Source organism: Anticarsia gemmatalis, chromosome 9 (assembly GCF_050436995.1).
Source record: "Anticarsia gemmatalis isolate Benzon Research Colony breed Stoneville strain chromosome 9, ilAntGemm2 primary, whole genome shotgun sequence".
In the NCBI taxonomy this organism is placed as follows: Eukaryota; Metazoa; Arthropoda; class Insecta; order Lepidoptera; family Erebidae; genus Anticarsia; species Anticarsia gemmatalis.
In genome coordinates this window covers 11,013,750-11,895,958 of record NC_134753.1, presented here as the reverse complement: position 1 = coordinate 11,895,958, position 882,209 = coordinate 11,013,750, and the positions used below count along the sequence as shown (strand labels likewise).

Here is an 882,209-nt window from a genome sequence, read left to right as displayed (position 1 = left end):
AACAATGACTTGGTCCTACTTTTAATCCATCCAATCATATCCCTAGTCGTTAACTGTCTTTATACAAAATGTCATCAAAATCAGTTCAGTGGTTTAGCCACACTGACAGATGTTTCGCAATAGTTTTGCACGTGTCTGTACATTTTATAAGCACAGAATGTTTGTCGCAGAAAATTTTCTTTTTTTTCTTTTCCCCGGATGCATCTTATTTTAAGATTGTTTACGCGTCTATTGTGACTGTGTTCCTATTTCTAGCCGTTCTAGACGTTGCAGTGTTAAACATTAGCCGTACTAAAATAAAACTATTACGTTAAACAATGTTTTCTGAGGTGTGTATTTGCAATATGATTCTCGGAATCATATTTGTGGCGTTTTATATGCATACATACATACATACAAACATACATTGATATCTAGAAATATTATCAGAAATTATACTCATCATCGGACCCTTGGCTTGCTAGACGTTTCGGCACATGTGGTTAACTTGCGCCCGCGTAGTGTTACGAGGAAAAAATATTCATCATACGATGCGAAAGTTTCAAAATAAGGATAAGTAAAACATATTTTTTTGGTTGAAACAGCTTTGTTTTGGATTATAATAATGTTATTTCGAACGGGAAAATATTTTTCTTTCTTACGTTATCTAACTTTGGTACATGGTGTTAACAAACAAATATTTTATAGGATAATGAGTACCTAATATATTATATCAGTTGGTCTGACTATAAAACTATGCTTAATGATTGATATTATCGCGGATACTAAGAATTCCTTTAATCCAAAAGCTCATTAATACAAAACTTAGGTATGTCCTTAATGAGTTATTTTTGTTAAGAATTGATATTGATCAATCGTCATCCGGTCACTAGTCATTAGTTAATTGTTACTTTTATAAGTTCTGGATAAGTATCGGTTAGGTTAATGCATAGATTGACATTTCTATATTTCTTTTTAAATTGTAATATCAAAAATATTTTGAGCCTAGCCTTCCAACCTATGTTAGAGACGGCTTTGAGTCTCACCGGATGCAGCTAGATACCAGTATTTTACATGAAGCGACTGCCTATCTGACCTCCACAACCCAGTTACCTGGGTTATAACACGATACCCTTCGGTAAGACTAGTTGTCAGACTTTCAACCTACTGACTACTGTTAACGACTGTCAAAGATCTATCTAGAGGTATACTTAATAAAGATAGTAATATCAGTAATATGTACATATAATAATGTTTTACATGTATTCTCCTCGCCAAGCTACAGAGTTTGTTAGCAAGTAAGTAGAAGTGGTAATTAATAAAAATGATATAGCGAAATTATTAAGTTATTTATAACTATTTTCAGTCATTTTATTTGTTGCTGTAAATAGCCCAGGGTTATTCCACTCCTAAAAAAAATTTCGATTGTCGTTTTCTTACGTTTCCTATCATTTTATCTGTCGGTTAGGTTATCCGACACTTTATCCATAAGCTGTGAAATTTACTCGAATATTGTGTGTTAAATATAAATTTTGCAGCAAGTCTACTTAAAGTTAACGACGGTTTTCATCAAAAAATCAATTAACTTGGTATATAAGTGGAAAGTGTAATAAAGTATTAAGAGAAATATATTGTTCGGTGGCAGACGAGGTAAAAACTAAACCGCTTATTGCCGAGTAAATGATGAAAAATGTTCAGTTACGACCACGGGACCACTACTATGAAGTCACTATTTACTCTTTAGTTTAGTTTTATAGTTCTTATCAGTTCTACCGGTATAACTATGGCAGTTTTCTACTGTTTAGTTGATAACTCCTAATTTTATTAGAGAAAGCTGGATGATTTACGAAACGGCTACCAGTGAATTGTTGGATAGAATTTTGATTAATGGGTCCGAAGGGATTTTTTGATACATGCTTGTATTGATTTTCAAATTTACAATTTGTTGTTTTAGAACTAAAAGTTAACACGATAATTTTGGGTCAGACAGGATACTATAAAACACATAAAAAAGTATTTTATCATTGTTAGCTCAAGAGCAGTCCTGGACAAAACTCACACACTTACGTCTCACTAAGAACAAAAAGTAAAATTGATATAAATCTCACTACTTCGAGAACAAATAGTAGTAGAATTTGTGAAGAAATTAATGCTTCCGTGACTCGTCTCCACTGGACGCCAGGCTAGATCTAAATCTGACGGGAAGAGAGGTCGGGCGGGGCCGCGGGGCGCGCTATAGCACGAAGAAAAGCCTTTTAAAAGCCACCTAGAAGCCCCGCCAATGTGTTTATAAGTTTCAAACTAACTTGGACTTGGGAAAACCTTGATGTTTCAAGTTTTCAATAATGTTCGACTTTGCTTGGTGTGAAATGGGCTATGTAGCTTATAGTGTGAATGTAAACTGATGGCCATTTTATTCAAGGCACAACTTAATTTGCTGCATAAATGCGTGTATATTGTAAAAAAATACCGTCGTAGAGTTTTTCAGAATTCCCCTATTTAACAAAAAAAATAATAAAAAGTGACTCATAAATTACTCTTTCAATTCGTACCCTCAGCCGTTTATCACAATATACGGGACATAACTATAAGAACCGAATCCTCAAATGACTGGAAACCATCAGACAGACGCCGGCGGCGGCCCCGAAAATGTTTGAAAGACTGCATTTTTCTTAAAAACAAAGAATTTTCCTTCGAAAATTGTATTTATCGCTTTTTGTTAAGATTAATTGAATGGAAGGGGGTTGCGGGTAGTTTCGGGAAGTCTCCTGTCTCTTCCTGTGGGCGAATGATTTCCCACTTCCTCTTGGACGAGGTATTGCTAACGATACGCTTTGTGGACCCCACCTTGTGCATCGTGGACCGGCGCCTTTATTTATGACGTCTGTAAGAAAATTTTAATGGCAATTTTCTTTTTCGACGATTCTAAAGAAGTTTTTTTTTATGAATTCTTTTGATTTGTTGCTTTTTGTGATAGTCATCTGTTTTAATTTTAAATTCTATAGAGATTTGAAACAAATGTAGATAATGTTTTGTTTAGTTTTGATTTGTACTGATTGCTTTGAGCAGTTAAGAACATTACGGTTAGAGCAGTTAAGACCTTTATGAAGCTTAATGACCGCTTTCTTAATTGATGTCATCATGCATTTGGTATGTTTAACTGTATTAATGTGTTCGTAGCAGGGAGCAACCCAAACAAATACCAGTAACGCACAGAGCAATATATTAGGTCGAGGAAAAAGTCTTTTCGCATTATAGTATTATGAACTTGTAATAAAATCTCTTTGGCTTCAAGAATCACAAATGAGTACACGGTTCATTAGGTTTCTTTCAGTAAGCTCGTGAGTTACCCAAATATCGAGATTTTTTGTGTAGAGAAAAGATTTTTTTCGTAAGTTCATACATACTATAATGCAAAAAGACTTTTTTCCCGACCTAATAGAAGCGATCTGGATTAAACAGTCCATCACTGAACTACACTAATAAAATACATTAAAGTTACTAAAGTAAAGTACTTCAAGCATACATTTTGGTTAAAATATGACTGCTATAATAAGCTCCATTTATACACTGTCATAGTAAAAGTGTCACTTTATGTAAGGTAGTCCATAGAGGTTAGATTGTGTGGAAACTTCTAGAATATATCTAGCTGAATCTTGACCCCATTCTTTATAGACTACTAAAGTATTTTATTACCATTATCATTGGGAAATTTTTGGAGTACTTTCAATAGAACTCATGATTGGGTTGGTGATCGGACATTGTCATTTAACTGTCTACCTCTGTGGCGCGGCTGGTAGTGTAACCTACAGTTGAACCTATGGTATCAGGTTCGAATTCTGACTTCTCTAATTTATATAAGAATATTGATCAATACTAGCCAGGAGTTGGGTAATTTGCTCGGTGAATGGCATTAGGCCCCCTATTACGTCGGAGTGACATTGTTAATAGCAAAACATGTATGGATATTTTTTTTAAAGTTATGTTGTAGTAGATTAGTGTTGTAGTAGATTTTAAAGGAGTTTGGTAATGGCAAGTTAATCGCACTCCTTACTTATATAGGTACGACAAGGTCACATTTCGTTACCTAAACATCTAAAACAATAAGGAAAAGCGTATGAGGTATAATGAAGAGTCGTAGGGGTGGCACATAATCTACTTTGCGCCGCACGTGACCGCGTGCCACTTAATTAATATAAACTCCCGAGACAGCCCTAGCCGCGCCGATAAATTATTACGCACTGTGTTATTGTGTAAGGTGTAGAAAGCGAGTGGAAGAAACGCTGGATATGATATTATTGATCTACCTTTTTGAAGCTCTTGTTTGTTTGTTTGTCGTATGGTTAGTGGTCAACCTAGTGTCAAAGCTGTTCAAGCCGCCCGAGAGGCCTTTGACATGGCTTAACGACTGTTATCTAAGTAGGCAATAGCCGGGACCGACTTTTTACGTGCCCTCCGAAGCATTATTTTGAAGCTCTGAAAGCATCTTATAAGTTTTCTTCATGTAGAACCAAATCTTCCCCATATTTGTATAGACACACTTATTGTTTTAGCTCACGGCGTTACCGGTGCCTGTTCAAGAAAAATCTGGTGCAATTTTGGTACTAATAAATTCGGCTGCAAAGCGGTAAGTTAAACTAGTCTTCACATAATTAGTGCTAAATTATGCCTATTGGTTAATCGGGAAACAGCAGTTAGGACAAATGTTTCACTATTTGCAGATAGACATGTACCGACAAAAATCTCTAGAAAACATCAATCTTTCATTTACCGATATGTTATGGATATCGAAGATACCAGAATACCCATACTTATATACGTACTTTTAGTGCGAGCTTAAAGTAAAAACGAAAATAATGTTAGAATACTTCACTTTTTAATTAATTATCTCTCGTCGTATACGAAGATATATTAACAAAGGATTGCTTAGTGATAACGCACATCGTTCGCAGAAAAAAACGGTGATAACTGCAACAGTCGTTGATATCATAATCGAATTCCCAGTTTTCGTGCGGTCATCAGCGTTTTGTTCCCGGATACCGTCCGTCCAGTTACTTTATATGTTAATATATGTATGTATGTAATGCTTCAGGCAAGTGGACGGTCACCTTGGGTTTTGTACGTCTGTACCTACTGACCTACTGTAGCTAACGAAGAAAGAATCTATGACTATGTTTCCTTTTCTTTTCTTTTACTGGACCGCACAATGCAAGCGAGTGCAATGTGTATCTATTATAAGAAAGATTTGGACATATTTTAGATCATTACACAAGCATCCAACTAGATTGAAAAAACTATATATGACTAAACAATTAGTAACGCTATAGTCGGCATAGTACCAAAGATATTTTGGCCCCCAAAAAGTCTTTGACAGGAGCACTTTTGAGGTATATTCGAAGGACGGAAATGCTTGACTACAGTAACCTTCTCAAAGACCTTTTTAATTCAGTTGCTTGTGGTTTATGACAAAAAAAAATATTTAAATAATCGTAAATTTTAATTTATTGTAGTTCTGTACTCTACTCAAGATAGATATCTACGTATATCTTCGGGAAAACCCATATTTTCTTATAAATGAATAACAAAATAACCCAATTTCAAGCTATTAAATCATCTCCTACAATTTGGCGTAGGTAATAAAAGCATAATAAAACTCTGTCACATTCCCCTGGAAATAACATCATTTCATTGCATTGTGACGAAATACTTTGAACTTCGAACTTTTCAAGTGTCAGTTACGCGTAGGGTTACCAGGATACAGCAATGAAAAATCCCTATAAAAGATTATAAACCACAATGTTCGTCTAAGCCATAATATGTTAAAAAAATAGACATCCTCATTTATAATTAGGTGCGTTGAGTTGTTATTTACATCAAAGTTTTCCTTTAGTTGTGAAATTTTATCTTAATCATGAAAATACCGTTCAAGTTTGTTGTATCAAAAATTCGAATAAGTCCTTTTTGTTCTTACTTATTTACCTGTAGATACGAAAAATCTTGAGTTGTAAGTTTTACATGTTGAAAACAAACACAAAGTTTCATTAAACCGGGTCACTTTCCTTTAAACTTCAGACATCCTGAAAACTGGTAGCCCTATTTCCACAAGACGTTCTAATCAAGGGGCCGCATTCAACGCAGTAGTCTGTGTATGTATTCAGTGTATTTTGTGTATTCAACCACATTCCGGAGTGCGGGACGTTACGTAAGTCATAAAACACAAATCGCATTAGCAAAGGGTTGGACGAAACAGCGGCCGTTTGACGCGCGCCGTTGTTGCGGCCGCGGGACACGGGACTTGCAGTGAGAGGACAGCGGGATTGTCACAGAGCAGGAATTGTATATTGACAACTTAAAAAAAGCTGTTGAGAAACATATTTTTCGGTTTTAAACGCGGTAAAATTTATTTTCTAATAACTATAGATATCATTTGTCGTCTAGTCTTTTCAACAACGATAAGAATCAAGTGCCACCTCTAGGCACACAATATATATTTATCTTAGTATTTTGCTGTCTTATGAACCAAACTGCAAGTGCCAAAGAATACCATGTTCTTAGACAAGAGCGAAAAGGGCGCGGACGCATCGCATGCAAGAATCTGCATTTAGTACGAGAGACGTTATGTCTGCACACTGTTCTCGTTTAACGTTCATCCTGTCTGGCCTGCGCCTAATACTGTCAGCCTGTCAATTCAATTCGCTTGCGCTCGCCACTCGCGCCGGCGCCTAAGTGGCCGGTCGTAAACAGTTTACGACACAGTGCCAGCCGTGGAGATTAAAATCATGCATTTATTTTATTCCTCATTATTCCACAACGCCCTGTATTTACACAGTTAGACATAAAAAATCATTCTGTATTTATAATGTCAGATACTTGGGACAGAAACAGACAGAACGCTTTGTTCCATTGAAAATTTGCATTTTCTATGTATCTATATTTCGTGTAGAATATATTATTATGATATATTGCTCTTTTACGCCAAAATTAGTGCATTGATTTGAATGAAACTCTGCATTCAGATGTTTATGTCATTTATAAACACTTTTGTCGGTTAAAAAAGGTGTACCGTGTGATGTTTTATAGTCACAAACAGTCTGAAAAGCCAGTATTCAGTCAGCTTGCTTTATTAACCGCTGCACTCAGGGTTCACGAGTGATTTCAAACGTACAATCGATCCCGTGGCACTTAGCGCGTCTCGGAAGGAATACATAAATAATTACGACATGTCTGTCGATGTCAATCGAGGCTTGCTCTCAGCACACACTCGCGCTAACTTCAATCAGAAATTAAGATCAGTCTAAAGCCAACTTGTTTATATCAGCTGTGAAACAGCTTGCCCTTGCCATTTACTTATCTGGAACTTTAGTTTGGCCTTCTTAATTTCCTAACTGTGTTCTACAGTTAATGTAATTGTTCCTCTTTCCGTTCCAAATATAGCTTAATGCCGCTTAATTTGGCTGTCAAAAGAACCCAAATATTGGTTCCAACTATTTATGCTTTACAATTTTGTAGCGCTCTTCAGTTTATTTTTATTTGTATGATCAATAAGACGTTTTTTATCCTATTGGAATTATGACCGAAAACGCAATGAGAAGCCAATACTTCTATCGGGCACTATCGGCTATTGACTAATCTCTTTTCACGGAAAAATATTCTTCAACTCATATCCTTTATAAAATAGTTTTTTTTATACATCAGAACTACAAAAGCAGCCATTCTGTGCATTATATAGGACAGTATGCAATCAGTCTCTCGCCTGCACTGAGCTTAAAAATTCGCTTCAACAATTACATTTTTTACGTCGTCCCTATTAAAAGATAAGGCAGTAAAACATTTCAGGTTTTTCATGTTTCGTTTGCAATAGACATGATTGTCATTTTACATTTTATGTTGATGGAAATTTTTATCGCGATGCATTTTGTTTGGTGATTTATTTAAAGTGATTGTTTAAACATTACTTGTACCTCGATTTAGTAAACTATAAATAAATTATTTGCGACTCCGATGACGCGTAGTTATTTTTAATTTTTAGTAACCAAATATTTTGTAAATCTAGAATAGAATGTAGAGAAGTGATAATGCTAACATTTTATACCAACAAAACACTTCTTTAGTTTGATTATCGATTCGCCGAAAATACCTTTGTCTTAACCATAAATAAAGAAAATAATCTGTTGTAATTAAAAACGCTATCCTGAGCAATGACAAAACTGAAGTGTATAAAAAGTTCGAAAATAATTCTGTAGGTACTTCTAATTTAAATCTATTTAATTGAAACAGTGTTAGCATAATTGTAGAAATAGCTATGTAACGTGTACTTGTATATTTCTGTAGTTATTTAATTCACGAACATTGTGAACGTTGAGAATGTAGTAACCTACATATTTAACATTGTAATGTAGTGAAATCATCCATTGTTACTGTATGCTAAACTGAACTACTATTACACTGGATACTATTTTAGTTCATTGATTTCCGATTGAATGACGGTACACTAATATAAATTTTCACTGAATAAAATGTGTAGATAACACCGATATCGTAGTGACTCTTATTAGGCGTAGTTTACCTGTTTTTGTTCATACATCTATACTAATATTATAAAGCTGAAGAGTTTGTTTGTTTGTTTGAACGCGCTAATCTCAGGAACTACGGGTCCGATTTGAAAAATTCTTTCAGTTTTGGATAGCCCATTTATCGAGAAAGGCTATAGGCTATATATTATCACGCTACCACCAACAGGAGCAGAGTAGCAATAAAAAATGTTACAAAAACGGGGAAAATCTTGACCCATTCTCTCTTATGTGACGCAAGCGAAGTTGCGCGGGTCAGCTAGTACTTAAATAAAATCACGCGGTTTTGATGTTCCCTAGTTAAATGATAAGTGTAATGAATAGGTACTTAAAAGAAATATTACGAATTATCTAGTAGTAGGAACTTTATCTCGGTTACAATGAAATAAAACAACCTCTTAGACAAATAACTAATTAGATAACACGTTTTAAATACATGTATAGTTTTTTATTAATTCGGCTGATAAGTTTGTTAGATGAACTATTGAAGCGATAGCGGTCTCTCTGAAGATAGACGTTATTTTCATTACTATTACATGTGTTTTTTACAGAAATATAAGTAAAATGTAACAATCAATCAGCCAAGCCTTTCTTCCAACTATGTTGAAGTTGGCTTCCAATCTCATCCGATGCAGCTGAGTTCTAATATTTTACATGGAGCGATTGCCTATCGGACCTTCACAGCCCAATTATCTGGGCTATAACACGATATCCCGTGGTAAGACTGGCTGTCACTCTCTTCGGGGTGAATTTCCGAAAATCCCCTGTTAGTGGTTTTCTCCTCTTCCTAAGGAATCTTTATACCAAATTTTAACACTCATTAGTTTCTGCTGTGCGTTGTCTGTCAGTCAGTCAGTAACGGAAGAGTTTTATATACATAATATATGTTGATTGATGATTAATATGTTAAGGTTTACCATTAATATTAAAAGAATAAGCAACGCAAATTGAAGGGCAAGGTTTGAATGACTTATGTATTTAAAACAAGACCTAATTGCATTAGGTCATACTGCTTCAAATAAACCATATTTATTGTTTCTTATGTATTGCGTAAGTTAGATAACATTGGTTCGTGGAATCCTTAAGTCATCTGTGGTTAGACTAAAATTGACTTTGAGACATGAGGAAATAATAACTTTTCAGACCACCCTTAGAACAAGGATCTAAATTATGCACTAAAAATGTTATACGTAACTAAATAAATGTTATTCTAGAATCAATATATAAAAAAATATCGGCATAGAATCCTGATGTGAGACACATCCTCAACCATTTTATATTGTGATGTATTATATATCTTTCTTGTGTTTCTGGTTTTACTAAATAAACTTTATTCTTTCTTTCTTTTCTTTCTATGCTTATCCAGGCTATCAGCTTTGAGACGTTACAAAGATACTCAAGTATTATGTTCATATATTTACGTATTTAAAGGTACAGCTTTGAATTAGTTTTATGAATAATCTTTTATTGTTAAAGTCACAGAGCTATAGTTAAAAAAAGTGAACTTGTAAGATTGGAAAGTCAAGGCTATTCTAGTGTTTAAAGTAAATCCATGTATTTCTTAATGTATGTTTTCTTTCATTACTCATAAATGTTATTTAACATTTAGTATTAAATTATTATTTATTACTTTGTTAATAAAAGGAAAATTGGATGCACCATAACCGCAATATATCGCATTATATTCACCATAATTTTTATTAAACTCAGTAAACGGCACCATTGATTCTTATGGTACTTTTGATAGTAGTGTATGCGTTAATTTTCGTTGTCCAATCGGTTCTTAACCAGTGATATTAAGGTCCATGAACTAGCAAATCGGCGATAAGGCGTGAGGTCGGCTCTTGAACCGGCGAAATTGTACCGATATACATATACAAGGTCAAAGTTAAGAGTGATATGAATATGCTTAGAGAAGTCTTCATATAAATACCGGTAGTTTTACATAAAGACACTTAAAGAAGTTTATTGACTGAATCATGAAAACGATTGGGAATTTAGCATATTACTCTACGTTTTATGAAAAATAATGTCTTATGTTACACGGTAATTTACACATCATGAATTTTTAACGTATTCTGCTTGTTAATGAATGCCGAAATGTCCAGCAAATCAATGTTATTAAGTGCGTAGCTGTTGGAAGCTCTCAGCTTCCATGAAATGAGCTAATCTAATAATTTTAACTAAGATATTGTAAGTGATAGTGAATACTACATATTACCTACTCTAAAGGCTGTATTCTACAAACGACAAAAATGGAATACGAAATTTCTCGTCTTTTTTTTTCACAAACTTTAATCGCATTTACTCACAACTTTGCCATCTACTTCTTCAGCCGGGCTGAAAATAAATTCCAAGTCATTAGTACGTAACTTTCACGTAAAACATACCGAACTAACCCCATAGATCCCCTATAGACGCGGCCCCACAATTCATTAAACTCAAAAATAGTTTGACGCAATCTCATTCCCCTACAAAAATAGTTGTACGTTCGTAGTCTTAAATTATACATCAAGTAGTGAATGTGGTTAGAAATGTGGTGCGATAATAATTTCGAGGGACGTTTGATGGCGGTTGTAATCTGTGCTGTCGTGTGCTGCACCATCGTAAAACAGTTTATAGTGGCCCACTTCACGGCTCCCCGTGATGATCTTACGGACATTTTTGGATGTTATGTTGAGTCTCCAGTGTAAATATTATCTTATCGTGTTTAAGACTGAAGTATCTTGAGCTTGTTGGGTGTAGTCTTTATGATTTACGTTATTTTAGTTCTTGTAGCAAATTGAATATGGATGTATTATGCAAAAGGTTTTCGTTAAATCAAGTATTGGTTTGTCTTTTTTGCAGCTCTAACCACATGAGAACAAAGTGTGATTATGTGTATATCTATGCTCTATATGTCATAAAAGTTTTAAAAGAGTGCTTTATTTTGAGGTTAGGTAAGCTACGCCATCTATAATTTCATATAAACATCGAAACCGCTAATTACCACGTGCAAACATAGATGGCGTGATTACTCCAATCGCCCTAATTCCACCGTTCATTCTTCAAAGCGATATCAGAATGATGCGAATAATTAAAATTGTATTTACTCGCTTTGATTCTGAATGTTAATTACAGCTAGAAAAGAGGAATTCGCTCATGTTTAATGAAAAATACTTTATGTGAGCAAATAGCTGTGCAAAAGCCTTTATAGTGGGTCAGGTGAACTTTTGTTCAGCCGCCGCTGAGTTTTTGTTTATATTTGTTTAGGACCGTAGTTCATCAGGGCGGGTGTTGGTGCAAATATTGCGAGCCCTGATATAATATACTGGATAAAGTGGTTGTAAATTAAATTGCATGGATCTTCACGAACTGGGGTAAAGACGGGTACATATTTGATAGTGTCAGCTGGGGAATTCTCATGGAAATGTAACAGACATTTGTTGGATTGCATCCAGTTTAAAATTTGATGTAGATGTTGCTGAATTTTGTACTTACTTTTTAGTGAAACAGACTTTTACTCGAAGCCTCTCTTTGGAACCTTTTCTTTACAACATCAATGCAAACACTGAAATAAAAAAAATATACATCGATATGAACATTTTGATTGTATTCAAAAATCTTTGCGAACAGTATACTGGCATGCTTCGAAAAGCTCGCAAATAACCATAGCATTAATAGCATGCTCTGCGTCACACTTTATACCCAACTAGCTAACCCGCGCAACTTCGCTTGCGTCACATAAGAGAGAATGGGTAACATTTTCTTCGTTTTTGTAACATTTTTTATTGCTACTCTGCTCCTATTGGTCGTAGCGTGATGATATATAGCCTATAGCCTTCCTCAATAAATGGGCTATCTAACACTGAAAGAAATTTCAAATCGGACCAGTAGTTCCTGAAATTAGCGCGTTCAAACAAACAAACAAACTCTTCAGCTTTATAATATTAGTATAGATTTATTAACTTTAAATCCTGAATATAAAGAAAGCTAGAATGTACGATTGATGTCCATTTTACAATAAGAAGCTAAGTAAACCCCTAACTTTCAAAAGGCAAAATAGTAATAAGTCGTCTTAAGGTATACCCCTCGTTCTCAAGATGCTATTCAGATGAGGATTAAAATGCTAAGACGTATTTAATTGAAAAGGTTCGGTGCAACATTAAGTTTTATTGGCGGTCAGTCTCTGCCTTGGGACCGGTGGTGTACCCGTAATGATAATGTCGATGACCTCTTGCCTTCTGCCTGGAATGGTTTGTTTTGTTCTAAATTCAGACTCAATTTCATGTTATTTTTCTTGTGGAAATAAGGTCGGGCCGCTAGTAATTAATACTTTTTCGTAATTTCCGATTTTCATGATTTTAGCTATTTTAAACTGATTTTTTGTATAATTAGGATAACTAGCTGAACAAATAACTGTAATGGTATAAAAGAAGCCTCGATGCTTTGACTGTTTGCTGTTAAAGTATATAGAAAATCTGTTAAAATCACAAAACTCTAAGTCCACAAATAAAGTTAGCTGACAGTATCAAAGTCAGCCTTAACCGCCTAATAATCGAATACTTTTACAATTTAATGAACTGGCTTGTGAAACTAATTTAAGTTTCATACATACAGTTACATATACTTATTAAGTAGTATGATATGACAAGAAACCACTTATTCTTTGTGTCAGTGCGTGTGACGTGCAGTGACACTGAGTACTCTTTGAAACTTGTCATCAACGCGAAACATCTATACTAATCTATACTATACTAAATTACTAATATTATAAGACTATACTAATATATAACTGTCTCTGTGGCGCGGTCGGTCGTATATGCGGCTGCCGTGCGAGAGGTCTCGGGTTCGAATCCTGGGTCGGGCCAAAAAGTCTTTTCTGAGATTTTCTGTTAAGAATTTCTTAGAGATTGCCCGGAGTTGGGAAGTTGATTTCGAAGACCTCCGTGCCTCGGAGAGCACGTAAAGCCGTCGGTCCTGCGCCTAACCTCTCACTGGTCGTGTCGGTTTTCAGTCCCACCGGATTATGAGAGTGAAGGAATAGAGAGTGTACCTGTGTATTGTGCACACACTTGGACACTATAAACAAAGTCCTGCACAGGTGGCCAGCTTCAATGAAACTGACCGCCGTAGCCGTATACCGGCTAGGAGGACATTATAATATTATAAAGCTGAAGAGTTTGTTTGTTTGTTTGTTTGTTTGTTTGAACGCGCTAATCTCAGGAAGTACTGGTCCGATTTGAAAAATTCGGTATTAGATAGCTTAATTATCGAGGAAGGCTATAGGCTATATATCATCACGCTAAGATCAATATGAGCAGAGCAGCAGTAAAAAATGATACAAAGACAGGGAAGGTTTTGCCCCATTCTCTCTTATGTGACGCAAGCGAAGTTGCGCGGGTCAGCTAGTATTATTATATAGATGTGAACTCGTATTAAATACTTTCTTTAATGCTTGATAGTGTGCGTTTCGAGGTATATGCAGTAGCTTGGATGAAACTTGAGATGATGAAAAGTCACTCGGTAGGCGGTGTTTTATGACGAAAATTAGCCTATGTTCGAGACCTCAAATATCTGCAAGCTACGGTTAATTAAAGTTGTTTTGTGGTATAGCCATGAAAGCATATGCAGACAGACAGAAAGACTTTCGTATTTATAATTATACTAGCTGACCCGCGCAACTTCGCTTGCGTCACATAAACATTTTTTACTGGTACTCTGCTCCTATTGGTAGTAGCGTGATGATATATAGCCTATAACCTTCCTCGATAAATGGGCTATATAACACTGAAAGAATTTTTCAAATCGGACAAGTAGTTCCTGAGATTAGCGCGTTCAAACAAACAAACAAACAAACAAACAAACTCTTCAGCTTTATAATATTATAGTATAGATATACATAAAAATATACATACGCGTACTTATTATAACGTATGGGGAATTCATTAGTCATAGCAGAATTATCCAAAAAACACATCTCTTTGCCTCGTGGCATAAAACCTCTTTTGATGTTTAGCAAACTGGTAATGTAAGTAAGACTAATTAATTAATAACTCATCATTAGCAAACGTAATTAAATCTTCTCTGTGGTGTACTTAGATGTGCTTTTCTGAGAAATGTATTAATATCTTGAAAAATACGACGCGTTTCATAGAATTCCTGCTCCAACGGTTCGTCTGAAATAATTAGTTTATTGAGTAATACATTTATTTACTTAGTCTTTTCTGGATGATTTATACAACGTTGAGAAATGTATTTTATAACGGAGATTTAAGACTTACCAGTGTACAATAAAATAAGTACAATAAATAATAAATAAATAAGTGTACAATAAATAATGAAATTTTTTATGAGTGCGATTTTTGGTTCATCTGTTATTTTCAGGAATAAATATAAGCAAATTTTCTTGAAGAGGATTTATATTTTTCTCATCTTAATGAAGTTTCCCTGCATTGGGCCATATTTTGATGCATGTATTTGTGTCAGTATGCTACTATACACATTGTTTATTCCTTTAACGTCCTGACTAATTATGTTGATAACACTATACAGCAAATTTTAAATCGTGAATAAAGCAATAAATCAAGAATTAACTTCACACGACGTAATTGCTATCACACTAAACAAACCAAAATTCCCCTATTACTGTTCTCTTCATATTAATATACCATCGCCCGAACCCAAAATAACATACTACTAACCTAATCTGCGTTTTCAATCAAAGTCCAAAATATCCCATACATCCACCCCCATAGGTAATTAACAGCTGATCTCACGACCTCTGCCGAGGCCGTTCAAGCCTCCTGACGTGGGCTGACAGGGGTCACCAACCCACTGTCCACTTATTAGCAACGCCTTATCTTATTTTGCATTTCGGACGTAATTTAACGGGAAGGGATTAGGTGGTAAATTGAAATTGTGAAAGGTTGACGGCCTCTGTGATGTTTACTTCGAATACACCCCTGGAATTTTTATAACGTTTATATAATTTTATTCAACGTTTGATTTTTATTATTACATAATAATGGTACCCAGGTTTTATATAATTCATAAATGGTAATTGCTCAGGTTTCTCGAATATGTTGTTTAACTTAAAATTTTAAATAGAATTGAATCCTGTTGCGTTCAATTTATTATCACTACATATAAAGATAGTTACAAAATATCCAAATACCGCGACTGGCCATAGCTGTGCATGAAGTTGCATGAACAGACAAAACAGTACATTCTGCTAGGCTTAAATCAGTCGTAATAGCTCATAAGCTACAGTAATTCCAAGCTCTTACGGCTGCAGTAAAAGCAGAAAATAAAAATGTCACGTAAATACTCGTCTACGTCCAAATAGTAAGCAAATAGTTTGGCTTATCTTTTCAATTTACGTATGAAAGGTGAACGCGAGACGTCGCTCGGGGCGAATGGAAATTAACCCGGCCTCATGAGATGGCTCAAATCTACAATCTATCTCACTCCCACTTCATTATAAAAGGGCCAGTAGAAAGGGACAACGTTAATAAAATTCCTTGCGAGTGGAAAATGGAAGGATTCGAGAGTAATTGGAAATACCTTAGCATTGAGTGGCGCGACCGAGGTTGCCGATACTGATCGCTGTGTGTATTTAACTTCCCTTTTGTATGAATTTAATCAGATTCCCTCCGCAACGTATTGTACGGTTAATTGGAATTTCCATTGAAAATCTTCAAGTTTTATTCAAGGTTATATTTTCAACAATAACTGCATTCCATGAGTCAGTACTGTGAGGAAGTCTGCACTCAATTTGTTAAGTACACAGCTCGGTAGCGACATTTCTGCGTCAAATGGAAGGAAAATACAGAGTTCATTTCTTGACTTCCTTGTTAAAATATATTTAGCTTTCTAAGAAACTTTATTTTTATAGAACAATGGAATTGTCTTTCTAATTTTGTAATAAGTTTTGAAACTATACATTAAATATTATTCCGCGAAATATTTTCTGCGAAGAGCCAACACATTTTTCACGTATGATTTTTCTTATTCCACATACATTGCTCAAGTATTTCTCTACTATAACAAAAACCTTTTCTTAAAATAACAAAAAAATATTCTACATCTCAGTATTTTCAGGTAGAGCAAGAAAAACAATCTACATACGTAAAGCAATAGCAGAGTATATTGTTGGGTGCCTCTGGGAGTGCCACTAACCCACAAAGCCTTGGCAAAACACGCACTATGGCTTCCCTCCAAAGCGTTGATAAAATATTTACATGCCAAAAATGGTAGAGGAAAAATACGAAGCCACTTGAGAAAACTAACTGGTATAAGATGGAGTTATGCTTCACTGAGATACTGACGTATTTTATACTATACGCCAATCAATTCTTACCTATATGTATACCTAATGGCTGTTTTACGGCATTTGGATAGGTGTCAGATATCCTATCCTGTAGATAAAGTGAATGTAATTATATGAAAACAAATGTCAAAGTTCCTTCTGATTAGTAACCGGCACATATTAGAAGTGATAAAACCGGGGTTACGATTTCTCAAATAAACTGTTTCCTATTATTGGCCTTCGAAAAAGGGCGCTTTCTCAAGCCTCAAAATTAAAGGTGCCCGGTATTCTAATTAAAATTTTCATGTTCATACGAAAACAATAATTGTTGATACAGTCATAGTTACTTCGTTTCTCATTGTGCTTTACTTTTAAGTAAAATGCGTAGTTTTAGTTATCAAAAACTTAAATTTACTAAAATCAAGCAAGACTGTATCGTTTCAAAGGCCTGAGCAAAACACCAAAGGACTACACAATATTGATGGGATTAACCTCGCCCCTTGAATCTAAATGTAATGTGCATCATGGCTATATTATGCATAGCTTACAATTTAATAAAGTACTATAAAGAGAATAAATTCAAGACTATTAAAGTTCATTATCTTACCCATTGTTCGTAACCCTTGGATGAGCGATAAAAGTTTATACTCACTAATCCTAAGCACCAATATTGCAATGAGTTCGCCACAATGCAACACACTTTAATGTCCGAAATACCTGTAGAAGTAGGGTTACGTTTAAGAGGTCTTACACATAACTACATTTAACGCACCGACCACGCGTGTCACACGCAATTTTAACGCTTTGCAAACGCACTTCTGCGAGATGTCACAGCAAAGGTGACATCTCGTAGACACGACGCTCGGGCTTGTAACGCACGACGCAACAAACGATAGCTTAAAAGTATACCTTTTTTTAATTGCGTAATGTGCCACGACTAATTAGATGTCGGTCTGAGCGTCGTATCGGCAGATATCGAGACAAACACGCGTTTAAATCACGATCTGCTAGCGTTGGTATCTATAGCAATGCATACAATCTGCTTATTCGCGCTGGTACACTGACAACGACATCTGCGCGTTGCAGTCTTCAGTGTCATAAGATACACGCGTTACCGGCGCGTTAAAAAGCATGTGTAAGAGCCCTAAAATGCCTGAAGCAAACACACAGTAACACCCCAAATGCTACCATTAATGTCCCGCCTTTATTTTCACCGAATTAAATCGCAAACTCTTGCGTCCGGTGAAGTTGTAAAATGCAAATAGAAAAGGTTTTTACTTCGAGGTGAGAAGGGTACCGAACCGTTGATACGAATTATATATAACTTTAGACGTCTACAATATAGTTACTGACACAGTTATTTTTGGTTTAGATAACTTAGTTCTTTGCATATTTTATGGGGCACTTACCACATAGGAAGACTCTAGAGAAAGGTGAACATTTCGCATTTTTGTTTTGTCGTGTAGAGTCACGATCAATCGAAGAATATATTACTATGCCGCTACAAGGCCGTGTGATAGTCTTTATCATGTAAAATCTTTGTAATATTAAGATGAGACTTGAGTATTGTAATTAAAAATATAGTAGTCTAAAAAAGTAGCGGGTAAAGATTTGGCAGTTCGCCATAATGTATTGTTTAGACCTGTTTTTAAATAGCACTTTACTTAAAGACCTAAAAATCTACGGGATGAGTACCAACACCTTTGTTTCTTAATAAATGAGAACACGAAAATGACACATCTAAATGAACGAGCAACAATAACAAAAATGGCTACACATACAATAACCTGTAAGGAATACCAATTGTATATCTCAACGCGAAATATGCCTCCCTCCCGCCGGCTACACCCTAGGGTGCACTGATAATTATTACACGGTAGCGAGTTCGAGTCCCGTCTTCGGCCAACGGTCCCGCGGGGACACCGGCTTATGGCCGTATTAATTAATGTAGAAAGTATTTCTGACGTGACTAACTTACTTATTCGATGTTTAGTATTGTAGCTATATTTGGAATATTTCGGATAAATTTTCTGGTGAAATTAAATATAGTTGATTAATTAGTTTAAGTAGAAAACGAAGTGAAAACTACAAGTTTTTAAATGAAATTCTGATATTGAATTTTGTTTTGTTACTTTTATTTGGTCTGTATGACAATTTTATTGGTATATTTAGTGACTGAAAGTTTACGGTGGACCAACATGATGAATTTAGTTTTGTAGAATCTAAAAAAAAAGCTTATGCAAGGAGAAATAAATATATTGTAAATAACAAATATGTGAAATACAAGCTTGCTTTATATCTTATGATATAATGTCCTATAGCCTATAATCCCTATAGTTTAGCTTCAAAGTTTATAATAAACTTAACATTACATTATATTCTTTAGGAATTGGTTCTGGTCGCAGCCGGTCACAAAATTCTTACCTCCAAAACATCGCACTTCTAATTTTCACCGGTTCCTAAGTAAATTGAAATTTCACGGAAACGTTATAACATAAATGTAATAACAAAGTAAAAATAATATTCGATAAAATAATATATTTAGGAAAATAAATAACAATTTGAGGTCGGGCCCGGTGAGGTGAAATTTCATTACTTATCCGTTTTAAAGGACCGAGTAAGGAGGTTGACCCAAATTTTATCTTTTTGGAAATAAACATGTCTCCCTTCATCATATTACATTCCTCGTACTTTTGTGCTTCAAGAATTTCCTTAATTTTGTGGTGAAATATATTAAAATTTTAAGCTCCGACGCTTATACTTACTGTATTAATCTTGTATGTTGTTTTGTTTTGTGAGCAAATAACTTCGTTTCTTTAGAAGCTTTGTGACGTAATATTTTGTTTTTTTTTTTAAATTAGACCTCGATATTGTTATAATTTTGCGCTTATTGATTGTAAACTTCAAATGATTGTAATGTAATTAAGTAATTACTGGTTTAGGGCTAATTGTTGCACCGCTTGGTAACGTTTTGATCTTTTAAAAAAACACTAGTGATTGTGCCTTAATAATGCGTTGATCATAGTTATCTGATCATGTAAGATACACGCATCTCTTTATGACTTAACCAATAATAGTCAAATAATAATGATGATAACTCACAAGTAATGCGTTTAGTACATGCAAAGTCTTATCTTCAAAACTTTCCCCTTATAAATAAGCATACGAAACAAGCCAACTTTCTATATCTAGACGTAATGGCCATTTGAAATGCGATCATAATTTTAGCACTGCCCAACTAGCTATTTCAGCAATAAATTAAATATGATCCCTTGAACAAAATGGTGGTGTATTTTGAGCTTTATGAAGAAGGCGTAAGGCGCCCGCGTCACACGCACTGATCGCAAATCCGACTTGAATATCATAAGTTGTAACTATTTGATAGCTGTTATATGTTATGAGCGAATAGCGAGTTCTAGAATTTGATGGAAAGGTCACTTGAGCGGTAAAGCGAGTGCTTTCTTATGAAGGTTTAGTATGTATCGTAGACTTATGTGTGTAGCGTAGCAGGGTTACATATCGCAGGTTCGTAGCACGTAGCTTTCACATCTTAAATCTTGTTAGATCTTGTATTGCACTTAACTTCATGTTATCTATGCGATATCAAAATCGCAAATTAACGTCAAAAATATTTTAGTAGTAAATGACTAGATTTTAAATGATTGTTGTTTTACTTTATGCTTTTGAACCCTGTGGTATGCTGTGGCAAATAATATAATAAATATTTTTTCTATTGTCATTCACATTGAAAGAGTAAAGATGGTATTCAAGACTATACTTTGAATAAATCGCTCTCACTGATACGCCGTATTTTCCGCTAATCTCGCCCCCTGCACCACACACAAGGGTCAAAATGTACACGTCATTAAGTTGGTCACCCGAGTACGTAGCGCCATGACTGCGGTATCAAACTGTTTTATTGCCTACCATGATTTAATGAAATCTTTAATATCAGAGATAAGGCGGGCGGAATGTGCCTCGTAAATTGCCCCCAGCAATATTCTTCGAGTCTAATGTCCCTACTGAAATAATAAGTCGACCTTTTATGCTTCGCTCTGAATGCTGATTGTAAACGTTTTAATTCACTGAAAGAGCCTTGGATGTTTGTATAGGATGTTATATTGTGGTGAAATGTATGCAAATAATCTGTAGATATTGAGCTTGACGAAAGGTTTTAGAACGCTTTACTGAGTCGTATGAGGGTTATTGTACGACTTGTTACATGATATCGTCTCAGAATTAAGGGTATAAGAGCTGATATTTTAAGGATGCATTGTCAATATTTCAGAATAAATCGATGTTAACTCAATGGCAAAAATTTTGCACTCCTTATACTGTCATTGTTCTATTAGGGTAACTGCAAAGTTCTTTTCCTACAAATAGCCAGTCAAAGTGAACTGAGGCTATATCTTCCGACTTTGAAAAAAATCCTACGTCATTGACGTCATTTGTACAGTCATTAAAAAATGTGTGGAGACTTTGATGACCTTTTAGATTTGGAGTTTGAAAAGTAAACGTAATAATAATGTAAAGCGACACGTGCCAAAGTAATCAGCATCGTGTTCCCAACGAGCTGATTGAGAGGAAAATAACATTAGGGAAAAAAACTCGAGCAAAAACGAACAGGTAAAATATTCATAAACGTCCGGAATTTTCCACTTACTTTCAGTTTTTGGCTGATGGGTTAGTGATGTTTATTTTTATAGATATTGTTAAGGTGTTACGATAAATATAGGAATCGTTATTAAGCACCTTGTTTCGTTTATGTATTGTAGCTGTTGCTTTGTTGTATTGTTTGTGCTCGAACTGGGTTTTCTTCTAAAATCTATACTAATATTATAGAGCTGAAGAGTTTGTTTGGTTGTTTGTTTGAACGGGCTAATCTCAGGAACTACTGGTCCAATTTGAAAAATTATTTCTGTGTTCGATAGTTGGTGATATAAGCCATCTGATTACAAGTCGAAGTAATCGCTTTGGTCGAAATCGGTCGGATAGAATATTATCATCAGATTTTTGGTAAAAGCAATATTTGTGGTGGTGAACTGGTTTGTGAACAAACCACTTCTTTTAGGCCTGGCTCTAATATGAAAATCTAGGAGATCTTGGTTGTTATTGGTTATTTGTATGTATGTATAATATGTATAATATGTTCTATATCATTTTCCATGACTAGGAGATTCTCAGTGCATGCGTGCATTATTTAATAAAGGTTGTTGAAGTAATTCTTTTAAAAAACTTCCATAAAGTACCTACCTTTCAAAGCATAGGCTTTAGTTATTACTCATTTGACTGAGGAAAGTCCTTATAACAATACGTCCTACTCCGGAATATATACTTTACACATGTACTTGTATACAGCTATCTCTCAATAACATTTACGAAAATAAAATATGATATTTTCTTTCTATTGAATAGAAAAACATAGGAGGAAGGAAGTGGACATTTGTACGTCTAAAAATAAGACGAAGAAGGCAAGGAGTGTATCAAATCTGAACGGATGGCAGCGAGCAGCTGACGGCTCCCACGGACCCCACGGACGTGTTGTATGCGACCTTTATACGTATAGAAAGATTAGATTTGATGTTATCTACAAGAAAGTACAGTAATAAGTATGTAGTGTTAAAATGGACGTTATTGGTAGAACTTGCATTAACCGCCTGTAAAAAAAATTACGAGAAATACACGGTTTTTATTTTTCCAATGTATATCTGCACTCAAGGCCTGAGCCCTCCCTCAATTTGGGAAAATACTCTTCTTCAGTGGTAGACTAGTGATTGTTTAAAAAAGTTTTACTTAAGTGTGAGTTACTTTTTGTTCTCTTTTGAACAACATTTCATCTATGCCTTTCGCCACCCATTAGTAGATGTAGATAACAGTTTCAAACACGTATACAACTATACATAGTCATGTAATAGCAGAAACACAAGTAATTCAAAAACCGAAATAATAACAATGGAATCACGACCTCCGACCCGACTGCACCGCATGCATTTATATCGAAAGCAAACAATACTTCTACAACCGTAGCACGTAGACCAAATGACGTCATAACTTTGAAAAATGGTAACTTAAGGATATGTATAAAACGTAAACGATTTCAACTATCTGGAGCCATTTTGAGCCGTAATGGCTGCCGAAATCCGATCGGGTGATTGTGAGGTTCACGTGACATCGCTGTGAACTTACACCGATACAAGACCGATACGTTTCTAGGGCTGTCTGTACTAATGATTCGAAGTTACGTTACTTATATCGTAAGTTGAGTATTTTGTAGCGCTAGTTACACAATGGTGGCATTTACACACACGCTCTATCGCACGTTCTTAGGAGCGTACCGGATTATGCACAGGAAAGACGGCGCGCTTTTCGCTCGCGATTTTCTTCGCGTGCTTGACATATGAGCGCGGCGCGCGCTTTCTCTTTTCCCCTTGCACACTCTTTACACGCACGCTCTTTCACGCGCAATTGTTGTTTCACGCGCGATAGAGCGTGTGTGTAAAGGCACCTAATCTCTTTAAGTTTTCAATGGTATTGTTTAGCCAGGTTATAAATAATTATATGATAAGCTAATCAGTACCAGTTTATTGTATCTTCTGTATAATTTTATGTCTCAACTCAAATAGTGTTCAATACTCAATGTAAGTTAGTACAACTCTACAAAAAGGATTTGAGTAAAATAGACGAAAAAGATTTTTGTACAGCTATCAATGTTAGTTAAGAAGTTATTTCGCTTTATATATAGCAATAAATTGAAATATGTAGTTGTATATATTTTATGCGTAATATTTTTACATAACCTTTCATTGCAGTATTTTTATGCATTTCTAGAATTTTTAACGTAAGTCGAGGCATCGTAAGTTGGTACTACAGTAAACTAATACGAGTTGTCAAAGTTTGTGAGTGAATAATTGATGTGAGGTGGCAGTGGCCCAAGTTAGTGATTAATGTATCGGATTGATGATGTTCTCTCGCGTCAGATTTCAACGAGGACCTTGAAATTTAATTTGGAAAATTGATGGTTCTGTCGCTCGAACGAGACGTCTAGAAGCTTGTTGAAAGTTCTGCTCCTTCAGCGTTTTTGCTTTATATGTTTAGAGTGTGAATTATTTAAAATAACTGTTTAGTTTCGTCACTCTTTGTTTCAACTAATCTTATAATTAGGTTATTGACACATCTATTATTATTATTTGATTTTTAACAGACTAAAAAAGGAAAGGTTTTTGATGCGCGATTTTCGTTTCGTGTTTATTTCGTTTATATTGTTGCAAACACATACACAATAATTTATTATTATCAAATCTTTCCGTATTTAAGGAATACAGGATATGTAATATAATTAAAGTGAATATTATAATAGGTATATTATTTTAATTTCCACTTTAAAATGGCTACAGCTATAAACAATGAATAGTAACAGACACCGCACATTCAAACAAAGCTATATATTTTATTTACGTACATTAAGGTCTGCGACAAACACAATCTCGGCACATTTGATAAAAACGACAACCCTAAGGCGTTGTCGTGTCGCAGTCATTTATAGAAATCCATTTATTACGTAAACGACCTAACTCGGTTGCAAGAACTCAAGATTTAAAGCGTGTTTCACTATTCTCTATTTGCTCAGAGAGTGAAATGCAGAAAAAGGTTTCTATTCTTGATCCTTTCGTGAATTATTTATTCGAAAATTATTGTCGGATTGGTTTCTTTGAAAGTTATTGTTGGTGAAAAGATCTTTTGTAGGTAAACAAATACCTTGTTTGTTTTGTTTTTTAAGACTAATGAGCTAATAAAAGGTGTTTTAAACTTTGTTGAATGATATCTTAAGCTTTTGTTTCGCGTTTTTGATCAAGTTTCAGCATTAAATAACATTTACAAGCACACTAGTTAACCCATACGTTTTCGCTCAAAAAAGGGCACATCCTTTTGCAGCCGCTTCAAGGTTGATTGTTGCCGCCAGGGCTTCTACGGTCTCCATACCCATTGTCATGAAAAGGTGGGTGGAAACAGACAAACATACTTTTGTATTTGTAATATTACTACAGATTATCCTTTTGTTAAGAATCCTTATTTCCGTATCTATGAGTAGCACAGACGCGACATGCGATAGAGCCGTTCACATTACCACGTTTATCCTGCGCTAAGTGCATTATGTGGTTGGGCGTATCTCCTGGAGCACTTGTCTGCGCCGCACCGACCGATTCCGTTGCGATTCGGCTGCGATTCCGGTGCCACAGATGAGATTACGTAGTTACCATTGAGATTGGGTTTCTTTGGGACATTGTCGCATTGATTTTTACTTTCTAAAGAGTAAACGGTGGTTTAAGATTGTAGTTCTTGCGAAAGATAACATTAGTGCTGCGTTCTTGAATAACATACTTAGTCAAGAACGCAGACAAACCTACTGTTATGTTGGAACCGTAAAAAAATATATATATTTTTTATGATTCAACAACATTAGTATTTGTAGTACCTACATACTAAAAACGTTATTCAGGAAGATCTCAAGTAAAAAAAAACTTGAAAAGCACAAATCTGTTAGTATACAATACGATTAAATGACCAAAAACGACAGGACACGTGCCCAAAGGATTAAATTCTATTCCATTCTCGATATTTTCCTTACCTTTTCCCAAAAGAAAAGCCGAAATAAACAACGGCCATCTCATCCTACTTAACGTCAATTCAGAAACATCCCGTCTATCAATCCCTTTAACTCGGCGCAACTCCTAAACTAAACGTTATAGTGCCTCGTACACCCCACACACTGCGGTCTATTTACATAATAAAACAAGGGTGGAAAAAACTTGAACCGGGAATAGAACTTGCAACTATCGAATGCCACTTTAAGTCTGACAATTCAATCAGAGATTTGGGTGAAATCCTTTAAAGTGCAGTTGGAAGTTTTTAAAGCGTTCAGTAAGTGTTTTTGGTAAGCTAATGTTCACGGGTTGTAGGAGTTTTAGAAGCGAATTCAGGCGACGCTTAGTAAAAGTACTTTTAGAGAATATCTGCCTTTACTTAATTCAATACTTAGTACCTACTATTGCAGGTATGTGATGTTTATTTAGGCTGTAAATATCGAATGAAGTAACATAAATATTGTCATCATTGTAACCGAAAGTAATAAGGACATTCGCACATCATGGTATGTTATAATGTTATGTAGATAACGAGGTAGTCTAAGGTAAATATAGTCACATTCTACCATGAAACAATCTGTAATAGACTGCTTAACTCGAAATTATACAACTTTTCCTTATAACAAGCCCGTAATCACAACAAAAACAAGTACATTTATTTATTTAAGCACCTCCATAAAACCATATTGGAAAACAACCTGAATACACTTTTAAACAAAATATCCGATACAAAACTTAATAAGGAAGGTCCGTTGTCAAAGGGACCGATAGCATAAACCTTTAGTCTAACTTTATATAGAGCACCCTTTTACCCATTTAAGGAAATCCTTTAAAAAAGCGACTCCAACCGGCTGTGTCTCGGGGCTGGGCATTTGATTTAGATAACGGCCCCTCACAAAGATTGAGCCCTCCGTTACTTGCAGACTACAATAGCATTAGAATTGAAACGTTGACTTGGAATATGGTTTCTTTGTGCGTTTTTCAACTTGACATGGATTTTTGTAGACTTTATTCTGATTATTTTGAGTTTTTATTCGCACACAAAGTTTAATATTGGTTATCGTAGCAGCCTATCGTTTATCACAGTTACTTATTCGAAGGCGTAGAATTTGACATGCATTTCCTAATTGATAGACAATATGTCATTGTATGGATAAAAACGTCTTTATTATTCATTCTGTAAATGAAGTTTTCTGATGGAGAGGAAATTTTTAATCTACGAAAATATTTATATAAATACCGAAAATATTTTGTGTTAATAGTTATGAAACATTTAATGGTTACGAACCTTTGATATAGTCAATTCGGATATGAATCATTGACATAGTGATTACATAGTTTCTACTTCAGAGGTATTCGACAGCCGAAATTGTTTCAATTAATGGTCAATATTATCACAATAGGAATTTAAATCATAAATTACGAATTATTGTGTACTGTAATTATTTATTTAAAACTCGTAGATCAGATTTACATTGTGTTGTCGAAATTTGGAACCAGATCGCAGAGTAATTATTTTGGATACCAACAAATTATGATCTGAAAATCTTTATTTAGAATTATTTATAAAACTACAAGACAAATATCATGCAGTCAGTCGTTGTCATTTTTAAAACTCTACTTTAATTATTTTTTAACCATTACTGTTCTACTACAGGACAAGGGTCTGCTCCCGAATTGACTCTATCAACATTAAAATCAGTCGCAAATTCGCGAAAATAATTAGGAATATTATGGATAAAAAACCAATGTATAACATTAAATTATTATTATCTAACAATAATAACCAAAGTTAAATAACGATACAAGCAGTTTTAACAACCTTGAAAAATTCTGGAAAAAAAACCAAAAATAAACCGTCTCTACATCAACAAGACCGTACCGGCTCTACGTAGAGCAGAGAGCCACTCTGAGTGACGTTTTAATGGACCCTATGTATTTATTCAGAGGCTGTCGTTGTGATGGACCACGCTTACGACATCTCTACTCTAATGTAAAGTACAATGACGTTTGCTTTTTACCTTTTTTGCGAGGAATACAGATGTTGTTTGTTAAAGTAGTAACATTTTAGATTATATTTTTAGGTGATTAACCTAGGTATAATGTAATTTGGGAAATCTATTATTTTATTTGGAATAAGTTTAAGTTAAGTCTGTGTTTGACTTCCAGTCTTTAATTATCTCCTACTCTATAAAAACTTTTTCGTTAGTGAGTGACTGACCGACTGACTGTAGGGAAGCACAAAGAGAGGAATTTTGGAAATTCTCACTTGTAGGGGGTCAAAAAGGGTAAAACCTTTAATATGATAGATCAGCATAAGAATGTTGTGAAAAACGTGAAAAGTAAAGTCCACGCAGTCATAGTCGCGGGCGACAACTGTCTTAGTATAACTATGATTACCATACTGAATATATTATTATGTACATCCAAGTTACCTACATTTAGTGTATCCCCAAAGCGATTTCTGCGAATATTACAAGTCACCTTTTCAAAATTTCATCTCTCTCGTGTAACAGATTTCACTGTAAAAGCGTCAAGATTTTTCACTATACAGCTACTCTATACCATTCAAATCTAATATTCGTAACATTGGGTATATGTATAAGATATTCAGTGCAAAGAACAGATAAACTGGTTTGAGCAGGGTCTTATTGACTGGCCACTCTCAAAACGGTATTGCAAACATGCCATATTGTATGCTCCGGCAGATTTTTAGATCATTTTAATACCAAGATTTATAAACGACTGGCTGACCCGCGCAACTTCGCTTGCGTCCAATAAGAGAGAATGGGTGAAATTTTTCCCCGTTTTTGTAACATTAATTACTGGTACTCTGCTCCTTTTGGTCGTAGCGTATTGATATATAGCCTATGTCATTTCTCGGGTATCAAAATAGCTCCATACCAAATTTCATGCAAATTGCTTCAGTAGTTTAGGCGTGATTGAGTAGCACACAGACAGACAGAGTTACTTTCGCATTTATAATATTAGTATGGATGGTAGTGGTAACAGTTTGTTTCAGAAATTCTACTCTCCCAAGTTCTGATGTGTAGTATTGGTTCTACGTTTGTTTGGACGTTTCGTGGTGTGTCGGATTAATTGAGTTTCTACCCGTAATTTTAATTTAGCAGTAATCATGTAAACTGCACGTTTGGCGCAGTGGTTAAAGTAGTCCTCGCCTATACTAGACCTCGCCTCAATGACCGTAGCGCCGCGTGTGGCGCGTTCGGATCCCGCCCGGGAAAAATATCTGTGTGATGAGCACGAGTATTTGTCCTGAGCCAGGATGTTAATTTATCTATATAAGTATGTTTATCAGTTATTTGGTTATCATAGTTCTTGACAAGCTCTGCTTAGTTTGGAATATGATGCAGATTATATTAACCTGCGGGCTAGTTTAAATGACCATGCGTAACCTAAACCTTTTAGTTAAGCTGCATTACATACTTTAAAAGGGCTTTCCTTCGACATACCTGTTAAATGACTATTTGGTTACAAGTCACCTGTAATTGGTTCCACGTGGGCGTTTAAGTAACAAAATTCAAGTGACTGTTGTCTTTTCCTCGTTATGTATTAAAACGTCTTGAATTTAAATAAGGCTTTCAGAGTTATTAAATGTATATCCTGTTCTTTTTCCACGAAAGGGGAATTTATCAAGACAAAATAAAATTACTTTTTTGTTGTTTTGTTTTTCTTAGAATTTTATTAATTCATATCATACTTTTTGTATGATGATAAGTATGACAATAAAGTATATGTTATCAATCATACCTTGTGTACGTGGGCCACTACTTATATTTTGAGCCTAACTATGAAAAACGGTAAATATGTGAGTGAAAACTACTTTATCGTGTTCTCGGGTATTCTTATGCGTGATCTAGATAGATTTTTATCTGATCGAAATATTTTTTTAATATTTTTTTTTCTTTCGCGAAGACCCCTCAAAAACAGGGTGTTTAAAAGCATAACCTGTTTCTTGTGCCGATGAAATATCAAGGTTAATGCTATTTATTCTTGACGTTTTGGAACTAAATAAAGTCATTTGATATCAACCTGTAGTGTATGGCGAGAAACTAATTTATTCGATTATTTTCGTGCACATAACAGCCGGTTGTTTAGCGAGATGCGTTACGGCCGGCATTGTTTTTATTTAGCTCGACCTGTAGGATTTTGTTATTTTTCCATATTTTAAACCAGTCTTTAGGTAAATTTTTGGTTATAAATCAATAAGAATTAACCATTCTACATTTTTCTAAAGGCACTTTTCACCGTAACACAGTTTTTATAAAAAATCAAGGGACTACTTGTTCCGAAGTGCTTCAAGCGCGAATATTTTTTTCTGGATTTGGTTCATCTTAAAGTTTCCATAAAGTCGACTGGTGTTTATTTTTGGGCTCATGCGCATTATATCCTAGATTCCTGTTTTATCACAATTTGATACACGTATTTTGAAGCCAAACGATGGACTTTTCAAGCATTTGTTTGCACTAATCGGCGCGAGGACCTTATCGAACTGTAGTAAAAAAAAATTGGTTCATTTAGAAAAAATCTTCTAGTCGGAAATGTTGTTCCCTAATATTTTATATCCAAGAGTGGAAATAATGTTTAGAATTGTGTCATTCTTTTTATGTATCAGGAAACTAAAATGCATAATTAATTTTCGCACAGCATCAATTCTTCCAGAGACAACTGGTGACATTGGACGACCTTCAGGAATTTCATTGGTGATGGAAAAATAATAATGATAGAACTCTATTTATTGGCGTTTTAAATTTTCAAAGGATCAGACTTTATCACCAAAATAATAAATAAGTCGATATAGACACGACTGTTTCTATAAGTCACGTCGAAAGTCGTAAAAAATATTTGCACGAAAATGTTAACATCCTAATGCCATTTTCCCGCACACTTACAATTTTCGATCGACGATATTGAAAATATTTTCAGCGCAGATTTCAAAACTTTGTTAGGAATGTAGTAGTCAAAAAGGTCAAACTTTACGATGAAAACGCCAAATGGGGTCTAAAACAATCAGATTCGTCAAGGCTCAAAATATAAGTAGTGACCTAAGTATATACCTATGTCCACCAATATCTATACTTCTACACTAATATTATAAAGCTGAAGAGTTTGTTTGTTTGTTGGTTTGTTTGTTTGTTTGAACGCGCTAATCTCAGGAACTACTGGTCCGATTTGAAAAATTCTTTCAGTGTTGGATAGTCCATTTATCGAGAAAGGCTTTAGGCTATATATCATCACGTTACGACCAATAGGAGCAAGTACCAGTGAAAAATGTTACATTACTTTAAATTTTAATTAAACGTAGGGAAACAGCTTATTACTATTTTTTTTATTTTACCTAATTACATATTATAATGAAACTTATGAAGATAATAAATAAATAATTAATCTACATTATTATGAAATAAACAATTTAAGACCCATGTTTTTACAGACTATAATATCTGATTCTAAATTAAATAAATTTGTTTATCTTTGCTTATACTCTAAAAAATATTTTATGTTATAAAAGCACATATTTTATTTACATAATATTGCTTCAAGCCCTTTTTTCTTTCTTATTTGTACTTCTTCTTGTTGTATGGTTAGTGGTCAACCTAGTGTCAAAGTTGTTCAAGCCGCCCGAAGGCCTTTGACGTGGCTTAACGACTGTTATCTTATTGACAACCGGGACCGACTTTTTACGTGCCCTCCGAAGCACGGAGACGCCCTGTTCAAATACCACTATGCGGTCACCCATCTATGAAGTGACCGCGCCAAGGTTTGCTTAACCCACAGATCGTTTACCGACCGGTGAGCCTAACTAGCTACGGGCGCCTCATTTGTACTTAATCTTATGTAATAAATGAGTAGGAACTTTGGGTAAAGTTAAAGTTAGTGATGTTTTACTGAAACTTCCACTTATGTTTTTTACCTAAATCCATACTAATATTATAAATGCGAAAGTAACTCTGTCTGTCTGTCTGTTACTCAATCACGCCTAAACTACTGAGCCAATTTTCATAAAATTTGGTATGGAGATATTTTGATACCCGAGAAAGGATATAGGCTAGGTACTTTTTACCTTGGGAAAATGACGCATTCCCATGAAAAATTTCAAGTGGCGGATGAAGTCGCGGGTGAAAGCTAGTACCTAAATCAATATATCAACAAATACGGTAATGAAAATGATAACCCGTTGCTGTCCCACTGTTCGGCAAAAGTCTTCTCTGCGAAAGTGAAAGGCTCATTCAATAGAAAATATAAGAAACAGAGTACCTAATACTAATAAATTTAAGGTATTTATTCTCAAAGAAAACATCTCAAGCAAAGATTAATGAATGAAATTACAAAATAAAATGACCTAAAAACTTCAGTAGTAAACTTTAGCAATAAACCAGTTAGTTATTAATGTAGGTTATTAAACTAAAAGTTGTTCAAGAATCTTCATGTTTTAACTTGGAGCATTTCTCGAAAGTTCCATTGAAAATCTTTTCAGAAAAATAAGGTAAAAACTTGTACATTTTATATCTTTTTTTCAAGGCATTTTAATTACCGATGGATCTGATAAGCGACGGACTCTGAAAGGGGACATTTTGCCGTAATTTTAAGATTACTGTGACTAATTTTGCTAATTACTTTTATATTTATTGATATTAACTACCCAGTACCCAAGTCTCTCTTAATCACCTAACTTTTTTGATCTTGACTACTTCTTGAATGGAAGTTTGATTTCCGGGGCGGGTAAAACATTGATATATTATATCAGCTTAGCCTTTCTTCCAAGCTATGTTGGAGTCGGCTTCCAGTCTCACCGGATGCAGCTGAATACCAGTGTTTTACATGGAGCGACTGCCTATCTGACCTCCACAACCCAGTTACCTGGGATAACACGATACCCTTCGGTAAGACTGGTTGTCAGACTTTCAAGCTTCTGACTGCTGTTAACGACTGTCAAATTTCTTCGAAATTGACAGCCGGGACCCACAATTTAACGTGCCTTCCGAAACACGGAGGAACTCGATATGTATAAGATGGTCACCCATCCACAAATCAACCTCGGCAAGCATGGCTTAACCTCAGAGATCGATCCGCGCGGCTGTTGTTAACTAAGCCACGAGCTCCTCAAGGTAAAACATTGATATTAACTAACTAATCCGTGTAGTTATGAAAAAAAAAGTATCCGATATCAGATTCCATGTTTCCAACTGTTAGCACTTTGAATAACGTTAAAGCGGCTTCAGTGATCTAGCTGCGAAGCATGACTGACAGACAGAGAGTCTGTAATATAGATTTAGGTACAACTAATCTAAAAGATAGGTAGAGAGACGGATTTGTAGCAAAATATTTTTTTGCTTTTGGTTAGTTAGAGTTAACTAAAAGTGTATGATTTCCAATAAAGTAAGCATCCTAAACTATCCAAGGAAAATTGTATGCTAAATAAAAAAAACCTTTAAACGCTATACCTAAAGGTATACTAGAGATACCATTTTAATTAAATAGGTATACATAGTAAAAGGTATCGGTCGAGCAATCTCATTACTTAACCAACTTAGCGACGTCTCATACTTTCAGCTTTACATGTTTAAAAAGTTCAACATTTACCTGGACGCTAGACTTGATTAAATCTAGTCCGAGCCACGCAAAACATCGTAGAAACTTGATAAATATTAAATAAATCCGCTAAAAGAGCTGCCGTCAAAGAATTTTTGCTGAACATTTTTAGTATTTTTTATATTTACTCGTAAGACTTTAAATATAACCAGTGCTTTGATGAAATAGTTTATCTATATTCTTCGTTATATTTCAATAAATTTACGCAAAACATTTATGAGCTACATTTCAACCCTTCTTTTGAATCATAATATCCATTGAGTACTGGTTTAAAACCCGTAGTTATCTATACTAATATTATAAAGCTGAAGAGTTTGTTTGTTTGTTTGAACGCGCTAATCTCGAGAACTACTGGTCCGATTTGAAAAAATCTTTCAGTGTTAGATAGCCCATTTATCGAGGAAGGCTATAGGCTATATATCATCACGCTACGACCAATAGGGACAGAGTTATAGTGAAAAATGTTACAAAAACGGGGAAAATTGTGATTATCTTAAGTGACGCAAGCGAAGTTGCGCGGGTCATAAAATTATAAAACTATTGAACGAATTTCGAAAACAAACCGTCTCTGTCGGTAGAGTATCCAAAACCTGATCATGAAGTCTCGGTCTCAATTCCCGGGTCTTTTCTAATTTACATTAGATAATTTCTCAATAGTAGCCCAGAGTTTGGTACCGTGCCTAGTAAATAGTAATACAATACGCGGGCCTCCTATTACATGAGGCTAACTAGCTCCTAGTAAATGGCGTAATAGTGGCGTGGCGTAGTAGTTCATAGACCTCTGTCTTCTTAAAACATCTATACTAATATTATAAAGCTGAAGAGTTTGTTTGTTTATTTGTTTGAACGCGCTAATCTCAGAAACTACGGGTCTGATTTGAAAAATTCTTTCAGCGTTAGATAGCTCATTTATTGAGGAAGGCTATAGGCTATATATCATCACGCTACGACTAATAGGAGCAGAGTACCAGTAAAAAATGATAAAAAAAACGGGGGAAAAATTCACCCATTCTCTCTTATGTGACGCAAACGAAAAACAGATATGTATCTGAAAAAAGATAGACTAACGCGGTTGGGGATTTTATTTGAAACAATTACTGTAGTGATCGTACATAATAATCCATTCTACCACTAATATTAGTTACATTTAACACAAAAACGAGTGAATAACAAATTCAATGTGTTGTTCGCTGCACTGATATTTAGCGATAAGCCTGGTAATTAGGCCGCGAGCCAAATTACTAGTTTTTCGCTTAAATCAATAAGTGTATACAATGGACGAGTTTATTTATATTTACTATCTAATTAACTACTTAATTTATTGATATGACGTTATTACTTTATTAGTATCCAATATGCGTAAAATAATTTTACGCGGTTCGAAAGCTCTTTACAGTGAATACATAACGCTATTATTACTCTGTATTTGACAAACATATTTGTTAATTTGTTCTCTGCTGCCTACCCCTATGGAAAAAAGGCGTGATTTTATGTATGTATATTGTATGTATATTGGTTAATCGCCTTTGTCTGGTAAACTTGACATGTTGACTTGACATGACATTCCTAAACAGAATAAAGATCTGACAAAATAAATACATTATACCAATTTCCCGTTTCAAAATTGTCGATAGCTACTCGATAGTGTTAGGAAGTTGCGGCTCTATATCAAAACAGGAATAGACAAATTGTTATACCGTTTGTCACCATTCACATAGCAACGTGACAATACTAACTTCACAGTCGAACCCATCACATATCTGTGAAAAACGCCCTTATAAGCGTTACCTAACTCTCTGGTATTTTTCCGTCCATCGAGAGACATGACGCCTAACAGTAGCGCTGCCGTCCACTAACAAATCTAATTTGCGTCCATCCACACGTCCGACTTTTTGATAGAGGATTTTTGAAGCATTCGCCTGTTTCATAGAGGATTTTTGAAGCACATGCCGTGGAATTTATTGGGATGAACGCGTTTTTACGTACTTGTACGTGATTATTGGATTTTTACGTGGAATGTGAAGCTTAGAATTGATAGGGATTGCAGGTTTATGTGTGTGAGGCAGACTATATGTGTGAAAATATCGTGTTGAAAATAGCCAGTATTTAAAATTAAACTGGTATCTATACTAATATTATAAAGCTGAAGAGTTTGTTTGTTTGAACGCGCTAATCTCAGGAACTACTGGTTCAAATTGAAAAATTATTTTTGTGTTGAATAGACCATTTATCGAGGAAGGCTTTTAGGCTATATTACATCACGCTACAACCAACAGAAGCAGAGTACCAGTAAAAATGTTACAAAAACGGGGAAAATTTTGACAAATTCTCTCTTATGTGACGCACGCGAAGTTGCGCGGGTCAGCTAGTATTAAATAATCTTTATCTCTTTATGACTTGCTTGTGGCTCATCACAAATTCTTCTATAATAACTTCCAAAGGTTTCGGTATCGCTATGTATGTTACAGATTCTGAATACATTATTTCAGGATTTATCCAATATTTCAGTATCACAACAGTCAGTTATTGCATAAAAAATACATTTATCCATTTATTTATACGGCATATTCCCGATACATTGTAATAAAAACAAAATATGAGTGTGGCACATTTATTATTAACGTCGACCCAGTTCCGCGTCAACCCTGCAACTGCCGTCGAGTTTATATAGAATTGTTAACTAGGATCGGCACAATACTGCGATGAAAAATTAATTAGTTTGCTTTATCAATCCGCTTGCGAGGCTTACGGAGCCATTCAATATTCCTATTCAAAATTTTATATCGGTTTTCATGTTTATTTTATAAGGGCGTTTCGCTTCCTTTGTGTGGTTACGTACAAGTTGTGTCAGCTTATTTTCTTTGTTACGTTATACGTAACCGCTCTTTTGTGGTTCCTGCTAAGGTTGGGTACAGGTGGGTTACGTTTTTCGTTGGTTATGCAACATCCTACGTTATATGTGGCAAGCTTGGACGTAGTCGCTGTTTGAACCTTTAAACCGTCGGCAACAATCTGAGCAATTACACATGTTCATTTATTAAATACGGATAACCATAGACATTTTGCTATGAATTCAGGAGGAATATTTGTTTATGATCTTAAGATACAATGATAAATATTATAGGACTACTCACATACGGTCATTTAATTCCAAACTAAGCAGAGCTTGTACCATTGCAATCAAATAATAATAATAATATACATAGTTATTTATATTGTTAATTTATTTTCTAACTCAAATACCAAAATGACGACCCATAGCAGTACTTACCTCAATAGTCAATAGTCAGAAATCGGTGTTAACCCTAAACGGTGATAATTGCACAATGATGTGTCACGGTGCATTTGCTCAATCAATGCACGTCACACGTGAAGTGTAATGACGTGATGCGACAACCGTGTCACGCTGCCGGAACACGTCACGTCGTTATCGAACGATTGTTCCATGATTGATACCTCGATGTTACAGGTTAACTATTGATTATTTTGCCATGTAGTTTAGTGGGGGAGTAAGATGGTTTAAGGCTTTTTTAGTAGCAGTATTTGAGGGATATTTTTCTCAGATTTTCTATACACTTAGCTGAACGCTAAAACATTCCTGTGTATTTTAAGGTACCTTGAGAAGAAAAGTTCAGGCCTGTGTGAAGTAAAAATACACAGTACGTTTTTTTTATCTAAAACGGGAATTGCTATTTAACCTGTCACTGCAAACTTAGTTATTTGTTAATGGAACTACTGTACATTTTCAAAAGATTTTTTTTCTTTATTATTTTCTCGAACAAATTGAGATATTTACAAGGGATTTACAATATAATCGACGTCAGGGCGTATCTACACAATCGATGCACACGTCAGGTCGCGCGTGTGCACTCCGCCGTTGTCACGACACTCACGTGTGCACTCGCCGTGAACACTTCGCCTACGCGTGTCTACCTACTAGTTTATTTCTAGAATCGATACTAATATTATAAATGCGAAAGTAACTCTGTCTGTCTGTCTGTATGTTACTGAATCACGCCTAAACTACTGAACCAATTTGCATGAAATTTGGTATGGAGGTACTTTGATACCCGAAAAAGGACATAAGCTACCATAACTTATGCAATAACTTAAGACAGAAGGTCCTTTAAGTAGAGACTAAATAAATTAATCGACTTGGTATTATATAGATCTCACAACTTTTTACGGCAGAGACTGAGCTGCGAGACTTGGGGTTTTTACAGAATGTTTTTGATGGCATAATAAATACATTTTGGGCTTCGAGTAATTCTGATAAATAGAGGTACATACATAAAATCACGTCTCCTTCCTTGGGGTAGACAGTGACCAGAAAAAGTGCCACTTGGTACGATCCTAACTTCCTTTGCTCCATTCACGTCCATACATCTTGTTAGTTACGAGACTACGCACCTGACTTTTTTGCAAGACATCACCGATTATTATGAAATTACATACAAAGCATGTTGTCTCATAGTAATCACCACACTTAAGAGTTATAGATTGCCGTAAATCATGGTTTACAAATTTCCTCTCCTATCTCATCCCGTTTTCGCCAATCATCACTGTTTTTTCCAACTCTGTTCTTCCTAAAAACTTTATTATGTCATTGACCGACCTTGCCACGAGCCTTCCGATGTCTTATGCTATATTGACCAGATGTCCTGCTCAGCTCCATTTTAAATCAGTGATTTCAGCATTGATATTCTTTCATTCACTGCTTTTTTATAATGCACTAGCTGACCCGCGCAACTTCGCTTGCGTCACATATGAGAGAATGGGTCATAATTTTCCCCGTTTTTGGAACACTTTTCGTTGCTACTAATGGTCATAGCGTAATGTTATATGGCCTAAATATAGCCTTCTTTAATAAATAGGCTATCCAACTGTAAAATATTTTTTAAATTCGTAACTCTTCAGCTTTATAATATTTGTATAGATAACTGGCTTACGGTGCTTATTTTTTAAATATTAAATTTGAATTATTTACGAATTAATGGAAATGTCAGATCATAATAAATTCACAGATCCAGGCGTATACATAAAATTTGATCAGAAAGCTTGATTCCTTTAAAAAATACAGCACAAACACACCTAATTGAGACATATGAGAGACTGCGTTGTACATGCTAATCTAAAACCTTACAACAATAACGTACAAGTATCATCAAAAACAATAGCGGGCTGCAACGAACGGACGCGACTAATTGACCGTCGGACGGACGCTGCGACTCGCGTGCATTATTCACTCGCGTCAATCGATACGCGTCTGACGGGCCTGCCGCGGCTCAACAGTAAATGCGGGACTTTTTACACGTTAGATTGTTTTAAGACGTGCTCTATGATTATGATGTAGTTTTTTAATGGTTTTGTTAACGCTTCGCTATGTCCGTTTTGTTATTATTTCCGCTCTGGAATAAATGTAGTTACTGATTTTTTTTTGACAACTCGCACATGGTCATTTGATTCCAACTAAACAGAGCTTGTGTTATGGCAACCAAATAACTCATAAACATACTTATATACATACTTATACTTACATAGATACATTAACATCCGGGCTCAGAACACAGATACTCGTGCTCATCACACAAATATTTGTCCCGGGTGGGATTTGAACCCACCACACACGGCGCTACGGTTATTGCCGCGAGGTGACCACGTTAACCACTGCGGCAAATACACTGCAGTTATATAGTTAGAAACATTACAATATAAAATTTGTTACATTTCGATATATTTTTTATTGTATTATTTTATATTGTACTAGCTTTCTGCTCACAGCTTTGCCCGCATGGAACTTTCTAAAATTCCTTTCTTAGTGCTCCTTTACACTCCTGAAGGAGTCTTCAAACTAGATTTCACCTTTCTATCCTGTTGAATTTTATATATATTGACATTTATTTAATATTTTTGACTATTTTGCTGATATAACGCGGCCATACATTTTACTCTGTTCTGCGAGACATTAAATGAGAAATGAGCCAATCCCGTGTTATGTTAGAGGATAACCGAGATATTACAAAATAATATACTAGATGAACAGCATCTTGTCCTATATAAAGGTGCATTATCAATGGAGCGCTAAGTATGGTTAATTGACAATTGGATGACTGTCAGGGCTTGCGTCGCGACGATGTTACAATAGTCTAAACAGTACCGTGATTCTCTACCACTATCGACTAACGACATCCGGCTAGCTATCTACTTATTTTGTATGAAAATCTGATCAGCGCCTCTAGCGGGTGCCACAGGAACAATATTTGATGTACATTTTTAATGTCAAACTCTCGGGACTCGATAGTAACGATGTTGAAATTTTGAATTTTAACCACTGATATTGCTACTATAAGTATTCGCCTGGCGCTCAATGGGGAAGAATATGTCCAGAAGCGGCCATATATCGGCATATATGATGACTATCAATCGCCCGCGTGGACTGTGTAGCTTTTCACGACACTTATTATTGCTGCTATTTCCTTTCTATTGCTGATTATAATATGTAATATTAAAGTTTTTCCTCTCTCGGGGGAATTTCCGAAAATCCTCGCTTAGTCCTATTCTTATTTCTTAGGTACTCCTATTTTCACAAAAAATCGCTCTTGTGTCGTGGGGACTTTTACAAACATACACACGGACTCAAAGTTCAACCATACCAAAACAACAATTTGTGGATGGCGCAAATTATTGTTCCGTGTGGGAATGGAACCCGCGACCTCTCGACACAATGGCTCGACGACCTTAACCACTGTGCCATGGAGGCAGTCAAAACTGTGACTGTGTGTGTGACTGAAAAAATAAGAGCTAAGTAGGAGCTAAGTGAAATAAACCCTAGCGCATAATGTCCACTAATAGCGAGATGCGATCGATGGTGGTACGCTCCGGGTGTATATTTAGTAGTCGTCCCGCCTAGCGCTAATGGATGCAGTCCTTTACCGACTATTTTTGTACCCATTATAGTTCGTTTTTTATTACATTTGTTTCAACTCTATACTGTATGAGGATTGAAATTAAAACAAAAATAAAGTATTGAAGAGCCAGAATAAGTGTGTTGAACCGACAAAAGAGCTATTAAAATGAGTGCCAAGTTCAGAAAAAGGACTAGAACTTTAAAATGTTCGCGTTGCATGATTATCACTACATAGTATAAAGCAAAGTCGCCTCCCATGTCTGTCCCTTTGGCTTTGTATGTATGCTTAAGATCTTTAAAATACACAAAGGATTTTGACGCGGGTTTTTTTTTATATACAGCTAGATAAAGAGGTCTTCTATTTCCTATTTATAAAAAACCACATCTAAATCCGTTGCATAGTTTTAAAAATCTAAGACCGGTGAGTACAACTGGCTATGAGCGCCTCCAAAATTATGTAGACTGCCATTCAAGCGAAAGTAGTTTTTTTTTTAAATAACAATCTATTCTTCTAAATAGCAAGTTAGTTAAACTAAAATTAAGGTGGACATAAAACAAAACACTATAAACTTCAACATTTTCACATAGTAAATCTTTACAGAGGTCGACTACGCTATTAAAATTGTAACTAAACAACACCAAAAATCGCTTACACTTTCTCATACGACCCCTAGCATCAGCATCCGACCCTCAATCCCAAGATTATGATTTACGTCGCATCAACCAGCATAACAAGACCTCTGAAATAGTTTGAGACATGCATTTGTCCGAGTGTTTCGTTAGTGTGACGTGTTGGGACGGGTCTATGTATTCTGGTGTTGACCAAAGCCAGGTACGGCGACATTTGGCTAAGGTTCAACCGTGCTCAGAAGGGTTAGAAGGTAGGTACGACATGCAAATGTTGGGTGTTGGTGCAAGCTACAAGTTATTGAGGCAACTTAAAGCATTGTCTCCATTAATATGCGGCTTATTTAGCGTTAGAGGCAAACAATACAGTTATGCAATATTATTGTAACTATGTTCAGTGGTCAATCTTGAGTGAAAACTGCCTAGGCCGCCCAAAGCCTTAGACTTGGCTTAACGGTTGTACGCATAATTGACAATATTCAGGAGCGACTTTTAACGTACCCGCTTAAGCACGAAGTTCAAACACCACTTAGCAGCCATCCATTTATGGAATGTTCACGCACGTGCGCACAATTTAAAGAAAGTCCTGCACAATCGGCTAGTTATAATAAAACTGGCCACCCTAGCCGAATATCGGCCAGAAGGACATTATTGCTAGTCTATTTTTTGAGTTTATACCAAACAAACAAACGTGGCGGGTTTTATTTATACATTCGTGTTTTGCTGCTAATTTCTCGTGTCATGGACCATTGGCGCAGAGGTTCCCAGGTGGCAGCTAGTTGATGTACCACTTTATGACAGCTACCCGCAACGTTCACTGCTACTTGTCATACGCGGACCTACGTTTACTGTCACTTAGACTATTATTTTCTATACTGTACTTGTGATGTTCATCTCTAAAACTTAAGGACTAGGTCTTGCTACCTTCGGTTCGGCATTCATCGGCCTAGTTGGCCGCCAGAACCGTGTAGATGAATGCTCGGGAAAATTTCACTCGACATCGCCACGCCTGGATTATTAAACCGTATTGTCAAAATCTGATCCTTAGGTACTACCTGATCAGCACAAACCTAATGCCAAGATGTTTGATAAATACTGCCGACCTAAACGTGCCGACCCGAATATTTGTGTAACAAGCCTTTCAATCCAAATCTGTACATACTGTCATGTTTAGAATCATTTTTTTAACAAAAGCAGGCAAACTCTTGTTAATTTAAAAATGTATTTTTATTAATTCAATCATAAATGAAGAAAACAAAGTAATTGTGAAACCACATATTTAAGCTCGTCGGGCGTATTATCACGAAAAATAAAACAAAGTTACTGATAATATTTATTTTACTTTACATCTTTTTTTACATAAACGATAAGTTTTTGAATAATAAAATTGTCAACGAGTCTCAACTGATGCGCTTCAAGCTCTTAATTGCAATCAGAGTGCAGTTTTGTTGGCTTACTTGCTTACGAAATTGGCTTTGAAACAAATATTCAAATAATGCACACATTATATACTAAAAATGTTACACATAAACTATTTTCTTTATTAAAGACATTTAAACAGTTTTCTGAATTTTTTGTATAATCAAAAGTACAATTAAGTTCACCAAGTTCCACATGCTTGGCACCATATTTCTAATCATTTTTAATATTTATAATGGGTAATACAATTTTATTTGTTCCTTATTACATTCATATAGATTTATACGTAATAGTATTAAACATTTAATCATTTAATTTAATTAGGTATTGTGAAAAAGTACGCCCAATCCAAGAAACGCTTTAACAATAAGTTAAATCACGTTGCCACTCTTGTCTATAGCCGATATTTTTCAGCTGTAGTCTTCTTTACCATCAGAGATCTGCGAGGTTACTCGGCAGTGCGCGTGCTAATCTTCACCAATAAGATTAAGACTCGTTACCGCGTCGTAAGGCTTAATATTATTATAATAATAATTATCATTGGACTGGACACATGGTCGTCTGATTCCAAACTAAGCAACCAAACAACTGATAAACATACTTATATACTTCTAAATACAAATCAAATCTACTAAATACACAAATATTTGTCCCGAGTGGGAATCGAACCACACATACGCGGCTCAGCGGTTATTGCGGCGAGGCAGCTACCTCACACATGTTTCGTGGAGATGCAGCAGAAGCGTCCATTTACTGTATCCGCGATGGAAGTCACCGCGCGATATCCCTTCTGCCCTTCCAACGGGGATAATAGAGTTGGCCAGATGATTTGTCGGATCGATCCCTATTTTAGGAAATTGTATTTGTAGATCGGACTCGATAAGACTAGGGAGTACCGGAGGAAATAAACGGTAAAAGTTTAGAAGAAGCCCCTGTTATCACTGATTTGCGTATATCGATTTTCGGGCCCGACAACGATTTATACAGGGTGTCCCAAAACTCAACGATAATCTGAGACAGGATGGAAGGCCAAGTCATACCGGTTCTAGGAAAAATAAAAAAAAAATCTATATCACTTAGTTCAGCAATAATAGACACTTTTCAAAAAAAGTTGAAATTCCACATCCTTGGTCGCATTTTCAAGTCCTGTGATCACCAATGTCACAATTTCGCTGTGTTTTTTTGAATTTCGTGATCTTCATTAAATATGCTATTAATCGTAAGACAAATTAATGCACAAAACGGTGTTGATTTAATATAAAAGTTAAGTTTTAGTGAGTCATGGTTCACAAAAATATCGTTAGTTAACTTTGACGCTTCATATTGAAAAAAAAATGTACTACACTACCCTTGGCAAGTTATTTCAAAAGTTGGCGCATTTAATCAAGATTTCAAAATGGTGCAACACTTGCCACTTTTCTTGCCATTAAAAATGTTATTTTTATTTGAACGACGAGTATCCCCGAAAATGGATCGGACGGAGTGGTACAATTGTATGGCCTCCTCTTTCCCCCGATCTAAATTCAGTAGATATTTTTTACTGGGAATGCATACAAGAAAAAGTCTATTCGAAATCAATATAAAATCTATCAGAACTTCGCCAGAAAATTGACACAGCGTCAGAGGAAATAAATGCAAGAAATTTTGCTTGACTGGTAAAAAGATCTTTTGTACGCCGTTGCAGAGCCTGTATTCGTCCCGGCTGTTATTTTCAAAGATCTTTGGCAGCCGTTAACAGTAGTCAGAAGCTTGTAAGTCTGACAACCAGTCTTACCGAAGGGTATCGGGGGTAAGGGGTTGTGGAGGTCAGAATGGCAGTCGCTCCATGTAAAATAATGTACAATCCATGTAAAAACCAAAACCATGTAAAATCCAGCTGCATTCGGTGAGATTGGAAGCTAACTTTAACATAATTGGACGAAAGGCTAGGCTGATGACTAATATTATCAAGACATATTTGATGGTTGTTACTTAAAAAATTAAGATATTCTTTTAATCTGTGAAAGGTTTTATCATTATTGGGTAAAATAGGAATAACCCACAGCGACAAACATTAGCACTAAATCTCAGCAATTCTTTAGCAATATAATAGGAAGGAAGTCTATTCGAAGAAATTTATCTCTTCTTACCAGGAAGAAAGCCTCCTGGTGACAAATCTAGTGGTGAAGCTCCCGGCAAATGAGTGCCTGGTGGTATTATGACGCCCGGTGGTATAATTGTACCAGGTGGAATTATTATACCCGGCGGGAGTATAGTTCCAGGTGGAATAATTACACCGTCAGGTAGTACAATACCGGGCGGTAATATAACACCCGGCGGTAGCATATGGTCTTTGTTCAATTTTATATCTGGTGACAGCCTGACTCCAGGCGGGAGAATGAGTGTGGGCGGTAATATTGTTCCAGGCGGTAAAAACACGTCTGGTGGTAATATCACATCGGGCGGCAAGATTACACCTGGCGGTAATATTACACCAGGTGGTAATGTAAATCCTGGAGGTATAATAATACCCGGACCAAGCTCTGTATTGGGCGGTAAAGTCAGGCCTGTCAAATTTGTGTTGCCTGGCAACTTTAATCCTGGAGGTAGAGTTCTATTTCCAAAATCAAAGTCATCTGGCAAAGTTACATTCTCTGGTAACTCTACGTCGTCAGGTACATGTACACCTGGATCTATGACGGCCCCCGGAGGTAGTTTAGTTTTAGGCGGTAAGGTTGTTCCAGTTGGAATATGTATACCGTCTGGCAAATCGAAGTCCGGAGGTAATGTTCCACCCTTCGGTAGTTTGGATCCCGGCGGTAACTTCGAATGAGGAGGAAATTCGTACCCTTCCGGGAATACTGTCCCAGGCGGCAAAGTTAATCCGGGTGGCCATTTGAAACCTGGCGGTAAAACCAAATCTGGCGGTAATATTATATTTGGCGGGAGATCTGTTCCCGGAGGAAGAATGAATCCCGGCGGTAACTTTACTCCGGGAGGTAATTTTACTCCTGGTGGTAATACAAAACCAGGTGGTAGTTCGACTCCTGGTGGCAATATTGCTCCTGGTGGGATGATGGTCCCTGGTGGTAGGACGATGGATGGTGGTAGTAAGACGCCTGGTGGCAATATGAATCCTGGTGGTAGCAAAACTCCTGGCGGCAGTTTCCCACCGGGCAATAACTCTATACCTGGCGGCAATTCGAATCCCGGTGGCATCACAAATGGAGGAGGCTCTGTAGGTTCAAATTTGTATTCATGTGCCATGTAGTATTTAGTTATCCAATAAACTCCGAATGCGAAAAGCGCAGTCCATAGCAAACTGAAAGTAAATAATACAATTCATGTTGATTATTAGAAAAAAAATTGTTTTGCTTTTCATTTGTGTCACACAATGAACTGAGTTTGTACCCTGGTAGCCAGACACCAGATAAGTATACTGTAATATACTTCTGAATACATATACCTACATATTATTGCAATAGGTATTATTATTACATTTAGGTATTAATAAATGAACATTAGAAACAAAACTAAATCACGCGGAAACGTGTCAAAGCTGATTGTATCAATATTTCTAGCTCGAGAGCGATACAGATTTTCGCAGTTATAATAATAGTATGGATAACTGCGTAGGGGTAGGTATAGTCTGTCCGCGTTAACAAGTCAATAAATAATACATAATATGAGTACATGGGAAGAGCTCGTGGCTTAGTTGACAACAGCTTCGCGGGTCGATCTCTGAGGTAAAGCTACGCTTCCCGGTTGTTGTGTGGATAGGTGACCACACACACAGGGATCTTATACATATCGAGTTCCTCCGTGATTCGGAAGGCACGTTAAATTGTGGGTTCCGGCTGTCATTATCAAAGAGCATCGGTTTTCGGGTCAAATCTGGCCGGTATTATGATAATATGCTATTGTTGCTTATGTTATTCCAAGTACGTATTATTTATAATAAAGTCCTGCATCGTTGACCGGTTTCAATGAAAACTAACCGCCGAAGTCGGATATCGGCTAGGACATTGTTTTTTTGTATAGCTTTGTGACGATGCTGGTTTTATTCCTAATTCCGCCAGTAACACAGTATAAAATAAAATGTATCAAAAAAATATATTAAAGTTGTATTTTTTCGACTGCTAAGCACAACGTTAAAACAAAATCCGACATTATTATCACTGTCGCTCTTGCAAAATGTGAATACATTCAGATATTAGACTGGTGTTAATGTCCTCAACTGACGCGTACAGATTATAGTGTTTGTAGAAAATTTGTAAAAGAGCTATGTAGTGATAGAGCGGACAGGAGTTTCTTGCTAGCTCTTCTCATTGGCCCTACCTTCCGACCCGGCGGCAGGTTCTCCTACTGTATTTTAGACAGTCATCAACATGTGTCTGTAGTCGATCTAAATGAATAAATGATTTCATTTTGATTGCAGTGATAAAGGATATAAAGAAAGTTACAAAAATATATTTACTTACTATCCATATGCCATTGCTTTTTAGATTATTTGTACTATTAAAATTATACTTTTAATTTTTTCGTCTGCTTGCGCCAACAGGCTTTGTTAAAATGTATATGGAGTTATTCCTCACATCATTAAGGTGCGCTTTGATGGGAATCATATGACGATATCACAACACTTTCAACTCGTTATAAAGGCAGGTGCACATTGTCAGTCAAAAGTTCGTACTTATAAAACTAGCTGTCCAGCGCTACTCGTTTCATACTTTTTTCAACCGATTAAATGATTATTTTTTAAAAGATAAGTAAGCTATTTTTGCTCCTATGTTTTCAGCTATGTCCATTCAATATTTCATCAAATCGGTTGATCAGTTTAGCCGTGAGAGCGTCACAGACTAACTTTTACATTTGTAACTTTAATTGGGATGTGGACTAGTTTTATACCCCAGTTTAATTTTCTTTTTTTTATAGGATTCATCGAATTTTCAAGCAAATACAATGATTTTTGCGATACAATGTAGCTTAAATGTAATGGTAAGTAACTCCATATCCATCCTCGTCTTTGACAAATGAAGGGGGTTTAAGAACAATTACAGAAAACAAACCTACAAAAAAGGCTGTTTGTCTGTATGTCTGTTCGAAAGCGCTAATCCGTAATTACTGGACGAGATTTGAATAAAACTTTTTGTTGTTCTATAGTTATTTAGTCCAGGCAACATATTTATTTTGACGAACGGGAAATCTACCGTGTGGTCGAAGACTCGAGCATCCGTTAGTTTTGCATTAAGTAAGTGTGACTTCCTCTTTTTCTTTGCTTCGCAACTATGAAAGTGAAATGAGTTTTTCGAAATCGAACAATGAGTCATAAGTAGCTCGTACGGTACGTTATTACATTTTAGGAAACGAGGAATGTCGTCGGTAGTTTATAAACGTAGGTCAAGTGTCAGGCGCGTAGTATTCGTAACCGACGGGCATGAATGAAAAATGTAAATGAAACGAAGCAAGTGTTGCGATTGTAGGAAGTGATGATATTTAGTGCCATGAGAATAAGGTATGATTTTATGTGTGTATTCGCCAATAAATGTCAGTCATATTATAGCAGGTTGGTTAAGCAGTCGGTAAGCGATTAGAAGGCTATGCAACCTTTGCCGCGATATTCTATTGATAAATGTAGAGCGTTTTCGTGCTTGGAAGGGCAATAAAGATAGAAGTAAGCCAAGCAGAAGGTTGACACACATAATATGATAAATATATAAAATCGAAGTCAGTGGGTGTAATGACCTAACGTAAATTTACGCGTAAAAAGCGTTAAAGCAGAGTAAACACAAGTCCTCTGGGCGGCATAAAGTTGAGTTTTGTTTCGGTTTAATTATACGCCAGCGGCTGAGGGGTGGGCAGGAGTAAAAGTTAATTAGTTTTAATTTTAACTGTTGGGGGAACGGTCGAGTTTTTTCGGCCATTTGGTTTCAACGTGGGCATAGTTTCGTATGTTTGTAAAATTAAGATTGCTGGTTCATTGTTTCTAATTATACTATCTACTCTTATATTTTTGCTTGCTTTTACCATTACAAATAGATGTTGGCCAAATCGATAGTATAAAGGGGTGTAAACATCGCGGTGGAGTGTAGCTAGAGCAAGTTTAGCTAATTAATAGTTTCAACATGAAGTACATAATTTTGATAAATTTAAGAGTATATATATGGGTTATATGATTTATGTATTACTAGTTGTTTGACTGTAACAAAATTCTCAGATTTTTCAACATGAACTGAGAGGACACTTTGGTGACGATTTGACTTTTGTTTGACTTATCCATACCACAAAAGATTTAAACCACGCTATAATATTTTTATCATAATTTTAAATATTGATATCTACTTATTATTATTAAATAATCATTTAAAATCCAATAATATACAATATAAATATAGTTAGAATAAGGCATCATAAAGTATCCGCAGCGCCGTCCCCGGGTAACGTGCCCAGAAAACTGGCAACACGTTGAATGTCATAAATAAGTTTAATTTACTCTTTGTTACTGAATGTTATTAATTAATAACTATAAATTAAAAATGAAAAAAACCCCCGATTTATTTTTCATACATTTTATCGATTGGCTAGTTAGGTTAAGCCGTTCTAATATTCCCACCACCAACTTTGTCATTATACGAAGCTATTTGAGACCCCATCCGAGTAAATTACCTCTCCTCCCTTAACTTTCACCCCCTACAACTCTTTAACGGCTCAACCGATTTTCATGAAACATGTCTAAGAACACTCGCACATAAGGAACCTTTAATACGAACAAACTCTTCAGCTTTATAATATTAGTATAGATTAGTATAGATTAATCATCAAGTAGATTCTTAATGACGCTTCACTTTAAGGTTAACTTTGGCGACAGTCAACTGTAACAGACCATACCTTTATACATTTATGGAGAACAATGACATTTTTGGTGATTATTGAAAACATTTAATTAATCATTTTCGTTTCAAGTATTTCACATTCCCCTTTTTAATTCACAAAAAAATTCAATTAATATGCAAAGTGTTTTGAAATAAATTATATTTTTCCTTATCTCTTCACTCCGGGCTTACGGTATTCAAACATAAAATTCCGACATCTTGGGAAGGCGTTTGTTTTTTAAGATTTTCTATCTGCATTTGTATGAAAATAATTCGTTATTCGTCGTTGTTATATATCGTATAGGTCGGATCAACGGAGATATCTGAAGAAGGTTTATCTCATTCCCGTAGAAGTGACCGTCTTTAGATTATAATATTGTCTGCGTCAAGGACTGCTTAACTGATCGTTAGTTAAGCAGCAAACGCTTACTTTCTATGAGCGCTTCAAATGTTTGGAAAATAAAGAGCTAAGGGTCTAAGTACATATGCGAGGGTAACTTTTTAACTGAATTTACGTGTACACAATGAGATTGTGAAGGTTTTATTCTTGTGAATGTTGAGTGCGCATAGGAAACTGCGTTCGTCTTCCCGTTGCTGTGTTCAAAGCAAAAGATGTAGCGGGAAACATTTAGATAAACTTCAGTGCTTTAAGGAGTCCGGTCACGTTGATTGGTAGACGCGTCATGAAATTGCGGAAATTTTAGTTATGCCTTGCTAAGTTCCTAATACATTGCTACGACATTTTGAGATCAAAAATTAAAATCGAGTACCAGCTCAAAATAGTATTACGCTATTGAAAACCGCACGTGCTTATACCTAAACATCTTCATAATGAAGATTATTCATGCCATATGCAAAATTACTTTAATAGGCCCTTATAGCCGGTTGCGCTCACCGTTCGCTTCCATAGATGGGTGACCGCTTAGTGGTATTTGGGCTTCTCCGTGCTTCGGAGGGCACGTAAAAATTCCATCCCGGTTCTTGTCCACTATAATAGCAGTCGTCAAGCCATGTCAAAAGCCTTTCGGGCGGCTTTTACGTCTTTCAATAGGTTGTACGAAAAAAAAACAAATAACACTAGGTCGACAATCAAACGATTTTTTTTACTGATATGGTTTTGTGAAAGAATAGGTTTACCTGTAAAGCAAGAGCTAAAGTTCAAAATCCAAAAAGTAAATTGAAATTTCTTAAAATTGGATCTCGCTAAAATCTTTTGCTTGCACGGCTAGCAGGGGGAAGGCACCAGATGTAGTATGGGTGACAATAAATTTTATCGCCTCTCTGTGCGTACTCCGCACTACAAACCTTAAGCTCGGATTTGAAACATAAACGCCACTGTTATATATATTATTTAAATTGCAAACTGTCACTTTTTATACACAACGCGTAGGCGACGTGAGCGTGAAATATTATATAGATAGAGATCCGCACCTGCTATTGTTTAAGTCTGATATATCACAAATATATTTTTACAGTAAACTTTACGAACGTTTCATACATTTTTGTACTTTCCTCTTCCATTTTGTATATTTTTCTTTAAAACTTGGTTGTAGTCAGTTAATAAAAATATACAACACAACAATAATGAATAATAATCAATAATTAAATATACTAACAGTTGGTATATATGTAAGAGTTCATAAAATATTTTTAATATCGGTATGATAACAACTTATGTTATAACTTAAGACAGAAAGTCCTTTAAGTAGAGACTAAATAGATTAATCGACTTGGTATTACATAAATTTCACAACTTTTGACGACAGAGAGAATGAGCAGCGAGACTTGGGGTTTTTTTACAGAATGTTTTTGATGGCATAATTATATTATGTAGTGGGACGGCAGGTTACAGATGTCATCTAAAACTAAGATCAATCATCGGTAAATCTACTAGACTGTGATACATTATGGCATGGCTAATAAATGATTTTGCTAAATGCATTACAAAGAATTATAAACTGGTGTGCGATTTCCTACAGTCTATCGAGTATCAAGAGTTTGAAATTTGCACTGCAAAAATAGTTCCTAAGGCGCTCAATAGAAGCGCTGATCGATATTTGTCAGTAGTCGATAGTGGGAATATCTTAACTAATCAGAGGGGTGATTTCCTACAACTATAGACTTTACAAATAAACTGATTTGTAAGAGCTGAAACAATTATATCTTATTGGCTGGTGATATAATACCACAGGGCCTATTTGATTTTTTTCCACATAAGTCAATATCTCCATTATTAGATAACATAAAGCGTATTGCGTATTCTCCTACAAAAAGCGAACGAGCAAGAAATCACGAGGTTTCGTTAAAATACGCCTTATAATGGCGCACTTAATACAGCCAGATGCTCGCTGGCGTCGTTTAAATACGCATAAATTCTTATAAACACTTCCTATGAGAAGGCTTGTCTCTGATTTACTCGTTTTACCGTACTTGAGATGATTTCACACGATACTGAGATTATAATTAGGCGTACATGAAAAAAAAAACAATGAAAATGCATTTAGTCCTATGAAACTTTGTAATTACTAATTTACGATTATAAATTCTCGCGACATGTACACATACACGTATCAATAATATCATAATGTAACAGCTTAGGTCTTAAACGCAATTGAAAATTAAAGGTTGACCACTGACAGCTAACGACTGTCTTTGAAAATGACAGCCGGGACTAACAATTTTATGTGCTTTCCGAATCACGGTACGTTTAATATGGTCACCCATCCGCAGAAAAAGCTCAGCAAGCGTAGCTTAACTTCATAGATCGATCCGCGTGGCTGTTGTTAACTAAGCCACGAGCTCATCAAAATTATTTCCCTACCTTTACATAATAAGCGCATAATAATCTAATTTTAAAAAATAACGAGAAATTTCCGACGCTTATTTATTTGAAAGAGTTTTTATAGATTTCGTAAAAGCGTAATCGACAGCATTTTCTACAACCATAGTATGTAGTAACATGGCAGATAAAAAATTTGTAAACAATATCGTTTTCCACGTGCACTCTAATCGATATCGATACATTATAACTCACTGGAGGCTTATTTAAGGGATGCCCATTACGATATAATATATCGATATATATCTATCTCTTCGCTGCTATTTATGCAGCAATTCGTTCGTATAAACAATTTTTTGAAAAACTTTTGCTAATACCTCTTAGACACTTTCTTTACAAATATATACATATCTATACTAATATTATAAAGCTGAAGAGTTGTTTGTTTGTTTGTTTGTTTCAGCGCGCTAATCTCAGGAACTACTGGTCTGATTGGAAAAATTATTTCAGTGTTAGATAGCCCATTTATCGAGGAAGATTATAGGCTATATATCATCACGCTACTACCAATAGGAGCAGAGTACCAGGGAAAAATGTTACAAAAACAGGGAAAATTTTGGCCCATTCTCTCTTATGTGACGCAAGCGAAGTTGCGCGGGTCAGCTAGTACATGATATTCTTTTGATATATTGTTTTGATTTGGGTAGTGAAAACAAGTCAGTCAATGCCCTATCAATGCTGTCGGAAAAATGTTTACAGATTTTGACTTGTGTATAGTTCAGGGAGTCAGTTGTTTCATACGCCATGCGAATGGGTGGAAAACGGGCAGCGTGAGGAGTCCCGTACATGATTGGTTGTTGCTGATAGAAATTATAAGTTCTGGTCATTGTTTGGTACTGCACATAAGTCCTTAAACGCTTTTTTTATTTTTCTGAAGGTACAAAGACCATTTATCCTCTTATAGTTAATTATAGTTAATAAATTAGTGATTAAAGTCTTTCCTGTGGTTCTCGATCCGGTGGACTCAAACTTTGTGTCATTTGGCTCATTTTGAAACAGTCTAACTATCGACTGGGTCTTTGTTATTACTATATTTCAGTCAGTCAACTATCCTAGTCTTTATAACGTGCCAAGATGTGCCTGAATCAAACATAGGTTTTTAGAACAAATCACATATCCCCGAGAGTCTCCTTCTCTGCATTAGTCAGATCTGCCGTATCTAGCGCGAAAAATTCTTCTTATGTAAAGTTACTTTTGCACATTAAAAACGTTTCCAGAATGGATCAACATTATATTTTTAATTTCCTTTTACCTAATTTGCCTATTTCATTCAATTGTATTTTTACTAGCGACATGTTTCTTTCTTCAATAGCCGGCAAAAGACGACCATATTTTCTTCAGTGGCCAAAGTAACTTCGCTTAATTTACAAAATACTATTTAATGCACTTTTCCCATAAGGTCTTTAATCTATAAACTCAGTTTGGAGTCAGTCCAAGGTTTCTTCTGGTTTTGAGCCACATTTAAAATTGTGAAATTTTGTCGCACCTTCAATGTTTTATTTTTGTTTATTTATAAATAATCATTAGGCATATTAAGTAGAATCATTAAAAATAGAAATTTATTTAATGATTCTACTTATAAAAATACCTACGAAATCGCGTTCAAATCTAATAAAATGCATGCGATATGGTTACGATACGACATATCGATACACAGGGAAGCGATAACATCGCGTATCGATACAAGCTAATGCGATACAGTTGCGATGCGATATATCGATACAGTACACCATTTTGGGCATCCCTAACTTATTTAGGTCCGGGCCATATATTACCGACAGTCGATCCGCCCAGACACAGTTAATGGCCCGAAATGCACCGACTCACGGAGGCATTCCATCTAAATATTGCCAGACCTGGATACCTACACTGATCTTTTGTAACACAATTTCGTTGTGAATATAATAATATACAATAATATAATATTCCCAGGGATAGAGACGAGAGAACGCCGTGGTAGGATCCTTACAAACTTCCCTTGCTTCATTTACATCCATACATCTTGTCATACGGGACCGTCGGCGAAATTTTCTGTATGTGTTATGTTTGATAATATATGTCGTTCTTTCGTGATTGATTTGTTAAGTATTTTTTTTGCTTTTGCTTGCTCATTTAAATTTAATTATAATATGCTCTCACATTCGCGATCGATCAAAATAAACACTATAAGAAAACAGTATTTTATTCAACTTGTAAACTTAGAAATACATTTGCTATGTACAGTATTTTCTTCTATTAATCTTAAATTATATAATTGATGTACAGCCTAAACCTAAAAAATAAATATATTTAGTTGGTCTACTTTCTAACAAGACTGAACAAATATCGTTAGCTGATACTAGTGATAAGTGACTTTCGAACAATATATATGTTACTGTAAAAGCCCGAACGGTGGTAACTCCTAAGATTTTCCGGTATAACCTAAGATTTACCAACTCGCAATGGTAAAAGTCCGAACAATTCTTTTATTTCGAACTTTTACCTATATTCACTTGATGATATCGAGATGTCGCCGGAGCCCCGCTTCGCGGGGCTCCTCCTTCTGGGTGATTAAAAAAAAATAACCACGAAGGCTAAGGTGGGAGCTTCGCTTTGCTCGCTCCCACCTTAGCCTTCTAACCTAACCTACCCATGTCGCTATGCCCAAAATTCCTTCTTTATAACTATGTCACAGTATATAATTATAGCGTGAAATAGTTATAAACATAGTTATGAAGGAGGATTTTTTTATATATCGTAACATAGTTTTTAAACTCTGGCTTATTCGGACTTTTACCATTGAGAGTTGGTAAATCTTAGGTTTTACCGGAAAATCTTAGGATTTACCACAGTCCGGGCTTTTACAGTAACATATATACTGGTATTTTATAGTAACGACAAGAAATAGTCTTGCAAATGTATATAAATCTAGCCCACATTGTCCAAAATATGTCGATCGTATTGGTCTCACTACAAAAACTTAATCCCACCATAGCTTCAATTTTCACATTAACAAATGACGCAGCATCACAAGAACATAAATATTAAAATGCTACAATGAACAACTTAGTTATCCTTTACCCCACAAAAGATTGCATCGTGGTATATTTTAATATTTCAATAAATCTTCTTATCTTCTTTTTGGGAGGTTTAGGTGGAGGATCAGTAGGCTCGGGCATGGTAGGCACTGTGACCGGTTGCCACGGTGTTGGTATTTCAACGCCTGGTGGTAGCGTATTACCCGGAGGCAGTATAAACCCTATTGGAAGTTTCGCTTCAGGCGGTATTTCGACTCCTGGTGGTAATTCGAAGCCAGGAGGTAAAATTACACCTACCGGTAACTCGATGTCTGGTGTCAATTTTATACCAAGCGGGAGAAACAGATGCGGCGGTAATTTAACTCCGGGAGGTAGTATGTGGTCTTTGTCCAAAACCACACCTGGTGGTAATTCTATACCTGGTGACAGCACGACGTCTGGTGGTAAAATTAGAAAAGGTGGTAAAACCGAATCCGCCGGTAAAATAACTCCAGGCGGTAATCTGACATCAGGTGGTAACACTATGCCTGGAGGCAAATCGACTTCTGGCGGCAGCTCTATACCAGGTGGCAGCTGTGCTCCTGGCGGGATAGAAAATTCTGGTGGGAATTTAGCTCCCGGCGGTATTTTCACTTGCGGTGGGAAAACGACTTCAGGAGGAAATTGCACACCGGGTGGCAGTGGTGTTCCGTATGAAATAACGTAATGAGGCGGTAGCTTGGTTCCAGGTGGCAATTTAGCACCCACCGGTAACACGTACCGCGGGGGTAGCTCTACTCCAGGGGGCAGTCTGACGCCAGGTGATAGGTAAACATTTGGAGGGAGTACAAAGCCTTTTGGTAACGTGGTTCCCGGTGGTATGAAAGCGCCTTCGTATATCACGACTCCTGGCGGTAGTTTGACACCGGGGGGTAGTTTGGCTCCTGGCGGCAGGACAAATCCTGGTGGTAGTCTTACGCCCGGCCGTAAACTTCCTCCTGGCAATAAATCTACTCCAGGCGGTAAAGAATACCCCGGTGGTAACTGGTAGTCTTCAACCACTATTATTGCAGGTTTCATGGCCCATTTCATTAAGAAGTATAGTTCGTATACAGCGAACGCGATAATCAACAAACTGCAACAAAATAAACGGACAGTTGAATAGATAATCCTTGATAACGAAATAAAAGGAGATCATCCAGGCTCCATATTTTTGGGCCTTTTTTTAAAGTGCCGGCCAAGCAGCGAGTTTCATACAAATAATACAGATGAACAGCTAAAGTTGACACGGCGACGATCCTTTTCCGAGTTAATACGTGTGCTTCGATCGACTTCAAACATCGCTTTACAATGATAAATGCTTCAGATAGTTGATTCTAGCAATATCAATTTTTATTTTATAATTTAGAGGACTTTCCGAAATGAAAACATCTTTGAAAATTATGAATTTCTTCAAACTTGTGTAACTCGGTTCAAAACGGTCCTACAGGTTTTGTGCCATACTAACTATTTATTCAAATGGCTAGCTCTATCGATATTTTGCCAAATTTTTTGTTGGCCGTCACTTTAAAAAAAATCTCAAATTGGATGATCCCCTTTGATAAAGCCGACAGTATTAAAGTTAGCTAGTAGGGTCTGTAAAATGTAAGAAGTTGCTACCACACCGACATTCGAAATAGTAATTGTTTAGAATTAAGAAGGAACAACAGTAAAGAGTTGCTAAAAAAGGCTACTTACGTTCCGTATGACATATTTCTATCCTTAACTTAATTATTTTACGACGTCCATTAACTTTCACATTCCCGTATGGAGTGACTTCAAAAGTACAATCGTATTCAATAAATCACTGGTCTAACAATAGAAGCATAAGGGACGTCTCCACTGATATATGACAAATTAAAGTTTAAATAAATCAATTTTAGTCACGTTTTGAACATATATGTCATCCAGGAATTGGGATGGGTTAGGCTCTAAGTCCAACGCACTCACTTGGGGCACGAGGCATTGGGAGATTAAAGGACTATATAATTATATATACTAAGAACTGTTAAAATAATACTCAAGGATGCAAGATTTCTCTGTGATCATCTTTCACCGCTGAAGCAGTTGACTTATATTTTTGCTTCAAAAAGTCATGGTTTATCTTAATTCACAATTAAGAGTAAACAAAGATCGAATATATCTTTTTGAAATAGTCAAAAATGTCTGTAAAAAGGCGATCTCGTATTTTTTTTCAAGAAAAAATTTAAAAATGGTTGTATAAGTTAAATCTTTAGCCTATACAACATTTTTTTTATTACGCTAGCACTTAACTGTTCTTCATTCTTGGTTACGTCTGTAGTTAGCTTTACTTATCCGAAATGAACAATGCAAAATATGACACACATGCAAACCGTGTGAATTATTTTCTTTTATTAAAACTTCATTAATGTCTTATACAAGCACAAATTATATCCCAAATTAGCAATACATCTACGGATAAAATCTGAGTAACGATCGAAAGGCTGTAGGTTTGAAAGCTTTGATTAAACTAAAAATAAGCCTTTCATAATAGCTGTTATGAAAGGCTTATTATATGCTGTTTGCGAAAAACCAGTTAATTTATATTCTTTTTTAGAGACATCTTTTGCACTAAGAACGAATCTTGCACCGCGAGAGCTTAATAATCGTATAAAAAAAGTTGTAGATCACGAAAAATTCATCACGTGATCGAATCCAAAACATGCACTTTTTAGAAGTGTGAAGAGAACAATCACTGCGCCATGGCTGCAACTTTGTGTCGTTATAAAAAAATAATTATTTAATAACCAACTATTTAAAAACTGTTAGTCAAATCGTTCATTGGAAAAGTTACTATGTTTTTAAGTTGCCTGATACAATGACGGGTATGAAGTGTTGCGCCCATGATAGATTGCATTTCAAAAGCCTAACCATAAACATTTCACTCTCATTAATAGAAATCCTGTATCTATCAGTAGGTTTAGGTTAATTTAGTTAGGCAGATAAAAGTATTTGACAATTTAAGTGATAAGTATTAAAGAAAATCTTAACAATTTTCGTTATTTTTTTAAATATAATTTTGTTCACATATAGATCCGAATCATGAATGATATTTTGTTATGACTTGTATACACTTCAACCCAATATTTATCAGGGGATAAGTGTTTAGTACAATAACAGCCGCGCTGAGAACTGTATACTGTGACGTCATAATTGAAACTAATATTATCGACCGTGCTAGCGGGTGTTAACTTCAAATGTTCATTAGAAGTAATTATTACAGTGTTTTTTTTTCTCTTAGTATTTCACGCACTTAGAATTACTCTTGTGTTGCGGGGACTTTTACAAATAACTATAGTCTGTCCATTATATTATCAGTCTTTTGAAATAACGTTCCGATTATAGTACTTTCGTTATTGAATTACTTACCTATAATACCTACGTAAACTTATAACAGATATAGAAGTTTACAATTTGATTGAATATAGTTTTTATTTAGGTAGTCAATAAATAAAATCCTAATTGATTTATTTGTATAAACAAATAAACTTAGAAGAAAATAATGTTTGAAGTATCATATTAACTACACCTTAATAACATTATAGAAGAGTATTTTTTTAGCAGATTAAATACTCGTAGCATCGATTTCTTCCGTTTATTTTTAAATCGTAGTAATCATTATGAGTGACACATCACTTAGGTCTCTCGCCCACAGCGACTTTTTGTAGCGATGCTGTCGCGCGTAGTATCGATAAAGACGCACAGCGGTCGCTAGCTGTGTACCCACGAGCCCAGATTCAGTCGCGATGCAAACGCAATTCAAACGCGATTCAATCGCGGTCCCCACTCACGCGCCGCCCCCCTCCCGCTCCGTTCTCTCCTCGATGTCGCCCAACACGATCTCATTTGTATCAATACAGTCGCGATGCAGTAGCGCGTTGGCATCGCTACTGTAGCACGTTGCAAAGGCGACTACCACGCGTTAAAAGTGATGTTGTCGCGCGTTTGCCGAACGCGCGTTTGCACCGCTACAAAAAGTCGCCGTGGGGGAGGGGCCCATATAATTTGTATGACATTTTCACGTAAGCAATACAAAACTATGAGCGTAAGCTGTCAAAAGACTGATAATATAATGGCCAGATATAACAACGACACAATGTACAACCAGAGCCGAACTGTTTAATGACTGCACAAATAATAATAATTGCTCCGTGTAGAAATCGAACCCACGATCTACCGACGCAATAGTAGCGGCTTGGCGATTGATATTCTTTTGGATCATAGTTTTGATGTTTGGTCGAGAAAGTCGTTTAGAAATAATGGTCGTCGTTTGTTGCATATTTTGTAAATTGCAAATGTATTAACAAATCAAACTCATGTGTAGGAAATATAGGAAACTATGTAGGCTTAAAGATTGTGATACAAGAAATCTACCGTCCCTAACATAACTTGCCAGCGTGTTGGACTCAAAGCCTGATCTGTCTATTATTCTAGGTTTTATCCTAGAATAGTAATATATTTGGGTGCATTTGTCACAATATTGTTTCATGATTTTAATTATAGTTTGCTGATGTTTGAATACAGGTGCAGTGGCTATAGTTTGTCAACTTTTGGTGAAAAGGGTCCCAAAATTAACCATGTTATAAACTAAAATAAAATGTGATAGAAACTGGGATTCTTAAATAAAAAAAATAAATTAGTTTAATTAAAATCGAATTACTTATAAGTTATACCTAACTACAATATATATTTTTAAACAAATACATTATACTAAGTGTAATTGCACTAAGTATTTATTTTAAAATAATAATTTAATATGTACAAACGAAAAAAGAAAAAAGGAATTAAATATAATTAAAATAAGGCATCATAAAATATCTCCGCATCGCCGTCTTCGGCTAACGTGCCCAGAAGGCTGGCAGCATTGCCACGTTGAATGGCAATGCTTACTCTTTGCCCTAAGTTAAGGCCAGCCTTCCAGCAAGGCTATCGACGCACGTTGCGTCTCACACCAAAGGTCTACCCATCTTCCAAGGTAGCAAAGACATACCATCAGGTCTCTTGCCGTCGTCACGTGCCAGCCCATTTGGTTCAAGAACAGCTGGCACGCCGGCGGTGACAAGAGCACGATAAATTATGTCATTTAAGCTGCAATGACGTGAAATGCGGCTGGCGCTCCTACTACAGGAGAGGCCGTGATGTCCGAGGTTGTCGACTTGTACACCGCAATGACAACGCAGCAAGCCGACGTTCAACATAGTCCCTACATTGGACGACGGGAGAGCCTGCAGCTATAAACCCAATTCCCACTCATCCACAGCCAGAAGGCGGGCGCGCTCCCCGGCAGTGGAAGGAAGTGCTGTCCAGAAGGAACTGCCTTACCTTGGCGCACAACGGTACGTCCCACTATCTTTGGCAGGAAGGGTTAGTGGGAGCGTCTGTATTTGGACAAGCCATTCTCCAGGCATTTAAGGCGTCAGTCTTACATATCACCTCGGAATTAACCAGTTTTAAGGGTTCTAGAATCTTCCTGGTTATAACTAAGTATTATTAGTCCATTGAAATGTTACAATTTGAGGGCGGAATATTGCATTTCTTAGAGGACGCAATTTTATTTTTGGGACATGTAGGGGGGTCAATAGAAGCTTAACTTGAAGTTTGTGGGGTCACCACCCTTGTCCTCCGGTCGCCATCTTAGAAAAGGGGGTGGAAACACTTTTGTCGCTAAAACTCGGAAACTATGCCTCTTACAATAAAATTGTAAAAGCATAATTTGTAGCAAATTATTTTGTCTACAAATATGTTTAAAAACATTTTTGATTAACGATTTGATCCATCAGATGAGACAAATAATGTGTAGGTCCGAGTTAAGGTTCAGTAGGTTCATTGGTAGTTTCTGAAGTAGGTGCATTGGTAGGTGCAGGTGACGGTGCAGGTGACGGTGCAGGTGACGGTGCTTTGGGAGGTGCAGCTGTCGTTACTTTGGGAGGTGGAGTTGTCGGTATCTCTATTACCGGGGGCAGCGTTACACCAGGCGGCAATACGAACCCTGGTGGAAGTTTTGCGAATGGCGGAATCTCTACTCCTGGTGGTAAAACAAACCCTGGTGGAAAAACTACACCTGGTGGCAGCTCAATACCTGCATATAATACTATTCCAAGTGGGAGTTCCAGATCAGGTGGCAGAATTACTCCAGGTGGAAGTAAATGGGACTTCTTCAGCCTCACACCCGGCGGTAACTCCACTCCCGGAGGCAACACGGCTTTCGGTGGTAGGTACAAATTTGGCGGAAGCTCGGCATCTACTGGTATGATTACTCCAGGAGGTAATTTAACCAATGGCGGTAAAACAATACCTCGCGGTAAATCGATTTCTGGTGGTAGCTTGATCCCTGGAGGTAACCTTATTTTCGGTGGTAGTACAAACTCTGGCGGAAACTTTGCTCCAGGCGGTATCTTCACTTCAGGTGGAAATTTGACAAATGGTGCTATCATCACTTCAGGAGGTAAATCTACGTCTGGTGGTAACACAAAATGCGGTGGTAGTCTTGTTCTTGGCGGCAACGTCACGTTAATGGGTAACACGAATTTGGGTGGTAAATGGACACCCGGAGGTAGCTTTACACCTCGTGAAATTATTACATCACGGGCTAGTTCGAAGTCTGGTGGTAATTTAGTTCCTGGGGGCAGGCAGGCGCCTTCGTGTATTACGGCTCCAGGTGGTAAAATGACGTGAGGAGGCAGCAGTACTCCTGGTGGTAGCACAAATCCTGGAGGTAATCTGACCCCTGGGGCTAAACGTCCCCCTGGCAGGAGCTCGACTCCGTACGGTAAAGTGTAGCCCGGAGGTAGTGAATATTTTCTTGGTTTTTGTAAACCTTGCAGCATGGAGTATTTTAGGGTCCAGTATGCTCCAAATGCCAGGGACAAGCCGACCACAAAACTGTTACAAAAAAGTTATGATTAACTCAAAGTTATTTAATATTGGATTAATTATGTACATATATGTTTTCAATCTCACTCGATGGTAGGCGATGATGAAGATACGGATGTTCCATTAAGATCCATTGTGGTCTTGTGGATCTTAGACCTTATCCAGAAGAGACGAATTCGCCGCGTCTCTTTTGCGCGTGTTTCGCGCGGACATTCTGTCTACAATGAGCGTGAGCTTCGCTTGTATTTTGACCTCGCGCGAAGCTTGTGGACACGATTTATGGGCGCTTAGTGTCTTGGTAACGCGCGAACGAGTTCACGCGTATCGATACGCGGCGAATTCGCCCCTTCTGGACACGGTCTTAGTATTAAATATTTGTACAATACACGATAGTTTTAATAACATTAAGTACAAACAGTCGTTAAGCCCTGTCAAAGGTCCTTCAGGCAGCTTTAATTACTTTGACACTTGGTTGACCATTGACAATACGATAAAATCGTATATGTAACTTAACCATACGATAATATAAATACTAAAGGTTGTGAGTGTATGTTTGTTATTTTTTCACGGAAAAACTACTAGACAAATTCGAATGAAAAACAATGGTACAGTAATAGCTCGTAACCTCGATTAATACATAGGATACTTTTAACCCCGAGAAATCTTTAAACAATTACACCAAATTGGATAATTCTTTTTTTAACATGTTTGTAAATGTCAATTAAATTTACTGTTGATCCGTATTGAATCGAGGGAATCCAAGTTCTTAAGGGAACGGGGTCATCGGGATAAAATACTACTAAATCGCCGGACGAAATCGGACACAGCCGCTAGTTATTGAATAAAAATTGTTACTTACAATGCATAAACCATTTTCTCACTGCATAAGTTATTTTGTCGCGGTATGTCCTAATGGCGTCCACTATCAATGAGATACTCGGATGCAATGTCCTTTAATAGCCGTATTCGCGTTTATTAAATCGTTCAGTGTAAGCAATGAACTCCAAAGACGCGTTTACATTGATAGTAATGAAGGAATGGTGGTTCATTCAATGCTTGACCCCATATAGTATTTATTATTATCAAGCCTGATTCTAGAAATGATTTTAGATACAGCCGACGTACGAGTATCTGCTCTCGACAGAATCGAAGTAATTCCAAACTAGCGCATAATTGAACGCTGGCTTAAAGTGAAAGTCACTGGATTGTTTGATTTAGATTATTCTCATTCTGTGCCTGTGTTTGATCACGCGTTAGTTTGGAATTTACAAGTACGATTCGACATAAGCTCGAATCTGATTTAATCGAAGTCGATTGTTATGTGGGGACCTCGCGAGTAAGCCCACAGGTTATTTCTTCTGCTCCTGTATATTATTTACCTTGGGTAAATCTTCCGTTTATGACAAAAACTTTACGCCTTAGAAAGATATGCGGATCAAATGGGTGATGTCCTGCAAGAAGGCCAGGTACGTAGTACGTAACCGGCGGTCCTGTATGACAACATGTGTGTGACTCAATCTAGGGAAGTTTGTAAGGATCGTACAAAATCGCGATCTTTGGTCTCTGCACTCTCTGCCTTCCGCTATGGGGAAAGTGGGTGATAGAATGCCCGATAGGCTTGTGATATATTAACGACTTATCACATCTCTTAATTCACAACAATCGGGACTTACTTTTCACGTGTCCTCCGAAGCACGAAGACGCTCAGTTCAATAACCGCTATGCGGTAACTCATCCATGGAATGACCGCGCCAAGGGTTGCCTAACCTGCAGATGGCAATTATTTCGTTCGTTGAAGACTCGTTGCGAACATGCGCTTACTTTCTCGAAATGGACAATAAATGATATGAAACACTCACAATTCACGAGAATCTTACTTTTCAATAGTAATCTTAGCGTAGTGTATGATCTTCGGTTTCCTGCGGTTTACGATCACCTTCAAACATAAGTTTACGTGTAAAGTTCTTTTTATACACTGTTCATTATTTATATGTACTTCCGCGACATGTATAGATATTATATTTGAGTAATTAAATTAAGTTAAGTATGTACAAGAAAAGGTACTAAACATTGAAACCATTAGTAAAGCTGTTTTAATAAGTTATTATATTGTTTTTAAACTTTGCCAGAGTGTTGCCAAAGACGTTTATGTCCTGAGAGAACCCCGATATGGTATTGTATTGGTTGGTTAACCGAACAATAGGTGAGTGTCTACCAAGATTTGTTCTGTGTCGTGGGGCTCTTAGTAGCGCGCAGGGATGCCGAGGGACTCTGTGTGGCACATTAATGGATACTTTACCAAGAAGGACCGAACAATCAATGTTATTAATTATTGAGTGGTTTGTGCAAAAATTGCATATTTCAAACAGTTTCCTTTACTGCTCTGCTCCTATTGATGGTAGCGTGATGAAAAGTGTTCTATAACCTGCCCAGGAGTATGAAGAATAATTGTACCAAGTTTCTTTAAAATCCATGGAGAAGTTTTTGTTTCTTTATGAAGAACATACAGACAGATAGACAGACAGACAAAAAAAATACTGATTGCATTTTTGGCATCAGCATCAATCACGAATCACCCCCTGATAGTTATTTGGAAAATATATTTAGTGTACAGAATTGGCCTCTCTACAGATTTATTTTAAGTATACTAGATAGATTTTTTATTTCTTTCATGCCTTATTAATAACACGGTTTTTTCCAAAATACTAATATTTGTATCGATAGAAAGTAGCAAAACATAGTATTAAAATAATGTCTTCTCTGATTGTGTTTCTCGTCACGTACAGAGGCAATTTTAAAGGGAAGATCGAAGGTTCCGCCTCTGATATAAGTGCTCAGTCACTCTTGTTTGGAAACACCTGCTACTTCACTCTTCTCTAAATGTGAAATCAATAATCTAGTATAAAATAAATAAGTATTTATTATAGTAAAAATACAATTAGTTGGATGTAGTGCAGAATAACATTACATTATTGACATTCTGAGCCTAGTTCTAGTAGTAAAGTGAAGTTGCCATCACGAGAGGCTCCCCGGCCCGGTCGTGGTTAAATTGCTTATTTAGCACTTCAGCAGACATGAGCACAGAGCTCATTACATTCTTTCTTTCTTTATCTAATATAATAATAACTATACGTAAGGCAAGCATAATTATAATATTTGATTATTTTCGATATACCTTCATCGTACCTACTGTTGAACGAAATTTTATTTTTCCCAATTACAACCAGATAAAATGTGAAGCGGGTGGTATGAAAACTTTGCAACGGGCGCACGCGTGGACGGGAGGTGCGATACTTGTTCACTTGCTGCTTCTAACCACCCTTTGCCACCCGAAGATGACCATACTAAGCGAGCTGCAACGGCTGCCAGAAGACCATAACTTGAAGGTAAGTAAATATTAAATACTTACTTAAACAATTAAAGAAAATCTTGCTGCGACCTGATGTCCTCTAATGATGTAAAATAAAAATAACTAAATAAACAAGTCTGTAGCCCGATTCTCTACTACTATCGACTACCGACAACCGAACTGTCATCGAGAAATTTTGTATGAAAATCTGATCAGCGCCTCTGACGGGTGTCGTAGGAAACATTTTGGCAATACACTCTAAATGTCAAATGTCGATTGCTAGCCGGTTGTCGGTAGTCGATAGTGGTAGAGAATCGAGGTACTGAATGGCAAACAAATACGTGTATGAATACGCGTATTTGTATATTCATATCAATATACAAATACGTGTGTTTATGATGTATTTGTTATGTTTTTATTGTATGTTTTTGTTTAATATTATGCCAAAACGAATTCACAAAACAATATTTGATTGTCGTTCTAGTGTAAACAATCGTGAAATCTTAAATTGTATCGTTCACCGCTAACCCCCGGTTTCTGAGTACATTTAGCGGTAGTTTGTCTATCCAATAGCATTTTTGATATGAGTTTTGTCACTATTGGATAGATAAACTACCGCTAATTGTACCTCAGAACCCGGGGGTGAGTCAGACTGTCCCAGTTATATCGGGTTTTATTGCAGGAGATATGGTTGACAAGAATAGGTATAGTATAGGTACTTCTCAATCGCGCTATAAAGCTAAATAAATGCGGCTTATGATGCAGATATTTAGTCAACAAAAAATGTTACCGTGAAAGAACGAGGTTTCATAGTAAAAACTCGTAACGCCTGTTAGAATAATTATAGTAAATGTGCACGAACGCGTAACGGTAGGCGGTGCAGTACAATTTATTCGGATCAAAGCTCTCGTGGTGAATTAGCTCGCACGTGTCCTCGTCTATAAGAATTACCTGAGATTTCCCCTAATCTTCACGGGCCATTACTTTAAGCGAAGTTGGCCATGGTTTATTTTACTTGAAGGTGGGACCCACGACGAATGTTGGTTGTTATGGAACAAAAGGTTAAAATACTGAACAAAATGCTCCATAGAAATGTCGGAGCATGTAGTGTAGCAGGGTTTTGGGCACGCAATGCTATGCAATTTGAATGCGTTTCGATTCCTATACCTAAGGCTAATTTTAGTCTCACGCTCACCGTCAGCGCTCATAGCTCAGCGCGTATCAGTATCGTACTTACCGCCTTACTGTACAGACGACGGCCATAATGCAGAGTGTATTAATTATTGCTGCTTTGTACTATCTACAAAAACTGTACGCGCTGACGACGTCCGGTCCGCTCGACGCTAGAACGCTCCCTGAAAGCCAAAAGCTATCGGCGCTGACCACTGTGCGCGCTGATAGCTACGCGTCATTTAAAAACGCTTCCTAGAAATTTATATATATCGGCCATAAGCGCTGATGGTGCGTGCCGTCGGCGTAAGACTAAAATCAGCCTAAAATCTATACTTATATTATAAAGCTGAAAAGTTTGTTCGTTTTATTGTTTGATCGTTTGATTGTTTGATTGTTTGATTGTTTGATTGTTTGATTGTTTGATTGTTTGATTGTTTGATTGTTTGATTGTTTGATTGTTTGATTGTTTGATTGTTTGATTGTTTGATTGTTTGATTGTTTGTTTCAACACGCTAATCTCAGGAACTACGGGTCTGATTTGAAAAATTCTATTAGTGTTAGATAGCCCATATATCGAGGAAGGCTTTAGGCTATATAACTTCACGCTACGGCCATCAGGAGCTGAGTAGCAACGAAAAATGTTACAAAAACAGGGAAAATTCTCTCTTATGTGACGCAAGCGAAGTTGAGCGGGTCAGCTAGTAACAAATATTTGAGTGGTCCACCAAGTTACCTACTTAAAATCGTAGGTCAAGACCAGATCTCCGTGGCGCAGTGGTTAAGGTAGCCGCCACGCCACCTCCGTTGCGTTGGGTGGTTGCGGTTTCGTTTCTCACTCGGAGCAATTGTGTGATCCACAAATAGTTGTTTCGGGCCTGGTTTTACTCTGTGCCCGTTGTTTGTATGTTTGTCAAAGTCCCCGCGTTACGAGAACAGTTCTTAGTGCAGGAGTTGTCTTTAAAAGAAAACAAATCAAGTAGAAAACAACCAAAAAATCTATCAGTATAATAGTTCTTCAGCCTTCTTTCTTTTCTCTTAGTTTTTCACGCACTTAGAATTACTCTTGTGCCTCGGGGACTTTTAGAAATAACTATAAGTCTGTCCATTATATTATCAGTCTTTTGAAATAACGTTCCGATTATAGTACTATCGTTAATCGAATTACTTACCTATAATACCTACGTAAACTAATTACAGATATAGAAATTTACATTTTGATTGAATATAGTTTTTAATTAGGTAGTCAGTTAAATACAATAAATAAAAACATTAAACGTTAGTAGAGTTATAATGAAATTTATACATCGTCTGAACAAACAACGAATACAAAAACTAAGTAGAACAATTCATCATATTAAACGTGTAAACTAACTAATTTTATTTAAGTTTAATTAAAACGACTATGCACCCTCGTAATCAACCGAGTTGATGTATCTCAGTTCAGCAGCTTTTTTGGCAGGACAATCTGCTTCTTCCGTCTGATGGTTGTTGGGCTTTGTAAAACGTGAGCAAATGGCGCATTTTGGTGGCTCATGTTTCTTTTGGCACTCCAACACTGTATGTTCTACTACCACACAGTGTCCGCAAACAGGGCCATCTTCGCGGCAGGATTTTGCCGCGTGCCCGTACTGCTGGCACTTGCAACAACGAGTTACAAGTGTGAAGTCCCTGACAGGACAAGATGACTCATTAATGAACTTGCATTACGTACTTGCAGGTCCGGGCATCTTTCCTGACGGATTTATGGCTCAATTTGCATGCGGTCAAAAAGGAATGCAGAGACATTGACGGAATCTTGTCGGCTAAATTTTGCTCGAAAATGCAATTGAAAGCCTCATTTTCGGCCATAGTGGGTACCTCGACGACCACGATCCTAGGTTTGCGCTTTTGGTGTTCATTAGCTGTAAGCCCGGAAGTGGAGGACTGGACTGCCTGTTTTAATTTTTCGCATCAGTCTTAGACTCCGTGCTTATGATGACGCCGCCGTTTTTTGTTTTGCGGAGTCCGCGCACCTGCAGCTTCATTTGTTCCGGTCGAATGATTTTTTGAACGAGAGACTTTGTCTCGTCGCTCGATTTCTTCTTATCTGTTGGGTAAATCGCAACAGAACTAGAGTTGGCAGGCCGAACAAAACTTTTTGATCCCTTTTTGACCATGTCAGCAAAGGAAGCACTAGTAGAGCTAGTTTCCAGAATCGTCCTCTTGAGTCCAGAGATATGCTCAGTTAGGTCACAGTTTTCTTGAAGGGCTTCGTTCTTAATTGCTATGTAAGGGGTTTCTGCTTCAGAGACTGATATAGGACAGCGATTTGCGATGTTCCACTTCCTACCTTGCGGCATAAGTTGGAAATCTTCAGTTTTTGCTCTGTATTCAGCTTACCCTCTGCGCACCATTAATTGCGCATCCTACATTACTATCATCCTCATCCCTATCATCAGAATTGCACCATTAACTGAATAAATTAATTTTATTTAACTGTTTTCATTGTTTTATTTAATTGATCCTAATTAATACTAAATAAATAATTGTTTAAATTTATTAATTAATACTAAACTAGGAGAGGTCTCCGTGCAGTGTTAAAAGTAGGGCTGGTCGTCCTATACGAATTTGCTTAAACGATAAGATTCACAACAACAATTCGTAAAAGGCAAATTCAAAAATAATTGAATCGAATATTATTATTTTAGATTCAATTTTTTCGCTATCGATTTTGATCAATACTTCTACAACCCTAGTCAAAACAGTTTGACATCTGTCATTCTAATCAAGCTATATTTTAAAGAGTTATAGAAGTACTAATTTTGAATTTCACCAACTTGACACACGTGTGTCCGGTCTCTTGTGTCGAGTTGGTGAATAACCCAAATTAATGGGTATCTTAAATTCATAGTCTATCTGAGATCCATTTAAAAAAAATACAGATGGTTTCATCTAATGTTTCATCCACAATTAGATATGGTTTTAACTAAACCCGGACTATGTACGAATCTGCTCCAACTATGGGGCACCTATGTACAGATGTGGGGTACCTTCGTACACTCTAGGGTAGTTTATTCGCACGTACACGAATAGTAACACGTACGTGCGAAAAAAGGAATAATTTAAAATAAAGAAAACATATCTTGAGTATATTTTGCTACTGACTGATATTATACTCTACACGAAGACTTATTTTACCTATTGTAACAAAAAACAACAAACATCAAAAGCAAGATCCCACGTTGTTTTATTCGAATATTTATATATTTTGTATGTATGTGCCCCGCGTACGAGGGGTAACGATCGTCACCTAAAATTAATATTTCACACATAATATACGAATCAGTCAAATGAATAAGTTTAAATGTCAGAAACAATTATACTTACTTCAAAAATCAATACAATTAAATTAGATATTATTATGAATAGGATAATATAGGAAACTATGTACGCTTGAAGATTGTGAAACAAGGAATCTACCGTCCCTAACATAACTTGCCAGCGTGTTAGACTCAAAGCCTGATCTGTCTATTATTCTAGGTTTTATCCTAGAATAGTAATATATTTGGGTGCATTTGTCACAATATTGTTTCATGATTTTAATTATAGTTTGCTGATGTTTGAATACAGGTGCAGTGGTTATAGCCTGTCAACTTTTGGTGAAAAGGGTTCCAAAATTAACCATGTTATACACTAAAATTAAATGTGATAGAAACTAGGATTCATAAATAAAATTAAAAATAAATTAAAATAGTTTTATTAAAATCGAATTACTTATAAGTTATACCTAACCACAATATTATGTTTTAAACAAATACTTTATAATAAGTGTAACTGGTGCACTAGGTATTATAGTGTCTTAAGCTTTCCAATTTATACAAATTAAGAGCTTCTGCGTTCTTACCTAATTTGTTGAAATCAGTGTAAACAGTGATATTTAAGTATGTAAAACATGGCGGTACGTCAATGAGTGTGGAGCTCAAACATAAAGCAGTGACGTCTCTGCATTTTCGACCACTATTCGTAATACGACATTTTGACTTTAATTAACATCAGGAGTGACGCGACAAACAAAACGACGCGCCAACATCAGCCGGCGCCGTCAGGCACAGCGCGCGCCTGCCTAGACCGAGAACGCACTCGGATCGGCACGCTACGAGTATGTGCTACATCGACCTAGATCGGTCTCCCATCACTCGCCGCTTTCTCCATCTATATGTTACTGTAAAAGCCCGAACTGTGGTAAATCCTAAGATTTTCCGGCAAAACCTAAGATTTACCAACTCTCAATGGTAAAAGTCCGAACAAGCCAGAGTTTAAAAACTATGTTACGATATATAAAAAAATCCACCTCCATAACTATGTTTATAACTATTTCACGGTATAATTATATACCGTGACATAGTTAAGAAGGAGTTTTGGGCAAAGGTTATTTTTTTTTAACCACCCAGAAGGAGGAGCCCCGCGAAGCGGGGCTCCGGCGACATCTCGACATCATCAAGTGAATATAGGTAAAAGTTCGAAATAAAAGAATTGTTCGGACTTTTACCATTGCGAGTTGGTAAATCTTAGGTTATACCGGAAAATCTTAGGATTTACCACCGTTCGGGCTTTTACAGTAACATATACACCGGTCGAGTATAGTAGTTTTATTGGCTTCGTTATCGAACCGCACAACAAGCTGCCATATAAGGCCATTCTCAGAACATTATTGTCAGTTATTAATAGTTCTTGTTAGCTATTGATATATTAATACTTTTATTGTATTTATCCATATAAATGTTGTTATTTTTAATCACCTGCTGCATTGAGTATCATGTAGGCCACACCAAGGTGGCTTAGTTTCATCTTCCGGAGGAGGAGGTGTCGGTACATCTACTCCCGGGGGCAGCGTTGCACCAGGCGGCAACACGAACCCTGGTGGAATTTTTGCGCCTGGCGGAACGTCTATTCCTGGTGGTAAAACAAATCCTGGTGGAAAAATTACACCTGGTGGCAGCTCAATACCTGCAGGTAATACTATTCCAAGTGGGAGTTCCAGATCAGGTGGCAGAATTACTCCAGGTGGAAGTAAATGGGTCTTCTTCAGCCTCACACCCGGCGGTAACTCCACTCCCGGAGGCAACACGACTTTCGGTGGTAGGTACAAATTTGGCGGAAGCTGGGCATCTACTGGTATTATTACTCCAGGAGGTAATTTAACATTTGGCGGTAAAACAATACCTCGTGGTAAATCGATTTCTGGTGGTAGCTTGATCCCTGGAGGTAACCTTATTTTCGGTGGTAGTACAAACTCTGGCGGAAACTTTGCTCCAGGCGGTATCTTCACTTCAGGTGGAAATTTGACAAATGGTGCTATCATCACGTCGGGAGGTAAATCTACGTCTGGTGGTAACACAAAATGCGGTGGTAGTCTTGTTCTTGGCGGCAACGTCATGTTAATGGGTAACACGAATTTGGCTGGTAAATGGACACCCGGAGGTAGCTTAACGCCTGGTGAAATTTTTACATCATGTGCTAGTTCGAAGTCTGGAGGTAAATTAGTTCCTGGGGGCAGGCAGGCGCCTTCGTGTATTACGGCTCCAGGTGGTAAAATGACGTGAGGAGGCAGCAGTACTCCTGGTGGTAGCACAAATCCTGGAGGTAATCTGACCCCTGGGGCTAAACGTCCCCCTGGCAGCAGCTCGACTCCGTACGGTAAAGTGTAGCCCGGAGGTAGTGAATATTTTTTTGGTTTTTGTCTACTCGGCAGCATGGAGTATTTAAGGGTCCAGTATGCTTCAAATGCCAGGAACAAGCCGACCACAAAACTGTTACAAAAAAGTTATGATTAACTCAAAGTTATTTAATATTGGATTAATTATGTACATATATGTTTTCAATCTCACTCGACGGTAGGCGATGATGAAGATACGGATGTTCCATTAAGATCCGTTGTGGTCTTGTGGATCTTAGACCTTATCCAGAAGAGACGAATTCGCCGCGTCTCTTTTGCGCGTGTTTCGCGCGGACATTCTGTCTACAATGAGCGTGAGCTTCGCTTGTATTTTGACCTCGCGCGAAGCTTGTGGACACGATGTATGGGCGCTTAGTGTCTTGGTAACGCGCGAACGAGTTCACGCGTATCAATACGCGGCGAATTCGCCCCTTCTGGACACGGTCTTGGTATTAAATATTTGTACAATACACGATAGTTTTAATAACATTAAGTACAAACAGTCGTTAAGCCCTGTCAAAGGTCCTTCAGGCAGCTTTAATTACTTTGACACTTGGTTGACCATTGACAATACGATAAAATCGTATAAGTATAAACTAACCATACGATAATATAAATACTAAAGGTTGTGAGTGTATGTTTGTTATTTTTTCACGGAAAAACTACTAGACAAATTCGAATGAAAAACAATGGTACAGTAATAGCTCATAACCTCGATTAATCCATAAGATACTTTTAAACACGAGAAATCTTTAAACAATTACACCAAATTGGATAATTCTTTTTTTAACATGTTTGTAAATGTCAGGTTAAATTTACTGTTGACCCGTATTGAATCGAGGGAATCCAAGTTCTTAAGGGAACGGGGTCATCGGGATAAAATACTACTAAATCGCCGGATGAAATCGGACACAGCCGCTAGTTATTGAATAAAAATTGTTACTTACAATGCATAAACCATTTTCTCACTGCATAAGTTATTTTGTCGCGGTATGTCTTAATGGCGTCCACTATCAATGAGATACTCGGATGCAATGTCCTTTAATAGCCGTATTCGCGTTTATTAAATCGTTCAGTGTAAGCAATGAACTCCAAAGACGCGTTTACATTGATAGTAATGAAGGAATGGTGGTTCATTCAATGCTTGACCCCATATAGTATTTATTATTATCAAGCCTGATTCTAGAAATGATTTTAGATACAGCCGACGTACGAGTATCTGCTCTCGACAGAATCGAAGTAATTCCAAACTAGCGCATAATTGAACGCTGGCTTAAAATGAAAGTCACTGGATTGTTTGATTTAGATTATTCTCATTCTGTGCCTGTGTTTGATCACGCGTTAGTTTGGAATTTACAAGTACGATTCGACATAAGCTCGAATCTGATTTAATCGAAGTCGAAAGTTATGTCGGGACCTCGCGAGTAAGCCCACAGGTTATTTCTTCTGCTCCTGTATATTATTTACCTTGGGTAAATCTTCCGTTTATGACAAAAACTTTCTCTGAGCTTTCCACTGTACCCCGCCTGCGGCGTTCTGGTTAAGTAGATATTTTCCCTCTTAGTGATTTACGTACTTACACCCAGGATGGGACGCCTTAGAAAGATATGCGGATCAAATGGGTGATGTCCTGCAAGAAGGCCAGGTATGTAGTACGTAACCGGCGGTCCTGTATGACAACATGTGTGTGACTCAAGCTAGGGAAGTTTGTAAGGATCGTACAAAATCGCGATCTTTGGTCTCTGCACTCTCTGCCTTCCGCTATGGGGAAAGTGGGTGATAGAATGCCCGATAGGCTTGTGATATATTAACGACTTATCACATCTCTTAATTCACAACAATCGGGACTTATTTGTTACGCGTCCTCCGAAGCACGAAGACGCTCAGTTCAATAACCGCTATGCGGTAACTCATCCATGAAATGACCGCGCCAAGGGTTGCCTAACCTGCAGATGGCAATTCTTTCGTTCGTTGAAGACTCGTTGCGAACATGCGCTTACTTTCTCGAAATGGACAATAAATGATATGAAACACTCATAATTCACGAGAATCTTACTTTTCAATAGTAATCTTAGCGTAGTGTATGATCTTCGGTTTCCTGCGGTTTACGATCACCTTCAAACATAAGTTTACGTGTAAAGTTCTTTTTATACACTGTTCATTATTTATATGTACTTCCGCGACATGTATAGATATTATATTTGAGTAATTAAATTAAGTTAAGTATGTACAAGAAAATGTACTAAACATTGAAACCATTAGTAAAGCTGTTGTAATAAGTTATTATATTGTTTTTAAACTTTGCCAGAATGTTGCCAAAGACGTTTATGTCCTGAGAGAACCCCGATATGGTATTGTATTGGTTGGTTAACCGAACAATAGGTGAGTGTCTACCAAGATTTGTTCTGTGTCGTGGGGCTCTTAGTAGCGCGCAGGGATGCCGAGGGACTCTGTGTGGCACATTAATGGATACTTTACCAAGAAGGACCGAACAATCAATGTAATTAATTATTGAGTAGTTTGTGCAAAAATTGCATATTCCAAACAGTTTCCTTTACTGCTCTGCTCTTGTTGATTGGAATATGAAGAATAATTGTACCAAGTTTCTTTAAAATCCATGGAGAAGTTTTTGTATCTTTATGAAGAACATACAGACAGATAGACAGACAGACAAAAAAAATACTGATTGCATTTTTGGCATCAGCATCAATCACGAATCACCCCCTGATAGTTATTTGGAAAATATATTTAGTGTACAGAATTGGCCTCTCTACAGATTTATTTTAAGTACACTAGATAGATTTTTTATTTCTTTCATGCCTTATTAATAACACGGTTTTTTCCAAAATACTAATATTTGTATCGATAGAAAGTAGCAAAACATAGTATTAAAATAATGTCTTCTCTGATTGTGTTTCTCGTCACGTACAGAGGCAATTTTAAAGGGAAGATCGAAGGTTCCGCCTCTGATATAAGTGCTCAGTCACTCTTGTTTGGAAACACCTGCTACTTCACTCTTCTCTAAATGTGAAATCAATAATCTAGTATAAAATAAATAAGTATTTATTATAGTAAAAATACAATTAGTTGGGTGTAGTGCAGAATAACATGACATTATTGACATTCGAAGCCTAGTTCTAGTAGTAAAGTGAAGTTGCCATCATGAGAGGCTCCCCGGCCCGGTCGTGGTTAAATTGCTTATTTAGCACTTCAGCAGACATGAGCACAGAGCTCATTACATTCTTTCTTTCTTTATCTAATATAATAATAACTATACGTAAGGCAAGCATAATTATAATATTTGATTATTTTCGATATACCTTCATCGTACCTACTGTTGAACGAAATTTTATTTTTCCCAATTACAACCAGATAAAATGTGAAGCGGGTGGCATGAAAACTTTGCAACGGGCGCACGCGTGGACGGGAGGTGCGATACTTGTTCACTTGCTGCTTCTAACCACCCTTTGCCACCCGAAGATGACCATACTAAGCGAGCTGCAACGGCTGCCAGAAGACCATAACTTGAAGGTAAGTAAATATTAAATACTTACTTAAACAATTAAAGAAAATCTTGCTGCGACCTGATGTCCTCTAATGATGTAAAATAAAAATAACTAAATAAACAAGTCTCAATGGCAAACAAATACGTGTATGAATACGCGTATTTGTATATTCATATCAATATACAAATACGTGTGTTTATGATGTATTTGTTATATTTTTATTGTAGGTTTTTGTTTAATATTATGCCAAAACGAATTCACAAAACAATATTTGATTGTCGTTCTAGTGTAAACAATCGTGAAATCTTAAATTGTATCGTTCACCGCTAACCCCCGGTATCTGAGTTCATTTAGCGGTAGTTTGTCTATCCAATAGCATTTTTGATATGAGTTTTGTCACTATTGAATAGATAAACTACCGCTAAATGTACCTCAGAAACCGGGGGTGAGTCAGACTGTCCCAGTTATATCGGGTTTTATTGCAGGAGATATGGTTAAAAAGAATAGGTATTGTATAGGTTCTTCTCAATCGCGCTATAAAGCTAAATAAATGCGGCTTATGATGCAGATATTTAGTCAACAAAAAATGTTACCGTGAAAGAACGAGGTTTCATAGTAAAAACTCGTAACGCCTGTTAGAATAATTATAGTAAATGTGCACGAATGCGTAACGGTAGGCGGTGCAGTACAATTTATTCGGATCAAAGCTCTCGTGGTGAATTAGCTCGCACGTGTCCTCGTCTATAAGAATTACATGAGATTTCCCCTAATCTTCACGGGCCATTACTTTGAGCGAAGAAAGTTGGCCATGGTTTATTTTACTTGAAGGTGGGACCCACGACGTATGTTGGTTGTTATGGAACAAAAGGTTAAAATACCGAACAAAATGCTCCATAGAAATGTCGGAGCATGTAGTGTAGCAGGGTTGTGGGCAAGCAATGCTATGCAATTTGCATGCGTTTCGATTCCTATACCTTAACAAATATTTAAGTGGTCCACCAAGTTACCTACTTTAAATCGTAGGTCAAGACCAGATCTCCGTGGCGCAGTGGTTAAAGTAGTCGCCACGCCACCTCCGTTGCGTTGGGTGGTTACGGTTTCGTTTCGTTTCTCACTCGGAGCAATTGTGCGATCCACAAATAGTTGTTTCGGGCCTGGTTTTACTCTGTGCCCGTTGTTTGTATGTTTGTCAAAGTCCCCGCGTTACGAGAACTGTTCTTAGTGCAGGAGTTGTCTTTAAAAGAAAACGTATCAAGTAGAAAACAACCAAAAAATATCAGTATAATAATTCTTCAGCCTTCTTTACAAAAAGTAATATCGAACCTTAAGGAAGAGTTATCGTTCATAATCATAATTTTAGTATTATTAAGACCATTTTACTGTCACGATCGGGGTATAACGTGCGTTAAAGAGCGTTATATCAAAGGATGAACAGTAAACTTTGTAAAGCTGAAGTACTGAGCTTTTACTTGACTGTACGTGACACCTACTGACGATAATGAGCGAATGTTAGCACAAATAAAATAAATAAATAAAGGCTTCAAAAGTAATACAAAACAATACTTGTTTTACCCATGACACTACTGGCAAGCATTACTTCAAAAATAACCTTATCCATCCCTGGTATATAAGTGAGTCATGTCACAATAAACCCGATAATTTTCATCGTAATCGGTTTCGGTATAATAGGCTAAGGTCTAAGGAGAGGTGTATAATATGTATTGTATATAACTATTTAGTCGAGGCGCTCATAGCCAGTTGTGCTTACCGGTCGGTAAAAGATCTGTGGGTTAAGTAGATAGCCGTTGCTGCGGTCATTCTTTAGATGGGTGACCGCATAGTGGTATTTGAACTGAGCTTCTTCGTGCTTCGGAGGTTACGTAAAAAGTTGGTCCCATTGTTGTCAATTAAGATAACAGTCGTTAAGCCACGTCAAAGGCCTTTGAACAACTTTGACACTCGGTTGATCACTAACCATATATAGATAGATAGGGGTGTATAAAATACACCCACATTGTCATATCGCAATGAACAGTGTTATTTCTATATCTTATCTTATACTTAGCACGTTACTAAACTCCGGGCTACTATTGAGAAATGTTATTAGTCTTTTATTGTTATACTAGTTATACTCGCACGTACTATTGGTATTTTATTATTTATGTTTTGGCTGACCTGATTTTTGAACCTCAGAAACCGGGGGTACCAGACAACAGAGGCAGATAATTAAAATGCGATATAATTGGTCAAGGACCCGCTGTCAAATATCAGTATTTTCTTAACGCGAACAGACTATAAATTACTATCAAGAGATTTTCGGAGACCGTAATTTCCTTTTGATATTCTTTGGACTGTGACCCTCGAGGGTAAGACAGCGGGTGTCCCGTTTTATGACCACTGGTCCGTGTTGGAACCGCACTAAATTATATTAAATAACTTATTACACGATTAACTGCGAATAATTGGAATGTGGGGTCCTGAAACAGTCGTGCCTGTCATCGTTTCTGTATACCTTGGCCTGAAAACTAACTGACAGTATTTTATACAGTTGTTATCTCTTTATCTGTAAAGTCGGTTATCCAACTCGAAGTTGTGACGCTTTTTGACTTGATAGTTTTGATATTTTTATGTCATAATAATTAAAACGCAAAGAAATCTGTTTGAACGCGCTAATCTCGGGAACTACTGGTCCGATTTGAAAAAATCAGTGTTAGATAGCCCATTTATCGAGGAATATATCATCACGCTACGACCGATAGGAGCTGGGTACCAGTAAAAATGTTACAAAAACGGGGAAAATTTTGGCCCATTCTCTTTTATGTGACGCAAGCGAAGTTGCGCGGGTCAGCTAGTATTGAAATAAATATGCTATTAATAGTTTTGCATTTCTGTCATACGTATTGCAAGTGAAGTATCAACATTACCTGATATAGTGAGGATGGCTGTTCCCGATGTGTAAGCACGCTTAAAGTGCGTGCGCTTTAAGTTTGAGAGCGTTCTCAAAGCCTGAGAAATCGTTGCGGCTTCGGTCGCCTTTCGACACGTTTTTGTTGATGGTCTAAGTTGTAAGAAATGATGAAGATTTTGAAGTATTTAACAATACATTGTGCTGTTGTTCATTCTGAAAGTATTATATTAAGCACTTCTTGTAAATATATACTATAATTTGTTGTCATATTAAATAATGCTAAAGTAATAAAAAAAATGTAATTTAGCAAGCTTCTATTGGTCAATGACCTTACTGTCTTTTAATTGTCCCCAAGTATATACAAGTGATATACAATCATACAGAAGTATTAAGGTTCTCGTAAGAAAATAAATATAATCTTACGTAAATTTCAAATATAATCTCAAACTCTTCGATTGTGCGTTTCTTTAGACCGAGGTACTACGATGATATTTAATTAAATGAGACCGTTTTCACACTCGCTCTATCCTCGTTCATAATCTCGCTACCTCTTGTCACTCGCGCTTGCAGTCGCAGGGATAATGCAGATTGATTCGGCTCAAGACGGAGGAGACAAATTCGATTTGCGACATTGCGGCAAAACGCGTTTTTGACGCCAAGAGAAATACACCAGATCCTAACTACAGATAGAAACGATGTACCTGTACCTGACACTTTATACTCCTATTTTTCCATCTTGTTGACCTTTGTGATGGTTTTCTTTTTTTATTTAAAAATAAAGATATTTTGAATGTTTGACGTCTAGACTCTAGTGTTGGGAGACCCGTACCTGACGTTTTTTAACAGAGTGACTGACTTTCTAGTTAGTTAAACTATTGGGAAGTGAGTGCGAATAATTTATTAGCACTCCTCTCGAAGCGATGAGTATTTTCACCGAAAATGTCACTGTGTAACCGGAAAATAGGTTTTGATATAAGACCAAAGCAATGGTAATCTTCCACAAAAGCTTTCAGAACCTAACGACCAGCCCAAGACCTAAGACCAAAAGACATGGCACTTTGTGACACATAAAGAAAGAACATATTCTATTCAAACAGGCTGAATTTATACGGAGTTTGAAACGCATCGCAAGATAAGAACCGGTAAACATTCTGGGCACGTTCAGCGTCGCACGCCAATGTTCGTTACACGAGCTTTTGGGACAAAACTCGTAATACATACTTAGGTCCAATGGTCCAATAGCCCAATGTTTGTCCCATATTGGGCCCAAAAAACCATTTTCTCCCGGCTCCATCTGGTCAAAACGCCCATTTGAATTCGGAATACAAGTTTGAATTTTTTGTTTGGCGCCAATACAAACGTCGAACGTCAATTCCGTTAACAATTCAATTTATTTTGGCGTTCGGAAATGGAAATTGTTTAAAAACTTTCGTTGTGCTTGCTGTAACGAGTTGGGTTTCTTGGATATTTAGACGTGACTTGTTTATGAGTGTAGATTATTTTGCGTTTCAGGCGCTTGTTTTGAAGACAACAGAGTCACTTTTGTCTTATTTCTTTAGGTCGAAAAAGAACTTTCCTATTGCCTGACTTGTTTCCAATATTACTCACCAATTTATGAATTTTGTGTATTTTGCTTTAAGTAGTTAATTGATGACCATAATCAGAATCAAATCAACTGAGGCCAAACTATTATATTTTGTTAATTTTACAAAAAACTGTTGCAGGTTTCTTATTGATCGTATTGTAATAATGCCTTTTCTAAATTTATTTTCTTATATTTATCTCGTCATTCGAACGGTAAAGTAACTGACTCCAATGACAAATGTTATCCCGTACCTTCAACCAGGATTGATACACTATTCCACCCCAGATACCTATACCATTCTGTTATTATTTCACTGTGTATCACGTTCTATGTTTCAGGCTCCGTCTGACACATAACAACAGTTTACTATAGCCCCTATTGTTTTGGTAATAAGGTGTATATTTGTATGATGTATTATTGATGTGTGGTCGTAATTTGTGTGCCACTCACGTTTGGGACCGACTCGCCGGTAGACGCGTGTTGCCTTTGTACTTCGCTATTATTTTTGTACGTATTTTGTACTTATTGGTATTGTATTATGTGACATTTTAAGAAAACTGTTGTATTCCTGTCGATGTATTGATTTCATTATATAGAGGAATATTACTGCTATAGGTAGATTGTATCGAAAAGATTAGTTCATTACGACTTCTGGTTTAATTTTGTTTTTTGTTTGCAAATTGCTTCCTCCATTTGCGTATTATCTCATGTTTCAACAAATCGAGGCCCTTAAACGCTATAGTTACTTAATTAGTAGAAACTACCTAATTACAAATGAGTAAGTTTTATTAAAAAAAAAACGTTGATATTGATTGTAATCTTTATGTTTATGCGTTCGATATAGGTTGTTTAAAAGCTTCACATGTAATAGAAAATACAAAATCACTTGGCAATTGGAATGGCAGTTACTTTCATACGTGACACTTCATATTTCTTTGCAAAAATTCCGTGTAATATTTCAGTCAACAATATTAAATCATGGGATTTCCCAGATCACATTTTCTAAAATGTAATCTACTATAAAGTGCTCGGCGCCCTCTTTGTTCTTCCATCTCAATAGTTTCATCTTCCCCAATTTCGTGAAACGCACTTCCGGACATTAAAAAGCGCGATTTCACTCTAGCCAATTCGAAATCGGAATAAAAGTGTAATTTATTGCCTTCACCGATCAAAAATATAACTTTCCCCATCTAATGTAAAAACGCTAAAATCTCTTTAGAACCCGATAAGCGTTATGGGCTAACCAGCTGCCACTTTAACAAATTATTGGGAGATTTTCAAGAAAAAAGTTGTCACCCTGCTAAGGAGGGTAACCTCCTTGATAGCTTGATTTTCGCGGGGCGCACCGAGAATGTTAAATTACTGGAGAAATGAAAGATAATAGGGCTGCATCTTAACAGAGAAAAGTTGTTCCACTTTTTGAGGAGGGAAAAAAGTTTATATCCCCAAAAGATTTGGAAATTCCCGTCGGTGGGGCGTTGGAGTGCTCGCTATCACATTATTTATTCATGGTTTTTTGTTTTAAGTGCTACGATGTACCCGCTTTTATTCGGATGGTCTCTTTACTATGGTATAAACGATTATGGTGTATTTGAATTGAGCGAGTAAAATAACTAATATTATACGCTTGGTTCGGATCCTAGTTTTATAGCTTCCTTTTCATTTAAGTAGTTCTAGATTTGTGTGGATGATCGGATTATATTAAATAAAAGTCATATTTAATCGAAATCGAACAATTTATTGTAAACTAATACGAACGCATAGTAGAATTTAGGATATATATTTGTAATATTAATAGTACAATAACAAAACATTGACATAAAGCGATAACTCATTCATCAACATTCGATAAAGCTGATGATTGCGGTGGAGTCAGGACTAGGTCAGTAGCCGCGACTCAGATCTCTCATACATTACAATATATCAAAACGTTAAAGCTATACAAAACATGGCCAATGAAATGACAACAGTCTTAATTTCTAGAAACGAGATTTTTAGTTACATTGATATAAATACACGCAGTTTGTTCCAATCACTAGTATTTCATAAACTGTATATTATTATAAAAGTTTTAAAACTATCCGTGATATGCAGTGACGCGAAGAGAATTTGGCTTTGAGAGACTGAGGGATTGTACAAAGTGGTTGGAACAAAGGCGTCTGATAACATTACGACAATGAGGTCAGTGCCAGTGCAGATATAGAAAATAATCTCCTCGATATGAAATCGTCACAGACAGGGGAAGACAGAGGAAGACATCTTGCTTTTGAACATTTACAAGAGAGTTTATACAAAAGCTACAAATAACTTTTGAAATTGTTTCAAGTTACTTTGGGAGTAAAGTAGTTCATGATGACAGTATAAAAGTACAAAAATGAGCAGAAGATAAACGCTAACAAGTTATAGCAATCCTCGCATAACATCTGTATTTACAATAGTGTTACAATTATCTAAATTATCATATTTCAGAGCGGAGCTAGAAGCTTTCGTTAAATCTAGAAAAATACAGTGGTAACCTGACAGTGTCGAAGCATTTATTTTATAAATACGAGTACTAGAGTACAAAAGCAGTCTCCAGATTAAATTCGGTAACGTAGCTTAACGATATAACTATGTATTTAGAATTTACATTAAAATACATTTGTGTTGCGTCTGCTTTAAAAATCACTGATTTCTGGATCCGTGTCGGCATACTTGCAAGTAAATGGGTTTCGGAGCCACGAACAAAACGAACGATCGCTGTGTTGTTTATATTTCGCTGTGGTATGCTTTTTAGCGTGCGCTCGGGCCACAGCTGCGCGTCGCGTGGGGTACGAGTCGAGAGAGGACGCGTCTGAATCTCGCGGCACTGAATCGTATCCTGACTCGGCGCGCCTCGACGTAGTCGCCGGACTGTGTTTACCCGTCCGTGGTGTAGATTCGTGCCCACTATCGTATCCATCTGGTTTCGAACTCGCGACTACTCTTGCTATACCTTTATCGCTTTTTTCGGTTCGTGGTTCGGTTGTAACTACAGGTGGCGTTACTTCAAGATGCAAATTTGATTTGAGTTCTTTGAACGATGGTGCTCCGTTCCCAGGCATCCTCCTTTCTTCTCTTAAATTAGGATCGGATGCGCCGTCTGGATGCCTGAGTGACGCAATACGAGCATCCGTTATTTCGTTTCCCCGGTACCTTTCGAAAGGGCCATAACAGTCGTTATGTGCTTCTAAATCCTGGTATGCGTCACACTCACCTACTGCACTGCCCGGTCTAGACATTGTTCGTTTACAACTATTACATATTTTATCACTGGGTCTATAAGCTGGTTCACTGTATACGGAACCGTCACCACCGTATTCTTCAGTATCTCTAACATTAGATAAAGAAAGGGACTGAAACTGCGGAGCTATCCTCGTCATTGTCATTTCTGTGTTGTCTAACATACGTCTAGAACCGTACAAGTCAGTTAAGCCTAATAGATCATCGATTCTTGACCTCGATGACGGCAAGCTTTCGTGCGGATGTAAATCAAGTCCATGTTCAGCATAGGTTTCTGCATAAAACCCAATAGTTTGTCTTAAATAGGCCTCGTTCCGAATTTGACGTTCTACTTCACTGTACAAAGACAAAGTATCTGTAAACGTAGATGCTACTGTCAGGTTCTCCTGACTCAATATCCTTAAAGGATGATCGTCGTCTTCTTGATCTACTTCCGGCAAAGGATTCTCCAGTCCCATGCAAAAAGCAATGTCTTCTTCAGTTACTTGAAGACAACAGTCCTGCATTGGTACAGGTTCTAAGGGCTCTTCGACTTCGATAATTTCTAAAATTTCGTCTTCATCATCATTAGGGCCCTTACTCATACCATGTGGATCTATATCTCTGCTGTGATTTGAAACTAATTCATCATCCATTCTTAACCTTTCTTTATATTTACTATCTAAACTTTCCATAGATACTTCTCTACTACTAAGGCTGCTTGGTTGCATGATTGGTAAAGCAGGTGGTATTTCAGCTAGTTCTTCGCTATCATCGTCTTCGTCTATATCATGTTTAGGTTGCTTAGGACATTTTTTCTGGGAAGAATGAGAATCAGGCGGCCCAACATTTTCTTCCTCGATTACCATTCCCTTGGTACCAGCTTTCAGACCCGTCCTTATAGTGGATTCTTCTACGTGTATACGCCTAACAGCATCTTTGATAACAGGTTCAATTCTATGGCTAGTCTCAGGTTCCTCAACGACTCTAGAAGTAGAATCTTTATGAACTCTGTGACTTGGAGAGTTGTGCCTTGATTTATGTATTTGGGATGTTTGATTTTCTACCCATTTCCTAATCATATTCTTTTTATGATTGTCCATATACCCATAGCCTAAATTCTCATTGCCGTGAGAACCAAGAATGCCAATCTGAAGTGGTATTGGAGCAGCTTGTATCGGCGCAGGTTCAAATTGTGGATGTGTTTGATGTGGTATTGGTCCTTTAGTTTCTTGCATTGGACCGTCTATCCATGTTTCACGTTTCTTCCCCTGTGTTTCTTTGATTATGTGTCGTGCTTCAACTAATTTAGATTTGGATATTCTAGGTCCATCTATCCACTGTTCATCACTAGTACTTTTAACATCATCTGATATATGTTTTGCACCGGCCTTTTTCAATGGTGTGGATTTCGACGTAACTGAATGTACGGGAGACGCTTTTGGGGTATGACTCGGCTGTAACGTCTTCAAAGGTGATGCTTTCGGAGACGAGTGTAATTTATGTACAGGACTTTTCTCTTCTACAACTTTAGAGAGAGACGACTTATGTTTTTGTTCCGCCACTGATCCGCGTAAGGCTTTACTCATTACACATCTATTGTCGCCTGAATTAATATGTGGTATGTACACGGGTGGATGTTCACCATCTGTGGCGTCATCTAAAGGCCCGACGTAAATGACTGTGTCAGCTGATAGGTCACTGCTAGAAGGATCCGGCTCACTACTACTTGGTTTCGAAGCGTCTTCACCCGAACTCCCACCTGATCCAGCGTTATTATTAGACGAGTACTTCACTTTTCGTCTTCGAAGTCTATGTATTCTGGAAGCTAGCTGTAACGTTGTTAGCGTATCGGAGTAATTTTGTGTGTTTGGTGATACATGCACGATCATTGCTGTGTGACATGTGAGAGATCCAAGACATTCTTTCAAAACGTGTGTGAGATTGTGGTCTCTGTACGGTAAGTGTCTTTGTCCATTGAATATTGCAAGTAATATATTTCCTAAACCAGATAGTGGTATACCGCCGTTTGTTTTCCCTCTCTCAGAGTTTCCAAGGTCAATTAAATGCAGGCGGCTGCGTCCTCCGGCAACTGTGCACAAAGAGAAAAATATATTTATTTCAAATATTGTTAGTTTGTGACTCGTTTAATGTGCCAAGGAATATTTTAATTAAACTCAAAACTATCTCTTCAACATGTATACAAATTACAAGATTTTAATTTATATTACGGGACAGAACAGCCATTTTTATTAATGGAAATTTCTGTTCAATATGATAAAAATAATATATGTATATATTTAAAGCTTTTGAGATAACGACAAGTAAATGTGTTACTATATCTTACCTGCGCCTTTTCCTCCAACGCTGTACTGATAAAGATGAAGAGTATACAGCAGATGACTATCTTTTCCTTCTTCCCTGGCGCCTCTAGTAGCCAGTGCCGCGTCCAGGTAGAAGGCTGCCTTCTCCGCGCTGTGCACGCGAAGTTCCGACTGGTTCTGCAGATGTGTTCCAAAAAGCGGATCGTCTCGAAGGTATACTCCTGGTGATTGTTCTGTATCTGATAAAAGAAAGTAATATTATTATGTTTCTAAAATGTTTAGGGTAGTGTAGTATGAAATACAGTTCTTGTAATTTTTACGGTGATAGCTTGGTCAGTGTCATAGTCTATTATGGTTAGACGTGCTCATTACCAATCTAACTTATTGTTGAGAGTACTTACTTACATCCTAATTTTATTAAACTGTAGGTAGATATAAAGAATGTGTTACGAAGGGAGCCCTTTTTTCCTTCACTGTTTCCACACAATTTTCTCAGCTCACAATTGATCTATCATACTACGTGTAACGCCATAGGCGCATAAATCCATAAAATAATAACTAACCATTCTGATAAGGAGCCAACAGATCCCGGATCTGATTGGTATTAGTACACAGCTCCACTGCCGACACTCGCACTGAGAAGCGAGTGCCGCACTTGTGTCTTTGTTCTGCTATGCCCCTGAACAACCACGTGATGGCGCAAGGAATGGCGCCAAGAGAAGCTGTCGAGTCCGGTCGCCCCAACATTGTGTAGGATTTACCTGAGAAAGAGAGAGTTGGAATTTAGCAGGGGAAAATGATTTGTTTATGTGTATGTGAAGTAATTCTGCTGTAATTTATTCAACTTCGTCGTTTATAGTTTGTATTAATTGAACGTCGATTTAAGGCATTTTTTTAAAAGTGCATAAACCCTTGTTCATGTCATTAAAGATGTGAGTTCTTTATCATGAAAAAAAATTGTAATATATTTTGTAGGTAGGTGAGGTTTCCGTTAAAAAATATAATCAGTAAACATACTTAATACTGCACTGCCGTAGTCACACGACAAACGACGGCGTTCACCGATGTAAAAACACGCTGTTTTTTTGTCTCGATTAGTGCCTTAAACAGTCCTTAAATGTACATTTTATGTCATTCTTTAACAAATGTTTAATTAATAAACTCAATTCCTTTGAATTAATCATTCGGGGGAAAAAAGGATCTGGTTTCAGTCCACAAATAATGTATTAAACATTGAGCTACTCAATTACTAACACGACCAAACTTTGTTTATAAAACAATTAAAAGTGTATTATTTCGCGACTCCTCTCCGATGAACACGGGAAATCACTTATAACGCCAGGTAAACCCCACGTGGCGTGCCGGAATCCTTCAATAATTAAAACGAGGTTCGAATTATTCACTCAGTTGGTTGTGATCCCAAAATACGTACACTAAGCTCGGGTTTAGTGCCAACATTGCCGCATCTCCCCAAACTTTTGGAAGCCGCATTTGCATTTAAACTTATCTGTATAGATGTAAAAGAGACTTCTCATTACGTAGAACTGAGGACAAGCGGCACTGTCCGACATGTGGTGGCGAATATTTTAAATACTGATTTTAGGTTGTTTTGCTTAAAAGTTTGTACTACAGGATTTTTTTATTTTAATTTTACTATAAGAAAACTAGATATGCTACATGGGTCCTTTTGCGCGTAATATGGGTAAAATAACGAAATATATTTAATATATATATAGTATATTTGCAAAACAACAGCCTATATTTAATGCCGAATGTAATCTTGAAAATGTAAAAACGTAAAGAAAGGCAGACTTTTCCAGCTATAACACAAGTAATAATATGGATAAAACAAAAAAATATATAAATATAAAAAAAAATATTATTTCGTAAATGTCTACTACGTCGGATTAATACAATGAACATCACCCTTTACATCTTTTAAGCAGTCTCTTGTTAATGAAAATATAAGCTGATTTCCCCATTGTTTGGTGGCATTATCCCTCAAGATAAGCCGGTGTAAGTCGTTTAATTGATTCCATGTCTTGTCGAAACTTATTAATACCTCGTTAATTCTATTTAGGTTTTCTTTTAATGTTGTTGAGTAATGATTTAAACTTATAATATTGTTATTATAAATGTCTCTTTCTATACCAATGATCTATAAAAATGTGTTTGTTTTTTTGTTCTTTCACGACAAACTGCTAAGCCAAGTTAGGATAAAACTTGACACGGTGATAGATTATATATTTTATATATTTTATTTATTAATTTCTAGTAGACATTACACTGACAGAGCTGCAATTAATAAATAAAAAAATTGTGATTTTTTAGGTATCTTGTTAAATGTTGGTATTATTTATATATCTTGACTATAATATTATTATAGTAAATGGTCTACTAATAATTCTAATTACTTTCCTGCAGCCAACTTAGTTAAGATTTCCATCGGCGATTATAATAAATAAGACTCTACCTTAGAACATTCATAGTGTTAACTTGAAATCCTGGTTTTAATAACGAAGGTTTGTTACCCCGAGTGTGAGAGAGACGGAATTATCGGTATATAGTGTTGGTGAAAGGAGTGAGAGAGATAGAAACACTTGGTATTTATCAAAGTTTCAATTAAGAGCACTCCCGACTCTTTGCCATTTAGATGCAAATCCCGCCGAGTGAGAAGTTCCATACTTTATAGTGAATAATTAGGGCTACCACGACACGTAATAAATGTTTAAAATTAATTATTTCTGTCAAAGTTTAAATTTACCAATATCAAAAAGGCACATTCCTTACTTTTTACAGTTTACCGATAAAGTTGACATAATAAAATTATAACGTACCTTATGTGTTAGCCAAAAGTATAAATATGTTTACATGTATAGCATTTACGTGTGATTTACTAAAACATAAGATAAGATATTTTAAGATAAGATATTTTTAATACAATACCGTTTTTCAATTGTATAAGAAATTAAAAGTTCGTATCTAATAATTCGTTGTTATGTCTATTTTTATCTGAATCTAGTAGTAAAAAATAAATGCATGCTGATTTTCGGTCACCACGTGTGGCAACCCTATTGTTAATACTCCGTTAAGTTAAACTGTGGTTAGCTTTTAATCAACACCTCGAGACAGGAACGTTAGAGATTACCATCTGCATACATTATGCGCATCTGCGAGAAAAACCTGCAGCTTACACTAGTCCAACAAGATGGTACTTTTGAACTTGTCAGCCAAATTTTGCTACAAAGCTTTGTTTATCTTTATATATATAATTCTTCTGTAAGTGTGTATGTCACTGAACTTCTCTTAAACGACTGGACCGATTTTGATGAAATTTGTTGTGTGTTCAAGGGGATCTGAGAATGGTTTAGATTCACAATTTTGTCCGCTGAACAATGTTTTTTTATTTAATTTTTATGGCAAAACAACGTTTGCCGGGTCAGCTAGTCTTTATATATATAATTCTGCTGTAAGTGTATATGTCACTGAACTTCTCTTAAACGACTGGACCGATTTTGATGAAATTTTTTGTGTATGTTCAAGGGGATCTGAGAATGGTTTAGATTCACAATTTTGTCCGCTGAACAATGATTTTTATATTTAATTTTTATGGCAAAACAACGTTTGCCGGGTCAGCTAGTCTATAAATAAAATATGAATCACCGAAATATATGTACGCACATAATTCTGAATAACTAAACTAAATTGAATTTATTTATTTATTTATTTATTGTTATGAATCTACAACAAAGGATACATTACACATCTGAAAACACATAATCAACATTTGTAACAAAATGTTCCTTCAATTTTATTAATATAATGAATTATTATTTTCTATGATTGTTGTTTTGTAGAGCAGTCATAGCCGAATGGTATAAGTTGGCACCTACCACGCAAGTCATTGCAGATTCGAATCCGAGGCAACACACCATTGACCTTTCGGAGATATGCGTGTATAAGAAATATTCATCACTTATTCCAACGGTGAGGTAAAACATCGTAGAACAACCTTGCTTGCCTGAGAGTTCTATAAAACAGTTCTTGACGGTATGAAAAGTCCCCAACCCGCAATTGGCCAGCGTGTTGTATTCCCTCCCTCATTACGAGCCCTTGCCCAGTAGTGGAATAATAATGTAAAAATTAAATTTCTTTATTAATTTATTTATAGTTGTTACCGTCGCCGCGTCGGGAGAACGTTTATATGGGATCGATGGGATCAAAATTCCCACAGAAATGGAATCGACGGAATAAAATTGTGTAATACCCGGACAAAGTCGGGTCAGTCCGCTAGTACATAATAGAAATGACTAATAACATAACTTATATACTTTAAAGAAACTGTGTAAATTTCAGTGAGATTCGCATAATGATGTTCCTATGGCCAACATTGGGCGTTGTTTGCGAAAATGCTTTTTATTTTAGTCTTTTAAAGAAAACTCCCGCACTAAAAATTGCTCTTGTGTCGCGGTGACTTTTACAAACGTAGAAACAATGGTCAAAAAGTACTAACCGGACCCAAAACCACTATTTGTGAATCGTACAAATATTATTCCGTGTCGAACCCACGACGTCCCGACGCTATGGTAACTGCGCGGCATGGCGGCCTGAACCACTGCGCCACAGAGGCAGCCACGAAATGAAGATTGTTTGTATGTTTTTCATTCCTAGTTTCCGATATTTGTAGTAAGTCGTAATCTGGTTATTTGTTTACTAACGTAGAATCATCCGAAACAGCTAAATATACGTGTTAGTCTTCATTCAATCTCTGTTGTTAAATGGAGGAGAATATGCGATGATAGGGTTTGTTCGCAATTTTGGGAGTTAATATGAAATTGGTGATTTCTATGTTTGGATTTTCTGCCTGTTTGATTCAAGGTTAGCATTATTTCTTTACAGTAATAACCCATGATTGTTTTACTGCTTGCTAAAGGGTCTTCACCCAAAATATGGATCAGGTTCGCGTTGGAGACTTGGAGACACGATTTCTAGATCGATGATAGATTTCACAGATAACTTCGAAAAGTGCTTGCGTGCTGCTAATTTAATTAGGAACTGTACTAACAATGTGTTAATCCAGGTTGTAGATTGTATCTATGTATCTTCAAAACCGTTTAGAAGTTTATCGTGATTGAATAACGAACATCGTATTTTCACATTTATAATATTAGTTTACCGGGCGAAAATTGCTGGGCTCTAGAAGGAAACTACTTCAAGATAATAATAATAACTATGTTTTTGTTTCAGTACTATCGTCATCATGTGGGATAGATAATACGGGAGGTCGCAAAATATACGAGGGACAGGCGAGGATAGAGTCTTACCCGTGGCTCGGTATTCTCTTCTACCCTCACCGTAAGGGCCTTACTATATTTTTCTACAGGATGGTAGTTCGCGCTGGAACGTGTAGACTAAGAACAAGCGCGCATTTAGTGACGTTTGTCACCGTGACTGTTTCGTCATGCCTATATGTGCGTGCATATCTATCTATACTTATCCTCAAATTTAATCGATAGCATATAAGCCGTTTTGCCTTGAAAAAAGGCCTAATAAATACACTTTCACATTAACATAGTCGTATGGTTTTTTATTACAGAGCTGAAACGGTACACGACAGCATTGATTCTCATCAGCAAACAACTGGCACTGGGAGCTGCGGCCGAAATAGATAAATTTCCAAAACGAAACTTTAGGTAGGTAACTGTCGAAATTATACAATATTACAACGTTTCTATATTTTCACTTATTGGAGTGATTGCTCAGATTGATTGAAATGACCTTATAATTAAATACTGTAGAAATATCGAGCGTTTTTCTCTTGGTGTAAGCATTTAGTTAGCTTCATTCTGCAGCAACTCGTGGGGCGGTTCACAAGACCTATTTTCTTCGACTATTTTGAAATGAAAACTTATTTGTTATAACTTTTCCTACTATTACTAATATTGTTAATCTACCTATTTAAGTTAGAGACCTGTTTCACTAGGACGCCATGGCGGCGTCGCTAGCTACGTATACGTATAATGTATGTCACCTAACTCACGTGGCGACAGTGTGGCAACGTGACATTTCTAAATTAACTGCTTGGATGCGTAGCCAGCGACGCCGCCATGGCGTCCTAGTGAGGCAGGGCTCCAATCATTTAAAAGTATGTTTATTCTTCCTCTAATAACAATTTCTTACTCAACGTTTCAGGGCTGTAAGTCGTGTAGTAATAGGGTACAACTGCAGCGGTCCGCAGCTAAGAATCCGTGACTACGTGTACCATCCAGGGTACGCTTCTAAAACATACAGTGCACTGGCTTTGATCCAGCTTGATACAGAACATTTGAAAATAGGTAAGATTCTTCGCTCTTAATGTTTTTTTCTCGTCAAAAAGACAATCCCGAACTAAGAATTGCTTCTGTCTCGGGGACTTTAACAGTCATACAACGGTCACAAAGTTCAACCAGACCCAGACCCGTAACAATTATTTGTGGATCGCACAAATAATTGTTGCGTGTAGGAATTGAACCCCAAACTTACCATTGCACCACGGAGGCAGTCGAAATGTGAGAAAATGATTGTTTGAACTTCTTATCTATACTAATATTATAAAATTGTAGTTAGTTTGTTTGAACGCGCTAATCCCAGGAATACCTACTGGTGCGAATTGAAGAATTATTTCATTGTTGGATAGCCTATTTATTGAGGAAGGCTATAGGCTATATATCATTACGTTATGACTAATAGGAGCAAAGCCCCAGTAAAAAAATGTTACAAAAACGGGGAAAATTAAGACCCATTCTCTTATGTGACGCAAGGGAGGTTGTGCGGGTCAGCTAGTGACATAATAAAGCCTCAAATTTTTTGTTACCCTGGCAAATATTTGGGGACCAAGGTGTTTCTCAATCACTGATTAATTCTCAATGATTACGTTAATCTGAAATTATTTTGAAACTTATGTTTTCTGTTTAATCTTTCCAGTGTTACAGCCGATTTGTTCACCACCGACATTTTTCAATCAACAAGTATTTTATGCTATGGTGCCTTCTAATGGTAAGTTGACATTACAAGAAAATTTGTAGCAGAAATAATTTGTATCTCCTTAATTTAATTTCCACAAACGCTATAATCATACGCAATAATAAAATAAAAACTTTTCTTTCTATTTGCTAGAAACTATCACAAATTAAGGAAAGCGTACCACATACATTTTTTTTCTGCTTTGCAGTGTATATTAACTTGTTTCCTGTAATATATTTCAGATTGCAGCCAGTCTAAGATAATGATTCACAAGATGGAACCCGTCCCTCTAGAAGAATGCAAAACCTATTATAGGAGAAGTGGAGTAAGTAGACCGGTCTTTTAGAAAAAACGACTACTTGTGTGACTTGGGCTAAGGTTCGAATCTCGGGTTGGGCAAAGCAATATTTCTGACTTACATTTAAGAAGTTTGAAAACGAGCCTAGTAGCCGACCCATAGACCCATCCCCTATTACATGGGACTAACATTGTTAATAGCGATACCTCGCCTGTCTATACCTTCGAGTATAAAAGGCGAGGTACGGCTAGTAGTGGTTGGCTAGACCGACTTGTAGTCCATGAACTGGCTACCCATTTGCAGTACTCAAGCTAACATTTTCGTTTGTGGTCTTTCCAGTTGGACGTAGACTCAATCTGGCCAACACACACCACGTGCGCGCGGAGTACGACAGGAGGCAAGTGTATATGGCGAAGTGGCGCCGCTCTCGTCACCAAAGTGGGAAGACGATGGAGACTTGTAAGTCGTTAGAACTATCAAAATAGAACTCCAGAAATTGACGAAATCTAACGCTGGTAAAATATGTGAAACTGATGCTAGATACTGTAATTACAATTTGGCAAATATTTTTTTGGTGTGACTGTATTTTTTTTACCCGACTGTGTAACGTAAAGGAGCGAAACCTCAGAAGTTTGTTGGTCATTTCAACCATTTTTGTTTTCAGCTAGGGTTTGGTGTGTACGGCCCTGGGTGTGAAGAACCGGCTAGGTTCGTGGAATATGGGATGTACCACAAATGGGTTAGACGTAATGCCGCCAGGATTGGCGCTCCATCAGTCACCATACTAGACGATAACCTCATCGTGCTGAGAAGAAGTAGGTAGAAATTAACTTTAAGGCAAAGCTGCCCACGCCCAGGCAGTCTATCTTTCTGTTTGCGAAAAACTCAACATCTATTGAATGATTTTCATACGATTTTTCCGCGGCTTGCTACTCACATATTCGGTAATATTTATCGAACAAGAAATCGACTCGACTCTCTTGCTCGGCCTGTGTCGGCCGGGTTCATTCAGTTTGCCGCCCGGCTCGGCCAATTAATGCCGAACCGAATATACGTGTAGCAAATCCAATTGATAAAACTATTCCAGAGGACAGTTTAAGTTTAAAAACGCTATCGGCTTGTTAGAGTGTTTTTTATGAAGTGACCAGCTATGTTTTTTTACCACCATAGACTTATCGATAAACGGCTAGATAAACCTTGTCAATGCCCCTAGCCGATGCCGTAAGAACTAATTTTTAGGTACGTGTTCGAAATATGTATTCGAAAATTGTAATATATTGATTTTTCAGCGGGATCCACTGTCCAGAGGTTCGGTCCTTGTGATATGGAAGAAACTTTTGGAGAACTTTACACCGAGACCGTTCATGTTCAAATGAGGAACAGTTTGCCTGGACAAATATTATACAATGTAAGTTATGTTCCAAACGAAAGTGTCAACTACTGCCCTCATAGAGTGTAATATAAATAGCGGCACAATGTGCTATCAGACTTACAACTAATTACAGTCCCGGTAGTTTTGAAAGTAGTGGTGTTTGATGAACTTTAGTTATATTTATGTTTGGTATTTTTTCTTTCAGGTATCTTTATACAGTGATGCGGAGTACAGCTGTGTGGTTTTAAGAGCTTCGTACAAACGCACATCGGTCGGTAAACCGCATCTCAGCTTGACGAGGTGGCGACAAGGATCCAAGGATCTCTGCGGCGGCACAGGTTTAACTTTAATCAAATTCCACGTGATAATCAAATATTTGCAAGAGGCAGTGTTTAAACTAAGTGCATATGGAAAAAAGTTTACCATTATGACGCCTAAGAGAGTTATGAGGTACTTGAATAATATGTCGAGGATTGCAGAAGCGGAATCCGAAGAGGATTATTACTATGATTATTATGATTATTACGGAGACGAAGGTGGAGGAGGGGCGGGCGGAGGGAAAGGTCCGGGGGGAGGGAAAAGACCGGGGGGAGGAAAGAGACCGGGAGGAGGTAAGAGACCCGGGGGAGGTAAGGGACCGGGGGGAGGGAAGAGACCAGGGGGAGGAAAGGGGCAAGGAGGCGGAAAGGGACAAGGGGGAGGGAAAAGACCGGGTGGTGGAAAAAGACCGGGTGGGAAAGGTTTTAGTGGAGGGAAAGGCAAAGGGAAGGGTAAAGGAAGAGGAAGGGGCAGAGGGAAAGGCCTGTATATACCCTCTTACGCGGAGGTAGTAGAAGAGATGCAGGAAAATGAGTATCAAACTGAATGGTTTGCAGATCCTGGTATGGGCTGGTGGCAGTGGATTATGGAGACACTGGGTTAAAAACCGAAAGGTTCCAAATTTTTTTTAAAGAATGGGAATTATTGTGATCGAGTTTTCCAGCTGTACACGTTCTGTTTTACTGGCGAGGTTAACTGTGCAGTTCAGATAACGGCACACAACTATACCCACGAGAAGACCTACTTACCTAGCCCTCTATGGTAGACCGAATCATGAACGACTGGCATAAGTTCTCGAGCGTGATACTCTTATGTTTAAGCATTTTGTTACCTGTTGTTTAATGATATGAAATAAAAAAAAGTAAAACGTTTAATCACACAAGGATATTTTGAATTCGAATAAGTATTGCGGCAGACTAAGTAGAAGGTGTAAGATGTAATTTGTAGATGCTTGCTCAGGACATTCATCACGATGTTTTCCTTTACTGTTAGAACAAGTGATAAGTAGTTGTAATACACACTGGACTTCAAAAAGTAATTGATGTGTTACCTCGAGTTCGAAACTATGACCACCTGCGTGAGAGGTGCCAACTTATACCACACGGCTATCGCTGCTTCAGGACATAAGTGCATTGAAAAATTTCAAACAATCTAGCGTAATAAAATTGTTAAAAAACCTGTAACAAATTATATGTAATTCATGTGAGGGGAACACTCACCAAGGCCTGCGTGTCCGAAGCAAAAGAGGCAACCGTCAGTTCCGTTGATAACAGCGTGGATGACGTCAGTCAACGCGCTTGAACATATCTCCGTCTGAAACAACAATACCATTACAATATACTCTATAATAAACTCTTAAACTCTTCTTAAGGGCGTTGGATGCGCGTCATTAGACTTATTTTTAGGAGCGCGTGTTTGTTGCACCTTTTCGTGAGTATGGTTAACTTCTCCTGGAATGAGGGAAGGGTTAGTCAATAGGCCAAAGCATACCCTAACTCTTATTCAGCCCAACATGGGAACAGTATTGAGTTAACGTCATTGTACCACATTTTATCATTTGAATAATAATATATCCCTATTATATTCCCACAGAAATGGCGTTTATAAAAAAGTATCAGTAGCCGGTTTTTTATAACTTCTGGATAAGTTAGTAAGTGTCATTTTATTTATCGGATAGATTATACATGAGCCGTAAAATTGACATTAACATCCCTACGTCAGTATGCTAACACACTAACACACTTTTCACCGCCCATTTACGAACAAAGTCCCCTCAAAAGTGGTCCATAATGCCTTGAATAATTTAATATAATCTCCCTATTACCGTGTTGTGGGGTAGACAGTAAAGTGTATTCTTTGCACCCGAACAGATAATTACATGGACTTAACGTGAGCACAGATTAGAGGGTGACTGTGATTTGTAGCAATATACTAATGTTTGCAATACTGGTTACTTTATTGGTTAAGTAAGTAGGTATGAAAATGTTAAACGGTATTTTTTTATTTCTATTTTATTAGAAGAAATAAGATTCAGTTTGTTAAAAAGATGCGTCCTGGGTGTGTTTGTCGAATATTAGATAGTATTTTTGCTTGGACAAAAGGAGTTTATTATTGCTGTTTTCTTTTAAAGAAATTAATTTTGGCTTACGTTTCTTGGTCAATCACGATTTTTTAATTAATTTTAAATTGTTATTATAACCTTCAGAATATTGCTTTTAAAATTTGAAATATAAGTGTTTTTGTAAATTATAGTACCACAATATATATGTTTCGAAAGTTAAACGAAAGAAAGCGCCTTTGCCAACTTTAATACGCGGGTTAAATATCTTAAAAATGACTATGAACCCATCAGGGTTTATTCTACACAGTTCTGTTCTGAACCACCTTGCTCCCCAATAAACACATTATTATCTGAAGGTCTATAAATCACGCAGCATCCCTTAAGCTCTGGTTTAGAAAGTCTTAAGATTGCTCTCATTTATCACTTCTATAATATAATTATCGTATGAAGAAGTGAGGTGGGTATTTATTTTCACTTTTTGCTTCAGTCTCAGGATAATTAAAAGGTCTTAAAAGATTATAGAGCAGTGAGGGAAAAGTGATTTGTGGTTTAAGATTTTTGTGTTGCTTGTACTATGGAGACGTGATGAAATGCATACGATTTTTTCTGCAGAAATCTAAAAACTTATGATCTAAAAACGAAAGGTCAAAATTAATTACAAATAAATTATATTATACTAACTGCAGGTGAAGAAGGTGGCATGCGATTTAGAGGTATTTGCGGGTCTATCGTGGCGGAGCATGGCACAGGACAGACAGGTTTGGAAGGAAAGAGGGGAGGCCTTTGCCCAGCAGTGGGACACAAAGGGCGAAAAAAAAAAAAAAAAAAACTAACTGCAAAAATCATATATCAAGTAATTCTAATTAAAACAATATTTTGTATACACTATATATTAAGGCTTGACTTGTTTTGTATGAGCCGTATAATATTACGCCACATAACAAGTAAAATCGAAAGTAAAGTCATAAAAGCTTCTTTATAGTATTTTTTTATATAATATTTTGTTTTCTGCTTATTGCATAATGAGTTAAATACATACACGAAAGTTTATTTCTTGTATATAATTATATTTTACTCATAATCTAAACGCTACTTGTAATGTGCTGGATGTAAAGCCTAATATTTTGCCTCAAATATTTCCAAGACGTCTCCATAAATCACACAAAACGTCGTCACCGTCGTAGTCACCCCAAAACAGAGGATATATTCTCAACACTGAAATACTGAAATTGTTTTGAATGAAAATTTTAATGACCGTCTCCGTTCACTAATTGAGAATGCTTAGCGTTAATTGAGAGGGCACTTAATCAATTTTGTTATTAACTTCCGTTGCGTTCTCATAATTTGTGTTATTACTTTATTTTTATAACTAGCTGACTCGCGCAACTTCGCTTGCGTCACATAAGAGAATCGTAATTTTCCCCGTTTTTGTAACATTTTTTACTGGTACTCTGCTCCTATTGGTCGTAGCGTGATGATATATAGCCTATAGCCTTCTCGATAAATGGGCTATCTAACACTGAAAGATTTTTTCAAATCGGACCAGTAGTTCCTGAGAGCATTCAAATGCAGAGCAAACAAACTCTTCAGCTTTATAATATTAGTATAGATTGGTTACTATTTCAAAGTTGACTTTTTTCTAATGTTACAAAGACAAAGACGTTTTCTGATTTAAGATCATCTAGATTTAATGCATCATTTTGGTACTGGCATTTGGCATTCAATTTAATAATAGTTGACACTTATTAACGTTAACTACAGTACTATTCTTAGTGTTAAACTGGTATAAGGTACTTTTTATCCGGTATTTTATGAGAATTATACGTACAACATAGCCAACTTAGGCCTGGAACTTGGCTAGTTACTTCGTTAGCCTACCTACGTTATTTCTTATATATATACACAGTTAATGACCAACTTAGTGTTAAGATTATAATAGTCATTCCAAGGCCTTCGACATTTGGCTTAAGGACTACCAACACTACACCTTCCGAACTGGCGGTAAATTCACTCTCTGTATCATTGACTATCATAAGTGTCAGCACTTTACCTAAATGAATAAATGATTTTATTTTGATTTTGATATAGAAAAAAAAAACTTAGTCACATGTTCTCTGGAGTATGGTTACGCTCATCCCAAACGTTTATACGCCAGCCCTGAGTAAACTTGACCCAATGATAGTTTACCGACCGCTTGTAACTTGCTATTAGCTTCATCATAGATATTATAGCACTATACAAATCAAATCTGTGTAGCGGCTTACATTCGTAATGTGTGGCTTACACAAGTCCGTTTGTGTAAGCCTATAAGCTAGCCGACGAGCGTTCAAGTTAATTACAGACAATATTGGAAATATTGTGTGGTTAAGCTTATAACAATATTTGTTCGTTTGAAATTTCGATAATTTGGTGGATTTTGAAAATTGTATTTTACTTTGAAATATGCATTCTGAACGCATCAAAGTACACTGTGTGTTATTATGAAAATAATATCGTTTTCTTCTCCAGCGGTTATTAGACTATTGTGGCGGATGACTGCATCAATTAATACGGAAGCTTTTCAATTCTTAGCAGTTTCTAAAATATTTTTTAGACACCTTAAATTATTTTATCTAAGTAAACTTAAACTATGCTAAAGTAGCCACCATCAAAATATTGATATCAATTTGGTATTACTGCAACAAATATCTGTTAAGCAAGTAGTACAAATCCTCTAGATATGCACCTAGTAATTTTCTTTCAATGAACCAGTGTTTTAAGTTCAGAAGTCATGTCCCAAAGTCTTTACTTGTTTTCTTAAATTAAATCAAATATAATACACGCTTCGATGATATAATTAACCAAAAAAGTACTACATTATAAAACATCTTACTAAGCAACGAACATCTAAAATCCAACATCAATATAGCCTACAAAGGTGGTGCGTCATAAAGGTAGATTACGTTCATAATTGGTGTCTCTGTGACGTCACTAAGCTAGTAAGCCGCCCGACGGTCGCGGCTGAGTTATTGCACAGATAACTAACATCAACCACATATAACTACAGTGTAGTAAAACGTGCTCGTTATGAATTACAGCGTATAGCGTGATTTATGATTTACCAAATTCGTATAGCGATATACATTAGCTTAGCCTTTGTTCCAAACTATGTTGGAGTCGGCTTCTAGTCTCACCAGATGCAGCTGAATACCTGTGTTTTACATGGAGCGACTACCTATCTGACCTCCACAACCCAGTTACCTGGGCTATAACACGATACCCTTTGGTAAGACTGGTTGTCCGACTTTTAAGCTTCTGACCACTATTAACGACTGTCAAAGATCTTCGAAAATTACAGCCGGGTCCCACAATTTAACGTGCCTTTCGAAACACTCAGGAACTCGATATGTATAAGATGGTCGCCCATCCACAGAACAATCTCGGCAAGCGTGGCTTAACCTGAGAGATCGATCCGTGCGCCTGTTGTTAACTAAGGTACGAGCGCGAGCACGAGCTCTTCGTAAGACATAAAGCGGTTTTGATTTAAATTAGGAGAGGTATAATGCACCTCACATAAGTTCAAATTTTTAGAATTATATTCCAGACTAGCTGACCCGTGCAGCTTCGCTCACGCTTTCTTGTTTTCATTTAATACCGCGCATTTTCAAATTAATTTACCTTTTACACCTTCTATGGACTTCTATAAATAATTCAAGACCAAAATTAGCCAAATCGGTCCAGCCGTTCACGAGACTAACGAACAGCAATTCATTTTTACATATATAGACTGTTTCAGTCCACTAAACATGCGTAGGTCTTTTTCAATTTATTTTCAGATCAATGTCCCAAAAACTGAGTCACAACGCGTTCACGTTCACGCGTTTGTCTTGTGTGTTCTTGAGAGAGATTCAATGATAGTTCCTCGCGCGGAATGTATAAGCTTTTAATTATATAAAAAAGAGAAAATGCGGGTGACGACGCGAATCTCCTACCTCTAGAATTTTTTTAAAAGCCATTCGTAAAGTAGGTAATAGCTAACTTGCCTTTAAATGCAGTACTATTTCAAAAGACGTTTCTTTATTAGGCTGTCAATTATAGTAAAGTACGGCCGCTGAGTAATTACCGATTTGACAGATTATTCTTTAAATTAATCGATATAACCTTGCACGAGCGTCACATTTGCGGAATGATTTAGAATACCTCTTTAATATAAAACTTTATGTCAAAATATCAGAATTAAGTAATTTTCCAATAAACACTGTTTCAAAACTTAAAATAGTTTGTAAATAATATGAAAACATTTATTTTTTGTTCTTTGGTGCGCTTGTATAAAGTTACATGGTGCGGATTCGTGCGTCTTGTTTTCATAGTGATGTGCTTAATAGTATTCAGTCCGAATTCATTGGAATAGGTATGACTTTTATTTCAAGGAATATTGATGGAATATAGGAATAAGGAATATGGATATTTATTTTATTTCATCAAGGATACTCCACCTAATGAAGAACTTGTGTCTTTAACTGTTATTGGTTTTGTTTTTATTTAATTACAGTCTATACTAGAATATTTAAAAACAAACTGATCCAAAATGATATTAGGGTTACTGGTACAGTCACTTCACTAGTATTGTCAATTTGTCATGTGTCAAATCGGTAATAATTCAGCGGCCCTACTATAGTAACAAAACACTATATTTGTCTCAAAATGTCTATCATAACAGAATATAATCGTGATTCAGCTCAGCTAATAATCTGGTCACAGTGCATTAGTTGAACAGTAATTACATTAGTACGCGTGGAACACACGGAATGATTTATAGCACTCAGTAGCTGTAAGTGGTATTACGCGATTTGGTGTGACGGCTGTGGAACTGAATCAAAGAGAAATACCTAGAAATGTTGTGGTAGTATAGTGACGTTATACTAGGTCGGTGAAAAAGTCTTTTCGCATTATAGTATGTATGAACTTGTAATAAAATCTCTTTGGCTCAAGAATTACAAATTAGTACACGGTTCATTAGATTTCTTTCAGTGAGCTCGTGAGATACCCAAGCTTTTCTGTGTAGAGAAAAGATTTTATTACAAGTTCATACAAACTATAATGCGAAAAGACTTTTTCCCCGACCTAATTTTTAACTTTAATATCCTATTTGCATAAAAAACCCAACTGCGTTATTTCAAAAAGGTTTTGCCTATTTAGTGCTACGTGCTTTCGCAATTGCATGTTTAATTAGGTGTCTAATACTCATTAGTATCTTTTTTATTACTTAAATTTCGTAGACAAATCTCTACCAAAGAAATACAGTTTAAAAAAAGGTTATGAGCTAAATCATGAATTTACATTTTTTTCGTATCTTGTAGCTATTTTGCTAAACAAAAAACGATACTCGTACGTAAGTTTTATCAACCTCACCAATTTGTACAAATGCTTTTATATTCGATACTTTAATTAGCAATAAACATATTAAATCAAAAACAAACCAAGTTAACTGTATTTTACTACCCTATTTACACACGCTTACATCTGCGCTTATGCCCAAATGAACGAATCAAAACACATTTCCTAAGTACGATATAAGCTGATAATGCCGTAGACGGCAGATTAAGAAGATTACTACATATTAGTGGGATTCGTATGCACTCCCAACCGCGTATTGTCTATGTACAGATGGCATGAAAAAAAACTGAACATGCGCAGATTTTGAAAAATCTCTACTAATATTATAAAGCTGAAAGTTTGTTTGTTTGATTGTTTGTTTGTTTGAACGCGCTAATCTCAGGAACTGCTGGTCCGATTTGAAAAATTCCTTCAATGTTAGATAGTCCATTTATTGAGGAAGGCTATAGGCTATATATCATTACGCTACGACCGATAAGAGCAGAGTAGCAGTAAAAAATATTACAAAAACGGGGAAAATGATCACCCATTCTCTCTTATGTGACGCAAGCAAAGTTGCGCGGGTCAGCTAGTGATTTATATCGCGAGAATTTTGAACACGATATTTAGAATACAGCAAAATAGTGAAGAATCATTACGCAGAATCTGTCACCATAGTCTTCGTATATACATACATACAAACATACATTAAATCACGCCTTTCCATACGGGTAGCCAAAGACCAGTAAATGTCACTTGGTACGATCCTTACAAACTCCTTTGCCTCATTCACATCTATACATATTGTCCGACTGTCTTTGTGTATCGAAAAGAAAGGGTTAAGTTAAGTTTATATTCGAAGTTTTTTATTCAGATCAATTGATTGGTTTTATTTTTTCCTACAATAGCAGGTTAACCGGTATTGTGTGCATCCATTTAAATACTTTATCACTAGTAAATATAACATTCGTAAGTAGTTTCAAAGCTCTAAACTCTAAACACAAAGCTTCATAAAAATACTTAAATTTTCTTTTTAATAGATGTAAACACCTGCTATTTATTTACACATAATAGGTTTGTTCACAATTTCGTTGTTGGCTGTACGCAGTGTGAATTGTTCTGAATTGCGCTGATATTGTATCCCCTGGGGAACTGGTTACGTAATGGACTGATTTTTATTCACATTCACATTCTTTTCGACTGTAATAAACTTAGTTTAATAGTCTAATTACATTTAAGAAAGATGATTAGACTACTAACCCAGTAAAGTATTTTTACTTTGGGTTATTGATGAGATCTGAACGATTCAGGATACATTTTACGAACAAAAAAACTTTCACGGCGATCTAAATGCATTCACTAAGCAAGAATATACTTATTTAAAACAATGTAACAAGTTCCTACACTGAATAACACAAAAATTCTCCACAAAATATAATCCAGTAAACAAGCAAAAAATTATCATCCACAAACTTCAAAGACACAATCATAACAGTAAACTAACTCTTATAAGCTTCAGAATCTCGTTAAAACCGCTAACAATTTCTATACGAGCTCAGAGCAAAAATGTGAAAATTTTTGTGAAAGGGGGGGTCGCAAAAGTTCGCGTTACTCGCACTGTGCAAGCCGTTTAACAATTTAAACATGAAAACTCGAGGCCCGCTTCGTTGGAGACATTTTTGGTGCATGAAATTCAGAGGGGTATGGAACTATGCGACAGATGGCTTGTGTGTTTGGAAATAGGCGATTTTGTGGTGTTTTCAATGGTCTTTAAAACATTCTGGTGCTGTTTTGTCTTGTTAGAAATGTATGCGGTAACTTAATGGACAGTTAACGGCTTACACGTTACTAGCTAAGTTGATTTTCTGACCTTATTTTGCGCAACGAAAGCATCTGTTTTGGCTTATTGACTGACTTGTAACTGTTCGAAGTTTAGTGTCATTGTTCTTTTTGTTTCATTTTAATAGTTAGTATTTACTTAACTGACTGAATAATAAAAAAAGTTATGATATAAGATACTATTCTTACATCAAACGTGAAGTTAACTAAACAGTTAAAGCTTCTATCAAACATTTTTTTCTTTTGATTTATTACTAGTTTAGTTTTAACATTTTATAAAAAATCTCAAGAATTCTTTCATCATGAAATCGCTCATCGCTTGTAACTGGGATCTTTCGTTTAGGCGGCAAACTTTTATGTAATAGTTGGTAGTCTGTTATTTTTGTCGAGGGACCTTCAACGTGAGCGCGCAGTATGCGACGCAAGACGAGATGCACCTTAAGAATATCTTATGAACCGTATTATAAGCCTAATGGTTCTTTAACATTTTAAGGCATTTGAACCGAAGTTTTTGTACAGAATAAGACAGAAAAATGTAAGGAAAGACAACAACATTACAAATATGCATGAATTTGATGGAAAATAAACTTGTGTAGTGTAATAGCAATTTGCAGCTAAATAGCAAGCTGTTTGCAAGCTACTAAAATACACTCAGCGGCAGAAAAAGTGGCCCAAAGCAAAACTACGATAAAACTTTTTAGAATATCAATATATGGTTACTATTTTGGCTATAACTATTAGTTAAACAGTTTATACACAAGTTTAGTTACAATTTACACTAAATAGTCGTAATTTTTAATCAAAAATGGGAAAAATTAAAAAATACAGCTTTTATCGAAATCGCTTACTGAAAGTTTTTGCAAAAACCTAATTCTGCACCAAAGAAAAAATCTAGTTTATACCGCGTGTTAACTCCTCTAGCATTTATGGTGACCTGCATGCATTCTGGCATGCTTTGGAGGATGTTTTAATTACTTCTTGAAGAACTTTATCCCACACTCTGACTAGAGCGGTTCTTTTCTCACCAAGTGATTCTGGTGGGTTGGGCAGTGCGCATACACTGTTTTTTAGCATGTGCCAGACATGTTCTATGGGGTTGATGTCTGGACTGTGAGCAGGCTAAGCCAGTTTTTGAATCCCGATATCAGCAAGGTGCGATTCCACAACGCGGGCGCTATGAGCGCGCGCATTAAACTGCATTAGAGTTAATCCTCCCGACCAATGAAATCCATAAGTGGTCCAACATGGTCTTGGAAGATTTCTTCAATGTACCCGGCTGCTGTTAGGCGCTGATCTACGATGAAAAGCTCCGTACGTGCCTCCAAACATACACCTCTCCATACCATAACAGACCTACCTTTGTAACTGACCGTCTGACGTGTTGTGTTGGGAAAAAACCGTCCTTAATGGCGTCTTTACACTCTCTCACGACCATTTGGTGCTCTTAATGCTACTCAGCACTCATCGGTTAACAAGAACTTGCTCCATTGGTCGATAGCCAATTCACATGTTTACGAGCAAATCGTAATCGCGCAACTCGATGGTGTCTCTCGAGTTTTGGTACTCGGGTTGGTCTTCCTGCCTGTAAATTACGTTATTTTATCCTTCGCCTCATGTTCCGTTCACTAAGAATGACTCCGCGTGCCGCTTGAAGCCTCTAGTAAATCTCAAACGCTGTCAGAAAGCGGTTTCTCAGCACCTCGAGGTTAACAAATCGGTCATCTCTTGCGGATGTACATCGTGTTCGTCCAATTCCTGGTCGCCGCGTGTAGAGACCATTCTCACGATACCTCCTAATCGCAGACCTTAAAGTGGTACGCGATACATTGAAAAATGCAGCCACCTCTCAATGGTAATGGCCCTGATCGGACAACAAGACCACCTAAGCCACTTGTTCAGCAGTAAGTGGCATCTTCAAATCTTTTCTAAAATCTAAATAGACCAATAATCAATAAAAATCATAAAGAAAATCGTTTCCGTGCAGCAATATTTCAAAATACAGAATTCAACTGACCTCTCGAATCAACACTGAATTCAGTTCTAACACACATTGTTAGAAAAAGTCATCCGTCACTTAAATTAATCTGAAATTCAACACTTCATAACACTAAACAGATCACTTCGCAACTACTTACAACAATATATCTTTCATATATTACTTAATTTGTTTACAAATTCACGATAAGCGCTTGGGCCACTTTTTCTGCCGCTGAGTGTATTTATCTTGGATCACCTCTATAAATTATCTTGGAACTAAAAATAACGAATATAACTTCATTAACCCCTAGGCTTCCTATGCCCGCGATCAGGAAACATAATATATTCATCATTTAGTAAAAAACCGACATCGAAATAAAAATATCTTGTTTTCCAATTAAAAAGAATACAGTAATTTAGTGGTACTTCGATTTTTCGCTCGACTCTCTTCAGCAGCGGAGGTTATTACGCTAATCACCTCTTTTGTTTCGATAATTTCAAAGGTTCCAAGGAGTTCAGTGGGTACCTAATGACGACCATTTCGTTCGGTCCCGGTGTTCTCTTCGCTAATTACCGACGAGTATCGACCATTTTGTTTTTAAGAATTTCCCTGTGGGTAATTTGGTTTGGTCGTTAGTTTCAACTGTGTAGAGCTGTTTGGTTTAAAGGAATTGCTTTAATGGTTATATTAGTTGACATTTCTTTTATTCTGTAGCGCAATTTTTATTATTTTACCTGGCTCCAATATACCATTTAAAGGATATCATCATGAAATTTTGGTCCTACACCACACAATGTAGGTGTTTTGAATGTTACTCAAGCTTTAAAGAGAGGTTTATCAAGGTTTCTTCATTCAAACATAGAGTTTAGATAACTTAATAAAAAATATGGTTCTATAATAAATTTTACCCATTACTGTCCCATTTGCTAGAGTGTCCTCCCAAAATGACGGTGAGGCCCAGACCTTGTATTTACTCGATCTTATACATATGTGTAAAGATAATATGAATCTAAACATAAAAAAACACATGGAAGTTTATTTCACCTAGCAAAATAATGAATTAAACAATGTCAAACCCTCACCTGCGAATCATCCTGTGAGAATATAGCATCGAAGGCGAACATCTTAGGTGCTGCTACTCCGACCTTTCGATCCTCAGGAGCAGTGGCTGCCGGTGCGGTCTCACACAGGCTGACTTGCTTCTTGCGTTTGTCCATCGAGAACGTCTGCGTCCCGCTTGTGAACGGACCCTCGCCTGATGCACCGACCCGGAGCATTACTTTGACCTGGTGGAGAGAGAGGTGTTGGTTAGGCGTGATGAAGTTGTAAAATAAATTATATAAAGATATTTTAATGATTAGCGCTAGAAAAGTTCATCAAAATGTGTCTCTTGTCAAAAAAATTGCAAGCAATTTCACTCCTACGTGGCAAGGGCATATAAAATAAGGTTTTTTAATAAATAAAGTTAACTTGCCGCTGTTTGTCTGTCTGTTCGCGATAAACCTAAACCGGTTTTCACTAATAGACAAAGGTGTTCTCGAAAAGTTATATTTTTTTGTTCTCTATTTTTTATAATTTTATTTTTTGTAACTTTTTAAAATAAATCTATCACTGGTCTCCTGCATCCTATTTCATACATTAATGATTTTTGTAACTGTAACCAAATTGTTTTATATTCTCTCCATATACATTTTTCATCTCCGAATCGAAGCTATTTGTTTCTTTTACAAAAATATCGGATCGTATGTGAAGTTTTGAAACCGCGGGTAGTGTAGCGGGCACTAAATCTGTCGCTAACGAACCATGCCGTAGTTCTGTGACGATCCTTTGACTTTCAGAGGAATGAGACAACACTAAATGGTTTGTTTAGTCCTCTGTTAGCGTATTGGGAATGTTTTTCATGTTTTATTGATGTATGTGTAGTGATGCATGTTGTATAGCATTGGTATGTAAGTACTTTTCAATCTAAGGATAAAAAATGTGTATATTGTCGTAAAGTTTAGAAATATACCAAAAAAATTGGTCAATCTATTCAAAGAATTTGAAGTTGAAGCTATAATGTTTTCTTAGCTTAAGATTTTTGCATATTTATCGACATTTCGGCACTGTTAACCTGGAAATTGTCGTAAGCTGAATCTGATTTAATCTTAAAACAAGTACTTATTTGATAATTTTATTTCTTAATAACGTTTCTAAGAGTTATGAGCAGAGACACTGCCCTAAATAAAACCTAAGTTTTACAATAATAAGCTCTATCAATTCAATTGCGAAGTAATTTCAAAGTAAGCCATTTGTTAAATGAAGTTCGTCTAGAATATAAAGTGCGGAAGTGTTGGAATAAGTTGCTACTTGAGAATACGTGTGTTGGTCTCGATCCAAAGAGTATTGCAGTATGCCACAAGAAGAAGGATTTGAAGCATTGCGGTATACCTTTGTATACTTTTGCTACCTTCATCTTAATGTGTTAACTTTGCATGATACGGACTATTTTAAACTACTGAAATTATACGGGAATTATTTTGTGGGAAAAACATCAGCTAAACTTGTTTGACATGACCTGTTTTTCACAATATTTGGTAAACTCAGCTTAAAACGTTCGCCGAGAAACTTAATTATTACGGGTACCCATCTATAAATTAATCTTAAATACGGTGCTTAGCCAAAAATACCCTGACTTTTTTTATTGACATACCTATACTAGTAAGAGTGTTACTTTGAATAATTGCGGTCAATATTACTATTATTAAAAACTAGCTGACCCGCGCAACAACAAACAAATAAACAAACTCTTCAGCTTTATAATATTAGTATAGATAAGTCTTTAATTTTATTACAGCTGAATTTTTTCAACAATTCGGCGCACATTTTTCCCCTTCCCTTGTAATAACTAAATAGTTATTCCACGCATACGGTTAGAAGTTCACATTATATCACGCAAGTCACAACATGAGATCAAAATACTTGTAAAACTAATCTCATCACCGCTTGCGTTTTATCACTCGCACTACATACATACATACATACATACATACAAGTACATACATACTTAGGTTACGTTCCGCGATTAGTTGCGTGAAGTTTGTAGATTGTAATTAGTTTGGTATTAATTACACCTGCGATGTCTCAGCCTCGGTGATTCCGTGAGAGTAACTATTGTAATGTATGTTATGTTTGTTTTAGTTTTGTATGGATTAGGCAGAAATCACAGGAAATAAATTCTAAATAAGAATTTTGACTAAATTTCTAAAATTATTAACACTTATTAAAGTTAATAAAGCTATTTGTTTATTTTTTTCTTTGATTTAGTTAAGTAACCTAAACCATTGGCTCCGTGGCGCAGAAGTTTAGGTCACCAAGCGGCTACCAATGCAACGGGTAGTCGTGGGTTCTATCCCCTCATGGAATTGATCACAAATAATTATTTCGGGTCTGGTTGTACTTCGTGTCCGTTGATTGTATGTTTGTAAAAGTCCCCGCGACACAAAAGCAATTCCTAGTGCGGAAGTTATCTTAAAGAAAATATAGTTGTTAAAGGTACTAAATTTAGAAAATGCTCCTAATCTTAGTTGCCACAAAATGTAAGTAACTATACATATTGTCGAAACTAAGCTTTGTTTAGAAAAAAATACATTAATTAGTAATGCTTTACAAGAATTTCTAGTCGATATCACTTTAGATGACAAAATCACAAAAAAAATACCATTAAAAATAAGATACATTTTTATACTGGCTTAAAACGCTTGGTTATCATACATTAGACATTACACAGCCTAGAATCAAGTAGCGTGAAAGCCTTAACAGTAAAGAAAGGCAATAACACGATCAAGTGGGTATAACTCAATCGCTTACACTTTACTCATTGTTGGTAACTCAATACGTGCGTGGCGTCCCTAATTAATGATCACTGGATTCCATTACACAATTAGTTCAGTACGATAGGGCTGCCACAGCATGGTTACAGCGACGTGAATTGAAATACGTTTTTTGATATTTTTTGTTTACGGGTGTTATTGTTATCATGTCAAATATTTAACTTAAATATTGATAAAAATCTATTTAATTCCCTCAAAAATAAGATCTAAGCTTTTTATTATAGTTTTCATAATACAACAATTTACTCTCAGCCTAATCTTTCTTCCAACTATGTTGGAGTCGGCTTCCAGTCTCACCGGATGCAGCTGAATACTAGAGTTTTACATGGAGCGACTGCGTATCAGACCACCACGATCCAGTTACCTGGGTTATAACACGGTATCTTTCGATAAGACTGGTTGTCAGACTTCATAATAATATTACAATGTACTAGCTTGTTGTAAAGGATTTACTAAAAAACTAGATCATATATTTTAAATTCTATATAATGTTTATTTCAATACAGACTAAAATAATATCACGTTTTTTATATCCAAGGGTCTAGGCTGAGGTGTATAGAGTACACGTAGTTTTCACCATTAACAATGTTAGTTCGATGTAATACGGGGCCTATGACGATTTGTTTTTTATAAATCGTTAAGCAACCCTGCAAACTGTTTATATCTAGATATTGGCAATCACTTGTGCTTCGTTGATTACATTATAATTATTCATCTCCTGTGACCTGAATACGATCTTATTGTTCTAACCTACCTAATTAACATGCTAATTTGGTTGTTTTAGAATTTCTAACAAAATCAATAGAATTCATGTTTAACGCACAACGTTGTCCGCGCGCTGAATTTTGTTTAATGTCACGATACCTTATTTATAACCCAACATTTTCGTACTTTGCTTTAGTTATTTAAAATTATTACCTTATATCCTATATCTTATAAAAACTGATTTGTGCTGATTAAAATTCAGATTTGTCGACTTAACTCGTGGCGTAGGCCTAGCTAAAATAAAATATCATATTCTCATATGAAAGCAGGCTCCTTTATAATTAATCCCTCAATACACTATACAGAAACTCAATTTAAATTTCAAAAAAGTAGCTTTGCCTTTGAAAAAACTTGAATCATTTAAATCCACACACGACTTCCCTTTATCATTTGCAAATGGCCGCCAGAGAACTGTCAAAAACGCTTTTAAATTTCAATTAGAGTAAGGATTTGGAGTCAATGGAGCGTTTGATTTGGCTTGCAACGGACCGGGCAAATCCCCTAAGCCGCTTGACTGACGGCTCGCTTGTAGCGGCCCTGTCGTCCAATGGACAGCTACCTTTATACATGAATTTATATTGATTATGATGTAGTTTCGTGATCATTGCTATTTTATTGTTTTGGAGATAAAATTGTGTGTTTGTTACTTATTTTTGTTTGGTTTGTAATTATTAAAGGTTGACTTTTCAGAATTTCAGTTATAGTGACTTTGCTTCTAAATTAGATGGACGGATTTTGAAAAAGTCTGTATTAGAAGTTCTAATACAGACATTTTCAGATCGTAGATTTCTATGAAATACAGAAATACGATATAGTAATTTTTTAAAGTTCCGTGTCACTCAGACAACCATTTTTTTTATTAAAATTTGTTATGTACTGTATACTGTTATTGTGTACAAATTATTACATTATTAGATATACCTCAGCTTCAGGATTTAATAAATAACCTCGCCTGCTGTTCTTCGAATCCGTTTTGCAGTTTTCACTTAAAAGTTAGACATATAAACAAGTACAAGCTTGACTTAGCTATACAATATTATTCATAGATGAAAGCACACCTATTACTGTGTAATTTATGTTCATTATGGCAATTTGTGGTTTAGAGCCCATGCCAACAGAACAGTATTGATTCAGTATTAACACCATGGCTCGTTTGAATGGAAATAATGACATATCCGAGCCCATTCACCAATCAGATTGTTTCAAATCGTGTAGGACTAACATTCTGGGTATTTGATTGGTTGATTTATTGTAACAGGTTAGTATTATTTGTTAGTTTTATTTGTGTTATCAAATTGGTAGTTATGAAATATTTAGTAAAATGATTATGTTAAATTTGTAATAATAAAAAAATGTAGTAAAAATCTGTATTAATAATTCTATACGCTGATATTTAAATGGGTAATAAATAATTGATTGCTCAAAATACCTTATTCAATCTATGAGAATGAATATATATTTTTTGACGATAATAATTATTTTCATGCATTCTCAAAAACTCTCGCAAAGTAAGACTCTCATACATAATCTATCTCGTCTTTTCATACATCCTTTATCACAATGAATTAAACAAATCTCATTTATTTCTTACTCAATACAGTCTAAGAAATCTTAGAAACAAATAAATAGTCTGCCTGTAATGTTTATTTAGCAGTACTTAGTATATAGATAGATAAATTCAGTGCGCCAGTATAGATTAGCCGCGTCTCGGCTTCAAATTGATGGCACGCGGAGACGCGGTGAACGAAAATTACGTTCATGAGATCAGATTACAGGTTAATGTCTAAGTAATCAATATAATTTGATGAGTTTAAGTGTTGTATGGACTAAAATTGTTGTGTTTGAAGCTAAGATAGGAAGAAGACCTTTTAAAAATAGGCGATAGTAATATAGTTTGCTAGTGAACGGTAAGAAAGGTATAAAATGTTGATGTCGAAACGTGGTTGTATATTATACAAATCTGCTGTTTATATCAACCACATTGTAAAACTTTTGGCGATTGAAAAGAGTGGCCGTGAGTTTCTCGCTAGCTCTTCTCATAAGGCTTTCCGAGCTAGTGGTAGATTCAGTAATTGTAACGACTATCATAAGTGTCAATATTTGACCTGAATGAATAAATGATTTGATTTTGATTTTGTTTGTTGCCTAAATCTACAAGGATTACGGGCGTTATTATCCATGTATTTAAGTACTTTATTTTGTACAGTTTTTAGGAACAACATACAGGAAGTACATAGTTAATTTCAGACACAATTAACCTTTGTTATCAAATAGCGCGCTTTGTGACAGTCATCCTGTAATATTGAAAAGTAATGGGTCTTAAACTCTCTCTCTTCTTAAACGCGATTGAAAATTAAAAGTTAGGATACCTTATTTGTTCACCCGTAGTACTAGTATCAATTATGCCTATATTTTTGATAATCAATTAGACAATAAGTATTTTTAATGTTCATGCTGCATAAATCTTGGTATTAATATTATTATTAAACTAATATCATACTTTGTCTGAGGTATTTGAGTGTTCTAATCACACCTCGCCGTCGCGTCGTTGACACGTAAATCCGTAAAGCCTGAGTGACGCGCGTCCCCGTGCCAGCGATATCGCGTCGATGCACGCGCGACGTCTGCGTTCACCTTTATGATATTGAGCAATTGATAGCGTATGGATATTAGTGCAGTTTTAAAAAAGCCGTTTAAGTGAATGACCATTTCCATTTATATTTTATTTTGCTTTAAACGAGACCCGCAGGTCCGTATTATTATAAATATAATACTATATTCTATACATTAATAAATTAAGAACGAATATACTAGAAACAAATAACTATTATTAAGCTATTGCTCTACAGTACAATTTTGTCTGATAGAAGAGCTTATAGGAAACGCCAAAAGGAGACGCTGTAGAACAATGGTTCCCAACCGGTGATGTCAAAATGTGGTCCGCGAATGACTTTAAAATTTAAAATTTTCGGGATGATTATGCTAACAAGAATAATATAAAGGTGGTCCCGGGCTAAGAAAAGGTTGGGAGCCACTGCTCTAGAAAGACATACACAGATCATATCGGTGATGTCTTGCAAAAGCGTCAGGCGCGTAGTACTAGTAATCGTAAGACAAGATGTTTGGGTGTGACTGAAGCAAGGGAAGTTTGTATGTAAGGATCGTGAAAAGTGGCGTTCTCTGAGCTCTGCCTACTCCTATGGGGATAAGGCGTGGCTTTATGTATGTTTGTATGAATATAAAGTACTAAAGATGGTGATTCAGATTTGATTGTGATGTGTTTGCAAATCACCAATTTTATGGCCACGTCTAACCGTCGCGTCGGTAAATAAAATAATCAATATTAGTAACCAGAATATTCATATTATCTTCTTTTCTTCAATAAGTGTAAAGTTTCTTCAATAAGTAAATCGTCTACTCAATAGGTGTTATGGAAGTATCAAAACATAATAAAACTATTCAGTTGTTGTTTAATATAATGGCAGCACCATCGTAAAAGTATTACCTTAACGCGATCAAAAAACAACGTGTTCCTAAAAACATCTATGCATGTCAACTAAAACCAAAATATTCATGATGAATCCTCCATAATATGTAGATGTAATATTCCGGGGGACGAAATGACAAACAGCTCTTGAATTTCCGAGGGAAAAACAAATCTTGTTGTCAACAAAATGGAAGCAGAGATTCGCCATTTTTTTCTTGTAACGGGAAACTCATTTGCTTTGTGATAAGGATTCAAATTATCTTGTAGGATAATTCATGCAAATGATTTGTTTGTATACATTTGTAATTAGGACGCTGTGTATTTTTTTGCGCGCGCAAACAGCCATATTGCTTTCCTTTTTGTAGGATAAAAAAAAGAATGTGTTCGACGTTTAAAATACTTTTGGGTTAGCAAGCAATATGGGCATGCTACAACGATTTTTAATTCGTGTTCTCTATTAAATTAGAATAAAGAATCTTCACTTTGATTATTTCGATGCGCGTTTGTTTTTTTATGGACGAAATATGGCAAAGAGGTTTTAGTTTCTCTATTCTCGCAAAATATCTCTTTTGAAAACTGCATTATATTGCGACGTCAGTCGTTTGATTATGCAAGATAGCAAGTGCATCATTACAGACTATTCAGCTCATAAAAATGCTGCATTCAATAGAGTAATCTTGCAACTATGTTTTATTTACAATGTCGAACGCAATAAAACAATTTTGTTCGTTGAATATTGCTTCATTTAGTACTAAAACGTTTAACATGCAGTTGTTTAGTGGCACTCCTATTCAATATACTTGAACACACCTTTACTTAGTTATCTGAGACTACTAAATACTTACAAAATGGCATTATGTACCCAAGCATTGATCAAAATATTTTATTTTACGATGATTTAAGCATCAGCCTCAATAATTTTGTGGAATTAATGCCCGGTTTCTGAGGTATATTTAGCGGTACTTTGTCTATTCAATGAGCGAATTGAATAAATAAAGGTGCCTCAGAAACCGGGCATAGGATATGTTTAGCTTAAAAAAAGGATAAACATTTTTTTACCCATAAATTAGTTCTAATATTAATAGTCGCTGAATACGAGTCCGGTAAAAAAGTTACGTAAGTATTTTTTAGGGCTCCAACTCACACTTAGCCAGTGTGATGGACTTAAGGCTTAAATCCTCCCTCATTAAGGGTGGAGTCCTAGTAGTGGGACAATAATGGGTAAATTTTATTTAAAAGTATTTTTTCGGGAAGGTATACGTACCCAATCATACTGTGTTATTCAATGTTACCTGCCTAAACGTTAATTCTATATCATACAACAATTACTTCACCCTATTTTAAATCGCACTTGCCACCCTCATACTAAAAGTTATTACTCAAAAGTTAAACAGAAAACCATCTTGACTCCTAATGTTGCCATATAACTTCGCGTCCCCTATTACAGGTAATTTATGTAAAACTTAGGTATACCTTCTTGACAATATAAGTTCATATCTAGAGCAATATTGCGCGAGATTTCCCCGAGATAGGGGAAATAAAGTTTGGCCCGTTCATATATTTGTGGTTTGGCCCCGGGCGGCTGGCAGTTTGGTATGCGGTGTTGCCAGTGAATAGTAATAAAATTGCCGGCTGGAAATTTAAGGAGGTCGGTTTTCTTTTTAATTGCTTAGTGCTTTATTGAAATGAGGATTTCTTATCTGCGGATTACTGAGTTTGTTTTCCTTTGTGTTAAATGTTTAACTTTGAATTTGAATTTAGCGTCTTTAGCTTATATTATTATTTATTTGAATATAGTGATTGTAATTAAATTTAAAAATGGTGGTTAAAGTAGTCGTTATACAGTCAGCGTTTATATTAGTAATGGCATTATTCTTCACACGGAACAAATATCTTTTGAATTCATAAGATAAATAATGTCCGTAGATACTTAAAAGATATCTAGGACACTGGATAAAACTTTAAGAGCAAAATTTTACTAGCAATCAGTTTACAATCTTTCTTGTCGTATGGTTAGTGGTCAACCTAGTGTCAAAGTTGTTCAAGCCGCCTGAGGGCCTTTGACGTGGCTTAACGACTGTTATCTTAATTGATAACAACCGGGACCGACTTTTTACGTGCCCTCCGAAGCACGGAGACGCCCTGTTCAAATACCACTATGCGGTCACCCATCTATGGAATGACCGCGCCAAGGTTTGCGTAACCCACAGATCGTTTACCGACCGGTGAGCGCAACTGGCTATGGGCGCCTCCAAGTTTACAATGAATACGGCGAAGGAAACTTGTGCTGTTGCTTCATGCAAATTTGTACAAAAATTTGATTCATCACCGCTTTAATTTCCGTGAAAAAGACTAATCAGTTATGTCGTTGTTAATATTACTCCACTGTATTCTTAATCAGCTCAAAGTAAATACGAACTACCTAACCCCTACTAATTATATTAAAAGGTACCCTAACACGGCACAAATGAGCTTGAACTAAACAAGTTATGAACTAATATTATAAGAACTGATATCTCGCCGGGGACTCTTTGAGCAGTTGGCAACTTACGACAAACTTCCACGCTTACTTACTACTTGGTGAAAATAAGAGAAAATATTTTTGTTATACGAAAATCTTAGTAGAGTTTACTTTAGTAGACTTTTAGATTCAATACAGAGGCTTCTTTTTCTACAAACTATAGAATGTAGAGCATTGAGGATGGGTAAGTTCGGATAGTTATATTTACTACCAATTACCATATAATTTTAGTTCAGAATATATCATGGTACTAGCTCTACTTAACAATATATTAACAGTTAGTCAGCTTTTAGAATGGTGTATATTTGTGAAAATATGCTAAATAGTAATACACTCGCCCCTTACTACAGGGGGTATGATATTAACGGTAAAATGTGGGTGCATTTAATACACCTCTGCCTAAGCTTTTGGGTATAACAGGCGTATTTATATTCTTAAATCATGTAAAATTACGAAAATATTTACAAGAATTTCCAATACAAGCTAATAACTAATTATAAACAAATTTATATAATGTCATCGTAAAGAGTATTGCCAGCATCAAATTCAAATAACACCGTTACACCGCGAGTTGCCATCTTATATTTTCGGGTGATATTTGGAATTTAAATTTGAAGACGGCGCGTTGAGGCGGGGGCGCCAATCGTGACGATGCGCGCGCGACCATGCATAAAATTAAACCTGGATAATGAACCGTTCAACGCTTTCGCCTCTATGTGTTAAGCTGAGAAATTTATGTCATAAACCTTTGGGGGGCTGATAAAAATCACAGATTACGAATAACAACTGTAATTTGAAGTTGGCGTGCGAATGAGATATTGTTGGTTTTTAAAATTTTGTGGTCGTTTAACAATTCATTATATTTTTTGAAATATTTTGCTGAAGATATGTATTTCGGAAATGTAAAATAATAATAAGTTTTGAGTACGATGACACTTGAATTGCTTACAACACTATATTTCAGGAATCATGACTGTCCAACTAGGACAGTGAGAGAGGTTTTAAGCCTTAAGGTTTAGTTAAATTTGGATATAAATAAGTTTTAGTTATAAATGTGCTACTAGTATTATAAGATTTAAAAATTGTTTCATGTCATTAATCACCATAATTCCGGGATATCATTTTAGAGTCCCATCACTAATCAATAGAACTATTAAGTCTTCACGTTCCATAAAAACACAAAATATCCTTGAATATGATAATAAAAGTCACCAATAACGAGGGCCCTCGGATATAAATCATACGAATGACGGATACAAGCTTGTTTACGAGTCGTCCAATCAATCAGCCGACGCGACGCTGCCGTAAAATATGCCGCAAACATCACTAGGGATGGGACGTATTCATTATCCCGGGGTGTTAAAAAGTCCGGGATAGTGATGACCTTGTTTGTTTGTACTTTAGATAGTGTTTGAATTTTACGAATTTCCAATGCAATGTTTCCAGTTTTTAATCACATTCATTGAACACTTTTTCACAATTCACTATGACTTAAATTTGATCTAAATAAATATAATAATAATATAATTAGAATTATTAGATGTATTTAGATTTAGAAAATTAAGCAATCGTTTTAATATAATGCCATAGAAATAGTCTCTCTTTAACAGCTTCGCCTAAAATGACGCACAATTCAATTGAAATCCCTACTGAAATATTCAACAAGTAGATTGTTCAATCAATTCTAAGCATTACGCAAGTTGATAGTTAAACCGTGATCGATACAAAGTGTAATTATTACGCGGCACTGCGCCGCAATTATTCAGTTTAAAATCCTATAATTGTTGAGGACGGGTGCAACCAGTAGCTCTATGTTTCCTATTGTGGACCACTATTATAGTCCATTATTCTAATAGGAAATGTTAAATTTCATCTACACATGTGAATTTTGTATCGCATGAAATTTTACAGGCATAAGCTTCAAACACAAAGTAAAACTACTACAAAACTGCATGTCGACTATGAAAAATGTACAGTATTAGAATCAAAACTAAGTCCCTCTGGAGCAGTGGTTACGGCGCAACGCAGCGCCCGCCAAAACCACAGCACCGCACCGTCAAAATCTCATCTTCCCGGTTTTTTAATCCCGGAATCCATCACCCAACATAAAGGAATTTGTCGCAGGCTCGACGTTTTATCGACAAAACGCAGGCGATCAGAGCATGCTGTTTGTAAATCTGCTATGAAATATCCGAGCCGTGTATCATAAAACGGTTTTATGTTGAAAATATGTACGTCGTCACCTGAACAAACAGTGTAGGATGGTGTTCACGTGATTTAAGGGTTTCGGATGATGATAGAGAATTTATAGGATCTCTTGAAAGATGGGACATAAAGTATGGTATTTAGATTGAGAAGAATTCTTGTCGACTGCCAAAAGGATGACTGGTCTACGAAATATATTATTCTATATTTAGGACTTTCCAGCTTTCAGAACAAAAAATTCAATGAAATGGTTCCATGTTATTAGATAAAGCTTAGACGACTTAAGCCTTAACTGTAGGTAGGTATGTTTATAACTTCTTTGAGTCATTTTTTGTAACAATAATTTTGGTATTCGGAAAAAACAATCTATAAAAACGTCATACTTAGATATCATGAGTCTAAAAGAAGCTTTAACTGGTTTTTCAAAATACAGCAAAAGAAAATGCATCAAAAATAATGCAATTTTTTATTCCACCATCATTCTCCCGAAATCCCTCGGTGCGTAACATCTCGTTATATTTTTATGTCGGCCATGACAGTTCGGTGTGAGTGGCTCAAGATTAAGAACCTTTGAATAATGCATGTGCTAGTCGCTAAGTGAGATTCGAGTGACGTGCTAGTTAGTTGTTTATAGCATGTGCGAGAAGGCTGTTTTGAAAGAGAATAATGTAAAGAAAGGATTCTTCCGTCTCGAATAGCATGAAATATTGACAACAATGTTAAGCACTGTGATATATATGACAAAAAACTGCAATGTAGAGTAGTTTTAAAAGCCTTTTCACAGCAAAAAATTACGTTCAAGTGATAGAGTTTGCGTTGGCGTAGAGTAAATTAAAATTGAGAACCTCTTACAGTTTAGGCGGTAAATAAGTACATATGGAAAGCTTGCGCCTTTAATTTAGTGGCTGTGAAAAACTTATAAAAACACCTGAGACAAACAAATACCTATAGTTAATAACATCATCGAATTATACTTAAGAAATTACTTAAAAATTTCTACATGTAGTGAAATCAATGTATTACACGAACTTCCTTAGATACGTTTTAGATATTCAAGAGGCAAACTAAACAGCCTTATAATTGTTTAAACATAAACTGAAAACTAAACCTAAAAGTTCACAACTGTAATCGCCTCTAGTTCTAGAACTACAAACTTTAACTACGAAGTAAAGAGTAGTGTTTCTTCGAGTTTGTAAGTAAATAAGTTTGTATGAGATGCTTCATCTTGTAAAAGTTATGAAGTAAAGCTTTGCCGACCTGTCAATATATACTGCTAGTTTAATGTTTACATTCTATCAGGCTTTATTTTTCTTCTATAAAAGGTTTCATAATTGTTTTTGTTGTTGTAGATTTAGTATTAAAGTTATTAATCATTTCTAGGCCAATATCGCTTCGATTTTTTTACTTTCAGCGAGGTAGGGGTTTTTACTTCTTTTGTCAAAAGCATTTTTTATCGTTTTCAGTATTGTATTATTTCAATTAGTATAAATATTATTGAAATTACAAACAAATATGTTTATTTCTGCGTATTTAAATTATGAAAGTAATCAAGAAAGTAAATACTTTCCATATTTCTTTTATGGGAAATTGCATTTCGTGTATTTCTTACCCCGTAAGTTACTTTTAAGACGGATTGTCTGAGGCTGAAAATCGTATTTCTCTACTCAAAAAGATATATTAAAATCTACACACATATCACATACATATAGCCGCAATTTATCCAAAACGTCAATCCATCAAACAGAATACCGAAACATTAATCATCCATATTTATACGGATCTCAACAAGGTCAATTAACACTAAACACGGGGTGGAGACCCCAAGACCCCCAGGACCCCAACTCACGGGGTCTCAGATCACGGCGGAATGAATTATGTAAATGCCTTCAGCGGTTAACATCGTAATATCGTAAGTGACTCTCTCCGTCCTACTGTATTTATGGGAAATACTAGATGAGTCATGGCGACCAAAACTTCGATTATTTTTAATTCAAATTAAAAATATTTAAACCGTTAACTTTTTCAAACTCAGCAAAGATTGGACTGCGATACCCACTGGCAAGTATGTATATTCATACTTAGTGCATACAAAAATTATATCATTATAGAAAATGTTACATTCTGACAACTACGATATATCGAAATGTTTTCAAATCAAATTATGGCTTGCTTATACGAGAAGTTTTTCTGGTATTGATAGATTTGTATATGACAAAAATATCGTTGTATAACATGAAAAACCATCTAATTAGTGAAACTGCAACTTTTATTTCAAATTATGAGATGTCAATGGAGTTTTACACAAACTCTTATTTCTTATGTTTTCGAAAATCTACGCTACCTATACTCACGATACCTATGTGAAGTTAAAATCCCCTTACAAATAAAATGCCTCGTAAGCGAACACGTATTATCAGTTTCCCTATCCCATTACATTAAATCCGGGAGATTCCCATAGTTTAAGCGATTTCCTCTAAAAAAGAACAACGTATTTAGATAAGCACCTTCCATTTAACTTAACTCCTGCGTTCTATTCTTAGGGACTATCGCACACATAAATTGGCATCTCGGGGCCCCGCGGGGGACCAAACGCAGGTGAAAATTATCAAAAGAGGGGCCCCAGATTTAAACCAAACATTGCTTACCCCATCTGCACAATGTTCTACAAACAGAATGGTTTTATGCCCGTGAATGTACATTGGAAATTGGTGTTTTCTTATTACACTGGGGGGTGATATTTTTTGAAGAAATATGTTTTTGTTGGCATTGCGGCTTGGATTTTGGGAATTGGTTTTTGTAAAGTTTGTATGTAAACGAGAGTTTTGAATGTCAAGGTAATGTTATACATGTAGTTGTCTGTTCATATACCTTGGAGTCATTTTTATTTAATTATTTTGCGTATGTAATCGTTATGTTCAATTCATTAGATTTATTAAATTTTAACAACAAAGCTTCGAGAACAAGATCAGTCTTTAAGTATGATGATACACTTTAGTTATTCAAATATATCAAAACAAGAGTTGACGTCTTGATTATTCGGAACACTATGATCTACAAATTTAATGCAAAGAAAACAATTCTAAACCCTTTAAAAATACCTGCAATAAAACAGCCAAAATCTTCTTCGAGACTTTAATTAACATTAAACCAAGAATGCGAACTTTAAATAGTCGTTCAAGTAATTGTACTGAATCACTGTGATATACTCAACCTTAGCGTCTTTAGCCAATTTCAGTCGTTGTAAAATAAGGGGAGGTTTCACCGCAACGGCCTCGTAAAACGGTCCAAATAAAAAAGTGTCGCGCCACTAAATTATATGGATTCGTCAGTGTGGCCGTACCTTTAAATTCGTTCGTTAATTCTCAGCGGTTTTACGGACTATAAAATTGTAATTTTTGTTTTGGTTTGATAGCTTGTTTTATAGTGAGTGTCAACTTGTTATAGTGTAAAAGGTTCATGTTATAATGTTATATTTATGAAATCGTAATTAAAGGTGGTTCGCACTTATTATAAGGAATTTTATGCAGCTGACTCGTAGAGCTCACGAATTTTTCTCTTCATAAAAAGTCTTTCCATGGTCTTAAAGACAATTTCACAAAAACAATAAGTCGATTTGGCTCGATAAGGTTTTAGAAAGAAATACATGTTTTTTTGCCGTCTCTACTATACTTGTACCATAAGCAAACCTTGGAGTATATGAAAACTTATGAAAATTGCCTACTCCACTCTAACCTACATTAATACAACGTAATCCCAAAACTTGAGCACTATACCGAGGTGAAACAAACGTAACACCCTCTATAACAGTTCAAAAACCAACTCTATTAAAAGTCAAAGTTAACTAGCGACTTAAAGAGCGTCACTAACACGAACTAACTATTACCTACATCTTAAAAGGAAAATCTGATTTAAACTTTGTTGGGTGATCGTTAAAATTGCAAGTGTGGAGGATGGACCAAGTTGTAAATTTAAATCACTAAGTCTAGCAACTTTGGCTGAAGTTTGCGCGAACTTATTGCAAATTGGATTACTGTAGCGTGTTACACTGTGGCCGTATTGGCTAGTTTGACACGGTGAATACTGCGTTGCTCTGCGCTTGGCTGCGCTGCACTGCGCTCGAGTCGCGCCAGTTTGTAATATTGCGCTATTCAGTTTAAAGTAATTGCAGTGCCGTGAATCTTTGCGCTAATTGGTTTAAAGTAAGTTTTCTTTTTAGATGGTGTTAGTTGAAGTTTGTAGGCGATGTTGTGGAGTTTAGTAACTGTGTTTAGGTCACTGTAGTAAAGTAGCTAATAAGCTTTGTAGGTATGCCTTTCGTAATTCCAAGATTTTACTGATTTTTCTGATAAGTTTATATTTCGTTTTATAAATTTGTTTGTTGTAGATCTCTGAGGTAAAGCCATGCTTGCCGAGGTTGATTTGTGGATGGGTGACCATCTTATACATATCGAGTTCCTCCGTGTTTCGGAAGGCACGTTAAATTGTGGGTCCCGGCTGTAATTTTCGAAGATCTTTGACAGTCGTTAACAGTAGTCAGAAGCTTGAAAGTCTGACAACCAGTCTTACCGAAGGGTACCGTGTTATCCCAGGTAACTGGGTTGCGGAGGTCAGATAGGCAGTCGCTCCATGTAAAACACTGATATTCAGCTGCATCCGGTGAGACTGGAAGCCGACTCCAACATAGCTTGGAAAAAAGGCTAAGCTGATATAATATATAAATTTGTTTTGTTGTGTTTACGATTTTTCAGTCACGTTAAAGTCAATAACAAAAAGCTGGTGTACACCTATCAGAAATTAATGTATTGAATCAAGGTATGCTCGGGACGGACTTAAGCACTTTTACAGTTATTACTTTGGAAAATTCAACGCAGTATCATTGACAGAATCAGAGGAAAGTCACGTGCAACTGCAATAATTGAAAACGAAACTCAAAGTCAGCATTCAAAATGAAATTTAAAATTTGGAAAAGTGCAAACATTTACACGGGAAGGGGGAGTAAGTGCTCATTACGCGTTAGAAGTGCTTTCGGAGGACTTCGGGCGTATTCGGGAGTGTTCGGGAGTGTTCGTGAAAAACTTTGAGAATCACGAACAGGTGGCCAGACAATTGTCGCTACAGACGAATCGTTAAAGAAATGGTTCTACTTAACAGAACGTTAAACTCACTTGGGATTGTGTCTTCGCGTGCTTTGCTAATGTATTTCTTTGAAAAAGATGAAGATTTATGGCTTGCACTGTGATATCTGGTTTGCTGTAATTAGCGGGTAAAAGACTGGAATGCTGGGGTATATAAAAGGTTTATTGCGTGCCAATTACAAACTTAATAGAAATTTGTTTATATTCTTACAATGAGGTAATAATCTTTTTTATTTGACATAAGCTAAAACACTATTCGTCAGATGCAAATTACTAGATTTTATCTTTAAATAGAGATGAGATGCAATGAAAAAATACTTTTGCTCAAGCTTTTCCTTGTTAAAGATGGATAGGTTGATATACGAGTATGTATATATGCAATTATATTTAGAAAAACACTCCTATATTTTCCATAAGTGTATGAGCTGAATACTAAAAATAATAACCAGGCAACTGCAATTTCATGACAATCATACTATTAAACAAATTCTACTAGCAAAAACTTTGAAGAATCCCCAATGTGATTGCAGAAGCACCCTTATTCGTTGAGAGCGATTACGTGACTAAGCGTTAAGGGGACAGTTCTTCAACGCCACAAATTAAACAAGTTGTGAGTTCAACTCAAAGTTCATTATTAGTTCAATGTTTGTTCTACAGTGACTTCTTGTTGATTTGTTTATGAAATTGTAAGTGTTTGACTTCAGTTCCTTTCTGAAGTTGCGGTTGGGAAATGGAAATTTATTGTTGTTGCAGTATGATGGCTGAAAATTATAGTTCTTAAAATGACTTAGGAGTCTACTCACATGCTAAGAATCTCACACATGAGTGAGTTAACTACGGACCTTTATTTTCAATGGAAGTTTCACTCGGTGAATGTGTGAGTTTACTACTCATACATTTTAGAGGTGGTTGAATCACCTGATTAATAATAATTAACTTGAACATAACGTTTTATTTCTTATTATCATCAAATATCATTGCGACATATAAAAACATAATTTAACATAATAACAATAAAATAAATTGCACAGTCGGCTGCAAATTTGCTAATTATTTAAGTTTAATTTAATCAAGTACTTAATAAAAATATTGTTAAAAATAAAAGTCTCATTATTATTTATTTACTTAGTAGATAACATGGAAACATCAAGTATACATATAGAAAGTATATACCAAAATTAAATAAGTATAAAAAATAATAACGACATGTTCCTGTAATAAATTACAGTATAGTGGGTAATCCGAGAAATCTTTTTATATTTTGAATGTAGGTGAATCATAAAACTTTAGCACCTATTCACTTATTATTTGCGGTTATGTTTGCGGAAGTGTGTAAATAATTATAAATTATAGTGTCTTATTATAGTGTGTAATCATATTTACTGTTTGTTTATGTGACATACAAACGAGGTAAGAATCAATTTTTTTTTTTTTTTAATCAAATTTATTGTCAAGGCCTTTAGCCAACAAAAGGCTATGTCGGCCTATAAAAAATATGTTTATATATAAAAATTATGTTTTTATATGTCGCAATGATATTTGATGATAATAAGAAATAAAACGTTATGTTCAAGTTAATTATTATTAATCAGGTGATTCAACCACCTCTAAAATGTATGAGTAGTAAACTCACACATTCACCGAGTGAAACTTCCATTGAAAATAAAGGTCCGTAGTTAACTCACTCATGTGTGAGATTCTTAGCATGTGAGTAGACTCCTAAGTCCTTAAAATTACAGGAATTGCTAGAGACTGCTATATTTTATTCCTATATATGTAAATACAGAGCAGTGATAGCCGAGTGGTATAAGTTGACACCTCCTACTCAAGTGGTCGCAGGTTCGAACCCGAGGCAGCACACCAATGACTTTTCGAAGTTATGTGTGTATTAGAAATAATTATCACATGCTGGTGAAGGAAAACATCGTGAGGAAACCTTGCATGCCTAAAATTTGTTTAATACATTTATTGAGGGCATGCAAAGTCCCCAACCCGCACTTGGCCAGCGTGGTGGACTCAAGGCTTAACCCCTCCCTCATTACGGGAGGAGACCCTTGCCCAGCAGTGGGACAGTAATGGGTTAAATTTAATATGTAAATATGGTAGCAACAGGAAAAAAAATCCTTTGAAACTCAAAGGATTTTTGGTCCTCAGGGTAATAATCACTTGTTTTAACGGTGAAGAAAAACACCGTAATGACCTTACATGCCTGATAGTTGTTTAATATAGTTCTTAAAAGGATGCAATCTTTGCCCCTAACTTAGCGTGGTGAACATAAGGCCTAACCTCTGCCTTATTTCGGGAGGAGACTCTTGCCCAGCAGTGGGACATTTATGGATTACATTTGATTATTTTATCTAAAGGCTGTCTAGTGTCTATGGCTAATTAAAAACGCCTAGAAACAAAAAACTAGTCAAGTGCGAGTCGGGCTAATGCACGAAGGGGTGGGCAAGGGGCAATTAAACGAAAAAAAACACGTTTATTTTATGGGGACTCCTCTTAATATATATTTTTCAACATTTTTAGAATTCGTATAGCAGTATTATAAATACATAATTTGTGTATTTTTTCTAGCTTTTATGGTTCAAGAGATACAGCCTGGTGACAGATGGACAGACAGCGGAGGCTTAGTAATAGGGTTCCTTTTATACCCTTTGGATACGGAACCCTAAAAACATAGTAAAGAGATATCAGACTTACCCTCTTATTCATAAAAATATATGGAGTTATGAAAGGCTTATAAAGAGTTTTGTTTCTTTCACTCCTTAGCGAAATGAAAAAGAGAAAACATATTACAGTAGTTCTTGAACTAAAATAGGTTTATAGTGTATTTATGAATAAGAGGGTTATCGTATCTAATAACATGGTAAAACAAATGATCCACAAATATATTAGAATAAAGTAGGTACAAGTATAAATACCTCAACATGTTCCTAACGATCGAAGTTTGGTTGAAAACGTGCAGAGACTGGCAACACTGCTCCTGATTACTGACCACCGCGATCAGGTAACACTTAATTGGATTCTGTTCGTACTTTGTATCAAATAGAAATAGAGAATTAGCAATGAACTCCGTCTATTTTGGTCTGTGTTCAATTTTGTCTTTGTCTTGGTTGTAGATAGAAATAGACTTCAGCTGAATTTCAAATTCTATTCGCCGCTTAATTCAATTTCTAAAGTATTTGAGTGTTATATAAATAATTTTAATTATCACGTAGGTAGCTCCTAAGAAAGGATTTTGTAAAATAACACCCCTAAGGGTATTAAATAGTGGACAAAAGTTTCTATGAATCTTCTTAAATTTACGATTGAACTGAACTAGTAACTAACCTAGTATCACACATTGGATATTTTTTACTACGGGAAACTTTTTCACGCGGACGAAGTCGTGGCCGGAAGCGAGTAATGTATAAAAATGTAAACTTTCAGAACTGTCATTTACAATGGATATCATATTTATGGTGATTTGCGAAATTGAAGAGCAAATGCTGTTGCCTTTACACCATCTTCCACACTTCTGTGTTTTCACAATTACCTTGGTTGATATTCACAATTACATAATAATAATTGCCTTTAGCTCTTCCTCACATTTGCGTTTTTGATGAGATATGTCCTTATAGCATATATATCGGTCTTTTTCAGTACATGATCAAAATCGATGACCTCAAATGACACTTTGCTAATAATCAATTCACAAATCAATCAGTGATTAAAACATCCTAACGGTAACGCTACAAAATCTTAATCTTTTCCACTATTACAGTAATCATCGAAAATCTGCCAGAAAAAAAACGTGCTAGTCTATATTTACATCAAGTCTACGTACACTCACACGCAAAACTCTAATATAGTTTATGCAAATGTGATTTTTTATTTCCATGTTGGTAGTAAACAGGGTGTTTAGTGCTACGGTTTGGCGATTTTACGACTTGTTTTTAATGTTTAATTGCACTGTTTACTAGATAGGCACACCCTTTGTAACGTACAGTTTAGGTTAAGTTATGATATCGCTTGCGTTTAAGTAGCTGCTGTTATTTAGCCGGTTGAAGTATCCTATAATTATGTACTTTTTGCCTTTTTTCGGTGCGGGTTAGAACAAGACGTAATTAAATAGAAATTCCTATGTTCTTGCTCAGTTTTAAAACTTTATAATTGCCGCTTGAAGGCTTGTTCCGACATTTATTCTGATTGATTTCTAAGTAATTTTATAGATTATGTATTTTGCATAGTGTCTCATACCATTTAAAACTCGGAGATGTGATCTAGAATGCTACTAGACGTTTATCCATCTAAAGATTATCTACAATAAAGTTCCTTCAGTTTCTTAACTTGTGGTTTATTATTACAGCTTACTAGCAAACCAGACACATAAGCGGATACCGTATTCGCTTAGTCTTTGCTTTCGTCCCTGCTTACTATCAATTAGGATAAAAGTAAAGACTACCGCAATACAATAGCCACATAAAATATATTTACACTTGAAACCAAAAACCACATACAAACCCACAAATTTTCGCCATATTAATTCCTAAAAGCCGTACTAAGTTGAAAGTAGCATAACGTGCTATGTCACCTATTAGTTACATTACGCCGTCGGGCAGTAACCGCATACTATCCTTTATTCAAATTTATTGTTCTACACTTTAATAAACCCCGGTTATATTCCCTCGAGTTGCGGACGCGACTGTACAGATAGAACATAGAATATCTAGAATGGATATCTTGAAATGTGCTTTTATTTGTGGTGAATTATGTTGTCTGGTATTTTTTATTTACATTTGTTTTGGATTTTCATAATATAGATTCAGACAGAATTAAGTGGAGGAAGGAAAAGAAGCTTGCAGTGGAATAAATGTTCATAGTTTTTTTTTATTATTTTGGAAGACGTTTAGGTATACCCACAATCAGTAGTTCGAGGGTTCAAATAATTTGTAATGGTGAAATTGGTTATATTATTTCAACAATTAAATTTATTTCCTGCTTTTAAATGAAGAGGGAAATGTGTAGCTTGATTGTTCAGGTTTATTTTCAACAGCAATTTAACGGCAATTTAGTGGAAGTATTAGGCAACATTAACCATAAAAGTCCTATAACCAGAAAAGTCATATTACAATCAAAAACCGTGTTCCAGTCCAGTTATTAAATGCTATGCTATATTGATTTCAAGTTAGCTCAACATTTTCCTCAAACAACTGCACTGCACCTTTCACCAAAATAATTGTAAGCCACCTGCTTCATGAATAGTATTTGTACAGTCTTTTCTAGCGACACTATCTCTGTACACGTACACTGTAGTGCACCAAGTTCACACTTCTGCGAAACTAATAATGTGCAATTCGTGCAATTCGCGGGTACGTTTTTCTTTGGTGTGCACTTTTTGTGGCATGTGGTGTAAACGGTTTTGTTGTTCGTTGTCATTGGCTGTATTTATGATAGTGTTGGGAGATAATATTGGAACTTTCTGATAACATTTGTTATGTGAATATTTTTGCTTTTTGTTCGCGAATGAATTTTACCGTGGTTTTTTGATATTCTATTATGGTTATACGTTGCTATATTGTTTAAATAATGCTCTCATTGGTTATGAAGGATCTGTATATTAGTGTACTGTATACGCATGCTGTACGCAAGCGTAATATTCGTTGTACTTTACTAAGATTATAGCTAGGAATCAACAAACTAGGAAAACCTCATAATATATAATTTTTTTAATGTAGCAGTTAAGTAATTATGTATTATAGATTTACTAGCAAACCCGGCGAACTCCGTTTCGCCACCAAATGGCTTCGTTTTATGTAACATTTCGTTTTGTGATTAAGAGATGAAGAAACATTTTTTTATGTTTTATATTTGAAAAGGAAAAAAATATTGCATTTCACAACAGTAATGAATTAATTTTGAATACAAAAATGAAGTGTCATTTAGTTGAACTTCTCTAAGTATATGAAAGTGAATCCAAAGTAAATACTGAATCGAAGCGTTATACGTGTCCGCAAATTATTCGAAGATTCATTGAAGTGCTCTTTGGTAAACCACATTTTTTGTTTTTTGGTCTGACGTTAACACAAACAAAGCGGATGGTTTACCAACTCGTGAACACGCAACGTATAACTGTCCATGTGAAAAACAATGATTCTCTAAATTTATCCCGCAAACACTAAGCGATTGGCCTTGCGACTTGTTAATTGTCATTGCGAACGCAAGGCGAACTGGAAATTGTAATCGTTTGAAGTCAAACGGAAGATCGGTCGGAATCATTGGTATTCGAGGAATACATACATTTTCACCTGCGTACTTTCCGTTAATGATGGTTGCCTCAATCAAATTCGACATAAGTCTTTTTACCGCAAGTCGAGTACCGTTGCAAAGTCGCGGTGGATTCAAATTACGCAATATCATAATAACTGTACCAACTTTGAGTTGCAAGTTATGTGGTGGAAATCCTGGTAACTCCAGAGAGTTCAAAAACTCCGTCGGATAATTTACTACTTCATCGAGATTTGTTATAGAATCAACGGATTTGTATGTCACCAAATCGCCTGCTATTTTTGATTGAATGGTGAAATTCAGTGCGTGTACATCATTATTCTTTGCGGCAAGAATTGCTCGTTCACTTAACCAAGCATAATTCTGATAATTCTCACTAATGTTTGGAAAAACATTTTCAATAAGAGCTAATTGAGAGTCTACAAATCGACAAAAGTCGTTGGTAAGAGTAATTAATCCAGATGTCGCATCAACTGGGACTTTTCCATTTCCAACAGCTAACAATTGTTTGGAAAATTGTGCAGCACTTTGATCATTTTGAAGTTGAACTCTCATATTAATGGTTAGCGATAATGTTTTTACGTTATTCCATAAAGGTGATGCCTTCAGGCAAGCATTCAATTCATCTGCAGGCGTTCCACGGGGAATTACTGGCAAAGTCTGCCTGAAATCGCCTGCCAACAATATCATCAAGCCGCCAAAGATGTTGTTATTTCGCCGAAGATCCTTCAGTGTCAAGTTAAGTGCTTCAAGTGATTTCTTATGTGCCATTGTGCACTCATCCCAAACAATGAGCTTGCATTGCATCAACAATTTTGCCATTGCACTGGATCGGGAAATATTGCATGTTGGAGTATCAATTGTGTTTAAATTGAGTGGCAACTTAAGCGCAGAATGTGCAGTACGACCGCCATCTAGAAGAGTCGCCGCAATTCCAGATGATGCTAACGCCAAAGCTATGTCACATCTTGATCGAATAGTGGCCAAAATCAATGAAATGACAAATGTTTTCCCTGTCCCTCCAGGTGCGTCCAGGAAGAATAGACCACCAGTATTATTGTCCACCGCTTGTATTAATGTTTCGTATACTTGTTTTTGCTGTTCATTCAGTAACGGCACATTATTTTGAACAAATTCCTGAAATGTATCAACATTGTATTGCAGCTCTCGATTTAATTCTTGGTTGAATGCATCGTGCATCGATCGATTTGGCGCAATCATTCCTACTTCAATCAGTAGCTTGTTTGCAATAGTCAAGCATTGATCCTCAATCAGAATCAATCCTTCATTGTAGATTTCATCGGTTATTTGCATGTCAGGATTATTCGTTTGAATGCGCAAACGATGCAAGATATCTTCACATATGTCGTCTTTGTATTTGTTCCATAACTGCATTGGTTGTGAAGGAAAACATGTGGTGATGATAATTGCGAACAGCGTTCGTATTTGGTACGCATTTGATGAAACAACTGAATCGGCAAGTGTTAAATCCCAATGAGAATCGTTCTCCAGCAAACCCAATAGTTGACATGCTTCTCGATATGTTTGGCATTGGTGGCCATTCACAGTTTTCAAATGCGCAAATGATTTTGGTCCACGTACATTTACCAACAGCAGTCGCAAATAAAAACATTCATCATTTCTAGGATGAACAGTATACATACGACCTAGTGCATCAGAGGAAAACACCTGTGGCCAATCTGGAACTGGGGTGCCTTGTTTGCGACGTTGGAATTTCTTTGTTGATTGATTCCAAGTGTAATACTTGGGCATTTCAACGTACATCAGCGTCGCTGCGAATGGATCTGTTTCACACATTGAAAAGAAGCTAGTCAATGTTGTCGATGGTGGTCTCTCAGCTCGTTGTGCGGCATTAGCCTCAGTGAAGTAAACTCTTTGGCCATTTTCCAAATGCACTGCTAAATGTACAACTGTGGGATATCTTTCATGAATTTGAAATGACAATAATCGCCACAGTGCTTCATTAGTACTGACGTATCTGCCCATTTGGAAGTTGCTGATTTCGTCATTCGCATTTTCCGACGCAATACCAAACACAGCCATGTCGCTGCCTTTTGTGACGTACTTGCACAAATATTTGATTGATTTGGCCGAATGACAACTCTCAACGTTTGCATGTGTTTCGAAAATTCGTGATAGCAGCGGGCAATATGGTACAATGAATTCATTTCCGATCTCAATCTCTTGATTTTGAACTTTGACTTTAATAGTTCGACCATTATCTTCTTTTGAACGCCGACGATAAACTGGATATCCATCGTGCCCTGTGACTGTTTCAGCAACTAACGGTCGCGGATATCAGCCATGCAAGGCGATAATGGATTCAAAGCACCGCACGGTCCATGCACCATCTGCGTCGTCACAATGTCGTGTAGATGGGGATCAGTGACTGGATCAGGAATTTCAGCTGATATGATGTCATCCACTTCATTTGAATGTAATTTGTTCAGCAACCAAATTAGGATATGAGCATGCGGTAGTCCACGCTTCTGCCATTCCACCGAGTACATATAACAACGTGTGTCACCAAAAACTCGATACTTAGTAAGCACATCCATCATAACCTTGAGTTTTTGCTGAAATACTCTGGCGATTATGTCATGGCGATCTTGCGGTTTTTGTCCCGGTTCCATCTCACGTTCAATTTCCATCCACTTCGGATTGCAAGTGAACGTAATAAACAAATCCGGAGTTCCATAATTTCGCACGTACGTCATAGCGTCTTGAGCGTATTCGTGCATGTGGCGTGGGCTTCCGATATATGATGATGGAAGAATCGTCAGACGTCCAACATTCTGAACATCGCCATCTGAATGAATAGCATCACGCAAGTGTATATAGTCCTCAGATCGTAGCTTTGCCTGATTGTATCGGATGAACGCTAAACGTTCGGTCTCGACTTTGACATACATGTCGACAGCGAATTGCTGGAATAGCCGACGGCACTTCAGAATGACATTCTCCTCATGTGTACGAATCATCAAACGATACGCATAGTAATTCATTGCGCTTAGATTTTTATTCGTTGATACACCTGAAAATGCAAAATTAAATGAATTGTTAATAGAAACCAATAATAGCAATATAATTAGTGTGTGAATATTTTACCTGTAATTGGATCGACCATCTTCAACGTGATGTCGTATCCGTCTTGCCCTTGCCAATAAATGATTGGATATTGTAACGCATCGTACAAACGATGTGTCTCGTTTACACGATGCATGATATTGCTTCTTCGCTGAACGACAATGTCTCGCGATTTAGTTGGATCGCCAACAATAATTGCAGCAACATCATTAACGGTGGGTGCATTGAATCTTCGCACGTGTTCACCTGTTGGGGTACAATCCGCTCTTATGACAAATTTGTGCGTATCCGATGGCATTTGTTCCAATGCTGTTTTGAACATATTAACCACAGCGTTATTAGCGTGAAAAAATGCTTGCAACTGTTCTATAATTCGTCTCTTTAACTGTTGTGTTCCCTGTATATTGCAACGCACATTCAGCTGATCCACCATCGACGAAATAAAATATATTTGCAGAAATTGATGCGGCTCATCCGGTGATGGCACCATTGAACCATGCAAATGATATATTTGTCCTTGTATCTGTAATTGCAAACAATCATTTGTTGAAGAATACGGTGTAACTTCTGATCGTGTGATGGTGTAGTGTTTGGTGTATATGTAGTTTTTATTGTTGCAATTCATTTTGTTAGTGTGAGTGATTGGTTCTGTGTGTTGTATCTTTTACCTTGCAAGTCGGCATAAAGCCGCCTTCTCGAATGATATTAGCTCCAAAGGAAGTCATGCGAAAGCAGTTATTGTATTCAAGGATGTGTTGAAGAAAATGGTAGGAATCGTGATCACTTCCATCGAACAATTGTTTCAGTGGCTGTGGTGGTGTAAGTAATGGATCCAGTTTGACTTTTCCACTTGCGCAACACAATCCAGCCGTTTCTCTTTTAAACTTTAACGCATTACAATATCGGCATACAGTCGTCATTGGTCCAATATCTAAATTTTCATCATTACTGTAGTTCGCAGTGGGATCATATTGGAATGCCAAGCGATTGTATGATGCCAATGATCTTCGTGTGCTCACGCGCTGTCTTAATCGGGCATTTTCTCTTATTATATTTTGTCTTACTTCGCTTAAGTTCTGTGAATACACTTGTTGCTGGCTTGCATGTCTTGTGCGGCGGCCGATGTTCGCACGTCGTCCTCTAGGCATTTTGGACTATGGACAGAGTAGTGAATTTAACCTCAAATGCACGATCCACATAATTTACACAGTTTAACTTACCACCTTAAAGACAAAATGCCTGCTGTTGAAATCGAATAAAAATCTGCACAATACACGTAATTGATTTGTTGGTTTCCAATTAAAATGTTAGGAAACGAATAACTTATATTTTTTACTTTTTTGAACACAATACCGTTTTTTCACATGAAATTCTCTGTCAAACAATATATCACGCACCGGCACCATCTACAATGAGTAGCTGTCAAATAAAAATATTAAAAGAAATACGATACAAATATTGGTATGTAGTACATGCTATGTATCAGAGATGGCGCTGTATGAGAAAAATGATTTTCTCTGTTTTTTCGCCTTTCTGTTGAATTTTTTCCTGAATTTTCTTTGCTATAAACCTCGCGGAGCTCGAGACCTTTCCAACGAATCCAAAACCGTGGAAATCGGTTCGTGCGTTCTGGAGTTATAGCGTCAGGAAGGAAAACCCGACTTATTTTTATATAGTAGATAATAAACACGCAGTGATATTCAAATTATTCTTTAAAATTTTCTTCAAAAAGAAACGCTCATAAACCCTTAATTGCAACCTCACACAACACTACACCTAAACCTCAAAGAAAAAAAAAGCAGGCCACAAAACAAAAGAAGAAAAAAGCTTCCTATTTTAAAATTGGAAGTGCGCGAGATGATTCTGGAACGTTGGCTGTCAATAAGAAGAAAGGGCAGGCAATTACGTTGGGGTTGGCAATCGATAGCTGCTCCGAGCTATGTCTGTGTCGCCGGGTCGGCCAGTGCGGCCACTAGGCCAGAGGTAACCACGGTAATTCGATAAAAAAATCCATACTGGTATTGTCATTGCGAAAGTCTATTTGTCTGTCTGTCGGTTTGTTATGCTGGTTGAAGTTGAGGCTAAAGAACCGGATTCTGACGTACTTCAGCCTGAAAGTAGTTGGCAAAAACGAGTACAAATATAGGTCAGTTTTTTTATAAATGCCGATGCCTAAATCTCTTTTTTATTTTACCCTTATAATACCAAGCGAAACCGCGGGAGCTGTATATAAGATTTCAAACTCAGGCTTGCTTTATCATCACTATTACCAACAAAACATGAATGACCTGAAACGTAGGAGAGTAGTACGATTTGTATTGTAAATTGTAATAGTCAGTAAAAATGTTGTGACCGTGATGAAAAACTAGCTGACAATGGAAAAACGTCGTTTTTGATTTACTATCCTATTGTAGTGCTGAAATTAGCTTTTGAATAAAAGTTGTCGCTTTCAAGAGTATTGTTAGGTTACAGAAATTGTGACAATATTTTTTTAATACAACAAATTTTTAGCCTAGGCTTCACAGACAGGCGCTAAAAAAATATATTAATAAATAAATTAAGTAATTTAACTCATGAATGTCCCATGCAAGGGTTTCTTCCTGTAATGATGGTGAGATTAGGCCTTGTGTTAAAACAGAAATTCTGTCAGTACATAAATTTCCATAAAAGCAATACAAACGTATCACAATATTAAATTGATATTGTATTGCACGTAACACGAAACATAATAATAAACGATAAGTATTGACTAATCGTTTATTTAATGGCCCCACCATGACATACAGGGGCTGGAAAAGCGCAGTTTTACGTCGGATATTATGCACAGATTATAATGCGCATATCATTGGAACTTGTAAGCGCGTATTTGGAGCTCAAACTGTGCTAGTTTTGTTCAATAGAACTCAGTTTCTGACTCAGTGTGACTCATGAATGGGGAAGAGTCGCGAATGTTTCACACGTTTTCATAATTACGTGAAATGTGATGTGAATTTGAATGAGTATAGATGACTTTTAATACTGCCTATTGATTAAGTTATATAGCTTATGCTTGACGGTCATACAGTCTTAGGTCAATGATCTTATTCGATATCTCCTAATTATCATTATACATATCGAACCCATTGTCAGCTAGTTTTTCATCACCGTCGACGGTCATAAGTTTTTTCACTCACTATTGCAAATAATAAATAATAAATGTAACCCATTAATGTCCCACTGCTGGGCAAGGGTCTCCTCCCATAATGAGGAGGGATTAAGCCTTGAGTCCACCACGCTGGCCAAGTGCGGGTTGGGGACTTTGCAAGCCTTCAATAAATGTTTTAAACAAATTTTAGGCATGCAAGGTCACCTCACGATGTTTTCCTTCACCGTTGGAGCATGTGATAATTATATCTAATCTAATACACACATAACTTCGAAAAGTCATTGGTGTGTTGCCTCGGGTTCGAACCTGCGACCACTTGCGCGGGAGGTATCAACTTATACCACTCGGCTATCACTGGTCTATCAAATATGACTCATTATTCAACTGACATTATATTAATTTTACAGGAGAGCGATTTGAAGTTTGTTCCTCTTCCTTTGGTATAAAATGATTTTGTTTTTGTTATTATTACTCGGTAATTATTATTATTTTATTCAACAAATTGCACACTAACGTTAAGATAGTTAATTATAGATATTAAAGATACCTAAAGTTAGATGACTCAGTATAAGTACTTAGGAGGTATCGTAATGATAGTTTATGGAATGTGTGTTCTTTCTAAGGCTTAAGGCTACGTTAATAGCTAGGTTAGCTATGATTCAACAGATGAGATAGTTCAGAACATAGTATAAGGTACTAGTTTCGGTCAGCGAATTCGTCCGCGTGAAAGATGCTAGGATCAAAAGTATCCTATGTGTTATTAAAGTTACAAATCATCTGTGTAATAAATTTCATTAAAATTAATTCCATGGTTTTGTTACATACCTCCATTTAATCATCCAAACCGTTGCCTTTACATAATAATACTTTAGTGTAAATTAGTTGTTACGAAATGTTGCTTACAAGAAATTCACACATCGAATGGATATAATAACTATACGTTCAATGAAAACGTTGAACAACTAGTCTTAAAAGTAACAAATCGCGAAACAACTGGCCCTTATACAGCACTAAAAAAATACACAAAAAACTGCTAAGCGACTTACATCACAGCGTTTTATATTTATCTGCGAGGAAGCAGGTCAACTCGAAGGCTTCGACGGAGCGTATAACGCAGTGTAAGTAATGAGAATGCCGCTAGCGTTTCATGCTTTATACTATACCGCCTTAGAGGTTTCTTACCGTACTGTGGATAGTATTGAGGTTTGCAGGTTTTGTGCTATTTTTTATATATTGTTTGTTTGTCGTATGGTTAGTGGTCAACCTAGTGTCAAAGTTGTTCAAGCCGCCCGAGAGGCCTTTGACATGGCTTAACGACTGATGTCTTAGTAGCACGGAGACGCCCAGTTCAAATACCACTATGCGGTCACCCATCTATGAAATTACCGCGCCAACGGTTGCTTAACCCACAGATCGTTTACCGACCGGTGAGCGCAACTGGCTATGGGCTTTATTTATATATTAAGGAAAATAGGTAAGTACCTTTGTGGCCCGGTCGGTAGTGTATCCAGCTGCTAATCATGTGGTCTCGGGTTCCAGTCGGGTTAGGCAAAGTACCATTGGTATTTTCTACTTTATATTAAAATTATATTATATTAGTTTGGTAACGTCCTGGTAAATGACAATAACCTCACCCCTGTTACATATAACATTTTTAATGTCGAAGCGTCGGTGTATTTTATACTCAACCTTCACTTTTAGGTGTAACAGGCGTATTGTTATTATGTATGAAAACAGGTAGAATAGTATAGACAATAGTATAGATACAGAACAATCTTAACTAAAGAGCAATTAAGGTAGCTCATCATGCTCAAAAGTATTTTAATTCAAATAAGACTGGTTCAATTGGTACTGGTTTTATAGAGTCGCGTGTGCAAACAAACAAACTATAAAGAACACTATTTTTATTTTATACAGATTGAAATAAATATCCATAATAGTAAGAAAATAAAATTTATGGTGTAAAAACAAAAATAAAAACTTCTCACCAGTCGCTAAAAGCGCTATAAATAAACAAACTTTATCTTTTACATAAATACTAAAAATACAACACTTTATAAATAAAGTCCGCACTTAAACCACGACTCAGGCTACCAGGGCATCATAAACTCCATAAAGATTTCAGAAGCGTGTTACCATACACTACAGTACCGTTGAGATACGACACTTTTGCGTTAAAAAATATTCTATATCACATAGTATACGATTATTATAATGCTTTTTACCGACTTCAAACTATTTATTGTACTAATTGAATTAATAGTGAAAAGTCACGGAAACACCCCACCCTATGGGGTAATCAATGGGGTATAAATGGGTGCAAGGAAAAGTATGGCTAGTTTAGGCAGTGGTACTCAATCTTGTCGACATCAGCTCAGTCAACAACCGGCTAGCTGGTGTCAAATTTTGGTATGGACCGGTTTTTAGTACATTTAAAAGGTTAATTGCCCTATATTCGACAGTACCAGCTGCAAAAAATAGCATTTCTATACATCTAATTTTAAATTTCATAATTTTTAAGCTTGCAGGTTAGCTGGCACTTCACAAGACGTGCAAATTATAATTGTTCAAATTTTATATTGTATTTGTTTGTAACAGGGCATAAATCAGTGTTTCTGTATGTGCCTTAACAAAATTTTCTTTGCTAAGTATATGTAAATTTTACATTTACGTGCAATGTGCATATCATGTTGAACCAACATTTGGCTAGTGCAGTTGACTAATGGGCGACCTGTCAGTAAAGCAGTAATGAGTCAAAATTATTATTTAGTAAAGAAAATAAATGTAGAAAACATGCACTTGTAGGAAAGTCTAGTTTCTACGTAATTTACTGAAAAAATAAAAAGGATTTTTTTTTTAAGTTTAAGAGGTACGAACTGCTTAGGACTAGTTGCATTATAATATGATACGTACAAGGCACGATAATTTAAAAAAAAATGTATATTTGACTTCCTCTCTCATCACGGGAGGAGACCCTTGTCCAGCACTTGGACAATAATTGTTTAGGTTAACAATTTGACCGCCGTCGACTATATTCGACAAATCAGAACGTGCTCACGACGCTATATTTTTGTCGACTTTTGCCGACGAAAGCGTGGTGAGTAAGTATATTAAGCATAGTAAATTTTGAGAGCCACTGGTATAAGGGGTAGGAGCGTTATGGTGTAATGTGGTCGTGTTGTCGTCATAGGCTGTTTAGTGATCATTTAGATAATGGGGTTAATTGCCATTTTGTTTTGATAGTGTGCTCTGCATATAATTATGGTGAAGGCTTAATGGTATCATTTCATTACGGGGTCTATTGAACGTAGTACCAGCAACCTTCAATTGATCTGATGAATGAAAGAGGAGGTTTGGTAAAACGTTTTTTGAACTCAATACTACTGTGTTTAATAATTATTGCGAATGAGAGATAATAGATTTTGCTAGTCTCAAATTTAGCGTAATGGTGACCAAGGTGGCAATGTCCTCACATTATCGATTCTCAATAGCTACTCGGTTGTCTATTTCTCGTATAATTATTGAGAAGTTTTGGGTGAAAAACTGATCAGTCCACTTGGCTTATTCAACATTGAGATTCAAGTAATGTAGCCCGCTGTTCCAAAATAAAGAGTGTAAATATCATGCTGCAGAAGTCATGCCGAAATTTCTTAAATTTAAATATTTTGGCATACTTTTTACCTTAACTTTCCATTAATAAATTGCATTTTAAATTCACAACGACACCCACTTTCAACCCTTTCAACAAAACATAATATACAGCAAGATTATGCGTTTTAATAAATACCAAATGTTTACGGTCTCATAAACACTGGTTAATGAAAAAGTGCTGAATAATAAACTGTCCCTTGCAATTTTATAGTACACGTTAAAGAATTACTGTAGGACGAAGGAATTATTACACTAGGGTTATAATGAATGTGCTGTGAAGGGTCACAGCGGTCGTGGGATTGGCAAGGTTACTACAACTTTTCATTGTCGGAGATTGTAAGTCTGCGTATTATAATAAGATATACGAATACAAAAATATTAAGCTAGAACAGAGAGCCTAAGTGAGTATTAAAGGCCGCAACTGCCGCCGTAAAAACAATTTTTACCGTACCGGATAGCTGAAAAACGGGCTATATAACATTTCTACGGATAACGACTGCCAATGTATGTAAGTTTTAGTTTTTTATTATGTATCTGTTACCTATGAAAGGTTTTCTTAAGATTTTAGAGACGATATCTGATGCAAGGTTATAAGTGTTTCGTCTTCGTTAATTTATTATTGTCGCAGTCAGCCAAATAACATTCTAATGTAGAAATGTTATCTTAAGAATGTTACGTCACACAACCACGAAAACAGATGGAAAACCCAGTAATTTTCCACAAATATTTGTAACTACTAAACTACTCAAAAACTCATGTTGTAACAAGCTTTTTCATTCATACTTAGAAGTAAACAGTCAGCTATTTTTCAATTACCACCCGTCAATTACCATTAGAAAAAAGAAAAAATAAAGCGAATATTTTTTCATAATCGTTTCCCCTACCACGATGTCGTGTCCATAGCTCGTTACGAACAAACTGGCTTTTTATCAAACACACATTGATTTAAAAGCTGAATAACTGGCCGCACAAATTTCATACGCGGTTATTGTTGGTTATATCTGATTTGGGGTGACAAGTGGTAGGGGATAGCGGTGTGTGGGATTTTTATGATGATGATATTATAATGTCACCGATAACATTTTCGTCACTAATATAGTATTATCTCTCTGGCATAGAAAGTTTTCCGATAATACATATATTTAAAGCTTGATATACCTTGATACCTTAACTTGATATACCTTTCGTTCCTTTCAGGGTAACGAAAGGTATCTAAAAATGAAGTAAAATATTTTTAGTTTAAAATAGTAAAGGCCGTTAATTTCCTTTGCTAAGTATTATTCATACTATATTTAAATCCTTAAATTCCTACATTTGCAGCATCTTAGTTTAGTCACAGTTTCATAAAATGTAAAACCTTAACAAGAATGCGTCGTCACATTTTGTAACGACTGAACAAAACGCTCGAACCAACAAAAAAATCAACAGAAAAGCCCAATTTCGCCCTCATTCTAAAAAATAACACGACAAATCAATTCATTAAACCCAACCCTTTACAAATCGCGTCTGCTTTCAACTTGTTCTAGAACATTAACCATCAATGGGCCATTGCGGCCGGAGTGACCCGCGACTAATTAATTTTGTGGACATTTGTGGTACTAATAAGCTTATCAAACGGACAATGGACTACGTTCGATTTAATGCCAAGTATGAGATCCTTTTATTTGTTCTCTATTACTGCTCGTTTAATTTTGAGGTTAAGTGCTAATGATTCTGATTGTTTTGTAAGTGGTGTGCGGTTGTGGTCGCTGTTTGAACGAAATTGTGGTGTTTGGGAGATTATTTCATGGCTGTTGGCTTGCTATTATTTGTAATTTAAGTGACTTTATAACGGATTTCAGTTTGAAAGTGATATTTCTTTGCCTGTCAGGATTAATTTTAAACATATTATAATCGACATTTCTATAAAAAACATATTTGGAAATCTCACAGTGTCTCACACATTGTGTATTATGGTAATCAGATACTAATATATATAAATTAGGATTAACTTTAGGTTTATTGTACAAGTTTTTTTTTATGGTGGGTTACTATAGAAAAATATTACAGTTAAATACTGTAACTCAGTTAAAATAACGAAACTTCAAAGGGCCCCTTTTAAAATCGGACGTGATTTAATTTTTAAATTACGAATTCAAAAGACGAATCAATCAACAGTTAATTAAAATAAAAAAGTAAGGAAAACGAAAAGGGGTGACCAGTCGAGGGGTTATGATCGGAAGCGCTAGTGACCGTTGAGTCATAAAACTAGCGAAAATGCGATTTTATAGATAATAGATTTTAAAGATAAAAAGCGTTTTAGACCTTTCAGAAATTTTGTAAGATAGGTGTTTATTCGCAATGCATTGAAAATTTTGTCCGAATTTACACAATGATAACAAAACCTTAATAGCAAAATAAAGATTTGGCCTTTGACTTCATGAATCATTTCAATTCCAACTAGCTACGAATAGTTTATCTAACCTTCGTAGACGAAATAAAGCTACGGCGTAGGCCTAAACAGGCGTAGAAGGTCTACGAAATGTAATTTGAATTTTAGTTACTTACTTACTCCATTAGTGTTAGTATTTTTCGGATCAATTCGAATCGGTCTTCAATTGTTTTAAATTAATATTCTGGCATAATCAATTTTGATTTTATTGCGAAATATTTTATTTAGTCCTAATTATTCGTTAGCGTAAAAATTGTTTGTTAGCGTATTTTAATTTCATCTTAAATACGAAGTACGTACTAATACTCAAGTGTTAAACGGTTACATTACTTAGTGATTTCAAGCGTGTTATTTTGCATGTCCCGCTGTTTTAAAAGCCGTACGCGAGAACGGAAGGAGCGGGCGTTAATTTGAGTGGAAACAAGCGGGTAAATTGATTAACGAGCCGACTGCAGCGACCTTGCCTTGTTTTTCACGCAATTGAGCGTTTAAATCAAAATGTTTGCCGATTTTATTGTTTGTCGATAAACAAAGTTCTGGTTGTGGAGTTATGTGCTTTTTTTGGGACGGCTGTTTCGTAAGTTTTTGTTTTATGGCTGAGAAAATAAACTGGTAGATGGGTATATTTTTCTTTTATGTAAAATCTATAAATCTATTTGGAACGTCGTTGGCCCTAATCATAATGTTTGTTCATTACACTTGGAATTAAAGTGGTGATTGGAATCTTACCACATATAAGCCTTACAAAGCTACAAGCTAAATAAAAGTAAATTATGTTAAATAAAATCAGAGTGTGTACAAAATTGAAAAAAAAACTTGTAACTAAAGCGACAGCTTAAGAACAAGAAGTCATAAAATAGGACAATTATTTTACACAAATTACCCCCTGTACTATGAAACTCTTACACACTCGACATTATAATCAGTACATACGCGTTGCCATGGCAACAGCGACACTTGCTTCGTAAGAAAAGTGTCATAATATTTATGAGTACTGAGTTATTAATGTAGAAAACACCATTAACTTAAATGTGTCTGGAGAACATTAGCTGCTTGTATTATGTTGGAAGGTCTTTCAGGTCATATAAGGCTGTGTTTTACTGTCATTTTATAAAAATAAATACCTAACATTACAAGTGCGAAAATGCGTTTGAAACAATTTCAAAATGTATTTACTGAACCGTATGAGGAGCTAGTGGCTTAGTTTACAACAGCCGCACGGATCGATCTCTGAGGTTAAGCTACGCTTGCCGAGGTTGTTCCGTTGATGGGTGACCATCTTATACGTATAGAGTTCCTCCGTGTATCGGAAGGTACGTTAAATTGTGGGTCCCGGCTGTCATTTTCGAAGATCTTTGACAGTCGTTAACAGTAGTCAGAAGCTTGAAAGTCTGACAATCAGTCTCACCGAAGGGTTTCGTGTTAATACCCAAGTAACTGGGTTGTGGAGGTCAGATAGGCAGTCGCTCCATGTAAAACACTGGTATCCAGCTGCATCCGGTGAGACTGGAAGCCGACTCCAACATAGTTTGGAACAAAGGCTAAGCGAATATATATATTTACTGAACCGTATGTCGTGTTGAATTTGATACTTGAGATCTATCATAGACAAGCCTATTTGAAACTATCGCCCATCAAAATCAAAATCTTATCATTAAAATTTATTAATTCAAGTCAAATGATGACACTATGATAGTACCTAATTACAATTACTGAATCACTAAGCCGTTTGTCGTGTAACTTGATATGAAGATAGTTGAAGACACGGGATGAAATCTAAACTACAGTTAATATTTTTAGCAAAAAAAAACACACTTAGGCGGAATTGTGGGCGTTAGTTAGTATAATTGTATAATATTAATTGTACAAGTGACTGCCTGCGTAGTTTGAACAGCACTATAATAATATCTGAATACTGTATATTTCCTCTATTCTTTTCTACTATCGACTACCGACAACCGAACTGTCATCGAGAAATTTTGTATGAAAATCTGATCAGCGCCTCTGACGGGTGTCGTAGAAACATTTTGGCAGTACATTCTAAATGTCAAAATTCGATAGCTAGCCGGTTGCAATTGTCGGTAGTCGATAGTGGTAGAGAATCGAGGTACTGATCACGAGGTCCCGTATTCTGTACTAGAGCAAAGAGCTATTGGTATTTTCAAATTTTCTACATCTTTGTGTAAAGTATAGTTTCAAAAAATCTTTTGTAGATCTTGGCGAAGTAAATAAAGCCTTACATTATATTAATAGAGAAGACGCCATTAAGTTAAATGCGTCTCGGAGAGCACATTATCTGGTGTGTAACGTCGCGAGGCGCCGTTACGACCTGTATGTAATATGGACATGTAATCTGCTTACAACTCATTTTGCTCTTAAATGTCTTATAGAATTAGTTTGAGTAGCAAGTTTTGAAAATCCTGCAGTGGTTAAAATCAGATCCTGGGTTCGATACCTGCAGCAAATTAATCTTCTTCTTCTTATCGTATGGTTAGTGGTCAAGCTAGTGTCAAAGTGGTTCAAGCCACCCGAAGGCCTTTATCTTAATTGTCAACAACCGGGACCGACGTTTTACGTGCCCTCTGAAGCACGGAGACGCCCAGTTTAAATACCACTATGCGTTTACGAGTCTATAGAATGACCGCGCCAAGGTTTGCTTAACCCTCGACTGGCTATGGGCGCCAAATTAATTATGTGCAGCCAACTAATAGCACTACGCCACTGTTTTTAATTTTTTTGCGGAGTACCTACATACCTAGGTAGTATTTTTTTAAGACTTAATATTTGAACAATGACAGAAATTGAACAATCATGGCCCTTAAGTAATAACCAGATTATTAACTTTAATTTAAATATGATTTGTTATGAACATTTAACCCCATAAAGCTACATCTCCATCAATTAAAATACATTTTACGCAGGGTAACATCTTCCATCATTTACAGTTACCGCAAAACAAGCTGTTCACTGCAAGGGTTGTCACGAGCAAGTTACCGTAAGTATTTTAAATTTGTTAGAATATGAATGGACAAGCTATTTTATTAACTGCCTTAAGGTTATTATTGCTGCCTGAATATTTGCAAGCAAGAAAAATATTGCAACAGGAGTACCCAATTTTTTTATCACATTTTCTAGTGTTATTGTTTTTGGTTAAGGTCTCCAACCCCTATCTAAATAAGACATTTTAAGATATTATTTATAACTTTTTAAATGCAACAAATATTTATAGTCGGTAGTGGTAGGAAATTGTCAATCAACACCATAGTCTGCTAAAAATTTTACTCTAACTATATTTTGGTACAAATTTGCCTAGCAGTAGGACAGCACGGGTTAAAAAAATCTTTATTAAGGTATAATCTCCGCCAACCCTATTCCCCTACAATGAACGGTAATTAGGTGTACAAAACAGCAATTATGCATTAACCAGTGACGTCACTCGGCATGAGCAGCCTCGTTTAATTAATTCTACACGTTTTACAAAGGGAACGCTAATATCAGATACTGCTTATGTGCATCATAATTGATAATGTTTGTATTAGAATAGAAAATAACTAGCCAATTTGCTTGTTAGTTACGAGCCCGATCTTCGTACCATCGCTGCATCGGTTGGTAAACTATTAGTCAGATGAACAACCTTTGTACGGTAATTTCATTGATGGGTGTCCGCGAAGTAGTATTTTATTTAATAGTCGTTGACGATCAAGATAATGAGCCATGTCAAAGGCTTTAGAAAATAAATGGCACTATATTGACCACGAACGATACAGTAAATAAATAAATGAATTTGTCAAAATAAAAGACTACTGGTAGTAGTTCTCGATAAGGGTCTCTTTCGGGAATAAGAGACGGGCTAAATCTGGATCCATTTAACTGACCTGATATGATTTAGGGTCTTTGTATTATTTAACGATAAGTTTTAGGGTTGAAACCTTGATCACTTGCAAAACACAGGAAAGACAGACAAAGACGAAACACTCAGTTTTCATTCTTGAGTATTAAAAACCTTTTGGTATCTTGTGCTCTGACAAGATTTATGACATCACATTTATGTGAAAGATTATATGTCACCTTACGCTGCGATCGCTGTGATCTATAATTACAGAAAGTGGAGCAATTGCCTGAGAGAGATCTGGTACTTAAAGTATCCTAGTAATCCCGATATACAAGAATCTAATTGCGGGTCGCAGCTAGCAATTACAATAAGACATTTAAAGCTGAAGAAACTGTGAGCTTGTATGAATGTGTTAGCTTGAAAACGGCTGGTCTGATTTGGAAAATTCTGAATTTGTAGCAAGAAAAACAACATAACATGGTTATCTATCTAGTCTTATCTTATTATTATAATGAATCCGAAAATTTGTATATCCAAGGGGATGTCTGTTATTCAATAATGCCAAAACTACTGAAACGCCATCTTCCCAGTCACTAACATAATTAAAATAGGTGCTGATGAACGCTTGCTGGCGCTGATCATATTTCCATCCAAAGTTTGTCTATAAGTAACCGGTTGTCAATAGCCAATAGTAGAAGAGAATCAGCTGTCATTTGATGAAACTTAGCAGTTCCTTTGCCATAGAAATAAAGTCGCGGGCAGCAACTAGTCAAGATATAAATATCATATATTAAACTCAAGATCGCGTGATGTCATCAAGTTGTGGTTTAAATAAAACATTCATCATAACGATTTGAAACACGACATGTTTGTTGTAACTTGTAGAAAAGTTTTGTATTCAAACCGTAATAGTAGTAGTTAGTACGCAGTTAATTGTTTGTCCATAATCAATATGACATAGGTATGGCATTCTTAATAAATTTGCTTTTTCTTCTTAAGTTTTATAGCAACATCGGTTACTGTGGGTTAGTAAAAAAGACAAATAAACGTTATCTAAAAACAAAAACGTATTTTTGTTATAAATGGCTGTCACAGATGAAAACAATTATCTACATCTTTTTAACAACTGTTTGGGCCCATCTACACAAAAAAATTAATGCCAAAAGTTCAATGTCTTAGGGCATTTTTAAAATCGAATGATTAATTGATTATCACATATCTAAGCGTGAAGTACATCTAAAGTTTAGAAAAATAATTCAAGATTACGTTAGTGACCTATATATAAATGTACGAATAGTTCTTTAATGCAGTCCAAACCAAAGACAAAAAGCCAATACGCCTATAATAAAAAATAACTATACCCTTCGTTACATAAATCAGTACGCTTTACTTTCATATTCTATCCGAGTATCTAAAACGGTCATAACCCCGAATGATCTAAGCCACTCTGCGTTTTTATGCTCGATTCAGATCGAGCCTGTTTGACTAAGCCCTCGTAAAGCTCTACCCCTATAAACTTTAGCCTTAGGCACGAAGGGCATAAATCTTCGCTGCTCGTAGACAGTACTAAATATGTAGGGTTTTGTGTATTTGTATGGCTAGATATGACGTAGACTCACTGATTATACGACGACAAGAGAAATGATGTGATGTTACTGTGATATTTATTTATCAAGTGTCTAAGAAAAGTGTGTTTGACTGTTAATGACGAAGTTTAAGGTTCTATTCTTTAATTGGAAAAAGTGAAAAGTTATTCGTATTTTGTAGAAATTGAATTTCAGTTAAATTAAGTTTATAATAAACTGATCCATTAGCTTTTATTTTATGGTAAATAAAGGCTTTGATATGACGCGTATCGATTATCCGTATACTTTGACCTATGCACTATGCACGTGCATGCAACGTACACCAAAAATGTGTCTAATTTCAAACAAGTACTTATCTAATGTAACGCGTTAGTTACACGAAACTATAACCTAGAATATTTTACAGCTTTAAAAAAAGTGCTCCACAGTTTTAAATTTCGCAGTGTCCTAGTAGTGGAAAAACGACGTAACCGTCAAACCGCAACTTCGATCACCCACAGTAATATGACCAAACATGTTCAGTGAACCATTCAGGCTGTATGTAACAAAAGTTTACATATCGAACGGTAAAACGTGGCAGACGTAAAACAACGAGGGTTGAAATACCAGTGACAAACTACCCCGGGCGGGGCCGCGTGCTGTGCTTGTGTGGTGCGAGTTGAAGCGGAGATGTATGGCCTGGCTTAGTTTAGTGTGTAAATAAAAAACAGGACTCCATATATATTTTTTTAAGTATTCCTGTTTAAGAGTATTACTCAAATAATACAAAACAATACCATATGAAGATTTTAAACTAGATAATAACGGCATTCATCAAATCGTCACCAGTGTCACCACAGCGCCGGGAAATCATGATTTCAAATTTGATTCTCACTTAAATTGGTAGGTATTAATGTCAATATCAATATTTAACAGTGCAGTTGTCGACAGTTGTTACTATCGACTGGTTAAACCTATTTAAAGTTTGTTACAGGTAATATGTAGTTCTTTCGAATTACACTAAAAGCGTCGATAGTTGACAGCAGAAGGATCTAATATATGTAAGTAATAGCGAGTGATTTGATTTTCAATAAAAAGTGCATTGACAAAAATGGCGAACAGGAGCTCCCTGTTTTCAAAATTACACCTAACAATATGCGAGGTCTACGCTTAATTACTAACTATATTATTATCGACAGTCGTGCATTGATGCGTCCTAACCCATTGTCAAAACACAATACTAAATCACAATTACATAAATTAATATTGCAATATCGGAATTACTAGAACATTGTCCCTGTTAACATGTACGTTACAAATGGAATAGTTTATGATCGGCTCATGTCGTTAATCTCGTGATACGGCGATGTTATTGCTGGTTATGTACGTAATGTCTGAATTAGCTTGTAATTGTGTGAGGTAATGGATGCTGATTTTATGATGGTGATTGAATTTCAATATTTTTCATTTTAAAATACTGTCGTATTAAAACTGATCTTGTTGCAAAAGCACAACAGCCATGCAAACAACGGGCATAAAGTAAAACTAGATTAGAATGTGAATGTAATTACTATTTGTAATGGTTCTGTTCCCTAAAAACTCTTACGAACATACAAACAATGGAGGAAAGTATTTATGCATCACACAGTCTTAACGCTCATTTCAATAAAATAATCATATTTTTATCCCTAAATAACGGAACAGTTCGTGTAATACTTTAAAATAACTGTCAGTTCGTGTATTAAGTAATACACGAACCGATACCCTTCTACAGAGTAATGTGAGCTGTTAACATACCTGTGTCCTGACACTTAACTCGTGATAGGACTACAGGGAGCCATGAGCACAAACTCGTTCTCTATTGCCCTAAAGGCTATCAAACTGATGTTCGTGTTCTACATGACTATACACCAATAGGGACGATGGGACGACTTTTCTTGGTCACTCAATTTGTGTATTATAAAATACGTATTTATATAAAATTGTTCACTTATACAGTCAATATTACGCAATATTATTATTATAAGCTTTGACACGTAAATGGTGTTACGTTAATTTTATGTATTGAATTTAAAAACTGACGTATTGTAGTCATTATTAAATCGGTAGTTTCAATTATACATAACGTATGTAAATTACTCCATATTGGCAAGTACTTGCTTTTCTTGATTTTTTGTGACATTAATTTTATTTATGCATTATACGACTCAATTTATAGAAAATCACGAGCACATAATAATTTAATCAGTTCCGCAACATATTGTTGCATAGTACTCTAACAACAAAACACCTACCCCCGGTCTGAGTACATTTAACGGTAGTTTATCTATTCAATAGGGCTTTTTATATGAGTTTTAACGCTATTGAATAGATAAACTACCGCTAAATGTACCTCGGTAACCGGGGGTTAATCTAACAACTTCTAATATACTAACAGAAGTTTTCACTCAAAACTTCTTCTTCGCGTCAATATTCAACCCACAATAACAAGATAAAGTCTTTATATAACAGTATCTCTATATACTCTATTCTACAAACATAATAGACAGGCGATTTATTCATAAGCTGTATTCATATAAAACCGACACTACGTTTAATGGCTCCGATATTGCGAAGTTTAGGATACAACCACATTGTAGTGAAAAGATGAACGTGGCAGCAAACGTTCGAGACGATAGAACTGTTTATAGCGTTAAGGAACGTATATATGTATAAAAATGCATTGTGAGAATATAGTGTTCATATATTCTTAAGCGACTACAAAAATAAGGAGGTTCTTAATTCTGTTGCGGTTTTTGTTTCGTTACGTTTTACGATGGTATAAAATTTTTTTTTTTTTTTTTTTTTTTTTTTAAAAGACAACTCCCGCACTAAGAATTGCTCTTGTGTCGCGGGGACTTTTACAAACATACAAACAACGGACACAAAGCACAACCAGTCACGAAACAATTATTTGTGGATCGCACAAATAATTGCTACGTGTGGGAATCGAACCCACGACCTCCCGATGCAGTGGTATCGGCGTGGTGACCTAAACCACTGCGCCACGGAGGCAGACTACTTTACACTTTTTATACTTTTGTGTTCGACATAATTAATGTTTTGAGTCAAGGCGTACATTAATCCATTGTTTGTTTGTTTTTATAACTAACTACCTTGTAAAAAAATATATATTTTGAGTAAGGGCAGTAAAGTAGGTAGTAGTTTTTTTTTTGTTTTCTTAAGAGTCTTAGTTTTGATATTTAAAGTTACGAAAAGCAACTGTCCCATTTCGAAACTAAAAACAGTGTTATCGCTGTTCCTATTATTAACTAAGTAATGATACCGTAGAATAATGGCATAAATGCTCGGTGCGTTGTCATAATGTGGACCTAGACTAACTCACACGGCTGGCGGCCGTCCAAAACTTCAAGATAATTTGATAAAAATGTTCCCAGCGGAGTATTACTCATACTCTATTATGTTTATCCAACTATTAGCTCTACAAACTGATGCCGAGGATTTATGGGGTACTAACATAATAATGATGCAATGTACGCCAATTGAGAGAATTGAAAATTGATGCAAAATTACGGGTTGACATGCACTTACTTGTGTGGCGGACTGGTAATGGTTTTGTTATAATGTGTGACAACTGGATAAAAATGCCTTACGAAATATATTGGACCTTGTTTTGATTGATTGCTTGTAGCTAACACAGTCCCAAGTTATATACATTTAATAATTTATTCGTTTAATTTAATATTGATTTCTAAAACAAGCGTGTGTGTGGAGCAAGCCTAAACTGACACAAGTTCAAATTGGATGTTTTAAGTATTGGCGCGTAAAAAAACACCATATTATAAAGCGGTTAAAAAGTAAGATAAACACATTTTTTAATGAAAAACTACGTTTTTATCAGTTCATGAAACTGACCGTAGATAGACTTATAACATCAATGTAATTTAAAGACATGTGCTATCCTAGATAGCCACTAAGTGGCATTTGAGTCGAGTGTCTCTAAACTGTGGGCACATAAAACGTACACTGTAAAGTTCAACTCACTTACACTCGGTTACGTTTGTTGATCGTAAAATATCCGCCAAGTACGGAAATTTTGACAAACGATGTGACAGTTTAGTTGTATAGTATCAAGCACTTGCTTACTTCTTCGCATATAACAACCCACAATATAGGAATACTATCAGTAATATGGACTCCAAAAATAACAAATTCGTTAATTTCTGCACTTTAACCAACAACGTAGAAATCTCTTCTATATAAGTACGATAGTAAGGTGGACTTTAAAAATTATCGGTTTCGTTAATTCTTACAGTCAAAATTTATCATAAAAGCGGCTGTCAGAAGTATGTTGATATCGCTACATTAAGTGCGGGGTTTTGAAATCGGGATCTCTTAGTTCAAACGAAATGTTATATCTGTACAAAACTTTCAACAATCTTCACAATTATTATTTATAAATTAAGCGCAGTCATACATAAGATAAACCACTAAACACAGACCAGAAAGTGTACAAACGATTTCATAACCACTTTGTTTCATCAAAACAAAAACAAAACGCCACTTATGAGTTTATTCTCGTTTCACTTATTATATTATAGCGGTTTATTTCCCTAGAACAGCGACCACAAAGGCGTATATAATTGGATAAAAATGCAAGTTAGTTAACTCACTTCGTGTGTGAAGAAACATACGGGAGCTTATTGCGGACGCGTTTGTTTTTGTTTTGGAAGTCGTGGCTTGTGTTGCGACGAAAATGAAAGTTGAAAATGACAAGTCACAGCATATTATTATATGAGTCACACAATTTGAATGTGTTTTTTTCTTTCTTGGCTCTTTTACGTCGTATTTCTGTACTGTTAAAACATTGTTAAAATTCACACGTACACAAGTATTGTTCTCATCCAGTAATTCGTTATCGTTCGTTAAAAAAATATACATATATATTCTTGATCATCATTTTAAACAACACGCGTCTCTATCTATGCAACTTCATTCAACACAACCTATCAATTACTCTCACAACACAAACACGCACAAACGACGGCATAACACTTCAAAGCACTTGATTAGATCAGTATACCGCGTTAACGCGCGGGCACGTCCGATCCCTACCGATCGTATAGACCTCGTAACTTGATATACACGTGGCCTACCGAACCTGCCAGACTTCTAACCAGATTACTGCGATGCTTTGTACCTCTGAGGCCGACTCATAGTTTCGTTCGCTAATTGAATAACCGTGTGAATACTATTTTGAAACTCATTATGCATGCTGAACGTATTTTTGGTGGTGATTAAACTTGGTGCAACGTGTGCTTTAATGATGTAACAATTTCGTTATGAGGTGTTAGATACGAGAAAATATATTTAAAACTTCATAAAATCAGGAAGAGTAAGTTTTTATCTACTTAAATAAAGTACGTTCACATTTCATTTTAGGAGATAATTGTGTTAATGAGGAAAACTTATTTTGACAGCGTTCAATTATAAGAAAAATTAAAGACCATCAAAATATCATTTAATCGTATCTGTAGTTCTATCGTCGCAATTAATCTGTATTCATTTACACTTATAATAATCGCTATCTAACCACATAACACAAATATTTTGTGCGGACCCAATAAAATCTCCCACGCAGGCAATATAAACAATATGTCCCCCGTCACTTGTACTATAAGAGCAAATATTATCACAGTCTTATTTTACGCATGTAGATATTAACTGGACACGTGTTTTTCATGAACTTAACACAAGAATGTTCTATTAACATTAAACAATGTAGCGAAGAAGCTTTTAATAAACTTCGAAGTTTTTTTGGTTATAACAAAGATAGAACGACACAGATTATACTTAGCCGGTTTTTGGCTCGAGCATTTTATATTATTATTCTGACCTAATTCACACTTGGCTAACAATAGGGAACTAGGCCTAATCCCTCTCTCATAACGGAGGAAGATCCTTACCTAGCAAATGAGACATAAATAATTACATATTTTTTTAAACGTTATTAAGTACTAACATTCAAACCTAACATTTTATTGAAACTAAAACATAATTATGAATTTACATTTACTAATAGTACAAACATTAAGGGATGAAATTTTACTTTTATCTATTAATATGCTATTAAACGACTTGTAGCATCAATTACACAATCAAAATAACATAAAACAAATGAACCGAAAACAATTTTAAAACCTCAAAATACTATTAAATTGTATCCCAAATAGAATTTCGACCCTCCAGGTAATGTTTACCACAAAACAGTTTGTAGAACATTTCATTGGAACGACTGTTCAACTCCCAAATTGATATGTTTGGGCTATCACGTGGCATCAAAGTAAGTAGGTTTATAGTTCGGACCAATACGGACCCTTCGTGTATAAATCATCTATAGTTTGAGATAGGATGTGTGGTGTGAGTTATAAGCGAGTGGAATCATTTATTTATTATGATAGAAATCAATCTAACGCCAAAGGTCTTATTTTTATAATATCGCTTTTTTGACAACAGCTGAAGCCGTGTTTCAACTTTTTTTGAATCACGTTGTATCTCCCATTAAAGTTTTGCGCAACGACTTTTCATCCCAAAGCTGCTTAACGCATTACTTGTTAGTGTCCAGTGGATTGATGTTGGAAGAGCAACTCTTGTAGTGTCATGCCCAATTTTCTGAGGTATACTTAGCGGTAGTTTATCCATTGCATATTTATCACATGAGAGTTTGAATAGAAAAACTACCGCTAAATTTACCTCAGAAACCGAACATTAATGCCACTTCTATCGGTTAACTGTCAGGTAGGGAAAGCCTTAAAATATAATTTAGTTATGTAGATATTATTGTTGATTTAACCACTCCATGAAAAGATATTAGTGCAAAATCGACGGTACTTTTTCAATTTACGAAAAGTATGTATATTTTTATAAATGATCCGTTTGACCCAGGATGCGCCTCTATTATAATAAATTTCATACAAACGCTCTTCAACAACTCCTTATAGCAGCTCAATTTCAATATGAATGGTGTATATTTATAAAAGACCCCATCACCTCTATCAATTCATACGTGACGATACATAATATGATACTCAATGGCTACTGAGATGTTTATTGTTATACTAATTTGATGATACAACTATTATGATGGATGTACAACCTCTTAAATGATGTTAGACACATAAAATCGCAGTGGGTATCTTGTAAAATATAAGAAATCGATAAAAAAATGCAAAGTACCCATAACGTCGATACAAATAACATTGAGGATTTTAGACTCGGAGACTAAATTAATAGAAATCTAAATAGAATTAGTCGAAGTTTTTTATAGCTGCTTGACGGAAAAACTGATCTACTAATTATTGCACAAATTTTAAAAATGTTTGGTTTCCTTCTCCCACTTTTTTCTAAAAGTGTCTATTTATTTATTACTAGCTAGCTGACCCGAGGCGAACTTTGTACCGCCTAAAAATGCAAAATTAAATGTCTATTTTTCAATATTTCTGAAAATTTTTCTTAATATTTTTTTCCATACGAACCTTCTCCTAATAATAACAAATACAACACAAAAAGAATTAGGCAAATCAGTCCAGCCATTCACGCGTGATCCGTGACCAAGGAAAACGGGTTTCATTTTTATATATATAGATGTGTTACTTAATATTGTTCTAAACGTTTTTATATGTTACTGTAAAAGCCCGGACTGTGAATACATTGTGATTTTTATAAAGGCTTGCTTGGTAAGTGCTTTAATTTTTGTCTTGTTACTGTTTGCTATTCGCTTATAACTTGAGTATATTCGTATAAAAAAGGGTCCAATAATCAATAAGGAGTTTAATCCCGCGGGCAGCGGCCGCCGATCTCATTGGACGGAACAAATTGACGGACGAGGGAGCTCACTCATGATACTGTTTTATTACTAGATAAGACTTTGTACATAAAATATATAATAGATAAGGCGCACAGAAGGATAGAAGTTTGTATAGACGATATTTTAAATATAGGATAGGAAAGTTGAGTTAGTATTTTTATCCATAAGCATTTCGTTCTTACTTGTGAGATTTTAAAAGAAACTTAAAATTAAGCAATAATAGAAAACCTTATAATACAAGGAAGGCTGTAAAAAATTAGCTGTGCTATCGTGATACTATAATTTGGATAAAAATCAATTTTACAAACATAATTGTTTTGCCTTATAACACCCTAAGATGTATTAATTGTACTTTTTCTATAAAATATGTGCTTGTAACAGTGTGATAATATTTAAGGTTACAATAAACAGTTATCCAATTCTAATCCAGCAATAAAGCAATAACCACATACTCAAAAAAGCATTAAAAATAAGTAGTTCATCTAGTAACCCTTACTCCACCGTGTAGTCGGTTCAATTCCCGAGAGACCTAGCAATATTATTACGAACTATAACGCGAGATTGTTTTGACATAATACATGACGTTGAAACTACGGACGAGTGTTTTTGTTTTATTTTCTTCCAATATTATCATGATACGATAAATAAATAGCAAAAATAATATTTTTTAACCTAAGGTTTTAAAGTTAAACTTAACTTTATAATTTAAATAGTAAAGTTGTTGTAAATTGAGAAAAGTTAGTGAAAAAGATTCTAAAGCCAGAAAAGATTGTTTTATTTTATTATATTATTATATTTTCCATATTAGAATTATGGAAATATTGGACAATAAAGTTGTCATTTTATCCAAGTTACATTACGAATAACTTTACCAAGCGAACGAACATAGTTACAAGTAGTGCATTCTAACTGCTTATGACCTCACTACAATATAGCTCACAAACCTTTTACCATTAATTCCTTTCACCAAATACCAACAAAACTAACCTATTTCAGTTTCCCAACAAAAACAATTGCGTTACCCGTCTCACTAAATGTCAAAAGTAGCGTCTTATCGTTCGGCCCTAGCGATGCGATGGCAACACTTTTTGTCACTACATACCATCCAGCTTACGTCGCTCCTTGAATTGCAAATTTAAGTCCAACACGAACTGTTTTTTTAGAAGGAAATTCGAGAAAAAGTACGTACAATGTATACGTTTTGTTTCTATTGTGTTATGATATTTTTTTAGACTAAGTTTTAGTGTAGGTCGGCTATAATGTATCTGTTGTTGTTTATGTATGAACGTTTACAGGGTCAGATAGAAAAAATATTAAAGGACTGCATATGTAACGGGATGTTAGTGCATAGTCGTATATGCTACTGGGCTAGTAGTGTGTTCGGTATATGGGACTGCGCAGTGCGCACGACTACTATTATATCAAACTAACATTAGAAATGGCGAAACGTACAAATATGTATTTATACACCTTCAGATACAAACGTGACTTTACAAAGAAACAATAATAGTTTTATGGAATTCGAACAAATATTTGTTTTTATAGACATTGTATATTCATACCATGTTAACTACTAAATAATTGATATGCATCTCGTTTAACGGTTGAAGCGAATGTTTAAAATAAAATTATATGAAACCAATAATCTGTATACACGTCACTCGGTCAATTATTAAACGATTTACCGCATCGTTGACTGCAATATTTAATTTACGAATACATTGATGGGAAATAAAATAGGAGTGAAAAATAAATGTCATTTAATAATTTAGCTTCTTGTTTTAAAGGAACATAAGCGATAGTGTTGTCCCTTACTATTTATTGTTTTGGGCTACAATTTGTTGCAAGGACATGTTCTAAGAAGGGTCCTTTCCGGGAAAAGTCTACGGTAATTTTTGTTGCTTATTTAACGCAATTATATATTAATTTAATTTTGATGTAGGTTATGTTTTAGGTTAAGATTGAAACATCCGTTTTCGTCCAAATATTAGTCATTTTTGTGGAGCTTTGTATGCAAGGTTCGCTACTGGTATACAAAATCCAAATTTTAGTCGTATCGTCAGTCTTATACAGCTGTTTTATACAGCTACTTTATTTTGGAAATATCGAGAGTATTTAGACAAACCAACTAAATCCGGCTCTCCTAAATCGTCAGACTATACAATATATTGTACTGCTACAAAGAAAACAAAACACGACGAGTATGAACAAAACAATAAAACTCACAATATATTTATAACATTACTCAAGCCATCGTACGCATGAAGTTTGGAATGCACTAAAATATAATACCTCTAAATTTAACTTTATTGTTCTACACATAGTAAGCTCGTTGAAGAAATGCAACAATGCAATCGGAAATGTTCTAGTTGTTGCACTGTGCTTGGGTGGTTTGAACTTAATAAAATTATAGGAGTGCAATGTGGTTGCATATTTTTATAAGAAAAATGAACTTGTTGTTGACTTTTCAAATTATTGTAGCTTATTTCAAAGCTTATAAGTGACAGATAAAGTGATAGTAAATGTATGAAAACTATTATCAAAATTTAACCTGATAAGTTAACCTTTACTTATTCAGAAGTAATAAATCCGGGGTAAGTATCGTACAGTAAAGTGAAAATATAAATGACTAGCTGACCCGCGCAACTTCGCTTGCGTCACATAAGAGAATCATAATTATCCCCGTTTTTGTAACATTTTTCACTGGTACTCTGCTCCTTTTGGTCGTAGCGTGATGATATATAGCCTATAGCCTTCCTCGATAAATGGGTTATCTAACACTGAAAGAATTTTTCAAATCAGACCAGTAGTTCCCGAGATTAGCGCGTTCAAACAAACAAACAAACATACAAACAAACTCTTCAGCTTTATAATATTAGTATAGATAAATAACTGCCAAGCTTCACGTAAAAAAATAAAATAAGGAAGTCTCTATTATGACACTTGCCCCCTTTAATGCTATCATAATATGCTTTTTGATAAATTTATTACTTCATAATTTTGAGCGTTTAGTTAAAACCATCTCTGTTTTTCTCAAGTAAATCGAATAGTTCTTCAACCTTACTCCTAGCTTCACACAATTTATTATAATAATATTATATTTAAGCACATTTTAAAATAATCCACCGCACCTGCATCTAGTTACGTCAGTTATCACGTTAACCCTGCCACCGCGGCGGTAATTGGTGAACACGTAAATAAAACTAACACGGCGACACGCGGCGTGAAGGCGCTGTTTAGCGTACTTGTTTTTATTTGTTTTGTTGCGTACGTCACTTGCTAAACGGTTATTTGGTACTTTTAGTACCTATTATCTTTGTTTAAGGATTTTTATAAAGTTATTTTATAGCTGAAATATTTCGGTTGAATTGCTATCGTTTAATGTTTGAAGTCTTTTATTTTTTTTTGTCTCGAATAGCCGATAGTTATACATGTTTTGCTACAACTTTATTGGTTCTAACTAAAATGTTAACCTCTCCTTATTAGTAAAATGGCTATTTTAGAATACTTAAGAATATTTCAGATATTCACTATATAGAAATTTTCACTTTACTTTTTCCACTAAAACTGACAATATTTTGAGTCAGAGCTGTATTTCTTTTATTTCAAATTGCCTATGCTCTTTCCCGTTCTCATTTACAATATTTTATACCTCCTGAGTATACTGAGTCATCTGACAAATTTAGGTAATTTATTATTTTTACATAAACGTACATAATAAACCATGTATAATGTCCGTGTTATTTTTTTTATAAATAAACAATAATTACCGAGCAATAATAAAAACATCAAATCATTTTATACCAAAGGAGAGAAACAATTTGCCTTCCAATCGCTCTCCTGTAAAATTACTATAATGTCAGTTGACTCATTATATTTAGGTTTATTTTCATTTTTCAGTTTTAGTGGAAAACTTGTGTCAAGTGAACATCTGAATTATTCTAGAGTATTCTGTAATAGCCATTTTACTATATTGAGAGAAGTCCACATTCTCATCAAAAATCATTGAGAAAAAACCATTGACACGAAGAAGAAGAATTATATTTAGGAGATATCTCTTTAGTAGCAAAACCTAAAATCACACGAAGAGTACGTATTCTCACAGACGCCATATCTTCGATACCTAGAGCACGGTATTCTAGTTGCTATTCCCACAGTGCGCATCGTTAGCTGTCTTATGACATTAGCGGTCTGACGGGCAGGCACGTTTCACGTTCCAATCGACCATTGGTCTTTTAGACCGGGCAGGCGCATTCGACGGTTAACTGAATGAGAGACAAACAGTCTTGGCTTTGAAGTTTGGGAGAAGATTGAAATGGGAGTTTGGTTCGATGAGAATTGAAAATTTCTTAGCCATACTTTTGTTTATTTTTTTACAAACTGATGTCGACATTGTCATTAAAAAAAAAAATTAATTATGTTACAAACCAGTAACAATGACTATTTAATTTACATTTCTTTCCATCTTTGACTACCGCCAATGTCATGTGTGTCAAAATTTCCTGCAAAGTACATAAATGTACATATATCGTGTTACCGTAGTGACATAGGATACCTAGCAGACCTAGCAGTTATGCAGTTACACAGAAGTATAAAAAAATACAAAGACCGTCTTATGTGAGATCGTTAAAGTACTACAACCAACCAAAATATGAGAGTAAATCATATGATTCTTATTAAGTAACACAAAATAATAGTAAAATCTCAACTACCCACAACAGACATAAAAATCACTAACCACCAAACAGAATTCTTTACACCGGTCATTAAGTCCATTACCGTCATTGTAAGGCTAATTCCTCGATAGCTGTATAGGCTATTTAAGACACACATTAATGTGACACAAATCGGGCCACGCATTATCTTCTAAGGGCCTGCCTAACGACCTCTTTTATCGGTCTCTACGAATACGGCCTGTTGTTCCGGCTATATGGATTTTATCAGGGTAACTTTTTTGCTAAGGAGTATCGAATTAACGCAGTGATTTTAGGCAAGAATATGAATGTATGTAGCTGTATCGCTTTACTTGCCAGCTATTATGTTTTTGATTGTGTGTGTGGTTGAAATGTGTATGTCATTAATTCAAAAATAAACTTCCTATTATATACTTTAAATGAGATAAGTCTTCATAAGAAACCAAATATTTTACTTATGTCATTTTACATATCGATAATCTGTAATCCAGGGAATGGTTACAGTGAATATCACATTTTCAAAGCATTATTATTAATTTCTAAACTCCTAATTAGAAGGTAAAAAAATGACATTTTTATTTTATCTCTATGCTTTGGCTGTTACTTTTAATGAAAAAACTGTCCTTAAGAAAAAGGTTATTACGTATACACATCATCAGTAGCTCACCTACCGTAAATTACCCAGCGTATTTTTTTGTACAACAACAAAACTACATACAGCAGTAACAGGTTACCGTTTAAGAATTATTCTTGAAAACAATCCGAAAAGCGGCTCGTTGTCGCTAAGCTGCATCGTTAAGAAGCTCATTAGCGAAAGATCATCAGTTGTCTCATTAGACGCAACCAATTAGAGTGCTGTTTAAAACGCTTTTAAATCATTGCTCCGTGACTCTCCGCTTGTGCCGTTACTCTCAGGAATTTTCTTTTAAGTGTTGCCGTCAACGGGTTATTGTGCGGATTTAATACTAATTTGTGTATGTATAATAAAATGTTAATACTATTTTTGATTTCAAATATTGTTTCGTTTGTTTTATTTGTGTAAATCGTATTGGTGTAGTTTTTTTATTGATCTGCGTATTTTTAATTGAAATGGGATTGTTTCATTGTTCCGTAATCACTATAAAATTGCTTACTGTATTTAATGTAGTGCCATAAAAAAAACCTTTTTTTAAAAGAATTTGGCAGATGATATCATTTTTCGGCCTCAGCAAACATCTTCATAGTTACCAAAACAAAGTTTCAAGATTCAAAATATAGAACAATCTTACCTTGCCAACCCCGGTAGGTTCCTTAACCCCCAACCGTCGGAGTAACGCCGGCGGCGGCGGCGGAGGTGTCCGGTGTAACGCGGCACTGAACCCTCCCGCCGACGTCGCGTCCTCGTCCCGTCGCCGTCTCTCCCGGTGCGGAGAGCCCGTGCTGCATTTTGTCGTTGAAGTCCTGTCACAAGAGAAGAAAAAGTATTAAAAATCTAGTTTTAGGTATTCAGACTTAGATAAAGGCTGTGACTGTTAGACAAACGATGGTTGGACGAGAATTCAGTTTCCATATTAAATCGTTTAGTAAAAAATTAAAGTGATTTTGACTGGTCTAATTTAATTTTCCAATGACACCTTACATAAAACATGGAATTACACACATTATAAACATTCAAATATAGGTGTCGCCAAACAACTTGTACACAAGTAGGTTTATTTAAAAGCAAACTGAGCGTTGACCCAATGCCGAAGACACTCGGTTAACTGTTCTACCCGGTAAAAGCGCAATAGCCCTCGCCATCGCGTCCTTCAATTTCTTACAGCCTGACTTAAAAATACTCCATTATAATGTAGCGAAATTGTTCAATTGTTTGGAAGCACCTATACTAATAATCGTTTTAGTTCGGCATAGAATATAGCAGAGTTTTGTATAAAAATAGATTTCCGCGCTCAAAGACACATTGTTCCCCTAAGACTTCTTCAAGCAAAGTTCCAGTGACGTTTTTTCTTAATATAATTCAAAGTGCAGCGTCAGACTACGTTGGTATTTTAACGCGATGTCATCACCCTTGCGCTGAACTCACAGGAAGAAAAGTTGCCGTTCACTTCCTCTTTCCTTCCGTAACCAAATTGTAATAGGAAAAACGGATATCGTGACTTAACCTTTGTTGTCAAGCTTAATATTTGACCGGGAATATAAGCTCAGTGTTGGGCTACTAATATTAGTATACTTTCACTCAAAAACTACTGAATTAATTTTGATGAAATATGTCAGTTTATGATTCGATAAATACAGATACTTTTCTATACGAGTAATGATTCGCACGCGTACTGAGTACATACTTGTAGTATAGAAAATATCCAACGCATCGAATCTATACTAATATTATAAAGCTGAAGAGTTTGTTTGTTTGTTTGTTTGTTTGAACGCGCTAATCTCAGGAACTACTGGTCCGATTTGAAAAATTCTTTCAGTGTTAGATAGTCCATTTATCGAGGAAGGTTATAGGCTATATATCATCACGCTACTACCAATAGGAGCAGAGTACCAGTGAAAAATGTTACAAAAACAGGGAAAAATTTTAACGCTTATGTAACGCAAGCGAAGTTGCGCGGGTCAGCTAGTAAAAAATAAAAAAAGAACTAAACAACAGATAATCCTTTTCTATTTGTCCAACCAGTTAATTGTATAACAAACACATTTATTCAGCCGTAAAACTCGCCAACAAGCTTTTAAGCTGCGCAAATAAAATCGGTTATATTTCACTCGTATTCAGTTAGAATAATTGAAAAATAACCAAAAACCATTTATAACGGCATCTGTGTTACTGAAACTGAAGGAATCGGAAATAAATGTGTTGGACGTGAGGTTTCGACTGACCTTTTTACATTTTTCAAAAATTCGCCCCCAACGTCAATGCCGTGTCGGTGCATAACGGATGCAGACAAACGACTCGAGCGTGGTGCCACTGACAGATGGCAACTGTTTGTATTTAAATCAAATGAAAATATTGGACAAAATAGCTGTGCAGTTTTACTTTTAAAGCAGTTTTTAATGGCTCTGATATTCATGAAAAGAAAAGCTGCAGGCATTATTTTTATGACTGTTTTCACCATTAACGATTTGAAAGATATCTATACTAATATTATAAATACACTATAATTTAACTTTTAAAATTATATTTTTTGCTATATGATTGACCTTATGCAACGCGTGTGTAAAGCTCGCAATCTGCCATTATTCATTAACCATCAGTCAATTCACTATATTATTTTTTTTTTGTGAAACAGTTTTAATTAAACTTGTTCTGACATAATTACAGACCTCATCAGTACTCCAACAACAATGTACCGGCCAATTAATAAATACCGATTGAAACTCAATACTGTACAGAACAAAAAATGATCAGCGACATTCCTTGATCGATGTCTCAATAAACACGATGTTAAAAATGCGCCTCAAATTCCGCGACTTTTTTTGTCGCACGTCTACATCGCACTTTAAAGGGGGTTGCACACGGCCGAGTGATGGATGGCGCTTACGTGTCGGCTGACGACAACGCCCGTATTTTATTTTAATGCCATCGGCGTAACACCCGTCTCCGAGAGGCTTAAAATTGAAAATTCTCCATGTTTAGCTATCGGAAAAATAATGAATATATGGATTATAAGATATTCAGGATGCGTTTCTTCCTCGTGATATTATTTGCTCATAAAAATATTTTCACGAGAGCATGCGACGTGTAATATTTTCATAGTTTTTGCTGCGCTAGTCGCGTTGGCAGCGTAACTTATTTGGCATTCAACAGTTCCTTGGAAAAGCTAATATTTTTAAAAGTTATGCTTGTGAATACAGTTTGCCGCGTGACAGAATTATTGCGTGAAATTCCATCACTATAATTAACTTACAATTTAAAAGCTATTCTTTTCGCACATAAAATCATAATAAAAATAATTAACTACACTATTCCTGAACCTAAAACAAGAACCGAAAGAAAACAGTCCGGTATTACAACTAGGAAAAAATCTACCCCTACATACTTTCGTAGCGTGACGTGTTCGCGTGTCGTCCAATACTTTATTGTTCCCAACTATTAACATTCTTCTGGCGGATTGTTTAGATAACTCGACCTCCTACCGCGTTCTATACGCCTGGTACTTTTATACGAACAACGGATAAATTGACTGATTGATGCGCTCGTAATTGACAGATTTTGGGGTTGGTAAGATCAAAGTTGTGTCACAGTTTCCAACAGGTGTGAGGATATTGATTGAAAGATGGCTGTCGATATTGGGAAATGTACCGTAATAATTTGGTAGATTTGAGTTTTCTGTCTCGACGATACAACATACGTAAAAGCTGCGTTATTACGTTCAGCTGAATTTAAGCTTGATAACTTTTGTATAATCGTAATATATTTGTTCTGGAGAAATTTATTTGTGAAAGTAGTGCCAAGATCTTCGAATAATAAACCCAATTTTATTAGGTGCCAAGTTTCACTCAGTTTTCTTTATGCTCATTCAAAACGTACATAGGTACATGAGCTTTATGAAATGGATCTCCCTTTTTTTTTGTTTTGTTGTAAGATAAGTCTCGTTTTGGTTGTAAGAAACAGTCTAAAAAATATATGAAGTAAAAAATATTACAGCAGATAAAAATATAAGTTTACAATAACAACAAATTGTTTGAAGATTCTAAGAAATATTCTAAACAAACCGGTATCAATAAGTAATTTAACAATTATAAGATTTCAATAGAGATATTTTGGAACGTATTCCAACGAAACGTTTTCGAGTGAAAATCTACGTTTCAATTAAACAAAAGGATTCTCTACTAGCCAAGTTTCGTTGTTCGTTTCCCAGGAGAGGGGCTAAATAGAGAGCGAACTTATTCTAATTGATCCTTTAACATTAAACCAGAATGGAAATTGACCGAGTTTGGAAAATACTTTCGAGGAACTAACACAATTATTTTCGCGTTTATTTTAGGATTTAGATCTGATTTTATCATGACTGAAGCTTTAATATGTACGAATAAACCAGCTGACTTTTTGTAATTAATAACACAAAATACCGAATTCTATATGAAAAATATGATTTTTTTTATCACCTAACGTGTATTTAATTTGTCATTGTAAGACAGCAAGCAATGTTATTTTACTTTGTAGCAAACATTTTACGTTTTATTTCACGCCAGTACCAATTTTAATGACTTATCCAAAGCTCTATCTTAACTGTGAAATAGGTTACTAAAATGCCGCAAGCGTACCACCTATTTGTGATGTTCAATCGCGATACCTAATCGTTTCCGAGCGATATAATATACCTCGATCTAACGACCAAAGTTCGCTTCTGAATACTAAGAACATTCAAAATGTCAGTCTGTACATGCGTCTAGATTTACGAAACAAAGGCTTTTAGTACCAGGAAGACAGATCTTTGCAGATATGGTATTTCAAAAGGATGTTTATATTGAAGATAGCGTTGATTTCACGGGACGACGGTCACGGTAGAAACAATTTCGAAAAGGTCGCCACTTGACATTTGATAGAATGCCTCTTGGAGCATGAATAAGCCTATGGGTTTAGACTTAGTCTGTCATGTCTTTATTATTTTCCTACTGCATTTACGAAATCGTTTTGATATTCTTTTAAATTTTCCATTGTTTGTTTTGTTGCGAAATGGATTGAAATATAAAGTGTTTTATTTTAAATCGTCTTTGTAGTCTGGTGTTTTCTTCAGTAGTTTATGTTTGTCTTTAGAGTTTATCTTTAGTTCTTTGTTGTCAATGGTGTTCTATTTTGCTCCGTTAGTAGTAAATTGTATGGTATTAACGTCATAGTCTCTAACAGACACCATTGACATGTAAGTTATATTCACATTTCTATCAATTTTGTTAAATTATTTGGAAAGACTATGAACTCTAAAATACGTTTTTTTAGTTTTGAATATAATTATGTTTTTGTTTGCTATAAAATTACACTTTACCGGCATTTCTTCTACTCTGCTTAAGCAATCATGAAAGCAAATAACTCCAAACTTCCTAATTACCAAACAAAATAACCACTAAAGCAGCCACCAACTCAACAGCAACGTGAACACGAATCGCGTGACATTTCCACTAGAAATCACATACAATTAATAGTCATAAAACATTTAAACCATTACATTGTTACATTTTTAATTCATTACGTCATAATGCTCGTGAATGGCGGCAAAAACGGTTTTGCCTTCGTGATTTTGATCAGGGATGTGTTAGGGTAGTGCCCCCATGGTGCACGGCTTTTGCCGGCCGGCTTCAATAAATTCTTTGTAAGGACAGTATATTTTGGGCGCGATAAGATAAGTAAAAAAATTACGTTAGCCATTCCATTGCTTCTGTACGTGGACTTTTATACGTTACGGTTTGTTTATTGTTCAAATGTTTTGTTTATTTTCATATTTTTGGTCTCTTTTATAGAGCTCTATAAAAGAAGCAAGGAAACAATACAGCGAATAGACGGCACTAAAACCGAAGGACGGACGAAAAGTATTTTGTATTTAATGTAACTAGGTTTAGCTGGCGAGTCAGTTTTTTTTCAGAAAAGGTACCTTTCGTATTTCACGGTTCTAGTTATCACACTGTCAAATGTCATCTATACCTGTTTAGTGATTTCGTGAATAAACAACAGACATATTAACTTTCGTATTTACAACAGCGGTATCGAATAGATTGTTATTACAAAAAAAAAGTTGTATAAAGCCAAGTTCAATGCTGAAGCTAAATTTATGATAACATCGCAACATAATGAAGCAATACTTTCCAAACCTTTTCGAAGGCGAGATTGAAAATAAAAGGGAATAACGCCGGTCCAAGGCTGAGGCTTCAAAGGCTTCCTTAAAATAAAATTAAAGGAGCAACGTTAAACCAAAGTGCACTTAAATTAAAATAAACAGTTATTTCTTAGAGCAAATTCAGTAGTAACGAATAAGTATGACAGGGAAATGGATTTGTGTATGAATTTTGACGATTGGTGTTTATGAAAAATTATGATGGAATTAGTTTTCACTTGACGCTTCTTTGTACAGTATTTGTAAACAAATGTGTTTTTTACGTTTTTCTTAATGGTATGTAAAACATGTGACTGTACTCCACTTTTTTTTAATGAATTTTGTGCTTATTTCTAAATCAATTGATTTTTTTTTTCCATTGAGCATAAAAATATATCAATTGAGTATCGTATTAAGTACATAACGAAATAATCGGAAATCACTAAGTGATTGAGCTCGCTCAAAAAAAAAAATATTTCGTGTATTTTCAGACACATGATTTTTTTTGATACAGGTTTTATAATTGAATGTGTGTTGAAAACGTTTCTCATATTTTCACCCCGATTTTACTATGAAGCAAACAAAACGGTTTTCCCAATAAAAAAACATTCGAATTCTCGCTTTGTTAAATATGAATGGTTATAACAAAGTGAGGGCTACATTTAAATGCTGTCCAGTAGCTTTCACGCTAAGAGTTACCGAATTCAAAACATTTCAACTTTACCACCTTTTATTTTTCAGCTGGGCAACGGTGGCAACCGGCCAAACACGAAAAAAGTTTTTTGCTTTCTCGAAATTGTTACACAGCGGAAAGTGGACTTTATTCCGTTGTGTAACGGATTGTTTTTGTTTATTTTATTGTGGTATTAAGTTTGGGTAGCTAGTATTGTTTGGTAAAATGATGGCAATAAATATAAAGGAAGGCTTTAGAACTATCAAACAGCGTTCAAGCGCGCTTTTCAGTCGTATGACAGGGCACAGTTGATTTTTCCTTTGGCTGCTTGGGATTATTTAAACTGGTCGCGACGCCAGCTGCTATCGTAGACATTGTTTAAGTATTCGATACGCGTTTTTAGTTTGAGACGGCTATCGATTTTGTATTGGTTTCTGTTGTAAAGTGGCTTTTATGTTACGATACTGAATTGTATTAGAATTGAGTGATGTAGTCCGTTTTATTTTAGCTTGTGAATTTTATTGGAACTTCTAAAATATTTTCAGTTTAAGTGATGAAGTTCTTGCAATGGCTTTTTGTAGTTTACTTGAATAATGGTTGGAGCTCATGACTGCGGTTCCATCTGCATTGCTTATGTTGAAATACTAGTACATTATGTCCTTGTCTGGGGTATAATCTATCACATTGCCTTCAATGACTGAGTAGTTTGGCCGCGAAAAGACAAACGATTTTACATTAGATAAATTAATGGCATATTCCTACACGTACGATATTGGTTACCATATCTCTCGTTAATTCTTGTACCAAAGCATATTAGCTTCAAAAGTTTACATACAGTTCCACCACAATCACTTTGATCAGACATTTCACACACATGTTGCCGAACTACACAACTACCGTAAACGACACCATATTAAACCCCTGGAAGTTCATACAACCCCTCTTTCCACCCCCCCCCCTTTCATACATAACAGTGCAATGTAAGTTCGTCAGATACATTCACTCACGCAATGTGAATGTTTTATGTGAAAAATTGCGAACGACGCGTGCGATGCCGGCAACGTATGTGCCACGTCAAATGGATGAAATGTTACGTTTGTTTGTATGGTCATGTGTTTGCATTTTGTTAGGACACAGGTGTGTTATATTTTCGAAAGAGCTATATACAGGGACTCGTAGGGGTATGCTAGAGGCATGGATATTATTTAACCTATCCTCCGAGAGAATCACGATTTTTTACAAGGAGGCCAGAGCCAGTTGCGCTCAACGGCCGGTAAACGATCTGTGGGTTAAGCGAACCTTGGCGCGGTCATTCCATAGATGGGTGACCGCATAGTGGTATTTGAACTGGGCGTTTCAGTGCTTCAAAAGGCACGTAAAAAGTCGGTCCTGGTTGTTGTCAATTAAGATAACAATCGTTTAGCCAAGTGAACAACTTTGACACTATGTTGACCACTAACCATACGATGAGAAGAAGACGACAAGGAGGAGAGTTGAGACCAAAGGACGAAACTTTCTACGATCCTTAAAAACTTATGGTATGCTTAAAGTTTTCTTAAATTTCGTTATTGCAGACCAATCTTTATAACTACAATAAAGATTAAAAGTATATTAAGCCTCTACACGTTTCTCATTTAGGACACTCGTGATATAGTCATGAGGAGTGTTAATTACTTTTTGAGTTATTCTTCTATCATAGAATCGTATATAATTATTACCCACACATTGCCTTTGCTAATCGTTTTACAACTAGGCTTGCAAGATGACTTGACATGTGCTTATCTAATGGCTGGTTCAAATTCAGATTCTGATCAGAAAATAATTTTGTTTCGCTAAAATGTAGGTAGACCAACATAGAATTATCTCGATAATCACAGGAATTTGTCAGGCAGTCTCAGATTTTGTCACAGCTATACGCTTATTAGCCACAGCAAAAATCCACTAATAAAATAAGACGTGCTTGAACGCGCTGTGTTCTAAAGCAAACCTAATGGGATTTTTCCTCTCGTAACGCTCCACTTCCTCGAACATCTAATAAAAACGCAGCCTTAGTGGTTTTCTAATATTATAATTCATGTACAAACTCATAATCCCCTGACTACACAACTTTACATCATACGTTTAAAACGACAGCTTTCCCCAACACACGGAGCTCATAACATGAGGTATTAATAAAAGAGTTGGGCGTCCCTTTGTGTACAAAACTCTTCATTAGACAGATCATAGCATTGTTGTGTGGAGGATGCTCCTTTTGTCGGAGATCGGACCTTTTTTCCAACTTTTCGGGCTTGGTGTAAGTTGTGAGTGTATTCTGTTAAATGTATGCAGGTTTTTTGGGAGTTTTTGAGTGTTAATTTCGGTTGCAGAACGAAAAAGGGACGGAAAAGTATATATGTAAAAGAACCTTAAACATTTTTAAGTGTTAGACAACCGCTGTCTATAATATTGTAATACTGTGCAACACGGCTGGTGTTTTAAATAATGAACTTTTCTCCAGTTTTCCTAGCTTTATTTTTAAGTACTCATATGCTATCGTGTATTGCTATGAAGGCATAACGTACAGACAAAATTGCCTTTGTAATTATAATGTTAAGGATTTTTTGTTGTTATTGCTAGGGAGAGGAGAAGGGCACTGTCAGACTTCGCATTCTAAAGGATAGATGACCTGTTTAGGACCTGTCCAGTTACAGTTGTCTAGATAGTTCAAGGCACTTACTCGTCTTAACGACTGTCATTGAAGTTCATTGAAACTGAGATCGATTTAACATATTGGTTCAATATTCGGCATAGAAGCCATTTTCAATAACCTATCGTTGTAATACTATTGCTTTGTATACCTTAGGCTAGATATTCTTCTTTATGTAGTTAGTGATTATTGTTCCTGTTTGTCGTTAATTATCGTCAATAGAGCTAATTCGACTAAGATAACAACGACATTATGACATATTATACCCCGGGGACAAAATAAGGTGAATTTCTGGGGGCAAAACTAAACTGTGTATGTTGTTTGTTCTTATTATACGTCAAATAAAAGTTTGTATGATAATCAACTAAGTGATTTTTAGAATTTAAGGTACCTAAAGGTTCCTGGTAAAAGTTATTATTATATGTACGTTAAAACTGTAATAAACTTTTCGGTGAAATTCAACAAGCTGATTTTTAGAAAAGGCGAGGCACTGATGTACTTGGTAAAAGTAGGTTTATTTCAAACGTCTGTTAGCCTATAACTTGGCGACTATTTACGTTAGCAAGGACCGACCCTAAACATGTCTAACATATGATATTTGTATTGTCTGCTGATGGAAAACTTTTGGCAAAGGGTGCTCGCGATTTTAGTATTACGAAGACAATAGATAGAAGCTCTTTCATCGGCTGTTTGTACGTTTAGCTTAATGATACTGGTTATGAGTGGTATTATATTAATAGTGTATTGTGGGGAAATAGGGTAGTAAAGTATTTTGTAAAAAATATTGTTAGAACAGACTCCTTTTTGTTAGTAAGTGATGATGATGATAAAAGAAGATATCGTCATAAACATAAACTGCTGTAAAAATTGAAGATGAGTATTTGCATTTTCGTCTGACACAATTATTATATAATTATAAATACTATTAAAAATGGGTAAACGAAAGGTAATAAGAAGCGGACGTAATATTTATGTAGAACAGAGAAGTGTTATGAAATTGATTTCAATCGAGATTACAGTCGGCATTAAATTTAAGCGAAAACTTAATAAGACATTATTAATTATCGTCGGTTTAGTACAAGGCTGTAACGGCTCGGCTACAGCTTTTTTATTCTACAAACCAAGAACGAATATTTTTCTCAAAAGAACCAAATACCACCAATCTTTCAACCCTTCAACTACTGATAGTATCTCCCAACTGACATCACACACGTGCACAAGTGTAGGAATATTGTGCACCCCGCCTTATGTCCCCATAAAGTGGAGTTTCCACATGCTTTACGGCAACTTCGCTCCCTTTTTTATTCCCAACAGATTTAGTGCGCGACACGTGCACCAGATTTACACGTGCTATTCATAAGTGTAATGTATAGCTTTATATTAAATAAAACTTGATTTATAAAGGTGGGTAATGCAGTTTTTAAGTGTTCAAAGATCAAGGGTGATGTGGGATAATTTTAACCTCTGGTCTAAAAGGTAAAACCACTGGGGTTTTCTGTCAAAAGAACTTTACCGAGGCACCTGAGACTTTGTTTCAGTGAAACTAGGTGGAAGGTTTAAAATTTTACTACAATATTACTTTATTACAATATAAAAGTGTATATTTTTAATATGTTAAGTATTTTCAGCCAGTCAAAGAATTGGTCGTTAGTTCAACACTGTTCATCAGTTTGGCACCGATACAGAACAAATTAATATTTATACGATCATACATTGTTAATTAAAGCACACTAACCAGTTTGGAAAAGTAGCGGCAACAGATTTTTTAACATATTTTTTTACTTTTCGGATATGCAAGCCCCATAATACTCTAAACTTAAGCTTTATTTATATACTATGAATGGTGTTGTTTTAACACAGAACTGCAGATTTTTTTAAGGTAAAAATATGAGAATCTACACGAAAACAAGTATACACAAAAATAAACGGAACCCCCTGACGGAAAGCGAATAGAAACGTCGTGAGAAATATACTGCGTTACAGGAAACGAATACAAATACGAATAAAAATAAATGTACAGAAGGAATTCCGCCACTGAGAGGAAATGAGAAATACCATATTCCCGTTGTACCCCAATTCGCGGGGATATAGGGCTGGCAAACATGTACTCTTATAACCACTGTCAGTGGAATCAAGAATCCTGATTTTAGAATAAGAAAAGATACGAAAAATACTAACAATCATTCTTTGAACATCGAAAATATTATTTTTTTATCTTACAGACTTTTTTTTAAAATGTTTAATACAGATAACCTCTCAAGCGCCCGGCCACCGTGTCACGGTTGAATGTGCTACCCCCGTCAAGCGCCCCGCCACCGTGGTACGGCAAAACGATCTTACATTTAAAAAACGTAGAAAAGAAATACTAAAACTATCTTTATCCTTTTCAAACATATTTAACATTGAAGCTGATGAAACGAGACGACGATCTAATGCACACACTTGAATAAGTGGTTGATATAGGCCAGAGAGCACCATAAACAACATCTGACCCAACGACATGTTCCTTTATGACCAATATTGTAAATACTTTTTTTAACTAATTTTAAAGATTTGAGTATATTTTACAGTTGGATTTTAATGTCATTATTCATTAACTACACGATAAGACCTTTCGTCATATTATTTTTTTTGCCTAAAAATATTTATTAGACTTTCTTCAAACACATGCCTAAAGCACACAATATTCAGATTAAACCGACTATTGTGCTAGCACTATCAAATATTATTTGTAGTTTATTGTTTTAATCTATAGCAAATTTTATGTAGATTTCAAATATATAAGGTATGTCTAGGGTGTTAGTATTAAAATATGACGGAATCGACGCTTAAACGCCAACCGCCAATTCAATTTCGCGCGCCAATTTTGGCCCGGACGCTTAACGGTATATTTGAATTCTGACGTTGGGGCGCTCGAGAGGATAAGATAAGATATGGACTATTCATTATGGACCAATCTCAATGGCTTTTTCAAAAGCGTTATCCAAAACTCAAAAAAAGAGAAATTTAATTTCAAATATCCCAAAATCGGATCTAGGAATTAATAATGGCCGGTTGTACTTATGCATTGTCTTCTCAATAGATCATACAAGCAACTAAATATCAAAACTAACTGGAAACATACTATTGTTTGAGAAATGAAAAGATAAATATCATTGACAAAATATATCAAATGCGTATTCAAAATCAATGCGGACAGATAATGGACAGATTAAAATATCTGTTTAATACACGAACTGCAACAGATGCGTTGTATAGAATATTTAACAAGCACCACAATGTAAAGATATTGGTTGCCAAGAATTCATTGCAACATACACAATCACATACAAAATGTAACAATGCATGTGACTGGAATCCATTGAACATAAATATTTACCTCACAAATAATAAAAGAGAAATCCAGTGTTTTGTTCAATGTATAAGACATTGAACAAAACACTGGAATAGACCCAAGATTCTTGTTCCACGCACTTGTGTACGATAACAACGAAAATTAAAATCAATTCGTATAATACATTCATATCTGGCAGAAAATGGTTGAGGATCGTCACCGATGGAGGGAAGAGTTGGCGGAGCTTTGAACCGACATTGTAAAAAAGAAGAAAATTATACATGTTATGTATGCTTTATTTAAATTCCAAAAGTAATAAATTGATTTATTAGTTAGGATGAGGCTTTTTTTTGACACTAGACTATATCTTGAAATTGGGTTACGACTCTTTTAATCAGATTATTTAATCTACATAAAGTTGAGAAACACAAGATATTTCGTAATAATTTAATATTAAATTGCTACAGCATACGTAGCAGCCCTTGGATTTGCGCAGGGCTGTCAAAATTGAAGCTAATAAATCTCGGATCAGTTTCACAATTTTTTCCATTTTTTATAAACAAAAATCCATTTTCGCGTACACAGTAAAATGCACTTAATCATCGTGAACAATAAATTGTAAACTCAACAAAACGCTTTTGTTGTTTTAGCGAACACACAGAATAAAGATTTTTCTAATATGACAAACGCCTTTGCTGATGACTGTATAGAGATATTATAATTAGTAGTAGTAGTGGACTCAAGGCCTAACCCCTCCCTCGTTCGGAAGGCCCTTGCCCAGCAGTGGGACAGTAACGGGTTAAAAAAGTAAAAAATATGATTGAAATTTTCTTTGTATATCACTTCTTCTGCAGCTGATAATAATATAAAATGCAACGATATCGAGATTCTAACTAATCTAAATAATAATAGGATCACGATCATAAACTTGTTTACTACTTATAACGCCGCTGTGACAAGGATGAAGAACCTTCTCCAAGCTAGTAAATAAAGAAACTCATCTTACCTTCTTATAAAAATAAAGAAACTGAAAATAAGATACAGAACACTGTTTTGTGATAATGTAAACAAAACCATGCAGCGATCGCACTTATTACATAATTGGTGATGAATAATTAATTTGATTAACTTTTTTTTAAGGTTTAACCCATTACTGTCCCACTGCTGGGCAAAAGTCTACTCCTATAATGGTAGCGGTTATAAACCTTGAGTCCACCGCACTAGCCAAGTGGAGATTAGGGACTTTTTATTCCTTCAAGAACTATGTAAAAGAACTCTCAGGTACGCAAAGTTGCATCACAATGTTTTCCTTCACCATTATAACAAGTAAAATTATTTCCAATACGCACATTGGAATGTTTTTAAATTTTAAAAAGATAATTTTTTTTTTTTTATTTTAACCTCATCTTATGCAAAGATACACGAGAGATATTACAAATACAATATAACATTTATTAACATTTAATTAACAAATATTATCAACAAAACGCTTACAGACGTCTGTAAACCTCAGGCCACAATCCCCTGCAGCAACAATTCACATTCGTACGTTTGCTGCTAAGATCCTTTAGGCAGTGCTCACTGGCCGCTGTCAGATTGTGGCTGTACTGCGCAAGGATTAACTGGGGCGGTCGCGTCTCTGCTTTGTCTCCAATTACGTGTTTTAGATAGATACTGTGATTGGATTCGAGAGTCTGTTATTTGTCGAAGTTGCTAAGAAGTGTTTGTTACTAATTTTGTCATGTCATGTGTGTTTTAGGTTGGATGGACTTTTTCAAAATTCTTTAACGACTTCTAAACGTTTGCGTAAAAAAATACAAATCGCATGATCAAATGTTTGACTTTTTAAGAAAAAGCCTTTTATGCCTGAGAGTTCTCTATAGTTTGCGAAGTCCCTACCCTGCATTTTTCCTCATTCTTGGAGCAGGGTACTATTCAACAGACGGGACGCAATGAGTATTATGCTGTGCTTTATTGGTTGCTGTTCACAAAGAACATGTTAAAATTACACACCAAATTATCAAAAAAAAACGAAAACAACTAGAATCCAAAACCAAATCTGATAGACAATAGAAAGCGAGATTCCATTGTAACACGTGCCGCTACCAGACACAGCTAGACATCCAACCACAATTTAAACAATAGCATTTGGGCTTATTACATGTACCAGGCTGTCATATCTGCTCAGAGATGGGAACAAAGGATTGAAGATGTTGGACTTTCAGTTGTAACTGAATTGTGAAGATGCTTCGTGTTTGCTCTCGAGCATTGTTGGGAGTTCGGTTAATTTTGGCTTTGTTCGGTCTTGTTTGACGCGACGTGTGAGATGAGCTTCTGTGTTAAGTTTCTAATAATTTCTCTGTTGTTTTGATTTGAACTACTTGTGTCGTAGACGATGTTAACAGGAATATGTAGAATGCAGATGAATTCAAAATATATTTAATTGCTTTTTATGAAGATAAGTTAGTAATGATAACTTTTAAGCTTTCGTGTGCCCCTGCTATTAGCCCGCGACTACGGCCAGTGTAACCTGCGTAAAAACGTCAGACATTCCAAGGTAACATGCGTGTTCGCGGTAGTTGTCACATTCTATTGTATCATACAGTTAGTAAGTTTTTTCTGCTGAAATGTATGAATCAAAATATGTATTCGTTCATGTTAGATAAACAAGCAAATATCTAGATTTATTACTAGTAATATGACACGATGTTGTTAGTCTAAAACAGCCGCGTCGTAATAAATATTGGTTTCGAAACTCACATATCCCGACCATTACTACTAACAATGCATTTTCATTACAGTAACAACTACATTCGTTTAATTTAATCCCTAAAATGTGAAACCGGAATTTCAACACGCGCCAAAAATATTTCACCAAAACTAACATACGTTCTACTTTTAATTAAAACTGTTTACGGACAGCCCTAAACAGACCGCGGCAAAACCTGGCAAAATAGGGGTTGAAATGCGGCAAAACGCGGTGAAACACAGCGCATTTCGATGCAACGCACACGCGGTTTTTATTTCTATGTAAATTATAATGATATTTTTGTCGCGCGAGTTTGCGGCTGAGATTTATCGCGTCAAGCGGGAATAGACGCGCGGGGGAATTGTCGTACTGTATTGAATAAGTATTGGACATAAATCACATCTGCCGCAACCCTAAGGTGGTGGAAATCGCTGGTGAAGCGTTTCAGTTTTCTTTGTGCAGATGTTTTATTATTGACGGTATCTCTGTCTCTGAGGGGAGAGTGTGATAACTATTGTTGTAAACGAAATATTTTCCGGTTAAAATTTTTGGGTGAAAATTTTGAGACCGCGATTTATAACGAATTTGAATGAAACATGCCGTACAATGCCGCAAGAGTTATAAATTTATTTAAAATACTTTAGAATCAACGTGAGCTAGTTGTAAAGTGATTTTTAAAACTCTATTTGAGCCAATGTACTGCAGCGCAAAACTGCGTATAATCTGAATATTATGCGTCGCGTAATGTACCTATTAATTGAGTAATTCAACACCAATAAGCTTAAACTCGTATTAACACAACAAACACCGAAAAATCAATAACAAATAACAATAACTTCCGCTACAGAATATTCGGCGAATATAATAAGCAATTTGCCCAACAAAAATATTATTTCATTACATTGAAAACAGTTCCGCGTCCGCACGCTTTTTGCCATATTAATAACAAGCTTAATGAGTTGCATAATTCATATCGGGAGTAAATATTGAACGATCGGTCAGCAGTTTATTGAAATAAAGCCGAAATTATTGACCAAATCAGTCAACTCGCGCGACTTCATCTGCGTTTCATTTTTCAGGTAATTTTAGACGCTTAGGTGAACTTAAGCCAATAACTTTCGTAAATATTACGACGCATCCTTTTTGTATTGATTGAAGATTGATTTCTTTTTAATTCAAGTCAGTATAAGTTTCAAAAATAAATATGTCGTATGAGATTGATTCTATTAGTGTATTGTTTGGAATAAATACATTTTTACCAAACATTGTAGCCCATTTTCTGACTGAATCGCCGACTCCCGCGAATATTTTTGCATGTAATTTGGGAAAATCAGTGGGTTTTTATTGTCTTTGCTAAATTACATAAAAATCAGATCTAAAATTAATTCGTGAAAACTTTATAGACACTTTAGAATCAACATTTTAGTACGGATATCTATAATTTGGGAATGGAGTCCATTCAAATGAACTATTTCTAAATTAACATTGCAAAATAGCTGGTTTGATTATTGCTATTATGATTTGATAATTACGACTCCGGTTTAGTTGTTGATCATCTATTTCAATAATTTCAATCAGTTCGGTTATTTGCCAAATATTGTTATGCAAATACGTACACATGTTTGTCGGTTCTGTAGAGAAAATAGCGACTCAATTGAATTTCATATGAACCATTAAGTATGGGATTTCAGTTGGCATATAAATTGTTTGTTGTGGATCGAATTTTCTACTTATGTATCTACGCTCTGTGGTATTTTATATATTAGTAAAAAGTGTAATTTCTTTCATCTTTACTCTCAATACATTTTTTTAAGTTTTTGACGTTTTTATTTATCTTATAAGCTAAGTAAGTATTGATCATCTCAGTAAAATCAAATACGGAAAAAAATACTTAAAGATAAACTTCCGAGCATAAAAAGTCTGTAACATACTACATTAGCTTTGAAAAAAATAACGAATGGCCATTATCTTACCTTAATCAACTCATGATAAATTAGTCAAAACGTTCCTAAACAACAATATTATCTAAAGTAAACATACCTCTTTTACCCTAAACATCTAAGTAAACACATATAAAGTAATTCCCATGAAACGAACTGTGAAAACTGTTTTTTTTCCGCGGTGGTGATTAAAAAGGGAACGGAGCAATGACGCGGCAAATGCAATTCAGGACAATGTTACGAACGCAACAAGTAAAAATGTTTAAGAACGAAAGATACATATAAAAACGAAGATGAAATAATAACAGTTTTTACGATATTATAGATTACTCGATACATGAAAAAAGTAAGCTGCTATCAAAATTCCAAATTCCACTTCATAGGCTTCCCCATTTTTTCAGAATTCTCCTCATAATGTTGGTAGTGATTTAATGTTATATATTCTATTTTTCACATACGAAATAAGTGAAAAGTATTCTTGATATAAAATTAAAAGTAGTGGTGAAGACTTAATTTGGAAAGAATATTTATGTGAAAGTGTAAGATTTATAAGCTATATAAATTAGTTTATTAGCCTCCGGCTTTGCTATCGTATATTTAAATAGCAAACAAAATTTTTCATCGTCAATCAAAAAATAACTCCAACCAAATAATAGTGATTTATTACATTAAAATATTTATTTCATTTTCACATTTCAATCGGAAACGTAGCTGTTTATTTAACAAATATTTAAATTGCAAAATAACGATTTGGATACTATTCCCAACATTTTGCTTTTGCACAGGATATTTGTTTTATGTTACTGGTTTAATCAAGTTATAAAACAAACAAAGTGAATTTTATTGTTGCCGTTATATCGCCATTTTCCGCAATGGATACAAATTTAACGTTATTGCTCTCCGATGTTAAAAATAAATATTTTTATTCAAACTATAAATGAATTTGTAATGAATATTTGCATTTTGTTATGTTATTTTTTTAAGGGCAGTGTCATACGGATATAGCGAAATGATACAAGCGATTTTATCAAAATATTGAATAATTATATTTAGCGACGTTTTATGTAGTTTTCTTGGCTTTGCGAATAAGGCTTTCCAATGTTTGATTTCATAGCAACCTAGTGGAAGTCACAATAAAAAGAAAGAAGTATATGTCTAGGATCAATTCGTTTTTTCGTTGAAATTACATGCTGTTAAATGCTGGTATGAAAGTAATATACGAAAAAAAGTAAAAAATCTAAAGAACACGCACGCATTTTGTTCTCTAAACAAAATTGGTAGCGTAAAGTGGTTCATTCGTCGCGTAATGATATTAATTTATTTTGCCGTCAGCCGCGAGCGGGGCCACGTTAATCTTGATTAACTAGTTAGATAATCGCAACAAATCGGCCCCGAAATTGTTGTGTTTTGTTGGTTCTTCAAACTGTCTGCGTTTGTTAATATCAAGCTTGGTTTTGTTACGGTCGATTTAATGTTGACGTCGTTTCTTTATTGGTGTGTATATCCGTTAGATGTAAGGCTATATTTTGAAAGGCATGAATATTGAAAATAAACGTACAACAGTTGTATTGGTGAGATGGATTGAATTGCTTAGTAACCAAATATTTGTTTCATCTGCAGTCTTTTATCTTTCGTATCGGTTTTGTGCAAAAATATATGCGTGTAGACAATAGGTACATCCCAAGAGCCAAATATAATGATACATCACAATTATATATGCTCACATGCAGTAAGGAGAATAAGACAACCCTACATTTTTATTTAAACTCAGATTCATAAAACCAGCAAACCAAAATAATTACGACAACTTACAAGATAAATGAAAAACTCAAATTCACTCCAAGTCACAAATACAAGCCTTACGCGGAGTTACGCGTCTAGAATAAAAAATAAATAAATAGTGAATACATTTTTCTGCTCGCAAGTGTAACGAGATATACGTAGTGCTTTCATCAGCGTCGGACCGTGTATGTTTGAAACTTTAAAACGGACTTTTTGACAGACGTATTTTTTTACATATATGTGTTTTCGCGATAATTTGTCTTTCTTTAAATGTAATGGTGCGGACGGGGAGTCGTTGATATAAAGTGCATGTGCAACGTGTTCAGTTGAAAGTAACCGTCTGGAATGAGTTGGAACGAGGGTTGATAATGTGGTGTATTGTTTAGTTGGAATAAGTAAAGTATAATGTAGTGGTTAGTTATGTTGGCAAGCTTTACTTGAGAATTGGCAAGGCTTTGATTTATTTTACTGGCTTCCGTACATGATAATGGGATCTAACATAATATATTTAGTGGTATATAGATCAAGATTTGCGAAGATGATGGTATATAACAATATGCTTGCCCTACACTACATGGGGCTAACATTGTAAATGATAAAACGCGGGTGTATTTATGTGTATAGGGTATCGGCCATGTTAGAAAAAATAAAAAGGATGTCGTTCATACCTACTAAAATAGTTCTTATAGAGCTCCGTTACTAAAAAAACTCTCTAGCGTCGATAATCGATAGTGATAAAAAGTCGTCGTCAACGAGCGAATCGATGTATAGTGAATGAAATATTTCAATTTTCAAATAAACTAAAAATGTGTACGAAACTCGAAACATCGCACATGATTCGCGACAAAGACACGCATTTGCATTCCCATTAGTGCAAGCGAATGTCGCGTTGTCGCCCGCAGCACCGTCGATGTTGACAAACGACAGGATTACGAATGTTTGTCGCCTGTTTGCGGCTGTTGTCGATTAAGAATGTGTTTGTTTCGGGTGTTGCTTTGTCTTTGGATGTTTGCTAATGGATATTTGTTTGAGAGTTCAATTGTTGAATTAAAATTAAAACTAAAATACTTCATTGAAACTATTTTTTTTATATGTCTCCAACTCGCACTAGACTAGAGTCGTGGACTAAGGCGTAACCCCTGCCTCGTTCAGGAAGAGACCCTTGCCCAGCAGTGAGCCAGCCATGCGTTAAAAAATGGAAACCATGTTTGTTACTGGGCAAAATGAGTACCATGTTAAGATCCTACAGTTTCTCTGCTCTTCGTTCAATCGTTATATCAAACTACTTGGAAGTGATTTACTATTTATTAGTCATGTCTCGCCAGGTATGGTTCAACAACTACTTTGAAAAGCTTAACTTGTACAGTTGCCGCGCGATTATTCCCAATATTTTTATATTTCCTTACAATCGTTCATATTCTAAATCATAAATGTAACTCTCTTTATACGAAAGTCGATAATCCCAAATATTTGATTTATACAATCATACACAACCAACCAAATATCTACAAGCATGTCCACTAAAATGCTTAACCTCCATCACTTTTCCACCAATGTCCCAACCAATCATCAAACTCAAGTCCATAATTCAAAGGTAACTACTTGAAAAATATCACACAACCATACATAGTCCGTTATCAGAACAAATACCTCCACAGCGCAAACACTGCAGCCTAATGGGAAATGCAAATGGTACGTTTATTGCTGGCGTTGTTTGCGCAGCCGATAGTGTGCCACCGGCTTTAGCTGAACACGGTTATCTATTAGTGCGAACGTGTAAGGTTGATGCTATTGAGCTTGCCTTTTGAACTGAGTAAGGGTTTAGCAATATTGACAGTTGACGGTTTGAAATATAAGAAAAGTGAAGGTTTGGCTGAAGTCATTTTTTGTCAATATAGAAGTGTACATTTTTTCTTTGAATTTTTCTTTTGTTATTTGTTAATTCCATTTACTTACAAAGTGAAGCGTTTCACGCTTTCCATACAATAAGAATAAAGATATTAAGTATACAAAGAAAACTATTAGCGCACTTACTTTGAATTTTTCATTCGGCTTGCAACCACAGCCTGAATGGAAATGTAAAAAAACAGGTAAATTCATTACTGCTAGTTTATTATTGTTTACTTAGTTCTAGTACTAGTAGTTAGCTAGCAAAGATAGCCTGTGCCGAAATGCTTAAAAAATTGCCTAAAATTAAACTCACTGTTCCGTAACCTGTACCTTATCTAAGTACCTTCATTTTTTAATTAAAATTGCTTTAGATAATCTCATAAAAAATATATCATACAGGTGGAAAAAATAACGATATCAAAACAAACCAATCAATATCCACAACACATTACACACGAAAAAAAAACAAATAAAAACAGCGAAATTGCCAAAACGTTCGGTTTAAAATGTTCACAATTTTTTCATGGGCATTAGTGACGGTAGATCGAACATAATTGACTTGTGCCTGCCTCTGACAGGTATTGTTCCGGCCGCTTGAAATATCGGGCCTTCGAGATGAGCAGCCCATGGTATTGTGCCCATGGTTTTACAGCATAATGGGAGATATGACATAGATGCACCATGTATAAAAATAACTGCATTGTAGATGATATTTTGTCTTACCAATAAATAATTGTTGCAGTATTTTTTTTGCTCGGCCTGATGAGTAAGACAAAGCTTGTGGAATATAAATGATAAATTATCAAATGTTTTGATTTACGTGGTAAAATAAAATGAAATATGCTATTATATTATGATATAAAGCTCCAGCTTCAAAATTATAAATGGTAGAGTGAGAGTAGGTACTAACATATCACTTAAAATTAGTGCATAAATGTGACAACTTTATTTTCATATTGTTCTCTGTTGTCTCCATAAAAAATAATTCTAAAGCAATAAAAGATTCGGTCACTAACGTAAAATATTTTAAGATTACCATTAGATTTTTAAGATTAGCAGCCATAAATCCCTCCACTTTTTTGGAATCTACAAGATACTACCAGATCTAATGCAACAATTTATAAATCACGCAAATAGATCCATCATGTAGCAATCAAATTTACTATCATTCGCTGCCACAATAGCAGTATTTTTTCTTAGCCTGATTGAATATCCCACTGCTGGGCAAAGGCCTTCCCCCTGACCATCTAAATCTCCCTATCAGCTGCAAAATCCGACCAGTTCATCTCAAAGTCTCATTTGGGTCTTAGTACCCCTTTGAGTCCTTAATTTGTGCGATAATAATACGTAGCCGCCATGATATATTTTTGCTCGTAACTGTACTACATTGATCAAGTGTCATAAACACGTAAAGGTACAAACAGATGAGCGGCTCAGTTGTTCGTTGAATGTTCATATTAAAACGTGGCATTATGAGACCGTCGCCTACCTTCAAACTCATTTCTCTCATGCCTTGTTACGCTTTGTTTTGTAGTACAAAACATAAGAAGTCGCGATTTAAGACGTTATTGGGAGCTGTGGTAATATATTTAAAATTATGTATGCTGTCTTTCTATCAATATAAAGTTAAGAAGCATCAGTCGAATACAACCAAACATTTAAAATGAAGTTAAAGATAAAGATAAAATTAAAGACTACTATAACAATCTCATAGAAAACGGACTTTATTAGAAAAGAATAACATATTTTATTAATGTTACTCCTTACTTCTGAGATTTTTTTATATTATTTATCGGTAAACATAATTTGCCTTCAAATGCCTCAAAGTATTACAAAAAAGCAACCATTGGAATTATCATATTGACTTTTTGGCTTTCAGCAACGAACTTTTCAAAGCCCACATTGCAAAATCGCGAATCGCTATGCTACTATTATCAAATCGCTTCTCTTATATCTTGTACCACGTATCGTCTTGTAAGAAGACTTTCATTTGTCTCCAATCGGCTCGAAACGTTGACTGTTATTGCAAATGCCTTATTAAACGTCGCCAATGTGTTTTATTTTTGATTCCTTTTTATATTTTTGTCTGGAGAGGAAGTCGTTACGATTTAAGATGTCTGACTTTTACAAAGGAATATACGAAATACAAGTTTTTAACTACTTTTTTGCGTATTTCTTGCCTTTAAGTTCCATATCAGTTGAAAATTTGTATCGTATTGTTGAATAAAAAAGTGTCATTTTTGATACAATTTGAGTTGGTATTAATATTATTTTTTTAACAATTTTGTTACTTATTTACTTTAGGTACTATTTAAGTTTCTTTTAAATACATAAATATTCTTACTTATTGTGTTTGTAGTAAAGTGTACAAAAATATTGTTCACAACGCACCGATGAAGTTTAATTACACAGTATTTGATCCACTAAACAAATACCAAATGCCACAGACAATTTAAACTCCTAGAACAACCCCGCACTATAAATCGCAACAAAGGGTGTGGTCAAGCATAGCTTAAAGTAATAAATATCTTCGTCTAGCCATAGACAAGTCTTAGCAATAAAACAGCAATACAGTTCGTGTCCAAACCTATCCGTGTAGAAACGACACTCGTTGGTTTTAGAACGCGCCATGAGTGGCGTGTATTAAACCTTCTTTCCCCTACTTTACACTCATTAGAGCGCTATTCCTGGACGTCTGGGTCAAGGATAAAGAGAAAATAGATGTGGTAAGGTTGGTGTGTAGGTGTTTGGGGTGGTAAAATTATTATTTTAAGGTTGAATGGATATCTACCGATTTTGGTTAGGTTAGGTTATGAAATTGTTATTATTTATCAAGTCTAACAAAATAATGTCATATAAAGTTACTGTATAAGAAAGTAAGTCTGAAAAACACAAAAAATATTTTATGCAGAACGAAAATTTCATCAACGCCATCAGAAAAATGTGTTAAGTTAAGTTAATAAAAACTTTTAATAGAATGAATGGAACTAATATTTTATGTGTATCAACAGAAGCGTAACTAAACAATTAATCAGAATACCAAACGCGAACAAAGAACTGCACCGTAACACGGCTCTACGCTTCACGCTGCGATACAGCAAACAACTCACACACAATTAACGAGAACCAACATAGCCCACCCCGAACTTCAATTCCACCTAACCATATCCATTTCCTCACAATCCATGGCGCATTACGTAGCACGGTACATTACCAAGACGCCGTCTCATCGCTTCGGTCCGTTCTACGCATTAAATTCGTTTCTTGCTACATTACCCCCGCGCTGACAGATATTTGACGGGGTTATCGTGACACATCTAGTAGCCTGTAAGTCTTTGAGGAATTTAAATTAGGAATCTTTTTGTTTCGCCTTTTGATGTTTTGAATTGAATGTGACGTAAGCCGCTTTGTGCTTTTGTTTTTAAGCCGTATGACGTTCCGCGTTCGAAGTTTGAAAAATTGGTTGAAATTAAAAATGTTTTCGTTGCCAGGATTTTTAGGCAATGTTTTTTATACGTCCTCTCCGTAGCATACGTAATATTTTTTCGTTTTATATAAAATGGATAATTATTTTTAAAAATAGAGTTTTATATTACAAAGTATTTGATGACTGGATTTTGCAAAAAATAATGTCAAAATAAAGAATCATATAAAGCTTGTGCACATTTTGATTTACATCACTCCTTTTTGTTCCAAGAATAATATAAATCTCACAAAAAAAACATTTTGATTGACACCATTCCATTATGTTGCTGAAAAAGCTGAAATCTCACATTTCTTACATAAATCTCTCAGCATTTGTTGATAAAGTGACAATTATATCCAGTTACGGAGCCCATTTCCCTAATTCAGCGTCATACATTTCGGCAAACAAAGTTAATCTCTTCATCCTATTACCGGCAACTTGTCGACCTACTTGTGTTTTGTACGTTATAAAGATAACATGCAGTAGGTGAAATATTAGATCGGGGAAAAAGTCTTTTTGCATTCTTAGTATGTATGAACTTGTGATAAAATCTCTTTGGCTTCAAGAATCATAAATGAGTACACGGTTCATTAGGTTTCTTTCAGTGAGCTCGTTAGGTACCCAAATATCGAGCTTTTTTGTGTGGAATGTTCATGTTGGGATATAAATTATCTCAATGGAGTAGTTATGTTTAAGAAGAATCGTTGTTGTATAATTACTTCCTATCTATCTAGTTAATCTGTATTTATTACTAAATTATTTCACATACTTAAAAATGTTAAGCATAACGTTTTGATTCAATGAACGATTAACTAATTAGTTTATGCACTGTTGTATAGGCAAACCGGCACTTGGTCAGCGTAGTGAAATCCATTTTTCATTCAGGCAGGAGACCCTAGCCCAGCAGGGTGGCAGGTAGGAATTTACCACAAATATTCGAACCGGCATTGATCGGCCTTGAAAGAACTAAATGATCGGTATACGCCAAAATCTAATTGTTACCACCAAATACTGCCGAATCAAATATAATTTGTTGAGCCTTATGAATAACCCGATAGGCACAAGACGGGCAAGCAAATAAAAAAATATTATTAATCTAGTTTTCTCTGTCCTCTTATATTGAAATCCTTACATTTACTACGTCTGTTTAGTTTTCGTCGTTTAAACTTTACCACAATCTATTAATAAATCATACAAGTAGTATTTCTGTTTCTTCTTTACACACCCCTCTCAAGAAACCTCCCTACGCGACAGTAATGTCGTGTTATACTGTAATTAATATCTCGCTACACACTATTTTATTTCATTACACATGCGACAGTCACAAGCCGTATATTTTATAAGTTCTACAACTTTGTTAGCGATGTCTGAGGGGCTATGGATTTAACTTATTTGTGGGGAAATTATTATGTACGTCAGGCTGGCCCGGCCCCATGGAATTTAATAATGAGATTGTTATCAATCCAATGTACCCGGGTATACTAATATATGTAACACCTTCATTTTCAATGTAACTCTTTTTAAAAGAAATTACGTGCACTTCTTAGTGGCCGGGCCAGCCTGACGTTTTCAGCCCGGCCACCTTGTTTCCCACTAATCTACAAAAAATACTGGGAATATTGTGCTACAGATGAAATGTACCCTATAATTTATGCATATGTAACACAAAATCGAATCCTAAAATGCAATAGCATACGAAATATTAGCGGTTGCAGGTGGCCGGGCTGAAATTATTTCGTTAATATAAAACAGTAAAACTGCAACACCTACAAAAAACTAATACCAGTACATAATGAGATATAGAGATATAGAATACATGTAACGCTTTCATTTTAAATTATAATACATATTTAGAAAGAATAATCACTTGAAATTATATTTCAGCCCGGCCACCTATCAGCGGTAATATTCCCTAAAATCTTATGCCAATTTGTACAGTAAAACCTGATACAGCTATGAAATGAAAGTTACATTCGTTTCGTTTTAGTCGTATACCTTTAAGCCTTCTGTTTGACTAGATTATCAAAATCTGAGAAACTTGCCGAAGAGTGACTATCATTTATTAACTAATTTCAGGACATTTGGTTTGTTGAGTGAAACAAAATTGGTAATTGTCATATTTTTTTAATAATCATTTTTGAAATTAGTTAGACAACATTTGTACTTATATTAATTAGGTACTATAACAATTGTTAATTATAAATAATGTAAAAAAAGGTTACACATTGATAATAACACAGTTATCAAAAAATTATAGTAATATCATAGTGATTAGTACGTTTTTAACGATTCTAATAAGCAATATATTTAAATTTGAATTAGTCAAAATACTTATAGTACAAATGCCAGATATAGGCTAGCAATGATTATTATATTAGCATACGTTTAATTATACAAGTTAACATTGTGATTTTTAGCTGTGATTTTAATATTATGTTAAATTATATATACTACATAGCTATATTTCAATTAGCTGCCACTGAAAGAACTATGGTTCTCTCTTTATTTAAGAATTGTTGTAATAATTATATTAGCATAATTTTAATTGAAAGTTTTCAAAACTTTAAATTCAAAGTTGATGTAAAAATCATTATGAAAATCTGTGATTTTTTACCAAGGTATAATAAGTATTTAACCAAAAATTATCTTCTAATATTCTGAATGAATGAATGTTCGATGTTAAGGTAATATTGATATTACTATAATTTTTTGATAACTGTGTTATTATCAATGTGTAACCTTTTTTTACATTATTTATAATTAACAATTGTTATAGTACCTAATTAATATAAGTACAAATGTTGTCTAACTAATTTCAAAAATGATTATTAAAAAAATATGACAATTACCAATTTTGTTTCACTCAACAAACCAAATGTCCTGAAATTAGTTAATAAATGATAGTCACTCTTCGGCAAGTTTCTCAGATTTTGATAATCTAGTCAAACAGAAGGCTTAAAGGTATACGACTAAAACGAAACGAATGTAACTTTCATTTCATAGCTGTATCAGGTTTTACTGTACAAATTGGCATAAGATTTTAGGGAATATTACCGCTGATAGGTGGCCGGGCTGAAATATAATTTCAAGTGATTATTCTTTCTAAATATGTATTATAATTTAAAATGAAAGCGTTACATGTATTCTATATCTCTATATCTCATTATGTACTGGTATTAGTTTTTTGTAGGTGTTGCAGTTTTACTGTTTTATATTAACGAAATAATTTCAGCCCGGCCACCTGCAACCGCTAATATTTCGTATGCTATTGCATTTTAGGATTCGATTTTGTGTTACATATGCATAAATTATAGGGTACATTTCATCTGTAGCACAATATTCCCAGTATTTTTTGTAGATTAGTGGGAAACAAGGTGGCCGGGCTGAAAACGTCAGGCTGGCCCGGCCACTAAGAAGTGCACGTAATTTCTTTTAAAAAGAGTTACATTGAAAATGAAGGTGTTACATATATTAGTATACCCGGGTACATTGGATTGATAACAATCTCATTATTAAATTCCATGGGGCCGGGCCAGCCTGACGTACATAAATTATTTGGTGTTGGGATAACTTTATAAATGTTTTGTATTATCCAGATGTTGCGTAACAGTGATAGCTTCAAAATTAGCACCTGTGTAAATTATACATTAAATATTATAATTATTATGTGTGTACTTTTCAGAATATTACGGCCCTGGGGGACTTTAGTGTATCTCTATTGATAATGATATTAGTTAATATGTTACGTTAAATGGTTGTAAACTAAATACCCATGCTAGTCCATAAATCTGGAAATGAACAAAAAGAAGCACAGTTGTTTTATGAATCTAGATTTTGTAAAACCAGTGCAGTTCATTATGAATATTCGTAACATATCCCAATTCATAAAAAAATAACATATACCATTTATAAAATGTAATAAATAGATGTTGTTTTGTAATTTCAAATGATATTTAAAAGTGAATGTCTGTGGTTCAACCCTTCATAATCAGACTTTTTCAAGTAATACTATAGCTAACTATAAAATGCAAAGTCACCGCAATTTCCTGCGAACTGCAATTAAACCCAAACAATTTAGGGGTTGGCAAAAATAATTACAATTATTCTCTAAGACGGCCATTCCTTAATTATTTATTATCAATAGAAGACAGACAAAACACTTTTAAGCCCGCAATGGTGCGCTAAAAATCTTAATTAAAACTCTCGTCAGGCGTGAAAGGAGTCGCAAGTGCGAGGAGAGTCTTATTGTCGCGACTTTTTCAAAGATTAATAACGAAAAAGATACAGAGATGGAGACGTTAAACCTTTCTTGCAACAAAAGCACAACTCGAGATTAAATGAACAAGATATTTTAAGGCTATGAGGTTTGCGAGTGAAGTAGTGACTAGTTGTTGTAGTTTAAAAGTTATGAAAGAACAGGTTGTTATTAATTTTAATTTTGAAACCTAGAAACATAGAGGTACTTACCCTAAAATCAGAATTTACAACAATTTATTATATGGCACTTACTTTTTCTTTAGCTTAGAGTTAGGTATGTTATTGATTGTATCTTTTGCTTTATATGTAAAGAAAAATGTTTATTTATTTTACTGAAGAAATTAAAGAAACTTTATTCAAAATATAAATTTGAAAATAAGGTGATCGTGAATTGGATTAATAATGTTAAGTTTAAACAGCATATAATACAATACATAATATTTTCTGTAGTAAATACAAGTACTTATTAAACTTCCTAATTACCAATTACACCTAAACCTTAATGAATCATACAACCGCTAGTTCCCACCACTTCATGGCCGCATAGCAAAGGCGGGCAGTAATTTAAAAATGCTCGAAATTTTTCAAAAGGACTGGAAGAAGTGGGCTCGTGGTCGCCTGGAGGGGGGTAGGGGGAGGAGGGGGGCACGCACCTGGGGTAAGTTTTCTTCATCCTATGAATACAAAGAGGATCTGGTTAGATCTTGAAGTTTATGTAATGACTTTTTCCGATTAGTGTGTGTCGTGAACGGTTAGATTCATTTTTGGTTTAAAGGATTTTGTCGCAAGATTGTTTTTACACGAGTTTAGTTTAAAAAGGAATCTTAAATATTATTTTTGTGGTATGGGTACATTGTAGTGCACCAAAACGCTGTCGGCGGTCCTGTGTGATAAAATGTATGGATGTAAATGAATGAAGATAATATTGTTAGGTCTGTACCAATTGGCGTTCTTTGATGTCTGCCACTGCCACTATAAATCTGTCGCAATGAAAAATAAAATTAATCCTGTCAATGGATTGACAGATGTTGTCAAAATTTGTAATAATACCATTAATTTGCAACAGCAAAATTGAAAATATTCAGCATAGATCTATAATTGCCGTCAGTACCCATAAAAAGCAGCAAAAATATTCAAAAAGAAAAAAACAGATTTCAATTCATTCATCACGATTGCTTTTCAATACGACAATCGTTAAATTCAAAAACCAAAATGATTTTTTACAAATCTCCATTTAGAAACGATTTTTCGTTCATTTCCGAATAATAAGCATTTGGCATCAATCAGTGGGTCACGGGGTCCCCAAAGATGTTGGTTTGAAATAAATTAATACCTTTCAGTTACGTGATAGGTCGCCGAAAAATACCGTAATTTGAATTTTGCATAAATTGGAGATGAAAATACTTGTATTATTTTGTAACGAGTATAAAAGCTTGATAGCTATGTGACTATGCCCCTAGACTTCGTATTTACCAATATATATAATAAAATGAATAAGTTAGTAGTTAAGTATAGGCTCGTAACTAAGGTAATTGCACCAGAGATTTTTTACAGTTTGATACGTTATTTCATAAATATAAAACATCTTTAGATTGGTTTTTCTTTTTCAGTTGTTTTGTTTTCAGTTTATCATGTATTGTTTTTGTGGTAGCCTCTAATGAGTATAACTCTACACAGAAAAACATAAAACTAATTGTTATAAATTTAAATAAAAACGCCTAAATACACTGTTAATTTATTGTACAAAATATTTTTGGATTGATCACTGGCTTAGTAGTATAGATACTTACTTTAAAGCCAGGAAGACAGCCTGAATTTACAAGAACCTATTTAAAACCTATAAAAATGTAACCAGAAACTTAAATATTTTCGTCTCAAGTAATACCTTACTGTAAATTAAAATTTCCGCGTTTCGGTAGCTGGAGGCGGTAGGTTCAAATCATCGGATCTCGCTCTTGTCTGATTACATTATGTAAATCGAGACCCGCCCCACTCTCCTTGTCATTTATACCACCCGGATGTTTCCACAATAGATGCGATTCTGATTTTTGGATTGAGCTGTGTTATTTTTGGGACCATGCGATTATGGGTCGAATTGTGTGGAAAAATAATGTGATGATATTATGTTACCGTCCTGTTAAAAACAAATAGGTAAATTCTAGTTATCGCATTAAGATATGTGTTTAGTTAGTGAGTGTTACTATTACATGTTTGCTCTCGGTACTTTTGTATCGCTTTCGGATTGATGATAAGATATTTTAACTTAATTTAGAAAACATTTCAATTTTCTTCTTTTCAAATTGACATTATTTATATTTTTTGAACTACTAATCGTGTGTGGTGTATGGTAAACAATTGAGAAAATCTACCATTTTTGTTAATAATTACGTCAAATTATGTCTAGATATAAAAGAACGGCACGGTAAAAATTAGGTTAAATTTTTTTCAGATTTTAAAATGTTTTCAATAAATGGTAAAAATCCTGTATTATAACCCATTCACTGGCGACTTTTTAACCGAATACAAAGACCCTAAATAACACCAAATCTAAAGTCACTTCCATTTTTTCTACAGTACGTTAAACCAGCTATCTTCGTAGATACATTTCATCACCCCTGCATTGGGGACATTGTAAGATTACCGTAAAGAAGTATGTTTCTATTTAAAATTCTCATTTCTCAACAATGCGGCCGCAGCTGAGGTTGACAGTCGATAACCTAGCTGCCATCGATTTTGTTTTATACAGTCTGCCTATGAAACATTGTCTCATGTTATGTTTATGAAGATTATTTAGATTTAGTAAAGGATTAGTTACGATATTGAGTAATATAGATGAGATTACATGTGATTGAAATTGAAATGCTTTTCGATGTTACGAGATATTTTGAGATACAAATGCGAAAGGTACATGGAATGAGAAGTATCCGTCTAGTTCAAATAATTATGAAATTTTAAACCGGTAACATATTTCCGGAAACGTATATTATGTAGACGCAAAAGTTATATGTACTAGTACACTAAAATATGAGCAATATGTACTATAGAACCGCGTTGAACATTTTTCAATTATTTTTCGACCATTTCGCCTTAATATCAGGAAAATAATTAACGTTTGATGTTACCAAAGTGGTACTCCTTGAAACAGCGTCACTAACCACTATCCCTACAAAAGAGTGTTTAAAAATCTACAGCAGTTGTTGCTTAACTATATCAGCTACTAGACTACAAACTAAATCAGGACTCAACGCTAATCCCCAAGAAAACAAGTTGTATTTTACGAAACAACAACAGTTACTATAAAGCTTTGTACACTAATAGAATTTTATATAATCACCTTTTGTAGTATCTCTAGTAAACGTTGGCATACAGCCAGCATCTTTTATTTAATAATATCTGTACAGGCTCTAAAATATAGGCTTAAAGAAGATTACGGAGCTCAGTGAAGTGATAGCAAGCTTACGAATGCGGTCGGAAAGTTAGTTCCGATAAAATTATTTTGAAACATTCAATCTGTGGCCTAGATAGAAGAGAACTATTTGTTTTAGTGCTTAAGTATAAGGTTGTAGAGAATACTTGATGGTGTTTACGTCTGCTTAACGCTCTTTTGAAGTTTGTATGGTCATTTTCGACATGATTATCCTGAACATGATTTCGATTCCTATAGTACACGAAGCTAAATCTACGTCTTTAAAAGTTTGGTATTTTACTCCTTTGCACGCTCTTTCAGTTAAAATAAGTTCAAGAATACAATTGCTACCTGCCTAATTGCAAATATAATAAACGTGATAAACGCCACGAAACGTGACGAAAATAATTTTTCGTCTTGAAAATTCTTATATAAGCGTAACTTCTTCATCCTCTTATAATAAAACGAAATTCTTATCTGCCTAAGAAATCCTTATTACGAGTTATAATAAAGGACGAATATATCCATTCTCGTAACCCGAAAATTCTAATTCGAAACTCTCAAGAAATCAACATTCATTTTGCTTCCAAAAGTTGGTGAAATTTGTTAAAAAAGTGCCGAGAACAGACGAATAAGTCGCGGAGGATTGCTCGAGGCGCATATTAACCAAGTCTTGTTCACCAACGTGCTGTAGGGCTACCAGATTATAAGCGAAAACTTCCGCAAATTCGCTGATGAATTGAAAAGAAAGTTTCAGATCGAAAGATTTGTTCTTTGAATGAAAGGTTTGGCAGATGTTGAAAGAATAATAGAAAAGTGTGGCTTATGAAGTACGTGAGATGTAAATTCTTTGCTCGTTCAGTTAAAGAATTTTATTACGTATTCCAATAAACTTGCTAAAATCCTTTTCACCTTTATTCACGTCTGTAGATTGATTTTTGTGGAAAAAGTAGAACACATCACTGCCTAAAATGTCGTTGACTACAGATTTTTCATTACAATTTCTAAGGTCTTGAAAATGTAATACAGGAATTTGGAATGAACAACGTGCTTCAGTTTGTGTAGTAAGTAAAGTGACTAGTAAATGCGTCAGAGCTATAAATCAGTATTCATTTCGCACTAGAATCTTACTCTTGTAAACTTACCCTCTTATTCATAAAAATATATGAAGTTATGAAAGGCTTATATAGTGTTTTGTTTCTTTCACTCTTTAGCGAAATGAAAATCGAAAACATATTATAGTAGATTTTTAACTAAAATAGGTTTATAATGTGTTTATGAATACCTACATCGACTATTGTCCTAGAGACTCCGTCAGGTTTGGCGACAGTTCCATTGGCTCACTCATGAATGTTAATTCCGTGGCAGCAACACGACTCGGTTTAATCCACCACGATGTAGGGTTCGTCGTTAAGCGATCGTAGATACTCGTGAAATGTCGCCTCTTGCTTTTTGACAAGCTTGTTTGGATCAATTTTGAAGGGATTTCGAGTAGATTGGTGGATTTAAACTTTATATTACGGACGTAGAATAGGTAAGATCAAAGCTAAGTTTGAATCCTACTTATAATACCTACTATATACTATAGTTTTTAAAACTAAGTTTGACGCAACATAAACGCTAGTGTTTATTAAAGAGCAATCAATGCTAGAAGTCACATTACGGTTGCTAGAAGTAGTTAGAAGCTTGAAAGTCTGACAAATAGTCTTGTCGAAGAGCACCGTGTGTTATAACCCAGGTTGTGGAGATCCGATAAGCAGTGTCGCTCCATGTAAAATACTGTATTCAGCTGCATCCGGTAAGACTTAAAACCGACTCCGACGTAGTTAGAAGAAAGGCTAGACTGATAATGAATGCTAGAAGTCACATTAAAATCACGCAACAAGATGTAGGAAATATAACACGCCAATAGAACATTTTTCCAATCCATCAAAGAGTATACGAAAACAGAGCCAGTTAAAACGAAATAGTAAAACTGAGTTTCCAATACATCAGACTTCAATTCTTTTTGTTCTTTGAACAAGAATATGTAAGCATTCAGTCACAAACAACATTTCTCTGCGTACACTCAGACTGTCAAAACACAGAGATAAAAAATTGTTAGCGCAGTTGTCCGCCGGAACCCAACCGCCGCGACGTATCAATCATTTGCCGAGATTGGATCACGTTGGGGCCCTACCAAGGGCCCGCATATGAAAATTGAAGTGAACGATACCGTGAAAATCTTGCAACCAGGAAAATTGAGATTTCAAACTTGGTTCAGTGGTCCAAGTTTGAAATTTTGAGACGTTGCTGGTTTTGAGATTATAGATATGATTTTTAGGTTTGGTGCAGATATGTTGAATTTTTTGAAACTACTTTTCTATAACAAATAGAAAAATGTGAGTATTCCAACACTTCTCTCCTTACTTCACTTTTCTGCAGGTTAAACTTATATAATACTAGCGGACCCGACAGACGTTGTCCTGTCTACACGTCTTTAATTTGTAAAAAATAATTTAAAAAACATTGTCTAGCGGACAAAATTGTGAATCTAAACCATTCTCAGATCCGCTTGAACACACACAATAGTCGTCATAAATCTCAAGACAGAGCAACGTAAAACTTAATAGTATTAACAAACTTTTAATAGAAACCAAAGCCACAAAAATAAGTTGACAACACAATTCCCGGCAGCAATAACTCACAGAAAAGACAATATATAATAAAAGTCCGGACCACATCGGAATTACTGATCAAATTCAATATAAAAACAAATCCCATAAAACTGGGCAACTAATGGCACTGTCCGAACTAGCCAGGTGTTCTACGCATCAGTCGGGCAATACATCGGAACAAATGGGCAGACGTGACGGGAATTCGCCATTTGACCTAAATACAGGGCCACAATGAGATGAACTGATGTTTTGTTACGAGTAAACAATACTAGGGATGTTTTATTGACCCCGCGTTTTGTTTTTGCGATGTCTTTATTGAAAAGCTTTTTCAATTGGGCCTGAGTTTTCAGTTTACTGTTGAATTTGTTGTATTAGATATAGCTAACTGATAGAATAACGAAATTACCCTTAGCATGACCACTGCCTGGCCGTTGTCATTTAGCGGGAGAACATATCAAGTAGAAAGCCCTTTACAAGAAAAGAAAGCTATCTGTTTTTCTTAGGTTTTTCACTAATGATTGTGACATTTATTATAGTAACAATAATAGAAATACCACATACACACAACAATAATACCACAGATGCATATTTTTATATCCAGGTTAGAACAATTTCGCTTCTAAAAACAAATGTATCTCACAGCAATAATAATGTACCTAAATGATATCTTCGTCATAACTCATCCGTAATCTCATCCAAAATTACAATACCCGCATGTCACAAACAAACTACAATAAACTTCACCATCAGACGCCAATTCCAAAGATCCGGAAAAGCGGAAACGATTCCGCTCAGGAATACCAAATGCGGATATTGCGGGGGACGGCAGCGGAGCGTGCGGACCGACGGAGGCTTCTTATTTTAGGCTATTAGATGCGAACGGTGATTCGATAATTCTTCCCCGTTTATCCGATATACGAATACGTATTTGGTTTTTAATCTTGATTGTTTTTGAAGATTTGTGTATTTTTGAAGCTGCAGATCCAACCAACAGATTAAACAGCAGAAAAAACAAAGATTCTGCTCCATTTTCTGTTTCATTATAGGGCTGTTTGGAATAGGGTGGCTAGATCATTTACGTTTTTGATACGTTTACGGATTAAGGAGGCAAGTAATCCCGATTTTGTAAATTGCGCCAGAGATCCTGTATATCTTCGTAATACGTATTTATGTACATTTTCATACCACCTTAAGGGTGTGACTATCAAATTAGTTGTACGAAACATATTATTATGTACCTACATTATGTACAAATTTTTGTACAGAATAGTTACATTTTGATACTAACCAAGAGAATATGAGACGATATAGACATACTTTATTATTTATCAAGCAATTAAATCATGTAGAACGCAGATGTATGTAATTACATTTGACGAGAAATACCACCCAGATACTTGAACTAAAAATAAACCTTCACATCCCCTGCTTTCTCTACAAGATATTAACTACTTAACTATAAATACTAATTAAACATTTCAGTAACAACATATTAATAAATGCAACTCCATCTGTCACAATTATAATAAAAGGATTCATTTTTATGACGCCAGAAATATCAACCCCATCATTAAGCGATACATTCGTTCATTCATTCATTCAATTAGTTATTTTGGTTCATTACGCGGTTAGTGAACGGATGAATGAATGGTGATGCATGTATTTAAAGTTATGAATTATTGTGATTAATTTTGTGATGTGCATTTGAATTTATTAGTTATATCGTTGGTTTGAAAACTGAATTGAACTGAAAGCGGAATAGAATATAATTTATAACGGAATATTGATAAATTAAAAAAGAAAGCACTGCTGATTGCAACAACATGTCTAATTTTCAATACATGACATGTATACGAATCGTCTCTTTTGACCTTTTTTGGCCATAAGTTAATATGAATTTGTCAGATTCTTCACTATCGGCTATAAACAACGGGTTAACTATGGAGAAATTGTGGGTGAAAATCTGATAAATGCCCCAGCGGTCCATGCACGAAATGTTTTTGGAGTACCTATATTTTAAATATCAAACTCTTGATACTCGATAGCACTGACAATGTCTCGTGCTATCACTATTACTTAGATTTTTTGTTGTAGCAAAATATAGAGCTAGAGCATCTCTAATTTTGATACAACTAAAAGTGTCGTTTAAGTTTTAACTCTATTTTAAGTCATATTGAAACGTTATATAACATTCACGTACAAACAATGCGATACAAATACCTAGTGCAATAACGAAAACTAAAAAGATAATATAAATTAATTCGCAGATGCAAACATTTGGTAGTATGAATGCAGCCGGTGGGCCGCAATGCGGCTCATTGCCAAGTGTGCCTGCGGTCTTAGCCATATGTGAGAATAACCATAGCTGCACTATTATATTATTTTATTTTATAGTAGTACTAAACTTGAGTGCACTTTTACAAAAAAGATGAAGAATGGTGGACGTAATTCAGTAAATTTTCGTTTGAACTACCGTTTAAGAAATGTGAATTTATTTTAAGGACATAATTTTGATATTTTTTCGTTTTCGATGTGTATAATAATACTATACCTAAGGAAGTAACATAATAATATAAGGTACAGCTCAGCACACCTACCTGTTTTTTCGTTAAATATTTCTAATCAGTGGACTTAACCCTATATCTTTGAATGCGTTTAAAGCAGAATTAGTTAGCAAAGTTTTCAATTATCGTAGCAAATGGCGTTCCTAAGCGCCTAACTCTGTTGAAACAAGGCTTTGTATGGATGTAATATTTGTATGTACCCCAGTTAGGCTCTAAATACAAGTTTCATATAATTTATTTTATGCGTGAAAATTTTAGGTCTCAAGTGAAAAGTTTGTGCCTAAAACCTGTTTTATTGAAGTACTCAGAAGTGACACAATACTCTTTATAGAGATACTTTCTACAAACTTTTGTACTAAAGGTAAGATGAAAGTATAATAAAATGTACATAAAATAACTTTAAACGTACTTAACTATATTTTTATGTTTATGACACTTTTTGTCACACCTACCTGTTAGAACTTTATATACTGTAGGATTTATTTTTTGTAATAACTATCTATATATAATGTTATGTTAAAACGAATTATCAGACAAACCTAATCCGTCAATATGAACTTTTAGTTACGATGTATTGGATATACAGCATATGAAAATGCATGGAAGCTACATATTTACCTTTACATTTCGTTATACTATACTAAGAAAAAGCCAGATTGCACGTGAATTCATCTCCGTAACAACAGACTTTCAGCGACAAAACTGGGACATAATACTCAACTAATCCGTCCAAGATAAGGAGAAACAAGAAAAATCTTTATTACTCTCATTTGAATCCCAAATTACGTCATTCTTCACCACATCTCTCGGCAGATTACACCGAGAAAAAAAATTGTTATCACAAAAGAAATAAGACATATGTGTCAAATACGTGATGCAAATCGCAAACTCGTGGTTATTTCCAAAAAAGTTTTTGGAAAATTTGCTCATATTTGACACGTCTCTGTAGCCGTGACTCGAATCGAAATGAGTTGAAGTTTCAAAGATTTATGTAACACTGTATTACGGGATGTGACAGCAGGATTTGCTGTGAATATTATCTGTGATAAACGTGTCCTGTTTCGAAAGTGGAAGTTTCAATCGTGTTCCGAAGTTTTGGCGAGATTGTTAGCCATTTTTTGGCGGAATTGAGGCATTATTCGTTAGGCAGCCCGGAATAGATGGAAAATGGAAACAAACCAAAGATGACTTCTATATACCTGAGCTTTAATCGATTAGTATTGACTTAATAACGATCTTAATGATATAATGTATAACACAAAGGCTGTTAATTACGAAGGATCAAGTTAAACCATCTTTTTACATCAATTTGAAAGAGGGGATGAAGTCAAATCAACTTGTATCAGACAAAAACTGTTTCACTCTTAAGCGGGCAATTTTTACTTTCAAGTATCAGGTTGGTAGACTTTGTAACCTACCTTAGCTCCTAATGATACCTCAAACTTTTCTATATTCAGCCCACTTAACCTTTATATTAAAAGCTATAAAACACTCATAAATAATAACAAAATTTAGCCAATTTTGTGGCCAAAAACCGTGAAATAATTACTTAAGGTCAAAAGTTCCATAACTCGTCCCTATAATAGTCCACTTGGCATGTTTCTAAAACATTTCTGTAATAATAAGTTTCTAATGATTCCTGTACATATTGTTCGTTTAATTAATACCCAAAGGGTGAAAGTATTTGCCAAAAATATCTAAATATCGTGCCATGAAACTATAACAGTTGAGGCACAATTTTTACATAAAATATGTTTCTTTTTACTAATTGTGTTAGTCTTGTAATGGTAGAAAAACATGTGAAATTCGTTTTCTGTTTGATACACGATTATTATGGGTAATAAATAAAATTCTCTAGAGGTTTCGAATATTTCGGTAACAAGCCCTGAAATATGTGGTCGAAGTTTTCTAATTGCTGTTTGCAGCAAAAGTAACTTTGTTAACAAATGAGCCCAAATTATTATAATCACCAACCGATTATAATTACCTAGCGGCAAACATGGATAGGTGGTAAAATCGACATGAAATATAACTAATGGGCCACCTGGTTTCACTCGTGTTAGCTTTCCTGTAACAAATTAAAGACCTTCTTTGAGAATGACTGTGTCTATTGGTTCAATGCTCTATTCCCCATATTGTATTTTTTTGAGTTTATCACGACAGACGAAAAAACGCGGCGAAGTGAATCTGTTTTATAAAATGTAGTGATACAAAGGTTTTGAATTCGATATTCAATTCTGAAAGGAATGGACAGTTTTTTCACGTTAAGGCAGCAAATACTATGTTTAAATCGGAGTTACTTAAAGTCTTCTTTGCACATATTCACGTTTACAACTCTCAAAGTAGGCAGTCATAATATTGTCTTGTAAACAATCGGCCTAAGTCATTAGTCTTCCAATACACAAGTCTACATTCAGTGCTTCACTATAGCTTAGAATCAATACGGTTGTAATGCATAAGCAAATCGTAGTGACGCACACAATGAACGCACGCAAGGGACCGCAGGAGTCACGTCGCATAAACATAGCTTGATCCCTAATGGGCTCATTATTGTTAGCATTAGAATTGAGTGGCAACATCTATGTACCTAAGGGTTACTGCTGAAATAGTAAGTGTGTATCCAGTATGCTTCTTGAAGGTACATAATGTAGGGAGAAGGAAGATATAGATACAAATATTTTTATACATGGTTTAAAATAACATAAGCTAGAATGTAATGTCAAAGCAAATGGGCATGCAAAGTCGCCAACCCGCACTTGGCCAGCGTGGTGGACTCAAGGCCTAACCCCTCCCTCATAACGGGAGGAGACCCTTGCCCAGCAGTGGGACATTAATGGGTTAAATTTATTTATTTATATTTATTTTAGAATGTAATGTTTAATTGCTTTAAATGGTCAGCTGTTGCATTGGGACCGGTAATTATAGAAGTGCTTATGATGTTAATGATTATCTACAATTAATAAAGTACTATTGAGTATCGAAAGTTTGACATTTAAAATGAACTGCAAAAATAATTTCTAAGGGCGCTCGTTCGAGGCACTGATAACATTCAACATTTTTTAATAGCTATCTTTTCGCCGATGGTCGTAGAAGGAAATCGCCCTTCTGGTTGGAATAAATTCAAAATTCTTAGTTAATATTTCACTTGTTAAAATGATTGTAGGTAGTATAATAGTCACTTAACTGAGCGTAAAATCGTATGGCGCTGTCGATGATAATGTCTCTAGCAAGATGCTTGACTTAGGTATAAGACATTTTTTCCTTTCTTTATATAAAGCAAAATCAAAGCACATAATAATATGCTCACGTTAATACCCACGCAATATACCTTTATTAGTTATCCAAAGCGAAAACTTTACCGTATTATTACTTAATTCGGAATTCGTGAAGCAAACTCAAAGTAAGCTGTTAACTTTGCCAGCATTGTAAAACTTTATGAGTTAGAAACAAAGCAACGTAAAGCTAAATTCTCTTTAATAAACGAACAAAAATATATATTGGAAAGGTTTTATAAGTCAATCTATTTTATTAGGTAGGTACTAGGTTCTGCTCGCGATTTCGCCTGCGCCGTAAGACTCATAGGGTTCAAATGTTATACGCCTTTTTGAGGGCATTCAAAGTCCCTAAATAGCACTTGATCAGCATGGTCGACTCAATTGCTCCTCGATTCGGGAGGAGACCGTTGTCCAGCAGTAGGACAGAAATGGGTTAAATGGGTATCATCTCGTAGTTCGGCTTAAGTGTTGATTATTAAGAAATAAAGGTAGCCTTATGTCTCATGTTCCACCTTGGGCGGGTCCTTAACCAACTCTACGTTATACATCATAAAAAATAATTTAGTGGTTTAACCGTGGAAATCTAAAAGGATAGACAAACTCTCGCATTTTGTAATGTTGGTATAGATAAGGAAGGTACAGGATTTATAAGTCAATCGGTTTTATGAAATACTTTATTGCCCTGTACAAAGACATTTGCATATTGCGTGACCAAAATCTATCTTTACTACGATAGTTCAATTTTAAACTTAACCTCGTTTCCTATGATATTGCTGATTTTGATTTACTAGGTAAATTGAGGGCCTTCAGTACTAGTAGAGCAGAATTTTGAATTCCAAGTTTTATTTTTCTGAAGTAGTTTTCCGTGGTGTATTCGTTATCAGTTATTTCACATATTTTGCGTTCGTATTCGTATTTGAGTTTCGTGAAAGTTTAGTATAATATATTTAACTAAAAAAAAAACATACATATGATATCACGCCTGTTATACAGGAATATGGAGGCAGAGGCATATGAAAATACAACCTTTCGCCATTAACAATGTTAAACCCATTACATGAAGAAGTAGTGTATATTTATAAACTAAAAACCATTCGGTATCGAACATATTTTTGATGTTACATTCACTAGCCACTAGTGTCAGAGTTAGCTTGTTAAATGAAACACAATATGCGATATTGTATAATAGTAGTCTTATATCCGGTCGTTTCAAGTGATAGTTAGTTTGATGGATCCTATAACTATACTACTACTCTAAACACAAACGTTTTGAATGTTTGTTTGTAACTATTGGAACAATAAAAAAATGAATAACGTCACAGTCAACCTACGTTAAAGTCTCTTCAAACCCAAAGATTACTTTAAAAAGGCCGAATTTTACAACAACACGAGAAACAAAATTAATACCAAACCATACATTTCAATCTTACACATACATAAATAATTTCCCTATAAAATCGTCACCTCGTCCTCAAAAATACTACGATAAAAGCCTTAATAAATCCGCCATTATTGAACAGCCGGTCATAAATCCTCACATGGCGTACTGCAATAAATTTGCATTTTAAAACTGATCACACGACATTACACGACTTTAATATTAGCGACCAACCAGGGTGCAGTTTAAGCTTTAACAAAGTAGGCGTAGAGTTTGCGGTAAAGGTTTTACTAGATTGATTTTTAGGTTGATGTTACTAATGATTGAACTTACGAAAATTCAATTTATAAAACATTATCTTCTATAAGAACTCTTTGACATATTACCTTTTGGATTGTAAGGATTAATCAACTTGCAATTTATCATTGTAATTGTTAGTGTTAAACTATTAGTCGAGCTGCTAAAACCACAAGAGCAACCGCTAAGATCCGAAATCAATTCGCTAATGTTTATAGCCTCTACGTTTAAAAAAAACGATTCGCGTATTAACACCACTCCGTATTACAAATGGGTTTTCTATGCATAAAAGTTAGCCTAATACGACTACGCCCTTAACGTCCAACTGGGGTGAATTTTCATAAGTTATGGCGTGATTATCGACGCGAATGAGTTAGTACGGCGGCTAGATGAGGAAACTTTATTTTGTTTGATTTAAAACCACTTTTGTTTGGAAACTTTTAGTTTTTAGAACTAAAAAGTTGGACGATCGAGGTGTAAGTTTTGCGGTCCGAAAGTTAATGAGCCGAAAGTTCGGAATTGGTTGCAAGATAATTTGAATGTGGTTTCCGTGTAGTTTTTTGTAAGCTCAATGCATTATCCTCTTACAAACTAACTCGGGTTTAATTTGAAAACTATAGTATTAGGTTGACTAATGGGCTTCACTCAAAATTATCTAGACTTGACTCCATTATCTATCCAGTTTTGTACCTACAAAGTGTAAAAATGAGTCCTAATCCATTGAGCAGTTTTTGGGTAATTGAGTACAAAACATACAATCGTAGTTTAACATTGAATTTTATGAATCCGCAACCGTTCTCCTATGACCGGTTCGCCATTGGACTGTTCGTCGACAGGATGATTCATTTATTTCCTTTTCCCCAACAGAGTCTTTCACCTATGGACATTGCGTCGACAGAAACTTTCATCTATGTCAATTTCGACGACAGGTCTTTCCAGCTACAGAATATTCCACCGACACGACGATAAACCTATTACTCTGGTAACTACAGACCTTTTCATCTAAGGAGAATAGGCTGTCAATTTTAACACAAGCGATAAAACAAAAATATACATATCTAACAGCTACAGCTTACTGTATCTTTACTAAGAGAACAGGGTTGGTTACTTGCCTAAACGTGGCAAAGACATTTTAATCCATGAAGGTAACTCCTATCACTTAAATAATAGGCGTGATATGAAGTTTTACTGGCGATGTACGCGAAATCATTCGGCTCGGTGCAACGTGTTTGTAACGACTCTGCTCACGGCAGCAGAGTCGTGTCTTTACCACGTTTAGATTTCACTATTTCACACTTACTCATTTTAAAAGCATCAAATAATTGTTAAGACGAAGATGCACTACACCCAGAAACAAGTAAAGAAAAATGTTACTGATAATATGAAACTACCCACTTTTATTTACAATTATTCGTTATGTGCAAGCACCTACTCACAAATAAATTAAAATTTGCTACCTATAAATATGTTCGTAGTATGTAAAATAAATGAATTGTAACGCAATATTAACATAGATCATTTCCGGTGCAATACATAGTAAGTAAAGGATGCAACTGTAGTATCTATGCACATGCAATAAAATTATCACTACAATACTTACGTATAAGATAATTTTGTTGTTTTATTTTCATAGAATCGAATAGGATGTAAGTAATCAAAACTACATAAATGAGTAGTTAATGCTTTTTTATAGGTAAGACTAACTCATTTTGAGAATTAAGTTCTTTATGTTGTAAGCAAAGTTTGACTTCTCTAAGGCAAGTAACCAACCATGTTCTCTTAGTAAAGATACAGTAAGCTGTAGCTGTTAGATATGTATATTTTTGTTTTATCGCTTGTGTTAAAATTGACAGCCTATTCTCCTTAGATGAAAAGGTCTGTAGTTACCAGAGTAATAGGTTTATCGTCGTGTCGGTGGAATATTCTGTAGCTGGAAAGACCTGTCGTCGAAATTGACATAGATGAAAGTTTCTGTCGACGCAATGTCCATAGGTGAAAGACTCTGTTGGGGAAAAGGAAATAAATGAATCATCCTGTCGACGAACAGTCCAATGGCGAACCGGTCATAGGAGAACGGTTGCGGATTCGAATTTTATAAACAATATTATGTTATTATATAAACGATACATACATAGGTATATACGTTTTATGCGTACATAGGTTAGATTAGGCACATACATAACGTCACACAAACGATACATTACTCTTCCTAAAATACGTAAGAAAAAAAAAAACTTTAAACACCAACAACTGACATCGAAGTTTCCAACAAGATTTATCTCCGGAATAAACAGGACTCCGTCTAAATTGATCAATTTAAAAACACATAGAGTTGAAGTTTAAAGGCGAGACGACGATGGAACGACGACGGAACGACATCGCCGTGGGAACGGGACGACGGAGCGCAACAAAACGTATTATGTGGCTCGGTCCTTAGGGAATGTCTCAAGCAACTTTGAATATATATTTTTCTTTATTGTTTAGATTTACTTTTAAGAGCTACTGTTGAGATGTATTTTATTTAAGGAATTATTTTGCTTTGACATAGTAATAAAGTGGAATTTTCCAAAATCTTCAATGATTTTGACTATATCATGACTATAATAAGTAGAACGAAAATAATTATGAAAAACACTGGACATAAAATAACGTATAAAATTAAAGGCATATTTTGCCTTTTCAAAATTTAATCATAACATCTAAATATTGTCAATAATTGTAACTTGACTTAACTAAATGAGAGAGCCATAGTCAGATAGTATCCTTATCCAATTTTAATATAAAATACGTCCGTACCTACTCCGCATTTAAATTAAAACTACATAAAAAATATAATAATCTCTCCCTGTATTACTGTGTTAAGTATTTTAATATCTCTATAATGATGTATCTGACTGGAATATTAAACAATGCAATAAAGTAGGTGATTGTCCACGTACCTATGGCAATAGAGAAGACATCAGATTATTAAGTCTTTATGTTGATTAAGTGACCTATGTTATGACCTATTTAGAGGCACGTATAAGCTTAGATATGTAAGTACATATATAAGTTATGGTAATGTAATATGGTAAGCTAAGCTAACGGCAGTCTGTTAGCTTCTATTTTGTTAGCAATAAGTACATGTTAGAGTCTAATTACAAACTTTACAATTTCATCAAAAATGCGCACGTTTGATAAAATTAAGTTGCTGCTTTGCTTTTATGTACGACAGCAATAAATACCTCTAAATCTCCTCAAGCTATCAGCTTTGGATGCCTACAGACCAATGGTGATTCAAACTACGATAGGCATATCTAACAAGCACACAAAAAAAATAGACAACTGTTATTAAACACGTTGCCATCTATTGTAGCAATACGCACAATAGTTTCACACCTAACTAGTTTCAAACAAATAAAACAAAGCGCTTCGAAAGCCAGCAACATCGTGTATCGAGTGAAATAATAAACATTTTTATCGAATACTCGTACAGGCGTATACCAAATGTCTGTGATCTTTCTGTGCGCTCATTGTATCGATTTTACATCCGGCTACGAGCTAAAATGGGAGGGCTTTACTATCGGTTCTCGAGGTATACTCGATGATAACTCGTGAACAATCACGCAAGTGATAGTTTTGTGTGATGACAAATTTCTTGAGAAATAGTACGCAAGATCACGCCTTTTTCAGCAGATAACAAGGAACGAATATTACTTGATATCAAATCATAATATCGTTGCGCAGACTAATCTGTGAGCACCAATTTAAAAAGTAATCTATCTATCTGGCTATCCTGTTACTCAAAAATATACAATAAACAGACTTTTTTAAAGACAGAGACTGTATCAAATAAACTAAGTTTCTTGTAGTTATGCACGTTTAGTATATAACTTTTGAAACTTGGTCACTAGAATAATACTAGATTTTATTTAGAAGGGATAGGCTATCTTTATAATTGTCGCATAATTTTAAATATTTTTTTCGAAACATATTTTTTTGTTTATTTTTTTTCAGTGAGAACTCATAGTAGCAGCATCAAATTGACCAAACATTCAATGTCCGGTAGTGCAGCGGGTGCAGGTACCATCGCATCGCTACATTTACACCGACGATACGCGTTTTGTTTTGTTAGCAGACAATTTTTGTGCACTCCTGCTGAAGTTCTGGTCGCATGCATCGCCGCGTTTGCGCTTAGCTTTTAATTGTCTGTCGATTTTTGGTGATAGAGAGTAGTTAGTACCTGGTAACGGACATTTATGACTGTATATTTTCTTATTTTTGATAGGATGGTACTAGCGACGTGTACACAGTAGATTGGCAGATTATGCCATAGGTATACAGGTAGGTTAAGTCTGTCTACTGAAACGGTACGTTTCATACACAGTTTCTTGGATTAAAGTGGTATTATCTTAAAAGCCAGATTTCCCTGCAACATTCTTCGCAAATATAAATTCATAACGTCAAAATAGTGAGCAAAGAATGTAATTTCACAATTAATTCATGAAACCAGATATAATATTTGCGCCCATTTTAACTAATTCCGACTAAATAAGGTTTTTAGGTGAACTACATTTTCACAGTAATTTTCATACATTTTCTGTAACTATATTTATCTGAAAAGTTATATAACGCATATCGATTAGCCGTAAAATCAGCCCTTAACACTATTATCGCGGAACAACAATATGTTACTTCCAAACATTATTTTCGTTAACGCTATCAAAATGTTTGATGACTAATTACAAAAATCAATCACACGTCACATTACCAGATAAAAAGCAGGCCGTGATAATTTATCTACAATAAATACAACACAGACTACAGATAAAGTCATTTACCACGATTGTCTGTCCCCGTATTAATGCGTTTAAAATTATTTTATTGTTGTTACAATGTCGGCTATTTGCATTTTATTTTGTGTTGTGTTTTGTTTTTAAATAATGGCGGTGTAACTTTTCAGCTCCGCGAAGTTGAATAAATGTACTGATTTGCTTTTTTGTAATCTTTCCAGTCAAAAGAAACTATTCTGTGTAAATTGATTATTGTAAGCAATGGTAGGAAAAGTAAATATTTCAGTCATAGAAATAAAATAGAAACTCGAGTTTCTGCTTCGACATTTTCCTTTGAGTTAGGATTTTACATAATTAAGGAACAACGTTAAAGTGAGATTAGTGACAAACTTTACGGTAGTTTATTGAGTATCAACAATAGAATTAAAATAATTCAGAGTATAACAATTTCTTACGATTCAGACAAAATATTCAAAGTATTATCTTGGTACATACAAAATACCGTATCAATGACCGGCAAACCTTACAGAAACGTCCCATACTATTCTCTCTCTGTCACGAATATACTCTTGCCTGCCATTAATATCTAACGAACGGATCGTCTGGACCACAAAGCGGAGACATACCTCTAACTGATTGAAATAAAGTACATCTATAAGCAAAAATACGTGCCTAAAAGCTAACTTTTCAAATTCACTTTTTTGTATAAAAAAATATTATTGAACAATGATAACATAGTAGCTTAAGGGTCGGCTCACACTGAGACGCGACGCGACTCTGCGTACACACTTCAAAAGAACGACTCGAAATTATATTTTATTTTCTACCAAAAATAAAATATAGTTTCGAGTAATACAACTGGCGTTATATAGCCTGAAGATAATTTCGAAGTCAAAGAACCACAGTCATTTTTCTGTTTAAATTAGTATAAATGGATTGGAATATTTAACAGTGTTAACACATTTTTGCTCGTAACTGTACCTTGAATAAGTAAGGTACGACTGCGACTCAATTCTCGCTGACAACTGCTATTGAAACCTACGTCCACCTGTTACGTAACTGGTTAAATCTAGATTATATAAGATACTAGATTCTAACTGGTTCAAACTGTGTAATGTAGAGTATTTGTAGTTACATCAAAGATAAATAAAATACGCTAAGGCAAGTAATACAAGAAGTAAAAGAAAATTTATCCAACATCAATATTTTATACAAAAAGGTCATAAGTAAAACATAGAAAATACCCTACCCGGCATTATTGATTGCAAAAAACAATTTAATATTATTGTTAGTATTTAAATAAATAAAAGGTTGTCTTGTGCTGAAAGCACAAAGAAAATGTTTGTAGATCTTTAATCTTGATGTAAAATTATCAATAAATAAGACGACATCTAGTGGCGAGAGTTGTTACTCATTTTATAGGCGTGTATAAAGGGAGTGTTTATTCTATTCGTATGTCTTACCGTGGCACCTCCTTCGCTGGACTAGACTGCGTTTCCTGATGATTGTACGAAGCCATCTTCACTGAACAGTCTTTGCACGCATTATAACTAAGTTTATTATAGAAAAGTCACAGTTTACTGCACTGACACTTTAGGAAGTTTTACTAGGAACATATCTGTGAAAGATAAAAGTTTTCGTTACGAAAAAATGTTTACAAGCTATTCTAGTTTATTTGCTTTTATATATGAGCGATGATCGGCATCATTTCTTAAAATCTGAAATTTGATTTTACAGCTTTAAAATGGTAATTTAAAACTTAAGTGTGATTTACATTTTACAACAATATTATAATAGTTGACACGTACAGCGTTCACAATTTTGTACCCAAATCAATACTTCCCTTAATTTAATTACTTAATGACAAACACTGTAAAATCCATCCAGTTAATTTTATACTACCAAAATTTAATAACGCTACTTCTAACCGTCAGAACGACGTCCCAGATTGTCACACAATTAACATAATCGCAATTAAAACTCCATATAAAGTAATAAAACGAATATTATTAATAAAGGACTGCTCACACTGACGGCGTCACTTTGACGACCAATAAAACGTTAACATTCGCAGTCGTTAAACACCGATCGACTTTGAATTTATTTGACAGGTTATAGCAAATACAGAGTTCGGATTGAGCGATCAAATTGGGAGATTTTATTCTGCCGAGTCAATGAAACGGATAGATGAAGTTTTGTTGCCTTTTTTATTGCTGTAAAAAGACTTCCTGGTAACGTAGTGCGGAAATCGATTTTAAAGTAGAAATAAAAAATTGTAGGTACATTGTTGTTTCACTGAAATCTGTGTTGATTAACCTACTCATACATAATTTCAAAGTGAATTTACCTTCAATGACATTATGGCTGTACCATCTCTGTTTTTTAAACACTTAGGTATTATTTATCCAACTTGTAGTATGTACATATTATTGAGTCTCGAAATCTCAAAAAGTTTCTTATATCTTGCTATTTGTCTAGCTTAGCATAAAAGTTATATTCTACTACCAAAACACCGAAACATCATTATTTACAACGACGTTCTATCCTCAACATTTGATTGTGATTATTTGAAAATTCAAACGTGATTTTAGAGACAACGCAGTACAGCTCAAAGACTGAACGGTCTCAAAGGGACTAAATGAACAGTGTTTCGTGAAGACGTTAAAAATTTATGGCTCCCGTGCCTTTGTGCTTTTATTGTCGTCACTCGGTAGCTTTACGTAATAATTAAACATGTCTAGCTCTACTGAATGAATTAGGACATCCTTTGAGAGAGGAAATTATGAGGGACTTACATGTTAGGCAGTGGAAAGTTGTCACCACTCGGTAAGTACCCGTGAACAATGAGTTTGTCGTGAAAGTTAAATTTGTACTAACTATGAATGTAAAAGTCTCTCCGTTAATTAAGAGAAAATATTTTACCAACTATTAAAAATCAATTTTTACTGTACTGAATTAGACGGGAGCTGCGAGGGTTGGCTAATAAGTACACATTTACTTTTAGTTATCATTTTAGCATTTTTTATTAGTCATTGTCAAGGATTTTGAATTAGGTAACATTATCAAGTGATATAATACTTAATTGAGAAAATAAATCTACAGATCTATCAGTAAAGTCGACCTGACATAAGTTCATCTGATTTACTAAAAATCGAACATAATATGACAATTAATTGAATTTCTTACATCCTCGTTGCTCAATTGTTTAGCATTTTTTGTAGACCCATACACAAAACTATCAGTGAAAACTTACACTATCACAAAAACAAACAACGGTTTATAAACACGAAAACACGGGGTATTAGGGAGACAAATCTGCAGTGGCCGACTCGTTAGGCCGGGTCAGTTGGTCCCGTGAATCCTAATGAAGCCCGCTTATCATTCTCAATGACAGTCGAGTTTGTCTTCCGAAGCCGGCCAAGTTTAATTAATTTATGAATTAAAGGCGCCGGTCCCTATCAAATTTTCAGTCTAGGTGGGGTGAATATATCGTGGTTTTCTTTGCAGTTTTGTTTTGTTACTTGTTTGTTTTAGTAATGAACTTACCTATGTAGAGTAGATAGTATAATATTGTTTTTTTTTCATACATAACGTACTTGTGAACAAAATGTAGCTTTGAAGTAATGGCAAAATGTGGACTGAAAGTAACCATAGGCATTTTAAAAAAAAACCTTTGTTATTCTATATGCATGTACAGCAAAAATATTATATTTTGTATTTTTTTTGCATGTCTGCTGCTTGAAACTACTATGACGTCTTATTTGTTTGAGTACACTCTAGAATAATATGCTATGTTAAAGACATTTTTTGTTCACTTAAAAATTCAAAGTCGTAAAACGCTGTCAAATAAAATGTCAAAATTGGTTATTAAAACTGAAAAACGTAACATTGTCACTAAAAACTGTTGACACGGATAATAAACAGATTTATTGTTTAACGTTACGCTTTAAAACTGTGAAATATGACTTACACATGTTTCCTGCTGGGGGTGCGCTTTTTGTAAGTATTAATAATCTATTTTTTTATTGGTTTTATTTTTATTGCTACTTTAGTTAAATAAAACGTCTGTATGGACAATGTTGCATACAATCAGTAATTAAATTTCACAAATATACATATAACGACACCAAATAACGCTACTTGGTACGATCCTTACAAACTTCCCTTAAGTCATATACCCACATACATACATCTGGTTTAACGGAACCATTTTCAAAACTATGTATTAAAATATTGTATGACAAAAACTAAGGTAACGTAAAGGCGCTTTTTTGTATTTTTCCGTTATATTTACAAGAAAATGAATGTATGAATATATTGAATATAAATCGAATGTTGATTCTTTGATAGTATGAGAATTATCTACAATATATACAAAAAATGTGAAGTATATAAATCGAATGTTGGTTATTTCACAATCTGAATAAGTATCATTGATCATATTACCCATTGTTCCCTCACTTCGACATGGTCAATCGCTATTGTTTTATAACGACCATTAGTTGTAGCAGTATTTGTCACTTTTAACAATCGTGTTGATTGATGGCTTTCAATGGGAAATGCCATATTTAATAAACAAAATAATAAATATTGAGAAATAATAATTCATTCTTCATGATTATAATTTAATTTTAGTTTTGTCTTCAGAATTTACTTAATTACGTATGAAAATGAAATGAGGAGCTCGTGGCTTAGTTAACAACAGCCACGCGGATCTATCTCTGAGGTTAAGCCATGCTTGCCGAGGTTGATTTGTGGATGGGTGACCATCTTATACATATCGAGTTCCTCCGTGTTTCGGAAGGCACGTTAAATTGTGGGTCCCGGCTGTCATTTTCGAAGATCTTTGACAGTCGTTAACAGTAGTCAGAAGCTTGAAAGTTTGACAACCAGTCTTTCCGAAGGGTATCGTGTTATCCCAGGTAACTGGGTTGCGGAGGTCAGATAGGCAGTCGCTCCATGTAAAACACTGATATTCAGCTGCATCCGGTGAGATTGGAAGCCGACTCCAACATAGCTTGGAAGAAAGGCTAAGCTGATATATACGTATGAAAATGTTTAATACAAAATTCTTTTTAAATAATTAACAAAAAGCAAAATTCTTCAATAATAATTTTATATTTTATTCAAATAGGGACCTGGGACACTGTTATTTAACATTTAATATTCTTCTCATAAAAATGAAGACCATAAAATTCATAATTAATTTCCAAAAATTACGTCAAAAAAATACGACAGCCAATTCAGCTATCAGCAAGGGACATACAAAGCTCAGTACAGTCGTCCACATTAAACACACCCCACCGATACAGAACAGCTTTTATGATTATTACACTTTATAAAACAACGCCCGGTTCGGTTTATGGATTATAAATTTCATTAGCGTATGTTGTTCTACGATCCTGTTTATTGCTTATGTGATATACTGTACTTTTGGATGCAGAGTAAGTTGTTTGGGTTTCTGGAGCGATTTTGTGTAGGTGGGAGGAAAAATTGTTTGATTCTTTTCGCATGTTTAAGGATAAATTTTGGGTTATTAATTGAGATCTACCTTAGAATTGCGTTGACGTATTGTACAAATCTAAGCATAAATATTTTAAAAATATATGTTAGGATCTGTAAATTAAAACCATATCGCGGTTTTATGATATTTCTTTATTTTGTATATGGTTTTATTTGTTAATTAAATCCAAAATAATCATGAATAAGCAATTGTGACAAACGAATAAAAATTAAACAAATTACGTTACGTTAGATTTACGTCCCTTGTAATAAAAATTAATTTGGTACGATTATTTTTATACTTGTATAACAGATTTGTGCTTCAATAATGCAAGAACAATCTTAGCAAAGAAATAGCACCAAACATTGTCTTTACAATATATTGTGCACAAGTTACAACAGACTCAAATTACCGCTCCAATAGTTGGGCAAATAGTTAACTGAACTCCGTATCCGTATGTATACGTAAGCTCCTAATGCAGGCTGGGTGGTTTATGATCACTATTTACATAGTTAGCAGTTGCAGCATTAATTAATCAGTTCAGATGTATGCTTTGTTTCAAATTATGCTGTAAAATTGGTACTGAACTTCGGTTGAGAGCGCGAGGGACCGATAACGCTTGGGAAAAGCGTAGAATATTTTATCATGGTTTTTTACTAAACTATGTGGGCAACTGTACTTTTGGTTTAGTTTGAATTTTCAAATATAAATGATATACTATTTTCAAATAAAAAAATATTTTATGATGGGTTGCAATTAAAACTGAATTAAAATAAACAAATGTATTAAAATGTAAGAAAATAAACAAAATGTGAAATTACCCACGATACCGTTTTTTAATAAAATAACAAACATACTTTTGTCATAGTTTAATTTTAAATCAAAAGATCGAATAAGGAGTACTTACACACTCAACTTATAAATCTAGCAAGACATGTTGTACGTGTAAATGCACCAAGTGCAATAAGTTACACTTCTCATGATATTTCAGATAAGTATTAAAACTGTAAGATGACAGCCAATGAAGTTTCAATATTCGGTGATAGCTAACAACATCTTTGTAAGTTCAAAAAAAGTTTAAAAATACTAAAAAGTCATTAACCTTTACAATTATGCAGTTCATTTAGCCGTTTTCCTATTATTTCGTCCGTATGTTTGTTGTTACCGATAAATCATGATGGGCCCCACGTAAAAACGTCCGTTTTATGCCGTTTTATGCCCCTATGGTTTATAGGCAACGCCGTAAAACAGCACTAGTGTTAAGTCAATGTGTTCCTTGAAATTTATTTTATTGACAATTGGTTTTAAGGGATATTGGTAAGTTTAAGTTCGGTATTGATGTTTGATGATGGGTGGGCGAAAAAGTACTTTGAGATTGTGCCGAGATGCTGTAGTTTCTGCTTACCTTCGTGGGGACAAAGCCTGATGATTTTACGAGTCTTGATGTACAAACTAGTCGGTATTCCCTTTTTATATTTTCGTGATTTTAAAGTTTAAAGATCGTGAACGTTATTTTCTATTTCAATGTTTTGAAAGAGCTTTGGAAGAAAAGGTAGTAAGTATGGATAGATTAATTCCGAAGATAGATTAAAAATAAGAATTCTTCACAAGACTACATTAATTCATATTTTTTTATTTAAACTCTCGTTCCTTAAAGCAGAAACGATACCCCATGCTTCGTTTTCTTATATTATTTTATACTATAACTTACAAAAATCCCAAATGCCTTAAATTCTCAGCATTCCTATCACCACCATTAATACATACATTACAAAGTTTGCGTGTAAACGTCAATAATATCAACCTATAAAAAGGTTTAATGCTTTCATGAAATAACTTTTTTTATTAGTCGCCAGTGAAATACGACGGGTACAGCGTTTGAGTGTGAAAAAAAAAACTATTACAGTATAACCGTGAAATTGTAAAACTTTATTTTTGGTGCACGGATTTATTTTCGTACGTAATATGTATTTTATTAGTAGAATAAGGTAGAAAGCTTAGATTATTGTATACATTTTGATAATAACTTAGCATGTAATCAACGCCGGTCCATCAACACAATGCAGAATTGCATTAAAATCGATTCAGTGGTTTTGTATTAAACTTTCGTAATTTATCATATTAGTAATATACAAATATTCCATTTGTAAAATCCTACAAATATCATAAGTAGTCTATTTTCACACAATGTCACGCTTGTTATACCCAAAGGTGTAAGAAATGCACACGCGTTTCGCCATTACAAATAGTCAATAATATTATAAAATATCATATTCCCTAGTAACACTTAGTTAAATATTCAATGTCTACTTATTTCTAAACACCTATATAGAATTCACTATACATATATAATATATAAGTTCATCTCACCGGCGCTTCTTATCGCTTACACTAGCTTGTTCTAACGTTAAGCAGGTGCGTCTACACCTGTCTGACTGCCAGCTGTTCCGTGCAATTAACACTTACTGATAACTAGAGAATTAGGAGGCTTTTGATGATATACGTCTATATATAAAGATACTTTTTTGTGTATATTTTAAGTGAGACTATAAGTTTTCTGTCTCACTTCTCTTAAGCATAAAATTGTTTCGAGTGTTTTCATAAAAATTTTAAAACATAACATTATTTTAATTTATGGTCAAAGTTTGTCTAGGCTTTGTAAAGAATTTCATGACTTAGGATAGTTTAGTTATAAAATGTACGTAACAATACATTGAGAAGATATAGAGTATAAAGAATGATGTTATCTGGAGTTTTTTTTAATTAAAGTAGATTACAATTAGAAAAACATTCATAATATCAGGCCTGTTATAACCGAAGGCGTAGGCAAAGGTGACAATACGCGTTTTGCCATCAACTATGTTAGTCTTAAGTAATAGGGGGCGAACCTTTTGCCATAAATAGAGCACGTAGGCACAAACTCAGAGCTACTATCGAGAAATATTCCCGATACGGGAATCGTACCTAAGATGTCTTCATGATTAGGAATTTGATTCTCTACTGAACGCGCCACTGAGACAGCAGTTATAGTTAGCATTAACCTAAAACAGCTACGAATGAGACAGACAAACTGATAAATAGAAATATAATTTAAAGGAAAATACCTATCTAAAGTCTAGTCTAAAATATTAATACCCAGGTCAGACAGTCTTGTAGGATTATATCTGTAATCCGATTAAGTAAATTATATTCTCAACATTTCACAATTTATACTAGAACATTGATCCTGACTTTGATGAGGGACTAAATGTAAACCTAGACTTATTAATTCGACCTTTTATTTATGAAATTGAAGTTTAAATTTTAATCTGATAGATATTATTGGGTAATATTATAGGAATCTATTAAATCTGGATAACCTCTGGTAACCTCTCGCGCAGGAAAACATTTTGAATACTTATGAGTATCGGGACTTTAAATATAGCCAATTGGGCGGCTTGAACCACTTTGACACTAGGTTAAACACTAACCATACGAAAAGAAGTGAGATATTGGGCCTCGAAAAGACATCAATTGCAAATTCAGGTAAAAAAAGCCTTCTTTCCTTAAAATTTTTGACATAAATAGAAGAAAAAACCTTTGAAAACAAAGCTATCCTGAAGTGAACGATTGAACGCTAAAACCGATATCGAATATCGCAGTACGCATTGATACATTGATCCAGCTCTTAGCAGGAGCATATTTCGGTATCGAGAGAGGCTTAGGTCCATTCATACCGACGATTGAGTGCCATTAAGACTGCCTAGTTAGCTGGCGAATAGGCGGAAAAGCCACAAGATTTGGTCGTAAAACCTTCAAGGCTGTATCAAATCCTACGCATTATGGATGTAGGTACAAAAAGTAATGTTAAATTGCTGTCATTTTATGGTAAAAGGCAACTTAATGAAGAAAATCAATATTTATTAAAAATCGAATTTATCTCATAAATGTTAAAAAATGAGCGTCTATCCATCTGTCTATTACTTTCATGGCTAAATGATTGCACCGATTATGATGAAATAGGGATGCTTAAATACACTGGTCAAATATAAGGTGATTTAAACACACAAAATGCAAGCGGAGCCGCGTGGTTTACCTTCCTAGCAAAAATTTAAGAGTTATGGTTCTCTAATAATCAACAGGATATAAAATATCTAAAAAGAAAATCCTACATTCTTAGCAATCAGACTTGAAAACAATTTCAAAACAAAATTCCTAACAAAAAGCCTAATCCAGGCAATCCATCAAAGAAAGCGTATAACATTCAACTCCCTCACAGTCCACGGTTCAACTACAGGCACTTACAGTAATTGTTGCTTTCTTGAAATAAAATGTAGGGAACAGTAGGCTTTAAACGTTACGAGGGAACGTTCCAATGATCGATCCGCGTTTACATGTTTTATACCAACGTATTTTAGTTTGATTAAATGCATTGCAACTTTGACCGATTTATTTGAAGGTCTAGGAATCTGGATATGTTGCCTGGGCTTGCTCTTGATTATTTAAAACTTAACTGTGCAGCTATACGGCGGTACCTATATGGCTGTTTTTTAATTTACACATACATCACTACTATTCACTATGTTGAAATAGTTAGAAAGTAATTTTAATTCTCAAAATTTGGTAAATGATCTTAGTAAATGTCTGAAAATACGTATTGTTCCCATCGTACATAATTTACCTAACAGCCTAGTCATTAAAAATCGCTAAATATCATAAATATACTAAACGATTTCTAAACAACAATCTGAATAAAAATTCAGTAACACCTATACCTAAACTAAGACATCTATAAAATTTTATATTGAAATATTTTTTTGGTACATTAATGAGACTTATGTGCGAAAAATCTGTAGTATTTCTATGTATTCTGCTCTATATATAAGACAAAAGGCCAACCGAAAATAACATATATCGCGAAGACAATATCGCCTTGTCCCAATTATTAGAATTTTCCGTATCCCGGACGGTAATATGGTGAATTTGGGTGACAATATGTTGCCCTTTTCAAGGGTTTGGGAAAGTGTGTCGTTTATATATAACTGCTATGAAGGAACATCGAATTATCTAGAGTATTATGTTGTAGGATCATCGTAGTGTAAGGATTTTGATAATATAAGGCTTTTCATTATTTAAGGTACTATATTGTCAGCTTAAAGCCCTCATTATTTGACGTGCGACTTTTTATTCTTTTATCTCCATTAGTTATAAAATAAAGTGAATAATGATTTTTTTGACTCACAAAATACTTTTACGAAACGACAACTAAATCATTTTCTTTGTAACATTACAATATCTATTTGTTACTTTGCTTACTTAGATTTAAATGGCTAAATGTATCAATATATAAATCTCGCAAAATATCTATCATAATATACCAAAATGAGAATACGAAAATTATATATCCATTTGAAACCCGAATATTTGCGCTACTGTATTGAATACAGGTACTAAATCTATATCAAAATAATAAAAAAATATCAAGTAATTAATCATCGACATGAAAATATGAGCGAGCCGTCTGTAAATATCGTCAACGTACATTCATCTCTACCGGCATCGTAACCGCCCCATGTGGCCACATCGCTACAAATCTTTAATAATATTAATGCCGATCATCTGCCCATTTCATACAGAAAACGTACATTTAATTAACAAATGTACCAAGTAATATTTTCAATACATACTTCATTTATTATTCTATATCTAAAAAATATAAAACACGTCTTTTTTACTAGTTAATAAAATACGAACCTTTCAGAAAACATTAAAGGAATTCACTATCATTAAAATCCTGACACTACACAACACACGATATAAACGCGAGGGCGAGAGCGGCACGGACGCGCGAGACATGCGTCTCCATCGAGGGTCGACGCGCTACTGACTGCCATGCTGAACTTCAGTTTCATAGCGTATTATCTACTGCATCTCGGCTACGATACTTCCTCGCTACGCTGGGCGCCTGGTACTGAACGATAGATTTTCGTCGAAAAAACTGTTTTTCCGGGAAACGGGTGGTTTTTAGACTAATTTTTGTAGATTTATGTGGCAAGATTAAGTTAGATCTTGGTATTTATTGAATGGATTTATATTTTTAGCGTAGTTCGCGTTTATTTAACTGCAGTCGCTTAAACTAACAGTGGTACTAGCCAACCTGACCAACACTATTTTTCCTTTTGGAGTTAATATATTTTCGTACGAGTGTAATTAAAAATTAAAAAACTAAAACTTGAAAGCGGCATACTATCAAAATATTTAACTTAGCAAGAGAAGATAAAGCATCCTTTATCAGTAATTTGTCAGTCAGTCTCAAAAAATGACAGAAATATTGATTACATAACATCACATATGACCTTTTGACATCGATTATTATCTCATTTATCCACTTCCAAGAAAGAAGGACACGAAATATTACATCCAATATCATTACCGTTAAGCATTTACCAAAAACGGATACGTTATTCAGAAACCACTTTATAAGAAACTACATAACCAATTCTGAGAGTTCCCAACTAGTTTTCAGACATCCATTACGATAAAGTTGGAATGTTTTTCTTTTTACTAAAATCAAAGTTGGTTAAGTGCTTCCCATACGCCTATACCCGCAAGGACTTAGAAATTGGCGAACTTACGAAATCAGGTGACGTTATTTCGAATAAGACTTTGTATACAATATTTATTTAGTTTGGAAAGAAGGCTTTAGTTAGCTCCGGAGTTGTATTGTGAAACACTTAGATGAAACCTCGAGAGTTTTGGGTTAAATCTTTGTTGGGAAAATTCGAGGAGAATTTTTGTTTGAGTATGTTACGAAAGAAAATTAATTGTGAATGGAATTGACTGTAGATAAAGTGGCTTTTAATAGACTTCGAATATTAAATAAATGTTATATTAGGTTTGAAGGTTAAATAAGGCACTGAAAGTCATTTACATATTATATACGGGTATATTAACAGATCAAATATTTATCCACTTAGAATCACTAAACTATTACCAAAACAGACTTTACAGACCCACTAATAGCTAGTCAGGCGATAGAAAATTTGAAGTATTTTTAGAATATTCTGTGAAGCAGTCAAAGGTAAGATGAAAGAGACTTAAAATAATTAAGTCACAGCAAAGCAACTCGACTCAAGAAATCCGAAACCGAAAATCGACAAGTCTATTGTAAAAAAGTAACTGCACAATTTAGTCCAGTGATTTTATTCTGTAATTACAGTGGAAGGTAGCCTCCGGAATTTAGACAAACAATCTCCATTATAATTAAAGAGACGAAGGGTTAAGACTCATTTGCAATCCTTTATACTCCTTTTCTATGTAAAAACGTTCTTTGGATGTGCCCTAACTTAATTGAATAGGGTTAAATATCGATTTGAATTTCTAATGTTGATGAAAAATATTGGGGATCAGCTGTTTATTAAGGAAAGTAATTATGAAAGAATATTTTATAAGTATTCACAAAGAAGAAAATTGTTTTAATAGGAATTAGTAGGTATCATAGTAACTAAAAAAAAACAATATTTAAAGGAGCATCTGAAATTATGGTTGCGGGGATTCGACAATATTTTTATGGTTTTGACTGACTTATGCTATTACGGAAGGAACTCTTATTTATGATAAAGTTCTAGGTCATTATATCAATGTGGTGTCTGTTCTTGTGTATTGGGTTGGTCATGCACTACCTATATTCTTCACCAAGAGAGTTATAGAAATTGCTACTAACCGTTGGACATCAAAAAGGAGGTAAATCTTGATAACTGGAACTTAAATCGTGTCTTACAAGAGAAATAATACAATAAACTACTCTCATTTGTCTCGCGTTGTCGGTTAAACAGTACACCAATTCTTTCACTCCTGCCATTCTCTTTTAATATGAACCAAAAATATCAATATGCCATATTAATATCCGTATACATTGGCCATTACTAACACAAGATTACATTCAAGCCGAACGCCTAAGTACATTGAAGTTCTGTTCCATTTGCGGCCAGACTTGGCCTGACTCTTGGCAGGTAAATGACGTCACAAAGGCCAGTACAAGCTGTCGGTAATTGGCTGTACAATACAGCTAGGTTTTGTTCGATCCGATAATATTGTTGTCATTTGTGTATGATTTCAAATTAGATTTACACAGTTGTATTGTTGAACGTAATTGTTGTATTGCGAAATGTGTATGCCGGTAGATGTATTGAACTACATAAGAAAATCATAACTTTAAACTATCACATTGCATGCTCGTTATATAATAAAATCCGGTAATTAACGAGAAGACGCATTTTACCTTAGATTGCCTGAGGTTTCGGCACAGGTTACACTGGCTGTGGTTGCAGGCTCAATTCAGTCAATGTCATTTGAAGGTAATCAAACGACAAGGTATTCCACTCTTCATAGAACAGTGTGACAATCGATAATTAACTAAAACATCTATTACAGTCTTTACGGTTTTGAAAATACGTGTGAAGAATCAATACATTAAGACACCTTCTTGAGAAGCGAACTGAAAGGCCATTAATTCAGCGTTACCTATTGTGACACTGTAGTGTAGTAAACATAAGATAATGTACTATTGATCAACACCACTTGTATTGTCCGACCACTATGTAGAGAGCCACGATATGACACACGATATATACAAATATATATGAAATCACGCGTTCCTCCCATAGGGGTAGGCAGAGACTAGAAAATGCCACTTCATTCACATCCATACATCTTGTCGTGCGGTTACGAGTACTACGCATTTGATCTTTTTACAAGACATCACCGATATGATCAGTGTATATCTATGTGCGTCTCCTCCCGGCGTAACCATTTACACGATTTTCGTATACCTCTGCTAGCCGCGAAATATGCATACAAGGTTCTTTATCAAGTTGTTAAACTATAGTAATACAAAGTTCTTTGTAACAGTAGTATTCTAGAGAACAGTTATTGTGATACTTCTAAGTGGAACTGATTACGCTATTTGTGGAAAAAATTGTTAGAATACGGCTAAAATTATGCTAGCGATTCTTTGAATCATGTTTGCATATGCAACCGGCCATTTCAATTTGCTTGGTTGCCATGGTAACCGTTTACACGACTTGAACTCAATCTCAAGATTAAGGCAAAATAATGCGGGCTATTTCAGTTGACAACTATTTGAAAGCCTTTAATTATAGTGAACACGTTATGTCAAAACAGCAATGTTATAGTGACCATCAATTTGACGAACACTAGTTGTTAATTTATATACGTAATACGCATACTGAGTAATTTAAAGTTACGCTAACTTTAAGTTAGATTCTAGAAGGTTTCAATAACCATTCGTTTTAATTCCTCCTCATTAATTTCTTTGAATTCAATTCTAATACTCAATTTATCGGCCTTGATATGGTTTAACCTTAGTTAAACACTCAGCATTCGTTTCTTATTATCAAGTTTTTAGGCTAACTACCTCCCTACGTAATTGCCGTTATTGCCATTATTTTCTCAGTATTCATTAAACCAAACAGAATAAAATACAGAAGTGACAATTTCAGATACATCACTATATTAATTATACAAACGTTGAAATAAAAGTAAATTGAAGCTGATTTTTTACACTCCATTATGCTACAAAGAGCCGAGTGATCGAGCATTAACATCAAGTCAAATATGTTTCACTGAAAATATCGCACATGAATATTCTGAAAGGCAATTCATTGCAATTACATTTGTTATTACAGGTAGGTTTATTTTTCATACGGACTACGAATTACTTACTATTTTATGAATAGATATCGTTTTTTTGTTGCAGAATAATGAACCATACCTTACACGAAGGAGACTAATAATAATTTATGTAAGGTACAGTTTCACAACTGGTGAATATATGAGACAAACTATAGACTAGATAAAGTAACAGCACTCAAAAGTATGAAAATAAACTGTTATAGTACGATGAGTTACCTGATATTAAATTAATTCAGTAGTGGAGAAATTGGGTTTTAATTTTAAACAGCTTGATAAGAAGGGAAAACGATGTTATTGTAATTTCCTTATCACGGTCTATAAGAACAAAAATGGGTATTTCCCCAAGATATATATTGCAGTAAGTTAAAGAACTCTGCTCAAATCCTGACGAACACCTTCTTTAGGTAAACCCAATTTCATAAATTTAAAAATTAAACCCTCAATTTAACACGGATAAAATCGAATCCCCTCAAAATCAACATTACTCCTAATCCGTTCCCCTCAAACAAAAAATAATATAAATATCAATGGTGCATTAAAGTGAGTTGAATTTGTTTACTCCATAATATTTACCTGACCAGTGACCCGTTTAATTCTGACCCTCAGGGTGGAACGTGACCTCCCCTATAATGCAATGGCACGTCATTTCAAACACTCTTGAAACTGATTTTTATAACAACTTACTTATATTTACCGTTTACGAAGCAATTATTCAACCCTAAAGCTTTCAACTTAGGGTTGAAATTGGGTTGACGCTTATTTTTAGGGGTGTAACTTTATCATGGTATTTAATATGAGGGGTGAACATACTTTTGACTAGGATGCGTCCCTCCGTAATTTGATACAGTTTAACTCGTGGGAATGCAAGATTTATGGTTGGTTTGTGTAATGAATAAAGACGAATAGATTAAAGTTGAACGGTTTATAGGAGAAAGGCGGTCCCGCGGATATCGTGTTGGGATGTTTTAAAGTCTTTAATCATGCCGAAGTACTTATGGTTGTAAGAGGGTGCTTAGTGCTACTTATAATGAATTAATCTTTGACGGCGCGTGAGCGAACTGAAGTTGTAGCCACGCTACTATTACAACGAGTATCAATTTTTTGAGAGTTCAACTCCTACATTTCTTCCTACGTTTTGTGTATTATCTGCGTTTGAGTTTCCCTTTAAGGCTGACACAGCCTTAAAGTAAGTAGTTAGTTTTTCCAAAGATAAAAATAACCAAATGTCACATAAATTGCGTTTCCGTATTTAACATTCTGCCATATGCACAACAGCATAATTCTGAAAAACTTAAGCAATATGCTAAGTACTTACTGCAAAATATAGGGAGTTTATACATTGTACAATGTACAACTTTGTCAATAAAACCTTTTCCATAAAAAAAAGTTGAAACCCTGTTGTTTTACAGTACCTGAAACAAAAAAGAACAATTTTAATCAAAAAAGACTTTTCTAAAATCGTTTGTGTTTTGAACATGAAGAAAAATGAAAACAATCATTCTATTTTTGTCTACACAATGCATTTTTTAAGACAATGTTAATTGTTAAGCCTTAGAAAAACAATTGAAAGCATTACAGGTTACGAAATAGAGGCTGTTTAGGGCGTTTTCTTATATTGTTGTAAAAACGTTTGTCTATAAATCTATAATATCTTAATATAAAGCCGTATTAAAAATAGCATGTGTACATATGTATATACGAATAAATTCGTTACTTGCTTTGCACATTTTTTTTACAATTTTATTTAAATTTCACTCTAGGTAGAAAACAATTTTATTTGCTTATCGAAGTCAAATTAGCCTTTGTACTATTTAACCTGTCATTACCTAAATTAACGAAAAAAAAACCAAGAAGATCTCAACTGAAAATCTAAAATAAGCTCACTCTATTCAAGGGCGGCATTTTGAAATTAGAACGCCAGGCTATTTGCACTTGAGGAGAGGACAAAAGACGTCCGTGCGTTCCTTATTGAAGCGTGCCTGAGGCTTCGCGCCTGCCAGCCAACTGAGTCGACTATTCAGCCGTATGGATAAATGCTATGCAAACTACTGGATAAATACGACCGCGAGGCGCGAAAGGGTTATTTTTAATGTCGAGAAAAATATTTTGTTTTTTTAAAATATGACTGGTTGTTGGTTTAGTTTTGTTGCTGTAAATGTTAATGGTGACTATTATTTATGAATTTGCGTGTTATATGTCAAAATATGAGCAAAAGAGTAATGAAATTCTGATAGTTCGGACGTTACGTTTTTACGTCTGTAAGAAATTACCTCTATTTTGTTAATGTAGTTTGAGTTTAGAAACCACTAAACTAGTATAATAACACTTGCTCCCTTTTATATGGAATAAGAACTCGACAAAATATTATGTGTACAACTTTGCCTACACCTTTAAGTATCAATAGGTGTTATGTGGGTATAAACCCCTCTGCCTACGCTTTTTGTGTAGCAGACATGATGTAATAAAAGCTACAATACGAAAAGTAGATATTCTCACAAAGATATCCTTCAGAATCAATTGACCTCTATCCTTATTGTGTTACAGTTAACTAAAGAACAGTCTCCTCTTACAATTAGTGGGCTTTCTTCTCGATCTCATGTTACTCCGGCTCTATGGGAAAATGGAGCATTGTGTGGGAAAAGGTAAGGACTTGAAAGCACCTTGATTTTTCTTTGCTTTCCAAAAATAGACGTAAATTGTTATATTTTTCTGTTAATTTCGAGTTTTAATGGAATAATGTTGAATGGAGTTAATGCGAAGGTTTTCTTGTGGTAATTTGATAATTTATGTATTAAATGGAATTAGAGTTATTTACTACACCTACAATAAAATAATGTAACTGATATTTAAACTGAAATTCAAAAAATATCTCAGAAATAATAAAGAAGTTAATTGGTTTATTTTATAATACACAAAAGTTATATTAACTTTATTTTTGTTAAAACAGTACTTCAATAATTATGAATATTTTTTTAGATAATTCCTGCACTTTGAATTGGTCTTGTGTCGCGTTTGTAATCGGAAAGCCAATATCAAAATTATAATGACCAATTTCCATACTCAATTACAAACATGACTACATCACGATTGTTTCACACCATCCTTTGTTAACACCATAGACGAATCTTGAATCATCCAACTAATTTAGACATATCAAAAGCAAACCGCATTACAAAGGACATTTCACTTAAACACATTAACATTGCTTACATTTCCCTCACAATTCATAAAGTGGTCCTCTTTGTATACTGTCTCGCTCTGGCATGACGTGTCGATCATTTAGCAAGAGCTTAAATAGCTCAAAGGAATAACGCACATTGCCTCTTTATACCAACGATACACAACACAACCCAATTTCAACCCTACAGTATTACACAAAGGGTTGAAAATGGGTTTGTATGTGTGATATGAAGTGTTGAAAGTATCATTATTCTGAGGTAGATGTGTAAGTTGATTGATCTGTCGCCGCAAATGGATGGTCCTGACTGTCGACTGTGGTTTGAACATTATAAACAAGTGTTCGAGTGTGTCTGTTGCCTTATTTTAGGTTGTTAGTTAGTATGATTTATGTGCTATATTAAATTTGGATTTATTTGATATTTTTGTGATGTTTCCTGAAATTTATTTTGTTTTTCAGCAGGCATGAGTTTATAATACAGAACGACTATTATCACTATTGTAGAACAAATGCCGAGTGATAAAGTTTGAAGTCGCAAAAAGTAGTTTTATTCATTAAGAATGTATTTTATATGACATCCATAAGCTTTTTAAATACGCACAGTGCATACCTTACATAAATGCATCAAAAAACCGACAATTCGAAAGTTAAACGAATAAATCGCTAAATCTTTAAACGGTTTTTATCTCACCGACTTTTAGCTCGAAGCGCTATCATTAAAATAATACGCGGGCACATTAAGGCTGCAGCGATTTCCCTAAAAGTCGCTGCGATTAATCGTTTGTGCAAAAACTTTCGAACGGTGGTATCATGAATCATTGTCGCGTCCACGGTGTCGGTACAGTAGGTTCTTGTTTTTGCCCCGGGCACTGCGATAATCCAGGGCCTGTTACAAATGCGTACGGATTTGCGACACACAGGGGGATGACGCGATAACGTGCTATGGATTTATAGCAGTACTTATTATAAGTGTACGAATTATTTGACTTCGATACCTACGATTTTTTTAACGTCAGATATGCTTGATAGAATCGTCTTACGTACGCCATATTCGTCAAAAATAAAAGAAAAATGGATGGAAAAACAGATGTTGCCAAAATTTTAAATAAGGCTCGTGTATGTATATTTTTGTTTATTTCTATGGACTATATGGTGTCGTGAGTCTATAAACACTTTGAGAGATTCATATTTATTACATCTGTAAATGCTCGCCGTATAATTCTTTCAAGATGAAGCAAAACTTCAACGTCAAGCACTCACAAATCCACAAGATCACTACAATCTGACCACTATTTTACTATTCGGACAACATACTTGCCCACTGATTTCAAAACTCCTCAATACGACAAAATATATCGTAATCGTGTCTTCGCTGACGTCTTCCTAAACATAGATATATTCACACAAAAAACCTCGTACAAAACTAGCAACTTTCATGACCTGTGAACCAGACCGTAAGGACTGAGAACTAATAAAAGACTTTACAATCCTCAATTGTGTTGGTCGTAATGAAAGTTTTTCTCACGCGATGTGGTTTTTCACCCCTAGACTGTTTCAAGACATTTATTAACTAATATAACATGTAGTATACGGTGATAATAGAGACAGAGATGAGCTAGACAATATTAGATTTTATTAAAACAATAAAAAATGTTGAAACTCGCAAACTTGTGTAAGTGTTTGCGATTTAATAACTGCTTTTATGAAATTCTTAATATTTTATTCTGCTGTTCGTCCAAGACGTCATATCGAAATATATTAAATTATGACTTGGTTGGGTATATAACTAACTTTATTACAGCCTCGACTACAAAGATCTAAGGTCATTGAACTCTGCGTGTCTTGTTGAAACTAATACTCTTAATCATCATAATTCAAAGCTTTTTGAAAAAGTATTTTATTCGTCTATAATCATTTTATTTTAAACACTAGGCTCAAATATTACATAACAGTTTAGCGATCATTACTTACTTACCTGGAATTAACATTTTGGCATATGTAAGCTTAAAGTACACCTAATGAAGTTAAGCTCCTCATAATTATTTAGACAAAAATCCTGCATTGCAAATGGTAAGTTATAACACATTTTATTACCCTTAAAATCATAATTTCTACTTAGTTAAGCAAACATTGATAGCAAAAGAAAACGAACGAATATTCTAAGTGCCTACTAAATCTGGGATTATAAATTTACCGTCAATTAAGGGTCGCAATTCACAAGGAACCTACAAAAAGCAATCGTGTTAATCGAACAACGGCCCGTTTGTTAGTATTGTGCGACCGGCAAATGGACAAATCAGATTATTTCACCCACTATGAGACTGTAGATAACGGTGAGAGTGGGGTGAAGGGATGAACTGACAGCGGGGTAGAAAAAAAATCTACAGACATGGTAGTCTGTGGTGCGGTCGGTTGTGTATCCGACTGCTGATTATGAGGTCTCAGGGTTGGTTCCCGGATAGTGCAAAGTGCTATTGGTATGTTCTAATTTATATTGGAATATTTTTAAATAGTATTCCGGAGTTTGATAACGTGCCCGATAAATGCCTGTTACATGAAAATAACGTTGTTCATGGTAATATAGTTGTATTCCATACACCTCTTTTTACTACATACATATTTTCATGTTATGTTTCGGTATTCGGGGTGTGCTTGTAACATCATGCAATTGAGCTTCTTGCTACGTACAATGTGTAAGTTCTTGATTGATTTTAATGTGTAAAAACAAATTGAACTCTATGACTAGTACAATTATATTCCAGAAATGCTAAACGGACGCAATATTCTACAACGTGTCCTTCCAGTAGTTTTTCCTGTTGAAAGTGTAAGGCATGACATCATTTGTCTTTGATCATAGTTATACTTCTATATGATCTGGTAACTAAATTTGTCAAAATACTGTTCCAAAGACTATTAGGCTAACCGTTCACAAACCTAAGGCATTTATATTACTGTGTCTGCTAAAGCACGCTCGCTATGCTCCAACATTTGGGCCGCAAATCTCAACGAGGCTATAAATTAAGAGATTCCTGCTAAGTCCCCATCAGTTAGCGCGCCCCGCGGCGTCGCCCGACCTTTGAACGAACACATCGGGCCACTTGAGTGGAAATTATCTTACTTAGATTATCCTTATGGTGACATTTTTCTTCCATTTCCTATGTTGCTCCTGAGCTATATATTTTCTTGTTGAAGGGAACTTGCTTTTAGATGAGTCAGGTTGAAGAAGAACAATTCTTGGAAGTGATTTAACGTATTGTGGGGGTCAGTAATAGCACTTTTTATAATTTGAAATCAATTATATTTATGTTACCAAAATGAATACTATTTTTTATGATATTATTATATGAATGATAAAAAATCGAGTCAACGACGTATTTATAACTTTACAAGAACATTTTCGAACAAATACCTTCCTTGTGTAATATCACGCCTTATTCTCATTAATATAGACAGTCAGTGGAAAAACATTGACTAACATAGTTCATAATATTATTAGAACCAATGTAACTTGGTCGAAACGTCGGGTAAACAAATACCTTTAATTATATTTAGTTTATAATTTATTATGTGTATTTAGTTTAGTTATTTATATTTAGTTTATAATTTATTATGTGTACAATTCGCAAACGTTTGAAATTGTTACAAAGCTCGTTTACATAGCTCAATATTAAACGAATGCCTTCGGCTTACATTTCCTAACATTGTACAGTATAATATAAGTTCTTAGAGCTCATATCCTTTAGCATAAATGGCATTGCGTTAAACTATAGCGTCAATACCTGAGCACAATATAACGCGATCAATTTTATGGTCAGTCCCGGAGAACACTCGCAGGCATAAAACGTATTTGAGCATCACAATGGGATGTCTTCATTGTCTGAAGGTACCGGCGGCTCGTCGCGTTGCCAACAACTGGTATGGTTCAAAGTATAAGAGGAGATGGGTAACATTATTTAGACTTTATTTTAGTGCTTTTGTTTAATAATTAGTTGAGATAGAATGATAGTAACACAACATTTTGAGATTATAATATAGGTACTTTTATTCTTCAATATTCCTTTCGAGTCATATTGGCCTGCATAAATAAAGTGATGTAAAAGAATTTTAATCGATGACCAGTAAGATCTATTGTAACGTTATTACAAAATAATATTCTAAATATTAATTTTATAAAGCGGCTAAGCTCAACTTATTTATACAAAGATAGTGTCGCAATACAGTCAAACAAGATAAAACTATAAGCGTTAATAATAAGAAGAAGAAAAGTCAGTTAGGCATATTAGTTTGCATACTAATTTAGCTTTTTGCATGACTATGATCGAAAGTTTTCACCTTAGACCAAACCATAGTGCGTTGTCGGGGTCTAAATTGCAAATTTAATACAGCTATTTGCATTTGAAAAGAGCTATGCAAAGTAGTTTTTGTGTACAGTGATTTGTACAGTTTATCTGAAACTCTTTATCTTAATTAGATGTTTGAAACGTTTGCGAAGAATTCTTTGTTTTTGCACTTACGACGTTTTTATGAGTGTTCCTTTATAAATGGTCATTTGATGACGTAGTTTCCTTGAAAGTAGTAGGAATTGTATTTAGATTGTTGTATTTGTTTTGAAGTATTTGTCTGGGTACGTAGGAGACAATTTATTGCATACTATTTTTATTGTAACTGCTAGTTAACTTCTTTAGATGCATATATTTCTGCATAAAATTCATTAATGGAGACAAAAACGACTAGACTAGCGGGAGTAATAAAGGTCACTATAATAATTCTTCTCACTGGAAAATTTAACCTAAAATGTACCTACATTATCACTTACGTCCCCAAAATTATAAATGAGCACATATTTTTAACTCCACAATAACTAATTAGACGATATTTTGGGGGACAAATTGGTAAAATTATATATTTTAAAGGAAGCGGAAGACCCTAAATGCATTGAAGAATAAAATCGTAAACAATACAGTAAAATAATCAGGAACAATAAAATGCAGAACAAATGCATCCGTCCGGATATCAATGTGTTACGGTCATATAAAACTTTACAATTCAATAAACAAACTAATGACTTAATTTGGACCATGAGGCAGTGATGCGTTAAATGTAGCATCGCCTTTATTTTAAAAGAGAAAGGTTTTAATGATGATTACTTTTTAATTTGAGAGTTAATATACCTATCGATTTTGGGGACCGAAAAATTTTTTAGTATAATAATTTACATTAAAACGGCTAATATTTTTTCTATAAATGTGTTGGTACGTAATCAATTACATTGATAAACTCTGTTATACATACATACATATGTAATAATTTTGGGTAAATAAATTTTATTGTTTTTATACCATTACATTAATAGAATAACAACTTTCTTACTAAAAACTGTTTCTGTGTCACTTTAACTTCTACAAACATACTAACGACAGATACAAAACACAGTACGCCACATGTTCCATCCAATAATTAAAATATTTCTATAATTTCTAGTATTACGTTGAAAATATTTTTGGAAAACTGACTCATTTTCTTCAAGAAAGTACAGCCAAAGTCTTCAAAACCCAGGTGACGTAGCGTCATTTTTGTGCGCGCTGATCCGTGACGGTTACGCGTCGGTTCCTGTGCGCTCCGCCGCCCCAAGGCGCTACTTTATACTGAACTTTACTAACACATTTCACATACAATTATATAGCGAAGCTTATATGACTAATACGATTTATTTTGTATGTGTGAAAAAGTTATTTGGTTTATTTTTTGACACAGTAGTTCAAATGAAATAAAACAGTCACTATTAAAAAGGAATTTACTATTTTTTTCAAGACATGAATAGCATAGGTATATTTGTCTTATCAACCGTTTCATTATTTAATATCATAGAAACATTTCCTATGAGCCCAAAAAACGAAAATACAAGTCAGAAATACTTATTTGTTTTGTTTTATTACGCTGCATTATTAATTATTGTGAAAATTTTGTGTCGTAAGATGAATTACAGAAAACTTACAAATTCTAGCCCGCATTTGACTATTTTTCTGAGTTTCTTCACTATATTAATTTCTGTGAAAACATACAAAAAATCACTATCTGAGATACATTTGGCGGTAGTTTATCTATTCAATAGCGTTTAAGCTCATACAAACCTGACAGCTTGAATAGATAAACTACCGCTAAATGTGCCTTAGAAATCGGGCATAAGCACCCTTCAGAACTAGCAAATAAACAACATTATTCCAACATTCCAGGTATATAAGCATCACAATAAACATCACACAGTGTACTGAACTGATTCATAATTCACGACTTCTCCGCGTGACAGCCGCACCGTCAACTATTAAATATTTAACTCTAGTTTGACACACACTTATTGACGCAGTATCTCTACAGACACACATTTGCTATAAAGGGTTTCTATTTCGATTACTCTATTTATTCAGTTAATCTGTTTGAATAGAGTCTTTACATCATATTCATCTAATCTTCTACAATTACTTTTTCTTTGAATGTACCTACACCTGTCTATCCTTCAATAAAATTTTACGCAACATTAACGGTGTGCTTATTAACAACACGTCCTTACATATACCTTTTCATAATACCAGGCAGATTTCTCAACTAGAATCGAGTATACATATCTATATGAACCATTACCAGAAATAAAACCTGTATTTTTAAAAACACTGAAATATTTTGCGACAGAAAACCATACATATTTCATCTGTTCGTAAAATAAATTCTCAGGAATAGTCTAAGCTTCTTAAGCACCATAGTGGATTAGACCTTTTCCCAAAAGTGGGGCAATAGTAAATAAAAAAAATGTTTACACTTTTCTTAAAAAATGAACATCGAACATACATAAATTCATTACTTCTCATTAACAAAACAGAACACATTCTTAATACTCCAACAACAGACAGCCCAAAATCATTGCACAAAAAAACTCCCTCTCGAAAACAACGCGTAAAACAGTAAGTATCAAATTAAGTAGCTCAGAGCAGATATTACACAATGCGTCTTCAAAGCGATACCGAGCTTTTATCTTAAAAGGAAGCGTACATATGACAACGTAAACAAACATCCGTAACGATTTTTTCATACAAATATACAAAAGATATCAATGTGTGTCAGTCTTGTTTTCGTTGAAGGTTGGGAAGAGTCTGTTTTTTGGTTGTATTAATAGAGAATTTCTTACTGGCTGTGTCTTGAGGGATTTTGATTTGTAAGTGAATGATATAATAAATTTAATGAAACACAGGAAATTAGATTAAAAACATGTGTTCCGTAAGATGTTCTAGAAAAAAATACACACATTTTACAACAAAGCGACTTGAGTGCGTATTAAAATATTTTTTATCAAACACATTATTAAGTGTTATCAAAGAGGTGGATTTGACACTCGTAAATTAAATCAAAATAAGAGATTACTTGAGAAAAAATCTTGACGTTTAACTCGAAGTAAGTTATCTAACGATGATAAAATCAATATGTAATTAAAATATCTGCAAAATTGTTAGCCTAATGCAATTTATCCTTACCACTACTATAATAAGAAAATCTTTATAAAAACACAACTTACTCTCATGACTTATCTTCGAGCACTTAAACTTGTTCCGTTCATAAATAATTTGATAGGCTCCCAAATATTTGCCTTCGTCCCACATTTAGTCGTAAAGGTGTAAAATTTACGATTAATAAACCCGTCATTATGTTGTTATCATTGTAATAATAAAACTTAAAAGCACTTTACATTATGGCCAATGTTTTTTTAATATCTGTTGCGACCAGCCCACACTTGATAGCAAAGTTGTTGAAGTAATTACTTATGTTTTTACTTATAACAACTAGATTTTTACGTATGTATATGCGAGTTTATATCCTACTAAACTAGAGTAATATTAGCTAAAATTGTTGTATTCATAATTTACTAACATAGTACAACAGCCGCACGGATAGATCTCTGAGGTTAAGCTACGCTTGCCGAGGTTGTTCCGTGGATGGGTGACCATCTTATACATATCGAGTTCCTCCGTGTTTCGGAAGGCACGTTAAATTGTGGGTCCCGGCTGTCATTTTCGAAGATCTTTGACAGTCGTTAACAGTAGTCAGAAGCTTGAAAGTCTGACAACCAGTCTTACCGAAGGGTATCGTGTTATAACCCAGGTATTGGGTTGTGGAGGTCAGATAGGCAGTCGCTCCATTTAAAACAATGGTATCCAGCTGCATCCGGTGAGACTGGAAGCCGACTCCAACAAAGTTTGGAACAAAGGCTAAGGCAATATATATATATTGCATTTTCATACCGAGGAGTATGAAAATTATCTGCGTTTTGCCCTTAACAGTGTTAATTAAATAGGAGGCGAGCCTATTGCCACGTACCGGGCACATTAACAGCTCCGGAAAATTATTCTGATATGCATTAGAAAAGGCCAATAGTAGTTGGCCGGACCCGAAAACCGTACCTGAAACCTCATGATGAGTAGTCGGACACAGTCATAGTCATAAAAAGGACATAGTCGTTTTTTTCTTAGCCTGCGTGAGTGTCCCACTGCTAGGCAAAGGCCTCTCCCCTTTCCTTCCAGATCCCCTGAATTTCCAAATTGTATAAATAATATTTGTTAATAAAATATCCACTATATTAAACACTACTTTCAGTCCTTAAATAAGTTGTAAAAAGTGCATTAATAAACGATAAAGTTTATTCGTCGAAGCACCATTGCAGTTTAAACACCAATTTATATTTGATGAAAGTGCCTTTAAAGCCTCCTTGCCCATATCAAGACAACCTGCCATAAAATTGCACGCTTAAAAGAGCTTAATTACATTTAAATATTATCGAGTTATAAAAAATAGTAATAAACAAATATTTTTATTACTTTGATAAGTTTATTAAGTAAAAGTACATCTGTATTAAAAAAAAAGCTTTTTGTTTTGTGCAGACGTCTGCGAATTGTAACTATTAGTGCAGTAGTTTAGCCGTTAAAACTTAGCAGTCATACGTAAAGTATAAGTATGTGTGGATAAAAGAATTAACTATATTTTTTACTAGCTAACCCGCGCAACTTCGCTTGCGTCACATAAGAGAGAATGGGTCATAATTTTCCCCGTTTTTGTAACATTTTTCGTTGCTACTCCGCTCCTAATGGCCGTAGCGTAATGTTATATAGTCTAAAGCCTTCCTCGATTAATGGACTATCTGACACTGAAAGAATTTTTCAAATCGGACCAGTAGTTCCTGAGATTAGCGCGTTCAAACAAACAAACAAACAAACTCTTCAGCTTTATAATATTAGTATAGATGAAAAATCGAAAACATAAATCAATGTTATAATCTTTCAGCATTGGAATTTGTCTTAATCTCTTATACTAATACTATTGCTACTATGACCAGAAAAATATTATAAAATCATCTAAAATCTCAATGTACGAAAAAATATAGCTTTAATAGAAATTTTTTAATAAATTCTTTGAGACTAACCCCCATAGGAAGAAGGCTTGATTTCAAATATAAATGTATTTATAATTTTATGACCGCGATAACTGTATTAAGTTAACAAAAAGGGTAAACGTCCCAACAAATGGTCCACGGAACTTAATCGTCAATTTTAGATAACAGCTTAATTATCACAAAATTCCCGCGAGCGATGCCTTACGGTAGCTAATGGATAGTCTATTTGTGATACAGAGTAGTTTTAGAAAGAGCATTAATAAATAAATGGTCTTTGTTTTATTTGCTTGCAAAATTTATTAGGTGCTGAGAATAAAAGCCTAGCCATTTAAGAGCTGTCATACTTTTTTAGGTGGTTTGCTTACGATATTTTGAGTGGTATTCAGAACTTATGAGTATAAGTCAAAAAAGATCTCCCAGAGTGGTTATTAATATTCATATTTTCAGTGTAAAATAGAGGCTTAAAAGCTGACTTTGGTTGATTTTACGAGCTAGTAGCAGCCTTTATTTTCAGTTTGTTTAGATTAATCGAAGAACTATTCAAAACGCCAAAATTTCGTTAATAAAAAATTATCAGAATAATCAAAACCCACTGTTATATTTACTTACACTGTGGTACATACATTCTCTATTACACCACCTACTCTGTACTAATAAAATTGACTACAGAATAAAAATAGGGTGTTCCCACTTTTCGAATTAATTCAGTATTGCCGTGAACACCTTAATTGTTATATAGCGTGATTATAAAACACCCAATTCAAGTTGTTTACGTTTTTTAAAGTAGAACATTAGGCGTTACTGGATGGTTTTTTTAACGGTTAAATTAGCATATGCGCGTCCATCACATAGCGTTAGGGGCGTTTGATAACCTACTTTGTTACGTTTTAATATTTTATTGATGTTTGTTGATTAATTTTTATTTTGCGTTAGATTAGATAACAATATCCATATTGCTTTGATAATGTGTATGTGTGAATAACGTGAAAAAGGCTGCATCGATTTCGATAAAATTTTGCTGAATGATAGATCATTTTATACTGATAAAGAGTTGTGACAAAAATAAAGTACGCGTGCACAGTCGCGGGCACTACCTGGTATTTTTGTTGAACTGAAGAAGCTGCACTACGATTGACTTTTAGTAAACGAGTAAGCGATAACTCACTGCATCATTTATCAATATACATATCCTTCCTACGTTACGATATAATACCCCTTAAGTTTGTATATCATTGCACACCTCGACACCCTCAATATAAACAGACAAACAGACAAACAATCTCAGTATTATGTATAATTGGTTCAATAATGAATGCTGCAAATATTGATGTTGGAAGGGGCGCACCTTTATACCGTTTCCTTTAGAGTAAGACTGAGCTTCTGAATTGAATGTCATATTGAAGGTGAATCCATTTACCTATTTATATATTTCGTAAAACTTTGTTTGGCAAAAGATAATGTTCAAGTATTTTTTCTATTTATGTATTTTGTCATATTTTATTCAAATAGTTTATTTGATTTTAGTACCAGTAAATTCTTAAACAACAAAAAACGAGTGTCTTATTGTAAATAAACGACTAGATATTTGAGCCGATTTGAATAAAAATATTTCTTTTTTTAATTAGCAGAGCGATTGTATCCCATCGTTATTATACGAAAACCTGATTAGCGCCCCTAGTGGCTGTCTACAAGAACTATTTCAAATCTGCTTTCCAAAAATAACACTCTTCAAAGATACAATGACGAATAAAATTTGTTCCAAACTATTATATCGATGAATTTTGGTATTAATATTGTTCCAAACAAAAAAAAAACATACTACTCATAACTTGCCCTACTAAAACAAAAAACAACACACACACACATCTCTCACATTGAAACCTCTCAAATAAATCAATGAGCATATCAGCCGGGTATATTTGTCAGTGGGCAAAAAGCGACAAGTTAATAAAGAATAATGACGTGCGATATCAACAGGCAGAGGACCCGCATCTGATGAAGCCTCGATCAATTTTCGATGGCCCAATTACCTTTTGCCAAGGGACATACGGTGCAGGAAGATTGGGAGCAAGTTGGCTAACGGTAGGGACGTTGGGAAGCTTGCTGGGTAAGACGAATGTGACAAAGCTAGAATCTGCTGAAGCTTACTTTATCTACGCAACTTCAAACTCTAAACTTTATCCAATATCTTAAATAATTGATTTGATAAGAGAGTTATGAAATTAGTATTGACTTTAACAAGTATAAAATAAGAAATGTTGTCTGACACAATGATGCTTCTTAAATATAATTTTACCATTTAATTTATGTTATTTTTAGTGGTCAAGTACCATAGTTTTGTGTCATGTTAAATCTTATAATGATGCCACAACGTGAGGAATAGTAAAACTGTCTTGTTGTTTTTAAAAATTTGTGCACGGTAGACATTCCTAAATACTCAAATTTATCATTCAGTGTATCATCAGTTAGTCAGTTGCAATGACCGTGTGTATCGCGATTCTCCTTACCGAAGCCGATAATAATTAGGGGCGACCAAAATGGCTTCCCAATACAGAGAATTACAAGAAATTCAATTTACTACACATACATAATGTTACTAAGTAATTGGATCACCTATAACGAGAACAAGATAGTTGGTAGAATGGCAAACACATGAAGCAATGAAATAAATCTTTTTCCAAGAATTATTAACAGTATAACAGAAATCATTCAGAAAATCATAAATTTTGATTTGTGCATAAGGCTAGTAGCTGTTGCTCGCGACTTTACCTAGCTTTGACTATAAAAGTTAGGGGTAGAGTACAATTTTTTAACAATCCCTTCATAATTTTGGCGTGAATTTGCAACAGCTATTTATAATACTAGCTGACCCGCGCAACTTCGCTTGCGTCACATAAGAGAGAATGGATCAAAATTTTCCCCATTTTTGTAACATTTTTTGCCGTTACTCTGCTCCTAATGGCCATAGCGTGATGATACATGCCCTATAGCCTTCCTCGACAAATAGGCTATCTAACACTGAAATAATTTTTCAAATTGGACCAGTAGTTCTTGAGATTAGCGCGTTCAAACAAACAAACAAACAAACTCTTCAGCTTTATATTATTAGTATAGATTTATTTAAATCTTTCACGAGTATGTGGCCTCGATGATTCTTCAAATTTCACAAGATTTAGTGCTGTAAAACTCATCATGACCCTTAGTAGATAGTAGAAGATCTAAATACAGGCGTTAATTTTTGGAACATATCACGCTATTTAAATTGACATATATCCCAAGTTAAGTACATTCTAAATCACTCGAAAACCGCCCCAAAAATGACTCGAAACAAAAATAAATAAGTCATTGAAAAGGTAAACACACCGTTTTATTTCCAAACATTTCGTAAGTAATGAGCCGATTCTTGAGTACTCTTTTATATTGTACTTATCAAAGACCGTCTTTGAGGAGGACTCGATCTTCGAAGAGCTATTTATACTTTATAAAAACTGCGGTTTGGTTTGCAAAAAATATTGAAGAACATTCGTTTGATAATTTTCGTTTTCTGCACTCCAGGACAATTAAAGAGAAAGAAGTGGAAAGTGCTATGTAGGGCAAATATCTGTAGCAGCAAACGCTTGAAATAAATATTAATAACACTTTTGTGATATGTATTCAGATTTCAGTGTAATTTAATTGTAAGCAAATACTTAAGTTACCTGTATTCTTTTGTCCCATGTTACAGACAAACATATAGTAATATCCGACCACTAACAGACATACTTTTAAATATAAAATATAGACGAACCAAAAAAGAGATTTGTACTGGGAAATTATCAATATAATGAAATACGTATTACATAAAAGGTACAGAAATAAAGTGGTTTTTTATTGACGCGTCGTCCCTCGGGCAACTGGCTCTACTTCGCTCAAATTGAGATATACATAATAATATATAAAATGAATTAATGTACGCTTGTATGTATTTATATAGGTATGTTTGTTTAAGATGCTTATCTGACAATACAGGACTCAGACTACACTTATGTTTAAGCTAGTCTCGAAACTAGTCACGGCTCATACATAAGTGTAAGATGTCTTGTCAGCTCGACTAAGTGATTGAAAATTTATGAAAATGACTTCCGAATTCCATCTGATATCTATCTATGTCAAATGTATCAAGGCGTGGTGAGTAAGGATCTGAGTACAAGAAAGGCTCTCACTTAAAAGTAAACATTGGAAACATTTAATCTGCATGATTTTTTCATTCTTACTTATAGCTTCGTTAATTACCAACATAGGTGTAGTATCAAAATGTATAAACAGTTATAATGTATTAACTATATAACTGTGGTGTTTGAACGAATTCAAAAGCAAAATAAGCTTAACCTGCGAATAACATAAGCTGGCGATAGAAAACCTATCTTTAATAGATTTCCACGTAGTATTTGCTATCCAAAATAAGTAATAATAATTTCAAAGACACTTTGATATTTTGATTATCTATCAAAAAATATGTTCGATAATGTAAGTAAAACCGCTCTTTATCCCTAGTCCCTACTATTATATTCAAAGGGATTGCCCAAAGGACTCCATTAGGAAATTAAAAACATAGTTCTTACTCCACCGTGTCTTCATCGTAGCAATATTAGTTTTGACTCAAATTTGACGTTTGACGATAATACGCCGCTAACTTTTGACTCTTAGAATATTTAAGAATCTTACATTATTAATTGAGAAGGCTCCTTAAGGATTTTTAAAGGAGAAAAGTGTATTTTTGTTTTGAAAAGGGTTTGAGGTATTATTAAAGTTAAACACGTATTTTCATAGACTACTACTACTACGATATCATACTATCTAGTAGTGAATCTGCTCGAAAAAAAAGCCTATATTTGTTAGAAAGAAACATTTTGCTGACTCTTAGGCGCATTAATAAGACGATTACACATGAAACTTACTACTTACAAAAAAACACGCATTTATTATCATCTCGTGTCGCATCTTAAGTCAAGGTAAAGGTATCAAATTGATTGCTATTAAATACTTTATTGTGTTATGTAAATATTTTATTGTGTTATGTGAACCTTTATTTAAATAAATCTTTATTTATAGCTTATTATGGTAGTCGTCTAACGAAACTTTCATCACTGAATCATGATTGCTCAAATAGTGCCTCCACTAAAACTATTATAGTGTTACCGGGTCGGTGTTACGTTTTATTTCTGTGCTGCATCTATTCTCATTGCTTTAATACTGGATACAGAAAAAACAATCGAACGGATATCTAAATAACCAATACTTACCTAGCTTAATATTCAACAATAAATTATCGCGTACAGCCATAAAAATAAATAAATATCCGAAGAGTAGGTAAGTACTTCCGACGTCGCCCGTGCCGTGTAACTGTAGGTACGAACGAACGAACATTAACAATTCAAACACTTTGGTGGGCAATAAATTAAGTGGCGCACAGTCGCTGGTAATCTCAAAATGGTGGACTTAATACTTCTGCTTTTTATTGTTGTGTTATAAGAGTATCGCGGTGGTAACGTGTTCAGGTAAAACGGATATAAATTTTATAATGAAAGTAAAAGAAAACGAAGAAGAGAGGACTTGAAAATGGGCATAGGGATTTAATTTTAAATTTAAAATAAGTACATATTTAAAGAATACACAATCCTGTACCGGTGACATTACGTCTTGTTTTTATACTAGCAGTTTATGATCAATATTACACGGGGATTTACTTTTTTCCTTTCTTAATAGTTTTGCATTTGAAATTTCGAAATATAAGACTTTGCGCAGAATCGATTTTGATCCAACTTGTTGAGCTTTAATTAACTCGGATGGCGTTGCAGACCAGCACTGTCCTATAAATAATATAATTATTGTTAAACTTACAACGTTAGGTTACCTAACTTCGATCGAAAGAACCAAAATCCCCAAAAATATTACAAAACGCTTACCCACCCGCTACCATCCCCACCTTGAACCACGGTACACGAGTGAATGTTTCCCTTGACTTCCTGCGTGCTACTTCCTGGAGACTTCACAGGCCTGTTGTTTGGCATGTGACGTCGCTACATACGGGATAGTTTTCAACCCACCTAAATGAATCATATATGGAAATCTCTACTTCCTTATTGGGATATATGGAGCTTTTCGTGTTAAGATAAATGCATATTATTTTTATTGATGGTTAAGTTTATGTAGATTAAGTTTGAATATAAATACGGACACCAAAATCGAACCTTTTCTCGTAGGGGTAGGCACAGACTTAAAATCTTCACGGTCCTTAAAAACTAATTTTCGCTCACATTCTTGTTATAATAATACGTTACGAATAAGTGCTACTAGGTTTTTGAAAAACGTTATCTAAATGTTTTATATTTATTTTAATGAGTTTTTCAATGTTTTTCTTCTAGTTTAAGTCTGTAATTTATCTTTGTAATTAGAAGTTAGCTTATTAGTTTTCTTTTAGTGTTGTGTAGACTTTTTAGTTTAGATTTAGATCACTGAATGTAAGTTATATTAACTCATTTATCTGGTTTGGTTAAGATGGTAATGAATTAGATAGTTTCTATGCAGTTTAATTGGAAAATCTACTTTACCGCTTTTGGTGAGGCGAAATGTTTTGAATTGAAAAACACTTTTAAGTACTCGGCTTCGAACCTTTGAAAAGAGACTGCACTGAATGGACCAATGGAATTCGTTTCGAAAACTAGTTCAATCTACTAATAAAAAAGAGTACCGCTATTTTGCACTGCACTTTAAATACTGCGCTACAAAACTTAATACATTAAAATTGTAACAGAAAATCGCAAAAGAAAATTTCAACCCCTAAATGTGACGCCTTCAAATATCAACTGTTTCCCTTCAAGACTAGGGGAGGGTAGGCAGGGAACGGTCTTTTGGTGAAAAATCGACATTTAATAGGCGGCCGCCTATTTCGCAAATGGAGGTAACCAGAAGGGTGATGATTTACACCGCGGAACTCAATGGGTCAAATGAAACTAGGGGAGCTTATTGAGGAGTCCGCTAAAAATTTCACTTTTTAATATGTTTTGCAAGAATCCCTAATAACTGAAATAGTGTTGGTGATTTGGTAGCTAGAGTGTATATCTAGTATAAAATTGGGTGTATTACGATATTTTGTTTTTTGATTAACTTACTGACTGCCTTACTTTTTCTCTTCTTTAAATAAAAATAACTAGAGAAAAAGTTATTATTCGGCTACAATTAGGTTCTTTTTAATGTGCGTCCCAAAATACTGTTATATCGTTGAAAAAAACGCAATTCATTTCGGAATAAAGTTTTCCATCAATAAGCCCATTTAGCGACAAAAATACCAAAATCAACCCCAACACAACAATAATCAAACAAAACTAAACCTTAATTCGATTACATACAAACAAGTAACAAACTCATACAAAATGTATGGTATAGTAGTAATTAACGGCGTGACAAAGGTCCCCGTATCACGCCTACTTACTCACAGCCTCCGTGACACGCAGCGAGACAGGCCTAATTATTAAATGGAATTGATGCGTCCCAAGGTATTAGATATACGTCTTTATTTTCCACCATACGTGGATACGTTGATAGACTTGGTGAGAGGAAAAATATGTTTTTTGTATTTTTTGGTGTTGATTCTGAATGTTTTATTGTTAAAATGGAGTGATTTTGTAAATAGATATAAGAAAGCTATATGTAGGTTATTAACTGTGACATTTTTCTTTGTCAGCCTCTGTGGCGCGGTTCGTGTAGGCGACTGCTGATCATGAGGTCCAGGGTTCGAATGCTGGAGTGAATTCCTGGTAAAATATAACTTAACAGTAGCTCGGAGATTAGTAACGAGTCCGGTAAATGGCCATAGGATCTTATGGCCATTTACCGGACTTCCTTGTTAGGTACATGGGACTAACGTTGGTAACGGCAAAACATGATAGTATTTTAAGCACCTTCGGGCATAACAGACGTGCTATTATGTACATATATCGTTGAAATCATTTAAAAATCTGTTATTTCCTTATATTATACAGAGCAAATAAAGTTAACACAATAAAAGAAGCTAAAATAAAGTTCGAGCTACAGGTAAAGTACAGCAATAATGTAGCAACTGAAATCAAAGGACGCCGATGAATATTACAACGGCTTGAAAGTAGAGGCAACCTGTTTGCTACGTTCAATACGTACTCTGAAGGTACGGTTCAAGAACTTTAGTGTGAATATTAACGACATCTTCAACTGCGATTTTTTATTGAATTGTAGCTTTTGAGGCATTTTTATTTTAATTTATAACATTTGAGTTTGTGATGAATTTTAAATTGCCTGATTACTTAAATCGACGCATGAAACATGCAACGTGCATATCTTTTGTCAAGTGATTATTCTGTTTAAATTATTTAAAATTGAACATTAGTCGACGTAAACAAAATATGTATTTTTAAACTATGAAAGTTGTTTAGACATTAATCTTTACTAAGAAAACTATCTAATAGAGATTAACAAACAAAAAAATACCATAGCAGATAAATCAATAATGTATAACAGTATACTCATGAAACATCATCCAGAAAAAAACCTCAAAACACAAACCAATATCCCACAAGAACTCAACTCATAACTCTAATTAAGGCAACACACTAAGTACAACCGTTTATCTAAACGCGACTATAAATATCAATAGTGTACACAGTAAATCGCTCCCAGTGATTAAAGAACAACGGCCCCTAAAAGAAATATCTTATTTTTAAATTACTTAGTAAGAGACGAATTCCGGGAGCGATAAGAGCGTTGTATGTCGGACGTCTCTGACGGTTCAGTGGGGGACAAGTGACGATCGATAACGGTTGATACATTGGATCAATTTGCATTGATTCACTGTGGTACAAAAATTGTTTGGGATTAGTATTTATAGGGTCATGTTGTGAATTTTCAAACCCTGAATAACTTTTACCCCCGGTTAAACTGTATTTTTTTACATGAGTTTAAACGCAATTGAATAGAAAAACTACCGCTAAATGTACTTTACAACAGGGTATTAGTAATTTAAATAGTGATTTACATAACTTTAACTACCAAGTGTACTATTTTAATTAAAAAAAATATTTCGTATTATGAAAGATTCCGTAGAACTTTGGGATAGTACATTGAGGCACCCTTGCAAACTACGTAAAACAAAAACTAATTTCCGTAAAAAAACTGCTATGAGAGATTCGTAAATTCATCTAGTTTCCGTAAACCTCTTCTAATCAGAAAGTCTTTGGAAAAAACTAGCCGTCCTTTGAATAAACTCTAAACTAAATTGCCTTGAACCAGCATATTTTTCCGACAACTCCACTACATTATTTGAACTAAAAGCATACATAAACTTTTTAAACCATCCCTTATAACTTGAGACGATACATCGCGCGTCACCTGGCGTCGAGTGCGGAATAATTTATTACATTTCTTAAAAGCCATTACGGAGTGACACCGTTGGCCTCCCTACAATTAGCATGAGTTTCATACTGATCCAGTGTGCACCGGCTAACGATTTGTGACAGGCACAGCTTTGTGATGAATGAAATATTACGCTTCGGTTGATTTGGTTTTTGCGGTCGTTATTACATTCGCCATACTTTTTCTGAATATTTTAATTACGAATTTATTTGGGTATACTTGGTTCCTGTGCTTGACATTCGTACAAAACCATTTGTTAAAGGTAATGCTATTATTAATTCTATTAGTACTCAATCAACACCAATAATGATGAATTAAAAACTCATGTGTTTAAAATAGATCGATATTTTTTTAATATATAAAATGTAGAACGCAGAAATTATACTTATAAAAATATCAAACTAAAAATAACGCATCAATTATGTTATTATCATTGGTGCATACTTTGATTTGACGTTGAAAACACACTGTCAATCAAATTGGCACACACGTTGTTAATTCTTCAACACTTTGTTACAAAGGAGAGGGGTGTCAATTATTATTGTTCAATAGAGCGTACTAATTCGTCTCATCTTTGTTTACCACTTGAAACCAGTATTTTCTAATTTATACAATTGTAACGGAAACGTCTTCCGAAATAAGAAAAAAAGTGATTATAACCAGTATCTCTTCATTACATTAGTTTGTCAATAACTATAACGTATAGACCATCTCATTGCAAAAAAAAAAACTAGAAAAACTAAAATCAGATACAATTTGTAATTGTGCTTGTTTGTTATACTTTTACTCCAAAAGCGCTGAATATTTTTGGATAAAATTTAGCAGAGATAAAAAAAACTTATACTTATGTCTACTTTTTGGTAAAAACCACACACAACAGCTACATAATAGCTTAGTTGTGTGATTTTCCGTACCACATAGTTTATTAGCATTATTAAAAGCAAAGCTAACTTAATGTAACACGATATCTACAGTCAATATCCACATCAAAGTTTCCAACTACATTCTCAAACCACTTTCGAATTCACTCCGAAAATACTCGTACCTATTACTTAAAATTTACGACAAGAATAAACTACACAGCGATCCTTTAAATTCAAGGAAAAAGACCTTTTTTCAGGGCTCCCCTCAATTTATGAACGTTTCTCAGAAACTAAGTTAAAGTGTGATTTCTTTAACATTTCTGTATTGAGATATGTTTTTTTTGGAGTAGCGATTTTTATGTCAACTAAAAAGACATTTGTTTTTGTATTAATCAATAGAATATGTAAGTTGAGAAAAATGTAAGTTTCTCTGCCTGTTACGATTTTATTTCAAAATCCATACACCGATTTTTATGAAATTTTGTTAGCGATAGATTAAAACCATTATCATAGGCTTCTTTCCTTCAAAAAACAGTCTTCATATTCCCAGACAACATACAAGTGGAGCCGGTTAACAAGTATAACTTTATAAAGTATAAAACTGGAAACTAAAATTATACTCAAAAAGGTGTTAAAATTAAAATGGAAAGATGCAGCAATAATAAAATAATTTTCGTAAAGTGATTGATATGGTGTTGGGTATATTATTATCTGTTTCGAAAATACATTTTAACAAGCAAAAGATAACTGGTTAACCCTTCATTTCTGGTTCTGTAACAACCATCAGTTGGTTGTTATTGAAAGGATGACATTCACACTTAAGACATGAGCAATAACTACTTAGTATTTTTTCCAGTATTTTTGTTCTCTTAGTAAAACGTAATCACATAAATTTTGATCAATAAGTAAGAAAATCAATCAATTGAATCATGGCACAAGTAACGCTAATTTAAAAAAAAAACTTAAAATAATCAAACAATCAAGCATTTTCTCTGACTTACTTATCTTTCTTTCCTATGATTTGGAAGCTTGCTTACAAAATAACTCAAACGGGCAATCGAAAAAAGATAAAAACGAAAAAAATATCTCTTCCCAATATTATTATTTAACTAAAGTACTCATTTAATATTGCAATCAAATTTTACAGTCGTTACAAAAGTTCGTATACCACCAATCTTATCGTAATTTATTAAATATCTTTTCACAAAATAATTTCTCACTCAAAACATAAACAGATTGTAAAAGCTTCTCTTAATTTTTCAAGACACAATCTGTTAATTTATCCGCTTGCAAATCGTTGTTAACCAGACCGTATTAATTGCAAAGCCAGCGATCAAATCGATTGTGAGATTAACAAATCACTCGATACCGACGAAATTAACATGTTTCCTTCAAGTTGCGGTCCGATCCGATGCAGTATCGAGATAAACTGAATCGATGTATTAATCGCTTGCGATATTCAAGGAAATTAGTATTGGTATCTGCTTGTAATATCTTAAGCTTTATTGATGTTGTTCTACAATCTATAATCTAGTTTTGACAGCTTTATAAGGTATACCTTCCGGTTTTAAACTTCGAACTTTAAAGCTTATTTGTCATAATTAACTCGAAATTATTTTACTAAATGGTTTGTAGAAATTATGCCATTAAAATTGGTAATTGAAATAAATTAAGTTTTCAAAAACTTTTCTATTATAATGTGCGTGAGTAATACTTAAATGAGTACAAGACAATGCTTTACCCACGTCAGTAGTACCGCCGAATATTTGGCAGACAAATGACACGTCCATTTAGACCCAGCTCCGTACACCGTTGAGTCCCTAAACGCACATATCAAAGTACCCATCACATAATACTCGGCATACAATGAGAACTCACGATCCTTTGGCCCGTAGGTGATTTAAAACAATGCCATTCACGACCGGATTAAAGTTCACAATGCTCATAAAGGAATGGCCCCAGTACTTTGCAACTGACGTATGTATGACGATGAAGGGGTACATTACGAAACTACTGATGACAAACAAATTATAAATGAAATATATCCTTTAATTGATTGTAATAAAGATGATTTTAGAGTACACCAACGGTAAAATAAAATTGTCCAGGTAGAGCCAGCTTAATTGTTTTTTTTTTCTTCCTAATGAGGCACAAGTGGTCGACAATAGCTGTCATTGTGTCATTGACTTTGGAACACTTTTTTTTGTTTTCCCGTTAATTTGTCTCTTATTAATTTCCGTGTGTGAGAGCGGATGCGCTCAAAGAATACAATTGGCGTTGCATATGAATTGTTCTTGTAAAAAAATTAAATGAATTCACGTTTCTATGAATTAATTTTGTGAACAATTGTTCATTAAGATCAACAAAGAATCTTTTTGCTTTCCGACGAGAGAAATTCTTCATAAATCATTTTATTGCTGGAAAAATTTCTAATATTGCATTGTTTGGAAAAACGTTTCTTTATCTCAATTTCAATATTGTATTGCAGACATGACAGTGTGTTTCTTAGTCAGCTAGATTCGTTCACTTGAATGACTAAGCTATTAAACAATATCGATTGCTTCAGGTACTTAACAAGCAAATCACGGCGCAGACTTGCGTCCCTTCCTCTGACCGTTGCAGCTTGCACCCTCGTTAGTGCACAGCAAACAAATTTGATTACCTAACGAGACAGAGTTAGACGTGTCCTAACATTTGTTCTCACAACTTTTACGCAAATTTCAATCTTATATTACTAGCATAGAATTGTTTTTTGAGTGTTAGTGAAGTCGTGAGAATGAGGTATCGATGAAGTTTGGAGCTGATGGTGTAAGTTTGTTAGGCGTCTTAAATCGACGATCTACCGGTTAATTGTAAACAAGTAAATATCAGCAGTTTTAATTGCAAACGTATGTTGTTGCTTAATAAATCTATCAGGTTTACTTTTTGATCGTGTATTGACATCTTTATAAGAAGACTAAACTCCTTTTGTAAATAAGTCTCTATTAGGCGAGAAAAACGTGTCATAATTTTAATATTCTATCATTATTTAGAGATATATTTTAGCTTGATTGCAGGCTCAAAGTAACTTATGAGTAATGATTGTATCAATTTTGGTACAAGAAACAAACAGAATCATGGTAAAGACAACAGCAAACTACGCTACATAACCTAACTAATTGTACACATACAGTAAGATAGTTCAATCCTCGTTAGTTAAAAGTTCAAACCACAATCCATTATCTAAGACCCAACAAATGAATACTTCACAATCGCTATGATTCGTGCCACCTGACACTGCGCGCAATTAAGGGACATTGTCCTGTATAAATCTTTATTTGTCTGTCCGACCCCCGGTTTTTACGTACAGACTGACAGTTCAGCATTCATTAACAGTATGTACTGGGCCGTGTAAATGTGAGTTGGTTGGAAGTTTTCATTTTTTTTTATTTGGGCACAGGCAAATGATACGTCAGCGATTCTGACGATCGTTCGTGAAAATGTGAGGTGTTTTAAATGGTTTGGAATTTATTTGTTGTAAATGTTACTGTGATGAATGAAGACTTGCATGCCACTTTTTTATATTGAAGTTTTGTTGTCTTTCATTTCCGAAAACTAAATAAACGAAATGTTCCAAAATGTAAAACAGAGGGTTCCCGGAGACCAAAAATCTGCATTTTCTCAACATCCTTTTTTTGCTTCTTACGTACATTTTTGCACTACGAGCCATAGATGTGTGAGTAAACTAAAAAAACAATTTCTGCTACTTTCTTCCAATAGTAATGAAAAAACTATAGCGTTCACAATGTTCTAGAAAACTCAAAAAAATATTAACATTCTACGTCACACTGCGTGTCAAAGGATACATACCCACGACCGTTATTTTGTTTAAATTGTAGGAGAACACAAAAGTTTAAATTTAGAACAGCCGGCTCGGAATAGCCAAGAGCGTTGTGGCGGTGAACTGGCAAATGCATACAAGAGTACTTTACCGTAGGGCACTTTATATAAAAACAGTTACATGAGAATTTCAGTTATATTATTATGTAGAAGTATTATGCTTATATGATTTGAAATTGTGTAGATGAGGTAATGAAGAATATAATTATTTATATTACAGTTGAGATTTTTTACATTTTGGCAATGTGTTTAAGTCACGATTTTTTGCCACATTGTAAGTTATCTAACAACAGTTATTATTTCAGGCGTTTTTTCACTATGTAAAAGTAATAAGACCGATATACGAAATCTCGATAACGAGACTCAACAATCTGGCATTGCCACAAAAAGTTCACCTAGGTATCGAACACACAGTTACATGTACTAAAATTCGAAATAGACGACCAATTTTATATATTCGTTGAACTTTAAACTCGCACTATGACAGTGTCACACGGTGGAGGGGGCGCGTCGACGGCGCGAGCGGAACACGAAAACTCGATAAATTTTAAAGTGCTCATGCCGCTACACCCTCGAGCCTGCAGCCATCCGTCCAAAATCTGCAGTCGAAACGTACGCTTTCGGCAACTTCATTAATATTGCCCGGGTCCCTTTATTGTTTTCCAATTTTTGAATTGAAAATTTTCCATTCGAATTACGAGCTTACAGCCAAATGAGAGCTTCAAATAGGCTTTTTAACACGCGTTAATGTAAATAACGTTACACACTTGAAACATTAAAAATAAATGATTCGAAAAAATATGATTACACTAAAACCTAATTATTTCATTATGTAGAAAACATGTTCGTAAATTCCAATTACAGCAGTATACACGCAAAAAATGTCGTCCAGCCATCTTGATCCAACATTTTGGAGCGTTCATGCGTAAAAATTAACCAAACAAACACAGCATGACGCCTAATTAGTACAAAATAATTGTAACAACAAGTTTTGTAAGCTTAAAGGGCGCACGGAACTATGACAAAAAACGGTTGTTGGTCCCATGTCAAACCTCCATTGTGTAACAAAAAACGACCGCATCATTATAACATACTTTGTTTGTCGCTTCCGTCTCAACACAGGCTTATTGCCTCAACTTTGCCTTCATTACATGCTGTTTTACAGCTTTTTTACTTACACTTATTGTATGTAGAGTTTTTACGATGTTACTTGCTAAGTTGTAAGGTGTGTTACTTGCTTATTATTACATGGTTTTACGATATTTTTATGAATTTTCAACGCATTTTGTGTCAAAGCTGTCGTCAACTTTCTAACGTTGTCGGGTCAAAACAATTAAACGTTTTATGCAAACATCGGCGAGTACATTGTTCGTGAGAAAATTAACTGATTTCTTTGACACGATGTTTTACTAGCATTAAAATAACTGGGAAAGTATGTCTCATTTAGTAACTGTATTACGATCAAATGCAGAAACATCATTAAATTGTATGTAATGCTCAAAGATGTTTCAGTCGCTGCTGTACTGATCAGAGTGACAAACAAAAGCCAATATTTGAGTGGCTATAGTTGGTATTTCTACCGTAGGACGAAGTAGTCTTCTAACCTCGGTTTCTGAGGTACATTTAACGGTAGTTTATCTATTCAATAGCCTTTAAATTCATGAAAATGAAATTTTGAATAGATAAACTAACGCTGAATGTGCCTCAGAAACCGGGCATAAGTCGGTTTTTAAATACATTTACGATAAAATGTTATAATACAAAACCCGAGCTTTTGTATTATAACATTTTTGTTGAGTTGAGTTGACCTCAGTTTAAATTAACACATTTTCGCAAGTACTAATTAATTAAATGCAGTACAAAAAGCGATTGCACACACGACAAGCCATATCATAATTAAAAATAAGTGATATTTTTAAACAAAGAAGACATAAAATACTCATCTTTACGATGACAAAATGACAGTCGTAAAAATTAAAAAAAAAATCGAATCTAATTGTATCAAGGGACAATTTTAGGCATATTTTATTGCTTTCCCGTCTGTTTCAAATTAAAAAGTAATAAGTCGCTGGAAACGATCGTTGCACGACTTTCGTTATGATTTATTGAATCGTAAAGTTTTTTTTTGTGGTACAAAGTAATCCTGGTGTTTGTACAATGTGCCAGTGTTCGATATTCGATGTTCGATTTGCTTAGTTTATTTCGTTCGACGGAACTAGTTGGAATTTTACCAAAGTTTTTTGCTTTATTTTCGAAGTGCATTGTTTTAATATGATTTGTTTCGTTTTTAGACAGGACGAGATTTGTAAATGTGTTATGTTTTAGCTGTATTTATTGAAACCTAAATAACTCTACATTTTGCATTATGAAGTTTTCGGGTTAATAAATTAAGTTTTGGATAATATTTTAAAGATTTTTTGGAAGTCAACAAGTTTCTAATTGCAGCAAAGTTTTTGGAAATCGCACAGGATAACCGACACTCAGTCATAAATCGTACAACTGATTTGAAATACCTTGAAACCATACTACCATAATAAAACTACCATAATCCAATATAATAATATCACTATACAGTCGAAACGCAAGTCAAGCTCTCTTAAAAAGACAATAAATCTCACGTGTAATAAAGTGGTCAGAACAACAAGTAGTCCACTAGGTGGCACCGTGGCGTTGTCGGCAGTATCTGACAGTTCACTTTAATTAAAACTTGAGATTCATTGTGCTTTAATTTCATTGCGCGCCGTCTTAGCAGATGACGACCACCACCCTTATTCAACTTTATAATTAATAACAATTGCAGATAATATTTTATTATTAGATATAGGTAAAGGGTGCGTAATTCTTGTTTTGACTGTCTCAGTAATGTGGGCTGTAGTGTAAATGTTTGTTGATCACGTGGGTTCGATTCTCTGGTCGCGCATAGTTCTGATGAGCTTCTTATTTATATTGGTAATAAATGCTCGAAATTTCGTCATGCGTTGTATGGCTGTAGGTTCAAATCCGATTACGTGAGACTAACGTGGCTATAAGTTGTCAGACCTGGGAATCAAACCCGAGAACTCATAATCGGCAGTCGGATGTACAGTACCAACCGCGCCACAGAGACAGTACAATGAAAATACAATATTTCCTATAATGCAAAATCTTACTTTAGCATAAAAAGTCTAGCTTGCTTCGTCTAGCCGCATCCGCCGCAGCCGCTATCCGGAACTGCTACCAAACGATACGACCACTACTTTGCAAACATTACCTTATACAAAAAACTGTAATAGATAAGCAATTACATAGTTAACAGTAGACACGTGAAGGTAGGAAAGGAGGAAGTAAAAATTGCGGGCATTTGTCAAAGTCTCCCCTGCGGAAATGGTGCATAAATAAAGGTCCAGCTTAAAAAAAACTTGCATGACCACTACTACTGCATCTCGTGTTAACTTAACTGTAGTGGGTGTAGTTAGCTATTATGAGTATTGGTTGAGTGATAGAGTGGATTCTGTTTGACAGACAACTTTTTGACTCTAGCATAATATTGTTATTGTACCTATTCGATGATATATTTGGGATTCAAAATAGCAAACCTTCAGTTTCTTCCCGTTTCTTTTCAAGAGCAACCAGCTTTTGTGAAACATTAGTGTTTTCGTATGCTCTAACAATATTAAAAACTTGTCAACAATAAAACGATTAGCGAAGCAAAGGATATTGTGAATTTGAATTTTTACCGCCAAATCAGAATAGTAATGCGACAGTCGAGTAAGATATAAAAAAGCAACCTGATCTACCAAACGACAGAAAAACAAACTGCTTTTTACATTCCCGCAGTACTCCAAAATACAGGACATTAGCAACAACATTTCGACAATCCCGAATTGCATAAAACAAAGTCTTGTCACTAGATGTCGCTAGATACAGTGTCACTTTTTAGAAGTCTCGACGTCGCGTGACTGTAGTTCACCGTATAGACTTATCGTAGGGGCAATGATCTATTGCACATTTTTACGAAATAAGCCATAAAATTGGACGTTCCACGTTGTTATATTGTCTGGATATTTGTGTGCAATAATTTGGTGTATTTTTTGAAGATTAATGGTTAGTCGTTTTAAAGGCATTTGTTTGTCGTAGTAGCCGTCTGCTTAAACGTGTTTTAGTATGTAATAGAAGTTAAGTTAATGAGGTTGCAGTTTTGAAGACAAAAATATTAAAAAAAATGTGATAGTTCACATTGCTTTGTATTTTGGTATTTAAATTTAAGGAAAATTTGATGGTTTCGCGAAAGCATGGTTGAATTCAACTGCTCCGATTTTAGGTAAAGAAGTTAATTCATACGGACCTCGCTTTTGCGAAAAAATTACACAACAGTAGAATTTGACAGCTTGCCAGGTGAAAACATAAAAAAAACACAAGTTCAAAGTTACAAAACTCAAAAGTATAATCACAAAATATGACCTTGACCTCCTATGTCAAGGGTCAAGGTCATCATGCTCAAACGTTTCTAATCCGTACTCAAATATCAGACTCTCAGCAAATGACGGAGAAGTTATCGAGACTCGACTCCACATAATAAGGAAGCATTCTCTTGGAAATATCGGAAAAGGCTTCGTTCAGCGGATCTAGAATTATATTGTTGACGCTTGATAAGAAGAAAATATTGGTGCTATGTTCAGTGTTGTTACGAGTCTCTACTGATACGTAATTGTAAAGTTACACGTTTTTAGAGGAGTATCTTTAGTGTATATCTGGGTGGCTGAAAATGACCGGGGATAGAGACCCATGGGCGCTACTCCCCTTGCCGAAAAATGGCTTAGGAAAAACTTTAATAAGTGACTTTTCAATAAAATGAATCCTATCAGTGCATTTAGTAATAACACAAAGTCTGCCCCGTTAAAAAAATAAACAATGGCCTATGAAGAAGTTTATATATTACATCATGTTTGATATTCTTTTGGTTATGAGTAATACGCATAGATTATTCACTAGAAATTAAGTAGCACTTTAAAAATTCCCATATCTTCGCAACTACATTAGGAGTATTTTTTTCCTATTTAAAAGAAATGATCATTATAATCTAACGTAGGTCTATAAACATAATATCCGACACCCACACACAATCCAAAAGAGTGAAAAAAGATCTCATTGTAAAAGTCCCTTTACACACTACACAGTCAGCCGAAACTTGCAGTAACATTATTAAAATACCACAGTATAACCCTCCAATGAAGCGGGTCACTTGATTGATTTACAGCACGACTCCGACACGAGGCCGTCACGACACGTGTCCGCTACACGCACGTGCTTGCGTTTAATTAATTTATACTGTTGATACTCTAACTGACAGGTGGTTTTTGTTAGTTTTTGTTGTGTGGCCAGTTTCAATGAAATTGGTCGCAGTAGCCGGTTGTCGTACGAGAACATTATTGTGTTGTTGATTGGTTACTGTTGACCGTCGGTTGAATTAACGTGTCTAGAGCATACGGTTGTAATTAAAACAATGATAACTTTTGGAAAATTTGTTTTGTTACTGTTACGTTTGTTCAAAAATAAAATAATCTTTTGAGTATTTGATACCTTCCTTTTTATGTGTAATAGAAATATCATATGCATTAAATAAGAAATTTCATGACATGACATTGTTAACATTATTTCAGTTTTATTCCTAACATATCCATGTAGTTACCAAGAAAATTGTATGACAAACTAATCAGAGCCCCTAGCGTGTACTGCGAGAACTATTTCGTAAAATATTTTATTTACATTAAAATCTGGTGACTCTAGAATACCGAGTGTGGAAAATCGCTTTTCAGCTGTCTGACACAGGAAAATTGTGTTATATACTTCAACCTTAAATCTTTAACAATAATAAGAAAAAGACATACAAATTCATCCATTCATAATTCGCTAAATATCTAAACGGCTATCACTAACAGTCCAACTGCTACGTTATAGCTGCTATAACCGTTATTATAACAGTTATCGTTATAACCTAAGTCGTTACCGTTACAATTCACTGAACACGGTGATAGACAATAACAATAGTAATTATGATTATAAATAATAGCCAAATATCTTTGTATAAAAATAACGAATGCTTTTTTCCAATTTTACCTTTTTTTCGGAAAAACTTTTCGGGTGGTCTAATTCAATCGAAATAGACGCAAGATAATGGGACTTTAGAAGTTTATTTTTTTTATTTTAAGGTTATAATATAAGTAATTAAAGTTGCAAGTAGTGAACATTTATAGCAACTACTTTGAATTCGTAATTAAAATATCGATTGAAACTTAAAAAAAAATACTTTGACAATTAGTCAACAACATTATATTGATAAATAAGTTGAAATGACTTGAAGAGACAAATAAAGCCACAAAACGTAAAATCAACATGGAAAACGACAATAATAAAAGTATGATTGAATTCTGAAACATTCAATAAAGTTGTTTCAACCAGGATGTCAAGTTAAATGGAGAGACCAAGTTTAATCATTTCGCGGACACTCTCTTCAAACGATAAGTTGACGCCAAACTTGTAGTGAATATTGATATTTTATAAAAATGACTGGAGGAAACATAATGGTCAGTACATACACGTATTAGTTCTTTAACATGTTTCTTGAGGACCTGCAGAGTAGTCAAAACGTTCTTGGCCGGCGTGGTGGACACAAGGCCTGACCCTCAATCAATTCGGGACTCTTCTTGCCCGGCAGTGTGATAGTAATTGGGTAAAAAAAATAAGTTGCAAAAGAAAATATAACAGAAGATATATTTTCAAAATACGTTAAAAAAAGGCTACTATTTAAAGCCAGTTTTACAGCTTATCCAGTATTAACAATCTGCTAGATACAGAAGGAGCAAATGTATACCAGTTTCAAAATTTAATACAAAATTTGCAACGTAAAATTTTCAAAGTGAATAAAAGAAAATCCTCCGGCTTAACTTACATAATATTCCTTTCCAAATATTTTAAAAAGTAGATTTTATATAATTGTTTTATTTTCCTCTCAAACCGTATCGCTTACAAATTACGCCGAACTCCCAATGCCTTATCGAACAACTCGATGGCAAGAGCTCCTTGAGACGCCTCTCACTAATACTCATTGCCATTGTTTCTGGGCGCTCTTGGAAAAATAAACGACGATAACACAACAAAGCCTAGCTTTCAAATATAAGGCTCCGATTAGACGGTACCCGGATTCATCGAAGTCTCGTAAAGATTAAGAACTTTTATTACTGAATTAGCTTAAGAATAAGTGTTGGTTATCGTATTCGCTAGATAAATTGGAGGCAAATGTATTGTTAAACGAAAGCAACTCTCATAATTCCACTTAATAAGCTAACCGGTACTTATTCAGAAGTGATAACTGGGGCTAGCGGTCCCATAGTATAGTGGCCACAGTAATCAAGCGTAGTTTTTGGAGATTAGCGTTTGCCTACGATTTTGTTACAAAAGCGTTTGGCTGAAATTCTGCTTTTGTGATGAATCTCTTTTATGGGTTTTCTCGTAGGATTTCAAAAATCATAATATCTTAGTACCTACCCCATGAAATGTGGTCATATGCAAAATTTTACGGCACATATTTAATAAGATTATAAGATTCATTAAAATATAAAATATACAGGTTTGATTATCACTTGTCTGTTACAAGCTCTGCTTAGTTTGGAATCAGAAGACGTGAATTTTCCGAAGATATTTTCTCAGAGATTATAAATAACCCAATCTGGAACATTCCTATATACAAATAAAGACCATTTCGTTTAATCAAAAAGTATTTTTATCCTAAGCCTCACAAATGTAACTACGTAACTGATCAGTAAAATCGATCTCAAGTCACAATGTATAAAAATCCTCTTTTGTTTTTTGAGTCTTCTTTTTGATACGTGAGATAATGACGGTCTATTTTTACTTGAAAGAGGTCGGAGAGTAATATTTTTGAGTGGGCATTGTCGGCTAAGAAATCGACATTGTGTTTCGTTTTTATCTAGGTTTAGAGTGTTGGTAGTAGTTATCTGTTATGTGGTTCTAAAAGATTGTATCGCATTAAACGGAGAAAAACGTACTGGATACTGGTCGTAAATACTGGTATAGAATATTTTTTGCTCTAGAATTGTGCGGACGAAAATTTACCTCTGTATGTATTTAGGAATAAGTAAGCATGTTTATCAGTCATTTGATATAAGCTAGAATATGCTCTGGTTATTTCGGAGTCAGTTCCGAGATTGTGGGTAGTCGGTACTACCAAATCATGATCAGCAAAAACGTACATCACTAAGATGAAAAAGTCAAGTGTTGTTTATTTATATTACCGGGTTTTGCCCGCGAGTCTGTCCGCGTGGACTATAGCAACGTGGCTTAAAGTATCACGGACAAATGATCAGGCACAAGCTCGTATTCGTACCCGAGACCTCATGATCACCAGTTGGTTACATTACCGACCGCGCCATAGCGGCAGTCAATTCAAAATTAGTAAGATTATATAACCACCAATACAATAAATAATATTCATACATTTACAATGTATTATTTGCGTGTGGGAAAGTAAACAGTCGTTTAAAACAACATGTTAGCATTCCAAATATTTCTATGTAAAACATACTCGTACATGCCGCGAGAAACCGAGTAACAATGCTTATTAACGCGTTTGACATAATTACCTACAGTCAACATTGTGCTAATTAACTAGAAAGAGATTTGTAGTATTTTAATAGGATACAAATATGTTAGTACATTTTCTTCGTAAACAACTCTGGTAGATTTCAGTGAATCGTTCTAATTGGGAAATATTTGAAGTACGAATGTTGAAAGCAGTGTTTAAAGGATAATTATATTATTCTGGATTCAAATATTCAATTGCTTTCATAACATATTACAAGCTCTGCTTACTTTTGAAACAGATGACCGTGTGTAAGTTTAACAAAAAAATATTTTGTGTATCATGGTTTCAAAGCTCAAGGTTTCTTTCTCATTACGAGAACCAACTCTCTTTAAAAACATACCATTAAATAGATAATACGGAAAATATGTTACATCCTCAAGAAAGTCTTTGAAACGTGTTGTATTGTTAAACCTCTTTTGAGTCATGAACCGATTTTTTGGACTAAAGGCTTTAAAAATCCGATCTCTTACAACAAAATCAGATACCAATGGTGGTTCAATAGCAGTGTGTGCTAAATATAGGTTTAATTAAAGAAAGCAAGTCTTAAGAGATAAATCTCAATCAGATAGCTTTGTTCTTAGTTTGTAGAACAAATTACACCGCAAATCCTACTAGTTTAAAAGCAATTTAAAACAGTATTTTAATTGTAAAAAACTAAACCACCCATTAAAAGTTGACGACGCAATTTTTCCAACCATCAGATCTCAAGATAGAACAAATAAGTACTAGGATTTTAATATGCCATAAACTATAACAGCCTATAACTTTTAAAACTTAAAACTAGTATTTCAGACCTTATTCTGTAAGAAATAAGAGTTATTTTTATGTATATGAGCTGCAGTAGCAATGTGGTAAGAGTGACAATACGACTGCGAAAATTCTTCACCCGTTTTCAATAGCTTCATTCGAAATTGGTTCTTATGGTTTGAGAAATAAAGTTTATTGGCGTGTTAAAGGTTTTCTTTTACTAGTGCTGTTATCCTGGTATTGCAAGACAAGTCCTGAGTGCATAGCTGTCCTTGCAGCAAGCTTTATGTCTCTGCGAAGATGGTGGGAAGCTTCTTACCGTTTCTCAGTAAAATACTTTCCTACTACATTCTTGTATAGTTTCAGTGAGCGAATAGCTTTACATTGTGGCCTTTGATGTTCGTTTTAATGTGCCTGTTGATAGAAAAAGTTGACAGGAAATTATTATAGTAGAGTTCAGGGAAGTTTTTATTGCTTACTTAGAAGACGACATTGGATAAATTAATTGCTTTAAGCCACAGTCTGAGGTTGATTTGAAATACATATATAACTCAAACAAAGTGGCTTAAAAGGCCGAACTGCTACTGCTAATAGAAATATAATTTCTTGTCAGAGAATAGAATAGAATGTCATTTTTATCAAGGATCGAGATTCTGTCTTCATATTTTCATTCTCCTTTATAATTCAAGTGCTCCTAGCAATTTCCAGTTTCTGTGGATTTCTCGGTAGTGGTTATTTTCTAGTTCGCACGAAAGTATCTTCGTACATCCTATGAAAGTTACTCACTGGCAAAGTAATTAAATTAATTTTCTAATTTTATTAGAAAATACTTTTTGCAATTTTCTACTTCTTGGAATCATCGCTTCTCGCCGTTATCAATTCGGGGAAGTTATTTTACAGTAATTTAATACCAACCTACTACTTCCTGTGAGACATCGTTTGTCTTCTGTTTCCCATACATATAAAGCAAGGCGAATATACTTATTGTATTAGCTGTAAGAACTTAAGTCTATCTATCTGTTACGTTTACGTTTTCACAACTAAACCAATTTGCAAAACTTGTATTACAGGGAACCGTGCCTATTGGTTTAAAATAACCGTATAATAATTTACAGTATGCATTTTTTTAAACAATAACAGGAGTACATTAACTTCGCAAAATCCAGTCTTTATAAAACGCGACCCCACTTAACCTCATTACAAATTGCGTCAGCTGATATTATCCAAAATAATTACATCCGAGAAATACTTACGAAAAACTCCCATAAAAGTCACGTACCTGCAAAAAAAACACAATTAGTAGGGTGTTGTACTTAATTAGGTCAGTTGTGGGCTTCATTTAATTACTGAAAAGATTAAATTTTCCGTGTCGTCAAGCTATGGCTTTTATATGCAAATGGGTGTCCCGGGATGAGTACTCGACATACGCGGGATGTGTTTGGGGAGCTTGTTTTATGGTAGCATGAAATTTGAGATGTGTGTAGGACGTAATAATATATTGACAATGTCGTCATATTATATAGGTATTAAGATTTACCTAGGATTACAAAATGAAAGTGCATCCTATTAGTGCTCCACTGTTAGTGAAAAGTTCTCTTGTGGGAATGAGGATTTGAATTTCGCTACACAGGCCCATTGGTAAAATTCGTGCGCTAGTATTATAAATGCGAAAATCTGGATTTTTGAGCGGGTGTTTGTTACTCTGTTGGACGCCTAAACCACGGAACGGATTTTGATGAATTTGGTACACATTTTAGTACCTATGTATGGCGACACATGACGTAATTGACTTTTTACCCCGGTAATTTTTTTCATGTAAACGAAATCTTGGGCAAAATTTGGTACTAAAGTAAAATGTAGGACTTAGAAAAAAAAAAGATTTTACGTGTTATAAACTAAATTTTTCAAAGAAGGTTGTAAAGCTTTTCCTTCCGTATGTCGCCTCCACGTTGATAGACTTTGATGTAATATTTATTTAGTCTCCATTATCAATTCTCGTCGACGCGGAGTAAATTTGCATCGGAATATGAACCTCGCACGCTGGCTGCGTTTGTTCACAATTCAATATACAACTGAATATTGATATTAATGTTTATAACATGTTGATATAATTATACGTTATGTAAAATATAATGCTATGTTGGTATTATAACTATTTTTTATAAGTTAGTAGTAGAAATATTCAGTTAACAGAGATATTTTTTTGTTAGAAATAAAAAAAAATAAGTTTTGCACAAAATAATCGAACTACACGCAATTGTTCAACACATTGTCATATTGCACAATATGGGCTCTAACTAAACGACCTGAAAATGATGCAATAAGTTACATACAAAATTATTTACAGTTCAGAAATGGTCTAAGAAAAGTCGGTATAAGAAATGAAAATTGTCGGTTTATAAAGATACTATTGTGATTCATATATCTTGTAGTTGACGTACCCACTCACCACTTTACGATCAACTCTGACAAAAAGGTAATAAGAACTGTCTAGAAACTTTCAAGTATTCATCCAAATAAAAATGTAATATCCGTGACTAATAAAACAAATAAGATCCTTGTTTACTTCAAACACGCAACGATCAAATCACCTGATTTAAATAAAGGTAACGTCAATGGCGTCTAGACGTAAATATATTTAGAAAGTTTACACCCTATATTATTCAAACGAAAGCTCTTTAAAAGCAATTTAAAACAAACCCGTGAACTATGAAACAAAAAATAAAATTAGCAAACTTTTTATTTCGAGAACAGAAAAGTTGAAAGAACAAAAGTTGCGGAATAAAAGTTGTTGAGTGTCTTTGAAAAGCGTTCTATTCTGGCCGATGGGATAAACTTTGTTGTACACCATTTAGGGGTGTTAAAAACAATCTATGACGCTGTGTCCGGGTTAATGCTTGCGCCGCGTGGTCCAGAGTACCGGCTGTTTGCACTGATGTACAACGAAACTACCATTTGTATTCGTCCAGCTCTATGATTTTTATTTGTCATACGAAATAAGAGATTTTTGTAAAATCTGTGGTGGCTATGCAATTGGAATACTAATTATGATTTATTAGATAAGAAATCAAAATTTGTTTGTATGTTATATTACGAAACGCTACTTTTATTTAACATCAAGCCAAGTTTATGACTATTTGTGCTACGAGCCAAAAAAAAGGAAAAAGAAATCGAGTTCAATATTGCGCTAGTGTAGTGTTCACGAATATCAATTGAAGAAAAGTCGATTATAATCAAAATATTTGATAAAAATCGAGAATCAAGAGTAAGCCAGCTGTGATCTAAGAGTTAAGAAAGAACACGAAGAAAGAATTGTTACAAGAATCTTCTAACAAAAGACTACAAACAAATTACAATCGAGAACGTTTAGTAAGAGCAAATGTTTCAAGTAAAGTGCACTCGGAAACGGAACGAAATGAAAGTTTCGCTCGCCACCGTTCGTTCACTCGTTCACTCTTTCATTCGCTGTTCAACGGTTTGATTTATTGTTTTTGGCGCGCATTTGTTTGCTATTACCTCTTTGAACTTCGAACCAAAATAAAAACCTATAATTTATGTATGCTGTGCTTCTGAAAAAAACTGGCGCCGATGGTAGTCATATTGCACTGAAAGTGTGTTGTAATGAAATGAAAATTTGAAACAAAATGCTGTAGAGCTCAGAAGAAGTTTAATATTATGAAGTATTTTACGTATGTTGCGAATGTTTAAAACGGTTACGTCTCCATCACCTGCTCTCCTTTACGTTTCTTGCTTTTATTTTTCACCTTTTTGCATCTTATATTTAGTTAAATTGTGCGGTGTATATTTTTCTTTTTCTTCATGCATTCATAACAACACGCCTTTTATATTCAAAGATGACGGCAGAGAAATAAAAAATGCACTCAAATTTCGTTTTATACAATGTTAGTTCCATGTAATAGGGGGCATACTTATTGTGATATACTGAACAAGTTACCGAACTCCGGAGTATTACCGAGAATCTTTAAATCTATATCTATAAAGAGACCAATATTACTTAGTCCAACCTCGACCTCGTGGTCCGCATTCGTATATACTACTGCCCAGACCACAGAGTCAAGCAGACAGAAAATTAAATTATCACTATATTTTCCTTCTACTATAAAAACATTAAATTTCACAGTTGACTCACAAAGGATTCAGAAGATACCTTATAATATCCCTTTGATAACATATAATAAAGCATAGAGCGTCGACACCGATACTTCGCCGCAGACATCCAATACATTTGATTCCTTTGTGCCTCTGACAGTGCAATTATCAATATCTGATATATTACCGCAGATAGCACGTAACGGCTAATACATTTGTACTAACAATATGTTTATTATTGCATGTCGTCGTCGTGAGATGTATTAATCGTCTTTTGTTGCAGGAGTTCAAAGTGATTTTAGATCGTGAATAATACTGATCTCTACTAATATAAAATATGCGAAAGTAACCCTGTCTTTCTCTTCCACGTGCTTAACTTCCTGCACATAATAAGTCATATGATTATTATTGTTCACGAAGACGGAGTAAGCAATAGGTAGTAATAACAAAAATGTTAGTCAGGCATATCTGTGAGGTGATTTCGTTCTACTATCGACTATCAGCAACTGGCTAGCTATCGAGAAATGTTGCATAAGAAGCTGATCAGCCAAGCCAGCCAACCTTGCCAATCAGAAGGATGGAATGTAATAAAATATATTTTATTTTTTATTATTTTCACATTTTAAGTTAGTTTCATAAATTCCGACTATAAAATATATAGGTTTCCATAACACAGTATCAAAATAATCTTCTGGAAAATGCATCAAATTCATTTTATATTCATTTAAACTTGCATACAAAGTACTAATAAGTTGGAACTTGAGCGTATCCCTCATCACGTTTTGGTTATAAACCGTGAATAAAATAATATCATACTAAACTGAAAGATCAGCTACAAAGTTGCTTCTAGTTGGAATATTTCATATTATTTTCCTTGCATAAAATATTCTGTTTTAATTTTAAGTTATAGTTAGGTCATATCGTTATAATATTTTTATAGTAAACGCCATTTCGGCCTGAATGTACATCACTTTTGGATTTCCATCAGACATTTAACAGATGAATAAAATTTGACATTTGTTTTCATAAATTTGCTGTTGCTTTATCTTTTAGGTAGGTTATTTATTTACTTCAAAACTCGCCCTTTACTTTGTGTAACAAAGCAAAAATAGCAACAAGCTGCTCGGCATAAGGGGTAATAAACACAAGAGACGTAGGTAAGGAAATTAGTGCTGATGACCGTATTTCTATAAAACAGCAGTATATCTATAATCTATAATAATAATAAAGCTGAAGAGTTTGTTTGTTTGAACGCGCTAATCTCAGGAACTACTGGACCAGTAGTTTCAGTGTCAGATAGCCCATTTATCGAGAAAGGTTATAGGCTATATATCATCACGCTGCGACCAATAGGAGCAGAGTACGAATAAGAAATGTTACAAAAACGGGGAATATAATGACCCATTGTCTCTTACGTGACACAAGCGAAGTTGCGCGGGTCACCTAGTAAAAAATATTTCTTTACGAGGAAGCCCGTGCTTATCGCTTTAACATGCATTTTTTTCCTATACTTATGAAAATTCGATACACGGTAGAAATTTTGTTCGTACTTCGCTTTCTTCAAAAAAATATTGGGTAAAAACACATACTTATTTTCACTACCCATCTTGAAAAACAAGCCTAAAATAGCCGCTTCCTCATACAAAAATAACAGGCAGCATATCCAAAACGATAATTTCCCTACAATAAATCACTTATAGATTGACTATGGCATTTTGCTTCCGATGTAACATAAATAACTAACATATCTACCACTTAAAAATAAGTTAGCGTTTATCCAACGCTTTTGATGCTACCATCATAACAAAATGGTTTCGAACGGAACAAACACCAGAATATCAAGACCTCTCCAAACCTTTGAAAATACCTCTCGATACTAACATTTCAATAAGTTCGAGGGAGGGGTTCAAGCTCAAGTTAGATTGGTTTTTAGGCGCCATAAATACGCGTTGAGGGTTCGACAATTTTTCATTTGCGCCTGATATATTTCCATCGTTCCTATATGTCAGAATTAAGGTCCAAATTGGAATGTTTACGTTGTGCAAACAGAATTATGTCGTGTGTTTAACAGTAGCTTTTAAATAGAAGTTGAAAGAAGTCGACAGACACCTATCAAGATGTCCTAATAGGCGTATCGTATGCCAGAAATAATTTACAAATTACCCTCATGTCTGAACACATTTGTGTTTTGGGTTTAACATTTTATTTTTGGGTTTCCTCATTATTTATCTTAATGTGTAATGTAGCTTCTGTGGAATTAGATAAATCTTTCGTATGGGCGTGTTTGGCGCGGTATTAGAGTCATATGGTATTTACTGGCCAATTGGGGTTGCTGTTTGAAAATATACATACCAATGTTATTAGTCATATTAATATTGTGTATGCGATATTTGTTACGCTTTCATCGCTTAATAACTAAATCTGTTTCTATGAAATTTTGCATGAAGATAGTTCCTTAATAATGAAAAATAGTCAACCTTGTAAGCGGATAAAACAATACATGATACTTTAGACAAAATATAAAAAGATGCGTGAGTCTGCTGACAGAATATAATTTGTTCCAGATTTATTCCACTTTTATAATGATATTTGAATTTGAATGAAACCTGTGGAGAGGTGCTCTCAAACCGCGATGACCGCGTCATTATATTGCACGTGACTGTTCAAGTATTCTATTAAAATATATTTCAAAAGGACCCTTTATTTTATCTCATAACATCGAATTTACAAAAGGCTCGGTCCTGCTATGGGTCATTTGATTTTCCGAAATATAAATGTATGTTTTAACTCGAGTTTTTAACCAAATAAACATAATTGGTTTATTTGTTTAGGCAGGTATAAACATAATAAACATATAGGCAGATTAGAAGGTATACTTATATGTTTTTTATATTTTGTTACTTTCAAAACTTTTAGACTTCCACAAATTAATTCTTTTCAACTGTTTTAATGGTGGAAAAAGGTTTCCTCCCAAAATTGAGAAACAGATTAGGATGTGAGTCAGCCACGCTGGCCAAGAGCGAGTTGGGGTTTATAAGACTAGTAAAACAAACGTAGAATTGTTACCACGTCTGGAAGTTTAAATACAGTTTAAATACATCTACATATATGTATATTTACATACTTACTAATACGCGTCATAACAAAATGTGACAAGAAAGGAAACAATATTTAAAAAAATGTACCTACAATTTCTCTAGAATATTCTTCTTCAAACGATCTTTGACCAGCAAAATTTCTAACAGCAAAATCTTTATATTCTCTAACCCTATTACATGCAGTGGTCGGCTGCTCGCAAGTTGCATGGTGGCAAGTTGTGGCGTTTTCAAGTGGCGAGCGGTTACTGGAGCCCACTTAGTTCTCCTTTGTGCCTCACTTAATTAACAAGTTTAGTCCACACTCTTAGCAACGTTATTCGGGATTAAGTACTCTCGAAGCAGATTGTTGTTATAAAATAGTGTTCCTAATTTCCTAGTACTCGATTGGGCGTGATCTGATTCGATTTTAAACCGACTTCAAAAGAAGGATCATCTTTTATGTATGATACGACATCACTTTTTACCAGCGGGCATATCACGTAACTCAGTTGACAACTAGTGTACGTCATATTGATGGTCACTTTTCAGTACATTGCTGCTTCGACGTAACGTGTCAATCACTATAAACTAAGGGAGATAACAATGTACAGCACAGTGGCTTTCAACTAGTTGTCCCAGGTAGATTTAATTTTATGATGGATCTTTCGTTAGAAAGGTATTTTCCATATACAGCAAATTAATTAAAAGTGATCCGCACATAATAATTTTCAATATTCAACACACGTAAAGTTTTGTTTGTGGTCTAATGTAAGTGGGAGTTGGGCTAATGCGGTGCGTGGGTATGATCTATCTATATGGTTTTTCTCCATAGGTCGGCTAGTGTTTTTATAAATAAACTAGCTGACCGGGCAAACGTTGTTCTGCCATAAAAAAAATAGTATCACTTAGGGGTATGAATGATTCTCAGACCTACTCAATATGTTCACAAAATTTCATGAGAATCGGTCAAGCCGTTTTGGAGGAGTATGGCAATAAAAACTGTGACGCGAGAATTTTATATATTAGATTTATTCTGCTACATGTCCCACTTCAAAAAATTACAGAGGAGTTAGGCCTTAAATCTACCACGATGACCAACACTGAACTTTTCTATAACATTGCACCTATATTTTATCTTAGCTAGACGCAGAGCCTGAATAGAAATTCAAAGGTACAGAAATCCTATATAACTTACTATTATTTTTATCTTTTAAACACTTCCTGATGTAAATAATCATCGAATTCTCAAAGTACAGTCACTTATATTAGCGCTGTGACATTTAACCGTAGAGTTATGAGCGTCTATTGGGAGTTAACGTGAAAGGTTACTCACGAGTTGCGATGCACAGTTAAATATCAGACGTGTGTCATGGTGGGACTATAATAATGTAACATTATAGCTGCAGGCTAAGTCTGGAGCATTTTAATGTTTATATTCATAATATTTACTTTACTTATAATAATATGACCTTATTGAACACTCGTAACCAATTGATGACAAAATGGTGGTAATTTCTAAATTAAAGACGTTTTACATTGGTATATATTTATTATAATCACGTCGAGGTAGTAGGCCAAAGAATACCACTTGCTACGATCCTTACAAACGTCTTTTGCTTCATTCACATTTGTACATTATCACCGTTTCGAGTACCATATGCGGAGTATGTATCTTACCTTTTTGAAGGACATTACCGATACTATTTCATTACTGACGTTTTTTAAATTTTAATTTTGTTCTCCCTTCAATTTGGCTACCAAAAACGCAATATTAACCAAAACAAGCGGAATTCACCGACAACTGCCGAACGTGAACAAGGGCACGACCCGGGAACGACACGGGACCGGCGCGTGTGGGAACCTTTTTATTGCATTTTTTACATATTCCAGTAGGGCGGGATGAAATTAACACGTCCTTAGAATAGATAAAACGTTGTTTTTGTTGTTTTTTTGCTGCTAAAAATAAACGCACATATTACCTATTTTTATACATTTAAAGCATGTTAACCAATCTTTTAGTCAATATATTGATAATTTTTACATATTATAATTGAATGACCGAGAAACAAACAAGCTATGCTAAAACTGTAGGGCGTCGGAAGCTAAAGTTTAAGATAGGTACGTATAACCTTTGAGGAGGACACTAAGATGAGATTTCGCGAGATTCCAACGTGACCGGGAAAGAACAGTATTTTATTAGATTCTTATCAAGATGGCATTCACGCAGGCAGACCAGCGGGTAAAAGCTAACGAGTAAATAATAGCTACACTTACGAAACCGTCTCTCGAAATATCTTAAAGCGACAATAGAGAAACTAAGTTCAAATCAGCAAACATACAAACATTGTCGGGTTAATAAAACCAGCTGTCATGAATTCCGTGCACAAATTTAATAAGCAGTCTGTCTGTCTGTCTGTCTGTCATGTTAGATTGCTTTCCAACTAACCCTTTGATACTGTGTCATCTTCGCAGCTTCGCTAACATCAATGTTTGTATAAAAGGGTTAAATTTAATTCAAATTATTTTGAAATTAAATAAAATTATTTTTAGTAACTCATAGAAAGCTAAGCAGTTTTCATTAAATATAAACTTCAGAATTTTCGCAATAACAATAAAATGAGAATAAAGCAAAATGTTATTATTTTTAATGTGTATAAAAAAAATTAAAAACTACATATATATTTAATTTAATATTCATAATAAATAGAAGAAGAAATACACATTTAATATTAATCTTCAGTAAATTATTATTTTAATAACAAAACATTAGTTTGATTTTTAAAATTATTGCTTTCATGCGCTGAGTAACGAAAAGTTAACGCCATCTATGCTTCGACGCCGAAATTAGAATCATCCCAATTCCCGACTTCCTCATTCTTGTCGCTCCTAAGGGAGCTCCCTAGTTTCTAATATGGCCGCGAGATAGCGCTAGGCGCTACACCCATGTAATTTATACTTTCGTGCAAGTCCTGACAAATTATACGAATAACATTTTTTATTTAATTTATTATCAAGATACTTAACATAGCAATTTTTTTATTTACATTATTTTAAAATATCAGTAAGAATATTATTTGAGAAATATTAACAAAGGCAGGTAAAAAATAACAAAATGTTTTTTTATTGTTAGTGACTTATCTTTTTGAATTCTAAATTAATAGATACAAAATTAATATCCGTCGCCGAGTCAGTCAGCCCGAGACCACAGTCGGTGTAGCCTGCGTCAAAACGTAAGGCAATACAAGGTAGAACGCATTAACTTGCTAATTCCCTTACCTATAAAATAATCAGAGTGCCGTATTAAAAGTCTTTACTTTGTTTATTCTATAATTTTTGACAACGCCATACTTTAAATTTTTAAAGCTGTTGGACATTTTTCTTGGAACAATCTCGGGTGTCTGAAGCGCGAGACATAACAAATCCTATAGATTAATGGATTTACGTTCTCTCGTCATACTTATTCACTTTAATACAAGACTAGCTACAGTAGCTACCTCCCGCGACTTTCGTGGAAAGATTTCTCAGGGCAAAAAGTATGTTAATCTCAAATTACATTTTATCAAAACTAATACAGTGCTTTTGCGTAATGGATAAAGTATTTTACAATAGTAGCCCAGATTTTGGTAATGTTCCCGGTAAATGGCAATAGCCTTGCCCTCTATTACATGGGACTAACATTTTTAGTTGCGAAACATAGGTGTATTTCATACTCCTCTGCCTACATTTTCGGGTATGCATGATTATGTATGTATACTTGAAAATTTCAGTGGAGTTAAGTTCATCATCATTTTAAACTAACTACATAGAACGTAACGTAACTAAATCAGCATACGAAACTCATTCGTTACGCAGGGATGTTGTAAATCTCAGTAACCGACATTTCCGGATATCCGAATTTTAATTCGGATATCCGGTAACGTTTATTTATCCGTATCAAATAATTTCGGATACGGGACAGTCTTAATTAATACCTAATCTTTTCTTGTGACTTTTTCGTAATTTAACATTCGTTGCTTCCAGATCTGTGACCGAAATTATCCGAAACAATCTCATATCCGTAACCGTTTCCGAAAACTGATATACTTAATGTTATTAATATACGTAGATACATTACCCCTGTTATATGAAAAGGTGTAAGCAGAGGTGTAAGATACTCACGTTTCGCTATTAACAATCCTAGTCTAATTTTATAAAAACATCCGAATCCGTATCCGTAACTTCATATCTACAACATCCGTGAACCGTATTACTCACATTCGTAATTCTCAGAAACATCGGCATAATTGAACACAGTCTTACGCTTCAATCAGATGAGACCTTTATCATTACAGGAAACGCTTTGATCCGTTAATTTCCTTTGTCAAACTTACTGCTAATCAAGTTTTCAAATCGGAGATGAACGGTGGAAGAATACTTGATAAACTTATTACTTGGGCATTATTTGAAGGATTACAGGCGAATTGGGAGATTTCAGTTGGTGCTGTACAGATATATTGTCTTACTTATAAACGTCCAGTAACTTTGGAAATGTTATACAGTGTTTTGTCACTTTCAAACAATTTTGAAACGGTATATGTGTGTTTGCAGTGATTTTTAAAGTTGGTAGTATTAATTGACTATCTTCAGGATATTTGATTGTAGCGTTCATAGCCAATGGCGCTCACCGGTTGGTAAACGAACTCTGGGTTGAGCAATGTTCACCGCGGTTAATTCATAGATGGATGGCCGATAGGGAAGTGAGCGTGTTTGTGCTTTGGAGGGCACGTGAATGGTTCTTTTCAATTAATGTTAATTTCAAGTAATGGTTTTGATGGCGTCTTATGCTGATCTTTTCGCATATTATTATGTTTCGTTCAGTCCAACCGCACGGATTTGGATTGTGGTTAGTGCGTGGGTTCTAGGGTAAAATCTTTTACATAAGTATAAGCGCAGAGCGTTATTTCACATTAGCTTGTCCTAAAATAGAGCACTTCGACACTCTCTGTGGGCGTAGTAAAGGGAAGTATAATATATGTGTATAATGTGTAGCCAAAATATTTTGAGACTAGTGGAATCGCATGACACTACCAGCGATTTTATTTTTCTTAATCTGTTTGAATGTACTACTGACATAATAAGGCTTCCCTCTTTCGAAATCATCCTATCGGCGGTAAGTTCTGATCAAAAGTTTGTTTGGTCTGCGAAGAGAATCGGTTTTTGGCTATAATGATATATTTAGTAGGTGTGGATATGGACAGTAAATTGAATTTGATTTTAGCTGTTATTTGTTTTCTCCCGGAATAGATTGCGTCGTTAGTTTTGTAATAAAGCTTAAGCTCAAATTCTTTACCAACAAGTTATCTAAACTTATACTAACACACTTTACATTAAAGCTCTTTCTAAATCCTGCAACGAAGACGCTTAAAAAATCATAAAATATTTACCTCTAAAAATCTCCTAAATTCCGCGTCACTCAACGACATAGCCACACTTCACATCAACGCAGATCCACTTATCATACATCGCCAAAATTGGGTCACCGCATGAAAAACCCTTAAACCAAGCTTATCTATAATGCAACTGATTATCATTAACTCTTGTTTAAAATTCATGTCAGTTACATCGTGACGTTGAAGGCGGTGTCAAAGGATCGGTAGACACGTGCGATGTCCACCTCACGATTCCAGTTTGGGATGACGGGACGAATACCAAATTTCAACTCGTTGGTGGGCGATTGGCCTCTGATTTCGTTGATATACGATTCATGGAATGATGAATTAGACGTGTTTGTCGTGCGGTGTGTGAATGGACGTAGCACGTGGTCGGACATGTGTTTATTGACCGGCCAGCTTTTGTCGGCGACTTTACCGGTGTTTAAAGAACTTTTAAGTAGTATCGGTAAACGATGTGTGGGTTAAGCAACCTACGGCCCTTGCGGTCATTACATGGATGGGTCGGCTTAGTGACGTTTGAACTGAGCGTGCCCATTCTTTGGAGGGAACGTAAAATGTCGCTTCTAGCTGTTGTCAATTAAGATTAGGTTGACTATTCATTCATTCATTGTCTGGTTAGTGGTTCACTTAGTGTCAAAGCACGGAGCGGCTGGCTGAATATCTCTTGTCTAGGCAAACAAACTTCAAAAAATGATGTTCATTTATTTAAAAGTTATTTCAGAAACTATGAAGAGCAAGATTTATTAAGAGTACAAAAAGTAGCTTTAGCAAACAGGAAACTGTCCGCTGCATAAGTCTGCGGGTGACTGACGTTCAAAATTCTAAATTTTGTATATCTTCACCGCCCGCGTACCTTACATACAAAGCTTTCTACAAAGTTGTTGGACTACAATACTCCATAGAAAAAGTTTCTTCCTTATTTTTTACGTAACAACGCGCAATTTTTCCTTGTACCTCCATTTTTTCGTGGATAAATGAATTAATCATCTCTCCTATTCTCCTTATTACGTTAATTAATTACTTTAAAAGCTTCTAAGGCCTCCTCTCTTAACTTCCTGTAACGTTGTACATACCAAAGATTCAAACTACTAGCATTCAGATATTGTGAACACTTAAAGCTTAATGTCTTCCTACGCTAACTACGGTGAGGTACGTCATCAACCTAGCCACAGTACAACAAACCTTCCAGTCTCACGTAACGTACTCGGTGACGTACGTACGCACACATGATAATATTATAATGCCGCCAGTCTTACACGCGATTGAACATTTTCGATTAAATTTTCTACTTGACACCATTTCTAATTTGCTGCTGATATTATGCTTTCTCAGTTATGATACCTTATTTGTTTACCTGACGTTTCGATCAATCTGCATCGTCCGGGTTTACGGGCTGGCTGGAAAATTATATACACTTCGTTTTATGGGACACTGCCTAGCGAAGCTGACGTGCGCTACAGATTTTTCAACGCTATACGCAACTGACGGTGCATTCGACCGACGTACGCGATATGGTGTAGGAGGAATTAAAGCCTTAAAGTGAACTTTTACTGAAGAACAAGAGTGATTATTCCGTAGTCACATAACAGTAGCTATTAAACCGATGGGTTCAATGTCAGCTATATTACCGTAATTCAGAACTTTTGATGGGAACGCCTCAACAAGGTCACATGTGATATTTTATGGAGGTTATAAAACAACTGAAAGCGTAAACAATCATTGTATGAAAAGTTTTGCTTGGGCTTTGTTTTTGTATGAATCCTTGATATTGCTTGCGACTTACGAGAAAGTGGTTTATTTTATTAGTGATATTTGTTCCAATACCAATATTATATATAAAAGTCTGTCTGTTAAACTTTAACAGCGATACTTAAAGACCCTGGGGGTTCAACCAAGGTGGCTTTAATTTCTTGATACTCTTCAGTCGGCATAATGGACCGTCGAGAGAATTTATTCGTATAGCACCTGTTAGGGGCGCTGATCAGAGTTTATATATTTGTCAACAGCTAGCCGGTTTTCAATAGTCGATAGTGGTAGACTATCCTGCTACAGTTAGTGTTTTTTATACTCTACAGGTAAAAAACAACAAAAATCTTTACCACTCGCGATTAGCATCCAAATCTTTGACACAACAAAACTACCGCCACAAGGCAAGTAGGGGGGGTTATTTTAATGTGATTGGCGCTACCATCCACCATCCGCCATGCCCGGCCCCCGTCTCGACGCGTCACTGCATTATTAATGCATTGTGACACACACGGCGCTGTACCACAGGTGATAGGATTGTTGGGAAAAATTTACTTGCTAGCTTTTACACTATCGCACTGTAAGGGAGTATTACCACGAATATGTATTCTACCTTGCAAGCCTTCGATCATGGCCAATATAATCTGCGCCGAAACGTCACACATTCCAAATTCTCAATTTAAAACATGTGTCCCCGATAATTCCTGTGATAATTCCTGTATGCTCTTAAATTATCTTTTTCTATTATCCAGCGTCAAAGTGGTTCATGCAATCCAATCGTCTTTAAATGCTTTAAAACAAGAAGTCACTACAAATATGACTACGCGACCACCCATACTTAGAATGCTCACGCTAAGGTTGCATAACTCACGAGCGCAACTAGCTACGAATGCTTCAATATTCATATATTTTTTGCAAGTTACCAGATTGTTATTCAATCTTGAAAGTTGTATGTCACGAATCACCGTGCAAGCGTCGTAACTAATTATTTCGCTGCATTTAGGAATTCCCTTTGCTTCGTCAAAGCTGGCGAAAATATTGAAATAACTCTTATCCAGCCTGTGCATTGTTGTTTAAATTAAAATAATTCCTTTTGTACTGTCAAGTTACTGTGGAATTTATGTTTACCATGATATTATACGGCTTGTTGATTCCAGGATTATATTGTTAGTATTAATATTGAATTGTGTGAACTTCTCAAATACCTATAAATTAATATGTCGATGAGTCACCACACTGTAAACAAACTAACGGTGCTAGGTTTCACTTATGTTTAACTTTCTTCTAACAGAATAATTTAATCAAATCTTAATATGTGCGAAATAAACAAGTAGTTGTTCATACGCAGATTCGTGGTACAAACATTTTTGCATCTATTTTTATGTACAAGTTACAATACTCAAAAATACGAGTTCATTTTAATTCCTAGTTTATTAACTTGCACTACCACAAAAGCTTGAAATTAAGCTATAGAACGCCAGCCCAGGCATCGGTAGCCTCAGCTTCGACCAGAGCATTCCATACGTTGCCCACGACGCTGACTACGCTCCTTAATTGTTCCGTAGGGGAGGTTGGGGCAAATAAGACAATAGATATAATTATTAGTCTGATACCGGAGCATTCCGGCTTTTCACAGACACAATAGAAACGACCCTATTGTCGTGTATGAAAATCTAATTGAAAAGGTACAGTAATCTGCATATTCGCAAGCTTTAAACTCGGACAAAAATTACGTGGTGATGCCTTCAATGGATAAAGATTATACATGCAAATGAAGGTAGCTGGTAATGTTAGTGTGTTTTAATTATGTTTTGAACGATCTGGGCGAGATTGGTTTAATTTAATTTAGTAGATGCTGTGATAGGGATATATTGTTTTAGGTAATTGAATTTTAAGGGTAGAATGGACTTTTAGGTACATGTTGCCTTTAAAATTATAAAAAAAATACTGATGCGACTTTTTGACTGTGACTGCTAATTTTACTCAAATATTTGGCTTGGATTAAAATCCACCACATGTAATAAAGACCACTACATTATAGTCCTCCATTCCCATATCAACAAGTATATAAAACACTCAAAGTTTGTCGGGTAAATGTTTGTCCAACATCACCAACACGCCAACAATGCAAACATGCCACTATGCACCAACTCGGCCGACTAATTTTATTAATTTTAATCACCTCCGTTTCGCGTGTTAGGGTACATTAACTCCTGCTTTGATATATGGATGCTAGTTGAATAAATGAAATGTAGTGTTGATGCATTTTTTAAACATTATTTTGAATTATGTGAAGTAAATGAGTTGCGATACACGAATACCAACAAAGGTATTTAATGAAAATGCTTTTTTTGTGTCTACTGAAAAAAAGCACTTTATAAAAGACTTGGTGCTATTTAACTACTATTATTGACTGCTTTTTAGATGTATTTAACATCTCAATCTCAACATTCACTATGGAAAAAGTTAGTTTAAGAACACAGAAGAAGGGTGATTTATACAATTAATTATCGGGTAATTTTTGACTATTCAAGAACTATTATGTAAAGTTATAGCGCGGATTGATAGCACCGACTATTGTCCTTTTGACTTGCATCGAGTATTGAGAATCGTAAAATTATTTGATACTAGCAGCCATTGTCCGGGTTAGCTTTTACAAATCTTACACCAAAACACTACTTGGAAAAATTTATTGGAGAAAATTGATTGAAAGTTCGTACAGTAAATTTTCAGTTAATCGCAAAATGACAGATGGACTGACTTTGTTTTATAATTTGTAATGATAGTGATGTATTAGTTAATTATTCCGAAATACGGGCATTTATCGCTTCATATAAAACACTTCAATAATTACTTAATGTTCATGATTTCAGCCCTACAAAGACAAGAGATTCAACCCTTTCATTCCCTCTTTTAAAGTATCATTAAAACTTGTATTCGACGATAAGGTTGATTGTTAATGAGCCATCTAATGACGTCAGAGCGTATGTTTTACGACTTGTGACGTCACAGCTACAGTTTTTACGAGCCACAATGGCTTGTATGAGATAAGTGTAGGGGTGAATTTATGGAGCATGCCACGGGTTGGGCTCATTAATTTTTGATATGTTTTGGTAGTTTGAAGGCTGTACAGACATTTAAGTTTTCACTTTTTCAATGAGTTAAAATATAAATCTAATTATTGTCATACAATTTTTTTGTTATAATGTTATTGCTAAAAATGTTGAATAACAATAAACGTTAGCGTGATGATAATTGATGCCTTTGATTTTAATCGGACATGCTAAAACAGATGTTGCGGATAGTTGAAAAAAATGTGCCTTTGCCCAGCAGTGGGACAGTATACGCCGACAAAGATCCCCAGTAGCCTACCAAAAAGTCTCTAACTAAGGATTTGGACCGCGTGGTTGTTCATAGCCCGACCCTTCCTCATTACGGGAGACCCTTGTACTGCAGTGGGTACTAATAAGTGAAATTTTATAAATCTCACAAACTTATAAAATGAGGTAATATTTTTAAAATTAGGCCACTTTCATATCTTAATCTAATTCTAAAATTATATTTAGATAGTAAATTAACAAAATAGCTAAAAAATTAAATAAATTACCCTCAAATGTTCCACTATCAGTGCCACGCAACTAATCCGTCATGTGGCTTAAACAAACCTATTTATTACAAATGTTTATCAAAACGCCAACACTTCAGATATACCTACTGATAAAAAAACCTTAAAAAAACACGCAAATGAAAAGGCGCTATTTTTAGTTCAGTTTATTTTAAGTTCCAGATATTATCCTAATTGGTAAATAAAGTGAAAGCAAATGTATGAAAACCACTGCCAAAATTACATTTAATTTGCTGAAGGATATTTTTGATTTTGAGAAGTCGTTAGGATGGATGTATGTTTGTTACTCTTGCACTAAAAACTACGGGACGAATTTTTATTTAGCTAATAACCTGTATAATAATATGTAAAAAATATTTCAACGAAATAATCTATACGAGCGGAGCCTACCATTGTAGTGTAATAAGTATCTACCTATGTGACTATCTATTACATTACTTGTTCTTTGAAGTGCATATGTCATGTAATTGAGCCATGTAACATGTAACTAATATACAAATAATCGATGTGTTTTCCTAAATAAATCAGTATCATTCTATACAAGCTAGTATTTTATTCTCAACTCAATCCCGACATCACACCATAAGCTGGTACGAATATAATTTGAAGTCATTTTCAATATTCGATACACGTAATAAGGTTTCGTTAACGGTATTGGGTGTAACTGTTCATATTAACACAATGTTTGGGGTCTAATGTAATGGGAATCGGTAGTAATATGATGCTATCGAGAACAGGTAGTACGTGTAATCAGATCGTTTTGACCTTGTCTCCTGAACTTTGGGGTTAATACAGTCTGTTTATATGACATAAGTATGTTTATATGTTTATATGAAGTTACATAATATTAGGCCTGTTTTACAAAGATGTTGGCAGATTGTATGAAATACACTCACGTTCCGCCATTTACAATGTTAGTCCTATGAAATAGGGGACAATCATATTGCCGTCCGCCACGTTAGCAAACTACGGCTGCTATTAAGGAATATTCGAATATAAATTCATTATTTCACTAAAGCTAAATTATAATTAGAAAAGACTAATATTACAAGTACTGACTTTGCCCGATCCAGGAATCAAACCCCTGTCCCTCTTGTTCAGCAGCTCTTGTACACTACCAACCACGCCAAAGAGACAATCAAATACAAATACTACCGATGCCCGAAAACCAGCAAAATATCAAGTACCTACAGGTATATAACGACTTTCAGATTGTTTCAGATTTCGTGTATTTTAAACGAAATCCCTCGCGACACAGGTTTTATATTGGTTATGTCTAAAGAAAATTAGAATTTCACGGCCTTAGGGACCACCTCTGTACCTAAAATAATTTGTAAGAGAAACGTCTTTTTATTTTACTTGTAAGGTATTACCTAACGTTTTCAGTAGTGGTTCATTTATTCATTCGCAGTAAAATAAGTGGTTAACTTAGTGTCAAAGTTGTTCAAGCCGCCCGGAGGCCTTCGACTTAGCTTAACGACTGTCATCTTAATTGACAACAACCTGGACCGACTATTACGTATCCTCCGAAGAAAGCTCAGCTCAAATATCTTTAAACGGACACCGATCCACGGCATGACCGTGCCAAGCGTTGCTTTACTCCCAGATTGTGTAATTACCGGTAAGCGCAACTGGCCATGATGTTCCCCGCTTTTGTTGATGGTTTTTTTCTCTTCTCATAACATGTCTATACCATAAGTAAGTCGTTACCTACTGGTATATAAAATATTTACCATAGGCCGGACGATTCACTTGGGAATTCTTATCAACTCCTTTTGATCGGGATCCCATTTCGATTTACATTCAAAAAGGAAATATTCAATGTTAACATTTTTTACATTAAGTGAGCCAAAAGTTTGTGTTACTTTTGTTGAATTGTCAATTTTAATAAAGAGAAATCATTTTTAATTTAAATGTTAGATATACATTATACATCCATATATTATATTCACACATATTATTATTATAACCTTTTGATAATTATAAGAAAGACAAAAATCTGTTTGCTTTGTTTATAATGGTTTCAACATTATAAGTAATCCACAAATAACGATTAGAAGTTATGTGTGCGTTAGAAATAAATTATTACTTTGTCTAACTGTGAAAAGTTCCTGAAAGGACTCATAGTTTCAGATAAACTTTTACCAGTGTGATTATTCAGGCTCAGTCCCTGTTTCATTAAGTGGAGGATATCTGTACCGAGGCTTTTTACATCAGGTTATTATCAACCTTAAAACTGAAAAACTATCCTTCGGTATCCGCTAGGGTCGCTGATCAACTTCTCATACAAATTGCGTCGATTGCTAGCTAGATGATTGTCGATATTCGATAGAGGATCCACAAATAATAATAATTATTTCAGGTCTTGTTGTGCTTTGTGTCCGTTGTTTGTATGTTTGTAAAAGTCGCCGCGACACAAGAGCAATTCTTAGTGCAGGAGTTGTCTTTTAAAGAAAAAAATACTCACTCTGTGCCTTGCAGTAGGACAGTAATGCGTTAATTTTACTCACTGTAAAACAGTTTTCAACACCTTTTATTTCCATCAAAACAATAATAACACTGAAAAAATTAACAGCCGGTGGAAAATATTCCATAAATTGTTTTTGTTCTTCGTTAATTATTCAACAGGGATAGTTGTACTAAAAGGTAACTTAAATTAATGATTACAGTTTTTACACCTAGCTTCTGCGTGTGACTTCGTCCGCGCGAAAAGGTTTCCCAGGGTCAAAAGTATCCTTCTAAGCTGATAATATACATATTATTATAATATATTCATGCTACTCCCTGCTTAATTTTAAATATTTTTTCTTTTTTCTTGGTTGAGCCGTTACACACCTTTGGTATCAGTTGAGGATTAAAATGATTGATTTCGAGCTTTTTATGTGAAAAGGAGAATCAAAGTATTTTTGCTCGTGACTGTAAAACTTGTGTGACTGTAAATGTGTTTAATTGTCCCTTCAACACAACACTTGTAATTTTACTGTACATTAATTAATAAGTGAAAATATACCTGCATTAATATTTGTACATACCTTTTCGCGTTCGTTTTATCAATAACTAGACCCTTTAATATAAATATTTTATTCAGTGAGGTAAAGAGGCTGACAAAGAAATGCGAGTTAGATAGCTGCCTAAATAAACTGAGCACTACTACCAAGAAACCTTTTCTCACCGATATCGACATCCGATAGCTAAATAGCAATCGAGTAATATGGCATGAAATACAATACCAGTGATGTACTTCACAAGAATTATAGCGACATTTTTTACGATGATGTTGATGATCCAGTTGTGTTATTTGATTTTCAATTAAAAAGACGGACATAATCTGCAATTAGTATAGAAATCGTTCGATACGTTCTCAATTGTTTTACTGCTTATATACTAACAGAATCTTCATTGAAAGATATCCATGCCAAAAGCGTCTCACGTTCACGAAATTCGCACCGAGTTAAACACGATTTGCACGAAACCATTAGTAGGTGCCTCGAATAGTAATACCGAACCAACCGTGCCTCGGGCGCCGACATTATTTATTTAATACACTCAAACGATCCGAATAGTTAGATAATTGTTCTTCACAATTCCCTTTGAAAATACAATAATCCTTTTGCAAGGTAAAATTAAAGTTGTGATGTGTGAGAGCTCGGATAATTGATTTTAATAATATAGCAGTTTTTCTGTGGAGTTTTTCCGTTACTTTCCTTTGGATCGTGGCCAAATGTTCGTGGAATTATTGAGGTTATCTGCCTAGGGACTTCTAAATTAATGTAACTGGTGATATTAAGGTTATAACGTGGAAGTAACTGCAAACTCTGTCTGTGCTCTTAGTAACCGAAGCAGAGATGCGATTCCCTATCCTCGCTACTATCGAGAAGCGAATGTTAAAAATTGCCTTCTAAAGCGTTTTTTCTAGGCAATTTTTGGCACTCGGTTATTGATAGTCAATAGTGTATTAAAATTTGATGAAGCTTCTGATGAACAGTTCCTATAAGTAGTAGAAATAATATGTGACCTGAGAGGCTATTGTGTTCCTCAGTTGACCAGTCTGTTTGATAGAATCTATTCTGTACGTTACTTCTTTTCTAAAATTGATGTAGAGTTTTTAACTGAGATATACAATATATGCATGCAGATGTTACGTAGGTACCGGTACTTGCAAGGAATGAAGAATTGTTTTAGGATTGTTTGCGTCGTCTCTGAAACATGTAGTTTAGGTGGTAGTTTGTTTTACTCTGGTTAAAAATGTCTTGTGAACCGAATAAGTAAAATAATTCGTGTTTAGGTTCGTGTTTAGATCCACGAAGATATTGTAGTTTATGCTTAAAATTTGTATCTTGTAAAAGATTTTGTTTAATTTTCAAATCAACCTTTAGCTATAAATGATAAACCAGCAAATAAATTAAATTACTTTATAGTCTTACTAAAGCTAAGTTGAATCTAATCAATGAGTTTTAGATCTGCATGCATTAGTCTACTCTTAAGTAAGGACAAGTTAGGCGAGCTAGCACTAAGACCCATTATTTCGTGCCAAGAGGTAGGTTTACTAAGTAGTGTTTATTACTGTGAAATACGTGAGGTTAGTGCTCAAAAACAATATTTTCTTTTTCTAAATTGTTTCACTACAAGATGTACGGATGTGAATAGGGCAAAGGAAATTTGTAAGAAGCGTATTATGTATGTATCGTAATATCGTTAAACATCGAACTAAGTAAGTTCAAAGTAAAGTAAGAAAAAAGTACTTTTTTAATCACTATAGTTGGTAATGATAAGCTTGTTAAAGGTTCCTTAGATTTACATAAGAACAAGGCAAACATAATATCTCAATACTAAAACAGTCACTAAATAGAAAATTAAAAACTCAGAGGTCAAAAGTCACAGAAAACTTTAAATAGTTTGACAGTCTTCACTCCGAGCTATTTGAACGTATAATGTATTTTTCATAAAAAAAGAAAAACTCAGACTCCCTTCTGAATGTTAATAGGGTGACTTGAAGTTTATTTAATTACGAAATAATAGAATACGTACCGTTGACGGTCTAATTTGTTTGCTAGAAGTGAGATACTTGAAAAGAAAAAGTGCGAAATGAATAAAAAAATCCCTTGGAATTAATAAGGGTGGTCCTGCGTATTTTTTATTTCAATGTGTTATTAAGCGTATCTATTCAATGGAGTGAAAAGAAAAATGTCTGTCCTTGTTTTCTGAATACGGGTAATTGAGACGAGAAGAGTGGATGGCGTTCTTGTAACTCAAAGTGCCCAATCCAAACCTGGGTCAGAATTTTAGACTGAATGCTTAACCCGTTCTTCGTTCTGGGAGGAGAACTTTGGAGTTATGAAACCTTGCATACCTAAGAGTTCTTTACAACATTTTTTAAAGTTACACAAAGTCCCGAATTTGCTCTTGGTAAGCGTGGTGGACTCAACCTTCCCTCATTTTCCAACAGTAGGATAGTAATAGGTGAAAAAAAAAACCTGTAATTGTAATCTACACAGATATTTTCCTCAAACTAGAAAAAAAAGAAAAGCAAACAGCATTAGTCTAGAAACAAATTTAATTTTTAATCTTCAAATCGTTTCAAACTCCATATTTGTTCTTTTTAATTTTACCCTCATTTTGTACAAATCCCTAAATTTTCCAACAATGATAATAAAAAACTAATTTAATACACGAACGGTGAAGTTGGTAACATAAACTAAGATTAATCCACTCGCAGACTCATCTCGGTATGGACCAACTGTGTGACAAACTGCCGGACAATGTTTGAATGATATGAATGAGGGGTGCTACCACGAATAAGAGTGAGTTACGATCGAAATTCCAGCTAAACGTAGTATTTGATAGAAATAAAAAAACATTAGATGCTTAACTTTGAAAGGGTTTAAAAAAATTAAATAAATACGTGGCGAATCCAAGGTTCACGGTTGGCGGAGGTGCTGTGCGGCATTGATCCGCACGCTTCCTGACGGTAAAGCCTGTTGGATAAAGCTTATTTGTTTTAGAAAAACACATGGCTCCTATAAACTACAATCTAGGTAAGTTGTATACACCAAGGCTTTCTACTAATTTGTCATACTCTATTTATCATACCAATAATAAACATTTTAGTCGGACAGCAACCGATGCGACAAAATTCAGATGTCGAGTGTACAGAAAAATCCTTAGAATAGCGTTCGAGAACCTACAGTAGTAGTTCCCATATAGCCAAAGTCCATTCGTCGTATTTGACTAATTCCCCGAGTCTGAATGGCTCAAGCTGCCGGCTATGGTAATATTTTAACTGATTCCACACACGGTTGGTACCTGCAAAAGACTACGCTTCGAAGGCAAGCTTCCTTGCATTTACATAATCGTCTGATCCCGGTCTTACTGTGGGAAATTTGTTATATTTTTGTTATTTCTACATGTGTATTCAAATTGAGCGTTTGAGTGTTAGTTCTGTGACTTCGTGTGTTAGTGGTGTAATAATATTGATTTCAGGTAAAATATTTGTAATAGGACAAAAATATACTGTGTTTTTTAAAATTCAATTATATAAAAAAATAATTATTAAAACTAACACGAATGTTATACCCGAAAATAATGCAAACAAATCTACGTTTCGCCATTAACAATGCTAGTCCCATGTAAAAAGGGACGATCATATTGCGCGTTACTTAACTCTACGCTACAACAAACTTCTATTGAGTACCAAGAGTCATTTAAAAACAAACCTGGCGGTCGAATCCGTGATCTTAATATGATCAGCAGTCGGATACACCACCCGATTGCGCTACGGGGGCAGTAATAAATAAGGTTAAAATTAAGCTTCCATCCTAAAACAACCGTCAAAACGCCATAAAACAATCAGTTTTGAAGCATCACTTGCATCGGCTGTTAAACTCAACTCGTTATGCCAAAGAATGTAATTAGTCTTTAAGCAATAACATAAGATACTTTATAAAGTTATTACGGAGTTGTAAATGTGAGTTGATTACTTAGGGACTTTGGTAAATGCTTTTATAGGACACGATACGACTTTCGTCTTTGTAGTATGCATAGTAGAAGTTCATATCATCGCGTAGCCTGATTTTCTTCAATCGTTAGTACCGACTTAGTAAGAGTTTGAGGTTTAGAATAGTTCTTGCAAAATATGCTGAAGGTACTAGCCAAAAGGGCGATTTCCTGCAACCGTCTACTGTGGTCTACAAGTTAGCCAGTCGACCAGTTTTATAAAATCTAACCAGCGCCTCTAGTGTATTTTGTAAAACAGGTTTTCAACGAATAATTTTAAACGTTGTATGCTTGCTAACCGATAGCCTCGACTTTACAAAATCGTTTACTAGGTTTTCACACAAAACCTGTCAATAGTAGTGAGCAGTTAAATACTCATTATTCAAAATCTGGTGAGCAATTCCCACACCACCCTCTCCGGCTTTTAAAACAGTTGATACCTAACTACATCATTAAAGACATTATATACGTAGCTTTAAGTAGTTTAAGAAAGCAATTAAATTTATAAACTATCTTCGTGTCAACAGTGCCATTCCGGCACTGGAATAGCCATGTTTGTTTCCCAACGTAAAATTTCGGTTGTGGAATAATTGAATTCCCATTTTATATACCAAAAACAATGTCTTATTTATCGCTTTTTTTCTCAGTCTCGTTAAACCCTAGCAATAAAGTGAGTACATTTAAATACTCCGACTTTAGTCACCAACACTAAATGACTTTATTGTCGATTCATTTCGTTTTACGCACGCTGTTAACGTTCCGTTCTACGGGTATAGTTTGAAAACGACTAGCTAAATGTCTAACAATGTCAATGATTACGGATTCGTTTTATGTTTTAATTGTATTATAGATTAAATGACAGGAACTAAGTAAAATTCATCTCGGACAGGCAGATGCTATAGTCCGAACACTTAAGGAGAGAGCCTTGAACGAAAGGTACAAAATTTATAATTGAGTATTTCTATAATGTGTAGACTTATACAGCTAATGGTGGACGAGCCGGGTAACGGGCCCTTTGATTTTTTCAATATCTATTGTATTTATAAGTGGCTGGTAATCAAATCACGCGCCCAGCAAAATGCTAATCAACTTTTATATAGGTAGCAATACTACTGTAAATAACAAAACGTAGGTATATTTCATACTTCTTAAGATACGCTATTATTTAACAGGATTTTCGTTATGAGTCAACCCGTCACATAGAAACAAAAGAATTCAAGTTAACTAGTACTTGTATGCGATTTGAATTAATTATTCCTTTACTAAAAGCGTGAGGGAAATCAAACGGAACATCGCGAGGGAATATGCATGTCTGAGCTAACTTCTATACGAAATGTAGTAAACATTGACAAACAAATCTCGCCGGTTCAACTTACTTGAACAATATGATCAAAAGTTTTGGGTTGTTGGGACCTCTGATTCACAAACATTCTTACATATTACGACTACCTAAAGAAGAGCAATTTCCTACTATCGATTTTCGAGGTAGCAATAGAGTTTTCGTGTAGAGAACTGTAGCTCGATTCTCTACTACTATCGACTACCGACAATCGGCTAGCTATCGAGAAATTTATACTAAAATCTGTGTAGCACCTCTACCGGGCTCAGTGAGAACTATTTTGGCAGTACATTTTAAATGTCAAACTCTCGATACTCGATAGTATCGACTGTACAGAATCAATACTACTGATCAATAGCGCGATTTTCTACAATCTGTGCTGTCGAGCATCAAAAGTTTGACATAATATTTTTTTTACATACCAAATGATCGCTATTCCATACTCATAGTATATATTACTATACATCGTAATATCGAGCGTAGGACATACTATAGTTTTTTATAACTTTCACTATTTTGAAAGATATACATTGATAAGAAGTATTTTACATGTAAATCAAGATACATTTTCAGAAATTTGAATTGAAGTTGAATTAAGTTAGATCAAAATTTATTTATGTACCTACGAAATGTGTGAATGTTATAATTTGTATTCCTTTGCGATTACGTCTGTGTATTACTTTAATTAAAAACTTTGAACTTACTGTTGCACAATTTTACTGCGTAAAAAAGTAATAAGTATCAATACCAACTTTTGAACAGTAGAATTGAAATAACAGTGGGAAAATAATATGATAGTAAATGGTAAAATGTGAGAACAAGTACATTGATCTGTAATAAAACCAAGAAACAAAACACCGCAAAGAGACTCGCTCCATACAATTCTTCAATAAATAATTTTATTGAACATTCTCATAAAATTTCACCCAAAACTCGAATGTCCGAAAAAGTTTCGCATAAAAGCGATCGTTTATGCGAAAATCAAATGGGGTCGACCGTTGAGATAACTCCTGAGTAATAAAAGTAGAAACTTGGTCTATAACTCGAAAGTCGCGGGATCCATCGAGAGGCATGTTGTACATCTTTTCGTAACAATTACATCATGTACGGATCCTCTGATCGTATTTTTATTAAATGGTAGATTTTGTTTAATGTCTATGCTACTATACTATTTAAATACAGATGACTTTTATACGAATATTTTAGGAGAGAACGAGAATATTGAGTATTGCTGCATTCTGAATCACTGAACACAAGTGAACATATTTTTGATTTAATCTTGTGGATAAAAAAATATCGTTAAACAGTTTAGTTCAACGTAACTCAAAAACTTTTTTTTTTTAAACATACTTATTATCTACAAATAACTATCATAAAATTAAATAAACCAAAAATTCAACTTCAGCAAAGCCATAAAGTATACTTAGTTGAAAACGTAAAATACATTCGTGAGACACTGTGTCCGTTTTATACAGTATAACGCAGACACTATGTGCTTATTACAGTAGTTTCTCCAGTAACCTTACTTAATGTCCAGTACGTTGCCAGTCCAACACGAAAAAACTACAGCAAACTTTAATTTATTTAAAGATACAACTAGAATCCTTAGTTCCGTGCTTAAGCATTCCACACCACACGTACTAGAATTTTTCCAACAAATTAGAAAGGAATTCAAGGATTGTTTGCTGAATTCTAAACGAGAACAATTTGTAGTAGATATTTAGTAAATTAAGCAGCATTTGTTAAACAAAACGTTATTTCTTTGTTTGCTGTTGGAATACGTTACAAGGGTGTAGATAAAGAAAATAGTTTAAATATTTCCGAAGTGGAAAATGCAAATGTTATGCGCGAATGCACTAAACACTTAAGGGTAAAAGGTATGGAAAGATATCAGTGAAACTAAGTCACCGTTACATAAATGTAATGCTACGATAAACATTAAAATAAAATCGCAAGCTTTTCTGCGATTTGTACGGATTAAGTCTTTATCGACGTACTAATTTTTTTTTATGTGTTTTATGTTTTCTATAAGTATAAGTACTTATAATTCATATTCTATTATTCAATTTTGTTAAACTATTTTATATGTTAATGATTGACTTAGTATAGTATGACATTTAAATTCTTGAAGTTAATGCAGAACAATAATTCAAATAGTCACTTTATATATCTATGATCTACGAATGCAATTTTAAAGTTAGTACTTTCCTATCCTGAACGTAATAAAACGAACAAATATACTGGAAAATTGATTTCAATAGCTCCACACTAAAATTCGGTCATAAAAGAAAATAAGATACTTATATTTTACGTCGATATAAATCTGTAAATTGAAACATAAAGCGCTGCAGCAAATAACTGAAGCAACAAAGTAACCGTAGGTAAGGTTATTCCTAGTATCGTGTTTTCTGAACATCCATATATTGCGAAAGCGAGAGATAAAGTCAAGAAACGTGGTGCACTTAATTCATTAGCCGCATCAAGAATTAAAATCACGGTACAAGTATACAAAGCAGTGGATTTGCTTGAAGAAAACCGTAGTAAATTAAGCAGGCGTGTTTACGTTGAGTATAAACTATCTCGAAGGCGTCTAAATAGCAGCTCTACGGGTCTTTGGTACGAGTTAGCGCTGAAGACGGGGAGCTCGTAATTTAGTCAAACATTCAGATATATATGAGTGAAATGTAAGCGTTGGTTTACTTATAGGTTGAAGTGAATGTAGGAAGGATTTAGTTTTGATTTAAGGTAATGGTATTGGAATGTTGGAATAGATAAATAATATACTTAGTTTATTATAAACTGTAGAAGTTGTTTTGATTAGATTGTTAATAGTTATTATTTTAAAGTAACTAGTTGATGGTCACCCAACAATAGAACTCTATTAATTTAAAACACTTTAATATTATCTGGAGTTTATGCAGTTGAAACATTATGATTTCTTTTTTAACCTTTTTCTGTGCCACTGAGGGTTTAGACCTTGAATCCAACACGCTGGCCAAGTCCGGGTAGGGGACATTTCAAAAAATGCAAATTGCTTTTATTAATTTATTAAATTTTAAATTATAATTTTAAGAAATAACTCGAAAGAAATGCATTTAATTTTCAAAACTTTCATCCAGTATGCTATTTTACCAAAATATTAAAACGTGTTTCTGCAAAAGCGGAGAGAATTTAAAAAATCCCACCAACTGTTCGCGCCAGCTGAGAATCAGAGACTTAAAAATACTAGGCCATTTTAATTCAGATGCTTGGAAAATTCAAGTGTTCCATTCAGATGGCAAGCAGCATTAATACCTAAACAGAGTAGAGTATGCCCTGAGGCGACACTGGGATTAGCTAGTGAGGACTGAGGTGAACCTCGCGAGGCCATGCACGTTGCTAAGGAAAACTTGCCTCGAAATTAGAGGTAAAATTGGACCTGATTCTTTCTGGTACTAGGGCTTTATAAAGTTAAGTAGTGCAGTATGAAAATTTTATGAATATTGATCTTACTGAGTGGCGTTCTCTGGTCTTTGGTTACCCCTATAGGGAAAGAGTCATTCTCAAAAGAGAATGTATGTTGTTGGTAATAAACATGTTGTACCAACCCTACTGAAGTTAAGATAAGGTCAAGACAATGATGCTGAAGATTTCGTAAAAATGAATAATGTGTTTAATATGCATTGTCAATATGCAACAAAATGACAAGACACATGTTGGTTAAATCAAGTCAAAAAATGGCGTAGTGTTGCTGTTGTTTTTGTGTTATAAATTATAATTTGTAGGTAATTTTGTTTGTAATATATAGAATAATACGTTTTATTTACGTTTGATCGTAAACCACAATAATGTAAGATGTGACAGTCATCTTTATTATTGAATCAAGGACATGAATGACATGATATTGATCAATAATAGAAGCTAACTTTTGACTAATGTATATTTCATAAGTTTTTGTCTACACCTACAGGTATAATAGTCGTGCTGCTTTGTATGCATTTGTAACAAAAATGTAAAATACACATTTCTATTCATGCCATTGCAGAACAAAGTTGTTGTAACATATGTAAAGTTTCTACTACTTATTAACAGTCGCTTTTACAGGCTTGTAGAACAAGTAACGAGGATATATTTTGGACAAGTTTCGCTACAACTTTAAAGCCGGCGTTAGAACGTGCACTTCTGAATTCTCACAGAGCGCTTGTAAATGCATGCTTGACTTATGAGGCGGCATACACTTTGTATTGAATTTATAGAACAGATGTCAATGTTATATTATTTATACAACAATGGATAAATAAATCAACATTTTCTGTAATAATTCTTGTAAAATATTGATAACTTAAGTATGTTGAATAGTAAGGAAAACCCAGGGGTTGGTTTTTAATTTTTTATATATATTACATACGAACATAATATCATTATACCTAAAGTTGTAGGTGTATGAAATACACCCACATTTCGCCATTAACCATGTTAGCCCCAAGAGGCAATTGCTCATAGGGAGGAAGCAAATTTACGAGACAAATCTCTAGCTACTATTTATACATAAGCTAATACAAGTAATACCAATAATAGTACTTTTCTTGACCCACGAATCGAACCAGAGACCTCATGATCAACAGTTGAATACACTACCGACCGTACCACAAGATTTATTAACCCAAATAACGAGTTAACAGTGGTTAAAAATCCCGTAGAAAAGAACCAAAATAAAATAAGCATCGATGTAACAGGTGCAACACAAGGCACGTTGCAGCGCTCACCCATACATGAGAACACTAAAACGCTACATAATTCACGGCAGAAACAACGCCGAACAACGCTGGCCGCTCAATAATTTATATAGTAATTTAATTTCTCTTCCAATCTCGCTATTGCGTTGTGATTATAGTTAGGTGTATAAAAACTAGATGGCTTTTGTTCTAAATATTTTCTGTATCCATTTTTTTATTATTTTCTATGATAATTTTTAGCCGGCATCATAATAGATTGGTTTTGTATATTTCTTGTTGAATTCAGTTTTGTAACTGATTAAAAGAGGAAGTGTATTATGAAATTAATTCTGTTGTTGTTTTTGAATGTTTATTTATTGTATTTTTTGAAAACGGTTTCTTTGACTCTCATTAATTAACATTTGTTTGTTTAGTAGTTTTCTAGCTAAATGGTATCCTGAAAACATTCGATAAACTAACATTAGAACGAACTGCTATCCATAAATTGTCTGAATCTTTGTTTTTACAATTGTTATTTGGACTCATGAAAAATATTATCTCAATCTTCATCAAGTTTCTAGCATTACACGAAGTCGTTACATCAAATAATATCAATCCTCCCATACACGGAGAAACAACACTAAACGACAATAGACCTATAGAACCCACGGCTCGTTGACTCCATTGACTACCGTACCAGTAAAACATATCACTGCTCTAATATCGCAATCTTGATGAACCCAACTTAAACTCGCAATGATTAGAAAGCAAACATGAGTGATGCGCCGTCACGTGGGAAACGCAGGCTCTATTGTGGTTCACGTCGAGAGATCGTTATCCTGCACAATAGACGATTAGGAGCGATACTCCGATGCTATCGGACCATGACCGTGTAAGCTCTTCACTATTTCTGTGGTCCTGGTAGCAAGCGGAGCGAGAGCGATTGATCATCGTTTGACGGGTAGCGCAGTTCTCTACCACTGTGCTCTATCTGCAACCGGCTAGCTATCGATAAATTTTGTATGAAAAAATCGCTTCGGCAGTAGACGATATTCGACCTACCTAAAAACTTTTTAGTTGAAATAAAGAGCCAAAACTATGAGTAAATATGTTTAAATCACTTATATACCTATGGTTGCGATATTCGGCGGGCATTTCTGCAGAATAGCCTGTATGTCTGTCAGTCCAGTTAATTCCCCGTTTAAGTCCTCACGGTCTAGTACAAAAAAACCTTAATTTCAAGATCATATCTTCAAAACGCTATATGGTTTATGAAACTTGCTGCCCAATACCACGTATGCCAAATTCGTTTCAGGATTTTAGTACCGAAATTGTTGCATAATAACTAATGTTCGCATCTGACAATTAAATGTACAATAGAACCGCATGTACATATATTAAATAACGTAGCTTTTGTACATATCAGTGAATTACCTACTGTTCTATGTTTGTTTAACTCAGTCGGGTTCAATCAAATGAACAAAATGCCGCGGGCTTTTATTAATGAGCTCCTGTTTCAAGCGATTCTCTTCCCACGTTATACAGTAATAAAAGTTGAACGTTGATTATACATCACAACGATTTAATAAAAAGATTTACTGTGGTTCGCAAACTAACTGTGGCCGTCGTGGCGCAGTGCTTAAGGGACGCCACACATCCACAAAACATACTATTTAATTTCCTTGGCGACGCTCTGTGGCATGAGGCATTCACCGAAAAATTATTTGTAAGGAGTTGTAGTCGTTGGTTAGATTCCCACACTAGACCTATTGGTGTGATACTTAATTAGCTGTTTTAGAAATGTTACTGGGTCTTATTTGCGAATTGTCTTAGTCACGAGAGTCCGCCCGTGAAAGCAGAGACGGCACTTATTTATTGTGAATAACATACTTGCTTCTGTGATCTAAGCGGCAGTGCAAACGTCTGGTCTCGCGCTAATTTCTCGGGTTGTTTCGGCCCCCGTTACGTTAGACTAAAATTCGGGGGTGAATACATCTTAACCTACACTTCCAGGTGTAACAGGCGTAATGTTATGTATGAATTTCTATAAACAAATTCTGAACCGCGTATTTAAACTCTCTTACCCTAGACCACACGTTAATATAGTCCAAGGGCCAGCTTACCACTATTTACCGACATTGCCCTTGGCTTCAAGCGAAAAATCCTTCATTGTTCTCAGACAAATTGCTTTCATAGAATAATATATACGTTACGTCTAGTCTGAAATATTACTAGCTTCGAACTTGACCTGTACCGTATTCAATGAATAAAATATTACGTTTTATTCATTACGCCCCGAAGGTATGAACGTTGTAGATGATAAATATTTAATTGGCTTTATATTCTTCGGTTTGTATTCCAGAATAGTATTTACTCGGGCTATGAACTTGGTCTGTGATGTTAAAATAACAATGAAGTTTGAAGCTTTTAATCTTTGTACGATTTTTTGTAGTTAGTGATCAACATAGTGTCAAAGTTATTCAAACCATGCGAAAGACCTTTGTCGTGCTTTACGACTTTCAACAACGGAATCTTCCTAATTATTGACAGCAACGGGAAGGTACTTTTTACGAGCCCGCTGGAGCAATGAGATGCTTAGCTCAAAAACGGCCACCCGTCTTTGTGATGTCCGCGCTTAGGCTGCTTAACTGACTGATGGCTTATACCGACTGGTAAATACAACTAACCATTATTGTCTCGTTTAGTATGGGTTGGGACTTTGTCTTAGATAAACTGCACTAAATTACAATATTTATGATCGTATCGGTATGTGGCGACAAAAATGATGATGACAAAATTACTTTTTTGTTAGGATTACAATGGTCAGAGCTATTACAGAGTTAGGGCTGCCTCTGTGGCGCAGTGTATTCGACTGCTGAGATCGTTAGAGTTATTGTTATTTTCTAATTTATACTAGAAAAAATCTAAATACTAGCCCGGAGCTTGGTAACATGCCATCACGTATATTAGTTGACAACTAATTGAAATCCACTATGCTGTAGATTGTTTTCTTTCTTAGATTGTCAGGGAAGCACTGTCTGCATAGTGGCTATCAATTTGACGTACACTAGCTGCTGTCAACCGAGATATGTGATAAGCCCGCCGGTGTAAGGCATCCTATTACATGGGACTAACATTTTTAACGGTGAAACGCGGCCATATTTCATGCATCTCAGCCTATACCTTTAGATATGACAGGCGTAATGTTACGTAATCTATGTAAATGCAAAGCACGTACAAAGTAGGCACCTATCAATAAATATATCGAACAAATTTGTTTAAAATTGCGCTCTAGACTGCCGATAATTATGCTGAACTAAAATGTATTAATCACTTAATTTAAAACGATTATATTCCTTATATGGGCACTGTCAGGTAAATATGTAGATATACGGTACATAGGTATCAAACGCCGCGATAACGACATAATAACCTGTATGTAAATAAAAATGAAAATGTTCCTTGTGCTAAAACACTTAATCGGCGAATATCAAATTTCATAATTTATCAGGTACTTGTTGTAGACATAAACAGCCTATAAAGTCATTGACGGTCTGGATAAGGCCACGTTTATGTTTGTTGTAGTATGTGAACCGGTTAACTATAATACCACTTTTAAACTTATCTTACTTTATAGTTTATAATGTAAAGTTCTATGTTCAGCAGCGTAGTACTCTACTACTATCGAATATCGACAACCGGCTACCTATTGAGATTATTTTTATGAAAATCTGATCAGTGCTTCCTGCGGACGCCATATAAACATAACAGTTTCTACGGTACATTTAAAATGTAAAATTTTCAGCACTTAATATTTTTAACCATAATTATTTTAATGTATTTTACGGATTTTTTTTCATTGGACCTCTTTAAGCATAAAAGATACAGATATAACACACTCACGACTCAAAATTAACATTTTTTTCTATCGAGAAAACCAAAAAATAACATTTCACCGATTTCTCAGTGAGGCATATTCGACCTTTCAGTGATTTATCGTCAAGTTTTCCTGTTCCGTAAGTTTTATTATGCGCCCAATGTTGAGTTCCGGAATTTTGACTTGATTTTATTGAGCGTGACATCCTTCAGTTGTTGAGTAGAACGACTATTATTGTTTTGCGTTTTGAAAGATCCGAATGTCTTCTTGGCTGTTTCTTGTTTTACCGCTACGATTTTTGAACTAAACAATACGGGTAGATAGGACGGATGGATACAAACTCAACTTCCTAACTCTGAGCAATTCAAGTCTTATTTTTTGTCAGAAAAGCTTTGAATTAAATTTTTGGCCCAACCTGGGATCTAATCCGAGACTCATCCCGATCACGTCAAAATGTAGCCAAATATGTAGGTAACTCAAATAATTAATAAGGAAAGTAATTGATACGTTCTCTATTTATTTGACAAAAGTGAAAATGAAAAGAAAAACTGTGTCTATACGGTATGCATGCTGTGTATATCACACTTTAAATTTTCCTTCCAACCCGAAGTTGGAAACGGAAACGCTACCAATAGGATATAACTCAGAAGTGACTTTACGAACTTAACCTCAAACAAGTGTACAATTAACAAGCCGTAACGCAACTTTTTCAAACGACAGCTGTTTTTGAGTTTTAGCGGCGATAAATCAACAAATTGGCCCCAGCACCATTGGTTTTTGTTCCGGGACGATATTTCATGACGCATATTTCGTTTATGACGCTTCTGATTAATACGTCTGCGATCACAAGGTATTTGTTTCGTTGTTTTGGGTAAGCGCTATTTTTTTCTAACTGCTTAAATAGAACTTGAACTGTACCCATCATTAGCTTATCCTTTCCCAACTTTGTTGGAGTCGGCTTCCAGTCTCACCGGATGCAGTATTTTACATGGAGCGTCTGCTTATCGTACGGCCCTTGCTAACGAAACCGCGACACCGGTACCTCATAATTAGCAGTTGTTTACTCTACCTACCGCGCCGCAGTCAATCCACTATATTACAGCATCAAAGCCAGTAATTTGAATTAAATGATTCAAAATGAAATCTGCCCAAAATGGATATAATCTTATCTTTTTAATAAGTACTGAAATAATTATCACACACTTTCTCAGTTATTTCCAGAACTCTGTTTTTGGAGTTTGTTCTAAGTACTTCAACGTAGTAATGACCTACTCTATGTCTGAAAGGGATCATTGGGAAACTTTGTAGACTAATGTAAGGATTGAGGGTTTTGTGATTTACGTTTTATTTATTTGTGTCTTAAAAGTTTTGGGCTTTCGTTAAGTCCTCTTCTATATTATAATTTTAAAATAAAATATGTTATTAAAGTTTTTTGGATGACACTTTTATTTTTTTGGCTTTGGGGAAACAATTCAAATTCTCATCTCGTAAGACCCGTCATCAATTTTGATATTGCTATTACATGGGGCTAACCTGGGGCTATGTATGAGTGCTAAAATATACTTATTTATTTCAGAGAATACAAGAAATAATAAACATACAGTTCAGGAACTCATAAACGATCGTTGTACGCAATACAGGCTTACAAAAAAGTATTAGAAAACTTTTATTGGAAGCCAAAGAATTAACTCTGGCAACACCACTTGTAAAGAATTCTACCGCTCCATTTGTTATTTCTCCCGCTTCGAGTTTAATGGCAACACTGTTTGCTTTCAGAGAAAAACTTCAATAATTATGCCCATACATGCATAGCATCGAATTGGTGTAGGCAGGGGTGCCATTAACAATGTCAAGTCCCATGTCATAGGAGGCGAGCCTATTGCCATTTACCGGACATGTCATCAAGCTTTAGGCTACTATTGACATATAATATATTTTAATATAAACCAAAAGAGACAAACTTTGCTCTTTGCTTGACCCGGGAATCGAACTCAAATCGGCAGATCGGCAGTCGTAAATACTAACCGCTGCGACAGAGAGGCAGTTAAAAATAATTAATTATTTATTATATTTATACACTATTTTCACAATATTTCTGCATACACATTGTTTTGGTCGCATTTCAGCTTAAAAATGTCCTCTTTAAAGCACACTCGGCCGTGCAATATATTTGTTTTGTTAACTCACGCGTTTTTACTAGATTTTAACGAAGTCGTTTGGGTAAAATAAAGCCGTAGTCGCAGTACAGAAAAGTTAAGCACTTCGTTTTTTCGCCAAATAAATAGGTTTATAAAAAAACTAATCTTGGCCGACTCGGAAATCAAACTGGGAACCTCTCAATCGTCAGACGAATACATACATTGATGGTCACTACTGTGACCATCAATTTGATGTTTACTAGTGGTCAACTGAGATAAGTGATAGGCCCGCAGGAGGGCATTATAACATGTTTATCAATACTTTTCTTGCGTCAAGTTCAAACAAGACAAAAACACATGAAATACCACCCTTCCTTTATTACATACGTATTTTAATCCAACAAGCGTGGGTTGCAATTTGAAAATATTTTTAATTTACCGCCATGCCGCGAGTGCTCTCATTACATGTGAGTGCAGGACCTTTGAAGTCTGATGGCTTCGTACATAATATAATGTATTATACGTTTTAACTCTGAGTCGATAATTATGTGATAATTTATGTAAACTTGACTGCCTGTGGAGCGGTCGGTAGTTTCCGATTGCTGATCATTGGGTCTGGAGTTTAATTTCTGGGTCGGGCCAAGTGGTCTTATCAATGTATTAGCTATTGACAATGTTAGTCCCCTGCAATAGGGGGTAACCAGCCTATTGCTATATTCCGGACACGTTACCAAACTTCAGTAAAAAAAGTACAATAGTAGTAAAGTAATTAGAAAAAGATCTATAATGCTTAGTCCGACTCCGGAATGGAACCCGGGGCCTCTTATTTAGCAGTCGAATTGATTTCATTTACGTTTGTCCGTAGATTAAAGTTTTGATAAAGTAATAGGTATTTGATGTTGAGTTCTAGGTCAATGACCCCAATGAACTTTAACTAGGTGTCACCAAGCTTTTTGTGTATCATCGTTCACGACGATCATTGGAATAGCAATAAAGGTAGATGCAAACCTATTTTAATCGTAGACTAGCTTGCAGACGGTTCCCTACATCCTATTACTCATAAGAATCACCGATGACTACAAATCAAAGCTAGAGTTAATAGAATCACTAATGTAAATAGTATTGAATAGGCAGTGTTAATTAATTAGCAGGGCTATTCACATCGCCGTGATTGACGTGACAATGTCCGCACGGGACACCTGATAGGAATCGATATAGCGGAATCGTTTTGACGTACGCATCCTGCAAATTGTTGGACGATTAATCGGATGATTTGTTTAGTTTTGATTGTAGTGATTAGTGTTAATGTAAATATAGAATAAAATCTGAAACTAAACGGCACGTTTTGGCAATTTGATCAGATAGACATCACTAGTGTATCAAAATAATAAGAAAATTGGCAAGTGCGCGTTGGATTCACGCACAAAAAATTCCGTACCATTATAAAAACAAAAAAAAAATGGCGTTTGTTGTGAAAATTTTAGAGAGAGTAGGCATCTAAACCCTGTGCAAGATCACTTTTTAATTAGTAAGATAGGGGACGAAGGATTACATGGTAGTTATTAGTTCTCGATGCGTAAAACCGAATTTTAAAGCTTGTAAATACGAATTAAAAGGTAACGTGTTTTAGAATTTTTTGAAATTCAACCCTAAGGGAGGGCAAATTAAAGATTTTTTTATTTAGAGGCGTGTATAATTTTGTTCTGGTCTTTAGCTAGAAAGAACTCAATCCCGAAAGGTTCTTAAAAAATCTATGAAAGTGTATTACAATAACGTATGCTGAAATCTACTAACCTACTTTTAAATTCATACACCGTCCATAGATATTACTTCTAAAACAAGTGCGATTGTATTTATTCTAGGCATGTCGAAGCCTTCTAGATTACCCTCCCGACCAACTTTTATTGGCACACCCAACTTGTACGAATCCACTTCAACTCGATTCGAACCAAACAAATGCTTGCCATACATTTTTAATACGTTCCCGGTAATGTTTTATGGAATCGACAAACGGAATACGTTAGTAATGTTTAAGAGTTTTGGATAGTGAATCCGTTCTTTGGATATTTCATTTTCTTTCTTTAACACACATAATATCACGCTTGTTATACCTTAATGGGTAGGTAGGGATGGATGAAATACACTCACAATTTGTCACTTACATTGTTAGTTTTATGTTCTTAACAAATCAGCTCCTATTTATTAATTGAGAAAAAAACGTAATTACACTTTCAAACTGTATGTGGTAACAATTTATTGGACTTACATCCGTTCCATAAGTTAAATAAAAATAAATAAGTGGCGACAACGTTACCTTGGCAAAACGTGGGCGATTTTATATACCTACTTCTGTTTGAACCTGCGGGTATAACAAGTGTGATATTAAACATACATGTATGGGTCGCTCAAAATACCACGACAACCAAAGTCCATATCACTTGAATTGAGAAGTCAACACGAACTATTTTAACCTCTCGTAAACCCTTCAATATTTTACTAGGCAAGGAAACTGCACTAGAATATCGTGACTTTTACGACAGTGCATTGCGATAAGGAATCAATAGATATATTATGATTTATGTTGCGACTGCTACTTAATGTAACTGTATTAATAGTTGCGAAGCTATTTTCATTCACTGATAACAAAATATAGGTGATGATAGCAAATAACGCCAAAGTCAATTATGCAGAAAAGGCACTGCGAAGTAAAAATTAAAGATAAAGTATTTATTTATCAAGTTTATAAGCTTTAGACTGTATACCCTCTAGGAGTGTGTATAAAAAATTATAGACATGCAAGGTGCAAAAATTATACGAACGATGTTTTCCGCCACCGTTAGAACAAGTTCTATAAAATACACACATGACTTCGAATAGTAATTGATGTGTTGCCTCGGGTTCGAACTCTTGATCCTCTAGGACACTTGACGTGGGCGACAAATGCTTAGATCTCTCAGCTATCACTGCTCTTAACAAAAACTTAAAAATACAACGCAAAACATGACATTTTCCTTTTTAAATCTTGTAAAAAACTGTGCCAACAAAAACACCGAAAACCAGTCAATGATACAGCAATTTACTTACCTAAACGAGAATTCAGCGAACGAGGCCCCGTCTTATACCGTTCAATTAAACTTTTTTAATTACTTTTACGAAGCACAAGGATTATCTATTTTATTATAATACGGCCAACGAATTTGCGGTTCTGATTAGCCTGAGCTAAATGTAGGTGATTTTTCCTGAGTTGTGATAATCTCTACTTAAATTTAATTATATTACCCTTGTTGGGCCTATAGCCATTTTGCAACGGATTTTGTTTACGTAATTGTTTATACATGACCTTTATTTTGTTGATCTGGGTTCTTTGTCTATACAAAGAACCCAGATCGAAAAAAAATTATTTCTTTTTGCTTTCTGATTCTATAATCAGAAAGCAAAAAGAAATAATTTTTGTCAATAACGCGATTCTCTACTACCGCAACTATCAACTAACCAGCTGCTAGCTATCGAGATTTTTTTATGAAAACCTGATCAGCGCCTCTAGCGAGCGACGAAGGAACTATTTTACAGTACATTTTGAATGTCAAATCGATACTCGATAATACGGTAGAGAGTACTGTACTCACGGAAGAGAATACTTATGATTATCAAAAGCAAAATTTGCAAGTGAATTAACAGCCTGCTCGAAAAGTAAGGCTAATGAGATGAGCTGGCAGAAGAAAGAAAGAAATCCTAGTCGGAAAAGAAATCACTTTGACTACCAAATTGTTTTTTCATTGTTTTTGTTACAAATCATTGATGCCTATAGTAAGGGTCTACCAATGGGTACCAAACTGCTATACATAGAATACTAATTTGTTGAAACAAAAACTTCCATCTTTACGCCCATGATGTATTTTGTCACTTTCCTGTTACAAACCATTTAAAATGCTCCTAAATGCTAATAACGAAATTTGTGTGTAAGCCCTAAAAATACCTTACCTATTTTCCTAAAAAGTTTAACAAGACAATTTCGTTGGCAGAGGTCGAATTTAGAAATGTTAAAGCAACCTTGTATTCACCGTTAGAAAGGGATGTCGAGATACATTTGGTATAGCAGCATCTTTTTCTTTTCAATTGGACATGAATCGTGAATCACCACTGAGTCCGACCCTTCGTCAGGTGTAAATTCTCCTTAATTATGTTCAAGTGACGTTTGGCTACCTTCCCGAACCATCGAGATTTCTTAAAGGCTGGAACACGATGGAAAAGCCGAGCACGAACGGAGCACGGATCGAGCACAAATTACTTCAATAGTCTAACAACTTAGTAGAGAGTCTCGTTTGCAAGGATCGCGGCTAGCGAAGGTACATCAAATTCAGAATTCAGAACATCATAGGCTTGGTTTTGAAAATACACAGAATTCTTAATTATACGATATAAATCGTGAACGCCAAGTCTTCCTACTGAGATGTCGAACTGTAGAAGCGCGTACGTTCGAGGCTTGTGAGTCAATATTTATTACACGAATGTTTGCTCGGCCCATGCTTGGCTCGGTTCCTCCATCGTGGACCCACCTTTATAAAATTTTATTTATTTATTGAAGTGACTGTCACATTATATTTAAAAAATGTTATTAAAGTACAATAAGGTTTAAGGTAATGTGTCATCTTTATTATAAACGATCGGATTTTAAAAGTAGCAGTCATTTTATGAATCAATAACGGTATTTTTACTTATTTTGTATTGACTCGGGATTATTTGTGGGACGTACGCTAAATGCGTGCGTTAGTTGACATTGTACGATTTACGAATGTGTTATTTATTCGTTTTATTTTTAATTCATAAGTCAGTTTATTGACTACAATGATGACCATTTGTTAGTCTGACGTACTGCAAGTAGCAAAACGCGTATGTATTTCCTACACCTCTGCCTACACCTTGGGGTATAACAGGCGTGATATTATGTATATCATATTAGCCAACCCTTTCTTTCAACTATGTTGGAGTCGGTTTCGAGTCTCAGTTTCCGGATACAGCTGGATACCAGTATTTTACATAGAGCGACTGCCTATCGGACCTCCACAACCCAGTTACCAGGTTTATAACACGATACCTCTCGCTTTCAACTACCTACACGACTGTCAAAGAATTTGAAAACGACAGCGGGTAAAAATTCTACGTTCCTTCCGAAACACGGAAAAACTCAGTAAAGTTAATAGGCGTAAAAAAATTATAAATTCGACCAATTTTTCATTCCTACATGCTTAACCCGACAGGCGTGACGCGACATAACAATTTATCACAATTAGTATTGTAATATAAATTACTTTTATGTAATAATATTTTTAGTAATTTATTTTTAATTAACAATTTGCACCGGTCTTTAAAAAATTGCTTACTTTAGCTAAAAAAATCATTTATTTAATAACTAATATATAATTAAATAGCAATGTATCAATTATTTTCCCAGTAGGGTATGTTCGCCTTTTTACGTCTATCACTACGTCCACGCATTGGCATTTTAAATGTACTGCAGAAATAGTTCCTACGGCCCCCGCAAGAGGCGCTGATCAGATTTTAATTTCTTTTTTCTCGAAAGCTAGCCGGTTGTTGATGGTCGATATTGGTAGAGAATCGTGCTACTATTCGTGGCCATTTAACGGGTCACCGGTAAAATAAATTATGCTCTAAAAATCTTAAATTAATCTTTTTAATTCATAAAATATATTACAACTAGAGTGCGCTACGCGTCGAAGTTATTTCTCGCCATTTACCGGAAACGTTCTCAGAACGCTGGAAGTATTGCCACGTTGTATAAAAAATCAGATAAATTATAATAACAAATAAATTGAATAAAATCTTGATGGACTGTAATTCTTAAAGTTCTTAAAAAAATATCCTTTATATTCGTTATTAACAACTGGGGCGAACGTGGGCACTAACAACAGTTTCTAATACACTTCAATCAATAAAAAAATACTGGTGTTTAAAATAATATTTGATAACTCCACTAAATGGACGCGAACTTGTGAAATCACCTTAAATTAAATGTTATTTTAAATTAACAATCACTGTATCTAAAACGTGATATGAAGAACGTATATAAACTGAAATATTTCTGAAATACAAAATTACAAACTAAACCTGAAACTCTTTGTGATGCAAATGAACCTCTAAGCACTATGCTACATATTTCTATAAAATGTAAGTAAATTCTTCTTTTTACAATATAGGCGTTAGCTCCTTGTGTTTATTAGTCAGTAAGCGATTTGTGGGTTAAACCACCGTTGGCGCGGTTGGCCTTAAGATGGGTGCCCGCATAGAAGTATCGTCTGAGCGTCTTCATGCTTCGAAGGGCAAGTTCAAAGTATGTCCAAGTTGTTGTCAATTTAGATAACAGTAGTTAAGCTATGTCAAGGCCTCTCAGTCTGCTTGATCAGCTTTGACAACAGAACACACAATAAATCGCCTGAATCCTCATACATCTGACATGTAAGGCAAGAAGTAGTGGATTTCCCGGGATTACTGAGAACTTAACGTCTTTGACGCCCAGGCACTGCTTAGGAACCGACAACCACCATCAGTAAGGAAAAATATCTTTCGGTATCCCTTCATGCGCATATTCTCGGAAACTAGGCCTTGGCATGCTTGACACTGTCGGTACTATGCCATGCTTAAATTCTCCTCGATGAAGGTGAAAACAGTTTCTTAAAATCGTAGTGAATGACGTACTTTCGTCACAATTTTCATGTATTTATGTTCTAACAATTGTATATCTTTTCAGTGGTGTTCGGCTTCATACTGTGTTCAGCATATTCCTACTCATTAAACCACGAAGATGAGCCTCAAGACGTTGCTATCGACTATGGAAAATCAGCATTGAACCGCAGTCCACGAGACATTAACGAGAAAGATCATCACGATCAAGTTGAATCTGACATTCAGTTACGAAAACAACATGACCTAGTTCATTCAAAGACCGATGAATTAGCAGCAGCACTTCAAAGAATCAACGAGGTATGCGATAAAGATGATATTTGCAAACTCAGAAACTATTTATTTTATATAGACTCGATTAAAAAAATACTGGACCGTTTTGAAGAAAAAGACACTATCAAAGATGACAAAATACTTTTGGAAATTAAGAATGTTCTTAACAGTATCGACAAAAAAGATAACAATACTTTATTGCGTGCTGCAAATTTGTTGCAAAGTTCTAGTGTACAGAATATCAATAAACTCAGGATGGGTGTGGCTTGGGGTTCATTAAAGATAATGTTTGGTAAATGACATTTTGGGGGATTGAGAACTATTTGAAAACCACTATGCTGTACATTGATTTAATTTTTAGATTTTAGTGATTATACTCCAAATTTCAACTTAACTGATTACTTTAAAGCAATAATTTACTGAACACTGGCCATCAATTTGACATACACTAGTTGTCAACTGAGAAACAAGATACTTATACTAATAATATTATCTTTAAAATTTCTAAAGTTCTTTGATGTTATCATTTTATTTTCTAGAACTTTATTGTCATGTACATTGCCTCGCATTTGTTTAAAGATGATCTTTTTTTATTTGTATGCAAAAAATATAATAAATGTATTTATCTACGTCACTATTTTAAACTTATGCATCGAACATTATTGTGATCTACTAATAATTATTGAACCTAATGTTTTCGTTCCAGTTTCGACATTCATCAAGAATTTTACTTCAGTACCGACTAAACAAAAGTACCCACAGAATATTATAATTATTAATTTTAACAGTTATAATTATAAGTTTTAGTGGGAACGGGTTATTTATTGTTTAACAATATGATATTCCCAGTTTTTCTTAAATTTGGACAAAGATGTCTCTACCAATGAATATGTCCGATTATAGAATAGTAACCTTTGCTACCCAAGCCCCTACAGCATCCATCAACTCCTTACCCATAGCTGTATCTCACGAGTATCGCCTCAAAATAGCTCTTAAATTCCATAAACTTATATTTTTCCAAATTACGTTGCTGCAGTTTTCGTTATGTTAAAACCTATCAAAGATCCGCATTACTAATGGACAACATAAAACAAAAAAAATGAATGGTCAGCATAATATAAAAGTATCATCGTTATATTAAAGTATTTTCATATTTTTATAGAGAAAAGTATATTTATTTGTTGTGACGAAAATTATTCACAAAATCCAAAAGAAAAAAGTGCTTCTCGTAAAACCACAAAGCTTTCGCCATTGTTATCAAACATCAAAACAAACTCACCTTGCCACCGGTTGATATCCAACAATCCTTTCTTTTTCCTTCTTTCGCCTCCTACACTCACTCTCCACTCTTTTATCACTGTTATTACGAATCGTATGATACCTCGGTTGGTAACTTTCGAGCTGCGTGTATAAACGCGCGCGTGGCGCGGGCGAAGTGCTTCGCTGCGTCATAACGTCCCCACGTCTGTATTCAGTGGCGGTCGGAGCCACACTGCTCATGTTTATCGTATTCACGTTAGAGACGATGGTATGCACCCGTTCAGCCACCCCTGGCCGCCGCTTCTCGTCTACGAAGGCAACGCGAGGAGGTTTTGGTTGCATGAGGTTGATTTTCTTTTTCTTGGCGGTTGAAGTGACGTAGAAGAAATAGCCATTACGGTCCATTTTCGGGGCGGTTGCTTTGACCTGAAAGTAAATCATTGTATCAGATTCTACAAATAATAAATAATGCATTGTTGTATCAACTGCAATTAATTGCGACTTGGTTAATTATATTATTTTGCTATAAATCTCACTAGTTGTATGTAGGTAGTATATTATAATGTGTAGCTTTTCTAAGAGCCAATCATCACAAACCGTTTATAAATGTACCTACGTGTAAGAACTAATGTTATTACATTGCTTTTCAAACTTTTTCATTATAACCTGTTGCCAAAAGTTCAACAGCCAAAACATTATAGGTACTATGAAATACATTTCCCAAAATCTCTTATTAAAATAAACGCCTCAAATTACACAAAGAAGCATTTAAAAAATCCATTTCTCGATTTATCCACTGCTATTTCAGTCAGTTTAAATCGTTTGTTAATATTTTTGCACCGAAACTCATCAAAGTCGATAGTTGGGTTTGCATATCTCTGCCCGTTTCCGGTTACCGTCAGAACAATGGCTTTATTATGAGAACGCTTCGAATGTGTGAAATTCGCTTTTTGCTCTCCCGTGCTCACTTCACTTGTTTCAGTTATATGATGGATGGGATTGATGGGATTGCAATTGAGTTGTTATTTTTTGTTTTTATTTTAAGAGGGACTATTTCAGCACTAAAAATAGCTCTTGTGTGGCGGGGTCTTTTACAAACGTACAAATAACAGACACGTACAACTAGACCCGAAACACCTATTGATGGACGGCGATGGCGATGGCGACCACCTTAACCACTGCGCCACGGAGGCCGTCGCCTCAAGTTAGTTTTACTAAACTTGAGCGTCCTTGACCTATCTTGTGATCATATCAATTCAAATTGTGTACATTCATAATTTCACGCCTGTTATACCCGAAGGTGAGTAAAATACACCCACATTTTGCCATTAACAATTTCAGTCCCATCTAGTATGGGACGAGCCTATTGCCATATACCGTGCACGTTACTGTACACTGTACGACTGTACCTATACTCGTAATGAGAGAGTTCTAATATAGATTAGAAAAATACCAATAGCATATGGTCCGACCTGGAAATCGTATAAGGGACCTCGAGGTTTGTCGTCGGATACACTACCGACCGCGCTTTATTCAACGTTTGCGGAAAAGCTGTTACTCCTTTTTCAATTGCAAATGTTTGTGGGTAACAATCTTATTTTATATTAATGATTCACTGTGAGCAGTGTCGAAAAAAAAATTACTTGTATCGTTTCTTCTTAAAATAATTAAAGATGTAAGGAAAATTTATAGGTTGTCACAGCAAATCAGGTTACATCAAATTGTTAATATTTTGAAACAGTTTTAGTAAGAGCAGCACTCTCTACAGCTTTTATTTACCTACTAACCCCAAGTAGCTCAGTAAGTCAAAATCTTTGCTTCCACGAATTTTCTTTCCGAGTATTCTAATGTGCATTCGCCAAAGGATAAAGTCCGTGAAATTATTTGCACGTCGTCCACTGCCGCTTATATCGCGAGGAACTTGCCGCCGTTGCTAGCGGAAGCGCAATGAATCTGACATGCTTTTGCCGCCAATTCACCTTTGTAGGATGTCAGGTGAATAGCGATAGTAAAGCGACACACTGTTCGGAACGACGGCCGACAATGAGCAGAAAAAAATGTTAGTTAGCTTGTCTTCGTCGTTAGAACAAATGATAATAATAATTATGTCTAATACACACATAACTTCGAAAGTCATTCGTGTGTTGCCTCGGGTTCACATACTCGACCACTTGGGTGTGACACGCATTTTAGACCACTCGGCTATCACAGCTCACTAAAAAGATATACTTAGTTTATTTTATTCTGACTACTTTCTCTGCCTCCTCAAATCGTCAGCATAAGAACAAGAACAAAAATATCACCGCAAGGTTCAAAATTAAATATACTTTTTTGCTATGTAGGTATACTCGTAATAACCGAGTAATATGTACAATTATAGTCCTAAAAAACACGAATGGTTAGCTCTTAGGTAGATTAGATTTTATAAATGAGCAAGCTAACATAATTTCGTACCTGACTTAATTCGGTAAGGAGTTCCTTTGTCTGAATTTAGCCTCGGGTCCAGCAACAATTTATTACTATAAATGATAAATGGGCGTCTAAGTAAGTAATCCCGCTTTATACAGTTTATTTTGTTGTTTATTTTTAAAGGAACTCTTCTGTTTTCGATTCGATTTCCTTTCACTATCGTCAATAGACAACGCCGGCTAGTTACCGGCACAGAACATTGGCAGAGGCAAACGTGACCTCATAATCAACATAATACAAAATTGCTAACGGGTCCTAAATATGATAAGTATTTTAAGGTTAACGAAACCTTATTTTACTCTCGACTTTTTGATCGAATTGCCGTCAGCCACTGACTATAATTCGTCCTGTTAACTATTTTGTATTAGGTGTACAAACTGTGATAGTTTAAAAACTCATGACCAACAGTCGGACACAAAGGCTGTCGGTTCTAAGTGTCCGTAAGTCCCCATCTGTCAGAGTAGTGACGGAGATGTTATCGCGCCTCCGCCCGCGGCGTCTTTCTGAATGCTAACTGGACTCTGAATGGTCGCAAAGACATATCTACGACATCTCTGCCCTATACACAGTAGGATCCCCACTTTGATACCGGACTACTGGCCTGCAGGTGTTTTTCTCTGCGATTTAGATTGCCGTCTGGTTTTATTTAGTGTTTGAGGGCTTAAAAGGTTTTATTGTAATTATAAGCCCTACTTAGTTTTTGAATGGGATCTGAAATGAATTGTTAACGTGATTTGCTTTATTTCATTTAGAATACGTTTTAGATATATAGTTTTTGATCTCACTATTTGTAGATAGGGACCTATGCTTATTTTCTTTTTCTAGAACGTTCTTTGATTGTATTTATTATCATAACTAAAAGTATAATTACAACATAAATTATCATAAAATTGCTCGTCTAATTTCATGTTAGTAATAATACTACTCCCAAATAAAAACATTCCAAAAATCAATTCTCCATCGATTCCACAATCTTGGAACAAGATAAATGGCGGAACGTTTGTATACTTTATACTTCAGATATAACAGCTGAGATTTATACACAAAAATGTTTTATATATTTCTTTCATTAATCTGTGTTTAGAGCGGGCGGCATAAACAAATAAACAATTCTGTCTAAGCTGTGTTCAGCGGCAAAGGCACTATTCCTAAGTAGAAACATATAAATATCCAAGTACAATAACATCTTTTTTTTGTTTTTGTTCAAAGGAAGCGCTAATTAAGCCGTCCTAATTAGTTAGAGCCGCGTTCTTGATACAGGGCTAATGTTTATTTACTATTTTCATCTTTATTTCTTGCTAGCTGACCTGCGCGGCTCCACTTGCTTGTAATTTGGATAAAAATTTAGGAAATTTGAACCTGGTTGAGAGGTTTTCTTTCGGCTATATCCAGAGGAATGGTACAATCGCGCCCTGGATGAGGCATCAGTATAACAGGTTCCTGTGGACCCATTAATAGTTCTTCAATATAGATTTATCTAAGATTAACATTGATTCAAATGGAAAATATTTCTTTGCATAAATAGTAATTTGCATATTATGCAAAAAATAGGAACCGGATTTAGTATAGTTTGTTTTTCGAAGCGTAAGATTAGGGACCGGGGTAAGTTTTGTTATTATTTAAACTATTTTTAACATAGAAATTGATTGTTTTACTTTTTTCTTTGAGGGCTGCTGGCAATTTAAAATGTTTGGAATTAGAACTATAGTGCAACAACTTAGTAAAGTGTACAAAATTCAGAATTGAGATCATCACTGGTCTGTAGGCTTAAGAAGCTGACCTGCTTGATCCACTTTCTTTGGAAATACAAAGAATTTTAAATCATTATTTTGCATAACTTGTGCATGTGGGGAAATGAAATTTTTTGGTTTGATTAAAGGTTGTACACACAATCATACATCCATACATAAAATCACGCCTTTTCCCCATAGGGGTACGCAGAGACCAGAGAACGCCACTTGGTACGATTGCGTTGTATATTTTTTTCTTCTACTAACGATATCTTAATATTTTTTTCTTCAACTGCCAGTTTTGTAATTATTAACTCAGTAAGATACGCTACGTAGAAACGAAGTAGAAATGTGAATTATTCAATTACGTCAAAGTAACTGCAGGCACTTAGAACAGGCAAATTAGAGTTAAGTGCCTTTAATACGCTGAGTATCTTATTAACACTGGCGGTTACGTATAATTCGCAATTTACTTTCATGTCAGTAACTGTATGACGAGAAACTAAAACTGTCGGTACCATGAGTTTTACACGTAAAATAATTGTTCGAGAAAACTCCTTACTTTGGGCAGTTATTTATACTCACTTTTTAGATTCTATCGCATTAAATTTGTTATAATTTAGGTATAAAAACTAAGTTTCATGACTTTAATATTAGAAAAATAATTTATAGAGTCAAAAACGTTTCAATATTATTAATAAGATATCAAGTTATATGTATGTATATTATTACTCTTTCACGCTTTGCAAAACCACTCATCTGATTTGATGAAGGAGCAAGAACGAGGTCACGAGCAAATCCTAGTTTTTATAAATAAAAAAATAACCAATAGCACTTCACTCGACTTTAGAATTAACGTTGAAACTGAGTAACCACTTAAACAGTAGACGTATACACTTTCGGCTAGATTACAGACGTATGTACAAATAAATTTAAATTAATGTTATCGTTACCACTCATTTCAAATCCGATAAAACTATTCAAAGTCCTCGAGAGCAATGAATGAATGTATGACATTTATTATGGGTTCTCAAGAAGGAGGAACACAAAAGAGAGGTAGTATTAATCTTCTATTGCTCGACAACCAGTGGATTGGGAGCGACACCCCATAGAGTTTGCATCCAGATTTCCTACCCTATGGTGTTGACTATTGTTTCCTAACGTGTACTGTATTGACCGATCGGATGGCCAACTAACTGTTGGAAGGGGATAGTACCCAGCCAAGTTTTTTATCGGATTGTATTTGCATTTCATGCTTATATTTGAAATGCGATAATCCCTCTCTATGACATTAAATATTTATTTATTTATTTATTTATTATGCTCCGTAAAATTATTGAACAGATTTTAATGATATTTTTTTACTTTTAAAGACCTGAAATCAGACAGAGACCATTTTCAAATACAAATTAAAGGTGTGTTGAGCTTCTTGGATCTATTAGTAACCACACACATTAATGAAAGTAAAGCTAAATGTTAAAAGTTGATTGTCAGATAATGATTTATTCATATAAACATATTCGTTGTCTGTCTGACTGATTTATTATTATTGGCGACGCTAACCTAGTGGAAAGGGAGACTCCAAAATTACATTTGCAGAAAATTATATATCTACTAATTTCAAAGACATACATAAAACATATCAATCATAAATATTCTCGAATATAATAAACAAATAATTGTGCTGCCTATTCATTTTAGCCGTGTGTCACAAACAACCCTCGGCGGTTCCTTGAAAGTGCATTTTATAAGTGATTTCTTTTATTACTGCACACGGGCCGAAGAAAACACGAGGCAAAAATCCATATCTGGTGAAAAGTAGCGTTTTACGAGCTTAGTTTATGATGATATATCAAATAAATATAGATTAATGTGGTTTAGAACATTTTTTGGTTCATATAAAAGCAATATTTTTTTACTGCAATGTTAATGGTTATTGTATCTTTTTACACATCCTTATAAATTCTATTGTTATTTTAACTAAAATCTAAGACCTGCAAAAAGAAATCTATGGCTTCCGTGGATGTTAAGTAGTAAGTAAGTTACCATGCCACTACCACTACCTCAGGGAGTTATGGGTTCTATTCACGGAATAAAAAATTGTGCAATCCACATGTAATTAAAAAAAAAGTAATTGTCTCCGGTATCGTTGTATTCTGTGTTTGTTGTTTGTAAACGTAGACCAATAGTACTTTTTTATCCAGGGAATCGAGCCCGAGAGTTTGTGATCAGCAGTCGTATGTCATACTCACCGCGCCGCAGAAGGATACCAAATCTTTCCATTCCTGATTTATTCAACCAAAGGAATTGGTTCGTAACAAGTTGATACAAAAATATCCTCGCTTTAATCCTATATTGACTCAGTTATAAATAGCACGATAAAAATAGTATTAAATGTTTTCTAAGAATATCTTTTTGCGATCAACTTAATTGGTATTACGACGTGAGACCAAGTTAGTACTAATTTCATTATATAGGTACTCTGAAGTGACGTCGCTAGTTCAACTTATAATTTAGAATGTAATCAGTAATAATGGTATTCTTATTTATTTGTTATTTTTTGGTTAAATAACATCACTAGCCTGAAAAACTAAATAAATATTTTAACCTGTCATAAGTTTTACAGCAAGGAGGTTGAAACTCGAAACACGTCTTAACGTGGCCGTTGCGACGCGACTCCAAAAGCTGGACTCTCAATATGTACTTAAAGTACTGACGGAATACTATTTTTTTCAACACTCGTCATTCCACTCCTGGCTTAAGGTCTCTCCCGAACAAGATTAGGCCTTGATTCTATCACGCTGGTCAAGTGTAGGTTGGAAATTTAGTATGGACCTAAGATGTATTAATAAACTAGCTAATATTACTATTAAAGGATTAATTACGAAAATGCTTGTCTGTCAATTATAGAAATCGTCAAAGACCTGGGAACAAATCTAGAACACCATTTTTACTACAATCCTCTCTTAAGAAGGTGAAAAGGGAGCTTATTTTTGGCAGTCCATCTCACAGCAGCCATATTGCTATATGTATGTTGATAAAAACTTTACTTGCATCCGTATTGGGAACTAATTTCGTGGTCGTCAATCAATTAGATAATAGTTTTTGCTCAACGCAAGGTGTTACTTCGGAGATTAATTAAATACCGTAGATGGGACTGAAATAAACTAGCTTTTTGTTACAGAAATAAAGTTGTAGGTGTTTTGGCAATTAGAAGTTTGTTTCAATTGATTCTATTTTTGGAGAAAGGAAAACTCGGATATATTTTCTTCTTTTCCTAAGGTATAGTTCTTTATAGTTAGTTAGCGGTCAACCTAGTGTCCACATTAACTACCCGAAACTTTACATGTTTTATATACGCAAACATGTATTTCAGTCTGCATTTCTTTAGGCGCCGGTGACGAACCAAATATCTATTTATATACTTACTTAGTTTTAGTTTTGGTTGAATATTTACTTTGTTAGTTAGTTAAAATCTTATTCTTGTGCGCTCAAAAAGGTTTCAAAGTCTCGTTGAAACTGGCCAAAACATCAAAAAAAACAATGTTTAACAGTTCATGATTGTAGCAATGCCCATAAAGTACCTATTCTCTTCTATGTGGTAGGACTATGGGTTCAATATAAAATGTTAACGCGTCTGTTATTGTTTATTCTATGTTATTAAGAAGTTCGTCTTCGAGTTCCCTACTTCATGCTCCCCTCATATTTGCTCAGCCTAATTTCTTTGGGTGTAGGAAAAATAATATTGTGTAACTCCGTCTAAGACTTGGGGAATAAGCTTTTGTGTTGAAAATACACATATTTATATGTATCTAAATAACGGACCTCGTTATTATAATTTGGGTACATAAAAATAATATTTAAAAAAACTATTTCAATTTCAATTATTATTATTATTTCTAGATGTCACTATATTAATTAACATCGGTTCAGCGTTTTTAGCAGTCAACGCATAAAAGACATACAGACATTCATTTATACAGAAGCAAAACAGCATCATTAAAATATTTTATTAATCTTTGTTGTCACTACATACTTATAAAAGAAAGCCTCAAAACAGTAAACGGATTTTCATGCACTTTTCATGTAGAATATTTTTTAAACTCCACAAACTTACAAAGCCCTAATAAGAAAATTCAACCAAAACTTCGCACTAAGTCTGAACTCTTGAAGAAAACTTCAAGCATATATAAAGATGAACGCCTTGAGTACAAGTCAACGTCACACACATACGGCGAGAATTATAATTGGGGAGAGGGGGCAATCAACAAACTCTGATTAATTAAACATTGTCGCAAATTAAACATGAAGAATAAACTGGGGTGGAGATCCTCTCAGTAGCAGAAATCTTTGAGCTGATTCTTGTGATTAAATACGCTTAAAATATTTTATCACGCCCGTGTAGTGTCGCACTAATTACTAAGCTCTGAACAAATATTGAGAACAATGGTGTGTGTGTTAAAGTTTTCCAACCTGGGTATTGAACCTGGGACCTCGTGGTCAACAGTCGTATAAACTACCACCAAGACCACAGTAGTTTCTTGCTCTTATTTCATGCCCCCCGTAACCTCACCGTCTTCATCTATCAAGTAAGATGAGAGACAAATGCCTAACCCAATATTAAATACATTACAAAATATGTTTTAAGAAAGAAAATACATTAAAAGATCAAGACAAAACAATAGCATTCTAATGAAAGTAGTTCTATTCATTTAAATAAAAGCTGACAAACGTGATGACGTCAGTTACTTGACTAATTATTTCTTCAAACCGTTTTAATTTGTACAGATAATTCAAGATTAAAACACAACCTTTGGAAGAGAGGACAAGGGGCATGTGGGCTGATATGAACCTAACGATGATAGATAGCGCTGACTCTCTTTGTACGGCCACCGTTATAGATTGAAGGTAATTAGCCAAGGAGATAAAGAAGGTTTTTGGCTGTTGTCACCAGACTAGAAAAGCGGCAAAGGCAAATTGTTATGGACCTTAAATGATATGGATTTTGTTAAAGAAAAATGAAAGCGAAATTTTAAGCTTGTGGGGTATAAAGAGTATAATTAATTCTTTAATTTAAGTATAACTGTTGCCTATGAAATAGAGGAAATTTGAAGCCATTCGAATTCAAGGCCAATGAGAGTTTTCGCGGAAGCAGCTCATTCCTATTGTTCAACAGTTTAGTAAACGGCCGTGGTAAGCACGATTCATTTAAATTATAAGTGATATAAAATAGTTATATAAAAAAAACACCGTCTACACAGGACTGTCAAGGGCAACGGATGTTCTTAATTCAGAATTTCAAATACCCGCCACCCGCGAAACTTGCATAAAAAGCTTCCTTAACTGTAGTTACGGCTTAAGCAATTTGTCTCAGAAACACAAGACCCTATAGCAATGTATATCACGATAAAACATCTGAGATCATGCACAATTCCTGGAAAGGGGCGAGGGTGTGCCACTAACTCGATAATCCACCCTCCGGGAGATTTATTAATCAATCTCCAAAACGTTTTAACTGGGCAAATTGAAAAATTATGTGTCGACGTGTTTATACCGACCCCTCATGGGAATGTTTATTTAGTTTGTGATTTTCAATATCCGGTTTAACTAAGACCTGTGTATTTTTTATTTATTTTATTACTATTTTTAAAAACACTTCCCATACTAAGAACTTGTCTTCTGTCCCGGGTATTTCTACAAACATACAAACTACTGTTGGTGGATCACACAGATTTCGCGAGCAGGGTGAGTCAAATCTTGCTTAATAGTTTGGTTTGTTCGACGTGTCACCCCTTTATTTGACGTAAGATAAATTTAGTATATAACTCGCGATAATATTTATATTTCAACCTTAAGTAGAAAGCCTTGGAACTCAGAACTTGGCATATTTAAAAAAAAATACTCTTATTTTTATACATTTGCTGTCGCTTTATATGCAGATAGGTTATCTGACAGTTATTCATAAGCTGCGAAACTGGCCCTAGGTATTGTATTCCTCCGGCACCTAACGTATAACTCTCTATTAAGTTCTAGAATCAAAGCTTCTGCATGTACTATAGATTAAAGTAACTACGTATATCGATAATTTGATGACATTGCTGATACAGTCCCCTGCAGTTTTGTTCGTCCCTTCTCTTTGTCAGCGATACTATGTTGCTGAACCCTACATTTTGCATCATTCGTCGGTTACATAACCGAAGGATAGATAGTTATTTAATACTAGCAGCCCAGCCAAACTTTGTCTGTTAGTCTTAGTCGTGGTATAGTAAGGTAATCCCATTCCCATGCGAATTTGGATCCTGCCGATCCCGTACATACCCTGTCCTGCCAATTACAAACATGTTAAGAAAATAATTATCCGATTTGATAAAGTAGTTCTCAAGTCGATTCACGCTATTTTTCCAAATTAAGTTATATATTATGTACTAGCAATGAGTAGATATTACTTTTTTCTATAAGGAACAACATTATGAAGCGTTGTATGCCTAAGGATACTTTAACACAGTTGAAAGAACGCAAAGCTCCCAATCCGCACATGGCCAGCGTAGTGGACAGAAGGCTCGACTGCTACCTCAACAACACGTAACAATTATTAAAAAAGGTCGATTTGAGAACTTCCTCCCTTTTTTGAAGTCAGTTAATTAGTAAAGAAGGGAAGTTGTAAAGGGTCGTACCAAGTGGCATTCTCTAGTCGCTGCCTACCCCTAAAAGGCTTGATTTTGTGTATGTAATTAGATTGCTGTAAAATAATATGTTCCTATAAACACAATACATAGACCAATTGTCAGTTGACAGGCTGTTTGTACCGCACTATTGGTACCCATTGCTAATGGTCACAAACACTACGATGCTACGAGAATTACCTCACCGAATCGTTACATGCCAAATAAATTTCGACTCCACAACCGCTACTTCGGAACTTCGAACGCTTGCAAATAGGTTTAAGTATTTATTTATTATTATTAATTACTATAAATGTGTCAATTTATGGGAATGTATGTATGTATAATGAATGTTTGTAACTCTTTCACAGAAAAACTTCTGAACGCGTGTTGATGAAGTTTGGTATACAGCGTTTAAAATCTAAATGAATTATAATCTTATTATATTTCGAGAAAACCTATCTAAGCCTCATAATTTTAAGCCCATTTAATGGAAGGCCATGCCATAATAAAAAAAAGGAAATATTAATAAGGCTTATCCAATAACATCATGTTTGACAACTCAATACAACTACTTATCATAAGTCAAACAAATAATAACATAGATCACTTTTATCTATACATTATAAAGCGCACCTGCTTTACGCAAATACTCATATAATTGACACAAAACTTATAGTAGGGGAGTCCCCTTCTGTGGATTTAGGTGCAACATTGTGGACAGTGCACTTATACTGGACGCCCCACGAACAATATCGTCGGGAGTTCAAATATCGGACATTTGTTCCGATGTTCCATTGCACCCGATGTTCCAGTGTACCCGAGGCTACCCAAGACCTATGTTTCAATATCGAACAGATGGTTTGAAAGATTATTTTTTGTTTGTTCTTATCACAATACGAGTTAATGAGGGATCAAGTTGAATTTTGTGGTTATTGTCGCTGACTTATGAAATATTGATACGGTCATATTGTGTGATTAGAAATGTGATATGAGGACGACGTTTATTGTATTTACACTATAGGGTACGTTAGATAGACTTACTTTGTCGTGGTCCGTTTGACATAATAAAATAATATTTGCAATAAACGACATGAGTATTCTTAACATGTAATATGCAAAAAGTGACAAGTAACAAACTTTTATCTGAACTTTATAGATTATGATTATGAAACATGACAACTAAAGGAGGCGCTGGTAGTGCTTTCCGGTTGGTTAAGAATGTTAAGATTAATTGGCTAAGCAAGCAACATTCCATAAATAGCTGTATTTGCATTGAGAGTCTACCAGTCTTGAAGGGCGGCACATAAATTACGCTTTTCGGTAAACCCGGTGTAGTAAACACTAGGTTTACCACTAGACGCATGATAACTAAAGAATGATTTTATACGCTCACGCAGAGTTTTTATTAGCTACATAAGTTGTATTCAGTCGATCATGTGTTAGATATCAATAAACAAACTTAAAACCCAATCCAAAACATGTCGCACACCGCTCTCTTTCAAAACATACGTGCCGTGACATGCCCAATCAACCAATCAAAGGATAGAAAAGAATCGATGACATACACACCTGAGGCGCGTTCATTGCGAGACGCGGGGACAGATTACCAGGCTGACCATCCCCCATGGATCAATGGAATATTAATTGCTTTTAAAGAGGCCCTGGATTATGCGAATAATTGGACCGTTGATGGCCTCCCGCCATCGTTTATTCATTGCCTTTCGCGCCATAACTCCACGTAATTGAGCCGAATGGGCTAGCGAGTTAGGTATTCTAATACTGCCTGTTTTTAGTTGCAACGACCAATTTATAAACATTGGCCACCTGGTTTAGTACACAAAAGGGACACGTTACTAACGCCACAAATTAGTTTTTCACGGAATTCATGTACTTTTTTGTGTAATACTTTTTTTTAATACAGCTATTAGCAAATTTGAACTTATTCGTCAAAAATTTATAAATAAAGAAATGTATGTTCAATAAAAGATTCAAATTTCTTGAGGGCAAGTAAAGTCCCCAATCCGCACCTGACCAGCGTGGTAGACTGAAGGCCTAACCGTCCCCAAAATTCAGGTGGAGACTCTTACCCGCCAATGGGACAAAACTGGTACAAAAATATATGTGCGTAAAAAAATTAAAGACCAAAATAGCTTTTATTTATTTATGCTAGTCTTAAATTAACCAATCAGTGTCAAAACAGGCCGAATGTTATTAACTACAATCCACACACATTCATTTAAAAACAGGGTCGCATATTACTACCCGACGTGGACAAATGTTCTGTAATTTGGCGTAAGTATACAAAAAAGTCCCCTACTACGCATAGAGAATAGGGCCGCGGAAATGACGCGAGATTCGATTAATTAATCAATTAAATTGACCGTGTCAACGTCATGGCACTGTGAAACGCCGAGTTTCAATTTTGTTACAAATATAAACGATTATTTTGCATGGCATATGGATAATAATTATGAAGCTGTTGCCGTTAATGGCTTGAAATCTTTGAAAAAGATGTAATATTTGTTTGTACTACGATATTAAGTAGAATAAATTTTATATAATTGCTCATGTAATTCCAACCCATGTAATTGTAACCCAACTGCTCATGTAATTGAAACCCAACACCAAATACACTGTAGAATAGACTTTATAATTTCAAAAGAAAATAGGCTAAATGTATAGAGCTCAGGTCCACCCTCCAACAGTAAAACTATTTGTTTCAGTAAATAGGCATTTTCAGTTGTAACGATAACTATCGGACAACTGTACTCTCAGTCATAATATGAGACCTTTAAGTTTCGAAAAATTATGATAATCTTTAGTAGTATTTTTAAACTAAGTATGAGTAGTTCGTTTGTTATTCTGCGATGAACTATGTTTTATTAATTTACGCGCTTTTTTACCCTTCTTTTAGTCCCATAAAACCGAGCTTTCAATAAACAAACAAAAATAATTTGCCATGATTCGTAATTGGCGGTGTCGACGTCAGCCTGAGTGACGCGCACCTGATGACGTCACGTTCACGCTTGACAAGATTGACGTGGAAGCTGTCAAAGCGGCGGTAATGAAAATATGACGATATTTTCATATTGTTTTATTTACATTGCCGGTTATTTATCTACTAGTGTTTCTCAAAAATAATCGAAGGCCCGAAATATAATTCCGATTTTGTTTTTGATATAAATTTAACTAGTTAATCATAATGGATTCTTACAAAAAACTTTGAAATAAAGAGTACCGACTAGCTTCACTAAGTAATAACACAAATAGCGTTTACTGCAACAGTTCCATACTTATATTATAGAGAAATACGAAAGGCTGTCTGTCCGTTACGCTAATATAGAGCTCGGTATTAACGAGATATGCTTAAAAATGCGTTATTTTGTATACATTGACGATAGTTATGTTGGTTCTTAGTAGTACAAAATTAAGTGGTATTTTGTATGGAATTATAATTCTAATTCTACGCGAACGATGCGGGGAGTTTTATAGTATTGAATAAAAAGTTATAGTGTTGATGTTTGTTGCTAGTCGCATATCAAAATGGCATGCCTCGAAGGACATGTCACGCGTGTTTCCATTTGACTTGTTCATTATGGTATTTTATTAGCTTAGTATGGATACAACATGGTTTGTTTTAGTACCTTAAAAACATATGTATAATGTTTTTTTTTATATTTTATTAGATCCTGCCTGAGACTTTACTCTATTGTTCGGTAATCCAAGTCATAAACTATCCGTATATCGAAAATACTGGGCACGTTGCCACACTCCGGACTACTATTGAGAAAAATGTTATATAAAGTAAAAAAAAGGCAAATAACATTGTCCGACACCTGGGAATCAAATCCAAGACCTGCTCGGCAGTCGAATACGCTACCTGCCACGCCACAGAGGTAGTCAGTAATATTATTGAAGCATATCACTCTTACCCTAGCAGTTAATACGTTTACGGTGGAACTACCCCCCGCGTATGTTATAATCGGTTGCACCTGTCACCTGTGACCGGCCACTCGTTACATCACTGTTCCATGGAAATAAATATACTCAAGCTTTTTGTTTCATTTTTTACGTTAGGTACTAGTTCATGACCGCGACTAGGCCCGTGTTTGTTGAAATGGTAGTATTTGTTTATTTCTCTTCGAATAACTCTGTTTAAAATTTCACGAAAATTGATTCAACGATTTGATGTATTTTTAACATACAGACTTTTGCACTTAATTACGCCAAGTTAAACTTTCAAAACTAAACAAATAATAAGGTTCTAGCCGATATTCCGCTATTACGACTGTACAAGATTTATAGTAGCCAAGTGTGTTTTTACCCAAACCCGGGATACGAGCCTGAGACCTCTGGCAGTCGCATACACTAACGACCACGCCCAAGGGGTAGTCACGCCGAAACTAATACGCTGAAAATAAAAATAACATTTGAAAGCTACTTAACACAAAACTTATCTTTTCATAAAATGATTTCTCTAGCATTTTTAAGAGCTATTAACATAAACTTCTTTACGCTTCATATTCATTAGACGTAAGTAGTACATCAGGCATGCAACCCCTAACCTTTTTGTAAAATATACGTATCACTTTCAGCCCCTATTATGTAAATAGATAGTCAAGTTATAGTGGGGTGTTCAACCACCATGACACATGTTAAATTATGTTGTTTAAAAATCATTTATATTTATAAAAAATATTTCATTAATATTAATAATTTAGTTTGTTAGGATCGTACCTAGTGGCGTTCTCTGATCTCTGTCTACCCCTATAGGAAAAAGGCGTGATATTTTGTATGTGTGTCTGTATTTTATTAATAAGAGCAGTGATATTGGATGCCCTAATCATTTGCTTCTCATTTGACCAAGGGTACACACGAAGCCAAAACGTCTTTGACATTTTAATACACGATACCAAACTCTAGTAATTTTTTTTTAATATCCCAATATACATTTTATGAACACACTACTTTCTTCTAACCGGGAAACGAACCTGAGACCTCATGATCCGCTGTGTGCGATACTAGCGACTACTCTACAGCAGCGTGATGTTAAGTAGCCTAGAGCCTTTCTCAATAAGTGGTCTATTACTTACATTTATTATAAAACATAACTTATTACATAAAACAAAAGTATTCACACCAGTAGTTTCTGAAATTACCGCATCCAACGAACAAACTCTTCAACTTTATATTATTTGTATATAAACGGATTACAGTATTTAGTAAGATGAGGTACTCAATCATCGGTGATGACTCGTAATGAGGTCAAAAGGCGTATTCAACATTTACGATAATTATTATTCGCTACCGTAATCACAAACCTGTCCCCAATTATCACGTGGTCGGAGTTTTTACGATCAATTTTATATATTTTGCGATATCGACGTTATTTATTGGTCGCGCTGGTTTAGGGCTGCAAGTCAACCGACGGATTTTAATATTATTGATGTATTTTTAAAAAAATCTGGCATTACGGAGTGAAGGTTTTTCTGGTTTGTCAACTAATTTAACAGACAATAATAATTTAAGAGATAATTAATTTAAAACTAATTTTGCTTTGAGGATTTTTTCATGGGGCATATGAGTACTTATTCCCAGTAAGGAGTGAATCTTAAGAGTTGTATGTGTTCGTAAGAAGCCATTGCCGAGGGACGAATATCCTGACGTTTTAGAATTCTATGCAACTTATGTTCTTTGCACTATATCCAAAACTTATTTTCTCAAATCCAATCTAACCAGTAAAAAGTTCATTTAAATTATAAAAATATCCAAGTTACAGTTACTTTACTACCAACATAATCTTAAAATCGCAATTAAATCGTAATTTTTGCCTGTAGTATAAGTTTACGTTGCAATTAACCCATCAAGTTGCAACCCTAATTGCACAGCGCACCTTATCATTGGCAATCAATCAAGTGATTACAAGCCCATTGCGCACTTTCACTGGTTAATTCGTAGTACTACAATATACATATAAAATGACCATACGTCCCGCTTTCAGTGGGATTGTTCCGTTTTGAGAGGGATTTGTCCTGCTTTCCGGATATAATTATGTCCTTCTGCCCCTGGCAACAATTAAGGTGTCCCGGTTCTGACGATATTGTCGGTTCTATACAAAAATACCCGTTTTAGGCGATTTATATGTCTCATTGAGGGATGCTAATCGCTAAACGGGTCTTGAGAATTTTAAAGATTACGTTTACATGTTTGTTACTCTTTCACGCAAAAGGTACTGAACTAATTTAGATCAACTTTACTTGTATGTATAGTACATATACTATACATACAAGTATATATATCCTATCTGTTAATCCAGGTCGTAACCTGGTTTAACTGATAGGATACTTTTTTCCTTGGGCAAACCTTTCATGTGAAAGATGCAAGCAGAAGCTAGTCTGTCTCAATTTCCCGCTGGATCTCCAAAAGTATGGTCACAAAAAGATAATATCAACTTTATTTCGCGTAATGAGCGACGATCGAGACAGCGGGTTCCGATTCATCACTCAAGTGGTATCGGTATCGAGAGGATAAAAGTTTGTGGGATAAATTACTGTACTGCTTACTAGTACAAAAAGTAAAGACAGTTTTTTTTATTGAATTAAGTTCAAAAATATAAATTTACGTACAATAGTGTTTAGTTATAGATTCGAAAACAAAAATATGTTTTTAAACGCATCCCGTACTAACTTTGGCGGGTCAGAGCCCATTCGTCCCCTAAGATTCGCACCCTGTGCCCACTCGTCCCCTGGACTTTTGAAAGGCCCATTCGTCCCCTGAAGAATATTTATTTTTATTCATTCTTCTAATATAAGTACATGTATATGTGTGTACTGCAGCTTGGTAGTCCTGGTACAGTCGCGCAGAAAAGGCTATAATAAAAAATATAGTATTTCGGTAGATATCATGTTTATTTCAAATAAGATTAACACATACAAAATCACAATGTCCTAGAAACTAACAAAATACAACTCTTTTACAAAAATCAGTCTTGATTGACCATCATATAAATCAACATTAAATATAAAATATGCAGAAAAAAATAGAACACATATCAACAGTAAAGAATTATTTCTTATTTATTTGTATATTTACCAACTACATACATGCAAAATCATAATAGCTTAAATCTAAAAAATTATAACAGTACAAAAAAAAAAATACTAAAATCACAGTAATTATTGAAGACTAGATAAATCAACATATGTTTTTTTTGTATATTAACCAACTACATGCAAAATCGTAATAACTTAAATCTAATAAATTGTAACTAGAAGTAACCTACATAAAAATTGACCTGACACCCCGCGCACATCTGGAGAGTACTTACCAATTTTAAACACCTTATCTATTATTTGTAACCCGTTTTTTTAACGTAATCGTAAGCCTATCGACAGGTTATATTATTATCATGACTGATTATCATTCATCATAGCTCTTTTTTCAATGATCTGTTATGATTTATTAAATTAATTCCGTTAATAAACTGTTCACAAGTGTATTATGTTAACCGTTTCTTATGTAAAATATAGCTAATTTTGTCTCAGGGGACCAATAGGCACCTGAATAGGTGCCGAATCTTTAACTTATATTGTATATATATTAGAGGGGACGAATGGGTACCTTAAAAATAATATTTTTTATTAAAATATTAATTGGTCCCCTACCAGGAGACCAATGGGCACCTATGTAGGGGCCGAATCTACAACTTTTATACTAGGGGACGAATTTTAGGGGACGAATGGGCTCTGACCCACTTTGGCTTGTCAATAAATGGTCATGAACAGTAAAAAAATATAACAATTCAAATAAAAGTGCCACACCTTATTATATACATATTCTCAAAATTGAAGCAGTGCAGTGGTATAAGTTGACACCTCCCACGCAAGTGGTCGCAGGTTCGAACCCGAGGCAACACACCAATGACTTTTCAAAGTTATGTGTGTATTAGAAATAATTATCACATGCTCCATCGGTGAAGGAATTATTATTAAAATATTATTACTAAAATATTATTTAGCTCACAAATTAAAAACAAAACAATATATAGTGTTAAGGATAATGCTGAATTGAAACATTTTCGATATCCGGCGATCTGCTTGTTTACAATCCTATATAATTATATTTAAAGCTCTTTTTTCCGGTACCAATTTATTTTCTAGATTTTATAGATCTCAGAATCTAACACAAGTAAAACTATTATAAGACTCCCCCACATCGATAACGAGAGCGTCACAAAAGCCGTCTCAACAGATCGTCAAAGAAATTCAACGAGTACATGTGCAACACTTAATTGGGTGTCAGGTGCGTTTGCGATCGCAATAACTGGCGAGAATTACGTCTGTACGCATGTGTGTAGACGCCTTAATAATAAGACGGGACATTCATTGTGCGGGGTTTTCTACACAGATTTTAATGCATCATGTGTTTAATAAGAATTCTGACCGATATTATAAAGTGTTTGTTATGCTTTCGCAGCTAAATCACTGGACCGATTTTTAAAAAGTTTTTTATGGATATGGTTAAAGATCTGCTGCGGACAATTTCAGCAAAAAATACATGGGCAGAAAGTGAATAAGTAAAATAAATTAACTTTTTGTTTCTAAAAATATCATCGTAATTGTGTTCTTATTTATCAATAGTAGTAATATAACATGCAAACTTACTTTTTATACTTCAATAATTAGAGCCAAGTATAATAAAATTTATCAATCTAAGTGAAATAAAGTACGAGTAACTACTTAGCATAAAACTTAAAAATAAACTAGTGGAACAATGAATGTCCGTCTTTACGTGCATATTGCGTCCTCCGCAGGGCTCGCTGTAACGAGGGATTAAGATTACTCTTACTCAACAACGGATCATCTTATAGAGAAACGTGAAATATACGTATTACATACATCACGCTTGTTATACCCGCAAGTGTAGGCAGAGATGTAAATACGCCCGCTTTTCGTCGTTAACAATGCTAGTCCCATATAACAGAGGGCACATTAACAAACTACGGTTTACTTTTGCGATATTTTTTCGACCCATTTTTGTCCAATTGCTGGGCAAGGGTCTCTAAGCAAGCGAGGGAGCGTTTAGGCCTTGAGTCCACTATGCTAGCCATGTGCGGGTTAATAACAATAACACTTTGCCCGATCAGGATATTGAACCCGATCAGCTGTCGCACTACCTACTCAGTCTACAGGGGCAATCCAAAAATAGGAGCAAAAATTAATAATAAAAATAATTTACATTAAATTCTCACGCTTACTCACACAACAAACCAATTATTTTCAACATTCGTAGTGAAAATACCAACGGTATAAAAACCCATCATATCTGGCAGACCGCTCCTGGCTCCTGGCAAATTGGATGCGAAATCAAATAAAAAACCATTCGCGCCATCTACCGAGGGGACTAAATGTACACGTTATGATGTATCTCTATGGTAACCGAGTGGAATACTTTCCTTATATCATGTACATTACATGTGACTATAGACCGACGCGACGATTGAGTAGAGAGCCTTGGCATGATTTATTTAGGTTATAATGGGTAGTTAAACGAAACCTGAGTAAAAAAGGAAAAACCTTACTGATGTTATAAATTCAGAATCTTGTAATCCCCCGAATGCTGGACTAGATCTGTTATAGAAGTAGTCTGAGAGCTTTTGAGTAAAAGATTGAGAAAAGAATGGTCCGGTGTTTTGGTCATTTTAGGAATCATAAATTTCAATGTTTTTGTTAATGTAGATCGACGAATCAAATTACTGAGCGGAAATAAATGGAAACGTCTCTAAAACTATCAATACTGTAGTGCTAAATTGTTAACAAAGTATAGTTTTCTCGCGACCAAAACGTCACAAGCGCCGGGAATTTTATTTCGACTTCATGTAAATTGGTTTTAAAGGAATAGAGTAAACTCAAAAAAAAAATTATCAGTAAAGCCACTAAAAATAAATTTAACAAGAAGAAATGTATTTTTTTCGTCTTTCTGACAGTCTTGATTAGGTACTAATAAACGAGGCATGCACGACAAATGCAAAGACATTTGTTTGTAAACCACCCCGCTTATAATATGTGCACTCGAATGAAACAAGTAAGATTAAGCTCGCCGTGTCATTTCCTATCTTCATTTTATAGATGATACGTCAATTTGAGCCATCAAAAACATTCTGTAAAAACCTCAAGTCTCGCCGTAAAAAGTTGTGAGATCTATATAATACCAAGTCGATTAATCTATTTAGTCTCTACTTAAAGGACCTTCTGTCTTAAGTTATTACGTATGTTATTATCATGCCAATTTAAAAAAAATACCTCTAAAACAAATAGACCGACCTGGCCATCGCATGATTTGATTATTAGTATGTATCACACTACACAGCACGACGAGAAGTTAATGCTCCTGTAATGTTAATGGCGAATTTGTGTTTTCTTGCGATGACCAAGTCGATCTATTTGTTTAAAAGGTATTTTTTTTTTATTGGCATGATAATAACATACGTAATAACTTAAGACAGAAGGTCCTTTAAGTAGAGACTAAATAGATTAATCGACTTGGTATTATATAGATCTCACAACTTTTTACGGCGAGACTTGAGGTTTTTACAGAATGTTTTTGATGGCATCTCACTTCTTTTTGTAGAGCGAATAGAGCAAACATAAGTCCAATTTGTATGGAAAGCCGTATTTTTTTCATAATTCAACATATTTTCCTATGGGAATGTTGTTCAGTTTCATGGGCTAAACACCCTTACCCACCCTTTACCCCCTCCCGTTATGTCTCATATAGTAGATACATATTTACACCTATTTATTTTATTTTCTACAGAAATAATAATTTAATTCATTAACTGCAAATGTAACCTTGTAATCTTATACATTTATATGGGATTACAAAGTTATTGTTGCAGTTAGTGTATTTAGAAAACTTGACCGAAATTAGAAAATATTGAATTTTTCCCATGATTAAGACACTAAACCCTATTTGTATTCTAAATTTTAAGCTTCTAAGTCTGCTAGAAGTACCCTAGACTTTTGATGATCGGTGAGTCAGTGAGTCAGTGAATCAGTGAGTGACAAAATTCAAAATTTTACCAAGTTGTCATTCTTAAACTACTGGTTCAAATTGCCTGAAATTTTAAATATACCATGTTTATACAATGACTGATTAGTTGCTGAAAATCCAGGCTTCTTGTTTTATCCACTACGAAATTATAGGGGTGTCAAAAATAGCCCGAATGGCTTCGAGAAAAGGATGTTACGGCCGTGCCGCTTTTTTTTTTGCTCGACTTGCGGGGGCACTTCCGTGCCCCCAGATAGAATTATTACGTACTATGATAGATTTACAAAAGATGAGGGGGGACGAACGTGTACTGCGATTTTCAACCACTATCGACTGTCGACAACCAGCTAACTAGTGAGAAATTTTGTATGAAAAACTTATAAATCATCTAACGGCCGCAGTTAAGCCAAACTTAATATACGGTACTTAATTGTAGCAACTGTAGAAAATTGTACACTTTTATAGAAAGATGCTGTATTTTTATGTATTTGTAGTTATACATATACTCTGAATTGAAAGCACTTCCCTTACATTTCTTGCCTTTTTAGCTTGCAGCAGCTGTCTGACACGCGTCAGTTGGCAATCGCAATGAGCTATACGCCCCCATGTGTGTGACGATTTGGTGATTAGTTTTATCTTGATAAAAAATATGACATATTCGTTTTACATTACAATATGTTTGTATAAATTAAAACAACGGATATGGCAGATATTGTTCCGCCCGTACATAAAGCCCGCCCGATCGACGATATTTTTTGCTAGTTTAACAATTTAAACAAAATCTTGACAAATTGTACACTAGAACCTTGCTCAGGGATTCGTCTCTATATTGGCGAAAGCCTGGATTGTAAAATATTTTCAGTTTATCGCGAACAGATAGGCAGACGCGGCGAGAGGCTTTGTTTTATAATATTATGTAAATAATTATGTGAGTGTAGTAACGGTTTTAATTATGATGTACTCATCGTTTCAGATGCGTTTTTTTTTCCCTGCCTACCCCAAATGGAAAAGTAGTGATTCTACATATTAAAAAATGATTAAGTATATGGCATTCTGGCTACAATATTTCATTGATATAGCATATCTCTGACTAAAATATCAGTTATATAAGTTTCATACATTTTTACAGACACGTAGGTGTGAACGCGAGACATTAATCACTGGCGGTGCTGAAGAGGTCTCAAATTGGAGCCGACATCGATGTCCCCTCACGGAGACGAGTGGAAACCAAAACACCATCGCAGATCAAAGCGACAATGTTGGAGGGTGAATTTGTCTAGCTGTACGGATGCTGGCTACGTTCTAGAAGCGCTACGCTACATTTCTTAATAACATTTTTTTTTATTACGCTGATGATGACTTATGTAATGGGGACTTTTTTGGATGTTGACAGAACTGCATAAATTTAACTCAAGTCATTTTTTTCTTTAACTATTAAAGTTGTAAGGGCAAGCCTATTGCCTTACATTGGGCACTTTTCTAAACTCATGGCTACCATAAAGAATATTCTCAGATAGAATAGGTCATATCGAGGAAAAGAGCCCGAAACCTCTTTATCCGCAATTGTATACACTGCCGGCCATACAACAGAGATACAAAATCAACTAAAGTAAATCCAGCATACCTATTAATATCGGCCGTTAATAAGAGATGAAGATTAGAAGAATTCTTCTCATAAACCTTATTTTTGACTATCATTAGTGTCCTGTTGATTTGATTTTGATTTTAATAATAATTTTAATCATGTTCAAATGTCGCATCTAGTAATGTCTCTACACGACAAGGTATAGATACTAATAAGTGTGGTGGTGCAGTACGTCATTACTGCACAGAGGGATCAGCGCACACCGCATACCGCTATTTATATTGAAAACATTTCGGCTTACTCCTTTGTTTGATATCAACCGATGGGGGTGTGTCCTAATTTTTCGTTTTTTAGTACCAGAGATTGTGGAAAAATATTTTAAAGGTATTTTTTCTTTTTATATTTGTACCTTGCAATTTAAAAATTATGGCGATACATTGAGTTGGGAAGTCGCACAGCGTATTTTTTTCTTTACGTAGAACTAGTTTCTGCTCTCTACTACGACCGCGTAAAACGACTTTGCTGGTAGTATCTGAGTGTCAAATTTTATCAATATCCGTTCAGTAGTCATTGCGTGAAGGGTAAGAAACATACACACTGTATCCATGCAACATCACTAACTTTGGCATTTATAATATTAGTAGTATAAAAATTACGAGCTAAGGTGATACAACATGTAAAATTGTAAATACAAGCAAAATGTTATTTTCACCTCAAACAGCTCATCAGTTTAGGATGCGAGTGTATTCATTAGTCACAATTAGCCGGCATCAACATTCAGCCGTGAGTACAAATATTTAGACGCGGCTGTCCAACGAGTGTTCCGTATAATGTGTCATACCGCTACGTATTTATTAACGGTAAAGTCTTTTTGTTGGGAAGTCTGTGGTGATATGGATTTTGATTCAAGTAGGTAAGGAGTATGTTCTTTAAAATCATAAGAACCTGAAGAAATATAAAAGAAATTGTAGAGAATTGCGCAGCTGGTCTGAGTAGGTTGAATTTGATGCTCAAATTATTTCTTTCGCTACTATACACATCAAAATTATAAAGCAGCTTTACTTAAATGTAACTTAAAATTGAGTTTGTTTCTGTATTTGGCCATTAGTCCATTATTGTTCGTATCAATAAAATTGGTGTTACGGTTATTTGGCAGCCAATAATAACAAAATGACATTTAGTTGCAGCGAAGCGCCAAATTGGCGTAGGTAACCGCTTCTTGCAGTAAAAAGATCGTATCTTGACATCGAATTTTGAAAGCTTAATTAGTATATCCTTTTAAGCTTTGCTCTTGCTTTGAAGGAAATCAAATAAATAATTAGAATATTTCGCAAAATCGTATAGGTATCATATTATTTTTCAAGTTTATTTATAATGTCCGTCTTCCATGACAATTTTGGGATATGATCCGTAAAAGATAGTCTACCATAGTGATCCATACAATACGGCATATTGATTGTAATTTTTCGGCAAAAAGGCAACAAGAGGCCTTAATTTAGATAAAAACAAATCATACATACATCAATATCACGCCTTTTATACTTGACGGTGTAGAAAAAAGTGTGTGAAATACAACCATGTTAAACAGTCCACAAAGATGGTCCTATGTGATTAGGGTCGAGCTTATTGCTATACACCGGGCACATTACTTTGCTCCAGACTTTGCCCTACCCGGGAACAAACCTGAGACTTCGTGATCAGCAGTCTACACCATCAGAGGCAGTGTAAACACTAAATCATGTGCATAAATCATTCGTGCAGTGTACTAGCTCTTGAAGGAGTTTATTTAGTGAGCCACTGTTGACCGACAGCTCGAGTGATCACTGTTTAGACACCGCCACTGTCTCTGAGTATTCTCTTAGATGTTTACGAGATTCGACGATACTTGGAACTTGAGATGATTGCTATTTGTTTACATGCTGATGAATGATATAAATATATATGCATCCGGGTAACTTGGGTTCGATCCAGGAGTATTTCAATTCCAGCTCAATTTTTTTCGAATCTTTCTATTTAATCTTATGGCTCTTAAAGCCGTGCTTGCATGTCAGCCATAAGGGCGTTGAATTTTCAAAAGACTAACTTTAAACTTCACTAAAAAAAATTCGTATCAGTCATTCCTATATTGTACCTCTTATATGACCTTGTGTCTACAGGTCTTTCGATACTTTCACCTAACTACTCTTAGACATCATACTAGCAGAAAAAACGATATGATTGAAAAAAAAATGCAAAAACGGAAGAGCATAAAGACTTTTGCATGTAATCATTTTAAATTTGCCATTTTTCTATTCGAAATAAAACATAATTAAATACGTAGATATTCTCACTTTTCATTCCAGGTCAAAAATTCCATCCCAATATAATTTAGACAAATAAAAAAAAAATATTATTTTAAATATATGAATACGACTTTAAAGATAAATAACTAGCTTTTATCTGCACTTACAAAATCATAACGCACATTACTTAAAAACAAATAAAATTCAAATTCCACAACGTACACAGAACTTTTCCTCATTAACTTTACCAAAAATCAACAGCAAGAGTTTCAAACCAAATCAACTGACTCCAACTCGCGTATTTCCGATATTAAGCCTGAATAGTCGGGAAGCTGGCACGAAGGTAAACATACTCAGTACATATGTACCGAGTCTTGGTAACAACCTGCAACATATGATTTACAAACACGTCTCGTCCTCATGCAAATGCCGAGTTGAATCTGTATCATTTATGACAGTACTGAGTGGTGGGGAGGTACTATAGTTTCTCGAAGGGAACTCGATGAAATGAAATTTTACGATTTGTTTTGTTCATGCGTGCTGTTTTAATGGAACTCGACAGACAGAAGCTGTCTGGTGCGGATGATTGATTAGGTAACACAAAATGCCCCGAAGTAATATACAAATGACTAAATTGTTGTTAGTATATACCACAACTAAGTACAGATTTGTCTGTCAGACTGTGTCTTATGCAGTGTGCGAATGCCTGTTTGCTATGACTTCTTATTTTAGGCCATACACTGAATTATCACTCTACTTATTAAATGTTGTTAAATTTGCAATATCAGAATATTTCTTAATAGAAGCCCGAAGTTTGGGACATGGCAATATCATTATACTCGTCTCCTACCACATAGTCCTCCCACATAGTCAATGGTAAAATGTGGGTTTATTTCATACACCTCTGCCTACACTTTTGGGTATAATAAGTGTCTTTGTATGTCAATGGCAAAACTGCCGAAACACGTACAAAAATGGGTCAAGATATGGTAAGATCCTCACTTTTATAAAGGTTACCTTCAAGTTCTCTCGTTACCAGAAGTGCTAAAAATAATATAAGAAATATATTTTCCGGGAAAATATAATGAGAATATGTAGCAGCTCCTATAATGTAGCATGTATTTCAGGTGCGCTCGTGTAACACCCACTTTGAGTGTGGTTTATTATTCTACTAATAGGTGGGAAGTCATACCTATTATACTGCATAGAATTCTTTTAACATAAAGCGACGCTGATGTCTTAAAGCAACATTAAGTCATTTTTTAATGGGTGGACCCAAAAGTCGTCATAAAAAAGCATGGATTTTTATTTTTTTATTAGGCCGACGCCTTGTTGACATTTGTTTCAATACCTGGGCACTAGCACAGGAAAAAGACGATTGGTATAAACGGGAGAAGAGCAAATCAGTTGTATAAAATATGTGCATGACTTTTTGACCGTTCAATGGTGTTGGTGTACGGAGCAACACCATTGAACGATCTACGAATAACTGGAAATACGGGAGTTAAAAATTCAGCACGTATAATCCTCATTCGTGAATCCGTAGTAGCCGTCCGTTGTAGCGTGGCTGCCCGCATCGTCGATGAGATTTCGCTGTATGTAAATAACCTGCATCTCTTTATTTACTATTTTTTGCATCATTTTGATTCTGCAGACATCTATTTCCATCCTTTATTAAAAGCCCGTAGTTATTTTTATTTGAAATGTGTTATCACGTTGTTTTAATATTCATATTTGTAGGTAAACATTGAATTTTCCCTCACGCTTTGTTCCAACGTATTCTGGAGTGGGAATGATCTGCATTTCTCTTGTGCGTTTCATGCTGATTATGTTGCTGTGGTTTTCTTTGTCCTTTATGGATTGTGCCCGCAACTTCGTACGTGAAAAGGTTTGTCGGGGTAAAAAGTTATTGCTTATTAAACGGTGAAATTAATTTTGACATCTTTCTTTTAATATTCGAATTCCGCCAACCTTGATTTCGTCACCGTCGAATAAGCTTTGAATAGCGTAACAGGTGAATATTTGGCAGTTGTATTCATACATTTACTGTTACAGATACATACATATAGTTTATCTGACACTTATTCACAAGCTGCGAAACGCGCTCTAAATATCGTACTCCCCTAACATTCAATAACCGCTACTTTCAAAGCGTGTGTTCCAACAGCTGATCTTGTTTTTGTCTCGTTCCCAAATTAGCATGAAACCACATTATCGCCTTACAAACACAGTTTTAATAGGGAACGTGTATCTCATTAGGGTACTTGCATCTAAATAAAGGTAAAGTATCAAAATAGAGGGTCGGAGTATCTATTTTTGTTTAACATATTTCGCATCAGTATGGAGAAAAAATCGACCAAGTGCGACGTCAGACTCGCGCACGAATGGTTCCTCACCAGTTTTTAGAAGATATGCTTATAGTGTTAACAAAAGTACATCAATTAAGAAAATTTCAATTGTCGGTTAATAAGACACAACGTGGTGAGTCTGGTGATAGAACAACGGAGAGCGGAGTCTTAGTTCTATTACCCCTTTTTACTCTTCGGGCACGGAACCCAAAAACAACAAAAAGATACATATTTGTTGTTTCTCTTTTAACAATTTGTTTCAATTATTAGTCGCACAAAATCTCAATTGACCTTTGATACTTTTGTAGTTGCGTCACAATCACAATCTCAGTAGAATAACATGACTAGTTCCTATAAAAGGAACAGTACTTACTTTTTTGTATGTGTCAATCTTTAGGGAATAGGGAGTGCTAAAGGTGGGTCTATACTAGAGGAACCGCATGAGCCGAGTCTTTAGAAGCGCGTTTGTTTGAAGCTAGCAAGTCAGTTCACACTATTCGCTCGTTTTTGACTCGTCTATTATATACCCACCTTAATAGTTTACTGCTAAATGGTTTTCTTGACAGTTGGCAGATGCAAGCCATATTGTTTTGGACGTCAAATCAGTTTTACAATAGTAAGGGGCGCGCTGACTAATAACGGTGTATTCTGTTTTGTTTAAAACTTATTTGTTTCCTGTCTTGCATTTGAAGTAGTGAGGAAGTAGAATTTATGGATTATTTTAGCACTGAGGGGGAGACAATGTGGGAGTCACTGAAGGTGTTTTTTTTTTATAATTAGGCTTGTTAATTAAGAAGATGTATAGATATGTTTGCGTATCCAGTGATAGCAAAAACTGGACTAACAGAATTCTCTCCATTTTTCTCTGCAGAACTGAATTTTATGAAATTTAGCTTATTAGTTATCCAAAATCTAAAAAAGACTCTTTTGAAAACTATGACTTATGTTTAACGTTTCCTAAAACTCTTTTTTTTATTACTCTAATTACATTTAGGACTGCGCCGATCCGAAAGTATAAAATAACCTGCGCAATAAAAGTCAACGTTTTAAATCCCATGTCCTATCATGTATTAAAATGAGTTCGTTTATATCTTATCGAAAATCACAATAAACCATATCGTTCCCAAAGTCCCAGAATACCGCAGCAAAGTTGGAAAATAAATGATCGTTCTACATCAATTTGTCTGTGAGTCGTTAAAATCGCGTTTCCTCTTATTAATTTCTGCTCCCCTAGTACAGTTCGACACGCACAGACGTACCTAGCCAGAAATATTGCACAGTGCAATAGAGGCGTAAGTACGAATACGTCAATTATTATAACAGTTCATAACTGCTAGCACAAATAAAGTTACATACAGTTTTTCGTTAAATTCTTATGTAAAATGAATGGTCTTTACACAAAAGAAATGTCTGCGACACATACGTATATTATTATATTTCAATATTTTGCCAATTAAAAATTTGATAAACCACAATGCGCACGTAAAAAAGCATAGAAATATTCTCTACTAGCTGACCAACGCAACTTCGCTTACGTCACATAAGAGAGAATGGGTCATAATTTCCCCCGTTTTTGTAACATTATTTACTGGTACTCTGCTCCTATTGATCGTAGCGTGATTATATATAGCCTATAGCCTTCCTTGATAAATGGGCTATCTAACACTGAAAGATTTTTTTAAATCGGACCAGTAGTTCCTGAGATTAGCGCGTCCAAACAAACAAACAAACAATCAAACAAACAAACTCTTCAGCTTTATAATATTAGTATAGATTATAATACTCCTATTATTATATTTTTTCTTATAATAATAAAAAAAGATTTCTTTTATTTTAGTTTTGTTTTAAGTATTCTAGACAAAAAAAAATACAAAAAACTAAGGTAGAAATTGTTTTGGCTCTTTTGTAAAGTGAGCAAATTCCACTTACGTCTTTATTTCTCTGGGTGTGTGATATGCTGTTATACACGAATTTACGATATTGATAGATGTTACTGTGGAAAGGGATTGATAAAAAGTCGAATGTGTGTATTGTTAAGTTAATTCCAACCTTATTACTAAACCATAAGGTTGATTGTCAAAAAGACAACGTTCAACAAGAAGGTGTATACGCTTGTAATGATAACTACGACATGAATGTCGAGGTATTTTTTAGAAATTTTGCGTGCTTATATTTTTCCACGAACTATAATTTTATACAGACAATGAAGTTTTTTTAAGACTAAACTGTACCAGTAGGTACCTAGACTATTAATAAATAATTGCACAATATGGAATCAAACGTTTGTTATTACTTTATCCTATGTATGTAAGTAGTCTAGAAACGGCCTAAGGGACCTGCTGCTTTGACTGACTGAATCGACCTTTAAAATATAATAGGCTCCTAAACTCTGCATTATAAATTTTGTCAAATCGGTGTAATGATTTAGCTATAAACATACAAACAACAGACCGACAGACTTAATTTCCCGTCTTCCTCACCAATTGACACGTGGGCAGATCTAGCACAAATATATATTTAACCGACTTCAAAAGAAGGAGGAGGTTCTCAAATCGACTGTATTTTGTTTTTCTCAGTATTGAAATATTTTGGTTCAAGAAAAAAATAATATTATGATCAAAGCAAAGTTTTTCCAAAAGAAAATAATACTTTTACAAAATAAGTTACTAATAAAAAATGATCAAAAATATGGAAAAAGAAGCAATTCATTTAGATATCAATAATACCGTCAACACATTTAACCTCGGCCCCTCTGGTGTGTTGGGGCTCATATCATTAACGCTACTAAATTAAAACAATGAACACGTAACGATCCATGAAATGAGTTTTTCATTGAATTAAAACGCCTACCAAACTTAAAATTATTACTCTCATATTTTTCATAACTAAATGTTATGAAAAATATGAGAGTAATAATTTTGACACTATTGTAACCCGAAGATGTTCCATCTACATCTTTTTCTCCTTATCTGATATCTACAAATAGATCGACTTGGTCATCGCAAGAAAACACAAATTCGCCATTAACATTTCAGGAGCATTAACTTCTCGTCGTGCTGGGTAGTGTGATACATACTAATAATCAAATCATGCGATGGCCAGGTCGGTTTATTTGTTTTAGAGGTATTTTTTTTTAAATTGGCATGATTATAACATACGTAATAACTTAAGACAGAAGGTCCTTTAAGTAGAGACTAAATAGATTAATCGACTTGGTATTATATAGATCTCACAACTTTTTACGGCGAGACTTGAGGTTTTTACAGAATGTTTTTGATGATGATTTCTACCTATATTATTCTCATACTGGCGAATAGTGGGTGTAAGAAATACGCCCACTTTTCGTATCATGTCGTGGTTCCATGAAAAAAGCAGCCTTGAGCCTATTTATTTATGTATTTTATACATTGTGGTACACAAAACGAAACGTAGTTGTTTATTTATGTACTATACATTAAAAAACAACTACACAGCTTTCGCTTGGTATATCTTCCTGTCTTGGTATAAAAGTATTTGTACGATGCACCAAAAAAACTTTGATTTCTAAAATAAATACTTACACGTATACTTAGTGCAAGTTTTTTACCTGTGAATGTCTGTCCCTCGTTGCGATATAACCAAAATCTACTGAACGATACGATTGATATACGGATACAAAGACAGTAATTCTCAAGAAAGGTTTTAGTTTATCATTCGTTAAGTCTAACTTGGTAAAATGGATGAAGAAGGGGCACGCCTCTAGTAAGAAGATAAAAAAGGCAAAGCTACTATTAAATTATAAACAATCACTTTATCATTTCTACAACGAAAGCAAAACGGTAATATTTAGAACACTTATTTAAGTCAGATCGGCGATGTTTATCTAAATTATTTCCTATACACAAAGCTTTACAACACAAGGCTTCGCGCCCGACTCTATTAGGCTGTAATAATCATTTGACTTCCATTTACCTTGACGTAAAAAAAAATATTTCAAACGGGGTAACGTTAATGCATCGCGCTAGCAATCTCAAAATCGAGGGGTGCATAATTTATCATACAGCGCCACTGCCTTATATGTGAAGCTATTTTAGAGTTCCTTGGGCCATTGGTTGAACTAACCACTTCATAATAGACTCTCTATTTGTGTGTATTTTGTATGTATTCTTATTTTTCCCTGTGCGCACGATGACTGCGCTGCTGTCGAGGACCTTGGGATCTGGCGTTTCTTGGTAACAATGATTTTTGTCTATGTCATATTTGTGTCATTTACAAATTATATTTGTTATGTACATTGTGTTCACTGTTGATAATAATATGGTTTTAAGCGTCATTAAGCTAGATTTTCGATAACGGCGGAACTTGTCCAACTAAAATTATAAATATGGAAGATTTTCAGGATGGATGAAAGATGAAGAATGAATGAATGATGAAGATGGATACAACTGCACGGTTTTTGATGGAATTTGGAACATAAAGTGTTTTTAGTCTGGATGCAATGAAATTCTTTTTACTTGGGGACTTTTTTCACACGAGCAAAGTCGCAGTCGTATTAAAAGGAGGAACAAAAAATCTACGGAACCATTAAGGAAGTTCGCAGTTTGAAACTTGACGTATTTTTTATTACATCACACGTTCCTGTGAAGAATGAATTTCAAATGGTGTCGGAAGTTTGTGTTGGGGGAATAAATCCTAGTGACTTACTACTGGAAACAATTACACGAAGATGAGTCGATATGTAGACGCGAGTTCCGAGTGAGTTGGCAGGTCATTTGAAAAATATTTGACAAGGTGTTATGTTACGAGATTCGCAAATACTGCGAATTGATTGAATAGCGATTATTCAAGTGGTTAGATTTTGATTGTTTGATATATTTATTGTTATTCCACAATAATAATTACTCACATAATAAAAAAATGATCTTCCGAACATGATTTTGCACTTTAATACACAGAAATACAGTATTGTATTACTTATTGCAGTAACTTCTACTTACTTAAGATTACGACAAAGTAGTCATCAATAGGATCCGTGACTATAGGCAAATAAACTATCAACTAACTGCATATGTTTATTTTCGTTACTTAGTCAAATGCCCAATTCCGTCGTATTGAATGAACAACTTATACCAGTGAACTCGAAATTAACTCACTCAATCGAGTTCTAAAGAACTAAACGCGAACAAATGGTAGTGTACAAGGTGTTTTAGGGCGCTAGAAACTTGAAAGAAATATAAGCCTGGAATCGGTCTGAAGTGTGATGTATGATGTGCCATTATGATTTTAGGCGATACTTTTATTGAATTACATATTCTTTTATGATATTCGAGTTGAAAATAGTGATGTCTTTGATGAAAATGGAAACAAAGGGTAACGTTTAAATGCAGATTTAGAATAGATTTTATTCTTTATTGTTTAATGGCTTCCGAAGAAGTGTTTTTGTTTTATTATTTTTAAAGACAGTTGATTTAATAATGATAATATAATTGGAGGAAGTACAAAAGTAACGAAAATTACACCACAACAAAAATTTAATGTCCAAAATTAAACCATAAACCAATGATATTCCGGTCTTTTTTACGATTCCCGTAATAAAGGAAGGGAATCAAGGAAGTAATTAGTCAATTCCACATTCCCCTGTGGTACTGACCTGTATTTGAAATAGGTCGTGATTTTACTTATGCAGCTTTGCCAGGTAAAAAACATACGAAAAAAGACTTTCTGCTATAGTTTGAGTTTAAAATGATTTTGGTGTTACTAAACTCAATGTTCGAGAACGGCTTGGCTATTCTCCTGTCACGTTTTTTTAAGATACGGGAAAATAGTAAAGAATATACTTCTGAATCTCTACTATTTCACATAATGTAGGAATTATATCTAAGAATGACATAACTAAATAAAAGACAAGTAACTTCAACTCAATACGAACAAAATTGCTGTTTGATAGTCTATTGCCATCAATTATTTTACCTCGACTTAGCGCATATTGTATATTGTTATAAGTTTAGCATACATCCCACACAAGTAAAAAATATTACAAATTATTTCCCCATCATTGGACAATCCAATTATAAGGAAAACAATAAGCGGCCAACTAACAACCACACATCATTATGACACATCATCTTTATGCCAAAAATGTTCCAGATCATCTCCGTGATTGTATAGAGTTGAGTTTCTCAACCTTTCCATACTCCAGACCCGTTCTTAAACATTTTATTAATTAATATTTCGTAATCTCCCATAATATTATCTTTATATTTCGTAAAAAAGACATAAAAACATGAACATGAACACGTCCTTGACTGCCAGGTTTAACTTTCATGATTTGATTTTGACATAGAAAGTAAACGTGACTATATGAATAAACATGTATTAGTTTTTGAGAATACACCGAACGTACAGACAGCGACTTCGTTTAATTATAATGTAGAGAAAAACACCCAGATCGGTGCCTCGATTCTCTACTACTATCGGCTACCGACAACCAAAATGTCGATAGCTAGCCGGTTGTCGGTAGTCGATAGTGGCAGAAAATCGAGGTACTGGCAATTGTTTTTGTTGAAAATTATCAACAAAAACAGACAGATTCGATTTTGTTAAATATTATGTAGAGGTCCGGACCCCATTTTGAGAAACATAGAAACAGGGTATTCTTACTTCCCCTAGCTGAATCACAGTCGGTTAATAGAGTGTAAATTTATTTATCAGAGCCCGTGACTGTCTTTATTTGGTACTGTTTGCTTCTAATGTTTTGATTTCATTATACTAATCGGTATCGTACGGTGGTTTGAAATAATACTGATTAGGCTGTGCCAAGAGATTTGGAGGGGATTGTTAAGTTGTTTCTGTTTAAGGAGGTAAAGGTTTATTTTGTTAATGAATTTAGTGTGTTTAGTAGGTATTAGTTTTTAGCTAAATTGACACATTTATATCTGAATGGTATTATGGTTGCAGGAGACCTGAGAGATTGGCTGCATCGGTTGTGCGGTCAGCAGTGAATCGAAGTACTGATCACGGCAACCCGGGTTCGATTTCCGTGTTGATCAAACTGTAATTGGTCTTTTCTCATTTATATAACATCTTCAATATTATCAAACCACTCAGGTTTGTTAACATGTCCGGTATATTCTATGAGCGATCTTTCTAAATGGCGACCAATTTACTATGAGGTTGATAGTTAGGTAGTAAGCAGCTGCTAAGCATTTACTACGATTCCTAATAAACTCTCTTTTGCTTCATCCAAATTCAAACATTTTCTCGAACAATCAACGTCAAACCAAAACAAAACAGGTAGCTTAAACATCCAGCATTCTTGAGAAACATTATATTTGAACGGCAAAGCATTAACAACAAAATGACTTACAATTATAACACAAAAGAGTCGTTCATGTAGCGAGCGAAACCTGGTTACGCCACAATCAACGATTATTGCTCCGACTTATTCAAACGTAGCTTTGAAGGTATACCTTACTATGAATTTGACTTGAACTTTATCTACGAGTAATTCAAATAAGAAAAATACATTGAGCATTACTCTTTAAAATATGTAACATACATACGTATTACAAAACTGAGTAAGAATGTGTTTAAAAAAAAACGTCTGCAGAAAAAGCTCGATTTCCAGAATTCAAAGTACTGTTTCTAAGACAGTAAGTTGAAATATTAGGTTGGTTGATGCCAACGTGTCGGCAGTGCTCGTTCCTTATGGACGATTGTCTTTTTATCACCTTGTTAATAACTTTCATCAATTTACACACCATTTGAATACTAGAGTATTCATTTGCAACTTAAAATACCAAAGTAATATTAGCTATTCACGTTAGCTGTTGTCATTCCTAAAAACGGAAACGTTGAGTTTAATAATCGAGTTTCGTTCGCTTTCGAGATGTAATCGAGTTTCATTGGTATCACAAGGGCGTTGTGACAGATTATACATCAAATCCCTTCTGTTTCCGCCACGGCTGAGTACAAAAGCATCTTGATGAGCTAATAGAAACCACCGCAAATTGTTGCCGCACTTTTGTAAGCCGCCTTCACAATCAGGATGTTAATACAGGCATTAACATCCTGACTGTGAAGTATATGCATAATATTTCTGCAGAAAAAAATATCTAGGGACAGTTTCACTATACATAAAGAAGCGCCAGATAAAATACCCGCTAGATGATGTGACAGTGAATAAGTTTGAGTATGATTGAATTTTTGTTTTATAATAATTTTTATGTACATTGTTTTTTTTTTTTGTTTTTAGTATTACTTTGTAATTAGTGTAATTGGCCTGGCCGTTCTAATTATATAAATAAATAAATAAATGAAAATAGCTGTCAAAATGCAGTTATAAGTGGTGAAATTGTTACGTTAATCGTTTTCTGTAACTTTTCATCTTCAATTTTTTTCTATCATTAAAATTTGCGAGGTCTATGTTAAGAACAATAATAGAAACAACTGCATGCATCCATACATAAAATCACGACATCTATCCTTAGAGTTAGGAAGAAACCAGTATACGCAATAATATTGTAAACTAATCCATTTTAGATTAAAATAATTATATTACAATTTACGAATAAGGGTCTTACTTAAATAGGAGTACCACAGGCTGGTCCCTTTTGTAACAATAGCCCTCCCTAATAGGTAAAGGTCTAGGAAAATAATACAAGCTTACTCCTTACTAATTTTATGCACTGTAATGCTGTGAAAAAGTGTTTACAAAATGGTACTAGAGTTAGGGCTGCCCCGTGATGTAGCAAGTTTAGTTAACTTTTTTACCACTTAGTCACCAGTCTACCCATCTCATATGACTGCACATTTGGCGCCGTGGCTAACATTGTTGGTGCGCATGGCAGCCTGAACTATTTAAAGCGATTATAATTAAAACACTAGCTTCTGTTCGCGTCCGAAAGCGTCCATGGGAAATTTAAATATTTAGGCCTCATTAAACTGTACAAAACACACCAACTGGTTTAAAACATTAAAAAAAAAGTGCGCTGGTGATTGAACTTCAGAGAATGTTATTTATCAGATACTAAGCAGGCAGGAATCATATCGATTGAAAATAATCTATGTATTAGCTGTTTAGATTACAAAATACCGAATTTAATCAAAATCCGTTTTAGTATAAAAGAGGAAGAAATATACCCATTTGTAGATTATTTTCCGCAGGGAGCAACCCTATGAAACCTGGCGCCAGCCTCCGTATCCGTGTTAACTGGCGCTCACCGCAGGTCAACTACCTACTTACATTCAAGTTACATTTAAGGAGCGGACAGAACTTCGGGCCATACGTAAACATACAAATTACTTGGCTCTTGTTTGTATACGAGTAAGGGAAGTTTTCATAATCCCTACTGTAGATTCAATGTATGAATCATCTATCTCTACACTAATAGAAGGCGGAAGAATTTATTTGTATGTTTCAATGCGCCAATCGCTAGTCAGGTTCGAATTGAAAAAAAAAACTTTGTTAAATTCCATTAATTGTCAAAGGCTTTAAGATGTATTATTATAAGAAAGGAGCAGCAATAATAAATAGTGGCAGTAGTGAAAACGGGAAAATAAAAGTCCACGCGTAAGAGATCGCGGGCAAGCGCCAATTTAAATAATTTGTAAGCAAAGATCTAGAAAATATTGGACTTGTGTATCTTTGCAATAATAGTCGCATACTTTTTAGTTGGGGATTCAATAAGAGACAAATGTTCCGCGATACGTATCGCCAAATATCGGGTGAAGTGCGTTGCGACGTTGCCGGATTTCGGTCAGCATGTCAACGATAGACGTATGTATGCATGATGATAGAAATTTCAAGCGACATTGTCCGACTTTGTGTTGCCGCCACATATATCTTAGCTATATTTTCCAAGAATAGAAAATAGAAAATTCACAAGCACGCATAATGATGGCTGTAATAAGATAATTACGATTGTAAATGACCTGGGAAAGTCATTCATATGTAGAACTTAACTTTCCCATGCAAGTACATGCTCGAAGCGAATTCTTTTAGTTCTTTGCTTTAGTAGTCTACACTACCCTTCTCTTATTAACTTTAATAAAAGACAGTCAATGCTTGTAATTAATTGAAAACAAAATAAAACGATTCTGAACATCTTTAAAGTTAATAAAATATTTTTTCTTGCATTATGGTTTACACGATATTGGAAATTCACAGCCCGATGTTCTTTATTTCCCATGAAGATATATATTTGTAATTAAAAAATGTGGATTTGACATTAGCTTGAATCCTACTCTATTCAATTTCGATCGGGTGTTGAGAGTCAACTAGCTGACACTCGTTCAATATCTATTTCTAGAAAACAGTCTAAGTTAATTCTCAGCAATAAGTGAAGGTACTAAAAATCGTTTAACACGTTTCTATCTGCAGTGCATTAGCAGAAGTACATTCAAGTCCAGGACGGACAGATAGGCTGTTAGTTGCTATAAATTGTGTACATAATTGGTTAATAAATTCTATGAACGAATTTAAGTGTGGTACACGTCAATAAAAAGAGCGGGTTTAACTTTAATTTTGGAAAGAGAGCTGGTGATTGTCTTATTCTTTTCTAATACCTATTTCCATCAAAATGTATATTTTGTATTTGTATTTCGCATTTGTAACATGGGTGCAGTAGTGCTGTTATCTGCTACAATCATCGAGCGGCTAGCTATCGATAAATTTTGCAACAAAGCTTGATCAGCTCTCCTAGCTGGTATCGTAGGATACCCTCGATACGCGATACGTTTGTGGAAAAATCACGCTAATGTATCTACAACATCTAGCCATCGGCAAATTTCAACTCGCTACCGTCAATAACTCGTCCCATATTGTAATCTGCAAGGCCATGCGTGCCGTATTATTATGTTATTATTTGTCTAGTACGCAATAACTCCTCAGATAACGATGTTTACTACCAACTGGATTTAATCCCTCGGTTATCGTTGTAACGGAAAAGCGTATTAGAAACTTAGCACTGCAGTGTTATGAATTAGCATCGGAATAGTAATTTCTCATTATGTGAGAAACGGGATTTACGATTGCACGTTTGTGAGATGAAAATATATAGTGCGGATTTTATCTTTTTGGATATTGAATAAATGAAGAGAGATGAACTTAGGATGAGAGTTAGACCTTGTCAAGGCAGTCTTCTTTGTCAAATCTGTATCAAGTCGATCTTTAGACTTGGCTAACTAAGTTTGTTTTTTCGACATGTCATAGACAATTTTGATTTTATTCGAGTTCAGTAGCTCGATTTTTTACCACTATCAACTACCGACAATCAGCTAGCTATCGAGAAATTTTACACGAAAATCGGTTCAGCGCCTCTACCGGGCTCCGTAAGAACTATTTTGACAGTACATTTCAAATGTCAAACTCTCTTGCGCTACTGATAGGCTGTCGTGCCTTAAATTATTATAATACAATATTACAGAACTTAATTGTAATTAAATAACTTGTAATTATTCTACTTACGGCATTGAGTGCATCCATCTCATATTGGTTAAGTTTATACGAGGCATCAGAGCCGACGAGTCGAGGAGTGGATCTGCAAAAAAAAAACAAAATGTTTAATTAAATTATACTCGAGACTTCTTCACTAAAATGTTTCTTTTGGTAGTAAGGATGAGCAAAGGATTATCCCAAGAGGAAATGTAGCTTGATATTTTGTTTAATTTATTTTGTTACTTTTCATCATGAGTAAAATTTCTGTCACTGGTGTAATATGTACGTTTAATAAGAATTTAGTTATTCAAAGGAAAGTAAACGTAAACTCATCTTATTAATTAATATCTAAATACGAGTAATAAAATAAAGTGACATCTTTTATTGCCTAAAAAATGTTTTTCTTGTTTAATTTTAAGTAACAAGCTTGAAAATATAATCAAGAAGAATATAGATTAAAGCAGTTCTTAACTTTCTTTGAATTGTCTAACCAGGAAAGACCTTAAAATGTGTCGAAAGCACGAGTAACTAAAGATGAACGAATTTTGCTGCGCTGCGGAAATAACTAAATGGCAATTCGACTTGGTCGCGAGCGTTGGGCAGCGATTTGTGAAGCAACAGGAAGTATGGCAAAAAAAATGCTCGCGTAAGTCTCTCTATCTGTCTATCGTATGGTTAGTGGTCAACCTAGTGTCAAAGTTATTTAAGCCGCCCGAAAGGCCTTTGACATGGCTTAACGACTGTTATCTTAATTGAAAACAACCGGGGCCGACTTTTTACGTGCCCTCCGAAGCACGATGACGCTTAGTTTAAATACCACTATGCGGTCACCCATCTATAGAATGACCGCGGATACGGTTGCCTAACCCACAAATCGTTTACCGACCGGTGAGCACAACTGGCCTCTAAATTACGCATTGAAAATAATAATGAAAAACAAAACAAGGCCATTAAAACAGGTCAAATGCATCACATTTCTTAAAGCCGTCAGTTTCAGGTGTTCTCATGGGTTCCTTGATGCGAGACAATTATTCTGCCCCGGCAACTCCTGTCCAATGCTGAGATATCAAGCTTTCTGAATGTTTTAAGGTTAAGATGCCCTTTTTGTGAAATTAGGGCAACATGTTAATATTCTAGAACGGCAATGCCAACTGCTTTTGAAGAGGAATAGTAAGTAACAATCTTGTAACAAAATGGAGTACTAAACTTATTTATGTGTAACATCACATACATTAAATCATGTGTTCTTTTTAGTGAACTAAAGTATTTCCAATTTTTAAAGCTATTTTCCCCCATGGGAAATTATTATTTCCCTATATCCTTACATTTTTAGTGTGAGAGTGTGGCAGTGTGGATGTTGAAAATGAACCAGCACCTCGTGATAAGTCTTAAATACTAACAACCAGACTAAATAATTACTAATATTTTATTTAGAAAATCTTAATGTAGGTACCTATAACTTACATGTGTAGTAAATACCGTTAATGTAAGATGATAATGAATATATAAATAAATAAATAAAGATTCAGTCTAACCTACCTTAAAAATATAATCATCATTAAGTAAAACAACAACGAAAGTAAACCTCCATCACACATTCCTTCCCATAATAGCTCTTAAGCGACATTACGACGTCTAGATTTAGGAGCGTAAGCAGTGGGATGAGACGTATAAATCGCGCAACAGTTCGCATTGCGCCTTAATTATTAACATTCATAAATGTACGTAAGTGAATTTATGTGTGTGTGCCTGTTCGGTGTTTATGTGCGGTGTTAGTTACAGCGAGAAAATTTCAGGTATTCAACTATGAAATTTGAATTTAACCCTTTACTGTCCCACTGCTGGGCAAGGGTCTCCTTTTAGAATTAGGGAGGGGTTAGGTTGACGTTGTCCAAATGCATCCCGCATTTTTCAATAATTTAAGAACTGTGTAATAGAACTCTCGGTTTATAACCTCGTGACATAAATTAAAAACATTTTTTTTGACCGACTTCAAAGAAAAGGTTCTTTACTCGTCGCTAAATAAAAAAAAAATTACAAATATATTACTGCGAATCAAGCATTCCTTTTAATACGTCATTTTATTGTGACACTTGATTTTCTACGATAACTCGAAAATAAATGATGTTTACGAAAACAATTTATAATAATAACATTTCAATATGATAGTTATGACTAAAAGTACAGCCCCGCATTTCTCAGGTAAGACAAATACGCTCATTTCCTGTGGAGAGCGCCCGAACGTCCGCGCCGACAAATTGTGCCCTATTCTGAAACCACTGCTATGGGCCGTTTTATATGAAATGGCATTTGTATGAGTCATATACAAAATCAAGCAGCGGGAAGTAAAGTAAGCATGGTCTACAAACAGTATGCGGCTATAGATCACTAGGTTGCTGGGCTCAATTTCCGTTTCGAAAAAAATGGAGTTTGGGTTTCAAAATATTCTCAACAGTAGCACGGATGTGGTCATATGGGTTTGCCATCACAGATATATTTTGTCGGAAAGTTTTAGAAACGACTTTTAGGCCTGACCTGGGAAGAGAATTCCTTTACGAGGCATACTCTACTGACCATGCCGCAGAGGAAGTCAATCTATCTATTTATTCAGCACAATTCTACCTACGTTAAGTATAGGTCTCCTCTCCTTCATTACTCTACTACCTACGATCCTGCGCTTGTCTCATGCAATGCAGTCCTATACATTTTGCCATGTCGTCCGAACATCTAATCAAAAATTTTAATTAAACTATAACGTATAATAAATTTAAATCTGCAATATGGTTCACCAGAATACGGCCAGCCAACCTCAAACCGGCAAAGCAGAAAGTTTGCCGCCTCCTTTATTTATTGCGTTTATGCGGAAAGAAATTCAACTTTTTCGCCTTTCACACCGCCAGTTGACAGATAGCTACCATTACATTTTATATTCCTATAGATTTGTTCACGATTCGACGACGGATTTTCTATTAAATCTTTTAAACGTTTCTTGGAAAGTTTATGTCACATCTACCATACTAATATTTTAATTGCTTTGGTTGGGAGATGTTTAAGATGTTTGTCACTCAATCATACGGAAACTATAGAACGGAGTATAATGAAAACTTACAGTATTAGTGACACATTTACAATATCACGCTTTTTATGCCCAGAAGTTTCTGAGGTGTATAAAATACATCCACGATTCGCCATTAACAATGTTGGAGCTTATGTACCAGAAGAACATATAGACTATGTTATCTTTACAGCATTAATAATTATAATTGAAACATATATTATATTATATGATTTTTGCTTGAATCCATACTACAATAACACACATGCCAAATGTATCGATCATGAAAACCAGGCATAGTAATATAAACATGATCATGATCAGATTAAAATCTTTTGTAGCAAACATGCGAGACTTATCACAATAAAATGTACCTATAGAGGTCTCCTTCGTATGACTTTTCAAGAAGTCTAGGCCTAAGGTCAAAAAATGGTCACCTAGATGTTTCGGATAACTAAAACCTTAAAAACAAATTTCTATTTTATTATTTCGATTATTATAACATTATCTGAATCATAAAAATAACTGTAAAAGTAATATTAGCTACTGAAATGTTTGTTTTACCCTAGGTCACCAAAGTATATCACTTTTCATATAAAATAGAGTAATAAGTTTATTTTCAACTTAAAGCGAAGTTTTATGATCGTTCTATAAAAGCATTATTTTATGAACTGCAATTTTATTTATTAACATGTTTGCAAACGCTTTTTATAAATGATAAGTCAAAACTTATCATTATAGATTTAAGCAAATTTAAGATGACATATTTCAAGAGGTTGATTTTTAAAAAACTGTATGTTAATTTGAGGTTGCAACTATATTTCGAGGAGACGGATGTATGTATGTTTGTTACGCTTTCACGCAAAAGTTAAGTGCAACAGGTTAAATACAATTTGTTACAGGTTAAATACAATTTGTTAGTTTATAACCTAGATTAACACATAAGGACCTTTTTACTCCAGGATTTTTTTTACGGGACCAAATTCTCGGACAAAAGCTAGTTCGTAATACTTATATGTGTTCTAAGAACATGTAAAGTGCCAACACATTACAATTACCCTGAATTACTGTAATATCTGGAGTGAAAACGCAAGTAAGAGTGCCCTTGGAGGTGCTAAACGAATTAGTCGCGACGAAAGAGCCGCTACTTGAATTATGTATAGTTTTCGACTTAGACACCCTACTACTTGTTTGAAACTCACTATTTGTGTGAAATTTATTATTCATGTAACTATCGACATTATAAAGGGGTTCTTCAATTCTATTATGATTGAAAATAGATTAATCTGTTGAGTGATCTCTTGCATTCGGTACAATCGACTAGTGACCGTATATTTGAATTTGAATTAAAGTTCGTATATTTGAATGCTTGTTTGTTACGCAGTTACGCCAAAATATTACTTAACAGCGTTATAGAAATATTATTTTCCCGCAGTCGTAGTCGTAGTTGAGTCACGGGCAAGAGCTAGTATGAAGTAAAAGAAGCCTTACAAGAACCCAATGTCCAACAAATTTCTTCCAATCAATTGACTTACATTTTTGGGCTTTTCTAATAGATTGAAACCGTACATGTGTTTGTCAAATTCGATATACATAATAGATGATTCCATTCCCTTGTAATTAACTCGGAAATGTTAATTACCGGTAAGTAATTATATCTTCTTGACAAATGGAATGACTTAGAAGCAGAATATTAATTGGATTCGAATTTTCTCTGCGAATCTGATGTGGTATGCCATTTCTTCATTTCTATTCGACTATTACGCATCGATTTCCTTTTAAATATATCAGTTAGGCCATAGTCTATTAAGCTAGCCAGTGATTAGGGCATGAGTTATTTAGAGATCGGGTTCAATTACCAGGTCGGTCAAAGCGCTATTTGTCTGTTCTAATTAATATTTTCACATTTCTTAATACATAATCGTCCGAATTCTGGTAACGTCCGGTATATTGTTATGGCAATAGACTTGCCGGAACTCCCTATTACATGGGAGTAACATTCAAAATTGCGAAATGTGTGTAACCTTAATTCAATTCTTCTACATAGGATATGATAGGTGTGGACTGTGGTGTTATATACGCATACGTAAAAAAATTAGCTAAGTATTTTTGAAAAAACGTTAAAAAACTCAAAATAACAAAATCGAGTGACAAATAGTAATGTACCAGGTTGACAGAGCATGTAAGATGTCTGACGGCCGCGGGCAGTCTGCGAACTCTCATTAACATTCAGGTGATGTACCACTAAATGCAATAACCTTCGCCGGTTAGTCCCGCGACTACCAGGGGAGAAGCACTTGATAGGATATTAACTTGTTTAGATTAAGTTTATGAAAATTTGAGGTTGTAAGTGGGAAAATTATGCTTTAATAGAATTATTGTTAGTCGTATTATTGCGTTCTTCCGAAGCTATCGGGCAATTTTCTACTTCTATCAAAAATCGACAATTTTTAACGTAAGCTGAACAATGAGTGCCCTAAGGTCTCACTACTCCTAGATAAGTATTGGTCATCTAGCTTAACAAGTGGAATATTGACAGATCTTTATAAAAGTCTTGTTATCCGAGACTTATCCGTCAGTCGTAAAACCCTTGCAGATGTTAGTGTGTACCATAGATTTAAATGGCCAGGACGCAAAACATAGGGTCTTCTTTACGTAATGACACAGTTTTAAGCAAATGTGTGGGCACTGTCTGGATCTCGAACAAACCGATATGTTTATTTGTTAACAATGTTGACTGACATTTTCTTTCCATGTCAACATAAAAACAACAAAGACGATTACTGTTACTTTTACCTATTTATACGATGACCTTTGAAGCCCTTAAGGGTCACCATTCATCGACATTTCGTCACACACGACATCGTCGCACCGAAAACAATGAATAGGCAGTCCTCACTAGTCTACAGCCAATTGTCTCAAAGAACTATTCTGATTGTGAACTTTATACCAAAGACATAAGGTTGAAACTGATATGGGTGGTAAATTGAAAACTCGTAAAATTAGTGCGGTTAAATATCTTCAAAATATATGCACACGTGTCTGATAGGATGACTATGATTTAAGAATTAATATTCTATCTATTTTCGTAAAATAGCAACAAAATGACCATTTTTTATAAATGGATCATTTATATAAAAACACCCAGTATGTATAGTGATTAACAATGGGTTTTTTATTAATCAATGGAAAATATGTATGTGTGTTACCCTTTAACGCACTGAATGACTTTAATCTTAACGAAATGTTCAGGCTAATATTAGTAAAGAATAATAGTCTAATAGTCTATGTAGATGGAGCCGCGAATAATAGTAGTAGTAAACCAGAAAACTGTAAATATAACCTTATATTGATTTAATACGTCATACTTTCATCTACTGAACAAACGTGAGGACAGGTATGACGTATCATGTGTAAAGCTTACCACAACTCCAAGATGGGTTCTCGACAAACACTAACGTGATACATGTTTATTTACCTGAAACCCTTTAGTTTGTGTGAAAGCCTAGTAAAGGCTTGTGATGACAGAGATGTATGGAAAGTGATCTAGTAATTTCCGTAGATTTATTTATTTGTAGTGAAGGATCGAAGGTGGTATTTTATGGTATAAAGTGATGTAGCTCATGTATAAGGAAAACACAGGTTACAGGAATACTAAGCTTTGGCGCATGATTTTGCTCATGAAATAAAATAACATACATATACACGCGGACGCAGTCCCGGGACAAAGCTAGTAACAACAAACAAATAAATTATTCTATTTGACAATACCTTGACGAAGTAAAAATCCTAACTAGAACTAATCAATGGAAATATTAATACATGTACACTGACTTTTTCGAGTTTCTCTTCCAGCACGTACAGGTCCTGCGCCGTACCTCTCTCTGGTCATGTTGGTGGACCATCCCACTAGGCTACAGAACTAAACGAAATAGAGTAACTGTATTGTGCACATACTAGAACACTACAAACAAAGACTTACACAGTTGGCTGGTTTCAATTAAACTAGTCGCCACCTCAATATCGGCTAAGGGATATGACGGATCTTTTAAGGTAGAATATCAATATAGTCCCTAATAATCCAGTATGCATAGTCACATTACCTATTGCAGTTCGTGGAGCGCCTCACAGTCACGACATAATATGCGACTAACGATCGAGTTGCCTCATCTCACGTGACTCACTTTATGTGCTCGGGATTGTTATTGATTTGAAAGTTAAGTTCACCATTCTAAGTTTGTGCATGTTTTGTCCCGTAAATATTCTCATTTAATATCAGTGTTTTAGATAGAGCGACTGCCTATCGGACCTCCACAACCCGATTACCTAGGTTATAACGCGATATGATTCGGAAAGATTGCTTGTCAGACTATCAAGTTTCTGACTACTGTTAACGACTGTCAAAGATCTTTTATATTGACTGACGGGGCCTGATCAGTAGCTCGATTCTCTACTACTATCGACTACCGACAACCGACCTGTAATCGAGAAAGTTTGTATGAAAATCTGCCCAGCGCCTCTGACCTCGTAGGAAATATTTTGGCAGTACATTCTAAACGTCAAAATTTCGATACTCGACAGTAGCGACTTTACAGAATCGCGCTACAGCAGTCATTGTATTATTTACTACAACCTAGACCACAGAAACGGTGCAAATTCTGTTGGAGTTTCTCACAAACAACACAATTCAAATTCAACTAACATCGTCGCAATTACCTTCGAGTTATTACATGCAAATTACATTCACTAATCCCGTAATTGAGGGTCGGCGTGGTCTCTAAACAAGCAGACGTAAATGAGTAGCAGCGACAAAAATAACAATTTGTACAATTTACACGAACATCTGTCAAAACATTGACGACGAAGTGCTTCGTGTGATTGGACTCTGTAATGTATTACTGCAGTGCAGAATTTTGAGGTCTGGAAAGTAAGAACAGACATACAGACTAATTTGTATTTCCGTGGTTTTTAATACTTTAAATATTAAGTAAGAGTAAGAAATATGTACTTAGTAGAAAGCAGTCAAAAGCTCTTCAATAAAATATGTTATGTTCTTTACTGACTTCAATTTAAATATTCAGCTTGCACATGTATGTATATCGTTTGACGTTGTTGTAAATAATTAATATATCAAATATTGTATTCACAACAATTATAATAAAAAAATTACGTGTTTGTGAAAACTAATAGTTTAGTTACGGTAGGCATTGGCCTGTAACTGTTGCCCTCAGACATTTATGTCCAAATCAATTTTCTTGTTCAATAGTTTCTGATAAAATCATTTAGAGTTATACGTACGTACCAATACTAAGGGAAAATACATAGAAATTAAATTATTCTGAACCACAAGAGGAACAAAAGTGATAAACACAAACATTTACATGAAAATTCTTGTAAATATTTCGCCCAAAAACGTATCATACATATATCACGGATTCCAGTAACATAAAAGCCTTCGCAAAGCTAAACAGAGCCTAAAAACCGAAAAAGTGCAAACCGGACCCGCGCTTAATAAGTTCCGTACTACTATCTAGAACAAGCGGCAAAAAAATGCGATTGTTGTATGATAATTGATAGCCCTTTTGAAATATATATATATATATTTTTTTATTCATGTAAATACATTGTCTGTGAAAATTGTAATTGTCTAGCCATCACGCTCCATGCGATATAGTATCCTGGTGACAGACAGACAGACAGACGGACTGACAGCGGAATCTTAGAAATAGGGTTCCGTTTTTACTCGTATGTTACGGAGCCCTAAAAACGTTAGTAAACCAACAAAGTATTAAATGAAGGCTCATAAACTACACAGAGAAGGGTGCATGACCTTCAAACGACTAATAAATTGTACTGCTTATTGTTTCATGAAAATATAAATGGTGGAATTCTGCGCTCTTGGGAAATAGTTCTCATTATATTGGATGGTAAGAACATTAATTATGTAGCCAATGTAATTAGAGCTCCTACAAAAATACGATAAAAATACAACTAGGTTTTTTTGTATTCCTTCATTTTTGTGAAATGTAAATTATATGTGAATGAAAGGCAACATAAAGTTTTTTTTCTGTTAACCAATAGGAACTCAATTTCGCATCAATCAAAAAGATATAGAAATTGATTAATTTGCTTCAAATAATTATTTGGTTTCAGGTCTAGGTGGAGTGATTTTCTGCTAATCCTACCTCTTCCAACAACCAAAACTTAAAATTATATGAAGAAAGTAACTACCTATCACTTTTAATAGAAAACAAAGAACGTATACTTTTAATACCAAGAATTTTATTCACTTGCTCGGCGTCAGTAGCAAGTTCAAACAATTACACTACAGCATTACTTAAATACTTAACAATAATATCATAGAAATCAACCACAAAGCACTGACGTTTTTTTCTTCTATATTATCTTATTTTTTATCCCTCCAATCCATTTTCGTGACCCAGTTAAAATATACAGAAAATCTAAACACAGCTTATATCTGGAAAGAGCCATTAAAGAATATTGGTTTCACATTAGCATCGTCCTTGTAAGCTCCAGTTTATTTTTATAGCAAGCCGTTAAGGATCAGTTTTTCAAAGGTCTTTTAGACCCGTCAAATCGTCCCATGACAGTTTTGCGGGTTAAATGTGTTAAGCAATCGCTGAAAGGGGTGGGAGTGAGGTTTTATGGTGAATGGCTATGGTCATTGCTGAGTCAAAACCAATATGGTAACCGTATACGAGAAGCTGGGTTAATGGTGAATGTTGGAGGAACTGTCCTAAAAACTTTAGAGTAAAATGGTCGTAAGTGGTAATATGTTTCTTTGGTTCTTATGCTTTTTTACGATTGGATGTGCGAAATATGTTTAGATATCGGATTTTAACAGAAGATAACAAATAATGGCAAATTTTTACGGTGAAATTATAACCATAATCAATCCTTGATTAAAGAAAAATGGGGAATAATTATGGGAGACATTTCAGAATACATTAATTATGAAATCAATTACAATAGAATAAAATTACACCACACAATATTTCTGAACGGATATTTTAAAGACTGCTTGATGAGATTTTTTACAATAATACTCATGGAATCAAACACTCGTTTTTTATGTTATTAAGGCTTAGTCTCTTTCATTACAAAGATACATAAATTTATACAAATATTATCATTGCGAAACCAAGATGATTCAGTGTTTGGATGATTCTTTTAATTTAATTGTACAAAACTTACAAAACATTCTTTAAATATCAAAATTGTAAATTTCATACAATTGAGAAACTAGAATAAAATAAAGTTAGTACCAAGATTTGGAAATGAGTGACAACTATCAGACACTGTTAAAAATGCTCACCAAAACATCAGAAAAACTAAACAGAAAAGGAGTGTTATTTCTCGACAATTTCCGCAGTAACAATACGGCGTTTCTCGAGAAATACGGAAGTTCTCTCATATATTTTATATGTTATTACACATATTATGTGCGGGACGACTTATAGAGGCTTTATCGTCTTAATATAGTCTTTTATTGTGGCCGAGTAATCGCTTTCTTCGAGTATTTTTTTTATTTTTATTGAGGTTTTTTATTTGAACTGTCATCACTTACTGAAGTCGGGGTTATTATTTTGAGTGATTCTTTGGGTCAGGATTGAATTCATTAAAATTTACGTTCTCTCTCCCTTCCTGGCTATTCGTACTATGGTAGTGGGGTCAGCTTTCCTTACACTCTCCCTCTACTTCGTTCTGTCTTCAACATCGTATCTCAGGTTTTATTGATATCAATAGTATTCTTGAACAGGTCCACAACTGGTTCACTTGTAATAATCTGTTATTAAATTCTAACAAAACTAAGTGCATTAGGTTCACTATGCCCAACGCGAGGAATTCAGGTACTAACATAGTCGTAAATGGGCAAACTATCGATTTGGTAGATTCGGCAACTTTTTTAGGTATCAGTCTGGATAGCAAGCTCCAATGGGGCACTCAGATAGCGCATCTCTCGGGGAGACTCAGCTCCGCCGCGTACGCAATCAGAAAAGTAAGACAGTTTGCTGGTGTGGATGCGGCAAGACTGGTTTACTTTAGTTATTTTCACAGCGTCATGTCTTACGGTATATTACTGTGGGGTAAGGCTGCTGATATAGATGTTATTTTTGTCCTTCAAAAAAGAGCTATCCGTGCAATTTATAGTTTAGGAGCGCGAGACTCCTTGAGAGAGCTTTTTGGGCAGATAGGGATACTGACGGTGTCATCACAGTATGTGCTTGCAAACTTGTTGTATATAAAACAAAATTTAGGGACTTTCGCAACAAATAGCGATAGACACAATTATAACACTAGAAACAGACACAAATTAGTAGGTCCCCATCATCGTTTACACAAGGTGCACAATTCGTTTGTAGGTATCGGCATTCGTTTCTTCAACAAGCTTCCCAAGCACATCATGGATTTACCCCTGCCACAATTCAAAGTTGCTGTTAAGGAACATCTCGTTAGGAAAGCTTATTACAGAATTGATGAGTATCTAAACGACAATAGCTCTTGGGATTAGTCGCTCGCTTGATTAGGATTCTTTGACATTAGGGAACTTTGCTATAAATTGTATAAACTCAGTAGCAGTAGGTCTAATATTGTAAAATATGGGCAATTAATGATGCAAATAGGTGATGTTACGTACAATTTGATGTTATTCATAAAACTGTCACTTTTTTCTTTTATAATGTTCACAACCAGTGTGCTCACTTGCTGCCCATATTCTTATTATCACATGCAAGTAGGTGCTCCCAACATACGGTACGATCAGAGACTAATAAATAACCTAGCTATATTAACTTAACTTAATTGACGTTTAGTCTATATCGCTGATTGTTGGCAGCTCCTCGCATGATCAATTATTGTATCAACCACATTGTAAAACTTTTGGCGATTGAAAAGAGTGGCCGTGAGTTTCTCGCTAGCTCTTCTCATAAGGCTCTACCCCCTTTCCGAGCTAGTGGTAGATTCAGTAATTGTAACGACTATCATAAGTGTCAATATTTGACCTAAATGAATAAATGATTTGATTTTGATTTTTTGATTTAGGTTTAATGGTTTCATTCTGTTTAACGTACAAGCCCCAAAATCCTGTATCTAATCACTTTTATATTTTATGCTTGGAGGTTTGTTCCTCTTTACAAAACCACTGACCAGACTTTGTTGATTCCCAAATTACTTATACCTTGAATGAATATTGAGAATACCTTTTACCATGGAAAACAAATTCACGCGAACAACATCTGGTTTAGAAGCTAGTACTGTCAAGATTATAAAATTTAACGCCTAATATCAGTCATAATACCATTAAATTCGCGAATACGGTCCAGAATACAGACATTCACATATATTGACACGTACTCGGTCACTGTAGGACTTGAATTATACGCATCCATTACAACAATAATGTTACAACTACTATACTAGTTACCATTTGAATTTGAACCTTATTTTCTTGGTCATAAAAGTGATGTAAGTTTTGTATATTTGGTAGTATGTCTTGGTATATCCGTACCAGTTCCGTGGTTGAAATGTCTTTGAATAATATATTGTTAAGATTTAATAGCGGCTATTGTATCGCATACGGTTGTTGGCTGGCTTCCATTGGTTAATAGTTATTGGTGATTTGCTCTAAGGTATGAAATGTGTTCACGTCTAGACGGTAGACCAACATTTTACCTTCAATTTCTTGTATACAAATATTGTAATAGTATTTTGATAAATTTGGTACACACATAGTTAAAAACCTGAATTAATACATAAATGACTTTTTTGGCTCAATAATGCCCCACTAGGGTCTCCTCCCAAATTGAGGGAATCAGGCCTTGAATCCACTACGCTAGCCATTTGCGGGGGACATTGCAGGCCCTCAACAAATACATGAAACATTTTTTTACATGTAAAGTTTCATTGCGATATTTTCTTTTACCAATGGAGCAAGTGATAGTCAATTTATTATTAGGATACTTTTTACTCTGGGAATTCTTTATGAGCAGGCGAGCTCAAGCTTGTTTCACAAAAGGGTGATGGACGTTTGTTGCTCAATAATACCAAAACAGATTTTGACCGAGGAACAGGTATGTCGGGTATAGTCTAGTCCTTGTAATAAGCCTTAGAACACCTGCAGATGCATCGCTCTCATCGCTGATGCGCAGATAGAGCGCGTATGATCGAGGAGGCTGTGAACGTGCAATGTGATCTTATCTGCCTAATGAGACCGGCTACAGGATATATGTGTGTACTTAGCTTTGTATCAGAGAGATTATTGTAGAGACGAAATGTGTGTAAATTGAAGTTTTAAATAAGAAAAGCTTGCGATTGTGGTCTGGCTGGTAGTGTATACGGCTGGTGATTACAAGGTCTCGAGTTCGATCTACCTACAAGGCGAATGATTTTGGCCGTTTCAAATATAGACTGCGCTTAAGGGGCTTAGGTAACGTGCCCGAAATATGGCAATAGGCTTGCCCCCTACTACAATGGATCATGTAAATGGCGAAATGTGGGTGTATTTTATACATCTCACATACACCTTTGGGTATAACCGGTTTGAAGTTATAAATAAATAGAAACACTATATTATATTCTGACTATCAAAATTCTAGCTACTGAGTCCTCGTTCTTTGGGTTAAAGTTTCGTATGAAGAGGGAAGGAAAAATATGGTTTTCTACGAATCTTTGCTTATGGGAAACTAACAAAGATTATGATACAAAGGAAATAATACCTTTTTTCCCTTGTAAGGTTAAGTACTCTTAACAAATGATTTCTCTTTGATATCTTAAAAGTATTACCTTTACCCATTTGCTTGGTTTACGATTTATCTTTATTTTATTGAATAATTCTGCGTATTCCCAATATGAAGTACTACGTGCATGAGACATTGAAATGAAACTCTTTAGGTTGTTGAACTGTAGTAAAACAATAAACTATTTTTACTTAAAAAAAACTAGGTTAAATTCGGTGAAATAAAATCCATTATCTAAGAGTTTTTGTTGGGAAAATACATTACTGCACGTCCCGCTCCAGGGAGGAAGCGGGGGTCTGTCGGGCTCTCCCGCCGGCAAGGCGTTCCGGCTTTAAATTTAGGCATACCGACTAAAAGCCCGACGGTGTTCCTTCAACAGACACCATGAAGTGGCCAGGACGCGGTACCTCCGATTGGATATTCCGCGTCCCATCTAAGAGCCTTAGCCCTGAGTACTAATCCAGGGATAAACTAGGCAGCAAATCTTAACACAATATGTCTCTGGCCACTTATTTGTGTGACCAATATTATAAATACCAAGTTTAGATACTTAGACATACTTTTGTTCTCGATCACGCTGAAACTGTTGTACACATTTTGATGAAAGTCTGAAATATGGATAGTTTATACCTAATCTGTATTATTTACACATTGAATACTTTGACAAAGTTGCGAGCAGAAGTTAATAAGTGCATGAAATATAGAATTCTAATCATAACATTGCTTTATGTTGCAATGTTCAGTAGCACACAATAAGGCTGAGTACATGATATATTAGCAGCGGGCAGAGTGCATGAGTGCGACTTGTAACAGATGAGCTTGTGATGCTCCGTGTCACATAGTTTATTGTAAGAGGGGATTAAAATGCTACTTGAATTGATAACATCTATAATAAAAGACTATATTATTATATATACTACACTTAAAATTAGAGGCATAAATGTATATGTATAATCTGATGAGATAAGTCAGAATTAAAAGTCTGTGTAACAAATGTCATCAAAATCAGCAAAGTAGTTTAATAAGTTAGTATAATAATAGTAATAGTTTTAGTTTCATTATACCTACTCAATTATGCTTAACTTCTGAGCAGATTTTTATTATGATAACAATCCAAAATCGTGACCAAGAATAAGTATTATCGAACACAATGCAATAACTAATAACACTAAGAAGTAATCTAACAAATTATATTTTATACTATTGTAAATAAGACTATATATATTATATAAAACTAGTAGGTAAACAATGCTTCTGATTTCTCTGATGGGATTATTCTATAAATGAACCAATCCTATAACACAGTGATTACGGTTTGTTGTAAAGCCGCTCTACTTTCACCAACATCATAATAATATTGATACCAGATTTCTAAAAATGCATACCAAAAATTTTTAAAAGTTTCTGGTAATTTTTATGAAGAAAAACTTTACGCCATCTAACAACTTTAAGTGAAAGTTAGGACTTACACTAGTCATATTTTTGCACACCAGATGGCAGTCATTCCTCTCAAACAAATTTTGTGGTAGCGCCATCTGTTAGTTTTATTCTGAACTTCTAACAGGAAAGTTACGGCACGTTGATTCTTTAATGGTGTCAGTTTTACGAAGATGGCGTTACTGTGCAATTCATGGTTCAAAATAATATTATAATTATATATATTGTATTGTTAACAAAATTAGTCTATGTTAATAAAATACATAAGTAAGTTTCAATAATGCGAAGGGTTTAATGATCACACTGATTATAATTTTCGAATAGAATCGTACAGTTCTTGAAAGTTGAGGTCTCTCTCCTCTTCTCTGTCTATTTGTTAGCAACCTAAATATGATTTAGGATAAGCCGCAGATTGTAAATTGATGTGTTAGGTATTCGTTTTTTACTTTAATATATTCTCCGAAACGGATTCTCTCACATGAAATCAATTAAAGGTGTGTAAACCTTTAAATATTGATGTGTACCAAAAAGTATTTTCTGTATTTCTATGCAATTTCTTAGTTACTTTTGCGCCAAATACCAAAACAAACATCTAACTATCCCTTCCAACATTCACGCATAATCCTGTCTCATATCTCGACCCGCACACGTTAATACTTATCTTTTGGTTTTTATAGCCCGAAGTAATCGCCACTGTTTACAGCATGCATGCACGCGACATGCGCGCATGTGTGTGTGTGCACGCATGTGTGCATATGCGTGCGGATGCATGTGTGTGTGTGTTTGAACTGCACCCCAACGGCTGGTGCATCCTAGCCTTTATGACGCCACAGGTACGTTAGGGTTGTCGATTCAGAGATTGCAAATAGGGGAGTGATTTGCTATTTTTTGCATGATGTTAAATAACGCGTGCTTGTAAAGGGATAAAGTGAAATATTTTATTTTATGAACGTAAGTCAGATATTTTAGTGACTATGCATATTCGTACTATATTATTATTTGGTCTCAGATAAAATTATTATGCTAGGATGGACGCTTGTTTCTCATCACAAAATTACTCTACTGACATAATCAATAAACATATTTAAATTCAAAATATAGATAGTATTAAATAAACATTTTAGGCTCGAAATTGTTTGATTTGATCAAAAGGAAACAACTGACGCTACTGATCCGTCTACTAGTCGAAAATATATCTAATTGCTTGGTTTTTGTCACAATACCAAATTATTCTAGGCTTCACTAAAATGCTGTATTTGACGTCAACACACACGAAATGCTAGTGCGTGAGTTAGTTCGGAAAATAAAACAAAAAGTCATTAATAGTGACGTGAACCTAATGTGTATAAATTCTAAACGAAAGGTAATAAATATAGCTTATTTATAGTTGCTTTTAAGAATGTTTCGGCAAGGCCTTTAAAATAAAATAAATGTAAGTAAAGTTTGTTTCCTCTTTTTGGCAACAATAAGTGACTGAACGGTTCACAATAGTTAATTTATATCTGGAAAAGGTATTTCATAATCATCATCATCTTTAAGCTAGCAAGTAATTGGCTAAGTATATTGTAGAAAATTATAATTTTAATATTTCAGCACTCGTAATCGGTCCTGTGTGACAAGATGTACCTATGGTAAGTGAATGAGGCAAGAGAAGTTTGTAAAGATCGTACCAAGTGGCGTTAACTTCCGTATCCCATCATGTAATAGGTTTACTCTATTCCACTCATAATTGAATTCATACTCGTATCTTTGATCCGGCCATCGGTCCTGCGTGTGTTCCTCTGGTCATGTCGGTTCAGCCGACCCACCAGTTTATAAGAGTAAAGGAATAGAGAGTGTACCTTTGTATTGTGCACACACTTGGCAACTATAAACAAGGTCCTGCACAGTTAGCTTATTTCAATAAAACTGGCTGTCGTAACCGAATTTGGCCAGAACGACATTATTATTAGTGTAAAATTTGCTAATCTATACTTAATATTATAAAGCAGAAGAGTTTGTTTGTTTGTTTGAACGCGCTAATCTCAGGAACTACGGGTCCGATTTGAAAAATTCTTTCAGTGTTAGATAGCCCATTTATTGAGAAAGGCTATAGGCTATATATCATCACGCCACAACCAATAGGAGCAGAGTACCAGTGAAAAATGTTACAAAAACGGGGAAAATTATGATTCTCTTATGTGACGCAAGCGAAGTTGCGCGTATCAGCTAGTCTTCTTATAAAGTCTTTAACTAACATGTGACTGTAACCAAGACGTCTTACCCAGCCCTACGAGTATAAGATCGTCCACCACTCGTACACGCTGCGTAAAACTTCAACCTCTTCCGGGGGTAATTAATTATAATAATATACAAGTACATTCTTAAGCTGTATTTAATTGTGGCTTTCGTTCTTTAAGCTATTATGAAATGTTCAGGCTTTTGCTAAGAAACGTAAAAAACTGCGTCTGTCCGCTGGATGGTAGTGCATCAAACCACCAGGTCTCAGGTTCGATTCCCAGGTCCGGCAAAGTGCTATTGGTTTTTTCTTATTTACATTATTCTAGCTTCTGCCTATGGTCCAAGCTGTAAACTTAAAAAAAACTTGGCTGAAAATTAACAAATTTTCACATTTATATCGTAACCTATTTAATCATAGCCCGCGACTGTTCGCACGAAACGATTTTCCAGAATAAAAAGGAACATAATACCTGTTAATCCACTTTAAATCCTACCTCAAAATCATTTCAGGAGTTTTAGGACGACAAACAACAAACATCCATACAAAATTCGCATTTAAAACACGAGTAAGACTATACAGTCATATTTGCTACATTTTCCTTCACCACACGCATTCAGTTGCATTCAAAAGCTGCTATAAAAAGTCAGCCAGCCCTGTGTATGCACTTGTTCGAAACCGAGTTGAGACGCGTCCGCAGGCAATTAGACATACATTCGCACCCTCGGTGTCACTGCGCTCTATTTACGTCGTATTGTGTACCTACTGTGTACACTAGCGATGGTGCGACCAGAGATTTTAGCTCTCTAACCGAATATGTGGTATATCCGAAAGTTAATTATATCCGTAACCGTAGGAAATAGCCAAGATTCGCGACCAATGGATGAGTTTGCGGAAGAGCTTTGCCCAATAATGGGACAGTATAGGTACATACGTAGGTTGCTTCTTGCACATAATATTTTACTGTAAATGGGTCTAATACGCGATTGATATTAAACGGTCTACGGCACACGGTTAATTTGTAAGTTTTTTAATTTAACAACAAATATCATCAGATCTCATATCCATAACCAAAACCAAAACTATCCGAAACTACCAGATTATCCGGAAAAATAGACACTGCATGATTAAATCTTAGTACAATAAAATTATTTACTACTATTTACTACTAGGTACTATTAATATCCGAATCTGAAATGTAGCATCTCTAGTGTATACGAACACCCGTAGATCGTTGGGACTGTATTGGCAAAAAGGATGCTGTGGACTTTTGATGACAGATCGTTTTGTAGAGATTAAGGCTAAATAGCGACTGAAATGGTTGATCTGGCTGAAAAGGTGGCTTTAATGATGTCTAGTTTTCATTTCGTTCTAGAATTATTTTGCTTTGAACTATGAATTTAGAATGAAAGGCACTTTTTCGTCGGACTTTTAATTTTGTTGGGATATTTAATCAGAATCAGGACAATTTTAGTTCAAAAGAAAACAATTCAGAATTATATTATATTGACTGCCATTAACTCTATATCACTTCACACGAATTTTCATATGTTTCAACTCAAATTCCTCATTCTTACATCACTACAATATACTAATTATTCAACTCAATCAAACAATCAAAGAGCAAGCAAATTAAACCAGCCTTAATTCCACAAATCCGCTCAAAACTCAGAGATACCAAATAAACAGGAACTACCAAATAGACAAAACAAAATTGCGAACTGCATAAACCCTAAGTGGTGCAACACAAATAAGCACTAAGCACTGTGAATCAATGACGCATGTTTATCACTTATTAGAGCCCTTACACATGGCGTTATTTAACGCGGCGATCACGTAGGCAAGACACACAGCAACGCAGCAATGTTGATGTGCTCTAATCTTTGCACAGTATAGCTCCAAACGTGTCTCTATAGAATCGCGCGTATTAACTTCGTTCTAACAACTCAAGAACTCAGTACACGCCTTTGCGTCCACAATTTATTTAAATTAAGATGCGTTATTCCATGTATTTCCAAAAAAGTAACTGTATCAAACAGGCATCAGACAGTGGTGATGAAGATGTTTTAAATTCAGAATGTCGTATTCATCCGCCAGCCGAAAACCTTGCACCCAAGGCTTTACATACATCTCTGCTCAGTTGCTGAACTAGAGTTATTTTCTGTATCGATACAATCTCCTTCATACACTCCAATATGTGCAAAGGACGTGCTCATCAAACACGCGTTGCCGACGCGTTAAACAAACGTCGTGTGCGAGGCATCTTACTTCGTGAAACATCGTTCAACATCGGCAGCTATCGCAATTGTTTCCACGTCCGGTCCCAGCTTTGATCTTCTATGCACTGGTATGAGAGGAAACAGGTGCTGAAGTGTATGATCAGTTTTATTATGATGATGTCATTATTTTCAACTTAAACTGTTTCTTTGGCGCCGTCGGTAGAAGTCGAAGTGTCGGGTATGAATCCCGGGTTAAGCCAAAAAGGTTTTTCAGTGATTTCTGTTCAGAATTTTTCAATGTTTGCCTGGAGTAGGTTAATTGAGGTCGTAGACTTTCGTGCATTGAAAACCACGTAAAGGCCTTAGTTCTGCGACTGACCTCTCACCAAAGGCTATTTAATTTATTAATCGAAGTTTTACTGAAAGGATTTTTGTACAAAAATAAATATTGCAACTGTTAATCACTAATTTGCGACGGTTAATAACATTCGCATCAGCATTTTTACTCATCCTTTAACCGATGGTGGTCCTTTATCGGTAGTAAAATACTGTAGCGGAACTTTGTTATGAAATAATGGTAATTCTTAAAAGTAATTAAAGATACTTGGTAAAAGTTCTCAGACGATACTCGTTGTGTATAAAAGTTTTTATTCGCTCGCCTTCCTGTTGTCTTGTCTGTTTGAGAAAACTGCATGGTAATTGCGAAATTTACTTTTCTTGGTACAGTAAATTTATTAAAAGATTTAAAGTTAAAGATTTAATAAATGTATTTAAACAATAAAAAACACAACTCTGGAATTGCATTACATGCACTTGTATTATAATACAATGGCCCCGGCTTCCCCAGAGTTAACATTAAGAAATTATACACCTTTCAATTTTATTATTCTGTCTATTGTCGAAAGCGGCATAAAATCTGTTCAGCAGATTTTGAGTTTATCGCTTACAGACAGAGAGACACGCGATTAGTTTACGTTATTTTATAATGTATAGATAGTAATGGTCAATGAATTTCATTTTCCAAGAATAATCTATCGGCTCTACATTAGAAGCAATGATAGCATTACAAATATTTAAGAGTGTTTTTTTATACTTCGTTTACGTTTTGATTTTTTTTAAGGCTGAAGCCGTATTCTTTGTTCGGATGATAGACCTCTTCATATCCTTAACACGTATGTTAATATCTCCAAAACACATTTACATTACCTTACTCGCTCAAAAGGTAAAATCAACACCTCAGGATTCCAAAAGCAGGTGATGAAATATTAATAGTGCGACAGCATCGTAAAACTCCGAACATAATTATAAATAACTAACTACTGCGTGCGACTTTGTTCTCGAGGAAAAAACGAGGTAAAGAGTCATAATATAATAGGTGTTTATCTAGATTTTAGACTAGAAAAAACTTCGATTAAAGAGTATCAAAGTTCCATAGATCAATCCATCCATATAAACATACAGCATCTGCATGCTACTTCGTTTGCAAGAAAATATAATTATGTTTTTTGTTTATCCCACTGCGTTAACCTGAGTAAATTTCAGCCATTAATGAGTAAAACAGTTTAATTAGATAATTTAACAGATATTTTTAGGTCGCATTATTTCGACTGCTGAGTAACCATGATGAAACCAAAAGTTCTGGAACTATCTTTCGAATTAAAATGTGTAATCTTATGTTATAGTGCCGGTTAGGTATAACCCGCGCCTATGCCAAATTTATTCAAAAGCTTTTCAGTACATGAAAGATTAAAAACATTCAACCATCTTCACAAACTTTCGCATTTATAATATGAATGACTCAGTCCTACTAATATAAATGCAAAAGTCCTCAAATCTGTTAAAAGCAAAACAAAATTGCTTCTTTTAAAGCTGCAACAGCAAAATGCTTAATTAGTGCTTTTTGCTTGTTAATTAGCTGAAATCTAAGAGGCATTTTGTTTGCGTCTTTTAAGATCTGAGTCAGTAGTTCAGAAAATCTGGTTAGTTTTAACTTTACGGTACACTTTTACTAAGAACGTTTGCGAGTCAGCAAGACAGCAGTTTTATTCCAGAAGATTCGTGTTTTCGCACTGGCTTTTGTTTATTATATGTTATAAAAGCGGTCGAGAATGAAAGAATAAAACGTACAGTGCATTTCTTGAGTAAGATAGATTGGAAAATAAAAATGAGATGTGGAAACTGACGATTAATATCCTTTAGCCAAAGTACCTATGCATGCATAGAATGATAGATTCATCTTATAGTACTTATTTGAAACAAAAAAATCACGTGCTACTAGCTAAATTTCCAGTCTCTTTACAGCCGATTTTGAGTTGATGATTTAAAAATCTTTTCTTCTCTATCTAAATGAGAAATGACTTCAAAATTCGTACAGTAGTTTAGCCGTGATGGCTTAAGAGACAAAAATTCATCAACGTTGATAAGCCTCAGTACATACAATTTGGGTACCTATATTGGAAAATTTTACACATCTCCTTTATCGAAATTTTCACAAACTTTAGTTTTCCGCATGTGTTATTGGTTTAATATCAAATTTTGTTCGTAGGCAGGCAGGTAACGATGTTTCGCGGTGCTACGTGATCGCTTATTGCATTACATGCTTGCTAACAAGCTTTTCCTGAACTACCGCTTAAAACATTTTTCGTTTCAGTTATAACTGTATTTTTTAGTATGGTAATAATTGAAGACTCAGTTTTTATTGGTTTTAAATACATACATAAATACACCTTTTATTTATAGCATGATCAATACATACTATTAAATAGGATTAGTTACTAAAAAAACTAAGTAGATCAAGAGACTAAATGCTTAATCATGCGACGTGCAATTTTTTGCTCTGCTTTGCAATTGTTTGGGAATCAAACCCAAGACCTCGCCTGATCAATGGTATACACAACCGCTCAGACCACAGAGGCAGTCAGACATTAATAGGGGACATACTTTTAGACTACATAATTATATTAAAATATTTTTTCTATACATCTGCATAGCCTACTTTTAATTATTTTATTTGCCGTCTACACCAACCTCTTCAAACAAAAACATTCAAAAAATCATTCCTACGCATACCAAACTAGCTAACCTAATTCACCTCAAATCACATAACCTAATAATTATCTACAAGTGAGAACAGACTCGCAAAGTGCACAATCGCACGTGCACGCACTCGCCTGCGCGCGCACGCGCCGGAACCACATGCGAAACATCAAAGAACACACCGGACGCACCGCCATGTCGTCCTCGTAATGTAACATCGTTAATTTTGTATAGAATTTTGCGAATGGTACATGAATTTCAATGACTGGTTGTAGTTTTATTGTATTCAAATTAATTTGATAACTCATTGGGCAAGTATAATTTTAAAAGTACTTCAAAATGATTTAGGGGTCCGTTCAGATTTGTCTAAATTTATTTTCAGAGAATATTTTATAATTGTTTGATTACTAAACATAAATAAATTATACGGAATTAATGAAGGTACCTAATTAGGTATCACATAAAACTTTTTTATTAATAACGTTGTATTCTCATAGGCGTACAGACAAAACAAAATAGAGACAAAAACACGCCATTGCTACGATCTCAACAAAAATATTTTACTTCATTCGTTTCGATACATCTTGCCATACAGGACCGTCGGTTACGAGTAATGTGAGTGACCTTTTCAAAGGCAACTACCATTATCAAAGATAGAAAATGATCGAGATAATCATAATCAAATCATTTATTCATTTAGGTCAAATATTGACACTTAGGATAGTCGTTACAATGAATATTTATCACTTTAGACCTTCAGTCATATTACTACAAACCTATTTCATTTATGAGTTCTCTTATGTACTTCTAGTAATCTTTCTCTGTGCGTGGGTACACTAAGAAGTCTATCAATGTCAATCAATGATCCCGATAATCATGACTGTTACTCGCTGTAATAATAGTACTGCTATTTCGACGCATATCATATCGTCAGGATGGCCGAGCGGTCTAAGGCGCTGCGTTCAGGTCGCAGTCCACTTCTGTGGGCGTGGGTTCGAATCCCACTTCTGACAGAACTCTTTTATATTTTTATATCCTGATATATTTTCAGTTTATGACTTTTTTAATATAATGAAAGTATTTTGTTACTAAATAGAGTATTCTGGTCAAAGAAAAGATTCTTAGTAATCGTTATCTGTATGGAGTAATTGCTTTTTACGTAAGCATCAATGCACTATTGTATTATCGATGCTAGAGTTTTATCGTAATGACTCGCCGCCCAGGAATTTATTTATTGGTTATAAATTATGTAAATTTATGCGGCTACTTCACTTGGATACAGAAATAAAAACTTTACAACTAAGAATAGTACTTTATGAAGTAAGTAGAACTGCTCTGTGCAATATGTAATACACCAGAGATTAAGAAAATTTAAAAAAGATCTGTATAATACTTCTTTATTATTAATTCAGCATCTAGTTACTGATAAAGTTATAAAAAAGTCTCCTATATTATGTCAGACAAAATCATGAAAAGTGTCACTCGATTAAAATATGTAGATAAAAAAATATCGTACCATTATTAAAAGGATTCCGTAATGAAGCTAGACTCAATATACTTTTACTTGATTTAAAGCAATAGAAACCCGATTCAGGTTTTCGATTAAAGAAATTTCATCGCCTAGAAATATCATTCACATATCAATATTTATATATTTTTTAAGAAGATGATCTTAATATTTTTAAAATAGCAAAAAATATCGGGAGTCAAAAATATGTTGCTTTCTTCAAATCGGTTTAAATGACCGGTTCAAAACAAATGAGAGTATCTCCAATTATATGTCTTCTAGACTTTAACAAGTCCTAAAACCAACTACGGAAAATAAACTTCTATAGAACTTTGCAGGGATATTTACTTCTCAGTAGAATAGTTGGTTATTATCGGATATTTTCTTGTGAATAGAGTTATAGGGGAGTGCATTAATACGACCTATTGTCCGAAGAATGCTTGTATAATGACCGCTTCAATGGTTAATGCAAGCTCGAGGACTATGGCGTTATGGTTTCTAGATGCGACTGATATGGGATTAATCGCCGGTCTTACGAATTTTGCATAAATACCCACTGGTTAACTTACAGGTAAAATATTGACAGGCGTTTGTCTTTGTCTTGTCACTTTACCCAGCATATAGATTATTAGACAATTATGCTTTATATGCCAATGACTTTGAAGGCCCTGACTGTAGTTAATGAAAAGTTAAGAAATAAGAGTACCTAGTGAAAGTGTAATCAAAGCCAGTTGTTGAACATAAGCTGTGAAGGCCCTAATGTTTTTGGTTTCTGAAAGAATTAGTAGATAGGCACCTTAAAAGAAAAATAACTTTCAAGTCTCTTTGCTTTTACGTTAATCAACATCACGTTTTTTTAGTTACTATGTCAGGTACAAGAACTAAACAAGATTAACCGTTCCAGATTCAAGACAATTTAATTTTTACTTAGACTTACAGTACCTACTTAAATTCTTGCGAATTAAAAACCTTCTTATTTAGAGATACCGATTCCACGTTTAAGTTGCTCTACAAAAAGTGACTTGACTTAAAAATACTTTTAAATACTGTAAACAAAAATGCATACCATTATGCTATAATAATATATCGTTTTAAATGTAAATCTGTCACATGCTGTATAATACAAGCATATAGACGTAATTATATGGTAGAGTTGGCAATCCATCCCCCTCTCAGTATTTAAACCGATTTGACAAATGAGATATCTATTGATTCGTCTGTCTAGCTGCTAGCTTCTGTTAGCGGCTTACAATTCAGAACATGTTGTATTTAATTTATAAATTGTAAAGTATAATCATCTTTTATTACTACAGACAGTCAATTTTATAAAAAGCTGAAGAGTTTAAGACTCTTTTATTGAAGAGAGTTCAAATAAATTTAGGTCTTGACTTGAGGAAATATGTTTAAAGAGATTTTGATCGCGTGATATTGGGTTAAGTCTTAGGGTACTTACTTTTTAGGGTGTTTTGTAGAGAAACGTATTCGACTATCGAACGACGGTCAAGATATTTTAGGCATAAAACAGCGCCCATAGTGTTTTACGAAACAAGTATTTCTTTCAAGAACATTTTAACTCTCGATTAAAATCACTACAATAATATCGAATGCAGAAAATCGTACTACTCCCAGAATATCTACTGTTGGATAAGAATAATTGCTAACTACTTACCACTGACAATTCCAAAGGCAATATTAAGTAGAAAAATAACCTACATCATTAACTATGCCTCATCCAGCGGCAACAATTCGGTGCAGCACAGCACTCAGCGCGTGAGGTTGATGATGGCACTTCAATGGTTCCCCGGGGCGTGTGCATTTTTTACGAGGATCCAACTAACAATGCCACCGAGCTCCTACTTCACTCGAAGATGGTTTAAGATGTTAAGGAGTTTGGGAAGAAATGAAGATAGGATATTGGGATGGCAATGTGGTAGAGTAATTTAATAGGATAAAAGTGACTGATTTATATTATAAATGCGATATTTTGAGGATTTAATTGTTTGACACTTTTTCGAGCAAAAATTTCAATTTTATGTTTTGTTGTTTTAGCTTGAATATACACACGAGATAATGTTTTTCCGTCAAAACTATAAAACATTAAGTTTTATAATGTACGTGGCTCCTAAAGTATGACTATTTCCAAGTAGGTAAGCAGGAGTGATATCATAAAATTTAATTGATTAATTTGCAATTCTTTGTTTTCGATTTTTAGATTTAGCCATCTAGATTTTTTAGTCTCGAAACTTCTATTACTACAAACTAAATTCATTACTACTCATGTTTATTTGACATCTCAAAATCTTTAGCAATCAATTCCATGAACTAATCCGATTCGATTTGAGATTAGTTTCTCCAGCGCTGATTACATTCCAGAGGTCAGACAGCCGTCCCAAGTGCATATAATTACACAACCGTATCGAATTACTTAACTAGTTTACGAAGGAAAAGGACAACGTGATGTTATAGTATTAATTATTAATATGAAAGACAGGGATAACCTTATATAGAATACCTACTACGGAAGGATAATTGAATGAAAATTGACCTAAAAATAGGGCTATTTTTACCACCACGGACAACCGAATGGGAAGCCATCGGAAAATTTTGTATGAACAACTGATCAGTGCCCCTAGTGTATTCCACTAAATCTATTTGTGAAGTATCAAACTTTAACGTTTGCTACTTAACAGAACGAAGAGGATAGGAAATCGTGCTGCAGTTTTAACTTTGATTACGTAAAATTGAAAATTAATATCCAACAAAATAGGCATAAGAATTAATTTCTTATACTTTGTCGGATATTAATTTTATATTAAGATATTATAGTATAAGAATTAATTTCATCATTTGTATAACGTAATTTAAATATAAAAGTTTTAACACTGACTAGTAGAATAAAGCTTCAAACGTCGCTTGCAGAGGTTGCCTGAAAGACAGGGTTTGTTAAAACGGAGCCCTATTACTGTGGCTTCAGCTACAAAGATAATAATGCCTGACCACAAAGCGAAAAGTCTATTGTGAATATTCTATTATTTAGTTATTCTTAACACCAGAAATTGAAAGACGTTGATTCATATAACACAAATAAAGTTATACTCATAGTGTTAGTAAAATAAAAAAAAAATATGATAAGCGCGTGTTCGTCGTAATATTTTACCTAACTGCGGCGAAGCAAAAAGTAGAGTTATTCTATAACAAGTCACTATGAATGGACAGTTAACACATCGGCATGACTACTCTCGAAATTGGAGTATTCCTCTTACGAAGCTATTACAGTACCTCATCCATACTAATCTTATAAATGCAAAAGTAACTCTGTCTGTCTGTCTGTTACTCAATCACAACTAAACTACTGAACCAATTTGCATGAAATTTGGTATGGAGATATTTTGAAGAAGAAAGGACATAGGATACTTTTTACCCCGGGAAAATGACGCATTCCCATGGGTAAATTCAGGTGGCGGACGAAGTCGCGGGTAAAAGCTAGTTTCTTATAAACTAAGATGCTAAAAAAACGGTGCTTAAAAAGGAATGCTCAAACGTTTTAATTAATCTAATTTCATTTTCAACATGATACTGTTATATAAAACCATAATACTAAATAAGAATGTGTTTTAAACCGACTTCAAATAAAGGAGAAGGTTCCCAATTAATGGCGGTTATTTGCTTAAAAACTAGTCACTAACTATCTCCACTAATGATTAACACTGACAAGTCCTTTACAAGGTTTTCCTATTAAAATTACACTTAAAACTTGCTGCTTTAGTCGCTCATTCATTACGTCAAAAGCTGTCACTATGAGTCTATGAATCTTTCATATTCCATTTCATTTAAAGGTACAAATTGCAACGACGTTAAAAAGCAACGCGGTGTAAAAAGCGTCAAAAATATGAATACCTTGTTTATAAATTATGTTAATGCGCTTTCGGACGACACGCAGACCGTTAATAGACTGATGGTTTGTGGAGTTAGGCGTGGGCCAAAGCACAAGCTGCTAGCGAATTTTATTAAAAATAATAATTTAAAATTACTAGATAAATTCCGGCTTCGCTCGGGTCAAACTGGACTCTTAATACATGCATACATACTCGTAATTTTATGGCTGCTATTGGCAAATGTCAAGTTAAAGTGAAAAAAAAAACAAAGAGTATATCATAAAAAGTGTTAAAAATTATATTTTCGCGAAACGTCAATTATTGAATAACACAGGATGGCGACTGTGATTCGTCTGTCAACACATTAGAATTTAACAAAATACTCTACAATCCGAATTTTGCGGATCTATGTTGTCGACTCGAAATCATTAATTTTTTATGTTTTTTTATTCAGGTAAGGTTTCAATCGAGTCTACCGTACCCCTTGACGGAATTATTAATATAGATTACGATACGAAAACCGTTGTGCAGAACTTCAATTGCTGTTTTTTTTTTAAGTTTTATACTGTAAACAAATATAGCTGGCTACCAAACGGTTCTCGAAAAATTGTGTTATGTTGAAAATAAACCAGCGGTGCTAATGTATTTAAAAAAATATATTATTTACTATCATTATCTTAAATGTCAACTAATGATACAAAATTAAGACTACACGATGTTACAGACGCCAAGAATTCAGTAACGGGTACCTATGCACTTTAAATTACAGAACAACAAACGGATAAATCAAAAAATATCAAGAAGGATATAAGTCCATTTCTCTATAATCTCCTAAATCAAATTGATTTATAACTGGCGCATAAGACATATTAATTCCAAGGAAAGCTACCATCCCCTCAACTTTCTTCAAGAGTTATGATACGCGAAATGTTGAAAACAACGTGTTAAAAGCATTAGGTGCTTACTGCAGAAGTTTTGCTAGTTAATAAACTCTTAAGTTTGAGGTGAAACTACCTAACTTAATTTTAAGCGAAGTAAGTAAGCAGTTTTGACCTGTACTCTACTAAAACACAGAGATTTGAAAATTTTATGATTAAATTAAAACGAATAAAATAAATTACGACTAGATGACTATTCCATGAGAGCGCATTTTATATGATATGCAAACATAAAATCACGCATTTTTCTATGAAAGTAGACAGAGACAAACATTTGCTGTGATCCTTATAAAAACCAATATTATGTTGTACAAATATTAATTAAATATTTATACGAACTACTAGCTTATAAGACAAACCTACACTATTGTAGGTACATTAGTATCCAAATGAATTCAAAACAATACAACAGAAGACCTATCCTGATACAAAAATATTAGTATGACCAAAATCTAATCTAAAACTAGGCTGTTTCAGTAAAATAATCAGAATAACATTTGCTTCCCCGCAATCAAGTCGCAATTGCCATGTTCTTAAAAATCAAATTTATATTTTAAAAACGCTATCGCTTCATCTCCTCTCTTACACTACAATCATGTCCAACCACACGTGTGTCTGTTTGTGTTTGCTGTCATCGAAAATGCACAGACTCACAGCTCCCGTGAGCCGCATTCATTTTTTATATGCATTACCACGGCCAAAGCTAAATATTTATACTTTAAACCACCCTATGGGGTTGGTTCAACATCTGGCCCCAGTACTAATGAGATCGGTAGTTTTTCTGAATATGTTTGTTTAATACATTTTTATAATGACCGTTTTAATATCTTGTTACTGATTAAGCAAGATTAAATTCGATTTAAAGCGATTGGTAAATAGTACCAGGTGTTATTTGATTTATGTAGAAGGGTTATGAGATTTTACGCTATTGTTTTCGAATTTATGATACCATGTATTTAACACAGTAATAAAATTGTAATTAAAAACGAACGCTTCTTGTTATTTCTAATTGTGGTCTCTCAGTCTCGAGTGATAAATAGGAAATGAATTTATTACCATTTAACTAGTGCTAATTGATGACTAACAGTTAGCATTTTAGAATTCTTAATTTATACCGCACCTACTTTTTTTGGTACTCCGCTTTTGTAGCGTAATGTAAGACAGATTTCTTCATAAATCATAATTGCTAGTACAAAAACTTTTTCTTGAAAATGCAGAGACAGGCGCGTTTGCACAAATATGATATAACTTGCCCCTTTTGTACTTCTGCTGTTATCTAATCTGGAGCTAATAGAATCTAGTATTCTGTGAATTCATCACATCTGTGAGAATATCAAACGAAAGTGTATGGCACTTAATTATATCATAACCGAACGAATCTTAAAGTCCTTTTACGAATGCTCATTTAACTGTAAACAAGTAAAACATATCGTCAGCTCACTTTTTCCGTTCACTCCAATCATTTTTATCACTTTAACGACCAAAATCATCATCATAAACCACTTTTGTATACATTGTAACAAACATAATATTATCTGCTTGAAAGAATTCCTTGAAATCCAAACGGGGCACTTATAAGAGTGCACTTAATAACTTTGTAGTATATTGTTACATGTTCACATACGCGTGTAATTTTATGTACTTAAATTTTACCCGTTTTGTTTACAACCTACGGCTTTTGAGTATTTTGTTTTTTTAAATAGACATGTTAAGTAAGGTAAAAGTATTCAGTATGATAAATAAATGCGCTCTGTCTGGCATTTGAGTAATTCAAATTCTAAGACAAGTTATTAGGTATAGCAAGTAAAACGTAAAAAAAAAAAAACAAAACTTTTACCAACAACCTTAAATAGAGCTGTTCAAAAGAGATTAAGTCTGTGTAAGTGGCCTGATAAGGGCTTGTATACAGAACAATTGGAACCATACGAACTGTGGAAAAAAGATACTTTACCGTACGAATTAGCATCGCAACAATTTGTGTCACAGTTTTCTACGTTACAAATTCGTGTTTTGTATACAAGCCTAGCTATAAAATTAATAATCGATGAAAATTGACAATATGTTTACTAAATATGTATGTAATCGTACTGGGCTGATTTTATGTATAACTCACATCATACGAAAGTTATTACTTAATCCACCTAAAATTAGTACCATATTGAGCCTCAGTTGATGTTGTTTGAAGTTTTAAACGGTTAAGTGTATTACAATAAATTACATAACAAAGATAAAATGTATTATAATAGTTACTAGTTAATACTATTCTTTAAGTATTTGATTTAAAACTTCTAATTATTTCTTTGACCCAGTTGGTAAGAGCTCTCTCAGTCCGTTACCCTTTTGAGGTTTGTTTGAAGTACTACCTAATTGGAGATTTTCATTCTGTGAAAAACTTTTACAATCGGTGTTTGAACTCGATTTGTTTTAAGTCTATTATGGCAGTAGGGTTAAGTTAATTGATTCGGATTAACTGCTAATATTCTTAAGTAGGTAGGTAAATCAACTGTTTTTTAACTTGCTTTTTTAACATAATAATATTATGTGTATTGAATTAATGAAAATACAAAAAAGCGTTTCACGCATTAAATTTTTATTTGCATATTTTTATAATGTGGAATTACTATTAATCTTATTTTTTGCAACATAAGCACTATTCGTTAGAATTTAGGTCCGATAGTAAATGCAAAAAAATGTCGTTATATCGAGCTACACATTAGTTATATCTTGACAATCTACAGACTCCAAATATTGATTGTGATGACATCACACACCTAAATCCGTATTTTCAGAACCTTAACCGGATCGTTTTCTTTTTATTAAATAACTAAAACTGTCATAATCCTTCCATAGTCATTAATTACTTTTCTTCTCACGTACAAACGTCACACCAGCCAATCACCTTCGAAACCCTTCATCACTTTAAACACGGCTGGACATCCACGTGCGTTGCTATGGCAACGTCAAGTGGGTCCGACACACGATATTCTTGTGCTTACCCCAAAACAAGCGTATCAGTTACATTCTCGCCTTGTCAACGTTTGTCTAAATAAATGGCTTTTCAACACTTCGCTTTGTTTCTTATTGGTGTGATTTTGTGTCAAAAGGCAGATTAGTTAAATGCTTAACAGGTCACAATATAAAGATTCTAAAAATCAGTTTGTTGAGTCAATATTCGTATTGCAATAATCATTGAATATTTAATGTATAATAGAATACGGGAATTAACGCGAACACGCATTTTACCTTAAAATGCCTAACGTTTCGGCGCAGGTTGCACTCGCCGTGGTCGCAGGCTGACTACTTATAGGGCTATTAGGCTGAATATACTTATTAGGCTGAACATTTATTGACAGAGAATCTCAGAAAGGTATTGATGATACTGAATGATTGTTAATCTTGTATTTTCATATAAGACGCTTGCGCTGCTGTATGTATCAGTTCACTAATTCGAAACTAAACATTTTAATCAATCTACAAATATATGAATTCAGATTTATTGATTCAGACTGATTAAGATGATGTATATAGTATTGTTTTTATTGGTGCTGACTTCTACGACTCTCTTCTCCTAAGGCACCACTATAAAAACGAAAATGTCACAAAATAACTTAGAAAGGCGATAAGGAAACATCATGCCCTATCAGCTACGCCAGTCTTATCGGAAACCATTACCAAAAAACAATAACCGAAACTGAGTCATAATATTAATGTAGATTAGATCCTAAAATGTGAAAATTATAATAAGGTTTACAATTTACATGAAATAGCAACATTCAGGGCGCTTGTTTCCCGTCCAATCTCCGGTCCTGCATCCCTTTCACTCGTTAAGTGTCATTACAGAACTGAACAAGGAAGGGACTTCAAAGGTCCTTTGTCCTGAAATTCGTTTTCAATTTGCTTTTCAAAATGGCCATGTTTATATTTGATGTTTGTGTTAATTTTTGCGCTGCGAGAAAAGGTTTTGTCTTTCTTAAAGATAGGAGTTTATGAGATTTGAAAATTAGTGTCGTTTTAATAATAGTATATTATTATATGGTTGTGCATTAAAATTTTATATTCTGTCAATACGAAATTTAGATTGATCTATAGTAGAGAGTGAACTTACCAATTTTCAGACTTCTGTAAATTAGTCAGAGCGTTCCTATATAAAGCTAAAACCTCAATAGCACTTTGCACAACCTGCCTTTCGTAATCAGCGGCGATCTACCATTCCTAGTGGCAGAAACAGTGAAATTTTCATTGCCGCCCAATTCAATTGCACATGGACTAACTAATTCAAAAAAGCCATTTTTATACCTTTATTTTATGACAAACTATCTATTTAACCAATCAATCCTTTAATACTCAAGCAAGTGCCTGCGTCATACAAATTGAAGGCTCTTAAACTAACCTAGTACCCAATCAAAATAGACCCGTTCTACCAAACATTTAGTGTCACAAGACAGGTCAGTCACTCTGGTTGTACATATCCCTGAAGACCAATATATCTTGGCCTCTTCTACTCTTCATTTTATATGGCAATGCAGGTCTACTTCCCTGGTTGCTATATCCCTAAAGTTTATGTGTGGTCTCTAAGAATAGAAACACCTTAGCTCAAAGGTGTAATAAAACCTAACAAAGGGTTCGGGGTAACATAAATTCCGGTTGATTGAATACATGTATCTTGCAGAGTTGTTTCTTATGCTCTGATGTTACTGTGCAGTGTATATTGTGCAGCTATTTAGGGTTCAATAAAAAAAGATTCTTAAGAAAAACGTTCCTGCAAAAGTAAAAGTCCGTGTAACTTTAAAAAAAAATAACGATATCTTTTCTTACTAAACTAAGGATGATTTTATTATAGGTGTATAATATTACTAGCCGACCCGCGCAACTTCGCTTGCGTCACATAAGAGAGAATGAAGATTGTCCCCGATTTTGTAACATTTTCTACTGGTACTCTGCTCCTATTGGTCGTAGCGTGATGATATATACCCTATAACCTTCCTCGATAAATGGGCTATCTAACACTGAAAGAATTTTTCAAATCGGACCAGTAGTTCCTGAGATTAGCGCGTTCAAACAAACAAACAAACAAACAAATAAACAAACTCTTCAGCTTTATAATATTAGTATAGATAAAATAATATCACGTCGAATATGCATGTAGTGATCAGCGAATATGGAAGGTATCAGATACTACGATATCTAAATTTTATATTCTTCAACCGCCTTCAAAAGAATGGACTTTGCAACCTAAATATTAATATGTTTTAATATAAACAAACATAATAATATAATATGTGAATATTTTTTATCAATCTCAACGATTACTTTTCAAAATATGAGCATTTTTTCGCTATACGATTGGTAGTTATGCAGTTAACACATATGTATAATTATTATCATTCTAAGCCTTTCTAAAGTTCTTACTACTCCACTTCATAGTAGAATAAAACCACCATCAGCTCCTCAAACTAATTTATGTTTTCATTAATTTGCTCGAACTTTGAAACACGGTATTCCGTATTCAGAGTAGCAAGCTTGTTACCTGCATCGAGACGAAATGTCTACACTAAGTGCCTTGTAACATATTATATCTGCTGTTCCCAAAAGACTTGATGGAAGGTAATGAAGAGAGCGGGAATTCAACTATCAGTGGAATTCTAAATCCCATGTGGTTTTTGAGTGATCCTCGTTTGATGTATCTTTGGTTCTTACTAATTAAGTATTTATGTTTGGTTTTAAACTTCGATGACGTTCGAGTACTGGTTAAGGTGGCTACTGTGTTGTAAGTTGAAGGTTTGATAACCGATTGGAATAGATCTATATAGGTATATTTGTATATATTTGGGCAACATAAAATAGTTCTTTATGATCGTTGTTTGTTTTAATCAGATTTCCCGCTATAATTCGTAAGGAGAGATGAGGAAAATATAAAACTTATTCGCGTACGATAAAAACGATAAAAGATTTATAGTATTTCTCCATATTCGCACCTCTACGTATAGAAGATTTGTAGTATTAATTGAAAACGCGACAGAAATCAACTGAAATCTTCGCGATTACAAACAAACTAATTTTAAACAAATATCATTCCACATAAATCTACATCAAACTACCTATTTAAATATTCACCCAAGAACATTTCTCTAGCAAGTTTCAACGTCGTTACCCATCTGTACACTTACCTGGGTTGATGTACCGTCTCCTTAGGCGGCGGCATGGGAGTGGGGATCCTCCGGCCGCCCCTCAACCCGTTGCCACTCATCTTTCCTCCGATTGTCCTCAAGTCGGAACTGTAGAAAAAAACATAATTCTTCAGGACACTAACGAATGAGACAAGGGTTAGCCGGAGGTTTATTGAAATTGTATTCGGCTGTGTTTTTGTTGTTCGTATTTGATATTGTGTATACTTGAGACTTAGAAGAAAAGTCTATTGAAATTGATTACATTAAGTTAATTCTATACATTATAAGATATATGTATACCAAAGGCAGCCCTTCAAGATTTTAACACAGTCACTGCTTTTTAACTTTATTGCTAGTCGACAGTAAATTAAATTACGATTTAAGTTATAATTATGTAAAAACTTTTGTAATCAGAGTAGACTAAGAAAATTTTCTTAACAGTAACGTAAAGCTTTGCATATACATATTTTCATATGAACTACAAAAATAAAATATCAATAAAAGTTCGACAATTAGTTCTCAAATATGTTACTATCATTAGTACACCCTGTTAAAAATTTGGATCAGTTTATCAATTATTTTCAATCTTATTTTAGAAAACCTATCAAACCACGAAATTTAATATTCCAAAATCTTATTTAAATATTAAATTCACTATCATAACAACTAAATACAAAATCTAATTCAATACTTCAAAGACATTAATTGAATAACAAAATTACTGCAAATCCTGTCACATTTCACTTGAAATTCTCGCATGAAAATCAAACAGAAATTCTACAATCAAATAACATTCCTCTTGACATCAATAAACTATATTGATTACGCCAATATTCATATTCAATAAAGCCTATTTTCATATCTTCGTATCGTGGCTCTAATAAGCGTGAGATGGATTTTGAAAAGGGGGTTCTAGAACCTTATTATGTTAGCCATAAGGGTGATTATTGTTGAGCAGGATTGGATGCATTTTTGCTGTGTCCTAGGATGCATCAGTCAAAGAGATGCACCAACGCTGGTGCTATTGTAAGGCTCTCAAAGCGTCTCCAATGTAGCCGTGGAGGTTTGTTCCTATAACAAGTGGAACATAGATTCAACGGTGATACACCGTGTTTTGTTCACTGGTACAGTTTTTTCTGTCTGTGGCGTTGGTTCGTTATAAAGGAAAATGAGAAACATTATCGGCTTTCATTACTCTCGTTTTATGATAATTATTTGAAAAAGATGTCAGCTTGTGACTACGGTACGTGTATCCTGTGCCAAAACGTCAAGCAAACCTGTGTAATTGCACGAAGCACTTAAATAAAATGTATCGTGTTAACAAATACAAAATCGAACAGAATATGATTGACTGAGATCTTTTTCTGAAACTTCAATTTAAATTTTACGCTTTGCAGCTGAACTACTGCACCAAGTGACCTGAAACCTCCTTATAATATAAATATAAGTTTGTAAGTATAGATAAATATATGTATGCTTACACGAAAAAGTTTCTGGGCAGATTTTAATTAAATTTGATTCATTGATGCCTGGCTGAATTTACATATGTGATACCTGTCATCCGGGCAAATCTTCTAACGTGGGCAAATTTGAGGGCAAAACTTAGCATTATATACTTAAGAAGTCGATGCGTGTAAAGCTATGGTCAAGAGCTGTACATAATTCCACATTTTCCCCAATACAAGTAAGTGCAATAGATCCCAAAGGAGTTAATATAATAATTGGATTTTTCTGGTATTTCCCGACAGTTTGAAATTGCCACTGGTGGATAAAGTGCGGAGTTCAGACATTAAACTCTGTGTGCTGACTACTAATATTATTTTATAGAAAATATCGGATATTTGTTAAAATACTGTATGTTGGTGGATATTAGTCCATTGTTCAGTATTGGAATACTATTGGTTTTATTGAATATTGTAGTCTCAATTGAAAATCCACAATACGTAGATTATCTCCAAGCGAGATAAGGTCGGTGTTTGTTTCCCAGGTCGAGCAGTGTTCCCGGCGTAGGGATGTGACGACCCCATCGCCCAGTGATTTTTCACTGCAAGTAGTCACCTTCGACTGCCCTGCCCGCTGTGTGAACATTTTCCTGCCGGAAGGTGTTCGTGCGGTGAGTGGAATAGTCGAATGGAACAGGCATGGTCGTGCCTTTAGTCTGGTAAGACATCGACCTAAGGGAGCAAACCCTAACAGAAAAGCAATACCGACATGATGGCGACGAACAAAAAGAAAGATATACCCCAGGTGGGTACCTCTTACTCCGTAAGAGGAGAATCCCACACCGATTCGTCGGTCTGTCCCTCGTATTCTGGGGGGGACAATTCCCGCCATTGTGCCATTAAAGATGCTTCAGAAAATTCAGAAAATGATGTAAGAGCACGCACGTCCAGTTTTGTGTACTCAGAGATGATTCTAAATCCTAAGAATCTACGTGTGCATACCCAAACGGGTACGAAAATTCAGAGAAAACGGGAGGATGATGATAATTGTTTGACTGAGTTTACGCGGCCAACTACACCTCAAAAGAAACCACAGCGGCAGCAAATGGAATCAGAGGACAGTGATAGCTCACTCATGTCTTGTACCTCGCTCACCTCGCAGTCAACAATTGGAGTGTTGCGACCGAGGAAGAGAAGGCCACGAGAGGAGGTTTCTAATAAGCGTGCTAAGCAGCCAAGAGCAGCTGCGGCTGATAGTGATGTAGAGGGTCAAGGTAATTCTAGGGTTTCTAAAAGATCCAAGGATTCTCTTCCCAGGGTCGAAGATATCTCTGCGGAACTAAGGAATCTGCCTACAACCCAAATCGATGACAATATAGCGGAATTGTTAGCGACTGTTGAGAAAGTGGCTGATAGCTCACGTAATCTGAAAGGTGATTATGCTCGGGATCTTTGGTTGGCTACAAGATATCTACAAGCTGCTTCGGCAGAATTAAGTGCAAGGAGTAATGCAGTATCTTTGGAGGGGTTAAAACGTGAGAATCAAGAGCTTCGATCTCAGCTCACTTCCTTAGAGGAGCGCATGGGCGTTATGTCTTTGGAGCTGACTAAGTACCGCAGTGAAAAGGAGACTAGGTCGAAAGTCTCAGCTACAACGTCAGAAGTTAGGTCTTCAGAAATTTCCGGAGCGCCTATAAGGGACTTGACAAAAGCTGGTGACCATGCAAATCAGCAAAAGAAGCAAAACGCAGATGCTAATAAGTCACCCCTAGAGCAATTTGTGTCCGCAATGGACCGCAAATTGTTCAAATTTCGTAATGAAATAATGGCTGAACTTTTCCCGGGGAAAGCCATTAGACCACCTTTGGGACAGAGAATTAACGCAGAGCCAGAAATCAATGAGGAGTCACAATCTGTAGCCAAGACACAGAAGGCAAAGAAAAAGAAAAAGAGGAAGAAGACAGTTGCTGGTCAATCTACGCTCGTAGCTACACATACACAAAATCCTGTCGTAACTATGACGCAAGAAGTACAGCAGACGTCACCACCACCGGTTTTGGAAACATGGGCTAAAGTTATAGGAAGGAAGGAGAAAAGAGCAATAGGGAAAGTAAAGAAGCAATTTGTTTCAACAGATAAAAGGGAGAAATTGGTTCAATTACCGCGGCCTCCAAGTACGGCTGCCGTTACTATTTCCTTGGCCAAGGACTGCACTGTCACTATGGGCCAGGTAATGGAAGCCGCGAAAACAAGAATCAATTTAAGGGAGTGCGGCATAGAAGAACTGCGTCAAAAAAGGGCGATAACGGGAGGCTTAGTCTTGACAGTACCTGGTCCTGATAGATCTGCCAAGGCCGATCTTTTGGCTGATCGCCTTAAGACAGAACTTGCAGACATGGGTGCAATTATTAATCGTCCAACCAAGATGGGTGAAATGAGGGTAATGGACCTTGATGAGTCAATTAAGGCTCATGATGTTGTGGACGCTATAGCAGAGGCAGGTGGATGCTCTAAGCATGACGTAAAAGTCGGAGAAATTCGCATCAATCCAACTCGACTAGGAACAGCATGGGTGAAGTGCCCTCTCGCAGCAGTGCGGAAAATATGTTCCGTTAAAAGGGTGCGGGTAGGATGGATAACAGCTAGGGTCGTTGCGCTTGCAGCGAGACCTTTACAATGCTACCGGTGTTTAGAATTTGGGCATGTAGTAGCACAATGTCCTAACGAATGTGTAGATCGTAGCGCGTGCTGTTATATTTGTGGTAATCGGGATCACAAAGCACGAGAGTGCATTGCACGTGTTCCAAGATGTCCAGTCTGTGCGGATCTGGGTCAGCCTTCCGATCACAGGATAGGAAGTAAGAGATGCTCTCCTACACTCAAAGGAAAAAGAAAAGTTGGTGAGAGGTCTTCTTCTGTCTCGGCTGCAGCGATTACTGTACCGTCACCACCACGAGTTTTATCTCAGCAGGATACATATCCGGCAGGGGGGGCTATGGAGGCCTAGCATTCACTTCCATGCAAAAAGTTTTGCAGGGCAATTTAAATCACTGCCGCGCAGCTCAAGATCTGCTTATGCAGACGCTTGCGGAGTGGTCTGTTGCCTTAGTGGTAGTTGCGGAGCCTTACTCTGTTCCTAATCACCCACGGTGGTTCGGAGCGGAGGATGGTTCCGTAGCTATTTATTGGGCTGGAATTGAGAATGGTCTCCATTGCAATCTCCTACATAAAGGACTTGGATTTGTATTAGTAGAGTGGAGTCCTATCGTTGTAGTGGGCTGCTACATCTCTCCTAACAGCGGCCTTGCCGCTTACGAAGTTTATTTGGATGAGGTGTCAAACGCCATTCGCACTTACTTGACCCGTCCTTTACTTATCCTCGGTGACTTTAACGCTCACTCTCAGGAATGGGGTGACCGACGGGATGACACAAGAGGAGAGACGTTGTTAGAATGGGCTGCAGGACTGGACCTACGTTTACTAAATCGGGGCACGGTGAGTACCTGTGTGCGGTGGCAGGGGGAGTCGATCGTTGACTTGTCTTGGGCGACTCCCTCTGCGACACACATGGTCTCGGGATGGAGGGTTGCAGAGGATGTGGTTAATTTGTCGGACCATCGTCACATCGTTTTCGAAGTGGCCTTCCGGCGTTTAACTGATGGATTTCAGCGACGTGATAGCAGTATGGTTCGACGCTGGTCTCTCAAGCGCCTTGACCGCGAAATGTTCCTTGCCGCAACTCACGTCGTGGATTGGTCAGCCGGAGTAGATTCTATCTCACCCGATCCAGAAGCGGAGGCGTCCTGGTTTCGGAATAGTATGACATCGATTTGTGATACATCGATGCCCAAAGTCAGGCCGGGTAGGCGAGGCTCGGTGTATTGGTGGTCGGACGAGATAGCGCAATTGCGTGCTGCGTGTCTGAGCAGCCGACGTCGGTTTCAAAGAACGCGTAGAAGACGGCGAGCCACTGCTGAGGACGTTGCAGTTGCCTACGCAGTTTACAGAGATGCTGCAAAGACACTGCAGCGTGCTATTGCAGATGCTAAGGCTCGGTCCTGGAGCGAGCTCATCGAAGATCTGGACAGAGATCCATGGGGGCGCCCTTACAAAATAGTTTTGGGCAAATTGAGACCATGGGTGCCTCCGTTGTCGACAACCTTGGACCCGGAATTTTTGGAAAGGATAGTTGATACCATATTTCCAAACGTGGAAGATAGACATATAAACTTTTCAACCCAGCTAGAAGAGCAAGATTGGACAAATGCTTTCGAGGTGTCAGAGTGTGAGCTAGAAAAAGCCGTGCGTCGGCTGGCGGCCCGCAACACCGCCCCGGGTCCTGACGGTATACCAGGACGGGCATGGGTGTTGGCTATGCCAATTATGGGGAACCGGCTAAGGAGACTGTTTACCAACTGCCTCCGGTTTGGCGTGTTCCCTAATAGTTGGAAGATCGCAAGATTAGTCCTTTTGAAAAAGGAAGGCAGGCCTGCTGATTCTCCATCTGCGTTCCGACCAGTGTGTCTGCTGGACGAAGTAGGTAAACTCTTTGAGAGAATCATTGCTTCCCGACTCAACGAGCATTTGTCGTGTGTGGGTCCCGATCTTTCGGATAGCCAATTTGGATTCCGGCGGGGAAGGTCCACCGTAGATGCCATCCGACGCGTTCGTTCCTTGTCAGAAACCACTGTTCGAGAAGGGGGAGTGGCGATGGCTATAAGCCTTGACATTGTCAATGCTTTTAACTCCCTCCCCTGGTCATCGATTCGGGAAGCATTAGTTCACCATAACGTCCCTCAATACCTCAGGGTCATCATCGGAGTTTATCTGCGTGATAGGTGCATCAGATATACTGGGCGGTGCGGGGCTGAGATCCAACGGGAAATCACTTGTGGGGTTCCTCAAGGATCTGTGTTGGGGCCTCTGCTTTGGAACCTTGCCTACGATGCCGTATTGAGAATCGATCTTCCCCCTGGGGTGAGTGTCGTCTGTTACGCGGATGATACTCTAGTACTGATTCAGGGGAAAGGTTATCACGATACTAGGAGACTGGCTGAAATTGGGGTGGCACAAGTTGTAGAAAAAGTCCACTCGCTGGGCCTGCAGGTAGCGCCCCATAAGACTGAAGCCTTATGGTTCCACAATCTTCGCGGAGGAGTTAACCCACCCAATTCTTATATACGAGTCGGTGAAGTCGATGTCCAGGTTGGACAATCTATGAAATATCTAGGTCTCATTCTGGATAGTCGCTGGAGGTTCGGTGAGCATTTCGGGCAATTGATACCTCGGGTGCGTAGAGTAGCTGGTGCTCTACATCGGCTGCTGCCTAATCTTGGGGGACCACGGGAGGAAGTCCGTCGTCTTTACGCAGGTGTCGTCCGATCCATGGCGCTCTACGGGGCTCCGATCTGGGCCCAAGATTTATGTGGTGCCTCCCGTTCCAGAGCTTTGCTCAATAGCCTACAGCGGGTGATGGCCATTCGGATCGCGCGAGGTTATCGAACAATTTCGTTTGAGGCGGCGACAGTGCTGGCTGGTTTTCCACCATTCGACATATTAGCGGATATGGACGCGAGGGTGTACGATCAAATCCGCAATGAAGAAACTGGAGATGTGCAAGACAGGCCACGTGAAACGCTGCGACGGACGGCGCATCGACAGGCTCTACATATTTGGCACACGAGACTTAATGAACCACGTTGTTCACGTCAACGTGCTGTCGCGGCAGTTTTACCCAATTTTGAATCGTGGGTTCGTCGTCGGCACGGTTGCATCACCTTTCGATTGACTCAGGTGCTCACCGGGCATGGATGTTTTGGGGAGTACCTGAGTCGGATCGGGAGAGAAGAATCAGCACGATGTCACCATTGTTCTAGTGTCTGTGATTCTGCTCAACATACACTTGAGGTGTGTCCGGCATGGGCGTCTGAACGAGCAATTTTAATTGACAAAGTTGGACAAGATTTGTCTCCGGCGGCCATAGTGGCCTCCATGTTGGCTAACAAGGAGAGTTGGGAAGCCATGGTCTCTTTTTGTGAGACGGTTATGCTCCATATGAGGCAGCGGAGAGGGATCGGGAGAGATTAGATCCTGATCGGCGACGGAGGCGGCGCCGAAGCAGCGTTAATAATCGCTAGCTACGGTGCTGAACTTGGACCGTAAGAGTGTACAGTGGGGGCTGTGCACTCGGGACGCGGTCCGGGATGATGTGGTGGCAACTTTAGTAGCCAAAGATGCTACCAGCTTTAAAAAAGCAGAGGCACATAGATTTCTCCGTGTAGAACCTCTATGAGGTGAGGTGCAAATGGAAGGCACTGGTGAAGTTTTTTAGGGCCCAGGGTTTTTCCATCTCCGCACCAGATGTTCGGCTACCGGGGCGGTTTTTTAGTGGTATCACCACATAACCCAGGTTTTCCCCCCCAGGAAAACTGGGTATCCGAAGGGATTTTTCCCCCCGCAAAAAAAAAAAAAAAAAAAAAAAAAAAAAAAAAAAAAAAAAAAAAAAAAAAAAAAAGGTCGAGCAGCGTTATTATATGTACTACAAGATTAAAGCCTAGTATCACATTTTTTGGATAAGTATTAGATAGCTTAACAAATGGAGATTTAGCAACTGTGTTCATAAATTTACTGTCAATATATCCAACGAACGGCTTAGCTGATATTTATTTTCTGTGCAACTGACGTGAGGCATACTAAAATATATTAAATGAGAGACTAGCATTTGCCTGCGACTTCGTCCACGTGAAAAGAATTCCCGAAGTAAAAAGTTTTCTGTGTATTAATCTCGGTCGCAAACTATAAGTGTATCAAAGTTCAATAAAATCCATTCAGTATTCTTTTTTGCGTAAGACAAACAAACATACTTCCATCCTCACAAATTTTTGAATTTATTATACCAATAGGATAGCTTCTCTACTATCCTTATTCTTCTGCTATCCTTCACAAAGGAAGCAAAGTCGTCATAATAATTTATTATATGAACTAAGCACATAGTGGTTTAATCTACGGAATTGTATTTTCCCGATATCGTCGGGTTTCTCAATAAACCGGATTTATTGTTCAATGATACAGCGAAATTTAATTAAAATTTCTCGATAGACAATTTATTAGTTCTAAAGTTATATAATAAACTGTCTATGTTCGTAATGTTAAGTAAATTTGGTAAATTATTTGATACCGAAATGTAATCAAAGCCTTTTGTGATAATTGAAAAACTTCTTATTTACTTTTTCTGTTATTTTAAACGGGTAATTGTTTAACTTTTATTGTCGATTAGAAAATTTATGTTCCGGATTATTATTTACAAATTTTATTACGCCACCTTTGTGGCACGGTCGGTTGTATATCCGACTGCTGACTACTAGGTCCCTGGTTTGTTCCCAGGTTGGACAAAGTGCTATTGGTAGCTTTTCTAAATCATATCAATTTAGAACATAAAATTAAAAAGAAATACTATAGCGCCGATTGAAGTTTTAAGAAATATTGCAGAACCGTTTTATGCAAAAACCAAAATTATTTATCTTCATACATAATTTTTTTTTAGCAAATTTAATTTTAAAAATAATACGTCTCTTTTCTAGACCGCATGTGGCAAACCACCACAACACAGGTGTCACATTTGCGAAGTAAAAATACCACAGAGGTTTCTATTTAAAGAAACCATTCCGTAGCTTTTCAGTTGGCATTCAACTCTTATGAAAAGATGGAGAGATGTGGTAGATTTTATCAGTGCCATCTAAATTACGGCTGTGACTGACTGACCGAGTTCTCATGCTACACGTTGAGAACGTTTGAGTAAATACTGCAAGGAATAGCTTGGGGTTATGTAACTTAAACGTAACGCCTTAAAGTGTGAGGTTCTGAGGTGTTTTGGATATTTGAAAACAGTTATTATCTTATGAGTACATAAATAAATTGTTATGGTGACGAACAGGTGAAATAATTGAATTAAGATTTTGTTTTTTTTTTAATTAAACTTCTTTCCAGCTAGCAGAGATATAGGCATACTTATAGCTTAACCGAACACTAAGTACACAATAGTGTAATGTTTGAAAAATGTATTAAACAAATAATCCCCTGATCTAATGATTGATGAAAATTTGAAGGTATGTCTGGGTAAGAGTTTTTGAAACTATTCAGTCTCTAATCCTTAAAACCCTTCTTATTCCAAGACTTTAGCCCAGTAGTGCAATTCAATAGTATTCAGTAGTTATTCATTTTAAATATTCATTACTTATTCATTGTAAATGACGAAACGTGGGTGAATTTCATACTCCTCTTCCTGCAAGCACATAACAAGTGTGATATTATGTATACAAAATATTATTTACTTCTTAATAACATAATATTTCAGAAAAACATTTCTCAAAGATGTGTTTTCCCACCTTCGTTCGGTTTCTACACATCTTTCGTTTATCTGTTTGACGCTACGTGTTCAGTGTTCAATACTGTTCAATAAGTAAGTGGCATGCTTTTAGCCTACTTCATACATGCGCCTTTCAAACTTGAGGTTTAGCACTCAGGGATTTCAAGTTAAATCCATGATACATTCTATAAAATGGTAACAGCTAAATATTTATTTTCCTATTTTAAAAACGTACTGTATAACATAACCTCTCAAGCGCCCGGCCACCGTGTCACGGTTGAATGTTCTACCCCCGTCAAGCGCCCCGCCACCGTGTCACGGCAAAACGATCTTGCATTTAAAAAACGTAAAAAAGAAATGCTAAAACTATGTTTATCCCTTTCAAACATATTTGACATTGAAGCTGATGAAACGAGACGACGATCTAATGCACACACTTGAATAAGTGGTTGATATAGGCCAGAGAGCACCTTAAACAACATCTGACCCAACGACATGTTCCTTTATCACCAATATTGTAAATCCTTTTTTTAACTAATTTTAAAGATTTGAGTATATTTTACAGTTGGATTTTAATGTCATTATTCATTAACTACACGATAAGACCTTTCGTCATATTATTTTTTTTGCCTAAAAATATTTTTTAGACTTTCTTCAAACACATGCCTAAAGCACAAAATATTTAGATTAAACCGACTATTGTACTACCACTATCAAATATTATTTGTGGTTTATTTTTTTAATCTATAGCAAATTTAATGTAGATTTCAAATATATAAGGTATGACTAGGGTGTTAGTATTAAAATATGACGGAATCGGCGCTTAAACGCCAACCGCCAATTCAATTTCGCGCGCCATTTTTGGCCCGGACGCTTAACGGTATATTTGAATTTTGACGTTGGGGCGCTCGAGAGGATAATATATTTCTGATAAAAAACAAACAACATTTATTTATAATAACAAACACCTTCTAAGCAAAACAAACGTCTCACTTCAGAACAGTGTTCCCTAAAACCATTGATCTCATTTTAATGGGTCCTCAATGGTCTAAAAATTAGAGCTAACCTGACTGAAGCGCTTAATAGCAGAGATTCAGGGGAGAGGAAAAAATTAATGCAAAATAAATTCCGACCTAAAAAGCTTTGGCTGCATAATATTTAAATTTTCCAGTGCCTATTAAAAAAGCGAGGTGTTTGTGCAGTGAAATGCACCGTACCAGTATATTACGTTTTTGGCTTATATAAAAGTTTTAGAGGAAAAAACGTAAGCGGCTTTATGGTCGTTTCGACTGATGCTGTTCTTCTACTGAGTATTTGTTATTATATTTTAATAATGCTCATTACAACCATTAATTATTGTGATAACACGCAAGTGTACCATACTCATGTCATAATAATTTGTCACAGATAATAAGCCGGGAAATTATACCTCAGAACTATGTTTACCGCTGACACTGCATGCTGCTATTAGGAATATTCATACCACAAGTGTAAAATCCTAATAACACTGCCAAACCCGGAAATCACTCCTGGAATCTCATGCATTTCATACGCTTCCACTGAACCAAAAAGAAAAGCTTGATGCCTAATATTACTAGTTTTAGTTTCATGTTAAGATAACAGTCGTTAAGCCATGTCAAAGGCCTTTCGGGCGGCTTAAACAACTTTGACACTAGGTTGACCACTAACCTGGTGTAGTGTAATTTTGCTTGCCTAACTTTAAAGAATAATTAAATGTTAATCTCGATACGAGAGATAGATAGTTTAATGTAGTTCTGGATAGAGATATAGAAAATAACGTGTTAACCTGGCTATTGCAATAATGTAACTTCACTAAATTTCCTATCGCAATAATTCCAACATATTATATTATCTACATATTAAAGTACCCTATACACATTAACAGTGGTTTTATCACTCATTAATCCGTCCCCCAAGTACGTGACCGTGCATCCTCGTATTTCACAGTTTTAGAGTTAATTAGATATTATCATTTAAATAATGAACGAGCCTCGGTGTGAATCCTTAATACGATACATGAGCTGAATGTAATTTGTTTTATCCGTTGTTTTGGCAAATGTGATGAATTTTGAGGACTAGTTTATAGAGCTGTGAGTAAACGGTTAGGGTTTTATTAACAAGCGGTTCGCATGACACTAAATATAAAAAAAAAACAGATTAAGCTTGCCTTACTCTAAAGAATAATTAAATATTAATCTCGTTGCAATATGGAAAGTGATAGACAAGCAAAAGTGTTTGAATCAACTGCATTGCATTAATTTGTCATTTTCTGTTCGTTATGTTTTAAGAGCTAAGCGTTTTAAAGAACCAAGATCATAATTAATATTTTATTTGAAGATCTACACTTTTTTTATTAGCTAACAGAGCTGTTCAGCGAGTGTACTACAAAAAACGATGACTATGAAAGGTATGAGGATTCTCAATCGTAATAATAATCGTTTCAATATCAAGATGCCATTACTTTGTTTACACAATTGTTAGATTGATCACATTTTGACGGTAACAATGTTTAAAGATAAAATATTCAGATTAAATGATTTCATTGTCCTTTTTTGCAAAAATAAAAGAGAAATGTTAAGTTTCCGTCGCTTCCCGCGTGAGATTAAAACTCATCTCAGAAATCCGTTGTCTTGACGGTCGCAATTTCAAGAAATATAGGACATTCTGTATATTTTTTCTCATTGTACTAGCTAAGTGAATTGTAATCGGCTGCTCCTGTTGTTATAAATGAGATTTTTATTTCATAAAAAAAATGGTGACGCTTTTTTGCGAAGAACTAACCTGCGCAGGGGTATTTACAATTGAAGGTGGTTCTTATTTGGTAAATATGACGTTTTTTATTGTTAGTCATAGTACATACGTAAAATTATATTTAAATTTTGAAATAAACTTGTCCTAAAAGATGTCGTTAGAAGTAAAAACTTTTAGAAGAAAACTAAAATAAAAACCAAGAGGATTTTTAAAAACTTGCCTTATAATCTACTGTTCATCCATAAACGAATTTTATACTAGCGTACGAGTAATAACATAGAAAATATAATCAAAATTGTATGTTGCATTCATAGAGTTAAACCGCTGCACCAATTGAGATAAGATTAAAGATTATAATTATATTATCATTGAAAGGAATCAAATATCTATACTTACCTAGATCATGATGTCTGAATGGCGTATAAAACACACCTTTAGTTCGCTAAACAATGTTAGACCTATGTAATAGGGGGCGATCCTGTTGCTTTATGCATGTTACTAGACTTCGGATTACAATTCAGAATGATTTAAAAGTAATTAAAAACAGATGAATAGCACTTTGTCTAACCTGGGAATCGAAAACTTCGCGGTCAACAGTCGGATACCGACCGCACCACATACGCTGTTTTTTTTCTGAAATTCTTCGCATATGAAACTACGAACAAGCTAATGTAACAATAAAATACTCCGTAAAGTTTTACTACGAGTGCATTAAATTTTTATTTCTTACGTAATAACTTGGTTGAGTAAGTTTTCTCAGGTTTTACTCTTTTTAATTCCCAAGGCGTTTCTTTTAAAACTACGTGCTTGGTGGCTAAGCTTGGATTAGATAGTGCTTCGCTAGTGTTTCACTTGACGTCAAAGAATGACGAAACACTTTAAAATATAGTTTCTTTTAGATTAAAATGGAACGTAATTTTTCTGGGTGATTAAAATTCAAATACTAAAATTAGAAATGCGTTAATATTTGCTAAAATAAGTAAATTAACATATTATTATCAATGTCCCATTGCTGGGCAACCGCGGTCTCGAATAAGTGTCAGATAGTTGTTGACATGGCAGGAACTTGATTTTTACTCGCAACGTAAATTTTGCATCGTCACATAAATATTCATTAAAACAGAATAAACAGTAGTGATTGAAAATGGTTTATTGCTCCGCCCTATGATAAATGGATATTTTTCAATAAGATAAATGTATAGCAATCTCTACGGAAAAGCTTTATGGATTTCGTACATGTAGTAAAGTTATAGACAACGCAGTTAAAGCATCCTAACCAAAATGCCAAGAATGGTAATTTAAATAAAGATGCTACATTCGTTCAAGAAATAAATTAAAGTTATTGGGATTGATTCCCAGGTCGAGCAAAGTACTATTGATCTTTTCTAATTCATATGTCGATTTGGCAAGTGGCAATAGGCTTGCCCCTATTACATGGGACTTAAATTGCTAATGGCCAAACGTGTTTGCACCCAATACACTTCATTCTCCTATACTTTCGGGCATAATGGGTGTGATGCGTATGTTTAACTTACTGGCAAAAGAAAGGAATCTAGAAGAAGCCATGGGTAAGTGCTAGCTAGTTAGCCGATAAAGTGTCATGTTAGTAATCGTTGCATGTATTTATCGCAGTGAGCCGATGGTAATCGCGTCAATTCGCCGTACCCACGACGGTGATACGTCGTGTGGCGCGTGACGAGCGATGCTAACTATGCGTGGTGCACCCACTAATGTCTGCCAATTGCATTCTTGTATATCATTGAGTGTTAAATTAAATTGAAGAAATGACAGTTCTGTCTCTGTTGTGTTCTTAAACAAAAAATAGGGTTAATTATCTACCGCTATTAATATAAAAGTTCTTAAAGTACCACGGATGGTACACATCCAAATCACCATTGAGATGAAGCAAATTTTTTGAACAAACAGTCAACTATTATTTGAGCAAGTGTGATTTTAATCAAAACACCAAGCAATTTCAAAACTATTATGATCTAACTCGAGAAATATATACAGTAAAGAGAACTCCGTTATGTCACAAGCAAAACTTAAAATAGGAGATGAATTTGCCTTTCAATATTACCTTAAAATCAAAAAATCAAAATCAAAATCAAATCATTTATTCATTTAGGTCAAATATTGACACTTATGATAGTCGTTACAATTACTGAATCTACCACTAGCTCGGAAAGGGGGTAGAGCCTTATGAGAAGAGCTAGCGAGAAACTCACGGCCACTCTTTTTAATCGCCAAAAAGTTTTACAATGTGGTTGATACAATAATTGATCATGCGAGGAGCTGCCAACAATCAGCGATATAGACTAAACGTCAATTAAGTTATATGAACATAGCTAGGTTATTTATTAGTCTCTGATCATACCGTATGTTGGGAGCACCTACTAGCATGTGATAATAAGAATATGGGCAGCTAGTGAGCACTCTGGTTGTGAACATTATAAAAGAAAAAAGTGACAGTTTTATGAATAACATCAAATTGTACGTAACATCACCTATTTGCATCATTAATTGCCCATATTTTACAATATTTAGACCTACTGCTACTGAGTTTATACAATTTATAGCAAAGTTCCCTAATTTCAAAGAATCCTAATCAAGCGAGCGACTAATCCCAAGAGCTATTGTCGTTTAGATACTCATCAATTCTGTAATAAGCTTTCCTAACGAGATGTTCCTTAACAGCAACTTTGAATTTTGGCAGGGGTAAATCCATGATGTGCTTTGGAAGCTTGTTGAAGAAACGAATGCCGAGACCTACAAACGAATTGTGCACCTTGTGTAAACGATGATGGGGACCTACTAATTTGTGTCTGTTTCTAGTGTTGTAATTGTGTCTATCGCTATTTGTTGCGAAAGTCCCTAAATTTTGTTTTATATACAACAAGTTTGCAAGCACATACTGTGATGACACCGTCAGTATCCCTATCTGCCCAAAAAGCTCTCTCAAGGAGTCTCGCGCTCCTAAACTATAAATTGCACGGATAGCTCTTTTTTGAAGGACAAAAATAACATCTATATCAGCAGCCTTACCCCACAGTAATATACCGTAAGACATGACGCTGTGAAAATAACTAAAGTAAACCAGTCTTGCCGCATCCACACCAGCAAACTGTCTTACTTTTCTGATTGCGTACGCGGCGTAGCTGAGTCTCCCCGAGAGATGCGCTATTTGAGTGCCCCATTGGAGCTTGCTATCCAGACTGATACCTAAAAAAGTTGCCGAATCTACCAAATCGATAGTTTGCCCATTTACGACCATGTTAGTACCTAAATTCCTCGCGTTGGGCATAGTGAACCTAATGCACTTAGTTTTGTCAGAATTTAATAACAGATTATTACAAGTGAACCAGTTGTGGACCTGTTCAAGAATACTATTGATATCAATAAAACAAGACTTCGAACGATCTACTTTAAAAATGAGTGAAGTGTCATCTGCAAATAATATAATATCACATAAGTCCTGCACCTGAAAGGGGAGATCGTTTATATATACGAGAAAAAGAAACGGACCGAGTATCGAACCCTGAGGCACGCCGAGAGAAACAGCTGAACCTGAAGACCTTACACCATTGATATCTACTCGTTGAATCCTATTACTCAAATATGACGCAAGTAAATCGAGCGCTGTATCCCTAATTCCATAGTGGTTTAGTTTCCTAAGGAGCGTATTATGTTGGACACAGTCAAATGCTTTGGAGAGATCGCAGAACACCCCAATGGCGTCCTGGGATGTCTCCCAAGCATCATAGATATGCTTGACGAGCGAAATACCTGCATCGATCGTTGACCTACCCTTTGTGAAACCATACTGTTTACCATGAAATAGCTGATTCGAGTTAAAGTGACTTTCGAGCTGCTCTAATATGACCTTTTCGAAGATTTTGCTAACCGCAGGCAAGATGGAAATGGGCCTGAAATTGCTGGGCTCACTCTTAGATCCCTTCTTAAAGAGTGGTACTACTTTACTGTGTTTCATTAAGTCCGGAAACACACCAGCATCTACGCACCTATTAAATATTAAAGCCAAATGGGAGGCTATTTCCAGGATGATACTTTCTACTAATTTAACAGAGATGCCCCAGAGGTCAGGTGTTTTTTTGGAGTTGAGCGACCTAAAAGCCTTAACTACATCATTAGAGTTGATATGTTTGAAGAAAAAAACACTACCACACTCTTCTACACTATTTCGAAGTAAACATTCTGCCTTGGCAGGACAGGAATTCAAGGAGCTAGTTGTAGCTGTGGGAATATCAGCGAAGAAAGTATTGAACGTCTGAGCAACCTCTAAGTTGTTGGTGATAATCGTGTCATTTACTTTCAGTTCAAAATTATTTTCGCGCTGGATAGCACGACCTGTTTCGTTGTTAATGATATTCCATGTGGTTTTGATCGTATCTTAGAATTTCAAGCTGGTAACCATTTCAGAAGCCTTCTTTCAAAAACAAGTTTGCATAGATCATCCTAAAGGTGTAAAATTTCTTCTCATTCTACGAGATAATAAAAATGCCAACTTAAAGAATCAAATGCACACGATTTTAGCGTGATGTACCAGATTTCAGGACACAGCTGCATGGGCTATAACTGAATATAGTACGGAGAGCGTGAAGGTGGGACAGGTGACAGCAGTGACGGTGGCAACAGCTCGACTGACAGCCTTTCGGAAACGTAGTGCACTCACTGCACCGACATTGTACGATGGTATGCACTTGTATGTATACTATTGTATACGGTAGTAAGTTCGTGTATCGAGATGAATTACTGATCTTTAAATGGTGTCTTATTGGTAGAAATAAAATTTTAGCATCTATTTCTTAATGTCTACTGTCTAAAATAGAAAGTAATTTTGTAGTTTCAGCTATACGTGTTAAGTTTCGTGATCTATTGGCCATTCTATCTCTCCTGGAATTTACCGCGCATTTATTGACGAATGAACCAGAGGTAATGATATTACAATTCTGTATTATCACAAAGTAATTAACAAAATCTGCCGTATACTAATTTACAAAACTCATAATTCGCAATTAAAATAGCAAAGTACGTTAAGTTAAAATAAACGCGTATTTTAGTTCCGTGTAATGGGGGTTCAGCCTATTGCAATATACCAGGCACGCTACCATACTCCGGGCTGTTGTTGGGAATACTCTGATACATACATATATAGGTATACATGTAATTAGAAATTACCAATAATCTTTTGTCCGATCCAGTAATCGAACCTCATAATCAGCAGTCGTACACACTGTGGACCGCACTACAGAGGCAGTTTAGTAAATTGAGTATATTCTAAAATAAATTAGAAAAGACCAATAGCAGTCCGAACACGGGACCTCGCAATCAGCTCTCGTATACACCACCACCTTTGAGCTAAACCTCACAAAACATAAATACATCTAGCCAAGATATACGCAATAGTAAAGTACACGGAAGGAGCAAGTCCAAGACGCTCCGGAATGTAATGAACACGTATACGAGTCTATAAACTAAACGGCAATGCAGGGTTAAGTGGAAAGCCTTAGCAAATCAACATTACGATAGGTCAGGTACATATTACTTGGGGAAAACGAATTACGTAGGTACAAGTACTCGTAGTAAACGGAAAAGGTTGGTACGAGGATTATAGTTTGTGGAACTTATATTGACGAAGGAAGAATGGGTGATGAGTAACTTTCATGTGTAGAGACTAGGTGCAGTTGCATGGATCAGAGTCAAGCAATTTCGGCAAATAAATTTAAAAGATTAAATATTATGAACGGCTTTGTTTTAAAACACGTCAAAAATGTAGTCCATGTTGAAATACTTGTCTGATTCCTGTGTAAGTAAGTCGTTAATTCGGCTCTAATAAAAAAATCCAATGTTGCTTGGTTTACGATAAAACCAACTCCTGCTTTTTGTCTTATCTCTATGAAATATCCCAAATTTTGTGCACATGTAAGCCAAAAATTAATCTAAAATAACATTTTGGACGTTTTGTACAAGCCTCTGATATATCGTTTCGATGTATGTATTCCTCAAATTGTTACCAGTTATCTTTAAATCAGTCTAGAGGAATATTCTAATCTAAGTTACTCTGGTTACTCAAAATACATTTCATGTACTAAAACAGTCAGCATTTCAGAAGCGATATTCAAATATCATTGAATTTCACGCTGGGTAAGATAGTATTGAATTTACAAGAGAGACATCCAACGCGAACGGTAGCGTTTCTATCGACGTGTCGAACCGAGAATTATAACAATGTAATGTAGATACTGATGTCAAAATATCAATTGTATTGAGGCTGCCGTTTCAATAAAGTATTGAGATTCTGAAGAGTTAGGCTGTAGACATAAATCGCACCCCAGGGAAACAAGCGTAAGTGGAATTCACTCACTTTACAAAAGAGCTGTACCTAAATCTTAAGCAGATTTTTCTTTTGCCTTTGATTCTCTGATACTGTGTTATGTACAGAAAGGGCTGAGTTAACATAAATAGACAACATTAATTGGCAAATTATTATTATATTTTATGTGCAGTCAAACTCCGGATTAAGTAAAAAACTGTTATCAATTACTGTGAATTAATCAATACTTTATATTTGTGAGCTCCTTGCTAGCTCTCCTCATTAGGTTTTCAGTTATTAATATTAACTTAAATAAAATTCGTATGAATGTTTAACCTGAATAGAAAAATACTTAAAATTTTCTGATTATTATTTCGCGTGATGAAATAATAGGTGAAATTGCCTTAGGCTTACTTCTAATATTATAATGGTTTATTAAAGACATAAACCCCATTTTTCTATTTCGTATTAAGGGTACTATTCCACCGTCATTACCTCTGAATATCGAGCTCATTATCCGTCCTTTTCACTCGTTCCCGGCACAAAGGAGATGCTCGATTCCAAGGGAATTATACGCAATTTCATTGACTAGAAATGAGAATACCGTTTCTTCGGTCTAGCCGTAAACCCGGGATATTGAAATTTTATAGGTAAAAAGCTTCATCTCTCAGATTGATTAGGTCTTTTTCTCATATTATACGGCTTTTGTTCTCGTTTTATCGTTTAATGGAAGATAAAAGATTGGAATTTTATTTTATTCTAGAATAAAAATTAAATAGCGCACGGATTTTTATTCTGTGGCTAATTTGTCGGAGCTATGGAAAAATAAAATTAATATTGCTCATTGCTTTTTTATAAGTTGCTAAAGTTATAGTTATGCATAAGTTTTATAATGTATGCTGTGTTTTTATTTTTAGGCATTTTCAGATTGACAAGTCGACGGTATCTCGACTAATATTATCTCTATAAATCCCTTCTTAATGCCTAAACCATTAAACCGATTTGGTACAAAAATAGTTTGAGACCCGATAGAGGACATTGGTTAGGTCTATTCTGGAAATCCACATACGGAAACTATGTCGTTAATAGGCCATGTACCACCATAGTCCATGCAGACGGAGTCACGGGCAAGAGTTAGTACATTATATTCAATTTAATATAAACAAATTTGTTTATATTCCAACATCTACCAATTAGTCAAGTTTAACTAATTTTAACTCTTCTGAGTAGTTTCGTATCTAAAAGACAAAATATCTCATATTTCTACAAATCCCGAATACTAATTATACAAATACAAATCCAACAAGTTTAAACCCCAACTAATTTCTCAGAGGGAAACACGATTTTACCGAATAACCGAAATAAGTCTGCGTGCTTGTACTAAATATTACTTAGTACAAACTTCCTGTGTAACAATGAAACGTTTGTATTCATTATGTGACGTGCACTTACTTAAATGATAGTGCACAGGATATAAAACAATGTTGCGATTCATGGAATTATTGGTTTAAGAATATTGGTTCAGTAAACATAGTCGCTGAGATATCTAGAAAATCTGATCAGCGCCTCTAGCGGGCGTCGCAGGAACTATTTTGGCGGTACATTTTAAATGTCAAACTTTCGATACTCGATAGTACCGGCTGTGGAGAATGTACTGTTATATAACACCGATAAGACAACACTTCTTAGTTTGCCACCACCCCAATACATATAAAACTGTTTTGTATATAGAACTAAGTGAGCAATAATTGATTAAATTTGATTGGATTAGTTTTGCATACACATTATATAACTCCCAATTCACCTAGACAAAAGTAAATCACGACTGTGTATCGTAGGCTTGATCACATGATCTAACGAAATCACCTCGTCATTGTGAGTACTGCAAGCGTCCCCACAGATGGCTTTAATCAAAAGAGGGACACACACCTACTTTGATCAAACGCACAATTAGATGATGAACCGAATTGCACGGAAGGGTAACATACTAGCTCTGTAGGATCTGTAGTTGCAAAGTAGGGAAAAATAAATTAGAAGTAACGATTTCAGAGCAACTGCTGACCAGGTATCAGGTTCGATTCCTGGATCAGTCAAAGTGCTACTGGTCTTTTCTTATTTATTGCTTAATAGCCCAAAGAAGGGTAATAAAAAAGTGTATGGCAATGTAGGAGACATTGCCATACACTTCTCGTCTATAACATCAGAAATCAAAATCAAAATCAAAATCAAATCATTTATTCATTTAGGTCAAATATTGACACTTATGATAGTCGTTACAATTACTGAATCTACCACTAGCTCGGAAAGGGGGTAGAGCCTTATGAGAAGAGCTAGCGAGAAACTCACGGCCACTCTTTTCAATCGCCAAAAAGTTTTACAATGTGGTTGATACAATAATTGATCATGCGAGGAGCTGCCAACAATCAGCGATATAGACTAAACGTCAATTAAGTTAAATGAACATAGCTAGGTTATTTATTAGTCTCTGATCATACCGTATGTTGGGAGCACCTACTAGCATGTGATAATAAGAATATGGGCAGCAAGTGAGCACACTGGTTGTGAACATTATAAAAGAAAAAAGTGACAGTTTTATGAATAACATCAAATTGTACGTAACATCACCTATTTGCATCATTAATTGCCCATATTTTACAATATTTAGACCTACTGCTACTGAGTTTATACAATTTATAGCAAAGTTCCCTAATTTCAAAGAATCCTAATCAAGCGAGCGACTAATCCCAAGAGCTATTGTCGTTTAGATACTCATCAATTCTGTAATAGACTATTAAACTAAGCTTTCACTTAATTTGTTTAATACATTTATTGAGGGAAGTCCCCAAGCCGCACTTGGCCAGCGTGGTAGACTAAAGGTCTAGCCCCTTCCTCGTTTGGAAGGAGACCCTTGCCCAGGAGTGGGATAGTAACAGGATAAAGAAAATTTACTAAAATTTTAAATGGCGAAACGGGGACGTATTTAGTAAACCTTGGCCTACACTATCGGTTCCGCCTACATTTTGTTGGGTACACAGATAGTTCATAATGTGGATTCACACATAATACCATAATTGGTATTGCGAAAACTCATTTCACGTAGACGAAGTCGCGGGCAGAAACTAGTAATCTAAAAAATTAATATTTTAGGTCACAGTGTGGTCTGAAGTTGTTTATAAATACGGGCTGTGTTTTGTCTACGTTATTTGATTTTAACGACAAAGTAATTATGGTAGTTAACGTTATAGTAGTAATGACATAATGAGAATGTCAGTTCGAGGTTGTTTGTGAAAACTTACGAGGACACCAATGTTATGTTGTTCATGTCCTTCAAAAAGGCCATTCTCAGTATACATTTATTATTGACACATTATAACACTATCTCACTGTACAGTTCAGATCAAAAAACAATAATACTCCAGTTTTTGCCTGAAAACTCATGCACTTTTGATGAAATAAACATGCATGGTAATCCAAGTTGTAAAAAAAAGCAGGTTCAAACCCGAGGCAATACACTTATGACTTTTCGGAGTTATGTGTATATTAGAAATTATTATCACTTGCTCTAACGGTGAAGGAAAACATCGTGATGAAACCTTGCATGCCTAAAATTTGTTTAATGCATTTATTTAGGGCATGCAAAGACCAAACGTGCAGTTAAAGTTTTATCCGAAATTAATTATTTATTAACCGTTAATTTCTATCACCCAAGCTTTATTCAAGGTCCACGGTCCTTTCACACGTGTAATTAGTATAAATTATTCATTATAATGCTATTCAGTAAGTAGTAGTGACTGCTGGAACTTGAAGAATCCATGTCAAGCAAGTAATTCATGTAAAGTTTCCTTGGAAAGTATTTCAAGCGAACAACGCAGGTGGTCTGACTAGTGCTAAAGCTTACAAACTGCTAATTAAACATTTGTTTAATTAGTTTACGTATTTGTATTCGATAGTAGTAGTTTTTTCTAGGAGTGAAAATAGATCGAAGCTGAAGTTTTTTTCTCTACTAAATTATCGACGCTTTAGTAAGTATTGACAATGTTGAATTATTTAACTTGAAGTAAAATTCTTGTCATTACTAGATAGATTTGATAGAAAAATCGTAAAAGGTCACTTAAACTACAAGTAAAAATTATATGCAATGTGGCAAAGTAAGTTGTTTATAAGAAGTGCGAAATTGCACGGTATTAACTGCAAAATTGGTTTAAAATAATAATGTAATAACACACACCTACTAGTGTCACAGCATCACATTATAATTTGAAACATGGACACTAAATAGCTTACAAATTATTTTAGTTGATACGAATAAACGGAGGTAAACAAAATCGTTGAGCCGCACATCATTGTGACCGCAAACTCACAACCTGCTGCCAATGTACTGATATTAAAATAGTTAGCGTGTTTGGGAAAATTTTGATTAAAGCTATAAAATAGAGTAGTGGGCATGGTGATTACTACGACATTACTACACTGAGTAGCGTAGATTAGATTCGCATAGTTTTTTTTTAATATACTTATAGCTTATAAATATTAACTTCAAGTTAATATTTTTGTGAAATGTGAAATTGTATGCCTATAAACGCATTTGAATAAAAACGGGTAAAGATAAATTCGCCTGTACGCTTCTAAATACCATTTTCAGACGACACTTATTAAATTTGGAAATCATGACTATAACAATTTCACACGATGATCACCTGGTCTGCAGTTGCATAAAAAGTATACAGTTTCAAATTAGAACAGTTACATAACTCAAATAGACTGTTCTGATACACCTCCGTATCACTGCATTTTCTTTCATCAACACAAACAGCGAAAACGATTCATTTCTCAAACAAATCGTACATTTTCATTGCTACATTCGTTTGAAACAGATCAATCGCACACATTGCGCGCGCGCATCCAAACAAACAATACAGCGCCCTCTATGTTTACGATTCACAAACTCTATCAAGGTGTAAGAATAACATGAAGGTCAATGAACTGAAAGTTACTTTGTAAATGCCGCATCATGTAAATATAGGAACTTTGTTTATTATATACAGATTTTTTTACCTTTACTATTTAGGGTGTTTGTTTTAAACGGAGCTTCGTCTACTGACTCATTTCAGTCAGTTTTCCTTACAGACGATACAAAGATTCGATTTATGAACTCCTAGTATTGAATTAATCTTGTATTTATCACTTAATTCAAAACAAAATAAATTATTCTGGTACAAGCAAAAAACATTGAAAAGCATATCTTAAACTTCTGTTTTTTACCTGTTACGTAACACCCTTTTGTAATTATATTTTTTTTTGAACAACTCGAAACTAGCAGTAAATTATTTTCAGTTAAGTATAATTACTTGGCCAGCGTGGTCAACTCAAGTCCTAAACCCTCCCTCATTTCTCACTCGCCCAGCAATGGTACATCAATGGGTTAATTATGTTTAGTTTCTACCATAGGGACAAGTAAAACAGCCTCAAATATTATCATACAAATATTTACGAATAATCCTTCCATAAACGACCTTATTCTTTAAATGACAGTCAGTAAATGAAAAACTATTTATCACAAGATCCATTTCCCCTCTCCATTGAAAGTCGTGGTCGGCGATAAAAGAAAATTACGACTTACATAATATTGTTCGGCTCTCCAATTAAAATTTCTTTATAACTTAGGTTAAGAGGTTATGCAGTCGAGCTGCTATAATGATGTGCTTTATTGAGATGTGTCTTGGGATAAATGCGACGATAAATGGAACGTTTGTAAGGAATTAGAGATTGTTTTATAAGTTCTAAAATTTATTTAAGGTGCTTTATATCTTTGTACGGCTGTACAAAATTCCTGACACAGTTTGATCGTCATAAAAAATACTTCATAAGTTTTGGTTTATCTTTGTTGATTTTTTTTACTACTTTTAAATTATTATGTATTTTCTAGTAAGTTGTTCTGTAAGTGCTAGTAACATACGATATCTGTGCTTGGAACTTGATACTCTACTTACTATCCTTTTCATTTAAATATGTGCAAGTTTTGTTTGCATATTTTAATTACTCAGTGGATTTTATGAAATTTCGGACACATGTAGTATGTACTCTGAGTTAACACATATGATACTTTTTATTCCGGGAAGTGGAAAAGAACTTTTCCACGCGGATGAAATCACACATAAAACAATAAATTAACATTCTCAATTATTTCCACTCCACTTTGCCCTTTGATTACTATTTCCAGTATTTCAATCAACACTGAAACTATTTCGAATGGAGCTTTGGTATTAATCAAACATTTCCTTTCATAATGGATATTAATTAATCCTCTACAAATATACCATTACTGATATTATCCAAACACAACATTGATATCTATTTTGCGGTAGATTTCAAAAATTTGGATTTGCATCTTTCATGTGTAACATCCATAGAAAACCAATTAAAACTCATACCACTTGCACAAATTGATCTTTACTTCATATTGTGCATACTATCTTTAGCCCACAACTCGCCACTGTTAAGCATAAGTCTCAACTCCCACCCGCGGTACATCACTTCTTACTTTCCTTCCCTTGCTGCCATTAAATTATTAAAAAAATATTTTAAATAAAAAAAGCTTGACACACTTTATTTTGTCCTACTAAATGAAAGATTGTCTCTCCACAGTTCTTTCAAGTGCATTAATTCGTAAACACTTTAAACTGTCTATTAAGGTTGATAAGTGACTACAAAATGATCGATATCTCCGACCTAAATTTTTATTCCAATAAATTCTCCAAATTTTATACATACAAGCCCCATAAAGTCACAAAAACTAGGTGATAAATTACAAAGTTTGGTTTAAAAACAAACCGGCTACGTACAAACAGTAGTTACAATATAACAAACACGAAGCAAATACTACGCACAAACAAAATCGGCAAGCAAAGCGTTTTTTAATCTCAAACGTTTTTCTAAAAACGAAATAAAAGTGTGCAAATACTCTTTGTTTGCGAATACACATAGAAATTGCACTTTACGTTGATTTTTAAACAAACAATCGCGAATGCCACGCTTATTGACCGGCCTAAATAAATAAAGGGGGATTTATTTGCTTGCAATAATATGAATATGTACACTACTTGCTACAAATTAAACATTAAATTGTTTGAACGTTTGCTCTCTTTGGGATTAGGAATTGCATTGATGCTGCTATTTTTAGAATAAGCAAAAATGTAATAATAAAAATTCCAATTAAACTTATTGTGGATGTATCAATTGGTATGGTAGGTAATAGATTTATCTGTACATCCATATTGATACAGTTTTATTTTAATCCATTTGCAATTGGCATAATGGAAATAAATTGATGAAAGCAGTGATTAACGGAAACATAATAATTTGCTATTTTCAAATTAACTTGATATGTGTGCTAGATTGTAGACTGCGATGTATACAAACATCTTATTATAGTCCCTTGGTCAGCGTGGCGGACTCAAGTATTCCCTTGTTCAGGAGGAGACCTTTGTCCAAAAGTGGGACACTAACGAAAAAAAACGTGATTTCATTAAGTATGAAACCCAAAATCACCTAATTCAAAATCTAAACTGATGGCAACGAGATCAACTGTTTAAGTCCACTTTGACCAAAAATACGGCCAGTTTCTTCATACATATCTAAAATAACAGCTAAAACGATTGACTTCTATTTGACATTTATTTCAATTCACTAAGAAACTAATTTGACTGCCAGTTTTAATTTACTACTATATTTTGGCTATTACTTTTTATAAAGAAACACTGGCCGTAGGTCCCTTTGTTGATTAACTAAACATGAACAAGCAGTCTTATCTTTACTTCATATTGTGCATACTATTATGGGACTGCACGTTTGGCGCAGTGGTTTAAGCGGTCACCTCGCCGCAACAACCGTAGCGCCGCGTGTGGTGGGTTCGAATCCCACCCAGGACAAATCTTTGTGTGATGAGCACGAGTATTTGTTCTGAGCCTGGATGTCAATTTATCTATATAAGTATGTATTTAGAAGTATATAAGTATGTTTATCAGTTATTTGGTTACCATAGTACAAGCTCTGCTTAGTTTGGAATCAAATGACCGTGTGTGAGTTGTCCAATGATATTTATTTGATATTTATTATCTAATATCCAAATTGTACAAGTCAATAACGGTGAAGGCTGTTCAGTGAAGAGACTAGAAAACACATAAAACGACTAGGAGCATGTTCGAGTAGATTAAAACAACATCGAGGAAAAGGCTTCATTATCCAGAGTACCGGCTCAAGAATCTAATAACTTAGTCTTATGACTGATTCCAAGCGAAAACTCGAATGTATACCAAGATTCAATTTACTTAGTACAGGCAGAACATAAACTACACGTCTAGATCTGCCTAGGACATGAAAAATGAGGCCTACTTTTAGTAATTTCGCGAAATGTACTAGATGATAATCTCTAGAGCCTGTATTTCTTTTTGTAAAAATATCTCGGAAAAGACGCGTAATATTTGTATTTTTTAAATATGTGAGCGTTCGTGTAATAATTTCTAAGTTAGATTTTGTTTCTTTAGTATAGAGTTTAAAATTAGCTGGCAATAGATACAAGTTTAGTAAAGTGAATTCCGATACAGGTAGTTTTCTGTTAGTTCCGTAGAACTAATTTGAGTGTTGTTTTAGATTCTACGACTGATAATGTACGTGCGTTCAAAATAGACAGTTTAATGGCTTTAATAATTACTGTCACATTATTCATAAACCACCTGGTAGAACATTGAGAGATATTTAAGAACACTCATTAAAAGTAATATTTTTGAAAGTACAACAATATTCAAAACCAATGCCATTTACATCTTGATAAATTGACACAAAACTATGTAAAACTTTAGTTAAAAGAGAAAACATTCCAGAGTAAACCTGAACTAAATGTTATTTTTACTAAGGCTGCATGAAAACTCTTATCAATAAAAAAATCCCTTCAAATAGAAGACCTAAGCATCTAGCCTCATGAGTCAAAAAAACGTTTAATAGAATAGCTCAAAGTCAAATAAATCGAATAATTTGCAAGAGTTTCTACTCAACAATCATAAATCGACACAGGAAACATTTATACAAAACACCAAACGGCAAACTAAATCCGCAAATAAAATCTACACATACACATATTACAAGCGTAAAATTATTCTCCCTCACGACTGAATACCAAACAAAATTCTCTATTTGATAGAACTCAATAAAAGCTAGTTCACACAATGCCTATTTAAAATTGCATGCATGCGACATACGGAATGCGGAGCACGGCAAATTTTTGAATTTAGCCGGCGTGTGCAGAAAATAAAAGACCGGACAAAACGTCCGACATAATGTACTAGATTTTCAGCATTCAGGAAATATTATGAAATGATATTTTCTGTTTTATATTTTAGTAAGACTCGACGAAGTCTTTTCTTAGCGGCTAGCGGCTAGAGTTATTTGCGATACGTGTTGATGGTTTCTATAGTATTTTTATTCAAACTTATATTATTTATATACCAGGCTAAGAATTCGTAGCGATACGTCTGTGAATGCCATTACTTAGGGAACATATATTTTTTGCTTGAGTACATAATACCACGCCTGTTATACCCAAAGGTGTATGCAGAGTTGTTAAACACTTGCGTGTCACAATACCAAGCGCGCCAAAGACGCTGTCAATTATATTATATTTCATTTACTTTGCAAAAATAATAAAACTTAAGATAAGTATTCTATTTTTGTGAAAGCAGAAGTAAATAGGCTTTATCAATCTTAATACGATGTGGGCTAAAATATTCATACGCAAAATATGATTGACATGAAATAAACATCGTTGTTTACTAGAACACCTTATTGTTATGTAACCTAAAAATAGATCATGATGACGTATTGTCGAAGAATACATTTATGATCCAATTTCGGTACATAACGAAAAAAATATTTTGAATTTGGCCACCGCGGGGAACTCACGGTATAACCCCTTTCTCAGTACGGGAGGAGACCAATACACTGCAGTGGGACAGTAATAAGTAATAATATTAATTTATTTCTTATTTTATACCCGCTAAAAGATTTCACGGAATAAAATGTATAATGATATGTGTTATATCCTAGTTAAAAACGAAATGTACCAAATTTCATCAAAATCCATGCAGTTTTGGCATCATAGACTCTCATTCTATAATCTAATCTAATCTATCCAAACTTCCACTTTTATAATATCAGTAATATCTGCCAGTCCATCCACTATTCACTAAATTGGGAAATCCATCGCACGTCACACTACAAATTCTACAATTGTACCTATCTTTTCTAAAGGGCGCAAACCGACTAAAATCAATATACTTTTACAAACGCGATCATTATTTATTAACAGTTCATACGTAGTCCACACAAGAAAGCCAGCACTTTGGAGATTAAAATCCCAAATCACCATTATGTAGGTACAGTAGCGCAGTCTGGTTACTAATGAACGTTTCTGTGCTCCAAATAAAAAATAGTCCACGGAACGATGTATTCAAGCTCATGTGGGACTAACACAGGATTGAGCTGTTTTGACTCACTTTTTCTATAGCAAAAGTGTTTTGACGTAAACTTAAAAAGTAAATTGCAGGTACTGTCCAAAAGGTAGTACGACCAAGTGATACGATTATTTGCGTGCAATTTTATTGATCAGAGGTTCAATACCTAGGTAGCAGATAAATTATTTTTTAAGTCATCTGTAAAATATTTAAATATTTAAATATTATTGGACAACTCACACACGGTCATTTGATTCCAAACTAAGCAGAGCTTGTACTATGGTAACCAGATAACTGATAAACATACTTATATATATACATTTAAAGACATACTTATATAGATACATTTACATCCAGGCTCAGAACAAATACTCGTGCTCATCACACAAAGATTTGTCCCGGGTGGGATTCGAACCCACCACACGCGGCGCTATGGTTGTTGCGGCTAGGTGACCGCTTAAACCACTGCGCCAAACGTGCAGTTGTGTATGGTAATTAGGATAAAAAATGTTACAATATAATAGCTGAGACCTATATCGCATTATTTTAGTTTTTCTGCAAGGAAATACCTAGTTGACAAAAAAACTTAGGTACATGCCTGTAGTATCTTTAATTAAGTGCTAAGTCTACTTGGACTCAAGGCCTAAACCCTCCCTCAAAGCAAGAGAAGACCCTTGCCCAGCAGTGGGTTGAGTTTTTTATTTATTGTGTCTACCAAGCCTAAATTAAACAGCACATCATCTAATAGGTCAAAGACAAGGCATACTCTTGTCAAGTTGTTCATTACAAGTTTAAGCCCCTCAGTAAATACCAGACTAAAATAAAAATAATAAATGCTCACGAAAACTCAGAATGCCAAAAAAATCTCTTGATGAAGCAAAACATACCCCCAACGAGAGTGTGTAATACCTACAGTACATACATGTAGAGGGAACTTAATTCGTACACCATAGTGCGAAAGAGAGACATATAAGATTAAATAGCGTTGTCTCTTTTCAGCATTTGCTTTTTGGCGGTGTTTTGTAGAGCGACTAACTAGTGTCGCGGAGTAATGTAAATATTAGGGTTACTCTGTTTTAATTTGGGTACATTTTGACTTTAATTAAGTGATTAATGGGAGAAAAATAATATGAGAATGTGCTTTTGTGTTGTTCGTTAGGATTTTCGAATAAAATTACATACATCGTGTAGTTTTATGTTGCACTGCAAAAGGTGGCCCAGTGAGACAAGTCAAAATGTTTTAGTTGCAATTTTGGGCTCGATAATGAGCTGACGTACTTAGTACCTAGCCTTGGTAAGGTTGCTCTACCAAATCGATTTGCGCCACACTTCAGCACAAGTCAACAGTTTTATTAAATTTCCTTATTAATAACGTTCATTAGTCCTTCCCATAATAAAATGGCCGAAGAATATTTTATTCTTAAAAGATAATGAAAGCAATATATTCTAATTATGTCAAATTAATTTCACTTATCTTTTATAGCTTAAAAATCTAATTTTGTATAACAAAGCCATATTGAATAAGGGTTTGATTGATTGGGCTTTCGTAAAAGTAAAGTTAATAAAAAATTCAAAGTTCGATTTAGACAACAATAAGTGGGATCCAATTTAAGTTTCTTTGTTTACTATAGGGTGTGGGGTCCACCCCGTCTACCGAATTGGGGTATTCGAGCACCCCAGGAGTGATTGACGCGTTAACACGGTGTAGGGTAATTTAGTTTTGGCTGACATGATTGTGACGAAAAAAATGTTTTCTGATTTTTAAGTTGGTTTTTGCATCGTCAAATAACTTTATTGAGTTTACTAAGAATCATTTTGAAGCTTTCGGCGATATATCTGGGTTAGGTTTTTCTAGATAATAAAATAGAAGGCAAAAGAAAATAAAAGGTTCTATGAAACACTCCGCCCCAATACGCATTTTTATATTTTTTTAACAGTATAATAGTTTTTAAAAAATAGTAGCGAGTTATTTAAAAACACTCAGATTCGCAAAGAACATGGCTATATTGTCACTTTCTCACAAAATGCAGTTCAAACATAGCCAAATCGTATATGGTAGTTTTTGAACCCAGTCAATGCGAAGTAGAGTACTCTTCACACCTCTGAAGTTCCTTGTCCGACGCCGAAATCTTTTTTGAGACGCTTTTAGGGCATTGTGAAATGTCTATATTTGTTCCCGCGACAGTTGGGGTGTTAAGTACCCCCAAGTTCAGTACTATTCAAACACTTGGCTGGGTAAGGGCGCGGTGTTACTGGTGCGAAGATGCCTAGAGCTATATTTTAGTTTTTTATTTATATTTTTCCTTTGTCCTTTGTGTACATTAGCAAACTTTACGAACCACACTTGGCCTGCTTGGAAGACTAAAGCCATTTTTTTTCTATTACTGTCCGACTGATGCAACGGTCTCCTCCCGATTTTAAGGAGAGCATAAGCCAAAGCATAATCCGTCTAAATCATAGACAAAAATCTTGAACGTTAGTTGGATAGTAAGTTTGAAAATTATTGCTTATAATTAGTTTTAAACGTAGAATTTTGATTTATGAATGTAGAAAATATTGATATAGTTGGAATTTAATCAATTGAAACCCAAATTAACGAAGTGTTACAACAAAAAAACGCAAATCAATAACAACGTTTCGCTTAGCCCCACTTTAACAAAACCCCACCCTTACATTGCTATAACACTTGAAAACATGTTCGATGCAAATGTCGAAAGTTTATTATTACGAATGTAAAACGGTTGTAACGTGATGTAAAAATATACCACAAAAAACTGGTTCAGTAACACAGGAATGGGAAAATGGTAATTTTTTAACACTTGCATAATTATTTAGGTTATTCGGCCTTTTTCATGTAAAATTGGGATTTTATGAACTGGCTAGTTTTTACTGTGACTGAGCTCCAACTGTGGTAATTTTAGGTTGTAATATTTTTTCAATATTTCAAATCGATGCATTTTCTTGGCTAAAGTCTATTATTACCTTGCCGCCCAAATATCTTTCAAAATCGTTAAATAATTTGGCTGTAAGACAGTTAACCATATACAACATTTTTCCAGCACAAACAGCCTATATCCTCATCCATAGTTAATTCTTCTATTCTATAAAATTTAATTTCAAGCGATACAGTAATTTCTATTGACCATTAATATACCGGGACACTTTCGTTTCATAACATAAATAACTCACATAAATGCGGAATGCATTTAATAAAATTAGCAAAGAATATGGTTAAAACGAATAAATAAAATTGTAAAATTACAGCGTTGTTTAAACTTGAATTAACTTGTTAATTACCGTTGTATTACGCCGAACGTCAGTAAAATAAGTTTCTTAGGATTATTTCACAATAACTCGAGCGGTTTTATTGCTTTTACTCGGCATTTGTAAAGAAAAGGTGTATGATGTTGATACCTTCGTAAAGTATACGTTAGTTAAAGAACAACAAAATACAATAAATAGTATATAATCAATGGCCAGTTGACTGCCTCCGTGGCGCAGTGGTTTAGGTCACCACGCCAACACTACTGCGTCGGGAGGTCGTGGGTTCGATTCCCACACGGAGCAATTATTTGTGCGATCCACGAATAATTGTTTCGGGTCTGGTTGTGCTTTGTGTCCGTTGTTTGTATGTTTGTAAAAGTCCCCGCGACACAAGAGCAATTCTTAGTGCGGGAGTTGTCTTTTAAAAAAAAAAAAAAATGGAATATGAAATCCTAAAATGTAATTTCTGTCGTAGCATATTATTCATTTAATATCCCTTAAGAATCAATGTTATTGTACTAACTTCAGCCTAGAGTTTGGTGACGTGCTCGGTAAAAAGCAATAGATCATTTAATTTATTACGTAAAACTAACATTGTTACAAAAACCTGTGCCTGTGCTTTGACAATTCCCACACAATTTCGGGTATAACAAGCGTAATAATTATGTATGTATGCAACGTCAGTAGAATGTAGGTAATATCCAAATGGTCATGTCGAGTGCAAGCCAACAATCATTTCAAAACTTTTCATTTTATTATACCTAATCCAAAAAGATTTTAACTTTCAAATAAAATAAAAGAGCTTTACCCAAAAATTGCAAAAGTCGCGGAATAATTGTCGAAAAAATACTTTTAACACAATGGAATTGGAACATTCGAAAATTTTAGTTTCCCGATCGCAAGCTGTCGTCGAAAAATCGCAATGTAAACATTGCCTAACTATTGTTCTGACTTTTCAATAGTTCTATTGTGAACTCGACGGTGCATTGTGAGGCTAGTAATGGTGCGTGCTGGGCCCAACTATTGTGCACCGCAATTTGTACCGAAGGGGAACTCCGCGTTAAGTCGGTGCTTGTCGTCTTTTAGGGTAATGGACGACTATTAATCGGCGATTTTTTATCGACAGTCTGTTGTGTGACGGTGAAAGAAATTTAGATATCAATGCAACATAATTACGATTAAAAATAATTTTAATACAGACCTGAAAGTTTTTTAAAGCGGTTCATGAGGGCATGCAACATCCCAAACCCACACTTTGGTTCCTTGGTGGACTCAAGGTAACTCTTCCCTCATTCTCTCAGAGGTCTTTGCCGGGCAGTAGGAGTGAAATAGGTTAAATCTATTTATTTAGTAACTACCCAGATTTTTGGTCGGTATTGAATTTAGTCTCACACCTGTTCTTTGTAAGAAAATACAAAGATTTTTTTATAATGACGTCTCTTTTTCTGGAACCATTGTAAGAGACAAGACATGTTTCAACAAAGCGGCACTGAGTAGCCTGAGATACAGACAAAACATACTCAAATATGCATTCAAAAATGTGGAGCTAACACCATCAAAATTTCAAGTACCAACCAAAAATAAACCACAATTTTCTTTTTAAAACTTAGCCCATAGTCAGTAAAGCCGTCAACGTACACAAACTAGAATTTAGTGCGTACCGTGAAATGAAATTTTAGCGTCCTGGGTACATCCTGCCGCCCTAAGGCTGTAAAAATGATTCGTTCCAACGCTGCGACGGTGACTGGAGGTGGATTAGCTACACGTTTGACGTTAAATGTAGTTAAGCTATATTTGGCGTTGCAAGGATGTGTAACTATTGTTTTCACAGTAAAGGTTTCTGTCACCCAACGGTCCACAACTCAATATTTTGGGCGATGTTAATCGTTACCTATATTAATATTACAAATGCAGAAGATTGTTCGCCAAACACACTTATTTTTGGCTTTTATTCTAATAAAATTAATTAATTGATAGTATTATAGTGTATTGATTGTTTTGTATGGTAGTAGTAAATCTAAATCCAGCATAGGCTTCTCTTTTCAACAAAACAGTGGCGAGCATTAGTTTGTTAATAGCAAAAACAATATCGCAATCTGTAGTAGTAACGTGTATAAAGAGAATAAAGGATTACATCTAATTTTATATGTAAAATGCATAACGGGAAGACTGCACTCAGTAATTTTCGTGAGCTCAAAAATATAAATAATAATTTTCACGTTATTCTCCTAGACACTCTCTTTGCACAGTGCAAGTCTTCAGGCTTTAGGCATTATTAATGCTATTTGAAATATACCGTAACGTCTGAAAGCACGTCTCGTACATAGATAGTACTAGTCTCAGTAGATGGGAAATTATGTCATATTGCTGCCCGAGTGACTAAATTTCCTATAACTTGAAAATTTTACCTATCGTACTTTAAATGAAATTGCTATTAACTCAGGTTTTATTCTGAAGAAAGATGTAATATTTGGTTTAATTAAAAGGTTATCCGAACATTAAGTCAAATTTCGTCAATAACAAAAGGATTTTTTCAACCCATTTCTGTCCTATTGCTGGGCAAGGGTTTCCAACCGAACAAAGGGGAAGTTAGGGTCTACCACGCTGGCCAAGTAGGTACGTGTTGGGGACTTTGTATGCCCTCGAGAAATGTATTAAACAATATCTAGTCATTCAAGGTTTCATAGCACGATGTTTTCCTTTACCGTAAATATATATTATAACAATTTTTTAAGCCATTTCCCTTTCTGATATTTCAAGTATCTCTAAGTAAGTTCAACACACGCAAACTCCCAACAAAAATAAACACGTTTCAACAGCAAAGCAACAAACTCCGACATGCATAGCAATTATAACTTCATCTTAAACATACAAAAGAAATTTTGCAAGTAAATACGAAAATTACGTCCAAATTGGCTGGCCAGACGTAACAAATTGTTTAATTAGAGTTCGCGTGACATTTTCAATCTGCCGTATAAAGTTTGCCGCACCTAATTGGACATAGGCGCCAATATTTCGGTAACTTTGGATTTGAGTCAGCATTTTATTTGAAGCAACGTGAAATCGGGTTTACGTTGATGGATTGTCTGCAGTAAATGTTTTAAGTCATTATCAATGAGTCATGTGACAATTAGGAGCAGACGAGACGTTTATCTTCTGGTTTACAAATTAAGTTTGTTTTCATGTTAGTTTTATTGTCACTTGTTGGTTATTAAGAACAAAGAATGTCTGCTTTCTTGAGCATGTGCAATAATATACCTACATTTAATTAGTAGACATAACTTTTTTTATTGTGTAAGTACTTTTTAAAATATTGTCAATTAAATAAATGAGCACGAAGTTCCTCATAGGCGTCGGAATTTCGTAATCAGTGATAGCTTTTCTAACCAAACCATTCCAAGATATGCAGATTCAAGAACAGAGTATTCTTTAAATTTTATCTAGCAATAAACAAAAGCAGTGTAATAAATCACCTTTCGCTTGACATCATAGTTACACATACCTGACAACAATCAACTACAAAAGCTAGCTCATATAAACAGCTACAACACATCCCCGCTATAATTATTATCTCATCAAGGTCGACTGGTCGCATAATGTCCGTTAAACGCAGCCGATGCTACCCTCCCGTCGTATGCACGCGTATTTATAGTAATGGTCCCGTCGATAAGTGATACATGAGGACCGAGGGCTGATTAGAAATTGCAAACGTTTTTTATAATACTGCAAATTATAATTATAATATCCTGTATTTATTTTCACTGAGGTAATAAGTTTTGAGAGTGTGTATACAGGTTATAAAGTCCTGATACAATGTAAGAAGAATTTTTACATTAATTTAATATTGGTAGGGAGTGTTATAAGTTAGTTTCATATTACGACTCACAACTAGTGAGAGATCAGGTGCAGGACCGACTTTGCGTGCTTAACTTCTTGAATCCAAGCCCACTGTACAATTCAACCCCGAATTCGAACCTGAGAGGTCTATACGACAGTCGCATACACCACCGACCGCACCACAGAATCAAGGCAGTACTACTTTGTGAAATGGTACACGGATAACACAGAGGCAGTCAACGAGTACGACATATTATATATATTGTGAACTGTTACAAAGGTAGCACCAGTAGCTCGATTCTCTACTACTATCGACTACCGGTAACTGGCTAACTATCGAAAACATTTGTATGACATTCGGTTCAGCGCCCCTAGCGGGCGTCTTAGATACTATTTTAGCAGTACATTTTTAATGTCAAACTCTCGATACTGGTCAATACTGTCTGTAGAGAATTGCGCTATTGGATCTTGAAGAAATTTTCGAAAAGACAGTCCATAGGTAATTGCTACGTATTCCTGTTTTAATGACAACTCTCTGTTATTGAGTGACAAGCGTAAATGAATGATGTGGTCTTCAAACTATTTCCCCTTGGCGGTTAAGTGAAATGGTCCGAAGAGGGGTTGCTCTTGTGGTATTTGAACTGAGCGGTTGCGTATTTTGAAGGGCACGTTAAATTACGAACCTACGCTAGTAAGACTGCAGTCTTTGCACAAAACTGTCTCTTTTACAGTGTCTGCGACTGCCGATCGTGGGGACCCGACCTTCGATTTTGAAAGTCTATTCTTTATTTTAATTCGGTTATTCATGCTTTTATTTATTGGTCTCAACACAATTGGAAAAAACGTAACAATAAAAGTAAAAAAATATAAATGCAATACAAACGTAAATAAGGACCATCTTTTTTACTCAACACAGGAATAAAACTAGAGACTACATTTTACTAAAGTCAGAATCTCGAGGCTTCATGGCCGAACAGTCGTGCTCACTACAAGACAACTCGCTAAAAACTCTTCACTCATCATCTTATCCAAATAATTACAATCTAATCTGCTTATTCGATACCTATAGGAAACTAAGACAACAGTATGCAAATAATTCATTCTAATCCAGACATTTCACAAATTACAGTATAGAATATCACTTAATACATACCGGCAAATTGTTTCAGATAGGGCGCGTGTACATGACGGTTGGGGATGGGGTGCCGTTATTACATCGGCTTAGTGCACACGTATTGAATGTATTGATAATCTGTTGCTTTTTGTATTTGCTTTAAGGATTTTTTTGGTCCCTCGGGAGATATTTTGGTAACATGATTTTTTTTGTAAAGTATAATGATGGGTAATATAATTTTACTGTTGATGTTTTTACCAAGTTGAAGTTAAAGTCTTGTCATAGTATTAGCTTTCAGCAATCTATTGGTTCAGTTTTGCTTAATATTTATCTGTGTTCAAAGTTATATAGTTTTAAAACAATAAATGATCAACACCTTCTATCAATCATAAAGATTATTGCACATACTAAACACAATCATGCCATTTTCTAGTAAAATTACTATAAGTAATTGTCTAAGGACAAAAATATAAACTTTCATAGGAAAAGCGTTCACTCTTCTCGGTAAAGCAATTTACTAGAACTTATGATTAAAATAATGATCTTATGTATGGTTCGATTAAGTCATTATATTGATTAAGTAGTTATCCTCCTTATGCTAAGCTCTGCAAAGTGTATTAGAAAACGATTGCCTGTGTCGTAAGTAATAGATAATATAATTGCAGTTTAAAATGAAATACGAAACGAGTTTTTTGTAACTTTATACTATATTTTTTTGGAGTAGTATTAGAGACGATACATTCTTTTATATGTACATGTTTTTTCTATAGCACGTTACCTACCATATTATTTAAACTCGAGATGCTGATATTTAAAATGTAATGCCAAAATAGTTCCTACAGCGCCTGCTAGAAGCGCTGATCATATTTTCATGCAAAATTTCACGGTTGCTTGCCGGTTGTCGATAGTCGATAGCGTTGAAATACATTTCGATAGTTGTGTACTGTTAATATAATTATGTAGGTAGTCTAACTAATCAGAATGTTATAATTCTGTCAGACCCTAGTACTTTTTTTCAATACATTTGACAGTTTTAGTGTGTGATACGACAATCGCACACTAAAACTGTCAAATTTATAGCAAAATGTGTAGTAACGTTGTAGTGAAATAACCAAAAATACGTAATATATCAACATCAAAACCATGTTTCTATCGACAGCGTCAGTTTTAATACAGTATTGTTTATCCTTTACGGTGAGGGTGGAACTTGCCTAAATGAAAGAGGGGGAGATGAATGAAGATACGCACTGTCGATACCTCCTGACCTTGGGGGAGATGAATTTTATATATGTTAGCTGCACTTTGTAGTTTGAAAGATATTTTTAACTATTTTGCCAGTAGTTTTATTACATTTTTCGGATATGCCTAAATTATTTCACTAAAGGAATTTATGAATACCATCTATCTATCAGTAAACCTTATTTTATTCTCTTTTGTGATGAGTTCTTATCAATACTCCTATAATTGTTGTCGAATGATTCTCAATTTTCCGTAGAGTATTTCTAATTTTGAAACTATTACAACTTTTTCGTATTATTAATTCTTAACGGAACTAACGATATCGTAAAATATATTTTATTACCCTTCTAATAACCCTGGTACCTGGTAACCCTGGCCACAGTTACTAAAAATCAGTAGTCATTTCAAATATCTTACTGTACCTATGTATATTATTGTATATTCTAAAAGGGTACATAAATCACATTTCCTTTTACGTAAGTAGGTACATGATTTTGCAATCAATTTAAATGTTTTTCTACAGCAAAACCGACTTCAAATTCGGACATGTTTACATTTGGTAAGGGGTAGTGCACATGATGCGTATGCGGGGGAGAGTCCCTTCACTCGCATTATTATAGACCAGCCGACCTTGAGCTGATGCGTTTAATGGAGTTCTGAAATAAAAGTAAAAAAATACCATGATGTTTAAGGCAAAGGGTTGTTTAAAAGACTTTTGTACGCGCTTTTGATGGTTTAATGGGTATTAATTCATGTGATTGTGGACCAGTCCGTTTTTTTATTTATTGCGTACGACAGAATTGTGAGCTTTTGAATACGAGATTGGTATGGTGGGTTTTTGAAATAAAGTTAAGTAATAGTTAGAAAAAGTAATCAGATATTACAGCACGTACAGACATACCTATAAAAAAAGAATTTTCCACCTTCCTTATCATATTTCAGCCAATTGACGTAAAACTTATGAATTATACATTGAAGCATCAACAAGAATCACTCACCTATTGGCAAAAAACGCATTCAATCCTATTTTAAGTCACGAACATACAAACATGCAGACTCGAACTCATGGGACTTTGTTTTATAATACAGGGGCCGAAACAAGTTCCATGGTCGAAAATACTGATTTTACTGACCAAAAATTCAAAAATACTGACCAAATACTGACCATTTTCAAACCGTTTTTTGGGTGAATGGTGTGAAATATAAAGCTTATTTTCAGTTATTGGCCTCCACCATCCCCATAGCCAACCAACACCGCCTTTTTTATTGTGTAAAATGTCCAATAAACTCCACTAAACTTCAATAAACTGCATTAAACACCAAAAATTCTAATGAACTTTCCGTCTTGCGAATTTTCGATCAGTTCTTACGAATTTTCGATCAGTTCTTACGAATTTTCGACCAGGTCTTAGAGTTTTCGATCAGTTCTTACGAATTTTCGACCAGGTCTTAGAGTTTTCGATCAGTTCTTACGAATTTTCGACCAGGTCTTAGAGATTTCGATCAGTTCTTACGAATTTTCGATCTGTTCTTTCGAATTTTCGACCAGGTTTTAGAGTTTTCGATCAGTTCTTACGAATTTTCGGGTCTATCCCACTAGTCCCGTTGAGTTGTCCCGTGACGGGACAACTGGCACTATTTTGTCCCAGTTGTCCCGTGGCGGGACAAGTGACACTGTTTTGGTGCCAGTTATCCCGTTGCAGGAAAATCACGGGACTAATGGGACAGACGGAAGGGTCAAACAACTGGTTCCATTGAGTTGTTGTGTAACAACAGGTACTTGGTACTTTAGTAAGATAGCAGACGTTGTACTTTGTGTTGTAGTACATTTTTTCCTATTTTTTTTAGTAGATAAGTTGAAATTACATTAGGTACATGTTGAATTGACTTGAGTGTTTGAGCTGCTCCAGAGGCCTGTTAACAATATATTTTTAGTTTCCTTACATTATGTTTTTTCAAGTAGGGAATTTCGGATAAGCATTTTACATTTATGGTATGGTAGGTCATAGATATAGACACTCTTGTCGATTTAATTGTAAATTGAAAAGCCCAAATGGTAAAAAAAATCTTCTTGTGAATCTAAACTTTGCATAGAGTAGCGTACAATTCATCATCTACTATCCCACCAAAGTACCAAGTACCTGTGGTCACACAACAGCTCAATGGAACCAGTTGTTTTGACCCTTCCATCTGTCCCATTAGTCCCGTGATTTTTCTGCAACGGGACAACTGGCACCAAAACAGTGTCACTTGTCCCGCCACGGGACAACTGGGACAAAATAGTGCCAATTGTCCCGTCACGGGACAACTCAACGGGACTAGTGGGATAGACCCGAATTTTCGATCAGTTCTTACGAATTTTCGATTAGTTCTTTCTAATTTTGGATTAGGCCACGTGTCCTGACGCGAGTTAAGAAGTTTTTACCCATTCCAAAAAAGTGCGCAACGCCGCTAAAGAAATTTTCATTTAAAAAATACTGATTTTAAAAAAATAGTTTAATTTTATATTTTTTGAGGTCATGTGATGCTTCATAATTTTAATATAAACTTAGGGCATCAACCTATACAGAGCATATCTAAAGCAGCCCAGAGATATCATCACTGAGCAAATCGAAAGTGTAAGATTGGCCAACAGCAGAGGAAAACAAAAAAAAAATAATTGAGTTTGGAAAAATACTGACAATACTGACCGATTTTCAAAAATACTGACTTTTACTGACCATGTCCTAAAATACTGACTTTTACTGACTTTACTGACCTGTTTCGGCCCCTGATAATATCCTAGCCATCCTGCCTGACGTCGACTGGGTACAGTTATAGTTCGTTAATTCCATTGCACCAGGAATCTAGATTTCGTCGATTCTGTATGTCCTAAGTATAAGAAACACATTAAAAAAAGAATTACCCGGCTTGGTGCAGTTGTTTTAAAGTTATGCGCGTATATACATTCATTTTTATTTATATGGATAGCGAGGTTGAAAACCATGGAACATTTTTAAAGTTTAAAACATAAGCTATATTATATTTAGTGTCGATATTTTAAATGCATTTGAATTGTTTATATTACTCGTTTAGGGAGTGCACATGGCGACCGCACGGGGGAGATGCGGCCACTTTACAACCCTGCTGAATTATTTAAAAGCAACTGCAGTCGTATATTTAATAATTAAATTAAGGATTCATGGAGACGAACACAAAACTTAATATATGGGTTTCTAGACTTCTTGATATTAATTTTGAAGTAGGTTATAAACTATTTTAATACGCCAGGTATTTATGTCACGTGAATATTTTTCTAAATAGGTAGATGGATACGCTTATAAGTACAGTTTGCTCTCTGATTATGATGCTATTATTATTTATTTTTATAAGAGACAAGTCTTTCTATTAGGAATTTATATCCCATTATAGTGCACCATGTCAATGTGCAAATCAATGGGAGAAGAGGTAGCAGAGATACGTCATCGAAGCATCTGACACCACAGAAATAAATTACCTATAAAGGAATCTTGGTAGATACTAACAATTATTGTCATTGATACCTAATTAGGACGGAAAATCGGTCAATAAAGTCTCTATTTCCCTTTTGAGTACAAAAGTGCTGTCATACGAAAAACAGAATTTCAAGGTCTGTCAAGCTAATCCACTTGAGATCGTAAACGTTAATGAAATTTAGTCAGCACGTTTAACGTACCTTTGGCACTAATTTTACCTTTTCAGCAAATAAGTTTCGGGCTCGAGCTAAATTTATGATGCCTGCTAATTTGATAGTTATATTTTTCGGCCCTTTCACCGTGAAATTAGTAGAAAAGATAATGAAAAAGATGGTGACGCCTAAATTTTGAGCATGGTCTATTCTGTTATTTCTCTTTGAATAAGACTTGGGTATCCTTACAGAAAATGAGAAATTAGATCTGGAGTTTACTACGCCAGCTAACCAGGTGCGGGTGGGTACTTCAATAAGTGTTTTAAAGAACTCGAAGAAATTCAAGACATAGAACAGTAGCTAACCCACATGACTAACCGCTAAAATTATAATTTAGACGTTACTTAAAATAAATGTCTTCTTTAACTACATCCACGTGAAATTTCGTCAACATCAAATAGACCATTAGACAGACAGACTACCGTATTATTAATACTAGTATAGATACCTACTCTATCAAAACCATAGATTAAAGTCAAGTTCATTAGTGAATGAACAACAACATTGTTACATTCACGCATCATTCTCAATGAATGGCTTCATTCAGTTCTAATTTATTTTCAGTTATCGAAGTCAGCTATGCGTTTGTTGATAGATGCGCGCATAATATGTTATTATAGAGGCGGCTTAGGAAATAATGAAGTATACATTGATCTTTTAACTTTTAACCCTAAATAAAGAAAGAAAGAAAATATTATTTATTTATTTATTTTGAGCAACAAAAATACTCAGAGTAGATGATTGTGAATCAAAGAAGCTGTTTTACCGTATCAATTTAATTGTAATTAAAGAATCGGCCCCTTTGATTTTGAAAATGTCTGTAAAACTGTAACCTCATTTCAATCAGGTTAATGTTTAACAGTAACTTGTAGATTGTTATATTCATAGTATCCGACGTTTCTTATGGAATAGGAGTGACATTCATACCAATATTTTTTTAGCTCATATTAGTGTTTCACTACTTTCACTGATGTGCAACAGCCTTTTTCGTAAATTTTCAGACACTTTCCACTCTAGCTAAGCTGTTTTTGACCATTTCTTTCTATTTCTACGTTCTAACTTAATTTCCCTTACATACATACATATCACTACTCACCATTTTTTAAAAACATTTTTGAAACCCTGTAAATCGATTTCCTCTGTCCTTGATTTTGTCAAAGCTTACTTCGCTGGAACAACGCTCGTTCATATGACATTCAATAAGCATTATTCGTGCTAATGCATGTAATACACCACTGGCTACATCATCTACAGCCCATTACTATCTCGATCAGCAATCTTCGATATACATCTGTGTAGTAAATACATTGCTGCTCTAATTGATTAGGCCCATTGTCCTGTCAAGTGTGAAAGCCGCTTTATGTACGTACCAATGCTAATAATCATCGCTAGTACACTTGAATAGCGAATAATGGAATCGGAGTCATCCATGTGCTTACTTATTAATTAATTGTAATGCGAAAGTCTGTCTGTCAGTCTCTTATGCTTTCTCTATTTAACTACTGAACAGATTATCTTCTTATTGAGCGTGGAGATAGTTGACATTCTGAATTAGATTATTAAAATTAAAAATATCCTTTACACCGTAAACAAAGTATTTGAAATAATAACATAATTCTTGACTACATTTTCATATAAATTTTAACTATACCGTAACTTACTTAATAAGTAAATCTTAAGCTAATAGATTCTATACTTTTCCAGCTATTTTCTTTTAAATATTATGTAATACTCTGCAGTTCTTTTGCTAATCGCTCATTTAATTAGAAAATAGCGTACGCGTATCATAAATGCAACTTACTTTATGAAAGTACAAGAATTTCATACGAGGAAGCTTAAATAATACCGATTCCTTTATTTAAAGTCTGTTAATATGCAATAATTAGTTCAACGAATCAGTATATAATTATTGTAGTTCAAATTAATACTTGTAAACTCATTTATTAAAAATCAAGTAATACCAATTATTACTGTTGTTCCGGTAATCAAAGGATTATAAAGTTTTAATTTGTTTAGCGACTTTTATAAATGACGGTAGCAAAACATTTTGCTTTTCTTTTACAAATATTTTTTTTCCTACATTATTTAATGAAGGCAGGTGTTCTTCCTACTTAGTATAAAGTAAGTTATGTTTACTTCAAGTTAAGTGTCATTTCAAGTAATTTGCATAGTAAATCGTGTTGGAAAATTGACAAGATTTTAATATATGGAAATGTAAACGGAACGAGACCTCATTAAGTTTTACCTGTGAGGATAATTTAATTATTAATGACTTTTATTCACTTTAAAATCTTTTTATTTACTTAAATAGAGAAACAAACATGATAAAAAGTAGGGTACATGGAAATAAATGGTTGTAAAAGACTTTTATAGGTTTTCTTTTAAACATCAATAACGTGCACATATTTTTTAATAATTACATACAAGACCGAAAAGATAGTTTAATTTTAAATTGATTATTTTTTTCATAATTATTACGGTACTTACCAAAAACTTTGCGTCCAACGAATAAAGAAAAACAAACACAAAACTTCACTCACATGTCGAAAAAAAAACAAAATTCCTAATTCGAATCAAACAATTCTTACAAACTTCGATATAAGTTCGTTTCGCGGTAATCGATCAGCGGGCGAGGGGACGCGCGCTCCCGACGGATTCCGAACGGACTCTGTTAGGATGACAGTTCGGATACAGACGGCGGGAATGGGGAAACGCGGGAAAAAAATCCTGGCATTATGTCCGCTTTTTTCTTTTATTTTTAATTTTGATAGCGATGCCATTTTATGTAGATTAAAATGTTGTTTTTGTCACTGGACGTTACAACTCATAAATATTTACGTCTGCGAAATTTTATTCGGGTAGAATCTCGTTGCGTTTCTGTTTTGTAAGATTGATGTTTTAATTTCGAAGAAAGTAAAACGACCCTTACGATTTTCTAATTAGCACAGTAATTTCTTTTTTATTGGCATTTTAGTTAGAATTTCATTTTCGACAGTAAAACAAACAGCAGTATGAGCAATTACCTCTTCATCATCCAAAAACAGTGTATCTTTTTTTTTTCTTATAAAAAAGAGCATAAAATCTATTTGTATTTTGTTTTTGAAATAGTTTGTTTCAGAAGCTCTTTTATTTTACAAAAAGATACTCAGATCCGCTTTGTAGAATACTGCCATCTTTACTTTAAACTTGGAACTGACTTTCACTTGCATCTAAGTTGGTAAGTACCGTTTACGAACTGCACCAATAGATGGCGTAGGAATCAAATAGAGATTCTAAACTCTGCAAACTTTGTATGTTGCTTTGTCGTATCGTTCAGTTTGGAATAAAGTAAGAAACAAGAAAAGTAGTAAAATAAAATTACTGACTAGTAAATTAATTTGGGACTAAAAACCCATGAGAGGGTCCCTTCAGTTTCTCTAGGATTATAAATATTATAGGGATAGAGGCCGGAGTCGGACTTTTTCATATTTAAAAACCACTTTTTGAGGGTTTTTGCATGATATTTATATTTGCTAAAATGCTTTTAGTTAAACAATTATTATTATCAAATAAATGTAGAGTCAGCTAAGATATTTGCATTTCAAGTCTTAGAAACGAATCAAAACACTTTTAGCGTATGATAAATGATAATACATGTATACTTTGTTACGCTAGTAAACTTCATATAATATTATTCCGAATGATGTTTATCGTATTCTGACCGCTATAAATTAAACTATCATATTTACTGTCACATTGCATTCAAGTGAGCAGTTAAATCATAAATCTGTCTGTTTGATAGCGGGTCACCCACGCCCACAACTACTGTACCGTTTGGAGTGCTGTTGTAAATATATGATAGTATACGATACTATATTCTGATGGACTAGGTTTTTATAATATATGGTTTTAAGACATAATACATTAATACGTACTAATAAAAATACGAGTAAGAGTAGAGTTAATCAGTTTTATTTATTTAATTGAAATTTAAAAAAAAAATTGGCCCATACCTTTTCCGAAATAACGCTTGACAAATTTAAGCCTGCAATGATAATGCAACTATCAACATTGGTATAGTTTTTCTTGTTAGCGTAGAACCGACGACTTCTGCAAACATTGCTACCGCAGCGATCACTTTAACCACTGCACTTACTTCGCTATGGATGTATTTTTTAGCAAATCAATATAATTAGGTTAAATCAGTACCCACTATCAGTTCAAACTATTACTCTTACGTTACGTGAAAATGTCTATAACCCGACAAATGAGTCGTGAGTCTTTAGTGCAAGATTCGTGACCGACGGAGGTAAGCAAAATTCAAAATTTATTACATTGATGGTTTAAGCAACTGACGTTATCCTTTTCGATAGAGCTATTTTATTTTAATAAATACCCAGATTTATTAGATATATTCTAAATAGCTGACCCGCGCAACTTCGCTTGCGTTACATAAGAGAGAATGGGTCAGAATTTTCCACGTTTTTATAACACTTTTTACTGTTACTGAGCTCCTATTGGTCGTAGCGTGATGATATAAAATATGCTTTTTTTCACGAAAAATATTCTCAAAATTATTTATATCTCCTAATATAACGAAGCCGCGCTAAGGCATATCCGCCATTAGAACAGTTGCCATGACAACGGAATTTTGTTAATTCAATGTCATTATAAATTGATTATTTGCGACTTAGTTCGCCACCTGAATTTTCCCGGGAAATGCGTCATTTTCCCGGGGTAAAAAGTAGCCTATGTCCTTTCTCGGATATCAAAATATCTCCATACCAAATTTCATGCAAATTGGTTCAGTAGTTTAGGTGTGATTGAGTAGCAGACAGACAGACAGACAGACAGACAGAGTTACTTTCGCATTTATAATATTAGTATTAGTATGGATATTCTAGATAAACGACGCATGTTAAGGCCCTCTACTAAGTAGCCGGACTATATGACTTAAGAACGCTAGTGATTCTCGATCGCTATGACGTCATTAACGTGTAAAAAATCGAGAGTGAATTGTTTTGCACGGTTTCCACTCTGTATAACAAGCTTAAAGAAATGAAGAGTGACAGTTTTTGTCTTTGTTAGCTGATAGACTTTGATATTGATCTACACATAAATTGTTCTGAAGATAATTGACAGTAAATAATGATTGACAATTTTAATAAAAACGTATCTTTATTTCTGAGAGCAGTTAGCAATTTATTGTACTCTACATTGATGTTATTTTTATTTCGAAACTGTATGTGGTTTCCACACATGAAATAACATTTTCAATGATGATTGTGAATGAATTAATGTCCTTGTCAGTCCATAATGGTCTCATGATAGTCCATAAAATAAAACAAACTAGCGTTACGTGGATAGTAATTCGGACTAAGTAGAACACAAATGTCAAATCTTAACCGCCCAAAGAACGACAACATGTGAAATAGAAATATAAGTATTGTCAATGACGTAATTAAATATGATTTTTTTTTACCAAAAACCCACCAGTGTGTCTTTGGTAAAAAAAATATCTGCCTCAATATGTTTCGGATAGGTTACCCGTCACTTATACATGAGCCGTGAAACTGTGGTCGTTATTAATGAATGAACAAACGAAATTCTCTGGTCTCTGCCTACCCCTATGGGAAGAAGAGACTAGATAATTTTATGTATGTATGTACAAACAAATTTGTACGAAAACGAAATAAAAATGTCAGTCACATAAATAGGAAGAGATCTTTTGTGTCGCATCTAAAAGATATACGAAGGAAATGTTGACACAAGCAGTGCGTTTTTAAACAATAATGTTAAATTCACGGAGAAAAGTGGACTTATGCCAAATATTTTCACTTCTATAACGTGGAGTGAATAACATTTTGCCAACTTTCTGTCTCAAATGTAATAAAAATAAACAGTTTTTGAGACATTCGCGATTTATTTTGATTTTGATACTCGAATTATATTTCTGCGCTTTGTTTATTTTATGCTACAGATACACAAAAATTTATGCAATTAGCTTTTCTAAAATTTTCTGAAATGCTTACTTTATGCTTCTACACTAGTTGTAGTCTGTTCCTATCAAACATTTTATAAGAAAAATAATAAACAATAAATATTCTATACGCATGAAAGAACTCCAGTTTCATTTGCTTTCTTGGCAAGAATAACACATAAGTTTATAGCGACTCTAACATATGACATGAGAACGGGAAAATCTTGTTAAGAGGAGAATTGAAAACTTTTCAGCCACTGAGACAGAATGCTTTTAAAATTCTAATAAGAAAACTTCAACCTTAATTATGCTATAAAGTATACTAATAAACACATAGCTCCCAACAGTAGTATATACATACAAAATTCGATTCCCTGGCCGAGTAGATAATTGTATTTTTTTAGAGAGCTAGAGTTCATTTATGCTTGCTCTTACATTTTATTTTACTGGGTGAAACTATAAGAAATATATTTTTTAAAGCAACCTGTTAAGTTACACCTAAGTTATACTCTTTTTAAAACTTAGCAACTTTGTTCTAACCGTCTCTATATTGTTTCGTATACTTTCATAAAACTCCGATGTTAGGTTACTTAACATTCTATGCCTACCAACTAGGCTGTACTGACCAAGAACAATGCAGTGAGAGGATCAGTAGTGGCAGTACGTCGATGCCGTCCAAACTGTGCAAGTTCTATTTTGGTTCGGTGTCGAGGACCGATACGCGCATGACCGCCATCTATCTCGTATTATACTGTGAACCCGCTTCAGTCCGCACGCCGCACCGTAGAGCGCGGCCGCGCGCGCCGCGTTATCAAAAACAAATAACAGTCGCGTAATTCGAACACGAAAAAAAAAGTGACAACCAGTGCTTAGTTCAAAAATTGAAATATTTTTTAACAGTTTCGTTGAATAATAAACTGTCAAAATGCGTCGAAACGTCAAAATTATGTTCCTAATAGGAGCTGTGTGGATGTTTTTCCTATTCTACTACATGCAGCCGGACACAGCGCAGTCAAAGGTATGTTTAGTCTTTTCGTCTTTTGTGTATGTTTGTAGTGATGGGAAATGAAGGAAGTGTTTATCAATGATCAGCTGTTAGGTTAGATGGCTGCAACCTCCGGTGCGGGCTGCAGTGCGCATGCGCGAACCTCCCGCGACGATAACTGCAGCTTACGGAAACATAAATAACAGTAATTCATGAAAGTAAAAACTGTATTTTTTTATTATAATATGAGTCAAAAAGTAGCCTTGGTCCAAATTGTTGGAAAAGTCAAAATTGCGTGAGTCTTCTAGCAAAATAACTCGTTTTTTTGCTTAAGTTTTATAGTAACGTAGTCAGGTTATGTTACAAATCGTAACTTGAAATTATAACTCAAATAATCTTTATGAATTTTCTACATACCAATTCAATATTTTTTTATGCGAAAAGCGCAGTTTCTTGTAACAATTAACTGAAAAGCTATTAAATACGCTAATTTAACTGCTATGAAACCTTGTCTTTGAAAAACGTTTATTCAGTTATTCATAATATGAAACAGTACAAAATACATGCTTTACGTTCAACGTTGCTTTTAAATATAAAAAAAGAAAAGTCATTTTTTATTATCTGTGAAAACATTATAATAAGGGTTATTTTACAGTTTGAACGTTGAAAGAATACGAAGTAAAAAAATATCTTTATTTATATTTCTTTACTTTTAATTTTAGGACTTAAGGCTTTCTTTTATTTATTTTCTTTACTCATTTATCGCATGTCAAAGCTATTCAAGGCACGTTAAGACCGCTAATTACTGTATTTGTTTCAAGTAACTTAATTAGACGGTTTATCGTATTACGGAAATGCAGTAAACACCAAATTTAAATTACGACTTATACTTAAAAAAAGACATAATTACGTGTGTTGTTCGTTGTAGTTATAAATATAGCAATGTTATTGTTGAACGTGAATATTAATTGCTTAATATCCTTATAGCAGCGATAAAAATGATGGATGAATGCTATTTTGAATATTTTTGTAGGTTTTCACTGGCCTAGTTTAGTTTTGTTACTATGTTATGTCATAACGATAAAATGTAACGTTAAAACTGTTAAACAAGCAGACTTAATATTTTATTAGGTTTTTTTTAACGTTAGTAAAAGTAATATTACGCTATTAAAATTCTAAAAGGCTTTTCGACAATAATGCACAATGGCATTAAAATAAAAATAAAATTATAACGTGGCTAATTTAAAAGTATTTTTTTTTTGTTACATTTTACAGCGCATTTTTACGGATTCGATGCTGTTTCTTGAAGTTATGAATATTAATTACGGTGGAAAATTCGTCAATGATTTTGAAATAAAAATATAAATAAAATAACTAAAATACCTACTTCTAAATTATGTTACTCAGAAACAATATTATGATGTCTTATTAGTGCTATAAGCTTACATTTTGATACAATAATAATATTATTTCCTCCTCAGTAATAAATAACATAATTAATCATAATCCAAGACGTTTAATTTGTCATTAAGTTGTCACTCGTGCCTACTTACGCCATTGCGTTATAATCTGTTTGCGTTTTAAAAAAATGCGAAGGCCATTTACGAAATCAAATTCCGATCATGAATTTGAATGAGTTTATTTTTATTTTTTGCCATATACCGAATTTTGAAATTTAAGGCCATTATTGCGACAAAAAAAAATATTAGTGTTGCAAATGTCAAAAAATTTATAAGACTAATTCGAACAAATTATAACTAAAATAAAAGTAGCCGTGAAAATTTTCCACGAATTTCCAAAAGGCCAGTACAGTAATATGTTTTCTTGAAACAGTTGAAAAGGTTTTTTGTCCCTCTCTAATGCGACTAATATGCATGATAATAAGATGAATGACACACGTATGAGTATGTAAATAGCTACTCATTAGTTAAATATTGTTTTACTTTACGAGTACGCAGAGGAAATGCCTAAGTAAAGATTTTATTTGCACGTACACATTTTTATCTTGTAAATCTTTTACTTCCTTCGAAATTGTTTTATGGCTTGCGATTTTATTAGCTCTTTAAGAAGAATACGCTCTTGTAGATATAAAAACGCGACTAGGAAAACCGCAAGCGCCGCTCGCATGAAAATTGGAATTCCGTTGTTCAGATCCTAAGAGAAGTTGACCGAAACAGAGATCCTAAAATAAACATTAAAAAAAAACGGTCTTAGGCCTTAAACTGCATCCATGCTGATTGAACATAAACAGTTTAGCAGTTAGGTACTGAAAACGTTATAAATAGACGGTCAAACTTTCGTTGTTATAATATAAGTAGGTATAGATCAATGATGGTGAAATGAAATTAAGTGATTATCGGGCAATTTAAAAATCTTTTTATCGCAGTATAATTATAGCTATCAGAAATCACACAATATTTCACGCGAATGCATTCTCGCGTGTAGTTTACAATCAAACAATTACCTATATCATGAACAACACTTATTGTTTTATGTTCATCTATAATGAAATGCTATTTTTTTATTAAACAATCTACTAATATTAGCAATGCGAAAATTTGTTACTCTTTCTCGAAAAATCCACGAGATGGGTTTCGATTAATTTTGGTACATTCCTATATAGCTTATAACCTGGATTAACACAAAGGATACTTTTTACATCGAGAAATCTTTTCGCGCGGATGAAATTAGTGTAATGATAAAAGGAAATTTAATGAATGGTTAGGTAAGTAATATAAGTTGGATAATAGTATTAGTTGACGGCCTTTGTGACGGGATCAGTGTATCAGACTGCTGATCATAAATCTTTGGATTCAATTCCCGAGTCTGGCAAAGTACTATTGGTATTTTCTAATTGATATTAGATTATTTTTGCATAGCCTGGACTACTGCAATAAACTCGGCTCCTATTACATGGAACTAATATTGTTAATGGTGAAAAGTGAATGTATTTCAATCACCTCTGCCTACACCTTTGGGTATGAGACGCATATATACAGATAAAGTCTAATAAACAAAACCTAAGAATAAAATAACAAAACACTAGACACAATCTTATCTACGATCAAAAAAACTTGCAACACTACTTATTACTTTCGAAGTTACAACATAGATTTAAAACATTTTTGATTAGAATTATTTTTTATCATTTGCATTGCACAATGCACGTTCACTCAAGTTTCTACAGTCTAACAACTTAGTATAGAATCTTGTACGCTAGGTTCGCAGCTGTAAGAGGTATACAAAATTCAGAATTTAGAACATGCAAGCTTATGCGTCTGCCGGTAGCCAACTGCTGACTACAAGTTGATAAAGATACGAGTCTGATAAAGTTCTATTGGTCTTATTTGTATAAAATTATTTTAAATTGTGGTCTGGAGTTTGGCAATGTGCTCGATATATGGCAATAGGCCTCTATTACATGCGACTAACATTGTATGTATGTACCTCTATATATCATACACTTCTGCCTACACCTTCAGGTATAATAGACGTCATATTAGTATGCCTATTCAATGGTGCGTGCGTCTCTACTTAGTTGTAGGACTATAGTAACAGTACTAGGTGATGTCTAGATATTGTTTCCTGCTTAGTCCCCTGTATCACGTAATGATACGGTTTGAAGGTGAGCTCTAGCGCTACAATACAATTTGTATTTGTGATCTGTTAAACACTGTTATTTTGTTTGACATTTCAGAATGTTGCATAATTTTGTTGTTGAGTTTTGAGAAAGGTATACCAGCTAAATAGTACTAAAATATGATTGAAACTTAAATTTTGCATACCTACTACAAGAGTAATTTTATAGTTAGCACCAGCACTTGTTAAATTATAATTGGACAGAGTGATGGATTACCTCTTAGAGAAGACTGCTTTCTGATGATACTACTCGCACAGAATCGTACTTACTAAAGAGGGCTCTATTTTATAATATTTCTTGTACAGAGCCAGAGTAGACAAAAACTGTACATTATAGTTGTGCTAACATCGTATAAATAGAAATATTATAAAAATAATTTATTCGAAACTTTAATTCCTTACTTTTACTTTAAGTTACAAGTATTTCGAGTACTTATAGCTTTCTTTTATCTTTACATCACATTTATTTATTTTGACACATTTTCGTTGATATTTTCTTTCTACCCACACGTTTAGAGTCGTATGTCAGAACATGAGTGTTGTTTGTTGATTTAAATTTGTTACAAAAATATACGTCCGTCATTACGCTACATGTGATGTAATGGTATCTCGTTTATCAATTTGATAACATGTTATATAGCTGTCAGTTTGTTTGTAGTGTCAAAATAACACGAATGTGAAGTCACTAGAAATAATTTTTGATCTACATTTTGACTTACGCTGTGGGTCCAAATTATGCAGTACAAGTAAGTATGGTAGGCAGGAGTGTTTAATTACTGTAGTACAGATATATTTATATTCATTCTTTCAGGAAACTAAATTATAATAAAATGGAAAAATGTATGTAGTTTATGACCAACACAAATAAATTTACCACAAGTTAAGGAAACTTAGAGCCCACTACTTAACTATATACTTTAGGCTGTTTCCTCAAAAATAATCTAAAAAATTGTAATGTCCTGATTAATAAAAAAATACTAATGAACGGTTTTACCACCACTGGTTAAAATTTCGGATAGCGTAATTGGGGTTTTGACCGTAGTTTGCATACTTATACTGCCATTTGAATATTACTTGCTTTCCAAAGGATCACTTTCATACTTTTCTCGATTGGGATGTACTAAAATCCCTTGTCTTCAATTTGCTTCATGCCATATAAAAAAAAAATATCGGCCAGACTTTGTTAAAATGTGATAATTTTAGTATTTTGTAGGCATGTGTTGATATACCACTAACACTTTGGAACAAGTAAGTACCTACTTAAAAGTAATCTCAAACGATAATCTTTTTAGTATGACAATCCACAAAAAAAACAGGATCCACATCTGTTTCTTATTTACTTTTACCAGCATTCTTGTATCAACCGCATTACAAATAAAGGTAGCGACCTCATTCCTATTTGATATTGAGCAACATGCACTTACTACAAAAAGCGTATTAAAAGATGTAACCGTTACACAAGAATCTCTCGGACTTTCATAGTCGAGATTGTGACGAAGATTTTTAAGATAACTGCGCGAATATTTTGATTCAATTGGAGATGTGGATTGAATGACCCATTTCAAATGAGAGCAGACTGTATGAGAGACTTTAATACCCTACTAATAGTACTAATAATATGATACTTATAAGTAATTTGCGATTGCCATGCAAAGGTATCGGATTTGATTCCCAGGTCGGGAAAACATCACGCCTGTTCTGTTATCCCCCAAGGAGGACAAAGAGAGGTATGTAGAGTAAATACACTCGCATTTCAACATTAATAACGTTAGTCCCACCTCATTTGCGATTCACCGCGCAAGTTACCAAATCGTTTTTATGACATTTGTTACATAAATGAAAAGCCCAATACAACTTTGATTGATCCATAAATGGAACCTGAGTGTTCGTGATAAATAATCGTATACATTACCGTCCAACACAGAGGCAAAAATGTCATAAAAATGCATTACTCATTGACCCAGTGCATTTTAAAATAGATAAGAGACGTCATAATTCATTTAGGATTAACAGACATCATTATCAGTAGTACGAAATACCGATAATGTAGTGTTATCTCTGTTTACAAACATTACTAGATTAGATTAAAATGGATTTTTTACTGAACGTTTTGTCAAATCACGTTTAGATTTTCCTTGAAGACCAAGCCGTATAACTTTTAAGTAATAATAATTTAAATCGCTTTGCTAATCCGTGAAACACGTAGATTTTTTTTTATTTAAAACTTGGCGTTGTATTCCAAATGGTAGTGTATTATGCGACTGCTGATCACGATAGTGTGTCTGACTGCTAAAGTCATACACGAGATTTTAGGTTCGATTTCCTAGTCAGGTATTTTTTAGTTTACATCAGCGTATTTTCTATAGTAGTCCGAAATTCGCTCTGTCCCTATTATAGTGGATTAGCATAGCAAACGGCGAAGTGAGCTTGCAGATTTCGGTAATATAACAATCGTGATCATATTTATGTATAACACGTGCAGTTATTAAATAATATAAACTTATTTCATCAATATTATTGCGAAATATAATACCGATTGTGTATTATGGCTTCCTTCCTGGTTTGCATTCAGCATATTCATTTATGTTTTGTTTAAACAATATCCTTATTATCTGAGATGAATAACACGGTAATGAAGTTACAATAACCATTATTATAACCAAAAATATTATCGTGAATATTGAAATAACTGAACGTCTGCAGTAGATTAAATAACTCTGATGAAATCTCAGATAGCATTCCTTATTCGATGTGTTGGGATATTCTCGGTTGCATGTACGAAATATGGTAATAGACATTGCCACAAATTACATATGTAAGCAGGATTAACTATAAAAATATTTAACATATTTTAATACCTACACATATACATAACTAGCTGACCCGCCCAACTTCGCTTCCGTCACATAAGAGAGAATGGGTGAATTTTATCCGGTTTTTGTAACATTTTTTACTGGTACTCTGCGCCTATTGAATCTATCTAACACTGAAAGAATTTTTCAAATCGAACCAGTAGTTCCCGAGATTAGCGCGTTCAAACAAACAAACTCTTCAGCTTTATAATATTAGTATAGATATCACGCCTGTTAAAGTAGCGGTGTATAAAATGCAACCGCGTTTTGCCATTAACAATGTTAGTCAAATAGGTAAAAAGGGGTGAGCTTATTGCCGAATTCCGGGCACGATACCTAACTCCGGACTACTACTGAGAAATATTCTAATATAAATAAGAAAAAATCAATTTTCACCAATGATCAGCAGACGGATATCTAAGTTCAAACAGCAATTATACAATAATGTTTCATGATTTACTACTTATGTTAGTATTATACGGTGTGTTGTTAGTTTAATGGTTATTTGTTATGATATGAGCCTACTTTATTTTACAATTGGCTACGGCTAGCCATAAAATAAGGCATTATAATGATGTTAGTCAATGGTGTAGATAGGACGATTAACAATGCAACAATTTTTTTTTTATTAAAATTTGGGTAAGATTACGGAATCACGGAGATGGGAAAAGCAATTATATGAGTTTAGTTTTTAGTACACTGCGCTGGACAAATTAGGAGTATTTTATCCCTTTAAAATACAATTTTGACGCAGGACAGGCTTAAAAAACACGATACCAAACTACAATCAAAACATGTTTTTGTACAAAACAGGCACCAAACCCAAAAGGCCGCTGCAAAGGCTTAACTTGTTCCAATAATTCCACCACTACATCGGAAAGTTAAACCCAGCGAAGGGCTAAAGTCAACAGCCGAGTATCGGGTTATTGTCCCCCAAGAACCCCTTGTCTTACATTTATAGGGGTTTATAAGGGTTAACGGCGATACAATGTGTCGTATCTTTAACTTAAGGGTATAAAAATGCAGCTTAAAATGAAAAAGGCCAGTATATTTTATTATGAATCGTAAAAATTTAGCTTCTGTAAAGTAGTTTATATTTTTATCGCTTATTTATTTACCCGAAGTAGTGTGTATTTTGAGGCCCTAAGCATAATATATATGTTTGCCCATAAAAATACGGTAGTGGAGCACCCAAACAGTTTTATAAAGTATTAATATAATAATATGTATATCGATAATAAACTTTTGATTGCGACTTTGACCGCATGAGAAGATTTCCCGGGATATGAAGTATCCTATGTGTTAAAAAAAGGTTAATAAACTATCTGTGTACCAAACTTCATTAAAATATGTTCAGTAGTTTTTGTGTGGAACAGAAGCAAACGAACATCCATCTTCACCATTTTTCACATATATCATATTTCTATAAATTACGATAATTATCTTAACAGAACTTGTTAGAAAAACAACAGTTACTAAGAAAAAGTCTATTTAGAAAAAGTTTATTTGCCTTAAAATTCGTTCTAAGGGATTCGTATTTCACAGCTATAAACACTACCTTACTATGGAATTTTAATATTCCTTGTTCGTAAAAAGCTTTGAAAAATATCGTCTCATATTTTAACTTTATGAGTTCAGACGATTCATTTTGGTAATTTATCTTGATTCATTTTCAGGCACTCGCTTCAATTCGTTTTATTTAGTGAGTTGATTTATACTAAGTAGATTTAATCTACTTCTGTTATACTAATGGTTTTTGATCTGAATACTGCGTTTGTTTTTCTTCCTCAGAGATTCGAAGGAGAAAATTTGGATTAACGGTAAATTAATAAAGGTTTTAGAGCACTTTTTTAAAGCTGAATGGACAAATAACTATTACATGGAAGTTTTTTATCAGTTCTTGTTATTGTTTGCATCTGTGATATGCATATGATATGCAGCGGGTGTGGATGACCAAAACGTTGTTGAATTGTTACTTCAATTCTTGATAATGGTTCAATTTCTATAAAATTGAGAAGTGACAGATTCCTCAAATGGAATATTAAAGATATAAGGGCATTTAATTACAAAGTTGTTTATTTAAATTATTTAAAAATATGTATTTGAAGAGCAAGTCTCTAAATAAATATCGATACTATATAAATATATGGAAAAGGAAACTTAAATACAATTTCGAAATTAACTCCCAACATAAGTTTTTCCACTATTTCAGTGTCACTACGAATATAATTAGTAGAGGGACGGATTAGCTCATTAAGTTTACGACCCCAATTTGCGAGGTTAATTTAATTAGTACGAAGAACCTGTTTGTGACAAATGTGTTTTTGTCAACTGCTAATTACTTCTATTTTAGAACAATGTTATCGTTTTTGTTTAATTGCCTTACGAGTTTTAGGGTTATAAATAAACATTATTTCAAGGAATGCGAAATTAGTAGTAACACGTGCGTATTCGATGAAAATGTACCTGTCATATACTTTTCTTGTAATCATTTTAATATTATTTCACGACAAGAGTTTATTTCAATATAATTTAAAACCTTTATGTGTCATAAAACAAAAATACATCTAATTAATATTTTATGTTACCTGAGATATTTGATTCTGCAGACTAAAAAATAAAAGTCTTTAAAAAATTTATTGAATTTATTCTTTTGATTCTAAAATGAAAAAGCAAACACTGCTTATAATATTTTCTCTCAACAAAATTAAATGAAAAACCAACTGAATAACAAACTCAATAGGAACTCAAACAGTTTGCATATGATCAAATACTCATGAAGCAAGTGCAGTGTGTGAGAGAGACGACGCTATACGACGGACTGGGATGGTGAATGTTGGTGGCCACCCTAAGTTAAAGGAGCCGTAGGGCGATCCGATCAATATGGCTCACTAACGGAATAGGGTGCGAGGTTGTATGAAAAATTGCAGTTCATTCACATTATGACCATGAGTTTTACTTTATATGAGGAGGTTGAGAAAAAGGAAAGTCTTTTATTAAAATGTATAATTTTTCAGTATTGTTATTCGTTTCTTGATTTAGGAATTTCCAGAGGATCATAGGATGTCGTAAGAAAACGCGTGAAAGAATAGTGATAAGTTCAATGCAATACCTCTAGTTAAACTAAACAATTAAAATCCAAAGAAATAATAATTCATGAGCACCATTTAATTTGAAAAGAAAATACAGGTCAGCATTTAGTAATTCGTAAATTAGCTGGTAAAGCAGTGACCTGACCTAAATTAATTTTTATACCGGACTTTTGCCCAAAACTACCTATTTACAAAACATTATGATTTGGAATGTTAAAGCTTATAATAATTCAGAAGACTTTTTTCCGAAACATTTCCACGTGACCCTAGCTTTTGTAACTAAAACCTGCTTTATACTGATACTCAAAACTATCTGTTCACAGAATATTTTGTAAGAGGTACAAAAGCTACTCTCTCATGAGAAAAACCATTCGCTTGTAGCTTTGTGCCAATAAATCCTTACCTTACACGTCAAAACAACATCATACAAAGCAAAATTCACGAGTCACTCTTCTACCAATAAACTTCTGTAACATATTCCTTTAGTAAACTTCGTACCCCAACCTTCGACTATCCTTTCAAGCAGATTACTTGTTCTTATTAATATTTGACTACATACAAATTGTACTACAAAGTGGTGCCCAAGGGTTCAAGGTAATGTTTTGAGACACGAAACTTTGGGTCTTAGTCTAAATTAGGTTGCCTAGATTGGGGGAATTGCTAAAACATGTGTTTTAGGCTTGAAATTAGATTTTAACTCTAAAACACGACGGTTTAAAAAGAAGTTTATTTTATTTTATACAAGCGGCCAACCCCGGCTTTGCCCGGTTTAAAAAGTAATTTTACAAAAGTCCTTTTCGATTTTTGCACATAACTGATCCTCATGAATCAGATTAAAATAAAAGTTTTAAATTTTTCTCAAGGCCTCGCTTTTGACTTTAACAACTAATACATTTTTATAATGTAGAGCTCATAACAACATTCAAAATTGACGTCAATACCCAATAGAGATGTTGTCAAATTGGTTTTTAGTCCGTCTAGCAAACAAAATATACACGTATTATTTATTTTTGTGTGTAAAAAAATACGGCAATAAATTCAGTATTTTGTTTTATCTCTTTTAAATCAAATGTAGAGACTCCACCAATAAAATCCAGCATTTTCCGCACACACACAATTCGTTTCGTTTCATTCGTGTCGAATGCATACACAATCATTTTAACCTAATTGGTTGTATAATAAATCGGATTATTACTACTTTATGACGCAATAAAAGTAAGTTTATAGTTCCTTTAGGTATTGATAAGGTAAGTAGCTATGCAATAAGTATAAAGGTTAATTATTCGCAATTAAAAATTCTCTCGAAGGCTGGTGTGGTAAACTCAAGACCTAAATCCCTCACTTCGGGAACAGATCTTTGCCCAGCAGTGGGACAGTATTTTGGTAAGAAAAAATATGCGCACTCGCCGTACACCGCCATCTAGCGGTGAAAATCTTAAAGTATTTCCGGACTAATAAAACTTATGACATAATTTTACGTATGGTTGTAGTGTTCGTCCTATCCCTTTTTAATATCTGTGAGTCATGGGTTCGATTGGTATTGGATAAGAAGCTTTTACAACAAAAAAAAAAAAAAAAAGAAAAAAAAATGGTTTTGTGTAATACTAAAAGTGGTCTAAAAGTACTCATGTATTTACATTTTAATAGGCGTTGTTTAAAATAGAAAATAGGAGAACCACCTGTACAGGTTTTCCCACAGATAACTTAACTTAAGCCTAAATAATTAAATAACACGTTTTCATAAAACGAAGGCTTATTTGCATGAATGAGGTTAAATACCTTTTATCAGTAGCTGTTGGTCGTATATGAGATAACGTTTATGTACACAGTAGCTTGTTAGTATTACATATTTAGGTTACTTCTACATTACTTTATTACGGTAATTGGTATTCATTTTATGTAACGCCTTGAGATAATAGGCCTAATTGAGACTGGTTTTCTGGACTGATTATACTTACATACATACATATTTGTATTTCATACAACTATTTTTATATGTACCCACGTTTCGCCATATTAGTCCCTTGTAATAGGGAGTGATCCTATTGCCATATACCTACTAGGCACGTTACAAACCTCTGAGTTGCTATTGAGGCTATTCTAATTTAAATCAGACAACAGCATTCGCACTATGCCTGACCCGGGAATCGAAGCCAGGTCATATTAGTCAACATAGGCTACTTAATTTTCATATTTTTTTTACCGAACGCTAATAATGCCAGGTCAGGTAGTATCTACATATTTTTGGTGTGTTTCAAGGCTTATACTATCACAACTTAGCTTGCTGATATGAGAAGCCGTAAATACTCGTAATCAGAACCCAAAAGTTATTTACATAATATTATTCCGAACATCTCAGCGAGGAATAAATAACCAATGAAATTAACCCGTTGGCTGTCGTAAAATAAGAATATAATAAGTTCCTTTTTCCTTTTCTCTTGCGTAGAGGAATGCAACCCCTATTTGCGCCCTTGTTTTAATAACCTACCCTTGCAAGAGCACATTTGTTACGGAGGTTTACACCCCTATTTTTCTTTGGTATTGGAGTCCGAATGTAGACTATGTGTGCTAGTTTTTGGCTCGGGACATTTGTTTTAGCAAATCGTTATTTGGGGATTTTCATCTCGTCTGGATGGTATAATGTATAATGCAGTAGGCTCCTCCATGCCATCTTCTTATACAAAAATTGGAACTTTATTGAAGTAATTGCGAACAAAAACTTGTTCTCAAAGTAATGTTCTATATAAGTTACGACATAATATAAAAATACTACCGTTTAAAATAATGCAAAACGATTTATGTCTAACGTGTTACTTCAGTTTTGTATCGCATTACTTTTTACAACTACTTATGAAGCCAAATGTGGCAGAATGGAAAAAAATAATTCGTGAATTAAATTTTTCCAAAGATCAAAATACCTATACAGAAATCCGCGACCAAAAATCTGACAAGTATATTACCCTCACGGGGTGAATCCCCTGCACAAAGGGGTGGAAAGGGTCCCCGTCCGCAGGTCTCGGATATTAAAGTAAAGGATAAGTTGCCACTATTATTCAGTGCCATCGGGCCAGTAAATTGCCAGCTACAATAAACCTTTTCCCCTGTCATCTTACTCACTGAAAAAATGCGATTGAAAAAAAAGTAGGGGTTTATTTTTCTAAGAAAATGTGTAGCGTAAATTATTTATAGTTTGTTAGTATTTATGTGTCTTTTTTAAACATTGTGTAGTAACACTTGTTTTTTGCGGTTATTAAAGGAAAATTTTATTTCTTATTTTGATAAAAAGCTAAGTATATAATATAAGCAGTCGTGAATCAACAATATACCAAACTGCGCATGAGTCTCAAACCACTCGATAATACTCACCAACGAAGGCAAACTTTTCTTTTCTTTCGATGAATAATGTTTTATTGTCTATCACAAATTTTATAGTTGTTGAAACAAAGTTGTTTCTTATAATTTTACGGTGTTACTTTGTATCTATTGCCAGTATGTTTTGTATAAATCCCCACAACAATATTACTATTTTTAAAACGAGAATTGTCTTAAAAAGAACAATTCTCACTTCTTCAGTTTCCTTCGTTGTTAAGTTTCAAGTTACTAATGAACTATTTAATTCAACCCACGGCTGCGTGCACTTTGTCGTTGGTATTCGAACTCGTTCGTTTTAACACTGTATTATTTACTCGAAACGTTTTACTGCATCGTCTTTGTATTGGGACTTGTAAATTGTATTTGTTACTACTGCTTTGTTTTCTTTAAATGCTTCGCAAAATCTGTCTGTAGAAAATTGTTGTATGTAGTCTGAACCCATAGATAGCATAATATGAATGAAATCAAAACAAGCAACTAGAATATTACATTGTTCTATAAATGTTCAATTTAGTACTAAACTAAGCCAAAAAAACCATTTTCTGATATATTTAAGGATCTCTTCAGTCATTATTCAGTTTATAAAAACCTTAACTTTTTAGTTACAACATTTCATTTTACACAATACAATGTAATAATTTGTATATTTATTATCCATACTCGTTTAAAATGTAACACTTACGTCAAATGACTACAAAACACTTTGTAACGAAACCTAAAACAGGCTGCTACATAAAAATAATAGTGCTAATAAAATTTAAACGCTGTCATCAAAATTTATTGCTCCATGCATAGTGTCGGTCATTATTCAATCTATCTAACGTTTAGAAATTGGTTGCAGTGTCGTACGATTGTAACGATACCTAAAGTAGACCGCAAAAATAGACTATGCAACACTTTGTTATATTGTTAAGACAACTTCCTGTCGCTATCAAAAATTAAGTAGTTATCGATAAATTTTGTATGAAAGACGTTACAGCGCCATTAGAGCGCTCTACTAGACCTATTGTTCTATGTTGTTTTAAAGGAAAACGCTCGCTAGTCTACAGGACCGAGTATAAGGAATGCCTTGTTGAATGTTACAGTAATTTTAAATATAGCATAATGATGTTTAGCATAATTGAAAACTTATCATCATCCTAATCATATTGCTGGGAGACGTCGACTGCCGGATAAAGCCCCTTACAATAGCGAAAATGTATGGTTATGAAATATGAAATGATTTACGCTCAACTACCTAAGAACTACATAAACCTTTTTAATAAGCCGGTGTAATTAAAGACTGTTATTAATTAATTGTAAAATGCGTAATACCTTGTAAATTCTCATCGTAATGTGTAATATATTATGATCTAATAGAAATACTCAGATTACCCGAGTAAAAACATCAATCAAGCCAAATAAAGTGCCTGATCGTGTTATATACTTGTATTATATTAGATAATAATTTTATTATTTATTTATTTCAAACTTTATATACAGGGCTGTATAAAGGCGGACTTAATGCCAGGGGCATTTTCTGCCAGTCTACCTTATTAGATAATAATCATGCAACGTGAAAGTTTTCAATTAGTTTATTTAACAGTTATGAGTACTACCAAATAAATTTCATTTCCTGACGTTTACACGATTTAAAATTACATACTGAAGTCGTAATGTAATTTATTCAACTATCAACTATCGACAACCGGCTAGCTATTAAAAAATATTGTATGGAAGTCCGATCAACGCCTCTAACGGGTGTCCTAGGAACTATTTTGCAGAACTATTTCAATGTCACTCGATAGTCGATTGCCTACTGCAGAGAATCGCGTAATGTGACATATCATCGTATCAAAGTCACTTCTCGTGATCTGATTATTAAGTTTTATGGTCAACAGAGTACAAAAAAAATAAATCGGATTAACAGCCAACTGCTTAAAATTTTAATCGACTATCGAACAAATTGTTCCGGATTTGCTTAAACATTCTACTCACGTAACAGAAAGCTAAACATTTTGATACAAGTCACGGTAAGACGGTCGTAAACTGCATTGTTTCGTCATTTCGGGTCCATCCTGTCCAAAGATAATGTCGTGAAATCGGTTTTGATGTGATATCGTCCCTTTTGATGGTAAAGGCGTTGTTTATTATGTATTAGGGTGCTTTAGGGGTTGCGTATTGGGACATTAAATTGTCTTTTAGGTAGGGCTACTGTTTCGTTTATTCCATTTTTACTTTAAGAATTAAAACTATAATTTGAACATGATGGGAAAGATTAGTAACATTCTTGACTTAGTTGAGACTGATTATTTCATCATCATCGTACTGTAACTTGTAAGTGCGGAGGAACATGCAGAAAAAGAAAATATATATTTTATCGATCACCTGCAAAATTTTAGGCAGTTTGCCCGTGAAAGAGGGTCAAACAAACAAACACGCTTTCACATTTACAATATTAGCATGGATCTTTTAGCGAATAATACAAATAAATTATCTGCTACATTTTCGTACATTTATCAACTTGAAACCTAAATAACACAAATTCTCCTCCACCTCAAACGTACGTCAGAATTACAATTGCATAAAACATTTTTCAGCTACCCACATAACTGAATTATACAGTTAAGTCATAACAGTCTTTCAGCCTGAAATTCGGCCTGAATCTGTGAATGCAGGCACGAACTAGCCAGGCGTGAATCCAGACGCTTTTGTGGTTTTTCCGACTGATGCAATTTAAAAATTTAATGAGATCGCGTTTCATTGTGAATTTGCGGCTGTAAGCACCTTAATATTCACGGAAACTAGGAGCAGACTGGGATTTTGGTAACAAATAGACAATGAAGTTTTAAGTTAAACTTTGCTGAATAATTTATAAAGAGAAACGACCGTTTTTAATTACAGTTTTTGAAGAACTTTTTCAAAAATATTAATAACTTGCTCTTGCGCGCGATTACGTCCGTGTAAGCTATAGTTATGTTGTTTATGCTGTGTCACGGGCAAAACTACAGGCAAAAACTAATATTTCTAAAGCCTATGTATTATAATTACACTACTAAGTTTCATCAAAATTCGTTCAATAATTTTGGTGTGACTTTCGCATTAATAATATTAGTAAGGTGTAATAATAGGTAGGTGTTTGTGTTATAGCACTAGTAAACTGATTTCATAGTTCTATCATGTGTTTAGAATAGAGAAACAGGCAACAATAGGCTTGCTAATAAACATCTTCGATACAAAGATGACAAGAAATTTGAAAATCTCTGTTTACTTCTCAATTGCTCATTTGCTGAGTATTGTAATATGTTTTTAAATTGAAAAATTGCAAACAAATTATTTAAATCCAATATCTAATAAAATTTCTTCAACTAATGCCTGCCAGTTCGAAAGGTAAAGTCAATGAAGAGAGCTGGGTACGAACTCTTGACTACTCTGTTGCATAGCTGTGCTTTACAATTATTGCAAATTTGTTACGTGTGGGAATCGAACCCACAATCTTTTGATGCACTGGTGGTGGCGTGGTAACCATTACACACAACACGTCAGATTACAGACTTAAAACATTTATAGTGGAATTGCAGTCATATTGATGACAAGTAACCTATATTTTTCTTCGTCCAGGCAATTTTCGACTCATACCTGCCACTAACACCGTCCATAAACAGATCGTTCGAAGATTACTGAACCCTCAAATATTCCTTCGACAATATTATTTTTTCTTCACGTAAAATATCACACGCGGCCCTTCAGAATGGCCTATTGAAGTGTCACTCGATATTGAGTGGCGCTTCGTCTGTTTGCTCCAACAACAAGCGTGTCGATAGGTAATACATATCTCGTTACACAACGGAATATGAGTTCTTTTGTGTGACGTAATGTTGGAAATTGAGATTTAGTGCTTGATTCTCTTACTGTAAGCAGTGATGTGTGATTGTTTTGATTTTTGTTTTCGATTATGTGCATTGATTGAATTGTTAATAATATTATTTGTGTACGAAGTAGAATACATTGTGTTTATTACGCAATTGCATTATGTATTATTATAGTTATAACGTGATACGACATCATTGATTTATTTGATGCATAAAAGTAAATACACTACATAACAGTATTCTTAAACTGTATTAGCGTGTTTTTTTTATTATAACCATTTTCATTGTCACAATGCACATAACGACAGAAAAATAATAAAAGTTAAATCATATACGAGACTATCTTTGCGTCCTTCCGTTTGATAAGCAAGGACAGGAAAACACTCACATTATCAACAAATTTATAAAAGCTTTCACATGTTGTTAAACAAACATGGTTTTTATCTAATAAATTATTATTAATTCATTTATAATATCAATATAATGAAAATATTCTCAAATACCAAAAAAAAATCGATAATTTTTTTTAAGTAAAATTATTTATAAGTGATTAAAACTATTTAGAATAGTTGAACAAGTGCGTTTAAAGTATAACTTAACAGGAATATTCTCAGCGACGCAAACAAAATAAAACTTAACTCACCTGGCCTACCAGACAGACTTAAAGAAAGACCCCATAAAACGTTTGCTCTGTACTCCCTAAGGGCTAGAGCACATTAAACATAACTATTTATATCTTATTCTAAAGTTCAAAGCCGTGTATGTGTTTATGACACGCGTGAAACACTATTCATACCCATGGTATTTACTCGGAGTTATGCAGACACCATAAACTTAGCTGTACTATTTCTTAGTAACTTATTATTGTTTTTTTTACTTTGACGAAAAAATGTTTTAGTGTATAAATTTAATGTTATAATATAATAGGATATAATTATTATTTAATTCATATATGATTCCCGTGTCTTATATATTAAACATGCAACGCGAGAGTTTAAAAGTTATGATTTTAGTGTAAACATTTTTTAACATTTAATATATGTTATGTAAGTAGCCTAACTGCATATTGTATAAAAAATATATGTACCTTCCTTTGTATTAATTGTTTTGAGGTTATTGAATCAACTAGTCGAATTTTGATGTTGCTTAACTTTTACATCCTCCATTAGAATAGAGGGATTCTCTTACGAAAACCTGATGTTTTTTTTATGTCAAGTAAAGAATAAAAGTATTATAGCATAAAAGTATTTTTCACACATTCAGGAACGAGGAGGTCAAGTGCAAAGCCATTTACAGAATTTTCACTTAACTAACCGGTTTGTACATAATAAGTATTACCTAAATAAAAGTGACTAAGATTTATTTCTTAGAACCTTATTCTGTATTACTTATTGTTGTCTTGAGGTCAATGACCGTTTATATTTGGTCACGAAAATTGCAGTTGCCGCGTAAAAAAATGGAGTGGTTTTGTTAATCTTCAGTTGAATGTGAAATGATAGATTTGATGTAAATTGATTGTATTGAATACAGTTTTTAAGTAAATGCGGAGACTTTTAATGTTCGTTTGTTACACATTTAAGTTCATGAAGTAAAAAGGGACCCCAGAAACTTAGCGCTTATTCCCTTATCAAACTAAAATCCTTTCCAAATCTCTTAAATTATAGGGTGGTTCACAATCAAGCGTAAATTGAACACGGGTTGACTTCCATTGGGTAACAATACAGCGTTACACAAAGGCAACTTTCCTTTTTCCTACGATTCAATTAAATTCCGTCACCGTCAAATTTCTATTTTCGACGATCCTTATCCATTTTCATTACTAGTCACGTAAGACCCACTTTCCATGCGAGAAAATCCTAACAAGTGCTCTTACTGACGTCACGCGCGCTACGTTTTGGCATCACACTGAACACGTGTAAATTTGAGGGTCTATTCGTGACTCAAAGTGAAAAAAGGAGAAAGATTTTTTAAAATGTGCAAATTCAAGATAGAGGCACGTGCTTAACGAATTATGTTTATACCGTCACACTTTTAAACTCAAACATAAGTTAAGTTGTATTTTAAGCGCACGTTTTTCATGCAAAGAAAACCTTTTCATTTCACATCATACATAATACTTCCTAGAATTTAATCTACCTACTAACTGTAATAATAATAACATTATAACACACAATAAAAATTCCTTCGATAATAATAACGGAACTCGCACAACAGTCCGGCAATACAAAATTAGGTGATCATTAGCAATCAATGCACGACGCAAACGTTACACACTGGACCGTACCCACTAACCTAATCTATGATTTACAATCCATGCCCGTTTGAGGAAAACATCGTGAGAAAATGTACTATGACGTCATAGTTGCTCATTTGTTTTTATATGAGGCAAAGGAAATATTACATAAGTCCTAATGAGAGTCGTGTAATAATATGTTATTATTTATTGACTATGAGAATAATGTGTTTCTAGAGTATTTTAGCTATGTACCTATACATTAATCACAAATAGTTTCCATGTTATATTCACATAATATAAATGTACTGCTATAACTTGTATTTCCAGTTATTATGCGTTGAAAAATATTTAATCGAAAAATGATTCCAAAAATAACAAGAGATTGTTTGAAAAATGTTTGAGATTTTATAGAATCGTCTGCGGATAACAAATATTTATTTCTACAAAACTTATTACTTGTCGGGAAACCAAAAGCTTTTTTTTGTCATTATTTCTTTGACAAAGGTAGAAATCTAACAGAATTCGGGGTAAAATAAAATCAAGGCAAATGCACGTGTAAAAAAAAAAACCTGTACCCGAAACATTTTTTGATTGAATGCGTTTATTGTTGACTGTAAGTGATAAACAATCTTATTTAAAACGGGATAGTAATGTACTTTCGTATAACTAAATAACAATTTGCGTATCAATCTAAAACAAAAATGATAAAGGATAGTTTCGGGACTTTTGGATAAGGGTTGGATAAGTGTGAGATAACTTCTCCAATGGCTAAACTGGCAGAAAATTTATGAAAACAATAGGAAAAAATCCACCTTAAAAGCTAATAGATGCTTTTTCACAAGTCTTAGAATAGCTCAATAACAGTAGCTATAAATAAATTAATTAAAATAAATATAGCTAGACATTCCATTACCCGTTATGTCACGGACATAACAATATAATAATGATGACATTCGTATTTAGGGTACTTAGGCCACCGTTCTCATATAATTATAAGTAAAACGTGATGGGAATTAATTGTATGGACATATGCGAGAATGAGTTATACTAGAGACTGGGGGAAGATGGTTCTATGAATATATTGTTGAAATTCTTATTAAAAGAATACGGAGAAAGGAATATAGGATATTTAAAGGCTTTTATAGTTCAATAGTTAAGACGGTTGTCACGTAGCTTAGTTTCCATTGGGATATTATGAGTTCGATGCTTACAAGTAAGTAACAAATATTTTAGCGAATTTTTTACTTGTTGCATTTAGTGCAGGTTTATTGTATGTTTGTAAAGTCTCCGCAACTTACTACATTTAGTGGTAGTTTATCTATTCAATGGCGTTTTTTTATATGAGTTTTAACGCTATTGAATAGATAAACTACCGTTAAATGTACCTCAGAAACCGGGGGTAAATGATTGAACGCGATGAGGATTTTAAGGTGACGGTGCTTTTTTGTTACCGGACGTTTCGATCAAAGTCCAAAAATAAATAAACTGCGCAATTCAATATATTTTTTAGATGTTACATTAATTTAAATATACCCCTTTATGTCTGCAATGTAACTTTATTTTTTTTTTTCCTTCTGTTTTCAGGTAATTACAACACCAGTGCTAATAATAGCTATTATATTTCCTGTTGTTGCAATGTAAGTAGCGAAACCGAGGAAAAAGGTGAACATACTGTAATACAAGTCTCTACTTAGCTAAGTAACTTGAAGACCTTGAAAAGGATTTGTTGCAATCGAGTATACGGATAATATTTCTATAGAATACTTCGTCGTATAACTTACTAGATTTTTTTCCTGAACAACCTCAGTAGACTCTATTTAAAATTCAAGCTGTCAATGGTCTCCTCCCAGAATGAGGACGGGGTTTAGAGTCCAACGCTGGCCAAATACGGTTTTAGGACATTGTCTTCGTTCGAGAACTGTTTAAAGAAGTCTTAGGCGTGATTGGTTTTATCATGATGAAAAATGAGATTGAGTGATTTTTTTAACACACTCATGACTCCCAAAAGTCATAGCTGCGTTGTTGCCTTTGCTTCGAACCATCAACCACTTGAGGGGGCAGCAATTGCATTAACCGCTATTATCACTGCTTCTTAAATATACGCATTTATTTACTTAATACTTAGTCTTAGACTTTTCTCGCAATTACATAAACCTCAAGTCTTAATAAATTAGTGGAAGTGCCAGACAATTAAACGCTAGACAGCTAGATAGAAATCGTGAAAACTTTTGTTTATTTATTTCTTACGAATTAGCTTATATAACTAGAGAAAAAATGCTTTGAGAATGTCAAAAGCGATTAGTGTTAGATGCCTATCTGTGACTGAAGTTATTAAAAGATTTTTTAGGAAATAACCTACATTTCTATTAATACCTTCGTAACCGCCTTTTGACAGAGATATTTTTAGCTTTTGTAGTGTTAACAACTGCTAATAACAAGATCTCTGGGTTGATTCCTGAGACGGGTGCTCTATCGGGCCAATATATTATATTTGGCATTGGGTTTTATTTCTTTTGGTTGAACCATTCTCAATAGTAACTCAAAGTTTGGTTACTGGATAAGAAGACATGATCATGACTACCTACCGTTTATAATGGACTAATTAGGATGCGTTGACATCTCTGCCTATACTAGGCATAAAGGGCAGGTTAACGAAAAAAAATACATCTACTGTAAAATGCTAAGCATTTTTTTCAGTTTCAGTTTCAATGCACGTTTTTTTATGATTATCAAATTTCCCATAAGGCTTTAAGTGATTAAAAATTCGCTTGAATTTACGAGAGCTAAGTAATACCCACAAGAGCGATTGAAGCTTCGGGGCATAGCATGTCTGTAACTAAAGGCTTTAAAGGAAATAACCCACTTTTCTAATAATAGTTTCGTAAAGTATTTATTTATAAATACAATTTGACGGTGGATCAGACACGTTTTTTTTCTTTTTACTAAGGTCAATGATGCTATAAAGCTTTTGTCTGTTATTATTGACCTTTGTTCCTTTCACGATAAGGCTTAAATTCGAATGAAAAATTGTAGGTGATGTTACGCTATGAAGATAAGATCTATTGGTAAATATTTTTGTGCCGCAATTTCTACAGTATTACAAGTAAATGGTGAGATATTAAATTGATTGTTTTGCGGATCTTTGGAGCTATGCTTGATTGATTTACTCAGATTGTAATAGTTGTAGTAGTTTCTACCAACTTAACTTGTTAAGTAGCGCAATTTTGACAATTGGCTGGCCATCGACATAGTTTGTATGAAAACCTGGGAAGTATGCCTAGCGTATGCTGTTGTAAGAACATATTTACAAAAATTCTTGAGTTTGACATTTTAGAACCTAAAAATTTGTAATCAGTAGAATATAGCGCTTCTGTTACAAAAGTGCTGTTATAAATTTAGTCTTGAAATTTTTACTTGCAATCAGGTAATAGGCACGTTAAAATACTGCATGAACTTAAAAGACTGCAGAGATATACAGTATCAAGACGTACTTTAAAGTTTGTAAAAACGCAATTTTTCTATAGCAACCAGTCAGCATTACCTTTCCGTTTTATCAGTAACGATATAAAAAGCCACTGAACACTCAAGCGCCGTGAAAGAGCAAACAAACATAACGAATGAAACAGAGCATGAAGAATAAAAAGTAAAAGAATGATTATGCAACGATTAATGTCAATAAATGATCCGATTGACCGACCAATCAATCGGATTGTCAATTTAAAGTGTTAAGCTTCATCGATCGTTTCCTATTGGTTTAGAGGCAATTATCTGAAGCAATTGATTTGCAATGATGGTGGAATGAAGTTGTAATCAATCACTTTCCCGTTGTTATGAGTGCGGAAGTAAATTAAAGTGATGCGTAATTCGTTTTTAATCTATCACGCTCGAGTTACCTTTTAAACTTTGGAAGCATCTTTGACAATACCTAATGCCTATTAAGTAACAATTAAAAAATAAATAAATCTGTAATCTGGCTCATGCTAATTTTATTCCGCACGTACACCTACCTAATATTTGCCTCGTGTCTAGGTAATACTTTCCTCTTTATCTTCAAACTAGCTTAAACGATAAGCAGACAATTGATAAATGAAGGTACCTAAATACTTTTAAATTAAAACATAACTATATTTTATATCCCAACGTCTAAGTCTAAATATGATGTACATGATTTGATACGATTTGATCAAGTAGCTAGTGGTTCAATTTAACTACTGCTCCAAACATCTTTAAAAAATAGATCAACCGATCTATAACACTTACCCATAAGTCACTATAAAGCATAACGAGCTCATAAATTTTCACTATTCTCGAAAGCGATATGGGGAAAGTGTGGTGAATAGCATTGTCACCGTGGAGCCTCCTCCCGTGGCGTTTCACCGTGATTAATCTCATTGTTCACTGTAATCTGTTTAAAAGCGTTTGTGAACTGTTTTATACGCACCATTAAGCTTTCCATTTCATTTGGAGGTCAATTTTGGTTTAGTTCAGTTTGTAAAGATACTAGCTTTCCGCCCGCAGCTTTGCTCGCGTGGAATTTCACATCCTTTGGGGAGGAATTTCCAAAAATCCTCTCTTAGTGCTCCTCTACACATCGTAAGGAATCTTCATACCAAATTTAAACTTTCTACCCTGTGCTTTGTTCGTCAGTCAGCCAGTCGGTACCGGAAGAAGAAAAGTTTTATATGTATCGATGTAGATTTTTGTAAATTGATGCATATTTAATTCCCAATATAAATAATATCCTAGTTTAAAAATCGGTGTTCGAGTTTAACTGCTTAGTGGCGTTTAAATTAAGAGACTTTTCACGATTCCTCCATTACACGGAGGTGTTATGGAGGAATCGTGAAAAGTCATTACCGTTATTGTCAATTATGATAACAATCATTAAGTCGTATAACCTTTAAAGTAGCTATAATTTGTATACTTAGTTACCGTGCCATTAATATTAATATTTCTGATCAATATTTCCATTATGAAATTAAAAACACTCATTTTAGAACCGAAAGCTTTCGTTTTGAGGCCCTACGACTTAATTAAGAATCTTTGAGCATGACTTCAAAGTCATGAACATTTCACATTTACACACAGAAGTCCTTAACTGAATTAGACATACTCAGTTTCATAAACAAGCTATCATACATAATGTATTATACATCTACCACAAAGCTGGTTAATTTTGACGCTGAAAGCGTTCCCGAGCGTGATTATATTTATTAAGTGCTGAAGCTTGTTCCCTGTTTCGAATTTTGTTTGTGTATAGAATTTCGATAGGCTATTTTACTTTTTTCATTTTTTTCTATAGGCTTTTGGCGTCGATTTACTTCACGTGAAATTGAAATAAATACGCAGCCTATGTTCCAAGATAAAACAATCATTTTATCAAATTTATTCAAAATCCGTTCAGCCTTTAAGAACTAAATATTCATATAAGCACACAATTTAACTTTTGCTTATAGATATAATTCCCTTCGTTTTAATGTTAAATTCGTGTTATTTTTAATTTACAATAGTATACACAACACATAGTTTTAACTCACTGGGCAAACATAGGTTTTAAATCCATCACAGCCCAAGTACCTACAGACCGTTACAGAAGGGTCCTAAGTCCGCTACACTAACCAACTAGGGAACATATAAGATAGTTCGAGAAAATACGTCTATCCGCGCTCTAACGATACAATCTTAATGCGATCTTCGTATTATATCATGTCAAAGGTTATCTTTGTTTACTTTGGTTTACTTGCACGGGTTCCGTTCGCTGGTATCCGGATTAACTCTTAAAATAGACGACCCTTCGTCCTCTAGAATAGCCCTGTATTTTTGTATATTTTTGGGCTTCAACGTCAAAAGTCAACCTTTTTTGCAACTCCATTTGCTACTTATGTCAATTTGTCGTAACGGACGACATTATAGTTTTAATGATATTTTTCGTTTTTGTTAACAAATATTACTTGAATTTTTAAAAGTAAATAGTAGCGCAGATCCATTCGTGTATTATAAATCGAAAAGTCTGTTTGTTACGCTTTCAAACAAAAAATCACGTGCTGAACCGAGGGCCACCGATGGCATATTAAGTTGGTGAATATAAAAGTTGGGAAAAATATCTATCTAATGATATTAATTACAACCTTATAGAAAATGAATTCTGCATACAGTCTGTGCAATTTTCCAGTTTAGCAGTTAGTCGATGAACAACCATACTTATAACCGTCTCATCAAAATTCCTGCTATAACCATATCGCAGCAATTTATCAAAATAATTCGACACCGTTCAAAGCCCTTATAGCAAAGTATGTAAATCTCATGCACATATTTCCAGGGTCCGAGTGTTGAACAGCCATTAGGTTGAATGTAGGAAGTGATAGAAACGATTAACCTATCACCTGCGCTATCATCGTTCGACGTTCCTTACATTGTCGGTATCAACTTTATGTATCCTGCACAAGGTATAACTAGGTTTCTTATGCTTAATACAGCGAAGAAAATTGTATGCATAACGCATCCGGATTATGATTTGATCTGAGAAAATTATCGAATCTAAATCTCTGTAGTTTTTACTATCCCGCTAACATTCTTGGTTTTTTTTTCTTAAATAACATATATCCTTATCTTTCAATTATACGTTTTGCATGCACATAGGCCCTGTTTTTACTTCAATGCAATAGGGCAATAGGGCAATAGATAATGATTTCAAATTAAAAATTGTCAAACTCTAATGATAGATCAGAAAATATAGAATCATAGAAATAACACAAAATTTACTTGTGATCTATAAGACTTAGTCTTCGGAACAATAATACCACCAAAAAAAAAAAAAACGAAAACAATTATAATTTATACCAAAAGGAATATTTATATAATCTACAAATAATTCCGGATCCTGATCCTCCTCAAAATTGTTAACTTAAACATACAAAAGCCCGACACAATTTTCACTCACTACAAATCTTCAAAACAGAAATAGCCGAGTCAGCAGTCTGGATGCGGCACAAAAGTTGCTCTCCTAACAAACTTTCAGCTCCAACCTTACAACTTGGAAGTCATAAATAAACTCGTAGTTTATAGTCGCTGTACTTCACGCCAAATGCATACAACGCTTTAACTTATTACCGCACTACATTATGTTAAAATGTACTATTAGCATAATAATGTGAGTAGGTGAATTTGTTACTACTAATTTTGTTTCGTTGATGTTCTTTTGTAGTTAAATTTTGACATGTACGAATTTTGATCTTGTGTAGGGCTATGTTAAAAAGACAATTTTTTAGAAGGGTTTTCACTTTGATTTTAATACAGTGCAGATTTTAATCGTAGATAAAAATAAAATTAACATACCTGAATGTGGAATGTGATCCTCTTTCCTTCTTTCACGTGAAAAGAACTGAACTGATTTAGATAAAATTATGTAGCACGGCGTTATATCTCGCAAAACTACAAATAAAGTACTTTTTACTTAGATAGAGCTGTTAAAATAAATAACACACTTTATTGCAATAGTCCTCATTGCGCAAAGTTATAATGCAGGCTTTTCTTAGCGCATATGTTACTGTAGGTATTGTTATACTATGCATTGTTTCCATTACACATTTTATTATGTAACAGTTAAAATACATTATTTAAGAACACATGCAACATTTTGCGGCTAACTAATACATCACATTATTAGTATTACAACTAATTAACATAACAAGCAACGACCCAGCAATGCACATTTCACACTATTTAATTCAAACAACATCTGTTGTGACCACCATTTTGTAACGCATTTGAAATAGGAACGTAAATATTACGTCTGGCCTGTCACTGTTCTAAATTCAAAATTAAATGCAGCTGAAATTATAATGAACATTATTTCAAAAGTAGAATAAGTGTTCCTTTGTTTCTAAATTTAAAATTGAGGAGACTGCATAATGAGTTGCGTAATCTTTTGTTTCATTAAACTCTAAGTTATTTTGCTGTCTATAATAATCGTTTTTCATGTTTTGTTAACCACTTTACTGATTCCATGATGATATTTCAGTATCTCATTAAAAAACTATACAAGTATAAATCTAAATTTAAATTATTAACGCCAAAATGAACAAAACTAAAGCGAGAGTAGACGAACAAGCTAGCCGATCGGAGTGGTTTTCAGGAGTTTTTTTAACCGTGGAATGGTAGACCGAGATAAGCTTTGCAAACAAGAGTTCGGCCCTTTTTTAATACTTTTTGCAGCATACATAACTCTTCTTTGCTAATAACGAGTATATCCATCATTTTGCATTTATGTGCTATGACTATTACGATATACCTTGTAATACATATATTTAAGAAAATAAGTCTAAAGCCTTGCAGGAAAATATCGACGCAGGCTGAATAAAAAACTTAATTTCTACATCACATCGGTTTTATAACAAGAATCCAGTACAGTCAATGACTTAAATAAAAAAAATAACAAAAGCCTAAACGTGTTTAACGCTTGAACACTAGAAAACTGTTACCTTTTTGTCACATTAACCCGTGCTAACGAAACACAAGGTCATTGTCAAAAAAGTCAATGTTCAGGTGAACGATCGTTATTTTAAGCAAAACACCGTGAAGACGTGCAAGTATTGTTTGAAAATCATCGTGAAATTGTTCAAGTACGGGAACGGATTATGCTAATGTATACTCGTAAAATGTATGGAGCGATAGTTTAGTTCACTGAGCTGTCACCTATTATTGTGGGTTTGATTCTAAAGCTGGGACTTTACAAACATACAAGTAATAAACTATATCAAATTTACTACTTACGAAGGAATTAGTAGTATCAGTTAAGTCACTATTGGGAATTTAAGCAATGACCGTAAAGAGAGTAACGGCCCTGAGAGTACTGGCCCGAATTCGTCCGGGTATTGTAAAATTTCATCCCGTTGATTCCATTTCGACGGGAATTTTGATGCCATCAATCCCATATAACCCTTGTCCCGACAATTACAAATATATTAATAGCAGATAGATAAATTATGAAAAAACTGAGCGAGACATCTTCCCATCATGTATTTATTTGAAATTTGCTATTAACTTTAAGGCGCATTCCAAATGAAATGTACTATTACGATATACTATGTCATTAATCTCTATCCCACCTACTTTTCTTATGTGAAAAGTATCTAAATAGAAAATTTTACACTTTTCCCAATAAAAATACACTATCTCAACAGAATTTCTTATTCGCAAATCGCTAAGCCAATTATAAACCATAGTTGCACTAAACGCATGTTACTCACTAATTGGTGAAAATGTCGCAAAGTCGTGAGAACTATGCCAATGCACAGAGTATAAAAACTTATAACAATTCCATTGTTCTATTGCGATATAGAGAAGTGAGTGCATGGAGTTTTTCTGCACTGTGACATTGATTCGGTTTGTAACTAGTGATCTTGGGTTGATTTCTTTTTGTTTGACTTTTACTGTTGTTGAGATGAAATGGAGTAAAGTGTGTGTGAGTTATAGAAAATAAAGTGTTCACATTGCTGTTGGAAAACTGTTTTTCTTTTAGTGTTTGAGAGTAAGTGTCTGTAACAATGTACTGTAAATTATTTTTTGTGCTGTAGATGACAGTGTTGACACTGAATGTGTTGTTTAGATGCCATAGAATCATCAATCAGATGGTAGAGCCCACTTGAGGGGTTTTTATGAAATGTTATTCCTGAAAGTAAACGTTCTTACTTACTGTTATGTGACAAAATACCATTATAAATTGGGGTTTTTATCCACTCTTAATATAAGTACTTTTTATTAATAATATCAATTCTGAAATCTTATATGTTCCCAAATGATGGTAATTACAATAAAAGTTAATACATTTAAAATAAAAACCTACGGATTAACAACATCCTACTTTTAAAAAGTCGGTTCAAATAAGCGGTGTGTAGTGCAAATTCATCGCCAAAAGTTAGTTCCGACAAACAGTTTTGCAATCGCAATTACCAAGTTTAATCGTTATTTGAAATATGCTTACTTAGTTACTTACGTAAACAAATTGTGAGCCGAATTTTAATATTACCGAGAACTTGTCCAAACGGAAATATTAGTAAACTGACCTACATACAATAACTTAGCCAGAGTAAATACATATGGCTCCGTGGTTAAAGGGATTGTAGATGTGACTGGAGACTACATAGACTCTGGTTCGAGTCCCGAATCAGGTAAGGAGCTCTAAATAGAATTTTGGAATTAGTTGCTGTTCATAGGAGTGCAGCGCTTCGATATTATTTAAATTTCTTCTTTTCCTGGATAGTAGTCTACCATGCTGCAGAGTTTTATTCAAATCGGTATAGCCGTTTTCTCATAAAATAAGAATAAACAAATACACTTTTTTATATTCATGATATTGGTTTGAATTTTTTGTGACGTAACTTAAGGTTCTTGGATAAATAAACGGAAATCAAATTATCATTTTTTTGCTCAAAGTTATTATTTCATTAGGCAATAAAAAAGTTTTATTTCTGTTATCAAAGATTGGTTTCTAAGTATCAAGTATTTTCTTGAAAGACGCTTTGTATAATTTCTTCGGAAGTCTTCAAAATAATGTTAAAGGAAATATTAAAATGGTTTGTATATTTATTGAGAATGTTTTATAATAATTTTGATTATTGCTTCATACATACATAGCATCAGGCTTGTTATTCTCGAAGGTATGGACAGATAAGTATAAAATACATCCACTTTTCACTATTTACAATGTTAGTCCACTATCATAGTGGGCAAGGAATTATCTTACTCAAATTATTAAAAAACCATAGCCCTTTGTCCTGCCTCGAAATTGAACCTGGGATCTCGCGATCAGCAGTCATATACAGAGGTAGTTATTATGATGATATTACGATCAATAATACATAAGTTATTGATTTCCATTGTTTTTAATATATGTAATAATATTATCATTATTACATTATATAACACTATTGTATCCACAGAACTTTCTCCACGATAAAAGAAATATTTATTATTTAAAACATAATATTTAAAATTATTATTATTCAAACAATAGCATAAAACGTAATAGCTTTTCAATATTACTGAATATAAATAAGCAATTAGGCAATCATGACGTTCATAGCCAGCGGCGATCGAAACAATCCGTGGGTTAAGCAAACCTTGGAGCGATCATTCTATAGATGGGTGATCGCATACTACGGTTTGAGCGTCTCCGTACTCCGAAGGGCACGGCAGAAGTCGGTCCCGATTGTTGTCATTTAAGATAACAGTCGTTAAGCCACGTCAAAAGGCTTTCGATCGGCTTGAACAACTTTACTACTCAACTAACACTAGGTTTTCCACTAGCCATATAATATAATAAAATCTGATAGCGATATATTTTAAGAGTAATTAGTGTGAAAATTTCGCATATTACAGCGTTAAATGTTATTTTAATACTAATGATATTATAAACGCTTTATTCGATGTTATATCTCGAAACCGAAAATCGCATAAAAAATCGATTAACTATTAATGATAAAATTTGAGAGATTTCTGTAGATACATTGTTTTCTCTTTTTATTAGTAAATTGGCGTTTTCGTTAATATTACTCAATATATTTTTAGGATATAATTGTAATCGAGAAACATCCGCGAGCTATTCGATTAATTGAATAAACTTATTCGATCATAATCGATGCTAATCGAATCTAATAATTGCTGTATTGTTATTGATAATTGTATGTATTATGTTATTATAAATTACTTTATTTGTAAAAGGTATCCGATATTATATTAAAATTTAATGATTAGTTATTTAAGTTTTTTAGAAACTTAATCGTTCTTGGTTGGTTGATGACAAACATCAAAGTTACTGCTGTATGTAGCCTATTTACTATTTGAATATATAAAAATTAAATCAATGATTTTTTTGCTAGTAACTTTAATCGTGCTCCGTTTATTTATATAGCAATTTTACGTTCATACATTTACAAGTTTTTTATTTACATGTAAAATCTAACTCTAATTAGGTATAATTACAAAAGAAAATTTGAAACTGATATGATGCCGGCACCAGTATTAACTGCAATTATATTTAATGTTCTCTATAAAAACAACAATTATTGTTTTGCGCGGCAGAACTGAAACTGCACCAAAAAATAACATACACATCCTCCATTCATTATTTATTTCCTTTCCTTCTATTATCAAAACGATTGAACCGAATAAGGCAAAATTTGACAGTTTAATACATCATGTCTCATTGAAACTCACATGCGGCTATAAAACAATAAAGCGAGCAGAACCGAATGCTAGTACCTTCATATTTTTCCACTGCATGCAAATTTTAACATTCAAAAGCCGTAATAAATGTGCTGGAATATACAAATACTGGTAGAACGGTACGTGTCCGTGCTTCGATACAATATGTCGTTTGAAACAGGTCGTGTTTGCACAATACATATTCGCTACTGTCATATACATTTTGTTTTACATGGAAATTGGGCCGAACGGTGTTTAGCACTGAAGTGTTAAAAGTGGCCTTTTTGTGTGTACATGTGTTATATTTAAACCATTACAGCTGATAAGATGGCTGGGTGATATCTGGAACATCAGCCACCTATAGATAGCAATTTGCGTTATAGGATTTAAATATGCTTAACTTCCACGTAGCAAAAAATAATGTTCTTTCATGAATCATTATGACGTGTGAAAATGAACATTCTTATGACTTAGTTTTCCAGTATTTTTGTGGTATTTGAAAAAGCTAAAAAGCTAAGTAAGCGCTTGCAAGCGGCCTATTCAACCGAAAATATTTTTTATGGTCTCTGAATCCCTATGGTTGCAATGCGTGACTTGCGTGTTACATACGTAAATAATATTATTGCTTAACATGTCTTTTTTTTTACTAAGGTATCGTCTTCCTTTCTTAGGTTTATTATAATTATGAAGTACTTATTTGAAACTAGCTCGATGCACAACAAAGCTCAAATCGACTTCCGACTTCAACAGCCACAAGTATATAGCCCTTTAGTTTCTCTTCTTGCTATAACGATCGTCTCTTAATATAATTGACCCGTATTCATAGCGCAACTGAACTAGTTTATTAAACACAATTACGCGTGCATAGTCTAGTATTCTGGGAAGCAGCTTTAGCCCGAAGTGAGACAATAGTCCATTTATATCAGTAGGGACCAATAGCTGTAACTAGAATGCAGTCTAACTACTACATTAAAGTTAATTATTACTCTTGCGTCGGACATTGCTTTGGTCGATTCATGTTTAGTTGTTCTCATACAAGTAGTATAAACAGGGTGGGTGTTTTCATAGCCAGACAGTTTTATTTTTGGAATATCTTTGCCATTTAAATTGATAATGTTTGAACAACTAGGTAAAATTTAAACTTATATTTGCGATCTAAAAATTCGGTATTAAACATTATAACCAATATTAAAATAAACCTATGTATTCATAAAATATCTATTTTGCAACATAGAAAATAACTTTTCTTAGTAGATACCGTAACGAAATCTCATTTATCATTCACACCACAAATTTCCATCTGTAGAGTATTTCATTGCAATCAATAGATCCTTCTTATAATATTGATGCGAAAGTTTATAACAATAGATGTATTGTAAGTATATTACTATGCAGAAATATTTTTCGCGCTCAATCACTCAAGCTCAAGCTCACGAGCAGACGACAATAGCCAATAAATGTAATATTTTAGAACATTTAACTAATAAATAAAACTAACATTTTATACAAAAGGTGATTTATTTTATAAAACACCAAACTATATTTCAATCAAAATCAAAATCAAAAATATTTTATTGACATAAAATCTGTTACAATATCCATACATTGTCCTGACATCTATGCTAGCCGAAGCTGTGTTACAGATGCCAGTGTCTTCACCCTTATTTATTAACATGACAATATTTTGTCATAAAACAGAAAGAGTATTAAGAAAATATTATGAACATAAAACTATAACTATAAACTTAATCAAAAACATTATTATGTGTGTGTGTGTTTGTGTGTGTGTGTGTGAGTGTGTGTGTGCGGGTGTGTGAGTGTATGCGTGTGTGTGTACGTGCGCGTTTGTGTGCGTGCGTGCATGTGTATGTGTGTGTGTGTGTGTGTGTGTGTGTGTGTGTGTGTGTGTGTGTGTGTGTGTGTGTGTGTGTGTGTATGTGATGTGAAATATATACATAGATATATATATATATATATATATATATATATATATATATATATATATATATATATATATATATATATATTATGTAGGTATAATATCTAGTCTGTAGTTCAAGTATTGTGATATTGAGAAATTAATATTTTCTCAGCATCTATGTAATTCATTTTTTCCAACCATTGTATAACGATTTTTTTAAATTTATTATTGTTAATTGTTTTTATGTTATTGCCTTTATAGTACTTAGCAATTTTATTATATATTGTAGGAGCTAGGAAAGAGTACTGTTTTTGTGCAAAGGAGGTGCTAACAGAAGGCACAGGACAACGATCGACTCGTTTTGTAGAGGGTGGTAGATGTGGTACTGTAACTTTATGATATCTTCTAAGGCTTTCATAAATAAATGTTAATTTGATAATAAATAAATGTTAATGGCTTTCATAAATAATTGTTAATATTTGTACCTGAATAAAATAAAAGCGGTGTTCAAATCTCACAAAGTGTTCGTACGTGACGCCATTTCGTTACATTACAAGCAAAATCGACGGCAGCCAAACTCTGATAGAAGTGCAAATACATTTTTGTAGTAAGGAAGGCAAAAGCCTGGGGGATTTCGTCCTGGTTCGATTGAATTTTGATGCAATTTAAATGCAATATCAGTGGTGTAAACGTTGTGAACGTTGTGGAAAGTTGACGAAAATATTTTGTTGGCTACTTGAGGTACGCTTAGTACGGGATCAACGCACTGTAGTTTTTTTATCATACTATTATGGTTAGCTGTAGTCAAACTAGTGTCAAAGTAGTTCGCGCCGCCAGAAAGGCTTTAAAGATGTCATAACGACTGCATCTTAATTGACAACAACTGACCTTTAACGTTTCCTCCAAAGCACCGAGAGCACGTTAAAAAGCATTTTTAGGAATGAAAATAGTGATCATACTGCTGTATTGTCACATTTTCAATCGTAATTTTATGTCTGAAAATATTTATCACATGCAAAAATATTTTTAAAAATCATCAAAATACGTATTTCTTTCGCTAACAGTAAAAAATCGTGGTACAGATTTATTTTTGTTCAAGCGTAAAGCCTTGAACACATCGATAATCTGTTCAACACCTTTTAAAGTACGCATTATGATGTGCTTAACCTAGTTATACATGAGACGATTACCTCTCGTCTCCGCGTTCACGATCCAACGATTTAAAACGTAGTGACGTAATAGCGTAGGTTTATGGTTTTACTTTTTTCCTTTTTTAGAAGGGAAAGAGAATGTTCGTGTATTAAATGGTTTTGTAGCAGATTAAGACGATTAAATAGAGAAACAATGTTGCTAGCAATATAATATAGTTACACATACTTGTTTAGGATTTTAAAAACAAATACTCGTACATTAGGGATTTTTTAAAGGCTTCCAATAAACTATTTGACAGAATAAAATATTCTGCTTGATAAGTTAATTGATAATCCGTGAGTAAACAATTCACATACTTATTTGAATAGAACTTCTGTAGTATGTAATTATTAAAACTATTTGATTTCGGCTCTTTTAAAATAAAACCAAATTCGCGTCAGAACATTTTCGTTCTTAAGAATGGTCAGGTCACCTTGGACTTACCTTTATGTAGATGTAACTTTTTGTATGATGTAACTTACAGTCTTGTCAGATTCAAGCAAGCAATATTTTTGCTTTGAATATTTAATTTTATATCGCTACTATTACTATTGAGCACCTTAAGCCACCTTATTTTATCATTTAATCTCTCATCTAAGTTTTTATTTTTGAATCGTTACTTACTTTGTACCTAAGACTACTTAACTGTACTACTTTATTCTGATTAATTTAAAAAAATGTTTATTACTCGACCACGTAAATACGGCAAATCTAAATTCTAATATAATCTCGTTTAGCTGGTCACATGACGTGGGACATGCATACTTTTCATTCTGAAAATTATTCCAATCTGTATACAAATTCGTTATTTTTGGTTAATTTGTGTTAACTCTTTTGCTATCAAACAATCAACCTCCAAAAACATCAGACTGCTATTTACTCATCCATTTAGCAAAAACAAACGTCAATCATCGTGACCTTTCCTCGTAATTAAAATTGTAAGCAATCAACGAATACCTACAAAATAAAACTTGGTTAAAAATGTTATTTTTGTCGAAACTTCGAAACACGTTGTACTGAAACCTTAGTAGTTTCTATCACGTTTGCAGCCGCAATTTGGGATGAGAATATCGTAATTACAATACCTTTACACTCAAACAGAAACCTTATTGTAATAAGAACAGAGTTAGGTATTGTGTTACATTCGAAAATGATAAACGATCGGTAAAGCCATAATTATCTTTTGGATGTCGGGCAATGTATGCTTCGTTCATGTAAGGTCTGAGATCTGTAAATACTAATTGGTTTCATAGATTATCTTTATTATTTTGATCTCTGAGGTACGTTCATGTTTAGTAAACAAGTTAATTAAACACAAATATAATTATGTCATTGTCATTCATCTACGTACAAATTTGTTTAGCATCTCAAATTAACACCTCCTTACAAAGCTGAATTCATAAAAAAAATTGAAATCTGTATGACAATAAGTGATATGAGCACTAGTTTCTGTTCTGAGCCTAGCAGTAAGCTTATTTTAGATACCTATATCCAGAAGTATATGAGTATGTTTATAAGATCTCTAGTAACCATAGTACAAGCTCTGCTTAGTTCGAAATCAATATTTTGTTGTGAGTTGTATAATAACATTTATTTATGTAATTCAATCGGTGACCACAACCTTTCAATGCTCTTTTCAAATTTAATTTTCTTTAAACGTTCATACATTAAACAATATAAAAAGCAGACCGCCGGAGATAGGCTCCCGTGAAATACCATGGGGGAGGCTCTTGCCCAGCGGTGGGACGATACAGGCTTTTTAACATAATAATATAACATTTAACGAAAGTGAAACAGGCAATTTAATATGTAAATGAATCCCACTACAATTATACTACAACTAAGCCTTTTACATAAGACAAAGCCTTACTGCACAGGCTTTTGAGGGCTAATCCCAGTTTTAACACAAACTTTCATTTGTCAGAGAGGCTTTGTTAAGGCTTTGCGGGCGCTTTTCTTTTTCGTATTTGCTTTGGCTATGTAGTAGGTACTTAGTACATTTTCAGTCAAAATTTTTGCGGTTTTGGGGAAAGTGAAATGAATGCTCAGGTCAAAGGTAGGTCATAGAAATTGTGAGTTATAAATCATTGAATATTTCAATTCTGATTTTGTCAAACTGAATATTATTTGCTAACCGTGATGAAACTGTTTTATTCATTATTTTGAAATGTTTGTCTAATGTCGTAAATAACAAAATTTAGTTCTTGAAAAAAAAATTTACATAAATAATTTACGAATTAACAACCCTTAAATCTGATGAGAAATAATTAAATCAACTAATAGTGTTCCATGTTTATGTAATGTCCAAACACAAATTCATCCTAAATCATCCAAAAATACTTAACCCTTTTAATCCTATTTTCATTTGAGCCGTACTTACCCTCACATCACAATATAATGTATGCCCGCGGCATGGCCTGACCTACTGACGAAGGCTTAACACACCAAATTACATGAATATTTTAACTGTAGGCCTTCCCACAAACGTATACCATATACGAGTATATATGTACTTATTATTATACTTATACAGGCTGAATTTTAATTTACAGAACCCTTTTGACTGACTCTAGGAAAAAAATATTTTAAATTCGGCGCATATGTAGAACACACTCACTTCCCAGCTACCTTCCAGCTACTTTTTCGGAAAAAGTATGCTACGTATTAAACCAGGCTTTAAACTAACAGTGTACTACATTAAATCTGAATCAGTCTAGTATTTTTTGCATCAAAGTTAAAGTCGTTTTCGCATTTATTATATTGGTAGAAAAATAATAATATTTTACGTTGGTTTCAATACTAAAGTATTAATACTAAACTAAACGTCTTCCTGCTTCAATTTCAAGTTAAACTTAAATGCTGGTTGTTTGCCTTGTGAAACAAAATAAAATTGTTAACCAGTCTTGTAAAATTAAAGTATAATTTTGACAAAGACCTGATGATGCTTCCTTTAAAAGCTAGCCGGGCTTTTAATGATATACCTCGAAATCATCAATTCTATATAAAGCATGTTTAAATTAACATTCCTAGAGCTGTGATTGAAACATAGTTCTAAGAAGTGAAATACACACATCAAAACTTAATAAAACAAATGACTGAGTTCAAACCGCTCCAATTAATGAAATTACACCCTCTAGATATCGTCTTCATACAAATTATGTATGAAAAACAACATGTATGAATTGCCAGAGATGTATGAAACACTGTGTACTTAAGACTTGTATGAAATTGCGTACTTATTCATGAGTAATTTCCAAGTTGATTCGGTAATAGGGAAAATGTGTATGTTTATCTTCGTCTGTAGTAAGAAATGAAATTAGATGAACATTACGGATTATTTTTGTTTCATTTTACATAAAGGCGGTATTTCATGGTTTTCTTACAGGAATATGTTATTCGATTTTCAATGGAATTTACGGAGTTGTGGTGGTGAAAATTCATTTTAAATAAATATATTGTCAAGAAAATATATTTTTCTTCATTCGGATTTTTTTAATATATTGTCTAACAAACTTTTTTTTTGCCTAGAAGTTCGATTTTTATATAACATCGCGTCTGTTATACCCTGAAGGCGTAGGTAGAAATATATAACAATATTAGTATACACAAGAATATCATTCTTTTTTTTTCTTTTTTTAAAAGACAACTCCCGCACTAAGAATTGCTCTTGTGTCGCGGGGACTTTTACAAACATACAAACAACGGACACAAAGCACAACCAGACCCGAAACAATTATTTGTGGATCGCACAAATAATTGCTCCGTGTGGGAATCGAACCCACGGCCTCCCGATGCAGTGGTATCGGCGTGGTGACCTAAACCACTGCGCCACGGAGGCAGTCAAAATATCATTGCTGCAATGTTTTTCCGATGTATGAAAGGCTAAACCTATTTCCATTAACTACGTTCCATTTACCATCATTACGTTAGCATGCTACAGTTCAATTTACACAAACGTTTATTTGTAATTTTGAACGGTGTAAATATGATGAAGTAGGTGAAACTCAAAAAACCAACAAAAGGGAACAGCTAAAGCTACGATTATCTAACATTCGTAAATCTAGAGCAACAACTATAAAAAGATTTCAACAACATCCTGCCAAATAAACATCAAAAACAAGTAAAACAACGCCTTGGGCGGTAACTAGTAATAACCTGATCTTGTTTATTATACAAGCTGTGCCCCGGCGCCACTTGCGGACGTCCGACACTCATTCACACGTTATGTAACGCGGTTTCTATTACAAGACTACAGGAATGCAATAATGATGGATAATTATTTAATGCCGATGTTACATAGTTTTTACATTGCCTATTATGGAGAAGTTCCTTGTGAGGTGCGGAAAATAAGTTGCGGAAGATATTTGTGAAGACCTCGGAAATAAATGCTACGATATCCTTACAGTCGATCAACAAAAAAAAATGAGAAAAAAATAAGCTATATCCCTAAAGAAACTGCTACTAGCTGCAAAATTCACTAAAAAATATAATTATTTTGTATTGCAATCGCGATTAAAATCTGGTTTAACAGTTTCAATTTATAACATCGTTACTAAAAATAGTTCTTTGAAAAAAGATAAATTTGTTTTTTTTTATTTTCATATACAGAAAACCAACAAGGATCTTCTATGAGATACAAATTTACCATTCACATTTTCTACGAAAAATAGAACAAAAACCAAACCACAACATTGGTCATAACACAGGTTATCCCGAAAAAACCCTCAAACCAAAAAAACATCACATCACATACGAACATTATGACCCAAAAAATGACAAGTCATTGTAATTTTCAGCGAGTGAAAGTGACATTGGTCGAAATGCTCTAAACGACGCTAAACAGTGAAAATAAGGACGTTGCCAACACTTTCTTGTATTTGTTACGACATCACAATATTATATGATGATTTTGACATTGAACATTCACGTAAAATAGGCCCATTTGAATTCAAGGAATAGTCAAAGAAATCGAAAGTAACACACTGAAGAAAAAAAAACATGTTTGATTTTTGTTTGATGACTGAACGGTATGTTTTAATATCGTCGGATAAAAATGCGATTATATTTTTATTGAAGGTTTCTAAACACAAACTTTTCATTAAAAAGTATTTCAGTAGCTTAGAGATAATTTTGATTGAACAACTTGATTTATAGCCTAATCGGTCGACGAATATTTCTTTTGATTCTCACAATAAACATTTGTGTGATGTTAAAGATAAATATCAAATTCCAAATGAGGAAAATTCATTCAAATTGCAACACATGATGCTATAATAATGTAACAATTTTCCTGGAAAAACTTCATCATCACAATTTAAACTAACGGAAGCATTCAATATTTTGATCATTGACACGAATATGCATCATGATGACATTAGCTATCAAAACCAAATGTTTAATATACATACATACTAGCTTATGCCCGCAGCTCCGTCTGCATAGACTTTAGTTATGGTATGGACAAAATCACGACGCAAAGCTAGTGTTTTCAGCTTTTGTGTTTTCTAGTACACACACTACTATAGTGCCTAGTTACATCAAAATCTTTTGAGTAGTTTTTGCATAATATTTTTCTTTTTTTACTAACTGTACTCTTGTAATAAGAATTGCTCTTGTGTCGTGAGGACTTTTACAAACATACAAACAACGGACACAAAGTCACAAGCGAATAGGATTGAGTACCAAACATACATACATACAAACTTTCGCTTTTATATTATTAGTGCGATATACATATTCATTTCCTGCCTCAAATATCACACATTACAATCTGCGGCCATTATTTTATTGACCTTTGGCCCTCGACTTTCTATTAATGTTATAGTTACGGAAATTACGCCATAACCTTTGCAAGAGTTAAATAGATTACATGACAATAAAGTAAGAGAACAACAAAAATATTTTTATTGTTTAAATGCTTTGTTTTATTATCAATACTAGGGTATGTGGTTTAGAGTTGATTATGTTTTTGTTTTTATGTGACAAGCCTGAGGTCCATAATATCTAAATCTACTGATATCGTTAGTCGACATATAACAGTCATTCATACGGGTCGTAATATTTTTATGACTAAAGCACCGAACCAATCTTTATCAAGATTAGTAAAGGGATAGTTAAAGATCCAAATGACATGACCGTTTCGGGAAATATATAACCATTAAAATCACAAGCCGAGCTACACGGGTCTGCCAAATTAATAAATCAAGTCCATGCTTAACATTGAAAAAAGATTTTGATACATAATAATTATCTATTGTTTAACTAATCAATTTCACAATGACTCAACATACACTTGCACTTTTTAGTAAAAAATCTAATATAATCCAAATATTATTGCACAAACGTATCTGATCTGTAAAACAGGATATTTGCGTACCTACGAGCGCCCATAATTGCAATCACTGCATACATAAACTATTAATAACAACATCTTTTTTTATAATCGCACTAGAAACAATTACCTACGTCTATTGCAGGAATTAAATCTGTCGTTTAGTATTTAATTAAAATATTATTAATTCTGGCCATTTATTTGCGCTGCAATGGTGTTATTTTATGTATCATGCCACAGTAAAAAATAAAAAATAAACAAAATCCTATCTACAAAATATACCCATCCGAATTTAACTCAAAACGTAGGTCAGTATTGTATTACAAATTCACAATGTAAACTTTTACTTATGTCGTAACAAAGCCTCCATTACCCATGTTATATTGTTCTTGAGAAACATTCATTGTTTGCCGCCATTCATAATAACAAGTGAGACTTATTTTTGGAGTATTACTTAATTTTAAAGATGAGATGCTAAGATTGTGAATGCAATTTGAAACATTGCGAATTTGATGAGAAACTTTTAACTTTTTGTTAATTGAAGAATGTTTGTTGTAATTTGATTGCATGTCTATTAATGAAGCTTAAAAAATTATATAAATTACTTGATTGCTAAGTATTTATGTACTTGACTTATCTTTATATTAGAGTCCTAAGCAAGATAAATAAAAATGTTTGCCTAGACAACAGAAGCCTGTTTGAAAACTAATCAATTAAGATCTCTTAACAGTAGCATGAGTGCATATATCCACCAGTATACTCTCTATCCTATTATTCTCAAAGCCTGATAGACCGGTGTATTGACTTTTGACATGATCGCCGAGAGGTCAGACGCAGTTCCGACGGTGTTATGTGCTTCAGAATACTTCCGATACACTATTCTATGATCTCAAGGCCGACTATTCACTGGAAATTTGTTGAAGAAAAATTTTAAATACGTTTTTCAGCTCCGAACAAAAACTGCAGATGTGGTCGGCAATCTATATTCGGCCTTCACATAGGTCTGTTACCTCAAAGATCATTTAACCCATGAGCATAAATAATATCATAATATCGCATAAATTCAATAACTCTCATAAATAAATCAACACGTATGGAATGTGAAAGACTTGGGTAATCGCTGACAGTAATTATTATGAAAGTTCGTTCTCGCGTTCAACCTGTATGTTTTGCTTATATTGGTTTATAATCTACCACTGAGATACCACGGTAATTACTATGGAAAGCGCAGTAGGTCATAGCTAGAATATCTCACCACTATATTGAGACATAAGTATACGGTAACATGAGTATCAGCTACTGTTAAAAAAAATACGATTGTTACTTAAACTCAACTCTTTTCACTCAACGCTTTTCACATAGTGTTCTATGAGTTAGCTTAGCTTTACAGACGATTCCAAAAGTAGAATAGCAAATAATATAATGTGGTAACGATTTAGATACTCTCCTACATAAATGGCTAGGAGCATCAAACGACTAAAGAACCCAAAAGTCCAAAGAAGATCCCAGCGTTGGCCAAGATTTTACAGAATTCAAAGACTAAGAAGTCCAGTGGAGACGTCTTTATGAAGCATAAGGCCATATTAAAGATTCTAAATAAAAAAAAATGGCCGTGGTCAAGCTTAGTAACACATCTTATGTTGCTTCAAAACGTAAACTGACCTAGTACTTGCAAAAGATGCCTAATTATTCTTACGCGCAACAAGTACGGCTTGAATCACCCAAGCATTGTAAGTATCTAAGTAATTAAGTTTTTACAATCATCATCCCATTCATTGTGTAACCTACTACTACACGTGGCTCCAATTAGCTCGTTCTCTAAAAAATTATTGGCATCACTCTCTCAAGCAAAAGTAAAAGTTTCTTTACGCTTGTTCGGTCTCATAATGTTATGAATCACAATAGGTAAGTACTCTACAGTAGGATCATAGCTAGTTGCGGTCACAATAAACGGTGACTGGGTTAAGTTACTAATGGTGCGGTCATTTTATAGATTGGGATAATCAGTGTATCAGCTGAAAGCATTTGAAACTAAAACCACGAAAGCTGAAAGTTTAATACGATCCCGTTTTGTCTTTTAAAATAATAATATTTTAGGCATGTCAAAGGCTATTGGGCGACTTGAACGATAGATAGGGGCTGATTGAAGATTGATCAGTGCAGGAAAAAATGCAATTTTAAACCTCACAAGGACTCCCCTCTTAAAACCGTAGGTTAGTAGTCTTCGTGACCATGTGTGTAGGTAGGACCATGGATTCTGGGCTTCAATTTCCGAGCGGGAAATATGTAACTCTGTTCTTTTCCAAAATTCTCAGAACATTTTACTGATGTGACAAGTGTTATCTAGCAAAACGTTGTTGAACCCTTCTACGGTTATAGCTGTGTTGTTAATTAAATAGAAACCTTAACGTTTAGGCCCGGGACCTAACAATAAAAGCAACTATTACACTGAATTGAGGACAACTGCGTCAAACGATGTCCGCACTTTTACCTACATTCTCTACAAAATGGGGTGTCTATGAGCGGTTACAGCAGGCGTACTTTTGGTTAACGTAAAATGGTTTGTGAGGATTGTATGAAGTGATGTATCTGGTCTCTGCCTACCCGGGAAAAGCGCGTGATTTTGTATGTACGTATGTAAAATAGTTATTTTTGTAACCAAATATCCGTCCATGCTACCAGGTACATAATAATAATTAAAATACCTTACAAAACCGAAGCAAAAAGAGTTTTTGTCTCCAAGTCTTTACATTTTCGATGAAGTGATTATATAAATATTTCAAAATCAATTTATCTCCAGTTTATAACTACTCCTTGTTAGTAATACTAATTAAGCCATAGCTTGTCTGCTCATAAGCATTCATTTTCCCCAGTAGTTACAAAATCTACAAATCACAAGTATCGTCAAAGTTAAGTGAGGTATGCATAACACGTCATATAACTAGAAGTCGTAAAAATCCTACGAATGAAAAGGTTCTATTTTACTAGGCAGTAAATATTCGTAAAAGGGACTCTATTGAATTGAAACTGCCAATATCAGGTTTATACCGGTAAAATATTTCAGTGATCATTAATACAACTAGTACGTACCTAATATCAATGGTTTATTTGCACAAGAATGCTCTAAAGGACGGATTCTCAAAAGAAAATATCTTATTATGGCAAACTATTATATTAAATACAGCGATACATGTTCTTAGCGGTCCATTTTTATGAAGCATCCAATTTTAATTAAGCTTGTAAGAAATCACTTCATCTCACAAAAACTCTGCATAAAGGACCGCGTCAACCAATACTAAGCACTTTATTGCCAAAATCACCATAATACGTAAAGTTGACGCTTTGTTGACGGTTCACAAAAGGCAATACGGTATCCATCCCTATCCGACTGTAAATGCTACGTGCCTCACTCAAAACATAGGGACGAAAACACGTGTTACATCGGTGACAACTACCAATATTACTGTGGTTCCAAAATAGTCCGACAACTTAATATGGAGCCTTAGCATGCACGATCTATCTAGGTGACTAATTTCTATGTATATTCTAAAATAAAGTAGCTGCTAGTTTTGCTACATACTACAAATTCGGTTCGCCACGTTAGGGTCGACAATGATGTCGAACAACAATACCGACTCAACTCACTAACTTGTTCTACGGCTTGTGCCGATCGGGTTCATTTATACATATTCAGTTTAAAAGCTATGCAGATTAATGCCGAATTAAATATGTGTGTAGCAAGGTTCACTGATGTTTTTAATTATGAATATTCTCCCTCAGCCAGCCGCAAACCACCCATACAATGCTTTCTACTAAATTGCTGGTCTATACCAATAACTGTTACTATGGTTTTACTATCAACGTATCAAGACTCCTTCGACAAAATGTGACAGGTGCCGTTTATTCGTCGACGTTTTATCGAAATTCTTCTGAAGGAATGTTCTAGGGACCACCTCAATTGTGTTTTTTATGGAGGGACAGAAATGTAGTAAGGTAAACCTGTGTGTTTATGGGTAATACGATGTGAGAATACTGTAGTGTAATTTGCGTAGTTGAGATGTGTTAATAAAAAGCAGCTATGTAGCGTTTTAATATTTTTAAATGTCTCACGGTTACGCAAATTTTCGATACTAAACAATTTTAGGCTTTAAACGAGGTTTGTACAGGAGCTATGTTCGTCCCGCTACTGGATTCGTATGGTGGTAGAGGATTTTAGTCTTAGTAAAAGTGTTACGAGCGAGACTTTTACAAACATACAAACAAGGGACATAAAGTGCGACTAGATCCTAGTAGTACTATTTATTTCATATGGAGATCGAATCGCGAATACTAGTCAAAAGTTTATTGTATTTTTATTCTATTAATAACTATTAAACATAAGTTTTGAAGTATCATCAAGTAGTCTTAAGATTTATCAATATGTGAGTGTATCAAACCATAACTCTTTCAATATATTTATATCGATCGATTTATTTCTAAATATACTATTAAAATCGACTATTACGCATAAAGCAAAACGATTACAATCTGTGGTCGATCTCACTTGCTTATGTTTATGGCCATAGATTACGTATGTAATAGTCTATGGAACAGTACTATATAAAAAAGCAGGTCATGTGAGAGTTACGCCTACGCAATGAGGATTCTGTACTTGCAAAAAACGATCTAAGTTTGGAATACAAAGAATAGAATTTTTCGGCTTGAAAGACTTATTTTAGTATTCGAATTCTCCTGCACTGCATAAATTAATCAATATTCTTTATCAATTGAACAACCACCTTATACTCTATTTTGTTTATTTCTTTTAATAGAAATACACCTATAATATGCATGTTAACGTGTATGGTAAACATATCTGCCTGCCTTTCCCTGGATGTAGTGGGATCATCCTTTCCTTTTACCATAAAAATCTGTTTAACTTTTAAAAGATCTCATATTTTTATTCCTTTTCGCCATATTAATTCAATTTTCTCTAGATAAGGAACTCTAAAAACTAGTATTTATAGTCAATAACATTTTATAGTTACCCTTGTCTCATTTCTCTGCCTTCGGCTACGATTGATGGTTGCAATTGATCGGATTGAACGTCGTAATAAAATGTTTTAGTACCTCGTTAATATACAGAGTGATGTAAGTCTACAAGTGGATGTTATAGGCTATAGAGTGATAGGGTTAGTGAATATTCGCTTTAGTTTATATTCTCGGTGTGATTTTACTTTAAAAATATTTTATCAGACATATTAAAGGAAACTTTTCACTGTAATAAGTAAGTAATAAACGGAAGGATCTTAAAATTATTTTACAGTACATAATACAAAATAATATTCCAGGTAAGGTAACAAAAGAGAAAAATTCATTAAAATCTAAAATATTACGAGTATTTATTAAATTTTATCAAGCGTATTTTGTTTTAATCCCCTATATATTTTTTGGACGAATGGTAAGGAAAGTAAACTTAAAACACGCTGTATATTAAAATAATATATTATAAACAGCCTGTACATGGTTTATTTAGATGAGAGAGCTAAGTAAAATCGAGCAATTAATGATTACGTAATAAGTAAAAGTAGAGAGCAAACGACGCTGATTACCGACCTACAACGATGTGTAAATGTACTGATAATATTTATATGAAAGTTTGACTGTCTGTCTGTTTGATAAGTGACTTTGATTGGGATATTTTGATAAGTAATAAAAATATCATTGATTGATGTATTGTACTAAGATACCGCCAATTTGGTTCATACGAAAATACAAGTAACCCTATACTTGTTATTTCGTTTGAACCAAATTGGCGGTATCTTGATAAAGACGAGTTCGATCTCTTGGATAATTTTGCTATACAACTAACAGTAACTAACTAACAAATTTTACCAACAGCACTGAACGCAATATTTTACCGTATTCAAGCTAATAAACTCGATGTTTTTTCAAATGGCTCTTAAGATATATGAACGTGGTCAAATTGGGGAGAAATTTCAAAATAAAAAAATATCGATAAATATTAGATAACTTCATTACCTGAAACAGTCTGAGTCCAAAAATAAAAAAAATCTTTACATATTAACATATTTTGTCTAGCAATTACAAGTGACTTTTGACAATCGATTTGCAAACTCCAAGAGCATTCAAAATAAAAATTCAGGTTTGTAGAGAAACTAGACGGGCCAATTATGCGTTGAATTTTATATTACTCTTATGTAATGTGTACAGTGTATAATTATTGCTTTAGAATTTATAATGTACGTAGTTTTTACGGTACTTTTACTATGTCACTTCCGCTTGTCGTATTACTCGTATTACTAAATAAATAATGATTGTTGAATTATATAGTGACGTATTTACTACTGCTTGTTATTTTGGTTAACATACGTAACTATATAGTTTGACAGCAACGATGTGAACAGACACATGGTTACTGAATATAAAGCAAAATTTTGCATAAAACATTGGTACTATTGTGATATCGATTAGATTTATTAAAACTTTAGTACTTTTGCCCGCGGCCTCGATAGCATTGATCTTTTTTCAAATAAGTAGTCTTTGTCTTTTCTTAAGATATTAGCTATCGCTCTGCAAACTTTAACTTTTAACTTCACCGGTTTAAACCAGTTCAGCTATTTTATTGATGGGCAGAAAAATAATTATTTTTGATTTTGCAGTAGTAAAGATGGCATAGAAAATATTATATTTTCTTAATTTTTGTTTAAAATATTGTTAAATAGTACTTTATTAATAATTATTTCTTAACACTTTAATTAACTAAAATTCTTACTCAAACAGAATTTAACCAATACATTTCCGTTGTTGCAGGTACGGGTATACAGCAGTTTCCGAGTAATGGGCGTCACATTGGACCGACAGCGCCATTTGTCGGCTTCACACTACAACTGACGATAAAAGCCCCATTGAAAGCTTGTTCGACGTAATTTAATATTTCTGCGTTAAAATGACAGTATTGCCCAGTGCTTTAGTGATATTGTTGACGTATATATTGGACTGGATCGTCGCATATCGGATTACTGTTGATAATGCAATTGTTTTAAACCATTTTTTTTTACATATTACGGTTAATGTCTATTTGGCTGATAATTTCAGTTTTTCTTTCGATAAAGTATCATTTACATTCCTATTTATTACGCGTAGTTTTCCCTATAAGGATATTTTACTAAAGTAAAGGAACTTTTACTTAATCTGGTCGCAGCAATCTCAATATGTCTTAAATTTTTACTCAACAGGGAAATAAATATCAGATAGCTTATCTAAGGATATTCTATTGTGATAATTAACACTCAATTCCATTTCTTCTCTTTTTAAAACCACAAAAAAATGGTTAAAATACAATGTATGGAAATTAGATACTTTTTAAAGGAAAATCTACTGATTAATATTGTAACACACAGATAGATTAAAACCTGGATTACCTCATAGGATACTTTTTGCACAGGATCTCTCTCCTTGCAAACGAAGTGACGGGTAGTAACTAGTGAAGAAATGTTATGATGTAATATTTTATGAAAGCGTTTTCATTGAAAGCATGTGAACTGCTTCAAGCGTTATGAAAGTACGCACGACATTCTGTGGTGAAATAAATGAGACTAAACTTAGCTTGTGATATTGTGGTTTTTATAAATGTGGGATAATGAAGCTACTTAATGTTTAGTCTAGCTTATTTATAGTGAAAATGAACAAATGTATATCTAAATGTGGTGGTTAGACAGCAATTATTACAAGCGGTTTTTTTTTGGAATCCCCAAGACATACACACTTACATCTTTTTTTTAAGATAAACGCACTAAGAAAGAATTGCTCTTGTATCCGGACAACTTTAGAAACATTCAAACTAAGGAATATAGATTCCATAAACATGGTAAAAAAATATATTCAACTATTTTACACACTTAACATTCAGAATCAAAAGCAGCACCACTTTGTTCAACTTAAGAATAAAAGTGTTACAAATATCAAGCAATAAATATCAAACTTAGCATGATTATGTGTTTCATAAATCTGTAGAGATGCGTCAAATGACCGGCGCTTTGTTACATAACCACTAATTCAGAGCGCGGTAACTAAATTACTCTGAAACGAGATTGTTCCACTTTTTATGTACGATCTAACATTATTGAGGTTATTTTGTACAATTGGGCTCTATTAAGGCATTAATGGGCTACTTTTTGTTTTGGATTAAGTGATATGGCTTTTTATACTACTAGTATTAGTAACAAGCTTCTGCTCGCGACTTGGACCGCGTGAAAAGATTTCCCGGGAAAACAGTATCCTATGTGTTAATCTAGGTTTTAAGCGTTCTGAGTGCTTATTTTTATCAAATCGGTTCAGTAGTTTTTGCTTGCAAGAGGTACAAACATAGATACATACATCATTCAACAAACACTTTCGCATTTATAACATTACTAGGATATAAGTAATAATAAAATCTTATGACTAATATTATGCAAGTATTTTTATGCATACTTGCATAATATTATTATTTATGGAATTTATATGCAAATAAGTAATGACATATTTTTTTACGAAACTTTGTCTTTGCACATGCAAATCTTGATACCACGTTTATTATAATTATACTTTTGGTTTGAGATCTGTTTCAGTTTCATTTGAAACCGAAAGAAACATCCACAGATCATATTCTTTTCCACGCGTAAATTAAATCACAGCACCTATAGCAAAACCATTGCGCGTTAGATCTTTCTATTACTACATTTAAAAACACGAAAGCAACTTTGAACTCATACAATATAACTCGTTTAATTGGTGCTGAGATGTTATCATCACATCTTCAAGGCTATACTTGCAATAAGTGCAACATAGCAACGGAGCTTCAAATATGTTGTAATTATCATGCTCTCTGCATTTATAAGTGAATGCAATCAAATCAAATCATTCGAGAACAATCTGTTAGATTCGCGTGAAAGGCCAGTAGATATATAGAGAAAGGCCATTAAGACTTTATTGGGAAAATAAAATATACTGACAAACTACTAGGTTATGCTTGTATTATAGCAATTAGACAACTGATTAACAAACTAATATAAATAAATAAAAAAAAAACAAATAATTGACCATATATGAACAAATATGTGTCTTAGGTTGCTGTTATACGCACGATTTCAATGTAGAAATCCGAAATTCCTGTTTATTTTTACTCTAGAGATGACAGCTAACTGAAATGATTTTCAGTTGCTTGCAAATTCTTCAAACACGTTTACTACATTTTACCATCATAGAGAATGAACTCCTGAAACCATAACCGGCTTAACGTGCCAAAGACGCAGTAAAACTAAGGTGTTCATAGTAACATTAATGTAAAACCGTCATGTATGATCATCGATTACATCAACTAATTTCATCTCGAGATTAAAAGCATCATTTTTTGCCTGCTATCATAACTTTCATAAGCCTCCAATTAATTTTTTGCCTTAAGACTTGACACATAGAGTTCATAATTGTGTGTTAGAAGTGTAAAGTGTACTATAATTACATGTAAAGTTCGTTATTAGTGTTATCAAGAGTTAAATGATAATAAACGTTTACATTGTATGATGATCAATTAAGTTTTTATCTACCATGCTTCAATGCCTCAAGTGGAAAAGTTTATGTATATATTCAATAGTTAATCTATTGGGCTGCGATAAAAAATCATGCTTAGTTCTTTTCTTACTAATATTATGAATGCAGATGGATGTTTGTTTCAATGCTTCAAAACTACTGAGCAGATTTTGATGAAATTTGGTACATACATAGTTTTTGACCTGGGTTAACGCTGCAATAGAATATTGTTTACCACGTAAAATGATTTTACTTGGAAGAAGTCTTGACCGGCTTAAAGAGCGAAACAGCTGAATCGATGTTCATAAAATTTTACGCGGAGATCGAGTTGAAAACTCGTGACACAAAATACACAAACTTTTTTTTAAAAATCGACTCCTGAGTGCCTTAAATAGAGGATGCGTTTTTTGACGATAGCGAAACTGCTCGTATCGGTTAGTTTTTTCATTAGTTACATAAAATATAACTAATAATATTCGTAATACAACGATCCTTGTGCTTTTTTGCAATGATTCTTTTATTTCGTTTATGCATGCAATATATTTATGTAACTGGCTAGTGTTATGTCAGTCGTCGTTAGTTGAACGGCTACATGACTGCCAGTCATCTTAAACTTAGTTGTTCTTGAGTGTAATGATTGTGAATCACGGAACATTTGTAGTTGTAGAAACAGTTTTTTTTAAGATTGAATTTCCAATCAATGAATATTGAGAGTATTTAGGAATAAAAACGCACAACGGAAAGTAATTTTAGATTATGGAGGGTTGAATCATGTCACCTTTATGAGAGTATGGTTTAGAAGGAAGGAAAAGAAGCTTTCTTTTCACATTGGAGCAAATAAAACTTGTGTTGCTCTTAATAAGTATTTCTGTGTCATTCCATATTTTTACTAGGCCAATTTCGCTTGAATATGCAGAAGAAGGTGTATTAAATGCACAAATGTTTCGCCATTTATAAAGCTAGTTTGACAAATATACAATTAAATGTAGCTTAATTACATTACAAAAAACTAGTCTAGTTTTTTTACAGACATTATGCTCAAAATACATACAAAACAGCCACTTAGCCTTGTTTTTTTTATCTCTATCTTAGTCTATTTTAAACCAGTATTTATTCCGAGCATAGATAAACCTTCACTAGTGATGTGAATCACGATACAGTAAGATAGTGATGTGGCAACGCATTGTGTGTGCAACAATGAAGTTGCGCCAGAAACGGGCTAATACTAGATCTTAAGATAGGTGTACATTGTAGACTATAGTCAAATATGGCAATTTTAATTGTGTAAGTTGAGATGAAAAGCAAATATGGCAAGTTTAGTTTTCAAGTGTATGTTGGTTTTAATAAGACTAGGTAAATACAAAATAATCGTTGTTAGGTCTCATTTATGTATTGAACTTCAAATATTTAATATTAATACGAAACGTTTAGTAAAATGTGCATGCACATAAAAACTTGGGTCTTATATTACACTGCTAATTTCGTATTGCCGTTTGCAGAACAAGTACAATACCATACAAGTGACACATATTTCCAGTTTAATATTCTAAAATATAATAATATGAAAAAAACATAAATGCGCCTGAAATGTAAGCTCGATTGAGTCGCTTAACATCTGGGGACAATTCTAGTGACAAAGCCGCAAGTGAGTACACAGCTTATAGTTTCGATAATGCAATACTTAATTAGAGTTGATATACTGTTGATAGTGTGAGAGAAACGATTGTGTTCGTTTATGTCGGGATTAGTACAATCTATTGTGTTATACACTCCCATTTGTTTGTTATAATATATGTTCTTTATTAAGGCTTTTATCGTGGTTATAGTTGAGTTGTTTTGAATCGCAGTTCGTTAGAGCTGATTGGTGATTTTTAGAAAGCCTGCAGTTTAGATGAGTGTTTTCATTAATGGTAAGAACCAGCATATTCGCCAAAGCTTCAGGCATATGAACTGTACCAGTCTTTCAAAACCGTTGATAAACTAAAATTTGAATATATCTTTCTCAATGTTGACTATTTATTTGATTTAAATTATTAATGGAAAGTAATAGCTTCTTATAATTATATTATTATTTAAATCCTAAAAAAATATTAACAAAGTCAACATCCCACGTATAAATTTGCATTTTTTTCGCATGTCTCTCGTGAAATATTGCTTGCTTGTTTTGCATAATGCCTGTTTGCAATGCGAAGTAGAAAATCTATTGCATCTTTTAAGAAGTGAATTTAAAAATACTTCCTACTAACAAAATCTAGCGTCTTTCAAATTTATATGTAGCTCAAGTAATGTATTAGACATTCCAAACTCGTGGTGGTAACAAATCGGCTGCATAACTCATGTGTTCCGAGAACTGCATCTAAATGCGAGAACAGCACAAGATCAGTGAGTTCTATTGAATTTAGATACAAATGCGATAACCTTACGTCCTTTTTGTTTTGAGGTTTAAAGCAAGCTGCCAAACTGTGTTGCATTGAATTTAGATTAAACTTTTATTTCCTAACTGTGTTTAGAAAATGTCGTATACATTAGAAATACTTTTCAAGTCAAGTTTATTTTCAACTAACTATTAACAATTTTTAAATGTCCCATTGTGGGGCAAACCAAATAGCTATCGATAACTTTCGTACGGCAGTGATCAGCGCCCCTTGCGTGTGATTCAAGAACATTTTTTTCAATTAAATGTAAATGTCAAAAACTACTTGATAGAGCCTAACGTAGAAAGTCACTACACAACAATCCGATATCATTGGTCGATAAGTGCATAGAATCATTGTTTCGTGATCTATGTAACCCAAGTAGACCTTCTATTACTGGGTTACACAACAGTAGTAGCTTAGCCGCGAATTATCCATAATTACCACCTGTCATTGCGATTACATGCACAAGTCGATCGTTAGTACAAAAGACATAACATCACGCCTGCTTTACCTAAAGACTTAGTCAGGAGAGTATGAAATACATCCACGTTTCGCCATTAGTAATTTCTTAATTCCATAATATGTTATAGGGGGCAAACTAATTACCCCGTGCACATTACTTAACTCCAGGATGATATTAAAAAATGTAGTAATATAAATTAGAAAAGAAAACTTACGCGACACGGTAATCGATCCCGAGACTTTGGCAGTTGCATACACTAAACTTACTACTAAACCCAGTTACGCAACTCAACAGTGGCTTAGCCACAAATTATGCATAATTACTAACTGTCATTGTGATTACATACGAGTTGATAGTTAGTGCAATATCGTAGTTTATAACAGTGGATCATCAGTTCGAGTATGTTCTTAATGACTTATGTCAGGTCAGTTTTAATGAACATTGTGACTTAATTGACATAGATAATTTTTAGTTTCAACGCTATGTTCATTTTTTAAAGCAATTTGTATTGTGTTTGGAATATACATATAATAGAACACCTAATTCAGTAGCTCATTTCTCTACTCCTCTTGACTACTGACAACCGGCTAGCTATCGAGAAATTTTACACGAACATCTGTTTATCGCCTCTACCGGGCTTTGTAAGAACTATTTTGGCAGTACATCTTAAATGTCAAACTCTCGATGCTCGACAGTCCGGACTGTAAAGAATTGCGCTACAGGTTAAAAGTAATCTTCGATTTCTATGTTAACCCTTTTACGCATTAGGAAAGATTTAAGCCTCAAGTCAACCTAATTACAAAGGCCCAAGCACACACACCATTCAACTTTACAAACTAACAAAAGAGCAACAATCAAATAACTGTACAGTCCACCTACGTAAACTCTACACTAGTTTGAAGCCTAGAGCCCATTCTTGAGAATTATCCGCACTACAACTGACAATGGTACAAAGGAACTCTATTGTAGAGACGTGATTACATCGAACTACATACATATGTGGTGTAAGGCTTACTCTCACTGGAGGCAAAGCCACTGTGAATACGGTTCAGTCACTGTATGCGTTTCAATGCATTTCATTGCATATTATTGACTTACAAGGGACTAGAAATGAATACTCGCTCACGTGGTTCCCCTCGTGTTTAAAACGTCATACCTTTGGCCAGTCTACAAAAAAATACAGACTATTATAAATGCAAACCTCTATCGACTATCTGTTATAACGCTTTTAAGACTAAACTACTGCACTAATTCGTATAAAAAATTACATGAGGTTTTTAAAAAACTGGAATTATCATTTTAAAACAATTGGAATGACATCCAAGTGATAAAAACAGCATGATACTTAAGAGCTGCTTCAAGTTGATGAATGTAGCAGCATTCGGCCATAAAAAATACAAATCCGTGAGTGTCTCATTGACATTGATTGTACGTGTGTACGTAACTTTATCAAGAGCATTATCGAGCTCTATATAATTGGCTTTCTTTCGTCAATCACTTTCTCCACCACCTGTTCTCTCTCTAATCTGTGATCGTACATGATTTAACGTGATCGATGTGGTATGTGCACTCGGTTACGTGCAGTGCTTACGTAATACATGTATGAATTATTTTGTCTAAGTTTTCTAAGGTTGAAATGTCAAGGTTTTGCTTTTAAAATACTGTAGGAAATCAATAATCGTTGTCTTCGCGTGGTGGATTTAGGTTAGCTATATTTTATACCAGGTTCAGTAAGTGAACTTACCAAAAGGGTTTTCCCGTAGTGAGAGAGGATTTAAACCTTAGCGTGTATCTACACTAGAGGAGCCGAGGACAAGCGGAGTACGCGCTCAGTGCAAATTTCTTTAAGAACAGCGCTCGTTCAGTCCACACTAAACGAATTCGTGCTCTTTTACCCCAATAGTGCTCGGCTTATCTAGCGCAAACGGTTTTTGAGGTACATATAACGGTAGTTAATCTATTCAATTGCATTTAAACTCGTGTAAAATACCGCTATTAAATATTGTTTTTAAACATATTACTTGATATAGGTGCAACTCTAACGAAACGATCACGAACACGAACCACGCGGGTGCTAACTAAAGGTATAAACCTTTTTACTATAACCCATTTTCATACAAAATAGAGCTCACAAACACATCGTATGAATGTCAGACGATTATTAACAAAGCTATTGTTTTAATAGTCAACAATCGATGAGTCAGTCACGCTGATGTTTTATGTATGTTTGTAGTTCCTCCCATACAATTAGTTAATGTACGCAAATTATATTCGGTATGTTATGAATACGGTATATTGATATTACTTTTGTGGGTCGGGTTTTGGAGCAGATGCAGTAGATACATATTTCTTAAAATCTTACAGCAATGGCTATTTGTGTAATGGAGAGAGCTATACTTATCACGTCTTTATTCTGGGAGTTAATAGTGCTTTGTCAATGAAAATATTGAATTTCATAGAGATACCCAATTGTTGCAAATAATAACCCAGACCAATGTTCATCAAAAAAAGTTTAATATTTTTGCCATGAATATGAAACACACCTATACACGCATACATAATACTACTATAATGTTAACCACTCGTAGCTTGCTCGTAAACAAAAAGATTAATGAAGATCATCAAAGTAATACTGCAATTTATTCAATACAACGTTTATTTTTACTAACAAAACTAACAAGAAACAATTTTCACGATTGTTTATTTACTTTAAAGTTTTCTTCGAAGTATAACGATTGCTTGCCTTTATTTTAGCTGGTATTGCGTAATACACGAACACTTGGTAAAAACTTTAATGTTTACAATATATTTACAACTAGCTTCTAGCCCCTACTGCATCCGCATGAAAAGATTATCCGAGGTAAAAAGTATCCTATGCGTTAATGCAGGTAATAAACTATCAGTGTACCAATTTCATTAAAATCCATCAAATAGGTTTTCGGGAAACAGGATATAAACATCCATACTTACAAACACTCGTATTTATAATATTAGTAGGATTTCACACGAAACGAAAGTTAAATTACTGCGATTGAAAAACTCGGAAAAACAGTTGTAGATAGAAAATAAATCGCTTTCTTTGTTGCAGGTGTATTTATTAACGGAAACTAATGTAGTGTGACTGTGCTCATATTTGCGTATAATGTATAGTTTTGATATAAATGTGTATGTTTGTGTGTCATTCCTATCGAAACAAATAAACGAATAACAATCACAAAGCGTTTGATTTAACTTCCGAAATATTACGACAGTTGTTCAGAATTGGATAATGTGTCCTTTATATTGAAGTAAACGTACCTAAGACTGACACTATGACCCGCAGGTGCAAAGGTAGTCTATATACTTCTGCTAAAAAAACACAACTAATGTAAAGTCACTGAAAAAAAAAGATAAAATCATTTTACAAATACAAACTTTTCATTTTAAAAAGTAAACATAATGGGGGTCTCAAATATACATGCAAATAAAGTCACGGGGAAAAGCTAGTGAGGTGTTAATATGATGTGTGTGCGTGTGTGCGTGTTTCCATTGGATGGGTATCCCCTCGAGCGTTAAACACTACACTGATTTTGACAAATGAGGTGTTTATTGATCGGTTTATTGGCCACTAGTATAAATACTCGTAGGTGGCAGTTTAGGCATATAATTAACGCTCAGAAGCGCTTTTAGGATACAAATAAATTACTTTATCTTAAAAAATATCATGTCATTTGATTAATTACTACATTGAATAAATAATATTAGCAAGGTAGAGGCAAAGATGTTCGAAATACACTCAGAGTGCGCGATTAGCACTGTTAGTCTCGTTGAATCACGCTATCAAACTCCGGGCTACTTTTGACATATATTTTTATATAAATTAGCAGAGATCAATTGAAGTTTGCCCAATCTGGGAATCGAGTCCGAGACCCCATGATCAGCAGTCAGACACGCTACCGACCGCGTCACAGAAACAGTCAACTAACTAATAATATAAGCAATTTATATAAATCCGTTTCTTATTCAACAAATCAAGTATTACGTAAAATATCTACTATTATTCCATTCCTAAAATAACGTCAAAAAAACTGCTTTGAACAGAACCGTTGACGAAGATAAATGGTTTCATTATTGTAAAAAGGCAAAACTTTTTGCAAAATTCGCCGATAGAATACAAAAATACGAATTAATGATCGTTCTATATTACTTTTGTATTAAGTATTCTGGATAGAGTCTATAGTTCAACAACTTAGTATAGAGCCTTGATTGCACGGTTCGTGGCTGGTGGAGGTATATAAAATTCAGGATTTAGAATATTAGTTAGATTTATTGTTTGGTACATCTACCTTATTTTGAACATACACTGAATTATCTATACTAATATTATAAAGCTGAAGAGTTTGTTTGTTTGTTTGTTTGTTTGAACGCGCTAATCTCAGGAACTACTGATCCGATTTGAAAAATTCTTTCAGTGTTAGAAAGCTCATTTATCGAGGAAGTTTATAGGCTATATATCATCACGCTACGACCAATAGGAGCAGAGTACCTATAAAAATGTTACAAAAACCGAGAAAAAATTTACGCATTCTCTCTCTGACGCAAGCGAAGTTGCGCGGGTCAGCTAGTAAATAATAATCTAGATATTTATCCTATGCGGGGGCTTTTTACTAAGTTGCCAGACTAAGATTTTGTATTCAGGCTATGTCTAGACATAAATTGATGTAACTTAAAGTAGCTATTTAAACACAGGTTTTTACGCATGTAAATTGTTGAAACAAGTAGAAATCTAGTAGTTACAACAGTCTTTCGAACAAGACGTGATGAATTTACAACAGTTAATGCATTGTAATTTTCTTGATATTGCAGTAAAACGATATTGTAAAGAAGAGAGGAATACATAGAAGCAGAGACCGCTAAACTTTAAAAATAATTTTTAGACTAACATCGTGGTCTGAGCAGATGCGCTTAGAACAGTAGAGCAGTTTATCGGACAGTGACATTGGGCTTACTCATATTCTGTACTAGGCATATTAAAAACTGCATTTCACTTGCCCATTATCACAAGGGACTCTTCTGCTAACATAATTACGACCAGCTTGGTCAGTAACTCTTTCTGAATAACATTTTTTAACTTGACAGAGTTTATCCGACGCTCATCCATAAGTAGCGGAAATAGCCCTCTATGATTAAAAAAAGGAGAAAACATACATCAAAATACGTCACCATATTATCCCACTATTTACATTCTGACACAGAGACACACACAATGTGCGTGCACAGATGATCTCGACGCGTGTTCGGTCGCCCGATCTTTATCTCGACAGTCCCACGTTCCAAGCACATTAATATCTTTCGTTTATTGCTCTACTGAACTTTTACTTTTGCTTAAGAGCTGGTATTTAAGGCTTTGTGAATTTATTTAAAGGATTCAATTATTTTAATCCTTGTTTTTGCAACTTCATTTATCATAATAAATGCATTTGTTTCGGACATTTTCAGCAGTCATGTAATCGTGACGTGTTAGTATTCGTAAACGTGATTTATTTTTATTTTTGTGCATAAAATACATTCTTGCATTAAAGTTAATTCTATTAATAAAACCCGTAGCAAAAACAACTACAAAAACTTTACGTGCAATGAACAAAAAGTTAGACTTTTGACGTAACATTTACATTTACATGACACCAACAAAAAGGACAAAAAATCTAAAGTAAGATACTGAAGAAACATTCATTTCTTTTGGGTAATTTTAGTAACATACGAACAAAAAGTATAAAAACAATTACACTTGATAAAAAACACTAGCGCGATTCTCTACCACTATTGACAACCGGCTAGCTCAACAAATCTGATTAGCGCTTCTAGCGGGCGCTGTAGGAACCATTTTTGCAGTACATTTTATATGCCAACTCGCGATACTCAATAGTAGGTACCGACTGTAGAGAATTATGCTCAATGGAGAATGTTAACAAATTTGGATTATTAGCTCTCCATATTCTCTGTTAAAAATAAAAAATACTAGTGAAAGAATTACTTTGATACGTCAATTAGTTTCCGATTTATAAGTAAAACAATTTGTAACCGCGCGAGTCGGTGTGACGTCATTGTACATTACGCTAAGTCTGGCTCACATAGGCTTTTTAATAATATTTATTTATTATTACACTTTAAATGTAATAAGCAGACGAAAACACAACAAAATACTGCATAAGCTATTACATCTACGGCTGGAGACTTGATATTAAGCGGGACGCGGCCCGCGCGGCATGGTGTACTATGACGTCACGCTGTTAGCGGGACTCGATATTTTTTGAAACTTTGAATGCTTGTAAAATCGAAACTACTTGGTATTTTTGTCTAAAACAAAAACTAGTTTTCATGTACATGTACAGGCTTTACTGAGTCAAAATTTCAAGCGATTTGGCATACCTAGTAACATTCTCCATTCTTGCGAAGTACGTGGAGCATTAAGTGCGTTACGTGTTCGCACTTGTTACATAAACACCATTACTGGACATCGCGTGTTCATGTATCATAATTTATCACTATAGCGAGATTGTGTATACGCATACTATACAACAGACATACGTTTATTGTAGATACTTCTGTCAATAATGCCAGACGTATTTCAACGAATAAATGCTCGTTTTATATAAATATAACGAAGTAACGTTATTTTTTTTACTAATTTTTCCAATAAATTGTGAACTGGATCAAAATTTGACCTATTAATTACTGTAACTGCTTATTACATTTATCTTCTCATGGAATAAGAAAGTAAGCTTACGCGAATGCTAGTTTTACAAGACTGAGATCCTTCAAAACCGTAATAAAGAACTCTTAGGCATGCATGGATTCTTTATAATTATTCGTAAAAAAATAAGACTGTAAATTTGCTAATCGTAATAAGTTACTGCTGTGAAACTAAGTAACGACCAAATTGTGTACAATTTTAATTATAAATTTGACACTTGATTATCGTAATACGGATTATACAATTAAAAGAAATCGAAATGAAAGTCGCTTACTAGCAGTTGATATACCTGCAATTATAATTAAGCTTAGTGTATTTTTTGCTATAATTACTAGATACATACGATTCGATACGATCATGTAACGAGTATTGAAAATACTTATGCATTAGAAATTTGAATAAAAAAAAGCTGATATTAAAAGCAGCTGTTGTAGGTTATATTACTCGTTTTAAAATATACATTTTTTTTCATAAGTCAAGTTATCTGTATCCCATTTTTCTAACAGATATATCGATTATAGTTTGACTTTCAATAATGTAGAGGTATATGAAAAATTGTTCCAACAGAGCCAGCTGGAGGCGCCGATCAGATTTTCCTATAAAATTTGTCGATAGCTTAGCTAGCTTATCAAATTGTAGTGGGAAATCGCAAATAAAAGGCCAAAATCAATCCATTTTAAAAAGTATTCATGCAATATGACGCTTAATCTAAAAAGCTGCTTTGTTAGTAAATGACTCGATAGAAAAAGAACGTAAGTGCCTAATAAACAGTATGATATATTAACTTTTACTAATGAAGGTGTCGAGTTGATTATTTAAGCTGAGTGAAATAGAGAGTGATTTATATAACGTCTAATGAATCTAATACTCGTTACACCCACTAAATAATACTAATCAAACACATCTCATTTACATATAAGGACAATGCTCTACACCAGGGGCTCTCAACATTTTCTGATTGCGATTGTAGTCCAGTAAGTTTGCTCTATAAGATCTGATGTCTATGAATATAAGAAAACTAAACATTTATTGCATAAAACCATTTTCTTAATAGATCATTATAGACCATGTTTCAATTTTGTTCCCTTTATGCGTTGTAATTTTTTGTGTTTTGTTACTTTATTTCTTTATTTGAGTCTAAAACTTTAGCCGCTTTCTGCATTTATTCGTCTGTTACACAACACTAAAAAAGCTATTTCAACAGGAATCAGTAAGCTAGTTAATATTTTACCTTACCGTTTTCGGCAATCGCGAACTGAAACGTTAGTCGGGTAAAGGTAACCACTGCATAGCGGTTCCAACCCCAGGTTGACAATCCCTGCTCTAGACTTTATCCTCGGTGATAAATCATTCGCCACTGTCAAGCCGATAGGAACTTAATTTATAAGGTGTTAAAGCAGGATTTTGAATAGGTAATGCAGGGGTGTGAAGTTTCGTTCTGACCTTTTTTAAATGGGTTTTGTTGTATGTTAATGTAATTAAAATAGGTGTGGTCTGTTTCGAATGTTGAGATTTGTGATAGTACTAGTAAAAGCTCTTTCACTCTAGAAAAAAAATAAGCATATTTTTGTTAATGTTTTGTTATTTAGGATCTTTGTTCATTTCATTTAATAAATATACTATTCTAAATTAGCTTTATCAGTCGCAATTCCCTGTCACTCTAATACTACATTGATCGACTGCAGCAAACCTGGCTTTTCTCACTAATAGTATACAACAACAATAAATCCCCAACGAAAGTCTATCAAATACCGTCCATGTTTTTTGAGCGAACAAAATCGAAGCGGAATCTGGAACACGCAAACGGCATCAATTTATAAAAGCCTAGCAACCCTGCAAGCTGGATCGTGACAAGCTTAGCTATGGACAAGTCACTTTCCAAACTCGTTTGCAAATCCGAACCATTTCTAGTGAAACCAGCCTTAAAGGAAATAGATATCGACGTGAGAATGAGAATATCCTACATGTATGTCGTATGATTTGAATTATAATGTATGAAGATACGATCTTGCTAAGGAATTTACTGACTATTTTAGTTCTAGCGACTCCTTTATAAACTGCAAGTTTAACGACAAAAGCTAATGCAAAATGTCCTCAAGGGAGTATGAAATATCGTACTATTATTATATAGCATTTAAACATATTTAAAAAAAAAATCTTGACGTTTTAGAGCAGATCGTAGTAGACGCGGTTTGTGTTCAGGTTCTCTTTCAAGGCTTCAAATTCGGGACATTCTTTTTTTATGAAATTAACTTCCAAAAATATCAAGTCTGCAAATATCTTCTCCTTTACATTTAAATATTTTTATGAATAAATTCAAAATTTCTCGAGAAAAATAAAAACACGCGGTTCGAAATCTCTTAAAAAAAAGTAAAAATATTAACTATCAAAAATATTTCTCAAATTGAATTTGTGTTTTTCTATAATACGATAACTTTAATCGTGATATTGAATTCCAAGCACGATCCAATTTTATACACTAACAGTATAGATCAACTGTATAAACTAGATACTAAGTTACAGGGTATTTATTTGAACGATACGTTTTTCGATTGGGAATTAAATCGTCTGGACCTTTTGAGCAAGAGTAGGTAAAAAGCTAGAATCAGAAGAAGAAACAGAAAAAAATATCTTAGTTCCCAAAAATCTTTTTTCAAAGGTGTAGAAACACCACAATATTGCATTTTCTGTCTTATAATGATACAGGGGTCAGCGCTATAACGCAAGTTTTGCTTTAAATTGCTAGTTGACGTTTCAGGCAGGCCACCGGCTGTAGTTTCAAGATAGTATCATAGTAGAAAAAAAATCCACTGAAAACGGAACAGCGAGACACTTAACAAATAAACTACTTTTCTGAAACCGTATAAAGCCAACTCAAAATTCATATACATACAAAAGTCATCGGCTATCCTGAATGACTGACATTACTTGGCAGTAGTTTTAAATTCTATGAAAAGAGAATAATAAAATAATTTTACAGTATTTTTTTCGGCATTTTTATCTAGAAATCATACATACAATTACATTTTTCAGCAAAAAGAATCACGGTAAAATTTAACACATTAGCGAAAGAGTAGTAATTAGGTTTAAATATTAAGACGGATAATTGCTCAATTTACATGACTATGATCATTTTGTAAATGTTAATAGATCTTATCTATAACAAGCGCTAATTGTGTTAGAAAGCTTTATTCTTAATTTATGTATTGTGAAATTTTGAAGAATATTTGCAAATATAAGCAAGCACAGATTCACGTTAACATTGACTTCATAGATGTACATATATGTTTTACCTATTACTGTCCCACTGCTGATGAAGTCTCATCGCATAGTGAAAAAGAAATTCGGTCTTGAGTTTACTATAAATAGAAAAATATATATGTATAATCGTAGATACCTAATTGAAATGTAAAAGCTTAAGTGTATTTACGGCCAAAGATGGAGATATTATATTCTCATAAAAGAAAATGTCAACAAAGCAAAGTTAACATTTTCATGCATAAGAAAATCGATATACTTCTCATAATAAACCAATTTCTTATCAAAAAGGGTATATGTATACCTAAAACTCATATTAAAGGAAACACCTAAACCAAACAGCCGTATTATTATTATATCCAAAATGCTAACCTAGAGGTATAATTTCCCCGCTATATTTAGCTACACACATTAATACACGGAATGGAGGCTATAATTACTAAATTATACAAAAACGGTCAAAGCAAAATGGTTCAAACTTCAGTAATGAGTGGTTGACAGGCTACTCGATAATCACGTTTATAGGTAAAGCCTTAAACGTCGACGCTATTGAGGCAGGTCAGGGACCTTTAGAGTAATTATGGAAATTGAACTTGCTGGCAGTTTGACGTCATACATGTATGAATATGTGGGTATTTTAGAGAATTATGTATGCCTGAAAATAGTTTTCATATACATATATATATTTTTTGGTTTATTTCGTGTGTTTATTTCGTTATAATTGGGTCGAAATCATTTTTGTTTTTTTATACCGTATTTGGTTTTAATTACTGGATTGGTAAATAACTCATCGTATCCTTATCCTACGTTAAGTGGGGTCAGCACGGTATGTTTTCTTTCTCGAAATGCTGTCAGAGGATTTGGCTGATGTTCTTACGACCAGCCGCCTGCCTGACCTCAACCCTTCTTGGGAATAATCCTGGCTCAAATAACGTACAACCAATATTGCTGTTATTTTAAAGTTCTTAAGAAATGGTAGTGTTCGTGTCGGAAACTTTACCAAATAAATACCTTAAACGTTTTCCTAGAACACAAACAGAACAAACTTAAACCCTTAATGAGTTGGAACTTTAAAGGGTGGACACGCAAAGGAGACGCGTTATACTCACTAGCGATTTGAGTTCTTGTACGAAATTTATTTATGTAAAGTTATTATTTAGTCAACTCTCATATAGGTCAGTCAATTAAACTCAATGAAGCCAATATCTAAGCTACGTCTATTATATTTAAAACACAATTTTGCTTTATCTCTACCAATAGAAATAAACGTGTAATGAAGACCTCAGTAATATAGATTTTCTCGGAAACAAACCTTCCAAAACAGGTCATTATTATTCCGGAACAGAATCGACACGCTCCATCTCAAATTCCCGGAACAATATTCAAATAAAATCTAAATAAATAAGGAATTTCCTGACATTTACAACTCAATCCAATACCACCATGGGACGGCAGAAATATGACGGAAAAAGCCCTCTTGTACTAAAAATATACTCTACAGCCTTCGACATAAATAGACGCGGTCACAGCCTTTGGGAATCAGAAAAATAAAATTTATGTCCCGTTACAAGTTTATGTACGAGACGTCTTTAGACTAGTGATCTCTGGTGGCTCCGCCCACATAAGTATCTTTGATTGAGTTTGACCTTTCCAGACATGAGACGCCATACTAATAGGACAGATGACACCACTTGAATTTGTTATGTGAGTGACCTTTGAAACTTCGTCTGAAAGTTTGACTTTCTGCGATCTTATTAAGACTAGAGTTTTAAAGAGGTAATTCAAATATAGTATTAGTTAGAAGCTGAAATATTAAAGGAGCTGTTGTCTTAAATAAATTTGTCTTTTCTAACAAAGTATATAAAAAGTAGAACGGCCATTGACATAAAAAATAATGGGCTAATTCAATTAAAATGTTTGGTACAATCTTTAGCTTTTAACTTTTTTCTCCCTTATTTCGTTCGCATAGTATCTTTTAATCAGCGATATTGAACCGGTTATCGGATTTTTATCCGACTGATCCAATATCCAAGCACGGTTTGGAATTTTAATTAAAAATCTGGGTTTATTTTACGACCCCTGAGCTTATTTCTTCACCTTGTAATAAAGGCAGATCTATCTCGTATTATATTTTTACATAAACTTCTATTTGTTTTTCAGATTAACTAAAGAGTATTAAACTCAATTTATTATAATGATAAACTTCATACTATATTTGTCGCAAAAAATTTCATCACTTCGGTGGACACACATTTTAAAACTCGTCATGAAACCATTAAAATGTTTCATCAAAGCATTCGCATTCATTGAAAGTAATCACCTACCTGTTCACAGTCACGGCTATGCACACACACACACACACACACATACTCATCCTCTCCTGTGGACATTTTAACAGACATTATGAGCTCGCTAAACGGGTTTGAAATTACCTTGCACACCTTTTTATACAATTTTTTTCAACAATTTTACGGTCTACGGATTTAATTGAATGCTGAGATTTCTGTATATTTTAAAGTAACTGCTCTAAGCTTCTGCGTGAAGCTTGGCTATAAATATAAGTGTATAATTTCCCGCGGGTGTTATAAGCCAATTCAGTTCGGTGATAGCCAATCACGATACTTAATAATAGCTAGTCCCTTCTGGGATAGGTGGCTTGATATTTTGCAGTAGCTTTTTTAGGAGTAAATAAAAAATAGAACATTTCTGTATAAAGTTGCGATAGTTTTGTTTCATTCTTGAGAGGGCAACTAGATCACAGTCATGTATTTGTTTTTAACTTTGGCAATTATTAGGAGGTGAGCCACATTGTTAAGAACAATTAATGATCAACATTAAGCACTTTTCTTTTTTCATCCAATTCTTATAATATGTTTTTTTTTTGTTACAGGTAAATTTCATCAACCACGCTTCTGGGTAAAATTATTCGTTCACACATTCATACATTTAAAAATTTAAACGGAACTAATATAAATTAAACACAATATTATATTATTATGTAGTATTCAGATACGTTGGTCTGAGGTCAACTGCGTTTGACTTCTGACATGTCAGTGTTAATTTGTGGCGGCTCTCAATGTCACGATGCGTTATTGAATAATATAATTATAATGTTAAAAATGTCTGACATATCCGCTAAAACGGACTTAAGCGAGTTGTTAGTGCCTATTGCATAATACACACGAAAATAAACACAACACAACTTGGTATTATCCTTTTAAAGTATTTTCGCAGTTCAGATGGACCTAAGTAAATGCCAATTTACTGGACTGTTAGCGTATTATGAACTTTGCTGCATTTGCGTAGGAATAAACATAAACAACCTCAGGAGTTTAAATTCGAACTATTCATAACCTACACCAAGCTTCATACACAACACTTCGACCACAGCAACAGTCAATTAGTCTTAAATAACCGACAATTAATGCACATTTGACCGTGACCGAGAAGCACGATGTTTTTCACAATCTAAAGCTGACCGACAGCTGGCCCTTGTAAAACGAAAGTCACACCTTAGAACGAGATTCCATTGTGTCATAATGACTTCGTAATGACAGTAAGGCTTATATCACACTAGCGATTCCTAATTTGCTCAAGTACGCGGTTTTGTAAGTACAACGTGTACGCATTAGGAACAACCAAAAACTGTATTGTATGAAAATTTATATTTCCATACAGTACATTAGTTCTTTTTGGACAATATGCAAATCGATGACGATATTTGTGCCTAAAGCTTAAGGCTCTATTTTAAAATATTTTAAATTTACACACGATGGTTCCAAATTATTGTCATTGGTAAATCGAAAATAATATGAAAAATATTCTAATATTAATTAGGAAATACCAATTAAGTTAGTCTTCGTGATCTGTAGTCGCTTGCTCTGCCTCCAAAACCACGGAGGCAGTCAAAATTGACTAGCATGTTTTATTAACAAATGAAGATGTGCGTTCCTTTGTGCCTTTCAATCATAGTAGCACTCGTAATATTGTTGGCATTCACAATCACTATTATAATAACAACAGTCGTTAAGTCAAAGGCCTTCGGGCAGTTAACACAACGTGAATCACACAAAGAGTTATCTGTAATTTAGTTGCAATTTGTGTGCATTAATTTATGCTAGGAAAGGCTTCTGTACAGAAATAATAGATTACGACAGGAAATCTAAAAAGTGTTGTACTTGTCACACCAATTTTTGAGACATAATAAAATAATAATAAGTTCAACTGATTAATATCCTACTACTGTGCAAAGGTCTACTTACGAAATTAGGGAGGGCTAGAGTCCACAACGCTGATTAAGTGCGGTTTGGGGACTCTTATACATTTTGCGACAATTCATTTATTTTCTTTCATGCCTGGAATCCTAAATACACGAAACACAAATATAACTTCTAGTAGTCAAAATTACACCATGTCAGTGAATAACCACAAAACATAATCTGTACAATGTTCTACAAAAACGTAAGGCTAGACGGCTACACATAATCTATCAACAAAATCGGTTCAATTACATCACGTCGGTAGAACATCTTGTGTAAGATGCACTAGCACATCAATGATGTAACACGTGGACGGTACACGAGGTTAATGTTTAGAAATCACTACTCTTGATTTTATAGGAATATTCGAGAATAAGTGATGAAGCTTTTATATTTCGTTCTAATTAATAAAAAAATTAAAAAGTTTATCGCTAGCGCCAAAATTGTTTAATCTGCCTAAAGGCTTAACGATTGTTATCCTTAAAGACAACCTCTGGGACCAAATTTTCACGTGCCCTCCAAACGGAGACGCTCCGCTAAAATACCACTAAGCGCTCACCTATCTGAGGAATTTCGCGTTAAAGTTTGCTTATCCCACTGATCGTTTACAGACCTATAAGTTCATCTGGATATAAGCGCCTATCTTATTTTTTACAATTGTGACAGAGATTTGTATTGCTTGTCGAGTTTTATTGACCGTGTAGTACTTTTAGTGTAGGTTGTAAGGTCAATCCCACACATTTTAGTCAGGAAATGAGCTTGTTTTTATTCTCTTTTTGTTGCATTTGATTGAAATTATATTTAAATTTAACAATTTAATTTATAGTTAACTTAAACGGATTCCAAAAATGATTGAAGATATACAAACAAAATATGGTATAAGGATGGTTCATGCCATCGCATATAGTATTTGCGATTATTTTATACACTTTAGAAAGTAAGAACGATTAAAAATTATTCACATACGTTTTAATTAGTTTGTGATTGATGGCTGCTCAGACTGCTCTAACATCTCGCGTGACTTACAATATAACGTCTCGGTTATAAATAAAACCTGCTTGCGAAGTCGTAGAAATAAAGTAATTTAATTTAGAGGTTATGACGAACATCTACGCCGGTCAATTGTACAATGTACTGACACATTTTTGCCTTTATAACTTTTTCTGTGGTCTGAGCGTACATACCTACTAAGTATACGATTAGCTAATTCCCGAGCCAGACCAAATTCTCTTGCTTTTTTACCGTCTAATAATCTTTCCAAATTTGGCTAAAACTTTGGTTATGTGTAAGGTAAGCAGTAAGTATTTAAATGAGCAAAACAGTAGCAAAAGTATATAAGTCTAGTTTCCGCTTGCGTCTTCGTCTGCGTGAAATCTCTTCAATAAGTTTCCTGTCTTAATTTATCTTATAAACCATCTGTGTATCAAATTTCATAAAAATCCGTTCAGTAGTTTTTTTGTAATAGTAACAAGTAGAATAACAATTAACATTGTAGAAACTTCACAAGTTTGAGTACCTAAAACTTTATGTGCCTAAATACTATAAAAAGTTACTATAAAAGACGTTATAAAAGACGACAAAATATCACATTCTACCGCAAGCTCATCAAACCAGTTAATAATATAATTAATTTCTATAAAATTGAATACAGTTAGGAGCGCACGCGTTGCCAATTAACGTGGCTTCAATGCGGCTTATCTCCGATCTCGGGTTGAACCTAACACCTTTGTTGTTAGTTACTTATTGAGATTCAACGTACATTGTACATGTTACTTCATCACTGTAATTTAATATTACATTCAATTTCGTTCTATATCATTTCTCATTGTCTCTTTTTTACAATGGACCTAATGAACCTCTCCTATGATTCGTAAAAGGGTTCATTCTGGTGCAAGTCGGTAGCGAAATATGCAGTATTGAAACCCACAACCTGCGAATCGCAATATATATTTAATTTTTATATATTTCCAATTGTATAAACCCCATTTTACTCTTTGATAGTTAATTAAATTTATTTTTTAGTATATTGTTCATATTTTAATTCTGATAATAATATCACTTTATAGAATTACGAGTAAAACTTACTTCAGAATTAAGAGTAAAACTTACTTCACCTTACTCAATAACAGAATCTAGCCGCAAAAAGATCTAAAACTAGTTTCAATGCCTGATCCGTCTTCATTCGTCTGGAGTTTTAATTAAACCTAACTTTTTCAAGGCAGACCTAATTTCAGTCTGAAACCTTTTTCTGTTATTTTTTTCTTGCAATTAGGCCAAGGCGGGCAAGTCTTATCGTTAGAATTCTGTGGAATGAATCGCGCTATTTAAATTATTTCTCTATTAGGTATGTAACAGAAATTAGGCTTTTTTATTAAACAGCAAAATATCAACTCTTATTAAAAATATAAATTTTTATCCGTCTGAATATTTTACATAGATAAGAGGCTTAATAATACACAGCCGAAGTTTAAGAAACACGTAACTGAAAAGCTAATAAGTTCATACAAAAGCAATAAGTTTGAGTTAGTTTTAGTAACTTATTTTCAATAACATAATATTTTAAGACACTGTAACTTTTAATCACATGAAATGCAACTTATACGTGCGCAATCAACGTCACTTATCTTCAATTACAATTAGCACCGAACATTCTAGCTCTTTCGGGCATTATTTTTAGAAACATCGTATTTAAAAATAACTGTAGTCTTCATTAACACTCATGGTCAGTAAATAACTCTTAATCGATTATACACAAGTATTGAGTAAACAAGTTGTATTTATTTTTAGTTGTATTTCTATTAATCGTGACTCTTTGACTAATGCTCTTGCTACACCTGCGTCACGCAAGTAAAACTTTTGTCGACACTACTCGACACTGACATATTGGTAGCCACTTATTTCAAAATTAAATGTTATTTATTTACATGTTAAATTATAGCTTATTTGCTGCAGGGATTACTACCCATTTAATGAAGATCAGCAAACTGTAAGATGTGATGACAATAATAATGAGGACGAAGTTCACCAAATTTCTAAACCTTTACTTGTAGAGCTCTTTTATATTGGGCATTATATTAAACAAAAAGTTTGTTGAAAATACTATCAAAGTTTACACAATACAATTTTCATGTTTTCGCATCAATGTCTTTAGTAAAACATGGTACAAAGAAGGCTGTCCCGCTGGGCCTTTAAAAGATTTTCCTAGAGTTTCTTGCTAGTTTTCCTCATTGATTCCGTACAAATTAGGTAATGACCTAAAACCTTGACACTTACAAGTGTCAATATTTAACTTGATCTAATTAATGATGAATTAATGAATGATTTGATTCTTGTCAAATATTTGCTCTCACATCTACTTTATTCATTATATTTACTACTCTAGTTCTTTTTCTGACGTCAAAGAGTCATCGACGTCACAATCACTACAAATCGAATCACCCGCTGTCTTTATTTGATTGCGGCTGCTAATAAATAGAGATGTTTGTGTGATGTGGGCGGAGCACACACGATTGTGTGATAATACAATTATATGAACGTGTTAGTGAAAGTTTGATTTGTGAAAATATTTGTGCAATTTGATGCGGGCGAAATAATTGGCCGTGTTATTTGTCTTACTTTTAGAGCCTGAGCCGAAAAGTATGCCAATTTTTAAATTGCATGAATACCATAAAGTAAAAAGCAACATAGTCAATTTAATAAGTTAGTACACTTCACAAAAGAACATTTATTTATGTCCTTTCAAATTTTTTTTAATAATGTTAAATTCAAATAGTTAAATCGGTCGCTAATCTGCAAATTTTGCACTTAATTAAGATCAATTAATGGTCCTTTTTTATGTTGACACCGTTGAGTCCGTTTCTTGACATACAAAAAATAAATATACCTAAATAATATGCACGGTATCATAATGCACAATGGTGTATTGCAATTTACTAAACGAATCTATCATATTAACGCATACTTTGACAGTAAATAACTATAATAACTGCCCTAAATATTATTCACAAACCCCCAATGAACGTTGTGTAGGTTTGACATTTTACTGCAGCGACCAACCGTACGATTTATTCTAAAATTAATTAAATTATACATTCAAATATGCAGTCTCGATCCATTTATGAGTATAATAAACTTCAACCTTGCACTAAATTATTTTCTTAATACTCATAAAAGTCGATGTTTACAATCCATATTCTCTTTATAACATGATTAATTGACTAGCAATAAAAGCACAAATAATAATAATATTAACAGAATACGGATGAATTTAAAAACGACCGAAAAAATCTTGAGGTACACACATAGTCCAAAACTTAGTATAAAGCCTTGATGCGCACCATTTATCTGTAATATACCTAGTTAATTATTCTAATTACGTAATTTTAAAACAAAGAAGCTGTATGAGACGGGCCACCGTCAGCTGCATAGAGCTGGGGATAACAGACTCTATCTTCTATAAGCTCCTTACATGCAAGGATCTTTACTATGTTATCGGAACATAGTATATTAAAGTACATTGCATTCCGGAAAAGCCATCCAGGCGAACGAAGTTGCCGGCCAAATCTAGATTGAATTCAGTGATTGAAGACGGCACACTCAATGTGAAAGTCGCCCTTTTTGAAATTGAGCATTTAATTGAAAAGCAAAAATTATATGTTTATTTTATCCAACAAACGTATTTCTTTAAAGTATATAAAATCTCCTCCTCGGACTCGAGGCTTAACCTCTGTCTCAATTCGAAAAACCCTAACCCGGCAGTGGGACAGCAATAGGAAAAAAATATCTTGTGCACATATCACTTCTTGTAGTATGAGAGTCCGCACTTCGTCCCTTATTAAAAGTTTATTTCGCCCCACTTGATGTCACTCAGGCCACATGATACTTCAAGCTATGAACATCAAATTAATCTGTTCATTACATGTGTTAATAGCGCAACTTTTAATACAAAATACTGCAATAAAGTTACATAAAATATAAGCCACTATCTTGAGACTTTCCAAAGCGTTAAAGTGTACTTGTCTAATATAACTTGTTTGTATAGGAAAGCTGTAGTTAATACGGAAAGCCTGACCGCTGATTTCCGCAAATAATTTCTCAAAGTGGAGATACCGGTAATAGATAGTTCTCAGACGAGATTCTTGTAAACCTTATAAGTCTGCACGAGAATATGTTTGTGTAACACTGGACCGAAATGACTTACGTAAATGGAGTGTCCATGTTTGGAACAATAAGTCGCCCCAAATTTATGAAAGGATTATCTGAAGTTTATTTAAGTATTTATAGAATCGTCTTTTGGTTTTAGTGTTAATATCTTATTATTATCTTCTATATATCTATCTTATTTTAAACAAGAGTCCCCTCTACCGTACTATTTCATGCATAAAGGTTTAAATTGACTTTTGATATTTTTACATCATCTTGGTCCAGGGATTGTTGTAAGGTATGTAATGTGCAGTCTAAATTTACTAAATTCTGGATCTACCAAGAACAATATACCCAGGCAAGTTATTCTAAGGGTACAAATTACAATAAAATAAATGCCGCATCCCAAACCAAAAAAACGAGCGTCATAACCCATCTCCAACTAAAATATAAAAATCATTACGTCACAATTCCCTTTCGTTTTCAAAACACAGCGTCGTCACTGAAGTATTATAGACTAATCCAATTACTTGTGCGTGATAGTGAAAGCGTCGGTCAGCACTCGGCCTTGGCATCGCACTGATCGTACTTACGACACCGCATTACGGAGATCCGGTTATTTGAGTATTTGACTGAGATAAGCGCGCACGTTGTTAAGGAGAAGTTTGATGCAATTGCTTCTTTTTTTTGGTGCAAGTGACTTTCATTCGGTGCAGTTGGTTTTTTTATGCAAATGTCTTAATTTATTTGATTATATTTTTGCACAAACATATATTATGTAAATTGTCTTTTTTCTCCAGGAGGATATAGGGGTAGGCAGAGACCAAAGAATTATCTTAAAAAAAAAAATGTTTTAAATATATAATTTTTTGGGATATTTTCCGTTCAAAATATTGTGAATTATTCTCCCATTATTCTCTTATTTTTCTGTTAAAGTTTCTCATAAAATAATCAATACTGTACTATACAAATTCTGCATCATAGCAATACAATTTTGTGTTATATTATTGTCCATTGAAATAAGAAACCACTGCTTTCGAAAACTATAACTCTCTATTTCTTTTATCTCTGAAACACAACTTCCTAAAATCAGAATCGTTATTGTCTTATTTTGTCGGTTTCCTGTAATAAATAGAAATTCCTAAGAGAAAACAAATAACATTGTATTAAACTAGCTTCTTAATATAATTTCGATGGTCGAATACAACAAAATTACTGAAATAAATATGAACGTAACGACTATGATTATTTCCTTTCATTACAAAAGCTTTTACAGAATTGTTATTGTGGTAATTATCGTTTAAAATATCTATTTATTTAACGATATCTACCAACCACGACTTCGTCTGCGTAGATTATAGGTTTTGCGTTTTCACAACATTTTTTATTGATTCTTTACTCCTGTTAGCGTGATGTTTCGTGGTCTACTGCCTTTCTCAATAAATAGACTATTCAAAATTAAATATTTTTTCAATTCGAACCCGTAGTTCCTGAGATTAAGCACGTTTAAACAAAAAAACTCTTCCACTTTATTTTATTAATATAATTTATATTATTCGTTTAAATTATTTAACAGCAAATGTCACTATTATTTAAACAATTATCGTTATTTCAGCTGAAGACTATTAGAAATTTGAAAATCATCAATTTCGTGAAAGTTTTTCTCAAATATTTTCAAATGTTTATTACGTGAGAGTTTGGTAACTGTTTATGAGGTTCAAGGTTCAATACTCATAACGGACATAACATACTATTTCTAAGAAATTAACATTATGGGTTGCGTAATGTTAGTAATATTTTCAAACATTATAACTAGAGAGTTAGTTCTAGGTTTTTAAAATTATAAATTAGTTAGGTACCGATTTACTTCATTGTTGTAAAGGAATTACATTTGAAATCCTTTGTTGTAAAAATTTACTTTTCCGGTGACCACAGTGGCCATAGATACAGACAGTATTCGTAAGCAACAGGATAACTAAACATATTGTCGTCCGTTCATGTTTCCAACAAACACTTTTTTCCCCAACAAACCGAACCCAAAACCTAGAAATACGATCAAGAGATAGGTACCTAGTCATGTACCGTTTGGACCGTAAGTGGTCCAAATGGTATATGAGTATGTGTCAGTTATTGCTTTGTCACATACTTTAGTTAATGCATTAGTCGTCTAGCATGACGCGTCGTGATAAATCGTGATATATCAAGATTACGACGTTAACAGACTGTTCATTGCATTCTGATGATGTACATGATAATTGAAGAATTTGACAATCATGCGGATGCATGACGAGTCTGACGATGTGTTTCTTTTAAATCATTTGTCATTACCCGAAGCAATATGCTTTTTTATTAGCTAATTTTCTTGTCAGAAGATATAATCGTATAGTAGTATTATTGTCAAGTAACTGGTAATGAATTAGCAGTCGGCTTGGAATGTAAAGCCGATGAAGTAGGCTGATATCGATGAACAATTATCACAATTTAAAATTGTGGACCGATGCTTTTAGAAACAATGCTGTGTAAAGAAGTGCGACATCGTAATTTTACTGATGTTAAATTATTAATTATTATAATTTCATGGATAGAGCTTTGATGTTTGGAATGATCTGTGTTACTCAATCATTCAAAACTGCCTGGCGGATTTTGATGAAGATTAGCAGTGATGTAGTTTGTGTAAAAGAGTAACACTGCATAAATATAGTTAAGGAGGGCGAAATTGCGGACAGGTGCCTTTAAACAAAAATAACTGTTATATACATAATATATTTATAGTCCTTTTGTCTCATGAAAAGCGTGAAAATGATGTGCATTTTAAAGATAAACGAACTTTCAACATTTTACAAGTAGATAAAGTTACTTTCTAAGTAAAATATCCCACTAGCTGTGAAGGAAACAGATTTGCAAAAGGAAAGTTAAATCCGACGCTTCCTCTCCATACAAAGTGTTCGCGTGTCGTTATCGTAAATCTAGATTTAGATCTCAAAGGAAACACTTAAATGCTAATAAAAGTACATTGACAATATTGTATTGTGACATTACTGTAGTATACTTTGTTATTAAATAGACATTAAAAAATACTGTCGTACAAAATCTATTAGTAGGTTTCTTCAGAAGACGGAATTTTAGATTTAAGAACTGTAGTTTCGGAAATAATTCAAGATGTATGAGTATTCTGAAAATTAGAAAAAATATATAATTTTTAAGATACATCATCTGTTTCTTGTTTCCAATAAGATATACTTATTATGGATCAAAAGATGTACTTCGAAAATAAATAGACTAGTGATCATTGACAGCAGTGTTTTGATATCCCATCGACATTTGGTAACATAATCCAAAACAAACGTTTATACGACATAAGTTTTTGTGAAATCGTGGAAAGAAGCGTTTAATTAATTGCACAAGATTAAAACATAAACAGATTAATAAACAAACGACATATTTTATAATGTTATTTAATTAATTCATCTTAGATATCTTATGTACTTAAAAGGTGGGAAACCCGCTGACATAATCGTAGCGGTACAATTAAAATCACACCGCGTACACTTGCGGTCACATTAATGTGAACATTTCATAGATAACTTCACTACGGATAATTATTACGAGGTTATAGGGCTACCTCGTTATAGGAAATGTTATAGGTATAGGTCATGGACAAATTATATGGTGTAGAAAAAAGGTAACGGTGTCGACTTGATAATTTTTTACTATAAAGAAAAAAAATTGATAGAGTCAATCTGATTCATTGTTTAATGTGAAACTTGTATTTTTTACTAATTTAGAAATAGTATTACACATGTTTGCAATCAAATCCAAAAGATGAAAATATTTAATATATTATCATGATTTAAATTTTATGTGACTAGAATATTTACTACCGAAAATAACTTACGACGAATTCTGCCATCAAAAAACCAAAAATGACAAAAAAAAGAAATATAAAATTAAATATAACTTTATTTTACTTACATAAATATTTTTTTAAAAAAATATGATAATACAAACTTCATTGCACAACTGTAACACCGTGGTGACAACCTTAACTGCGTTAAACGCAAATGTTTACGCCAATAGGGCTTTCAAATGTCGAAATAAATATATTTTGGTCGTTTAGAGAAAATCTCCGGCGCGTAAGGCCACTCGGACTGATGTTTATTTAGATTAAGTATATTGCTACAGAAACGTTTAAAATTCGTTATGTAAGTGATATTTTGGTATCTTACGGTTAAGGCATTGTTATATAAGTTTATATTGTTAATATGGTTTAAGGTTTTTGAATATGATGATGTTGTTTTATTTGCTACATGTTACATATTATTATTAAAAAATAAAAACAGTGTTAATAAAGTGATAGTTTCAATTGTCTATTTAAGAATAATTAATGTTGAATGGCGTTTGTTACTTATCTAAAGAGTCATTCAAATAAACGTTTATTTGAATGACTCTTTAGATAAGTAACATGTTTTATCATAGAATTCCTAAAATATCAAATCTACTACTTATTACTACTTACAATTTTTTTTTAATAATAATAACAATGAAACCAAGGCCCATCTTAAATTCCTAGAGGAAACACATCCAGCAGTGAGAAAATAAAGCATTTTTTGTTTAAGCTGCAAATAATGACATTTAATCATATAAACAAGATCACTGACATTCCTTCGTAACAGTGCAGTACAGTTACATAATGACAGCCCTACAGTCTGTCAAGCTCAGCCGCGCGTCGCGCCCCGCCGAGCGCGACATTATACACATGATGCACTGCACTGTACACTTGTGCTTTCAACTGCACTGCAGTGTACGCTTCCTAAATTGCTGCTCATTTTGTAAGTATGTGCTTTTGTACTGGCAGGAACAAAAGTGGAAATGAATGCTCATTTTGATTTTCAAACTGAAGAAAATGAATAACTTTGAAGGAATTTCCCTATAGCTTTAGGCTTACTTTATCAGTCCTTAATAAACTTCTTTAACAGGTCTACACTTAATAGATTAGTTGAATACTCTGTATTCATGCTATTTATTAATCAAGCGTGTGGTTATATTGATATCTTGATACCAATCACGGAAGACCACAAAAAATCTAAACAGCAAAACAATGAATTAAGACTGACAAGCATTACATTTCTGACTCACAAATCAATCCAATTTAATGTTTGTGTTACGCCTTTTGCGTTTAACTGTACTTTCACTGAGCTGTGCAGTATACACTTCCTAACATTGTTGATACTTAAATTACACACCTCTACAAGTGCTTATTAGCACTTATACTTTCGATTGCACTGCAGTGTACACTACGTAGCAATTGTTTAGCCCATTGCTCAAGTAAAATGCTAGGTTTTGTGAGAGCGGCACGCCTGTATGCCTGTAATTGTATTAGAATTGCACAGTAATGTTTATTGCTGGGCTGTTTTATTGGATTGATGTGTTTCGTTACAAATGCGATGTTTGTAGCGTCAATGAGTTGCGTATGCTACCTAGATTGCTAAAGGAAATTGAAGTGCTAATACTCGTGCGAATTTTCTTGAGCAATGAATCCCGTTCAGCTTAAATTTTTCCTTCTGTGCGTAAGTTTTTAATATGTCAAATATATCAAGCGTTCGTTAAAGGGTTATTGATAAGACCAATAATCCAGTGGCCTGCCCAGAGGGAGCAAGGCGTGAAGTTATGAATGTTTGTCGAAATCGCCTTCCACCCGGTTTCAATCTCAATATCATAACGCTCTCTCTAAGGTATATAAAAAACTAAAGAATAAACTTACCCACCGTTACTTGCGTAATAGTAAGGATAGGTAAAGATTTATAAAATTTCACATTTTCAAACTGAATCTTTTCCTGATATTCCTTTGAAAAATTGAAAATTCTTAACAGAAATACACTACATCAGTCCGCAGTAACAAGTTGTCCTGTTTTTCTCGTAAATTCCCAAGTGCAACATACATACATTACAGTTTTACAAACTAGCTCGATGCAGAATCTGAGCGAACTTATAAATATAGAGTAAGTAGGGGATGACCCTTGTGCTGCCCAGAGAGAGTTTGTATATTTAGTTATAACTTTACTCGAAATAGCTTGAATGTGCTGGATTTTGATTGAAATATGTAAATTTGATTTGAGGATGTCCGTTACGGAGTTACAAAGGAGACCATTGGATGTGTAATCCACAAGGAGTTATTTAGGGTTTGGTTGTCTTTTTTACAGTTTGTTTACAAAAGTTCCTGTGAGACTAGATTAATTCTTAGTGCAGGAGTTTTCAATCGTAATTTAATTGACAGCTGATTATCTGTTTAAATTGAATTTGAATTTGAATTTGAATTTGTTCATCCGACGAATTAATCGAATTAATAAAGGATTTTTTTACAGAATCTCGAAAACACTAAAAAAAACATTACTAATTGTCCCTAAAGAAAATACTATATTAAATTAATAAATTAAATATTATTTATATTGTTCAAATCTTTATTTCCTAATTGTAGTTCTCAATAGATAAAAATCTTACGAATAACCTAAACTATCAATAGAAAAACACACAATCATACACCTACAAAAGGTTTGCAGATCTGCTCTAAAATTAGCAAACGCAATAGAAAGCGAGGCAAGACGAGTGCCCTACAAGCTCTGCGGCGCTCTCAAGTCAGGCCGAGGCGGGCCAAGACGGGCCAAGTCGGGCCAAGACGGGCACAACTTGAGGCCAACTTAACTGCCACTTGAGAAAATGTATGAACATTTTTTGTGTTTGCTGACGACGTAGAAAAGTTTAACATCTCTTGTTTATGTGTATTTGTATGTAAATAAGTTGAGTTGGTGTTTTGTTTATAGTATGGAGTTGGGTTTAAAATGTTTTGTAGAATTTTATAATTGTTAGAATAAAGTGCATAATATTACTTATTTTGTACCCCGGGTTCTAAATGATGCTATATTTAAATGACTATTTGAAAGATACCTTGAAGACTTTTCATTGTTAATGATTCCGTATCTATTATTTTGAAGAAAAATTGCTTCTACTATTCACTGCGCTGACTGTGACGACTAAATTTTATTAGACAAGTGCTAAATATTTACAGCACCTTAATAATTTCATTAACAATTTCTATTAAATAACCAGCACTTTCCCCATCTCCCTGAGTATCCACATAAACACGTTTAACAATTTATGCAGAACCAGGATAATTTAAACGTTCAATGCGCTTTCGCCACACGATTAGTTTAATAAATAGCAATACAAGTTGTAGTTGTAAACAAGATCTTATCTTCATGTTATTTAATAGAATACAAATAAACGTGTTCAAGCATTAATTACGTGTAATAAACTCGAATGTAAGACGAGAATGGATTGAAATTTTGTCAGTATTATTTACACATTGTCCGTTTTACGGTTCCATATCCATAAAGTAAAAACAGGACCCTATTGCTAAGTTCTATTAGGTATGTCAATAAATTGCGTTAATATCAGTGCTTATGGTATGAAAACTTAATCACATTTTTTCATGGAAAACGAGTTTTTTGAAAAACTCGGTGCTAAATATGTAAGTGAATCTGTGAAGCTGTGGTTAGCAACCTAGACTAATATAAATGGTAACCCGGAAAATATTGTCGTCATAACATAATCTAGTAAAACACATTTACAGGAGCATGAATTGCAACAAAAGAAAGCACTAGTTTCTATTACAAAGTAACCGAATGACAAAACACATCTCATTACAGACCTCTCGAGTCAAATTTAGCGCGAATTGTAAGTAATTGTAGCGATAAATTACTTAGCACTAACTGTAGTTATGAGGACGTGACAACTAAATCGTTTGTTATGTAACTAAATATGTAGGAAATGAGTGTAGTGACATTTTTGTAACTGTAACTTAGAGCAATGATAGCCAAGTGCTGTATGTTGCTACCTCTCCCGCACGTGGTTTACGGTTCGAACACCAATGTATTATAACTTGTCGAAGTAATGTGTATATTAGAAATAATGATCACTTGTTCCAATGGTAAAGGAAAAAACTTCGTGATGAAAGTCCTTAAAGGCCTCAAGGCCTAAACCCTCACTCTTGACGGAAGGAGAACCATGCCCAGCAGAGGAACTTTAATGATAAGATAATAACTGTTCTTGAGTGTTTTGAGAAAGAGAATTTAAATATGGGAGGAAATAGTATATCGGTAAAGTTGCGGTCGTAAAAAAAGCGGCCGAAGCCGTGGCCATAAGCTAATATCACATATTACTAAATCAACCATTATCTTCATCAATAAATCACTATTTCCATATAAACAGAATAGAGTCAAGGTCACCGCATAAACTTGAGTTTTCATTCCAACATTGACTAATATCTCACTAAGTGATGTTTCGATAGTAATAAATTATTGTTACAAATTGAAGGCATCAGTTTGTTAATAGTGATAAAGTCAAACGCGATAATTATAGAAGGGCCGATGATCACATCACTCACAATGGTATTTAGGGCGTGGCGAAGGCGAAGCGGGATTTGTATAACCGTTTATTTCTGTTAATAGTGCCATAAGTGAGACGAAAGCGTGTAGCGAGGCGAATGCGGATCGGAAGCGACACTTAGTATTCTATTTATATATACGAACCATCATTTAAAAAAATGTTTTGTCTTTGATATCTCTTCTTCGATTCGCCTCCTCGCCGTGATAGGCCATCACAAATATAGAAAAATGATGCAGAAGGAAAAACAATGTTACCTGGAATGGAAATCCTAAGCATTCGTGCTTATTTTGTACAATGTACCTAAAGACTCTAAAAGCCACATCAAAAATTAAAAAGCCCTAGAACAATTTTCAAGTTACAATCACCCTGCTAACTTAGCAAATTTTCAAGCTAAGTGCCATTAAATAGTAATAATTATGATCCTACAATGACTTAGGTACTAAAACTTAGAACTGATAGCTTCATTTACATACTAAATACCTACTTTATTTTACGACTAAAACTATCTTTATGTTATCCTTGAACTTTGGTTTCCGTTCTCTTTGATGACGTCATAAAGTGTTATTTCTTTCGCAGGATTTCCAAGTTATCCGTTACTTCAATGTTAGTGTGAGTATTAATGGTTTAATTGTAGAATTGGCTTTTAAAATTAGAGGGTAATATATACAGGGTGTGGCGTAAATAATGGATAATCCTTTACCAGCGGATGGGCGACAACCCCACTGATCTAAATATCAAAATTTACCTCTGGCACAAGTATCATAGTTTTTGAGATTTTGGCCATTTTGTGTGTTTTTTAAAAAAGCGATTTAAGCTCGTTCTTTTTAATGCTGTGATCACAATTTAAGGCTTTTTTTAAATCCGTTTTTTGCAAATAAATCCTGAATAGATGTGCTATTGAATCTACAATCTTGTTTTGTTATTACTACTTGTTTTTTATTTAAATTATGCATTCAAAGTTGAATTTTATAATCTTTCACAAAATTTGTGCAACTTTGAGCACTTGTGGTGAAAAAAAAATGTATGGTGGCTTTACTGCCCACGCCATAAATAATTTCTAAATTTTATTAGAATTCTAGATTGGTATAACATGCAGCATTAATACCGATTATTGTCAAAATATTACAAAGAACTTAAATTATTAACACTTTTGCCGGTCGACTAATTTTATTTTATCAGCGCGTTTAAGCTAAGTTTGCTTTCAAATATTCAGTAAAGCCACCATACATTTTTTTTTCACCACAAGTGCTCAAAGTTGCACAAAAGTTGTGAAAGATTATAAAATTTAACTTAGAATGCATAATTTAAATAAAAAACAAGTAGTAATTAAAAAACAAGATTGTAGATTCAATAGCACATCTATTCAGGATTTATTTGCAAAAAACGGATTTAAAAAAAGCCTTAAATTGTGATCACAGCATCAAAAAGAACGAGCGTAAATCGCTTTTTTAAAAAACACACAAAATGGCCAAAATCTCAAAAACTATGATACTTGTGCCAGAGGTAAATTTTGATATTTAGATCAGTTGGGTTGTCGCCCATCCGCTGGTAAAGGATTATCCATTATTTACGCCACACCCTGTATATATATAATAAGTAGATTTTTGGGGGCTAAAATTACAAATCACTGGGACCTCAAATGCTGAAGCTTTTGAAATACCAAATTGTAGCTATAAAAAATATTTTTTTGGAGTCGTAGGATATTAATAGACGTTAAAAAGCCTTTAAATATAGTTTCATCATGTTTAAATATTATTTTAATTGCATAAACGTTCACCTTACTAGCGAGATCTCAACGGATTATCACACTTAAAGAAGGCTGTATTTATACATTGGTCAAAATAGATTTTCTCTTAAGCTTTTTAGTTTAGTAAGTAATCATCATCATTATTCATTTGTTAATTAGAAGAAGGCCTTAAAACTGTAGTTACTGCTTAGCGCCAATTAGTAAGTGCATTTTCACTATCATCAGTAATAAATAAATTGATAGTCACAGTTCTCCTTCTGAATTCAGAGAGGGTTACAATCTTTAGCCCACCGCAAAGTTTTTTGTATTGATAAATTAACTATCTAACTAACAATCAGAACCTATTCTCGGATCGACACATCAGATGCATCGAATCAGTAAACAATTTACTACTACTATATTAAAAAGAAGAACTTACCAGAACCCTATTTATATATTTGTAACAACATACTTATCACCGAAACCACACATGACAATAGCCAACGCATTATTCAGTACAACATATATTTGACACAGTGTAATCACACCGAGGCTAGTTATAAAACGATTAGTGGCACACACTTGGAGGTAATTCACTAATGTTATACTTTCTTTTATATACAAACTATTTTACATGCTTTCTCCTAAGTATGTGATGAGATTTGGAAGGTTTTTCAACAAATAAATCAAACTTGGAATTACTGACGTTGTAGTTAGTTAGCTGTGTGTGTGTATATTTAAATTTATTTATTTTTACTTTATATTGGGTGGTATCTTAAATGAATAACGATTATTTTTTATTACACAAGATTTTTTTTGAGCTTGTCAATCAATTTTCTATTGCCTTACTGAACTCTGAACATTCCCTATTTCAGTCTGAGTCCGAATTTTCCTAGTCAATATTCTAATTACACACAAGCATTTCCAAAAACATTGAGAATTGAGATGGAAACAAAATCACTTGTCTTTTATTTCCAACTTTTTATATCAAGTATTTAGCACGTGTAAAATGAAAGTTTTCGTTGTTTTAGCAGTTTTTCGATACAGATTCAGTATAACCTCGTAGCGGCACCAAAAAGCCTGGATTTTCTTCGTAAAGTCGAGGTTAATACCAATATCCGTTCGCCACTAATTGGATTTCGTCGTCAGTTAACTGTCGCGCTGGCTATCCGCCAGATTGTATCAAATACTTAGCACCCGTTATAACGTAGATAGCTGTTAACTATAACTTCAGAAATAATAAAAAGTACAGTTACTAATTCGTGATATTTGTTGCGATATTTATTCAAAATTAAGCACAGTTTTTCAGATTTTATCGCGTCATATTTTGATGTATTTTTTTTAGTTTGTGAAAAATTTCAAATATGTTTCAGTATTTTTATTGTCTTCTCCCCTGCTGTTTATGGTATTCCATAATTGTAACCTTATATAATCAAATCACAACACACACTTTATTAAATAAATAATATTATACAACATAAACAACAATCGAGAACCAGTTCTCAGAAGTTTTATTAATAAACATTATGCATATTCTAGAAGAATCTAATAAGTATATTGCGTTTTATTACATTTTAATACAACATTTCTCAAAAGGTAAGTTCTCGATAGTAGATCGTAGCAGAGAATCGCACTAATGACAATGTATTAGTTGTACGTTTAACTTATATGGGCAAACATTACTTTCAAAATAAACATGCAATACAGTCTTCTGCCCATTATTTTTAATGGTGGTCAAAAAGTCATGATTGCAATACATTTGTATGTAACAGTTAATGTATGTATAATACGCAATGTGGATGATGAAGCCCTGCAATTATGCGTCGTATGTTTAAAAACGCTAATTATCTTGATTTATACTAAACAAGAATGAAGCAATGCATAAGATTATACAAATATGCAATTAGAAAAATGTTCTTGAAGGATATGAATTTGAACTCAAAGCTGTATTCTTCAGTAAGATTATAAGATATTGTTAGCAGCCCAAATTCGATGAACATCCATGTTTAGATACGAAAGCAAACATTTTAAATTAGACTAACGATTAAAAGACGCTTTAATTTAATTCGATAAGTTTGAGTTATTATAACGAAGTTTCTTACGTTTAAAGATACTAGTTTCGCGATTGACCACAAGCTGCTAGATCCGTGTATTATTTTTAAAGTCTCATAAAGGCTCAAGAAAAAAACGCATTTTAAATGATGACACTACTACAAAGTAGTTTGTATATTACCATACGTTATGATATATTTTATAACTGGCTTTAGCCCGTGACTCCGTCCGCGTAGACTATAATTTATTTATTTAGGGTAAAACAAACAGTTACACACTATCATTGTTATGAGGTAATAGAAATAGGTAATTCTTATAATGTGAAACCCACAACGTTTTCCATATAGTTATGTTATATGTCACGGACACACCATATTCTAAAGATACAATTTCTATAGCCTGTATGTATTTATAATGAGTATTTTATAAACTTCAACTTAAACCGTTAAAATGCAGTTTGTCTGTGAGGTCCACATTTTCCTACACTTTACGTACGTAAACTACAAACATTGTCAAGTTTCATCAAAATTCGTTCAGTAAGTTTGACATGATTGAGTGAGGAACATACAAACTTTCGCATATAATATTATTATAATATCGATATAATCCAAGGTGTCAAGGCCGAGTGAAACGTATGATCAGATATTGGAGACGAACCAAGGTCATCAATCTAGTTGATTTGTTGATCGGCTTTACGTAATATGAACCATGTTAGGAGATTATGTTGCAATATTAGTTAATGAAGTCATTTTTGCGGTTTGAACGATGAGTATCGTGTAATTACTGATATTGCAAAGAACTCTATATGTATTGGTAGAAATAGTGTAGATTATTGTGGTGAAAAAGAACATAGAAACTCGCTACATAATAATCAATGATTTTTCCAATTTGTATTATGTTTTATAATTATCATTTTTACGTGCGGTAATGATGAATGAACTTTTTTGTTAAGAAATTGTTACCTAAATACTTATATAGGTAGTTATGTTTTTAATGTTGTTTTTTAAAAAACACATAAGTACTTACTCCCAAACACGCGATTTGGCAAGGCCTAACTTGAGTCGTCTTTTGTCACAAGAAAATACCCAAAGCTCGCGAGGCTCAGCAGGTGTTCTGATTATTCTAAGTTTTGATTTTAAATAATGATGACATAATCACTCAACATTTGTTACACTACGAACAAATCGTTGACCTCTGCCCAACCCTATCAGACGTAGGTACTTAGTTATTTATGTCAATCTTCTTCAAATGCAATTTATCACTGCTATTAAAATTATATATAGGTACCTAAGTTCTAGACAACCTTAAGATAAATTGCTAGAATTTCATTCACTCACTCATTCGTCATTCTTGAACATAAAAGCGAGAGATACTCTATTATTATTAAACGAAGCTTTTAGAGGTCTTTTAGTTAGGCATTCATAAAGGAAACAGAATGAATAAAATATCAGGTACACAAATTACGAAAAGGTATGTACACCTTAGAGCTTTTAGTTGTAACAGAGATTTGAGATAAATTTTACGCTGTTTAAAAAAATCATCATTCATACATAAAAAAGCATTTATGACGTTTGTATTTGTAATTTAATAGAAGGTAGAATCTATTCGAATATAATTCAGGGACACAGGGTGTACCTAATCTTTTGGTTCCAAAGCAAATAATGCGTTTTATTAAATGCGATATTATTCACAACTAACAATATCACACCTTCCTACCATGAGAGTAAGCTGAGACTAAAATTCTTGCAGCTATTTTGACATTTCACATTGGGCATAAATAATAGCGAATCACGCAAGAAAATGCTAATGTAACTGGAACAAAATATGACTGTACTTATCTTTACTTTGCTTAACTCAGTACTGACATTACAAATGATGGTCTAATGTGTACGTACCACATGAATGTGTTTTGTTTGCTCCGACGAGTCCAACTTTTGTCTGGGACAATTTCACGTCGACTCGTGTTGATAAAATGTCTGGAATTTACTCTGACATAGAATAAAACGTGTCATTTAACGTTTCTACTAGAAATATTCTCGTGTCTCAGTTATTTACGATGTCCGTATTGTAACTGTTTATTACATGAACATACGGTACGTACTATAATTTTGCCTTATATTCTCAAGACTTTATCAACAACTGCAAGCTTAAAAAAATAATGTCAATTCAACTCATGTTTAAAAGCAAAAATAATGTCAATTCAACTCATGTTTCCCCAATTTCAAGACTTTTACTTATAAACGTCAATATCAAAGATATTTACAGCATTGTATTTGCCGACCAGCCACGATTCTCTAGTCACGACTAGATGCGGCTCTTGTCACTTGAAATAAGTTCATAATTTTCTATAATAATACATCTTTATGCAAATTAAATAGTTAGTAACTCAATCCTGTTTAATCCACCTGTTAGAGTATCCAATAACATCACATCCAATAAGAACCGATATCCATCAAACAAGTTATTTTAATTAAGAGTTAGTCATACTAGACTAGATCAGGGTTGTTATTATCAGAAACAAGAACATCCGTTCTCATAGATTTCATTTAAATGTATTAATAATTAAGTGCACGCATTTCATCATCAGCCCGTTAAATAATTAGTCGATCCTCAAGGAATAATATCATCATTGATTGTACACAACCGCGTGTTAAAATGTCTACGGCATTCGCTAGACACGCTTATCATGCTTTCATACAAAATTTGATGATAGCTAGCCGGGTGACGGTAGTTAATAGTGTTAGATAATAACACTACTGGCGATAAGTTTACAACAGAGCTGAAACCAATACTACAAAAAAAAACGATTCTTCATCAGCTAAACCACGCAGTTATTAACACTAAAACCCCCATATTATGTTACGCACCAGTACAGTTTGACAAAAAAAAATCCTTTCTCAATAATCACCTAACAAAAGTAAATGCTCACTCAAGATCTCTTTGTTGCAGGAAGAAAACATTGCGCTCCGTTTAATCAAGCAGCACTCCGACATTGAAGAGCCAGAAAGCAGTCCAGCATCTCCCGAAGAGGTCTACGGTACTGGAAGTACGGGGCGAGCGTACTTCGATGAAGCTGGCTATGTCAGTGGAGGAGCGAAAGACACGGACCCCTACGTCAGGAATAGATTCAACCAGGCGGCGTCCGACAACCTGCCCAGTAATAGACCAGTTCCTGACACTAGGAATGCTATGTAAGTATTTTTAAATACGTTGTTCTACATTAAAAAAATACTAGTTTTGTTCCCGCGGAACAAAGAACGATATTTGCTACGATCCGATGTTTTTACCTTCTTATGCGTTTTTCATATTTATGCATCATGTTTTTATCCAAGTTCTTTTGGACTCGTGTAACCTAACTTTATTACATGGTATAAGTTTAAGTCGCCCTCTAGAGCAAAAGTATTGCCATTGAACCAATACTTTGACAAACTTTGGACTACTGAGAATTTTCAAAAGAGTTTTCCTTAAAGCTATTCAACATTGGTTTCACCACGTTCAAAATAAGAAATTCACGTAAAAAAATATACTAGCATTTACACGTGATGAAAAGACTATCAGGCACTACTCATTAACTAGAACTAGTCTTTGTAAATAAAGCTAATGTAAATGAGAATGCTCTAGGAAAGATAATCAGAAATGTTTAGTATCTCAAGAATACAAAGAAACAAATTCTTTAGTTTGTTATGTTTAATTGTATATTTTAACGATTAGCCCATTAATTTGGCAACAAAGTAAGAATATTGCAAACAGTAAAATTAATAAAGTTTAATGTCTCATTAATAATAACAAAGTTTCTGTGGCTCCCCGTTGTGTTGAGAAGTAAAACTTTTATTATATCCTGCCGTGATTATCGCTTTTTAACGATGTCGTCATTCTGAACATTTTTACAATCTTTTGGCAGTAACTACCTAATTTTGTGGCCCAAATGGATACTCTGTTTCTAACGTCCAGGGTTTTACAGATTTGACAACAAAATATAAACTGCAGAAGGTGTACCATGGAATATAAAAACATTTTTATGTTGTTATTATTTCATCACGAGCAATTTACAAAACGCACCTGTTTAAAAAACTCTTACGCTTTCTTATTAGTTCCAACTTCGCTTACTTTGAAACCGAATGAACTCAATAGTAAAATTCATTAAAAATATTTAACATGAACTAAATCTAACAAAAATAACTCAAGTAAGTAAAGCCTTATTGTAACAAATGAAATATTTACAGTAAGTGCAAACATAAAATTGAAACACAACTCAACATTCACAAATCAATCGTATTAATCAATGATCTCATCACCAAAAAACCTATCACCTTTGGCTTACGTAAAACAAGTGCAGTGTCAGTATTATGCAAGCTCACACACATGCGTGAAGACATGACCTATCGGACCCGCTGACCTCACCGGTAGGTCAATGCTAAAGACATCAGTTTTTTAATAAATGCTTGTCAATCAGGTTTTATTTTTATAGATTTTAATAAAAAAAATAAGTGAAGCTTTAGTAATGTCTATTAGCTTTAGGATTCTTACTATGAAAATCATCTATTGCAGGCCTTAATACGTTAGTGTATATGTCATGACACTGAGTTTTCGTCCTGTGTCGAATATCGCTACAATCAACTGCAACTCGCGAAGAACCGATTCTCAAATTGATTATGATTTTTTTTCATAATTATTATTATGAAAAAAAAATCTTTTACAAGAACGATAACAGGTGTTTTCAAACAAATTTCAAAACAGTTCAAATATCGGTATAACACAGCAATTTCCTAACATTTTAATATCATTAAAACTGGCATTACCAAGCTTTCAAATGGATAGATTTCAAATCCTTTCTGCCCAAACGGAACCTCTTTCGAATCTCTTTCAATTCAACTCAACTGCGCTTAATACTGTATCTATTTACTGAAAACCAATAGCTATAAATATGATTGCTACCTTTTTAACAAATTGATCCAATCTGTTAGATAGCAAGTTATAGTTAGCGTTTAAAGTGAAACGTGTTTGCACTACGAAATGGAAAGGAACGTGCTTATCTAGGTATAAGGCAGGTGAATTTTGGAGAACTTTAGGCAATCTTGAGAAGTTTTCGTAAAATGAAAAACCAATATAATTTACTCCGATTTTTTGATAAATTTGAGTATTTTTTCAGTCCCATAAAACAATTTATTGTAAATTTAAAACCTCAGCGATATTTGTTTGAAATGTGGTACAGTAATATAAAGCGTGCTCATAATATTATCATACTGCTGACTCTTTTAGCATTTACCGAAGTAAAATAGAGTAAAATCATAAACAAAGAATTTTTTTTTTTAGGAAGTAAAACAAAAAATAGTTTAAACGTTTACCGCTTAAACATAGACTTAAGGCTAATTTCCGTAATACAGTTAAATTAATATGACTTTATTTCCAGGTGCCGCCTCAAGAAGTACGACGATGACCTGCCTGAAACCAGCGTCATCATCACATTCCACAATGAAGCCAGGTCTACGCTCCTTCGGACCATCGTCAGGTAAAACATTGCTAATTTTATACTTATACTTACTATTTATACTTTAGTTCTATACAGTATTTCCTAATTCTACGAATCAATGACTAAATCATATCTACTTGCTATTCGACTATTCTAAGAAAATATCACGTCTTTCAGTAGAATAATAATGGTAGAAGCACCCAATGAGCGAAATTAAACTACAACTTAAATACCGAAATATAATTTTCTCAATGCAGTAGGAACTTTCTTCATTATTCATCTGAAGGGTCAGTTTGTTGAAATACCCACTTATCCTGTATACACAGCTACACTTAGGATTATTTCGAGGTTTACTTTACTGTGTACATTGCTCTCGTTCCGAGCGCTTTCCGCTCCGAGCCTGTTAAAATATTTAAAGAAGAAAATGTGAAATTTTTCATAAAGATTTTGTGAATACATTATTTATGTCTATGTTGTGTATACGGAGTTATATGGCGGAGGGGTCTGGCTTTAAATAGATAAGGCACCCCTTTTAATACTAGCTTAAGCACATAGTGTGCATGTAAAATATTTTAAAGTATTTTTGAAGTGGTTCCTGAGTGTGGAGTTTCTGAATTACATTTCTTATTATAACTGGTAAAATAAATAACATTTTAGAGAAAAATTGGGACAAGGACTATCTTACTACAAATTTAAATGACAAACTGCGATAGGAACGCTATGTAATAGAAGAAAAGTTCGTATAAAGTGTAGTGTAATCTTTTCTACATTGTCAGAAAACCTCACATGAAAAACTTTGAAATGTAACTAAACTATTTACAAACAATATAGCAAAATACAATATAATAACTACACTAGCACAAATAGATACCGAAACAGTAGAAATCGTAGAACATTTCCAGAACTAGGACGGCTGTCTCTCACAAGATATATGGAGGCTTCAATCGAGATAGAAATTAGAATAGGCAACACAAATTCTCATGTGTTTAGAATACTCTATTATCATCTTAATAACCTATAGTAATATTTAATGGAGCAGTTTTAGGCCTAATGAATAGGCTGTTTTTACCTTACAATTTCACTTATCTCATTAATTTGGTTCTTTTGGCTTTGCCGTGTTTTCTCATAAACATAATGTACATGTTTATGAAAAACTAACTATTGTTTTCATTTTAGTTTTATTTCGTGGCATTAAAATAAATAAAATCATATTTAGCATAGCAACAATTGCAAAGTACCTATAGATACAAAAGTCAAAGAATTCTCCAAAAATTGTTGCCCCAAAATGTAATAACGTAATAACGAAATAGTTGCTTCCCAGCTCTCCAAAAGCTATACGAGACGACGAGAGATTTCAATTCAAATGCGATTCAGACGCTATCCAACTGTGAAGCATAGAGTTGTGATTACTTTGAACATAGAACAGAATATCATTTATTGGTACTGTCGTTTTAAAACTTTGTTTTCGTTACAGCGTGTTGAACAGGAGCCCGGAGCACCTCATCAAAGAAATTATTCTAGTCGACGACTTCAGTGACAATCGTAAGTACGCAAAGCAAATTGTATATTTGTAATGATATTGTGTACATATACTTTTATTTTAATGGTTTCGGACATAACCCATTATTTAATGGCCTGCGACAAGTAGATTACATCCCAAGAGACAACAGACAACACTAAAACGCATATTAAGTGTCTTTAAATATGTTTACACTAAAATCAAAAATTCATAGCTCTTTTATAAATATTTTTTATTTGTCTCCTATCAATGTAGTCGTTTCTTTTTTATTTAAAAATATGTTCGGTTTCAAAATACTCAGTCTCTCGTCCTTGTGCAGTATCTAATCCGACCTCTTACTTCATATTAATAAAGTTTTAATACCTATTGTAGTCGTGACCCCCAAGGTGATCTCTAATTAAAATATAAAAAATGAAAGTTGCAAAACTAAACCGCATCTAACGGCGTGGGTGGTAGTTATTATTACTATAGTACTAAATTGTTGTCATATTAACATAGCCTCGGGGATCGTGGCTTCGATTCCTAAGTGAAACAAATATATGGTATGTTGTACGTTGAATAGTTTTAACATTCCCAAAAGGTTTACCTCTCTTAACGTGGGATGGCAATGACAAAAACGTATACAGATTATTTTAGATCTTGATAACACTATGCGCGTTTGTATATTTAAGGGAGCAGCATTTGTTACATTTTATTCGATACTGTTGCTGCGCAAGAGTATCCCCCTAAATTAAAAAAGAGGTGTGCCTTATGGTTACAAAGCTAACCAAGTGAGGGTTGGGGCCTTTCCATCCCTTTAAGAACTGTTTTAAAGAACTCTCAGGCACGTTAAGTTTCCTCACGATGTTTTCTTCAAAGCAAGTGATCATTATTTTTAACAAACAAAGAATACGACTCTTACTTCAAACAATATAACAGTTTCTTTTTAATTATTTTTACAATTTGCTTCTATAGTCTAACAACTTAGTATAGAGCCATGGCACACACGGTTTATCTACATTATAGCTAACAATTCTGTGTATTTCCAAAAAGATGTAGCTGTATCAAATAGGTCACTATCGAGTGCGTAAACCTGCGGGTTACTGATGATCTAAAGTATGAATATTATATACATCAGCCACTCGCGAACCTAGCACAAAAGGCTCTCTACAATTTTTTTAGACTATAATGTAATGAATGTGATAATTAGTATTATATTTTGTATCTTTCAGTACGTTTTTTTATTATGTTTTTTATGGCTAACTCAAAATTAGAATATCGTTACGAAATGATTTGTGTACTAATTATTTATTAATAGACACGCTATAACCTATACGGGAACACGTGTACAAATAAACTTACAACTAACTTAACAAATGCGTTCAAAACTTAAAGTCCTAGAACATTCTAAAGCTTCTCGAACATATTTCACAAGCCTTGTCATACATAGATACTAAGTACAAAGCCCGCCTTGCCAAGAACTTGGTGGAAATATAGCTTTATACTTCCGAACTCTAACTAGAGTACTACTTAAACTAACATAGCTTTATAACTTAAGCTTAAGGCTTCCTTTCCTCTTACGCTATATTGATCAGTCGCGGGCTACTTCGCGTATTTGAGGCACATGTCAACGTCACTGTCCAGTATCCCATAGAGCACCATCGTTAACCTTGTATACGTACGCTGAGCCGAGCCTACAAATTAGCCTAATGCTACACGTCCATCGGATCAATTCTGGTTGAATTCGGGCTGTAAGGATTTGTTGTATTCGTTTCTTAGTGTAGACGTATAGCTTAAAAGTCCCTGAAAGTAGCGGTTGCCTAGCAACGCGAAAATATTTTTTTTTTGTGAAATTGGGCATTATTACAGTAACAGTAATAAAATATCAAAAAAGTATTGTTTTGACTTCTTATTAAATTCGCAAAAAAAAAACAATTTGTTCGCACAATTAAGAAAACAATGGCACTATTTCATTTCGTTTTCGTTTCGCACAATGGATTGTGAAACTGCTACGATATAATTTATTTAAATAGTGAATTGTTTCACAAATTGACACTTGCAAATGAAATATGCGTATTGAGGATCGTGGAAATTAATACAATGCAATGAAATTTGCATTTCAGTTCAATAAATATTACTACATAAAGCTGAATTTGCGGCTTTACTTGCTTGTATAACTATGCTTTTCATCACTATTACAGCCTCTTTGGTAATGGTTTTCTATAAAGAAATAGCCTTTATCTGATTTTTATCCCCTTTTTTATTAGAATCGGTTTACCAATAAATCTTAATAAACAAAATACTGCATTTACATTACTATAATGGTATGAGTGAATATTAAACCCTGTTCATAAAATAGATAAGTGTAGGTGCCTAGCTTTTGTAACTATTATTATTTTAGTAATAAACGACCTAATTATCAAGCAAGCAACCAAACATGCATCGCTTTCTGAATCCTCAGATTTCAATTCCGTGCAGCTCCAAATATTTGCACGTCGACTGAATATCTTACAAGCCAAGTAATACGGATATCCGCAACTAAAGTTTACCTTCCACTCTCAATATTTAAACGTTCAACGTTGCAAGTTTCTTTTGAACTGAATTTTTAGTGTCTACTTACACCGTTCCCCCTTCTTCCCCTTCTTCGGTAAACTCCAATGGCAAAGTTTTAATGTAATGCTTGGACTCTATTTTCCGACGTCTGTTTGAAACTTTACAGTATTTTCTTAGTTTGTATGCTCAACTTTTTATAATTGTAGATTTGTTATATTTTTAATCGTATCTTCTTGTGTTTTTGGAAGTATTGGCCGTCCATCTTAAATTAAATTTGTCATTTTAAATCAACTGTTGTAATATAGTATAACGACTAAATATTAATTTGACAAATCAAAAAAAAATTGAATAAAGTGAAGAAATTTTCAAAAATAACGATATTTTCTTCAAATACTAATAAAATAACATTATTTTACTTAAGAATTCCAAAATAAAAGTTTTAAAAAATTGCTCTTTAGAGATTTATGAATAGTTGAAAAGAAAATAACAGTTATAATACCATTAGTAAATAAAGTTAAAAATATAAAAGTAAATGTCATTGTGTGTACACCGTACCGCCGAAAGGTTTGAAATTGAGCACGCACGGTGTCGGGATAAACACGATAATAGAGGCTTTTGGGAGACTATTTCGAGGTTTTGTTTGTAAACGCTATTAGATAGCGATAATAGATTATTCAATACCGTATAGCACATTGGAAATAATTTTGGGGACTACTTCTGGCAATCCTTTTTTGGTAATTTTCATTAACGAAAGAGTTTTCGAGAGTTTAAAATTTAAATGTACTGCAAAAATATTTTCTACGGCTTCCGCTAGCGGCGGTGATTAGATCTCTCGCAAATCAGATTTTGAAAGTCGATAGTTGTATGAAATCGGGGCCTATAGTATAGGTCACGATTTCTGTGCAGTTAATGCAGTACTAATTATTAAAACATTCAAAATTACGATATCCCAATACAAATTAATAATCAGATTAAATAATTTCATCAATGACTGACAATCAACACAATACAATATCCACAATTGGTCCATAACAATAAAATACAGTGTACATAATAATACATTAACATTGTACTATTAGTTACATAAATGAGCGACGTATCAATGTCTATCATTATTATCTACTAACGATTACATGGTCACTCGTAATGAATAGATCATCCATTGGTACGTGTTTGTAAATAACAAAACAATCGTTAGAATAAATAAATAAATAAATATTATTGGACAACTCACACACGGCCATTTGATTCCAAACGAAACCGAGCTGGTACTATGATAATCAAATAACTAATATATGTACATATTTATATACTTAAAAATGCATAATTATATAATAGATACATTAACGACCAGGCTCAGGACGTGAATAAAGCTACCATCCAAAAAAAAACCTAATAATACAGATAAATACAATAAAAATAGAAATTCTTATTTTAATCAGAAAAACCCGAATGATTGTCATTCGGCAAAGATTTGCGCGAAAACAATAAATAGCCTTGCAGTCGGGTTTGTCGCAATTTTATTATCTGATAGATATAAAAGGAAAGTTCAGTCATTAAACATACTAAAGAATTTAGATATTACACAAAATATATTAATTGTTTCCTCAAAAACTTACTTTCTAGAAGTTCCCATTGCAAACTTACAAAATGCCAAAGGCCACTTTTACAGTTTGCATTTACGATAACCTATCTACAAAATAACGTATGCAAAACAAATGTATGAAAACAACTAACAATGATCCATCTGATAACCTATCTGATAAATATAAAAAATTGTTAAAGAGGATCTAAATAGTTAATTTTGTTCACAGCGGAAGACGGTGCAGCTCTCCGCGCGATTCGCAAAGTGAAGGTGATACGTAACTCCAAGCGCGAGGGTCTGATGAGGTCCAGGGTGAGGGGAGCTGACGCCGCCACGGCTCCCGTGCTCACCTTCCTGGACTCACACGTGGAGTGCAACACGCATTGGTTGGAGCCGCTGCTACAGAGAGTTAAAGAGGTATGTGCTATTTTAGCTTCTTCCAAGCTTCCAGGTCAAATGCATTTTTAGATAAAAAAATGGTACCTTTTATATACAGCTGCTACCTATTCAGCCAAATTTTATCGGAATCGGGTTAAAGGTTAAGGCGTTACACATACAGTAAGATATGTTTTTCATTTGTAATGTTAGCATGGATTTGAAACCTCATACCAAATATTAACAATTAAAAAATATAGTTTAGTGAAAAAATAAATAATTTTAACAAATTAAGAAATATATCTAGTCAACGATATATATTTTTTTACGAATGCAGATGAGAGTGTTCAGAATAATACAATAAAATAGATTGGGTTGCTAACTTATTAGAATAAAAAAATGTGGTTGGCATTCAACATTTCTAATCTAAAAACTAGTTCTCAAAACAAATGTAGCACACAATTCTGACCTAAAAATAAAAATAGTAAAATAAACATATTTAAAATGCAAATTCGTTTTATTATTTTAATATTTTTGCGACCTTCACAAACCAGATAAAAAGTACTGGAAAAATCAACTTTTAAATTACGAGTATTGAAACGTAAGTACAGAGTGAACGTAGCTATACAAATTCCAGTTTTATTTTAGTTATTCCCACAGAGAATCATTGCGTCAGGTTCGAACCCTCGACAACTTTCGTGGAAGGCGCATGTACAAATCTCTGACTGTCACTGCTAGTTAGGGGATCTTCATTAACAAAAAAACTTACAAAGCTAAACTACAACAAAGCCGCATTCTTTCTGAGAAAGGAATCCAAGGATTTCAAGAGAATTGGTGGTACTATAGATCGATTGCATAAAAATAGATAGTTAGCTACCGTGAAAATAAAATATGAATAGGTTTACTGATCAATACCTCACCAGCTACTACTTACTAACTACTTAAAGGATGGTTCAGATCTACAGTTAATTCGCTCTAGTAGTAAATTTATAAAAAAATACCTAAGCATTTTTTTATAAGTAACGTTTAGCTTATCAGGTAGGATTATGACAGTTGTTTTCATATATTAGCTGCCACTTTATCTTCCAGTTATCCGACGCTTATGTAAACCACGAAATAGGCCCTTATCCCAGACGTTCAGATTGAGATTACATCAACGGAAAACAAAATTAATCTCAAAGGACCATCAATTGCGGTTAGAGCAACCAATTCAGCAACCATTTGTATTCTAAGTGCAGCTAAGAGTGGTTTCAGCAACTCGCAAATTGCATATTCCTTTAACGTTATGCCGGACAAATCGATGTGGTAAACACAGACGAAGCAAAATGTCACGACATGATGAAATACGCGTAATCTATTTTATGCAATACACAAACGATAGTTTAATTGTTAAGCTCGTACTGCTGTTCGGAAAACGATCAGTATGTTAAGCAACCTTTGACACAGAAGTTCTACGCGTACATTCGGGTGACCAAATAATATACTTCTAGTTTATCCATCCTTATCGGTTGACTATTAACCGTAGGATAAAGGATAAATAAATAACTCACTTTTTCGATTTGAGTAAAGCTAAACTTTGAATCCTTCGATCATACCTATATTTATATCCATATTGATGAATTTCTAAATTGGAAGAGTGAAATTAATTCTATAGAAAGTACTATAAATTCTGCTTGTTTCGCTATTAGAAGTTTGAGAGATGAGGTCGATATTGAGCATCTCAAGTTGGTTTATTATGCTCTTGTTGAGTCTAAACTTAGGTACAGCGTAAGATTTTGGGGGAATAGCTATCAATACAACATGCAAAAAGCATTCATCGGCCAAAAAAGAGCAATCCGCACCATGGTAAGAATTCCTCCTTGGGAATCATGCAAGGAACACTTTTGCGAGCTCCAAATCCTAACACTTCCTAGTCTTTACATTCTGATAGTTTTGATGGATATTGTCACACACAGACATAAATATGAATCAGAGGAGGAGAAAACAATTAGATTAAATACGAGAAGGAAAGATCTTGGAGTTCCATTTCAACCTAAACTAAACATTGTGAGACATTCTTGTAGATATCAAGCAATCAAACTATTTAATTGTTTGCCAATAGAACTGAAGGTTATTGACAGTCCACATGTTTTCAAAAATAAACTGAAACAGTTTCTGTTGAAAAAGTGTTTTTACTCATTAGACGACTTTTATATTGCACATTGACACCATATTATATAGGTAGTTGGTCTCTAGATAAGATTGGTTTTATAGCGACATAGCGCTCCACTGTATTACTGCAGTACGATTTTAATAATAATTATGTTTTGAAACTGGATTAATGAAATAAATAGAATATGTATTATTATTAATAATTTGAATTGTTTAAAATCGTTATTACTAGATTATTATTTTTTTACTATTTTTTATGTACACTATTTCAGACACAATTGTAAAATGTTGTTATTGAATAAATGAACAATATATAGAGCTAAAAGAAGGAAAACGCGTAAATACGGAAGCCTTCAAAAATCTTCGTCTATTTATAAACGTTTTATCCTTTTAATATTAATCAAAATTACGTAGATGTTGCAGTTTATTGCATCAAATCACATTTATCAAACCACTAAAGTGAAATTTTACATACGAAATGCACTTTTATAAAACATAATACTTCGTATGACAAAGTAACCAATTTATACAGCACAATAAAATTCCAATAGACGTCAGTTGCAAGCTTCACAATTTTAAACCACGGAGCTTAGTGGTTCATTGTACAGTCGTGTCACGTACGTATGTTTGATTCCTGTGCAGTATTCAATTTCCATGTAACTTACTTGCTTGGAAATATTTTAAATTGTTTAAACGTTGTTTATTTTATGGTAGCAATTGTTAGAGAATGCTGCATTAAGGCGTCTTAAGCAAGTAGGTATATTGTTTTATATTGTTTTAAATCGAGAGTGTTCCGATAGTATATAATTAGGCTGTATATTCTACTTGCATACAATTTCTATACAAGTATTAGAAAGCTTATTAGATGGATTTGAATATGAAGATTCAAGGATTTTGACAGGTATTGTAATACATTTCGTCGTCATGTCGTTATTATTAAGCAGCTCTTATTCATAAGCTTAGAAATTGGCCATAAGTCTTTTTATTGAGCCAGCCTAGCTAATTGACAGGCCATTATCGCGAAATTGAGTTGACGTGTGTTGTTCCCATGACAACAGTCTACATCAATTCTTAAACAATCGTTTGCTAGAACAGTCGTTGCAAATAAATATTGAATATTATTTGAGAATCATCGAGAGTTCTTGCGGACTTTTAGCATGCTGTATTTCTCATACTCGTTGCCAAACGTAAGCTGTTAGTAGTTAGTAGCAATCATGATAGGTGCTAATTGTTTATGTTTTATCGCTTCTTGGGATATTTGGCGCTCGCATTCTAAAAGTGGTCATAAAATCGTAGATTGCAACATTGTTTGGGGAATTGCAAAGACGGTGGTGTTTTTAAGACTATAAAATAGTAATTTATAGATATTTAACCACTTTAATTACAGAAACAGAAAATTATTATTGATAACATCTTTTTGTTAAGATAGTGTTTGAAATAAAACATATTTTCTTGATAGCCGAGACTCTGAGAGTTAAATAAATATACCCATACATGTTTAACCTTAAATCCTTTACTCGAGTAAACGTAAAGTAAGAACCAAGTCCCATCGCCAAACGACTAGGGAACGTTTTTACGCAATGCGACACTTCACCAATAATTTGTTTCTGAGAGTCGAGAACTTCAGTGATCGTTTTAACGTTGTTATGTAAGTGATCTTAATGCATTTCACGTCTTGTTACAATGCTAAATGACATTTTATTACCTTCACTCTTTGAGTGAACTTTTAAAACATCTTATGTAAAGTGCAACTAATTTGATCTGAACTATTCAAAACACGCCTTTTGGTAGGATAGTTAGTTGCGTTGCAATTATTTATCTATTACTAAACTTCTTAGAAGGATAGGACGTTGTGGATTGTAATTTTAATCTAGTATCGTTCGTTAAGTCAACAAAAATTTGAAATTATTTATCAGTTTTAAAAAGCCAGTAAAATATGTTTTCCCTATTTTCTTATCTTAAAAAATAAGGACATAAATTGAGATGTGGTAAGCTAAATCTTAGTTTATAATATAATAGTTTGAAATATAAATACTACAGCGAATTCTAAATATTATGCCTTTATTATCAAACTCTTAACTTGACCTTTCGATTGTATAATGATATAATCATTATTTATATACCATATACCTGCAAGAACATTATTATTAAAATAATGTCTAAGTTATTCAAAACAATCTCTTCTTCTGTACCTAGACTACGTCTTCTGATATTATCGTATTGTCTTTATCGTTTATAAACGAGAGTCTTGAGCAATTTATCAATTTACTTTTCTATCCACAAGTTATTCGTGATTATTATTAGCTTGTATAGCAGGCCTATTTCTTGTTAGAGATTGTTTATTGAAACGATAATTTTATTAATCGTCTGCCGTTCTCTTTACATTGCTTCCTTTCGTCGAAATATCCTCACTCTACTTTCAAATATTTACCCAAAAAAGGGCGTCTTAAAAAAACTTTCTGTTATAAAAGGAAGTAAGATATAAAAGTAACAAATATTCTAAGGAAATAAAGCAAATCGCTCAGTTGTTAAATGTCTCAGACGGAGAACGGACTCGCGATAATGTCAAGGCTTGAACGTGACGCTATTTTATGTAGCAGTCACGTGAGAAATACGGTTAGTTACCAAATGTCTGGAGTGAGCGAATGAAAATGAACGAGTGCATTTGTAACTGCTATTTTGTCAGTAATTTTGCAAAAGCGAGTTTTTTAGCATATTTTTTTATAACGGTATATTTTAAAAGTTTCAAGTAAATTATTATTTTGTATAGACTCATAATTGTGCAAATCTCTATAGCAATGCACGTAAGAAAAGATACTACTTGTACTAATAACCGAAAAATACCCTACTCTTTAAAAAATCGTTAAAATTCCACCAAAACATCAGCACCCGTGATGACTACAAACTTGAACTAGATAAGCCTTTAATCCTCGTTAGTGCGCGGCCAATTTGCATTACTCTCGGCGGAACGAAGCCACAGACCATTAGTCAGAGCCACTCAGCGGTGGCTCGGGGCTTAGCAGCTAATGTACTTATGCGGAACTGTGTACTGTCTTTATGTATCGGTTGTGTAACGGATCACTGCAAGTATATGGTAGTTTAAGGTAGTATTGATGATATAGGGAGTTTGTATTACTTTTTATATGTTATACTAGACAATGTTAGGGGTTTGGTAGGTTAAAAAAACCGCAAGAAAAATGATGGTGTGTGGGTTTATCACCGTTTAAAACGAGTAAACTCGATAAACAAACGAAACAAGAAAAATATCACCACTTGGCAGGAGTAAATAATCCATAAACTATTGAAGCGTATTGGATACGAAATATACGATAATGATATAAATATAGCAAATTGTTGTGAAAAATAAAGCACTTATTTTGTAACCTTGCGAACTGTTTGAAACCGTTTCTAAATTATGGATGCTATAAAAATCAAAAAGAATTATATGTAGTTCTTTCACTGTACAATTATTTAAAGTTGTAAATAGACAGAGTGAAATACAACAGAACACGAATAAATCGTGTTGAATTATTCTGAACAGCTCGATGTTTCGACCAGATTGAATCGGCGGCATTCACAAACTGACCTAAATTCCGGACGTGTTTGCTACAACTCCTGTTACGTATTATTTGAATTAAACAATGCGAATACTGCATTACAATGATATTTACTTACTGGAGCTTACACCGATCTATTCCATCGGTGTAAGCTCCAGTAAGTATTGCATTATGTCTGCGATACCTTAATTTAAAGGCCATCTCATCTTTATTTGTTTGTTAGCGTAAAGTTTCTGTGACACTTAGCTTTAACATTGAGTAGAGCTTCAATCCACTGAAATGTTGCAGTTGCTATTGGCATACTGAAACAAAGTATTTTATCAGGATGCACAGAGCAAAAGGTTACTGAGCAACTAAGCCGTTTTTGAAATGTAAATTACAAGAAATCGGGCACAAAAAAAAGAGTTTGACATAATCATTCTTTCATTCGACTAACTTTCATCAAAATACCGATTGTACATTTTATCAGTAACACGTAATTGAAAGCATTCGTTGTATAAAAATATCGTTGCGATAACAGTTGAAGTTGTTCCAAATACCATAACATTTGAACTTTACAATAATTTATTACACATACGTTTTATGTGTGGTCTTAATCATCAAGTTATTGCAATACGTACATAACGAATGTAATATTATTGTATCTATGTTTATATGTTAAGATTATTTTAACTTTACTAAGTAAATTCGCTTCAAACTGTGGACCACTTACCACGGATCCAACTTATACCACTCGGTTATCGTCCCCTGTTTGAAAGGAGACACTTGCCCAGCAGAGGACAGTAACGCCTTAAAAATAAATATTATGTTATTTGACAAACATGTACTACAGGTACAAAGGTTAAGTTAACCAAAAGTTGGCGTTAACTGTCTAAAAATAGGTGACGACTTGGAACTTTAACAGCAGACTGACTAAAAAACAGACCAAACAAACTATATACATATATATAACTAACTATAACTGCACGTTTGGCGCAGTGGTTTAAGCGGTCACCTCGCCGCAACAACCGTAGTGCCGCGTGTGGTGGGTTCGAATCCTACCCGGGACAAATCTTTGTGTGATGAACACGAGTATTTGTTCTGAGCCTGGTTGTCAATTTATCTATATAAGTATGTATTTAGAAATATATAAGTATGTTTATCAGTTATTTGGTTACCATAGTACAAGCTCTGCTTAGTTTGGAACCAAATGACCGTGTGTGAGTTGTCCAACAATATTTATTTATATTTATTTATTTATTTATATAATCAATTTACAAATATCAAGACGAACACGATATTTTTTAAGATAAGGCATAGGATTAGCTACTTATAAATCATCAAATGGCGAAAGGACCTTTTTTTCTTTTTCACAAAGCTGAGAATAAAAAATTAAGGTCATTAATTATTCTTCTTTCATTTTTATGACAACACGTCTAGCCGGTCGACAGGGACTTAACTTTGAGAGTAACTGTTAAGCTTCAAATTACTTTTATTTTGTTATCAGATTACTTGTTTTTACTTTATTTTACCTAACGGTATAAGAAGTTTTAAATACATTATGTTTTTTTAGGAATATTGATTATTTGGGTAAACATTCCATAATACTAAAGCTATAGATAACGTGTTTACATAACTTTGCATTTGTGAATGATTTTGATTAATATAAATATCACATTAAATACTTTTAAAATTAATAAGGACCGTAAGGACACTAAGGCCCGGTTTCACAATTTGTATACATCTATGAGATAGCTTATGCGATGCAATTTTGACAGTTACTGTCACATTATTTAGCAGAAGATAAATTATCTGACTCTAAACTTATTCATAAAATACGAAACTAGCCTAAATTTACTGTATTTTACAGCAACACTTCTGTTGTCTTTCAAAAGGCCTCCTTTTAAAAAAGCCGTTAATAATTTTACGTAATTAGTAAGACCTTTCGATGACATAAGTAGCGTAAGACGTTTAGACAAAATTATTTATAACTTCAAGACTTTAAAAGTTTCATCATCATTCTTTTGTCTATTTACTTATATAATATTTCCACTTGACATACACACTTCCGCCAACAGAACTAAGGTCAGTAACTCAAGGTCGAATACTTGTACTTTCGACAGGTATTTAAAGAGTACGTCAAACTAAATATTGATTGAGTTATAGGAGCGTGGTTTGACAACACTTGAGATACTTGAGACAGTACTTTAGTGTTGATAAGAAACTTAAATATGACTTATATTTGTTTTGTCAACAGATATAGGGAAAGCTGAGTATAGAATGTCTATAATATCATCCAATTCTGTGCTATTGTTAGATAAGAGATTCTTTCTGGAATAAGGGAGGAGTATGGCGATGACTCCACCAAGCTGACCAAGTGCGGCTTTGAATCGGTCCAAGTTCTTGTTCCCACACTTTATAGCATTTTTTTTATAGAAAACATATTCATCCTTCATCTTTAATTTGCTCATTAACTCATCATTATTACGTACAGCAAATAATAATTAAATTTTAATAGGCAAATAATTTGGAAAAGTCATAGGTGATCGCCTTGGGCTCGAAATTAAGAGGGTTATTGCTCACCGAGATGTACCGAAGGTGAGCATGGTAATTTTGTAGATTGTGAATTATTTTACAACACACAAGTTGATAATAAACATTTTTGGTACTATAGTTTTCAGGTTTTATCTTTCAAAAGTTATGTTGACTATTAAAGTCTTGTCAAAACTTTTAGGAAACAATTTCCGACCAATCTTTAATCAGCTATCGAACAGCTTTAAATACCTCGGTATTTTATTTCAAAAACTGTCGTCTGTCAGCACCTCAAGCATATTTTCAAGGAGTGTTGTCATTGTGCTGAATAAGATTCAAATGTAAAATTAATATACTCGTACAGAAGATGTTGCGACCATAAATATTCTAGATTATAGAAGAGGAGCTTTGATTTATTACTACCTTAGTCGTCGGATATCCGGCACTTATCATCAACAAATCAAACCGTCTATGAAAATATATGCCCTCATAAACAAACAGTTGATATAACATTCCACAATACTCGATACCAAATTAGTAGAAATCGGTCAAGCACAGCTGAGCCGCATCGAGAGCGCACTACCCACAGCCCACAAATCATGGTCATTAACTTAACTGACGGTTGTGACGTAACAACTAAGTAATGAGTACGCTTGTTTTACTTTCTGTGAAGTATTGTTGGAATATAGTGAAAATAAGAATATTTTTATCAAAATTCTAAGCCTGCAATATTATAGCGGAAGAAATAATATTACGTACCTATCTATACTAATATTATAAAGCTGAAGAGTTTGTTTGTTTGAACGCGCTAATCTCAGGAACTACTTGTCCGATTTGAAAAATTATTTCACTGTTAGGTAGCCTATTTACCGAGGAAGGCTATAGGCTATATATCATCACGCCGCGACCTAAAGGGGCAGAGTACCAGTAAAAATGTTACAAAAATGGGTAAAATTACGTCCGATTCTCTCTTATGTGACGCAAGCGAAGTTGCGCGGGTCAGCTAGTCACTTATAATGGAGTTTTGGAATTCGACTTTTTGCCTGTCCATTTGTGACCCGTTTACTGTATAATTGCTAAATCGATGTTAATAAAATTAAGTAAGTATAGATATAAATTAATGCCAGCGTGGTGGACTCATCCCTCATTACGGGGGAGAACCTTGCCCAGCAGTGGGACATTCGAGGGTAAAGTTTATTTTTATAAATTAATACCCGGAATCGAAAATAACCCTTTTTTAAAATCAACTCCTAATGAAATAGGTGTTGAAAGTTTAGACGCAAGCGAAGTAGTAAGCTAGTTATATTATCAATAAAAGTAATGAGAAACATCATAGTTACCACGTGATTATATTATAACAACCTGTTATTACACACGTTAGTGTAAAATTACACATTCATGTTATAATGTGGAGTAAAACTGTTACGATAAATGAAACCGAAAGTCGTTACATTAAAAGCATGTAATTTGGAAGATTGTTCTTAATAATTATTACTTTAGGCTGGGATTTAGTTAAACTATTGAATAATTAAATATTTTATAGCATGATAAGTGAGCTTGTTTTCTTGGTCACCAAACGATTTCGAATTGAATTCTATCATAACCACTCAAATGCGGATTCGATTCTTGTTTCGGGAGAAGGGTTGTCTGTGGGAAACTGGCCTTTGTTTGTTGGTTTCTTAGAACTCACGTTTTTATAAATTATAAGAGACTACCAATGTTACATTGTCACTGTCTTATTAATTATAAGAAAGAGTATATATTTTTCAATAAGTACCACTGCAGCTACAAATATAATGATTACATCACCTAAACTATTCCCTTCTTTCTTTGAATAAATAAAGGCGCTAAAAATAAATGTTGTTGCAAATAAATCAGCAAGTAACCGTAGATCCTGAAACTAATCGACGTAGGCGACAATTGGTCTAGGTCATAAGTTCAACTCGATTAAAGTGAATGTATCACAGACACTGATGTAATATAAGTACTAATGATTACCGATATGGTGTCAATCAAGGTGATCACCGATCATCACTTCTTTTGAATTGCGGTTATCCAACGATTGCATGAAACCGCAATCTTGATGCATTCGCGATTACTTGTCAAATCTCAATAACTATCAATTTAAATTACACTAGTTGATACGCGGTTACTTTTGTCCCCTATTTCAACAGCTTTGTGGATGATTTTAAAAGTACAATGTAGTAGTCTACATTGTACTTTAAAAAGCATTGACATTGTTTTACCTCAAGTCTTCAACTATCTCCAAGTTAAATTTCATAAAAATCAGTTCAGTAGTTTAACCGCGAAAACTGAAAAGACAGACAGACTTTTGTATTCATAATTTCATTATGATTTTGTTATAAATTATGTAATTGTAAGTAACGACTTCAATTTGTTTGTATGTCAATTGATTGACATTATACATTGTGTTAAATGAATGTAAGGTCAATCTGAAGCTCTTTGGCGGAGTTCATAATGATACTCGTTTATATTGAAGGTTATAAGGTCAGCAAATTGAATACGAGCAAATGAATTGGTATTATTTATTATGGCAGGTTGAAACTTTTTAATTCGGCAGACGATAGGTACTGGCAATTTGCCACAGTAAAAAATTAATATAATTTAACTTTAATACATATAAAAATGTATTCAATTAATTTATAATGTCAACCACACCTATTGCGGGCACATATTACATAGATATGCACGTTGATAAAACTCAATTATATTACGCCCACATTACGAACACTGTGAATTTTTCTTTTCGAGAATTGCAGTAGCATATTTCCCCTTTTTTATATATCAGCTGATATCTCCTGAAAGCTTAGACCGGGCCCACAATTCAGATCCTTTTGAACTGCAGTTGCATTCTTTGCCACTCGGGCGGTAAAATACAGCAAAATAAACAAAAAAAAACAAATAAAGCAATTTGGCTGTAAATGTTTCACGTCAATCAAGTGTACGTTTATATAAATGTCTGACAAGTTAGATAAAACTTTCTTATTTATAACTAGTACGACTAGTATTCATATTTATTGAAGCTCTATAATACAGGACTTTCAATACTAGTTACGCATAAATAATGATAAATTACAAGATTTATATTTACTGCATATATAAATAAATAAGACTTACTTGGAAACTTCTACATATATATTTTTTGCAATGTATAAATACATGCTTTAGTAACGTAATTCGTCGTCCCACAGTTCTTATTATTAAACACTGAGGTGATTAATAAGAGTAATTTAACCCGCATTTATTAATGATAATTATTAAAAGCTTGTTTTCTGATCCTTATAATATAGTAACATAATTATCCATATAACACACTATGTATGCATCGGTTTTAGTACTTAAGGATAACTATCTGTCTGAAAAATAGCCCATAAATATTACAATCTGTCACAATAACCCTTGTAACCGACATTTATTCAGACGTGAGAAAACCAGCCTTAACTCAAGTTAACCATTTATTTACTTTGGAAAGCATACATAAGACAAATTTGAACAAAACAAGCCATCATTCAACTAAAACAACATCATCCAAACAAAAGAAAAAGCATCTAACATGGACCTACTACCTTACATTCAATTTATCAAACAATCTCCCTAAATCACTTTCGTTCAAAAAAGCCGTGACCATTCATCATTAGAAAAAATATGTAAAACAAATGATGTATGCGATCATCAATCAAATGTTCTATTGTACGGAACTGGCCGCTAATAAGATAAAACGTTAAACCAATATGGTGGCTAGAGCGTTGCAAAATGTGTAGCGTTGAAAGTAAGCGCTTCACGTAATGTTACAGATATCGTACTGTGGGAGGTGTAAGTTAGAAGATTGATGCGGGATGGATTAACTTTAACAATTAAAGTATTCCGAGATTATTTTTGAGCCTTAGTATACTCTTTTTATTGATTGTTTTGATGTATTGATCATAATGTAATGTAAAATTCGTTGAAACAAAAAAAACTATTTGATATGATTGAAATCTAATGATCTGATTTAAATTAAACGAATATGTTTTAGTAAAAGGCGAGCATCGAGTGTCACAATGCAGTACTAGCAATCTTGTTACTTTCCAGTCCTTAACATAAGCTTGCGTTAGTATTCGAAAGCTTGTGTTAGTAACAATGACAGGTGGTGCAATGGCAATTTTAAACCACACACATCTTAATCGCAAGCCAGAATTTATATGCCTTATTTATTGCACGAACTTCTTCAACATTTTACCTTTATTTACACCCATATCGTATCACAAACCCAGTACACACTACACCTATCAAAATACACAGTATCTGTATCAAATATCGCTGGCGCCTGTTCCTTGCGTGACAGTTGCTCAAGCGTGGTGAACGGAAGATAGCGGGCGGTTGTGCAACCAGCGGCATCCCTTCACCCCGACTCCTGCTTGATTAACTGCCTGCAATGCAACGCACTCGCACTATTACTAAACAATATGAGCTGTAGTTTGACGACTATCTCATTACTTACTAAATAGTATTGAGATATTATTAGAGGCAGCTGAAATCAGTGCTTTGCCTAGCACAGCGTTCACTGAGCTGTAGCCCTCTGTTGCACATAAATGTATATTTGTTGTTAAGTTTTGTCTGTGCATTTTTTTAAGTACTTAAAAAAATGTATAACACCGGAGTAGTATTTTAAAACAATTTCATAAATAATTATATCCCTTTAGACTGCAGTGGTCGCGTATCCGTTTATAATGCGACTTCGAATAATGTAGATATGTTAAGAATACCTATTGTCGTTACACAATGGCAAGACTTTTGAAAGAAACACACAATATATCAACTTCAGCCAAATGGCACATTGTGTGTATTTCAGTAATATTCAGAATAATCTCAGAGGCGCAGGTTTCCTCACGATAGTTTGCCACACCAATTAGACAGTGTGTGCCCTGGATTCTAACGTAAACCAACCGCGAGTAGTCACTAGTGAATGCCTATAAAATATCTAGGTCATACTTAGCAGACTTTTGCTAATTACATTTATTCAGAATAAATAAAGTTAACTCTACTTTTTAACCTCAACCGTAAAGTATTTGACATTATAATAGATTCAGTTTCGGTCTAGATTTGTCTTACAAGACATTCAAGAACAGGCGGTTCCGCTCACGTCTAACTTCGGTAAAATAAACACAAATTTTACACAAAGTAAAAATATATAACTTCTCAGCGCAAAATTTCATGAAAATCATTTTTACGGTTTAGCTTTGAAAGTCCCAGACAGTCTTTCGAATTGATATCATGGGTATTGTTTCAGAAACAAATATGTCCATAAAGCTTTAGCTTAACTTCGATTACACTGTCACTGTAACTATTTGTCAGGAAAGTTTTAGAAAATGCTCGGAATTTGTTACTTCACTATCTACATCTAATTATATGACTAGCGAAATGTGGGTTATGTTAATTAAGATAGTGAATGTAAGATAGTATATTGTGTAACTAAGTATTTACAGACTTCCTTGTATATTATACTCTCATTTGATTTACTACGTACCGGTAATATGCGATTTGTCACTTAAAGTCATTACATTTATCGGTGTGAAGAAACTGGCAATTGCAGACATGAGCAGTTACTATTAAATACTATAAATATTATTACATATAAATTCTAAGTATTATAATGAGTATAATATAACATTACCTATGTAACCAGTTATCCTTCTTTGTAATTAGAGACATTTTTTGAAATTTAATTAAAAGTAAAATGACTGAAACTTATCAAACCTTGACAAACCTATTAGGTGCATAAATATACAAATGTGACATGCTGATAGCAAACCCACATTAAAAATTGATCTCGATGACCGCTTTTTTAACAGAACATACACTTTAAATGCAGGAAGACTTCATACTTACATAGAATGTCTTATAAACTTTTATTACATATCTTTCATAAAGTAACGTATTGGTAATATATCGATATCAGATGGTTATTGAGATCAAACGTTACACAGAATTGCAAGACTCATCGCCGTTCACCGCAACGGGCGGTTGCTCCAATCTGATTTACTGCATGCCTTGAACACACCGGCTTAGTCTACCTTCACCACACTAGTATATAAGTTAGGCTAGGTGTCATTCGTATGTATACATATGTACATTCTGCCGTCTTTTATATTTAACTGTTTTACTCGCAATTAAGTCTGCAGTATTGTACTTAACATGGTTATATTTCAATAATTAGATGCATAGATATGCCATTAAAAGGTGATGTAGTCAAAAGAAGATACATTAGGATGTTTAGAAATTCAGAATTTATACCTTTGAGTCGAACAGAATAAGAAATCAACAACGAAAACGAAAAACTAAGTTAACACTTATCTTGCTATTTTAACTCGGATGCAATAAAATATACCCACGATATTTATCGATGTTATTGATTACATTACAGTTTCCTTCTATCAGAAACTTAACGGAAGTAGGTGTAATGCTTTCGAAAGATTAATCTTTTATGAAAGGCCAAGAAAGTCATAATTGAAATCAAGTAATTCGAAAATTGTCGGTTCAATATAATCGCATCCTTATTAACATTACACAGGTGCATAAATAAAGACGTTGGCGCCGATAATATCATTGCAGACTAAGTGGCCATTGCCCATCTTATAAATAAAATGCCCAGCCTTAAAACAGGTACAAGGAATTTTAATTGATTTCATTTGAGCCTCCCTTTTACTAATGACACCTTTTATGGGATCAAGGTTTTAAATTTTAGTTAATCTGTACTTTCTGAATGCCATTACAAATAAAGGGTAAACTTATTAAAAAGTATCACAAAAATCATAACGCTGTAACGAAAATTGAGTGTATAAATATAATATAGCGTATAATTTACGAAAAAAAGGGCTGGAAAAAATTGAGTGCGTGAAGTGTAGTTAAATACTGAAAAATAAACACAAACATTAAATAAATAAACCATCATTTTGTCGATAATTCATCAACAAATACGAAATTTAATAAAGTTATAATCTCATATTTTCTTCTACTTATGCAATGTTCAGCTTTTACTTTACACTCGATCGTCTGGAAAGCAGTACTTTAAGTATTTATCGCTACAACTTTTATTCAAGTGTATTACCACGTATTTGCATATCCAATCGAGTTTCACTTCGAGTATAATTTTAGATTTGTGCGTAACAACCTTGACACGGTGGGTCACTTGGCATTGAAAGAAAGGAATTGTCTACGATTGTTACCTGATTATGTGAACGGTGAAAGGTGTGAATATTTCTACAATAGTAATGGTATTACGATAAAGTTAAGTCTGCTTTCAATTGTACGAGTTATTTTTGGCACAAACCATAACCTTATGGCTTTATGACTGTTATAGTTGAGGTTGTATGTAGAGGTGTACCGAAATACACTTTTTTTTATAATGTCGGTTTGAGGTAGTAGAGAGCGAATGTAAAACTTTGTTTTCTGATACCCAAAAGATTCATATTCGTTGCGTCAGTTTTCATTTATAATTTGAGCTGTGCTCTCGATTTCGTCCTATATAGCTTAATTTTATAATTATTTAATTATTCTATTCGTTTCGTATTGTTTTATTTAAGTTTCAAATAATTGCATATCCGACCTCTTAGCCAATTTGGAAAGTTGGCCTACGAAACAAATTCTTTAGTTGTAGTTCATAACAGGTAATTAATTTTAATGGCTAGTATTCGGTTCGTGCGTAAAAAAGGCTTTAAAAAGAAATATTTTATATAATCTTTGAAACAAGAGACGAGAAGAACCCTTGAGCATCTTCAAAAGTCGAAGTTATGCAACGAGTATGACCTCAGAGAATAATAATAATCAATCAGCCGGCCTGAAAGTGTGGACCACAACTCACGTATTTCGGTCAGGGTAATGTACCAGAATATGCCTAGGCTACGTCACTAAAGATCTGCATACAAAATTCCGACGTGATCAAATATGCATGCATTGAAGGAGGGAAAAGAAAAATTATAATAATATATATTTTTAACAAAGAAGTTTGGAAATTTGGCAATTATCTTACTAGTGTTTTCCGCATTGCGTATAGAAGAAAGATTCTATTGAACCCATTGGGGATTCAAGTATATAAAAATTTGCTTTGGGCGTGTCTAAGACTTTAGAGTCTTTGCTTTTGTTATTACCTATAAACAATTGACAGATTTAATCCTAAGACATTCAAATGTAAACCATTATTGACATGAAACAGAAAGGCCTAAAATAGCAAAGCAGAGAACAGTTTTTCGTTGCTAGCCTTGTATTGTAAGAGGCACCAAATGTGAAGGGCTTAGGTTTTGATAAATATCTGTAGTTACTTAAATGTTATAAAATATACGCATGTATAACTTGACCAATTATCACTTATTCTAGCGATGAAGAGAAACCATCTGGATGAAACTTTGATGGCTAAGATTAGTGAGAGTTCTATAGAACATGTCTTGTAGGAAATCCGAACCCGCTTTTGGACAGCGTGAATTTTGGGAGAAGACCGTGCTCAGCAGTGATATTAAATAGGTTTATTCTATTTATTTTAAAAGCCAAATTACATTTTGCAATGCGTATTGTATTTGCGTTTTGTATATACCTAACTTAAATCTCCGGTGCAAAGTAATTCCAATGTTAAATTGGGCTTGAAGTAACAATTTCCTGGCAACACTATTCCATCCAATTACTGTTTGTGTGACTACACTGTAACGCTAGAAATAAATAAACAATTTAATAGTTTACGCAATTGACCTGAAACCGTGTGACTTGAAATAATTTCTGTGTGATGAATTGAAATTATTGTAATTTTTATAAAACGATGATTTAACTTCCGCTGCTTGTAGAAAATAACTTGTCATAATGAGCCATTCAATTTTGTATTTTAGTAGTGGTACTAGAACATGAACTATTTATTTCAATAAAATGATGTTGCATCCGGAGATTTCCGCGGATATACCCTATTTCCGAATTTCTTCTAATCAACGATTTTTCACCTTCTTCCACGTCTTCGTCTTTGTAATTTAGGATCTGCGTGTGGATTAGGATGTGAATTGTGACGATTGATTTGCTAACCACAAAACTCTGCATTCTAGAGTATATTTAAGTCTATTTAACTAACACGAATTATAATTTTTAGAGTATAAAACGTAACAAAATCCAGATTCGGATGTTTAAATAAACCTGTGTCTGTTATACTTCCTCAGAAAAATCTAACAAGAATATTATAATGGGAAATCAGGGGTCAAATATAGAATATTATTTTTCAGAAATCGAGCTCTATATTTATGTTCGGTTTTACCCAGATTAATAGTAGTAATTATTATAATATTAAAAGTATTTTTCTTTGTTCACAGGACCCCACCCGTGTCGTATGTCCAGTGATAGACGTGATCAGTATGGACACGTTCCAGTACATCGGCGCGTCGGCGGACTTGCGCGGCGGCTTCGACTGGAACCTAGTGTTCAAGGTAAACTGCCCACAGGCTTGGAACCGGCACTCACTGTCATAGCAACGGTTATTGGAGTGATTTACCACCGGATGTGTGGTTTAGTAATATTTGACTCTTGGGTATGCTAATGTGTTTTAAATTGAATATGTTGAAGTTAAACGTTGAACTTTAGACCTTTGCTGTACAAAAATTATAGGGCAGAGATATAATGGTATTCAAATAAAATGAGATAAACCTTTTTTTTTTTGGCAGCGTACGTAATTGGTTACGTAGGTTCTTGTAAACAACATAACCATCAAATATTAAAAAAAACAAACACACTTCCAAATGTCTTTAAAATAATTTAGCCGAGATTTAAGCAAAACCTTGTACATTCCAGTGGGAGTACTTATCTCACGCCGAGCGCAGCGCACGCCTCAGTGACCCAACACAAGTGATCAGAACACCGATGATCGCCGGAGGACTGTTCAGCATGGACAGGACTTACTTCACCAAGCTCGGCAAATATGATATGAAAATGGACGTTTGGGGAGGAGAGAACCTTGAGATTTCATTTAGGTAAGGATTTGTACTGTATGATAAATCTAATCAGCATCTGCTGATTAGTTTGAAGTAAATGGGACGTAACAAACAACAAAAATTACCTACCACCAGATCCCAAGAAAATTAGATTTTTTTTCGTAGAAACCTCAGCATCTCTATTTATTCGACGTACTTTTAGACTTTTGATAGTTCCTAGAAACATTTAAAATTGTTATTACTATTTAATTTTAATACTGTTTCATAAAATTTTAAGTAACTAGTAGAATTTAATCACCAATATTTTAATATTCCAGGGTATGGCAATGCGGTGGTTCCCTCGAAATCGTTCCGTGTTCGAGGGTGGGCCACGTTTTCCGCAAGCGCCACCCCTACACTTTCCCGGGAGGCTCCGGAGCTGTCTTCGCCAGGAACACAAGGAGAGCTGCTGAAGTCTGGATGGACGACTACAAAGAACTGTATTACCGGTCACAACCTCTTGCTAAACAAGTCAATTATGGAGAGTAAGTACCTGGGACCGTTTAAATCTGTTACTATATACATTTTATAGTTTAAGCAGACGAAACAAATCTTTTTGTAGCGAATTATTTTTAAGTGTGTTGCTAAGATAAATTTACCGCAAAATGTGGAAATTTTAATCGTTGAAAATGAAGGCAAAACAAGAAAGAAAACTGCTATTGCTAACGTCAATAGTTTTGATGTAAGTTTTTCTTTTGACATTCCGACTTTCTTGTGTGACAAACTACTTCGACTACTACGAGTTCTTATCTAAACTTGTTACTGTTTTGTTCCGCAGCATATCCGAAAGAGTATCTCTCCGCCAAAAGCTACACTGCAAGCCGTTCCGTTGGTACCTGGAGCACGTGTACCCTGAACTGCAAGTACCGGCTTTAACCCAAGTTTCACACGTGATCAGGCAAGGAGTCAAGTGTTTGGATACCATGGGGCATCTGGTGGATGGGACTATAGGTTGGTTCCGATGATATTACTAACCAATAAGGAATATAAACGGCTAGAAATATTTTTTGGTCAGGTGCTGCAGGTTTTTGGGTAAATGGGGAAGGTTTTAGGTTCAATGTCCGCTTATAAGCTTTTATAACTTGAGAATACTGTAACTATGTGATCCAAGTAACAAGACTGGATAAGAATTTGAATACAGGAGGTATTTACAACTTCATTTATGTAACTAACGTGCGGATAAATTATACTAACTAGGTATGCGTAATAAAACAGATGGCAAACGCATCATCGTTATCTATTAATTGAAACGGGACCAGAATGACGAAGTAATACAAAATGTACATCTGTTAGTTCATTGTAAATACGAACATTATTATCTGATTACGAATCACTGCTGTGCAAATGTCAATGCTTAAACGTAAACGCGTAAATATTACTTCTTTCCACGACTTTACGAAGTAAACACAGACTCAAGCCTCTAGCATCTAACACTTATATAAAATGGATTCTTCGATTTATTTCAGGTATGTACCCCTGCCACTACACAGGCGGTAATCAAGAATGGCGCTACGAAAATGGTCAAATTAAACACCACCGTCTCTGCATTACCCTTTCCTCTGAAGACCGTGTAACTGCCGTCCTCGCCGGCTGCGATCCAGCTGACGAAGCACAGCTCTGGAAACGACAAGGCTTAATGATCAGACATGCCAAACTCGACACGCTATGTCTCGATTCAAACCGACAAGCCCTCTACGTTGATCAATGCGATGAAGATAAACCAAGTCAACAGTTCACGTTTTAACCAAAACTCGATACGAAAAAACCATGAAGGAAACCTCGAATATAATAACTTGTATAATCCCAAATGAGGGAAAGGGCTTTATGAATCTGAAATGGAAGAAACGGTTTCTTCGGAGTTGTATATCTCAGAGATGATATTAGACGAGATATTATAAACAATTTATTCTTAGTTCTAGAAAATACATTCCGTAATAAAGATCTGTGATTGAGAATAAATTGTTGATGAGAATTAGGCGAATGAATATTTGGGTCCTCTCGAATTTTGATAGTAAATTTATCAGGGCTATAGTCACAAATAAGACTTGGATCACTTCGCTTTACATCACGTATTAGCTTAGGTACTTATTATTTCAGTACCTCTAGTATTACGGCACCGCAAATCTCTTCCTCACGTAGAAGGTGCCAAACTAAATAATCATTTGTAAATATTATTTTAAGTCTTACACTTTTAACATTCCATTTTGTTTTTATTATATTTTTGTAAAACATTTTTCGTTGACATTTCATATTTTTATATTGTTTTTATTATTGATTTTAATGATATTAACACTTGTTTTCTCATTATGATTATGATTTATATTTTATGTATTTATTATGTATCATGTATATCGACTATTAATGAAATATTCAGTAACTATACTATACCTTAGTTTAACGTAGTTACCATTACTATAGTTAATACACTATAAGTGCCGGGAACGTGGAATGTGGATATATTTGTAAAGAATTACATTTAAGGGTATCAGAAAGATAATTTGAAAGGTGTTGGAAGTTTGCACCGTTTTATATACTATTAATTGTACCTAGAAACTTTTGTGTATCTTAGTTAATATAAGGTTTACTTACATTTTTTCTGATATCAAAATCAAGTGCTCAATTTCAGTTTCTTAAACTATAGTATAATACTAAAAAGTTATCGAAAATCTCACAGTTATCCTTCTTTTGATATTGAGCTTGTATTTAGCGGAATTTTATCATATTTTAATCCTCCATAAGTCTACAAGGAGTAAATCTTAAATAGAGTGATTATTACATAGATCTTAATTATAAAATCACTTGTAGAATTATTATTCTTCGTTAGTAATATTAAAATGTCGATATAATTGCTCTGCTTAACACTTACTCCTTCCCTATTCATAAGTTTACGACTAATATCTCAATAAGAGATCTGTATCAATCGAGTTTTTCACTCTCAATTCATTTATTAGTATAATTAATTTTCGATTTTTCTTTTTATAATAGCGTGTTAAGAACAGTTAGTTCTCGCCTTACAGTACAAGTAATGATCACAAGCGCTAATTTTAAGTTTAATATAAGTTTGCTAAATCAATTATCTTTTTAGGGCGTTACAATATTATTTTTTACAGAGAATAAAAAAAAATACGTTCTCTGTAAACGATAATCTTGTTATAGCAATCAGTTAAGAAAATTATTTCCCAAAAGAAGCCAAGGCCTAATTTAATATATTAATTTGGTAAATCTCGTATTTTAAACTAGGTTAATTGTTTTAATACTCGTTAAGTTAAATATTTTTATTTACATTTTGTTAATTTAGTTCTCGAAGTATTAATTTATTGTAAATATATACTTTTTGTATTTTTCTATGTTTCTTCATTTTGTTGTGGAACGATATAGGTGTGACCTACCAAAGTGTCAGCGTGTGAACGATTTCTCGAATGGTTACCAACCTGTAAATAGTGTTTCATCAAACGATCATCTTATAAAACTGCCATGTATGTATTGGATGACTTCCAGCATCCGAATTAACAAAGACGTGTTACACAATGTATGCTCAATATTTTAAAAGACGATTGAAACGAATTTTATAAAAAGTATAATATAACATGTTTAAAATATCATAGAATACTAATAGAATGAGTACAGGAGTATAATGTGCACATAACAACATCATCTAAATAAACTAATCAGTGTGGTGTGAACTCATAAATTAACGAAATATATTGAGGAATATTGCATCTCTTTTAGAACTATTAATTGCCTTTACTGATAATATAAAATACTTCAAAAACATTGTATTTAGTTATTCATAATTATAATGTAATTTGACGATATCCTTAGGCTACGTCTAGGGTGATCTAATTCAAAGATACCGCTTCTCATTTATTTTAATACATATCTGTATATTTTGTTGTAAATCGGGCAGCTTTCATTAGTTTATTATTAAAGTTAGAGTAAATGACTAACATTTTGCACTTGAATCATTCAAAGCAACATTCCAAACTGATACTAACGACGATGTAAATATTGGTGTAGCATACTTTGTACTTATAACTGAATATGACTTATGACTTACAATAACTTTAGATTTGAAACGATTATCTGCATCGAGTGCACGATAGCACCTAGGAGCACAATAAGTAGTTCGTAAAGAAAAAGTTGTAAACTTTACTGAAATTATTTTTGTTAAGGCAACATTGACTGTCCTAGTCAGATTTTGTTGAGAGGATTTTTTTGTTCACTAATAAACAAATGCGTGATTTTATTTTAGTGAGAGATACATTTGGTAAATAAAATACGTTTGAAGAAATATATTGGTTTTATTTTAATGCGTCCGGTGCGAAATACCATTTCAGACCGAAACCAAAAACATTGTTTCCTGTATACAAACTAAGAACAAAAGTAAAACAAAAGTTTCGTAAAAAACACCCTATTATCCATTTATTTCAAGCAAAGAAGATGGTTTACAATCAGTCTTAAAAATATCCTCATCCTTGAAAACTATAACTATCTTATACAAAATTATTGTACCACTTAAATAAGAATTATTTAAATTATTATTAATCAAATAAAATTTTATCACACTGGGATTGCAGAATCCTTTGGTTCAAATTAAATAACCTCACCATTTACAAAGGATTTTATATTTTATAATATTCTACATCTGATTTCGAATCTATTAATTACTTAATTGTAAACTGTTTTGGATTTCATCCAATAAACTTGATAAAATATTATAAATAGGAACAAAGTAAATCCTATTACATTCATAAAAAAATATCGGCAAATCTCAAAAACAGAGATTTAGACCTAACAATAATAACTTAACCTAATTATCTTAAATTCTAAAGAATTTCATGCAATTTTTGTATTGGATTTCACCAATACGGGTAGTAATCATCTCAATATTTACCATTCACGAATTTCACTTCCTTCTCAGCCAACAATTTCTAACTTCATGCAATTGAGAATGGACCAAACCTTCGCAATGAAATTGATGAATTGTCATGAGTTTAATGCTACAATAGTAAAAGTATTAATGTACAGAGCTCATCTTAATCTTGATGAAGTTGCCGATAACTTTGATGGCTCTGAAGGCATAGTTAGGCGAGAGTCGTTGCCGCAGTAGATAGTAGCCAGTGAGGTTCATGGCGATTAACATACAAACAAGTACGATGAAGTCCGTCCAGAATGACACGCCGGTCATGCCCATAAGTTTGACGAAGTAACTGGAAATTAAAATAAACGTATTATTATTATAAATACATTTTTTTTGAGGGCTAGAAACGTTTATTAAGAAAAATAATAGGAAAACTACGGTTCTAATGAACTTTCTAAAGTTTGCTACGTACATATCAAGAATTACTAGATGATAATGTTAACAAAACATGCATCGGATATGCTACTTTACGATAATAGTAACTAAAGTAATTAATGGGTAAATTTTCAGAGTGAGCTTTTTCCGTCACTGCGTTGGCGAAATTTTTTCTTGACATTTCACCCCAACCCCGAATGCTTTATTTAGATAATTGATAATTATGTGCTTTGTGTGTTTAGAGCTTTCGTAGAAAATTGTATCTTCTTTTTCTCAAGACGTTCTGCTGCTTAGACGTGTCTTTAAATTTTTCTTTTTATACCTCGAACAAAATAATAAAACATGAAGTCTGAGTCAGTGACACTGCGGTACAAAATATGCGTAAGCTAGAAATTATATACATCGTCATCTAGCGTCAAACCACAGTACAATAACTAAGCCACATATTATACATATTTGTGTTTCCGTACAAAATAAATGTGAAATTAAACAAAAAATGATTTATTTAAGATACATTAAATGAAGATTATACAGGCATTCAACAGTACGGTGGCTCATTCGATACTGCAATGTCGCTACCGTAATGATGACAAAATGATTATTTCATGATAATTAACCAACAACCGAATTAACTTACTTGATAATTACAGGTCTTTATATCCAGTTAACTATCTACGACATACTAACTACACGATACAATACGTTACTCTGTTCATTATGTAAAACTTGCAACCAAGCTAACCGCTCACGGTGTCCAAAACTCATTTCATGAAAAACTTACCTCAGAAGCATGTTAAAACTTGCGTAAATACCGTCCACTCCACGCACAAATTGGAGCCCAACTAATACTCAGGTGGTCCGATACAAAAACATAATATTATAACAACTAGTCATCTACGACTATTGGAACCGTAGCTTTAAGCGCGACAAATAAATCATAAAACATTCGTGAAGTATTTATGTCATAAATGCGAGGTTTGGTAAATACCTTTAAAATGAGATTTTTTTAAGAGATACGTTCAAATTTTATGTAATAGTGATCGGTTTTGAGAGCGCGATTTGAAGTGGGACAAAAAACCTCCCAGTGGTAGATCGCCTATTCAAGACGGATATAAAGTGGAATTTCTTGTATTATAAGTTTGTAATATTAATTCTACTATAAAAGTCGAATATTCGAGGTGGATTTTCTTGAAAGTTTGTATAAAAAAATCTTCTATGTTTATAATGTCCGTTTAAGATACGAAGTATATTTTTTAAAAAGAACATGGTTTAGTCTGTTTTGAATTAAAGTTTCTTTATAAGAGCCGCAGGACGTCTTAAAAGCACACTTGATAATTTACCCTAGTAATTAAATTATATACTTCTGGCATGTTTCCTATTATTTAACGTAACCTAACCAAACAGCTGTAAATAAGATTGTTACGAGTTAGAAAAGTTGCTATATATTATTATGTAGCCATTATAAGATGACAGACAATTGAAATAAAAAAAGAATAAATCAAACCGATCTGAAAATTTATAAAAGAAATATTGTTTAGGGACCCAAAGATAGAAAAGCCAACAAAAATACTCACGCAACATTCTTGTATTCACAATACTCGACGTGATCGGGACAGATGAGGTCGTTCCGTGGCGGTCCGTAGATAGCGGCCACAAGTCCTTCTATACCGTATCGTAGGAAGGAACAAGATCGTGCCAGCTTCCATATTGTAGGGACCGGGTCGTCGCCGTAGCCGATGCCGTACACAGCCAACAACATTAGTGGTACGCTTAGTGATGGACCCAGGAATACTGAGTTCTGAAAAAGGGATATAACAATTCAGTATCTCAAGATTTTTATTGTAAGTGTTTTGATCAATAATATTAATTTATTTCGTTAAAATTACGTTTTTTATGTTCTAGAGCGTCGGTAGAAGAGAATGAATTACACGGCTTACTATTTATAATTTTAGTCCCAATTAAACTTATTAAGAAGTGCAGGTGCACTATTGCCTAATACTGGGCACGTTACCAAACTCTGGGCTACTGATTGAGAATATTCTAATGTATATTGTACAAGCCTATTAGTGCTTTGACTGACCCGGAAAGCGAACTTAAAACCACATGATCAGGAGCTGTGTACTCTATCGCCCAGACCACCGAAGCATACAGGCAGATTTTTATAATTTTATTACAGTGCTAATAATAATCAACTCCATCAAATACTTACCACAACACTTAACATGGAAGATATAGCAGTGCCCATAGACTCAGATATCAACGCGATCAGTATACACGTGGTACTGAACATGAAGATGCGGTCGAGCTCCATGGGCTGTGACGTCAGAGGGTAGGTGATGGCGAGGTACATGAGGCTGAAGAATATCGTGGCGGGCGTGCGGGAACACACCAGAGCTGCGTAGTACGCCTTCAGACCGTACCAGCGGTTGAAGTATTCGCGTTTTACCAGCTGGACTTCGGTAGGAACTGAAATATGAAAAAAGAAAATTTTGATTTATTTGATGAAAATGACAGTGTTATGCAATTGAATTGCTAATAACTTTATGGTTGAAGTGGTCGACTCCCACGCAATTGTCTAAATTTCGAAAGCAACACAACTTAAATGACTTTTGAAAGTGATGTGTGATATGACTATTAATCTATCTGAAGAAAAGATCGCAATAGACCTTTCATGACTGAAAATTCTTCATACAATTTTTTAATTTATCCAAAGTATCCGACCCACACTTGACTAGTGTGTTGGACAATTGAACAATGCTTCATAGGGAAGAAGGAAATACGGATTTCCTCCTGCGAGAAGACCTGTTGAACAGCAATGGACATAATGTAGCAATAAAATAAATTAACATTGTCTACTTACATGCAAGTAACACAGGCATCATAGGTATATACAACATGGCAATAATACAGGCGTAGCAGAATCCGAAATTGAAGATAGTTTTGGAGGCGTCGTAACCCATTTGGTTGAACAACAGGCCTACTATAGATCCGATGAATAAATGTAATCCAACCCGTAACCATAAGTAATTCTGAAACAATATAAAAATACGATTTAAATGATTGATAACTGAGTAGGGAAGTTGAAACAATTCCGTAGCTTTTTATATTTTGCTATAATTTATGACACGACAATCAAAGATCTAAAAGGGCTGTCAAAGATAGTAAAATTAATTAATTTGCTGAGGGGCACTTTCCTACTTCCACTTCACCATGAAGTTAGTAATAAGCGCCTCCTGCGTATTCTGATGGTACCATATTTTGCTAGTAATTTTCAATGCTTTTCAATCCGATTGCACTGTTACCTACTGTATACGATGCCAATCGACATCAAGTTAATATTTTTAGTCAAATACTAAAACTGTTAAATAATATCCTCATTGTCAATAGTTATATTTAGATCAATATTACTTTATGCTAAGCTGCAAAAAATCTTCATTACCTTATTTCTAACAGTCTGCAAGAGCATCCTCTTCAACAGTACAACGAACTGTTGACACGACGAACATCCATGCTTGAAGTTGTGTTTCTCCACTCCACCCGTGTTCAGCTGTTCTATCTCCATCTCTTGTAACTCACTCTCTTCCATGTCGAAGGTCCTCCAGCTTTGGTTCTTGCCGTTTTCTATGGCGGATACCATGCGGTCTGCGTGTGAACCGTATTCGCCGCTTGATACTTCGATTACTGAAAGAGAGTAAAGAACTTTTAGTAATGAAAATTCGATTAATTTCCGACTAGTCAGGTAGTGTACCTAATGGCAATATTTTTGTGTACCTTACAGGACATAAGATCATTCTAAAAATATTTAAAATGATAAACTGCCAAAAAAACTAAAACACAAATTATTTGATAGAATAGTAAAATAATTATAATAAATTATAGTGAAATAATTAATCTCACTCATTATTTTATAGCTTTGCACCCACAAACCTTATTTTAAACGACTTTTCTTAGAATTATTTCAATGATTTCGTAGTGGCAAACTTTTTAGTCGACAACTGATTATAGCCACCACTCAAAAGTCTAAAGAGTACAAAGTAACGCGAGCACGCATTTGATGCAACATAAACATGAACGCGAACATTTAAAAGTTATAAATACAAATTAACGTGTACAAAGAGAGCATAACACACTTACTAAAGTCCGCCGGGTTATAAGTCTTAGGGCAAGGCAGCTGTAGCTCATTGAGGAAGGGCACGACTCCAGCCGAGGTCCCCTGGTAAGCGCACCGGCCTCCCGCCACCACGTACACGTGGTCGAACTCCGCGAACAACCGCGCTGACGGCGTGTGCAGGGAGCAGATGACGGTACGACCCCCACGAGCCACTCGCTTGAGGAGGGATACGCATGTTGATGATGCTACGTCATCTAGACCTCTGGAATTGGAAAAATTGTCGTGTATCTACTAGGATCCAGGAGTCAGCACTTTTGAGTAAATTCTGGACCAAGTCGATCATCAAAGTACAGGTTCTTTGAAAAATGCAAACAGTTTTCGTAAAGCTCATTCAGATAGAAATGTAGGATGTAAATCTTTGCTTACGTGGTTGGTTCATCCAAGAATATAACAGGAGGATTATTCAGCAATTCTAAGGCTATTGATAGCCGTTTTCTTTCTCCTCCCGATAGCCTTTCTGTTGCTGTGTTCCTTGGTTTTGTTAGCCGTAAAAGTTGTATAATTTCTTCTACCTGAAATAAAAAACCCTTTTTTTAATATCTCCAATAATTGATATACTTGATTATTTTAGCAATTTAGTTACAAGGCAGCACTTGTTATATATGTTTCCACTCAATCATTCTGTAGAGCTCCTCCTTATGAAATATTATAGTGCCTGCTAAAATACCAGCAGTAAAGTTCACTTACGACAATAGCTTTTTTCGCTTTAGACAGATCACTACCAAGTTTCAAGTCTGCTGCAATCGACATAGCTTCATGCACTGTGATATATGGCTGTAAAAGATCCTCTTGCATGATGTACCGGGAAAGTTTTCTGAACTGTCTGAGATCCCTGGGCTCGCCATTTGTGGAGATGACGCCACTTGCGCCTGCCACCCTGAAGACAAGAGAAGAAATTATCGAACATTGTGTCAAGCTTTTTATGCTACGTACAGATACGGCATTCTAGACGATAAAATAGAGGCATTTAATTTTTTATCTTATTGTAGTACAATTTAGGACATTCGATATCTAGATGTTATTTTTTTACAATCTCAAACTACTGGATAAATCAACACGTAAGCTGTAATGTAATTAAATTTAAATTTAACGCCTACTCTGAAATACTTAGCAATTCACATTTCAAAGCTATACACAGATCAACTTAAAGTATAAATTCAATAAAAAACTATGACGTTAGAAAAATCTGCAATAGAATTGCTTATTTTATGACATTGTTTCTGACTTACAATGATATTCTTGTTGCTAAGCACATAACATACGCAGAGGTGAGAATAAACATACAATTACTATAAATTATACTATTATTATGTATACGTAACTATATAAATATAGCATTACAGAGTACAAAGTATGTTGACTATGTTTTGACCCTCAATTCTATATAATTATTCTAGGACTTGTTTATTTCTTACATAAAATTGTCTTATCTAAGAAAATAATTGTTTATCATGTAACTTGCAATTTTTAGAATGTTTTTATTTTTATGTTTTTATTTCCAAATTCTTGGTGCATAATAAGCTGTCCAATTAATGAAATGATACTAAGACTGAGTAATCGTTCTCCAAAGTAAAAAACTTTTTATCAGCAGTTTCATAGTACGAATACATTTATTCTTTTTCTTTTACTTGTCCTCATACAAGGATAACACATGCTGTAGACTCTATAGCTACACCATCCATGTCAGCACCCTGTACAAAGTTGAGGGTGGTTGCTGTTTTTACAACCTGTAGCTTAAAAGTAAAAAGTTTCTCTACCACTGTCGAAGTGGATCGAATCGCTATCGAGAATTTTTTCACAATATTCTAATCAGAGCTTTTAGTGGGCTCCAGAGGAACTATTTTGGTAATAAACTATTTGGTAGTACATTTTAAATGTCAAACTCTCGATACACGACAGTACCAACTGTAGAGAAATTTATTGCGCTACTGAAGCCTGCCAACCTGTCAACCCGCCAATCGTCCTTAATACATTTATAGCCGTATAAAAAAGAATATTGAATCTTGTAATTCTTTTCAAGAACTAATGGAAATTGATTGCTTCCATTAATGTAACTTTGTAAAGCTTACATGATACCTACTCCATTAAACAATTAGTCTATCAATATTTGTTGAAGATATAAAAGGTTCGCTAAGATTTTCCTTGCACTTAGCTGACGTAAGCTCATTGTTTACCTACTTAGATTTCAACCTTTACTACCCATAAAATTTTATATGCGTAATAATTAACTAAGTACATAATGACTCCTAGTATATAGCGTCAGTAAATTGTAAGAAACTTTATATGGATCCTGTATTAATAAACATAAAAAGTTGTTTCCTTGAAATAGGACGACACTAGGTGACCATGCATTTCAAATCAAACCTGCAATTATTTCAACTTTTCAGTATGACTTATAATGATCACCCTTTGTAGGAGCCAGGTAAAGAGGCCGGTCTATAGTGTTATATGTATCTCTTAGCTGAGGTAATAATTCATACTCTCGTTTCTCTACTGAAAACGCCAAACCTAAGCAGTAGCACGTTTCTGTGGAGTCGGTATTTTCGAGTATCGTCAATTTTTACCATGGACATAGTCGAAGCAAAATCAAAGTAAAACACATAACATGGTGTTTGTCCTTTATCTCCAGTCATGCAAATAAAGCAGGCTATACAAATATGTTCAGCAATTAACCGAGGCCTCGACTTCGCTTGAACCTGCAATTTATACTTCTGCAATCGTTATGTAGTTTTCATGTAATTGTTACTTAGAAGTTGAGATTTTCAAGTTTGAATTTAAGTTTCTTGGCCGCTTGCATCTTTTCGTAGTGTTGTTGGGTAAGTTCGAATAGCTTTTGAATATTGAGCGCCTATCTATTATAATATTTAAAAATCGTTCTTGTATAATACGCTAAAGTTGCTCTTTCATATAATATTGCATACGTTACATTATATATTATTTTGAAAAAAAATCTGAACTACAATCGTCCGTTTTTATGGGATCGTAATCTCATTTCATTTTGAAAATGTAAAACAAACTTTTCTTACATATTTGCTCCTACAAATTTTCTCTGAGCATGTCGCTTCAATTTGTGTTGCGGTGGATAGCTTTAGATAACAGTCATCTTTAAATATTCGCTTTATATACCTACCTAAAAGCAACTTAAGTCTTGATATTGATGTATAATAAATAAAGGTAACAATTCATTTTCTTTGACAGATCGAAAATTTATTCGTTTAGATATTTTTTGGAATATGACGTCAATATTATAATTGGGGAAAATGTGTTATTAATTACGAAATACCTAAATAGTAATCTAAATGTCAAACACGTGCTTTTATTTGAAATAATTTTGTATATTCTTAAAATTTGCATTTCGCTTTATGCTATTGAAGTTTGTCACGTGTAGTAGAACGAAGGAATAATAACTTTTTGTTTAGTTAATGCATTTAATATTTAGAAATCTTAATAATTTAATTTGCATTTAATCACCGCTACAATCAGTTTGATTTATATTTATTTTGATAGAATAACAAAAATACCTAGGTCGGTACCTAAACAGATGACGGTGTGCAACAAACCTATACTGAATAAATAGCGATCTGACATAACAAACAATTGAATTATAATTATTTGAGTGTAGTAACATTTTCGCTGAGAATTTCCAAAACAATAATCGCCAAAGTCACATTATGACCTTTCTCGTGTAAATCTTTCTTGAACGCTTTTTTTGTAAAATTTTTATTAAATTCTCATATTATTATTTTTTATCATAGCAGACGAAGCTATCTATATGTGCTCTCATCGACTGACATTCATAAACAATATCTCAACCCCTAATTAACCCAAGCAAGAAGAATACAGTAAAAAAATTAATATGGAAAATCTGTTTTCTGAGCGAGCAAACCGTAATTTTTGCAAGTTACATCTCAAACGTATAATCATATTTGTCACGCTTTCGTTCCTATTCGGAAAACACATGTAATCATACTTTTCATTTCGAAAGATTTTATCATAGTTATCTTGTTTATTACGAGTATAAAAAATAACTAAGCAGGCAACAATATTTTAATTTAAATCGATTTACATTTTTGAGTCTTACTTTTCCACCGCCAAACAACTTTGTTTGAAGGAAAAACCGTATTATGATTGCGATTGAGCGATTCTTATCCCTACGGACTATCGACAACCGGATAGTTTTCGCGAAATTTGGTACGAAAGTCCAGTTAACGCCTCTGTCAAATGTCAAACTCTCGGTACTCATTAATACCTATGGTAAAGAATCGCGCTACTGAACATCTCTTATTTACGAAACATAAATATCTGACGTCGGGTAAATACTTTCTCATATTGGTTATCTAGTATTGATTATTTATTATTTGAAAGCTTTTCTATCTTTAATGTTGCTACGAATTGATATGTCTAGTTAAAGCAAACATGTTATAAAAATAGAACTTTTTACATACCTATATCCTGCCAGTATATTTAGGAGTGTGCTCTTGCCGGCCCCTGAGGGACCTAAGATGGCAGTCAGCTGACCCGAGCGGAAGTCCCCATTGATGCTGCGTAGGATGATCTTTGAACCTGAAAGTATTATTGAATTTATTACTCTCACTGTTACGCCATTGTATATTAATAAATCCTAACTATTGTACCTAAAAATATAACTGAGAAAGTCCGTGTTAGGTCTATCCTGTAATAATATTGCGCAATAAAGAATTATTTTATCAACATCAAGGTCTCGCTTTACGTCTTTCAGTAATTGATTTATTTATTTCCAAAATACATACATAGACTCACTCCCACTACTTTACTCCAAAAACAGATTCAGGTGATTTTTTAAACAATAATTTGAATTGATACAAACAAACCTCGTGTCAGGAAATATTCTAACGCGGATACAGACAGGGACACTAGTTAGTGAGTAATAAAAAATACATACTAATACATAATTATATACGACAGACGATGTCACTCACATTCAGTCATCCTAATAGCGCCGTATTATCGTATTGTTACGTCTCATGTAGATAATAAAAAACAACATATAATTTTCAGTTATTTCATAGACCATTACCCCATTATTTATTAACAATTTCCTTGCAAAATAATACTTTGATTGTCGACGTAGGTAGTTGAACTCGAGAGCATTACTTTTTTATCATTGTGCTAAGTTTAAAAGCTTACAGAAGGTTCACGTCGATACTGCGTCTGACAAACTCACGACCTCTCGATCCTAAGTCCGATCCTTAACCTTAGTTAATTATTCAAGTTTATATTTAGACATAACAAAATAAAGGTTATTTATATAAAGGATATGTAATTATAAAAATAAAGATAATTAAAGCGTTTTTTTTGCGTTTAAAAACAATCTACATAATTACCTCAATTAGATAGGAATACTATCAGTAAAACATTCGTGACTTTTTGATGCTGTATCTAAAATTAACATAATGGGTTAATCAAAGTTTATTTTAAATGCAAGATCTAGAATATAATATCATACATAAAGTAAATTGTTTTTAATCGACTATAAAAGCCTTTATGAGTCTCAAGACCGTGCTACTCTCCAATTTTAGGAGGAGAGCTTAACAAGTGGGTCTAAATTCACTATCTCCTAAGATACATATGTATATTATATTTTCACCTGAAACCCTTTCAGTGTATGAACGTTAACATATACTAAGAAACGTAAAAATATTAAAAATAATCGATAAATTAAATTATAAATAAATTAACGTGATAATAAATTATTACATTAATCGTGGAAAACACTTTACTAATAAGACATATTTATTTTGTAGTAACGGATTATTTATTTTAATATTTATATTCGAATCTATTGCATATGCTGCCAAGACTTGTCGTACGTCAAGGTTAAAATGTTATTGCAAAAACTAGTTGCGCATTTCAGAAATTAATGCAAATACATTAATTACAAAATATGAACAAAAAATATGTACGCATTTATAGAACAATACAAGTAGATGTAGAACAATACATTATGTATTAAGCAATTGATTCTAATAACCAATGATCATATCAATCGATGACAATCAATAATTAGTCTTGTGTTCGGTGAGTAGTAATTATTCAGCGTGAATTGAATTAAATTAAGGAGATCTCAAAGGAACTGGTATTGTATGAGAGGAAACTGCCGTGACATTTTTTCCTTTTTGTGATTATGTGCCATTAGTGGATGTTGCATGCGAATATAATAAGCATGTCACACGACTTGCATGACATATACGAATTGTCGGGTGATACCTACACGAATCACGTGGCTGCTTTTAGTTTTTGAATAGCTTTTTGGTGGGTAAGTATACATATATTAAAATTATGGATAAGTCTGCCTGTTTGATATTAGTACTTTAAAGAAGAACCTATTCAACCAATTTAGTTGAAATAGATTAAAGCCAGTATTGAATTTGAACATCCACGTCAATGACACTGGGGATTAATAAATAAATATTTTGACAGTAAAATAAAAACCATTACTAGCTATATATTAAACGTTCTAAATGCCATTGGCGAACAGGCAAAGCTTTTTGTAACATCAGTTACGCTACCAAATCATTTACCTCTAAGTCCATTCTCAGATCATTTACCAATTATCCATCAATGACTCACAAATGTCAGTAAGTATATTGAACCTTACAAAATTAAATAATAAATATTCAAATTATAGGTAAGACGATAATTACGCAAATTGGTTTGTAAATCGCTCCTTGTATCGCACACCATAAACAATTTTATGAATTAGATCATTTACCATAATGACTGAACGTATAGGCTTGTTTGTATTATTGTGGTAATAACTAAAATAAATTAAATAACTACACAACGAATCATCTAAACTTATTAGCAATAAAGCTTTTTAAGTTATAATAAGTGCAATTACACTGTTGTAAATATTTTTTTGGAGTCATTTGCATTTTGATTAGTTCGTCAGTTCTTTATTTCTGTGCGCAGTTATATGCTAGATGTATTCTACCACAAATTACGAATGTAATACGAAGCGCTGAATGATGATTACAAAAAAGAAAGCATGACTTTTCCTTATTTCCACGCGAGGGAAGACGTGGGTGAAAGCTAACAAATTCATATAATAACTGCAGTAGAAAGCCACTTTATTAACTGTCACCGTAATTTCAAAGAGCATTCGTGCTGAAATGAAAAGATGCACAAATTTGTATTTCTATGCACTCAATTCCAAACTTAATATCTGCCTCGAAACTATAATTATTTGCGATAGTCAGTCTCCGTATCGAATGCTTATCGATGGCACTCAAAATTGTACCGTTCTTATGAGACACGACAGGCGGCTATTTATTCATCTCATTTTTGTATTAGAATATTTACAGAATCCATCATAGTAAATACAGCTTCAAAATGGTCCATCATTGTTCCAATTGTCTATATTATTGATCGTCACTATACCATCATCTAAAATTTAATATTATAGATATTTTTTGCATATATTATACTTATTTAAGGCAGACCTAAGACGGCATACGAAATATTTACTTAGTGGCAAAACCATCGCTTGCGAGTTTAGTTCTAACAGTCATCGTTGGTACGTAATCAGGGTATACCAAATCCATTAACTATTTCCCAATTGTTTTGTTGACTCTCTAGGCAATTATGTATTTACAAGGGTTCACCTTCGTTTAGTAATTTAAAATAGAGATGATGATGTAGGTAAATGCTAAAACCAGTAGTTAGTTACTTCCTCCGTGGCGCAGTGGTTTAGGTCGCCACGCCGATACCACTGCAACGGTCGTGGGTTCGATTCCCACATATAATTGTTTCGGGTAATTTTTCGGGTAATTGTTTGTTTGTAACAGTCCCCGCGAAACAAGAGCAATTCTTAGTGCGGGAGTTGTCTAAAAAAAAAAATGTTTGTAGTTACTTTTCGTACGACACTGTTAAAGCAATAACCCTTCTTTACGAAACAGGAAGCTTGGTGTTCAAAAAACGACGGTATCAATAGCTAAAAAATAGCAAACAAATGATTAATGATTTGTGCAACATCCCACGGATGCGATATGTTAGAGGTGTTGCAACCTGCCATAGACCGAGTGTGCAAATCACTAAGTTCTACTAACAAGAATGTAGATGCTAGGATTTTGATAGTTGCGACCCAATTACGCTGGAAATCTGCACCGTTGAGCTCATAATAGTATATAATTGTAACAACATCAACGATGCTAAAGTGGCCTGTACACGACAACTTGGAGAAAGTCTGGTCACAATCCACAGATTTAATTTTCATAAATATTTCTAGTAAATCGTTAGCTGTTAGTAGCAGCAACTCAGGCGTACAAAACTTGGATTGAAGCTTCTTTAAACGGCTAAAAACAAACAGCTAAAAACAACTGAACATAATTTTAGACATAAAAACAAGATCATTAAAATTCTAAAGTTGAATTTCTATTTTTTCAGTTAAATTGTTTTTTTTTTAAGTCTTACCTATTAGCAATTAAGTTAAATCCGTGTTTTTTGCATCTTATGTTTTATGCCTAATGAACTAACTAGAGTTATTAATATTTTTATAGCTAACATTTAGTAATTATTTTTTTCTTTTTTATGATACGTTATTATCTATAATAAATTTTGCCGCTCGCAACTGTAGGCTTATTATGATCCTGTAGGTAATTTTATTACATATTCATACAAATAATCTGACTAAGAAAAATTACTTAGCTTTTTAAGTGAAACTATTAATTTTATATCTTTTCATAATTACTATGACAGCTGACTCTGTCACACGATGTAACGTTTTACCTACTAGAGAATCAGTAACTCAATTTTCTACCACAATCGACAACCGGCCAGCTACCGAGAAATTTTGAAAATAAAATGTGCCTAATCATCGCCTCTATAGCAAGCTACATATTTTGACAGTACATTTATATGTCAAACTCTCGATACTCGACAGTACCGACTGTAAGGAATTGCGCTACAGAATAGTATCTATGGTACGGACTTTTCATGACATTATCTTAAACGAAGTCTTGTTTCTCTATATGTAAATGACATTTAATTTTGGCTACAAGACATAATATTACAACATTCATATTATTTAATATTCATAAAAACATAAAATCTTTCAAGTTCAACGTGATTCACGGAACAACCTCCAAAATGCCTATGTTAGTGCATCTAACCCAATGAACCAAATGTAAACAAACGTCTGAACTGTGAGGTTATAGTTACGAAACGTCGAGGGTGTGCGTTCGCGCAGCGGAATGTTGTTGAATTTAAAGATATTAATTATGCAGATATTTAGTGTATGACGTCGTATAATTGTGTATGGTAAAAAAAAAATTGTGTACGCAGCCATTGTGGAGAAATTCACCAAAAACTGATTCCGCTGGGCGAACGTTGTCCTGGCGGAACTTATTTTAATCCATAGACTTTAGAAGAAAAGAGGTGTGTCCAAAAATTAGTGTGTATTTGTGTGTAATTGTGTATGTATGAATAAAATGAGTGCATGCATAAACTTCGGAGAAATTCAAGTTTCCGCTACGCGAACGTTTGGCCATTAGCTAGTTTTCATATAAAGCGCTTACATAGAGAGCTGTAGATTTTTACATACGTTGTTTTGAATTTGTTTATATTTGTTTAAAAAACAGATTTAGAAAAAATCGTAGGGCTTAAAAGATAAAAATATAAACGTAAAATACACTTAATAGGTCTTAGTTCTTAAAGTATGCACTTTGGGGTCTAGATTTTCACGTTTATACAAACCTTGTAAGTATCTGAAACATGTTGCCAAGTATCAATGATGTTCCGTTAGTAATTAAAGAGTTAAAGGACAATTTTACCATGAATAGATCACTGTTTACAAAACAGTCAAATATCACGACGTTCTAAAGGAATTGCATGGTAAAATGTATGCCAAAAATTAGTTTATTCATTCAACTATTCACATGCAAAATTTCATGTCATTAAATTTAGTAATTCAAGAAATCAATTAAAATACTGACGAAGCATCGAAAACCTACATAACCCGACCAAGTTCGGATAGCTACAAAAAAGCGTCCATGCAATATATTTAGGTAACATCCCAAAATTTACCGTATAATACCGGTATTGAATTGGTATAGGTGATAACACAGTTGTTGTTTCGATATAATTTAAAGGTCATTTATTTTTGTACACCAAATTGTTGTTCAATTGTTCTGATTTTTCAGCTCCAGAATTGACTGGAATAATTCCGGAGTTCCGATAGGTATTCACATTTTTTAAAAGTTAATATTTTGATTTAATTATATTCTTGTGAACGCACGTAATTTAACGTCTGTGGAATATTCCACAAACTGCTAGTCGAACAGGACGCGCGCGGCTTCCCGCTTGAAACGGTACTTCCATCCTTGAAGAAAAGAGAGGGCAATAATATGTAATATACTTAATAAAAAATTTTTTTGTACTCGGATATTTAAATAGAAAAGTACTTGTTAATTGAAGATTTGTTTTTATCGTAGATAGTTGGGTTATTATTAAAAAAATATTTTTAATTCAAGAAATGCAATTGTTTTATTTTTTCCTAACGCTTGTGTACGGAACTGTACCATATTAGTAAATACTATATTGGAAGGTTAAGAACGTCTCTTAGATATATGGCTGGGCCGCTTTTTTGTAGCTATCCGAACTTGGTCGGGTTATGTAGGTTTTCGATGCTTCGTCAGTATTTTAATTGATTTCTTTAATTACTAAATTTAGTGACATGAAATTTTGCATGTGAATAGTTGAATGAATAAACTAATTTTTGGCATACATTTTACCATGCAATTCCTTTAGAACGTCGTGATATTTGACTGTTTTGTAAACAGTGATCTATTCATGGTAAAATTGTCCTTTAACTCTTTAATTACTAACGGAACATCATTGATACTTGGCAACATGTTTCAGATACTTACAAGGTTTGTATAAACGTGAAAATCTAGACCCCAAAGTGCATACTTTAAGAACTAAGACCTATTAAGTGTATTTTACGTTTATATTTTTATCTTTTAAGCCCTACGATTTTTTCTAAATCTGTTTTTTAAACAAATATAAACAAATTCAAAACAACGTATGTAAAAATCTACAGCTCTCTATGTAAGCTCTTTATATGAAAACTAGCTAATGGCCAAACGTTCGCGTAGCGGAAACTTGAATTTCTCCGAAGTTTATGCATGCACTCATTTTATTCATACATACACAATTACACACAAATACACACTAATTTTTGGACACACCTCTTTTCTTCTAAAGTCTATGGATTAAAATAAGTTCCGCCAGGACAACGTTCGCCCAGCGGAATCAGTTTTTGGTGAATTTCTCCACAATGGCTGCGTACACAATTTTTTTTTTACCATACACAATTATACGACGTCATACACTAAATATCTGCATAATTAATATCTTTAAATTCAACAACATTCCGCTGCGCGAACGCACACCGTCGAGGCTCGTGAGAGATTGTCGTGTTACACGAAATGGGGCCCAAGGATACTTGTCAGAACATAGACTATCGTATTACTCGAATCTAAAGTTAGTTATGTCAGCAATTTAACATGAATGATCTGAACAACACATTTTGGTGTGATATTTGGTTTCAAACTATTTATATGCTTGTCCCGTGATAGGGTTAAATCGGAATATGATGTATTGCTACTAATTGTTCTGTTTATCGTGCCGCTCTACCTTATGTGACTCTCAACTGCAACGTCCACTCATATACTGGTCAGCAAATGATGGTTAATGATTTATTCAAACAATAATTGCTAGGATTATAAAATCATACAGGATTTAAATTAGAACCAATCATATTTTTTCGTTTATAAGCAAAATGCGTTTAAATCGAAACCGCTCAGCGTAATACAGTCATAATAATATTAAATCCACATTATGTGGTTGTTCGCTGTTCTGAAATATATTTTATGTCGTCGCTAAAGCGTTATTACTTTTATGTTAGTGTCGTAACATCGTTAGTACAAAATTTCAACATATTCACCCGAATATGGCATTTTAGAATGACATTAAGATTTTATTGGTAACTTAAGTGTCGCTTTTCGTTTAAAACCTTCAAATCTTTTCGCAGAATTTGGCTACCATAAAATATAATGCATAGCAAGTAACTTTGCATGAATTATAAACAAAAAATATGTCAAGCACCATTAAAGTTAGGTCATTTCCTTAAAGTTAGCTACTAGCGTTTATCTCTAAGGTTAAACGCTATTTTGAATCAAGGTAAGGCTTAACTCATTGTTTTAAATGATATAACTACGAAAACACAAGTACATACTGACGTAAAACTTGCAAAAAACGCAGTAAAAAGGGACTTGATTAATTTTCAAACTGTCAACTATCATTTTGCATCAAGACAATGGCTGACGGGGTCAGGGGAGGTCAACATACGCCTCTATTGCACTTGTATCAACATTGGAAGGGTTTATTAGATTCTTTGTGTTATAAAATAGTGTTGCATTGAGTTGCTGCAATAGTCAAGTCGAATTCCTCTTGGAATTATATCAACGCAACTCAATGTATTGTCAGGAATAAGTAATTTATTGTGTTTGCATTATTGGAAACAGATAAATGAATAGACCTTTAGTAACTCTACGATATATGCTAATGGGTGGGAGACCCTTTCGGCTCAAGAACTACTGTTTCAATTCTAGAGAACGTGTGAGGACTCTTAATAATTTCAATTAACGGTATCAAAGTACATTGGTAGCCCTTCGTTTGCTTTCACTGCAAGAGGTTCATTTCCCTCGGCAGACGTCGCCGTGGCGTGCTCAGAATTACAATTCGTTGTTTATTCTTTCCTCATCATTACCTAGGATTCACTCTGTCGTATAATAAATGTTACGTAAACGACTTTATTCCCAAAAGGGTTAAGTAAACTTGAAAGTACTGCATCACATAACGTTGTGTGAATAATAATATTTGAATACGATTTGAACACAGAAATAACTAGTAAAATGTTCATTCGCTATTTAAACCCTAGTTCAGAACATATGAGTTTTACGCCAAAAAAGCATTTGCATTAACTTACGAATAGTCACCGCTTAAGTAGAGCTCGAAGTTTTATTATTTTTCTAAAACTGAAATTCACGAATGAGATATATTTAGAATGTAAAAAAGTAAAAGGTTAATTAGAAAAGGAAAAATGTTATGAACTATATTTTCTTCTTTACAGTGATAATAATATCTGTTTTGCTGTATGTTACCGAGTTAGCAACAGATTACAAAAGGCTTACTTTAGTTACCCTAGACTGGCTACAATTATTACAAAGCTATTTGTTGGCAATATCCGACGTTTCGGAACTTGTAATCGTGAGGAAAATCATGACTTTATCTAATCGCCGTAAAATAATAACGCAACATTGTACTTCATACTTAGATATGCGTTTCTACATTGTTATTAAGTAAATATTAATCGATTTCAATTATAATCGCCGGGACTACCATAAATTTATAATTTACTTACATGAAATATTTACTATTATCTAAAAAAGAATACATAGTAACGGTTATTTCCGAAACTATAGTAACAAACGGAACCAATAAATTTGTTTGCTTTAATAATAATAGCCTAAGGAATAAACAGAAAAGGAGGAATATAATTACTATACATAATGCCTTTACAGATTTATTTTCACAGAATTCAAAAAGATTTTTAAAAGAATGTATTGAAGTTACTCTTTGGTAAGAATTTCTACTGTCATTTTAAGTATAAAAATGAAAAGGTATTAAATAGGTTAAAAATAAAAAATTAATGGTCCTGTAACCATTTTTAATATAGTTTATATAAAAAAGACATTAAACAATCACCACTAAGAATTTAATGATGAAATAATTTTGAACAGTTTAAATTAGAGGTTGTTACAAACGTGAGATGTTATTTCATAACAAAGGCACGTTTTAATATATACGCTTATTATACTTTGAAGGCTAACGTACTACTTGTTTATTTAAACTAGAAAATAACAAAAAGAGTAATTACACAAACTGACAAAATAATTTGAAACAAAGCGCGTGTTTGTCGATGAAGTTATTATTATAGTAATGTATACTTTCAAACTATACAATAACATAAGTTCGTAAGAAATCGTGAGGAAAATTATTATGAAAATTATAAATAAATTATTATAAATTATTATTTATCTTCTATTATTATGTTTGTTTAATACACTTTCACGTTTTAACAGCTTAAGTATGATGATAACAGACACGAAATGGAAATACTTTGAAAAAGTTGCACGCAGAAGTTAATAGGCTTCCACAATCACATCTAAAAATTCAAGTCAAGATATTATCGTGAAATTACTGTAGCAAACTTCGAACTAGCGATCCAAAAATTTTCGTTAATATTATTTAGGTATATAAGTTATGGACGTTTTTTCGAAAATGTCCTTGGTATTAGAATCACCAGGTATTCCTGATTGTTCTTTTGTACACCTATAAATGGTTGGTATACCTATACATCAAAACATGTTTTTTAAAAAACAAGAACTTTTAAAAAACTGCCGGCATTAAAAAAATCTAATTTAAATATTTATGTAACTATAACGGACGAAGGTGACTTTGAAGAACCTTAAAAAACAAAATAAATTGTCGAAGATTTTTGTTATTAAGTGATTATGTGACAATTACGTATAAATGTGTAAGTCTCGACAAAATGCATGTATTGTTCTAGCCAATTCACACACACATTTATTCAGGCACTTATAAGTTCTGATTGCGACTTCCTCAGGATATGCGCAGACATTTTTGATTCGTGATGTTACGGGGCAACTCACGTGTCTGTTGTCAAGTGCAGGGATTGCTTGAACATTTTATTATAAAGCTGTATTGTCGAAAGGATGGTTGCTTAGCAGTCAAATGTGCAAAAATTATAACATTGACAGACGGATAGCCCGAAATCAGAATCCATATTTCATCAGAATTGCATCATGTCATGATGCGTCTTTTACAATATAGACTTCTGCTATTCCTCCGATACATCCAAATGCACACCGGAATGGAAAGGAAAGGAATGGAAAAAAAATGATATTTTTTTTCTATTCCTTTGTTATGCAACAAAATAATGGAAATAAGTTTCAGGCTTAAAGTGCCGTATAATAAAATTTCAGAAGCAGCCCTGACTTCTTGTGTGTCCAATTGCTTGACCCAGTCATGCTTTATGCAGATTCTAAATTACTCACGTACATTATTTTGCCATAAGAACCCATAAGCTCGTACATGTATATTGATGCGAAAATGCACAATTGCATCCTAACACAATATTTTGCAACTGATTGCGAGAACGTGAAATGCAGAAGTGGTGTTAGCTTGCACTTTCCGCAGTATTTGAGTGTAATGTGCGTTTGCAATATCAAGTAATTTTATTGTGATCTTTGGAAACACAAAGTTTATGAGTGACTGGTTGCAAATTACATTATAAATCACTAACACCAAGGTTTTACTTTCAAATGGAAGCTTCACTGGCTTTAATTATTATAAATATAACACTTAAGTAAAGCAAGCTTAGAACATAATGACTTGATTTATTTGAAAGCAAAATTATAGGCCGTCTACGCCTACGTAAGTATATTTAGCGCAAAATGTGTGAAGAAAATAATTATAATGTACTATTGTTTGTTAAACTCAGCAAGAAGTTACCATTGGGCCGCAAAAAGTTCAATTTATGAGAAGGAACAAATGTCCAGATACACATATATAGATTATTTTACAACTAAATTAGGTTTCCTAACAGAAAGTCTTAAAGAAAATTTATTTCACAAGTGATAAACACGTTTACTACAAGTGGGTTCACGTGGATATTGCAATCGATGGTGATTGTAAATGCTCTACGAATTTCTAAATAGGAAATCTGATAGATTCTAAGTGTAGAAACACGTGCACGAGCGGATACCGTCCGCTCACATTTAGGTTACAGGAGTGTCACGTGTTGGGACTTAGTGATGTCGAGATAGCGTTATCGATACGTCCTGGAAAATGTATCTGTAGTCTCAAACTTTAGTGCAATTCATTTTGCCTGTTATAAACGTTATTTTTTATTGTTCAAGGGCATAATATCAGACAACAAAGTCATTATCATGACAGGATATAGTTAGAATAGGAAATCTTTCCGCACGGATGAGTTGTCAGCAATGCTGCATTGCATTATGCGTGATATCAAAGACTTGTTTTTAATGTCATTGTATAATTTTATCATAACGTCACTAGCCACTCCAAGTTTGGTAATTTTAACAATAGTCGCATACAAAATTCAAAAATAGAAATCTTTTAAGGAATTAATGCGAATTTGAGTGTGCATGCTTCCGGAAATTTCAGGAAACGATAATGCGTGTGGTAACTTTCGCTTTAACCACAACGAATGTTTTTCTCAGTCAATGAAAGTACATACAAATAGCATGCGTAACAAACCTGAGTACGGTAAATAATATAAAATGATTTTCTTACATTATGCAAACGGCTTACTACATGAACGTTATTAGATTACGTGTATTCCGGTTGAAATTATCGTTAGGTACTTAATGATAACCGGAAAAAATGCATTAAACATAGACATATAAATTATTATATTTTGTTCTGCAGCATATTCATTAGGCTAACTTTCATTTTGTTTTGAAAATGTAACTTCAGCGAAGTTATTTTGCTTTTGTTACTTCTGATATGTATAAAAGGCTAAACGTACTAATTCGTCGTGTCAGCGTCTTTTTTAAGATTAAAACGCAAGGCTATTAACATTATTGATAAGATAATGTAACGATGACATTATTTTTATGTTTACCTATAAATTAGTTCGTTGCGCCCGAAAGTCTAGTCAAAACATTTAAACTACCTGATAGTGATTATTTATTTTTCAATTTATAGAAGAAACAATAATATATCGATAAAGTGCAGTTAATGCACGTCACTAAGTTACGCGGCACGTGCAAGCTTTCTAAAGATTGACCAATATTCTCGTGGGCAATGGTAATTATATACTGCAACTGCACTGCGCACGTTTCGCGTCTGGCTTTATTAGGTTAAGAAAATCTTTGATAGCACCTACACTAACATCGTTTTCAATCTTTAAATTTTCCGAAAAATTAAGAATACGCATTAATATTGTCGTCTAATTAAAAAGCAAACTTACAACCCTATTTAATAAAATGATGTATTGCTAACCATTTAGAAAGAAAATGCCGTTTTGTAAACCTTTTATTTAACAAATCACTTCTAAGTATAAAAGGAAATCGTAAAGTAAAGGAAGTGCATTTTCCGTTAACCAAAGCGCCTTGACATCAAGAACGCGATGCAACAACCATTATCCATCAAACAATGTCTCAAGTTATTCCTTAACAACTATTATTAGTATATACGGATATAAAACCAACCATTTTGGAATAAAAATAATAAATTTATTGGAAAGGTTAACAAGTAAGCGATATTTTGTTTTATTTATTAGTTACTTTTAATTACCTGCTGCTGTCGGAAAAGAAACAATAATTAAAATAATCAATACTTTTATTTATATTTTACTAGCTGACCCGTGCGGCTCCGCTCGCGTGAATGATTTTTTTTTACTAATACAAAACTTAATTATTCTTTAACAACAAAATATGCTTTTTTTCACGAAAAATATTCTCAAAATTATTTATATCTCATATAACTCGCGCTAAAGCATATCCGCCATTAAAACTGTTGCCATGACAACGGAATTTTGTTAATTCAATGTCATTATAATGTTGATTATTCGCGACTTCGGTAGCGAAACCTGAATTTTCCCGGGAAATGCGTCATTTTCCCGGGGTAAAAAGTAGCCTATGTCCTTTCTCGGGTATTAAACTATCTCCATACCAAATTTCATGCAAATTGGTTCAGTAGTTTAGGCGTGATAGAGTAGCAGACAGACAGACAGACAGACAGACAGACAGACAGACAGACAGAGTTACTTTCGCATTTATAATATTAGTATGGAAGTATGGATTTGTCACTGATTTATTGTTCAATTTCATTTGATAAATGAATATGACGCAAAATAATAATTGTAGACTATTATTTTTTTGTGTGTAATATTTTTATTATTTTTCCGATATCAATTTTTGTAAGTGTGACTTCACTGATTGATATCAGGATATATGTAGGACTGTAGGTACCAAATGACATCGGTCGACGTTGCTGCCATGACGGAATATGTTTACAAAATCATTTTTAATCTCAAGTCAAAGTTGTCTTTGTCGCTAAGTTTATTAATTTCTTATTCAAAGGTCTCTTCCCACGTGAGTAGGAAATTACTTAAAATTAATTAGACAATTAATCTTTGAACTTGACCATACTCAGATACCAATGTCAGTTAGAAACCAGTTTTCACCATTTTGCTTATTCACAATTGGCCTATAAAAGTACAAGTGGGCTACTAAAAAATAATTCTTAAAATGGAGCGGCCGTAATTTACAGTCGTAATTTAAATGTGCTATTTTTTTCCCTTCATAATGTTTTAAGTTAACTAGTTTTCCACGTGACTTGGTTTTTATATTTGGAGCCCTCCATTAAGCAGTTTAGTTAACTGCCCACGTGAGAAATAACAACTTTTTTTATTGTTTTGAACAAGTTGCTACCGAAACCATAATTATCATTAGCATAAAAAAAACGAGTCACTTTGAGGGCCCCTGAAGATACATATAGTTTAACCAGCTACTTATTCCCTTAAATCTCACTCACACGTGTACTAACATTTTATCTTTAAGATACACTATTGAATTAAAGGTTTCATGTACAGAGTAAAAACTTAATATGCTCCGAGTTTGTTCAGAGCAGGTAGTTAACAATCATTCGTGTTTAAATCTAGAACATTTGATTTTTTCCTCAGTAAAAATCTTGCTTGTTTTGACTGTGAAGGAAATCGTCGTAAGGAAATATATTATTGTTAACCTGAATTCGAAATAAATTATCCAAATGAGCAGTTACTAGTGAAATAAACGATTGTACCGAATCGTACTACTGACTTAGACTAATGTACTCATTGGTATTAGTTGAATGTCCTGTAAATGTATATCAATAGGGCACTCGTATAGTACGCTGACACAACCGGTCTAGCGGTCTCTAAGCTATGAAATTGCGAATGTTCAATACGCGTATTCTCCAACCAGTTTTCGGTATATAAACCGTTGCATTTTACTTACATAATGTTGGTTGGGGTATGAATGACATAGGCGTTAAATTATTATATTTTGCCGCAACTACATCGACGTGAGAGACTTCAAAACTGATTTACTTTGCATGACTTTGATTATAGGCATTGAGTGCTCAGCGATGACTCCAACTTCAATGACCTGGTCAATTAATGAGACATACTTGAGCGGATTAAAACCAGAATCAGTTTCGTTGTGACTAGGGCCACGGGGAACCACAGATGCAGTGATACGAATATTGCTACGATCTCTCAATCTCATTTACACATACATTTCATGAGATCGTGTCCTTATTACTATTATATAAAAAACAAGTTAGATCATCCATATGCAGCCTAACTTCCTGTGGGTTAATAGAATTAAATATCCTGAACTAATTTCCTATCAAAACGGTTGTACAGTTAGTCAAAGCTATGATGCAACTTAATTTGAACATCTGTTAAAAAATCAGTTACAAAAATATAAAAAAATACGTTTGAAATAACCGGATTATTCAAGGCTAGTTTCTAGCTCAATCTGGTAAATCAAGACCTAACCTTGACTTCTAGTCTAACTTGATAATAAGACTGAAATGTTTATATTATTATTAAATCTTATGTTTAAAAAATTGTCGTTCCAGTGACTTTTTATCGAGATGTCCTTTCGCACTGTATATTTGATTTAATTGAAAGGTGAATGTGCATTCGTTATTTACGAAATTTAACATCAAAATAAAGTAACTGGTGCATTAAAATACAGACATATTCTTTTAAATGAATTAACTAGTCGTCAACCTTGTGACAAAGTTTTATTATTGTGGTATTTGTCAACTTTTGTATGTATGAAAACATGCAGATTTTTGTAATTGAGGAACACAGAGTCTTGACTGCAAATAGTGTACATTGGTAGAGGTGGTCAACCGTGTCACTGCAAACGAAGCGAGGAAAGTCATAGGTTCAATCTCCCAAGTTAGTAAATATTTTGTTCAATTAAGGCGAGTGTTTGTTCTGTGCACGTTTGGTAATTTTATCTACTCGAATAGGTAAACATCATACATTAATTAATGATTTTGGAAAAACGTACAAACAAATCAGTTTTCAAGTAATCATTATTTTCAGAAGATCGACCTATCTTGCTCAAACGAAATAATTTCCCGGGTTAAAATTGACCTATGTGTTAATCCACGATAGAAGATTTTTCGTGAAAGAGTGAGAAACATCCATCCATATTTACAAACTTTCGCATTAATAATATTAGTAGGATATACAGACGGATATGTGTGTATGTATCAGTAGGTAACCTCATTACAGCGTGGTCATTGTATCACCGTTACACTTGCGGCCACTAAGCGGAAATAGGCCGCCCCTATTGTCGCCACTATTACCAGATAACAACTCACATCTGCGCTTATCGCTTTAACCTCGTAATTCATTTTAGTTTAACTTTTTATTTACTAATATGATTGTTTGTGCAATTTTTAAATAACACTACAGCGTTATCGAATGAGGTCCGTAGACCTTCACTATAGTTATGATATTTTTGAATTAAATGCACTAGGTGTCGGCTTATTTCGATTCTTTTTTTTTCTCAAGTTGAAGTCAAGTGCCAGTAACCTCACAAGCCCGGTTTCAAATTTGAGTTCCGAAAGAATAGATACCCATATGGCGTAAACATAAGGCGTCCATGGGTTGAAAATCATTTTGATAATGGTAATGATAACTCAAAGTATTACACTTCAGTCAAAACTCTTTTTTTACTAGAGACAGTTGCATCTCCTGATCAACTGAAGTACAATATAATTTGAATTGTGTTCAGTTCTTACAAAAATTGACCCGATGAAATATTGCGAGAAATTAAATATGACTAACATCTCACAATGCTCAGTGAAGCTGAATAAAACAAACGAAGTTTCGTGACTTAAATATAAACTATGCTAAAAACTAAATTACGAAGATATCTAATAATAAAATATGACCTTAAGCTGTAAATATAATAAGTTATAAACTCATAACGTTTTGACGAATATTGACTTATACATGCTAGCGAAATTGAAAGAGATATTCGGACTTGAATTATTATCTTTTTTTGTCTGGGTTTACAGTTAATAATAGCTACAAGGAATATTATTAATAGCTATATAATCATTGGGGACTTTTATAATAATAGTTTGAAATCGATGTAACGGTTTATAGAAATGATCAATATACAGGCAACTATTATATTTTTATTAATAAATGTTTCTGAGTGGGTAGGTATAGTACATCAATATAATAATTCTTTAAATATTGGATGGTTAGATAACTACCTTTAATAAAGTTTATGGGAATCAAAACTCATTATTAGTTAACATTTCAGGGAAGATGGGACGACTCTCCCTATTCACATTTTAACCACAGGGACTAAAAGGAATTATTTCTAGTACAATTTATAATAACTGCTTATAGTAAGATATCAGTCACCCAGTTCGTAATATTTTCACCTATCTAGTAACGAATAGTTTCTCTATATTATCACCTTGCTACGGACATAGCCATAACAAATAGCATACAATGGTACATTAGAAAGTACGTGCACGCATTGTCTAAACCGGCGGAGGCAGTTTGTTATAATGTGCTGAGAACAATCAAAGTAGACTAGACTTATTGTTACACATAACTCGTTTTAAGTCCAGTAATGTTGTTAAATAATCCACCTAGAAACTAACCAGACATAATAAGAGCGCTGTAAAAAACTACCATTTTGTTAGTTGTAAAGTACGTAGGTCTAAGTATATAGTGAAGAAATAGGATGTGATATAAATTTCGTATTTTTATGTCACATAGTAATAATTGGTTTTATACGAAATCATACAAATGAAAGGCCAAAGAAATAAAAGTATTCTTCTGATATAATAAAATGCCAAAAGTTGATTTTAACTCAAGTATCAATAATTACCACAGAACAAAATAAGTAATACACGAAATTAATGCTTTTCGAAGATAGATTTATGTGGTGTAGTTTTGTTTTTCCAAAACCACAACACTTATGAATCTTTAAAGTTAGCGGTTAAATCACAACAAACAAACATTAAAATGACATTTGATTGATTGCATTCACGGCCTGAACCATTACGACCGCTAAGTACAAATGTGATTTCGGACGTCCGAAGCGATACGAAATGCCTAATGAAGTACCTCGAACATTCTAACTAATAAATAATGTATTCACATTAACATTCTTTATGTAGGTCAGTGGGCAGTTCAATTAAAACATGTTTCCTTTGTAAATAATAAAACTGCAGATGTTTTCTGATTCATAAAACAAATACTAGAGATAATGTGATAAGAGTCTGTTTGATATTTTATTGTTTTGTATGAGTACTATTTTTGTTGAATCACCAGTAATCAAACTACGCCATTAGGTTTTGATTAAATAACGTTGTAAATAATTGTTTCCGTTAGAATAATGGATATGCCATGAACACTATCAAAAAGAATAATTTTATATTACTTGAATGTTTTATAGCATTAATAGTATTATATTATGTAAGCAGGTATATTGAGTGAAGGAGTAACTTTAAATAAATTAAAGGTTCATTCCAAACATATAAATAGATTAATTTGAAAGTCAAAATACAGTAAGTTGTTATCAAAATGTTAACCTTACCTACTCTCAAACGGGTTAACGGCTAACAAAAATCTATTTGCTAATCAAAATATAAAATAAATTGTACCGATTTATAAAATGTCAGAGGCCCGGTAGAAATATCCGGTTCAAAGCCAATTATTTAAAGTAATAAACTGTATGTAGATATAAATTTTAAATAGAAACGTTAAATTCTATTCATGGAATTAAATCCGTGAACAATTTTATGCTCTCAAGTCAAAGGTCCCCCATACGACCCCGCTAATACTACAACGATCATCAAGCAACTTTTTCAGAATTTACAGATCAAAGATCAGTCAATACCTACTATTGTCTTGCAGTCTATTTTGAGTTCGAACAAAAAGTAATGAGAAACATTTGTCTAAGTAGGAGTTAGCTTGACATTTCATCAAAATGCGGAAGCTATTCGTCAGTGGACTTTATGCCGAGCCATTGACCCTCAAATTGTTTTTGCGAATTTGGTTGTTAATAATAATCTAAGTGACACTTCCTTGAAACGGGTTATCTCTGGGTTATCTTAAGCCTGGTTACACAGCTGTTCAAGAGACCCGTAGGGGCTCCCAGAAAGAAAACATACGTACTATGGTAGAATATGACTACATGTATGAATATGACTTCACAGTAACCAACACCGGGTGGCGTCTCTGCGTCCGTTTGGATACCCGGTACAGCTATATTAATGTAAGGCTTACTTTTTCCATTCTGCACTGTGTATGTCAAGTCTTGGAAGCTAAGGTTGATGGGTGGACGCTGAGGAAGATGTGACAGATGGGCGTGGCCGAGGCGAGTCGGCACGTCGACTACTGTTGATGAAGACATGGTTCACTATAGCATCGTCCGATGGGTAGCTACTTGTTGTACTGTGGACAAAAACAAATTCTAATTAATGACTTCTACGAATTAGGGTTATAAGGTGCCAGTTGTAGGTATGATCAGTATATGTATTCATGAAAGCAAAAACACAAGTGTGTAAATAATGTAGGTACCTATGCCAAATTCTATTTTCTTTAGTTGCTGTGCCTATGCCAAATTCTAATTCATTTAGTTGATTAATGCAAATACAATTATCATTCTGGTCAATAGGTTATAGTCGAAACTTACATAATAGCAAACCTACTTTTTAATAGCAGTGAGTTTTTTAAGCCAATATCAAGTTAAACTATATATACCTCACTGGTTATATCTCAATTGAATCTGTGTTTTGTGCTTTATGTTAGATAATTATATTACACCTACTCATTACATGGTACCAAATTATTTTAGAAAATAACTTAATACCTAACAATTTACCAAAATTCGAAAATTGCAATATTTGACGAAAAACACGATCTTTGACACTACTTAGATTTAATAGTCTGTGAATTTTGCAGAAACTGACTTCCTACATAATTAACGTGGCTTATCTCAAAAAACAGACATCAGGTTTCATTAAAACAATAAAAATATTTTAATTTGAGGTATTGCAAAAAGCAAGGTCATCAAACAATAGTCGAATGGACGTATGGCCCGTATCTTTTACACACGGCACGCAACAAAAATGCTTCTACAAAAAATATGCGAAAACTATTACGTCACTGTTTCTGATGTGACATTGACATACTAACAGGTCAAGTTTGTCTGTCTGTACGTAAAAAAACTTTTTATATAATATGCAACTTTTTATTAATAATCATGTGACGGCTAGTTTTTGCGGGTGAGCAAAATTAATGTTATGTTTTTATGTACAGCATAATGTCTATGTATAATTCGATACCTTTTTTTACTTCAGTGTATGCATATTGGTATTCATAAGACGATATACAATATTATTTATTAATGTTTTTTTATCATAAACGAAGGCTTGTATTTTATTTTAATGTAGAGTGGTCAACATTTGTGATTGGAGAAAGTTCTCCTTTCGTTCATTTGGCTCCGTCGCGAATCTTACAAGCGTAACGAATATGTAGTTACCTACCTTCCTTTTGAGTTTCTAAATGATACACATGTAAAATGAAAGGATGACTAATGGACGGAAATCCCTCAGAAGAAATGTATTCATATTGTTTAAAAAAAACGTAATTAACCAACTAAAATTCAGATATTTTCAAAATAATGTCATGAGAATATAAAAAAAATACTCATTATACCTTATTTATACAAAAAACTTACATACAAAGGAAACAATTACATCTTTAACATACTTAGGTATTTTAAAGTAAAAAAATAAGGAACGAAAACTACGAGCAAAAGCTTATTAGAGCTGTGTAAACAAAAACGTAAGATTATAGTTGGTCTACGCACATTTTCTATTGCCACTGATTACGTCAATTTGCTGACCTTCCCCAAACCGTTGAATGTCTACCGGCTTACGATTGCATGGCGCGGTGCACTCCTTGGCACGCGATTCTAACTGACTGTGCCTTTCACTGCACCGTCACGTGTTCACTCTAGATGCACACAGCATGACAGCAGAAACACGGGTGCTACACTGTTTATTGGTGTTTTATGCCTCATCACGTGAACTTGCAGTTTTCAGCCGCCAAATAATTAGACTCACTCGTTTTGTTGTTAAATACGTCAATTGAGTGATGAAGGTGAATTTTCAATAGCAGATTTATTTTTCTGGCGAATAATACGCATTGATATGCTTATGTTTTTAATGTTAAACCTCATGTCAGGTCAAGAAACTACCTTCCTCTTGCCTTTTTTTGTAGCGTATATACATTTCGTAATTATTTAAATTAGACTGTAGATTTACATTTGAAATTAAACACTTCAAGCGCAGAATACTTGGGCTAAGCAAAACGTCTAACATTCCTTAACCAACGCCTACCTCGGGTTTGCTAACTTAGCAAACCTCATAGCTGGTTTCTCCTGCCAATTATATTAATAGCAAGGTTAACCAATTTTTGCCATGGTCAGCCTAAATTTAGATTAAATCGTGATATGAAGCCGTACAAATTAATATTTTAACGACTGCGTCTAGTTAGTGATTATGGTCCATATACTTTTATATAACTTTAAGTCAAAGTATTTCAAGGAAGGTGAACAACTCTGATTCTGGTTCTATCTTTCTACTGACAGCAGATTTTACAGACCAAGGTTCCATCCGAATATAAAACCACTATGTATGGATCACACGTATATTTGTTTCCGCTAGTAATTAATAATTGATGACATGAAATATTGTCTCGTATGATGACTTGGAATATTTTGCCATCACACTATATGAGAAAAAAAGTACCATAGAGAGTTGTTAGGACTCCGTACCTGCATAGTGGCTTTGTTTGAGTGCGAGTCGCGAAGTATTCACGACTGGCCATGAACGGACGAGTTCATCGTTCCAATTCTGCAGTGTCATTGGCTTGCCTCGGAAAATGCTTATAAATATTAAACCTAATAAGTACTAATAACGATTATTGTTGCTACCATGAAAATTGTAAAACTCAATGCGCGTTTCTCTTGAGTAAACTTAGACATGTCTTTTTTATCTAAGTTTCTCAGAGGATGCAAATTTGGTAAATATATTTTCTGATTTCTATTGGATCCCTTGCCATACAGAAGTCAAGGCACTGGGGGCGTCGTGAAGGCAATTTTTCATAATAGGTAAACCATTACAATAGAAAACGTATTTGAGTATGAAATTTACATAAAATTAAACAATTGCACAACCAGTTTGTCAGCTTTGACGAGGTCAATGACAAAAGTATTTGGGCTCTAGTACTTTATTTAGAAATTCTTGTTAGAAGTAAGTGTTTTAAGAAATATATTACATTATACTAATCTTCAAGAGATATAATCATATTTATCCTTTTAACCTGTCAAGTCAAAACGAAACGTCCTTTTAACCTAAAATTTTAAATTGAAGGTTAAAATGTTATCAAACACTAACGTTTAAATTATTTCTTAGGTACCTGAGATATTAAAAATATCTTGTTGAAATCTGACAGTATATTCATTAAAGGTTTTTATCAATAGGAAAGCACAAAAGCAGGCATCTTCTCTTACAATCGAAACACTACATATTACTTACGTTCTACGTATATTAATATATAATTTTACTTACACTGCTACGCCTGCTTGAGCTTCCTGGTAACCATATAACGTAATATCATAACATATTCCGGAAACTGTTACGTCTTCTAGTCCTACTATGACATAATAGAACTCTACGTAAAGCACTGGTTTTAAAGTAAAACCTGTTAAAGTAGCTTTAGGTATCGTGGGATAAAAGTTAAGCATACCCTTTATGTGATAAATAATATTATTATAATTATCCTTACGATAATTATCACGTCCGGAACTCAACGCTACGCTCCAAAACGTGCATAGCCGATGTAGGGAAGAAAACCGCTAGGCTAAAGTGGGATTGGGCCGGGCATGTTCACCGAATGCACACCGAAAGATGGGCTAACATTGCCACGAAGTGGACGCCACAAGATGGTCGGCGCCGAAGAGGAAGGCCTAAACGGAGATGGCGGGATGACCTGGATGCGTTCCTGCATGGATGGCCAGACGCAACAATCGACCGAGGGGACTGGAAACTCAGGGGAGAGGCCTTTGCTCAGCAGTGGGACATAGAAACAGGCTAAATAAAAAAAAAAAAATTATCCTTAAAAATACCTACATCTCCAACGTGGTATAAAAAATATTGTAAATTATGCATGTTTTATTACTGTTGTATAATATTGTTAATGTTATTAAGACATTCGATACCAAAGTACTATATTTATGTCTTCATTTGTATTTTTTAATCATTCAGTATTAAGCTATCCCGTATTTTAGTATTAAAAATCAATTCATTTTTTGTCTTCTTATACTTTTATAAGATATTTTTTCTTATACTTAGGATACATCAAAATATCATAACACATCGATACAGTTTGTTATTAACGACCGTATGAAGAATGAACAGAGTACCTAAATTCTAGGTTAAGGTTCATAAGTTTATCAAGGGAAACTTGTTTTGCGATATGGCTGTAATTAAGAACTAATTACTGTTTGTTCTATAATCTAGTTTAATAGTATTAAATTGATCGTAACAATCGTAACCTCCAGCTGAAATTATATTAATCGCTGAATTAACTAAATTGTCTCAACAATTATGTACTAATATAACTCTACAGTCTTTCTGTCACTCTATTACAATACTCTTTTAAAAACTTCATGACACTTTTTTTGAGTATTCGATAAACATCAAATAAATAATAAATTCTCACCATATCATAGTAACAAGCATGCATTATTCAAACGGCTTTGACATTTGAACGCTTGCGACTGTCCTAAAATAGTTCGATCATTTTGTTCGTCACTATGCTAAATTTGAAATAATTTGATGTACTCTCTCGTCCCTCCTCACAAAAAGATTACATGTCTGAAATTAGGCCATTGATCGCCTTCTAAGTGTTGATTAAAAACTACGTTGCTGGGAACTCCGAAATATTTGAGTTTTGCTTATTTTTATTTATAGTTAAAAAAAGTTATTTTTAGATAAGTTAAATGCATACAAAAACATCATGTAAAAACAAATAGTACTATAATGTTTATCTCACGGCCACGTCGAAATAGGTCATTAGTTCAATGATCAAAGAAACTGATTTGCATTTATTGATACTAATTTATTATTTGATAAAAACGGGAATGAAAATCAGTGTTAAACTATAACTAGTATATACTGAAGGATACCTGCATGTTAGTTTTTAATAAAATCGAATATGTTGCCATTTTTTTCATGATATTCACACAGATTTTTATGTCTTAGCCGATATCTGTGTGAATATCATGAAAATGTGCAGGACTTTGTTTAATGTGTCCAACTGTCGTCCAAGTGTACGCACAATGCACAGGAACACTGAGAGTCCGGTCGGTCGGAGAGGTCGGTCCATCCGACCAACCGACCCGACCTGTGAGGGGTCAGGCACAGCATCGACGACTTTACGTGCTCTCCGAGACACGGTGGTCAACTTCCTAAATCCGGGCAATCTGTGAGTAATTCTTAACAGAAAATTTCCAGAAAATAGTTTTCAGCCCAACCTAAGATTTCTTGCGCCGCAGTCGTATAGTACACTACTAACCGCGCTACAGAGGCAGTCAAAACTCAAATTCACACTGTTAACTAGTTCAGTAACAGTGAAAAAACAGTGGACGTAATACAGGTCATGAAGAACCTCCTTTTTTGCAATCAGATAAAAATGAATAATTGCATTGAGATGAAAGTATGCATGTACATATTAAGTACCGTAAGATCGAAATAAATGGATATGTATATTGCTCTTTTTGCAGACAGGAATAATTATGTCTAGTCTGCAACTAACTGTTCAGCTATAGCATTCTGAAATAAAAACTACACCGTACAATGGACATTTAAGAATTTGAATCATACTCATCAGTTAAAAAGATATCTATATTTTTACGGATTATACGTGGTATGTCTTAAAATTATTAAATACTCGTTGGCTATTATTACCGTTGTTCTCACGGATAAAATAACTTGAACAGTATTTATGAAAATTATAAGACATGTTTCATAATAATTTTAATAAAGATGTGACTTGTACAAAAATGCATATAAATATTAAAAATCATTGTTATAAATATTATTGATGAACATAAATGCTTTTACCGATTAATTATCGATGTATAATATTATTTCGTATATTCCTATACGTTGATTAATAAATCATTTCGTTTTATTTCCATTTATCTAGACAATTATTACATTTACAAGAGCTAGACAAGCAGAGTTTAATTATTTTGTATTGATTCTTAGGCAATAATAATAAACTGCGGTAAAGCGATACTTGAACTTCAACCTAAAGAGGATAAATATCTAGACAGCTTATGACGTCAAAGGACCTAAATAATTGAATACTGTACACTATACCTACTTCGTTAGTTACTATAGTATCTACTCAACATATAGAAGACACGTTTGCCAATATCTTTCATGTCTTTAATACACTGATTTTATTTTCTGTTAAGTCTCTGTTTTCCGGCTTTAGGAACATAATGTATAGATGAGCTAAATGATTTTAAACTGCTTTAACTTACTTAAGTAGTGTTTATTACAGGAATCATTTATTTCAGCTGTCGTGACTCGTGCATTGTTCTACTTCCGTCAACTTTTAAACAATAACTTGTAAATTATTTTTCTTTTTAAACATTGTAGCAAGCGACTTTACTGTTAACCAACCTTTGTTATTTCTCTATTTATACCTAGGCACACATCATTATTTTTAAATGCTGTTAAAAGGTTAATTAGGTGCGTTTTTTGACCTCCAACTTGATCTAAGTATCAAAGTACCTACATACATTATGCAGTAAAATATAATGTTATTTTGTATAGAAGGTTATCTACTTCATTTGCATGTATGGGAAATGAAAAAAGCCGTTTCACATCCTGATTTAAGCATGTCGAATTAATCAATTGCCAAAGTTTTTAATCGTGTGTATTTTTTAGTTTGGTAACCGTCGTGCCTCGTAGTACTGGCTTTAAAAACGTTAATGTTGTATAATAGTATAATAATAGACCGTTTCAAGGCATATATTTTGCCAAAAAATTAACTTTGTCGACAATTACATAGTATCGTCGTTGTTCAACAAAAAATGGCACGTGCAAAATATGATTATCTCCTAGTGTAACGTGACTAGCTGGCTTTATATTAAGTACTAAAATAGATAACAGATTTTCATAAATGATAAAATATAATTAGTAATTAATTATTTGCTTACTTTATCCTTAAAATAAATTAGATATGCATTCTGGCATTGAATGTTTTAAAATAGAATGCGCAAAGGCTAATTATATTCTAATAATACCTGTGCGTATCATTCCAATGTTAAGAAAATTAAAAATACGTTGAAAGTTTCTAAAGATGCTATGAAACTTTTGTAATGTTGGGAACATTGGCCAATTCGAATATTTCGTAACGAGATTTCTTATAAAAAAAAGAAATAGTTCTTTTATAATCTTGCTGTATTTATTTTACAAACACATACATGAGACAATCCTTGAAACCTTCAGATCGAATGCAATTGTGGTAAGAAAGACGAAATTTCGCCGATGATTTTAGCTTTGACTGAAACTATAGCCCCCTTTACAATAACCTTAAACACGGTAAATACCCGCTCATTACCTTACCTAGATTAGGCAGAACGTTTAAAACACACGTCCTTTATATAATTATCGGCTTTTAACATGAACAACGGTGTTACGTCACACATTAGCTTTGACATTATGCATGCATGTACTTAGTACATGAGTCTGAGTGTTTGTTCAATGTTAAGTAACGCGGGACTTGCGCCGTATGCGTGACTGGCCGAATGCACCGATCCCTGAATTATGACCGTAAAGATCCTACACGTATAAGTTAATTTATTACGTTCCATACAAGGTTTTCTCACTACGACCATGTAAGAAATAAGCCGATATTAGTTAAGAGTGTGTAAGTATCAACTTGTATCTTATGCGTTTGTATTTCTCCTTGCCTGATACAGCTACATTCTTCATGTTAAAACTATTTCCTTCCTTTATTCCAAAGGAAAAGGAATCTACCTCAAAGATTAATGATTTGTTTTGTTTTAAACAGGATATTTTACCGACAAAGCTATTTTTACACTTTGCAAACTGAAATGCAAATTTACTATTTATGCCACTGAAACTTAAGTGAAATCAGTTTGATATGCTCAAATATTTTTTATATTTAGTTAATTTTGTAAATAATATGAAATCGACTCTGGGCCGGAAATCATTAAGTTTTTAGTTACGAGAATTTTCCTTCTGATAATCATAAAAGTATACTTAGTCATGTGCGATAGATGATGTACTGAAAGATAATTTTCACGTGCTATTGCGTCAATTAATTCTCCAGATTTAGATCTCATAGTCATTCTAAATGATTGACTTAATTTTCATTAAAAGTGTAAATAATTCCTGAAACAGATTAAACCTAATGGGTAGGTTACCTGTCATCTTAATTGGTATCACAGTTGCTACATAGATTGTAAAGTGTTAAATAAATTACACTCATTTTAAAATAATTATTTCAACCCTGAGTTCAAAAAGTTCGCAACGTGTTGTTAGTTTACTGTAATAGTTGCAGTAATGATTATTTCAACCTGCTATACATAATCACTTTGCTTTACCTACCACTTTTAGCATGATAATTGCGACTAAAGTCTATAAAAATGTAACATTGTAACAAAATCGAAGATCTTCGATTCCAATGGAACACTGGTGTAGTTAACACAGTGTAGTTGATCGACGACGAATGAATATACATATATTCTATTCTACCATGTTTTGAGAAAAAAAAAGACCCAAAATTAGTAGTGTATGGACATTATAATCGTTTATAGTCCGTAAGCCAGTGACAGATTTTCGCGACCAATTTTCTCTCAGTCGATAATTCGTAAAATGCCTCAGAGAGTCGCATTATGACGCGTTGTAAACGTCAGCTGCGGCTCCGAGGGTGGGTTGAGCAGTGGCAGCCGCCCAAACACGTAAAAAAAACAAATTTTTTTAGTCATTTCCTCCCGATTAAAAACTTGATCAAATTAAAGTTAAACCAATATTTCGAAGAAATAAAATCGTCAGCTGGTTATACAGTGGTGGATTATACGTCAGCTGGTCACGCAAAGATGTAAAAAAAAAAAAAGTTTAGTGATTTCCTCTCAAACGAAAATTTATCAGATGATAGTTTATGTATTGTTTTTAATAAATAAATTAGTCAGCTGGCTGTATGTAGGTGGAATGCTTGTCAGCTGATGACCTTAAGGTGTAACGTAGGAGCAAAGTAAATGTATCAGCTGACGTGTTTTTCCCCAACATACTGCCAGCTGATTGTTTTTATTACTTACAGGATCATGTCAACAATTAGTACAACTATTTTTTTTCGGGAGGAAATGACGTACTTAAAGTTATTCAACATTATAGTCCGTAAGCCAGGCGCTAATTTTCGTCAGTTATTTCCTCTCAGTCGATAATTCGTAAAATGCCAGAGAGTCGCATTATGACGCGTTGTAAACGTCAGCTGCGGCTCCGAGTGTGGATTGAGCCGTGGCAGCCGCCCACGCACGTAATAAAAAAAAATATTTTTAGTCATTTCTTCCCGATAAAAAACTTGATCAATTTAAAGTTAAACCAATATTTCGAAGAAATAAAATCGTCAGCTGGTTATACAGTGGTGGATTATACGATAATAAATAAATAAGTCAGCTGGCTGTATGTAGGTGGAATGTTTGTCAGCTGATGACCTTAAGGTGTAACGTAGGAGCAAATTAAATGTATCAGCTGACGTGTTTTCCCCCAACATACTGCCAGCTGATTATTTTTATTACTTACAGGATCATGTCAACAATTAGTACAACTATTTTTTTCGGGAGGAAATGACGTACATAAAGTTACTAAGTAGTTAAGTAAGTTAGTAAGTACATAAAGTATATTTAATGTGCAAACTAAAATGTAAGATTTTCTGGCAATGTTTCGATTGAATATTAAGTTATTAAGCTGCGTTTAGACGTGTATAGTATATTGTATCTGATATTGTTTTTATTTTCTCTCTCACGTAAGTAAGTGATACTTATCTTAGTCTTACTCATGGCATAAACGGAAACTTTAAGTAAATAACACAATCAAACAAATAAGCATTAACAAAAAAAAATTTCTAAGATCGTCAGATCATAAAATAAAATTTTATTTCGGTAATTCATATTTTTCGTTCTCGCTTTAGCCCATGTTACTCGCATGCAGTGTGGCCAGATCGTGGGATATTTTTCCCTCCACTTTGCCGTTTTAAGTGTACTTAGATGAGAGTGTGTCAAAAAGTGAGGTAAAAATATCCCACAATGTGGCCACACTTCTCTCGTGTCTTTTAGATTTATTGTCTGTCCCCAAATATCCCTCCATCGCCCCTTACGGTGGTAACTCGTATAGTATTCTAGTTGTACCAGTTCGAGCATATCTATCCCCACCCAAGGCTAGGTATAGTTTTGGGTTTTGAAGTATTTTACGTGCTAGTAAATAAAAGAGAGGAAAGTGAGATGAGCAGAAGCTAAAATGAAAATGATTCAATTACCAAACATAATTAAATAACTTTTTGTATTAAATCTTAAGCATTATTAATTTAAATATTGAAAAATTATAAATTAATTGATTAGCTCAGCAAAGTATTTATTTATTTCTATTCTTAAAAATCGTAGTTCCCATAACAAAAAATATTTAATCGAAACATTGCCAGAAAATCTTACATTTTAGTTTGCACATTAAATATAATGGTGAATAACTTTAAGTACGTCATTACCTCCCGAAAAAAAATAGTTGTACTAATTGTTGACATGATCCTGTAAGTAATAAAAATAATCAGCTGGCAGTATGTTGGGGGAAAACACGTCAGCTGATACATTTAATTTGCTCCTACGTTACACCTTAAGGTCATCAGCTGACAAACATTCCACCTACATACAGCCAGCTGACTTATTTATTTATTATCGTATAATCCACCACTGTATAACCAGCTGACGATTTTATTTCTTCGAAATATTGGTTTAACTTTAAATTGATCAAGTTTTTTATCGGGAAGAAATGACTAAAAATATTTTTTTTTATTACGTGCGTGGGCGGCTGCCACGGCTCAATCCACACTCGGAGCCGCAGCTGACGTTTACAACGCGTCATAATGCGACTCTCTGGCGTTTTACGAATTATCGACTGAGAGGAAATAACTGACGAAAATTAGCGCCTGGCTTACGGACTATAATGTTGAATAACTTTAAGTACGTCATTTCCTCCCGAAAAAAAATAGTTGTACTAATTGTTGACATGATCCTGTAAGTAATAAAAACAATCAGCTGGCAGTATGTTGGGGGAAAACACGTCAGCTGATACATTTACTTTGCTCCTACGTTACACCTTAAGGTCATCAGCTGACAAGCATTCCACCTACATACAGCCAGCTGACTAATTTATTTATTAAAAACAATACATAAACTATCATCTGATAAATTTTCGTTTGAGAGGAAATCACTAAACTTTTTTTTTTTTTTTACTACTTTGCGTGACCAGCTGACGTATAATCCACCACTGTATAACCAGCTGACGATTTTATTTCTTCGAAATATTGGTTTAACTTTAATTTGATCAAGTTTTTAATCGGGAGGAAATGACTAAAAAAAATTTTTTTTTTTTACGTGTTTGGGCGGCTGCCACTGCTCAACCCACCCTCGGAGCCGCAGCTGACGTTTACAACGCGTCATAATGCGACTCTCTGAGGCATTTTACGAATTATCGACTGAGAGGAAATGACTGACGAAAATTAGCGCCTGGCTTACGGACTATTACGGAAAGCAGAAAGCTACAATTTAAGGTTTTTTCTGAGTATATGGTCTAAACAGCGAGCGTAGTACTTAACATACCTATAGAGTTTAAGTTACCATCCTTTAAAGTTTAAAGTGTTATGTGTCAGGTAAAATAATTGGTATTTATCAATTAAAATTAATCGATTTATTTTACGGGAATGATCTAAGAGGTCAAAAGAGTAAAATAGCAATAAAATAATGAGTAATCACTACGAATGGAAGTGGAACTATGAGACATACTTAGTCATAAATAACTGTAGCTCAGAATTAAGGCAAAAGTTTGAACCTTTTCGACCTTTTACATAGATGACACATACTTATTTATTTTCGTTGTAATAAATGAGAGTAATAAACTAGGCTATGTACGTCTGTAATTATTATCAGAACGACGTCTATAGAATTGAGTGGGTTTTTTACCTTTCAAACGATTAGAATTATTCATATTTTGTCATGAGTTTGACTTTTAACCCTAAAGAAGTTAAGTGAAGAGTACATAGGTTTTTATGTGACTGTCATAGTTGTTTTCGTATTGTGATACATTACTCAAAATTCTGTACCTACAAATAAGAATAATAAAAAAATTGTCGTGTGACGCACTTAGATTCAACAACAACAATTAATTAACAACAACAATTGTTATATGGTTCATACTAAGTACGAGTGTAAACTTTGTTTCCGTTGCCCGTTGAAAGGCCACAAATAAGAATCAAAATCAGAAGAAACAAAAAATCCTTTTATAACTTTCATTACTTATTTGGGATCGGAAACAGTAAAATTAGAGTAATCTGATGATGAATAATCAGCGATAAAAATATTGTTATTCTACCATTAATTAACAGTCAGATAACATTCTACTGACTTTATGTATTTGAAGTATATAAAATGGAAAATAATGATAGTCAAAAAGGTGGCAAGAAGTGTTTATGTTTTAAATCTATTAGTTTAAAAATGTGGTTGGCCTCAGTAGGTCGCTCGGCCATCGTGATTCATTTCATTGCGCCATTTATATTGTAATGTCTTATCTACTAATATATGTCACACTTGATAGTAAACTACTATTTGTATTTACAAAAACTATGTTTAATTTATATATTTGATTATATTTGTGTGAATAAGATGTAATGTTCGAGAGCTTTGTGAAAGTAGAGCATCGTAAGATAAGTAATAATAAGAACGTTAAACTAGTGACCTAAACAGGTCGATGTTTATAGGTACCTATAGTTATTTGTGTCAACCAGTTGTGCTATATTTACGTAATAGCAGAAACAAGCTGTTCTTTATAGATAAATATATTAATGAGTTAAATCCTAAAATGATGATGATAGCGATGATAAAAGAAATATATTTTAAATGTCACGTCTAAAAATTATATCTCTTTGATTTTCCTACAGTAACTACGTTATTTATTTGAAATGTCAAAGTACCACTACCATTAATCCTAGAAGTAGGCACATTAAATATTGTTCTTATACATAATGTTATTTTTTCGAAGGTAATAATATGTTTTATTATCTATTTGGCAGTATCTTCAAGGACTTGCTAATCTTTATATTAAAATTTGATTTATATACCGAGAATATTAGTCTAGGTTAGAATTTATAATAAGGCAGAAGACATTATTACATTGCGCACGAGGAATTCCCATGATTTTGAATATAATTTTGGATATTCATTGCAAAACTTGATTGCGATATGAATCTTATACTTCTCATAGCCATGCATTTAAAGGTTTTTCTAATTATTCCTAGAATATAAGAGACATTTAAGGAAAAAATGGCAAATATTACAATAGCTAATAAGTTTTCGTAAGTACATAATAAGTAAACTAAGCAAGGTCAGTTTTTATGGCCTAACGAAAATGTTATTAACTTTAAATAACAAAAGTTATAATAATATTCCTTATTAACTTAATAAATGTGACAGTGTTTTTCTATGTTTGTCATTATTTTACATGATAGTTGTGATTCCGGCCAAAGAAAAAAAACGGGTGGTTACAATCGTCGGATTAGGCTAAAGACGTAAGTTAATTATACAGATAAAGATTTAATCTAAACAACAAAAGCTTGAGAAATTTGTGAGCTAGACGTACAATATACGCCTAGGTATACCAAACATAACAGGCATCTGTCATCACAAGTTGAACGCAAGCGTCGTTGTGCAACTCTCCGCTCATTGCACATGCTCGTTATTACCAACATAATATTGTTATAGGCTTCAATTCTAGGCACAACCTTTGCATGTTTGCACTTAAATATTTTGTCATTATCCTGTACTGACTAATGACTGTCGAAACCATTACTGCGTAGAAGTCGGATGTAATATTCGTAATAGGTAACCGATATTAGGTATAAGGTCAACCTTTGAGTTGGTTTATTTCAAAACGGATGTGATGTGTTATAAAAATAAATGATATAGAAACAAATTTATGTATTTGTTCAGGTATTGTTATAATTATTTTGTAATTATAATGACATTCTGTCAGGAAAATCATAGTTGTTCATAAGATTAGTTTTATATTAAACCGCATTTTTGCAATAATGTAGCTATTAACTTTATTGTGGCCTTTGGCTTTATAACAGCTTAACAACAAATAGGCATAATTTAATTAAGTTTTGATTTATTGTGACCTAGTGTAATCAATCATTATGAGGACATGTTATTTTCCGCGTTAATTTATTTTTATTCATAGATAGCTTCTAATAGGCTTTAAATAATTGGGGCAATAAACACTTTAAGGTCAATAGTCGGATTTTTAGCCAGTATCCGGAATTTGTACAAACATATTAATGGCATTAATCATACTAAGATAAATCAAGTCATCTGCTTGGTGAAATAAAAAGAATGGGGGAAAACAATGTAATACGTAAAATGAGATACTTTACATCCTTGAAAGTTTTTAAAACATAATGTTCTTTTTCAGACATGTGAGAACGCTAGATATTCTCTCTGCATCGACAATTATCATTATTATTCCTATGATAGATATGAATACACCAACATGCCGATACCGACAATCCACCTAATATAAAAATCAGCACAGGCTTTTAAAGCACGATACTTCTAAAATTATACTATCACCCCTGTCATATCAACAGGAATGAAAGCAAAATCACTGATGCTTAACATTTTTTGTTATAACAACCAGTTGTTTGTGCAGAACATTGATAAGCAACGTAACATACTAGACTGGACACGTAAGTTCACACATCGTTACTTTCATATAACATAACACTCATAATGATAGTTATCAATCAAAGATGACATATTATAATAGGAATCGACGATGACCTATATCCGGTATTTAGTTTTTTAACTGACTGAGAAGAAACTGTTATGATATAAGACATCAACCAATTTTGTATTTTCTTAACATTATGAATTATAGAGACAGCAATAAAATGGTACACGCACAGTTAGACGATTAAAGAAATTGAGAAAAAATGCTAGGGAAAAACTGTACATATATTTTTATTGATGGTCATCTCTAAAACACATTTTGAGGACGCATAATAATAATACTAGTTTAAGCCTAAATATAATCCATAATCTTATTTCATAAACAGATAACGACTTGTCATAATTAAGGCTGAGTTTTTGCATAATGTTGTAAAGCAGTCCGACCATGTTATATATGCCTACTTATTATTTTAACGAGCCATACATAAAAAAAATTGATAGATTACTAATATTAGCATACTAAAATGTGAATTGATTAGTTTTATGCCAAAGGACCTGCTTTACGACTGCCGGAGTTTTTTGATATTGAAAACATTACGGTAACATTGAAAATAGATACTCGTATATGTCCGACTACCCTAAAAAACGATTTATAATTTACATAAAAAAAATGTAGTCATAAAGTAGTTTTTGTTCGTAACAGTAATAAAGTATCGTTTAAATTATCTTACGAACTTTTAGTACTCTGCAAAATATCGCGTAGTTATTAATTTACTCGAGCAATTTAAAAATAATTTCAAAGACTATTTTATTTCAGTACTTGCAACCAAACCCCTGCTGAACTAGCTAGTATTAATTTGTGATGATGAATACCACTTGTGGGTATAAAACTGTTTATTGTGTCCACTAAAAACAAAACCCTTTGCAAGCCGGCTCATCCACATGAGTTTATGTAGTTCACGAACGATCGATCGTTATTATTGTCCAAGGCAAAAATAGTGAACACGCGTGCCTATGGTTAATTCACACGTAATCGCAGTATGCACTATGGAAATAACACTAAATAAAGAAAATACCAAACATTTTTGGTTGTTGCTAAAATATTATGTCAATCATGCAATTTATATCCTAATTTTTAATTTTCTTAGGCTTACATTTTAAAATGTTGTATGGCCTGTGACCTTTTTATTGAAAAAAATATATTTCCCAATTTATACAATTGCAATCACAATGTAAACATAACGTACCGATGAGTAAATAAAAAATACGATACCGTGTATCCAATCGTAAACATACCTTTAACTTTCAATCGTTTGAGATAATCGAAGCGGTAGATTTGGAACAATCAAATTACACTACAGTTCAGATAAAGGAAAACAAACTAGAACTTAAAAACGTATCACTTTAAATAACTGAAAAAAGTTTTGCTTTTTCGTGAATTTTTGTTTGATGTTTTCAACTCGCGTATTTAGATCGAGCAGGCGTTGGCATTGCGCGTGCGTCGATTGGCCGCAAGCAACAGTAGTGAACTAAGGATTAGCTAGCCTGCAACGGCCGAGTTTGCAGCCGTTTCATGTATACGTATAGGCCTGTTTTGTTGATGTATTTGTACAGAAGAGTTAAACGTACATACAAGGAATTTTGCGAACAGCAATTTTAATATGTTAATAATTAACTACGGGATTAATGCATTTGACAATTTCTTCAGTGTCTTTAGTAGCTCTGACATTGACGGGCATTACGTAAAAAAATATATTCGAAAAACGTTGAACTCGCTCTTTAAAGAATTCGATGTCAGTTAAGTATTAATGAATCTTTATTTTGAATATACTTATGTTCGTCTAGACATAAAATATGCATACTTAATACTACAATATTATTTATATTGGTAGACATACACCTCAATTTTCTACGTGTTTACCTTGATGTGTGAATGATCGTCGAAAGCAGCAATATAAATAAACATTTGGTTGTAAATGTGAAGTTTTGAGTGAACTATCAAACTATTTTGTATGTATATCCAGTTGGTCCATCCATAATAATAAATATATTTATTAAAAGTGGAATATGTAAATGCGGTATTTTCATTTTACATAAATAGGGACTGACATTTACTTTCGTAGGTATTTTAATTTAGTGAGCGGGTGGTGTTAAAGGTATTAACTAATAATCAAAACTCGATGGAATTGTTTTCTATATTAAACTAAATTTAGGTATATTATTTTAACATTAAACAGAGTATTTATTTAACATTAAGTAGAATAATTTATGAGAGCATAGAGGGTAGAAGAAACCTAACTTTTATTATTTTCGATCGTCGCATGACGAAATTATTATGAATATGTTTTTCGTAAGACTTCGAGATCTTTTAATAATTAATTATCAACTTTAGCCTTAGTTATTTAAAGTAATTACTTAATTTTCTGTCGCACTCGAAAAAAATACTGCTGCCCCTAAACCTATAAATATCAATATAATTGCGAAACCCAAACCAATATCGCAACGCAACTAGTTTTAATGCCTAAATGAACCTAGTCTAGACAACTTGAACCAGCGATTAAGATCTAGCACAGACTTGGGATTGTCTAAATTATTTAGCCACTTTTTGGGTTTGAAACTATGTAAAAATCTGGTAAAAGCGTGTTGTTGTTGTCAAATAATAGAAAACATTCAAATTACTTTGTTTTTCTATCCTGTGATGATATTTCAAACGGCGTTCGCAGTACCGTTTAATCTGAAAACCCTGTGTTTCAATTTAAAATTAAATGTCAAGGCAACTCCAACAGTCGCCGAATATATTCAACCTTTCAAAACCCTATATTCTGAAGCATGCATATAATTTTATCGAAAAAACATTTGACAGTGATTGAAATGTATAATTCCAACGAATCCTACCTGATATTGTTCAAGTATGTATTAAAGAGATTTTGGAAATAGTAAGTTGTTAAGCGACTCTTGTAGCTATAAACGTAACATTATTTTATGATGATTTAATGCATATTAGGTAAAAATTACCTAAAGTTATGTAATCCTCGACCATCATTAAACCGTATCACTATTAGATATTTTATTATCATATTAACTTGTTTGTTTGTCTATTCAAATCTTATCTATAAATAAATTTGCCTGTAGGAAGTTTTTCCACGCGAATTACCAAATATCAGATTTAACTATGGAAAACATTGATTAGTTATCATTTGTAAATAACCAAGATAAATACCATAGGAATGGACTTTAAAAAACAAGTGCGATTATTATTATCATTTAGAGCTATCATGTATTTTTTTTTTCGTGTGTATACATATTCTGTTACAAAGTCCCAACCCGCACTTGGCCAGCGTGATAGACTCAAGGCCTAATCCCTCCCCCGTTTGAGAGGAACCCTTGCTGCCAGTCGTCAGCAGTGGATCAGTTAAAAAAAGACTAAAGGACTATGGACTAAAGATCAGGTAAAAAAAAAATCGGTACATATCATATAAGATGTTTTGTTTAATTGTTATTCTACTGAGTCTGATAATGATAATCTTTTCAGTTACTCTACTAACGAGAAAGAAATAAAACTAATTATGTATGAATGTACAAGTAAGGTCAATAACACGTTGCGTAAAAAATGTACTTGATTTGTGATTGAGCAACAAGATTTTATGCCTAGTGTACCTGGTTGAATGAATCTGTGTGTAATTGACATTTTGATGTCTTTAAATTGAAAATCTCTTATTAAAGAGCTACAAACCCCTAACACTGCACTGCACTTGGCCAGCTTAGGTGATTCAAGGTTATAAGTCCCTGCGTCTAGCTAGCAGAATACCCATACCATTACCATTAAAAAAAAAGCGCACCTTAGTCGATGAGTAACAAAACTTGCAATAATAATTTTTATCCAATATTTTATTATGATTCTTTTGACCTTCAGTTACAAATCAATTTATGCAATTTCATTTCATTACTACATTTTTGACTTAGGTATATTATGTTTTTTTTTATTTTTGATTTTTTTTTATCTTTTTCAGAAATTGAGATAAAAAACCAAAAATCAAAGTCCAAGTCTAAGTTAACCCGATCCGTTGCAATAAAATAATCAGGAATATCTTCCACAAAAAATGCCAATAACATAGAGAGGTTAGAACGTAAGATTATGACGTATTTTAACTTACTTATTTTAAACTGTTCTATGTTTTTTATTTAGACACTAAAGATGATTGCGGGATTTAGTTTTGAGGAGCCCTTAACTAGGGTAACTCAGGTCAGGTTTTTATCTTAGTTTTTTTTTATTTCTAAGCTATGACTCAAGATTGTATTTTATCACTTAAGCAGTATTCTCTACTTTACTGGTAGAGCATAATCTGCTATGAGTTGTGACGCAAATTGGTTAACAATAAGGACGGTAAGTGCTCCGAAACAGGAACACATCACTTAGACATCATTAAGCTCAGACATATCACCGAAATGTCTGTGTATGGCAATAAACAAAACTCAATACGATATTACTTGCTTCTACAATGTTTTTAAAACTGTTATATCTACATATATATTCATACTAATATTATAAAGCTGAAGAGTTTGTTTGTTTGTTTTTTTGAACGCGTTAATCTCAGGAGCTACTGGTCCGATTTGAAAAAAATATTTCAGTGTTAGATAGTCTATTTATCGAAGAAGGCTATAGGCTATAACATCACGCTACGGCTATTAGGAGTAGCAACAAAATATGTTACAAAAACGGGGAAAATTGTCCCATTCTCTCTTCGGTGACGCAAGCGAAGTTGCGCGGGTCAGCTAGTACGGTATATTTGATAAATAAACAATTATACATTATGTACGGTAACGGTATCGCCATATAGTTTAATGATCTGGAAATTAAGACTAATGGCCTTTTCGAAAAATAAACTGTAAGGAGATAACTTTTTACAATTAGTGGTTTTGATAGTGGCTGATTATTATCTAGATTTTTTTAATGACTGCATGTGTGGTGCATTGTGAGTGAAGTCGTAATTGTGTCTTAGAAATAGATGCGTATATTAAAAATTTGCTCGGTAACATTTATGCTTGGTGACTAATTTTATTTTTGTCTTTGATGCAGTACTTAGTGTTTATTTTGATGAGTGTATTTATCATTATTTAATTATTGAATTAACTTTTACGTTGGACACAAATGAATATTTACGATAGAGTACATTGACTGACTATATTACTAACAAAATATAGGTAAATGTACCGTCAGCTACAAAAGTCGGTTAACAACGTCATATTTTTTTACATTATTTATTGCGAAATTTTAATAAGTACCTGAATAAAATCAGATAGAATTAAACATTTCAATCAATGTCAATTGTTTTTCGACGGAATTATATGTATACTTTAGAGTATAAGGTTTTAAAAGAATGAATTGAATATCGTCAAGGGCTTTCGTTGCAAACTCTGCTACACCTATTTAAAAAAAATACATTAACAATGACGCAAATATGACTGGTCAACTAAGGTCAATGTAACAGTACATTAAAGTGCGCTTTATCCAACATCCTTCAACAATGACTGATAGATGTCAGTTAGTTTATTGATCCCTAAATAAATTGAAATAATTAAACTTGCTAAATAAATAGCTATGATAAAATAATAACTAGCTATGATAAAATAATATGATTGTAATAATCAGTTACTTTATAACTAATTTTAAGAAAAGGGAGAGATTTCCAATCATCTGTATTTTATTTTTTATATTTGTCGTCTCATTTTTTATTTCGTCTCATAACTTTTTTTTTTGATGGTCCGATTTTTATGGGTCTTATGATTTTTCTTTGATTTATAGCTTTTTGTTTGACAGCTGGTTTGCAATGCTGACACAACTAAATTCGATTAAAATATGACGAGTAGTTTTTGATTAATTCTTAAAAATACGCAACTTTGTCTACGTTGATGATATGACATGATTTAGTGGTGTTTTTAAGTTGACTAATTTCTAGGCTCTGGCCCTGACAAAACTAAGCATCAAAGTTGTTTTTTAAGAATTATTTAACTAACAACTTAGATGCGGAAATTATCGTAGATCTACAACAATACGGAATTAGAATCAAATACTGCATAAAACCAACGACCGACATTGACACTTGCAAGCAGCATTATTTAACGAAATCTATACTATTTACATCAAAAGTCTTTCAAGGAAATACATTATAAACGACAAAAAAATTGAAAAACAAACGAAGATATTGAGAACGAGTAAAGTGTTTATAAAGGCCTTGAAATTCGAATGTCAATTAGAACAAGTTTATGAAAACACAGCTGTAATTTAGGAAGTGTTTACAGTAAAACAACTTTCCGTAATATCCGTCCTTGAATGGGATGTTTGTAAACAAAATCAGGTTCTATGCACGGTTTTTTACAGCCCTGTACATATCCTACCATAGTTATATGGTGTTGACATAAAAATGTAGAAATATTTCACAATTTATTTTTTTAATTACATCGTGTACGTTATTCTGTTTAACTTTTTTAAATACTTTTTAAACGGATATGTGACTTTACAGAATGACACAAATTTATTAGAGACTAAAATATAAAAGTTTGCTCAAACTGAAAGTGTAGACAATTCTTTGCACTTTTCCTTAATGAGATAAAACTACTTTGCGTTTCATGTGCTTACTGCTCTGAAAAAGCTAAACTATTATAAAACTGTCCGTAAATGTAAATGTTTGCAAAAACACAGATCTACGCTGATTTGCTGTAACATCAATCCTGTAATAGCAATGTTAAAAAACTTTAAACACCGGTCTTGGTCTCAACATCAAAAAACATTAGAAATATTCAGTAATATTAATATATCTTTGACTTTAAATAAAAAACGACAGAAATCACAAGTTGGCTAAAAGCTTGAACTAAATGTACATATAACCGCCATTCTTTTTAAGACTTACTTCACTCCTTGGATTCTGGACCTTGGGGTCGAAATACATTGCGACCGATTTCATAAGCAACAAATTAATGGCAATAATTGAAAATCTTGTTATTTTTAACACAACTTGCGTCAAGCCCTACGTATTTGAAAATAAAAAACTCACATGAGGCTAAATTAAGCCTGGCGACTGGTAGAACAGGGTATAGTGACGCAAGTTTGGTTTGAATCTTGTACTTTTTTTTATATATTTTATTTGTTTTGATTCCAACACATCTGAAATGTAAAAGGGAAGCATAACCCTAAAGGCCTGACAACAATAATGCATGAGCAATGTAAAAATAATAAAAGATAATAAAAACTTATGAAAATCATTTTTTACACAAGCCGAGCCGCGCGGTTTATCTAGTATACCAGTTAAATATTTGGGTGTCAGAGTCGCATATAATAAATAGCGTAATGTAGTAAACATTATTCACGCGCGCGCTAAAACGTTACTTAATTAAGTTAAAATAACAGCGGAAACCGCCAACTTCGCATATTTGTCACCTAGGCTAGTAATAAATAAAAATATAAACACGGAAAAAATATTTTATCAGACTTTTAAAAGGAACCAGTTATTTTTTTTTTTATTTATATATAAATTGGTAATAGACTCACAAAAAATACGATGTAACGTATGTAAAAAACATTTAAAATAATGATTAATCAGGTATGTAAGTTCTGAGTTAAAATTATTCTGTGGTCTAAAGTTAATTGTCACTTAAAAAAAGATATTGGATACAACACCAAATTTGAAAAACCAATTTTAGAATCGTTTGTTATTAGAAATTGTTGGAAGTTATTAACTAATCGATAAAGCTTTTAGTCTGATTCGACGACTATTGTATTTATGCCTAATCTGCCGCCAGACCTTGAAAACCTAAAGTTTTGATTAATTACCTAAACCATCACAGCACATACCAAAAAAAGAATAATTGTTTTCTCATCAATCATAGAAGTTCAATCAAATATCTTATCAATATATCCGTTCATTAGTACTGAAGGTTAACGGAAAAATGGACTAACTCCTAATCTCTTATACCAAGTGCTAATAAATCTTTTCTACCACCTCCTTTTCAGGGCTAGGACAGTGAGGAAACCAAAAATGCTAATCCCATGTATTTTGTTTTCGAGCTTATATTTACATGGCAGCTGTAAAAATATTTCATCCCTCAGGGAACCGCAAGTGCAAACAAATAATCTTTCTTATTGTGTAACTTATTTACTGGAACGATATTTCTCTGAAAGCAGTGGAATTACATACGTGAACATTCAAACTGACGATGAAGATCTTTTAAGAGCAATCCACTCTTCAAACAGTGTTTCATTAGTAACCAGGCAACCATTTACAAAATCAAATTTTCATCATGAAGGCTATTTGGTAATATCAGAAGACACAACTGATTTCATTACATTATTTCCACGCCTCGCAATGGAGGCGACATGGAACCCATCAGCAAGGTTCATGGTAATAGTCAGATCAATGCAAGCGGACGATCTTAAACAGATTTTTGATGCACTACTGAAACTGCATGTAATCAATGTTCTAGTATTAAATGGGACAAATGATGTGCACCTCTACACTTACAACCCGTTCGACAACTACACATGTGGCAGGTACTATGACGATATCATCAGTTACGGAATGTGCTCAGAAGCTAGTAACAATCTATACCCGAACAAACTTGTCAATGGTTTACGTAACTGCACTTTTAGTTCCATCGTCCCCCATTTTCCGCCTCACACAATAGATCCATCCCAAATCATCAATAATGAAGACCTACCTCTCGGAGTTGAGCAAAGAATATTTCAATTAATAGCTGAAATTGAACAATTTAACGTTCGATTTGACTATCTTAAAAACGATACAACATTTAGTATTATTTCCCCTGATATGCAAGCTATAGGACCGCTGAGAAGATTACAGATAAATGTGACGGATGCATGTATAGGCACCATAATGATGGTACCTACGAGAGCTGAAGCATTTACGTATCTTAATGGGTATTTAGACTTCGTGGATGAACTTAATTTTATTGTGCAGAAAGCACCTCCAATCCCTGTTTGGAAACATTTTTATGTAGAATTCAGGCCAGTAGTATGGTGTTTGTTGATTGTTGTTTTTATAATATATTCCGTTCTGGTGTCAGCACTACAACGTACAAACGATAAGAATAAGATTGTACTCATCATGTTTGACTCCCTGCTTGGTCACAGCAGTAAAATTCGCTGGCAGCCAAAGGTAAAATACATTTTTGGTTTATGGGTATGGTTTTCTTTTTTAATCAATAACTACTACATATCAACTTACGTTAGTTTTACGACTCGCCCAGTAAATGAGTACCAAATTTCAACGGAGGAAGACTTAAAAGAACATAAACTGAAACCTTGTATTACTCAGAATTTACAAGCATACCTATCAACAGAAATAAATAGTTTCGAAAACAATCAAGAGTGCACGAAAAGTCAAGACAACATCAGGAGAGTATCTAAGTCAAGAAATATCTATACTCTTGTTAAGAAATCAACATTTTTGTACAACATAAAAGAGTATTTCGATGAATTCGGAGAATATTCTGTTTATCGTTTTCGAAAATCTTATGGAAAATATTTATTCGCAATTTTGTTTTACAAAGGTTTTCCTATAACCGATAACATGAGAGTTACCGCAATTCGTACAAGAGAAACCGGGATTGCGGACAAATTTTTAAATGATCATTTTACAGCTAAGTTATTAAAACTGCGTTTTCGCAACAAGGAACATAGCATGGAAATTTCTTTACCATGGCATCTTTACATCGGAGGCTGCGTATTGTCACTAATTGTGTTTATTATGGAAATTGTTGACAAGCGGAAAAGTAAGTTCGACTCTGTGCAGATTTAAAATAACAGTTATCTTCTTAACTAAATGCAAAACATACTACTAATAAGTGACAAAAGTAACAGTTTCTATCGGGTAGATGAAGATCATCGGCGTTTTTAAAATTGTCGTACAAAGAGTAAAAGTTCCATTTGAGCGTAATGTGATAGTATTAATCCTCAGTCAAATACAAAATAAATAACGTAAGTATACCATACTTATTTTAAAAATGTTCTGCTTTACTTTCAGGAAAAACGGATCAATCAATGTCTATAAGAATTCCATTTAATTTATAAAAGATTGTGATCTCTATCTATATGTATATTCAAGTTACTTTTTTCCTTACATTGCTGACATATTAATTAATCATTCGTAAATTAACCAACCACCAATATTCCGCCATATTGGTGTCGTAGAGGCATACAAATGTCTTCAGTAGTTCCCAGAAATTCGTTGAATGTAAATATAATCCAAAATGTTATCGCTGTTAATTGTACTATCAAACGTTTATTTACTTGGAAATTGTCGAAGCATAATATTATCCTATGAGGAATCAGAAACGAATCACAACTTGAATTTATGTGTTACTGAAATACTAAACAAATACTTCTCTGAAGAAAGAGGACTAACTTACTTTAATATAAATTTTAATGACGATGAACTTTTGAGAGCGATACATTCAACTTCTATTGTATCACTAGTAACAAGACAATTGGCTGTGAAGTCAGAGTTTCCTCATCAGGGATATCTGGTTGTAACAGAAAAAGTAACCGACTTTACTGAGCACTTCAAAAACCTCGCAATGGAAAAAACTTGGAATCCAACCGCAAAGTTTTTGATTATTATTAAATCTATAGAGGGAGAAGATCTTAAACAGGTATTTAATGCACTGCTGAAGCTGCACGTGATCAACGTCATAGTAGTTAACGGAACCAAAGACTTACAACTTAACACTTACAATCCGTTTGACAAATACGCATGTGGTAGATACTATGACGCTGTTATCAGCTGTGGAATCTGCCTCAAAGGCAATTTTAATTTTATTTATTTATTATTTATTTATTTAAACTTAATATACAAATTTGTATAAAGGCGGACTTAATGCCAGGGGCATTTTCTGCCAGTCTACCTTAGGGTGATGCAGAGATTATTACGAAGGTGTTTAAAAGAGGAAGGAAAGTGAGTTAAGAAAGAGTGTACAAATAAATAATAATATAAATAAGCGATATGAGTGTAAATACATAAACATAAATAATATGTACATAAACATAATAAATATTACTTATGATATATAAAGAATAAATATAGATACTATAAAATATGAGATATATACAATAATAAATAAATATAAATATACACTAAGATAATTGTGACGATTCTGCAACTTTGTTCAACAAAAGATCCCGCACTTTGTTCTTGAACGTAAGACGGTTAGTGGACATCCTGATTTCAAGAGGGAGCGCATTCCATAACAGAACTGACTGGACAGGGAAAGAAGAGTTGATAAACCCAGTAGTGTGGGATGGACAGAGAAGAGTGAGATTGCTTGAAGAGCGGAGATTACGGTTGTGGTTATCACACAAGTATTGAAAGTAGGGAGTTAGGTAGGCTGGGGGAGAAGAAGAAGTGAGGAAAGAGAAGAGTGTCGTGAGAGCGCGTAAATTACGGCGCTCACGGATTGGTAGCCACCTAAGTTGAGAGCGATAAGTAGATACATGATCATACTTGCGAAGATTGAATATAAATCGAATGCAGTTGTTAAGAAGACGGTCGAGTTTGTTGAGGAGATCTGCATTCAAGTCAAAGTAACACACGTCACCATAGTCGATGAGAGGGAAAATTAAAGTCTGTACAAGCATCGCTTTCGTCTTAGATGGCAACATGTTCTTGAGGCGATATAGAGCCCGCAATATGCTAGTGACTCTGCGACAAACATTGGCTATTTGGGTTTTCCAGCTTAAAGTTGAGTCAATGTATAGCCCTAAATCTCGCACAGCAGACGTCGTTTCAATAGTCGAGCCATTAAAAACTATAGGTGGAACGTGAACGTGACCAAGCCTGCAGATGTTACGGTGACTGCCTACCAGTATAGCCTGACATTTGGTAGGGTTAACGGCTAAGCCGAACTTCTCGGACCAGGACTTGATATGTTCGAGGTCGCCGTTCACGACATCAACCGCTGTGGATATGGAGTCCACAGTTCCTTGCGAATAAAGCTGCAAGTCATCAGCGTACAGATGATACGCTCCTTGAAGATTTTGGGTAACCAGATTAATAAAGAAAGAAAACAATAAGGGAGAAAGAATGCCGCCTTGCGGGACGCCAGAATCAAGTTCACGCCAGCTCGATGAGGATTCACCGAAGTGAACTGATTGCTGGCGTCCTTGAAGATATGAGGAAAACCATTTTATTGCACCGGAAGATATATTCAGATGAGAAAGGATAGAGAGGAGGATATCATGACTGACGGTATTGAAGGCGTTTGAGAAGTCTACCAGAGCCATCACAGTGACTTTTGTATCCTCCATCCCCGCCCTAATATCGCCAGTCACTTTAAGGAGTGCCGAAGTAGTGCTGTGGCCTGGTCTGAACCCGGATTGAAATGGACTAAGGAGGTTATTGTTGAACACAAACTGTGTTAACTGTTTGTGCACACAGGCCTCGAGCACTTTGGAAAGAAAAGGGAGAATGGAAATGGGTCGGAAGTGAGCTGGAAGCGACGGATTTGGAATTTTAGGTAAAGGGATGATGTAGGCTTTGCGCCACAGAGAAGGGAAGGAACCGACGGTAAGGGAGAAATTAATGATATGGGAAATAGCTGGGAGCAAGTGATCCAAAACAGAGACAATCATCCGACGACTGACGTCATCGGCGCCTACTGCATTCGACTTAATGGACAGGATTATCTTCTTTATATCCTCCGGCGTTACTGGAGAAAAGGAGAAGGATTCAAGATTTGGGCGGGGTAAATCTAAAATGGAACGGACAGTATTGCACTTGGATTGGTGATCGATAGGTGTAGTGGAAGTGAAATGACGATTTATATCATCCAAACCAACAGTGCAATGTAAGTCGTTACTCTGATGTCTGCCAATACCCAGGGTCCCGAGAAACCTCCAGATATCGACAGGGGAGGAGGAGGAAAGATTATTGAGAAAATGTCGGCGTTTAGCATTGCGTACCATCTGATTGCATCGGTTTCTTGCAGCTTTAAACCTAACCCAATTTTCGTCGCAGCGGTCTCGGCGAAACCTGGCAAAGGCCCTGTCCCTTCGTCTCATGGCCATACGAACGCCTTCGGACATCCAGGGAGCGGGTGGACGTTTGAGCCTAACTTTCCTAACGGGCGCGTGGACATCGAACAGCCCAACAACAGCTTTATTGAAAATACAAATCTTGTCGTCAATGTTTGAAGCTGTTGTTAGCTGCTCCCAGTTAAGATTAGCGGCATCCGCACCTAATTTGTCGACATTCATACGGCCGAAACAGCGCTTGTACAGAACCTTTGGGCGGGATTTAGGAGGCTTTAGGGTATAGGACATGAAGATTAAGTCGTGATGAGAGAAACCAGGAGCTGGGTATTGGCCAGAGGATGAGACAAGGGAGGGAGCAGACGTGAGGATTAAGTCCAGCCAGGTATCTTCACCTTCAGTGTTGTGGTGAGTGGGATGTAGGGGTAGAACGTGAAGGCTGGTGGACTCGACGATCTCAAGGAGTTTACAGGAACGAGGTGAGCGGGTAGAAAGGAGATCGGTGTTGAAATCGCCCATGATGATTTGATGTGTGTAACTAGACCCTGTAGATTCCAGCACGGACTCGATGCTGGAGAAGTAGTCAATGGAAGGGGGACAATATACAACGCCGAGAAGGACTTTGACTCCTTTGACACAAACCTCGAGAAAAATAAATTCGGCTGATGCAGAGTAATTAGGACAAGAGGAATTAAGAATTAGATAAGGGAAGTCACTCCTAAGGTAGATAGCGACGCCACCACCTCTCTTATCTATGCGGTCGTTGCGTATTAAAGAGAAACCAGAGAGAGAGTAGGAAGAAGATGGTAGGTGAGGTTTGAGCCAAGACTCTGAAATCAGGATGGCATGAACGTCAGCATCAACGAATGCTTCTTGTAGGTCAGCGTAGTGGCTCGGAATGCTTTGTGCATTAAGGTGACACACATTAAATATATTTTTATTTGAGCCTACAAAAGTTTGCCGTACAAAATCACCGAGCGTACCCTCTGTGGAACAAAAGCTGTCACTTGAAGAAGAGCTGAAATTGTCAGCTGATGCGAAAGAAGCATCATCGCTGCTATACATAATATAACAAATAAATATATATAAATATAATAATTATAACAAATAGGTATAAAAAAAAAAAAACAAAATATATAACGGTGCAAATTGCTCTCTGCACCACCCGCCAGCTAACACACACAAGTAAAAATAAAAAAAACATAACATAAAAGCAACATACTAGAAAAACTTAGAAATAAAAACGGTAAGTGAATTGAAACAAAAAATTAAAATTAAAGACATAACAAAACGCAACACCGAACGTTACTGAACGTAACTCCCAAAGTCACAATGCCGTCATCTGTCAGTTTGACAGCTGACAAGTGACAACACTGCGACCCAGTGAGTGTGAAAATAACATTTAAGACAATAAATACAATACGAGGGTGATTGCTAAATAAATAAAATAATGAACAAATTGATGGCCGCGCGTACCGGACTGTGCAGTGCCACTAAAATGCATAAACACACGCTTCAGGATACGATCAAGTACACTTACTTAGATCTTACGCGGTTTAGCAGATCCCGCCGCAGATGATCCTGTGTTCGCCGCTCCGTGCCTCGGCCGGGATGGGACTGCAGTGGCCACCTTTGGATGCAGGGCAGTTAACGACTTCAGCTCTTCCAAGGTGACGATCTTATGTCGTTGATCCATAGTTTTGACGACGATGATGCCGTCCTGAGTCCAACAGTCCTTCAACCCAAAATGCTGCCGGGCCCTCGCAAATACAGTTTGGCGGGTCCTCGTCAGGAACTCCCGGACCGATATTGACGTCCCGCGCAGTTTCGCCTTGGCTCGCCAGACAGATGACCGGACCTCTGCATCCGAGAAGCGCACTAGAATTGGTCGATGGTGCTTACCTCCGGGGGTGCCAATCCTGTGACATACCCTGATGGAAGCAGCAGTGACGGTGGTCAAGCCCAACTTGGCATGGAGAATGCTGGAGGCCATACTTTGCCGGTCTATGTTCTCAGTCTCCGGAATTCCAAGGAAGAGGAGATCCTTCCTCCGATGCCTCGTCTCTATGGAGTCCACCATCCGTGCACATTCAGCAACTTGTTGTCGGAGCAAACTGAGGACACCAAAAATGAGCTCACGGAAAGTCCGGAACTCCTCCGCCACCTTCGCCACTGTGTCCTTCGCAGCACCCGTCTGCAGTTGGGCCTCCAGTTCAGCCATCCTCTTGCTGAAGGTCTCTTCAAGCTTCGTCTGAGTTAAAAGTATTTCACTAAGCTGAGACATATTGTCTAACAACTAGTGACAGTGACTTGCAAATTTTGTGGTTTGTGTTGAGCTGGCAGGTGGTGTATAGTGACACAGTATCACTACATATAATATAAACTAATAATTGTGAGTACTTAAATGATTATATTGGATGAATAAAATTTAAAATAAACTATTATATTAATTAAATAAAAATAAAATTAGGGAGAGCAATTTCTTTGTGTCCACTTATTATGACACCTACCCACATTTATATCCAAATAAAGTCATCAACGGGCTACATAATTGTAATTTAACTGCTATAGTCCCTCATCTACCACCATTCTCGGTGGACCCAACTCAGATTGTAAACAACGAAGATTTACCTTTAGGAGTAGAACAAAGTTTGTTTCTGTTAATAGGCGAAATGGAACATTTCAATGTCCATTTTGATTATAATTACAAAAATGATACAGAATTTACTTTTATTACACCTGACATGCAAGCTATTGGGCCACTGGAAAAATTACAAAATAATGCAACGGACGTTATTCTTGGCACTCTTTTGTTAGTAAGTAGGCGAGCTCAAGCATTTACTTTTCTTAATGGTCATCTAGATTACGTCGATGAATTAAGTTTTATCGTGCACAAAGCACCTTTGATACCAGGCTGGAAATATTTTTATCTGGAGTTCAGTCCATTGGTATGGTTTCTGTTACTAATCGCCTTTGTAGTCTATTCTTCAATGATGATACTGTTACTACGTCCTAAAGACAGAACCAAAGTAATTCTGGTCATGTTTGATACTTTACTAAGCCACAGTCATAAAATTCGCTGGAAGCTTAAATTTCAATATATATTTTGTATGTGGGTTTTATTCTGCTTTTTAATTAATAATTACTATTTATCAAGTCTGGTGAGTCTTACTACCCGACCAATGCATCAGTATCAAATTTCAACCGAAGAAGACTTAGTGAACTATAAGCTTAAGCCTTGTATAACCTTCAATATACAGTCATATTTATCAACAGAAACGGACAATTCTGACAGCAGGAACAAAGAGTGTACAAAAGCTGAAGACAACATAAGCAGAGTTTCTAAGTCAAGGGACCTATATACCCTTATACAAAAGTCAACATTTTTGTACAATATTAAAGAGTACGTCGATGAATATGGAGAAACATCTGTCTATCGCTTTCGTAAATCATATGGAAAGTATTTATTTGCATCCTTTTTTTACAAAGGCTTTCCAATCAGTGACAGCATGAGGGTTGCGGCAATACGTACGAGAGAAATAGGCCTTGCAGACAAATTTTTGAATGACCACTATACAGCAAAGTTCATTAAGCTTAATTTCAGAAACAAGGATGTTAATATAAGGAGTTCTATACCGTGGTACATCTATTTAGGAGGCTGTGTTGTCTCTGTAATTGTGTTTATGTTTGAATTAGCAACTAAGTATAAAATTAAAATTTAGCTTATTGTGTGTAAATGTACTTGTACTTGAGTGTCTTAGATCTTAGTTCATTTATTTTTCAAAATAATACATAGTTACCACAACTTGTTAAGTAAATTGCGAAAAATAAAATATGTAAGTCTAGAATGGCACTACCTACAAGTGAAATCGTTAACATTGTATTGTATGTAACCTAAAAATGAAATTAAAAATATAAAATTTACTGGCGTTTTTTTATTTTTAAAACCAATTAATAACAATATTAACAATATATAAACATACTTACACATTATGATTTGAAAGTGTTGTTTTGACAGACATTCTACTTTATTAAATATATTATTTAACCCATTCCCATCATACTGCTCAGCAAGCATCTACTTATATGTAATAAAAAAAGGTTTAGACATTGAGTACTACACATCGAGAATTGGAGACTATTATAATAATACCTGTCATAATTTATGAGTAGAAAAGCTTTTTTATGAACACACATGAATTGCCTAAAGTGAAATAAATAATACTTCAAAAGCACTCACAAAATAAACGTATAAAAATATAACATAATAAGTAGTAAATACAGATTACCATAGGCCATAGTCATTTTCCAGAATAATTTAAAGGTACCCATTTCGCTAAATTAAAGTACATATACATTGTAAGTTGTACTACATCCACACATTTAATACATTGTGGTGATAGTCCGTCACCCCAATGTAGTAAATGTTATGTTAAATGTTTGTCTGTTGGTTAAATAAATATAACCAAAAATGTTGACAGCGTGCCTCCTGCTTTCAAATTTATATTGGCTTGCACAGGGAAACGTAATGTTGAATAGAGAAATGCGTAGTAACCAACCTCTGAGTTTATGTGTTACAAGAATATTGAAACAATATTTCGCTGAAGAAACAGGACTTACATATATGAATATTAACTACGATGTGGAAGACGAGCTGCTAAGAGCAATACATACAACCATCAATGTGACCCTTGTAATCAAACAACCAACTACAAAGTCAACATTTCCTCATCAAGGATACCTGATAACGTCAAAACAAACATCGGATTTTACTGAATACTTTAAAATTCTCGCGATGGATGCGACGTGGAACCCGACCGCAAGGTTTTTGATTGTTATAAAAGCATTGCAAGCAGAAGATCTTAAACTAGTCTTTGATACACTTCTGAAACTGCACGTAATCAATGTTCTAGTAATAAGTGGGACCAACGACGTGCACCTCCACACTTACAACCCGTTCGATAACTACGCATGTGGCAGGTACTACGACGATATCATCAGTTATGGACTGTGCTCAGAAGTCAGTAACAATCTATACCCGAACAAACTCGTTACTGGCCTCCGAAACTGCACTTTTAGCGCAATAGCCACTCATTTTCCGCCATTCACCGTTGACCCAACTGTCCTAACAGACGCCGATAAAATGCTGCTAGGTGTTGAACAAATCCTGTTTCAATTAATAGCTAAAGTTGAACAATTCAACGTCCACTTTGATTATAATTACAAGAACGATACAGGATTTTCTTTCATAGCGGCAGATATGGAAGCTATAGGGCCGTTGGGCAGACTACAGACAAACGAAGCAGACGTCATTCTTGGCTGTACAGCCTTACTAACTGTACGAGCTCAAGCTTTTACCTATCTCAATGGCCATTTAGATTACGTCGATAAGCTCATTTTTATTGTACCAAAGGCTTCATATGTTGCTGGCTGGAAATACTTTTACTTAGAATTTTGGCTTTTAGTATGGTGCTTGTTAATCATGGTTTTTATCATATATTCTACTATTATAATTGTGTTACTGCGACCTAAAGACAAAACTAAAGTGATATTGGTCATGTTTGCTACACTACTTAACCAAGGTTGTAAAATACGCATGCAGATGAAAGTGAGATATGTATTCAGTATGTGGGTTCTCTTTTCCTTCCTAATTAATAACTACTATCTATCAAATCTTGTAAGTCTAACTGCTAACTCACTAACTGAATACCAAGTTTCAACTGAAGAAGATTTAACTAAATATAAACTTAAGCCATGCATAAGTCAAAATTTACGGTCGTATTTATCAACGGAGATGGACATTTCTTACGACATAAAAGCAGAATGTATGGAAGACATAGACAATGTACATATTGTTTCAAAGTCAAATAATCTGTACAGTCTTATACAGGAATCTTTATTTAAGTACAACATAAAGGAGTATCTGAATGAATTCGGTGAAACCTGCGTTCACTGCTTTGGTAAATCTTACGGAAAGTATTTATTGGCAACATACTTCTACAAAGGATTTCCAGTGACGGACAAGATGCGAGTAGCTGCTATTCGTATGAGGGAGAGTGGCCTGGCGGACAAAATATTGAACGATCACTATGAAGCAAAGCATATGAAGTTACACTTTAGAGATAAGGTATTCAAGATAAGAAGTTCTTTACCATGGTTTTTGTACATAGGGGGCTGCGTGCTCTCTGTTACTAGTCTTATAATTGAAATTGTCTATAAACATAGAAAATTTTAAATCGTACTCCGATTGTTCACAATATTATATTTTTTATGCTACATGCTCTTACTCACGTTTTTATAATTATTTTATGTGTGTATTTAAAATGCTCCTTTATTATTGATCACCTTATAAAAGATCGTTTTTTTGATAGTTTTCTTGAAAATAAAAAATGTATATCCATAAACGGGTTTTACAATAATATTTTTGTTAAATTTCGTTATTATTTAAATTTGGGAACTGAAACTATCTTTGGACATGGGAGCTTTGCAAATACTTTCGTATTTAATTCACATATTTTTGTTCTAATGAATGCTCTTTATTGCCACTTTGGGGCTACCTTTTAATTAAATACATCAATGGTTATTTCTGCTTTTCAATAAAGCTCTAATTTAGTGATTCTAAAGTGCCCTTAACTTTATAGCACCACAAGTTTATAGATACGGTTTAATAGAAGAAAAATGGTCGGCTTTAAGAATCCTGCCAAAACTATGACTAATTAAAAAAAATACATTTATGTTAAAAAAAAACCATTCATGTGTCTATTGAATTTTAAGACTAAGAAAAAAGCTTGACGCGAAAAAAATATAAAAACGTTCGATTGCTCTTTGGAGGATCTTAAACCACACCAATCGATTATATTATTAACATACGTCATGATAATATCAACTTCAATCGTACTCTTCTATTTTTATCTACAATAAGACCTGTGGACACATTCAGATTGCTTTTAAGGCAAACATTAATCATAGACTTGCGTCCATTTAAATTCTGAGATTACCATCTCATTACACAGAAAACAAATCACTCACTTTTTTAACATACATACTAATAAGCCATTCCTAAATGACCTTATATAATTGATCATGTTATTATTATTGATGTCTATAACATTTTTACGTCTAAGATTTTCTGCGTCATCTTTAGTCAAATTAGTACTGTCAAAAATGTTGACCGCGTGCCTCCTGCTCTCAAGTTTATGTTTGCTTGTACATGGAGACATAATGTTGAATGAGAAAAATCAAAATAATGAATCTCTGAGCTCATGTGTAACACGGATATTGAAACAATACTTCGCAGAAGAAACAGGACTTACATACATGAGTGTAAACTATGATGAAGAGGACGAGCTGCTAAATGCAATACATTTAACCACCAATGTGACTCTGATAATTAAACAACTTACCACAAAGTCAACATTTCCTCATCAAGGATATCTGATAACGTCAAAACAAACATCGGATTTTACTGAATACTTTAAAATTCTCGCGATGGATGCGACGTGGAACCCGACCGCAAGGTTTTTGATTGTTATAAAAGCATTGCAAGCAGAAGATCTTAAACTGGTCTTTGATACACTTCTGAAACTGCATGTAATCAATGTTCTAGTAATAAGTGGGACCAACGACGTGCACCTCTACACTTACAACCCGTTCGATAACTACGCTTGTGGCAAGTACTACGACGATATCATCAGTTATGGACTGTGCTCAGAAGTCAGTAACAATCTATACCCGAACAAACTCGTTACTGGCCTCCGAAACTGCACTTTTAGCGCAATAGCCACTCATTTTCCACCATTCACCGTTGACCCCACTGTCCTGACCGAGGACGATAAAATGCCTTTAGGTGTTGAACAAATCCTGCTTCAATTAGTAGCTAAAGCTGAACAATTCAACGTCCACTTTGATTACAATTACAAGAACGATACGGGGTTTACTTTTATCACTTCAGATATGAAAGCCATAGGGCCATTGGGCAGGCTACAGACTAACGAAACAGATGCAGTTATTGGCACATTGCTACTGGTAACCACAAGAGCTCAAGCTTTTACTTATCTCAATGGCCATTTAGATTACGTCGATGAACTAAATTTCATTGTACCAAGAGCAGCATATGTTGCTGGCTGGAAATACTTTTACTTGGAATTCAGCCTGTTGGAATGGTGCTTGTTAATAATTGTTTTCGTCATATATTCTTCTATTATGATTGTATTACTGCGTCCTAAAGACAAAACTAAACTAATATTAGTCATGTTTGATACACTTCTTAGCCACAGTTGTAAAATACGCATGCAGATGAAAGTGAGATATGTATTCAGTATGTGGGTTCTTTTCTCCTTCCTTATTAATAACTACTATCTATCAAATCTTGTAAGCCTAACTGCTAACTCACTTGCTGAATACCAAGTTTCAACCGAAGAAGATTTAATTAAATATAAACTTAAGCCATGCATAAGTCAAAATCTACGGTCGTATTTATCAACGGAGATGGACATTTCTTACGACATGAAAGCAGAATGTATGGAAGACGTAGACTACGTACATATTGTTTCAAAGTCAAAAAATCTATACAGTCTTATACAAGAATCTTCATTTAAGTACAACATAAAGGAGTATCTGAATGAATTCGGTGAAACCTGCGTTCACTATTTTGGTAAATCTTACGGAAAATATTTGTTTGTAACATTCTTCTACAAAGGATTTCCAGTGACGGACAAGATGCGCGTAGCTGCTATTCGTATGAGGGAGAGTGGCCTGGCGGACAAAATATTGAACGATCACTATGAAGCAAAGTATATGAAGTTACACTTTAGAGATAAGGAACTCAAAATAAGAAGTTCCATACCTTGGTTACTGTACGTAGGGGGCTGTGTACTCTCTATTATTACCTTTATAATTGAAATTGTCTATAAATTTATAAAGCCTTAATTCTTGCACCAAATGTTTACACCGCTATTAAGCTTTTTAAGTATTACATGCGCTTACACACTTTTGAATTATAGTGTTATGCACTATAATAATCTGTGTCAATTAAATACTTTAAGAATTGTGACTTTGTTATTTATTTCAAGAGATTTCGGTTCCTACATAGTTTAGCTGAGCTATTCCTATTTAATACCAAAAAACTAATACCACTGCGACCACGGGTAATAGTTTATTACCACAGTTAATTGCTATTCCGAACGAATACCACTCATAAACGAATCCCAATATTTGTAAAATGGTATGAAGGTACAGTCAGTAATAAAAATGCTGTGAAATATATTTTTGGCTAATGTATATTTCAGTCAAAATCAGTCTTTTTAAACATGTTTAAGTGTAGTAGGAAATAATTGCACAAATATTATCTTAAGAATAAAAATAAAGCTATTCGAACAAATTACTAGGTATAATTAATTTTCGACTTTTAAAATGCTGGATATTCGTAGAAAAACAGACCTTATTTTATTGTCTTAACGTTCATAAATTAAATTTAAAAAAGCAAAATAAAGGTTTTCTGTGACTGTACCAGGAGTTATGTTTTGGTATTCGTTGGGAATAGATCAGGTTACTAATTTTGAGATACGTTTGAGTGGTATTCGTTCGGAATAAAAATTCACTGGGATAATTAGCTAATACCAGTGGTATTAGTTTTTTAGTATTAAAGAGGAATAGCTCGTTAAGCTGTGATATATTTTTGCTTATCTGGTAAAGAAAATAAAAATTAAAAAAAGTGTTGGTTCATATGTCTGTACATATCGCTCCTTGAATACAAAAGGGACACAAATCGAAAACTATAAATTTTACAGGACAGCCAAAACAAATTTTTGAAACTGTTTTTTTATAATATTTTATATATTTATTAATTAAATATAGGATGTTAATATATCATTAGATGCGTATTTTTTGACTCTATCTATCTACAATATTAAATTTGGAATAGCTGTTACCTATTAAGAGAAAAAAGCATATAAGTCCGTTTTGCATTCAAAATTTGAACCAATATCATGAAAAATATGTCAAAAATTAAACACAGTTTTGCATATAAAAATGGTTTATTGTACATTTTTTGGTAAAAAACCGTATCAAAAAGTTAAATCTTATTAGTATATAAAACCATAAGTGAATAGACACCAGGAAAACATTGTATTAAACAATATAATAGAGATCAACTTTGTGCGTAACTTTCATTATTCAGTAAAATTAAACATCAATCATCATGATCAATCAATGGGTAACGTGACGGGTAGACTGAGTGCAGCAGGAGTATTAAAGAAATAAGATAATAGAAAAGTTTTATGAGTTTAATAAACCTTTATATTTAGCATTCGTGGATTATTCCAAAGCTTTTTTGGCAGCATCAGTCATTTCGCCATAGAATCATCACTCCATAACCAAGACCTTAAAGATACTATGTAGAATCGAAGCTACAAACATCAAACTCATCAAAGCAATATACAACAATCTCTCTAAATCCAAAGAAGCGTGAAACAGGAAGACCAGCTATCTCCCAAATTACTTACCAGCACCCTCGAAAAAAATTTCTGTAGCCTGGCGGCAATCAAAAGGCATTGTTGTTAGTGGCAAACAGTTAACAAACATTCGTTTTGCAGACGACATTGTCCTCTTCTCTTCCTTTGCATTGGAACTCGAATCAATGCTCAAAGATCTGAGCACGGCAAGCCTTCAGATTGGACTAAGTAAGAACCGTACAAAAATCCGGGTTATGACCAACAACACAAAACGTAGGCTCGACGTAGGCGGGCACGTCATACACTATGTCGACGAGTACACTTACTTGAGCCTGGTAACAATCGACGGGACAAAGAGCTGGACAAACGTGTCACAAGTGCCTGGAAGAGCTCCTGGTCCATGAAAGAGCTAATGAAAGGTACCTTCCACTGTCACTAAAGCGGAAGCTCGTCGAAATGTTTATACTACCCGTCCTAACCTACGGTGCCCAAACATGGTCCCTTACGGAAAACCAAAAGTAGAAACCGAAGGTTTACCAGAGAGAAATGGAGCGTAGTATATCAGATGTAAGAAGAACAGATCACGTCCAAAATTCTATACTGCGCTCCCAAACTCGCATCGCCGATTTAGGGAAGAAGACCGCCAGGTTGAAATGGAACTGGGCCGGCCACATTATCCGCATGCATCCGGAAAGGTTGGCCCGCATATCTTCCAACTGGATGCCAGAGGATGGTCATCGCAGACGCGGGAGACCTTAACGGAGATGGCGGGATGTCCTAGACGCATTTGAAAGGGACTAGTCGGATCTTGCCGCTAAAAGGGCGATTTGAAAGGGAAGGGCCCCCCTTGCCTTCCCCTGCATCAAAATGTTAAATTTTATTTCGAAATTTTTTACGAAAACTAAAATTAATATCATGCCAAACGGCCACATTTATGGCCTTCCCATTCTAGCATGCTAAAAATAATTATTTATTCCACAATAATTTAATGCAAAAGGGACGTTTTTCAAAATATGCTACTGTTATATTACAAAATATAATAACAAATACTAGTATTTGAATGCAAAACGGTCGTTTTCAGAAATATGGCACTTTTGTATTACAAAATATGGTATCAAATACTATAGTTAGAATGCAAAAAGGACGTTTTCCAAAATATGGCAGTTTTGTATTGTAAAATATAATCACATTAACTTGAAATTTTGCACCCAACACAGACGTATTTTGGATTGTGGCACTTTTTCACGCAACTGACGAGCATTTGCGTTGAATCTCCGGGCGCAACTCACAAAGTGGCTGTTTTGCACTGACATTACCTGTCAAAGTGAGCTAATGCAAAAAGGGCAGTAAGTCAGTGCAGCCATAATATAAGCAAAAATGATGGGGGTTTTTTTTTTACTATAAAATATAGTCGGTTCAGGTGTCATTTTTGCAATAAAACGATTTTCATTTTTTTTTTGAGTTGTGGCCCTTTTGCATTGAAGGAGCGATATGAACCAACACTTTTTTCATTTTTAATATGTTTTTTCATTATTAATAATTATGTTGTTGTCTTCACACCCATTTTAACTATGTACACATTAGAAACACGTTTATTTTGTTCTGTTACCCGCACTAATATTAGTTGTAATGACAGGCCCCCGTCACTCGGCCGTACCTACAAATTCGCGTGGCGTCGGCGCCACTCCGGGAGTCGAGTGTCGTCGCTCACGCGTAGAGCTCGTGCGTGCGTTTATTAGAAGTTTTGTGAGTAATATTATTATAAAAACGTTTAAAATAGAATGGCAGGTTTAAAGCATTGCTCATTTGATGGATGTTTGTCGAAAAAGAAGGACGAGGGATTGTCATTTTTTTATTACCTACAGATTCATTAAAAAACTATAAAACTTTACAGTACAGTAAAGTAACTAATTATACCTAGTTAGTTCTATTATTTTGTGGTAGGTAGTACCACAAAATAATAGTACTAACTAGGTATAATTAGTCACTTTGATGATGCTAACAACATGGACTAATGTCTGAATTATTAAGGAATTTGATACTTTATAATTACGAGAGCAACTTGCAAATGTGACTTTTTGTTTATGGAGATATTTCAACGATTTTTGTATCAAATGAAAGGTCTAAGACTAAAACTATTTTATCCGTTTGAATGATATAAATCGGTTCACAGCTTTAGGACATATGAAGAATATAAAATAGTAAAATGTAAACAAACCAAAACAGGTAGCAACGATGCGGCGAGTCGACAACCCTAGCGTCATAGGTAACGCGTTACTCTACGCCAGACAGTGACAGAGTTACGCGAGTTTAAAAGAGAGCGGGAATACTTAGGTGAATATGTCGTTAGGTACGGAGCGCTTATACGAGCTGAATTAGACTTTGTTGCTTAGTAGCAAGAGTCGTTATTTCTATAAATTGTTTCGGGAAGTGCGTGTTCTGTACTTTAGTACTTATTATTCTGTGGTAATGGCACAACAATGAGATAATGATTATATGTTATCAATCATCAGCACACAACGCAATATAAATTGAAACTCGTAAGCTTATTATGCCATCAAAAACATTCTGTAAAAACCTCAAGTCTCGCCGTAAAAAGTTGTGAGATCTATATAATACCAAGTCGATTAATCTATTTAGTCTCTACTTAAAAGACCTTCTGTCTTAAGTTATTACGTATGTTATTATCATGCCAATTTAAAAAAAAAATACCTTTAAAACAAATAGATCGACTTGGTCATCGCATGATTTGATTATTATTATGTATCACACTACACAGCACGACGAGAAGTTAATACTCCTGAAATGTTAATAATGGCGAATTTGTGTTTTCTTGCGATGACCAAGTCGATCTATTTGTTTTAAAGGTATTTTTTTTTTAAATTGGCATGATAATAACATACGTAATAACTTAAGACAGAAGGTCTTTTAAGTAGAGACTAAATAGATTAATCGACTTGGTATTATATAGATCTCACAACTTTTTACGGCGAGACTTGAGGTTTTTACAGAATGTTTTTGATGGCATCTCACTTCTTTTTGTAGAGCGAACATAAGTCCAATTTGTATGGAAAGACGTTTTTTTTTCATAATTCAACATATTTTCCTATGGGAATGTTGTTCAGTTTCATGGGCTAAACACCCTTACCCACCCTATACCCCCTCCCGTTATGCCTCATATAGTAGGTACCAATTTACACCTATTTATTTTATTTTCTACAGTAATAATAATTCATTAACTGCAAATGTAACCTTGTAATCTTATACATTTATATGGGATTACAAAGTTATTGTTGCAGTTGGTGTATTTAGAAAACTGGACCGAAATTAGAAAATATTGAATTTTTCCCATGATTAAGACACTAAACCCTATTTGTATTCTAAATTTTAAGCTTCTAAGTCTGCTAGAAGTACCTTAGACTTTTGATGATCGGTGAGTCAGTGAGTCAGTGAATCAGTGAGTGACAAAATTCAAAATTTTAACAAGTCGTCATTCTTAAACTACTGGTTCAAATTGACTGAAATTTAAAATATATACCGTGTTTATACAATGACTGATTAGTTGCTGAAAATCCAGGCTTCTTGATTTATCCACAACGAAATTATAGGGGTGTCAAAAATAGCCCGAATTGCTTCGAGAAAAGGATGTTACGTTCGTGCCGCTTTTTTTTGCTCGACTTGCGGGGGCACTTCCGTGCCCCCAGATAATTGATTAACATAATCAATTTCTCATCACAGAAAAGTTGAAGTAAATAGCATTAGAATCAGTGCGCTAGTAACATAGTGAATCATTATATTAGTAAAAGTCCCAATATGTTGGTTGTGCTCTTACTAACATCCCTATATATAAATACTGTCCAATGTGTTGATTTACTAATACCATCACCTCAACGGGATGACAAGAAAACGATCGACTGCGTAATCAATATACTTGAAAAATACTTCTCTGAAGAAAAAGTACTTACATACGTCAACATGAACCCCGATAACAACGAGCTTTTAAGAACTATCCATGCCAATATGCAGTTCTCCTTAATATCTAGGGGATATTCTACCGAACAGATGACTGCAGCCAACCAAGGATATTTGATATCCTCCCCGAACGCCAAGGTTTTCACACAATACTTTGAGTACCTCAAAAGAGAAAGATTGTGGAACCCTTACGCGCGTTTCTTGATCGTTATTGAGTCACTGCAAGATTCCGAGTTGAGACAAGTGTTTGACCAACTGCTGCACCAGCATGTTAATAACGTACTCGTAGTGAACGGAACAGACGATGCTCACCTCTACACCTACAACCCCTTCGATAACTACGCGTGTGGCAGGTACTACGATGCCGTTATCTCCTATGGTCTATGTTCAAAAGTAAAACATGATCTCTATCCCAACAAACTTGTCAACGGACTAAAGAATTGTACATTTAGGGGATCTCTTGGACATCGACCACCTTTAAGTATAAACCCATCAAAAAACGAATATAGAAATAAGTTGATGGGCTTGGAACATTATGTTCTCAAGACAGTAAGCGAATCAGAAGAATTCAACATAGATTTTCAGTTCAATTACGAAGGCGTCTTCTTTCCAAGGGTTAATCCTAACATGACGGCTTTTGATGGCTTAGATATGTTACAAAAAAATGAAACAGATGTTATCTTTGGAGCTATAATGATAATAGTAAACTGTGCGGACGCTTTTACTTACGTGAATGGTTATCACGATAACGTCGATGAGCTAAGATTCGCTGTAAGGCAAGCGTCACTAGAACCCACCTGGAAGTACTTCTACCTAGAATTTGATCCTATCGTCTGGTTTCTACTCATGGTATCTCTTATAGTCTACTCTATACTTATGATGTACCTCCTTCCGACTGAAGACAAAGGTAAATTGGTTCTGGGATTACTGGACAATCTGCTTCAGCATGGCTGCGACATACGCTGCTGTTCAATGAGGATAAAATGTGTTCTGTTGGCGTGGATATGGTTTGCGTATCTCGTCAATATTTTTTATCAATCTAATCTTGTAAGCCTAACTACAGATCCAGTTAAAGAACATCAGATTTCAGAGGAAGAAGAAATTGCCAAGTATGGTCTCAAGCCATGTATTAACGCTGGTCTGCAAAAGTATATATACACTGAAAGCGACTCAATTGTTAAAAATCCCGCCTGCAACAGCGTTATTGAAGGAATGAAGCTAATCAGTAAAAGCAAAAATATGTTTTCGTTAATACCTAGTTATTCCTACATGTATCATAAACAGTCCTTCAACGACAAATGGGGAAATCCTGTGATTTACTATTTTGATAAGCCTTATTGGAAGTTAATAATGGGGTATTATTTCTACAAAGGTTTTCCAATTTCAGATAGATTTCGAACAAATATGATTAGAATGAGGGAAAGTGGTTTGACACGTAAGAACCTCCGAGATCAATACTTTATGCGAAGTATAAAATATGTTTTTGCACAGAAAGATTATGAATATCATTTCGTTTTCCCATGGTGTGTTTATGTTGGAGGATGTTTTATATCAGTATTAAGTTTTCTAGCCGAGATTCTTAGTAAATTTAAGAGGGACAATAATAAAGGTATTACATTAAAACGGTTTTGAATTATGTAATGAAGGGAAAGGTCTGCCTTATTGACTTAATGGCGTAATTGGGAGCAAGGATACAAATTGTTGTTTTTATCTAGTACATTTCATTATAAATATTGTTTACGTGTGCTATGTTTGATTTGTGAGAAAAAATAAATTAATTGTTCAATGTCGAATATTTAACTTTTTTTTACCTTACCTATTTAAATGCAAGCATAACATTTTGAAATCGCTTATAATCGTGTTGTACAGAAAAATATTATAAGCGAGAAACAATTAGAGTATATGGTCCGACAGATCGACGAATGAATTTATTTGTGTAAAAGAAAATAGTCGTTTAGCTTTTGATAAAATAATTACTTTATCTATTAGTCTTGTATTCTCGCCAAATTTCATCCGGGCTTATACTTATTTCGTCTGTTAATGTTAATGTGACTAGCTAAGTAACCCCAGGTTTCACTCATTTCCATTTTTCATTCATTCCCCTTCACCCAAATAAACTAAACACTCTAATATTCTGCCTTAATTACCTACAACCTACATCAATAGCTTCTTGAATCAATCCCTTGTGTCTGTTTAGCAAAATTGCTAATTCCTACGCCATCGTCATCGGAGTAAAATTAAATTGTAAAATGTAAAACTCCCGATTCTATACAGTCGGTGATAATGACTATAGGAGTTTATCGTTTAAATGTAGCGCAAAATTAGTTCTTACGGCGCCCGCTAGAGTCGAACTAGCCGATCAAATTTTCCTACAAAATTTGTCGATAGCTAGCCGGTTGTTGTTAGTCGATAATATAGGAGATGGCCCGTCTACGCTTCTGACATATATTTCGCAGGACTATTTTCTTCCCGTTATTTGTAGCAGCCATTGTTGCTAACGGCTGATTAAAAATATTGTTATATCAAAATCAAATCATGATGACAATATAGCAGAAGAGTCTAATACTAGAAAGATAAATCATATATATTTTATTATTTATCAAATACGCAGAGAGTCTAGAACCTTACTTCATTTGATACATTAATTTTGTTGTACACACATTTTTGTAACATCTTTTTCAATTGTAATTTAATGATTCTCTAGGTAATTTACTTGTTTTATTTACCTGATAATTATTTGGCATCCATCATCTCCATTTAGAATAAATAAGTAAATTACATTACAAACAGAAACCTCTTAGAGCTTTTGATAATTTATTAATACAATCAATTTCTAATCATGTAACATTAGCCGTTCCGAAATTCACCATGCTGGTCGTGCTCTTTTTGACAATCTTGTGTGTAAGGAATGGTCAATGTTTAGAATTATTAACACCATCGCTCCAAAACAATGATCAGAAAATGATTGACTGTATAATCAGTGTACTTGAAAAGTACTTCTCTGAAGAAAAAGCACTTACATACGTCAACATGAACCCCGATAATAACGAGCTTTTGAGAACGATCCATGCCAATATGCAGTTCTCTTTAATATCTAGGGGATATTCTACCGAACAGATGACTGCAGCCAATCGGGGATATTTGATATCCTCCCCGAACGCCAAGGTTTTCACCCAATACTTTGAGTACCTCAAAAGAGAAAGATTGTGGAACCCTTACGCGCGTTTCTTGATCGTTATTGAGTCACTGCAAGATTCCGAGTTGAGACAAGTGTTTGACCAACTGCTGCACCAGCATGTTAATAACGTCCTCGTAGTGAACGGAACAGACGATGCTCACCTCTACACCTACAACCCCTTCGATAACTACGCGTGTGGCAGGTACTACGATGCCGTTATCTACTATGGTCTATGTTCAAAAGCAAAACATGATCTTTACCCTAACAAACTGGTCAACGGACTAAAGAATTGTACATTTAGAGGATCGCTTGCACACCGACCACCTTTCAGCATAGATCCATCGAAGAATGAATATGTGAATAAAGTAATGGGCTTGGAACAATATATTCTTAAGACAGTTAGTGAATCTGATGATTTCGCTATCGATTTTCAATTTAACTACGATGGCCTGTTTTTTCCAACAGTGACACCCAACATGACAGCTATTGGGGGATTAGATATGTTGCAAAAAAATAAAACTGATGTCATTTTTGGAGCAATGATGATAATAGTAAATCGCGCAGATGCTTTCACTTATGTTAGTGGTTACCATGATAACGTCGATGAGCTAAGATTCGCTGTGAAGCATGCATCGTTTGTTCCCAATTGGCAATACTTCTACCTAGAATTTGATCCTATCGTCTGGTTCCTTCTCATGGTATCTCTTATAGTCTACTCTATACTTATGATGTTTCTCGTTCCTACAGAAGACAAAGGTAAAATTGTTTTGGCGTTGTTAGACAATTTGCTGCAGCATGGCTGCGACATCCGCTGTCGTTCGATGCAGATAAAATGTGTTCTGTTGGCGTGGATATGGTATGCGTACCTAGTAAATACCTTTTACCAATCCAGTCTTGTGAGTTTAACGACAGACCCGGTCAAAGAATACCAGATATCGGAAGAAGAAGATATTGCCAAATTCGATCTAATGCCCTGTATAAACGCTGGCTTGAGAAAGTATATCTACACCGAAAGGCAGGCCACAGTAAAACATCTCGCATGTGACGATGTTATCGGGGGAATGCAGCTCGTCAGTAAAAACAAAGACATGTTTACATTAATACCAAGTTATTATTACATGTATAATAAACAATCTTTCAACGACAAATGGGGAGATCCTCTTATTTACTACTTTGAAAAGCCATACTGGAAGTTAATAATGGGGTATTATTTCTACAAGGGATTTCCGATTACAGATAAATTTCGATTAAACATGATTCGAATGAGAGAAAGTGGATTGGCACATAAAAACCTTAGAGATCAATACTTTATGCGAAGTATAAAATACGTTTTTTCACAGAAAGATTACGAATATCGTTTTGTTTTTCCATGGTGTGTTTATGTTGGTGGATGTTTCATATCCTCAATATGTTTTTTAGTAGAGCTTACTAGCAAGTATCTAAAACGCCGCTGTCATATAAGAAATACAGTGTAAAATATGCCGCTCCATGCTTGAAATATGAAAATGTTTATCTAAAAGAAACTACGAGTAGTGTGTTGATATTATTATTAAGCGTAATCTATTCTTAGGATCGGCCCACCACTACCTACGGGAGAAGGGTTAAACAGACATATGCAAAATCTGTAATGCTATTATGTGTTTCTTGAAAATTATAAATAATTAAGTATATTGTGAAAATGTTCAGTTATTTATACCTTAGTTACTTTACACAAACAACATACCCATCAACAATATAATCATGTTTAAGCGTGTCCAAAACTATTAAAATAGATACGTAAGTTTCACGCGAACATTAATAAACAAACATTCATTTCCAACAAAGTAATACCCGATTTTAATTTATCATCACAATATTACATAGTTAATAATAGGCCATTAATGTATGGCAATCATAGTCGTTTTCACACTACAATATGCTGGTCGCGTGCTTACTAACATCTCTGGTTTATACTATTGGACAATGTACACTGATTGTACCTCAATACCAGGAAGACCACATTAAGTTAATAGAATGCGTCATTGGTATTCTTGAAAAATATTTTTCTGAACAAAATGATCTAACCTACGTCGACATGGATCCCGATTCAGAAGAAATTCTTAAAGCAGTGCATTCGACAAAGAAGTTTACTGTACTCTCCAGACAAGCAACTCATCAAATGTTTATGCCAAACATAGGATATTTAATATCTTCAGAAGACGTGATTAGCTTCACAGAATATTTTGAGTACCTCATACGGGAACCGGCATGGAACCCATACGCAAAGTTCTTGATTGTCATTAAATCGCTTGGAGATGTCGACATGAGAATAATATTCGACGAACTCCTGAAACAACACGTAAATAATGCTCTAATCGTAAACGGTACAGAAGATGCAAATCTTTACACTTACAACCCATTTGATAAGTACGCGTGCGGCAGGTACTATGACACTGTTATCAGTTATGGGTTGTGCTCACAAGCGACTAACAATCTCTACCCGAATAAACTCATCACCGGACTACAGAAGTGTAACTTCACTGCATCACTTGCACATCGGCCGCCTTTAAGTATAGACCCATTAAAGATAAAAGAAGAAAAAAAAATATTGGCCACAGAAGAATACATAATAACCTTACTAGGTGAGGTAGAGCGATTCACCGTCAATTTCAATTACAGCTACAATGGAGATCTTTTTTCAACAGTGGCACCCAACATGACAGCCTTTGGCCCTATGGAAATGCTGCAAAAGAACGAATGTGATATCATATTTGGAGGGATGATGATGGTAACATCTCGAGCCGAAGCTTTTACGTATCTTTGTGGTTACCATGATTACGGTGATGACTTAGTGTTCGCGGTAAAACGCTCATCCCTCGTACCGATCTGGAAATATATTTACTTAGAATTCGAACTGGATGTGTGGGCTGTGTTGCTAGTGATATTTCTTGTATATTCGATTATTGCAGCTATCTTACTTCGCACAAAAGACGGAGGTGATATAGTTCTGCGACTTTTGGATAATCTGCTCCTTCATGGCCGCGACACACGAACTCGGTTTTCAGTGAAGTGTATCCTTATAACATGGGTATGGTTCTCGTATCTAATTAATACATTTTACCAATCCAGTTTATTCAGTCTTACAACGCAACCTAGCTTGGACTTTCAAGTTTCAGATGAAGATGATATCATGAAATACGATTTTCAACCGTGCTTTAGCCATGCATTGAGAAAGTATTTATTCACAGAAACCAATAAACTGAGCAAAACTGGTAATTTTCGGAATGAAGGCTGCGAAACTACACTGCAAGCCATGGATACTATAAGTAAGACTGCGAATGTGTTCACCCTTGTACCTAATTATGTTTATCTATACAACGAAAGAAAGTACAAGGACAAATGGGGAGAATCATTGGTTTACTATTTTGACAAGCCCTATACGAAATTTTTATTTGGGTATTTCTTTTATAAGGGTTTTCCAATCACAAAAAGCCTTCAATTAAATGCGTTACGGATGAGGGAGAGTGGATTAGCGGATAAAAATTTAAACGACCACTACTTTGCGCGACGTCTTAAACAAAAATTTTCAAACAAGAAATTTGAAACTCGCTTTCTTTTTCCATGGGGGGTTTGCTTTGCTGGCCTTGGTATATCAACAGTGATTTTTATTATAGAACTAATAATTAAACATGCAAAATGGTTTAAATGTGAAATCTTAAAAGTGTAACAAGTGTCCAGACGTTCGTTGCTCTCAAAAGGTGTCTATGCAAAGGAATTTCTAATATGAAATATTGTTTGGTAACTTATTAATTGAAAGATTTGCATGAATTAAGGTAACATATTTTGTAATAGTAATAAAACTGTATGTATTATTTATTTTGTTAATATAACAAATAGAAGTAACATGAGAACTTGTTTGTTATAGTATTAGGTACAAAAACACACAATTGTGGTAACAATTTTCATGCGCATTAATAATTCAAGACTCATTATATCAAAACATAACATTAGCCCTTTTGAAAATAATAGGGTGGACTGCTGTGTGAAACCTCTACACCCCTATGATTTTCTATTAACGGCATATATTGTCGAGATCTAAGATAAGCACAAGGTATATAAACACTCCAACGATCAAATTTAGAGCATAATCTAAACATGCAGCTGGTTACTCTTATAACTCTTTTTTTTTACTCTGGAAACTGTTATGAAATACCAATCCATCGCCCAGGTCGAAGTGATGAATTAGTAGACTGCATAACAGAAATGGTAACTAAATTCTTTTCACCGCAAAAAGTGCTTACATATGTTGGAAACAAACAGGATGACGACGAGTTTCTAGAAGAAATCCATGAAACAAACAGCGTAGCAATGATGTCCAGACGTTCCTCGCGAAAACTACCTGTGCAACACGAAGGTTACTTAATTTCTTCTAGAAATTACACAGCATTCAGCAGTCGTTTTCCAAACCTGGCGAAAGAATCTACGTGGAATCCTGAAGCCCGTTTTTTAGTAGTCATTGACTCGCTGGAATACGATCAACTAGAGCACGTTTTTGACGCATTATTGAAGAAACACGTAATTAATGTTATTGTCGTGAATGGAACTGGTGATGGTGACTTATACACCTACAATCCATTTGATAACTATGGTTGTGGTAAATACTACAATGAAATTATAAGTCATGGTATGTGTTCAGAAGCGCTTAAAAACGAGGTTGATCTTTACCCAGATAAATATATTACTGGAGTGCGTAATTGCACCTTTAACGTATTAATACCAAATTCGCCACCGTACACAATGTTTCCCAAAAACAAGACTGATACTTCGTCACCACTTGCTTATGGGATGGAGACATATTTTTTACAACTAATTGGTGAAATGGATGGATTCAAGATAAAGCTAAGCTTTGACGAAAGTGGGAGGGACCGATTTCCAACAGTAACTGAAGATATGGTAGCTGGTGGTGCCCTACAAGCGATACAAAATAACGAAGCTGATATTCTTTTGGGTGGTAGGCTACTGGTACCTTCACGAGCAGTAGCCTTCGACTACATATATGATTTATTACCCTACGTAGACGAAATTCGATTCATAGTTAGACGTGCAGCTGATGTACCACTATGGAAAAACGTTTATCTGGAATTTGATTCAACGGTGTGGATGCTTCTTTTGCTGTCACTTGTGCTCTATTCTATGATAATGATAATACTTCTTCGTGTAGAGGACAAAAGTAATGTTGTATTAAAGCTACTGGACAACTTGCTGCTTCATAGCAATAGCATTCAGGGTCATGCGACTGTTAAAATTATTTTTATTATATGGGTCTGGTTTGCATACTTGATAAACAGTTTCTACCAGTCCGGTCTTTTCAGTCTTACCACAAACCCAGCTATGGAAACTCAAATTTCTTCTGAAGCTGATATAATAAGCCGTAATCTAAAACCATGTTTCAGTGAAATGATGGGAAACTATTATATGGAAGCCACACAGTCAAACCTCACCTACCACGCGATTCCGGGTTGCAACGCCTCATTTGAAAGTCTTAGAACGGTTAAAGATTCAAATGACTATTATACGATATTTATATATGGTTTGTATCTTTATAACAAATGGGATCTTACAGATGAATACGGAAACCCACAAGTATATTCTATAAAGAAACCTTTTTCCAAGGTGATTTATAGCATGTATCTTTACCATGGATTTCCGTTGGTTCATGAGTTACGCTTAAGCGCATTGCGAGTGAGAGAGATGGGTTTAGTAGACAAAGCGTCTTCTGATATGGTCTACAAAAAGTTTATTAAGCATCAGTTCCACAATAAAGCATACGGCTCACGGTTTGTTATTCCTTGGTGTGTTTACATATTTGGATGCTTACTTGCTACAATTACTCTTGTTTTGGAATTGTTATCCAAACAGTATTATTCAATTGTCTGATGTTAAATTGTAAAGTTATGATGAATTGAGGATTTTTATTATACGTACTTAAAACCTAGTCGTGTGACATGTAGATCGTTGTAAAAATATGTAACAGATTCAATAAAATTGTAATATCATTGGTGATGTATTTATTGCTGAAAACACTACCAATACTTACTTTCCTGCCAATAGATGAAGTAAAATAATACTTGTGCCTCGCCATATTCAATTTGAGTACATACGTAAGTATTTAACGAATCTTTATAATACCAGACGACGATTTCATTTCACAACGAATTATTAAAAAAACATAAAAACGATTACAGTTGCTTTAAAAGAGATCGCATGTTTTGACAAATGAACAAGGACGCAAAAAACATGCAATACAAACATTAAAACTGTTTGTATGCACGTCATTATAGATTGCATTTATTTGATTGTACTTATAATCTTACCGTTATAAGTAGTAATAGATTCGATAGTCATTTCTGTTTTGAACATTCGAACTGTTGTAAAGTATAATGTAATTACACATACATAGAAAATCATATCATATCCTTTTTTCCCATAATGGTAGGACCAGAGAGGATTACAACGAATTTCCCTTGCTTGATTCACATCCATACATTTTGTCATACAGGACAGACATTCAGAGACTAGCACTTTCGAACAAACAAAAATGTAGCTTTACTAAGTATATTTTATAAAAGTTTTATCATAATATGTACATAATATATTATGTAGAACCCATCAATTATATTTCGTAAATTACACGACACACGTACAATTATGTTGTTATTAGCCGTTCCTAACAAATCTGACATAAATCTTCAACGAACATTATTGTAGACCTTTTGTGTATCAACACTAATTACTACACGTTATTAAGTAGGTACGTACATAGAATAAATCATACATATTATCCTTGACTGATTGTCGTTGTATCGATTAGGCATTAAAATATTATGACGATAAACTTTTATGGATACAAACTCTTGCATTCTTATAGCCCGTCCCAGCTTCGGGTGATTTGGCTTATTAAATAAGTAATGACTTAATAGTAATAACTAGCAATATTTTCTTCAGCCACTACTGTCGACTAGTGAGCGAGTTTGGTATATAATATTGCTTAAAGAAAATCTATAGCTAGAGTTCCTTAACCTTACCAAAAACCTTCGTCAGTTCATACTTTTTAAAATTATATGACATAATGTACATATTACAAAACTATGAGGTAAGAATTTAATCCGCCTGGTCCAGAACAAGTAAAACTCAAGAAATGGTTCGTCCAAATTGAAGTTGATTGATGCTACCGCTCCAAACCAAGGGGCTATTGCACATCTCAGTTGACAACCGTTTGATAGCCACTATTCCGTACATTGTTTATTTTCTCAAATTACGATGAGAAATATATTATCTACGACATTGCTGCAATATAACATAGTAGCAAATTGACATACCTACCTACTCTATTGGTTAACTGAAATACACATAATGCATGCTGGTACCGATATTAATTGAAAAACCGTTTGCCTTACAGATACCTACAGCCCTATAGATTTCCTGCCTATGTTAAAATACACAGCTTTAGCTAAAAAGGTCAAGGCTATAATAATCTATTAATAACAATAAAAACTTTCCATAGCCCTTTGTTGCTTCACATCTCACGGATAATTAGGATATAAATATTCCCTTAATGTATTGACAACGGAGATGCACCTTTCGGTCGGACGTGACGAGGCCGGATTAAGACACGCATTCGTTTGAAACATGTATGTAAGGAGAGTGGTTAATATGGATTATCTTACTGTTAGAAACTTGATTGTTGCACGAATGTCTTTACAATGAAAATATGAATATAAACTAATGAAAAAAAAATCTCAGCAATTTATAGTGTCAATTATTTTGCACAATGTTTTTCAGATTGATTTTGATAGTCATTTGTTTTTTTTTTAACGACTGGTTTATAGTTTACATACTGAAGATTTAAATATTTGAACATAAATATGCAATAACAATATACTTTGATTAAAAATTACCTACATAATGGTAATGAGATAAAAATTACTTACCAAGTTCCGTGTGATGCAATGCTACACGCAGTATTTTTGCATTCACTCTCATTCAACGAATAACACAATAACTATTAGGTACTTCGAAACCATTTTCACAACATTACTCACGACTTTCAACTATTCGTATAAATAAAACAGAAAATAATCCTGCTTGTCATGCAAATAAAGATTTTTCATTTTCCCGCTGATGCGCCATTCTATTTTACTTTTAATTTAAATTTTGACGTATACTTACTATTTTTTTTAATTGCATCGACTACACAAACAGCCAGCTGTTTGAATGATGAATAAATTCTTATAAATTAAATTAAATTAATTATTAAAATTACAAAAATATATTCGTCGTACCTATTAAAGTAAACACAAATTCTAGGCAAATAATGTATTAAACTAACCTAGCAATTTTTCGGGTGAATGATCGCGTCGTCGTATCCATTATGTTTCTTCCCGGATATAGACAAAGGCGCAACTAATTGCAGCTTTAATAGATGGTTGATAGTCAAATAACTCCTAATCGACTAATTAGCAAGTTTCCCTTAGCAAAATCATTAACAGCTTCAGCCTTTGAGAAATGAACGGCCATTTTCATTGACCTACGCATAATTAGTAAGACGTAGGCCTATAGTTTAGTTGGTTAAATGCTATTATCCTTTTTATCACCGTTCATTAAATAACCATTTGATTTTCATCTCTTTTTATTATTTAAATGTCTATTATTTTAGTGCAATTTTCGACAAAGAAGGCAGACTGAATGCATTGATGAATTCCTGGCTGCTGAAAAAAAGTAATAGATTTTTTTTTTAGAATGTAGGAAATTTGTTTTTTATAAAATTTATTATCATCCCTTTCAAATTTGAAATATTATTCATTTATTTTCATAACTATATTTTGTTACTTTCTTGATTATTACTTTCTTCACGTAAACCAACCATTAAGTGGAAAGATTTATATTCCTTTTTTCTCTAAAATCTTATGGCCTAAATATAGCTAATTGATAGTCGTCCAGAAAAAAAAAATGTTTTCCTGAGCAACCAAATAAGGAGAGTCAACCATGAATAAACACTATGATACAGGTATGTACGATTTTCTCTAATGAGTCCAAACTCCATAAACTAGTTACCTACTAATCTAGTTTTAGTGATTCTCAGAGAACTTAATACCGAGTAATTAGATAGTGCTCACATATGAGAGTACATGTGATGTTGATTTTCTCTTTTGTAGTTAATTTTTCAACGATGCGAACGATCTAGGGGGTCTTTACGCACTTTACCCTGCCTCATTCACATCCATACATCTTGTCATACAGGACCGGCGGTAACAAGTATGTACATATTATTATATAGTACCTACTTGCAACCGCCGGTCATCATAATGTACACAATAAAAACATGTTGGTATTTCATAAACCATTTATTTAAAAATATATAAGGTACAAAACATATTACATCTACATATAACCGTAAAATCTAACCATATCATAATTAATTGGACCACAATATTTATATTTATCTAATTCATAAACTATAAGTACAACGAATATTACCATGATCCCTGAATGCGTTAAACTAACTTACCGATGATAATGGTCAATTAAAACAAAGTAATAAAATGATATCATGAGAACAAAGCCGACATATTGTTTAAAACTAGACTATTTTGTGACATAATAAACTGATGAATAAATGCAGTGTCAAACATTAAGGTTTTTTACTAACGTACTAGAGAAGTAACATTAAACAAAATTAAGACAGCAATTTCCATACTAAGAATTAAGATTGAGTTATAAAGAAGAAGATTAATTAAGAAGAAATTACTTAGTTTTTCATGGTTATCGGTTATTCAAAAGTAGATAATGATAGGAAATTGCCTCTCTGTTCAATCATTCAGCCACTAGCAGCGCGGTATATTTGTTCGGCATAACCTCTCTACTATGTTAGTAAATACCTCAATAGTGCAAAATAACAAACATTTGATGGAAACATGTGTCATATTAGAAATCTTGATATAAGCTGCCAAACCCAATAAGGGTCTATTGCGTATAAACTGTGCTTATAAGGGTTCATTGTAATATTATTGCAATATTTAGGACTAGTTTCACTACTCATAGATAAGTATCGGATAACCAATCTGATGGATAAAATAACAATGAAATTAAGAACGTTACAGTTTCATAGTCTTTGAATAATTGTCAGATAACGTCTGTGCTAAATAAGATGACAACTGTCAAATATCCATCTTGTAAGCTGTTTGACAGATATTGAGAAATGGTGAAGCCGGACCAATAAGTGTCATTATTTCATTTGTTAAGGTAACCTATACTTATCTTGAAATAGTGAAACCGTATTATACTTGATGTTTTTGTATTTAAATAACCATTACCAAGAGTACATTACGTCTATCTTTGATATAAAATTAACGGCAAGCCGTGAAGGCAAGATAGAATAATTTATGAGCAAAGTAATCATTAATTATATCGTCTAAGTATGTTACCACGTTGCTCTCTGTTCTCTCAGATCATATAACAAGAAATAGAATTAAACTGTTGAAATCTGTAATATGGATGGATAATGAAACCCGCGGGCTATACAAATGGATTATTTCGTTTTGATTTAGCAAAACCATAACTAAGTCAGTAGGTAGAAATAACTCACAAGTTTTTAGTTTATTTTGAAAATCAAGTTCTTAAAAATCGTATTCATTTTGTGTACATCAAAGGATAACTAAAAATTCCATTTATATTGCCAACGGGTTGTTTAATAAACTTTCAAAATATAAAGGCACAGTATAGAATAGTCAGTTCAGTTTACTTTCATACTCTAATATAGAACCGATAACTAGCATACAAAATAATGAAATTTATTTATTTTTTGTGAACATTTTCCTCTATTATCACATACACAGCTATCACATTTCATAGTTCCGTTAAATCATAATAAGAAAATTTAAAAAGCTGATGAGAAGTTATAAATATAGTAAGAAAAGAAAAAATATATCAGTCTCGCAGCATAACTTTTACTTTGAATTTTTTGTGCGTAAAATATTTTTTCGTGTAATGGTAACATGTGAACTGAATTGGCATTTCCACATCGTATTCGAAATATAACATCTCTTTATCACATTAACTGCGTAAAATTTATTACCTACGTCGATTGCAACCTTGTCGAAATAACTCGAATTTAGTGAAGTTCCGAAGAATTACATTTCGACCTTATAATTCGGGCTTAAACAAAACCTTTAGTAAGCCATTACTTTGGTATCTTCGCCTTGAGAGGCTTAAATATCAGTAAGAACTTTACTTTTGTATGACAAAGCGACAATCCTATCTTAAAATTACTTGTCGTTTGGTTTTCTACGCTAATGTTGGCGACCTAAGGTGTATTGTCGCTTATCTGGTGGACTTGAGCTTCCAGCGTAAGAAGAGGAAGGCAGATATACGTAGCACGAGGAAGATGAGACAGAGAGCTGCGATGTCGAGGGTGATGTCTGCGTCTTCCATGTCCAGCTCCTCGAGGGTGGTGAGCGGGTTCTTGAAATGGCAGTAAGTCTGGGGAAGAACGACAAAATGATTATATAATAAACTGAACAGTTAAAAGAAGGAAAATCAAAATAACTTTTAAAATTACCCGCGAGAGTAGACAGTGGCCAAAAACCCAGGTATGTTTTATTCAATCACAAATCAATAATAATGTAGTAAATTAATAATAATTTTGGTCTACTTTGACTGAGACATTTTTTTTCCTTAATGTAATATTTTAAATAACAATTCTTACCTGATGACACTGCAACTTGGGCCTGTTAAACGAGTACGTGGCAAGCGCGGTACCCTCGAACCCATATCTGATGTATGAGAGATACGTGATCCAGCGCAGATACACGGGAATAGCGTTGAACGACACGAAGAAACCGCTGAACAACAGGAACGGTACCGACATCACAGGGGCCAGGAACACACCGTTCTGTATAAGAAAAAACATATTGGTATGGAAATACAATCACTGGGGCATTTATAAAGAAATTGGGTACTTAGTAACCAGTAGTACTTTTAGTACTAGCTTGTCGATGAAATATAGGATAGTTATAATCTTAGAGAACTGCTATGGATACTGCATACATTTCAATAGGTAAGACCAACCTGCGTTGCCTTTTTTACTCCCATTTACAGCATCAAGTCTACTGTAATCAAGTTGCTATTACTGTTTAGTGGAACTATTTACTACCTACTACACTATTAACTACCATTTCGATAGGAGTAAAAAAGCATTTCTAAATCAGTGTAGTTAAAAATTTTGGATAATTACCTGAACATTCATAGCAGCTCCGACCACAAGACCCACGCTCTGCGCCACGAAGGAGATGAGCAGGCAAGAGGACAGGAACATCGCGAAACGGAACCACACCGGCGGCTGTGACGTCAGCAGGTACACTATCACCACGTATATTATGCAGAATATTGCCTGGGGAAGAAACATAGGATTATTAAACACGTTGCATCATCATCAATCAATATTCATTCAATACTACCCGTATTGAATGAATATTGATTTCCGAATTTGGGATTTAATAGAATTAAACAGTAACTTAAACTCGTAAGAATAGTTTAGTACTTTGGCTATCGTTAGTTTTTTGGGTCGATAGTGTTAGACCTATTGTTGGACAGTTGCATTGGCCTATTACAGCACGATAATAGAACAATATTGAGGTTGATAATAATCAATTCTGCAACTATTATTTGCCTCAAAGACAGATGTTTAAGTCCCGAATGACATAAAATTCCAATCGAGATTGTATTATTAAGTATTTTTTTTAGTTTGGACCAGTAGGGTCCACGCCTAAATAAAATGCTTTATGAAATAAATTTGTATAATTCTTACACGTGTTTGAATTTGAAGATAATTAATTCATAACTTCCGCTCAATTCCAAATACCACATGATAGAGGACGTGAATTAACTATTAATGTAATTATATGTATCAGTATTAAACCAGAATAAACTGGTTTGAAGTAATCGCATAAAAACTCGCTAAGTTATAAGGATAACGTCTTTTGACGTTTATTACGCAAACGAACACCATGGTCAAGCTTTTAGTTTTGAAGACATACATTAGTTTTATTATAAATAATATAAATAATATTTGTGTCTCCATTTTTATTATCTCCATTTCGGAAACTAGGCAACACTTGCTGGAACCAGAAGGTTTTGATCTAATGGGATCTTTATAATTGAGCGTCAACTGAATATTAGATCCACTGCTATGCTAAAGGTGCTATATCTAATGCAATAGAACCCTCAAGAACTATATTATTAGAGCTATAGGAAATCCTAAGATGAAATTAAATAAGATAAAGTAAATATTTACCTGGAACGGTATATCCGACACGGTGATAGCCAAGTAGTAAGATCGCAGCGAGTACCATCGATTGAAGTGTTCTTTCACCAGCACAGGCATTTCAAGTGGGACTGGAAAACAAAACAAAGACATTTTCAAAACTATACTTTACAAGCAGGGAATAACTACAGCATGAAGAACCCTTTTTCAATAAAAATTTTAAGAACCACCTACATAAAAGATAATGAACAGACAAAAGGCCGGAAATTATGCAATTTTAAGTCCTCTTTTTCAAATAATGATCTATTTTATTTATTTACAGTGGCTACAGGTAATTTATATACTTTTTTAACTTGATAAACGACAAAATTACTGTCATAATCATTAGTATCGATTTTGTTCATACCTGAGAGAAAACAATTTTAATACTGTCTTAAATGAGTTTTTCAAATCGGTGCAGAATGATTTTGAATTATTACTTAATTAACATCGAAACTCTTTTGATATATCTTTTTGGAATATGTAATTTCCTTGACGTCCATTTTGAAAATCCTTGAACTTATTCTTATCTAAAATTATATAGTGGTTGTCTTTTTTATTTCATATAAAGCTTTTTATACTAGTTTTTGCGACAAACTTTATATGCTCAATCTATGTACATGCATGTGACTTTGTATCTTATTCAGTTAAAGCCTTCTATCCTAAGTCTCAATTTAATGAGAAATTTATTAAAATTAATAAGTTAATTGTGCAGCTAAGATTCCCACAAAATATTTCATCATTGCCGTATAATTTTATGTTTTAACTACATCCCACTTTTTTATTATAAAGATCTTGCTGCTTAAGGCAGTCTTTGTCTGAGCCTAATAAAAAACAAAATTAACGCTTCGATTATTAGATATTGTATAACACTTCAACGTCTCATTGTTGGGTAAGGGTTTCCCCCGTAATGTTTAGGCCTCGAGGCCGCCGGCTGAACCACGCTGACCAAGTAAGAAAGACTTTAGATATCTAAAGTCCTCAACCCGCACTGCATAAAAGTAAAATAAATAACATTATACTCACAACTGAGAATAGTGATGGTCATGGAGGTGTACATAAGGAACAACATGTTGAAGAACAGAAAGCCGAGGTTGGAGAGTACTTTGGAGCCGTCGTCGCCGATGTCGTAGTATAGCGCGCCGATCAGGAACCCGACCAGAATGTGCGCGAACAAACGGAGGTACATCAATGTCTGGAGAAGAAAAATTATTGGGGTGAGAAAACTTTAATATTTACAGATTAATTAAGTCTTCTTCCAAAATGTTACTTAAATGGAAGCTTTCTTAGTAGATTATTAAAAAATATTCTTATTATGTAATAGCTTCTTTATTCAGCTATGTTAGTGTCTCAAAGGGACGATTTTTTATTGCGATAGACGATCTATAATCGGGTAGCTATGAAAAAAAGTATGACATAGCCTATTTCAAGGGTGTTACGTAGGACCATATTTTTCAAGTAGATTTTTAATTTCTTCCTGTTTATACTAGACGGTATCTATCTACCTGATAGTCTTATTGAACGTTAATGTAACGAAAAGAGTCCCGTAGTTTTATTGCATTTGACCTGTTCACATTGCATCTACCATATATTATAATTATCTTATAGCGACCTTTACAGCGATTTTTTTATGCAAAAACTTTTACTCAATTAAAAAGGTATGATACTTAGCAATAACTTTCTTAAAGCACACCCTAGTTATTACGTCCCAGTTTTCACAAATTAGCATTCAATTGAGGTCTAATCTAACACTTAACACCACCTCTCAATGTTTGTTCTTCACAAAATGTTTGAATATTTTTTATTCGATAAAAACCCGTTATATTCGGCCATAAAATCCAAGGTCATTGTCCTAAAATGTATTTTTTCTTTACTTATTGTTATTTTGGTATTCATTGAAATGTCATTTGACAAAAAAAAAGTATTAACGGTTTTATTCTAATGTGAAAATTCACAAAACCACATTTACCTACAGTTATTAGACACAGAGCAAAAACCAGATAACCTTTTATTTTCCGAAATTCTCGCAACGATGCATAATGTTATCTACATGACCTTACGCATATGTAAAATGTTTCTAGAATCTTCTTACGCATCGGTTCAAGGCAGGATAATTATGGCAAAAATATATTTTAATCGAATATAACAATTAAATGGTTTGAAGTATTTTAATTTATATATTGCTAGCCGGGTCTAATTTTGGAAGTATTTTAACCACAAAGCCCCTGCGTTCCGCAAAAAGCATAAAGAAATTTCGGTTCCTAATTCTTTAGCTTTAGTAAATAGCTATTAAGTAAAACCATATCATAAGAAAATCATAGTTGAGACATCGCTCTTTATGAAAAGGACCTTTTTTCTTTTCACTTGCAATTAAGGTGTAGCATTCAAACAACTTTCTCTCCTACTTACGGATCGTAACAATATTTTCTCATACAATTACTCAGATTTTATATGACGGGTTATAAAAGCACAAAATTTACCCAATCTCGTCTACTGAAGAGTAGTGTTCTCTTGAGTACAACCCAGAACTGCGTGAGCTCCGACGTGGCATATCGTTTGGGTGAACCTTCGCCTCCGAGCAGTGCGGCGTCAACGTTGTCTTGCTTTTCAGTGTCCATTTGTACTACGAGCGGGTCTCCTGGGAAAGAAGAAAAAAGATTGGTTAAGACATGAAGTTGTGTCAACTAATTTTTTGATAAGCTTGAGGCTTTAGCTGGCATAGTTTGCAGTGGACGCACATTTATAAAAGCACTGCAGTGAAAACGATATATTTAGCTTGGATAAGATGTTTGGGAACGTTTAGATATTTTGGCATTACGTTAGTTTGGGAGTGCTATGGCTAGCTGCTAGTTTAGGAAGCTTGTAAAATCTTATAATTTAGCGGACTGTTACGCCCTAAATTTGATTTAAAGAAGGGCAGATATTATAAGATAATGTTGATATAGCACTTCATTGAATTTGAATATAGTTGCATATAATTATTTACAATTCATAATGCAGGTGACTATTCAGTGTACCAGAGGCAAGGATCGGTCGGCAACCCGAGTTTTTGTTTTAAGTTTTATAAAGTAAAAACCCCAATTGTTATTTTTTTATTCTTGCAGGCATAAGACCTGTTTAAGACTACAAACTAAAGACAAGTCAAAGACCTATAAGTAAAACTCGAAGCGTAGAACATGCACGAACAAACTATACAGTATTAAGTTATTTTATACCTGTTTGTTTGTCTCTATAGAATATGAAGGAGCACAAAGTCCGTATGAAGCAAAAAATCTACCGCAACGAGTAGAAGAAAAAAACCTTTAGCTTACGGATTAATGAATATTTGTGATTAAGGCGCTGTTGCTACGAAAATAAATTATGATTTTCTGTGGTAGTAATTTGATGGCTTGATTCCTAAGGGATGTTCGGAGTAGCTGATCGTCTATTGATTATGAAAGTTTAGACGATATATGGACACGAAGGATCCATAATATATCGGCCGAAAAATATTTCTTAAGACAAAGCGTTTTTCTTTCAGTACACTAAAAAAAATTGCTTTGAGAAATATGTTCTAGAATTGAGGTAATTAAACAAACATGTCAACAACTTATAGTTTAACTTAATTGCTTCGATTAGAAATTCGAAGAAATCATTAATTTTAAATAGGTAAATGGGAACTTTTTAATTACATACTTATCCTTAGAATAAGACAGAATTTTCTGTTTATTTATTTGCCACTTCTAAATTAGCACAATCTTGCCAATTAAGAGTCTGCCGTCTGTTTTGAATCATATAACCTTTAAAAATGATAAAAACACATGAGTATATAAATCTTTTATCATTCCCACGGCAACTACAAATACTATTTAACGAACAAAGGATTGACAAAAGTACAATTAATATCTTAATACATGACATTTGAGACATTAGGTAAATACATAGCGTAGACAATTTTCAAGACGTTATATTCAATAGGACACGTTTGTTACGTAAATTTTGGTTAAACTAGCTTCCGCCCGCAACTTCTTACGCGTGAAAAATTGTTAATCTAGGTTATAAACTATCTGTGTAGCAAATTTTAATTAAATCCGTTCAGTAGTTTATTCGTACAAGAGTAAAAACACATGCATACATCACCACATACTCTAGCATTCATAATATTAGTAGGAATACGTAATCTTAAACTTCAGAAAAATCAATAAATCTATGGACCGCTAAACCCACTGGGCAGCATTATGAATGTATTAAAACTTACAAAACTGTACATAATCTATAATATTATTAAATATTCGATAATAATGAAACCGGTTCGGCCCATCGTGCAATAATCATTAATTTTATCGACCGGTTACAACTACGTCATAGACTTTTACAATCAAGTTTGAAAGCTGAAGTAATATTTTTATTACTTTCCAACGATTGTAAACAAAAAGTAAGATAATGCACATTGTGCATGAGCATCAAATATCAATTAAGAATTGTGAAAGCGTTAAGAGAGAGAATTTGCGTGGTAGATGCTTGCGTGCAACATCACCATGGTTATAATGTTGAGATGTGTAAATTTGAGGGAGTAGAAATGTTTTTTTTTATACCGGTATTTCCCACAGTAGGTTTTTGAATTTTCCGTAACTTTTAGCTCACCACAAAGCAAACGTTAAACATGTATCAACCACGTATCAATTGAATGTGCCTATCGTAAATTCTAGAAACGCCATACCAGTTTCCAAATTACATTTTTTATTCAAAATTGTCTAAAAAAATCTACTCACGATAACGGGCTTCATTACCAGTCTTTATAATTCGCTTTTGTGTGACGTAGAACTTTAATGAGACAACACTTAGAACCAAATTTAGTAAATCCATATGTATTTTTTTGTGAAAAAAACATGGCCTATTTAGTACCAAAACTACTGACACATTTAACCCATATGTGAGTATGAATCATCATCAAAAATTCTAATAATAAAGTGATATGGGCACGTAAATTGGGTTGCCCGGTTATCTATAACGTACAAAGTCCAGAATGTTTTATTTGTGCTATCATAGTTTGTGGTTGTGCAACCCGATTGACGAGAGTGTACCCGAGGGGACTTTGTCCTTCTATGTACTCCTATGGGTCTTTATTTACTTACTATGAGCTTCAAAGTTATTAAAGTGCAATGTGCATTTTTAACTAGGATTTGTTATTTGCCTATTCAATGACTCATTGATGACACACTGAAACATATTGTAGATATTTTCATCATACACACAACATACACATCATACTGAAAAATATTGTAGATATTTTCAAAATTTTGTAAAAGATTCAGATACCATTTATAGTTCAGAGTGAGTGTCAATATCTAAAATATAAGTATAAGGCCATAATTTATGATAACTTAAGATGAACTCTAGAAAGTTCTTCAAACCACACGTGTCCTAGTTGCATAATTCTTAGTATTTCCATTGAAGCTCATTATATTAACATCAAACAGATAGAACACAGATAGTGAGCGTAGACAACACAAACAGGATGCTATGTTTTACCTTTGACCATTGCTATCTGTCTTACGCAATTGTATGCACGTATGTTATAGAATACCTTCATGTATATTATTACTCTCCTATTTATGGTATATGTTTTAGATTATAAGTAACTACAGGCCGCCCGCGAATTCGGGAACTCCAGGATAAAAAGTAGCCTGTGTGTTATTCTGAGAGCTACTCATATACCAAATTTCATCGTAATTGGTTCGGTAGTATTTGCGTGAAAGAGTAACAAACATCCATACATACATTCTCACAAACTTTCGCATTTATAATATAAGTAAGTAGGATATTACTAATACTATAAATGCGGAAGTTCGTTTAGATGGATGTATAAATGTTTGTTACTCTTTCACGAAAAAAATACTTAGCTTAGAAACTTACAACCTGGTTTAACACATTGAATATGTTTTTCTCCGAGAAATCTTTTCACGCGAACTAAGTCGCAAATAGCAGCTAGTTTTGTGTGTGGGAAATCCCCTGACCAGAATCTATCATATATCATAATAATAAATCTACGTCTAACAAAATAATTCGTAACGTTAACCTATAGGTACCTACATATTTTCTTTCAGTGATTTATATGCAAAATGATTAAATCATTTCTTATACGGAAACAATATGTATTAAAAGAAAATACTGCAATAGTTTAGACTTTTCATTATTATTTTCTATTGTTCGCGCAATTCCATATAACACGCACTAGCGTATTTCAACAAACTTAAGATTATGCAAAACATTGCACACACCTGCCTAGTCACTTATTTTACAAACATAATATTATTTAAATAGATTGCACCACTTACAGAAACACTATATATATTTATAATAAATAAAGAAATTACTGAAAGTAGTTATCTTTCAATTTCTACATGTTCAGCTAACGTATACACGTTACACAAGTAACAAAATGCACCTAAATTAATGATCGTATCAAATATAGTTGCTTGTTTTTTTTTCATATCTTTGCTGTCACTTTTATTCCTAAGATAGGTCACCCGACACTAATCCATAGGCTGTGAATAGTTTCACAGCCTATGGATAAAAAAAATAGTTAAACGTATATTCGTTGTATTTAACTTCCTGAATCTCTGTCAATCGATGCATATATTGATAGTTTGATGACGTCACTATGTGTGCAGAGTTCATCTTTCATGCTATTATTAGTTGCGTTACATGTGAATGGAGATAATGTTCATTATTTATAAATCGATAAGTTAACAGTAATTGCTATATTAGTTGTTAGAGGTCGTGTAAGATTCTGTGTCATAGAAACTATCCCGTTAGTACCCTCCGTAAGTTCTTAATTGAAGGAAGTTTGTAGTAATTGCCTCTGTAAGTAATCAACTCGTTCGACAAATAAAGAACAAAAGAAATTAAGAAGAGAAATTACAAACTCAAATACGATATGAGATTACGATATAGCTCCTTGATGTTAATTAACTACGGAGTTGAACGGATATTGCCAATATGGTTGCAGTTGATAACCGGACGTATCATACAAGTACTAAGTTGTTACTACCCACACGTATCCTCATACAATATCGCAATACACGATCTCTATCGATACTGGACAAAGATATAGCAAATTAATTTCATTATAAATTTTTACACGTAGTCATCAAACAAATTCAGCGGTGAAGTTTTACTTAATTAAGTGTCTATAAAATAAAGTGTAAAATATAACTTACGCCTTAGAAACAGATCTCTTTAGACGAAGGGACTTAAAAAAACGTTTTATCTTAAAGAGTCGTGAACATTACATAAATCATTATAAATTGAGAGACTAATAAACGTGTAAAATAATCCATAAAACAGAGGCTAATACTTGGGTCAAGCCCAAAGCATTAAGATTAAAAGTTAAAAGTTACGGTAAAAACAGCTTACCTTTGGCAATTTCATTAGCAGCGAACTGCAAGATTCCATTCTGAAGATTTCCGTTTCCATTAGCGCCGTTAGTGACATCTCTGAACTTCTCCTGAACTTGTGACAGGTCGTTCTTATTCCACTCCTTGTTCAGAGAGTCCTCCATAGCCTTCTTGTTGTTGTAGTCGGGCACTTTGCTGTCAGGGAATGGCAGGCCGTTTCTGTGGAAGACATTGTTGAAAAATTAGGCTTACGTTCATAGCGTCGCTGTGCGCTTGCGCAAGGAAAACGTGGTGACAGTTATGCTTTGTTGCAACTTTGCGTGACATTTGGAATACTGTAAACTAAACACAAACAAATAATGCATTATCGCGTTAACGTTAGATTGACTTTTAATCAATTCCAAAACGTGACGTTTTGGCTGATGACGTTCAAATCGGCCTTAAATTTACCTATTAGTGATGTGCTACATACCTGATGTCATTCTTGCCGTTGTCGATGGCTCGCACCAGCTTGCCAGTGTTGTCTCCGTACTCTCCGCACGAAACTTCGATGATGAAGGACGCCGGGTTATGGTACGATGGACACTGCAGGCTCAGGCTTCCTAGCCACTCGACTGGATAACGAAAAGAACAATGATTAGAATGTTGCACCAATATCTTGACTGTAGCTGTGTTAGCTGTTTTCTTAGTTAATAGTCACAGATAAGCGTCACCTCCAAGAGCACTTCAACACCTGGACGAAATAGATTAGAATGTTGGTTTCAGATTGATAACTAACTTTTTGTATAAGAATATTATAAGAATTGACTCACAGCCATCGTGTACCCTTACAACAATATTCAATGACAATAAATGCCAGTCGAAACTTACCAAGTCTTCCGGTACTGCCTTGATAGACGCACTGTCCATCAGCCAGAGTATACAAATGGTCGAACATCTCAAACAACCTGGCTGAGGGCTGATGGATGGTGCAGATGATAGTCCTGCCTCCCCTCGCCAGGGTCTTGAGAAGCGAAATACATTGGAAACAAGAAGAACTGTCCAATCCTGAAGTAGGCTCGTCGAAGAACATAATAGGAGGGTTGTTGACCAACTCCAGGGCGATTGACAAACGCTTCTTCTGTCCTCCAGAAAGGTTTGATGTCATGGTTTTGTGGTGCTCTGACAGTCCGAGGGTTTCGAGGATCTCTTGGATCTGAAATACGGAAGAAAGTTGAAGAAAATGCAAATTGTCAAGACCCATTGTTCATTTATCAATTGAATTAATAAATCTGATTTTATTTTCCGTAATATCAAGGTAACTGTAGGAGATAATGATCAGCGTGCGCTAGCAAGGAATAATCCAAAGATAAATTTATTCTTAAACAATAGTGTGTCAAATAAGGCGCAAAATGCAGCTATATGGTTTTAAACATAATTTAATTATCAACATACCACTTCCTCCTTATCAGCGCTGGTGGTAGCACTCGGCAGCTTCAAGGCAGTGGCTACCGACATGGCCTCTTCAACAGTCAGGTTACCGTGGAGCTGGTTGTCCTGCATGATGTAGCAGGATAACTTGCGGAAACTTGACAAGTTGCGCTCCATGCCGTTCACTGTGATGCTGCCTTCCATTCCTGAGGTCCTGTGAAAGAAATATAGAGGTAAGTATTATGTTTTGAGAGAAAATAAGAATAATATTGTAGGTACTTTTGTAGTTACAATGAAACTAGTAAGCGAGGTAGCAATCGGAGTTCATTAGTGTCTACTATCCCCCATGGGAACAAAGCGTAACTTCATGTATGTAGTAAAAGTACTTTGTGACTTTTGTAAGTATAATACTAAAGGACTAATCTAGTCTCATACTTTTATTGAGCGTAGTGGAATGTTTAGCCATAAGAAGAGACATAATACAGAAGGTCTCCGATACGTTTTATCTCCAAGCATAAACGAAAATTATGTTTAAAATTGTAGGCCATTAGATCTAAATGAAACAACACTCAAATAGTTATCATTACGCTGTTTTGTCTGACAGATCAATAACAGACGGGATAGATGAGAGCTGCTTATTATTTCCTGTGCAAAATGCTATGCGTGTGTGTTACAAACGTTATATTATAAATAGGCGAAACATCTGAACTTCCACGAAGCATTTTCTTGAGCACTAATTTTAGCACCAACAAATAAGAGGAAAAACCTTGGTATATTGTTGTAAAGTTGTTGACAAAAAGTCATACTAAAGACGCTGCAATTGACCTAAGGAACTTTTCTTTAAACAAAGGAAATTAGTCATTGCACCCGAAAAGTAACTGTTCGTAACTAAATAGTACATCATATGATTCACTTTTTTTTATTTACTAATAATGACTACTAGGGAAAGGTAAATCAGTCACACATCGGCAGAAGCAATAAGATTATTTTTTAACCTATGTAGCGATCCTAATTGAGAAAATTATATTATAATTTACCTGCAATATACAATATAGAACGATGTGATTGATAAAATGACTAAAGGTGGCTGACAAGAACCCAATGGCAGACCTAATAACAGACTGATATTGTAACGAAACACTAGTAGATGTGTTGTTACTAAAGCTTATGGAAACGGTCGCTAAGGTATTTAGCGCTACCGTAAATAGAACTATAGTAGTCGCCATTTCAAGAGACATACACGTTTTCATCTATTTTTAGATATAAACATGTCCTGCGTATATTTCTTGTCTCGCGGGAAGCGTAAAGTCTACCGCATATAAATTCATAAGTAGACGAGACACCTAGGATTCGCAGTTAGTTTAAAACCTCGTAAACGTTGGGCATGAGATGTCGCAAACTTTCCCAGTGTACTGTTATGTCGTAGATCAGCGCAGCTTGAAGAAAGTTTTACTATACACTTGCGATCCGTGACAAACATCATACACAAACCAATCAAACTAAACAATAATGAGTCTAAGTGACTAATCAAAAGATATTGAATATTATTGCTGTTTAATTTGACTACCTGTAGCCCGATTCTCTACTACTATCGACTACCGAAACCGAATTTTTGCACCAAAATCTGATTAGCGCCTCTACCGGGCTCCGTAAGAACTATTTTGTCAGTACAATTTAAATGTCAAACTCTCGATACTCGATAGTACAGACAATACAGAATTGCGCTACTGCATAGGGACTTAATAATATATTAGCATCAAGACGTGGCTTGACCTAACCTGTCCCCAAGGTTGCCTTGACCACGCCCCTAATGGTCATAAACTTATTACTTAATCATTATCAACTGGCATGCAACCTTGCTTCGTGCGAAATTACAGGTGATCTACCTATAATTGACATAGCCATCATGTGTATCGATTATTTAATCAATTTACGATCGATATAAATTGTTTCGTCGTACATGTTTACTGAAAGGTCTTTTAGGTCATTCGGTCATTTATGCGTTTTACACAATGGCTGAGCCATGTGGTATTGCTATGCTACTTAAAGAAAAATATTCAACTGTTTTTAAGATGTATTAACCGAAACCTAGATGTTTTTTACATTGATGACAAGGAAGCAAGATTCTTAAGAGTCGCTAAGTTAGTTTTTTTCTACTATACCATTGACGTAATATTCTACGAACAAAAAATCTAATTTATATAAAATGAATACTATCTTAATTTACGCCTAAAGCAGTATAATATGCATAAGAATATGTATTTATGTAAATATTCATAACATGCAACAAAACCATAAATGTAAAAATGGGGCCAAGTTCACCAGTAACAGAATAGACAAGTGAGTGCCAAGTTTTACAAAATATACTTCTAGATGAAGATGCATTAATTACCACCACAAAAAAACAAAACCTACCTCGATTGACATTTCTGATCATCATACTGAAAATTTCAGTATTCATTGCTTTTGTAGATAGTACATACGATTATACATAGTTTTTTTTTTTAATAGTTAGTGGGATTCAAGAGAAAGGCTTATGTGTAAACATATAAAAGGTTTTCTTGTAAAATAACACATACTTAAAATCGCGTCTTTTTGCCATGAGAGTAGGCAGAAACAAAAACGATCTTCATGTGTTAAATTATTACATATACTATACCTATAATACAAGTTTATAGAAAAACTACTATTTTCTTGTTTCAATCTAACTCATTGTGACGTCACAATAATACAGGCAGCAATAATAAAGCAACGTCTCCTATATTAATTCATACTAAGTATGTCATTTAGTATCACATTACACGGTAACTACACAGCAATTTTACAATTAAGTGAATACATGTACCTACGCTATTAGCGTCAAATCATGGAAAATCCAACAAATGGACGAAGGACACAGTGACCAGAATGACCACAGCGTTAATTGTAAGGCAATTATCTTATTTCTATAGAAAACTTAGCAACCATTTGCATATTTAGATAGGTTTAATAACTAGTGCTATATATCATACTCTCCCGTACCTTCGTAGGAGGTATTAAGGTCGATCTTCGGATTTTCGAATCGATGATTGGATAGAGGGAAGATATTACAATGTTATCTTATAATGCATCCATTAAATGGTTACAACAATGCAAATAAGTAATTATAATTAAACAGAGTCATCAATTAAAGTATGTAAACCGATACTTATTTGCCAATAAACTTCCTGCAAGGTAGCTTTTCTGACGGAAGTTTATCAATGAAACATTGCTACCGTAGGCAGTAAGTATATAAATACTAGTGGTATCTTTAAATATCGATAATTAACACATATTGTTTATCTTGAGGTGGAAAAATACAGTGTCATCAATGTCACAGTGTGTCGAAATTGATTTATGATTTACAAATATTTTTAAAAAATCGACTATTGCATACTTAGCAGGTATTTAGTACTTTCGTAACCCTTCAAATACACATATATTATATCTACCTACCTATGTAATATAATAGTATCCTGTCCCAGTGGACCTAGGAAATATTTCAGATTAAAATCTCCAATTGCTAGCCACCTACGTATCGGAAAATTATCAACTTAACCGAGCGGCTGCTATTAGATTTCTATACCCCAGAGGGATAACTCTATCCTTAGGCTTATATTTACTAATATATCACATCGTCTGAAATATTAGAAGGAGCATGGGAATACTAACTTGATACCCAATTAAAATCTAGACACGTATTACCTAAGTTCAACCCCAGAGTGCTATATTACGGTGATATATTACGTAAACCATTTGAAACAACTTTCGACCCTACAGTTTAAGAACTCAAAACCTATAGGATATCCTTTTATTACCAAGTTAGTTAGTAAAAATCGAGACAAAAAAGCCTATCCTATCGCGTCTTCGAAGTAACATTAGAACAATATTGAGAAACTACCAAGTTCCGGAAAGCTAGCTCATAGGTATGTAAAGTATGCCAACCACATAGATTTCCACACGAACGCCATCAACCGTACTGATTACTGCAATACTTTGTACTTGTATGATTGCCCCTTAGTGCGCCGGCTCCTACACTTTCTTTATATGTACATCTGTGTAGTAGCTACTTGTAGCTAGTAGTTAGAGCAATCACGCCGCTACCATCACAGGCAGATTTGTCGGTTCAAAATCAATACATGTAAAAATGATCTATGATCGACAAGCATCAGATGTGTATATTTGCAAAATTTCTGTTAACATGATGGTTCTTAGTGCAGGAGTTGTCTTTTTTATAAGCAAGAGAATATTTCAATTTGTTTTTACTAAAGATTGTTACTTATATAGAACGTTATTCATTTAGTAGGTTACTAATTTGTTAGGTGTCGGTGTTTAACACAAAAAGTATGTATCCATTAACACGTGAACTTAATTGAAAACAAATAACTACCATATTACTACATTATTATGAATAGTTTTAACAAGTGATATAGATCAAAACTACTTATATTGAATCGTACATAAAGGATAAATCATTCTAAAGTAGATCTTAATATGCTTTAGATAAATATGTATTGCTATACTATTTACATACTCGTTGTCGTTTCCTTCCAACTTCCACATTTGGACCATTTGCGTGTATATTTTAATAGTTGATTCCCAAGGTGGTTTTTAAAAGAATGCAAAATTTAATCAAACCCGCATGGAAAATAGAATATTAATATTTTTTTTTAAATCGTTCAGATATTTCTAAATCGATGGACTTTACCATCTTTTCTTCAAGTTACTAATAGCCTTTGTGGATAATTCGTTTATGAATTTTATTTATAAGTTCGGTAATTAATATAAATAAAACAAAAAATGTTTAAGTACTCCGACCTCTTCGTCGGCTATTTTAATCAAATCATGTTTTATTTTAAGACTAACAGTTATTTTTTTATAAAACATCATCATAGCTCTTTTTTTCTTTTATAGAGTGAATGAACTTATGCATGCGTGATGTTTTTGTAGACGGTCAGTATTCTTATCTTCTACTTAAATAAAATAAATATTGCAATATACTTAGGAATTACTGCTTATAAATATTTACACACTACCTGCGGATTTTCTTGATAAATCGATTAATTATAGTCGCGGTTAAATATATCAACCACAACTACCTATATTTATAATTGAGATGAGGACAAAAAAGCAATAAATAATAATCAGAGCTTTTATAATTAACCTGTACAATTAAATTATAGTTTATTTCAAAGAACATAATAATATTACATGAGAAAGACGGAAACCTTCCAACGATCAAGGGTAATAATTGATATTAATCTATCAAAAAAGTTTTACAATTTAAGAATTCTGTGTACTTTTTAATACGAATGGTAAGAACTTTAACAATTAGGTACGCTTATTATTATAACAAATAAACGGCACGCGGCGACTGTTGCAAATTTAACAGGTTAACTTTCAAAAATCTTTATTTTCCGAAATCCGTAAACAAATGTAGATAGTGTAAAACGTAACACATTTCGCTACTCCGTTCGCACAAACAGATATTAAAAAAACGAAATGCGGAAGAATTCGATCCAGTTTTGATAACAACTTCAACCTGTTTTAAAACTACTTCTGGCAAATATTATTTTAGTCTAATAATATCGAGTATCGACGTTATTCCGTAGTCTGTATCAAATGTGAAATGTGTCACGTTAACATATTCTAGGGTTATTTTTAGGAGGCAATAACTTAAATAACTAGTTAATAGTTGGTAGATATAGAATTATTATTTAAACGGGGGAAACACATAACCATTTTTTATAAGGAAATATCGTGTAGTCTTGGTCTTTCCGTTTGGAGAAAAATAAAGCCGAGATATCTGGACTACCAGACCCATGATTCGGCTTTTCAAGAAAAATCCTATTATTATTTTAAAAGAACACTGTCTCTACAAACTTGTTTCAAAAGGTTATTGTTCAGTTTTACGATCGTGTCATCATAAAGGTATTCTTATACAGATAATATGAAAGACAATTGAGTAACACAATCACGACGTCTCAATGCATTCAATGCCCGATATATCCAAAACATAAACAAATACATACACATTCTGAAGCCAGCTAGCAAATTCATGGATAAGTTTCTAGGATGGGAATAATCATGTTTTGAGGAGCCTTGCGGAGTTTTTAAATGGCAACACAAAGCAGCAAATCCGAATCAAAATATCTGATAATTATGATTTTGATATGAGGTTGGAAAGAAAATAATTTGAACCATCAACATATTTTTTTTGAAATATGTTTCTATGTAATATCAGATAATTATAGCCTAGATTATCTTTAATACACTGGTGCAGGTTATAAATAAATTCCGTAATTATCTATCAAATTACGGAGATTCGACGTCACATTATTTTATATACCTATATATTATTCAACATGCTTGATTTCAAATCAATTAAGAACAGGTTAATCATGTATCGCGAGATAAACCAAAATGAACCTTATGTTCAATATATTGATTATTGATATATTATGTACCAGATATTGACCTCCAAAATAAAAAACAAAATAAAGCATGTACCCTTCTTAAGGTTGGTCAATGATACCAATATGACAGCGGCGGGATTATAAAATAAAAATGCGTTTGTAATACATTCGTCATTTTTAATATAATTAATTTTAACGCACTTTAATAAACTGGCTGAAACTTTAAAATTTAAGTCTACTTCCTGCATAAATTTGAATTAATTCTACTGATTTCACGACTTCCATGCGTGGTTCCTTCAATCATCAATCTAATTACAAGGCATGAATGTAGAACATGATTTTCAAAACCTAGTGTGATGAGTAGTGTGACACTCAGTGATCCCAGAATGCTTTACGTAATCTGTTTCTTATAACGTTTATTAATAACATTCTCAGAATACCACTTAGATAGAAAAAAATAAGAGAGATTGTATAACAGTTTTGATTTTTAAAATTATGCATCAATTTATCTAAAAATGACTACTATAACTGTTCCGTGACACAGATAGAGCCTCAGAAAATTGCATGTAGCGTTATAAACTCTTGTTTTCTTTTGCTAGTTACCGTCAGTATCCATTTTTTTCATTCCGAGTCGACCCACTCGCGGTCGTTTACTGTGAAGACTTCGTATGATAAGCGGTCATAGAGTGATGGAGATAGAACATAGGTATCTCTTTCTCGGTTAGACATTTGCAATAGCAAAACACTACTGCGTAAATGGCCGTCGGACGCTCGACCCAGTTTACGACGCTAGCCGTGATAACCAAGTCCGGTTCGATGAAAACAATTATTTGTTTTATTCAAAGGATTATTAAATATTTGACATGAGTTTAGAAAAAGAAATCTCCACAAGCCAATCTAGATATTATATGCATTCGTAAAGAATTATACTGGATAATATACAATACAGTAACAAAACAACTGCGTGCATTCCATTATAAGTACTTGTATAGTAAACAGAACAGCGATACAATACAATAAAAAACAGAGTGCAAAATATCGCATACACGTCTCTAATAAGTTAGCTAATTTACGGATTCCTAGGTATACTTATAATGTCATAGAACAGAATGATCTCAAACTCACGTGTACATACAATGAAATATTGCATTATCATACGACCTATGAACTTAGCTGTAACTATTTATACGCTTCCTCGTTTATAAACAAATTAAACGCTTGTGTATTAAAAAATCTTTGGATTACGTGTTCATTTATCATCATAAGAACTGCTGCTAGAAAATAAAATAAATAGCTGCTAGAAGGCGAAGTTAAAAATTTTGGACTGGAACTTTCCAAATCGGAAAAATTGCCTCCAGAATCTTGAATTTTGATTAAAATGCTGTCATGTTCCTACAAAAAACCAATTTCGTTTACTCAATAATTTAATAACTTAATATCTAACAATTTGTATATTTATTTTTGTTATTAAGAGGTGTTTGACACTAAATGACTTTACCCATTCTATCGTGAATTAATCAGAAAAAATACTTCAAACAATAGTTTGAAAACAAACATTGTAGTAGTTTATTAAACAAAATATGTACCAATAAGCAATTCACACCTCAAAGTTTATTGTGAGACTGAAGTGGCTTGTCAAGTCAAATAACCTCACGTGGGACAACAAAAAATATGTATTTGATTAGAACAGAACCACGTGAAACAGGTGCTTTATAGATAATATTAATACCTGTTTATCTGTTAACCAACATTTTGTTAATCCAAGTATTATCTTTATAAAATATTTTATCAGCATTGAAAGTACATTTAATTTTGTAATTATAGAAGCTAGAGCGTTTTATGAAAGCAGAATTGTATTACACATCTGCTAAGTATTTTTCTCATATATTTTACAAAATAAAAATACGTATCCAATTATTCACAACGGTGCAGTGCATACACACATATTACTAACCGTAATTTCCCAGATAGATGCCCTCGTAGCCCTCTAGTATAATATATCTGCTTGGAAGATAAATTTAAGACTATGAACCGTCACTACTGGAATAATGTGCTTGCTACTAGTACCGAACAAGTACAAAATGCACTCGTAACTAGTAGTAAAATTGTCCCAAGCTGAACAATAGTAGACTTAAAAACCGTAATCAAACCTAATTAGAATATAATTATCGATGAACGCATACTTTACAACAGAATTAAAAGTATTAACTTCCTCTAATATGTTTACGAGCCCTTTGACCGACACATACAAGTTGATACAAACTGACATTGAATATTATTACAAAGTCACTAATACATAAGCAAGATAATGTCGATTTCCAACCAGTTTTGAAGGCAAAAGAGTTGTGTAAAAAATTAGCAAGCTTATTAAAACGCTTTTTATAATTCTTTTGCATGTAGTTTTTTTGTTTAGAAAAAATCATGAATAGAAGTTAAAATTAATTGATCAAAGCCCATTGCTGGGAATAAGAGGAGACCCTTAGGTTTACCACGCCAGCCAAGTGCAATTTATATTCAATTATACGACTATTCTTACTGACATGAGTAACCTTATTACAACGATTTTCAATTACTTATAATCGAGTGAAGACAGTAGCGTACTGCAAATAGGTTGCCTAGATACTATGTATGTTCAAAAAATAATAGAAGAAAACCGAGAATAATTGCATTGCATTTCGATCTGAACACTTCTGTTTTTTGTCTTTACAAAGATCTGTATTATCTAATCGGATAAAAGATGGAAATAAGCTTACAATACTACACCATCATATGTAATACGATCTGCTATTCTACTCATCACTGAAGTTTATAGTTATCATCATACTCTCCATGTTTATAATAATCTCTCCACAATTCTCACGTGGCCATTATACATGAGTTTAGGTGCAAATACCATCGGCACAGTTAGCTCATGTGTATTACATAAGCCATGTCGCAAGACCAACTATGCAACGATGACACTTCGCAGTAGATCTCAATGTACAATGTACATATTGTAGAGGTGACTGTACAACGAGCTCCCCTGGAAGGCTTTAAAATGTCCGTATTATAAGGGATGTTTCACTCCTATAAGAAAGATTGGTAAACATGGTAAGAATTCGTGTTTTGCTAAATAAAAGTTTATCTTCGTTGCTTGTGTGGAAGGGATCAATGGCTATGTGCAAATGGATAAAGAACGTTTTGCAAGTTAAAATTTTCAGTATATTTTTCTTTTTTAAGTAAAAGCATTGTCAAAGTTATTTAAACATTTAATCCAGACAAATGACTCGAGACTGCTTGACTGTATTGTTTGGTAAAATTCTGGTTTTAAATAGCTTAGTGTCAATGCAACTGAAAAAACATAAACCCCATTATAAATTACGGTAAGGAGTATCTTAATAATGAGTACTTCAGTGCAATGTAAAGTCATCTTTGCATATATAATATTTAGTACACGTGACGTAAAACTTACGTCACACAAATAAGCTTAGTACGACGAATATGATATTGTTTAGTGGGTCAATGTGAAAATATCTAAAGTCCACTATTATTATATACTTATTAAGCACTCTTATCAAGCCACAATGCGTATTGAACCAACATTTGTATAAGTTTTTTCCATTTATGAATGAGTAGATATCAGAAAGGTTTATAGTCTGCTTTTGGGCCTACTCCAATAGTAAGTAACATAAACATTTTAAAACAAATACACGGAGGACCTCAAAGAAATGATAATACCTGATACTGATTTTAAAATGCAATGGTTAAAGAACAGAATTAGTTAAGCCTATACTTGTAATATTCGTTACGCAGTAACCTTATCTTTAAAAGAGTGATTATTTTTTAATTTTACGATCGTTCCGTTATTTTCTTACATTATCTTGTCAAGAATGGATTTGTAATTGATTTGACATCCAATGTGTGGTAATCAATTGGATACGATATTAAAATCTTTACGTATTTTGACGTTAGTATCGTAAACTCTGTTACGAAAATGAGTCACACCAATGATTTTCGTTATGAGCATATTTAAAAACTAGGTACTTCAAGAATAAAAAATCTGTTTTTATTTTTTTCGTATCTTCAAAAATGACCGAGATATTAAACGTCAAAGTATGGCCTTCGCGCCAAACTCCGGCGAAGCGGCCGCACGGACGTGTGACGTCATCTCCCGACACTGCTATTTCGTCAGTACTTGCCGATACCTACATAGGCTCGTTGCGCTCTCGCGGTTTCGCTTTAAATAATTTGTTTTGCTTATAGTGGACAAACAAAATGGTTAGAAAATATTGTATTGTTCCTATGTGTACTAACTCCAGTGAAAAAACACCCCAAAAATTGTTTTTTTCTGTACCATGTAAACTGTTTTATATTTTTGCAAAAGACACCTAATCTAAAACTTAAAGCCCGGTTCAGATACTGTCAAGCGCAAATGTTAAATAGAAGTTTATTGCCTTTTGAACACTTCCTCAAGATCAAGATGCCATATCATGTTCATACCTACCTAACAATGAACTTCTACCTAACAGTTGATAAAATTTAATAAGCAGTTCAATGACCTCACAGGCGGCGGCGAGCCGAGCGCGGCGGTTGAGTTGGCGTTGGTTTTTTGTTTTGAAAAAAGAACCCATGTTTATTAAATCTAATAATATCAAAATTAAAATGTTAGTTTAAAAGTTCTCATTACACACCTAATCATGTAAGACTACCTACCTACAGAGTAGATTCATGCGTTCATATGATAGCCATCAACCTGACTAAAGTCAGAGGCAGGGGTGACAACTTTTTTTTTTATAATATTATTTTAAAACTATGTTTTCCAAATTTACACTTGGTAGGTACGTAACACTCATTATTTGTAATGCCAGTTCTAACAAACTTTCAATTTTATTGTTAACTACACACAAAAATATTATTAGTAGTAGGTATACGAGTTCAACTTTCTTTACCTGGGTCTAGTTGATGATTGTGTGCATGGCGATCGAGATCGAGGATATCTTATTTTACAAAACACACGATGATTAAATTTATAACACATACTCAGACTCTTTAAATATTAAATGCAAATCACTTTTCAAATCAAAACTCCGCATCACCCGCAGTCGAACAAGCGTGTCTGTTGCGTCGTGACGTAAGCGCATAGCGCGCGAAGCAACGCAAATTTAAAAAAGCAGTGAAACTTTATAACGCTGTAACTTCGGTAATTTTGATCCGATTTTGATAAAACAAAAACTATTATTATCAGCATAAGTACACAAATTAAATGCAGTATGTTTAATAGTCATATTTTGATGTGCTGGTATGACTCATTGTAGAGTCCATTAGATACAATGTATTGACGTTTTGTTTAAAACTTTTAACGCAACAAAAACAAAAAATAAATCATAATAAGAAATGCAAATTATTTATAAAAAAGCCTGTGTTAGTATTTCTTGCACCTCTACGAATGTTAACCCCTTGGGGAAATACATGCTAACAAAGACATAAGAAATATTACCTTAATATGTTATTACTGCCTTTTGTGAAACGATAAAAAGATAAATAACACTCCTTGCTACTTATGGTTTGTAGCAAAAATAACTTTGTAGTTGCAATTGGTATTCATATTATATATGGCACCTGGTGACTCTACAAATTTTAGAGCCAAGAACACAGTCGATCAGAGAAGTGTCTATCGTCTAGAGACATTGTACATTTCTGACTAAAGGGCCTGATTAATAATTTCTATAGTAATGAACAACACTTACTTGTAACCAGTCAGTATGTTGAGTAGTGTGGACTTGCCGGCGCCGGACGGGCCCATGATGGCCGTCAGCTCGCCGGACCGCAGTCGGCCGGAGACCGACTTGAGGATCGTCTTCACATCTGCGACAAACAAACAGTCAACATTAAAATCACACACTATTACAGGAAACCATGCTCATAATAAGTAAAAGCTAACTACAACGCGCAGTAGTTTTAAAAATCCTCAAACGTAAAATTCGTGTTCGGCTTTGTAACGCATCACACTGAAATTCGTATCGTGATAATCTTGCAGTTATAGATTTACGTAAGAAATCTATCTAGAAACAAAAATAAAAAACGCTATAATATATGCCCATATAAAAAAAAACATCTAACAAAACACATTAGGTGTAGTTAAAATTTTGTCCCACAATATTACAGTAAAATATAGCCTCCAGAATAATTGCAATATTGAGTTGATAAACAACACATATTTGTGTAGTTAGAGGTCGTGTTTTGTGTAGTTCACAGACCTCCGGGCAAATTAAGAAAAAAATCTATTCTAATGTTTGTGAAAAAACCTTAATCACCTAAAAAGGCTTAGTTTCGAAGTCCATTAGCCTTCGCACAGTGCATTTATAAATAGGCACATAATATGTACTTTGTGAACAATAGTTTGGAATAAGTCCAAACACATTGCAGCAGGATACTGTACATCGAATCTCTTGAGTCATTACTCACTGAATGCGCCAGGAAACCCAGTCTTTCATCGATTTTAAACGTTTACAGGTCGCCAGAAACACTGGCAACTAAGCATCTATGTAACTATGGAAACACAATACTAATGACCCTTAAAGACTTTTAACAAATTGCTAACGCCATGGGTCTTTTTTGTCTTTTCTTATCATATAATTATAACAGTTTTGGCACTTTTGGCTTCAAGAGCACAGGAGACTTCGTACATCCAATGCGTCGCTCTCATAAATATTTATTTCTTGTGGCACCCGTGAATATAATAGCAGTAAGATGCATTTCAATTCAAAATTCGATAAAGGCTCAATACAGGTTTCAAATTGAAATAAAACGAAGCTTTTTGGATTTTGGTTTTCCCTTTTGAAAGGTACAGATACAGGTTTAAAAAACAAATAAAATAAAAGGTTTTGGATTTTGGCTTTCCCTTTTCAAAAACCCTGTGCAGATACCTCTTCGTTATTATATCCCTTGTATTTATAAACATGCTGTCAAAAGGTAATAAAATGGCTAGTATGCATCCAAGATTATGCGGTTAGAGGTCACCTGTAAATCGTAGGTTTCATTAATAAACATATTATGCGTCAACACAGCTCGTGACGTCAAACACTTATAAAATAAAATCTCTTTTAAATTGCAATTACTTTTAATTGGCTAGGAAACCTGTCAACTGAAATAATGAATTGTGCACAAGAGGCCGTATAAAACTGACTTTATAAGGTTGTTACCAAGCCCTACGAGAAAACATTAAAGTGTAAATAATTATATCATTCAATTTTATTTCTGGTCTTTCGAATTTGATTTTCGAGATAACGACATACAATTCTTGTTACTGACAAAACAAAAACCAAATACTTTTGTAATTGTTACTCAAGGTAACACATTTAATATACATTTTTAGCCATGAAACATGCTAATACAAAACTAAAAATAAGTTATTAATAACTTTTATTTATTAATTAACTTTATTTTTTTTTATATTAAAAGCTTTTATTAATAACTTCTAAAGTTTTCTATATAAAACAATATTTGAAAGAATCAAAACTGCCCTTTTACTGTGCTAACATAATATTAATTTATTAGTTCACGAGCAAAAAGCTGTTCGATCCTTAACACATCTTTTGCCTTATTTTCTTCATTTCACATTGAAGTCAAGGACCTTCCTTCTTTGTCGTTAAGAATCAGATATTGACAGATATGGTAATAAAAATCTCATTTTTAGCAAGAATTTTAGCTTATTCACTTAATTAGTGGTTTCACTAATATACGTACATTATCTACTAGTTTTTCAACGACAACACGACATTATACATTTAATACTAAAATGATTAGAGTAATAAAATAGCAATTTCCGCCTATTGTTCTCTTCTTAAGTAAAACTTCGTTCACAATGATGTTGGTATTTTTTTCATTATTCTCGCTGAAATAACTATGATTATAACTTTGCCGAAGGTATTTGTATCTTTTTTCATAATTTTCATTATTATTATATTATATTATTTCATTATAATTCTTAAATATAAGGTGTTTATTGTTCTTCTGAAACAATACTTCTTACATCATTTTATATCGACAATCAAATTATTCTTATCTTGGATCGGCAGAACACCAGATTTGCAAATTAACTACCACAATCCACAAACTTATCTCCATCAAAAGACTGTCAGCACAACGCAATACACATCGTCCCCGAGTTACCTGATGTTAAAACAGAAAAGTAAAACGTACAACCTGTTTTAATAAACCTATTAAAAGACGAAGCCTAAACACGTTTATCCTCAAGAACCTTAGCATTCAAACAGCCTACTTTCAAACTCCTACAATAACTGAGTAAAGAAACCCCGACATCTTGCAAGCGTCACTTAATAGTATGTTGTGTTGCTAAATATTTACTAACACCATTAAATCGGTCGGTTTTCCTCACTGCGGCTTGCATTGCCTCAACTATGTTTGTAATCTGACTTCATTTTTCCGTGTGCATTGAGTGAAAATAAATAGATATAGTAAATACTGTTTACCTATCAAGCGTTGGCTCGTAGAGGCTAGCACTGGTAAATCCAGGTAGGAAGAATGGGCTCAATAAAAAGCCTCAAAAAACGCTCTTCTCGCACAATTTTTGAATGATTGAAGTTTGGGACAAGCCCCAAGCTTGTAGCTTGGGGCTTGTCCCAAACTTCAATCATTCTTTTCAGCAAAATAGAGAAAAATTCAGTGAAATAAGGATTGTTGAGGAATTCCGTGGAAAATCTTACGACCGAGAGTTGGATTACTTAACACAATGAAACAATCACTGTCCAGTATTTTCTAATTGTATCAATCGGGTGATATTTTCTTCAACTTTACCTCTTAGAAACAATGGTCATTTAACTTGTGACTAATGTTTCTCAATACAGCAAATGCTTTTTGACGTATTCACTTAACAATACAGCGAATTGTAAATTGAAAATGCAAAGACGTGATTTACATATCGATGTTTGGTTATTTAAAACACAAATCTTATTATCAGCTGCGTTTTCCTATTAAGATAAACAAAGAAGTGATTAGAAACAGTAATTGTGAAGTTATTATCAGTGTTAGAAAGCAGAAAAGCTGTATGCTCTAGATTTATTTAGATCACGATGAAGAAAGAACATTCTCAAATATGTGTAATTACAAATATTAGATTCTATTTGACTTAATAGTATCGAAAGTTCTGCCTCTCCCTTCTTATATAAGACATAAAATGTGCAGATATATAATAATATGTATTTTAAGCAGCAATTGCAAACTGCTTTTCCACCAGGATAGCCTTTTACCTCACAAAAATTATCGTTTAGTAATCATCGTGTTTTGCATAGACCCCTGGGTCTTCCGGTGATTACCCCCTAAAAGTATGTCTCCACCGGTATATAACTACAATTCAAATATATTATTATTTCCTACACACGACTACCGGACCAGTTAACACATACTTTGCTATACACAGACGCAATTTGAATACAGATACGCATGTTATTTTACACATACAAGCCGCGGTATCCTTTGTTTGATAGATATTACTCATCCTCGCAAAGTCCACCTCCCATACAAAGCTTTAGATTGCGCCATGATTGTTTATTCATACCATTTTTTTTCCGAATGCTATTTCGAAAAGGGAACATTTCGTATGCTTTTGTATGGTGACATACGCCCTTTTTGAATTGTATTTGCTTTTTTTTCTTGTAATTTTAAAGTAAAAGAAAAAGTATAAGTCCAATAAGTCAATGTGTGCTAGCTATGATTGAGATTTATTAAAAGCAAGAGTGACAGACATGATGAGTGATTGCTTAGTGGCTAGTTAGATAATTTGCTATGAAGAATTGGGCAGCGAAAGTTTTGGCTAAAGATGTTGTAATAACAGATAATTTATTACTTTTAAAGGACGACAAACCACTCTCTACATAAACATTTGAGATTTTTTCAAGTATTTAAATTAAGCATACTCGGCTAAAACTTTTTTGCTTTTGCACTCTGTACTTGATGGGTTTAAACAAACACAAGCATTTCACAACGCAATCGTAAGTAGGTACCTATGTAAAAAAAATCTAATCTATTTTCCTCTACGATTAAAATACCTTCCAGCAAATACCAACACTCTTCAGACAAGCCTAGCAACAACATCAAGATTCTTCAAGGCTCAAACAAAAGATTTATTTCTCTTGGAGACAATAGACACTTCACTGAAGCATCAAACACGTGCATTAGCGTAGTCACTAACAATTAAAACTCCTCTATAAATACTCAAGGTGCAAGGGTCAAAACGCATGCGATTATACAAGCTTCATTTAATAGCAGATGACATGCAATCCTATTACTTTACAAGCGCCATAAAAGATATTTCTTTAAATGGCTTGACAGCTATTAATCAAACGACTTTTCATTAAGAAAAACAAAGGTAATGTGATCACTTTAATTTATGTCATTATATTGTGTTGTCTTATAACATCTTCCAAACTACAAATCGCGATTCTCTTTTACTATTGACTATCAACAACCGGCAACCTATCGAGAAATTTGGTTTGAAAAATAGATCATCCTTAGCGGGCGCCGTAGATACTATTTTTTAAGCACATTCATAACGTAAAACACTCGACATTGGATTGTCCCCACTGACAGAGACAAGTGATTTGTAAGTACGTATCAGTAATGAAAAACTAATTCTTACAAATCTGTTGAAAATCAAATTATCTACGTACCTATGAACATGATATTAATTCTAAAACATACAGACGTTTTACGGTTACAATGGCACACTATAAAATCAGATTCACAAATCAGGTTAAACTCGTTGAGTTAAAGTACTATTTCCAGTAGGAAGCCTTACAAGTACAACCAAATCCCTGACCAGCTTCGCAAGGTAAATCAATAATGTTAAACTAGGGCATGCTCTGTATCTGTATACCTCTTGTACCTAAGATATTGTAGAGGTAAACATGATACATCTTTATATTTTTCGATCCCGACTAAGGTAATTCTTACTAAATTCTCTCTATTAATATCTCTTCAAGAGAAAACTACAAAATGGATATTGAGTAGTGTGAAGAAAAATTGGAAATATACAACGTAGAACACTTTTAAAAACGAGGAATCGTATAACAGAAACTAGCGTAAACAAATTAATCTTTCTAAGTAAGGTATGACAGTCACGGCCATTCCACAACAAGCTAGTTGCTTCCCTTGAAATAACTAATCGTTTATTCAATTGTGAAATCATGAAGAAACGCCACTCAATTTCATGTAATAAGTGATAATATTTGTACGAATATATCACGCTTTACACAAATCGAATGTAAGTATAAAGGTTTTATCTGTCATTAGTCCAAAGTTCAGTCTATACTTCCGTTGCAATAAAATTAATCCGTCAATTGTGAATGATTAATCATTATTTTACAATAAATGCAAGAAAGAAACACAAGTACAAAAATGTAATTTATTTTCCAATCGGCTTCGGAGTTGTATTGCGCTTTAAGTGTGAAATGGTCGTATAAACCTTATCTACATGCAAAACGAAAGCATCTTTATCACTGCGCGTGCTAGTTTTATGACATCTTACTATTTTACATGTTACTTAACTGTCTTTCAATTTAAGGTAATATCATGATTCCAAATTTCTAATAAACTTTGCCCCACGTCTATGTTATTATTTACCATTTCACATATTATTGGTATAACTCATTAATAATAGAGAAATCTATCAAAAACACTAAAAAAATCTCTACATTTAAGTATATATAAACTAATGTTGAACATCTTTACAATAGTTATGTTTGATAAAAGGCTTCTGCCATCATTTCTTTCTTCGTATGGAAATAAGATGTCATTGATAATATCTACCAGTCAATAGATTTACCTAATTTAATAGTTTTAATTAGAACAAGCCGACGTAATGGGCTGCGTGATCCATCGAGGTCATTTAAAACATGTCATTAAGATAACGTATCTGTATGACCACAACAAGACAGCTGATCTATGAAATATATACTAATATTTGGGTAAACATATTTGCTAAGTGTCGCAAGGTTTTACCTACTTACAAAAAATGACACTCGTATTGTGTTTTCTTACCGCAACTGGAATTACCTATCGTAGTAGTTAATTATTTCGAAAAATAAATATTGTAAATCAACCATCCCAAAAACTCCGGTAGGTAAAGCAAAATAATTAATCAGCATACTGACTGACAACTGAGTATCCCAGTCCCTACGATGTACTAGGCGTCTCTTTGAATACCCCGGGTCTTACAGTAAGAAAGAAATAAAACAAGTTTATTAATGTACCTACAGAGGCAAAAATAAGGAAATGGAAGAATTTTTCGTCTCTACCAAAATAGAGCCTACTTTAAAGCAACAAATGACATTTTCAGTTTCGATAGCAAATATAATCCAAAGTCCATACAGAAAATAGTTATTAACTCATAATCTGTGCGTGTATCGTCGGAGGTCATCGCAAACCGGAACTCGGGCACGACAAATAATGTTCAATTATAACTAATTGATATAATAACATCAATATTATATATCTAACCAACTTTTCCATTACACAGAGAACCTCTATAATACATATAATAAGAGAAGAAGGACATTTAAAGCGTCACAATCGAAAACGGCGATCAAAAGTTGGCATTTTGATGGTATCAAAGTTATAATCTAGATTTTAAAAAAGATAATATCAATGTACAGACATACATGTATATCAACTTCTTAAATATGTTGCCATGCGTGAGTCCAATACCTTTTCGCACGCACATTTTCAAATGCCAAAGGACCGATGAGAAAACAATGTTTGCTACTGACTTCTTGATACCATGGTTACTACCAGATATCCTTACTTACTTTCAGAATTGTCAAAAACACTTAACTCGTCTTGAGTCCTCGGAGTCCGGACATTGAGATCAGTAATTAATCGCACCTCTAATTTACCAAAACGGAAGACTGTCAGAGTTAATTCAAGTAGCCGTGACAATTGCCCAAATGGTAATAAATTTTAACCTTTATAACATCGCAACTGGTGCTCCATAACCTAAAGGAAACCGCAGAAATTATTTCCTAGGAATTGCCCTTTCCTGCTTTTAATCTGACTTTCTTGGTATTTACATCTCTTCCTTGTGACCGTGGACCAAACAATTATAGGCAAAAGAGTACAATTTCACTATATCCGTCGATTCGCTTGTTCACCTCCCAAAAAGGTGACGACGTGGGTCATTAACCTGCATTCACATTGTGAATTTACCTGTATTCGATATACAATCGCACTTTAATTGACTTTTTGTTTATTTTGTACATTAAATTACGAGGTTTTACGACAGTTTTTAAAGAGTTCTTTTTTTGTCCGTTTGTTTCAAAAAAAGTCTCTGATTCAATGCAAATTCAGAAATTAGTAATACTGTAAACAATTATTACAGCTTCGCTCGTACTACTATTCCAATCGGATGGAGGTAAAGGGCGAGACTAATTATCGTCGAGAAATATTAGGGCCTTGATCTAGAAACGCATTGCATTTCGCTATAATTACGATTATTACACTAACAATAAGGTATTCTGTAATATCAAGATCATTTTCTTTAAACCAGGAAAATATTATTGTGGCGACATTGGATTTTTTGCGGCTAGTTCCTTTTTGATTGTCTTACTTACACAGTTAAAAGTTATATTTCAAACTTTATAAATTAATTAATTATCTTACATTATAATTTGATAATAAGACATTTCAGATACATAAAAAGAATGAAAAATATTCAAAATGAGTAAAATGACTAACAGTAAAAGTGGAGTGCCACTTGATAAGGCATCAACTTGTAATCTACATAGATTTTTGGATGTACATTGATCCATTACATAGATACCTTATCAGTTACTCAGTAGTGAGTCATATTCAAAAACTATCTCTTGACTCAACATAGTAACTATTATGTACGGGGTATGAACGACATTAAAGAAATTACCTTAAAGGACATAATATTGATTGCAGCACCGTTTCATCATAATTTCATTTCATTAGATAAAAACCCAATTCGAATAAGTGCACAAATAATAAAAAAAATACTTGAGGTCTAGTTTACAGCTTCTGCGTAAATGTCAGTCAACCTAATTTATAGATAAAGTTACAGCTGATGTATGAAAAAATCTTTTAAAAATCCTCTAAACAACTTAACTGCTACTTATTCAGAAGAGGTTAAATCGGCCATTAATCTACTTCTTGCACTGAACTACTAACTTATTATATTATACAAGAGACAGAGCTCAAACACGTCAATAGTTCTCCATTCAATCAACCGTGAGTAATTGAATTGTGTTAGTATTCTCTGTTTTTAATATTCTACAGAATTCCCTTTTAAGGTTAGTAGAGATCAACAAGTTTTGTTGAAAATAATATTAATTTAATTCGTCTTTACCTAAAACTTTCAGGGAAACCTAATTTAATTACGAATAACATTTCTGTGGTTGTAATACTCATAATGGATGATTCTACGAACTTACTCATCACCACAAATAATATCTTTTACACACAAAATAAATAGGTTTAGTACGAATTCTGTCACCATGCCACCATTGCTCACCACAACTATAAAGTCTATTATATTCTTGTTGTCCATATGAATCCGTTAATTATACTATTATATGTATTTGCTACCCCTAATTACATAAGAAGAAGCATCAACATTTATTTATATGTATTTTCGTTCACTCTACTAGTTTTATTCTTATCAACTTAGACAACGTATGATCCTTAGAAATAGCTTGCCAGATGGTTTCTGCAAAGAACTAGGGTACGGTCAAAAAGCACGTATTTACTGATTCTATATCTCAAATCAAACTAAGCCTACCGTCGTTTTAAACAAGCCATGCTCTGGTTTTCCCCATTATTTACATACAGCGAACCTATTACGGACATCATAGTCTATTCCGTATCTGTCCATCTGGCGCACGTGTTTTGGCCACCAATTACATACATAAAACACAAACAATCACGACAATTCACGAAAATAATGTTATTTACGCATAGATAAACTCCATGAACTATTTGATAGCGAAACTACGCATGTTTGTAAAAAAACATATCACTGACTTCCAACAATATTACATTTATTTATTTCCGGAATGAAAAAAAATACATTTACAAATATATATTTAACTGAATTATGTTTTAAATGTCCTCGACTCTAAGACTCTGTTGCGATATTTCGATAGTATCGTATCGAATTCCTGTCAAATATATTAAGCTGTAGTAAATACTTACCACATACACAAGAAGCGCTGAACTATTTTTGATTTTAAACATTCAATATCAATTAACAATGTATTAATCGAAATTAATTAAGTACAAACCGCAAGAGGAAAACCATTACTCGCTAAATAAAAGGGGAATAAATAATAAATCAAGTTGTATGAATAAGACCTTAAATATCCTAAACTCCGTAACTAACTCGTCACTTTGGTCTTAGTTTGAGTTAACTATTGAGCACATTTTCCTGTTCTATTGTTATTTTTATCATAAATATACCTATCAATTACCAAGTTATGTATACTTGGTTTTTAACCTACTTGAGGAAGACTAGCAAAGTCTTTTAAGTATTATTCGTTTGAATATAATAAATATTTTTCGACATTATGGATAAAGCATAGGGCACATACAGTGTGCGTAAATTATCCCAAATTCTCAAATATCTTCTATATTTGAGAATTATCTAAAAAATCTTTGCCAATTTGTATTAAAATTCGTGTCTCTACATTGAAAATCTGTATACCTAGCAAACAGTACAGTAACAAGAACCATTCTTAATTAGATTTTTATTAAAATAAATGTATAAAACAATTATGCATAGAAAAACCAACAATGCAGGAAAATCCTTGATAAAACTACAGATATAGCAGAGTCTTGATAAGTCTTTACTATTTCAAAATCAGTTAAAACTGTCACATCGTAAGTATCTTTATCTATAGGGTAATTAAAAATGTATAGGTTACAAAATTCGTGCCTTGGCTATAATGATAAGAGCTACCTGTTGTTATCATATAGATTAAAGTATTAATGTTAATATATCGCACTGTGTGACATTCGGAACACGGATATGTGAAAGATAAAACAAAACGACATTCTTACTTCATTAGTGCTTTTGTAATTCTAAATGTTTAATGCAATTTCGAGTTTTCGGTGTTATCGAATCAACTTTGTAGCATTTTAACATTTAAAATTTAGTTCTTATAAACTACGCTAGGAGCGCAGCCGCTGATCAAATGTAAGTTAAATCTTTATAGCAACTACATAGAAACTAGTAATTACTAGTAGGTAGTAACTAGAAAATGACATAAATATTTAAATTCTAGTGTGAAGCTTGAGATGGAGATACCACAATAAGACGTTTAACCTGTATAAAAATACTATATCAGTATTTTCGCTTTTGTGTAAATATACCAGCGCCTATTAATGGAATAATAGCGCGAGTTTTCGGTCATTTTGATGCATTATTCAATGCGTATTTAATATGTAATAATTCAACATTTCGTAATAATTAAACAGCGTACACGTTTGCATCGCTATTCGCTTAAAATTGAAGGTGTCCTTAAAGTTGTGAAACGGTCAAGTAATTTGACATAGCTATGTAACCTTAAAAGGCTAAACAGACGAAGAGTTATAATACCAAATACAGATTTTGTCTATGATTTAATCAAACCAAAAAAGTTTTCATTCAATGGCTACCATTCAGTGAAAACTTCTTACTATTACGTCTCTGTATACCTTTCGAAATCGAAGAACCTATCCATTCAAAAAAAATCATATAGGTATATCTGATATTTTCCCCGGAAAGCAAAAGTGACCGATATATATAAATGCATTAATGCACCCCAAACTTTGCCAAGAATGATTTTCAGTGTAGGGGCGAGTTCATTGCCATTAGCGGGCACTGTGCCAAATACTACGCTTCCAGCATAAGTGTTCTGATTGATATTTGATCGCATTATTACATGAATACAATTATATATCACGATTATTAAAGCAGCATAATGTTTATTTTATAACAATAATCGAAGGCCAGCGGTTCTCAATCGTACTTTTTAAAGCTCACGTTAAAATGTTTCTGAAAACAAAACCAATAAAGTATCTAATACAAATAATATTATTTAGAGATTACTTGTCAAATATTTGTCCTACGCAAAATTTTACGTACTGATAAATAGTTTATCAATGATGATTCACATGTTTGATAAATAAGATTTCAATACATATGGCATTATGGAACGAGGAAATATACATAAAGCATAAACATGTTTGTTTAAAGGTACAGGTTATGTTTTATTTTAGAATACAAAAAAATATATAGCAAAATATTTTGTTGAACAATTTACATGTTAGATTGGCGGTGGGATACCTATAATCAAAATGATTAAGGCAAAAATAATACAGATGGGCTCTTCTTTTTCATGTAAAGTGTCGTCATTATTTTAAGAATGGTGACAAAAAAGTACCTACCTTTACTCATTATAATAATTTTAAGACCGTTGCATGTAAATTGCATATGATAATGAGAGAGGCACATGACCAGTGATTATCAATTACAACGGAAGAGGTAAATTGCTTCGTGTACGCCTACTAGTACGTAGGAACGACTGTTTCCTTAGCCATTTCATTAATGAATTATACGACCATTCCCGCGACCCACCTAGACGGCAACATGCGGCCACCGCTCATTGAAAAATTGGACGATTGATGAGGTCAGGAATGTCCAGCAAAATCTTACTCAAACCATTCTGCAAGTTCTTTCATACAAATGATGTAAACCTTCAAACTCTCTACTTTCACCTAACGAAAAAATAAACGTTGCAAGCCTAGTAAAAAGCACCGTTAAATTTACTGTCGTACTTTTTGGAGAAAACGCCGTTAGTTTACTGCAAGTGGTTTTATATATTTCAACACTTCTGTGTGAGTGATAAAATTATGTACTGTTTCAAAATGTTCAACCCTCATCAAAATTTGGACATATTAAAAAAACTTGAGAAAAATAATTATGAGAGACACGTTTCCTTAACAAGTCAAGTACAAAACACGTGTTGCAAAACACTAAGTTGAAAGATAATATATGTAATTAACGTAAATGTCGCGGTAAAGTCATCTAGCAGCCATAACAAGCCCAGCACAACGAGTTCAACCTTGACTGACAAGGATAGCTTCGTGACCTGCTGTATGCAATTAGTCTATCTGTCAACTGTACAATTATATCTAGGTTGTTAGCCACGTTTTAGACTGCAACATTGTAGGACACCCAAATTCGGCACATTTGGCTACTGTCCCGAAATGCACTAACGTCTTTTTGTTAAAATCTCTGCCAATTTTAAAGAAAAATACGTCAGAAATAGACGTCGTCTGATGTAAACCTAGTAGATTTCATATTTCATTAGACCCTGGATATCGGACTCGGTTTTACTCGGACAAGGTTTGAATTGGTTTTGAAATATCTGAAATTACTTATGATCTGCAAGAAATTCCTAGACATACCTAAACATTTTATTCGATAGACAACAATCCAAACGTTTCATGCTTTTGTATTATTGTTCTACAAGTGTTTATCGCATTGATTCGTTGAAGTAAAGAGTTGAAGACAAATAAGACAATAACCCATACAATAAACAAAGAAATACAACAATAAACCTCTTTAGCACGTTGCAACTTAACAAGGTTTTGTTAAAGAATCCATTAAAGCAGATTTTAGAAGGCCCTAAATAAGACTTTAGTTTTAATATTATTTGTGTTCAGATCATTGACATTAGGGACAAAGTAATTATAAAAACGACAGCTAATGAGTATGTCTAAAAAACAAGATTTTGTTTCGAAACAACTGAGGGACTCTTTTGAGGGTCTAGGAATGTACATTTGTTACTATTTAAAGCAAAATGATATAAAGCTTGCCGCATATCGCACAGTATACAATCTGGATTCACTAATATGATGCTCTTTAACCCCAGAAATATTTCCATGCGGTTAAGTATAAAGGTATGCGGGCAAAATCTAGTTTTTATACATGATTTCGATAGCTACAAGATCAAATGCCGTTTCTGACGTAAGCACTTTTAACGAACGAGACAAAAACTTGAAGCAAGTAAAACAAAAAATAAACATCCTCATGTATCCAATTTGACATGTAACGTGTTTGTGACTTCTACAAAGGAACGTATTATTTAAAATTCAAATTAATGACACTTCAAATTAATTTAAAGTGTCTAATTGAATAAATACAGACGCAGATTTTTGACAACCAGTTTTATCATTTTATAGCTTGGAAACTGAATTTGAGACATGTTCAAATTCTAGTCGATGTTGCAGAAGATAGTAATTAAGATAAGTAGATAAGTACTTTTGTTGAAATAGATAGGGATGAACTCTGGTAGGGTTTGAAAGTAAACTAAAGCAAATATAAGCCAAAAGAAAGACTGGTACTTTGCTGAGACGTTCAAGATATTTTAAAAACAAAAACATATGCAGATTTAATGCGACAGTTCCAACATTTCCTTGTTTCGAAAACAAAGACCATTGCGTTTCATTAATAGAAGATGTATTGTGGAAAGCAATTCATCGGTTATAAAGAAACAATACTTTAATCTTTGATCATGCATTTGAAAGAGAGATGTCATAAGAATATTCTTCTTTATGTATATTCTCTTGTACTTGATGCATGCTGTTTATAAAATCTTTGTCCGGTCGCTTTATTGTCGTTCCTTGTCGTCTCATTATCTCGGGGCCTTCTCTTCCGACATATCACAAGGGTGGTATCGTATACGTTCCGTCATGTATTTTTTTATAAATTCAATGAATTGATTCTGTACGTTTTGTTTTTAATTGATTGATTTCAAGTAAGAAATAATGTGAGTTAAACTTTGAGAAACTCTTTGCTTCAATATATTTATTCAAATGTTTTAGGTGCATAAATGTTTTAGGTAAACATCTAGTTATCGCAAAAACATACACGCAAAAACTGCAAATAATTAAGAAATATGTAATTGTGTGGTGAATTCCCATGATAATAAATATGAAGATAGAATATAATCTTTAGTTTGAGGAAATATAATGATTGAGGTCATAAGTATATAACAACTCATTAACGCGAACACTATAATTAATGAAGACATCGTTAGACGATCATTATCTCAGTCGTTTAAATAATCGAGACACTTATTTACGTAAAAGAGATTAATTTATAGAAAATTGTAGATACGACGACAATAAAACGTTGTTCTACTCAGAGAATAAAGACTTATCGCTATCTACGGCTTAAGGAAAATCTTATAGCGAGTATAAAATGAACTTACTGCTTTTTCTTCCCTCCTGCACCTTGTAAGTGAGATCAGTGAACGCCAAATCCACTGGCGGTCTCTTCGGCAAGTGTGTGAGGGTCTTGTGTTGTGCTGGGGTGATGGTCACCTTTAAACTCCCTTTCCTGTCGGAGATAATAGGTTTAGTGTCCACGGGGCCCGCAAGGCACGATTCTTTGTCCACTTTCATTTTGAAACAAACACAATGAATTTTATCAAACTAAGAAACTCAGTTCATTCCTACGTCACAAAGGAGTAGGTGATTTTAATGTTGATAATACGCGCGATTCGCGCAACGGCCGCGCGCGCACTGTTCGTACGATCGAGTTCGACTGACTGTAGTTACTAGTTGTGGAGGTCTCAGGGACGCTAGCGGTGACGTCGACTGATTAGCTATACCAGTTTTGAACTTTGGCTTGTAATGTCCGCACATCACACGGTCGGCTCGTAACTTGCTTACCATTTATTCACTTAATCTTATAATGCTTTTTAAAGATTTATATGACAGGGTACAGCTGGGAAATAAACTTGTATATGCTGATTACTATTGAAACCACGATTTTAAGATAGTTTTCTGTGTTGCAGGCATGAATAAAATTTATTTTGTTTGTTTTGTAATAAAAGTGGATAAAACTAATTTAAATGTATGACTTCAAATGATGTTAATAGGAGAATAGTAAATTATTCTGTGTGGTTTTAATTTAAAAAAATAGCTAGGGTTTGCAAACATGATAGGTATTGTATAATGTCAAGTCTTGTTCAAAAGATGGATTAGAAGTTTGGTAAAATTATCTGTCACAGTTCAAAGTAAATTCTGAGATCGGTAAACTAGTTCTTATGAATCTCAAGTGTTATCTAGTATATAGGATATTGCAATATCCATGTGATCAATAAATTTAACTGAGGATCTCAAATAAAATATTTAGGTACTTCTATTAATTTTGTTGCTTAAAAGCTTAGATTTTGAGTCCAAGAACCAAAAATTAATTTTTAGCCTTTTTAAATTGCATACAGTTTTGTGATTCAATATTTCATACAAAAAAATATATAAAGTGATCCCAACAAGACTTGATTTATCCTATTAAAAAATATCACTTTGAAATCTCTCCTATTAAAAAAAAACAATTTATCTATACAATTTACCCAAAATTGTATAGATAAATAGTTTTTTTATATTGACTGCAAACTTATATCACATGTAAATAATTAAAAAAAAGACTTGTTATAAAATAAAGTTAGGTTTTTCACTAAAATACAAGTTACTCCATCTAGTGATTAGAAACGCAATTAAAAAATAATTTAACTTTTCAACAATGTTATATTTTGTAACTTCCTTGTGTACATCAATTATTATTTTTTAAATCCAGTTTATTACCTTGCTATTAATCAGAAGCTTGTCTAAACAAGTTAATCGCCTCTGATTAATAGGGACTGGTTGTGGGTAGATTAATATTTTAATAGCTGGATTATATGCATGTTGTTCAATTTTTTTTATAAAATTCGGATTTATATACAATATATTGTTATGTAATCTGTTATTTTCCGGTTCTTATTGGTAACTTTCTACGTCATTTAACGATGAAAGGAGAAATATGAAAGAAACCAAGTAAAACTTTCTCTCAATGAGACCCCAGTTTCAGGCCAACAACAAAACCAAAGCAGATCATTCTAGCAAAATCTTACAAATTGATGATTAAATAATATGTTATGATATGATTGATCAAGTAAGCGCTAAATATTTAAATAACTACGTTGCAAAAAAACAAAGTTGCGACATACATAGATGTTTCGCAATGTTCCTTACCCTAAATTGTTGAGAAATAATACGTTATCCATCTTGAACACCTCATATGCACAGCAAGGACTTTATTAGACCCACAAACAACGATTTTTTATGAAAAACAAAAGTGAATCACTAGCCAAAACAAAGTAGTTGTCACGTACAGATAGAACCAACATGCATGCAATTTACAATACTTTCTCCAGATTAAAACCACTGAGAGAGACAAAGTAATACGCAGGGTATAAGCTAGAACGAGACAGACTTAATTGTTTAGGGTTTTTGACACTGACAGGAGACAATTTGCAGCTGTTGCTCCTTTTGTAACTTTAAAGTGACTTATACACGCTACCACTCCTATCAATATGGAAGTAAGCTCCACACGTACAATCTATAAGCCATATCCATTAAAAATAAACTAATTATGTTAGGAAGATATTGTTTTTCGAGAAACTTATTTGGTTTCGTAAAAAGTCGATTGTACCGTTACCAATTGTAACCGATTAACGGAATAAAAGATTAACAGCTTGAAAAGAATTAAAGCCTGTCTCCACACTCAACGATATGCTATTTGTCATTTGCGAATGACAGTAACAGTGTTTTAATCATTAAATATTTTACCTAAATGGTATAATTTTATTTTAATGTTCCTCAAGAAAACAAGTACATACATATAAAAACTTATTATAATAATAAATTATTTTATTTTGATCGTTAATATTACGAATAGAATCATAAATAAATTAACTACTTATTCCAACCAGGAAGTTTCACTCAGTTATTACATTCAATAGTGAATTTTCAACATTTATTTAATATATGTGTTCTGTTCATAAACAAAACAAAAACAATGAAACAGCTATTGATGGCTATAAAGAAATGTTTAAGTGATCGTTATTTATTACCAACTGTAATTAACAAGATTGCCTATTAGTAACTATTGGAGGCCCTTATAATAATCATACATCACTGCAGCGCCCAAAAATACCCACGCGTGTAAAAACAACACTTCAGCTAAATATCTTTAAAAAAACGTTATTCTTTCCGTATACCTACTTACCATGTTTTTTTAAATGGGTGTTTTAAAATGGGTGGCAAATATTCCCTTTGATTTCTTTGGTTGATTGATTTACTTTATTTGGAATGGACAAACGTAATTTTTTTGTAAATTGCTTAAATCTTGTATTATTTTAAAATAATATTGGTAGAAATTTGTAATAAAAAATGGTCGTCATAAAAAGAAAACTACCTTTACAACTAGTACTACGACAGCGTAATGTCATAATGTCAATATATTTTTACGTAAATTTACGTCAAACAAAATTGAACAAAATAATGTGAATACCTAATTGAATGTTGTATTGGATAATGAAACTGTGAAAAAATCAAATCAAGCATAAAATGGAGAGCGTTACGGTGAGTTTTACGAATATTTTTCTTTGTTATCGTGTTGTTTTTTAATTGTTCATTGTTTATGTTCTTATTTCTTTTTGTTTCAGAATTTTTCTGTATCGCTTATCAAAGGTTTTATAGACAGTTTGCGAGGTGTTACTGTACTGTTATATTTAGATAAAGAGATCAACGAGAGGGCACTGAGCCGCTCACCTCCTTCAGAATTTGAAAACACAAAAAATAAACAAAAACAACCAAAAGTAAAACAGTAAGTAATTTATCCATATTGTACAACCATTTAACGAATTTTAACTATTAATAAGAATTCTCAGAAGGGATACCATGTTAGCATTATATTTAAAAGACTCTTACAACCTAGTTAATAAAAAAACATTTAAATAAGTATTCTAAATTACAAGTAAGACACCATGCTTTCAAATTGCCATGTCATAACACAACGCAAAAAAAAAACATGGTAAAAATAGATAATGTAGATAGGTAGGTATATTATAAATATTAAAATTAAATTTTGTGTCAAAAATTATGTAATTAAAAAATGTATTCTCATGTCTAAAAGTATTTAGTTTATTAAAGTTACATTGTAAACTAGACCTTGAAATTATAGGGCTATCTGTAAATTAAATTATCAGTATTATTAAGTAATAGATAAGGTTCAATCTAGAGTATTCTAGAAAGATGTCCTGCTGATAAGGGTCATTAACAATTTATTTTACCTCTCACTCTTATAACTATAATAAAGGCTTAAGATGAAAATAAATGTTTTAAGGACTACTAAGGCTTTTTTTAGTACTTATTACTTAGTCTTTGTTTCTCTGTAAGACAAATCAAGTTTTTAATTTGCCATTATGAAGAGATAATTGTTGTCGCCATGGCAACTCATAAACATTCTTACATTATCAGATAACAGTTTAATTGAAAACATACATGCTATGCTAGTGACCTAGTTAACAGTTTCTTATAAATTGCTTCTAATCAATGAAGCACTTTCTAGCATTTGCCTTAATTTTGTTCAATTGTTACATAATATGATAGGAAGCTTAAGACACAAATTAACAGTCTATAAAATGTTCATCTTATTACACAGAGATAAATACATGTTTTACACACTAACAAGATCTAGAAAACTGATAATTACTGCATGATCATGTTCTCTCCATATTAAAGGCACTACATGAACTTATCTAATTAATAAACCCAAGTTTCTATTAAGACATCCATACTAATATTATAAATGCGAAAGTAACTCTGTCTGTCTGTTACTCAATCACGCCTTTACTACTGAAACAATTTGCATGAAATTTAGTATGGAGTTATTTTGATACCCAAGTAAGGACATAGGCTACTTTTTACCCCGGGAAAATGACGCATTCCCATGGAAAAATTCAGGTAGCGGACGAAGTCGCGGGTAAAAGCTAGTTGTTTAATAAAACACACTGTTTGTTTCAGGGAATCAAAAGTACTTACAAGGGTGTTACAATCATGCATCCTAAACGGCTTTATATTTTTGCTTAGCATATTAATATTTGAGTACGCACTGTTGCCTGCGGTCAAGTACTTAGTCACAGTGATATTTGGACACAATCCCGGTGTGGCGCACAATGTTTGGGCATGGATGCAACCGTTCTTGTCCATGACGTTTAGAATGATATGGGTGCTCCCACTGTTTCTTTTGAGTAAACTAGTCAATAGTTTGTGGTTTCAAGTGAGTATTACTTTATACTCTTTATTATTTTAATAAATCATTCTTTGAAGTGTGTGGATGGTATAGTCATGTAGTTACTTTTGAGTCATATTTATTGTGTACCAGTGTTGATATTATTATAAATCTAAACTATTGTGTCAGATGTTGCTCAGTGTATCTTAGTTATTAATTCTGAAGTCATAATTATGTTGAATTGGAAAAAATCTTAGAGTAATTTTAGTTTCCTATGTGTTAATATTGAAAACTGAACTCACATATAACAATATTTTCTACCTTGCATAATGCCCCTTCCTCATTACGGGAGAAGACCCTTGCCCAGCAGTGGGACATAAATGGTTTAATTTTATGCGCAACAACTCTTAAATCATGAAGTTTCGGTCTAAAGCTAGAACAAAAAACAATCTTGGCTTATTAACTCATTTGCACAATGTGATGTCAAAAATAGACCAAAAATATTTGCTAAGAATTTATTATATTATGTAAAGTAACACCTACTTAGATACAGAATGTACTTGGTATGTCATATATAGGCAGACTAAACTTCCGGATTAAACACTACCATATAAATAAAGTCAGACATGTAGCTGTACATTATGTATGCTAACATTGTTCATTATCATAAACTCAAGGACTTTGTTGTTTAACTTATGTGCCAGTCATTGTTCTTTCACTAACACTTGAGAACCAAATTAATGATGTTGTTACCCTTTCTTTGACATCGAAAGTAACTTGCGGAGGATTTTAAGCTCCCTGAAAAATCTCTTTAAACTTAATTCCTACCTTTTCGTAGTTTTTCAAATACTTCTTGGGGAATATTTAGATATCCCTTACACTTCTGTGTAGCAAGAATTGATCTATTCAAAACTATATGTGGTGTATATAAGAACTGAAAGACATACTACAGTTAAAACCCTTCAGAGTTACTGATCACCAAATCAAATATGCTATATGATTAGCATTAAGCTACTACTGACGTCCAAATATAAGTTACAACGGATACATTTCTAGCTGGCTATTAAATATTCTAAGTCGCTGCTTAATCTTATTATTCTTGTCATATTTTTTAAAATTCACTGTGTCTAGTTACTAATTAAATGTATAATTTTCCCAGGATATAGCCGACTCGGCGTACCGACACAGGCGCGGTCGGCCGCAGTTCATGTCGAGCGTCAGTAAAATCATCGCTGACTCACTCTTCAGTCTGCTGGTGCAAGCGCTATTTTTAGTACAGGTATGCTTTCTGCACTGTTTGTATTTACATTACATGGAAATAACGTGACTATGTACTGTAAGGGCTTTGAAAAGCGCGATCAAACGTAGGCAGCTTTGAAATTAATTAAACCTAACTTAAACAAAGAGTAATCATCTTTGAATTTTTAAACGTTAATTGCACAGTTGACAAATATTACTTAGTATTATCTAATTTAAATAACTGATTTCTACTATCAACTTGCTTACATTTCTGGTATATTTATATAAGCAATAGTTTTGTAGACACGCGTTTGCTATTACGGATACGTACGAATACGTGCACGCACGCGTTCATGCTTCCACAATACGATCTTATTGTTATGTTAATTATTTTAGACCTACTATAATATTTTTATTTCAGAGTATGCTAGTAAGCATGCTACCAATAACGTACATAGGCGAGCTACTCTGCCTAATACACATGTGCCTGCTATACTCGCTGTACTCGTTCGAATACAAGTGGTTCAACATGGGCTGGGAGCTGCACAAGCGGCTCACGTTCATCGAGACCAACTGGCCTTACTTCCTCGGCTTCGGACTGCCGCTGGCCGTCCTCACGCAAATACCACAGTCTTATATTATTAGGTGGGTTTTTAACATTTATTTTGTCTTAATTTTTAAAATTTTAATGGTTTTTAACCTCATGTATTAATAGATTTTGATAAGATTATTTCAATTTGTTTACAGTCACGTCTTTCTCTTTCGGATTTTTTTGATATTTAAAGTTGTTCCTTAGAATAATACGTAGTTTAATATGAAGATGTAAAGACTCCTAATTATATGTGAAGTGTCTAAATTTTCATCAACTTAAATTTTAAAGTTAACGTAAGTTTCGACAAAGTTCCATCTACAAAGATCTAATCTAATGAGAATACAAAAACAATAGTGGAATTGATTTACTCTATTAATACAATATACTGACATACATTAAGTCACGTTTCTTTTCTCACAATACGGCGATATATCCCACGAAAACGACGATTTCTTTAAAGGTACAATACGTCATGGCCAAATTCCCTAACTACAAAAAAATTCAAGAATGAAAACTTCCACATCTCTAATATTTTTACTCAATGAACTAACGTCAATACATGTTGGCAAGAAACTCATAGTAGGTAATTTGTTTGTAAATTGCCAAATAGTTACAATATTAGGTCACTTATTGTGTAACAATGAAAGAATTTCACGTGGTACTATGAGTTTCGTTGCCAAGTGTTTGTTGGCAATGTTAACACGAATTAATTGTGTTATAATCTGTCTCAATGACAATGAAAAAGCTGGGGACAAACTTCCGTGTTTTACATGGATAAAATAAACGTCTTGTTACCCAAGTGTTGGCTGATAAGCAGCATTAAAGTAGGTCAGTAGTTTTATTATTGATCTTTAATTAACAGAATTGAGAAACTACCTATTGATTGAAAGGAATAAGTATTAAAGTTGTAGAATATTAAAAGATTTCACAGTCGTTATTTAGTTAACTACCGAAAAACACGCTTACTACATGTCCTTTTACGATCACAGTTACGTCTGTTCATTAGTTTTTGCGTAAAATAACAACAAGCATCCAGATTTCCTCCATAATAACTTTCTCACACTCAAAATCGTGCTCTAAGTTTCGCTAAGTACATAACATGGGTGAATTTATTTTAAGGTCAGACTTCTAAAACGTTCAATTCCCTCTTACATTTCACTACTGAATATGACGTCACAATACACGATCGACCATCGATAACATTAGAAACAATAATTATTTCTAACAAATATACCTACTATTTATCACAAATAATTAGTAGTAAGATGTGTTCGCAGTATCTTATCAAATGTATGGAACTTTTATAATTGTCCACAATAGTCCACATGGATAATAATAATGTATTCAAATGCGTAGTCTTTACAACGTTGGTGTGAATTACGCATAATCTAAAATAGTAAACATGTTATTGTTATTCCATTGAGATAATAGATAAACGCGTAAATAGCACAAATTTATGATTATTTAGGTTTACTTGAAAATTATTTGAAGTAGTACTTGACTCCTTGAAAGAGCAGTTTGATTTTAATTAATCAATGTGCCTAAGTAATAAAATTTGTTCTGTAGTTACAAATATATTTAGGGGGGGGTGTCTGATTTACACCCGAGTTTCGCCAATAACTGAAATCTTAATGACTTACATAAACATAGTGCAAATTGTATAGTTATATTTATGACATTTTGAAAAGTATTTTTTATTTACTGCACTTGTTCTTGTACTAACTTTGTAGGCAAGTCATTTTCAGAATTATATTCTCGAAACATGTTGGGTTTTTATTATTTACTAAATGTCTCTATACAGAATTGTATTTTTTAATAAGTATTTTCTGTTAATTTCAGTGGGTGCGTGTTCTCTATATTCTTCCCAGTCTTCATATTGAGTGGTAACGAAGCCACTCCAGTTATAGGAAGGTAAGTAATCATTGAGTACCTAATACCTTTTCTTACTTTAACATAGCATTTCGATTTACTTGAGGAACGATTTTGTCAATTGTGATAAACTAGATGCACCGTTAGCTCCGCTAGTAGTATATTTATCCCTATTTACTAAAATAAATCTAGCATATGTTTAATCTCAGATCCATTCTGAATTCCAATCATATCGTTTCAGCGGCAGACAGACTTTCGCATTTATAATATTAGTATGAATTATTCACACATAGCCTCTAAAATCTTCAAAATTGTTTTACGTCTGAAGTTATTTTATAAAGGAAAAATCGGTTCTTAAACGATAATGTTTAGTTCCAAATTATTAACATAAGCAAGAAATATAATTAATAATCCCGTTATCTGTAATTATCTCGCCTTAGTAACAAATTATCATAATGTTGCTTTTGATAAAATTGTTGAAACTGTAACAGGAATGCTTATTATTGCTTATGATATAATATCTACGTAATTAGGTGAACTTTTTGCACTTATCTATATGAATTTTAAATAATACTTCTTATTCAATCTTTTTTCTTTTATCTGCAAATTTTAAGCCGCTAATCTTTTGAACTGAAAAATATGAGCCGTATCAAAATCCGTCTAAATGTACATAAGTATTATACGCAAATTAAAAAATGTTTTAATCTTAAATGTAGTCATGCTTCTCGAAGAGAGTATTTAAAAGGGTTTCTTTTTCACATTGTATATCGTATATGGTATTTTATGTTTTTTTTTTATACTTAAAAACTTGTTGTTCTTCACGAAATAACATTAATTGCTATGATCCCTGTCAACTCCTTTGCATCATCCACATTCATACATTTTGTCATACACGTATGTTTAAGATAATCTTTTTTTTTTTCAGTGAATACCCACTCCGACTATTTTCACCGGTAGTAGCGATATCGAACGGTATGTTCAGATTCGTACGCCAAGGCGCCGAAGTGGTGACCCAGCGGAACAGGTGACTGCCCGCCAACCACTGAACCTAACTATTAGCTACTATATACAGGGTTGTGCAAAACATCACTATAGTTATATTTTGTTATAGAAATATATTTTGAAAAATGCTTATGAGTTGTAAAATATGTAGTGAATATTAAAGGCGATTTTTGATGTTGTCGAGTTTTAAATATCGTATGTAAATAGAAAATTATGAAGTGAAATTCAAGCTTTATAATTATAAAATTGGCCCAAATCTGTGACTATAACTCTACTATGTGGTACTCTAGATTCGGGTTACTTAAGCTTATAAAGTTAATATTTTGAATAATATTGAATATCAAAACTTATGTAACATACTTATTTCTAATTTCTTTCCAATTCTTGGGCAAGCACTATCGAAGAGCAAAAGTAACCTAGGTCTATAGTATTTTGTTCTAAACTCGACAACTCTGCTACAATAGTACCTATTGTAATAAACTTACAACAGTAGACATCACGTAACTAGTCAGTTCGCCACAAACCATTACAATTTTAAACTTGTTTTTATAGTACAGTGTTTTAATAGTTAATCGCCGGAACCTTAATGCTGTGATGCGATTTCGCAGTCGATATCGAGACGCGAGCGTTTGACATAAATACTGAAAGAAAATAGTTCTTACGAAATACGCTAGGGGCGCTGATCAGCTTTTCGTATGAAGTCGACAGTGCTTGAAAATCGCTCCAGTCAATAGTTTCTGTTATTCATAACGGTTTGATAATTTATTTATTCATAGTATGTATGATAAACAATATAATCTTGCAATCTATGTCCAACTCGCGTAAATGTATGGTCGTTGGTATAATTTAGTCGGATTGTTTTTACTTATATATTTAATATACATAGTATATTTTCGTATAAATGATTGAATCTTACATATCATAGACCAGGATTTGCCTGCAATGCTCTCACACTGTATAAAAGCTACCTAATTTTAGAAATACCTAGTAGATATTTGGATCTATGCATAGGGCTATAGATCTTAAAGACTTAGACATCTTTAGAGTGTAGTTTATGCGCTTGCGCAGGCCTTAATGTAACGTTTTCAAACTTGTGATATTTAATTATATCTTAGTGAATCGCACTCAGCATGTTTATTATAAACCAGGCAGGTCTATGGATATTACCGCATAATTCTATGAAAATGAAGATCCAGTGTTCATGACGTTGAATTGATGTATAATTTAAATTAACTTTTAATACTAGTAAAAAAATTACATAGTAAACAAAGTATCAGTGTCAATTCTTATTTGAAACCTGTTATTCTATTTTATTGACCTTTGTAATGTAATAATAGTATAATGACAGTTCTTATTAAAATTATCGTATTCTCTCATTGTGTCCGAGAAATGTTGAGTTTGGAATAAATATGCTCTGCCTCGCTTCCACATACTTTCATGAAGACGTTTTTTAAAAACTGATGAAAAAGGCTTAACTATGTCTCATTCATAGTGCTGTGTGCGACTTACTAAGATCCAAATATTATGTATATTTTGTTCCAATACATAATATATTGTATATTACTGTATATATTTAAATAATAAAGCAATTACGCAGGCCTTACATTTGCACAACCCTGTAAGTCATTATATATACGTGTGGTACAGAGTATATAGATTATATATATTTTTATTGTGCTCATTTATTGTTGGCAATCGCGTTTGCTCATTGTTGTAACGGAATGAAGATGAAATTGAATAAATATCCAATATTTACTTTATTTTTAATAATAAATTAGACATGTATTAACGTCTAAAACAACAACTCATATTTTCGTCGCAGTTTTTTTTTTATTTTGAATAGTTTTAAAGACAGTTGAGGGTCTGAAAAGTGAATGTACAAATATTTAAAACGGTTTTATTTTATAAATCAGTAGTCTGTTTAGTTATATGTTCTTATGTTAAATAACAAATATCGGATATGGCACGTTGTCATAATCCCATACCATAGTATAACCCTGTATGGTTTACTGGAGGTGGACATTACGCAAGAGGGGACATTTCTCAAATGGAGATTTGAGAAATGTATCTATTTTGATAATGTTAATGTTATATTACAGGGATTATTTTATTATACCACATATAAAATGAAGTAGACCCAAAACCTGGTGGCGCCATCTAGGACTGAAAAGTCTCTAGATAATTGTAGTAATTGAAATTTATGTCTAAAGATATACATATAAAGTAATAAGATGCACAGGGGGTCTCAGGCGCGGTAAAATTATAAAGAAATCATTATTTATTACCCGACGTTTCGATCGATTGTGCATTTTAGTACACAAGCGGTGTGCAGAATCGTGTATAAGTGGCGACAGCCTATAAAACGTAAAATAACACAGTTTTATCTATGTGAGATACGGGTAATTGTTTAACTAAAAAAGATCTAACATTTCATAATATTGGATATTTATTCAAAAGTTTTATGTTTTTTATGATTAGTATATCAAAATGGTGCCTGGATTATTCACATTTTATCTTAAACTTGTAACGAGTATAGCTTTGTATAAGGTGTAATTATAGTTTTATTACAATCATTCTCATTTAGAAACGTCTGAAATTGTGATTGATTTTTTACATGACATAATTTATTAAACGGACTGACTGATTATTGCTTGTTTTTTACTACTTTCCTCTTTCCTATATTATGAACCTGTAGCTTTGAGCCAATAGTTTTAATTCTTATAACTATCTCAGCCTTGCAGTACTAACGAATCTAACATTATGATATGTTGAGGGGAACTAATAACATATAAGGCATTTTAATAAACTATATTTGGTGTTAAATACTTAAAAACACTGCAATCCTGAGCACATACATTGCGAATACCTTCGGCCGGGATTGGATCGGTGAGGGTACTAAATAAAACTGAGTTTGAATTCACATAAATAATTTATTTAAATTCATCCATTCATTAACAAATTATCACATGTTTAGATACTGTCTAATTGGTTACACATACTATTAGTGCATACAGTAATCATAATTGTGACATCATAATAATACATTACAAGCAACACCACACCTCTTTATTTAACAGATAGAATTTTGACAGTTGTTTTCAAAGATTACTTGTCTCTTTATCTACCAGTTTGGCTATCTAATACTTATTCATCAGGTGTAAAACCGGCCCTATATAAATCTTATTGACTGATATTTATTTAATCTCTGCTTATTCTCCATTAGCCGCGTACTGGCTGACCTAGCAGCCTCGCGAGGCAATATCTAGGTCTCTTTTCTTTCAGATCGAAATGAGAGGGACCGAGATATTGCCTCGTGAGGCTGCTCGCTCAGTCAGGACCCGGCTATTAGCTTTGCTAAAGCCGAGGTGTTATGTTAAGCCTTGTAAATTAATATTGAGCAACATTGACTGAAAAATTTATCATCAGTCGTAAAAAATGACTTTAATTAATGAACTGGTTAGATTTATATAAAACTGTAGTTTTGCTTGTAATATGTAACAAACTAACAAATACAATATCTATTAGAGTATACTATTTATTTATGTATGAGTTACATACAAATTGACACGTCAATTTATTTCACACCAAACGATTACACGCGGACTATTTTGTTACTTATTTCATAATGGCAATAATTGTTTTTAATTACTATTATTTATACATGGCGAGCTGAACCAATAGACTAAAGCGAATTTGTTTTTTTTTTACTATATATGCTCCAAGGTCTTATGCTGCGTACACATACACATCATGTGGCAGACTTGTTAAATAACAACGTTTTATGTAATCATACATTAGAGTATTATTTTCAACACGCTAAACGCGGTTGACTTCGATCACATTATCGCATTAGCTAGGGAAGCCATTGTGTATCTCAGTTCACAACTATTAGTTATTCACAATACTATGCTTTTCTGATTCCCTATAATATTGATGAATAATAGATTACGTCAAATTAATTTACTGCAAATTGGCTATGTGCTCATGGTTCTTTTCCAAAATAATTATGATTCTAAGTAGCCATGTGCATAGTGGTTATCAAATTAACGTACACTAGTTATCAACTGAAATACACAATATGTAAGCTGGTCTTTCAATAGTGAGATTTTTAACCATTGAACTATTTTAGTGCTATAGTTTAACAATGTTACCCCTTCAATACTACAGAAATCAAGTCCCTGTAACTAAAACATCCCTGTTTTACATACTATAGCAAATATTAACATCAAATACGAATGCAATAATCTCAATATAATGTCAATAATAAATACAACATTTTTAATAAATTATTTGATTTCGTATAATAAAATGCAAAGATATAGGTAAAAACAATTGCAATATTGGTATATAATTAAAATTATACAAATATGTTTGTGACGTCCATAAAATCAATCAGATACACATAAAGCCAGTTTCAGAACTTATAGATAAGTGTTGCATAACCTATATATTGTCTCAGTCCGTTAGTCCTTTATAATAGGGGCGAGTTTCAAACTCAGGGCTACTATTGAGAAATATTGCCCTACCCGGAAATAGAATCTGAGATCTCATGACCGACTCATACCGACTTATCGGTATGATATAACCCGTCGGCCTTCCGTTTGATAAGCTAACCGGTACTCATCCAGAAGTAGTGAAACTAGCTTCTATTATAAACTTTGTCTGAATCACATAAAAACAATATTCAGGTACAAAAATCTATTGTAAACGTAAACGATATAAAATCCATACACGCTGTAATCAAAACTTAACTAGGTATTAATAATATTATGTTTGATTTTCACTATGAGATCTATAACACATTTACTTATATTTTAACTAAAATCACAACTGATAACATACATATTATAATAATGATATAATATACATCGCGCAGAAAAATCGACCACCGAGAATTAAATAATTACAAAACTAATAAGCCGTAGTGTACCGTGGCTTCAAAATAGTTTAATTGCTAGAATTAATTTATTGTTATAAGTAAAAAACGTCCGTTATTAAATATCTAATTGCTTTGACAATTAACGTCTTTTCCAAAGAAGTATTCTTATTAAAATATTAGAAATCAGACATATTAGACAACCAATAGAATAATGAAATATTTTTTAAAGATTGAAATGAAAATAATTTGTAGGTCGAGTTTTCGCACGCTAGTCACATATACATAATAATAAATATTTTCCCATAAAACAGCCAATGATAGGATATAACGTCGTAGTCGTGTATAGTACGTAAGCCGCGCCTAACATAAGCGACAGTGTTCATCTATATACAAGTACAACAAAAATCCTTTGGTCAATCTTTTACACACTACTTTTACAAACAAGCAATTTTTATTATTACTTTAGTACCCATATGGCTTGCTACACATTAATCAGCACACTATGTAATTTCAGTTCAATTCAGTTATGCGTCTCCTATAGGAAAAAGGTGTATTTTAAGTTTATGAGTAAAAACAATATGCGTGAATGATGGGTGAATGTTGACATATCGTTTAGCCGCCGCATAAAATTACTCGTTAATATCGTTTGTACAACTGTAGACCCAATCAATAACATAGTGCTGATCCGATTATATTATTTTTGTAGCAACCTTAATAATATTTTATGCTTTTCTTTATGTACTTTTAGCACATATAAATTAAGCTTAATCCAAAAAATTGCTTGTTTCCAAAACTTTTACACGATATGACTTTTTTCTTACGATCCTCTAAGTATCAAAATAATATAAAAGTAAATTAAACCCAAAATACCGTCCACTATTTACATTAAAATCTTAAACTTAACAAAATAATATGCCACATGGCAGTTTTTGAAACAGTGCTCTTAACAGGACTTTAACTTAACTTTATATTAGTTGCACCATTATTGCACTAATCTATGAGACGCAGTTTCAAGTTCTGAATAAGTGTCAGATAACTTAACGAATTAAATTGCCAGTTGTTTTTTTCTTACAGTTACTAATCTGGAAGATAATTTATCTGACACTTATAAAAAACCCCGATACTGGCCCGAAATGTGGCTAACTTTGACCCAAAAATTGAAACAAAATAGGGTCATTTTAAAATGAACACTCGAAACGGAATGTAGATGTCTTGCATTGCATTATTATGAGCAATAATTCCAACAAATCAAGGAACATATATGTATACGGAATAGGTATATTAAGTAGTGATAAAATATTATATCAATGTGATAAATATCATCTTGGACAACATACATATCCCGTACAAGTTACGCATATGTTATGCTAAATGCAAGTGACGATATATCGTCTGATCTACTTAACGAGAATTGATAACAAAGGAAACTATTTTATATTTGAAGTAAACAACAAATCAGTTTTTAAAATGAATGCATAAAAGTGTGCTCGTGCACGTATACGCAAGCAGGTTTGATTTAAACGTATACTATGTATTTTATAGTTCAAAATATCCACTTGTAAATATTTATAGATGGTGTATTTTTTGTTAAATTCTCGTTAAGTAGATGTAGTTAAATATATTATAATTATATGATAATAGCAAACACCGCCCGCGGTACACAAATGCTATCTCCTTGTGTGTAGTCAGAGAAAATGTCGAAACACGCTTATTATATTGATATTTACAGATATGAAATACACTATTATGTATTACTATAAATATGTGTGCGTATATACTTATATTGATAATTAAGGATCTATAAGTTTTAGCGTTTATACATAGATAATTTTCCAAAACTATTTTTTATACCTTTTTATGCTTATAAATGCGGACAACACCGATGAATTTTACTTACTAAATAAACATGTTTTACCTACGTATACTTAAATTCAAATGTATTATGGACAATTTATTAACGGGTATTTTACGGTGTCTATTAGTAAGAAATTATTTTAATCCAGTTCCTCTGACTACACACGTCACACACTTTAATTGTCACTCTATCTAATGCGGCATTCAAATACAAACAGGACAGTGGAACATTGAGTCTAATTCTATTATTAAACATTCGCAAGATGAGATATTATATTATTATATAACTGCTACTTTGTGCCTACTGTGTTTCAACCAGTAAGAGACGGAGCGATATTTGAATAAGATCCTGTTTTAAACTGACTCAAAAAGCAGAATGAACATAATGTTCGAATGATTGTTTCTTCATGTATATACGTCTAAGAAACGGTTCTACAGTTCCACTGTCCTATCTATATTAAACAAAGGACCAATTCTCGTAATAGCTGTCACAGAAACCGACCGAAAAGAGGTCGATGATTTCGTCATTTTATAACATCGTCACGCTATTTTCATTATATATGAATGATTTTTCTTTTAACCCGTGACTGTCCCACGGCTGGGCAAAAGTTTTCTGCCCAATGAGGGACCCTCCTTTAGTATACCAAGCTGACCAAGAGCGAGTAGGGGACTTCATTATGATAATTAGAACACTTTGTAACGTTGTCATTTTGTACGATTGTCGCGAAATTGACCGTAGATTGGAATAATATTACGAGAACTGGCCCTGTATGCGTATTGCGTATATAAATTGAAGCTCGTTTACAAGAGACGTACTAGCAGCATGCCGACAGCGGCGCCGGCGACCAGCCCCACACTCAACATCGTCGCGATCAGAGACGACGCTTTCTCGCGCTCGTGCAGTTCCACCACCCTGGAAGTAAACGAATATATTTATAACTTTAATACTTAATGAGTTAGTATTTACAATTGTAAGTATAAATCTTTGCAGCAATATATGCCATATAAACGTTGGACGAGAAATTTGCAAAAATGGGGCTGCTTAAGGTTATATCGACATTATGTTCGGTGAATCATATAGGTCAACTACCTATTCGCACACCACTAATAGAAAGAAACACAGTTTTAAGTCCATAAATTAACAAATAAAAAGGATCCAAATTATGAAAATTCTCCTATATTTACATATGTGCTTAGAACATACAGTATTGATAACCTAGTACACGAGTAAATTACTCATGTGCATTCTAGCCGGGTCATATTGATAGCGCACGTATCACGTGTCTAATACACACTATATTACTATAGAAGTTATAACTGCTAAGTTAACAAGTAAATTTAATTAATTAACACGTGTTCCTTTACTTTTTTAATTGGTGCAATGAGATCGCCAACCACAAGTTTTGGGTTCGAATCCCAGGTCTGGTCACAATGGGTGCGGCCATATCGAGCGGCATTTTCCCGAACATTTACAATTGGTTAGGCCGATTAATACCGAACCTTATATGTGTCTAACAAGCCTAAATTCCCGGAGTTAGGTGGTAACCCTCCGTAGCTCGGAGAGCTCGTGTAAAAGTCCTGCACTATTGGTTAGTTATAATTATTATGCAAAGGAAGTTTGTAAGGATCGTACCAAGTGGCGTTGTCTAGTCTCTTACTACTCCAATAGGAAAAAGGCATGATTTTATGTACATATGTAAGTGTGTAATTAAACTAGCAGGAAGAAGTATTACTACATACCTAGTAGAGTTGACCATGACGATGTTAGTGAGGTATCCGTTAGTGAATGCGAACACGATCATGATGATGATGTACTCCCAGTCCCAGAGGAACACGACGGGCAGGTGCTTGCGCGGCTGAGCGTTGCACAACATCAACATCGGCACCCCTATGATACGGAGAACACTCGCGCCTGCTATAATCCATTGATTGTTTGGCTGGAAGAGAAAATTCTTGTTTTGATATTTGTTTACTTTATGAGGCAGTTCTATAAACTTATTTAGAAATAAGGAGATAAAATACTAATAATTGTCAAAAATAATATAATTAATTTAGCGACAGTTTACTTAAATCTAGAAATTGAGGGTGTTTTTTGCCTAGCAGTGGTGGTCAACAAAGTATACAAACAAATCTAACTTGAATACAATAAGGTAATGTTATAAGAAACAAATTCTGCTATAGAACCTAAGTGCGTTACATTAACTTTCATTTATTTGCTGACCGAATTTAAAGCAAGTGAAATTGTCATTATAATATGTGAAAGTGTTAAGAAAGAGACGTAAACGTATAGTATACTTACACGCAATAAGAATCCAGCCACTAATCGTCCGGAGTAGTCACCGCAGTTAAATATTAAATAATTCACCACCGGCACGAAGAATATATCTGAAAAATATTACATTTTTATAGAAAAACACGTAAAAAACGAATGTTACATTGCTACAATATAACTAAATACTTAAAGAAACTAGGAAATTGGCAAGGAAAACGAATGTATGAATAATAAACGGATTTATGAATTAAAAGAAACCCAGATCCACTTTCCGTAGATAGGTATAATATGTATGCACAATCCTTAACTTCGTTATTTAATTAGTTAATGTACTTTGAACACTTTAAAAAATGTTCTTGGTTAACAAATCTGTTTAGTAGCTTCAGCTGCTGTAACTAATTTGTAAGTTGACTAGTCTATAAGAAATTCAGGTTAGTATCATCAAATAATTTCTATTCAAAACTATCAACAAAATTGGTTGACTAAACCGTGGTATAAATGGACAAAAATATCTCAAGGAAGTAACAAAATATACTCACTATTCCAATCAGTTCCAGAAGTAATAGGATGAGATTCCACAAGCACAGTAACAGCCGGATACACAGCCATACTGATACCGAACACGGCAAATATACTGAACGCGTACACCCAAATCTTCTTGATAATCGCGGTCATTGACACCGTTCTATGCCTATTAGAAGCTATACCACCACACCCTCTAAGAATATGATATGTAAAGAAGTCTATCCTGTACAGCATGACGTAGGAAATTAGGGAAGTAATGACCATAAGGTCGGCTATAATGAAATAAATAAGTGCGCTGTGTAAAGGCGATATTTTGAAGGCTAGTGATATGATTTGCGCGACTGCCGCTATTATCCCGCCTAAAGATTGGCCGCTGACTACGGCTGCCATGTATTCCTTTGAAAATCGACTCGCTATGCCGACTAGGCCTCCGATGAAGACTGCGCTGGCGGCTGGAAGAGAATAATAGAAATTAGTCTGTGGATTAAACATCAGAACCAATAGACCAATCCTACATTATGAAGTCCAAATATTTGTGCGAATTTTCGTGAATATTGATGTATTTTTGTTACCTTTTCACGTAAAAACTACGAAATAGATTTTGATGAAATAGGCTTCACATATTTAATTGCTCACATTTTTTGCACACAATATGATACTTTTTGGGGGTGGATTTAAAGGCAGACGTTAGCTTGTTAAACATATAAATAATCAAGGAGTCAAAAATAAAATTCGTAACCTAGAATAGACCCCAATAAACAAGATCATATCTTTAATTATTTATTTCAATTTAATTCTATATTCGCATGACATCAAGTATCGTTCGACCAAACGTCCTTCCAACGAACTGGTCACACATAATACCTAGCAATATTTTTTATTTCGCGTTTTATAAAAAAGTATTGAAGGTTGAACTAACGACTTGAACGACTGGCCAAGTTATTTAGGTCGTTCTAGATATCGATCCTATGGTCTCGTCAAAAGTACCAGTGTAGTATTTCGCTCTTTTTTTTCTCCGGAAGAATATGGTGGGATCAAAATAATTGGACAATTAAAGGAAGTTGCATAATCAAATCGTGTTATAGGATAGACCGTCTCCGTAGCGCGGTCGGTACGGACACTGGTTCGATTCCGGGATCGGGAAAAGTTTTTTCGGTTTCTCTAGTTTGTATTAGTATAATTCTCAAAAGTAGCCCGTAGTTTGGTAACGTGCTCGGGTAAATGGCGATAGGTTTGTTTGACTAATATTGTTAATGGCTAAACAAAATACACCTGCGAGTTTAGCAGGCGTGATTTTAGGTATGTATATTATGAGATAAATTAATTATGTAAAAGAATAGGAAAGTATGATCTAACCCTTAATTACTTAAAGATTGCCAAGATTATGAGTAAGCATAAGAATTTGTAAAATCATTCTTCCTACTTATTACTTTTATTATCTGATTGTTCTGATATCCTGTCGTGATTGCGAGTGATTATAAAATATAGGTTTATAAGATAATTCAATCTTAGAGACGACATCAATAAAAATATATAATGCAGTTTGAGATTTGTGGCTGATTTTTCCAAGGAGATGCATATTTACATATTTATAAGGTTAATTCTAAGAGTACGAATCATGAGTCATGTGTCAAAGTGCATCGTCCGAGATGTGTAATACAACACCATGTCATACACTATGTCATAACAAAACATAACATAATAAGAGTATGCTGTCATTTGTTCACACTAAAAGGCTATTAAGTTTGTAAACAAAAATGGGGAATTCTTATCTTTTTCTTTTATGATCTTTATCTATGCAATAAGGTAGACTTAAAACAAAACAATTTATGGAAATCGTTAGTAAATGAACTTGAAGGAATGATTTTATTTGTCTGTTTAAAGTTAATGTAATTATAATAATAATTCTCTCGAATGATGTTCTAAACCAGCGCGCAGCGGCCAGTTTCATTAAAGCTAGCTAAAGTTTGTTCGAAATCTTTGGATTTAAAGTGCTGTAGTCAGAAAGTTACACTATATTCAAAGGCATTTCAGTGAAACGTATGCCATGATGATAGACATGATGACGAATAAAACTTTTTCTGTACCGTACCCCTGTGAAAACGGGATCCTATTACTGAGACCTCGCTGTCTGTCTGTCACCAGACTGTAAGAACTGTATCTCATGAACCATGAACCTTGATAGTTACACAGCTTAATTTTTCACGGAGGATCTATTTCTGTTGCTTTTATAAATAATGGTAGGTAAAAGGTACTTAACTCTCCGCGTGCGAGTCCAACTCGCATTCGGTCAGTTTTAAATGTTTATTATTTACTGTCGCCATATTGATATCTTAGTTTTTTTTGCCAATCAATATGTAAATATCTACCTACCAATATCGCTTTGGCTCGTGTATGAATATGAGTTTTTTCATCAAGCTTTAACGGCACGGTATTAGTATGGTAATCATTATTATGTGGGAGTACGATATGTCAACTTATTAGCACTAATGGGAAACGAGATAAAATAATATTACATTTTTACACATATTTTACTAACTTTATGAGCCTAAAAATATAATCATGTGAGATGCCTTTTTGTATAAAGGACTGAATGTGAATGAAGGAAGGTAATGAATAAGGATCGAACTAATTAGCGTTCTGGAAACAGGGCCCAATGCATGTATGCAATAGTTACTACCTAAAGTATTTTAGATTCCTAATCTATACTATACTATACTAATATTATAAAGCTGAAGAGTTTGTTTGTTTGATTGTTTGTTTGTTTGTTTGTTTGTTTGTTTGTTTGTTTGTTTGTTTGTTTGTTTGTTTGAACGCGCTAATCTCAGGAACTACTGGTCCGATTTGAAAAATTCTTCTTATTCTTCTTCAGTGTAAGATAGTCCGTTTATCGAGGAAGGTTATAGGCTATATATCATCACGCTACTACCAATAGGAGCAGAGTACCAGTGAAAAATGTTACAAAAACGGGGAAAATTTTAACCCATTCTCTCTTAAGTGACGCAAGCGAAGTTGCGCGGGTCAGCTAGTAATTGATAATTGGTACCTATAGAAGTACCTATGTATGGTTTTTATCAGATTTTGATGGGTTCTGATACTCGTGACTTGTGTGATGGAGACAGTAGATAACTCGACATTATTCCGAATAGACTAGTTTCACTATGATTCATATATCTGAGATAATGTTGGACATTTAGCCTATTCCATTTATTGGTCGATGACATTTCATTTTTATCTAGGGACACTTGAGTCATACAGATCGATGTTGTATTAATAATGAGAAGTTGATAAACTATACATAAGATTATCTTCACGAGTTTCTTGCTTAGATTATATTTATAAATCGAAAAGTAACTTCCTTTCTTGCGATTATTACAGCTTAACTGCTAAACCGATGGCAGTAAGATTCTAGCATAATTATTAGGCTTATTTTCACAGAAGAATCTTTAACTTGTCAAGCAGATCCGCAGTTAAAAGTTACATAGTACTAGCTTTTACCCGCGACTTCGTCCGCCATCTGAATTTTCCCATGGAAATGCGTCATTCTCCCGGGGTAAAAAGTAGCCTATGTCCATTCTCGGGTATCAAAATATCTCCATACCAAATTTCATGCAAATTGGTTTAGTAGTTTAGGCGTGATTGAGTAACAGACAGACAGACAGACAGAGTTACTTTCGCATTTATAATATTAGTATATGCCATATGGATAATAACTAACACGTGGACCATATTATATTGTAAATATCAATACATAATACCTAAGTAGGTATAAATTGCATGAGTGCAGGTCAAAAGTTCTCTTGCACATCTGTTTGATATCATTATGATAAGTTTATGACCCACTTAATTATTTGTTTTGATATTCGATCTATTGAAGTAAGTACCCACTGCATTATGCGAAAGTTAAGCTTTTAAGAGCATAGACTTGTTTAAACTATGGTTCACGACTTGAATGGCGTAGTTGTTAATCAAGTAAACTGCGCGCGTGATCGATTTCCATGCGAAACAAATAGTTATTTTCGGCTTGGAACGATGTAAAGTTCAAACTGCGTCCGTTGTTTATTATGTGTAGTCTTCTCAGAAAAAGTTAAGATCTAACTGCGAGTAAATTGATGGTACCTATTTCGATAGTACTTACTTATCTTTCTTAGCTTATAACAGGGGCCCATTACATTTATCTAATGGACCAGCGACTTCTTTTTGTTTAAAGTCTAAATAGAGGATCCTTCTATGGCAGTGGTTCCCAACCAGTGGTCCGCGGACCACCAGTACTCCGCGGAAGTCAAAATATGGTCCGCGAATGATTTTAAAATTTTAAATTTTCAGGATGATTGTTACACTTTATTTTTGATATACTTACCTACTTACATAGTGGTCCCTGGTAACAAGAATAATATAAAAGTGGTCCCTGACTAAGAAAAGGTTGGGAGCTCCTGCTCTATGGGATGAAAATGGAGACCATCAGTTTTTAATTTGAGAAACATATTTTCTCGCAAAGACAAAGCATTCACACACACAAAGGATTAGTATCATTGAGATTCATAACTCATTCATATTTTACAACGCTGATTCATCACGATAATATAATTAAATGATACAGCTGGCAATATATCTCATCTAGCAACTGATATCAAAACAGAACGACTCATAGATGTTTATCTGACAAGATTATACATAAGACAAATATCAGTGTTGTTTAATCATACGAATATTATAAAAATGACGAACGTTTATATTTGAGTGTTAAATGACTCAAGGAATGTTATTGTTCTTATATCATTGGTGAAGCTGACAGTGTAATCAAATGCCAGAACAGAGTTTGAATCCCAGTTGAGATATCTTTGAACGATATTCGTTACTTGTATTGTATTATTCAATTGTTAGCTGGTTTTGTGGTTGTCGAATTTCAATAATTTTTAATCTATACTAATATTATAAAGCTGAAGAGTTTGCTTGTTTGATTGTTTGTTTGTTTGTTTGTTTGAACGCGCTAATCTCAGGAACTACTGGTCCAATTTGAAAAAAATCTTTCACTGTTAGATAGCCCATTTATCAAGAAAGGCTATAGGCTATATATCATCACGCTACAACCAAAAGGAGCAGAATACTAGTAAAAAATGTTACAAAAACGGAGAAAATTTTGACTCAATCTCTTATGTGACGCAAGCTAGTTTTAAATACAATGGGGCGAAATCTTATTAAGTAGGTTTAAAGTCTTAGCCCTAAGTAATCAAAATAAAATGCGAGGAAATCAATATGTCTCTAAAGCCATACGCTTTTAATCTATTTACTTATGACTCTTAGAAATTCCGTGACAAATTCTAATATTATATTACACTCAAAATTTCCCTACTGCTTAATGATTGTAATCACAAACACCATAAACATTAGCTTAAGCAATTAGTCATAACAAAGACATATTATACTGTAATAACAGGAAGAAGTTGGGTTACATAGTAAACATTATTGTTTGACATTACGTCATATTTATAATTCACGAAAAGCGAGATATATAAAATTTTTAAAGCTTTTGATCAAGATTCTAATTAATAAGCTAGTATGAAGTAGTATGAAAGAAACAGAATTGTATCTTTATAGTACTTAAGTCTAGTTTAATGCATACAGCCAGTATCCCATTGCTAAACATGAGGTCCCAGGTTCGATTCCTAGTTAAGGCGAAGTACTTTTAGTTTATTCTAATTTAATTTAGAATCTTTTTCAAAAATACCGCTGAGTTTATAACATGCTCATCATAAATATGGCAATAGGTTCCCCCCCTTGTTACATAGGACTAACACTCTTGCCAAACATGAGTGTTTCATATACCTCTGCCTACATCTGCAGGTATAACAGGCGTGATATTATGTATGTACATACAGTTTAATTTCAAAGTACTCACCAGTCATAATAACAACAGACACAATAGTGACGATAAAGAATCCGTTCTGCCATTCATCTGTATTCACTTGTACCATCGCAGTAGTTATGAGGAAGCATATTGTAACCACTATCAGCGATCCTTGTAGTCTACTCTTTGTTGATACTCTGAAAAATAAGGTGGATATAGTATTTGTAGAAGAAGGTGATGACTAAATTCTTGTATACCAGTTTTAAATGGACTATTTCTGATTTTTTTTTTTCATTTCAAATCATTATCAGTATATCATTTAAAAAGTGGTAGATGGGCCAGATTTTTATAATAATACTATACTATAATCACATGTAAAATAATTATGCCAGAAAAAAAATTGTGTGAGTTTATTCTTATAAAAAAACAGGTCCATGTTTTTGATCTATAAAAAACTAGTTTGTCTATGAATTAATTGAATTCTTACATAATAATAATTCAGGTTCAAGGCTGTATTATCAGACACATAAGAAAAGGCCAGTAATTATAAAAAAAAGAATTTGGACCAAGTTTCAGATTTGATTTCTAACTGATATTAGAACATTAGAAAATAGGAAAAAAGTTTATGAAGCACAATATATATTCTATACAGTATTGTATACACATAATAAGATCTAGATATTACTTAAATATTATACTTACAGGTGTCCATACAAAGAGTTGAGTACTAGGAATATTAAATTAGGAATAGCAGTGGCCACATTCAAGTATGATGTGAACTCTGCTTGGAACTGCGTCTTCCGAACCACCATCGTCAGATTATTTGGTGTCACATCTCGGAACTTGTACATCCAATACTACAAAGAAACGCTAACATCAGCTTTTCATTCAAGATTTATAAAAACATAAATATTCAAATGCCATGACTATTATTTCAGGATTTCCCGTGTGTCTGCCTTTAAAATTAGATTATGTTCTTATTTAAAATTTATAACTAGCAATTTACTTGTTGTTATTGATACTAGGCCTCGTAAATAGATAACAATGAGGTCGCAATGCCAAATATTAATTGCTCAAGTCAGTGAAGGCCGAAGTTTTATGATTTCAAAATAGATCGTATTTCAGTAATACTCACATCGTTGGCGGTGATCAAAAAATTCCAGGGGACAAGGGAAGTTACACCAAAGAGGTAGAACAGAATATAAACTATACAGTATCTGTCTCGAGGCTCCTCAGTGGTGTCCAAAACCTTCGTCGAACATGAGTCTGTCACCAGTTCTCTCTCTTCTGAATCGTCAATAACCTCGTCTTCATTTTCAATACTATCTAACGCTTCAGTATTTATAGAACCAGTTGCATCCATTGTCACAATATTACAAATTAATCACTTTTTTTAATTTTCTAAATACGTCGTATTTTATAAGCAAAGAAGCCTTGAAAGCTTGTATTTTGAAGCACTGCCGACGTTTTTCTAATTAAGTAATATTACACTTGAAGTTACAGTCACTTTCCACTTTAATAACTATATTTAAATAATTTTATTTAGTATTTTTCGAAAGTATTGTGATTCGTCGTGTTTGGTTGCGATCGAATATTGAATAACAACAGCTGTCAATTGAAATGCGTCAACGGGCTGCAGTTTCGCTAGTTATAGCATAGATTAAAAAAAGAACGAATGATTTCAGTCCTTTTTTCATTTATTATTTTTTAGTATCGTTTTAAATATATTTCCAACATTTTAAGATAACATCTATTATACCTAATATTAGTACCGGCTTCAAAGAACAAACGATAAACACTTTAGTTCAAATAACCCGATATGGTATTATGTGTGCAATCAAAGTTTAACCACCTGCAGTGACGTAAGATTGATGTTATTATTATTGTTTTTCAGGTAAAGTAACTAGCTAAATTTTAGTAGAGGTTTAGCCAAGAGCCATCAAATGATATATTCCGGCAATATGTGTACCTACTTTAACTTGATATCGCTTGCCTACCTTAGGAAAGTTGGAAGGTACCCACCAACCGTATCAATCGTTTATTGGGTAAATAATTACGTACATCAATAAAATAAAACTACAATTCATATGAAAATATTGTGTCGATTTTAATAATGTCCCATCGATTAATTATTTTATATATTTTTTCGTACAACTATTTGTCTAGTTCATGATTCACTAATCTTGTACAATTTACATTTAAAGCATGAATATTAGGTCTTTATTTTGTAAACAAGTATAAAAACTAAATGTATAATAAATATTAAAACTTGAAAACACAGAATACAGTGATGTAACATTAAAATATTAGAGGTAAGTTTACGAGCCTTTTAAGAAAGATATATTCTTTAAAAAGCGAAAAACGTAAAGCGATTAAAGAAATCGAATAATAGAAAAAGATAACTATGAGAACACACCAGTGTCTCATCGAATTATAGCAAAAATATAAAATAGAAACTACTTAGTATCAATAAAATTTAAAATTACATGTAACTATCGTATATGGAAAGACTGTGTCTTAAACCTAAGTACAGTTACTTACACATTTCATTTGTCGAATAAACAATATTTAGATGCTCAACACTTAAGGACGGACGTGCAAACATACGTATCTAATATTGCATCAATATAATAATTACTTACAAACGTCTTTTACATTTAACATGCACGTATATTATAATATTCTAACTTAGGAATAAGGCATCTGTTTCTCCGTAAGGCATACATCATTAGAATTTAATTTGTTTACTTCATTATGAGATCGATCACCTCTGGTAATTTGTAAAGTCGTTAGACTTAAAATACTTTTTACATACAAATACAAACTACGATTACCTACAGGGATAGAAAAAGAAGATGGAATGTTGAAAGTTTACAAGGCACTTTGCTAAAGATAAAACGCATGTATTAAATGCAAGAAAAATAAAATATCTCAACCAAGACATCATTACTCAGTCTTTTCATTACTTTTCTACTTATACAATAGGATAGCGTGATCAACTCCATTTTAATACTATTCGTAATAGGTCACTCTCGCCCTTTAAGTAACTCTCTCAAGTCTCTTATTCGAGATATATTTCGGACAGTCGTTCACATTGCTGTTTCTAGAGGTTGACTATGTGACCGACTTGCTTCTGACATCGGTGTTGGACTGGCTTCAGAGTCGTCGAAGTCGAAATTTGTCTCCAGTAGAGCCTCAGACTTAGATCTATGATGTAGTTCGGGCAGTGGCGAGTCTTCAAATTCTCTAGATAGATCTTGAGGACTGGAGTCGTAGCTCGGAATATTTTCTGACGTGGTAGTGTCATACGCACTGGAGTATCTTGGTGGGTGAGGTGGACTGGGTAGATTATCCTCGTAGTACTGTTGCTGATCTGTACAGAGCAATCATTTAGTAGAAATTAGTTTTAATTAATTATAGAATTAGTGCTACAAAGCAAGAAAGAGAGTCGAATGTTGAAGTGTTACAGATTGCGTATAAAAATTTGGCTTTCTTTTAAATATAGTCCGTGATATTTTTTATCATTCATTCGTACAATCAATTATATGCACTGCATAGGTAATGTTTCTATGACAATTGACAGTGACATTATAAGCGCGGGAATTTAAATTGTTCAAAAATTCACAAATATTTCACATAACTATTGCAACTGGGTAAGTCGAAATAATTCAATAACAAAAATCTTACCTGCTATATTATTCCGTTGTCCGAACGTAGTTGTAGGCGCCGCTCCTGGCTGAGGTTGTTCCGGCATTTTTGATCTCAACTCCATCAAGAAAGACAATTTCGGTTGGGCGTTAAAGTTATTTGTTGGAGTGCCATAAGGTCCGTATATCTTTCCTGCTCTCTCTAATTGTCTTTTAAGAGTATCGCCATCTTCATTATCACGTAACGGTAATGTATCAGATGTGAAGTACTGATTATCGTTGTTTGGTGACAGAGCGTATTCATCCGGAGGCGATCGTAAACCTTCGGGATGATGAAGTATGGGTATTTCTTCCGTAGCTACCGTATTTATCGACGGCGCGCCACTAGTAGTTCCAGAATTATCCCTATAACCATCGTTTCTAAAGCCTAAGTTATAAGGCCGGTTGGTATTCGGCTGTGGAATGGAATATTCTGGAGTGATCGGTTTTTTCACAAACGTGGTGTGTGTTAGTGGCATTACGTTGGTATTGGGATTGTGTGCCTCGTAAATGTCGAAGCTCTGGTTGTCTTCGAGCGAGGAATTGAATTGGCTCTTCACCATGGACTCCATTGATGTTGTTGATGCTAACATTTTTCTATAGTCCGAGCCTTTCGTTAGAGTGTCGGTTGATCGTGTACTCTGGAATATAAAAGGAAGTTTATTATTTTAAAACAAGTTATCTTGGGTGGACTTTGTGATTTCAAGTCAGGCTTGGTGTTGAAACTAGGTCAGGCTTGGTGATAGCTAGTTCGGAGTTATAGAATAGGCTCCACGCTAAGGCAATATACTTCTAAGACGAGAATTATTTTGTAGATTCATAGAGCTCTTCCGTAAACAAGTGTTTTACGTATTTATATTTATGTTATCTCTGTACGTAAGTATGTATTATTTAATAGAAAGACAACAGGAAAAAAGCAATGTTGTTCCTTACCATTTGCGCCATTTTCCTTCTATACGGAGTATCGGGGAAGCCACCGTTGATGCTGCCGATTGACCGCACTGAATGCAGAGATTGACGAATGGAATTCCGTCGCTCTAGTCGTTGGACATGTCTATGAAAAATAAAGACAGATTATAAGCGAAGTTTCAGACAAAATATTTGAAACAGAAGATCTGGAGTGTTTATGTTTGTCGTTAAATGTTTGATGCCAACAATAATGGTTGACTCTAAGACATCAGGGAAGGGATAAATGAAAATCAATATCACATACGAAGAATGAGTGAATGAACAATTAATATAAGAATATGAGATGTACAAACCTGTGTTTAGACTTCGAGTACCAGCAGATAACGGCAGCTCCGACTAATAGGACCATAGCAAGCAGTATACCGACAAACGCTACTGCTAACGTATCACCTTGCCAGGACATTGGGTCGATCACGATCTTTGGATCTAGAAGAAAATAAAAATAAGCCTTTACACTAACTGTTTATTCATTCTACATTGGAGCTCCAATCAACTGCACTAGAAGTATTTGCTGAACAGCAGGCTTCTTTGAACTAATTAGACATGCAAATTATAAGGAGATTCAAAAGTGAATTAATTAAAAAAAAAACTTGTTTCCTCTACCGGGAATCGAACCCGCGATAAAAAAATGTAAAAATAAAGCTTACCAAGCTTTACTTTTAGCTTTAGTTTGTGTGAATGTGTAAAAGTGTGAATTATAGAGTTATTAAATTATTAATGGACTACTCACCAATTTCGCAAATAAAAGCATTCTTCTGATTACAATCAGTAATCTCAACATTGGAAAAGGCGAACGACGTGCACTGTGTGACGTAATCAATATGGTTGACCCACACACGGTCGCCATATTGGAACCACTGGTTTTGGCGGTTTATGAACTCGTAGAGCACCGCGTAGTTGCCTGTTACGTACGGCATTGAAGCGTTGTCCGACTGTAAAAAAAGGGTTGGTTAAAAAACTTGATTTGTTTAAAAAGGATAAGGGTGACTTTTTAGGGTCGCATGAAACCAGTTTTGATAATCGTGTTGGATGAAAGTGAGTTCTTGTGTTAAATTATAGTAAGAGTGTCTTGACTTTTTTATATTGATTACTTTAGAAGAAGATAAGGTTAGAAAGAAAGGAAATATTGGCATGATACCATACATTTTCTATCATTTATTTATTTAAATTACTTTCGGTATTTTTTTATTGATTCTTTGAAAAGTGTTTGTTTTAAAGAATCAATAACATATTCGGCATACTAATCGTCTAAGAAACAATTACATATTTAACGTAGGTAGGCACATACTACATACAGACAATTAAATTAAACTTTGTTTACTAAACAATTAAACCCAACAATTTTTTTAATAATAGTTTGACGCACCTTATTAAATAGAGTAGAAATGCAGTGATACTTACCAAACAGAAACTCCTAGCTTCCTCATACGTCATAGGGGCTCCTACATACATGTAACAGGTCCCTGCTACGGCGTCCCATCCCGGAGGACACTTGCCTCCTCCCAGTACCGTCTGGTTATTCATATAGAACGGCCTGTAGTCCACTTCCAGCAACAAAGGATTGTCACTCTGGTCTCTTATACGACCAGCAACAGCTAAGGTAGCGTTGTAGCTCCAGTAATTATGTTTAGCGTCGATGCGTGTGCGCCACAGGTCGAGGGAACTAGAAATTGTAATAGAAATATTAGTTGATGTATCTCACATTTTGTTACGTGCAATGTGCTATGTTTGGAGCTCGTGAAGTATCTAGTCTTTTGAATATCTAGGATATAACAATCAAACCGAGGAAATCAATTCAAATAACTCTAACACTATTTGTACAGTATCCGAGCTTGTAAACACCGGGTTTAGGTATTAAACCCTTACAGATAAATTACAGTCTCTCTCAGTAAAAAATCTGTCTGTCTGCATTTATCCTATTTAATAAATCGGTCTACTAACTGACACTTATCCTGCGGTAGTTAGGCGATCGACCAGAATGTAAACAAAGAAGTTATAGCACAACACAAAAATTTGCAACACCTAAATTGATTCCATTTTCAACTTGTTAATAAATTGAATAGAAACACAACTTCACAAATCAAAGCTTCTAGAGCATTGAATCACTAATAAACTAGAATTTAATTGTCAACTAGTTTCATTAGTGGACGTGTTACTGTTTACTACGTCATTTATTGTGGTGATATTTGAAACAATACACTTAATTTAAAGAACTCACGAGGAAAATGTCAGTTAGTTGTAACCGCATGGCAATTAGTCATTCCCATAGGCGTAACTCTTTGTCTGGATTGTACATAGTAAGTGTTGAAGAGGCATCAATGAGAACTACCTTTAATAAACATTATGACGTGTTTTCATTGAGTTAAGGAATATTAGTAGCAGGTAAATAAGCCCAAAAACCGATTGGTTGGTAGTAATTTTAACGCCTTTTGATATATATTAAACCTTATTGTTATACCTACCATCCAAGTGTGGTTTTTACATGTTTATCATATACATACTCTACATAATAATAATATTATTTTTACAAATACATTTTAACGCGATCAGGCATATTTGAGATCTAAAACCATGTAAAAACTGTCACTTGGAATAGCAAAGTACAGAATAGAAAGATAGACTGACTTATTCGTGCATTAATAAATTTTCTTAAAACTAAGACTCACCTTACGATAGCCGGATTATAGTCAACAAAGCTATGGTCCGGGTAGTCATGCAACAAAAACATGCAAATAAATAATTATTTTCCTAAGGTATATTATAACAAACATGCAGGATTTAGAAGTAAGTAGTTGGCAGAAGTCATGCTAAAAGCCCATATTGTATTCCCCGGAAGCGAGATCGCTATTATCAGAAAGCCAATATAAAATATGGATAGCCGAAATACAGACTATACTAGGCGATTGATCTTCTATTTTTACTTTTACGTCCCAAAATAGTACAAAAAATTACCATTACATAATCCACATACGACTAAAGTTGATCTATTTATTTGTATCAAAATCTGTTGTACAATAATGATCAATGTTGCCAACTTCATCAATTAAATACGCAAGTTATAGTAGCATTAAACTTTTGGTTAGTATTCCGCAAAAAGCTTGGGTACTCACATAGATCTATTGACGGTAATCATTTCGTAATCATTGTCTGGGTTAAAGAAGATGTTGTCAACATAATTCTGACCGGCTGTTCCTGCGACAACAGTAGCGCGGCCTTCACGGTCGGTCGCGTAGTTCCTGGAAAGGATACATCATCTTATAGAATAAGGTCGTTGGAAATTTGCATATAAAATGAATGAGCATGGTTTCCGGCTTACAACCAGGCTCAGTACAGATACGCGTGTTCATCACACAAATATTTGTCTCGGGTGGGATTCGAACCCACCACACGCGACGCTACGGTTATTGCGGCGAGGTGACCACTTTAACTACTGCACCAAACGTGCAGTTTATAATTAGCGATAGGTCCCTGAAAAAATCGATGTGTGTTAGACAATATCAAAATCTCAAACAATTCACTACACAATCAGCGTGATTTAATTCTGTTGTATGTTCAAGCTATTGGGCGCCTGAATTTAACTTTATTGATTTCCAGTGTGTTGCCAACAGCTATGTTGTAGGTACTTCGACACGTACACCTTGCATAGGTATTTTAATGCAAAATTGTAAATGATATCATAAGGACATAATTACCGAAAAGACGTTAAATTTTTTATCATTAGGAGTCATTGGCGAACTGTATCTTAAAGTAAACTTACCTATAAAAGCCATTATGCGAAGTGGTCTGATAGATCGGCAGCCTGACTTTATCAAAGCCGGAGACTTCTAAGATCCTCATACCGGTGTTATCGTGGACGTAGTTGTATGTGAAGTTGGAGACCACTTGTCGGAGTATGATGACGTCACTGAATGGAACGCGGTTACGAGTGAAGTAGTTACGATAGATGGTGACTTCTTGGTACGGGGACGATTGGCGACCTGGTGGAGGAAAAATAAAGATTATTATCCAGAAATCATGTTAAGGTAATAATGTGCATTATGATTAGAATTGTACATATATTATGTAAAACTCTTCTGTTACTGAGTGACTGACTGACTGATGGACAACGCACAGCCGAAACTACTGGGCGCACAAAGTTGAAGTTGAAAATTTGGTATGAGGAGGTAGTGTATAAAACCACTAAGAGATGATTTTTAGAGTCTATTTATGTAAAAACATTTACTTCCCACAAATCTTAGCAAAAGATAAAGATGTAACATAAAAAAAACAATGTAGATTCAATATTTTACCTTCAACTTTCAAACACGGTAAGTCGTGATTTCCAAAGAACAAGTTGTTATGAATCCACCCACGAAGCGAAGTCGCAGATCCTCTTGAATCAGCTCTCACCAATAAACCTCCCACATTGTTACGCACCAAATTATTCTGAAACACGAATTATACGAATTAAATAAAAAGTCACCAAGAATAAACATTATTTGGTACATTCTGTGTATATTTTTAAAATGGTCGCATACTCACTCTGAAAACCAGTGTCTGTGTGTTTTGAACATCGACTCTTACAGCTGATGGACACGATGTGAAGTTTCCATACAATTTCATACAGTTGTCCACTATTTCGTTTCTTGTGATGGCCACTAACGGATTCACTTCACCTACTGACTGATATGTAATAGCTCCATCTCTGTTTTTCGTGAATTCACTGCTAGATATGTTGTGTTGAACATCGCGATCTGGGGAAATAACAATTACTATTAAATCACTGTCTTCAACAAATTAAACAGACTTGTTAATGGCTAAATACTTACTAAATCCAATAGCAGATATCGGCAAAGTAACAATCTCAGCAATAAATCCATGAACAGCGGAAGCCCCATTTGCAAACAGTTTAACACTCAAACTCGATCCATCAGTCCTGAACAACTTCTTCTCATCAGGCGATCCATTCTCCAAGTAACCAATCATAGGAGCAGTTATATTGTAAATATCACCCGCGTACAATGTAATAGAATCCCGTTTACCGTAGTTCTGTGTGTGGTTGAACAAATTGAATTGAAGCAAACGGAATCCAAACGGTTTCACTCTGAACATACTCTTGAATATTTTCACACAGTTCACTGGGTTATTGTCATACTTGTAGTATAATAGTACTCGCTCTTCAACAGTTATCATCTTTGTACTATCACAGATGTCGATAAGTGAAAACAAATGGTAAGGGAGATTTAAATCCTTCAGCGGAGTAAAACTCGATTCCTCTGATTCTCTACCTTCTCCATTCAAAGATATGGCACTGACACCTTCCCCTAATATGTCATTCACGGAATTAAACATCATGTTTATAGAATCGGTGGGAGATACCAAGTTAATACCGTGATGAGCACATTTCGTTATATTCACGCTTTGAATCCTTGGGTTCTTTATAATACTCTGTATAGCCGGTGATTTCTCATTGTGCAGTATACCGGCACCAATTATTTGCACATGTAATAGCTCGCTCTCAGATTTCTTCATCGTTTCATGTGTGTGATGATCGTGGATCCTATGTTCGTATAAAGAATATTCAAATTCTGGATTTGCAAATCTTATACCGCCCCAATATTCCAGATTCTCTTCCAAGTTCCTTGTTCCACAGTGAATGAAAACGAATTCTGAGTCCCATCTACATTCATGTCTGTGCCCATAGAGTTGTCCATTCAGTCTGATTGGACAGTCTTCGTAACGGTCTTCAGTTCCAACACATTGTAAAGGTTCAGGCCACGACCAAATTCTAGACAATGAGTTACTGTGGTATTCTACTCGTCGATCGTGTGCGAAGAAAACATTGATCGGATCAAAACCTAGTTCTCTGCATACAACTTGAGCGTTTCTTTCTGTGAAGCGATTATCACACATCGGCACCCATTGCAGAGTAGTTTTGTTGTAATATTCTAAGAATCCTTCGTTAGCCCTTTCAGCTACATTATCATTTATCGAACAATTTCTTCCTGTGCAAAGTCTTATTGAGTTCGGTACTATCAACGATTCTAACTGACGTCTGTGCTTGTGATGAGTCGATGAATATTGTCCAGCATCTCTTCTTACTCTGTTGAGTTCAATGTTACTTTCTGGAGTAAGTGGTCGCATGACTATTGGCAATTGGCTATGACCTATCGCGTGAAGGTATCCCATGACGAGGATGCCAACATTTGGTGCAAATTCCATGATCACACCAGGGCTGATAGTTAACACAGCGTCTGGCATCACAGTAATATCAGATCGTACTATATATGGAGCGATTCTGGATTCAATGGTCAAGTTAGACATTAGCCGGCCTCCTAACTCATTTGTATCCATGAAGCTTTCGGGACTAAATGACGCTGAGACACTAGAATCCATGCTGTCTTCGAGTAAGTAAGGTAGGTACGTAGCGATAGCGTGATTATTCCAGTCATCAAAATCAAATATTTGTTTTGTTATTTCTTTCTCTAACGTACTTCCCCACCAATTCTCGGTGACATCTAGCAAGTTGTTTATTTTCGCAGTCTTTATTCCAGCGACTAAAGTATACTCCAATGCGTTGTTGCCGAATAAGTTTCTACTTACTTTTACTTTCTGTATTCCTTTGAAACCTATGACGTAAGTAGGCTCTACGTTTCTTATAAGAGCTCCGCGGCTGACTTGCGATAGTATGTGTTTATTATTCTTCACTTGGTTATAAACGAACAAGGCATAAACTATGCCCATAATTTCACTTTGACTATCCATATGGAATTTTACCATAAATTGCCCATTATTCCTCTCAATAAAGTTTCCATCGATCATCATTTTCTTTTCCATACCTTGTATGGAAATAAGGCCGGTCTTGCAATTGTTGTCGGTGAAAATGTTCTTTGTTATGTTAACTTCGGCGAAATGACCGTCGATGATTAAAGCGAAATGTTGGTTGTTTCGCCAAGTGTTATTGTGCATGTACACCGAATGTGTGAAATTCTCGTTATACTGCCAAACGTACGGCAAGCTGACATCAAACCCACCTTGTTTATTCCTTTCTATCGTGTTATCTTGGAGAATATAATGATATAAATTATTCGAGCTCCTCAAATCTCTAGCAAAATGATATATCCCTCTGCCGTTATCAGTGATCAAACTGCTGTTGACCATAATAGTTATCTCTGTAATGTTACTATCGTGAATGTCCCAAAAAGGAGTGTTTACGTAAATAGCCTCTTCTTTATTATGCGCTATCTCACAGCTAAATATTTTAATACTTTCATTGGCTTTTCTTAAAAAGTGATCGCCCAATTCATTCAAATAGCGATTATAATACAGTGCTTTCACACCTTTGGTGTTTCCTTTTATCTTCGAATTGACTACTTGTAATGTCGGTACAGGGCCTTTAACAATTCTGTTCCTTAGATTTTGTACCGGAGCAACGATCGTGCTAACGACTAACACGACTCCGCCTAAAGCATTTGTTCCACTTTCATACGTTAACACAACGCCAAAACTGCTACTTGTAGTAGGGAACGTCGATAGATCACGATCAAGACACCACTGTACACTTGCTTCGTTTATATTTTGCGAATCATATATGCAAATATTTTCTGATGAAAAGTTGTGAATAGGGTTCAGAAGTTGGAGTCCGAGGACATAACCTGGATTGCATTTGATATTGTAAGTTTTTGTAATCTCTTCTCCAAGGCGTTTTGAGAAAACTATATGTCTCGTCTCTCCATTCACTAAGCTTATATCCGTTTCGTATTGAGGGATGATTATAGGACGGTAGCTGGACTCATCCATGTTGAATCCAGGGTCTAAATTAAACCAGCCCGCTATTTCTCTTTGCTGTGCACCAGGGATGTGAGGATTGTGAGAAATACCAGCCAAGTTGTTATTTTCTATGACTGACCCGTATACCTTCAGACCCAATTGTTTGAAACTAATACCACTTCCTCTATTATTGCTGAATTCTGAGTTTCGAACAGTATTTACGGCATCTGCACCGTACAAATCTGAATACAGAATACCCAATCCATCGTGGTAGTTGTTAGTTATCCTTATACTTTCTAAACTGTGACGCGCGAAATCAATTTGAAGTGCCGGCTTGAAAAGATTGGAAGAATAATCTAGCAATCCAGCTTTTTCGACTGTGACATATTGTAGGTCGGCTCTTTCTGAAATAACACTGAATCTCACACCAGCCCAGCTTGTCTCATAACATCTGATTCCAACATCATTTTCGTGAGTGCAAGAATTTTCAAAGTGATCTTTAGTTTCTGCTTTACATTTAGTTATATCATTATCAAACTCTGTACATTCAACATTTGATAGTAGGATATCTTCTGTAGTTCCCGCAGCAGGTATTTCATTTGGTTCTAAGAACCAATCATCTGGGTTCAACGCTAGACCAAGTTGATTGCATACAAGCGCAGCGTTGATAATATTCCACCTATAATTGCACACAGTTCCCCATTTCTCATCAATTCTTACTTGCAATCTTCCCTCGTGTTGTGTTCTACCTCCTAATAATCTAATAGGCACAATAGGTTCCGTATACCCTGGTGTAGTTGGCTCAAAATCAGTTTCATAAACACTATCGTTTGTCATTACAATTTCTTCTTTCAAAGTAAGAGTAATATCGTTAGGTCGTTTTCCTCTAGCGTCTAGTTTTCCTGCAACCATTATGCCGATAGCTGGAGGGAATTTTAATGTCACACCGGATTGCAGAACTAATTTTCCGCCGGGACGAATATTAATGTCTTTGTTGACGTCGTATTCGCCTTGCCGAAGCATTTCTATGCCTTCAACTTCACCACCGACGACAAAAGTGCCGGGAACATTAAACTGAGGCACGTATAGCGAATTGTAATTGATCTGCGTCGCTCCTGGGTTACTACTATGTAGCAAATAAGGCATGTAAACAATCTTCGCTAAGTTATACCTGTCTTTCCGATGGAACAGTCTATTGTAAACTTTTTCTTCTTCGCCATGCCCAAGCCAGTTGAATGTACAATTTAATACTTTGCTTTGATCTTCAACGTGTGATCCAATTTCATATTGAGCTTCTGGATTGTTAATTATATTTCTAAAAACATCGATATTACTTGAAGCTAATACTATTGTTGCAGCGACTCTACTTCTTGGTGTGAGTCTCGATGATACGCCTTCCAGAGGCTCATAAGGCTCTCTTATTTTATTGTCTCTAAGGAAATTGCGAGAAAACAATATGTATTGAAGATCACTGTAAGGAGACAAACCCAGGTTTACAACGAAAGGTCCCTTGTTACCAAAGAAATAGTTATGTTGTATGTCAAATCGTGCTGGTAATATTTCAAATTCTTCTAGGTATTTTCCTTCTATTCGATTTAATATCACTATTGCGCCGTAGTTTCCATGTTCAAAGAAATTATATTCGATCCGTCCTAGTACGTTCAGCGCCGGCTGGACTTTCACTGGAACTCTTTGGTTTTCATAAAATCTATTGTGGCCTATTTGCAAATTGAGCAATCTGCTAGGATTATTTAGTCTCCAACAGGTTAAGATTTCGATGGTACTTTCTACGCTTGAATTGAACCAGTTTCCGGTAATGTTTACCCAACTGTCACCGCAGAAATTACCATGCAAAATGCCTACATCTAAATTCTTAAATATTTCAGAATATTCGACGGCAGTTGTTTGATTAACTGGAATATATTCCGTTTCTTGAGTATTATTTATCCAGACGGCAATCCCGTAACCTTGATTAGAACTTAGTATACTTCTTGATATGTTTCGGTTCCCTCCAGTAACGGTAATGTTGACTCCATCGCCTTGATTGAATGATATCCTACTTTCAGTAACATTAACATCGCCGGCTCCGCTCACGACTTGAAGTCCGGCAACGTGATTGTTGTTAGATATTGAAGTTCGATGAATGTGTACTTGTGATCTAAGGTTTTCTATAGCCACGCCTCTACCATTGTTATCGGAAATAATCGTGTCTGTTATATTTAAATCATAGGTTTTGCTGACACCCGAAGTTAATCTGAGAAAGCCTGTAATGTCTGTCCTCGTGTTGGCACGAAATCTCACGTACATGCGGTTCCTCGTTGACGTAACACTTTGCGGTCGAGTATGATTTCTAATACTAAATGCCAATATAAGTCTATCCTCCGCCGTCAATCCGTCGTATATAAATATTTCGCCAGTATTATTCCGATTAGTCAAAAGCTTAATAAAACTTAAAGTTAGGACGTGATCGGGTCTGGTGTAAAATTTCTGGTTACAATCTCTTTCCATATTAGAATATCTCGACTGCTCGATCGACATTTGAATTGGAAATGTTTGGCTGGGGGTAGATGCTAATGTACACAAGTCAAATATTTCGCTTCTGTCCAACCTTTCGTCGATGTTCATTTCGTGCACCACGTATTTGACCCCGTCGCCACCATTATCGTGAATCAGACAGTTCTCAATCTTTGCCATGCCATACGTGGAATTCACATACACACCGTATCCCCTATTGTTTTGTATCGTGCAGTTGTTGATTATTATGGGAGCGTTAGGTGACGTCACATTTATCGCGTTGAAGGCGGAATTTGATACTTCAATGTCTTCCATGACTGGCGGAACACCTATTACGTCTAAGGCACTTGTAGCATTGTTATCTCTTCCCAGGCCTGCATTTTTTATGATTACGTGTTCAAGTCTGGACATTGATGTAGGAACATAGAGAGTATTTACAGCTGTGAGTATTCTCTCATAGACGGCATTTTCGAAGCGTATTCCTCTCCAATGTCTGCCAGAATTTCCCTGTTCGCTAATGTCATGGTGGGGTGAACATTGTATCGCGAGATCTGGGTGATAGTCGCAAACGCCTGAGCCGAGTTGTCTTGAGTTCCAGTCGCATTGAAATAGATCGTATTCTGTTCCTTTGCATTTTGGTTCTTCGAACAACAGCCTTGCTCGCCTGCCAGGTTGCCGGTCCATCCAGTTGTAGAAGGAACCTCCCATGAAGCCTAATTGTCGGCATGCTGTCTCCATATCGCTGACTGTCCAGCTGAAATGAGATAAAATAAATTTAGAGTACACTCGACATATTGTCAATAAGATTTTTGAAATAATTCTTAATAAACTATCAACTTACTTTCTGGAATTTGTGCATACTGATCTCCATTGTCCTCTATGTAATAATTGAACTCTTCCTACTAAGATCGATGGTCCATCCACTAACCGGATGTCTGGTATAGGCTTAGAAGATTGGACCGGCTCTTCCGTACTCGTAAATGTAATTCCTTTCTGATTTTCACCCTGGAAAAGACATGGACCAGTTATTACAACCGCAGTGAGTACGGAAAACATAAGTTTAAATGATGTCATATTACCATACAAACTATTGCACTTAACATGTCAATAGAAGGTGATTTTCTAAGTGAAAGGCTAGAATATAATGCACAAATGTATGTGATTGTATTGTTGCCATTTCACAATCGATTAGAGAGTTGCCCAAGCGCATAAGGGGTGAACTACAGAAGAATGGGCGGATGCGCAAAGCGTTAAGCAATAATATTTAATATTCTTTGCGGATACTTAACAAGGTAGTTTCAATGTTAATTTTTAAAATATCTACAAAGGTAACAAAGGCTACAAAGGTGTTTTTGGGTCATTCCTCTCCAAATTGTGCACAACTTGTGCAATTCAAATAACTAGCGTGAATAGCAAAGAGCCCGTTATCGCGCGACAGCGGATGACAGTGTGCGCGTAGGCGTTGATAGTGTCGATTTTTTTGACTACATCCTGCACTGCATCATATGTTGGGAAAAAACAGATCACATTCAGATTACTTTCATTGGAACCATTTAATAGAAGACCTTTTTTTGAAGTTATCGAGTACAAGGGCCTTGTGTCGGGTAAAATTTATTTAAACAGCTGTAGTTCGGGTCATTTAGTATGGTGTGATTCATACTTTTTAATGTATTCAAATTTAATAAGACGTCACATAAAAAAAGTTGAGATGATAAATGTTTTTTTGCCTAATACGCGAATCGTTAAGTTAACATTTACACAACATTAACATAACATAATGGTCATCGACACCTATGCGCATGACGTCATGGTGAGACATGCGCGCGCGCCGGTCGGCAGCAGCCTACACCAACGCGTTGCGCCCTTGCACTTCGCTTCTATGGCTTCCTGCCTTTTCACACAACCCCATTCATATGGTCACGTTCTACTGCCCAACTGTTACCTCACCGTTGCTAAATTGGAATGTGAGTGATGTAATTTCGACCGACAATAAACAATAATTTTACTTCTATTAGACAGGTAGACATTGACAACTGTCGTTTTTTATCAAAAGGTATATCCGCAATGACATTTCAATGGAAGTGAATAGAAAGTTTTTAGAACCGTTTTGGTTAAGCACAAGTGCTAAATCTGAACCGAGTTGTCTAGACTTATGAATAAGATTTACATCATAGTAGGCGTTGTGACTAGGTTTCTCAATCGTGCACGAAGTAAAAGCTATTTCTATGAATGTGAATACCGGCAACAGATTTTTTATAACAGAAGATAGACTCCTAAAGAATGTACACTGTACAAATAACATTTTTATTCTCCCCTTATAAGAAGCGAACAAAACGTTGATGCGTGCACTTCAATACAGACCGAAGTGGCCAAGACACTTTTTTACGATTCAAGTCACGTCATTCGGCATATTTTAAGGCAGGTCGCAGACGTCCGTTAAAACGTTACGCCCCACCGGCTATCTACTCTACTACGACGCATAAAAAAGTCCCATATTAGTGATCGAATACCGGTTAACGAGGGTAAAGGACGAGTGAAGGACGACTCTCAAATTGTGAGTCAGCAGAAAAGTATCATTCTATCTGTTTAGTGAAATTTAGTACATGTCTACATCCATACAAATATTATTAATTACGAAAAGCATTTTGACTACTAAATTGCTGCACTTATTCTGATAAAATTGACACGGAGAGAGTTAAAAATCGGGATCAAATAAAGGGGACTCTTCTTCAAAAGTTTAACTCTCCAATTCCCGGGTTAAACGTTTAAATTAAAATAAAAAAAATGCTGAATGAACTGAGAAACCGAGCATAAGAGGTGAAAAAGGGAATAAAACATTGTACACACGCAGAGCTTCGCGGTTCAAATAATTAATAATAAAGTACGAAGAGTTTTTTCATTCAATTTGCCATTCGGTGTTTAAACGTTAACCGTCATTTGTCTTATGACGTGAGTCGATGGCATTGACCAATGAAATAAATCGTAGGTTGCGAGTTTGGTTTGCCTGTCCATTTACGAATGTTTAGAAAAGACTAGATAGATTGACCATTTAATAACTGTCAAGGCTATCATTAAGTCATTTCCGAGCTATTAATTATTAATTCAACGCATACAGAAACTATATAAAACTGCATTAATCCTGCGTTTATTCAAAAGTTCACGTCAACTTTTCTGTATACAAATTGATCGTTTACATATGTTTCCAATTCAAGTTCACGATTAGATAATTTCTTTTGGAGGTCAAAGTCAAAAAAGAAATTTAAGATGTTGCGTTACATAATCCTATCAGGTTGTGTTACGAGCGCTTTGTATGAGGCCTACTTTGTAACGGACTGCTAAAAGCTGTTTCGAGACTCGTACATGATTGAACACTGAACAGTATTGATTTCTAGTTTGCGTTTCGGTACACGACATACGAATTTGCAATTAGTTTTACATAGTAATTTACAATGATAAGTACAGCCGAACTTGCGCAGAAAGTAAATAAATACAGGAAGATTATGTTGATTGTTGAAAATGTGTAGGTAAATTTAGAGCCTGTCTCCTAACAAAAATAAACTTAAAAATGAGTTTTTGGAACTCGTTATAATAAAGGAAAACAGGAGAATCTACTAACGCATAAATTACCTTAAACACTAAATAGTCAGGTACCTACCTTAGCTTAAAGCTATATAACTTGCCTAAACAAATTCTCCCTCCCTAGGCTTTGAATAACTTAAGAACGTTTAAACAACGTTTACCTAATAATTACATAAGTAACAATCACTGGCTGGCATCGTCTAATAGTTATGAAAATGCACCTGCAATGCAAATCTATTGTTTAATCGTCTAACTGGCATTGCGATGGGTAAGTAAGTACTCCCTACGGTATTGGACATTCAAGGCAAATTCCAAGCGTTATGGTGCCGACTTCCTGTGGTGTGCGTGTGGCGAGGAATATCAAATACGTTTGAATCAACACGAGGAGTTACTGTTATGAGGATAATATCCAAATATGGTGGGTAAACACATTCAAACAGGTTCCAATATCGATTGCATTTAAGCTAGGAATTCTTTGTCTCGCGAATGTCCTCGTAAGACAAACAAACATATTTGCAAACAGACAAAATAACTTTAAACAAAGCGTTTCCTTAATGGATTTTAGCTATTAAAAAGTCCTGTCGAATTTTAAAAAGTACCAAAGAATACTCATTGTTTACCCAGAGTTTTTTGCTTGCACGTTCGTAGCTTCAGAAATTTTGACAACTTTTAACAGCAGCTTTACCTATATCGCATTCGTAAATTGAAATACACAAATCGTTTTCCTTGAAATAAGAAACTTAACAAACAAAGCTCAACAGGAAACTATAAATATTTTATTTCGACAAGCAAATAAAAGTGACAGTTAACAATGACCACCTGGCACCTTTTTTTCAACTCAATCGATTACAATCCAAACAATAGTTTTTGCACTAATTACAAAGGGCGAGCTATTTATTTGGTTGTTACAAGAGAAAAGCCTTCACGTTGCGTAGCGGGCCGTGCTTCCGTCGATTTCTCTGTACACCATCGTGCCTGCCAAGTAATTTATACAAGTGCTATTTGTGTCCGTCTGGATTCCCATGCTACGGTGGCTTACATTACCCCACTATAAATATAGTGCTTTACTTATTGCAAGACTACTATAACTAGCTATAATGAAGTTAATTGCACGTAATTTTAATTTTACTACAAACTGACATGAAATGCAGAAGTTTATGACACGTTCCTTGTGTGCTTAAAGCTTGCTGGGATTTGTGTTTCCTCTCTGTATTATTTAATACTGTTATTCCCCTGCTCAAAACTTTCATCTACCATCTGTTCCGCTTGTAGCCTTAACTGAGTATGGTTTTATGAAAAGAATATAGTTTTATAAGTTGCAGTCTGCACCTTTCCGTTGTCGTGTCGAATGAATATGCCGCGCATGTTTTTTAAATTTTGGCTATCATCATTAGCTACTTGATTTTGCATAAATTAAATATTTTTACGGAACTAAAACAGGTGTAGACTAAAAAGGTGCTGTTTTTATAAAACCCGCACATAAAACAATACCTATTCAAATTCTGATGACCCCCTAACCTGCTACTTCAAGCAGGGGTCAAATGGATTGAAATGAGTAGGTTTAACGACGAACTTTCATATTTATTGTCAGTCTGAATAGGAAATAAAATAATAGAAACAATAAAACAAAACAACGAGCTCATTAAACTCGTAAACTAGACAAGCCATTAAATTATAATGAAGGATATAATCACAAAACTATGTTGAACCGTACCGCGAACAGTTATAACCTTTTCTGTCAAAAGTTCATTGTTCTAACAAAATGTAACAACAATGTCTGCAATAGTATGCGAAATTTAATTTCGTAAGCTAAAACAATGAATAAATTGAAGTGTGTTACGATTTCCAGGAAATGGGATTTTTGCAAGACAGGATGGGGTTGATTGGACAAGATAACGTCAAGACTAGACCATAGCAAGTAGATTATAGACATTTCATTACCGACAGTCTGACAGCATACTGTGTTATATCCTCTAATACAATTTTCTGTACAATTGTTACTGCTATCTATTCGCAATCCATTATCATAACGCAATCAATGACCTCTACCGTAAAAGATAAACAATAGAGTATTTTGATATCATCAATGACGAATGATTGAACCGGTGACTGTGTAGCGATGTTCGTTTACAATTTCAGGGTTATTACTTATTACGTAAACACGTGCCAATTGTTAATGGGTTTGCAACTGAAAAACTGAAACTTAATACTTAGATAGTGATGGCAAAAAATCTGAAACAAGAAGAGAGATTCGTGGTTCTCATTTAAGACGTCACCTGTTTAAAACTACTTGAATTACTTTTAACTTCAGGCGATACAAATACATCCTTTTTATCTTATACAATTATCAAATTGTGTTTTCTGTCACTCTGGGTATGACTTTTGAAGTCTGTACTGCTATTTATAATGTTGCAAATAATGCAGTTTAAAAGGGGATCTGGCTTGCTGAAGTTACATTTATCTACTCATTTTTATAGGTCTAGATTTATAAGATTAAATCAAAACCGTAAGTCCTACAGATATAGAGTCTATAAACAAATCATAATAAGGCACAAGACTCAGTGACCACTACAAAGGGCCTTTATACAAGATCACGACGTCACGATCCTGACACGGTAAAGAATCGTGCCGCGAATATTGCAGGTCGTTCACCGAGGCACTGATTCTACGCGCTTTACTATTATTATCCTGATTTAACTGAATACCTGACAGTACACTAAATGCAAGCTATTTTCCATAACAAGGTAAAGTAAGCGGTTACCTAGTTATAAAGGTTTTTAATCTAAAGAGTGGTTAAGTTGAGTGTTAAGTGAGTGGTCCTTTTGCGATTTCCCTAAGGGATTTTTGATTGTTGATTCGTGTATAAACTGTGGTATTGTTGCTCACATTCGTGTTTACGATTTTCGCGATACACTTAAGATTTAGATAAATTAATAACATATCAATAGGCCATTTAAGTAGGTAGTTCAAAAGGTAGGATGGTAAAAAATGGAGATATCAATGTTTCCTAAAATTTAGCTAGTTAGAAAAAAAAGTAGACGCAGACTTTTTATAAAATTCTTACAAAAGTTACAGCTATATATACAGTTACTATGAGCTGTCACTCAATTCACACACACACACGACATTTTCTTATTTTCCACAGCACGGTAGGTGGTAAACTATTCAATTTGAAAGTAAGCACCGAAGCACGTACTTGATCTTTGACGTTAATCGCAGAGAGAAGAAAAGATATGAATTAAAAGGAATTGTCGTTACAGGCTTTTTCTCGTCACGAACATTTTTCACAGATAGATTTGTAGCGAGTGCATTTGTCACGCTTTTCACGAACGCAACCAGAGCGGCACGATGGTATCACCCGCGCCAAATGTTAACCGACACTAAACACCGGCCTATCTTGTCCTGATTATATTTTTATTTGTGGGGAACAAAGGCTTTGTTATACAGATATATTTATAAAAAAAAATATGAACTTTTGTTTAACGTTCTGCATTTTTATCAGGACTGCGTTATTCAAGGCATAAACCATACGGCAAAATTTAATAAAAACATAGAATGGAACATAGATAATCACAATTTACAATCCCTACTAAAGTATTCGTAAGTTAAGTTGTAAATTATGTAGTCTAGATTTAGTTTTGGCAACTACGATAAGCTATAACTATACATTTTGCATGATTTAGTTCCAGCTAGTTTAACCAGTTGCAGATTTTATCAGAATTTGCCAGTCGTTTCCAACACGATTCTAATCTGAATACTGCAGAACGCTTGCGAATATAAGTTTTGAAACACATATAATATGAACAGATATGTTTATTAGCGTTTGATATTATATTTACATCCTATTTACATTGTTAATGTATGGGTCCGTGAGGATGTTTGTTGCTCTTTCTGGGCAACTCGGATTGTGGCCATTCGTCTCAAGCAACGCACATCTTCGTTCATGTACATAAAATATGGTGATAGTCGCCTGAAAACTAAAATCGTTAGGGCCTATCACTGAGGATATATCGTATTATACTTCGGAAAATCTTTCCACACGGACGAAGTCTCTGCCTGAAACTAGTATTCCTGTAATAGACTAGCATTAAATATTGGGGTGAATCAATACTAACATGCATATGGATTTTGTCCGAAATAAAGATATTCTATTCTATTCTAATATTTGAAATGAGTGTACAAACGTGTTGTTTCCCATTACGACAGTTCCTACCCATCGTATTATTATCAATAAAGTAAACAATGACACAGAATTCAATGATAACACAATATGGTATTTAATCATTACTGTTCCGGTAAGTGTAACGTTCAATTTGATAATACATATCAATGTGACAATATATAGATATCTTGGTACATAAGAATCACTCTTGACAAAGGAAAAACACATACTTATTTCTGTAGCCATTATGCAGCTTAACACAAGCCACGGCAAAGTTCTTCGGGTGGCGAGAATAGCTTTGATATTAGGTTGATCACTGACCATATCATAAATGATAAAATTCTGGATAAAAAGTACCTAGCTTATAGCTTATATTACCTCACATCTCTCGACTCAATTTCCCAAATCGGACCAGAAGTTCTTGAGAAAATAGCTTGACAATATAATGACATTCATAATTTAAAGTAAATAACATCTCCCATATTTTTCCTCTCTCATCAAACAGTTATCACATCGTTTACTTGGTGGACATCTTCATTGTCTTACATGTCACAATAGCCTTTGTCCGCGTGTTTATCCCTTGTGTGTTATACAAGCACATACCACCGTGTCCCAAGAGAATATTTCTTAACCAGCCTGTGAGGCGATGCATTTGGGTCAAACATCTTGTACTAGGGTTAATGCATTCTATATTTGTACAGACTTCCATGTAATTTTTATTTTAAAATGCTGATGACTGTATTTTATCACGTCTCATTTATACATTAAATTATTTTTATTCTATTTGGTATTAAGTTTTATATTATGTCCAGCATTTTGTTAAATACTTAACAACAACAACTTTACAACTGTATTGATAATTAAAATTCTAGGTAAGAAGACGTTGGTATGGCAAAGTAGATTATAATTAGTGATTCTCGTTACTTAAAACCATCTATTTATTGTCGTTTATCTATTCATGCATATTTCGCTAATGAAATGGTTAAGTATCATCTATTTACTAGTAAATATTTTCGTATTCAAACCCATTATATTTATATACTGATTTCCGATTATGATAACGGCCCCATATTGCTAACGATTTTCAGGTCGATCGAGAAAAACAGTAATTAAGTTTTTATAGTAGAGCTAATCTTGATCGTAGCTTGAGTTCCGAGCCCGTTAGACAGTGATAGATTTACTTTACAGTACTGCCTATAATGCTATTAAAAAGCTGTTATTAGCATTAATCTTTGGTAGACTTTATTTCAATCAAAGTGTCATTATTTAGTAGGAAGCTTATCTTCTATCACTTCCGAAATCAGGAAAACTCAAACAGCTCTTCATACATCAACGTTTTATTAAGATGATGAAAAACAAAGTAACCTTTGTGAGTATTAGGAAAATCGCGAAAATCGAATATGAAAATACAGGCGAAACGTTGTTTACACAATCCTAGCGATTACAAAATACTAGAAAAGAGGGCACTGTGTACCAAACTTGCAGGAATTTTCTTGTGGTATACTATTAGTAGGCTCTCGTTATATGCTTATTTTAAACAGCAATCTTGCACTGAATCATAAGTGAAACCGTTTACAATAAACACGAGCAATTTCTTAGCAATCCCACTTGTAACTGGTAGTACGTGATTGGAAACGCCTTTACAGTGTTATTGAGTTTTTTACTCAGTAGAAATGCATCGTAGCATAAACTCGGTGTATGAATGGAGTCGTTTACGCAAAGAGCCGACTACAACGAGCGAACGTAACCTACTACTAATTGCCGCCGTAATTTATGAATGTAAGAAATAGGAAATTAGGTAATTAAATGGTACTAAAATGTGAGGATTTCCTGACTACTTCTGCTTATGTCTTGGAAATGTACGTTGATTTGGGTTTCAATATCCTCAGGTGTTATAAAAACTGATCTAATCTTGATCACAACGTAGGTACGAGTTAGGGTATTTGAATAATATCTACCTATCTTTGAAAGTGACTGACTCCCCACGAAGTTTTAAAAGTATACAAAATACGTTTAAAGAGTATCCTGTAGCCAATCGGTTTCAAATTATGCCTCACAAACGCTCATATAATATGAGACGGTGTATTTATGTACAAGCTGCAACGTGCATCTTGCGCAATCAAGTGTACACTGCACACTGCAACCACTCTATTTAAATGTACGTCCAAGTATAAGGCACGGAGTAAACCAGTCTTTAAAAGGAAACATAAATATTTACAACCTATTCTCCCGTTATTTCAGTTAAAACGGAACAAACTTAATCCATTATGTCTATTGATTCGGAACGTTTCTCAACTGATCATTTTTTTCGTCAATCTCAGTCGTGCGAAACTAAATCGTTGCATAAACGCGACAAATCGTATTAGAGCAAATATCTTTAAGAATAATGGTGGTCCGTTTCAAATATACTGCAATAGTTTGACCGTTGAACTCGAGCAAAAAATACTAGGATGTTTCTACATTCGGCTAGCTTTCTATGGAGTAATCGTTGGAAAGCGTCTAGGCTCGTCGTTCGTCACGCGCGCTCGACTTAAGACCTAACTCGAAATGTCACTCATTGTGACGAGATCATCTCACATGAGATATAACAGCAAATTTAGAAAAGAAAAGTAGTTAAAATGTAATTTAAGTATCGTGTGTAAATTTTCTAACGGTACGTGAATATAGGCGGCCTATGATCCGAGTTTACTTCTATAAATACTAACTGATGAGTAACTAGGAGTATTTAATGACAAACTCCATAAAGCACTGCATAATCAAGCTCCCCACCTGTTCCGTACAATGGCTACACTAAACGGTCAACGGACACAAAAACACATGCTGTATACAGCCGGGCAAATTGTCACATAAACGCATAGACGCTCTTATACACCATGATCCACGAGCATGAAGCGAAACGTAGTCGTGTATTTGCAGTTAGCTAACCGTATGCGGCTCACTCTCCGCTTACATGATACTCTATTAAGAAAACATAAATGCATCTATCTATAGTGCAGGGATAACAAACCAAACTTTTATGCGATTTTTATGATTAAAATATGTAGTAGATGTTATTGAAACGTACGTTTGTAGTTTGTAATTCATGTACTTAGATTAAAAATGTGTATAGTTTCAACAAGGATAATTATGCAGTAGTCATTGTTAAGACCAATCTTGCCCCGTTCCACAGTTCCGAACGTAATGGTTTAACGTAGTATTTTCTAACGAACTCTATATAGCTAATAGTCATCAGCAAACGATATGCCTGCTGAATACACAGCCTAATATCAGCTCCGTAACGAGATCGCAGCGATATCGCAAGACATTGAACTCACACCCACCGAGGTTTCCAGGTCGTTTGTTATACCATCGTTATTTGGAGCAGCTTATACGAGACCAAAACCAATGTCTATTGTATTGCATAGTATCTACTGCCGGTGTCTGTTCTTATCAAGAATCTTGAATTGTTGTGAGGTGTACGAGTTAAAATGTGGTACTTTTTTTGTAAAGATTACTGATATTATGAGTTATGCAATGCTATTAATCTCTTCAGCTGAGTAAGATAGGGTATAGTGCGATTATATACTGGAATTTTAGGTAATACAATCCTATTTAACCCCATCTTCTAGACAAGGTAATTTGAACCTATACCTTCACATATGAAAGTCTACATTGGGCTAAATCCGTTTTCATTTTAATTTCGTTTCAGTTTAAAGTAATAATATACAGAGTACCCTAGATGAGATCACATAGATTTTATCCGATTGCGACTTGCGATATCAAAGTAATAAAATAAAATATCACGACATCTATAAAAATCTTCCAAAAGTGGATGAACGCGGCAATTTAGAAGCGTCGTTTTGCAAAATTGATTGATTCCCAAGGTCTCCCGTTTATGTGTGTATGTGTAAAGCTGTAGTTTAATTGCTAGCGATGTTATCCTTAATCTTTTTCTCACAAGAACAAGATTGTATCGTTGTACCGACCTTCTGATTTCATTAGGTTCACGACAAGACAATTTTCATCATGTGGTGACTTGCATCCCTTGGTACTTGTGGATTGATCTACTACTTTTAACAAAGAGGAAATCACGCACAAGATTCATAAAATCATTTTTTTCATTGATTTAAATTGCGTCTTCAGTCAAAACAACTACATTATTAAAATAGCCTTGACGACTCTCTCTATTGACTCTATCAAGACTATCAACATTTGATAGACTTCCTTTATCCTATTATGCACATTTTCAGGCACTTCTAGCGTATGTGGTATTCAGTGACTGAACTAGTAAACCCCTAAATGTATATCGAAAACTTCAAGTACCTTTGAACGGCAGTGTTATTCCTGCGGTAATTTATCTATTTTTACTAGTCCGTCGGATGTTTTCCCACCCATGGTCAGTCAAGTATGACTGGCAGCATTGCATAACCACCATACCAGTACAAACCGCAACCCAGTTTTGGTGCAAAATCAATGCTATATTGAGTACAGTTATCTGGACATGACCTCGAAATGAAACAAGATGCTCAGACAAATTGCTGCACATCCCAAACAAAAGAATTTCTTCCGCGTTCGTTCACTGTGTTATTTCCGAACGGACTATTAGTTACGGCAGATTTTAAAGTTATTGCTTCGTTTTGCCAACTATGCTCCGGATATGAGATTGATATGTTTATGCATAAGAAAGCGGTTTCCTGGACAGTAACCAATTTAACTGAAAGCAAGACATTAAATATTCAAGCGTAATTTAAAGATATAATTCGTTACTTTTTTTTATTATGTAAAAACACCGTCAGCAGCGCGTGATTCCCAATGTAGACTGTCAGTTAGGTCAATCCCCTTATTTAAAAAATACTAAGAATTAAAGCCTAGTTAGTTGTACTGTTTCAAGTACAAAATCATTACTAAATCGTCACCAGTATCATGATAAAGCTCAGATAACGAATCATTCGCAGAAACTTAGGACAAAATAATCACATGTGTCACTATCAAAGAATGCAAGTCTCCAGTAGCTGATAAGTTACGAACAATGCTATAACGGAAGTAAATAAGTATTTAATGTGTAATTTACGAGGTGATGATAGTAAACAAACGCCGGTGAGTCATCTAGGCCATTTACCCGTCTTGTTTCGTCTGTAAAGATTACGCGTCAGTATGAGGTTTGGAAGCAACTTTCACTGAAATTCTTTTTCAATAATTAGACCTAGTTCGTGGTTCGCATGTCTCCGAAAATGACTTTATTCAAGTTTCTTTTTTTAACATTCATGACAAATCGATGCCAGAGAAATATACTGTAGTACGTATATTACCTACCTACTTTTAAAGACCGAAGTACATTTGAGTCGTATGCATGTCCTTTTATTTTTCAAGGCAGCAATATCAGAAACAAGTCCCATTTAAAAACTGGATTCCACGTACTATCCTCCGCTACTTAAGTTGCATTCACTTTAACAGAATCTCATTTTTTTTCCTCATAAAGCAACCGAGGATTGAGACATAAAAAATATAAAACTAAGCCGCTTCAGATCTCGTTTTTGCACTGGAAACCAGTGTATATTAAAGATTATTAGCAGGTTGTGTGTTATGACGTTAAAACAGGATATGAGTCATTATTACCGATATGTGGACAACTTTTAGAGAGTATCGACTCACACGGTGATTCATAAAAAACATTGACGTAGTTCGTCTAAATTACTTTTCGTTAATTAATGACCTTCCCATTCCATGTAGAGACTTTAATTCGTGTCAAGGAAAAAAGGTTTACTTGACTCATAGCGAATTTTAACACTGTAGTAGATACAAAATTCTTTGATGCCCAAGTTGGGCTACAACAGCAGATATAAGCTAGCACTAAAATAGGTGCAAAAAATATACCAAGTGATAATTGAATTTCAAAGAAACCTGAGTATCAGATTTTAAAAGCTTTGTTCGTGCAGAAATCAATTGCAGTTATACAGAAATTCTATTAGAGCTGGGTATTCAGGTTACAAGTCAACAAATTGAAAGGGGTTATCAGTAAATGATATAACTTTAGAAGCAATCTGTTGATGCAGAATGATTTACTGTTCGTATCTCAATCTTCTGCAAGTTATTATATGCAATGAAAGGTTGATTTACAACAGTGTTCGGTTCAGAGGCAATGTCAAAGATATCGTAATTAGTGCGATAGTTGATTGACACAGTGGAATAAATAATACTTTGTTGTTAATATTAGGACAAGATAAACCAAAGAAATTGATAAGTAGCGGGTTTTTATTTGGAAGACCAAAACTGTTTCTGTGCAAAAAAAAGCCATAAAGTATTTTTCAGGGTGCAAGGTACAAGTACTTACGGGAAAGATAACGGGCAAGAAATCTCATGCCCTGAATACAATAAGCATTGAATCGAATCTTGATTAAAACAGCAATTTCGTCTTGCCCACTTTCTGTCACGGACAGTCAGATAAACGGCACAGAGTTTATATTCTGATGATCAATACTATGAAACGGTAAAATAATACGCAGAAAATACAGCAGAAATTTTAAGGCCACCTTTATTATCCCATACATAGCAATTTATTTATAAAACCATCTAATATTCTATTCATCATCTACAGTTATTAGATATCGGGTCTTAAATAATAAAACAAAGAAACAAAGAATAAATATCGCGATTTTAATGTAATGAAATAATTGCATCTAAATGCAATCCGTTTCGTAACTAATTCCTACTTAAGGCCAGGGCACTACCTACTTAACGAATGATTCATCCGATACATGACACATGTGACGAGAAACTCACGTATAAGGTACTTATCTATTGTCATAATAAGAAAGACAAACGCCATTTCCTTTAACAGCTTATCTTTTATTTAATTCCACCTGTTCTTTAATTTGAACACAGAAGCTTGGCAAAAACTAAAAGGTGACAATGCAGTTGCCTTTTCTAGACAGCAGCTATGCAGCCGCAATAGCCATGACATAATAAAGACACCTATTACTATTCTAGTTAAAATTGACGCCCTATTGAGCAAGCGTAAAATGTTAACTAAAAGGACATCTATGAAACAAAGCCAGTGCGAGCGTCATTAAATGCAAATCCCATTCCTTATGATTCAACTCAAGCGCCGTTCTATAATATACCCTCAAGGCTACCGTTCGGAACAAATAGGTTATAGTAACCAGTCAACCGCGGCGATTAGGTGTCTTCAAGTAACTGTTGATTTTAAACCGTGGATTATACGTACGATAAGGGGTCATTAGCAGCCAGGTGCAACGAGCACCTTTCGTTCCTTTCGTCTCAGAATGCGATAACGAAACATAATTCTTCTAGAGTCACGTTGTTTTATTCGTTTCTAGTAAACGCGGTTATACTACAGATTGCCTTTGATAGTTATCTTGTTTATAGAACTTGACACAAATTTGATATGAGCCCTAAAAACCATGGCGTTTTTCGGTTGAACAGATAAGGAAACTGGCGGCAGAAGTTACCAAAATCACAATGACGGGAAGTTCTTGTTGCAATCATATCTCATTGTATTATTAATGGCTTATTTGGAAACTTCTGAATTAAAACAGTTGCAATTTTTAACAAAAATAAAATAATCTGCAGTGAAAGTTTATACCTTTCAAGAAAAAGTGACGGTTAGTCATCAGTGGTGTAATACCGAAGCAAATTTTGTAATTGCGTTCTTTACGATTACATTCCTCGATTTTAGTTTTTTAAACAAAAAGGCAACTAACCTTTCAAAGTTGGGCACTAAGTATGTTAATTATGTTATTCTAACGATTGTTGCTACAAAATATCTGCACTTATAAGCCAGAGTAGCTACATGTAGGGCAAGGACTTATCAGCAAGCGTTGTGGTAAATTCCCAAGCTCAGTAACTTTTACATTAAGCTCATATCGTTAAACCCGTCAATAACTCGGCTAATTACTGGCTATTACTGTAATTACCTAATCTAGTGAAATGGGTCAACTTAAAACGTTCATTAGGCTCAATCTCCGACGATAATAAAGCACTAATGATAATGATCGAGAGAAAAGATAACATCATTTTGTACAGAGATTAATTTGCGAGTTTAGCCTATTGTTGGGTAGTGTTCCATCATACAATACCTCTAACAATCACAAAGAATAACCGTGGGATACTTTTCTTACATCAAATTGCATACTGCCATGGAAGACCGGATTCCATTCTAGAGAATCAGACATGCGTAATTTAATCTTTCATTCCGTAATGCACAGCAAAGGTAATGTAATGTTATGTTGCGTGAAATGAAATGTGTAGAGAAATTCCCATTGCGCGTTAACCCGTAAATCGTCATTCAAAACCGCTTTACACACTTTACGATCATACGGAAAATTCTGTCGAATATAAAGTATAATAACACGTTCAAATATAAAACAGTCGTAATTTCTCATCCACAAAACTGAGCCAGTTCACTTAATAATGTTGAGAAAACACTAAACCTCATTGAATAAAAACGTCAGACCAATAACAATAGAAGTTGTAAAGTAAAATATTACAGCCAGGTTAATTAATCAAACGGCTACAAAACAGATCTTGAGAACCTTAGAAAAATATCATGCTGGATTTAAACCAAGCAAAGTGTAACAGTATCCATTTGTTTCTTGTCGGAGTTGTATAAAATATCGCATACAAAGAACACGTTCTTACATCCCGTCGTGGAAATCAGGTACAATCCGTTCTCCGGATCAAAGGAAGTTGTCTATCGCTAAGCATCCGAGGGTCAGTGGAGTGATTTGTCCTGCTGATTGAATTAGCGAAAGGATGTCGCCCCAATCTCCGGGGTCGAGAGGGTCAGGTACGGCGTCTTTATAGCATCAGCTGCCGTCAACACGTGTCCCTCGTCAACGTTTGCTCAATGAATCATCCGTGTTTTGAATAGCGTTAAGCTTTGAATTAAACAAGAGAACATAGAAAGTATTTAGCGTTCACACCTGAGGAATGTTGAATTCATTTGTCATAATTATTGAAATATGACAAGTAAACACTCCGGTTCAAACAAGCGTCGGGTTTTATTTTGTTGGGTAGGCAACATTCTTGAACAAAGTTGTTCGTGCAAATACGCAAGTCCTTTTTTTCTTTGCGTGTACGAAATACGCATGTAATGGTAATTACTCCAATCGATAGTCTACCTTCAATGCTAGGCAAGGTTCAAATACCTTCTAACATTCTAAAGACTTTTTATAGATAGCTATTTTGTACATTACGTATTCGTGATCACAGTCATGTGGTTCTGTCCTTTTGCGTGTTAGAAAAAACGTGTGCTCATCGTTAGATTCTAATAGACTGCTCCTTCCCATGGATGACGGAAAAGGTGAACTATTAAGTGCTTTTATGTGATGGTTTGATCATCCACGTTTCAGTGACTTTAAATAGTCCGTGATTCTTATACGGAAATAATGCCAGTTTTTACAACCTTAACACGTTAAAGATTCTTTGAAATCCTGCAACGGGTCTTTCTTTTTATAGAACTGTCTGCCAGGAACAGTAATGTAGTAATGGACAGCAGTGGTTGATATCAAAACCTCTATAAATCTACAATCTCGAAGGTTCGTTAAAATACTTTGAAAGGGCTTGTGTGCCTTAGAAAATACCTCAGTAATAACAGTTCCCGGATGGAACGTGCTCCTTAGTGTTTATTTTTTTTGCACGAAATTGTTACGTGTTTGCTTTCAGTTCAAGTGTTCGCTGATACCGCGTATTCATTTCGCAATTTGTTACATAAAAGTATCAAATATTTACTCGACACACAAGCAGGTGAATAAATCAATATCAGTTGAATGGGCTCGATACGTGCCCTTATCAGGGCGACTAGGTACGTGCCGTTATCATAAAACTTATCAAACTTGTTTATCGTAAGAATGAAACGATCAATAATTGCGCTGGACTAATTCTAAAATAGAAATTATTAAACTCTAAATAAAGACGATTAAAATTAACCTTTTATTTAACATAGGATAAAGAAACGGTGTGATGAACAAAGGGTCTTCTGCTAAAACAGCAGCGTAGAATGCAGTACCGAAACAAGACTTGATTTTTTCTATCTCGTTTTCGGGAATACAAATAAAAGACCTAAAAAACGTGCGCTAATAAGAAAAAAAATATCTACCAATTCACGTTGGGCAACAACTCCAATCAGAATCTAATTTGATCTAAGTTCAAAATTACTACCTGAACTAAGACTGGCAAACCAGTTAGCAATATCTATAAATACCAGCTTACTTCAGAATTTATCAGAAAAACTTATACATTGTGTATAACGGCAACTAACTAACAAGCCTTAATAATTGCTAAGCACGCACAGGCGCTGCTTTAGCACTACGACCAGTTACTAAAGGGCAATCACGTCTCCAGCAACTTTGAGTAGCTATGATTTTTAAATTTTTAAAATAATGTAGGATTGTTTACTTACCACAGCGACTAGTTTCCCGCGCACCGTGATGCCAATCATAGGAGCGAACCGCACTTCCACTCCGGGTTCCACCACGAGCTCAGCATCTCTCTCAATAAGCAGGTCATCCCGCAACAGGTATGGGCTACCGTCAGGTTTCCACACAGTGCGCCCGCCAGTCAACACGCCGCCCGGTAGCTCCGTAAGCCCTAACGACTTGTTTAGGAGATAAGGGTCCGCCGCACTCACATACTCTTGTCCTTTACACCCACAAAAGCAACACAGAACCGTTATGACGAATACCAACACTGTCCTCCACTTATACTTCGTGTCGCTGAACTGACTGTGTCTCTTCTGCACTCCCATATCTTTACAGCACTCCATTATTCACTAGCTGAACACAAAAATATTCATTTCACTTTTACTAACGCTCCTCACCTGCACCAGCCTATTTTACACCTATCCAAACATCACTCAGGTAACTGGTCACAGTATATCACTAGTCATTATTATAAATAAAGTTTCGAATTATAAAATAATATTTACGTAAATTAGGAAATTTGAATCAAAACAATCCATAACGAAACAAAGGTGGGGCTAATAAAAATAAAACAAGCGAAAATGCGCGCTACCGCGCGACCGTTGAACGGAGTCGTTTGGCCGGTTTTCGTGTTGATTCCTCCTCCCAGCCCTCCTCGGACATCAACCTCACTCATTCATTCATTCTATCGAAGCCTTCTCCCCACCACCGTCACTACGCGAAGCCTGAATTTTCTTCAGTCTCAGTTATATATCTGTGGTCGAATGATAATCACTGCGGTTCACTCACTCATTCTTTACATTACTGTTGTAAAACACGTGTGCAATTTTTATTTTCAAAAAAACGTTAAATTAGTTTATGAAATAGTAGTGAATATAATGATAATAATTTTATGATCAAAACATCATAAGTGAATTTTAGTATGAATATTATTTGATTTAGGCGATTAGTATCATTAATTTGCAACACTCACTCCAAGCCGACTAAAGCCGATTCGTTCATTCAATGTAACTGCGTTTGGAAATTATCAACGCTCGTTCATTCACTCATAAATTTCGTCGACTCTTTTAGAGTCTTCATATTTTATAGTTGAAATAGTTAAAATAGTTATTAGATTAAGTAATTTTAGGTCCATTTTAATTCCTTATCAGTTTTTTATCAACGTTACAAGTAAGTTTTCACAATTACTTCATTACTATAAGATTTTTACTAATTGTTGGCGTGGCGTGGCAATGCCTGTGTAGTGTCGACATCTTGTTTTCTTCATTGTATTTATATATTTATTTTTGTGCGAAGTACGTGCTTGCAGTGATTACTTCTATATTTTACAGTTTCATTCCCACGATCTTAACCGTTTTGTGTTGTCACTTAGTTATTTTCATTTTATTTTTAGATTTCAACACAATCATGAGTTCTGGTGGCACTCGCGTCTATGTCGGCGGGCTTGTAGAAGGCATCAAGAAAGAAGACCTCGAAAGAGAGTTCGACAAATATGGGAAACTTAATTCTGTTTGGGTGGCACTCAACCCTCCGGGTTTTGCATTCATAGAATTTGAAAACTTGCAAGAGGCAGAAGATGCGTGTAGCGCGATGAACGGATTCGAGATGTTAGGCGCGACCTTAAAAGTAGAAATCTCCAGGAAGCGTGACGGACCACGCCGCGGTGGCGGTTTTAGAGGCGGCCGCGGAGGTAACTTCAGAGGTCGCGGCTTCGGCGGACCTCCCGGCGGCGGCAACAGATCGTTCAACTCGTACGGCGGCGGCCGCCCCTACAATCGCAACAACCAGCGCGATGAGTACGGCTCCGGCGGCGGTAACTTCAGATCTAGGTCACCTCTGTCTCGATATTAATTTAGTATTTAGTTTATCATTAGGTGTTAGTGTTATCGTAATCTGAAGCCTTCCAAGTGTTAAATTCAATGTCTGGTCAAAACTGGGGGTTTAATACTAGGGAGAGTTCCATTGATGTCTCAAGGAATTAGAGGTAATACGATTTCATTATTACTTGATAATAATAACATGGCTTTTATATAGCATCTTTTCATATTAGAATTTCAATGTAACTTTGTGTTGAGGTGTTTAATGACTAATGTAGAGTTAAATTTCAATGTCTATAATGATAATACAATGATATGCAACCAATGTATTTTTATTGTAATGTAATGTTTGTGTAAGTTAGATATAAATATGGTGTTAGCCCCCCTTGCTTAGGTGATTATAGCCATCATTGTACTATGAAGTTTGCAAACGTCAGTCTTCATCAATGTATGGTTTTAACTCAGGTTTTTGTTTCAGTTCCTTGGAATTCTGATCTCTGGTCAAAAATAATTTGTCGAGAAGTAAATGCAAGAACAATCCTTCAGTGATTACTTAACATTCTGCCTAAGCACCCTAATTGCTAAGTTTCTTTAATAAAATATATGATTATATAATTCAATCAGATTTTTATTGAGTCAATATAAAATGACATCACAAATTATTCTTAAATCTAAATTCAAATAAATTATTTTATGAAGGGCTGCTGAGACATGCCATGAGCAATTCCATCTTGTTCAAGAAGTTCTTGCCTTCCATCTTCTCCAATTTGATCTCCTTGAAGGCGCCTCCAAGATGCTCCCACTTCTTATCTTGCACAAGTTCACTGGCAAAGAAGTCTTTCCTGGGTGATTGAGCTATAAATACTTGTATTCCAACTGATGGCTCACATCTTATTGCTATCATTCTGTCACCTGGAACAAAGAAAAACGTTCAGTCCAAACATACTTAAATAATCAGTGAAGTGAATAAACATAAGACCAAAGATAAAACCAAGTGTATCTGAACAATAGGACCTTCTGATGTTAAAAAAACGTATCCCTCGCAACTTAAACCCATGGTTATAATACAAAAAAGGTGGTTGGAAAATGTGTTGGAAAGTAGTGAAATTGCAGTGTGACATGCAATCCTCACTATATTTATACATGCAACCTGTGTAACCAGCTTAAGTGATTACTAGCTGTACCTGCACAACTTGAGTTCTAAATCATTTTAAAGGTTTATTATAAGTGGATATACTGATTGATTCTTTCTAAATCAGAACCCTAAGTACGAAATGTGATAAAAAACTGGTTGACTTGATTAGGGGCATTAGTCCCTTCTCCAAAATAAGTCAAATAATACTCTAACTAAAATGTTTCAAGCAGGGTTAGAGTTCCACTTTACAGCTAAGGTAAAACGTACCGTTTGGCGACGCGAGGAGACACGACGAAGCATTCCCTAGTGGTTCTACAGGACCCGATCCAAGATGGGAACTGCTTGCCAGCAGCTGCCAGCCCATACATCGGCCCACTGCCTGCACTGCTGTCATTTGATGTTGGTATATCTAGTGAAGAAAGTATTAACTTAGTCAAAGGGTGGTAATATTGTTACATGCTGTAAATGATAAAAGGATAACCGCGACGTGAGGCGCTAAATCATTGGAAAACTTGTAGAAGAAGAAACAAAATTCAAACAACCCACTACTTTCAAACTCCGAATGAATTCTTTCGAAAGAATATCTCGTGGTGAAACACGTGACAATAGTATTTAGTTTCTTGGGGACACATTACAAAATTGAGCTTAGCTTTCATTTTAACTACCTACTAGCTATCTCGTTCACTAACAATAGAGTAGTCGTTTTCCTGCATTTAATTGAAGCAAAGTGATTTATATTTTTTTCTGTTGACAATCATTATTCTCAAGGACAACTCATACTTCGGTAATTTATACAGTGTAATCTACGCCTTATCGTGGAAGTGGGTATCTGAGGTCGAATCAATTGTGAGATTGTTTGGGACTTTAAACTTTGAATATCATAGGGTGTTTGTTTACCTGACAGTATATGAGGTCTCTAAGTTCTTGAAGCTCGTAGGACAAGTGCCTCACTTTGCCGTCACGGCAGATACACTTGAGGGTCTTTTCTCCAACGTGAACCACTAATGAAGTCCTGCATACTGCATCATACCTATACAAATTTATAAAATGGTATATTGCACTTGAGAGCTTGTAGTAAAAACATTTAATTGAATTTTAAAAGGTGCTTTCTACATAATAAATTATCTTTTTCTATAAAAAGAATAGTGAATCGTACAATATCTTGCTTACCCATAGGCCATAATATTAATTTTAACACACGATTGTGTAGGACTGTTCAAGGCATTCCAGTGAGATACTATCAATGGATCTTTGACCTGCAACAACAAAAGAATACATTAAAATAATCAAAGAAAATTACATGATTACTTCATAAGCGTACAAAATCGGGCAAAATAGCATTTAGCAGAAAATAGGGTTTATTAAAATAACAAACAATTCATTTTTAAATAATTTATTTGACACGATAACGCCTGCCTGTCCGATAGAGCGCAATCTTTGATGATACCCAGGATCCTGTAGTTTTGTTATTATTTCTAGAACATTCTCAATAGCAGCTAGACTAACGTTGTACGTAAACCAAACATCCCCAACCACCACAACCACAGAACAACCCCAGTCTTCTAACCAATAACATGCATACTTCCATTTAATAGTAACATTATAACTGCTAAAGTCTGTTTTCTTTGATTCTCTGTCTTTTTGTGTTACGCTTTGACGTCTAAACCACTAATCTGATTTTAATTAAATTTTGCATGGAGATAGCTGAAGATTCTCGATTAAACATAAACCAAAGACCTTCCTTTTTATGAGACACATACTTACCAAAAATTTATGATAATTAATTATGTGCCCAGTCCCTATAGAGGTAGGCAGATACTAAACAATCCCCACTAACTACAATCTCTACACTCTTTATTGGTCCATTCACAGGAAACATAAACGTAAATAAACATCAATAAAATATAATGCCTAACCAAAGTTAGTGACCAGAGTCACCCCATTTCCCAATAATAAAAATAGTGTGCCTGGGTTAAATAAAAAGCATTCATGTGTAATGAGTAAAATCGTAAACTACTGGACTGATTCCAAAATTTCTTTAGCTATTACAAAGCTGAATTATTCATGATTAATTTTAAAATATCTACCCCAATTACGAGAATACCTACATTTACGATTGTGATTTTAGAATAGTGACTAGCTAGCTTTGTTGTCACTGTATGGCCTATTTTATGAAAACTACAAAAGATTTTTTATTGTAGGTAAAATACAAATTAATTTGATTCCGAGGTCTCTGACGCGATACCGCTTCAAATGTTGTTGATTCGATTCCCGCCCTGGACAAATATTATTATGATGCACTGTTAACAGTCTAGCATAACTTAGTTACTTAGTCATTTGATGTCCACAGCATTATTGTTCTTGCTAACATTCAGTGCTTTTCTCTGAAATCGGGCAAAGCAAACCACACCAATAATGTCTAATACCAAAATCCATTTTGTAGTCTTTGCTTGAAAGCGTAACATGATACATAAAATCACGCCTTCTTGGTAGGCAGAAACATATTAAATTGCAGTATAAATTTAACCCACTAATGTCCCATTGCTGGGCAAGGATCTCCTCCCATGATAATCAGAGAGGGTTTAAACGTTGAGTCCACCACGCCGGCCATGCGTGTTGAGGTTTACATTAAAGATGTGAATAATTTATTATTATTATCAGGTAAAATCATTGACTTACGTTCTCTATATTATATTTAGGAATAATAATAACATAATTCATAATAATTTACCTCTTTAGCAATAGTGTCCAGTACATATTCGCTACGTCGACGCATAAAGAAGTGTTGTGCTTGTTGTATGATCTGCTCTAATAGGGACTGCTCTTTACTCATGTCGAGCAGTTCGTAGCGGTCCGCTGCCATTGGTCCTGGACAATACAATCTCGGTTATTGCTATAAAATATTTTGATTATATATTTGAGGAAGGATTGGTGTACCCTGCTAAGTAAATTTCCAAGAAATGAATAGATGAAGTGACGCAAACTTTTACTATGACATAGTCTTCCTTTTATTTTTTGCCTACCTTACAACAGTGTAATGCCATATTCCGACACTAGATTATGCGCGATCGACTGGTAGTGCCAGAATAATGTATGAGTGTGTAGTAAAAAATTGTAGAAATTTATACGAGAAATATCCAACATCCAAGGAGATACAGTACTGATCCCTTTCTAAGTCGAAACATCATAATATTTATGTCTTAGCATAAATAGCTTTAAAATATGGATTACCTGCCAAACAGCGTCGCTTCGAAGGTCCAAGTGGTCCAGTGGCGGGGTGTGGGAACGGGTGATGAGTATTTGCGTGATGCACAGCTCGAAGCAGTTGATGTAACGAATGTTCTAGCACGTGGTCGTGATCCGACTTCCCTGAAGCACTCTCCGGCTAGTAACAAAATAAATTTAACTGAAGTTTGCTTTTCAAACTAATAAAGATTTTTAAAACTCGCTTAAAGATTTTTACCTTAACTCCTTCTGGATTGGCATTATTGTTATTTTGACCATTATTGTGACAAAGTCCAATCAGTAGTTGTATGCCTGGTAACACCTGAGAACAAAATACATTTTATTTATCACTTTGTATACATTAGCAATGAAATTCAATCATACTTCAGCGAACACACACTAAGTAAGGCTTGCTACACAAATATTCGGTTCAACAATATTTATCGAACAACAAAACCGACTCGAATCACTTGTTCGGCTTGTACCGATCGGTTTCATCTACACATATTACGGTTTTGCCGCCCAGCTAGACCGATAAGTGCTGAACCGATCATGTGTGTAGCAAGCCATAGCAGCCAAACTGTCATGAAGCTTCTCTGAATGTTAAAACTGATAAAATCTATACAACAATTATTGAGTATATCACATTGAGACAGACCGACGCGGCGGCAGGCTACCAATTTGTAAAATTTAATACTACTTATTATCTATTAATTAGAAACAGTTTCAATAACCGTACTCACGGTGGCCATAATCTGGTTGCCGACCACCATATGTGGTATAGACGCGTCTAGCTGCACGGCTTCCGCAGCCAGCCTCGCGAACAGTTCCTTACAGAACAGTACGTTTTGCGCCGCCTCTAGTTTCTGTTGCCAGTGTAGCTCCGCGCCGTCGCCCGGGAGAGTGCCCGGACAGTTGATCGCGGCGGAACTTAGAGTTGCTGTTACTACGTCTTCTTGTTCTGTTAAAAGTGTATAACTTAATTAACACAATGATATGAAAACTATGTTTCTTTTTGTCCAAAATTAAAAATATATTGTTTTAGGTGTTATTTTATTGGTTTTATCCATACTAATATTATAAATGCGAAAGTAACTCTGTCTGTCTGTCTGTCTGTCTGTCTGTCTGTCTGCTACTCAATCACGTCTAAACTACTGAACCAATTTGCATGAAATTTGGTATGGAGATATTTTGATACCCGAGAAAGGACATAGGCTACTTTTTACCCCGGGAAAATGACGCATTTCCCGGGAAAATTCAAAAAATTCAACGAAGTCGCGAATAATCAACATTATAATGACATTGAATCAACAAAATTCCGTTGCCATGGCAACTGTTTTAATGGCGGATATGCCTTAGCGCGACTTCGTTATACTAAGAGATATAAATAATTTTGAGAATATTTTTCATGAAAAAAAAGCATATTTTATATCATCACGCCGTAGCGTGGGACCAATAGGAACCAATAACCAATAGGAGCAGAGTAGGTAACAGTAAAAAGTGTTACAAAAACATGGAAAATTTTGACCCATTCTCTCTTATGTGACGCAAGCGAAGTTGCGCGGGTCAGCTAGTTGTTTAATAATAGAGTCGGAAATAAGAATATTCAAGGGTTACTTTTATATTACTTGAGTACATTACACAATTCTTATTTACATCATACTCTTCTTTATAATGTAATGTAACACAATTTTATGCATAGTGTGCCTAATTTTATGCATTAAATAATTACTATCTCCATGTGTTTTAAAATGCAAATAATATTTTAGAAATAGCACTACATATAATGGATTGTAATTCCTTTTAAGGCAAGAGTATATTGTGGTAATGTATACCTTTCTGACAAAGAACGGATATGAAGGCGACACCCTGTAGTTCCGGCGGTACAGTGACGCGTAGTGCGGAAGGCACAGGTCCAGCAGCATTCATTGCTTGCGCTATCTGCTCTTCAGGAGCTTTGGTCACCTGCAAAATTATATACAACATGTAAAAAACTACATAAGTACTTATGAAAATAGAAGAGATTTATTTTCCCTAACTGACTTGGCAATTAATAATGCAATTCACTGTGCAATGTTAATTAAGGTTTTAATATTTCATTTCAAATATTGTAGATGTCAAAATAAATAATTCTGTTATCGTGGTGCTTATAAACTGATTAAAACTGCTTGTAATGTAAACATAAATATTAAATAACATCTTTTTGAAATGATGTGTGTCTTAAAAATAATTATCACTTGTTGGGAAGGAAAACATTGTGATGCAACTATGCATGCCTGACAGTTCTTGAAGTTATGCAAAGTCCTCAACCTTCACTTGGCCAGAGTGGTGGAGTCAAGGTCCCTACATACATTCTGGGAGGAGTCCCTTGCCCAGCAGTGGGACATTAATAAGCTAAACTAATTTGAATATATAATCGCACAGTATTTTTAATTAAAGAGATTTACCTCAAAAACTCCAGTCTGGCTAAATTTGGAGCCAGCAGTTCTGTAACTCAAATCTCCAACAATAGTATTAGATACTTTCTTCAATCTCCAGTTCTGTCTCAATCGTAGCAAGTCTATGTGGAAGTCGGGCATGTTGCGAGTCATCCTCATAGTCTCACTGGCACGGAGACGTTCCACTCCAGCGAGGAGAACTGCTGCAGCTGCTCCTAGGGCCTTCTTCCTGCCATACACTTGCACCATAGGTCTACTTTCTTGCTGTTCTGGTTGAACAGGATCTAAGACCTGAAAAAGTAATATATTTTAGAAATTGATGTAGAATGTTAGATTAAAGAAGTTGATGAACATATCGCCAAAATGATCTTACAAGGTAACATACATGTTCTATGGTTTGTCAGACATGAGTTACTATATAAATGGCATGAATCATTTCAATATGCTTTCTAATACATTTAATCTTTAATAATATTAGAAAAGACTGTCATGTTTCTTTGCACAACATTACAAGACTTATTTAGTTTTAATTTTTGAGTTTTCTTACCATGTATCTTTTCTCCTTTGCAATACTCAGTACATCAGCCAGTACACAGACTTCAGTCAAGGCATTTCTGAGTTTATTTCTCACAGAATCCCATGGCCACAAACTGGACTGATACCCTGGCTCCTTGCTCTCATCCTCCGACTTGGAGTCAGAGCTACTCTCCCCCTCCTTCTTGATGTTGCAGAAGTCATCGTCAGTCTTTGAAAAGTCTATTTTCTGGGCTAATCGCGCCAGATTCTCTGACATAGACAGAGGCCTGAAAAACGTAAATTTAACCTTCTATGAATTAGGAATAAACTTATATACTTTGTAATTAGTTAAACTAGTTACTTTTTAAAGTTTTGTCTATAAGGTTACAGGTTTTATATGGCATACTTACGCCTGATATATCTCTTGTCCATCGTATGTTATTTCCTGAATTTGGTTCTCTATCGGAGCCTCTATTGATATGTTCACGGAGTTTGCCATGGTAGATACTTATTCGTACAGTTTAGTAGTATCAGTAGAACATTATTATATCCAAAACATTCTATAGCGACAAGTAGGGCCTTAAAACTAAGTTTATCAGTACAAGAGGCTGTAGGAAATACGCAATAAAGTAACAGATGGTCCTTTACGTATATATTTTATTTATTGTATGTAAACAATACTACTTATCTCTAAAAATAATACAATGAAGGCGGACACAAAATGCCACCCGCTACAAAATAAAATTCATTTGGTTTGGCAAACCAGATGACATTTGTGTTCTCTTTGACACATTATTTTTTGTTGCTATTAAATAAAATTATTATTTATAAGTTTTAGTCGAACTTTTTTATATTTGACTAGATTTGAAACCAATTCCGTAAATATTTATGTAAATTACTCAATGTAAAAGTAAACTAAAAACAATTACGTCATACAGTATTTTTAAATAGTGTCTATGTAACTGTACTGTGGTGGGTATAATTATTAGCATTACTTTGAGGCAGTTTCCTGTACGAATGTGCAATAACCAGTACGGTTTGAAATCTATAAAATTACTTATGACGGGCACCTAATGGGATGCAATTAAACTTAATATAATGCTGGAATTTATTACTTATCATAGCCGGCCTCAAGCATAGCAAGACCTCTTATAGTTGATGTACATTTATTTCTCGACTTAGGTTTTTCATAATAATTATATTTTATGATTTTCATTGTAACCAAGTAGGTAACTAAAAAAATCATGCGAGCCATGCGAACATTGCGAACTATTTATGTTTATTTTGAATGTTATGTTATGTTGACAACTCTATTCTCTACTCTATTTTATTGTCTATTTTCACATCGACGCCCCAACCATCGGTTGTCGTGTTATTTGCTATCGACGTGTTTTAATGAAGATATTACCCTTACTGAATACGAATTATATTCGAAATGAAAATCGCTCATTAGATCTTCCATTTTTGTTGTAAATATAAACGAATTAATGGTGTTTACTTATATAAAAAGACACGATTACCGTCATGACAGATCGTATCATAGCGGTAAGTGGCTTTGACTGCTAATGTTCTCTCCTACATTATCTCCAAACACGGTAACTCGAAAGATTTCCATCGGGATTGGAGTTTTACTTCTTTTTTTCATCTCTACTCATGACTTTTTCACTTCACTGAAATAAACATTTTAATTATAGTTTTTTTTATATTTCTATTGGGTTTGTAAGGGATAGTGAAGTTACATGCTTATTGTTTACAAGCAGTTTATTATTGTTAATAGTTATTTTTGTTTAGTGATTAAAACTCTCTGTTATTTAACACATTTTTTTACATCAGAAAAGTTATTATTATAAATATAAGTAATTTAAAGATAAAATAAGTCAAAAAAGTTGCTATTTCTATTTTTATTAATAACGTTTAATACAAAACTTAAGTACCTACAACAAAAATGAATTAAAGGAGTTAGACATAACCAATATCTCAATTTTTTTTATACAACATTTTTTTTCCAGTCCCGTCCCAGTATGGAGCAGGTGTCAGCCATAGTATCCTTTATGGAAAAACATAGAGCTCTAGGACTAGGGCAATTGAGAGGGTTGGAAGGCAGAGAAAAGAGCAAGAGACTTTGGTACAAACTATCCAGGATTATCAATGATACTCCAGGACCCAATAGACCTATGAAGTCTTGGATAAAAGTAAGTTAAAATAAATTATTAACATTATTTATATATAAGTTTTCCTTTAAAGATAATCTAAGCAGTTTTAATATAAACAATTCAATATCCTTAAAAAATGTTGTACCTATTTCATTATTCCATTTATCATCACATTTATAGATAGGTCATTCCTATCTGAAGGTATGTTTTGAAACTGGCAGTTACTGTAGTGTGTTATTTTACAATTTCATAATATTATTTTGCCCATTTTTTTCAGTATTGGGCTGACAAGAAATCAACAGTGAGGGCTAAAGTTCAGGCCGGTGGGGGTGACCCTAATGGTCTGTGTTCCAACATTGAAAAGAAGATTTGGGACCTATTCCTAGCTGATGACACAAGTGAGTTTTATTACCTAAATTTTTTTTGTGGTAAAAAGCTCTAATTAACTTTTTAAGTGCAACTGTAAGGGCTACCCACCTCATACTTTAGTATGTATGTAGCAAGGCTGATTGAATAACTTATTATTTAATTGTCAAGATAATCATATTCTATTGTTCCTTTTATCAGTTTTTGTAACATATTTCTATTAATAATATTTAAATATTGAGCAAAAGTTATATTAAATATTAAACATTACTTACACTTTTCAACCATATTAACTTAGATATGTGACATATTAATAAATAAGATCCATATTACTTAAAATTTTCCTTTTCTAGAGTCCAAAAGTGGCAAAGTAAAACAAGAGACTACATTTGTGAATGAGAGCTTCTATAATGAGGAAGAGCAATATGAACCAGAAGGTAATATGGACCAAACTGCAGATGATACACAGACAGACCAGAACCATGATGAAGACTCCATGCAAGGGTTTGATGAACCTTCAGTGGACTTAGAAGAACGACAGAGTGCTATTATGGAGAAAATTGTAAGTGGAAATATAAGTTTAATCTTATTACAAATAACTTACGTAATATAAACGACTTGTATTATGGACATACAAACTTTTGTTAAAAACAAAACATACAGCAACAGACACAAAGTACAAACAGACCTGAAAATACTATTTGATAATAAAAAATTGACACATGTTGCTACACACATATTCGGTTCGGCAATAATGGGCCTAGCCGGGCGGCAGAACCGGACTTGCTGAACCGAATATGTGTGTAGCAAGCCTGAGCATTCAATCTGCTACACCTGAGGTAAGGGTTATGACGCGGCGACCACCTTTACTTGTTACGTACAAAAGAAGCTTAAAAGTCAACTCTTAATTAACAAACTTATTTGTCTTATTCCCGAAACAACTACAGAATCTATGTATTGTTGCAGTTGAAAGTGATGAGTGACCAGTCATCGGCGTTGTCTCAGTTAGCGCACGCGTCACATATTAACGCTCAAGCCATGGAACGATTAGCAGACGCCTCACAGTTACAAGTCAGTTCAATACCTTTATACTTCTACTACTCACCTCTGTGATCTGTGGTGTTTCCAAGAGTCAACTTCTTATTTTATCCAACTCTCTGGTTTAGCCACCCGCTAGGGCCGCTAGTCACAGTCACCAGTCAAGTTTTTTTTCAAATACGCTACAGGGACCTTCATTATATTAAAAGGTAAACTTTATTTTCTTGTATTTCAAAATCAGTTCGTTATCGCCGACTGTGGTGTGCTGAGTTATGTAGGTTTATTACTGCCTCACGTTTTTCTAAACTACAAACTTTAATACCCAGTCATATAAATACGCTCCTGTAATGTCTTAAAAAATCGTTCACCTTTTAAAAAACTATTGATTACAAATGTTTGTTCTTCCAGGCGCGGGCAATAGACCGTCTAGCAACAACGTTCGAATCAATCAGCGCGGCGACACACGACGTCCGCACTGCTATCGTGGACATTGACGTCACTATGAAGCGATTCTACAGCACTTCGCCCACTTAGCACAGGTACTTGTGAGCTCGCACGCTCAAATTGTAAAGAGTTAAAGACATAAGTGATAGTGCAAGGTTTGACAATGCAAGTGTCATTTGTCGAGTGTAAGTTATCAGTTGAGTGTTGAAAGTGTAACTTGGATTACAAAAAGCGTGATTCTCTACAGGCGGTTCCTGCTGCGCCCGCTAGAGACGCTGATAAGATTTTCGTACAAAATTTCTCGAGAGCTAAGCGGTTGTCAATACTCGATAATAGAGAATCGCACCAAAGTTTGGCAGTGTAACTAATGAGTGTAAGTTTTCAGTTGACAAACCCACAGGTTAGTTAATTGTTTTAAAGTGTAAAACCCGCTCGTCCGCTGCGTTGGAATTGGAGCGTATAGACCGTAAGAATCTGGATAATCGAAAAACTCTATGGTACCGAAATGCTGTTCTAGTGGACAAATCGACAAATCCTCACGACGCTGTAGACGCCTAGCTTTGGGGCGAAGTCGACAGTGCTTCTGGCAAGTATCAGTTGAAACTGCAGGGGTGATTATTCATAATATTATGCTCCACACTCAAACACGGTTTAGCTTGATCGAGGCACGACTTTTACTCGATTGTGTAATTGTAATTTACGACAGGTGCTTCCAAAATTTGGGGTTTCCATTGAAGTTTATAGCCGTTTTCTGGTAAATCCAGCGTTTTATGGTTATCAAGCATATTGATCAGGAATTTTGTGATGTTTTGCACATATTGCTCTGGCCTCGGTCGCAAGCTGACTAGTTTTAGTCAGTTTAAGTAATTCGTTGCCATTGTCAATGCAAATAATTGCTATTCTGGAGTATTGTATGTATAACACACACACTAGTGAAAGTGAATAGTCAAAAAGTGAGCTTTTTACATATAATTATACTAATAATTGTCGGCCCAATATTATGAAACATTCATTGTTATTTCCATATATACAAGTATTTCTTTAACTGAAGTATTGTCAATTATTGGGACCGGCGGCCATAATTGAACGTCATTTATACCTCCTGTAACGAAAACTTCCATTGTATTCTAGTGAAACGCGATTCAGAACCTGTCATTTAGTTGTTAGTTCAGCTTTAGGCCGCTAGATGTCATTATTGTAAAGAACTGTTGAAATCGACTTCCGAATATACATCGTATTGTAATAGTTGCTAGAACATTTTTTGTTTTATAGACCAATAACAAATAGGTATTATACAAAGTAATTTTTACCGTATATCTAGTTATAACCGTAACGTTTTAGCTATGGTTGTGATATCCCTAAGTACTGCCTGTATTATAGTTGTATGTTAAAATTACATGTGAATGTAAAAGTGCGTAATATAACAATATAATGATTGTTATTTATCGTTTGACTTTCAATATAAGTACCTGACCTATCCAATTAATTCCTTCTTTCCTATAATATAATTAAAGCAATTCAGTATATTTATGTTTCTTTTAGTTAATCAAATATTGTAAGGTGTACCTTCGGCGCTGGTGTCATTTACATACACGATTTTCTATGGGACAGACCACGGAGTACTTTATATATGTATACTGAGCACTGCATAGAGACACAGTCGTGTGTGCCAGTTGACTGTGCATTCGACTGTCGTACGCGATTGATCACAGTAGCAGCGTAGCAGCTAAGTAGGGAAGTTTGATGCTAAGTTCAAATCTCAATAAATTAAAACACAAAATTTTACTTGATTCTTTATTATTCTTTGGATATACAGCGTCTTACTAACTTAATGTAAACTTATAACGTATATCTATTTACTAACTTAATTCTCACTACATTTCGATGTTGTCGTTAATAAGATTGTGGAAGTAGGCATGGAAGCCTTTCTTAAGTCGGTACTTATTATATTCTGTTTTCTTTGTATTTGTTGTTACAACGGCAACAAAAATACATTATTGTCTATGAAAATTTCACAGATAGCGGGGTCTCAGTAATTAGGTCTCGTTTTCTTTTTTTTGGGTAAAAATTGCGGATCCCCAGGAATTTTCTGTGGCATTGGACCCGTATATACCGCCATCCTTTCTAAGGTAAGACAGCTCAGGTCCATTGCCCATAGACAGAAAATTTTATAAAAACGTAGTGAGATTTAGCCATCTTTACAACTTAATTTCCTTAATCTATTAGTCTTGCTGGTTATCTAAAATATCTTAGAATCTTAGTAAGCGTTGGGTTTCGTCGTTTTCTCGTTTGGTTGTCGTCTGGCTTCATGCCCTCCACGCCCATGCCGTGGGGGGACTCCGCTCTTGTGTTCAAGAAATAGTTGCCTTTAGCTCTGCGAAGAAATTGTTACAAAAATTAAAAATAAGTTTTCAAGCCATTATTGACCCACTGCTGGGCAAGGGCCTTGTGTTCATAGTACTGCAGCATGCACGGTTACATCACAATTGTTTACAAATATCTAAGTTACTGTGCCGAAGAAAGCAGCTATATACATATAGTGTAAGCTTTTATGACGAGTTTGGCTCACGCTTACGATGTGTGTCTGTATGTTTCTAATACCCAAGACCTATATGTTTGTAAAGCCACCTCAATTGTGTTTCATTTTGGTTATAAAAGACCCTGAATACATCCTCCTTTGAGAAAAAACGCGGGATAGGTAAACTTTATCTAAATTCGCGGAATTCGCTATCATAATTGCTACCTACATGTTTCCAACTTTACCGCATGGCAAATCCTTTATCTTTTCGATAACCGTAAAAAAGATAGCCTTTGAATAGCTTACATCATATTGACCAGTATACAATATGTTGAGGTCAATATACTAAAAGAAATAACAAAAAAAACTTTATACATTATACCAACACTCAATTACCGAAAACCGCACAGTTCATAACATCATTAGATATGGTTTTTCTTTAATCATGAGCGCGCATTTTTTATATAATCTATCTTTGATTAAATCGTGGAAGATTTCTTGTTCTATAATTAAACATGGATTTTACCCAACTATAATTTTGTTATTTTTAGAACGATGCTATAGTTCGATAAAAAAGATGTTTCGTCGGGTGCTGTTTAATTTAAACTGTCTGTAGATCGTTCTCGATTTTACGGATTGAACGAGATGATTCGGTGTTGCGCGAAACCTTGTTTTGATCTGATAATTTACACCATTATGTTCAACTTTTTATGATCTAATAACTGCTACTTCACTCGGAAGACATATTGAATATTTATACCAATTTTATATTTTTTGTTATTTATCGTTTGTTTCTGGATCCACAATGGCCCCCCACGAAAGCGTCAGCGCTCTCTATAGGGCGGCAATTCTTCCATTGGGAACCCTACGATTAAGACTATTTCTGACTAGAAAATGACGTTAATTTAGTCTAAGATTCCTTCAAATTCGATTGTCGTAGTCATTACTAGTAGATTTTTTGTTGAAGTGGACCTAATAAATATTTCTTAGTAAGACATTTTTCTATTGTACCTGTTGCTAGTGAGATCACCCAAATAAATCGAGGGTACGTCCTTCCGTTCGCTCAGGATCCAGTCATCGTAGCTATCAGCTGAAGCGCAGGGAAATGCCGTTGGAGCTCCCAGGGACTCCACAAAGTAGTGCCATGAGCGATCGTGGTTGCACAAATCTGGAAAATAATTGAATTATAGACAAGTTTGACTATTACAAATTGTCTGCAACTGCAGCTTTAATGTTAAGAAGTTCAAGGCGACTGTAGATCACGAGGTCTATGGTTCGATTCCCGAATTTGTAATAAAATGCTAAAAGGATTTTCCCATTTCTGTGGGAATGCTGTTTATAGCTTGACTTTAGGTAAAGTTTCCAGTATATATCAATAGACATTAGTCTATTACGCGCTTATTATACGAGACCATTCATGCAATGAAAGGGATTAACGAAAAACGTCTAATACCCTACATATTTATTCAAATTCATCAACAAAAACATTTCAATGTCAAATGAATACGTGTTAATATTTTCATGTCCAACATTTGTTGTCAAACGTTTTGTTTTCAATGTATTATTACGGTAATTAGGTGTACGACACGCGGAAGTGTTACAAAACTGCGACAAATTGGTCGCTGCTAACTTAGCATTTTATTTGCGTGAAGGCTACAGCACAAAAATGGACAGTCCGTGAAGAAGGTTAAGGACAGTCATTGATGAATCCGAATTGAGTGTAGTGCTTAGGTTAGATTTTCATTATTTTAGAAATTTCTAGTGGTCACCTAATATTTGTATTGGTGAAAGTGTGCAAACTAGCTTAATTGGATAGTTGTCATTAGTTGTGTTACCTTCTGATTTTCAGTAATTGATCGCTTGGAAATATAGACTTACAATTATAGTGACGGCTAAAATTAAAAGGGCCTAACAAACCAAGTTTAATAAATCCCGTCCTAGGACTAGGTAGGTAAGGTATATGTACCAAGGTATATTAAAGTAAACTTGAGTGAAGGGCACATCCAATGCTCAATCGCATGGTCAACCTAGTCTTAAAGTAGATTAATAACTAAAAATGAATAATATTGAATCAAAATAAAAATAGGTAGATAGCCAGTAATGAAATTAAGATTTTAGTTTTACACAAAAATATTAATCAAGGCATAAATTGTGTCATGGTTAATTTCATAGCAGATTATCACGGTAGTCTTCTACCTGCACAATAGATAAAAAATCTTAAGGTTAAGGCCTACATTGTAATGTAAATAAATAGTGCCCTGAGTACTCATTAAAGTACTTATCTAAAGCACTTCCGTACGCATTTGAAGTTTCCGCATTTTAGTTATTTGGTTACCTTTGTTATGTGATGATTTTCTATTTTCCGTGAGATTATAATAAGCCGGCGTGGTCGTGTTGTCTATGTATAGTAGTAGTATGTAACTTTTTAATTATCTACAGAAATGTAAACACAGTAAATTGTGTTTGTCTAATCTAACATCCGTTATCTTAGACAGAATCAAAATAAGGGCTTTTCCTTCCGTAATGAATAGCCATATCACATCTGTGGATAAAACCTACTTAGGACAGATTTTGACGAATTATATACTAACATAATTGTATTCTCTGTCAAGAACATCAACATGGTTCAGCGATCGTCGGAACTTAATTCGAGACTCTTATATCTACATAAGTACTACATATTTTTATAAACCTCCTCTCCTCATGCGAAGAATCGTATTATAACATCAAAGTTTTCCCATACCTTCTTGAGTAAACATATCAAAGTCTCCAATCGGACAGCCGGGCTGCGTGCCTCCATTCCTGGCGAAGTTTGGCCATATATCCACGGTGCCAGCAGCAGTGCTCATGCCGTAGCCGCCTGGGTCCGTGTGGATAATGTCAACGAACCTTGCGCAAGTGCGATCTAACCCACTCTGCAGGGCTAAGACACCTTCGAACAGAGCTCGAGCTGGATCTAAACCTGTTATTCTGTGAAATGAGAAGGCATTTGATTTAAGGATGAAATTGGGTGCTTGGTTATTGGTCTTTAACGTATGAAATAAGTAGATACTGTGCGAAAGGTGAAACAGTTTAACGCATCTCTAACGGGGGGACTGACCCCCAGTTTCTGAGGTACCTTTAGCGGTAGTTTATTATTCAATAGTGTTTAAACGCATATAAAAACGTTACTGAATAGATAAACTACCGTTAAATGTACTCAGAAACCGGGGGTGATAGGTGCAAAAATAGCTTATTTTTAGTGCGATATTATGCCAAAAATCGTATTAACCGGCGCCGTCGTCAAATTCACAAGCTATATAGCCTTATCGTCGTTATAGTTTTGCTATTAAGTATATAGAGTATGCGTGCATAGGCCTAAGAGGAAAACATGGTTATCTATTTGATTATTCTATTTGTTCGAAGTCCTTATTGATCTTATGAAGGTTGACGCACGAAATGAATACTAACTATCACATTAAAGTGAGTGTGAACTCGTATCAACGATAAACATTTGTAGCAGTTACTTTAAATCTTTATGTCAATACACGACTATCTTCTCAAATGTTGTCAGTAGATGGAGTTGCATGTAACTCTGCATTTCAGGACTCTGTTGCCATTGATTTTGCTCGTAGTCAAAACTGTGAACTGGAAAATTTTGTGACCTCATTCACCTAAACTTTAGTCTAGCGACATGCTGGTAAAATGCCCTGATAAGTTGTCAAGGACACTCCAATAAATGACATCCTCAGATTCTTCACTGGTTCCTTACCTGGCTACAACACGTCCATGATCTCTAACCCGTTTGCCGGCGATACCCATGATGTGAGCACCCAGAGAGTGTCCCACCAGATGTATGTCAGTCATGTTTACTCCCGCCGCAGATAGATCCATCAACGCTTCTCCAAGCTCTTTGCCGACCTGTGAAAATGGAAGGAGGTGTTTTCAATGAGGCTTATTATTGTGTGTTAAATGGAGTACTTTACTTCACTTGTTCATTTGGATTTCGCTTGCCACAGGGTCTAATTAGCTATTTTTAACTTTTCTACTCTCAAGTTCTATCTTTTCTCATGATATATCATGAAATAAGTATACAACTAAGATTAAACCTATTAACGAGTATAAAAAAGACCTACACTGTAACTGTACACTGGCAAAAAGATAAAAAAAGAAATGCGGAAAATGGCGGAATTCAGAAATTAACAGTAAGTTCTTTCCAAAAAAATGTGTTGATAAGTGGTTTTAGGCAGATAATTAATTAGGTGTATTGCGTTACCCAGGTTTTATAAAGAATTTAATTGTTGTGCACACTTGTGCATATAAACAAAGTAAACAAAGGCTTGTGATAGTCCATTCAACTTGAACACTTGCCAAACATTCCTGTCATTGTTTGAACAATTTCGACAATGATAATTCACGTCACAGGTAGGTATCTACCTACTTATTGATCTTTGTCGCATATACCTATGTATAGTATCAATGATTGCTATCTAATTTTAGGTGCCTTTGCAACCACGGTAATGTAAAATGCATGTTCGCGTTAATTCGTGGATAGGTAGGTAATATATAGTAGATAAACATCTAACGTAAAATTTTTGCAGTTAAAAGTTTCAAGTTTGGTAAATTTTACAAACGTTCAATATTTACTCAAAAACTTTTTAATGTCTGAAAAAGTAAAACATTTTCTTCTTTAATTGTTCGGTCTTATCGGTAAATTCTAGGTTATAGCAATTATCTATTTTATTAGCTTAGTAGGCATCAATTACGTCCTTAAAAGTTTATATTTTATGACTTAAACGCAATTTGATAAGAAATAGGTAATTTACGCACCCAACTTGCGACACTATTTTATTACTTCCTATTGCAATTTGCTACTACAGTTTAATTCGTTTGGCCTGATTTAGGTAGAACAACTCTTACAATAAAAACCTGAATTGACTAAGCACTTTAGTACCACCGTAATCAAATACGACCATTAAACATGTGTACAAAATGGCGTATTTTCAAGCATATCTCAAAAACTCAAATCGTAATCAAATTTAAAAAATACCAATGAACTCTACTTATTATTTAAAATCTATCATTCTAATAAAAAGTTATGAAGTAACAAACCTAAGAAAATAAAGACAAATTGAAAACTTTCTCCTTTTTTAAAAACAATTGACTTACCCTTCTGGCATTAGGAACAGCACTTAAAGCATATCCCAAAGGTATACCAAAGGATCCGCTTTTGGCTTCTTCTTCCCAATCTAAAAGAATGACATTCCTCTTTTTCTTATTGATGTATGCAGTCAGTACGGATGTGGTCGCAGGGCCGGCGCATCTGCCCCGGTATCCGAACGTATATACCACTGTTGGGAGGTCCTTGTTGATGCATGAGAATATGCCTTTAGGCTGGTGCAAGGGTGTCACTGAGTACGTGTCTAGTGCTCTGAAAAGAAAATTGTGTGTTAGAACTTTCATGAATTTTCTACAATGCTTTTATAGATAGAAAAGTTGCTATGAATTTATTTCCTTAAGTACGAATGCCACGTAAAAAACCGTTTTTTTGTTAAATGTAGGCATGTCAAATGTAACCGGTGGTGGAGGATACAATTTAAAAGCACATGTATAGTATTTTGAAGTGCATGGATCGTTGACGAAAATTACCCTTGGAATGGTTTTGGTTGCTGTTTAAACCAGATTTCAAAATTCTCTTTTAAGACAAGAGAACGATGACCTTTCGTAAGACAAAAGAGTACAACCAATTTCGGCTTCGCGTATCATTAAGTTGTCAAAATAATATTCATCTATCCTTGGCCGTGAATATGAAGTTAATTATTATTGCACTTTATAAGCAGCAGTTATGTTTATAGACATTTGATCGCGTGCAGACGTCAGGTTAATTGTCGTGTCGAAATTCACTCAGTAGCCGTACAAGTAGTTAGGTTTAATGAATTGTTATGTATATGTATTGTTGTTTTAGCCTTTTGTTATGATATTTAAGTGTTGATGTAATGTCCAGCCTTGTTTATAGTAGCTCAAGGCGTTTATATTTTGATTAGTTTTTGTCTGTTTTTTATAAGCTTTGACTATTTTTAACGCATTCAGCAAAATTCCATGTCTCTAGAAATACGTGATGGATCGGATGTGGATGGATAGACTAACAGAAAATAAACTATTAGTATTGTATATTTCGACTATAATATACCTACCTAATTAATAATAGCAGTTAGCACACTCTACACAGTGAACTTAATAATTATCTCTACTAAGGAAGTAAACGAACTAAATTAAATTCTATTCGAAGCTTGCCCCGGTTTACGTGATATTGTTATCTCAAGTACGCTCAGTTCACAGAGAACTCTTAAACGCATTCTCAACACGGAGACTGTACTGACCACGAACAAGAGGTCGACATACTAAAAGGAAATTATTTGAAGGTTTAATCTAGTTTTGATATTCATTCTCAGTGTGATCAGATGTCACGTAAAGATCTCACGAGGTTGAAGCTGATAACCATGTAGATCTTTGATGTGATTGCGTGATGAACATTGGGTATTGTCAATGAAAGCCTTTAGGCATATGATCTTGTCGTCATTAAGCACTTTTAGATTTAGAACAACCTTTTATTGAGCATAGAGTATATCTGGCATATTTCCAGTAATTATTTTCATAACAATATCTTTTGTTAATTTAGTTTTACAAAGGCCATGCTTATACTAAAATTTTAAGATTCCGCTTATTACAAAAAAAAGTAGCAATTTTTTTACTGCTAAGCATGCGTGTAAATTAAGTTTGTCAATATGAGTCGAATGTTGAGGCCTGAAAAAGTAAAACATTTTCTTCTCTCTCTTAGTTTATTCACCTCGATCTGATATTAAAAATAATTACAGCAACTATTCCATTTCATAACTCAAATCATAGATATGAAAATTCTAGCACATTCCATCATTTTTGCAAACGTGAATTTCTCAACGATGTACCTATATCCTTACTGTTGCAATGACCTGTTATAGGTAGTAAGCACAATTGGTACAAAGCAGCCAATTACAACAGTGTTCCAATGAGTCAGTTCCGGCGACAATTAATATTGGCAAACCTGTAAGTTGATTGCGACCTGTTAGTGCTTAGACAGTTTATACGCTGTAATACTGATAAGTACTTCATTAAAACTGACTATTAATTGGATCATAGATAGAATTTTAGTTCCTTAACAAAGAAAACTATTATAAAGTGATAGTTCTTTCTATTAACGAACTGAAACTTAATTTCTTTACTTACACATACATTGTTACTTTTTAATGACTTCATGAATAAAGTTATCAGACGTTGAAAAAAAGGCCGTAAAAATACTGATATATATATAACGTATTTTAGTTTCACAAGGCCTTAAAGGTCTACTCTTAATCAGAACACCAGTTGATAAGATAGGTAAGTAGTTCCCAGCTAGTCTCTCCAAGGCAAACAGAAAATCCGATTGATAGGACTCAAGATTTTCAAATATTTTTTGGGATATTCTCAAATTCTGTCGGTACTGTCAAATATCGATAGTTTGACATTTTATGACAGTATGACTGTACTGCTAAAATAGTTCCTACAACGCCCGTTAGAGGCGCTGATCAGATTTTCATACAAAATTTCTCGAGACAGGCCGGTTGTCGGTAGTCGATCGTAGTAGAGAATCGAGCTACAGTGCATTTAAAATGTTAAGCAGCAAACACATCAATCACTTTCCGGTGTGGCTGGTATATAGGTACATCGTTCATTAAGTAAAAATTTGTTTTATTTTTATTTATAGCTAATGTCCCTATTTACATATTTTTATAACATGATCTTTTTAAGATAGGCAGTCATTGCTCAATGTCGTGCGTCGTATTGCCGTCTGTTGAGGTAGGTTATGGTATAAATCAAATAGCTCTTACGTAAACTAGATGTTCGACCGATTTCGTTGTTTGGTTATGTATTACCTACTTTTTATGTCATGCGTCTATTCGCTGCTAGTTTTTGATGCGTTAGCTATTATAACTTGTTCGATAATAATCCATAACTCAATTTCACGGTGCCTGGATAAGCGACGAATAACTTATGAGATAGATTATAACGATTAGTCTCAAACCCACACTTGTTCAGCATTGTTTAAGGTCTAACCCCTACCTCCCGGCTGGGACGCGGAGTATCCGTTTTGAGGAAACGCGTCCTGGCCACCTTATGGTGACCGCGGATGGCTCTTTGAATTCAGGTGTAACCCCTACCTTGTTTGGGAGGAGATCCTTGCCCAGGCAGTGCGCCACGGGTAACAAAATTGATGGCAACAACAGAAAAAATAAACAAATTATATTATTCACAATGATAATGCACTTTATACTAAGTTTGGCGTCGACATGACCTTATACTCAACTCAATTGATGCATTTGTGAATGTCAAGAACGATGCAGACCATTAACTAACTGTTAATGTAGTCATTGATCGCAGTTTTGTTATTGATAACTACTTAGGTGTATTATGTATTAATTGCATGACTATAAAATTTAATAACTTATTGAATGATCGTAATATTTCAGAAGTAATTAATTTTGAGGCTAAAGAGCTCTTTCAGGAACATTACTATTTATGGCTGAAACGATTTTATTAAAGAGTTTTTGTCCTTATGTATATTTCTAGATTGTTTTGTCCGGAAATATGATTTAAAGTAGTCAAATAAAAAAAAAAGTTAATAGCGTGAAAGATAGATAAACCATGCTTCTTTTCAATATATCATTGTTAATAAATAATGTAAGTAAAGAAGCTCACTCAAGTCGAAGCAAATGAAATTATTGGGTAAGTGACTATTGCACCATTTGAAATAAGTCAAGAGTCCGTAGCATTGAATAAGTAAAAACATTTCAAGTGCAAGTTCAATAGACCTGTTAAGGTCAAATCTTTTTGTAGCAATCATATTTAACTATATATGAGTGTTGTGATTCTATTAATTATTTGCCGGATATTAAAGACGAATGAGATGGTCAGATTCTCTTTGTAAAAGTTTGTTAATATAATGACTTACAAAAGGATACTCGAATCGGCTGATAAAAAAGGTACCTAGTAGAGTATATCGGGAGAGCAGGATTCACCAAAAAAATGCGTTGCATGTCCGAAAAAGGCCAGTATCAACCCCCTTTTTAAATTTTATTTTAACGTGTGTTATTATTTTGCAAAAATTTGCTGCTGCGTTTATACGTTTTAATTCATTTGTGCCATACAGGTTACTCTGTTTAATAGTTCTAGTCGCAATATGCATTCTATGAACTAAACATCTTATAACCGATTGTCAATGTTAGCAAGTATGGATTTCAATGTTCAATTCCTACTTATTTATGATAAAAAAATTACAAGTATTTGCATAATGCATTACAACAAGTATTTATTATGCAGGTACTTATTTACAAGGCTCAATGATCACTGAAAAAGAAAAAATACTATGTACGAAGGATGCATACATTTGCATTGTTTTCCCATGAAAAAAAACAATTTTAAGGTCGTTTCAATACGCTTATGATTAGAATAAAACATTTAATAATATAAAATAAAAATACACATTTAACATTTTGTAATTAACTAACATTTTGTCAAAGTGATATCTTCCAGTGATAAAATTGAATAAACTCTTGGTGTTCGTTGTAACTATAATATAATTCAAACATTAGATGATAAATAAATGTAGGTACATTTCAGGGACGATATGTGTAACTGAAACGCGCTACGAATGATGATTGTAGATAATGGAAATTTTTTACCTAAGTCGGATAAAACGCTGTCGGGTTTTTTCGCATGGTAAAAAGTCGAAGGCGAGACAATAATTTATTATTACATAGAAGTTGAGATACCAAAAACAAAGGCTTGAAACTTATTGTTATGGTGTAAGTTTTTATTAACCAGTCGCTAATTTGGGTTTAGTTTTTCATTTAGTATATGTACTCTGGCTGGTGTTACAGCTTCTAAATCAATATCGGTTGGCTTATAAATTAACATATTGATATTTATTGTTACTTTATCTATCGGATAAGATACCCAACACTTATCCATAAGTGTATAAAGCGGTTTTTAATGTTTTACTCGTTTTACAGTACTACATTTGACGGTTTATCATTTGTTCAGCGCACGTATTATGCTGTCAGTCTAGACAGCCTTATCGTCCCAATTACCACCAAAATGCAATACAAATTAAATGCATCGCGCTAATTACTCGAATAAGTACATAGTGTATATTTTGTAAACCCATCAATCTGAATAGAATAGAAACTTGATGTCAAACAGTTAATTTTGATTTTTTAAACACATTTTTACGTGCACTGAAGTGAAGAGAATATGATGGTTTTTATCATAAACTATTAGTTGAATTAGGAAAGGTATTTGTGTTACATAGGTACATATTTTATGAAGAATACTATAGATTTAACCCAACTCCTGTAGTAACTCTGTTATCGCAGGGACTTTTAAAAACATATAAACGATGAACAACATAAAACACATAGTATAACCCGACCTGAAACAACTATTTGTGGATCGCACTAGATTTTTTGCGAGGAGGCCTATACCTAACAGTGGGTAAAAGTGGTCTGATAGATAGAGGGAATCAAAATCCTAGGCTATCTGAAATCTCCTTTCAATTTACGAGATAAGACTAACCAGTAACCACCATTACATAAGTGAAACAGGACGGTACGGCCAGTACTTAGGTTATATTTTAAAAGATTAAAACAATATATTCATCTGTCACTTCGGCCATTCATTTTGAGTGACTAGCATACTTATTAGACAACGTGCTGTTTTTGAACACATTTTTTTGTCAAAGTTATTTCGGACAATAGAGTACAAAGTCACACACAATTAGGTATACATAATGCATGTAGTTTGGCTTGAATGATGGATGTAATATGTACCTGTAGTGTGTGTGTTGACTAGTAATATATTATGTAGCGTCATTTGTACTTCTTACACCTCTGTCTACATTTTTGGTTATAACAGGCGTGTTATTACATATTTTTATTATTATCCATGAAGCCATTAAATAGAATATCAATAAAACGATTTGAATTTATAAATTGTGGGGCACAATTGTGTTAGACCTTATCGTTTATCAGTTGACATTCTTTTATAAATATTTTTTTTTCTGTATGTAAGAGTTGACTCTATATCCAAACTAGCTGCAACAAGGGTTGCTTACTGCGTTGACAGTTTAACAGCTTGTGAATGCAACTAGTTGTGATCGTCACAATAGTTTTATGTAATTTTAAGCTAATCAATCTATGTGCAATCAATTTAACCCAATGTCCTACTGCTGGGTAAGGGTCTCCTCCCGGTATGAGGGAGTGGTAAGGCATTGCGTCAATCAATATCTAGCGAATAATATTTTCTGGAGCAAGGGACATGGTTGCACTTCTAATTATTTACTAAAGCAATACAGCGCATTGTCCCAGTATCATCCTAATTAAAATACAAAAGAAATGACCGCTATTTCAATAAGTAAGTGGGACAACACTGAATATGGGTCATTGTGTATTTTATATGTAAAGTATTTCGTTTATTTCAACCACGTCAAACTAAGACCAGGTGAAATATGTTAATGAAGAACTGTTCTGAAGTGGCTTATCGTGTAAATGTTACTCGATTTTGTTGCTTTTCATGTTAGGCTCAAATTAAAATATTTTACTATAGCTGTAATATCTTATTAATCGCCTTATGTAGTGGATAAAGCAATTATAGTAGTATTATAGTATATTTAGAGAAAGCTTAAAGTTGCTGGACCTAAAAAATGAATTTCTCTTTTTTACTGCGTCTAAAAAATGTATATTTTATCTGCTTGCAATAAATTCGAAATTAACTGATTTTCATACGTTTTCACCAATAGAAAGTGATACCTTAGATTTTTTTTGTGTAAGTATAATTCTTTGAGGTCGACCCGATGTTATCCGCTGGAAAATGAGGCGAGTCACTAGTAATTTACAAAACCCGTGTTTGCAAGGGTTTGATATACATTTTACTAATTGCGTCATATTTATTTTAATAAATATTTAAAACATAGGTGTCAAATGGACCTATAATTACTTATTCTAGATTGCGATTCAATAACATATTATTAGTCTATATCATCGTTATATTTAAACCTGTATCGACACACAAAAATGCACTCATGTTTATACATAAACATAGACAAGTTAAATCAACATACTAAACAGGTTTTAGCCGTTACGTTCAAAAGAAAGTGGCCACGCTCAATCATCTATGATACTCTATGACATAACGTTACGGCCTATTATTCTACTTTTTTTAACCTTGACTCGACTAAATATCTATGGTTATATAATGTTTGCGAGATTATTGCAGGAGGGTGGAGTCTTTGAGCTAATATTTCTTAATTGTTCGTTTCAACATTTAAAATATAGATTTGGCGCAGTTCTGTAGAGTATGCGAATTGATTTCTTAACGATTTGTTTTTAAGTTCAACGTGATGAATTAATATCCCAACCCCTCTTCAATATATAAGGAAGCCTATGTCAAACAGTGAAACCTAATTGGTTAGAAATAATATTTTATTTTTAATTACAATTATTTGGGAATAATGCCTCGAACACAAATATAATTTGGCGCAGTGGTTCACGTTCGATTCCTACACGAAGCAAATATTTGTGCGATTCACGCATAGCTGTTTAGGGTTTGCTTGTACTTTATGTCCGTTGTTTGTATCATTTGTTAAAGAGCCCGCGACACAATTTCTTGAACAACTTGGCAGTTATTGTTCAATATGCTAAAATAATCAGTAGGCCTTGTATACAAAACAATTCATTTAAAACTCAACACGTCAAATTAGTAAAAATTAAGTTGAAAACATAATAGTTTTTATGGAAAACACTCATATTTCAATGTTTTCAATCTGTAAAGCAGGGCCAGGCAGTGACCTTAGTTTTTGAATACTACGGACAATTGCATTCACTGAACTATTAGGCAATTTTAAAGTTATCAATAAATAGATATCAATAAATGAAACGTTACATTTTTTGCCAAATATTCAGGAAGATTAAAACAGTTAAGAGTTATTTTCATATTAATTTCTCAATTGGGTTTCGAAGAGAGTGCTACGATTGGAAACATTAGGATAGAGCACAAATACTGTTTTTTTTTCTAAGTTACGAACATTTCAGTAGCTACCCTAAGTTGGAAATTTTCGTTTACTCAAATATTGTTCTTAACTGAAAAAAAATATAATTTATTTTAAAACTTGAATAACAATGTCTTACTTATTTATCTTACTTCAATATTGGTTAATTACTGTATTTCAAAAATAATAAACTAAAAAGTAATATTTACCCTTTGTAACATCTCAAATATGCCGCATGCGTGAAGTGAAATGAACCTGAAAATTAAACAATAAGTAAAATTTTCCGAAAATGTTTACTAATAACGGCAGATATTGTTTTAAAATTACTAGTTACTTAATATTTCTCTCGCTATGAGAGAAATATTTTAATGTTAATTTCTTATGCATTTTCGTTAAGTACTTAAATATAATCAAAATTAACACTCACAAATTAAGAAAGTTATCGTCCACAAACTAAACTTAGCACACCACATTTTTATTTTACTATTACTATCACTAAATACGTAATAAAATAATAATAAACAAAAATATAACTCAGAAAACCGACACTTTTCAAAAATGTCAACCGCGCGTGTTGTATACGCGCATGCGTTTGTGTACGGATGCGCGAGCGCAGCGTACTAATATTACGATACCACTGATAATGTACGCCAACGACTTCCAAATGAACAGTTGAGGAAGCCGTTGGCAGCCTTGGCTTATGCTTTTATTTCGTGCCGGCTTAGAAAACGGCTTAGTGTTAGTTTTCCTTAATTATGATAGGGAGCTGTTTAGATGACTGTAAGGAACATTTTAATATGACTCTTTTTTGTGTCTTTTTATTTACTGGAAACATCAAAATAATCGTAACTATGGCTAAATGATCGTTGAATCGAATTTTATTCAATATTATTTTTTATATTGTATATATTTGGTATGGTTTTTACCGATGCAAGCTCGTAATTGCAACAAAAATTTTTTTTATTACTTTTTATTCACTGTCCTTTCACATGAAATCCTGGGTAGTACAGGATAGATTCAACTACTTTATGCGCAAGTAAAGGAAAACTGTAATAAAGAACGGTTGAACTCTATTGTTTAACAACATGAGGTTTACAAACAAAGGCATTTAATAGATGTACTATTAGTAGTCATTCCTCGTCGCGGAATTTTATTCGTATCCTATACGGATTACTTGAATAAGCAAATACATACATGTTAGGAATATCAAATTGATTTACGCATAGAAAACAACAGACACTTTTATCTACATTTTAAATCAGTTATTATTGAACTAGCTCGTTGTCGTGACTTAAATTCGTTCTCGTGAAATATTTTCCAGGAAAGATATTGAACAAAATCGGTTCTGTAGTTTATGCAAAAATACGTAATAGATATTATTGATGCTCATAAAATTTCGCATGGATAGGGTGAAGATGGTTTCAGTTAAACATTTTATTATAATAATATACCTCTGTATGAAGATAAAATGTATCTGATCTCATGCAGGGCTTTCCATTCCTCATTGTTTTATTTTCTATTTGAGATTAACCGGTACTTATCTCTAAGTAGTGTGGTAGGTTCTAGTTTGGTTGTCTAATAGCTGAATTGAGTAACTAATAAGGGAAAATAAAAAAAAAACAGCTCCATTTTTATTACCATTAGTTTATTAAGTGATTCAATATCGAACAAAACAGCTCTATGTTTTAATTATAACATTTTGTATTCAGTTTGAAAATGCTCATGACTATAGGTAACTACATACTATTTGATATTTTTAAGTAATAAGTTTAGTTTAAATATTTATTTACTATTTGTACTGCAGCTCAGAGCTACTGGGGAGGGATAAACTCCATTTATGTTAGGCAATTGGCGAAAACAGTTCCGTCGGTACCCTTGCCATATGGTTTGGCTTTGTTCGTACAAATCCATGCGTCGCCTCTCACCCTGGAAAAAAGACAAAGCAGTGAACATTACCTAGCACGTATTAAAAATTAGTTAAGATTGCAAATTAAAGCAATAGAAAACTTCAAAGAATACGGGAAAATGATAATAAAGAAATGATATAAAGCCTTTGACATGGCCTAAAGACTATTGTCGTAACCCAAACCAGCTGGGACCGACAGACTAGGAAGATTATATTGAAAACAAATTTTGGTTATCTTTGGTCTTCAACACCTTGGTGATAATTTAAAATCCTCCAATGTGTGTTAGTATTCTGTTTTGCGTTAATCCTTAAAACATATCACAATGAAAACTTATCATAGGTAGTTCAAATACTTACGTTGTATCAATATCGAAATCTATAGTTTCAGTGCCAGTGGTTTGGCCACTCTTAAACGCGTCGTAGTTAGCAGCTAGAGCGGCCACCCCAGTGCCAGCGTTGGCCAACACGTCGAAAGTAAACACCATCCCAACCACATGACTGCACATACCTGTGGAACAAAGTTATATACATACATACGTGACATCACGCATGTAATACTAGAAGTTACAGGCAAAGGTTTGCAATTAACAAAATAAGTCTAATGTAATAGAATGCCATATAAATGGTATAGTACCAAAGTCCTACTGAGAATATAGATTAGAGAACCCCATTGGCACTTTGTCCGACCCGAGAATCGATACCGGGACGTCTTGTGATTAGAGTCGTATATACTACCCCCTAAACCAGAGAGACAGTCAGAGCAATATAAGTTTCAGTTCTAAGTTTTATTTACTTTCACTCCATATTTCAATGGGAAACGATTATAAAAGAAACCTATCCTCGGTTTACAAAAATAGTTCTTAGGGCGTCCCCTGTAGGCATTGCTCCAATTTCTTGTTAGAGTTGGCTAGAGAATATTGTTACAGGTAAAATCTATGGTAGCGTTTATTCACGTGTAGTATGGTAGAGTTAAAATAACTTTACACGTAGGCTGACCACGGCAACTGTAACCTGCGCCGATACATTAGATATTCCTAGGTAAAATGCGTGTTCGCGTAAATTCCCGTATTCTGTAATAAATTAAACATGCAGTGCGAAAGTTTAAAAATTATTAATATAAACGTACTTTGAATAGAGCCAGGTAAACTGTAACCAGTTGGGCATCCGGGCTGAACGTTGTGGGCGGAGTAATAAGGCTGGTTCAGTCGTATGTTCACGTCAGCGTAGTCGTTCTGGTAGCCGTAGCCATTGGCGCCGTAGTCACTCATGATGCCCACGACTAATACACCGTCACCTTTGCTCACTCCCTCGTTGTACCCGCCTTCGAAAGTTAGACGAGCGGCTTCCATGTACCAACATCTGTAAAAAGCCTAGTTAATTTTGCACAGAAACTAACAATTTGTTCTATATTTACAAATACATTTCTCAGGACAACTTGCGCGGTGTCATCTGATTCCATATAAAAGATTGAGAAGAAGAAGACTGATTCTAAAGATATGAAACTGGACGTTTGGCGCAGTGGTTAAAGTGGTCACCTCGTCGCAATAACCGAAGCGCCGGGTGTGGTGGGTTCGAATCCTTTATCATTATTTGGTTACCATAGTACAAGCTCTGTTTAGTTTGGAATCAAATGACTGTGTGAGAGTTGTCCAATAATATTTATTATGATATGTTGTATTACGGTACCCAGATAATTTCTAAATGCTAAAATATAAGGTAAGTTAACATTCAAACTCAGAAGAGATACTAGTGCTCATAAAAGAAATATTTGTCCCAGGTGGCATTCAAACAGTCACTCATTGCGATTAGTTTGTTTAATCTCCACACAAATTCCACATATTTTGTGCACGTTTAAGTGGTATATTTTAGAATTACTATAAATGTAAACAATAGGTCAATAATATTAATAATATCTCTCTCACATTTGTGGCAATGATCCATTTTCTTTAAGCTTTTTAGCGGTGTAGTGCATCAATTGTGCGCCAAGTGAATGTCCTGAGAGATGACAAAGAGTAAACTGGAAGCCATATCCCTTAAGTTTCAACAATGCAACCGCCAACTTTTCTCCAACCTAAAATATAAAAAAAAAAGATTATAGCTGTTAGCTGCTAAATAATGGATATGACTACCATGTTACCAATAATACAATCACTAGTGACCGCCCGCGATTTTGACGGCGTCGTTTTTTTTATGTAAAGAATCCAAATTGTTAAACCAGGTTATAAACTATCCGAGTATGCAATTTTAATAAAATCCGTGCAGTAGTTTTGTCGTGATCAAGTGACAAACAGTCATGCAAACATCTGTACATCCACACTTTCGCATTAAGGTAAAATATTAGAAAGACCTCATACGAAATATCTCACACGAAATATGTAATTGACTGGCAGAAACTGAAGAACATAAAATCTGCCAAATTTAATCTAAATTGGGACAGCCGTTTTGCCAGACGGAGACAAAATGAAAAACTTTAAGCTACTTTTACATGATAAAAATGACTACAATATGACAACAATGATATTAAAAGTGATTAACGTACCTTTTTTGCTAGCTCAGCGGCAAACGGATAATTGAAAAGGTAGCCACGGAAACCTAAGGCTAGAGGTATACTGCCGTCCAAGTAGGTGTTAGCTTCTTGCGTATAATCCACTATAACCAGGTTCCTTAGTTCAGAGTTTAATGAAGAAACGTTGGAAATAACCTCATTGTTTGCTGAACCTGAATAGCCGAATGCGTGGACAAATGTAACTAAGGTTAAGTCCAGAAACTTTGTGTTTACTACGTCTGTTATATTATCAAACGCAACTGTCTTGGTTTCGGATCTGCAAGAAATGGATAGTTTATTAGATTCGTACTCGTAAAAGGTTCATCTAAAATGCTCAGGCTATGTAGCTTTTTTCGTAATTAATGTTGAAATTGTAATTATTACAGATTTGAAACATTTTATAAGACACTCATTTGATGTCAACGAAAAACGCCCATAGCCAGTTGCGCTCACCGGTCGGAAAACGATCTGTGGGCTAAGCAAACCTTGGCGCGGTCATTCCATAGATGGGTGACCGCATAGTGGTATTTGAGCTGGTCGTCTCCGTGCTTCGGAGGGCACGTAAAAAGTCGGTCCCGGTTGTTGTCAATTAAGATAACAGTTGTTAAGCGACGTCAAAAGCCTTCGGGCGGCTTGAACAACTTTGACACTAGGTTGACCACTAACCATACGATAAAGAGAAGAAGAACGAAAATCTGCAATAGTGACGTCACTACTTTGTATTTCTAAACTAAAATGTGTTTTTGACATTTCATAAAGAGTAGCTGATTTGAGTGGTAGTTGCTACCGTAATGTACCTACTTAATGTAGTCAATGATGAGTTAAAATGCTACGCTAACACTGTTAAGTACAGTTTTCGTGAAAGATTTCATAATTTAACATTGCAGTTGGCTATTGTTGATATTTTTGTTCCTCCGAGCCTCAGGAGCACGAAGAGCCAGCGTCAGCGGAGGTCACAGGATACCTCCTCTGAGCGGTGATATGAATACTTACCCCTTAATAAATATTAATTGTGCGCTCTCAGTTAAATGACTTAAGCCTGAAAATAAAATGAATGTTTTTTTATTTGAGTGCAATTTAAGGTCTATAAATTAGTAGATATTTATTAATATACGTAACTACCTGACCCGCGCAATTTCGCTTGCGTCACATAAGAGAGAATGGGTCAAAATTTTCCCCGGGTAGGTAACATTTTTTATTGCTACTTTGCTCCTTTTGGTCTATAGCTTATAGCCTTCCCTGATAAATAGACTATCTATCACTGAAATAATTTTTCAAATCGGACTATTAGTTCCTGAGATTAGCGCGTTCAAACAAACAAACTCTTCAGCTTTATAGTATAGTATAGAAGTGTAGATAATAAGGTAGAGAGGATTGAAAAATAAATGTTTTTAGTTATTGTATAAATATTTTTGGTACAGTCAATGCTCGTTAAAAAAAATCTTCTGAATTTATAAAAAAAACAATTATCATTCTATTGAAAATCGGCACAACACCTTTTCTAACTTCACTCATATCTCTCTAAATCCTATTACAAGAATAAAAAATGCGTAAACTTACCAATTAACAGTAATGCTGAAGTCCAAAACTTATTTTGCAACATTTTATTTTAAATATATTTTATTTTAAATGTAAATAGACGAACTAAAACAGTCAGACTTGTTCTAATGATAAGAACTATGTCTGCTCCGTTTTATATCTGAAAAACACCTGTTTTTCATTACATAATAAATAAAATACATTACTTGTATAAAAATCGGTGGATACGGCAATTCTTTTTTTTTAAGTAAGTAACAGCAGTTTCACCTAACATTTTTCTCAGAATGGTTCAGAGCCATTTTCAATTTTCTATCAAAAATTACAGATAGATTGCTATCTTAGATTCTTAGGGTTGCCATCTCTATATTTGGAAAACCGGACAAGACGCATGAAAACCCCGGATTTTAGAGTCCGTAAGCCGGACATGTCAACAAGAAGAGCAACCACGACGGGAGGAGTGGGGAAACGGTGAATATACTTGGTTCGTCGGTGGCGAGCATAGCGCGAGTCTCGCGGGCGGCCCAATTTTTTTTTATTTATTAATTCTTTAAAACCCGGTCCACAAATGAAACCTTCCCCGGACGCTCCCCGGATGCCCTCTAAACTTGGACAAATCCGGGGAAACCCGGACGGATGGCAACCTTAGATTAACACATTAATTAAATTATATTTCATGAACCAATCCGGATAGGGATCGCCTTTCATGGCAGGGTAAATCGAACAGACAATACAACGATATGGATAGCACTGTTAACGAGCCTGATTTTGGAAACATGTCAGGTATATTGTCATAGCATCGCCCACTATTACATGTGACTAACATTGTTAATGTCGAACGGACGTATTTTGTATCTCTCTCTCATCTATTTCTACCTATCTATCTCATCTCTACCTACCCTGCCTATCTTCGGGCATAAATGGCGTGATGATCGTTGTGCCATTTTATACCACATCTAAATATTGCAATTTTATACCTCAACGATTATTTGTAGTAGATACTATTGTAATTGTGTTGAATGATATTATTTTTACAGCTGTTTCATAACTCAATACATAAAATACAAATAAACTGTAGTCCGTAAACATTCGCTATGTTCTTTATTAAGAAAATAACTTTTTTATAATTATATAATATTTAATTTTGATTTTTATAACTAAGGTAAGTATTAAAACGAATCACGTAAACAAGGTCCAGGGTTATTTTCTGTTTTTTCAAAAATACTACAGCAATTAGTTTTCCTGTCGTAGGACTATTAAAATAAGCAAACATTCGATTCAAAATACAACCAAACTTGAAATATATGCATATCTTATAAATATTTTTCCCATGTGGAATTCGAATCCACGACTGCCCGGGACAATCCGGGATCTGGGAATTGAACCCGAGATCAGAGATTAGTAGTGGCCTGCACCACTCGATCACGGAGGCAGTGTTTCACGTACATTTGAAAATAGGTATTGGTTCTTGGACGTTACTAAAGTACATAGTAAGAAAAGGCTCCGTATACATATTACGTATTAATAGTGAAATCAATTTCTCTTGCATTTTTATTATATGAAAAATAATAAAACATAATTACTAGAAAATTGCACTGATTTTATTTTAAAACAATACAGTTACACAAATACACAACACGTTTATTTATAAAAATATTAGTAGTAATAAATTAGTCTTAACACTAAACAACACTAAAATGGAAAAATAACATCGCATGTCCTTATTTTAGCTCTAATTCGTAATACCTACTTTATTTAGACCCTTTAAGAAACCGCTCTCAAAAAAAACCTAGTCAACAGCCCCGAATTTCTTGCAGAATTGAAAACCGCTTTTTAAACTTAAGAGTGGTTTATAACGGCCAACATTAATAAACTATCCATGGATAGTTTTGCTTATCTTTGGTTGAATTCCGACACATTTTCTATCGAAGATCTGTCAAAGGTCTACTAAAGATAAGTCAATCTATCCATGGGTAGCATATTAATATTGACCGTGATTAGAGTCTATTGAAATAATCTAAGAATGTACATCGACTTATAAAGTCCAGGTTTTTTAGCAAGCGAGACGGATTCCTACGTCAACTTTTCGACTATAAAGCGATTAACAAAAAGGCACCTTATATTATTGTTTTATACATTTTCTTCTCCGCTCATGCGACCTGTACTTATTGTAATGTCAAGTGATTTCTCTAACGCTAATTTTGTACAAAAATGGAAGTCCATTCATGTTAAATACTGGTCATTAATCGGCACAAGAATAATAAAAAATAAAGTAATAATAACAATTAATACTGATAGTTTATAAAAATACTGAAAACATAATACTGACGGAATGCAAGTAATGACTAGAAATAAAGTGTAAAAACTATTAAATCTATCAGCGGTCTCGCTATTGCTGGGCAATTGTCTCGTTCCGGATTTGCAGAGGGACTAGGATTTGAGTCCACCACACTGGTCTAGTGCGGGTTAGCGACGTAAAGTTAACTTAACGAACATTTAAACAAATAAGCTGAAATTCATTGAACATAAAATTATTATAAAAATAAATCACAACAATCGTAATTTACAAAATATAGAAGCAAAACCATCATTCATCAAAAGCTCTGTAATTCATCTATTTCAGTAATTCGTATCTAAAAAATCCATTCCAAAAGTATTACAAGCTTACACGAGTATTTACAATTTACCTGCTCTAAACGAAAGCTGGCTTTATTCACCAACAATTGAGACTCGTTTCAATAAACTCACAAGACACCTTATAAGATATTTTCTTTACATTTTTTCTTTTACTTTTTGATTAATCGTAGATTGATGAATAATTTATTGAAACCGGTCTTATATTCCTGGGACGTATTCTGACGTGCTTAAGACAATCCAATTCTAGCTTAAGAAAAGGACAGCATTATCGCATCTATATATCACCATCCTTGTCTTACTTGGATCATTTTAGCATGTCAGAATATGGCCCATTTCGATCTTCTCAAAGATCTAATATATTACATTTTTACACTGGATCCCCACTAGTTGTTGGTTTCTCTTCAAGGTGGAGCGTTAATGTTGTTAGCCACTATTTCTGATACATCATCAGCGGCGTCTTCGTCATTCTCTTTGTTCAACGGCTCGTCAGGCTCGTCTCTAGTTAGAGCTCTGTATTTCTTCGCGATTACCTCCCAGTCGACTACGTTTTCGATCTTGGTTGCGTTACTGAAGCTTAGCTGTGAGCCTAATGGACTTAGGTGGACGACTGAGAGGCGAGTTGAATCTGTAATGATTAACATTTGGGACTTTAGTTTCTTGATTGATCTTCGTAGTTCGGATTGGAATGACTGCTAGTGATAATATATACTTCTTATCATTAAGATAAGTGAATTTTAGAATTTGATAACAGTTTTGAAGACATCTTCAAATTGTTTTAGAATAATGATGTCAAATGTTTTTTCATCGCAAAAACTGTCCTGATTAGTGTTGTTCGTGTAGGAGTTATATAAAACTGTTACCTTTAGGCACGACCTGTCCTCTCTTGACCTTAGACAGCCACTTGGCCCCAGCCTTGGAGCGGGCGCTCATCTGGTCTTGCCTCTGCAATCCGATCATGTGCACTAAGCTTGGCCGCTTCTTCTTACTCATTCGAGCCTGGACCGAGATTACAATATATCACAATTCATTAAGAATGTGATGAATGAGATTAACAGTTTTGTTATTTAGTGAGTTGTACTAATAATATCGATTAAACTGATTTACGTATGGATATGTTTGTATGTATGTCTAATGTATATATGGTGTATGAGTAGAGGTAAATATTCAGTTATCGATTTTCTACAAACCAAATTCACACCATGCAAAAGGAAATAAATAGGTCTTTAACCAGAACTCATTGTGATTGAACACACTTCGATAACTACAGAAACTAATAAACTACACACACTATTCAACTACACAAACTACGATACATTTTGAATGTCAAACTTACTTTTTCAGAATTGAATAATATAAAAACCTTCATATAAGATAGATATTTCCATCGACTAGGAATTACTTTGAAGTTCCATTCCTCGAAATTAGATACTTTAGCTGTTTAGATCCTTGATTACACAGATATTTCTCTAGAAAGGGAAAAAGCCTGCAACTAACAGTAAAGTTTGTAAAGTGTTAGTTTCATGTCTCACCTTACACCTGGCAATGAGCCACATGAGCCACGTGGTGACTAAGTTGAGTGGTGAAGGAGCCGTCGTTGTACGATGCATGTTTCGGATCAATTTCGACAGACCATACTTCCATTCTATGTCGGATTGCGCCTGAAATCATTACACATTTCAAATACCTCGCCTAGAGTTCATTTTATTCCTGTAGGAGTCTTCGCTGCTTAGTTTTTTAGGTCGTTGTTTTAATGGTCAGCTTAGGCATGTTTATTGTAATGAGAATTTTTAGTTTCGTGGTGTGTTGAAGTAACAATATCATGCCTGTATTATTTTTAAAGTAGTTATTTATTATGGTTTATTTACAGTAAATAAACATTATGTACTCAATAAACATGCATGTTTTAATGTTTATAGTTTTCATATTTATTATTTTTATATAAATAAATTTTAGTTCAAATATTTATTGCTTTATTGAATACATTGTTTGTTGCTATTTATGTAATGTTTAAGGACATCGAAGTGACTTATATGTTACAGAGGCGTATTAAATGGGTTGTTTTATAATGGTATTTTATTGATAGAATCCTTTGTTGGTGGTGTCAGACGTGTCAGTAGGTATGCATGTCACGTACAGCATGTTGTATTCTGATCACGTGAACGTTACCTGGATCCTCTGATACGTGTCTGACATCATAGCAATGAGCAGATTGATCAGCACCACCACCGACACCAACATGTAGATCCCGAACACAATTTTGAACAGATAGTTGGTCCAGGCGGGCTGTACTTGGGTGTCGTTCCGATGCACCCTCGTCTGGTCGGTGGTCGTTTGACCGAACACAGCGAAGAACAGCAGCTCGAAGGAGTACAGAGGGTTCATGGTCACTGCGAACAAAAGATCAGGGTTCTGGGCGACAAGTTACCTGTATGCGTTGGTAAGTGTCCGACATCATCGCAATGAGGAGCGACATGAGCACCACGACCGACATCAGCAAGTACGCGCCGAAGACGAACTTGAACATATTCTGAGTCCACAGCGGGCGCACGCTGGACACGTAGTTCAGGTCTGATAACGTTATCTGGCCGAAAAGGGCGAGGAACAGTTTCTCCATCGCCTCGAACGGTGACAACGTCGCTAGAAGACAACACGACACATGGGCCACTTTCTTTTTACTGGGTCAACCAATGAGGTTGGGTTAGGTTGATGCACGGTAATCATGTCTCAATGTACCTAATCTGAACACTAACATACTCTAACGATTACTGCAAAGGTATAGAGGTATAAAAAAGTGTTAGCTTTCTAGTTACTCTTGCATCAATCTTCCCAAATGTCTAACGATCTACGACGACTAAACACACCGAACTCGTGGATGAGACAGATTGATGTCTGTGTTATGTTCTGTACATTGGTATAAACAAGTGCATGTGTGTCAATTATATTATAGTTTTAGTACTTTGTAAATGTGAGTATTGTAAAGTGTAGCAACAAAGGAGAATTTAGACTCGGTCCACTCATTATACCAGTGCATCAATCCACCCCTTCCTCTACGGTCTAGAGAGTGTGGCAACATCGAGAGCACGGGCGAACGCCACAATGAGGACAAACAGCCAAACATATCCGAAACATAAAGTGGTACCTCGGCATCTGTGTACAAACGCGGGACATAAGCCAGCCGCGGCGCATGCGCAAATAAACTTGCTCCATCAAATGCGGTGAAGTCGGCCACTCATTCCACTAATACTAGTACTGTGACGCGCAATGCATGTTCTGTGTCCACATCCATATCTGCAAACCACCGCCTCTTAAAGCCATGGGTGTAGATGCGATGCAGAAAATGCATTGTGTACTTAAATTAGACATCGAATACGCTAACCACCGAACCACTTACACGTGCCATAATTACAAAAATAAAACAATACATTATGGCGAGGCGAAGTGTCTTTGTATATTACAGAGACCTAACACATTCCACATTCCCATCGTGAGTAACAGTTATCTAATGGTACGATTGATGTTTGCCGACGATGATAACATTCTCGATGTGCTGAACACTGAAGCTTGCACGCCAAGCGGATGCAGATGCAAGTATCATTGGAAGATAAAATTAGAAGTAAAACAAGCACATCGAGAGGTAACGTGATCATCGTAAGCGGAATGATGTTAAATTGATGGAGTCTAACTCTTCTATACGGACTTACGTCCTGTTGATCCCTGTTTCCTCCTGTATGATTCCCCATTAAGTGTATTTTGCCATTGAGCATCATACGCTTGTCGTTTCGTTCGTTGTATTTCTATCACGATAACAAGTGTGAAATTTAATAATAGAAGAAGGTATGAAATAGAGATGAGGCTTAATGTTTTGGTGACAAAGATGTAGTTAGATGGTTAAGGCAAATATTGGAAAACAGTCACACTTACCGTCGGAGAACAGCCTCTTTCTCGCTTGTCTTGCGTATTTATTGTCTTCAGACTTGTTGATGTTTCTAAACGGCTGGTTGAGTGCGACTATGTGCATCGAGAAACCGAACACAAATATCGCTAACACAGCAAGAAATCTTCCAAGATCCTTCATCAAGTCTCCGATGATGATAGCCCAGGGGCCGAAGAGGTGATGGAATGATAAGAAGTCTAATATCTGAACGCAAGCTAATAGAAATGATAACGCAAAGCATTGGTTCCTACAGTACATTAAGGTTGGCCAGTATTTCTGCTGGACGAATATCCAGCCGATGACGTGCGTCGCCACGCCGATCATGCCCAGTAACAACACGGCTATCTTAATCCACCCTAAACCTGATTTGTCACTAGGATTAGTTAATTCGAATAGTAAGAGACCGCTTAAACATATAAGCAGCATCCACTCGTACCACCTAGGTATTAAACTATCCCTAAATATTGAATTATAAATAGGAGTTATCGCTACTAAAGACAACAATACCATGAGGTAAATGTGTGAAGTTAAATACGACATAAACTTAATTATTGGAATCTTATTGTATTTATGGCCTAATGGAAGAGAGAACACCATCCAAACTGGCGGACACACTATGAACGCGAAAAAAAGGAACATAATCTTGATGCCAGTCCACTTGAGGCTCCCTCGCCAGAGTTCCTGCGAACAAACAATTACAATGAACGTCGTCATGACATGGTCACCGCTAGCGTCGTTTTAGTAGAGAAGTTACCTATTTTTTACCTGAAGATATCTCTGGACAACTGTGTGGGCTATGACCTCCTTCTGTTCTGTTTCTATTAGGACATCTAGAAATTCAATATTTCTGTTGTCGGTGGCGGTGAGTATGTGTCCGGCGGACTCGGCACCGGCCGCTAGCGCCAGCAGTTCTGTGGCCATCGCCTCGCACTGTTTTCCTGCCGCTATAAGGTCTTTGGCACGCTCCTTTTCCTGTTAAAGCATACGACGCGGCATGAATACAAAGTTACAGAGCAATCATAGGCCAATGAAGAGCGAGTCTTACCTTAGTGGATAAATTTATATAAATATTTGATAACTTCGCGGCAGTGTCGACGGGCGCCGGCGACACCAACACGAACTCCTCGATGGGTATATTATTGTGGTTCTTGGAACAAACCATGAGATTGTACACAAACCTCTTGTCGTCCATGAGTGACTGAGTGTCGTGTTCTTTGTGCAGCAGGTATTCGAGCACGTCGTTGTGGTTCTCTGACGCGGCGAACCAGATCGGAGCACAATTTAAATTGGTCTCACTTTTTGGTGACGCACCAGATTCACATAAAAGTTTCACAACGTTTAAATGTCCCGCTTTTGCCGCACAATGTAATGGCGTCCAGCCATTCTTGTCGGTCGCGTTGATCTCAGCTCCTTGACCGAGGAGGACTTCTACCATTTGGTAGTGTCCGTGTGTTGACGCTATGTGTAGACCGGTCTTGCCGTGTCGGTCTGTGCTTTGAAGCAGTTCCGCTGATCTACTGAGAAGAAGACCAACGATGGACATGTGGCCTCCAAAGCACGCGAGATGTAACGGATTGAAGCCCTGGAACAAAAACACATTGTTGTAGAATCAAGTACTAAAATTTTCACAAAGAATATTAATACGTACATTTTCTGTACTCGCAGCATCCACTTGTACTCCGGCGGAGTTGAGGAGTAATCTGACGACGTTTTCGTTGCCGTTGTAAGCGGCTAGATGTAGTGGCGTTAGGCCAGATTCTGCACCGAGTTCAGGAACTAGTGACACCCCTGTCGGAGCTTCAGACTTCACGGTTCCCGGTACATGGGAAAGCAACTCACGGACAGTTTCTAAAAAGCAACATTGTATTATGAAATACTCATTTTATAATCATACAAAAAGAAATTGTCGTAATAAAGGTAGTTTTATTACCAGCTTGTCCATAGTACGCAGCTATATGTAGCGGCGTCAACCCCAACTTTTTACTTGATATCCGCAAAGTGTTCGTAGATCTCATCACATCTAATACATTTGTGTGTCCATATTGTGCTGCTAAATGTACTGCAGTTAACCCAGTCCTGTTCTCATCAGTACATGACGCTCCAGCTCTCACAAGAACTCTCACTACATCTGCGTGACCACCTTCAGCAGCCAATTGCAAAGGAGTCGATTCATTCAGTTTATTTCTCGCAGATATGACACCTGTTCTATCAAACTTCATCAACTCTTCAATTACTTTCACTGACCCTTGTATAGCAGCTATATGAGCACACGTATTCCCATCTTTAGTCGTAGCCATTACTAAATTCGGATGTTGTTGTAAAAAAAGTTGGACCACTTCATTGTAATTGTTCTGTGCCGCAGCGTGGATAGGCTTCTGTCCTAATTCATCTGTCGCGTCAATGTTAGCTCCGAGTTCTAATAGCAACTTGCATACTTCAATTTGGCCACTCGCTGCTGCTAAATGTAAAGGAGTCTGCTTTTTTAGCGTTAGAACATCAATCACGGCGTTATGGTCTCGTATTAAGAATTTGACTAAATGTGCGTACCCATTCATAGCAGCTAAATGAAGGGCTGTTCTACCGTTCCTCGCTTTGGAATTTATAAAAGCTTTGTTTGTTAGTAACGCGTCACAAACTTGTAGAAAACCATGTTCTGCTGCTAAATGTAACGCGGACCTGCCTTCAGTGTCAAAGACGTCTACTCTTGCGTGGTTCGATAGTAATGTACTAACTAGTTCCATGTGCCCTCTGTGACATGCTATCAGTAAAGGTGTCCAGCCTATAGAGTTCTGTTTGTTGAGTGCTCTGCTGACGTCAGCCGCCGATATGTGTTGTATCATTTCAGTCATGACGTCATTGTTACCGGCGATAGCACAGAAATGGAATGCTGTTTCGTAATTATGTTTAGTTGTTTGTGTAACATCGGCTCCGTTTTCTATTAGACATTTGACAACTTGTCGGTCAGCTGTGGGTATTTTGACTTCTTCTTTAGTAATTTTACAGGCGAAGTGTAGTGCGCTGGCACCGTCTTCGTCTATCGCGTCGATGTATGTGGTCGCGACGTTGTCTCCTTTATGATCTTTCACGAATTCTATTAAATGCCGCACTACGTCAGGCTTACAACTTCTACACGCCATGTGCAGTGGGGTTTCGCCAGTCTAAAACAAAAGGAAGACATTTTTGTATGTAATAAAACTGTGGCCTTCAAATATTTTTTAAGACATATCTCGATCGACTGCCTCCGTGGCGCAGTGGTTTAGGTCGCCACGCCGATACCACTGCAACGGGAGGTCGTGGGTTCGATTCCCACACGGGACAATTATTTGTGCGATCCACAAATAATTGTTTCGGGTCTGGTTGTGCTTTGTGTCCGTTGTTTGTATGTTTGTAAAAGTCCCCGCGACACAAGAGCAATTCTTAGTGCGGGAGTTGTCTTTTAAAAAAAAAAAAAAAAAAGATCAATGAATCAGATTGACAAGACTGGTTATTTTCGGTGGTCTTCCCTTTAAGGAAAGTATTAATTGTGATAATTTTATATTTTTTACTGTAATAGATGAGATTTCGATTCATCCATTGAGTTTGACTTCTCGAATAATACCTTTGTTTTCCTAAGTGGGTCCCCTCCATCCTCGAGCAGCAGCACGAGTGTGGCGAGGTTCCCGTACTTGGCGGCGACGTGTACAGGCGTCATTCCATCCTCCGTCGCCTTGTTCGGCCCCGCGCCTGACTTCAAAAGCATCAGCGCGCATTTGTCTCCTGCAGATTATAATATTTGTTTTTCAAAGATGTAATTTAGTCAAATATGAAATGAAGCAGAACCTATTCTCGTGCCTATAGGAACGAGAAGGAATTTCATATTATTTTTTATTGAGTAGATTATAGGAAAAGAAAGAGTATATGCATATTATAGTCTTTCTGGAGATTACAGAAATTACTGCGTTCAAAGAACCCATTAACCCAAAGCTTTATGATATTTTGTCCCTTGCTGTGCACGAGTCTCGTTTTTAAACAAGAAACGGACAACGTCTTGAGTCGATCTCGTTGGTCAAGTGCTTGTCGAGGATTTTATATTCCTTATACCACTGCCTCAAAAACTCTCAAGCATGTAGTTTTCCAAGGTTACGTAAATAGGAAGGCCCTTACCGTCAGGTATTCTAGCAGCGATATGTAAAGCAGTTTCTCTCTGTTTTCCCCCTCTCACGTGGACATCAGCGCCGTAGCCCAATAATGTCTCCACCACAGCCGGTTTACATGACTCTACTGCTATGTGGAGCGCTGTATAATTGTCCTGGTAAACAATAATATATAACAAAATACTTAGTAAACATATAAGGTAACGTCACTTCAGTAACTGACTCGTTATCGAAAGGAATTAAAAGTAATTCAACTGTTTTTGCTTTCGTGGCGAAAGCTTACATGAGTATGGTTTTTAAAAATAATAGTGAGAAAGAATTCAGTTTTTTCGTCTCCGCCTTTATGAGTAGTGGGACCTGAAGGATAGGGCGAAGTGGATGGAGAGCATTAGGAAGGTTGACTCCACCACCAAATGGGAAAACTAGCTAAGAAGAGAGAGAGTCTCCGCCTTCCCGTATAGGAAACAAGAGTATTTTTGCATGTCTGTGAAAAGTTCAGATAAAATTCTATGCTTTTTAATAGCCAGTTGCGTTCACCGGTCTGACAACGATCTGCGGGTGAAGCAACCGTTGGCGCGGTCATTCTATAGATGGGTGACCGCATAGTGGTATTTGAGCTGGGCGTCTCCATGCTTCGGAGGGCACGTAAAAAGTCGGTCCCGGTTGTTGTCTACTAAGATAACAGTCGTTAAGCCATGTCAAAGGCCTTCGGGCGGCTTGAGCAACTTTGACACTAGGTTGACTACTAACCATACGATAAGAAGAAGAAGAACATTTCATGACTGAAGATGCTTAAATAAATTATCAAAAGGAAATGTAGCGACTTAAAGGAAACTAAAGTCAGTTTGTAAATTCTATGCAAAGGTGTTAAGTAGTGACAGTCGACTGTTGGAACTTTGCCGAATGTATGTAACAATTACTAACAATAAAATTCATATATACTGGGCATAGTTCCAAATCATACTGGTTAAAGAATATCTTGATAGAAAGCTGTAATATGGCTATATAATCACGGCATTAGAAATGTAACTTAAAGTTTTAAATAAATTTATTTGATATACAAGTGACATGTTAATTAGACTACAATTTCGGTAAAGTTTTGTAAAACATAATTGTGGTTATTTTCTAGGCATAGTTCCTACACGAGGGAATAATTGCTTTAAACCTCAATATAATAAAATTCAAAAAGCCTTTTACAGTGCAGGGTTTTAGAAAACAAACTAGCAACGCAAAAGCTTAAACTTTGTGTGTAAAACATTTAAACTTACAGCCCAAAATGATTGTTTATTTTTTCAAAAATATTTATTTAGTTCATAAGGCTTACAATATTGTGTAAATAAATCTAAGTATAAGTTAGCGAAATAAACTAAAGATACTTACGTTGGTGGTGACATCCACGCTCTCTCCTTTCTGAAGTAAAGTGTTGATAATACCGACATGTCCGTACCGCGCTGCTGTGTGAATACTTCGAGCTCCATCCTGAAATATTACATTGTCATCTTTCAATTAAAACGATTAAGGAAGAAATGCCAACAATACATACAAAAAAGTACAAACAAATTCGCAAAAAAGTCAGGAAATCTTTATTAAAAAGTTACAAAACTAAGTACATAATTGATATTTAGTTTGTCTTCAGTCAACAAAACAAAACCAAAAGTATAATTTAAACGGCAACCAATCATCTGTTATGCTTACTAAATAGCTTGAGCCTTGATTTGTAATTAACTTAAATTAAAAGTTAAAACAACGAACAGAAAAACGAAAGACATTTCTTTAATCTAAAAATACGTAATCTACCATCCACAATGCATTAACATAAGTAACAAGACATATATTCTTATTATCTTCACGCATACCATAAACACGGCACACGTAAATAAATCCCTGCCATCATCCGGCACTTGACCTTTGTACGCAGCCCCTCGGACATCCGCCCGGTCTACCACTATAGAACTAAGTCATACACATGTCGACTAGTGCCATCAAGGAGTAAGAAATAAGTACTAATACATCATATTTGTTTGCAGTTTTAAATAATACTAGGGAAGGTAATTTCGCTCGACTTTTTCCTAAAATTCTGAGACAAAATGAAAGTTTTATACTAAAAAATATTTCGTGGTGTAACATAAGTTCAATATTTTAAGATAAAAAGAGATGAATTGTCGATAAACGTAAAGTATTTACTAAAAAATATACCTAAGATATCTCTTTTTTTACTTTTTTATATAACACGATATCAGGTAATGAGAAACGTAAAGAAAAACATAGTTGAACAGTTTTTTAATTTGTAAAGTGAGTGATTCTCACTTACGCCTTTGTTTCACTGGTGAGATGTCTCCAACAAATAAGGCTAAGGTTACTGAAATACATTTCATTTATAATGCAGTCGGAATTAAACACGCGACGTCATAAAACCGTTTCGTGTCAACTAGTGAACGTAAACCAAATATGATTGGAAATGGTACTTAATTGGTTTATGAGACGGCAATTTTGTCTATCGGTTTAGTCGAAATTTGCCAAATTTTATTCAAATAAACTCACGTTTAGGTAACCTCGTCGTTTGATGTAAGGGAATTTTGAAAATCCCATCTGTTTTACAGGAGAAAGGAAACACGCGCGATACAGCAGACGATTGCTTCTAATTTAGTCGTGTACAAGTTGGTAACAAACAAAAATATGAAAAATTTCCTTTTGAATAATCGGAACAAGAAAAACAAATGGTTATTGAAATCCTATAGCTATTTACCTTCTATTTGCATTGAAGTTTTGTCCTTCATTACAATAATTGGTGTAATGAAGCAAAAACATCAGAAAATAAAAACGCACAAGGATTTTCAAATCGAACGATGTTTATTCACGAGAGCGCATTGTTGTTAAATGCAGAGAAAGTAACAAAGAAATTTAAATAACTCTTTACTAGGTCGGCAAGGAAATGTTACCTATATTTCCTTCTACGTTACTATTCAGTTACTTTACTGAGGCAGTTAGTACTTAATTGTGAAGGAAACAATAAAATTCTTTTTAAGATTTGTTTGTTTTACTCTACTCATTACATTGTATGGGCTGCTTTATGCATGGTTTTGTTCAAATTTGCAATCCTTCTTTACAATTGTTTCCTTCGGAAGTGTTAGCTATCAACTTAAAATATTTGTCAGTCAACGTTTTGAGAGTTTTATTTGTCAACTTTATTTGGTAAATTGGTGATACATTTCACACTATAATTTCAGTTTATCAGTAATAAGATTAAAAGATTTATACGACACACACATTTAATAGAGTTTGAAAGCACATAGGTTTTAGCTTCAGTACTGATCCAATTTTGAAGTGAATTTTGAATCTACTTAAGTAACAAGCAACGGCGGAATACCTGTACATCAGTCGCGTATCAAATATAATAAAGAAAAAGAACCCACCTTATTTGGCATATGTAGATAGACTCCCTTCTTGAACAGCATCATGGCGCAGTCGGCGTGTCCGTTGAGAGAGGCGATGTGCATGAGAGTGCTGCCATCCTTCGTCCGCTCGAAGATGGACGCCTTGAACTTGTCTGCCAGTAGCTCGATGACGGCCGCGTGACCGTTCTCCGCTGCTAGATGCATTGGTGTCCGGTCTGGAATAACGTGAGGTGTTTTGTTGAAACGGTTGAAGTTCAAAAGTAGGTCAGAAAATAATTCTGGAAAAATTACTTGGAGTTTGTAATCAGCGGCTGTCTTGTAAAAATATACGGGTGAATAGAAATTGTGCTACATTTATATTCTCCACGATCCCGATGGAATGGTTAGAACAACTTTTAGATTTTTGATTACCTCGTACTTTGAATAAGATTAATACGAGTCAAAAAAATCGAATTCTAATTATTTATTCAAAAGCCTCACATCCCCACATCACAAGTTCAAAAGTACGTATTACATCCAAAGCATGATGAAATAAGGAACCAAGTCACCTACCTTCATTGTCCGCAATAGCAGCATTAGCCCTGACTCCATAAAAGTATTTGACCAAAGGTTCATCTCCTTCAGCGGCGGCTATATGTAACGCTGTCATGCCGGCGCCGTTGGTAGCGTCCACCACTGCCCCATAGTCCACGAGGATGCGCGCCATGTCCACGTCTCGTCTCCGCGCGGCCAGGTGGAGGGCCGTGTCACCAGCGGGGGTACACGCCTAGGGCACACGGCACATTTGATAGTACGGTTAATAACAATTACGTGTCAGAAATGGTGCTAATCGAAAAAAATGAAGAGTGTGAAGTTATAATAGCTAAAGTAATTCGTAAATATAAAGATAAGAAAAAAATTCTAAATACGTAAATAAAAGTAGCATTACACAGATTTAAAATGAGGAAAGTACACAATTTTCAGCTCGAAAAGCACTATTATTCACAAAGCCACTGCCAAAAACTTTTCTGCATTTTAAAAGCTTGATCGTAAACAACTCGTTGGGACGGTATTCATGTCAAATTCAAAGCAGTCAATAAAAGTCAAACATTTACGAACCTAACGAGTGCAGTTGCATAACACTGTACGAGTATATTTGTCATACATGGTCACATTGGCGCACTGTGCCACCAGGCGCGGGCCCACATACCTTGAGCTGTTCTGCGGTCTGCGCGCTGAGTAGTTCCCGCACCATGCTCTGGTTGCCGGCCTCCACCGCCAGCAGTAGCGGGACCTTCCCCCTCTGGAACACCATGTCGCGAATTAGCTTTTTCCATTCCTTCTGCTTGGCGCGCTCCTTGTTGAGCTCAATGAAGCTGAGCTCGAGGCGCTGCAGGTCCCTCGCCTGCAGGTTGGCGGGCGGGCTGCGCGGACCCGAGCGGCAACTCAAGTTGGCACTCTTCGGCGCGTCCCGCCCGGACATGGTCCCGCCGCTCACGGGCCTGCACTGCACTTCATGCCGCGCGCTTTACCACCACCGGCTCACGCCATGCATTGCGGCGTGCTACTGCACGAATCGCTTCCGAACTGTGACACCACAGACAATAATAACCGATTTACGTGCATCGCAATCTTCGTAGGCGGCTAGACAATAACTATAATCGATCGTCTATCGTGCTTCTCACTGAATACCGATGCATTCCGACGTGAAACGATTTCCGCATATTAAGCTTAGTCCGTCACGCTCAAACACATACATACGTACTTGATCCTCCATGAGTACTAGGAGTACTGCCCGAATGTAAAGTCGGAGGCCATGGCAAAGCTGCCTTCCTCTAGTCGTGACAAAGGAACGACTGAGACGTATTGTATTAAAATTAGTAATTTTGAATTTCAGCGGTGACGTTGTAACTAATATTCAGCGAGTGATTTGCATTGTAAATTCGCGCTGTGACGTTTACTCGGGTGGCTAAAGCTCGACGGATAATTAGCTAGTTTCTATTCGTACAGGGTGGTTCGTTCCTACTAGCGGAATGTCCTTAAAACGTCAGCCTTGGAGAGGCGCTTGTGTTCGGGTGGAATGTAGACATAATTAGTAATTGTCAGATTATTTTTATCAGGGGATGCGTGTCGTCGGGACCCTTTGGTTGGTGGGTTTATTAGTTAAGTAGACATAGAGTAGTGTGAGCGTGTCGTTTGTAAGCGTGGAGTTTTGTTTACAGGCTGTGTCTGTCGGGTGTTTTCGGGGGTAGTTCCTGAATCGCAGGCGGGTGGCGGTGCCAGGCGTGGCGCGCTGCACGCGATCGCTGCGACGACGCTGCATCCACGCCCGCGCTCCTACACTACTCTCGTATTTACAAATCATAACTCTAATAACTGCGACATAAAGCTTAAAATTTATTGTTTACAATTCGCATCGGTCGTTTAGTTTTACTATTTCAAATTTGCATATATTTATGGTGTATGCTAGGCAAAGATATCGATAGATAGTAGGCAGCGGTCGTCGTACTAATGGCAGACAGCAAATGACCTTAGTCGGAGCTGGATGAATAAACTTTTGGAAGATTGCAATCTTGTTTGAGGAGCTTTGAACTCTGTAACATTGGATCTGAATAATTTTGCTGTAAAGATGATTTTTGAATTATATAGATAAAAGTGATTTGTTATATCTTACCCCGTCGACTCGTAACCTGATGTCCTTCCCCGCGGCGGTGAGGAGTGCTCTTAGTATGCTCGTCGCCGTGCCTGTCTGTCTGCTTGCTACTAAATGTACTGCAGTTTGTTGCCGACTCTAAGCAAGAAAAAACTTCTATATAATACTTTCATTCCTTCATTAACAAGCTAGTCTGGGTTCATTACTTCGACTTTTATGCAATATTTATATTGCTCAAGAAAATGAGCTATATTTTACTTTTTATGAAAGGGAAAACAATAATGGTAACAGCTTTTTTTCTACTTTCTTGTCGGACTTACTGTTTGAAATTATTTATTTACCAAAAATACATATTACATGTAAAAAGCTATGGGTAATCTGTAAATATAACTCAATAAATAAAAATGAAAACAATATGGCAACAGTTAGTATTAAATTTAGTTCTCTGGTATGCTACTAGATGGCGCTACCAGTCCACATGTAAACATAATTTGACCTTATATTTTATGAAGTAGTTTCGAATCTATACTGCAATTACGTAGTATTGTAAAAATCGGGAATGAATTTAAGTCATGATATTGATTAATAATAACATTGTTTTTTTTTCAAAGAAGATTACTTCATTAAAACAATACTATTTAATAAAATTCTGAAACATTTACGTGTTCAAATTTATCATAAACCTAAACTTTTTTCTAAATAACCGCACAATTAAATGAACACACTACTAGCGCCATCTATATCTTGCTATGGTAAATTGATAAGACAAAACTTCTTACCCCACCAGTAGCGAAGGGATCAACTCCTCGTTTGGAGAGCAGCAGTTTGACAATGTCTTCTCTTGAGTACATGGCAGATATGTGCAGGACATTGTAGTTATCCTGAGAACAATAAAACAACGTTATAGTAGTATCTGGCTTCTGTTGTATTAATTAATAGCTTTAATAAATATGGTCTAGTAGCTTCTGACCGCGACTTCGTCTGGCTGAAAAGATATCCCGTGGAAAAAAGTATCCTTCGAGTCAATACAGGTTATCAGTATACCAAATTTAATTAAAATCCAGGCACTCTTACCAACTTTCGCATTTATAACATTTTTAGGATAAGAATAATTTTCAAAAAAAAATTAAAGGAATCGCCCGATTAACAATTTACTGAAACAATCTTATGTTACTTATGTTGTACTGTTCTATCTTACAGGAACAGAGCATAATGCTATTCTCATCTGACTATGACTGTCGATAACCGGGTAGCTATCGAGAAATTTTGTATTAAAATCTGATCAGCGCCTCCAATGGGCGGCGAAGGAACTACTTTTGTATCGCATTTTAACTACCTGTCAGACTTCCACAAACATGTGTTTATGCTAGTATTAAATACATTTAGATATATGTATTATTGTATAACACCACTTCTGTTATACCCAGTATGGAGTGTAGTAAAATAAAAAATGACATTTAAACCATGATGCAAGCATTTTTTTTACTTTTAACTTTACCCATATGTCAACTAGACCCAAAAAAATATATGAAAACAACAAAATTTTAACTGCAGCTTATGATTTACGGTGTCTGCGATGCTATTTCATTTTTTACCAATAAAATTGTGCTATTGTCCTAGACATTATGAGGCTTATAACAGTAGCATGGTTCGAGGCGGTTTTATAATTGCCGTTTCTGTCATGTTTAGTCAGATGGAGGGAAAGTATTAAATACTAAATAGAATTCATTTATAAAGTGTTTTTTTGTGTCCCTTTCTTGTAGCAAATGTTAAGATTTTGTGTGTATTGTGGTGTGGAAGACTTTTACAAAGGAATATTTTATTACGTTATAAACATACGAACATACATAGTATCACAACTTTTTCCCAGAGGGGTAGGCAGGGACTAAAGAACGCCACTTGATGTTTTATTAATACTGGTAATATGGAGTGACAATACCTAGTACCCCGGAGAATGGTAATGTACCCGGTATATGGCAAAAGAATCTCCAGCCATTACACGTAAGAACTTATAACAATATGAATTACAAAAACGTGGGCGTATTTTATACACATCTGCCTAATGTATAATAATTTTACATTATTCAGCTATGCCTGCAGGCCAGTTGGCAGCCCATTAATAACTCCATGTTAAATGCAACTTGCAAGGTACTTATTAACTTTAGTAACTCATGAACAGTGCCAACAGCTTAATAGCTCGCAAATTCAAACTTTAATTTAATAATTATAGTGTAAAAGTATTCAGGGGAGCTCGAGGCTTAGTTAACAACAGCTTCGCGGATCGATCTCTGTGGATGACTATCTTATACATATCGAGTTCCTTCGTGTTTCAGAAGGCACGTTAAATTGTGGGTCCCGGCTGTCATTTTCAAAGATTTTTGACAGTCATTAACAGTAGTCGGAAGCTAGATAGTCTGACAACCAGTCTAACCGAAAAGTATTGTGTTATAACCTAGGTAATTGGGTTGTGGAGGTCCGATAGGCAGTCGCTCCATGTAAAAAGTTTTCAGCTGCTACCGGTGAGACTGGAAGCCGACTGCAACATATTTTGGAAGAAAGACTAAGCTAATAAATGAGTGTAAATGTATTCAGTTTCCTATAAAATTCCTTGCGTAGTAACATGTGTAGTGTACACAGTATACTACGAAGTTCGCGTGCGTTCCGTCCCTACCGAGACATTAGCGTACTTAATCAATATGAATGCAAACTCACTTATGTATAAAGACTACATACATAGCCGTTTAATTGCTACCTTCTACACGATTTCATTGCGCTTAATGTAATGTTTTAGAAGCACCAGTGCGTCTTTTTAATGGCGAAAATTATACCGTGAGGTCTCTTATTTATGTACTAGTAGTAGCTAAATTGCGTGAATCTGTTTTAAAATACTGGTCGAGCCAAGGATATGATGAGAGCTTACCAGAAAGGAGCAATTTTATATCATTAACGAACATGATATCGAGAAATTTGGTTTGGACAATTGATTACCGCTACTAACGTATTTTGTTTGAACTAAAATATTTTTGTTAATTTAAAATCGTTAAATAAGAATTCTTTCAATTCCAAAGTGATGCTAGATTGCCGAGTATAAAAAAATTCGTTACAGATGGAAATTATAATCGACACATCTAAAGGCATGAAGATCTGTAAGGATTAAAGAAAATACTACATCATTCGAACAAATAAACGAAATTGGATATTTATTTTTGTAATGTGTTTTGAAATCAGCGGGATAAGATTGTACTATTCCTGGGCGAAGTTGCGCCAGTCTGCGAGTAGTAGGATAAAAGATTAAAGAAAACACTATACTCAGAAAGGATTAAAGAAGATAGCTTGTCGTGCGTAAATTGCATGTAGAGAGTAAACTAGCTCAAAGTAAGTTGAACATTGCGTCCGATCGAGTGTAGGCACGTAGGTGCTTGTAATTCGTTTGTTGCGTGATGGAGCCACTTGGTGGTCACCTCGCGCCAATTCGTTGCTCTAATGTCACGGTCCTGACTCATGAGCTGATGAATTAAGCTTTATGTATGAACTTTTTTTGAATAGATTAGTGAGTCAGAGAAGTGTATAAACTTGAGTAAGGCTATTTAGGATGTCTAGCGTTAACTAGGCTAGAATTGAAGTATAAGAGCCAATAGTAACGGTGCATTTGGTAGATGTGTAACGTTAAATTCTTAATATAATCCACAGCTTGACGTCTATCAAGGTGTTTCTTTATGAAGTTAAAATCTATTGACAACATCCTAATTTTTATTTATTTTGTTTATACAATTACGCGATGCTCTACAGGCTGTACTATCTAGAATTGAGAGTTTGTTTTTTTAATGGAAACGGCGTAAATAGTTCTTACGGTATCCGCTAGAGGCACTAATTAGATTTTCATAAAAAAATATCTTCATAGCTGTTGTCTATAGTAGACTTGTCGAGTCGCGCTGCTTATACATATATTTATAAAAATGAGTATGAATCTATTTCAAATGTAAAAAATAAAGCAATAGTACAAACAAACATATAACAGTCTAATATTACCCCGAATCCATATTTTTAATATTTGTGTGTGAACTTACATTAAGAACAATTATATTTTCAAGCCTTCGTGATTGTTGCTTAAAAGTGCGTACACAAAATCTAAACTGATATAGGGTTTTTGAACTTTGGTTAATCGAAAATGTGACCTGTCCCCTGTTATCAAGATTTAAATTCGTTTACTCATCGTAATATTCACAAGTTACGATTGTTCTACTTGTACCATTTACAGGATTAGTAATGCTGTAATTGGTTTCGACAAGATTTATTGTTCATAAACACGTAAGGAGAGGTTTAATTCATACTATGTATGTACGAGTAAAAATTTTACGAAACCATTGCTTGTAAAATGAGGACAGCTTCGATTATTCTAGAAGGTTAAGGCTTATGATAGAGTCAGCTTCTTCAAATATAGATGTCTAAATATGAACCTAATGAGCTACACATCTACACAACACTATCAACTAAAACTATGATAAAAACAAATGATAAAAACTGCCTAAACAGCGTTGTTTTTCATTCACTTTAGAATTTCAAATTTATCTTTTCAATGTGAATTTTTCCTAATGCTAGTATTTTTAAAGAAAATGGTTCAGATACTTGTAAAGAAACGGGGTCTGAACGATAGTTTTATAAATAATCGTGGCCTTCGAAGTTAACCTAAAGAAAAATCAGATAAAGGAAACCAAATCCAATAAGTTTTCTGTTAAGTGTGGTAATTTAGAAAAGTTTTTAGTGCAGTTACAAACTCAAAATAGGTTATCTTAACCACCTTCCCGTTGTTTGAATCGACTCTAAATATTTACAATGAAACTTTTGTAACACCAGAATAACAGTATAGTGAAACTGCTTAGGCTTGATAGGGTATAGATTTACTTTACTCTAAGCGTTTGATTATAATAATAGACTGTAAATAATAAAATAGATTGCCCATTACATAAAAGCATTATTCATTCCTCATTGGACGCAGCCTGTTTCAGGGTATCTTTATCATGCTCCCATAGCAAATATTTTCAATGACCTCCAGAAAAAAAACAACTTCAAAACAGATTTCACTTTATTAGCACTACGAAACAAATTTGACTATATCATCAATGTGCGTGAATTTACAGATTTTATAAGATATCTCAAAAACTAGTCATCATAATTGGATCGAATTGATATAGTGCAAAAGTGGCTGACTATCTTACAAATAAAATAAACCAGCTTAATCGGTAAAACTGTATGTGGTTAAATATACCGAGATTCATTTTTAAGTCTGTTAAAATGATGATGCGTGTTCAATGACGAACCAGTCTAATTATCGGTGAGTCTACCAAACGATTTGGCGGGATAATTCGACCTAAACTTACACCTCAAATTATTCACAAATATCATGCAAATTACACGAAATATGGTGAGACAAGATAATGCTACTATTAAATTACCTTTGAAATAGCATCCAAACCGCATATCACTCATATTGCAGGTTTGAACCTTACATTTGAACCGTGGAACATAATGCATTTTCTTATAAGTCGAGCGAGCATTTTCTTATAAGGCTGACCTATTACAGGTTATGAGCATAAATTGCCTGGGGTGGGGGTTTATCAGGCAATCTGTGACGGTAGGCATGTAGCCCTCGGTATAAGTTGGCAATATTAGACGCGGCTCATACTCACTAAGCGGTTAATATCTTTTTTAGTTTGCCATTGTTCGGTTTTAGGGTTTAGTAGAGCAACAGTAAAAATGTTTTTCCTTTACATACATAATATCACGACTATCCGTGCCTCGGAGAGCACGTAAAGCCGTCGGTCCTGCGCCTGACCTCTCACTGGTCGTGTCGGTTATCCGTCCCACCATACTATGAGAGTGATGGAATAGAGAGTTCCTGTGTATTGTGCACACACTTGGACACTATAAACAAAGTCCTGCACAGATGGCCAGTTTCAATGAAACTGACCGCCGTAGCCGTATATCGGCTAGAAGGACATTATTATTATCACGACTATCGGAAGGTACAGTTGCATGAAATACACACACGTTTCGCCCTTAACAGTGTTATCCCCATGTAATGGTTGCGAGCCTATTGCTATTAATTGGACAACTAGGTTACCAAACTGCAGGCCAATACTGAGAGTTTTTGTAAAAATAAATTGAAAAGACGAATAGTAGAGGAGAGTTTTTATACAGTGACATTTTTCATTCAACGATCCTTATGTATCCTTTTTATGTATAAAGTTGCAGTGAAATACATATATATTCATAAATTTCTTCGCGGTGTTACAGAAATATCAAATATTGCATTTCTGCTCCCGTTAAACCTTTCAAACGAAAAACTAAAAGAATTTGGTATTTTATCGTAACTTGTCAGGCGATATCGGCAACTCTTCATATTCACGAAAAATGAACGATTCACATACAGATTATGTAAAAGATTTACACGGTTTTTTCAACGGCGGCGAAAACGATGGCGTCGTCTCAAGGTTGAAAACATCTTAATTAATATCCTTAACCTGTAAATTATGGAAAACACTTGCTTACCTTGAATAAGGACAGTTTTTTTCCTCTAGATATGTATAGTAAGTTTGCTACCAAGCTTTAATGTATCTAAGTTTTCGTCATTGATATTCAAAAATGTTGCCTTTTGGTACGTTTACCCAAGTTCAGAGAGGTTAAGAACCGTTTGTAAGTTAAGTTTAGGCGGCATTTTGTAGCGATTATCGCTAAAATTTGCGTCATTTGAAACATCATATTAACCTCTAGTAGCTTATAAAACACCTATAGAAAAGACAAAAAATCGGTTCAATTGTGATTCGGTTAATAAAAGTAGTTGAAAGAATAAATCCTCTTGATTGACTTGCTCGGCTGTAGTATGTATCCCAAATCATTAAACGCTGCGAGAAATATTACATTTTCTATTGGATCTACAGCTCCAGATCTCAACGGGTTTATCAAATAATACAGTTTAAACACCTGCATAGTAACATTGCCGATCGCACCCATCGTAATTGACTGCCTCCGTGGCGCAGTGGTTTAGGTCGCCACGCCGATACCACTGCAACGGGAGGTCGTGGGTTCGATTCCCACACGGAGCAATTATTTGTGCGATCCACAAATAATTGCTTCGGGTCTGGTTGTACTTTGTGTCCGTTGTTTGTATGTTTGTAAAAGTCCCCGCGACACAAGATAAATTCTTAGTGCGGGAGTTGTCTTTTTAAAGAAAAAAAAAAAAAAAAATTACGGTTGCTTGCACAACTTGCAGCTGGAAGGGGGCCGTATTGGTAAAGCGTAGCAGGTCACGTAGACCACCGTAGACCGCTTTATACCGTGTAGAGTAAGATTGAATACAGTTTTGATGGCAACAACATTCACCTTTGTGTGTAAGGGAATACTTAAAAATACATTATAACTATGATCTCAATAGTTATTGGGACGATAGAACCTAAAGAAATTTAAGAAAGAGGTCTCATTTTTGGCAAAATCGGCAGGAATTTGCCAAAAAATATCTATTATTTTACCTACGTAACGAAATTATTGCACAAAATAGATTTTTTTACACAGAAATATGGCACTTTTACAATTTCACAGTGAATTTTAAAGCTTTTAAAAAGCTTTATAGCTGTTAGTGTACAATCGGCTCAGGGTGGCGACTCGACACGCCTTATAGGAAATTACCCCTTCGTTCCACTTCACCTTGTTTCAGACCAACTACTCACATACCGTCCATTATTATTGCACATACACTTTTGTCAACCTTATAAACACACGAATTATGGGATTTGGGGAGGATAAAGTTAAAATAAATGTGTGTTTGTGTGTGGATATTGTTTTTTATGAGGTTTCGCTTCCTACACGTTTTAGAATTATTTTTTTATGGTGCGTCCAATGTGTTTTATGACACACTTGAATTCTGCTTCTAAGATATATTTGTTTCAATGGCTAATAAAGATTAAGTGTCTCAAAGAAAGATTAGTAAACTATCTTTAATGTACACAGTTCTTCTTTAATCGTATGAATAAGCAATGTTTAAAGAGGATTTTATGTAGATAATATCGAGCCCAAAACTTCAATATACTTTTATTAGACGTCGAAATGTGTAATATGTGTATGGTATGACATTAATATTACATAACAATTGTATGATTCTTAGAAAAATTAAAAACCAAAGCATGTTCATATTAACTTTCCATATTCTTTATCTTTAGAAAAACTTCGCAAATGCATTTTTCCCTCGAATTACACATGTCATTAGCGAAAGTCGCGTGTGTGAAAAGTTATGTTATCGTGTATGTGACTGCAAGTACATGAACTAATGGACTTAATTATATGATCATTAGCAGCTAGTACCTTGTCTCTAGATATGGGAAAGTCGTCCAAAGTTACGTGACTCAAGGGCTCGTAACATTGTATTTTTTGGTACTTTCTGTATTACTGTCGTATCGCTTTCACAAGTTATTTTCAAAAAATCCTTTACAAAGTTCTTTCGAGATACGGTAAGGGGTTGATTTATACTCGATAGCTACCATATAGCTAGAAAACAACAAATTACATGCGCAGTGACCACTTTAAATATTGCCTTTGAAGAATAGGAGCCGGTAGTCTGTAGCAATTAGTGCCATTATCCTTATCGATACGGTAGGTTTTGAGATTATTATGTATTATGCATGTTATGTGACTTACATTATTCCTGGCGCCGACATCGGAGCCGAGCTCAATCAGTCTTTCCACGAACGAGGTGCGGTTGTCCTTCACCGCGTACATCAGTGGTGTCATGCCCGTTGTCTGTAGGAGAAAAAAATGTATATAAGAATTTGATGATATTTGTCTGTTTCAATACACGAATGACACAGACACGGTTATTGCGTACAGAACATTCAGTGGTACTAGTAAATGTTAGCACAGGTGAAATGTTAAATCAAGACTTTGGTCCCACTTTTCAATCGTCAGATAATTTATAATCGTCAGACAAAGGAGAACTTAGACAATTATACAAGTAATGTGTATAAACATGAAATAATCGGCTCAAAATGATGACGATGACAGAAACAGCCCATGCATATGATCACTCGCTGTGAAGATTACGGATAGACTAATTTTAAAATCACAGCTTCGTAACTCTCCACTTAGTTAAACTAAAAATGCCTAAGGAAGTATTTTTTGCTTCACCTCGTCTATAAATCCCCTCTGGCATATCTTTATCTTGACCTACAGTAGACACGCTCTAATTGCCAAAACCATGCAACAAACACTTCAAGAAACAGACCTATTCATTAAGTGAACTCACACGAAGCTCCAATCTCACGAACATTCACGTTGTAAGTTTTCAACTCATTACAAATCACGATTACTGCGAAAACTCTTGAACTAATGTCCAAAAGGCCCTCCTGAACCGTTTCGTGCCGATAAATAGCAAGGCTGTAGGTGTGGTGCAATTTACAAGATAGAGCTACATAAAGTAAAGTTAGCTAGAAAAGTCGCTTAACAACTTCACACATTCAAAACCTCTTTACCTAAACAAAATCGAAAAGAATTAATTGGAAAAAGTAGAATTAGATGGAATTAAACATTTAATAATTATGTACATCATATTCTTCATATGACGCCTGTTATAATGTAAGGTGTAAGCAGAGGTATATGATTATATGTATCCATGAAAAAGAAGGCGAGCCTACTGCCATTCACTAGGCACATTAATAAACTTTTGGCTACTATTGAGAAACATACTTGTATCAATAAATAACGTCCAATAGTACTTTACCCGGCCCGGGTATCGAACCTGATACCTCATAATTAGCAGTCAGTTACACAACCCACCGCGCCACAACGTCTTTGTACCGAAGTTGTAATAAGTAACAGAACGAAATCAAGTTAAATTAGTTGGAATTAAACATATCAATAAAAATTAAGTATTCTTTCCATAGAATAATAAGCAAGATTTAATATAGAGTTACGAAAGATTAAATATTATTATGTTCAGCGACTTCTGTAGCTGACTGTATTTGCGATACCCAGTTAACGGGTTAACAAAATCAAAATTAATGGCCTTTTCAATCTTCGTAATGGTTTAATTTGATTATTTGAGGATATTGCTAAACTGTACAGACTAATGGAGTTAAATTATCTTCTGGCAGAATATTAATCGTTGTTCATCATGTTCGTGAAATGTTAAACATGGTTCTTTCCAATTTTTCAAAGTGTGTTTAAGGAATATTAATATATGGTTTACTCTATCCACGTATGTAATGTATTAATCTTAATAAACCAGGCTTTCCCCATAAGTAACTATTTAGGTAGTCTCTAGTTAAAAGTTATCTTTATTTTAAAATACGAAAATTAAATTTTCCACAGACAAACTGAATGAAAGATTTTGTAGGGCTAAATTAAGTTAATGATGTTTTTAATACCGAATAAATATTTTTTTAATTATGATCAAAATACATTCAGCATTTTTGAATTCATACAATCTTCTTATTATAAATAGGTAATGAAACATTTAAGTAGCGACGAAAATATAAATATATTTCGAATATAATAATAATATGTTGTGTTCATTTCATCATTAAAAATAATGTGATCAATAAAAACGTTATTTTACCAAGCCAATTATGTTAATTAAATAGTCTTTTGTCAAAACATAATAATACGTAATCTCTTAAAATAATTACAAAATAAAAATATACAATGGATTCCATTTTGTTATCTTCAAGCAATGAAAATAAACAAATGACAATTCTATTTAAAAGTATAAATTGAAAACGTAACAATGATATCAACCTTTTTGGATAATATTTTGTTTATTTATTGTAATTCAAATAATAATTGTTGTTGTGATACTTAAAATTATATCAGAATTGAAACTAAATTAGCATAAATATAGTAGTATAGTTTTGTTCTCAAGATATTTATTTTTATTTTAAATAAAAAAATAAACAACAAAATAATAAACATATTTCAAGAAAGATTGTTTGCATATTCTAATTAAGAGCGAAGAAGTTGACCAAAGAATATATTGTTTTCTTTTTTTTAATTGGTGATGCTTTTTGCATTTCAATAATAATAAAAAAAAACTTTTGGATCATGACAATAAAGTAGATGTAGATGTTAATGTCAGAAGTAAACAATTCCGGAACGCAGCACACGGTAGCGATCGCCAACAGTTTATGTCTTGTAAACATTCAAGTAGGTAGATTATAAACAAAAAGGGGTTAGGAAAGCCGTTTGAGTGATTAGCGGCAAGCGTGACCCGTTATAATTATTTTAATGATCTTACACGTTACTTGTATTAACACTTTGTTCTATTTTATTTACAAACTTCCTTAGCTCCTTTTTAGGATAGAATAATGACACTATTGTCTTTCAAATAAATATTCACCCTCTTATTCATAAAAATCTATAAAGTTATGAAAGGCTTATAAAGTGTTTTGTTTCTATCACTCCTTAGCAAAATGTAAAAGAGAAAACATATTATAGTAGCTTTTTAACTAAAATAGGTTTATAGTGTGTTTATAAAGAAGTGAGTTAGAATCTATGGATTCCCTTTACATTTACTTGCGTCATATTAGGCGTCAAAATTGAATGATCCCAAAATTATGATTTCAATTTATCACAAAATTTTGACATTTAAATATTTAAACTTTTTATGCCACCTACTATATACCTACTATATAATTTACTTCGATTTTTTTAAATCTTTAGCTAGCTTTTCCGTGTTTAGCTTAATATTTTGTATAATTTTTGTATGTTTATTCTATGTGTATCCAAAAGTAATTCTGTTTATTTAGAAACTTTCTACTATTTTCATGTAACATGTTCAAAATGATTGTTGCAAATTAAATAAAAAAAAGCTTGACAGTAATAACGTGCAGTAAATTTTCTAAAACAAATGTTCATGATGAATGTTTGCGAAAATTGGGGTTGAATTAAGGTGAAATGGTTTATGTAAATTGTATTAAATTACTGTAATTTAATGCGAGTAGGCACACTATAAGTTATATGTTATCTGCATTGAGCTTGACATAACACTGCATGCTTCTTTTAAGAAATTAACATTTTTATATAGGCATGTAGATTTTTTGTATTATATTTTTTACCTACAACCCTTCTTAGTGTGGTTAGTAAATATTAAGGTCTTTTTAAATTCTATAAGCGTGAGCATTGGGGAAAAATATAAACTGCTGCGCCGTGTTTAGCGGGTTCGTATTCCACTCCAGACAAATATGTGGATGAGCACGAGTATATATATACGGTGTAAGAGCTCGAATTAATTTGGGATCAGATAACCATGTTTTTGTATGCGGCTTAAAGATATTTTAGCCGCGTACAAGCGGAGACCATGCCGAATGCCAGCTAAGGCACTTGGAAAGGAAAATATGTGATCAGCCCCATCTATGTTCTCGATTCATCTAGCACTTAAATAAATAACGAAAAAGCTAAGAAAAGGTATATTTAAAGTAAAGTAATATCTAAGTAATGTTTCCTAGTATTAGGCACATCTGAATTTAGCATACATAGCACATTACCACAGGGCGTACACCATCAGTAATGGTGTATGCAATTAAGGCCATTTTATGGCAACCATTTCGTAATACCTTTTAGTTTTATTCGTGAAACATTTTCTTTATTTGTAGTAGTAAAGTACAGATATTTGAAATACAAAAGTTTAGATGAGTGTTGCATGTACGTTATAAATACTGAATCGATTTCGATGAAATATCTTTCTGATATAATTTGTCTGAAAATTATTCCAATATCTCAGAACGTTGTAGAGAGAACAATGCAAAAAAAAACTAAGTTAAAAAATACAGTAATTGATATGAAACTTTACAACCCTACTTATTTTAAATTTAACCCATTACTGTCCCACTGCTGGGCAAGGGTCTCCTCCCGTAATGAGGGAGGGGTTAGGCCTTGAGTCCACCACGCTGGCCAAGTGCGAGTTGGGGACTTTGCATGCCCTCAATAAATGTATTAAACAAATTTTTAGGCATGCAAGGTTTCCTCACGATGTTTTCCTTCACCGTTGGAGCATGTGACAATTATTTCTAATACACACATAACTTCGAAAAGTCATTGGTGTGTTACCTTGGGTTCGAACCTGCGACCACTTGCGTGGGAGGTGTCAACTTATACCACTCGGCTATCACTGCTCTACCCTGCCCTACTTATACGTAATTTTTTTTTTAAACTTATTATATTATACACAAACTCTTTCATAAGTTAAGGGAACCAAATAATACAATATATTATTTGAATGCATATTCAATTTTCACATCCATTTTGTTTTCTTTAAAATATGTTAAAAGTTGCATAATGGCGCGGTTGTCAACTGCATATTAAGATAATTTATATTATTTAATACCTCATTGTCCTTTCCTCACACTTTTTATATTACAATGCATAAATAATAATGCATTGGTATTAGGTATATGTAATATCGTATCTTAATTATTAGCAAAATGAATTTTAATTTTGTTTCTAGAAGAGTTCTCCTTGACTAATTCCCAGTACATTTTTATTTCAATTAAGTAGATATATTAATCTAACTCATTAATGTCCCACTGCTGTGCTAGGGTCTCCTCCCATAATGAGGGAAGGATAGGCCTTGAAACCACCACGCTGGTCAATTACGGTTTGGGGACTTTGCATACCTTCAAGTACTGTTTTAAACATCTTTCAAGCATGCATAGTTGCATCACGATGTTTTCCTTCACCGTAAGAGCAAGTGTTACTTGTTTCTAAAATACACATAACTTCGAAAACGAGGCTTTGGTCAACTCATCCTGCTTGATCTCATCCCGCGGGATGAGTTGACCTAGTACAATTTTTGAATCGGACAACTCATCCCGCTGATATATTTTACGATTTGTACAGACTTGAAAAAAAGTGGTTCACGCGCATTCGGGCTAATTCTCAGTGTGGTAACCAACTTGCTAATGGACTATTACTCATTATGTCCACTGTCCCTTTCGGCTACTTCTGAATAGAGCTACTTCTTAAAATTCGGAATTGATTACGGAAGTAAGTACTACTAAGTCTATTCAACAAGTTTAGTTTAAAAAAAATGACGTTTTATTTCTAAATAAGTGTCCCAACATATATAATAGTCCTCGCGACACAAGAGCAATTCTTAGAGCGGGAGTTGTCCTTTCGAATCCCACCCGGGACAAATCTTTGTGTGATGAGCACGAGTATTTGTTCTGAGCCTGGATGTCAATGTATGTATTTAAGTATGTATTTTGAAGTATATAAGTATGTTTATCAGTTATTTGGTTACCATAGTACAAGCTCTGCTTAGTTTGGAATCAAATGATCGTGTGTTAGTCCAATGATATTTATTTATTTAAAAAGAAAGGAAATAAAATATATTGATAAATAAGTGAGTAATAATATACATCAGACATTTTTTAATATAAAGCTTATAACACAAAAAGAATATTTATTTAACCTCATCTCCTACTGTAATAAACTTAAGACCACATTTATAGCAACACTTTTGTTTACGAATGTACAAATATCTCAAATAATACAGTACATTTTTACCTTTTATTTAAAGCGGGATGAGTTGACTAAAGAAAAATAATAAAAATATTAATGTGGACAACTTATCCCGCGGGATAAGTTTTAAGTGGGATGAAATGACCAAAGCCTCTCGAAAACATTGGTGTGTGCTTCGGGTTTGAACCTGCAACCACACCAACTTCATAGCTAATAATTATAATTAGTAAGCCTAAGTAACAAATATTGTTCTGGTTATCGAGGAAAAAAAATAGGCAGGCCCAATACTGTTTCCATTATAAAAGCCTCTATATATTTTAATAGGTCTCAAAATCAATGAAAACTGATATCGTTATAGATTTTTGTCAATATTTTGATAAGGTACTGGTTCTGTCTAATTTATTACTTTACAAACATAATTTTCAGACACGCGAAACGAAACGGCTCCGTGACGTCATTGTGTAATGACTATATTACTTCGGTTATCTATTTAATATCTATCATTAAATATATTGTATTACTTACCCCCGGTTTCTAAGGTACATTTAGCGGTAGTTTATGTTTTTTATATGAGTTTAAACGAGTTATTCCGTTCGGATCCCCAATACTGATACCCTAGGGGATCAGACGCTGTTGAATAGATAAACAACTGCGTAATGTACTCAAAAACCGGGCATTTGTAGTTTAGTATCTTCATAGAAAACAGAAACTAAGTTAGCGAAAAGCAAGATTTTCTATCAAGGCTTTGCTATTGAAAAGTTGGTTCTATCGAGTAACGAGAATTTAATTTTTATGTTCTACAAAAGTAGTTAGAATTTCATACAAAATTTCTCTATTGCTAGCCGGTCGTCGATAGTCGATTGCTGTAGAAATACTAAGTAATAAGCAAACCACACTGTAACCATTGCCTTGCTAACTAAACTAAATATAATAAAAAAAAATACTTTGAAATAAAAGTAAAAAGATTAATGTGAATAAACTAAGATTATCATTGCAGATTTTACTAATTACGTCATTTAATATAATATTATTATTATGATGATTTTTACAAAATAGAAGCAAACTTCAAAAACATAATTAAAACCTGTTATTTAATCCAAACATTTATTTATTTATATATTTTTCTCAGACAAAAACGTAGCATAATCTATATTATTTATTCGTACCATTTTCCTAATTATTATTGTCCTCCATGAACAATTAAGTTTAAATACAATTGAAATTGTTTAGCAAACAAAAATAACTAAACAAATTAAATACGTCATACATTAAAATCATCGTATTAATATATAAATAAAGTTGTTATTTAATCAAAAGTATGTAGCCTAAATTTTTTGTATCGAAGGATGCATGTAACCGAACTGACATTATTGATTTATATTTTTGAGGTAAAAGCAACAAAATAAAGTGTATTATCGCATCCTTCGCTAATAATTATCAAGAAGATTTATATTGAAGAAGAAGGTTACTTTTTTGAATATGGCATGATATATCCAACCTGCGAACCCTAATTTGGGTCACTCTTGGTTTGCGTAAGGCTGACCTCAGTTATCTTTACGTTGAAGTTTTTTTTTATTTTTCTCAGCTTTTTATGTAGATGCCCCACTGCTGGGCAAAGGTCTCATACCCAACCACGATGGCCCGTATAGAACCCAGCATTAATGTTATTATAGTTAAATATTAACATATAATGTTAGCGACCTTCAGATACACCGGTTCCCCACGAGGAAACGACACATCCCAATTTGATCAAAACATAACACAAGTACCTACGATGCAATTTCCTAACATCCTGAAATTCAGGCCACATAGCTTTTCATAGTTATTGCTTCCTTTAGTTAGTAATATCCGGCTTTCAGTCGATTAATACTCATCACACTAACCTCCTTACTCACATCCGGTTGGCTCATATCCGGTGATTCACCCACAGTTCGACAGAGGACGCTAGTGGTGACTAAACTTGTAATTAGAAAGGGCATTTTCGTCATAGAAAGGTGAATAATTTTGGTGATAAAGAAAGTACGTGGGTTGAATAGATGGGTAGATAAAATCTACAGAAAAAATGCCTAGATTTGTGGATATGGCAAAATAATATTTCTTCATCAAAGTTATGAAATTTTGTTTTCATAATAAATTTTATTCCATTAGGAAAAAGTCATTACTAGTGTGTGTCACTAATTCAGAATCATATTACACACGAAAGCTTGCACGAAAACATCAAAATTAAAACGAACAAAAGTGAATAATAATAGCAATAATATACAATTATTACTATTGTAATACGTAACACAAATTAAAGAACAAGGTAACATCAAGGCAAAACAGCTTAAAAAACAGTACAATTAGATAGTTTCAAGTGTACAAGTCTTCGCGCCGCCCGCCCTCATACAAATGCCTACGCAGTACATCGTGTAACGCGGACTGACACTTCGTCCATCTGAAAGACATCAACGCTGTCACGTGTACATCGGTCAAACCCAGTATTGAGGCGACTTGTACTGACTGAATAAGGTACAATATTATTAAGTTTTGGTTTAATGTGATGAAAAATAAATCGTTTTTAGTATTTTTGAAGTAAGGAAGGATGTAGGGAAATAATAATCAGTTAAGTATACTATGGAATAATGTTGTTATTACGGCAATTCTTCCGAATAAAATATTGTTTAAAAACGTTGCCTTTTTAGTTTTCTGTTATGCCCAAAAATTGAAAGACATTCTTGTAACACTATGTTAAAATAAAATGAACAAAATAATCTGTGCAACTGTGTTTTCAGCCAAATTAAGATTTCTTTTAAGACGATGAAATAGCCGTTTTCCTTTTAAGCATTTTCTACTTAAATTGTAAAAATGTTCATAGTAAAATAATAACAAAGGTAATCAAAATATAGGTAATTTTGAAAAATACTCCACAAGTGTGCGTTGGCCATTTGGTTCGACCTTGCAAAGTCCTTGACTCGCTTACTCACTAGTATCAAAGTTTTCACATAATTGAAAAAACCCGCCCCTCCTATACATTCAGTTATTACGAATGACTCCCTTTAACTTTTGATTGTTTTCCACAATAATAGTTACGGCTTCGAAACCTTGGGCCTAACAATTGTACGATGACCTATTTGAATAAAAAAATTCAATCAGAATGTATGTAATTGTACTTTTTTATAGTTATTATTGTGGAAAAATGGTACATGTATTTTTTTAACATTCTTTTTTGTATAAACACGTTGTTGCTTTAACTTGAATGATATATTCGGAATAGCATAAAAACTGACAAAATCGATATCAAACTATTACAGTATTCACACATAAGTCAATCATTTCATATTTGCCGGCAAAAAAATTAATTGACATACATTTTTACATAGGAAATGAAATTCACGTACAAAATCCCACAAGTACTTAACTCCATTAAAAGTTTCGAATAAAGGAGGTATGCGAGACACAGTTTTGCTGAAACATTTAATATTATTTCGGCGTAACACATACTTAATTACTTTCTTAATAGTAGTTTCGTTTCATTCATTTTACCAAGCCGGTAGTATATAATATTTCTTTGAAAGGAATGTATTCACATTATTATACAAGTCGACATTCATTTACATACCTCATTTATGCTAAAAATTGTGTGAAAACGTCCAAAAAAATGGGTTCAACATCTTTTAGAATGCATATCGTGGGAACACGGGTTTTTTAGACATCTATTAATATAATAGAGCTTTATAATAACTATACTACAATTTCCACATGAAACGTGTAGTACCAATTTAATAGTGTAAGAAAATTCAGCTCGTTTTCGACGATTCAAAACCATTAAGTATGCAAAATTTAATGTGTCTTTTTAAAAATCCTTACTTAACTATAGTATAGATCCTATTATTTATTAATTAAATATCTATTAATATGTAATTTAACATAAATATCGGTTTTTCAAAATCAAAACGTTACTTTTTAGTAAATCTTACAAAATGTCTCTTCGTTATTTAAGTTTCGAACAGTAAGAAGTAAATAAATCTAGCGTTATACAATTGATTAGATAGTAAAGTAACTTTTGATATGTTTCCATTTCTAATAGCCAACTTAGCCATATTGAGTATTATTTGCACTTACAATATACATATTTTGAGTTGCAGATTATTCAAGTCATAAATCAATTGATCCTAAAACAAGTCTATCATTCAAAGTTCATATCATGTTGTCAGTGCAACATCGTGCATAGTACAAATGGTTCGATGCACAGCTACAGAAGCCTTGTCTTGCCTCACGTAACGAATGAAACCAATGGAAGCCTGCCAACTTACTGCTTTTTACGTACTGTTTATTATCGTTCTAGATTTTGAGATTTCGAAGCAATGTAAGCTGAAACGTTGTTGAAATGAAAAAGTCTGATAGGTAATAGATAGGTAGAAGCTACTATAATTTTTGTTAGATCGTTTGTTCAATATGTCAATTATGATAAACACTTCTTTGTTACGTTAGTTATTGTTGTTAAGTAGATTGTACAGACAATTCACAAACAGTCTCATTTCGTTAAGTGATTGAGTTACAAACAGATTACAGCACCATAGTAAAAGGTAGTTTGATTTACATTTTACTACAAAAATTGGACGTTGCCAAGATGTCAAAATTTTCTGTCCGTTAAGGTTTAACGGTTTAACTACTAAACTAATTGCTATAAAATTAGGCATGGAGATGCTTGTAAATTTCCTAAACTGTCGAAATATGGTGTGCTCGCGAGCAGAATCGCGCAGGTCAGCCAATGCATGATTGTTTTTAAGCAGTACATACTCCTAAAATACATCATAAAACGTAAGTAATAACAACATCGGTATAAAACTCAATATTCGCTGCATTGACCTTGTACATCTGCTCGAAGACCATCGAACAAATTGTTTATACGCTATTGAATTAATTACGGTAACTTTATTGAGCTTAATACATAATTCATGAACAATTACGATTAAGTGGAGTTGAATTTTCACGGGGAAAAAATTGTTTGTGATTTCTGCATACGTGATGAGGAAAACGACTTGTTAAAACCACTTGGTTAAAAAAAATGCGACAAATATTGTGATTGCTATCGCTACTGGCTTCTACTTTTATTGTATGAAGGAAAGTATAAAGTATTTAACCCTTGTCTGTCGAGTGTTGGCGTACATCCTGGAGTACATATATTTTGGATAAATATATCTAGTTAATTATGTTGTTTAAGTTATAATGTTATATGTAATAATAAGAAGTAAATAAGACTTCTTCAAATTTCCTTCAAAATATTTCATTGATCTTGCTTTTTTCTAAACTAAAATATAGCTCTTATCAGAGGTTTTTGATAAAACTATGTTAAAGAATTGACTTAACTATAACTTTATTAATAAAGATAGCTGAATATCAATAAAAAATGCGGAAAGAAAACCTATTAACTTATTAGGTACTTAACGTACTATTCTTAGGTACTTAACCTAAGACTTTCGATACCTACTCTAGTGATTCTTCCGAAAAACCTTTCCAAATCGCTAACAACTATTGATTTACGATTGCTACTTGCAAAACTAAATATAGAATGTTAATTTAACTCCGACTTTGAAAAACTTAGCTCATTGCATGTCCAACTGACAATGTTGATAAATAGCTAGTCTGTAGGCCTTCTGAAAGAAACGTTCTTTGCGGAACTCTAGTAGAAAATTGTATAATTTCGTGCTGAACAGTGAAGTTATATGTTGAATAACAAGGGACTTTCTAGAACTAAAAAAATGATAATATACAGAAAGAAGAGAACTTTACTTAACAGTCCAAGAACGACTTTTTGAGTTTTCGTTGACATTCCTCATACATCTTTAACTGTTGCAATCATTTTCAATAAAGATGATGGAAGAATGACAATTAAAAACAAGCGAAAGAAGTGTCTGGAAGGCTGAGAAGAGGTGATTGCCCAACAATAGGATACTAACGTAAGGTGCATAAAAATAATTAACCAGTAAAATTAAATAGTATTCCATCGCATAATCGATTCAAAGGTCTTAGTCAAGTTATTCCTATTTATTATTTCTAGAATATTCCTATCTCGTGTATGGCTCGGCTAATAAACTCTGCTATCAAAATTCTGTAGTCTTTTTTAAAAGAGTAAAGAAATATTTTGTGCATGTTTCGTCTGTAATGAAACTTCGGCATTCAATGCTTTCTTTATGTATTCCGTGTAATGTTTGAGAAAGCTGTAAAACTGCAAAAGTAATAAAGCTGTCCTTTTTTAAGAGCATAAGCGTAAGTTAAGCCGAGGTACCGGCTTCGGCTTCTTCAATTGTATCTACCTATATTATGTAAACATGTTCAAGCATAATATTTTGGTCACAATCGCATAGCGGTAGAGTTTTTGCCCATTTTATTATTCTAAAATACATTGATATTACATATCATTTATGTTACCAGTTATGTCTCTATTTTACCACAGTTATGCTATAATTACAATAGAAATGAGTCGTTTGATCAATTTTATAAAATGCTGCAAGCACTTAAAACTAACTGTAAGAGAATATTAAAAGCCAATCTAAATAATAATCAATTAACACCGTCCAAACGGCACCTAATAACGATTACGACGCTTTGAAATTCCAGCGTTACACGAGTCCCACCGCTGGCGACTTCCCTCATTCCGTACGGCATTCAAACGAGCGGCCTTCTAACTATTAGACAGGTCACCAATACCCAAGGATGTGGTCGACCAAGGTCGAAAATCTCCCATCGATTACCGAGTAACGGCCAGGCCAACACGCAAAACTCCGTGCCTCTACCCTTGACACAGAAATGGTCAGTTCGCGGCTTATATTTCGATTTATACCCGAAATTATGTAGGGCGGGAGGTAAAAATATCGCGTTTAGGCGGAAATAAGGGTCGTAACTTCCACCGCCTTCGAAGTAGCCCCCGTGGTTATCGACGAGTCGTCCTGTCCTGCTTGCCGGATTTATTGCCACGTTGAGCTCGAATGATGTTGACCCTATGTAGGTGACCACAAATTGCTGATTTGTTGCGACAAATGTTGATGCGTGGTGTAGATTAGAATGATGTTGAGTATTAAGTTGTTGTTTTCTACTTCAATGTGTTATGGTTGTCGACGTTGCTTCCATTTTATGAGTCCAACGTTTCCTTATGAAGCTTTGAATATTTTTTGATCCAATGGTTAGTTTTGCTTCATATTGACAAACAATTGGGGTGGTTCAGAATTTTGGGAGCACGTGCTCGTAAATGACCAATGAACCAACGAATATCTGTGAATCCAGTTTGAACGGATTTACACGTTTGAACGCATTACTTAAGCGTGGATAGAATTTGACCAAAACGAAGAAATAAAATATAGTTCTTACGGCAAATACTGTGAGGACTTTAAGCGTATACTGTAGCTTTGTCCTATGTTGCTAAACGTGGTGAGTGGGCAAAATGTGTGCATGTCTTTTATCTTCTCGATGATGACAATGTCTCCGACCTATTTCAGCCACGGCGACTAATTTGACTCCTGATCGGATTGGCGCTAATATGCCCAGCGATACATTGCCGTTTTTCGCAGAAAACTTATCTTTATCTACATAACCGTGCAATGAAAACATTCCTTTTGACAGTGAATAGTTTCATTCGAAAGTTTCAGGAATTACTCATAGATTTAAGGTACAATATCGTATCGGGCAGGTGTTAGCCGTCTGGCACACTTACAGCACGCCACCTTCACTATTAACGTTTTAGTTTTAATTGAGCTCTAGAGCCACGCGCCGAACCACTAAAAATAGATGTCTTGTTTTCTACTTGAATGGGTCAACCTTGTGTTTTAAAGACCGAAGGATAATGGTTTTGGACTAATTTTTGGAGTGCAGATGTGCTATGTAAATTGGTATCTGAATAGATGATAACAGGCTCAGATTTCCTTGAAGTTTATTCTCCTAACGGTAATTTTATTGGTGTATGAATGTTGAACAATTTTTACATTTCACTTTGCTCGCTGCTCCGCTCGTAGTAAAAAGTCTGACTTTCCGGATACTGCATAATCTCTTACTCTCTCAAATTGTTTGAATTAGTTTTAGCTGTCTTTACGTGGTCAAATCACGAATAATCTAATTTTTATATTTATAACTCATATACAAGTTGCATGTACCATGTATACGTTGTTGGAGCTAAGAGACCTTCAGTAATCTAGGCCAAAAATACTAGTGACGTCAGCAAAATGTTTTGTTGTCGGTTGAACTTAGTTGTGGAGAAAATTAACACGTTTCGACAGAATTTCCATAGATTTCATCTTTTAGATATTGGTGACTATTTCAAAGGTAATATTGGTAGCTAATGAGAATTTTATACGGCCTGTACTTAAGGGTCAGTTATCTGAATAATAACGAAACTCTCGTCTAACTAGGTTTATATTCGCTACATTAGAGCTCATTACGACTTCGTACCAATTCAGTAACAGCTGTAAAACTATGTTTGACGATTATTGCACGACCTATAAAACTATATTTTGCGTCGGATGTGAGCTGTAATCTTGACCACAATTAATTCACACCTGAATATATTATTTACTACAACATTCTTGAACATTTTTGGTGAAGAACTTTTGACTTTGCGAGGGTCGTAGACGTAACTCTCACGGCTTGAAGTTTATATCATTTTGGTGTAAAGTTTGAAGAGCGATCAGTTTACTATTTTTAAGAGACAGAACGCATTGACATGGTGACATAAAACTGAATATATTTTTAGTAGCGAAATAAGAGTAATGAAAGTAAAACTACGTTTTTGAATAAACTAGACATGATCGGTTATATCCACCAATGCCAAATATAAAATACATGCTACAAAGGTCGTATTTCCTAGAAAAAGTATGTATGTCATCTATCAATATTGAAACTGCAGCGAAAGTTGTTAGAACAGCTTACTACCACGCAGATGACGAACACGAGGTACGTTGTCACGACGGTCACAGAGCACCAGGGCCAAGGAAGTTACTGTCACATAAATACAACACTATTGATTTATTCAGACTCAACAATTCAAAATGGAAAGCGGGCTATCTCACGCAAATAGCAAAACAAATCATATATGCGATAGTTCTGATCGATCCAACTCTAAACAGTCCTTTGTAGAGGCAGTAAAAAGGTAGAAAGATGTCTCGTTGGGCGACTGGCAGGCACGCGATCCGTTGCCACGTTATCGAACATACACCGGCTGAGCCGAGGCTCCCTCAGCCAGGAGCTACAAAAACTCAGCTCTAAGTCTCCCCTTCTGTCGCGATACTCAACAACTATTTATAAGGAATGGGACATCATATTTTTTGGAAATTAGGCCAGGAATATTGGGTGTATTTTGGGGGAATTGTGACGGTATTTTGTTTTGGGGTTGAATGATAATAGATTAGGGATTTGTTAAATATATTGGTTATCGTTTGTTTACTAACTTTGTCAACTCAGCTAGAGATATATTTAGATAGCTACAGAATGTACCACATTCAATAATTATCTAAATGTTTAGTGAATTTTCGTAGAGACTCGCGAATCTTTGGCTTTCATAGGTAAAATTTACGAGTTAATTTAAATGTTCATACATTCCTCTAAGATCTAAAGATAACAATGATGGTACACGTTCGATTCCCGTCCAAAACAGTCATAATACAATCACAAAAAAATATATTCTATTGGGTCGCACACGTAACATGTGCCTATATTTTAAAATCTTAGTGCTTTATAGGTTGAAACCTTAAACATGAAGTAAATAAAATGTGAACAAAAATTATCATTATCATTATTTATCCCTTTTTTATGTTTTACTAGGTGATCCACGCAGCTCCGCTCACGCTTTCTTGTCTTTATTTAATACCGCGCATTTTCAAATTTATTCACCTTTTACACCTTCTCTGGACTTCCGCTAATAATTCAAGACCACAATTAGCCAAATCGGTCCAGCCGTTCTCGAGTTATAGCGCAACTAACGAACAGCAATTCATTTTTATATATATAGTATAGATAGATGTATGTTTATGTCCTATGTTAATCTAACAAACAACTTGTTTGAGTATTGCTATCTCTCTCCAACGTGATGGTAATTTCATTGCAATTTGCACGGCGACAGAGGTAGTACCAGACAATACATTAGTTTTAATGCGACGACCGTTTCCATTTCCTAAATGGAAAACTTTAGACATTATGCCATGTCATTATGTGTTTAGTTTGCAACCAAGAATTGTGCACTGATTACGAAAATATTCTAATTCATTGTTAACTTATGGTTTATATGGATACTGGACATTTAAATTTTGATTATTGTACGGCTGTCCATTTTTATAATCGTTGTAATGTGATACATGTCCAGTAGATTATTACGAAATCAGTGTTCACTACACTGGTCTCTTCTCAAAAAGTGTAAAAAGTGAATCGACTCAAAAGTTAATCGCCCACAGTCAAAATACAGTCGAGATGGCCATTTGCGGTAAGTGGACTATGGGTTCCTACAGGGCTATGTGCGTCCATTTGTAAAAGTTTTAGAGACGCATCTGCTTGTATCTGATGTCTATCACCGTTGTAATCAAAAATATAGTACTTATTACATTTAGTTTTGTCTGTAAACCGTAGCCTGTATGCGTCTGGTTGCGGGTTTACGTAATTTAAAATTACTTAAAGTCTGTTCTGTTTGTTAAGCTATTCTAAAAGCATACGAATTTTGGTACTCTATTGACCACTGAAAAAACAAAAGTTTGCAAAATCAATAAAACGGTTCCTATCGCTCAATTTAATGGCAAAAACAAGATCGTCTGATAAGTATGGATGAACGAATACCGTGATTTAAGGCTATCCAATAAAAAATCAAGCTAATCGCTGCGATCTGTTACGTTACAAAACTGCCGTTATCTTCACTAATATTCGTTTAAAGGCATAATAGAACATTAAAGTATGATATTACTTTCTCATAAAAGCTCTTAGATAGGTTTAAAAAATACTAGTAAACATTCAACGTTGATTGGTTTATAAATATAGTTGGTAAAAATGGTAGCAGCCAATTTCATAACATAAACCATGTTTTTAACTATCCTATTAGACAAGCCTTTGAAATTAAACTTTTTTTTTGTTTTTTTTACAACTCCCGCACTAACAATTGCTCTTGTATACATCTTTTATCATTGTACATATTATAGGTTATTAAATAGTTATGTAAATATATAACCCAGTTCATACTGTAAGTACAGTTTTTGCTAAGGCTTAAGCGCGTTGAATTGATCTCCTTAATTAATTTGAAGTGTTTCAAAGCTTGATATCATTTTAATTATTTAAAGACAGTGAAATTAGTTGGTAAGTGGCGAGTCTTTAAAGTTTGCCACGCGTGCCTCTATCACATAAGGACTTCTGCAAATGACAGCGTAAAAGTAACGTTAGATACAAACAAAATCTTACTTAACGATTACCCTCAATTGTTCCACATTCCAGGTTTTATATAAACTAAAAATACTGTTATTAAAAATTTTCTATGATGTAAGTCTTTTTTACCGCATCATTGTTCACATCATAGTCAAAAAAAATATTTCAGTATTAGATAGCCCATTTATCGAGGAAGGCTTATAGGCTTATATCATCACGCTACGACCAATAGGAGCAGAGTACCAGTAAAAAATGTAACAAAAACGAGGAAAATTATGACCCATTCTCTCTTATGTGATGCAAGCGAAGGCGAAGGTGCGCGAGTCAAATAAGTAGCGTTTCGTGATCTTCCGCAAAGCTCTGCTATATGTATGCAATACAGTTTTTGCCCCAAATATTTAAAGTTATTGTTTACTTTATCGCAGTGTTTATAACTTTTTAATATTTGGTTTTAATATGAATGTCATAAAAAGGCAATTAAAACCGTCGTCTCGTCTGTTTGGTATAAACAAACACTGCACTTTAAAGGCCATTTAGTTAAATGTTGAAAAATTTACAGTTTTTAAATTATTTTTGTATGTCTCTGTTTCTGATACAATACATACTTAGGTAAGTGATATAATTATTTCGGGTAAAGATTCACTACCACTACGGCCGCGCCACTAGTTATAAGAATTATTAAATAATAAATTTTAGTATTCAGTGATCGGTAAAATTGAGGTAAACCTGTTAAAATCTCCGACAAGTTTAAAACTTGAGCTTAAAAATGTTGTTAATGTTAATCTACATTGTTCTATTGGCTATGTATCAGTTATGTATCTAAGCAATAAGGTCATAATTTTTAGAACAAACTTTATGTTTGTATATATGCCTCTTGTTTACACTGTGTAAACAAAAGGCCATGTGACAATTCAGGCAAAATAATCTTATCGACGAATATCGACAATTCAACGACACTATTTTAGCTTTTAGCGTTATCTTTTACTGCTTAATATATAAAACTATTAATAATGATAAAGCTTGTTTTGTTAGTATTTTAACATCACGTTTGGCGCAGTGGTCACCTCGCTGCAAGAACTGTAGCGCCGCGTGTGGTGGGTTCGAATTCTACCCGGGACAAATATTTGTGTGATGAGCACGAGTATCTCTTCTGAGCCTGGTTGTTAATTTATCTGTATAAGTATGTAATTAATCAGTTATTTGTATACCATAGTACAAGCTCTGCTTAGTTTGGCATCAAGTGACTGTGTGTTGGTTGTCCAATAATAATAAAAAAATGTCTATGGCTTATTTGTGCCATAGACTTAAAAGCCACAAGTTCATAATTAAATCGTAAGTAAAAGAAAAATATTTGCATATTTGCATTTCCGGGATGACGATTAAACAAAGGTTCTAATTACCGTGCAATGCAATTTGTAATAATAAATGACTATGTGCAAGTAGATTTATTTCAGACACACATAATCAACAAATTTGAAATCTACGAAACTATCATAAGCTCAGCTTGCACTAAGTATTCAATGTAACATGGTAATATGACATTCTTGGCGTTAATTTAAAAACAAAAAAATCGCCATAGCTCTACGCCGTAGGCTGCTTCGTAGCATGCTTCACTTCTGACGGCTGCTACGTAAGCTCTACAATAATCGTACAGCTTTGCGTGATAAAAAAACCTCAATACAACCACATCTTAGCACATGACTTTTAGCCCAGAAATGTATTAAATCAAATGAAATTAAGACAACAAACAAAAACATACTATCACTGAAGCCTTTTTGCTCGCATGCGCATTCTTTTCTTTGCTCCATATTATTACTGTTCTCTTTAGATACTTATGTAAACTCGGGTATTTATTGTTTTGTTGCTACGCTAGTTGCTAGACTGTGCGTAGCAATAACATAAGGGCTTACTTTGGTCAAAATAAAATAGTTTTATTTACCTTTATTGCATGGGATTGCAAAAAATATTTACCCGGCTAAATATATGTTTACTTCCAAGAAAGTGCCTGTTTTGGAGAAACAAGTTCTCCCTAAAAGGCACTAGTAGACAAAAAACAGTAGACAAAAAAAAATACTAATACAATTCATCTTTAATAAAAAATGCCCTCATTCTGCTTTAAATACTTACGATTTCAGTAGCTCATACTGAAATCGTAAATACATTTCATTCACACGCATCGCACGATCTGATAACGACAAAACATTTTTTTCATATTTTCTGATGCAATACTTTAATACCATACAATTATAACATTGGATGCTGAATTATAATTTATTACTTTTATATGGAAAACTAGCCACTATTATGTGGACTACGAAAGTTGAAGGTTTTAGTCCTAAGCAAGACCTTTGGCTTCCACGCGGCTAACGAAAAACTATGAAGGACATCTTAACTGTACCTCGAATTAATTTGGACTAAAACAAGGCCATTGTTATGTGTAATAAAGCATAAAATAAGGCTGTATAAGGGTTGAAATCAAAGTAATGATATATTGTGCGATGTTTAGGTGCATTATGCAAAGCGGGGAAGGGTGTCTTATGTCTAGACGGTTTGATACCGTTATTGCCGAGAGTCGTAGAATATTTGGAGTATTTCTGCAGTACATTTGCGAATTAAATTTCTGAATTATTTCACTTATTAACCTTTATGAATATGGTAAAATAATACGTTAAATGAATGTCTACAAGTGAAGTGATTAAATTCTTCCTAAACGAGACCACAATACAAGTTGAATCACACATTCATAATGAGTAAAATAAAGGAATTCCGTTTTATTTCATTCAAAAAGTAACAAAAATCCCTTGTTAGTATTGTACTTAAACGGAACTATTTACTATGCGGAGGTAGTAAAAATTCCTCACATATTTCACAAATGTTTGATACTTGTAACGGACAGCGGTCGGTGTTGAGAACCAACCTGTTAAAATACTAATTAAGAATGAAATCACGACCAACTCGCTCTAAACGTACACGACAAAACAAAATAAATTTATATTGTGCCCATTTTTTCGAATCAATACCAAAAAAGTTTTTAATGTTCCCAAATAACGTATTACCGTCATTCCCTAATCTTGTGTAGTAGCGCCATGGCAACGTGGTGTCTTATATCAAATCCCCTCAACGGTATGTATCTATGTGTATAGCTACTGGATAAACCCACAGCTATCCCGTGAAGGGGAAAAAGAAGCGATCGAAGGACACGAAACCATCGCGTGCACCCACAGGAGCCAGCCATTCGAAAGAAACCATGTCATACTTAAATCTACGTGAGAGAGTCCCCCGAAAAAAGTCTTCGAACGGCTTAAAATGAAAATAATACTCACCGGATCCAGTATTCCTGCCATGGGCACAGAGACGGCATCCTCTCCACCAGCCGCCACCAGCTTCTCCAGAACCTTGAGGGTCTGTTCCACCGCCGGCCATTCTCCCTTCTGTGCCAGCATGAGGATCTTGGCGGCCACCTCCCTGATGTTGACTCCGGCGCTCGGAGGCTTGACCACCATCTCCGGAGCGCCATTCTCCTTAACCTCCTTCTTATCACCATTGTTAGAGGACGTCTCATCTTTGGTCTCCTCCGTGGCCTTAGCCGGCGGGTTTTTATCTTCGTCCGCATTCTTCTTCGGCGGGCCCTTGCCGCCTTTCTTGCCGCCGGCAGCCTGAGACATCGTCACATAACAGTATCACAATTACGAAGCACTGCACAGGGTATCACGAGTAGCCATGGCTCGAGCTTGCCGAGTATGTTAGTCGGTGGGCGGGCGGAGCATGACTGCGGCACGGTTGCGTAGCGCCAGCCGATTTCTTGCATGATTCGAGTAAATAAAGGCGACGGCTTGCGCCCGGCTGGATTTACAAACAAACTCCCGCGAGCGATGTCTCAGAATGTCCCATGCATTGACCCATTTAGTTTTTTGTCACGGGAACCAAGGGGTGCATGTCGTAATAGATCGTTGCTGGAAGAAGGGTTTTAGAAAATAGGCCGTAATTTTAAACCAAACACAAATACACCAACAAGTCGCTAGCCGAAGCAATTTCGAAGGCATTTTCTCGTAAATTGTTTAGGAAAATCGAATACATAAAATTCTAACAACATTTTGAGAGAGCAACATGCCCTAATTTTAAATCTCCTTATTAATAATTGTCTATAACTTAGTAGAAGCTTTACTACGGACAATTTTAAAAGGGATTAAGACGTTAAAAAAGTTCGCAAACAACTTGCAATCTTTATTGATTTAATTTCGCTAATAGTTGTATTCGTGGACCAATCTATTAATGTACCGCGAGTCCATTGAAAGGCGGGATTGTTACAACTTGACATGATATGATGTTATGAACGTGTTGCAATTTAGTAATGAAATTAAAAAGCAAAGTCAGTGTTCGATGAGTAAACAGTTTTTTTAACCTTGTTTAATTGGTGTCAGTATGTTAAAATATACATGTTTTGTCCCATTTTTCTATGTTATATTCTATACTATATTCTATACGCGAAAATGATATTAATTCTATATTTCACTAGCTGACCCGCGCAACTTCGCTTGCGTCACATAAGAGAGACATAATTTTCCCCGTTTTTGTAACATTTTCCACTCGTACTCTGCTCCTATTGGTTGTAGCGTGATGATATATAGCCTATAGCCTTCCTCGATAAATGGGCTATCTAACACTGAAAGAATTTTTCAAATCGGACCAGTAGTTCCTGAGACTAGCGCGTTCAAACGAACAAACTCTTCAGCTTTATAATATTAGATTATTATAATATAGATTTAATTGCTAAATTCATAAAAAACGTACTTCGTAGGTTGACAAGTGAGTTCAACTACAAATCAAACTTTTTAGTAGCGTTTTAAGAAATTTTTTTTTATCGCTAAATGAAGGAGTAAGGGATTAACACAACTTATATCTTTTAAAACAATGTTTTCAAGAAATATACTGTACAAAAGCTTTTATTAACACAAAAGTTACACCAATTTTGTAATAATTTTTCAAAGAAAGACACAGCGATATTTTTCTTCAGAGTAAAGTGGACTGAGAAGCAGTGTGTTGGTGTGTTCCGCGTCGATGTCGTTCCTATGACAATCCGAACGCCTCGCGCTATCCAGTAGTCCCGACAAAATACAACACTCTGTATAAGAGTCAGATATTGTTATGGAGATATTTTAATGATTTTTCAGTAAATAATCTATTAGTTAACAAAAACAGGCAAAGAAACCAATATAAATGTTATTAAAGAGATTCTTTGATTGGTTTATAAGTTACGCTGTCTGGTAACTAGTGTTTAGTATGGGTTTTATTATTGATTATTTTTAAACAGACCTACATATTTTTGAACTTAATATTCCAATATGGTTAGCCAGTACAACAAATCTGGAACGGCTAACTTGGAAGTAAGGTGATACTCGCGAAACAAAAGTAGTGTGACTTAAATATTATTTAACCAATGATACAGCAATGTTTTTCGAACTCTCACTTGAACTTGCTATAAACGCATTTTCAAAATAATTCAAAATAAGGTTAACCCCACCGAATAATTATCCAAAACAGTCCAAACCGGATCAGATCTTTCACCTCCCGACCTTGTTAGAGAGAACAGGAAGGCGGAAAATACATTTGTAACGCATTTTCACCTACCTAGATCGGTATCGTGGCCTTAGGAGGTCGAGGAAATTTGCATGCCTCGTCACAACGTGAGGTGCGGGCCGCGAGGGGGGGTCGCGGGGTGGCGCTGGCGTCGCGTGCGCCCCACGCGCCACTTCCGGCGGGGAGGGGGGCAAGCGGCAGGAGGGGGGGCGCCGGCCTCGATTCAGCCCAGCCAAGATCAGATACCAAAAAGAATACAAAGACTTGACCGTGGTCCCTTATTACAAACATATTTTGTAAGTAATTTTACGTGTCCTTACGTATATGCGAATGTAAAATCATGTTTGACGTGAAGGTTGTTGCCGAAATATGTTGGAGATTATGAGCCTATTAGCAAAGGAGTTATAGCTTAGTTGGGGGACCGTTGAACTAGTGGAACATAGGTAGCATGTGTTTTAAAACTTTGGGAACACGAACTTTTATAAGAAAGCGTGGGATTTAAGAAAACGGGACATCAGAGAGCTCTCCATTTTATGCTTCTATGTATGTTGTTTACTACCCTAACTAGGTGAGTTAAAGAAAAAGAGACAATCTATCTACATTGTAAAGGAAACGCGTGTCCCGAGTCCTGTTGCGACTGCAATAAACCACATTGTTGCATAAAGCATTGTAGCCAGGTCGTCGTCCATACCTAAATGTTACATAAATAGAATATTATAGTGTTAGAAATCAAGTGATAGCCTAAAAAGCCTGATTGTGGCGTTACCATTAGCCACCCTCGTTTGTTTCGTGTTCGAATCCAGGGCACACACCTTTGACTTTTCCAAGTTATGTGTGTATTACAAACTTATTGCCACTTGTTTTAACTGTATAAATAAAACATAGTGAAAAACCTGCATACCTGAGAGTTTTTAGGAAAGTACTGGAATTAAGTTCTAGCTCGTCTCTTGGCTAACGTGGCATCAAAGTTAGACCGTTAGTGACGGAAAATATTTTATCATTAATCTGTACTAATATTATAAAGCTGAAGAGTTTGTTTGTTTGTTTGAACGCGCTAATCTCACGAACTACTGGTCCGATTTGAAAAATTATTTCAGTGTTAGATAGCCTATTTATCGAGGAAGGCTATAGGCTATATATCATTACGCTAGGACCAGTAGGAGTAAAGTACCAGTAAAAATTGTAACAAAAACGGGGAAAAAATTCACCCATTCTCTCTAATGTGACGCAAGCGAAGTTGCGCGGGTCAGCTAGTATTAAATAATTGATTGCTTCAAAAGTTTCCTAACCGTCTATCTAAGGTTTTCCTTCTTCAATCTGTGTGTAGATGAGCACGTGATCTAGCGACGCTCGATGATCATTATCTGTTTTCAAGTAATAAACAAGTGTCATCAATAGCGCGTTTCTCCACAGTCGGTACTTAAGAGCATTGAGAATTTGACAAAAATAGTTCCGGTGACACCCGCTAGAGGAGCTGATCAGAGTTTCAAACAGATTTGTTCAATGATTAGCCGGTTTTCAAATCGTAAGAAATCGTCTATGTCATCCGAGTTTACGATTATCCTACTGCATTTGTCTGTCAAATTGGTAAAAGAATTGCAGAAAGAACAATTAGCGAATTTTCACGAATCAGACTTTCAAATAGTAATCCGTACTTTTAATAGGAATGCCTTTCAGATATCCTATTTACCCTGTTTATCGTTTCATTGGACCTATTTATAACTACCATAAAGCTGCAATAACCATACAATCTATACTATCATTAACTTATGCCCAAAATAGTAGGTACTCCGTCCAAAATGATAGGCTTATCATCAGCTGTGAGTTCTCGAACTAAAATAACGGATTAAACGTAATACGATGCGATAAGTTGGTGTATAGTCATTTTATTATTTAATTGTGTTATTAATAATAGTCTTTCCGCACTTGATCTGTATAAGTTACACATATATTTTGAAAAGATATAAAATTCTATCAAAAAGTGAAAAATCATGAATTTATGTAAGTATAGAAACTTCCAGAAATTACAACGAAAGAATATTTGACTAACAGTTAAGCAGTTATAAATCGTTAAGAGAAGTTACAGTGACGTAGCTACGCTATGACTAGGTGGTGCAGCGTACTGGAGCCTCCGAAGTCAGGATGTCCTCGGTTCTTGATCAACTATATTTTTTTATAGTGGGTTGTAGTTTAGGTGTAGACGGCCTTATTTTATTTATTGTACCAGAGCTCCTGTCGATACGATTTAAGGCGTAGGCTAGATAAAGAGGACTAGGCAGGGCCCGAATGTCATTTATACGAAATGCCATTCGGGCCCTCCATGTACGGCTTCCACGCCTTTTTATAGTCTAATGATGGTTCGACATGAAAATGTTTACCGTCAGTGTATGGCTATTTGTGTTTTTTTAGATTCTGTATTGTCGTTCTCTATCGTCTAACACTTATTGAATATTTGAGATTGAGACTCATTTTTATTTAACAAGCCGATTTCTGTGTCTAACTGCTAAGCAGAGGCCTGTCCCCTCGGTGGATTTTTGCCATCTAAGAACGCGACCCGTTTGAGTCTTTCCCGTCGCCGCCGACCATCTTGAGGCACCCACTTCACGGCAATAATAGCCTATCTCTCCGGGTGTCTCTCGATGGGCCCAATGCCACTTTAACCTGGCGGATTTATCGCTTTGAGTAAATAATAATAAGTTCATTGAAATCTATTTACGCACGCAATAGCTGGCTTAATTTTGGTGGGTAATTGCCATCATGTAGGTGATGTAAGGATTCCCATGCGTCACACCTTAATCATAGAATCTAGCAGTTTAACATACATACACACAAATCAACATAGTCACAACAACAGTGAATATAAAATCAAACATACTACTTACTTACGTACTTGTATTTTGTGATAATTTTAACTTTAAAAATACGCTGCACGAAAAAGGCAAAATTATGTAAAATAGAATGAATCAAAACCTCTTTATTTTCGTACTGTTTGTAACCACGACTTCATTAACACAATGTTCCGGTTTGACTCAAAACGATTGAATTTGGGACATTTGAATATGTGAATATAAAACAGACGGAGGAACTGTTGACATAATTATTGTTTGTGTTTTTGTATGTACACATTACATTTATTTAAATAAATAAATAATTATATTTGTTAAAAAATACAGATACTATACGAGCAATGTATAAACATTATTTAAAAGTAATATACTAACTATAAGTATCAGGAGTTTATTTAAAAAACCCGTCTGTATAAAAAGTGACTTTTAGATAAAAAATAAGAGTCTATGCTTACTGTCTATAGTCTGGGATATAATGACATGAATTTTGTCTTACTATTATTTAAAAAGACAAGTTTTTTTCTTCTTAATAATTTTACGTGAAGATTTGAGCTTGTCTAGCGTATGAATGGGTAAACGCGGCTCCAGCACTTGGCGAAAAAGCCCAACCCATCCTCTATCAGTTTTTTGCCCAGCAGTGGGACAGTAACGGGTTAAATTGACTATTTATTTATATTATCGTACGCAACGTTCTAACTAGCGTCGCGCGGTCATGTTAAAGACACGACAGGAGAGCATAAAACCTCCTTTGTCAGTATCAACTCCTGCGCATGCAATCAACAAATATAATAACAAATAACACTACATCAAAACCGGTTATAAATAAAGTCCAATAAACAATTAACCAGCTGATACGTGTACAGATTAGATAAGAGTTATGTAGTAGTGTGATAGCTGTCAGTGTGTTGGCGACTGTCGCTCTGTCGTGTCGTGTTGTAAACATGTGGAGCAAACATGCTTTGAGTGTGACGAGATTCGGCTGTTATAATGCAAGGTATGAATGTGTTTTTAAGGAAAATATATTATTATTGTGAGGCAAATTAGTAGTTTCCAATATTGGGTTGTAAAATAATGAGAAACTGCTTTTTGTTCGAATTAAGTATATTTTAAATCAGAATATGACCAATAGGGACTAGGTTTTGTTTTATTTTTAAAGAGGTTTCCAGCCAGCTCGTTTCATTGGCTCTACCTTCCGAACTGGTGGTAAATTCGGCATCATAAGTGTCTACACTGACCTGAATGAATCAATGATTTAATTTTGTTTTAGGTAGTATATTAAGATAATAAGTGTGACAATGGTTTTGTTAAAAATTTTTTCATTTTTTTTTTCATTTTTTTTTTTTTTTACAACTCCCGCACTAAGAATTGCTCTTGTGTCGCGGGGACTTTTACAAACATACAAACAACGGACACAAAGCACAACCAGACCCGAAGCAATTATTTGTGGATCGCACAAATAATTGCTCCGTGTGGGAATCGAACCCACGACCTCCCGTTGCAGTGGTATCGGCGTGGCGACCTAAACCACCGCGCCACGGAGGCAGTCATATAAAATGATTACTAATAAGTTATTATTTGCCCATTATATGACTCTATTAATTACAATCACTGTACAATACAATAAAACATATCTCATAAATAATAACACATTTACTTCCTTTAATTCGTAAATCCAGAACAAAAAACTCTTATCATGTCATGTCCTCCAAAATTAGAGCCCTTCAATTGATCAAGGTCCGCATAGTTTATCTTCTTATCAATCGCTAATCCGTCATTACTGCGATGATTATTTTACAATTTCATTGTATAATATCGATAAAAAATCTTATTTTTCCTTAAAGAAGACAGTATGTGTCAGAAAATCTTCGAATTTTCCGAATAAAAAACCAATGATCGAGTTGCAATATGATTATTTTCCATTTTATAACAATGATTGTTAACTACTTCTTTCTCCTTATACATTTTACAATCATTCCCCTTAGTGTGTTTTCTTAACTATGAAATGATATAGTTTAATAACTAAGTAGAGCGCCTTGCATATATTATAAAATTTGTGACATTAGTGACCCGCGAACTTAAGCAGCTAATGGTAACCCGTTTGATACAACTACTCTAATTTGGAAATATACAGAGTTATTAATTATTATCTGGACAAACCGAGCAGGCCAAGGCATTCTACTAAGTTGTCGAACTATAGCTTCTACCCATAACCTCGCCGGGTCGAAAGATTTCCAGATGTGACAATAAATAGTATTTTTTTTTCAATTACATATTGTTCTTTACTCCATAGCCTTTGTTATCCATAGCCGCCTCCTCTCTTTATTTACATCACAATTACTATTATACCACATGTAAGTTCGGGTTATAATAATCCTCTGAGTGCACTTTCATCTTAATCCTTTGAGTAGATTTTCGAGAAAGAGCAACATACATAATATATCCGCTATCGTTTTTATAATATTAGGTAGTGAAATGAAGATCAAGTAGTTACGGATTCTGGGTCAATTCTACGTACTTATGTACTTATAAAAGAAGTACGTTTTGTTAATAGTCCTAGGTAAACTAATTAATAGGAAATAATTAGTAATCAGCTGGTGTATTGTTTATTTGGTTTCATTGACCAACAATTAGAATTTCGAGTGTTGACCGTGAATAAATACATACCTATGTACTTACTTTTGTAGGTATAATCAATGCGTATACGCATTTTTCATGGATTTATTGTAGGAGGAAATTCTTATTAGTAATACTACAAGTACTACTATTCAAGATTTTTATGCAAAAGAATCGCGCGTGAAACAACAATCGCGCGTGAAAGAGCGTGCGGGTAAAGGGTGTGCAAGAAGAAAAGCACTGCCGTCCTCTAACTATAATGCCGTTATCTACAAAAACAATGTTTCGAGATATTCGTGAAAAGGCGCGAGAAAAGAAAAATGCATTCATCTGTCAAGCCCGCCCCGGCCATTCGCATGAAAACGCCAAAATTCGTCCTCGTTTAGGGCGAGATTTTCTAATGTTGGCTTTATTTTTATATCTATCTTTGTTCTTATTATGCCCTTGTTGCCTTTGATTTATCTAGAAAACCTTTCGAATGTCGCTTATTTGTGCTGTTATCAGCCAAAGTGTGTTTTTGCTTTATGATAAGAAGGATATTGCTTTGTAATGGTACACATGGTCGTATAAAACGATGCCCTTATTAGTATAACAGGTCAATGACTCTTCCGGTAGAATCATAAGCCTTTTTTAAAAAGATTTTTCAATTGCCCTTGATGGATACAAACGATCCATGATACCATTTCTACATGTTATATGTAACTGGTTGATTGCCTCTGTGGCGCTGTCGGTAATCTATTCGACTGCTGATCATGTGGCCTCGGGTTCCATTTCCGGGCCAAGCAAAGTACTATTACCTTTTGAGTTTATAAGAGCGTATTACACTAAAAGCCCCGAGTTTGGTAACGTGCCGGTACATATATACTGCTCGTACCCTATTACTGATCACCTATTACTATTGTGAACAACGAAACGTGGGTGTAAACTTTCAGGTAAAACAAGCCTGATATTATGTATGCATAACTAACTAAACACGACCATTCTCTAAACCTCTATCCATAAGAGGCTTAAATAAACCAGAAAATTACCAAATTTCAAGTTCATTTGCGTAACTTAGGAAACAAACCCTGACCCTCGTGATTTATTGATGATGCCACTTATGTACTTATACTTTAAATAATTATGTTAAGTTATAAAATCACGAGTCAAGGGAAACCAGTTACAGAATTAAACAAACAGCCTTTACGTATCAATGACCTGTTTCAACATTATTTTATTTGTTATCAAAATAATATATAATAATTTAACATTATAAAAATATTTTATAAGCAATAATAACTCATGTGTTTTTGTAATTTCACACTTTTGGAAAAAAAAATGAGTAATTTTTTTTATTTATAAATCATAATGATCATAAGTTGAACGGTTTAAGTTTAAGACAGAATTCTTAAGAAAAAACTCTTCAGAGTACGGACATTAATAAATCTTCTAAAACACAAGTTTATGAAAATAATAACTTTAATAAAAAATAGATACTTTCATCGTTTTCAGAAGCTAATTGATTAACTTTCGAGTATATGAAAAGTGTTTGTTGCCTAACAAACAACTTCTGTACCAGGAATATGTATAACATTTCAAACATAGGAATCACAGAAACAAATTTCAAAAACAACTACTTCTACCATGGAATCGAAACCAAGACACCAAACATGCAATTAGTGACGTAGCGTGCACTTCAACCATTGAACAAAATAACATGTGCCATTTTATAGTGTCCTTTGTTCATACAAAGTTAAGTAGAATGATGGGTTAATGACACATTATCATGAGAATTACAGCAATTCCGGTTTAAAAGTTAAATACAATAACATTGCGCAGTGATAGTAGTGTAACCAGTTGCCTCCCACGTAGTTGGGAGTTCAAACCCCGAGGACTTTGACTCGAAGTTATGCATGTATTGGAAGAGTTTGATTTGAATTGGGAGAAATACATCTACATTACGGGAAAGTTTTATAGTTGATTTAAATCAGTGTCTTTTATGACTAGTAATGTGCTCCTGACCGATATTCGGCTACGGTAGCCAGTTTAATTAAAATTACGCCTTTTTCTTATGTAGTGACGAAAAAACGCCACTTACTGCAATCCCTACAAACTTCTTTTGCTACATTCATATCCAGATATTATTTCATACATGACCGCCAGTTAGGAGTACTGACTTTTTTGAACGACATCATCATTATTTGTTGTCTTAAGTGTAGAAAGGCCAAAAGGCCTGGTTTTTACTCTTGCAAATTACTAAAGGGTCTCTATTTTTTTTAAAGTGAGTTCAACGAACAAAAAATTCACTTGACTGTGCATAAAAATGAAAAACCATCGATGTAATAAGCATCGATGATTCACTTATGGGTTAAGATTATTAAGCTACAATACAGATCCACATAAAAAATGAAGTAAACATGACAATTAAAAGGAAACGAGACGAAAATAGTCATACTAATAGTCGGATATCGGAACCAGTGACTAAAGCCAGAATTTCAAGTTATACAAGCTTGACAACTCGGGTTCACGTGAGGCAGAATGTAAACAAACTGAACGTAATCTTTTAGTTTGTTGACATCATATTAATAAGAGCCACTAACACATTGCACTTATTAAATACTAACTTATGACTGTCTTTCTTCAAGACACGAGAAAGTTATTTCAAATTTGCCATTTTAACAATTTTATTGCTTTGCATAATGAGATTAATTTAGCTTTTAGCTTAGAACATAATATAGTATAATACAGTGAATAAGGGATAGGGAATAAGAATTTTATTCAGTTTCGTTCTAAAAAAACTACTCTACTTTTGTGTATTTCATGTTTCGAAATAGCTTGCTGTAGGTATACTGGCTTTAATAAAGGTAAAAGTAGCCAAAAGAGCGTAAAGGTAAAACTAGCTAAGTTTATAAAAAAAACTATTAAACGACCAATGCAAAAGCCGACACCGAACATTAAAACAATATTTAGTATTAAAATTTGCATAAGTATTAATCTACGTTGAACGTTGATATTACCTGTCTTATTGATAAGATAACAGTAGAAACACGGCAACACGCCTTCAAACAACAAAATTAATATTAAGCCTACCCTTATCAGTCGTAAAGAGATATTACTGAATTCTTTGTAACTACGTGGGGCCGTAATTATATTGACAATGGGAGTGTCTGTATGTTGACGGCTTTATGAACAAGCAATAGTAATGAAAACAACTGCAAAAAAACATTGTCTGGAAATACCTAATAACTAAAGAAAATATCAGGACGAAAATAAATAAGTACAAAGTCTTCAATCCACAAATGGTCAGCGTGGTGATCTCAAAGCTTCTTTTCTTAATTTCAAGACAGTTAAGTGTTAAAATTAGTATTATACCACTGTAGTATTATATTCCTATAATGCCTTAAATTTACCAAACGATTGAAGAGTAAGGTTTTGAGGCACCAATACCAATAAATATTTTTCTGCGGAAAAAGATTTAAAGATCTCCTGGCTACATACAGTGATCAAATAATAATGCATGCGAAAAAACCTTAATCATAATTTATTAATTAAGATTTAGAAAGGTTGGCTCTATTAGCTTAAAAAGGTATTAAGGCATATGATACATAGTACATAATAATATTTCGAAATATTTTCCAGATGGACTCGAAAACTACAATCAGCAGCTGGTGGCAGCTACTTACACAACCCGGGAACAGAACCATTAGTCTACGACACATTAGGCGATGTTATAGCTCAGACAGTCGACAAGTATCCTGGCAGAGTGGCTGTCAAATCCTTGCATGAAAATATCACTATTACTTATGAAGAATTGTTGAAACAGGTGAGATTTAATGCACCTATGATTGCGCGTGTCTCTACTGCGCGTCGCCGTCGTTACGTCTACCCGCACAGAGATCGCGAGTAAGGTGCCGTATCGAATGAATATTTAATTTTGAACAGTAATTTTTCTTTCTCCAAAAAATGCCTGATTAAAGTATCAGTATTTCTAAGACTAGACTTTGAATTCTTAACATGTTTTTTGATATCATAGCTTTAAATTCAGTGGACTTTGAAACTAAATAAATGCGATACTCTTTATCTGTTGTTTATTCGCGGCTGAACTGTAATTTTGATGCAACTTAGCCTTATGGATAGTTGGAAAACCGGATCAAACATACTTTTGAAAATAATCGTGCTCGAAGGGCCTTAAATGCTGATTTATTACGCGTGTCTTTATACTGATACAGTTTTCGATCTTCAGAGTAAACTTGTGTTAACATTGTTTCCAAAGTAGCTATTAAATAACAATAACATGAAAGGGAAGTAATTAAAATCACCTCACAGATAATAAATAGCTACAAGAAGAGTCAATCTATAAGTCAATTAAATTATCTGTCTTGCTATATTATTAAATGGCTTTTATAAAAAAAGACAATAACACAAACAACAACCTTACAAGGCTTGAAAATTATACCTTTCGCTAAGATTATTGTTTTCATAATAAAATTTGTCTGCATCGCGCATTAAAAAAAACACAGATTTAAAGTCTACCTACAAATGTTTGAAGGTAAACCAATACAAATTTAGCAATCATAAACCCAAACTTTCGTACACACCTCATAGCCTTTGATAGATGAAATTAGTTTTAGATATCAATACCTATAGCACAATTATCGAGAAATTCTGTATGAAAATCTGATCAGCGCCTCTAACGGACGCCCTATAAACAATTTTTGCAGTACATTGTAATGTCAATCTCTTGATACTCGATAGTTCCGATTGCAGAGAATCGCGCTACTGATAGCGGCGTATTAACTCGCAAATTAAGTTAAGTTATCATATAAAGACCACCCACACAACTCACACGAGCTAAATAAATGTTATTATAAAATAGACACGTTTTCAGTTGGATGCACCGCAGTTACTAAACAAACCGATCTCACGTTCATTTAAAAATCATATTAAATCCTTATATAAATAAATTGAACCCATTAATGTCCCGCTGCTGGACATGGGTCTCCTCCCATAATGAGGGAGGGTTAGGTCTTGAGAGACTATTAAATCCTTATGATCAAAAATTTGGCAAAAATACATTTTGTATGACCTTTATACGGGGCATAAAATCCAGGTCATTATCTTGCGACACAATTTAAAAAAACTTAATGCCAAAAGTTCTTAAGAAATATCGCCACAAAAAACAATTATGCTCGAGTAATGTGATGTGTTGGTTTTCAGGCAGACTCCCTGGGATGTGCTCTCCGAGCGCAAGGTCTGGAGAAGGGAGACAGGCTGGGGATATGGGCTCACAACAGTGCAGCATGGATAGTGGCCGTGGTCGCCGCCGCCCGGGCCGGACTTATATCTGTAAGTTTATATTCAACTCTTCATCTTAGGTTTCCAATTTTTTGTGACCTAACAAGGGAATATAAGAAAGAAAAGTTTCAGCGCCCTCCTTTATAGGACCCACCACCGCCTCTTGCAAAAGCTAGAACGCCCACTAGGTGGCGGTATTTCCCAATTGGTACCCTATGCTAAGTACTAATCCCCCTACGTCTGCCTTGCCCCCAGTTACATGTGATGATGAATGTTTATTGTGTCACACATCTTCAGACTTTGAGTGTGATATATAGTTAGGAAATTATAAAAAACATACAAATAAAACCATGGGTTTTGTAACCACATTTTTTGTGTTAGAATAAAACGATGATGTTAATTTACATAACAAATTATTATAATTAAAATAAATTACCTCATTTAATTTAAGATATTTTTGTAATTATATAATAATGTTTATCTTGTTACATTTATAAACATATTATTAATGCCAGAACGGAAAGAAAAATGTATAAAACATGTGCCCTTATTTAAGAATAGTTTACGAATAAAAAAGAGGTTAAGGTCGATCAACACATTGAATTGTTTAAAACAATGATTTTAAAATAACTAAAATACAGTTGTATTTTATATTTATTTATTGTCCACGAACGATTTAAACCTTAAATAATGGAAACTATGTGCTTATAACTTATTGCGCAATAACTTAGACGAACTAATGGTTTAACTCATTATTACGTAATTAAAAGATAGTAAGCCGTTAAGCATACCAGACAATGCACCCGTTACACGCATATTTCTATCACATATGCAGAGATAAAATGATGCATGCATTGTTTGTTATGATATCTTTTATCACCATTAAACTCGCGACTGTTGAGGAAATTAAAGAGGGGAACTCATGAAAAAGAAAACAAAGTTTTTCCAAAAATCATTATTTATTTTAACAGCCAAAGTGATCTTGCTCACCAGTGTTTGAATTATTTTGATGAAAACTGCTTACTTTATTTTCAGGTACTAATAAATCCAGTATACGAGAAAAGCGAGCTAAGCTTTTGCTTAAAGAAGACAGAAATGAAGAGCTTATTAATAGGAGCGACATTGCCAAAAAGAAATTACTATGAGACATTAACACAAGTATTACCAGAGTTACAGAACAGCTCACCAGGATCGTTGAAATCTAGTGAATTTCCACATTTAACCTCTATTATTTATTCTGGCAAGGACAATTTACCGTGAGTACATTTTGGTATCTTGTTGTAGTTTAGATGATAATTTTATTAGGTATTAAGTTTTTACAGAAACTTCTTAATGTTTAATTACGTTAACTTGTTACTAGATGGCGTTAGGGCTTGTTTTAGGTGGTTAAGTTTTTGGTCAATTATTAACTTAAGGGAAGTTATCCTATATTTTCCTTTTGGTTTTATTTGATCTGACTACTTATAGTTTTAGTAGTAGTTTTGGTAAGCTTCTTCTACAGCCTAAAAGTGCCTCTCCCTCCCTATCGCTTTAACTCAGAGAAAATCCATAAATAATAATAATAAACGGAATAATTAATAGGGACCCTTTTATCAAAAAATAAAACATTTATATATTTTGTTCCAGCGGCACCACATCCTACGATAGCCTAACCACGGGACAAAGCACTCAGATATCGCGCTACGGTAGTGAAGTCACATCCAAGGACGGCTGCATCATCCACTTTACCTCGGGCACCACTGGTGGGTTGCAGAGGTGCTTACCTTGATAATAGATGTCGCTAATTGACTTAAAAATACTACAAACTTGTGTACTTATTTGTTGTAGAGGTTGTACGTTAAAATATTGGCCAATAGATGGCATTGGGTGTCATTTGTTTGTAAAATCTATCTTTTTCTGTTGGTCGGCAATTTTTAAGAAAATAGTAAGCTAAATTGTGAATGAAGTGCTAAGTTATGATGTAAATTTCGTTTCAGGTGATCCAAAAGCTGCTCTGGACTCGCACTTGGGTGTAGTTAACAACACATACTTCACGGGGATAAGAAATAAGTTCCATGAAAGTCATCACAATATATGTGTGCAGGTAATCAATGTCACTTATTAACAAATACATGAATAGACAGTGCCAAAAGGGAACGTGCCGAATGTGTTTTTGATGAATGTAGAAGAGTGCCTTAGTAACAAAATTGAATTTCCAGGTGCCACTGTTTCACGCTCTAGGATCCATCGTGACAATTCTCGGTGGGATCAGACACGGCAGTTCACTGATACTCTCTGCTCCCATGTACAATGTCGATGCTAATATTATCGCGCTGTTTGCTGAAAAGTAAGTCTCTCTTTCTACGAAAAAGTAACAGTTATTTAAAGCTTAGGTTAAGGGTAGCTTACACATGATCGTGATTACAAAAAGCATATGTAGAGAGTCTCGAGCATTTTCCTGCTCTTATAAATCAATTTGAGGCTTCCGTACAAAAAACACATTTACTTTAATTGAGGTTTCACCTCACTTAACTCTTCGGTAAACAATCTGGTCTTTGGTCAAACTGTAAAAAGGGTACCATGTATAAAAAAAAAGATAACACACTTACGAAAAATCTTGTGATTTCCAGATGCACCTCAATAACGGGTACTCCGACCATGTTTGTGGACATGCTGGCTAAGGTCAAGACGATGGGAGATGTGCCCTCGAAGCTGCAGATGGCGCTAGCGGCCGGCGCGCCTTGCAGTCCACAACTTATTAGAGATATGCAGAAGTACCTCAAGGCTGACTCTGTGAAGGTATGTGGCAAAGCATTGTTTGATTATATAAAAAAATAAGTTAAAAAATAGATAAAATTTAATACTAAGGGGATTAAACTATTTTAAGATCATTATTTCATAACAATAATAGGAAACATTATTTTAATCAATAAAATTCTAAGTTGTGACGTCAACACAATTTTCACACAAAAAGGCAATTGTTTTGTCATAAATATTACTTTGACGGAATATTGACCCGATTTGTGACAGCTGATGCACCTCCTGTTTTACGACAACACAACTATGAAATGGCACTACTTAAAGCATTGCATAAAGTACTGATTATTTCAGAGTCTATACGGTATGACGGAGACCACGGCGTGCATTTTCCAAAGCAAACCCGACGACAGTATTGATGCAGTCGCGGAGTCTGTCGGCTACATAACGGATCACATAGAAACAAAGGTAAGGTCCCATTGCTTCTAATAATAATATATAAATACTCTTTATTGTATCACTTGTAGGCACATGAGCCCTTCCTGAATGATGGAGGTTAGGTCCAACGCAAACCGGCGAATTGACTAAGAATAATAAAATTAAAATAAGCATTAATTCTTATGACTTGTGGATTAAAATGGAAAGCCAAATATCGATTATGGCACCAATAACTACAGATTTCGGTGTGCCTCCGCTGTTTTGCGTTGGACCTTAAGGTATTAAATCCTTTTCGTTGATACTCTACAGTCAGTATTTACTGACGAGTATCAAGAATTTGACATTTAAAATGTACTGAATATCAGTTCCCACGCCACCCACTAGGGGCGCTTATCATACAAAATTTCTCGTTTGCTCGCTTGCTTGTGTTACTGGTTTAATCTCTTATGTGATTGATAAAAGGTTCAACCTTGTCCCGCGATATTTTACATTTAAATTTCAAGTATTGTAGATGAATATGAACAAAAGATATTATTCATAAAGGTCATGGTCTCACCTTTTAAGTACACTGTAAATTTTTCGGAATATGTTATTCTGTGTTTTAAGTCATTGAATATTGTTAATAAATTAATATTTGAATATTTTCGTTACTTTCGGTAAAGCCAATGCCATTTCACTGAACTTTACTTCTACATTTTAATATTTCTTCTTTCTTTCTTTGGACTGCCTCCGTGGCGCAGTGGTTAAGGTCACCACGCCGCTACCATTGGGTCGAGAGGTCGTGGGTTCGATTCCTATAGTTTCGGGTCTGGTTGTGTTTTGTATCCGTTAAAAAAACACTGATTTTATTTACCTACGTAGGTATTATATAGGATATAGCTACAAAAGATTAATTTTAATGACTGCTTAGGTGGTGGACGAGAAAGGTGAAATGGTACCATTTGGCAGTCCCGGTGAACTGTTAGTACGCGGCTACAACAACATGATCTGTTACTGGAATGAACCGGAGAAGACCAGAGCAACCCTGGACCAGGACGGCTGGCTTAAAACCGGGTAAGACACTTTAAATTTAAATTATAGCTATATTATTTATAACAAAGTCTAAAGGAGAATTGAACATAAATGCCAATTCAAACCATAAACATTAAACTGGATTATTGAACTAAGATAACCGTAACGTGATTCTCTACCACTGTCGCCTATTGACGACTTTCTAGCTATCGACAAAGGAGATCGGCAGATTTCGTACAGCTTAAAGTTTGTGTTGTTTCGTAACAGAATTTGTACCACTTATTAAGGGGACTAAGTCACTTATTTTTATTTGGGAGTATTATTTTTAGAAGTCCGGATTAATTAGAAAGTATTTGTTTATTTAAATAATAATTTTTGGTCTATGGCTTATATTTGTTGACAACTAAAGAAAAAGAAAATCTCATGAGACGTCACTTTTCGTCTGACGTCTACGCATCCGCTAATTTGCTGTTGTTTTGGATTGTGGTTTTGACAGCATCTGAGCAATTTAGCGAACTATCGGGGCTTCTTAAAATGGACATAACTTTTACCTCCCAACTTTTAAAAATATAAGAATTTTAAAATAAGCTTGTTTATCATATTAGCTACCAATTAAAACAAAAACTAAACCTAAACATGACATTTTATAAGCTGTACGAATTCTTCATATAAACCTGCCGTTCCCCTTTGAGCAAAAATCTGATCAGCGCCTCTAGCGGGTGCGATAGGAACTATTTTTGCATTCCATTATAAATGTCAAACGATTGTTGTACAATTGATAGTAACGACTGCAGAGAATGGCGCTACTGAATAGACATCATAGTTTTACTATACGGTAGGGCTACTCATACATTTATATTGTCTAATTAATTAATAAACACATTTATCATATGGCTGGTTAGTCAAAGTATTTACTGATAACCTGCTTGACATAATCGGGCGGTTCATTTGAACTTTGCACTTATATGTTACGCTCTCCGCGTAACATAATTTATACTCACCGCACTACGAAAGAGACTCGAAAAGAACCTTTCAAGTAATGTACCTTTAACGTGTTGAGCCTTTCCAGAGGTAGCAGGTTGAACCAGCGCACGGCGTTTGTTAATGCGTACAAATAATCATGTATCTTGTAAAAAATGATCATTTTACCAAAGTGATGATGTTTGTTATAGAGACAAGTTCACAATAAGCGAAGATGGTTATGGTAAAATAGTTGGTAGACTGAAGGACATAATCGTGAGAGGAGGAGAGAATATCGCGCCGAAAGAGATAGAGGATCTACTGAACACGCATCCCGACATCGTCGAGAGTCAGGTAAAGAAGTTGAATATATCTTATTTTACTGTTTTATTCAGTATATGTGGTCGAACCGTAATTAAATTAATGAAAGCTCTACCTTAACAAGCCTTTTGCTATACTCTGTCTATTTTTTCCCAAGTATCTAAGCATCTGTATTTTATTATAGACCCATCTTGCCACAGGTTTTCTACAGCCTTATGTCCTTAACTTCTCTATCTTACCCTTGACATTTAGTCGTTAGTGAATACTTACACACTTAGCTCTTTGTTTCAACAACCAATAAGATGGAAAGGAATTTATTTCAAGAACCCAATAATCCTATCTACAGGTGATAGGAGTTCACGACGAGAGATTAGGTGAAGAGCTCTGCGCAGTCCTACGAGTCAGAGACGGTGCCTCCGTCACCCTGGATGATGTCAGACGCCACTGCGACGGCCAGGTCGCTCGCTTCAAAATACCCAGAATCGTGAAGGTCACCAACGAGTTCCCGAAGACTGCTTCAGGGAAAATACAGAAGTATAGGCTTAAGGAAATCATAGAGGCGGGAAAATTATAGCTTTAAATTAAATTTTATTTATTTTTGTACTTATTGTTTGATTTTACCCACATAATTGACCTATTAGAGTCACACGGACCACACGCTGCCAGTGGCATGCATGCATTATATTTACACTCTGCACACAAATCCCAGCTATCTGGCAACCCTAGTTACAAGTGAGCAATCATGACTAACGCCAGCTATTAGAAAAGGTCAGAGTGCGTTGATATGACTAATATCTGAATCTAATATCAGCGTGGTTTTAATGAACCTCTTTTTATCATATAACGAATAGCTACTGCCTGTGACATTACCTGAATGTTTTTAAAGATTTTTACGACTGTAATAATAGAGCATAGTGATAAGAGTAGGACTCTTATGACTAATGAAACAATCTAATGAAACAATATGTAAACAAAGGTATGAAATTCCTTAAAACCAGCCTGTTACATAAGAAATATTTCATAATCGGAACTGCAGTTACCGAGATGAGTGCTACATGCAAACTTAGAAACTTTACTTTTCTATATAAATGTAGAAACGTTATTAGCTATTCAGTTACTTTGTATGAAGTTCTTAGTATGTAGGTAGGCAGGAATACAATGTTTCATAATACAAAACATGTGATTAAAACTCATTACAATTTTAAATCGAGGTTTTTATAGAGACCCGTCTTTTTACTTTACATCAATTAAATAGATCTATATTTTTTACGAATTTCTTTTGAAGAAACTTATGTTTTGTAAGAGGGTTTCAGCATCAAATTCATCGGCATTCGATTTTCCAGATTTCCTTCTAACTCGTAGCATTATAGATTGTTACAACGTCGTATATTAAACTCAATTCCAGTATTTCAAGTAGCTGCCGTGTCTTGAGTGTCTTAAATTGTAATGAGTTTTTAAAATTCATTGATATAGTAATTATATTATAAAGCTCAGCGTCGTACACAGCTCATTAATTAATTACTAATCAACTGAGAAACTGTTCGCTTTCGTTTATCTGTGCGTCGCCTTTCGCCTTGCTGTCAAACACGCATCATTATAATTATAAGATGCGATTCCGATAAATGCGCTTTAGATGCGTGATTTTCTATAGTCGGTACTATCGAGTATCGAGAGTTTGACATTTAAAATGTATTAACAATTAGTACCTACGGCACCCGCTCGTAGCGCAGCTTGGATTGTCATACAAATTTTGTCGATAGCTAGCCGGTTGTCGGGTAAACGGGCCAGCGGTGTAGGACTTCTTAGGTACTCTCCGAGGCATAGAACTTGTACCCGAGACCTCAATGTGGCAGTTACCTGTTGCATACACTACTGTCTTCGCCACCCAATCAGTCAATGCTCCATATTATAACCAGGCAACGCGAAAGTATAAAGTTGAAATTAATAGATATAGGTTTTAATTATATTAAAATATTAAATAAATATAAATATAAATATTATTGGACAACTCACACACGGTCATTTGATTCCAAACTAAGCAGAGCTTGTACTATGGTAACCAAAGAGCTGAAAAACATTCTTAAATACTTCTAAATACATACTTATATAGATACATTAACATCCAGGCTCAGAACAAATACTCGTGCTCATCACACAAAGATTTGTCCCGGGTGGGATTCGAACCCACCACACGTGGCGCTACGGTTGTTGCGGCGAGGTGACCGCTTAAACCATTATAGTATGTATGAACTTGTAATAAAATCTTTTCTGTACACAAAAAAGCTCGATATTTGGGTACCTCTCGAGCTCACTGAAAGAAACCTAATGAACCGTATACTCATTTGTGATTCTTGAGACCAAAGAGATTTTAATACAAGTTCATACATACTATAATTCGAAAATACTTTTTCCCCGACCTAATATTAACCCTCGTTAGTGTCGCACGGATCTCCAGCAAAGCGAGGCTGATAACACCGATCGTTGATTAATTCTATTCAGTTATTTCACAATCGTCGCTGCAGCAACAATGTTCTTACTCATTATAATATTGTTTTGTCTACTTATTATACTATTAGATTTATATTATCGGTACAGTAGAGGTCCTAGGTTGATCAATAAATTAAAAGGACCTAAGTTAATGTTTTTCTTTGGAAATGTGTGGGAAATACAGGGTGATCCAGGTAAGAATATTTTTTTTATAATTACCCTAGTGCTTTTGGAAAAGGCTAGGCATTTAAGCCATCACGGCTTGGGACCTATACATATAATTATTATATTGATAGAATTGATTGATGTCAATAATATTACTGTGTTTCTTAATAATATGAAGGAAATAAGCGAAATAATATTATACTGACAGTTTCTTTGACATTACCCTAAAATATTGTTTTTAACGCTTGAATTTAATAAAGAAATACAAAATAAAATAAATTTATAACGATACTTATTTAGTCTACCGTCTGCCGATTCGAAAATAATATTAATATCTTGGTATAATCTATATCTCGTTTAAATTCACACTGGAATTTGCAATTTCAAGCCGCAAAGTCTGGTCTTTAACTTTTAAGTCGAAATCGCATATTTTATTATTTAGTTTCTTTAATTATAAAAAAAACTTAATGCAAGGAAGTACTTAACGTAATCAAAATAATAGTGCTTAAAATCTAAAACTAGTTTGTTTTTTATATTTTTGGCTATTATCATTGTACAACAAGCGGTCGCCCGTGAGTTTCGTTTTCAGTTGCAAGTTTTTTCCTAAAATAATAGACTAAGCAACAAAAATCAATTTCAATCAGCAGTTCCTAAGATTAGCGCGTCCAAAAAAACAAACGCTTCAACTTTTCATTATTACTGATATTTTTATTAATACAGATAGGTTACAGAACAGTTTTAAAAATGATTGTCATAATTTGTGTATAGTGTTTCTAACATGATTCAAATTTAATATCTTTACTTTGAACAGGTAAATTCAAATCTTTTTAATTATATTCGTGATTCAAACAAACATAAATCAGCATATTCAATTATTAATATTTACTTCATGAATATTAAATTGATTGTATCTATGAACCCAATTGTTAATTAGATTTTTTTTAATTTTTTTTTTGCAATTAGAATTAGCTATGTTCTATAGTTAAGTGGTCAAAGATTTTGACTCACACGCAAGTGGTCGACGGTTCGAACCAAGACATCACACCAATGACTTTTAGGAGTTATGTGCATTAGATATATGTTTTGTTGATCTAACAGTGAAGTAAAACCACGCGATGAGACACTGTATGCCTAAAAGTTTTTTAAGACAATTCTTAATGGAATGCAAAGAACCCACCCTGGGAAACCGTTGCCCGGAAGTAGGACAATAATGGCTAATTATTTTTTATTTATTTCAGTATACATTTTCTATAAACAACTAGAGTGGTGGAAGAAGTACGGAGACTTATTCAGACTAGTCGGTTTTCACTACCGAGCGATATTTGTTCACAAACCTGAGGATTTGGAGGTAAGACATATTCAACAATTTATTTATTATAATTATTTATCACTTATCTGGTTTGTGGTCATCCTAGTGTCAAAGTTGTTCAAGCCGCCAAGAGGCCCTTTGTCATGGCCTAATAACCCAGCAACCCAAACCTTTTATGTGCCTTTCGGAGTGCAGAAATACTCAGCTATTCACTAGGCGGACAAACTTGCAAAGGTGTAATCATAATTAAATGATATAATTTCAAGTGCCTGTCAACTAAATATCCATACATGTTACATATTTTCTCTTACAGACGGTATTGTCGTCTTCTCGATTTAATGAAAAGACATATCCGTATATGTTTTTACATTCATGGCTCCGTGAAGGACTGTTAACAAGCAATGGTAAGAATATGAACTAAAACAATAAACTAGCCAGACTAGACAATACTTTGAGGAACTTCTCTACTTAAAGTTAAAAAAGAAGGTATCTTTTGCATCGACGGTATAGTTTGAATATCCAATAATTTTATTTTTTTGGAGAATTCCTCTTAGCGCATTAGCTTAAGGTGCTGAAAGAATAATTCATCCTCATGACGTCTGTGAAAAATTGGTGCCGATAAAAAGATGCTTCTATTTTTGTGAAACAACAACGAAAGTACTTATGAGTTCGTTATTTTCGCTATTTCTGTGGTATCTTTAGCAATATTTAGTATTTATAGTATATCTTTGAGTTATATCCGTGATAGGTGAGAAATGGCAGCAACGCCGCAAAATGCTGACACCAGCCTTCCACTTCAACATTTTGAAGAAGTTCTTCAACGTCATACGAGACCACACAGAAGATTTAATGCAGTACGTCGGAGAAGAGGTCGACAAAGACAAGACTAGTCTGGCTCCACTCATCAGCAAGCAGACCTTGAAGGTCATTTGTGGTAAGATATTTTCTAGATTCTCTGGTTCTTGGTTGCTTTTACTATATTTGGCTTAAAGGCATTATTTTTCGTCAAGGTTCTTTAGTCAAGGCCGTATGTTAGAGCTCCCGAGCTTTTTAGAGTTCCGCTTATAACTAAGCTCCCACCATCTGTCCGTCCGTCTATCCGTCTTTCCGTCTGTAGGAAGCGGAAAATTTCAAATTATGTATTTCCGTTGACGCTATAACAACAAATACTCGTCTTAACTAGCATTAATATTTTACAACAATAGTAACAAGTGTAGTCTTGTTCTAATTTTCAGAAACATCAATGGGTATAAATATGCGAGAAGAAAGCAAAAAACCAATAACGAATAAGTATTTCAATGCTTTACCTGAGCTTACTGAATCTGTGATATACCGAGCCAACAAACTGTGGCTTTTCACGGACCCAGTTTACAACCTAACAACAGTAGCGAAAAAAGAGAAGAAAGCATTAAAAGATCTTCATGATTTCACCACAAATGTAATTAAAGAAAGAAGAAAATTAAGGGAGAATACCAATGTAGAAGATTTCTTTGAAGCTGATGAGGTTTATGGCAGAAAAACAAAACTGGCTATGCTGGATCTTCTGCTGGATGAGGAGAATAAGGGAAAAATTGATGAGCCTGGAATCAGGGAGGAGGTTGATACGTTTATGTTTGAAGTAAGTGTTTCCTATAGATTTGTTAACGTATAAAACTTATTTTTTTGATTGGAAAAGGTTCGCTCTTGCTTTCGCTCGCTTACAGGGCCTTGAAAGACTACGGAAAAAATGCCAAACATATATTGTATATAAATTGCACATTACTGTAGCAGAAAAACTGTGATCTTGCAGAAGATTTTGATAACATTGGCATAGGGATTGTTACTTATTTAGTTTAACATATAAGATACTTTTAATCCAAGAAATTGTTTTGCGTGGACGAAGTCGCAGGCAATAAAAGTAAGTAAAAAATAATAAAGTCATTTTAACTCTTAATTTCAGGGCCACGATACAACGGCAACTGCCATATGCTTTATGATCATGCGGATCGCAAACGAGCCCAAAGTTCAGGTAAGTAATATAATCAGAGAAATGAGGATATATTAAACACAGAATTTAAACTTTGGACACTATTGACTATTGACCCTCACTTCCTTTATGTAGCTTTTGAACAAAAAAAGAATATTTTATTGCAGTCAATTGTATTAATTTTTTTAGCCTGTTTGAGTGTCCCACTGCAAAGGCCCCTTTCTCTTCCCTTTTAAAGCGGCAAGATCCGATCAGACTTCAAAATTTTTTATGTTTATTTTTCTTAAACAAACGACCATCGCATTTAATACACATATTTTTCATGTCCCCATTTTAATTATATTATTATATATTTATTTTTTCTTCGCAGGATATAAAATTTATTATCACTGGCGTGTCAATGATCTATTAAAAAAGATAGACACTTCAGTTTTAGTTTTTTATTACCAATCATGTTTCTATTGTTTAAGTTAATTGCAAACAAAAAGATTATTTACAACTGTTCTGTAATTATCTTCAGGGCAATTAATTTTGATTTAGCAATTTCATAGCTGTTACATAAAAAGTTGTATTACAACACCTGCAACAATGTGTTGTTTGAATAAAAAACTTTCAATAGTTATAAGTTCTTTATCGTTTAGCTACAGTTTTGCTAACAGATTTAAAGTAGGAACTTAATGTTTAAATCAATTAAAAATGTAAGCTGTCTTACGCACTAGCAGTTAACCACGGGAGCGGCTAGCCACTATCGACTGCCGTCAACTGGCTAGCTTTCCAGAAATTTTGCACAAAAATCTGATCAGCGCCTCTAGCGGGTTTCGGAGGAACTATTTTGGCAGTGCATTTTAAATGTATAACTCTGCATATTAGACTGGAACCGCGCGGCTAACCGCTAGTGCATGAAGTGGCTAAGACAAAGCCTAACGAACTCTATACATTGGTATTGGAAGATCATTTTAGTATAATCTAAAGGTAACAGAAAAATACTTTTACTAATTCTTATTTACTTTGGTAGTGCATTTTCAATGTATAACTCTCTGCATAATAAAATTAAGCTTATAAAGTAACTATTGTAATCATATAATATCATTATCTATTTTTTTTCCAGGACTTAATCTACGAGGAACTGCAGAGTATATTCGGTGACACGTTCAGGACTACAACCCTGGAGGATCTCACGCAGATGAAGTACTTAGAATGTTGTATAAAGGAATCGTTGAGGATCTATCCCAGTGTGCCATTCATGGCTCGGTATATCACAGAAGAGTGTAATATAGGTAAGGACTCCTAACGCTATATTTAATTAGTATCTTATGCTATTTGACATGCATACATAATATCACGCCTGTTATGTATACCCAAAAGTGTAGACAGATGTGTAATGCACCCACATTTCGCTTTTGACAATATTAGCGGCATTTAATAGGGGACAAGCCATATATTGGGCACTTCCAAACGCCGGACTACTATTGATAAATATTCCAATATAAATAAGAAAAAGTCGAAAGAAGAGGTTTCTTGATCAGTAGTCGGGTACACTATCGACTGCGCCATAGAGTTATTTGTTTTTTTTTTTAATACCTACATGGTATCTAATTCAATTAATATTAAGCCTATTGCATTTTCCACAATGTGCTCTTTTTAAATGTTTGTTTCATCATTGGCTGCACATAAATATCTTATTAAAATCTGTTTTCGTGTTCGGGATACTCAGCTATTTTGCTAGTAAGCCAATCGCTCGGTCTTTATCTATGTAGAAAATAATAGTAAAAAATGTCTCATCTTTTTCCAGGCGGATACACGATCCCTAAGAACACATTCTGCAATATAAACGTTTTCGCCATTCACCGCAACCCCAAAATTTTCCCCGACCCAGAGAAGTTTGTACCAGAGCGGTTCCAACCAGAGAACATAGTGAAAATACATCCCTATGCGTACATACCGTTCAGTGCCGGACCAAGGAACTGCATAGGTTAGTAGTCATCTATACTAATATTATAAAGCTGAAGAGTTTGTTTGTTTGTTTGTTTGAACGAGCTAATCTCAGAAACTACTGGTCCGATTTGTAAAATTCTGTCAGTGTTAAATAGCCCATTTATCGAGGAAGGCTATATACCTATATATCATCACGCTACGGCCATTAGGAGCCGAGTACCAATAGAAAATGTTACAAAAACGGGGAAAATTATGACCCATTCTCTATTACGTGACGCAGGCGAATTTGCATGGTTCAGCTAGTTTGTTATACTCGTAATATGACAGCCAATAAAAAAAATATTAGCTGCCAAGAAATGTTTCCAAAAAAAGAAAAAGATACCACCATCTTCTACTCACCATGTCTTTTTGAGCCAATCCTCTCGCGATTGATTGGTTGAAATACTTTTTTTTATATATTATATTCAACTGAAAAATACCAGAAGTTTATCTAAGATATTTATCAAATATGTTACAGCAAAATATCTTATTAAATTCCATGGACTTTCGATTCAGTTCCGATTTGTTTAGGGGAAAAAACATTCAAACACAACATAAAATTAATATTACATTAACATTTTCAGGCCAAAAATTCGCGATGATGGAACTAAAAACAGTAATGTCTAGTTTACTATGGAGGTACCGTTTAGAACCAATTACGAAGCCCGAAGACCTCGTGTTCAAGAGTGACTTAGTACTGCGAACTACACATCCACTTTACGTACGGTTTTGTCGTAGAAATAACAATTGACGACGCTGCAACCAGCGGGCTTATCACGTATCTCAGTTGACAGCTAGTGTACGTCAAATTGATGGTCACTATTCAGTACATTGCTGCTTTGACGTAACGTGCTAATCATAGTATTCTAAGGGAGAAAACAATGTACAGAGTAGTGACTTTCAAATATTTGACAACTGAGATACGTGATAGCCCCCCTGAGCTGAGAGCCACTATGCTGTACATTGTTTTCTTCCTTAGCGTATGGTGATTAACAGGTTACGTCAAAGCAGCAATGTACTGACCAGTGACTATCTAATTGTCAACTGAGATACGTGATAAGCCCGCTGAGCTGATCTAGATTCTAAAAAGATTCAAGGAATTACTATATTTAACACAACGCCCCAATTTTATAGTGAGATGTTCTACAGCGTTATTCTCTCCCGGTACTATCGAGAATCAAGAGTTTGACATATCTTCAACATTTTAGATTATTGTACAATGTACTATCGAACCAACTGAATCATGACCCATTTTGCCGACAATTCGCTTGAAACCGTCAAAACAGTAAGAATATCATCTCTATTGTCATAGTTGCACTTAGGACGTTTTAAACATGAATACGACTGTGTTATGATGTATCTATGACTACAGACAACTTTGACCTTTGTTAGCACAGTACTAGATACGTTTTCGGTAAATCACTCTTAATTTGAATCTAGAATGTTAATAGTCTAAACTCTTTTCACAACGAAAAAAAATATTTGTGTCAAATGTCAAATAGCACGTCATTTAGAAATCTGTGAAACGTTTCGATTAGGGTAACCACTATAGTCATTGCCCAGCATACAGTGATTGCCAACGTTCAGCAATAATACGTTTATTTTAATTTCTACAGTAACCAGTTCAAATTAATTGCAATATACCTATATCACTTTTAGAATACTGGTTACTTCTTTCGTTAAGTTTTAAAATTAGGTGGACAATTACTGTGATTTAAGAAGTCGTTTTTTATTAGTAATTTATTTATATGTTTACAAAGTAATTGAAGCAAATGACTAATGTTCCTTTAGAAAGAATATTTCAGTTGTGTTTATAAAAGAGTACTATTAGAATATTATTGACCATAATTGTGTATAAATTCCTTAACCGCGTAATAACTATACTGATTACCCTATATTATTTTAATTTTTATAGTTACATTATTTCCTATAATGGACGCCCAAAGATTTGTCGCAATAATGACAGATAACAAATTCGTTACCAAGGAAACGTAGGTTCAAGCGAATTTCGACCTACGTGTATATAGACGTATTTTAGAAAATGAGCACATGGTGGGTCATGATTCAGTTTGTTCGATAGTACAGGAGTTTGTAGTTTTAAATTGTTATTAAACGTACTGCAAAGATAGTTCCTACAGCGCCTGCTAAAGGAGCTCATCAGATTTTCATATAAAATTTATCAATAGCTAGCCGGTTTTCGATAGTCGATAGTGATAGAGATTCGCGCGTATTATGCCTTAAGGAATAAAAACTGAGAATCAATTAGACTAGTAGTGCCCTGAAAGAAATATGATTTTGTATAAAAAACTAATGAGTTTTTTATACAAAATCATATATCATTAAAGGTGCAAATAACACAAATTTTTGTGTTATTTGCACCTATAATGATAGGTGCAAATAACACAAACGTTTTTGTAATTGTTATTATCATTCTGGTTAAGCAGCGTCAATTTATAAGTAAGTATCGCGGGATCGCGGTAGAATCGCGGGAAAGGTGTGTGTATTTAACTTAATATCGGGTAAATAAGTATTACCTAAAGATAATTAAGGATTTTTTATGTTCATTATTTTAAATTTAATTATTATTATATTATATTAAGGTTTACTTGTCTCTTAGATAACACGCTCCTATATAAGCCGTTTTTTATAGCCTTCGTTGTAAATAGTGTCATATTTTTATCATATTTTTAATAACAATACAAGGAACAAAAATAGCATCTTAAGTTACCGGCTTTAATACTGCATGTCATGTCCGCATCCTGCTTTAACAAACATTTCTTTTTCAAAAATATAATTTTAATATCATTACAAATACGTTTCTTTTCCTCTAGAACCCTTTAAATATTTTCCTCTCGGCACATTTTCATACATCCAGTCCTAAATAAAATAGTAACTCCATATCACAGGTTTGAAGCCCTTCCTTATTCTGGTAGCAGATCCTTGCCCAGCAGTGGGACATTAATAGGCTAAATTAATTTATTTACAGGTTTCATACATGTTTGAACTAAAAATGTCCTTGAATAAAGAAAACAGTTTAGGTTTTGTAACTTACGTATTTATCTATCATGTCTACAAAAATGGGGTATATTAAGTCTTGCAATATGACTCTGCGCCAACATCATTTACAATGTATCTGAACTAAAAATAGAATTAATAACATCGCTAGCTAGATTATTACATACTTGATATAACAGGTTTGTTGCGTAAAAATACATAATGTTATATTTATTTATAGTATGTTTTTAATTTATTCACGAGTTAAAAAACTGGCTTTAAATGCCCAAAGCATTGGTCAAGGTGCTGGCACGTGGAATATTTTTATTGTAAAAAAATAAACTGCCTCTGTGGCGTGGTCGACCGACTTCTGATCATAAGGTATTAGGTTGGATTCCCAGGTTAGACCAATGGCTGTAGGTCTTTTCTAATTTATCTTAGAATTATTTTCAATTGTAAAAATCACGAACGCAGATGTTCACTCATCTATCTATACTCTATACTAATATTATAAAGCTGCAAAGTTTGTTTGAACGCGCTAGTCTCAGGAACTACTGGTTCGATTTAAAAAATCTTTCAGTGTTAGATAGCCCATTTATTGAGGAAGGCTATAGGCTTTATAACATCACGCTACGACCAAAAGGAGCAGAGTACCAGTAAAAAAGTTACAAAAACGGGGAGTGACCTATCCTCTCTTTTGTGACGCAAGCGAAGTTCCGGGGGTCAGCTAGTTACAAATATTCCTCTTTCTAACGCCACCTGAATCATCTGCAATAGATGGACCAATAGGCCAGTGATGATGATGTAACAACAATGAAACAGGATATAAACGAAAATACACAAAACAATTAGAGTGATGTTTTAATTGATAAAAAATATCTCAATTAGGGAGAAGCATTATCTGGATTGACATAACATATTATATTTATCTTACTTAGTTACCAATCGATCATAAGCTTAGCTATCTAAAATAAGATTGTTTAAGAAAATATTTGTCAACATTCACATATTATTATTATTATCTATTCCTAACTAACTAAACCGACAGGCTGCACCTCTGTACTAAGTTTCCAACAACAAACAATTTTTTAATAAAATTCTAGTCATTGTTTTCGTAGACTGAGAATTTCTTAGACTGTGTGGTATGTTGTGTACCCCGCCCGTTACGTCTAAAGGTGTAAGCAGAGAATATAAGAAGTACACAAAACATATCGCCGTTTATGATGATGGACTCATGTAATATTGGATGAGTTGATTATTAATATCGAGATCGAAATTAAACTCCAGGCTACTATTGAGAAATATTCTTATATAAATTTGAAACCAATTGCACTTTGCTCGACCTGAGAATCGAACCTGAGACCTCTGCGCAGCAGTCGCATACACTACCACAATCGAATCAACGTTTACCCAAGAATGTGTAACAGACAGACAGATAGACTTACTCATTTATAATATTAATAAGTACGTATTTAATGTACACAAGTATCTTAGATCTAAAAGGTCGTTTGTACCAGTTGGCCGAGAGCTTTCATGTTCACAACACGCGTTGACAATGTTCCTGTTATTTATATATCTGCTATGTACACTTATATTAGTGTTACATGTATATTTCCGTTACTCCTACGCCGGCCGGTTGATGGCTAAAATTCCTGGCCCTAAAGGACACCCGTTTCTTGGCAATTATTTTGATATGTGCACATCACCTGGTATGTATTTTTTTAGCTATTTATCTTTCTACATGCATGTTATATCTCAGTTGACAATTAGTGTACGTCGACATACATTGCTGCTTTGACATGACATAATAATCACCATCATTTTAGAAAAGAAGCAATGTATTGATTAGTGGTTATCAAATGGTTGTCAATTTAATAATATAATGTAAAACTAAAAGGATAAATAAAAATAAAAGGATCGATCGAAACGTCGGGTTAACAAATAAGGTATTCTAACCTTTAATTTTCAATCGCGTTTAAGACCCGTTCATTATAATATTATGTGTACAAGTTGCGAGAGTTTAAAATGGTTGTCAACTTAGATACAAAATTGCCGGCCAGTTACCACTCCTGGATAAGACGTATCGGTTAGCTTATCAGCTGGAAGTTTGAAATATGCTCAGTGGCGTTGCTACGGTATGGCTAGGCGGTGCGACCCCTGAGTTCAGGGCACCCTCATTATGATTTATGCGTATTACGTACCTATCTCAGTTGAAAACGTTAATGTATATACCTACGTTAAATTGATGTTCACTATTCGGTATATTTGGAAATCACTATCATTAAAGAAATAAAACAATGAACAGCATAGTGGCTTTCAAATAGTTGTCAACTGAGATACACAGCAGCCCTCCAGATCGACAAACCATTTTTTTTACTGAATCTTATAATAGAGGGCCCTAGTTTATTATTTCCCGAGGGCGTCAAATTACCTAGCTACGCCACTAAATATGCTGTTACTATTTATTGGATAGGGTATTCGATACTTATCCGTAGGACAAGAAACTGGCGGTTAATCAACTTTTTCAATATTTATTACACTGTTTATAATTTGAGCCGCTTATAACTAGTTGCAGTCAGCAGTCGGTCAAACGATCAGTAGGTTAAGCAACCATTGGCGTGGTTTTTAACTGAGGTACTACGTGATGTAATTAACAATTTTAATTACAAGCGATTTACTCATAACCGGTGGTCCCGTATGACAAGATGTATGGATATGAATAGGACAAGGGAAAGTCAGTAACGATCGTGGCTTTCTTAAGTCTCTGCCTACACCTATGGAAAAAAAGCGTGACTTTATGCGACTTTTCTCCAAAAAATCTTGTATTTCAGTATTTTTTTGCAATTCCGATTATCTCAGGTGATTATTGGCTATCCCCTTATCAACAGCAGACGGAATTAGATATTTTTTTTCAAAAGTCATTTTTATCTCGATATTATTATGTCTGGTGTTAAGTACTTTTTCTGATAATGATTGTTATAAATAACTCGCAATCTTAATTTGTTGCCGAGTCATAACAATTCACGAAGGGCGGCTGCTATTGTATTTATTCAGCGATAAATATATTTGATAATAACGTTTAAGTACATTTTATCTTAATTAAATACCAGTGGAGAGAAACTTTGAACTTAAAAACATAATCAAGAATTAATATAATTGCACTTTATCTCAAAGTGAGCTTGAAACTCATTTTATTAAAAAGACAACTCCCGTACTAAGAATTGCTCTTGTATCGCGAGGACTTTTACAAACATACAATCAACAGACACAATGTACAACCAGACCCGAAACCACTATTTGTAGATCACGCTAATAATTGTCCCGTGTGGGAATCGAACCCACGACCTCCCGACGCAATGGTAGCCTCGTAGCGACCCTAACCACTGCGCCGCGGCAGTCAAAGCTGACTGTTTTTTTTTTTAGAATTTTATCCAGAAAACCAACGTCCTGTATTGATAATTTATTTATATTAATACTAGCTGACCCGGCAAACGTTGTTTTGCCATATAAATAAAAAAGGGGTATGAAAATTAAATGTTGGCCGATTCTCAGAACTACCTACTGAATACGCATATAAAATTTGGTAAAATTCGGGAAATTTTTATACAAGATAAGATTATTCGTGTCAATTGAATCGTCTCCTTGTATCGAAGCTCTGATTTTGGTTAAAAAAACAAACTTTTCCCAAAGGTCTCTATCTGTTAATTGCCAAAACAAAATTACATAAAAATGATAACAAAAAGAAGATAAGACAGTTTACACAAGTCACGATGACTTGTGTAAATTGTTTATAGATATAACATTTATTATTATAACAATATTTGGCATAGACTACTTAGAATAATTCTCAATAGAAGTCCGGAGCTTAGTAACGTGCCCGGTAGATGGCAATAGGCTAACCTCCTATTACATGGAACTAGTATTGTGAAGCTCCCGCATTGTGAACTAGTCTTCTTTGAAGACTTTTACAAGCAAATGTCTCAAAATACGCAAATATTTGTTTCGTGTGGAATTGAACCTACGTCTATACACATTATAATAACAGCTTCCTAGACAATACGTAACAGACTACCTACTACTAATATAAATTATGAATATAAATGAAATAAAAGCAATTTTAACAATACAATTTGTTATTTCAAGAACTCTTGTTCGACGCTCTACGAGTTTGGCGCAGCACCTACGGCAAGATTTACAAGCTGTGTGGATTCTATTACCGAACAGTACATGTGTTTAATCCTGAGGATATCGAAGTAAGTAGTTAAGTTATCAATTTTAGCGTGGCTTGATAACCGGCGGGTCTCCACCCAAACGAGGAAGGGTTTATGCCTTGAGTCCACCACGGTAGCCAAGAGCGGATTGGGGACTTTGCCAGCCTACTAAACTAATTTTAGACATGCAAGGTTTCATCACGATGTTTTCGTTCACCGTTAGAGCAAGTGATCGTTATTATTTCTAATACACATATAGGAAATAGCGTGATGCGTTGATTTTTGTATGAAATTAGATACTGATTTTAATGTTGTACGGAGATCTTAAAAACAAGAGATGATGGTTATAATATATAATATTAGATATTTTTAATTTCTCTTGAAAGGTTCGTATGATTTCATTATTGATATTATATTTTCAGATTCTGCTTTCGTCAGTGCGCTACAATAAGAAAGACATGCCGTACACATTTCTCTACGGTTGGCTCGGCGGTGGTCTACTAGTCAGCAACGGTATGCTCTAATTATTATACTACATTATTAATTCTGTTTCCAAAGAATACCATGAAACACACCAAGTCATTCAATTCTGCCGCAAGTTCATAAACATTGTTCCCGTTCCCGTAGGGTATTCGGGATAAACTCTAGTATACGTCCAAATCGGTACAAATTTCATCCAAATCGGTTCAGTGGATTAAGCACGAAAAAAATCAGACAAATAGAATAACTTTCAAAGAAAAACTAAAGTTTGCTGTATTAGAGCATTAATGGCGTTTTAATAACTATTTTCATTATTGAAGAAATTTATCTTAATTCACTTTACTTTCAACAGGTGAAAAATGGATGCAGCGAAGAAAATTATTGACTCCAGCGTTCCACTTTAATATATTAACAAAATTCTTCAAGACGTTCCGTGAACATACACAGAATCTATTGGAGGATATCAATGAAGAAGTAGGCAAGGATAAAACGGACGTGACGTCATTAATTAACAAAGTTACGCTTCAGATCATGTGTGGTGAGGATTAATATCAGTTTTAAAACTAAATGTTGATTGTTCGTTGAATTTCAATAAAATATTTTTTAATTAAAGCAAAGAATTCCGAGGTCTAAAAAATAAGACAAAAACATAATTGATATAAATAAAGCCAAATTAGTGGTCTTAGGCGACTAAAAACTTTGGCACTAGGTTGACTACTAACCGTCCGAAAATTATAATAATAATACTTTTGTCTGAAAATGACCTTCGACCCCACGCACGCCTTCAAAAGACCCTGGACTCTGCAGTCCTGCACTCGAGATATGGTGATAATATGTAATTTCAATTTTTGCATTTCAGAGACCTCAATGGGAGCAACGGTACCAAATGAAAAATCCCTTACTAAAAATTACTTGAAATACAGCCACGAAATAAGCTTATGTTTATTAAACAGGATGTGCATGCCTATATACTTCTTAAATATACTATACATGTTGACCCCACATTTTAGAAAAGAAAGAGGCTATTTACCTGATTTACATAACTTTTCCAAACAACTGATTAATACGAGAAGAGAAATAAGGCAACAGAACAATGTTGGTGAAGAAATTAGCGATAAGAAGAAAAGACCCATCATGCTTGATATTTTGTTAGATGAAGAAAAGAAAGGAAGAATCGATGAGGCGGGAATAAGAGAAGAAGTTGATACATTCTTGTTTGAGGTAAAATAACCTTCTTAACCACTGTGCTCCCTCCATACTCGTCTAACAGTCCAAAGATCCCATCTATTCATTGTTCCTAATTTTAGTCTTTAGTCAAATACCGGGCTCCTAATTGAATTCCAACCTAGTCAGTCTCAGATTATTCAGAATTACCTCTCAGCTATTTTAGTCACACAAATAATGACTAAAATTCTCATCGGATTATCTACTAAATCCTAAAAATAGGTATCTAAATATAAAACAATGGTTAGTTTGTTTTAAGTGCAATGTATAAAATACCTAATTATATAATTTCAGGGTTATGACACCACAGCCACGGCACTAGTCTTTATGATTATAAGATTAGCAAACGAGCCTCAAGTACAGGTTTGTGAATACAATAAGCATGGTTTCTAGCCAGTTGCACTCACGAAACGATCTGTGGGAGCAACCCAAGCGATCAATCTACAATTTGTGAAATTTCGACTGTGTGCCTCCGTGCTTCGGAGAGTATGTAAAAAGTTCACCCCGGTTGTTATCCACCAAGATAACAGTCGGTAAGCCATGTCAAAGGCCTTCCAAGCAAATGAAACAATTTTTACACTAGGTTGACCAGTTGACCACTAACCATACAATTAGAGAAAAAACATAATTGCCTTTCCTTTAAAATTAAGAAAGCTTTTTTATCAAATCCATACTTACATAATAAATGTGAAAGAATCATTGTTTATTTGTCCTTCCTTCACGTGAAAATGCTTGAACCTGTTCGGACAAATTCCCAGTTTTCAAAAGGATAAACAGATTGAGGTACTTTTTACCGTGGGAACCGAGAGCAGAAGAGGCTAGAAAAAGGGCTTTTTTTAAGTAACTTGCAATAAAAAATAGTTTTACATATTCAATTTTCTTACAATTTACAGGATTTAATATTCAAAGAGTTGCAAGACATATACGATGATACTAGAAGAGAGACAACAATGGAAGATTTTAACAAAATGAAGTACTTGGAGTGTTGCATCAAAGAATCACTTCGATTATATTCCAGTGTGCCTTTCATATCTAGATATGTTACCGAGGAATTGACTATAGGTAAGATATTTATTAATAGTACAGTGGTAATGAAACAAACTATATTACCCAGTACCAGTAAGAGAATTGAGAGGGGTTAGGCTTTAAGTCCGCCAAAGCCAAATGAGGGTTGGAGTAATCAAAAAAAGGAGATCATACATGAAACAAGAATGTATGGAGCATGAATGACCTCCTTTGTAAAATAATTTTTGTGTCCGTCTGTTACACTTACGAGTACAAGGCTATCTACTACCGACAACTGGTTAGACAACGAGAAATTTTGTACAAAAATCTGATCAGCGCCTCTAACGGGCGTCGTAGGAACTATTTTGACAATACTTTTATATGTCAAACTTTACAGTAGGTACCTGTAGGGAATCTCGCTACATGACACTTTTGCATAAACTGTGAAACTAGCCTTTATTGGTGTGTACGCGAGGTGACCCTTGCAGATCAAGAAGTTACCATCAAATATTATAAATTGTTTTTCTTAACAGCTGGTTACAAAATACCAAAGAACACTTACTACGACGTCCACATATACGATGTTCACCGCAACCCGGAGATATATCCTGAACCTGAGAAGTTCATTCCTGAAAGGTTTCTTCCTGAAAATGCTGCCACACGACACCCGTATGCTTATATACCTTTTAGTGCTGGTCCTAGGAATTGTATCGGTATGTATACTCTTAATTTCTACAATCTTTATTTTACTGACTAAATTTATTTTTTTGCGTTGTGAGGTCGTGGGTTCGATTCCCACACGGGACAATTATTTGAGCGATCCATAAATCACAAATAAATGTTTCGGGTCTGGTTGTACTTTGTGTCCGTTGTTTGTATGTTTGTAAAAGTCCCCGCAGCACAAGAGCAATTCTTAGTGCGGGAGGTCTGCATTAATTTTCTGATTAAGAACTAAGTATACAGAATTTTTCATTAAGATACATATTCACTGTTGTAACGCTCGACATTTACAAATTACAACTTTCAATTTAAATCCTTTGCCTTTACAAATTTGTATTTATTATGTATATATTTTATTTAAATTTTAATATCAATCTCTATCTCTTGACGATCCCAAGTAATTTATCAATTTACTGGTCTATAAAAAGATGATCAATATTTGTATACTTTTTCAGGTCAGAAGTTTGCTATACTAGAAATAAAGTCACTGTTATCTGGTCTTCTGCGCAAGTTTTACCTGCAACCGGTAACTAAGACTGAGGACCTAAGGTTTTATGCTGATATGATTCTACGTGTGAACCATCCGCTGTATGTGCGGTTCTGTAGAAGAGAACAACCTTGCTAATGTGACAATCTCCGTGGCGCAGTCGTTAATGTGGTCGAGGTCGTGGGTTCGATTCCCCCTCGGGACAATTATTTGTTTAATCCACAGATAGTTGTTTCATGGCTAGTTGTACTTTGTATCCGTTGTTTGTATGTTTGTAAAAAGACCCGCGACACAAGACCAATTCTTAATGCGTGAGACGTCGTTAAAAAATAAACACAAAAACATGTCTAAGAGCCATAAAAACATGTCTTCACCTATATGCGTAATGCGTGCAAAATATTGTTTGTTATCTGATATTATGGTCAATAAATACTTGAGTTTCATATTGAGTTTCCTTTTATTTTTTATGGCTTTTGTAGTACTCACGGCTGTGTTAGCCGAGGAAGAAATCTCATCACTCAAATAAATAATCCCATATGAAACCCGTAAATAAACCTATTGGATGGAATTGACAAGAAACACCACAAGTAGGTTCGCTAAAATAATCCAGTCCTGGCTATCTTTTTAGGTAGTTTTCTACAAGGCCAAACCATTATAATTTATTATTAACCTTTGTTGTTTAAATTAAGAGTAAAAAAAAATCATTGTTAAAGTGTTATATGGCTACTACACACATGCCAGTGGCAATGCCGCCGGCACAAGCCGCGCAGAGCTGTTAATACCCAGCATTACCGCTCGAATGCTAGAAACAAATGATGCCAGCAAGCCGCGTAAACCGCCTTCACACCCGGCGGCCACTTTGCGTAGGCGCCCTTACGCAGAACTAGCAAAATATTATGTACTAGCTGTCCCGCGCAACTTCGCTTGCGTCACATAAGAGAGAATGGGTCATCATTTTCCCCGTTTTTGTAACATTTTTCGTTACTTCTCCACTCCTAATGGTCGTAGCCTGATGATATATAGCCTATAGCCTTCCTCGATAAATGGGCTATCTAACAGTGTAAGAATTTTACAAATCGGACCAGTAGTTCCTGAGATTAGCGCGTTCAAACAAACAAATAAACAAACAAACTCTTCAGCTTTATAATATTAGTATAGATAGTATAGATTTTGTGACTTAAGTCTGTAAAGTCTCCCACGAAAAAAAAAATCCAAATACGAATTATTATTTTTAAAACTATTTACACTATAAAGTACTTAAATATAAACCAAAAAATTTGTCACTAGTTCAACGAGTTTCATGTTCACAACACGCGTTGACAATGTTCCTGTTATTTATATATCTGTTATGTACACTTATATTAGTGCTACATGTATATTTCCGTTACTCCTACGCCGGCCGGTTAATGGCTAAAATTCCCGGCCCTAAAGGATATCCCTTATTAGGGAATTTGATGGATTTGTGCAAACCACCTGGTACGTAATTTGTTATATACGCTAACGAAACTTGCTTTTGTGCAATTGTTTATTATTATTGAAATCAGATGTAATGAGTGACGTATTTCTATTGATTATGATTTAATGACTTTCTATCAAAGAAGATTAAGCGATATCATTGTTTGAGGCTGTGTCATTGGGTCAATATTAGTCTTGCTTAGTAGATAAATCTTTATCCCCGTACCCTGTTTGTTTGACCTGAACAAGCGAGGTACATGAACCAAATAAGCGTTTCAATAACTTTCAAGTAAAATTGTTCTACGCGTGGCGAGAGTGGAGTAAAACCTACAGCAGGATATTTAAACTGTGCGGTGGACATTATCGTACCATCAATGTACAACATCCCGAGGATGCTGAGGTAAGTAATCATTTCCGTTAATTTATTAAATGGTACTTGAGTTTGTTTTATAATAAATGCGGAAGTTAAGATGTTAGGATATTCGGACAGATATTGATACTCGATAAAATCAAAACTATTGAACGGATTTTGATTAAAATTGTACACATTTAGTCCTTAGCACGTATTAACACATAGAAAGAACACTTAGAAATATTTTCACGTAGAGTAAGTTGTGAGTAGAAGCAAGTCATAAATATGTCCAGCGAGAAAAAGAGAAAGCGCTATACATCCCTTCTAACGTTGTCTCTTTCCCACGTTAATTTAGAGTACTTGTATCTATTGTTTCAGATTCTCCTCTCATCAGTACGTCACAGTGGCAAAGACATGCCTTACACATTTTTCAAAAACTGGCTCGGCGATGGACTTTTACTTAGCAACGGTAAACTTACACACATAATATGATATTTCTTTCTCACAGCATACAACTACTATTACAAGTGGACCACATAATGTGATAGTTATGCCACAGTAGCTTCTACGTATCATACTAAACTTACTTTGTTTATAAAGTTAATTGTTAATAATTCAGTAATTAATAACAATAAAACAAATTGTTGTATTTCCCTAACCCACCCATATGTTGAAGGAAATAAGCCATTGGAGCGGCACGTTGTATATGATTATTTTTGTAGGTAGGTCTAAGTATTTTATACTTAACTTTTTTCTTTACAACAGGAGACAAATGGATGCAGCGACGAAAATTGCTTACACCGGCACTCCACTTTAATATACTGACAAATTTCTTCAGAACGTTCAGTTATCTGACTGAAAATTTTGTTAACGACGTACAAAAAGAAGTAGGCAAAGATAAAACAGATATGATATCACTAATACAACAATATAGTCTTCAGGCTATGTGCGGTAAGACATAAATCTAAAACACAATTAAATTATTATGATTCAGTTACTCAAAAGACCTGTTAGTTTCAATAACTTGTTAATTTATAGACTGACAAATAAGTATAGAACTTTGACATGCACAATTTGTCTAGATAAAAATTTTACTAGTGCGTCGGGTTCAATTCCCACACGTCAAGAGGCCAAGTGCCTGCGGCCTCTTCTGGTTTGTATACCTCCGCTAACTGGAAACCCTGTGCATTAAGTTCTACTAAATCGTAGGTTCTTAGCCTACTGCATGTCTGCTTTGTATATATTTATAACTTTATGAATAGTTATTAAATGATAACACTTTTACTTCAGAAACTTCAATGGGCACAAAGATATCAAACGAAGCACTTCTGACTAAAAAATACTTGAAGTCGAGCCACGAAATTAGTCCATGTTTTGTTAAGCGACTAAGCGTACCATTATATATATCTAATGTTATATACAAACTTACCACTTGCTATGGAACAGAAAAGTCACATCTACCACACTTACACGATTTCACAAAACAGTTGATAAATAATAGAAGGGAAATGAGGAAACAAAACAATATTATTGAAGAAACGATAGATAAAAAGAAGAGATCTATCATGCTTGATATTTTGTTAGATGAAGAAAAGAAAGGCAGAATCGATGAAGCGGGAATAAGGGAAGAGGTTGATACATTCTTGTTTGAGGTAAGTTATAAAACACCCTATTTTTCCATTGCTAACTAATTTATATAAAAATGTATTACTAAAATAATCGACGTCTTAACGGCAAAATATGAAAAAAAAACATTATCTTTTGAAAAAAGTGACTTGATAATGGAAAATAATATTTTTACATTTACATATATAGACCGATATCTAATAATGTAATACGTTATTTTATTTCAGGGCTACGACACCACTGCAACAGCACTCATATTTATGATGATATGTTTAGCAAATGAACCCAAAGTACAGGTCAGTGGTGTATCCATTTTTTATGTTTTGAATTCTTTTTAATTTTTATTTAGCCACATTGGAATAAGCCATGATTTATGTGGGGTTGTGTATATTTGTACATACAATCCTGAACCTAAAAACAATATTCTTAATTTGCAGAATGCAATATATGAAGAGTTACAAAACATTTACGGTGATACTAAAAGAGTAATTTGAAAATCTCATTTCTTAATTCGCAGAATGCAATATATGAAGAGTTACAAAGCATTTACGGTGATACTAAAAAAGAGACAACAATTGAAGATCTAAACAAAATGAAGTATTTGGAGTGTTGCATCAAAGAATCTCTGCGGTTATACCCAAGTGTGCCATTCATATGTAGATATGTTACTGAGGAGTTGACTGTAGGTAATATACTATTTTATTCGTATACACTCAACCCTAAACCTTAGTATGGTACTTAGGTCACTACTTATATTTTGAGCCTTGACGAATCTGCTTGTTTAAGACCCCATTTGGTTTTTTCTTCGTAGAGTTTGACCTTTTTGACTACTACATTCCTAAGAAAGTTTTGAAATCTGCGCTGAAAATATTTTCAATATCGTCGATCGAAAATTGTTAGTGTGCGGGAAAATGGTATTAGGATGTTAACATTTTCGTGCAAATATTTTTTACGACTTTCGACGTGACTTATAGAAACAGTCGCGTCTATATCGACTTATTTATTATTTTGGTGATTAAGTCGGATCTTTTGAAAATTAACGCTAATAATTAGAGTTCTATCATAATTATTTTTCCCTCACCAATGAAATTCCTGAAGGTCGTCTAAGGTCACCAGATGTGTTCGGAAAAATTGATGCTGTGCGAAAATTAATTATGCATTTTCGTTTCCTGACACATCAATAGATCGATACAATCCTATACATTATTTCCACTCTTAGATATAAAATATTTGGAGAGAACATTTCCGTTTAGAAGTTTTTTTCTAAATGAGCCAATATTTTTTCTACAAGAATTCGCAAAGGTACTCGCGCCGATTAGTGCGAACAAATGCTTGAAAATTCTATCGTTTTGCTTCAAAATACATGTATCAAATCGTGATAGACCACAGATCTAGGATCTATGCGCATGAGCCGAAAAGTAAACGTCAGTCGACTTTATGGATGCTTTAAGATGAACTAAATCCAGAAAAAGTTTTTCGCGCTCTAAGCACTTCGAAACAAATAGTCCCTTGATTTTTTATAAAAACTTTGTCACGGCCCAAAATGTCTTTAGAAAAATGTAGAATGGTTAATTTTTATTGATTTACAATCAAAAGTTTACCGAAAGACTGGTTTAAAATATGGAAAAACCACAAAATTCTACGGGTCGAGTGCCATAATGACAATGCCCGCCCTAACACATCTTGTTAAACAACCGGCTGTTTTGTGCACGAAAATAATCGAATAAATTAGTTTCTCACCATACACTATAGTTTGACATCAAATGACTTTATTTAGTTCCAAAACGTCAAGAATAAATAGCATTAACCTTGATTTTTCATCGGCACAAGAAACAGGTTATGCTTTTAAACACCCTGTTTTTGAGGGGTCTTCGGGAAAGAAAAAAAAATATTAAAAAAATATTTCGATTGGATAAAAATCTATCTAGATCATGCATAAGAATACCCGAGAACACGATAAAGTAGTTTTAACTCAAATATTTACCGTTTTTCATAGTTAGGCTCAAAATATAAGTAGTGGCCCACGTATTAGTAAAAACCTATCATTGGACGTAGGCTTAATAAACAATGTTCTTCTGCTGGGCAAGGGTCTCCTTATGAAACGAGACCGAACTTAGGCCCTAAGACTGGTAGGAAGAGTATCGTTGAATAAAAATTACAACTTTACCTATTAAATAATGTCACCTTCTCTTTACAGTCGGGTAAAAATAACTTACACTGTTAGGTACTGTTTCAATTTAGTTCATCTTCCTATTTTTACAGCTGGCTACAGGATACCAAAGAATACTTACTACAATATCTTAATAACTGACATGCATAGAAACCCGGAGATATATCCTGAACCTGAAAAGTTCATACCTGAGCGGTTTCTTCCTGAAAATTCAGCCACACGACACCCGTATGCTTATATACCGTTCAGCGCTGGACCTCGGAATTGTATTGGTAAATATAAATAATATACTATAGCAAATTATACGTATAATATAACGACAAATACTTTCTTGAAAACGTTTGGTTAGTTGTAAGAAAATATTTTTTTTTCCGAATGACTGAAGGAATTTTATAACTAGATTTTTTCTGAAGAATGCCGCTTAGTTAGTGATGTTCCAATTGATGGTTCTATTGTTCTTGTTTGTTAGGTAAAATTTGATTAGCGAAGAATATTCATAGAAAATTAATGTTTTAAACAAAATGTCTAAAGTTCTAAAACAATCAAATAAAATCAAGTTTACTCGAACCATTCTCTTTTTTTTAATAATAATAATAAATTTATTTGTCTCTTTTTAGGTCAAAAATTTGCTCTAATGGAAATGAAAACACTGATGTCTGGTCTGCTACGAGAGTACCATCTAGAACCGGTGACTAAGGTTAAAGATTTAACATTTACTGCCGATATTATTCTACGAGTGAATCATCCATTGTTTGTCCGAATTTGTAAAAGAGAACGACCATGTTAGTTCTAGAATAATAATATTTAATATTTGTCATAGTAGTAAGAAATTATGTACCTAATAAAAATACATAAACATTTATGGCAAACAAAACTAAATGTTTTCTTACAAAAACTATTGTTGTTGTAATTACTTGATGTTGGGTAATTACAGCAGAAAAACAAATCTGAAAATAATATTTTTCTATTATATGCAAATTAAATCTAATTGACAAACATAACCACATGATCGTATTAAGTTTATCTCGGATCTCAGATTCGTCTAAAATATAAACCCACTTCAGTTATTATCAAGAACAAACCAACATATTAGTAACAGTCCAGTATCTTTGACAACCGGCTAGATATCGGCAATATTTATATACAAACCTGTAGTTTGATTTTCTACCACTATCGACTACCGACAACCGGCTAGCTATCGAAAAAAAAGTATGAAAATCGGATCAACGCTAAACGGTTTGTAGTCTTAAATGTCTAACTTTCGATACTATACAGTACCGACTGTAGGAGGTCGCTCTACTGATAGCAAATAAGCAAACAAAGAAATAAAAATATAATATTTATTTTTTAATATTTTTTACGACGACTATTTTAGAATTAGCATTAAAGGCCTTTTTGTAGCTAATTTTAATTATATTGTCTTCATATTTTTAAATGAGATTGTAGCATTGTTTAGCTTTCAAGGTTACAATCTAGCAAAATTGTGCCCAAAATATGCATTATTTATTTCAAAGAAACTAATGTTTCTAATAAAAAAAAATTTACTTTGGGGATTCAGAATTAATAATTTAAATGACAACAATGGCATGTTTTTCATAATTTGTTGTGACACAAGTCGTGAATAAAATTAAAGGGATAATTAAAAGTACGAAAAATCCATTTAAACCATTTACTGAAGTTAATCTTATATTTTATTGAAAACCATTCTAATTCATATCAAAATCTTTCATTACCGTGAAGAAGTTTCAGTGCAATCTTAATTTCTATATAGCGATCAACACAGTTGTTCATATCTATAAACTAAAAACAATTCACATAATAATATACAAAACTAAAATTTGTAGTTATTTTGGTATTAAAGCTGTATTCCAAAACTTTTTGATATTATGATACAGTAGTATCTAATGCAATACAAAAAATACAGGTGTTCCACAAGGTACATCATTGGAACCACTTTTCTTAAACTTCCTAATCATTTTAAAAGACTAAAATACAAGCTAATTTTCGCGCATCACTTGTTCTTTTTGCACTTTCATCCCTTTCAAGCCTCTCTAGGCCCGAAATTTGAAAAAAACCTATATTAAACCTCAGGCCTTAAACTATATCTACGCCAAATTTCACGAAAACGATTCAGCAGTTTAGCTGGGAAAACAAAACATTCTGACTTTCGCACTCATAATATAACCCGGCTTCTGTTACACTCATATAATATTTGTTAAAGTTATCCTATAATAAAGATATGACCATATTTTGGCGTTGTTTACATTACATAAAACTTTTATGACTGTTGATACGTTTACTTAGGAAGTTTTGTTTGAGATTCAAGAAAGTGTACAAGACTTTATTCTACAAGATAACATGATGTTGACTTTCTGAGCTGCGTATCTGCTGTCTCGCTTTTCTTTGCACGGAAATATCGTTTTTGAACTTTTCTTTCCCACAGCGTCTGTAAATATAAATAGTTATTCAAATTTAAAGGCTTTTAAAGACTTGTATGTAGTGTACCATAAAAAGGGTCGACCTTTGAATATACTTAAATTGCAATACATGGGTATTTTTAGGGTATATTGTACTATTTATTCTTTCATGATTGTACCGGACAGATGATCTCATAGCTAGCTCTTTGTGCGAGCTATTTACTTACATTTGTAATTAAATGAATACAAGTTCTTTTATGTACATATTATTGTATAACTGTGTTCATTTATTTTTCAGCATAGTTTGACGGAAACGAATTGCGTAATTATACTAAATATAACTTTCAATTAGCAGTTTCTCACGGCTTTTCAAAATTAATTTAATCGTCGCTTTATATAACTAAAATAGCACTTCTATTCAGGATTTATTTGCAAAAAACGAATTAAAAATAAGTCTTAATTTGTGATCACAGCATCAAAAAGTACGAGCGTAAATCGCTTTTTTAAAAAACAAACAAAATGGCCGATATTTCCGTAAATAATGGATAATCCTTTACCAGCGGATGGGTGACCACCCGACGGATCAAAAAATTTAAATTTATCTCTGGCATAAGTGTCATAGTTTTTGAGATTTTGGCCATTTTGTGTGTTTTTTAAGAAAGCGATTTACGCTCGTTCTTTTTAATGCTGTGATCACAATTGAAGGATTTTGTTAAATCCGTTTTTTGTAAAGAAATCCTGAATAGATGTGCTATTGAATCTACAATCTTGTTTTGTTATTACTACTTGTTTTTTATTTAAAATAAGCATTCAAAGTTAAATTTTATAATCTTTCACAACATTTGTGCAACTTTGAGCACTTGTGGTGAAAAAAAAATGTATGGTGGCTTTACTGCCCACGCCATAAATAATTTCTAAGTTTTATTAGAATTCTAAATTAGTATAACATGCAGCATTAATACCGATTATTGTCAAAATATTACAACGAACTTAAATTATTAACACTTTTGCCGGTCGACTAATTTTATTTTTTCACGCTAAGCGCGTTCTAGATTCAATAGCACATCTATTCAGGATTTCTTTGCAAAAAACGGATTTAAAAAAAGCCTTAAGTTGTGATCACAGCATTAAAAAGAACGAGCGTAAATTGCTTTTTTAAAAAACACACAAAATGGCCAAAATCTCAAAAACTATGACACTTATGCCAGAGATAAATTTAAATTTTTTGATCCGTCGGGTGGTCACCCATCCGCTGGTAAAGGATTATCACATAACACACAAAATGGCCAAAATCTCAAAAACTATGATACTTGTGCCAGAGGTAAATTTTGATATTTAGATCAGTTGGGTTGTCGCCCATCCGCTGGTAAAGGATTATCCATTATTTACGCCACACCTTGTATACATATTAAAAGAAGCTTGAAATCAATAATTTGGCCGAACGATGTCGAACTAACAAATTAAAAATATAATTTATCTGTGTTTAACGTCTCATAAATGTAGCATTTACGCAAGTTTGATAGTTTAACTAATAGAAATAAAAAAGAATTTACCTTAAGCGCTTTCCTGAACTTGATGGACATGAGACTGAAGAGTAGCGGGTTGAGCACCGTCGTGAACCAGCTGTTGAACATCGCTATCTTGTGAGCAGTAGCGAACCACTACAACACAATAGAGAAAAATACAAAATTTAAGTAAGTTATTTGATCAAATTCATAAATAAATTTAAGGTTCGGGACACAGAATATATGAAAATGGGATCGATATAATTGTTATTAAAAACCATTGAAATTTTTGCAAGTATGCATTATAAAAATATACCCTTATCTTTGCCTACCACTAAGGGGAAAAGGCATGATATAATCTATGTAAGACAATGAGTTGATTGATAAAGAGGAAATAGAGCCAGAATGCTTTTACAGTTTCTTACCCGGTGAAAAAATGACAAGTCTCGAACATCAGTTGCGAACATGATCATCCTGATGAGAAAGAACGGCAGCCAGCAGACCACGAACGACACCGTCAGAGCTACTAAACATTAATACTTAGTATAAGATAATCAAACACAGGCAACACACAACACACTTACAAACACTTACCAATCAACTTGTTCACGTTTTTTCTTCTAAACCCATTGTTGTACACCGTATTCTTCAAGTCATATTTCGGATTATCATTCACTTTGAATGCTATCATAGTGTAAACAAACATCATAATACCTAAAGGTACTATAAATGTTACAACTGCAACGCTTCCCGTTATAATTCTTGCTGTTGGAGTCGGCAAAGAGAAACACATCAAAGATTTATCAGTGTCTATTACTTCGAGGGTCCAAAGCTGCGGCAATGTCTCTATAATCGCGATCGTCCAAATTGTAACAATGATTTTCCCGACTCGCCTCCAAACTGGCGTTCCTTTTAGCATCATAGGGTAGCATATTGCTATGTATCTTTCAATAGACAGCACTGTCATGACAAGGATGCCGTTGTTCCAAAGTAAAGTCACAAATATAAAATGAATGCATAGAAAGAATTTGCAAGAGAACACCCCGTGTTTAAATTCGACAATATCACTTTCCTGTATCAATAATTGATAGACGATTAACAAAATAGGGACTGTGACAAGCAGATCAGAGATGGCTAAGTTAAATAAATAGTAGTTCGTGGCCGTATGCATGGTCTTGTCGTGGTAAATGACGATGCAGGTCAGAATATTACCGACTAAGCTAGCAACGAACACGATAAGTAGAGACACGGAGAATATTATTTTGGCTGAATATGGTTCATCTCTTAAAGCCATTTTGACGAAACCTGACCAGTCTTCGAGCATAGTGTAATCCGTTTCGTTAATCATCTTGAAAGGATCTTCTACCGAAGGTTTTTCGACAACTTTGTATGGAAGTTTTAATGCTGGGAACTATTTTCACTGTCCTTAGTATTCGTTGAAAAATCTAAGTACGTGTCCGCGATAATGCAAAACTATGGTATATTTTTCCTCAAGAACTTTTCACATGCAGCTTTTTCACCAAGATTTTGACCAATTTTCTGGCGATGGACCTATTACTGGTGTCTACAGAAACTAGGCAACCCGCGATAATTTCAAACTCTGGTGTTCTTTGCACTAGTAAACGGTAGTTTCCTATGGTATTCCATGCACTACTGTGCCAATGAGTATGAACATGGTCAATATTGGTTCACACGTAAGTATATTAGTTATCATGTTTGTCTAACTGTGCACATACTCGTTAATTGGATTAACTTCTCGCCAAGTGGTTTTGGTAACTGAGATGTTTACTTTCAGTAGAAAAAATGGATGATGACTTTTATATTGATATTGTATTTACTAGGAAGTAATTAGAAAAGTATTCTTTGTTTGTTAGTGATGACTTTGTTGTTAATGGAATGGTTACGTAGAATGCCCTTAACTTTGATATTTTGTGTTTTAGGCTTGCAGGAAGTGTAATTGGATATTCTGATTTCTATTTTGTAGTAGGAATGTACCTATATTATACCAATGTCAAAGACAAAACTAAAATGTTAACAGTTGGTAATCAAACCTGGATGAACAAGTGAAGAGTAAGACCTTTACTGAAAACCTCTCAACCCGGCAATCGAACTTGGGAATGTCTATAGCATGTTACTATTCTCTTACTGAACTGAAGTAGTGTAATAAAAAACTACATAAAAAGTACCTAATCTCTACAATTGAAAAGACACACAGTTCATAATCATAGATTAAACGTAGTTGATACAATTAGCTGTGTCATAACAACTAAGATAATTGTAATTATACAAGCATGTCTGGGGCGCCAAGCGACCGGCGTATAATTGCTAGGTGAGATAATTATGATCTAAGTGCAAGGTAAACAACGACGTCTTTCATGTCTAGAAGTAATTTAATCTATTTTAGCTACTTATGCGCTCGTGGCTCGTTGCACTCACCGGTCATTCCATAGATGGGTGGCCGCATAGTGGTATTTGAACTGAGCGTCTCCGTGCTTCGGAGGGCATAAAAAGTCGGTCCCGGTTCTTATCAATAAGATAACTGTCGTTAAGCCATGTCAAAGGCCTTCGGGCGGCTTGAACAACTTTGACATTAGGTTGACCACTGACCATACGACAAATGAATGAAACCAGTAACTTAGTTCGTGTGGACTTTAATTTCCCTTTTTTTTCTGTTCGAATCTTATTATTAGTCATAGCGTGATGTTATATAGCCTCTATCTAGCCTTCAAAAACATTATATTCAACACAACTTTTTTTTTTTCAATTTCGAATGATGGTTCCTAAATTTCCTTTTAAAGAAACAAACCCACTATTGAGCTTTATGTTAGTAGTACCGCTTTTTTTACTCGACTTGCGTTGCGAGATAGACGTCAGCAGAGTAAAAGAAAATCTAAAAAAAATTTCTTCATAAGCTTGGGGTAAAAAATGAAAACAAAATGTACACAGTAAAAGTTATTTAATAAAACATAAAAAAGCTCGACAACATTCAGTTACAGACACATTTCAAACAATTGAAACAACACATTCACATTACTTTGGTCTTAAACTAATACTAACATAATGTACAATAAGCGAGTAACATTCTCTTTTAAGATAAACTCGAAGATTAAAAGATCACCTTTTACTAGGCGGATTGGCGATCAGGGAACTAATTCTATATTATTTACAATCATAAACTTAAAACAGTCTTTGAACGACAGAGTTTCTTGCTAAATCACAACTGGAGCGCGATTCTCTACCACTATCGACTGTCGACAACCGGCTGCCGAGAAGTTTTGTATGTCAGTCGGCATTAGCGCCTCTAGTGGGCGTCGTAAGAACTATTTTTCTAGTACAACTTATGTAAAACTTTCGTCATAAAGACGATACGATATCAAGTAGATTAAAAGTTTTGCGCAACATCAATTTAACAACAAAAGATGTTTGTAGGAATCGTAGCAAGCGGTATTCTTTAGTCTCTACCACACCACATAGAGGTAAGGTATAATTTGATGTACTTTATATTGAACATCCACATTGTCGTAAAAACTTCGAATCCCGAAAGAAATCTCCGACAAATTAAACAATCTGTCTATTAGAAACTCTGCTTAGACACTGCACTAAAACTAAAGATCTTTGGTTCAAGCGTTTCTTGGTAAGAACCATCCATGTAAGCACTTGGGCGCTGGTGATGGGGTGTGGAACTTAACCCTGGCGAGCTGCTCCATGGTCTTCGAGTCTAATACTAGAAGGGCAACCGTCTGGGAGTCCTCTCCTCCCCATACCACTGCGCTTAGTAGGACACCTTCGTCTTCATCCTGTAAACAATTGTAATAGTTAATATGCAATTAAGAAGTCATTGCTCTGTCATATCTTTGAAACTTTCGGTTATTACATAATATAATAGGGGAATTAACGCGAACACACATTTTACCTAACTCTAAGACGCTTGTATATAGAAGTCATTCATGATACGAGAAATCCTATTTATGTAGTCACTACTTCAAAACCAAAGATGATGTAAAACTAGGGCCGGATTTATCATATAACTCTTAGATATTATTTCACGAATCTTTTAATTAAAAAGTAAAACGTTTTTATTAAGTACCAAAACTTGAGAAATATTTAAATTGTACGTATTGAATTGTTCAGTTAAAAGTTGCTTTACCTTAGCATTAGGCGCTGGCACGAATATAGGTTCACTTGGATAACAGTTTGTGTCACACCAGATTTTTGTTTCTCCAGTCTTTGTGTCTACCTTAATTACCTGAAATATTACATGTTTTAGTTTACAACATTTTAATTTAAGAATGGCTCTACTGACGCCAATTTTAAGCACATAGTTTACACCTCTGAAAATATTTTTTACAAGTGTGGAACGGATACAAAGGACCAAGAATCTCGTCACACTCGCTACAACAGCTGTATTACGTTTGTATTTCGATGAACATAAAGAAAAGTCAGTCAGAACATAATCCACTATGATGACACCAACACACGGAGCTACACGTGGTAGAGGTAGTAAAAGTAATGAGTTAGACGCTTGATGGCATGAATGTAAAAGTATTTTATCTCACCGCTCCGGGGTTTTCAGCGTCCACATCTGAGCTGATGGCGTAGAAATACCTGTAATTACGTCCTGCAACAAACATTAAATATTACATAAACGATGTTTATTAAAACACTGTAAACGGCACAATTGCAAGTGGCTAACTCTCTTTCCAAATCAACAAATTCCATGACTTTAAATTCGTGTTTATATAGGTATATTACGAAATATATACTCCTATGTACTTTCTTTTGTAATGCTTAATCATGAAATCTTTGTGTCGATATTTAGTAAACTCTCTATTTACCTCTTATTTATTAGGGGGCATTTAAATATTGTATTCAAAAATACCCAAGAAAATCATGATCGAGAGTTACAAATCTTACCATTATGCAGATCGTAATGTATCCTGGGTGTTTCACAGCCGAGGTCGGCGAGGGTGGTGTTGGTCATCTTGGTGAGCTTGGGCGCGTCCAGGCTCACCTCCAGCCGCTTCGGACGAGCTCGGAACCAGTTCGCGTAGTCTGCGTTGTGTTGCATCGTCTACAAGAATTATGATAATAGATATGAGGCCGTAGAGGCAGTTATATTTTTTTACAATCCTTATGATATGTCATACATAATACATTAAGACATTATATATTTTTCTACATAGTCGATAATAAGTTTTTTCGAAACATATTTTTTACCATACATGTGAAAGTTTATAATGACCCAATTTTGATCAAATTTCGCAAGGAGAAAGTTGGGGCTTTTTTATTTATACCCTAACACAGGAAATGAAAGTTTGTAAGCGCAGACACGCTCTGATTAATTAGATACATGGACACCCATGTGGAGGTAATTTTTGCATCTACAAGCATCTTTTTCAATAGCTTTCATGAAGAAAGATCCTAAGCCTACATAATGTATTACGCCTTGTTAAAATATGAAGTCTCACCTCAATAGCATGAATATACATTCCATCAATAACTTTAGAGTCCTTGTAAGCGCAGAGGTCCACCACCAGGTTGCCGTTGTGTTCGAAACAATTGATGATGTGTAAGTAGAACAGCGTCTCTGTACGGAACCGCTTCACTTCCTTACCGGTCTCGCGGCTTAGGAGGACTATGTGGGTCTGGAATATTGACATTAGTGATATTATTTTGTAGAAATGCAGGTATGCAGGCAAAATAGGGACACAAAGGTCTTAATGCACGATCGAGGTGGCGATTCATTATTATTTGATGTTTGAGGGTGATATCAGGCTTGAGATAATACAATTTTAGATAGTGTACTCTATAATATTGCACCATTCAACTTAGAATTGATTACAAGAAATTGACTAATTTAAAAACTTAAGTTATAAAAACCCAGTCTTTCCTGTTCTTTAAGAAGACAAGGCGTTTTAAACTGTGGTTTAACTAAAAGAACATAGATGTAAACTATCTATTTCAACTGTTACTATGGGTACAAATACCTCGTATTCAGGGAACCACTGAAGACTGTTGGCGAGTGGCTCATTGTTCACCATCATACGCATCAGTCCGTACAGAGAGACTGACAAAGGCTGCTCCACAATTACGAAGTAGTTCTCTGTCACTCCTGGGAAAATAAAACAAGCAATCAGTAGCTCAATTAATTCTCCATTACTATTGACTACCGACAACCGACCTGTCATCGTGAAATTTTGTATGAAAATCTGATCCGCGCCTCTGACGGGCGTCGTAGAACTTTTTTTGGCAGTACATTCTAAATGTCAAAATGTCGACAGCTAGCCGGCTATCGGTAGTCGATAGTGGGAGAGAATAAAATACATGTTACAAACGATCTATCCATACTCAGCCCACTCTTATCCACTGTTTACTAGATCTAAAAGGCCTTGGTACACCAAACACGCTAAGGCCCAGCGCAGACAGACCGGAATAATCCTCGCGCGGTTTCGAGCATTTTCTTTACGGCTCGCGGATGCTCGAGCATGCTCGCGACTGCTCGAGCCTGCGCGAGGAAAACTTTCTAGGTTACCATTCTTCATTAAACAGGCCAGTTTTCGTGAAAATTCGTCAACGATGGTAGACTGGGCCATGATTATAATTGCTCTTTTGACTGAAGAAGAATAAAAATGACGTTCTCTCTCTTTAAACTCAGTAACAACATTGAAATTTTTCATCAAAAAATGCTCGCGCATCCTCGAGGACGCGCGAGCATTTTTTGACAGGTTCAAGCAATTATGCACTTTATTTTAATTAACTTAAAGTTGATTTTCAAGTGCGTTAAAAAATCCTCTTCGCTGCGCTCCTCTTGGTCTGCGCTGACCCTAAGGGTTGGACCTTTTTTTCGCTTTTCCTAACTTATTACTATGAACAAACCAAACATTACGTTAGCGACATCTAACGACTGGTATCAGAATTAATAAACAGTAACCACTGTAGGCAAGAACAACGGGAGTTGGAATTGGCTGAAAATATTCTTAACCTATACATAGATGGCGCTAATATCGTTGTTTTTTTTCATTTTTAGCTTTTTGTGGATTGCAACTTTCCGTTAGATGGCGTTTTGTATATAACTAGTGTGAAGCTTTTAGGGGACATCATGTCTTCGCTAATAGTTTAAGTACTTACCAAATGTGTGCATGTATGAAGGGTGCAGTTGCCAGCGAGGCTTCATCGTGGCTACGATGCGAGCACTCTTGAACATATCACCTGTAAAACAAACCAGATAGAAAATACATAAGTATATTATATGAAACATATTTGATACTAGAAACGTTAGATTAGTACAGACTACAGAAGCAATATTAGTACGCTTATTAATCCTCAATGTATCGCCGTCTTTTTTATTTACTTACCCTTTTCAGAGAAGGGGAATTTAGCAACGACATGCTGTATTCTGCCTCGCACGACCGACATACCAACGTTGTACACGTCCCCTGGGAAAAGAAAACAGTTAGAACACAAATACAAGAGGAATAAAACCCTACCGTAAAAGACGTTAGGAGAAATATTTCTAACGTAACGTTTTAAACGTCAAATATTGGCTAAACCCGTGGTAAAAACTAGAGGCTTTTAGACAGTTCTTAAAGGATTTAGATGTTCAACAATCTGCTTTGATACGTTTTGCAAATAAACTATATTATAGGCGAAAAAAGATGCGTCCTTGTCATGGGCTAGAAAATAGGTACATTATTTTTAAATGACAAGATTTTAGCCGCTTTTTGTTGCATTAATTAAATCGTAACAGCTGTTTATCCTAGCACGGAAGTCATTCTAAAGTCATTAAACTAGCACCTATTTATAATATGCAAATTATTAGATACTCATCAAAAAAGTACTAAGTAACAAAAGCCAGTTTTTCCGTTTTTGAAAAGGTGAGTGGCAATTCAAAATTATTAGATTATTAATTATTTTTATTACTCAAAAGGTCAGTTTGTAATACATGCAAAAGTGATGCAATTAATTTATTTTTAGACATGTTGATAGTAGCAAATTTTATAGGTATATAAATAGATTTCGAAAAAGCTGTTTTCCTTTTCGCAATCAACATGCGAATATATTAAATTTTACAAAAATAGATAATTATGAGTATAATATTATCATAAAAAATCTCTAAATAAACCAATATAAACATGTTCGTGATAGAAGGTCAGGTAGGTAGTGGAATTTTACATTTGGTACAAAACACAGGTAGGTAGTTTGTATACCCGAAAATTCAGGTAAACGACCAAAGGACAAATCAACAACCTTAAATCCTGTGTGACACTAGTATAAAGTACTAGAGGCCTCCTGCAACTTCGTCCGCGTGGAAACGCTTCCCGTGTTGAACCCGATCCCTCGGGAACTCCGGGATAAAAAGCCTATGTATTATTCTGGGTCTTCAGCAACCTTCACACCAAATTTCATTCATCGTAATCGATTCAGTAGTAATACATACTCACAAACTTTCGCATTTACAATATTAGTAGGATACCTTATTTACTTAAATCTGACTAAGTAACTAAATTATGATTTTTGTGCAACGAACTTTAAAGGCGAACGGCAGGTTTGTATGAAGAATTCGTACAGCTTATAAAATGTCATGTTTAGGTTTACTTTTTGTTTTGATTGGTAGCTAATATGATAGACAAGCTTATTTTAAAATTCTTATATTTTTAAAAGTTGGGAGGTAAAAGTTATGTCCATTTTTAGAAGCCCCGATAGTTCGCTAAATTGCTCAGATGCTGTCAAAACCACAATCCAAAACAACAGCAAATTAGCGGATGCGTAGACGTCAGACGAAAAGTGACGTCTCATGAGATTTTCTTTTTCTTTAGTTGTCAACAAATATAAGCCATAGACCAAAAATTATTATTTAAATAAACAAATACTTTCTAATTAATCCGGACTTCTAAAAATAATACTCCCAAATAAAAATAAGTGACTTAGTCCCCTTAATAAGTGGTACAAATTCTGTTACGAAACAACACAAACTTTAAGCTGTACGAAATCTGCCGATCTCTAAATCTTATGAGAATGTTTTTTTTTTACCTATTACTGTCCCACTGTTGGGCAAGGGTCTCCTCCGATTATTTATAAAACCCTAGGGTTTTAAAAATATTGGTAAAGTCCGAACTATAAATTGCATATCCAGACACCCACTAGGGTTTCTTTTTATTTCGTAACACATTCATTAACATTTATGGCTTACAGAAAGAGACGAAGTCAAAATTCGAGTATTTAGACGGTGCGAGATTATTTTTTATTTTATGCGGACTCGGGTCTTTGATCTCAATAACGCAACTACCTAAAAGCGACATAAAATTAAAAACAACGAAATAAGGTTCTATCGAAACAAATTTTGATACATAAAGATTTTTTTTTTTGACAATAACATAACAAATAAGCTATTTACGTTCATTTTATAAACAAAATAAGGTAAAATATAAAATGAAGCCGTTGATCACAGATTATTTACGTTTATGTTTTCAAGTCAGCTAAAATCACAGTCTCCTTGACTCCTTAACAGCAGCATAAAAGGGTCATTGGCCAATTGAGTCCCAGTCGGGCAACATTTAGCAGGTAAATAATAAACTTATCTGAATAATGCTTTTTTTAATTTAGTTCTTCTTCGACTGTGATGCCAATAATCAAAAACAATCGAAATCATAAGTTTAGTTTTAACTGCACTTGAGAAATGTTTAGAGTACTATACAACTGTAATTCCCAATAAAACAAAATATTCCCCCGAGAAATCCATTAACAGAAAAGTTGTCTTGACGGTTTTTTCCGAAGTTATATACAGATAAAGAGTCGAAAGTCCAGAGTTCTTTAAGAAAACAGGACGATTGTTTTAATATTAAATGCTATAAAGCAATCTTACCATTGGGCATGACGTGAGGGTGTGAAGTGTGGTTGACGAGAGCCACGCAGTCTGTCATGTTCTTCTGTTCCATAGTGTCCAGCGTCACTGGGTCCACCCTAGATTTACACAGTATTAGTAAAGCTATAATAAACGGAAACCGGGACTGGTCAGTAAATCTCCAAAATGTTACATTCTAGAGAGAAAAATGGAAATAATATCAATAATATTATAAATATTAGACTTATAAATCGCTAACTGTTGTCAGCAAAACATTGGAATTTTTAGTTTCTACACCATTTAACTGAATGTTCGGCATTTTGTAAGATAGGCGTCCTTATTAGGACAAAATCCTTTATATTTTGACTATTCTGAAGGCGTGATTTTAAAAATACAGAATAGCGACCGTTGTTATCCAGTTCACATGAGGGTTTTGGTAATTCTGCCCTAAGTTACCTATGAATGATAGGTCCTTCTGTAAACGCGTATATCTCGTCACCGAACGGGTACAGAGATATCATCGCGTTGTCAGATATTGCCTCGCCCGGGTTGAAGAATGCCGCCACCCTGAAAACATACATTTTAAACTTTATAGATTAAATCTCACAATACGGAAATTAAATTAATTTTAGAGTAGTATTGGATTAATCGTTTTTCTAAGCTAAATTCTATAATTTCGATATTTTTTCTGCATTAAAGTCTACAGTACATCTAGTCTGACAAGATTCTCTTAAACATGTTTAACTGGAACCACCTTGAAACAGTTGAAACTACATTCCTAAATTACACCTGCGCGTAGTCGGATCGTTAGATAAAGTAGTGTTCTACGTTAGAAGATCTAAAGTAGATCTACAATATTAACACAAAGGAGTTCCACCCACTGTCGACACTCAAATATCACGCTATCGATAAATATTGTATGAAAAAGAAGCACTATATATCTTAAGTCCGAAAAAAATATCGTTTCATGTTTAACTTTTGAACTTCCCTATACTGATGCGATAGCACCGACTTCTATAAATCTATACTTACTTATAATAAATCTGTAGAGAGGCCAATTCTGTACATTGAATATATAAAAAAAAATATTGGGGGTTGCTAAGAAACGGCTACTGATACCGAATCTGCAATTGTTTTTTTCTGTCGGAGCCGCGAGCGGATCCGCACAGGTCAGCTAGTATAAAATAGCATGCAACTCTAGATAGGTTATTGAAATGGTATGTACCTGTCAAAGATAGTATGACAAGGGTCCGGTACAGATTTGGTGCCGAACTCAGTGACAACGATGCGGTTAGCTGCGCGGTTCTTCCTCAGAGTGTTGGTGCGAAGGAACCGGCACTGATACGTCACGTTGCCATCGTCGATCGCGAATCTGAGGATTTAGGAACACAAAATAGTTATTAAACTAGTGACGTTAGACATTTGACGACCTTCGTAGCTCAATGGTTAAGGTGGTCGACACGCCATTACCATTGAGTCGGGAGGTCTTCAAATAGTTGTTTCGGGTCTGGTTGTACTTTGTGACCTTTGTTTGTAAAAGTCCCCGCGACACAAAAGCAATTCTTAGTGCGGGAGTTGCAGTAAAAATTTTTAGAAAAAAAAAATTATGAGAGATTGAAAATCCGGAATCAAACATTCACTTTTCTACCGACTACTATGATTACATTTTTTTTATGAATGTTCTTTGATTATTTCGACATCTGTGAAGGTATTTCAAAACAATTTTTTTATTAAAGACTAAAATCTGAAAAGGTGACATCGTCTCATTTAAATCTCATTAATCAAATTTCCTTAAGTACAAGCAATTTTTTAAAGCTAATTTTATAGGTCATCACAGTCTTTTGGTATTACGATAAAATACACTTAATTAATAAGATAGCAAATGCAATTACTCATATTTAATTTGCGTAATGCATTCAACATTATTTTATCTACCTTTGGATCATCTGATTAAATTACAATATCTATCAAAAGGTGCTCATGCACGCGTATAAATGTGAATATGTGGGTGTTTTTTCAAAAAGATAAAAGTTTGTGTTGATAACTAAGCTGTCTCGAGATCATTGCACTGAATAATAAATCAAAGATACATTTTTACAATTTAAATACACGTGTAACCTGGATATGATAAATGGTTTTAAAAACAGTGACATCAATAAATCTTTTATTTATTAACACATCCGTGACATGTTTTTAGTTTTGCTTCTTCTGAAAAGTATAGGGTACCGTACAAAGAGAACAATATAATCAGTAGCGCGATTCTCTTCTATTAATTATCGAATATCGACAAACAGCTTTCAAGAAATTTTGGATGAAAATCTGATCAGCGCCTCTAGCGGGTGCCGCAAGAACTATTTATATGACAAATTTTAGATTCTTGGTACTGACTGTAGAGAATCGCGCTACGCTTTGACACTACAGTCTGCGCCACTTGACTGAAATTTATTTTCATAACTGCATGTTTGCAGTACCACATTTTGAGTGATAATATCATACAACACGAAACTTAAAAAATATCAAAGAAAAGAGTTTATTTTTGCAGAATATAGAACTTCGTCTATTTTATATAAAACATTTAGGTAGATTATAACATTAGGTATCAAGAAAATGTAATAAAAATGGAGTAAAACTATTTTGAAGTAAGTCTTACCTGTGCAGTAGAGCCGAGCTGTCAAACAGATGATCAAACCGCATGGAGCCGACCTTCAGTGAACCTGGACCATTACGCAGCAGAGTGCCACGGAGCCACGATGGTACCTCACCTGAAATAATAACGTTTACATACAAACATACATACACCACGCCTTATTAAATAAATACATTTTGTGAATAAAGCTATCGAGCTTTTGTGAATAAAAAAAATTGTTTAAGTATTTTCTGAACACTAGCTTAGTCGTGCATATCTACGAAAACAATGTTAATGGCGAGAAAATAAATTGTATGCCATTGTAAATACTCTATGAATAATTTGTAGGTACTTTACATTTAAGCAGAAAAAAAACCTATATAACCTTTATGTTTTATCTATACTATCTAGTACTGAACGGCTAACAATAATTCTCGTATGAAAATTGATCAGAGCAGCGCGATTCTCTACCGCTATGGAATATACCACAACCGGCTAGCTACCGAGAAATTTAGTACGAAAATTTGATCAGCACGTCGATATTGCCGACCGTGGCCGCCGGCCGTAGAGAATCGTGCTACAATATCCCTTGTGTATACCGCACTAGAAATATGGGTAACCATAATCAAAATAATCGAACTACTAGTGCATCAATCAATATAAATGCATAATAATCAACAAATAACTCAATCAATGCATGATTAGCGGGTATTAATATTACGTTTGAATGCATGTGTTTTCCCGATACTGATAACTTATGTTGCTAGGCAGATATTATCATCATAGGCAGCATTTTTAATATCAATCGCATATTACCATAATATCATTGCATAACAGGAAATATATTATACATATGCGTCAGTACATGTTCGTATTAACGTTATTATGCTAAATGTAACTGAGTCGTAGCAATGATGATATACTGACTGGGTGCCTTTCCACTAGAGATGTGCTATGCAGCTATAATTTAATAGCTATGCTATGAAACTATGTGACTGTATCCACCAATACTAAGATATGTAGCGTTGCGAGAATAATGTGCTATGGAGATCCGCCGCCACAAAGTAGCATATAGCTACCTAGAGGTACATCACTCGCAACTATCCATTAATTAGTAGCACACAACCGTAGCACGAATCCTTCCAAATAATAAACATATCGTATCATATCGTGTGGTGGGTTCGAATCCCACCCGGGATAAATCTTTGTTTAAAGACCACGAGTATTTGTAGCCTGGTTGTTAATGTATCTATAAAAGTATGTATTTGGAAGTATATAAGTATGTTTATCAGTTATTTGGTTACCATAGTAACTACAAGCTCAGCCTAGTTTGGAATCAAATGACCGTGTGTGAGTTGTCCAATGATATTTATATTTATTTAGCTGAATCCGTTTCCACCAGCACTATACTATATACATACATCAATGAATATGATTGGTGGATGTCAAACGCTTCTATATAGCGCATCTGATTTTGTGGTATGATGCTATTTAGTGCTACTCAAATGAATTCTAAATGCGTGTTGGCAAGCAATTTGTAGATTTTCACTCATACATATTGTGTTCTATATTTTAGTCTAAATTAGAAAGGTCAATGTAACCATAATAATGACTGTAGGTAAATCTATTACTAGAACTGTGTGAGTTTAATGCGCCAAATAAATCTTTACAAAAAAGCGTATTTTGAACTCAGCTTTTTTATTATTTCTGCAAAATTTTATGAAAATACGTACGGGTACGATAATCATAACGGAATAAAACCTGTATAATACCCTTTAGGCAGGTTCTGCCTAATAACTACAGTTAGTTGTTGTTCTTATGATTGTTTCTATGTATTCTTCTAATATCTAATTATAGTCACACTAATAATTGCGGAAGATTACATATTAATCCCAACTGTTATAGGCATTATAAATTTAGTTTTTTTTTAAGGATAATAACAGTAGGTAATTCAGACGTATGGACTCCTATGCGGAACATGAACATGACTATCTAAAAACATCCTAATTATGGTTGTTTAACATGCAAAATGACAAGTATTGGGAACAATTAAACAATAAACAAACATCACATTTACCAAGTTTTAGTCACAGTAGTAGTTTTAGTACGAGTGAAACGAAATAAAGGCTTATAAAAGAGTGATGTTACGTACCTTCAAGCTCCCCTTCGAGAGGTTCGGAGACCTCCTCCTCGCAGGACCTCAGCCAGACGGAGGCGTCACAATTGGGGTACAGTTTGTCCTCCATTTGCGCCATCTCGCTAGAACTACACACTATCATCAAATACCTGAATGTAATTCGTTTTGTATGAGTTTGATGGGGTTTTGAAAACGTTGCAGTTGTAGGTTTGAGATCGACAGTTTTCACGACGTTAAAATTTGGGCGTGGGTGTTTTCTTATTGCGGTTTTCAGGCTCTCATAAAGTCAATTATTTATTCATTTTAGTCTAATTTTGACCACGATGAAATCGTTCATTTACTAATTTTGTTATTGGAGGTTGACGCTTATAAAAATCGTTATAATTACTAAATCTATCACCAGTTTTAGAAGGGGTGTAGATAGAGCCTTAAGAAAATTATGAAAAGGCAAGCAAAAATTTCACGGTACTATTTTTAATTGACAATTATTTATTTATTCTTCAGTGAATTCCATGAGAATCCAAAGTTTTTTTTCTATATGTATGATTGTATTTTCTTTTTCATTTGGTAATTTACCAGTGAGTCATCCATTCATGTAGAATTTCGCACGTTAGAACGCTTACTAAATAACTATGTTTAATTCCTACTGATTACTTATCTATCTATCTAATTAAATCCTGTTATGATAATTTTATTTAATGCAAGGATTTAATGTTATCTTGTTCCTTTATTTATATTTATTTTTGTGAAGCGTAATTAGATTTTTCGTCATTTTGTGTTAGTATATTTACTGAAATTATAAAACTTTTAATTAATTCACTAAATATTTTACATTGTTAGTAACACTTGTACCTATAGTAATATGGGAGTGCTCCTCCAATGAGTATCACATGCAATATTATTTAGGTTTCGAAATCAATCTTTTATTTTTTCTAACACTCACATAATTATTTATAGAAAGCTTAACATTTTTGAGGCAGTGATACACTCTTAATTTTTCCACTATCACCCTTTGACATTTTCACTAATAAAATTCATGAAGCGCCGCAATACGCGAGTCAAAATTTCAGCTTTTACGTCCCGACGGTCCACAACAGAGATGACCTTGAGATGAAAACCGATTTCCAACACACTTACCTTATGGGAAATCCAGAAAATAACACAAGAATTAATCAAATATTTTGAAAAAAACACTGAAAAATATTCTTTTTGCGAATAAGACGTGTTGTTTTGCGAAAGTCTGAAATGTACTGAGGTGGTAATGCCGGGTGGTTTTCCCTTAGCGGGTGGTGGTGTCACGTGGTCGACCTTGAACGTGCGCACTCCGGCGAACTTCACTACACAGTGCAACACACAGACTCGTACACTCAGTTTATATACAAGTATCACTAAATTCAGATTATGACACGCTCGTTATTCACGCGATTTCACTCGTGCCAATTTTACTGAAATCTTATTGGATTAAGATTTATTACAATAGTACAAATTATTCATATCTACTATCTATGTATGTGGTGAATAGGCCAGTAAAGTATCTAAGCCTGACCCTTCCTGTATGAAATCGAAAATTAATTATTGAAATGTTGAATTTTGAATATCTTTTCTCGGGTTTTACCCCGTATTTATTACGGGTTAAAACCCCAGTCCAAGGACAGTAAAGGGTTAAATATTACGTATAATCATTCTAAAATACGACACATAACACCAATATTAACAAACGTATTTATTTCTCATATGTATAAGCTACTGTAGATAGGCCGATTAGTGCACCGATAACAGACACGTGAAAAAATATAAACAAAAAATGTAATGTTGCAAATTGTATTAGGTATTTATCAGCTGAATATGAATGTCACAAAAGATGTTTGATTCTTTAGTCTCTGCCTGTCTCCTTGGGAACAAGTCGTGAACATCTACGTATTGTAGTTATTATGAATTCAAACGGGGGATCCGACATTCCGACACGAGAGTTCTTCAAATCGCTGATATTTTTTTAACAAAAATCAGAACAGCCTAAGAACACTCTACCAACAGTTGACTTGGTTAAGCTTTTTCTAGAGGTTAAAATCAATCTAATATACATGTTCCATTTATATGGAAACATCAATATTTCCAACCATTGAATATTTATTTAATTGTTTATTTTTCAATACAAAGCGTCGCATCACATGATTCATGCTCGTATATAAGTAAAAAACTAAATAAATTCATAGTTTTACTTTTTTTATAAACACCAGAATCTGCGTAAATATGGGTACAGAGCAATGTCAATTATGTTTACAAAATACTTTATATATTAAACATAATATGATCTACTAAAGAGTTCTCTTCGAAACAAGGTTAAATATATGATTCATAAAGAAATAATCTATTTCTGTTTTATTTATTTCTGGGCCATATTATAACTATGACGCAGAATTTTGCCACCCTTGCAAATAAATGTTGCGTTTTTCTTATCAATATATTAAAATCAAAAAGAATATGTTATCAACAAACAACAACAATTTTAATACTTATTTATTTATTTTATACTGGAACTTGTACAAGAAAGACAAGCGACTAAGTTTGTTAGAAAAATGTCAGTGTTTGTCGCAACACTCGCAACTAATTGAAAAAAATACAATCAATTTGATCTGTATAAATCCCATGATTCATGATTCATCAGGCGTTAGCATTAGAAAACTAGCAGGTAAATGATTGTCGAGGCGAAATGCTTATGCATTTTAATTGCACAATATTATAAGAATGATAAAATTAATTAGTATGCAAATACTGACTCTATTTAGTGAAGCCACTATGTTTGTTCTCTGGGGGATGTATTAAAGTCGTATGAACAATGGAACTCATACTATAAGTAGAACCTTATTATTTATATGCCAGTAATAATTTACTAAATTAAAAGAATAAGTGTCTACCTTTTCGTTTAATTTTTGTTAAAGTTTAATTAATAAGGAAAATATCAAAGAGATAATTTTAAACCAGTACTGGCAGAATTTATTATTCAAATCTAAACGTGTTTTTTTATTTTTTATTTCGTCAATGGAAGATTCTTTACGTCCCTTCTTTTACTGTACTGAATTACACTATAATATTTCTAGTAAATACTACTATTTAAAAAAAAAGTGATAGATTTTGATGACACCTCACTTGAAAGCGCTTAATTAACACCACCATTCTACATTGAACACCAATGACCTGAGTATACTACGCGCCAAACAACTTGAACATAATTTGCTGTATTAAAAATAAAACAGAATGTAGACCCAGTGCAGAGGACACTTGGTTGGCTTTTATACCAGTCGGTCGGAGCTGAAACGCCCTCGCCTTTGCGCAAAACTATTATACCTAAACTGACCTAAAATCGTTCATTAAGATGTAGCGAAATTGTTCAAGTTGTTTGGCGGCACCTATATCAAACTATACGGTTTAATAGAGTACGCAGATCGCTGAACGGTGTCAGCACACCTAGAAGCCATGTAACGCACTCGTATTGAGAACAAGAACATAGACTCTATCTTATACCTACTACATACAGTGATGTCTGCAACGATATAATGCTCCTTCACTATAACGTTCATCTATCAATCAATATGATTATATGAAACTCTACCGTTACTGAGTGTCTAACTGACGAATGGACAAATTGATATGAAGATTCCTTTGCAAGTGTTGAAGAGCACGGATTTTTGGAAATTCCAGCCCGAAGGGGTAAAATTCCTCGCCGGCAACACTGCAGGCGAAAAGCTAGTCTATAATAATAGGTATTATAATGCATCCTTTCATTTTCAATCGCGTTTGCGTCTTGAAACACGATTCCAAGTTAAAGGTCTTCTATGTAATCATAACCAATCTGCACTATTGCCAACCGGACTTCCCAAAATCATTGACTCACATAATCTCATATTGTTATAGGTACGTCACAGTAGGAATGAACTTTGTATTTTTTCAATATGAGTTGTTTTAAAGGTCATTGATCTTTGAAGATAAAAATTCAAAATATTATCGGCGAACAAAGTTTAAAAAAAATCACCCAATTAAATGATAATTATTGTTGAATGTTGTAACTATCGGGAACATACTCTATTGATAAATTACGATGTGTTTGATAATATTATGATCTAATGTGAAATGTTTATGAAAACTTTATCTGTTAGTGTCATTAGACTGTTGTACAACAATTTTGACCTTGCCTATTGACCTACTGTTCATTATCTCAGGCTTTTCTAGCTTGCTGTTTCTATAGGCTGTATTTTTTTAATGATAAGACACACTTTTCCCCTTTAAATGTCTACAAGATAAAAAAATGTTACTAAAAGATGATATCACTATTTCTTTAATTATTATTTATCTCAAAAAATTTGAGCTCTATAAATAATTTCCTCTGGGAAATTACCGGTAGTATTAAGCAAAAAAAAATTAAAATATAATTCATGTTGTAATAATCAACATTGTGGTAACGATACATCCGACCGACGTTTAAGAATATAGACCATATAAAACATATTTCTAAATACCAAATTCTATAAATACGTAATGAAAACTTAATATCTACGAGAAACAATAAGAGATAAAGACGTAACAGAACGGGATGAAAGCTACTGGTTACGAGATCGATCCTGACATTGAAGCGCGTTTCAAAGGGCACTGGATTACGAAGCGGCGGCGTAAACATGAGAGATAGCGATTTAATATCTAACAAGTTTGTTACATAAATTGCCTTTGTTTCTTGTCGTTACCCACGATTTTCTCTCGAATACATTTTGTATAAGGGATATAAACGATGTTGGCAACCGGCCGTCTGCCTGTCATCAACCCTCCTTGGAAACTTAATTGTTTTAGCCAACTTTAGCGACGACCGACGGTTCGATTCCCACATGGGACAATTATTTGTGCGATCCACAAACAGTTGCTTCGGGTCTGATTGTACTTTGTGCCCGTTGTTTGTATGTTTGTAAGACACAAAAGGGAGTTGAATTAAAAAAAAACGGACACACACTCCAAAAAATGGGACAACTGACAAACATACTTTAAATAGGTAGGTATATCAATTTAAATACATACATAAATAGTTTTTAAGATAAATTTATATCAATGTTTGCTTTCCACGTATCCATGATACCTCTCTTTTTGCGCTTCAGTAATTAGGAAGTTATTTAAACAAAAAATGATCGAAGATATCTAAAGTCATAATATTTTGATATCGAGTTTCTTTCAAGTGTCACATCAAACGAATAATAAAGAGGGTATTATCGAAACAGTGATGCACCGGAGCAGTTATTTTATTGACGTCAGCCTACCTGGGAAATCATATCATATGTCTTTGTAGAGAAATTCGTTTACACAAATAAAACAACACGACTAAATAATTATATAATACTGATACTGCTAGCAACAACATACTGCTTTCCCTATGATCTCCATTATAATTTGCCTAAAAATATGTGCTGTTAATCAAATTACTACTGTAAACTTAATGATAAATGTTTGCTCCCTTCCAGCAACAACCATTCAACACTCTTCATATATGTTCTGTACAAAATTAAAAATAGATCTACATAAAATTCAAGCTTTCGAAAGCACAAAATCGCCTTCATAGTCTTTACATAACTCAATGTTTCAATAGATCAAATAAGCTTTTAACTTGGACAGTGCGCTAGAGTATCACGTGTCAGGATAATCCCCCTGAGAGGGGGAGGCCTTGCCCCCGGCGACCTTCTACGGACAAGGCTATGAGCCAAGTTCAGCTATACGTAGCGTACAACACTTGTACAGTGACTTCTCGGGATAAAAGGGACGCTTGTTTTGTATCGAATATTTTGTGAGAAAAATGTAATGCTACTGAAAATGTAGGAATATGTCTTTTCTAGAATAATTATATCCTTGCGAATAAACCATATTATTAAAAATAATATTTTGTTTTACATCACGTCTCGATTGTAATCAGTAATTAAATCTATTTTCAGCATATAAGTAAATGTATTAAATTGTGTCGAATAAGGATGAATGAACTAAAAAAAATGCAGGCGTTATATCTCTATTAATTACCTACAATATCGTGAAAAAGATTTCAAATCATATTTAATGTTACTTACCTACTTACCTGAGTAGCATAAATGCGACTTATTTCGTCTAGATCGTTCCAAATTCGACGTGAAGATATACAACATATCTATACTAATATTATAAAGCTGAAGAGTTTGTTTGCTTGTTTGTTTGGACGCGCTAATCTCAGGAACTACAGGTCCGGTTTGAAAAAATGTTTCAGTGTTAGATATTCATCACGCTGGGACCAATAGGAGCAGAATAACAGTCAAAAATGTTAGAAAAATGGGGAAAATTTTGACCCCTTCCCTCTTATGTGACGCAAACGAAATTGCGCGAGTCAGCTAGTCACATAATTTACAAGGGCTACATATTTTTCCAAAAAACAACCTCAATTGCTGAAAAATGGATAAACGACCTGAGCGGCGTTGGTCAGCTAGTCTTGGATAAATTTGCTTCCGTCTACGTCATTCTAATAGACGATGGGTTATGGGTTATAAATAGAACATGTTTATATAACACAATGTATGGAAGGTTTCCACGTTTCACGTCACGTCAATAGTTCCGCTCGGATCAATCAAGCATTATTGCCAGGCGATTAACTTGAACGCGCCCCGTGAGATTACGTGGGCGACACTGTAATTTGCTGAAGCATTCAACTAAAAAACTAAGTCAAATATGATAGCTAGTTGGACTAAACATAACATCAGCCTAACCTTTTTTCTAACTATGTTGGAGTCGGCTTTCAGTCTCATCGGATGCAACTGGATATTTCACATGGAGCAACTATTTGGACTAAACAGTCTTTATTTATTAGCGGATAGTAGTACCTGTGTCTCTAAATGTCATCATCATAATAGCCCTTTTTCGAACAAAATTTTAAATCCGCCAATATTGCTACAAAACTATTTATGCAGGAACAAAGCTACACAAAAAAATATATATTTGAGATTGTGAAAAACAAATACATGGATGGGTTCCCTAAAATCAAAACAAAGAATTGGCTGAGCCAAGAATGTGGTATGATTAAATTTATCTTTCATTTTAATACCTATTTATAATCTACCTAGTTTAATTTAAGACATACCTATGTACTTATACAATATACCTACACAGCATAATAATAAAAACATTATACTAGGTCTTTGAAAAATCATGATAATAAATATCATCAATCTAATATTTTAATGTCATCTAATGCCTAATACTTTTTACCTAGATATTATTGAACAAAGTACATGGTTACTTGTCTAATCTATACTTTAATAATATAAATCTGAAGAGTTTGTTTGTTTGAACGCGCTAATCTCAGGAACTACTGTATGCAAGTTCTTTTTTAACATAGGTTCATACACACATAATATCTCGCCCTTTATTTCCAAATGTTCAGACCGAGGTGCATGGAATACACATAATATATACATCAACTTTAGTAATAGAAGGCGGGCCAATGGCCATATATCGGGAACGTCTCCAAAATTTTGCCCGATTCGGGAATCCAACCCGAAATCACATGATCAGTAGTCAGGTATACCGACTTCGCTTCGGCTTTCAGATAGAGGCAGATTGAAAAATAAAAATGTGGCCATAGTTTTGTAAACTCCACTTCTATTAGTCAAAGCTTGAAGAATCAAGCTATGACTAATAGGAGTGGAGTAGCAGCTAGGAAATTGTGAAAACGGGAAAATTTACGTATTTACGTCCAAGTGGACGAAGTTTTGAGCGGCCGCTAGTCATATCTATACTTATTAATATCTATTTTTATTAAATATCCTGAGCTACCTAATCAAATGATAGTCTCGTGCATAACACTTTATCTATTAAAATTGTGCGTGCGTGCGAATTCACGTGTACGAGTAATCCAACAAAATTCGTTGATAAATATTCAAATTGAAGATAATGTTATCTATGCTGTAAGGTCAATGCACTAAGGAGCTCAAATTTTACAAATTTTTTCGCAAATTTTGAAATTTGCGCACGTAAAATACAAACAAGAAAATTAATTAAAGCCCAGCAACTTATTAGAGAGTCTAGTCATGCACGATTCATATAGGTTATAATTATAAATTCTTCTTATTCTATGACGTACTCCTTTTGTATCCATATTTTATATTGTAAATATATTGTATAATTGTAAATATTTTGTTTTTTGTTAATTATTTCTAGTTTGGTTTAGTTTAATGTTAAAATTTATTTATAGTTAAGTTTTATTCTAATAAATTTCTGTTCAATTCTTATTAAACTATATTAAACTGAAACCTAATTTGTTGATGATTTTTATTATGTTGTTAGGTAGTCCTGTCTATCTATACTTATTTTAATTTAAAATTCGGGCGGGTGCCTTTCCCATTTTGCTAATTTACACCTTTTCTTCTTATAATTCATCACGTAAAGGACAAATGAGATTATCAGTGATAGATTTCAATGTAAGTATCAGATAACCTATCCAATAGATAAAGTAATAGCAAATGTATGAAAACACTGTTAGTATTCCACCTGATCATATAATCGAAACTTATTTGGAAAGTCTTGAAAAGGAGTTTTGTATCATATCCTTCGCAAATCAAAGATGTAATGGCCCATGACAAGCTCCCGAAAACATCTAAAAAAAAATTGAGGGAAAATTTCAATTCAGGAAAAAACGATAGATGTTTCTAGAACAACTTAAAAGCCTTGGTGTATAATTTTGGCGGGAAATTGCACTGAAACTTCCGCAAACAAAGCAAGGGCAAGGACACTAGTGTAAGGTCAACGATGGCAGTATTTGTTTGGCTTCTCACGGGTTAAAGAGCCGAATAATTAAACGATGGGTTAAGAGGGTTAACGAGCTTAGTAGATACCACTTTTATTTTAAGAACTTGTTTGCAATAAAGTATTTTTCGGTAGGTAGAATCCAACTATTTATAGCAAAGTTTTGGGTTAAATTACTGACCCACAATGTGTGACGATGATGCGATTCGAATGTTTATTTATTCTTTTTAGTTTGTTGTAATTATACATTTAACATATTCGTACCACCTGGAGACTAGGTTGGCACGCGGGATGAGGGAGGGCTTAAGCCTTACCGTCCACGAAACTGACCAAGAGATTTAAAATTGTTTAATAAATGAGAATACCTGTATGACAAGATGTGTGGATGTAAATGAAGTGGGTAATTTGTAAATGAAATAAGGGAAATTTGTAAAGATTCGCAAGCAGGAACGTGCAACCAAAGGGGCGTTCTTGAGGTTCTGTCTAGCCTATAGGAAAAGGGAAAGATTTTTTCTTCTCTCTCATATCGTCGTCTCTACCTATAAAATAATAAAAGCATCGAGAACATTCGTTATTTAATTACAAGTGCAACATTTGATAATCTTTTTATAATTGGGCTGCAGACAAAATTATCAGAGCATTTTTATTTCAGACGTAATTAAATGCAATATTTAACAAAACAAAAGATAAACTATTCACAACAAAGGCTATAAATTATTCAGTTATTCAGTAAATAAAGGTTTTTATCAGAAATTATCTGCAGCAGATTTAAAGAATTAACAAAACAGGCCATCTGTTATGTTTATTTGTGTTCCTATGTAGGGTTTTATTGTGTGTTATTAGATGTAGATTTCTATCAACAAATCTTTTTTTTAATTTTTATTGTGTCTTCGCCTCTATGCATCTAGTAAAATTAATTGTAAAGTTAAGATAACTAGACAGAGTGACTCCTTTAATTAATGGAACATTTTCACGTCAATCCTCGTTTTCCTGTATTCAAGACAACAAGTCTTTAATAAAATAAATATCTCCGTAGGAAAAGGCCACTTTTTAGCGTCCTTTACTCTTAATTTCTAATTGCTTGTCGTTTATTTTAACAATCTTCAAAACACCACCTTTGATAGGTACCCTGACAAAGTAAACATATTTTTCGTAAGTACCCCTAGCTTGTTTCTAAACTTGTTTTAAAAAGAGTTACCTCGTTTTCAATAAAGTAACGTGTACCCAACACGCGGTGTAAAACGTGACGAACAAACAATCGTCTGACAAAAGTATGATGAAACACTCAAGTGTCCTGTATTCCGGTACGAATTAACTCTAAATTCACGAACAAAGATATAAAATTAAATTGCCAAACTTTTTATGGATGCTATACACGCTAAACAAACGCAAACTAGCCGCGCTCTATCTTTTTTTAAGATACTTTTTAAGCAGTTCATGTTGTTACCTTTAACTATATCTATGCTAGAATTAATTAAAATCGGCACTCAGGTTAAGCTTTGCATAATTTTTAGATAGACTTGTAGAAAGAAACATAGAGACCGTCTTTTGTACATTATATTACTGAGTTTGGACGTATGATTTTTTAGCTAGTTGCATTAGCACATTACAGAAATCAGAGGTTGCGTAAATCAGTGTTTCTATGTGTATCATCTCGTGTATCAGCTTTTACCCGCGACTTCGTTCGCTATCTGAATTTTTCCATGGGAATGCGTCATTTTCCCGGGGTAAAAAGTAGCCTATGTCCTTTCTCGGGTATCAATATATCGCCATATCAAATTTTATGCAAATTAGTCCAGTAGTTTAGGCGTGATTGAGTAACAGACAGACAGAGTTACTTTCTTGATATGGGTTGTAGATAAATACACCGCAGCAATTTCCAACTACGCTTATACCGCATCCAGTCCTATAAACTAAGAAGCCGTACAACGATCGCCTGAGTTGTTCACGTGAGGGTAGTCGGTTCTAAATCCGTGCAGAGAACTCGTGCACTACAACTAGACCGAGTGGCGTTTCTTTTCGCGTGATGTGACACGTGGGAGTGCGTGTTATACGCAGAAAGGTTTAGCATTACGTGATCACAAAGCGCAACACACATTGCACGGTTGCGGGAAGATTGCGGGTCGGAGCCAGAGTACAGGGCATGTAATTCCCCCTAGTCGTATTTAGAAGACCAACATAAAGTCAATGCAATCTCCTGACAGTCTTTTAGAGAGGTTTCTTCAAAAATAAAACACTTAAAATAATGTCTAAAATAGTTTTTTTTTTTTGTAACGGCTTACCATTTGCTTCTGAAATACATTATTAAATTTAACTTTTTAATACTATACTTATAAAATTCATAAATGTAAACAAGACGAAACTAACTAGGTAACAATGTTGAGCCTGAGTTCTGACTTTAAGCACAAACCTGAGAGTTAGGCTTGACAAATAAACAGCTGT

The 882,209-nt window shown here is 34.4% G+C and overlaps 23 protein-coding genes and 1 non-coding gene across 32 annotated transcripts; 12 read left to right on the top strand and 12 right to left on the bottom strand.

The window, feature by feature from the left end:
- Window positions 1–70,618: 70,618 nt before the first annotated feature.
- Window positions 70,619–72,245, bottom strand: LOC142975700 (uncharacterized). Its single transcript, XM_076118700.1, has 2 exons — window positions 72,057–72,245; window positions 70,619–71,978 (listed from the first exon to the last, which is right to left on the bottom strand). The coding sequence occupies exon 2, from the start codon at window positions 71,921–71,923 to the stop codon at window positions 70,964–70,966; it is 960 nt and encodes a 319-aa protein (XP_075974815.1). The 5' UTR covers window positions 71,924–71,978; window positions 72,057–72,245; the 3' UTR covers window positions 70,619–70,963.
- Window positions 72,246–82,111: 9,866 nt separating this feature from the next.
- On the bottom strand, window positions 82,112–424,739 carry LOC142975288 (kinesin-like protein CG14535). 2 transcript variants are annotated; one of them, XM_076118043.1, is made up of 10 exons: window positions 424,572–424,739; window positions 379,507–379,614; window positions 344,328–344,400; window positions 304,773–305,179; window positions 161,485–161,656; window positions 106,754–106,957; window positions 95,658–95,751; window positions 86,011–86,208; window positions 85,471–85,686; window positions 82,112–85,215 (listed from the first exon to the last, which is right to left on the bottom strand). In XM_076118043.1, the coding sequence occupies exons 2-10, from the start codon at window positions 379,584–379,586 to the stop codon at window positions 82,541–82,543; spliced, it is 4,119 nt and encodes a 1,372-aa protein (XP_075974158.1). In that variant the 5' UTR covers window positions 379,587–379,614; window positions 424,572–424,739; the 3' UTR covers window positions 82,112–82,540. The 2 variants fall into 2 exon arrangements, with proteins under 2 accessions (XP_075974158.1, XP_075974159.1); XM_076118044.1 differs by lacking the exons at window positions 304,773–305,179; window positions 344,328–344,400; window positions 379,507–379,614; window positions 424,572–424,739 and adding exons at window positions 209,594–209,748; window positions 219,367–219,493.
- Window positions 88,610–95,041, top strand: LOC142975224 (uncharacterized). Its single transcript, XM_076117954.1, has 10 exons — window positions 88,610–88,658; window positions 90,695–90,802; window positions 91,044–91,140; window positions 91,640–91,782; window positions 92,411–92,482; window positions 92,692–92,774; window positions 93,087–93,206; window positions 93,412–93,562; window positions 94,037–94,155; window positions 94,325–95,041. The coding sequence occupies exons 1-10, from the start codon at window positions 88,610–88,612 to the stop codon at window positions 95,039–95,041; spliced, it is 1,659 nt and encodes a 552-aa protein (XP_075974069.1).
- LOC142975289 (uncharacterized) lies at window positions 302,594–304,122 on the top strand. Its single transcript, XM_076118045.1, has 2 exons — window positions 302,594–302,707; window positions 303,288–304,122. Exons 1-2 carry the CDS (start codon window positions 302,686–302,688, stop codon window positions 303,791–303,793), a joined length of 528 nt encoding a protein of 175 aa, XP_075974160.1. The 5' UTR covers window positions 302,594–302,685; the 3' UTR covers window positions 303,794–304,122.
- Window positions 367,949–368,032, top strand: TRNAL-CAG (transfer RNA leucine (anticodon CAG)). Its single transcript has one exon. It is a non-coding gene; the product is annotated as a tRNA-Leu (tRNA).
- A 3,962-nt stretch (window positions 424,740–428,701) lies between the features above and the next one.
- On the top strand, window positions 428,702–547,765 carry Pgant2 (polypeptide N-acetylgalactosaminyltransferase 2). Of its 3 annotated transcripts, none has more exons than XM_076118018.1 (11): window positions 428,702–429,061; window positions 510,578–510,610; window positions 516,729–516,970; window positions 519,190–519,288; window positions 520,724–520,791; window positions 525,115–525,302; window positions 542,821–542,934; window positions 543,296–543,474; window positions 543,753–543,959; window positions 544,253–544,372; window positions 544,941–545,110. In XM_076118018.1, exons 1-11 carry the CDS (start codon window positions 428,969–428,971, stop codon window positions 544,969–544,971), a joined length of 1,374 nt encoding a protein of 457 aa, XP_075974133.1. In that variant the 5' UTR covers window positions 428,702–428,968; the 3' UTR covers window positions 544,972–545,110. The 3 variants fall into 3 exon arrangements, with proteins under 3 accessions (XP_075974133.1, XP_075974131.1, XP_075974132.1); XM_076118016.1 differs by having other exon boundaries at window positions 428,704–429,061; window positions 544,253–544,425; window positions 544,941–547,765; XM_076118017.1 differs by lacking the exon at window positions 510,578–510,610 and having other exon boundaries at window positions 428,705–429,061; window positions 544,253–544,425; window positions 544,941–547,765.
- Window positions 547,766–547,869: 104 nt separating this feature from the next.
- Window positions 547,870–592,777, bottom strand: LOC142975274 (ATP-binding cassette sub-family G member 1-like). Its single transcript, XM_076118015.1, has 11 exons — window positions 592,529–592,777; window positions 576,415–576,582; window positions 557,387–557,504; window positions 553,629–553,818; window positions 553,308–553,453; window positions 552,905–553,143; window positions 552,210–552,451; window positions 551,631–551,799; window positions 550,980–551,236; window positions 550,345–550,568; window positions 547,870–548,684 (listed from the first exon to the last, which is right to left on the bottom strand). The coding sequence occupies exons 2-11, from the start codon at window positions 576,539–576,541 to the stop codon at window positions 548,492–548,494; spliced, it is 1,905 nt and encodes a 634-aa protein (XP_075974130.1). The 5' UTR covers window positions 576,542–576,582; window positions 592,529–592,777; the 3' UTR covers window positions 547,870–548,491.
- A 31,169-nt stretch (window positions 592,778–623,946) lies between these two features.
- Window positions 623,947–625,531, top strand: LOC142975271 (uncharacterized). The gene is made up of 2 exons (XM_076118012.1): window positions 623,947–625,203; window positions 625,526–625,531. The coding sequence occupies exons 1-2, from the start codon at window positions 623,947–623,949 to the stop codon at window positions 625,529–625,531; spliced, it is 1,263 nt and encodes a 420-aa protein (XP_075974127.1).
- A 475-nt stretch (window positions 625,532–626,006) lies between these two features.
- LOC142975270 (uncharacterized) lies at window positions 626,007–627,788 on the top strand. The gene has a single exon (XM_076118011.1). It carries the CDS (start codon window positions 626,007–626,009, stop codon window positions 627,786–627,788), a length of 1,782 nt encoding a protein of 593 aa, XP_075974126.1.
- Window positions 627,789–631,240: 3,452 nt separating this feature from the next.
- LOC142975234 (ATP-binding cassette sub-family G member 4-like) lies at window positions 631,241–672,697 on the bottom strand. Of its 2 annotated transcripts, XM_076117969.1 has the most exons (13): window positions 672,512–672,697; window positions 670,705–670,832; window positions 656,161–656,278; window positions 644,025–644,214; window positions 643,461–643,785; window positions 643,063–643,204; window positions 642,610–642,809; window positions 637,692–637,849; window positions 636,238–636,406; window positions 635,203–635,303; window positions 634,144–634,299; window positions 633,616–633,801; window positions 631,241–633,389 (listed from the first exon to the last, which is right to left on the bottom strand). In XM_076117969.1, exons 1-13 carry the CDS (start codon window positions 672,541–672,543, stop codon window positions 633,231–633,233), a joined length of 2,064 nt encoding a protein of 687 aa, XP_075974084.1. In that variant the 5' UTR covers window positions 672,544–672,697; the 3' UTR covers window positions 631,241–633,230. The 2 variants fall into 2 exon arrangements, with proteins under 2 accessions (XP_075974084.1, XP_075974083.1); XM_076117968.1 differs by lacking the exon at window positions 672,512–672,697 and having other exon boundaries at window positions 670,705–671,045.
- A 1,059-nt stretch (window positions 672,698–673,756) lies between these two features.
- On the top strand, window positions 673,757–682,903 carry tank (EI24 domain-containing protein tank). The gene is made up of 7 exons (XM_076118442.1): window positions 673,757–673,903; window positions 673,987–674,147; window positions 675,347–675,602; window positions 676,714–676,833; window positions 677,215–677,438; window positions 679,225–679,296; window positions 680,180–682,903. Exons 1-7 carry the CDS (start codon window positions 673,889–673,891, stop codon window positions 680,280–680,282), a joined length of 951 nt encoding a protein of 316 aa, XP_075974557.1. The 5' UTR covers window positions 673,757–673,888; the 3' UTR covers window positions 680,283–682,903.
- A 269-nt stretch (window positions 682,904–683,172) lies between these two features.
- Window positions 683,173–697,237, bottom strand: Ent1 (Equilibrative nucleoside transporter 1). Its single transcript, XM_076118327.1, has 7 exons — window positions 696,770–697,237; window positions 696,337–696,491; window positions 695,686–695,831; window positions 689,801–690,238; window positions 689,289–689,374; window positions 688,730–688,926; window positions 683,173–687,902 (listed from the first exon to the last, which is right to left on the bottom strand). Exons 1-7 carry the CDS (start codon window positions 696,995–696,997, stop codon window positions 687,791–687,793), a joined length of 1,362 nt encoding a protein of 453 aa, XP_075974442.1. The 5' UTR covers window positions 696,998–697,237; the 3' UTR covers window positions 683,173–687,790.
- Window positions 697,238–697,716: 479 nt separating this feature from the next.
- Window positions 697,717–729,320, bottom strand: bark (C-type lectin domain-containing protein bark beetle). 2 transcript variants are annotated; one of them, XM_076117962.1, is made up of 14 exons: window positions 728,693–729,320; window positions 711,394–711,557; window positions 705,098–711,306; window positions 704,811–705,022; window positions 704,579–704,714; window positions 704,047–704,266; window positions 703,400–703,525; window positions 702,956–702,985; window positions 701,691–701,952; window positions 701,020–701,221; window positions 700,583–700,715; window positions 700,254–700,374; window positions 699,322–699,961; window positions 697,717–699,007 (listed from the first exon to the last, which is right to left on the bottom strand). In XM_076117962.1, the coding sequence occupies exons 1-14, from the start codon at window positions 729,053–729,055 to the stop codon at window positions 698,724–698,726; spliced, it is 9,102 nt and encodes a 3,033-aa protein (XP_075974077.1). In that variant the 5' UTR covers window positions 729,056–729,320; the 3' UTR covers window positions 697,717–698,723. The 2 variants fall into 2 exon arrangements, with proteins under 2 accessions (XP_075974077.1, XP_075974079.1); XM_076117964.1 differs by lacking the exon at window positions 702,956–702,985.
- Window positions 729,321–729,722: 402 nt separating this feature from the next.
- LOC142975309 (RNA-binding protein Rsf1-like) lies at window positions 729,723–731,148 on the top strand. Of its 2 annotated transcripts, XR_012959606.1 has the most exons (3): window positions 729,723–729,881; window positions 730,105–730,695; window positions 731,007–731,148. XR_012959606.1 is itself a non-coding variant. In XM_076118081.1 (2 exons), exon 2 carries the CDS (start codon window positions 730,119–730,121, stop codon window positions 730,560–730,562), a length of 444 nt encoding a protein of 147 aa, XP_075974196.1. In that variant the 5' UTR covers window positions 729,723–729,881; window positions 730,105–730,118; the 3' UTR covers window positions 730,563–730,853. The 2 variants fall into 2 exon arrangements, 1 of the variants encoding a protein (XP_075974196.1); XM_076118081.1 differs by lacking the exon at window positions 731,007–731,148 and having other exon boundaries at window positions 730,105–730,853.
- Window positions 731,136–738,613, bottom strand: MED17 (mediator complex subunit 17). Its single transcript, XM_076118080.1, has 12 exons — window positions 738,253–738,613; window positions 737,874–738,129; window positions 737,336–737,617; window positions 736,724–736,853; window positions 735,632–735,849; window positions 735,127–735,210; window positions 734,895–735,048; window positions 734,395–734,531; window positions 732,834–732,919; window positions 732,561–732,693; window positions 731,931–732,072; window positions 731,136–731,440 (listed from the first exon to the last, which is right to left on the bottom strand). The coding sequence occupies exons 1-12, from the start codon at window positions 738,339–738,341 to the stop codon at window positions 731,220–731,222; spliced, it is 1,932 nt and encodes a 643-aa protein (XP_075974195.1). The 5' UTR covers window positions 738,342–738,613; the 3' UTR covers window positions 731,136–731,219.
- A 571-nt stretch (window positions 738,614–739,184) lies between these two features.
- Window positions 739,185–743,289, top strand: LOC142975703 (uncharacterized). The gene is made up of 6 exons (XM_076118702.1): window positions 739,185–739,387; window positions 739,852–740,034; window positions 740,273–740,393; window positions 740,715–740,923; window positions 741,328–741,432; window positions 741,808–743,289. The coding sequence occupies exons 1-6, from the start codon at window positions 739,367–739,369 to the stop codon at window positions 741,931–741,933; spliced, it is 765 nt and encodes a 254-aa protein (XP_075974817.1). The 5' UTR covers window positions 739,185–739,366; the 3' UTR covers window positions 741,934–743,289.
- Window positions 743,290–743,623: 334 nt separating this feature from the next.
- Window positions 743,624–758,116, bottom strand: LOC142975582 (lipase member I-like). The gene is made up of 7 exons (XM_076118519.1): window positions 757,885–758,116; window positions 757,667–757,712; window positions 749,510–749,771; window positions 748,113–748,261; window positions 747,105–747,331; window positions 745,373–745,529; window positions 743,624–744,217 (listed from the first exon to the last, which is right to left on the bottom strand). The coding sequence occupies exons 1-7, from the start codon at window positions 757,928–757,930 to the stop codon at window positions 744,079–744,081; spliced, it is 1,026 nt and encodes a 341-aa protein (XP_075974634.1). The 5' UTR covers window positions 757,931–758,116; the 3' UTR covers window positions 743,624–744,078.
- Window positions 758,117–759,106: 990 nt separating this feature from the next.
- Window positions 759,107–763,571, bottom strand: LOC142975442 (phospholipase A1-like). Its single transcript, XM_076118274.1, has 7 exons — window positions 763,469–763,571; window positions 762,902–762,947; window positions 761,903–762,185; window positions 761,286–761,434; window positions 760,490–760,722; window positions 759,721–759,871; window positions 759,107–759,383 (listed from the first exon to the last, which is right to left on the bottom strand). Exons 1-7 carry the CDS (start codon window positions 763,509–763,511, stop codon window positions 759,293–759,295), a joined length of 996 nt encoding a protein of 331 aa, XP_075974389.1. The 5' UTR covers window positions 763,512–763,571; the 3' UTR covers window positions 759,107–759,292.
- Window positions 763,572–765,046: 1,475 nt separating this feature from the next.
- On the bottom strand, window positions 765,047–809,778 carry nompC (no mechanoreceptor potential C). Its single transcript, XM_076118214.1, has 19 exons — window positions 809,371–809,778; window positions 788,864–788,965; window positions 780,955–781,056; window positions 780,197–780,313; window positions 778,733–778,825; window positions 778,096–778,309; window positions 777,562–777,758; window positions 775,529–775,627; window positions 774,159–774,303; window positions 773,614–773,771; window positions 771,946–773,173; window positions 771,664–771,863; window positions 771,061–771,597; window positions 770,781–770,987; window positions 770,003–770,696; window positions 768,248–768,468; window positions 767,611–767,739; window positions 766,942–767,077; window positions 765,047–766,706 (listed from the first exon to the last, which is right to left on the bottom strand). Exons 1-19 carry the CDS (start codon window positions 809,710–809,712, stop codon window positions 766,483–766,485), a joined length of 5,145 nt encoding a protein of 1,714 aa, XP_075974329.1. The 5' UTR covers window positions 809,713–809,778; the 3' UTR covers window positions 765,047–766,482.
- Window positions 809,779–815,370: 5,592 nt separating this feature from the next.
- Acsf2 (Acyl-CoA synthetase family member 2) lies at window positions 815,371–828,426 on the top strand. The gene is made up of 12 exons (XM_076118690.1): window positions 815,371–815,464; window positions 820,702–820,885; window positions 822,280–822,408; window positions 823,393–823,613; window positions 823,984–824,099; window positions 824,334–824,440; window positions 824,556–824,683; window positions 824,967–825,135; window positions 825,448–825,561; window positions 826,442–826,584; window positions 827,715–827,856; window positions 828,170–828,426. Exons 1-12 carry the CDS (start codon window positions 815,412–815,414, stop codon window positions 828,395–828,397), a joined length of 1,734 nt encoding a protein of 577 aa, XP_075974805.1. The 5' UTR covers window positions 815,371–815,411; the 3' UTR covers window positions 828,398–828,426.
- Window positions 828,427–830,317: 1,891 nt separating this feature from the next.
- On the top strand, window positions 830,318–838,865 carry LOC142975227 (cytochrome P450 4C1-like). Its single transcript, XM_076117959.1, has 9 exons — window positions 830,318–830,504; window positions 831,714–831,823; window positions 832,098–832,188; window positions 832,533–832,718; window positions 833,020–833,402; window positions 833,724–833,792; window positions 834,859–835,027; window positions 835,543–835,722; window positions 836,309–838,865. The coding sequence occupies exons 1-9, from the start codon at window positions 830,351–830,353 to the stop codon at window positions 836,473–836,475; spliced, it is 1,509 nt and encodes a 502-aa protein (XP_075974074.1). The 5' UTR covers window positions 830,318–830,350; the 3' UTR covers window positions 836,476–838,865.
- A 1,337-nt stretch (window positions 838,866–840,202) lies between these two features.
- LOC142975269 (cytochrome P450 4c3-like) lies at window positions 840,203–853,265 on the top strand. Its single transcript, XM_076118009.1, has 17 exons — window positions 840,203–840,427; window positions 842,862–842,971; window positions 843,352–843,442; window positions 843,762–843,947; window positions 844,269–844,630; window positions 844,928–844,996; window positions 845,527–845,695; window positions 846,172–846,351; window positions 846,814–846,978; window positions 848,591–848,700; window positions 849,031–849,121; window positions 849,418–849,603; window positions 849,943–850,304; window positions 850,506–850,574; window positions 850,796–850,964; window positions 852,541–852,720; window positions 853,066–853,265. Exons 1-17 carry the CDS (start codon window positions 840,274–840,276, stop codon window positions 853,233–853,235), a joined length of 2,823 nt encoding a protein of 940 aa, XP_075974124.1. The 5' UTR covers window positions 840,203–840,273; the 3' UTR covers window positions 853,236–853,265.
- An 861-nt stretch (window positions 853,266–854,126) lies between these two features.
- Window positions 854,127–857,859, bottom strand: LOC142975527 (neuromedin-U receptor 2-like). 2 transcript variants are annotated; one of them, XM_076118439.1, is made up of 4 exons: window positions 856,965–857,859; window positions 856,796–856,896; window positions 856,419–856,526; window positions 854,127–854,894 (listed from the first exon to the last, which is right to left on the bottom strand). In XM_076118439.1, exons 1-4 carry the CDS (start codon window positions 857,716–857,718, stop codon window positions 854,790–854,792), a joined length of 1,068 nt encoding a protein of 355 aa, XP_075974554.1. In that variant the 5' UTR covers window positions 857,719–857,859; the 3' UTR covers window positions 854,127–854,789. The 2 variants fall into 2 exon arrangements, with proteins under 2 accessions (XP_075974554.1, XP_075974555.1); XM_076118440.1 differs by having other exon boundaries at window positions 856,796–856,893.
- A 1,450-nt stretch (window positions 857,860–859,309) lies between these two features.
- Window positions 859,310–872,330, bottom strand: ninaB (neither inactivation nor afterpotential B). 2 transcript variants are annotated; one of them, XM_076117958.1, is made up of 14 exons: window positions 872,112–872,330; window positions 870,990–871,109; window positions 868,862–868,973; window positions 867,437–867,583; window positions 866,668–866,778; window positions 866,233–866,330; window positions 863,726–863,806; window positions 863,499–863,579; window positions 862,358–862,482; window positions 861,839–862,015; window positions 861,285–861,441; window positions 860,927–860,988; window positions 860,518–860,616; window positions 859,310–860,167 (listed from the first exon to the last, which is right to left on the bottom strand). In XM_076117958.1, the coding sequence occupies exons 2-14, from the start codon at window positions 871,090–871,092 to the stop codon at window positions 859,991–859,993; spliced, it is 1,530 nt and encodes a 509-aa protein (XP_075974073.1). In that variant the 5' UTR covers window positions 871,093–871,109; window positions 872,112–872,330; the 3' UTR covers window positions 859,310–859,990. The 2 variants fall into 2 exon arrangements, with proteins under 2 accessions (XP_075974073.1, XP_075974072.1); XM_076117957.1 differs by having other exon boundaries at window positions 870,990–871,102.
- Between the last annotated feature and the right edge of the window lie 9,879 nt (window positions 872,331–882,209).

Bases quoted from the DNA above. Each gene is read 5' to 3' on its own strand.
- LOC142975700 (XM_076118700.1), bottom strand. From the start codon at position 71,923: ATGCTGCCGAGTAGACAAAAACCAAAAAAATATTCACTACCTCCGGGC.
- LOC142975224 (XM_076117954.1), top strand. From the start codon at position 88,610: ATGCGCATCTGCGAGAAAAACCTGCAGCTTACACTAGTCCAACAAGAT. The intron at 88,659-90,694 runs GTACTTTTGAAC...TTTTTGTTTCAG, and splicing joins TACACTAGTCCAACAAGATG to TACTATCGTCATCATGTGGG. The intron at 93,563-94,036 runs GTAGGTAGAAAT...TTGATTTTTCAG, and splicing joins CCTCATCGTGCTGAGAAGAA to CGGGATCCACTGTCCAGAGG.
- LOC142975289 (XM_076118045.1), top strand. From the start codon at position 302,686: ATGCTACATATTTCTATAAAAT. The intron at 302,708-303,287 runs GTAAGTAAATTC...ATATCTTTTCAG, and splicing joins GCTACATATTTCTATAAAAT to TGGTGTTCGGCTTCATACTG.
- LOC142975288 (XM_076118043.1), bottom strand. From the start codon at position 379,586: ATGAGTGGCAACGGGTTGAGGGGCGGCCGGAGGATCCCCACTCCCATG. The intron at 305,180-344,327 runs GTAAGTAGAATA...ATTTACTTTCAG, and splicing joins AGATGGATGCACTCAATGCC to GTCAAAGCAACCGCCCCGAA. The intron at 106,958-161,484 runs GTAAGATTGTTC...TCTCTCCACCAG, and splicing joins AACCTACCGGGGTTGGCAAG to GTCAAAGTAATGCTCCGGGT.
- Pgant2 (XM_076118016.1), top strand. From the start codon at position 428,969: ATGCGTCGAAACGTCAAAATTATGTTCCTAATAGGAGCTGTGTGGATG. The intron at 516,971-519,189 runs GTAAGTATTTTT...CTTTATTTCCAG, and splicing joins CCTGACACTAGGAATGCTAT to GTGCCGCCTCAAGAAGTACG. The intron at 543,475-543,752 runs GTAAGGATTTGT...TTAATATTCCAG, and splicing joins AACCTTGAGATTTCATTTAG to GGTATGGCAATGCGGTGGTT.
- LOC142975274 (XM_076118015.1), bottom strand. From the start codon at position 576,541: ATGTCTTCATCAACAGTAGTCGACGTGCCGACTCGCCTCGGCCACGCC. The intron at 553,144-553,307 runs GTAAGCAAAGAT...TTCCAATTCCAG, and splicing joins TTCTTGGATGAACCAACCAC to AGGTCTAGATGACGTAGCAT. The intron at 551,237-551,630 runs GTAAGTAGACAA...TTCATATTTCAG, and splicing joins GATGCCTGTGTTACTTGCAT to TTCCTACCGAAGTCCAGCTG.
- LOC142975271 (XM_076118012.1), top strand. From the start codon at position 623,947: ATGGATCCCGATTCAGAAGAAATTCTTAAAGCAGTGCATTCGACAAAG.
- LOC142975270 (XM_076118011.1), top strand. From the start codon at position 626,007: ATGCAGCTGGTTACTCTTATAACTCTTTTTTTTTACTCTGGAAACTGT.
- LOC142975234 (XM_076117968.1), bottom strand. From the start codon at position 670,897: ATGAAAGTGGACAAAGAATCGTGCCTTGCGGGCCCCGTGGACACTAAA. The intron at 656,279-670,704 runs GTAAGTTCATTT...TGTTTGTCGCAG, and splicing joins GCAGGAGGGAAGAAAAAGCA to ATGTGAAGACGATCCTCAAG. The intron at 633,802-634,143 runs GTAATTATCCAA...TTTCTTATACAG, and splicing joins GAGCTGCTATGAATGTTCAG to AACGGTGTGTTCCTGGCCCC.
- tank (XM_076118442.1), top strand. The intron at 674,148-675,346 runs GTAAGTAATTTA...TGTTTGTTTCAG, and splicing joins AAACAACCAAAAGTAAAACA to GGAATCAAAAGTACTTACAA. The intron at 679,297-680,179 runs GTAAGTAATCAT...TTTTTTTTTCAG, and splicing joins GCCACTCCAGTTATAGGAAG to TGAATACCCACTCCGACTAT.
- Ent1 (XM_076118327.1), bottom strand. From the start codon at position 696,997: ATGGATGCAACTGGTTCTATAAATACTGAAGCGTTAGATAGTATTGAA. The intron at 696,492-696,769 runs GTGAGTATTACT...GTTTCTTTGTAG, and splicing joins TTTTGATCACCGCCAACGAT to TATTGGATGTACAAGTTCCG. The intron at 689,375-689,800 runs GTGAGTATATTT...AATATTTTTCAG, and splicing joins TTCTGGAACTGATTGGAATA to ATATATTCTTCGTGCCGGTG.
- bark (XM_076117962.1), bottom strand. From the start codon at position 729,055: ATGGAGTGCTGTAAAGATATGGGAGTGCAGAAGAGACACAGTCAGTTC. The intron at 703,526-704,046 runs GTAAGTTTACTT...TATCCTTTCCAG, and splicing joins TCGCATAATGGCTTTTATAG to GAACTACGCGACCGACCGTG. The intron at 701,953-702,955 runs GTGAGTCTTAGT...TACAATTTCTAG, and splicing joins TATAATCCGGCTATCGTAAG to TTCCCTCGACCTGTGGCGCA.
- LOC142975309 (XM_076118081.1), top strand. From the start codon at position 730,119: ATGAGTTCTGGTGGCACTCGCGTCTATGTCGGCGGGCTTGTAGAAGGC.
- MED17 (XM_076118080.1), bottom strand. From the start codon at position 738,341: ATGGCAAACTCCGTGAACATATCAATAGAGGCTCCGATAGAGAACCAA. The intron at 738,130-738,252 runs GTAAGTATGCCA...TACGTTTTTCAG, and splicing joins GGACAAGAGATATATCAGGC to GCCTCTGTCTATGTCAGAGA. The intron at 734,532-734,894 runs GTAATCCATATT...TGTATTGTCCAG, and splicing joins GAAGCGACGCTGTTTGGCAG to GACCAATGGCAGCGGACCGC.
- LOC142975703 (XM_076118702.1), top strand. From the start codon at position 739,367: ATGACAGATCGTATCATAGCG. The intron at 740,035-740,272 runs GTAAGTTAAAAT...CATTTTTTTCAG, and splicing joins CTATGAAGTCTTGGATAAAA to TATTGGGCTGACAAGAAATC. The intron at 740,924-741,327 runs GTAAGTGGAAAT...GTATTGTTGCAG, and splicing joins GTGCTATTATGGAGAAAATT to TTGAAAGTGATGAGTGACCA.
- LOC142975582 (XM_076118519.1), bottom strand. From the start codon at position 757,930: ATGTGGTGTGCTAAGTTTAGTTTGTGGACGATAACTTTCTTAATTT. The intron at 757,713-757,884 runs GTGAGTGTTAAT...TTTAATTTTCAG, and splicing joins GACGATAACTTTCTTAATTT to GTTCATTTCACTTCACGCAT. The intron at 747,332-748,112 runs GTAAGGAACCAG...CTCATTTCACAG, and splicing joins CATGGACGTGTTGTAGCCAG to AATAACAGGTTTAGATCCAG.
- LOC142975442 (XM_076118274.1), bottom strand. From the start codon at position 763,511: ATGTTGCAAAATAAGTTTTGGACTTCAGCATTACTGTTAATTG. The intron at 762,948-763,468 runs GTAAGTTTACGC...TTTTATTTTCAG, and splicing joins TTCAGCATTACTGTTAATTG to GCTTAAGTCATTTAACTGAG. The intron at 759,384-759,720 runs GTAAGTATTTGA...TCTTTTTTCCAG, and splicing joins GATTTCGATATTGATACAAC to GGTGAGAGGCGACGCATGGA.
- nompC (XM_076118214.1), bottom strand. From the start codon at position 809,712: ATGTCTCAGGCTGCCGGCGGCAAGAAAGGCGGCAAGGGCCCGCCGAAG. The intron at 773,772-774,158 runs GTAAGGGCCTTC...TATAATCTGCAG, and splicing joins CGCTGCTAGAATACCTGACG to GAGACAAATGCGCGCTGATG. The intron at 766,707-766,941 runs GTAACAGTTTTA...TAATCATTACAG, and splicing joins AGGACAGGTCGTGCCTAAAG to ATTCAACTCGCCTCTCAGTC.
- Acsf2 (XM_076118690.1), top strand. From the start codon at position 815,412: ATGTGGAGCAAACATGCTTTGAGTGTGACGAGATTCGGCTGTTATAAT. The intron at 824,100-824,333 runs GTGGGTTGCAGA...ATTTCGTTTCAG, and splicing joins CTTTACCTCGGGCACCACTG to GTGATCCAAAAGCTGCTCTG. The intron at 825,562-826,441 runs GTAAGGTCCCAT...ATGACTGCTTAG, and splicing joins CGGATCACATAGAAACAAAG to GTGGTGGACGAGAAAGGTGA.
- LOC142975227 (XM_076117959.1), top strand. From the start codon at position 830,351: ATGTTCTTACTCATTATAATATTGTTTTGTCTACTTATTATACTATTA. The intron at 831,824-832,097 runs GTAAGACATATT...TTTCTCTTACAG, and splicing joins ACAAACCTGAGGATTTGGAG to ACGGTATTGTCGTCTTCTCG. The intron at 832,189-832,532 runs GTAAGAATATGA...TATCCGTGATAG, and splicing joins AGGACTGTTAACAAGCAATG to GTGAGAAATGGCAGCAACGC.
- LOC142975269 (XM_076118009.1), top strand. From the start codon at position 840,274: ATGTTCCTGTTATTTATATATCTGCTATGTACACTTATATTAGTGTTA. The intron at 846,979-848,590 runs GCTAATGTGACA...ATAACTTTCAAG, and splicing joins CTGTAGAAGAGAACAACCTT to TAAAATTGTTCTACGCGTGG. The intron at 850,965-852,540 runs GTAATATACTAT...CTATTTTTACAG, and splicing joins TACTGAGGAGTTGACTGTAG to CTGGCTACAGGATACCAAAG.
- LOC142975527 (XM_076118439.1), bottom strand. From the start codon at position 857,718: ATGATTAACGAAACGGATTACACTATGCTCGAAGACTGGTCAGGTTTC. The intron at 856,897-856,964 runs GTAAGTGTTTGT...ATTAATGTTTAG, and splicing joins AAACGTGAACAAGTTGATTG to TAGCTCTGACGGTGTCGTTC. The intron at 856,527-856,795 runs GTAAGAAACTGT...ATTGTGTTGTAG, and splicing joins ACTTGTCATTTTTTCACCGG to TGGTTCGCTACTGCTCACAA.
- ninaB (XM_076117958.1), bottom strand. From the start codon at position 871,092: ATGGCGCAAATGGAGGACAAACTGTACCCCAATTGTGACGCCTCCGTC. The intron at 868,974-870,989 runs GTACGTAACATC...TTATTATTTCAG, and splicing joins TCTCGAAGGGGAGCTTGAAG to GTGAGGTACCATCGTGGCTC. The intron at 861,442-861,838 runs GTGAGACTTCAT...TAATTCTTGTAG, and splicing joins TGTATATTCATGCTATTGAG to ACGATGCAACACAACGCAGA.